Raw genomic sequence first — 1,092,304 nt, forward strand, 5'->3', positions numbered from 1 at the left:
TTATGGAACATGTCCAGACACTGTGGAAGAACGTACCCCGTTCCAGCTGGCATTTCAGACACTGATCAGAGTCACACAATTTCGCTGCATAGACGCAAACCCTAGGCACATACATACAATGAAGCATTTTGTACCCCACTTCCTTCAATAACACATTTTCTGAGACCAGAACACTTCGCTTGAGAATACCTACTATCTCCCCGTCAGTTAGGAAGAGGTTAGCCTGTTTCCTCCACTTGTTTTGGATAGTATTTATTACCCGCAGATTAGGTAAACTGTGTAACTCTGCTGAGAATCGTGAACAGGAAGTCGGCTTAGCTCCCCGAGGTTGGAAAAACTCCCGCAGTTTGTCAAGAATTGGTCTGTCTGATTCAGTAAACCTAAGGGATTGTACATAGTGCCTGGCCTGTAAATAAGCATAGAAATCTGTGGACGGTAGCTCATATTGACTTTGCAAGTCAGAAAAACTTTGCACCACCAAGGACTCATCAGTATAAAGATGCTGCACCCTCCGTAACCCTTGTTGCGCCCATCTACGGAACACCGCTGAGTCTAAACCCCCCAAAAATTGGGGATTCCCCTCCCAAGTAAGGAAAGGAGTGGCCCGTCCTCTCATGCTCAATCGTCCCTTGCAGAGGAAAGTCCAAGCCCTACTGCCTGAGTTTAAAAGGAGAGAGTGTTTAAACCTGTGGGGAACCACGTGTCTTGGGGTTTGTATTACATTTTCCGGGCGATATGGGTGCATCCATTCCAAAGTAAAGTCACGTGGAGTATAACTCTGGGTCTCATTTACCCAATCTGCAATATGGCGAAGGAGACAGGCCAGATTATACTCTCGCCAATTGGGACACGATAAGCCCCCCCACCCTCGTGGTGTCATCAACGTAGCCAACGGCAATCTGGCTTTTCGTTTTCCCCAGAGAAATCTACGTATCGCTCTATTAATTCTGGTGATATCTGATGAGGATAGCCATATCGGAATTTGCTGCATCACATACAGCCATCTGGGGAGCTCCATCATTTTAAGTAAGAATATTCTGCCTGTTAATGATAGTGGAAGAGGTTCCCACTTCTGGAGTTTATGTTCCATATCTTTGAGTAAGCGTGCTATATTCGCTGTGTATAAGGTGGATATATCTTTGGGGATGCGGACTCCCAAATATCGCATGTCCTGTGCTACCCATCTTAATGGGAAAGGGCCCTTCCAATCTCTTTGTAACGACAGACCCAAGGCCAATGCCTCAGATTTCTCGGTATTTATCTTGAGGCCCGCAAAAGCCCCAAATTGGTTCTGTAGGGAAAGAACTCTAGGTAAGGAGGTCTGCGGGTCTAACAGGAAGACCAGGACATCGTCGGCAAAGGCTGATATTTTGAAACTTTGTTTTCCCCACGTGAAGCCTCGTATCAGAGTATCTGTCTCTAGTTTCCTGAGCAAAGGATCTATAGATAAGATGTACAGCAAGGGTGACAACGGGCACCCCTGCCTAGTCCCCCGGAACAGTTGGAAGTCCTCAGACAGCTGCCCATTAGCCATTATAGCTGATTGGGGACAATGATAGAGCATGGCAATATTCTGTATGATCTCCCCAGAGAAACCATATCTCTTTAGTACCGAAAATAAATACGGCCAGGCCACCCTATCAAATGCCTTCTCTGAATCGAAGGCCACAACCATAGCCTCTGTCCTGGACTGTTGACATTCCTCCATAGATATAATCAGTTTGGTCATGTTAGAACTTATGGCCCTCCCCTGAACAAAACCCACCTGAGTTTTGGTAATGATATGCGGGAAAACCCTCCCCAGCCTGTCCGCCAAAATCTTAGCGAAGAGCTTGGCCTCAAAGTTAAGCAGGGATATCGGTCTATAGGAGGCTGGGGACGAGAGATCTTTACCTGGCTTTTCTAGGACCGTAATATAAGCCCTCGTGACCCCCTCTGGGAATTTGCCATGTCTTTGCGCCGCTTGGAAAAAGAATAGCAGATCCTCCGAGGCCTGATTGATCAGTATTTTATAATACTCAGCACTCATGCCATCAGGCCCTGGGGCTTTATTCCGTTTACTGCCCTTAATTACAGAAATGATTTCATCTAAGGTGAACGGCGCATTAATTCTTTCTAACTGTTCGCTAGTGATAGAAGGAATATGAAGGCCCCTGAAAAACTCATCTTCTTGTGGAGTACCGCCCTGTCGATCTTCTGTATACAGCGCTTGGTAGAACCGTCTAAACTCCGCACATATTTCCTTGCTATTGGTAATAGGCTGACCCTTAGAATCTTGCAATTTATCTATATATGTCTTTCCCCTCTGCAGTTTAACCATGTTCGCTAGTAACCTGCCAGCCTTATTTCCAAAACGAAATAGCTGGTGGGCGCCTTTCTGCATCACCTTTTGCGCCCTGGTATGTAGTAGAGAGTTTAATTCCCAAAGCCGCTCCTTATAGATCATGTGATTCTGACTAGAATTTACTTGGGCAAGCTGTGCTTTCGCCTGTCCTACTTGAGTTTCCAACTCTCTAATGTGTTTATGCATGGCTTTGGATTGGGCGATTAAGTATGAGGTTATTTCCCCCCTCATAACCGTTTTACTGGCCTCCCAATATAATTGTGGATTCTCTTTGTGTTTATTGTTGTGGCTTTCGTATTCCCGCCATCTATCCCTCACAAATGCTACGAAGCGCTTGTCCTCCGACAGGTGGCTCGGGAACCTCCACATGGTGGGCGTGTCAACCTCTCCCTCCGTTTTTACGTCCACCCATATCGGGGCATGGTCTGAAATTTGTATAGGACCAATGGTCGCTTGTCGGATTCGTGGAAACAGCCTATCAGCCAGCAGTACATAATCTATCCTGGACATGGTGGCATGCGCCCTGGAGACGTGTGTATAGTCCCTTTCAGTGGGATGTAACCGCCTCCATATATCCACCAACTGTAATTCCTTGCATAGATAGGCAATTCCCCGTTCGTTTTGTGCTCCACCCGTCCCTTTTGTAGCCTGGGATTTGTCTAGGCTGGCCTCGTGGACACAGTTGAAGTCCCCCAATAAGATAAGAGGCCCCTTCAATTCTGGGAGAAGCATATTGACCAATTTCTGAAAGAAAGCATGTGTGTATGTATTGGGTGCGTATCCGGAGCATATTGTTACCGCCTTACCCTGTAAGCGCCCCACTAGAATTAGGATACGACCCTCCGAATCTTGGATTTGGTTGCTCAAATCAAATCGGACTCTTTTGTGAATAAGGATGGCCGTACCCGCCTTCCGACCTGCTGCTGGATTATAATAGCAGGCCCCTACCCAGTTACGTTTAAGTTTTAGACTTTCCTCCGCTGTGAGGTGCGTCTCTTGTATCGCTACTACGTCGACATTGTGTCTGTGCAGCGCACTCAGGATTTTTTGTCTTTTGATCGGGGATCCTATTCCCCCCACATTCCAAGAACAATACCTAACATGACCCATAAGATCCAGGGATGTTACTGCCTATGTAGATGCTGCTCCCAATTGTAAAGCTGAAAAGTCCCCCAGCCTGGACTCCCAGCTTTTGATATCCTCGACCTTCCGGTACTTCTCTAATCACCTCTGCCATCTCTCCTAACATGAGACCCTTACAAGAGAGAGATACCCCCTGCATTCCCCCCCAAACAATCCCCCAAACCTGTAAAGTCCCAACAATTGAACAGTTCCCCCCCCCTCCCCATAACGTACAAAATTAACCTTACGGTTCTTATTATATAAATTTCCCTTAAAAAGGGAAGGAGATCAGTATTCGATGCATCAGGAACTTCCCCATACTTTGTATAGGACAGCGTTCTTATCATAGTTTCATACCTGCGAACTAATCAGAAGGCGAAGATCCCCAGTACTGGGAACCTATATATATCATCATAGATAAAAATACCACTTCAGAAAAGAAAAACTATCATGCAATGTGAACTGCATTAAACCCCTTCTACTTATGCACTGAATGGTCCTCAAGTCCAAGCGCTGTTAGTGGACTAGCAATATTTCCTAAAGGAAAAATCATAGAGTTTCTCACGGCTCGTCAGCCTTGCGGTGCCAGTGTAGCCATCCATGCTTCCACTTTATCCGGGGTTTCAAAGATGAAGACCTTGCCGTCCCTCCATATTTTTAGAGTCGCTGGATATTGAAGTGCGAATCTTATATTTTTGCTGAAGAGAGCATTGCAAGTCGTAGTGAACTGCTTTCGCTTAGCCCCCACCGAAGCGTAAAAATCCTGAAAGACCACTATTTTGTGGTTCTGGTACTTGAAATCCTTATGCTTACGAAAGGCAGCCAGGATAAGCGCACGTTGTGCCCAATCCAGGAAACGGGCAATCACCAGGCGGGGTCTACGGTCAGTTTCCCTCCTCGGGCCTAACCTGTGGGCCCGCTCTATAATAAGCTTACTTTGTAACTCCGGGAGGTTTAACTCTCGCGACAGCCAGTCCTCCAGCACCATTTTCAGTTCAGCCTCAGAGATGGTTTCAGGCAAACCTAAGAATTTAAGGTTGTTTCGCCGCGCGCGGTTTTCTAAATCTTCCAGCTTTGTTTCCGCCGTTTGCAGCGACTTCTCCACCGCCTGCAGCCGCCCGCTGAGCGCCACGTGGTCCTCCTCAATGGCCGATATCCTGCCCTCCGCTATATCGATGCGCCGTCCAATATCACTGAGGGATTCCTTCAGGGCATTGAAATTTTCTGTAATCGCCGTGAATTTAGGCTCCAAGCCTGCTAAGACGGCGTCAGAGAAGCGAGCCACCGCCGACTCATCCAGCCCCCCACCTTCCGGGCCTCCTCTGCCGTCAGCCATCTTGTTCTCCACTTCTCCTGCTTTCGGCTTCTCCTTTCTCGCCGGTTTAGAAGTCATGCTCCGCTGCGGCTAGGTCGTCTGTACGAGCGGGAACCGTTCAGCTTTAATCCAAAAGCAAGATCTGCCAGAATCGCTAGTTTTTAGCGCAGTATGTTAGGTTTTCGTATGGGGCAGCTCCCGGAGCTCCGTGGGACGCGTCTCCCTCGAATCACAGCATCACGTGACCCCCGTGTTTTATATCTTAAAAAAGTCATGCCCCCCATTTTACTGTATTTGCTATTTTTTTTTAATTCATTTGAAGTTTTGCCTTTCCTACTATTTTCCCAGCTTCTCTTAGCTTTTCCAGATATTGTTGCCTGTCTTCCTCTTTCTGCAATCTCTTGTAGTTTATAAATGCTAACCATGTCTCCCTTACTTCTTTAGAAAACCAGTGTCCCCTTTTTCCTCTTACCTTTATTTATTTTCCTAACAAAAAATTAGCTGTCCTTATAATATCTCCTTTTAGTTTTGCCTACTGCTCTTGTACTTCCCCTAGATTTTCCCATCCAGGTAATGACTCCTTGAGGTACTCCCCCACTTTAACAAAGTTAGTTTTCCCAAAGTCGAATACCCTCATCTTTGAATAACCTTCATCTCCTGCACTTTAATACTGAACCACACCATCTGGTGATCACTAGTTCCCAGATGATCATCCACTACAACATTAGAGATACTGTCCCCATTGGTGAGCACCAGGTCCACTATTGCCTCCTCCCATGGGGGTTCTGATGCTAGTTGACAGAACAGTTTTCCCTGCAGGGAATTCAGGTTCTCCCTGCTTCTAGAAGACACTGCAGCTGGTATGTTTCAATCAACATTCGGCAGATTGAAATCTCCTAACAATAGCATCTCCCCTTTCATAGCAATTTTATGAACATCCTCCATTAAATCTCTATCCATTTCTTCTGACTGTGAGGGAGATATGTACATTACACCAATATAAATAGAAGTTCCATTCCCTCTTTCCAGATTAACCCACAGTGCCCCCTTTTCTTGTAGGTCTTGCAATTCTGTTGTTTAAATATTTTTTGTATATAGTGTCACGCCTCTTCCCTTCCTTTCTATCTGATCCTTCCTGAATAGATTGTAGCCTGGTATAACTATATCCCAGTCATGGTTTTCTATATGCCACATTTACATGACAGCCACTACATCCAAGTCAGGTTCTTCCATGACTACCTCTAGATCTGGGATTTTATTTCCCATACTATGTACATGGTTTTGTTCACCAATCCCTGATGATCCTAGTTTAAAGCTCTTCTCAATAGGATTGAGAGACTGTGTTGGAAGACACCACACCCCTTCTTTGACAGGTGAGCCCTATCTCTACTCAGCAGTCCTTGAAACATCATCCCATGGTCCAGGAAGCTGAAATACTTTCATCAATATCATCTATGCAGTCATTCATTCATCTCCAGAATGCAAGCTTCCCTTTCTAGGAAGCTTTATGCTTGACTGGGAGAATGGAAGAGAATACCACCTCGTGTCTTTTCTCTCTTATAAGTGCTTTTATTTCACAGTGCAGCAAAACATCAACATTCATCATTTACAAAACATCAACAAGGTCAGCTATTCATGGGGCTACCTTTCCCTTTTTTCTCACGTAGGTCCGCTAGAGTAAGAAGCTATCTCCTCCTGGAATCCTGGGTCTCCTTTTGCTCTCCTCTCAGCCTATGTAATATCCCTCAGACAGAGGAGATCCCTTGTACCCAGAATTCCCTGCCTTAAGGTGGACCAGGATCAGATAGCTGGGACCTGTTCTTAAGGTGTTCCTGGGCCCCTGGGCATATACTCTGTCACACATCTGTGCACTTATCTGCTTTACCCTCTCTTCCAGAACCATGAAGTCACTTTTGATATGATCTGTATGGTACCTAGTAGTGTCATTTGTGCCAACAAGGATGAGAGCATTGGATAGTAGTCAATAGGAATAAGGAGTTTTGGCAATCTCTCTGTAATGTCTTGAGTTATGGCACCCAGCACACCACACACATCCCAGACAACACGTCTGGTCAGCAGATGGATGTCTTTGAGTCCATCAGAAGTGAGTCACCAACTATCATTACCCTTCACTTCCTAGGTGCAGTGGTTGTTGAGCCCACAGCTTAGAGGTTTGCATTTTTTGGCTCCTTCTTATCCTGGTATGGTTTCTCTTTCTCCACTTCCAGCGCTGCATACCAGTCTTTCAGCTCAAGGGAAATATTTTATTTATTTCAAAAATGTATATTCCTCTTATATTTGAAATGGCAATTTACAAAATATTCATAATTAAAACATTATAAAAACATTAAAAGATAAGTAGCATCACATCATGGACATAAATAAAATTAAAAACACAAAAATGCATAAAAAATTAAACTCAAAAAAGTGACAAATGCACATAAAATATAAAACTCAACAATGATACAAGTACACATTAAAACATAAAATAGACTGCTCAAAACACAGACTTCTGCCACAACAGATAATTCCCTATAAACTAAAGTCTTAATTGCCTGAGTTGTGATGTCTTGAATCTGTAGTAATCTGGGTGCAGCTGTCATCCCGTGGTCCAGTTTCACCTTCCCCTCTGCTTGAGTTCTTCATCTTTAATGACTCAATAAGCATTTCATCAATATATTCCTCATTCTCCCAAATACTTCTAAGTTTTACCACTTTCTTTCTCAGTTCTGCCTCTTGTTTCTTAAGGGATTTGATCTGCAGACATCTTTCACACTGAACTAGTTCCTCACTGTGGATCAGGACAACTGTCTGGACAGCAATAGATGTGGTAGAAGCGGTGACAGCTTTAGTGATAAGATGTTTCCCAGCAGTCCTTCAGTTGTTTGGAGCTTCTGGTTCCTGTTGAAAGAAATGAGAAAGACCTACCAAAGTCCAAGCCTTTTCTTCAACTGTCCTGCAAATAAAATTAGCTAGCCTGTGGAATCTAACTTCTACTTATGCACTAAGAATCCCTGCTTGTAGTCTGTTTGCCTATTTACTTGATTCTTGGAAGTATGAAGTATTTTATCTTATTATTTCAGACTACAAAATATCATTGTAAATCTATGAGGTATGTAGTTTTGTGTTGCTTGCTTTGTAGACTCTTGTTGCTGAAGGTATAAAAGTAGACCAGAACAACTAGAAATGATTACCACAAAGATCAAAGAGGATGCACCAATCAAGTTCAGAAGAAATTTGCTTAATTTGTTCTATTTGCAGATGATAGAAAATGATCTAAATCATTTGCTATCCCTCCCCTTGGTACAAAGCTGTACTTTCTCCAACTGAGGACTAGTACCGTATTTTTCGCTCCATAAGACGCACTTTTTTCCCCCAAAAGTGGGGGGGAAATGTATGTGCGTCTTATGGAGCGAATATAAAAAAAAAACTAAAAATCTAACAACCCCCCCCACCCTCCAGACTCCCCCAAGACCTGCCGACTTAATTTGCTACAACCCCCCACCCTCCTGACCCCTCCCCAGACCTGCCAAACATCCCTGCTGGTCCAGCGGGGGTCTGGGAACGATCTCCTTAGCTTCGGCCGTCGGCTGCCAGTAAACAAAATGGCGCCGACGACCCTTTGCCCTCCCTATGTCACTGGGACCGACCGCTGCTATTGGTCGGTCTCAGTGACATAGAGAGGGCAAAGGGCCGTCGGCGCCATTTTGTTTACTGGCAGCCGAAGGCCGAAGTCGAGGAGATCGTTCCCGGACCGCTCCTGGACCACCAGGGACGTTTGGCAGGTCTTGGGGGGTTGTAGTAAATTAAGTCGGCAGGTCTTGGGGGGGGTCAGGAAGGTGGGGGGTTGAGGTAAATTAAGTCGGCAGGTCTTGGAGGTGGGTCAGGAGGGTGGGGGTTGTAGTAAATTAAGTCGGCGGGTCTTGGAGGTGGGTCAGGAGGGTGGGGGTTGTAGTAAATTAAGTCGGCAGGTCTTGGAGGTGGGTCAGGAGGGTGGGGGTTGTTAATTTAAAGGGTTGGGATGGGGGGGGTTTTTTTGGGGGGAGGGGTTCCCAGAGAAAGAAAAGTTTTCTGATCTGGGGAGTGGACTGAAATGGCCCTCCCCAGACCCGAAAACAAAATGGGGAGAAAAAAAAAAAGCTATGCACTCCCCTAATTTGCTCCATAAGACGCCCAGACGCAGAGCCGGTTTAGCACAAATTTATTTTTTTTTTAAATTTTCCCCCTCTGAATCCTAGGTGCGTCTTATGGAGCAAAAAATACGGTAATTTCTTAGGGATGTGCATTCGTTATATTTGTTTCGGCTGGTATGCACATGTGAAAAAATGGATATTATCCATGTATTTTTTATAATGAGTTATGCGTTTGATATCCGTTTTTATTTGCACGTACTAGAAAGTTGGCAAGGTACATGTGTACTCGCCGAAACAAAAGAAATGAATGCATATCCCTATAATTTATCTTAATCTACGATCTTACTCTGTTTACCTATGATTTCTAATTGAATGATTCTTATAATTTTGAAAGGCTTAATTTCATATGGTCACTAATAGATGCAGTTATACCAAATTTTCCAAAATCTTTTATTAATTTATAAAATGTGGTTTTGTGTCTATTACGTGTGTATTCTATAAATAATCTTGTTGTTTTAGCTACTATAGATCAGACCAACTAAAATACTTACTTGAAGGGTTTATTTGTTGCATTTGGCAGTCCACGGGCTTCCCCTATAAACCACTACACATATCCCTTGGGCCAGGACCCACTCAATATTCTCCAATGCCACCGGGCTTCCCCTCTCTTTTGAGCAGTGACACGCCACATCTCATCATGGCAGGACACCGTCAATGCTCTCTTGGGCCTCCTTTATGCGCGTGTGTGCACAATGTCATGCTATTTCAAGAGTCCATGGCGGGAAAGGCCCTGCAGTGCCCCTTGATGACCTCATACCAGTAGGCCTATATAAGGCCCTCCTGTTCATCTCATCCCTGCCTCAGCAACAGGTCTCCCTACTGTATAGTAGTGCGAGTTGCTTCAGTATTCTTAGTCTTCAGTTCTTGTGATCCCTGTCTTCAGTTCTTCAGTTTCACCATCTTTGTCTTCAGTTATCATTGTGTTCTCACTACCCACCTGTTCTTCTCCTTATCCTCCTGCCCTGTCTATCCATACCTCCTTTCCTTCTGTCTGATACCTGTTGTTGACCTGGCCTGATGTCTGGATTCTCTTGACTGCTGCCTGCCACTGACTACTGCCTGTCCCTGGATACTTCTGACTACCACCTGCCACCACCTACTGCCTGTCCCTGGATACTTCTGACCAATGCCCACCTCCAACCACTGCCCACCCTTGATCACTGCCTGCTACCAGACTCTCCTGACCTACATCCACTCTGACCCATTGACCTCAACGGATCTCTCCCCCATCAGCAAAGGCCTCTATCTAAGACTTTCCAGCCTTGCACCCAAAGGCTTAACCCGAAGGGAACATGGGCTGGTAAAGGCAAAGCTCCAGTTGGGCATCTGCCTCATCTGAGTCTGCCTGCCAACGATGGGACCTGCTGGGCTCTTCTCTGCAGGTTGCGTCAACTACCTTGGCCTAAAGGTCCACAAATCGAACAGATTCTCGAGGCCATGGATTCAGCAGACTTAACTTAACTTAACATTCCTGCAGCCCATTCCAGGTCTTGTCCATAAACTGCAAGATCAACTAAAAATACTGGAGATCCTGACAATTACCATGGACTTGCTGTCCACCTGACTGGACACACTTTCTATTAGAGTGGTCCCATCACATTAACTCAGCTACCAACTCCACTCTAGTACGCTGGGGACCCCAAGCAATGCAGGGGCTATCTGAATCAGTGCCACATGCACTTTGCCTTACAAGCACCATTATTTCCAGATGACTTGACCAAGACAACTTATATTCTCTCACTGTTGGATGGCTCTGGCATGGGCCTCCCTGCTCTGGGAGCACATGGATCCTTTGCTATATAACCTGCAACAATTCACAGACCAGTTCAAGATGGTCTTTGAGGAGTCAGACCATATGGCTATCATGGGCTACAAGATACTCCACCTCCACCAGAGGTCCAGAACCCTGGCAGAGTACGCTATCGAGCAGTGGCGTAGCCAGAATTGATTTTTTGGGTGGGCACAAGGTTAACATGGGTGGGCTGTAGGCATGCAGGTCTACTAGTTGTTTTTTTACTGATAAATAATGCCAAATTATGCAGCATAGCATTCACATCTACGCCTAAGTATGAGGTTTACTTAATGATACAAACATAATTCACGGTGATTTGTGGTACTTTAGCCTTCTTATTATTACGATTTTATACACGGCTCCTACCTGTCCATAAATTTTGAGAGAGCGGTTGTGTTGCTTATATTTAAATTGCTAACATCTCAAAATATAGATATATATTTTTACCTTTGTTGTCTGATCTTTGTATTTTTCTAATCAGTTGGTCCTGGTCTCTTTTTCCCATTTTTTCCCTTATAGCTCATTTCCTAATTCCTTTTCAGTGTCTTTCTTCTATTACTGTCTTCTTCCCTTCCACACACACACACACACACACACACACACATACATGCTTTCTCTCACAGACTCCCTCTCACACACTCAAGCTCTCACTCTCATATGCTCTCCCCCCCCCCCCCAAGCTCACATTCAAGTTCTCACTTTCTCACCCCTCCCCAGGCTTATATTCTTATGCACACACAGATGCACATCCAGGCACCCATTCTCACCCACACACATAAACCCAGACTCCCATTCTCACCCACAAACCCATGCTCCCAGTCTCACCCACACATATTCAAGCTCCCATTCTCATCCATACATATACACATTTAAGGTACTATTCTCACCCACACATACACACATTCAAGCACCCATTCTTATCCACATATTCAAGCTTCCATTCTCACCCACCCACACAAACCCAGGCTCTCATTCTCACCCATATATACACACATTCAAGCTCCCATTCTCACCCACCCACAAACCCAGGCTCCCATTCTCAACCACACATACACACATTCGGGCTCCCATTCACCCACATATTCAAGCTTCCATTCTCACCCACATACACACCCAGGCTCCAGTTTTCACCCACACACACTCCCATTCTCATCCACACATACACATTCAAGCACGTGCACAGCTTCCGCTTTCTCCCCCAGAGCAGGAAGATCAGCTGCCTCTCCTGCTGCCACCGGACTCCTGCTATCTTCGGGCGTCCGAACTTCCTGTCGGGGGGGGGGGAGCGGAAGCGCAGCGCACAACGTCCGCTTCCTCCCCCCCCCCAAGCAGGAAGATCGGCGGACCATACGGCCCGACGCCCGAAGAAGATAGCAGGAGGCCGGTGGCAGCAGGAGAGGCAGCTGATCTTCCTGCTTTGGGGGAGAAAGCGGAAGCTGCCCGCGGCGCTTCCGCTCCCCCAAACAGGAAGTTCGGCAGGCCGTTTGGTCCGAAGATAGCAGAACGGGTGGCAGCAGGAGAGGCAGCTGATCTTCCTGCATTGGGGGGAGGAAGCGGAAGCTGCGCACGGCGCTTCCGCTCCCCCCCGAACAGGAAGACCGGTTGGCCATACGGCCGCAGCAGCGCTTCCCCATGTGTGCCGTGATGGCGCGCGAGGCGAAGGTTCTCTTGTTCGCTGTCGCGGGGATGGGATCCCGCGACAGCCTTGCAGTTCCGGTGCCAGTTGGGTGGGCCTGGGTCTAAGTTGGGTGGGCACCTGCCCACCCAGGCCCACCCGTGGCTACGCCACTGCTATCGAGTTTAGGACCCTGGCAACCAAGTTCAGCTGGTGGGAAGATTGTCTCACCACCATCTTTCTGGAGGGTGTCTCCCCTAATATTAAGGACAAGCTCATTGCTTGGGATCTCCCAGCCTCTTTAGAAGGAATTATTGTGCTCACCAGGAAGATTGACTGCCAACTTTAGCAGCAGGCATGGGAGATTCGCCCTCAGCAAAGGAACATTACCTTGGCACCCGGTTCCAATGACCGCTTTCACCTCTGGCTCATGCTTCCCTGACCTCAACCTCTTCCAAAGAGGCAATGCAAATGGGTTGCAGCCATTGGGCCCCTGCCATAAACAGCAGTGCTTGTGTTTATATTGTACTAGTCAGGGACATCTCATGACCCAATGCCCACTGAAATAGGAAAACGTCAGCGCCTAGCATCTGGTGGTTCCAGCTCCCTAATTACTACTTTCCATAACTTTAGATTTCGACTCCACCAACTTCTCCACACAGGCATTTGTGTAACCCCAATATTTAAAAAGGGCTCCAGGGGTGATCTGGGAAACTACAGACCAGTTGGCCTGACTTCAGTGCCAGGAAAAATAGTGGAAAGTGTTCTAAATATCAAAATCACAGAACATATAGAAAGACATGGTTTAATGGAACAAAGTCAGCATGGCTTTATCCAAGGCAAGTCTTGCCTCACAATTCTGCTTCACTTTTTTGAAGGAGTTAATAAACATGTAGATAAAGGTGAACCGGTAGATGTAGTGTATTTGGATTTTCAGAAGGCATCTGACAAAGCTCCTCATGAGAGGCTTCTAGGAAAAGTAAAAAGTCATGGGATAAGTAGTGATGTCCTTTCATGGATTACAAACTGGCTAAAAGACAAGAAACAGAGAGTAGGATTAAATGGACAATTTTCTCAGTGGGAGTGGGCAGTGGAGTGCCTCAGGGATCTGTATTGGGACCCATACTTTTCAATATATTTATAAATAATATGGAAAGAAATACGAGTGAGGTAATCAAATTTGCGGATGATACAAAATTATTCAGAGTAGTTAAATCACAAGCAGATTGTGATAAATTGCAGGAAGACCTTGTGAGACTGGAAAATTGGGCATCCAAATGGCAGATTAAATTTAATGTGGATACGTGCAAGGTGATGCATATAGGGAAAAATAACCAGTGCTATAGTTACACAATGTTAGGTTCCATATTAGGTTCTACCACCCAAGAAAGAGACACATTGAAATCGTCGGTTCAGTGTGCTGTGGCAGTCAAAAAAGCAAACAGAACATTGGGAATTATTAGAAAGGAAATGGTGAAAAAAAAACGGAAAATGTCATAATGCCTCTGTTTTGCTCCATGGTGAGACCGCACCTTGAATACTGTGTACAATTCTGGTCGCCGCATCTCAAAAAAGATATAGTTGTGATGGAGAAGGTACAGAGAAGGGCGACCAAAATGATAAAGGGGATGGAACAGCTCCCCTATAAGGAAGGACTAAAGAGGTTAGGACTTTTCCGCTTTGAGAAGAGATGGCTGAGGGGGATATGATAGAGGTGTTTAAAATCATGAGAGGTCTAGAATGGGTAAATGTGAATCGGTTATTTACTCTTTCGGATAATAGAAGGACTAGGGGGCACTCCATGAAGTTAGCATATAGCACATTTAAAACTAATCGGAGAAAGTTCTTTTTCAGTCAATGCACAATTAAACTCTGGAATTTGTTGCCAGAGGATGTGGTTAGGGCAATTAGTGTAGCTGGGTTTAAAAAAGGATTGGATACGTTTTTGGAGGAGAAGTCCATTACCGGCTATTAATTAAGTTGACTTAGAAAATAGCCACTGCTATTACTAGCAACAGTAACATGGGATAGACGTAGTTTTTAGGAACTTGCCAGGTTCTTATGACCTGGATTGGCCACTGTTTGAGACAGGATGCTGGGCTTGATGGACCCTTGGTCTGACCCAGTATGGCATGTTCTTGGGATGTGAATCGTTTTTCTGACGGATGAAAATATCGTACGATATTTTCTCATCCGTCAGGTATCGGGAGGGGTCCCCAAAAGCAATAGGAAAACTCCATGAAATTTTTGTGCGATTTTCTTATTGTTTTGGGGGGAGCGGGAAGAAAGGGCACACAGAAAAATAACCCCCAAACCCATCCTGACCTTTTAAATTTAATTATTTAGAATCTTTCACCCTACTGACCCCCCAAAAACCTTTCTAAAATACCTGGTGGTCCAGCGGGGGTCCCAGGAGCGATCTCCCACTCTCAGGCCATCGGCTGCCACTAATCCAAATGGCGCCAATGGCCCTTTGCCCTTACCATGTGACAGGGGCTATTGGTGCCATTGGCCAGCCCCTATCACATGGTAGGAGCAATGGATGGTCCGCGCCAATTTTTAAGATGGCGCCGGGCCATCTTAAAAAATAAAACAATAACACATGTAAATGTAACTACTATTCTATCAATTTTCAAAAGCGATGTATGTGAGTAAAGTGCACTTAAGCGAGCAAATCCTATGGACAATTCAATGGCATATATTGCAGCAATTTTCAAAAGCCCACTTGAGTAAAGAGCATTTACTTGAGTAAAACCCAGTATTGTGCGTGTAAATGCTTTTAAAATCAGGGCCTAAGAGAAGACTAGGAGCTTAGAGAAACGGGGTGCAGATGGTGGGAAGAGGACTGTAGGTAGCTCTCATACAGAGCGGCATTTCTGGCCATGTTTGCAAAACACAAAGTGCATGCTTCCCGCACATTTACTGCACATATGTGACTCCTATCTATTTCCTTAGGGAACCAACTCCTCCCCCTCCTTCTGTCCTCACTTCCACCCCCCTCCCCCAGAGCCTGTAGCTGAGTTATTATTACTATGTCTTGAAAGTGAAAAAAGATAACGGGTCTGAGTTTGAATCAAAGTATTATTCCTAATTGTTTTCTTTATTCTTGGTTTCGGAGTGAGAGAGAGAGAGAAAAATGGAAAGACTTCCAAAGTTCCAATTTCCCCCCAAAAGACAAACAATTCACTCTCCGAACAATTTCCTCCTTTTGCTCTCTAGAGGGCTTTAGTTAGTCCAAAATCCTACAGGATGAGGTCGGTTGAAGGCCCTGGCTGTGAAAGCCATCGTTCCCCCCTCCCCACCATCCCCCCTCCCGCACACACACATCCTCCTCCCCTCCCCATATGCCATACCCACCAGCCAAGTGCCCCCCTGCCATGGTAAACCCAGCCTGACCATGCCCCCTGCTTTTAGAGGACTACAGATATATTCACGTATCCTCCTCCCCACCGCAAATAAAGCCCCCTGCACTAAGGAGGCGGGGAGTGCTCGCTGGAGGGGGGGGGGAGGGCAGCTGGAATGAGAGGCAACTTTTGTGCTCAGCCCCTGAATAGCTGCCGGCTCTTTGTGTCCCCTCCTTGGTGCTCATTGTGCTGCTTTTGTGGGACCAGGCAGTGCAATAATGCAAGGAGCTTGCTGGGCTGTGTCAGAGAACAGTGGGCGAAGGGGGTGGTCTCTCATCTGCCGCTGAATGAGCTGATCGGGGAGATCCCCCTGTAAACTGGAAAGGAACATATGCCCCTTTCTCTAAGTATCTCCCTTGGACCCTTGGAAGACATGGAAAATGGAGCAGCCACTGACCTGTGTCCCAGAGATCCCCTGTTACTGTTTCTGGTAAAGATAAACACGTTTCTTCTTTTTTGGGGGGATGTGCATCGAAGTGCCGGCTTGAAACCACGTGACGGGTCCTAAAGCCAGCTGGGATGCCCCATTGCTCTGTTGCTGCTACTTTGTCTTATCCTTGTCATAATATAGATCAGTTCTTTATGCATTTTGGGGAATATAAGCTGTAGATCTTTGAGTAAGACCTCACTCCCTGTGTGTTAGAAAATCTCATTTCCCAAACCTGCTCTTCAGTTGTCCATGCTGTATTGTATTCCTTGCATGTGTCAAAGTGATGCCCCCGGGGGGATCCTGATGATGGCCGGCACAGCAGTGCCTCAACTTCCTTAGATTCCAAATCATGGGAGTAATTTAGTGGGAAAGCTGTCAAAAAACCCTAAGAACTAATATCTCCCCAGGAATTAAATACAAATTAGATCAGAAAAGAGTCTCTGAAAATATCCCTCACCTCAGCGTGGACCTTCCCTTCCCTGCATTGCTTTCAAAGGAAAATGCCAAGAGGTACCCCCTGAAGAGCCCACAAAGAGCAATTTAACAAAAGCTGCTTTTTTTTTTTTTACTTTGGGTTTTCAAACCCTGCTGTGATTCCATCTATGCAGAGCACTGCAAGAGACCTGTCTGCCCTGCAGCACCATGGGCCACTGTCCCAGTGCAATCCTGAACCGTACTGGCATGCCTGCTGCTACAGAAATGTATGCTGGTAGGTCAGGCAGCAGCGGCCACCCCTCCAAGTCCAGCACGGCCCACAAAGGCAGAATAGATGCTCAAATCATGTAGAATCCAGAGCCTGGAAATGAGCTTTCCCAGGTGCGAAACTGCAGCCCTGCTGGATATTGGCTTCTTTTAACTTTCAGCTCTATCAGGATAAGGGCTGAGATCTGGCTCCATGAACCTTCATTCACAACTACCTGGGGATTTTTCTTCTATTGCATATCCCCCTGCCCTGATGGTAATGATCCTGGGCCAGGTGGCCATGCACCAGGGCTCCTTCCAGAACCTGCAATCATGGGTCCTGAATCTGGACACATTTTTAAGCAACGACCACCAGTCCTTCTCCCTGGAGGCTGTGAACGTCGCCTCCACAGAGACCCAAGGAGTGTAAGACATGAATCTCAGGGACTGAACTGGGGAGCGCCCTCATGGCAGTGCACGTGCCACTGGGCCAGCCCCCCCATCTGCATTTTAACAATATTCAACACATAGTTTGCCTTATTATGGACCTAGTGTATGAAGCAGTGCATTACAACTGTTTGCTAAAATTCACTGCAACTCCAAATACAATAAGCAAATAATATGCTAATACATCAGGAGTTTAAGAAAGCATGCAAACTGGAGTTAAAATGTGTGCTCTGGCTTTTGCATAGGCCGAGCACACATTTTATCTTGTGTGAAAAAAAAGATGTCTCTTGGACTCGTGATTTATGTGCAAAACATCAAGCACTTTTGTACACATAAGTCTTTTCTGCACACAAAGGGGCAGATTTTATGTGCGTGGGGGGGGGGGGGGGGTTTACGCGCGCTAGGCCTGTTTTCAAAAGGCCCGGCGGCGTGCATAAAGCCCCGGGATGCGTGTATATCCCGGGGCTTGAAAAGGGGGCGGGGTGTGGGCGGGGCAGGGGCGGGACCGAGGCCTCCGACACAGCAGCAAAGCTGGGGGATCTGGCTGGCACGCGTAACTTACAAAATAAAGGTACGAGGGGGATTTAGGTAAGGCTGGGGGGGCGGGTTAGATAGAGGAAGGGAGGGGAAGGTGGGGGGGGGGGCCGAAGGAAAGTTCCCTTCGAGGAGTGGCCTTGGAGGGAATGGGGAAAGCCATCGGGCCTCCCCTAGGGCTCGGCGCGTGCAAGGTGCACTACTGTGCACCCCCTTGTGCGTACTGACCCCAGATTTTATAACATGCACGCAGCTGTGCGTGCAAGTTATAAAATCGGGTGTACATTTGTGCACGCGCCGAACCCTAGGGGAGCCCCGATGGCTTTCCCCGTTCCCTCCGAGGCCGCTCTGAAATTGGAGCGGCCTTGGAGGGAACTTTCCTTCTGCTCCCCCCCACCTTCCCCTCCCTTCCCCTATCTAACCCGCTCCCCCCAGCCCTACCTAAATCCCCCCCACCTTTATTTTGTAAATGATGCCTGCCTCTGAGGATTTACGCGCGTAACCCTTTTAAAATCCGCCCCTGATGGGTAATAGCTAATGCCATCATTATCATGAAATTTGTATGAGAAGGTGCTAACCTGAAGGCACATTTTTTATGTGCAAAACTCCTTGATGCATCAGGAATAAAGCTTGTGCACACAACTGGGGTGAAACTGTGTGCTCTGCCCAGCACACCTCGGTACATCAGCCCCTATTTCAGGTAAGCAGCTTCTGCTCTTTCTTTGCTTTTCTGAACTCCTCAATACAACAAGTGGTATTAGGGCACTGCTGTGCAAATAACCATCGGAAGCTTGCCTAGGTATTATTACACTGCTGCAGGCACAGTAAATGGGGAAGGCAATATTCAAAGCCATTTCCAAGAGACCGAAAATTGACTTACCCACATAAAACAGATGTTTGAAAATTGCCCCTCCCCCACACACAGCTAAAAGTCTGCACTTTATACAACAACGTGCACCCTTCTAGCCTCATGGAGGGGAGATGCTCCCAGGGCCGCCTTCACACCGGGGGAGGAAATGTGCACGCATCAGTGGCATTTTCAACTCTGCACGTGCAAATATCCACACATGCTTTGGATCCATGGCAAGCTTCAAAGCAAAAGTAGGCACATGCTTTCACTTTGAAACTTGGGGCAGAGGCTGCAGATAAAAAAGTACCTTTGTCCCAAGATGAACAGGTTGAAAGTAGCCCCTCCCACTGTGATCAAAGAGCGCACACAGGGACAATCCGTGCATCTTTTATTCCAGGAAAGTGCAAAATACAGGAAATGGCATTCGTTTGGACAGAAAAGAGACCTAGGAATAAGACCCAAAGAGGAACTGATGCCATACAGGAAACAGGTCAGGAAGCGACACAGAAAAAAGGTTGAATTAGAAGTTAGAATGTTTGAGACTTGTGAGCAGCAGCACCAGTCATCAAGGCCTGACTACTGCCCATTTGTGCATCTTTCCTAAGATGCACAACTTTCCGAAGAGAAAGTTGAAAAAATAGCAAAAGCAAAAGTACATTGTTCATTCACTCACCTCATGCTTGAATTCATTAAAAGCCAATACTGCTGCACATACATGCTCAGTTTTTAAGAGCCTACATTAGTAAACCAAACCATGAATAGGGCAAAGAGATCTGCAGAGGAATGTGATTGACTGGGAGAAGGAAGGACCAGGGACTAGAGCGACATTACTTATTTACGCCCCTCAATGTACACGTTAGGACCAGCAAATAAAGGACTATTAGAAGTCCCTGCCATACTCCGTGCTCAGCTAGGACAAGTTAGGGATTGTGCTTTTTCTGTTGCCGGACCTTTGATGTGGAATGCTATGCCTGATTATCTGAAGACATTACTGATGTTAAAATATTTTAAAGATCTGTAAAAATTTGGCTTTATAAGCAAGCTTTTGGAGAAGACAATTTGTAAATTTCTGGCTTTTGTTCCAGGCAGCAGATCAAAAATTCATAAGAAGAAAATTTTCTGTATACAGCCTATAACCATAGCAGCATCTGGTTAGAAGATCATGAAGCGGTTATGAATTATACACCGAAAAGCAGATTTAATCAGTGGTCAGCGAAATGATATGTGATTTTTACTTTATGTAATGTCTATTGACTGTCTTTGAATTTATTTTTGTTAAATATTATGTATGTTGTTAACCTTGTAAACTGCTATGAACCTTTGGAGTGTGCGGTATAAAATTAGTTTTAAACTAAAAAAAAATAAAAGAAGCACATTTCACGTGACCCTGAAGGTCAGGTGTCTTGCAGCCTCCCTGGCTTTGCTTGGTTCCCATCCTCTTACAACAGTGCACGTGCTTCTCATGGGCTGCTGCACGCCCTGTGTCCCTTGTCTGCACCATCGTCCTGGGCACTGCCAGCCTGATTACAAAGAATTTCCATGTGCACTTTTTTTTTTTTTTTTTTTATTTTTGTACACGTGACAATAGGGACAACAACCACCACACGACTCCAACAGTCACATTTTCAAATTTTCAAATATTCCATGTGCACTTTGATGCGTTGCCTGTATATATTACACTCTACAAACTCCAGAAGGAAGCTCCCATTGGCCCAGTGCAAGTACTAAGAAGAGCACTAGAAGTACATCTGAGAGTCTGAGATTGTATCTGATATACTCTGGTTTATGGTATGTGCAAAACAAACTATTATCAAAAACTTTTCTCGTGCTAAGAGTGTGTTCTGTGGGACACCTTTAGATGTACTGAGGAATGTAACCCATATTGCCATTTTAAAGAGATCACATCGGAACAGACACACAAAGGGGTGTCCTGCTGACTCACCCGCCCTCTATCCCTACAGACAAAAAAAAAGTTTCCTTTTTGTAAAATATTGGCTCTTCAAAAACACATTTGACTTCCACAAGGCCAAAGTGAAATGCATGTGAATGCTTTTTTTTTTTTTATTTTGTAAAATAATATTGTAGCCTTCAGATCTGTGGCCATATTTTACAAAGTAGTTCTGTAGAGTAGTGAAACTTATCTAGACCCTAAGCCCTTTCAGTTCGTCATCTGTCTCCTTTGGTACCCATTTGTTGGTTGTCCAGAGCTGTGTGCTTTGATAATGCTATGGAAATGCTAAATAATAATACAGATGGTACTAATGAAGATATGCAGGTCTGTCTTAAACAGGGTGATACAGGTCTTGTGGCTGGGCAGGAAATATCAATGTGTTAGTAATTTTTGGAAGAGAGCATATCTGGAGAAAAGAGGGGGAAAGCTCATCTGATTAGAGGATTTTTAAAACCAATTAGAGCAAACACTGCTGGCTCAGAAGTGGTTGCAAATATATGGATAGAGGCCAGAGCCCCATACAGATGGTGGGAGAAATCTTGGTTGAAGAATCAGCTACTAAAAAAAAAGATTACTGAGAGAAGTCAGGGTAAGGTATCATGAATCAAATGCTCTATGGGAAAGATGCAGAAAGTAAATGGGAGAAAGTCAAGAGAAAAAGTCTTAACTGGTCCTTGTAAGCTTACTCCTTTCAAATCAAAGCGTGAGCAACATAGAATTAGCCCAGGGATAAGTACCAAGAGGAAAAGGTAACAAGAAAAATGGTAATTTTTAAAGACAAATAAAAAGTCAAACAGGGTTTCAAATATGGAGAAATATAAGATACTACAAGAAATGTAGAAACTGACTGTAATCAGGGATGTTAAAAGAAATTTGGAACAGAATCTAGCAGCATATAGCAAAGATACCCTAAAAAGAGGTGGTGAAGCCAAAAACAGTGAAGGAATTCAGAGGGGCACGGGATAAACACTGTGGATCCCTAAAGGCTGGAGGATGGAGTTAAAGAAAAGAGCGCATGGGAGTACCTGGGGGTAACTTGCTGGTGTGGCAGTTGCTGCCCTTAACAAATAAGCCTTGATACTGTTATTCCAGCTCCATCATTGCTCTCTGCTTCAACGGCAGTGAGAAAAGGGGAAATTGGATTCAGACAGCAACCAACAAGGGTCCCAGCGTTTATGGTTTGGGGAACAAATAAACATGGAGGTAACTTGCTGATGCGGCTTTTACTATCCTTAATCGCTAAGCCTGATACTTTTGATGCGGCTTCAACATTGCTCTCTCTGCTTTCACGGCAACGGTTAAGGGAAACCGAATTCAAACAGCATCGGAGGGCCCTGACGTTTACAGTCTGGGAAAGTGATAAGCATGGGGGCGGCCTGCACAGTGCAGCAGATACTGGCATAAGCTTGCTGGGCAGACTGGGTGGATCATTTCTATAAAATCCTTCTCCAGATGCATCACCAACAGGCTGGGGAAGTACTGGAAGAAAGAGTGAGGAAGGTACTGGCCCATGCCGGGCTAGAGAGGGGGGCTGGAAGAGAAGGAGCGCTGAAGAGGGACCCCTCTCATCACTGCTGACTCAGGTTCTGGTGACAACACCAGCAACAATTTTGCCCAGAACAGTTCCATTTTTGCTTTGTACAGAAATATCCAATAAGTATCTCTCTTGCGGATTAGCTTTCAGAGGTCTCTTGGAGCTCGGTCGCTGGTGGTGCAGAACATGAACACCTGAGACTTCCAGTCCAGGGCTACTTGTTAACAAAAAAGATTTTCATGCTGCCAACCTGAGGCAGGTTGTACTCATTCAACATACGTAAGAAAAGAATTGCAGAGTAATTTGTCTGAGCGCTTTTTTTTTTTTTCTCAGATCAGTAGGAAAATATACATTTTTTTTATAATGTTGGTCTAGATGTATAAGTACACTATCCTGAAGTTGTGGTTGCTGTAGGTTGAATGGTTCAGGAGATAATGACAGACGAAGCGAATGCATAAGCAATCTTTTTAAACACAAAAAAAGTGAGTTTCTGCACACAGCTACTTCACTGTTAATTGCATTAGGGCATTGGGTGATCCTTTCAGGAGCTGTGACATCATTATTCAGTGACTATCTCATCTGATGATGTCACAGCTCCTGAAAGGATCAGCACAAGCTGTGCATTTTTATTAGCAGCTACAAGTTTCCAAAAATCAAGGCAGCTTGCTTTTATTAGTGAAAACAAGCAGTAAAAGGCATATTGATTTAGAGACCAAGAGTTCCATTGTTCACTTTTAATATATTGTTCCAGATCTCTTGATTTCTACATGCATGGCTCACATACCGTGTCCTTCGGCAGTCTGTGGGTGATCAAGCATTGAAAGACTTGATCTTTACCTGTATACGCTGAAACAGAACAGGCAAAAATCAGGCAGAAGTAATTTTCAAGTACGGACGGAATACATTATATCTATTTGGCCCTGCGTTGTCCTCCTGTTGCTTTGGGCTTTCAGCTCAGAACCAGCCTATGACACTAGGAGTCTTCACTTGGGTTCTCCCCTATTTGTCTATTCCCCACCCAAGTCAGCTCAGCTACCACGGCAAAAGTCCTCATCCAGGGGCCACAAACAACAGCTCTCCCCAGAGCCTACCAGCCGCGGTCCCTAACTCTGGCCACTGTTGTGCGACGACACTCCCTCTCCCCAAAGGCCTTTGCAGCATTCCCTGCCCTGGTCAACCTGGGGGAGGGGGGCAGAGGCTTGATCTGGGAGCTGAACCCAGCAAATGCACATTGCACAATGCACTTGCCATTAAGCTGACGCCTTATTTTTGCTGTTATTAAACAATACGAATCTCCCTGCAACTTGGGGGGAAAATTGTTTTTCCTTTAAATATAAAGATTTATTTGTATTTATTTATTTACTTTGTAATGTTGGTGAAAACCAGTGAATGGAGATTGTGTTGTACATGTCTAGGGGCCAGGGCTCCTCAAGCAACAGCAGGGCACTCTGTCCAGCCTTCAGACGCCAGACAAACGGGGAAATAACTAAGCCGGGGCTTTCCCAGACCCGTCCTGGTGCCCCCACAGCCAGTCAGTTTTTCAGGCTACCTGCAATGAATATGCAGGAGATACACATGCAGGCACTGGAGAGACAGTACATGCAAATATATCTTGTAAATATTCATTGTGGGTAGCCCGAACCCCCCCCAGCTGGCAGATTTGGGATGCCTTGGCCTAGTTATTTCCCTCCTTGTCTGAAGGCAGTGTGCTGCTGTTATTACAGGATTACACAGAAACAGTAGGGACATTTGTCACCAGCCCATAGTGGTGATTGTAACGTGCCAGGGGATCCTGACAGCAATATCATGGTTCTCTGTGACACTAAAGAGAGAGTGTCCACGTAGGTGGGAAACGGCTGTCTCCCAGGAAATCTCAGATTCAGTCACGCTACAAATGCTACACTTTGTTGTATAATGCCAGATATGGATGAATGGTATTTATCATTCAGGAATAAGGACAGCTTCCACTTTAAGAAAAGAGAGATAATTAACACACCCCTGATGTCTTTTAGCTTAATTAAAACCAAAATCTGCCTTGCTAGCTGAACATCGTAAAGAAATAATGAACTGCGAAACTGTGCACCCCAGCAGACCAAAATCTCAGAATAGATTATGGGAAAAAATCAGCTTGATCAAATGTATTTAAAAAAATGTGATATATACCTAGATTGATGTCTTACAATAAGGAGGCAAACATTATTATTAATAATAATAATAATAATAATAATAATAAAAATGATCTAATTCACAGGAGAATGTCAGTGACTTCAAATAACATCTAAAGAACGGACATGTGGTGTGCTCTCAAAACTTCATGTACTACAACATCTTTGTTGTTGGTCCTTTACAAAATAACACAACCTACTAAAATGCCTCTACTCTCCAGGGCCAATATAGCAACTGGAACTGCACTGTGAATTAGGGCAGAGGAAGGCAGCCAGCTCGGGGAAAGGGGGAAGCTTGTCCCAGAAGCTCCGTGATTGCGGGAAGGTGAGGGGTGTAAGGTGGGGGGAGGGGAGGGGAGAGATCCAAAGTATGGTCTGTGGCTACAAAACATGGCAGTCCAGCATCAATCCTCCCATTACAGAATAAAGACCTGGGATTATAAACAAAAAACATGGGGGGGGGGGGGGGGGGGGGGGGAAGAGCAGGAAAATAAATATCCAAGGGGGTTCAGCTATGATCTCAAATCACTCAAGCTTCCTTCTCATGACTTATTTACAAAAACGCCTGAACCTCTGCTGCAATTACCACCTTGTAATTCCCAAATCATTCTGCAAATTTTTCTATATAATAATCCGAATCCTAAAGGTTTTGAATATTCCTTTCCCCACCAGATTATCTTCATTGGGTTTTAATTTGAGAAAAGTGAAGGAAGATTGTGTTAACTCTTAAGTTTTACTACAGGGACCCAGGAGAAAATGAAGGTTAAGTCAGTGCATCCTCTGTGTATAGGTCTAGATTTAGGTAGGGGGTATCACTCGGGCTGAAGAAGATCCTGATCTTGCTTGCTGAAGTGGCATCTGTGATGCCCGCCTCCCTCCCCCGCTCTCCGAGCCTGCCCACGGATGCCAGGATCTTAAATCCATCCTGGTGCCGGCTCGACATGGATGCTTCCAGCAAACCTCTTATTCTGGAGACTCGGGAGTGGGAATGAGCTGATCCTTAGACTCAGCATTGGAGTTTTGGTTCAGGGAGGGGCCATAAATTCAAAGCTTGTCCTTTACCACTGACCAAGAGGCTCTGGTTTACTCTCCTCCAATTGCTAAGACATTCTTTGTTCTCCTATAATACTTGAAGACGCCTCCCCTCCAGCACATCACTGTTACTGTGTGTGACCTCGGGCAAGTAGCTCTTACTATAGAAAATCCAAATTATAGTCCTATAAATTGGGATTAAGATATTTAAAAAATATACCATTTGATTGAAAATACTCTGGCAATTTGAAAAAAATTAAAGCCACCAATCCCAACCGAAATATCTCATTTCAAATTATCGTGAATAATTTCATTCAGGGGGGGGGGGGGGGTTTGCATCAGGATCCCTTGAGAGCAGAAAACTTTCAGCGCATTGGCTGGCCAAGTGCTGAGATTATGCCAGAAATGTTGGTTGTCACTTGTTGCAATGTTTTGAAAACCTGTTTTCCGATTTAACCCCCTCCCTGCCGTCGCGCACTTTGCAGATGGATCCCGGGGAGGGGCGGCACCAATAACCCAAAAGCTGGAACCACTGACACTGGAACAGCACAACAACGCCTCCATCATTAGCCCCCGAGGCCAGCACCGCGGCTCACAAAGCAGTCGGCTTCGCTGGCGGGCCCTTGTCCGTACTGCGGGCCCGGTTAATCCACATCCATCCACCCCTCCCTCCTCTCGCACAGACGGAAGACATAAATAAGCGGCTTCTTGGCGCCTTCTCACCCCTATCCCAGGGCATCTCTGCATTATGCGCGGCCCCTCGGGATAAGTTAGAGCTTCAAGAGGTGCCGAGCTATCCGGGACAGAAATGCGACCTTTCACCGTTACCTCCTTCCTCGCAAGGGCAGATGAACGGCTCCCTGCTTTCTCTCGCGTATGCAAGAGGACGGGGGAAAACTGAGACCCCCCCCCCCCCCCAATAAAAATGACAATTTCCCTCACTGATGTCCAAAAAGCCTTCTTCATTTGAGGGGGAGTTTTCCCTCCATCCTGCACGTCACTGGCGCCAGCGGCCCTGCCCCCGGGCTCCCGCCGCGCCTGCTGAGCGGCCCCGCTCCCCAGCCGGCGCTCCAGGCCGCGTTTTCCGCCGGAGCCCGGCCGCTTATAAGGCGAGAAAGCGTTGCGCCGGGGGTGGAGCTGAGATGTCCGGGCTGCAGGTTTTCATGACCCGCACTGAGAGGGAGGCGCTAGGAAGAAGAGGAGGTGGCTGCAGCCCAGGGGGGGGGGGGGCTCCGGGGATCGGGCAGCAACTTCTGCAGCCGAGCGCGGCTTTCCTTCTCCCGCTGAGGCTGGTAAGTCAGGGGCTCAGCCGCGCTTCCCTAGAACGGGGCGGATTCGTTCGTACGAAATATCTGTTTTCTTCTGCATTGCTGGGAGGGACCGTCCGCCTACAGCGCGTCTTCGGGGAGGGGGATTTTTGCTCGAAATTTAACAACCGGCGGAAAGTTTGCGCGCTCCAAGGTACTCTCTTGCCCCGAGTTCGTGCGTCTGTCATTGCGCGATACTTTGCCCTTATCTGTCGGGCTGCAGAGAGCCACCAACTCCGGGTGCTGCTTTGAAGGCAGTGAGGGTGGGAGGAGAGGGGGCCAAATGTGTACCTGTGGTAGTAAACCCAAGTTTGTCTGCTAAACTGGCGATGCTTGAAAGGATGACGGTACCGGTCATAGCAACAACTCTTCAGGCGCTTTAAAGAAAGAGAGGGGCATCTAATGGGAGCTTCCGCGGGCACCGGGGTCTCACTGGGGGGGGGGGGGGGGGGTCTGCTCTCCAAGCACAGAGCCGCTTGGTCCCTTTGACGATCCAGAAGTAAAGTCTGTAAGAAATCGACCTCTCCTTATTCTAAATCTAAAATAACTACCGGCTTAAAAAGGCCAAGCTGCTTAAACTTTAGGCTATTTTTGTTGTTTAGTGTTCCTAGGAGTGAACCTAATGCCCCCCCCCCCCGAGCATTAATAAAAAGAGCAGCCTGGAAGAGGTGACCCCCCCGGGTCCCTGACACCTCGGGCGCACAGGTCCGAAGGGGAGAGATCGGGGCTCCCAGTCTGGGGACAGCTCTCGCTAGATCTGCCTTACAGAGGCGCGGAAGCCTCGCATCGCTGCATGGGTGGAAGGGCGAAGCAGTGCGCGCACACTGACACAAACTTCATGCCTGGCATTTTATACATGGGGACCTTCCTTTTCAGGGTTTTTTTTTCTTTTACTTTATTTTTCTGGGACTTTCAATGTTACAACAACAAAAATCAATGGAAAAATGATTTTTCCCACGGTCTTTTTTCTCCTGTGTTTTATAACCACGTCCTTTCTTCTCCACTCTTCTTTTTTTGTTTTGTTATAACTATGAAATTCCCAACAATAAAAAAAAAAATAAAAACTGAAAACGAAAGCCCCCCCCCCCCCCCCTGCGTATACATTACACTTCGTCCTTGACCTTCGAAATGCGCACAATAATAGCAAGGAAATTAACAGAGCATCTACAGCTTAGAATTCTGGGTGGCCTGCCCTTCACAAAAATAAAAATAAATAAAAAAAAAAAATTCGCCCTCAGGGAGAGCTCCGGTCTTCTTTGATTTCCAGTTTAAAATTCGCGTGCAAGCCCTTTTTAGCCGCGGACTCTGACGGGAGCAGGCCCCAGGGTAGTGCGACAGTACGGGAAGAGGACGGGGAGGGTTTCTAACTTCGCACAGATCCCAAGCGCAGTCCCTGGGACTGAAAGCTGCCGAGCCCGCAGCTAAACTCCCTTTCCCTCTGCTGTTTGACTCGGATCAGTGGGAAAAGCTCTCGCGCGTGGGCGGGGATCCGGACCCAGGACGCGAAGCTTTCTCAGCAAAGCTCCGGCATCAACCCGGCCAGATCTACCAGAGCGCTTTTATTGCCTAGGTTGGAAAAGGGCTTTGGCGTATCCGGCCAGCTGAGTGCAGTTCTCTCGGGTCTGTCCGAAAGGTGTTCATGCCAGCTTTTTCCAGTCCCGATTTGTACTAACACCTGACCGGGCAGGTGGCGTTACAAGCGAGGGGGAGCGGAGACTGTCGGAAGCTTACGCGAAGGGTTTGCATTCATTTTATAGCCGCCCTCGGACTGCACCAGCACCGTCCATAGCATCGAGAGCCATGCCTGCCGATAAAACGGGGGACGTGCTACCCCTGGAAAAGTACAGAGCCGCGAATAACGGGGCTTGCATTTCAACTGCTCCGTGATGGAGAACAACGCCTGGAGCTGTCCGCCCCCTACTCCTCCTCTGTAGAGGGTCCTGCAGTGCCGTCCCGAGGAAATGCACTCATGGGAAGGGAGGTGCAGGGGTCTCTGTTCACTTGTATTCTATGCAATCAATCTGATCGGCTTCAATCCTAAACTACTTCAAGAGTTTATTTGTTTATTTATTTATCTATCTATTTATTTTTTACCGAGTAGTAGAAAAAAAGGTTAACAAACCAGTAGTAGGCGATCGTCTTTCATTGGACTAACATGATATGTCTTTATGTCAAAATCTAGCCTTCCACAACCAGGCTCCTTTCTATCAGGTTGTTTGTATTGCCCCGATGAAGGGAGCATAGTCGTGGAAAGCTATCAAAAAATATTTATAGACCATATAAAAGGGAAAGCCTACAGCCCTCATTTCTATATACCTTAAGAGACGTAAAGCGGTAAGCACGCTACTTTACTCAATACGACATTCCCAGAATATATCATGGTAGGGAGGATCTGCCAGGAATGTCCCAGTATATTATTAACACTACAGTGTCCATTGCTGCAGTGCCCAGGGGCCAGTTCCTGTGGGAGGGCTTGGCTTTTAGCCATAGGGGCACATCATGATAAAACCAAGCCTGAAGACTTTCTCCTTCCAAGGCTTTGCTTTTTGTCTTTGGAAAGGGAACACAACGCCACTTCCACCACGGTCCGGTGTATTGGGAAGGGCGAGCAGGAAATGTTGCAGGAACTTCTTGTTCAATACATTGTGCTTTTGGAACCAAAAGTTGCAGAGCCCTAAAGAATTGATGAGGTTTCTCTGCCATCCATCAAGGCAGCTCTGCGATGCCTGTGCAAAGACAAATATTTTGAATGGCCAGGAGATGGCTGTTTTGTAAGTCCTGGGGCATTTTTATAAGCGTAGTAACGCACTCCCGCCTGTGTATTAACACTTCTGGCACTCCCTGAATGTTGAAGATACTCTGCTTTTGACCTCATGTCTCACAATACAGCTGGGCTGTGTGCATTAAAACCTTGTAATACACACCTTTTTTTGTATCTGTTATTCCCCATTTATAATCTGCTCGGGCTTCTCAGAGCAGGCTTTACTTGGCCAATTACAATGGCTCCTTGTTATAAACGCCCTTGCTTGTGATGAACAGGTCTTGTTTCTTAAAATAAGTATTGTGCAGTACACTCTGCTATAATTAGTTTTTGGGGGTTTTTTTGACAAATTTTATTGGCTCCTGGCAAATCTCTTGAACCCATGTTAACAAGCCATACGAACTATTTCATATGCATTGAATTGGATTAGTCCAGTCTGACTACTCTCACATGATGCCATGCGCAGCATGTACCAATTGGAACCCAATGCATGCAAATGAACTTGTGATTGGGTATGGTAGGTCCTGGGATTTCAGGAAAACTGCAGAGAGGGGCTTACAATGTTGAAGGCTCTTGCCATGTGTCAGTGCGATTGGTGCAATTGCACCACCAAAAATAGATTTGAGACAAAAAAAGTAATGGAAAAGGCTAGTGACTGGGGATAATGGAGGGGAGGTAAGAAGGGGCAATAGAGAAGGAAGGGTGGTGAGGTGGAAAAGGGCAAGGTGGTGGAATTGAGGGTAGGGAGGCAATGATGATGGTACTCGTCACCCCAGATACCTTTTGACCCACCAGCCACCTCTAAGCTTCAAGAATTTCAATGTGCATAACTTTGGCCTGAGAGGCTTGGTGTAAAATAGGACTTTTCAGAATTTGAATGTGTTTCTAATACTCCGTCCCAGAGTGGACTGGTATTTATATAGTCTTTCTGAAACCAACTGAGGTGGCCAACAATAAATGCAATCCAGTAAACTTCCAAATAATTCTGGCAAAAAAAAAACAAAACTAAGACATTTTAAACTAAGTTGAAAACATTTTGAGTCTGAGGGGTGTTTTTTTTTTTGTTCTAAATAATAATCACATCTCCTTTTAACCATTTCCCTTCTTTGAGTGCACACTTTTAACTGACTCTCAGAACCAAGCTGTTGGCGTACTCTGGGTATATAAATCATATTCTCTTATTTTAAATGTGTTCAGATAGGAATATCTTATAACTGGATGACCTATCCAGTATCCACAGCATTTGGTTTGAATGTAAATAGCTGCTGAAGTAAAACACCCAATATTTAGCAATCAAACTACAATGCTTGCAGACTGCCTGTAATATAATGCTTCCAAACCTATAACATAATACACTAATTTGTCTAATCACCACTATGTAATCTGTTTTTAATGTGGCTGACCAGTTTGAAAAGTCAGAATACATACCAAAGTAAAGATTTGTTCAGAGTTTCCTATTCTCCTTCAGTTTGCTTTTTCAATTGACTGAACTGTTAATCTCTTATCAGCTACTATGATAGTTGCTCTCCTAAACCAAAAGGGAGCATAAAAGAGCAGCATGAAATCATTTTGCACTGCATGCCAGGATCCCTGTTACGGCACTATTTTTTGCCTGTGGAAGTACAACTTTTTTTTTTTTTATGCCATATGTGCTGGGACCACACTGTCTTTCTTTTGTCAGAATTTCATGCTACTTGCTCAAACATATTTGGGTTTAAGCACCAGGGAACATTGGATTTATAGATCTGCACTTATTACAGTGTTTATATCTTGTGAATGTAAAACATTCTGAAGTGCTTTGTTTTAAATATATAAATCAGATGCATAGTTTAATTTTGAATTTGAAATTTATGTAAAACTCCACTTAGCATAACACCAGAGCCACTAACACTATAGCAACTGTATTCTACAACACTGCAGGGAATTATTGGATCTTTTTCTTGCAGAATTGTTCTGGACTCCATTTGCTTCAGGATTGGAAATGCACAGTCTGCTGGGTCACTGGATAGTTTAGGGGTGTGCTACCACTGTCTGGTCTGAAGTATCGTCCTGCTAGTTTTTCCTGTGCACAGGGGTCAAAAGAGTTCAAGTGCCACTACAGGCAGGACAGGTGGATTGGAGTGTGATCATACATACTATGAAACTGCTAAAGAGAAATTACAGCATAAAAGCCAAGAAACTGTCAACTTTTACATTAGGGATGGGGAGTATAGGATAGGTGATTAAAAGATTTAACTGATAATCTGATACAAATTTAAAGTTTTTAAGGAAACAGTTGCTTACAATCAATTTAATTGTAGCGGCATAAGTATATAATATTTAATATGGTAAATTGTAGTTTTGTTTTTAAGTTTCTAAAGTTTACAAAGCAAAGCACTGTTATGAAAAATGAGAATGACTAATGTGTTATCACCAAGTCAGCTTGCACTTGATGAATACACAATTGTCAAACTAATTAACCCACCTGAAAGATACTTAAGCCAGTTTTATCTCACCCTTAGCTGTTGGTGGGTCACACTCCTGCTGAGAAGTGTAGCTCAGAAATCCAGCAACCTGGCCAGCAAATGACAGGAAAATAGAACCCAGAGGTTTCCCAGACATCTCTGAGGTATGGCCAGCAGGAACAGAGTGGCTTGCTGAAGTTTTTTCAGGGAATAAGTTGGCAAGGCACCTACTCTAAGATTAGAGGAGCAGGCTATGCTGAGCATGGAACTCAGTCTTAAGTTTGGTTGACGGATATAGTGAACTGAAGCAATTTAAAGTTCTGGGAAAAATCCTTTAGGAAAATGTTAACTGTCTATATAGTTCAGGGTCCTTTTTTTTTTTTTTGTTTGCAACTTCATTACATATTCAGTTCCATAGGATCCAATACTGATCATGTTTGGATGTCACCACCATCTATAGACACAGGATTGGTGGGATGCAAATGATGTCATCTGAGCCAGATGCATATGAATATCCTCACTTCTAGTAATGAGGTTCATCAGCAGACATTTTCTGACCAATACTCACTTCATATCTGGTTTCATGGCTAGATACAAAGTTTTCACCAAGGACGTATTCACAATTCCTGTGTCCTGGGTGTCCTAGAGCATTATGAGGTGCAGACAGATGTCTAATAGGGAAGAACAAGTGCAGTTTCTTCTTCTATGTGTGATTCATAGCCATAAGAAGTTGGCAAGATCATCACATAGCTGAAGACTATATTTTTGTAATGCTTAGGCCTGCACCTTGGTTCAGTAAGCTGAAAGCTGTAAAAGCTGCAGTTATCCCATTCCAGCACTTTCCAAAGGGTCCCGCTGTTGCCTCTTCCACCACATGGCAAAATCTGGTGTCTGAGGCCTTGATGTGGTTATCTTTCAGCCCTGATCTTATTTACATATGTTTTCTGCAAGATTTCTTTGTTTTTTAAATTAACTTTAAGCTCTGCTTGTGGTACTTTTTTTTTCACATAACATTTTATAAACCAAGATCTAAACTTTGATACCTGGAAACTGTGGTTGGGTTATTCTGCATGATTCTTTGATTTTAAACAACTTTTGATCAGCTTGAGCCAGAGGATTACCACTTTGGTCTGTGTGTGTGTGGGGGGGAAATTGGTGGAAAGATCTATCTAGTGGCTTCACATCTTTGGTCTTATCCAGTCTTTATTTTAAACTCCTATCCTAGTGACTTCATCACTGCTATTTACACATGATGCAGTCCAGAAAATTCCTCAGTATTCTAATAAAGCACTAAAAACATTTCTAACCTTAATATTGAACACAGAACAAAGTTCAGCATCAGATCCTCCTGACAGAACCACCTCTCCATTAACTAGGAGATAGGGTATAACCTGTATACAGTTTACACATACCTTTTTATAAGACTCATGTAAATAAAAATTTCTTTCATATGACCTGAAAGAAGCATTTGCTCAACCATCCCACAGCCCAGCTTCTTGGGAGAGTTCTGGACTCGTTTTGCAGGTCTAAAGGAAATTAACAGGTAGAGAATTTCTCCTTCCTCTTTATTCTGCTAGACCGGTGCAGACAAGCATGAAGTACCAAAACTTACGTAGTCTGGGAGAAGGAAGAAAGGGCCGCTTTAAGCACACCATTCTTGAAGGCTGTGTCTTCCTTAGTCCGAACATGCAAAAAATAATGCTTGACAATATAATGCAAAGATTATCAAGTAATCGTTTTTACAAATGTCCTCTGGAGTTATAGCATAGGAAAGGCTGAGCTATGGTAGAATGGGCCCGAGAACTGACGGAACCTGATGCCCTTTAAGTATGTACGCTGAAGAGAGTGTCTCCTTAATCTATCTTGCTGAGGTAGCTTTGGAAGCTGCCATGACTTTGTGAGGACCTCTAAACATGAATAATCTATATGATTTACAAATATCATCTTAGGAGAACCTGATGGACATCCAAAAATCTTAAAGACCTGTTCGCACCCTGACACTTGTCTGTGGGGAAAAGGCCAGGAGACAAATGATCTGATTAAGATGAAAAAACAAAAAGTACCTTAGGTAAAACAGAAGATACTGGCAGAAAACACTAGAAAGAGATCTTGATAAGACAAGACCTGCAACACAGAAATACACCTAGTCTAATAGATTGCAACCAAAACCATCACCTTTAGAGAAATCCTTAACAAATACCTGCTTTAGAGATTCAAAGTGGGAAGAAGTTAGGGCCTTGAAAATCAACTTAAGGTTTCACTTCCTTTTTACCTCCATGAAGGAAATGAAAAACGTCAGGATGGGACAATACTGAAAGACCTCGAATTCTACCTCAGTAACAGGATATTGCCGCAACCTGGACCTCTGACAAATTTAGTGCTAAACCTTTATCCAGACCATTTTATTTATTTAACTCTTTTCTATACCGACCTTCATGACAAATGTCATATCACATCGGTTTACACAGAACAAGGGGTAAAACAACTTTAACTTTAAAAACAAACCATTTTACGAAAAGCAAAGTTATATTAAACAAGGGGGTAGAACTTGGAAAGCTGAGGTAGCCAGAAAACAAAGGATAGACAAGCTAACTAGCAACTAGACTGGCAGCGGGTGCCGGACTGTTTTGAGTATGACTGGGTATGGCTAGGTGGCATTTTGAGGTTTCTGAGGTTATGAGAATGCTTGAAGGAATAGCCTAGTCTTGAGTTTTTTCTGAAATGTTGGGAGGCAGGGTTCTAGTCTGAGGTCAGAGGGCATGGCATTCCATATGGCAGGTCCCGCTGTTGAGAATGCTGGTTCTTTAGTGGCTGCGTGAAGTGTGGCTTTTGTTGGGGGGACTTGCAGGGTTCCTTTGTATGCTTCTCTGATGGGTCTAGTGGAGGTGTGAAGCTTGAGAGGGGTCTGAAGGTCGAGCTGGAGCTGTTTATGGATGGATTTATGGATAATGGTGAGAGACTTGTGTAGAATTCTGAAGTTTATTGGAAGCCAGTGTAGGTTCCGGAGGATAGGAGTGATATGAGCTACTCGGCTAGAGTTGGTCAGTATTCTGGCTGCCGAGTTCTGGAGCATTTGTAATGGTCTGGTGGTGGAGGAGGTGGTAAGACCCAGGAGGAGAGCATTGCAATAGTTGGCATTTTAGCCTCTCCATGTTTGGAGAGGCTAAAATGGCAGAATTATCAGCTTGTCATGGAGAAACTGACTACTCCTTACAGCAAAATCAAATAGTTGCCAGACTCTGACATATGCCACAGAGGTAGACTTCTTATGGACTTTCAACAAAGTGGAAATTTTACAGAGGAATATTCTTTTTTTTGCAAATGTGACCTCTCAATAGCAGAGTCATAAGTAAACAGGGAGAAGGGTCCTCTGACTGGACTTCAAGAGGTCAGAAGACCTCTTGTACCTGAACTTCAGCAGATCTACCTGCAGTTCTAGAAGATCTGCATATCAGGGCCTCCTTGGCCAGTCTGGAGCCACCAAGACAGTCCAGACCAGTTAATTTTCAAAACCTTCTCAATGTTCTTCCTTTCAAGGGCCATGGTGGAAACACAGCGTGACCTTTCTTGGTCATGGCTGGATGAGAGCATTTTAATGCCTTTGGATCCACTTTGCTACATCAACTGAAAGACTGGACCTTGGCATTCTTGTGGGTTGCCAGCAGTCCATTATCTGAAATGTAGCTTGACACTGTTTCCATTCTCCTGGATCCAAGCGGTTCCTGCTAAGGAAATCCATCTGAATGTTCTCCTGTCCTACAATATGTGCTGCTGATAGCTGAATGAGGTTCTTTTCTCTCCATCAGCAGAGGAGAGTGATTTCCTCAGAGAGACCCCCCTTGTTTGTTCAAACACCACTGCTGTTGAATTGTCACTCTTACTGACTTTCCCCTTACCAAGGGAGGGAACTGTAACAGAGCTAGCCTTATTGCCCTCATTTCCGCCTTCTCCTGAGACCAGAGCCCTTGAGCTGCCTGATCCAGACAGTGTCTTCGCAACCTGACAGGCTGGCATCCATGGTGACATAAACCCATGAGAGAAATTCCAGATGCATGCTCTTTTTAACAAATTCTGAGACTAGGTCCACCATGTTATATTTTCCCTCACTGCAAGAGGAAGATAGTGCTCGCAATCTTGAGATTGGGGTAACCAACAAGAGTAACACTGCCTACAGGGGATGTGTATGAGCTGTGGCCCAGGCAACAAGATCCAAGGTGACAGCCATTGAATCCAGCAGCTGTAGATAATCCCAGACTCTGGGAGCCCTTAAGAGAATCTGTTTTGATCTAATATTTTGGCAACTGTTTCTGGAATCAAGAAAACATGTCCTTTCTTTATATTGAATTGAGCCCCCAAATATTCTAGAGCTTGAGAGGGAAGGAGGTTGCTTTCTGCAAAACTGATTACCCAACTCAAGCTTTCTAGCAGCTGGACAACTGTCAAAAGCCTTGATACTACTTAAGAGCTTGACCTTATCAGCCAATCATCCAGCTAAGGGTGGACCACAATTCCAGACAGACAAACTCCTTAACCTTATATTGTTATAGACCATTAGTTGCTAAACAATTAGAAGGGACAGAGTAAGGAAGTAAATCGGAAGTACTGAATAGATCCCTGTATCAAATCCAGCTCTTGCACAGCTGGTGAATGTTTTAAGATGCAAGTTTTCCGAACAATGGCTGTCTTTTCTCCATGCAGTGGCTGCAAGAGAAGCTGAAGCTCCTTAGAAGGGCCGATACAGTAAAAGTTGCGGGAGAGTGCGCGCACAGGCCACTCCCCTGTGCGCGTGATTTAGTATTCAAATGAGGGCCCGTGGTAAAAAGAGGCGTGAGGGACACTAGCGCTTTCCTAGCGCCTCTTTTTGACAGGAGCGGTGGCTGTCAGCGAGTTTGACAGCAGATGCTCAATTTTGCCGGCGTCAGTTCTCAAACCCGCTGACAGCCATGGGTTCGGAAACCGGCCGCCGGCAAAATTGAGCATCCGGTTTTCAACCTGCAAGCCGTGAGCTGACTTTAAATTTTTTAATTTTTTTTAATTTTAAATTATTTTTTACTTTTGGGACCTCTGACAATATCGCCATGATATTAAGTCGGAGGGTGTACAGAAAAGCAGTTTTTACTGCTTTTCTGTACACTTTCCCAGTGCCGGCAGAAATTAACACCTACCTTTGGGTAGGCGCTAACTTCTGAAAGTAAAATGTGCGGCTTGGCTGCACATTTTACTTACTGAATCGCGCGGGAATAACTAATAGGGCCATCAACATGCATTTGCATGTTGCAGGCGCTATTAGTTTTGGGGGGGGGGGGGGGGGTGTTTGGCCGCGCCTTTGACGCGCTATTACCCCTTACTGAATAAGGGGTAAAGCTAGCATGTCAAATGCGCATCCAAACGCGGGTACAGTGTGCTCCGCCGAACCGCACTGTACTGTATCGGCCCGATAGCGTGGAAGCTGCGAACACTGGAGAAAGGAGCATTGTTTTTTGAGTGCTAAAGAGACTAAGAAAAACCCCCAATAAGGTGGGTTATAAGCTTTCCAGTGATGTAGGTGCTAGTCCTCCAGAACTGAGTCTGGGGTAGAAATGTTTGTCCATTTTAGTAATTAAGAGCAGACTATATTCAGACTAGTTGATGGCTGGAAAACATGTCATGTTGGGCAGGATCACATAAAAATATCTTCTGTTTAGACTTGGGTCCAGCACACCAAACACTTCCATACATTTGAATTCCCATTGTTTTCTCCGTGTCCTGAGCTCGAGACGGTCTATCAATGTATCTGTAGGTTTGTTTCTGTGCTACAGTGGTACACGTTCATATGTTTTCTGGCGGGCTGTCCTGCAAACAGGAAACATCAGCGTCCATTCAGTAACAAAACAACTTTACTAACCCTGCACATGTTTACTGTCACTTACCCCCCTAAAACAAGCACAGCTTGTTTTTGTTGGGCCTGGCTTGTTTGTTTTCTGCTCCTTTTTTTGGGTTTCTAGCTGACTTTGTATGAGCCTTTCCTGGTGCACAAACTTAAATTTGCAATTACCCAGGGTTTCTTCACGTATTTCTCAATGCTCTCCCTCTATTTTAGCTCAGCCAGAAGCCATATACCGTGCTCCTGCTGGAATCTGTCTCGCCAGGTCCTGGGGCTCCCATTTCTCCCCCCCCACCCCAAAATGTTACCTCCCTGCTGTTCTTTCCTCAGCAGATCTGAGGAGTGAAGCTGGACTTAGGGAAAGCAACACATATGCAGCACTGCCTCTGAGCGAATAAGTATTGGAATCAGCTGCCAGCCGAGCCAGTCTCAACACTTTTCCATAAATACACTTATGGATAAGTTCCTTTGTGCTCAAACGTCAGGTGTTTACAGCAGATCCTTGGAGGTGATTCAAGGGCAGCAAACAATGAAAACCTTGCATTCATGACTTGGATGATGTCTCCCTGGATCAGCACCTAACCTCTAAGCAGATAATTGCACACACTGACCCTTTTGTTCTCCAGGAATTTATCCAACCACTGTCTGTACATGTAATAGTGACAACTGTTTCTAGAAATGTTGCGATGTCTTGTCTACTTTTTAGTGCAAAAAAAATAAATCCCTTTGCTGGAGGTGGTGAGAATTAGTGCTGTTGATTCAGGGATCTGCTCCAGTTGCCTTACTGGGGGTCAATAAATTTATTTTTTTTCTCTTTTTCTAGGCAGAAAATCAAAATCTAGATGAGATTCTGCAGTGTGTTTCCTATTTTCTAAATTAACCAAATGTGAAAGTTACACAAAGGTCTGCAGTCCATCAAGCCACAGATTCTAATGCTGTAAGATCCTGGCATCCTTATTTTAGGCACCTCATTAAGTAGAAAGCATGTGGCTCCCATACGCTTTGCAGCACACTACATCTAATACCATTTTGTTTTTGCTTTTTAGGATGCTTCAGTCACGAGATGAGTTCTATGGTTTATCCCAGTTTGAGCATGAAGGACCATGAAGCTGTGACCATTCTGCACTACCAAGGGACAGGTGTGAATGCCAACAAGACTAGCAGTGGGAGCTCTCATGCTACTGCTACAGGACTAATAGTATCTGCTGCAGCTTCCATGGCGCAACCATCCAAGCCCCCAGCATTTAGCCTACAGACATCGCCTCACTTGCTGGCCAGCATGCAACTGCAGAAACTCAACAGCCAGTACCACGGAGTGACTGTTTCTGCACACTCGGACTCTGCCTCCATTCAGACCTGGAACTTTGGCACACAGCCGTTGGGCCCAGGAGCACTAACTTCCCCTAACACTACCCACCATGGACCTGGAATTATTGACTCTGACCCCGTGGATGAAGAGGTTCTGATGTCATTGGTGGTGGAGCTGGGCCTAGACCAAGCCAATGAACTGCCAGAACTCTGGTTGGGGCAGAATGAGTTTGACTTCACAGCAGATTGCTCCCCAAATTGCTGATTCCCCCTTCAAAAAAAAAAAAAAAAAAGGAATTCAGAACAAGGGATGAAAAGAGAATCAAGGTGTGGCAGGTCATGCAGTACCTGTTCAGAGGAGGTCCTGGTGGATCTGGTACCTGTTTTCTGCCCCTTTCTCTCCTCCTATTAATGAGATTAGAAATAGTTATCCCAGATATGTCATCTGATAAACTCTAGAGACTTTCAAGCATTTGTTTTTTTTTTTCCCTTTTTATCTTTCAAAGACTGGCTGCGGTGAGGAGTGCTGTGGTCTTAGCTCCTGGCAGGTAAATGGAATCCCCAGCTCAGGATCTTGTGCCTCCCCTGCCACAAAAGGGGATGATCTACTAGCCCAGCTAAGAAATGATGGAATGAAGAAGCACGCTTCCTGCATAACTGTTCAGTGTCTCTCGTTGAAAAGACTAAAGGACAAGAGTCCTCTCTCAGATACCAAATGATGAGCAAAAGATTGGATATCCACCCTAAATGAAAGAGGAGCTTGGCGTTACTCTGGAATACTGGAATAACACCTTCTACAACCTTTGCATTAGCTACAAGAAGAACCTTGACTCTGGCTATGAACACACATACATCCAGCTGGATTTATCTTTTTCTTGTCCTTTAATGTTGTGTATTAACGGTTGCTGCCAGCTTCAGAGAGGTGGAGCATAGGGAATCATGTGGTGACAGTCCAGGAGCTTAGATTGTTCAAGGTTACAAAACACATGAACAATCTTGATCATCCTCGCTTGCATGCAAGACTTGTAATCCAGCTGTAGTCAGAACAAGTCCATACAGGCAGTGGGGATATTAAACAGGACTACATCACCTGTCCCTGATGATATCGTTATTTGACCTTTAATTCTGATAGATATGCTCAGGGAAATATTATTGCTCTGTTCTCTTAAAGATTCCAATTATATCCAGTCCCAACCACATTAAAAAGCAAGCCTCTTCTAAATATTGACTGCTGTTGAAGGGAGTGAACAGAGGATTATGGTATCCAATAGCATTTAACTTGGATTTTTATGTGACTGGGTTGTGGGTGCTTTGATGCCACCAAGTAGTTGCAAAGCAACTTACACGTCACTATTTGGCACAGATGGAGCTTCGTTAGTGATAGAATGGAAACTTATGTTTGAAACATCACACATTTAATTTTTTTTTTTTTTTTTTTTGCTTAGCCTAGCAATTGGAGTTGGCATTTACAATATTCTAAACTTCCTGCCTTCAGTGTAAATGCAAAGACCTGGGAAGTATGGTGTATAGCAGAGGTGAGCCTTTCACAGACCACAAACAAATCTGGTTTTCAAAATCTCCATCAGAAAGATGCCTGAGCTATATATTTGCATGCCATGCTCATGCACACTTATTGTGGCTATCTTCTTTGGTTAAGGATGGCATATAGGATCCAACCAATGGTTTCTCATGTTTCCCCAGTGTGTAATTTCTCCTTTTTGGAACCATGAAACTGCTTTCTGTTAAGGCGTTTTAATCCCATTTCACGCCCTTGACATTTCCTGACTTTACATATTGTATTCTGCTATTAAAGTCAGCCATTGGTAGCTCACACTACCGTAGGTGCTGTTCCCTCTTGGTATCACTTTACATCTGTTTCTATGAGGGCTATGCAGCTGGGGCTTCTCTTTGGATTTGCACTTTGCTGTGTACATAAACAAACCAGGAAGCTGTAGCTCCACTGGTGCTAACAGCAACTGATTCTGTCTAGGATGTCTCAGCTGAGTCCGGCTGAGAAGTGGGCAGGCTGGCTAATAGCAAAGGCACTAGTACTGATGAATGACGGCAGAAAAGGACCAAATGGTCCATCCAGGCTGCCTAGCAACCTTATGATACTAGCTGCTGCATTGTCCAGGTTACCCCCATGTTTCTCTTAAAGTTGGGTACTGCCGCTCTGTGCAGTTATCCCCAAGCCTTATGAGAAGGATAGTAATATTTAGAAAACCAAGCAACTGTCTCAAACCCATCAAAAATTACTGCCAGCTCCATTTTTACTGGGTGAGGAGCCTTCTTGAACATGGACAACGCTGCTTGATGTGTCTTTGTTCTTGGCTGTAGAAGCAGACCTGTACTTTTTCCCCTTATGTGTTCATAAGGTTACTCCTGCATTTATTTGTTTGAGAGAGGAGAGCTAATTTGCCTTGAGCAGTCCCTGAACGGGAATTAAACCCTGGCTTTGCTGGGTCAGGGCACGTTGCGCTGACCACTAGGCTGCTGCTACTCCACTCCAAAGCCAGAGGACATTTAAAAACTGAATTCTTTCTTCTGAAAAGAGCAGATCAGACTAGGTGACTCATTATTGGAACAGGCCAGGTGAGTAGATAGTTCTCAATCCAATTCTCGGGACACACTTAGCCAATCAGGTGTTTAGGATATCCACATTGCTTACAAATATTATGCATACTCATTAACTGTAATGTATCCAAATCTATCTCAAGCCTATTCAGTCGGATAGGCAAATTTCTCAGGCATATTCATTGTGGATATCCTGCAAATCTGAATGGCTGTGGGGTCCTTGGGGCCAGAAACCCTGCCATACAAGGAAGAATGTAACTCATGGAGGCACTGTTTCCCAATCCTCTACTAGAGCCACACCTAACCTGTTGGGTTTTCAGGGTATCCACACTGCAGATGCATGGGACTTGCATACACTGGGTCTCCAATATATGCACATCTTATACATATTCAGTGCAGCAATCCTGAAAAGCTGACTGCATAGGTGTGGCTCTACGAGAGGGCTGGGAAACCCTACAGGGCAAACAGTGGCACAGATGCATTCAGTGAAGGCTAAATCAGTAGAGCCAGTCTGTTACAGTATGAATGGGCTGTGAGACTCATTTATTACTTTTTCCTTTTCTGTTCCATGGCCAGATGAGGTCCTCTTTAGAGTAGCATTTCTAAATCTGTGTTTTTGGAAAGATAAGATTTGGTTTATAAAAAAATAATCTTGGTTTCCTCAATAAATCATTTTTGTTTGACACTTCAAGCTCTTGTTTGTTAAGGTTAGGGCCATGATGGTAAAACTATTTCTATTGTACCTGCTCTTAAGCTCAGTATGGTGTCTGGCAATTCCAGATACCAAACTGAGGGACAGAAAGTCTAAAGGCAGGGCTCCTGAAAATGTGCTAATCACAAAGCAGGCCAGACAAGCTTGGCCCGCAGCAGACTGCTGGATGTGATCCACTCCATATGGGCCAATGAACAATGGCAGATATCACTCCCATCCACCCTGCAACTTAAGAGGCTCCCCCTTTATACATTCTATTGCCCCTCTCTATCCTTGTCCCCATCTTATCCTTGTACTTTTCATTCATTCTTTCCATTCCCTTATGCATTTCACAAGCTGCCACTTGCCATCATCTCTCCTTTTTCTGCAGGATGGATTGTACATTACATACTGAAGACATCTTTCTCTTAACTGCATAGATTAGAACAAACAATCGGGCCGATACAGTAAAGTCCGCGGGAGAGCACCAGCCACTCGCTGGTGCATGCAATTCAATATTCAAATTAGGTGGTGCGGTAGAAACAGGCAAAAGGAGACGCTAGGGACACTAGCGCGTCCCTAGCATCTCCTTTTAGTCCGGAGCGGCGGCTGTCAGCAGGTTTGACAGCTGACGCTCAATTTTGCTGGCGTCGGTTCTTGAGCCCGCTGACAGCCATGGGCTCGGAAACCGGACGCCGGCAAAATTGAGCATCCGGTTTTCGACCCGACAGCTGCCGGCCGACTTCCAATTTTTTTATTTTTTTTTTTAAACTTTTTTTTTACTCTTCGGGACCTCAGACTTAATATCGCCATGATATTAAGTCTGAGGGTGCACAGAAAAGCAGTTTTTACTGCTTTTCTGTGCACTTTCCTGGTGCCGGAAGAAATTAGCACCTACCTTTGGGTAGGCGTTAATTTCTGAAAGTAAAATGTGCGGCTTGGCTGCATATTTTACTTACTGAATCGCGCGTGAATATCTAATAGGGCCATCAACATGCATTTGCATGTTGAGGGTGCTATTAGGTTCGGCGGGTTGGACGCGCGTTTTCCGCCCCTTACTGGGTAAGGGAAAACGCGCGTCCAACGTCAAGCTAACAGTGCGCTCCCCTGAATGAATGTAAGTCAGGCAGAAATTCCTTCTTACAGAGGGGCATAATAACCAGAGTTCATGAGCAGCTGGACAGCCGGCGGTCCGTCTGATCTAGGAAAGAGCTACACTGCTACTAAATGTCACCATTTTAAATCAGAGAAAAGCACAGGAATTGCACTATCAATCACACATTTTAAACCTTGGAAAAAGGGTAAGATAACACTAAAGTTAAAGTGGTTATACCATTCTACTTTTTTCATTTAAACCCATATGTGATGAAGACTTCCAACAGAAAATCCAAAACTGTTCTTGCTGATCGAGCTGCATTTCCATGCTGCCTTCTCATGGTGCAATGGGGATTTTCCTAGCGTGGACGCAGGACCAATGGGTAGAGTGTACTCCTGATAGCAGCTGGAGACGGATCAGATTTCAATCGTCAGTCCTAGTACATATACCCCTGCAGGAAGTGCAACTCTTCAGTATTTTCTGTCTCCATAGCAGTTAGGGACTCTATGCACGCTAGCACGGCATTAGAGTAATTTTACCAAAGAAAACCAAATTAAGAAGAAAATCTTACCTTTACAGATGAGCCCGAGGTCCTGAGTCCATTTGGCTACATGCTAGGAAATGGAGAAATTACTTACCTGATAAGTTTTCCTTAGTGTAGACAGATGGACTCTGCAACCCACCCACGGGTGCCCCGGAATCCGGGAACCTCGTGTGACAAGCCCTGAGAACAAGACAAGCACGGGTAAGCCAGGTAGTACCCCTCGTTCAAGACACCCATAGCTGCTGGGTGTCTGTGTTATCCGGTTGAGTGCACTAGTGGTCTCCACTTGGAAATCAGTTGAACCAGCCCTAGTTAATCAGGTTATTAAAGCACACACATGCACAATTGCTTTTCGAGGAGAATACTGAAGAGCAGAGCTTCCTGCACGGTTATATGAAGGCTGACATCAGCTTTGAAATCTGACTCTGTCTCCCATCAGCTATCAGGATATATTTAAGCACTGTCCAGTTGTCTAACCAAAACTTGATGGCCAGCTGAGATTTGTGAAACAAGTAGTGCATGTTCATCATAAGTACTGAGACAACTGTGCTGTTCAGTCTTTGGCTAACGGGATGTGTGGGCCAACGAAACCTAGATCGTTGGACAAGGGCATGCTAAGGAGCAAAGGAGTTGGCATATCTACACGTGGAATTTCCCTGCACGCTGGTCATCTATGGAGTACCAAAGGTTCACAAATCATTGGAGAAACCTCCCTGAAGCCCAATTATTTGTGCGAATGGATATCCTCTAGAAACACTGGTACACTGTGCAGCTCTTTTTCTACAATTTGCAACCTTCATACAAGACATGGCTCACATGTTAAGGAAATTATCCGTAGGTACAGCTTTACCAAACAGATTGTTTTTTGTTGGTTTAAACATAGCCTTCATATATGAATATATCTCAAGAAGCAGCACTACACACAGTAGCCAAGATACTTTCTCATAAAATGTCTGCAAAACATTGTCATCTTTTCTATTGGAATTGGCAGAGTTGGTGCAGTAAAATATTTTTCAGTTTCAGTCTGAATTTTTCCACCACATTCACAGGGTCACAATGGGCTCCCCCGAGGCACCAGATGTAGCTGATCTCGTTGTCACTTAAGTTAAGGAAAAACTTATTTATACAGCTCCTTATTACAAGTTTATCCACTTGTGGTCAAGCTACATGGACATTTTTCAAATTTGGACCCAGTCAGAAGAACAGCTATTGTGTTTTCATAGTTGGTTAAATCAAATAAACACCAATTTTAGGTTTTCCATTACCTATGATATGCAATAGTTAGCATTTTTAGATATTATGATCCAATGAGTTGAGTCAGCGATACCTACCAACCTTTGCGTAAGGACACTGACAGGAATAATTTACTATGGTCTGAGAGTCATCACCAGCCTATTCAACTGTGGATTACGCGTGGGACAATTTTTCTGTCTTCAAAGGATCTTCTCAGATGTGAATGATTGTGACTGTCAATCTAAAGTTCTCATTTACAGATTCCGTTCTAGAGGCAACCCTGTGCATGCTTTTCATATTGTGAGCAGTTCCTTCAATATAGAGCAAAATTGGAATCTGACCAAACATTGTGTGTGCGACATTACTCTAACCTGGCAGATAAAATAAAAAAAAAAAAAAATCAACTTGCCGGCACTGGCACATCCTGCAGTATCATCCTCTGTCTGACAAATCACCTCTCATTTCATACAGGTGGGAGAGCAGCTATTCAGGACATAGAACCCATTCAATCACACATAATTGGACATAATGCATGCAGAAATTGTGACATGAGTGAGACAACTATTCCTGGGCTAGAGGGGCAACAGCCCGACACAGGTTTTATTCCGCACCACCAATACACTATGGATTGTCATGCTCAAAATGTTTTAGGATGCCCTTGTTCAAAGATCAATGTGGGTCAGCCCACACATTATGTCAGGAAAAGACTGACTGAACAGCACAGTGATCTCACTACTTGTGATGAACATGCACCAGTTGTTTCAGCTTGCGTTTCAGCTGGCCATTAATGTTTGGTTATACACTGGACAGTACTTTAATATATCTCTGTTCCACCACAAGGAGGCAGTGTGAAAGTGCAGCTCAAGGGGTGAGAACAGCTTTGTTTTGTCTGTTTCCAATCTTCATCACCTTTGCATTTAAATGAAAAAGTAAAGTAGGTTTAGTTTTGATTATCTTGTCATTTTTCTGGAGGTTTAAGCTGTCGCTTGCTGGCACATTTTCTATTTTAAAAACAGCAGCGTTTAGGCTCAGTGCAGCTCTACCCTAGATCAGACACACCGCAGGCTGTCCGGCTGCTCATGAACTCTGGTTATTATGCATCGCTGTAAGGAGGAATTTCTGTGACTTACATTCATTATTTCTTCCAAGCTATGCCATTGCGTGAAAGATGGCTTCATTATGCAGTGTACAATCCAGCCTGCAGAAAGTGTGTATATTATAGAGGCACTGGTAGTAATTCCTCATGGCAGCTGCTCGAGTTTCTTCTCTCTGCCAGGAATCTTAGGACTTAGTAGACTTCCCCCCTGAAGAAGAAATGTTTCGAAACACTGCAGTGTTGGGCGTTCTGTAACACCATCCATGTATGCTCAAAGATAACCACCATCTAATCCCGGACAATTCTGCATCTAAGAGAAGAGGAAAGTACAATACGCTGCTTAAAGACCAATACTTTTATTTGCAAGAAAAATATTCTTTTAAAGTTTTTTTTTATAATGGACATTTGGGCTCAAGCACCTTCACGTCATATGACCGATGATTCTTACCTGGACACCCAGAGCAATTAGACACAAATAATTTGTGCTGATCTAGGGTCAATGGATGACGGTCATTCTTTAAAACAAGAGTGGGGGTTTGTTTACAGGTTCCTGTGCGCCGGATGTGGAAGATGTGAATCCAGCAGAAGTCTCTGCAGATCTGCATAGCCGAATCAGTTGAAATGCCTTGTCTGACAACGCCCACTCTCCTGGATCCAGACTCTCCGTACTGAGAAAGTCTGCTCTTACATTGTCCTTGGCTGAGATCATCTGGAGATGCACTTCTACCCAATTCCATAAGATGATCTATTTCCAGCAACACCTATTGGCTTTTGGTGCCTCCCTGCCATCTGATGTAAACCAAGGTTGTGGCATTGTCTGACATTATGCAGACCGATTGACCTTGCAGTCTGCAACTGAACTGTAAGCATGCCAACCGTCCGACCCTGGCTTCCAGTTGATTGATGTTCCAGAGAGATTCTTCTGCACTCCACTGCTCTTACGCCATCAGCTCCTGACAGCATCCCAACCAAAGAGACTCACATTCATTGTCCATACCAGCCAGTTCAGTGGGAATAGGGAGACACCCTTCTGTAGATGATTCACCTGCAGCCTCCACTTGTCGGGAGAAGACCACCATTGGCAGGTGGAGCCAAATTGATTGGTCCTGAGACTGCAGATTCCACCAAGACAGCAGGGAGTGCTGAAGAGGAGACATATACGCCCTTGCCCATGATACCACTTCCAGGGTCACCGCCATTAAGCCAAGGACCTGCAGACAAGCTGATACAGTCAGGCGCAGAGTTGACAACAGGTGGATTTGGGCTACCAACTTCTGAATCTGAGCCTCTGGCAGAAACACCTTGCCTTGCTGCCTGTCAAACCAAACTCCCAGGTACTCCAGCAACTGAGTAGGCTGAAGGCTGCTGTTGGCTAGGTTCATTACCCAGCTGAGCTCTCGTGACAGGGAAATCACCTTGCAAGTCATCAGGTGGCTCTTCTGGCGACTTGGCATGAATCAGCCAGTTGTACAAGTACGGGTTATTAGTACTGGAAAAATTACTTACCTGATAATTTCGTTTTTCTTAGTGTAGACAGGTGGACTCAGGCCAATGGGTTATGTGCTCTTTTGCTAGCAGATGGAGTCAGATTTCAAAGCTGACGTCACCCTAGATATACGCTTGCTGTGATCTCAGCTCCTCAGTATCTCTCCGTCTCCTAGCAGATGCAGACACTATCCCACACACTAGCACAGTGTTAGGAAAATTACAGCAAGAAGACAAAATTACCTTAAATAAGATGGCTGGATGCGTGCATCTAGCTATGTTATTTATTATTTTACATGCGCTCAACTAGGCACCCAAAAAGATATGCGTCCAATAGTTATGTGTGTCCGCCTAGGCGCTCACCCAGGCAGCCAACAGAAAAGCGCACAGAAGTAAATGCACAGTGCTAGATATGCACTGACGTAAGTAGGCGACCGTTAAGTGGCGCTTATATTGGGTGCTCAGAGGATAAAGCTTTACTGTGCGCCCAAAAACTGGATGCACAGCAAGACGCACACTTGAACCAACAAGCCTATAGAGGGCAGCCTAATAAAGCATACAAAAAGCCGTTGTGGTCTGTCACACAGCGCGCAGCAAAAGCTCCGTGGGAGGTCGAGGGATGTGGGCCCACATCCCTCGACCTCCCACGGAACGGGATGACCATCGGAACGGCATGCCGAGCATGGAGACTGGAGGAAGCCCTGCAAGTAAAACCTCCCACTAAGTTTCTGTACTTTTTTTTTTTTTTAAACTTACTGGAGCTAAGTCTTACCTGGCTGAGCACAGAGATGGTCTCCGGCTGTCGGGGGAGAGGGCATTTGCAGTCACCGCCACGCTCGGCTTCCAGCACCCGCTGCCTTTCAGCTGCTCAAGCAGCTAAGCTCACGTCAGAAAACCAGCTACCGGGCCAATGCATACTTCTGAAGGACAGTAGAAATCACCTCAGGAAATCTTAACTGGGGGAGGGACCACTTGGTATCACTGAAGGAGAGCAGGGCGATAATTTTCTGTTTTAATTCTCCTTCTTAAAATTGAAGCAATCCCCTGTAGGAAAATGCATGTCCACCATCTGCTAGAGACAGAGAATACTGGTGGGCTGAGGTCATTGTAGGGGTATATGTACTGTGACATCAGTTTGCTCCGTCTCCATCTGCTGGTAAAAGTGCATAACCCACTTGTTCTGGATTCATCTGACCGGACGCTAAGAAAATTAGAAACAGGAGGCGGTAAATGCAGTCATCAGTGTGTTCCTGATGGCAGATGCATTAAGCATGGCATGGATGCTCATTTTTTGACGACTCATATATACCTATTCTGCTGCCTGCGACAGCATGCTTTAGGAAGAATTTCAAGGCATAAAGAAATGGAATAAAACAGGATAAAGAATAGTAGCAGCTCAGGAACATCAAGGCCACTGCTAATTCCTCATAGCACACCCAATTTACAAATCCATCACATTTACACTGCAATAAGCTCAAACTGAAATGGGTAAAAACCTATCCCTTCTGCCAAGAAAAATGGCCCATGAGCACAAACAGACAACGCCACTACACTAGCAGAACTCTTTAAAACACAAAACAATCTCTTACTACTCAACCTCATAGCAAGAAATTCAGTCTCATCAGTATATCTGAAATCAAAGTTTGTTTTTAATCTCCTCCATATTTCTATGTAACTATGACAGGCTCATTTCCTACTGCAATCATCAAGATGCTCTGTAAGACACATTGTAGTTACAAACAGCCAGGGAGTAAAAACATTACACTAGTGTAGTAAACAGTCTCCATGTTACGCTTGCACAATTGCTCTAGAGATGTTTTAACATTAGAAACAAGCCTGGAAGTCTCTATTACCCAAACTGAAAAAGTGTGTTTTCCTCCAACCTCAGTATGGACGCTGTAAAGCTGAAGGCTCTCACATGTGACTACACAGATAACCATATCACATGATGAAACTGCGTTAGCAGCTCTTTCTTCTCACCATGCAGAATTTATATCTCCCCCATTTCAGCTCAGTTCTCACACTTTTCTGGTCTTACTATATGGCCACAGAGAAAGCCCATTCTGTCCATATTCAGGACAGCTTTGCACATCCTATCTAGAAGTGGCAATCAAATGGAAACAGGTAAACTGTCTTCTTCTTCCCCCAGTTCCAGCACCCCTGTTTCATTGTAACTTCTGCTTCTCTTCGCTATGTTAATACTTAAGGTTTATTGTTCCCCTGTTCCATGTAAACCGACATGATATGATTGCATCATGAATGCCGGTATAGAAAAGCACCAAATAAAATAAGGTAAACAGCCACAAATTCTAAATAATAAATCCTCAAACTATACAACACATTGTGTCAAATGAACAGGCTAATCCCTGGACCAGCTGCAAAAATCAAATTATCAAAATCTTAAGAAATGAATAATCAAAAATACTGAGAAAACAGAACTGTGGCCAGAATCCATCCCTAAGGCAGTGCTTCTTAAGACCCAGCACAACTACGTTTTGACTCAAAGTCTGTGCCAAGGGAGAAAACTCATCCAAAGCAAAAGTTATTTATGCAGAGGCTAAACACATCTTTCTGGGTAACCACTGCCTGAAAAACACACAAAATATTTGGTATGTGACAGATTTAAAAACTTTTGCGTGTGGTCACTTGATTGACGCAGCAAACCAATATTCATAAGCCATCAACAATAGGTGCAACATCTTTTATGTTATGAGATTACTTTATGCTTGTGGGGGACATTTTTTATTTTGCGCACCAAACTAAAATAGCATTTGTTCTTTCATTGGAGCGTTCACTCATAGCACCAATTAGCATAGGTTCAAAACTATCCTTTATTATCTCCATTTATAGTTACTGCACACATGTATTTTTTTAATCTGTTTTCCAAATCAGTGTGGAAATGTGCTCCATTTTTTTTTTATTATTTTGAATAAACAATGCGATTGCAGCAATATTTTGGTTAATCAAAATAATCTTCTATGTCAATATTTGGATCCAAAAGATCTTCTCCATATGCTGAAAGGTCCATTTGATTTAAAATTAAATTTTCAAATGTTTCATCTAGGTCTGTCTCGCCAATCAATACAGCTCCCATCATTCTTCCATTCTGCATCACCACTTTGACATATTCATGCCCTTTGGTACATCTCAACATTAAGTCATGATTTAAACCCAAGCCCTGAGCATTGAATTTTCCCAACAGAACCACCTTGTAATTAAAAAATTTAGTGACATGAGCAAAGAGTTCAAAGCAGAAGTCCAGCTCAATAGGTTCACCACATATATCTGCTGCCATGCACTTCGCTGCATACCATCCCATTTGTCTAGCTTGAGTCCACAGTCTCATTTGTTGCCAGTGTGGGCTATACTCCCAGGAAGCAGTACAGACATCACCTGCTGCATATATGTCAGGTATGGACGTGCACATATGGGTATCCACCTTCAGGCCCCCATCTTCAGCTATAGCAAAATTGTTGCCACTGAGAAAGAGATGAATATTTGGCACAACTCCAGTTGCACTTACTATAAAATCACAGCCATATATCTTCCCATTGGTCAACTCAATATAGACTGGCCATATCTCTGCATCTGATTTTGCATCTTTATCACCATCGGGAAACGCTAAGGATATTTCACCTAACTGCTTAAATTCTTCCTGAAGATATATTTTCTTTATTTCACACGTTGTCTCAATATGAACTCTATGCAAAAACTCTTTAGTTGCTTTGAGCTTTAAACCTGCATGCCAATCGGGACCCAAGGCACTGCCCAGTTCAGTGGCCTCCGCTTCTCTCTCCTCTTCCTGTTCGTTTCCTGACTTTCCTTCCGTGGTATATTTGGTCCTTTTACAAGCAATGGGAGCCTGAGAATTTTCTGCGGTTAGCTGGGGGACTAAGAATTCAGCTGCTCCAGCATCGAAAAACGTGTTCCCAATAGCTTTGTCTTTGATGGCCCAAATCACTTCACACCCCTCAATTTCGTACACCAACTCAAGGGCTATGCCCCCATTTCCAACAATTGCCACTCTTTTCGCTTTGCTCAGGTGTTTCTGGAATTCCTGGACACTGTCTGTGTCGCGGATGCCCAGGACATACGGGTTTCCAGCCAAGATTAACTTGGGCCTGGCTCCCGCACAGATGCAGAGCTTCTCGTAGGAGTAGAGCTCGCCATCTTCCGTGCAAAGCCGGTGCTCTCCGCTCTCCAGTTGCCTGACGGCTGACTGGATCACCTGGATGTTGGCATGGCGGCTCTCCAGCACGCTGCTCGCTTGCTCTTCCACGTCGAACTCCTCCATGGCTTTAGAGAGCTGCTTGAAGTTGGTCACGGCTTTTATCAGAGGGCAGGCGGTCAGCAGGAGCACCCGGCGGGATGGGAAGTGCAGCGCCAGCTGTTCGGCGCAGGTCACCCCGGCGATTCCTCCTCCCACTACCACTAGCGGCCTGAGATCCATCTTTCCCGAGGCAGCGACCCTCGGAATCAGACTGACCCATCACTCGCTTCCGCTTCCGGAGAGCACGCGCTGAGCGACGTCAGTCGCCAGAGCCTTCCCCCACGCCTTTGAACGGTCCTCCACAGGCAGGGGGCAGTGTAGGCCGAGGCCGGTGCACCGACGAAGTTTGTCCCTTCCGGCTTTCCAGTCCCCGGTGTTCCGTTATCACCAGAGGACCGGAAAAAGGAGTTCCTTTTCTCTGTAAACGCAGCCATGGTGAGGGAGGCTTTTCTGCTTGTCCGGCGTTATCCGCTTCCATCCTTCTCTTCGCTCCTTATTGCCGGGTTCCCACTGTGCCCTCCAAGCCGGCGAGGGCTCTAGGGTTCCGAGTCCGATCTGTAGCCTGATGGCCAGGTCAAGGGGTCCGGAGAGAGACCCGGGCGGGGAGGAGGGAGAAGCGGCCATTGCTGCCTGGGCCCTACGCCGGAGAGTGGCAGCGAGAGGGACTCTGCTCCCAGGGTGTGAAGCTTTGTCTGCGTTAGACTTCCGGAGCTCCTGAGAGGAACGTGCGGAGGATCGGGAGAGAGCGTGGAGTAGGGTGACTCTTTCAAGCCTTAGTTTGAATGATCGTTAGTTGGGGATTGGGGATTGTTACGTTTTGCTTTGTATATTTAGTATTAGTATTTGGTATCGTATCTTGTTTATAAGGGAAAACAAACGATAGTTAGATACCTAATTCTTTTTCAGAGACGTCGTCTTTAGGGGCGCGGACGAAGAGTTCTGAACTGCGCCAATTACTTATTCCTCTCCTCACAGCATGCGTTTGCCTTTTTGGTTGAGGAGATAGATTTTTTTTTTTTTTACACGGGTACAAATAGTGTAGAGATCAAATCCTATACATTGTGAGTTATGCATTTTCTGTTTTGGATGGCCCCAGTCCAATACGTTCATCATGTGGGATGCTGCTACACTGCAAGTAACATGTCAGCCAGAGCATCCCAATTGTGAGTCTGGTCCCCAGATGGGGGTCACAAAACCATTAGCTGGGGTCAGAAGCAGCTTTAGTAGTGGAAGTCAGCGTGGGGTCTGTGAGCCATCATGCAGTGGCACTACCATTGGATGAGTTTCTGTGGAAGCTTTGTACAAGGAGGTATCAGGACACGTTAGCTTGCACTAGTCCACAGGCCACATGCTGACTTTCATCAGTAATGTTGCTGCTGCTTGTAAGTTATTGTTGAACTTGGGACCAGCCATAATGGAAGGATGAGTGATGTCACATTACTTAAGTATATCTATATTCGTGTAATAAAGTCTCCCTTTATTTGTTTCTACTGAGCATTTGACTATTTACATTGGTTGTCATGTTATGACATTATTCCGTAATTGTAAAGGTACTCTTTAAAATGTGAAATGTCCAGAAATGTTTCCCATTGGCTATGGGAGAAAATAATCTTTCCTGAAAGTTGCCATTTTTGTAGACCTTCTCACATCCATCTACCTTGTTACTTAGTCTTATGTCTACTTGAGAGGATAGGATTTCAATGCATGATTGCATGGTGGCGTGAGACACACTGCTGCTTGTTTTTCTAATCATTTTATATCAAATTTAAAAATGCAAGTTCTGCTATTTTTTTGTTAGTTTGGACTTCTATTTAAATGCAGTGCAATTTATTAAGACTTCTAATCTGCTGGCTGTTCATCATTTTTATATTAGAGGAATAGGCAAACACCATACCTTGAGGACTAAGATGTTTTGGATCTGGCGGTTGGTAGAAATTTTAAAATGGAAGACTTACTATTCTTCTACCTGAGTTAGGACTAACTGCTGTGAGGATACTGTTTAGATGTGTTTAGAAACAGATTGTCTAAACTTATTTTCTCCATACAAGGCTCGTGGTCCCAAGAAGCACCTGAAGCGTGTAGCAGCTCCAAAACATTGGATGCTGGATAAACTGACAGGTGTTTTTGTAAGTATCCTATAGGTTTCTACATTGTAAAAGTGTACCACTGTAAATTTGAATAGGAATCTTACTTGTAGACAAGGGTATTTTTGAACTGCAATATTAACATTTTTCTACAAGTATTTGGAAGCTTTTGACATTACTGGCTAGTTACATGGAGACATTTGGATTTTAGAATTAATTACTTGCCTTTGAAACCCAAGCTCAAAGAAAGATCATTTACAGTAGGTTATTCCCTGTCCTCAGAAATTTTACAATCTAACGGGCCAATACATCACGCGCACAGAACACTCTCCTGTGCATGTGATACAGTAAAAAAATGTATTTAAATTGGGCCCGGCGGTAAAAAGAGGCGTTAGGGAGACTAGCGCGTCCCTATTGCCTCTTTTCAGACAGGAGCGGCGGCTGTCAGCGGGTTTGACAGCCGACGCTCACTTTTGCCGGCGTCTGTTCTCGAGCCTGCTGACAGCCACGGGTTCGGAAACCAGACTCTGGCAAAATTGAGCGTCCGGTTTTCAAGCTGCGGGCCTATTTCAAATCTTTTTTTTTTTACTTAAACTTTCGGGACCTCCGACTTAATATTGCCATGATATTAAGTCGGAGGGTGCACAGAAAAGCAGTTTTTACTGCTTTTCTGTGCACTTTCCCGGTGCCCAGAGAAATTGGTAGGCGCTAATTTCTGAAAGTAAAATTTGCGGCTTGGCTGCACATTTTACTTACTGAATCGCACGGGAATACCTAATAGGGCCATCAACCTGCATTTGCATGTTGTGGGCGTTATTAGGTTTGGGGGGGGGGGGGGGGGGGGTTTGGAAGCGCGTTTTGGACACGCTGTTACCCTTTACTGAATAAGGGGTAAAGCCAGTGCGTTGAAAACGCGCGTCCAAATGCCAGCTAACAGTGCGCTCCGTCGGAGTGCACTGTACTGTATCGTTGTGCCTGAGGCAATGGAGGGTGAAGTGACTTGCCCAAGGTGACAAGGAGCATCAGTGAGAGAAGCAGGATTTGAAATCTGGCTTGTCAGCCCCTGCTCTAACCACCAATCTGCTGTTTCACTCCATTGCCATTTATATGGATGTGAAATGCTGCTTTTGTGTTCAGCAAGCCCAGAAAAGTCCTAATTTAGAAAATAAACATCTTTATTTCACTGGTTAAGAATACCAGTTGTTAATTTACAGCTGTTCAAAACAAAAATTAAATCTGCAGGGAATGGAATGGAATTAAATGCAGTCCTGCTGAAAGACTTTAAAATAAAGTGAATATTTAGATCCCCAAGCAGATCTTTATATTACAGTTTCAAGAGAACAGTGTTGAGTTAAGAATATTAGGAAAATGTAATACAATTGATTTAAAAGAAACTGATGTCCAATTTTACATATTGGCATTGGGTAGAAATTACCATGTAAAAGTCTAGAATGAACCTTTGGCCATTCTGACTACTGTTTTATTACAAGCCAGAGCTTAAGCCTGGCTTTCTGCACTTTTGCAAATTAAATTGTTTTCCTAAAACAAGATCTCTTAGACTCTGATTTGCTAAAGCCTTTTCACCATTCTTTGTATGTGGGAGAAAAAAAAGTTTAGTAAATCATTACTCTGTTTAATGTTCTGTTCAAGAAGGATGTTGTCTTATGTGATTGTGAAGAATGGGGGTCACCAAAAGATACAATTTAGCAAATGTTATCATGTTTTTGAGTGAACTGGCACCTCATTAAGCAGACTTATAGTCTTAGTCTTTTTATTCGGCACCACTAAGCTCTGTTCTAATTCACCGCAGTAAAACAGTTTTCTGAGCTTCCAAGAGCCAGATAGCATATAATTTTATTTCAGAAGTCTTACTTTGGAGCAGATGCAATACCGTGCGTAGTGGCTAGCACACCGCTTAACATGCGATTGGACACGCTTCCATAACCCCCGATGCAAAACACTGCATAGCTAAAAGCGCTCATCACACACAAATTCCATGGAGATGAGGCTATTGGCTAATTCCCGCAATGCGAAAACATTTCCCACACGGCCAATGCCCCCATTGCAATGTTTCAATTTTTACACCAGCCTGGGGCTGGCATAAATTTATGCCACACTCAACGGCACATTGAAATAAAAAGAAAACTCTTGTATCATAGCGATACTATGTAGGAGGAACCAAATAAAGCAGATTGAGTTAAAAAAAAAAAAAAATTCTAGATGGCCAATATACACACAAGATACATGGTCCAGGCCGTGTAACTTGTGTGTGTCTATGCCGGTAGCTGGAGAAAATGGATGCTCGTAGATTGAGCATCCGTTTTCCCAACCCACTTGACAGCCACCTCTCCTGTGCACCCGATGCCGAGGAGGCGCTAAGAACACACAAATTTTCCCAAGCATCTCCTTTTTTTCCACGCAACGCCTAATTTAAATATTGCATCGCGTGCCCAGGAGAGGTGGCTGCGCTTTAGGAAAAGATGCGCTCAACACTGAGCGCCCGTTTTCTGTGCACAAATATTGCATCCTGCCCTTTTGATTGCTGTGAATATGACTGACTTTTTGATTCAAACAATAAAGCTTTTGCGTGTTCTTCTCTCTTTTAGGCTCCTCGTCCATCAACAGGTCCCCACAAATTGAGGGAATGCCTCCCTCTCATCATCTTCCTCAGAAACAGGTTGAAGTATGCCCTGACAGGAGATGAGGTCAAGAAGATCTGCATGCAGAGGTTTATCAAGATTGACGGCAAAGTCCGCACTGACATCACCTATCCCTCTGGCTTCATGGGTAAGGGTCAGTGCAGTGAAGGGCCTTCCCTAGCACTGCAGTGAATTTTTGTTGGGTTAGTTAGCTGGTCATCAGGATGTCTCTGCTGTTAATTTATATTCCACCTTGTAAGTAGGATTCAATCCGGAACAGTAGTAGAACAAAACTGATGTTCATGGGAGGAGGTCTATTGTTGTAATGACATTCTGCTATGAGTTTTGCTTACCAGTAGGACACTGTTGGGAAGAATTTAGGGGATCTTGGTTTCAGGTTAGTTTTCCTGCTGCTGAATGTGGCAGTCCTCAGTCTCACTTAAGGTTCTGTTTATAAAGGCACAACATTCGAAAGCTTGTATTTGAGCCTCAGGTCACAAAATGCAAGGGTCCGTGGGGACATTCTGCCACAGGGACCACAATTTGCCATATGTTCTGATCTGAGGCAAATGTGTAGATCTGAAATCAACATTTTGTGCCTGCATTTTTCACAAGATTTGAATGGACTGTTGCCCGTTTTCTGTGTTTTGTCAGACACGTCAAAACCCTTTTTTGATATTTTGTGGTGACACATTGGAGAAAGATATTATTTGAGTGTTTGCAAAGTGAACAAAAAGTGACTGAGGAGAGGATGTGTGGTGATGCAAGCTCAGGAATTTCTGTGCATGCTCAGAAAGTGAAGTTAAAACTTTCTGAGCTGTATGAGAAACAAAACCTGACTCTGTGTTGCTTGTCCACAGCGAACACACATTATTTACTGTGGCTCTCTTTCGAGCCGGAGCGCACTGTTAACCCTCTATTGGATGTGCGTTTTCGACGAGCTAGCGTTACCCCTTATTCAGTAAGTGGCCAAAAATGCACGTCCAACCCCTCGAACCTAATAGCGCCTGCAACATGCAAATGCATGTTGATGGCCCTATTAGGTATTCCCGCGCGATTCAGAAAACAAAATGTGCAGCCAAGCCGCACATTTTGCTTTCAGAAATTAGCGCCTATCCAAAGGTAGGCGCTAATTTCTTCGGGCACCTTCCGACTTAATATCATGGCGATATTAAGTCGGAGGTCCCGAAAGTTTCCAAAAGTAAAAATAAATAAATAAATAAATAAAAATTTGAAGCCAACCCACAGCTGTCGGGTTGAAAACCGGACGCTCAATTTTGCCAGTTTCTGAGCCCGTGGCTGTCAGCAGGCTCGAGAACTGACGCAGGCAAAATTGAGCATCGGCTATTAAACCCGCTGACAGCCACTGCTCCGGTCCAATGAATAATGAATTGCGCGCACAGGAGAGCGGGCCCGCTCTCCCGTGGACTTTACTGTATCGGCCCGATTATTTGCAGTATACCTATTTACTAATAATGTGCATTGTGCAATAATAAATAGACCGCTTAGTTGTGTTTTAAAGACATAGATTGAAGCAGTGACAGCTTCATCTAAAATAAATCATTCCCTTCTGGTGAAATTTAGGTCAGACTGGTTTAGCTGTCTTGGGATGTCTGTTCCATGAGATGCAGAAATGAAACTTAATGAACCTTTGTTTAGTTTTTAAAGTAAATTGGTTTTCATCTGGTGTCGCATAAATACTGTCAGAACATATTTCTTCACTGACAGAGAGTGAAGAAGATGGTCTGTGTTCTCAAAAGCTCATGTACAACAGTGTCTCTTATTAGTCCATTAAAAGGTGTTCTTGTCTACAAAGATTCCAGTTTTTTTCCAGGACTAGTGTAACCTGGGAAAAAAAAGTTGTGCACAAATTTTTACACTCAAAAGAATTGTCCCAGCGTGCGTGTCAAGTAATTGCACCTACTCCATAGCAATCAACTATTTTGAATTTGGTTAAGCAGTTGCTCTTAAATATCTATGGCTGCCGGCGAATGCCATGTTTGGAAGTTTGTCCCAGGTAAACATCTTGCACACTTATGGTTTCTTGCAGTTTCAGTAGTCACATTTTAAATTGATGTTGGGTGGAGGTCATTACTAAGGTATTGTATAATACAAAGTTCCCTGTATGCACCCGGATCAGTGCAGATTCCTGGGTTCATTGTCCCCAGCCAGCAGATGGAGACAGAGAAAAGCTTCGCTGACGCTGCATCATAAATCCCAGTGCCCCCTGCAGTTCCTCAGTATTTCTCTGACTCCAGCAGATAGCAGAAGATTTTTTTTCCCTTTTTTTCAGCAATTATTTTCCTTTTGAGCCTTCCTCCCGGGGGTTTCTTTTTGATTTTTGGAATCTTAATGGTTCTACCCTGTCTGGTTGAGGTGGCCGAGCTGGGGGTTGGTGCCCTTGTGTGTGCTCGGTCTGTGCACCCATGGGGTGTAAATCTGGTTGTCCAGATCCCTCTCCTTCACGAGGCAGCTGCAGGCTCCGCTTAACGTTTAGATCCCTAAGGTGTGTGCACTTCCAAAGCAGTGTTTCAGCACATCCACCAGAATGAATGTTGGCTGTTAACATGCACAGCCAGGTGTTTGTGGCGCAAAACTTATATTCAACGTAATGTATATTCCCTGTACGTACCAGGATCAGTCCAGGACACCTGGGTTGTGACTCCGCACCAGTAGATGGAGACAGACTAAAACTTGTGGGCGGAGCATATATGCCCCTGTGCCAGTCACAGCCCCTCAGTCTTACTCTGTCTCCAGTAGGTGGTGCAGGTCAGGTCACAGCTCCTTCCTGCCCTGGTTCTGGTACTCCGTCAGGGTCGGTTCTTTCTTTTTCTTGGTTTTAGGCCAGTTTAGTGTTGTTAATTGGGATTTTGATTTTGCTAAATTGTCCCTGAGGTCCCGTCCGCCCTGTCTCCCAGGGGGGTTGTGAGGTCCTGAGGGGACTACCCCCCCCTGGTTGAGGCCGCTGCTAGGGTCGAGGACCCGGCTTTCCCAGTAGCAGCGTCAGGGGTGACACCGGGGAGCCCGGTTCACTCACCCCTGCTGGACTAGGGCTCCAGGACCCTGGACAGCGACAAGCGTTGTTTTGTAAAAAAAAAAAAAAAATTGTTTTACTTTTGTTTTCGGTTCTCTCTGGCTTCAGCTCTCTGCTGCTTTGCGTCGCCGCTCCGTGGGGTCTCCGGGGGGGGCGCCGCTGGCAGGGGGGAGGCCGGGGGGGCAGCCGGGGGGGCCGGTTTCGCTAAATTTAATTTTTTCCTCCCGGTGCGCTCTTCGCCGCGGCTCGTCGGCATGCCTCGTGGCTCGGCCTGTCGGGCCTGCGGCTCGGCGCGCGCGCGGCTTTACCGCGGTGCTCTGTGTGCGGCCTGCTTCCCGGGTGGAGAGCGGTCATCCGGGGCGCCTCGGGGGGCTCGATCCCGCAGCGCACGATCGCCGCCGCGCAGGGGGGGGCTCGGCAGAGCGGCCCCAAGACTTTTTCCCGCTGAGCGCGGGAGTGGCGGCCATTTTGGCCTCGGACCGTGTAATGGCGCGGGAAACGGCAGGAGCCTCGGGCCTGCCTCCCGCGCTTTCTCCTCAGCAGGTTGATACAGGGGGGTCCCCTCGGGGGTCCCTTGGTCCCCGGGGGTTTTCAGAGGAGGATTCTTCAGCCTCGGGGTCCCTTTCGGAGGATTTTGCGCTGTCGTTGCGCAAAGTCCTAAAGTGTACGTGCAGTAAGCGCGGCCGGGGGGGACCCCGCAAGGCCCCCCCCAGGGAAGTCGTCATGCAATCCTAAGGGCGCTGCGGAGGGGTCCCGGGGCCCTTCCCGAAGTACGCGGCTTCCTCGTGGCGTCCCACAGGAAGCCGATTCCGATTCCCCCCTGCGGTGGACTCTGATTCCCCTGAGAAGCCCCTGAAAGGGGCCGACGGAGAGGGGACGGACGAATCCGCTCAGCCAAGCGCCGGAAAGGGATCCCAAGCAGTGGAAAATGATGATCCCAAGGTGTTCCGGCTCTTCCGCAGGGAGGACCTGCCACCCTTAATTCCGGCCATTCTCCAGGAGCGGGGCATAGAAGCGCCTCCGGTGGTAGTCCGTCAGGAGGCAAACATGGATCCGGTCCTGTTAGGTCTCTCGGCTCCGGCAGTGGCTTTCCCGTTTCTTCTCCTCGACGAATATTCTGTTCCGGAATGGGACACCCCGGAGTTAGTTTTGAAGGTCAGTAAGGCCATGGACAAGCTTTACCCGCTTCCGGAGGATGCGCTGGACCTTCTCATATTCCCCAAGGTGGACTCAGCGGTCTCCGCGGTAACAAAGAGATCTACCAATTCCGGTCACGGACGCGGCAGCTCTCAAGGACCTTCAGGACAGGAAGCTGGAAGTGCAGCTCAAGAAGATTTCGAGGTTTCCGCGCTGGGAGTGCAGGCCATCTGCACGAATTTCGCCATGCGGGCCAGTCTGCGCTGGGCCCAGGTTCTTCAAGCCAATGCGGATTTTCCGCAGACGAGGCAGCGCAGGCAGATCCTTTGGAAGCTGCAATAGCATATGGCGTGGATGCGCTGCACGATTTGCTGCTCACGTCGGTTAGGTCCATGGTAGCGGCTGTCTCGGCACGCCGACTTTTGTGGTTGCGCAACTGGGCGGCGGATGGTTCTTCCAAGGCTCATTTCGGGGCATTACCCTTCAAGGGACTTTGCTGTTTGGCAAGGAATTGGACGAGTTAACGAGTTCCCTGGGGGGGAAAAACAGGGCCTTCTAGCTTCCCGAGGATAGATCCTGGGCGAGGTCCTCGTTTTCGGCCAGTTCTCTTTCTCGGGGTCCCAGGAGGTCGCGTCCTCAAAGGTCGTCCGGGCGCTCGTATAGGTCTTCCTCCTCCCGTACTCCGCAGTGGCAGCAACAGTCCTTTCGAGGTAGGCGCTTCGGTAGACAAGGAGGTGCCTGGCAATCACGGCGCCCAAGTCTTCGCAATGAAAGGGGGTCGGCCCATCTCTCGCCGCAGCCTCGGCACGCCGTTTCCAACGGCGGGGTACGGTTGATGTCATTTCCGAGAGATGGCCCGGTGTAACGGCGGACCAGTGAGTCCTCATGGTCATAGGACGCGGCTACGCGTTGGATGTTGCTCACACCCCAGCGGACAAGTTCCTGGTCTCGCCTTGCAAGGCTCCCGAGAAGAAGGCGGCGGTGCTCGACACCATCCAACGCTTAGCAGGCTTGGGAGCTATTTCTCCAGTCCCGGTCAGCCAACACGACAAGGGCCGTTACTCCATCTACTTCATCGTCCCAAGGAAGGACGGCACGTCCAGACCCATTCTGGATCTCAAGGGGTGAACCGATGCCTTCGGATTCCTCACTTCACAATGGAGGCGATTCGTTTAGTCATCGCCGCGGTAAGGCCCGGCGAGTTTCTAGCCTCCCTGGAGGTCGGAGCTACATCTTCTCACGGAGGCATATCTTCACATAGGCATTCATCCATCGTTCCAACGCTTCCTCAGGTCTGCGTCCTAGGGCGGCATTACCAGTTCCGAGCGCTCCAGTTCGGGCTCGCGATGGCCCCACGTACATTCTCGAAGGTGATGGTCGTGGTGGCGGCGCAGCTGCGCCGAGAAGGTCTCTTCGCCGAGAAGGTCTCCTGGTCCACCCTTACCTGGACGATTGGTTAATTCGGGCAAAGTCCGAGGATCAGTGTCGGATGGCGGTAGCCAGGGCCCTCCACCTTCTGCAGTCCCTAGGATGGGTGGTCAACTATAGCAAGAGTCATCTGACACCCACGCGGACCTTGGAATATCTGGGAGCTCTTTTCGACACGAAGCAGGGCACGATGTTCCTGTCACACGAACGGAGGTGCAAACTGCAAGCTCAAGTACGTCGCTTATTGTCTCTCCGCTAACCGCGGGTCTGCGACTACCTTACGGTCCTAGGGTCTATGGCTTCAACGCTGGCACTGGTTCCCTGGGCATTCGCTCATCTGCGTCCATTACAGTCATCCTTACTATCCCGCTGGAAGCCGGTCTCTGAGGAATTCCATCTACCGCTTCCACTCAAGGGACACGCGAGGTCCAGCCTGCTCTGCCTGGGGAGCTCGGTCCAAGGCCTATGGCCCGTGTCGCAAGCCCAGTGGTCTATCAATCGCCTAGAGCCCAGAGCGCGCCTAGAGACCAGAGCGGTCCGTCTGGCCCTGCAAGCCTTTCTGCCGTTGCTGCGGGGGAAGGCAGTTCGAGTGCTGTCGGACAATGCGACCACAGGGGCATACATCAAACGCCAGGGCGGACCAAGGAGCCCCCAGGTGGTGGAGGAGACTCAGCGCTTGATGGCCTGGTCGGAGCTACATCTCAGCAACATAGCAGCGTCTCACATTGCGGCAGTCGACAACGTGCAGGCGGATTTTCTCAGCCGTCATCGTCTGGATCCCGGAGTGTGGGAGTTGGGGGACGAAGCTTTCTGCTCATTTGCAAAACGTGGGGGGTGCCCCACATGGATCTGATGGCCACGTGGCACAACGCGAAGGCCCCGCGATTTTACAATCGATGTCGAGAACGGGGGGCAGAAGGCGTCGATGAGTTGGTGCCTCCCTGGCCGACGGATGTGCTGCTCTACGTGTTTCCCCCGTGGCCGATGATCGGCATGATTCTACGGCGCATAGAATTGCACCCGGCCGAGGTAGTCTTAGTGGCACCGGAGTGGCCGCGCCGGCCGTGGTTTGCAGACCTCGCCCAGCTGGCGGTAACGGCGCCCCTTCGGTTTCACGGTATGGCGGGCCTGCTCCATCAGGGCCCCGTCTGGCATATGTCCGTGTCTGGGTGGTCTTTGAGGACTGGTGCGTGCAGCGTGGGGTGGTCTCCACTTCGGCTTCCGTCTCCGACATTCTGGCGTTCCTCCAGGCTGGTCGCCTGGCGTGCAGTTCCCTTCGGGTTCAAGTGGCAGTGCTCGGTTGTTTGCAGGGTTCAAGTGGCAGCGCTCGGTTGTTTTCGGGGTACGGTCCGTGGTACGTCCCTAGCGCTCCACCCGGACTTTGCTCGCTTCCTCCGGGGTGCCAAACGCCTTCGTCCTCCCTTGCGTCTTCCTTGTCCGGCTTGGGACCTCAACTGGGTTCTTGTCCGGCTTGGAACCTCATCTGGGTTCTCTCCTCCCTATGCACGGCGCATATTGAGCTTTGAAACGCGCGACTCTTAAGGACCTCACTCTTCACACGGCGTTCTTGGTAGCGATCGCCTCGGCGCGGCGTGTTTCCGAGTTGCAGGCCCGGTCCTGTAGTGAACCCCTTTTTTTGCGTATTTCCGATTCCGGAGTTTCTTTGCGCACAGTTCCTTCCTTCCTACCGAAAGTGGTGTCGTCTTGTCGTATGAATCAATCGGTGGAACTGCCCGCTTTGGCGGCCAGGGAGTTCTCTGTTCCAGAAGCGAGAGAATTGCGGACGCTTGACGTGCGGAGGTCCCTCCTCCGATATCTGGAGGTCAGTAATCCGTTTCGGGTCACAGATCATCTGTTTGTCCTGTTCTCTGGTCCTAAGTAAGGGGCCGCAGCGTCTCGCACAACGATCGCCCGGTGGCTTAAGGAGGCCATTGCTTCAGCGGTGGCTTAAGGAGGCCATTGCTTCGGCGTACTGGGTGCGGGGAAAACCGCTTCCCGTGGGCCGGAGGGCTCACTCGACTCGTGCGCAGGCGGCACCTTGAGCGGAGGCTTCTCCGGTATTGCCTCAAGAGATTTGCGGGGCGGCTACCTGGAAGTCGTTGTATACCTTTATCAGGCAGTTCGGGGGATGTCCGGGCTACCGATCCCGGAGGATCTGGAGAGAGGGTACTCCGAGCGGGACTCTCTGCTTCCCACCCTCGGTAATTTAGCTCTGGTACATCCCAGGTGTCCTGGACTGATCCTGGTACGTACAGGGAAAGGAAAATTAGTTTCTTACCTGATAATTTTCGTTCCTGTAGTACCAAGGATCAGTCCAGGATCCCGCCCGCAGTGCTACGCTGAAGTAATGGAGAGTCCGCTCTTTGTTCTGAATTCTTCTGTTCCGCTTGTTTAACTCTCTTGGTTGGAGAGTCTGTTTCCAGGAGGGGTGTTTTCCCCGTTCTATTAGCGGTTTCTAGCTAGTTTAGTTCTCTGGTTGTGTTCTACTTTGACATTACGTATGACTGAGGGGCTGTGACTGGCACAGGGGCATATATGCTCCGCCCACAAGTTTTAGTCTGTCTCCATCTACTGGTGCGGAGTCACAACCCAGGTGTCCTGGACTGATCCTTGGTACTACAGGAACGAAAATTATCAGGTAAGAAACTAATTTTCCTTTGTGCAGGATAAACAGTGTTTTTCCATCTGAAGCATATTAAAAGCTTCCATTCCTGCTGCTCTCTGACTGCTTACTTTGGATCTTTTGGAGTCCTGTGATTGGCCCCAGCATGAGGCCTCAGGTCTTCTGAGAGAGCAGGAATTAGGGGATCATTTGAAAAGTTCTGTTGACTTTTTATGTTTTGCAGTTGGTATATATTATATTCTAAAGGACTTTTTTTGGTTGCCTGTACATAAAATTCCTAACTCTGGAATGCCTTCTGCACTGGTTTTTCTGAACAAGGCAGGCTGTAGCCTTGGTTGGATCAGTAAAATTGGTACTATGCTTCAGGGTGTGGCTCATGAAAGCAGTGCCTCTTGGAAGCACCTCCCTGGGCCGTTATTCTGTGGTTGGAGTGGGAAATACTTGGTTGACTGGGTGTATTGGGTATAATGTAAACATTTTTGTTTTTGTACAGATGTCATCAGCATTGAGAAGACTGGCGAGCATTTCCGTCTGGTGTATGACACCAAGGGGCGCTTTGCAGTTCACCGCATCACTGCTGAAGAGGCTAAGGTGAGGATATCTAATTTTATAAAGATCATTCACATCTGAGATATACACAGCCACGAGGTTGTCATGTAATGCTGATAGAGGGACCTCACTGAGTTCACTTCTGAGCTTTTCTTCAAAACCAATTAAGCCATGAATCAGATGATAAGAGGCTGGTGGATGAGCTCTGCTGTCTTAAGTCATCCACTTGATAGGTATCTGGTCAAGTATTTATATTATTGCGAATGCCAGTTTCCCCTTCTCACAAAATATGTAAGTGTGTAAACCATTCTCCAGTGAAATGCAGCTGACAGGTTGCATTATAAATCCTAAAGTCTGGGAAGTTGAGCCCACCAACCTCTTTACAGCAGATCAATTTGCCATAACTATAACTAATTCATGTTCATTTACCATGCCGAAGAAAAGATTTGAGTGAAGACAGGTCATGTCGAAAGCCAACAGGGAAGCATTTCTGGTTTGTATAGAATCTTAGGGATAATCACCATTTTCCTAGCGTGTAGCCACATGGACTCAGGACCAATGGGTATTGTGCTCTTCTGCTAGCAGATGGGAGACGGAGTCAGATTTCAAAGCTGACGTCACTCTAGATATACCCCTGCAGTAACCTCAGCTCCTCAGTATCTCTCTGTCTCCTAGCAGATGCGGATACTATCCCACACATAGAATAGTGTTAAGAATTATAGCAAAGAAGAAACAAAATTTACCTTCAGGAAGATCGAGCCCTGCTCTCCTGTGGTGATACCTAAGGGTCCCTCCCCCAGTCGAGAATTCCTGAGGTGATTTCTGATATCCCTCAGAGGTGTGCCTTGGTCTGGTAGCCGGTTCCCGGCGTGGTCCTAGCCCCCAGTGTGGTTGAAAGGTGCCCGGAATACCCAGCATCTTCAGAGTCTGGGAAACAAGGGCTGGTAATTCATCCGTGTGGAAGAAGGTCCAAGTAGCCACACTGGCCTGCTTCAGAGCCGAAGTGGACACTATCCTGCTATCAACCCATCCGGATTTGTCCCGCTTCCTGAAAGGGGTTAAACAACTCTGACCATCCCTAAAGTGACCGGAGCCTGTGTAGAATCTCAATCTAGTATTAGACTTCCTAGCTGGGGCTTCCTTCAGACCAACACGTGGTTTGTCACTACGCCTCTTAACATTGACGATGGCATTCCTGATGGCAATATGTTCAGCTCGTCGCATCTCTGAACTACAGGCACTATCCTGTCGGGAACCGTTCCTTAGGCTCACGCCTGGAACCATACAACTGTGCTGCTACTGCAACCAGACCCAGAAGCAATAAAACAAAAAAAAAAAAGTTTTTTGATAGTGTAGGTCCTTGATCTCTGCTGGGTTTAGACCAGTATATCCCATGTCTAACAACATATTATGGTAGTGTAGAGCAGTCCTTGGCTTCAGGGAGGCATGCCAGAGGACAGAAAACCAGCTGGATTCTGGCTTTCAACAGAAAAACACATTTGTGCTTTACATAAACAGAAAGCTAGCAAATGCCTGCTTACCTCAGTAGTGCTACATCAAAAGTCAGACATTCAAATATACAGGATTCTGGCCTATACCTAGGCCTCCTTGTTCCTTCCTGAGCCTGGGTTCTTATTCATCTCTCCAGGGAAATGCCCTGTGGGCTTAATTTGCACGCTGACAGGCCGATACAGTATTGTTTGCTCGGCCAAGCGCACCCTTTAGCATGTGATGGTATGCATGTTTTCCATGCGCGTCTATTACCCCTTATACAGTAAAGGGTTTAGCATGTCGAAAACATGCGGCCAACACCCCCCCCCCCCCCCCGAAAACTAATAGCGCGCATCACACGCAAATGCATGTTGATGAGGCTATTAGTTAGTCCCCGGGATACTGAAAAGAAAATGTGCAGCCAAGCTGGCAGACGTTAATTTCTGAACAACCCGGAATCCTAGTGACATTAAGTCGGAGGAACCAAAAATTAAAAAAAAAATAAAAATCTGCCCGCCAGTCAGCGGTTAACAAAATGGATGCTCAATTTTACTGGCGACCGTTTTCCTAACCCGTGCCTGTCAGTGGGTTCAGAAACCGATGCCAGTAAAATTGAGTGTCGGTTGTCCGGACCCGCTGACAGCCACCCCTACCGCTAATAAGGAGGCGCTAGGGATGCGCTGTTCCTAGCGCCTCCTTATTAGCGCGACCCTCATTCAAATACTGAATCGTGCGCCCAGGAGAGGTGGCTGGGTGTGCGTCGGGGATAGCAGGTGCTCAACACAGAGCGCCTGCTTTTCCACGTTTCTTTCTGTGTCGGCCTGTAGGTATCTAAGGTAGACCAAACCATATAGCTAGTCCCGTTCTGGGGTCCTTGTCTATACATCCCTTCACACTTGACCACCTACTAATGAAAACCTGTGGCCAATTCCTCTTTAATGATTGCTACTGATGCTGAAGTTGGTCATGTGCCTGAAAAAAAAATTGATCAGCTTACGTTTCTGTGATCACCCGTGGCCTCTGAATTTCTTAACACATGCTTGGATATGTATAGTTTATATAAAGAATATTTGTTTTGACTGAGTATTCCCTCCCAATGGAGGGTCTAAGGGAAAGAAGTTTGATTATTTTATTCCATGGGCTGGAATTTGTGTTAATGCTATGTTTTATCTTATGGTTTTATTATGTGGTTTATATTTGAAACAATTGTAGTTTCTTGTTATGTTTATGATTTTATTGCATTTGACTAGTTTGTTACACTTTTGAATTTCCTTGTTCATTGGCTGGAGCAGGGAACAAGTGATAAAGATGTGAAATAAATAAACTAATAGAGCTGGGTATATGTCTACTTGTTGTGTCTGTTTTCTACAGTACAAGCTGTGTAAAGTGAGGAAAATTTTAATTGGCACCAAGGGAATTCCACACTTGGTGACTCATGATGCCCGCACTATCCGTTACCCAGATCCACTCATCAAGGTGAACGATACTGTCCAGATTGATCTGGAGACTGGAAAGATCACAGATTCCATCAAGTTTGACACAGGTATGTTCCCTAGAGTAAGAATTCTGGTGGTTCTTGTGTCTTAAATCAGCATTGACTGTGTTGAAACCTGAAAGACTGACCTCAAAAAGCAGTAGTGCTGCTCCTTTATTTACCTGAGAACTCTAGCCCTTATAGATACATGTATTTAGTAAATTTCCATCTACACACACTCTCGCACAAAGGCCTTGATCCGGGCGGAATATCTCTGTATACAACTCAGGCTTTTTGAGTGTCTATTTTCAGCACACCCTGTTAGTGGATTAGGTCTGTTGGCTCAGGTTTGAAAGTTCATCAGACAGCGTATTACGTTACACAGACAAATCTATTTGTAAAGTCACAGGATAAAAGACAAAAACATATTTCAAATTTTTGTTAATCACTTCTACTAAGACACACCCTCGGTTTGCTGCAAACACTGCGGCAGAATTTGCCTCTTGCTGTGGAACTGTGGGAAAAAGCACTGTTGGCCCCAGCCCCCCTGCCTCACAACTACTACTAGCGGAAGATGCACGATACTGTCCCACAGCCACTATCCCTGCTGCTCTCTTCTCCTTAGTACTGTTGTAGCCCAGTAACTTAACGCTCTTATGCGGTACTGAGACTGGGTCTGTTTTTACTACGAAGTATGCTCAGCGCTGTTCAGTTCTGACTTACTAAATAAAGCCACATAGTGACAAGGACAGGTCAGTACTGATGACTATTGCAGCACTACTATTATGAACTAATTTCTATAATGCTACTAGTATATGCAGTGCTGTACAGATGCTCATAATGAGAGAGTTTTTGGAGACAAGACTTCAGAAAGTGTGCATATTATAGAAAACATGGTTAAAATTGGCATGAATGTGATCAGGGAGAGCCAGGATTTAAGATTTAAAAGCAGCCTCAAAAAGGTGTTTTTTAAAATTAGGTATGAATATGGCCAGAGGCAGCATGATGCACCAGCTCAGGAAGGCTATTCCAGGCATTTACATGGGAGGGGTATATGGGATGGTAAGAGGAGACGTAATGAGGGTAAACAGTTTGCAGGATTGACAAAAGCTGTTTAAGGGTGGTGGTGAGACATGGAGGAAGAAAGGAAAGGTCATTGTTGGGAGAGAAAGGGAGGAGATAAATGTGGAGAAAGGAGCTATGAGAGACTTCAAGGGAGAAGGCAGGTGGGAGGGAGCTCAGCAGAAGAGGCAAGAAGAGAAATACCATTAAGAGTGGTAGGTTCAGGCAGGATTTAAGTGGATAGGTGTAAGAGAAAAGTTAAGAATAGCAAGGAAAATTAAAAAAAAAAAAAAAAGCTGGGGGGAGGGGGTGAAAAGTTACATTGAGGAAGGAAAGCGGTTATATGGACACATGCAAAAAAGGCTTGAAAACCTTAATTCCTAAATGAGTATCTGATAAAATTGGTATTTTCCTAGCATTTAGCCAGATGGACTCAGGACCAATGGGTTATGCTCCTCTGCCAGCAGATGGAATGTTTCTAAATAAATAAATAAATAAAATGGAGACGGAGTCAAGATTTCAAAGCTGACGTCACCCAGTATCTTTCTGTCTTCTAGCAGATGTGGACAGTTTCCCCCTATCGGGAACACAATACTCCTTAGAATCGAAGAAATGTTTCCTCTAAATTGGAGAATATCGAGCCCCACTCTCCTGCGTGATACCTAATGGTCCCTGCCCCAGTTGAGAATTCCTGAGGCGATTTCTGAGATCTCTCAGAGGAGCCTTGGTGGTCTGGTAGCCGGTTCTCGGCGTGGACTTGCTGCGGAAGCAGTGGAAAAGCAACGGGTGCAGAAAGCAGAGCGTGGCGGTGATGGTCTGTGCCCTCTCACCCTGCAGCCGGAGACGGTCTCTGGACTCAGCCAGTAAGCACTGCACTCAGGTAAGCAAGGAAAAACTCCGACGATCCAGAGACAAGGAAGGGCTTCGGTAAGTCTTTCCTCTGGTCTCCTTGCTTGGCGAGCCATACCGATGGTGTCCCTGCTCCCACCGTGACAAGGGAAGGGAGTTTCTGAGCGGGTTGAGCAGCCACCCGATGGGCTAGGCCCTGCTGCAGGTTCGGTGGGCACTCCACGTGGTAGGTGCCATCTTCCCCACCGTCTGTCAGTACGTGCAGTGCAGGCCCGCCCTGTTGTGCGCCTACTAAGTGCATAGGTGTGCGCTTGGTGGCCATCATGCACGGAGGTACTCGCGTTCAGGGACACCTAAAGCACCTGTGTGCCTTTCGCGCCAGGAGGGGTGCGCCTTCCTGCGTTCCTAGCTTTCCTAACGTGTAGCCAGATGGACTCAGGACCAGTGGGTTATGTGCTCTTCTGCTAGCAGATGGGAGACTGAGTCAGATTTCAAAGCTGATGTCACTCTAGATATACCCCTGCAGTGACATTAGCTCTTCTGTATCTCTCCGTCTCCTAGCAAATGCAGACACAATCCCACACACTTGCACAGTGTTAGGAAAATTACAGCAAAGAAGAAAAAATGTTTACCTTAAAGAAGATCGAGTCCCGCTCTCCTGCAGTGATACCTAAGGGTCCCTCCCCCAGTTGAGAATTACTGAGGTGATTTTCGATATCCCTCAGAGGTGTGCCTGTGTCCGGTTCCCGGCATGGGCTTAGCCTCCAGAGTGGCTGAAAGGCAGCGGGTGTACAACAGAGTGCGGTGGTGAAGGTAAAACCCTCTCTCCCCGCAGCTGGAGACTATCCCGGCACGCGATTGGTAAGCGCCGAGACCAGGTAAGCAGAAAACTTTAAATTAAGGGCTCCAGTCTGGGGCTTGGATTGCCGTACAGATTCCGTTTTTTCTTCCGGCGAGGTAAAAAGGGAACAACAATTGGGTTGCGCAGCCTTGCTTGGGCTAGGCCCCGATCCAGTGCAGGGGTCCAGACATGTGGAGACCTTCGGGGCCACCATCTTACATGTGGGGGGGCGTTGGCACCATCTTCTCTTTTCAACCGGCGATACACGCGAGGCAGGCCGGACGGCCGATGCACCCAAATTGCGCATCCAATATACACGCGCACAGCTGCGCGCAAAACCGCGCTCGTAACTACACGCGCGCACAGTGCTCGCGCATAACTGCCCGCATATTGAAGCGCATTACCTGTGCATCTATATACAGAGGCAATGGCACCAGCATCCAAGAAGCTCAGAAGGCATTCTCTTTGCACAGCCTGCCACATCAGAGCCGCGCAGCCTGAGCTAGTCCTGTCTGTGCCATCATTGCGAAGAGCCCAAGGGGTACCAAAGCCTGGTCCCTCACAGTCTGAGGATGGGTCCAGAACTATTACTTACAATAGCACCCCAGATCTATGTAACTCCGAAATGGCATCTCCACAAGAGGACATTTCAGGGGCTCCTGCTCCAACTCCCTCTGGGGCTAACATGGACCCAGGAGCCTTCTCCTGGTTAGAATTTTTCCGGGGACTGCAAGCCTTGGTTCAGGCGCAATCAGCCCCGGCTGCGACCCAGGTCCAACCCCAGCCAGGAGCACCTGACCCTCCTGTCCCTGCTCGGGTGCCATGAGACATGCCTTGCCTCACCAAGAATTTTACTGACAGGGACCCAGACACCTCTGACAATGATGGTGCCTCGCTGGAAGAAGGGGAAATTCTTCCAGGCTTGGAGCCATACAGAACAATGCTTCGCTTCTTCCACAGGGACGAATTACCGGCTCTTGTTTCACAGACCCTGAAGACTCTGGGGATCCCAGGCACGGACCCTATGGCGGAACCAAAGAAGAATCCCATCTTGGTATCCCTTCGTAAGGCCTCGTGCTATTTCCCAATGATGGAAGCCATCCAGGAACTGATTGACCTAGAGTGGGATGCCCCGGAGCAAGCTTTAAAGGAGGTCGGGCCTTGGAAGCCTTGTACCCTCTGGAACCAGCGACCAAGGAAAGCCTGCGTTTCCCGAAAATGGATGCCATGGTCTGCGCCACCTCTAAGCGAACAACCATTCCTGTGGAGGGAGGAGCGGCATTGAAGGATACTCAGGATAGACTATTAGAATCCATCCTTAAGCAAGCATTTAACGCAACAGCTATGACACTGCAGATAGCTTCCTGCTACGTGCTGGTGGCACGTTCCTGCGTGCTCCTATCGAGAGAGGCAGATAATTCCGGACCGTATGCCGGTAAAACGATCGAACCTGCCGCAGCCTTCCTGACAGACGCAAGCTCGGACCTAGTACTTACCTCAGCCAGAGGAGAAGCCTCGGTAGTGGCGGCCAGAAGGCAGTTATGGTTGCGGAATTGGTCGGCAGGCGCGACTTCTAAGGTGAATCTCACAAGAATGCCCTTTAAGGGATCTCTCCTATTCGGAAGCGAATTAGAGAATTTAGCCAGCAAGTGAGGTGAATCCCCAGTGCCTCGGCTACCGGAAGACGGGTAAAAGTTCCCAATGCCCCTCCCCCAAAAGAACTAGGGGCAGAGGCTCCCAATGTTTTCGATCTTACAGAAACTCATTCCATGTACCTCGCCCCTCCAGAAGGTCCCAGCCCTTTCAGAACCGACAAACCAAGAGAGGAACAGGTCCGGGGTTAGGCTTGAACCGTGCTTCCCAATGAGAATGGGCCCACCCATCCACAGGAAGAGGAAATAGGGGGTCTTCTTTCCCTCTCCTACCAACGATGGTTTGAAATCACCCCAGACAAATGGGTACTAAACATCATTCGAGAGGGTTACTCTCTGGAGTTTTGCAGCATCCCTTGGGACAAATTTATGATATCACCGTGCCACTCCCACACCAAGAGTCTGGCAGTGGAATCCACTCTGGCAGTCTGATGACTATAACTCTGGTACCTATGCCTCGGAGAAATACGGGGTATTATTCCTTCTATTTTATCGTTCCCAAGAAGGAAGGATCATTCTGACCCATCTTGGACCTCAAAGTCAACAGTCATCTGCAGGTTCTTCACTTCCACATTGAAACTCTCGCTTCGAAATAATGGCAGTACAACCGGGAGAGTCCCTAACCTCCCTGGACCTCTCCGAAGCCTACCTTCACATCCCAGTCCATCAAGATCGCCATTGTTTTCTACGCTTTGCGGTACTGGGACACCATTACCAGTTCCGAGCGCTACCCTTAGGTCTAGCAACCGCCTCCAGAACATTCTCCAAAATTATGGTGGTCATGGCGGCAACAGCAGGAGCCACTTACTTGGACGACTATTTGATCAGGGAGATGTCTTTGGAAGAGAGATGGCAGGTGACCAGCAGAGTCAGGAACCTACTGCAGGAACTCGGTTGGGTTGTGAACACAGTCAAGAGCAGTCTGCAGCCCTCTCAGTCTCTAGAGTATTTGGGGGCCTGTTTCGACACCAAACAAAACAAAGTCTTCCTCCCTCCCCGGAGGAGAAGGAAGCTGATAGAATAATTAAGACAATTGATGACCAATGCACGCCTCAAGGTATGTGACTATCTGTAAGTCCTCGGGCTCATGGCATCAACCCTGGAGGTCGTTCCGTGGGCAAAGGCTCACATGCGACCACTCCAGTGCTCCTTACTGTCACGCTGGAACCCCCTGTCCCAGGTCTACTCAATTCGCCTCCAACTACCAGGAGAGATACGTTCTCAGCTTCAGTGGTGGCTACAGGAGGACCACCTAAGAAGAGGAGTGAGCCTATCCCCACTGAGCTGGATCGTGCTCACCATGGATGCGAGCCTACGAGGGTGGGGAGCAAGGAAGAGGCGGGATGGAACACAAACCTCCTGGAAGCCCAAGTAGTCAGAATTGCGTGCCTGTGATTCAGCCACAGACTCCAAGTCAAAGCGATTCGAGTAACGTCAGACAACGCTACAACGGTTGCCTACATCATCCACCAGGGAGGAACCAGGAGCTAGCAGGTGTCTCTGGATATAGACACTCTCATGGCATGGGCGGCGGTAAACCTACAAAGGATCTTGGCCTCCACATAGCAGGAAAAGACAACGTCTCAGCAGACTTCCTCAGCAGAGAGAGCTTGGACCCGGGGGAATGGACGCTGTTGACCACAGCTTTCCAACTGATAGTAAATCACTGGGGCCTCCCATCCATGGATCTACTGACCACCTCTCTCAGTGCCCAAGTCCCCAGGTTCTTCAGCTGCAGACGAGAACCACACTCCCAAGGGATCGACGCTCTCATCCAGACCTGGCCAGAGGAAGACTTACTGTACCCCCCCCCCCCCCCCATGGCCACAACTGGGCAAGATAATTCTCAAGATTGAACCACCACAGGGGATTAGTTCTGTTAGTGGCCCTGGATTGACCAAGACGCCCGTGGTACGCAGACATGCGGACTCCTGGCAGGGAGCCCTCTGTGCCCACCTTCACAGGGGGACCTTCTCCAGCAGGGCCCGATTCTTCACGAAGATCCATCTCTATTCTCTCTTACGGTCTGGCCCTTGAGAGGACTCGCCTGAAGAAGCACGTTTACTCGAAGCCCGTGATTGACACCCTGCTCCACACACACAAATTCTCAACATCTCTGGCATACATATGGATCTGGAGAATATTCGAAGCCTTGTGCGAGGACCAGGGGATATTCCCGCGGACGGCCAAGATCCCCATGATTCTGGAGTTTCTACAGGACGATATGAAGAAGGGGTTGTCACTCAACTCCCTCAAGGTCCAAGTAGCAGCCCTCTCCTGTTTCAGAGCCGAAGTGAATGGAATCAATCTATCAGCTAATCCGGACTTGGCCCGTTTCCAGAAAGGGGTTAAGCAACTCCAACCACCACTAAAGTGGCCGGTGCCCCTATCGTACCTCAATCTGGTATTAGACTTCCTAGCAGGGGCTTCCTTCAGAACAATGCGCGGTCTGTCACTATGCCTCTTAACATTGAAGACAGTATTCCTGGTGGCAATATGTTCAGCTCGTCGCATCTCCGAACGACAGGCACTATCCTGTCGGGAACCATTCCGTTCACTCCTGGAACGATACAGCTGCGCACTATCCCCTCCTTCCTACTGAAAATGGTTTCAGAGTTTCATTTGAATCAAGCCACCTCCTTACCATCTCCGGATGAACATAAGGAAGACTCACGCCTTCTTCGCCATCTAAATATTGGCAGACTCCTGGTGCGATACTTGGAAAGATGCAAAACGGATCGCTTGTTCGTTCGTTCTCCACAGCCGGAAGAGTCGAGGAGAAGCGGCCTCGCGGGCGACCATAGCTCGCTGGATCAAGGAAGTAATCAAGGTAGCCTACATAGAGCCAGGAAAGCCCTTACCCCCCCTGCAGGTTAAGGCTCATTCTACTAGGGCCCAGGCAGTATATTGGGCAGAAACCAAGCTGTTGTCGCCCACCGAGGTCTGTCGGGCAGTGACGTGGTTCTCCTTACACACTTTCTTCAGGAAGGGGGTTTCTGAGCAGGTTGAGCGCCCCCCCCCCCCCCCCCCCCCCGATGGGCTTGGCCCTGCTCCAGGTTCGGTGGGCACTCCACGTGGTAGGTGCCATCTTCCCCATCATCCATCCGTATGTGCGGTGCAGGTCAGCCCTGCTGCGTGTGTAGGTGTGCGCTTAGTGACCATCAAGCACGGAGATACTCGTGTCCCGGGACACCTAAAGCGCCTGTGCTCCTTTCGTGCCAGGAGTGGTGCATCTTCCTGCATTCCTAGCACACTCAACTGAACACTTAACAGAGCATGTAACCGAGCGTTCCACGGGGCACTTAGCTGAGTATCTAACTGAGCGCGTAACCGCGGGTAGGCACCCACGCACAACCTGTTGCCCTACTTGCTCGGGTCAGAACAGAACTGTGCGCGCTTGAGCTCAGGCACTATCCAGTTGAATGCACAAGTCGTAAGAACTATGGCTCCGACAGCTAAGAAGCACAAGCGCTTTGTGCTGCCTGCCATATTAGGGCTGCACAGCCTGACTTTGAATCAGTCCTTTGTGTAAGCACTGTGAGGAGACCCGGGGGGGTTTGGACTTTCAAAGCTTCTCCAGGTCCAGCCCTTCCCCATCTGAGGACGGGTCAGCCACGGCCTCCGGTAGCACCCCGGGCCTGATTCACCCCCAGGAGAGGTTGGTTAAACAGTTCCTATCCCAGTTCTCCCTGTGCTAGGTATGGACCTTCAACCTTTTCTTGGCTGGAATTCTTTCAGGGCCTTCAAGCCTTTGTTCAGGCGCAGTCTGCTGCTACCCCTACCCAGTCTGAGCCCCAGATGGGAGGGCCTCATCCCCCCAGCCCTATCAACATACCTTGGGACATGTCTCTTCTCACCAAGGTCATCCCTGACAAAAGGACCCAGACACCACAGACAATGATGGGGATACAGACTCATTGGAAGACAGGGAAATCCCGCCAGGCCTGGAACCTTACCAGACCAGAGATGGCTTGCTGGCCCTTGTCTCCCAGACCCTCAAGACTCTGGGAGTATCTGGTGCGGACTCTGTTGGAACCAAAAAGGAATGCCATCTTGGTGTCTCTACGGAAATCCTCTTACTATTTCCTAATGCTGGAAGCCATCCTGGAGTTGATTGACCTGGAGTGGGATGCTCTGGAAGCCAGTTTTAAAGGAGATCAAGCCTTAAAGTCCCTGTGCCCATTGGACCTGGTGGTCGAGGAATGCCTGTGCTTCCCGAAAGTGAAACTATCCCAGTAGAGGGAGGAGCAGCCTTGAAGGATGCACACGACAGGAGGTTGGAGTCCATCCTTAAGCAAGCCTTTGACACGACAGTGATGACACTGCAGATCGCCTCCTGTTGTGCCCTGGTGGCCCGTTCATGTCTGCTTCTCTCGAGAGAGGCTGATAGCTCTGGGGTCCCTACCAGAAAGGCGATGGAACCCGCCACAGGCTTCCTAGTGGATGCAAGCTCTGACCTAGTGCGCACTTCGGCCAGAGGAGTTGCCTCAGTGGTGGCGACCAGAAGACCGCTTTGGCTGTGATACTGGTCAGCGAACACGAACTCTAAAGCAAACCTCACAAAGATGCCCTTTAAGGGATCCCTTCTATTCAGAAGTGAGTTGGAAAAGCTTGCCAGTAAGTGGGGAGAATCTCCGTTGCTTCAGCTACCGGAAGATAAGAAGAAGAGGTCACAAGGCCCCCCTCCCACCCAGGAGAAGTTGGACTAGGGGCTTCCAGTGCTTCCGGCCCTACATAAACCTGCCGTTCCACACTTCTCAAACTTCAGGAAGAAGCCAGCCCTTTTGGAACAGACAACCAAAAAGAGGACCTGGCTCCGGTTCGGCATGAACTGGACAATGAAGGTGTGCCGATCCATCTATGGGATGAGAAAATAGGGGGCCGGCTATCCCTCTTCTAACAGAGGTGGGTCGAGATCACTTTGGACAATTGGGTTCTGGACATCATATGAAAAGGATATGCCCTAGAATATCGCAGCATCCCTCAGGACGCATTCATGATGTCGCCTTGCCACTCCAGCACAAAATACTAGCAATGGAATCCACGCTAGTAAGGCTCCTCAGTTTGAGGGCTATAACCCGCCCACAACCCAGGAAAAAAGGGATGTTGTTCCATCTTCTTTCATCATACCCAAGGAGGAGGGGTCCTTTCACCCCATCCTGGACGTCGAGTGTCAACCGTCATCTGCGGATAACCCACTTCTCCATGGAAACTCTTCGCTCTGTCATAATGGTCTGTTCAACCGGGAGAGTTCGTAACATCCCTAGACATCTGAAGCCATCTTCAAGTTTTTTTTTAATCAAGTCATAATCAAGTTTCCCAAGGCTTGGTCCACAATGGCTTTTGAAGAGAGTCCTGAATGACTGAGGTCACTGCAGGGGTATATGTAGGGTGATGGCTTTGAAACCTGACTCCGTCTCCATCTGCTAGCAAGGGAGCACATAACCCATTGGTCCCAAGTCCATCTGTCTACACTAAGGAAAACGAAATTATCAGGAAAGTAATTTCTCCATTTTTTTTGCCAGATTTACCAAACTTTTCTGTGCAAGTTGTTGGAGAATTTGTTTTCTCTTGCTGCAGAAATGGGATGCTTTTGCTTTTCATTCATTCATTGCATGCCCAGCTAAGGAAAAAGACTGAATATCACCTAATATTATCTAAACTATAAGACAGTCCGCATCCAGTTGTATTTTTGGAAAGTTGATAAATGAGGGTTTGTTAGGGGCAGTTTTTGCGCCATGTAAAGGATATTTTTTTCCTTCGGACTTTGTAATTCCCTCAAACTATAGCACTGCTTTTAGTTGTTGCACTTCAAGTGAAATTGAGGTCCCCGCTTGAGCTTTGCTCCCTTGAAGACTCGTTTTGTCCTAAATGCACCCCTACATAGTTTGCATAGGTACACACACAGGAAGACTGCGTTGCTCCTCTTCAGCCAGCCAATCCAGTTGAGATGCATGCGTATGGAGACGGAGACTAGCTGGTTTGCTGACATCACTCCTTATATGCTCCCGCGCTAACCTCTGTCTCCAGCAGATGGCAGGCACGCACCCCATGCTGTGAGCTTAGGCCTGATAAGGAAGATAGAACTTTGGATGACACCTCCTGAGGTGAAAGTCTTGCACTCCCTTCATTGGATGAGCACAGCCACTGCATCAGGGGGCTTCCAGTTGTTGGAACAGGGTTTTTTTTTCCCAGCTACAGTTGCTGGAATTACCCTTCCCCCCCCTTCCTTCTCCATGCTTTTTCTCTCTGCTTCCACAGACTCTCTCCTCACCTTAAAAAAAAAAAAAAATTTCCTCCTTTCTAAGCCCTGGTTCTGCTTGTTAAAGCTGTTAAAAAAAAAAAAAAAAAAAAAAAAAAAAAAGAAAAGAGAAAGAAGACAGAAAAAGAGTTTGCTGTCTGAGGGACTGAATTTATGTAAATATATATATATATATTCTGCACTTTTATATCTGACTGCAGTCTGAGACAGGAGAAGTAAGGGCAGAAGTGTGGGAAGCGTTCAGTAGTTTGCAGTGCATATGAATCATGCTGTCAGGTACTGAGAGGATGAAGCCTCTGTAAATCTTGTGAGGAGGAGGACTTTTTTAAAATTATTGTTTCCCTTATTGCTATGGTTTGTTTAATGATTCTACTCTTCTGTGATGCATAATAGTTTAATTTGAAACACATAAAAAATAAGAGATGTTTTGTCTGATCACTCACGTGTCTTACACATTCTGCCGGGGGTATGTAAACTTGTGAGCACAACTGTATGCTTATGTAAATTCTGCTTTTCAGCGTGAAACTATAATGAAACAGATTTTTTACTGGTCCATCCTGACTGTTGTTCGAATGACTGCAGGGTTGGCATTCCCCACTATAGATCTGGCCCTTGGAATTGGGCACATGAATAACTTGAGAGTAGTGATGAACCACCAGGAAAGTCTATGATATGGGCTTCCATGCATAACTACATTTTTATTTTTCTGCTGCTCCAGGTAACTTGTGCATGGTGACTGGCGGTGCTAACTTGGGTCGTATTGGTGTGATCACAAACAGGGAGAGGCATCCTGGCTCATTTGATGTCGTCCATGTGAAGGACGCCAATGGCAACAGCTTTGCCACTAGGCTTTCAAACATCTTTGTGATTGGCAAAGTAAGTGTAAGATTAAAAAAAAAATTTTTTTCAGAGAAGCACTTGCCTCAGATTTTGAGCTTGTACCCTTGCTGGCACACTAGAGCAGTATTATATAACACTGTTTGAAAGGTGGCCTCAAAGTGAGACTTTAAACTCTGATCTTAGGCTTTGTGTGGCCAATGTAGGCCATTCTTTTTATGTTTTTAGTAACATCCTGCCAGGGATTTTGGCTCTGGCCTGTCAGTAACTTTGCTAAAGGGAAGTACCATCTTACTACTTTTAAGAAAAAGAAAATTTGTTACTAAAAACGTTCTTGAAAAAATATGTTCAGTGGACCGATGATTAAAAATGTCTGAGTGGTAGACATACAAGTGAAAATCCATAAACTTGGTACACTGCGAAGTGTTATGAATGGTCCAAAGCGTTTAGGAGAAGAAATCTTATTAAAAAATTCCAAAAATATACATACAATTTAATTTTTGGTTTTAAATTGATTTAATAAAATTAATGTTGATACATTGACTGATTAAAATTTCGATACAATGTATTTTCTCCAATATAAACAAGTCGTTGATCGCTGGACAATTTACAAGTTTGATGTTTGTATCTATTTGAATATAGCCAGGTAAGTTTTGTTATCCGGCCCTATGTGGCCAGATAATTTGCTACTTAACCGGAGATCTTTAAAAGATTTCCAGCTAAGTAGCGCTGTCAAGCACTTAAAACAAAAATGAAATAAAAGGGCCAGTGGCTCAATCCCCCCCAACACCAAAAATCACACATGGCCCTATTGGGCCGTGCTTCCTACACCTGCCCCCCAAACCTGTCATAAATCTATAAAAGAGCCTGTGTTTGTAGCTAGGCCCCTGCCCTGGTTTTTGACAATGCTAAAGTTTGGCCTGCCCCCCTCTTCACCCCCAGGCACCTGCAGTGATGAAATGTTGTGGCAGCGCCCCCCCTGCATTCCTTCTACCCCTCCCCATCTGGATATAGTGGCTAAATATGCCAAAATTGTCATTTAGACATAACTTTTGAGTTATCCATCTAAATGGCTTTTGAATATGGACCTCTATCTTTTTTAGGAAGTCCACAAGATTGACTGCCTGCAGCATGCATTGATTTTCTCTCTTTCCCTGCAGGGTAACAAGCCTTGGATCTCTCTGCCCCGAGGAAAGGGTATCCGTCTCACCATTGCTGAAGAGAGAGACAAGAGACTGGCAGCCAAGCAGAGCAGCGGCTGAGTTAGGACTGAACTATGGACAAAAATCCTGTTCTATTTGTGAATTTTAGGCTCTGCCAATAAAGCGGTTCTTTCTGGCATAGCTATGAATTTGAAGTAAATGTGTTGTGTATATTGTCTTCTATTCAGCTACTGAAGCCAGGGAGAGGGGCTGTGCTACTGGATTGAATGTGTAGAAGTGCCACTTGTCACTACGTCAGTTTAGTCATAATTCTGTAAATGCCTTAATCGGTTTCCCTTTATTTGATCTGCAACAACTGAGTCAAAGATGATTTCTAACTCATTCTATAAAAGGCTCCTATTCATACCCAGATCAGTCCAGACTCCTGGATTTTGCATCTCTGCCAGCAGATGGAGACAGAAATTTTCACTGACACTGTACATAGCCCAGTGTGCCACCTGCAGTCCCTCAGTATTTCTTTCTGCAGCAGATGATAGATGGTGTAAAACCTGCAGGAGGGGAGAAAAAATATCAAGGATAGAAGATTGCTGGATCCTCCCAGTGAGTGGTCAGGTCCTGGTGCATCTAACCTCCTACTTAAGAGGTGGACGAGCAGGGATTGGTGACCCCTTTTGTAGCTTGATCCTATAATCTCTGGGGTGGAAATCGGGTGGTCCAGATCACTCATCCGCCCCACAAGGCAGCCTTTGACCCCACCAATAATTCTGCATTTTCAGCTGGAGGAGGAGGGAAGTATATCTTTTATTTCCTATGGAGCTAGGTTGCTTCCAAATTTATAAAGTTGGTTTATAAAAGAAAAAAAAAGAGCCGCAGTTGCCGTGCAGTTTACGGCAGCCGGGCTTGCAGTTACTTGGGCAGCAACCTTCAAGAGCGTGGCAGGTTGTTGCACGGCTGGAGTGGGGCTTCCTGCGGGTGACTACAGTAGCGGCTCGCGGCCTCCAGCACGTGGTTATGGTGCACGGTAAAGTTGCTGCGTGTGGCAGGGATCATGCTCACGGCTCAGTTGAGTGGGCCTGTGCTTTAGATGTCTAATGGGAGGTGGAGGCACTTTGGGAGGGTGGGGGGTATCAGCTTTTTTGGCTATCGCTCTTTCTAAATCAGCACTGTTTCCAGGAGGTGAAGGCCTATCAGATTTATTTTTAGTAATAGAAGACATTTCTGTGTTTAGGTTCTGGTGAGAGTTGCTCAGAAACATCAATCTCATGGTTTATGACAAGGGTCTGAAATACCACAAACAGGTCCACAATGAATATGCAAGAGATGTATTTGAATACACTGAGGCCATTGCATGCAAATAGGCCTGATGTATATTCATTGTGGATCTCCTGAACAACAGACCTGTTTGTTTCACTCCAGGTGAAAAATTGCCTACCTGTGGTCTGTGATCTCACTAGAACCTTTGCTGGAAATAATTCCTCAAATTTCTATGCCTCTCCCTGTTATAGGAAAGATCTTGTGCAATTGTGAAACCGAGCATTTTTGCCATCAACATGAACTGCAGTGCAATTCATAGGAGCACTTTCCTTTTCATGTAGCCAGGCCAGTCAAGATGGAGAAGGAGATTAACTGACTTGCTGCTGTCACTCTAATAGATTCCTATGCTGCCCTCAGCCTGCCAGTATTCTCTGTCTCCAGGAGATGGTAGGCTAGCATATCCTGTGTCGTGGGCTGAGGCTGAATGAAAGGAATCTAAATTTCAGAGCTGGTCCTGCAGTGAAAGCCTTGTGCTCCCTCCCCCAGTTGAGTGAAGCCTTAGACCAGGGGCCCTCCAGTGTTGATTTTGGGTTCCAGATTTGATTTGAAGTTGCCCTCCTTTCTCTTCCTCCCCCTTTTTCTCCAGCAGGACTACCTGTGTTAAATATAAATTTCCATAAGCAGGCTGAATTAGCCTTCCCTGTACGTACCTGGATCAGTCCAGCTCAGCCCCCGGTGCCCGCGAAAGCCGGTGGAGCCAGCCTCTTCGCTCTTTACTCCCTCACCCGCGGCCATTTTACAGCTCCTCATGGGCTGCTGAGCCATTTAGGGAAAGATGTCTGGGGCGGGTCGTGTGGCCGGGAAGGCCCCCCCGCGGCACCCTCTATTTCGGACAGTGGGCAGTGCGGGCCGACCGGGCCCCCCCGCAGCGGCGCTTTTGTGCGCGTGGCCCCCCCCCCCGTGGCTTTTTCTTTTCTCCTACAGCGATCCCGATGCTGCGGCCGTCCCGCTGTGCGGCCTGCGGAGACCCGGGGTCCCGGATTTCCCGGGAGGGCATCTGTGCATGATGCCTTCCCGGGGGGGAAGGTACCTCACAGTCCCTGACTGATTTCTCTTTTTTGCCCGGGCGGCGCGGGCCGGCCACTCCGCCATTTTTGGCGGGAACGGCGGCCATTTTACATTCTGAGCGCCCTGAGGCGCAGGCCACGAGAGGGAACGGATCCCTGGAGGCCACGAGGGAGAACGGATCCCTGGAGGACTCTACCAGCGGGGGTGTTCCCCCGATTTTGGTGCAGGAACCAAGCACCCAGAGCCAGGGAACAGGAACCACGCCGCCCCCGAAGCGCATCCAAGCAGGCCGGGGTTCTCTCCGGAGTTTATCCTGCTCATGCATACCACTTATCTGCAGGGGCTGGAAGCACCTGTGGGACCCCCCCTCCTAAGATCCCTCGGATGTCGCCCTCGATGCCGGCCCCCCCCGACCCTCCGGGAGTGGGGGCCTCCTGCCTTCCTACCCGGGTCCGATCCACGCCCGCGGCAGTGGGGGCGGTGCCAGACCCAGCGGGACATGGACTTGACCTCCCGGACGGGGGACAAGGGGACGGCACGCAGGAGGGGGATGGTCCGCGTACCCTACGCCTCTTCCAGAGGGAAGAGCTGGACGACCTCATCCCGCAGATCATCCAAGCATTAGATTTGGACCCGCCTGCCCCAGTAGCTCCCGCTGTCGTCACTTCTTCAAGGAAGGGAGATCCTGTCCTGGCGGCACTCCGGCCGAGGGCTCGGGCTTTTCCTAATCATGACTCGTTTTTACAACTTCTCACCAGGGAATGGGACACCCCGGAGGCCTCCCTGAAGAGCAGCCGGGCTATGGAAAAGCTGTACCCGCTCCCCGAAGATTTTCTGGACCTCATCAAGGTCCCAAAGGTGGACTCCGCAGTGCGGCGGTCACGAAGAGGACGACTATCCCGGTGACGGGAGGTGCGGCGTTGCGGGACACACAGGATCGTAAGTTGGAAGTTTTCCTTAAGCGGGTTTTTCGAGGTCTCCGCTCTGGGTATGCGGGCGGTGATGTGCAGTTCGCTTGTCCAGCGGGCTAGTCTCCTTTGGGTGCAACAACTCCTCACGTCTCAGAACCTGCCGTCCGATGAGGCTGCCCAGGCAGATCGGCTAGAAGCCGCAGTGGCGTATGGGGCGGACGCCTCGTACGACCTTTTTCGGGTCCTCACAAGATCCATGGTTTCGGTAGTGGCAGCACGACGACTACTGTGGCTACGCAATTGGGTGGCTGATACGTCCTCTAAGTCGAGTCTGGGCTCTCTTCCCTTCAGGGGCAAGTTCCTCTACGGGGAGGATTTGGACCAGATCATCAAGTCCCTGGGGGAGAACGCTGTTCATCGGCTGCCGGAGGATAGTTTTCGACCATCCAGAGCATTTTTCTTCTTCTCGGACCAGAGCCAGAGCGCAACGGCGCTACAGGGGATACAGACAGGCGGGCTCCCGGTCATCCGCCCCCAGGTCTCAGCCCTGGTCGCGCTCCTTTCGCGGGCGTCGGCCCGCACGCACTACTCCCAGAACCGGGAACCCCTATACCAAGTCTTCACAATGATGCCAGTCTCGCCCACTCCCCTGTCCCCAGGATTGGGGACCGACTAACTTATTTCTATGTGGAGTGGGCACGGATCACCTCGGACCAGTGGGTCCTGGATATCATAAAACACGGCTACGCATTGGAATTTGTCCGCCCCCCGCAGGGAAGGTTCATCTTTTCCCCCTGTGGCTCGGACCTCAAGAGAGGAGCGGTGCAGCTGACTCTGGACAGACTCCGGGAGATAGGCGCTATTGCGCCCGTGCCCTTTGGAGAGGTGGGCTCGGGCCACTATTCCATCTATTTCGTCGTACCAAAGAAGGACGGTTCCTTCCGGCTATCCTAGATCTCAAGGAACTCAACAAATCCCTTCGAGTCGTTCGGTTCCGCATGGAAACGCTCCGATCAGTGATTGCGGCGGTGCATCAGGGGGAGTTCCTCGCCTCCCTGGACTTAACGGAGGCCTACCTGCACATTCCCATCCGCCCGGACCACCACCGTTTCCTTCGTTTCAAAATTCTGGACCAGCATTTTCAGGTCACGGCTCTCCCGTTCGGATTGGCGACGGCGCCGCGCACCTTCACCAAGATCATGGTAGTCGTGGCGGCAGCTCTCCGGAAGGAGGGCATCCTGGTTCATCCTTATCTGGACGATTGGCTCTCCGAGCGAGGTCATTCGATCATGGACGGTCAGCGGTGACTCGAGTAGTACGGTTTCTACATTGCCTGGGATGGGTAGTGAACTTCTCCAAGAGCTCCCTCATGCCCTCGCAACGCTTGGGTTTTTTTTGGGGGCGACCTTCGACACCCTATTGGGCAAAGTTTTTCTGCGCCAGGACAAAGCTCAATCCTTGCGGGATCACACACGACGGTTCTCTGCGTTACCAGAGCCCACCTCCTGGGACTACCTGCAACTCCTGGGAGTGATGGGGTCCACCATCGACCTTGTACCTTGGGCTTTCGCGCACCTCAGGACCTTACAGTGGGCGCTCCTCTCCCGTTGGAAACCAGTATCGCAGGACTACCAGATGATTCTCCCGCTCCCGCAGAATGCCAGGGACAGTCTGGGCTGGTGGTTGGATCCGCCAAACCTGGCCCGTGGCCTGTCCCTCGATCTGCCAAATTGGGTGGTGGTGACCACCGATGCCAGTCTAGCAGGCTGGGGTGCAGTCTGTGATCGAAGCGCCACGCAGGGGACGTGGTCCACGGTGGAGGCGAAGTGGTCAATCAACCGTCTGGAAACCAGAGTGGTCCGGCTAGCTCTGCGACATTTCCTCCCGCTTCTTCGGAACCGGGAAGTCAGAATCCTATCGGACAACGCTACCATCAACCGACAAGGAGGCACGCGCAGCCCGCAGGTCGCGCTCGAGGCGGCGCTGCTGATGCAATGGGCGGAGCGTCATCTCGTTCGGCTAGCGGCCTCGCACATCGCCAGTGTGGACAACGTCCAGGCGGACTTCCTCAGTCGTCAACTGCTGGACCCCGGAGAGTGGTCTCTCTCCGACAAAGCGATGCAACGTCCATCAGTGGGGGGCCCCCCACTTGGATCTGATGGCGTCCGCTCTCAACGCCAAGGCTCCACGCTTCTTCAGTCGCCGGAGAGAGCGCGGCGCGGAGGGAGTGGATGCCCTGGTCCTCCCGTGGCCGCCACATCTTCTGCTCTACGCTTTTCCACCATGGCCCCTGGTGGGCAGGATGCTCCGCAGAATAGAAAGCCATCAGGGGACCGTGGTTTTCGTCGCCCCAGAATGGCCCAGGCGACCCTGGTTTGCGGACCTGCTACAGTTGGTGATCGACGGGCCAATCAGGCTGGGGCACCTCCCCCAGCTCCTACATCAGGGCCCGGTATATTTCGAGCAGGCAGAACTCTTCTGTCTTGCGGCCTGGCTTTTGAGAGGCGCCGCCTCCGGCGTCGGGGCTACCCGGAGGCGGTAGTATCCACGCTATTGCAGGCACGAAAGACATCGACGTCGGCGGCCTATGTTCGAGTCTGGAAGGTGTTCGAGCTGTGGTGTACCAGCCAGGCCACGAGACACGCTAAGGCTTCTGTACCTCAGATCCTTCAGTTTCTACAGGCGGGGGTGGAAAAAGGGCTTGCCTATAATTCACTACGGGTTCAGGTGGCCGCCCTTGGTTCGCTGTTGAGCGATGGGGGCTCTCTTCTACAGCATCCTGACATTGCTCGTTTTCTCAAGGGTGTCAAGCATATGCGTCCTCCATTACGGGACCCTTGTCCCTCCTGGAGTCTTAACCTTGTGCTTCGCTCCCTGTCGGGACCACCGTTCGAGCCGCTGCGCAGCGCAACGATAAAGGATCTCACTCTCAAGACTGTATTTCTTGTGGCCATCTGTTCCGCTCGACGCATCTCGGAGCTGCAGGCTCTGTCGTGTAGAGAGCCCTATCTCCGTTTCTCCGACTCTGGAGTTTCGCTTCGCACCGTTCCCTCCTTCCTTCCGAAGGTGGTTTCTGCATTCCATGTGGACCAGACGGTGGAGCTGCCATCCTTCTCTTCCTCAGAGCCGAAGTCTCTCCGTCTCTTGAATGTCAAGCGCACTCTGCGCCTCTATCTGGAGGCTACAAATGAGTTCCGGACCTCTGACCATCTCTTCGTACTCTGGGCCGGTCCTAAGAAGGGGTCTCAGGCCTCGAAGACTACCATTGCCAGATGGCTGAAGGCCGGCATTGCTGCTTCCTACATTGGGGCGGGTCGGACTCCCCCACCCGGAATCGTAGCGCATTCTACACGTTCTCAGGCGGCTTCCTGGGCGGAGGTTCGCTCGGTATCCTCGCAGGAAATTTGTAGAGCAGCCACCTGGAAATCGTTACACACGTTCTCGAAGCACTATCGTCTGCACCTCGCCTCTTCGGTCTCTGGACACTTTGGCGAGCAGGTTCTCCGAGCAGGCCTCGCAGGACCCCACCCGATTTAGGGAAGCTTGGGTACATCCCACTGTCTGGACTGATCCAGGTACGTACAGGGAAAAGAAAATTATTACTTACCTGCTAATTTTCGTTCCTGTAGTACCATGGATCAGTCCAGACGCCCACCGCGTTTGGGTTCTTGATCCTGCTCAGCTCTGCACTACTTCTTGCTCGCAGTGTTCTGTGTCTTCACAGTCGTTTCTTTTCGCTGTTTTTCACAGCTTCCTACAAGTTGGTAGGATGTTTGCAGTTACTTGTTGCGGTTACAATTGTTTTCATTATCTGTTTCCACAAACTTGATCCTTCGGAGGTTTCTACTCTGGCTTTGATATACTCGATACTGAACTCCTGCAGAGGGGGTAGTAGTATATATGGATACGCACCCTCAAAGCTTGTGCTGACTCCATCTGCTGGATTGGGGACATAACCCACTGTCTGGACTGATCCATGGTACTACAGGAACGAAAATTAGCAGGTAAGTAATAATTTTCTTATACTATCTGGGTGCTGTCATCTGGCACAAGGCGGAGCCATGTCTCCAAGCTTTTACAGAGTTTTGCGCTCCTGTCCATGCACAGTTGTCCTGTGAATCTCCTCAGCTGTATTTTTTTCACAGCATGTCTAATTCATCCTGCTATCTACAGCAAACACTGTTTTCCTAGCGTGTAGCAGATGGACTCGGGACCAATGGGTATAGTGTACTCCTGACAGCAGTTGGAGACAGATCAGATTTCAATCTTTGAGCTGAAGGTATTTTCCCTCTTTTCCCCCCCCCCCCCATAGCAGCCAGAGACCGCCCGGAACAAGACCGGGAAACGCCGAGACAAGGTAAGGTAGAAAACTTCTTTAAAGTCTCCGGTCTTCAAAGTTTGAGGAGTCGCACAGGTCGCCAGCCGGCACCAGTGCCACCGGGTTGATCGGCCCTAGTAGGGCTAGGCCCCGGTCAGATTCGGGGGTCCTCCCACGTGGAGACCCTCCGAGGTGGTCGCCATACTGGCTGTGTGGTCGCCTTCGCCATCTTGACCTGTTCGCTGCCCTGTCCACCGCCCCGAGCCGTGCGCACATCCACGAGCATAATTGCTGTGCGCATAGCGATGCGCACAACCACACACCTACTGGGCCGGGCGCATAAGTTTGGCCTGTGCGCACAGTGGCGCATGCATCTTATTGAGCGCGTACCCAACTTGCGCGCATAACTAGGCCGCCCGGTCCCTGTATTTTTTACACGCACAAGCCTTGGCACCACCTCAGAAGAAGCTCAGGGCCTTTGCCCAGCATGCCATATCAGAGCTGCGCAGCATGAGGAGGCCACGGTCCTGGGTATACAGTGCGAGGAGGCCCTGGGGGATTCAGCCCATGGCCCTCCCCAGCTGGTGCCAGGATCCAGCTTCTTGAACAGTACGCCGGACCTCGGAAGCCTCCCTCAAACAGGGCTCCCCAGGGATATAGAGCGCCTCTTAATTTAGATCCAGCATCTAGAACCTGGGTGAAATTCTTCAAAGGCCTGCATACCTTCGTCCACATGTAGCTGGGGCCTTCGATAACACGGCCGTAGCCTCCGCCAGAGGATCTCAACATCCTGGGACCCTCTATGCCCAGAGAAGTGCCTCCACTGCCCAGAAGCCCCATCTTCGGGGACACAGACAACTCAGATGACGATTCAGAATCCCTGGAGAGGGACAGAACCCCACCAAACCATGAGGCGGTTCTGCACCAAGGACGAGCTTCCAGACCTAGTTACACACAGCTTGAAAGAGCTCACTATCCCGGGCACAAGTGCCTTGGGGGAACCTAAGACGAACCCCCCTTCTAGAGGTACTCCATCAGACCTCCTGTCATTTCCCACTGTTACAAGCCGTCCAGCAGCTAATTGACCTGGAATAGGAAGCCCCAGAGACCACTTTCAAAGGGGGGCATGCCCTGGCAGCCATGTACCCTCTGGACCCCGCTGCCAAAGATCTCCTGGCATGTACGGTCTCGAAGCGCACTACTATCCCAGTCAAGGGAGGAGCAGCACTCAAGGATGCCCAAGACAGACGTCTGGAATCCATCTGCAAACACTCTTTTGACGTCTCCACTATGTCTCTACAGATCGCGGCCTTCTGTGCCATGGTGACACGCGCCTGCTTGTCACAGACCAGGAACAACACTCCTGGGGAAACCCTGGAACCAGCAGTATCATTCCTCAAGGATGCTGCTTCTGATCTAGTGCGCACTGCGGCTAGAGGCGTGTCATCTGCCTTGGCGGCCAGAAGACAACTCTGGCTCCAAAAATGGTCGGCCGACGCATCGTCCAAAATGAGACTCACATGGATGCCTTTCAAGGGAACCCTCCTGTTCGGAAGCGAACTAGAGAAGCTAGTCAACAAATTGGGGTGAATCTCCACTGCTGCGGCTACTGGACAGGAATAAGAGAAACCAGTGGCCCTTCCCCCGAACTTCTAGGGGCAGAGGATCACAGCGCTTCAACCCATTCAGAAGCACATATTAAGCGGCTAGCTCCACAGGCAGGAGCCAGTCCTTTCGGAACAAGCACAACAAAAGGGGAGCTAGCTTGGGGCCAGGTCCCAGCTGCACCCCACAATGAAAATCAGCCGACCCGTCCAAGGGAAGAAGCCATAAGGGGCAGACTTGCCCTATTCTACCAAAGATGGGTCGAGATAACTTCGGACAAGTGGGTCCTAGCCATCATTTGAGAGGGATATTATCTGGATTTCCATCACATCCCTCCGGACAAGTTTGTGGAATCCCCCTGCCACGACCCCTCCAAGAGGACGGCAGTGGAAGTTACACCGACCAGATTACTCGCCTTAGAGGCTATAACACCGGTGCCCCCACAACAAATAAATACTGGACACTATTCCATCTATTTTATCGTTCCCAAGAAAGAAGGGACATTCCGGCCCATCTTGGACCTCAAGTCGGTCAACCGCCACCTTAAGATTCCTCGCTTCCGCATGGAAACACTTCACTCGGTCATAAGGGTGATACAACCAGGAAAATTCCTTACATCCCTCGATCTGTTGAAGGCCTATCTGCACATTCTGGTCTATCAAGAGCATCGGTGTTTTCTACGCGTCACAATCCTGGACCATCACTACCAGTTCCGGGCATTACCATTCAGGTTAGCTACAGCACCCCGGACGTTCACCAAAATCATAATGGTAGTGGCAGCAACACTGAGGGAGGAAGGAATCCTCATACACCCTTATCTGGACGATTGGCTGATCAGGGCGAAATCCCCAGAGGAAAGTCAACAGGCGACCAACAGAGTCAAAACTCTACTGGAGAGCCTCGGGTGGGTGGTCAACACAAACGAGCTGTTTGCAGCCCTCCCAATCCCTAGAATACCTGGGAGTTCGGTTTGACACCAAACAAGACAAGGTCATCCTGACACCGACAAGGAGATCAAAACTGATGACCCAGTTGCGAATCCTGTTGAGCGAGCTTCATCCCACAGCATGGGACTACTTCCAAGTCCTCGGCCTCATGGCATGCACACTGGAAGTAGTGGCATGGGCAAGAGCTCACATGAGACCCCTACAGGGCTCTCTACTGTCACACTGGAGCCCGCTGTCCCAGAACTACACCGTTTGTCTCCAGCTCCCGGACAAAGTTCGGACCCAACTACGATGGTGACTACAAGAAGGCCATCTGAGCCAGGAAGTGAGGCTGTCCTCACTGACCTGGATCCTGCTCACCACGGATGCCAGCCTACGGGGATGGGGGGAGCACACTGCCAGGAGCTAACCGCCCAGGGGCAATGGAGCAAAGAAGAGTCTGGATGGAACATCAATCGCCTAGAAGCACGGGCAGTCAGACTAGCCTGCCTATGGTTCGGTCACAGACTCTGAGACAAATCAGTCAGAGTCATGTCAGACAATGACAACAGTGGCCTACATCAACCGTCAGGGAGGAACCAGAAGCCAAGAGGTGTCTCTGGAAATAGACCCCGTAATGACGTGGGCGGAAGTGAACCTTTGAGAGATCTCAGCCGTCCACTTCATGGGCAAAGACAACGTCACTGCGGATTACCTAAGCAGAGAAAGTCTAGACCCAGGAGAATGGAGACTGTTGACTACAGCATTCCAGTTGATAGTAAGCCGTTGGGGAACACCAACCATGGACCTCTTGGCAAACCAGTCCAACGCCTAAGTGCCCAGCTTCTTCAGCCGCAGACGGGAACCTCAGTCCCAGGGAATCGATGCCCTGGTACAGACCTGGCCACAGGAAACACTATTATACGCCTTACCACCATGGCCCCTATTGGGCGAAAACATCCACAAGATAGAACACCACAAGGCACCAGTATTTCTAGTGGCCCCGGACTGGCCAAGAAGGCCTTGGTACGCAGACATGCGAAGGCTACTGACATGGAGCCCTCTCCCGCTACCACCACACAGGGATCTGCTCCAACAAGGGCCGATCCTCCATGAGGACCCAGCTCGATTCTCTCTTACGGCCTGGCCATTGAGAGTACTCACCTGAGGAAGAGCGGATACTCAAGGGCAGTAATTGACACCCTGCTCCGAGCACGCAAGTTCTCCACATCCCTGTATCGCTCCATGGTGAGACCGCACCTTGAATACTGTGTACAATTCTGGTCACCGCATCTCAAAAAAGATATAATTGCGATGGAGAAGGTACAGAGAAGGGCTACCAAAATGATAAGGGGAATGGAACAACTCCCCTATGAGGAAAGACTAAAGAGGTTAGGACTTTTCAGCTTGGAGAAGAGACGACTGAGGGGGGATATGATAGAGGTGTATAAAATCATGAGAGGTCTAGACTGGGTAGATGTGAATCGGTTATTTACTCTTTCGGATAGTAGAAAGACTAGGGGACACTCCATGAAGTTAGCATGGGGCACATTTAAAACTAATCGGAGAAAGTTCTTTTTTACTCAACGCACAATTAAACTCTGGAATTTGTTGCCAGAGAATGTGGTTAGTGCAGTTAGTATAGCTGTGTTTAAAAAAGGATTGGATAAGTTCTTGGAGGAGAAGTCCATTACCTGCTATTAAGTTCACTTAGAGAATAGCCACTGCCATTAGCAATGGTTACATGGAATAGACTTAGTTTTTGGGTACTTGCCAGGTTCTTATGGCCTGGATTGGCCACTGTTGGAAACAGGATGCTGGGCTTGATGGACCCTTGGTCTGACCCAGTATGGCATTTTCTTATGTTCTTATGTCCCTAACATACATAAAGATTTGGAAAGTATTCGAAGCCTAGTGTGAGGACCGCGACATCATCCCACGCTTAGTCAAAATTCCCGTGCTTTTGGAATCCCTATAGAAGGGACTGTCTCTCAACTCTATCAAGGTACAGGTGGCTGCATTGTCATGCTACGGAACCAAGAGTGAGGACGGTAGCCTAGCCTCTCACCCGGATGTCTCCCGCTTCCTGAAGGGAGTCAAGCAGACCCGACCACCCCTAAAGTGGCCGGTGCCTCTATGGAACCTCAACCTGGTCCTAGATTTCTTAGCAGGAGCCTCCTTCAGACCTCGCCACGGCCTGTCCCTCCGACTATTAACATTGAAAACAACCTTCCTGGTGGCAGTCTGTATGGCCCGGCATATCTCCAAGCTACAAGCACGGAACCCCCGCTGAACGACCTCCTGCAGTCGATCTCCTGCCGGCGCCATTTTCCGTACGAAAACGATTCGCGGCAAGAAATCGCTCCCGGAACCCCGCTGGACTCCCAGGAAAATTTTGGCCAGCTTGGGGGGGCCTCCTGACCCCCACAAGACTTGCCAAAAGTCCAGCGGGGGTCCGGAACAACCTCCTGTGTCGAATCGTTTTTGTCTATGGCCGCCGCCATATTGAGGTGGCCATTTTGAAAAATGGCGCCGGCTGAAGACAACACGATTCTATTGAGGGCGCCGTTCCGGACCGCCGCCGTTCTGGACCACCGCCGGATCCCCAGGTAATTTAAAGCATTGGGGGGGGAGGGGGGGGGATATAATTTAAAGGGTCGGGGGTGGGTTTTAGGGGGTTTTAGTGTGCCGGTTTTCCTGCCCTCCCCCTTCCCCCGATTTACGATTTTTTAACGATAAATCGGGGGAATTGGTATTGTATCGTGGCCCTAACGATTTTTTGACGATTTAAAATATATCGGACGATATTTTAAATCGTCAAAAAACGATTCACATCCCTACTGATTGATGAAGCCTCGGCAGAGGCGCGGATCCCCGTTGAAATGGGGTGGAGTTGGAAGGGCCAGTGATGCCCGTGGAGGCGGGGTTTGAGCTCAACCCCCAGAATTGGTCATAACAGAGTCCAGTAGCTGAGACCGTAGTTTCTCTACGGATGAAGCCAACGCTTCTAGTGTTCGCTGTTGTTCTCGGGCATGGGCGGCTAGGCCAGCAATGGCATGCAAGGCGGGATACTCCGCCGAGTCCATGCCTTGGCAACCTGTTGCGCTGGAGGTGGACCCTTGGCCTGGTGCAGGATTGGTACGGCCCTCCGGTTGGACCCAGAGAGCACCTGCCACCAGGAGGCGGAGCACAGGAGGCTAGCTGGAGCTTCACGAATAGCAACCCAGGGTTCTCTCAAGTTGAGCCATTGGTTACCCAGGCTGCCTGGTCTTAGGTGGGCCTCGCAGGATCTCCTAGAGAGGAAGTGCAGAGGAGTGCCCACCACGAATAAGGGTGTGCTGTCAATGTCCAAACAAGAATGTCCAGAGGTCACAGGAGGCCAGAACAGAGAGTCCGAGAGAATAGCGAGGATCAAGGCCAGAGTAACAGTTCAGAATGGTCAGCTGAAGCAGGGGTCAGTACCTGTAGTCAAGGTCGCGGAGCGAATGTGGCTGGGAAACACAACAGAAAGGACTTGAACAAGTTAATGTAAATTGGTTATTTACTCTCTCAGATAATAGAAGGACCAGGCGGCACTCCATGAAGTTAGCAAGTAGCTCATTTAAAACAAATTGAAGAAAATTCTTTTTCACTCAGCGCATAGTTAAGCTCTGGAATTCATTGTCAGAAGATATGGTTACAACAGTTATTGTAACTGGGTTTGAAAAAGGTTTGGATAAGTTCCTAGAGGAAAAATCCATAAACTGCTACTACGGTAATTAATAAGCAGTAGTAGCTTGCGATTAATCTAATGTTTACGTACTTGCCAGGTACTTGTGACTTGGATTGGCCACTGTTGGAAACAGGATACTGGGTTTGATGGACCCTTGGTCTGACCTAGTAAGGCATATCTTATATTCTTATGTATGTTATGTTCTTATGTTCTTATCTTAAAGGTCGAGAAGGCATGTACCATTCTATTGTGTCCTTTACAACACATGGATATTCAGCATTTAACAATTTTTGGGTTAATATTAAGAGTTTGAATCTTGATATCCATTTAATCAGAAACCAATGTAGATCATGGAAAGCTGGAGTAATATGTTCCCACCTGGACAGACCTGTCAACAAATGAGTGGCAGCATGTTGTACCAAGTGCATTACATGTAGCAGTTTATAGGGAAGACCCACACAAAGGGCATTACATTAATCAAGTCGCCACAAGACCATTGATTGCAACACTGATCTAAACAATTGCAGACGTAAAACAACCCTAAGTGACCTCAACATCTTGAGTTTGTAAAAAGCTGCTCTATCCAGTTGACAAATGTGAGGCTTGAGCTTCAATGTCAAGTCAGAGTTTAACACGAGACCTAAACTGTGTACCTCAGATGCAATAGGCAAGGAGAGATTCTCATAGCAGCCTGAGGCAAGGTTACCAATAGAAGAATGTTTAACCACTCAGAAGAGTTTAGTTTTAGAGATATTCAAAGATAACCCATTCTGAATTAGCCAAAGCTTTACTATCTCTAAGTAAATGTTGGGGGGAAACACCTGACAGTTATTGCAAGTGATAAAGAATTGAATGTTGTCTGGGTATATAAAGTATGACACACTTAGATCCTTAAGAACCAATCCCAGCAGGGCTAGATAAAGATTAAACAGGTCAGAAGACGATGCAGAACCTTGGGGTACTCCTGAAAGTAGCAACCCTCCCCCACCCCATTCCCACCTCAGCCAATCTCCTTACGAGAATCTGATGAGAGAGCGAGTGGAATGCTGAGGGCCCATGCAGGTGAGCAACAATGGCTGCCCTTTCTTTATCTCTTTATCTCTTTTAACTCTGTTAACATAAGAACATAAGAACATGTTCTTATGTTCTTAACAATGAGTCAACAACAGAGATCGATAGAGCCAGGGTAGTCATGGGTGATCCCAAGAAAGATCTTGGTTCCTTCTATTGTGGACTGGCTCAATGAACATTTCCAGAAAAATCCCCATTTTTTTAAAAAAGCTCCAGCTCCAAAAGCCTCTTCTCACATCAGAAAGATGAAGCGTGTGCTGGAGGTGTGTGGAGTGTGTACGTGCTTCAGTTCGTGGTTTGAACATGTGAAGGGTCCCATAGTTTTGCAGGATCGGCTAGCAGCATATGTTCAAATAGCGACCAAATGAAGATCGGTAAACACCAAGTGAACTTTATTAAAATAACATGCCCAACTCAGGTCGAGATTCGCTCAATTCTGAGCTGCTTCAGGGGCTGTTGGAGTCGGTAGTATCTGTTAGCTGCCGATTCAACTAGCATCAAATCCAGTAGTATGCCGATTCCACTGTGACTACTGTTCAATCATTGCTATCAAGCCAATGTGTACTGTAGGCATGCCTGCTTTTCAAAGCCTTTTAAAACATTGTGTTTGCGTGCCAAATGCTGCCTGTTAAAAATCACTATTCGAACGCGACTCTGTGGTTACTGCTGTCAAACCGGATATGTGACTGGATATGTGACAGCACATATCCGGTTTGACAGCAGTAACTACGGAGTCGCGTTCGAATAGTGGTTTTAACAGGCAGCATTTGGCACGCAAACACAATGTTTTAAAAGGCTTTGAAAAGCAGGCATGCCTACAGTACACATTGGCTTGATAGCAATGATTGAACAGTAGTCACAGTGGAATCGGCATACTACTGGATTTGATGCTAGTTGAATTGGCAGCTAACAGATACTACCGACTCCAACAGCCCCTGAAGCAGCAGTGGGAATTTTTTGCCACTTCAAAATTCTGCCGCCTGAAGCAACCGCCTCACCCTGCCTTATTATAGAGCCACCCGTGGGGTATAGATTTATGTAGGAAGGTGGGATTGAGAGAGGGAGGCTCAAGAAATTAATGTATAAATAAGAAAAAAGTAGGGGGAAGGGCAGAGAGAAGATAATGTTGGGGGTTATGGGGGTGGGAGTTGTAGAAAGTGAGAGTACTGCGGCAGGGAGAGGGGAAAAGCCCCTCCAAAATAATGTCTGGTGGGTGGAGAATGGGAAATAATCTATAACAATTTAGACCCTGATTATAGTTACATGCACTGTGTCATTAATTTCTACTAGGTTTCTTTCCAGCTAAGGATCCAGTTTCACTGGTCTCCTTGCACGGATTTCCAGCCAGTTATTTCTCCCCTTCGATCGAGCTCTGGAAGCAAGGTGAGATGAACCCTTCCCTCCCTTGGCTCTGTCCGACTTGGTCTCTAAGCTGTGTTTGGAAGTTCTGATCTACATTATGATATCATCAGCTTCCAGTAGAAGAAATCTGTCCCAGAATCTTCAGGGTTACTGTGGGAATGGGAATCAACAAACACATTTAAAACAAACCATTTCCCAGAGAACACAGTTTCAGAAGACTGTAGAAAACTCATTAAAATTCATATCTTCAGCTCTTCTTGTCAGCTTCCTTCTACCCTGCCTCCTGGCATGTATTGAATGTTTTATCTATTACGATATTTCTGACCTTTTTGGTATCTGCCTATAGATAATCAGGTATGTCATTAAAGAATCTTAACAGTAGCCTCTGTTATCCTTCCTCTGACTCTGACTGATCTACAGTGTACTCCTGAGTGAATATTCAGATTAGGCTGGGTTTTGCACTTGATGTTAAAAATGTGTCTTAAGGGAGTGTGTGTTTTGGGGTTTGTTCCCTGAGGGCGCGTCCTGAGGGACTCACTGATTTTCATGAGGGGTTTTCAGTTTGTTCTTCAAAGGTTTATGGGTTTGTTCTTTTATGGTTTCTGTATTTTTTCAAGTATTCCTGAATTATTGATGGGACTGGATCTCCTACTGTTAACTTTCTGTTTCATTTTCTTTCCGTGCAGATCAATTTTTCCATATATTTATGACACACACACCAAAACTGACTCATCAGCATTGAACACAACTTCCTCTGAAATCCTTCTTGGGATCAAGCTTTCAGGGTCATAGACCTAGTGTCTGTGTGTGCAGATCTGAAGAAATGGCCCTTTTGCATGGCACATCTGCAAACCTTGTGCAGCTACAACAAGACCCCTCTGCCTCTGCCTCTACCAGCTACCCAGATTTCGATGGATGGAGAGCTCAAACAGCCACCTCCATCAGTGCCACTAGTAAACAAATGGTGGTGTTCCAAGAGTTTACACCAAAAAGACTACTAGCTCAGGAAGAATCAATTCCTTGTTTATTAGCTAAACAGTATGAAATGCTTCAGTCTGGGAAAGCAGACACTACTATCTCGGTAGATAACATGCACAGACAATTCCACTCTTTTGGAAGCAAGTGCTCAGTTCAGATCCAGCTCCAGAGTGTAATGCCAATGGGGCCTCCATACATCCAAGCTCTGAGTCAACAGGACATCCGTAGTGATCTAATGTTGAGACAGAGGCCATCAACTGAGCTACGCCACTGCATACAGTTGGAGATGGCTCTCCCCAATGTGCCTAGCATGGGCAACACAAACTGGGAGCTTGACAACACTCAAATAGGAAGCATTCCTGTTTTGAAGGAGATCTACCCACACAGTGAGAATTCTGCTGTATCTCTTGTATCCTGTTATCCATTATCCATGGAACGAGAAGGAAATGGAAAATCCAAAGCGGAAGGAAGAAAGTCAAGGATCCCCGGTGAGCATAGTATAGAAGAGGGGAAGTTTCATGAGAGCAACTTGATTGGATTTAACAGTTTGGTTTCTAAGTGTGAGTCTGGTAAAAAGGGAAGGGAAAAGGATGAGCCTGGTTCAAGGCAGGGAAAACAGAAACCTGGAAAGGGATTCCCAATGGAAATGCAAGACTTCCTATAGCTGTGTTGATTTCCATTTCTAGGTAATCTTCGAAATGTTGCACATTTACAATAGAGTTCAACTTGACTTTTGTCAGGTTGCAGATATTTCTTGTTCTATACGTTTTCAGTTGTTGCACGCCCAGGTATTTTATAGGCCCAAAAGGTGCTACAGTTTGACCTATAGCATTTTAACATTGCATGAAGACCACTTAAAGAGGCATTAATCTCAATGCCTTCTTGGGGTACAGTGTGAATAGTGGGGAAAAAATCTTTTTTTTCAAGAAAGATGGAAACTAATCTGGCATGTGGCACTCTTTGATGTCTTTGCCTCACCAGGGATCTGATTAGTCAAGGACTGCTCCTAAAAGGACACAATAGGAGAAAAAGTTTGATTGTGTAGCTGCCCCCTGCAGTAAGGCTTTTGTATTTACAGAAGGACAGCCAAGACATCACAGATTCGGAGAATTAGACCCTCCCTGTGCAGAACATGGAAAAGGACATCATTAATAGTGATCTTCGTGGGGAAATAGTCAGGCCAGGTCTTCTTGGCAAGTAATCCAAGGGAGACACCCTGAATTAGGTTCCTAACTGGCTGAATTATCTGATGAAACACATGAAATCACAATTAAAAGTATAGCGGTATATTCAGACATGAAGGAGCCAATTAACCAAAGGTGTGCAAATCCTTGCAAAAACATTATTTTGTGTGGGATTCACACTTTGCATATGGAATCACACCACTGCATGTCATGCTTCCTGGCCCCAACCCATGGAAGGAACCCACAAAAGGTGGCTTTCCACATGCCCTTGTGGGTCAGTGCTGAGAGAAAGCAGGAGAGCAATAACTGGACTCAGGAGCTGATGTTTTGTAGAAAGAGTTAAGGGGGAAAATGAAGGTACTGTAGGTGGAGGTCTTCAGTGTCTTGACTTGGGTGTTTTGTCTGTGTCTTATGACCCTTTGTTTTACCCTTCTTGAAGTCTTCTCTTATATCTTCTGGGTGGTTGCCTGTGTACTGGGCGCCTCTGTGTTTGTCCCTATCTGAGCAGAATTTGTCGCAGAGTTTTAAAAGGCAGGAGAGTGTATGTGAGTGTGGCCTGAATGCATCTTGAAAGTGGCCCGGTGTACGTGAGGGAGCATGGGGAATATGAGTGGGGAGAGGATACGTAAGATATAGAGTGGGCCAGATGGAAAAATAAGTGGATACAGAAGTCAGGAGGGACGGGGGTCAAGGAGGAAGAAAAAGTGCTAGTACTGGGAGAATATGAGTAGGGAGGGAAAGGTCCAGAAGACTGGAAAGATGAATAGGAAAGAGCAGGAGGAGGAAGTGGAATAGCAGGTAGGAGGATGAGGAATGATCAGTGGAGAAGAGTGGCAAGAGGATGAGTGCAGTAAGGAGGAGGTGGAGGCAATGAGGACAGGGCATAAGAGAGACAGAGCAGTTTACATTAGAGTTGCCAACTGGCTCCAGATTTTCAGGACAGGTTGATCCAGTCCAGATTTTACCCCATTGCATGCTGGGACAATTCTGATTTCCCTATTGCCTTCCCTAAGAAAAGAAAGACTATAAGTACCTGCATGCAGGGGACTAAAACCAGGAATGGATCAACCTGGCCTGAAAATCTGGAGCCAGTTGGCAACCCTAGTGAACATACTTGGGAATTCTCTGGGTATCACTCAGAGATAAACGAAATAGATTAGGGGAATTGTAAATGTGTAGGTTGATCAAAATTTGTCTGGTGTAGTACCACAGACATTTTTAATAACATTTTAGCGAGTTCAGAACAATTTTATATATTTTTCTTTTGCACATAAAAGTAATAAAACAAATGTTTTATTATCGTTTACTATCCAACTTTTTAACATGCTGATTTATAAAAAATCAGTATTGCTTTCTATGTCTCTCTTTTTCTTTTTTAGTTTTTGTTAGTTTTTTACAGCTTGGAATAGTTGGCACTATAAATAACTTACTCGCTTGTCATTGAAGCATCCCCACTCGCTACTCCCTTGCCCGACACTGCCAGCGTTTCGACAGGACTCCATCTGCTTCAGGGGCTTGAGAGAGTTTTTATCTGTAATGAGTCCAGGTATATGCTTTCAACATGGCGGCATATACCTGGACATGGCTTTGAATTCCTTAAAGCATTATTAAAAATATAGTAGAACACGTTGAATGGTGGTTGTTTGCCCACCTCCATCTGTGGTACTACACCGGACAGATTTTGATCAACCAACACATTTACAATCCCCCTAATCTCTTTTGTATGACTTTGTTTAGTAAGTCGAGGATTGTTCCAGAGGCTTGTTTGTTCGTCTATTCAGTATCACTCAGAGATACCAATATTCTGAATAAATTGCTGAGCTTCCAGAGAAATAATGGAAAGTTCTGGGTTCTGTTGTTAGCTGAGCTGACCTACTTGGGCAGGAAGAAAATGGAGAAGGTGGCACGGTGCCCCTTGCAGGCTGGAAGGAGGAGGAAACCGATCTAGGTATGGGGAGGGGGGAGTTAGCCCTCTCCCCAATCTAAGTCTGAGGTTGGGATACAGAATTCACACATCCCCTCTCCCTGCTTGGGGAAGGGATTCATGTGCACACACACACAGTCTCCCTCTCTGCGAATCCAATCCAATCTTATGGTGACCTAACGCAAAAGTTTCCCAGGATGTCAGTGAAGGACAAGAAGAGGGTGAGGAAAGGGGAGAAAAAGGAAGAGAAGCATGCAGTGAGTGTTCCCAAAGGCCACAAATGTCACACCAGCCAACAGGTCACCCTGCTCCCCCTACCTGGCCGCATTCTAAATGTAGGTAGTGCTTTGCTGAAGAGGAAGATTACATGCTGCTAGAGGGGATGGTAAAAATAATTACATTCTCTATGGCAAAGAGTCGACAAGAATGTCCAGTACAGCAAAGCAAAATGTTTTGGGCATCCTACCACATTCAACAGATCACATAAAACATCCCTTCAGCTTGGAGAAAAGACGACTGAGGGGAAATATGACCGAGGTCTATAAAATAATAAGTGGAGTGGAATGAATAAACATTAATCGGTTGTTTACTCTTTCAAAGAGCACAAAGAGCAGGGGACACACAATGAAGTAACTAGGCGATACATTTAAAACTAATAAGAGAAAATATTATTTTACTCAATGCATAATAAGCTCTGGAATTCATTGCCAGAAGATGTGGTGAAAGATGTTAGTGTAGCTGCGTTTAAAAAAGGTTTGGACAAGTTCCTGGAGGAAAGGTCCATTAACCATTATTAAGGCAGAATTGCAGAAATCCACAGCTTAACTCTGGAATAAGCAGCTTGGTATCTATTTACCCCTTGGAATCCTGCAAGGTACTTCTGACATGGATTGGCCAGTGTTGGAAACAGGATACTGGGTTTGATGGACCTTTGGTCTGAACCAGTATGACAAGTCTTATGTTCTTATGCAAAAGGCAAACTTAACCTTAAACTGTCAAGAATAAGGCCACACCAGCAGAAGACTTTCACAGACCCTGTCCCATGCAACTTATGGAGACCCAAGCAGCACCTCACCTCCCTTATGGGACCCGAAGGCCTAGAAGGATTTACTGGAACCTTGACAGCAACTTTGATATAGCTAAGGAGACAGCAGGTAAGCCCTGATTGCATCTCTGGCAAGACTCCCACTCTTTCACAGAGAGGATTATTTTTGTACTGGCCCTGGTATGAGCAGGATGGAAGCAATTAAGGGTCTAGTTTGGGGGGAGGGAAATTGGGTGTCAGAGGCTGTTGGATGCAACTTCAACGCGTTGCTAGCAGAAAAATCAGTGTACAGCACTTGTATCGGGGGTGTAGGGCAGATGTTCCAACAATTTACTTCTTCCTTTTCTGCTTGTATAGGTCTTAGTGATGTTAGGGGAGGATGCTGGCATTCCAAGCATCTTCTGGCTCCAATTCCACACTTCTGATTCTCTCTGCAGAACAGCAAGAGACCCTGACTGTACACACAGACTACAGGAGGAACTGATGTTTAATAAATCTGAAGAGGTGAATGTCATTTCAACAGATTACCCATCAGTGATGAAGCATGAACAGTCTGAAGTAACAGCAAGCCAGCACCATCCCAGCGAGACCCTCTGATCCAGAGCCCCATCTGTTACCACTTTTCTGAACAAGGCAGCCAGGTAAATTCACCCCACTGGCAAAGCACCATCCTTGGCCAACAGACAGGCCGATACTATAAGAACTTCAGGAGGGCGGGTGCTCCGGGTTTGAGCGCCCGCTCTCCCAACATGCGCCCAGCCATCTCTCCTGGGCACATGATTCTGTATTTAAATGAGAGGTCGCAATAGTAAGGAGGCGCTAGGGACAATAGCGCGACCCTAGCGCCTCCTTAATAGCATAGAGGTAGCTGTTAGCGGGTCTGACAACCGACACTCAATTTTACCACCGTCGGTTTCCAAACCCTCTGATAGCCATGGGTTGGGAAAATGGACGCCGGTAAAATTGTGCATTTTTCTAACCTGCTGACTGGCGGGCAGATTTAAAAAAAAAAAAAATTATTTTAATTTTTGGTTCCTCCCACTTAATATCGCTAGGATATTAAGTTGCAGGGTGTACAGAAAAACACATTTTAATTTCATAAGAACATAAGAACATAAGAAAATGCCATACTGGGTCAGACCAAGGGTCCATCAAGCCCAGCATCCTGTTTCCAACAGTGGCCAATCCAGGCCATAAGAACCTGGCAAGTACCCAAACACTAAGTCTATTCCATGTTACCATTTGTTAATGGCAGTGACTATTCTCTAAGTGAACTTAATAGCAGGTAATGGACTTCTCCTCCAAGAACTTATCCAATCCTTTTTTAAACACAGCTATACTAACTGCACTAACCACATCCTCTGGCAACAAATTCCAGAGTTTAATTGTGCATTGAGTAAAAAAGAACTTTCTTCGATTAGTTTTAAATGTGCCACATGCTCACTTCATGGAGTGCCCCCTAGTCTTTCTATTATCCGAAAGAGTAAATAACCGATTCACATCTACCCGTTCTAGACCTCTCATGATTTTAAACATCTCTATCATATCCCCCCTCAGTCGTCTCTTCTCCAAGCTGAAAAGTCCTAACCTCTTTAGTCTTTCCTCATAGGGGAGTTGTTCCATTCCCCTTATCATTTTGGTAGCCCTTCTCTGTACCTTCTCCATCGCAATTATATCTTTTTTGAGATGCGGCGACCAGAATTGTACACAGTATTCAAGGTGCGGTCTCACCATGGAGCGATACAGAGGCATTATGACATTACCCATAGTGTTTGGGTAATTGCCAGGTTTTTGTGGCCTGGTTTTGGCCTCTGTTGGAAACAGGATGCTGGGCTTGATGGACCCTTGGTCTGACTCAGCATGGCAATTTTTTATGTTCTTCTTTCCGTTTTATTCACCATTCCCTTTCTAATAAGTCTCAACATTCTGTTTGCTTTTTTGACTGCCGCAGCACACTGAACCGATGATTTCAATGTGTTATCCACTATGACACCTAGGTCTCTTTCTTGGGTTGTAGCACCTAATATGGAACCCAACATTGTGTAATTATAGCATGGGTTATTTTTCCCTATATGCATCACCTTGCACTTATCCACATTAAATTTCATCTGCCATTTGGATGCCCAGTTTTCCAGTCTCACAAGGTCTTCCTGCAATTTATCACAATCTGCTTGTGATTTAACTACTCAGTATCCTGGGCGACTGACTAAATGCCTCATCAACATGCATTTGCATGTGTTGAGTGCTATTAGTTTTCGGGGAGGTTGGCCGCGCGTTTTCGAGGTGCTAAACCCCTTACAGTATAAGGGGTAATGGATGCGTGTTGAAAACGCGTGGCCAATTGAGTGCTAAATGGTGCGCTGTTTAAAACAACAAAACAAGAACAAAAGATAGGCTTTTTTTTTTTGGGTTAGTGCATGGCTTTTCTTCTTCTTGTTCCTATCGTTTGTGTTCCATGTGAGATTTGTGCCTTTCTCTGATGTTTCAAATAAAAGGCTTTTCTTTGTTAAGGTGTGTTTGGTATTCTTTTGTGTGTGTCTGGCTGAGACCCTGTCCAGGTCTTTAGGCCCACCAGGTGAGCCTTACCTCCTGGGAGTGCATGAGAAACTGTTGCTGCAGAGAAGAGCAAGCCAGCTACACTGGACAAAGCAAAGAGAACGGCATTTCATTTATGGTGTGAACCTTTTCCTTCCAGTGTTCAGTGATTTATGGAAGTAAATATTTTCTAATATCAGACAACTTCAGAGCTGTCTCCCACACTCTCTACTTGTGCCTCATCTAGCAGCAGAGCACAGAGGATTCTCTTCTAGGTTAAGGTTAATGTTGACTGGAATGTGATTTCTGACTGCAATGTTGTGAATCATGCAGTAGACAAGGACTTTTTCTGGGGCATATTATAAGACACCTTCCAATTTATTTAAACATCTGAACTGACGTTTTAATAGTTTATATAGGCACTGGGTGACTGAGTGGATGAATGTGTATGTCTCATTGTAACTCTTCACTGCTGGGGTCCTTGAGTGAGCTGTAGAAGAAAGGAACCGGGCTTAACATCCATAGCCGTCATCTAAGAAAAGCAGGTATTACAGAGATCTGCATAGGGAACCCTTGGCCCTACCATAAAGTAATTTGCCTTGGGAAAGTGTGAATTCATTCTCTGGTATAGAGAATATTCCAGTATAGTGAGCGCAATTAGTGGTTTCTGCCAGCAGGTGGTAGTGCGGAGACTCTATAAGGAAACGTTCATCCTTGATCTGATGCCGACAGGCGAGGCAAAGTCATGAGTTCTGATGAGTGAAATGCCCCTGTTAGAGCATGGAAGCCTTAGCAAATTGTGACCCTGTCCTGAAAGAAGACTATTCCTAAGGCCAGATCTTTTCTCATGGAACAGAGTAAAAGGGGTTCAACAAAGCAAGAAAATCTTCAAGCAATGTGGAGAGTCCCAGAAAACCAGGAATCTAGAGATCAAAGAGTAAGGAGAGTATGTACTTTGAGGGTTAAGAGAGGCTCCACTTCTGGATCCACCTCCCCGTTCTGGATCCTAACCTGTGCGGGTACACAAGGATCCGTTCTGTCACCTGTTTTCTTCAACATTTACCTCAAGCCGCTCGCCCAACTGATTTGCTCCTTGAACTGAAAATCCTACATCTATACTGACAACATGCAGTTCTTCATATCCATAGACCCAGGTCTACAAACTGCTATGACGACAATATCTGCATCCCTTCCATCATCCAAAACTAGGCCTCTAATAACAAGCTATGCTTAAATCCAAGTAAAACAGAAGTTCCACAAAAGGCAAATGGCCCAATCCATAAGAACATAAAAAATTGCCATGCTGGGTCATACCAAGGGTCCATCAAGCCCAGCATCCTGTTTCCAACAGAGGCCAAACCAGGCCACAAGAACCTGGCAATTACCCAAACACTAAGAAGATCCCATGCCACTGATGCAATTAATAGCAGTGGCTATTCCCTAAGTAAATTTGATTAATAGCCATTAATGAACTTATCCAAACCTTTTTTGAACCCAGCTACACTAATTGCACTAACCACATCCTCTGGCAACAAATTCCAGAGCTTTATTGTGCGTTGAGTGAAAAAGAATTTTCTCCGATTAGTCTTAAATGTGCTACTTGCTAACTTCATGAAATGCCCCCTAGTCCTTCTATGTAAATAACCGGTTCACATCTACTCATTCAAGACCTCTCATGATCTTAAAGACCTCCATGAACTCCCCTTGAACTCCCACATACAGAGCCTTGGGATCAGGGCCGTTGCTTCCTTTTTTGCTGCCCTGTACAATGATTGTGCCACACCCCCATGGATTCTAATGGAGCCATTCATGGACTTCACTTTTTTCTTAACATAATTTTGTGTGAACATCGCTTACGGGTGCAGCAAGGTTAGAATAAGGCCACCAGATTTCAGGTGGGCAAGTAGTTCATTTGGTGGAGGAGTGGTTGTCTGGAAAATTGTAGTAATCTACTCTCAAAATATACCTAAACATACCTAAAAGCCTGCTCTTTGAATTTTTAAACCACTAAATAGTTAAACCCTAATACAAAGCCCCAGGGCTGATGGGTTCGTCCTATACATGAGAATTAATTATATGCCAGAAAAATTCAAATCTGTCAACAAAATTCAGCTATGATCAACATCAAAATCAATAAAGAGTAAGTGACCATAAACACCCAAACTATGTAAATTCCATGTGGGAGACAATGTCTGGGTCAGAGACTTTGAACTGGGTCCCAGGATATTTTACATCAGGACCAGTGCAAGGGTATTAGGAGCCCCAGATAAACGTTACAGTTTGGCGTGTGCCGCTTTCTCCCCACCCCTGCCCCTGGTCCTCGCCACACACAATTAAAACTATGCATTTATAATAGATTCAAAGTGCAGTCTTCTGAGGTAAAAATATCATTTACAACAGTGTTTATTATATTTGCATGTATTGCTGTGATACCAACCAGCAGGGGGCGGCTCAAGACAATCTGCTGCCTGAGGCGAGGGATGAGATGGCGCCCCTCCCTTCCCCCCGCCAACTCTGCCCTCCCATAGGCTCCCTCTCTCTGGCACCCACACTCAAGTACTCTCACGCATGCTCTCTCTCCCCCCCCAAGCACTCTCGCACACGCTCTCTCACATCCCCCCATGCATCCTCATGCATGCTCTCTCATGCCCCCCCCCCTAGGCTCGCAATCTCTCATACACACATACACACACCCTGCTCCACACACTCACTCTCACTGAGGCCTTCATCTTCACTGCGAGCCAAAGATGGCCCTGGTGAGAGTGTGTATGTGTATGGAGATGGAGACATGTCTGGCCGTTCGGATCACGTAGGCACGCAGAGCTGTAGCCAGGCAATGTGGTGCCTATGGCCAAGTGAAAATCTGCGCCCTCCCCCTTTACACAACACACGGCACCACGAGTTGGGAGACTGTTAAATGTTTATGCAGCAATGCTCATGGCCAGTGCAAGGGTATTAGAAACCCTAGAAAAACCTTTATAGCCTTGCACCCCCCCACCCCATCACACCCTCCTCGCACACAATTTAAAAATTATGCATTTATAATAACAGATTTTACATGAAAAAGTACATTCAAAGCACAGTCTTCTGAGGTAAAAATATCCCATACAATATGTATATTATATTTACATGCACTGCTGAGGTGCCAACCAGAAAACCTTGCAAAAAAGCAAGAGACGCTTGGAATCTCTATGGTATTAGGCCTACTGTAATGCGTTTTGGGCATGGGCATCACCCTCAGAGAGCCACGAGAAAACATAATTTCTGTATATCTAAACAGCACTAACTGCCAGCACTCAAACAGCAACAACCCTACCTATGAAAGTTAACACTGTAAATATTATACCAGACCTAAAATATCAACTCTTATTAGGAAAACAGAACAAGCTATAGATCCCTACATAGAAAGTAACTACACACTAATAGAATACCTAATACCCCAATGGATCCTTAACAAACCTCAGCACGCTACAATGTATTTTCCTTGTCAGTTCTTAGCTCCAATCTGTTACTTTTCCTTCCCCAATCTCATGATACAATGTAAACTTTACAATGTTATGAAGCCTCAATGTATGCCCGTGTATCACACTTACATTCCAAACTGTTCCCTAAGGGCCGGATTTTATAAATTAGCGCGATCGCGTACTTTTGTTCGCGCACCAGGTGCGAACAAGAGTACGCGGGATTTTAATAGATACGCGCGTAGCCGCGCGTATCCATTAAAATCCGGGGTCGGCGCCTGCAAGGCTGCCCAAAATCGGCAGCCTGCGCGCGTCGAGCCGTGCAGCCTGCCTCCGTTCCATCCGAGGCCGCTCTGAAATCAGAGCGGCCTCGGAGGGAACTTTCCTTCCACACACCCCCCCCCCCCCCCCCCGCACCTTCCCTTCCCTTCCCCTACCTAACCCACCCCCCGGCCCTATCTAAACACCCCCCCTACCTTTGTCGGCAAAGTTACGCCTGCTGGAAGCTCCGACGCTGCTCATCTCCACTCCTGCTCTGAGGCCTATACTCCCATTCAAGAGGCAAACCAAGAGCTTTGTACCCCCATCAGGGGAACCTTTCTTCAACTGCGGGTTTCAAAGTATGAGTAGTAAGTCTACATGCGTAGATAAAAAAAAATAAATATATATATATATATATAAAAATATATATCTACCACCCACCAGAGGGTTATAAGAGGTTTTAGAGCAGGAGGCTGTGTTAGCAGCTCCTGCACGCCACACTGTGCTTGCTGCTCGGATTCGCTGCTACCACTGTGTTCCAGAATGGGACAATGCACTTTAAACTAGAGGAAAGTGAAGGGAGTGACTGAGCATTCAGGCAGGGGAATACAATAGAGTAAATCTCTGGAATTCAGTTAGGGATGCTGATCTTGAAGGTATGTTGGATGACTCAGTTTTTAGCGTTCATATTTCTATGATAATCTTCAAAACTCTTGGTGGAGTTGCTGGCTCTTCACACATGTCTGTACACCATTTATTCTATATTTTAACTGAAAAGGATTTTGTGAGGCGAGGAAATCTTTACGGCAGTTACTGGCAGTGCAAAGCAAATGTCCCTCGCACCAGGACGGAGTTTTTCTCTTTCTCTGGTTCAGCCCCCATGAGCAAAAAAAAAACGGACAAATGTCCATGGGCAGGCACACAATAGGTGTCGTCGGGCAGCCGACAACATAGCAGGGGAGGGGGTCGAAAGGTAAGACAAAAAAAAAGGTAAAGCGAGAGGGAGGGGACTGAGGCTCCCATTGGACGCCCGCTAGAGTTTAAAATCTCCCGACTGGCGGGATCACCCCCTTTTCAAAGCAGCGGGGGCGTCCTTGGCAGCAGTTCCCCCGCCCACTTACCACGTGTCTAGAATGTCGCAGCGCTGGCGGCAGGGTGAGCAGACGACAAAAAAAATGGGGGCTAAGCAGGAGAAGCCCGCAACGTATATTAAGTCAAAATGGGGCGCTGCTAACAAAAGTTCAACATTTTCACCGCTCGTTTCAACGGCGAGGGACATAATGATGAAGACGGCAAAGCATCGATGTCGGGGGTCCCGGGCTTCTACGGAACCGGCCCTCGACCAAGCCTCAGGCCCGCCTGGCTGCTCCGGATCGATGGCATCAACGGCCGGGAACCGGAATAAGACTGGGAACAAAGCTGTTTTCGGTGAGAAGGCAAAAGCCTGGTCACCCCCCCCCCTGTCAGAGTAGGCAGTTCGAATTATCTGCAAATGTTTTTGATGTCATATCTGAAAATGTTTAAATCCTAAGTTTATTCGGTAAAACTTGTGCTGCGGCCAAAAATACCCATTATAAAATATCTGTTGCTTGACAAAAGAAAGTGAGTGTGGTGCATTATTTTGAGTGGCTGATGGTAAATATGCATTGGAGGAGGAGGCTTGCCCGTACACATATTGGGCCCCCTATGCACTCCCCGTGAGTCTTAGTTTTCTCCTTCTCTCCAGTGACCTCACTTGCCTCTCAGTGCTGGTTCCGGTACTGCACTAAGAGTCACTGCAGTAGCAGTACTTTGCTCTCCTCTGATATGTAAGACCTGCTTCAGCAGAGCTCTCAGCCCTGTTCAGTCTGAGGAAAGACCTTGAGTTGGAAACGGAATACAGAGATTACCTGTTTGGAGCAGGAAGCACACACCATAGTGTGATCGGGTTGAGCACCTCAGAGACTGCCTTTCTGCCTTTCTGCGCTCTCAGATTTTTGTTTTTGATATTCTAAGATACTACTCAAAAGGGGGCGCCTTATCTTTCCCATCTTTCTCTTGCTCACTTGGATTTTCTCGCTTTTCTGAATTGCTTGTTTTTTTAATCCTTCATAATCTAATCTCCTGTATGACAATTTCCTCTTTTGGATTTGTTCTCTTATTTTGGACTGTCTCCCTCAGATTCTTTCTTTATTTTGTTTCTCTCTCTTGAAATATTATAATTTTGCATTTTCTGTCTCTGCATTCTCTCTCGATCTTCTCTTTCAATTTTCTTTTTTGTATTTTTTTAAGCATTTTATCTTTTGAATTTTTTGAAAAAGAAGAGAACTTGTGAGAATGCCAGATTATTCCCCCCCCCCTTTTTTTTTTAATTTTTTTCTTTTTGCATTTTCTCTCTTTGGCTCTCTCTCTTTTTCATGTTGACTTCTCTTATTTTTCATTGAAGTCAGGATAGAAAGGGAAAATGCCCATAAATAATTCAACCAAAAAAGCTTGATATCATTTTACCCTAAACGTCATATTCAGTTATAATAAATTCACACAGATTTACATAAAATGTTCTGATACTGTCTGTTTTATTTTCTCATTTGTGCATTTATTTATTTTTTTTTGAATTCCAACTTGAATTTTAAATCTGTGGTTTGATTATTTTTCATTTCTAGAAACTTTTTTTCTCTGAATTCTTTCTCCTTTCTGGATCCCTCTTTGAGTTCTCTGTAATTCTCTTCTTTTGGATTATCCTTCTCTCTCTAATTAACTTTCTTCTTTTCTTATGCAGTGCTGAAAACAAAACACGGAAGTCAGCGAGATCCCCAACCCAGGGCATGCCTTATTAAACGAGCTCAAATTGTGAGCGACATCAGAGCATGCGATGTTCCACTTAAGATATGGCCCTTTCAGACACAACCTGAGGAGGAGCCAAAGTGTCCCTCAAAGTCAGAGACATTATTGCCACTCACACGGTCGATGAAGACACTAAAATGTCCCACAAAGTTAGAAGAGAAATTGACATACTCCCGAAATCGAAAGAAGAAGCTTACCTTTTCCACAGAGCTTGTGAACAATGTGAAAGGTCTTACACAGACAAGGGAAAGACTGAAATGTACCAAACAGCTAGTGAAAAATCTAACATGTCCTACAAACGCAAGAAAAACATTGACATGGCGTAGTAAACCAGGAAAGAATTTGCTTTGCTCGAGGAAGACAAGTAAGGAGATTGTTTGTGCTATGCAGACAGGAAAGAAGATGGAATATTCAATGAAACCAAGTGGTGAGGTCTCCTGCTGCAGGGGTCTCCTCCACCCATCAGGTCACCCTGGTTCAAGAGAAATGGTCACGAATTTTTCTGGCAGAAAATATGAAGAAAACTCGCATGTTGCATCATCGTATGTTCCCTTAATGATTTCGAAACATAAAGGCCTACAAGAGAAGGAATCCAACTGCTTGCAAGTTGGGAAGGATCCAACAAGGTCTAGGGAAAGGACTGTTTCTGATAATCACAGCCCTAGGTATCTAACAAAAAAGATATTCCATGGCAATGAAGCTATGTGTACTATGAGAGATATCAAGAGTTCCAACATGACTGGAGCCCTTCAGAAAGAACTCAGATCGTGCATCTACCCAGAACAAACTTCCAGAGCCATCAAACGAAAACAGTCTGACAATAATGACCATTACACTAAGAAAGCAAGACGAGAAAAGGTAAAACCAGAGCAGACATTAATGAAGGAGAATGGGAGCAACGTTTTTGGAATAAACATATCTAGTAAGAGAACTTGTGGTGAAAATAAGGGTCCCAAACCATTCCATGGCCTGTCAAACATCCATCAGTTTCTTCCTCATTGTACCAGTTCAAGGCAGAATCCACCTGGGCTGCAGAATTCTGGTCTCGGCCACCGACCCCCGGAGTCCCAGTGCTCTGGTCAGAAATTCAGTACATCTACATCCTATCACTCCGTTCCCAACCGGACTCCATGTGTGTCCCATCATCCTGGTCCAGCCCACCATCTGCCTTTTCGCTACCACCAACCTGCGACTTTAGATCAAAAGTTTTCCAAATCATTTCCAGCTCCCAGCCCTGGGATCCAGAGATCCATAAAACAAGATCTAACTAGGGCTGCAGTCCCTCATTCTCATCCTAGGCGGCTGGAGGTGTCTCTGCCTATCACTGCGAAACAGAGGGAGGAGAAAGAGAACATGAAGAAGAAGGCCCAACTGGAGAGAGAAAATGCTTGCCAATATACCTCCCTGGGAAAGCTTCAATTCTTTGTGCAGAGAGAAAAGGACCATGAGATCGCAAGGGCCTATGGATACCCCGAGTACCTGCTAGATGTGGTCAGGAGCTATCTGGAATCCGAATGACTCACACCTCAGCTCAGTTTTTTCAGTCTGCATTTGTAAATAGGGCCAAAGAACCTTCGCCCCATTTTTTAAATTTATAACTCCAACTCGGCTTCATATTTTGTACATCTCTTTACACCTATGTTTATATTCAATAAATAGCCAGAAGACCAAAAGAGCTTAAAAAATTCCTTTAGATCTGAAATCAATGAAAAAAAGTGGATTCTAACCTTGATACAAAAAAAGAATCTATTTTCAAAGACGGGGAGTGCTATTTTCAGCCCCCCCCCTCCGCATCGCTTGCAGATCCACAGGTACTTAAGTGCCCATAGAGTTTACAGCTACAAATTCCCCACCAGAAAGTACAGACAGGGAATTAAAAATAAACTCTCTGCATAGACTTTACTAGACTGCCCTGGCACCACCCTCAGCTCTGCCCCTTTTCCCTGCAGGAGAAAAAGTATGTGAGCCGTGGACATAGTAACATAGTAAATGATAGCAGATAAATACCAAATGGCCCATCCAGTCACCCAGCAAGTTGCTGTTGGTAGTAACTGCCGCTCCATGCAGTTTACCCCTTGCCTTCTTTTGGTGGTAACTGCCACTCCATGCAGGTTATCCCCTTGCTTTCAGTTGGTGATAACTGCCGCTCCCATGCAGGTTATCCCCTTGCCTTTAGTTGGTGATAACTGCTGCTCCATTCAGTTTACCCCTTGCCTTCTTTTGGTGGTAACTGCCACTCCATGCAGTTTACCCCCTTGCCTTCAGTTGGTGGTCACTGCTGCTCCTTGCAGTTTACCCCTTGCCTTCAGTTGGTGGTAACTGCCGCTCCTTGCAGTTTACCCCCTTGCCTTCAGTTGGTAGTAACTGCCACTCCATGCAGTTTACCCCTTGCCTTCAGTTGGTGGTAACTGCTGCTCCAAGCAGGTTACCCCCTTGCCTTCAGTTGGTAGTAACTGCCACTCCATGCAGTTTACCCCCTTGCGTTCAGTTGGTGGTAACTGCTGCTCCTTGCAGTTTACCCCTTGCCTTCAGTTGGTGGTAACTGCTGCTCCATTTTAACAGTTACATAATCAGATAGTTAAATAAACATTTTCATCTTTTGCTTTCATCCCAAATGGTTTTTCTTTGCCTTTTACTTTTCTCTCTTCGACTCCAGTTATCCCTCCCCTCTTCCATGTCAGTTGTCCCCATCTCGCTTCTCTGCTTCTTTCATCCATGACCTCTTCATACCTCATTCTTTTGAATTTCATCTGTTTTTTCTTCTCACTCCTTCATCCCTCTTCTATTCATTCGCCCTGCCATCCCAGCCCTCCCTTTTTGTCTCTCACACCCACCCAGCCACCTTTCTCTTCTTTCCCCCAACCACATGCAGCTGTCTCCCCCTTTCCTATAACCCTTCCATCTGTCTTACTCCTGCCCTCTGACTCTCTCCCTTTCATCCCCTTTCTCACTCACATGCTTCTCAAATTATTCTCTCCTTCATTCCCTCCCTGTTCTCCCATCTGTCCCTCTTCCTCCTCTGCCTACCCCTCCTTTCCCCTCCCTCCTCCTCCCTTCCCCCTCTGTCTTCCCTCCTTTGGGCTGCATCTCCTTCCCATGTCATGTTCCTCCACCTCTCTCACCTCCAGACTCCTTGCTGTCCCTGTTGTTGTTTCCTTGTGCTCCTTCTCCCTTTCTCCCATGGGTCCCTTTTCCCTCCTTATCCCATAGTTATTCTCAGCCCTTATCCTCATGGATATCCTCTCCCTCTGCCTCTCCCCAGGCCTGGATTTATCACTAAGCATACTAGGCCTGTGCCTAGGATGGCAGTTATCCAGGGGGCAGCAGGCAGAGAAAAAAAAAATCCTGCCTCCAGTAGCAAAACACCCCCCCCCCCCGCCTCCCCTCAGCTCGTTCCCGGCAGAACCTTCTCCCAGTCCTTCAGCAGCAGCCGCTCCTCAATCTGTACTATACCATTAGCCGTGCCTCTCGCCATGGTAACGGAGCTTTCGCACGGCCTCCATTTCAGCACCAGCACGTCTTACATAGCAGGAGTGGCTTGGACTATCAGGAGATCGGGATCCCCCCCCCCCCCCATGAGATGGTCTAGCTGGTCACATGATCTCCCCCTGCTCCTGCTTGCATTGCGGGCGTGGCTGTGTTCCCACAGTGTAGTAGTAGTGGTGACTGGTGACTGGTGAGCACAGCAACAATCGACGACGGGCTGATGACTCTCTCACCTCACTTGCACGGGTGGGTGGCTGGCCTGGCACCATGTAAGCCAGCTCAACATGTTAAACTCAATAAAAAAATGTGTTGTTGCTATCCAGCCCCCGCAGTGGTGTGGCTACTAGCGCAGGACAGGCCCACCGTGCTCCCACATTCTTTGGTCATCAACTTGCCATCTTTGTTGAAAATTGAAGGTGTGGGCCACAACCAAAAAAGCAGGGAAGATGGTGGGCCTGTCCTGCACTAGAGCCGCACCGCTGCGGGGTCTGTCTCCACTCCAACTCTTCAATCATACCTCATTCGTTCGCTAGAGGGAAGGCCACCATGGGGGTGTTTGCAGGCTGCCAGTGCCACCTTACACTTTTTTCACCATACCCAGCCCTTGCCTAATTGTAGAATCACACGGTTCTACAATTAGGCAGGAGCCAGACATGATGCAAAAGTTTAAGGCGATGCCAGCAGAAAGTTTCCCCGGCTCCTGCAGCCCACAAACACCCCATGGTGGCCTTTCCTTCTTGCTCAAAATGCGGCCCAGGCAAGGTCCAGCGCAGCAACAAATGTTGCATGAAAAGCTGGTGCACCACCACGGGATTCCCACCCAGGCAGCAGAGAGTAACTATGAGTGATGATGACTGTACTGGCAGAGTTTCTATACCCCACCAGCAAGAAGAGAAAACAATGCATGCAGCAGGGCCCAAATCTAGTGGTAAGAGAATGAGTAACCTGTGGGATGGAAGACAATGACTGGAAGGTTAAGTAGTCAAATGGGAGATGAGGTGAGGGAAAGGAAAGAACGGTGACAGAGGGAGGGAGCTAGGGTGAGTCAAATGTGAGGGGAAGAGAATGGGGTGAGTGGGAAGAAGGGTATGAGAGGGAAGGGAGTGGAGGTGAGAGAAGGGGCGAGTAACAGAGGGATGGATATGTAAGGGAATGAAAGGAAAGGCAGTGTGAATGAGGGAAAGGAAGGGGAGTGCAAGTGGAAAGGAAGGAGTGGAGGTGAGATGGTAGTTCAAAAGAGAATGTGAAAGATGGATGAGAAAGTGGTGAATGTTTAGGAATTCAAAAGGGGATGTGAAAGGGACTCTCACATGTTTGTAAGAGTGAGCTCGTGTGCGAGTCACCATGTGTTTGTGTGACACTGAGCATGTGTGCGAGTCAGAGTGTGTGTGTGTGTGTGTGTATGTGAGAGTGTTGGCGTTTGTGAGTGAGTGAACATCCTCTTCTTGTGGGAACTCACACGCACACCAGTTGCAGGCAAGGGGGTGAAGGGAGGTGACCTATGCAGACTGTAGGAAATGGTGAGGTTTGAGTGTCCCTCCATGTAGGCAGGCACCCTGAGCATTTGCCTGACATGCCCCGAGTGAGTGTATGTAAGAGAGAATCAGTGAGCAAATGAGTGAGAAAGAACATGCGTGTTAGAGAGTGTATGAGTATATGAGAAAGACAAAGTCTGTGCACAACCTCTAGCCCTTTAGATTCCAGCATGACTGGAATCTAAAGTCCCAGGTATGGAGAGTAGGCGATTTTTTTTTAATCCTTATTAATTTTAATTATTGGGCACTATTTGATATGTTTACTGTTTTGAAATATGTTTTTAGTGTTTGTGAAATCTTTAAACATATTTATGAGTTTTTAATTATTGGTTCAATTTGACAGCTGTTTTGAAATATTTTATTAGTATATTTTTACTATTATATTTGATGTTTTGTATTTTTGTATTTTATTGTTGTATGAGGAATTATTTTATTTATTTTTTATTTATTAGCATTTTTTAATCGCTTTACAGATTAAAAACTATCACCCAAAGCAATATACAAAAGATAAAAATTAACAGCAGATTTACTACAATAGCACCATAAAATAATAAATCAATTAAAACTCAATGACAGTACATAGACAGAACAAACAAATACTATGGAACTCATCAATGGATTTTATCTCCACCCACCTTTTACCTTAAAAACACATTCTGCCACAAAAATCATATTTTATCTCAGAACCATAGGAGCAATACCACTAACTATTGGTGGACATGAACCAAGTTTTTAATTTCTTCCGAAATTTCGTTAAATTCACCTCTTTCCTCACTTCCAGAGATAAACTGTTCCACAAACTTGGAATGACAGTGGAAAACGATCTGCTACCCAAACGGGAATGTTTGAATTTTTTCACTGGTGGAAGACGCAAATACCATCTTCCTACAGAATGTAGATTTCTTTTGGCCACATGCCATTCCAGAGAATCCTTCAATGAAGGAGAACCAGAACCGTTCAAAATTTTAAATGCCAAAAACCAAGTTCTTAAACCTACATCGGTCTACAATAGGTAGCCAATGCAACTCCATCAACAAAGATTTGGCTGGAGTTCTCCGAGATTTTCCTCAAACCATTTGGGCACCAGTGTTTTCAACAAGTAATTTTTGGATCAATTTTCCCTGTAATCCCAAATATATTGCATTACAATAATCCAGCTGTGAAAGGATCAAGGCATAAGCTACAACTTTAAGCGCTGTCAGCTCCAAATATGGTCTCAATTGCCCTAATAATTTCAATTTAAAATAAGTATTACATGCCACCTGTGAAATTTGTTTTTCCAGGGAAAATTTAGAATCCAGGATCACCCTCAGAGACTTTACCTGATGTTTCGGAGTTCCCTTCAAACGTGGGACAGCCGGGATACTAACTGTCCCAGTTTTCAACAGCTCAGTCTTTTCCGAATTGAGAACCAACTTGTTCTCAGAAAATCATTGAGTGACTGCTTATAAACACAAATTCAAATCTAAAAGCAACCTCTGGGATTTTTTTACTAAATGAGCCAGAATCAATATGTCATCAGCATAAATAAAAGGAATAAAATCAAAAGATCAAATCAAATTACCCAGTGGGATTAAAAACAGAGCCTTGTGGAACCCCTAATTTTACCTCACAAGCAGAAGAGAGAGAACCCTGAAAAATCACAAGATTGTTCCCGACACTGAAGAAAAGTGGAAAGCCACTTTAAAATCTGAGCCCCAATCCCTAAAAGCTCACAACGATGTAACAAGATGGAATGATCCACAAGATCAAAAGCACTAGAGAGGTCAATGAAAACCAATCAAGACACGTCCCCTTTACCCAAATACGGAAGACGTTTCTCACCCAGTCTCTGTACTACAGTATTTCCTAAAGCCTTCTTGACTTCATCCAACACATCATTATCAGATTAAATAGGCGGATAATTGAGTAAAAACCAATTTTTCTAATATTTTAGCTACAAAAGGTAGATTTGATACTGGCCTATAGTTCATACATTCTCTCAGGTCCATATTCTCCTTTTGTAGGAGAAGAACAACTTCCCTTTTCAAAAGCAAAGGTACTTCACTCAAATCCGAAGAGGCATTAATGAAAATCAGCAACCCTTCAAGAATTTTAACTGGAGAACCCACAAAAAAATCTAGCAGGACAAGGATCCAGCAGACAATTCGTGGTTTTTATCTCACTCAACAACAATTTTAAATCAAATAGAGAAATGGCCTTATAAGAAGCTAGGTCTTCTCCTCCAATGATCTTCTCAAAAGAGTTAAATAAAAGCATCATTCGATGAAATCACATCTAAATTCTCTCCCTTCTCTGCTTCATGGGAAGACACCTCATTCAGTCCTTCCCGAAGCAGAACAACTGTAAGCCAGATTTTTTTCCACAACCTCTCTAAACGTCGACAAACTCTCTTTAAATCAGCCTTGTCTGAAAACCATGGAGATCTACTTCTCTTATCAGTTAACTCCTTTACACTCACCACAGAAGCTTCCTGCATTCCCACTTTTAAATAACTCATACCACATATCAATCATAGATTCAACATTATCAAATCCAGCACCCTCAAAATCTAAATCCCCCGCAGTCTCTAAAAATTCTCTAAATGTTTCTGTTTTCCATGGGATGTGCACTGCACACAGTCAGGCTTCTCGAAGTTTCCAATTTTAGTCTGCACGTTTCTATTTATACTTTATGGTGTCTTTATTCTGCATTTGAGGAGAGTCTGTCTGTGTTCTGCAGGTGCGACCATGGTGAGGGATTCTGCTAGCCAGTAGTTTCTGTATAGGGGTCTATAGCGGCTTGGCTTATTTTGTTTTCCTAATAGGAAGTGCCAAATTTGATTTGGTGTACTACAAGGTTTGAGCAAACTTGAGTGTGCCATGAAATAAAAAAGGTAGAGACGCACTATTACTTTATTTCTGTTTTGAGTTGGTCAGAGTTAATTTCATTGGAAATGTCTTACCTGGGGGGGGGGGGGGGGGGGGGGGGGGGGGGGGGGGGGGAGGGGCAACACCTTAGGGAGGTGCCCTAAGGATGGCAAAAACCTAAATCCATCCCTACCTCTCCCCATCATCTGCGAGACTAAGGGGTTGCAGGGGGAGGGACTTATCCATTTTCTTGATTGTTTTCCCCCACAGTTTTGTGTTTGGGACAGGGTGCACCCATTACAAACTGGTGACACTGGGGTGGATCTGTTTCCCCTCCCCCCTCCCTTTTTTGAGTACTCAGGGATTTTTGGAAGCTGCCTACCTCACCTTTCTCTATTAAAGTTCCCTACTTCCATCCACATGAGTCTGTTGGTTGCCTTGGCTAACAGGCCATAGCCAGTGTTATCTTTGCATTACTTGATATAAAATAAGAAAACTGCAAGTTTATATTACTCTTCACTACTGTACTTTTCCCATTTAATGTTCTAGTTGGATTTACTGTCTACTTACACAATACTAGTAAAAGGGCTATTTACTGTGTTATTCTGGTGTGATGATTTTATCAGGTCTGTGATGCCACAAGTGAAAGGTTGTTGGGGAAGGGCACAGAATTGGGGTATCCGGGTGACCGGGACCCTGTCATATCCCCCTCTCTGGCTATGAACCCGAAGATAAATCATATTAGCAAATATAAATTCTCATGTGGTACTTCCCACCCTAAGCATAAGGGTAATGCATAGTCAGGACTAAGGGGGGGGGAAGAGCACAATTGTGACTAAACAATCAATCCAGACTCCCAAAAGCAACAAAATAAATGAAGGAAGAATGGAAAAAAAATCTTCCTCCAAAACAAAGTCCAAAAAGAGGGAAAAAAGTTTATCAAATGAGAAGATGCGCTATTCTTTCTTCTTTCCAACCCCCCAGACCTCACTGTTAAAGGTCCAAGCACATCCCCTCCAAATAAAATAAACAAAATCAGGAGCAGACAAACTTTATCCTGCCTCCTCTCAAAAGTCAACTCAAAAATCCACATCCTTGCTAGATGTTTCTCCTTTTTATGGCAGTAGGGAGCAGCCCAATACAGTGGGCCCCATGGGGGAGCTGTACACCAACTAAAGATACTTCTCTTCTACCTTTGCAGCTGGTATGTTCTTACTAGTAGAAACCCAGTAGAGTTCTCTATATAATCATCTAAACATATAGGGGCAGATTTTTAAAGGAGCGCGCGCGGGGTACATTTGTGCGCGCTACCCGGCGCACACAAATGTACACTCGATTTTATAACATGCACGTACTGCCGCACGCATATTATAAAATCCAGGGTCAGCGCACACAAGGGGGTGCACACTTGTGCACCTTGCGCGCGCCGAGCCCTAGGGGAGGCCCGATGGCTTTCCCCGTTCCCTCCGAGGCCGCTCCAAAATCGGAGCGGCCTCAGAGGGAACTTTCCTTTCGCTCCCCCCCTCCCTTCCCCTATCTAACCCACCCCCCAGCCCTACCTAAATACCCCCCTCTTCCCTTTGTTATCTAAGTTACGCTTGCCGTCCGGCTGCCTGCGTGCCGTCCCCCGGCACGGCTGCTGTGCCGGAGGACTCGGGACCGCCCCCGGACCGCCGCCCTGCCCTACCCCCCATCCCGCCCCTTTTTTTAAAGCCCCGGGATATACACGCGTCCCTGGGCTTGCGCGCTCCGCCGAGCCTATGTAGAATAGGCTCGGCGCGCGCAGGTTGTTTTTTTTTTAAAAGGTTACACGCATGATATATGCGCATAACCCTTTGAAAATCTACCCCACATTCCCTAGAAGAAAGGTGGGATAGGGGAGCTATGATAGAGACATTGAAATACTTCCAAGGTTTCCATGCAGAGGAAGTAGGTCTCTTGCAAAGGAAAGTTGGTTCTAGAATTAGGAATCATTGGATGAGAATGAAAAGGGATAAATTCAGGAGTCATTTAAGGAAATATTTCTTTGCAGACAGGGTAGTAGATGAATGGAAAAGCCTCCCCATATGGAGGTGGTGGAGATAAGGACAATATCTGAATTCAAGAAAGCATGGGGGATTACCCCACTGAGAGAGTGGTAGGAATTGTAGAAATGATAGTTGGTGTGGATGGGTAGAGTGGATGGGCCATATGGTCTTATTCTGTTGTCATGTGTAACCAGGGGTTAAAATATAAAAATAAGAGAATAATTAATTTTGTATTTACTGACCTAAGTCCTGGGACTGTAAGAAAACATTGCTTGAATATGGCATGTTTTCCCTGCCTCACTGGGCATGTGTCTGCCTGAGGGGAAGGTGCTGTTGTGGCTCAGAGGAGGACTCTGGAGCTGTGTGACAAGTTTTTTTAACTGCAAGCAGTGACAGGCTGCAGAGAAAAAACCACAATAGCATTGTGTTATCATTGTTGGCAGGAACAGAGAAACTCTGGGGAACTTAGAAGCCTCAGGGGAGGTGAGGAATCGGCTCTGAGAGGGATTTTTTTTTCTGTCTTCCTCTCCCCATCCAGATATATATAACGCGTGGGCGGGATTGAAGTAGAGTGAACAGAGGAGGAGGAGCAGGGCTGCCGATTTTGGATTGTCAGTTTCCTAGGTCAGTCCTGCTAAAGCTAGGTCTAATGGGAATTCCAAGATGAAGCGTATGCAGATTACCATCCCCCATTATCTGGTGAGAGCTTTAGCATGTGGAGAGAGACTGGACACAGAGGAGAGCAGATTAATGCTGTCTTTCCTCCTTTCATAGGACCTGTTTTGTGTCCAATATTGTGAAATATGGAAGGAAATGAGGCAAACTTGTTAATGATTGCATGTTTAAGAGTGACTGAAGTTATTTTGAGAGTATTTAATCCTAGGAACTTCAGGTAAGGTGCAGGACAGACAGATACTGGTAAATATAAGTGAGCCATGTATTTGTTCCCAGTTTAATTTATTTATTTTTATTTAAGGGTTTCTTATATACCGAGGCACGTTTGCAAAACATCACCTCGGTTCACAATGTAACATAACTTAGCAACAAGCTTTACAATAATAATAATAATAATATTAATAACTTAGCAACAAGCTTTACAATAATAACATTAACAGGTAGCGGTTAATAGGGCAGGGGATGATAATACGAGATATATATACAAATGTACATGTTAGTTTAAACAATAAAGTTATATAAAGCAATCAGGATAATCAGCAGGGTGAAGTGATAGATGGAAGGGGAAGATGAGGAGAAGACCTAAAGAGGTTGGGAGGAGGGGAGAGAAGATAGAAAGGGCGAGGGTCAATTGGGTAGGGAGAGAAAAAAGAAAGGGCGAGGGTCAGGTGGGCGGTCGGTTGGGCGGTCATGTCATATCTTAGGGGAAAGTCAATTCGTTAGTCAGGGTATGCTAGTTTGAACAGCCATGTTTTAAGATTGTGCTTGAATTTTTTGTGGCAAGGTTCCTGGCGTAATTGGGAAGGCATTTTATTCCAGTGGGCGGTTCCTGTGATGATGAAAGATCGCTCTCTAAAGGTGGTATGCTTCATGAACTTTGGAGAAGGTATCTGGAGTTTGGCCAGGTGATGCGTTCTTGTGGGTCTTGTCGGAGTGTGAAGCAGGAGATGTTCAGGGAACCATTGCATGTCATGGTTATGAATGGCTTTGTGTATGAGCGTGAGTACTTTATATACTAGCCTGGAGGTTACGGGGAGCCAATGTAGTGATTGAAGGACGGGAGTAATGTGGTCATGACGGTGAGTGTTGGTAAGGATGCGTGCTGCAGCATTTTGTAATAACTGTAGAGGTTGTAGGGTACTTTTTGGTAAGCCTAGGAGGATAGCGTTGCAATAATCAAGTTTGGACAGGATCATAGCTTGCAGAACTGTGCGGAAGTCAGAGGTATGAAGAAGAGGTTTGATTCTCTTCAAGGTGTGGAGTTTGAAGAATCCGCTTTTTATGGTGGCTGAAATGAATTTTTTGAGATTAAATTGATCGTCTATCATAATGCCAAGGTTGCGGACTAGTAGGGTAGGAGGGCAACTGGGTAGTGAGGGTGTGGGGGAGAGACTGCGTGAAGGGTTGTTAGGAGGGGAGAGAATGAGTAGCTCTGTTTTGTTAGTATTGAGTGCAAGGAAATTATCGGAGAGCAGTTTATTTATCTCAGATAGCGCAGAGTTCCAGATCTTCATTGCGTTTGCAATGGAATCATTTATAGGCATGAGTATCTGCACGTCGTCAGCATATATAAAGTGCTGGATACCCAGTTTCGAGAGGAGTTGGCAGAGGGGGAGGAGGTATATATTAAAGAGTGTAGAAGAGAGGGATGAACCCTGTGGTACTCCTTGAGATAGTTTGACAGGGTTAGATTTGTTACAACCAATTTTTACACTGTAGCTTCTGTCACTGAGGTATGATTGGAATCATAGTAGGGCTGTGCCGGCAATGCCAATTTCCATGAGGCGTTTGATGAGTGTGAGGTGGTTGACGGTATCAAATGCCGCAGAGATATCTAATAGTGCAAGTATGTGGGATTGTCCGTTGTCCATGGCTTTAAGTATAGATTCTGAGAGGGTGATGAGTAGTGTTTCTGTACTATGGTGTTTGCGAAAACCATATTGAGATGTGGAGAGTATGTTGTGTTCATCAATGTATTCAGTGAGTTGTTTGTTGATAATCTTTTCCAGTATTTTGGAGAGGAAAGGGAGGTTTGATACTGGGCAATAATTGGCTAGTTCGTTAGGATCCAAATTAGGTTTTTTGAGAGTGGGTTTGATAATGGCGTGCTTGAGTTGCTTTGGGACTTGGCCTAGGGTAATGGATTTGTTCAGTATGTTTGCGATGTGTTTGGCTGTAGTAGCTGGGCTTGTGAGTAATATTTTGGTAGGCAGGTTGTCTGAGGGGTGATAGGCAGGTTTGATTTTTTTGAGAGTGGTTTCAATTTCTAGTGCAGATGTGTTTTCAAAGTTCAATAGTGAGGCGTTTGGGTTTTTCATGTGTGGGTGCGATTGTGTGTTTTGATTGGTGCAGTTTATTGGGGTGTTTTTAGGTGTAGGTGAGTTTGAGGAGCCAGAATGAGCTGTGAAGCGTGCCATAATGGTTTCCACTTTAGAGAGGAAGTAAGATGCTAGATTCTCACATTTTGTTTCATCGTCATTGTCAGGATTACATCTGTCTTGAGATGTAATGAGGCTGTTAACATATTGGAAGAGGGCTTGTGGGTTGAACTGGACTTGATGGATTCTTGTGGCATAGAAATCTTTCTTTGCTTTTTCTGTGGCTTTTCGGTATGCGTGTAATTGGGTGCGAAACTGTGATAGTGTAGTAGGGAGGCGGTTCCTTCGCCAGGTTTTTTCTAATTTACGAAGATTCAGTTTCATAGTTTTAAGTTCATTTACATACCATGGTTTTTTGTTATTCTTTTCTAAGTTGATTTTTTTGGTTTGAGAGGGGCAGAGTTTATCTGCTATGTTGGTGGTGATTTGGAACCATGAAGAGGTGGCGGAGTTAGCATCTGTAAGGTCTAGGTTAGGTAGTTCCTCTGAGATGGCGTCTATTATATCTTCGGTTTTAGCCTGTTTTCGGAAACTGATTGTTTTTGTAGGTTGTGAGGTTTGGGGGGAATCTTGTATAGTGCACCATGTATCGATACGGTAGTGATCTGACCAGGGAATGGGCGTACAGATGGGGTGGTCAGCTTGGATTAAGGTGTTGGTAAATATAAGGTCAAGGGTATGACCCGCTTTGTGTGTGGGGTTAGTCACCATCTGTTTGAAACAAAGGGCATTCATAGCTGTCAATAATGGTTTCGCATGATGGGGAGAGGGGGTCACAGTCAACATGGAGATTGAAGTCTCCGAGAATGATGGCTGGGTTAGCAATGTTTATGTGTTTGGAGATGTATTCTATGAGGGGGGAGGGGTTCTTTTCTAGGATGCCAGGGGGGGCGTAGATTAAACAGAGTTGGAGAGAGCTGGATCTAAAGATGCTGATCTCTAGTTTAGGTGGGGGGGGAGTAGATTGAAGAGAGAAGTTGAATCTCTTTTTGGCTGCAAGGAGTAGACCACCCCCTTTCTTTTTGGGTCTGGGAATGGAGAAGATGCTATATAGGTCTGTGGGGAATTGGTTAATTAAGGCAGTATCAGTATCCTTTAACCAGGATTCTGTGATGGCACATATGTCAGGAGATTCGTCAGTAAGTATGTCATATAGTAGGGTGGTTTTCTTTACAATGGATTGAGCATTTAGAAGTAGAATAGAGAAGGTCATTAAGCCTATCAGTTGTGTAAGTGGAGAGGCCATTACGGGTATAAGTGATCTGTGTTGTATGGTTTGGTAGGTGTCTCGGATCACTTTATATGAAGTGTAGAAGTGTGTAATGGTGGGAATGTGTTGGATGTGTTGATAACCCATATTGCTGATTAGTGAATGGGTTGCAGTATGGTAGGTGGTTGATGGGTGTGAGTAGCAAGATTGTTCACTGCAGGGAGTAGGGATGTTGGGACAACATTAACATAGACTATTCACTTTTACAATAGAGACATCAGCAGGTGACATTAGCATAAGAGAGAATGGTTAATTGAGATAGAACTGTTGAAAGAAGACATTGTGTGAAAGAAAAATAATTTTAAAATTCACACTTTGATTTAATTGTGTACCCTTTATGAGTTATTTGCCATAAACTTTCTGAGCTCATTCAGGTGGTTATTATAGGCACTTGCTTAACCCTGAGTTCAGACAGAGGGACAAGGAAACTGAGAGAGAGAGAGAGAGAGAGAGAGAGAAATTGCAGCCAGGTGGCTGGTGTTAATATTCATGTTATTAGAGTGGTTATTTTAAATGAAAGAAAAACTCTGCATGGAAGGAAAGTGCTAGAGGGGATCCTGTGATTAACTTCAAGGTAAATCTACCTAGATTGTGAAAATACCTGAGGAAAAGTCAGTGAAGTACATAGGACAGTTTGCAACACTGACATCAGGAGAGAGACATTTACTGCTATCTCCTTATTCCTAACTACTATTAAGAATAATTAAAACTGCATCAGCCCTGACAGTTTGAATAACAGAGACAACAACAGAAAGGTGTGTGTGAGAAAAGAAAGGGAAGGACAGAGGGATATTTTCATCCTCTATCTGAATAAAAGATATCTGTCCTGGAACTCTCTTCCCTTCTGAAGTACAGAAATACAGTGCAGAAAGGGTGGGAAAGGAGTAGAGTGTAATAGTGAATGCAAGAAAACACAAGAGTGACTAAGGCACTGCTCATTCCCTCTGTTAGCCAGAGCAGGGTTCCTTGCTTATCTTTTTATTTCTTCACTAAGCTGGAACAAGTTCAATTAGACAGCAAAGACACCACATGTAGCAACACCAGTAGTACATCTTCAGAAGAGGGAACACATATAAGAAAATTATTACTTACCTGCTAATTTTCGTTCCTGTAGTACCATGGATCAGTCCAGACAGTGGGTTATGTCCCCAATCCAGCAGATGGAGTCAGCACAAGCTTTGAGGGGGCGTATCCATATATACTACTACCCCCTCTGCAGGAGTTCAGTATCGAGTATATCAAAGCCCGAGTAGAAACCCCCGAAGGATCAAGTTTGTGGAAACAGATAATGAAAACAATTGTAACTGCAACAAGTAAACCGCAAACATCCTACCAACTTGTAGGGAGCTGTGAAAAACAGTGAAAAGAAACGACTGTGAAGACATAGAACACTGCAAGCAAGAAGTAGCGCAGAGCTGAGCAGGATCAAGAACCCAAACGCGGTGGGCGTCTGGACTGATCCATGGTACTACAGGAACGAAAATTAGCAGGTAAGTAATAATTTTCTTTTCCCTGTATGTACCTGGATCAGTCCAGACAGTGGGATGTACCCAAGCTTCCCTAAATCGGGTGGGGTCCTGCGAGGCCTGCTCGGAGAACCTGCTCGCCAAAGTGTCCAGAGACCGAAGAGGCGAGGTGCAGACGATAGTGCCTCGAGAACGTGTGTAATGATTTCCAGGTGGCTGCCCTACAAATTTCCTGCGAGGATACCGAGCGAACCTCCGCCCAGGAAGCCGCCTGAGAACGTGTAGAATGCGCTACGATTCCGGGTGGGGGAGTCCGTCCCGCCCCAATGTAGGAAGCAGCAATGCCGGCCTTCAGCCATCTGGCAATGGTAGTCTTCGAGGCCTGAGACCCCTTCTTAGGACCGGCCCAGAGTACGAAGAGATGGTCTGAGGTCCGGAACTCATTTGTAGCCTCCAGATAGAGGCGCAGAGTGCACTTGACATTCAAGAGACGGAGAGACTTCGGCTCTGAGGAAGAGAAGGACGACAACTCCACCGTCTGGTTCACATGGAATGCAGAAACCACCTTCGGAAGGAAGGAGGGAACGGTGCGAAGCGAAACTCCAGAGTCGGAGAAATGGAGATAGGGCTCTCTACACGACAGAGTCTGCAGCTCCGAGATGCGTCGAGCGGAACAGATGGCCACAAGAAATAGAGTCTTGAGAGTGAGATCCTTTATCATTGCGCTGCGCAGCGGCTCGAACGGTGGTCCCGACAGGGAGCGAAGCACAAGGTTAAGACTCCAGGAGGGACAAGGGTCCCGTAACGGAGGACGCATATGCTTGACACCCTTGAGAAAACGAGCAATGTCAGGATACTGTAGAAGAGAGCCTCCATCGCTCAACAGCGAACCAAGGGCGGCCACCTGAACCCGTAGTGAATTATAGGCGAGCCCTTTTTCCACCCCCGCCTGTAGAAACTGAAGGATCTGAGGTACAGAAGCCTTAGCGGGTCTCGTGGCCTGGCTGGTACACCACAGCTCGAACACCTTCCAGACTCGAACATAGGCCGCCGACGTCGATGTCTTTCGTGCCCGCAATAGCGTGGATACTACCGCCTCCGGGTAGCCCCGACGCCGGAGGCGGCGCCTCTCAAAAGCCAGGCCGCAAGACAGAAGAGTTCTGCCTGCTCGAAAAATACCGGGCCCTGATGTAGGAGCTGGGGGAGGTGCCCCAGCCTGATTGGCCCGTCGATCACCAACTGTAGCAGTTCCGCAAACCAGGGTCGCCTGGGCCATTCTGGGGCGACGAAAACCACGGTCCCCTGATGGCTTTCTATTCTGCGGAGCATCCTTCCCACCAGGGGCCATGGTGGAAAAGCGTAGAGCAGAAGATGTGGCGGCCACGGGAGGACCAGGGCATCCACTCCCTCCGCGCTGCGCTCTCTCTGGCGACTGAAGAAGCGTGGAGCCTTGGCGTTGAGAGCGGACGCCATCAGATCCAAGTGGGGGCCCCCCCACCGATGGACGAGAAGTTGCATCGCTTTGTCGGAGAGAGACCACTCTCCGGGGTCCAGCAGTTGACGACTGAGGAAGTCCTCCTGGACCTTGTCCACACCGGCGATGTGCGAGGCCGCTAGCCGGACAAGATGACGCTCCGCCCATTGCATCAGCAGCGCAGCCTCGAGCGCGACCTGCGGGCTGCGCGTGCCTCCTTGTCGGTTGATGTAGGCCACGGTGGTAGCGTTGTCCGATAGGATTCTGACTTCCCGGTTCCGAAGAAGCGGGAGGAAATGTCGCAGAGCTAGCCGGACCGCTCTGGTTTCCAGACGGTTGATTGACCACTTCGCCTCCGCCGTGGACCACGTCCCCTGCATGGCGCTTTGATCGCAGACTGCACCCCAGCCTGCTAGACTGGCATCGGTGGTCACCACCACCCAATTTGGCAGATCGAGGGACACGCCACGGGCCAGGTTCGGCGGATCCAACCACCAGCCCAGACTGTCCCTGGCATTCTGCGGGAGCGGGAGAATCATCTGGTAGTCCTGCGATACTGGTTTCCAACGGGAGAGGAGCGCCCACTGTAAGGTCCTGAGGTGCGCGAAAGCCCAAGGTACAAGGTCGACGGTGGACCCCATCACTCCCAGAAGTTGCAGGTAGTCCCAGGAGGTGGGCTCTGGTAACGCAGAGAACCGTCGTGTGTGATCCCGCAAGGATTGAGCTTTGTCCTGGCGCAGAAAAACTTTGCCCAGTAGGGTGTCGAAGGTCGCCCCCAAAAAAAAACCCAAGCGTTGCGAGGGCATGAGGGAGCTCTTGGAGAAGTTCACTACCCATCCCAGGGAATGTAGAAAGCGTACTACTCGAGTCACCGCTGAGTGTCCATGATCGAATGACTTCGCCCGGAGGAGCCAATCGTCAAGATAAGGATGAACCAGGATGCCCTCCTTCCGGAGAGCTGCCGCCACGACTACCATGATCTTGGTGAAGGTGCGCGGCGCCGTCGCCAATCCGAACGGGAGAGCCGTGAACTGAAAATGCTGGTCCAGAATTTTGAAACGAAGGAAACAGTGGTGGTCCGGGCGGATGGGAATGTGCAGGTAGGCCTCCGTTAAGTCCAGGGAGGCGAGGAACTCCCCCTGATGCACCGCCGCAATCACTGACCGGAGCGTTTCCATGCGGAACCGAACGACTCGAAGGGATTTGTTGACTTCCTTGAGGTCTAGGATAGGCCGGAAGGAACCGTCCTTCTTTGGTACGACGAAATAGATGGAATAGTGGCCCGAGCCCACCTCTCCGAAGGGCACGGGCGCAATAGCGCCTATCTCCCGGAGTCTGTCCAGAGTCAGCTGCACCGCTCCTCTCTTGAGGTCCGAGCCACAGGGGGAAAAGATGAACCTTCCCTGCGGGGGGCGGACAAATTCCAATGCGTAGCCGTGTTTTATGGTATCCAGGACCCACTGGTCCGAGGTGATCCGTGCCCACTCCGCGTAGAAATACGTTAGTCGGTCCCCAATCCTGGGGACAGCGGAGTGGGCGAGACTGGCATCATTGTGAAGACTTGGTATAGGGGTTCCCGGTTCCGGGAGTAGTGGTGCGGGCTGACGCCCGGGAAAGGAGCACGACCAGGGCTGAGACCTGGGGGCGGATGACCGGGAGCCCGCCAGTCTGTATCCCCTGTAGCGCCGTTGCGCTCTGGCTCTGGTCCGAGAAGAAGAAAATGCTCTGGATGGTTGAAACCTATCCTCCGGCAGCCGATGAACAGCGTTCTCCCCCAGGGACTTGATGATCTGGTCCAAATCCTCCCCGAAGAGGAACTTGCCCCTGAAGGGAAGAGAGCCCAGACTCGACTTAGAGGACGTATCAGCCGCCCAATTGCGTAGCCACAGTAGTCGTCGTGCTGCCACTACCGAAACCATGGATCTTGCGAGGACCCGAAAAAGGTCGTACGAGGCGTCCGCCCCATACGCCACTGCAGCTTCTAGCCGATCTGCCTGGGCAGCCTCATCGGACGGCAGGTTCTGAGACGTGAGGAGTTGTTGCACCCAAAGGAGACTAGCCCGCTGGGCAAGCGAACTGCACATCACCGCCCGCATACCCAGAGCGGAGCCCTCGAAAACCCGCTTAAGGAAAACTTCCAACTTACGATCCTGTGTGTCCGCAACGCCGCACCTCCCGTCACTGGGATAGTCGTCCTCTTCGTGACCGCCGACACTGCGGAGTCCACCTTTGGGACCTTGATGAGGTCCAGAAAATCTTCGGGGAGCGGGTACAGCTTTTCCATAGCCCGGCTGCTCTTCAGGGAGGCCTCCGGGGTGTCCCATTCCCTGGTGAGAAGTTGTAAAAACGAGTCATGAATGGGAAAAGCCCGAGCCCTCGGCCGTAGTGCCGCCAGGACAGGATCTCCCTTCCTTAAAGAAGTGACGACAGCGGGAGCTACTGGGGCAGGCGGGTCTGGTGGCGGGTCCAAATCTAATTCTTGGATGATCTGCGGGATGAGGTCGTCCAGCTCTTCCCTCTGGAAGAGGCGTAGGGTACGCGGATCATCCCCCTCCTGCGTGCCGTCCCCTTGTCCCCCGTCCGGGAGGTCAAGTCCATGTCCCGCTGGGTCTGGCACCGCCCCCACTGCCGCGGGCGTGGATCGGACCCGGGTAGGAAGGCGGGAGGCCCCCACTCCCGGAGGGTCGGGGGGGGGCCGGCGTCGAGGGCGACATCCGAGGGATCTTAGGAGGGGGGGCCCCACAGGTGCTTCCAGTCCCTGCAGATAAGCGGTATGCAGGAGCAGGATAAACTCCGGAGAGAACCCCGGCCTGCTCGGGTGCGCTTCGGGGGCGGCGTGGTTCCTGCTCCCTGGCCCTGGGTGCTTGGTTCCTGCACCAAAATCGGGGGAACACCCCCGCTGGTAGAGTCCTCCAGGGATCCGTTCTCCCTCGTGGCCTCCAGGGATCCGTTCCCCCTCGTGGCCTGCGCCTCAAGGCGCTCAGAATGTAAAATGGCCGCCGTTCCCGCCAAAAATGGCGGAGTGGCCGGCCCGCACCGCCCGGGCAAAAAAGAGAAATCAGTCAGGGACTGAGGTACCTTCCCCCCCGGGAAGGCATCGTGCACAGATGCCCTCCCGGGAAATCCGGGACCCCGGGTCTCCGCAGGCCGCACAACGGGACGGCCGCGGCATCGGGATCGCTGTAGGAGAAAAGAAAAAGCCACGGGGGGGGGGGGGGCCACGTGCACAAAAGCGCCGCTGCGGGGGGGGGGGGCCCGGTCGGCCCGCACTGCCCGCTGTCCGAAAATAGAGGAGGGTGCCGCGGGGGGGCCTTCCCGGCCACACGACCCGCCCCAGACATCTTTCCCTAAATGGCTCAGCAGCCCATGAGGAGCTGTAAAATGGCCGCGGGTGAGGGAGTAAAGAGCGAAGAGGCCGGCTCCACCGGCTTTCGCGGGCACCGGGGGCTGAGCTGTGAAGGAAAAAACTACAAAGGAAAAACAAACTTACCCCTGGCTGCAACGAGAAATAAACAGCAAGGCCGCAGAGAAGAGACAAGGAAGATAAGCCACTCCCCAGAAGTTGAAAGAACTCTGCCTTACTTTTTTTTTTTTTTTTTTAAACTTAATATAAACTTGATACAAACTTGATCCACAGAAAAAGACAACAACAAGCCAAAATCAAGCAAGAAAGTGAAGAAAAAGGAAAAGGAGGGGAAGCCTGATTCCCCTACTCGCATCTGCTGGAGTCAGAAGATACTGAACTCCTGCAGAGGGGGTAGTAGTATATATGGATACACCCCCTCAAAGCTTGTGCTGACTCCATCTGCTGGATTGGGGACATAACCCACTGTCTGGACTGATCCAGGTACGTACAGGGAATTTACGTTATATAAAGATAGTCAGCAAACCTGCACGGACAAGGAGATGGCTGAGTGAACCGAACTACAGACAGCGCACTCAAAGATCCAGAATTCCAGAGGCAAAGATTCATCAAGGCTGTACCTCATGAGGAGGCAGAGCAACACTGGACTTCATTTGGAAGAGCTAAGTGTATACACTCAACACAAATACTAAGGGGTAAATTTTAAAACATGCGCGTGCGCGTTCATGTGCAAGCGGTTCCCAGTGTGCGCACTTGGATGCGGCGATTTCATAACATGCGTGCGTCAGAGCACGCATGTTATAAAATATGATACTTGCATGCACATGTGCACCTGATTTTTATATCGGCATGCGCGCGGAAGGGGGGGGGAGAATTTAAAAAAAATATGCACGGCGACGTGATCGGGCCTACACCAGTTCCCTCCTATCTGCCTCCCTTTTCCCCTCTCCTCTCCTCCTCGACCCCTAAAACCCCTTTTCCTACCTTTGTTTTAAATTTTGGAACTTACTTCATCAGATGAAGTAAGTTCTGCACACTGGCCAGCTGCTGGCATGCGCCTCCCCGGGATAGGGCCTAATGGCTGCTCAGAGATAAAGACATATATATATATATATATATATATATATACTTATCTGACGAGAGTTCCATATTAGCAGGTATCAGACAGGGAATAAGAATCCTAGGAGGAAAAGAGAGAGAGAAAAAGTTTCTTTAATGCTATTCACTATTGTAAAACAGCACTTTCTGCTTTGAATGTTGTTTTCAAAAGTTTAACAAGAAATTGAATTGCTGATTTGCACTACTTTCTTGGTAAACAAAACTGTTAAATAAACTGTTTAATTTAATGTTGAATTTATCTGAGTATTATACTTTTAAATACCCTGCCTTTTTAAAGACCTCTCTACCCTGGGAGACTGGTTGGGTGGGTGTCAGTCCCCTCGGTTCCTGTTATTGGAAGACTCAAAATGAAGGAGAGCAATTTTTTTCTCTTGTAGCCCCTCTTTTGTGGATCTAGTGGCTCCCAGACTAACAACAGAAACCCCATATTCCAATAGCCACCGTAGCGGGACAGTCGCTGCCCAAAAGTAGCAGGGGGTTTCTATGTTTCCAACATCCTGGGACCTTACTTTCTCCCTGCCTCTCTGTTGCCCAGTCAGCAGGAGTGGAGGAATACTCCCTTAATGGAGAAGAGCCAGCATGGATTGGCCGATTCAGTAAAAGTCGCGGGAGAGCGGCGAGCGCACAGGCCACTCTCCTGTGCGCGTGATTCAGTATTTAAATGAGGGCCCGCGGTAAAAAGAGGCGCTAGGGACACTAGTGCGTCCCTAGCGCCTCTTTTTTGACAGGAGCGACGGCTGTCAGCAAGTTTGACAGCCGACGCTCAATTTTGCCGGCGTCGGTTCTCAAACCCGCTGACAGTTACGGGTTTGGAAACCGGATGCTGGCAAAATTGAGCATCTGGTTTTCGAGCTGCGGGCCAATTTAAAAATTTTTTTTAAAGTTATTTTTTACTTTGGGACCTCCGACTTAATATCGCCATGATATTAAGTTGGAGGGTGTACAGAAAAGCAGTTTTTACTGCTTTTCTGTGCACTTTCCTGGTGCCGGCAGAAATTAATTATATAGAAAGTAAAATGTGTGGCTTGTTCCTTTCCTTTTGCAAATGCATGTTGATGGCGCTATTAGTTTCGGGGGGGATAGGACGCGCATTTTTGACGTGCTATTACCCCTTACTGAATAAGGGGTAAAGCTGGTGCGTCAAAAATGCGCATCCAAACGTAGGTTAACAGTGCGCTCCACCGGAGTGCCTGTACTCTTATCGGCCTGTTAGAGAATTCTTTGAAGATATAAATAAGAATATAGGTAAGGATGAGCCAGTTAACATGGTGTATCAGACTATGAGGAATTGCAGAAGGATCTTGCAAAACTGGGAAACACTAAATCTAAATAGTCAAAATGTTATGTGGATAAGTGAAATGCACATAGGGAAAAACAATCCTAACTATAGCTATCACTAAGGGGAAGGACCTTGGACCAGGAAATATCCTTGGCTCAGTGTGCAGCAGTGGTCTAAAAGGGCAAATAGAATGATATAAATGATTTGGAAAGGAACTGAGAATATCATAATGTTTCTATATAATTCTATGGCATGACTACAGCTTGAATACTGTGTGAAGGTCTGGTTGGCCCATTAAAAAATATATATAGCAGAACTAGAAAAGGTACAGAGAAGGGCAGCAAAAATGATAAAAAGGATTATCTACACTTTGAAAATCCTCCCCTTCCTCCCACCATCCACCATCCCCAACTACCACAGAGGAAACCCAAGAAAAAATAGTTTACAGTGGGATCTGGTAGAATAAGACCTGTGCCCTGAGACATCCTGTCTCCTCAACTGAGCAACGTCCAGGATATCAACCTCCACTCCCACAGAGGAGTCTAAAATCCAGCAATAAATGGATTATGGTAGATTCAGGTAGAATAAGGCCTGTGGCGAAGAGGCATCCACGTTCCCCAATGCTACTCTTACATGATGCCTTTTTTATATTGGAAAATGAAGCTGCTCTTGAAACAGAAAATGAGGTGGTGTATAAAAAGGAAGACATCCTATGCACCTGAAAATTCTTTAATATAAAGACATTTCATAAGCGAAAGCTCCTTCTGCTAGGAGATTCAGTTATTAGAGGAACTAATCTGGGAATTCATTTCAAGGGGGACACAATAGTTAATTTGGAAACATCAGAGGCTGGGGCTGTTTATAGAACAGTAAAAAATTATACTGTAAAGAAGACTTACATTTGTCAGTGGCAGGAAAGAAGATTCTAAGCAAGAAATTGCAGTCATACAGCATCAGACGTTCAAACTAGAGGATAAGGGTGGTAGAAGTTGGTCAACAAAATTGGAATGTCATCCCCAAGCAATGCAAGAAGAGGAGAAAATAGAATCAATGAACTCAATATTCCATGATGAAGCAAAGCAGCAGAATGATGACTAGGAAGAGCAGCAAATCAGGGGAGAAAAGTTGGAAAACTATGATTCCAAATGCTCGTAGTCTGGGCAATCAAATTCCAAACCTGTAGGCCCTAAAGGTAGAGGTGGACTTGGGACATTTGTTGCTATTACAGAGACATGGCTCATTGAGTCTCATGAATGGGATACGGCCATCCCAGTTATAACTTGTCAAGGAAGGACAAAGAGGGCACAAAAAAAAAAAAAAAAAAGGGGAGAAGTAGCTCTTTATGTCAAGAACAATATCCAAGCAACTTAATTGCAAGGGACATGGGGTAAGGAAGAAGCATTATGGGCTGACATAAAAAAAGACCCGTGTTTTTGAGACGTAATGTAATGAAGTTAATGTGATCTAACTGATTTAGAAATTTTTTCTTAATAGTATACTTGAGATGTACTGTAATGAAGCTAATGCCATCTGACTTCATATACAAATGTGACAATGATTTGTTTGTTGACCTTATTTTCGATGATTTTATTGTTTATAATATTTGTTGGTTTAAATTTCTGTTGAGTTTTTAATTTAATTTTGTGTGTGTAATTATGTACATCGCTTAGGCCAATTGTGTTAAGCGATCAATAAATCTTTTAAAAACAAAACAAAAACAAAAACAAAACAAGAAGATGATGCTTCCATTTACACTGGTGTGTGGTCTACATCCTCCAGCTCAAACAGAAGAACTGGTCAAAGACATCCAAAAGATGGTAAAGAAAGGAGAAGTGTTGCTCATTGGAGATTTTAAGCTACCAGGTGTGGTTTGGAGAATCTGCAGGAAATAGAGAGATAATGGATGCCCTTCAAGGGGTTCTGCTCCAACAAATGGTACTGGAATCCATAAGGGAGGGAGTGACATTCGCTCTAGTACTTACAAATGGGGATAGTGTCTCAAGAACACCGTGGCAGCGACAGCGGGTGCGCGGCCTGCATGGCTTTCTCTGCCGGCCCCCACCAAAGGACACTGGTGGCAGCGAGGAGGAGAACGAGGTGAGGAACTCCCCTCCCCCTTCCTGGAATGAGGAGGGAAGTGCTGGCGCCACCAGCAAGAACACTGCAGCGGTGACGAAGGGACTGGCGGGGTTCGCGGCCTGCACGGCTTTCTCTGCCAGCCCCCAATGAAGGACATTGGCGGCAGTGAGGAGGAGGACGAGGTGAGGAGCTCCTCTCCCCCTTCCCAGACCAAGGAGGGAAGCGCCGGCGCCACCTGGACTGCCTGCCCACAGCGTGCCCACTGCCCTCCCACCAGCAAGAACACCGCAGTGGTGATGCCGTAGACACCCACACCAAGGGGGGTGTGCATGAAGAAGTACGACAAAGGAGCCTGCCTCTTTGTGCGCCCCTCCATGCACGCTCGAGTTACAAGCCTGAAGTGCATAGACCGCAATAAACCAGAACAACCTACCTGGTTGCAGCAGGAACAACTGACATGTGCACTGACACCGTGGGCAACAGGGAACCATGCTGTAGGTGCTCCAGTCCCCCATGGAAAGAAGAGGAAGCTGGGAAGCTTCCGGTGACAGGTAGGCAAATACACCTACCGCCTGCCCACCATCCCAGGAGATTTAAACCCAATGGCGACGAGCTTGCCTTTTTCTGTGCCCCTTCGTGCACATGTGAAGTGCAAACCTAAATTGATAACAACATTAATTTCTGTCCCCTGGTTAACCCTACTACCATAATGGATCAAATATACAATACTGAACTCACACTAGGACAAGGTATATATGGAGAGCTAAGATGGAAAGCCCGAAAAAAGAAAGACAGAAGGAACACAAAGACGATCCTCTCCACGATAAGTAACCACTTTCTTCCTGCTTCATGTTTACTATGCTCCTATTGAATGCTCAATCTCTTTCTAAAAAAAATCCCACTAATTAACGATCTTCTAGAGGACTTCAACCCCTTGATCTGCTGCTTTACTGAAACCTGGCTGAATGACAAAGACAATGTGCTATTAAACCAAATATCCAATACTAACTATGACATATTTCACTTTCCAAGACCCAAACAAAAAGGTAGGAGGTTATTAATAATCAGTAAAAAAGAGAACTCAAGCTAATACCTCACAAGGCAGAGATCCACCCACCACTTGAGGATGCAATTCTAAAATCTCCACAATTAAACACAGGACTGGTCTACTGTCCCCCAGGAACACTCCAAAAAGATTGCTTGCCAGTGCAGTTAGTGTAGCTGGGTTTAAAAAAAGTTTGGATAAGTTCATAGAGGAGATGTCCATTACCTGCTATTAATCAAGTTGACATAGGGAATGGCCACTGCTACTGCCATTAGTAGTATGGGATCTACTTAGTGTTTGGTTACTTGCCAGGTACTTGTGACTTGGATTGGCCACTGTTGGAAACAGGATGCTGGGCTTGAAGGACCCTCATTGCTGAATCCGCTCCATTCTTGGACTTCTAGTTCCTGACTTCTCTCTTGGCATGTGGATGCTCTGGGTACCTGCTCCTTGGGGGCCCTTCCATGTTCCTGGCTATCCGCTCCTCAGAGGGCCTCCCTGCCTTGGACTTCTACCTGACCCGCTTCTCGGGACACTCTCCTGGAACTACCTCTTTTGAGTACCTTACTACATACTTCAACGATACTAACTTCACTGAAGGTCTCTGCGGTGTACCCCATGCCTCGGGCCACTACCATTCCTCTTCAGCAGAAGTTGTTCCAGTATACCCTATGCTGCAGGGTAGTGCCATTCCAGTTACGAGATCCACTTCCGGGTTCCTGCACCTCAGATCATCTCTTCATCATCTACAGTACAGTCATCCTCGGTATACCCCGCTCTGCAGGCCACTACCGGATCTGCACTTCTGAGGTAATCTATACTCATCTGAAGGGACTTCCTGGTGTACCCCACTCCGCGGGCCACTACCAGATCTTCACATCAGTGGTATCACCCTGGGTATACCCCACTGCTCAGAACTGTACTTATTTGTATCTCCCGCTATGCGGGCTCTACTTTTCCTTCCTTCATAATAAAGTCTCTATCATTCAGCTGCGTCCTACACTGCTGAGACCATGCCTACCGACGGTGAGGCCCACAGGGCTCCTCCCTGTGGGCGGCGGCATCTCTCATTTTGGCCCAGGGTTCACATCCTTACAAAAACATAACAATCTGAGTTAGTGCACTCTGATTTAGTGTGTGCTATGTCAGATTGGTGCGTAGTATATTGATTTGGTGTGCATTAAAAACGAAATAAAAAACTAAATTTGTATATTTTACTGTTGTTTCTTTTTAAAAACATGTCATTTCAAATGAGAACTGCAGGTTAATTTGGTGGATAATTTTCAGACAGACTTATGTGCATGTCTTCTTTGAAAATTGGTGCAACATACTCATTTTTGAAAATTACTCCCTTAGGTGGCCATTGGCAAACAGCCAACAAAGTTGCAAACTACGCAGACATTTTTAATGCGCATACTTTATTGGAATTTTCAAAGGTAAACCATACAAGGATAAAGTACATATGCTAAATCCACCCACGTAGTTTGTGCCTACTGTTTTGTATGGTTGACTGAGTATGAGAAAATAGTGCATGTTCTTTTGAAAACGTCATGTACACGCATTATTTTCTTCCCCCTTACAAAACACACCCAAAGGAACACCCCTTTTTTAAAATTCAGCTAAAAGTACATGCATTTTGAGCCCCCGCGTGTACTTTCTTGCCACTCTGAGGAAGGCAATTTGTAAACAGACCCATTTATCCAGCAAAGGAATGGAGGAGAAGACTAGTGGTTGAGGCAGTGGGCTGAGAACCAGGGAGGCTGGGGTTCGGATCCCACCGCTGCTCTTTGTGACCTTGGCAAGTCACCTCACTCTCCATTACCTCAGCTCCAAACTTAGGGGGCCTATTTACTAAGGTTTTTTGCTGATTGTGTGTCTACGGGAAATATGCTTAGTAAATAGGGCCCTTGGGGTATAAGCCCTCTGGTGATGGGAAACTACACATGGTACCTGCATGTAGTTCACCCTGAGCTACCACTGAAAAGAAGTGAGCTAAATCCAAAGAAACAATAAATAGATAGTAAAATTGCCCTCTTAATGATAGAGTTTACTTCCTTATTTCATCCTATCAGTAAGCGGCAGAAAGGGTCAGTATTCCCAGGCAAAATGAGTCAATGCCTTTGTTTGCTGTGTACATTCTGGTTTCTAAGGTCTAGCTCAGTTTGACATTGTGACATCTTCAGGTTTCATCAGAGGGAAGAAAACTGTGGTGGTTCATTGTGATTTCATGGAATCTTCATGATTACCATGGGAATGGAAATCAACAAATATATTTAAAACAAACCTGGAGCTTATAGGCATTTCTTAAACAGAGAGCATATAGTTACAGGTGACTACAGTAACTGGTAGAAAACATATCAAGATCCAGTATTACCTCTTTCAGTTGATGCCCCTCCCCTCTGCAGTATGGCAGGTACTGAACAAGTAACCTTTTGTGCTCTGCTGTCCCTTTGCTATCCTTCTAGTAACAGCCTCATATCTAATCATATAGAATCTCCCTAAGAGGAATCTGTGAGAGCGTCCATCCAAGAATCAGGTGTGACCCTGTACCCACTACTCTTATGACTGTGATATTTTCGGATTCCAGTTTGTGGGTGGGGCCTCAAGCTTCATTTTGAGGGATACTTGAATTATCTTCAATGATTTCTGGTTGCCTAGTGGAGCCCAGAAGCTATCACTATGTTCTATTTGTTTCTGTCTCATGCAGATCAATTTCTACATTTATTTACAACAGAAGCTCCAAAAACCAGCAGCTCAAGTGCAGTGACCACAACTTCCCCTATGCTTCTGCAGTCTCCATGGGAGCTGACCCTTTTGAACAGAAGAACTGGAGCATATACTTACAGATCAGAGGAGATGTCTCTTCTGCATGGGACATCGGGAAATCATGCACAATTACAGCAATCTCCTAGTGCCTATATAAGCTACCCTACTTTCTGTGGAGGGGAATCCAAAAACACCATCACCAGTAATGCCGGTAGGAAATATAAGAAGTTCCAAGCTGTTCCAATTCCCTGTCTGTATGTAGCACAATGTGATACATCTCAGTCTGATAGAGCTGCGACTGCCAGTCCAATAGGTAATTTCTGCAGACCATCCCAATCCTCCAACAGCCTGCACATGCTACAAGTGCAGCCACAGAATGTGATACCGATATGGGGTCCATACACCCAAGGACTAGAACAACAGGTTCCTCTCAGTGATGGAACATCTATCTATATCTATGACTATCCAATCCTAGCACAGTTACCATCTACCAAAATAGGCCACCTCATCCAGCTGGACAGCACCTATTCCAATGTGGACAGCAGGGGGAACACCAACACTGGGTATGTTGCTTCTCAGACAAGACCAGTTCTGGTTCTGAAAGAGATCTACCCAACAAGCAGTCAGAAATCTACAGTACCTCTTCTGGCAAGTTATTCTGTGTCCACACAAAGAGGAGGAGGATGGTGTGCCCATGAACAAGGGAGTGGAACAAGGGTTCCTGGTGAGTTCAGGGTAGGGAGAGGATAAGCATGGCTGGCAAGCCCTTCTTTCTGTATGTATAGTAGGAAAGAATGACAGAAGCAAGATGAGCACAGAGCACACAGAAGAGACATTTGTAAAGGGAATTGTTGTAGGATTGCAAAATCTCCAATACTTATATATCTACTTTCAGGATGCATAGAAGTTTTCAGTGCTGTTATTCGCTTCTGAATCAATTGGGTTTTGTGTTATTGCATACTCAGGAGCAGTAGTTTGGTAGTTTTTCATACAGCAATTTCTCCCCAAGAATGATCAATATGAGTCCTCCCTTCATATGTTGCTGTTATATTTACTCTGCAAATAGAACCACCAGAAGCAGAGAAATGTAAAACTAATGATATTTTCCTTTTCTCTTTTCAGATTCACTCAGACCCTGCATAATTTCTGGATCATCAAATAAATTCTCTTTTTTCATTGCCTATCATGCAGTTCCTTTCATTCCTTTTTGGATGATCTAATTTACATTGTGCAATCTTATCTTTGTTTTTTTATTTTGAATTCTCTATATTTTTGTTCTTACTTCTGGGTTCATTCTCTGAGATTCTTTCTAATGTTCTTCCTTTTTCTTATTCTTTTTCAGTGCTGCAGACCTCATATGCAAGCCAACATGATCCTCACGCACATTTCATTCACCAAGCCTTGAGTGTGACTGATACCAGAAGTGACGCCTCTATTTTGCATGCCTCTCTTCATGAAGACCTCCCCGTTCAGTCTTTGATTCCCCCACTACATCAGGTAACAGAGAGACAAGACTACTCGTCTCCTACCCAGCTTGCAGCTCTTCACTCCGGGGACAAGATGGAACTTTCTGCTCCTGAGAGCAAGGAGCAAAGTGAAGACGCGATAAATACAACAGAAGGAAGGAAATCTGTTCAGGACATAAGCTCATCTCAAGACTCTCATCCATCAAAGGAGCCGTCATTGTTAACCTTAGATATTTCTGAGATTCATCAGCTGTTAACCTGCACTACCCCTTTTTGCTCCAGTAACTGTTATATACCACTAAGAGACCTAAGTGAATCCCAGCAGGTAGAAGGGTGCAACTCTGCCAAAGAGGGACTCGAAAAAGGCACCGAAATTTTACATGACATTGCAGGGGTCTTGATAAATGTTAACGGGAGGGAGAAAACCAGGCCAGCATCTAAGAATCCATCTCCATCGCCATCATCTCGTCCTCTACCGCCACCATTACTGTCACTTCCACCACCAATGAAAATGATTAATCCTGCAATATGGAAAGTCAAATATTCAAGGGACACTACTCCACCATGGGAAAAGCTGGTATATACCACACAGTCAGGAGAGAAAATGACATATCCTATTCATCCAGGACAGAAAGTGGCATATCCTATTCAGCTAGGAGAGAATATAGCATTTCCAGTTCAGCTAAGGGAGAACAGGGTATATCCCATTCAGCTAGATAATAAGATAGTATATCCCATCCATTTAGAGGAAGAAATGGCAAATCTCACACAGATAAGTAAGAAAATAGCTTGTCCTACACAGTCATTGGAGAAGATAAAATGTCCCATAGAGACAACCACAAAGGAAATGGACCAGCTGAAATGTCTTACACCGCTAGAAGAGAAGTTGGTGAACTCTGCTCAAGCAGAACAAAAGTTGAAATATCCTAGAAACACCTCTTCTCGAGAGGCTCTTCATTCATCAAGTACATCGGACATGATAGATTCTGGGGAAAAGGAAGAAAAAAACATACTTGAGACACTGGTATCATCTCATGCAATCTCTAAATCTAAGATTCTTGACATAGAGGAATCCAGTGGCCTTAAAATAGGGAAAAGTCCAAAGAAAGCTAAGCAGATTGCTACTTCACTTGACCACAACCCTAAACATCTTGCAAAAAAAATTGTGTGTGATGCTAAAGCTGTAGGAAGAGTGATGGATATCAAGAATACCAGTGTGTCTGCAACTCTTAAGAATGAATCTGGGGTAGATGTTATCCTGGAGCAAGCCTGCAATAGCAACAAATGGAAAAAGAGTGGCATCAATGATCAACACGCTATAAAAATAAAGGAAGAGAACAGTTGTTCTGGAATAAAAGAACCAGCAGAAATAACAGATTCTGATAACAAAGAACCTGAGAAAAGCGCTGCCTGTATTCAACCAAAGATGGAAGAGAAACCATCCACAATCTTGGGTAAACAGAAAAAAGTGGTTCAAGATCAAGAGCCTGAAGTATTTAAAATGCCTCAGAGTCACCTAAGCCTACATATGTTTGAATCTGTCCAGGTTTTTCATAGGCTAGGAAAGAAAAGTGATTCCAGAGGAGATGCATCTCTCTCTGGAGCTCCTACAGCTAGGAATCCCACCAAAGATCCCCCAGGAACTACTTTATCTCAAAAGACAAAGGCTGCAGATAGGCCACTAATGGGCATACAGAAAGATTTGCTGTTCTTTGAAGAACCTAAGTCTGCTTCTCAACAAATGTCATCTAGTGCCAAGAAAATGAAAGTGGAGATCTCCAGGAAAGAGGGCAGTTGTGTGGAGAGCATGAGGTTAAGCGCATGGGTAAAGCTTGGGCAGGAGCTAAGGAAGGAGAATGTGAACAGAGTGTCTGGCATCAATCTATCTAACGAAAGACCAGGAGGAGAACGTCAAGGCCCTAAAGCCTTCTCTCTCTCATCAAATCTCAGAACACCTGTCACTCATAGCTTTGAAACAAACCAGAATCCAAACATATCTCAGCACCCTGCTCTGAACCTCCATCTACCCGCATCTCATCGTTCAGGTCACAACTACAATCTGCCCATTCCATACCACCATGTTCCGAATCACCAGCTTGCCTCATATAGTCAAGAGCCAATCAGATCTCCCCAAGGTTTTATCTCTAGGATCCAACGTTCAGGAAACAGAACCCTACTAAATTCTTCCTTCCATCACTGTCCCCTTGAGGAACTGGAGGTATCTGTACCCATTCCTGCAGAGCACAGAAAGGAGAGAGAAACAATGAAGAGGAAAGCTCAGTTGCAGAGAGAGATTTCTTGCCAGTACACCTCTATGGGGAAGTTACAATTCTTTGTGCAGAGGGAAAAAGATCATGAGATCTCTAGATGTTATGGCTATCCTGAGTACCTGTTATATATTACCAAAAACTATCTGGAAACAGACTAACTTCTATCTCCTCTCCAGTACCATTTTCTGTACAGTTTTTTTTTTATATCTGTAAAAACATTAAATATATCTCTATTTGATTTTATTTTTTTACCTAGATTATATTTATTAGAAGGGGTTGATAGGGATGGTTTGCTTATTACCACATCCCACCTCTTAGAAGCCCATAACAAAAACCTTAAACAAAAATATCATCAGTCTGGAGGTGAGGGAAGTGATCTGCTGTGACTCGGCGTATACTGTATGGGTGTATGAGGGAGTGGCTAGATGGCTAGGAGTGTTCGTGAGAAGGAGAGGCAGCGGGGACAGGCATGTCAAGTGGTTGGAATAGAGCCTGGCGCATTCTCCACATTGTATTTTTATTCTGTGTTACTATTTATGTAGCGCTATCAGTGTGCACATTATTGTAATCATGATTACACAGTCTCTTGTTTCCAAGAACAAGGGTTGAGCACCGGTGTATTCAGTAACTTGCACAGAGTCACAGAGTGATTAAAGCCTTGGAGGTCAATATGGAGTATGCCGGGGAGTGGGAGAGTTTCCTGGGTCACTTTTGGACAGTGTTTTCCTCGGACCAAACTTACCCGGTTAGATTCATCTGACCAGTGCTGAATATCGGCACTAGCCAGATAAACTGTAGCCATGCCCCTGGACTGCCACCACCCTGCCTCTTTTTTACACCTGGTTAAATCTTATCTGGATAATAACTAACTCAGCGAAAAATGATTCCGCTTGACGGAATGGGAGATTCAAAACCTGGGGATTGTCCGGACGACACAAAAGGTTACCCGAACAAACCCTTTGAATATCAACCTTTTGGTCTCTAGGCTGGCCTTGTGATTCCATAGCTAGTGCTGGGCCTTTTGGGGCTGGGGATGCTATGGAGACAGTGTTGAAAGCACCTAGGAGGAGGGCATCTTGGGCATTGCCTAACAGCGACATTTAGTGGCCAGACCTAGGGTCCATAGCTGGGCTCTGGAGGGGAGCAGTGGTTCGTGGTCCCTCGCCAAGCTCTGTCGCTTTGATGACTGTGCTAAAAAATAGAGCGGAAGCCTCAGTTAAATGCGAATAAAGGTTTATGGCCCAATGGAGGTCACTTCTGAATGAGCTGGAAGCCCATAGGTGCAGAAGGAAACTGCCTGAGCAAAATAAAATAACCCTGAGTCCCTATAGATTTCACAACTCTTTGCTCTAGGGCTACATGATTTTATGTTAGGAAAGTAGAAGTAAGAAGAAACGGACTTCAGTATAAGGAAGGACACAGAAATGATCATTCAGTAAGTACAAGCGATCTCAGAAAGGGAAGGACAACTTCTGGAAAAGTCGAAACCGGAAAGATAGTCAGGATGGCAAAGGAGAAGCAAGCAGGAGAAAAGACAGACCAGGTGGTAAAGCCCAGGGCACAATGCTTTCTTTCAGGTACGTCAGTGAAAAGAGGAAGGGCCAGAGGTGAGATTGCACGACGGAGAGAAAAGAAGGATGATGACTGGGAATGCCAAACAAATCATTTTTGTTCAGCGTTGACAGAGGAAGGACTCAGGAAGGGCTACAGATAGTGAGAAGGGGTTCGTCTGGTAGTGGGGTAGAGGTCATGCCAGTTGCAAAATAGAGAGTTTGCATGGACCTAGGGTGATCCTGCCACCTCAGGACGACACAGGAGCCCCCTGCCAATCCCAATCCCAAGATTGTCGGGTGATCCCCTGTGCACAATGGGGGAACTGCAGGGTAACCTGAGTAATAGTTAATCCCAGGCTGCCAAAGCAGCTCTTGCAGGTAGAGAGGAAGGGCGAGGATTAATAACGAATGCATGCAGGAGAAGGGTGGGGCGTGCGTATCTATCTCAAGGACCAGACACTGAAATAAAGACAACACAATATTCTCTCACTCTGCCTAATGCTGGAGGAATGAAATGGGTTAAGAGAAAGAAGGAAGAACTCAAATACTGGGTCCATGATGGGGGTTTGTTTTTTATTTTTTTTTGCTTCTTGCTCACCTCCCAGTTTTCAGCAATACTATTAACAGTATTTTTCTTTCTACAGGTAACAATGTAGACTCTGACCTAGATAGCAGGTAAGTAAACACTTTTCAGGCCACTCTAATCCCCACATATATGTACCCTTTACGCATGCATTACCTTTATTCCTCCTGTTTTCCAGGGACCTCCAAAAACGGTGCACCGAATCAGATAAATATTGCACCCAAAACCTTTTCAAACCTTAACTGAATTTACCGTCCATGAGTCCTGATTCTTTTCCCTGAATCTGCAGCTGATTCTCGCAGGCTTTCACAGTGGTTTTGCGGGTAAAATAAACACGCACACACATCTGTAGCATGTCTGCACATATGTAGCATTTTCAAAAGCCGACGAGAACATGCATGCAAATCTATCGTGCGAAACAGCACACACCAAACAGGCATGGTTAGCAAGTGCATGTATATTTCCATACTTTGAATGACGTTTTCAAACTATCTCATTTCCCTTCGGTTTTGAGGGCATTAGATTACACGCATATATGGCAATCCAGCTGGGAGTGAAGACAGTTTCCACAGTCACAAAGGCTTCCCCTCCCTTAACAGGTGGTCTGCAATGCCACCATACTTATAAAAAAGAGGTGCCTAGGTTTCTAGGCCCCTGCCATGACACCTACATCCTGTCCCAGGCATTGGCGACTGCTTTCAGGATAGCCGCATCACTGGGGGGATGGCTTCCAGGTATGTACCCTGTTCACACTGCTGCTTTTCGAAAAACTAACCCTTGCCCTTTTCTCTCCCTCTCTTTCCAGAGGCTCTTGCAGCTCAGCCATAGCTAGGTTCTGCCACACAGCAGAATGCATGATGCTCCAACCCCCATACACTCACTTCCACTGCCTCCCCTCCCGCCTCCCCCCCCCCCACCCCTCAGCTGGCTCATGGTCTCCCTAGCACTGTCTGAGAGAGGGTCTCACACAAATGCTGCCACTAGGTCCAGATGCAAGAGTATTTGGGACCCTAGGCAAAGCTCCGGTCATGCACCTCCCACACCCAGCTTACCTATCGGTGGCAGTTTCAGTACAGAGCTGCCTTTTCTGGCAATATTGGCTTTCCCCCTCTGGGCCTTGTGCTGGTGGGATTTTGCTGGCCCCCCAAATTTTGGCGCGCTAGGTAACCGCCTAGTTTGCCTAATGGAAACACCGGCCCGAGCTACAACTAGGCCCACAGGGCAGTGGAAATGAAGTATAAAAAGGGAGGATGCTGGGAACCAGAAGCTAGTTAGTGGTGAGCAATTTAATGAAATTGCTGCTAAAATGGAGGATCCAATGGATTGCAAGATCCAAGGCAGCATGGTTTTTACCAGATATAGGCCTTTTCAAGTGAATCTGATCAGTTTCTTTGATTGGATGACCAGTCAGTTGGATCACAAGAGAACACTAGATGTAGAGTTTTAGTAAGGCCATTGACACAGATCCACATAGGCGATATAAATGAACTGAGCTCCCTTGCTGTGGGCCCTAAAGTGACTGGCTGGGTAAGAAACCAGTTGAGTGGGAGGCAACAAAGGGTTAAGTGGTAAATGGAGTTCACTCCGAGGAGAGAGGCATTGCTAGCAGTTTGCCACAGGAATCATTCTTTGGACTGGCTCTTTTCAACATTTTCATAAGCGACATTGCAGAAGATTTGTCTATTTGCGGATGATGCCAAAATCTATGACAGGGTAAACAGCCAGGAAAGTGTGGAAAACATGAGGAGAGGTCTATCGAAGCTTGAGGAATGGTCTAGATTCTGGTAGCTAAGAATTAATGCTAAAAAAAAATGCAGAGCCATGCATTTGGGCTGCTTAAACCCAAGGGAGTGGTAAGATATAGAGGGTAAAATTCTTCTAAGCACAAAAGAAGCGTGGGATCTGGAAATGATCCCATCAGATGATCTTAAGATGGCCAAGTAGGTGGACAAAAGCCAGAAGGATGGTCAGAAGTAAAAAAGGAGGTGATGCTGCCCTGTGTAAGTCCCTGGTAAGATCTCCTTTGGAATACTGTGTACAGCTCTGGAGACGTCACCTTCAAAAGGAGATAAACAGGATGGAGTCAGTCAGTGATCTAAAGCATATGGGGACAGACTTAAAGATCTAAACATGTATTCCTCTTGAGGAAAGGTGGGCTAGGGGAGATGTGAAAGACATTTAACCTCCATGTAGAAGAGGCAGGCCTCTTTGAAAGGAAAGAGGCTCTAGAACAAGTGTCATGGGATGGAGGGTGAAGGGGAGTAGACGAAGGAAATATTTCTTTACATTGAGGGTAGTAGATGCATGTAAGAGCCTCCCCTTAGAGGTGGTGGAGACAAGGACAGTATCTGAATTCCAGGAAGTATTGCCCAAGTACAGAAGATCTCTGAGGGAGTGGTAGGGATAGTAAAACTGAATAGTTGGTGTGCATGGGCAGATTAGGTAAACCATATGGTCTTTTTCTGCCATTAGGTTTCTATATTTAGGCTTTCACTAGTGCCTGGTGAGATGCGGAGGATGTCTCCTCTACAGCCTTCATAAGGCCTGTGGCATCTTTCTTGCCTGCTATATGCTCCATAACCTAGCCAAAACCTGTGGCCTGAGGGAGGACAGGGAGGTGGAGGTGAAGCCGAAATGGCAGATACAACATCATGTCCACGCTGAGGCTGTCATCCAAAGGAATATGTTGGTACACAGACACTTTTAAGGTGAGTGAGTTGAAGCCCCCCCCTACCCAAAACAAAACAAAAAACAAATACAGAGCCCTGGGGCCTGATTTCCTCTCCACCCCCCCTATCAACAAATAGTAAAGAGACCAGCGCGGCCTTACAGCCCCCACTCCACAGCACCTCCTATACAGGTAAAATTCTCCTTTCCCCCTTCTGTTGTCCCCCCCCCCTCTTCCCAGATTTAAAGGGATTGTGGCAGGCCCTCTCACCCCCACCCCACCATCACAATAAGAGGCTTTGCAGTCCCCCCTCTCCGTACCCTTCCTCCATGTCCCCAAACCTGTAAAAGCCCTTCCGGGAGCAGGTCCGAACTTACCCGCTTCCGTCAATGTCCAGCATGGCCTCTGTGCGTAACCTGCACCCTGTTCATGCTTCCATTAGATGGATAAGCTTGTGAGTTATCCATCCGTGAAAGACTGCTGAATACTGAACGCCTTATGTGTAAGCTCTTCTCTTTGGAACTCCTGGCACAGATCCCCCCGCCGGTGCATTTGACCTCCGGTGATTGTGAGATATCAGACGTTCGCCTTTAATCTTGTTTCTTGCTCCTGCTGTTGGAGCTTCCGCAGCTCAGCATTGGACCCAGCATCCCACGTAGCATCAAGTTTCTTTACCCGGTTGGCCTGGTCCCCTCCCTTTCCGTGTACTAAAGCCTATATGGAGGGGAGAAATCTTTACATTTTCCAGTTTCAACCCCTTTCCGTCCTTAGTTTATTTTAATTATCATCCAGTCAGAGCAGTGCAAATTAAATACTATAAGCTTAAAAACATAACTCCATATGTGATGGGACACCCAGAAAGGCCCTTTGCCACGAGCGTGTGGCCTGGGGAAAGTCTGGTGGTTGGGAGATTTCTTACTTATTCCTGGGGAGTGCAAATGGATGTTGAAGTTCTGATGTTTTTGTAAAACGTTTGAGGACTTGCAATTATTGTGGAAGCCATTAGATGGCAGCAGAAGTAGCAGACAGACATATACGGTATATGTTAATGTCCAAAAGCTTTATGGAGAGAAGATTCCAGATGTAGTTCATTCATGGCTTTTAGAGAGAATGTTACTTTAAGATCCTCCTGACAGGAAGGGAGAGCACTCGCCATGGTCTGGGGTAGGCCGGAGCAGTTGGCTTGGCTGGTGAGCCTGGGGATCCTTCCTTTATAAGGAGAGGGCCCTGCAGGGGGCTTCCCCCTCTCTCTAGGGGAAAGGCCCGTGGTAAAGGGGGAAATGGTTTCTTCCAAGGAACTACCAGGGGACCCGGCCTGGGCTTACCCACAGCCAGGAAAAGGGACTGAGGGGAATCAGCCCTGCTGAAGGGAGAGGGTAAAGGAGCAGATTAGCATGGAGAGAAGCATGCCAGGGAAGTCCAGGGACACATCTGTGGCCCCCTCTTATGATTATGTGATGCTTGGTAAGTTGGAATTTATAGGAGGAGGTAAACAAACTGGTTGAGGATCTTTATTGGTCAACTCTAAAGCTGTGAACACCTGTAGATCATAACCATCTTATCCATTTTGCCAATCCTTTATTATATTATACATAGTTTGTTGGGTACCCCAGACAATAAACTGTTAATTGTTTGGATAATATTGTTTGGGGTGTGTCTTATTTGGGGAGGAATAGAGATCACCAGCATTCGAACAAGTGATAGCGAGGACCCAGGAAAGTATCTACTCTCTTTCTGCCTCTGGATGGGTCCACTACTTGACCACTTTCTTGTTGAGCCCTCTCGGAGAGACTGACCCCTAGCCACAATGATTGCTAGACCCTTTCACATTTAATCTGCCCTGTCCAGAGGGCGGGGGGATTACACATAAAACCAGTAAAAATTGTAGACATTCTAAAATGATATCATTTCTCTTACTGGCCATAACATACTTCTACATCTACTCCACTCTAGCCACTTTTCCCATTACAGTGAGCTGCCTTGGTGATTGTACTTCCAGAGGTGCCTCCATGGTGTGCAGATTCCTGTGGACTGAGTCTCCTGATGTCCCCCTGTGAAACTGGGTTTGAAAGCTGGGGCTGCTATTTTGCCAGTGTGCCCGCCAAAACAGAACTGGAAACAGTATCTGCATGAAAGTGTATACACACACACATAAAAGCAAGAAGTACATGCAGACTTTTCCATGTAAGAACATAAGAACATGCCATACTGGGTAGACCAAGGGTCCATCAAGCCCAGCATCCTGTTTCCAACAGAGGCCAAACCAGGCCACAAGAACCTGGCAATTACCAAAAAAACTAAGTCTATTCCATGTTACTGTTGCTAGTAATAGCAGTGGCTATTTTCTAAGTCAACTTAATTAATAGCAGGTAATGGACTTCTCCTCCAAGAACTTATCCAATCCTTTTTTAAACCCAGCTATACTAACTGCACTAACCACATCCTCTGGCAACAAATTCCAGAGTTTAATTGTGCGTTGAGTGAAAAAGAACTTTCTCCGATTAGTTTTAAATATGCCACATGCTAACTTCATGGAGTGCCCCCTAGTCTTTCTATTATCCGAAAGAGTAAATAACCGGTTCACATCTACCCGTTCTAGACCTCTCATGATTTTAAACACCTCTATCATATCCCCCCTCAGCCGTCTCTTCTCCAAGCTGAAAAGTCCTAACCTCTTTAGTCTTTCCTCATAGGGGAGCTGTTCCATTCCCCTTATCATTTTGGTAGCCCTTCTCTGTACCTTCTCCATCGTAACTATATCTTTTTTTAGATGCGGCAACCAGAATTGTACACAGTATTCAAGGTGCGGTCTCACCATGGAGCGATACAGAGGCATTATGACATTTTCTGTTTTATTCACCATTCCCTTTCTAATAATTCACAACATTCTGTTTGCTTTTTTGACTGCCGCAGCACACTGAACCGACACCTAGATCTCTTTCTTGGGTTGTAGCACCTAATATGGAACCTAACATTGTGTAACTATAGCATGGGTTATTTTTCCTTATATGCATTAACTTGCACTTATCGACATTAAATTTAATCTGCCATTTTGATGCCCAATTTTCCAGTTTCACAAGGTCTTCCTGCAATTTATCATAATCTGCTTGTGATTTAACTACTCTGAACAATTTTGTATCATCTGCAAATTTGATTATCTCACTTGTCGTATTTCTTTCCAGATCATTTATAAATATTATTGAAAAGTAAGGGTCCCAAAACAGATCCCTGAGGCACTCCACTGCCCACTCCCTTCCACTGAGAAAATTGTCCATTTAATCCTACTCTCTGTTTCCTGTCTTTTAGCCAGTTTGCAATCCACAAAAGGACATCGCCACCTATCCCATGACTTTTATGTTTCCTAGAAGCCTCTCATGAGGAACTTTGTCAATCGCCTTCTGAAAATCCAAGTATACTACAACTACCGGTTCACCTTTATCCACATGCTTATTAACTCCTTCAAAAAAGTGAAGCAGATTTGTGAGGCAAGACTTGCCTTGGGTAAAGCCATGCTGACTTTGTTCCATTAAACCATGTCTTTCTATATGTTCTGTGATTTTGATGTTTAGAACACTTTCCACTATTTTTCCTGGCACTGAAGTCAGGCTAACCGGTCTGTAGTTTCCTGGATGGCCCTGGAGCCCTTTTTAAATATTGGGGTTACATTTGCTATCCTCCAGTCTTCAGGTACAATGGATGATTTTAATGATAGGTTACAAAGTTTTACTAATAGGTCTGAAATTTCATTTTTTAGTTCCTTCAGAACTCTGGGAGGTATGCCATCCGGTCCAGGTGATTTACTACTCTTCAGTTTGTCAATCAGGTCTACCACATCTTCTAGGTTAACCGTGATTTGATTCAGTCCATCTGAATCATTACCCATGAAAACCTTCCCCAGTATGGGCACCTCCCCAACATCCTCTTCAGTAAACACCGAAGCAAAGAAATAATTTAATCTTTCCGTGATGGCCTTATCTTCTCTAAGTGCCCCTTTAACCCCTCGATCATCTAACGGTCCAACTGACTCCCTCACAGGCTTTCTGCTTCGGATATATTTTAAAAGGTTTTTACTGTGAGTTTTTGCCTCTACGGTCAATTTCTTTTCAAATTCTCTCTTAGCCTTTATGCCGTTTATGCATTATCCTATTTTCTTCTGTTGGATCCTTCTTCCAATTTTTGAATGAAGATCTTTTGGATAAAATAGCTTCTTTCACCTCCCCTTTTATCCATGCCAGTAATCGTTTTGCCTTCTTTCCACCTTTCTTAATGTGTGGAATACATCTGGACTGTGCTTCTAGAATGGAATTTTTTAACAATGACCACGCCTCTTGCACATTTTTTACTTTTGTAGCTGCTCCTTTCAGTTTTTTTCTAACAATTTTTCTCAGTTTATCAAAGTTTCCCTTTTGAAAGTTTAGCACGAGAGCCTTGGATTTGCACACTGTTCCTCTTCCAGTCATTAATTCAAATTTGATCATATTATGATCACTATTGCCAAGCGGCCCCACCACCGTTACCTCTCTCACCAAGTCCTGTGCTCCACTGAGAATTAGATCTAAAATTGCTCCCTCTCTCGTCGGTTCCTGAACCAATTGCTCCATAAAGCTATCATTTATTCCATCCAGGAACGTTATCTCTCTAGCGTGTCCCGATGATACATTTACCCAGTCAATATTGGGGTAATTGAAGTCTCCCATTATTACCGCACTACCAATTTGGTTAGCTTCCCTAATTTCTCTTAGCATTTCACTGTCCGTCTCACCATCTTGACCAGGTGGACTGTAGTATACTCCCTCCATATGCTCTCATCTTTCTCTCCCTCTTTGTGCCCTCTTGTTTTTCTCCTTCCCAGTACCTTCCTCCTTCTCTATCCTCTCTCCCTCCAGTATCCCCCTTTCACTCTTCTCTCTTTTGTGCCTCCTCTCTCTCCTGTCTTTCCCCTCCTCTATCTTTCTCCTTCCCTCATGGCTCCTCTGTCTTTCCCCTTCTCTGTGATCCCTCCTTCCCTCCATGCTGCATCTCCCTTCCCATGCTCTGCCATGTATAATCTTTCCTTCCCTCTCATGTGACATATTCCTTCCTTCCATACCTCCCTCTGTGACTCTCTCCTCCCCTGTTCTCCCTTATCCCATTCCCTTGCTCCCCATGTGTGCATCTCCCCTTTTGTCTGTGTCTCTCCCCATCCTGTACCTCTGTAATGTCCGTTTCTCCATCTTCCCCTCCCCTGTGCCTGTGTCTCTCTGTGCTGGCTCACTGCAGCCCATCTCTCTAGAGTTGGTCCAACCGTTATTGAGGAAGTGAGTGGGAGCCAGGGGGCTATTGCCGCAGAGATCAGTGCAGCCACTGGGAACTTAGAGCTGTGCCCTGCCTCCCATGGGCAGTTCTATTTTAAGGCAGGGTGAGGGCGGCAAACTTTTGGAAGCAGCAGAGAGTGTCCCCCACTCCAAACAACAAACCTCCTGCAGCAGCCGCTGCTTCACTTTGCCTTTAAATTCTAAAACCACTGGGGTTCCCTCACCCTGTCAGCAGGCGAGTTTGCAGCGCCACAGGATGACATGTTCAGGGGGTTCCGACTCCCCACCAGCTGCAATAGGAAGGTCCTGCAGTGGTGCAGAACAATGATGTGCTGGTGATGCTCCCACTCCCTGCCGACAATAGGAAGACCCCCGGGGCCGAAGAAGAGGCCTTGTGGGGCTGCTGGCATTTCCCCTGTAGCCAGTGGCTGAAAAAAAAAAAGACCCTGCCAGCCACCAGCATTTCCCCTGCAACCGACAGCCAAAGAAGAGGGAGAGGTCCAGAGTGTGTGTGTGTGTGTGTGTGTGTGAGAGAGATAGTGAGAGAGCATGCCAGCTTGTGTGTGCATATGTGTGACAGACCTCCTGTGTAAGAATGAGTGCCTGTATGTCTGAGAGACTGTGTGTGTGAGAGAGAGAGTGCCTAGGTGAGTGTGTGTGTGTGTGTGTGAGAGAGAGAGATAGAGAGCATGCCAGCTTGTGTGTGCGTATGTGTGACAGACTGCCTGTGTAAGAATGAGTGCCTGTATGTCTGAGAGACTGTGTGTGTGAGAGAGAGATTGCCTGGGTGAGTGTGTGTGTGTGCGAGTGCAGGTCCAAAATTCCTCTCTTGATCAGAATGTAGGCAAGAAGGGCAGCCATAATGGTTTACTCAACTTTTGCTGTTGTTTTTGCTGTCTGATTTTGAGTTGGTATGGCTAATGTATGTCTGCTAAACATGGCTGTCAGCACAAGGACATTCTCCATTCTGGTGGAATCAGGCTCTAGCACAGTATAATCGATGGCTAGTATATGAGACATTGATACACTGGAGTGTAACAGACATTCAGTTCTGTTATCAGTAAGCCCTGGGGATCAGTGTCAGTCAGTGAGTGCAGGATGAAGTATGGGGAGGATCCTCCTCCTGTGGGGTCTGGGATGGCCATCCCCCTGGGTAGGATATATGACAGCTCCCCAGCTACAGCTGAGTTTGCTTAAGAGTTCAGACAGAGAGGGGCTTATCTTTTGTTATTTTGCCAAGCCCTGTTCGGTGGTCCTGACCAGGGTTGGGAGGGGGCTTTCCCTTCCAGTTTACTCGCTGGCTGGTCTAGATTATTCCACGCTGGGTTATTTTTTTGGAATTTAAACTTTTAAAGTGGTAGGGGCCTTGGTGAATCTTGTTCAGCTCCTGGGCTCAGGGAACGGGGAACCCTGGGTCTGGGCCTGGGCAGGTTAGGGAAGACCTGGACCCCAATGCCTCGGAGAGGAAGGGGGTGTCAGTGACCTGCTGTAAGGAGTCACCCCGGTGTTGTTCTCAGTTTTGTAAAGATTAAGTTCAAGATCCAGGAGGAAGTTCTGACCGCCCTTCCTTCCTCTCGGGAGCACTGAGAATCCTGCTCCAAGAGATCCCTCTCATCAGGGATTCAAAGAAAAGAACGAGGACTGCACCAGTAACAAGGACAAATCGATACCAACAAAACTGCATGTAAAGGCAAACATTCGAAAGGACACCCAATCGGTGCTTCCAAAGCCCCGGAGGAAGAGAGAGTTTTTCTCTCTGTGCAGACAGCGAAACATTGTATCTTTGCCAGTTGATGGGAAAGTGACTCCCTGCCCACACAGGGAATCTAGTTTTCCAGTCCCTGGAGAGTAGAAGTTTCCCCTGGCTCTGCAGCCGATATTCCTGCACAGATAGAGGAAGGAATTGTACAGAGAGAACACTGCGCTGCCGTGCATCAAGAGCAGTAAAGAAATCAGTTTGGACACTAATACAGTGACGCCAGTCGTTTATTTGGCAATCTCAGCTTACATTGGGACAAACACACATCGGTTACCCCAGGGATCAGATGAAGGGCACACGGGAGCAAACCTTAGCACTTGGGTCCTTGAGAGTCATCTCTCTCCCCACTCGACAAAGGATCCAGGCCCTGGAAGGAAGGGTCAGCGCTCAAGTTAGCCTGGGAAGGTTCTTATCCCCACGAGTACAACAAATGCTTTTATGGCCTCATCTGGTAGCAATTCGCCCCTGGGGTTGGGGTTACAGGAGGAATGCGCATTATTTGGTGAATATGTCCTTTGCAAGAACACATAAGAACATATGAGCATAAGGCTTGTCATACTGGGTCAGACCGAGGGTCCATCAAGCCCAGTATCCTGTTTCCAACAGTGGCCAATCCAAGTCACAAGTACCTGGCAGGATCCTAAGGGGTAAATAGATTCCAAGCTGCTTATCCCAGGGATAAACAGTGGATTTCTACAACTCCACCTTTATAATGGCTTATGGACTTTTCCTCCAGGAATTTGTCCAAACCTTTTTTAAACACAGCTTTCGCCACATCCTTTGGCAGCAAATTACAGATTTTAATTATGCATTGAGTGAAAAATTATTTTCTCTTTTTAGTTTTAAATGTATCACCTACTAACTTTATTGTGTGTCCCCTGGTCTTTGTAGTTTTTGAAAAAGTAAACAACCAATTAACTCGTTTCACTCCACTTATTATTTTATAGACCTCTATCTTATCTCCCTTCAGCCCTTTCTTCTCCAAGCTGAAGAGTCCTAATCTCTTTAGTCTTTCTTCATAGAGGAATTGTTCCGTCCCCTTTATCATTTTGGTTGCTCTTCTCTGTACCTTTTCTAATTCTGCTATATCGTTTTTGAGATGTGGTGACCAGAACAGCGCATTATAATTAAGATGAGGTCGCACCATGAAGTGATACAGAAGCATTATGATATTCTCTGTTTTATTCTCCATTTTTCTTACCTGAGAGACTTGTGAACAGCCTATGGGGCGAAAGCTTCTCTGTGCCAGCGTTACTAGTTTCTGGACCTTGCCAAAACGCTGAAGATCCAGAGTGGTCTGGCAGCTAGAAAACTTGGTGGGAGCCAGGTCCCGGGTACGCCACACCATTCTGAGGCCTATGCTCTCCTCTCCACCCAGGTTAAGCCCAGAAGCACTGCACTCCCTACCCCAATACCACAAACCATGGCCAAAACAGTCACCTGAGGCACAGAAAAACAATCTCCCTTTACCTGTGTTGAACTCAGGTGCATGAGCAGTAACCCCACTGGCAGGAGTCTGCTGCCCAGTGGTGTAGACAGAACTGAATTTTGTGTGTGGTTTAAAACTGATTTTCCAACAAAAAGAGGGCAGAATAGAAATGTCAAGGTCAATATTCAAAGCTGGTCATTTAAGTAACTTAGCCTGATATAACTTGTCCAACTAAGTTATGATGTATATTCAGCGGCATGGTGAAGGTGCTGAATATATGCATATATGTGCACACTTAGCTGGATAAATCCACCTAGCTAAACTTAGACCTGTTCTATGGGGCATCTAAACTTAGACGTACCCTTATAGTCTAACTCCGAATATCAATAGTTAAGCATATAAGTTTTATGTCTAACTCTTTCCGCCTCCGATCTGCCCAATGCATGCTCACTTTTTTTTGGGTGTACATTTTAGCTGTATAAGGGACATGTACGGCTAAGCGGTGGCTGCTAAACATATATATAGAAACATAGAAACATAGAAATGACGGTAGAAAAAGACCAAACGGTCCATCCAGTCTGCCCAGCAAGCTTTCACACTTTTTTTTTTCATACTTTTCTGTTACTCTTGTCCCTTTAAATATTTTTTTTGGTTCTATTTCCCTTCCACCCCTGCCATCGTAAATGGCAGTGCTGGAGCTGCATCTAAGTAAAGTATCCAGCTAATTGGTTTGGGGTAATAACCTCCGTAATAAGCAAGCTACTCCCATGCTTGTTTACCCAGCCTGTGCAATTCAATCCTTTGTTTGAATATAAATCCTCTTTTCTTCATCCCCCCTGCTGAATATGATATATTCAGCTGCAACTACTTAGCATAAGTCCCACTTATCCAGTATTGACCTTGCTATTTATATTCATCTTTATTTCATTATCAAGTCATTATTTATTGGTGTTCAATGGACATTTGTTCTGAAAACAGATTGCAGCAATTTCTTATCAACTTCTCAGCATCCAGAAAAATACGTTTAGATTCTCTTTATTTGTGTTTAGCAGTTATTTTTAAAGATGAATCATGAAATATTTCCAGCGCTGAAATCTTTTTGGCTTCTGCTTCTGCTCATTATGCATTCTGAATACTGCTTTAATTTGCATGGCATAGTTTTATAGCTGAGAGATTTTAAGAAAACCAAACAGAAAGATGTCTGAATTAGTTTAAATGTGCAGTATGCAAGTAGTAACCCCATTGTTAGGGCTTCATCCAGACATTCACCTCTCATTACCCTTGGGTGCACACATCCATCTCACAAAAGCAGGAGTTAAGAGAAAGGGGAGTTGCTAGGCCTAATGGAGATTGTTTTAAGGGGGAGAATTAAAAATTCTTTGGGGTGCTGTTATTGTATTTTTATTCCAGGTGGCAGAGAGGAGTAGCTGAAAATTGAACGAGGGTATGTGAGAAAGACTTGAGGGCAGGGATGACCTTAATTGGTGTGGGGCCCAGGGTAAATCAACCTGTGTAGGACCCCCTCCCCCACACACCTGGGCAGTTCTACTTCCCCTTCCCCCAACTTCCTGGCACAATCCTCCCCTCTATCCCTCATGTATGATTTTGTCCTCCAAGCAGGATCCTGTTTCTCATCCCCATCCTGTGGCATCCTTTGTTCACCAGATAGCCCCTCCCTCCCACTCATGGTTTCTTTTCTCTTTCCTCCTTCCTCCACTCCCTTTCCTCTCCCCTATTCATGCCTTTCTCTCCTCTCCAGTGGCATGGTCCTCTCCCCATCAGAAGGAGAGCTCGTGCTCCTTACCTGCGTCTGCCTACTCTTCAGCCGGCTATAAGTCCGAGGCCTGAGCTGCACAGGACCCCCCGCGATTGCACGGAACTAACCTGCACCATGCGTTCCGGCTTCAGGTTGAAGGCGACAGAGGTAAAAAGCCTTGTTAATGCTCTCCTCCCGTCAGCAGGAGGGGAGGTAGTGAGGAGCAGGATTGCACCCTCCCGTGTGCAGAGGGCAAGGCTGTTGCTGCGCTACCTCAGCACGGCCCGGCAAGGACTTTGCCGCAGAAGAGGCAGGCAGCACGCTGGGAGAAGCACTTGCTTGTTGATGTGCGAGGTCACCCAAAACGTGGGCCTGGGCAGTTGCCTGGATTCTCCCTACCCTTAGGGACTGCCCCGCTTGAGGGGGGGAATAGCTGAAGAAGGAGCTAAAAAAACTGGAGCAAAAACTAAGGGTTAGAAGGCAATGTACAAGAAGAATAACAAATTGCACAAATTCTTTTCTAAACCCATCTGTTCACCATACAATTTTCCAAAGCTGTTTAAGCTTTCAGACTGTCCAACTTTAGTTAAAAATACATTCAAAGGACTCCCACAGCAGAATGCCAGTGTGCATGAAAAGGGACCACAATCCTTTAGTGACTACTGAGAATTCTTCAGAAACAGGCAAATATGCTTAGGGCTGGGTTTACGCACAGGCACAGGCCTAGGGCCTCAAACTCTGAAGGCTCCCAAATTCCAGAAGAACCACCCCACTCTTCCTCCCCAGTGCTCTTTGATTTTTAAGGAGCCCTCTTCTCTGCTTTCTAGACGTGACCCCCATCCTCCCCGGTCCTCTGCCAATGGGTGCTGAAATCTCAGATCTGGACCTAAATGTGCCTTAATTGAAATTAAGCAGAGAAGTACATTCTAGCAAATGAGCAGAGGGCGGAGGTTCATAGGCATCACAAGTCTACCAGTGGCTTTTATTTCACAGATATCTAGGGCTCAAATCAACCCTTTTCAGGGCTTAGAAAAATTACCAGCAAAACAAACAGAGTAAGTAACAATATTTGTATCCTACATTTAAAAACACTGTCTGAAAGGCCTTGTGCATCTCGGAGAAACTGAACAAATCTCTTTTTACACAGATTTTTCTAGGCTGGAAGCTCCAGCAGGGAAAACCACACTGGAGATGGTGTCTTAGTGCTGGTTTCATTAAAGGGTAAGGTGATAAAATAAATAATCCACAAACACAAAGAGCAGTGCTGCGAACCTGTATTAGATCAAGTCTCTGAATCACAAAAGGTATCGCCACCAAAATATTTCCAATTCAAGGTTTTTCACCATCCATCATTCTTGTAAAATATATGTATGTTGAAAACGGGATCGCATCAGCAAGCCTTTGACGACGTGCTCGGTGCAACCAAGCCGTCCGGTCTTATCTATCATTTGCGACCCGTTTTTTGAAAGTTTGAATTATTTATATCGTGTTCACCTTCCGGCGATCTCAACAAGAAAATTCTTTATATATAATTTTAATATGCGCTCTTATAGCCCTTATGCACATTATTTGTATGTAGAATCAGTAGCTGTATAATTGTGACCAGACAGCGGCCGTGTTTTGCAGCGGTGTAGCTGCTTCATCAGGAGTCATCCATGTAAATAATAGACTATAAGAAACCAAAACAAAATTATCAATAAATCATTTTTAAAGGATTATCGGAATGGTACTTAACTTTGGATGGTGCAACCACCTACTTCTATGGGAACCAAGTCTCCTTCAGTCTTGTCTTTCACAACGCTGGGCTAGAGACCGCGGTAAACTCATATCTGAAGTTAAATAGCCAGCTCTTTTCTGCGGGAGTCATGATGTCATCAGACGTCTACCATTTCCATAGTGATTCAGAACGCCAGGGCGGCCATCTTGGCTGTGAATCTATCTATTTAAATGAAAATGTTCAGTTCCAACATATTATTCAGACCTAATGGTTGTACGGTATTCAGGTAATGTATCCAACATTGTTCTGCTTTCAGTAGAAGCTTATCGAAGTCGCCTCCTCGCCAGGATGGAATCAGTTGTTCTAATACACAGACCTTCATTTCATCAAATAAATGGTGCATTTGTAAACAGTGTGGGAGGGACAGTTTTTTCAGCAGATCTGTGGTACTGCAATGGGGGCCATGATGGCCCCCGATATTGCTAATCTTTTTATGGGCTGGTTTGAAGATGAGTGGATTTATTCCAATAACCCTTACATTCAACAGATTTTAGTCTGGAAGCGCTATATAGACGACATTCTTGTATTTTGGGGCGGCACTCTTGATGAGTTTCAAATGTTTATTGGATGGTTGAATAACTGCAACACACATTTAAAATTCACAGCGAACATTCAATCTACAGAAATTGACTTTTTAGACATTCATATCACTAAAACTTTATCTGGTTTCAATACCACGTTATACAGAAAACCAACAGCGAGCAATGCTTTGCTCCATTTTACCAGTGCTCACCCAAGAGCATTAAAAGAAAATTTGCCGGTAAGTCAGTTCTTCAGGATAAGGCGACTTTGCACAACAACAACAGAATTCCATCGTCAAGCAATACAGCTCTGGGGACGTTTCCAAGAAAGAGAATACCCGGTACGATGTATTAAGCGAGCTTATAAGAGAGCTAGATACACTAATCGAGAATGGTTGCTTTTACCACGGGATGAAGAAAATGAAGACATTTTGACTTGTGTTTTACCTTACTCATCGATGGTGACAAAAGCAAAAAAGATTATTTATGATAATTGGCACATTTTACAATTGCATACTGAGCTTCAAAATGGTCCAAGATTTGCCTTTACCCGTGGCACTAATTTAAAAGATCAGCTAGTACATTCTGACTCATCTCTTCGTCCTTTTACTGGTCACACTGGATCACATACAAGTTGTGGGTCTTGTACAGTATGCCACGTTATGATTAGTACTTCAGCATTGTATTTTGAGAGATTGCATAAAAACATTTTTTTAAGAAGTAACACGGATTGTCAATCAGCTGGTGTAATTTATATCATTAAGTGCCCTTGTAACTTGTGGCACGTAGGTAAAACCAAAAGATCTTTAAAGACTCGATTGATCGAACATAAATCTTGTTTGAACATGAGACGAATGACAGCTCCATTAGTACCACACTGTTTACAAATGCACCATTTATTTGATGAAATGAAGGTCTGTGTATTAGAAACCTAAAACCACTACTTCACTTCCAGGACTTCAGATTGGTGCTGCAATCCATCATCATGTCGAAATTGGACTATTGCAACTCTCTTCTTCTCGGTCTCCCGGCCAACTCCATAAAACCCCTTCAAATGTTTCAGAACTCCGCAGCCAGGATTCTCACCAATACCAAAAAGAGGGAACATATCACCCCTACCCTTCAGAGCCTCCATTGGCTACCCATTAAATACAGGATCCTCTTCAAAGTCCTCATGATCATTCATAAAGCTAAAAACAACCTCACATCTCTCCACACATCTGCTCAACTAAGACCTCATACCTCCTCTAGACCAATCAGGAGTGCCTACAAAGACACCTTGTATGCCCCCCAAGCGAAAACATCCCTAAGAAAACGGGCCATATCGACAGCAGGACCCATCAATGGAATGCATTACCCCCGGACCTCAGACAAGAGCCTTGCCCATCTGCATTCAAAAAAAAACTTAAAACATGGCTATTCAGCCAAGCCTTCCTGGACACTTAATCTTCCCTAACTTGCAACCTCTTCAGCGCAAGTAAACTTTCCAGTCAGACACCATAGTCCAGCTCATTATCTCCGTTGTTTTTATCCAGTTACCATCTCATTTGTTTTGAGATGATTTGCTTTAAGTTATCATGTTATGATATGATATGTTATAACCCGTTTTACTGTTAATTGCCATGATATGCCATTATAATTTACTGTTAATTGATATGATATGTTATGACCCGTTTTACTGTTATTTGCCACTACTGTTCTTTGTATCGTCCTGAGTGAACGTTGAAGTTGTATTGTAAACCGATGTGATATGTATTTTTTACAGTAACGTCGGTATAGAAAAGCTAAAAATAAATAAATAAAGAGTTAAGCTCTGGAATTCATTGCCAGAGGATGTGGTTACAGCAGTTAGTGTAACTGGGTTTAAAAAAGGTTTGGATAAGTTCCTAGAGGTTAAATCCATAAACTACTATTAGGTAATTAATAAGCAATAGTAGCTTGTGATCTATCTAATGTTTGGGTACTTGCCAGGTACTTGTGACTTGGATTGGCCACTCTAGGAAATAGGATACTGGGCTTGATGGATCTTTGGTCTGACCCAGAATGGCATATCTTATGAGCTTATGTTAATTTCAGTGTCTGTGGATGGGGTACTGCTCTGCTATAAAAAAAACAAGTTAAGTATAAGAAAAGAAATCTAAACTTTGACTGTAAAATTAAAAGCCAAAGTTTCTTTGAAAATGCCTTCCTGCACTGGATCCTCTTAAGTAGATGATGTGGGTCACCTCTGGCAGCATTTAGACTACTTTTGAGTTTTGCTTGAAATTACCGTAACATTTCCCCAGAGAGGATAGACAGTTGGGGGAAGGAAATCCTGAGAAGAACGCTGTGCTTACCATATGGGGACATATGGTAGCTACCTGTATTCCCAATATACATTGGATTAAATGGATTCTTTGCCAAAGGGACTATACCCATCATAATAGTAGCATTGTATGGACAATTGGTTAATTCTGGAGATCTGGGGCCCTGCAGAATTTCATTAAATTTTTTTTTTGTATATACTAGGATGTGCATTTGTTGGTTTTTTTAGGCCAGTTGAAAATTTCGAGTCTCTTTATTCTTCAATCTTTTGGAACAATTTTTGTCCATTCTTGAGGTAATCTTCAATTTCATAGTTTATGTGAGGCACTCAGCTCTATTGCAGAGCGTTTAGGATATCAGGAGCATCTTACAAGTAGCCCGATACAGCCGAAGAGATTGGTCTTTCCAATTTTTAAGAATTAATCGTTTGGGATGCTTTACTTGCTGTTGATTGTTTCTTTTGAAAGTTCCCCTGAAGAAGCCGAGAAGGCGAAACAAGGGCCTTGTTGGGAAAGGATTTAACATAATCAGGAACACCACAGATGGGAATTGAACCACTTGTTACATCTTGTACATTTACATGATAATTTATGATTCATAAAGTGGGGGATGCAATGTTACATTCTGTTTTCAAATGGATGTTGGTAAAAAGATTATCATGTGAATATGATGATCAATGAAGAGGTTCATTTAATTCATAATGTTTATCAACAGTGATTAAAATTGCATGGTTTAGAAGGAGACATATTTATTGAGGGTCAGTTTGAGCTTAGCAGCAGCATAGAGGTGAGGGCTGTGAACAGTGATGTATTTAGTTTTTTACACATTATTAAATATGTGTTAAGCGTTGTTTTATATAAAGTAACAATTGGATTATATAAAAAAATTGTGATAAATATTGGAGATGAGAATGTTTTTACAAAATTTGTAATTGAAGTAATAAACATTTTTGCATATAACAAATGAAAAATTCCTGATTTATGGTGTTTATAACAATGTAGATTGATGTGCTTTTTTCCATTCTCCATTGGGAGTGATTTTTGTGTGATATTGCAAGCACTAGTTAGGTGTACACATTGCCTTATTTGTGAAATGTATGGTTGTTGCAAAAATCCACTGGTATCATGAATCATATATGTGAAAAAATGAGAATCATTAGAGACAATTCCACATTTATAATATTTTTATAATTATTTTAATACATTAAAAAAGGGGAAAAAAGCCATTTCATGACTTACTGGTCAACCAGCAAGCAAACTTTCAGGTTTGTCACATCATGTGCTAGCAGGCCTTAAAGGATTTTAATCAGTAATGGCAAAAACAAAAAAAAATTATTAATTGTCTCACCAAAGTTTGCTGAAAATAGTTTTTATCCTGAAAATTCTGTTAATAAAAATTATTCATATCGCTTATATGGTAAATTGTGTAGAGCATTATTATCTTGTGTAGACAGCTTAATCTGTAATGTTCATAAAGAAGCACAGTGATTATGGACCCATTAATACCCCTAATCTGTAGTATACATGTAACAGACACTCAGTTCTGTTACCATTAAGTCCTGGGCTTTCAGTGTCAGCTAGTTAGGATAGGATGGTTTAGTGGGGAGGATCCATTTAAATACAGCTCCTCCTTCTGCGGGATGTGGAATGGCCGTCCCCTCGCTACAGCTCGGGAGGCCGTCCCTTTTGGTGAGCACACAGTACAGAGGTAGAAAGGAGTTTAGCTTTTGTTGTTTGCAGACCCGGTCAGAGGAGCCAAGCAAGGCCTGTTTGGTGGTCCTTACCAGGTTCAGGAGGGTTTTTTCCTTTCCAGTCCACTCCCTGGCTGATCTGGAGTTGTCCCTCTGGGTACATTTTTTGGGGTACATTTTTTGGAATTTAACCTTTTCAGTGGTAGGAGCCTTACTGGAGCCTGTTCAGCTCTTGGGCCCAGCGAATGGGGAGCCCTGGGTCTGGGGGGGCTGTGCAGGTTAGGGAAGACCTACCCTCCAAGCCCTCCACAAGGTAGTGGGGTGCTAGTGACCTGCTGTAAGGATACACTCTGGTGGTATCTTCAGTTTTTTTAAAAGATTGAGTTCAAGATCCAGGAAGAAGTTTTGACTGCCCTGTCTTCCTGCCTGAAGTACAAAAGGTCCTGTTTCAGGGATCCCTCCCATCAGGGATCACAGCTGGCAAAAGGAAAGAGTTGCCTCAGAAGCAAAATAATCTAGAAACCAACTGTGAGTAAAGACAAAGCCTCTAACATCCTTGGAGTCAGCCATCCGGTATTTCTATGATCCCTCTCTGTGTAGCGACCGTAACGTTATCCTTTCCAATCGGAAGGGGTGGTTCTACCCATCTAAAGGATACCCTGCACCACCTGAGGACATTCATTTTTCCGATGCCCTGGAAGGTAGCATTTCCCTTGGCGCTGGCAATGGACATTCCTGAGCACAGAATTGTGTAAAGAACTAATTCACTGCCGCTGTGGATCCATATTGTGCCATGACACAACCATTTGCAATAGTAAAGATTTATTTGGACACTAACCTAGAGGCTCCATTGACTTATTTGGTGCTGTCAAGACCCACAAGTATCGTTAATTATCACCTCACCCTGGGAGTCAGGAGAGGAGAGTTAGTCATCCCACACTGGGCCCTGAGAGGACTCTTTTCTTCCCCCAGTCGAAAGAACCTACACCCTGGGAAGGAAGGGAGGCTGGAGAGCTAGCCAGGGTCCCTGCCCCAAAGAGTTGCAAATTAGTTTATGGCCTCCCCCATGCTAAGGTTGCACATCAGGGTGGGGTTACGTACATAAAGTAGCACAGTGTTTGCTGGCACATAAATAAATAGGGAGGAGGAATAGCTTAGTGGTTAGAGCAGTGGGCTACAAACCAGGAGACCAGAGTTTGAGTCCCACTGTCACACCTTGTGACCTTGGGAAAGTCACTTTACCCTCCATTGCCTCAGGCACAAAAACTTAGATTGTAAGCCCTCTGGGGATAGGGAAATGCCTACAGTACCTGAATGTAAACTGATGTGATATCTCAGATTGAATGTCGGTATATAAAAATAAATAAACATAAATAACCTAACTTAAGGCCTCTGAAGATGATGGCTTCTTCAGGGGGTTACAAACATAACACTGGCTATCTACAATAGAAATACAAAGCTACTGGCGTTACAACAACAGTAAAGGAACAAGGTCTCCAAATAGAATGTAATATGCTGCAGTTATACTAAGAATCACAGTACACAGATCATGGCTAAATCAATTGCATCTTTTCAAAGAATTAACACCATTCAGGACTAAATAGGATTCAGATTAATTGATACCCCTCTCCTTTACCTACTGCAAAATGGAAGTGCCAGGGCATTAAGTCATGACACAAACAAGAGACAGAGCAGCTGGAAGGAACCTCGGCTTCTGAAGAATATCTCATTGCTTACAGTCATCAGAACTTTGGCTAACCCTCAGGATTTTGGGCCAGAAAGATACAGAGCCTTCAAAGGCTATTGGCAAGTGGCTGACCAAAAACAGGAATCTCCACAAAGCCAACATTATTTCAAGCAAACTGGAGATCTCTATACATGAAGCTGGCTCACTTGGGGAACACAGCAGAGATAACTGACAAAGCTACAAAGCAGCAAATCTTAAGATAACTTATGACTGCTGTAAATAGCGCAGGCACCCACGGAGGTGGAAGAATTCAAACATGCAGAGAGAGAGATAGGGTCAACTGGATCAGGTACCATGCCTAAGGTAGAGGAGAGGGGGTCACTCATACAGGAACAGCTCATGCTCTTGGAGGACATGGTTACTCAGTCAGTACATCATCACTGAGATCCTATCTCATTCAGGTAAGAGATAAATCTTACCATGCACTGCAAAACAGTACTTTAGCTATTAGAATTGATTATTACCGAGCCATTTGAAGTCTGCACAGGACATGTAAACCTGGTTTAGGAGGTACATAATAGTTAAGGACAAAATGATGTAGCCTGATCTCATTCTAGGTCTGAGTAGGGGGGCACATGGGGAGGGGTATGGACCATGCAAGTCCCTATGACTGTCCTGGGGTTCCCGCACAGGGGGAAATAACACACAGCTCGATCCAGTATCGTCCGCTCGAGGATTGCCCGTCTGTAACGTGCTCGTAGCGCACAATTCGGGCGCGCAAGGCAGTTCGGCGATACAGTGTCCAGTTTCACGCGTCCGTATCGCTTCTGAAAACAGACGCATAACCCTTTCCGCACCCGGCATGTAAATGAACGAAAAAGCTGTATAATGAAGGAATTAGCTATTCCCCTGCGATACTGTAACGGGCGCTGATATTATCTCCTCCGTAACCCGCTGTTCTGCCGCGGCCTTAACCTGCTAGTTTACCGCCTCCCCCTAGTAGGAGTTAGTGTAGTGTAGTGTAGGGTAAAAACATTGCTTACCCGCCCTGGTCCCGTCCGGTCTCCTGCAGCCCCGTCCGGACCGGACGGGGCTGCAGGAGACCGGACGGGACCAGGGCAAAAAAAAACAAACGAAAAAGTAGCAAGGCTCGGGCCTGCTATGGTAAGTGTAAAAAGTGTAAAAAACAAAAAACTTGTGTGTTATATAAAAAAATAAAACAATTTTAAATACCTGTCGGAGGGCCGTGGGTCCAGGCGGCCGGTGGGCGGCGGGCAGCCATCAGCGGCATCCGGTAGTCCCTTCTCCCTTCCTCCCTCCCTCCCCTGCCTGGATGAGCGCCAAAATCGCACGGGCGGGTCGGCAGCGGGGGGGGGGGGGGGGGGGGGGGGCGGCAGCAGGATCCGGGAGCGGCGGGTAGGCAGCAGCGGGGTCCGGGGGGTCCGGGGCAGCGGCAGCGGGGGGGCGGCAGCAGGATCCGGGAGTGGCGGGTAGGCAGCAGCGGGGGCCGGGGGTGGCAGCGAGATCCGGGGAGCCAGCAGCGGCAGCATGTTCGATCGCGCAGGCAGGTAGGTGGCAAAGTAAAGATGGCCGCCTGCACGGGAAAATCGTGCAATTGGCCGCTGAAGACGTGACGTCACGACGTTTGGCGTAACGGGGTGTGATGTCACGTCTTCAGCGGCCAATTGCACGATTTTCCCGTGCTGGCGGCCATCTTTACTTTGCCACCTACCTGCCTGCGCGATCGAACATGCTGCCGCTGCTGGCTCCCCGGATCTCGCTGCCACCCCCGGACCCCGCTGCTGCCTACCCGCCGCTCCCGGATCCTGCTGCCGCCCCCCTGCTGCTGCCCCCCCCCCGCTGCCGCTGCCCCTGCCCCCCCAGACCCCGCTGCTGCCTACCCGCCGCTCCCGGATCCTGCTGCCGCCCCCCCCCCCGCTGCCGACCCGCCCGTGCGATTTTGGCGCTCATCCAGGCAGGGGAGGGAGGGAGGAAGGGAGAAGGGACTACCGGATGCCGCTGATGGCTGCCCGCCGCCCACCGGCCGCCTGGACCCACGGCCCTCCGACAGGTATTTAAAATTGTTTTATTTTTTTATATAACACACAGGTTTTTTGTTTTTTACACTTTTTAAACTTTTTTACACTTCCTGGTGCCTGTCATTTCAAATGTCATTTGAAATGACAAATGTCATTTGAAATGACAGGTACCAGCGCACCCAGGTTACTGTATAGGCGCTGTTACAGCGCCTATACAGTAAAATGGGTTGCGCGGGCATAACCCTTCCCTAACGCTTCACAGCCGCGGCATGCATTTGCATGCGATTAGAGGAGAGTATCGGGGAGTTAGTGAAGAGAACTGTGCGTGCGGGGAGGAAGGGTGCGCCTGACACTACCTCACTGTTTTTACCGCGGCCTTACTGGATCGAGCCGACAGTTTTCAAACCCTTAAGATTTTACTTTCTCAGGGGCTCCTCTGCACACCATAAGAACATAAGAATATAAGAAATTGCCATGCTGGGTCAGACCAAGGGTCCATCAAGCCCAGCATCCTGTTTCCAACAGTGGCCAATCTAGGTCACAAGAACCTGGCAAGTACCCAAGCACTAAGAAGATCCCATGCTACTGATGCAATTAATAGCAGTGGCTATTTGATCAATAGCAGTTACTGGACTTCTCCTGCAAGAACTTATCCAAACCTTTTTTGAACCCAGCTACACTAACTGCACTAACCACATCCTCTGGCAACAAATTCCAGAGCTTTATTGTGCGTTGAGTGAAAAATAATTTTCTCTGATTAGTCTTAAATGTGCTACATGCTAACTTCATGGAATGCCCCCTAGTCCTTCTATTATTCGAAAGTGTAAATAACCGAGTCACATCACACTTTGAAATGTCTGTATCCCAATGCCAGAAGTCTAAGAAGTAAGATGGGAGAGTTAGAGTGTATAGCAGTAAATGATGAGATTGACTTGGTGGAAGGAGGATAACCAATGGGACAGTGCTATATCAGGGTACAAATTATATTGCAACAATAGAAAGGATCAACTTTGTGGGGGTGTGGCACTTTATGTCCGGGAGGGTATAGAGTCCAACAGGATAAAGATAATACCAGAGACTAAATGCTCAGGAGAATCTATATGGGTAGAAATCCCATGTGTGTTGGGTAAGAGTATAGTGATAGAAATAGCCTGGATTGGCCACTGTTAGAAACAGGATGCTGGGCTTAATGGACCCTTGGTCTGACCAAGCATGGCAATTTCTTATGTTCTTTAATGAGGTAGGAGTCGGGGTTGGGAGCGGGTGGGGGGCGGAGGGGGAAGCGGGTGCAACCGGTGGGCATGACTGTGGGGGGGGGGGGGGGGGGGCGACCAAAGGATAAGCTTTGCTTAGGGAACCTAATACCCTTGCACCAGCCCTGCTTCTACTCCAGTTCAATTGGAACCAGAGCTGGGGTCCAATTGAGCCTTTGTTCGGGGATTTTTTTGCCTCTTCTATAACTCCTCCAATACAGCTACTTTGGTTATTGAAGTGATGGTGCTGGGCCAGGGCTCATGGACCAGGGCTTAGAAAAGGCAAAGTAATCTTCGGTGTAGGAGAAATGAGCACGGGAGTAATGCCACCATCCTCACCGATCACCTCGGGTCCTCTCATTCTCAGGATCCTCGTGGATCTTAACAAGACTCCCAAAATCCTAGAGGCTTGGTTACGTTCTAACGATAGCAATTGAAAGAGAAAAGAGGGAAAGTAAGGCCAGAGAGCTAAAGGGGCTCTTTAATTTTACAGACACGGCTCTCCCTGCAAGACATCTGCCGCTGGGGAGGGTCTGATAACCACTGCACCCTCTTCCCTACCTCACCACTCTGTGTCTGTGAAGACAGCGATGCAATTAGTAGAGGACAACTTGGGGACATCCTTACACAGCCAATTAGAAAACCAAACATTACCGCAACTTATTGTGGATTTCCACTTGTCTGTATGCTGGTAGTGAACTTATGTATTTTGCGTGGCTATTTCCCAGTGTTAGGGTTTTTGCCTGTGCGGTAGACAAACGGTTCTTGTGCTTATTTAAAGTACAGGATACATCAATTTAGAATTTGTACTTTTCAAAAAAAAGAAAAAAAAAGTAATAAAATCATGCCACTGAACAAATAAAGCCGAAAGGCCTGTGCACCGGCTGTTAGAGTGTTGACTGTGGAAAAGGATGTATGAGCAGAGCATTAGCACTGGCAGTCGGATCACTTTGTGACATCTGACCTGCAAGGGAACCTGGTTCTGCTGGTACAAAGGGTGAGTGCAGGTAGCTGGAGAGGGCAGTAACTCCAGGACAGAAGGAGAAGGTGCAAGCTGTCTTCAGCCAGGTGAGTGCCAGCAGCTAGGCCCATTCATAGATGGCAGACTGCTGCGGGGGTGGGGGGGGGGGGTGGGGTCTGAGAAGGCACTGTAATTTTCTGTAGTGTTTGCACTGCCAAATCGCAGGTGGGGAGGGGTAAGAAAGAAGGGGATGGAGCAATAGGAAAGGAGGTAAGAGAAGGGGAGATAGAGGGCTTGGGAAGAAGGGGGAGCAAGAGCGATAAAAGTGTGGCATGGGGATGAGAGGAGGGAGATACCGTGATGGAGGATTGGGAAGGGATCTGATTGACCACAAGGGGGAGATGGAGAGCTGGTATGTAGTAGATGAGACCTGGAGAGAAAAGGTTTCTGCAAAGTTTTGTGGATGTTCACTAGTATATATAATATAATATAATATAATATAATATAATATAATATAATGTGTAGCTCTGTGTAGCTCTGTGCATCTAGGGAACAAAGTACATTTTATTTAAATAAATTGCATGTAATCTCCGTTTAATTTGGGGGCTGGCATGTACCAGGAATTCTGCTTCTTCCCAGGTTGTAGGGTAACCGGCTATTGGAAGCTATTAGAAGCCTGCAATTCTTTAGAAGCGTGCCGATATGCTCCAGCTGCAATGCACAGACCAGCCACAGGAAACCTGGAATTTAGAGAGGCAGCTTGTTTAGGTTATGTGCGCCTTCTATAGGTACATAGTGAACTCCCGAGGACACCGCTGCAAGCAACTCTGCTGAAAACTCTACGGGAATTCACAAAAAGAAAAAGAAAAACCCCCCCCACCCTGACTGGTGAATATGATTTATCCTGTTATCAGCTAGTCCTGGAGACCATAGTCCAGCCAATGACACGTTTATGGAGAAAGGGAACATGAATAGACACTTGGTCACAGTGCAGTAACATGTATTCATTCATTCATTCATTCATTCATTCATTTATTTTGGCCAAATGCATCTTGAATGTATCCATTATTTCATGACAGTATTCTGTTTTCTTGTGATGTTTTATGTATTTATTTCTAAACATGTGACATTCCGCCTTTTACCATGAATAGCTTCAAGGCAGATTAAAATCAGTCTAAATCAAACAGTACAGAATATTGTAATGGTTACAATATCAATACAAGATTTTTCTTCTTCCTGGAACAAAGAGAGGAAAGGAAGGAACAGGAAAACAAAGGGGGCTGTGAGGTTTAGGAAGACTGAGCCCTGTTCTAGGAGCAGGTAGCACTGAGTGGAATTTAATGCCATTGGACTGACACACATACAAACATCATCCTTTTAAAAACAAGTTTCCCAGCCTTACACGTAACTTTTCATGCTTGACAAACTGCAAGCAGGCTGTTCTCTTCATAATCTTATGTTTCAATAAGCCCAGTCCCTAAAGCTTTTACATCAAGAGATGACATCTTCAGGAGGGGGTCCAACTAGAGTTCACAACTTTAATAGTGCTATAATAGTGCTACATCAAAGTAGCATCAAAGTGCTATAGCAGTGTCTTTTGATTTAGTCTGGTTTTTTGTCTGCTGTTGATTTACCAATTTAGAACAATTTACATGGACACAATTCACCAGGAAAACAATAAACTACTGACTTGCCGATATGTAATTCCTCTATGGTGGCTTTCACGTCAGGATCCTTACAGCTTGCTGGTTGCAGCTCCTTTGCAGTCGGTTATTGTTTGAGGAAGCAGAAGCATAGGAAGATCAAAGATTACTTGCCTATCTTATGTGGACAACTTTGTGGCGAAACAAAGGTAAGATTATGCCTACAAAGATGGTGAAACAAGAGAAGGTATCATCTTACATATATATCTACTATAGATATATATATATATATATATATAAGATGATACCTTCTCTTTTTTATATATATATTTTTATTTGTTAGCCTTTATTTCTGTGTGAAAAAAAGAGAAAGACAAAGAAAAGTTGAAGGCCTCTGGTCCTAAAATGGTGGAAAGTCAAGGATGTGCTTCTGAGATTCAGATCAGCGAATCTATGGTATCAGATGTTGCAGAGGCTGTAGCAAACGTGTTAGTGGAGAAATTTCAAGAAATCCATGGGAAACTTGATGAAGTCAATTGAAATTTTGAGGATTTTGGGTAGAAGGTTGAAGAAACAAATATGAGAATTTCAGGCCTCAGTGAAACCCTATGGTGAAAAACTGGAGGATCTGGAAATCCATTCGAGGCAAAATAACTTAAAATTCGTGGGCCTGCCTGAGTTACTGACAGAAAGTGAACTTTCAGGATTTTTTGTATGGTGACTTACTTCAAAACTGACTCTGCTGGAGCATCTAGGGCGTCTTAGGATGGAGAGAACGCGTGGCAATGGGAACTTGGCAGGAGAATTCCAGACACTCACGAATAGTGGTTGCAAACATTTTGAAATTTACACATAAAAGTACAATTTTCCAGGCATGTCGGAAAAATCAAGAACTGTTGTATGCAGAATGGAAGGTGCTCATCCTTCAGAACTATTCAGTGGGCATCCCTCCAGAACATAAGGAATTCTCTGTAGTATTTACTATGCTGTTTTTAAGAAGATTCGCCTCACCCTGCAAAATCTGGCTAAGGTGAAACTCATGTTTTTGACTCTGCAGCTGCTGCAAAAGAATTTCTTATACAAACAGACAATAATTTTTTAGCCTCCTTAGTGGTAGACCATGAGTCTAATTCAGCTTTTTTTTTCTACTTGGCTGACTTTGGTCTGAGAGATTGATTGATGGAAATTTGTGAGCTTAATTTTGAACTGATAATATAGGATCTGATATCTTTACAGAAATTTCAATATAGTTTTGGTCTCTGTTTATAATCCGAAAAGGTAATCTGCAAATCTGTATAAAGTTTGATATCGTGATTTCTCAAGATTTCCGGCACAGTTTATCTCAGGCGAGAAGCTGGAGGTGGCATCAGTCTGAACTGTGTGATAACAATTAGTACAACTTTCTATTATAATTAGTTCAGTAGACTGATAATCTTCAACAGATTTTTGTCTGGTGTCGGACTTTTATTTATTTATTTAAATTTATTTTTTTAAGTGCTATGATAAGAACATCTGCAGCAAGGTAACAGAGGTGATGGCCTCTCGAACTATGAGGTGATGAATAACATAATATTATTTTATATGGTTTTGTTGATTGTCAAGCTATTTTTGTTGTCTGCTCGGAGAGCCTCTATCTGGTCTTTTACTTGGGGGTGGATGAGAGGTACTGGCTCACACGGTGATGCGATCTCTAATAAAGATGCTAGAAGAGAGACTGTTATGAGGGGACAGAGTAGGTAAAATTATTAATTAAGGGAGGGGGTATTGAGGGAATGGGAAGGGCCTTCTGGGGAATGGTAGAAGGAAGGAAGGGAAGGTTAGCAGAGCATTGCTTTTGGGAAGGGATGGTATAAAACAACTGAAAATGTTTCATGCTGCCCTGATGCAAACAGTTCTGTCAGAGGATGTGAGGGGCCTAGGTTGGAAGGCCTCAAACATCATGCTTATGTATGTGATACTTCTTACTGTTAAATTGATGTTAAGCATGGTCCATGAGTAACAGCACTGTGAGATATGTGTCTTCAAATATAGCAGGGATTGATTTTTCTGTAAAACATTGGAAAATTTTGCAAGCATTTTAGACTGAGCCGGTTGTATAATGAGGCTGAGTGATGCGGTTGCTTCAGGCAACAAAATGGTGGGGCAGCGGAAGGTGCCCCTCCCCCCCCCGCCCAAATACTCCTGCAACGGTCACCTTATTTTGCCTTTCCAACTCTGCATCTAATCGGTGATTGATGAAAAGCTGGCAGGAAGACCTGTGCGGCAGAGCCTGAAAATGATGTGCTGGCGGTGTTCCAAATCCTCGCCAATAAGATCGCCCTTGCAGCACCGGAACTTAAAAATGACATCCTGGCAGGGTTCCCACTCCCCGCCAGCAAGAAGACTACTCGCACGGTGGTGACACCTAAAAATGACTTGCTGGCTGGGTTCCTTTTCCCTGCCAGCAAGAAGAAGACCCGTGGGCTGCTCCTGATGTTATCCTGCTGATAGTGGCAGAGAGGGAGTCTAAAGGGAGGTATGGGAAAGGGGCTGTGAATGAGTGAGGAGGTAAGGCAAGGGAGGAAAGTGAGTGGAAGGGAAGGAAAGGAGATGGGAGGAAAGGGGAGTATGTGAAAGAGTGCCTGTAAGTGAGCATGTGTGTGTGTGAGAGAGAGAGTGTGTGTGTGTGTGAGCATGTTTGAGAGAGGGAAGAAAATTTGTGCACCCTCTTCCCCTCACCACCACTAACCCATGACAATCTCAGGGTGATTGGAAATTAAAAGTTCACAGATATGGAGTTTTAAAAATTCTTTTTAGTATTGATTATTGGATGTTATTTGATATGTCTACTGTTTTGAAATATTTTATTGCTTTCTGTGAAATTTTTAAACATTTGTTGGATTTAATTATCTGATGTTATTAGGGATGTGAATCGTTTATCTGACGATTGAAAATATCGGACGATATTTTCATTCGCGTCAGATATCGGGGGGTCCCCGATAGCGATAGGAAACCCCACAATTAATTTCGTGGGTTCTCTTATTGTTATGGGGTGGGGGGGGCAGGAAGAAAGGGCACTTAAAAGTAACACAAAAACACAGTCCGACCCTTTAAAATTAGTTCTTTAGTATCCCCCCACCCTCCGGACCGCTCCCGGGACCCCCAGTGGGGGTCCCGGGAGCATTCTCCCGCTCTCAGGCCGTCGGCTGCCAGTAAACAAAATGGCACCGATGGCCCTTTGCCCTTAGCATGTGACAGGGTATCTGTGCCATTGGCTGGCTCCTGTCACATGGTAGGAGCACTGGATGGTCCGCGCCATTTTTAAAGATTGTACCGGCCGTCCATTGCTCCTACCATGTGACAGGGGCCGGCCAATGGCACGGATACCCTGTCACAAGTAGTACATATTTTTGGCTTTCATGGCTACTTTTTACAAGCATTGCAAGCTTTGTATAAGAACCCTAAAACATTAATCTTGTTTAACAGTGAATTCTCAGCTGAAATAACAATTGCCAGGAGTCCTAGACAGGGATGTCCTTTATCTTCCTCCCTATTTTTGCTCTTTTTAGAATGTATGCTCAGAACTATTTGAGTACTTGCCAGGTACTTGTGACTTGGATTGGCTACTGCTGAAGACAAAATACTGGGCTTGATGGACCTTTGATCTGACCCAGCGTGGCAGATCTTATGTTCTTATTAGATAAGGATAATGGCATTCAGGATATTTTGGCAGCAATGCATACTTTAAAGTTGGCAGCCTTTGCAGATGAAATTTTACTATTTTTTACATTACCTTAGAATTCTTTGGGAAGAAGCCTCCAGGTTATTTCAGCCCCTATAATAGGGGCCGATGAGTAAAGATGGCCTATAATAGGGGCTGATGAGTAAAGATGGCCGGCGTCATCTTTAAAGATGGCGCCGGCCATCCAGTGCTCCTACCATGTGACAGGGGCCGGCCAATGGCATGGATACCCTGTCACATGGTAAGGGCAAAGGGACATCGGCGCCATTTCATTTTAGCGCAGCTGATGCCTGGGAACGGGAAATCGTCCCCCGAGGCCCCCCTGGACCACCAGGTAATGTTAAAAGATTTTGGGGGGGTCGGGAGGGTGGGGGGTCGTTTTAAAGGGTCGGGTGGGTTTTTTTTTTATCGAGCCATTGGCGCCATTTTAATTAGTGGCAGCCAAAATGGCGCCGATGGCCTGAGAGCGGGAGATCGCGCCGGGACCCCCCCCCCCCCATTGGACCACCAGGTAATTTAACATTTTAGGGGGGTTCAGGAGGGTGGGGGAGGGTAAGGAATTGGTTTTAAAAAATCGGGGTGGGTTTAGGGGTTGTTTAGGTGTGCCGGTTTTCCCGCCCTCCCCCAAATAATTCCCGTGCCCTATTTAACGATTTTAGGACGATTTATGACAATAAATCGGGGGCATTTGTATTGTATCGTGCACTCTGACGATTTAGGACAATTTTAAAATTATCTGACGATAATTTTAATCGTTCAAAAACGATTCACATCCCTAGAAATAGGTATAGTTCCTACCAGTCAGATTTCTGGCTCTCTACACATCTATAAGACTAGGCAGCTGCAGTAAGTTCTGGAAGCCATCGGCAGATTCAACCTGCTGTTCAGATTTTCCTGATCTGTTCAATTTAGGGTCCAGACTAAGACTCCAATCCACAACTTAAACTTGGAGCTAGAAAAAAACAAACAGCTTCAAGACAAAACAAAAATCATACATAAGCAAAAAAAAAACAAAACCCAACCCATAAAAGTAATAATAAAAAAGTAATAATGGAAATGTCCAATGCCAGACCACACAGTCCAGAACAGTTGAGCCAAATATGATATTCCTTCAATTTTGACAAGATCATAACATTCATATATATCTTCACTTCAGGAAAAAACTGTTCTGGCCTTGAATTTAGCCACCTTTTCAGAGAGGTATTTTGTGTTTGTGGATCCTTGGGCCGAGGCAGGTTTGACACAACCAGCAGGAAGGAGCCCTGCAGGTTCCCACCGTTGGCAGGCGGATCTGGACAAAGCAGAGGGCCAGCTGAAGCTTCGCCTTTACTAGCCCACATTCCACTCGGGTTGAGCCTTTGAGTGCCAGGGATGGCAGGTCTTAGGTGGAGGCCTCTGCTGTTGGCAGAAAACTCCATTGAGATAGCTGAATCGGAGAAGATGAGGATCAGGTATATCCAGTGGCAGGCAGGAGTCAGTGGCAGGTGGCGGTCTAGAGTATCCAGGGACATGCAGTGGTCGGTGGCAGGCAGTGGTCAAGCATATCCAGAGGTCAATGCTAGGTAGCCATCTGAAGGGAAAGAGTAGGTCAGTAATGAGGGAGACACTGAAGAACAGAAGATAAGGATGCTGGACTGAAGAACTAAAGAGAAGGAACGCAGGATTGAAGAACTGAAGACAAGAAATGGAACAGGAGACGAGATGCTGGAGCAATACGCACTACTACTCAAGTAGGGGGACCTGATGCTGAGGCATCAGTGGAGTGTCAGCGGGGGCCTTTTATAGTCCTGAGTGGTGATGTCATCCAGAGGTGCCTTCAGCTCTTTCCCGCCGTGGGATCTTAAAACAGCCAATGTTGTGCAGGCCCTAGAAGGAGCGGGGCCAGGAGATGTCGGAGGCATCCTGTCAGGTGGGCTATCAGCGGTGTCCTGCTACGCTGGTGTGTGGCGACATGCTGTGAAGACGCCGGGAAACAGCGCTGCACCGGGAGCCGGTGAAAGATGCCCTGCTGGGGAGGTGAGCAACCCGTGGACTGCTGAGAGCAACAAGGGCCAATCCCATCACATTGTAATTATGAGGCCCGACTCCCCATCAGGTGTAAAGCAAGCTATCTATTTCCAGGACCACTGGGCAAAACTGTACTCCCACAGTACTGATTTCTAAACTGCAGAGCTGAGCATTTAGCAAAATAAGGCCAGATGCATTTAAAGACCCACAAAAAAATAACATAAAAATAGAAAAAATAGCTAAATTCTTCAACTCCCCCCCATAGATCTGGGAGTCATTCTCCACTATAGCATGCTTCCGTTTCTTGTTCTTCATCGCCTTGGCCCAGCTCAATACCACCCACCTCAATCAAACATACAGTCCATCTGCAAACATTGCAATCATCAAGCAGAACTCTCTGGTGTGCCTTTATTGAGAAATTCCTTCACTGCCTCTACCATCTTGAAAATGTCTTTTTCGCCGCAGTTATTCTAAGATGAGCAGGATACAACATGACATAGGGAAGCTCTCTTTCTTTTAATGCACACTTCACCTCATGGAAAGCCGCACACCACCTCTGAACATTCTGAGAGAAATCTTGGAAAATATAAATTGTCTTCTCATTATATAGAATTTCTCTCTGCATCCTTGCCTTGGCCATTATTCTCACTTTCTCTACATACCTATGCTGCTGAGTTGTAACTGCCCATGGCTGTCCCCCCAGTGTCAGTGGAGCTGCCAAGGCCCAATAGGCCCATTCCATTTTTATGAAGCTGTTTTTCTGCTCCATTCCCAGTACTCCCAGCAGCCATTTTGAAAAGAATTATACCGGATCTTTGCCCTCTGCTGCTTCATGTAGGCCAACCACACTGATGCTTTTTCGCCAACCTCCGATTCTCGCGTTTGTCCAATTTTTCAGCCAAAGTAGCATATTTTCTTTCTAGGGCATCACGCCTGGGTAAGAGCCAATCTGACCACTACCCACTCAGCCATCTCTGTTATGCAGACGGTGTTCTCCTGCAAGGAGGATACCAGAGTCGCCAATTTTTCTAACATTACTGCTAATTTAGCTGTTAAATCTTCAGAACGTTTCTTAGAAAAGTGATCAAACATTTTCTGGTGATCGATCGTTGTCTAGAAGGCTCGGCGATTCAGGACACTCTTCTTCTGATTCTGTCTTCTCCAGCTGGCTGTCTTTATCTGGCACTGTTTTTTGCACCATTCGCTGCAGTTTACCAGTTTTTTTTCCCTCCCAAAGTGCTGGTATGGACTTCATGGACATTTTCCTTCTATGTTCAAGATAATTATCAAGATGGAGGGGTGGCAAAATTATTGTAAATGATACTTGAGCCGAAGGAGCTAAGCTGCACCACGTCTTCCTACTAACGGTGCATCACGTGATCCCCTTGAATGTACCTATATATCTGCAATCTTTGGTGTATCCTTTGTAACTACCGCAGCCTAGTTGTGCAAGCCAAGCCTAGGTACCCTGATCTAATCAGTGACTCTCTATAACTCTGTTTCACCCTTTTACTCCTGGTAAATACCAGAAAAGAAAAGTTTGGTTTGGTTGGAATATATCTTGGCGTGAGCCCTAATTTGTCTGGTAATTTTTGATGTGAGGTAAGAATGTAGCAATCAGAAGGGGTCATAGTGAGGTTTCTCAGTGAGCGAGAGCCCTAACCCGCTCAGGACACCTGCACACCCTCCCAGCCTCCAGACCCAGAGATTAGTGCTTGGCTCACTCAGGTGCCAGACCCTCTCCTATTTTGTGTGTACTGTTTGGGTGAGGGTCACACTAGTGCTACTGTCGGGGAACTGTTAGGCAAGCTATTGTGCATCATACATGGATGTAGTAAACCCGTTAACGCTTATTAGTACATAAGCCTCTTTATCTACTCTCATAGTCTATGTTTTCATTTTGAGTCCACTTGCATTTAATACTCTCCTAGGCTGTCCCTGACCTGCTCCTGTTTGTGTGCAAACCCCTCAAAACACTTCAACTTTGTAAAGATGAAAGTTAAGTCACATTCGTTTTTGCAAGACTCTCCTTACCCTGCATGCTGTTATATCCAAAGACATAAGCACTAGAGATGTGAATCGTGTGATCGATCGTCTTAACGATCGATTTCGGCTGGGGGGGGGGAGGGAATCGGATCGTCGCGGTTTTTTTAAATATCGTGTAAATCGTAAATCGGGGGAGGGCGGGAAAACCGGCACACTAAAACATCCCTAAAACCCACCCCGACCCTTTAAAATAAATCCCCCACCCTCCCGAACCCCCCCCCAAATGCCTTAAATTACCTGGGGTCCAGGGGGGGTCCCAGTGTGATCTTTTACTCTCGGGCCTCCGGTGCGTTGTAGAAAGGTAGCGCCGGCGCCATTTTGTTTTTTGTCCCCCGACATCAGGAGCGTAGGAGATCGCTCCCGGACCCCCGCTGGACCCCCAGGGACTTTTGGCCAGCTTGGGGGGGCTCCTGACCCCCACAAGACTTGCCAAAAGTCCAGCGGGGGTCCGGGAGCGACCTCCTGCACTCGAATCGTTTTGCTGTACAAAATGGCGCCGGCCATACAGCGTATGGCCGGCGCCATTTTGTACGGCAAAACAACGTCAGGAGCGTAGGAGATCGCTCCCGGACCCCCGCTGGACCCCCGGGGATTTTGCCCAGCTTGGGGGGGGTCCCCCCCAAGCTGGCCAAAAGTCCCTGGCGCCGGCGCTACCTTTGCCCTGTCATATGACAGGGCAAAGGTAGCGCCGGCGCCATTTTGTTTTTTGTCCCCCGACATCAGGAGTGTAGGAGATCGCTCCCGGACCCCCGCTGGACCCCCAGGGACTTTTGGCCAGCTTGGGGGTCTCCTGACCCCCACAAGCCAAAAGTCCAGCGGGGGTCCGGGAGCGACCTCCTGCACTCGAATCGTTTTGCCGTACAAAATGGCGCCGGCCATATGGCCGGCGTCATTTTGTACGGCAAAATGACATCAGGAGCGTAGGAGATCGCTCCCGGACCCCCGCTGGACCCCCAGGGACTTTTGGCCAAAAGTCCCTGGGGGTCCAGCGGGGGTCCGGGAGCGCCATTTCTACAACGCACCGGAGGCCCGAGAGTAAAAGATCACACCGGGACCCCCCCACTGGACCCCAGGTAATTTAAGGCATTTTGGGGGGGGGGGGGGTTCGGGAGGGTGGGGGATTTATTTTAAAGGGTCGGGGTGGGTTTTAGGGTTGTTTTAGTGTGCCGGTTTTCCCGCCCTCCCCCTTCCCCCAATTTACGATTTTTGACGATAAATCGGGGGAATTCCTATTAAATATCACCTCTAACGATTTTTGACGATTTAAAATATATCGGACGATATTTTAAATCGTCAAAAAACGATTCACATCCCTAATAAGCACATAAGACATGCTTCCTGTGCAAACCCGAGCCTGCAGATGTTATGTGGCAGGGGTGAGGCACTCCCCCAAAGAGTGCTTCAACCTCTCCGTTTTGGAGGCCTGAGCAGAGTTTAGATGTGAGAGCTTGCTCTGCCTAAGGACCCATGCAAACTGAGTTCTGTGGTCATGCCACAAAACTGCAACATAATTTGGGGAAACAGAAAGAGGCCGCTGCAAGTTTGGACTACAACATTGGCAGAGGTGGGTCTCACTATTAGAAGAGCAGGTCAGGTCAGATTGTAGGTCCATTGGCAGAGGTGAGTGTACGTGTATGTGTGGGTGCGTCAGAGTCCTGGAATAGCAGGGCGTGATTCAGGTCAGACCCAAAGTGCAGTTGTGTTGCACTTGTTGCGTTCATCTCTCAATTATCTGAGCGGTGAAAATAACTCACGAGCTTCCAGCTGTGGCTCCCACCCGCCCCCCTTTTTAAGATATCACACATTCCTCTGATAGTGATCAGAACAATACTGTGTCATGGGCAGGGAAATGAATTGCAAAAAAAAAAAAAAGAAAGAAAGAAAGAAGAAAAACCTTTGCCATTTCTGCACTTAAACAAAGTGATGCACCCCAGTTTTGCCAAGCATCCGCCAGGATTTGCCAGCAGTTGCAAGGTACAGAACAGCACTGTGCAGTGAAGTGTATCCCCACTCTGCTGAGCTGCCCATTTATTTTTTTTTTGACCTGGCAAATTCCTCCTGCTACCAAGCCTGGATTTGGCATAGGCAAGAAGGGCAACTGCCTAGGGCACCAAATTCCGACGGTCCAAATAGCCAAGCCAAAGAAGAGGCTGCTTCTGCTTGCTTTAGTGCCATCTATCAGAACAACTTCAAAGGAGCACTGCCATAGACCTCTGCCTGTGGGTGCCAAAATCTTAAATCTGAGCCGTGCCTGCTTCTTTCAACTTCAAGCTCAATTAGAACAAAGGATGGGATCTGGCATTAAGTTTCCCCCCCATATTTTATATCTCCCCAATATCTCTAAATCTAGCCCTTGTGGTGACAAGAGGCTATGCCCCAGGGCTCCTTCTGGTAAACTGTAATCAAGAACCTTGAATCCAGCCACTAGGTGTCAGCCTTGAGCAATGACCACGATTCCCTCCCCATTGTAGGCTGACATCCAGAACCTCCAGGGTCTGAAATGCTCCCTGTTCCACGTGCAGGTCCCCAGAACCAGGCAGAGCTCCGGAGTCTCAATGCGTGGATGAGACGATGGTGCAAGGAAGAGGGATTCAGTTTTGTAAGGAATTGGGGAACCTTTTGGGGAAGGGGGAGTCTTTCTAAGGGGGAGGCTGGCACCAGGCTGCTGGTGCTAACCTTTAAAAAGGAGATAGAGCAGCTTTTAAACTAGAATAAAGGAGAAAGCCGACAGTCGCTCAGCAGTGCATGGTTCGGAGGGAGGTATCTTCAAAGGATACTAATGAAGCAGGAGAGTTAGGAAATCTCAACAGAGAGGTTCCAATAAAAGCAAAAATAGTCCATGTGCCTATAAGTAAAGAATCATCTGAGCTAAAAGATTCCAAATTATCCCTAGCAACTGAAAAGCAGGCTGTTAATACAAACAAAAAACACAGTTTGAAATGTCTATATGCCAATGCTAGAAGTCTAAGAAGTAAGATAGGAAAGTTAGAGTGTATAGCAGTGAATTATGAAATAGACTTAATTGTTATCTCAGAGGCATGGTGGAAGGATAAAAACCTATTGGATAGTGCCATACCAGGGTACAAATTATATCGCAATGATAGGGAGGAGCAACTTGGTCAGGGAGGGGGGGGGGGGCGTTTTATGTCTGAGATTGCATAGAGTCAAACAGGATAAGCATCCTTCAAGAGGCTAAATGCACATTCACATTTTTATGGATACAAATCCTATTTGTGTTGGGGAAGAGTTGTTGTGTCCATCGCTGTCCAACATCTCTGCTCCGCCCACCTTACCTCGTTGGCGACTCCCTCCAGGGTTAATGGAAGGCTAGCTGCTGCGGCGTCTCTAGGCTGTCCTCCTCCGGCATTCCCAGACCGGCTTGACGCTGCAAGCCGCCATGTTGACCAGATGCCTAAGGGCACGTGCACAGCCCGACTGATGTACCGGCGTTGGAGCGAACCTCAGGGGCGTCCTCCTGAGATGACGTCATCAGCTCCAGATATTTAAAGGTCCAGTTATTTAAGGTCTCAGTTTTCACTAACAAAACGAGTTAGCAAGGGCATTCGCTACCTCCGGGTATCGTTGCGGATGGGATTCGCTCTCCGCAAACCTAGCTACTCTGCCTCCTCGGACTCCACTAGAGGTACCCGCTCCTCGGGGGCCTCACTCTCTCTTTTTCTTTTCAGGTCACAGTCCGGAACCGAGGGCCCACGTCCCGGATCAGCTCCTGAATACCACTTCTGATAAGACGTCATTGCTCCTTTCAACATTAGTGAGTTTCCATCTACCTCTCAGAGGTTTCCCTGGGACCAGGTACTCGCTCCTCGAGGGCCTACTGTATTCCAACTCCTGTGCTGCCTCAAGAGACTATGGTGTGAGTGTTATCACCAAGGACTTGTTCCAGAACTCTGCATATCCTATCTACTCACTTTCTTAGTTTCTCTTCAGCTCAGCCACCTTGGGATCGCTGTTCCAATACCTGAGGGACTACAGCCCAGCCGGGCACTTCCATCTCACTACTGCCACCTTTGGTGGTTTAATATATTGCTTACTAAGAAGTCTTTGTTGCTTATAACATCAGTGAGTTCTATCTATCTCTCAGAGCTTTCCCTGGAACCAGGTACTCGCTCCTCGAGGGCCTAATGCATACCAACTCCTGGGCTGCCTCAAGAGACTATTGTGTATTACCATCAAGGACTTGTTCCTGAACTCTGCAAGTCTTGCCTACTCACCTTCTTAGTTTCTCTAAAGCTCAGCCACCTTGGGATCGCTGTTCCAGTACCTGAGGGACTACAGCCCAGCAGGGCGCTTCCAGCTCACTACTGCTACCTCTGGTGGTTTAATATATTGTCTAATAAAAGAACTAGTGTGTGCCTGTCTCCTACACTAAGCCTGACGAGTGGTCCCTCTCGGGAGCTCCACTGAGGGCATGGTCATCTGCCACTGGTCCAAGAATCCACCCACAACTATTCCAAATAATAACAGATTGCTATCTCCAGCAACTCCGTTAATAACAGATTGCTATCTCTCAGCTTTAACAACTGAGCTCTAATAACAGTTTGCTAATTCCCCACTTTAACAACCGAGCTTTAACAACAAGAATATAGCAATAGGAGTATACTACCATTTAAATGGCTAAAACAGTGAGATGGATGATGAAATGCTAAGAGAAATTAGGGCAGCTAACCAAAGTAGTAGTGCAGTAATATTGGGAGATTTCAATTACCCCAATATTGAATGGGTAAATGTAACATTAAGACATGCTACAGAGATAAAGTTCCTGGATGGAAAAAATGATAGTTTTATGGAGCAATTGGTTCACAAACCGATGAAAGAGGGAGCTATTTTAGATCCAATTCTTAGTGTAGCTGTTGTGTTCCGTGGCCGTGGACGTCCACGACCGCGGCCCTCTACCTTGCCTGCGGTGGCGACCTGCCGCGGCAGCTTCAGGGGAAATCTCTGACCCTGTGCCCGTCGCTCTGGCACGGGCCCCCGAGATGGCCGCCGGGTGGGGAGCCGTCCCTGCTGCTCCCTCGCGGCGTCCGGCAGTCTTTTCCTCCGCGGAGGAAATCCAAGATGGCCACCACCATCTTTAGGCGCGAGGCCGTGCCTCCTTCCTAGATTTAAAGAGGCCAGGCCCCTTAACTATTCTCAGCTTTTTCAATGGGCCAGAGTAGAGGAAGTTTATAGGGAGGCTTCCTCTGCCCATTCCTCGACTTGTCAATGTCCTCTAGCGCTGTCTAAGTCTGCTTGCTTCGGTGTTTTGGATCCTTGTGTTTTGGATCCTTGTTCCTGGTTCCTGTCTCGTCTTGCTGTTCCTGGTTCCTGACTTCAGATTGGCAAGCAGTGATTCCTGGCGTGTGACTTCGGACTGGCAAGCGGTGATTCCTGGCGTGTGACTTCGGACTGACAAGTGGTGATTCCTGGCGTTTGACTTCGGACTGGCAAGCGGCGATCCCTTGGTGTGTGATATCGGACTGGTAAGCAACGACCCTCTGGCACTTGACCTTGGACTTCTTCTGGACCATCATTTCCAAGGGCCCACCTAAGTCCCTGTGGCCCAGGCTCCTACGGGCTCCTCCCGGTGGGACTGCGGGCTTCCAGGGGTGAAGCTCCAGTTAGCCCTTGCACCGAACTCTCGACTCCTTGACCTCTCAAAGGTCCACCTAAGTCCCAGTGGTCCGGGTCCCTACGGGCTCCTCCTGGGGGGACCGCGGGCTTCCAGTGGCGAAGACACAGTTCCTCTCCTTGTCGTCACGACTCTTCGTCTGCCTCCACGGTCACTTCAGTCTTCAGTGCCGAGGGTCAGCTGGTCACATCTTCTGTTCAGCCTCGCCACCCGACGGGAGACCCTACGGATCTTCCTCCTAAGGTACACCATCCTCCCGTCGGCCCAAAGGTTCACAAGCCTGAGCATAACAGGAGCACAGGATTTGGTGAGAGAGGTAAGTTAAATGTAAAACATTGATAAGACAAGCTAAAAGAGAATTTGTAAAGAAGTTGGCCATAGAAGCAAAAACTCATAATAAAAACGTATTAAAGTATATCCGAAGAAGGAATCCTGCGAAGGAGTCGGTTGGTCGGATGATTGAGGGGTTAAAGGGGAACTTAGGGAAGATAAGGCCATTGTGGAAAGATTAAATAAATTCTTTGCTTCAGGGTTTACTGAGGATGATTTTGGAGAGATACCCGTTCTGGAGATGTTTCAAAGGTGACAATTCAGATGCTGACCCACACCATGGTGAACTTTGAAGATGTAGTAGGCCAGAATGTAGTAGGACAAAATGAAGAGTAGCAAATCAACTGGACCAGATGATATACATCCCAGGGTTCTGAAAGAACTAAAAAATGAAATTTCAGACAATTAATTTGCAACTTATCATTAAAATCATCCAATGAACCTGAAAACTGGAAGGTAGCCAATGTAACCCTGATATATAAAAAGAGCTCCAGAGGTGATCCAGGAAACTATAGACCGGTGAGTCTAACTTCAATGCCGGGAAAAATTATGGAAACTATTATAAAGAATAAAATCACAGAACATATAGATAGACATGATTTAATGGGACACAGCCAGCATGGATTCACCCAAGGGAAGTCTTGCCTCACAAATCTGCATTTAATAAGTGAAATGCATTTTTTTGTGCATGTTAGGGCATTTAATAAGTGCTAGAATATATTTTAATTTTTCCCTGTAAATTTGAAACCCTGGTAAAGGTGCCCTGCTGGATGTGTTATTTTATTATTTTGTTTACTCTACTTGTCAGAGGTGAATCCATTGGTGTCCTTTGGAGGAGGGTCACCACCTATGCTCCACTAGCAGCAGCAGCATGTCCCATCTGAGTCAGTCCTTTATAGGGGCAGGAGATAAGAGGGTCTGGAGGCACTGAAGTTACTGGCAGTCCATGATCCCCTGTGCCTTTAAGGAGGATAACTTGAATGGAAACACCACTGCCCTTGGACTAGACCTGTTTGAGGCCATTCATATCTTCACTTACCTTGGGCAGGTAATTATTTATTTCCACCCCCTTCTCAGTTCAGGAATGCCCGGGCTGGGTGGAAGCCTATTTACATAATTACACTTCAGCATAGTTCCTTCCTAGTTATATAAAATAAGTTGCCTGTTAACCACAAAGGGGGAGTGAGAAATAGCAGAGTCAGAGCAGGAAGACAGTGACGCGAGGAGACCGAGTGCTGCCAGAAATGGAAAGGTTTCGGAGCCACTGCTGTGAAGATCCCCATAGGATGGGGGGCAGGGCTGGCCACAATGCCCACCAACCATGTGCCCTCCCAAAAACTTTCGTTCTGGCTTCTTCAATGTTTTGTGTGCACACATAGGAAAACAATACAGCTTAATAACATACAGATTTCTCTCTCTCTGCGCAGTTAGGAAAACAGGCACTAAAGAGACTGAGTCAGCAGCAGGGCAAGCGCTGCGACCCAGAGGGAAGGTCCAAGTGGCTTCCTCGCCAAATCTTGCTCTAACCGCGCCTCCTTCCACATGTGTGCGCGCGAAACGAATCCAGATCAAGCGCCCTGGGGATCCTTCTTCCCGTCCCTCCTCCCCCCCCCCGTATTACAGAACAGCTCAGCATCATAAAGTCCTAGCCCGGGAAAAAAATAAATTAATTAATAGCTAATTCTCTTCATTGACTTCCTTGACACTAAATTTCCATCAAGAAAATATCGCGCCTGGCGCTCCCTGCCTCCTCCTCCTTCCTGCCAGCCTTTTAAACGGAACGCGCCTTGACATCAAAACAAGGGACAGAAAGTATTTGGGGTTTTTAGCTCAGGGAATCAGCGGAACTCTTCCAGCTGGAGGAGGCTGACAGGGCTCCCCCCACCCCCACCGTGGACGGAGAACTGACGAACAGCGAAACCAAAAGAAACTTAGTCAAGTGCCTGAGTCCTCCCGATCCCGCCGAGACAGACGCCGGGCGTGGATGCCGGAGCCCCTGCGGAGGGAGGGAGGCTTTTGGTAGCCGCGGCGGGGCGCGATGCCCTTCTACAAGCGGACGGTGGTGCCCGGGCGGCTGTGGCTGCGGCCGGCCGCGCCCGTGCGGGAGCTGGGCGACGTGTGCGGCCTGGCGGCGGTCAGCCTGCTGCGGCAGCTCGCCGAGCTGTGCGGCCACTCGCTGGCCATGCTGGGCGAGCTGGAGGAGCACCTGCTCGCCCTGCGCTGCCGCGCGCGCCGCCTGGAGCAGCGGATGAGCCGCCTGTGCGCGCTGCTGGCCGGGCGCCGGGGCCCCCAGCAGCCTGGACGCACCGAGCAAGGTAAGGGGGGAGGGGGGGTCACTCGCCCGGGCTCTCGGCGCACTGCCGCACTCCCTCCTCCTTCCTGTCCCACACCTGTACCGTCCTGTTCTGTGCCAGCGCTTTCCTATCCCTGGTCTATTTCTCTGCTGCTCTTTTTTTTTTTTTTTAGCTCTGCTCATTCCACTTTATTCAGCTCTGGTCTAGTCGAGCCAGTTCTGTTTTATCTTCTTTCTCTGTACTTTCACTTTTTTCTGTCTTCATTTTTTTTCTCTGTTTTCTTTCTACTCTTGTTTTTACTTGTTCTACTTTTTCGTGCTCTATTTTTTTCAATCATTTTTTTCATTCTGTTTCTTTTCCAATTTTTCTTTTCTGTTTTCGATTCTCTTTTTTCCTTTTCCGTTCTTTATTTGTTTTTCTTCATTTTCCTCTTGTGATCTTTCTTTAAATGATTTTTTTCTACATCTACTTTCATTGTTATGATGATACTATTTCTATCATCTCTTGTGTTCAACTTTCTCTTTCTTTGTTTTTCCGCAGCACGTTTCATTCCTTTTATATGTTAGTTTCTTTCTCTGGGTCATATATTTGATTTTCAAAGTTTATTTTTAATGTGCTGCTTTGACTGTTTGAAGGTGCCTCAGCCCCCGTGAGGATTATATTAGGTTTTTACGTGCTACAGGTGTGAAACGTTTTCTTTGCAGAGCTGTTAAATTATTCAGAAATTGCTAGCATATAGCAACTTTTTTTTTTTAACATTTCTTTCTGTGGTTACATTGTTGCAACAGGTGCTTTAATAAAGCACTTTGTTATCCTGCTAAAGCAATTGAGATTATCTGTTTAAAAAACGCAGACTAGTAATGCTCCAGAAGAAGTACTGGCAGGGGTAGAAAATAGTTTAGAACTTTAGAGCACCAGTATTTGTTTTCTCTTATCACAGCATCTACAGTGTGTATTGTGGGTCCTAGAAGAGATGCAAAGCTGATAATGAGAAGAAAAGGAGCTTGATTATGTAACACCTATTTTGCATGAAATGCACTGGGTCAATATATAGGACAAGCGAGTCCAATTTAAAATAGTCTTGCGTGTCTTCAAGAATCTGTACTAAGATGATTTTCCAGACCTGTTATGTTGTTGTCAATCCCCAAGAATTTTTTAGATCATCCCAGCAAGCATCTTGGGGCGTTGCTTCCTATGGATCATTCTTTTATTGTAGCAAAAGTGTGATTCAAATCTTTTTATTTACTGATACTATGATAGGATGACCAGATGGTGCTGTGTCCATAAGGGTCAGGCAGAGTCAGTCCTGGTTTATGTATAGCCCGGCTTTACTTAAATAAATTGGAACGCCAAGTCCATAGATGGCAATGATGTAAAACCAGGACTGGCTCGGCCTCTCCCTGCTAGGGTAACTTTTCAAAAGCTATTTATGTGGGTAAATTGCCTGTATGGAAACTGCTCACCTTCCCCCTTGGTACATGTAGGGATCAACAGTGCAAATATCTTTACCGGGGGTGGGGGTGGGGGGGTTGGTTGGAAAGTTAACAGTTCCAAGGGCATTTTTAGGTTGGGGGAAGAAATGAATGTGCAGGTGGAAGTCTCTGCGGGCAGTTCTTAAGGGGGAGGCATGCTTGTACGCTGAAACCTGCTGCAAAGTCCACGGGTAAAAGTGTCTGCAGACTTTGCACTGATGTGGGGAGGGTTTGGAAAGTTGTACTCATCGCGCAAGGTCGCCAGATAGCTTACATGATGCTGTTTCCACATCAGGGAGCAAAATATAAAACACCATCAGGAAATTCAAAACTGGAAGGTTGAGCATCCAGACTGCTGTTTTTGGAAATCTTCAGGCCATCCTGCCTGTTTGGCTGTAAGACTAGGGCATTTTGCCATGTTTGCAATATTTACAACATTAAGATGTGCAAGAGACTGAGTAATGCTGCTCTTATGTAGAGCAGGCGTGTTTTGTGGCGGGTCCTGTGATCTTGGCAGAGTTGCTTAGTGGGTTTCAAACACAGACATGGGAGAGAGGTTAATTTCCTCATTATGTAGCAGTTTTGAGCCATTCCAATTTTTTCCTAGCAGATTAACTGGGCACACTGGACTTCCTTACTTACGCAAGTAGTGCCAAAGGTTTTTGCCCCGAAAAGTTATGGTTAAGTACACAGTACAAATCAGAAAAAGGGAAAACACTATGCAGTGGATGTCCTAACCCTTTATTTGCGTATCCTTTTTCATCTCCTTATTCTTTGAAGAAACAGGTGGGCATCATGGCTGTCAGTTATTTTTTTTTTGATATTTAAATTTTTATTGGCAATATCATACATCCTAGACACAATTTACTAACAGAAAGCAATGCGAACAAGTACATAAAAATTGTGAAGGAACCAGCGAACAGTAAACGCCAGTATATATGAATGTGATTCCCAAATCCCCCCCCCTCCCCCTTTAGAGGTGTACAGCCAGATACAAAATAAAGAGGACAATGCACAGATGACCACAATAAAATGCATGTATAGGACAGGTGAAAGGCTGAACTCAACACTAGACATGACTGCAGACTCCACGCTCCTGCAGAGTACAATAGACCATTCAGAGGAAGCAATGTTGCCAGCGTTCATATAGGCCCCAGGTCCTGTGACAGGTATGGAGTGAGTTATTTTTGTAAGCCGTGATACGTCCCAAGCTATGGATATGTTGAACAGAAGCTTGGATCATCTGCAGCGTTGGGACTCGTGGATCCTTCCAAAGCTGAGCTATCGAACATCTCGTGGCGGTAACCACATATTTAATAAAATAGTCATGATACTTATAGCCGTCTGTCCTGTCGTTATTAAGCAAAGCTTGCGCCGGAGTCAACTGGAACTGTAGTCTGAGTACACGAGCAATCCATTCAGATACCTTGGTCCACAGTTTCTGTATCTCAGGACACGTCCACCAAAGGTGGAAAAAGGTTCCCCTTTCACCACAACGCTTCCAGCAAAGACCGTCAGAGTGCGGGGTAATGTGTTGCAGGCGGGACGGAGTAATATACCACCTGAAAAACAGTTTATAACCATTCTCGATATGCAGGGTGGAAATAAGACCTTTCCGCAGCCCCTGGAACACCCGCAACCAATCCTCCTCTACCCAGTCACATTGCAGATCCAGTTGCCATGCCTGGATATGAGATGCTGATAGATTAAATCGACCAGATAGTAGACTATAGAGATTAGAAATATGTTTGTCAACGCGATCCGCGTGGCGGCACATACTTTCAAAGGTAGGTATGCCCTTTGACAAGTCGCCTGCCACCTGGTGCTTTAGACAATAATGCCTAACTTGCAAATATTTGAACTGATCCCCCCTGGGCAAATGAAACCGATCCCTAAGTAATGCAAATGGGATCAGCCCCCCTGGCTCCCAGATATGGGCAAATTGAGTTACTCCCTGCGTAATCCAATGAGAGAAAACCCGAGGGTGTCCCGCCGGCCGGAAAGCGGAGTGGTGAAATAAGTATGTACTATGAAAAACAGATTGTGTGCCCACCAACGCCTTCCTCCATTGAGACCAGGAGGCAAGGGTTGCCTCCACAGAGCCTGGCAGCTGCACCGCAGGAAGCCAGGAAGACCTCTGTTGCCACAACAGGGCCCCCAGGGGAAGAGACCCAAGTATCGCCTGTTCTAGTTGCGCCCACGGCTTGCTACGCTGAACACAATGCCAATCAACCGCCGCTTTGAGCTGGGCAGCCCCAAGGTACTTAGCAAGATCAGGCATACCCATACCCTCCTGCAGTCGCGGGAGATACAAAGTTTCCCGAGCTAACCTGGGTCTCTTCCCCTTCCAGAGATATTTATTCAGCCGCTTTTGCCACTTAGCTAGAAGTGTGCCAGGTATTACCAGTGGCAAAGTTTGGAACAAATACAATAAGCGAGGTAAAATGTTCATTTTTAGGACCGCCAGTCTCCCCAACCAGGAGATATGATAGCGGTCCCATTCCTCCAGCTCCTGGTAGATTTTAGCGAGCAACGGCGGGTAATTTAGTTGAAACAAATCCGAGCCCAGACCCAGGTAGATACCCAAATATTTTAACTTAGTCTTAGCCCATCGAAAAGGGAATTGGTGTGTGATCTGGGTTTCCATCTCTGGGGCCAGGGTGACATTAAAAAGTTCAGACTTATCCCAATTAATGGTGAAACCAGAAACTGCACTGAAAGCTTGAAGTTCCCTCATAATTGTCTGTAAGGATAACAAGGGGTCGGTAATGGTAAACAATAAATCGTCTGCAAAAAGGGACAGTGTGGATGAGAACTCCCCGGCCTGGACCCCTGCTATGTTATTATTATGCCGGACGCGATAGGTAAAGGGTTCCAGGAAAAGTGCAAAAAGGAGGGGGGATAAGGGACAACCTTGCCGGGTTCCCCGTTGGACAGCAAAAGAGGGAGAATAACCCCCATTAATTTTTAAGCAGGCTGTCGGCCCCTCATATAATTTATGAATCCACCTCAAAAATTTGTCCCCAAGATTATACTTTTGTAGGGTTTGGAATAAAAAAGGCCAGTGCACGTAGTCAAAAGCCTTTTCAGCATCCACTGCCAGCAAAGCCATGGGAATCTTCTGAGTGCTAGCCCACCACATATCATCCACAGCCTTACGAACATTATCGGATGCCATCCGGCCTGGTATAAAACCAGCCTGTTCGGAATGAACCAAAGCAGGCAAAAAGGTGTTTAGCCTTTGGGCAAGGATTTTCGCTAAAAGTTTCAAGTCCAGGTTTAGCAGGGAAATGGGGCGGTAAGAGCCGCAAACCGTAGGGTCACGCCCGGGCTTACCTATCAAAGTCACTCCAGCCAAATTAGCCTCCCTAGAAAGAGAATGCTGGGTTTGAAGCGAATTAAATAATTTTACCAGGGGGGCTACCAAAACATGAGCAAATTTTTTGTAGAAAACGGCAGTGAACCCATCCAAGCCCGGAGACTTGCCTGCTTTTAAGGATTTGATTGCCCACAATACTTCTGCTGCCGTAATGTCGCGGGATAAGAACTTTTGGTCCTCAGGGGACACCTGTGGTAGCGGGATAGTCTGTAAATATTCCACTATGGCTTCCTGGCTAATGTTAGCGTTGGAGGCGTATAAGTCAGAGTAGAATCGCATAAAGCGCTGCCTAATAGCAGAAGTAGAGGTAATAATATCCCCTCTCTCGTCCTTTACCTTTACTATATGGCATTGAAGTTGCCTAGCCTTCAGTTTACGGGCCAGGTGTTTTCCCGCCTTGTTCCCCCCTTCATAAAAGAGTTGTTTTACCCGGGTTAGCTGATAGGCTATCTGCGCCGCCTCGATGGACACCAGGTGCATACGCAGTTGGTCCATCCGGAGAAAAACGCGGGCATCCCCCGTTTGAGCATGAATAAGGCCCAAGTGCTGAAGCTGTTGTATAGTCTCCAGCTTATCCTTCTGCTTTTGCTTCTTAAGAGAGGCTCCTTTAGCTATAAGTTTGCCCCGTATCACAGCTTTGAGACAGTCCCATAACGTAGTCGGGGCAATATCTGGGCTATCATTAATTAGCAAGTATTCCTGAAGATCGGAGTACAGAAGAGCACAGAAGCCCTCGTCCTCCAACAAGCTATCATTTAGCTTCCAGTAGCGTTGTCCAGGGTCGGTCGCCATGACAGCCAAGTGTAAAGACACCGGACCGTGGTCAGACCAGGTGGCAGCCCCGATAGCAGGATGAGCCACCTGATTAGCGCACCCCTTATCAACCAGTAGGTAATCAATTCTGGAATGCGTTTTATGGGCCCTGGAATAAAAGGTATACTGTCTCTGCTTGGGATGCCAAACCCGCCACGTATCAATCAGGCTATAACGCCTTAAGAAGCTATGGAAGCCCTGGCGCTCCCTCCTCCTGCTAGAAGTGCGGCTATTAGAATTATCTAGTCTTGGGTTCGTGGTTAAATTAAAATCCCCTCCGATAAGAAGGTGGCCCTCTGCGCTCTGATCAATAAACTGCGACAAACGAGCCAGGAAAATGTCCTGAGCTTCATTAGGAGCATAGACACTAAGTAATGAGTACTTGACTCCCGCAATGGCTACATTGACTAAAACATAGCGTCCCTCTGGGTCTGAGTAACAACCAAGAAGTTCATAATGCAAATCTTTATGAATAAGGATTCCCACCCCCAAATATTTATGGGCTAGTGGCCGCGCAGCCCAATATTGTCCCGGATAAGCGCTATTACGTAGTAAGCGTTCATAGCGCTTTTTCAGATGTGTTTCTTGTAAAAACGCTATCATAGTGTGGTTCTGAGTCAAATCTGAAAAAAGGGATTGGCGTTTTAAGGGGGTATTGAGTCCCTTAACGTTTAAGGTTTGAATATGTATGGTCGTCATGATAAAGACAGGTTAGCTATCTGAATGGAGGCTGTCGAAAGCTAAACAACAGCAGACACCCTGCCTGTCCCCCAAACAAACATCTGGCATGCCCCCAACCCTAAAGCAAACAAAGTGCAATTCCACCTCTAATCCCCCTCCCCGCGCCCCCACCCCCCAAGCGGTATGGTCCTCCACAGAGGCCCACACCCTGTAAATCAGGGAGGATACAATCATTCCAGCAACAGCCTTCCCCCTCCAACAGCATTAAACCTTTTAGTTAGATAACAGTAAACATTCCAGCACTCCCGCTGAAAATATCAAAGTAGCGATTAAATTTTTAAGGACCAACATTATAAAAATATAGAGCAGGACATGCCAAAGTGAAACAGAGGATAAACGTTCCAAAGGTCCTGCAGCCAAACAGGGCTAGTGAATTCCAGCAGAGTCTGCGCCTTCTCGACGCAGCACAAGAGAATAGTAGCCGCCCTGTCCAAACTCAGAGCAACCAGCAACTAGGGTGCAGACAAGCTCATCCCTGCGGGCCGTGGTCCGGATGTCTCCGGAGCCTCTTATCCCCTCGGTTAACCCTTTGCCACCTGGGCGGGTCCTCCTTGCGCATAGGTGGCTTAGGAGCCGCAGGCAACTCCGCAATCGCTCCAAAGCCCGCTGCCTGTAACACCTGCGAAGCCTCCACCGGGGTTTTCACTCGGTGCGCTTCTCCTTTCACTGAGAAAGACAGCCCAAACGGAAATAGCCATCGGTAGCGGATTTCTTCCCTTCTCAAAAGCTCGGTAACAGGCTTAAAGTCCCGCCGTTTTTTAATGGTCACCGGGGAAAGGTCTATAAAGATCATGACCTCGTGACCCTGCCATTGCCACTTGTTTTGTCGCCGGGCGATGCCTGCTATCTTCTCCTTTAAGACATAGTCCTGAAAGCAGGCAATAATATCCTTGGGTAAGTTGTTAATCCTCGGGCCCAGCACCCGGTGCACCCGAACAAGCCGGACCTCCGCTGCCTCAGGTGGGGGCTGGTCCGGCTCTCCAGCAGTCAGGAGCATGGCACAGATCTGTTTGACTACAGCCCCACAATCAGCATAGTCCGCGAGTTCAGGCACGCCCCGAAAACGGAGGTTGTTCTGGCGGGACCTATTCTCTAGGTCCTCAACCTTTTCTTGTAAACGGTCCACTTCGGTTTGGATTAGGGTAAGGTTCTCGCGGTTTACCTTTACTTCCTCACTGTTTGCCTCCGCTCTGGTCTCCACCTCAAACAGGCGCCTCCCGTTCTCAGCCAGGTCCCCTTTAATATCTTCGATCGATGCTCGCAGGTCAGCAGTGTTAGTTGCTAATTCGTGCTTAAGATCCGCGAACCACCGCTTCATGTCCGCCCGGGTAGGCAATTCTGAGGAATCCAGCTGGTCCTCTGCGATCTCCCCTGGCGATTCCGCCGCGTCCATGCTGCCGGCCGCCATATTGTCTTCCAGCGAGTCCTCAGGCAGCGCAAGTTTATAGTAGGAATACTTTTTAAAATCGAGCGGTTTTTTCCGACTCGACATCAGAGAGGTGCTGGGGTGCTCTGTACGCGATTTGGTCCCGATTCGGCGCCGTGGGAGTGCCCGATGTTATGAGATGCTGTGTCGGAGCAGAGGAGCCATAGATTCAGGCTGCTGTCTGCATGGATGACGTCACTTCCTCCATGGCTGTCAGTTATAATTCAGCAATTGAGAGGTTAATAAGGGCAATGCCACCGAGCTCTTTGAAGATCCACGATGGTGGCTGCTATCTCACGAAGGTCTAACCCTTGAAGCGAGGTTGAGCTGAGAGGTCTGCAAACAGGCAGCACTGGGGCAGCTAAAGACGGTTTAGGTGCCTCCTGGTATAGTGTGCCGACAAGGAAGCACTTGCCTGAATACTGGAGACGAGTTCTAATGGTTTACCATCACAGTTCCAGATATGCCCAGATTTATTGAGGAAGATAAAATATTTTTGACATCTTAATACTGGGACATTTGGTGACAGGTGAATGTTCTTTTAACCTTTGCCCCTTTCTTTTTTCTTTTTCTTTTTTTTTTTAATAGATTAAGCAGACCACCATGTTATTGCCAGTAGGTATTTGCTGAGGTTATCTGTAGCACTGGTTTAAATTAGCCAACGGAGTTGAACCTATGCCACTTACTGTTCTCACAGGGGGCTATTTTCGAAGCCATTTGCATGAGGAAATAGTGATTGGCCCGGGTAAAATTGGCCTGTTTGAGAAGTGCCCTTCCTCAGTCCAACTGAAACCAATCTGTGTATGTTTTAGCTGCGTTTGGGGTAGGTGTTCCCAGGGGCATGTTTTGAGCGGGATCTGAAAATTAGGCCCCATAGATTGCATTCTCTCATCTACACGTTTCATTTTCCATAAAAAGTCTACCTGCCTAAAAAGTACGCACTCACTTTCCCATTTAAATATGATGCCAAGGCTGTTGGTAAAACGTTCTTGAAGGATTTTTCACCATGGCAGAGTTTGAAAATTGGCTTTGTCTGCCTGGTGTGATTTATATATCTTATTGATATTAGTATTCAGGGTCAGATTTCCTATTAAGCATAGTAGGAGTGTTAGTGCCATGGGTTAAAAGTGGGTAGGTATAAGGTTACTTAAAACAAGATTGGAAATGTGTCCTTTGTGGAGGGCACACAATTTCCAACGACATTCTTTACATTCTTCTCCATTTTGGCTGGCGAGGCTTGGGGGAACCTCATCAGTCCTGCTGCTTCAGTCGCCAGCTCCTCCTCCTGTTTCCAGCTTGCAGGGCTGGGGACGCTGGCTGTTCCGGCCAGCAGTTCATCCTATTGTTCTCCATCCATGTTTTTCAGCTTATGCACATGACTATCCACTAGAAGGAAAAGTACGCATGTAAGTTGAAAAATGACATGGATGGACATAGGTACATCAAGCATTACACTGTATGTGTGTGTGTGTGTAATAAATATATTGGAAAGGGCACCTAATTACAAAACAATTGACTTATGCAAGTAAGCCTGTTACTTTTCCTTTAAAAAAAAAAAGAATAAAAAAACTTGGCTATTCAGCCAAGCCACCTCCTCAGCTCTGCATGCCCACCCTTCTTACTGCTAGGTATCCTCCCTTAACTATGAAAACAGTATTTTGCTTTTATGTGCAATGTTTATATGATTGCTTGGTATCCTCCCTATATTATGAATTCCCTGTGTTGCTACCTATACAATATTCAGTAGGCCATTTAGTGGACAAGTTATCCGGCTGAGGTTAGCCGGATAACTTGTCTTGGATATTCAGTGGGATAAACGTTCCGGATACTCTTTTTTGAATGTTGCCAGTTGCATATAAAGTTATTAGGCTATGGTTAGCTGGATTTTACACATAACCAGCTATATTTTAAAAGAATATAGCCAGTTAAGTAGCGTTTCTGAAAAAAAAACAAAAAACTGCAAATTGCGGGCATGAAGGTCCAAACCTGTCCCTCCCGCCGTCTTCCCATTCAAACTTCAAAGGCCCTGTTGTGCCAAACTTGCTGCCCCTCCCCAAAGTGCTCCGTTTTTATGTTCTAAAAAATGTCTAAGCTGTGAGTCCTTACCATTTATTCCCATGCCACTGCTCCTGCTTCCTGTTTTTCTAACGTTAATATCTCGTGACAAGACCCCCCCCCCCACACACACACACACACACACACCCACCCACCCACACCACTGGGCCCCTCAACCCTTTCCCCACTAACCCCCTGTGTACCTTGAATTTTGTATCTTTTTCACCCGGATCGCGGTGATGGCCTACCATGCTTCAGGTCTGGCGCATCTGCCGTTGCTAGGCTACTAGGACAGAAGCTTGTAACAGTCCTTATTGAACTTTCCCAATGACAGAAATTCATTACATACACAGTCGCGTGATCTTAGCACATTTTACTAATCCCTTAGAATGTCACTACCTTACGTCTTGGTCCTGCCTGCGACCGGAAGGATTATTGTACGGTGGTTTGTTTGCGTTCTTGGCCGTTCTTCCTTCACTCACTAAGCGTTACCCTCTTTGTGTTCACTTTTCAATTCTGGAAGCTGATTTCTGCACAGCAAGGTCATAAACTCCAAAAGCATGAGGAAGCCATTTAAATTCAGACAAATGCAGTACAGAAGACAAATGAAAAGAGGTAAAAAAAAAAAAAAAGAACTAGACATTGAGTCTTTGGAAGGAGCCTTTTTTACTCCCTTGATTGGCCTCCCTCATGTGTTATCCCTGTGATAGTAGCTGATAATTCCACAGTGAGTACCAGAAGCCCATAAAATGGCTCTTTTCATAATCATAATCCACAGTGAAGGTCGTGGTAGGCCCTAAACCTGATAGAAAAAGTCAAAACAAAAGAATATGCTCAAGGTCTAGGGAGAACTATGCTCAAGGTCTAGGGAGAACTACATGTGCAGAAGGTACCCACCACTAATCCAAGCTGGATTCATTCCCCTCTGTCCTCAGCGCTTTGCTCTCCTCGGGCATTAGTCGTGTGCTCATTCGCTAAGAAACCCTCTCTTGATCCAAACTCTCTTTCTAAGGATAGGTCTAGTTATTTGCTGCCTTAAGATTTTGGCACATACTGAGTGCCAGCAGGTCCTCGATTGCCTTCTTTCTATTAAGTCTATTTATCCGTTTCAAATGTGGCTTCTGACCACAGAAACCTTTCTTCTTCAGCTGTTCAACCAGCTTCATATGGCTTCTCTCTCCAGCTCTTCTGCAATTCCTGTTCTTCCAGACCTCCCTGCAGTGATCACCCCCCACCCCCCACACACCTCCTGTCTGCTAATTATTTTTTTTGCAATGGCGGCTTGGCAGGGTAGGTAATGCCTATCTTGTCGCATACTACTCAGCTCCCAGGACTTAAGTTTTATTCATTTCTGCAGCCAAGAAACTTCTTTTGCTATGGATTTTTAAACAACCAAGCAGTCAGTGTGAAAACTACTTTTTAATCTGGAGCCAATTTTCAGTTCCCTAATGCTTGCTCCCCTAGCCAGGGCCTTATGTTGCAGCAGGTCAGTTGGCTATTTAACAGCTAGGTTAGGCTGGCCTGCCTCCACATGACATGGGCACGACCTTCCTGCTCCTCTGTGGCACTTCCACCAGGGGACAAGACTACTGCTCTCGCTGCCTGCACAGGAAGAGCCTGAGACCCAAACCTTGCCAATGCAACCTGGGTCCTGATCTGCATGACATCATCTACCTGACTGCTGCCCGCTAAAGGGACGATGCAATAGAGTGCGCCCAGCCTAGCGCATAGCTTAGCGAGGGGCTGGACGCGTATCCATCACCCCCAATGCAATAAGGACACCAGTGAGTTCAAACTCGTGCATAGCTCTAATAGCGCACATCACATGTAAATTCCACGTCGATGAGGCTATTGGCTACTACCCCACAATGCAATAAGTTACCGCTCGCCCAATGCGCCCTTGAGACTGAGGGATGGGGTAGGAATGTGAACCTCTTCTGGGGAAAGAGACGTATGGAGGACACACATTCCCTGGTCCTCTTATGTAGCATCTCGCCTCCCTGCTCCTTTCACTGACAACTCGTTACCGCCTCTGGAATAAACGCAGGCTTCTGCTATGTGGGACAGAATAAACTATAAGGCCCAGGGGATCACACTAAGGAAAAAAAACCCAAAATCAGTCCACACCAGGAGCTGTGTTCCAAACAAAAATGAAATTTACTGCAAGGTTAACACAGCTCAAAAGCAGAGTACAGTCCAGGATTTAAAAAAACAAGCAAACAGAAATCAGTTTCTTAAAACAGATTAAACAAGGGGGCACGCCATGAAATTAGCAAGTAGCACATTTAGAAGGAATTGGAGAAAATTATTTTTCACTCAACGCACAATTAAACTCTGTTACCAGAGGATGTGGTTAGAACAGTTAGTGTGGCTGGGTTTAAAAAAGATTTGGATAAGTTCTTGGAGGAGAAGTCCATTAACTGCTATTAATCAAGCTGACTTAGGGAATAGCCACTGCTATTACTGGTATTAGTAGCAAGGGATCTACTTAATGTTTGGGTAATTGCCTGTAGGCTGTTGGAAACAGGATGATGGGCTTGATGGATCCTCAGTCTGACCCAGTCTGACCCAGTATGTTTTTAAGGCTTGGAAGAGGCTGCAGCTTCCAAAGATCACCAGGAAATCCCACTTCTCCCCTGAATGAATGGGAGAACTCTCTCTGGTGGCTGTCCCATATTTTCCAAATGACTTCCTCTGTCCGTAAGATCTTGAAATAGGAATCCCTCCTGGTTCTGGCCTTGAGAACTCCTTCCAGTTTTTGGATGGAAAAGAGGAAAACAACTCTCTAGCTTCCAAGAACCCATTGAGAGCCACAGCCCATCAGCTCCTCTGACCATGGACTCGAACTCCCCCTAGAAACTCACTTAGCTGCCTTTTCCTCTTCGTCCTGCCAAACCAGTAACCTGTGGGATTCTCCCTCCCACCAGCAGATGGGGGCAGAGTGCGATAGCTTCCTCTCTGACGTCACGACCATAAAGGCTGGCCCAGCAGAGGGGAAGTCAGTAGTCACTGCCTCCAGCAGAGGGGACTAAGCACAGATGTCACTGGTCCAGCAGCAACCTTCCCTAAGGTCGTGTTCCCTAGCAGCCTGGGCCGGGGTGGGAATCCCATGGGATGACTGCCTCCATAAGGTCTGATCTTCCCTCCCCAGAGTAACCAGTTGTTTTGGTCTCCTGTGAGTAGAAAAACAAAAAAGTCGGGACAGTCTGGCCTGAAGCTTTGCTGCCTGCCCCCAGGTATAGACAAGGGGAGGAAATGCACCAGGTGTGGGGCCCGGTGGGTCCCTAGCATCGCTGGCTCTTTCTGCCGCAGTTGTGACGGTGAAATGCAGAGGCCTAGTGTTTAGAGCGCTGGGCTACAAACCAGAGAAATTTCACTGCCACTTCTTGTGACTTTGAGCAGGTTGCTTTGCTCTCCATTTGGCCCTCTGGGGTTAGGGAGATGCCTGCACTCCACTTTGAGGTGCCAAAAAAGTGGAATATAAATCTAATAAATAAATTAGCAGAAACTGTAAGAAGGATTCTGAGTTTTCCTTGGACTTCATCTTGGCTAGGCACCAAGCCCATCTCCAGAATAAGGCTCCTTCAGGGGAAAAGCCCAAGCCACTTTCAGGCTGGGAAGATTGCAGTCCTGAGGTGGAATCTCAGGGGGTTTGAGGAGGAGGAGGAGGGCTCTTCCCAGGAAGAAACCTTACGTGAGGAGGAACCGGAGGCTAGGAACTCAGCTGTGCATTTGTTTAGGACAGGTCTGCTGGGGGCCCTAATTAGAAAGGTCTTGCAGTCTGAAAGAGGAAATGCCCAAAGCTAGAATGAATGGAAATCCCATTCTGACAGGGATTAGGAAACCTTGCAAAGTCTTCCCCACCTATTCAGCAATCCAGGAGATGCTGACAGTGGAGTGGGAGATCCTGGGGTCTAGGCTTAGAAGCCGTAGAACTATGCAGAGGAAGGAAGGTGTCAAAGTGCACCCTCACCTGGATGACTGGCTAATAAGAGCAGACTCCCTGCAGGAAGGCCGACAGGCCACAGAGAGAGAAGTTCATGTCCTGGAGAAATTGGACTGGATGGCAAACAAGACAATGAGCCAGTTTCAGCCGTCGGACGCTAGTGTACTTAGGGGTACTTTTCAATACCAAATTAGGGAGAGTATCTAATAGACAGAAGGATAGGGAAATTGCAGGAGCAAGTGTAGGCCCTGTAACAAGCCCCACTCCCATATAAGTGGAGATATCTATAGGTCCTGGGCTCCATGGCAGCAGTAATCAGGGTAGTGCCATGGGCAAGAGCGCACATGTGCCCTCTTCATGTGCATCTATTGAACAACTGGTCACCACAAAGTTAGCAGTACGACAAAAGCCTGCCACTGATGTATCGAACCAGGAGGTCTGTGGTGATGGCTAGATTCGAATGACCTTTGCGGAGGAACCCCTCTGGATTTCTCACAGTGGACATTAGCAAACACTGATGCGAGTCGCCATGGAGGGGAGCAGAGCATGCACTCAGGGCCAAACTGCTCAGGGGTTCTGGCCACACCAAACAGTTCTACGTTCCACAAATGTATTAGAGTTAAGAACAATTACGTTGGCCCTAGGCCACATTCAATCTCAGTTAGGGAACAAAGCGGTCCAGGTCTGCTCATACAATGCCACAGCAGAAGCCTATGTGAACAAGCAAGGGGGCACAAAGAGTGAGAGAGGCACTCATCATGGAGATAGAGAGATGAGAGGTCTAGAACAGGTAGATGTGAATCGATTATTTACTCTTTCGGATAATAGAAAGACTAGGGGGCAATCCATGAAGTTAGCATGTGGCACATTTAAAACTAATCGGAGAAAGTTCTTTTTTACTCAACGCACAATTAAACTCTGGAATTTGTTGTCAGAGGATGTGGTTAGTGCAGTTAGTATAGCTGTGTTTAAAAAAGGATTGGATAAGTTCTTGGAGGAGAAGTCCATTACCTGCTATTAATTAAGTTGACTTTAGATAATAACCACCGCTATTACTAGCAACAGTAACATGGAATAGACTTAGTTTTTGGGTACTTGCCAGGTTCTTATGGTCTGGATTGGCCACTGTAGGAAACAGGATGCTGGGCTTGATGGACCATTGGTCTGACCCAGTATGGCATGTTCTTATAGCAGAGAGAAATTTCTTGGATCTCTCTACAGTACACATAGCAGAAGTGGACAATTTGTAGGCAGATTTCCTCAGCTGATGGAAGCTAGACCCAGGAGAATGGGAGCTGTTGGGAGAAGGCATTCATGCTCATAGCTGGTACATGGCCCCCCCCCCCCCCAGTGGGATTTAATGGCAACAAAAAAGAATACAGGGATGCAGGGGAGTAGACGCACTGTCCCAACCCTGGCCATCAAATCAGATGTCATACATTTTCCTCACCGTTCGATGATAGGCAAAGTGGTCAGGAAGAGTTCTCAATACCCAGGCTGGGTGGTCCTGGTAATGCCAGACCTGCGAAGATGTCCCTGGTACGCAGATCTGATAAGACTGAAGAAGGCAAAACCAATCTCATTCAAAGGGCTAGCAGCCCTCAAGCAGGGGCCAATAGTAATGGCAAATTTGGCCTGGCTATAGAAAGGAGAAGGTTTAACAGAAGAGGGTATTCAGCCCAAGTAATCGCAATCCTATTAAAGGTGAGAAAGAAGTCCACCTTCTCCACAAATAGTTGCATTGGTCAGTTTTCGAAGCCTGGTGTAAAAGTAGAGGGTTGGCACCAATGACAGCAGAGATTGCTTGAATCCTGCAGTTTCTACAGGAAGGCTAGTGGCTAACACATTGAGGGGGCAAGTGGCAGAGATTGTGTGTTTCAGAGGGCCAAGCAGATGAATATTGGTGGCTGCTAACACAAATGTGATATGCTTTCTCAGGGGAGCAAAGCAGGGGAGACCTCCTCGAAGGTCCTAATACTGCCATGGGACCTGAACTTGGTACTGAAGATGCTAGAGTGCCTTCTGAGCCCATCAGGGAGGTTTCCTTGAAAAACCTAACACTAAACACGGGGATGTTAGTGGCCTTGTGTTCGGCCAGAAGGATCTCGGAGTTGTAAGGACTATCCTGCAGGGATCTGTACTTATCCTTTTCAAAGGAAAAACTGAAAATTGGACCAGTACCCACCTTTTCTAACCAAGGTAGTATCAGAATTTCATCTCAATCAGCCCATCTCTCTTCCTGGATTTAGGAAGGTGGAATGCATAGGGAAATGCATACATTTGAGGTTCCCAGATGTTCTCAGGTCCCTGTTAAAGTACCTGGAAGTGACCAATGGCTTTAGGAAGTCAGACTATTTATCTTGTTCATGGGACCCAGAAAAGGGCAGGTAGCGTCCAAAGCCTCAATCATGAGATGGATTAAGGAGATAACCTGCGATGCTCTACCTAGTTGTTCTATTTTATATTGGTTACTTTTAGATATTTTACATAGTTTGTTTATTTCAGATGTTCTATTCATTATCTTAATTTCATTTATTTTAGATGTTTTACTTATTATCTTAATTTGTAATATGAATTGAAATTAGTTTTATCTTTTTTCACTTTAAATTGTATTTTACTATTATGCTTATACATGTACTTCCATACCTTTTATAATGTGCATAATTGTAAACCGATGTGAAGGTCCTGATCCAAACATCGGTATAGAAAAACTTTACAAATAAATAAAAATAAGTCTATATAATGAAGAATAAACCAGTGCTGGAAGGACTAAGGGTGCATTCCATGAGAGCACAAGCAGTGTCTTGGGCAGAATATAGAGCAGATATGCTTAGGGACATTTGCAGGGCAGCCACATGGTCATCTGTCCACACTTTTACAAAACAGTATAGATTACACCTTCAAGAAAGGGAGGAGACGAGTGTTGGTATTCGGGTCTTGGATGCAGCACTAGTGATCTCACCTGGGGCAAGTACAGCTTAGGTACATCCCACAGGTTACTGGTCTGGCAGGATGAAGAGGAAGGTTCAGTTAGTTCTTACCTGCTAATTGGTTTGTCAAGACTGGAGAAAAGTCAATCTAGATCCTGCCTATAAGAAAAGAATAAACAGGCATATGAATAAAGGAGCAGAGTTTGATTATGTAAGTTAAAACATAATGAACATGGGAGCACAGCTGAATGTAAAGGCAGGCTGTTCTCCACTTACCATTTTCTTTTGTTGTATAATATGTCCTGGATCCCTTACTGCAAAAAGCAGGGAACCAGCGTCCTATAATACCAGGGAAAATGTCACCCTGGGAAGGACAAGACAGACAAAGGAGGAGGGCAGATAACAAGCTGATAAGTTTCCTTAAATAAGTTTAAAAAAAAAAAAAGGGGGGGGGGGGCTATAAGAATACAAGCAACAAGCTACACTTTGGCAAAAGACTACTGACTTCCCCTCTTCTGGGCCAGCCTTTATAGTACTGATGTCAGAGATGAAGCTTCTGCACTCTATCCCCATCTGCTGGTGGGAGGGAGAATCCCACAGATTACTGGTCTGTCAGGGCTTGAGGAAGGCCAATTAGCAGGTAAGACTTAATTGAACCTATATTGGTAACACACTGACAATCTCTTTGGAGATTAGATCCTCCTATCAATCCTAAACTCCATTAATATCCCTGAACCTCCCACCTCTACAAAGCTCCTCTGTTAAAACTATTATAGGGCCTAACTAGCTCTATATCTATAATAATTTACATTGCCTACACAGTTTATTATCTCACAAGCTACAGTGTCTTTTTGGGTTTCTCTAGCTCAGACTGAGACTGATTATTATTTTACAGTATCTGTCTGTTTCTGTAGGATTTCTTTTTCTCTTCCTTCCTCGCTTTTATATAATTTATTCCTCAAGGTTCTGTTCTTGGCCTTTTGTTGTTCTCTATACTCACAGATTGGGAGCACTCATCTACTCTTTAGACCACTTTTGCAGATGACTGTCAGGGCATACTACCTCAAGGACAGGAGCAAGGCTGGATTAGGAGTCTTCTGCCTATACTGGCCACCTTCCCCTTGGGTTGAGCTCTCAGGTGCTGGTGGCCCTTAGTCCTTAGACAGGAGCCCATAGGAGAGGGATAATCCTCTTCTGGAATAGAAGGATGTGCACTAAATAGGCTTACAAATGAGGTTCAAGCCTGTCAAGGTATGTGCAAACCAAACTTATTTGGAGAAACTGCCCCCATCCAGAAATAGGACAATGCAAGACAAGGCAGAATACGTGGACCAAGAGTAAGGCTAACATAAGGCCTCAAAGTAAGGCCACAAGAACGAGAGTCTGGAAGTACAGGGAACAAGACAAGTCCATGACTAGGACTCAAAACTCTGACAGGAACAAACTAGACCGATAAGAAACAAGAATACAAAAGCAAGACAAAATGTGAGGCCAAACCTAGGACTGAGAGTAAACCAGATCCATAACCAAGCTGTGGCCACATGCATAGTGTTGAGACTGGATTATATATGGAACAGAGCAGGACAAAAATGGCTGCCAGCAGGATGAACATGCCATAGAGACAGGAGGACCTACTAGAGCATCCAAGCAGCAGGCTATTATGCTTAGAAGGAATAGACACACAGTCCCCAAGGCCCTCAGAAGACACCTGCTGGTGGGAGGCAAGAACTGCTCACAGATCCTCACAATGACATTCGGATCTCTTTTGTTCTATTACTTGACTCCCTTGGTGTTGGTGCAACCACTCTCATGCCTTTCAGCATTGTCCTTCTGAATGAGCTTCCCATTTTCTGAAGCTGAAATACTTTTCCCCTGCCTTTGCCCATATTCTTCACTCATTACTTGGATTACTTTCTGTAGACTCTGTCCCCTTTCCTGTCTCTGACTCCGTAAAGAAATTTGGAATTACCCTTGATCATCCCCCTTTCCTTTTGTTTTCATGTTTCCTTTATCTGTTCCTTGCTCAGTTATAAACTTCATATGCATCAAATTCATCCCTTCTTGTCTCCTCCTCCTATGTGGTTTTTGTGTTCTATCTTGACTATTGTAATAACCATTTAGCTGGTCTTCCAGATTCTTCACTTTCTCCCCTCCAACTACTACAGATTTCTGCTGCCCGATTGTCAGCGTTTTCTCTCCTCTCATGGCTTCTCTTCAGTGGCTTCCGGTAAAATTCCACTTTGTTTTAACTCCTGGTAGTCTCTTTCAAATGTTTTGGTGCCACCCTCTCTTTGATCTCTAATCACTATTCACCTTGTCATGCACCCTCAGTGTCCCCCCAAACCATACAGGCTACCTCAGCGCCTCCATGCTCTCTCCCTTCTGGCAGTCTTCTTTGACCATAACTTGTTTCCAAGATGGCCCTTCACAATTTCTCTTCTGTTTATAGTTTAAAAACTTTTTTTTTAAACTCGCATATTCCAATGTCTGTTTCTAAGTTTGCTTTCATTACAGGAAAATTCACTAGCCACCAAATGAAGAAGCCTCATTACAGAATCATTGATTGAATAAACCTTATTTGTTAGGAGAATTCCCGTCCCATGTCTGACTGATTGATTACACTGCATTACCATAAACAGTGACCTTCTTAAGTAAATGAATGTTACATCAAAATGCAAGAAGTGAAATCAAATTGTATAGCAAATTGTTTTTGATCATTATATTATCAACAAATGGGACACTGCAGAGAACTGTTGTTCTCAATCTTATAGTGAATGCCTCATGATTCTGGGATGACTACATCTGGAGGAGATGGAGAGGAATTCATTGCAATTGGGTGGTGATATTTATTGTTTTTATATACTGACATTCAATCTCAATTGAGATATCACATCAGTTTACATTCAGGTACTGTAGGTATTTCTCTATCCCCAGAGGGCTTACAATCTAAGTTTGTACCTGAGGCAATGGAGGGTAAAGTGACTTGCTCAAGATCACAAGGAGCAACAGCAGGACTTGAACCTTGGTCTCCTGGTTCATAGTCCACTGCTCTAACCACTAGGCTATTCCTCCTCCCTGGATATAGTTTCTTTTCTGCATGGGCCAGTGTGCACAGGGGCCCATGTTTCCCAGTATATGGGACTTTACTGGCACCACAAACTGCAGTATGTGGACCTGGGCTGGGACCATGTGCGAGTGCATATGGAACTGCATTGGGGATGACTAGCTTGCTCACAGCATGGATAGGAAGAGCTGCTTCCAATTAGTTTCGTCACTTCTGATGCAGACATGGAACAGAAATTAATCATAAGCAGTAGAAAGAAAAGCACTTGTTTTTAATCAATTTTAATTATTTATGATTCCCCTACTGTCTGAAGGGTGGAGCATGGCAGCTAAGAGTTTGTAGGCGCAGACTGTTTACAGTCTAAGGATATGAAAGATCCAAATTGTTGACTCTGTATGCAACATCTACTGCTATTACTGATGGCCAAGAGTGATGCAAAGTGATAGAGATAGCAGTGCTGGTCTTAGAAATACTGGGAAACTTATAAAATGCAGGTGATTCAGTTCTTACTAGTGTTTTGCCAAAGACCCAATAGGAGAAAACTTTTTAGCTGATAAGCAATTACTAATAAAATGAGGCAGGAAACCACACTTCCTGAAACAAGTTTGTGCTTTTGCATGCACATAGGAAATGCGATACTGATGAAATGCAGATATGCAAACACTTCCATTATGGCCCGGAAATCCAAAATGGCCACTGATTTGGATATGGCTGCCATTCTGTTCTCTCAGTCATACAGCTATCTGAGATAAAGACAGATTGACTTGAAATTAAGTTTCTTTTACAGATAAGTCCCATAACATCCTCATACGCCAATCCGTTCTGAAGTTAGGGCTTCCTGAGCCTTACGTCACACTTCTGATGGTGTAATATGCAATTCTATCTCATTCCCCATTGTAGAAAGCACCGATCGGTGTTTGCAAGGTCCTACGTGCTTTGGTCTCTGCACACTGATCATTTCTCATTTAAAATAAAAATGCTAAATGGCACATCTGGTATATATTATGGCTTGTACAAGAGAACATGCACTGAAAGAAAACTTGAGATTCATCAGCAATGTTATGTTTTCTTTTTGATATCAACCTTTACTAGAGGTTTGTACCTTTTTTCAGTTTCTCCCCCCCCCTAAGTGCCCCCAGCCTCTAGATTTTTTTTACCAGAATGAGGATAAGACTGCAGGCCGATCAAAACAAGAGAACTTTATTACATTGTCTGGAGCTTCAGCTGAACATGTTTGAATAAAAACAGAATAAAACACAGCTTCCTTCTGAGGAAGAAGTCTCAAGAGTAACCACAGTCCTCCAGAGGCCTGAGTGTCTGCTCTTAAAGTGATAGCGTACTACACTCTCTCCCCTCCTCCCCCCCCCCCCCCCCCCCACTAACATTTTTCTTGTTCCCAGCACTCCTATTCCAGATTGTCCTTTGGAAAGCATCAGTGTCTATATCAGGCTTTTTTTGTTCTTTCATTTGAGATGCAGAATCTGGAAGGGTTTTAGGGTCAGAGATTACAAGTACATAACCCTCTTGCTGTTTGACCTTCAGCGTCAACACAATGCAAAGTTCTTAAATCTCTTAGGAGTGTTCAGTTTGTGCCCTGATCAAGCCACTTTGCTCAGGGCTTGTTGGGTTTGTTTAATAGGATATTGTGGTCTATAAATTTTTTAAATCAATAAATATTCATTTTGTGCATTATTCTCTTGTTTGGGCACAGCTGTTTCAGTAGAGAATTCTACTGTGGCTTCAGAGGGCCGAGATTCCATATTTCTGATTGTCCCTCTCCCCCGTTTTGGGTGACTCACTTTTGCTTTGGAACGTGGTCTGCCTCAGAGGTTTCCTGTTACGGCTGTAAGTACTACCATCTTCTGTTATGACATAGTATAATCTTGGTTTTGGTCTTACTTGAGTGATCTAAGCTGGTTCCCATCCGGAGTTGGTTTTCATCCTCATGTTTCCCCTTGGGATAGGAGCGACAGGCATCTGGCTGACCTGTCATGATACATCCAGAAGAAATGGAAATCCTGTTTCAGATTTTTCCTCACTTTCCTTGGTGTTATAGGCTGCAAAGCTACAATTGTCACGGTTAATTTGGTCCTCAAAACTCTCTTCCCAGTCGAACCTAGAATATAAACATAGGAACAAAGAAATGATGGCAGAAAAGGACCAATAGTCCATCTAGTCTGCCCAGCAAGCTTTCCATGGTAATATTTGCCATGCAGGTTACCCCCATGTATCAATCCAGTGCTGCTTGACATGCTTTGCTTATGGATTTGGCTTAGAAGCAGTCATATGAACATAAGAAACTGCTTTACTGGGTCAGACCAAGGGTCCATCAAGCCCAGCATCCTTCTAACAGAGGCCAAACCAGGTCACAAGAACCTGGCAAGTACCCAAACACCAAGAAGATCCCATGCTACTGATGCAATTAATAGCAGTGGCTATTCCCCAAGTAAACTTGATTAATAGCAGTTAATGGACTTCTCCAAGAACTTATCCAAATCTTTTTAAAACTCAGCTACACTAATTGCACTAACCACATCCTCTGGCAGCAAATTCCAGAGCTTAATAGCACGTTGAGTAAAAAAGAATTTTCTTTGATTAGTTTTAAATGTGCTATTTGCTAACTTCATGGAGTGCCCCCTTGTTCTATTATCTGAAAGGGTAAATAACTGATTCACATTTACCCGTTCTAGTCTTTTCATGATTTTGAAGACCTCCATCATATCTCCCCTCAGTTGTCTCTTCTCTAAGCTGAAAAGCCCTAACCTCTTTAGCCTTTCCTCATAGAGGAGCTGTTCCATTCCCCTTATCATTTTGGTTGCCCTTCTCTTACCTTCTCCATCGCAATTATATCTTTTTTGAGATGTGGCGACCAGAATTGTACACCGTATTCAAGGTGCGGTCTCACCATTGAGCGATACAGAGACATTATGTCATTTTCCGTTTTATTCACCATTCCCTTCCTAATAATTCCTAACATTTTGTTTGCTGTGTTTTTTCCTTAATGTCTGTGCATCAGTACTCCAGACTGAAAAACGTCATGGCTCGTGTTAGTTGTCCCTGAATCCAAATTTCTCTTTCCCTCCACCCCCCCACCCCCTCTTCATTCAAGGCAGAGCGAGATGTTGCAGTTGCATCAAAGGCATTGAGACGCATCTGCTAAAGGTAGTGATCCCTGCCTTCTGGTAAGGGCAGTAACTACTGCCCTGTGTAGGTTACCCCCATGAATATCAGTGCCCCAGGCCATAAAAGTCAGGGCACCTCGTTGGTTGCTGTCTAAATCCAATTCCCCTTTTTTCCTGCCGTTGGTTCCTCTGTGGGGAGAGGGTAGGAGGTTGGGGCTCTTCGACTCATCCAGGAAACAGCTGAGGAGAGAGATGATGATGATGATGATGTCTGTAGAGTTTTGAGTGGAATAGAATGGATAAATGCAAATCAGTTGTTTTGTTCTTTAAAACAATAAAAAGACTAGGGGACATGTCAATGAAGTTAAGTAGGCAGATTTAAAATAAATCTAAGAAAATACTTTTTCACTCAACACACAAGTTTTGGAATTCATTGCTGCAGGATATAGTAAAGGCAGTTAACTTAGTTGGGTTTAAAAAAGGTTTGGACAAGTTACTGGAGGAAAAGTCCATAAACAATTATTAACCAGGTGGACTTGAGGAAAGCCACTTCTTATCCCTGTGTGAGCACAGAGGTGCGGTCGCTTGCTCTTGGGGGATGTGAACCCTAGGACCATGGCACAGCTCAGGGAGGAGCCCCAAGACACACACCGTGGGAGGTGAGAGTGTCCAAGCACGGGTAGGAACTGGAACAAGGCTGGACCAGGATTGAGATGTGGAACATTGAGGACTGGAACTAAGCAGGCTCAGACCTCCGCCGGACCTGCACACACAGGTGAGATCCAGCAACGCAATGCTGGTCTCAAGGGTAGCCCTCCGGCCACTCGGTAGCCCTTCCGGACCTGCCGCTTGGGAACAATGAGTGCATGAGGCCAGACGGAGACTGAGGGCAGGAACAAGACGAGACATGGAACTTAGGAGCTTGGAAGACTCAGACAAGGATTCAGGATACTTGGAAGACTCAGATAAGTATTCAGGCACTAGTACAGGGTGAGTACTGCACAGCAGTGTGCCCTACACAGCCACCCATGGCTGGTCGCGGACCACACTAGAAGCAAAGCAGACTCCAGGCGAGAAGATGAGGACTGGAAACATAACGAAGATTCAGGAGAGGTCTTCACCAAGGCGCATCCTACATAGCCGCCTGTGGCTGGTCACAGACCATGCTGGAGCAGATTCTGGCTTGAATCTAGGGCATGGATGGAAACAGAAACAAGAAGCTCCAAAGACTGGGAACAGGATTCAAGACTCTGGATTCAAGGATTCAGACCTCGGATTCAGGAACAGACCTCGGCATTAAAAGCAAGGGCCTTCCAGAGACTTGCACTGCAGATGTGAAGACAGGCCTTGTGCCATGAAGCACCCTACACAGCCCCCCGTGGGCTAGTCATGGGCCAGGAAAGGTGGACGAGCAGGAAACATGAAAGCAGGACGAAGAGCCAGAGACTGGAACATCAGGAAAATGGAACATCAAGAATATCAGGAACAAGGAACATCAGGACACCAAAGAGAAGACAAAGGAGCTCCAACGAAGAACAGGACCAGGAACATTCGCAAGAGACCAGGAACATCGAACATGAAGACCATCAAGACGGGCGGACACCACGGAGAACCTTGCTTGGGGAAGGAAGCACTGATCACTGTGAGGATCCATGTGAAGGCCCTGAGGAATGGAAGCTGAGCCCTCTATAGGGCTATTGGAGCAATGAGGCGATGACATCATCATTTGGGGCCACGGGACTTTTTCCGCCGCTGGCCCTTTAAATGTTAAAGAGAGGGGCATTCGCCTGCGCAGGAGTCCGAGGATAGGTGGAGGCAGCAGCACACTGGCGGTGTCCTTGCTGTGAGGAGAAGAGAATCAGCGGCAGCTCCCCTGCCGTGCGGGGAGGCTGGGTCAGCGGCGGCTTCCCCTGCTGCTGGAAGAGCAGGGCCGGCATCCAGCCGGAAAGCAGCAGCAACGGCAACTCTTCTGCCGCATAGGAGACCAGAGCCAGCACACCACTGGAAGACAGCATTGGCAGTGGGCCGCGGGATGGTCAGCGGAGTCAGCAGCATCCGGCTGCACAGCAGCGGCCGATAGCAGCGGCCCACAGTCGTGGAAGGCAGCAGGGCCGGCGTCAGCCCAGTGAGGTGAGAGGTTGCTCACGGGAAGGGCCCTACAAGCAGTGAGCACAACATTCCTAGGAGTAAGGAATATGGAATCTACTTACTATCTGGGATCCTGCCAGGTACTTGTGGCCTGATTTGGCCACTGTTGGAAACAGGATACTGGGCTTCATGGACCTTCGGTCTGACCCAGTATGGAGGTTCATATGTTCTTAAGTGTCAAAGAAAATGGAGAAATCAAGGTATAGGAGAAATGGAAAAATGTGAAAATTATCAGCCAGTCAACTGGCACCAGGTCTTAAATTTCCTGTCCTTTATCATCTTAGGGGAGAAAGCATTGCATACAATGCTCCGTTGTGATGTCCTTAGACTGCAGTTATAGATGTTTTCTTTAACAGAAATATACTCACAACATGAACAGCGATCCTCTGACTCGTAGCAGAATCTCGCAAAATAGTGTTAAACTCCAGAAATAAGGCTTTTTCCTGTTTCAGTGTAATGTATTTTTAAAAATTGCCCAGCAGTGTCCTCTTTGGGGCTTCCAGCATAGTTGGAATTGGCTTCTGGTGGACTATAGTGCCATGAGCAACTCCCTGGGTTTATCCCGCTTCCAAATGAGCCCCCATCATTGAAGTGAAAGTGCACGGCCAGGGGGCCGCAAACTGCAGCTCCTTTTGGAACCTGGCTGAGGTCGAACCTAAGTCTGGCTACCGGGTGTTAGATAGCATTCAGCAGTGGCTGAGGCTCCTCCTCCTCCTCGAGGGCTGGCGGGTGCTACCTCTGCAGCATCCCCCAGCCCTGGCAGGCCTGGCGAGCAGAGGCCACGCCCAGGAATGGAGCCCAGATGCTCCACATGGCAATACACAGTACTTGCTGCTTGGGTTTTTAAACGAATGGGACTAGTTTTGAAATGTTGCACACAGTTTTGTTTTACCGTACTTAATAAGAACTTGTGTGGTCGAGCAGAAACCTGTAAGAAGTGTCTCTTGAGATCCCGAATCATAGAGTGTCTCTGCTTCCCTGGCATTCCTTATTCTTCATAAGGCTTTGGTTTTGGCAGGAAGGGAGATGCTTTCTCCTGAACGTGTGCGTATGTAAAATATTGGACCAAGTAAGAACATAAGAACATAAGAACATAAGAAATTGCCATGCTGGGTCAGACCAAGGGTCCATCAAGCCCAGCATCCTGTTTCCAACAGAGGCCAAACCAGGCCACAAGAACCTGGCAATTACCCAAACACCTAGAAGATCCCATGCTACTGATGCAATTAATAGCAGTGACTATTCCCTAAGTAAACTTGATTAATAGCAGTTAATGGACTTCTCTTCCAAGAACTTATCCAAACCTTTTTTGAACCCAGCTACACTAACTGCACTAACCACATCCTCTGGCAACAAATTCCAGAGATTTATTGTGCGTTGAGTGAAAAAGAATTTTCTCCGATTAGTCTTAAATGTGCTACTTGCTAACTTCATGGAATGCCCCCTAGTCCTTCTATTATTCGAAAGTGTAAATAACCGAGTCACATCTACTCGTTCAAGACCTCTCATGATCTTAAAGACCTCTATGATATCCCCCCTCAGCCGTCTCTTCTCCAAGCTGAACAGCCCTAACCTCTTCAGCCTTTCCTCATAGGGGAGCTGTTCCATCCCCTTTATCATTTTGGTTGCCCTTCTCTGTACCTTCTCCATTGCAACTATATCTTTTTTGAGATACGGCGACCAGAATTGTACACAGTATTCAAGGTGTGGTCTCACCATGGAGCGATATAGAGGCATTATGACATTTTCCGTTTTATTAACCATTCCCTTCCTAATAATTCCTAACATTTTATTTGCTTTTTTGACTGCTGCAGCACACTGAGCTGACGATTTCAATGTATTATCTACTATGACGCCTAGATCTCTTTCTTGGGTGGTAGCTCCTAATATGGAACCTAACATCGTGTAACTACAGCTAGGGTTATTTTTCCCTATATGCAACACCTTGCACTTGTCCACATTAAATTTCATCTGCCATTTGGATGCCCAATCTTCCAGTCTTGCAAGGTCCTCCTGTAATGTATCACAGTCTGCTTGTGATTTAACTACTCTGAATAATTTTGTATCATCTGCAAATTTGATAACATCACTCATCGTATTCCTTTCCAGATCATTGATATATATATTGAAAAGCACCGGTCCAAGTACAGATCCCTGAGGCACTCCACTGTTTACCCTTTTCCACTGAGAAAATTGACCATTTAGTCCTACTCTCTGTTTCCTGTCTTTTAACCAGTTTGTAATCCACGAAAGGACATCGCCTCCTATCCCATGACTTTTTAGTTTTCGTAGAAGCCTCTCATGAGGGACTTTGTCAAACGCCTTCTGAAAATCCAAATACACTACATCTACCGGTTCACCTTTATCCACATGTTTATTAACCCCTTCAAAAAAATGAGCAGGTTTGTTAGGCAAGACTTCCCTTGGGTAAATCCATGTTGACTGTGTCCCATTAAATCATGTCTTTCTATATGCTCTACAATTTTGATCTTGAGGATAGTTTCCACTATTTTTCCCGGCACTGAAGTTAGGCTCACTGGTCTATAGTTACCCGGATCACCCCTGGAGCCTTTTTTAAATATTGGGGTTACATTGGCCACCCTCCAGTCTTCAGGTACAATGGATGATTTTAATGATAGGTTACAAATTTTAACTAATAGGTCAGAAATTTCATTTTTGAGTTCCTTTAGTACCCTGGGATGCATACCATCCGGTCCAGGTGACTTGCTACTCTTTAGTTTGTCAATCTGGCCTACTACATCTTCCAGGTTGACAGTGATTTCGTTCAGTTCGTCTGACTCATCACCCCTGAAAACCAACTCCGGAACTGGTATCTCCCCAACATCCTCACTAGTAAACACGGAAGCAAAGAATTCATTTAGTCTTTCTGCAATGGCCTTATCTTCCCTAAGAGCCCCTTTAACCCCTCGGTCATCTAATGGTCCAACCGACTCCCTCACAGGTTTCTTGCTTTGGATATATTTAAAAAAGTTTTTATTATGAGTTTTTGCCTCTATGGCCAACTTCATTTCAAATTCTCTCTTCGCTTGTTTTATCAATGTTTTACACTTAACTTGACAATGCTTATGTTTTATCCTATTTTCTTCAGATGGATCTTTCTTCCAATTTTTTCACGGGAACGAGAACAGGAGGAAGATCAAGTGTTTGCTTTGGGGTCTTGCAGCGCTCCCTCATGCTTTGTCATCTGCAGTAACTTTCTGGACTCTCTCTAGATTTGCCTCTGCAACATTAGAAGCATTCCTCAATTTTTGATTCCCTCTGTGAGCACTGGCAGACTCTGATACCATGGTGCATTTCCATAGCAACATGAGGAAATTCTCCTATATCCAGTGTCACTCAGAGCCAATCTTTTTTTTTTTTTTTTTTATTACATTTTCTGCATCTGGTTCTTATTTAGAAAGGTCACAGGATGAGCGGCAGGTGTTCCTACTGTTGCTAGTGCCAATGGAATCCATTCATCTTTTCAAAGGAATGGGATGTGGACCAGTCGTTGGAATCCGGGCCTCACAGTAAGGAACTTTTTTTATTCTGGGTTCAGAACCCAAATCTGATGCTTTTGAGACCTTGGGCTAGTGATTTTACAGTACAGTCCTTGGGTAATTATTCCCAATTGGAGATGCATTCAGTTTGCATGCCCAGACACATGTACTCTGTTGCAGTTTTAATATTGCCTATTCCCTTCGCCACTTCTCTCCTGAATTGAATTGCATGGCTGTGCACCTTGGAAATAGATGCATGTGTGATCCACAAGTACTCTGAATGTAAAGTGTGCTGGGATTCTGTGCTACTTGCACTAATATGAATATGACACAGCCTTCCTAAGTTAAGGGGAGATTCAAATGAGAGAAATTTTAGTTTTTGTTTTTTGTTTTTTTTTTGCTGATTTAAATGGATCAGAAAAAAAAGAACATGGAGGGATGTTCATATTCAGTACTGAGGTGCCACAGCTTGATTCTTTATCATAGTGAATAGTAAGGTCTAAGTACAGGGCAAATGAACAGTGTGATAAAGCTTCTGATTATGAGCTCCTTGATTATAGCATTATAGTGACTGCTGGTAATGGTAAAAATGAACACCGATGTAAAGTAATAAGCGAGAATAAACAACCTGAAGTTAAGTTGCATTATAGACCGCCTACAGTGGCTGTATAGTGAAGAGAGTTCTCTCCCCGCTCTTGCCTTCTTAACTTGAAGTCACATTGTTTTGTGCGTGACCTTCCAGCTGCTTGCTGTGAGAGTGTTAGTGTAGTCGGAGGAAGAGAGGCCTGCCAGAAGAGCTCCAGTGCTATAAAGATTACAGGAGGGAGATGGTGCGAGGAACTGCCTGAGAAATAAGCAGAGAGATGTGCTTTCCCGAAAGGCTCCGCATCTTTCTCAAACCCAAGAAACTCTCTCGCATAAAAAGCGAAGAGTGCCTGGAGACTGAACCCGAGCGCCATTGGGAAATAATTTCTTGGAAGCAGGACACAGTCGCTGTTGGCAAGCAGTTCACTGTTTACTGTTTTCTCAGGAAAAATGTGATGCTGTTTGACCTTTAACCTCATAATGCTGGTCCCGAGTTATCTCTGCTACAGTATTTTTTTTTTAAGACCACATCCTGACACAGTTTTCAGAAACAATTTTTAAGTAATGATGTGGCTAAAGCCCTTTACCTCACAAATGTGAAACTTGGCACAGTTGGAAATTTTCATTTTTCTCTGGGGGAGGCTGGGAAGGATGTGTGAGGCTGGAAAGGGAGCGCTGGAGGAGGGAGGATGGGGGTGGCTGGAGGAGGGAGCACTGGAGGGGGGAGGCTAGGAAGGGAGCACTGGAGGAGGGAGCACTGGAGGGGGGAGACGGGGAAGGGAGCACTGGAGGAGGGAACACTGGAGGAGGGAGCACTGGAGGTGGGAGAGGCTGGGAAGGGAGCACTGGAGGGGGAGGCTGGGAAGGGAACGCTGGAGGAGGGAGGCTGGGAAGGGAGCACTGGAGGGGGAGGCTGGGAAGGGAAACATTGGAGGAGGGAGCATGTTGGAGGCTGGGAAGGGAACGCTGGAGGAGGGAGGCTGGGAAGGGAGCACTGGAGGGGGAGGCTGGGAAGGGAACATTGGAGGAGGGAGCATGTTGGAGGCTGGGAAGGGAACGCTGGAGGAGGGAGGCTGGGAAGGGAGCACTGGAGGGGAGGCTGGGAAGGGAACATTGGAGGAGGGAGCATGTTGGAGGCTGGGAAGGGAACGCTGGAGGAGGGAGGCTGGGAAGGGAGCACTGGAGGGGGAGGCTGGGAAGGGAACATTGGAGGAGGGAGCATGTTGGAGGCTGGGAAGGGAACGCTGGAGGAGAAAGGCTGGGAAGGGAGCACTGGAGGGGGAGGCTGGGAAGGGAACATTGGAGGAGGGAGCATGTTGGAGGCTGGGAAGGGAACGCTGGAGGAGGGAGCACTGGAGGAGGGAACACTGGAGGAGGGAGCACTGGAGGTGGGAGAGGCTGGGAAGGGAGCACTGGAGGGGGAGGCTGGGAAGGGAACATTGGAGGAGGGAGCATGTTGGAGGCTGGGAAGGGAACGCTGGAGGAGAAAGGCTGGGAAGGGAGCACTGGAGGGGGAGGCTGGGAAGGGAACATTGGAGGAGGGAGCATGTTGGAGGCTGGGAAGGGAACGCTGGAGGAGGGAGCACTGGAGGAGGGAACACTGGAGGAGGGAGAGGCTGGGAAGGGAGCACTGGAGGGGGAGGCTGGGAAGGGAACATTGGAGGAGGGAGCATGTTGGAGGCTGGGAAGGGAGCGCTGGAGGAGGGAGCACTGGAGGAGGGAACACTGGAGGAGGGAGCACTGGAGGTGGGAGAGGCTGGGAAGGGAGCACTGGAGGGGGAGGCTGGGAAGGGAACATTGGAGGAGGGAGCATGTTGGAGGCTGGGAAGGGAACGCTGGAGGAGGGAGCACTGGAGGAGGGAACACTGGAGGAGGGAGCACTGGAGGTGGGAGAGGCTGGGAAGGGAGCACTGGAGGGGGAGGCTGGGAAGGGAACGTTGGAGGCTGGGAAGGGAACGCTGGAGGGGGGAGGCTGGGAAGGGAACATTGGAGGAGGGAGCATGTTGGAGGCTGGGAAGGGAACGCTGGAGGAGGGAGGCTGGGAAGGGAGCACTGGAGGAGGGAGGGTGGGGGAGGCTGGGAAGGGAGCACTGGAGGGGGAGGCTGGGAAGGGAACATTGGAGGAGGGAGCATGTTGGAGGCTGGGAAGGGAACGCTGGAGGAGGGAGGCTGGGAAGGGAGCACTGGAGGAGGGAGGGTGGGGGAGGCTGGGAAGGGAGCACTGGAGGGGGAGGCTGGGAAGGGAACATTGGAGGAGGGAGCATGTTGGAGGCTGGGAAGGGAACGCTGGAGGAGGGAGGCTGGGAAGGGAGCACTGGAGGGGGAGGCTGGGAAGGGAACATTGGAGGAGGGAGCATGTTGGAGGCTGGGAAGGGAACGCTGGAGGAGGCTGGGAAGGGAACATTGGAGGAGGGAGGATTGAGGCTGGGAAGGGACTGCTGGAGGAGGGAGGATGCGGGAGTCTGGGAAGAGAGTGCTGGGGGAGGCTGGGAAAGGAGCGCTGGAGGAGGGAGGGTGGGGGAGGCTGGGAAGGGAGCAGTAGGGGAAGATGGGTTAAGTGGGGAAGGAGGATGACTGAGGCTGTGGAGGGAGCACTGGGGAAGGAAGAGTGGAAGTAATAATGAAAGGAGGAGACGCAACAAATAAAATGGAAAAAAAAAAGGAAAAGATTCATTTTTATTTTTATAGTTGTTGGACTATGTAATACTTTTCAATATTAAACTATTGCATTTCCTGTACAATTTTAATTATTTAAACCTATATGTGTAATCTATGTATAAATATTTGATATTCTGCCTTTTTCCAGGAATGGCCTCAAGGCTGGTTTTACATTAAACCTGCAGGTACAATAACCTCAATTGCAGAATTACGTCCAATCATAATTATGTAATGGTAACTTCGCAGCATTCCCAAGCAGTTTCTCTTTTCATCTTCCTAAGAGAAGTTTTAGGGTTGGGTTTTTTTTTTTGGGGGGGATCCTCTCTAGCTGTTGGGATTGGTCAGTGCTCCCCTTTGAATTCTGGGGCTGAGCATGTTTAGTTCCTGAGCCCTTCTGGAGGTTTTTCTTCCTGAGTTGCTGGTACCTGCCTTTTTGGGGGTTTGGATGTCCCAGGTTGGACCTCAGCCTACTGCAAAAGGGATAGCAGGAAAAAATCCCATTTTTTTTGGGCCCTCCCGGTTCGGAAGGGGTTTCCCCTGGGTTTATCCAGCCTTGAAGGGAAGGCCCTCCTTCAGCGTAGGCGAAAACTTGGAGTCTTACTGCCTCCCTAACGGTCAAGTGGGCTTGCAGGTGTTTGGAAGAGAGTTTGAGAATTTCTTTCTGGTCCATTTTAAGGAGCTGTTTCCCGTTTCCAATATTGGGACGAGGAGACAGCTATTTTGGGAGTGATCATTTTGGTTTTCATGATGATGATTTTTTACAATCTTCGTATGGATATTTTTTTCTTTAAAGTACAGTAAACCTTTTCTTTTTGAACACCACTTCTCTGACTATGCCCAAGGTTTTTTTTTTAAATTTCATCCATGGACAGACTGACTGAAGAGAGAACTACACCAATGAGTACAGTGTGGGATACTGCAAGTGAGAGACTAAGTGAGCGAGAGTGCCACTAGCACTGAGGGCCCTGGAGGCTTTCTCTTCCTCCCAGTAGCTTACTACTGTGCCTAGTTTGTGAAGAGAGAGAGAGATGTGTTATGGTTTTGAGGTGTTGGAGTGGATTCTTGGGTACTGTGGTGGTGACCACTCCCACGGGGAGGAACCACAGTACTAGGCTAGACTCTAGACACGCAAACACAGAGATTTGTCTTTTATTATACAGCTGGATGATACCACCAGAGGTGGCAGTAGTGAGGTGATCCAGAGGTAGCAGTCCAGGGGCCCTCAGCAGAGGAGACCCGTCTTGCAATGATAGTATAGGGAGTGCAGGATGCAAGTTTCCAGTGCTGATCTGTAGATCACTCACTAAGTTGGTAGCTGTATAGATGGAGATCCCAGCAGGCAGAAGTAGTTGAATACAGGCACCGAGGCAGGGAGAGCAGGCCCTCGAGGAGCAAGTACCTGATCCCTGATAGGCACCTGAAAGAAAGCAAAGGGCCCCGAGGAGCGGGTACCTAGGTTAGAGAAATACCCCGAAGGGTGGAGAGAGCTACCAGCGGCAGAGTAGCTTAGATCAAACAAGTCCAAACCTTGCTAACTTGAATTGTTAGCAAACGAAGGGCAGGCCAAATACCCAGATGGCGTGACGTCACTCGAGGGGGCCACTCCCGAGGTTCCCGCCATGACGTGGATAAAGACGTGGGTGGCGTGCGCGTGTGCACCCTAGGAGGCCCTCAGGAGAAACATGGCGGATAGCCTTGCCATTGCTGTTCTGGTGACACTGGAGAGAGCGGCATGCAGACGCGGCGGTAGCCATCTTCCCAAGGCTAGCGGGGAGAGCAGAGAGAAAGGTGAGGCACAGAGGTCGAAGCCGTCTGAGACCGGACGCAACAAGATAGCCCTGGGAATTGCTATGATCCCTGAATTAGGGACTATAAAACCAAAAAGGGGTTACAAGTGAATCAGGTGTACAGTCATGGTAGCACTGCAAGTTTCTTCTCTATCGAGCAACCTATGGAAAGGCCTGGTTGAACAGCCAAGCCTTAGCTTTTTTCCAGAAAGTGAAGTTATATAGCTTGAGGCAAAGGTGTAGTGCTACCCTGTTCCAGATTTTTTGGTGCATAGCAAAATCTTGTGCTAGTCAATGTGGCAGAAGCCAGAGGAAGAGAGGAAAGAAGGCTATTTGGAATGATCAGAGTTCTCTTCTGGGAATGTAGAAGAAAATATATACTTGGGAGGTCTTTTTATTCACGTATATAAAGATTAAGCAAAGGGTTTTTAATTTTATCCTGCTTTTGGACTGGGAGTCAGCGCAGCTGATTTAGGATAGGCCTTGTGTGGTCAGTTACTTTGACCCCTACCAAAATTCTGGCAGCAGTATTCTACAAGAGATAGAGGTGTGTTAGGCTGTATTTAGAGATGCCATTGAATCTGGTCTGACACAGCATGGCAATTTCTTTTGTTCTTAATCGAGAGTTACAATATTCATTCTGGTTGTTGATTCATGTGTGAATTATGGTAGCTAAGTTGTATTTATCAAGGTAGTTGCGCAGTTGGCGAATCTGATATACCGATAGGTGCATAAAGGAGGATCTTATCACTTTTGAGATGTGGGATTCCACTGTGAGGTTTTAATAAAATTTATTTAAAAGATTTATAACCTTCCTTTTCCTTTGCTCAAAGCAGAAGTTGAATGTTAAAGCTTCATACTGATTTCTTAGGATGAAGGGAAAGGTAGAGATCAAAAGAGATGATCTTGGCAACTTAGCCAGAGGAGCTCCAATTTGGAGAGATTTAATTTGATTTCTGGTTACTAAGCCATTGAGCTACTGCTGTAAGCCAGTCATTGAGATTAGTAATGGAAGAGGTTTGGTAAGATCCTATTTTGATGCAGATTTGTATGTCATCCATGAATAATAGAAGGCATTCAATATTGAAGGACTGAATAAGGTCACAAATTGGGAGAATGTAAGCTTTGAACAGGATCTGGGAGAGATCTGAGCCCTTTGGTACTCTATAGGTAAGATCCCTATGAGTGAATGGTTTGATGGCCTTCAAGATAGAAAAGATTCAAACCATTTAAGGGCAGTGCCTTCAGTGCCAATATTACCTAAGCACGGAATCAGGAACTGGTGATTCAGTAGTGTTGAAGGTGTCAGAAAAATCTAGTAGGGCTAGATTCAGGTGAATACTGTTGGAGATGGCCAACAAGACAGATTCTTCTCTGTGGCCTTTCCTGAAGCCAGATTGGTAAGGGTGAAAAATGTTGCTCCCCTCAAAGAAGTCAAGGATTTGGAAGTAAACCATTTTTCCACTAATGTGGATAAAAAGGGAAGGCTGGAGACTGGATGATAGTGATCAATTATTTTTGGATTAGAGCCTGGGTATCTTTAAGATAGGTTTCACAACTGCCTTTTTAAGAGAGCTTGGTAGGGAGTCATGAATTAGAAAGGCATTTATTTTGATGGATAGCCATGGGTTTAGATCCTGTTCTAGGTTGCAGATAAATCTATGGGGGGATTGGGTCTAAAGGGTTTGCAGATCAACTGATTCTCTGGAGGATTTTCTCAACCTCTTGCTGTGTGATGGTCCTGAAGACTAATAGTGGGATACTATCAGAAGGGAGTTGATTTGATACAGCCAAGGATTTGAGGGATAACTATGTTGAGTGAGTTAGAGTGGGAAGTACCAAAGGAGGTGCATATAACTTAGTTTTTATCGATTGAAGAGTTTAGCAAGTCTTCTGCTGTGCGATCCTCTGTAACAGTAGTAGGTGCCCAGGTGGTTCATATATTATTGTTGGTGTTTAGAGATGTGGTCCCTTTTTTTTTTTGGCTTGTTGAATGCCTGCTTTATATATTTTGCATGCTCCTTGCAGATGTGAAGGTGGGCATAACTACAAGTGAACTGCTGTACAAGTTAAATGAGACATTTTTTATATCCTATTTTTGCTGGCAACTCCTCTGCTTGCTAATCAATACTAATCTCAGAATTAGAAAAACTCAAAAGTGTCCAGATCTGAAAGTTAGATTTAGATGTTTAAAAGTAATTTGCTGATTGACCACATGATCTGATGAGCGAGTGAGACTTATTGCAGGTTTGCTCCGGATATCCCCTCCACAAAAAGACTAAAGATTGACATCCTCCTCATTTCTGACAGCGAAAGGTTTCTCTCCCACTATAACAAGGGTTTTTGGACAATTTTGTGATCTGGGGAGGCACTGAAATGTAGGCAAAACCACAGAGGAAGGACAAAGTTCCGGGTAAGCTGACAGAAGCAAAGATAGCAGATAACCTGCCAAACCCACACCTGGCCTCAGTCAATGGAGCATTAGTGGAAGAGTTACAAATGCTGTGGTGAGGGCTCTAGACTCAAGATTTGATGCGATTTCTCAGCAGATTGCGCCAGGGAATGAAACTTTAAACAAAATTAAACTCCAAGTAGAGGATACACAGTAGAGATTGATAGGGGTGGAAATGGACACTCAGTCATTAAATGCAGACTCAGAAGGCCCTAGAAAAGCAAATTCTGCTCTCAGAATTGAAGGTGGATGACCTAGAAAATAAGTCACAGAGGAACAACCTAAGATTTGTAGGGATACCAGAATCCATAAAGGAATGTGAGGTGTGTACACAATGTTGGAGGAATGGTTGCTGCAGGAAATCTGTCTACAAAATCTGGAGGGCAAACGTCACCTGGAGAGAGCGCACAGATTGGGGCCTAGATCCCAGGGTTCTGCTAGGCCCAGAGTGGTAATAGCAATGATCTTAAACTTTGTGCAAAAACTAGAAATCCTGTAAGCATACCGGAAGACGGGTGCTCTAACTTATGAAGGTCACAAGATTCTTATTTTTCAAGACTATTCCAATGCGTTATCTCAGAGAGAGGAATTTTCTCCTATATGTGCAGAAGCTTTTAAATGGCAATTAAAATTTACTCTGCAGTATCTGGCAAGCATCTGGGTCAAGAATAATGGATCATGGTGCTTGATGGAAAAGGTGGAAGAAGCTAAGCAGTATCTTACTACAATCGCTAAGAAGTGATTCTTACCATGGATATTTGCTCGTAATAGTAAAAGAATCTAATGAAGTTGTCCAGTTACAACTGCTAAAAATGGTTGCCATCTGGTGGGGAGAGGTTTTTCAGTGTTTAAAGTAACAGATTTGAGTGCGAGGGACAGATGCGGCTGTTTAATTGTTGCAGAGAGTAACGTGAGTCACTAATATTCAAGCCGAATATTAGTGACTCACGCGCGCCCAATAGCAGGCGCGCGTGAGTCACTAATATTCGGTAAGGGTAAGGCTAACAGTGCGCTCCAACGGAGCGCACTGTTAGCCTGCTATTGGGCGCGCGTTTTCCCTTACCCCTTATTCAGTAAGGGGAGGAAAACGCGCGTCCAACCCGTGGCACCTAATAGCACCCTCAACATGCAAATGTACGTTGATGGCCCTATTAGGTATGCGCGCGGGATACAGAAAGTAAAATGTGTAGCCAAGCCGCACATTTTACTTTCAGAAATTAGCGCCGACCTTTGGGTCGGCGCTAATTTCTTCCGGCACCGGGAAAGTGCACTTTTCCCCAAGGATCTACCCTCTCTGTGGCTCTATTTAATGTCTACCTAACACTGTTATGTTGTACTCTTTCTAGCCTTGGAGTTCATTATAAGCTTTATGCTGATGATATCCAGTTCTTTCCCCCTAACTGAATCATTTCTCTCCCACTGCCTGAAAACCATTCAAAATATGGCTCCATTGCAACAAATTGACACTGAATATCTCTAAGAAATCATGATCTTATCATGATACCAAGTCCAAAGCACTCCTGACTACTTCCCATTTGATTCTTACTGCATTACAATCTCTCACATTGCTTATTTATTTATTTATTTAAAAATTTTTCTATACCGTTGCTAAGTTAAATACATCGCAACAGTTTACATGTAGGCACATATTTAATGTAGGTAAAAGTGTACTATAGTACATTCTAACAGGTGCCGTCAAAGGTTCGGTTACAATATATCATTAGACATAGTCATTTGGCGAAGTAGTTCATGACCAATTGTACCAAGGTACTTACACCGGTAGTTTTATCACATATAGTATTATAGTTATGCTTTATTGTGGTGTAGAATTCGTTGACTAATCTACTGTACAGTCCTAAGGACTGTGTGTCGGTGCCTTTCTGTCTTTTCCTGAATAATTTCTCTCTATTCTCCTGTCTCTTTGTAAAATGCTTGTTTAAAAAGCCATGTTTTTAAACTTTTCTTAAATGTCTTGAGATCACTTTGTAGTCTGATCTCTGGAGGCATTGTGTTCCAGATTATGGGTCCTGCTAGTGATAGGGCTCTTTCTCTCACTTGGGTCAGTCTTAACTGATGGAATGGTTAGGAGTGCTTTATTTGCTGATCGGAGGTTCCTGTGTGGAATGTGTACCCGTAATGCTGTGTTCAACCAGTCTGATTTCTCATCATAAATTAGTTTGTGAATGATACATAGGGTTTTGTATTTAATTCTGTGTTCAATTGGTAGCCAATGTAACTCTGCTAAGGTTTCAGTTATATGGTCCCTCCTTCTTTTTCCGGTTAGTATTCTAGCTGCTGTTGCTATTGACCCCTCTCTTTATGTTGCTATTGACCCCTCTCTTTCTTTACATGATCACATAGACTGTTACAATTCATCTTTTTACAAACTGCGTCTACTCTGCCACCTGAAACCTCTTCTGGAGCACTCTGAATTTCAATCTGTACTACAGTCTCTACTTTTCTCTGGTATAGATTACTGCAACTCTCTCCTATTAGGTCTCCCAGGATATGCTACCCGTCCCTTACAGATTATACAAAACTTGGCAGCAAGACTTCTAACTAGCACTCCCATATATGAACATATTACTCCACTCCTCGAAAGAGTACACTGGCTCCTGATCTCACACCGCATACAATACAAGCTTGCTATGATTATTCACTCATCTATTTACAAGATACACTCCCCCTGGATTTCTTAAAATCCACACCCCTTCACGGTCCCTCAGGTCAGCAAACGTAATGCTATTCCAGTGTTCCATCTCAGAAGTTTGCCCATCTTGATGAAACCAGAAGAACAGGTCTTCTCCTCTGCAGGTCCGCTCCTGTGGAATAGTCTACCAAAGGAAGTGAGATGCCTCTGAAAGAAGAGCTTTCTTTAAAAAATGCATTAAAGACCCACCTCTTCAAAAACACTTTCTCAACATGAAGTGACAATCTATTCTCCCCTATGCTACTCCCTTCTGAAGTTCCTCTAGCCCCCCTGAATTACCTGTAAATCATCCCTGCAATCCCTTATGCTTATGCTATCCTATGATTGATATTATTCATAATGGGGTAGATTTTCAAATACCGCGAATAGGCGTACTTTTGTTGGCGCTCCAGGCGCAAACAAAAGTACGCTGGATTTTAGTAGATACGCGCGTAGCCGCTAAAATCCGGGATCGGCGCGCGCAAGGCTATCGATTCCGTATAGCCGGCGCGCGCCGAGCCACGCAGCCTACCTCCGTTCCCTCCGAGGCCGCTCCGAAATTGGAGCAGCCTCGAAGGGAACTTTCCTTTGCCCTCCCCTCACCTTCCCCTCACCTTCCCCTCCCATCCCCTACCTAACCCACCCACCTGGCCCTGTCTAAACCCCTCACTTACCTTTGTCGGGGGATTTACGCCTCCCGGAGGGAGAAGTAAATCCCCGCGCGCCAGCGGGCCGCTAGCGCGCCAGGACGCGACCTGGGGGCGGGTCCGGAGGGCGCGGCCACGCCCCGAAAACGCTGCTGCGCTCGGTCCCCGCCCCCGACATGCCCCCGACACGCCCCCTCCAAAAACCCCGGGACTTACGCGAGTCCCGGGGCTCTGTGCGCGCCGGTAGGCCTATGTAAAATAGGCTCACCGGCGCGCAGGGCCCTGCTCGCCTAAATCCGCCCGGATTTGGGCGGATTTAGGCGAGCAGGGCTCTTAAAATCCGCCCCAATGCCTTAACTTCTTAATAGTGACTATTTACTAACTGTTACTGTATGCCTGATATTTCCCATATCTATCCATGCTATATGATGTTTGGCTTTACCCATTTTGCTGATTCACCTAACAGTTTCTTTCATTAGCTAGTTGATATATTATGTGTGTTCCTAATGTACCCCATTCCGAATGTAAGAAAGGCGGGTAATAAGTGCTTTTAAATAAATATAAATAGAGGGAAGTATTGTTATTTCATTTGTTCCTCTGTAAAGACAGCAAAACTGACAAAAGTAAGAGAGAGAGCACTATCCCTAGCTGGTCCAATATTATGGAACACACTACCACTCGAAATAAGACTAATGAAAGATCTAAAACTCTTCAAAAAAAAGTTTAAAAACATGGCTCTTCAAAAAAGCTTTTCACAATGAGAGTGGGGAGTAAGGAATACTAGCGGACAAGAAAGAGAACTCCGGCACACTGTTAAAAGTCAACAAATAGCAGTTATCCCTCCTTTATTATTTTTTCTCATACCTAAAGATTAATTTAAGAGTACAGTATTCTCATATATGGATATCCTATTATTCATATAAATGGAATTTCCATTCCACAATCCAAATAGCATATATTATTTGAATCATGTAACCGAAACTTTATTGGCACCTACTAGCTAATTTATAATCCTAACCAGACTTATTTATGTGCCTATCTGTAAACCGTTGTGATGGTATACTACTAAACGACGGTATAGAAAAGTTTTTAAATAAATATATGTATGGGGTGCTTTCTATACTTCCTTGTAGGGGTGGCATGTGTTTGGTTTCTGGGGAGTGTGGAAAAAGGGCATAGGGAAGAGGGATCTGGGGATTTATGGACCTGACAGAGTTCTATGGTGATTGCACATGCAGCGACGCTGTGAGGCTGATAAAGACAAGGAAGGGAGATATGTAATAGTGGTGGGGAAACTAATTGTACATGAGACTACATTGTGCAATGTATATCCCCAAATATATACACTCAAAAAATTTTTAAGACCTGGTCAAGGCCTTAATAATCCATGTGAGAGGACCGTCTATCATGGCTGGATATTTCAATTGCATGGTGGATCCAACTATTGATAGATCTTCTCAGGTCTTCATACCCAAATTAGGGGAAAAATAAAGGTAGACAGTATATATGTAAAACTTTGCAGCCGTTGGATCCCAGGTGGATTCTTCATTCTATAGAAAAGGATTTCACGCACACATTCAGGACCCATACGACTATGTCTCGTATAGACTATGGGGCGGATTTTCAGAGCCCTGCTCGCCTAAATCCGCCCAAAACTGGGCGGATTTAGGCGAGCAGGGCCCTGCGCGCCGGTGAGCCTATTTTACATAGGCCTACCGGCGCGCGCAGAGCCCCGGGACTCGCGTAAGTCCCGGGGTTCTCCGAGGGGGGCGTGTCGGGGGCGGGCCCGGTCGTCGCGGCGTTTCGGGGGCGTGTCGGCAGTGTTTTGGGGGCGGGGGCGTGGCTACGGCCCGGGGCGGTCCGGGGGCGTGGCCGCGCCCTCTGTACCCGCCCCCAGGTCGCGGCCCGGCGCACAGGAGGCCCACTGGCGCGCGGGGATTTACTTCTCCCTCCGGGAGGCGTAAATCCCCGGAGAAAGGTAAGGGGGGGGGTGTAGACAGGGCCGGGCGGGTGGGTTAGATAGAGGAAGGGAGGGGAAGATGAGGGGAGGGCGTTAGAGGATTCCCTCCAAGGCTGCTCCGATTTCGGAGCGGCCTTGGAGGGAACGGGGGTAGGCAGCGCGGCTCGGCGCGCGCCGGCTATACAGAATTCATAGCCTTGCGCGCGCCGATCCAGGATTTTAGTGGATACGCGCGGCTCCGCGCGTATCTACTAAAATCCAGCGTACTTTTGCTTGCGCCTGATGCGCCAGCAAAAGTACGGCTATTCGCGTTTTTTTGAAAATCTACCCCTATATGTTTCCACAGCTAGCTTTGCGCAAGTTGTGAAGGCAGAAATAGGGCAGAGTTTTCTGATCATTCTATAATATGACTCGAAATGAAAATAGGGGGACAACAAGCGAGTGTGGCAATGGCGACTTCCCACTTATCTGGCAGAGGATAGGGAATTTACAGAATATTTTCAGCAAAAATGGAGAGAGTTTGAAGTCCATAATGAACAGCATAAAGTGGATCCCATTTTATATTGGGAATATACCAAAGCAGTGATGAGGGGAGAAATCACAGCACATCTGATCGGGAAATCTAAATTATTAAATAAACTAATTTTGGATCTGGAGGCTCAGCTCCCAAATAGCCAAGGCCAAATTCATCTAGTCTCCAACTGTGGTGAATAAAAGCATTTTATAGAGAGACTTTATGCTCATTGAATTATCTTCACCAGAAAACAAAACAAAAGTTTACTACATGCATCTCATAAGCTGTATAAATTTGGGAACAAATCAGGACAGCTGATGGCCAACATGGTCAAAATAGGAATGGGAAAGTCTTATAAAGGACAAGGGGTCAGGAGAACCTCAGCTGAGGAGATCTGCAAAATATTTAGGAATTTCAATGAAAAATTATATCATAATGATACTTAGATGAGGAGGATAAAGAGGAAGAAAGCTTTTTCAGAAGCCTGGAATTACCGAAGATAATGGATAAGCAGCTGGCGTATTTAAATAGACCCTTCAATCTTCAAGAAATTAGAGGGTATAAAGTCTAGTTTGCTTCATAAAGAACCATGTCCTGATGGTCTAATTAGAAATTATTACAAAATATTGGTAGTGGACATGGGGGAAACTTTGAGAGAGTTTTTTGCGGTAGTAGTGAATAGAGGTAATTTTCCTGGGAGGGAAAAAGAGCATATATTACAGTTCTTCCTAAGGGAGGGAAAGATCCAACCAATCTGGCATCCTATAGACCTATCTCCCTTCTGAATTTTGATTTGAAGCTGTTTGCCAAAGTCATAGCCAATAGACTTAATTGCATTCTGCCATCTTTAATATCTCATAATCAAGTGGGACTTATCAAGAGATGAAAGGCTGGTAGAAAATAGGGATAGATTTTTAAACCTACGCGCGTGCGTTCATGTGGCGCCACGTTTTATAATCCGCATGCGGCTGTTGCTGCAGTGACCAAACTAGGAACAGCGCGAAGGTCTATTAAAATATGGGGGGAAATCCCCAGATTTTTGCAAACGAAGGCTTAACAGAGCCAGAATCCCAGCACTGTTTCCAACTGAGCTGGAAGTAAAAGGAAAAAAAAAACCTAACTACCTGTCCAGTCCTTGCTTTTTTACCTCAATCAGTATCCCAAGGAATTTTGGTTCATGTCCGCCTGCATTTCAGTCAAAAAAAAAAAATCTGTTCTACAGTGAACTGGAATGCATTGGCCGTCACAATAAAGCTCAATCATCCTTTGGTATGAAGTGTTCATTATATGTATTTGTAAATTTTCATTACTCACTCAGGAGGGAAGACGTTTCCATAGCTAACGGGTTAGCTTTCATCCCTTATGATTTGGATGTTGACCTGTTACCCACTGAGAATTGGAGATTGTGCGGGGTAGCAATAGTTTTAAATAAATGAGTTATAGGAGCAAGTCTCACTCATGATTGGTGAGAAAATATTTATTATTAATAATCATGAGTAAGAATGTATATCCGGTATATGCAAGATGTGCTACCCAGAACTTAAGGAGCCTACTTCCCGAGGCATGAGTCCGTTGATATGCGAGGCTCTGCAAATAAAAGTTCTTTGTCAGAATCCTCATGACCTGAAAATTATTAGGGAGGGGAAAGAAAACCACACACTCACATACACACAGAAACACAACAATCTCATAAGCCTTCTTTGTCTTTGGAAAGTAGGCTAATAAACATTATGGGGACAATATTTTTTATTAAGATGGCTCGAAATAAGATATGTGAGTACTTTTCTACCCTCATAACGAATTTTCAAGGAGTAATTTGCCATTGAAAAGTCATTATATACTAAGTGGATACAAAAGTACCTGCATGCGTTGCCTCTGTTTTATCTGGAGAAGGGTCTGTGTAGGAAAAACTAAGCTTGTGCATTTGAAAATTCAGTATACATGCATAGTTTTACTGCTCCAATCCAACTTGCCTCCCAAAACACTTATTTTGGTTTTGTTTTGGATAGGCTGTATTTAGCCACATAGCAGGGAACAGTATTCACCTACTCTAATCTAGCTGGCTAGATACTTCTGAAAATTTCTCTACAGGCACCAGGTGAGTACCACCTGCAGCTTTCCTGTTTTATTTTCAACACAGGCTGTCCATAGATTTCACACAGGAATCTGCAGCCGTTTAGAGACATTTTCTGGACACAAAGCCACTATAAGGCTGCAAAACTCTTAGGAAATCTGTGGATAGTGAGTGCTTGTGTGTTGGAAAGCACACTGTCCCTATGCTGTCTGTCTGTATGCACAAAGATTTGTTGCAGAAGCAATTTTGAAAGGCATAAAAGTATAACTCATGGCTACAAGCTCCAGGAAGTTTATGTGAAACTGTGCCTGGAGCGGAATAGACGCATATTGGGTTGAGAAGATTTTAGGTCAAACTTACAACCCTGAGGAAATGCGAGCATGAGCGGGATCAGACTAGGTTTTGGTTCCAGATCTGCAGTATAGATGAGGGACGAAAGTGGTTGAACAGCTTGGACCCACTGATAATGGAATTTCACTGAATCCAACCCATAGCAGTTTTGGATTTATGAGGAAAGTACATAGTGAAAAAACCCCATAGCCCGATAATGAAGAATTGAGGGGCTGAGATTATGGAAAAATGCACACAGGAACATGCAAGAATTTATTAGAATGTCTGCGCATATGCTGGACAGGTAGGTCATTGTTACTGTGGTGTCCAGAACTGTTGTATAAGGGATTTATGGCAGTGACAGTAATCCCAGTTAGGAAATGTATAGTGAGTCATGAAGACGTTAGAGCTCACCCACACACACTACACACAGGAACACATCAATCTCATAAGCCTTCTTTGTCTTTGGAAAGTAGGTTAATAAACATTATGAGGACAATTTTTTTTATTAAGATGGCTCGTAACAAGATATGTGAGTACTTTTCTACCCTCATAACGAATTTTCAAGGAGTAATTTCCCCGATGAAAAGTCATTATATACTACATAAGAACTTGCCATACTGGGTCAGACCAAGGGTCCATCAAGCCTAGCATCCTGTTTCCAACAGTGGCCAATCCAGGCCATAAGAATCTGGCAAGTACCCAAAAACTAAGGGGCGGATTTTAAAAGCCCTGCTTGCGTAAATCCGCCCGGATTTACGCGAGCAGGGCCTTGCGCGCCGGTGCGCCTATGTTCCATAGGCCTACCGGCGCGCGCAGAGCCCCAGGACTCGTGTAAGTCCCGGGGTTTTTCGAGGGAGGCGTGTCGGATCGGCGCGGCGTTTTGGGGGCGGGATGCGGCGTTTCGGGGGCGGGCCTGGGGGCATGGTTTCGGCCCGGGGCAGTCCAGGGGCATGGCCGCGCCCTCCGGAACCACCCCCAGGTCGCGTCTTGGCGCGCTAGTGGCCCGCTGGCGCGCGGGGATTTACTTCTCCCTCCGGGAGGCGTAAATCCCCCGACAAAGGTAGGGGGGGGTCTAGATAGGGCCGGGGGGGTGGGTTAGATAGAGGAAGGGAGGGGAAGGTGAGGGGAGGGCGAAAGTGAGTTCCCTCCGAGGCCGCTCCGATTTCGGAGCGGCCTCGGAGGGAACGGCGGCAGGCTGCGCAGCTCGGCGCGCGCCGGCTACACGACATCGGCAGCCTTGCGCGCGCCAATCCTGGATTTTAGCTGATACGCGCGGCTACTCGCGTATCTACTAAAATCAAGCATACTTTTGTTTGCGCCTGGTGCGCCAACAAAAGTATGCGAAGGCGCACTTTCTTAAAATCTACCCCTAAGTCTATTCCATGTTTCCGTTGCTAGTAATAGCAGTGGCTATTTTCTAAGTCAACTTAATTAATAGCAGGTAATGGATTTCTCCTCCAAGAACTTATCCAATCCTTTTTTAAACACAGCTATACTAACTGCACTAACCACATCCTCTGGCAACAAATTCCAGAGTTTAATTGTGCGTTGAGTAAAAAAGAACTTTCTCCGATTAGTTTTAAATGTGCCACATGTTAACTTCATGGAGTGCCCCCTAGTCTTTCTATTATCCGAAAGAGTAAATAACCGATTCACATCTACCCGTTCTAGACCTCTCATGATTTTAAACACCTCTATCATATCCCCCTTCAGCCGTCTCTTCTCCAAGCTGAAAATTCCTAACTTCTTTAGTCTTTCCTCATAAGGGAGCTGTTCCATTCCCCTTATCATTTTGGTAGCCCTTCTCTGTACCTTCTCCATTGCAATTATATCTTTTTTGAGATGCGGCGACCAGAATTGTACACAGTATTCAAGGTGCGGTCTCACCATGGAGCGATACAGAGGCATTATGACATTTTCCGTTTTATTCACCATTCCCTTTCTAATAATTCCCAACATTCTGTTTGCTTTTTTGACTGCCGCAGCACACTAAACCGATGATTTCAATGTGTTATCCACTATGACGCCTAGATCTCTTTCTTGGGTTGTAGCACCTAATATGGAACCTAACATTGTGTTACTATAGCATGGGTTATTTTTCCCTATATGCATCACCTTGCACTTATCCACATTAAATTTCATCTGCCATGTTGATGCCCAATTTTCCAGTCTCACAAGGTCTTCCTGCAATTTATCACAATCTGCTTGTGATTTAACTACTCTGAACAATTTTGTATTATCAGCAAATTTGATTATCTCACTCATCTTATTTCTTTCCAGATCATTTATAAATATATTGAAAAGTAAGGTTCCCAATACAGATCCCTGAGGCACTCCACTGCCCACTCCCTTCCACTGAGAAAATTGTCCATTTAATCCTACTCTCTGTTTCCTGTCTTTTAGCCAGTTTGTAATCCACGAAAGGACATCACCACCTATCCCATGACTTTTTACTTTTCCTAGAAGCCTCTCATGGGGAACTTTGTCAAACGCCTTCTGAAAATCCAAGTATACTACATCTACCAGTTCACCTTTATCCACATGTTTATTAACTCTTTCAAATAAGTGAAGCAGATTTGTGAGGAAAGACTTGCCTTGGGTAAAGCCATGCTGACTTTGTTCCATTAAACCATGTCTTTCTATATGTTCTGTGATTTTGATGTTTAGAACACTTTCCACTATTTTTCCTGGCACTGAAGTCAGGCTAACCGGTCTGTAGTTTCCCGGATAGCCCCTGGAGCCATAGCCCCTGGAGCCCTTTTTAAATATTGGGGCTACATTAGCTACCTGCATAGGTACTTTTGTATCCACGTAGTATATAATGACTTTTCAACGGGAAATTACTCCTTGAAAATTCATTATGAGGGTAGAAAAGTACTCTCATATCTTGTTTCGAGCCATCTTAATAAAAAAAATTGTCCCCATAATGTTTATTAGCCTACTTTCCAAAGACAAAGAAGGCTTATGAGATTGTTGTTTCTGTGTGTGTGTGTGTGTGTGGTCTCCAAATCTAATAATGCAGTTTTCTGGAAGATTGCATGAACCTGCAACTTCTAACTGTCTGCAAAATATGCAGGTACATATTTTAGTGTTATTTTTAATATCTATGCTTAGTTCTGAAAAATATTGATTTGGTACAGCACTGGTTGCTGCATGCAATATTTTCTTTACAATCTCCTGGCCTGGGTCACTCACCAAGGGATTTTTTCCCCTCCCATTCTTTGCCTTAATTACCGTATTTCCACGCATATAACCCGCGGGTAATGTGCGTTTTTACCTACCCCGCATGCCCCCCGCGGGGTATAAACGTGGGCGGGTTATCCAGAAAAAATTTTACAGCAGCGGTTAACATCTCTCTCCCCCCGCCCCGGCGCTTCACGCCTGTCTCGCCCTCACAACCATGGCGGAGCTGTAGCTTCCGGTCGGTGACTGAGAGCCCGGCCGTGCGCTCCGAGAGCGGGCAGCGTCCGCCCTGCCGGGAAAAGCCGCTTAGCACGGAAGGAGCAATGGGGGTAAGGCTGGAGGGAAGCGCGGGTTCTGGCCCAGACCTGAGCGGCGCTTTACGGCCTTCCCCTCCCCAGGCTTTAAGCTTGCAAGTCCTGCAAACCGCGCAAAGGTCCCCGGGGTTTAAGCGGCTCTTCCCGCCAGCCTGCTCTCACTGCTCCGTGTTCACGGTCTGATTGTGACAGAGGGGTTCGCATGGAACCAGAAATCGGTTAAATGAACGAATGAATGACCGAGGGATGCGATGCCCCTCGGACAAGCGCCCTGTCTGCCCGCGGGTTATATGAGGAGGCGGGGTATATTAAAACTTTTTTTCATAAATCTGGAAAACCTGCGGGTTATGTGTGTGGGCGGGTTATATACGTGGGCGGGTTATTGTCGTGGAAATACGGTAACCAGGTCAATAAACTTCAGAGTAAATATAGCACACAGCAACTAACACTATACTAGATCAATATTGTGTAAAAGAAGAGATCAGAGATCAGAGTAAGTATTTTGGAAAGAAATGCAGTACTGCATTCTTATTGTTAGTGTACAGCCAAAATCGCTGCCTCCTTATTCACTGATTTACAGTAGGCTGCTTCAGACTGAATGAATGTTGCCCAAATAATTTGAAATCCAAATTGTTGTGTGCTTCAAGGTCACTGTGACCGCCTCCATGCACAGCCACGAGATAATTAAAGCACTACTCTTGGTACAAGTTTGGTGGATTATTTGATGAATCCATGGGTTGTGTTTTTTTTTCCTGATCTTTATCATTCTACTAATTATGAACGATTATAAGGAAGATAAATGGGGAAATACTACTATTCTCAGCAGGTCAGATCGCTCATCTTTATTGCTTTTCTTATAGTGCTGCTATACTGCACAAACAAATGGGAATTAGGTTTTGCAGTTAGTACATTTCTCCAGCCTGACTAAATCAGTAGAAATGTTTCTCCAGCATCTACTAATGCCGTTCATAGGTGCTTCATATTGAGCTATGTTTTTGTTGAGGTTCTCCCTATATTGTGGTACGACATTTGTGCATAAGCTTGGGCAGACATAACTATTCTTGTGCCACTCCCTCCATAAGCAGCTGTAGTGAACCGAGAGTTTCAGATGGCATCAGGTCATTGGAATAGAGAGAAGGTTTATAATTATCAGCAAGAAACCTTTTTTAATCAATTTAAATGTTTTTTCTACAAAATTGCAAAATCAAATTTACCAGTTACATAGCATAAAAATCTGAACTACAGACATCGCTAGATTCATCTCCCAGCCCATAAAAGATGTAATAAAAGCAATCACTAACACTCACTCAGACTAATCACATTCACAGCTTTCCATACCATACCAAGCTACTTACAATAAAAAACTAAGCTCACAATGATATATATAGTATCAACCTCAGTCTGTAGTTCAGATTTGTATGTTATTTAATTTATAAATTTTGTTTTTGCAATTTTATAGAAAACATTTAAATTGATTAAAACTGGTTTCTTGTTCTTAATTATAAACATTCTCTCTCTTTTGTAATTTACTGTTTGTACGCGTGACAGAAGATCATTTTTACCCTTCATTGTTTCCATACCTATCAGGTCATTGGAGACAGGTTAAGCCAGTTATGATTTTGCACATTGCATCAATGGACTTATATTCCAATTTCTCTAACTAGGTCTACAAGCTCATTAAATGTAATGGCTCAGCCTGACATCGAGCCCTACCCTAATTCAGTGTTTCCCAACCACAGTGCGCCACAGAAAAGCCACCTCTGCCTGATGCTCAGATCCAGACCCAGCCCCTGGGCTTTGCTCTCATCACCTCACAGCAACAAGAGACACACGTGGCAGCTTTTAAATGCTTAGGAACTCCTTTCTGAGAATATGGTGTGATCCTGCATTTCTCCTCTTCCTGCCTTCAGCGTGAGCCCTGGAGTGTGGTAGATAATGGCCAGCATGCAGCGCAGGGAGAGCTGGGCCCGGCTTTGTGTAGCACACGCACACACACTGCACGGAGCACCTCCACATCTTCCTCTCCTGAACTTCCTCCTTTGAGTCCTTTCAGCTTCTGCCTTAGCCCCAAACTGAGTAAGACACAGAGAGAGCATGCACTGAGCACTAGATGTGACTCACTCTCATTGCTGGGAGTAGCAGCAGTGGAGGAACTCTGACAGCCCCACGCAGCAGCCAAAGTAACCAGCTGAGGCCTGGATTCATTTAAGTCGCAATGGTTTATCGTGGGGGGCGGGACAGTCCTGCAAAAGGTTTCCCCCTCCCCGACAAAATATTGTGGCAATATCGCCATGGAAAAAGCCTGCGAGACAAAAGGATGTGGCTGAGGCCTAGTGAAAGCACGATGGCAGCCCCCTACGCACAGGGCCACCATTGCCTTAAAGGGCCCAGTGGCCCAAAATGACATTCCCTGCAGAAATAAAAGAAAAAGTCCCCGGGTGTCTTATTAGATGGCCCTCACCCTGGGGCTGCCATTTGAGGCAGCTTTGCAAACTAAAAGTAAAAAGTTAGATGAAATGTGGCATGCTATGATGACACTCCCCCCCCAGCCCAACTCCTTATTGAGTGAGCACCCCACCTCCTGGCCCCCCCCCACCATAGAAATAATGGTGGCCTAATGCCCCCCCCCCCCCCATCATGGATACCCCTGGAGCTCAGGGTTTGGGTCCAGGACACCCCCTAGCCCTGGTTGGTGCCATTTTACAAAATGGCTCTGACCAGGCCTTGCCACGTGACCAGGCAAGGTCTGGGGACTGGACCAAGGCCACAAGGGGGGGGGGAGAGAGTCTGGGTGGGGGGCCACTAGGCCACCGATGGTCTTTTTAATGAGTTGGGGGGTTTAATGGAGGGAACACTTCCAGCAATTATTTTTATGGAAAGAGGGGGATCCAAAGGGTGGGGGGCTTCTCTTTTTTTGGGGGGGTGTTAATAAGGAAATGGTTGGTCCGGGGGGGGGGGGGGTTCATCTAATTTTTAACTTATTTTGTGGGGCCGCCTCAAATGGCAGCACCGGAATGAGTGAAAGGGGGGGGGGTGCAGCGGTTAGATCCCTGGTGACTTTTTTTTTTTCCACTTCTGTAGGGGATGTTTAAAGCTGCTGGGCTCTTTAATTCTACCACATTAGCATCAGGAGCCGCATTAGGGTCTTGGTGCTCCCGCAGTCGAATAACATTTCTGCAAAAGGTATAGATAAAATGGCATGGCTGAAAAATGTCCAACCCAAAACAAGAAAAACGAGGAACAATTTTAAATATCCCAGGAAGAAAAAAGCAAAAAGCTTTTACATTAATTGTTCTTCTTTATTATTTTCATGAAAAATTGGCGTTCCAATATAGTTAAAGCTTAAAGCTCACAAACCATTCCAGGTTCTGAACGTTGCAAGTAAAGACAGGTAAACTTTCACTCCCAGCTTAGAGCAATATAAATTGTCCCCCGACACGGCCGTGTTTCGCTGGACAGCTTCTTCGGGAGGGACCAAGCTGGGGAGCGTAAAACTGACACTCGCGCAGGAACATCACAGTCCCTCGCTCTTCAGTATCTGAGGGAGGGGTGGACCATTAAAACAACGCAGTGTTTGTTCTGTGCTAAAATGGGAATGTAGACGGATCCGTTAATCCCCTGAAGCAGTTTTTTACAAAACAGGGCACCGTGTCGGGATTTACGAAACAGAGGAAATAAGTCTGGGAATCTTTCATCAATGGAGATACAATCTTGAGATTAAGTTTCACGCTATTTGACTGCTTGAGGATGTATATTATTTTGGCTGGTTAAAAGAAAGGATATATATTTATATTTATATTTCTGAATTGAGTTATATTAGTACCGGGGTAACTGTGAATACTGCAAAAAGTCACACCTCAAAATGAAATTATATTATAGGTCTGTTATAACTGACCAGCTTCTGTCATTCCAGTTGCTTGTGCCTCTGCCAAGTCTCTCCTCATTCCTTCTCAAACTACGTTTTTAGTATTTTGCATCTAATTTGGCAGTGCTTGTGTACCTTCTTACTTTTCTTATTAGGCCCTGATTTTCCTTTTTTTTTTTTTTTTCAGAGATGACTTTTTGGCTTTGATAGTCTCTGTTCCAATTTAAAATTTGTAAGGAAAGGATTTTTTTTTAATGTTCCAACCTGGTTCCTAAGCAAGGAGGCAGCTTATTGGGAGCAAGAAGAGGTCCCAGTTTCTTACCAATTTACTTAAGCAGCATTAGGATCTGCAATTTTGTTTGGTTGCTTGTTGAAATCTAAAGAATTGCTTTTCTGATTTTTGTAACATGTTGCCTATATTTTTGTTAGCAAAAAGCTATTTTTTTTGCTTTTGGAGTAACACACTTTGGTGTCAGGACCTTTTGTTGATAGACTGAGAATAGATACTCTGGGGCCTAGGAGCAGGGCTCCCCATTACCCTCCACTTGAGAATCCCCTCTCCATGGTTGCAGCAAGTTGGGATGCTCTGATACAAAGGTACATATTATACCGAAATGACAGAGCAGATAGAAGCGGTGATGGTGTGAAACAATATGCAAATAAATTAAATACATGCCAAAGACTCCACTGAATCAAGTAAGAAACACATTGTGCAAGATGCAAACTTCAGTCTGGAGTCTTTATGGATAGAAATTCCATGCATGAGAGGCAGGAGAATATAGCGTTGGGAGTTGACTACTGATCAGGATACTGAAACAGATTATGAAATGCTAAAACAGATTAGACAGGCTACTAAACATGGAAAGAATAATAATGGGAATTTTTAATTATCCCAAAATTGATTGGGTGAATATCTTATTGGGATATGACAAGAAGGTTAAGTTTTTAGACACCATAAATGGCTGCTTCATGAAGCAACTGGTCCTGGAATCAACAGGAGGTGGGGGAGGGTGGTTACATTAGATCTAGTTTTCACTAGAATGAGGATCTGGTACAAGAGGTATCCGTGGTGGAGCTGTTTGGCAATGGTGATCATAATGCAATCAAATTTGAGATTGTCACTGGAGGAAAAATATATAAAACTATTGCAATAACATAACTTTAAAAGATTATGACAAGATTAGGAAACTAGTTAGAAGAAAACTAAAAGGAGCAGTTACAAGAGTTAAGTCTGCATAACGCATGGATTTTGTTTAAAAACACCATTTTGGAAGCTCAGGTAAAATGTATGCCACAAATTTAAAAAAGATCAGAAGAACAAGCATCTGCCAGCATGGCTACTTTGTGTTGGAAAAGAGACTATCAAAGCCAAAAAGTCATCTTTGAAAAAAATGAAAATCAGGACCTAAGGAGAAAAGTAAGAGGGTACACAAGCACTGCCAAATTAGGTGCAAAATATTTAAAAAGTAGGCTGAGAGAGAATGAGGAGAGACTTGCCAGAGGCAAAAGCAAATAATAAACATTTTCAAGTATATTAGAAACAAAACACTTGCAAGGGAGTCAATTGGGCCACTAGATGACCAGGGAGTAAAAAGGGTGCTCCGGGGGCATAAGGCCATAGCAGAAAAACTAAATTTAAATTTTTGCTTAGTCTTTCCAAAGGAGTATGATGGGGAGATCCCCACATTGAAATCATTTTTTCTAAGTGATGATTCAGAGGAACTGAATTAAATTAGTGTGATTTTGGAAGAAGTGGTCAGGCAATTTGACAAACTAAATAATAGAAAGTCACTGGGACCTGATGGTATTCACTCTAGAATTCTAAAAGAACCCAAACATTACATTTCAGACCTAATACTGGCACTCTGTAACCTACCATTCAAAATCTGTCCACTTGCTTGAGGAATAGAGAGTAGCAAATATAATGCCAATTTTCAAAAAGGGCTCTGGGGGGACCTGAGTAACTATAGACTGTTGAGCTTGACATCTGTGCCAGGCAAAATGCTGGAAGGCATAATTAATCCATATGAGAAAATTACTGTAAGATTTGTGAACCCTTGTTGCTGTGGGGAGGTTGGCTCAGCCTACAGAGAAAGTCCCGTAGGCCCTCACCAACAACTGGTGGAGCTATGCCAGGAAGTGACTGGCAGAAGCTTCACCTATACAAATTCTTTTCCCTTTGAGTTGAACCCTTGGTTTCTGGGGGCCGGCAGGTCTTAGGTGAAAGTCTCTATGGAGATAGCTTAGATTCAGGGCCAGACTAGGGTCAGAGGCAGACAGCAATCTAGAAGGATCAGATAGAGGTCAGTGACAGCTAGCAAACAAAAATGGTCAGTATCCAGGCAAAAGTTAAATGCAGGCAGCGAACAAGAATGGTCAAAGTCAGGGCTAGAGTCAGATCCAGAAGTCGGTCTGAGGGCAGGTATGCGAGAAGAACTGACACAGCTTGGGCAGGCAGGGAGGCAGGGCTAGATAAGATGAGGCTGGACAAGCTGGAGAGAGATGAGGCAGACACAGGATCAGGAACACAGGAGTCAGGAAGCAGCAACTCTACTATATACAGAATGCAGGCGAACTGTTGCTGAGGCAAAGGGGAGGCTGCGGGAAAGCCCTTAAATAGGGCTCTAGAAGTGACATCACGGGGTCGCCACAGCCTGTTCACTCTGTGGGCACTTTAAATCTAACAATGCCAGCCACGCAAACATCTAAGGATGCACACAGATGGCAGTGACTGAGGCAGTGTCCTGCTGCATGGGTAGAGGTTGGCACTGTGTTGGGGTGAATGCAGAGGCTTGCAGGAGTGTACTGGTCATATGGATAAACATGGCTTAATGGGGAAGAGCCAGCATAGATTTAGCAAAGGGAAGTCGTGCCTTGAAGTAAATAAGAATGTGGATAAAGGAGAGACAACCAAATATAGTGTATTTGTATTTTTAAAAGACATTTGATGAAGTCCCTCATGAAAGACTCCCCAGAAAGGTAAAAAGCCATGGGTTAAGAGGTGATGTCTTACTCTGGATTGGTAAATGGTTAAAAACAGGAAACAGAGTGGGATTAAATGGTCAGTTTCTCCCAGCAGAGAAAGGTGAATAATGGAGTGCCCTAAGGATTTGTCCTTAGGGCACTCCATTATTTGTCCTTAGGGCACTCCTAAGGATTTGTCCTTGTGTTCAACTTATTCATTAGTAATCTGGAAAAGGGAACAACAACTGAAGTAAAAAAATATTCAAAGTAGTTAAAACACAGGCACACTGTGAGGGACGGCAGAAAGACCTTGCAAGACTGGAGAACTGGGCATCTATGCAGCAGGTAAAATATAACGTAGACAAATGCAAAGTGATGCATATAGGGAAAGACCCCAATTTTAGATATAAGATGCTGGATTTCACATTGTGTAATTACCCAGGAAAAGAATCTTGGAATCTTTGTTGACAGTATTTGAAATCCTGAGCTCAGTGTAAGGCAGCATTTTAAAATGCTTGGAATTATTCAGAGAGGAATGGTGAACAAAATGGAGAACATTGTAATGCCTTTATATAGGTCTATGATGCAACCACACATTGGGGGTCATTTTCAAAGGAGTTACGCATGTAAATGTGACATACTATCGTAGCAATTTTCAAAAGCTATTTACTCGAGTAAAGTGCACTTACTTGAGTAAATCCTATGGACAATTCAATGGCATATATTGTAGCAATTTTGAAAAGCCCACTTACTTGAGTAAAGTGTATTTACTCGAGCAAAAACCAGTTTTGCTCGAGTAAATGCTTTTTAAAATCTACCCCATTGAGTATTGTGCGCCAGGGGCTTTATTAGCCCTGGGCGCATGGGGCCTATTCCCAGAGTCTCCTTCTTGGTGCCCCAAGTCATCTTCAGTAGCTGTTGGGCCACAAAGAAAAGGAGATGCCCAGCAAGGCTGCCATGGATTCCATCCCATGCTGGCTGAAGAAGCAGCCCAGAGTGTGAGCCTATGTGAGTGTATGTATGTGAGTGTATCTGCATGTGTGAGGGAGCCTGTGAGAGTGAGAGCATGTATGCATGAGTGAGAGAGCCTGTGGAAATGTGGGTGTGTGAGAGGGAGCCTGTGAGGTTGAGTGTATGTGAGAGAAAATGTGTACATAAGAGTGGGAACCTGGGGGAGTGAGAGCTGATATGTGTGAGAGGGTGCCTGTAGATTTGAAAGCCTGTGGATATGTGTAATGTGTGTGTGTGTGTGTTTGTATGAAAGAGAGAGGGGAAATATTATGAGTATGTGTGTGAGTTACAGAATGTGTGTATTAATCCATGACATCTCAGGGTGATTGGAAATCAAAAAGTTCCCAGGTATGAACAGCGGGGAATTTTATCCTTATGAGTTTTTTTTAAATATTGGCTGTTATTTGATGTCTGTTTTAAATTAATTTATTGGTGTTTGGTAACTTTTTTAGTTTTTAATTATTGGATGTGCTTCTCTTTGTCATTTTTTTTTATATATTTATGCTTTTTATTAATTATGGTTTTACTATTATGATATTTTATGTCTTCATTTTATTATTTAATGTTTTATGGGGAATAGTGATATTTCTGTTTTTTCATTGTTGCATAGCATACAGAATCTGGCTTCTTGCGGTTTCTAATCATTGCTTTGTCTGCACGTATGTATTTCTACTTTATGGTCTCTTTATTCTGTATGTAGAGAGTCTGTCTGTGTTCCACATGTGTGATTGAGGTGAGTATTCTGCCAGCTTGTAGTTTCTATATAGGGATCTATAGCTGCTTAACTTTTTTTTTGTGTTCAAATCTTTTAACAAAAATGAAAAAAATTGTACAGTAACAAAATACTAGACATACATAATATAAAAATAAAATAAAAAAAAAACAGCTTGCCCCAGCAATGAAAATAGTTTAGCAAAATGGTATCACTCCAATAAAACTAAATGTTGTGTATCAGCTGGCTAATTCCAAAGAATCAAGATAATTGTCCAAAGGTTTCCACACCCAATTCCAAGAAGCAAGATGGTGATTCTTAATAGCTACAGCTTTTTCATATTTACAATATAAACAGTTCCACCAAAATTACTCATTAAGCAAATCACTGTGCTTCCAAAAAGATAAAATAAAATGAAGGGCGAATGTAAGAAAAAAAATCCAAGAATTTGCATTAGGGAGGGGAGAGAGAGAAAAGGGCAGAGCCGCCCCACTAAGGATAACTATATGGTAAGTGATAGTGGCACCCAAATGCAAAACCTGGGAAATCACTTCCCATACCCTATTCCACAACGTATACACTGTGGGGCAAAAAAAATAGCATATGGGACAAATTGGCTTTAGGAAGAGAGCAGGTCCAACAGTTGAGTAGACGCTATGCCAGCTCTAAAGAGCTTCTAGGATGTGACGTGTACACTATCTTCTGGGAAACAAAAAAGGAAGCTTGAGTTAAGCTAGAAGACAGTGAAATATGAAGTGAGGAACACCAGTAATATCTCCAGTCTATCTCATCAGAGGGACAAGAGCTTTCCGAACACCAAAAGGATTGCAGCCCAAGAGGAGCAAGAAATTGGGATTCCGTAAGGGATTTGTAGATCCGAGAGGCTAAATGTCCCCGAAGATCGAAATCCTTATAAAGGATATATAAGCCAGGAAAAGCATCCAGGTGGAATTGAGAGAGCAAGTGAGAGGTTAAGCTGTCTCGAAGCTGCAACCAGGCATAAAAATGAGTGCGAGGCAAAGAATAAGACTCACGGAGCTCAGGAAAAGAAAGTAATGAGCTGTTTTGCCAAATCTGAGAAAAAAACCAAAGACCTGGTTTGCCATACTTTCCAATTTAGTGGGATACCACCAACCTGCATACGCGAATGAAACCAAAGGGGTGCTAACTTGGAAAGACTCCATAGTGGGGACAAGGAGGAGACTAAACGTTCATATTCCATGAAAGCCCTATGAGCAGAGTAGAGTGAAGGATTGGGTGGGCCTTAAGGTACGCCACAGACGCCATTCCTATAACTGCCTCCAGGGGAAAAGGGTGAGTCAGGTCACGCTCAATTTGTACCCAACGCAGGGGATCAGATAGGGACAGCAGTTCAGAAAGCCAACGATGCCCCTGCTGCAAGATAAAGGCTTGGTGGTAGCTATAAAAATCTGGGAAATTAAACCCCCCAACTCGCCCTTTATCAATTTTCAATTTGGCCAGAGCAATACGGGGAGACTTGCGATGCCAAAGAAACCGAGAAAGCATCCGATCTATTGTCCTATTAGAACCGCACTTTCAGGAACCCTCTACACCCCTTCCCGTAAATGTGCTCACCACCCTTCCACCAGAGAAAGAGCCCTATCCATTGCAGGCCCCTCCCTCTGGAACACTATACCACTTTAGCTCTGACTAGAACCATGCATTCGGAAATTCAAAACAGGGGTTAAAACATGGCTCTTTAAAATGGCCTACCCTGATCCGGATCCTACATCGTCCCCCTGCTCCCTCCACTCCTTCAGAGAAAGAGCTCTTGTCATTAATGTACTCATAGCCTTTTCCTTTATTCTTTTAATTATACTCTGTTTTGTCTCCCATTTCTCTGCACCTCCTTATATACCCCCATTTATACCCCTTTCCCCCTTCCCCTGTCCTTAAACCCTACCTTTTCCCCTATAGTAACCCTTTTATACCCCTTTTATTTACCCCCACCCTGCTATCCTTTAAACCTTACTTTTCCCTATAGCAATCCTGCTAGTCTATACATAGTCGCCTTTCTGAATGCATAATTTGTAATGTCATATATAGTGTCTCCTGTATGTACTAGTTAAAAATAATGTATATTACTGTATATAATACTTTTATTATTATTGTATATAATACTGTTTGGAGTGTATAATTTATATAAGGTTATCCACAGTGGATAAGGTTACACACTGTCCCTAATTGAGTGTATAATTTGCAATGCTACTTATTATGTTCTTCTCTTGTTTTCCATCAGGTACTGTTCCTTTTCTCCTCTTCCTGTTTTCCCCTCTCTTCTCTCACCCCTTCTCTCTTCCTATGTGCTCCCTCTCCCCCCACCCTGGTTTTTTGTAATTTCTTCCTTCAGTTTTATTGTAAACCGGCATGATGTATCCACAAATGTCGATATATAAAAGCTAATACATTAATTATTAAATAAATATGCTGATAAAACTCACAGGAAAAAAAGACAGGAACCATAGAAAAAAAACATAATTTTAACAGGGGGGATACTATAGCACCATTTTGACAGTGTCCAGGCGTTCTCACCAGGTTAAGTGAAGGGGAGACCATTGTAAGATTCGCGCAACATATGTAAAAGAGATATCTCACGATGGAATATGATATCAGAGACATTGGAAAAAAAATTGATGCCCAAATATTTAAGGCCTTTAGTAGATAAACAAAACGGATACTCTAAGTCCACGCTAGAGCCAAGAACATTTAAAGGGAGCAGCTCAAATTTATGCCAATTCACATGATAGCCTGAGAAGGAAGAGTAGGAGGAAATTTAGTGAAAACAGGTGAGTAAGCGAAGTATCCAGATTGGCAAGGTAGAGTAGCACATCATCTGCATAAGCTTAGAGTTTGTAACTCGAGTCACAAAATGTAATACCTTCAATAGCAGAGGTATGGCAAATACCTATAAGCAGTGGTTCCAAAGCCAGATTGAAGAGAAACTGTGACTTGGGACTCCCATGTCTGGTACCCCTGTATAATTGAAAATGGGGAGAGATCAGATTATTAAGGTATAAGAAGGCAGTCCATGTTACAAAAGAGGCACCAAATCCAAACCATTGCACAACCGCTAATAAATAGGGCCATTCAATATGGTCAAATACTTTTTCACCATGTAGAGAAAGGGCAATGACCAGCGCAGAGGAGAGTTTTGCCATTGCTTGGATGTGAAATAACTTTCGAGCATTGTTAGAAATAAGTCGATTTTTAATAAGACTGGTCTGGGTAGATAAGAGTTCCCTTTACCGTTACCAGCCTAATAGCCAAAAGTTTTTGCAAAAATCTTTATAGTCCATATTTAAGAGGGAAATAGGGCGGTAATTGAAGGTCTCTGCCTGGCTTAGGAAGCACCACTACACAAGCTTCTGAGAACGAAGAGACAGTATCTGGGTGAGAGAAAAGGGCAACATAAAAAGAAAGAAACTTAGGAGTTAACAACTCCCAAAAAGCTCAGTAAAAGTCCACTGTGTAGCATCTGGTCCAGGGGCTTTCCCTCCTTTGAAAGCATCCAGTGCAGTTGATATGTCAGCTTTCTACAACTGCTTACTGGTCAGCCATGAGAGCAGGGTGAGGCAGCTGTGAAAGGAAAGCATTAATGGCAGACACAGACTAAGTAGAATCAGACATGTACAAATCAGCATAGAAATCTCAGAATGCTTGCAATATATCAGCTTCAGATCTCAAAGTACCCCCATACTGGGATTTAATCAGATGAATTCTTTTCTTTTCCCATTTCTTTTTTGAGTAATTAGCCAATAAATGACCACACTTATTATTTTCAACATAGTAATGAACTTTTTGAATGAAAAGAGTGCCCAGTATGTAGGCTCAGAAGCTTATTGTACACACATTGTGCTTTCAACAATAGAAGGAAGGTAGTGGGAAAGGGATGAGAAATATGATCCTTCTCTAAAGTAGCCACTGAATCCTGCAACCTCCTAATCTCAGCCCATTGGGCCTTCCGGACCCAAATGCTGTAATTAATAACCTTCCCTCGAATAGTAACTATGAAATCCGCCCACACCGTGGGCACTGCCACATCAGGAGTATCGTTGTGAAAATATTCTATAATTTTGCCTCTAAGATACTTCTGAAAGGAGGTGTCATCCAACAAGGCCAAGTTGAATCGCCACATACGGTCCTCCACACCGGAGGAAGGCATGGCTAAAGATAAAGAAATCACCGCGTGGTCAGAGATCAGTATGGGCTGTTTGGATGCAGAGGTTACATTAGGAATTGGGGAACTCGAGACCAAAAAATAATCAATGCGAGAATATTTGGATGAAGACAGAGGAAACAAGTGAAATCCTTTATGCAATGTTGTGTGTGCCCTGGTGTAGGAAAGGTTGGTCGATGATTGCTTATCCAATATAAGATCTAAAAGTATATTAAAGTCACCACCCACGATCAGATGTGAGGAATTGACCTCCATCAGTTGAGAGGTGACTGCCTGAAAAAATCCAGATCATCAATGTTAGGGGTATATAAATTAAAAAAAAATAAAATTGCTCTGACCCAAGGGAAACTTCCACTGAGACTGATCGGCCTTCAGGATCGGCAGCATGACGAGAGAATTGAGCCTCCAGTCATTTATGAAACAAAATAGCTGCCCTCCCATTTTGTATGTTGTGCCAACTTAAAAAACATCCCCAATCTAGGTTTGCTTCAACTTGAGGGATTCCATCAGAGAGGTGGGTTTCCTACAGCAGGACTACATCTGGATGAAGGGAGTTCAAGAATGACAAAATGTTCTTGCATTTAATGGGAAGTGAAAGCCCATTAACATTAAGAGAAATGATTTGCAGAGCAGATAGGGAGACCATCAGAAAAAACATGTGAAAAATAAAATAGCATGCCAGATCCAATAAAAAGACAATAAACGGTGAATGATTAAGGGAAGGAAAGCAGGCAGCCTCACAATAGAAAAAACAGAAACAAACCCCCCCAAAAAAGACAAAAATTCAGAAAACATTAATCAGAGAACTTAGCCAGATAATTAGCAACTGGAAGTGAAATGGGCCTTGAGACTGTACCAGAAGCTAGCAAGATCAAACCATAACTGAATAAAGAAAAACTACTCCCACTAAGTAGAGAGTAAACATCAACAAACATTATGCAGTTTAAGTGTGCCATGTATAACAGTTCCCCTCATCCAAGTGAAGGTCTAGATAGAGCAGACCATCAGAACACAGTCAAGGGAGTCCCTGGTCCGGAACCCCAAGACAAGAAGAAGAGATAGAAGAATCACAGGATTTCAAGACAAACAGTCTCTTGCACAGACTCCAGTGACCCAAGGAAGGCATTAAGATCCTCAGGCTTTTCAAAGGACCTGGTTTGGTTGTGGCAAGTAACGTGCATCCGTGAAGGGTAGAGAAGACCAAACTGGGCCCCTAGCACCTGCAGCCGACGACGAAAGGCCAGAAAAACTTTGTGCCTGGCAGCTGTGGTTTTTGCTAGATCCGGCACAAAAAGCAAGGTATTTCCTTGATATGTGACCGGGGCTTTAGTACAAGCCGAAGTGAACACCTCCAATATCTGCGGATACTGCAGGAGTTTGAAAATGATAGGCCTTGCATAGCATGAATTCTAGAGAGGCCGAGATGGGATCCTATGCGCTCGCTCAATTTCAAATGGTAAGTCAAAGTGAAGCTGCAAACAGGCAGGGATCATTGCTGTAAGAAATTGTTGAATATCTGATCCTTCCAGACCTTCTGGTACACCAAGTATCCTCACATTGTTGCAACGGTTGCAGTTCGCTAAATCTTCTAGGTCATGTTGTAAACGCTCCATCATTGAGGTAAATTGAGGTATTGGTGCACTGCAAGCAAAAGGGAAGCAGTCTGCGACTCAACATCCTCCAGCCATGCAGTGAAGGAAGCCACTTGTTTAGACATTTCTGAGAGGTCGGAACGGATGGCTGCCATCAAATCCATATTGCTTTGGAGCATTTCTTTTAATAGTCTGAGTTCCAATAGAACAAGATCATCTGATGCCATGGGTCTAGCAGAGGCCGCTTTGTCTGGGGATAGAGGATCTTGTTTTAAGCACTTCCCTCCAGCTCTGGCTGCGAAAGCAGCTTCGATTTTCCCCAGTTTTGAGCCGGACATGTCAAGTAATGGAGATCACTCAAAAAAGAAAGGCACACTGCGATTAATCCAGGAGGGAGAGTGGATGAGCTCCAGGATCTTGAGGAGCTGTTGGATCAAGCAGCCATCTTGGTCACTGCTCGAGAGCATCCCCCTATAGCAGCTTAACTTGTTCTGTTTTCCTAATAGGAGGTGTAGTGCTGTTTTAGGGCCTGTTGTAATATTTTCAATGTTGCCTTTTCATAGGTAGTGTTTTCACTGTTTGAATCTGGCAGTTAGGGTGTTATGGTATAGCAGGTTTCTTAAAGGCTCTGACTATATTATTTGCAGGATTTTGAATTATTATGCAATATTACTGGTAGTGGAGGGAGTTTGTATTGCTGTTACTGAGGTGACACCAGAATTTGAATATTTTTTTGTGGTGAGAGGAAATGTCCTAGTTCTACTCTGTATCCTTTGTTGGGGGAGTTTCTGTGAACATAGGGTACTGTAGAACTTGAGGTGCTGGTTTTATATTGGAATTCTATCCTATCCTGTGTAGACCTGTGTTTGATTGGTCTCAAATTATTATAGTGGTTGAATCTGTTTCCTTGATACTTAGAATGTTCTTCTGTCTAAAGGCGGCTATATGTGAATGTAGAACAGAGATCATTTGTGCGATGTCCAATTATATTTTTATAGAATTGTTCTTGGGGATAAGGGATTGAGTTAATTATTAAAAGGAGGGCTTATTGGTTCATGCCCTGGATCTTTTAGACAGCTAGCTAGCAATGGTTTTGTTGTGTACAAAAAAGATATAGTGGCATTAGAAAGGTTCAAGAGAGAGTAACAAGAATGGAATGGCTTCCTTATGAAGAAAGGCTAAACAGGTTAGGGCTCTTTAGCTTGGAGAAAACACGATTGAGAGGAGAAATAATAGAATTTTATAAAGCCATGAGTGGGGATGAAAAGCAATAGAGAATAGTTATTCATCCTTTCAATTAATTCTAGGACTAGTGGACACTCCTTGAAACTAAAATATAGTAGATTTAAAACAAATTGGAGAGTATTTTTCACTCAATACACAATTAGGGGTAGATTTTAAAAGGTGCGTGCGGGAGTAGATTTGTTCGCGCAATCTGGCGCGAACAAACCTACTCTCTATTTTATAACATGCGCATGCTGCCGTGGCCCCGCCCCCGGAACCCCCCCCCCCCCCGATGACGCACCGGCCGCAATATGCCCCCCGACACGCCCCCCAGAAAAGCCCCGGGACTTACGCACATTCCGGGGCTTGCGCGCACCGCCAAGCCTATGCAAGATAGGCTCGGCGCGCGCAGGGGTTGGAAGGGGCAGCTTTTCGGGGGTTACGCGCGTATCTTACACGTGTAACCCTTTGAAAATCTGCCCCTTAATCATCATCATCATCATCGTATATTTATTATGCTTTTCCATCATAAGAGTTCAAAGCGTATTACAGGAAATTAAAAGGCTAGATATTGATTTAACACAGCGAGCTTTGCGATAGCTGGCGTGAATGTTTTAGCAGGGATAGAAATTTGGGGAGTAGAGGATAGTGTTATTATATGTAGAAGGGTCATATAGTACAGATAAGGCATGACAGGCAAAGTTGTTCGTGAGCGGGGTGGGGTAGACAGCTCATAGTTGCAGAGAAGGTCTGACACAAGTCGGCGGACAGTTTTTTATGTGGTTTCAGGGAGCAAGGGTAGAGCATCCGGGATCTCTTCCGGAGTTTGGGGAACTGGCTGTGAGTCATAAGCTGCTACAAATAAGAGAAGGTCTGGGGCATGTCTAATCTCAAGAGCTAACGAATTCCAGAGAGGCCTGAGGTAATGAGTGCAGTAGGCGGGTAGGAGTCCATGGAGAATGGACCTGGATGGCTTTGTATCTTGGGTAATGGTTTTGTAGAAATAAGTTCTTTTTGCTGTTGCAGTAGAGTGTCTGATGTCTTTTATAATGGTCTCTGACTAGTTGTGATCTGGATTTCCACCGTTTGAGCTGTAGTCTTCTTCCAATTTGTTTTAGCTCTTTAATTTCTGGCAAGAACCAGGGGTTTAGTTTGGTGTTTCTAATCTGGACAATTTTCTTAGGAGCAAGTGCGTCTCTGGTTTTTTTATATTTTAGTATTCCAGTACTCAAGTATAGCGGTGGAGTATGCTTCTGAGAGGTAGTAGGGATTCATTCAGAATTTGTAAGGTTTCAGGGGTCAGGTTAGCTGAGGGCCTGGTAAATTTTGTAGCAGTCGTTTTACACATTTTTATGGTAGGAGGCGATTGCATTTCTAGGCAAATTAGGTAGTGGTCTGCTCAGGAGAGAGGGGAAATTTGGATGTTGATTTGTAGCTTTGGGATTAGGTTGCATGGTGCAATTTACAAGGTCATGAATATGGCCTGCCTCATGTGTTTAACTATTGATTTAGTTGGGTAAGGTCAAGGGTTTCTAAAGCAGCTAGGAATTCTCTTGTATGAGATGAGTTTAGATTATCAGTCTGAATGTTGAAGTCACTGAGGAAGAGAGTTATTGTGTGTTCTAGGACAATTTCTGCCATGGCCATAAGGAGGTGTGGAGGGCATCTTTCTGATTTAGTAACAGATTGTATAGCAGGAAGAAGCCCCATTTAGGGTGGATATTTATCTATAGAAATAAGGATTCAACTCCATCCAGATTCCAGGAGGGGGGATGGAAAAGGTCAAGTGTTCTTAAACAGTATTGCTACCCCACCCCTTACCATGTTTGTTTTGGTGAGGAATGTGAGCATAGGTGTGGACTTGGGGTCATATTTGCAGGAACTGAGGAGAATACATGTCCAGTGTCCAGATCTTTGTCAGGCACATGATGTCCATAGCATGGTTTGTGATCAGGTCATGTGGTAAGGTACACTTTTTTGTGGATGGACTTAGTGTTGAGGAGTAGTAATTTGAAAAAAGCTGGGGGAATTGGGGGTTGCTAATCTCAGAACATGTTGAGGGAGATGGCTGAGGGTTATTTGAGAGCAAGTGAGTATATAGGGGTGCTGTGTGCGTGATTACTGTTATGGGGGTAGGGGCTCTGGGTAGGCAGGTGATGAGGCACATATTTGGGTTGGGGGTAAGAGAGTGGTAGGTTATGGTAGTACTGGCTCTTGTCCTGGTAAACAGGAATATTCTTAGGAATATTCACAAGAGTAGGAGAGATGTGGTTGCAATAGGCAGCAGCTATTGGGTGTTCTGGCAGGGGGGATTGAATATTGGGCGCTCTCAGGGACTGCACAAAGGATCATGGCCCTTCTGTGTCTGGTCCACCTCCTGCATGGGTTCTTGGGCAGGCTGGTCCAGCCCCCTGTGATAACAACAGCAGGGGAGGTCAGGATCAGGGGAGTGGTCCCCTTGCAATGGCAGTGGCTGTAGCGGCAGGGAGAGGCACTGTGGGGTAGGGGGGAGGGAGCACGAGGTGACTGGCTGGCTCAACACTCACCCTTGCTCCTTGGCTGTTGATTTTGTTGCCGGAGGATGGCTCATAGTACCTAGAATTGTGGGGTTTAAAATAGGGTTGGACAAGTTCCTAGAATAAAGGTCCATAAACAAATTATTAACTAGGTGACTCCAGGAAATCCAGTACTTGTCGATGGGAGTGGGCAATAAGAAATTGGATCTCGTTTTTAGGATGGGCCATTCTGTGAGACAGGAAGCTGGGTTTGATGGACCTTGGTCGGACCTGGCATGGCACTGCACTTCTTTTATGTTCTTATAAGCGTTTTGCCTACTCTGAAACCTTTGAAATTGGTTCCTTGCCCGTTACAGGGAATGCCTTGTGAAAAGGAGGTTACACACAAGTTTTATGGAAAATGATTTGCTTTCTAGATTTCATACACACAGACTTATATGTTCACATGGTAGCAGTCACAAAAAGGAGTTGATCTGGCACAAGCTTTTTATATAGTTATACCTATCCTGAAAATTTGGTTCAGGCGTGGACAGAGAAAGCAAATGCACATAAAAGTCCATGGAGTTATGACAGTGATCATGTCCTCTCAGCAGTGCGTGCTGGGGCATGCATAATTTTAAAATTACTGACTCTCTTTACGCCTCTTTGTGAGGTCCATAATATTGCTCTAAGAATATTTTTTCCCAATGAATGTAGCATCCTATTATTATGAGCATTATTATTTATGCATTATAACCTGCAAGATTACTAGACCTCAGTCTGTAATAAATAAAAAAAAATTCTGTATGCAACAAATTTTTCTCCCATAGGAAAAAGCTATACTACTTTACACTTCAGGTATTTTATGGTTTTTAATTTTTTAGGCTCCATAGTTTCTCCTTTCTCCTCCTCCCTCCCTCCCCCCCATAAGAACATAAGAAATTGCCATTCTGGGTCAGATCAAGGGTCCATCAAGCCCAGCATCCTGTTTCCAACAGAGGCCAATTCAGGCTACAAGTACCCAGAATCTAAGTATATCCCACGCTACTGATGCCACAGTAGCAGAGGCTATTCCCTAAGTCAACTTGATAGCTCATTTGGAACCACGGCTGAGATCCTGGTGCCATAAACCTTCATTCATAACCACTCACGGATCTTTCCACTATTTTAATGACCTTCCCCTTCCCTCCCCGCCCCACACCATTCCTAGTTTGGACTTTGCAGCCAAGGCAGTGACTGGACAAAATGGCATCCTGGGTAACAGCTGCTTTTGGTGCTCCTCCCCTTTCCCTTTCAGGGCCGCATGGTCACTGATACAGACTGCCTCAGAAGGGCAGGGTGGTGATCCCCAAATTTTGCATCCAGGACTGACACCTTTCTTTTCCATCCCTTGTGACAGCCCTGATTGTAACAATGGTCCTGAGGCTGGGAGACATGCACAGTGCTTCTTCCAAATCCTGTATCATGGGCAGAGGCAGGGCTAGGTTTATCAATAAGCAGAGTAGACAAGTGCCCATGGGACAGCTGCCCTGCTGTCAGTCACTTGTTTTACATTGTCAGCTGTGATACTGCACTGTCTTGGATAGGGGCAGCCAACTGTCCTCATGCCACTGACCGTGGGCTCCAAATCCAGCCACTTGGGGGCCATTTTAACAATGACCACAATTCCTTCCTCCCCTCCCCCTGGGCTGTGAAAGCTGCTTCTGTAACATCCCCCGCACTGGCCAACCCAAGATTCAGAAGTAGCACTCCAGGAATTGAGCCAGGGACCCTCTGCATGGCAACGCACACCAGTGCCACTGAGCCACCAGCCAGGCCCTGCACTTCAGTTCTTGACTTGTCCATTGAAATGGAGACTAAAAATTACTCTAAAGAAAAGTATTGCCATAAAAATGCGTTAATTGTGTGTTACTCTGCCAAAGGATAAACGATGGGATCTCATTATGTCTGCTTGGATCAGCTAGCCCTTGCATGGCTAGAGATGAAACTTTTGAAGATTGGGAACAAATCGAGGCCTGCTATGTTGGAGGATGGCCATTGGAAAGCTAACAAATGCTCTTTACTGGGAAAAAATTAGGCATTAAAATATGCTGGAAAGTGCTTATTTGACAGAAAAACTAACTTGGGTTTTCTACAGAGACCTCTGCTCTGAAGGGAGTGACCACCTGGAAATTTTTGTGAAGGGTTAAGTGCAAATAACTTGTTGGCAAAAGCACAGCGAGTTCTACAAACGTGCAATTTATGTAGAAGTGGGGGACAGTGTGTGATACTGCTGCGCCGTTTTCATACTGTTCTATTGATTCCGTTCTATTGAATACAGGGAGTAGTTTTAGAACAGCCTGCGTTTAAAAAAAAAAAAAAAAGCTGACACATGCATTCATAAGTTAACCCAGTTTTCAACTGTTAATTTGCAAGCAGGAAGTTTTTGAGAGAATTTCTGTGCATGATTTTGAAAATCCAAAAGCATGCCACTTTCACACAAAAAACAAATAAACAAAACTGCCTTTTAACTTCACTTCACAAATTCCCCACACCTTATTGAGAGTTTGATCATTCCCCTGCAGGCCACTACTAGACATATAATGAATTCACTAATGCATTTAAAGGACGCTAATTAGACACATTCTTACTTCCATAGCAACCTAAAATTTAACTAGGAACTGAACAAATTTGAGACGAAGGCAGCAGTCCAGCAGCAAGAGGGGGCTTCCCAGTCTTTTGCATCGAGCGTCACATGTATGATTTTTTACCCGCCGGTGAAAGGTTGTACATGTGCATGAGATGCAAAGATCTCTGGTCTCTCAGAGAACGAGTCTGATTTCTGGAGGCTAGAGTGGCAGACCTGGAGGAGCTGAGGCAGACAGATAGGTATATAGATGAGACCTTTAGGGACATAGTAGCCAAGTCCCAACTTCAGACTGGTAGCCCTGGTGCTGCTTTGGAGGAAGAATGTCTCATGATTGGAGAGCATCAACCTGGTGCAGCAGGAAAAGATCCTGTAGCAAGGACCTGCTCTCTAGGTGGTACATTGTCCTTTCGCACCGAGGATGTGTCTCCAAAGCCTACTGCCCAGGAGGGAAGGGTTAGGTCAACCCTCATAGTTGGTGATTCGATTATAAGGAATGTAGACAGCTGGGTGGCTGGTAGACGTGAGGATCGCCTGGTAACATGCCTACCTGGTGCAAAGGTGGCGGACCTCACGTGTCAATTAGATAGGATTTTAGACAGTGCTGGGGAGGAGCCGGAAGTTGTGGTACATGTGAGCAACAACGAAATAGGAAAATGTGGGAGGGAGGTTCTGGAAGCCAAATTTAGTAGGGATGTGTAGAGGGACGCCATATGTTGCATTCGTGATTCAGATTCGTCAGGGAGCAGATACGTTGCATTCGGCCGTATGGCGCCCCGATGCGTTAATACGGCTATTTCTATTCGTGTCCCAGCTAAAATTAAAATTAACTACAACCCCCCCACCCTCCTGACCCCCCCAAGACTTACCAAAACTCCCTGGTGGTCCAGCGGGGGGTCTGGGAGCCATTCCCTGCACTCACACCCTCGGTGCCAGCTTCATCATGGCGCTGATAACCTTTGTCACAGGGTCTACCGGTGCCATTGGTTAGCCCCTGTCACATGGCCATCGGCGCCATCTTGTGCTCCTACCATGTGACAGGGGCTGACCAATGGCACCGGTAGCCCCTGTGACATAGTATGGGCAAAGGCTATCGGCACCATTTTGAGTACTGGCATCGGACGGCCGGAGTGCAGGAGGTCACTCCGGGACCCCTGTTGGACCCCCAGGGACTTTTGGCCAGCTTGGGGGGGCCTCCTGACCCCCACAAGACTTGCCAAAAGTCCAGCGGGGGTCCGGGAGTGACCTCCTGCATGCCGACCATCCGATGCCAGTACTCAAAATGGCGCCGATCGCCTTTGCCCTCACTATGTCACAGGTACCGACGATCGGCCTCTGTGACAGTGAGGGCAAAGGCGATCTGCTGCCAGTATTCAAAATGGCGCCGATCGCCTTTGCCCTCACTTTGTCACAGGGGCCAACCGTCGGTACCTGTGACATAGTGAGTGCATTGAGAGATTGCTTATTAACTCTTCTTCACATTGCCAACAGAGTTGAATGTCTACTAAAGACTGTTTTTGAAAGTCTTTTTGACTGATTTTTTAATTCTATAGTAAAAAACAAAAATTTAAAAAATAATTTTTCAATTAATAAATTTAATTTTTACAATGATGGTGAATGATTAGAAGACCGGTTGGGTTTTGGGTTAAAATCACAACATTTGGCTTGAAGACACCGTCATTTAGGTTATAATTTAAATCTTATTCAGTTACCCTTGCTTTCTACAGTTTTACCGATTGGGTTACTGTACTGACTCTTTTTTCATAGATTTCAATTACCCCAATATTGACTGGGTAAATGTATCATCGGGAAATGCTAGAGAGATTAAAGTTCCTGTATAGAATAAATGACAGTTTTATGGAGCAATTGGTTCAGGAACTGATGAGAGAGGGAGCAATTTTAGATCTAATTCTCAGTGGAGCACAGGATTTGGTGAGAGAGGTAACTGTGGTAGGGCCGCTTCGCAATAGTGATCTTAATATGATCAAATTTGAATTAATGACTGGAAGGGGCCAGTAAGCAAATCCATGGCTCTTGTGCTAAACTTTCAAAAGGGAAACTGATAAAATGAGAAAAATTGCAAGAAAAAAACTGAAAGGAGCAGCTGCAAAGGTAAAAAGTGTGCAAGAAGCTTGGTCATTGTTTAAAAAATACCATCCTAGAAGCACAGTCCAGATGTATTCCACACATTAAGAAAGGTGGAAGGAAGGCAAAATGATTACCGGCATGGTTAAAAGGGGAGGTGAAAGAAGCTATTTTAGCCAAAAGATCTTCATTCAAAAATTGGAAGAAGGATCCAAGAGAAGAGAATAGGATAATGCATAAGCATTGGCAAGTTAAATGTAAGACATTGATAAGACAGGCTAAGAGAGAATTTGAAAAGAAGTTGGCCGTAGAGGCAAAAACTCACAGTAAAAACTTTTTAAAATATATCCAAAGCAGAAAGCCTGTGAGGGAGTTAGTTGGACCGTTAAGTGATCGAGGGGTTAAAGGGCCACTTAGAGAAGATAAGGTCATCGCAGAAAGATTAAATGATTTCTTTGCTTCGGTGTTTAGTGAAGAGGATGTTGGGGAGGTACCCGCTCCGTAGAAGGTTTTCATGGGTAACGATTCAGATGGACTTAACCAAATCACGGTGAACCTAGAAGATATGGTAGGCCTGATTGACGAACTGAAGAGTAGTAAATCACTTGGACTGGATGGTTCTGAAATAACTAAAAATGAAATTTCAGACCTATTAGTAAAAATATGTAAGCTATCATTAAAATTATCCATTGTACCTGAAGACTGGAGGATAGCTAATGTAACCCCAATATTTAAAAAGGGCTCCAGGGGTGATCTGGGAAACTACAGACCAGTTAGCCTGACTTCAGTGCCAAGAAAAAAAGTGGAAAGTGTACTAAAGATCAAAATCACAGAACATATAGAAAGACATGGTTTAATGGAACAAAGTCAGCATGGCTTTACCCACATCAAGTCTTGCCTCACAAATCTGCTTCACTTTTTTTGAAGGAGTTAATAAACATGTAGGTAAAGGTGAACCGGTAGATGTAGTGTATTTGGATTTTCAGAAGGCTTTTGACAAAATTCCTCATGAAAGGCTTCTAGGAAAAGTAAAACGTCATGGGATAGGTGGCGATGTCCTTTCATGGATTACTGGCTAAAAGACAGGAAACAGAGTAGGATTAAATGGACATTTTTCTCTATAGAAGGGAGTGGGCAGTGGAGTGTCTCAGGGATCTTTATTGCGACCCGTACTTTTCAATATATTTATAAATCATCTGGAAAGGAATATAACGAGTGAGGTAATCAAATTTGCAGATGATACAAAATTATTCAAAGTAGTTAAATCACAAGCGGATTGTGATAAATTGCAGGAAGACCTTGTGAGACTGGAAAATTGGGCATCCAAATGGCAGATGAAATGTAATGTGGCTGTGCAAGGTAATGCATATAGGGAAAAATAACCCATGCTACAGTTACACAATATTAGGTTCCATATTAGAAGCTACTACCCAAGAAAGAGATCTAGGCATCATAGTGGATAACACATTGAAATCGTTGGTTCAGTGTGTTGTGGCAGTCAGAAAAGCAAACAGAATGTTGGGAATTATTAGAAAGGGAATGGTGAATAAAACGGAAAATGTCATAATGCCATTGTATCGCTCCATGGTGAGACCGCACTTTGAATACTGTGTACAAATCTGATCGCCGCATCTCAAAAAATATATAGTTGCAATGGAGAAGGTAGAGAAAAGAGCGGCCAAAATGATAAAGGGGATGGAACAGCTCCCCTATGAGGAAAGACTAAAGAGGTTAGGACTTTTCAGCTTGGAGAAGAGATGGCTGAGGGGGGATATGATAGAGGTGTTTAAAATCATGAGAGGTCTAGAACGGGTAAATGTGAATCGGTTATTTACTCTTTCGGATAATAGAAGGACTGGGGGCACTCCATGAAGTTAGTATGTGGCACATTTAAAACTAATTGGAGAGAGTTCTTTGTCACTCAAGGCACAATAAAACTCTGGAATTTGTTGCCAGGGGATGTGGTTAGTGCAGTTAGTATAGCTGTGTTTAAAAAAGGATTGGATAAGTTCTTGGAGGAGAAGTTCATTACCTGCTATTAATTAAGTTGACTTAGAAAATAGCCACTGCTATTACTAGCAACAGTAACATGGGTTAGACTTAGTTTTTGGGAATTATGGCCTGGATTGGCCACTATTGGAGTCAGGATGCTGGGCTTGATGGACCCATGGTCTGACCCAGTATGGCACATTCTTATATAAGTGCAAACTCCTTCTCTCTTCTGTCCTCAGGTAATTTACCTGAGAAATGGCCCCTTTATTACATTGCCCACCCAATATGCAGGTAAACTCCTGCAGGCATGTCCTGAATGTGCAGAGGCCTTCCCAGGGACAGAGTTGGGGGAGGGGGTCTGCACTTGTGCGAGTGCTTTTCGGATTTTCAAAAGTATGTACATAGAATTTCTCCAAACATTGCTGCTCCCATTTTACCAGGTGTAATTGTGTGCAAATAGATTTTGATGGGATAATTTTCAAGGCAAATGTGCATGTGAGTTCACTTTGAAAATCGGTGTAACTTAGTGCACATTTGTGCAGACTTTCTTAGGCGAGTTCTTAAATTACTCCCGTAATGTATAATAAACTAAATGATATACTATGTGATGCTAGCACTCTGTTAAACACCGGGACGCTAATGTATTGTGTGACTATATTATAAATTGTCACACTAAATATCGTGTGCAGCACTAATGCATGGACACTAGTGCACTGTATTGTATACTGGGTGACAACTGCAAACTATTTATTACATAAAGTATGATACTAACGCCCTGTATGTACTGGTGATACTAAGCTACCATATTTATTAATTATTCTGACACTAGTTTACTACTGGGAGAAAATATCAAGCTGTATTATGCACTGATTTTCTAATGATGTCTTTCCCACATGTGGAGAAAGAGTTTGTGGAGAGGCACAAATGTGTGCATGAGGAGGGTGGATGAGGGCACAGATATGTGGGTGGAGAAAAGGTGGGGAAGCAGTGCAGCTATGTCTTTTGGCGATGGGAGCAGATGTGGATGGTGGGGAGGGGCAGGTATTCCTGAGAAGAATGGTGGGGAATGGAAGCAGATGGGGGTGGCTGTGAGGAAAATTGGTGGGGCATAGGTGCTGATGCGTGTTTTGGATTGGTCTGAGAAGGTGTGGCTGGGATAATAGCAGTAATCTGAGATTTATTTGCACGGCTGCATGTAAGCCATATTTTGCTAAAGGTGAATGGTTAAGAAGAGTGCAGTTGTGTGTTTGAGCAGGAATGGTGAAAGAGGATAGAGGTGTGTGTGAGGGGAGGTGTAATGAGGGCGGGGGAGAGAGAGTGAGGGAGGGAGGAGCAGTGGTGGAGGAAGCCTGCAGGTGTGTCTAAGGAACATGGGAGTGAAATGTTTGGGCGTGTGTGTGTAGATGAGGGGTGCAGGTGTGCGTGTGCATGGGTGAGGAAGTTGCAAGATTGGCAGGGCAGAGGTGCATTTGGGAGCAAGGGAAGGGAACAGAGGCATTCTGCACCTGATAAAGTCTCGCAGAGGATCCAGCTCTCTTTATGAAGACCATATGAGTTGTCTGAGAGAGTCCTCTAAAAATACATCTGTGTTTGGGGCTGCAGAAGCTACGCTTGCCAGTGAAAGCTGTGGGTTTGGCGCGGATTCCTTGTTGTGAGCACGTCTCCTGCTTTGCACAGCTGTTCTGCAGAAAAGGAACCTCTGCCTTATTTGGAGGACCAAAAGGCTTCTTCTGGAAAGGGCCCTTTTGAATACATCAATCACTCTTGCTTTAGAACGATCATCTTTAATCACTACAGAATGTAACCGCGGACTATTCACTGGCATTGTTTCTTTTGCTAAGTTTTGGTGAGTTGTTTTTAGAGATCAAGAAATTGAACTGCTGTCAGAGGGGGTAAATGCGTTAGGGCCCTATTGCCCCGCGATAATGCCATAGTGCATGCGTAATTTTTTGCATTGTGAGATGCATGTGCAAATTTTAAAATTTTAGTCAAAAGGGAGGAGTTTATGAAAATGAGGGGGGTGTAACGTTGTGTGTGATAGTGTAACGCACGTTCTTGCACATCTTAACACCGGAAGTAATTGCACCTTTTTTTCTGGCGTTATGCTGTGTGATATGCCGAACGGGGGATTTGCGATATTTATCGCAAATCCCATTTCGGGCAGGGGAGAGAGGAGGAGGAGTGGGGCGAGAGAGAAAGAATCTCTGGGGTGAAACACACATTTGTCATCTATTTATACCACTATAGGAGGGTCAACTAGTAAATGGAGGTGAGGTTTTGGTGCTGGTGAAGAGTTTGGGGGGCCAGTTTTACATGCACGGTCAGAGGTATGAACAGCACAGTACACATCTTTGTGTACCTTTCCTCACTCCAAATCACATCAAATCTTCACTGATGTTACTGTGCTGCTCGTACCTCTGACTGTACATGTAAATCTGGCTCCCAAAACCTCACCTCGAGTTACTAGTTGATCCTCCTACATTGGTATAAATAGATTATAAATATGTGTGCCATCTTGCTCCCTTGCTCTCAGCAGCCCAAAACATGGAAAATTACCCTAACCATGCCCATTCATGCAAAATGAATCTATTTGAACCCTCCAAGTTTTTCAGGGTTGGTGAATTGGCTTGGCAAAAGTTTTGTGAAAATTCAATGCGACTTGTTGTGAATCTGATTTACGATCTACAGAAATCTCAGCAGGCAGACCTGATGTTGATTTCCATGCTTAGCAAATCTGAATCAAATCTCGCCAAATCTGATTAGATTAATAACAAAACTCTTCCCCAGCAAGCCTGGGGCTTGGGGGGGGGATAAAAAATTCTTTCAAATCTGAGGCAAGCTGAAATGTACCTGCTCTGAGTTCCATCTCAAATCTTCACATCTGACTGGTAGGCCTCACTGGTATATGAGACCTCTACTATACACTGCAGCTGTGCCGTTGCAACCCCGGCGACATCCTCTGTTGTTCTAATCCTCTCCCTCCCCCTCCCCACAGTGCTGCCAATACACCTCAAACGTGATCTGCAGCACCCCCTGCTATCTGTCCTGACAAACAGGTGTGCCAGCGCGCCTCTAGTGCTACCATGTGCTACACTCCTACTGCAGCAGGCTTCCTGTGCTCTGATTAATTTGTGTGTGGTGAAAAACTGTGTGGTAGTTTGGAGAGTTAATTTCACACTGCACACATTTCCATCTGGGTCTTAAGTTAGTATGGGAACTTCTACAGAAGGTAAAAGTCCAGTGCACTAATCCATTGTCATTTTTTTCAGCTTCCTAAAGAACACAAGTTAGCTATCGAAATTTTGATTTAAGTTAACCATCAGAAAATTTGACTGAAGAGGAACTTGTGAACTATACCTAGATTGAAACATAGTAGAGAGAGAGAAGAGAGACTTCCATTACTGTAATTGGCATAAATTCCTGGTGGAAAGAACATTGTAATTATATACTGGTCTTGTCCCAAATCAATTCATAGATCTCGGGACATTTCCCTTTGAAAATCCGACCAGCACTTTGTACTCGCTCTTTGGGTGGGTCAGGTTCACAGGGAAAAGCTTGCGAGGGGATTTGCTGATCTGTTTTTTTGCACCTCTTCTCGAAAGACGTTGATGCCAGGATTTTGACCTACAAACTCCAGGTTTTCGAAGAGATTATAGTTGAGGGCCTTGCCCAGTAACATTACCACGCCAACTTCTACACTAATGTCGTCCTGAAAGAGACGCAGCCCCCATCCAAACTGCGGATTCTTCTGTGGAAGTCCTGTAATACGTTCGCCTCCCCCCCCCCCAGCATCATGGCTAACATATTGCCCCTACCTTCTTTTGAGCGGTTGGGGATTTAAACTGTAAAGAGGAAAGCTGAGGAACTCCTCGTGGGAGGAGTAAACTATCTGATAGACTCCCTTGCATGCCTTGAGATGCTCTTTGGGTCGTATAGTAGTTTGAAAGGAAGATCCGAGTTGTTGCTGAAGTAGTTTTGTTGCTGATGAGAAAAGGAACAATTCTCTCCCCCCCCCCCCCCCCCCATTTTCAATACTGATTAAGATGATTATTTTAATTCATCACAGACAATACTTTTGGCTTTAGTGTTAGCTATTTTTCTAAGTCTATCTAAAGTCCTAATTGCTGAGTAATTAAATGATTCTGTTTCCAAGCGCTGCTATGTGCCTGACGCCCCTAGATTCATTCCTCCCTGACTTTCTTATGCTGTCTGGTTCCACCCCACTTTATCCCACTCGTCATCTGCTTCTGAATCTGCTGGTCCCATTCGGTCTCCCCTGATTCTACTGCTTCTCCCGTGAGTTCCCGCTGGACTCCTGTGTTTTTTCTCTCTCCAGTCTTCCTAGTCTGCATCGTCCCTTGTTCTCCTGGTGCTTCATCTGTGCTCCTCACTCTTTTACTCTGCCTCTCCCAGTTGCTTCCTGTATGCTGTTCTTTACCTCCTCATATGCTCCCTTGGCTTATTAGGATAAACACTAGCAGTCCGTGATCAGTGATGACGCATTAGATGTTTCCCTGTAACTTCCTCATCTCTAGAACTTTGAAGGTATGACATTAAGAGTCTGTTCTTAACGTGAGCAGTGTTGGCAGTGAAACTTGATGACATCACATTACAAGAAGCAGCGGCGGGCCAGCCAGCGCCAGTTCTACGCACTGCCATGCCTAAGGTCCCCAGGCTGATCCCTGGTCAGGTATTCTGGTGGGCTAAGAGCTGGCGGTGCTGCGAAGGCAGCATTCACAGCCCCCTGGGGGAGGGAGTCATGGTCAATGCTTAAGACTGACACCTAGTAACCGAACTCTGGGCCCATGATTGTAGGGTTCTGGAAGGAGCCCTGGTGCATGGTGTATGGCACAGGGCCTTTCTTGCAATGGGCTGGGGTGGGGGGAAATGTACAATAGCAGGAAAATCCACTGGTTGTTGCAAATGAAGGCTCGTGGTGCACCAGGTCCCAGCACCAGTTCCAGCTGAGCTGGAAGTACAAAGGAACAGGAAGAAATTTAGTCAAAATAAGGAAAAAAAGAATCCAAGAATCGGTAGCAATAGAGGGATGGAGGGGATGCCTGGCTGAGTTCTTTTCTTTTCCAACCCTATCTGCCTCTGAATCTCTGATTTTTGTCAGTAGAGAGGAAATGCCTAGCCAACATGTGAACGGTGCACCGGATCTTGTGCTGCCTTGACAAATCTATCCTCAATTCATGTGTGCAGTTCCAATTCCCTGGCAGCTTGGGTCTCTAAGCAGCATTTTTATGAATTGCTGTTGATTTGATGGAGGGCATGTTTCGGAGGCTTGGGTAAATCATGGTGGCTGCCCTGTTAGTCCACTTGAATGCATGAAAATAAAAGCCAACCAAAAAAGAAATATTAGCCGATAACCTTTCTATTGGGCTTAATACATTTTGATAAAATAGTGCGGTCTCAATGTTAATGCATTTGAATGCGTGAACATGTATTTAGTCCAGTGAAAAGGTTTCGCCTAATAATTTTGCTGACCTTCAAAAGCATGGTTACATCTTATTTTGAGTCCAGTAAAGAGATACCTGCTTTTTTTTTTTTTTCTTATTCAGATCAAGATAGACACAGAATTTCCACTTCATTCTGGTCCTAGGACCGTCCTGTGTTTTTGAATGTACTGTTTACTCCTGGAAAAGATTAGCTGCTGGCCCTCCCGCACAAGTGGTGCTGTCAAGTTCAGATAAGGGTCAGAGAGAACACTCTGAAACGGGGATGGAGTGAATGGCCTTGCTTTTCCACTCCTGCTATTGCTCCCCTGAGTTTTAAGCCTTCCAAACCCATCCTGTTCCTAGCAGCTTTGGCTCAGAGTCTATGATCCCAGCAGCGTCTTATGACTGCTTGAGGAGTTTTAATTTCAGGTTTCACCACTCTCTGCTCTATAACTACTGCACTGCATCATCAACCTGATTCAAAATGACAGGAAACTGAAATGAGGACCCCCAGCTGGAAAACTAGGATTCGGTAATCACCATAGGGCCTTGCTTTCTATTGGCCAGGGCCATTCTATAAACGCTGCTTATTTTGCAAGGGATGCTATTACAGATAATCAAGGTGGGCAATCAGATCGCTCTAGCTCTGTCCAGTGGTCCAAGGTCATAATTCACAGGATGTTCAAATAACAGATATCATGGCAGTGCCCCGATTTATTGGGATGCATGATGGCAGGACTGGCAGACAGGCAGGCAGCAGGACCACAACCAACCCAAGCCAGGAGGGTTGAAAGGAGTATGCTGATGTTTACATTTGTGCTGGCAACCAGATAATTTTAAATCCTGTTATCTGCAGTTGATATTTTAGCTTGGGAAGTAAACCATATTTTTTTTTTCCACCAAAACGTTTGTGTAAATATTTTGTCCTTTTGAAGTTTAATGACTGGCTGCATTGAAAACAGATACCTTCATGGACCTACCTTGTAGCTTCCAAGCCTTGATGTGTCTGTAAGTCCCACTCTCATGAAAGGCGAGCGATCTCAAAGGAATGGGACCCAGATTTGGAGAATGCCTGATCTGTCTCAAGCAGAGAAAATCCATCCCTAATATCAAAGTCTACAGTGTGAGCTTCCTCAATGTATCAATGCAGTAATATCCTGCACCTTACCAAAGAGGGGGGCTCCAGATTTGCTCACTCCTGCAGGATGTCTCTTGCACAGAAGCAGGGAAGCAAATTGAAGGACGTCCCATCGGTGAAAATTTGACTGTTTTGAGATATATACCTGGTCTGCTTCTGTGTGTAACCCTCTCTTCGGTGAGTGTCCTGCATACAAGGGTACATGGTGTCCAAGGCCACAGACTCCCTTTCTCTTTCTCCATTAGTCCACAGGCCCTGGGTGCTGGGGGAGAAACCTTCAAGTCAAATGGAGGGGGGGGGGGGAGGGGGGAGAGCAGAAACGGTCTCTCCTCCTCTTGTCTCTCACAGATGTACTCATAATTGAGATGCACTTGCTTTAGGGTCACCTCCAATTCTTGATGAGGCACTGGACATGCTTGTAAGGTGTACCAACAAACATTTACTGCAACCAAGAATATCTTCAAACTGATCAGCAACGAACCTCCAATGGATCTTCTCAAAATTCAAAATGTGGTTCTTGTCTCAGTCCTGTTCCCCTGAGTGGGTGGCCTTCAGGCGCCAGGCACTAGGAGTAAGACCCGACACTCCCAGTGATAGAAAGTGGGATTCCTTGTGGGGAGACTAGGATCTTCTGTTTGTTTTATTTTTTTTGTGTGAAACTGGACTTCTGCATGATTAAAAGTCCCATCAGAACAGCAAAACTAAAGTCCTTACTCCTTCTCATGGGCAGGAATGGTGGCGAAAAATTCCTCCCAATAAAACAGAAAAAAAAAAAAAATCTCAAAAACACAGCTCACTTTTTTGATGGTAAGACATAGCTGTCCCTCCCTTATGGAAGGGAAAAAAGTATGAAAAACGGAATATAAATCTAAATAAAATAAATAAATAAAATGGTGCGGGCAGGGAACCACAGCTGTTTTACCTGACTTCCTCCAGGCAGCGAGGAAATCCTCCAGAGGCAGGACCAGGAGCCAATTAAAATCAAAGTCTCTTCCATATAATCGGACTCTCCCAAAACTCTTTTCCCTCTCCCAGAGACACTCCCTGCCAGACCAATTAGGTAGTGGGCCAGGAATCTGCCTCTTCCCCCTGGTATAAGGCTGTAGGCCTAAAAATGGGGAAATACTCCATCCCTCTCCTACTTCTCCAAAACTCAAACAGAAATGCCAAACCTCTTCTGTGTTCTGCCTGTATTTATGGCGACCAGCTGACCAATCCAGGCAGCCTCACAGGCAGAATCTGTAGGGGATTGGTCTGTCAACCCCCCGCCTCCTACCTAAATTCTAACCCATGGCCTGAGCTATAGACCAAATAGACAATGGGATCTAGAGGGACCCCACATCTGTCTGAGCCCATGTACTAATGTATTTCTGATTTAACAAAAAAATAAAATATTGCTGTTAATTTAATGTGACTGGTGCTTTTATGTTTTAAATGTGAATGTGTCTCATTTTGAGCACAATGTGAGGAGGCCAGTAACAAATACTTAGATTATTATTATTTAGCCACTTTATATATACCGTCATTCCAAGTGAAGATCACCAGTGGTTTACATCATGACATAAATATTATTATTGGTAAATACAAATAAGCCTCGAATGGCTTTGCAAATACATGTACATGCATTAAACTGACAAATAGCACGCTTAAATATGTTTGTGAAATTTTACATGCAATTTTTCCTTTGCAAAGCCTTCAGTAAAAATGTATGCTAAATAAATAATAAACTGAAAAATCATGCAAATTGGCTAATTAGCGATTCAGAACTAGAAAAATCGGGCAAAGCCACAATTTTCCATGAAATTTAAATTACACTTCAGGGAGATTAAATTACTTTTTTTTTTTTTTTTTTGCAGAAATGGTGATTTCTCACAAACCTTTTTTGCTTGAATATCGCTGCAGGAATATGGTCACCTCAGGAAATGGCCTGGCACAATGAGAAAAACATCTCATGCTAGCAGGCCATTCCCGCAAGAGATTTTCTCCGCTTAGTACATCTGCCCCCTTGGATTCAAATGTGCTCTTGGTTAAAATAAGGTTCGATTTAAATGGGGCTCAGTTGATTCTAAGAGCGCACAGGTCTTTGCCCAAGATTCTACTTGGCCCTAACCCAGCTCTTGCTGAAACCTGACGTTTTGTGCCCAGTTCTAATTCCTCTCAGCTCACCTTCTCTTTAAGTTTGTGTCCTTGATGGGAGGAGAACGGAGGAAGGTCAGTGGGTAGTCGAGCTTACATCTGCTTATTTAAGGAGCGTAATAATGGCCTGTTCATCACTTATCTAGTATTTTTGTTGGACACTTGCATGAAGATTCCAGAACAGTTTGTGTTTTACCATGAAGAATAATTGAGCAAGTTCCTTCCTGAGGATATCTTGGCAAAGGGACAGTCCTTTGCACTTTTCCTCTTCAGGGTTTATCGTGTGAATAAGCGGACAGCGGGCCTCTTCCAGCACAGTACCGGGGCAGTGCCAACCACACATGTGCGTTCTAAGTACTTTGCAAACTTTAAAGTTTCTGGAAAAAGTTATGCTGACTCGCATGGCAGGTTACCATCGGCCCGGATCTGTCTCCTACAATTGAATAGTATTCTTTTTCGCAAAATTGTACTTATTAAATCCCATATGGATGTGAATTCAATTTTAAGAGCTAGGAATTGTTTTGTGAGTGTGACTCAAAGACCCTGCTATAAATACAGTTATGGAGCTGGGTCTCCAGGGTGAAACTTTACCCCCACTAACTAAGCAGCTAAATTTAATCACCTGCTTATATTAATTGTAGGTGGTCCCAGGGTCAGGGAATGAACTTGGCTGGCTAGTGCTTATTTTCAGGGCTAAACTGGCTACATTTAGCCAGGTTTAAATCTAGCCAGCTCGATTTTGGCCAGCTAGCGTTAAGCTCAATTTCAGCCGCTGTCTAGCCAATTGGGTTGTGGCTGAAACTGAGCCAAGATCGGCCAGCTTTTAATTTAGCCAGATATCTTGGGCTGCTCAGCCACGAGGCGAACGTCGGCTCCACGGCGAATGAGCACAAAGCTGTGACACTTGGAAATAAGTCCTCGAGCATCACGAGACTCTCTCTCAGGCTGGCAGATCTCAAAGCTGGCTTCCGAGTCTGTCCTTAGCACGTTTTAAAGCCAGCTTTGATTTTCGTTGCTACTACCTCTGTCACTAAAGCTTTTTTTTTTTGGGCACAAGCCCAGATTTAGGCACTGGCAACCCAGCCACCCGCAAACAGCCGGGCTGTAGAGGAGTCTGCTCCCACTTACTTTAGGGACATGAAAGGGGTGCAACCCTAAAGTTAGCCCCTGATCAGCCATCTACCACCCTCTTAGTAACAAAAATCATGACTCCCTGTCCTTAAAATGTTTCACAGAAAAGTAAATTCATCCTCTCCAAACTTACTGAAACCTGTCGGATATTTAGATGTTTCTTTCATATTCCCAGTTCTTTCTTTCCTCCAGTGAGTACATGCTGAGTGTATTACGCCTCTGAGGGTTTGTATTGCAGGTCTTGTATCATTTTAAGAGCCTTATTTTATTTTATTTTTTTTAATTTAACAGCTTCCATACTTTCAATGTCCTTATGAAAGTACAGCCTACAGAGCTGAACACAATACTCATGGTGGGGCCTCGCTAGCATCGAAGCTCATTTTCCAAACCCTAGACCATTCTTCCAGTGTTTCAAGTCCTCTTAAACATGCCAGAAGGGGTAAAAAAAAAAAAGTGAATTCTATTACACATTTTTCTATCATCTGAAAACAAACTTTTTTTTTTTTTAAGGGATACAAATGAAAAATAACTCTTGTGGGTTTTTAAAAAATTCATTTTTCTTTTCCTTTAATGTTTGTTTCATTTTTAATAAATGAAACAAACTGAAACACCAAAGCAAAAGGAAAGGAAGGAGCCTTTCCCCACCAAAACTACCCAGGACTGCGGACATTCATGTAACCCCCCACTCCTCCCTTAGCGAGAGGGTCTCCTTCGGAGACTGTAGGGCACGAACCTCCGCCTTGGAAAATCGTGCATGGACACGTGCTACGGGGAGCAGGGTTACCCGCGACCCAGGGCCCAAGGGATCATAGAGATAATATAGTTCACACACAAATTGGTATTACAGACAACAAAGAACATAATTAAAGAATCCAGTTTTTGTCCGGGAGGAAGGCAAGAAAATAAATTGGCAAAACAATCTACAAATTCTGGAAAAATAAAGCCCAGCTTTTCAGCCGGTCCAGCAGATGATAGAGTGTAACCTTCTCATGTCACTGGAGTAAAGTTGCACAGCAGATTTTTCCCCCTCAGGTCCCAACCAAGGCCTTTTTTTTTTCTTCCCTTAGGCCCCCACTGAAGAAAGGGAAACTACTTCTCTAGCGCACACTACTGCAGGGGTGCCCGGCTGCGGTCCCCACAAGCCACAAACGGGTCGGGTTTTCAGGCTATCCACGACGAATATGCACGAGAGGGGTTTGTGGGCTTTGCCTCCGTTTGGCCACTCCTGCACTGCTGGCTTCAGACTTCCCTGGAATGGGTGATCTCCTGGATTTAGGGGTTCCCACTCATCCCAGTTTAGCCCTTGCCAAAGAGAGTCACCTTTTTCCCAGCAGATCAGAATATCTCCAGACATACCAACCTCGAACGCTGCAGGACGAGATCCAGGCTCGTATCACTCAAGAACTCAGACTCTGACGCCTCCCTATGTCTCTTTGAGCAGACATTACATTCCCCCTCCAAAACCTGTCCCCTTCATTCACTTTCTTAAGTCGCACATCCTCGAACTCGGGGCAGGATTTAAGATTATGGCACCCCTAGGCGGAGGGGATGGGGGGTTATGATGACCCTGGAAATCAGAGAATAGCAAGGGGAGTCCAGTTTTTGGGTGCCATGAAAATCTGGCACTTTAGACACATGCCTCTCCGCAGTCCTCTCGCTTCGTCCGTGGGGGTCTCCAGATTTGAAATGGGGCAGGAGTGATTCCCAGTCATTCTTGCTCTTCTGGCCCCATTTTCGAAATGATTCGGGCCTCAGGACATGCTGGTGCCATTTTGGAATTGGGACCCAGAGGGCATTTGCTACTGCCCTGTTTAGAGTTCCGAGATGCCACGGATAGAGTAAGAGGAGAGAATGGTGGGAGGCATATTCATTTTTAAAGACCTATGATGCAAGGGTTTGTCTTTTTTTTTTTTTCCAACAAAAGGAAACTAAAACAAAGCCTCAGATTTCTGCAGAGATTTTTCATTTTATCTAATGAAACAAAATGACGTTTTTCATTGCATTTTTGAAACACACAACCCTAATTTTGTCCAGCAAGTTCCTCAGCAATGTTGTTTAATATAGGCATGAAAAGCATTGTCCTCCCCTTTGAGCCGTGGGGGTGAGGAGTGTCAGCAGCACCCTGTAGTATGTTTTGCTGCTCCTTCAAGCTTGCACCCTAGGTTGCCTGTGCTGCCTAACAGGTCACGTTTGCCCTGAGTGTACGGCAGATGTGACGCGCTAACCAAGGGGGCAAGGTCTTAACCTCCAGTCATCTGGATTCCTATCCTAATGCACCCAGGGAAAGGGAAGGAAGAAAAGCTTATGGGCGGAAGGTCTGTTATCTCCTGTAGGAGCACATTAAGGGAGTCCAATAACCCTTATGCAAAAACTCCTTCCAAAAGAAGAGTCTGAATGACACCGTGACTCAGTCCAGCAAAAGAAAACATTGTTCCTGGAAAGGGATGAGGCAGAGTTTCCTTCTGTGTGCTTTTTGGCAGTGCATGACAGGAAGAGATCACTTCTTCTAGAGATTTCATTCTAAGAGCACCCTTCCTCTGGGCTTTCTTCCATTGAATGCCTACAGGATCCTTGTTCATGCTTTCCTCATTGCTCTTCCTGATATTTTGTTTTATTTTATTTCTCATTTCTTGTCTACCACTCACTCAGGTACCAGACCTGGCCGGTGTGGTGGGCAACTTATAAAAAAAAAAAAAAAAAAAAAGCAGCAATACACAGTTACATCAATTACATTAAAATACCATCAGAATAACTATACATTAAAACGAATGGCCCGCATTTGCAATGCGGAAAAATCCCACCATAGCTGATTTCAACCCCCAGATGAATACCTCAAGTTAAAAATAACCAGGATTTCGCCCTCTTCCTGAAACATAAATAATTTAACTCCATCCTTCTACTGGTGCAGAATTCCAGTGCTCAGGTCCTACAACACAGAAAATCCTTCACCAATAGGAAATTTTAGACATCTCAATGACTGATGGGACACAAAAAAAGCCCATTGGTGCAAAGTAGGTTCTGTTTTGGTGTAATACTTTGCCCCCTGTCCCTGAGCTATCTTAAACATCAAACATCAATTTAAAATGTACCTCTGCTAGACAGGTAGCCAATGAAACTGCCATAATAGAGGGGCGGCACTCACTCTTTGTGGATAACCTAACATTAAACTAGCCACCATATTTTACATTACTTGTAAATGGTGAATGCTCCTGATGGGCAAACCCACCAATAAAGCATTACAGTCGTCCAGCAGAGGTAAAACAAAGGCTTGACCCACCACTCGAAAGACAGCAATACATAATCAAACACCCACAAAGCTTCTTCATCAACCTGAGCCTGAAAAAGATCTTTTGTACCACTGTTGAAATATTTATTTATTTATTTATTTATTTTTTATTTTTATATACCGAAGTTCTAGTAGGGACTACAAATCACTCCGGTTTACATAAAACGAAGAACTGCTCAACAGATAGCGGAGCTTTACATGGAACCGTATAACATATGGAACAGTATAACTGGTTGACAATTTAACATAGTGCTAAATAAAGTGATAATATTTTAACTGGTAATAAATAAAGAAATATAATATTTTATATAAGAAGTATAACTATTTAACGTAGCAATAAATATAAATATAAGCAATGCCTAATATATATAAGAAATAAAGTGAATTTTTGTGCTCAAAGATAATTGTCCAGTTGCAGATATGAAAATCAATATTCAGCATCTCATCAGAAATCACCCCCAAATTCCTCACTCTTTGTCCACTATAGAGTAACCACATCATGTCTTCATTTTTTTTATATAAATATCTTTATTTGAATTTTAAGACATATACATAACAGAAACAGCATCCATATGCAACAACAACAAACAGGAACAGCAATGACCCATTCCACATCCCCCCTTTCCCCCTACCTTCAACACTCCCCAGCAAGGATCAGAGAAGCAAGAGAAACAGCATACAATGGATCAACCAAGAACCTCAACCAGTAGCAGCTGCAGAAGTAGCCAAAGAAACATTGCAGTCATACTTTCCCTGTAGGGAGATAGGCAATTTCTTAATATATGGACCCCGTATCTTATGGAAGGCTATTGTTTCCTCAGTGGGTCATAGTCCAAGTTTTATAGTCCAAATTCAAGAGTTCTAGCATTTCCGAAAACCAAAAGTCAAAAGTTGGTGCATCGCTTTGGGTAATATGCATTTCCTAGCTATACAGGAACCCTGCTTTCAAAATTATTACATATAACAGCATCAGAGAATACCCCCAATACACACAGTTGTGTCTTTTGGAATCGGAATCCCCAATATTTCAGACATATGTGTCACAACATTTTCCAAAATCCATGAATTGGGGTGCATTCCCATAACCCATGACATAATGATGCCACAACTGCAGAGCATTTTACACATGTTGGGGTAGTTATAAATTTCATCTGATATGCTCCGAGGGGAATAATTTATGAATCACCCTAAGATATTGTTCCCTTAACATTATCGAGGGAATAGTATTGCACAGTCTATACTAAAAATAAGATGATCATCCTCCATTTTGGATCCCAAACCCACATTATATAACCCTGCTAACACAGCAAACAGTTTGAAAGCGGTTATTGAATGAAGAAATTTATATATACTCGCCAATGATTGCCTCCTCCCCTGAAACAGTAATAATCTTTGAAATGGACGCAAAGAATGGGACACCATTTTTATCTCTATTTTTGTTATAAGCAAGTTGTAGATATTGCAACACATTTGTTGCCCCAAAGCCAAGTTGTGCCTGACCGTGTTGGAATGAGAATATTCATTTATTTTGATAATCAAAAAATGCATTAAATGTAGTATGTCCTGCTTGTTATTTGTGTAAAGAATTTACTTGATTCCCCTGGCTTGAACCAAGGATTGCCACAAATAAGCACCCAAGGAGATAGCTTCCAAGAGAGTGACACTAACCCCCTCACAATTTTCCATCCAAATTGCATATTTTGTGCCAGTATATTATGGGATAGGTAATCTGGAAGAGTAAAAACAGTGAATCATAAAAGCGAGCAAAATTCTGTTCCACTGCCACATCTACAAAACAGTTACTATCCCAAAGCTAACCCCCAAAGACCTGCAAAGCACATGCTAGATTATAATATTTCAAATGGGGAAAACCCCATCTTCCCTCTAAGGAGGTAAACGAGACCATTGCTCTACATTCATTCCACATGAATCTAGAGCAGAGATGTTGAAGGACTTTAAGGTCACGTTTGGTTAAAATCGAAGGTAGTATTTGCAAGATATAAATTAATTTTAGTAGAAGAGACATTTTAAACAATGCTATCCTACCCATAAAGTGATGATGGAAATTTCATCCAACTTTAAGTATGTTGCTGAAATTCTTGGATAATTGTGGAATATTCACTTGATACCGCATACTCATGTCTTTATGAATGAGGATTTCAAGATATTTAATCAGGTCCCCTACTCATCTCAGATCAAAACCTGCCATAGCTGACAGAAACCTCCGGGCTAAAGTACAAGACAAGGCCTCTACGTGTAACCTAAAATCCCCTAATAATGCTACTTCCCCTAGAAATTGAATTAACTCTTCAGCTCTACTTCCCACAAACCCTGGTGGGGAATAAACCAATAAAATCCCCAATGTTTCCTTTCAACTCACCCTTGCTAACAAATCCTCCCGATTTTCAATACGATGTCAAAACAGCCGTTCTCAGGACCGTTCTGCCTTAAAAACAAATAATAATCACTATCCCTATCCCAAGCCTTCCCACTTCCCTGTTTTGTAACAAAATCTGATACCCAGCAAGACCAAACTGGGGCAGCATCACCATAGAATTCTCTCATCAACCAGGATTCAGAAATAAGTGCAAAATCAACCCCTTCCTCTAAAATAAAACGCTGCACGTGTAACCCTTTCTCACTAACTAAACCCGTTTCACAACTTCCCCCCTTAACCTAACTTTTCCCCTTCTTAAGCAAAGCTTCTCTCTCCCCTTCATCTTTCTTGTGCTCCATGTCCTATATTGCCATTTCAGGGCACGTTTTCTTGCCTTTGGGATAGCGCATTGGTATAAATTCAGCATGCAGGAGGTCAGCTGGGTGGCGAGCAGGGAGTTAGCTGGTTAAAGTTAACTGGCTAAGGTTAGGTGGGATCTTCAGTAGCACATAACTTGGCAAATCTCCTGAATATACGTGGCTAAATCTATCCAGGTCAGATAAAGTTAGCCAGGTAACTGTTGTCACTCACTGGGCTTTTGAATATTGGGGGGAAAAAAACAAACCCTAGCATGCTGACCACGCACTATCTATTATTATTATTATTTCCTCTTTCCCCCCATCTCCTACCTTTAAAAAAAAAAAAAAAAAAAAGCATTGGGAAAGATCCCCACCTCTTGATCCCCCTGTGCCCCCCTTACCCCTTTACCAAAAGTGGCTAATTGGGCTGAATGCTAATTGTGAGGGAGGTGATAGCTCCTGGTAGGTTATTCACTCCACTCTGGGTGAAAAGGCAGCCGTCAGTAAAGGGACCATCCCCTTTAAGAACAGAATAACTTTAACTGGCTAAACATAGCCAGTTAGTTACGCTATTCTGAGCAAACATCAAGAATATCGCTTTTGAGATTTTTTTTTTTTTAACCCTAAACAATTTAGGGGATTTCTTAATGGGCAGAACTGAACTGGTACCTTCCCCCACTACTACTACTACTAATCATCCTACATGATCTTGAATCTGCTCCTCCCATATACTGTAAATTGGGGGAAGGATGTTGGTGTAAGTCGTCTTAGGAGCAGCTATTTTAATAATATGTAAAGTATGAGCAATGCCTGGACTGATGCCCTACCACAGGATTCCAAGAGTCACCTTTAAAGTTAAGAGCTTCTGCGTTTCAAAATTCCTTTCCTGACTTTAAGCCCCTCTGATTCTAGGAAGGGAGACAGATCTCCAAGGACCCCAGTGTTTTTAAATCACTATTTATCAGAATAGTATTTTTTATTGGTAACGTCAAGCAGAAAGCAACCAAATCGCTCACAAAACAGCCAGAACAATATTGACAGTGAACAGGTAAACTCAATGAACATTTGAACAAGAAGACCCTCTGGTTTGCCACCACCTGACCCACCTTTTTTCCATATTTACCCTACAGACAGCCCTAATCCCATCCTCCCTACCACCCCCAACCCCCAACCAACATCCACTCCTCAGTCATCCACACACACACACACACACACTTTATGTACCCCCCTCCCCCCCTTGAACTGCCCATTCAGACGTGTATCCATTCTCCCGCAGGTCATCCTGCAGATTTTTAGGCATTGTCAACACAAAGGCTGCCCAACAAGCACAGTAAACCTTGTCCGGGCTTCGGCGGCCCAACAAAAAGTCCATTCGTTCCAGTTGTACCATTTCAGCCATACGGCGAACCCAAGCTGTAAACGTGGGTGTGATGTCCGGAATCAGCCAATCACTCAGGATAGTGCGGTACGCCTGCATGACCACCACCCTCTCAAACTTAACTTTGGAGTGCCTATCCAGTAAAGAGGGTGGTAGGGAACTTGCCACAAGCACCATCCCCGTAAAACCAACAGTCACTCCGAGGCAAGTGCCCAATACATTCTCTATGGCTGCCCAGAAGACCCGTAGCGTTGAGCAAGCAAATAATCTATGGGCCAAGGTCCCGGGTTGCACGCCACATTTTATACACATAGCTGTGGGAGCCGTGCATCTGAAATCTTCGAATGTCATCACAGTAGAGCCAATGCAGAATTTTAAATTGTATTTCCCGAAGGCGAATATCTGGGAGGGTCTTCTGCAAGCGTGCAAATGCAGTAAGGATTTGGGCAGCAGTAACCGAAGAATGAAGAGCCTCAGTCCAACGTCCTGCCAAATGAGCCGCCCTATCCAGGCTGCGAAGTTTCTGTCCCATGTTCTTCCATGCGGTAATGGTATTAGTAAGATAAGCAGTATCAAAGGTTCCATTAGCAAATTTAAGTTCCGCCACTATGTCCTCGGCAGTCCACGCACAGGAACGAATATAGTGGCGGACCTGAAGAAAAGCATAAAATTGCTTGGCTGGAACATGGTACGTACGTTGTAGAGTTGCAAAATCCAATAGTTGACCTGTCGCCTCATCGAACATATGATACAGGAATAACAACCCTTGGGATGCCCAAAACTTAAATATTGCCCCACCTTCCCGCCCCGGCAAAAATTCCAAGTTGTGAACCAGGGGAAGCAGGAGAGACCGGATCCCCGATCGTGCATTCAACCGTCTCCACCATTTCCATGCCTGGATACAAGGAGAGAGCAAAACTGCAGGATACGGGGTAGCGCTGCGTACTGTGGCCCGGGATTGAATGATGCTCACGGGGGAACCAGGCGCAGACATACACATAAGCATCCCGGCCGCACACAATTTATAGGTACCCGTGAGCCATTCCCCCACAAATCGTAACTGACAGGCCACATTGTACAGTCGAAAGTCGGGCATATTAAGCCCTCCACGGTCATTGGGCAATTCCAAAGCTGAGTAAGGAAGTCTCGCCCGCTTCCCCTGCCATAAAAACCGCTGTATACCGGAGCGCAGGCGCCCGATGTCCACCCCCCTCAACCAACAAGGTAACATGTGTAATAGGTAGAGAAATTTGGGCACCAGGACCATCTTTACCAGAGCACAGCGGCCAAAAAAAGACAGCGGAAGAGAGGTCCATGCCACCAAATGTGTTAGCAATTTGTCAATGCAGGTAGTAATATTTAAAGCATATAATTTTTTGAGATCCCTGGGGACCCAAACTCCCAAGTATTTAAGCCGAGAAGGGGCCCAGTGGAAAGGAAAAGGCGCGCCCCACCTATCAGGCAAATGGTCATTCAGAGCGAGCGCCTCTGATTTGGCATAATTAATGCGTAAGCCCGCCACTAAGGTGAATTGGTTGAACAGCTGCACAATGACCGGGACACTAGTGCGCGGCCGACCTACAAATAACAGAATATCATCGGCAAATAATGCGGTTTTCAGAGGGTGGCCGCCCACACTGAGGCCATAAAAAACCCTGTCCCCGCGCAGGCGACTAGCCAGGGGTTCTAGCGCCAAGACAAACAATAAGGGGGATAGGGGACAACCCTGCCTGACCCCACATCGTATAGGAAAACTGGATGTGGGCCTGCCGTTCAGTAAAATGGTAGCGCTAGGATTACTATATAAGGCAGACAGCCATCCCACATACGGACCCGAAAGGCCGTACTGTTCCAAAACCCAGAACAAATATTCCCACGATATAGAGTCGAAAGCTTTCTCAGCATCCAGACTCAGTATAAGGGCCTCTTCCTGTGATTGGTAACTAAGTGCTGCTAGGAGACGCCGGATGTTTCGCACTCCCTGACGACCCCGCACGAACCCCGTTTGGTCCTCATGTATCAAAGTGGGGAGTAAATTCTGCATTCTAGCAGCCAGAACAGAGGCTAAAATCTTAATATCCACATTGATCAATGAGATGGGCCGATAGGAGCCCACCTCCAAGGGGTCCTTCCCTGGTTTGGGGAGGACCACAATTACCGACCCATTTGCAGCAGCCGAGAGCGAGGGACCCTCCAATAAGCTAGTGTAATAGCCCTGTAAGGGGGCCAATATGGGAAATCCCAAAAGTTTGTAATACTCTGACCCAAACCCATCTTGTCCCGCTGCCTTACCAAGTTTCAGGCCTTGAATTACAGAGTAAATTTCCGAAGTAGAAATGGGTCGGTTTAACGCTAGTAGGTCCTCCGGATGCACACGAGGCCAAGGCTGCCCCTGAAAGAGAGCCTCCGCCCCTTCCCGGGACATAGTTTTAGCGCCATAGAGCTGTGTGAAATACTCTAAAAATCTAGCCTCAATTTCAGAAGGGCTCGTGCGATGGATCCCCCGTCCGTCTCGGATTCCCGGGATGGACAATTTATCCCCTTTCGGCCGAAGCAAGTGAGACATGAGTCTACTAGGGCGGTTACCATATTTATATAATTGATAACGATAATACCGCATAGATTTCGAGGCGCGGATATGTAACAAATTATTCAGGGCAATGCGGGCCAAATCCAAAGAGATCTTATCCTCTGGCCGCCCAGTACTCTTATGTAATACCTGCGCATCCTGAAGCCGAGCGGTAAGCCGAAGAATCTCAGCGTTTCTTTGTTTGTTTTGTTTGGCCACATAAGCAATGATTACCCCCCGCATCACCGCTTTCCCTGCCTCCCACAAGGTCCCGGGGCCAACATCTGGTATGTGGTTATGTGAGAGATAGTCCGTCCAACTATCCTGTAAGTACTTTTTAAAAGTGTCATCCAAATAAAGATCGGGTCGCATGCGCCATGAAAACGGCACATGAGAGCGATGTCCCCAACGCAAAATAAGGCTGATGGGAGCATGATCCGTCAATACCATCGGATCAATAGTAGCATCCACTAACTGGGGAAAACATCTCTCAGAAAGCAGCAAATAGTCCAATCGGGAATATGTATTGTGGGGATGAGAATAGAATGTGAAATCCCTTTCTTGGGGATGAAGCACCCTCCACGCATCTAAAAGCTGCAGTTCCTGACATAACAGATTAATACCCTTACCCATATCAGCTGGAGAGGACAGTTTGGGAGGTTTGATATCCACATTTTTATTCGCCACCACGTTAAAATCCCCCCCCACAATCAGACTATAATCAGAATATTCCATAAGCAATCGCAGCAGGGTGGTAAAATACCCAGGCGCATACACATTTGGGGCATAGATGTTACAAAAAACTACTTTCTGGTGATATAACGTTCCCGCCACCAAAACGTATCGCCCTTCAGCGTCTTGGCTTAAACGGGTAAGTTGAAAAGGCAGGTTCTTATGCACTAGAATGGCCACTCCCCTCCTGCGTCTGGTAAAGGACGAGTAATAGCATTGGCCCACCCAATCACGCTTCAACTTAGCATGCTCCACATCCCCCAAATGAGTTTCCTGCAAGAACGCTACGTGGGCCTTCATACGTTTAAACATCGCATTTAACTTAGTACGTTTGATTGGGGAGTGGATTCCATCCACATTGAGGGAAACTATTTTAACCTGTGCCATAGTGGGGCAGAAAGAACTGTACAAAAACCTGGGGCCCCGTAGGGCTCCAAAATACCTTTCCCAAAAGTGTCTCGTGGCCTCCCAGCCTAGACCACTGAGACACAGACCATCGTAATGTGACCTCGTAGTACCATATCAGGTAAACTGCACACATCACCCAGGACAGTTCAACACCCCCCCAAAACCCCCCTTCCCTAGCTACACAGGCACACACATTCATACTTCTCAACGCACCCTCCCCATACAAAAACCCTCCACACTCCCAGGAACAGGGGTCTCGACCGTCCTTCACCTGCGTCCGGGGCCCCTGCCCCCGGCCCCGCCCCCCCCCCCCCCCCCCCCCCCCCCGACAGCCAGCAACGCCACACCTTCCCAAACAGGCTTGGCTAAGGAATAGAACTAAAGAAACAGAAGGTCTCTGTAAGTCCCTGATGTTAAGACCACAATAGACAGCATGCTGGGTAGTAAGTCAGTTGTGCCGCACAAGAGCAAGCGTTCCAGCAAACCAAGATTAGGGAAGGAACACAGTTAACAAACATGTCGGGGTATGGGGTGATGAGTGACGTCGCTCACAAGCAGCAACCAAGGCACCGGTAATAACCAATGGAGCTCGAGCCGCAACAGGCATACTCAGCACATGGGAAGCAGGCTTCTCAGTCCGCTGGTGGTAAAGAAGCGATGAAGCCATCTGCGTCAGCCTTAGTAGTGAAAAGATGTGTTTGATTGTTGTAGGTCACTCTCAGTTTCGCCGGATACAGCAGGGCAAACCGTGTGCCCCGTTGGAATAGTATCGTGCATGCAGGGGCCATGAGCTTCCTTTGGGCCGCTGTGCTGGCAGAGAAATCATTAAATAGGAGCAGTCTGTTGCCGGAATGCTCCAATTTCTCCTTCTCCCGATAAGCCCGCAACAGTTGGGTTTTATGGCTCCAGTTTAGGATCCGGGCCATAACAGGTCGTGGCCGGCCTTGCCCCTCACGCATCGGGCCTACACGGTGCACCCGTTCACATTGCAACCTGCCTTCCGTCAGCTCCAACCCCACCTGCCTGGGGAGCCAGTTTTCCACCAGCGAGCGTAGCTCATCGTCCCGCACAGCCTCGGGTAGGCCAATAATTTTTAAGTTATTGTGCCGGCCTCGATCTTCCTGTTCCTCCATCTTGGCTAGGAGTTCTCTCTGTCTGGTTTGCAGTTCCGCCACGTGGTGTTCCGATGCAGCCAGCCTATCCCCCACATCCGAGAGGGTGTTTTCCGCCACGTCCAGCCTCCTCGAGTACCCCTCCACAGCCGTTTTTATATCTTCAATGGAGGTTTGGAGCTTGATCAGCCGGCTATCCAACGCCTCCGTAACACTTTTAGATATTTTTTTTAGGGCGTCTTCCGAGATCGCAGTCAAAACTGGTTCAGTAGGGCCTACTGCCTCCGCCATCTTAACTCCACGCGGTCTGTGAGGGCAGCGCTCCGTTTTGCCTCTGGTGCCCGTTCTCCGCATGCCACGCCCGTCGGGCTGAGCCTAATCGACAGCGACCCCACTCACGGCTGCCGGGGGGGATTTGGGGCGATAAACCGAGCGGCGAAATTACAATAAGGTTCGTGTAATGAGGAGCGGGGCCGCGGAGCTCTATCCCCCTGCTTCCGTCTCGGCTTACGTCATCGCCGGAAGTCCTTAAATCACTATTTAAATGGCACGTGAATAATCATGCTGGAAACCAATAGTGGTACCAACTTAACTTTACTGATAATGGATTGAGAGTTAATGAAATGTTCATTTACATATCCTTATCTTATTTAATGAATTTATTCCACTGCCTCCGAAATACGATGAATGTGGAGCACAAAGTTACAGTGGGATTTCAATCCATGGCCTTGGGAGTTCAGAGCCAGAGGTTTTGACAATAGATCCACAGGAACTCTGAAACTGCAAAGCTCTCCTGGTAAAAGGCAACGAGAACCGCCCACAACAGTTCCCTGTTGGACCAGAAATAGGTGTGGCTCCAATAGACTGCAGTATATGAGGAAGTCCTGTCTACAACATCTTTGCTGGTCCAAGTGCTCAGCTGGCATCTGCCCCCCAGAAGTGCTTTCAGTTTAGCTGTTGATTTCTGGCCATCGTCATGCTCCACTGCCAAACCCATGCCTCAGTTCCTGCCCTCCTGGAAGTCTCTTGGCTTCAGATCCTGCTTGACTTTTTCTATCTTCAGCTACCTACCTGTTGTGGTTTCCAGTCCTGCACTCAGACCAGCCTGGTCCCTGTTACCACTGGAAGTCCTGGTGGCCGCCTGATCCCACGGGCTCAACCCGTGGGGAACGCAGCTGTCGTAAGGTGAAGACCATCCAGCCCATCCAGGCCTTCAAAGCAGTGCAGATCATGACAAAAACATCATTAATAACACAATACATTTGCAAAACATACTGGATAAATAAAATGAATTAAAATATCAGACTTTAAAAGCATCATTAAAATAATAAGCCCTTACTTGCTTCCTAAATAACTTAACATCCTGAATAAAAAACAGTTTTCATGATAGTGCATTCCATGTTAATGGAGCTGCCTATGAAAAGGCTCTGTCTTGTGTAGTTTGTACTTCCACAATGAAGGTACAGATAATAAATTTGCATCTTGTGATTTAAGAGCTTGTTGTGGTACCAATGTTTTTCTGACTCTTAGCTAACTCACAGGGATTCTCTCCTTGTATTAACTGGAAAACTATCCTCACTATTTTACATTGAATCCTCCAATTTGTTGGCAGCCAGTGTAAATTTTCTAGGACATGTGATATATACTCTTCCGACTTGTTCCTCTTAGAAGACGTGCTGCTGCATGCTGCGATAGCTACATGTTTGGGCTCCGCAAAAAACAAACATTTACAAAGTACAAACCATTCAGGGAATCAAGTGGGCTGAATAGTAATGATTGCAACACTGATCGAAATAACCCAAAAATTAAAAATGGCTTTAAGGGAATTAGTATCTTTAATTAATAAAAAGCCCTTTTCACTGTCTGATCTGAGGAGCAAAGATTAATTTGGAATTGATTATTATCCCCAAATCCTTGTTAAATACAGTCCAATTACACTGGTAGGTTTGCCAATAAATTTGCGACTTTATAATTTAATTTGTTCTTTCATTCCTGATTCTTTCCAATTGTGGAGGTAATTTTAAAGCTCACGTCCAAAAGTTTATAAATTTATTTTGTTTAGTAAAAATATTTATAGCCTGCCTATCAATAATACTACTAAAGAACCCACATTGTTCAATTGAAAATGAAAAAAGATTTTTTTAAACACGTTTCCAAAAACTACGTCAAAAACATGAAAACCATCTTAAATGTTGTAAAAGTTTTTGAGTGAAGAAGGTGGTAGTTTCATATAATATAATAGTATACAGGTACCGTCCAGGTTACCCACATTGTAGTTATAATCATAAACGTACCACCCCCTCCCCTTTTTTTTTGTGAATCCAATGTAAATCAAGTGTTTAACACACAAAATTGGAACCATGAAAAATGTACTAAAACTGTCCCAAAATCGTATAATATCTCATACAAAATGGGACAGATTTTTAAAAAGTACGCGCGCGTGTACTTTTGTTCACGCAACAGGCGCAAATAAAAGTACACCAGATTTTAAAAGATACACGTGTAGCCGCGTGTATCTTTTAAAATCCGGGGTCGGTACATGCAAGGCTGTGCAAAATTGGCAGCCTGCGGGTGCCGAGCCACCCAGCCTGCCTCCGTTCCCTCTGAGGCCGCGCAGGGAGGGAACTTTCCTCAGAGGGAACTATTTTTTTTGTCCACCCACCCCCCAGCCCTAACTAAATCCCCCTCCCCTACCTTATTTCATTGAGTTATGCCTGCCTCTGGCAGGCATAACTTGCGTGCATCACTGGCTCATTTATACTGGATTCACAAAAAAAGGGAGATGGTGGTAAGTTTATGATTATAACTACAATGTGGGTAACCTGGACGGTACCTGTATACTATTATATTATATGAAACTACCACCTTCTTCACTCAAAAATTTTTAAAACATTTAAGATGTTTTCTGGTTTTGACATAGTTTTTGGAAACGTGTTTAAAAAAATCTTTTTTTCATTTTCAATTGAACAATGTGAGTTCTTTAGGAGTATTTGGTGATTACTCATATTTGTGGTATTTTTGGTTGTTTTGGTTTATCAATAATACTAGGCAAGTTAAAATAAAACATCCATAATTTAAAAAAAAAAAAAAATCCAGGATCAACAACAAAATTTAAAAACAGCATTATAGAACCGGCAAAAACAATAAGTAAAGCAGCATAAAAACTATGTTTATAAAACACAAAAACCTTGCACATCATCATCTCGTAATTCAATGTTAAAATCTGACCAAAAATTAGAACAAATTAAAGCTTAAAAACCTGTGGTGACAGTGCATAATCTATATAATCAAGCACACCTACCCTCACTATTAAAACACATGATACCAGCTAATCTGCAGAAAAACAGGCAAATAGCATAAAATCTGGCTACTCATAAACCTGTTGAAATAAATTCTTAATCATTTTATTAAACCAAATTATAGAGGTTTCAGTCTTAATCTCTTCAGGTAGTTCATTCCAGTAACAAGGTCTGACCACATAAGATAAAGATCTCTCAACTTGGGCTACACCTTCTGATCACCAGGTGCGTTTAGCTAGCAATTTATGTGATGATAAGCTCAAATTTTGAACAGTTTGATATATCTTGAGGAAAGAATTAAAACAGGCAAGCGCAAACCTGTGTGTGTGTGAAAGACACACACAAGTTTCCTCAGTCTTTCTCTCTCTCTCTCACACACACACACACACACACACACATGCTTCCTCTTTCTCACCACCACCCCCACACACAGGCACCCTCTCATATATACACAGGCACACACACAATCACTCTTCTATACACTCACTGTCTCAAACATACATGTACCTTCATACACACACGCATCCTCATACATACACGCACCCTCATGCACACACACACACACACACCCCTCTCATACACTGGCACTTACACAGGGCCGGTCTCTTGTTTCTTTGGCTGCGGGGTGCACAGCAGGGCCTCTTCTTCTGTCACCGGCGGCAACGCTGGGCCTCTTCGGCTGCGGGGAGTGGATACCTCGTCAGTACATCACTGCTCCACGCCACCGCAGGACCTTCCTGCTGGCAGCAATGGCACCCCTCCCCTGTTGTCACCCAGGGTGGACTGCCCCCTCACCCCCCTCCTTAGTACACCTCTGGCTATTGGCTAAAACCAGATGGGTGCCCCATTTATATAAAAGAGATAGCAAAACTAGAAAAAGTAGCCAAGTGTAAAAAAAAATGAAGGAAATAGAATGATTTCCTTATGAGAAAAAGCTAAACAGGTTAGCACTCTTCAGCTTGGAGAAGAGACAACTGAAAGGGAATATTAGAGGTTTATAAAATTGAGTGGGGTGGAGCAAGTTGTAACCCCTTCTTCCTGGGTTTATCTCCCAAAGGGCGCACACACAAAAATGTTGTTTCTGGCACTGTCTCTGCTACTTCTTTCCCTTTCAGTTACTTTGCAAAATGTGAGTTCTTTCAGTGGGGGAAAGCTGATCCTTATGGCCCAGGTGGTGGTGTGAATCGCCCAGGTGTGTGTGTGTGTGTGTCTGGGTTGTTGCTGAACTAGGACACACAATCTGGACACAATGCTGGGTGTTCAAATAAACTTTACTGATTGTAGAAAAATATAATAAATTGGACAATCAACAATAAACTGAAGCTAGAACTGAATGTCCTCTTCTCTCTGTGTACATGTTTCTGAATTCAGGTTGCTTCTTACAACTCTTATCACTCCTGCTCTTAGGGCCAGATTTTAATACCTATGCGCAGGCGTAGATTTGTGAGCGCAACCCGGTGTGCACAAATCTACGCCTGATTTTATAACATGCGTGCGCGATCCCCCGGCATGGCCCCACCCCTTTCACAAAGCCCTGGGACATACGTGCGTCGCCGGGCCTATGCAAAATAGGCTCAGTGCGCGTAACCCCCCCTGCGCGCGTAACTCCAGCTGGATTTACACGCGTAGGGCTTTTAAAATCTGCCCCTAAGTGAATAAGAAGTCCAGGATTTGGGGAATTCCTGCTCTGCCTGGGGTCCCCGGTAGAACACAGAAAATTCCTACCTGAGACTCTGTACCCAGCATTTGTGCTGCTCCCCTGGATAAAGATCCCGTTGAGGGTCTTCAGATTTCTTCATCTTCTTCCTTATGGATGTGTGACCTCTCAGAAGGAAAGCTCTGATAGAAAAGTTCAGAACTCTGCTTTTTGTAGCCCCCATCTCCAGGCAAGGAGGGGGGGGGGGGTGGACAAAAAGCTCCTGCTAGAGAAAATATTACAAATCTCGGAGAGACAAAAATCTCCTGTGGGAGGGAATCGCTGCGACTGAAGATCCGTCTGTCTCCTAGATAAGAGTTCTACCAGGTCTTCAGTTTTCCAGCCTCCCGATCCAGAGCACTGCCATCACCAAAAGGACCAGGGGAAATGGTAAAACACAGGCAGATTGTGAAAGCCCCGCATGCACCAGAAGCGGGGGCTATGTGCACAGGTTGGGCTGGGGGGGGGCGCGCACCGAGCGGATTTTATAAGCCGCCCGTGCATGGCCCTGCCCCCAGACTGCGCGCACCAGTGAAAATTTTCTAAAAAGGGGGTGCAGCGTAGGCGTGGTCTGGGCATGTCGAGGTCTGACCAAAAAAAATGTGCGCAATAAATACTTACGCGGGCAGGCGTGCTCCGGGGGTCCCCTGCCATTTAAATGTACTTCTGCTATGGAGGACGCGCAAGCAGTAAAATAAAAAAAAATTAGGCCGGGGGGGGGGGGGGTTAAAGTCAGGGCTAACAGGGGGATGGGTGGCTATAAAATTAGGGGGCAGTTGATCTTTTTTTTTTCTTTTCAGAGCACGATCTAAGTTTAATTATGAAGGCTTAATTCTAAAAATCTACTGCCTTGTTCATGGGACAAAAGGTTAGTTAGAATATTCCCAGATTTGGCAGAATCTACCCAAGAAAGGAGGAAGGGTTTTCCAAGAAACCCGTGCTTTGGGTGCTACCTTTTTATTTTAGATATCCCTGTAAGTGTATAATTAAATATAATATAGTTTGTTTTCTTTTCACCAGAACAGCTGAAAGCATTTTTGGATGCTAAGACGTCGTTAGTCCCTATTGGTTTGCTCACGTCATCTTCATAAAATAATGGCAACACTGTTATCTAAGCTAAGTCATTTCTTTAATTAGATTACCTTGTACTTCTCCTATATATTTCTGGATCTCACCCCCCGCTCTACTTGCGGGCTATTGGATGCATTGATGCTGATATTAATATAGATATTTTCTTTTCTTTATGTATATTTCCTTTGCTGTTGGTTTTTTGTTTTTTTTTTGGCATCATGTTTCTGTTACAAAGAGAATGCTTTGTTATATTTGAAATAATCAATAAAGTATAAATTAAAAAAATTAGGGGGAATTTGTAAGTCCTATCCCTAAAGTGAACGCCTATGGTGTCGACGCGTCCCTTGTAAAATTTCCCCGATTTACGCATTAGCTCAGGGATTTGCACACACATTTATAATTGTGCACACATGTACGCACATCCAGGAGGCTATTATATTATACTATGCATGCATATGTTATAAAATGGCCGTGTTCTTGAGCGCCCACTTGGCTTTTTAAAAGTTACCGTCCCTAAGTCTCTCTTAACCAGAAGCAGATCCAGACTGGCAGGGAGCGTCTAGAAAGGACTAGCCCAGTGAGGAGAATAGGCCTCGCTCTGAGAGCTCATCACTCTCCAAATGCTGAACTAAAATGCCATACACTATCTTCCCCTAGCTCCCACTTTTAAGATAAAGGGTCCACCCATTTCAGAGAGCCTCTGGGGGAGGTGCTGATAAGTGGTATCTCCTTCTAACAATCCTATGGTGGCTGAGCAGGGGCTCACCTCAAAGTAAATAGGGAACAATTATTTAACCTTTCAAATAGTACTAGGACTAAGGGACACTCTTTGAAACTAAGTGGTCTTAGACTTAAGATGCATGTAAGGAAGTATTTTGTCAGTAAATGTACAATTAAGCTGTAGAATTTGTTGCTGGAGGATGTGATCAAGGCCAGTAGTATAGCTGGGTTTAAAAAAGATTTGGACAAGTTCCTAAAGAATAGGTCCATTAGCAATTATTATTAACCAGGCAGATCTGGGTTCATTACTTCTTACTTCTGGGAACGAGCAATATGGAATGGATGTTGTCACTGGATTTGCTGGATCCTTCCAGGTGATTCAGATTGGGTTGATCGACCATTGGCCTGACCTAGCAAGGAACTTTTATATGTTCTTCTGAGTTCCAGCCAACTGCAGGAGGCAGGAGATAGCCCACATACTCTGAAGGATGGAGAGAAGGGGAGGACAGGGATGGCAGCAGAGCAGCAGAGCAGAGCTCCAGAGTCAGGATCAAAGCTGTGCACAATGCCAGCAGGAGGAGAGAAGAGGCCCGGAGGGTCTGCAGCAGGATGAACCTGCCAGAAGAGAGAACAGCAGGACTTCAAGGAGCTGTGCTGCCAGATGGGAGGAGACCCGAAGAAGTCACAGGAGCTATGCTATTGAACTCCCCAAGAAGAAAAGTTTACCAAGGCTCAGTGGCACAGGAACTGTGCAACATTTCTGGATTGGAGCAAGTCTTTGTGTATTCTGTTGGGGGATGGCTGAGGGAGTGTGTGGTCTATAGACCAACGGGGATGAAGAACTGGATGGAGGGGAATAGCAATTGATTTCTATATATCAAATCTCTATATTTTGTAAAGGTTTGTCTCTTGATTTATGAGATCTGGTTGGGAGCTTTGAAGGTTAGAATTGAGATTCACTGCCGCAGCTGCTGGGTCTTTAGGACATCGAACACAATAAGTTCCATTAAAAAAGTAATTTAGCAGGCTAGAAGGAGTAAACGTCAAAGGTGGAGCAGTATTTGGAAGTGAAATCTCGTGTTGTGACGGAGGAGCAGGAGGTAAGCGCATCATGCACGTTGCGTCCGCAAGCTGTGAATTTTAACACTAACCAAACACCCAGCACTGCTGATGCATTCCTGCTCAGAAATACTTTCTCAACAGTTGGGACAAAAGCAAAGACCGCAGTTAAGATAAGTCCTCTGCTTGCGGATTGTTGTGTGCAGGAATGGCGTGGCCTGCACTTGCAGCTGGATTGCAGGGTCCCGTTCCAGGGCAGTGGGCTCTGACAAGCTTCTAATCACTTCCAGATTGCAGAGGCTTGGCAGGGAATGCCTGCCTTCGACCCTCAGTGGGAACGGAGCTGGTTATGGTGCTGTGTGTGTTCCTTGGCACCACGACAAGGAATTGTGGAATGTTCAGCGTAGATTTAAGCAGGGGTCAGCCTCCGATGCAGTGGCGATAGCATTGTACTGTCAGGTCCCTGCTTCCCAGGCTAACTGAGGCTGTGGTTGCTGTGGCAGTTAATGTTCAAAATCCTTTGGATGGATGGGAGGTTGACTAGACACTGGTCACGGAGTGGTCCCCCTCCTCCCCCCCCCCCCCCAAACCTTAAAAAGCTACTGCTGCACCCGATCCGAATCAGGAAAGAGGTTTAAAACAGTATAAGATAAAAAATGCCTTTGTGATCTAGGACCAGAGTGATCATCTTGTAATACAGGCTACACAGACCGAAGTACACTATTTGCTGCACTATCATTTTGACAGTCTACACGTTTTTTTAATTGCGTTCCTAGAACAAGGGTGTAAAAACAAACAGCCCAGGGACCATGTGTAGCCCATGATCATTTCTTTAGTGGCCCATGCTACCTGCTACTTTCTAAAACAGTTTGTTCTTTACTATTTTTTTTTCATTCTTCTTAAAAAAAAATTGTTTTTAAAATGCATCATGTTCCTTCATTGTGCTTGTTCTAGTCAACATTTCATGAGTATTAATGTAAATTAGAGCTCGCTGTCTAGTATGTTATTTACTGTTATTATGTATTATTATTAATCTCCCTTCTTTTTCTTTTCCTTTTCCTCTTTTTTTTTTCTTTTTAAACAGTGCAGCTCAGCAAGTGAAGGGTTTTGGCTTAAATGACTCTTCTAGCCATTTAATTCACATTTTTATCAGGAGCTCATTCACTATGCTGCATTAGGCCATTTATTGAGTGAAAAGCACAGTTTTTGCAGGGTAAGTGGCCTAATAGGAGAATATCATGAGCTATTTGAAATACTTTGCATTATTCCAGCCTGCACTGTGTGTATTTAAATGAGCTCATTAGCATGCAGATACATGTTAATGTGCTTATTAATTCCCTAAATTATGTAAAACAAACAATGTGACTTGCCAAAAAATTTGCAAAAGACCAGGTGCTGCCATTTTGAAAAATGGCTGCCACTGGGCCCAGAGCCTAGAGGTTGCTCTGGGCTTCCACTCGACCACCAAGAACACTTTGGTGACCTTGTGGAGATACAGGGCGTGGGATTGAGGGTCCAGATTTTAGGTTTGAAGGGGAAGGATGGGGATTGGGCCCAGAGCATAGGAGGCGCTCCGGTATCCCCATGGACAACCAATGAGTCTTGTGAATAACGGGAGGTCAAGAGGTAGATTAGGATGGAAGTAAGGGGAGGAGTGGGGCCTGAAGCTGACTTTAAAACTTCCCTCCTCCCTCACAATTTTCAACTGAAGCTGCCTCCAGGGGTGTCGGAGAGGGGGAGTGGTTAGGACAGGGGTCTCTGCAGACTCTCTGGGGTGGGGGGTGGTGGTGTCATACTCAGGTCCATTGGGCCCTTTAAGTGATGGCAACTTCACAGTCCAGGGGCCAGCACTGCAGATTGTTTGGGGGATTTTCGTTGACACAGTATTTTTCCCCATGGGAAAATATTGTGAGCTATGAAATTCTCCAACAGGAAAGAATACCGCAGGAGTCGCAAAGCAGCAGGGCCATTTACTGCCATATTTTTTCCCTTGGGGGAAAAATACCGTGGTTTAGAGAATGACCTCCTTAGATTGCTGGATGATTAGTTCACTTGGTACTATATTCAGTGACTTGCCATAAAGCTTTAAAAAAAAAAAAAAAAGTGCCTCTACTTACTTCCATAAAAATATCTTTTTTCACCATGAAGATCCAATGCTATCCTTACAAAAGCTCTAGTACTGCTTTTAATTGTAAGCAATATGATGTCATTTTCTTCCCCCACCAATTCTTTTCCATATTTTCCTGATTGCTTAAGACACCAAACAGAGACCTAGGTTAAACAAATTAAAATCGATGAGTGTGGAAAAAGGATAGGCCACAGGAGAGATGCACAGCAATACAAGAACCAAATGCTGAATGGAAACGTCATTTGCTATCTAATTTAGGGCCTTTGCTGAGAGAGCTCATTAGCAGTAAAAGGAGCAGGGCCAGCAGCACCATTACCATTGCTGGAATACACACCCCCCCCCCCCCCCCACACACACACACCTAATCCAATCTTGGGATAGATGCTGCCGAAAAAGCAGGACTCTTTCTCTCGAAAGGCTCCTGAAATTGTCCCCTCTTAGATTTGTGTCCTGGCACTGTTTTTTAAATGCAATATATTTGCAATATTTCTTTGTGTTTATGAATTGCATCTCTCCAAAACACACTGAAACGATTTACAATAAACAATGTAAAATCTAATACCGTATCTCTATTGATTCGTACCACATAATATCACACTAAAAACAATACCACATCTTATCGATTCCATAGAACCCCCCCAAAATACAAGAGGTGTCCTATTATCTCAAAATGCCATATCTTAACAGTCGAATGCAAAAAAAAAAAAATCCACCTTAAAAAATGTCCTACTGCATATTCTCTAGGGCCAGAAAATAGTTATTAATATGACCATCATATAAGGACAGTTACTACTGTATCAAAGCTTGAATTCAGTTGTAACAGTCCTTTGGTCTAATCATTTGGTCTGAATAGCCTACACAATTATTTATTTATAATCCAATTAAAAAAATTACTTATCTCAATCTTCATGAAAAAGATGTATGCTAAAGTCAAACTCAGACGGTCTCCGAAAACTAAACCTGACACAGCACCTCTCTGCCTCAGGGAAGCATTGCTTCTCTTTCATCCTGCATTACCTACACAGCCAGCAAAGGGCCATTATATAAATTATAATCTAAAAGAACCAATCAGGTTGCAGAAATCAATGAAAACTGTTTGATAGACGGTTGCAGCTCTGAAAAAAAAAAATTCATAATAGCTAGTGCATATGGAAAATGAATCACTTTTGGTTATCCAGAAAAACGAAATCACTCAATATAGGCTGTGCCATTCTGTTTTCTCATTGTGACCCAAAGACTTGTTTGCTCCAAAGAGTAAAAATCCAAAATTGCTCACACTGATTCAGCAGTGCCTCACGATCACCCTCAGGCCTAGAAAGTTGAATAGGTTTTAATGACAGTCCATTTCCATTGATCAAATATACGTTGGGGAGTAAGACGGTGTTCGACAATAGAGAGGACTTGCAGTGTCTTAGTACTGAGAAGCTTTTACGATGTGTACACTAGGACATGCACCCTGTGATGCATACACTACAGAGTCTGACCTAACACACAGCACAATGTTTGCGAGTGACTCTACACCCTGTTGCTTGATGTACCTGCTCGACATCCTCTACTGTTTGTTGACATGCCCCACGTACGAAATGTCTACCTCCTTGAAGACATATGGAATTTGGGTCTCGCCACATGCTCTTTATGTGGATCCCTGAAGGCTAGAGGGGGGGAATAAATGAAAAAGCTTGGGGGTAACCTGCACGGAGCGGCAGTCACTGCCTTGGGAGGCTTGCTGGGCAGACTGGATGGACCATTTGGGTCTTTTTCTGCCGTCATTACTATGTTACTATGTAATATTGCAACCTTTGGGAAAGGATATAAGAGACTGGACTGCAAACACTTGCACATTGATAGCATATGCCAGTAATGTTTAATAGATGCGGCAATTGCTAGAGATTTATTGGAAAACGGTAGTACACATATATGTCTACTAGTATCCATAGATGCTTTTATACTGTAGAAGACTTTCCTGATCTGTATAGCTCTACGATATGCCACATGTAGCTGAAACAGGATATCCACAGGCAACAAACCTCTCTACCATATTTTTTGTGGTTGCCTTTTAAAAATCCCGATGTTCTGAACAGACCCACCGCAGCCTAAAATATTGGTTAACAGGCAAGCCCAGTTTATAAATGACCTAGGGTGAAAACCCTCCATAGAAACCCCACAGTTACAATAAGTGTCATTATTACAAACGACCTTACTCATAGGTCTACATGTGGCAGGAAACAAAAATATGTCATGGAATCTAAGCCATGCTGATGCTTGAAGAGAAAAAGATTTAGTACTCTGCGTGAGGTATTGTCTTGTGGTACTTAATATTACTGTGGTAAAGACGGGAGTTGCAGGGACAAAGTGTACGGCAAAAATTAAGGCCTCGATCAGACAAGCTGGGCTGAAAACTACCAGAGAAATTGTAAGGCTGGCTTAAAGCATTCCAAGCATGCTTATAATAGCTGCTGTGTAGTCGTAAACTGCTTGAGTGTAATTACCACCAGATCTGTTACAGACGTTACAACCTTTGTACATGAGAAAATAGAAACCTCAGCTCCTTTTTATGCTTTCCAACATATGGAATTTTGGAAAAAAAATACATAAAAGAGAACAGTGTCTGTCTGTCTGTCTCCCTCTGTCCATAGGCACAATACCTCTCCAGAAAAAGGACAGAAATTTGGCATGCAGAAAGAAAGTGTGAATATCTCAGATGTGTTTGAAAATGAGAAATATTGGGTCAGTATTTTCAGAAAATCAAGCCCCAGAGAAACAAAATCCCCATTGCTTTCTGCGAGAAAGTGTTAGAAGTTGCAGAACGTTGCCCAGAGCTGCATTTCAAAAGCCTCTCTCCTCACTGAGAAAGAGGGCCCGGAGTAGGGAGAACATTCCTGAAGCAGCCAGTGAAGGGCCTCACCCCCAAGGCACCTTGCAAGCTACCATTCCCCAAATTGTAAAGGGCAAATGCACACATCTCCCTCTCCCCCAACACCGACACAGAGCTGCCTCCCAGCACACCCACCCACCTACCACAACCCTATATCCACACTCCCCCCACCCCCGCCTCCACCTACACACATTCAGCTATACTCCCCAAAAAACACATTCCACAGTCCCCTCCACACACAACCGCTGTACAAACACACAGCCCCCGCTCACTCAAAAATACACATCAGTCTCGCAGAACCCCCCACAACCCATACCTGCGCACCCAGCTATACCCTCCTACCCACCTATACACACACATTCATCCCCCTATATACACATGCACACCTGTATCGCACTCCCACAGACACTCTCACCCCCAGCACCTACACACATGCCTTACAAAAATCTGTGCTGGAAAGCATATGTTGCTATGTTACGCTCCTGAAGCCATGCCGCTGTATGTTTTTCCTACTTGTTTTATTTAGTCTTTTGTTAGAGATCAAGAAAATGGTATTTATTTATGCTTTACTATCCAGACCTTTGGGGATTTATTTTAAAAAAAAAAAAGCACTGGCTGACGTTGTGGCTCAGGCAGTAGTACTGTGTGCTGCAGTGCACCAAACCCAGGTTTGAGTCTGCTGTCCAATGTCCATTGGGGCTGGCAAGGGCTCAGTACACTGCAAAGCTGGCTTACCAAAGCCTGGAGAAAGAGAGTGAAGAAAGCCGCTGCTGCTACTACGGTACCAACCTAGCTGGCCCCAGAGTTCAACTAAGGGATAATCTTAAAAGAAAACCATCCCCTCTCCCCCTCCCTCAGGGCTGGCAAGAGCATTTGAATTACCTGGGCAAGCATCTGGGGAGCGGGGGTTTAAAATGGAGGCAAAAATAGGAGGAGAGGGAAGAAAATGGATAAAGGTGGACACTAGATACTTTGCACATAATTCTCAAGGTGTGGTTGCACTATGGATCAATGCAGAGGCATTATCATATTCTCCATTCCTTTTGGAATTCCTGCCGTTCCATCTGCATTTTTGACTGTCGCCACACACTGAGCTAAAGATTTCAACGTATTGTCACCTGCATAGTGATTGATTTCTAATATGGAATCCAGCACTGGAGACCTGTAGTTGGGATTATTTTTCCCTATGTGGATCACTTTGCACTTGTCCACATTAAATTTCTTCCGCCATGTGGATACCCAATCTTTTAGTTTCTCAAGATCCTTCCGCAATGGCCCATAATTCACGGCAATTTTTACAACTTTGAAAAATGTGTGTCATCTACAAATTTGATCACACCGTTCATTGCTCCCTTTGCCAGATCATATATGAATGATAAACAGCACAGGCCCCAGCACAGATCTCTAGGACATTTATTTTATTTTTTTATTTAAAAACTGTTCTATACCGTCGCTAAGTTATATACCATCGCAACGGTTTACAAATAGGCACATAGACTAAGGTAAGTAAATGTAGGATATCTTATATTCTAACAGGTGCCAATAAAGTTCGGTTACAATTTCATAAATAAAATCATTATTTGAGTAATGTTGGTCAAGTCCAGGTATATTATTGAGTTACTATCGCTTTGAAATATTACTTCTTAAAAGTAGGATTGATTAAATTCATTCTCATCTGCATTACCTGGTACTTTCATTCTCTACCCTCCACACTCTTTAGTGAAGGCTTTTTTAAAGAGCCATGTTTTTAGATTTTTCTTAAAAGTTTTGAGATTATTCTGTAATCTGAGTTCGGGTGGCATCGTGTTCCATAGTATGGGCCCAGCCAATGATAAAGCCCTTTCTCTCACTTGAGTTAATTTTGCTGACTTTACATGTTGCTATTGACTTTGCTCCATTTGGAAAACTGAGCATTTAATCCCACTACTACTAGACATACCTAGTCATGTACTGCATGGTACAGATACATATAAAATACTGTCCCTGCTCCATGAAGCTTACAACCTAGCCAAGAACTACTCTTTCCTCTTCTAAGCAGTTACCAGTCCATAATAGATCATTGCCTCCTATCAAACAATTTTTTAACTTCCTAAGGCACTGGTCTTCACTATTTATGTGGAGGCCATTTTAGATCCAGTAGGGTTGATATAGGGGGGGTGTCCTCCTCCAGTGTTGCAGCCGATCAGGTGGGGAGGGAAGGATGCCCTCCAATTATGTTAACTGGCCTCTCTTGCCTTCTCAACCTGCACCCTATCCCACCATCTTTTCGTGAACCTGTTCTGTGGTGGGCCTGTGTGTATAAAAAATGGTATGAGGGAGGAAAGTTAAAGTGAAAGATTGATTAAAATATTTCTTATTTTAAGAAGCACAGGAAATGTGTATTCACAAAACCATTTTTCTCTTGAATGTGATGCTTTTCTAGTAATTTAATTTTATTTCTTAAATGGAAACATTTGGACATCCACATCTAGCCATATTTCACTGTTCCTTTAGGAAGAGATTAGGAAGCTGAGCTCTTGGTGCTATACCCCTACAAGAGAGCAGGCAGGAAGAGACTGCTTCCACCCTTTAGCCTATTGATAGGTGATTCTAATCTGCCAGATGTTGATTGAGACATCCAGGCTGTGTTGACATCTAGAAGCAGTCTTGGATTGTCTATAGGAAGAACTGGAAATTTTACCAACGTGTAGAGGACTGATACTAGACCTGATGCTTACAATTGAGGAGAGTAATGTGTTTCTGATGTTGTAGTGGAGGATCACCTGAGATCCAGTGATCACCAGAAGGTGTGATTCAGTACTGGAGAACAGGCATTGGTGGTTAATTCAAAAGTGAGGGTCCTGGATTTCAGGAAAAACTGACTGTTACGATGGGGGAGTAGCACAAGGAGTCATTAACTGGATGGTATAAGCTAGGAGAAGCAGAAGAGCAGCAGGCAACACTGATAGGAGATATTGTAAGGGCAGCATATCTTTGTTAGGGAATTAAATAAAGGTAAGAGGAAAAAGAAGCCACTGTAAATTTCATTTTACTTAATTTTTTATTAATTTTAAATGCCAAAAATAATCCACATGTTTGCATACAACATATCAGGAAAGAAACAGTTTAGTGAAGAGACAAGGTTTTTGTATGAGAGCAATTGGAAGCCCTTTGAGAAATCGAATGACAGTAATTCCATAGTTGCACTGTGGGATGGGAATGGAGAGCAGGGCAAGAAAGTCTGCGTTATATTTATTGACAGCTATGGAAGTGGCTGAAAAGGTAAAGAACAAAGACGTAGCATTCCTAAACTAAAAGAGATTGCAGAAAGCTAAGCAATAGTATCTGGAAAAGCAAAGAGAATTGGGGAAAGTAATCAAGAGAGCGAAGGTGCAAATAGAAGAAAAAAGAGATAATAGAGTTAAAAAAACAAAAAAGGGGAACCAAGACGCTCTTTTGAGGTACTGATGACAGCAAGAAGGGTAAAAATGGGACTGTAGACTTCAAAGGTGAAGGGGTGAATAAATAGAGGCTGACATGACGGCAGAATTGCTTAAATATTTCTGTTCAGTGTTCACTGAGGAAGGGTTTGGAGTAGGAACACAGAAAACTGCCAGAAGGGTCATGCATTTGAGTTGCAAAAAACCCAGGGGATTGGTACAGTATAGGGGCTGAAGTCCTGTGCACAAAACAAGAGCAGGATCTATCTGATGGAGATATCTGATGATCTTAAGGTGGCCAAACAGGTAGATAAGGTGACAGCAAAAGCCAGAAAGATGCTTGGGTGCATCAAATTACATTTAGGTACTGTAGGTATTTCCCTATCCCCAAAGGTCTTACAATCTAACTTACAGCATAGCCTGATAGCAGGCACAGTATCATCACATTATTAAAGGATCTTGTCCTGAAGAGCTTGCAGTCTCTGTTTGCACACAGGAAGGTTAAGTTTCTGCTAGAGGTCGAGAGAAAAATCAAGCCTGTATCTATTTAGTGATAGCCAGATTGCCCAGAATAGCAACTGGATACATGTAAATTGATATTTTATTCTTCTTGTGTTTCTTTTCCATTTTATCTGGATGTACTGAATTGCTTATATGTAGCCCCCTCTTTGGGAGACTCCTGGAGTGTGGGGGTACACAACAGTCCCTAAGGCAACTGTCTCTCTGAGATCTCCTTTCTCTGACACAGGTCAAAACTTCACAGACCACTGGGATGCCAGAGTTCTTCTGGTGGGGAGGACAAGCCTCCGAGACCCTGTGCTCATGGGGGTGGGAACCCTGCAACCGTCACTATTTCACATGTACTCGCTCCTCGTTGTCTCAGCTACTTGAAAGTAGCAGAACATTTGAAATGGTGTTCAAACAAAACTTAGGAAAACTCGATCAGTCAAAAATCATAAAAATTAAGCTTGAAATCTTTTGATACAATAAAAAAAAATGCCTTAGTTTTCTCATTGTCCAAACACCGAGTCAGTGTCGCATCCTGGTGACTGGAAAATCAGAAAAATTCTTCTCTTTCCTTTGGTGGGTAAAATTTGCTGGTAAAAGGTTCTTCCTAACAAAAATGGAAAATAAAATTACTTCCGAATAGATTCATTCTTCTGGCAACTGCAGTCTGCACTTAGACAGTTGGCAGGACAAAGCAGCACCCTATCCCATTCCTCTCGGACAGGGGTAACTTCCCTCCTGAGCCGGGAGCAGGTCAAGACAGAAAAACTCAACTCTCTCAAAAGGTCAAAAAAATCTCCTCCTTTCTCAAGGACCGGGTCCCTCTAGCTCCATGAGGGCGCGCGTAAGGACCCAGTCCTGATCACCCCATTGGTGCAGGCTGTAGGGCCTATGAGAGTCCACTGAGAAAACACTCCTCCTCTCCAAAAACCCCCAAAAATACAATCACCCTCTGCACGTGCTCTACTCAGGATTTCAGGAGCTGACCGGATCGGGCTCCTGGGTGAAGGAAAAACCGTAGGGTTGATCTGAAAAGGGACAAAGTTCTCCCTAGAGGTTACGGAAGGGAAAACTAAGTGGTAAGGGAGCCAGGTATTCCTAACACACACTTTTAAAAATAAAAGTAATGCCCACGTGCCTCTTATTTCCATATCTATATTTAAATATAAATCCACTCGTCAGCTGCTTCTACTGTGTTCATGCTTTCCCCTATATTACCCTGCTGAGGAGAGCTAGCACTGCACTGACATTCATATAGTGCTGAGTAGGTGGAGCTTTCGGGAGTGTGCATATTTCCGGAGGAACATAAAAAAATCAGGACAAAAAAACAGAAAGAGAAAAGAATTTTCATTTTGTTTACTATAATTGGCATTGGCCACTCATTTTGTCTTTTTTTTATGCTAGAACTGTTTTACAATCTTCCTGCTGGAGCAAAAATATCTGGAAAGTTGCTTGCCTGAAGGGCATTTATAAAAGTTTGGGGGAGGGGATTTCGCTCGTACTGCAAGAAACTTTATCTGCCCAATACGCAGGCGCAGTGTTGATGTCCTTGGGTCGTCACTTACAATTGCCTTTCAGCAGGTGCACGAAGGGCCTTCCTGTCAATACAGAGCATTCACTTAGAAACTGGATATTGTGAGGAAAGCATTCAAAATTCCTCTGTCTTCCATGTGACTAAAGCCTTTCTTATCCCAGCAGTCTGTATCCTGTAACTATGGTAATGAAATGACCCAAAGTCATAAAAATAGGTGAGCTATTTCTGAAGTCGTAAACATGATTTGGATTTATGTACTGTCTGCCATCCATACAGTTCACCTCAAAACTTCCAAAAATGTATATGCATGATGTAGCCACCTCTGGGATGCATTGTATGCCTATGATGAAACTTGCCAGCATATCGGAGACTAAAATGCAGCTAACCTAGACAGAGCCGAACAAGTGCACTGAAGTGGAAATAATCCGTCTCCCCCCCCCCCCCCCCCCAAGGTACACAGTGCAAAGAAAAATATGCATGCCGTATCAATTAGACGTTTGTCTTAGTTCTTAGTTTTTTAATTCTTTAAGCCACTCCCCTCCAGTTCACCTGTGCTCCGGAGCTGCCATGTTAGCAAACATCTTGCCCATACTGGATCCAGTTGGTCCCTCTTAGGCTGTGTGGTCACAAATGACATTGCAAGCACTGCACAATGAACCAAGTGGACCCCGACTTCTATGGTCTGGGCTATTGATACTCGGGCATAAGGGAAGAAGCACTGGACTGCTTCTACGGCAAAGTCCCCTAAGCAACGCACGTCAGGCAGCACTGGCTGAATTTTCAAGAAAGCTGAAGTAAAAAATGTTGTTAGCTGAAATTCTTATGGGTTATCATAAAGCTTGGGATAACCGCACAGAGCGGCAATTGAAGAGAAACATGGGGGTAGTAGCCTGCACGAAGTGGCAATTGCCATCTAGGGAAGCTTGCTGGGCAGACTGGATGGACCATTTGGTCTTTTTCTGCAGTCATTACTATGTTACAATCAGGGCCTCGTGCATATGATGACACGAGTTTAACTCTCTTCCACTGGCTGCTCCTAGACCCCCCAACTACGCTCTACTATTCATAGGGGTACCAAGTACATATTGCTTTATGTTGTGTGTACTTTTATGTTTCTACACAGGGCATGTAGAAATGTAGTAGGTAATCTTCAAAAAGATTTATGCATGAAAATAGTCCGTTTTGTGCCTGATCCACCAAATTGCTTTTTGTGCTGCAGTGCTATTTTATTATGGCTTACTGAGTAGTGCTAAAATAGTATAAGCAGAATTAAGAGATAAATGCTCCTACTTCGCAGAGAGCTGGCGGATGCATGGAACGGCTTCCTAGTGGAGGTTGTGGAGGCAAAAATAATAACATAATTCAAGAGAACATGTTTAATAAGCAGGAACTGAAGGGAAAGCTGCAGATCAAGTGGATCCTAAAGCACAGTAACAGGATTTGAGCAAACTAGATGAGCCTTACAATCCTTATCTGCTGTCATATTCTATGTCATGGCTCCCTCCACCTGTCTTGAGGACCCCACAGCCAATCGGATTCTCAGGATTTCCACAATGAATAAGCATGAGATAAATTTGTATAGCACGAGTCTCTGTGTATGCAAATTTATCTCATGCATATTCATTGAGAGCAGAACTGGGACCCTCTGTTGCTTCTACATATCTTCCCTTCAGTACCTACACAACTGCAGTTCCTTGAACTGGATACCTTCCTCTGAATGTAGTTGCAGATGTATCAACAAACCCCTCGATACAAATCTCCTGTGCCACAGAACAAGACTACTCTTGTCCTATTCTCCACCTGGAGAGGAATGGCAGTCTCCCCTTCCTCCTTGGGAAGGAGCCAGCAAACATGCTGCTTCTCCATTCTACCTCCAAAACACATGAAATATCAGGAAATACATGTACCAATTGGCCATAAAAGGATGAGGCTATATCCCTAAAGTATCTACGCATAACATTGCTAACATCTTGCGATGATACAAATGTAACCAACAAAGTAGCACGTTCCAAAATTTCAGGTGACGAACTCTCTAAGAAATTTGTCAAATTGGGAAAACCAGACTGAAATTGAACATTAGCATTACCAATGGCAGAAAGGAAAGATAATTTAATAGAAGACAAATGCTCAGAGTCAAATTTTAAAACTTCAAGGAAATATTTGTTTTAAAGTAATATCAGGAATTACCCAAAAATCTTGGGGAAATTTAGTAAACAAAGATTCAAATGCCTTGAGTAACTTTCCCATTGTTCAATCCTTCTTGACAGGGAGTTTCGGTCTTTCACTGAAGCAAATTGGAGAGCTTGCATATTTTTTTAAATCTGCTTCCAATTTGTTGTAAGGGATACCACATTACCATTATGTTTGTCCCCCATGTGTTTCATTTTTGAGGAAAGAGAATTAATCTTTGAAGAATAAGCCCTAAAGCAGGGGTCCCCAAACCTGTCCTGGAGAGCCACCAGCCAGTCGGGTTTTTGGGATATCCTCAATGAATATGCATGAGAGAAAATTTGATGCACTGCCTCCATAACATGCAAATTTTCTCTCATGCATATTCATTGAGGATATCCCAAAAACCCGACTGGCTGGTGGCCCTCCAGGACAGGTTTGGGGACCACTCCCCTAAAGTTACCCAGGCCAGCCATCAACTCCTACAATGAATCCAGCATCACCACCTCGGGACGAGCAAGGGCTGCGAAGAGCCACTACTAGATGGTAAATCATCCCCCTGAGCCAAAACCAGGTGGGGGACTCTGCCACAGTCATACCCCTCTCAACAAATGGGGGGGCTAAGTGGATGTAAAAAAACTCATCCCATTACCAACCAAAGGCGGTTCCTCTCACTTCAATACCACCTTCAACGTCCTGCAAGCCCCCTCTAGTGCAGTCACTCCAGCATTGACATAGCTGGGCACCATGGTATTGAGAGATGAGGGAATCACTGTGCCAGACGAAGCCGTTGATTAAGTGGGCTGAGGTTCACCTCCGCCCAGCAACTAACAATGCTCTTTCCATGCAGATGCCATTGGGCTCCTTGGCTCCCTGAAAGCAGGCTCGGGAGCAGGGCCGGAGAAAGCAGGAATTAGGCCCGGGCCAGCTAAGAAAAGTAGGCCCCTATGTAAGGTTCTGATGTGATACTTAATAAGAGAAATCATTTTCTAAATTTCCCAAATAATTTTTATTTATTTAAGAAGGTTTTACGTGCTTTTTGTTAGCAAATTCTTCAATAACAATTGAAATTTTTATTTATATATGTTTGTTTAGCTTTTTTTAAAATTTTGCCCAACAAAAGTAGGCCCCTTGAACATTGTAGGCCTTAGCCAAATGGCCATGCTGGCACTTCCCTCTCTCCTGGAGTGCTCGTGAGGTGATAAAATTCATGAGCCGCTGCTGGCACGAAGGGAAGAGGGCTTCAGGGGAAAACCCCTCACCCTGCCCTTCCTTCTAGAAGGCATTAGACAAAGAAAAAGTAAGGTAAGATTGAGGGAATAGCGAGCTGCTGAACGCTGCCTCTAGCGTGCCGCCATCTTGGATCATCCGTGGTCTAGACTCTTTCAAAGGGACCGTTTTCAAAATGTCTGCATTGGGACAAAGTCAGAGGACTATTTATTTTTTACTTGTGGGCTCTGCTCTAAGTTTCAGAGCAAAAGTAGTTACATATTGAAAACTGTTGCAGGCACAAAGTGCTCCTAGATTGTTTGCACTTTTTGAGCAGGTACGTTTTGAATTGACAATAATGAGGTACATTTGATCATGTGATATATGGATGGGTTTTTTTCCCTCCCCCCCCCCCCCCCCGACCAAAGCACTCACCCAAGAAAATCTCCTCTTCACGAGGGTAAAGGTACACAACACTGCATTGAGGGAGGGTTATTTACAGATCGTCGATTTTTAGGCAAGTGAAATGTATGTTTACCTGCATTAATGGCTTTGAAAATTGCTCTGTGCATGTTTTGGCTTGGGGGGGGGGGTCAGCATGCTATAATGTCTGGCATTGCAATCATACACACTGCATAGCCCAGTTAGATCCCAATGTGGACCTCGTACAGTAAATCTGTGGGGCACTGGAGGAGCCTGCAGGAGACTGCCTAGCGGCTGCTTCATTTTAGAGGTGAGAACTGAAAAAGGAAATGTGGAATTGCTTACCAGGTGTACTTCTGAAGTGCTGTCGAGTGAATGGTAAATGTGGCTTTTAATAATGCGGGTTACTGTTAGATGTGAAAACAGTGCAACATGTGTGCTCTCGCTTCAGTGTCTGGGCTATAGAAAGTCAGCCTCGCTCTGTGTGAAGTCTCACTGTACTATTGGACTAGTTCAACTCATGGATGCTCGGGGAGGGGGGGGGGGGGTGTAGGAAGGGAATGAAAGGGAGGCCTCCTAGCGTTTTGCACCCCTGAAATTGCATACACTTAAGAACCTCTCTGCTTGGGAACAGGCGGTGGCTCAAATGTTGAGTTCTGTATACTGCCAAACAGAAGAGCTGGGTTCAGTTCCCAAGTCAGGCTTCCACGCCCCTGGCTGGCCGACGATGAAGATGCTGTGTAGATGGTGTTGGAAAGGAGTTTTAGCCATTGCACAGTGATAATGCCCAGTTGCCAGACTTGGGGTTCACTGTAGCTGAGTTCCAGAGAGAGATGTACTGGTAATTATAATGTTCATTTTAATATATCGATTTTCATAAAAAAATGTCAGTGTACAATAAAAATGAATCAATAAAATTCAATAAATTCAGCATTAATCAAATACAATAAATACATCATAAGAGCAAATACAACATATGGTAAAATATCAATTTCAATAAAATTAAACAGCAGTCCTTAAATACTCTTAATTGAAAACCCACAAATACAATTAAGATTTTACCAGCTTCCAAAACTTCATAAAATTAGCTTCTGTATGGAAGTCCAAAGGTAGAAAATTCCACACAAGGGGAGCCTGGCTGAGAACTACCACTGCAATGGCTGGGCTAAGCTGAGAGCATTTATAAAAACTGGATGTGTAAAAAAAAAACAAACAAAAAAAAAACCCAACACCCTGGCAGTAATGAGTGGTGACACAGCCCAAAAGGTTGGTTCCGATTTAAGCTGCAGGTCCAATGGAGCAGGAAGAAACTGCCAGGCCAAACTCCCTTCTCCCTCTTAAAATAGAAATAAGTCCATTTCTATTCTTCCTCAGTAGATAACATCATGCTCCCTCATGTTGATGAGTGAATATTATAAGACTTTGAAAGAATGCATGGAGAATCTGACATGGATCAGTTTATAGAACAGTAAACAGCTAACCACATGTGTAGCAAGATTCACAAAGAGCAAAAAAAATTAAAACTTTGGAGCAACAAAAGGAAACCCACGACCACTAATGTTTCTGTTAATTATAAATAGCAATTGTTTTTCCATTTTCTCATCCATGAGCTTGACAGCTGCAGTGTGAGGATCTTGCACTGGAGCTGCAGACATCGATGGCTGAATGCTACAAGTTACTGAGAGCTGCAGCACTATCTGTGTCCTTCAGAGCATCAGCTTTCCCCAGAGCTGGTGCAAGATCTGGTGCCCTAGGCAAACATTTGGTCATGCACACTCCCCTGCCCCCTCCATCAACTTACTTATTGGAGGCAGCTCCAGCACAGTGGCAGTGGCTCCGGTACAGCACCATTCTGTGCCTTGCGCTGGTGGGATTTTGGCCCTCTAGGCAACCATCTAGTTTGCCTAATGGAAACCCTGAGCTTTCCTGTGTATTGACTTTTTTTTCTTCTCCATTTGATGATATTCCTCGTCAGTCTTTTTTCCGGTCTGTCCAAATATAAATTGAAAATGCATGACCACTTTCCGGCAATTACATGTACAATGACACTGGAGATAGTTAATGTTAAGATTTATGCATATATTTATTAAAAATGTTACTGCTTTTTAAAGTTTTCAATATGTATTATAAGACAATCTTGAAACAAATGGCAGAGGTATGAATATATAGAGACAGACAGACATTGAGTCAATGTCAGATATCCCTGAGGGTGTGTCTGCACAGTGCAGTTATTCTGCTTAGACATCCCCATGGTAGGTACTATAGTGGCACTCTTCTCATACAGTGACCCCTAGAGGTTTTCAGAACTAGAGAGTAGAAGAAAGTGATGAGAGTTGGAGGTGCAGTTTTTTCCCCTGTTCCTTGCCAGCAGTTGCAGTAAGAAAACTAACCAGGTTGGATCTGTTCTAATTTAGAGAAAAGTTTCTCGCCCGCAGGAAAGGGTTAGTTAAGTTTATTTTTCCTTTTGCTTTTATCTTTCATGGGGGGGGGAGGTATGGAAATCTTCCTTTCCCCGATTTGGAGTTACAGCACAACGTCTTGGACTCCTTAAGAATAAAAGGTCTTTCAAGCACTGGATGAAAGCCTTTATCCTTAGTTGTTTTTTTGTTTTGAATATCAGAAGAATTCTGATATTCAAAACAATGTACAATGCTGGGGTTTGCAGGTAAGGGAGGCTGGGAACCATAGCCCGGGCTGCTCTGTGTGACCCAGTGCTTCTTAGGTAGTTGTAAGGAGGGAGTATGTGTGCTCTTCCTTTACAGACTAGCGGAAGGTGGCAGAGGCTTGTGCACCCATCCAGTGCAGCCACGGAGGAGAGAAGAGAGAGTTGGCCCATTCGGTACAGCAAGGAGGAGACTAGAGATAAGGCCAGAGCACTAAAGTTGAAGAACAAGGGATGTCCCCAGGACCGGTGCTTCCATTAGGTGGACTAGGCAGTCGCCTAGAGTGCCAACCCTTAGGGGACAGCAAGATTGCCAGCACGAGTCCCCAGCCATTGGCCGAAGACACAGACAGGAGCAGCTGAATGGGGCTGGGTCAGATCCCACACCGCCCACAGTCAAAGATGAGGAGAATGGCCTGGTGGGGCCACAAGTGGAGCCCATTCTACTTGTGGTCAAAGACACAGAGGAAAGAGGTCAAGGAGAGCCATAGGTACAGCCCCTTCTCGTCCTTCACGATAGACAGAGAGGCCCAGAATGATAGAGCAAGAGAACCTATGTAAGAGAGAGAGAGAAGGCACCTGTATGAGGGACGGAAGGGTTTTTATGCTGAGAGAGGCAGCCTAGTGTGTGTGTACGCGAGAGAGGGAGACTATGTATAGCTGTTTGTGTATAAGAGTGAGGGAGAGAAGGTGTGTATGTGTTTGTGTGTGAGAGAGAACAAGCCCACGTTTGTCTGTTTTTGAGAAAGAGGGAACCTATGAGTGTTTGAGAGAGGGGAGCGTGTGTGTGTGTGTGTGAGAGAGAGAGAGGAAGTGTACGTAAGGGTGTGTGTGTGTGTGTGTGAGAGAGAGATAGAGTGGGAGCCTGTGTGTGTGAGAGAGAGAGAGAGAGGAAATGTACGTAAGGGTGTGTGTGTGTGTGTGTGTGTGTGTGTGTGTGTGTGTGAGAGAGAGAGAGAGAATGAGAGAGGGAGCCCCTGTGTGTATGTATGTGAGAGAGAGGGAGTATGTGAGGGTGTGTCCATGCATGAAAGAGAGGGAGCATGTGTGTGTGTGTGTAAGAGAGAGGGAGCCTGTATGAGTGGGTGAGACAGAGGAAGTCTGTGTGAGAGAGAGAGGGAACCTATGTGAGTTTGTGAGAGAGAGAGAGTGGGAGCCTGTGTGTGTGTGAGAGAGAGGGAACCTGTGTGAGGGGTGTGTGTGAGAGAGGGAGTCTGTGTGTGTGTGTGAGAGAGAGAAGAGGGAGCCTCTGTGTGTGTTAGAGAGGACGTCTTCGTGAGGATGTGTCCATGTGTGAGAAAGGAAGAGCCTGTGTGAGGGGGTATGTGTGTAAGAGAGAAAGGGAGCCTATGTGTGTGTGTGTGAGAGAGAAGAGGAGCCTGTGTGAGGGAGGGAGTTTGTGTGAGAGGGAGCCCATTTGAGGGGATGTGGGAGAGAAGGGAGCCTGTGTGAGGGTGTGTGTGAGAGAGGGAGCCTATTTGTGTAAGAGGGAAAATGTGTATGTGTAAGAGAGGGATTGTGAGGGTAAATGGGTTTGTGTGTGTGAGAGAGAGTGAATCTCCATGAGGGAGTATGTATGTGAGAGGGGGAACATGTATGAAGGTATATGTGAATGAGTGAGGGATTATGAGTGAGGGTGCATGTCTGAGGGAGAGAGAGCCTGTGTGAAGATGTATGTATGTGAGACTATGTATGTGTGCTGTGTGAGAGTATTTAATTATTCTGTTTGTCAGCTATTTTGAAATATTCTTTTTAATTCTAAGTTTTGACTATTATTGTTTAATATTTCTTGATTTTATTGTTTCATATTTTATTAAGAAAAGCAAATGTTTCTGTTTTTCTGTTGCTGTGCTGTATACAGAGTCTAGTGTGTTGGTGTTCGGTTCAGCAGCTAGGCTGCTTCTGTTTTCCTAATAGGAGGTGTTTTACAGCCTGGTATAATATTTTCAGTGTTGCCTTTTCATAGGTAGGGTTGTTACTGATTGAGTGCTGAGTGTTTTAGTACGGGAGGTTTACTATATTGTAATTGTAATTCAGTTTATTCATGGCTTTGAGTGCCAAGCCCACACCAAACATGCCTTACAATAGGCCTAATACCATATGGGTTCCAGGTGTCTTTTTAGCATTTTAATAGGGTTTTCTGGTTGACGAATAATGAGGGTAGCTTTAAAACAAGTGCGCGGGTGCCCGTACACGCACATATGGGCACGCAAGCGGACATAACGCTGGAATTTTAAATCATGCATGCAGTTGTGCCCGTGTGATCTAAAATACGCCTACCGCATGTAAGTATGCTCCTAATTTTAAGCCGTTACTCAAACGTACTTTGCGTATCTTCCTTAGGACTTTGCCGGCTTTCATTGTGCGCAGGAAAACAGATTTTAAAACTTGCTTGCGTGAAGGACATTGCCAGTTTTACCATTAGTCCACCAGCTTGTCCAGTCTATCTCAAGATCATCCAGACCTCTCTGGTTCTTCATCCTGCACTCCCCCCGGTTGAGCCAGACCCCTCACCCTGTCCTGTGTAGCATAAAAAGCAATTTCTGCAGACTTGCTCCTCATCAGGAGCAGCAGTAAATTCAGGGCTGGTGAAAGGAGGTCAAGGTGAAGTCATCACCATGTACTTTCTCTCTCTACCCTTGCCCCAAATCACACACACACAACCTACTTTTACCTACGTTCACATACAAGATCTCCTCCGCCTCTCCTCTCCAGCTGCGTTCAGTTTCAACACCTTGCCCACTTCCCAAGCCTTAGGTGGCTGCCGAGTAGGCCTAATGGGCCCACCTGCCCTGAGTAAATATATGTAGCTAACAAGCTGCATGCTGCGACTGCCGGATTTAAAATCCAGATGGACACGGGGTAACTGTTGGCCCAATCCCGGAATGCCCGTGTTCCACCCCCTTTTTTGGCTCATGCACGTGCATATATGCGCATAATTAGTAGCTTTTAAAATCTGCGTTGCTCACCCCCGTCCTACATGCTTACATGGACCTTTTAGCACGAGCAATGCTTTTAAAATTTGGCCAGATATGTCTATTATATTTGCATGCAGTGCTGTAAGTGATGTTTTTACCACAGAAAACTGTGCTTTGAATGTTCTATTTCATGTAAAATCTGTTACAAATGCATAATATTTGTGTGTGGAGGATGGGGTGGGAGGAGGTGGTTGAGGTTGGAGTTGGGGATGGGGATGGAGGGGAAGGTACAAGGCTGAAGGCTTGCCTAGGGTGCCGAATACTCTTGCACCGGCCCTGGGTGTCCCAGAAAATACAGTCAAGCACTAGGTGAACATGAAGCAGAGAAAACTAAAGGGGATGCTAAGAGTGTACTTGTGAAGTTAGTTAGTGACAACATGGATTCATCTTCAAAGAAATGTGATTTATATTCTCTGGAATTCATTACAAACTGAATTGCAAAATGAGATTGACTATAAGGAAGTTTAGAAAAACAGTTAGAGCTAAATTTTTCCAGCAGGCATGTGGATAGTGGTAGTCAATGGCTTTTATAATAACCAATATTTTATTTTTGTGCGTTAGCGTTAATGACCTTGTTTTGCGGAAATATGTCTTATTAGACCATGAATGTGAATACGTAATCCATGCTGAACAGATGTATTTGGAGGTTGTGAGATATAAGACTTCTAAAATAAATTAAATATTGAAAACTTTTTTCAATTTATTTTTTATTAGCATTTAAATCATATATACATGAGTTAAAGCCAGGAAAATAATAAAAACCACCTCAAGAAATAAATCTAAGAAAAATAAAATTATAAAACATTCCAAGAAGGTTGTATTTCCAATCTGTTCCATTCCAAAAAGGTTGTATTCCAATCTGTCTTCCATCTTGCTGTTAATTGGGTGCGAAATGGGAGTGGGGTGCGTGGATGGGAGTGGGGTAGCCCACTCCCATCCACGCTCTTGCCAACCAGCAATGACTGTGCTCCAGAGTCTTTTATAGTGAACACGGAACTGAAGTATTTAATATTTCCGCCATTTCGTCATCTCTCTCTCTCCACACGTTGCGCCTCATCTCCTTTCAGTTTTTACTGTGATCTTCCTTCTATCACTATCACTGATATATCTGAAAAAATGTCTTCTCACCTCGCTTTACCTCTCTGGTAAGACCTTTTGCCTTTCTGATTTTCCTTTCTCACCTCTCTCAGCTTCACCAGGCAATCTTCCCTGTGCTCCTCTTTTTTGGGAACCTTTGTGCTTCTTTGACACTGCTCTTTTTGCCTACTCTTTTCTTTCATTTCTTCCTCTTGTTTACTTTTTTTTTTTTACTTCAGGTAGGCAATTAATTGCTAATAAAAGATATCCTCTCACCCTCCCATAGGGAAGCTTTAGCGAAATATTAGGGTATCCACAGCTCGTTTAAGGCTTTTCTTATAAATTTACCATTGATGCCGCATACAAAACGAAAGGCAAAGTTAAAGCCTTCCGTTAGTACTCCTAATTTTGAGAAAGGCCAAAAGACTGTAGCTGATTGGCTGACTAACCCACCGACTACTCCTGTTGAGGGGGCCGCTTTAGGGGCAGAGATGGAGCAGGACCTGTCCCTACTGGCTGATGACATATCTTTAAGTCCAGGAGCGCCAAACGTTCCACTACCTCCTGGTAAAGAAAAGGAAATATCCTCTAGATTACCAGAAATTCCCCAGGATTTGGTAGGGAATCTGGATTTATCTAATGGAGCTATACAGGATGACGAGGCATCTGCAAGAAATCCCCCAACAAATATTGAACGAGGAAATGTAGAAGAAAATTATGTGACATCTGCATGTACATCTAAAGAACCTTTAAAACAACTAAAAGGAAAACATACTCAAGAAATTATAGTTAGGCCAACGACTATAACAATGGACACTTTATGGAATGTCTTGACAAAATTGGACTCTTCTATAAAAAATTTAACTAAAGCGGTTAATGAAACAAATTTAACTGTTAAAAATAACTCAGAAGTTTTGGTATCGCAGCAAAAATAGATTCAGGCTGTAGAACAGCATATAGAACAGATAGAAAAAATACAGGTCTAACAAATTAAGGCAGAAGATGAAATACAAAGAAAATTAGAAAACACGGGCTTTAAATTTGAGAATAATAAATTTTCCTGTTATTAGTAAAGTGTCACCCACTGAGTTGTTCAGAATGTATGTTATTAAAATCTTAAATATCACAGAACAAAATATGCCTACTATAGTCAGAGCATTCTATATAAATAATTCGATTAAGATGAAAGAAAAGGCCCAAACAGCTAAAGAAAAAGATAATGGGGAAGAAGGTGAAAAAAATGGAGACTCTACATTAGATCTATCAGACTTTCTAGAAAAATCACAAGAGAAGATAGTTATGGGTAAGACAGGCACGATGCTGGTGACCTTCGCTTTTATTACTGATCGAGATCTGGTTATGAAATATTTTTTCCGTAATAGGTCAAAAACCTTCTATGGAAATAAAATATGGATATATCCAGACCTAGTTAAAAATACTCAGACTAGGAGGAAAGAATTCTTGGAATTAAGGTCTAAAGTGATTGAAAAGGGAGGTCAATTTATTTTACGATATCCCTGTAAATGCTCACTTAAATTAGATGGACATAATTATCAGTTCACAGATCCAGAACACCTAAAAACACTTCTGGGAGAATGAAGGAACGTTAGAATAGAAATAGAATTAGGGGGTTAAACCTAATTTACTTATATATTATGTTGTTTAAAAATGCTCATAATTTAATAAAGCATCCCTAATTTTACTTTTAAAAATACAGAGGTAATGTAAAAGAGATAGTAGGTTTGAATGAATATATTTCATGTTTGTTTATTTTTTTCTGATATTACATTTCTATCTGTAATTTTCATATGGACAAGTTATTCTTGTATATATGTTGAAATTATAAATAAAGAATTAAAAAAAACAAAACAAAAACCAAAAACAGAATGGGGGGAGGGGCAGCACAGCAATTTTTCACACAGGGCAGCAAAAAATGCTCGCACCCACCCTGAAGATGGTGGTGATGATGATGATGCAAGGGGTGGTGTTGGGAGAGGGAAGGGAATAGAAGGTGGTGATGGCCAGGACAGAGGGAAGAGAAGGTGGTGATGCTGAGGGGGGGGGGGAGAGAGGGAAGGGAAGGTGATAGTGTGCCACGATGAAGTGAGCTGGATGTGCCATGACACAAAAAAGGTTGGGAAGAACTTTCTTTAATGGACACGGTAGAGAACTGGCATTGTAGAGGCTGTGGTAGGGGATCTCTCCTCAAGAATACCCCTGGGACAGGCAGCAGGGTCCCCTTACCATCTGTAACCCCACCGTGCCTCCATGATCCAGGCAAACAGGAGGGATCCACAGCAGCATACCCAGCAGCCGGTTTACGCTTCCTGATCTAGCTGTGGTGGTTACCCCGGCTCCTGCTGATGTCTGTGATCTGACCCGTTCAGCAGTATCTGCACATTGGAGTCTTCCCTACTTGTTCTTCTACAGAGACTCTGCCACTGCCCCCTTTCATCAGGTTGGGGCTCGAGTCCTTTATCTTGTTGTCAGTTGTTGCTTAAATCCGTTGCCTGGGAGGGAGGGGGCCAGCAGAAGGAGGTGGCTGTTGATGGTGGTGGTAGCCACCCAACCTCATTGGGGAGGGACATGATGACGCAATAAACATTGCCAAAGCAGGAAGATTAAACTTCCTGCTTAAAAAAAAAAAAATTGTTAAAAAGCAACGTAAAAGAATATAGCAGGATCCGAATGCCTCAGATTTCACTAGCATACTACTGAGCACCTACTGGCAGAGAAACCACAATGTCTTATTCAAGTTCTGATTGCAACATCACAATAAAATGAAAAACGAAATGCAAATTGTCCAGAAATCCCAGGAGATGCAGCCGGGTACCTGAAGAGTCATTGGGGTTGGTTTGGGCAGGGGAGAGGCATTGCCATCTTCTTGATAGGAGTGGGCTAAGCAAGGCAATTCTTTGTCTGAGACTCAGTTACGTATTAGGATCTTACAGCTCATTTCTTATTTGAACCTAGGACTGCCAGCCAACTCTATAGTTTCCTGCCAGGCTGTTCCAGTCCTGATTTTATCCTCTAACGTTTTTTTGAGGAAATCAGAACTATGGGGCTAGGCATGCGTTGGGAGTTAGACCAGGATTGGATGAGTTGGCAACTCTACATGACCCTCCTGTGCCTTGCTCCCTGGTTGCTGCTTGCAATTGCTTCACCAGCAAAGTCCAGAGCTGCCAACAGATCCAGTTTCTGGAGAGAAATTCTGGGCTAGGAATTTGGGGGATTTATTTATTTTAGAGTTGCTTTCAAAGGACAGAAAGGGTATTGTAAATAGCACATTGCATGTTCAAGATGCCAGGAATGGCCGAATCTTCATGAACTGTAGTCCCACACCTTCCATGCGAAATCAGCAGCATGAGTACCACAGGGCATCTGGAGGCTGACGATCCCCCCCCCCCCCCCCCCCCCCCCAGAAACTGGGGCATTCGGCAGCTTTGTAGTATTTTTTCTTTTTGACCCAGCAATTTCCTTTTGTTGCAATCGGAGCTAGGCAGTGCTAGGCACTTGCATCATGAATCTTCATTTGCAGTTTACCAGGGATTTTTCTCCTATATTAGTCTAGTCCAGTGGTTCCCAAACCTGTCCTGGAAGACCCCTGCCATAATCATTTGTGGATATATCCTGAAATCGTAACTGAATGAGGGTCCCACCGGGCTAGTGCAGTGACAGTCCTCGGCTAGGGGTCCTGCAATCATGGGTCCTAAATCTGGCCCTTAAGTGTCACCGTTGTGCATTGACCATGACTCCCTCCTTTCCCCAGAGGCTGTGAATGCTGCCTGTGTAGCATCCTTAAGCCCCATCGGAATCCAGACAGCGAAAGAACTTAAATCAAAACAAGGTATCTCTCTCTCTCTCTGCATGGCAGTGGCTCCGCTTTGCAGATTTTCTGACACTGTTCCTGGGGGCAAGACTCCATCAGATGCTCTGCCAGGATGCTTCTCTGCTGAGCTAGGGACGCATGCCGGGACACGAACGGGTGCGAGCCCGCCCAGTCTTGTGCAGCTGCGCTGCTCCCCCCCCCCCCCCCCCCCCCCCCCGACGTTCCACAGCTGGATCGGGAGATTCTAAGCGCGGACTGTGGCTGCGTGGGCAGCCAGAAAGGTGCACATCCTGCCGCCTGCCCAGTGGCTGATTGACCCCCCCCTTGCGCCACACTGCTTCCAGGCCTGAGGACGGAATACAGCATGATGAGAGGTAAGGTACAGTGTGGTACAGAGCAGCGTAATGCCTTTACACGCTGTCTTTAAGCAGCAGCAGAGTGCATGGAAAACTCTGCTTTGAGCCCAGACTTGTGTCAATTCATTAATGACTCATTTCTCTTCAGAAATAGAATTTTCAAGGCTTGATATCACTTTTCCACCCCTTCCCGCTGTACTTTTAGGCATTTTGTAGCTTCTGTTTTTAAACTTTGGAAACATATGGTTTTGCCTTCCCTGGGGACACGGGGAAAACTTTCCCACGGTGACCGACAGACTGACCAAGCCCCTCTTGAGTCCTTGGACTGGGTTTTTAGGAGAAGCAATTTCCTGTCTGCGCCACCTATGGACAGGGCATTTTCCAGGCTATGATTTTTAGGCTTGTAGTACCCTCTGCTGCGTTAACCCCATAATGCCTGCAGGTGGCATTCTTGGGAAGAGGAACGGCGAACCTGCACTGGGGTTCAGTAAAAGCAATCAAATGACAGAATGCTGATGAGGTCTTAACCTTTAAGCCTTATGCTTCACCTTTGATGCAACTCCAGCATTACTCTCTGCATCCACGGCAGGGGGTGGCAGGGAACTCGAATCAAACAATTACCAACAAGGGCCCTGAACTTGGTGGTGGGTGAAACAGCTAAGTGTGGGAAAATAAGTGTGGGAGCTTGCCGGGCAGACTGGATGGGTGGATTGGTCTTTTTCTGCCGTCATTTCTGTACGTTTCTATATAATCATTGTATGACAGCCCTTTAGGACCACGTCCTTGAGATCAGAGCACTTTTGACTGTAATTACTATTCCCATGGACAGCACGGGAGAAGCCCTTTTCTTAGCCTTATCTCTCCAGGGAATTATAAAGCCGTTTAGTTATTACTAGGAGCAGGGGAAGTGGCAGAAAACTTCCCACTGAGATAAAGCAGCATATTGGAGTTCCTCCCCTAATGGCATGAGACCCGGGTCGCTTTAACTGCATGTTTCATAAATTTGTTTCCAATCCCGTAGTCTATATTTGGAGGAAGAACATTTTTTGTTGTTGTTGTTGTTGTTTTGAGCCCTATAGGCCTAGAACTGGCCTTTGAGTTTCTCCTGGTTGCCCCTTAATTGTTTTTTCCCAGTGTCCTTTGTTGTCTCAATTGTCCGCTAAGCTTCAGCAAGGACAGCCCCATAGCCTGATGCAAGGTCTGTCTCTAGGCTATGAACTTTCCAAGAAAGAACACTGAGGGAAATAATAAAAAAAAAAAAGGATAAAAGAAAAGCGCTGACAAAAATATCCAGAAAGGAAGAACATGTTGAAAAAATAAGTTGGAGGGAAGGCTGTAACTTGTGGACTTGTTAAATTTCTGGCAGATCGTTTTCCCAGGCCCAATAATCAGAGATTGGAAACGTTACTGTGATCCCAATCGGCTTCTAACATAGCAGTTAGGATGTTGTGGGGCAGAGCTTTCTGAATCCCAAGCCGGTCGGATTTTCAGGGCACCCACAATGAAATATCCGTGGTCGAAAGTGTATTTATTTATTTATTGCAAGGATGATTCATTTGCTCTCCTATCGAGCAGTTTTACATGCGTATGATTCATTTTCATACTCCTGCTGGAGATTTTGTTGATGCATCTTGATCCTCCTGCATATTCACTGTGTGCGTCCTGAAACCCGACTGGCTGTGGGGGTCACCGAGACGCATTTGGAAAGCTCGGGCATAGGGGCGCATGGTCCCCCAACAATCCTGACTGCTGTGTTGGACTTGGATCTGACTCCTGGATTGCAGAAGTAACCAGGAAAATCCAACACAGAAAGCAAAGCAGCCACTGTAAACTCATGTAGTCTTGTCTTGTCGCACCTTCCAGCTTCAAATGTATAATTGTGAGGCATTTCTATTAATATATGTGCACTGCTTACTTTCTATTGTACATGGGCAGGCCACCGCAGAAAAGATGACGTTGCTTTAGCCGGCTTTCTACCCCGAGTTTGATTTTGCACCGATTTTTGTGCTCTGGGTCCTGACATTTTATTGTGGTTCCTGCACGGGTGCCAGACTGAAGAAGGGGAGCGGCTGGTTTATGACACCTGCATGTCACCTTTAAGGAGGCTTTTGCTTTCCTAAGAAAGGGTGATGGGGCAAAAAAAAAAAGTGTCTTGGGATAGATGCTGTAAGAGCGCAGGCTGTCACCCTTATTTTAACCTTTTTCTTCCTCCCTCAAGTCAAACCTTCCTTCCAAGGAATTCACTACAGTCCTTTGAGGACTGCCACTAGGTCTGGTTTCCAGGTGACTTTCCAAGATAGCCTGACTCTTTCATGCCAAATATATGCAAATGTCTTTGATGAATATTCTCTGGGAACAGCCTGATGGTCAGCTGGTCTTGCGGTCCTCAAGCACTGGATGGGAACGCCCCTGCTCTGTGTGGGCATAAGTTAGAGGTACGCAACTGTTGGTGGAATGCCCACTGGCACTGGGTGGGGAGTTACCTGCCTGCCAAGTGTCAATGTTGGTTCGGAAATGAAACAGTTCTTCTGAGTTCTGCTTTGAGCCCTTCCGGACCTCTCATGGGCTTTGTGTTCCCGATACCCAAGTAGCAAACAGAAGCAGAAAAGGGATGAATGTGCTGTGACGACAATATTTCACGGTAGAGATTTGGCACCAGGAGCCTGATCTTAAAAAAAACAAACAAACAAAACAGATCTTTCCCCTTGGTGTGTGAGAATGGGAAGGGTTTCCCTGAAGATCCAGCCTGACATCAGATTAATTCTGTCTTAATCGATCCCTGGGCCTACAGACAGCCTGCATTGGGGGGCCGGACTTGAGCTAACCATGGTGCCCCCAAACCTGTTGGCTTAGGGGCAGCCCTAGCCCGCAATGCGGATCCTGTCATGTCTCTCTCCAAATGGAAACCTTCAGCTCATGGAATGACTGCCAAGAACAGTGCACATCTCCTCAAGGGGGTTGGCACTAGGCCACCGGATTCATACATACATAGCACCCCTCCAGACAGAAACGCAGAGGAAAATGAGCAGTATGGAAAAAATAATACACCACCCAGCAACATGATGCTGAGTGACTGATAAATATTTGTCCTGTATTCTTCCCACGCCACAGTAAATAGTGTTTCCCAAAGGCAGATGTTCCCATCCCTCTATCAGATCCAGCACTGGAGCCTCTGATTCCAGCTGTTTTGTTGATCTCAGACTTTTTATCTTTACACAGCAATGTCCCTTGGATCGCCCTGTTGAAACCAGATGTTCACCTTAGCTGGACAATTCTGGAGCTGCAGCAGTGGAGAATTGCCCTCTTCTGGATTGGCAAGGTTGGGGCACTGTCTTGGAGGCTTTTGCTGCATGAACAAGACTCCGCTGTGTATTTGTGTACAGAGTTGCATGCTTCGAATGGTGCTATAGAAGTGATAAGTAGTAGCGGAGGCGTAGCCTAGAGGTTAGAGCAGCAGGCCGGGAAGCCAGGATTCAAATCCTGCTAATGCTCCTTGTGACCTTGGGCAAGTCACTTCACCGTCCATTGCCTGGGGTGCAAACTTAGATTGTGAGCCCCCTGGGGATATAGAACTACCTACAGTACCTGAATGTAAACCACTTTGAAGTGCCTGAAAAGACAAAATATAAAATAGTAGTAATAAATAATAATCATTCCTGAAACAGAAGTGATGAAACAAAATTGGGTCTGCTGTTTACTGACATGGCTTAGGGTTGCTGTTGATGACCTGTTTAGTAATCATCAGAATGTTTAATTCTGAATAATGACTTTGTGTCCCTGTCTTTGAGAGTCTTAGCTGGGCTGCATGCAGCTGCTCTGTGACTTCCATATGTTTACTGGGTTAAAAAAAACAAAACACTCTTTCGATCCCTCAGTTGCAGACTGTAGGCAATTACCTGGTATCATACAACTGCTATCCTCTTAACGACTGAGAGAGCTTTAGAAAAAGCAGGTTCTAAGCTTCAGATTCCACGGCCTGATGCAATGACCCAGGCCTGCAAACTCCTTAGTGATGTGAGGCACTTGTGCATTCTTATCTCGCCCATCTGTGAAGGAACAGTGGCCCTGACCCATTTTACCATTTTGCTCGGCTCTTTCTTGGCCTTCCACACTACCAGCTGCTACCACACTGCCTGGCAGGGAGAGCAGAGCAGAATGTGGGAGTAAGGTGAGCTTCAGACTGTATCTAACTGCAAAACATTTGGGGGGGCTTTATAACTCTGCTTTCGCATCTGTGGAAATCTGATTTACATCCCCTAAGATACTGTGGGGGAGAGAGGGTTGAGATAAAAACTCTTGATGCACCCAGTTCCTGGTAGCATGAACCCAGGTGATCTCCCTTGAGGTCTATGCCACCTTCACACTATCTTTTCTGGTTCTTCACCAGTGGTCTTATTTATTAGTCCTGCTGAAGACGTTCCAAATCCACTAAAGAAGCAATGTGCTCCTGAGCTCTGGAGCATGCTGCGTTGAGCCATCAGACCTGGATGCCTGCCAACTTAACCCTAAGCCATGTCTGTGATTCTAGAGCTCATAATCCTACTTTCAAGACTACAAATCCCAGCATACCTTGAGACGGTTGTTAGAAAACCTCAGCTGGCCCTAAAATACTCAAGGTAACCTTGAGGGTCAGTTGGCAATGAGTAGCAGTCAGAGGACTATGGTAACCCAGATGGCCGCCTGTGCTATGTTATCTGAGTCATTTGGCACCCAGGAGTTCCTGTTTGTATACACTATGTATAGAATTCTTAAGTGATGCGTTTTTGCAGTGCATCATATAGTTTCCTTGATTGTGACATTTATATGCCAGATTGTGCTCTTCCACACACACACTTATGTTAATACCAAACTTGTTTTAGAAAAGCTCTGGGTGGGGGAGGTTTTTTCCTCCATTGCTTCCTGACTGCTGACACGTTTCATGGGTCAAACAGTTCAAGAAGGAAACCTAATGAATGCTTCACTGGGTCAGACCAAGGTCCATCGAGCCCAGCATTCTGTCTCCAACAGTGGCCAGCCTGGGTCACAGGTACCCAGGAGATCCCCAATAGTTGCTCTGTTTTTTTTTTGTATCTGATTGTATCTCAGGGAGAAGCATTGGCTTTCTCAAGTTTTCCTGGCTAATAACTATTTATGTGTATAGCTGTGTTTTAAAAAAGGATTGGATAAGTTCTTGGAGGAGAAGTCCATTACCTGCTATTAATTAAGTTGACTTAGATAATAATCACCGCTATTACTAGCAACGGTAGCATGGAAGAGACTTAGTTTTTGGGTACTTGCCAGGTTCTTGTGGCCTGGTTTGGCCTCTGTTGGAAACAGGATGCTGGGCTTGATGGACCCTTGGTCTGACCCAGTATGGCATGTTCTTATGTTCTTATGTCCTTCAGGAACTTGTCCAATTTTCTTTTGAACCCCACTTGGTTAGCTGCATTGACCTCGTCCTCTGGCAACAGATTCCATAGCTTGATTATGCTTTGAGTGAAAAACTACTTCCTGTGATTGGTTTTAAATCTGCTGGTTGCTAGTTTCATGGACTGTGCCCTAGTCCTAGTATTTGAAAGGGTAAATAACCATTCCCTGTTTACTTATTCTACCCCACTCATTATTTTATACAGCTTTAATATATCCCCTCTGTCATCTCCAAGCTAAAGAGCCCTGATCTGTTTAGCCTTTCTTCATAAGGGAGCTTTTCCATCCCCTTTATCAATTTTGTTGCTCTGCTCTGTCCTTTTCCTGGGTGGTGACTCCTAACATGAAACGCATCATTGTACAGTTGGGATTATTTTTCCCTATGTGCATTATTTTGCACTTGCCCATAGTAAATTGCATCTGCCATATGAAAACCCAGTCTTCTAGTCTCAAAAGGTCCTTCTGCAGGTCCCCACAATGTGCTGCTGTTGTAATGACTCAAAACCAATATTGTGCTGTATGCAAATTTGGTCTGCTCATTCGTCATTCCTTTCTCCAAATGTATTATACTAAGGTCAGCTGGAGCATGTAGGAAAGCCTAGAGAGTGATAGCAGTGTACTGAAGGAAAACATGTGGCACCAGCAGCACTCTTCCACCATCCCCTCCAAATACCTGGTGGCTGTTGTGAGCACAGACTACAACAGAAATGGACGGAGAAGTTGGAAAGATCCTTTTTATGAATGTAAAATGGGAGGGATCAGGAAAGAGCGCTGCTTTTATTTATTTTAGAAACAACTTTGTGTTATCTGTTAACGTTGTCACCTCACGCATTCCCTTTTCTAGATCATTTATGAATATGCTAAATAGCACAGGTCTCAGTGTAGAACCCCTGGGGCACTCCACAACTACCTTTCTCCATTTGGAAAATTTGACCAATCAGTCCTCCTGTCTTGTATCCTGTTGCCAATCCTCAATAAGACACTGCCTCTGATCCCATGACTTCTGAATTTCCTGAAGCATCTCTTATGGGGAACTTTGTCAAATGCCTTCTGATATCAACTGGCTCAGCACTAAGCCTGTGATATTTTACAGGGCAAATTAAAACAGAAAGGAGAATCTGTCAATTATGTTACTACATCTGTACCCATACATAGTGCTTTAGAAAACAGGAATGCTACAATTTTCTGGATGTACAGCTTACACCTTCTAGATAACTTCCAGTTGATATCTGCTTAGTTGACTGAACCAATCTGAGGGTGCTCTGCACTTTTGTGACTATTTTCAGATTGTGGTTTGCTACTTCTCATTTAAAGGCTTAGGAGCAGCTGGAGTAAGCATTTTCCTACAGACACTTAATGGGAAAACCCCTTATCCAGCTCTTCTCAGTATGCAGCCCATTGGGCACAGAAATCATACTGTGCTAGTGCCGAAATCACTCTGTCAGCACTGGAATAGCACCAGTTTAGTCGAATTGAGCATTCACTCTTCTTAGAGTTTTGGTAGGATGTGAGACCTTAAAGGAGCAACAAAATGGAGGTTGTAGGACAGGAACTTTCAAGAGCACGCAGGACCCTTCCTCACCTATCAGCGCTCTCTCTGCAAATCAATGGAGTACTGCAGGCATGGACACTGCACTGAGAACATCTAAAGGGTCCCTGAAAAAGCATTCAGAATTGCTGGTTCAGTGTGTATTTCTATAAGCTTTTGCTGTTTAAGGGTTTTGTTCTTATTTATAGGTGTGCATGGAAAACACTTTTGTTTCATTTTTTTTCATTCTGTTTCTCGTTTTAGCATGCACCAAAACAGAAGCAAAATGACACTTTCTTTCTTGTGTGTGTTTTGAATGGGAAATGAGACATTAAAGAGCGAATGCTATTTTCCCATCATTTTAAAACCACAGTACATCCCCAATATCGATGTATGGATGTGAATAGTAGCAAGCACTACAGGCTAAGCATGTGCATTCATTGCTCCATTTGTTTGATTCATTTTGGCTGTACATGCGGCAGTGCACGCATAGAAATGAATGGTGTAAGTTTTATGTACTCGGCGCATAGATAAGCATATACCATTTGTTTCTGCACACACGCTATCAATTCATTAGATATGCACATACCACCAAAACGAATCAAACGAATGAAGCAATGAATGCACATACCTACTTACATGTTGCTACTACTACTTATCACTTCTATAGCGCAACTTGATGTACGCAGCACTGCACAAAAACATATGAGACAGTCCCTACTCGATAGAGCTTACAGTAATCAAGATAAACATACAGGGCAAAAAGAGACTTTGAGAATTTCATTTATTAAGAAAATGGTTAAAATCAATACATTTTTGTAAGCGGAATAATCAGGGGTTAAGATTTGGAAGCAGTCTCAAAAAGACCGGATTTAAATAAGGCTTGAGAGGGAGCATGGCACAGCAACTCAGGAAGTCTCTTCCCAGAATCCAGTGCAGCCAGGTGAAAGAATGGAGTCGGGAGTTGGTGGTAGAGGAGAAGGGTATAGATAGGAGGGAGTCGTCTGATGGGTGGAGTGCACGAGGAGAGGCATACAGAGAGACAAGAGAAGAGAGGTACTGAGGTGAGTAAATGGAAATGGAAGCCAAAGTTTGTGACTTGAGAGAGAGGGATTGTACAGATTTGGTGACTGGTTAGTGAGCTATACCGGGATAATTATGCTCCCATTTAAAAAAATAAATAAAATAAAAATAGAGGCGGATTTGCGTTGCTGGTCTACGCTCTTGATTTCTTTATAGGGGAGGGTTAATTTGATTAAGATGTCGATTCTTCCCAGGTTGATTTATCCTTTTATGCATCTCCCATGCGATGTTCCCATGCGGGTGCTGCAGAATTTAAGAGGGGAGGTCTCTAGCTTCCTATGGCAGGGGAAACCGGTAGTATACGGTTTTGGTTAAGCCCAGGGTCTTGAGAGGACTGGGGCTTCCTAACTTTTTGTGGTACTACTGGGCGTGCAGACTTTCTTGTCTTAGGGTATGGCTGGGGACCGATGCAGTACGGACCTGGCTTTCATTGGAAGAAGGGGGGGGGGGGCGAGGGGGTGTGGCCTGGCATCCTTGTTGCATATGCCGAACACGTCCAGCTCTTATAGACGGGCAGTTTGGGGGAATCCCATAATTGCATACACACTCAGACTATGGAAAGCGGTCACTCGTGCGCTCTGTCCACAGAGGTTAGAATGGTCCTTCCTCACCTCTTTGATCAGTCACCCGCATTTACCCCTACATATATTTTCCCCAGATATTGATGTGTGGGTGTCTGGGGGGGGGGGGCTACGTTTTCTAGGACAACTGGCTGGGGAGGGTAGTATTAAATCATTTACTGACTTGGAGGAGGAAACTGGCATACCATTCACTACTAAGTGATTATTTTTTTGTTTGTGCAAAGTGGTAGCCAACATTATTAGGAGATCCCTGGAAGTTGAGGAAGAAAAGGGAGTGGAAGGGCCTCTGAGTTGTAGTAAAAAACGGGAACATCTTATAGCTGTAATGCATAAATCCATTAGGGTTACATTGTGCGTAAAAGGTACCACACCAGGACTTATTCAGCTATGGAATAATGATCTGGGGGTAGAGTGGGATGATAGGGACTGGAAGTCTAATTGGAAGAGTTCTAGACAAATTACTATTTGTTATAAAGGGCAGGAGTTGCAATATAAATTGTCTTTTATGTGAAATTCAGCAACCTTAGTTCGGAGGATTGGCGGGGCTGTGGCTTTCCAGGCACCTTTTATCATCTGTGGTGGGAATGCCCGGAGGTCCAGCTTTTTTGGAGATGGGTGGCCAGGAGGTGGGGGGTGGTCCTGGCTCTGTTCTTACTGGGGAAATGGACTAACCAATGAGACAGCAAGGTTGCAGAAAGTTGGTGGGTCATTTCTGCATGCTGCCCGTCTGACAGTGGCATATCAATGGAAAAACTCACCATCTGTTTCTCATTGGGAATCCAAGCTGCTAGATGTTGCCTTAATGGAGAAACGTACTCTTTCTTTAAGAAATCAGTTGGAAAGATATCAAGACATATGGGGACCCTACTGGGACTGGAGGGGGAGGCGGTAGACCGTTTCAGTCTTGTATTTTTTCACGTATAAGTTCTATCTATGGGAATGTTTTTTATAAAGCCTGATGTGTTATTAACTGATCTCTTTTTCTAATGTAATTTCCAGTGTTTAAGTTTTGAAAAGATATAGTTAAAAAAAAAAAGTCATACAGCTGAACTTTGGATAGATTGTAATGGAGAAAGACGGCTCACTGGGAAACCTGTGAGGAGCAGGATGCAGTAGTCTAAGCAGGAGGTGATGAGAGAGTGGATAAGGATTCTGGTAGTATGTGAAGAAAGGTGATGTATTTTATAATTTTGTAAACCACTTTGATTTGTGATATGGAAAGGTAGTATATCAAATATAATAAACTAAATTAAGGGGAGGATTTTGGTGGTGATATAGAGAAATGACATATTTTAGCAATGTTTTGAAAATTTGTAGAGAAGGCGAGAGATGATTCCAAGGTTACAGGCTGCGGGGTCTGAGAGGATTACAGAATTATCAAACCGAGCTAGAGAAAGGAGGAAGAGGGTAAGTGGGCTTGGGAGGAAAGATCAGGAGCTGTGTATTGGCCATGCTTGTGGTGGAACATCCAGAGAGTAATGTCAGTCAAGAAGGCTGAGATTTTGAACTGGATTCCTGATGAAATTTCTGGTGCAGAGTGGTAAATCTGGGAATCAACATATAAATGGTATAGAAAGTTATGAAAGAAGATGAGAAGAGAAGAGGGCCCAGGACAAAGCCCTAAGACACACCAATTGATAGTGGGATGACAATAATGGTGAAGGATCTGCCATAGAAATAATGAGCATGACTGCAGATAGACTATACAGCCCAGCTAGTCTGCCCATCTGCATCTCTTGCTCAGCCTTATGGTCCCTTTTCTGTCCCTCAGATTCTCTGTGCTTGTCCCAGGCTCTCTTGAATTCCAATGCCATGCTTGTCTTCACCAACGCCACTGGCCCATTTATCCACCACCGTTTCTGTAAAGAAATATTTCATTAAATGACTCCTGACTCTACCTCCTTTCATCCTCATCCCATGATCCCTCATTCCAAAGCCTCCATTCCATTGAAAGAGGCCTGCCCCCCTGTGCATTTATTCCTTGGAGGTATTCAAAGGTCTCCATCATATACCCCCTTCCCCCTCCTTTCCATCAGGGAATGCATCTTTAGATTCTTTTGTCCCCATATGCTTTATGATGAAAACTACTGGCCATTTTAGTAGCTGCCCTGTGGACCGACTCCATCTGGTTTGTCCTTTTGTGATGGTGTGGTCTCCAAAACTGAACACACTGCTCCAAATGAGATCTCCCAGAGACTTTTATACATAGACAATATCACTTCCTTTCTCCTGCTGCCTGTTCCTCTCTCTGTGCACCCAAACATCCTTCTGGCTTTTGCCAATGCCTTATCTGCCTGTTTGCCCACCTTATGATCATCAGACGTGATCTCCCCCCAGATCTTGCTCTTGTTTTATACACAGAAGAACCTCACCCTACCCTCTGTTGACACTGACTGATACCCAATACCCTAGCACGGCGTTCACAAGGTAGCCAAAGCACAAAATGAAAGCATCCCAGAGCCCGTTATTCCAGTGTCGCTATCTGAACAGCAATAGATCGCAGGAGGAAAGGCTGGCAGCACAGGCACATTTCTGGTGTCACAGCCGGGCGAGGAGAGGGCCGCCGTCATGTTCCCTGCACTCCATTATGATTCAGATCAGCTGAGGACAGGAAAAAAGAAGCCAGAGCCCGGGACAAGCAGAGCCGGACTGCATCGGCAGGGGACTGGGGGGTGACCTCGTAGAGCAGCAGGGGAGGGGGGGGGGGGGGGGGAAGGCCCAGTTTGCGGGCGCCTTCAGCATTCGCTGCCCTAGGCGCGTGGGGGGTGCGTGTTGTCTGCATCTAAATCCAGGGCCTGGAAAGAATGGAGACCACGGAGAAAAGGAAAGAAGACGGAAAGAGCTGGGAAGAAACAGAAAGAGTTTGCTGGGGATGCGGACACACGCTGTGATGCTTTGGCAGTTTCAAGAAGTGCTGGGACAGAATAGTTTCTTTACAGATGGGACTGGAGTGAAGCAAAGTCGGATTGTGCTATAAGTTGGTAAATTTTAATTAGGCTCTCGGTATCTGCCGACACAAAAGCCAATATTCCCGAAATGCCTGCTAGTGACTGGTCAGCTTGGGTGGCCCTGCTGCTCCCTCCCTCCCTCTCTCACTCTCTCTGCCTGTTTCTCTCTTCCTCTTCCCCCCTTGGCTTTGGATTCTTTGTTTAAGAATGTAAGCAAGTGGTTACTTGTTTTGGGTGTTAAGCCTGTGGGGTTAATCTCAGCTCCTAGCCTCGAGTATAAAGGGGGCTGTGGGTTTTGCAAGGACCAAGGAATTTTGGATTAGCCTTCAAAGCATCCCTGCTCCCAATGTTGCCTTTATAAGGAATTGCGACAGCAGCAACTTGACAGCGATCTTTCCTTTTCACTGTCCCAGCTTCCGGAAGCACTGAGCGCTTCTGAACATATCTCCGACCTAGGCACTCCCAACTAAATTAGCGGTTGGGTAGTGTTGCAGGCGCTCCTGGTGAGCAGGATGCTGTCAGCGTTGGTGGAATAGGATGCACGCTTACAGTCATGAAGCAACAACAGCAGCAGCACAGCTGTGCAAGGGCTGAGCTGGAAGGCACCGTCATGATACGCAGGTGGGCTGGTGGGAGGCTTTAGGCAGGAGGGCTGGAGCGAGGGGCCTGCAGCCGGGCTGAAACTCCCAGCACATGAAATCTGCAAATAAGAACATAAGAAATTGCCATACTGGGTCAGACCAAGGGTCCATCAAGCCCAGCATCCTGTTTCCAACAGTGGCCAATCCAGGCCATAAGAACCTGGCAAGTACCCAAAAACTAAGTCTATTCCATGTTACCATTGCTAGTAATAGCAGTGGCTATTCTCTAAGTCATTTTAATTAATAGCAGGTAATGGACTCCAAGAACGTATCCAATCCTTTTTTAAACACATGGGAATGGGGAGCAAAGTCTGCTGCCTTGCTGCACTCCCTGGGCACAACATCAGGGCTGTGCTAGAGCCGTTTTTGAGACTTTGTTGGAGATGTAAGATAAATTGGATTCAGGCGAGGAGAGAGATGGTTTTCAGAACTGGAGCGCCAGTAACTGCTATGGAGACAAAAAACCTCCCTGCTGATACCTTTCCTTGGAGCCAAGCTGAATTAATGAAATCACTCTTCACTCCAAAACTGTTGCTCAAAATAAAATCTTTACTGCAAAACTGGTTGCAGGAAAAACAAAGTCCAACAATATATAAGAAACATTGCAAAACTCCAGTACAGCCTCTTTCTTTTTTTTTTTTTCCTCCTTGCACAGTCCAAACAAGTAAGCTCTTAGGGCAAGGTACCCTTCCACCCTGGGTCCTCCCAGTACTTTAAGGGTCTGTAGATCTTCTCTTAAGTGAGCATCTGACTGATTTGCTTGATCAGACATGCAATGCTCGGTGGATTTTCGCATGGCAGGCAGTTTCCTCCTGAAACCTCCCCGGTACAATCATTCACCGGGTCCTCCTCAGAATCTCCCCAGGAAGGCTTCTCTCAGCACACCTGGGAACCCCATGTTCATATGCCAGGAGGAGTCGTGTTCCAAAGTGTTTACCATCTCAGCCTGAGCAGGGGAGACTTAGGTGGGTTGATGGGGTGCGGTGGAGGAGAGGCTCTAGATCCATCCAGGGTCTCCCCATCTGGAGCTCCGTGCGCCCTATGCACGGTATAACCGGGCCCTGGCCCCACGCCCTGGCACACCAGCTCGCCCATTGTAGCATCCAGCTGCTGCGTCTGGCTTTACCTTTCGTTTCAAGAAGGATTCAGTCACTCGAGCCCATATGCTCTGTGTTCAGTCTGAGTGGGCAGCACCGCTTTCAGCAAAGTGGCAAGCAGAGCAGGCCTCCTCCTCCTCACTCGTCATTGGCAGTCCCGCCTCATTCCCACTCCCCTCACTTCGCCGCCGCTGGCACCCAGCCTGGCAGCATCAGGCCTGGACTGGTGGCACAAAGCGTGGGCTTTATTACTTTGAGGAGAAGGCATGTTTCCCAGCGGATAGTAACGCATCTGAGCGGAGAGATTGCTTTAGAAAAACTTTTTTTTTTCTTCTTCTGTTTTTCTTTCTCCTCCTAGTGCAGTCGGTTTCTGCAAGGTGGAGCTGCGCCAGTGTTCCTCAGATGAAGGGGCTCCAAATAACATTTTTTCCCAGTGTTGTGGTGTATCCTCCAAGCACGCGAGGGATAATGAAGACTCCCATCCTGGAACCAGTCGGCACCGGCCCCAAGGTGCAGAGCCAACTCGAGGAGGAGGGAGCTGGAGGGAACAGCCAGAGTTTGCAGCCGGGTTTCAGCCCAGGTGCAGTGGGGGATTCCTTCTCCTATTGTTTTGTTGAGCGAGGTGTGAGTGAAGGTCAGTTATAGATTCACACAAATATACTGCGGGTGAGCTTATGAGAGCGCACACAATCCCCTCCACAGCCATGCATCCATTCTCATGTAAAACGCGTGTAAAACTGATGCATTCATCCCTTCATAGACACACGTCCGTTTGCTCAGACATGCATGCGCACACAGCCAACTATATACACTTTTTTTTTCCATGTTCATGCATACACCTAGCCATGCTCACAGACACCTCCATCCACACCACACCCATCCTTTCACCCTGGGGTGGCCAGGTGCCCTGCTTTATATAGGACAGTCCCATGTTTAAGAAATTGTCGTAAGTCCGTCTTTAAACAGGAACAGGATGCATAATTGTCCTGTTTTCAGCCTGGTCATACACGGAAAAAAGAAATTAAACTGAATTTCATACAATGGCACCTGTGGGCAGATCTAGAACGTTAAAAAGAGAGAGTGCGGGTGGTACAGCACATCATCATCATCATCCTCCCCCAACTCCTTCCCATCCTCTTGCTTTTATCTTTCTTTCTGATGTCTCTCCTCCTCTATCTCCTCCTTCATTCTTCTTCTAGGTTCTTCTCCATCTACTCCCTGCCTCCCTGTTCTCTCCATCTCCCCCCAGATTCTTCTCCATCATCTCCTCCTCCTTCCTCAGGTACCTCCCCATCTCCCTTTCCCCTTTAATTCATCTCCTTCAAGTTCCTTTCCATCGCCTCCCTTTCCAGGGTCCATCTGCCCCTAGAGTTCTCTTTCTCCTGCCCCTCCTCTGCCTTCCTCTATTTCCCCATGTTCTTCTCCATCTCCCCCTCTTCTGCTTCAGGTTTCTTTCAATTTCTTGGGATACAGTACTATGGGTAGAATAGTGACGGTACTTATATCACACAATCCACAAAAAGTGGAAAACATGAAATAAATCACATATCTTGAAATTCCTCCAATACATTTAATAATGACCCATATGCATACTCAAAATGATCTCTAAAAACATTTGGTAATGCAGTAGTGTCACTGCTCAACTATCCTCTAATCCAATCATATTGTGTCTGATTTTGTTTCAGTTCTCATGCATATTTAATAGCTAGTCTTGTCAAATCCCTACTATGCAAAACCACCATGCAAAACTTGTATTCACAGATTCTTGATATATCCTCAACCTTTGACACGATGAACCACAATCTGTTACTTGGCCTTCTGAAAAGTTTAGGGAACTCCTCTATGGTTTTCTTCTTTCCTCTCTTACCACTATTACCGGGTCAGGATGGGTGACTGTTCCTCTAATCTATTCCCTCTACCAACAAATGTTCTGCAGGGTTCTGCGCTCTCCCCTATTCTGTTTAATTTTTACTTGATCCCTCTCTGCTCTGTTCTTTCTGGGTTAGGGGTCACTTTTAAACTTTAGGCAGATGATCTTCAGTTTTTCTTCTCTATTACTTCATCTATTGATCAAGCTTTCAGGAAGTTGTCTATATGCCTGTTCAAAATTAATGAATGGATGAGGGAAAACAGCTATCTCTTAATGTTAAAAACTACTGAGGTCCTGGTCTTATCCCGCACACCCCTGAAAGCATCCCCTATCAATTTTCTGTTTGAGGGGAATTCTATTCCTATCCAATTAAGCTCTTGTAATGAGGGGGTAGTAGTTGATTCCTCATTATCTATGCAGGCTCACATTTCATCAGTAGTACAATCTGCTTACTACAAACTCCGTCTTTTGCGCTCATTAAAGCCAATTCTTTTGTCATGATTTCCGGACAGTGATGCAATCTCTGGTTTTGTCATCTTTGGATTATTATGTCTTGATGCTAGATTTGCCAAAATCCTATCTTCAAGCTTTGCAATTATTCCAAAATTTGGCAGCTAGATTGATTGCTGGATTATCACTACGTGAACACGTTTCCCCCATTCTAGCTTATCGACATTGGCTACCTATTATATGGAGGCTGAAGTTTAAGGCTTTATCTTTGGTTTGAAAGGTCATTCATGGAACTGCTCCAGCATGTATTACGCCGTTAATTCACTCATATCATCCTATCCATTGTTTGCGATCATCCACTCAGCATCTGCCAGAAATTCCTTCATTAACACAAGTAGCTGGATCTTTAGTGTCACTGGGCCCATTCTATGGAACCAACTACCTGTTCATTAGATCAGAGAATGATTAGCTCAGTTTCTGTAAATTGCTAAAAATTAATTTCTTTAAGCAGGCATTCCTAGATAGAACGACCCAGTGGATTTATTCCACGATTTTCAAGTTTGTGTTGTCTACTTTTCCTGATGTGTTAAGTTTTATGTACTGATTGGTGTTATATTCTTGTAACTACATTATTTTATTTTGTTTTTAAATTATTGTTGCACTCTGATATGCATGTGAGTTTATCCTCTGAGATCTGTGGATCAGCAGAATACAAATTTTCAAAATATTACTTCTATTCTGACGGTCACCAAACTTTGAATCTTGACATGGCACCATGTTTTGAGCAAGCTCTGTATTGGAGAATAACATGTAGGATGGGTTCACAAACTTCTGTACGGATAGAGAAAATTCAGTTAATATAGTGTCTCTATTTAAACAAAGCAATAAGCTTTGTACACGTACACATATGTCATTGAGGTTGCTTAACATAACATTTCCCATTCAAAGGGGCAAATGTTCATTATGTTAAAGAGGGCATACTCGTACATACAGCATTAATATACTCCATGACAGTGTGAACATTGTTCTTCAAATTACTTGTTAGTCATTGATGAAATAACAGTGCTGTATTAAATAGGGCATATTTATAAATTGAACCATTGATAAATTAGGTATCAATACAATGAATGCCATTGAATTTCATCATTGAAAGCAAAAGGTTTCACAGAGTCAATAGTGCAAATCCAATATTGTTCTCAAAAGTTCACCTTCTCCCAATCTACCCCCCCCCCCCCCCCAGGATGACACTGGAATGCGTTCTAACACTGACCATTTAAATGCACCAAAGTATGTCCACATATTAAATAATGGGCTCCAGTAAGTGTGTTAATCTTCTTGGTGTGAAAATAACTCTTATGTTCAGTTAGTCAAATTTTCACTGATCTTTGTCCAACCGGTGCACAATAGAGAGCAAGGATACTGCAATACATTCTAATACACATGCAGATTGACAAGAAGTATGATGTTTATGAATTATCTGGTGTCCAGATATAGGGTGACTCCTCAAGGACCCTTCCATAGTTTGAGCAGAATAATTGTATGTGCCACATACAAAATGACTGGTGTCGTTGCTCCTCAATTATTGTTGTATAAGCAGAGAAAGTGTTTCAGAAAAAATCTTGTGAATTGCTAAAACATGCCAGTGCTTCCTTATACTAGTCATAAATATACGCGACTTATTAGAAAATTGATGAACATATATTAAGATGTATATTTATATGACAAAAGACTTGCCCGATCATAATACCTAGCCCTCAGATAAGCTGTACATATTGCCCTAGCTGGAGATCCTCCATTTTTTAAATCTCTGCACCATGATGCAGCTTTGAAAGCGTCAATTCAGAACAAAGACATCGTAGTCTAAACAATTGACTAACAGGTAAACCCCGTTTAAATGATCTTAGATTATGCAGTCTGAAAAGTCAACAAATTGTTACATTCAATGGGTTTCCTGTTTAATGATTTAATGAAGGAAGAGCCATTCTTGGATATTAAAATATCTAAAACCAGAAGATTCTTTGAATGAAGTATCATTGTAACTGGAGGTGGAGGAGCGAGAGAGAGAGAGAGCGATTCTGTTGCCTGAACTTATTGCTGTGCAGCGGTTATTACTGAGACTTTCCCCGGGTAGGGAGGACTCCTTCTCTGCCCCGATGGCATTCCACAGCTGATTTGCTTGACTGATGTCATCCAGGTGCGGCCGGAAGGAGGACATGCAGCCACCATCGGTGCGTTGCCAAAGCTGCGCACGCCAATTGGTCGCACGGCTTTGCAAGAGATTTTTACTTTTTGGAATTGGATAAGAACATCTATTATCTCTGTGAATAGAATATCTTCTTTTTCTATTTTTTACAAGAATCCGCGGACTGATCTATTTGGAGAAAGGTTTCTTTTATTTATTTATCTTTATTACTATTTAGTATACCGCATACAAAAAGGAAAGCCCGGCTGAGGGAAATTTCAAGTTCTTCTCCCATGCTCGAGCGATCTCAACCGCAGATAGAAACTTTCTTCAACACACCCCCTACCTTCGACACTGTACAGGTCGATGAAGAGCGCTCATTGACTGTACTGGCTGAAGTTATATCCTTAAGCCCCGGTGAGCCGAATATGCCACCGCTTCCAGCAACTCTTCTTTCAGATGAGACTGTCCTGGGGAATGGACTTACAACTTTAGACCCAAGGAAGGGAACCACTGAGGGTCATCCTTCAGAGACTTTCTCTATAACAACCTCCAGAGGCCCAGGTCAAGAAACGATACCTGCAATTGCTATTGGAGGTAGTTCCAAGGGTCAAGGAGATGAGATACACCAGGTATGTCCCCTATCTTTCTTGATGTCAGAAAAACCTAATAAGATCACGTTGGAAAATGTATGGACTGTGTTAATAGATGTGGGCAAAGCTGTATCATCTTTAACTACAGTAAAAATGGAATATAATCAACGAGTACAATTAATGGAAAATAAGGTTGAAAAGTTAGATGTTAAAATTATGGAATTAGAAACAAAGTTTAATAAATTAGAGGTGATCCAACAAAAGCTGGTTCAATCAGACCTTGCAGTAGCAAAAATTTTTTTTAGAAAATCTGGAAAATTCCATGCGAAGTTGCAATTTAAGAGTATTAAATTTCCCCTATATTAAATTAATTCCATCGAAGGAGGTATTTAAGAACTACCTTATACAAATTCTTAAATATCCAATGGAAGCGGTTCCTATGATATCTAAAGCAATCTTCTTCAAACTGGAAGAAGTACCTAAAAAAATGGAAGCTTCATCACCTGCAAATGTATCTGAGTTGTTGGAAATGTCATTAGATACGCCTATACAAAATAGAGCAACTCTTTTAGTTACATTTGCATTTGTGACAGAGAGAAATTCAGTGTTAAGACTTTTTTTATTAAATCGTTTGACACTGTTTCATGGTCAAAAGTTTTGGGTGTTTCCGGACATTACTAGAGCTACACAGGATCGAAGGAAAAGATTTCTATCAATGAAGATGGAATCCATGAATAAAGGAGCGAATTGATTTAATTTTTCAGTGTAAATGTCTGTTTAGGTATCAAAATGTTAAATGTATATTTTTTTGAGCCTAGTCACTTATGGGAATTCCTGGAGTCTCATCCTTGAAAGTATCTCTGGAATATTTTGGCAAAAAAATAAAACTATTGGGGGGGGGGGGGGGGGTGGAAGATCAGTTAAGTTGTTGATATTTCTTGAAGAGCACTTGTTATAGCCTCTATCTCCTAGATTACCTGTTACGTGAAGTAGACAGAAATTATGAAAAGATCACCTGATTTAATTATGTTATGGGAATATTTATAAATTGTATATTTTGTCTTATTGCTGGAGCAAGTTCTGCTTGTGAGTTAAATGAAAATGCAATAAATTTAAAAATTAAAAAACAAAATCATTGTAATTTTAAATTGGATTCCAAAGTGTTAATCCAAGCAGCAAATAACTGTAACTGTGTAACTGTAGGAAGTCCAAATAACAAATAAACTTGGAATAGTGACATGGCAAAAATTAGAGTGAAAAACTATGAAGCACCCCTATACAAAAATCACTCTGATTAGTTTAAACATGTGACATAATAAATGGACATATATAGTTCAAAATATTTGTATTAAATCGAAACAAGATAACGTCAGAAAGATCGGATGCTGGTGCGCTCTGACCAGCTCCGAAACACAAAATCAAAACTTTCTTTTTTCCTTTTCAAACCCACAGAAAACCCCAGTCCCCCACCACTCTCCCCAGAGAGTTTCCCATTCCCTCCCAAATTGTCCTTCATATTAAACCCTAGGGTGATGCCCAGCAATCAAACAGTATCCTTCGGGTAACTGCTGACTCCTCCTAGTACCCAAATAGTTTAACACCAGGCTTCATGCTCTATGTGGTAGAGACTGTGTATGAGACTGTGGTAGAGACTGTGTAGACTGTGGTAGAGACTGTGTATGTATATTGATCCCAAACTTTCAAAAATGCTGGGTGCCGCCTTGTAATGTCAGTATTTTCCCTCATACGTTTCAAAAAGTCACATTTGATGAATAGAATTCCTCCACATTATAAAGGAGGGTGGATCTTCATTAAGCCAACACTGTAGTATTGACTTTTTTGTCACAGACACAAGCACTTTTTTGACCCACAATCTAGTACGTGTCCCAAAATGGAATGCACAATAATCCATCAAAAAAAGAAGAATTTAGGATCATTTAGCCCTCCATACCCAATACTCACCTAAATATCCAATCACTTTTTTCCAAAATGTAGTAAGTTTTGGACAAGCCTAAAATTGATGCCCCAAGGTGCCCAACAAAACTCTGTTGGAGTTAATTTTGTTAAGTGAGCAAGTTTTTTGAGAAAAATAGGCTCGCAGGAGAAATTTATATTGTGTTTCCCATAAAGTGACATTATCCATTACCAACCATATCTTAGTGAATCAACTGGCATATTGAGACATGGTTAAGTCCATACCTAGTTCCAATTTCTAAGCTTGCAAAATTTTGTTGTAAATGGGGGGCCTTTTCCATTTTTAGTAATTCAGCATATAGCACAGAAAATTTCCAAAAGTGATCTATTATCCTTTTGCAATTAAGAACATAAGAACATGCCACACTGGGTCAGACCAAGGGTCCATCAAGCCCAGCATCCTGTTTCCAACAGTGGCCAATCCAGGCCATAAGAACCTGGCAAGTACCCAAAAACTAAGTCTATTCCTTGTTACTGTTGCTAGTAATAGCAGTGGCTATTTTCTAAGTCAACTTAATTAATAGCAGGTAATGGACTTCTCCTCCAAGAACTTATACAATCTTTTTTTAAACACAGCTATACTAATTGCACTAACCACATCCTTTGGCAACAAATTCCAGAGTTTAATTGTGTGCGTTGAGTGAAAAAGAACTTTCTCCGATTAGTTTTAAATGTGCCACATGCTAACTTCATGGAGTTCTCCCTAGTCTTTCTATTGTCTGAAAGAGTATATAACTGATTCACATCTACCCATTCTAGATCTCATGATTTTAAACACCTCTATCATATCCCCCCTCAGCCATCTCTTCTCCAAGCTGAAAAGTTCTAACCTCTTTAGTCTTTCCTCATAGGGGAGCTGTTCCATTCCTCTTATCATTCTAGTCGCCCTTCTCTGTACCTTCTCCATCGCAACTATATCTAGTTAACAAATTAACATAGTGCTGGGCCTGCAAATAAGCAAAAAATTACATGCCTCCTAGGTCAAAATCTTGTTGCACTTCCACAAATGATTTCACTTGACCGTGTTCATTCAGTAATTGTCCAACTAACTTAAGACCCTTCCCTTCCTATAGCACAAAGGCCGCTGACTGGAAGCCCAGAATGGAATTCTTATGCTCCTTAAATGGAAAATATTAATAATGAGAGATCTCGTTTCTCAACTGCATCTTCTTCATGAGCCATTTCCAGTACTTCCATATTAGTAACACCAGTGAGTGGCCCTGAAGGGGTGGCGGCAGTTTAATTTAAGAGGTATGCAAAATAAAACCCAAATCGAATGAAGAAAATAACACTCCATAACGATAGGTGTATAAAACTATGTACCCAACAGCAAGTCCCCTATGAGCTGAAGGTAAAAAGCTATATTGTACAAATGCAATTTTGCCAAACCTAAGCCTTCTATATCTTTTCTACTCTATAACCTGGACATGGCTATTCTAGGCTTGGCCTTTTTCCATATGAATTTACGAATTTGACTCTCCATTACCAACAAATCATGCTTAAGAATTAAAAAAAAAAAAAAGGCATGGTTTGAAACATATAGAGCAATTTAGGAAAAATCATTATTTGAAACATGTTTATTTGCCCAGAGAGAGACAAGAGAAAGTCCATCCAAGACTGTAAAGCAGTTTTTGTAGAGTCAAATGGCAAAAAGGAATTGAACTTGTATATTTTTGAGGGATCTTTTATGCAATTCTCAGCCCATCTCATAGGAAACTATGTACCCTATAGATTCCATATTGCATCACTCATAGGGAACGCCTCCAACTTATCTAAATTTAGCCGGAAACCTGCTAGCCTTTCAAAAATTTCTAACTCCGATATCAAAGCTGCCACCGAAGACACCGGATTAGATAAGCATAAACAGGTCATCAACAAAAGCCAATAACTTAAATGGAGGCAGCCCCAATTGACTCATAGGAATTCCCTCTGCCATCATTAGCTCCGAGAGTTCTAAGAAGAAGTTCGAGCAACAAAATAAATAGCAAGAGCAAAAGGGTGCAATGTCAGAAAATAATTCTTCACGGAGAGGGTGGTGGATGCCTGGAATGACCTTCCGGAGGAAGTGGTGAAGACTAAAACTGTGAAGGATTTCAAAGGGGCATGGGATAAACACTGTGGATCATTAAATGCAAGAGGATGGGAAAGAATGAAAAAAAAAGTATGGGGGTAGTGGGCCCTGGGGGTAACCTGCATGGAGTGGCAGTTATTACCCTTAACAGAAACATGGAGTAACTTGCATGGAGCAGTACTTACTGCCGTGGGAAGCTTGCTGGGCAGACTGGATGGACCATTTGGTCTTTTTCTGCCATCATTACTATGTATGTTACTATGTATGTATGTTACCCTCTCCAACTTACTCTTCAAATTGAAACCCATCAACCATTACTGAGGCTAGTGGGTTACTATACAATTCTCAAATTGCCTGGGTAAAATAAATCTTCTATACCAAAGGCCTTCAGAGTGTCAAACAAAAAGCTCTAGTCCACCCTGTCAAATGCCTGTCTTGCATCTAAACTGAGTAGGACCGAGGAAATGTTATATTTACTGAAGGCCATAGATACTAAAATGTTTTGTGCATTCCAGACTGAGCTCACCTCCCCTTCACAATCCCAACTTGATTTTCACCCACTTAAAGTAGAGCAAAATATGCCAGTCTCACCGCCAATATTTTTGCCAGGAACTTCACATTGAAGTTCAACAGAGATATCTGTCTGTAAGAGGCTGGAGACACTAGATCTTTGCTTTGGTATTACAGTAATAAGTGCTGTTTTTTAGGAGATAATAAAAAAAACAAACCATCGAATCCACTGCATAAACATGTCCCCCAATGGAGCACATATTTTAAGTGCCATGAGCTTATAAAATTCAGCTATATACTAATCTGGGCCTGGTGCTTTATGTAACTGAGCATTGTGAATTTCCTTTTGTATTTCCAGCAGTTGGATAGATGCTTTAAGCTTGGCCAATTGCTCGGGAGTCAGCTTAGGCAAATTCGCCTTCTGAAGATATGTCGTCTGAACTTTGTCCCTACCACCAGGTTCCACTGTGTAGAGCAGCTGATAAAATTCCTTAAAGATTTCACATATCTGTTTCCTGAAATAACAATTGAACCAGAGCTCGAACACATTATGAATATAAATGTAGGGCCCGTCCAATTTTTTGTAACATTACCCAGAAGCCTACCTGCCATATTGATATAATTATATTTATAATACAGTAAGCTCTTTTTTGCAGTCTGATGTAATAATGTATTTAAAATGACCTGAGATGCCGAGAGTTTTACCTTATTTACCCTGGTAGGATATTTTTCATACAACTCTGGCTTTCTGCAGTTGTTACTCTAATAGCAATATCTCTATTGCACTATGTTTCCTTTCATATAAGAAATGATCTCACCTCTCAAAACAGCCTTGGCTGTCTCCCAATATAAGACTGGCATACTTTGTTGGGCTGCATTATTACTTGAAAATAGCTCCCACGTTTTACACAAAAAATCTCTGATCATTATATAAATAAGTGGGAAATTTCCAGGTTTTAAACCCCTCCTCCCTTTCAGGGTGGAAACCTTCCAGGTCACACCACACCAGAGCATGATCTGATAATGCCAACAGGCCAATCGCCACCAGAGTCAATTTGGAGAAGATTTCTGTCTAAACTTAAAGATGATGCGAGACTGAGAGTTATGTGCTTGGGAAATATGGGTATAACCCTTTACCATGGGATGCAACACCTACCAACCATCCACTTAATCCAACAGTTGGCAAAGATAAGATTTTCTCTAAGGCCTAGGATTACAAGAACCAGGCACTCCTTTTGATCTGTCTAAAGTATGGTTGTCGTGAACACAATTAAAGGCCCCTCTCTGTTATTAGAGCCTCATTCTATATTCCATCAAAAGATTGGCCAATTTCTTAAAGAAATTATGGTTATAAACATTCAGTGCATAAACCAAACAAAACACTTCGTTTTGACCATAAAGAAGGGCTCAACTAAGAGAAATCGCCTCTCTGGATCCTCTCTTACCTTAGTCTCTTGAAATGACACTTTCTTTCCAATTAATATTGCCACCCCAGTTTTATTGTTCAAGATTGAGATGAGAAAACGATCCCCACCCACTGTCTTAATAACTGTTGATGGCTCTACCTTGTCTAAGTGCATTTCTTGAAGAAGGGCAACGTGCACTTTAAACCTTTGCATTGCTTGCAGGATTTTGAATCTCTTTACGACTGATCCAAGCTCTGTAACATTCCATGTGACAATTCTAACCTCTGGATTAACCGTAATTAATCAAACAGTAATGTTAACGAGAAAAACCAGTAAGCTTCTAAAGTGGCCCGGACCCCGCAACCTAGGTCCTAGGCAAGAGGATTCACCCAAGGAAGCCAAAGTCGCCCCCATCGTATAGGCAATGACCAACCAAGCACACAGAAATCAAGTTTATACCCATGGAAAACCTTTCTCCCAGTCCTTCCCCTCAGTGCACCCTCTCCCCCGGTCCACTTTCTTCCCCAACCCATCATCCCTTCCTTCCCCCTGCTTACATTTCCCCCATTTCCACTATCAAAAACCCCACTTTGGTTTTAAGGTCACTAATGCTGAGTGGGACCTCATTCCCCCTTTGAGAAAGAGGAAAGAAAGAAAACAAGACAGAAAGAAAGAGAAGAGAAAAAAAAATCTTAGAGTAATTGCCAGTCCACGAAGTATAGCCGACAACCCTTAAGATCAGGTCATCAAGGTCAATGAAAAAAAATAACAAAAGAGCACTTTGTTGTTGCAAGAGAGAAAAAAGCTCCCAAGTTAAAGAAATAATCAGAAGACAAATTCAAATGGTTCCTGCTTTTATGAAGCTCAAAAGCCAAAATGCCTTTCCATTTGTCTTGCTTACTGAGTCGTTCCATTAGAGAATCAAGACTTCCGGACTCTTCTCTTGCAACCACCTAGCGCTGCAGAAACTCTTGTGCTGGAACCAGGGATTCAAATAACTTTACCACGTTATTATGGACTACTCTCAGCAAAGCGTATCTGGCACTCTGCCGTTTGTGCGCACACACAGCAGAGAATAGCTTATGCTTCTGGGCCCCTGCTGCTGAGAAGTCTGCAAACAGCAAAATTGGCTGACGCTCATATTTAAGATCTCTACATGCCCAATATTTATGCAGGAGCTCTTCCTTATTCCTGAAATTCAATACTTTTATGATTACTGGAAGGGACCTACTCTAGGGAGGCTCCTTAGGCTCTATGTGATGTGCGCCCTCTATATAAAAGGGGCCATGCATTTCTGAAACACTCAGCGTCTGCTTTCATCAGGCCTCCAAAGTCCCCACCACATCTTGATACACGACAGCCTCTGGGAGGCCTATCAGCTTCATATTGCTCCTACGGGAGTGATTTTTCAAGACCTCTATTTGTCTTCCATTTTCTTGTTAACTGACTGCAGCACCCACACCTCAGATTCTAGCATTTGCACTCCAGTATCCTCCTGATAAATGAACCTCTATCTCATTCAGTTGTGTCATTGTCAGGTCGATGCAATATAGTGCGCTCAGCCTTATATGCAACAAGGGGATTAGCGCGTCCAAAACGCATTTCCAAACCAGCGCATAGCTAAAAGCGCTCATCACATGAAAATTCATGTTGATGAGGCTATTAGCTATTAGCCACTTATGCAAAAAAAAAAAAAAAAAAAGTGCTCCAGATGCACACGTTTTTACTGTAATAGATTAACACCTGCCCCGGACAGGCGTTAATTCTTGAGGAGCCCCTCAAGTTAACAAAAAAGCAGAAAATACTGCTTTTCTGTAATTCCTCCAACTTAATATCGTGGCAATATTAAGTTGGAGGAACCAAAAAAAGGAGTAAGGGAATAAAAACTAGAAAAAAAAAAAGTTGCTGGAGGTCAGGTTAGGAAAATGGATGCTCGTAAAATTGAGCATTCTTTTTTCCTAAGCCACTTCTCCTGGGTGCCTGATGCCAAGGAGGCATTAGGGACGCACAGTTTCCCCTAGTGCCTCCTATTTACTGCAGCAGCTCATTTGAATATTAAATCAGACACCTCGGAAAGGTCGGTTGGCGCGTGTTAGGGTAGTGGGCACTCAATCACGAGCACACGTTTTACGCGTGCCGATATTGCACAGACCTGTGCGTCCATAAGCAGGGAGTGTATTTCCTCAAATTTGGCATAAGCTTTTTCAAATTTAGCATCCAAATTGGTGGACACAGGGCTGTGATTACTGCTGCTGCAATTTCACTGATGCCACCGTCTGCTGAGCCCGTCTGTTCCGCCATGCACGGCGCCTCGGCCATCTTGCCGTCTCCATCGCGCTGCTTATCTTTTTCATTTCTCGCTGTTTTCGTCGTCATTCCTTCAGTGAAACAGGTGAAGAAGCCGCTTAGCAGGCAGAGGTTGCTCTCACGAACTTACAGGCCGATGCAATATTGGCACACATAAAACGGGCACTCATGATTGAGTGCCCGCTCGCCTAACATGTGCCAATCCACCTCTCCAGGGTGTCTGATTTAATATTTAAATGGGCTGTCATGGTAAAAAGGAGGCGCTAGGGGAAATTGTGTGTTCCTAATGCCTCCTTGGCATTGGGCACCCAGAAGAGGTGGCGGTCAGCGCTCAAATTTACGAGCATCCATTTTCCTAACCTGTGCCCAGACACGTGTTAGGAAAATGGACGCTCGTTAATTGAGCAAAGAGGCAGCTTTAGCGCCATACGTACAAGCGCAGTTAAGTTACAGCAACCTCTCTGACAGTGAGAAAATGGAGAATATATATAAACAGTTTTTCATGAGCAAGTTCATACCATCGTATGAAGTGCAGCGTTTAGGATCAGTGATTCAGCTTTAAGTTATTCATACACGCCTGATGCAGAAATACTAAGTTTAAAACACTGTGCAACCCAGAGTGGGGGACAACCCAGAGTGGGGGACATGTTACAACGTTACATTCCTGGGGATTTATTATAGTGGCGCATTGCTGCACATTCGCAGGCCGATGCTATATCGTGCCCAGAGCCTAGCACACAGGCTAATGAGCTCTTGGACAGGCTAGGCTAATACCTGATGCAATAAGGGGATTAGCACATCCAAAATGTGCATCCAAAGCAGCGCATAGCTAATAGCACTCATCACATGTAAATGCTTTTAGATGAGGCTATTAGCTTTTACTCCCAGTACAAAAAAATCACCAGCCCCCGTTCCACATGTTTTAACATGGAACACTTAACGCCAGCCCCTGGACATTAAGTGTCCGATGCCATGGACACACTAGAAACACACAAAATTATCTCTAGTACAACCCCCTCATTTAAATATTACATGGCTTGCCCAGGAGAGGTGGCTGAGCACCCATTATGAGCAGGCGCTCATGATTGGGCTCCTGTTGTGTGCGAGCCAATATTACATCTGCCTGTTGGACATTTAATGTACGCAACACTAGCGCTTGACTTGCCGGCCTTTAAGGACACCAAGTTTCCGCAAATAAGTCTTTTTCTTTTTTATTTGCATGCATAAGAAAAATGTATATATAAAAAGGAGCAATTTGAGTGACCCATGAATATACTTACACACTGTTTGACTGAAACATGTCAGAAGTATATCTGACTTGCAATTAGTGGTTCTCGAATGTGGTCACTATTAGAATTTAAAAAGATATTTTATGTTGTTGATTATGTCACCTGTTTAAACTATTCAGAGTGATCTATAAACTTGGACGACAATTTAATGTTAGAGAACCAATGTGAAACACATACATGATCTTCTTCAAATAGGGATATGAATAAGTTGGCAATACTTACTCGGGGCTAACAGTGACTCCATAGCCACACCATGCATATCTTGGTAGAATACATCATTAAAACAATAATTCCTCACTAAAACAAAATGAGCCAGGGACATAATGAATTGAGATGGAATCCTCTGCAGTGTTGGACGATCAGATATAACTGTGGATATAATCTGAAGAGCTGCTACTGAGAAATATTAGTGATAACTAATGATGACATAGAATCGTAGATAACTGTGTAACCTCATGTAATTTCTTTAACATGTGTGATGTGTCCTGAATAAATGAACAGGCAGTCCTCACTGAAGGTCTAAAAAAAGTCAATAAATTCAGCTAACGGTTCTAAGACTGATCCTTTTGCTGAAACTATCGGTTGGCATGGGGAGAGGTGGTAAATTTATTTTTTGGGGTGCCATAACTTACTGTAAACTGAGGATTTTTAACTACTAGATATTTAACTTTTCTGCCACATCTATAACTTCAGTAACTTCACGCAATAACGAGTGAGATAGATCTGCTTGCAAAACCTTATAATATTCTGGCTGCATGAGATAATTGGCCTCGCATGTCAGATACATAACACAATTCATTCATCCAGTCAAAAACCGTTTTCCACGTGGCTCATCACTCCCACCAGGAGGAGAGGAGAGGGATTGCAAGCTGCTCACACCAGGGCTGCCGTGCTGCCCACCTTTCGGTGGCAGAACTGAAATGAATTGAGGGCTGTGAGCTGTTTCCTGCTAGAAGAGATATTGGAGATACTGAACAGGGGGAAAAGAAAGAAGGCTGTGGAAACTGGAGAGAAAACACAGAACTGCAGTAGTTCTGTTAATTAAAAACATGGACACTTGGAATCATCCCAAAGATTAATGAGCCGAAGAATCCTGCGCTCAGATGGATGGGAAATGGTTTCAGAGGGCGCAGAATTCCCAGGCTTTCTGTGGAACTGTGCTTCGGCTCTAATTTTGGGGGGGGTGATCCCACAATGTGCGAACACATCCAGAGAGACCTGGCACACGCCCCCCTCCCCGGGCATCCCAGACGTTGATGAGACTCTCTTAAAGAAAAGAAACATCAGTGATTAGGGTCACAAAAATCACAGAAAGACCACAAGTAATTTACTTCCTCCTGAAAGCTCCAGGTTAGGATCCATCCTACCAGACAGATGCTTGTGTAACCTTTTCTTAAACCTCCAGAATCGATTACAGGCACGTGAAGGCTGATATCCAAAAGATCTAAGTGCCTAAGTTAAGGAATTAGGGGCCTAGATCTTCCTAAATAAAAATGGCCTCTCACAGAGTCCCTAAATTTAGGTTCCTATTTTCACTTGCTACCTACATTTAGGAGCCCAAAACGTGAGTAGGGTCAGGACAGTAGGTTAAGTGCTCAGCGCCGATTTCTGGTGCCAGACGACTGAAGGGCAGGCCTAAGTTGTGGGGGCCTCAGCTGCAGTCACCTAAAGTTAGGAATCTCTTTTCATCCCAAAACTTGCACCTAAGTTTGATGAAAATTGTTTTACATCAGCTGCCTAAAACTGAGACGTCACGATTTATGTCAGGTGCTCAGCTTTTTTTTTTTTAATATTTTCCTCTCAGCCAGTCAGAGCTCGAAATCCAGAAATGCTGATCTGTAGGCGTATATCTTTGTACATATGTCCATGTAACGTAGATGTAACTACAGATTGTTCTCTCTTGTATGGAATGCATTTAGTTTTGGGGGCATATGTGCCGGCATGGGAAAATTCTTGAAAAGGGGGAATGGCTCGGTCTCATCCAGAAATGCATCAGAGGAAGGGAACTTTGGGAAGGTAAAAAAATGGAAAAATGTTACCATTTTTGGCCCAACACAGAGGGAGCCTAGGTCCTAATTGGGAGTGCCAGCAGGGTCGCCTTTTTATGCAGATATACTTTTAGCTCTTTGCACAGATGTGCACTTAATTGTGTTTTCTAGCACCTAATTAGCACTGCTTACCTGCTGTTAACAGTCTCCTGCTTATCGTCATGCAGCATTAATTGATAGACAAATTGCTCTCAGTTTACTACTCGCCTTCGGTTTATTATATCAGCTCTGCCACTGAGGAATTGACTTGTAAGTCTGCAACTGAGGCGACTCACAAAACAAGAGAACTAGGGCAGCACAGAATGCTTTCAGCTAATGGGACTGTTTTGACCCGATGAAGGGAGTGTAGTTCCCACAAACTAGTAAAAAAAAAATGGACTGTTAGGATTGTCATTGTATTTGTATAAATCAATATTTGTGTATTTTGTGCCTGATTAAAATAAAAAGTTATGAAAAATGGATTTAGCCTATTAAGAAAGTATTGCCTAATTTTTTGTTGACCTTTTATTCCCAAGTTAACAGAGACTGTAAGCTCTAACGTGTGTGATGTAGTAAATCAGTGTTTCCCAAACCAGGTGCCACACCAAGCTGGCCTTTTACTCTATTTTTTTTTTTTTTTTTTTTTAACTACCGCTCCGTAAATATTTTGTTTCAATAAGAAAATGTAAAAGCTGGTGTTGAAAAAACACCTTGTCCTCTAGCACCTTATAACATCCCTTTTCCAGGCCAGGTTTTCCAGTTTTTCTCCCAATGCAGGCTAGTGCTTTTTTGACCTGAAGAATGCATTGGGATTGATCTTTAGAAAAACAGGACTGGATCCTGCACAAGGTTTTCTTGGCACAACTTCACAAGTACTGTGACATCATCAAAGTGAATGCCCTGGTGCACAGCAAGAGGCCTTCATGCACTAGAGCCGAAACCGGAGTAAGACACAGCAACAAAGCAGGAGAAATACCAGTGCAAGCATAGCAATCCTTTTCAAATGACATTCACAGTATTTCAAATCCTCCAAGAAACCTACGCTCTAATAACTCAGGCTACCTAAACATTCCCCCTATCAAAGATACACATCTGGCAACCACAAGAGAGAGAGCCTTTTCAATTGCTTCACCTAAACTTTGGAACACCCTACCTAAATTCCTGGGAACCCAACACGACCTAACAATATTCAAAAAGGACCTAAAAACACTAATGTTCTGCAAATTCTACACTGACCCTCAGACGTTTGATCATTCCAACTCTCAACTGAACTCTCAGTTATAAACCTCTTAATACATTCTCTTCACCCTGAACTGCATACCCTCCTCTTCCAACCTAATAATGCTCTCTGGACTTGATATGCTTATTTCTGATATTGTTCAAATTGTTTTTTATTGCACAACTGCTAAGAAAATGTATAACATTCACATTGTTTTTTTCTGTTACACAACTAAGAAAAATGTATATTTTTGTAAACCGTTATGATGGCTCTCCCGAATGATGGTATAAAAACTCAACAAATAAATCAATAAATAAATACATAAAATTGAGACTTAATTTATGTGGAGATCTCCTGGTCTCCCACCAGGTGGCTATAGATCCCTGCCCTAGTAGGACAGACTTGTCTGTCTGCAGCGCCTCCCACCGCGGATGCCTGAAATGGTTCAGTCCTTGCCCAGAAAGGGGGAGCTCAGAGTGTATGCTCGGTTTAGTTTGGGTTTTGATGAGTAAGGAACGGTGTTGCTCCTATGCTGTGTTTGAATTTCGAGGTTGCTCAGTCCCTTGCCTGATAGAGGTTATTCCTTCCTGTGAGAAGTTTTTCCCCGAGATTTGGTTGTGCCTCGTCTTCCTGTTGGTGAGAGAACTCCCCCCCTAACCAAAGGACAGGAGGGAGAAGACCTGTAGATACGTTTCCAGCCAGTGAGAGGACTGCGGTGACTCCTCACCCAGGATTTGGAAAGGGTTGTGTTTGGTGAGGAGGTTTTCTTCTACCACCTCTCCTCTCTGGGAGGCTGGGCGGCGAAAGCCCTGACGGTATCCAGAAAAGAACCTTTTCCCCTAAGCGGTCAACGGCAGAGAGGGTTCAGAAGGGAAGGGTTCAAGATCACTTAGAGACCCCCAGCCGGATCTCCACCCTGGGGAAGCGCAGGACACAAGCTGAGAGCAGGTGGGGGCTCTGTCTGACTGCAGGTGCAATACACTTTGGGGAGTAAGGGGATCCCCTCACTAGGTTTCCCTTCCCAGCCGGGACACTGCCCACTCAGATTAGTAGGAGGGGGAGCTGATTCCGGAAGGACACCAGCACGGAGTAAAGAAGAAAGTAGTCCAGCTTGTAAGCGCTCCCCCGAGCACAGATGTGAAGTGAACAACAAACCCGTCGATTGGGCATTATTTACATAATTTTGCTACAGCAAAGTACAAATGTGTTTTTGCACACTCGCATCGTGTCCTGCCTGATCCTGCAGCACTGAACATTATTAGAGGGGGCAGTGACCCGTCTTTCTGCACCAGCAGTAATCGCAGTGTTGAATATCTTTTTCTGCTGTATTTGTCTTCTGTTATTCTTTGTTCTTTATTGATCTGATTACCTTATTATGAATGCTTCTATAGCTTTTTGTAAACTGCCTGGAAATGTTATGATTTGGCAGTATAACATTTCTTAAATAAACCTAAACCTCTGAAATCGACACCGCCTGTGTTTAAAAAGGTTAAGCCTTTTCCCCATAGAAGGAATCCACTCCTTTGGACTTGGTAGAAATGAGGAAATGGCAGAAGAACATAGACCCAGTAGAAATGCTTTTGTGTGTCCTCTGGACTTAGTGAAATCCGAAGAAAAGGGTTACATTTACATTGCCATTTTACCAGGGCAGCATTCTCAACTAATTTATTAAAACTACTCCATAAAACACATCGTGACATTTGAGATTCTCCTTAAATTGGGATGACATATATAGAGAATTTATTGTTCTACCAGTTTTCTTCTGTTTATTTTTATTTTAATCAATCAAAATTAAGTCTAAAGATCCCCAGGAATTCTGGTGGAAAAGGATGAAGAGATTTTTTATTTTTTTTTTGTTGATCCTAGACAGCTGGAGGTGACTGCAAGGGCACGTGGAAGATGAATCTGAGCCCATGGCACTTGAAAAGCTTTCAGAAATGATAAGAAACACATGGAGGGAGCCCAGGTCTCAGTAGGAAGAACAGTCCAGACTCGCCTGAGCAATGAGGAATCATCTGAGGGCCACTCCTGGCTTTTTCAAAGCAGCATGTCCACATCACCAGCTCGAAAACTCAGTATAATTAATATAAAGTAGTTTGGCTGCCATGGCTCAGTACAGTAATGTTTAAGCTTTCAGCATGGGTCAAAGTAAGGAAAATTTCAGAGGTGCAGATGAATATATATATATATATATATATATATATTTTTTTTTTTTTTTTAATTGGTTTTTTTTCCCTGCTCCATCCCACAAAGGGTGATTCTAAAGCCTATATAGGTGTCTCCATGAGGTGCTAGAGAGGGAGTCGCTGGCCACGCGGAGCACGTCAGAGGCAGCGATTTCCTCCCTCTCCTTTTGCGGGGACTCGTATGGATTCTCCTTGCCTGGGGAGTCTCATGGTCGGAGTGGCTGCCAGGTGGGACCTAGCATGCAGCAAATTCTGGAGGCTGATCTTTCGTAACCCAGCGGGAAGAGAGACTCGTCCACCAGGCTGACCGCAACAGCCAGGTGCAGAAATACCACTGGGGAAGAAAGGAAGCTTGAAGAAGGATCAGAACTCCAGTTCTCAGCTGTTGCACTGAAGCAGCCTGAGAACATGACTTCTGTATATACTGCTTGGGGGGACGCTCTGTCTTTTGGTTTTCGTGAAGAACGGTTTCTTGTATTTTTTTTCGGACTTCTTGTATTGCCTTACTTAATTTTTGAACTTCGTTGTAAATGTCAGCGGATAAAGTCAAAAAGGATCCATCCCGTCTGCCATTTAGGATTTTGGCTGCCTCTCCATGCGGGTTACCCTAAGAGTAAGGAGGCCCATATGAACTGTAAAAGCGGGTGATGGCCAGACCTCTCTCTCCCAACTTTCTTTATTCATGCCTCCTTACAGTGCCCAGTAAATCAGAGTTTTATATCTGGAACACAGTCAACCCACTGGCTGACGTCTTTATTTTTTTTTTTTTATTGAGAGACCGAATGCATGAGCTCCTTGGACTTTGCTGCTTCTCTCGTTGCCCCACTGGAGAATCCCTATCCAGAGTGGCAGCCACTTATTCCCCCCTCTGCAGCATCTGATGGTGGCCTCTTAGCACTCCCTGATGGTACAAAACACTAAAATAGAGTGGGTAATTTTCAAAGCCACTTCTGCGGCTAGAAGTGTCCCTTACCTGCAGAAATTTGCTTTTTGAAAATTACCCACCCTATGGGCCTGATTTTCAAAAGCATTTCCAAATTTAAAACTGTGTTTTCCACGCGTAAATGCACTTTACCCGTGTAAGTGGGCTTTTGAAAATTGCTACAATATATGCCATTGAATTGCCAATAGGTTTTGCCTGCGTTAAGTGCAGTTGGAGGTAGATTTTAAAACATGCGCCCATGGGTGCACGGTTCCCGGCACGCTCACACGGACACTCTGATTTTATAACATGAGCGCATGTTATAAAATGCAATACTCGCACGCACATACCCGCCGACTTTTATATCAGTGCGGGCGGGTGGCATCTTCGCACGCGCAAAGGGGTCATCCTGCTGGGGAAGAGGCAGTAGGCTGGGTTCCCTAGAGTGTGGCAGGGTTGCCAGCTTCCTAGAAATATTATCACTGACACAGAGGCATACTAAGGGGGGGGGCAAGGGGGGGGGGAGGGCTGCCCCGGGTGGCAACAGGGGGAGGGGTACCATTGCCACTGGCAGGAAGGTCCTGCGGCAGTGCAGAACAGTGACGGGGCGGGGGAAATCCCACCAGCAAAAGCAAGGATCTTCAGCAGCGGCAGAGGCTAGCGGCGCCACCGGCGTTTAAGAACATGCCATACTGGGTCAGACCAAGGGTCCGTCAAGACCAGCCGGTGGCAAAGAACAGTCCCAGCATTGCCGGTGGTCGAAGAAGAGGCCCTGCGGTGCCGCTGGTGGCTGAAGAAAGGAGAGACTGGCCCTTTGAGCAGGCCCGGCGCCACCAAATGTGCAAACCGTGCAATTGCACAGGGCGGCGCACCCAATGGGGTGGCGGGAGCAGGGAGAGGCCCGCGAGGCCACCGGAGGACCCCATCTCACTGGCGGCCTAGAATCTGCTCGTGAGGCCGCCAGTGGACCCCCATCTCGCCGGCAGCCGAAGAAAGAAGAAGGAGCCCGTTCTCCTACTCTTTCTTGATGTCAGCGTTCGCTTTCCAAGACACGTACAGCTAGCACGTCTTCTATGCAGATCTCGCGATGCACAAGATCAGTGTAAAGGAAGTGCTGGGCTCGCGTGGTTTGATTATCGCACAGGATGAGCAGCAGAATGGCTCCCGGTGGTGTGTGTGTGTGTGTGTGAATGAATGAGAGTCTTACTGGGATGTGGTGTGGGTGTGAGTGAGAGCCTGACTGCAGGCGGGCGTGGGAGTGGGGTTACTATGTGAATGAGAGCCTGACTGGAGGAGGAGAACCCTGACCCCTGCCTCCCCACCCATCCCCACCTCCTTCCCCAGTATTTCAAATCATCAAAAGGGCCAGACTCCAAGAGACCTCTATTCATCAAAACTCCAAGAAGTGCTCTCCCCTTGTCTCTTTCGATGATTTGAAATAAATAGTGCCTTGATTGGGGGGGGAGGGGGGGGAGTGGTGGGGAGGGCGCCATCTCATCACCTTGCCTCAGGCACTTGATTTGCCTTGAGCCGCCCTTGTTTCTAACGCTTGCCGATGCGCACCTCTCCGGGACTCCCGATGTTATATTTAAATGGGCGGCCATGGTAAAAAGGAGGCACTAGGGGAACCTGCACCTCTCTAGTGCCTCCTCGGCAGCGGGCGCCCAGGAGAGGTGGCTGTGTGCGGGTTAGGAGAACGGACGCTCAATTTTACGAGCCTCCCTTTTCCTATACCCGTGCACAGCCAGGGGCTAGGAAAATGGGAGCTCTTTTTAATTGATCGTCCCCTTTCCTAACCTGACTCCCTGTTCACTTTTTTTTTTTTAAGGTTCTCCTTTTTTGGTTCCTCCGACTTAATATCGCCACGATATTAAGTCGGAGGAACCACAGAAAAGCAATATTTTTTGCTTTTCTGTCAATTTTAGGGGCTTCTCAGAACTTAACACCTGCTCTGGGGCAGCCGTTAATTTTGGAGAGTGAAAACGTGCATCGGGTGCACTTTTTTTTTTTTTTTTTGCATCGGGGGAAATAGCTAATAGCCTCATCAAAATGAATTTACATGTGATGAGCGCTATTTGCTTCGTGTTGGGTTGGACGCACGTTTTGGATGCGCTAAGCCCCGTTTCACATCGGGGGGTTATGGACACGCGTTCATAATGCGCATCCAATCACGTTGAGCCGTGTGCTGCGGCCAGCGCGCGGTGTTGCATCAGCCTGTCAGATTTGTATTTCTTTTTTTTTTTAAGACAGCAGAATGTGAAAAATGTACAAAGGATGAAGATGTTTACAAGGCACTGTAGTCATGTTGTTCTTTATTTTCCGCAGTAATTACCCGGAAAGACAAGTCATAAATCAGATCAAAGAAAGAAAAATCAATAAATTCTGAAACCTGATTGGTTGTACCCTTGAACAGAGTTAATCCCATCCTAGTCTTGGGGCCTCCATCAACAAACCCAGTTTGGTTTTCAGCAGACAGTCCACTAGATGGCGCCCTAACTGCAGAAACAGGCCTTTAACTTGAGTTCCTGCTCGGAGCTGCTGCTGCTGTTACTGTTAAGTTTGTCCTGTGAGACTGTCTCCATCACTGTGGCCTGGGCTCCCTGAGGCCCTGATGTAATAAGATAGTAGTAGAATATGTATACTCTATTTCAGCTCGCATTTTCTTAACGTACTTGCTAAAAAAAAAGAAAAAAGAAAAAGTTAACTTCTCCTGCGGAGAGCTAATAGTATACAAATGCATCGACAGATTTAAAAATGCACGTAAACCTAAAAATGTGCACAAAAAAAATAGCCTGAATAAATAATATTTAATATGCATAAAGTATGGTTTATGTATATAAAACATGATTTATGCACATAATCTGTGGTTTATAGGCATAAATCATGTTTAGTGTGTGTAAATAATGGGTAATGCATGCAAAACATGTTGTAGAAGCATAATCATGGTTTGTGTGCATTGTGTTGCTGAAAATATGATTTGCTCACACAAACGTTGTGCCCTTAAGTTATGCCGCCATGAACTCCAGATTCAGCTCCATGGACTTCATCTCTGTCAAGGCATTAAATTTCTAACATCGAGAAAATCTGAGTTAAGCCTATGCACCTCTCTGTATTGGAGAGGAATAGCTAATGCCATGATTAATATGGGATTTGCTTGGAGGAGCGTACATTTTTATTCAGATTTGTGTGCACATTCTTTGTGTGCAGATCTCCTTGCTACATTGGGAGTAAAGCTATATGCACAAAAATGTGCACATAGCGTGGGACCAGAGTTGGCTGATTTTGGAGCAAGTTCTGTCACCACTGAAAGATCGATGACCCTTCTGTTAGTGAGTAATGATGATTGTGCTAGTCCAGCGGTCTTTTTGGCTAAGATCCAAGTTTGAGCTGTGAGCTGAGGACCGTGACTTTTCTTTTTTTTTAACCTTTTGGCAGAGACTGAGAGCATGTTCAATATGGAGAGGGAGGAGGGGAGTTTAACGTCCTGCCACCTGACCTGATAGGGGACACAATGATGTTATGACCATTGTTAAAGTAGGAAGATTAAACCTGCAAAAAAAAAAAATTACAAGGCTGGCTGAATGGAGAGGTGTGGAGTGTGTCCTGGCCAAATTACATGATTACACAAGAGAAATATCACCTGGTTGGGGATTAGGAAGGTATGAAACTTTCCTCTCCAGCTAAAAAAAATCATGATTACACAAGAGAAATATCTGGCCAAATTACTGGCATTAAAGTATTACAGGTAGCAGGAGCATTTTTCAATTTCCATTTGTATGTCGCCCTCTTCCAAATGAGGACCCAGGGTGGCTTACAATACAGCAATCAAATACAACAGCAAATACATCAGATCTAGTAACATATACATAAAATAAAAGTATCACAACAATAGCATAATATATATTAAGGGGTAGATTTTCAGAGGGTTACGCGCGTAACCCCCAAACCCCTCCTGCGCGCGCCGAGCCTATCTTGCATAGGCTTCTGGCGCGCGCAAAGCCCCGGGACGCGCGTAAGTCCCGGGGCTTTCCTGGGGGGCATGTCGGGGGGCGTGACGTGGTCAGCGCGTCATCCAGGGGCGTTCCGGGGGCGTGGCCGCGACCTCCGGACCAGCCCCCGGTCCGGAACATGGCACACGGCAGCCGGCCTGGCGCGCGCAAAGTTATGCCTGCCTCGAGCAGGCGTAACTTGTTCAACAAAGGTGGAGGGTTAGATAGGGCTGGGGGGATGGGTTAGGGAGGGGAAAGTGCGGGGGGGGGGGGGTGGAAGGAGGGAACGGAGGCAGGCTGAGCAGCTCGGCGCACGCAGGCTGCCGACCCCGGATTTTAATGGATATGCGTGGCTACGCGCGTATCTATTGAAATCCCGCGTACTCTTGTTCACGCCTGGTGCGCAAACAAAAGTACGTGTGTGCGCAAATTTATAAAATCTACCCCTAAATATGTAATAAAATAAGACAACAAAACATTAACATACATTCCAATTACAATGATAAATAGCCCCCTTAATGGTATAATATGATATCATTTTAATATCCATTATTATCTTCAAAAATATCAATGAAGCACATTAATATCAACTAAAGTCATGATATCAACTAAAGTAACAAGTCCATTTAACTTAAAACCACTTAACTGTCATGGTGTGAAGGAAAATGTCTTTTTTTTTTTTTTTTTGCAAAATACCGTACATAATGTGGCTACTTAACTGACATGATTTAATATTCAGTATTCATGAAACAAATATCAATGAGGCACATCCTGGAAGACATCTTGAGAGTGATCATGGGGCAAAAAAAGACTTTATTGTGTGGCTGCTAGGACACGCTCCCCTCCCCTCGCCGCCTCAGCAGTGCTCACATTGGTCCTTGCCTTTCTAGTTGTAATAAGACGAATGCTGCCACATATTAACTCGAGAGAATGGCAGACTGTTGAGAGCTCTGTGGAAGGAATTTGAAAGGAGTGGAATCTGGGAGGAATAGCTTTCTGCAATTGATTTGGTCGGCCATCTCAAACCAGAGATGTCTCCGTAATTGATTGTTTCCATGATAGTAGGAAGCAGTCATGACAAAAGCTGAAAAAGTATTTGTTTCCTCAAGCATTTGAGAAATCTGTGTTACTTCGGTGTTCTCAGGTTCTGGTGAGGTCATGCAGTAGTTATGCAGGAGACATTCCGCTAGATAGAAACACAGAGAGTTATAGCAATATGTTTGCTATTATTTTAGATGTTTGTGTTTTTTTAATGCATGTTTGTTTTATTGTACAGTACCTTGAGCAGGGGATTAAGCGCTGGTTACAAATATTAAAAAAATAAAAAAATAAAAGTAGCGCCATAGACTTACTTCCTCCCATTTTACATTCATAACTTCTAAAAAAGATATTTCCAACTTATGCATCCATTTCTGGGGGCTGCTGGGGCGACATTGTTTCTTTCAATAAACTGCTGTCATTACTCTCTTGGCTTTACTATATGCTCTGGCTGACCTTAGCACAACATTACATTTGGGGAAAGGAACAACGAGTGAGGTGACCAGATTCGCAGCTGACCCAAACCTCTTTCAAGTCGTTAAAATAGCAGCATATTGTGAAGAACTGCAGAAGGACCTTGTGAGACTAGGAGACTGGGCTTCTAAATGGCAGATGCAATTTAATGTGGACAAGTGCAAAGTAATGCAGGTGGGAAAAAAAATAATCCCAGCTACAGGTACACAGTGCTGGGTTCCATGTTAGGAGTCACCACCCAGGAGAAGGACCTCAGGGTCCTTGTGCAGAGTACCTTGAAATCTTCTGCTCCAAATGTGGCAGCAGTCATTTTGCAATCAGAATGTTGGGATTTATTTGGAAAGGAATTGAGAACAAAGCTGAAAATATCATAACGCCTTGGTGTAGATCCATGGCGCGACCGCACCTTAAGAACTGTGTGTAGTTCTGGTCACCTCATCTCAAAAAAGACATAGCAGACATAGAAAAGATACAGAGAAGGGCAACAAAAATGATTAAGGGGATGGAGAAAGACTAATCAGATTAGGACTCTTTAGCTTGGAAAAGACGACTGAGAGGGGATATGATTGAAATTTATACAATCATGAGTGGGGGGGGGGGGAACGGTTATTTCTTTCAAATAATTCTAGGACTAGGGGACACGCCATTAAACTAGCAATCATCAGATTTAAAACAAATAGTAGGAAGTATTTTTATCACTCTGTACACTATAAAACTATGGAATCTGTTCTTAGAGTACATGGTCAGAGCCATGGATTGGACAAGATCCTGAAAGAAAAATCCATAAACAGTTAGTAGCCAGGCAGACCTGGGGAAAGCCAACGCTTCTCCCTGGGAGCGAGATAGAAGAAACAGATCAACTATTGGGGATCTGACGGGTGCTTGTGACCCAGACTGGCCACGATCAGAGATAGCATGCTGGGCTCGAGGGACCTTGATCTGACACTTCTTATGTTCTTAAACCGCCTTCCTACATGTAGAGATCGTACTAGGACTGCTCCAATCAGGTGGGGAGGGAACAGAATATTTAAAGAGGCTTTGTAGCTCCCCTGTGGGGAGCGTAGAATTGTGTGCTCCTTGCCTATATAAGTATGAACCCTAGCTACTATTTTCTGGTGTGGAAGCTTAAGCTGACTCTTGCAGGGACAGTATGTCCATGGCTGTTCCCTGGTCTTGTTTATTTTTCAGGCCTCCAGGGTTTCTGGATTTAAGACCTGGTTTCAGAACAGATACAGAGAGCTTTCAGCCTTATTAAGAACTGAAAATGTAACATCGAGAACTGTAAATAAAAAAAAAACCCAACAAAAAACTTGCATTAATTTCACCATTCATCAGTAAAATAGATGTTGGAAAGCATCCAGCGTTTCTAGCATGAAGATTGCTGCTCTGATCATCAGTGCTGTTTACAACAGCTCTTCAATTAATTGCAAGGCATAGGGCCTAGAAGATTATTCTTCCATCCCCCCCCCCCCCCCCCCCCCCCCACACACACACACACTCCGGCTCAGGGAATCTTAGACGCCCACATGAAACAATAAGAAAGGAAGAGAAGAGATCTTAAGAGACTGTGCTTGAGGTGTGATTCCTGGAGCCTTTGTCTGGGACTATCAGCCCAGGGGTTCCATACTTAAAATGTCAGGAAAAGAAAATATACATTAATCAATATTAAACACTCCCTAATGAGCAGTCTAATCCCGTCCCTCCTCACTGGGGAATAGGGCAACCTATATTGTAATGACGGTTCTTAATAAAATAACATCATAAAATAATACATAACAATTCCTACATTTCCCAAATTACAAAACATCTAAAAAAAACCCCTTTCTACCCTACCCAAGAAACCCTGCTATAACTTGCAGACTGCTTAGGCACAAAAGGAAGATGATGTCTAAAAGCCTCAAGCTGTCAGTAGCACTTCAAAGGGGTGACCCCCGGGTGGGTTATCCCGATGGTAGTGACCCTGGCCGCCGGAGGCAGGCAGGGAGATATCATAGGGCCACACTCATTCATAGGAGAGGAGGCAGAGCCAAGCGCCCAACCTCAGTATAAAACCCAGAGAGAGAGTGCCGATGATCACCCGCTGCACCGGTGGGGAAAATCCCGTAATCTGCAGCAGGAGGCCATGTGGCAGTGCCCAGTATTAGGTTTGCTACTGGGATTTACAACAAGACTCCAAACATGGGCTGAAGAATAATTATCCCCTTCAATAACTGAGGCACAGAGAAAACTGGGCTCAGCTATACAGGTGGAAAGGGGCAGGCTGAGGCCCTGACAGGAGAGGACAGACTCGGGGCCTGATAAGGGAAGAAAGGCTTTTTAGCCCAGGGCTTTCAAAACTCACCCTGGTGATCTTCCAGCCAGTCAGGTTTTCAGGATATCTGCAATAAAATATGGATAAAATACATGCTGGGTCTCCAGCGCATGCGGATTTATCTCATGCATATTCATTGTGGATATCCTGAAAACTCCAATAGCTGTGGGTCTCCAAAACAGGGTTGGGAAGCTCTGGTTTAACCCCAATGAGGGAGGAACGGGGGGGGGGGGGGGGTAAGCTAAAACCCCTGTGATGGAAGGAGGGGGAATATCAGAGGAGGTAGGGGTCCAGCCAAAGCCTCATTATTGATGAGAAAGACGAGTCCTGATGAGAAAGACGAGTCCTGCCCTAGAGCAAAGAAGTCGAAAAGCCCTCAAAGCAGTTTGCCGGGGTCTGCCCATCCACCCAACTAATTTAGCTTTACAATTCCTATCACTCCCTCGGAGAGTTTTGAAACAGCACATCTTTATCTCAAGGATTTAATTTCCTGCAGCTTTCGGAAGGGGAAATGATCCACAGAACAAAGAATTTGCAGGCAGAGTCTTCCGCGTTGGACCGTTTCTCGCTTCTTCAGTTTTGCATTTATGGGCAAAGGTTCTAGGCTGCTGTTTGCACAGGTTAGTGCATGCGCTATTCTGTGCGTCTACAGCTGTTCTTCCAGCTCATTGGGGGTGTGCGCATATCCATACAGAACACAATTCCAGTAATTTATCCAAGGTGTATATATATATATTACTCATAACTCCTGATAACAATCTCACAACCTCTCTGCCAAACAACCTACAACCCACTCATGTAAGAGATCTAGGTGTGCTAATCGACAATAAACTAAACTTCAAAGCCCACATCAATAAAACCACCAAAGACTGTTTCTATAAACTGCAAGTTTTAAAAAGGATAAGACCACTCTTCCATGCCAAAGACTTCAGAACCATCCTCCAAGCCCTCATTTTCTCAAAATTGGACTACTGCTGCTCCACTTTACTTGGCCTCCCCTCCTCATACACAAAACCGCTCCAAATGGTCCAAAACGCAGCAGCCCGTCTACTGACAAACACTAAGAAAAGAGACCATATCTCCCCAGTGCTACAAGACCTCCACTGGTTACCAATTCATTTCAGAGTCATTTATAAATCCATCACCTTGATATACAAAATCATTCACCAACATACCACAATCGATCTACAAATTCCTCCCCGCTTCCACAAATCCACAAGACCGACCAGGGAAGCCTACAGAGGATGCCTCATTGTTCCACCCACGAAAACCACTAATCACAGCACCTTAAGAGACCGAGCCCTTTCCACCGCAGGCCCACAGTTATGGAACTCCATCCCTCCAGAACTCAGAAACGAACCATGTCTCCTAACCTTTAGGAAAAGACTCAAGACATGGCTTTTCAGGCAAGCCTTCTCGAACTCTACCTAATATGCACCATAAACAAACTCTCTACTCAGAGACTGTACATATGAGACACCATATTTATATTGAACTTTTGTACATAATTATTCTCCTCTATCTCTTTCTATTTCTTACATTCCCAGTTCATTAGCCCTTGTTAATTGTAACTGCTTCTCTTCATCACGTTATTTATGTTTTTTGGTTGTATTATCCGCACCCCTGTTTTCTGTAAACCGACATGATGTGAACGAGTTCATGAATGCCGGTATAAAAAAACCTTAAATAAATAAATAAATAAATATATCTATCTTGTAAGTTGCTATTAAAGCCCATTAACTTTACTATAGCAGTTGCCATAACAACGTCCTCCATCTCTTTTCTGTAACTGAAGCCTTTCTGCCGTCGCCTAGGAGCTGTTGTCGGTTTTTCTTCCTCTTCCTCTCCTTCTGTACCTTCACATGCTTCTTATCCCGATTTGAAAACTCTCCTTAGGCGCTTGACGTCTTGCTGCCAGTGGGGAGCCGTCCCTACGTGGCAAATCGTTTTAATAGATTTGATTCTCCTTAGTAGCCAAGAGCTGCGGTGACCACCCAAGGCCGGGGAAGCTGCTAACTAATAGCGCCGGAGCCCTCGACGGCTCTGGGGGGGCGACTCGAGCGCATCACTGGTGCACCCCCCCACAGCAAGTCATCTCCCTTTCCCCAGGCCATAAGCGCCATCTAGTCGCCACTTACTGTATCCTTTCCCATTCCTTATCTTGATATAACTTGGCCGTTCCCAATCGTTTCCCAGCGAGGAACAGTACAGAAGTTTCATCTGTACGTGCATAAAATATCCCTTAATACAGTCCTTTTCCTTAGACTGTAGAAATGAGTCAAGCACGTACCTTCCCCTGCCTACACCACTCTTGCCGTGTCCGCCGTGATCCTATCGCTGTTCATGCTACTGTGATAAGCACACGCTGCCGCTGGGCGCTGTGATTACACCCATTCTCATTCTGTACTGCCGTCGCACGGTTTCCCTCTGCGTGCTACACTCTGTGCACTCGTTCTCCTCGTGCATACACACAGCGAGGTCACTATTCAGCAGGCCAGTGAGTGGTAAAGTTACCCTGGGTTTACCTGGATATTCAGCCGCACTTTTAAGCCGGATAGAAGACCAAAACAGTGAAAGCATTCAAAGGGGCATGGGATAAACTCTGTGGATCCCTAAAGGCTGGAGGGTGGAAATGAAGAAAAGAGTGCATGGGGGTAACTTGCTGGTGTGGCGGTTACTCTCCCTAACCAATAAACCTCGATACTGTTGGTGCAACTCCATCATTGCTCTCTGCTTCTATAGCAGGGGGGGAAAGGGGAATTGGATTCAGAGAGCAACCAACGAGGGCCCCCGACTTTTGCGATCTGGGAACCTGATGTGCAAAAATGGGGGGGGGGAAAAAACACTGGACTGCTTCTACGGCCAAGTCCATAAGCAAAGCACACGACACAGCACTGTCTAAAATTTCAGGAAGGCCCGTCACCCAGTAAAAGTGCTGCTAGCAGTAAAGTTGTATGAGTTATTATAAGGCTGAGAGAGAACTGTGCAGAGCAACAGTTGCTCCCCTCACCAGCGGATACTACCATGGGAGGCTTGCTGGGCAGACTCGATGGACTATTTTGGTCCTTTTCTGCCGTAGCTTCTATGTTAAGTCTGCTGCTAAAATATACCCGGCTAAAGTTACCCAGCTGATTTTCAGATAGCATTTTCTTCAACCCGCTGTGCCCAGCTAGGTTTAGGTGGTTAGTGCTGAATATCTGCACTAGCTGGATCCATTTCAGTCACGTCCCTGGAATTCCCCCCACCTCTTCTTATCAGACTAAATTTAGCCAGGTAATTTATCTAAATATTTTATATTTAGCTCACATTCTTTCAGCAGTGGCTTAAGATGAATTACATTCAGCTACTGCAGGTATTTCCCTATCCCCAGAGGGTTCACAATCTCAGGGGCCAATTTACTGAGGCTTTTATCCCATTTTGCATCTTTGGGGGAAAAAAAGCTTCGTAACTGAGGCCCTGAGGGTGAAATGACTTGGCCAAGGTCACAAGGAGCAGCAGCAGGATTTGAACCCTGGCTTCCCTGGTTCCTAACCACTCTACTACTCCTCCACTTACCTGTTCAACTTTTGCTGGCAAGAGGGCTGGGGATTTCGAACCTTGGGAGCAACCCTTTTGACTACCGACCTCCATGTGCCCATGCATGCTGCGTTTATGCACATCCTCAGCGCATGCGACGGTGCTGCAGACTTTCCTTGGGACTGCTGTTCGTCGTCTTTCGTATGTGACGACCAACTCGGTTTGATTCGTGCTGATATTTTGCTTACGTGCTTATGTCTGTGGGAAGGTTGACTGCGGGCTCCAGCCCTCTTCTGAGGCTCTTTCTCCTCTGTACAATCTTCCAATCTGTTTCTGATTATGTTGCGGAGAAATAAAAGGACTTTTATGCATCTGGATTGGGAAAATATTTGAGATGATATAAAAAGAGCGCAGAGAGGGAAAATGGAGCAGGGAGCGGTATGTGTTTGTTTTGGGCAGGGGTACGGAGCGGGGTGAGAATAAAACTGCACGAGTTGAGTCAGTCTTCGGGGAAACACTGATCCTTGACCAGGCATTATTTGGCAGTGTAGCACAACGGTGGTTCACCTCCGCACTATGACCACACAGCTCTGGTCTCCAGGCTGCTTTTTCTGGTCACCCTATTTTATATAGTCCCCTGCCCCTCCTTGCTTTAGTCTGTCACTGTAGCAATAGTCCTCAGCTGGGGGCCCTGCACCACAGCTCCTTCTGGAACCCTGCAGTCGTGTGCCCCAAATCTGGCTACGAGGTGGCGCCATTGCATGATAACATGGACTCCTGCCTCCCCACCCCTGAGGCTGTGAATGCTGCCTCTGCAACATCCCCAACCCCAGCCAGCCCGGCGAAGCGGAAGATCTGAGGCTGGAATCAAACTCCAGTCCCCCTGCGTGGTAGTCCGGGCTGCTTTTTAAACTTTCATTCTGTTGAACACTTATTTGTTAAAAAAATAAATAAATAAAGTATTGGCCTAATTGTAGTGGAATATGGAAATAAACCAGCCCCACCTTGCTGACCTGAATTCCAGCTGTGTAGTTACAGATGTGTACATGTGAATGAAGAAAATATCAAGGCACTGTTCCCTAATTCCAGTGAGAATGCTGAGTGAAAGTGTGAACTTTCTTTCGTTTGGCTGTGGTGTACGCACATTTTTGTATTGCTCAGTTCTGCACCTCTATCCTGACCTGTAGCACTTCTCTTCCAGTACTGAGACCTACATGCAGCTCTGCCAGGGCACTCCAATCCTAACGCTCAGCAAGCCCTGCTTTTCCACTACTGAGATCCTCTGCCGGTGCCCCTCGCTCACATTTGCAGTGCCCCTTGCAATTCCAGCATTGAGACCCGCACCCAGAGCTCTGCCAGCGTACCTCAGTCCTGACCTAGAGCCACCTGGGACCTGTGCGAAACTGCACTCTTAATCCCGGGTCTGCAGAAGGAGAAAAGCAGCACCTACTAGTTCCAATCTTGCACAAAGAATGCAGTTTCCAGCACCTTGGGTTAAGTAATGGATGCCCAAGCATGGTTCCCATGTCTGGTCCAGCTCTAGACTCCAGGCTGGCTTTGAACAGGAACCTTGGTTTTCCTCTGTCCTTCCTTCACTGCGGGGTTCCCTTTCTCCCTGGCCATTAAGTCAGTGCCAGGATCCCGACTTAGGTTTGGCAGATTCTGGCTGATCTGTCAACTGATAAATCATTCCCTGTTCCTCAGGGTCTTGGAAAGCCACAAATGGTTTTGACTCGCAGCCTAACATCCTTCAAACAGAAGACACATGGAGAGCCCGCTGAGAGCCTCTGTAATTAACTGGAAGGGCTGAGTATTTTTTATGGAGCCTTCCTCTGATGTGGGCATGTCTGATTGGAATTAAACTTTATTGTTCTTTTAACTTTCATTGGGTCTTACATCAAGTTCTTGTGAAATGGATTTTATGTTTAGAAATCGGTGCACACCAGGTGTGTGTAGAAATGCATAAAGATTCCAGATTCAGAGAGAAGTCAGGGGCCAGTTTAAAGTACGTGCACGGACAGCACGTTAGTGCAAGAACTTGTAAGTAGTGGAAAGAGATTGTGAGTTGAACCTACAGGTGGCTATGGACAGTGCATCACTCAAGTATTCTGTCCTGTACCTAAAGAAATACTGAGGGGGAATCCCATTCAGATATAATCTAATTTACAGGGGATTGCCTCTCCTTTGCCAGCTGCTCTCTGAATGCCTGCTGGGTCCAATCCCAGAGCAGACTCACTGATTGGGTGTAGTGGAGGAAGGCTCCTTGGGCTTGAATTATAATGTAGCAGCCTTAACAGCTGCAGCAGCTGGGCTGACATGGGTACCTGCAGCTGGGATAGCATTAGTGCATGCCGGAACTGTTTATTTTCACTGTAGATATAATTTTGAGTACTTAGAGGAAATGCATCCATAGAAATAAGCAAATAATTGAGATGGTGTTTAATTACAACAGAGATGAGACCAGCGAGAAAAATTGACTTTAATGGTTCAATTTACTAAAACATGCGTAACTGAAATGGTTTGGTCCCACAGTAAATACATTCCTGCAAGTGCTGCACGCCCTCTTACACTACAGAAGTGTCCCAGGCAGATGCTGTTGCTGGCTGCAGTGCTCTGCATTGCTACACGGAAGATTGCAGGGCCTGCTCGCCTGCGCGCCAGGAGGATGCACGCGTGCCGATCTCTCACATGCACTAATACTGGAGTCGCCCCCACTCCTCACACATCCACGCTCTCAGCATTCACCCACCTCACCCGACATTCAGGGAATGCTGGGATCATTTCAAACACTCTGGGACTCTGACCTAATAAACCTCGCTCCTGTGACTTTGGTAAATACCAGCCTTCTGATTATAATTATATATATTACATGCCACAATGGCCACCAGCCCGGAGCTAATGAGGTGGAAGAGGGGCAGTTTAGAGTAATGAGCAGCATTCAGGGGGGGGGGCTTTGTGTGGTCTCCACAGACTCGGAAGCTGAGGGGAAGCATGGGACTGGCTCGCTCAGACACTGCCCACACAAACAACCCATTAAAATACACATGACTGGAGTGTTCTTAGTACATTAATTGTTTGTCTCAGAGAAATGAAACTATAGGTCCCTGATTAACAGGAGACCCTGTAATTATCTGGGTCTCTTTGTGCATAGTTGTTATATGAGTCTGGGACTCTTACAGCTGTTATTAGGAGGCTTGAAGGTGTATCTCTTGGTAGGGAAGGCGGTGATGAACACCTCCTTGAAATCGCTGGAATTTCACTGCTCTCTGGGTGGGATGAAAGAATGGGTGAAAGAGAGCTTTCCGTCACACTTTTACCTGTATCTGCCACCTCTTCTCATGTCTAGGACTTCACCTTCCCATCCCATTGTCATCTCTGCCCCCTTTCCCTATCTAGGCCTTCGATTTGTACACCCCACGTCACTCTCTCTGCTTCCCCTTTCCCTGCAGGGCTGGCACAACCCACCAGTTCCAGTTGCCTAGGGCAGCGCAGTTGAAGAGATAGCAGAAATCAACCTTGCCTCCGCTCCTCCCTTCCCTCAGTGCCTACGCCAGCTGTCAGCCTCCACTCACTCCCCGCTCCACCCTGCTGCCTCAAATATGGTTGCCAACCAGCCAGTATTTTTTAAGAGAGCCCGGCGACTGGCAGTTTTATCTCTAGTAATCTGCCATATACTGAGCTTCTCTGCTGTTCTGGCTTCCTGCAGAAGCACTAGCTCACAAACGGGCCAATACAGTAAAAACGCGGGAGAGCGGGCAAGTGACCGCTCTCCTGTGCATGCGATTCAGTATTTTAATTTATTAAAATTAGGCCCGGCGGTAGCAGCGGCTGTCAGCGGGTTTGACAGCCGGCGCTCCATTTTGCCGGCGTCGGTTCTCGAGCCCACTGACAGCCACAGGTTTGGAAACCGGACGCCGGCAAAATTAAGCGTCCGGTTTTTGATCCGCCAGCCGCGGGCCCATTTAACTTTTAACTTTTTTTTTTTTTTAATTTTTTACTTTTTTAAACTTTCGGGACCTCCGACTTAATATCGCCATGATATTAAGTCGAAGGATGCACAGAAAAGCAGTTTTTACTGCTTTTCTGTGCACTTTCCCGGTGCCTGGAAAAATTAGCGCCTACCTTTGGGTAGGCGCTAATTTCTGAAAGCAAAATGTGTGGCTTGGCTGCACATTTTGCTTTCTGAATTGCACGGGAATACCTAATAGGGCCATCACCATGCATTTACATGTTTCGGGCGCTATTAGGTTCGGGGGGGTTGGACGCGCATTTTGGACGTGCTATTACACCTTACTGAATAAGGGGTAAAGCTAGCGCATCCAAAACGTGCGTCCAAATGCCGGCTAACAGTGCGCTCCGTCAGAGCGCACTGTATTGTATTGGCCTGTTAGCATGGGGAGGAACTGTGAGCTGGCATGCACTCACAGCTAGCACAGTGCCCCACCTTCCATCTCCTCTTCAGGGTGGCCAGCTCACCCCAGGTTGACTGAACAGGCTGATTGTGTCCTGGTTTTGACCTTATGCATGCATGGATTTGCAGTTCTTATTGTCCCATTGATGACCCTAAGAAAATCAATGAGAGACTCAGAACTACATGTATGCAACGGAGTGAAACCAGGACTGGATCAGTCTGTTCAATCAACTCTGGGTGAGTTGGCTACCCTACTACTCCTGAGAACTTCCTGTTCACAAAGAGAACTCTTGACAGGTCAGAAAGGAGGTGAGGTGAGACGCACAGTCCCTATGCCGTTAACATATAATAAGATGGGAAGGAGTCGTGCTTGCTGTCTGTACCACACAGAACCTTTATATGCCTGCCTCCTTGCTCTTGGAAATGAGTGAGCTGCGGGGAGCTATATATTTTTTTTCCACCCCTAGGACAGGTGTTTTCAAATCCATCCCTTAGGTCTCACCAGCAGGTTTGGTTTTCTATCTTGATGAATGGTCATGAGGTTTATCTGCATGGCATCAAAGCCGGGCTAATATATGTATTTTGGTTAACTTGAAAGTATGGCCCACAGTCAAACATCACTGCACCATGCAATAAGGGGATTAGCACCTCTACAACGCGTGTCCAAAACGGAGTGAATCTAATAGCGCTCATCACATGCAAATGCATGTGAATGAGGCTATAAAGCATTCACTTCCGATGCAAAAAAAAAATGTGCGTCTAGGATGCACATTTAGCGATCAGAAATTAATGCCTGCCTGGAGCAGGCGTTAATAGCTGAGCACGTTTAAAACAAGTACAGAAAAGCAGAAAAAACTGCTTTTCTGTACTACCTCCTACTTAATATCGTTGCAATATTAAGTAGGAGGAAAACCAAAATTAAATAAAGTTAAAAAATAGAAAAAAAAACCAAAACACCGGCAGTCCGGTGCAGGAAACGGACACTCAACTGAAAAGTGTCCGCTTCCTGAACCCCCTACCTGTGCGGCATCTAGGAAAAGCAACGCCGATAAACTACGCGTCTGTTTTCCTAACCGGCACAGCTGACACCTATCGGGTTCTCGTTAGCAAGACCCCCTATTTTAAATATTGCATGACTGCCTGGGGGCACGTTAAAAAAGCAGACGCCAACTGTTCAGCTCCCACTCTGCACATATTTATTGCATCGTCCCCTTTGCCTTTAAAGATCAAGTAAAATAGGGGGTGCGGGAACACCCATAGAAAGCCTGTACCCAGAAAAACTGTCGGGCCGATACAGTAAAATTCGCGGGACAGCCGGCGCTCCAAGGCGAGCGACGGCTCTCCCAACGCGCGCCCAGGCCACTCTCCTGGGCGTGCGATCGAGTATGCAAACCTGAGGGCCTGCGGTAAAAGGAGCAGCGCCTGTCAGTGGGTTTGACAGCCGACACTCAATTTTACCGGCGTCGGTTCTCAAACCCGCTGACAGCCACGGGTTCGTAAAACGGATGCCGGCAAAATTGAGCGTCTGTCTTCCGACCCGCGGGCCAATTTAAAAATATATATATTTTTTTTTTTTTTTTTAATTTTGGGGCATCCAACTTAATATTGCTAAGATATTAAGTCGGAGGGTGTACAGAAAAGCAGTTTTTTCTGCTTTTCTGTACACTTTCCCAGTGCCGGCAGGCGTTACTTTCTGTATCGCGTGGGAATGACTACGCCATCAGCATGCATTTGCACGTTGCGGGCGCTATTAGTTTCGGGGCGGTTGGCCGCGCGTTTGACGCGCCATTACCCCTTACTGTATAAGGGGTAAAAATAGTGCGTCGAAAACACGCGGCCAATTGCGGGCTAACAGTGCGCTCCACCGGAGCGCACTGTACTGTATCGGCCTGTGTGTAAGCAAAATCTTACACAAAAGCACTCTGGAACGTTTGTCAAATTGTTGAATTTAAGTCCTAAAAGAAAAAGCCCCTCAGGTTTTTAAGCCCTTGCCTGTACTATTCCCCACCCCCACCCCCCCACGCAGAATATTTTTTCCCTTCCTTATGTAGTCCCTTGTTATGTTTGCCAGCTTGCAGGCTGCCCCCCGCGAGTCGGCTCACTCACCTTTCGTTGCCGGGCCGGCGAACCCTGTCACTAAAGGCCACGTGGCAGGATGCTGCCTATGGAATTCTTCGCGGCCAGACACCGCTGCTCCAACTTCCTCCTAGGTGCAGGCATGCAGAACACAGTCCTCCTCAATGGGTCCAGGGCAGGAAAGCCCCACCGCTGCCTACCGATGACATCGGGCCTTTGCCCTATGAAGGGCCTCCATCGGCACTCACACAATGTGGGAGGAGGGAGGACGTGCCGGAGGAGCTGCAGGGCTGCTGTCAGCCTCCTGCTTCGAAATGATAGGCGTGGGTTGGGAAGGGAGCAGGGTGGTCTGCGCCGTCCACCACCACCAACGTTTTTCTTCCAGGGTGGGCAGGAAGGAGAGGGGAGATGCACTATCCACGGCCACCAATGCTTTCATTTTGAAAGGGCACCCAGTCTCCCTCGGCGATTTAGGCAGGATTAGCCAATTCCACGGCAAGGGCCAAATGTTGCTGCCCTTACTGCAGCCACACAATCTCAGGAGAGCGGGGCACCCTGGTTAAAGGGTATGAATAGCTCCCTTATGAAGAAAGGCTACACAGATTAGGGCTCTTCAGCTTGGAGAAGAGATGATTGAGGGGGGGAGATGACTAAGGTCTGCAAACTGATGAGTGGAATGGAACAGATAAATAGGGAATGGCTATTTACACTTTTAAATAATACTAGGACTAAAGGACATGCCTTAAAGCTAGCAAGTATCAGATTTAAAACAAGTTATTTTTTCACTTAACATACAATCAATCTGTGGAATTCATTGCCAGAGGATGTGGTCAAGGCAGCAAACATAGCTGGGTTTAAAAGATTTTTGGAGAAGTTCCTGAAAGAAAAGTCCATAAATAGTTATTAAGCAGATGACTCAGGGAGCTCCACCTCTTGTCATAGGGAGCGAGCAGCAAAAAATTGGATTTGCTGATGGGGGATTGGCTACAGTTGGAGACAGGATGATGGGCTCGATGGACCTTTGAACTGACCCAGCATGGCACTTATGTTCCTAAGATGCATGGGTTCACACTTGTGGGAGCAAAACTAACTCACTGGTTTCCTGTGCACTTTTTTTTTGGTGTGACTCCCCATCCTTTCATGGGCCCTTAGTGTTGTTGTCGTGTGTGTGTGTGTGTGTCTGTGTGTTGCTGGGAAAGTGCTGTCTCTAGATCTATAACATGTTTCATTAGTTTTATTGTTTTGTAATTTTTATCTGTCGGTACTAAATCGGTCACACAAAGCCTGTGCCACTTCTCCATGGCAACTCAGCTTCTAGCAATGTTCTATGCTTGCGAAAACACTAAACCCCTATATTTACTTTCTTTTGTAAATGAATGGCTTTTAGCAGCCTTGTGATTAGAGCCCTGAGCGATGTGTCCCGGGATGCGAGTTCAAATCCGCTCTGTCACTGCTCAGTGGATGATCTTGGGTGAGTCACCCGATCTGCTTATGGATCGGTTTAGTCATCTGTAATTGACGATAATAATAGCGTTGTTCCTTCTGGGAGGCTTTCATGCAGTAGAGCTGCCAGAAAAGTGCTATCGGGCAAATCACCCCAGAGGCGGCTGCACATTGCATGCTGACACATTACATTCTGAGATGCATCGGGACCCTGTTTGAATGAAAGACGCTATAAACAAACGCAATTATAATCATCATCATATTAACTTCTGTGGATGGCACCTGAGGCATTTGTGACAAGCAGATTGTGATAAATTGCAGGAAGACCTTGTGAGACTGGAAAATTGGGCATCCAAATGGCAGATGAAATTTAATGTGGATAAGTGCAAGGTGATGCATATAGGGAAAAATAACCCATGCTATAATTACACAATGTTGGGTTCCATATTAGGTGCTACAACCCAAGAAAGAGATCTAGGTGTCATAGTGGATAACACATTGAAATCGGTGCAGTGTGCTGCGGCAGTCAAAAAAGCAAACAGAATGTTGGGAATTATTAGAAAAGGAATGGTGAATAAAACGGAAAATGTCATAATGCCTCTGTATCGCTCCATGGTGAGACCCGCACCTTGAATACTGTGTACAATTCTGGTTGCCGCATCTCAAAAAAGATATAATTGCTATGGAGAAGGTACAGAGAAGGGCTACCAAAATGATAAAGGGAATGGAACAACTCCCCTATGAGGAAAGACTAAAGAGGTTAGGACTTTTCAGCTTGGAGAAGAGACGACTGAGGGGGGATATGATAGAGATGTTTAAATCATGAGAGGTCTAGAACGGGTAGATGTGAATCGGTTATTACTCTTTCGGATAGTAGAAAGACTAGGGGGCACTCCATGAAGTTAGCATGGGGCACATTTAAAAACTAATCGGAGAAAGTTCTTTTTTACTCAACGCACAATTAAACTCTGGAATTTGTTGCCAGAGAATGTGTTCGTGCAGTTAGTATAGCTGTGTTTAAAAAGGATTGGATAAGTTCTTGGAGGAGAAGTCCATTACCTGCTATTAAGTTCACTTAGAGAATAGCCACTGCCATTAGCAATGGTTACATGGAATTGACTTAGTTTTTTGGGTACTTGCCAGGTTCTTGTGGCCTGGATTGGCCACTGTTGGAAACAGGATGCTGGGCTTGATGGACCCTTGGTCTGACCCAGTATGGCATTTTCTTATGTTCTTATGTTCTTATGTGACTTCATTTCATGTCATTTGATTTCCAGTTTAATAAAAAAAAAGAAAAAAAAAAAAAGCTTAGGCAACAGCTCTTGTTGTCTGCCTTAAATGTTTTAATTGGGGAAAGGCCATGTGAGGAAGTGTCTATAACACATCCAAGCAGCTTCTGGCACTTAACAATAAGAAATCTAATTCTAGCATTAGGAATGAAAATATAGGTGGGAGTTCCCCTCTTTCACCACACCTTTCTCTTCAGTGCTGACCAATCAGAAAATAGCTGTTATGCTGGCGGCTTTATGATTGGCTGATCTCTATTCTAAAGTTTAGCTGGAAATCTACGGTGCGATGGGAGTTTCACAATGAAGAGCAGCGAGGTAATGGGGCAAGGGGGCGGGTGTTAACACTCCCTCTGAGCCATTCCAGCCACATTAAGCTTAATTAGGGCTGGATTTTGGAGTGGGTGAATTGGGCGTTCGCCAGGGCACCCTGGGCACCACCAGCATTACCCATCCCGTGGTGACATGGCTGCAGCGGATCCTGAAGAGAGGCCCATGGGGTAGGGGGTGCTTTTCGCCCAGGGCGCAATTTACCCAAAATCCTACCCTGACCTGGAAAAGCACCCTTGAGGCTTGCTTCCCTGTTCGGGTGAGGCTGATTAAATTTGCAATGGAAGCCATAAGGGCTCGTACTGATCTGCAGTGAGCGTTTACATATCCCTCCACTCTACCCCTCTGGGCTTCATTACAAACCATACTGAGTCCTAAAACATTGCCTGCACCCAGCTACTCAGTAACATTTTTATAGGCGGTTAGGGGCAGGGCTTGGCTTAGCTGAGAACCAGAGGCGTCACTAGGCATGTAAAAGATCAGACGCATGGGCCCTATAAGCTTCCCCAGCACCTCCAGATGTTTATAATTAAACAACTCAATCAGATCAGAAGCTTCCCCTCTCCACTCCAAGCACAATCCTGTAAAAAACAAAATTTAAAACCCCTCATAATTGGACCTAGAGAGAATGAGAACATAACATAAGAAATTGCCAAACTGGGTCAGACCAAGGGTCCATCAAGCCCAGTATCCTGTTTCCAACTGTGGCCAATCCAGGCCACAAGAACCTGGCAAGTACCCAAAAACTAAGTAGATCCCATACTACTGATGCAATTAATAGCAGTGGCTATTTCCTAAGTCAGCTTGATTAATAGCAGTTAATGGACTTCTCCAAGAACTTATACAAACCTTTTTTGAACCCAGTTTCAAATGTGCTACTTGCTAAATTCATGGAGTGCCCCCTAGTCGTCCTAGTAACTGAAAGAGTAAATAACATTCACATTTACCCGTCCTAGACCTCTCATGATTTTAAACACCGCTATCATATCCCCCCTCAGCCGTCTCTTCTCCAAGCTGAACAGCCCTAACCTCTTTAGTCTTTCCTCATAGGGAAGCTGTTCCATCCCCTTTATCATTTTGGTTGCCCTTCTCTGTACCTTCTCCATCGCAACTATATCTTTTTTTGAGATGCTGCGGCCAGAATTGTACATAGTACTCAAGGTGCGGTCTCACCATGGAGTGATACAGAGGCATTATGACATTTTCTGTTTATTCACCATTCCCTTCCTAATAATTCCTAACATTCTGTTTGCTTTTTTGACTGCCACAGCACACTGAGCCGACAATTTCAATGTGTTATCCACTATGACGTCTAGATCTTTTTCCTGGGTGGTAGCACCTAATATGGAACCTAACATCGTGTAACTACAGCATAAGTTATTTTTCCCTATATGCATCACCTTGCACTTGTCCACATTAAATTTCATCTGCCATTTGGATGCCCAATCTTCCAGTCTCACAGGGTCCTCCTGCAATTTATCACAATCCGCTTGTGACTTTGATAATCTGGGAAACTAAGTATGGGGGTGACTTATATGGCGTGGCAGAAACTACCATAAGCTTGCTGGGCAGACTGGATGGATTGCTGGTCCTTTTCTGCCGTCATTTCTATGTTTCTATGACCTCACACTTTTTAACTATTAAATTATTTTTGTTCTACGTTCCCAAGGGAAATAACTTCTTAGTTTGAACCCAGCAGAGGGGGACAGGGACGGTCCCATGGCTTTATCCACCCTTGACTCTTATCAAATTCCACCCATACAGAGACAGGACACCCCCTGTGCTTAAAGCAGGAGGCACCACCAAAAACATTTTGCATCATTGTCACAAGGGGCTGGGCATGCATGTCAATGGCATCTCGAGACAGAGGGAACTTCTACGCAACAAAGAAACCCCAGGGCAGTTTCAGCCATCACACAAAACTACCACTTAAATATATTCAAGAGCATCAGTTGATGAAATTCTTCTATATGGGAGTGAGGTCTGAGATCTGTACAGGATGGGACAGAATCCCAATATAAACCCTGCAACTTATGTTTTACAGTACCTTCCATACATAGAAACTTCCCTGATAAAGACCGCAGAGCAGAACTAAGGTATTTCCCCTTACTATTCACCATAGAAATACAATATTTAAATTCTGGTGTCACCTCAGTAAAAGCAACACAAACTCCCTCCACTACTAGAACATTATGTAATAATTTATTTTGTTATGTATATTAACGTTGTTCGACGATTCATTTACGACTATTTAATATTTACGTTCTATTGTTCTGACACCTTGTTTAATGTAATGCCTTAACCGCGACTGTTTTGTTATAATGGAAACCGATCTGATTTGATATTTGTATCGAGAATGTCGGTATATAAAAATTCTAAATAAATAAATAAATAATTCAAAACCCCGCAAAAAAATGTATTTGGAATCTATTGCAAACCTGCGAAGCCATAAGGCACTCACTGCCAGACTCAAACAGTAATGACCCTACTTATGAAAAGACACCACTGCAAATATTACACCAGGCCCTAAAATACCAATACACATCATGTTAGTAAAACATAACAAGCCAGGGTGCTGTAGAAGATTCCTGCACTGAAACTACATGCTAACAGAATGAGACTGCACCTTGAATACTGTGTACAATTCTGGTCGTCGCATCTCAAAAAAGATATAGTTGCGATGGAGAAGGTACAGAGAAGGACAACCAAAATGATAAAGGGGATGGAACAGCTCCTCTATGAGGAAAGGCTGAAGAAGTTAGGGCTGTTCAGCTTGGAGAAGAGAGGGCTGAGGGGGAATATGATAGAGGTCTTTAAAATCATGAGAGGTCTTGAATGAATAGATGTGAATCGGTTATTTACACTTTCATATAATAGAAGGACTAGGGTGCATTCCATGAAGTTAGCAAGTATCACATTTAAGACTAATCAGAGAAAATTCTTTTTCACTCAAGGCACAATTATGCTTTGGAATTTGTTGCCAGAGGATGTGGTTAGTGCAGTTAGTGTAGCTGGGTTCAAAAAAGGTTTGGTTAAGTTCTTGGAGGAGAAGTCCATTAACGGCTATTAATCAAGTTTACTTAGGGAATAGCCACTGCTATTAATTGCATCAGTTGCATGGGATCTTCTTGGGTACTTGCTAGATTCTTGTGGCCTGGTTTGGCCTCTGTTGGAAACAGGATGCTGGGCTTGATGGATCCTTGGTCTGACCCAGCATGGCAATTTCTTATGTTCTTATGTTCTTACCTCACCTTAGTCACAGACAAACCGTTACCAAATACAGAATAAAGAGACTATAAAGTTTAAATGGAAGATGCATACAAAAACTGAACTGGAAACTACAAGAAGGCAGACTCTGTATGCAGTACAATAATGTGGAAAAACAAAAATATCAGTTCCTTATAAAACATCAAACAATCAAACGATACAATCAAGAAATATAAACATCAATTGTAGTAATAAAAAGAATAAATATTTCAAAATAGTTGATGAATGACATCCAATAATTGAAAACTCATATTAACATTTTTAAAAATTTAGCAAACACCAATAAAATATGTTTAAAACAGCAGACACATCAAATAACACCCTATAACTACAATTAATAAGGATAAAAACTTCCCTGCTCTCCATACCTGGGAATTTTTGATTTCCAGTCACCCTGAGATTGTTGTGGATTAGGAGAGGAAGGGAGACTGCACACAAACATTCTTCTCTGTCTTTCATATATTTATTCCCTGCCCCTCGGGAACACACAAGCTGTAGCAGCCTCCAAATTCAGCCCACATAGCTGACAGAACGACTGCCTTTTCCTCTCGGGGCAGGGCTGACACTGCTCCTGCTCTTTTCTTCTCTTCGGGTCACGCTGACCAACGCTGCAGAGCTTATGCCTCCTCCTTCCGGCCCACGTGGGCAGGAAGAACAAGGGGTCTTAATCATCGCAGTCCTGCCACTTCTGTGCTGCCCACAAAACTGTGGCTCTCTAGGCAGCCACCTAGTCTGCCTAATTCTTCTACTGGCCCTGGGCTGACTCCCACTCACACCCCTCTAGTATATTCTTGAGTCCTTCTACTTCTTTCCTTTTCCCTCTCTCTTCTTCTTCTCACCTGTTTCCTTTCCTTTCCTTCCCTCCCCTCCCCCTCACTCCCTTTCCTTCCCTCCCCTCTCACTCCCTTTTCCTCTTACTAATTCACCCCTTCCTTTTCCTCCCCCTTCACCCCTTCCCTTTGTTTCCCTCCACTCACCCCATTCCCTCACACCCTTCACTCCCTTCTTACTCCATTCCCTCTCGCTGTCCTGCTTCCCTTTACTTCCCTTCCTTCTCATTCCTCTCACGCTCACTTTTCTTCCGTCTCTTCTCAACCCAGTCCTCTCACTCACCCTTTTCCCCTTTCCATTCATCCTTCTCACTCACCACCTTCCCTTCCCTTCCCTGTTCTCTCCTTTTCCTTTTCCTTCCCTCCCTTCACCCACTTCCCTCCTCTCTCTCTCCTCTTTTCTGCTCACTCATCTCCTTTCCCTACTTTCCCTTTCACTCATTCAGCTCCCCTAAGTGAATGGAATGAAAGGGAAAGGGAGTTGAGCTGAGCAAGTGGGATCCTCACCCTCCTCAGTGCAGTTTTTCCTGCCCGCAAGTGGGTGGGAACCCCGTGAGCATGTCATTAACACTTTGCCACCATGGCGCTTGCTTTCCTGCCCATGGGGGGTTGAGAACCCTCTGGGCACGTCATAAAAAATGTGCAGAAGCATCTTGGGTCTGGTGAGGTGATCGCGGCAGGATTGTTTCTAGCTGCCCAAAACCTTTACTACCTGAGGTGACCGCCTCACCTTGCCTAATCATAGTCTTGCCCCTCTCTTTCACACAGAAAAGCATAGGATCTCTCTCTCTCTCACTCACTCACTCACTCACACACACATGCATGCTCTGTCTTACTCTAGGTCTCTTCTTCAGCCTTTGGCAGGAGAGGATGTATCGGTGGCCCTGCTGGTTCTCTTCTCCAGGTCTCCTGATTGGCTGCCGACCCAACAGGTCCTCTTCTTCAGCCATAGGTGGGAGAGGATCCACCAGAGGGCAAGGAAGCAGAGACTGGGGCCCATAGCAGTTACTATGAAGCTGGACGACGAAGCTCTGCTGCAGTGGTATAAAGGCTGAATGCCTGTTCAGGTGGGCTTTTCTTCAGGGGTGTTTTTTTTGCACTCTTCAAAGCTCTGTCAGCACATGACCCTAAAGCAGATAGGAGCAGGCTTCTCGTTTTGCCTGGATATTTCGTGCCTTCCAAATCTGGCACCCTAGGCAGTTGCCTGTGCCTGAATCCAGGCCTGATATTAACACGAACCACTGGATCCCAAAAAGCCAGTTCTTGAAAATTCCCAGCAGATCTGGTTTGCAGGACATCTCCATAAATATTTGTGAGATGTATTTGCATGTTTGCATTGCATCAGTACCAGAGATGATTAGGTTTCTAGGGACAGGATTTGGGAATCACACTGGCATAAACAGTCCCTTTGACAGCGTGCACTATATTAATGGGCATATCCCATGAAACTGAAGTTTTCGCCTTCTGTTCTGTTTCCTCCCTAAAAAGGCATAAATACAAAGCAGTTCCAAATCATGTTGGACAAGTAAAGTGTCATTTAAATGCATGCGTCCCGTGTGCTTTGTTCCATTCGGCTGCTGCGCTACATTTAAGATGCAGATTGGAGCGTGTTATGCCGTCTCTGATGCAATGACTCCCACCCCCACTGCTCTGTAGCGTGAATTCTGTGAGATACTGACTTGCCTTATGCATTAAATCCTCTGATGTAGCCGCTGCCCTTGGAAGAATTCATGGATATAATCGTTCCTTGCTGTCACAGAATGAATTCTCAGTTCGGATAACTGCTGTCTTGCAGAGAACTTTCTGTGGCATTGCTCCTGAGCTACATCTGCTGATGCTCCTGTCATGTACGCGGTGGTAGAGATCAGTGAAAGCTGTGGACTAACTGCATACTTTTGTGCATCTGTGGGTGACTGAGCATTGCCAGAGCTGCTACCTGCTCTTCAAATAAAGGTGGGGAAAGGGGGACAGACCCTTGTTTTGGATAAACACTGAACTTTTTGTGTCTTCTTCTTCAAAACGTTGCTCAACTCCAGTTCACTGTAATGAAAAATAAGTTGTGTCCGTCTCCAAACGGTTAAGTTGTCACATCTGCTTTTACTGGCAAGGGGAAAGATTTGTGTTTAATTCTGCACATGTTATGTAAAGTGACAGGGTAGCGTGACAACTGAAGGCAAATGGGCAGACAGCTAAGGCAGAGGGTGTTCTGTTAATTCAGCTGGGTTACTGCTCCTTCAGCTCACTGCTAGAGTCCTTGAGTGGAGCTCGGTGAATTCAAGTCCGTGGCAGCTGGTGAGACCCAAACAAAATGTGGTGTGACGGAGTAGGTCTCACTCTCCTCCATATCCACCCATCCTCTATTCTTTTTCTGTTCTTTTGCCCTCTCTTTTGTTATAATTCTTGGCTTGCCTTTCCAAATGATGCTCAAGGCAGCTTACAGTATTTTTAGAATTCAGGTACTATAAGTCCCTTCCCCAGAGAGCTTGCAGTCTAAGTGGGTACCCGAGGCAATGGAAGATAAAGTGACTTGTCCAGGTTCCAAAGAAGGTCTGTAGGGAAGTGGGATTTGAACCCTAGTTCTCAGCCTATTCTTCTGACCACGAGGCCACTCCTTATCGCAGTGACCGCCTCTCTGGTTCAGCCGGCAGCAGAGACGTCCTTCTGCCTCCTTGCTGCTGGAGCCCCAAGCTAGTATAGGCTCAGGGCCGACTAACTCTTTTGGTGTCCTGCTTCACTGTCTGGGCTTCCTCTGTCCTTCTCTGCAGCTTCACAAAGAATGCTAGAGCACAGAGCGACTGCGCTAGTGGCATTCGTGGCTCTGGTCACAGAGAGGCCTTTTTTTTTTCTTTTCCTGCATCTCTAACATCTGCTGTGTGCATCGTGACTTGGGGATCACTCATCATCATCATTCTGACAATGGATAGAAAGACGAAGGCCTTGTGCTGCTCTGCAGGTATATTAATGGTATGATCTCAGTCTTGCAGCATCTGGACCCAGAGGAACCAGTTTATCGTTCATATCATGATCAAGAAAAGCTCGGTCCAATCTGGGTATGTTGGGTCGTAATTATTTTTTTTTCACCTTAAAATCCTAGATTGTTTTTCAAATCCCCCTCTTCTAAAATATGAATAAAAGTACATTTTGATCCTGATCCAAAATCCAGAAAAATAACCAAAAATACTAGGAGTAGGCCATCCCTCTTCCACCCCCTTCCCTTGGATTGTAGCGTAAATGATCGGAAAATCAGGACAACTCTAGTTGCCAGTGAGAATGCTGAGATCCCTGGTGCACGGCAAGAAACCGCAGTGCTGCAGCCAGCAGGAAACCCCTGGCACTGCCACAGCTCAAACTCTCTTGCCTCATCTAAACTTCATTCCACGTCCTTCTCCTAACATTCCAGCAACACGCAGGGCACGCAGCAAATTCACTCCTCATCATTTCTGCAGTCACATTTAGAAGAGAGTCATAAGCCACTGGACATGCAGTGAGAGTCCAGTTGGGCCAAATTGGTTACAGTGATAGATGGAAGAAGAAGCATCCCTAATGATTAAAGCAATGGATGGAGAGCCCAGGAGATCAGGATTCACATCCCACTGACTCTCGTCGTGATTTTTGAGCAAGTTGCTTTATCTTCCCATGCCTTAGATCGCAACGTATTTATTTTATTTGCAAGTAGTTATATAATACAGTAACAGTGCTAAGTGGTGTACAAAATACAATCATCAAACAGCACACAAAAACAATATATAATTTAATGACATATGATGGCCAAAAAATACATAATAAAAACAAACATCATAAAAATAGGTGGGTTAATTGGGGCAGGGAATTATACCTGATTCCAGATAATGTTGTAAGTGGCCGTGAATATAATTTGTACAGGCAGGTTAAAAATGACTTATGATGTCACATTCGTGCCATGGCATGACGCAGTCACATCCTAGGATGTGTGATGTCTTTCTGGTCTGCCTTTCCAGAGCTGTTCCTAAGGGAGGAGGATACATTCAGAACTGCAAAAATTCTAACCCGATGCAATTTCAAATTGATGCAGCAATTATAACCATTTGTACCATGTATAACGTGAAATGTGGCAGTGCTCCCAGAGAATACAGTTTTTATATCGGGTTAAATTCCCTTCTGCTGCAAAGACTGATGCACCGTTCTCTGCTGTACATTTGTTATATCCTTAAAGCAGTGGAAAGGCAAATGGTTCAAATAATTTTCATGTTGTAGGACTTTTTTTTTTTTTTTTTTTGTTCTCTTAATGTAGTTTTGTATTTTCACATACAAAAAAAATTAAGTGATCAAGAAAAGAAATTACATCATTTCAATTAGAAGTGTTCTTTTTTGTTTTTGTGTGTAGTGTTGTATGTTGGTTGGGGTTGTGGTGCTCGGGGTGCAAGAAGAAAAGACTGGGCTGAACCGACAAACTCCCAGCTGGTTTAAAGAAAGAAAGCGGCAGCCAAGTGGAAACATGTGATAGCCAGGCCCATTCAGGCAGAATGTACGGCTGGGCCTGTCATTCAGCTCATGCATCGGAAGCTGTAGGGAGAATACTTTAATGGCGACCCGTGAAATCAGAAATCCTCAAACTTTGTGACGGCAGGCCACCCACCCCCCCCCCCAAGACCAAGACTCTGCACTTCACTCCAGCCTCCGCCCAATTTCCCACACCTCCTACACCCTCCTCCTTCTCTGCCTGTCTTTACATTCCCTCCTTACACTTCCCCTGCTAGTTTCACCCTCTCCCAACCCCCTTTACCTCCTCCTCCTCTGCTTTGTGTCTGCCACATGCCGCACAACGAGATTGCGGTGCATTGTTGAACCCACGCCCTATGGACTCCACTTTGTTTTAATGTAGTTGCTAGGTATGGTTCCTGTATAATGGGGCGTTCTGTGTTAAGAATTACGTATTTTATGTTCTAACCTTGTATGCTGCCTTGAGTTTACTTATTTGGTTTATATTCCACCTTTCACACATTTCAAAGCAGATTACATTCTGGTATTGTAGATATTTCCTTGTCTCCAAGAGGGCCCACAATCTAAGGGTCTGATTTACTAAGGGGCCGATGTGATAAGGTGCACCGAAGCTGCCGCAGGTTTGCGTGTGCGCTATACGTGCGTTTGTACACGCATTTTCCCACGCAAAGCCCTATACGGATATATAATAACGCTTTTGTGCAGGGGAAATACGTGTGTCCAAATGCGCTTACTGAACCGCATTTTTTTTCTGCGTGCGTGCATGCTAATGGTATGCAAAGGAGGCGATTATTTATTCGTAGGCAATGCAGGGAGCTGCACTAGCAGGGAGAAATGCTAAGGCGGGTTTTTTAATGTGGGATTTTTAGCACCATGGTCAGGGCACGAGTTAAGTGACAGCGCAACCCGGGTGCCATTTTATCCCATTGCTTGCATTGGTGTGGTGTGGTTTTGTGTCCTTGTAGCTCTGGTGTTATTATGGAGATTTCGGATAGTGTCCAGTTGTTCCTGATGCTGAGGTATATCCTGCAGCTTCGCCAAACAGGAGCAGAAGGTTTGGCAGGTGACAGAGGTCATGGCATGCGGTGTGAATTATCACCCGTTAATATATGTGCCATGTTTTCTGCAGCCCACAGTTATTAGAAATATATACATTCCTATCCCAGGGTCATAATTTCGCTAAAAAGGGAGATCCAGTTGCTCGCCACATTTGCTTTTATGCGCAGATTATAGGCGCAGATGTAACCGCTTATTACGTAACACCTTACCGAGCATGAGTATACGCATTTCTTCATGACTGCGCGGATTTGTGCGCGCAAATCATTTGTATCACTTTTTTTTTTTTTTTTACATCCCGCAGAGGCGCCGGCTTCAGCTGCGCACGGTGATCAAAACCCGCACTCACACAACTGCCGCCTGTTTCGCGGCGGGTCTTATTACATCAGCCCCCTTTTTTTCCAGTTCTGTGTCTGTTGGAAAAATGCTTAAGTAAATGAGGCTCTAAGTTTGTACCTGAGACAAAGAAGGGTGAAGTGACTTGCCCAAGGTCACAAGGAGCGGCAGTGAGATTTGAACTCTGGCTTCCCTGGTTTGCTGCTCTACCACTAGGCGATGCCTCCCTTGGGTGACGTACAAAGTGAAATAAGCAAATCACTCTCCTCAGCTCAGCAGAATCCATCTCCCCTCTCTCCATCTGTTGCAACAACACTCCTGCACCTTGGGTAGAAGAAGCTTTCCTGCGTGTCACCCGGTCTGCCTGGTGGTGACACAGTGGTCCTTCTCTGCTGGGGCTGGACAGCCTCCAGGAGCACGATACGTCGGGCTGCGGGACATCGCGATGCCCTTATAGGCATTAGGTCTGCTAGAGCCCCATGCGTCCCGTCCTCAGCTGGCACCTTCAAAATGTGGCACTGTACGCAGTTTCCTTTGCAGAAATCCCGGCCATTCCTTTCTTTGTCACAAGACGGTTCATTTCTGCTATACACTCTCTCTCCATCCCCTCCCCCCCCCCCCCCCCCCCCATAGGCACAGAATAGAAAAACATCCTTTTGGAATAAGACCCATAACCTTTTCTCACTGTAAGCACTGCAGAAAATTTCAGGAAACGTGAAAACTTGTACATCGTTCTGTATCCCAGGTGCTTTAATTACAGCTTTTTTTTTTATTGTATCATTAGATAAAACATGTTCTACACTATGGTATTAGGATTCTCCCAGATGAGTTAATGATACGTTCACTAAATAGAAAGTGTATGAAACAATTCTTGTGAATTCAATAATGTAAAGGAGATCTAAGCATTAGAAAAGGAACAGAGTAGAGCCACTAGATTAATAAAGGGACAATGCAGAGGATTCTGCAATCCGGAGCCATCTGCATTAGAAAAAGGATCTTTAAGAGGAGAATTATACTCCACACACACAAAGCAAAGGACCGTGCAAGTTATTTTGCAGGAATTCTTTCTACAAAAAGTAAATTTAAGGGGTCAGAGATTTCTCCATTTTCAAAGGAAGTGGCGTTTTAATCTGTAAAGTTGTGGCACACTTTGTTGTCTCAGGTGGTGATGGCTACAGCACTAAATCAATTCAAAAGTGGATTAGTTATTAGAGGAAAAATATAGAACTATATTATATACTAGGGAAAAGCCTAAGCCTAGCAATTATCAGTTTTAATGCCTTATCTGGGATTGGGAAAGAGGTGCTTAAACTGCCTCCTCTGCTAGTGTTACTGACTAGGACAACTTGAACTCTGCCTTCCAGCTTTGGTGTCCATTTCCAGTTCTTGTTTGTTCCCAGTTCACTTGGTCCTGTCTGCTCTTGCTTCTCACTTGGCTTTTGTTCTAACTCTGTTCTACGAGCCTACCAGGCCTGTGCCTAGAATGGCAAATTTTGGAAGGGAGACAAGGTTCCTACCTCCTCCTCCAAATGGATTATCAATCCAACTACAGGCCACAAACCCTCCCTGCTGCTGCTGCTGCTGCCCTCACCCCTTCAGAGCTCTGGCCCTCTGCTCCAGTGATGAGGATGATTACCTGTTCCAGGGACAAATGGAACTACAAGTCCATAGATGCAATGGGTCAAAAGAAAACAAACCAGCCTGTCCTTGTTGACCTAGAGCCACCTGGTAACCTTGGTTACTATTGCTTTATCTAAATGAGCATTTCAGGCAGACATTAGGTGCACTCAAATAATTTAGCTCCTCGGTTTGTACTGAGTTTAGAAATAAATTGAAAACATCATTTGTTTCAAATCCTCCATATGTTTCTTTTCTCTTTTTTTAATTTAAAAGAATGGTGTTAAGCCTGTAAGACAATTTCTTGTATTATTTGTATTCTTTGGAAGGTGCTTAGAAGAGGGTGCTTCTCAGCTGCACCCTTGAAAGGTAATAGGTAAACTATGTTCACTTTTAAAAGAATCACCTTTATTTTGGGAACTAATTTTGGAGGTTGTGGTACCATAACGATAAGAAACCAGCACTGGTTTCCATTTTTTTTTTCTGGAATTTTATAGTGCATGTGACAGGTCATTGCCTATCAATTTCTCCAGACCTCTGCCCAATAGCCAGAAACACCTGCATGGCCAAACAATTTGCAGGAAACACAGCCTCTTTATTTTCTTCTTTCGGTGATCCATACATCCATTGTCCACCTCCTCCGTGGAATCAAGCGGCTGTGCCTGCAAGGCTGAGATCTATTTCTCTCCAAGTGTTTTCTAGCCCCTCCTCCACCACCACCTCTTCTTGTAGCTCCTAGAGGCTGTTCTTCCCTTTCAACTAAAGGACTCTCTTGCTCCTGTTTTAGCTTCTGGTGGGACTTCAGTGCTGAGAAGAGCTCAGTTGCCTCCCTCGCTGCTTGTGTCGGTACCTCCACAAATTTGCCTTGGAGCTTTTGCAGCCTAGCTTCTAGTACCTAGTTCTAGTTCCATTTTGAATCTTCATTATTCTGCCAAAGAGTTTTCAGCTAATTTATCTAGTTCATTGTTTGTACCCACCTGCCCAATACTAGTTTATACCCACCCTTATCTTGATCCGGCTGCTCACACAGTCTTCCTACCATTGTCTGTCTCATTTCTATTCTTCAGGCAATTCTACCTCCTTCTCTATCTCCATCATCATCTTCAGTTAGACCACTTCTTGCTTCTGCTTTATCCTTCGTTCCTAGAATGGGTGGCAGCAGAACATAAGATGTCCTCTCATTTTACTTCCTCATTACCTCAACACATAATTGCTTCTATTTCTCTTGCCTTAGTACACTCAGAATCTAGGTCCTCCTAGGATTCCAACTCATAAATGTTCTTCTACCCCTCAGACTAAGGCAATCACTCACTTTTCCTCCTCCTTAGCTAGCTGCATTTGTTGCTGGGCAAACTACTTGTGGAGATCTATGATATCTGCTTATACCTTTTTGACAAGTCTTTCCCAGTTCTTGTGGTCTTCCTAACTCTTGCCGTAGATGCTCTTCTAGCTAACTGATTCCTGACTTCCCATTTACTCTTCTGTTGGACAGGCACCAAAAGTTCTCTCATTCTTCTTAGCAAGGTAGATGGCGAGCTCTGTCCCCAAACAGATCCTTCTCCATTTCCAGTTGGCTGTTTTGGTCTTTCAGTGTTATCACGTCTTCATTCTTCTTCTTCAGTTGGCTTCTTCTTCAGTTGGCTTCTTCTTCAGTTGGCTTCTTCACCTCCTGATTGTCAACAGTGACAGCACATTCCTAATCATAAACAATGCCACACTCCAGTTTACCAATGATGGCATTTCCTGTTCATTATTAGCAATGTCAGTCCATCCATATAGTTCCCTACATAGCTATCTTTTTACAAATAAGGTTTGCCTCTTTCTCTTTTTGCCGAGGTGCTCCTAGAATTCCTTCATTTCATTTTGTTTATTCCATTTATGAAATGCCTTACAGACAAAAATCGCCCAAAGCGATGTACAACAATAAAACCTAAACAATAAGGAAAACAAAACAAAATAATAAAACGAACGTTAACCAGATGAGACTATATAACCTACCAAACAGCTTTCCACTTAGAGTTAGCCCCATGAAGCCATCAACCCTGTCTTTTAGCTTTTCCATTTTGTGCCTTTGAGAGAACACTAGGCAGTGCGAGGCAGTGCGGCTTACCTTGGCTACCTTGTAACAGGGCATGCAGGAGTCTCATAGCTGGAAAGTTCTGACTGTACTGAACTATGCATGCTGTCCATTTTATTTTATTTTATTTTTACTTTGTATTTATTAAAACAGAGATAGGCTAAGTGTTCAGACAGCTCCATGTTATAAAGGATAGGCTGAGGCAGTCCCAGGTTTATCCTACTGTTCTTAGAAAGAAACTGGACCTGCAAGTTCATAGATACAATGAGAGACGGCTGAGGGGGGATATGATAGAGGTGTTTAAAATTATGAGAGGTCTAGAACGGGTAGATGTGAATCGGTTATTTACTCTTTCAGATAATAGAAAGACTAGGGGGCACTCCATGAAGTTAGCATGGGGCACATTTAAAACTAATCAGAGAAAGTTCTTTTTTACCCAACGCACAATTAAACTCTGGAATTTGTTGCCAGAGGATGTGGTTAGTGCAGTTAGTATAGCTGTGTTTAAAAAAGGATTGGATAAGTTCTTGGAGGAGAAGTCCATTACCTGCTATTAAGTTCACTTAGAGAATAGCCACTGCCATTAGCAATGGTTACATGGAATAGACTTAGTTTTTGGGTACTTGCCAGGTTCTTATGGCCTGGATTGGCCACTGTTGGAAACAGGATGCTGGGCTTGATGGACCCTTGGTCTGACCCAGTATGGCATTTTCTTATGTTCTTAACTATTTGAGCCTCTCCCTTACCACACAGAGTTTCCTTGTCATTTTAGATCAGGGCTTCCCAAACCTGTCCTGGAGACCTCACAGCCAGTCAGGTTTTCGGAGTATCCTTAATGGATATGCATGAGATTAGTTAGTTTATTGCAATATATTTGCAGACTTTTGTTATGATTCTATATGAGTGTACTGTTGTAAACTGCATTTAACCATTTTTTGGGGGAAATTTAGCAGATAAAAATAAATGAACCCAGTATTTGCTAATTTATCTCATGCATATTGATTGTGGATATCCTGAAAACCTAATTGGCTATGGGGTCAGGGCCATTGGAAGGGGCGAGTGGGATGGGTTCCCATCTGGGGCACTGGGGATGGGGTGGAGGTGTCACCACATACCGCATACTTCTGCTCCTGACGGCCAGGAGCAGAAGTATTCTTCTGTATGCTATGTGTAACTGCTCTTATGTGTCCAAGTTTAAGAGAACCAGCTGGCCGTGTCATCAGAGGGAGATCCTCTCCTGGGCTAACCACATTATTGTGCTAAAAAATGTTTGGTAGACATCTTGTACTTCTCAAAGAACATCAAGCAGTATTAAAAAAAACCAACCTTCAAGCAACTCTTAATAGTCCCATCCATAGTGATGATAAATATGTTTTCTGCCAATATTGTGTCACATTAATGCTACAGGCTACACAAGCTGCAAATGCAATAAAGAAGACTGGATCTGTTCAGTAAAAAGAATCCTAGCCTTCAATGTGAATTGAGTTTATTCACCAGCCCAGCCCTATTCCAAACTCTGCAGGAGTGTGAGAATGTGCGATGCCTGGCTATCTCTGGCAACGGGTCCAGCATGCAGCAGCTGCTGCTTGCTCCATCTGTGCAGATGTAGAAGTGAACACAGCAGAAATGAATTGTTCATTTCCTATGTGTGGTTTCCTTGGAAATCGGAGCAAGACAATGCCCCATACGCAGGAGATGTTTCTGTTGAGCTTGGGGCAAAGTCAATCTACAATAATATTTCAGAAAGGTAAAGCTTTTCCACTTTTATAATGTGCCCATGGCTCAGATTATATCCTGCATTTGCTCTCAGTATGGGACCCAGAATTCCAGTAATCAGTCTAGAGCTCTGCCTGCCAGAAGGGGGCTCCTTCAAGAACATAAAAAGTGTCATGGTGGATCAGGGCAATGAGCCATGGAGCCCAGCATCTTGTCTCCATCAGTGGCCCATGTGGAAGTACCTGGCAGATCCTAATGGGAAATTCCATTCCTTGCTGCTCATTCCCAGAAATAAGAGGTGGCAAGCCCAAAGTCTGTCTTGCTAATAACTGCTAATGGATTTATCCTCCAGAAATTTGTCCAAACCTATTTTTAAAGTACAGCTAGACTACTAGCCTCTAGTAACAAATTCCATGGTTTATGTACATCGACTGGAAAAAAATGCTTTCTTAAATATAAGCGGACAATTTTCAAACAGTTTTAAACACCCCCCCCCTCCCCTGCTAAAATTATCAACAAACTTGCCCTCCCCCTCTATGGGGAGAGCGCGAGTCTAGCAAGCAACGCGCTGGGATTTCATTTTGAAATTCCCATTCATGTTTTATGGTGCTGACTGGTGCAAAGTCTGGGGTTATGCAAGTACCTGCCGTGCTGGCTGGCCCCCCAAGTAGTCAAATGCTGGGATTTAAAACATTGCACCCATAAATCGCCTAGCAATTACTTTTACGGCGTGTCCCACTAGTCATAACACTAAGAATAATGTCAGAGGGCCACGAGCGCTGATTGGCTGATGATGTGGTGATAATTTCATGTACGTCACCCTTGCAGGACAGCATCCTTCAGGAATGACGTGGCAGTGTTGTAAAAGTCGATTGACTGATTGCTTGCCCGCGGTACATTTTGAAAGCCCCCGCCTTCCAGATTTTCCCCAAAGTGTGATGTTAACCGTACTGTGGCTGGGGTACAGCATGCCAGAAGCCCCGCCTCCTCAGGAATGATGTCAGAGTGTCACTGATAGGTCCGTCCTGTTTCACTTCCCCTACTTCTCAAATCCTTACTTCATGATTAATATCAGTACAGGGAACAGCACATTAATCAATGCCTAGATTACGCATGCTATGGAATACTACCGACGAATTGCTGCTGCGTGATCAATGATCATGCTGGTTTGGCCTTCTTTTTCTTTTTTTTATTATTATTATTTTTGGCTGAGCACTTGATGGAGCTCTGCCGATTCTAAGTGGGCTTTCCTTTCCTTTCTTATTTTTCATATAGTGAGGAGGTCGGGAAGCAGTTACTGCTGGTGCTCAGCGTTTCTGTACGTCAGCCTTTTGGCAGGGGGACAGGGGATGCTTAATGGAGCGCTCTGTTGCAGATGTGCAGTGCTGAGGAGATGGTTGGTCACGCCACGTTAGATCTGCTGGCTAGAAGATGGCTCTTTTTTTTTTTTTAAGACCAGGCTGTCATGTTCAAGCGTAACCAGTGCCCTTCCTTGGAAAAGTGGAGAAGGCGAGTGAGTGAGTGAGTTAGTTAGTTGATTCAGCCTTTAGTTTTCACTCATCTGAGGAGCACTCTTATATTGTAACGAGTCCCTGCTTGTACTTGCAATGGAAACCTACTTCTGCTCCCAAAAAAGAAGACAACTGAACTCAAGGAGGGTCTCGGAATTGCTATCCCACATCACTCTACCTCATTGTCGGAGAGTTACCAGGCAGCAGATTATTATACCTGGGGGGGTGGATTTTAGTGAAGTGACACAGATTCACTACAGGTACAGGCCAAACTCTGTAGAAAGAGATTTGGGAGAGAAAAGAGGAGCAGACCATAACCTCTTGTTGAAGGCGCTGGAGGATGGGAACTTAGGTGAGCCAAGGTAATTTGTCTTTCAGAAAGAATCACGGCAGCAAAGAGACCGGGGATGCGATCTGGCTGTAAAGTTTGCAGTTGTGTTTGTTTTGATTTCTTTCGCAGCCTTCAATAGAAAATAGTCAGAAATTCCTGCCGCTTTAAGAGGGGTCCCCGTGGAGGGACGTGATTCTATGCAGCTTTCATGAAAGAGGTCTGGATCTAGTTTAGCGAGAAAACAGAGGCGTGGAGGGGATTCTGCTAAGCTATCTCTCTCCTCCCCCCCCCTCCCCTCTCAGAATGAAAGAGAAAGCCTTGGCAGCCCGCCCTCGCCTTCCACAGGCTCCGAAACTCTGCGCGCTGGATGCTGGAAGCTGGTGGGTGGCAGATGGCGCTTCCTGGCTAAGCTTTCCCCTCCTGGTGCCACCGGATCCGGGGCGGTGTCATGCTGTTTCTGCCGGGCCAAGGGGTATGTACCTTGCCGATGCATGCCAGAACCGAGCCGGGCTGTAAAGGAATCGTGCAGAAGAGCCGGGAGGGAATTGCAGGGACAGAGCAGGAGGACGAACCCTGGCAAAACCTGTGAAGGAAAAGGGGGGGGGGGAAAAAAGGAGTCTGGCAGGGGCAGAGGGGGCACCTGAGGGGAGCCTGCAGCTTCTGAGAGCGGCTTGGAATGCCTTCCGTCGGTTCCTGACTCGAGGCGCTAAGGCATATACTGTGTGTGTGTGTGTGTATATATATATATATATATATATATATGTATATATATATATGTGTGTGTGTGTGTGTGTGAGAAACAACTTTGTTGTGTTTTAAATCGCCGCCTTGTTCTACTTCTCTTAGGCATTTTTTTTTTTTTTTGCTAGGCTGTTAACCCTCTCCCCTAGCAGTTTTGTGCTCCCCTTTCCTTGATTTCCGCCGCTGCCCCAGTTGGACTTCTTCTCCCATTAGTTACAGAGAAGACGGAGTATACAGCAAGTAAACAGAGCCCCAGCTGCAGGCAGCGTGGATTGTGACCCATAGCCTCGGGCTTCTCAGACCTATCCTGCTGACTTCTCCGCCAGCCTTTTTTTTTTTTTCCAAGGCTCTTCACAGTGAATATGCATGAGATAACTTTGCATCTACTGGATTTCTAATGCGTGCAAATCTATTTCAAGTATATTCATTGTGCATATTCTGAAAACCCGACTGACAGTCGGGTCACCAGGTCATGTTTGGGAACCAGCGTAGCATGCAACGGGAGAGCAGGAAATGCCAAGCAGTGAAGCGGGCAGGTAAATAGCTGGGCTAATAAACAGATTCAGCAAGAAAAGTTGGAGCCCCTTAGCAGCTAGGACACCTCCTGGGGGAGAAAAGGAAACAGAAGGAAGTTTGAAAAAATAGAACATTCAGAGGGCCAAAGGTTTAGTGCTTTGTATGCAAAGTGGAGGTCCTCCTGGGCTCCACTCCCGGCTCTGCCTTGGGAGCTCCCCAAAATTATTCAGTGGTGTAGGAGGGAAAACAAACTCTGATCTTATGGTGACACCTAGAGATCAAGCTAAGAGCAACAGCGGGATTATCTCTGTGATTTCTTGGCACAGGAGGCAGCATCAGGATTTGACATCTGTATGGGAGAGATGAGATTCTGGAAGCTGTAATAAATATTTCTCTGGTGAGAGGAAGGGGCAAGCAGAGAGTTTGATTAAGAGATAAACAGCAGGACAAAATACGCAAGTTAGGAAGTGACCCAGTCCTGGCTTTCTAACCCCCTCTACTGGTGTATTGTGGTACCTGCAGTGCTCTGTGCACATTGGGAAAACAACTACAACTACTTACCACAGTGGGTTTGGATGTAAGTTAAAAAAAAAAAAGAAAACAGGAATTAGCAAAGGCCTTTCTCCAAAAAAATGTGTTATTCGGCAGCTTTGAAATACTCAGGATTGTTTCTTATTAATTTTTAAGAATTATAAAGAGAATAGAGCCAGCAATTAGTAATTTGCTCATAGCCTGCCTTTTCAAATGATGCTCAAGGCAGCTCATAGCATTATTAGAATTCACGTACAAGTCCCTGCCCATAGAGCTTATAATCTACGTGGGAACTTGAGGCAACAGGAAATAGTAACTTGCCCAAGGTCACAAGGAACGTCAATGGGGGAAAATGGGATTTGAGCCCTGGTTTCCTTGGGCTTTAACCACAAGGTCACTCCTTTTCACAGTTTAAAATTAAATTCAAATTTTCATTGGTCTCTGAGCTCACTTTTTCAATCTGCAAAATGCACCCAGAGGCTTCTTGTGGACACCATGGACAGGCTTGGAATTGCATGGGTGGAATACTAGAAACGTGACATTAGCATGGAATAGTCACATGACCACGCTCCCTGCCATTCTAAATAGGTGCAATTAAAAAAAAGTGTGAAATCTATCATGTGCAGTAATGACAGGGAGATACAGCCTGCTGTCCAAGATGCTGCAAGCAGTGCACTGTCCTTCACTGAACCTCCTTTCTCAGAATTTGTATTAAAAAAAAATAAAAACAACCCCCCCCCTTGAAACAGTTAAAGATGGAAGGAAGTGTACTCTAGACAATGTTATGCTATTCTATGTTTGTATACCAGCTCCCTCAAAGTGTGACCTGAAGCAGTTTACAACAATACAATAAGTACATTAAATACTACAATATAGCAATAAAATTCAGAAATAAATATCTCAAAAATGCATTACTAGCATGTAAATATAATCAATAATTACAATTTGTATAGAATAATTTAAAATTGTAGCCTAGACCTCCCTACTCTCATTAGAGTGGAAGAAGTCACTGGTCCACCTACTGAACCGAGCTGCTGTCCTATTATTAGAGCATTAGGTTTTCCTTTTATCAAAACTACCATCACATCGCACTTCAGCTCTCAAAGTATTAAGAAGACATGCTAACCTGGAAACCTGCAATTTTCTGCTTTACAAAACCTAGAAATGAGCTGAGGTCTGGCAGTGTAGGCCCCAGCCCCCCCCCAGAAGAAGCGTTCGTGAAACAGAGTGCAGGGACAAGGTGGGGGATCTGCAGGTGCAGACCCTGCGATTTGAAAAGAATTAAGGCTTGTATTTTTCTACTTATTGCCACTGGCAGTCCGTGTTTGAAACCCCCTGGAGCACATGAGTACATTTGAATTCTGATCATCTGCAGCAACTTGTGCTGTGCCTCATTTTTCCCCACTTCTGGGGGAGTCAGGCTCACCACCCTAGCTGCCCCACCCATATAAGTGCCCAAATGCCATTTTCTATTTTCTGTCTTCCCCAGATGACCTCCATATAGGTTCGCGCAGCTGTACTGGAGTTTAAGACAGTCAGAAAAAGGAAGCTCGAGACAGCAGAGATTTATAAGTCCTAGGAAAATCTGGGTCACAGCAGATCCCCTGGCACACAGGCAGTGCCAGTTTCAGGTTCTGGACCCGCTGCAGTAATGTGCATTGGCAAGACGGAAGATGTTTGTTTAAATAGCTCAGCACTAGGACCAGCTCAGGAGAGGAGGAGAGGACAGACTGGGGCTGACCATGACAATAACGTTAAGTTTCCTTCCCATGTGGTGTTTTGGAGCACCAAAGATTTCTGGAGGGGAAAAAGTGGGGCTATCTCTTACTGAGGAGACTAAGATATCATGCCCATCGTTATCAAAGGATTTGGCACACTACAGCATGGTATTACTGTAGCATTCCTTGGCTAATGCTCTGGAACACTGTAGTCGGGTATCAGTGGCTTATGCCCTTGCTAACATTCTGGAAAATCATTACAAAGCTTTTTGTTTTTCTTCATAAATTGTACTTGGGGATATTCTTTCAGGGCTACAGCCAAAGGACTGAATCTGGACCAGCAGAAAATGCATTTTTGCCAAATAAATGGATGTCCAGGCCCCATGCATGCTTCATGGTGGGTAGAGTCAACCCTGAAAGGCGGATCCAGTTCTGATTTTGTCCCATTGCACATATGGGGGCTATAGTAGTCCACAGGGGCAATGGGGAGAAAACAGAAGTGGATCATTCTCTCAAAGCTGACCTGGGTCAGGTGGCAACCCTATTCATGGGAGGATCAGTGCGAGTGAAACCATAAACTCTCCCCCCCCCTTTTCCTGGAGACATAGGCTCTGATGTACTATAGCAGGGGTGGTCAACTAATCCTCAATAGTCATAAACGGGTCTGGTTTCTTAGGTTATCCACAATGAATATGCATGAGCTAGGTTTGCATGCACTGCCTCCACTGTATGCAAATATATCTCATGCATATTCATGGTGAATATCCTGAAAATTAGGCCTGAATGTGTTTCTTGAGGCCTGGAGATGGCCAAACCTGTACTAAAAGTTTTTGGGGTTTTTTTTTTTCCATTCTGTTTCTGTAAGAAGAACATAGAGCTTAGAAGGGAGATTTCCTCGTTATCTGAGGCATGGTATTTGCTGCCGGTGGAGTGCACTGTACTGTATCAGCCTGTTAATGAGTGGAGTGCACTGTTAGCCTGGGTTTGGACGCGCGTTTTCGATGTGCTAGCTTTACCCCTTATTCAGTAAGGGGTAGTAGCTCGTCGGAAACGCGCGTCCAACCCCCCCAAAACTAACAGCGCCCGCAACATGCAAATGCATGTTGATGGCCCTATTAGGTATTCCCACGCGATACAGAAAGTAAAATGTGCAGCCAAGCCGCACATTTTACTTTCAGAAATTAATGCCTGCCCAAAGGTTGGCGTTAATTTTGGCCGGCACTGGGGAAGTGTACAGAAAAGCAGAAAAATCTGCTTTTCTGTACACCCTCCGACTTAATATCATAGCGATATTAAGTTGGAGGCCCCAAAAGTTAAAAAAAAAAGTAAAAATTAAAAAAAACACATTAAAAATTGGCCTGCGGGGTCAGAAGACGGACGCTCAATCATGCCGGCGTCCGTTTTCTGAACCCGTGGCTGTCAGCGGGTTTGAGAACCGACGCCGGCAAAATTGAGCGTCGGCTGTCAAATCCGCTGACAGCTGCCGCTCCTTTTACAGCGGGCCCTAATTTGCATAGGCCACCCTCCTGAATCGCGTGCCCAGGAGAGTGGCCTGTGTGCACGCCGGGAGAGCGGGCGCTTGCCAGCTCTCCTGCGCATTTTTCTGTATCGGCCTGTAAGGGAGTACCTACATCTACACTGTTCATTAAGAAGCTTTTTTTTTTTTTAATGGTCCTCAGAGAAATGCTTTGTGTGCACAGCATTTCCGTAGCCCTATAGCCTCTTCATCTGGGCTCTGAATAAAATTGTTTGACAGCACTGTAGAGGTGCACTACTGGGCAGGGCATGTGAGCAATAGGATAAAGAAGCAATGTGTGAATAGAAGGCGTGGAACAGAGAGAGTTAGGGGTATGGTTTTGGCTCCCAGCTTTCACTTAACTTTCATAAAATTTAAGAATGAAATGTATTCCACTCACACTTGAAATGCTTTTGAGTAGTTATTTGACACACAAACAGAATGCACTTCAAATCCATGTACAGATAAGCTAAATGAGCATTATATTGCACATCAGGATCATTCTATTACAACTATTTCAGTTGTGTAACCTGCACCTCATATGGGCTGTTGTAGGAAAGGTTCTAGCTTAAATGGTCAGAGAATGCAACTGTAATAACTACATAAAGACCCAGATCTTACTCATTACCCAATCAACAGGCTGAGAGGGGAAGCTCTGTGCACTGTGCGTTGTGATTCTCATTTTTGGCAGGGCCTAATATAGGCATAGGCATGTGCCAAGGGTGCCAGATTCTGATGGCACCTACTGATTGCCTGGGGAACATCCCCCACTGATTTCCTGGGCAACATCTCCCTATTCCGAGTTCTTTGCCTATGGATGCCGTAATTTTAAATATGGCCCTGATATTTGGGCACTCTTTCTTAGCAGAAGAGAGAGAGGTCCAGTGTATGCTAATTTATCTCATGCGTATTCATTGTGGATATACTGAAAACCTGACTGCCTTGACAGGTTTGGGAACACCTGGAGTTTGTGGTTGGTTTGTTTTGTGTGCCTTCCTCGGGCATGACTGCGCCCCAGGTTCATTTACTGGCGGGGAACACTCTCCCTGTTGAGGGTAACCCTACAGCTCCATGTCAAAGGCGTACAGGATGAGTCAGTTCTGGCTTCACCCTCATTTGCATATATGCAGAAATAGTTCAGATTTTCCAATTGATTTCTCTAAGAGAATTAGCACTACATTTCCATGCATGCAATGGGGTAAAACCAGGACTGGCCCGTTTGCCCTTTTGACATGGAGATATACAATCCCCTATTCTTATTGCTCTTTATGGTTTAGATACCTTTATTCTGTGTGCAGATTTGTACTTCCGCAAGTCCTTTTGTTAGAATGCCCCTCCCCCATCAGATCAGCTTATGAGCACTAAGGCTTCATCGTTGAATGCGTGCGCAACCTTTGCCCTGTCTCCTCCTCTAACAGCCAGAGGTCTTACTGCAGGATGCATTTTCCAAAGTGTTGTTTTTTTTTTCCTCTTTGCTGGAGCCGATCTAATATATGCCTGTTTCCATAGCAACATCACTCTACTTTATGGTAATTTCCAGAACGTCCACAGATGCTATAAAACTAGCAACAAAATGATACAACAAACTCTTAACATTTAAAAATAGCAAAACTGCCGTGTGCACGGGTACAGCATGACATCAGCTTTCGTAGGCAGGAAGTGCCATTAAACTGGTGGAAAAGTCTGAAAGTCTCATACTGAGAAGGGGGGCGTTGCAATTAAGCGAGAAGACAAACCAAGCCATGCCCTTTTTAGAGGACTGTTAATTAACCAATCAGATGCTTCGGCCACCATGTTTCTCCTGTCAGAGGATCTGACTTCCATATGCAGAATCACAGACCTCCTCATCTACTGCACAGTGCGGAAAAACAATGTCATGCCTTATCTTTGGCATGCAAATTCACCAAGAATAAAGGGGTTTTTTTGGGGGGGGGGGGGAGGCGAACATGCACCACCAGAACGAGAGGGTCCATTCAAGCCTCTCCCTTTACTCAGTGTCTGGTGCAGCAGCCTCAGGAGGAGGTTTTGTAGGAAGAGTTTGACCTGGGTCACTGTGCAAATTGGGATGGGAAATTAGAAACCTGTGACTCACTAAAGGTTAACTCTTTCTCCGATTGACTCTGTTTCCTCAAGACTGTGTTTCTTATGCTTGTAGAGTGGATAATAATGCATTTATGTGCACATAAACAGGGAGGCGCAAGGGGGGGTTAGGCGCCCTAGGCAGGGCCAGTGCTTCTATTAGGCAAACCAGGCGGCCGCCTAGAGTGCCGAAATTTTGAGGGCAGCAAAATCCACCAGCACGAGCCTCAGAGAGAGCAAAGCCACAACATAGGGACTGAATACTGCGCTCGACTTGTGGTCCGGATCCCCCCCAGTAAGCACGCAACACTTTTTTCTGGGATTTAAATAGGCTGCAATTTATTGCAACAAACGAACCCGAGCCCTTACAATTCAAACAAGTTCAACAACCCCAACTGCCCCCCCCCCCCACTTCCCTTCCTCCCTCCCTTTCTCCACCACCTTGCCCCCAGTGGTAAAGGAAAAAAAAAACCTTCCCCTTACCCCGCCTACTCCTCCTCCAACCAGCGAGAGTAAGCTCCAACCAGGAACTTTAGCCCCGCAGTTCTCCGGTCCTCCCATGTAGCAGCCCCCCCCCCCCCCCCCCCCCCCCAACTACACGAGGATCACACCCCAGCCCCCACCACCATCTCCCTGCCCCCTTCCAAAGACCCCTTGAGCTAGGGTTTACCTTCACAAGCAAGTCAATTAGGTCGGCTTGATCCCCCCAAACTGCGGCCTCTTTACTACCTCCTAATTGCCCTCTCTAGCCCTTCCTGTACTGAGTTATTGAACAGGTCCATGCCCGCCTCCGATAAGTGGACTCCGTCCCTGCTTCCACCTCCCAAGACCAAGGATGCCTAACCCAAAAACCCCCTTCCCATCCCATCCACTTTCCCAACTGCCTGTTTAATTTTTTGACTCCTGACCGCCAAATCATCTCGTCTTTATTCCTCAGTCTCACTATTACGTCAGACCATCCCCCAAAGATCCGTGGCCATCTGGTCATTACTTGCGATAGATCTTTTTTCATGCAAGTAAGGAGCTCCCTACAGGATTTTGAGCCAATGTCATTACCACCACCTAAGTGAATGAGTATAATATTCGGTTCACCCCACATTTCAATCCTCTCAGACAGGAAAGGCAAGAGCTCATCCCAACCCATGCTCCTCCTGCTGAATCATGATAAATGCCATCCCGCCCGATCTACTTCCAAATGTTCCCCATACGGACGCTTCAGCGCTCTTCTCTGCGCCCAATGAATATAAGAATGACCCGCGATCCAGGCACATCCTTCAAAACGCTGTACCCCCAGATGCTCTGCAATACAAATGTAGATTGTTAGCAACATCCTCTCCCCCCCCCCTTGCTGAGCTTACTCTCAATTATGGCTTCTGCCTTACTACCCTTGATAGTACCGAATGTACCCCTAGCAACTTATTATCGCCGTACGTACGATCGGAAGGCATTTGACTTCCATCGCCCTATACCTTTTATTCCTGCCTCCGATATTCCGGCTTCGGCTGCCAATGTGGCAGCCCCTATCCGAAAATAATGTGAATTATAAAACCATGCGTCAGCTCCATCCTTTTTGATCGCCAAACCCAAAACTCTGACAAACTGATAACGAGTCAATGGTGTACAATCTTCATGCACCAAAAAGGAGCCACCCATATCCGGGCGTAATTCGAGGTAATACTGGGCCTGCTGCACAGGACACACCTTAAAATGTGTTGCCCGTAATAAGGTAATGAAAGCACCTTTTCCCTTCTGGTCCGTTTTGGGCCTGGGGATAAACAATTGGACCATGTGATCATACACCTGTACCCTTTTAACTGATAGCCCTATGTCTCTAACACTATGTCGCGATTTGGTCACCAGTTCACTAACCCTCATGGCTCTGAAGAAGGCCCACTCCTGACCTCCCCAAGACTTGCCAAAGTCCCTGGAGGTCCAGCGGAGGTCTGGAGTGATCTCCTGCACTCAGGCCGTCGGCTGCCAGTATTCAAAATGGCGCCGATAGCCTTGCCCTTACGATGTCACAGGGGCTACCGATGCCATTGGCCATTTTGAATACTGGCAGCCGACGGCCTGGAGCGATACAGAGGCATTATGACATTTTCTGTTTTATTCACCAATCCATTTCTAATAATTCCTAACATTCTGTTTGCTTTTTTGACTGCCGCAGCACAGTGAACCGACGATTTCAAGTGTTATCCACTATGATGCCTAGATCCCTTTCCTGGGTGGTAGCTCATAATATGGAAACTAACATCGTGTAACTACAGCAGGGGTTATTTTTCCCTATATGCAACACCTTGCACTTGTCCACATTAAATTTCATCTGCCTTTTGGATGCCCGATCTTCCAGTCTTGCAAGGTCCTCCTGGAATTTATCACAATCCACTTGTGATTTAACTACTTTGAATAATTTTGTATCATCTGCAAATCTGATTACCTCATTCATCACATTCCTTTTCAGATCATTTATAAATATAGTGAAAAGCACCGGTCCAAGTTCAGATCCCTGAGACGCTCCACTGTTTACCCTTTTCCACTAAGAAAATTGACCATTTAATCCTACTCTCTGTTTCCTGACTTTTAACCAGTTTTATAATCCACGAAAGGACACCACCTCCTGTCCCATGACTTTTTAGTTTTCTTAGAAGGAACTTTGTCAAACGCCTTCTGAAAATCCAAATACACTACATCTACCGGTTCACCTTTATCCACATGTTTATTCACCCCTTCAAAAAAATGAATCAGATTTGTGAGGCAAGAGTTCCCTTGGGTGAATCCATGCTGTGTCCCATTAAACCATGTCTTACTTTATGCTCCGTGATTTTGATCTTGATTCTCTCAATCTCAGGATCTTACTTGACCCCTAAGAAACTGTCCCTTCTCTTGGAAGGCCTGCGGGCTCCTACTTTGAGATCCAGACACTTTCCTTGGATAGAAGACTGGATGAAAGAACATGAGCCAAAATGGGCTCATGAGATTTGTGAAAGCACACGTCCTGCAAGATACCTCCTACTCAAGAGTGTCAGGGAATACTTCACTCTCTTTGATCTCACACATACAGGCAGTGGTGTGCCTAAAGTATTTGACACTCGGGCGGGATACTTTCTTTGGCACCCCCCCCCCCCCAATATATAATTTTAAAATGTCCTAAACATAGATAAAATATTTCAAAACAGCAGTCACATCAAATAACACCCAATATTGAAAACTAAGAACATAAGAAACTAATAAGGATTTTAAAAATCCCCCACTCTCCATATCTGTCATCCTAAGATTGTCGTATTCTGGGGGCATACATGCACACACACACACAATATGCTCCCTCTTTCACACACACAGACACACTTCCTCTATCTTTCTCTCTCTCTCACACACACACACACGCAGCCAAAAACTGAACTGGAAACCACAAGCTAGATTCTGTATGCAGTGAAACAATGGGAGAAGCAGAAAATCACTATTCCTCAAAACAATACAATCAAGAAATATAAATCAATCAGAATAGTAAAACTATACTAAAAAATATACATTTCAAAACAGCTAATAAATAGAATAATATTCAATAATTAGCAGCTCCTGAACACATTTTTTTAAATTTCCTAAACTTCCATAAAATATTTCAAAAAAATTACACCCAGTAATTAAAACTAATAAGGATTTTAAACCCCCCCTCTCCACATCTGTCACCCTGAGATTGTCGTGGATTAGGGATACACACACACACACACACAGAAACAAAATATGCTCTCTCTGTCTCATACACACACATACACACTTGGTAAGAGACAGAGAGAGCTTGAGTGTGTGTGTAAACCATGTGTGTGTGACAGACACACACACGGTTCCTCCATCTCTCTCTCTCTCTCACACACACACACACTTGCTTCCTCTGTCTCTCACCCCCATGCACACATGCATTTTCTCACACACACACCCTCTCATATACATATACAGGCATCTTTTCATATATATACACAGGCACACACACAGTCAATCTTAGATACACTCACCCTTTCTCTCTCACATACACACACACACACACTCTCTCTCTCTCTCACTCTCATACACTGGCACTCACAGGGCCAGTCTCTCATCTTTCACACACATTTTGAACCTCTTCTTCAACTGCTTGCTGCACAGCAGGGCCTCTTCTTCCACAGGTTTTCTCTTTTGCTGGCGGAGAGTGGGAACCCCGCCAGAATGTCACTTTATGCTGTCGCAAGACCTTTCTACATGCTGGCAGCAATGTCACCCCTCCCCCTGTGGTCACCTGGGGCAGACTGCCCCTCTCGCCCCCCCCGCCCCCCCTTAGTATGCCACTACATACAGGCTCTGTGAAGACTCTAATGTCTCCAGAAAGGGGCACATTAGTGACATTCTTACACATATAATAGCTTGGGCCTGTTTTCTTACTCTCCCCTTCAGAGCTTTCTTTCCTTACACCTTCAAGCTCTGGCCTCTCCCCTTTCTTTGCCTACATGGCTGTCAGCGGGGAGCCATCGTTCTATGACCAACTTCCCAGTATTTTTCTGGAATCTCCCACATGTTTACCTTGTGCATTCTGCCTTTTTGCTGGACCCACCAGCACTCTGCTCCTGCGCGAGCCATCCAATCAGTCTAGCAAAGCTCAGACTGTTAGGCTGAGAAGATGGGCTCTATGCCATGCCCAGCCTCTGGTATTTCAGGCAGTTTTGGTTTTATTGTAATTAGCAAAGTGCCTTTGTGATGTCATGGCCCATTCTGAAAACAGAAAGCTCTGTGATTGACTGATGGGTCTGTTGCATTCCAATTCCAGAGCAATGTGTAAGGCTTAAAAGAACATGCTTAATACTTTTGAAATATTTAATGCTTGCTCAGATACAGGCCGATGCAATATCAGAGTGTGTTAAACGGGTGCTCATGATAGAGTACCCACTCCCTTAATGCATGCCGATTCACCTCTCCGGGGCGCCCAATGCAAAATGCAGATGGGCTGCAATGGTAAAAAGGAGGTGCTAGGTGAAATTGTGCGCCCCTAGCGCCTCCTCAACTTAGGGTGCCCAGGAGTCAGTGCGGGTTAGGAAAACAGACACTCAATTTATGAGTGTCTGTAGTGTTTTCCTAACACTACAGACACTCATTAATTGAGTGTCCCTTTTTCCTAATCTGACCACTGGCACCCTTTTTTTTTTTTTTTTTGGTGGGACATTTTGAATTTTTTAGTTCCTCCAACTAAAAAACGCTTGGGGCAGACATTAATTTTAGCGAGTAAAAATGTGCGTGTCGGGCGCACATTTTTTTTTTTTTTTGGCATCAGGGGGAATAGATAATAGCCTCCTCAACATGCATTTACATGTGATGAGCGCTATTACCTATGCACGTGATTGGATCCATGTTTTGGACGTGCTAACCCCTTCGTTTTGCATTGGGGGGTTATGGATGCGCGTGAGCTGTGCACTGAGGACAGGGCATGCTACTGCATCATCCTGTCAAAGGCCACTATGTGATGGTTATCAAAACCACATACCCATTATAAATATGTCTTTAGAGAGGATAGCTTTAGAGAGAACTAGCTTGATCACTCCATTCTTATACTTCACTTTCAATGCATATCCAGCATAGTTCTCTGCTTCAACAGCAGGGGAAAAGAAAAACTGTTACTTCACACATCCAGCAGAGCTCTCTGCTTAAACGGCAGGGGAGAAGAAAAAAGGGTTCGCACTCACAAAGCGGGGAGTAGCTGGCTTGTTACGACGGTTACTACCCCAAACCAAATGTACCTGATACTTCACTCTCGACGCATATCCAGCATGGCTCTCTACTTCAACGGCATCGGAGAAAGACTGATACATCACGAATTTCCAGCATAGCTCTCTGCTTCAACGGCAGGGGAAAAGAAAAACTGATACTTCACGCATATCCAGCATAACTTCAACGGCAGGGGAGAAGAAAAAAGGATTCACACTCACAAAGCGGGGAGTAGCTGGCTTGTCACGGCGGTTACTACCCCAAACCAAATGTGCCTGATACTTCACTTTCGATGCATATCCAGCATAGCTCTCTGCTTCAACGGCAGGGGAGAAGAAAAAAACTGATACCTCACGCATATCCAGCATAGCTCCCTGCTTCAACGGCAGGGGAGAAGATAAACAACCAATAAGGGCTGTATAACATAATCTGGGTAAAAACAAATAAGCATGGGTGTAGCTTGCTTATTGCGGCGGTTACTACTCTTACTACCTCTAACTAATCAAGCTAGATATTTCACTTGGATGCAGCTCCTCCACCGCTCTCTACATTAATGGCGGGGGTGGAAGGGAATTAGAACCAAGAGCTAAGAGAAACAGATAAGTATGGGAGAAGAAATGAGGGAAGCTTGCTGGGCAGACTGGATGGGCCATTTGGTGGTCTTCTGCCGTCATTTCTATGTTTCTATGTTTCTATATGTTTCTATGTAAAGGATGATAATATGATCCTAGAAGTTACTATATCTCTTGCAAATCATTTAGAAACACAGTGAGAAATTGTCTCATGCAATCATTATGGAAATTCTTGCCACCTTGTTGCCTGATTTTTCAAGAGCTTACCCCATGGATGCAAAGGAGAGGGAAACATTGTCCTAAATAAGACCCTTAGAGGGCAATCCTTCTTTTCATTAGTCATGTGTTCCTTTCTAATGCAATGATAAAGTGCTATTACAAATTTTGACAGTGAAACTGTAACTTTCAAACCAGCGCACGGGTACACTTTGGCACCTGTATGTAGGGTCATGCCCATATACTGGGCCATTTTATAACTTGTGCCCATGTTATAAAATTGCCTGGATGTGCGCATCATTTTAAGAGGGTGCGTGCTTAGGTGCCCAAATCCTGATTTTGCTGCATAAATCCAGGTATTTTATAACAGGTGTGCGTCCACCTCATTCCCAGTTTCATCAGTTCCTCCACCAGTTCACCTAGTTAAGAACTAGATCCTCCAACCCCCCTGGTTTGATAGTCTGCACTCCCCCCCCCCCCCCCCCAGACCCTTTAAACCCCTCCGAAATGCCTGTTTTTGTTGTTGTTATTGTTTTTCACTATTATACCTCCTCCATAGAAGAAGTAGAATTATGCAACAATGGCCAGGGGCCCAAATGTTTTTATATGCACATCTGTTGGCCATGCCCCGACACACCCACGCCCTGCCCAGACCATCTCCTTTTTTGACATCAAGTGAGACGCAAACACACCAGGAGATACCGGCATCTGGGTGGCTTCTAAAATTTGGTGTGCTCGAGCCCAACTTGTGCGCGCATCATCCGATTTTGGCATGTGCCGGCCTTTTAAAATTCACCTTATACTGTGTACGCTTATTCATTATATCAAGTATCTGAAAAGGGGGAATACCAAATGCTTATAAATAAATATATACTCCTTATCCGAACATCGTGATTTGGAAGAAGAAAACCTGCAGCCCTACAGCTAAGAGGGGCAGAGACTAAGAGTTGCAGTTTTTCTTTCTGTCACATACACACACCCCCTCCATTCATTTATAGTATTCCCAGGGGCTGCTGGGCTGCTCTAAGGACAGAATCAGACGGGGGCTGTAGAGCTGGCTTACAGAAACCAGACCCCACTGCTTTAAGAAGACATTTATCAGGAATGCTGCCTGGATAGCTGTTAACATCCGCTCGTCTACCTGCAAAGCGGAAACGGAGCCCACACCAAGACAGTGTAACCCAGGGCGCTCTCCATAAAATAGATCAACTTGGCCTAGCGCAGATGAGTAAATGAGAAAGAATACAGCAACACCATAAACGCTCCGTGATCATTTTTAAAGACCGTATTGGGGCATTTCAGTTTGCCCGCAGGGATGCATTTGGAAACGGGGGTGGGGGTTACCCTGCTAAGGGGCACGGGTAACTTTCTCAGCCGCCTGGATGTCCCCTCCGCTCCTCCCTCTCCCATCATTGGACAGGCTCCAGCTGTACGGTGCCTATGCCGGGCTGGGGGGGCCGTGCATGTACTGCACACTGCGGTTCTGCCACGGAGCTGTCAGCCGAATCCCTCAAGCACCTTCCGTGAAAGCCACTGGCAGGTATCAATTAAATTATCAATGTGGCAGCCTTTTGAGCAGCAGCAGCAGCAAGCAGAGTCTCGCTGTCACACGGCGCGCGCTCGCCGCCTCCCCCTCCTCCTCCTCCGCCGCCGCCGTCGATTTGCTCTCGCGCACTCCCTGACTGGCAATTTTGCTTTATTTATTTATTTGTTTCCGCTATTGGCCCTCGCCCGAGTGTGCGGAGGAGCAGAGAGCGAGGGCAGAGGGTGCAGCACACAGGGCGGCGGCGGCGAAGCGCCAGGACAAGGCGAAAGGCCGGAGCTGCAAGCCCCAGCACCTTGGAGCCCGCCGAAACCTGTGCTGGCAGAGAGGGAGGGAGGAGGGGGGCTGGGGGGGGGAGGAGGAGCGGGGAGGGAAAGGCAAAGAAAGGAAAGAAGAGGGAGCCCGGTTGCTGGCTGCAGTCCAGTGCTGGACAGCGGGCAAGAGATGCGGGGAAAGAGAGAGAGAGAAAGGTGGGAGCCCAGCACAGGGGGCGAGGGGATGTAAATACCTTAGGGGAAGGAAACTAGAAAGCGAGAGCGAGCGAGGAGGCGCCGGCACAGGATGATGGGCAACTCTCAGCACAAGCAGAGAAGTAAGAGGCAGCTGGGAATGAATTCGGCAACAGGTACTTCCTCCCCCCCACCCCCTTCCCTGCATTGTTGTTGCTGGGCTGCTGTATGCTGTCTTTGCCAATGGTGTTTTCTTGTAGCTGAGTGCATTTTTATTTTTAGGATTTTGGTGTGAGGAGAGGTTTTACATTGATTTTTGGAGATAGCTGTGTGGTTAAACCTGTGAATTTCTTTCCTGGCCGGCCTAAATATGCCATGCCCAGCCTCTGGTATTTCAGGCAGAAATATTAGCAATGGCTTCTGGAAGCACAGCAACCAGCCAGGCAAAGCCAGCCTTAAGGAGCCTGATGAGGACAGCTCTTCCTCTTTCACTTCCAATGGAACTCGTGACGTTAGGTAAAATGCAGGGATGGATGACTGACTGGCAGCATAGGCCAAAGTTTAGGGGACTCCTCAGTGCATTGTGATGGTCTCTGCTTGATCTGAAAAGCAGTCCTGCTGATTGTTCCTCCCACTTTGGGTCGAGAATCTCTCATGTATACACAGGAGAGACAGAAAGAGACAATCACACAATGGGATACAGGTATATAAAAACCACAAAATCAGATGTAGGCAAACATCATGTACACATACATACATACTCTCATAAGTGCACAGACTTAGATACAGGTGCACACATATAGGTTTAAAAACACACTCACAGATATAGGCACATATAAACACACTCTTATACAACTACATACATATATAAGTACAAACACTGATATAGGCACACACATTCACACATACAAATGCAGTTATACAGACATTCATATATATAGGCATATACACATAGATATAAAAGTGCTCATTGCTGTACAAGCACACACTCTTAGAGATAAGCATGTGCAGTCAAAAACAGAAAGAAACAGGGCTTTCTTCAATAAAAGTTTTTCCTGTAGGTACAGAGTGGGGGAAAAGCCCTTTATAAAATAAGGCCTTTGTGGTGGAAGCACACAGATTGCCAGGTGCAAGAATACCCACACCCACAGACACACTCAGAAACAGGCATGTGCACACATACACAGGTACAAGAATCCCACACCCACATGTGCAAACATGCATGTGCATGCTGATAGATATAGTTACACACATTTTCATACATACACTCGTAAATGGAGGCATGCGAAGGCATATTTTTACAGATGCAAGCATGCATATACACCCGAAGACTCAGGGTGTGTATGCATGGATTTAGGAAAACACAAATATAGAAACTCTTTCCAGTACAGACTCTCACACACGTATACTCCTAGGGCAAGTCTATGTAAACACATATACAGAAACACATACATAGATACGTATTTGCAGAAAGAAAGCCAATTATAGAAATGCCAAGTGACCAGGGCCGGTGCAACCAGCAGGACTGGCAGTCGCCTGTGTCGGTGGGCAGGACGCCATCACAGCACGTGAGGGGCCCCTTGCATACCGTGGTGGTACCATTTTTAAAATGCTAAAGAAGGGATGACAGCAATTGCAGGCACTCTCCAGCAACATGAGAGAAAGAGAAAGAACTGTAAGATGGAGACCATAACATATAGTTATATATAATCTGCCACTGTCAGAGGGGCACATTCAACTCGGGGCGGATTTGGGGGATGGGGTGTTACATTGGTCTGCCTAGGGCACTACAGACCCTTGCACCGGCCCTGCAAGTGACCCAATTCAAGAAGGAGGACTTTTGGTCAGCTTTAATCCTAATGCATTGTGGTATTTCTAGTCCCTGCTTTTTACCATTTGAACGCGGCATTGGTGGCATCATAATGCATCAAGCCTGCATGTATATCCTCTAGACGAGGAATGGAGGAAGGGGACCTGGGGCCCAGTGCGTGTTGTGGCCATTCTGGTCCTCTTGAGATGTCTGTACCTGAATGGTTGGAAACAAAATCGTGGCTAGCTTAGAAATGTTGATCCACATGAGCAGTGATTTTTCTTATCAAAAAGAGTGCTTAATGCTGTACTTGTGGCTGGTGGAATCTCTGTTCTTATTATATGTGCACCTGCTAGGCACAAAATCCAGCATACAGTGTCCGTCGCCTACCTTCTTGTTCAGCATGGGTAAGGAATTTACAAAGTGATTCTGTGTAGGCCTTCCCTGTTGCTGTAACAGGTGGTGAAGCCCAGCTGATGCATAAGATGTCCTTTGTATGTCTGATGCATTTCACCTGCAGTCACAGCCCCCCTGGGTCTTTACGACTCCTATTGTGGACCTGTGGGGGTGGGGGATGGAGAAACCTTTTTATAAATCAGGTCCAGTATTTCGGCTTTAGTGATCCTGTGGAAACAGGCCAGTGCAGATCAGTCACAGTGCTGAGGAACTCTGTTAGGGTGAATTTCCTGATAAAAAAGAACTCTCCCTGAAATTCACTTTATTTCTTGGGTATTTCATGGGAAAGGACAGCCCTGCTACAGCGTACCATGATCCGGGCAGCGCAGAGGGGTTTTCAAGCGTACTAGACGGGTTGGTAGGGTTAAGGTTGGGATGCCATGTGGAGATGGAAAGGGGCAAAGAGAAGTGGGCCAGAGGTAAATCCGTTTTACCAAACTGAGGAAGGGGAGAGTAGTGACAATCCACCAATATCTATAAGTACTTTTAAAATATATATATATATTTTACTGAACATTTTACAAAGACAGAGAAACATATAACCAACAAACAGCATCTTTTTTAAATCTTTGGGTAGCCTTGTGAGGGAAGGGAGGATCGGGTCAGCAGGCTCTATATTTAGCTCACTCGGGTGGGGGATGGGGATAAGGCCGCAAGGCCTGCTTGATTATAAAAAAAAAAAATTTAACCTGCTTGGCACTTAACTAGCTTCATTCTTTTGAATCTAGCTGGTTAAACTTTAAATTATCTGAGAACACATACCCAGATAACTTTGAAACCTAAGTAATAATATTCAAACCTAGGTTTCAGAGTTATCCAGGTAGGTTTGCCCAGAAGGATATCCTTATTATAGGATATTATAAGGATATCCTTATTAAAGAATATTCAGCGAGATGATAACTTATCTGGTTAATTTTAGTCAACTAATTTTAGCCAGAGAAGTTATGTTATATGTTTTTATTTATAATATTGTCCTTCCACTTCCTCACAGAACAACTCAGCAGTTTGTTACCATCATTTCTAACATGTACCATTTTTATGAAATTGTTCCTATCTTTCATCGCACTTCAGTTTGTAATGATCGGAAGCGTAAGCCAGATTGGTATGAGCAGCGGAAGTCTGGTGTAATTTGAGTTTGTGAAAATGAACAGATGTAAGAAGGGATATGTTGTTGTTTTTTTAGGATGATCGACTGTGCTATTTTGTGTTTCGGAATATATTTCAGAACTGGTTTCATGTTGAATGCCTCAGATACATCTTGAGAGATATATTGATATTTACATCCATTGGTAATATTACATGGAAATGGAATCAATGCTGTCTAGAATGTGACATTTTCTGCTGGTTTTAGGTTGGTGTGTACATGCTATTGAGGCTAAGATGTAGTGCATGTGCTATTTTAATATGCACAATAAAACCTTTTGCTCAAAGATTGTCATTGAAGTTAACAAAAGAGAAAAAAAAAGTCTGACTTGCCCAAGAGTTTTCTTTCTCTTTCCCCAGATAAGGCTAATCTGATTTATGGAATTTGTTTTTCTTTAGACAGCGATTTAGTCTTCAGATATGTCTTTAAGCGGAAAGATAAGGCATTTCTTTCTTAAAAATTAATATTAACTTTCTTCAGGGATTCAAGTAATTTATCCATTCTTTTTAAGAACTTTTCAGTCCCAGCAACCCTGGTTGCAAGATCTTCAAAATGTACTTCTAGTTTTCTTTTAAGACCCAAAGTATCAGATTGTATAGCTTTCATATTTTCAAGTAGTAAGACTGACTTTTGTAATTGCAACCCACAAAGTCTGCAAGGTGATCTCCTGGGTGAAGAGCTACACCCTGAAACATTAACATTAGCTCCCAAAGATAAAGAAGGCAAAATGCCTTTGAAACCCAAGACATTACTTGCATGTAGTGGAATTGACGACCAGCTAGACATTTTCCCCTCCGTTATGACGGGCACCCATGTGTGTCTCCAAGTATTTACTTCTCCACTTCCTGTGTAAACTTTACTCATCCCTAATCAGTGAAATTAGAAGCCTTCAGTGCCATAGCAGTCTTCAACAAAATTTTAACATCAGAGGGGCCTTCACCTTCCCCTCACAGGGGAGCTAGGTACTTTGACATACCGCCTTTAGGTAAACTGAAAACACAATAAAAACAATGTCAATTCTAGCACATACTATAACAACAAATACAACAAGATACTCTTAAAAATATATAATACTAAAAACGCTGCTCCCCAATCAATTAGAAAAGGTTGGTGAAATAACCAAGTCTTTAAGCACTATTTAAATCTTGCCAAATTGAGTTCAGCACTTAAATCAAGAGGTAAAGAATTCCACAAGATTGGGGCCTAATAATTAAAGGTGGAACAAAGTTAATGATTCATAGAGGAGGGACAGAAGCGCTATTGCTATACTTGATGGCGTCTCATTCCCTTCCTGGCTCAAGCCAAAACCCAGCTTGGGGTTTGCCGTCATCTGCTTTGCCAGACCTTGCAGAATAAAGCTATCTATGAGGCATAAAGAATAGGGCAGCACAAGCTGAGTCCCTTTCTTCTTGCCTTTCTTACCCATCAGCTCACAACAAAGAACAAGAAACTTCCCAGCAAGATCAAAAGCAAGTTTGCCTACTATAAACAGTGTTTTCTGTAGATAGCAAGATGAATTAGCCATGTTCAGTGGGTGATGTCATCAGGTGGTACAAGGTGGAGCTGTTTCTCAAAGCTTGTAGAGTTTTTAGTTCTACTGGGCATGTGTGGCAATTCCCACGCAATTGATTGTTGTAGAATCTCTTCAGCCTGGTTCAGGTAGAAAGCCAATACTACTTCTGGCAAGAATTTTGGGTGTGTGTAGAGGACCACTTTGTTGTGGAAAAATTGGCGATAGAGAAATGAACTAATGCTTGCAGCTCAATAACTCTTCTTGCCGACATGACACCACGTAAACTACTTTCGAGATGAGGAACTTGAGGTCCACCGTTTCCAGAGGTTCAAAAGGGGCTTCCATGAGCGCTGTAAGTACCATATTTATGTCCCAGAGTAGTGGTGAGTGGATGCAGATGAAGGAGACCTCTCATAAATCAGGAGATCAGTAGATGCATGGAGATCGGGGATCCATTCTCTTGCTGGTGATAGGCTGCTATAGCACTAAGTGCATATGTACGGAAAAGGTTGCCAGGCCTGATTGCGAAAGGTGGTGGAGATACGAAAGCAATTGGCAAGGTTCAGGGGTGAAGGGGTCAATAGTTTTTGCCATGCTCCATTGGGCATAATGTTTCCACTTGAATGCATAATTACGATGAGTGGAAGACTTCCTTAATGAAAACTACAATGTCCTCAATATTCTCTGGCAAGTTTAGATGATCAAGGATTGTACATTCAACATCCATGCGGTGAGATTCAGGGAAAGTTTCAGTGGGAGCAGAAGGTCAGGAGGTCTGAGTTGCACCCCAGGGCTTGTAGATAATGTGTTGAAAATTGTATAAGAAACACATATCATAATTGTAGTGGCCATGCAGGTGCAATCAAGATCTTTTTGGTAGATTTTGGATACATTTCTGGATGGCCTTGGCTATCATCAGTATCAGAGGGAATGTGTAGATATGGTCTTTTGCCCACAAAATCAGGAAAGCATCTGGGTCTTCTCTGGATGGGCTGGGATGGATGGAGCAGAAAAGGTTCACCTTTTTGTTTTGCACTGTGGCAAATAGATTGATCCATGGGTGGCCCCAGTGCCAAAGAGATTGTCAGCTACTTGTTGAGACAGGGACAATTCATGCAGATGAACAATTCTGCTGAGTGTCTGCCTCTGTGTTTGCAATACCTGGGAGATACACAGCCTGTAGAATTGCTGCAATTCAGTCCACCCACTTCCAAATCTGAAGGGCTTCTCAACAGAGGTTCCAAGATCTGGTCCCTTCTTGTTTGTTCACATAAAACATTGCAACCTGATCTACCTTGTTTGTAAAAGCGGTATACAAATATTTTTAAATAAAATAAATTATATCCTTCCTCTGCAGAATGCCATTAGCGCATAGCGCATCACTCTTAACTTCCAGAGGTTTATATGTAACATTCTTTCCTGGTAAGATCAGAAGCTCTGCATCTTGAAGCGTTGTAGGTCATGCCCCACCCCCGAATGGAGGCGTCGCTTGTTAGAATAATCTGATGTGCAGCTGGTTGAAGTGGGGGCACCCATCTCTAGCACTCCTGGTTGGAGCCACCAATGGATATCTGCTTTCATGTGGTTGGTGATTCAAACCCTGGTTGTGAGGGGTTGGAGGAACTGATTCCAGGTATATTCAGGCAGGTGAGGGGGACGTCATGTATTGCTGCTGCTGTGTGTCCCAGGAGAATCAGTTTGCTGTGTACTAATGTTGCATTCTGGTGTCGCAGAGGTGTTGCCAGAGAGCAGAGAGTGTAAGCTGTATGATGGAGAAGAAAGGATCTGGTCTGAACTGAGTCTGTTTAAGCCCCTATGAATTGCAGGGATTGGACTTCTGATTTCTTGTAGTTAATAAGGAATCCTAGGACCTCCAGGCAAGGAATGATCATCCTTGTATCGGACAGGAAGGCAACTTTGCTGCCTGCTACAATCAACCAGTCATGCTGTATGAGAAGATTCATATCCCCAATCAATATAAGTGTGCCACAGCCACTGCCAGACATTTTGTGAAGATTCTGGGGTAGACGAGAGTCCAAATAGGAGAACCTTATATTGATAGTGACTCTCTCCCACTATGAAGCAGAGGTAGTGCCACAAGAAGGGTGTATAGGGATATGTGAGGTTGAGAGAGCACATCTAGTCATGTGGTTGAATAAATGGCAATATCATGCCGAGAGATGTTATTTTGAATTTTTCTCGGCATAGATGCTTGTTCACGCTCTGAGATCCCCTGATTTCTTGGGGATGAGGAAGTATTAAGAATAATACCCTGGTTGTATTGGAGGAGAGTCACCTCTGGGATGGCACTCTGCTTCAGAAACTTGCCAGCTTCCTGAGTCAGGAGGGGGATGTGTGATGGATCAAGCAGGGGAAGAGCCAAGTGAGGCATCTGAAATTGGTTGATGGTAACCTTATTGCATGATCTTCAATACTGATTTGTCATTATTTGGATCCAGGCCTTGAAGAAGTTTGGATTCTGCCTATGACTTGTATCTGTGGCTCATCAAAAACCTTGTTGCGATTTCGCTGCTGACTGATGCTGCAATTTCTATGGATGTCTGTCCTTTTGCCACCCATGGTTTTGCAAGGCCTGGAGTTGATGGCAGGGTTGCTGGTACAGTAGGTGGTAAGGTTGGTATGGTCTGTATGACTTGCGTGGGAAGAAGGAATGCTTGTATTGAGGGTAGAAGTGCTTGGATGTGCTCTGTTGCTCACTGGCGGTGGACAACAGTTGAATGGTGACATTTTGCTCCTTGATCTTTGAAACACTCTCTTAACTTTTTGCCAAAGAGATTGTCGCCCAGACAAGGGAAGTTTACAAGTTTTTTATGGACTTCTTTTCTGATGCCTCTTTTGTTATTAGCCAAGCCATGCGTCTTGCTCCTATAGAGGCAGCTGATATTCTTGCTGCTGTGTTAAAGGCCTCATAGACCAATTGAAGTAGGTCGTAGAGGCCCTTTGCCAAGTTGTGAAGCAGTTGCGGTGTGGTCTGTTGACTTGCTTCCAACTGGATGTAGGGTTTTAAATCCTGCATGCACTCATACAAGTACTGGACCATGTAGAATTGGTATTGCTGAATTCTTGCTGTAAGCATTGCACTGAAACACCTTCTTATCAAAATAATTCAGTATCTTGTGTTCTTTTCCAGGTGCCATTTTAGAGTGGAGCCTGGATTTCTTAGCCTTTTTCATGGTGGACTCCACTACCACTGAATTGCGCATCAATTGAACTATGCTGTAACCCGGCAACATTTTTAGACAACATTTTAAGTCTTCCCCACGGCCATTCCCGAAAAGGGTGACTCCCATATCTTCATTAATACCTTATCGAGGGCTGTATGAGATGGGAGTGTGGATGGTTCTGCTGGAATGTCCATTATCTTCAGGATCCCTATCACTTCCTTTTTAATTTCCACTTGAGGGTGGGCCCATTATCTGAACTTGGGAGTAGGTAAAATCCTCTGGTGGTGAGGTATGACCTGGCAGTTCTTCCGTGGATCAGACGGTATCCCAGTGGAACTGCTCAGCAACTCCCCTGGCAAAGGAAACATAGGCCTCTCAGACCATGGTGACTGTGTTGGATCGTATGAATAATGGTGGAAACTTCTTTCTGGTATCCTCAGAGGAAGAGAAGAGAGGTAGTGGTGACGCTCCAGGTACCACTGATTCTGTTGTTGGTAAGATAGGTTACACTGGAGGAAAGGATGGCTGTTCTGCCTGCGGGAAGGGAGACGAGAAAAAGGTTTCTCACTATATCTGTGATTATGTCTATGGCCTGTTGGGACCTGCCTCCCAGGGATTTTGGTAGAGCATCCTCTTGTGGAACTAAAATCTGTTCTTGTTCCACTGCAGATGTCTGAGCCACTGGAAGCAAGAAACCAATGGGATCAATCGTTTGGAGGTGGAGGCCTTGTTGCCATAGGTTAGAAGACAGAGAGATCTGGGCCTCCTGCAGGAAGCTGTATAGCTGTTTCGTATGTGGAGTAGATGTCCTGAAGAAGTCTAGGCGGTGGTATTGCCGCTCCCAGTATGTCATAGACCGGTGAGCGATCTTGAGGTAAAGGTTCCGGTAATGGCCACTTTTCTATTTGTAGAGGAATGGGACCCATGGGTGACTGGAATGGAAAGGAAGGTTGGTCATCCCCTCTGGGTACATTTGCGGTGAGATCTGTGAACACCTGTCACCTGCTAGCTTGGGAGGACTCCGAAAGATTTCTAGAATGAGGATGTGCCAACAGAGGTGCTGGTGCATCATGCCTGTTTCCGAGGCTCTTGAGCAGGATGCAGTGCCATGCTTCCTGCGCTTGGCGGACTGAGGGACTTTGGGGTCCATGAATTTGGTCTTATCCTGTCCTTTTTGTTTCTTAGTCGAACGTCCAGCAGAGTCTGGTGCTGGCTGCTTAGAGGTTAGTGATTTTTTTAATTCTCCTTGGAGCTGTATGGCTTACTGGAGTGATGTGACGCTGTTTCCTGTGCAGTGTGCGTTGAGCGAGGTGTGCAGTTTGCTGTTCAGGATGTGCCCTACTCCATGCATAGAGGTGTGTCGTGTGCCATGTACATCGATGGTTCTTTCACCGGGCACTGTTTCTTTGGTGCTGTGGCACCCTACTTCTTATAAAGTGCTGAGAGGAATTTCAATGGTGCCCTCGGTGCATTAGCTGCATCATAAGAAGCTGGCCAGTGCTCCTGTTGCTGTTTAGATTTCCCGGGGGGAGGTGTGTGAGGACTTCCTACCTTCCCTTTTGACTTCAGGAGGGGATCTGCTGGTTGAACTGCCTGATACTGAGGTGGAAGTCTCTGCGGGTGACAGCATATCACTCTCTACTCGGAGCATGTTATTTTCTCTGCCTGTTGTCTTTGGGCTTGGGTGACATTGTGCCACAATCCTGGCAGTTGGTTTAGAACATAAGAACATGCCATACTCGGTCAGACCAAGGGTCCATCAAGCCCAGCATCCTGTTTCCAACAGAGGCCAATCCAGGCCATAAGAACCTGGCAAGTACCCAAAAACTAAGTCTATTCCATGTTACCATTGCTAATGTCAGTGGCTATTCTGTAAGTGAACTTAATAGCAGGTAATGGACTTCTCCTCCAAGAACTTATCCAATCCTTTTTTAAACACAACTATACTAACTGCACTAACCACATCCTCTGGCAACAAATTCCAGATCAGGCCCTAGGCATAGATAGAAGTAGTTAATGTCAGTTGGTGATGGACATAATAGGCCTGCAGGAACGGTACTTATTTATTTTTGTATTTATTTATTTGTTGCGTTTTATATACCGTTATTCGGTTGAGCCATCATAACGGTTTACAAAAGTATACATTTATCTTGTAACAGAAAAGCAATATGAACGTTAAACATATTCTTCGCAGTTGAGCAACAGTAAAAACCATTTTATTTGAATCCTGATGTCTTTCGAGCAGACATGGTAGCACTGAAAAGTGCTGCTGGGGGGTTCGCTAATGCGATGAAAATCGAAGAGAAGAAATTCTGTGAGAGACAGAATTTTCACTGTCTGTGCGGACAAAATTAGACTAGGAAGATTGTAGAGCAGTCAATTGCGCATGCTTAGTAGATCTAAATGGTCTACAAGTTTTGAAAGACAGCTTTGCCTTGTGTCACCTGATGACATCACCCACTGAAAATGGCTAATTGAGACTGCTTATCGATGGAAAAATAGAGCATGGTTCAGAGAACCCACATCTTGGAGCCAGCTACTGTTTAGGGGAATTTAATGATTCTTTATCATATCGGCTGCACCCATGCTTCCCCTTTATTTCCATGAAAAGTTGCTGATGTAGTTTTTCAAGTTTGATATGAAGGAGTTTTCCATGAAGGCAGTGGCGTAGCCAGAATTGATTTTTTGGGTGGGCACAAGGTTAACATGGGTGGGCTGTAGGCATGCAGGTCTACTAGTTGTTTTTTTACTGATAAATAATGCCAAATTATGCAGCATAGCATTCATATCTACGCCTAAGTATGAGGTTTACTTAATGATACAAACATAATTCACGGTGATTTGTGGTACTTTAGCCTTCTTATTATTACGATTTTATACACGGCTCCTACCTGTCCATAAATTTTGAGAGAGCGGTTGTGTTGCTTCTATTTAAATTGCTAACATCTCAAAATATAGATATATATTTTTACCTTTGTTGTCTGATCTTTGTATTTTTCTAATCAGTTGGTCCTGGTCTCTTTTTCCCATTTTTTCCCTTATAGCTCATTTCCTAATTCCTTTTCAGTGTCTTTCTTCTATTACTGTCTTCTTCCCTTACACACACACACACACACACACACATATACACATACACGCTTTCTCTCATAGACTCCCTCTCACACACTCAAGCTCTCACTCTCATATGCTCTCTCCCCCCGCCCCCCCCAAGCTCACATTCAAGTTCTCACTTTCTCACCCCTCCCCAGGCTTATATTCTTATGCACACACAGACACACATCCAGGCACCCATTCTCACCCACCCACAAACCCATGCTCCCAGTCTCACCCACACATATTCAAGCTCCCATTCTCATCCATACATATACACATTTAAGGTACTATTCTCACCCACACATACACACATTCAAGCACCCATTCTTATCCACATATTCAAGCTTCCATTCTCACCCACCCACACAAACCCAGGCTCTCATTCTCACCCATATATACACACATTTGAGCTCCCATTCACCCACCCACAAACCCAGGCTCCCATTCTCAACCACACATTCACACATTCGAGCTCCCATTCACCCACATATTCAAGCTTCCATTCTCACCCACATACACACCCAGGCTCCAGTTTTCACCCACACACACTCCCATTCTCATCCACACACACTCCCATTCTCATCCACACATACACATTCAAGCACGTGCACAGCTTCCGCTTTCTCCCCCAGAGCAGGAAGATCAGCTGCCTCTCCTGCTGCCACCGGCCTCCTGCTATCTTCGGGCGTCGGGCCGTACTGCCCGCCGAACTTCCTGTCGGGGGGGGGGGGGGTAGCGGAAGCGCAGCGCACAACGTCCGCTTCCTCCCTCCCCCCCCCCCCAAGCAGGAAGTTCGGCGGGCAGTACGGCCCGACGCCCGAAGATAGCAGGAGGCCGGTGGCAGCAGGAGAGGCAGCTGATCTTCCTGCTTTGGGGGAGAAAGCGGAAGCTGTGGGCGGCGCTTCCGCTCCCCCAAACAGGAAGTTCGGCGGGCCGTTTGGTCCGAAGATAGCAGGAGAACGGGTGGCAGCAGGAGAGGCAGCTGATCTTCCTGCATTGGGGGAGGAAGCGGAAGCTGTGCGCGGCACTTCCGCTCCCCCCCCCCCCCCCCGAACAGGAAGACCGGTTGGCCATACGGCCGCAGCACTGCTTCCCCACGTGTGCCGTGATGGCGCGCGAGGCATGGGTTCTCTTGTTCGCTGTCGCGGGGATGGGATCCCGCGACAGCCTTGCAGTTCCGGTGCCGGTTGGGTGGGCCTGGGTCTAAGTTGGGTGGGCACCTGCCCACCCAGGCCCACCCGTGGCTACGCCACTGCATGAAGGTGGTAGTGAACTCATTTCCCTGCATCTGCATCTTTTTGACCTAGGAGGTCGTAGCTATCCATGCATCATGTTGTGGACTTATAAACCGGATGCTTTGCAAGTCACAATACCATCTTCTGAGGTCATGTCTGAAAATGAGCTCTATATTATATGATCTTGACAGCTCATGTATAACATCTTTGGATAATTCTGATGTTGATTTAATGAAAATAAGTATCAGACCCAAACAAAGAATCCAGGATCAACTGAGCAGATTCATAACGTTGGCTTTTATTATTTTTTTAGAGGTGTAAGAAAATTCCAATGGATGAAGTTACCAGCAAGGCTGGATTTAAAAATTTGGTGCCCATAGACAGTGTGGCTTGTGGGAGCCAGGAGATTGGGAGGGGGTGTCCTCCCTCCATCTCCTGATGTGTCCCTGCCTGGATCCTCACGTCCACCCATGCCCCTACCTGTGGTCTTTTCCCTGGTACCTGCCTCATTCCAAGGATGGAGAATGCTTTTACTGGCTGCTGGTAGCATTTAGGACTTTTAATAATATTTTATCATTGGTTTTTAAAACTTTGCTGCTGCTTAATGTGCCACTTCACTTTAAGAATCGCTTGAAGGCCTATATCTCAAAGAGGACACTGTGAACGTCCCAGGATGTTTGCCTATGAACTCCATTTTTAAAAGATGTTAGGTTAATTGATACAAAAAGGAAGCCATTTTCATACCTAGGCTCGAAGCTTTGGAATGCCATCACTAAGAAATTAAGGGAATTAATTTATGGGAATTATTTGTATTTTAAGTAGGACTGCAAAGCCTATTTTTTTAACATGGCTTTTATCTGAGGGCATCTGTTTGGCTTTATACTGTATGGCTCTTATGTTAATATATGATTGCAGATGATATTACCTGTTTTTATTTGTAGGTGTTGTGTACTTTGCAAGAGATTTGAGGCTCAATCTGACTTAGTTGAAAGAAAAAAGTGCAAAAAGCTGAATATAAATCTAAAAATTAGAAAAAGTTATTTTTTTAATGTTATTTTATCCTATTTATGACTCTTTTTGTTGTAATGTGGTTTATGCTGGTGTTGTGGTTTTATTGCAGTGTTATGATTGTAATTATTGTGATTTTTATTTTTTGTATAATGCTTATTGTACCCGTACTCCACATTGAGAATATGTGGACAGGTGAATGACATATTGAACAAACAAATAAAATAAATACAGGATATTTTCAGCTGACTCCCACAGCAGCAACAATAGAAAGAAAAGTCAGCCTGGGGTCTGTGAGCTGTTGTCTGCTCACAGGCCCTGGGGTGGCCCTGTCTCTTCCTGTAGAGGCTTTCTGTTATCAAGGAAGCCCATGCAAAGACGGGGCTGCTGCAGAGCCTGTGAGTATGCCCCGGCTCACAGACACCACACTGACTTTTACTGCAGCTACAGGCACTGACTTAAGATTACAGTCAATTGCACTGGATAGTGGCATGGCACCTTCAGTATCTGGCCAGTTGCCTACATTGCCTATGCCAAAATCAGGGCCTGGTGACCGTTTTATAGAATCAGAAACCCATCTTCTCCAAAAAAAAACAAAACATAGATGCAGGAGGTTTAATATTTCATAAAATGTTGGTAAAAAAAAACAATAAGCAAATACCAACAAGCCTTTTCAGAAGCCACATGGATTTTAACTCAGTGCACTCAGAAATGATGGGAAATTCATTGACTAAGCAGCTTTGCAGAAGAGCATATCCCTGCTTCCAAAGCTTGTTACCATAGACACAGCACATGATTTTCCCTCTGGTTGTTTTGTCATTTTTTTATACATTTTACTGCAGTTTAACAACAAACCGAAGAGCGAATTAACAACCTAAACCCAAAGAATCTGATCAGTTAAGGGATTTTTCCATAGACCCACAGTGGGCAACAGTTCTGGAAATCAGGACTACATATTATATATAAGAGAGATGAAAATGGGGTGCAAAAAAAGAAAAAACACTCACGCGCCCACACACACATGCCTAGAAACAGAAATACGCAAAGATAATAAAAGCAAAGGATAAGCTCTTTCAAAAGGTGCCATACCGTACAATATTTCCATTGTTATGTTATATTATATTTGTATACCACCTTCTTTAGATATAGTCCAACCCAAAGTGGTTCACAAAACATAAAAATAAATACAATAAATTTCAAGACATCATACAAAGAACACATCAAAAATACAATATCTAACAATGTACATCATAAAATAACATATTAGCAGTGTAGCACAGCACAAGTGGGATGTGGCTGGCTGGAGGACAGGTTACAGTCTGGACTCAGCTTTTTTCTTGCAAACTTTTATTATCAGCATTCAAAGTGCATGCAGAAGTTGTTTACCTCAGCAATACTTCACACCAACACAGAAATAAAGCAGTATTTAAATAGAGTTGCTATCTCATCATCTTCCCCAGGGCCTCCCTTGCTCTTCTCTGAGCCTACGCAATAGGAGACATCCTGCACCCAGATTGCCTTGTGTTAAGGTGACCAGGCAGCGGGGACTGATCTTTTAAGGTGTTCTGAGAGTTTCTATAGTGCACTCTGCCACAAGCAGTATAAATGCTTCAGAAATACAATAAACAGTAATTGCTAGGCCCATAGATCAAACCTAACCCACTCTCACAGTGTAGGTTATTAGTGAGACCTCACCTGGAATATGGGATCCAGGTTTGGAAGCTGTGCTTTTGGAAGAGTATAGAGGGAGTGGAGGAAGTCCAGAGAAAGGTTACCAAAATGGTACTGTTTTCATCAGAAGTCCCATTAAATGAGAGTTAGGGATCTATATTTATTTATTTATTTATTTATTTATTGTTTTTGTTATACCGAGTTTCATGATAGGCATCACATCAACCCGGTTTACAAATAACAAGGAGTGTAAAGCATAACGTAACGTAAAAAACAATATTTTCAATAAGAACCTTGAACTTTAAATACAGTGAATCAGAAAAAGGGAGAGGGAAAGTTACAAAAAACAAGGAAAATAAACTTGGGATGGAAGGGGAGAAATTGAACAGCACAATATTTACATTTCAGCCTATTGATACATTAGAATAGCAAGTGAAAAAATAAGACTATGAAATGGTACATAGGTAATCAAATGAATAAATATGACACAGTTGTGAATGGTAATAGTATGATAAATATTCAGCAGGAATTAGTGAGAGAGGGTTTGAGGTTGGTTGATTCGTGTTTACATTCCATTATTGCATACGAGTTAGTGCTAGTGAGAGGAGGTTTTATTCAAGGCTTGGAAATGCTTTTTTGAAAAGCCAAGTTTTTAGTCTTTTCCTAAATGTTAAAGAGCATGGCTCTTGTCTCAAATCAGGTGGGATCGAGTTCCAGAGAGCTGGACCTGCTGATGAGAAGGCTCTGAGACTCAAGGATTTATGTTGGTAGGTTTTGGCCTTTGGAATTTGGAGTGACTCTTTGTAGTGTTCCCTGATAGGCCTGGCGGAGGTGAATTTTTTAAGTGGTATTTGTAGGTCAAGTTGCGTGTGTTGGTTGATAGTTTTGTATATGATGTTAATGGTTTTGTACATGATTCTATAGTGGATCGGAAGCCAATGGAGGGTTTTGAGAATAGGTGAAATGTGGTCAATTTTCCTGGAATTTGTAAGGACTCTGGCTGCAGAGTTCTGAACCATTTGTAAAGGTTTGGTGTAAGAAGCTGGGAGGCCTAATAGTAATGAGTTGCAATAATCTAGTTTGGAAAAGATTATTGCTTGCAAGATTGTTCTGAAGTCCTGAGTGTGAAACAGCGGTTTTATTCTTTTCAGGATATGTAATTTGTAGAAGCAATCTTTGGTGGTTTGGTTAATGAATGTTTTGAGGTTGAGACGATTGTCTAGGATGGCTCCTAAGTCTCTTACGTGGGTTGTTTGAAGGAGTGTGGGTGGTTTAGGAAGTGTGTTATTGTTTTCCGGTGATATGAGCAGGAATTCTGTTTTCGAAGCATTGAGTACAAGGTTTAGACTGTTGAGGAGAAGTTTAATTTCTAATAGGCAACTGTCCCAGTATTCCATTGTTTTTGAGATTGATTCTTTTATAGGGATTACGATCTGTACGTCGTCTGCAAAAAGGAAATGTTTCAGGCTTAATTTTGTTAGTAGTTGGCAGAGTGGTAGCAGGTAGACATTGAAAAGGGTGGGTGAAAGTGATGATCCTTGCGGCACTCCTCTATTAGAAGGGTGGTATTGGGATTCTTTATTATGAATTTTGACTCTGTATCCTCTGTTTTCTAGAAATGTTTTGAACCAGTTTAGTGTGGCACCTGTTAAACCAATGTTTGCCAGCTGTTTTAGAAGAAGGGCGTGGTTGACGGTGTCAAAGGCCGCCGAGAAGTCAAGGAGGATTAGAAAATATGCTTGGCCTTTATCAATACCAGAGAGTAGGTAGTCCATGAGTGAAATTAGTAGCGTTTCGGTGCTTGCGGCTTTGCGAAAACCATATTGGTTTGGGGACAGAATACTGTGGTCCTCTAGGTAGTTGGATAGTTGGGTGTTTACCAGTTTTTCCATGATTTTAGCTATAAATGGTAGGTTGGAAATAGGGCGGAAGTTGTTGGGATCACATGCATTTAGATTTGGTTTTTTTAGCAGTGGCTTGATTGAGGCAGTTTTTAGGTCATCTGGGTAGATGCCATGTGATAAGGAGCAGTTTATAATATCTGCTAGGGTTTTTGCTATTGTGTCCGGGATAAGAAGAAGCATTTTGGTAGGGATTTGATCAAATGGGTGTGATGACGGTTTCATTCTTTTTAATACATTTTGTATCTCTGTGATTGTGATGGGTTCAAAGGCATTAAGCTGGATGTCTTTATTTTGGGGAAGATATGTGTTATCTGGAGACATAGTGTTTGGAATCAGCTGATTAAGGAGATCCGATATTTTTTTGTTAAAATGAAGAGCCAATTCGTCTGCTTTAGTCTGGGCTTGTTCGGGTGGTATATCTGGAGTGATAGGTTTAGTGAGGCTGGAAACGAAGGCGAATAGAGCTTTTGAGTCAAAGCTGAGATGATGAACCTTTCGGGCATAGTAGTCTCTTTTGATTTTCAACGTGGTACTTTTGTAAAGATGGAGTGATCGTTTGTAATCAGAGAGTGAGGCTGGTGAAGGGGCTTTGCGCCATTTTCTTTCTTTTTGCCGAAGTAATTGTTTGAGTTTTCGTAGTTCATCATTATACCAGGGTTGACGTTTGGATGTATTAGCAGACCTTGTTTTGGTTGTCAGTGGGCAGAGAGTGTTTGCTATAGATTTTGTTATTTTGGACCAGGATTGGAGGGCAGCGTTAGGGGTAGATACTTCAATGAGTGGTAGATCCGAGGTTAGAGCTTTACTTATATCTTTACTTATATCTATCTATCTATCTATCTATCTATCTATATCTTTACTTATATCTTTATCTTTACTTATATCTTTACTTATATCTATCTATCTATCTATCTATCTAGATAGACAGATTTATATACAGTGGGACAAGGGGATTGGATTAGCATGTCCCCAGTGACTTGCCTGGAGCTTCCCAATATTGCTAATTTTATTCTTATGGTCAATAGAAATGTCTCTTATCACATATACTAGAGGAGAGGTAATACGGGGAATATGTATCCAGTCTTCTTGTCCCACTGTACAGATGCATTGCTAGCTTTGTGCTTTATGGACAATACCCCTTTCTCTTGAGGACCAGTGTTTGTCCTTTATCACACTGTGCTACAGACAGGACTGAACGCGATTTGAGGGGTTCAGGAACCTGTCTGCTAGTGTGCCCCTCGTGCTCCCCCCTTCTCCCGCACTTATGGGGCTGGCTGGGTTACAGTTCTATTACCTCCTATACCACAATCCAAATCATTCAGAAATGACAATGTGTTTTATCCACAGAATTATTCTTTATTTTTGTCAGACTTTGCAGGCTTAGCATTTAGAAAAAGATAAACAGTACATATCTCTAACATCCTTGCTACTGAGCACAGTTATGCTACAGAAAGAGCTTCCCTAATAGTGGCTTTATGCCAGAAACTTTAGCCTGCATAATTTATTTATTTGTTTATTTGAGTTTTTATATACCGTCATTCCATGTGAGAATCACTAGATCACAATGGTATACAGGTTTATCACTCACAGACAAAGGTAGGCATACATACAGGTAAACATTCAAGGTAAACATTCCAAATCTAATGGTGTACTTCAAAGACAGACATGTAAGATGCATTTGTAGTCATTATAGGGGGAGATGAGAGTATGGGGGTAATGTGTAGGACATAGTTGGTTATCAGAGCGAGGGAGAATTGGTTATATCAGTCAGAGAGTAGGCATTATTGAATAGTCAAGTTTTCAGTTCTTTCTTAAATTTCTTAATGTCGGTTATTATTCAAAGATTCTCTGGCATTGAGTTCCATAGCATTGGGCCTGCAATTGATATCTCTCTCTCTCTCGTTTCTATAGGATAAGGATTTTTTATGGTCAGGATTTCTAGCAGGCCTTTGTTCTGGGATCTAAGCGCTCATGTGGGAATATGTGGTTTGAATGTTATTCCCATCAAATCATTGTTTGGATTCATGTTGTATAATATATATTAAGATCGATAGTTAACATACTGTCCCCAATAACTTCAGGAGATTCCCTCTATTTCTCTCTAGAGCCATCTCTGGCAGATAGGGATCATCTCGAGCGAGGGGCTTGCTTCCTGGATTCGAGTAATGGATAGCTGGAGGCATCTCTGCTTTGAACTGTCATGGGATAGGAGGCGATGTTCTTTCGTGGATTACAAACTGGTTAAAAGACAGGAAAAAGAGAGTAGGATTAAATGGTCAATTTTCTCAGTGGAAAAGGGTAAACAGTGGATTGCCTCAGGGATCTGTACTTGGACCGGTACTTTTCAATATATTTATAAATGATCTGGAAAGGAATATGATGAGTGAAGTAATCAAATTTGCAGATGATACAAAATTATTCAGAGTAGTGAAATCACAATTGGATTGTGATACATTGCAGGGAGGACCTTGTGAGACTGGAAGACCTGGGCATCTAAAAGGCAGTTGGAATTTAATATGGACAAGTGCTAGATAATGTATAGAGGGAAAAATAACCTATGCTGTAGTTAAACAATGTTAGGTTCCATATTAGGAGCTACCACCCAGGAAAAAGATCTAGGCATCATAGTGGATAATACATAAGGACATAAGAAATTGCCATGCTGGGTCAGACCAAGGGTCCATCAAGCCCAGCATCCTGTTTCCAACAGTGGCCAAACCAGGCCACAAGAATCTGGCAATTACCCAAACACTAAGAAGATCCCATGCTACTGATGCAATTAATAGCAGTGGCTATTCCCTAAGTAAACTTGATTAATAGTTTTCTTATTAATAGTTTCTCCTCCAAGAACTTATCCAAACCTTTTTTGAAATCAGCTACACTAACTGCACTAACCATATCCTCTGGCAACCGATAATAAAACACTGGCGATTGATTCTTTACTCACCCATCATATTAGGTCTATAATATGGCGAACATTATCAGACACAGCTCTACCAGGTATAAATCCCGCTTGATCGTGATGGACCAATGCAGGTAATAGATTATTAAGGCGCTCTGCTAGAATTCTAGCCATAATTTTGAGATCTAAATGAATGAGTGAGATTGGATGGTAGGAGCCGCACAGCGTCGGATCCTTCCCAGGCTTGGCGATAACGGTGATCCCTGCTGTATTTGAATGAGGCCCTAGACTCCCACCCTCTCGCAGAGAGTTAAAAACTGCCATCAGGGGAGCAACCAAAAGGTGGGAACATTTTTTGTAATATTTATTGGATAAACCATCCAGGCCTGGAGCCTTATCTCCCTTTAGTTGTTTTATAGCCTGAAGTACTTCCCCGGATGAAATAGGGCTATCTAACAGTTGTTGTTGATCCTCTGTAAGCTCAGGTAATGACACCGTATCCAAATATTGGTCCATTTCTGATAAGAGAATAGATTTATTAGCACTATATAATGTAGTATAAAACTTGGTGAAACCATGTCGAATATCTGTGGATTGGGTTATCTTATTCCCTTTTGAGTCCTTTAATTTAGCAATTGCATTTTGTAATTGCATAGATTTCAGGCGACGAGCTAAATAGCGGCCCACTTTATTACCCACTTCAAAGTAGCTTTGCTTAGTCAGATTAAGTTGATGGGCAATTTGCTCATTATTTAGTTCTTGTAATTCTCTATTAATACTACTCAGTTGACTGTATATCCCCTTGGATTGATTGAGCATATGTTGGTATGTTAGAGTTTGCAGCTCAGAGGTAAGTTGCAGCTTCTTCTTATACTTTAATTTCTTACAGTGAGCTGCACGGGAGATAAAGTGTCCTCTAATACATGCTTTAGAGCATTACCATATAATGGCAGGATTGGATACGGAATTAGTTTAGAATTGGAAAAATTCCAGTAACAGTTGTTCAATATTCTTTACAAAGGCGGAGTCATCTAGTAAACTCTTATTTAGACGCCAATATCGAGTTCCCCCATCAGATTCCGCCAAGGAAACTTCCATCCAAATGGGGGCATGATCTGACCAGGAAATGGACTCTAACTCCGTTTTTTCCACCTTATTTTGTATTTGTTTATCCACCAAAAAAAAATCTATCCGGGAATATGAGTTATGAGCATGTGAATAAAAAGTGTACAGGCGAGATAGGGGATGTCGCCAGACATCAACAAGGCCCCAGGTTTCCATCAAGGCCAATAATTGTCAGGGTTACCATCAGCGATGGTAACCCCGAGTTGTCTAAGTTAGGCTTCAGTGTAAGATTAAAGTCAGCTCCCAAAATTAAGATTCCCGTAACATGTTGGGACATTGTGTTCTCTAGTTCCTGAAGAAACAAAGTTTGGTGAGTGTTAGGAAAATAAACGTTGACCAGAGTCAATACCTCCATCCCTACTCGGATAGTGAGCATCAGTAAGTGACCGGTTGCATCAGCATACCGGTGTATCACTTCATGCACACAACTAGTGGATATCAGTATGGCCACTCCCAAATAGCGTGAACCCGCTGTGCTAGCAGCAAAATACTGTGCAGGGTAACCTGTATGTTTAAGCAGTCCCTCATATCGTACTCGCAAATGTGTCTCCTGTAAAAAAGCTATTGTGGCTTTGCGATTGTGCAGTTCCTGAAACATAAGTTGGCGTTTCCTATAAGAGTTAAGACCCTTTACATTCAAAGACAAAAAACAAATAATTTATACCAAATATCTTGATCCAAAGCTGTGTTCAGGTATCTCATGCTCATCCTATATATAATCCCATATATGTTAAGCAAGATAGTAGTGTCAGACTGAAGGCTTGCCTGGTAAATTCCCCCCTCATTTCTCTGAGTTCCCCAGATATCTGATTCACCTATGTAGCAGATCATCCCCGCTCTGTGGGTTGCCATCCGCGAGAAGGCCATCCGCGGAGCTAACGTCTATTCCCACGGAGCGTCCCCCCCTGCCCACCTTTTATAATCGATCTTAACCAGCATAACATTTAAAACAGTGAATATTTTTTGTATATAATAACCCAAACCAGAAACATGCCCTAGAGAAATCATAGCATAATAACAAAGTAATGTCAGAGCTCAGAAGATTTATAGCACTGAGCCTGTATTCAATCAGTAGTATAATTATACTTAATCACTGAATGAATGTGAGAAAAGTCCCACACAGGTGATTTGGTAACTGTTCACCCCTGATCAGAGAGATTAGAGTTTAAATCTTCCGACTGGCGTTGCAGCCTGCGTCTCCCGTTGGCCACTCGTTGCCATCTTGGATTGAGATCCCTCTTAGGTAAAGGGGCCTGCTGTGCTGGTACAGTAAAGTCAATGGGTAGCCCCGCACTTTTAAAGGCTTCAGCAGCTTCAGGCAGAGTTTTTCACTCGGTTTGCTATCCCCTGATGTGAGAAGTAAAGGCCAAACGGAAATGTCCATCTAATTTGCGCCCCACGGAGAGCTCTGGTGGCGTCTCATAATTCAAATCATTTGCTCAAGGTGGAGGACGCCAAATTGAAATATGAAAATTTTATGGCCTTCCCAAAGCCATTCAGGTTGTCGTCGTGCTGCATCATATATTAATGATTTTTGGTGAAAGCTGCGCAGACATAAAACTATATATCTGGCCTTATTATCAGTTCTGGGTCCCAGGGCACGATGAGCCCATTCAATTTCCGCTGTAGTGGGTCATTCCTCAGTAATGTGGGATGCTACTGGAGCAGCTTGTCCCAAAAAGTAATTGCAAATTCTGGATGCCACCTCTGAAGCATCTTTGAAGGTATCTGTCTCTGGGACACCTTGAATCTGCAAATTGCTATGCCAGGACCAGTTCTCGAGGTCCCTGAGCCTCTCTGCGAACGCTTGATTTTCCTGCTGCAATTACTGGTATTGCGTAGTTAGCATTGCCATATTAGCGGCTTGCCCGTCCACCCGACCATTGAGTTCATCCACCCGGGTGCCCATAGCCGCTAAGTCTTATTTGATGTCTGCTATCGAAGCCAGCAAATCCGATTTATGTTGTTTGAGGTCAGCTCGCAGTTCTAAGAACCAGCACCTCAATTCATCTCTGCTCGGTAGATCTTGCATGTGAGGCTCTGATGAAATGGGAAAGGCCTCCTCCCCGCTGTTTGCATTGTCATCAGGCTCCGGGGCCTGCACGCTGTCTGCTTGCAGCCATACTGCTTCAAATCCGCAGTTTTGCGCTTCGTTGTCATCTCGGAGCTCTTAAAGGTCGGCAGAATTAAGTTTCTGGTCGTATCGCTGGTTTTTTAGCATTAGGGGCTAAGGGGAACGTCCCCAGGATCCGGAGCTCAGCTCTTACATGTCCGATCCCGTCGCGCGCAGCATAGCACCCCCCCGTGAGTTATTATTATGCAATAATTCTTATATTAAGTGCTAAATGGTGCATATTCAGGTAATGTCTTATGGGTTAATTTGGATGCACTAACCAAAATGCTCAGAGTAGTAATGAAAAACTTGACAGTTCCTAATTTTAGCTATATGTCTTTTAAATTCTTACATACCCTAGAGACCTGGTGTTGCACATCTTTTTTCTTAATATAAACTTGTGTAATTCTCACTAGCGATTCGTCTTCTAATTCTAGTAAAGTTGATTGAGGATCTGATGTCATTTCTGCGGATGGGTGTGGCCTAGCCTATCTCAGTATGCGATATGAGAGGTTCAGGAACCTGGCTGCTAGTGTGCCCCTCATGCCCCCCCCCCCCCCCCACACCTATGGGACTGGCCGGGCTACAGACAGTTCTCCCTATTACCTTCTATACCACACAATAAATAAATTAATTAATTAATTAATTATTTTTTATATATCGACATTCAATCTGAGATATCACATCGGTTTACATGTCATTCAGGAATGACAACATGTTTTATCCACAGAATTAGACATTATTTGTCAGACTTTGCAGGCTTAGCATTTAGAAAAAGATAAAACAGGACATATCTCTAACATCCTTGCTGCTGAGCACCAGTTTATGCTACAGAAAGATCTGCACCATTAGTGGTTTTATGCCAGAAACCTTAGCCTGCATAATATATATATATATATATATATTAAGACTGATAGTTAACTTCCTATCCCCAGTAACTTCAGGAGATTCCCTTTTTACCTCTAGAGCCGTCTCTGGAAGATCGTGGGGATCGTCTCAAATGACGGGCTTGCTTCCTGGGTTCAGGTACTGGATGGCTGAAGAGGCGTCTCTGTGCTCTGGCCTGTCCCAGACTTTGGGGCAGGGTTATCCAGCACCAAGGTAGGGCTTCCCTCTCGTCGATCTTCTCAAACGTTTTACCGGCTGTCAGAAACCAGGCAGGGCTTTCCTCTCTCCTCAGCCTCTTGGCCACAGCCGGTCCTCTGCTTCCTCCACCGGGGAGCTGCAAGGGATCTTTCTGGCAGTCAGCTCTCCCCTCCTCCTCCTCCTTCTTTGCCCTTTCTTATACTAGCGAGGAAATTGTAGTCTGGTTTGGCCTCTGTTGGAAACAGGATGCTGGGCTTGATGGACCCTTGGTATGACCCAGCATGGCATGTTCTTATGTTTCTTATGTTCTTAAGATTTGGAGATGTTTCTGGAGGATAGGTCCGCAACAGTTATTAACCAGGTAGAATGGGGTGTATCCACCTTTTTACTTTTGGGAGTTTGCAACATAAAATGGATTTTCTATTAGGATCTGTTGATTTCTTCCAAAGACCCAGACTGGCTACTGTTGGAGATAGCTTGCTGGGCTCGATGGACAATTGGACTGATCCAGCATTACACGTCCTATGTTCAATAATTCTCTTTTTATTAAATATTTAACAATGCATCAAATAAATCTTAGGAATAAATGAGTTTATAAAGAGAAAAAAAAAAAAAAGAAAAATGTCCACTTATCAATTAATGCAAATCATTATCAAGTCCACATAAATTAGAGAGAGAACCAAGAAAAGAAAAGAAAACAAGAAAGAAACAAGAGAAAGGAGCATACAGTACCATATATTACCAATTATCCCCACAATTAGCTGTTACTCAGCATCTCAAACTGTTCCAGATTTATCAGTAATAAAGGTTTCCAGATGTGAGGGATCTTGAAATACAAACTTACTATTTTGAAAAGTAATCAAGCATTTGCAGGGGAATTTAAGAAAAAAAATTAGCACCAATAGCCAAAACATTTGATTTTAACATAAAAAATTGTTTCCTGCAGGCTTGAGTCACTCTAGAAACATCAGGGAAAGATTGTATTTTCTGACTGCAAAATGAAAACGCTTTATTCTTATAATGTTTTTGGAAAATAAGATCCTTATCTTCTTCAGAGCAAAATGAGACAAATAAGGTAAGTCTTGTTGGTATAATATTGATGGAAGCTTCTAAAAAAGAAGAAATCCCCAAACTCTGATCCATTAAGAGGTCAAGCTGACTCCCTTCACGTTGCAATATTTTCTTCTAGGCAGATAGTAAATCCTTGACAAAGAAGATATTTTTTTCTTCAGAAACAGCTAATACCTTAGCTAAGTGCTTTTTAAATATTTCAAATGGTGACAACAATCTAGTGTATGGAAAATTCAAGAATCTTAAATTCTTAGATCTCATCTGGTTATCCAGCATCTCTCTCTGATTATGGATATGTAAACTATCCTTAACATATGGCACACATGCACTCTGTAAAGATTGTAGTTAATTAATCCTGTTGAATTTTCCAGTTTCTTTAAGTGATTCCCATGCTCAGTCAGTTTAGATCTGGTTTCAGAAGCAAAATTACCCAACTGGAAAGCTTAGCCACCAACTTCCAGACATCTGCAAAAGTCATATTAGCAGGTTCTTGAATATCCCCATTATCAGTGACATCAAGAGAAACTGATGGAATATGTCTGTACAGGAGGAGGTTGTAATCCAGTGGGCCCATAACCTAAATTGTATAAGTCTTCACCATTATCTTTATTCCTGGAACTCAGAAGAGGAGGCCACAACCGAGATTTTAACCTCATGAAATACCTCCCCATCCAGGGAAGGGCCCATTGGCTGGGGGTGGGGGAGGGGGGGTTGGCTATCGCCCAGATTTAATCAGGCTTCCATAGAAGAAGTCACTAATTGGGCGCTCACCACATCGCTGAAGGTGATCATCCATAGGACCAAAAAATATGACGGGAGTGATGGGTGGAAGTCAAGATCTTGCTTTTCCTCTTCTTTTCTATTTTGCCCCAAGGGGTGAGCCATTGCTGGCAAGATTTTATAGTTCTCGGGGGGGGAGTCGCAGGGAAATGACCTCACAGGTCATTTCCCTGCGAGAGGAGAGAAAAAAAAAAGAAGCACTCACACTTACTGCCGGTAATCTGTAAACTCCGGGGTTGGGGCTCTCAGCACTGCTCCCGCTCCCGATGATTTCTCTGCCCCACTTCCTATGTTCTTATGGAGATTTCAATGTTATGTGTTTCATTCCCCCCCCCCACCTAACCCCATCCACTGATACAAAAAGAGTACATTTTCAAAGAGAAACTACCCAGATAGTTTCTTTTTGAGACTTCACTAGAGAATCGCAGGTACAAAAGTAGTCTCGTACCACTTTTTGTACCTGAAAATTGCCGCCACGTGGATCTAATTTAGTAGAATTAAATTACGAGAACTCAAGTGATCTCTCAGGACCTGTTGGAAGCCGTAAATATCCCATGTTTTGCTTCCAGCCAAGAACCATTTCCACACCATTGGCAGCTCACACAGAAGACAGAGCAGGATTGCGGTTGCCATAGTACAAGGGGGAATTGGAAAAGAGTAGAAAATGAGGTGAAGTGAAAAAGTGAGAGAAACAGAGGAAGCTTGGAAAGAGAAAGAAGGAAGTGGTAGGGAGTGGGAAGGATAATGATTATGGCTGCTCATTAAATCTGCTTACTGAGAAATCAAAAACCTGTGATTTATCATATTTGTCTGTCTAAATTCAGGCCATCAAGCAATTGGTTATCTCAGTAAGACACAGCCAGCAGAGGTTTTCAGTATTACAGACATCTGTGCCAGGCATGTGTAAGTACTGTGTGTCGATTAGGCCATTCTTTCCCATCCTTTTCAAGCCGAAGGCAAACCTATATTAACTAAGATTTTGTGTGGTATTCTAACCTCCATGGATCAGGCAATGCAGGCATGGAGAGGATGCATATAGCCAGAAGAAGAGCTGCACTGAAAGACCTGCCAGTCTCTCTTTGAAATCTTAAAATAAAGATGGGTGGAGGGGGGCCAAGACACACCTGATCTCCCATCACCAAGGACCAGTTCTCTCTCTGCGTACAAATGCAAGAGAAACGAGAAGTCCGTGTTGGCACGGGCAGCCAGCTCAGTTAAGTTACCTCGGCTGCCGCCTTTTGGCCGCCAGAGCTCCTCCACTGCTGCCGCTCCCAACACTCAGAATGAGTCGCAGCCAGCGCTCAGTGCATGTTCCGCCTGTCTGATAAAGCCTAGGGGATAAGACAGAGGCTGGAAGGACTCAAAGGAGGCAGCTCAGAAGGGGGAAGATATGTGTGGCGAATAAAGCGGGGCTCTGCTACCCATTCAGGACTCTGCGTGGTGCTCATTAATTTCCATAATCCAGGGCTTACACTGTAGCTAGGAAGGGGAGACTATGCATTTTCTAGGAAAGGAGCTTCTACATGTTTAGGAACCATTGCTGGTGTCTCTTGCTGCTGTGAAGTGCTGAGATCAGAGCCCAGGTGCTGGTCTGGATCTGAGAATCAGGCAGTGGTGACTTTTCTGTGGCGCACTCAAACGTGCCGTGGCACACTGGTTGGGAAACACTGGATTAGAGCACAGAGCTATTAGTCCTGGAGAACAGTTCTCTGTCCTCTTACTGCAGCTTACTCACTGTGAGCAATCACTCAGATGAGAGCATGCATTATTTTGCTAATTCTCTGTGACATCCAGCCCTTTCCTGAATTCCTTGCTTTTCCAATTTGTCACCACAGTTTTGTGTTTGTTTTTTGTTTTTAATCGTTTTTGCTTTTTTTTTTTTTTTTTTATAAATGTAGACCTTCAACCTGTGTAAACCTTGGTCAGGGCCGGTGCACCTAGAGTCAGTGGTGTACTAAGGGGGGGGCAAGGGGGTGGTCCGCCCTCAGTGTCAACAGGGGAGGGGTGCCATTGCCACCAGTATATAGAAAGGACCCACGATGGCGCAGGGAAGTGACATGCTGGTGGGGGTTCCCACTCCCCATCTGCAAAAGCGAGGTCCTGCAGAAGAAGTGCAGGCAGCACTTGAAGAAGAGGCTCTGTGGTGCTGCTGGTGTTTCCTAGACTGGCAGCAGAAGAAGAGGCCCTGCAGTGCTGCTGGCGTTTCCCGGAGCCGGTGGCAGAAGAAAGAGGCTCTGTGGTGCCGTCAGCATTTCTCGGAGCCAGCGGGCGAAGAAGAGATTCTGGCACTGTGAGAGTGAGAGCCGGTGTATGAGAGGATGTTCCTGTGTGTGTGCATGTGTGTGTATGAAAGAGTGTGTATGTTTGTGTGTGTATGAGAGGGTGAGTGTATATAAGAGTGTAAGTGTGCCTGTATATTGTATATATATGAGAGGGTGCCTGTGGGTGCGCATGTGTGAGAAGGCGCCTATGTGCTCGGGGGTTGGGGGTGAGAGACAGAAGAAGCACGTGTGTGTGTGCATGTGTGTGTATGAGAGGGTGTGTGTGCGTTTGTGTGCATGATAAGGAGTGTGTGTGTGTGAGGGTGCCTGTGTGTATGAGAGGTGTGTATGAGAGAGTGTGCCAGTGTGTGTGTGTGTGTGTGTATGAGAGGGTGTGTGTATGAGAGGAAGTGTGTTTGTGTGTGCATGAGACGGTGCTTGTGTGTGCATGAGAGGTTGAGTGTATATGAGTGGGTGCATGTGTGCCTGTGTATATATATGAGAGAGTGCCTGTGGGTGCGTATGTGTGAGAGGGTGTGTGTGTGTGTGTGTGTGTGTGTGTGTACGGGGGTAGGAGTGAGAGACAGAGGAAGTGTGTGTGTGTGCGCGTGTGTGAGACAGAGGAATCGTGTGAGAAATACAGAGGAAGCGGGTGAGTGTGTGTGTGAGACAGAGGAAATGTGTGTGTCTGTCGCTCACACTTAAGCTCCCTCTGTCTCTCACCAAGCGTGTGTGTGTGTGTGTGTGAGAGACATAGGTAGCATATTTTGTTTGTGTCTCTGTGTGGGTGTGTACCACCAGTCCATGACAATCTCAGGGTGACAGGTATGGAGAGTGGGGGATTTTTAAAATCCTTATTAGTTTTAATTACTGGGTGTTATTTGATATCCGCTATTTTGAAATATTTTATCAGTGTTTAGGAAATTGTAAAAAAGGTGTACAGGAGCTTCTAATTATTGAATATTCTATTCATCAGCTGTTTTGAAATGTATATTTTTTAGTATGGTTTTACTGTTCTGATTGATTTACATTACTTGATTTTATTGTTTTGAGGAATAGTGATTTTCTGCTTTTTCTTTGTTCACTGGATACAGAATCTGGCTTGTTGTGGTTTCCAGTTCAGTTTTTGTCTGCATTTGTGTGTGTGTGTGTGTTAGTGTGTGAGAGAGACTGAGCAAGCATGTGTGTGTGAGAGAGAAACACAGGAAGTGTGTGTGTGTTTCTCTCATACATATGTACACGCTCCCTCTGTCTCTTATGATCATGTGTGTGTGTGTGTGTGTGAGAGAGAGTGGGAACATATTGGGGCGGATTTTAAAAGGAGCGCGAATAGCCTACTTTTGTTTGCGCTCCAGGCGCAAACAAAAGTACGCTGGATTTTAGTAGATACGCGTGGAGCCGCGCGTATCTGCTAAAAACCTGGATCGGCGCGCGCAAGGCTATGGATTTTGTATAGCCGGCGCGCGCCGAGCCGCGCAGCCTACCCCCGTTCCCTCCAAGGCCGCTCCGAAATCGGAGCGGCCTCGGAGGGAACTTTCCTTTGCCCTCCCCTCACCTTCCCCTCCCTTCCCCTACCTAACCCACCCGCCCGGCCCTGTCTAAACCCCCCCTTACCTTTGTCGGGGGATTTACGCCTCCCTCTGGGAGGCGTAAATCCCCGCGCGTCAGCGGGCCTCCTGCGCGCCGGGACGCGACCTGGGGGCGGGTCCGGAGGGCGCGGCCACGCCCCCGGGCCGCCCCGGGCCGTAGCCATGCCCCCGGGCCCGCCCCGGAACGCTCCCGACACGCCCCGAAAACGCCGCGCGGTTCGGGCCCGCCCCCGACACGCCCCCGACACGCCCCCTCCGAAAACCCCGGGACTTACGCGAGTCCCGGGGCTCTGCGCGCGCCGGTAGGCCTATGTAAAATAGGCTTACCGGCGCGCAGGGCCCTGCTCGCCTAAATCCGCCCGGTTTTGGGCGGATTTAGGCGAGCAGGGCTCTGAAAATCCGCCCCATTGTGTGTGTGTGTGCATGCATGCCCCCAGTCTACGACAATCTTAGGATGACAGATATGGAGAGGGGGAGATTTTTAAAATCCTTATTAGTTTTAAATATTGGGTGCTATTTGATATATTTGCTGTTCTGAAATATTTTATCGATGTTTAGGAAATTTTAAAATTATGTATTGGTAGGGTGCCAAAGGAAGTATCTGTCCCAGGTACCAAATACTTTAGGTATGCCACTGCCTAGAGTGCCAAGATTTTGGGGATGGCAACATCCTGCCAGTATGAGATCTAGAGGGGTGCAGTACCAGAGCCAATACTGTCAAAGAAGGGAGCACTGTACTGGAGCCAGTGCCATCAGTAGTTAACCTTGGGGGAGAGGTGAATGACAAAAGTTCACCTAAGGCTTGCACTGGCTCTAGCCGTGGCTTCAGACCTCAGCAGCATCGCTGCCATTCTTTGCAACAGAGAAAATAAAAACCTCATTATAACTGGCTGGTAGTAATGATATGCTAAAGGACCCGGGGCCTTTAGGGCATATGACGCACTATAAATACAATATTATCATTATTATGTCAGTACTCTAGCTCTCAAATTAAATGGCTAGGAATTCTAATCTTGCGTCTTTATGCCAGCAAGCCCTAAGCCGCTGGTCGCAATGATGGCAACCTCCCGACCTTGGGGCTCCTTTAGGCTTTGAGGGCAGGGAATCAGAGCAGGAAGGACAATGGAAAGGCCACCAGTGACCAGGAAAGGGAGAACCGTCACAAAGCATATCTTGTGCAGTCAGACTTGCTACTGTTACTCGTATGCAAACCATGATACTTCTGTATGAATCCATGCCCCCTTATTAGAGAGTATCTATGTAGCCGATTTATGCACACGTTTCCAAACGCGCAAGTTATAAAACTGAATAATAAAATCAAAGAAAAGAAATGCAGCAAAATAACATAAGCAGCATTGTCTGAATTATCAAGAAAGCTGCCCACCCAGTAAAAATGTTGCTAGCAGTAATTTTGTTATTGGTTTGATAGTTGCTTGGTTTTGATTGTAAATATCACTACCCTTAACATAAGGCTTAGGGGGTTAACCTGTATGGAGTGACAGTTTAACCACCACCTGGCAGACTGGATGGACCATTTGGTCTTTTTCTGCCGTCATTGCTATGTTACTATGCAACAGTATAAAAAGAGGAAGAATTCTAGCATAATAAAAACACTTCAGTTAATGGTGACGTTTTGAATACAAATAGTTAAATAAAAGAAAATCCAGATCGTATTCAGTAGCAACCAAGCTTACCAATAGTATATGTAAAACATACTAAAGCTTTGGTTCATAAGGCAGCCATGATGAAACATAATGAAGAATAAAACAAGTCCCTGGTATCATTCAAATAACCAAACAGCTTAAAAAAATAAATATCTCTTGTAGCATGGAAGTATTCCCTCAAGTGTGGGCAAGAGGACTGAGATGAGAGCAATAAGGTGAGCCGACAGGAGGTGCTGTTCTCTCCTCACCACCTGTCACGCTGCATGATTATATGGATGCAAAAGCTAAACTTCCAATCAACTTCACACATTAGGACAGACAGATTTTAAAATTCCATAAAGTTTTTATTGAAAATACAAACTAGAAACACAGAACTTACTAGAGGATGAAACGGAGACAAGAATAACTGGAACAAAGCCTCTGAACTGTGTCACTGCTAGATTAAACCCTTCTTTGAATGTATTTTATTCATTTTTCCTTGTATTCTGCAAAGCTCTGATCTATGTGGATTTCAACTAACATGCATAATTATATATAATTATATAACAGCAAACACATAAGAACATAAGAAATTGCCATGCTGGGTCAGACCAAGGGTCCATCAAGCCCAGCATCCTGTTTCCAACAGAGGCCAAACCTGGCCACAAGAACCTGGCAATTACCCAAACACCAAGAAGATCCCATGCTACTGATGCCAGTAATAGCAGAGGCCATTCCCTATGTCAACTTATTAATAGCAGTTAATGAGCTTCTCCTCCAATAACTCATCCAAACCTTTTTTGAACCCAGCTACACTAACTGCACTAACCACATCCTCTGGCAACAAATTCCAGAGCTTAATTGTGCGTTGAGTGAAAAAGGATTTTTCTCAGATTAGTCTTAAATGTGCTACTTGCTAACTTCATGGAGTGCCCCCTAGTCCTTCTATTATCCGAAAGTGTAAATAACCGATTCACATCTACTCGTTCAAGACCTCTATCATATTCCCCCTCAGCCGTCTCTTCTCCAAGCTGAACAGCCCTAACCACTTCAGCCTTTCCTCACATACAGATACATACAGCTCAATCAATAAAAACTTGGATTAAAAAAGAATGTCTTAAGTTCACCTCGTACTTCTAATGGGGGATACTATTTCAGAGCTGAGGGCCTTTCACAGAAAATGCTCTGTTTCTAAATCTTTGTTATTGACATTCTGAAACTGTCAGAATATCCAGTAACAGCAACAAGGAAGACCATAAAGTACATGATGGCTGATACCATGTCAATGTTACAGAAAAACAATGATATGTAATGCTTTAAAAATGTAATACTAGCAACTTGAATTCTAACCTTTTTTCTACTGGTAGCCAATGTAATTACTTCAACTAGGGCATTACACTAACACCCCGAGGCAATTTAAAGATCAACCTTACTGAGGCATTTTGTACTAGTTGCATAACTTGAAGACAAGCTGCGCTGTGTATGCAGTGCAGCGATTATAACTTGGGGGGAAGCGCACGAGAAGGACGGCAAGAAATTAAAAGGGGGAGGGGAAGGCTAGAGCGAGAAAAGGCGGGAAGAACAGGCTAGGAAGGGGAAGGGAGGGGGGGAGGGAGACTGGCAGTTGGAGTGAGGGTTCTAATAGGAGGCACCGATTGGGTTGCAGCGGATGACGTCAGAAGGCAGGCATCAGAATCGGGCGGCAAGCAAGGAGAGAGGAGCACCGGAATCTTGTCCCGCCCGTCCGCCCTTGTATTGGAGAATGTTTATTAAATGCTTTGAAGTGATGTTTGTCGCAGTGGTGGCGGAAAACCCGAGCCCAGGTTATGTTGTAATGTGCGGGGGGGGGGGGGGGGGGGGGGGGGTGGTTGGTGGAGGGGGGGGGGTGCCTCGTGTAGTTGGGGGGGGCTGCTACACGGGAGGACCGGAGAACCGTGGGGCTAAGGTTCCCGGTATAGCTTGCTCTCGCTGGTAGGAGGCGGAGCAAGTGGAAAGGGGGGAAGGGAGCTCCACCATTGGGGTTTAAGGTGGTGGAGGACACGAAAAGGGTGGGGGAGGAGGGGGTGTGGCAGAGGGGGATTTTGTTAAAGTTAAAGTCAATGTAAGGGCTTGGGTTAGATTCTTAATAAACTGCGGCCTATTTTAAAAGCCAACAGATAGTCATGTATTTATTTATTTATTTGTTATATAATGTTATAACAAATACTTAGACAAATCTATATGTGACTCCACCTTCGAGGGGCCATAAAAGTATTTGCTGCTTTTGGGGCTGGAACGTCAGGCTAGCTCTCTCATAGTCTCTTTCTCCCAGGGCCTGGATCCTTTTTCCATAGGAGGAAGATTATATCTTCCAGGGCCTGAAGTGCCAGGGGTGACTTGGATGCACTTTTCTCATTACCACTGGGGAGTAATGTATACCTTTCAGAATGTATGTGCAGTATTGAGCCCAATAAAACCACGCTAGAGTCACTGGGTCCAAAATAAAAGTCTTTACTACTAGGCAATTAAGTTGTGAAGTGACAATGTTTACAGCATCCTCTGCACCACAAATATCTCTTTTTCCTTACAGTCTTTTTGCTCGATCAGTGCATGACTCTCAGGACCAGGCCAAGGAAGACACCCACCCAGCAAGGCATGGAGAAGTGGAGCTCCCAAGTGGGCAGGATATTTGGCTGGGTGGAAAACCCCTTCCGAGCTTGTAACAATGATAACCGAGTCTTTAGCACAAAGAGTAAGATTCCTCTCTCTCTCTCCAGGGGGTGAAGACGCCGGATGGGCGTCCTCAGAGATCTGTACTTTGTTCATATTCATGGTTAAGTGATCTTCTGTTATTTCTCTGAGTTCTCTTTTCTCTTTCTCTTGGATCCCAGATAGGAGGGATCCCCCTGGAAACAGGCAGCTCTCCCTGCTCCAATGTAGGAAGAAAGGGGCAGCCAAAAATCTTCCTCCTGAATCTCAAACTCAAGTCCTTTTCCCTTTCAACTAAGTTTAATACCGGATTTCTTTCTTGTAGCAGGTGACCACCTCCTCCGTCCTTGTTGCGCGTGTGGCAGGGAATGTCTTCCCTAACATGAGCAGCCCCAGACACAAGGTTCCCTGTGCCCTGAGCCAAGGCAGTACCCAGGGTCCCACAAGGCTCCTATCGAGAAAATGTATCAAAACTCCAAAAAACAACCCAGAGGGAAAATTTCAGCTAGCCAGTGAGTGGACTGGATCTCCAGGCAGGATGTGCCCGACTCCTCTGATTGGGCCTGAAAAGTCCAGTGTAGCAAAAGCTCCTCACTACTTCCTGCCTCCAAGCAAACCATAAGGGAGTGGACTGCCCACAGATACGCTGGAAAGAGCTGCTTAAAAATCCCTCTAGGAGGATGGCCATTCCAGCACCCTCAAAGGGAGGAGCTGCATTTGAATGGTAACATCCCCCTTGCACTAACCTATATTGCTCTGACCAGGCCTTACTGGTAATAGAACCAGGTGCCTTTTACATATATATATATATATATATATATATGAGGAATTGCAGTAATCCAGATGGCAATGAACTAATGCCTATACCACTATATGAAATTCATACATAGAAAGTAAATCTCTTAAAGGTCTTATTACATGTAACTTAAAGAATGCAGTTCTAGCCATCTTTTTAACTTGTGCGTGAAAAGAGAGATCTGAATCTAAAAAAGTTCCGAAATCCCTTTCTTCAACTTTCTTCAAATCATCTAATTTTACCTTAAAAAGTTCATCCAACTTCTGGTCTAACCATAACACAGTTGTCTTCCTGTTGTTTAATAACAAACCATTTTTTCCCTAACCAATCTTTAATAACATCAGAAACCACAGAGAACCTTTCAGCCGGGAATACCCCTTCTTGTTCACATGGTATATAAAACTGTATGTCATTGACATACATTTTGGCAGCAGAAGAGGACCGGAAGGCTCATTTGCATAACCTACCCAGAAGCCCCTGGGAGAGGACTCCAGAGGTCACTGTGATTGAATCCAGGCTTCAGGCTCCATAGACTTAGCTTCCCAAGGCCCTGTACCCGTTGCAGCAGAAGAGGACTGGAAGCATGCGCCTTACTAGAAACTTACTACAGTTTTTATACAAAATAAATGTAATTCAAAATGAAAGTTAATAAAATGGGTAATTAATATCTTGATTAACTGAGTATTTTGAGGGTCACTGTCAAACAAATCTTAAATAAATCAATAGACTAAAAGTACTTTAGATTAGCTGTACATCCCTACTCCCTTAGAAATTTTAACTCGATAACAAATCAACTAAATTAGAAGCAGATAGTAGTCCCGCAGTGAGAGGGAGAGTTTCCAGTCTTTTGCATTGAGTGCCACATGTATGATTATCTCTCAACTGGCAAAAGGTTGTATGTGAGCATTAGGTGCAAATAACTACTAACCCTCAGAGAACGAGTCCAATCTCTGGCGGCAGGGGCGGCAAACTGGAAGAGCTAAGGGAGATAGAAAAGTATATAGAGGAGATCTTCAGGGACAAAGTAGAGAAGTCCCATTTCCAATCTGGCAACCCCTGTGCTGCCTTGGATGAGTAAGGTCATCCAGAAGGAGTGCATCCCTTGGAGAGGCAGGAAGCAATCCCTTACCTAGGACCTGCCTTCAAGGTGATGTAGTATCCTCTTACACCGAGGATAGGTCTCCAAGGGCACATGCTCATAGGAAAGGGTTAGGATGGCTGTTGTAATTGGTAATTCAATTATTAGGAAGATTGATAGCTGGGTGGCTGGTAGACATGAGGATCACTTGGTAACTTGCCTGCCTGGTGTGAAGGTGACGGAACTCATGCTTCACATAGATATGATTTTAGATTGTGCTGGGGAGGAGCCAGCTGTCTTGGTACATGTGGGTACCAATGACATAGAACAATGTAGGAAAGAGGTTCTGGAAGCCAAATTTAGGATTTTAAGTAGAAAGTTGAAATCCAGAACCTCCAGGCTAGCATTCTCAGAAGTGATCCCCATTCCACATGCAGGACCCCATTGGCAGGCAGAGCTCCAGAGCTTCAATGCATAGATGAGACTGTGCAGGGAACAGGGTTTTAGGTTTGTTAGGAAATGGGCATCATTTTAGGGAAGGGGGCCTTTTTCAAAATGATGGGTTCCACCTTAACCAGAGTGAAACCAGGCTGCTGGCATTAACCTTTAAAAAGGAGATAGAGCAGCTTTTAAACTAGATGATGGGGGAAAGCCGACAGTCACGCAGAAGTGCATGGTGTGGAATGATGTATCTTTGAAGGATACTAAGAGAACAGGGAAAATAGGACATCCTAATAGGTTGCAATAAATGCCAAAGTGGACCAGATATCTTTATGTAAAGACTGATGAGCAGGTTGTTAATACAAGCAAACAACATATTTTGAAATGTCTGTATACAAATGCTAGAAGTCTAAAAAATAAGATGAGAGAGTTAGAGTGTATAGCACTGGATGAAGAGGTAGATATAATTTGCATCTCAGAGACCTTGTGGAAGGAAGATAAGCAATGGGACACTGTGATACGGTACAAGTTATATCAAAATGTTAGGATGGATCAAATGGGTGGATGGGTGGCACTATGTGTGAAAGAGGGCATTGAGTCAAGCAGGATAAAAATTCTGCAGGAAACAACATGGAATGATGAATCTTTTTGGCTAGAAATTCCAGGTAAAATAAAATGGTAGTGAGGGTGAAAGGGGATATAAAATAGGGAGGGTGTATTAGCATCTAACTGGCCAGAATGGACAAACAGTCAATGAAATGCTAAAAAAAGAATTAGAGAAGCTAACAAAATCAGCAGCACAGTAATAATGGTCAATTTCAATTACCCCGGTATTGACTGGGTGAATGTTACATCAGGACATTCTAGAGAGGTAAAGTTTCTAGATGAAATAAATTACTGCTTTATGGAGCAGCTGGTACATGAACCAACAAGAGAGGACACCATTTTAGACCCTGTCCTTAGTGGAAAACAGGATTTGCTGCAAGAAGTAACAGTGTTGGAGCCACTTGGCAATAGTGATCACAACATGATCAAATTTGAGTTAGTAACTGGAGGGAGGGTACTAAAAGTAATCCACTGTGACACCATTTTCAAAAAGGTGACTATGATAAAATGAAGAAAAAGGTTTATGAAAAACTGAAATGAGCAACTGCAAAGTTTCTCAGCTGAGATCAGGCATGAACTTGTTTAAAGATACCATCTTGGAAGCCTAGACTAGATGTACACCATGCAATAGGAAAGGTAGAAGGAAGTCTAAATATCTATTCACGTGGTTAAAAGGTGAGGTGAGAGAGGCTATAATAGCTAAAAGTACATCTTGCAAGAAATGGAAAAAGGATCCAACTGAAGAAAACAGGAAATAGAATAAGCACTGGTAAGTTAGATACAATGCATTGATAAGGAAGGCAGAGATCATTAAAAAAAAAGGTTACTGTGGAAACAAAAGCTCATAATAAAAGCTTTTTCAGATACATTTGAGGTAAAAAGCCTGTGAGGGAGTGTTGCGGCTGGACTGCTGTGAGAGTAGAAGTGGACCCTTGGGCCGGCCTACTGATGGAGATAGGGCAGGCAGGGAGGCGGAGACACCAGCTGGCAGGGGTTCACCCGGAGCCGGGGACCCCCCCGGGAGGAGCCTGTAGGGGCCCGGGCCCTTGGGACTTAGGCGCTGCAGTGAATGTCCAGAAAGGCCGTCTGTGGTGGGAAGGCAGGAGGCCTAGCAGTAGCCGAGGCGGGTCGAGTGTTGCCAGAGAGACACAGTAAAGACCAGGACAAGGAGCTGGCCCTGAAGGAACACTGGAACCAGCGCAAGCGAGCTGAGGTAAAAGTTCGTGGCAATCCGGGTAGGGTTGCTGGCAGGCTGAAGCAAACGTGGAAGGGCACCTGGAGGCACGGGTGATCGCGGGCTGCGGCGTAGTCAGAAGCAAACTGTAGTCTGGGCTGGCAGCGAGCTGAAGCGAAGTCAGAAGCAAACCGGGGTCAAGGCAGGCAGCAAGCTGAAGCGGAGTCAGAAGCAAACCGGAGTCAAGGCAGGCAGCGGGCTGAAGCGGAGTCAGAAGCAAACCGGGGTCAAGGCTGAAACCAGGAAGACAACAGGAAACGCAACTGGAAGCAACTTAGATAGCTGGGAACCTCGTTGCAAGGCGTTTAGGGACTGACTGAACGCCGGTTATATCGGGAGCGGAGCGTGACGTCAGCCGAGGAGGCGGAGCCGGGCTTCCGGGAGCTGGTCGCACAAGAAGAGCGTCCTCGCGCGCATGCGCGAGACCAGAGAGGAACGGGCCCGTAATGGCGTCGGCCACGTGGGAAGTGCGCGTACCGGGAGCCCACCGGGGACTGGAGCAGGAGGAATCCCGTGGCCGTCAGAGCGGAGGTAGGCTGGCCTGAGCCCTATCAGGAGAGGGGCGGTCGGGACCGCAACAGGGAGTCAGTTGAACCAGTAGATGATCAACTGGTAAAAGGGGCACTTAAGGATGACAAAGCCATAGCAGACAGACTAACTGAATTGTTTGCTGTGAAATTCACTGAGGAAGATGTAAGAGAGATACCCATGCCAGAAATGATAATCAAAGGTGATGATTCAGAGGAAATGAAACAAATCTCAATGAACCTGGAAGATGTACTAGGGCAAACTGACAAACTAAAAAGTAGCAAATCACCTTGACCAGATGGTGGACATCCCAGAGTGCTGAAAGAACTGAGAAATGAAATTGCAGACCTGCTATTGGAAATTTGTAAACCATCATTAATATCATCTATGGTACCTGAAGAATGGAGGGTTGCCAATGTAACACCAGTTTTTAAAAAGGGATCAAGGGGTGATCAAGGAAACTAAGACCTGTGAATCTGCTGTCCATGCCAGGCAAAATGGTAGAAACTATTGTAAAGAACAAAATTGTTGAAAATATAGATAGGCATAGCTTAATGGGACAAAGCCGACATGGATATAGCCAAGGGAAGTCTTGCTTCACCAATTTGCTACATTTGTTTGAGGGCATTAATAAACATGAGGATAAAGGTGACCTAGTTGATAAAATGTATCTGGATTTCCAGAAAGCATTTGACAAAGTCCTCCTTCTTAGGAAATTAAAATATCATGGAATAGGGGGCAGAGTCTTATTGTGGATTGCCAACTGGTAAAAGAGAGAAAATAGAGAATAGGGCTAACTGGTAAATTTCTTAGCGTCCAGGTAGATGAATCCAGAAAAAATGGGTTATACATTCCTACCAGCAGATGGAGACGGAGTAAACTGACTTCACAGTATATACGCCCCTGCAGTTACATCAGCCTGCACAGTGTATACACCCCTGCAATTACTTCAGCCTGCCATTATTCCCTTTAAAAGCATCTGTTGGCAGACTAGCAAAAAACTTGATGAAAAACAGATAACCATTACAATATTATTATTATTATTATTTATTTCTTTTATATACCGACATTCAATCGAGATATCACATCGGTTTCCAGATAACCAAGGGAATAGGGCGTAGTCCGCCCTATTTTACAAAAAACAATTATAACATATTATAACAGTGGTACATGGAACAAAAGGTTATAGGAACAAAAGCCAACAGGTTATAGGAACAAAAGCCAACAGGTAACATTGAGCTCAGATAAGAATGTAATAACATCAGTCTAGGGAATGGAGTAACACCAGTAAGACCTGTAACACATAGGATCATTATGTAATCAAACAGCAGCCAAAGGAGGGAAGCTGGATTAATCTGTCCTAAAGAAAAGGAAATTATCAGATAAGTAGTAATTTCTCATTTCTTAGCGTCCAGTCAGATGAATCCAGAACAAGTGGGATATTCCCAAGCTACTCCCGAATAGGGCAGGAGGCTGCCTGCGGTCCAGTCAAAACTGCGCGTGCAAAGACTGCTTCCTCCCAGGCTTGCACATCCAGATGATAATACCTGGAAAGGTGTGTAAAGAGGACCACATCGCAGCTCAGCAAATGTAGATGGGAGACAGCAATCTGCCCATGACACTGCCTGAGCTTGAATGGAATGGGCCTGAACCTGACTAGGTAACAGCTTTCCAGCATCCATTTATGCGGGTGTGACTAAATCCTAAATCCAGCGAGCTACTGTAGCCTATGAGACTGGCTCTCCCTGTCTAGTACCGCCAAGGAGGACAAACAGGCGATCCGACCTACGCAAAGGACCAGTGACCTCTAGATGCTTGACCATATGCTGCTTGACATCCAAGGGCCGCAACAGATGAGACTCTTACATCTCTCTCCCTGACCAGAGATGGCAGGGAGATGGACTGGTTCAATAACCCAAGAAAGAGATCTAGGTGTCATAGTGGATAACACACTGAAATCGTCGGTGCAGTGTGCTGCGGCAGTCCAAAAAGCAAACAGAATGTTGGGAATTATTAGAAAAGGAATGATGAATAAAATGGAAAATGTCATAATGCCTCTGTATCGCTCCATGGTGAGACCGCACCTTGAATACTGTGTACAATTCTGGTTGCCGCATCTCAAAAAAGATATAATTGCGGTGGAGAAGGTACAGAGAAGGGCTACCAAAATGATAAGGGGAATGGAACAACTCCCCTATGAAGAAAGACTAAAGAGGTTAGGACTTTTCAGCTTGGAGAAGAGACGACTGAGGGGGAATATGATAGAGGTGCTTAAAATCATGAGAGGTCTAGAACGGGTAGATGTGAATCGGTTATTTACTCTTTCGGATAGTAGAAAGACTAGGGGGCACTCCATGAAGTTAGCATAGGGCACATTTAAAACTAATCGGAGAAAGTTCTTTTTTACTCAATGCACAATTAAACTCTGGAATTTGTTGCCAGAGAATGTGGTTAGTGCAGTTAGTATAGCTGTGTTTAAAAAAGGATTGGATAAGTTCTTGGAGGAGAAGTCCATTACCTGCTATTAAGTTCACTTAGAGAATAGCCACTGCCATTAGCAATGGTTACATGGAATAGACTTAGGGGCGGATTTTAAGAGCCCTGCTCGCCTAAATCCGCCCAAATCCGGGTGGATTTAGGCGAGCAGGGCCCTGCGCGCCGGTGAGCCTATTTTACATAGGCCTACCGGCGCGCGCAGAGCCCCGGGACTCGCGTAAGTCCCGGGGTTTTCGGAGGGGGGGCGTGTCGGGGGCGTGTCGGGGCGGGACTGAGTGCAGCGCCGTTTTGGGGGCGTGTCGGGAGCGTTTCGGGGGCGGGGGCGTGGTTACGGCCCGGGGCAGTCCGGGGGCGTGGCCGCGCCCTCCGGACCCGCCCCCAGGTCGCGTCCCGGCGCGCTAGCGGCCCGCTGGCGCGCGGGGATTTGCGCCTCCCTCTGGGAGGCGTAAATCCCCCAACAAAGGTAAGGATGGGGTTTAGACAGGGCCGGGCGGGTGGGTTAGGGAGGGGAAGGTGAGGGGAGGGCAAAAGAAAGTTCCCTCCGAGGCCGCTCTGATTTCGGAGCGGCCTCGGAGGGAACGGAGGTAGGTTGCGCGGCTTGGCGTGCGCCGGCTATACAGAATCCATAGCCTTGCGCGCGCCGATCCCGGATTTTAGCGGATACGCGCGGCTCCGCGCGTATCTACTAAAATCCCGCGTACTTTTGCTTGCGCCTGATGCGCCAGCAAAAGTACGCCTATTCGCGCGGTCTGAAAATCTACCCCTTAGTTTTTGGGTACTTGCCAGGTTCTTATGGCTTGGATTGGCCACTGTTGGAAACAGGATGCTGGGCTTGATGGACCCTTGGTCTGACCCAGTATGGCATTTTCTTATGTTCTTAACTGAAACTTATAGATCACTTTCGGTAAAAAGAGAAACAGCTCCTGGCAAGACAAGGCCTGCAGCTGGGAAACCCTATGCACAGAACAATTTGCCACAAGTAACACTGTTGTCAAGGTCAAAAACCACAAGGACAGAGTACATAGTGGTCAAAACGTAGAACCTACCAAAATATCCAAAACCAAATTGAGACTCCATAGGGGCACCGGAAACGCAAAGGAGGATGAAGATGTTCCACTCCTTTTAGAAAACAGACCACATCAGAATGAGCCAACAAGGATCCATCATTGACCAGACCCCTGAAACAGGCGAGACCAGTTACTTGTACCCTTAATGAATAAAGGGCCAAGCCTTTATTCAAGCCATCCTGCAAAATGAACGGTATCTTGACCGAACAAGGAAGAGTACCGCGATCCTCACACCAGGCCTCAAACACTTTCCAAATCCGCACATAGGCTAAGGAAGTGGAGAACTTTCTAGCTCTTAGCAAGGCGGAGATCACTGCCACAGAGTATCCACATTTCAGCAAGCGAGCCTGTCAAGGGCCATACCATAAGACAAAATCGAGTCAGATCTTTGTGAAGGACAGGGCCCTGCTGCAATAGGTTCCTGTGTGCCTGAAGTCGAAAAGATGAATTCACAAGGAGCCTCTGCAGATCTGCATGCCACAGTCTCCTGTGCCAATCTGGAGCAACCAAGAACACCATCCCTCTGGGGTGTTCGATCCTTCGAATCAATCTGCCCAACATGGGCCATGGAGGAAAGGCATACAGCAACTTATCTTCCGCCCACTCCTGCACTAGCGTATCTATCCCTAGTGACCTCAGATCTCTTCTGTGGCTAAAGAATCGTGAAACTTACAGAAGAAAAGAAAATTATCAGGTAAGAAGTAATTTCTCATTTTCCTAATGGAGAAAGGTGAATAGTGGAGTGACCCAGGGATCTGATCTGGGACCACTGCTTTTTAATGTATTTATAAATTATCTGGATATGGGAACAACAAGTGAAGTGATCAAATTTGCCAATGACACAAAATTATTCAAAATTGTTAAATCACAAGAGGATTGTGAGAATTTGCAAGAGGACCTTTCAAAACTGGGAGACTGGGCATGCAGATGGCAAATGGAATTTAATGTGGACAAGTGCAAAGTGATGCACTTAGGGAAGAGTAACCCAAATTATAGCTACACAATTCAAATTTCCATATTAGGTCAGTCACCATTCAGGTAAAGAATCTAGGTATCATTGTAAATGCATTGAAATCTTCTGCTCAGTGTGCAGCAGCAGCAGCAGCCAAGAAAGCAAATAGAATGCTAGGGATTATTAGGAAAGGAATGGAGAATAAAACAGAGAATATCATAATGCCTTAGTATCGCTCTTGTATATTGTATGCAGCTCAGGTAACCACATCTCAAAAACGAAATAGCAGAATTAGAAAAGGTAGAAACATAAGAAATTGCCATACTGGGTCAGAACACGGGTCCATCAAGGCCAGCATCCTGTTTCCAACTGTGGCCAATTCAGGCTACAAGTACCTGGCAAGTACCCAAAAACTAAGTATATCCCATGCTGATGCTAATAATAGCAGTAGCTATTTTCTAAGTCAACTTGATTAATAGCAGGTAATGGACTTCTCCTCCAAGAACATATCCAAACCTTTTTTAAACCTAGCTACACTAACTGCACTAACCACATCCCCTGCAACAAATTCCAGAGTTTAACTGTGTGTTGAGTGAAAAAGAATTGTCTCTGATTAGTTTTAAATGTGCTATATGCTAACTTCATGGAGTGCCCCCTAGTCCTTCTATTATCCAAAAGAATAAATAACTGATTCATATTTACCCATTCTAGACCTCTCATGATTTAAAAACACCTCTATCATATCCCCCCTCAGCTGTCTCTTCTCCAAGCTGAACAGCCCTTTGGTCTTTCCTCAGGGGATCTGTTCTATTCCTTTTATCATTTTGGTCGCCCTTCTCTATACCTTCTCCATCGCAATTATATCTTTTTTGAGATGCGGTGACCAGAATTGTACACAGTATTCAAGGTGCAGACTCACTATAAAGAGGCATTATAACATTTTCCGTTTTAATTAACATTCCCTTCCTAATAATTCCTAACATTCTGTTTGCTTTTTTGACTGCCGCAGCACACTGAGCCGAGAATTTCAATGTATAATCTATCCACTATGACGCCTAGATCTCTTTCCTGGGTGGTAGCTCCTAATATGGAACCTAACATCATGTAACTACAGCATGGGTTATTTTTCCCTATATGTATCACCTTGCACTTTTCCACATTAAATTTCATCTGCCATTTGGATGCCCAATTTTCCAGTCTCACAAGGTCCTCCTGCAGTTTATCACAATCTCCTTGTGATTTAACTACTCTGAATAATTTTATATCATCTGCAAATTTGATTATCTCACTCATCATATTCCTTTCCAGATCATTTATAAATATATTGAAAAGCATGGGTCCTAGCACAGATCCTTGAGGCACTCCACTGTTTACCCTTTTCCACTGAGAAAATTGTCCATTTAATCCTACTTTGTTTCTTGTCTTTTAACCAGTTTGTAATCCACGAAAGGACATCGTCACCTATCCCATGACTTTTTACTTTTTTTAGAAGCCTCTCATAAGGAACTTTGTCAAATGCCTTCTGAAAATCCAAATACCCTACATCTACTGGTTCACCTTTATCTATGCTTATTAAACCCTTCAAAAAAATGAAGCAGATTTGTGAGGCAAAACTTCCCTTAGGTAAATCCATGCTGACTGTGTTCCATTAAACCATGTCTTTCTATATGTTCTGTGATTTTGATCTTTAGAACACTTTCTGCTATTTTTCCTGGCACTGAAGTCAAGCTAACTGTCTTTAGTTTAAATATTGGGGTTATATTAGTCACCCTCCAGTCTTCAGGTACAATGGATGATTTTAATGATAGGTTACAAAATGATAAAAATGATCTAGGTGTGCTAATCGACAATAAACTGAACTTCAAAGCCCACATCAATAAAACCACCAAAGACTGCTTCTTTAAACTGCAAGTCTTAAAAAGGATAAGACCACTATTCCATGCCAAAGACTTCAGAACCATCCTCCAAGCCCTCATTTTCTCTAAACTGGACTACTGCAGCTCTACTTTACTTGGCCTCCCCTCCTCATACACAAAACCACTCCAAATGGTTCAAAACGCAGCAGCCCGTCTACTGACTAACACTAGGAGAAGAGACCACATCTCCCCAGTTCTACAAGACCTCCACTGGTTACCAATCCATTTCAGAGTCATTTATAAATCCATCACCTTGATATACAAAATCATTCACCAACATACCATAATCGACCTACAAATTCCGCCCCGTTTACACAAATCCACAAGACCGACCAGGGAAGCCTACAGAGGATGCCTCATTGTTCCACCCACGAAAACCACTAAGCACAGCACCTTAAGAGACCGAGCCCTTTCCACAGCAGGACCACCGTTATGGAACTCCATCCCTCCAGATCTCAGAAACGAACCATGCCTCCTAACCTTTAGGAAAAGGCTAAAGACATGGCTTTTCAGGCAAGCCTTCCCGAACTCCACCTAACATGCACATCAATAATTTCTCTGCTCAGAAGCTGTATATATTGGACTCCATATTTATATTGTACATTTGTATATAATTAACCCCCTCTATCTCTCTTTATTTCTTACAATCCCAGTTCATTAGCCCTTGTTAATTGTAACTGCTTCTTTTCATCACGTTTTATTATGTTTTTTGGTTGTATTCTTCGCACCCCTGTTTTCTGTAAACCGACATGATGTGAACGAGTTCATGAATGCCGGTATAAAAAAACCTTAAATACATAAATAAATAAATAAATAAATAAATAAAAGGGATGGAAAGATTCCCCTTTGAGGAAAGGCTAAAGGGGCTAGCACTCTTCAGCTTGGAGAAGAGCCAGCTGAGGGGAGATATGATAGAGGTTTATAAAATAATGAGTAGAATGAAACAACACACAATGAAGTTACTAGGTAATACATTTAAAACTAATAGAAAATATTATTTTACTCAATGCCTAATTAAGCTCTGGAATTCATTGCCAGAGGATGTGGTGAAAGCTAATAGTGTAGTTGCATTTAAAAATGGTTTGGACAAGTACCTGGAGGAAAAGTCCATAAACCATTATTAAGGTGGAGCTGCAGATAGCCACTACTTATTCTTGGAATAAGCAGCTTGGAATCCTGCCAAATACTTGTGACCTGGATTGGCCACTATTGGAAACAGGATACTCAGCTTGATGTATCCTTGGTCTGACCCAGTATGGCAAGTCTTATGTTCTTATTTTAAAAATCCATCCTAATGAATGCATAAGATCACCTGACAAACTGACATATCTGCTTTTGATACCATTGGACATTTGAGTTAATAGAAAGATTGGAGCAAATAGGAATTACAGTAACAATTTGGTTTTGTTCCAGTTTTTCTTGGAACAACATATGCAGCAAGTATGTATTCAGAGTGACTCTTCAAGTTGGTATTGCAATAGATTAGGCATCCTTCAGGAATCGTCACTAAAACTGGAACAAAACCAAATTGTTACTGTAATTCCTATTTGCTCCAATCTTTCTATTAACTCAAATGTCCAATGGTATCAAAAGCAGATATGTCAGTTTGTACAATAATCCCTGTTTTCTTCTGTCTAAACTTGTCTGAAACAGGTGAAAAGGCAATACTTTCTGTGAATCACAGAGGTAACAAGGGTCTAAAGGCTTTAGCTGAAAAGCGCTGTAAAACAGAGAGTTTCATTTTCATTTCATTTCATTTATTAAAATGTATTTATTGCTAACACTAACGACCTAGGCAATATACAAAATAAAACACTCATATCATTTCAATACAAAAAAACAAAATAATATACAATCAAAAATACGAACAAACAACAAGTTGCCTTAAAAATATCAATTTTGACAATCGTTCCAGACTTCTATAAATGTTCTGAGCTGTCTGATATCAAAAGATGGACCCATATAATCAGAAAAAAATAAACAATCCTGGCTAAATATTTCGATTTGCTTCTTATAAAGAAAACTCTTTAGGGAGGATCTAAACTTCTTAATACAATAACTTAATCTCAGGTCTCTCATAGTGAAGCAAAATCTCCCAGAATGCACAGCTTCCTGCCCTAGAATTGATCAAACAGAATAAAGGTTACGTTCCATGTTAAAACATAAATGATATATACTTGCAAATGCAGCTTCTGAATACAACCACTAAGTGGCAACATAACACATAAATAGAAGAACTGTATACAATAAGGCACACTAACTCATAAAGCACTTACAAATTTCACATTTGTGTTTTGTAATATTGTGAAAAAATATATTGGCAATGAGGAGGAAGGGGAAAGATCTGCAGAGGTGCTGTAAAAAAATATACAAAAACCAAAGAAACCTTCCCTCCCCTCTCCCCAGTGTAGGCAGCATGTTAGTCTATCCAATGTTTTAATTGGTCAGTTATCTTTGTTGCTTTGTAACAGGGTTTGTCATGCTTGGGATCCTCAATCAGGACTGGTTTTCACTATATCTCTACAATGAATATTCATGAACTATATTTGGATGCATGGTGTCTAAGAAGTAGGCTACTTTATATGATGGTAACCCTGAACCCTACCTGGTTAAGAGTCTTATGGACTGAGTTTGGAAACCCTGCCTTAAAATCCAGAAATATTATGCTTTAAGTGCAGTTCCAAGAAAACATATAGTGACATATATGATGATACAATCTTTATTAATTTCAAAAAATGAAATTTCCAAAAGACTTTGCTTTCAAAAATTCACAATATTACCCCAAGGAATACCCATCTAAAAATCCCAACCCACAATCACACACCATTCATACCTCCTTACACACACACACATTCTTCATATTACCTCCCAACCATAAAATTTCTCAAATTGTGCTCTTATTCTCAAAACAAATTTTTGTATATGCAGAAAAAGATTCTCATTACAGTACAGATCTTCAAAAATGAATTTGTTCACAAGCAGAAAGAAATTCTGCCAGGGTAATTGTATCTTTTAAGTGCAGTTCAGCATATCTTTGGATGGCATGTTAAGCATGAATTCCATGTTCCCTTAATTACTCAGAGATGTAGTAGCTAATATGTATTTCCATTGTGCAGTAGTGGATTTCTATCCTGTGCTACCTTTCTGACTGCTGTAACATAGCAATTGTCCAGCAGATAGGGACGTCATGATCTATCGAATCTTTCTAGTGTCCCCTGCCTACTGCGTCACCACAGGCTCTGTTCAGTCTCCATTCATCTACCTTTCTTGCCTTTAATATTGCACTCTGTATCTGTCCTTGCACCTTTGAATTTGGTCATGGTTTTCAATGTTATCATCTCTGCTGCTTTGCTATGCTAGGCATCCACTAGATGTTAGGTAGTATTTCCTCATATTTCTTCCGAGTCTCCCTTTCTACTGCTTTATATCTTGATCCATTATCTCCTTGAATTTTCTGTTTCTTTTTTTTTTTTTTTTACTATAGAAAATGTTATTTGCTTTTATTCAGTGAAGACTGCAGAGTATACATATTGTTCCCTTGTTCTTCTAAAGAAATAAATGTTAAAAATAATATAGATCGGGGGTGCCTAAGCCAGCCCTCTGCCACTGCCCAGCCAGTCGGGCTTTCAGGATATCCCTAATGATTTGGGGGTAGATTTTAAAAGAAGCGCACGCGGCCTATATGTGCACGCGCTACCCGGCGCGCGCACATATACACCCGATTTTATAACATGCGTGCACAGGCGTGTGCATGTTATACAATCCGGGGTTGGCGCACGCAAGGGGGATGCACAATTCTGCACCTTACGCGCGCCGAGCCGCGCTGGCTTCCTCCATTCCCTCCCAGGCTGCACCGAAATTGGAGCAGACTGAGAGGGAACTGCCCTTCCCCCTAGCCTGACCTCCCCCCCCCCAGCCCTACTCTAACCCCCCCGATCTTTATTTTACCTTTTGCGCCGGCCGATTGTTGGCACACGATCTCGGACACAGCGGCAAACGGCTGCTGTGCCAGGAGCCTCTGACCCCGCCCCCGCCCTGCCCCTTTTTTCAAGCCCTGGGACTTACCCGCGTCCCGGGGCTTTATGCGCACCGCGGGGCCTTTTGAAAATAGGCCCAGCACGCGTAACCCCCCTAAGCGTGTAAATCCTCGAAAATCTGCCCGTTTGTGTGAGATTTATTTGCATGCACTACTTCCTATATATGCAAATATTTCCCATGCATATTAGGGATATCCTGAAGACCCAAACGTGAGGGGCACCAAGGGACTAGTCTGAGCATTTTTGATATAGATGTTGCTTAACAGTGGCTGCTACCAGCATTACTGAATACAGAGATGCCTGAAGAATAGAAAGCAGCTTGTGAGAGGTACACTCAGACACAGGCTGGAGAGTATAGACACACAAATTTAGTCTGATAGTTACATTATATGGTAAGAGAAAGTGGCTGGCTTCGGGGTTCTACAAGAGAGGCCGCGAAAAAAGTAAGTCAACCAGAGGCATTTGAAATAAGTTTTTCTCTCTTCTTTTTTTACATGATCCAGTGATAACAGTTAACTGTATGTAATCCTAGTGAATGGGAGAGAAATTATTAAACAAAGCGACACTGAGATATATTTCTATCTTTATAATTCAGCAGTACTGATTATAGAGTATAATAGAACATAAAAACGTAAGATATGCCATGCTGGGTCAGACTAAGGTCTATTGAGCCCAGCATCCTGACTCCAAAATGGCCAGTTTGGCACTCAAGTACCTGGCAGATTCCAAAAACAGATCTATTTCTTGTTCCTCATGTCCAGGGATAAAGCAATGGCTTTCTCAAGTCTACCTGACTGATAATTCTTTAGGGACTTTTCCTTCAGGATCTTATCCAAACCTCTTTTAAACACTGCTACGCTAGTACTTTCCACGGTTTGTTTTAAATCTGCAGGTAATGAGTTTCATGTCCCCTTGATTTAACATTATTTGAAAGAGTGAATAGCCATCCTATCCCCTTGATTTAACATTATTTGAAAGAGTAAATAGCCATCCTGTATTTACCTGTTCCACCCATAATTTTATAAACCTTAATCCTATCCCCTCTCAGTTGTCTTTTCTCCCAAGCTGAAGAGCCCTAACCTGTTTAACCTTTCTTCATAAGGGAGCAGTTCCATCCCTCCTATCATTTGTTGCCCATCTGTATATCTTTTCTAGTTCTGCTCAGAAAAATGTCACTCTGATTGAAAGGAGGCATCCGTTCCAGCCCGGTGCCCCAAGACATGTGCCTACATGGCCTAGTGGGAAATCTGGGCCTGAGCTGCCACCATGGTGGCTAATTCCTAACCTTGCTGCAAGGTAAAGAGCTCTCCTACATGATGATGTTTTAACTTGTTGAACTTGGAAAAGGACTAGATCTGTTGTGATGAAGCAATTGACTTTATTCCAAGATTCCCTGCTATGAAGGAATACACTAGGTCATGAAGACCAGGGCACATTTGCATTTCCATTGGACTTTGTTGATCTGAAGTTGGGGATGAAAGGCTGCTGTTTTTGCCTTGTTCAAGGAGACAAGAGACTTAACTAAAAGTATTGGAAGCCCAGACCTCTTTTCTTAAAACTTAAAAAGTCAGCACGATGCTCATTTCTGCCATCGTGCCCCTCGGTCACCCTGTTAAAATTATCCTGTCTAAAGAAGCAGAGATAAAAATGCTGATCAAGGTCTGCCCATTCTCCCTCCCTTGTGTATTCTACAATAAATAATTTCCTGTGAGATTTATTAGCTTGGTAGGAGTGTATTCTGGAGTAATAAGTAGAGTCTGTGTCTTATGGACTGTTTGACTTCCATTTGTGTTTTCTGTGTCTTGTAGTGCTTAGGCTAAGAACCAGGGAAACTGGGGTTCAAATCCCGCTTCTTTCACTGATTCTCCTTGTGATCATGGGCAAATCATGTTATCTCTCATTTCCTCGGGATTCCACTTAGATTATAAACTCTTTGGAAAATGGACTTTTTGAATACCTGAATATTTATCACCGTTGTACAACACTGTGTACATCCAATAGCACTGTAAAATAAGTAACATTATAATTCACAATATCTCTATCTGCCTGACTTTCTATCTTAAGTATTGTTCAACTGGCACAAGAACTCAGAATGTCCAAATATCACAGTCAGAAAGACGGTTCTCCTGGGACAAGCAGGGTGATAGTACTCACATGTGGGTGACATCATCCAATGGAGCCCAGCATGGAAAACTTTTGTCAAAGTTTCTAGAAACTTTGGCCAGCAGACTGAGCATGCTCAGCCTGCTGCTATCCGCGCATCCATGCAAGGTCCCCTTTCGGTCTCTTCTTTTCCATGGTGCAGTTGCCTCGCGGTCTGTGGAGCTCCAACTCTCAATTTTTTTCAACGATTCTTTTCACTGTTTTCCCTGATCTTCGTCAGGTCCCCCTTCGTGGTCAGTGCCTCCTTGGTACGGTAAGCCTTTCAGTGAATTTTTGTCCAATGCGGTCAATGCCTGACTCCCCACCCCATGGTGTCCGTCGGTCATCGACCGCATGCTGGGTATTTTTCATGATGTTGACCGGATTTCGTCGGTGCCCCCAGTGCCCGCGGACTATGTCCATCATGGATCTGCACGAGATGTGCATCCTCTGCCTGGGGGTCTCACACAATGTCCGAGGGTGCCATCTGTGCGACCAGATGACACCCAAAGGGCGTCGGGCGCGCCTTGACAAAATGGAGAAGCTTTTCAGGACTCCAAAGTCCTCCATACCTGCGTCGGTCTCTTCGACACCTAAGGATCACGGGGAGCCATCTGAACCGCTCCCTCTCGCAACCCCCCTGGCTAGCACCTCCAAGAACTGGGGAGAAGGAGATTGACCCTCGATGGCCTCTCCACTCTCCTGGACCTCGGGGTCATCGACTTCCTCGGCACTGGGGAAAGACCGGGCTGATCATCAGAAGCGGTCCCATAAGCACCAACATTGGTCACCAGACACGGTTCTGGATCTGGAGTGGCATCGGTGACTGCCAAGCCGCCATCAAAGTGGCACCGGCCATGGGAGACCTCATCCTCCGGTGCCTCCAGTAACCTGAGGCATTCCCCACCTACACTGGTGCAGGGCACTGTGCCTTTTCAGGGGATTGAGGATGAGCCGGTGACACCTCGTCCCCCTCCATCAGTCCTGGCCACCCAGGACTTCCAGGAGGAATTGGACCGCAGGGTGCAATCGGCGGTGCTCAAAAGTGCTGCAAAGTGTTGAGCGGCCGGCACAACCGGCCCCCATACTGGTGCCCAAGTCTCCACCCTCGATGTTAGCACCTCTGCTGGAGCACCTGGACGTCCTTAGTGGTGCCCTATTGATGCAGTCGGTGTCTGAAGGGGCCCTCGCCCCACCGGCCACCGATGCCCTCCACCAGAGCGATCCCGGTTCTCAGGTCCCCCGAGGAGGAAGATATGGCTGGTACCGTGCTCCCTCATCCACGGTTTCCCGAGCCATTGCCGGACCCCTTCGGCTTGCCACTGCCATGAGGGCACCATTGGTGCTGTCAGTGCCCTCACGGCCGCAGAGGCCCTCAGAGCCCAGGACTGATGCCCCTCATGGCCCTCGCCGTCCTGGCCCAAGTGAGGAGAAAGGTCCCTATGACCCTTGGGGTGATGACTCCACTGACTCGTCCTCAGATTACTCCAATGACCCTCTCTCAGAACCCTCCAGAAGAACGGCATCGTTCTCCTGAGGACCTGTCCTTTGTGGATTTTATCAGGGCCATGGCTGAGGGGAATGGATGCCGTCAACAATCATTGCGTGATGGGGAAGAAAGGGGAGGGTTCTTGTGGAGTGGCTGGGGAGTGGCTGGGGCACACACCAAAGTAAGGTTGAAATACAATTGATGTGTGGTCCCTTGGGGAGCATGGAGGGTGTTTTCTTTGTGGAATGCAAGGCTATGGATGTGTGGTGGATGTGGAGTGAATGCGTGCGAATGATGAAGGGAATAAGGGAGGCCATGCTGAGATATAACATGAATGCATGGAGGCATTCAGAAACAGGCTGCCTCCAGAAGGGGATTTCTTGCTATAGGTCTTGGGTGTTTTAGGGATGAGAGCACCCTGGAAACAACGAAAATATATTGTGGCTTGCTTTGGTGGGCTATAAATTGCTTATATATGATGTTTTGAAAACATAATGGTGGGAGTTAATATTGTTACAATGAATGTTGACGGCATCCGTTCCCCTATAAAGCAGGAAAAAACTGATCACATTATTTAAGAAATTTAATTCACATACAGATATGATACAGGAGACTCATCTGATAGATGGGGAACATGCTAAGCTTAAGAGGGAATGGGTTAGATAATGTTTTTATTTCATCTGTTGAAGATGCGAGAGAAGTGTGGCTGTGTTAATCCACAAACTACTTCCCTTTCAGATGGAATGTCAGATTAAAGGGCAGGTTTATTATAGTGCTTGGTTCTCTTTTCAGCTGTAAGATAGCGTTAAGGAATGTGTATGGCACAAATGTCTACGCTCGTGCCTACTTTACAACTTTAATCGCTAAACTCCTACAATTTCCAGACTATCAGTTGATGGTAGGAGGGGATTTCAACATAGTAGTGAACAGGAATAGAAATCACAATCCATTGCTGGGAGTCGGAAACAATACCAAGGATATACATTTTGTAATGTAATAGCTGGGACTGATAGATACCTGTTGTAGTTTACATCCTGGAGAAGCGGGATACACATTTTTTTCAAATCCTCACAATAGCTATTCGAGACTCGACTACTTACTAGTAACGAAAGGCCTATTCACTAGGCTAGTCAGTGCAACTATAGGCGCTATACCTATCTCAGACCATGGACCGGCGGTAGTCAAGCTAGAAGTGGGTCCAGCAAAACTGAAAGCTTTTACCTGGAAGATGAGTTCCAACTTATATAATGATGCAGGGTTTTGGGTTACTTGCAGGAGAAATGGAAGGAATGTATGTCCCTGAACCAATCCCCTTATACTTCTGTAGCTTTATTATGGGAGGCAGGCAAAGCAGTGATGAGAGGGCATATCATTGCTTACATGGCTAAGAAAAACAAATGCAGGGATGCTGAAATTTTGTGACTAATGTTGACCCTACAAAAAGCCCAAAATATACATGAGGCCATGCTATCCAACACCCATAAGCAATCAGTAGATCAGATAAGGGCCACATTAAATCAGCTTTTCTTTCAGAGGACACAACAATCCCTGACATACTTCAAATACCAACTATATAAATATGGAAACAAAGCCAGCAAACTTAGAGTAAAAAGTCAACGATCAGTTATCACTGGCATTTGGGATGAAGCTGGGGTCTTCCAACATACTGTCAGAGCATAGAGGTGCAGTTTCTGGGGTTCTTTCAATCCCTGAAAGATGAACACCCAGAGGATTGTGCCAATCAAGCAGAATTCTTTAAGGGTTTTTAATGGCCTATCATAAAGGATGATCAAGTAGCCATGCTTAATTCCCCAATAACAGATACAGAGGTGTATACAGTAATACAAATGCTGAAACTGGGAAAGGCAGAAGCTATAAGAACATAAGATATGCCATACTGGGTCAGACCAATGGTCCATCAAGCCCAATATCCTGTTTTCAACAGTGGCCAAACTAGGTCACAAATACCTGGCAGGATCACAAGGGGTAGATAGTTCCCAAGCTGCTTATCCCAAGAATAATCAGTAGATTTCTGCAACTCTACCTTAATAATTGTTAATGGACTTTTCCTCCAGGAACTTGTCCAAACCTTTTTTAAATGCAGCTATGCTAATAACTTTCACCACATCCTCTGGCAATGAATTCCAGAGTTTAATTAGGTATTGAGTAAAAAAAAAATATTTCCCCTTATTAGTTTTAAATGTATTACCCAGTAATTTCATTGTGTGTCCCCTGGTCTTTGTACTTTTCAAAAGAGTAAACAACTGATTAACGTTTACTTGTTCCAGTCCACTCATTATTTTATAAACCTCCTTCATATCTCACCTCAGCCATCTCTTCTCCAAGCTGAAGAGTCCTAACCTCTTTAGCCTTTCTTTATAGGGGAATTGTTCATCCCCTTTATCATCTTGGTCACCTTTCTCTGTACCTTTTCTAATTCTGCTATATCTTTCTTGAGATGTTGTGACCAGAACTAAACACAATACTCAAGATGAGGTTGCACCATGGAGCGATAGAGGCCTTATGATATTCTCTGTTTTATTCTCCATTCCTTTCCTAATAACTCCTAGCATTCTATTTGCTTTCTTGGCTGCTGCTGCTGCACACTGAGCAGAAGATTTCAACATATTTTCAACGATGATACCTAGATCTTTTTCCTGAGTGGTGACTCCTAATGTGGAACCTTGCATTTTGTAGCTATAATTTGGGTTACTCTTCCCTAAGTGCATCACTTTGCACTTGTCTACATTAAATTTAATTTTACATTTGTATGCCCAGTCTCCCAGTTTTCCAATGTCCTCTTGCAATTTCTCATAATCCTCTTGTGATTTGACAACTTTGAATAATTTTGTGCCATCAGCAAATTTTATCACCTCACTTGTTCTCATTTCCAGGTCATTTATAAATATGTTAAAAAGCATCGGTCCCAGAACAGATCCCTAGGGCACTCCACTATTCACCTTTTTTCATTGGGAAAAATGACCATTTAGCCCTATCCTCTATTTTTTTTTGTATCTTTTAACCAGTTGACAATCCACAATAGGACACTATTATCTATCCCATGACTTTTTAATTTCCTAAGAAGTTTCTCATGAGGGACTTTTTCAAATGCTTTCTGGAAATACAGATAGACTATTTCAACTGGTTCACCTTTATTCACATGTTTATTTACACCCTAAAAAAATGTAGCAAATTTATGAAGCAAGACTTCCCTTGGCTAAATCCATGTTGGTTTTGTCCCATTAAACTATGCTTATCTATATGTTCAGCAATTTTGTTCTGTATGATAGTTTCTACCATTTTGCCTGGCACAGATGTCAGACTCACTGGTCCGTAGTTTCCTGGATCACCCATTGATCCCTTTTTAAAAACTGGTGTTAAATTGGCAACCCTCCAGTCTTCAGGTATCATAGATGATGTTAATAATAGTTTACAAATTTCCAGTAGCAGGTCTGCAAATTCATTTCTCATTTCTTTCAGCACTCTGGAATATATACCGTCTGGTCTGGGTGATTTACTACTCTTTAGTTTGTCAATTTGCCCTAGTACATTTTCCAGGTTCACTGAAATTTGATTCAGTTCCTCTGAATCATCACCTTTAAATATAATTTCTGACATGGGTATATCTCTTACATCTTCCTCAGTGAATATTGAAGCAAATAATTCAATTAATCTCTTGCTATGGCTTTGTCATCCCTAAGGGGCTCATTTTCCAAAAGTACCACACGCGAAAAGTCCCTTTTCGCATGCAATATCTAAATCGGCGTGGTCAGGGCGGAGTTCGCACCAAAAGGGGAGGAGTCGGGGCAGACTCCGCAACGACTTCGCTGACTGTGAAAAGGTAGGACACCTTATCGCTGCCGGCTTTTGCAACCAATAGTGCCACCGTGAAAGGTGGTGCTATTGGGCACGCTGCTGGCAGCGATTGCACCGCGGAGATGCAATCTAATGGTCCAACTGACTCCCTCACAGGCTTTTTACCTCAAATGCACCTGAAAAAGTTTTTATTATGAGTTTTTGCTTCCACGGCAAGCTTCTTTTCAAATTCTCTTTGCCTTCCTTATCAATGCTTTGTATCTAACTTACCATTTCTTGAAAGATGTTCTTTTAGATATTATAGCCTCTCTCATCTCACTTTTCAACCATGCTGGTAGTTGTTTAGCCTTCCATCTTTTCTAATGTGTGGAATACATCTGTTCTGGGCTTCCAAGATGGTATTTTTAAATAAATCCATGCTTGAACTAAACTCTCATCCTTTGTAGTTCCTCCATTCAGGTTTTTCCTAATAATTTTCTTTTTTTTTTGTGCTTCATCCAGTTATTAAGCCAAATTTGATAATGTTGTGATCACTATTGCCATGTGGCTCCAACACTGTTACGTCTGGCATCAAATCCTTTGTTCCACTAAGGACTAGATCTTAAATATTTTCCCCTCTTGTTGGTTCTTATACCAGTTGCTCCATGAAACAGTCATTTATTTCATCTAGGAGCTTTACTTCTCTAGAATATCCTGATGTAATATTCACCTAGTCAATTCTGGGGTAATTGAAATCGCCCATTATTACTATGTTGCTGATTTTATTAGCTTCCCTAATTTCTTTTAGCATTTCATTGTCTGTTAGTTCCTTCTGGCCAGGTGGATGGTAATATACCACCATTACTATTTTATTCCCTTTTTCACCTGAAATTTCAATCCATAAAAATTCAACATTGCATTTTGTTTCTTGCAGAACATTTAGTCTGTTTGACTCAATGCTCTCTTTAACATATAATGCTACCCACTCACCAATTTGATCCATCCTATCATTTTGAAATAATTTGTACCCTGGTATAACAGTGTCCTATTGGTTATCCTTCTTCCATCAGGTCTCTGAGATGCCATTTCTATTTACTTATTCATCCAGTGCTATTGTAAAAGGTGGCTGACTGGTAGATTATATGTCACAGAATTCACAACACATTTATTTACAAGTATAGAAGTTTACTTGTAAGTCTGAGAATAAGCAATAAAGCATACTAGGTTAGAGTTTACATTAAAGAATATATACAAAAATACTTCCTCTCACAGTTTCCAACGTGAGTCTGACATATCTTTGTAAAGATAGAAACACAGTACCAGGAAACCAGGAACAGTTCATCAGGCTTTTCATTAACCACTGTAATGTCCAAAATATTTTCCTCTGATCTGTTCTTTCTCTGATTTCAAACAGTTTGTCTCATGTTGCTCTTTTTAAGTTAATTCTTCTGACCTTTGCTCTTGTTTATTCTCTGGGCTACTCCCATGTGTTCTTGATCTCTGTCCTTATTATATGAGCAAACGGTTACATGTGGCCAAGTTACTATTGTCTTATTTTCCTCTAGCTGCATTGTTAGCCTCCTGAGTAACTGCTCTTTAATATATCTGTTCTCATGACTTGTTTTGAGTTCCAGGCAGGCTAAGAAAAATGGCATATTTATTCTCAGAACTTATAGGCCTTATATCAAATAATTACACTAGTAATATCAGTGATTCTTTGCTCCACTAATTCCTATTGTGGTATGAAGTTCTTCATATAAACTAAATATCTCCTTAAAATAATTTCCCACAGCTATACACTTTAACTCTCCTATATTACTTTTTAGACTTCTAGCATTTGTATATTGACATTTCAAAGAATGTATGTTTGTTTTAACAACTTGCTCATCAGTTGACAGGGGTAATTTGGAATCTTTCTGCACTTTTCTTAAAGGCACTTGGTTCCATTTGGCATTTATTACAACCTCTACTGGGATGCCCTATTTTCTCAGTTTCCTACAGAGATACATCATTCCGAACCATATGCTTCTGAGTGACTATAGGCTTTCCCTCATCATCTATGGATGGGCTAGGCTCGGAATTTATAAGATTCTAAAATTTCCTGTGCTCCCAGTCCTGATTAATATATATCTTGATATACTGATATAAACCAGTTACTATTGTTCTTCCAAAAAAGCATAACGATCTGAGCGAGGTAGGGTCAAATTGTCCTATCCCTCTGATTAATGTAGACTTGAAATGTAGACTTGAAACCGAGTTTGTTAAAGGTAGGCATGGGGTACAAAATGTGAGGAATCTGATAGCTGCCTTATACCAAAAGCAGAATAGACATGCCATGGTGCTGATTTTGGATGCTAAAAAAACATTTGACTTGGTGGCATGGCACTATATGTTCTGGGCCCTTTAACAGTACGGTCTCAGTAGAAATATTTTGACATGGTATAGATGTTTTACTGTAACCTGACAGCCAGACTGCTAATTAATGGTAATACAACTGACAGTTTTAAGCTGCAAAGGGGGAGTCAGACATGGCTGCCCTCTGTCACCTCTATTGTTCTTCATGGTGGTGGAGCTCTTGGCTATCAAACTTCTAATGGACTCTCAGTTTAAGGATCTTTTTGCTTTTTTGGAAGAACAATAATTAGTAACTGGTTCATTTCATGGGATATAAATCCCTGAGTCAGTATATCATTGTATACATTAGTCAGGACCGGGACCAAAGGAAATTTTAGAATCTTATAAAATTTCAAGCCCAGCCCATCCATAGATGATGGGGGAAAGCTGATAGTCACTCAGAAGCATATGGTTCGGAATGATGTATCTTTGAAGGATACTAAGAGAACAAGGAAAATAGGGCATCCCAGTAGAGAGGTTGAAATAAATGCCAAAGGGGACCAGGTGCCTTTAAGTAAAGTGCAGAAAGATTCCAAATTACCCCGTCAACTGATGAGCAGGTTGTTAATAAAACAAGAAACATACTTTGAAATGTCTCTATACAAATGCTAGAAGTCTAAAAAAATAAGATGGGAGAGTTAGAGTGTATAGCACTGGATTGGGGCCACCACATTTAAAATAGCTTTGTTTGCAGATGACATCCTTTTTTTTTTTTTAATGGGAGACCCAGTTTGGGCTTACCGATAGTTAAAAATCTTTTTGAAGATTTTCAAGAATTTGTGGGACTAAAAATCAACTTTAGCAAGTTAGAAGCACTACCATTAGATGAGGAGGCACAGAGGAATTGGCAGAGAGCATTACCTTTTACATTGGCGCAAAAGCAAATTAAAATATCTGGGTTTATGGGTGCTCTGCGTCCTCACGTTTCTATACAAATTGAATATTGGCAGGGTAGCACAGGGGATTAAACCGAGCTGCAAGTGTGGAAAGAGCTTTCTCTCAGATTTATGGGAAGATGTGCTCTGCTAAGGATGAAGGTGCTCACGAAAACTTTGTATAGGCTCCAAATGCTGCCGTGCTGGCTGAGCAGAGCGGATCTTGCCTTGCTATGATCTTGTTTTATTCAGTTTATCTGGAAGGGAAGACGAGCCAGAATAGGTTATGATTGGCCGGTTAACCCAAAAGATAAAGAGGGGCTGGAAGTGCCAAATTTGAGAATGATATAATATCACTTGCCAGCTACACTTTATGGGAAAATGGAGCCAAGGAAAATATAAATTTTGTGTGGAGGATCTGGTAGAAGGCACTAGAGCGCCCTGGTCCCCACTTTGTCTGCTACACGTTAATGAGGCTTCAGTGAACAAGATGGTGCAAGATAATATCCCACTGTGGCTGGTAGTGCATACGTGGCGATGGATTAGATGAAAGCAGAAGCTATCAAAGAAAGTGTTGCTCTTCCTGCTACAATAAGAATTTTTCCCCAAGACAAGAATACGGGCATATATTTCAGAGTTGGCAGGCCGTGGACATTCAGTATGTTCGCCACCTGATTGATAGCGATTCTGCCAAATGCCAAGCTTTTGAGACTCTTCACATTCACTTTGATTTGCCAAATTCACAATTCTTTGCTCTCTTGCAAGCCAGACACTACGTGCATTCCTTGCAATGGACACGGTCTGAGTTTGATAAGGAATTTGCTTTCACCAATGAAGTGCAGGATCTGTGGGAGGAAAGGAACTCTATTTCATCATGGTTCAATTTTTGCAAACAGCAGTTTACCTCCTCCGCTAATGAGTTCATAAGTAATGACTGGAGTAATTTATTAGAACAGGATGAATCAATTACTTGTGATACAATTATTACACAGCTATAAGACTGATGGGAGTATGAAGGAAATAAAATATAAAATTTTATAATATGCCTATACTGATGACATTCTTCGCTATCATATGAAGTTGACTGCTGTACCCATATGTTCTCGTTGCAATTTAGATCATGGCACGTTAATGCATACATTTTTTACCTGCTCTAAAATAACCCTTTTTGGGATGCTATTTTACTGTTTGTAGGTAAATGCATGGGGTGTAAGATTCCCAAGAATGGGACCATACTTGTGCTGGGGGACATGGCAGAGATTCTGGATCTTAAGAAAGGTATCGATCTGTTCACATATTTGGCATTACAATTGGCCTACAAATGTATTTTACATATGTAGATTGATAATTCACCACCCAACACGTTTTTATGGCAGACCAAAATGATAGGCCTTATGCAGAAGGAAAGAATTGATATTGTATTTTATAAGTGTAAAGCATCAGAAGAGTATGTGGAGGCCTGAATAAAGTTTTATGGGTTACCACCCACAGAAGAGGTACATAAATTAACCACTGTGGGCTTTACTATCAGTTGGGAAGACCCAGATGCCACTTCTCCCTTGGGTTAAAACATTACTTAAAACTAAACCCATGATCTGCTAAAGCAGCCATGCTACCATAAGGATGCTGATGTGTAAAGGCATAAAAGTACACCAACTCCTTATGAATGACTGATGAGCGAGAAGATGTGAATGGAAGAGATGGGGTGGGCATAGGGTGAGAATGTAGGGGGTCTGATTGGTTGCAGCAGTGTGTGATCTTGAATGGGATGTGTGAAGGGGGATCAGAGTGATTGAAGAGCAGGGGACAGTTGTGGGGATGGGGAAAATCTCAATAAAACAAAAAAGGAAGCTGAGTACAGAAGAAGGCTCGGGTAGATTAACTCAATGGCTGTATTTTGCTGTGTGTTACTGTTCAAATAGGACAAATGTGTTGATGTGGTGCACGTCTCATGTATACTGTTTAAACTGTTACAGTCTGCTGTGCTCTCTGCTGAATAAAAAAAGTAATTAAAAAATATAAAATCATGAGTGGGTTGAAATGGGTAAATATAAAGTAATCCCCCCTTACAGAGGATGATTGCAGAGGGCAAGAGTTTGGGTAAACCCTGGATAGCAGGAACCATCCAGAAAGCTTTAGAACCTAGTGAAGAACATTGGAGACCCTTGGTAGGGTTGCATAGTGAATGGCTATTTATCCATTCAAATAACACTAGGACTAGGGGACACTCCATGAAATGCGCAATACAGTACAGTGCGCTCTGGTGGAGCGCATTGTTAACCCGCATTTGGATGCGCGTTTTCGACGCGCTAGCTTTACCCCTTATTCAGTAAGGGGTAATAGCGCATGAAAACGCACGTCCAACTCCCCGTAACTAATAGCGCCCACAACATGCAAATGCATGTTGATGGCCCTACTAGTTATGCCTGCGCGATTCAGAAAGTAAAATGTGCAGCCAAGAGAAATTAGCGCCAACCCAAAGGCGTTAATTTCTCTCGGTACCAGGAAAGTGCACAGGAAAGTGGCAATATTAAGTCAGAGGTCCCAAAAGTTACAAATAGTTCAAAATTTTTTTAAAAATTTTTTTTTAAATGGGCCCACGGCTCGCGGGTTGAAAACCGGACACTCAGTTTTGCCGGCGTCTGGTTTCCAAACCCATGGCTATCAGTGGGTTTGAGAACCGATGCCGGCAAAATTGAGCATCGGCTGTCAAACTCGCTGACAGCCACCGCTCCTGTCCAAAAAGAGGCGCTAGGGACGCGCTAGTGTCACTAGCACCTCTTTTTACCGCGGGCCCTCATTTAAATAAATTAATTTACTGAATCGCGTGCACAGGAGAGCAGGCGCTTGCCCGCTCTCCTGCAATTTTTACTGTATCGGCTTGATAGAGGGGTTCTAAAGAGGGCTGGCTTTCCCGAAGTCTGCTAGCTTAATAGCTGTTTATGGACAATGAACATGTATTAGCCAGCAGTCGTGGGAAAGTCAGCACTTCTCTCTGGGAATGAGATACAAGAAACAGGTCAACTATTGGGGATCTGCCAGGTACTTGTGATCCAGACTGGCCACTGTTAGAGACAGGATGCTGGACTCGATGGACCTTGGTCTGACCCAGCTTGGCGTTTCTCATGTTCTTATGACTTGGGAGGCCTAAGGAATTCCAGGTCTGGGATCACACTGGTACAGCATTATAGACTAACACTAGCCACAAACAGCGTGAAAATTAACTTTACCTTTGATCCAGAAGTTACATTTCCAGCATTAAGGAAACATGAGAAGCCTTCAGAGCCTTAACGCTCCTCCCTGCAATGGGGAACATAAAAAGATAAGAAATTGCCATGCTGGGTCAGACCAAGGGTCCATCAAGCCCAGCATCCTGTTTCCAACAGAGGCCAAATCAGGCTACAAGAACCTGGCAATTACCCAAACACTAAGAAGATCCCATGCTACTGATGCAATTAATAGCAGTGGCTATTCCCTAAGGAAACTTGATTACCGTAATAGCAGTAATGGACTTCTCCTCCAAGAACTTATCCAAATCTTTTTTGAACCCAGCTACACTAACTGCTAATGCCCTCAATAATGTGGGATTCATATTGAGAAGTGCTCATTTGTATGCATATTTTTTTTGTGTGTTAAATTCCTTATTACATTAAGAATACATTTATATACACAAACGGGAGTAAGCATGTGTGCTCAGCCTAACACACTTTTTTTTACATTGGCCCATCAGAGACCAAACAGCATGAAAGAAAGACCCCTCTGCTGATTGAAATCAGTAAGATTTTAAAACAAAGCACCACCCTTTTTTTTTTTTTCTGTTATTTCTGTGACCAAATCTGGAAAAGATTCTGGCTGCCTGTACGGTCTCAGTGACACACAGGCTTGTATTAGCATTTTTCAAACTCTAATCTATTTTTTTGTACTATTACGTATCAAACTTTAATCTGCCTTCCGTATAAACCTTAATCTGTCTTTTGTAACACTGTTTATCAGATCTTTATCTTCTGCGGTGCGGCTGCTGCTGCTGGTGCTTTCACAGGTGCTTACACAGGTTTCTATGCCTTGATGAAGGAAGTTCTTCCTTTGAAACATTGGTTTCTGTGGAAGCTGTGGCTAGTAAATATTACTTGGGAGCAGTTAGTTACTGAGCATTCGGTAACACAGGAGTTTTATTTATGATGAGAGCTTCAGTTTTTTGGGGGTTTTTTTTCCCATCTGTGGTGTCGTTCGATGACGCATGGAATTCATGTTGCAAATGTGCCCCCGTTGCAATGCACTTTATGGGTCATGGTGCCTTGACACGACAGTGGTGTTGTGAGGAGCCCACAGGCATCGGCTGTGCAGTGACAGGGAAATCTCTTCGAGGGCCGTCACCCTACCTGAGAACGGGGGAGGGGGGAAGCTCCTTGAAGCGTCCTCGTTTGATGCTCTCCGACACTGATCTTGCTTGAGGACGGCACCTGCACGATGCAGGACGTTACTGAGGATTGAAATGTGAAAAGAAAACCAGCGGAAAGAAATGCACCTTTGGCAGACGGTTACGAGAAAAAGAGGTTTGTGAGGTAATTTTAGTGACATATTGGAGAAGGCTTTTTAATATTTATTTGATAAAACTAATATGGCTCCTGTCAGATTTCACTGAAGGCTGCTTTGTTACTGAGAACTTTCCAGCAGTGGGAAGTTCAGTAGGGTGTGAATGAATGTGTGATTAAAAGGAGGGTCCTTCTCCCCTAAGGAAGGTGGTATATAATATGGCTCAGAGAGGCATAGGGAGGAGTCTGAGTTCTGGACTGAGGAGTTCAGGGCTGGTGTAATATAGAAACATAGAAACATAGAAATGAGGGCAGAAGAAGACCGAATGGCCCATCCAGTCTGCCCAGCAAGCTTCACACATTTTTTCTCTCATACTTATCTGTTTCTCTTAGCTCTTTGTTCTATTCCCCTTCCACCCCCACCATTAATGTAGAGAGCAGTGATGGAGCTGCATCCAAGTGAAATATCTAGCTTGATTAGTTAGGGGTAGTAGGGGTAGTAACCGCCGCAATAAGCAAGCTACACCCATGCTTATTTGTTTTACCTAGACTATGTTGTACAGCCCTTGTTGGTTGTTTTTTCTTCTCCCCTGCCGTTGGAGCAGGGAGCTATGCTGGATATGCGTGAAGTATCAGTTGTTTTGTTTTTTTTTCTCCCCTGCCGTTGAAGCAGAGAGCCATGCTGGATATGCATTGAAAGTGAAGTATCAGGCACATTTGGTTTGGGGTAGTAACCGCCGTAACAAGCCAGCTACTCCTCGCTTTGTGATTGCGAATCCTTTTTTTCTTCACCCCTGTCGTTGAAGCTATGCAGGATATGCGTGAAGCATCAGGTTTTTTTTTTGTTTTTTTTTTCCCCCTGCTGTTGAAGCAGAGAGCTATGCTGGAAATGCGTGATGTATCAGTCTTTCTCCCATGCCGTTGAAGCAGAGAGCCATGCTGGATATGCATGGAAAGTGAAGTATCAGGCACATTTGGTTTGGGGTAGTAACCGCCGTAACAAGCCAGCTACTCCCTGCTTTGTGAGTGCGAACCCTTTTTTTCTTCTCCCTTGCCGTTGAAGCAGAGAGCTCTGCTGGATGTGTGAAGTATCAGTTATTCTTCTCCCCTGTCGTTGAAGCAGAGAACTATGCTGTATATGCATTGAAAGTGAAGTATCAGGCATATTTGGTTTGGGGTAGTAACTGCCGTAACAAGCCAGCTACTCCCCTCTTTGTGAGTGCAAATCCTTTTTTCCATTTCCTCTTGCTGTTGAAGCTTAGAGCGATGTTGGAGTCACAGTAAGCATGTGTATGTTTATTGAATAAGGGTATTGTGTCCAGGCAGTAGCCATCATTCTGGCGAGTCACCCACTCTTCATTGGCGGCCTCTTGACTTTATGGATCCACAGTGTTTATCCCACGCCCCTTTGAAGTCTTTCACAGTTCTGGTCTTCACCACTTCCTCCGGAAGGGCATTCCAGGCATCCACCACCCTCTCCGTGAAGAAATACTTCCTGACATTGGTTCTGAATCTTCCTCCCTGGAGCCTCAAATCGTGACCCCTGGTTCTGCTGATTTTTTTCCTATGGAAAAAGTTTGTCGTTGTTTTTGGATCATTAAAACCTTTCAAGTATCTGAAAGTCTGTATCATATCACCTCTGCTCCTCCTTTCCTCTAGGGTGTACATATTTAGATTCTTCAATCTCTCCTCGTACGTCATCCGATGAAGATCCTCCACCTTCCTGGTCGCCCTTCTCTGTACCGCTTCCATCTTGTCTTTGTCTTTTTGTAGATACGGTCTCCAGAACTGAACACAGTACTCCAGGTGAGGCCTCACCAAGGACCTGTACAAGGGAATAATCACTTCCCTTTTCTTACTCGATATTCCTCTCTCTATGCAGCCCAGCATTCTTCTGGCTTTTGCTATCGCCTTGTCGCATTGTTTCGCTGTCTTCACATCATTAGACACTATCACCCCAAGGTCCCTCTCCTGCTCCGTGCATATCAGCCTTTCCCCCCCCATCGAATACAGTTCATTCGGATTTCCACTCCCCATATGCATGACTTTGCACTTCTTGGCATTGAATCTCAGCTGCCATATCTTCGACCACTCTTCCAGTTTCCTTAGATCCCGTCTCATTCTCTCCACTCCTTCCGGCGTGTCCACTCTGTTGCAGACAAACCTTACCTTCTATCCCGTCCGCTATGTCGCTCACAAAGATATTGGACAGGACCAGTCCCAACACCGATCCTTTCGGTACACCACTTAAAACCGCTCTCTCTTCAGAGAAGGTTCCATTTACCATCACACATTGTCTTCTGTCCTTCAACCAATTTGCAATCCAGGTCACCACCTCGGCACTCACTCCCAAGCTTCTCGTTTTATTCACCAGTCTCCTGTGCGGAACCGTATCAAAAGCTTTGCTGAAATCCAAGTATATGATATCGAGCGCTCTTCCTCAATCCAATTCCTTGGTTACCCAGTCAAAAAAGTCAATCAGATTTGTCTGACAGGATCTTCCCCTGGTGAATCCATGCTGCCTCTGGTCCATCAATTCTCCAGACTGTAGATAGTTCACTATTCTCTCTTTCAGCAGTGACTCCATTATTTTTCCCACCACCGAAGTGAGGCTAACCGGTCTGTAGTTGCCAGCCTCCTCCCTGTTCCCACTCTTGTGAAGCGGGACCACCACCGCTCTTCTCCAATCACTCGGCACCACTCCCGTTTCTAGGGATCTATTGAACAGGTCACACAGCGGACCTGCCAGACCATCTCTGAGCTCCCTTAATATCCTTGGATGAATCCCATCAGGCCCCATGGCTTTGTCCACTTTCAGGTTCTTTAGTTCTTCCCACACATTTTCTACTGTAAAAGGATTTTCATCTATTCCACTTCCCTCCAGTTTCTTGTTGTGTAGAGATGGTCCTTCTCCAGGGTCTTCTTTAGTGAAGACAGAGCTGAAGTATTCGTTTAATATTTCTGCCATTTCTTCGTCTCTCTCCACACATTGATCATTACCACCTTTCAATTTCACTATACCACTTTGGACCTTTCTCTTTTCGCTGATGTATCTGAAAAATGTTTTGTCACCATTTTTTATCTCCTTGGCAATCCTCTCTTCTGCTTGACTCTTTGCCAACTTGATTAATTTCTTTGTCTCCCTCAGTTGATACAAATATTCTTCTTTGTGCTCCTCCCTTTGGGATCCTTTATATTTCTTGAATGCTGTTCTTTTAGCTTTAATTTTGTCAGCCACCTCCTTTGAGAACCAGATAGGTTTCAGTTTTCTTTTGCTTTTCTTTACATTTCTAACATATAGAGCAGTTGCCTTGGTGATTGCTCCTTTTAGATTGGTCCACTGCTGATCCACATCTCTCTCGTTCTCCCATCCTTTAAGTTCTTCCTCCAGGTAGTACCCCATTTCCTCAAAGTCTGTGTTTTTGAACTGTAAAACTCGGGTCTTTGTATCTGGAGATATTCTGCTCTGCTGGGGAGAGTGGAAGTGTCTGTCCCTGGCAAGGCCAAATTATCAACTGGGAGGAGTGGAACCCCTGAATCCAGGAGACCCCTATCCCTTCCAGGGAAGTCTGAAGCTAATAGTGTGTGTTAGAGGAGGAAAGGTTTCCATTCTTTAGAGGGGTCTAAAGGAGGGGAAAGGACTTTATTGGGAGACCTGAGAAGGAAAAAAATCTTCATTTGGACTCTATGTAAGTGACACGAGTAACTATTTCTGAACTGCTGGATTGTCTTAAAATTTGCAAATTGTATCTGTATGACTAGCCTAGTGTGCATAAGGAACCAATGCATGCTGGGATTTTGTTTGTATTTATTTTTTCCCGGAATGAGGGGCACACTGTTGCCCCAGGGCCGGTACTAGCATTTTTGCTGCCCTATGCGAACAATTACTCTGCTGCTGCCCCCCCCCCCCCCCCCACAGCTATTCATTCATTCTCTGTCCTGTGCCCACCCAAAAAAACACCCAGCTCCCTTCAGTGATACAAACTTTAAAAACTGACATCATCCCCTCCCCCCCCCCCCCCCCCCCCCCCCCCGAACCCATGGCTAGTACAAGGGTATTAGGCAAACCTTATAGCCTTGCACAACGCCCCCCTCCCCCCGCCCCATTCCACATACACAGTTAAGGGCTATGCATTTATATTTTACAAGAAAAATATCAGAGTACAGTGTTCTGTGGTAAAAATATCACTTACATTATATTTATATGCACTGCTGAGATGCCAACCAGAAATCCCTGCAAAAAAAACACTTGGAACTCATATTCTATTAGGCCTATTGTGATGTGTGTTGGGTGTATACTTGACTTTCCAAAAGCCTTAAAACACTAACATACTTCCTAATAGGAGAATGCCTTACCTCAGTCACACATGCAGACCATAAACAGACCCTCACCAAATATAGAACAGAGCTACCATAAAGTAGAAATACAAATGCACAGACAAAAACTGAATTGGAAATTGCAAGAAGCCAGACTCTCTATGCAGTGCAACAATGAAAAAACAGAACCATCACCATTCCTCAAACATCAAACAATAAAATCAAGAAATAAAATAAATATCAATCATAATACTAAAAACATACTAATAATATTTCAGAAAAAGCTGATTAATAAAAGTTCAAATAATTAAAAACTCATATACAAGTTTTTTTTTTAAATGTCCCAAACACTAATAAAATATTTCAGAACAGCAGACACAGCAAATAACACCTGAAAAATAAAACTAAAAAGGATTTTAAAAATTCACACTCTCCATACCGGGAACTTTGATTTCCAATCATCCCAAGATTGTCATGGATTAGTGGAAGAGGGATGCACAAACATTTCTCCTTTCTTTCTTAAATACACACACACACATACAAGCTCATACACATCCACAGGCATCTCCAGCTTTTCTTTGGTTGGGATCTACCAGCAGCATCAGACCCTCATCTTTATTTCAGCTGCTGGCAGGTTGGAATCCATCTGCAGCTGCCATTCTCACACACACACACCTGCCATTCATACTCATGCACACACTGAAGGCAGAGACCCTTCTCTTTCTTTTGCCAGCAACCTTGGAACCTCTCTCATTCCTCTGCTGCCACTGTCACTGATGCCACATGGCTATTAGGGAGGCACCGATCGCTGTTACTGGCACTGAAGCCCATTCTGCTGCCTCCTCTGTGCAGGCCCTGTGGTATTAAAAATTTGCAGGGCTTCCACTTCCTCCATGCTGATCTCGTACATAATGAGCTCGGCATAGAGAAAGTGCTACTCTTGCACATTCCCAAAGATAACATATGCCAAGCACTAAAAATTATAAAATGATTTTTTTTTTACCTTTGCTGTCTGATCTTAGTTTTCTGATTGGTTGGTCACAGGCTTTTTTTAATCCACCTTCCTTTTCTTGGTCTTTTGCCAATTCCTTTCTCAGGGTCTCTTTTTTTTCTGTTTCTTCTCTATCCACCTGTCTTCTTCTTTTCTTCCCTTAAACACAAGTCAGGTTCTCATTCTCAAATGCTGTCTCTCTCTCTCACACATACACACAGGCACAGGCTCTCACACACACAGCTCTCACTCTCAAATGCTCTCTCTCATACATAAATACACAGTCTCTCTCACACAAACACAGGCTCTCACTCTCATGCTGTCTCTCACACACACACACACACACACACACACAGGCTCTCACAAGCTGTCTCTCCAATCATATAGGCTCCCACTCCCACGCACAGTCTCTCAACCCACTCTCACACATACACATACTCTACAAGACTTCATCCTCTTGGCCTCCTCTTTGGGGGTTGCCATGGGATTTGCTCTGTGGTAGCCCTGATCTTCTCAGGCTGCTGCGAGGTGGGATCCGCAACGGCCCTGCTACAATCTCTACTGTGCTTCTGCACATGGCCAATGCTCCTCCTCTTTCCTGCCCGTGCGGCTCAGGCGACATTTTTCTTCCGGGGTTGCTCAGGCAGGAAGGAGGAGGGGCACCTGGATGTGAATTTTTCTTCGGACTGTGGTGGGATGAACTCCACTACGGCCCCGCCGAACAAAGTGAACGCTGCCCCCTGCTCCCCCTCCCTCGGTACAAACCTGCACCTTTTGCACACCTGGTGGCACCGGGCCTGTGTTGTCCCCAGAGCTGCTTTTCTGTCAACTCTCTGTTTTTCTCCTTTCTTGCACCACTCAGTCCACTGAAGGTGTCAGGGTTCTATCTGGAAGGAGGATAGGCTCACATGGGTGGGTGCCAACACACAACCTCTCAATTCCTTTAGGTCACATTTAGGATGTCCTTGCGTTAGGACACCTCTAAATCTTAAGACGCTGGTTGGGTGGTGTTCAAGTAATTTTAGTTGCAGTAAATGTTTGTGAAGTCTCACTCACAACAAAATTCCCCAATTTATCTTCTCACAAAAATAAACAGTTCAAAGATACCTCTTTCCTTAGTTCTAACAGATGAGTCAGTGTCCTTTAGGTGGCAAGCACCAACGCAAAACCCAAACCTCCTGATGTTAGAAAGTGGGCTCCCAGTGGAGACTTGGATCTCACTAGCTCTCTCTCTGTCTTTCTCTCTGAAGGTATACTTGGACTTTCAGGTGGTGGAAAGTCACAAATAGTGGTCAAAATCCAAACTCTTTCCCCCTGAGTGGGCAGGAATTGGTGGCAAAAGAATTCCTCCCAAAACACAGGAACAAAACTCTCTGCAATAAAGATACTTCTCTCAAGTTACTGCTGTCCCTCCTTAAGTGAAGGGCAGTGAATCACAGCCCCTTATCCTGACCTCCCAAGGCAGGGGTGGAGATCCTTCTTAGGCAGGACCAGGCTTTAAAAAAAAAAAAAAAGCAAAGCTCTTAGAAAAAAAATAAAACAGCTCTTCCCAACAACTTCTCTTCTATTCTCCCACCAAGGCAATACCTTCCAGACCTGGGGGGTGCTGACCAGGACAGTCTCATCCCTTGGACCAGGCTGGGTGAACTCAAAATGAGGCGCAAACCACTGCTCTTCCTCTCTAATTCAAAATCCAAATGAAACCCCACTTCTCCCCATGCACAGTCTGTTTTTAAGGAGCTGGCCCACCAGTCCAGACCTGCCTCTTTGAGGGGTCTGCAAGGGATGGTCTGCAAAGTACTGCATCCTAACCTAGTGCTTAAGCTAGGGACAGTTCAGTTAGTGAGGGCCCTGGGAAGTTCTTACATTTATATTTCCCGACATTGTGGACTGTTTTGCTCATTTTTCTTGCCTTTAAAATTGGATTCTGCTTCTTGTTTGGAACTGTATATTTTCTCTAATCCCTTGGGCCCTACAGGTAATCCTGCTCCCCACAGCACAAATTTGTACCTGGGTCAGTGCTCTGTAGACGCTGAAGTGTGGCCCCCCCCCCTTACTGAGGGGTGGGGGAGGGAAGGTTTTTTAAACTAAGGGGTCAATTTTCAAAGGGTTTAGGAGCATTTGGGAGTTAGAGTCCTAAACTGGCCCTTTTGAAAAAATTTCCGGGGCTGAGTTTCATCAGGCTTCTAAATTTATGAAGATGAATTGCTTTAATCTCATTTTTAAAGCCTGAAGCCCCGGAAAGTTTTACATTGGTCCTAAAGAATGTAAATCCCAACTTTTTGCTACCAAAAGATGTATGTTTAATTCTACTAATTCTTCCCAAACCTATAGCCAGTGTGACCCCATTTTAGCACTTCAAAATATCTTTGAACCCCCGAAGATGATCAAATTCAATGAGCAGAGATGCATATCGCCTCCAGCAATCACTCCTCACTCTCCCCGCACTCCAGATGATCCCTTGCTTAACATCCATCAATCTATCCTCCTCTTTCAACCTCCATCCACTCCAGAGGACCTCCTCCAGTGTACCCCAATCTCCACTCCTCTTACCATCTCCAGCCCTTTTTGTATCCCCTAGCTGATCTTCTCATCCCCAAGCAAATCTTTATCCATCTTATCCAACCCCCAAACCCCCTCCTCCCTCACATCAAACCCTTAAAATAGCCTCCTACAAACATTCCCATGGCCAGGGTCAGTGGCAACATTTTTCATTGGGTCCTGGGCCAAGGTGGATAGCAACTGGTGGGAAGAGGGTGCAGACTGATGATAGGGGCAACATTTTTCTCTTGAATAGGTTCAGTGGGGGGGGGGGGGGTGAGGGGAGAAGAGCTATGACCATCTCCACTGGTCCATACTCATTCAGCCCTCCCCTTGCTTTGTGGCCGGTCCCAAGCCCAAAGGTGATCAGCATGTGGCAGCAGCATTACTCATACTCATGAAAGTCAGTATGGGGCCTGTGGGCTAGTGCAAGCTCACAAGCCCTGCAGTAGCTTTGATCCCTTCTCATGCAGGGCTTCCTGTTACCACCGAAATTCGTGCAAGGGCAGTGCTACGCCAAGGCTTATGAGTGTGTGCTGACTTACAGGCCCCAAAGCTGACTTCCACTACTAATGCTGCTGCTGCTGCTCTCACCTGAAGAGTGCTGAGAATATATATCTCTCTCTCTAAGGTTAATAGAGGGATTTTAGCCACGTATTAAATAGTCAAAAAGAATAGCCAAACGTCCCAATTCAACGTAGTATTGAAAGACACCGTGTGCGGATTTTTATCTCATTATAAATGGGCCTCATATGTAGGCATAGAGCAAAAGTTATTTAAGGCCACGTTTTAATCATAGGTCCAATAATGATTTTTCTTCACTTACGCTTTCACCAGTAGTGTCCCGTCTATGATATCATTCATTAGTATTTCAATTTAAACATTACTTAGCTTCTTTGCCATTCAAAGGAGATTCAAGGAGAAACGCTGTTTGAGTACATGAATTCATGAGGCTGAGGCTGAAGAGTGTTGCCACGTGAGGCTTTTGTGACCCCATTTGAGGTCCTGACCCACAGTTTGGGAAGCCCTATACTAAGGACTGGAAGAGAGAGCTGGAGACATACCCACCCAAAGAAGAAGAAGAAAAGGAGAGGGACACACAAGAAACAGAGAGAAAGACAAAGGTGAAAAACTGAGTCAGACAAAAATAGGGAAAATGATACATGCAGATAGACCAAAAGACACACTTGAGGCCAGCCTGGTGGCTCAGTGGCAGCGCTGTGAAGAACATGGGTCCGATTCCCAGGCCAGGCCTGCCACTCCTGGTCCATCCAGGAATGGAGATGCCGCAGAGGTTGTGTTCACAGCTCGTTGGGGAATAGAATCCCACTCATTGCATAATGGCGACATCTAGTGGTGGGTTTGGAGGCCCACGAGTTCAGGGTGCCTGAAGAAACAGTGGTGCATGGCCCGGGACCGAGGACTGTCACTGCAGTGACTGCGTTAAAGAAAACTGGGAGTGGATAGAGAAAATGGGAAAAATCCTGGGGTAGCTGCGAATGGTGCCAAATGTGAGCCCTGGTTCTGATTGAGCTGGAAGCCCAAAGGAACAGATTGGACCACCCCCCCCCCTGCCTCCTGCCCTCCAAGAAAAGAAAAGGTAGACACACTTATAGGGACCTGTGAACTTTTTCCATCAACACAAAGTGGTAACATCCTTTAGTATATTTGGCCCAGAGGGCCTTACTGGAAAAGGAATTTTTCCATTGTCTGCTTATGAAACAAATCATTTGTAGTATGAGGGTCAGTGAGTCTTACTTCCACAGCCATAGCTAACCAAGGCTGATGTAGACTTGGCCATAGGCGCCGTCCACTAGGGGCTCTGTCGTGCAAAAACTATCGGCCTTCAGCCTCCTTCTCCCTCCCCCCACCCTGGCCGTAAATAGCAGCGAGGCCCATTGAGCCTCAAAAACAATTGATCTCCTCCTCTCTCCTCCCCGCCGGGGCAATGAAGAACAGTGCGGTCCACACGCCTGACCCCTCCACCCCCTGCCCCAGCAATGGAAGAGTAGCACTGCACACAAGGCATCAAAAAACATTGGTCTCCTTTTCCACCCCTTTGCCCCGGTAATGCAGAGCGCTGTAGCCCCAGGGCCGCAAAAATCATTGGTCTTTTCCTCCTCCCTTTCCCTGCCCGGCGGTGAAGAGTAGCATGGCCGGCAGGGCCTTAAGGAGCAGCCATGAGCAGCAGCAGTGCGGGCCTCCACAGTGCCAAGAAGCATTGGGCCGAGCTTCGGCATTCCTGGAGGCTGGATGAGAGCGAGGGAGCCTATAAGAGTGTACGTATATGACTGAGGATGTGAGAGAGAAGTATGGGCGTGTCCTGTGTCTGACTGAGCACGTGAGAGGTGTAAGCCTATCTAATTGAGCATGTGAGTGAGAGAGAGCGTAAGACAGTAATTTTTAAACAAGGGCGCGGGGGAGGATGTGCACGCATTTGCTGGCTCGCACCCATGGATGCGTCTGTTTTTATAACGTATGTGCGCATATCCGCACATGATATAAAAACAGGCTGAGCGTGCGCACGTGTGCACAAGTTTAAGTAGGCAAGCGTCCATGCCTGCAAATACCACTTCTGCCGCATACATTTGGAGATTTTAAAAGCCACACGCACTGAAGCAATTGGTCATTTTCCCAGTTCGTTTCCAGTTTGCCCAGGTAAGGGATAGGACCTCCTAAGCCCCCTTTTCCAATGTTAGCCCTGACCCTTAAAACCCTGCTGATCTTTGTTGGTTTTTTTTGTTTTGTTTTATGACTTACCATCCATAGCAGAAGTAAAGTTACGCTGCAGGGGACCCTGGCGCGCACTTGTGCGCGCAAGTATATACACACTGGTTTCAATGTGAAATCCAGGAATGCCCATGCCCTGACCATGCCCTCGCCTCACCCCTTCTTTGAGCATGTGAGAGAGAAAGTATGGAGAAGTTTGTATGCAACAACCCCCTCCCCTCTCCCTGCTAATCCATGACAATCTCAGGTCATCTGGAATTCAAAATTTCCCAGGTATGGACTGCAGGGAATTTAAAAAAAATCCTTATTAGTTTTAATTATTAGGTGATATTTGATTTATCAGCAGTTTTGAAATATTTTATTGACTTTTAAAAATGGATAGAGAAATACGTTTTTAATTATTGGATGTTCTATACATCAGCTGTTTTGAAATATTTATAATTTTTATTAGCATGGTTTTACTTTTATGATTTATGTTTCTTGATTTTATTGTTTGATGTTTTATGAGGAATGATGGTATTTCCATAGGTGTGCTGCATACAGTCTGGCTTGTTGTGGTTTCCAGTTCAGCTTTTGTCAGCACTTTTCTATTTACACTTTATGGTCCCTCTCTTAGGAATTTGGTGAGGGTCTGTCTGTGTCTGGCAGGTGTGAAGAATTTGAGGTGCTCTGTTAGCTTGTAGTTTCTGTGTGGGGATCTATAACAGCCTGTTTTCCTAATAGGAGGTATATTGGTGTTTAGGGCCTGGTGTAATATTTGTAATGTTCCCTTTTTATAGGTAGGATTGAATGCTGGCAGTTAGTGCTGTTTTAGTATGGGAGGTTTAGTATATTGTAATTGCACTTCAGTTTACCCTTGGCTTTCTAAGGGCCAAGCCTACACGTAACATGCATAACCATATGCCTAATACCATATTGTTTCCAAGTGCCTTTTTTCTTTTACTTGCTCTGCAGGGTTTTCTAGTTGGTGCCACAGCAATGCATGTGATATTTTATTTTTTTACCTCAGAATGACCTTTTTCATGTAAAATCTGAATAATCTTTAATTGTGTATGGGGAAGGCATGGCTGGGAGGGGGGGGGTGTGACACCTAGTGGTTGGACTGGGGGCCCATGACTGCTGAGTTCTGAAGGGACCCTTGATGCATGGCCCCCAGCCCAGGACTGACATTGCAATGGCTGGGGGGGGGGGGGAAGATCCCCGGGAGTTGTGAATGAAGGCTCCTGGCACCACTATCTCTGTACTGGTTCCAATTGAGCTGGAAGTCCAGTGGAGCCCCCTCCATTTAATGTCTCCCAGCTCATGGTGTCGCATGCTGTGCTCAGGATGAGGGCGCACTTTTTCACTTGGGCCATAGGTAACCGTATGGCCTGGCTACGGCTCTGCTTACTCCATCCTTAACTAAGGTTGAAGTCTTGATGATTGTTGCTGCTGCTGCTGCTTGCAGATTTCAAACTTGTGCTAATTCTTCAAACCCCTTTGCCTGTCTGCTCCAATGTATCTGATATATGCCCCGGTATTTTTCCATCTTTACCAATAAACAGGGTCATGTGGTGAACCCCAGTACAAAGCTTCCATGCTTTAGATACTAGGAAGGGGCTCTTTATTTAATGAACTGCAACGTGATCATTAAAATGATTTTTTTTTGGGGAGGCCAGGCATATAAACTTGCTGTTAAAAACCCAAACTTCTAATCTTCTAGCTCCCATCATCCCCCCTCCCACCCCCGCTGCGCACAACGGGGGAAAAAACAGCCTGCAGGAGGGAAGTGAGGGAGGGGGGGCCCAGGGCAAGTGACAATGGACAGAGGGAGGCTGAGTACAACAGCCGGTTCCTGCTCACTTCCTCTCTTTCTGCTGGGGAGGGGGCTGTTAGGAAGTTCTCCCTCCCCATCTGGCCCTCGGTGTGTTTACCACAGGAGTCTCACCAGGCAGGCAGAGTTAAACAAAATTCACATCCCTTCTCTTAGGGCTCTTGGATTACTTGTGAGAGGATCTGGAAAGAGAGAGAGAGAGAGCACAGAACAACTGGAGATATTTTTCCGGAGTATCTAACTGAGAAGGGCTGTCTTGGTAGTGTGTAACTGGAGAGGCTGTAGTGCAGCATGTTTCAGGTTTGGCTGACTCTTTAGCATGCAACTAAGAGAGATTGTTTCTGTAGAGTGTTTCAAGAGGTATTGTCACTAGTTGAGGATGATGGCCACTGATCCCTGGCATGTTCCTGGAAAGAGGGCCTCTTTAGAATATAATTCAGAAAGGCTGCCTCTTGTATTCAGAGGGTTTCCAGATAGGCTGGCTTGTAGAATCTGATTGAGAAAAGGCTGTCTCTGGAATATGTTTCTAGGAAGGCTGTCTCTCTCTCTCTCTCTCTAATGCAGGATGCTCAGTGCGGTAACAGCTGCCTAGTTTAAACTCTGGCCGTGTTTAGCTCGGGGAGCTGAGTTTACAGAAATACTTTGGGAAGGAAGGACATTTCATGGCGATATAGCAGAATCGCGCTGGGGCGTGGGAACTCTTCACAGGCTGTCTGCGTCCTGCCCAGGGCTTGAACCTTTCCATTAAGCTGTCAGGCCTTGAAGGGGCAGCGCTGGGCTTTTACTCGGAGTCGCCGACCTCGGCAGCTGCTGTTGGGAGATGGAGAGAGCCCAGCCGATGCCGCTTCCCTGGAGCAGCAGAGGAGGTAAGGCGGGGACCCTCTAACAGCTCTACTGCGTTTTTGGTGGCTGACGGTGTAATAATCTGGGGCATACTTGAGTACTTCCAATCACCTAGGGGGGGTGCTAACTACAGGATGACCCATGAGTCCTGGCCTGCCATATTGCTGTTACAAAACTGAAACTGTATCCGTCAGAAACATAAAGAGAGGTCTTATACACTAACAAGACATGGAAAGGCTCCTAAGTAAATCTGGTGCAGTCATTGTTGCTTCTTGAATACAGTTAACTGGTGCCATGAGATTTGCTTCTCGGATAAATCTTTTCACCTGCTGTTTATAACCCATTTTCCTATGTTATCCAGCTGTATTGCTTCTAATTTGCTAGGGTCTAAGAGCCGTCCAATTGTATTTTTTGTGTGACTTTTACTAAAGGACTGTGCTGATGCAAACATTAGACTTGTTGGCCCAATCCAGAGGCTGCAGAGGAGTTTCTGGCAAGGAGCTCCTGGGGCAGTGACTTTACTCCTTGTGATCTTGTTTCTCGTTCTGCTCGGTTCTGATGATTGTATGGGAAGCCTTTGCCACTAATGCATCACCTTGGCCAGAACATCACGCACTAAGGGGGGGAGGGCCCTGTTTACAAAACTGATGTGAAACTGAGCCTTAACGCTGATTTCAGTGCCCGGTTTACTAAAGTTGTAGTTAAGTTTTTACATCAGCTGGTGGTTTTATCACAGATTTTCCTGCCAATGCAGGAGCTTGATGTGTGTTGTTAAGGCATTGCCACATTAGAATAAATGGAGCCTTGAATTTCCCGTAAACAGCATCAGAGTGCCCCCTCAAACTCTCAGGCTCTGATGATCCATCAGGTATCAACAGACCGCCATGGAAATAGTCACCCATTCCCTGGCTGTGGGTGGCAGATGGGGGGGGGGGGTCTATATGTGCTGACATGACAATCCCACCTTTATCCAAACATGTGCAACATTACTATGGCATGCAGACACACGTGAATATCTCTGTGCTATGGCAGTACAGTGTGCATGGTCCATTTACATCCATCACCTTTGTGTTAAAAGTGATTTGCCCATTTCATGACATGTTAGAAGCAGGGCTCACTTCCCACAGGCATATTTGATTAGGGGTGTAGCCAGAATTTAATTTTTTTTTTTGTAAGGGGGGAGGGGGCCAGGCTTAACATGAGCGGGCACTGCTACCCTCTCGCCATGCCCAGCTCCACCCTTGTCCATTACCCCATCCTATGTGGGTCTTCACAACGGTGGCTACAAAACCCCTTAATTTCTGGCAACGCTTTCAGGTAGATGCTGTAAAGTACGCGTAAAAAACGTGCGTCCAAACTGGGTGCCTGTATTTTTATCGTGTGCACATTCACCTCTCTTGGGCGCCTGATGCAATAGGCAAGTGAGCTGCTGTGCTAAAACGGACACGCAGTGGGTAATTTATGTGTCCCCAGCGCTCTATTTCGGGTGCCCAGGAGAGGTGGCTGTGCGCCCACAACAGCCTGGCCAGACCTCCCTTCCCACCCCTGGCAGGCTGTTCCCAGTTGGTCCTTTTCACTGAGAGGGGATTGGGCCTTTCACTGACATGTGACAGTGAATGGACCAATCGGCAGTAAGTGAAAGAGTGAATAAATTAATATTAAGTGTCAGACACCATGGCATAATTTTACTGTACGGAGCAGCAGTACATTAGAGCAATAACAGAGAAAGTGCATGTGAAAAGACTCTCGCTGTCAGATGCGTTGATGTACGCATGGAGCTCTGTCAGTCAGGGCACAAGACAGCACGCCTTTAGAAAAGTGCTTCTCTGTCAGTGGTAAGGAGTAGCGTGCCAGGCACTTAATATTTATTCACTTCTTCACTTACCGCCGGCAGGGTTTCCAGTTGGGCCAGACCTTGGGGATACTGCTTTCTGTGGTTCCCTCTGTGAGGCATTAAATTTGCAGCGTTAAAATGGGCGCCTTGGCCGCACGGCAATTTTTGGAATCGCGGGGTAATACCCAATAGCCTCATCTACAGGGAATTTGCATGTGATGAGCGCTATTAGCTATGCGCTCGATTGGATGCACGTTTTGGATGCACTAATCCCCGTATTGCGTTGGGGGTTATTTTAGTGCATCCAAAACGCGCGTCCAATAGAGAGTTACCCGGTGCACTAGCCTGAGCGCACTGTGTTGCATCAGCTTGTCTGTATCTTCTGTCTTTCACTCCCTTGCCCTGGCTGTATCTGTTCTTTCTCCCTCTACCTTTGTGGTTCTAGCAGCTACTTTATACAAGTTGCTGAAGGACAATTATGTAAATAAGCTTCCTGTCCAGGCCAGGCATTCCTGAACTTTTAAGGTGCTAAGAGGAGGGGTGGGGGGATAATTATCTGCCAAAAGTTAACAAATTCTTTGACCTCAAACTTTTCCATATGAAGCCCAAGGGCAGTGGTGTTCCCCATTCAGGTTTGCCTCCTTAATCGTCCTCTAATTGCTACATCTTTGGCTTGATGTGACCTGACTTTGCTGGTATGGGTGGGGCCTGAGCCAGATGTGAGGGAGCACAGGCCCCCTAGGCCCTCCCGTAGCTTCTCTCCTGATACTAGTCATGCAGAATGAACTCAGTTCCAGTTTTTATTCAGTCATACCACTGTATTCAATTTAAAAGCACAGGAAAAACATATTTTTGTTTTGTTTCTTATTTATTTATTTATTTATTTTTTACATAAGAAGACCTCAGGGATTTATGTCTCCATGGTCTTCCTGCTTCCTGCAAGAATGAACTCCAAACATTCTTCTAGACGCATCCCGTTTTCACTTGCGCTTGTAGCCTGCTGCAGTGTTAGAAGTGCAGCGTGAACATCATCTGCCTTCACCGTGGTCTCTTTCTGGTTTTCACCTGAGTCCTCTTCTCCCTGGTCATCAGCGCTCATTATGCTGCTCGCCTTTCCCGTGTCCAGGGTTTGGGGGTTGGGGGGGGGGGGGGCGGGGATCTTCCTGCTCACAGAGATGACAGAAGACGAGCTCTTCCTTTGACAAGCCATCTGGCTTGTCAAAGGAAGCTCTTCCTTTGACAAGCCATCAGGCCCCACCCATACCCCCATCCTAAATGACCTCCTCACTGACACCAAGCCAGACATCTGTGCCATCACGGAAACCTGGCTCAAAGAAACAGACATTGTCCTCCTGAACCAGCTACCTACACAATCCTACGAATTCCTATCCATTCCAAGACCCAAGAAAAGAGGAGGTGGCATCCTCCTAGCCTTCAAGAAACACCTTAATCTCAAACTCTCCCACACCACATCACCCTCCAAGCTAGAAATTGGCCTCTTCAAAGCCCCCTCACTGCAAATCTGTCTCATTTATGCCCCTCCTGGATCCATCGAACGGGACCCCTCCCCCTTAATTGAATTCTTATCTGCCAACATAAACATTGAAATCCCTTCCATCATACTAGGAGACTTCAACCTCCATGTCGATGCCACCCCCCTTACCCCTTCTTGTGAGGCATTCCTTACTGCACTCCAAGCTCTAGGCCTTAGACAAATTGTTGCCTCCCCCACGCACCAAGCTGGTCACTCCCTTGACCTTATATTCATCAACCACTGCTTCCTACCATCCCACCCCCCCACCTGCTCCCCTGTACCTTGGTCCGACCACTTCCTCATAAAAGCCCTCCTCCCCCTTAACTTCCCTACTACCCCCACTCCCTCAAACAACACCACCTTCACCTTCAGGAAACCCTGCTCTGGAGATGAACTGGCTCTTGCCATTTCCAACACATCCACTAGCCTTGACTGCTCCAGTCCAGAGACTGCCATCAAATCCTGGCTCAGCATGACTCTTGAAATTGCTGACAAACTATGCCCCATCTCCAGACGTAACATTACCCAACCCACAAAAAATCATCAACCCTGGTACACGACTGAACTAAGATCCCTAAAAAATACCCTCAGGCAGCGTGAGAGAAACTGGCGTAAAGCCCCCTCACCCCAACTCGCCTCAAGTTTCAAAACTACCCTTCACCAATATAGAATAACCACCCTCAAAACAAAAAGAGACTACTTTTCAGCTAAGATCCACCAATACATGTACAACCCGAAAGCCCTTTTCAATTATGTTGCCAACCTCACCAAATCCTCTCAGCCCACTATCCCTGAGAATGATGCCTCCACTAAGAGCGAAGAAATCGCCCAGTATTTCCTCACAAAAATCACCAACATCCTCCGCAGATTTCAACACCCTTCTCCATCCACCTCCCCTTCCCCCTCCCTCCAACCTTCCCCCACTTCACCCACCCTCCAAACCCTTGACCTGACTTCCGCTAAAGAAGTGGAATCTATTCTCAGAAAACTCAAACCAGCTTCCCACCCTTCAGACACCATTCCCACAAAATCCCTCCTCTCCATCCCGAACACTATATCCAAACCCATCGCAGACATCATAAACTCCTCCCTCTCTTCAGGCTCTGTCCCAGATGCTCTTAAACAAGCTATTGTCAAGCCCCTCCTAAAAAAACCAACACTAGACCCTAAAGACCCCGCTAACTTCCGCCCTATCTCTAACCTGCCCTTCCTATCCAAAATTATGGAAAAGATTGTAAACATCCAACTTACAGAATATTTAGAAAGCAACAACATTCTGCATCCAGCCCAATACGGCTTCCGTAAATACCTCAATACAGAAACCCTCCTGCTCTCCCTCACGGACCACTTACTCATAGGCATGGACCGAGGCAACTGTTACCTCCTCGCCCTACTCGACATCTCAGCTGCCTTTGATACCATCAACCATAACCTCCTCATCAACCGGCTATCCGAAATAGGCATCTCAGGCCTAGCCCTACTATGGTTTAAATCCTACTTATCTAACAGAAAGTTCTCCGTCAAGATAGGAAACGCCAACTCCACACTCTATCCCTTGTCTCAAGGTGTCCCACAAGGCTCCTCCCTCTCCTCCACCCTTTTCAACATTTATCTCACACCTCTATGTCAGCTCCTCACAGACCTCGGCCTCAAATTCTACCTCTATGCAGATGACGTTCAAATCGTCATTCCCATTCACAACTCTCTCTCAGATGCCCTTGCCTTCTGGAACACATGTCTTGCCAACATCAATGACTTCCTCACCAACATCCACCTCGCTCTAAACTCCTCCAAAACAGAGCTGCTCCTTATCTCTCCTCACCTCCCTCCCAAACCACCGATCTCCAACGATCCAGCTTTCAACGTCATAACACCCCAACCCACAGTAAGAGACCTTGGGGTTATCATAGATCAACAACTCAATCTCAAAAAACAGATCAACTCCATCCTCAAAGAAGGTTTCTTCAAGCTTCACATCCTGAAGAAACTCAGACCCCTCCTCCACTATCATGACTTCCGCACCGTCATCCAAGCCACCCTTTCCTCAAAGCTGGACTACTGTAATGCCCTCTTCCTTGGCCTACCCTCCTCCACCACCAAGCCCTTACAAATGCTCCAGAATGCCATCGCCAGGGTCATCACCAACTCAAGGAAAGCTGATCACATTACCCCAATACTCAAAGAACTCCACTGGCTCCCCATCGCATCCCGAATTCTCTTCAAAATTCTAACCATAGTGCACAAGTCCATCCACTCGCACAATTCCAATTGGTTGGATGAACCCTTTCGTCCTATACGCACTGAACGACCCACTCGCACTGTCAACAAAGGCACCCTCTCCATTCCCCCTTTGAAAAAAGCCCACCTCTCCTCTACTAGGGACCGTGCACTATCCATTGCAGGCCCTAAACAATGGAACGCCCTCCCTACCACTCTCAGGCTAGAGCCATGTTACGCCAAGTTCAGAAAAAAACTTAAAACATGGCTCTTCCGACAAGCCTACCCTGATTAAGTACACCGACTTCTGCAAGTATCTTGCCTACGCCTTGTATATTCCTGTAAATAGTCCGTTGCAGTTTTTATTTATTGCTTTAATTCCTCCACCTCCTGCTCTTTGTATACTCCTCCTTGTTCGCCCTCCCTGTTCATTGTAATTTCTACCTTTAAAGTTACATTGTAAACCGGTATGATGTATGCATACTAATACCGGTATATAAAAGTTTTTAAATAAATAAATAAATAAATAAATCTGGTGCTGGCACGCTACTCCTTACCACTGACAGAAAAGCACTTTTCTAGAGGCGTGCTGTCTTGTGCTCTGACTGACAGAGCTCCGTGCGTAAATCAACACATCTGACAGTGAGAGTCTTTTCACATGCTTTAATGCATTAAAGTCCAGTTCCTCATGCACTTTCTCTGTTGTTGCTCTAATGTACTGCTGCTCCGAACAGTAAACTTATGCCTTGGTTGAAAGGCCCTGGATTATAAGATCATAAGAAGTGCCATGCTGGTTCAGACCAAGATCCGTCGAGTCCAGCATCCTGTCTCCGACAGTGGCCAATCCAGGTCAGAAGCACCTGGCAGCTCCCATGAAGATCTGTTGCGATCGCGGGTGGCTGATCCCCTAGACCAGCCGCAATTACCGGCAAACCGTCCCCTTCATTGCGGCTGCTTCAAGGCTCCTCAGGCTGCCGCCGGCAGCGGCAGATGCAGGGCTCCTCGGCACTCCCCGCACCACCATCATCGACGGCAGAAACAGCAGGAGGCTGGCAGCACTGCTCCTGCAGGGACGGCCTCTGTCGGACGCAGGCGCTTGGCTCCTCCCCCAAGTTATAGGAGCCACGGCAGGAAGTCATTCTAAGCTCCCAGGAACCACTTCCTGTCCAGGACTATTTAAGGAGGCCTTTGAGGGTTCCACAGTGCCTTGCAATAGGTCCAGTTTGGTATATCTTCCACCTCACTTGCCTACCTTTGACCCTGCTTCGGATATTGGACTTTGCCTTGCCTGCCACCTGCCTTTGACCCTGCTTCAGATATTGGACTTTGCCTTGTCTGCCACCTGCCTTTGACCCTGCTTCGGATATTGGACTTTGCCTTGCCTGCCGCCTGCCTTCAACCCTGGACTGTCTTGAACTCTTCCATACTATCTGCCTATCTTGGATAAGTAGAGTCCCCAAGTGGGTAGGATATCCTTTGGATGGGCAGGAAAACCCTTTCAATACTGGCAAAATGTCACTCATTATCTCTGTACAGGGAGTCCATACCTCCCTCTCCCCAAGGTGAAGGTTCCTGATGGTGGTCTTCAATTATCTTAATGTTCTCTTTACTCACAGTTAGTAGATACTTTCTCTCTCTTTTCTCAGTCTCTTTCAGACCCCTAATGGGATGGATCCAAATTGGAACAGCAGCCCCAAAATGGGGCAGCCAAACGTTCCTCCCAGAACTTCCAAAACAATTTCTTATCCCAAAATGTTGCAAAACACCGAAAGGTCCTGGCCTCGGGTCACCACCTTCTTCCGTCCTTGTTGAGGATAAAGAGCGTCAGGTTTTCCCTAACCTTCGCAGCCCCAAAAACAGGTCGCCCATTCCCTGAATCCAGGCGTTGCGCAGGATGTCCCCCAGGCTTCCTAGCACTTAAAATCTGTAAAAAGCCCAAAACATTCCCGGCACGCTGGCCCTACCCACCAGGGAGCGGAACAAGCAGGGCAGAATCCTGACTCACGTCACGGGCTCCCAGCAGGGTTGGCTGATGCCCCAAAGAAGACCCACAAATCAAAAGGTAGAAAAAGACTCCAAACATTTCCATTGACCCAAAAAATTAATCCACACTGACCCCAAAGCTCTTAGCGGAGAGCTGCTATAAAACCTCTCAAAGGAGACGGCCCATTCCAGCATCCTCAAAGGGAGGGGCCATGTATGAATGGCGCCTCCCCCTAATTATAACCTCTAATGCACTATCTAATCTATGAATTACCCAGGGCTTAGTGGTTACTGGTTAGTATTATTTGAACAGGTAAATAACTATCCTTTATTTACCTGTTCCACCCTACTCATGATTGTATAAACCTCTATCATGTCCTCTCTCAGCAGTCTCTTTTCCAAGGCTGAAGAGCCCTAGTCTATGTAGCGTCTCATCATAGGAGAGAGGTTCCTTTCCCTCTATCATTTTTTGTCTCCCTCCTCTGCACCTTTATACAAATGTTGTTAGCAGGGAGGAAGTTTAGGCAGATATTTCTTAGTTCAGACATATGTGGATGTCTTGGAAATTTTTCAAGACTCAAAGAAGGTTTATGACCCCCATCAGTTGCAGTCCCACTAGTACAACCATTCTCTACAAACATCTGCCGTCATGCAGGCCATTTTTGTTTGTATTACATGCCATGGGCAGAAACGGTGGTCAGGGGTTTCCACTGGTTGGTTACAGCTCACAAGACTGAAATCTTGTTCAGGTGTCTTATCAATGCCACCGCACTTTCCCAGCCATATTTCTGCACATCTGAAAACTGCTCTGATCTGGGAACTAAATAAAATTTTATCACTGTTTTTTTGTCCTTTGCTTTAAAATGTAACTGTTCTAATAGTAATGACTCCCTTAGCAGCTGCAGTTAAACTAAAGATAACAGCTGCTTCAGAGGCACTGATCAAAAGTGCCTGAGACATTTATTACCGCGCACACTGGAGCTTACAGGTGTGATCTCTTAAATAACTCACTGTACTCCATCAGATTCTTGGCAAACACTCATTAGAACTCAAGATAATTTTTTTTTTGGGATGGGCATGAGAAAAACCAGGACTGAACTCTAATACAGACAGGGTAACCAGACAACTGAATTAGTTGATGTGGATGGGCAGACTTGATAGGCCATATGGTCTTTTTCAGCCATCATGTCTCTCTGTTTCTGTGTTTCAGAGCACCAGAAACACAGAGGGGATCCTGTCCTGCTTCTTCCTCCATTGCACTAACTCTGTTATCCACGGGGTCAAACCAAGACTGTCCCCGATGACCTGGAACTGTGATGCTGTGAAAGTTGACAGGAGTGAAGCAGGCTCCTGATGTCCATTCCTGTGCATTCTGGTTCTCTTATAAGGGTACAGGACAATGCAAGTGTCAAACACTGGCCTGCAGGAGCATCACAAGCATCTCCCTTCAGCTCCTCAAACACAAAATGATGTGTACCTGCTTTCCTCTTCTTCTTCAACCCCAGTCCCAAGTGTCTCACTATCAAGAAGTCCTGCTTTGCACCTGACTGAGCCTTACCTGAGCTTCTAATAGCCCTAAGTGGGAGAAGCAAAAGTGTCTCTCATACTTTATTTAAAACATTTCTTACTGGCTTATAAGAAAATAGCTAAAAAATGAGGTCCAAACTCCTACAGGAAAGCACACAAAAATACAAACAATAATGAAACTAAAATGCATACAACAATAGCCTATCCTTTTGACCTTGACCCTGAATACAGCACAACAAAATAATATAAAAAAATCAAAGCTGATTTATGCTAAAAAAAAATGTCATATCACCATCCCTACAAAACTTGCACCACCATCCCTAAACTAACAGGATATGCAATCTGAGTCACCCTCTTCTCAAAGGCCTGTCAAAGGCACCACGTTTTTAGGTGCTTTCTCCCCTTAAATGAGGGAATATTTAAAAGATCCGCTTCCTGAGAACTCAGTACCTGTCTTGGAGTGCAGGGGATCTCTTTTGTCTGGAAGGTAGGCTGGTCCCCCTCTCATTCAGGCGGTTGGGGCAAGAAACATTAAGCGAAGCAGAGCAGCTATGGAAGGAAGTCAGCTTTTGCTGATGCCATTTTGCCAGAAATAGAAGATTTTTGCGGGTGTGTCAGCCTCAGCCTTCAGCTACGGTCAGTAACTCAGGCTGCATTTTTATCTGAGCAGGAAATGTGGCCGCTTTTCAAATCTTTCCCTCCCAAATGTTCCTAGTCTGAAGCAGGAGCTAGGCTTCTCCCTCTTATGGTCTGGCCTTTTCCTCACCCTTGAGGGAACAGAAAGGCAGGGCGCTGATGTTTGAGCAGATGGTTTTGGCCGATTCTGAGGCACATTAAACTTTCAGGACATGGGATGGGGGGGGGGGGGTGGGCAGAAAAGGAGTATTTGGAGGGAGGAATCAGAGCAGGCGATTATGTCACCTAATAACGTTTTGGTTTTGCTTCTAATCCAAACTGAATTTTTAGGAAATGGGGGAACAAGAGCAGTCGGACCTGGGTACATTTTTTTTTTACGGGCTCCCATTAGTGCTCTGTGAAACGTTTAGGTTTATCTTTACCCATCATTTCAAAGCCTCTCCCATTCTATGTAATATATCCAATCTTCAGCGGAGGGTCCACTCTGCTGCCAAGGGACATAGAAGTTCCAGGCTTTACCATCAAAGATTCTTAGCTCGGGTCCTCCACACCCCTTTTCGGTGGAGGCTAGGGATACTGCATTCACAGCCCCCTGGGGGAGGGAGGAGAAGGAGGGAATCCTAGGCATTCTGCAGTGGCGAATTTATTGCTCAGATCTGGGGCAGGTGATTGCTGGCCAAGGACTGTCCTTGCAGTGACTGAACTAATGTAAGGTGGGAAGGGGATGCAAAATGGGTGGGGGAATCCTACGTAGCTGTGAATGAAGGTGCATGGCCCCAGATCCTAGCCCTGATTTGGGCTGAGCTAGAAGCCCAAAGGAGCATGTGGAAACTGCGGGATAAAAAAAAGCAAGCCATATAAAAGCTCCCCTTCCCTCTGTGTCTCGTACTGTAACTATGGCTTTATTTTATTTTATTTTATTTTTGTGGCCAAGCTCCTGCTTGTTTGAATTCACGGCTCAATCAAAACCAGCCTCTGTTGAGCTATAGCACCAAGACCCTTCATTTGCAGCTACCCAGGGCTCCCCCTGTCCATTTTAAGGCCCCCACAACTCATCCCTGCCATGACTGTGACAGTCCTCAGCCAAGTGCCCCCCATACTGTAGCGCCTTCTGGAACCCGGCTAACATGGGCCCCCAGTCCGGCCATTAGGGGGTCACCACTGTCAAATGACTGAGACTCTCTCCACTCCAGGGGCTGCGAACGCCTGCCTCCAAGGCATCCCCATCCCTGGCTGCACTGGGGAGCAGGAGGCTTCACCTGGGAATTAAACCCAGGTCCGCCGCATGCTGAGGTACTGGCATGGATGTCTAGTGAGGATCAGCACAGTAACACCCACGAAGACTCACAATGGTGCGTGGCTAAATAATGGCTTTCAAAAACTTGAAATGCTAATATCGCCTCAACAATAGAATATAAATTGGTATGATAATGAAAATGAGGGGTTTTTTTTTTATATCAACGACATACATTTTTGCTACTGGTTGGCTTCTCTAGCTATAGTTCTCATAGCCTCGTAGCTGGGGTAGTTTCACATTGGTTATGGCTTGTTCTTCTGTAATCGATGAACATAATGGGAGTTGTAACTTCCAATCTTCTTTTGTCCTGCTGCTTTGGTCTTCCTGCTCATTCATAACCAGGGACTGGGACTGGGCACCATGAACCTTCAATCACAACTAGTCGGGGATTTTCCCCCCTATTTTATCTTTCTCCAAACTTACTGTAGTCCATTTGTTGCATCAACGGTCCTCAGCTGGGGGCTCCTTCCGGAGCTCTGCAGTCTCGTGCGCCGAATGTGGTCAGTAGGTGTCGCCGCTGTGCAATGACTATGACTCCTTCCCTCCCCCCACCACCAGGGCCATGAACGCAGCATCCCGAACCCTGGTTGATCCAGGGAGTGGAAGACTTGAGCTGCGAATCGATCCCAGGTCCCTCTGAGCCACCGTGCAGGCCCTAAGTTGTGACTTTTTTTTTTTAAGTATGATAGTTCTTTCCTGCTCTTTTGGCCTTCCAGTTCAGTCTGGAATGTATTCAGAAGTATGCAAGATTCCTCCCCCCCCCCCCCCCCCCCCACACTGTTTGTATAGCCCATTGCTAACTCAGCCCAGCCTAACCATGGGCCACAAACTGCGGCTCCCTCTGTAACCCAGCTAATCTGAGCCCTAACGCTAGCCCCTAGAATTCCCTGACGAGCCATGGTTGATGTGCCTTCTCCTCAGGGACCGTGAACACCACCTTCGCGGCATCCCCAGCTCCAGCTGGACAAGGAAGGAGCGGAAGACTGGCCCAGGAATGAAACCCAGGTCCTCCGAATGGCAGTGCACAGCAATTGCTACAAGTCCACCAGGCAGGCCCAAGTGTGCCCCTGCTTTTAAAAGCTCTTTTGCCCTCATAGAAGATCCCATGGGCACAGGGTTCCCGATGGCAATCAGCTCAGCAGCGCCTCATTTTTCTTGAGATGTGTAATGCTGGGATCAGCCAATTAGGAATAAAAGTAAAATCAGAAAGTGGGGGAATCTTAATCACTGCCTGAATTATTCCAAAGCTGCACTGCTGCTCTGAGTTACTTTTGTACACATTATCTCTGACACTGACATTCAGAAAGACACCATTAAGGCTTCAGAGAGAATTTTTGGCTCATGCTGTGTGGGAGGTGTTTTTGGCTGTTCTTCAGCCTGCTTATGTTTTCACTTTCCTCATCCTGCTGGTGCCAATGTGTGCACCTTAAAAGCTGTCTCTAATGCTATTCAAGGAGCTTATCAATGTTTTCCAAGCAGTTTCCTGTTTTCTTTCTTCTAGAGCAGCGGTTCTCAGCCCACTCCTGGAGGCACAACTAACCCATCAGGTTTTTAGGATAGTCACAATGAATAGGCATGAGACAGATTTGCATACATTGGGTCTGCAATGCATGCAGATTTCTCTCAGGCGTATTCATTACCGATATTCTGAAAACCAGTCCAGTTAGCTGTGCCTCCAGGGCAGGTTGAGAACCACTGCTCTAGAGCAGCTGATATCATTGTGGCAGCACCATTGGGATAGCTCCACATGTATCCTGTCTTCCAGTGCTGGCTCTCAAGCATAGTACACTACAGGTACCAGAATGCATTAGGGTGGTATTGTGAAAACAAGACAGGCCAAAACTGATTCACTGAAGAAGATGTTTTACTAATGTGCTAAACTGTTTTGAAATCTACTTTTTTTTTTTGCTTTCAATGTTATTCTGGCTTCACATCAGTTGCCAGTTACACTGACTGGTCAATCCTCTCTCTCTCTTTCTCAACCGCACACATGTATACGTATTACACGTATCAATATGACAATTCATACAGAAGCGTTATATGCACAGACTGTATGTGCACATACACACACGTGCGCGCGCATATCTTTAAGCTGCTTAATGCATCTCTAACTGCTCACTGTTACTCAGTGTGTAAAAGCAGAAGTGCTCAGTTCTGATTGAGAAATCTTACTGACTACATTCTGCCCAGCTCTGCCTGGTGAAGGGCTAGTTGACCTGGGAGAATTTGTGCCAGGTGTACAAAGAAAGACAGTACGCGCAGCAGAGTGCTTCCTTCAGACAGCCAAGCAGCACCAGAATTTCAGCCGAGGTGTATCTGTCACACGGCAGGTTACGGCAAACATTCGGTGAAAGCACCAGCAGCCCGGAAGCTTTCACCATGACGGAGTCGCAGAACTGCTAGATCAGGGTAAGGGGAAATGAGCCCTTTTGGAATTGGCCGGAGGCCCCAGAAACAGGGGTGGCCAACTCCAGTCCTCAAGAACCACAAACAGGTAAGGGTTTTTCAGGATATCCACAATGAATATGCATGAGATAGATTTGTATACAATGGAGGCAGTGCATGCAAATCTACCTCATGCACATCCATTGTGGATATCTCTGAAACCTGGCTCTTGAGGACCGCAGTTGGCCGCCCCAGTTTAAAGCATCTCGATGCAATATCCTTTTCTGTGGGGAAAAACTGTCCCACTTGGGTTTTTGGTGTTGATGGCAAGTTACCATTCAGCTTTACTTTGTGGATCTCACAGCATCCAGGGTGCTCACAAGCCCAGCAAAGAATGCCAGGCTGAGCCATACAGAAGCACATAAAGTCCTCTTTAGTATCACCACACCTTGATGATGGTTTTAATATATTGCTCCACCTGTACTTTTTGGATTGTAATGAGCCGTGTAAGCTGGCATACTGGGGGCAATTCAGATATTTCCAGTTGGTGCTTATCATCCACGTAGTGTCAGAGACAGATGATGAAAAAAGCTAAACCGACCAATCAGATTGGCTGTTCCAATTACTCCGGCCTGTATTTTCCCTGTAGGGGAGGAGATACCTGGACATGATTTTCTGAATTGGGACCTACTTGTTTAAAATGTTCTCTGATATATATATTTTGTGTCCATAGGAAAGATATGATAGCAAGCAATAGGAGTCCAATGTGCTTATATACTAAAGAACCTTGTGCATATACAGCTTCACAGGGAGACTGAATAGGCAGGAAGTTATGGTCAGAGAGGTAAAACGTGCTGACATGAAAGTTACACAATATTCTGGGCCACTTCATGTTCTTTAGGACATCAGTGTGCAACTGAAAACCACTGACTCAGCCAGTCAGATTGGCCTTTCGGGGCTGAAAGACCTGAGATTGGCAAGCTTATGTGGGCCACATATACATCGTATGATGAACAGGCTCTCCCAAGGTTATTCTCTTTCTTGATTTAGTTGAAGTTCTGGAATATGGCTTATGTAATCTTATGTAAATTAAATAATTATAAAAAGTAATGTGCTGTTATTCAGCAGCATGTTTTTAATTCGACCCAACTTGGCTCTTATCAGGGAGTCACTATTCATGGCTTTTCCCCCACATTGCATCACCTCCCATATACTGGACAAGTATCTCAGTGACCATCTCTGACAGACCCAGCATATTAATCCTTTGCCCAAATGTCATGAGAGATGTACTTTGTTCTCCTTACTGATGGGGTCTGTGGGTGCCACTTTAGTCAGTGTCTGAATGTGGAAATGGTAGGCCTGGATACAAGATAATTTTCTGGGTCTCTGTCAGCAACACACAATACTCCCTCCTTCACCTCTTCCCTTTTGCATCTCCCACATTCCTTCTCATCTTCATTTCCACATTTCATTTCATATTTTGCTATGTCTTTCATTTGTTCTGGGGTTTTGGGTTTTTTTTTCCTTTTTTTTATGTGCTCATCTCTAAAATCTCTGTGCATCTTACTTCTTCCTCTCTCTTTCCCCTTCCCTCATTTCTGTTCCTCTGTTTCTCCTTAAGAACATGAGAATTTGCCATTTTCGTTCAGAGCGAGGGTCCATCAAGCCCAGTACCATGCTTCAACGGTGGCCAATCCAGGTCACAAGTACCTGGCAAGATTCCAGACAGTAAATAGATCCCAGGCGGCTATCGTGCAGTGATAAGTAGTAGCAATTCCCTAAGTCTACTTAGTAACAGTTTATGGACTTCTCCTCCAGGACCTTGTCCAAATCTTTTTAAATCCAGCTGTGCCTGCTGCCTTAACCACATCTTCTGGCAGTGGATTCCAGAACTTAATTATGTGTTGAGTAAAAAAGAATCTTCTTCAATTTGTTTTGAATGTGTTACTAACTTCATGGAGTGTCCCTTAGTCTTTGTATTTTTTGAAAGAGTAAATAACTGATTTATATTTACCCGTTCTATTCCAGTAATGATTTTATAGATCTCTGCCATATCGTCCCTCAGCCATGTCTTCTGCAAGCTGAACATCCCTAAACTCTTCAGCCTTTCCTCATAGGGGAGCTGTTCCATCCCCTTTATCATTTTGGCTGCCCTTCTCTGTACCTTCTTCAGTGCAACTATATCTTTTTTAAGATGCAGTGACCAGAACTGCACACAGTACTCAAGGTGCGGACTCACCATGGAGCGATACAGAGGTATTATGACATTCTTCGTTTTATTCTCCATTCCTTTCCTAATATTTCCTTCCTTGTGCCCTTTCTTGTCCTCAGCAGTGGTGGCACCTGAAGCAGAAATGGCTGTGTAATGAGAGAGAATATGGGACCCTTGTTTCTGCAGCTGTTCCTTCTCTTCGTCTCTCTGCACTCTTCCAGTTTAAGGAGAAAGTGTGCTGGGAGAGGTGGAGGAGGGGGTAGTCATAGGGATAGAGATTGTACCTTCATGCATATGCTCTAGAAACAGGGTCAAAGAAATAACCAAGAAGACAGAAGGCCCTCAAAAATGGACCCTTTAAAGACTGTAGGGCCCCAGTTTAGACGGAGTGCCTACCCCGGCTGTTGCTCTGCCTTTGACTTCCGCTATTCCAGAATGCAAGGTAAAAACCCAGCTCCCACATGAGTTTTTGTTTTATTATGGTTTTTGATATGTATGTTATCTGCTGTAATCTACCTTATTTATCCATTGTGTTATAAAAGTGAAATATAAATATGCAAAATTAAATTTGGGCCAGATCAGAATATTATTTTGAAATCAGTCTGATCTTAGGAAGCCAGAGCTTGAAGAGCCCACAATAAATCATGTAGTGCACCCCACCGCTCCCTTTGCTATCTCCAAGCAGCCCCCCCGCTGATCCCCAGTTTACTTGTCAAACGTCCAGTGACAGATGGATTGTGACAATCAATGGCGATAGCGCTAGTGATGTAGGAAACAAGAGATTGTCTTCCAAGTAGTCTTCTGGGAGTGGCTTAGAAGTTAAGAGCTGCAAGTCAGGGTTCAAATCCCACTACCACTCCTTGCGATCTTGGGTAAGACATTTCATCCTCCATGGCCTCTGCTACTCCCTTGGACTGTGAGCCCTCTGGGGACAGGGAAATACCTACAGTACCTGAATATCAAATAAATAAGGGGTGAATTCTCCTACAAGGCAGCAGAACATCGAGCTGTCCTGAAAAAAATCCTGAATATCTTGACCTCTTGTAGTCTATTCCATCATGGGCATCCGTAGAGAGAGAGAGAGAGTCTGCTCAAGAACTGCTGAAACTTTCGTGATTTAAAATGTGTATTATTGTTTGTATAAATTAGTCTCTTGAATCGGGGACCCTTTCCTATTTGTGTCCGACCTTTCTTGAAACATGGGATCCTGATGGCTTTTGGGATCTTCTCTTCAGTTTGTCTGGTTGTGCCTTGTCCCCACATGCACATGGTGCTTGCCTCTTCCATTCTCCTATTGGCCCTGCTACTGTTCCCTTTGCTATATTTAGGATGCTTTCTCGCCCTCAAATTAGCTGTTCCTACCCCTGATTCAGCCAGGCTTATGCTTTCCATGTTAATATGTGTCTTTTACTAGAAGAGAGACACAAAGAGAAAGTTGGCTATGAATTCGAGGACAGATGGCTGCAGTCTGTTTTAAGGAGTTTACAGTAAGTGTAGGCGGACGTGAATCGAGAGTGACTCGGAAACCCTGGAAACCACTAAACTGTACAGGTTAATGAAATAGGCGAGCTGGACTGAAATCAGATAAGAGTATGCGAGTGTGTGTGTGGCTAAGGAACCTGGATGACTTGCTGTATTAATTTCGTGGTTCAGATGCAGAGAATGAGGTTAAAACAGCAAAGGCCCCAGAACAAGTGTCTGTGTTAGTGGAAACTGAGAAAAGCATGAGAGGAACCTCGTGGAGGTCCAGGCAAAAACACCAGTGACTGCTCTTCCCAGTTCTGGAGAAGTAAGCAGGACGCAGCTCTCACATGGGACTGAGGAGTGATGCTAGAGCAGTGTGTGGAGAATTTGTACAGTGGCTAATCTAGTCACTGAGTCCACTCCTCTTCCCAGTTGAAAAATCCAAAGGGGCAAGGAATAAACAGTGTGAATCCCTAAAGGCTGGAAGATGGAAATAAAGAAAAGGGGGTGCATGGGGAGGGGGTAACCTGCTCGGTGGCGGTTACTTCCCTTAACAGTATGCGTGGGGATACCTGCCCTTAACCAATAAGCCTTGATGCTTTTCACGCAACTGCAACATCGCTCTCTGCCTTGACGGCGGTCGGGGGGGGGAGAGGAATTGGATTCAGACGACAACCAACTTGGACCCCGACTTTTACAGTATGGGGTACTGCTAAACAGACATAAGGGAAAAAGCTCAGGACTGCTTCTATGGCCAAGTCCAAAAGCAAAGCACATCAAATTCAGCGTGGTCTGAATTTTCAAGAAGGCCTCCTCGCCCAGTAAAAGTGTTGCTGTGTTAATATATAAGGCTTGGGGGTAACCTGCATGGAGCGGCAGTTACGATCCTTAACAGAAACACGGGGTTAACCTGCATGGAGCAGCGGTTACTACCAAAAGAAACTGACTGGGCAGTCTGGGATGGAACACTTGGTCATTTTTTGCCGCCAATACTGTGTTACAATGTTAGGTGAGCTAGTCTGGTAGCGTGTAGTTTCTGTGTAGGGATGAATAGCAGTTTGGCTTATTCTGTTTTCCTAATAGGAGATGTAGTGGTGTTTTAGTGCCTGGCTAAGATTTGCAGTATTGCCTTTTCTTTCGTAAGTAAGGTTGTTGCTGTTTAACTTCTTGCACTTAGTGTTGTTTTGGTATGGGAGGTGTAATTTATTTTAATGCTATTTCAGTTTACTCATGGCTTTCTGAGCACCAAGCCCACACTCAACAATAGGTCTAATACCATATGGGTTCCAAATATCCTTTTTTGCTTTTTTGCAGGGTTTTCTGGTTGGCGCACAGCAGTACCTGTAAACTATAATATACATGGTGTAAGTTATGTTTTTAACAAAAACTGAACTTTGAATGTTGTTTTGCGTAAAATCTGCTATTATAAAATGCATAATTTTTAATTGGTGTGTGGGGTTGCCTGGAGATGTGTACAGGGTGGATGTTGGAGGGGGGAGGGGGGCGCGCAAGGCTGTAAAGTTTGGCTAGGATGCCCTTGACCCGGCCCTGACTTTAAACCTATACTCCCATGTGGATAAAGAACCTGGATGTAACTGGACACTTTTTTATTATTTGGTTGTATAAGAATTAATAGGAGCAATCACAGTAAATTTTATTTTGAACACCCATCTAGTGAGTCCCGCCTCGGTTTGTCAGTGTACCTGTCCCAAAGAGCCCATTGTAATACACATAGAAGGGATTCCCACCCCAGCCCTGGGCCTTGAAGGTCATTCTTCGCCCCCATCACAAGAGACAAGAACCCACACTCCGAGGGTGATAAGGGCTGTGAGAGTGGTCAGTTTGGAGTTAGCCCGGGGTTGTACTGTTTTTTGTTTTTTTTTTATGGACTCCTTAGCATTCAGTCCATCCATGAAAAAGAGGTTACATAAGAATCCTCATACTTGGATCATACTTGGGGGGAAAAAAGGGGAATAGGATTCAGATGTCAGCCAACACTGGGCCTGCCTCTACGGCCAGGTCCAAAAGCAAAGCACGTTCAAGCAGCATTGTCTGAACTATCAAGAAGGCCTGCTCACCCCCATAAAAAAATATTGCTAGCAGTAATTTTCTTATGGTTTTGACAGCGCTTGGTTTTGATTGTTAATACTGCTGCCCTTAACATAAGGCTTGGGGGTAACCTGCTCGCAGCGGCAGTTAAGAAACTTGCTGGGCAGCTTAGATGGACCATTTGGTCTTTTTCTGCCATCGTTGCTATGGGTCATTTATTTTATACCGTACAGTTCCCAGTGAAGCGTTTCAGGCTACGAAGCCTGTCATTCCAGCAGCGAGGGAAGCATCTGGGCCAGTTGTCCTGGTTTTTCACCTGGCGGCGTGAGCAAAACAGCAACCAATCTTAGAGAAAAAGAGGGACAGAAAAGAGGAGAAAGGGAGTAGTTTATTGTTCAGCTTTTTGAGTGATTTAGAGCTGAAAGAGTCTAAGTTTTAACTCATAGATTGCTATTGCTCAGATTATGACTGTTCAGCACCACAAAGAATGCAATGGTATGTGCCTGCAAAAGCCTCGCGCTCCTGTAAAAAGAAATTGCTTAATATTCAAGCTACGCAGGCCCATAAGCGTGATGTGACAAGGTCTCGTGCATTTTCATATGCGGCACCTACACTGTGCAATTCTTTGCCCATCGAGTTGAGAGGAGAGAGAGAGAGATAAAAAAAGTTTTAGGAAAGGTCTGAAAACCTTATTTTTTACTGAACCTTTTGACATATGAGAGTTGATATTTGTATGTGATGAATAGCATGTTTATTGTTTGTTTAATTTATATGTGATTAATGTAAAAGTTGTGTTAAAATTTCATCATCAAAATTCCATCAGGCCGATGCAATAAAACCTGCGGGAGAGACGGTGCTCTGAGTTGAGCGCCCACTCTCCCGACATGCGCCCAGACACCTCTCCTGGGCGCACGATTTTGTATTTAAATGAGGCCGGGCGCTAATAAGGAGGTGCTAGGGACAATAGCGCGTCCATAGTGCCTCCTTATTAGCAAAGAGGCAGCTCTCAGATGCTGAATTTTATGGGCGTCTGTTTTCGAACCCCCCGACCAACGGGCAGATTTTTGTTTAATTTTTTGTTTTGGTTCCTCCGACTTAATATCGTTAGGATATTAAATCAGAGGGTGTACAGAAATTTTCTGCTTTTCTGTACACTTTTCAGGGTCCCTTAGAACTTAATGCCTGCCCTTGGGCAGGCGTTAATATGTGAGAGTAAAATGTGCAGCTTGGCCGCACATTTTACTTTCTGTATTGAGCGTGACTAACTAATAGGCTCATCAACATGCATTTGCATGTGATGAGCGCTATTAGTTTTGGGGGGGGGGGGGGGTTGGCCGAGCATTTTCCATACTCTATTACCCCTTACAGTACAAGGGGTAATAATAGCGTGTCTAAAACGCGTAACGGCCTGTGCGAGTGTAAATATGTAATCCACATTGAACTATTTTAGGAAATATAGCAGAATCTAAGATTTCAAAATAAATAAATAAACGCTTCCAAGAACTGAGCATGAAAAATTCTCAGTCTGTCTGTATCTTTCCCATGACCTCAGATTCAAATGCAAGAAACTTTGTGGGTGTATGTGTTGTATGTAACTCCGACTAGGGATACATAAAATAAGTGTCCTGGCACCTGCTCTGTGGGTTAAAAAAAAAGTGGTGGAATGGCTGGTGAAATGGAATGGACTGAGAGGGGAGAAAATAATGACGGTCTCATACTGGACCAGAAAAACCTGAAAAAAAACTTGCCAGATTTCTCCTCCGTGACCCTTAACTGCCCCCTAAGGAAGTAAATCTGGACATTTATATCCAAATCCTCCTTGTCAGACTCTGAATTTCAAGCTCAAACATTGGAATGAAATAACTCAAATCCAGACATATGTTTGCTGGCTCCATCTTAAAATCAATTTATTTAGTCTTCTGAGGGAATCAACAATGAAATACAAACTCTATGAGTCACAAACTCCAGTAGCAGAGATAACAGCACACTCGGCCAGGCCAAGAAAAATTAACTCTGCCCCTTAGCGCAGGACAAACAAAAAAGGATTCCCATAATCCAGAAGCATATTGGACATCTATTCTGTTTAACATGTTAACCAGATCTGGGTACATCAGGTTGAATATTATCTCAGAAAGAAAACCGGATCCTGCAAATGGCTGTGTCTGTACTTCGTCCTAGGTTTCCTTGAGGAGAAACTAGGCATCAGCGCCTAAGAGTGGTACCTTGGCACTCCATCATCTGTGGCAAGAAAACTGAGACCACGTCTGTACTAGTAAAGTCAGCATGGCTTTACCCAGGGCAAGTCTTGCCTCACAAATCTGCTTCACTTTTTTGAAGGAGTTAATAAACATGTGGATAAAGGTGAACCGGTAGATATAGTATACTTGGATTTTCAGAAGGCGTTTGACAAAGTTCCTCATGAGAGGCTTCTAGGAAAAGTAAAAAGTCATGGGATAGGTGGCGATGTCCTTTCGTGGATTGCAAACTGGCTAAAAGACAGGAAACAGAGAGTAGGATTAAATGGGCAATTTTCTCAGTGGAAGGGAGTGGACAGTGGAGTGCCTCAGGGATCTGTATTGGGACCCTTACTTTTCAATATATTTATAAATGATCTGGAAAGAAATACGACGAGTGAGATAATCAGATTTGCAGATAACACAAAATTGTTTAGAGTAGTTGGTTTTTTTTTTTTTTTTTTTTTTATTTATGCATTTTAACAAAATTACAAGTATCCACTTGTTGAAGAAATCTCTTATATACAGAAAGAAAAAGTTTTAAAGAAATTCTAATAATGCATTACTTATTCTGTATCATAAACAAATAGAAGAAATACAGAGGGAGAGCAGATTAAAGGAGCGAATATCATTAAGCAAAGAAAAATAAATCTCAAGTCTTTCTGACGGACTGAGCAGGGCCCCCACTACTTAAATCAATCACTCCAAACAGCAGAATCATATGGGATTTGGGTGAGTGTCCAGGAAGGACCTAAGCTGCATTGGTACAAAGAAAACATACCTCTGACCCTGAAAAAATATACAACATTTACAGGGAAATTGCAACTTAAAGGTAGCCCCCTTTTGTACAACCTCCACTTTCCTTTTAAGAAACTCTTTTCTTCTTACTTGAGTTTGTTTAACTAAATCCTGATAGCAGCGTATTTTTTGCCCAAAGAAGGAAACCTGACTATTTCTAAAGTATTGCTTAAAGATATTGTTCTTGTCCATCAAAAATGCAAAAGTTACCAATAAAGGTCTCCGATGTGGAACTATCATCTCCTGTGATGATTCCAGTATTGTTGTCATATCTAATAAAGGTTGATCTTCCATATCCGTCCGAATATTCTCGTTTGGATATAGATAGTATGCTTTAGTTATTACTGGTTTAACTTCATCCGGAACTTTAAGAACTTGCGACACATACAATTTAAATAAATCAAATGGTGAAACATTTTTTAACACAGGAAAATTAAGAAATCTTAAATTGTGTGCCCTTAAATTGTTCTCAATTTTTTCCAATCGTCTGTTCACCACTTCTTCATTCTGGATCAAAGATGTTTGAATATTTCCAATTTCAACAACAGAGGTTTCTAACATCTATTTTATTATTTTGAGTCAATATTTCTATTGCATTATGTTGGACTTGTTTTTTTATTTCCAATACTTCCTTTGTTAGTCCCAAAATAGCCTTTTCCAAGGACTGAAGGGCATTCCATATTGAACCAAGTGTTATTTCAGGGTCTCTTGTTAAAAGAAATCCTTCCTTAGTTACCTCCTGGTCTGCCCCTCTTTCCATTCCTGCTGCTAGACCGACGCCCTCACCCAGGCTCGAGGAATCAAGCCTCACAGCCATTTTCAAACCCTCTCCCCTTTCTCCTTGGGGGTAAGAACATAAGAACATAAGAACATAAGAAAATGCCATACTGGGTCAGACCAAGGGTCCATCAAGCCCAGCATCCTGTTTCCAACAGTGGCCAATCCAGGCCATAAGAACCTGGCAAGTACCCAAAAACTAAGTCTATTCCATGTTACCATTGCTAATGGCAGTGGCTATTCTCTAAGTGAACTTAATAGCAGGTAATGGACTTCTCCTCCAAGAACTTATCCAATCCTTTTTTAAACACAGCTATACTAACTGCACTAACCACATCCTCTGGCAACAAATTCCAGAGTTTAATTGTGCGTTGAGTAAAAAAGAACTTTCTCCGATTAGTTTTAAATGTGCCCCATGCAAACTTCATGGAATGCCCCCTAGTCTTTCTACTATTCGAAAGAGTAAATAACCGATTCACATCTACCCGTTCTAGACCTCTCGTGATTTTAAACACCTCTATCATATCCCCCCTCAGTCGTCTCTTCTCCAAGCTGAAAAGTCCTAACCTCTTTAGTCTTTCCTCATAGGGGGGTTGTTTCATTCCCCTTATCATTTTGGTAGCCCTTCTCTGTACCTTCTCCATCGCAATTTTATCTTTTTTGAGATGCGGCGACCAGAATTGTACACAGTATTCAAGGTGCGGTCTCACCATGGAGCGATACAGAGGCATTATGACATTTTCCATTTTATTCACCATTCCTTTTCTAATAATTCCTAACATTCTGTTTGCTTTTTTGACTGCCGGAGCACACTGCACCGACGATTTCAATGTATTATCCACTATGACACCTAGATCTCTTTCTTGGGTTGTAGCACCTAATATGGAACCCAACATTGTGTAATTATAGCATGGGTTATTTTTCCCTATATGCATCACCTTGCACTTATCCACATTAAATTTCATCTGCCATTTGGATGCCCAATTTTCCAGTCTCACCACGTCCTTTGGCAATAGATTCCACAGCTTGATCATGTGCGAATGAAAACAATATTGTATACAATTTTGTTTTAAATCTGTTGGTTGCTAGTTTCATGGAGTGCTCCCTTGTTTTTAGTTTTATTTGAGAAAGCAAGTAACCGTCCTCTCTTACCCTACTCATGATTTTATAAACTTCTGAAACCCCTGGGCTGATTGTCCCGGTTAAAGACCCAGGAACCACACCTCAAACACAGTCTCTAAAGGTAGCGTTAACCTTTAATTACCTTGGCTATTGTATTACCTTGGCTATTTCTTTTTTAGCTCATTGTTAATTTCTCTTTCACATTCTCTACAATCCAAGTTGCATTATGTCCCTGTTTTATTGTAACTGCTATCTTCATATTCTATCACATGTTAATGTTAAGTGTTTTTTAAGTATTTATCCTTTTGTCACACCCTGTTTATTGTAAACCGGCATGATGCGACTCCCATCGCGAATGCCGGTATATAAGAAATATAAATAAATAAATAAATAAATAATGATCTTAAACCTCATGATGTTCGCTTTACATTGCTGTCCAGGATTCCCTGAGTTGGGGGGGGGGGGGGGGGGGGGAGAGATAGCACTTTTAGACTCCATGAGTTGCTTTTACTCAAATCCCACTGTAAAATTCTTTGTACACAGCACTGATGATTGTTCCTTTGTAAAATACAGCAATAAGCACAATGGAAGCAGTGGTGGCTGTACCTGGGAGGTGCCCACTGATCTTCCTCTTCGTTCTTCTCTGGGAATAACTGTGAAGTCATTTCTCCCTGTGGACACTGATGGGCCTTCAGTTCTCTCTCAGTGAGAGACAAAGCTTTCTCCAATGTTAAAGAAAAACGGAGTCGCTGGGCCCTGTGGTACTCAGGAAAACTCAATCAGTTCTAAAAAAAAAGGAAAACCCAAAATGGAGGCAGGAAAGGTGTTTAAAAGTTTCCTCTCGCAAGCAGAAAACCTCATGGTTCAAAATTAGAGGAAGACACTTTCTTAATCTAGGTCTCAGCCCTCAGTTCTAGGCTCCCAAATGGGAGAGCTGCAAACCCTCACTGTAGACCGGTGAGTCTGACTTCAGTGCCGGGAAAAATTGTGGAAACTGTTATAACGAATAAAATCACAGAGCATATAGAAAGACATGGTTTGATGGGACACAGCCAGCATGGCTTTACCCAAGGAATGTCTTGCCTAAAAAATCTGCTTCATTTTTTTGAAGGGGTTAATAAACACGTGGATAAAGGTGAACCGGTAGATGTAGTGTATTTGGATTTTCAGAAGGCGTTCAACAAAGTCCCTCATGAGAGGCTTCTAAGAAAACTAAAAAGTCATGGGATAGGAGGTGATGTCCTTTAGTGTATTGCAAGTTGATTAAAAGACAGGAAACAGAAGAAAGTAGGATTAAATGGTCTGCTTTTACAGTGGAAAAAGGTGTAGTGCCTCAGGGATCGGTGCTTTTTAATATATTTATAAATGATCTGGAAAGGGGCACGATGAGTGAGGGACTTAAATTTGTGGATGGCACAAAATTATGCAAAGTACTTAAATCTCAAACAGAGTGTGTAAAATTGCAGGAGGACCTTGTGAGACTGGAAGATTGGGCATCGAAATGGCAGAAGAAATTTAATATGGACAAGTGCAAGGTGTTGCATATAGGGAAAAATAACCCATGCTATAGTTACACAATGTTAGGTTCCATATTAGGAGTTACAACCCAGGAAAAAGATCTAGGTGTCATAGTAGATAATATGTTGAATTCATATGCTGTGGGTCAAAAAAGCAAACAGAATTTTAGGAATTATTAGGATGGGAATGGTTAACAAAACGGAAAATGTCATAATGCCTCTGTATCGCTCCATGATGAGACCGCACCTTGAATACTGTTTACAATTCTGGTCGCTGCATTGCAAAAAAGATATAGTTGCACTGGAGAAGGTACAGAGAAGGGCAACCAAAATGATAAAGGGCATGGAACAGCTCTTCTATGAGGAAAGGCTAACGAGGTTAGGGCACTTCAGCTTGGAGAAGAGACTGCTGAGGGGGGATATGATAGAGGTCTACAACTTCATGAAAGGACATGAATGGATAAATGTGAATCAGTTATTTACTCTGTTGGATAATACAAGGACTAGGGGGCACTCCATGAAATTAGCAAGTAGCACATTTAAAACAAATTGGAGAAAATTCTTTTTCACTCAACGCATAATTAAGCTCTGGAATTCATTGCCCAGAGGATGTGGTTACGGCAGTTAGTGTAACTGGGTTTAGAAAAGGTTTGGATAAGTTCCTAAAGCAGAAGTCCATAAACTGCTATAAATCAATAATGATTAGTAGCTTGGGATCTATTCATTTTCGGCCCGATTTTAAAAGGGCCATGCACGTAAAAAATGGGTTATGCACGTGGCCGGGCCTTGCACACACTGCGTGCGTTTTAGAACAGGCTTGGTCACATATGTAACCCCAATTACGTCCTGAAGTGCCAGGCCCTGCTAAAGGGGCAGGGTGGCGGGTGAGCTGGGACAGTGCCATTAGCCGCTGTCCTGGAGAAGTGTGTGCTGGCAGCGGGTCAGCGCTCGGAGATTACTTCTGCTCCCGGGGAGTAGAAAGTATTAAAATAAAAAAAATTTGGGATAGGTAGGGTTAGGTTAGGGGTCGGGGAGGAGAGGGCAAGAGATAGGAAGGGTAGGTGTAGGGATAGGAAAGTTCCCTCCCAGTCCGCTCCTTAATTGGAACAGACTGGGAGGGACCTGGGTGAGGCCCAATTGTGTAACCGTGCATATTTTGCTAAAATCGCCCCTCTGTGTGTGCGAGTCATGGGCCACCTGCTGGCGTTCGCAACTTACTTCTGCTCAAAGGAGTAGGTAAGTTTTCAAACAAACAAAAAAAAAGTTGGGTAGGTAGGGTGCGTTTAGGGGTTGTGGTGGAGAGTAGAAAAGGGAGGGAGGTGAGTTAGGGGGATAGGGAAGTTCCATCCTTAATTGGAGTGGACTGGGAGGGAACTGGGCAAAGGCCCGAGCGTGTCGCCACGTGTGAGTTAAAAAAAAATTCCCAACCCTTGCGCGTGTGAGTGGGCACCCGTGCGCTGATACAAAATTGGGCGGGCATGAACGCACGGATATTCGATTTTATAACGTGCATGCGGTGATGCGTCCATGTGTGCGTGGCGGGAACCATGCGCACATGGTCGACCATGCCAGCTTTTAAAAATTTACCCCAAAGTGTTTTCCCCTCTTGCAAACTCCTTCTCAAATTTTCTCTGTCTGTCTTACTACCGTACTGTTTTGCGTCTAATTTGTCAGTACTTATGCTCTTTCCTATTTTCATCATTTAATTTTCCGCTTTCTATTTTTTAAAAGATGCCCTTTTGGATTTAACTGCCTCTTTCACTTCACCATTTTACCATGCTGGCAGTTGTTTGGTCTCCCATCAACTTGTTTTAATGCATGAAATACATTTTATAGGAGTTTCCAAGATGGTATTTTTAAATGTCTAAGCTTTATACAAACTTTTAATGTTGGCAACTGCTCCTTTTAGTGTTTCCTAACTAATTTTCTCATTCTATATTAGTCTTCTTTTTTTAAAGTTCTATGCTACTGCAGTAGTTTTACTTAATGTCTCCCCTCCAGTGATTATGTCAAATTTGATTGCATAATGATTGTTATTGCATAGCGGTCCCACTACATTAACTCCTTCCATCATGTCCTGTGTTTCATGGTGAACTAGATCTAAAGTACCTGCCTCTCCTCCTGCCCCCCCCCCCCCCCTATCTGTTATGCAATCATTTATGGCACCTAGAAACTTAGGGGCCGATTTTCAAAGCCCTACACACGCCGGGCCTATTTTCAAAAGGCCCGGCGGTGCGCATAAAGCCCTGGGATGTGTGTAAGTCCAGGAGCTTTAAAAAAGGGGTGTGGGTGGGGCAGGGAGGTCCAGGGGTAGGGCCAGAGCCTCCAGGCACAGCAGCCATTTGCCACTGTGCCCGGGATCGCGGGCCGGTCATCGGTCGGCGCACGCAACCTATGCCTGCCCGGAGGCAGGCGCAACCTATAAAATACAGGTTGGGGGGGTTTAGACAGGGCTGGGGGGCGGGTTAGGTAGGGGAAGGGAGGGAAAGGTTGGCGAAAAGAAAGTTCCCTCCAAGGCCGCTCCGATTTCGGAGCGGCCTCGGAGGTAACAGGGAAAGCCAGCAAGGCTTCCCAAGGGCTCGGCGCGTGCCAGGTGCACTATTGTGCACCCCCTTGCACGCGACCCCGGATTTTATAACATGCGCGCGATTGCATGCACATGTAATAAAATTGGGCATACATTTGTGCGCGCCAGGTTGCGCGCACAAATTAAAATCCGGCCCTTAATCTCTATAGCATATCCTGATTAGACATTGACACAATCAATAGTGGGGTAATTGGAATCCTCAGTTATTATTTTATTGCCAAATTTATTTCCATTTTTAATTTCTGCTAGCATTTCACAGTCTGTTTCTTCATCTTAGCCAGGTAGGTGGTAATATGCACCTACTGCTATACTCTTACCCAGTGCACATGGAATTTCTATTCATAAGGATTCCGCAGTGTAATTTGTTTTCAGCAGAATTTTTATTTTGCTTGATTCTGTGCCATTCTTTACATAAAGTGTCACCCTAACACAAATTTGATCTGCCCTGTCATATTGATATAATTTCTACCCTGGTATCACAGTGTCACATTGGTTAACCTCCTTCCATCACATCTCTCCTAGATGCTTATAATGTCTATATCCTCATATAATACCATGCATTCTAACTCTCCAGTCTTAGTTTTCAGACTTCTGGCAGTCACATACAAGCATTTTAAAGTATGTTATGTATTTGTATTTTTAATTGCATTTGTATTGACAACCTGCTTATTTGCAGATGATGTAGGTAATTTAAAGCCATTCATGTTTGTGTACTCTTTATTTAAATTCAGATGGGCTTCTTCAGCCTTAACTGCAGCCTTTCTATTAGGACATTCTAACTTCCCTGTTTTGTCACTATCCTTGAAAGATACCTCTCTCCAAACCATGTGCGACTATTGGCTTTCTCCCATGGTCTGATCTCCTTTTTAAATATGATCATCAGGAGCAGGGTGTTGTCCATCCCGTCAGAATATGTTCCACCTTTTCCAGAAAGTCCTCCCATTCATAACAAATCCAAAGCTGCCTTCCCTACACCATTTTTCTCATCCAGACATTGAAGCTCAGCCTCCTTCTACTGTCCTGCGCATGGAATAATAACATCCTGCCCCAGAGAACTTGTAAACAAGTGGGTACCTGAGGCAACTAAAAAGCAAGCAACTTCCTAAAGGTCACAGCTAGTGTCAGTGGGCAAAGTCTTTTCCATGGTTCTCAGCCCATTGCTCTAACCACTAGGCCACTATTTTTCCCTAATGGGAAGAATACTTTTTTCATCGGTAGGGTTGTTGCTGTTTGAGTTCTGGGAGTTAATGCTGTTTTGCTATGGCAGGTTTTCTATATAAGTTCTGAGTGAGTTTTATTTGCAGAGTTTTATTTTACTTCACAACATGCCTGATAATGGAGGAAGTCTGTGTCACTGTTACAGAGGTGAGAAATGAATTTGAAATGTGCTTTGTGCATAGTAAGGGGAAATATTTTAGATCAGCCCAGCCAGAGGGACAAGTCAGACTACTTTCAGCCAATGTGGTATGCATTTGTTTTAATTTATACATTTTCTGTATTTCTTGATTTTTATTTTTTATTTTTTTTGCTGTCTACCCTCAAAAATTACAAATGATACATTCATTAGACACTGTGACATATCAGAAACATATCTGTATTATGTACATTGTTTAATTAATTTTTTTATGTGCCATTAGCTGTTTCAATAATACACAGAGGTCCAACTTTAATCCAAACCAATTTCAGTTTATTTAATATTAAAAGCCAATTGTATTAGACCCCTGGGAGACATGCAGGGAAAGCCCACGTTGGTGGCTCTGTGGTAGAATTCTCGCCTGCCACGTGGGAGGCCTGGGTTCGATTCCTGGACTTTTCCAATGGCGCTCGCCTATCTCTTAGAACCGACTGACCCATGTTCAACTGCTGTTCACATGGAACCCTTCTCCACTACATATATATGAAAAAGTTTATTACTAAAATTTTGGGAGTCATTTTCAAAACTGTACATTTTGGTGCAAAATCTGCAGTACTTTTATCTGTGGGCTTTGCACCAGTTCTCAAAGGGAGAGTATAAACATGCTTTCCCTTTCAACCATGCATAATTTTAGGTGCTTTTAGGTGGGCATGTTTCAAAAAGCCTTTTTTTACCCATGTAAATCAAACTGGCAACAGATTATCGAGGTTTAGAAAGATGTCAAAAGGTAGCTATTTTCAACAGATTACATAATAGAACATCATTTGGAGGGAAGTAAGGACTAAGATAAGGAAAAGCATTATTTTGGCAGTTATAATTTTTATTAATTTTTACTTAGAGTTCAGAATATTTCGTTATTGTTAATTTGATATATGTGAGATGTATTTATAATTTAAACTGTTTTTGTAGATGTAATCCTTTTAGGAAAATGTATAGATGTACACCACTTAGAACAGATTATTAATTTGTATTAGTGGTATAAAATCGTCAGCTCAGTGTGCTGCAGCCATCAAAAAAGCAAATAGAATGTTAGGAATTATTAGGAAGGGAATGTTTAATAGAACGGAAAATGTCATAATGCCTCTATATCGCTCAATGGTGAGACCACACCTTGAATACTATGTACAATTCTGGTCGCCACATCTCAAAAAAGATATAGTTGCAATGGAGAAGGTGCAGAGAAGGGCATCCAAAATGATAAAGGGGATGGAACAGCTCCCCTTTGAGGAAAGGCTGAAGAGGTTAGGGCTGTTCAGTTTGCAGAAGAGACGGCTGAGGGGGGATATGATAGAGGTCTTTAAGATCATGAGAGGTCTTGAACGAGTAGATGTGACTCGGTTATTTACACTTTCAAATAATAGAAGGACTAAGGGGCATTCCATGAAGTTAGCAAGTAGCACATTTAAGACTAATCAGAGAAAATTCTTTTTCACTCAACGCACAATAAAGCTCTGGAATTTGTTTCCAGAGGATGTGGTTAGTGCAGTTAGTGTAGCTGGGTTCAAAAAAAGGTTTGGATAAGTTCTTGGAGGAGAAGTCCATTAATGGCTATTAATCAAGTTTAGTTAGGGAATAGCCACTGCTATTAATTGCATCAGTAGCATGAGATCTTCTTAGTGTTTGGGTAATTGCCAGATTCTTGTGACCTGGTTTGGCCTCTTTTGGAAACAGGATGCTGGGCTTGATGGACCCTTGGTCTGACCGAGCATGGCAATTTCTTATGTTCTTATGTTCTTAAGAATAGCATATACGTGCATAAGTACCCTGTATTTGCACACATGCTATTTTATAAACATTGAAAGTGTGTGTGTATTTTTGGTTTTGCATGCACATTTTACCGGTGCAGAAAAGGGGCATTCTGGGGTGAGGTGAAGAAGTATGTTTAGAAGCCTCTGTTTTACAAGATATTTACATGGATACATTAGCCAGCTTGTTCATACAGTTTTATGCTTGGTAATTGACTCACACATGTGAAATCTGACTTGTCTGTCATCTGCAATTTTTGGATGGGGGATTCTGGGTGAACGGAGAAGTTCAGGATGAAGTCTAGAGGGTCTAGGTGAACTGAAGGAGGACTGGGTGAACTGGTGCAATATTGGCAAACTGGTGATTTCAAGTATGCAGAAAAGTTTTTATTTATATTTTTTTGATTTTTTTATATTCAAAGCAGATTATATTCAAATACTAATAGGTATTCTCCTATTCCCAGAGCGCTTACAATCTTCAAAGTGGGATACACACATAAAGGTAGATTTTTAAACCCTTGCATGCGCAAAAACAGTATGACATCGGTAAAGAATTTCAGAGACTGCAGCGTACAAATCAACTCCTCTTTTTAGAACTGTTTTCACTTAGAGTCAAAACTTCTTTATTGATATCAAGTTTTACAATGGATACCTCTGAATGTGTCTGTGACACCATCCCCTAACCCCAACCCACCTCCTGAAAACTCACCCCAAATCTAAGTGCCTCCTTACAATGGTGCATATATAGAGTATCGGAGTGAGCCCTATAAAGAGTCTGTCTCTCTCTCTCATCTCTCTCTCTATCCTCTCTCTCAACAAGGAGCTATAGCAAAGTGGCACGCATAAGATGTGTGCAGACATGCACGCATGAAGAATATTTTACAACCTATGCATGTAAGTTATAAAAGTGTGCGTATTTTTGTGCTTGGCGAGATACACACATTTATGGGCACACGTGCGGCCCTTTTAAAATCTACCCTCTACTTTATAAAATACCTGCCTCTGCATTTAAATCAGGGTTTTTAAGTGTTATTTTTTATATGCATAAAATATGCACACATATGTTTAGGTTGAGAAAGTAAGTGCTTTCATTGCACTACAAATATTCACACATGCTGAAGCATATATACATAATTTCAGAGCAGAACTTTGCTGTATTTTATAAATTGTCCAGCAACGCCCTGTGCAGTTTATAAAATACTAAGATAAATCTCTGCGCGTCCACTTACGTACACAAATAGGTTTGAAAGTTAGGCTCCTTGTCTGACTGTACGTTTATACAGGATTGTTCTGGTAGGGGGTGGTGGTGGTGGTCACCCTGACTGTTGAGTTTATCAAAATCTCGGGAGGGGTAGGGGGCGCTATGGGCCCGAAAGCTAAGGGGTAGATTTTTAAAGAAGCGCGCGCATCCATGTGCGCGCTTCCCGAGCTGAAGTAAGTTGCGCACGCCGGCAGAGCGAACAATGGCGCTGTTCTGGCCCATGTGCGCGCTTCCCGAGCTGAAGTAAGTTGCGCACGCCGGCAGAGCGAACAATGGCGCTGTTCCGGATCCATGTGCACGCTTCCTGAGCTGAAGTAAGTTGCGCACGCCGGCAGAGCGAACAATGGCGCTGTTCCGGATCCATGTGCGCGCTTCCCGAGCTGAAGTAAGTTGCGCACGCTGGCAGAGCGAACAATGATGCTGTTCCGGATCCATGTGCGCGCTTCCCGAGCTGAAGTAAGTTGCGCACGCTGGCAGAGCGAACAATGGCGCTGTTCCAACCCGCCCCTCCGCCCCTTCCAAGAGGCCCCGGCACTTGAGCGCCTATCGGCCTTTATGCACATGGCCGGGCCTCTTGGAAAATTGGCCCAGCGCGCGTAAGGCCCAGCCACGCGCGTGAAATCTGCCTGCGAGAGAGTAGTGGTGGGAGAGTGCAAGGCTGAAGGTTCACCAGGTATGCCTAGTACCCTTTCACCTGCCCTGAGCTGGCCCAAATGAATGGCAAGAGCCTGGGAGGGGAGGAGGTGATTAATGTTGGGGCAGGAGAGGGAGCAACACTAGGTGATTTTAGCTCATCATTTTTGACAGACTCTTTACATTAGCTATGGGAATAAAATACAATTATAATGTCTTGGAAATACCGTGTGTGAGAATGGTATAAAAAAAACTACCTCCTTTACTTGTGGATTGTTCTGGCCAAGATTTGCCATGAAGGTATTTGTTATCAAGAGGGATTATCATTACTACTTGATGCATGCTAATCTGTTTCGATGTAAGTTTTTCAAACACTGTTCTCAGCGTTTCTGTGTCTGGTTCAGCCTGCCCCATCCTGTCTCCATTGCTGTGTCCCCCTGGGTCACTCCGGAAGGCTGGGCTTGGATGAAGTCATGCAGTTTTTCACAAACAGACCCTCCTGTCTGGCGAGCCAGAGGAAATGCTGCTGTTGCTTATTCATGATCATATGCAGCCTGTAAAGTGTTAGAGATTCCCACCCTCTAGCGCAAACAAGCCACTGGCATGTATTCACATTCAGACGCTACCTGTAGCCAGGGAGTCCCATTCTTATACTGTCATGGTTTCTACAGCCCAAGTTCCAAATTACTGATCTTCCAAAATATGGTACAAAAAGCCACATCATCTCATCAGGTACAGGCAGGGGTGGATTGCAGGAAAATATTGGCCTGGGGGATTTCTTTCAAAACTGGCCCATGGGGTATCTTACGCCTTCATGCACTTTCCCTGCAGCATGTGTATCAACAGCTTCCAAAACCACACCCTCAACCCTGAAACCCAGCAGAATTCAGCCAAAATATCTCCAAAAATAAACTTCGTCTTTCCTAAATAATTAAGAAGTTGCATTCTAGAGACCATGGGTGAGCAGAGTTGCAGCCCCCATTCCATCCATGCAAATTGGTTGGGTCCCCTACATATCTGCTTATAGAGATATATCTTGGATTCCTGGTCTGGCTCTTGAACCAGTTGCAAGTAATGATACTGCCAGCCAGTGTCGGGGACACACACTCAGTCACAAACATATTGTTTTTAGATTGCAGAAACTTTATTGGCACATACACACCGACACCCACAAAGACACATTCTCTCTCTCAGACACACCCACACACTGACAGTGTGTGTGTGTCTGTGTCAGCGACAGCGACACACACAGACACTCTCTCTCACAGACAAAGTGCGTATGGGTGTGGATCTCTCTCTCTCTCAATCTCTCTGACACAGACCCACAAACACTCTCTCTGACATGCTACTGTTGTACTGCTCCTTATATGCTCACACACGCCCCGAATTTAAAAAGGCCGCATGCGTAAATTTCGGAGATTACGTACATGGCTGGGCCTTGTGCCGTGCCACACGCATTTTATAATGGGACCGGTCACACGTGTATCTCCTGATACGCGCCGAAGTGCCGGCTTGTCTGAAAGGGATGGGCCGGGGGGTGTGGTCTGGGCAGGAAGGGGTAGGGGCGGGCTGGGACAGGTCCAAAAGAGCAGCAAGGTAAACATTATAATAGCTAGGAAGGGGTTGGGATTGGGGAGGGGAAAGGGTAGGAAGTTTACGTAGGGGTATAGAGAACTGGGGAAGCCCTACTCGCGTCACCGTGTATAACTTTTTTAATTGCCCCCCCCCAATTCGCGCGTGAGTCCTGACCCGCCCGCCCATGCGAGTGTGGGAACAGTATTTTATAAAATGCACCCGCATCCATATGCGCACACTGGGAACCGCGTGCACATTTTAAAATCTACCCCACAATGAATGCCCCCAGTCCAGCACTGCTGCATCATGGAATAAGAACATAAGAACTTGCCATGCTGGGTCAGACCAAGGGTCCATCAAACCCAGCATCCTGTTTCCAACAGTGGCCAGTCCAGGCCACAAGAACCTGGCAATTACCCAAAGCCTGATGTTCTTGCTTGCTGCCAGCCCTTCCCCATTCTGCAGCAGCCTCCTCCCTTTCTCAGTCCCATTCTCTAGGAGACTCAGCTGCTTCTCTCAGAGCTCAGTACAGTCACCTCAGACAGAAGCCTCCCCAACACTGCATAGGCCCTTCCTCCGGGCTTAACCCCTTCCTTCCTGTGCCTGTAGTTTGCCTCTACTTCTCCGCAACCCTCCCGCCACTCTAGTGCATTCCCATTGACTGCAGGCTACACAGTCTTATGCTTCCCAGGCTGTGCTCTACCTACCGACTCCAGGGCAGAGGGGACAAAAAGTGACTCCTACTGTTCCCTGGGCTTATGAAAACAGAAAATTAAGGCCTGGCCAAGACTGGGGAGAGCCACTAACCCAAAGTAGCAGAGGTGCAGATGGAATCCTGCTTTCTCTTGTGGATCCAGTGCAGCCAGGGCTGGTGCAAGGGTATTAGGTATCAAAGACGAATCTTACAGCCTTGCCCAAACTCCTAGCCCCACCCTTCCCACTCAAACATTAAATTGCAAATCTGTTACTAATAATTTGTAACCTTTTAAAACAGCCATAGTATCTGAAAACTGGATGGTGACCAACATAACACCAATTTTTTTTAAGCTCCGGTGTGATCTGGGAAATCACAGGCCAGTGAGCCTGATGTTGGTGCCAGGCAAAATGATAGAAACTATTCTTTAAAAAAAATTTTTTGAAGGTGTAAATAAACATTTGGATAAAGATGATCCATTTGGTATAGTGTATTTGGATTTTCAGAAGGCATTTGACAAAGTCCCTCACAAGAGGTACCTCAGGAAATTAAAAAGTCATGGGATAGGAGGCGGTGTCCTATTGTACACTGTAAATGGTCAGTTTTCAAATGGAGACAGGTCAATAGTGGAATGCTCCAGGGATCTGTAGGGGGACCTTTAAGTAATTTTAAAAAGGAATTACATGTGTAAATGTAATATACTGCCGTAGCAATTTTAAAAAGCCATTTATGTATATGAATTGCACTTGCACATGAATATCCTATGGACAAATTCAATGGCATATATTGTAGCATTTTTCAAAAGTCCACTTCAAACCCAATTTTAGGTGTTTAAATGCTTTTTAAAATCAGGCTCGTACTGTTTAACACATTCGTTAATGATCTGGAAAAGGGAGGAATGAGTTAGGTGACCACGTTTGCAGCTGACACAAAAGTATTCAAAATTGTAAAAACAGTAGGGGATTGTGAGGACTGCAGAAGGACCTCGTGAGACTTGGAGACTGGGCATCTGAATTGCAGATGAAATTAAATATGGCAAGTGCAAAGTTATGTACACAGGGAAAAATAATTTCAACTACATCCAACCCCCATTCAGATCAGCTCTTGAGCAAAGAGGCACACGCAAGGCCCCATGACCTCCTGGGGTTCCTGCAGAGGGGGAAAAAGTTCAGTCTTTTATTTATTTATTTCTCACAGGACAAGCAGGATGGTTGTCCTCACAAATGGGTGACATCGAGGATGGAGCCCACCACGGAAAACTTCTGTCAAAGTTTAACAGAACTTTGACTGGCCCCTACTGGGCATGCCCAGCAAGGCACTGACCCTGCAGCCAGCAGGGGTCTCCCTTCAGTCTTCTTTTTTCCGCGCAGCAGTTGCCACGCGGTGAAAGGAGCTCTTCTTACCACGTTCCTGACAGGAATTCGGTTTTTTCTTTCCGAAGAAAATTTGCCCCTCAGGGGTCTCCCTTCGAAAAATTTTTGTCACCTTCGCGGAATCCGGTAAGTTTTTTGCCGTTTTTTATCGACTGCCGTCGATTTTTGGCCCTCGAGGCCTGTTGGCACTTACCGATCCCGCGGCTAAATTTGGCCCTAGGCTGTGGCGACGGGGTTCCGTCGTTGTCCGGATTGCACCCGGACTATGTCAATCACAGACCCCCATAGGGTTTGTGTTTTGTGTTTGGGTAGTGAGCATGATGTCCTGACTTGCACCAAATGTGCCTTAATGACACCTAAAGGTCGCAAAGCCAGGATGGAGAAGATGGGGGCTCCTCTTCCATGCACCCACCCCAACGCCATCGATAGCATCGACGTCATCGGAACCGGCACCGTCGAAGTTGTACCACCACCGTCAACCCTCCGGTGACCGTCCACCATCGATGACTTCCCGGCCGTCGACTCCTGTCCCCTCCCCGGATGGGCGAGGAGATCGGAAGGACAAGCATCGCCATCGACGGCACAAGTCTCGGCCCGTCGAGGATCCACAACCATCGACCTCTGAACAGGCCGAGCCACCGACTAAAAAGCCTCGGTCAGACCTGGCACCGTCCACGTCTCGTTCGCAGGCACCGAGGAAACCCTCACCCTCTCGGGGTGTGGGAGCCGTGATCCCACCGGTTACGGTGGTCCCTCCGGCTCTGCCTCAGACTCCCTCTCCCGTCGAGCCGGGTATCGTTACCCCTGGTCTCCGGGCAGAACTGGACCGGCTGGTCCAGGAGGCCATCGAGAAAGCGATGCAAAGGTTCCAACCTCCACCGGCACCGTCTCCAGCATCGATTCCGGCACCGTCTCCGGCACCGACCCCGGCACCGACTCTGCCACCGAGGAGGGAACCGACCACCGAGCCTTTGGTGGACGTTCTAGCACCGCTACTGCGCCGCATGGAGGCACTTATGACGGCCCTTCCATTGGTGATTCCAGTAGCACCGACAACACCATCGTCTCCGACAGGATTCTCATCGGCAGGAGAAACACCGTTACTGATTCCCCCGTCCGGGGTGGTCCCATCGGTGCCTTCGCATATCTCTCCACCGATCTATCCTTCGGCTCCATCGATTCCAAGACCGGCACCGATTCCATCGGCAGCCCCGAAGCCCTCAATGCCATTCCCAATTCCGCCTGCAGCACCGATTCCGTCAAGGTTTCATTCGATGCCTTCGGATCCTCAACCAGGTCCTTCAGGGCTTCAAGCCCCACATGATCCTTACGATACCTGGGGTGATGATACATCTTCTGACACAGATTTACCTTCACCACCATCTCCTACAGAGAGTAGAAAACGATCTCCTCCTGAGGATCTCTCCTTTATTAATTTTGTAAAGGAGATGTCAGAAATTGTACCTTTTCAGCTGCAATCTGAGACCGATGACAGACACCAGATGATGGAACTGCTCCAATTTCTGGATGCTCCAAAAATCATCGCTTCCATCCCCATTCACCAGGTCTTTCTTGACCTTTTAAAGAAAAACTGGGAATCTCCTTCATCTGTGTCTCCAGTTAACAAGAAGGCTGACTCCACATACCTCGTCCAGTCAGCACCAGGGTTTCAGAAGCCTCAACTGGATCATCGCTCTGTTGTGGTTGAGTCCGCGCAAAAGAAGGCCAAGCGTCTAAAGCCACACTCTTCCACTCCACCTGTCAGGGATAATAAATTCCTGGATAGTGTGGGATGGAAAGTGTATCATGGGGCTATGTTGATTTCACGCATAGCTTCATACCAACTTTACATGACTCAATATAACAGAGCCATCCTTAAACAGATGAAAGACTACGCTGACACATTGCCGGACCAATACCAGCCACAGCTTCAAGCCCTTCTTAACAAAGGGTTTGAGGCAGGGAAGCACGAGATCAGAACGGCCTATGACATCTTCGACGCTTCCACAAAAGTTTCAGCTACTGCCATCTCAGCCAGACGTTGGGCTTGGTTAAAGTCATCCAACCTTCGCCCAGAGGTCCAGGATCGTCTAGCTGATTTACCCTGCTTAGGGGACAATTTGTTTGGAGAACAAATTCAGCAGATTGTGGCAGAATTAAAAGATCACCACGAGACGTTGAAACAACTTTCATCTGTTCCATCTGAGGTGTCCTCCAAACAACCACCTAAGAAGGACTCTAAAAAGTTGCTCTTTCGGCCACGTCGTTACTATCCTCCATCGGCCAGGCCTCGTCCTGCTCGATCCTCCAACAGACCTCAGCCACGTCAGCCTAGGAAACAAAGACCTGCTGTAGCCCCACCTCCTGGGCCTGCGGCGGGCCTTTGACTTCCCTGTACGGAGCACATGCCACATCCCACTCCCAGACAACCCTGTGGGGGGTCGACTGTACCACTTTTTACAACGCTGTATACAGGTCACCTCAGACCAGTGGGTGCTAGCAATTATCGCACAGGGTTACCACCTCAACTTCATAACTCTTCCGGCAGACTCCCCGCCTCTTCAAGCATGGAGCCTAACCAGCCATTTGACTCAATTACAACAGGAAGTATCCCTTCTTCTGCAATCAAATGCTATAGAACCCGTCCCTCCTTCTCAACGAGGGAAGGGATTCTATTCCAGGTACTTCCTCATACCAAAGAAATCAGGGGGGCTACGTCCCATTTTGGACCTTCGGGCCCTCAACAAATACCTTCAAAAAGAAAAGTTCAAGATGGTAACCCTGGGCGCGCTGCTCCCTCTGCTGCAAAAGGGGGATTGGCTGTGCTCTCTCGACCTCAAGGACGCTTATACCCACATTGCGATTACACAATCCCATTGCAAGTATCTGCGGTTTCTGGTAGGCCGCGACCATTATCAATACCGGGTACTACCTTTCGGTCTGGCATCTGCTCCACGAGTCTTTACCAAATGTCTCGTAGTGGTAGCAGCATTCCTCAGGAAGGAAGGTGTCCACGTCTACCCCTACCTGGACGATTGGCTAATCAGGGCCTCCACCCCTCAGATTGCTCAATCCTCCCTAAAATTGACAATTCACTCACTCCTTTCCTTAGGGTTTCTTGTCAATTACGAGAAATCTTGCTTAGTCCCATCTCAAACCTTATCCTTCATTGGAGCAGACTTGGACACCTTACAGGCAAAGGCCTACCTTCCGCTTCAACGGGTCCAAACTCTCATGTCCCTAACCCGCCAGCTCCAGTCTCAAAACACTGCCACGGCTCGCCAATTCCTCATTCTCCTAGGACATATGGCATCCTCGGTTCAAGTCACTCCCATGACCCGACTAGCCATGAGAGTAACACAATGGACTCTGCGACACCAATGGATTCAAGCTTTTCAGCCTCTGTCCTCCATAGTCACAGTTACACAAGCGCTACGTCTGTCTTTAACCTGGTGGACGACTCAGGTCAACCTCCTTCAGGGCTTACCTTTTCTCCTACCAGATCCACAAGTAATCCTAACCACCGACGCTTCCCACATCGGTTGGAGAGCCCATGTGGACGATTTCCAAACCCAAGGGTTATGGTCACCAGACGAAGCCGAACACCAGATACATTTCTTGGAACTTCGAGCAATCCGCTACGCGCTCAGAACTTTCAAAGATCATCTCTTGAATCAGATAATCTTAATCCAGACAGACAACCAAGTGGCCATGTGGTACATAAACAAGCAGGGAGGCACAGGCTCCTTCCTTCTGTGTCAGGAAGCTGCGCAGATTTGGGCAGAAGCCCTCTCCCACTCCATGTACCTCAGGGCCACTTACCTGCCGGGAGTAGACAATGTGTTGGCAGACCGGCTAAGCCGTGTCTTCCAACCACACGAGTGGTCGCTAGACCCTCTGGTAGCGACCTCTCTGTTTCGCAAGTGGGGTTCTCTTTGCGTCCCCTCAGAACCACAAGGTGGACGATTTCTGCTCTCTCATTCGAAGCCAGTACTCTCGGCCGAGGGATGCCTTCTCCCTCAAGTGGACGACAGGTCTGCTCTATGCATTCCCTCCACTTCCTCTTCTGTCAAGGACTCTCGTGAAGCTTCGCCAGGACGGAGGAACCATGATCCTGATAGCACCCCACTGGCCACGCCAGGTGTGGTTTCCCATACTCCAGGATCTCTCCATCCGCAGGCACATCCCTCTGGGAATGGATCCGCATCTGCTCACTCAAAACGACGGATGCCTCCTCCATCCCAACCTCAAGGCCTTGTCCCTGACGGCATGGATGTTGAAAGGCTAGTTCTCCAGCCTTTTAACCTTTCGGATTCGGTTTCTCGTGTCTTGATAGCTTCACGAAAGCCCTCCACCAGAAGATCCTATTCATATAAATGGAAAAGGTACACATCATGGTGCACTTCTCAGTCCCTTGATCCCCTTTCCTGTCCAATCTCTAAGTTCTTGGACTATTTATGGCATCTATCAGAATCCGGTCTTAAAACCTCTTCCATTAGGATGCATGTCAGTGCGGTAGCCGCTTTCCATAAAGGTATAGAGGGTGTTCCTATTTCAGTACAACCCCTGGTAACACGCTTTCTTAAAGGCTTGCTCCATCTGAAGCCACCTTTACGTCCTCCGGCCCCATCTTGGGACCTTAATCTGGTTCTTGGTCACCTTATGAAACCACCTTTCGAACCTCTGCAATCCTGTGACCTAAAATATCTCACATGGAAAGTGTTATTCCTTTTGGCTATCACTTCAGCTCACAGGGTTAGTGAATTACAGGCCCTAGTTACCTATCCGCCTTACACTAAACTCCTGCAGGACCGGGCAGTACTCCGCACTCACCCTAAATTCTTACCTAAGGTAGTTTCGGAGTTTCATATGAATCAATCCATTATACTACCTATCTTTTTTCCCAGGCCCCACTCCAACTCCGGGGAACAGACTCTGCATACCCTAGACTGCAAACGAGCTCTAGCTTTTTATCTAGACTGTACACTTGCACACAGGAAGAGCACTCAATTATTTGTCTCTTTCCATCCTAACAAGTTAGGACAACCTGTGGGTAAGCAGGCTCTTTCCTCCTGGTTGGCGGACTGCATTTCTTTTTGCTATCAGCAAGCTGGCATTCCTTTTCAAGACCGTGTAAAAGCACACTTTGTGAGGGCCATGGCGACTTCGGTAGCACACCTTCGATCGGTGCCGCTTCCTGACATCTGTAAAGCTGCAACCTGGAGTTCTCTCCATACCTTTGCAGCCCACTATTGTTTGGACAAAGCTGGAAGACAGGACTCCATCTTCGGCCAATCTGTCTTGCGTAACCTTTTTCCAACCTGATGTACCAACACCCTTCCACCTTCCCGGTAGGGTGCGGATGCCCTTTACCAAATTCCACCCCAGTTGTTGTGCCTGTTGCACGTCGTTGGGGGCATTTGGTGCAAGTCAGGACATCCTCAGCTCGGTACTCACCCATTTGTGAGGACAACCATCCTGCTTGTCCTGTGAGAAAGCAAATGTTGCTTACCTGATGTAACAGGTGTTCTCACAGGACAGCAGGATGTTAGTCCTCACGAAACCCGCCCGCCACCCCGCGGTGTTGGGTTCGTTTTAGTTTTTACTTTTTTAGGCACTGCCTGTAGCTTTGAAAATCAGACTGAAGGGAGACCCCTGCTGGCTGCAGGGTCAGTGCCTTGCTGGGCATGCCCAGTAGGGGCCAGTCAAAGTTCTGTTAAACTTTGACAGAAGTTTTCCGTGGTGGGCTCCATCCTCGATGTCACCCATTTGTGAGGACTAACATCCTGCTGTCCTGTGAGAACACCTGTTACATCAGGTAAGCAACATTTGCTTTATTTATTTATTTATTTATTTATTTATTTAAAGGCTTTTATATACCGGAGTTCATCTACTCGTACATACCGCTTTGGTTTACATAGAACCAAAATTGGAAAATTGGAAAATTACATCAAACAAGTGGGTATAAAATAACAAGGTTAACTTCGTAGGAACTTAGAGCTTAAGGTAAAGGAGAGAACAAGAACAAGACAAAGTAGTTACAGATCAATGTAAATAGCTAAACAATAAATATAAATGCTTATAAATTACAGTCTATAAAATCTAAGGTTTGCATCTTCAAAAGGTTAACATCTACAAAAACTAAGGTTTACATCTTCAGGGTTTGTAGTCTTCAAGACTAAGGTTACAACAGACTTAAAAAGGTATGGGTGTAGCATGCTGCTGTACATTTAATGGTTGGGAATATGAGACAAAGAGATATGATTGGGGATCTAAGACAAAGAAATATGGTTAATAGTTGCGGCATCAGACATCTGGTTAATGTGATTATGGATTGCATAAATGAGACTAGTCCTGGGACATGGCTCTGAGTGCAGAACTTTAAGTGAAGGCTTTTGTGAAGAGCCAGGTTTTGAGTTTCTTTTTGAATGTTCGAGTACAGGTTTCAAGACGAATGACCGTGGGAAGGGCATTCCAGTGGATGGGGCTGGCAGACGAGAATGCACATTTCTTGAGTGAGGACTTGGCTGAAGGTACGTGTAAGGTGCCTAAGTAACTGGTTCTGATAGGTCTTGCTGATGCATGTGGACGAAGTGGGCAGCTTAGATCTAGCGACGTTTGGGAATGGATGGTCTTGTGGGTTATGGATAGTATTTTGAAAATGATTCTGGATCTGATAGGGAGCCAGTGTAAGTTTTTTAGTATAGGTGTTATGTGTTCACCTCTGCTAGTGTTAGTAAGAATCCTGGCGGCGGAGTTCTGCAACATTTGTAGAGGTTTAGTGGTGGTGGCTGGGAGGTCAATAAGAAGAGAGTTGCAGTAATCGATTTTAGAAAATAGAATTGTTTGGAGGACTGTTCTAAAGTCCTGAAAATGTAGGAGAGGTTTCAACTTTTTCAGAATGTGTAGTTTGTGTAGGTTAAGGCTAGAGAGGAGTGAGTTTATGGACTGTAGACAATTGTTCCAGAGGTTGATGGTGCTGGAGATGGAGTCAGTGATTGGCAGCAGAATCTGGACATCATCTGCGTATATGAAGTGAATGACCTTAAGACTTGAGAGCAGATGACACAAGGGGAGAAGATAGATGTTAAAAAGGGTAGGGGAGAGGGAGGATCCTTGAGGAACTCCGAAAGTGGACTTGACTGGGTGGGAATCCTTGTTGCTGATTCTGACCTTGAAAGTCCTATTATGAAGGAAAGATCTGAACCATTCAAGGGCTGATCCTGAGATGCCTATGTCTGAGAGCCGGTCGATTAAGATAGAGTGTTTTACGGTGTCAAACGCTGCCGATAGGTCAAGAAGAATCAGGAGGCCTTAGGGTTTTAAAGGCCCTTAGGGTTTTGTTCACACAGGTAGGTGCTCTTCTGCACATCAGTCCAGTCACATAAAGACCACTCTCTGCTCCCAGGCTATTGTTCAAAAATAAAGTTCAATGCTGCAAAACTGGTGGCAGGGAAAACAAAATTAAAATCAGTACACCTGTTGATAGTGCACAGGCAGCAAACCAAGATCAAAAGTGCCAAAAAATCCAAATATAGTCTCTCTCCGCACTACTTTCCACAAAGGCAGGCTCTTGTGGGATGGTCCCTTCTACCCTGAGCCCTCCCAATACTTTTTGGCTGATGGAATCTTCTTCTCAAGGGATCCTCTGTTTCTGTTTTTCTGTCTCTGGAGTGTCGGGTTGAATCAGCCTTTGACTCTGTGGATTTTCCCAGTCAGGATGCCTCTCCTCTGACATCTTTCTGATACTCTCATCTACACCTCTGACGGATTCCCCTTGGGTCTCCTCAGATTCTGATTCTCTTCAGGAATACTTCTTCCTTTCATGTTGGGGACTCCCAGGATCTTCCTCTCCAGTAGTCCTTCCTTCAGATAAGGCCTGGCCATCCTAGGTTCCACCCCCCCTGCTTTTGAACAGCAACCAGTTCTCCTCTCCAGAACTTTTTCCTGTGGAGGGCCGGGGCCTACTGGCGCCACTCTGTGAAGAGACAGCACCCGCACAGAACTCCAGTTGTTGGAAGCCTTCTTCTTCTTCCCACTGTATCACATGAGTGCAGGGGGTTTTATACACTCACAGTACCCCTTCGCATGTGAAGTGGAATTCCATACCTCACTGGCACTACACTGACATCACACTGAAGGCACTTGGACCTACTGAAGCCATAGATTCCATGCAAGTGAAGGGCAAACTACTTACTGGGAGCAGAACTTGAAATCCTGTTGCATCCAGGTACACAGTGCTGGGTTCAACATTAAAAATCACCACCCAGGTAAAGGATCTCGGATTCCTTGCGGACAGTACTTTGAAATCCTCAGCTTAGTGTGTAATGGTGGTCAAAAAAGCAAACAGAATGTTTGTAATTGTTTGGAGAGGAGTGGAGAACAAAGTAGAAGTGTGATAGCTCCTTCACTGTTGTGTGCCATAACTGGTCATCCTATCTGGAAAAAAAAAAAAACCAACATAGTGGACTTACACAACGGCAACAAAATTGATAAAGACGAAAGGCTAAAACAGGTTAGGTCTGTTCAGCTTGGAAAAGAGACGACTGAATGAGGCTATAAGAGAAGTTTATAAAATCATGATCGCGCCACCTCCACAGCTGGCCCTCTTCTGTGGAATTCCATACCTACAAACCTCAGACAGGAGCCCTGCCTCCTAACTTTTAGGAAAAAACTTAAGACTTGGTTATTCAAGCAAGCTTTTCCGGACACAACCCAATGACACATTCCAATGACTCCTAAAAACACCATTCCTCTTGTTTATAACATTTATTTTGTATACTATATTTAAATTATATATTGTTTAACCTCTTCTCTTCTGTCCTCTCTTCTTCCTTCTCCAAGTTCGGCTACCCTTGTTAAATGTAACTGTACCTTCGATCACCTCAGTTCTAGTTTTTTGTATATAATGCACTCCTGTTCGATGTAAACCAGCAAGATATGTTCTCATGATTGCTGGTATATAAAAACTCTAAATAAAATAAATAAATAAATAAATAAATGAGTGGAATGGAACAGGTAAATAAAGAAAATTATTTACTCTTTCAAGTAATATTAAAACAAGGGGACACTCCATGAAGCTAACAGCCCCGTTGATTTAAAACAAACCGTAGAAAGTATTTTTTCTCTCAGCGCGCGATCAAGCTGTGGAGTCTGCTGCCAGATGACACGATCGAGGTAACGAGCGTAGCAGGGTTTAAATGAGCTTTGGACAAGTTCCTGAAAGAAAAGTCCACAAACAAATTATTAGTAAGGAAGACTTGGGAAAGCCATCGCTTATTCCTGGAAGTGAGCGATGTTGGGATCTACCAGGCGCTTGTGGACCCAAGCAGGCCACTCTCAGAGGGAGGATGCTGGGTTCGATAGACTTTTGTCAGACGCAGCATGGCATATCTTAGGTTCTCTGTATGGTAGTGTACAGCACTTGGCTTCGAGCCGCCGCCTCCTGTTGGCCCAGGCAGCAGGGGGTTGAGGAGGTGATATTGGTGAACAAAAATGGCACTGGGAGATTATATGTGTGTGAAACTGGTGTTGAGGGGATGGGGGAGATGTGTGAAGAGGGGCCGATAGATGAGATGGCATTGTGTGAAATAGGGGATGGGGGAGATAAGGGGTGTGAAAAAGGGGCAGGGTGAGAATAAGTATGTGTGCCTCTATATAGCGCCATATAGGTTGGGAGAATGAGAGAGAGAGCAACTGGGATGGTGAAAGCAAGGGAGAGAAAGAGGACCAAGGTGGGCGGGGTATGAGGCGAGGATGGTAGGGAACGCGGAGGGGAACAGGGCTAGAACCAGGGAAGGAGCATCTCCCTCTTTTCCCTTACTGATCTCTCCCCAAGATCTCAGAACCTCTCTCTCCCTACCCCAATCTTCTCCTCTTCTCCTCCTCCTCCCTCATTCACAATCACTGATTCCCCCTCCTCTTGCCATTGCCTTAGGAGAGGCTGAAGTACCTGAATATGTATACTCTGAAAGAGAGGAGGTGCAGGGGAGATGTGATACAGACCTTCAGATACCTGGAAGGTATTAATGATGCATGAAGTTCAAACTATTTCCATTGGAAAAAAACTGGGGGTTACGACATGAAACTCCAGGGTGAACAACTCAGAACCGACACAAGGAACTATTTCTGCACAGAGAGGGTGGTAGATGCCTGGAATGTCTTCTAGGAAGAGATGGTGAGGATAAAAACAGTGAACTGAAAAGGGCATGGGATAAAAACTGCAGATCCCTAGAAGCTAGAGGCTGGAAATGAAGAAAGAGATCTATGGGAATAGCCTGCACAGAGTGGCAATTACTACCATAAGCAAGTTGCTGGGCAGACTGGATGGACCATTTTGTCTTTCTCTTCTGTCATTACTATGTATAAGTTATCCTCAATCTTCCCTTCTCCTTCCCATCCTATCCCTGATCCTCCCTCTTCAAGTTCCTCTCCCCATCCTCATCCCCCCCTCTTCCTCTTCTTTTTCCATTCCTGAGATCTCTTCCTCTCCTCTCCCACCCGTAAAACTCCCAGAAGAGCAAAATACATTATGCAGACACAAAGTAAGGTTGGAAAATCACTTTACTCTTATTGCATAAAATTAATTTACATTATTTAATATGCAACATGATTCAAATGCATGCAGATATCCCATACAGTCTACCTCAGGCTGCTGCCAGAAATGAGGAGGCCATGACTATAATGACTCTAAGATCCTTATCGTAAGCAGAGCCGAAGAGCAGGCCTGGGGAAGGCGATGTGGACCTAATGGGGATAGTTTGCTGCATACATTTTGTTCCAAACAAAATGTGAAAATAATAAGAAAAGCAAATATATTATGGCAAAGAAACAGAGATGTAGAACAGACAGGTTGACATTTGAAACAATCTGTGGTGCTTGATGGGCTTTATGTAAACAAATGAGAACACTTATTTTTTTTTCAGTGTATATTTAGTGTTTACCTAATCCAAGAACTCAGAAGCTGTGTCTGCAGATAGCGAGCAGGCTCCTCCCCGCTTCACACTGCACACTTGGTTGGCTGCACTCAAGTCCCCTGATCAGGCTGGGTGCTCTTGCTTCCAGCCTGCACATATTAGAGAAGGAGGAAGCAAGTTTGATATGGCACTTTCAGACTTGAGAGTCTGGATTATTGAACTGACCTGTCACAGATAAGCCTGACAGCCCTTCAGAGGAAAGAAATTAGAAGGAGATAGGGAGAGAAAGGGACTGAGAGGGAAAATGAATGAAGGTTACAGCAAGAGAATGAGAAACGGAGACAGAGCAAGGGTTAAAGAAAGAGAGAATAAGAGCTGGGGGGGGGGGGGGGGGGTTGAGGAGAGCAGGAGTTTAGGAGGGCGACCTGCCTTCTGGCCTAGTGCTGCACTGTATTGATTTTTTTTTCTATGTACCCTGCACTGGTGATTTTGTGGTTAATCAAGTGATACAGTAAAGTAAAGGCTTCCCAGGTAAGGGTTTGCTTTCGGCACCCTCGTTCCCCTTTTGGGCTCGTGCGCTTGCAGACTGACTGAAAAAGGGCAGAGTGGCACTCCCTCTAGGTTGGCACCCAAGGCACCATTGCACCAGAACAGCCAGTACCCCCTGTCCAAACACTGCTCCACCAGACAAGCAAGCACAGCAGGAGCAGCAGCACTGCAAGCTCCCCTACCAGACAGAACCAGACTTTGGGGTATGTCTGAATGTGGAATATTATATCGATGTATTTTAACGATGTTTGTTGTCTGCTTGTATGAGGAAAGTTTGTGCAAATGATGTTTTAACAATGTCTTTCGACTGCCTTGAGCTAAGTATATTCTTGTAACTAATGTACTTGTCGATGGCTGTGATCCATCTTGAACATGGAAAATCCTTATAAAAGCAGAATGGATATGTCTGTTGAAATTAAATTATATCAGTTCTTCTGTTATTTCTGCACTATTTTTTTTTCAATTATGGATATTCTCTGCTTATTCTATACCTTCTTGGAATTTGTCATCATTTTAGCCTCCAGCTCCTGCTCCAAGAGGACATTCTATTCATCCACCATCTCTTCTGTGAAAAAAAATATTTCCTGACATTGAGCCTGAATGTATCTCCTCAGAGACTCAATTCAGCACCTTTCTTCTAGAATTTCCTTTCCACTAAAAAGGTTTGTTTCTTGTGTCCTGTTAATACCTTTCAGTTACTTGAATATCTCAATCACTTCTCCCCTATATATATATATTTACAACCCTAAGTCTCTGTACAAAGTATTCCAAATGAGTTCTCACCAAGGACTTATACAGGGACAACATCACCTCCTTTTTCCCTGCTGACCATTCCTCTCCCTATGTACCCAAGCATCTTTTAGGGTGGGTATTTTTCCAAAAGCCCTTTGACCCTGAAGTGACCGATTGGCTAAGAAACTGGTTGAGTGGGAGGTGACAAAGGGTAGTGGTAAATGTAGCTCTCTCCAAGGAGAAGGCTGTTGTTAGTGGTGTGCAGCAGGGATCAGTCCTTGGGCCAACTCTCTTCAACATTTTCGTGAGCGATATTGCAGGACTATCAGGAAAAATTTGTGATTTTTTTTTGGATCTGCAAACTGATAGAAACCCTGAAAGGCACGGAAAACATGAGGAGGGATCTAGCAAACTTGAGGATTGGTGTAGCATCTGGCAACTAAGAGTTAATTCCAAAAAAAAAAATGCAGGGTTATGCATTTAGGCTGCAAAACCCCAATGCAGAGATGCAGTTTTCTATGCTCAAATCAAGAGCGGGAGCTGGGGGTGATCCTATCTGATGATCCAAAGGTGGCAAAACAGGAGGATATATGGCGTAGAAAAAGCCAGAAAGATGGGAGAGGAATGGCCAGCAGAAAAAAAGGAGGTGATAGTGTCCCTGGTGAGACCTCATTTGGGATACTGGGAACAACAGCGAGTATCTTGGCTCAGCAATAGGGTTGCCCTGGAGAAGCAGGGGAGAAGCATGAGGCAGGAGCACTGGCACTGGACACAAACGTGACATGTAAAACTGGACTCTAAGACAGGAAAATGTATCAAGCAGTATATGATTACCAGGCAAAAATGCAAGAACACAGTTATAGGAAATGATGAGTCGTATGGGATAGCACTTCCAAGGGGCGGACAGCGAGAGGGTTGATGCTCATTATATACAGCTCTCAGTTTGGGACATACCTAATGCTGGTCCAATAGAATCCCGCCCCCTTTTGCTGCAGGGGTTCACCCCTCTCTCAATTTATTTTTACTTCTTCACCCCTACTTTTTTTCCTCCCTTCACTGTAGCTACATGAACCACCCTAAAGAAAGAAGAGCATAAAAGTGAGACACAGCCAGAGCATTGTTTATTATTTTAATTTATTTTATTTCTGGTTTTGAACCCTGTGTGCTAGGCACATAGCCTCAGTTGAAGCCAGGTGTTAGCATCCTCATTTGGGACACAGGTTTTATTTTGTTAGTCTTTGGTGCCTCTACCAGGGGCCACCAGAGAAGAGTCTGCAACATCCAAAGTGGGACGGGACCACCTTTGGCAGCCCCACCTCTAGAATCATAGCTTAAAATAGAGCAGGGGCATGTCTGATTCGCCAGGAAAACAGAACAAAAATACTAGAACATACTGGCAAGGCAGCAGCCTCTGCAGCTCTGTGGCAAGTCTGTGGTCTGTAATCCTCAAGGCTGTGGGTTCAAGCCCAATTGGCCCTGACAAAAATTCTGGAGACTACACCATCGGAAGAATATGCTGTATGGAGTCAGTGTTGCACTGGAGGTGGACTCATGGGCCGAGGTGGGGTTGACGCAACCCGTAGGTAGGGACTTACAGGTCCCCACCGTCGGCAGGCAGAGTAGGCTGATGGACAGAGGCCAGCTGTAGCTTCCCCAATACCAGTCCTCATTCCCCACAGGTTGAGCCTTTGGGTGCCAGGGCCAGCTGGACTTAGGTGGGCCTCTGTATGTAGTCGATGTAGAGATCAAGTTCAGCCCAGTAAGAGATGGCACAGTCTTACACTGGACAAGGTAGGGTCCTGGAGACTCGGGCGCCAAAGGAACAGAGGCAGACAGGGGGCACCCGAGCAAGAGCAGGCTGAAGCCTGAATAGACCAAGTCCAGGAAGTAAGTTGGAGAGGTGTTGAGGAACAGGCTTGAGTCAGGGCTGGCAGCAATCCGGAGGCAGTGGCAAGCAAGCCTGAGGTCTGATCAAAGTCAAGCATAGTCAAATAATGATGATGAGGTCTGGGCTTGGAGAGAAGCGATGCAGAGGTCTGAGTCTGGAGAGAGGCAACAGCATAGTCAGGTGAAGCAGAGGACCGGGCTTGGAGACAATCAATGGCGTGGTCAGATGAAGCAGATTCAAAGTCCATGTAGGTAATCCGAGGTATGGAGCAAGACAGGAACGCAAGAGTGAGACGAATCTCTAGGAGGCAACGAGTACTCAACCAGCGAGGAGATCTGTTGCAAAGGCAAAGCTAGGGAGCGGAGCCTGCGCTTAAATACTGAAGTTCCACTGACTTCATCATCCAGGGCTGCAGCTAGGTTCCCGCTGCAGTCCCTACTTAAATCTTGGTGATGGGCTTGCCTAGGGAGGGGCGTGGCGCCGAGTAGCATCGTGTCTCCATGGGCCACACGGAGAGGTCTGACGAGAAGCGATGGACGTGGTGGCTGGACCGGGAACACCAGAAGCTCAAGGACGGAGCTGACGGCCCACCGCCATCAGTGAGGAGGAACCAGGAGCTGGAGTCACTAGAAAGGTGAATGGGCAGTGCCGCAGGTCTGCCACAGATGGCACGCGTAACAGTCAGTCCAGAGAATGGCTACTAAAATGGTTTGTGAATTTTGTTACAAAGCATATAGGGACAGATTTAAAGATCTAAAAAGGTATACCCTAGACTAGGGGAAAGATGGCATAGGGGAGATATGAAAAAGGCATTTAAGTACTTCCAAAATATCAAATAGAAAAGAGGAAGGGAATGGTTAATAAAATGGAAATTGTCATAATGCCTCTGTATCGCTCCATGATGAGACCACACATTGAATACTGTGTATAATTCTGGTTGCCGCATCTCAAAAAAGATATAGTTGCAATGGAGAAGGTACAGAGAAGGGCAACCAAAATGATAAAAGGGATGGAACAGCTCTCCTATGAGGAAAGGCTGAAGAGGTTAAGGCTGTTCAGCTTGGAGAAGAGACAGCTGAGGGGGGATAAGAAAGAGGTCTTTAAAATCATGAGAGGTCTTGAATGAGTAGATGTGAATTGGTTATTTACACTTTCGGATAATAGAAGGACTAGGGGGCACTCCATGAAGTTAGCAAGTAGCACATTTAAGACTAATCGGTGAAAATTATTTTTCAGCCAACGCACAATTAAGCTCTGGAATTTGTTGCCAGAGGATGTGGTTAGTGCAGTTAGTGTAGCTGGGTTTAAAAATGGTTTGGATAAGTTCTTGGAGGAGAAGTCCATTAACTGCTATTAATCAAGTTTACTTAGGGAATGGCCTAACCGACTGCCCAACTGACCCTCGCCCTTTCTTTTTTCTCTCCCTACCCAATTGACCCTCACCCTCGCTATCTTCTCTCCCCCCCCTCCCAACCTCTTGAGGTCTTCTCCTCATCTTCCCCTTCCATCGTTCACTTCACCCTGCTGATTTTCCTGATTGCTTTATATAACTTTATTGTTGAAACTAACATGTACATTTGTATATATATCTCGTATTATCATCCCCTGCCCTATTAACCGCTACCTGTTAATGTTATTATTGTAAAGCTTGTTCCTAAGTTATTATTATTATTATTATTATTATTATTGTAAAGCTTGTTGCTAAGTTATGTTACATTGTGAACCGAGGTGATGTTTTGCAAACGTGCCTCGGTATATAAGAAACCATTAAATAAATAAATAAATAAATAAATAAATAAATAAATTACTGGCATCAGTAGCGCGAGATCTTCTTGGTGTTTGGGTACTTGCCAGGTTCTTGTGGCCTGGTTTTGGCCTCTGTTGGAAACAGGATGCTGGGCTTGATGGACCCTTGGTCTGACCCAGCATGGCAATTTCTTATGTTCTTAGGATCTGGAATGAAGAGTCATAGGGTGAAAGAAAGACAACTGTTAGTGAACAGGTGCCATGTTGTATTGAATTACTCAGCAAGCAACACACAAGGTTAAAGTAACAACAGAACCGGAAGTAAAGAAAACAATGAAATATAACAACTAGCCACATGGTGGCATCAATCTATAAATTAACATTGGTACCATTTCCCTTTTCTTTATTCAGTATATTTCTTTCTATTTAAAATGTCTTTCAGATTAACTCTCATAGCGAGCTTGAGTGTCAACTTTGCGAGTGTAAGCGGGACTTTTCTGTGTATGTAGCTGCTGATCACTGTCTGGCATTAGTAGGTTGTTATCCCTCCTGGCTGGGATGATTAGCCGCAAACTTTCCAACATGTGTGCCTGCTTGCTCTGGCTTTCCATCAGCACTGTTCCCCACAGGTCCTCTATTCTCCATGCTTGGGCATATACTTGAATAGGAGGTATTGCTTGGCCATTCAGTTGAGCCATGTAACTGTATCTACTCTCCACAGCAGCTTTGTGAAACAGACTGCTCAGCTACTTGCAGATTCACACAAATATGGCGATAGAGAGTTCTGTCAACAACAGGGTAGACTCAAGGGTAATCTAAGAGTGGTGGATGCATGGAAGTGGTGGAGACAAGGACAGTATCTGAATTCAAAAAAGCATGAGGCAAGAATCGGGAGATCTCTGAGGGAATGGTAGAGATAGTAGCAATAGGCAGACTAGATAGGCCATATCAGTATGGTCATTTCCAGCCATTTATGTTTGTACATGTTTTTGGCTTCTTGCCCTCAGTCTGAGCTGACTTCACAGTCAAAGGATGGTTAGTTTAGTTCCTCTGTCCAATTCCAGATGTTGGTAACTCGTTGCATACCTGAAAGGGATAAGGAGAGTCATACATATTATAATGAAGCTAATGATGTGTTGCATAATTTGGAGCAAGGATTGGCTTGAAAACCTGCGTAAAGCGAGGCTAATCAGTTTTCACAAGATACGCAGGGTCTCTGAGCCATGTGTTTTGGAACATAGAATGTGATTATTTTTATCATCAAGATTGGTGAACAACATTTAGTCCTAAAGTTACCCAAGTTCCAATTTTAGGTGAATCAGACCCTAGGCATATCATTAACCCATCATACACCATGCACAGCACAATCAGCTATGTAACATGTATTATGTACATCACTGACAATCACGCACACACGTGCAGCAGGGTGCGGGCACTGTGCATATGCAGCAGACAGCAGTCTGCTCCCGTAAGGCCCAAGCTCTGGGGACGCACATGTTCTCACCTCTTCTGGAAGGGATACTGGCTTGTTTATCTCGCCGATCAAGACCAAAGTCATTGGCAGCATTACGCAGAGCAATTCAGACTGCAGCTGCCCCCCCCAACCCCCCAAACACTTGTCTCCTGATAGAGAATTTCAGCGTCCAGAGATAACATTGATTCATGCTTTGTACCAGTGCAGCATGCCCTGGAAAAGGACGCCGACAATGATAGATTTGCTATCACTTGGATTCTGAAATGTGAGGTTACCTGAGTAGGTGATAAATTGAAAGAATTGTAGTAGAGCGCACCATTAATTTTCATGATTGATCTAAGAGTGAGGCTATCTTTTTTTTTTTTTTTTCACATTTTGCAGCATGCGGTGTAGAAAATCTGTAAGAAGAAACCAGGAATGGCTGCTGGGCAGGGCACTGATGTGTCAGTTTCTGCTGCACTGACTACCTGAAACACCAAACGTCGAATTTGTAGGTGTTCTGAGGAGAAACAGTGGATGCCTGTCCTCAGGAGACATTTTTATATAGAGCTGTTCTGGAATATAAATTAAAGTAGGAGTTCTACCCAGTACATTAAAATTTGCCATGAGAGGGAGGGTGAGTTTTAGACACCGAGAAAAAGAATTGCAAGGGGGAATTATTTCTGATTCATTCTGTTTTGTACCAGAAAAAGCAAAACAGTTCATATGTAATTATTTATGGGTAGTAAGTTGCAGCTTTCTTTTTTTGGTTTGCAATCTTTTAAGTTAGTTAGACGTTTTTTCACTATTGCAATGACCTATGGATGGGCCTCACAGATTGGCTCACCCATAGGTTACAGATGGTCCGGAACATGGCAGCTCTAGTGGTTCTTTGGAAGTCATGTCGAGTCAGGGTGTCTCCTTTGTTGAAAAATTGACACCGATTGGAGCGAGCTAAATTTAAGATCTTGGCTTTGGCACATTGGGTGTTGAAAATTACAACAATATATGCAGTTGAATTGTGTCAGTAAGTTGTATCTGCATTAAGTGCACTTAATGGGGTGAATGGGCTTTTCTGAAAATTGCTACGATATGATACATTTATATTTTCCTTTGAAAATTACCCTGTTAATTGTTTACTTTCTATTTAACTGTTTAATAAAATCTAGCCCTGACTGCTATGGAGACAGGCGAGTGGGGCCTGGGCTTGAGCTGACTCAGAAGCTTCCTGTTTGCATGTTCCAGGCACTCCCGTCTGGGTCCATCTGATATCACACCGCCTTCCTGCCAACAAAAAAGTCCCACTGCCACTCTCCTTCCCATATCATTTAAATGGCTAACCATTTAAATTTTAGGTGTTTAAACGGTTAACCTTTTAGACAGTATTTACATCCTTAATTGCTATGTGTATATACGCATGTCCCTAATAACTTTTGTGTTTAGTGTTCTACCCACACCAAATTTTCAGGACGTGTCAGGGCACACAAGGATTCTGAAAAGAATGTTGTTTTTTTTTAATCCACACATATATGTGGACCATTGACGCATGTGCGCGTCTGGGATGTGTGGGTCCCTTTTAGTTCCGCAAGATTTTAAAAGAACTTTCCTTTGCTTAAACAAATGAATTTTATTTTTTTAAATGTCTATGTTCTCTTAACTGGTGCCACCTCCTGCATGTGCCACTACTGGGGTGGGGAGTGGGAAACGTGAGATGTAACACAAACACAGTACTGGTGCAAGGATTACATTACTTCAGTCAGACCCCAAAGCTCTCTTCACACCATCTCTCCAAGTTAGGATTAGTTTTCTGTGTCTGTTTTTGTAAAAGCATCTCCGTGAGCATGATCCCCTTCTTGAAGCAGTTTCCTCTGCCCTAGTATTTTCTCTGACCTCTTCCACTATCAAGGTTTAGAGAGGGAATCTGTGCAACAGAAGCCAATGTGGCTTGGCCTCCAGCACTCCAAGTATTAGAATCCAGCTGCCCTCCTTGTTTGGAATATGATTATCTTTCAACCACATATCTTTTATTTTCACTGTCAGCTCCATAATATTATTTTTATTGGCATTACATATTTATATTAGAGACAGAATTAAACTTGTACAGAACACTAGGGGTACATTTTTTTTTCCTGAAGCACCCACCCTCATAAACACTGTAAGCATGGCACTTTGCCAGATTTTGGATTTTATTTTAACATCCCATTCATTGTTCTCAAAGTTTCACCCCAATCATTTATTCATTCTGGGTTATAGCAAGAGTTCTCCTTGATTTTTTTTTTTTTTTTACTACCCTTATCTTTTTTCTGTTACTGTTATCCATTTGTTTGTCCAGTGTTCTTACTCCGTTTGTAGTTTCCTAAATGGTTTTAGTAATTAGTAAAGTACACCTATATGCTAATGAAAGATCATTAGTGGTACCCACAGTGTTACATCTGGTGGGTTTTTCTCAATCCAAAGAATAAATATTGCTTTCCTAGCAGCTAAACGACTCAAGGGTCAACCATCTGTTCACATTTTTTTGCCTTTATATCTTTTTCTTTGTCTCCCATAAGCAACCATGTTTTTTGTTGCAAGGTAGCCTATATTTTTCTATTGTTTATAAAATAGGAATAATTAAAAAAAACTGTTTTATTTTATCACATTCTAGAAAATTGTATGTTATCAAAGGAAAACTCCATGGTGCTTTACCTGCGGAAATGGCGGTTTACAATAGTGCCTGCGCAATATCCAGATAAATTTTCTTGTGCATGTCCTGTGTGGGCATAAGTTTACCAGGACTGAGCAGAGGCAATTTTGGGAGTAGGATTGGGGAGCAGTTTGTATGTAATGTGCATACTTTTCCATTTTCAAAAGTACGTGTGTAAAATTTCCCGAAAAATGGCTACATGCATTTTTATCAGGTGTAATTGTATGTGGGTAGTTTTTGGTGAGATAGTTTTCAAAGCATACAAGTCACTTAAGCACATTTTTTCTAGGCTGTCTTATCCATGCTCTCAAAATTACCCCCTGAAAGATCTGTGCATGCAGATTTCATACTGAAATCACCATGTGGTGCTCACCAGCCCTGCTGTAATCCTGCCCTTGGTGTCGCCCTTTTTCCCCACATAGGGGTGGAGATTTGGGGCAACTTTCTGTGGGTGAATCCCTGTTTACCTGTAGAAATTGCTTTAAAATTTGCCCATAGCAAAGACACATCTGTCCCATTTTATACTCTCTATACTTTGGGCATTATTTGCTCCATTTAGTATTTTATATTGCATTTCTTGCATTGAAAAATTAGCTATCAATGCGTGTTTATTTCAGTGTGCCGTTTATATCTGTTTCTGGCCGTAGCGTCCCGCGACCGGCGCCCGCCACTTACCGGCGCAGACCCGTTGATCCGGGCTTGCTGGCTGTGGTGGGCAGCCGCCCCCGTTGTGGCTCCCCATGGCCGTCCCGGCCACTGCACGGCTAGGCCGCGTCTCTGGGCCTGCCGACGCACCTGCTCTCCCCGTGCTGGCTCCTCCCCCGCTGGGCCTCTTTAGAGCCGCGCGCATGCGTCTCCTCTCTACATTTAAAGGGACCATGACAGGAAATTGCCGCGGTCCCTCCCACTGACCTCACCTGGCCCTTCTCCATTTAAGGCAAGGTCAGCTCCTGGTTTCTTCGTACTGCTTGACTCTCCTGGATCCTGGCCTTTTGCCTGGAAACTGACTCAGAAGATTGCCGCCTGTCCTGACTTCTCACCTGGAACTTGACGCCGAAGATTGCCGCCTGTCCCGACCTTTTGCCTGGAACTCAACTCTGAATACTGCCGCCTGGTCCGACCCAGCACCTGGGAGTCCGTCTTCTAGTCCTGACCCACGCCGCGTCTTCTGTTGTTGGGTCCAGGTCCTCTTCGGCCCTTGCTCTCTGCTTCAGACTGCCGTCCATTTCTTGTCCCAGATCGGGAAATCCTTTCCAGCTTATCACCCACACTCAGAGACCCCACATAAGTCCAGCCGGCCCCGGCACCCAAGGGCTCAACCCAAGGGGAACGTGGGCTGGTAGTGGTGAAGCCCCTGCGGGTTCTCTGCTTCATCCCAGCCTCGCCTTCCAACGGTGGGGACCTGTGGGGGTTCCTCCACAGGTGACGTCAACTCCACCTCGGGTAACGGATCCACCTTTCAGAACCGTAACAACGCGATTGCAATTTTATATTCAGGGCTTTTTAAAATAGTCAATGTATTATTCTTAGGGGTGGATTTTCAAAGAGATACAGGTGTAAAAATTAGCATCTGTGTACATATGTAGTCTGTACTCACGCAGTTGCTATTATATAAACATCGAAAGCATGCGTGTTCTTTAGGTTTCGTCTGCACATATACACGCGAAAAAAGGGGTGCTCTAGAGGCAATTTGGGGCAGGGCCAGCAGTTAGATGCATAAGTTATTTTATAAGAGACTTGCGTGCATATATTTGACAGCTTACTCATGTAATTTTACATCTGCTAAATATCTTGCATAACTGATATCAAACTTGTTTATTGTGTTCTGTTGGCTGGGTGGGAGGTCTGGGTAAACTAGGGGGGAGTTCACGCTGAAGAACCAGGAGGTTTCTGGGCGAACTGGTGAAAGAATCAGAAAGGTGGTAATTTCAATTATACACACATGTTTTAAAATATACCAACGCATGAATTGGGTTTTATGCAAGTACCAATGCATGAATTGGGTTTTATGCAAGTAATTGCCACTTTTATTCCATGCATAAAATATATGCGCATATATTTTTAAAATCAAGTAGGAAAAGAACACGTGTTCAATGCATTAAAATACTAGCTTTCAATGCATTGTATTTGTTCGCATGTAAACATACATATGTGCATATGTTTGGGATAGACATATGCATATTTTATATTACGCGCATATCTGATATAAACAGGTTGTAAAATACTATTGTAGATCTCTACACAACCATATACATGCGGATATGCGGTTATGCAGAATTGTTTGAACGTTATCCTCTTAGTTCTTCTTATCCATTCACAGTATATCAGATAGCTAATTTGTTATTCTTTAAATAATTGCGACATCTGGTGAATCTCAATATCAGGGATGGGAAGGAATTTTTGGATAGGACTGGTGTGCAAAATGTTTTATAATCCTAATTTGTTACAACAAATGGGAAACTACAGATCGGTTAGCCTGACTTCAGTGCCACAAAAAATAGTGGAAAGTGTTCTAAATATCAAAATCACAGAGCATATAGAAAGACATGGTTTAATGGAACAAAGTCAGCATGGCTTTACCCAGGGCAAGTCTTGCCTCACATGCTTCACTTTTTTGAAGGAGTTAATAAACATGTGGATAAAGGTGAACAGGTAGATGTGGTATATTTGGATTTTCAGAAGGCGTTTGACAAAGTTCCTCATGAGAGGCTTCTAGGAAAAGTAAAAAGTCATGGGATAGGTGGCGATGACCTTTCGTGGATTGCAAACTGGCTTAAAGACAGGAAACAGAGAGTAGGATTAAATGGGCAATTTTCTCAGTGGAAGGGAGTGGGCAGTGGAGTGCCTCAGGGATCTGTATTGGGACCCATACTTTTCAATATATTTATAAATGATCTGGAAATAAATACGATGAGTGAGGTAATCAAATTTGCAGATGATACAAAATTGTTCAGAGTAGTTAAATCACAAGCAGATTGTGATAAATTGGAGGAAGATCTTGTGAGACTGGAAAATTGGGCATCCAAATGGCAGATGAAATTTAATGTGGATAAGTGCAAGGTGATGCACATAGGGAAAAATAACCCATGCTATAATTACACAATGTTAGGAGCTACCACCAAAGAAAGAGATCTAGGTGTCATAGTGGATAACACATTGAAATCGTCGGTGCAGTGTGCTGCGGCAGTCAAAAAAGCAAACAGAATGTTGGGAATTATTAGAAAGGGAATGGTGAATAAAATGGAAAATGTCATAATGCCTCTGTTTCGCTCCATGGAGAGACTGCACCTTGAATACTGTGTACAATTCTGGTTGCCGCATCTCAAAAAAGATATAATTGCGATGGAGAAGGTACAGAGAAGGGCTACCAAAATGATAAAGGGAATGGAACAGCTCCCCTATGAGGAAAGACTAAAGAGGTTAGGACTTTTCAGCTTGGAGAAGAGACGGCTGAGGGGGGCTATGATAGAGGTGTTTAAAATCATGAGAGGTCTAGAACGGGTAGATGTGAATCGATTATTTACTTTTTCAGATAATAGAAGGACTAGGGGGCACTCCATGAAGTTAGCATGTGGCACATTTAAAACTAATCGGAGAAAGTTCTTTATCACTCAACGCTCAATTAAACTCTGGAATTTGTTGCCAGAGGATGTGGTTAGTGCAGTTAGTGTAGCTGGGTTCAAGAAAGGTTTGGATAAGTTCTTGGAGGAGAAGTCCATTACCTGCTATTAATTAAGTTGACTTAGAAAATAGCCACTGCTATTACTGGCATCAGTAGAATGGAATAGACTTAGGCCTGTGTTTTCTAAAATCACAGGCCTTAGTGAATCGCACGGTACTGGGGGGGCGGGGGGGGGGGGGGGAACAAAGCAGGGGTCGGGCCGGCATTCTCAAACCAATAGCGCCACCGTGAAAGGTGGTGCTATTGGGCACATTACTGGTGGTGAGAAGGGGCCTTATCTTTTCGCCATCAGTGGTGTCTTCGCTGCGCCCGCCCCAGTGCCGCCCAGATTCCTCCCCTTCCAGTGCCAACTCCTCCCCGATCTAGCTATTGCATGCGAAAAGGGACTTTTTGCGTGCGAAAGCCATAGAAAATTACCCCCTTATGGCCTGGATTGGCCTCTGTTGGAAACAGGATGCTGGGCTTGATGGACCCTTGGTCTGACCCAGTATGGCATTTTCTTATGTTCTTATGTTCTTAAGTAATGTTGGGTATGTCAAATTTATTTCTTGTGTTTATTTAAACTATGTTTAAGAAGTGTCAACAGACTCATTGTGTTTGAGGAGGGAGGTTTGAGAGCCAGTTGTTATAGTTGGGTGGGTTGATAATGAGGGAAAGTTGTGTATTGGCCTGATGTATAGTTAATGTTAAATATTGTCCTGGGGCACACAAGGAAACAGTGTACATCAGAGTTTGCATGTAGTACTGCATTGTTCAGTCCTATAATAAAAATAATAATAAAAATTTAAAGATAAATAACCGCGGAGGAGCAGCTAATACATTTTAAATAAAATATTTTAAAATGTTTTCCAAAATGATTCTAATAATAAACTATTTCCCCGCTGTGATAGTGATGTAATATAATGTCTTATTTGTTAATATATAAAACATTGTCTTTGTAGTATATTTATGCATTGCCTACTAGTTTTCGCCATAAGCTAAAAGAAGCCCATTTCCAGAAATGGGCGGTTCCAGGGGTTATGGTATATTTTGTGAGTGATTGTCATGGGTCATCCCTAAAAAGGATGGATCTCTTTGCAAGATCTTTAAAGGCGAATCCACGAGTCATAAGAGGAGATGTTGTCCAGAGGACCCAGAGAGAGAGGCAGCAAAGGCTGTGGCTCTGTGGTCTCCTGGAATAGGAAGCCTTTTCTTCTGTGAGTGAGTGGCTTACTCTGTCACTTGGAATAGATTCTAATAAGAGTGACCCAGTTGTCAACAGTACTAAAATGGCACTTGTCCCAAATACTTGGGGGGAAAAGGAACTCTCTGGAGGCTAAAGTCACTAAGCTGGTATTTTTATTGTTCCATATTAGGTGCTACAACCCAAGAAAGAGATCTAGGCGTCATAGTGGATAACACATTGAAATCATCGGTTCAGTGTGCTGCAGCAGTCAAAAAAGCAAACAGAATGTTGGGAATTATTAGAAAGGGAATGATGAATAAAACGGAAAATGTCATAATGCCTTTGTATCGCTCCATGGTGAGACCGCACCTTGAATACTGTGTACAATTCTGGTCGCCACGATGGAGAAGGCACAGAGAAGGGCTACCAAAATGATAAGGGGAATGGAACAACTCCCCTATGAGGAAAGACTAAAGAGGTTAGGACTTTTCAGCTTGGAGATGACTGAGGGGGGATATCATAGAGGTGTTTAAAATCATGAGAGGTCTAGAACTGGAAGATGTGAATCGGTTATTTACTCTTTCGAATAGTAGAAAGACTAGGGGGCACTCCATGAAGTTAGCATGGGGCACATTTAAAACTAATCGGAGAAAGTTCTTTTTTACTCAACGCACAATTAAACTCTGGAATTTGTTACCAGAGGATGTGGTTAGTGCAGTTAGTATAGCTGTGTTTAAAAAAGGATTGGATAAGTTCTTGGAGGAGAAGTCCATTACCTGCTATTAAGTTCACTTAGGGGTAGATTTTAAAAATTTGCACGATCGCGTACTTTTGTTCGCGCACCAGGCGCAAACAAAAGTACACTGGATTTTATAAGATACGCGCGTAGCCGCGCGTATCTTATAAAATCCGGGGTTGGCGCGCACAAGGGGGTGCACATTTGTGCAACCTGCGCACACCGAGCCCAGCGCGCGCTGCCTGTTCCCTCCGAGGCCGCTCCGAAATCGGAGCGGCCTTGGAGGGAACTTTCCTTCGCCCTCCCCCGCACCTTCCCTTCCCTTCCCTTCCCCTACCTAACCCACCCCCCGGCCCTATCTAACTCCCCCCCTACCTTTGTCGGCAAAGTTACGCCTGCCGGCCGGCAGCCCCACTCCATGTTCCGGTCCCGGGGGCTGGTCCGGAGGCCGCGGCCACGCCCCCGGAACACCCTGGGCTGAAACCACACCCGCGTCGCCGCCCCCGAAACGCTGCTTCATGTGCGACACGCCCCCAAAATGCCGCATCCTCCAGGCATGCCCCCGACACGCCCCTTTTACAAAGCCCCGGGACTTACGCGCGTCCCGGCGGCCTATGCAAAATAGGCGCGCGAGGGCCCTGCGCGCGTAAATCCAGCTGGATTTACGCGCGCAGGGCATTTAAAATCCGCCCCTTAGAGAATAGCCACTGACATTAGCAATGGTAACATGGAATAGACTTAGTTTTTGGGTACTTGCCAGGTTCTTATGGCCTGAACTGGCCACTGTTGGAAACAGGATGCTGGGCTTGATGGACCCTTGGTCTGACCCAGTATGGCATTTTCTTATGTTCTTATGTTCTTAAGAGAGAGAAAGAGGGCTGAATAGGTTGTCAGCCAGTTTTCTCAGAGATACAGAGGCCCATTGGGAACAGAAAGAAAAGTCCTGGCAAGAGAGATTGTATTTTGGTTTCTTTTGTTTTCCTATATTTTCCTGCATCTGTTCTATTGCTTTACTTGATTTGTCTTCAGTAAAGTATATTTATGTTTTGGAACAACAGCTATTGGAGGACTGTGCAGTTGATCCCCTTGGGTCTTTACCTTTTGCTGCCCCCATTAGAGAATCCTGATCCGGAGTTGCAGCCAGGTTTTTGCAGCATCTGAAGATAGCCTCTTGCCTAATTTAGGAAGTGCCCTCTGAAAGGAGGTTAAACCTTTTTTTTTTGTCCTGTAGTTATGGAATGATATCCTCTGGATATCATAGCCACACAGCCCAGAGCAGGAAGGAGTTAGATAAACAGCTGCTAAGACAGGAAAAGCAGGTAGGTATTTAGAGAGCAGAAGGTGCGAAACACAAAACCAATGGCCTTGGCTAGGTCTAATTATATTGCATTCCAAGCAGTTTTAATTGCCTGCTTCATCAAAGAGTGAAGACATCCATGATCTATTACAAATACAAATTTGTAAATTTTTTGGCTTCTGTACATAAAAAAAAAATGGTTAGAATGTAACCCTTTTTTGGATTTTATAGTAGTCGAAGGGCACACAAAACAATTTCTCTTGGGGTTATCTCCTTTTGCTACTTCCCCAAATTTTTACAAGTCCCAGGAGTGGATTCTTTCTATGGGGGAAAGGCTTAACCTTTTAGGCCCAGGCGGTGAACAGGAATCCTCTCTGAGGTGTGCTGCTATATCCTTTGGTGATGTTAGTGCTGTATAAACAGGCAGGACAAGATGTGGGTGTTCAAAAGAAACTTTGCTTTGATTTGCAAAAATTAAATAGGTTATCTGTCTTACTTCACATCTGTATTCAATTTGGGTCATAAATAGGGGACTCTCTCTCCTTGACGCTGTGCAGGTGTCCTTAGTACTACTCTCTGGGAGCAGAGCACCCCCTTTTCTTGTCTGCAGGGCAATGGTCCCAGCCGGGAAGAGAACCTATTGAGGGGAGTCCTATAAATCCCCCAAAAAAGTCTCATACCCTACCATCCAACAGAGTCCCAGATGTTCCCACTGGGGTGGAGAAATGGTTGGAGTTTCCGATTTGATCATTAAACTCTTCTTCTCTGGACTCTTTCTGTAGTTTGACTTCTTCGGGGAAATTGTCTTTTTCTGAATATCAGCAGGGCTTTTACAGTCCAGCCACACAGTTGAGGAGGGGTGCTACATACAACCTTCTCACTAAAGTCCTTTTCACTCTCAGGAAGGGATAGCCCCTACCAAGCAAGGGGTGCACTGGAATTGGGCAGCTAAAAACCAGCTCCTTTCTCAACAAAACCCAAACTAAACAGACCACACTCACTAAGGCATTAACCCCCCCCCCTCCTTCTGGACAAGGACTGAACAATCGCAGGCATCCTCAGGGGAAGGCGCTGCAAGGACGCTCTGACCCTCCTAGCTGTTACCTACCAGGCAGGGATCTAGGGCCAGCTAGTGGGGGACCAAATGTTTCCCACAAGAACAAAGATTTATCCCAGCAGTGAAGGACAGTACTGGGCACTAATGGACTCTGGAGAACAAATTTACAAATTACTTTATTCTGAGGGAAGCGACAACTATGATTTAAGAAAGATATATTTAAAGGAAGCATTTCTCCCAGGAATTACTGAGACTCAGGTAGAGAAACTTAATGCTCCCATTACATTACAGCAATTTTGGAATTAAGTAAGCACACCTCTCTGTAAAGCACCGGGACCTGATGCTTGGGGGGGGGGGGGGGGGAATTTTACAAAATACTACATGATCAGGTAGCATGGGACATTGTATGAAAATCTCATTGGTCATGGGCCATTCCCCTTTGATTTGAAAATGGCTTTAATCACTATAATTGCAAAACTGAGAAAGGATACTTTAAGACTAGAACCATACAGACCAATTTCTTTAATTAATTTTGATTTGAAATTGTTGGCAAAAACTATGACAAATAAGCTTGCACATAAAATGCCTCATTTGATATCAGAATTTCAAATAAGGTTTGAAAGAAGACATTCTGTCCTTAATGTCTGAATAATTTTAGCCACTATAGAATATTTTAAATATTACACTTTACAGTTTTAGTTAGTTTCGATGCTGAAAAAGCATTCAGTAGAGTGGATTGGAGGTATTTGTTCTTGATTCTGGAAATATTTGGGATATCAGGGAATTTTGTATGGTGAAATTGTGATAGTTGGGCCCTAAAGCAATTGTACTGATTAATGGTATTAGATTTGAAGAGTTTTGTTTACAATGGGGTACTAAACAAGGTTGCCCACTCTCATCTTTGTTGTTTCTTTCGTCTCATGAACTGTTGCAGAGTATATGTGGTAATGAAGAAATACAAAGAATAAAGCTGGGGAATCAGCAGTTCAAGGTTGCTGCCTTTGCAGGTGATCTTTTGGTTCATCTGATTAATTCATTCTCATCTCTTGAACATTTGATGCAGGAATTTTTTAGCTCATTCTCAGGATTTAAACATAGGCCTAGATTCATCGATAATGCATGCGTTATCAAAAAAGGGGCATGTTTATGGAAATTGGTAAGTTACCATACCACACATGTTTATGGAAATTGGTAAGTTACCACACGTAACTTACCACTTCACTTTGGTATTATCGCACAGTGCGGAAAACTTACAGCACCATGCAATAACCCCTCTTTTCACATCCTGAGAAAGTCTCTCTCTCTCTCTACAAGGCCCTCATAATAGTTAAGTATTTATATCTCTATAGGAGGGCCACCTGATAGGTCGAATTGAGGTGTTAGTGGTGGTTGATATAGGGGCCAGTTTGACATGTACATATGAACAGCACAGTACTTCTACTTTCCTCACTCCAAATGATGCCAAATCTTCACCAAGGTGTACTGTACTGTTTGGACATCTAACTCTACTTGTCAAACTGGTCCCTAAATCCTAAACCACCACTAACACCTCATCTCAACCTATCAGGTGGCCCTCCTATAGAGATGTAAATAGGTGCACACATTGAAGCCCTCCCTAGTAGAGATGTGATTTGGCCGAACCTTTTGGTTCAGCCTTCGTTATCGGCTTCATTATCGGCTGTCCCAAACCGAAAAAAAATAACCCACCCCAACCCTTCACATTTAATTAATTACAAGCTCCCACCCTCCTGACACCCCCAAAACTTGCCTAAAATCCCTGGTGGTCCAGCAGGGGTCCAGGGAGCGATCTCCCGCTCTCGGGATGTCAGCTGCCAGTAAACAAAATGGTGCCGGTGGCCCTTTGCCCTTACCATGTGACAGGGGCTATCGGTGCCATTGGCTAGCCTCTGTCACATAGTAGTAGCAATGGTCGGTCGGTGCCATCTTAAAAAATGGCACGGGCCATCCATTGCTCATACCATGTGACAAGGACCGGCCGATGGCACCGATAGACCCTGTCACATGGTAAGGGCAAAGGGCCATCAGCACCATTTTGATTAGTGGCAGCCGCATGGCTCGATTTGGCCCCTAATTTAACTAATTGCTGCCCAAAACTCCTCCCCAATTCCACCTCCCCAAAAAATGTGCATTTGTGCCATGCACTATTCCCATGCCATTCTCCTAGTTCCATTGTAAACCGGTACGATAAGACTTCGTCTTGAGCATTAAAAGAATTTAAATAAAATAAATAAATAACATGCACTACAGCATTTTTCACATGCGATAATGCATTTATCGCATGCGTGAACACCATAACGCCCTTTGATGCAAGACCCCATTAATTTGGAAAACTCTGAAATACTGGCAACTCACTCTATTTATTTATTTACAGCAATTTCTATTCTGCCAATTGCCATAACTATGTGGAGACAGGATTTTTCATTGCTTTGAGTTCTTTTCAGTATTTGGATATGATCATACTTGAGGATTTGAAGCTGTTACATAGGGCTAATATATCTCCTTTGATGTCACAAATGAACTTCAAGTTCAACAGTGGCATTCATTACCCCTGTCTTTGTTAGAGCATGCCAGTTTGTTCAATATGACACTATTTCCTAAATGGCTTTATGTGTTACAAACCTTGGCTATACGAATTTTAATAAAGGATTTGAGAATAGTATATAAGTTGCTTTCTAGATTTCTTGGAAAGGAGGCAAACCAAAGATATCTCTACAACCCTTGGTGGGGAAATGGATAGCTGGAGGATAAGGTTTGTTAGATCTTGGCTATATGGCTATATGGCGCAGAAGAATTTACTTTGTCTAAATATGAATTAGAATCTGTTCAATCTGTTCAATCTTTACAGAAACACTTTGTCATTCATTCTAAATCTCTGGTCATATCTAAGCAGAATAAGACAAGCACTTTAATTGTTTCCCATAGACAGGAAAGTTTAATCACTCCTGTGAGGTTTCCCTGTTGTTTGCCTATACAAGGAAATCTTGATTTTACACCAGGTTCTCAAAGATTTTTGCTGGATGGGCCAGTAAGGGTTTGCATAAGGTGCTGCAATTAGTTAATAATGATGGTTTCATACTGCAATTCCTAGAGTCAAAACTACGAGATGATCTTTCTTATAGAGACCTTTTTTGCATATCTTCAGCCTAGGCATTACGTGAATACTTTTGGGGAAAGAAAATATTCTTCCTTGCTTTGGGAAACCTTTAGAGCAGCTCTTCAAAATTGAGAACTTCCTTGCTACATAGAACCATCAGTGAACTGAACTCAGTTCTCATATTACGAGATCTGATAACTAGGTGAAATAAACTTGATTTCCATTTAACAGAAAGTCAGCTATAGAGTAGCCTTGTGAAAATTCCAAATTAGTTAGATGTTCTTCACTTGGGGATATGCAATTTAGTTTCTTAAAGAGTGTGTGTGTGTATATATATATATATATATATATATATATATACATAGTACACAATTTCATCTTTTTGAGACTTTCCTCACTTCAGATGACGTTAAAACTTCACCAAGGTGTACTGTGCAGTTCGTATGTCTAACTCTACATGTCAAACTGGCCCTTAAATCCTAAGTTCCTGAGGAGTCATGCAGTTGCGGGAGGAAAGCGTCAGGGTACACATTCAAACCATTACTGAGGATTGACCAATTAAGCGTGGGATTGAAACAGCTCAAGAAGCTACAGTGCTATTTCTCTTGCTTTTGAAATAACATACCACAGTTGTTCGCCCAAGTTCTTCCTTATAAAGCCATTAGTAGTTTGAGGAATTCCCCACCCCCCTGTAAGGACGGTGCAGCTATCTTTGCAAGCGTGACCTGTAAACCTATTAAACGCCACATTTAACTCTAAATGGTTTATTAAGCCGATGTGGCTTTTTTAGACCTAGTTCTAACTGCAGCTCCCCCAGCTGTGGCATGGGTGGAGCTTGGTAAGCATTTTTGGGTGTCCAATTCATCAGGGTTCTCCCCTGAGGAAGCCAGCTTGGCGAAACAAGGATCTTGCCGGGACCTTATAACATCATACCCTCATACCCTACAGGAACACTTCCCTTAAAAGTATTCTTTGTTAGTATACCATTAATAAATAGTATTGAGTACAGCAACAATTTGTTTGTTAACTCTATCATTCATCAAAAGGCATCTAGTTTCATGTATTTTCATGTAGACAGAGGGTTTTTGCAATATTATTTTCAATAGAAAAATTATTTTTAAGTCTTTCTTTTTATATACCACTGTAATATGTAACATTGCATCACAAATCTCTGGTTGTTATCTTTGTATTGTATCAAAGGTGTACGATTTCATGTGGTTAAATTAGTTACTGCATTGTCACAATGTAATACTACACATGATGCTAAAACTGTAAGACATGGTTTCCATTTGCTATGGAGGAATAGCAATTTTGTATAAACTAGTTGATATTGCAACCTTGCTTTGAGAGACACAATATCTTTCAACTATCATTCTTATTCATATTTAGTTTTTGTTTGTATATGTAGCCTTGGGGTCATTAGTGCAGATTTGTATTTGTTTTATATTATTCTTTACTGTGAGAGAGTACTAATAGTTTAAGTGTGTACATGTACATGAATAAAGATTTAATGTAACAGATTCACCTCTAATTTGTACTGAAGATACTTTATCCCATAAGTGCTTTTGTCCCACTCTTTTTAGAGTGTATTTTTGCTGTGCATAATAGTGGCACATAATGCTTGATCTTTTGTTCTCTCTCTCTATATATATATATATATATATCTCAATCTCAGGCGTTTCAAGCTAAAACTGCACAAATCAGATCATTGTTTGAACATTCAGGGCTATAATGGGCCATCTTATTTGATCATGACTAAAGGTATAATTCTGTTGGAGAAGAATTATAATGTTTTTGGAATTTGTGTTAAGAGGGCATAGTTCCATTCGAGGCAGAGGGTCATCTTTTTAAGATTCAATGGCATTGGGAGTGAGAGAAAGTAATGTTAGGTTATTTATAAGAAAGGCATTTTGGTAGCAAAAAAAAGGTGATCCTTTTGGTTTGGAGTGAAAATAATTCTTCTTATTGGCAGTGGAGAAATGGATTGCACAGTTTAATTGCAGATGGAAAAATTGGCAGCTAAAGAATCTGTGGCTCATAAAACGAAATTCCTGGTGGTTTGGGAAGACGATATTCAGATACTTTCTCATAGAGCGAGACGTGAGATACTTAACTGTTTGTAAAACAGTGGGTTCTTATATTTGAGGATAGCGTACGGTAAATGATAGGTTATATTTGGTCAAGGTAAATGTTTGTCACTGGCAGGGAAGGGAAGTCTTTGCAAGTCAATCCTGGTTGGGGAGAGGAGGGAGGTGGGTGGTGGGATGAAGAAATGTCTATCTATTTTATTTTATTTCAAAGCTTTTGTTTACTGAAGGTAGGAGGGCATGATTGCAGGGAGGGTAGGACGGAGAAATCAAAGAAATTATATTGGCATTTGTGGCTTGGTGTATATATAAGAAATAAATATGTCCCAAACCTCTGTACATTTTTTTGTTTTAATAAAAAGTTTAAAATTTAAAAAATAGTGAAGCCAGGCCTCCTTTTCCAAATTCTTAAAATTTTTCTCTATGTTGCTATTATTGTTCTCAATAATTATTTCTTTAAAAATTGTTTTTGGAAGTTCTTTATTTTTAGCATGCAAGATCTAGTTTAAAGCCTAGAGATTGACTCCCTTTTCATTTGCCAGATTGCATATTTATCTTTTGTCATTCTCCAGAAGGGATGTTCAGAGGGAAAAATATCATTTCATTTTGTTGTTTTCAGGATACCTCAATTCATTTCATTAATTTTAACCCCCCCCCCCCCTCCAATTATTGAATTACTTTCATTTGGTTTTTGTTTTATAGTGAAGTCAATAGAGGAAGGCCCCATTGAGTTCACTGTAAAAGAAAGATGGGCTAGGGCCTAAGGCTTAGGCCTAGGCTTGGGCCTTGGTGACTGGGACCCAGCCTGTGCCAGGCCCCGGCATTGGGCCTAGATCTAGGTGACCAGGACCTGGCATCAGACTAGGCCAAGGCCTGGGCTTTGGTGACTGAGACCTGACCTTGAGCTGGGCCCAGGCCCAGGCCCTGGCCCTGGCCCTGGCCCATACCTGTGCCTCAGTGATGTGACCCAGCCTCAGCTAGGCCCCGTTGTCAGTTCCAGGCCTGGGCCTCATGACCGGGACCCGACATTGGTCCTGGACCTAGGTCTATGCCTTTGGCAACCAGGACATGGCCATGGTTGAGCCCAGGTATCGGGCTCGGGCTTAAGCCCAGGCCTCAGCGATGGGACCTGGCCTTTGCCAGGCACGGCATTGGATCTGTGCCTAGGTTTCAGGCCTCAGTAACTGGACCAATTCTCGGGCCGGGCCCAGGGATGGGACTTGGCTGAGGCCTGGTCTTACAAGAGGCCTGTTTTGTTTTTCTTTTTTAGCACAAATAGAAAATAACCAAAAACTTGGGTAATTTCATCTGAGTCCAGTTTTAAGTTTGTACCATTCATACAAACCAAAAATAGCTTCATGCATTGCATTTTTGTCATTCGTTTAAAATGAATGCATATCCTTATTATTCAGTCATATATGTGTCTCATTTGGCAGACTAGATTATAGTTAGCTATGTCTAGAAATGCATTTTCTTCCTTTGATGTTGGAAGTACTAACTTTTCCATATTTATTTTAGGTGTTTTCCCTCTCCATTTAAAAGGAAATATGTATTTTTAAAAAGATTTTCAGTCTTCAGGTGTAATTAGAATCAGAAATATTCTGAATCCAGAGACAGCAGCTATACTAATTAGTCAACAGGAGCTCCTTCTAGTGGCCATGCAGCAGAAAACTCAGTTGCCTTTTCTTAGCTGAAATTCTAGCCTGTTACCAGTAAGATGAGTTTATTATAATATTATTGGTCCCAGAGTACAGGTTGCTCACTCTGTCTACGGTATGTATTCCTGGAACTTTAAATACAGCAGCAGGTAGGGTTCATTCCTGTATAATCCCATTGTCAAGTTCAAGAAAGCTAAATGTAATCATGCCCAGAAGCTCACCTGGAAGTGCTGGAGCCAAGGTGTGACCTATGCTCTTGTGTTCTGTCCTGATAGGGGAGAAGGGTGAAGTCTTTCAAGGCCCTTAGGCTTAGGAGATCATTTGGCAAGATCCCAAGACAGGGAAATAAAACTCCTTATACAACAAACCAGTTTGATGTTGTTCAAAAATAAATCTTTTTTACTGGGAAACTTGAAGCAAATAGTACACTTGAGGCAAGGTAGTCAAGAAGAAATACTTCCGCTGTGGCACTTTCTATGTAATAGTACCAGTGGCACAGATCTCCTCCTTCAGTAGGACACACTGAAAGTTCCTCCTGATAACAGATTAGTATCTAGTTGACAGTCCTTCCAACAACAACTCTGCAGCAGTGTCACTTCCTTGGCAGCCCATCTTCCTGACTTCAAATAGTAAACTCTACTTCTCAAGTTACTATAGGCTCTCGTGAATTAAAATAAAGAAGTATAGGACTAACTCTTTGTGACAACGTGAGCCAGTTTTGGATCCCGGAAGACAGAAGGTCTAGTTGGATTTTGACTTTCAATAGAAAAGAAATTGTATTCTATACCTATTTATTTATTTATCTGATTTATATTCTGCCTTTCAAGGATTTCAAAGCAGATTACGCTCAAGTACTGTAGGTATTTTCCTATCCCCAAAGGGCTTACAATCTAAGGGGCCAATTTACTGAGCTGCATTAGGCATTTATCACTTATTAATGTTACATTTAGCAGCCCATGGGACAGCCCCGTGAGCCACTGCACTCACTCCAGATGCTGCCGGCCTCCTCACGCAGTGGGGAATGCCACGATAGAAAAACGCTGCCAAAGAGCAGCACACGACGCCTGGACATCGTCATAACCTGGATCCTCCCTGGGGCCTCCTTGCCCGCGCACACCAATTCTTAAAGGGCCTGCAGTGAGAAAGCCCCCGCTGTGTCCTTTGATGACATCAGCAGACTCTCCCTATATAAGGCTGGCCCGGATGCTCTTATCAACGCCTCAGCAGCAGGTTTCCTGCCTAGCGCATTGCATTCCGTTGTTCCTGTGCTGCCTTGTCTGCAGTTTCCATGATCCGGTGTGCCTGCCTTATCCAGCCTTGCCTTGCTAGCTTGTCTCATCTAGCCTTGCTTTGCCCAGCCTGCCTCGTCCAGTCTCGCCTCCTCCTCCCCGCAGTCTCATCCAGGGTCTCTTTGTGTGTCTTTGGCCATCCTTGCCTGATCTCCTGGTACTGACCTCTCGCTTTGGATCTGACCATGCTTGCCTGCTGCATGGACCTGATCTCTTGCATTGGACCTGACTATCCTGGAAGCCGCCTGTCCCGACGCTTGGCTTGTTCTTGGTATCTCCGATCTGCTGCCTGTCCTGACCCCAGCGTGCCCTTGAACTCTTGCTTTCACTACCGCACTAGGATCCCACCTAAGCTCTGCTGGCCGCCAGAACCCAAAAGCTCAACCTGTGGGGGAGGCGGCTGGTATAAGTGAAGTTATAGGGTGCATTCACCAGCTGTCGGTGTAGGCCTCAGGTTTGTCTATGAGGCTGTGTCAACTACGCCACAGCACTAAGGGCTCACTCCACCACTCATCCCAATTAAACAACATTTAATGCGCGTTAATATCTAATGTGGCAATAACATGCAAACTTTTATCCAAAATAACGCAGGTATGATAATGAGCTGTTTTACATGCATACACTTTACAAATACAGGCAAAGCAGCTCATTATTAGGTAATTTTATGTTAATAAAATAACATGGCTCACCTCAAAAATTGCAAGTCGTATTATTTCCTGAAAGCTATTTTCTTAAATTACCATAATGGCACTAAAGGCCCTCTCCAACATATAAAAGAACACCAGAGGACTTGCGAGATCCCCAGGCCATCATGAGAGACACCTACCATTCCCCACCACTGCTTCTAGAGGCAGCTCTCATGTGTTTAAACTATGAAAAATAAACTTAAAGTTGCGCAGCAATGACCTTCCGAAACCTCCTTTCATAAAATGCCCCCTATCCAAATACTACTCCCCAAGTAGCAGCTGCCCACTCCTCCGAACCCCCAACCCACCTTACCCTACCCCCTAGGCATACCTGGTGATCTAGTGGGGCCTGGAGTGCCCCCAGACTCTAGGTCATCTGTTCGCTCAGGCCAAAATGGTGCTGGCCAGCTGAAATCCTAGGTATGCCCCAACGTGAAGGCCCTATCACATGATAGAGCATGCCTAGTATGACAGCCAACCAGCACCATTTTGACCTGAGCGAACAGATGACCCAGATTGTAGGGGGCATTCCAGGCCCCACTAGATCACCAGGTATGTCCGGAAGGGTGGGTAGGGGTGGCTGGCTACTGCTATGGGAAGCCCAGTATTTTGATCTGGGAGGGGGTCCTTCTTTTGAAAGGGACTAGATTTAGGTAGGAGGGAGGGGACAACTAAGTTTATTTTTCATACTTAATCATTTGAGAGCTGCCTCTAGAGAAAGTGGTGGAGGTAGGTGGCTGAGGGTTTCTCAAAACTCCTTTTACACATTGGTGGGGGGTCTTTAGGTCATCCTGGTTATTTAAGAAGATGGTGGCCCAGATCGAAGGGGGTCACCTGCCACGGATGTGAGCCCTTGGGCTGTGGCGTGGTTGACGCAGCTTAGCAGGCGAACCTGCTAGGCCCACACCTAGTGGACTCGCTCATACTGTGACTGGAGCCAGGGCTTCACCTGTACCAGCCTCGTTCCCCGCGGGTTGAGCCTTTGGGTTTCAGAGACCAGCAGGGCTTAGGAGAGAATCCAGCAAGGAGTGGTCAGATGTAGTTGAGTACCGGGCAGAGGTCAGGGCAGGCAGCGAACAAATGGTATCCAGTCCCAGGCAGGGGTCAGGGCAGTAGGCAAACAGTAACTGGATGCAGGGTCAGGGCAGGCAGCAGTCCAGGCGAGAAGTCAGTCCATAGCGGAAAGCAGAACCAGGAGTCAAGCAGTGAAGGACAAACAAGACAAGACACGGGGAACCAAGACATGAGCAGGGCAAGGCAGATATAAGGCATGGGAATAGGCAAGGCAACGACGAGGCAAATGGCCAAGGGGCAAGGCGACAACAAGGCAAGGAGACAATGACCAACACGCACTGCGGGAGCAGGTGGACCTATTGCTGAGACCGAGACTGCCTGTTTAAATCCCCAGCCCATGCTGACATCATCACTCAGCACCGCTGTAGGTTTCCCATTGCAGGGCCTATGAAGGTTGGTCTGTCATGCGCGCGTGTGCCCTAGGGCGCAGTATGGCGTGGCTGAGAGAGGACGAGATGGCATTCCTGCCATGAAGAGGTCCAGGCAGTATCGGCGGCATCCAGGGTAAGTGCAGCAGGTCGTGGGGCCATCCTGCAGCCAGCCAAATGGTACACCATCGTCATGCAAATTTTGTTTCTTTTAGATACGCAAGCTTGTTGTTGAGTAGATTTAAGAGCATTTTTATAGTATGTGCACATTCGCACACGCGGTCTATTATACATGAGCGCATGTGGCCTTATACATGTGTATACAGGTACGCGTTGTTACGTTCAGCCCGTGAGTTACCTCATCGGACCGCCGCACTCACCCCTGGTCCTGCAAGTCGGGTGCCGGTGTGCGGCTCCTCACGTTGGGGCGTCCCTTGTGAGGGCCGCCCTCAGTTCTCTCTGCCCTCCCCCCGCCCCCCCCCCCCCCATTCGGCGCATGCACAGAACAGCCTGGCCTCTTAAAGGGCCAACAGCAGGGGGATGGGCCCTGAAGTCCATGGCTCTTACTGATGACCTCATCAAACCTGAGACTATTTAAAGCCAGGCCCTGCCTTCAATCAGGGCTTTGGCAACAGGTCCTAGTCTCTTGAGTGTGTGTTGCTGTATTCCTGCTTATTCCCGGGTTCCTGCGTTCCTGCGTTCCTGTGTTCCTGCCTGCTCCTCGCCCGTGGTTCCGCTGTTCCTGGCTCCCTGTTCCTTGGATGGTCTTCTTGGTTTTGACTTCGGCTTGGCTTCCTGGTTTCTCCATGTCTGCTGCCCTTCCTGACCTTTGGCTTGTTTCCGGTTTCTCTGAGTCCGCTGCCTGCCCTGATCTCTGGCCTGGTTCCGCGTCCAGCCTGCTCTCCACTTGCCCTGACTTCTTGGCTGCCCACGGTGCTTCTGTCCTCAGCCTGCCTTGACCTGGACTTCCTGACACCGTCTCCTCCTCTGGACTGCCCTGCACCTGGAGACCCCTGCCTAAGTCCTGCCGGCCCCGGCACCCAAGGGCTCAACCTGAGGGGAACGGGGTTGGTATAGGTGAAGTTCCTGCTGGGTCTCCTGGGTACCTGTACCGCCTCCCGGCTACCTCTGGGGGCCGTCCCTCCGGGGCGTTAACCAGTGCTCGTGCCGGCTCAAGGGTCCACAGAGCTAACACGCGCATGTTTTAAAGTTATGCTTTAAGTGTGATTTCGGGTTCTTATCCAGTTTTATTTGAACCAGACAGGGGTTAAGAGGTAACATTGAGGTCCATATTTGGCCACTGTGCAGCTCAGCAAGTTAGCTGGATAATCTTATCCAGCTAGCTATCTATATATTCAGTGGCGTGGCTGCACCGCTGAATATATTTGGCTATCCTAAAGTTATCTGGCTAACTTTAGGACAGGTATGGGACGACCAGACTTAACTGGATTGGATAACTTATCTGGCTAACTCAGCTCCTCCTGGTTATGCCCCCGGAACACCCCTAACTTATCTGACCAAATGTTAGCCAGATAAAAAGATACCCTGCTAGAATTTAGTCAGATAAATGCCCAGATATTCATTAGACAATGTACACAAGAAGAGGACATATCCAACAAATGAATTTGTTTATTAATATATCCCAATTACCTATCTAACATTAAAATCTCTCTAGCACACTCATCCATCACACATACACACACATCTAAAACCAATATTCATCAATGAACATGAAGTGTTTTTTATAATATATATATCTTATGACATGACTTTTAAATATTTTTTAAACGTTTATAAAGCACTGATGTTTGTCCTAACAGGACAAATTTGTTGGATATGTCCTCTTCTTGTGTACATTGTGTATTTCAGTAAGGAAGAGGAAGTTTGTCTTTTGACCCTTCTGTGACTATACCAGATATTCATTAGGCCAGATAACTGCTGAGTTATCTACCTATAATGGTCTAGGGTTCTGATACACAGACGTAAGTGAAAAGGCACAGGACTGCTTCTATTTCACAATACTAAAGGAAATGAAGAAAGCGTGAATTGGGGTAACTTGCTGGAGCAGCGATTACTACCCTTAGCAGAAGCATGGAGATTACTACCCTTAACCAATAAGCCTTGATGCATTTAATGCAACTGCAACATTGCTCCCCATTTTCGATGGCAGGGGGTAAAGGGGAATTGGATTCAGACAATAAGAGGGACCCCGACTTCTACGCTCTGGGTACTGATGCGCAGACATAAGGTAAAAAGCACAGGCCTGCTTCCGCGGCCAAGTCCATCAGCAATACATGACAAGCAGCACTGTCTGAATTTTCAAGAAAGCTCATCCCGTAGGAACAAAAATGTTGCTAGCCAAAATTGTTATGGGTTATCATGAGGCTTGTGATAACTGCACAGAGCGGCAGTTACTACCCCTTAAAAGAAACATGGGGGTAACCCACACAGAGTGTCAGTTGCTACCTAGGAAAGCTTGTTGGGCAGACTGGATGGACCATTTGGTCTTTTTCTGCCGTCATCACTATGTTACCATGTAAATGCTTCTGAATATGGGCATCATGGTCATTATCAAGATAGGAAACTTTGAATCTCTCAAAGACATGAGATACAGCAGCGACTGTACAGCAGGGAAGAAGAGTGGTGGCCATGTGCCACAGATCCACTCTACCATGTACTTCTAGGACCAGTAGACTGCAGGAAAGAGCACTCAGCTAATTGGCTGCAGAGAGGAACTGAAAATGGCAGAGGAAAAAAAATCACCTGTGCCTCCATTTCTCCTGCATTCTCCCAAAGCTCTCACAGCAAGACTCCAAGAGGTAGGTTGGAGGGACTTACTCAGGCTCTGCTAATTGGCTGCAGGCAACAAGGAAGTGGAACTGGAATGTGCCCAGCCACAGCAGACTAATTTGAGGCTAACGATCAAGTACTTCTGGGCTGGCCCAGTTGCTCAGTGGCAATGTGGTTCATTACCATGGAGAAGGCCCCTCATTCGGTCCCTGAGTTGGGTCTGGATGTTACAGAGGCAGTGTTCAAAAATCCTCTGAGTGAGGGATGGGGAAAGAGTCCTATGGTCCTTGAGGATGACATTTAGCAACGGGATTTATGGCCCATAACTGCAGAGTTCCAGAAGGAGCCCTGGTGCATGGCCCCTAGCTGGAGGGCTTTCACTACAATGGTCAGGCTCAGTACATTTGGGGCTGCTTATGAACAGAGATAATATCCCCAGGTACTTGGGAATAAAGACTCAGATTACCCAGATCCCAGCCTTGGTTACAATTGAGCTGAAGGACCAAAGAAGCAGGAGGAAAACCCAAGAACAACTGTGCACTTCTGCCTCTGCTCACAAATTTTTGTCGCTGGTGTCAGTGCCATTGGTTTTTGGGTTTTGGTTTTTTTTTATTTTCATTGTTGATCCCTGAGGCACTCCACTGATCACCCTTCTTTCCTCCACGCAGCAGAGAGAAGGGTGATCAGTGGAGTGCCTGAGGGAGATGTCCAGAGGTCCATTTCTTTTCCATTTCTTTTCCATTTCTTTGTGAGTGATGTTTGCATATCTTTGCTGCTAAGAGGCGAGGAGCTACACCACAACTTTAGCACAGTCACATTTTCATTACAAATGCAAAAACCTAAAAACAGTGAAAAGAAATGCAGGGCTTCATTAAATAGGTGGGGGACAAGCATCACTGGAATAGCAAGTTTATCTTTTAGAGATCTTTTAAATTTCCATTTTACCCTTTAAATGAAATAAAAATAAAGCTGAAACATATATAATGCTGCATGGCATAAAGGCCTGAGAATAAAGGGCGGTGAGCTAACCTAGAAACATTTCTGGACTGCTGGCTTCTCCCTCCCCCCCCGCCCCCTTTGAATGTCTGCTGCTCTTACACTCAGATTTATTTGACGTGCTGACCCTTCTAGATTCATCAGTATCTGTAAGCACAATGTCTCCTTTCAGCTCTACTCATCCCAAACTGAAAAGTTTTGCATGCTACTAGGATAAAAATTAAAAAAAAAAACACCACCCAATCCCTCAAAACAAGTGACTATACTGTTTGTAAATTTTCTTTTTTATTTTCCTTCCATCTCCTCCCTCCCTCAAGTGTATAGCAAAAGAACCCTCTAAGCCCCTTCTGCTCTGGCCGGTGAGAGTGGAAGACGCAAGCCCTGCTCCCCCCTCCCCGAGGAGCTTCCTCCAGGCCCAGCACTGAGGGACTCGCAGGTATCTAAGGAATTCCCAGCCTCGGTGTAAAACCGTTTGCTAAGGCAGGGTCACACCCAAGCTGTGCTTCTGCAAGGAGAGAGAGAGAGAGACCCCAGCCAGAGCCCCGACACACCCCGAGGGAACGCCATCAGGGATGCCAGGGTCTGCGGCAGCGTCTTCTCCCTGTGAAACCATGGCCAAAGGTGAGCAGCTGCTAGCTTATTCCAGATGTGGGGTTTGGTTCATTTTATTTTCTTTTTGCTATTGATGGAATATGCAAACGATGGAGGCTTCTATTAGGGCTAACAGGATTTAACACAGATCTTTGTAGAGAACGTTGTGGTTAAGTCATAGCCAAAAAATGTACCAGCCAATGCGAGGCTGTGGGTTTGGGGAGTACTAGGGCTGTACATTCCAGAAAGTGTCTGTTGATTTCTATCTTTATGGTGCAGAGCAGAATTAGGATGCTTCCCCTTACTACTCACCATGCAAAAAAAAGAGTATTCAAATTCCGGTGTCAAGAACAGGGACACAGACTCCCTCCACTACCAGGCACTGTGAAGTAACATAAAACCCTGAAAAAACATACTTGGCACCTATGTTGCAAACCTGCCATATTAGCCCAGCACTACCCCCAGAATTCAAACTTCAAGCTGGTTATGAGAAGGCAGCAATGTAAATATTGCAATGTGCCCTAGAACACCAATACATAAGAACATAAGAAAATAAGAAATGCTATACTGGGTCAGATCAAGGGTCCATCAAGCCCAGCATCCTGTTTCCAAAAGTGGCCAATCCAAGTCACATGTACCCAAACATTAGATAGATCACAAGCTACTAGTGCTTATTAATTACCATAATAGCAGTTTATGGATTTAACCTTTAGGAACTTATCCAAACCTTTTTAAAATCCAGTAATTCTAACTGCTGAAACTACACCCTCCTGGCAATGAATTCCAGAATGTAACTATGCACTGAATGAAAAAGAATTTTCTTCGATTTGTTTTAAATGAGCTACTTGTTCACTTCATGGAATGCCCCCTAGTCCTTCTATTATCTGAGAGAGTAAATAACCAATTTACATTAACTTGTTCGTCCTTTCATGATTTTGTATTCTATCATATCCCCCCTCAGTCATCTCCTCTCCAAACTGAACAGACCTAACTTCTTTAGCCTTTCCTCATAGAGCAGTCGTTCCATGCCCCATATCATTTTGGTTGCCCTTATCTGCACTTTCTCCAGTGCAGCTATATCGTTTTTGAGATGCGATGACCAGAATTGCACACAGAATTCAAGGTGCGGTCTCACCATGGAGCGATACAGAGGCATTATGACATCCTCCGTTTTATTTTCCATTCCCTTCCTAATAATTCCTAACATTCTATTTGTTTTTTTTATCACCACAGCACACTGGGTTAACTATTTCAATTTGTTATCCACTATGACATCTAGATCTCTTTCCTGGGTGGTGACTCCTAAGATAGAACCTAACATTATGTAATTACAGCAAGGGTTATTTTTTCCTATATGCATCTCTTTGCACTTGTCCACATTAAACATCATCTACCATTTGGAAGCCCAATCTTCCAGTCTCACAAGGTCCTCCTGCAATTCATCACTCTGCATAATTTTGTGTCGTCCCCAAATATCATCACCTTACTCGTCGTACCCCTTTCGAGATCATTTATAAATATATTAAAAAGCACCGGTCCGAGTTCAGATCCCTGAGGCACTCCACTGTTTACCTTTTTCCACTGTGAAAACTGACCATTTAATCCTACTCTCTGCTTCTTGTCTTTTAACCAACTTGCAATCCACAAAAGGACATCGCCTCCTATCCCAATTCTTTTTATTTATTTATTTATTTATTTATTTATTTATTTTTGTATACCGACATTCGATCGAAATATCACATCGGCTTACATATAACTGAGCATAAATAAGGCAGGGGCTGCTTATTTTACATTGTAACATGGTAACTTAGATAATAATTTAGAGAGATAGATTTACATTGTAACATTGTAACTTGATAAATTATAGATAACGCTTTACATAGTAATTCATAGAAACATAGAAACATAGAAACATAGAAATGACGGCAGAAGAAGACCAACCGGTCCATCCAGTCTGCCCAGCAAGCTTCACACATTTGTTCTCATACTTAACTGTTTCTCTTGGCTCTTAGTAACCTTTTGTTCTAATTCCCTTTTCACCCCCACCATTAATGTAGAGAGCAGTGCTGGAGCTGCTTCCAAGTGAAATATTAAGTTTGATTAGTTGGGTAAGCGGCAGCATAGCTCTCTGCCATGAAGCAGAGGGCAATGCTGGAAATGTGTGAAGTATCAGTTTTTCTTTTCCCCTGTCATTGAAGCAAGGAGTCATGCCGGACATGCACCGAAAGTGAAGAATGCCTTGAAAGTCACATTAACTATCATCAAATATTGAAAAGCCTAATAATTGGTAATACCTATAAGCCCATGAACCCATCCCTGTTTTTTTTCTTTTTTCTTTTCTTTTTTTAATTGGGAGATGGATGCCCTTCATCCTTCTACTCTGTGAAGGTGGACACCTACCACCGGCCACTGGCATCCCGCTCCGTTAATGCCTCTGTGGCTACTGCCGCTCCATGCAGTGTTTTACTACCTGCTCTTTATATGCGTCCTCTAGAACTGATGGATCCCATCCCTGGGTTTTTTTATTATTTATTTAATTGGGAGATGACAGCCCTCCATCCTTCCGCTCCGTGAAGGTGGACACCTACCACTGGCCACTGGCATCCCGCTCCGTGAATGCCTCTGTGGCTACTGCCGCTCTGTGCAGTATTTTACTACCTGCTCTTTATATGGACACCTACCACTGGCCACTGGCATCCCGCTCCGTGAATGCCTCTGTGGCTACTGCCGCTCCGTGCAGTATTTTACTACCTGCTCTTTATATGTGTCCTCTAGACCTGATGGATCCCATCCCTGTTTTGTTTTTTGTTTTTGTTTTTTATTTAATTGGGAGATGACAGCCCTACATCCTTCCGCTCCATGAAGGTGGACACCTACCACTGGCCACTGGCATCCCGCTCCGTGAATGCCTCTGTGGCTACTGCCGCTCCGTGCAGTATTTTACTACCTGCTCTTTATATGCGTCCTCTGGACCTGATGGATCCACAATATTTATCCCATGCCCCTTTGAAGTGCTTCACAGTTTTGGACTTCACCACTTCCTCCGGAAGGGCATTCCAGGCATCCACCACTCTCTCCGTGAAGAAATTCTTCCTGACATTGGTTCTTAGTCTTCCTCCTTGGAGCCTCAGCTCGTGACCTCTGGTTCTGCTGATTTTTTTCTGTTGGAAAAGGTTTGTCATTGTCTTTGGATCGTTAAAGTTTTTCAAGTATCTGAAAGTTTGAATCATATCACCCCTGCTCCTCCTTTCCTCCAGGGTGTACATATTTAGATTCTTCAATCTCTCCTCGTATGTCAACCGATGAAGACCCTCCACCTTCCTGGTCGCCCTTCTCTGTACCGCCTCCAACTTGTCCTTGTCTCTTTGTAGATATGGTCTCCAGAACTGAACACAGTACTCCAGGTGAGGCCTCACCAAGGACCTGTACAAGGGGATTATCAGAAAGGTTAACTGGAAATAGTAACTTTGAGAAATAACATTTAACATGCGGCTTGGATGTGATAGAGGGAGAAGTGTAGAGGGGGGAGCATAGAAGATTAGATAAGGTAAAATTATTTTACGGAGGGAACCACAGGGCAGGTGACAGCGGACAGTGGGAGTTTCAGTTCAGAGGCGGGGAGGGGCCAGGGCAGGAGGGCTATGTTTCTGGCGGGAAGGCTTTTATGAAGAGCCAGGTTTTGAAGTGTTTTTTTAAGTCTTGAGTGGAAGGTTCATTTCCAAGGCAGGATGGGAGGGAGTTCCATAGCGTGGGGCCGGCTACAGATATGGCTCGTTTTCGGGTAGAGGTGAGGTGCGCTGTTTTGGAGGTTTTTTTAGTTTTTTTAGTTTTTTAGGTTTTTTTTTTGTTTTCTTAGAAGCCGTTCATGTATGACTTTGTCAAATGCCTTCCGGAAATCCAAATATACCACATCTATTGGTTCACCTTTGTCCACATGTTTATTCACTCCTTCAAAAAAATGTAGATTTGTGAGGCAAGACTTCCCTTCAGTAAATCCATGCTGGCTGTGTCCCATCAAAACATGTCTATCTAAATGTTTTGTGATTTAATTCTTTATAACAATTTCCACTGAAGTCAGGCTAACCGGTCTATAGTTTCCTGGATCACCCCTGGATCCCTTTTTAAATATTGGGGTTACATTGGCCATCTTCCAATCTTCAGGTACATTAAATGATTTTAATGATAGGTTACAAATTTTTACTAATAGTTCTGAAATTTCATTTTTTAGTTCTTTCAGAACTCTGGGGTGTATACCATCTGGTCCAGGTGATTTACTACTCTTCAGTTTGTCAATCAGGCCTACCACATCTTCCAGGTTCACCGTGTTTTGGTTCATTTGATCAGAATCATCACCCATGAAAACTTTCTCTGGAACGGGTATCTCTCCAACATCTTCAGTAAACACTGAAGCAAAGAAATTGTTTAATCTTTCCGTGATGGCCTTATCTTCTCTAAGTTCCCCTTTAACCCCTTGATCATCCAATGATCCAACTGACTCCCTCACAGGTTTTCTACTTTGGATATATTTTTTTAAAATGTTATTGCGAGTTTGCCTCTATGGCCAACTTCTCAAATTCTCTCTTAGCCTGTCTTATCAATGCCTTACATTTAACTTGCCAATGCTTATGCTTTATCCTATTTTCTTCTGAAGATCCTTCTCCCAATTTTTGAATGAATATCTTTTGGCTAAAATAGCTTCTTTCACGTCACCTTTTAACCATGCTGGTAATCATTTTGCCTTCCTTCCACCTTTCTTAATGCATGGAATACATCTGGTCTGTGCCTCTAGGATGTTGTTTTTTGTTTTTTTTTAACAATGTCCACGCTTCTTGCACACTTTTTACATTTGTAACTGCACCTTTCAGTTTTTTTTCTATTTTTTTCATTTTATCAAAGTTTCCCTTTTGAAAGTTTACCACTAGCACCGTGGATTTACTTACTGTCCCTATTAGGAGGTGCAAACTGGAAAAAAGAACAAGGTAGATTGCTACCCAAGAAATACATGCTAGCAGGATTCTTCACCTCAGTCATAAATGCAAAAAAACCCCAGAAAGACCCTCACCAAATACAGGATAAATAATCACAGACTAGAAATAAAAAGATGCTGACAAAAACTGAACTGGAAACCCCAAGAAGCCTGGCTCTGTATACAGTGCAACACTGGAGAAATGAAAAGAAAACTGCACTTCCTCCTGAGCTGTGCAAAAATCAAAGATACCAGAAATGTGCATTTCCCAAAACTGACAGAAAAAAAATCCAAGGCTTCACACTAAAGAGTGCGGAGGAAAAACCCTGTAATCTTGGGGGCCAAGAGAAGAAACAGCAGCAAAATATGTGCTTTTCTTGCCACCACGCCAGAAATGAAACCTGGTCCAGTACCAAAATGTGAGTTTTATCCATGTACAGTACATTTTGTAACCTGTAATTTTACTTCACTGTTATTATTTTCTAATGTTTTCCTTTCTTTCTTTTTATTTTAATCATTACAGTACTACTATGGCAACACATGTAAAATTATCGTGCCAATAAAGCTGGTCTGATTCTGAACATGGTAATCGGTCAAACGTATGTACAGAATTAGCCATTTATGGCCGTGAAGGAATCAGAGGGTAATTTAGAAAGTCATTTGCATGTATAAATTGGCTGTCTGAAAATTGCTCTCCCTTCGATGCGGTTAAAATTTCGGGATTGGTAGGTTCCACATTAGCTGCATTGAGAGGAGACGTTTGCTGTGGAAAACGAAGGAGGGTTGAGGTGTAGCCCTTGGGCCTTGGCGTAGGCAAGATATCAAATAAATAAATAGTGTTTTGTTTTGTTTTTTTTATTTGTTATTGCTTTGTTTTGTGTGTTTTTGTGTGTTCTGCTTAGGGCCTTGGCATAGGCGGGATGTAAATAAAATAAATAGATTGGGTTTGAAGCACTGTTTTCCATTGAAAAATGTACCTGCACAAGCTGCAGCTGCAAAAGTCCATGGCTACTTTGCACACATGGGCCAGTTCCAAAATGAAAGTATGCCCGGATCATTGCTTTGAATATTGATGCAAAGTCTGGCGGTATAAAGTACCCATGGATTTTGTACCAGAGTGACTCATTCCATCCTGACTTTTTTTTTTACCTGCACAAGGAGTTAAGGGCATCCTACCTGGCCAGGTATGACCAATTCAAATTTATGCTAACTGGAAGGGCTTAAACTGCTGTGAAGTGGATGTCCTAGAATTTCTCCAGGCTTGCACTAAAGATTATAGGTAGGATATTAATAAATATTAGCGCTGCAGTACATGCCCCCAAAAAAGCAGCAGCTCTCTGCCCTTCCTCTGATGAGCACTTGTCAGGCCCATGGCACAACGTCGCACTAGCCCCCTCTCAGGACAGCACATCGCAGGCCTATCTGATTATACAGGCTCTCTCGTGACCAGTAACCTTCATCGCTGTACATTTTAATGTCAGTGGTACAGTTTCCAAGCTGGAAAAGAAGGTGCTGTTAGAGCATACATTGATGTTGGGAGGTACGGAAACTGAGTGCGGTGAGTTGCCATGGTAACAGTGGGATATGTTGTCCTCTTCTTTTTTTTTTTTTTTTTGTGGAATAGTTTGCAAAACAAATGCTTTGCATCCATGCAGCTGGTTTTCCCATTCAGCAGAGGAATAACCTGATTACATACCTTGGTTCCGTTGTTTCCTTCCTGAAGAATGTCGGCGAATTTGTAAGTCACGAGTTAATTTTCGTGTGTGTGAAGTCCTCAACTGTGTGGCAGGGAAGAGAGGAACCTTTTGGTGTGGAAGTAGAGCTGCTGGGGACAGCACTCCTTCATCCTCGTTGCAGTGCTGTGGGAAAGGAGCCCAAATTCATCTCACTGAGTCAGAGCAGAGATATCTCTCTGAAACCTGGTGGCCATTTGGTAGCCAAATTGAATATAGTGGCTACCATCCGCTTCAAATTTCCTGCTGCTTTGCCAAAGGCTCAGTGATCTTGTGGCCACCCTAATGATGGAAAGTGATGGCTAAATGTTTTTTTTTTCTGGCCAACACTACCCATCTGGCCAATGGATGCAATCCTCCACTGCTTGGAAAAAACCCTGTGTATGGTTTATTTTCATTTTACAGATTTGGAGAACTGGTAATTGTGGGGGCATTTCCCCTTCTGTTCTTCACAACTTTGAAAATAAATCCTCTTGGAGCCAACCGGCCCTGTAAGCAGTAGGATTCCACTTAGGGAAATGCTCTACAGAATTAAAAATTAAGTTTATAGAATCTGCTCAGAAAAATAGGATGTTCCTACTGAGTTCTCAGAGATCTCTAAGCGCCTTCCAAATATATATTACAGTTTTTATACAACTCTTTACAGAGTTTTTGTACAGATGGTGGTTGATCCTCAGGAGTGAATGCTTCCCCATGAATTGTTTAATTAATTAATTAATTGATTTATATTCTGCTTTTCGATGCTTCAAAGAGGATTACATTTAGGTACTGTTAGCGCCCAACTGTAGAGCAAGAGGCACTGGATAAGGCTCATGCTATGACCGAGAACCAGAACAAAGTACAAATTTCTCACAGATCCTGGAGACAAACAGTGGAACCCTGAGGGGAACCTGTTTGTTGTGGCGTTGCCAGTCCTACATCCCAAGATGGATGCCAAGCACCTTATTTCTAAAAGAGTTTGCTTCATTTTCTGCCCTCAGGGAAAAGGCTCTTGTAAATCGAAGGGTATAAGAAAAAAATCCATACCTCCCATATTTGAGAGCTCTGCTAAGGGTCTTTTTCAGTGACATTTCTAGCCATACCTTAATTCACCATGGAAATAATTTTGATTAGATTCTTTTTTCCATGTATTGCTGGACAAAGTTGAAAAAGTTAATAGTTATTGCTGAGATGCTAGTCAGACTCTCTTTAATATGGGAGTCTTTTTGAGCTCAGAGATTGTATGGCGGTTTGCGCAAGAAAAGGGGGTATTAACCCTAGTCTCAGATACATTCCAAATTCCCTCTCTGTCTCCATGCAGAACTGAAGATGCAACATTTTATATTCAGGAATATCTTGTATCCAGCGTTGGTGTAAGAAGTGTAATTTTTTTCTTTTTATTTTGTTTTTTTTGGGGGGGGGGAGGGGGGAAGAAGATTAGTTTGCCCAGGCCAGGACTTTATTTATTTATTTATTTATTATTTTTATATACCGACATTCGATCTCAATCGAGATATCACACCGGTTTACATTCAGGTACTGTAGGTATTTAGTGAGCACATGGGAATTAACATCCCTCATACGGTTAGGTATATGGCAGCAGGCAGCTTCCCGAGTGGCTGTGCTCCTCCTCGTCTGTGAGCTGCTGTATTTTGTATGAGATGCCAGTTTAAAAAGTGCTGGTGAATGGGTTTTTTTTCTGCATGGATCCCCAGCTGAAAAAAATGACTTTTTCCCAGTTTTATTGTAACTTTTTCTTCCATGCACTTGTTTTACTTTTTAATGTATACTCTTATGTTGTTAGTTATTTACGTTATAATGTATTTCTCACCCCTTGTTTTATGTAAACCGACATGATACGAACTCCGTGAATGCCGGTATAGAAAAATACTAAATAAATAAATAAATAAATAAATAAAGATGTGGTATATCCTTGTTTTACAAATTAAAATAATTTCGGGTTGTGGGGGGTTCAGTTTCCTCCTCCTCCTCCTCCTCCATTGATTGTCCAGCATAATCAGAACTAGGCTACGTTGGGCTTTCATCCCAAGCTTAGCTGACATTTGAGGCCCCCCCAGTAGGCAGGACCAGAGCTTCGCTGGTTGCCAGGACGGTAGGAGGTTGGGGAGGGTGACAGGGGATTCAGGATGGGGGCTATTTTTTCCTCCATTCGATGGGTGGAAGGAGATCCGGATGCAGGGATCAACTGTTTTGGATCAGGTGGTTGGAAGGATAATTTATTTTCCATAGGTCAAGTGGAGGAGTTCGGAGAGATTGCCATTTGTTTTGCATTGAGCAAGTTGGGGCTTTACTTTCTTTTCTTTTCTGGCTCGGGATCCTGTGTCCTAATTTTAATGTCATGCTTGGTGCACTTCTGATAGTGCTGATGTGCTGTGTATGTCAGCAGTTTATAGAAAGTCTGTTCACCTTTTGTTGCCTAAAAGCCTGGAAATAATGCATTAAAACATGGTTTGTTCCATTTATCCGCACATCTTACCCCCACAACTGCCAAGTGGAAAATGTATTACAGAATTCCTTAGAAAACGAAATAGAAATAAAAACAGAATAGTTTAGTTGGACAACTGTCTTCCCCCTTGTATTTCTGTAGCACTCCTAAATATTTAAAACTCTGGTGTAATTGATCACCGTCAAAAACACACACTAAGTGAATTTGCCTCACCTGTGTTAAATTGTACTGATTCACATAATGACAGGACAAATTCAGCAGTTCCTGTTGGATCTCTTAGGTGATGCAGTTCAAAGCAAAGACCCAACCATGAGCACCAAAAAGCTGTCTAAAGAACTTTGGGACAAAGTTATAGAAAGGCACTAATCTGGGGATGGGCATAAAAGACTTGCAAAGTACTTGAATGTCCCTTGGCATTTGGTCAAGACAATTCTTAAGAAGCGGAGGGTGTATGGCACCTCCAAAACCCTGCTTAGATCAGGCCATCTCTCCAAACTGATGACCAAGCAAGAAGATTGAGCAGTGAGGGAACCAATGACAACTTTAAAAGGGCTACAGGCTTCCATGGGTACGACTGGACAAAGTTTGCATGTGACAACAAAATCCCAAGCACTCCACAAATCTGGCCATTATGATAGGGTGGCAAGAAGGAAGCCACTACTCAAAAAAGCCCACCCTGAATCCCATTTGAATTATGCAAAGGAACACTCAGGGGACACTGTATCTATGTGGCAAAAAGTGTTGTGGTCTGTTGAAACTAACGTAGAATAGTTTGGTCTGAATATAAAGTGTTACGTTTGTTGTAGATGCAACACAACACATCACCCAGAGAACATCATTCCTCCTGTGAGGTACCTTGGTGGCAGCTTCATATTATACGTTGTTTCTCATGGTCAGGGAGTGGGGCACTTGTCAGGATAGAAGGGACAATGAATGGAAAAAAGTACAAAATATCCTTGCGGAAAATCCACTGCTCTCTATAAGAAAGCTGAAACTGGGATAATGATCTGGCGCACACAGCTAAAGCTACACTGGAGTGGATAAGAAAGAACAAGGTAAATGTCCTGGAGTGGCCCTGTCAGACTTCATTCTAATCGAAAATCTGTGACATGACTTCATTGTTTTTCATCAGCATTCCCCAAGGAATTTGACGAGCATAAACAGTTTTATAAAGGTCTACTATTGACAAATCTAGATGTGCAAACTTGGTGGAGACCTATCCCAACAGAATCATAGCTGTGATTGTTACCAAACCTGCTTCCTCCAAGCACAGGCTCAGGGTGGGGATGTAGATTTATCCAGTTGTTGGATTTTAATTTTATTTTTTGGATACATTATGCTTTGTCCTCCAGCTAAACGTTTTTGGCTCTGAAAAGTGTGGAGTATAGTGTGTTGATGAATTTTTAGTTTAGTTATCTTAATATACCACCTTTCAGAGATAAACCAAAGTGGTTTACAAAAAAGTGACATAATTAAATACAATAATAACAAATTACATACACATACAATAGTATTCAATATGCAATACATAATAATAAATCAGAAAAAATAAAATTATAACATCATGCAAAATATGTCCAAAAAAACCTGTAAACAATCAACTAGTACTAACAGCCTGGCTAAATAATCAGGTTTTAATGCTCTCCCTGCAATTAATCTAGTGGGAAGAAACCTCCTCATTTAAATGTATGCCAGTTTGATGCACTGCTACAACAAAATGCGAAAAATGTTCAACAGGGTGTAGACTTTTGATACCACTGTATATTGATAGTAAACCTAATAATCCCTAAGCTAAAAGATGTGCACTAACATTTAGCACATTTTATAACAAGCTTTTAGTATATATCGGTCCTGTTGTCTCAGACCTGCTCTAGAAGGGGCCACCTCTATGACGGAAGGAGGGTTGTTCAGATTCTATGCCTCTGCAATCTTTGGCACCTCCCTGCTGAGACTGCAGACAATGGTACCAATTAGTGCTGAAGTGTGATTGTGGGATTGAGTCATGTGAACACCTGTCCACAGGGAACTGGACTGAGACCAGCAACTCATTTCACACAGGCCCCTGAATAGCTTCCATATGGTAATGATTTTCAGTCACTGCTGTTCTGCCTCATATTAGAAGTGGTGTACTAGACGTGAAGGGCTCTGTAACCCTGTGCTAGTCCCTTAAGTAATCTACTCCCCCTTTTTCCAATTATTTGAAAGAATCTGGATTTAGCACTCTAGGATCTCTCCCTTCCCCTCTTGAATTTTACCTTAACCTTGGCATGTGCTGAAATTCTTATGTGCATCAGGCTGTGTTAGGTACTCAGTACACTGTATGTGCAAAATGTAATAATAATAGCTTTACAGAACATGACCCTGTATGACAGCTAATATATATTGCCTTATTATATTACTGCAGGCTGCACAGGCAGCTGTGCTTAGTGTTTCTTATGTTTCTATTTTGCATTTGCCAGTAACATTTCCCTTTGCATAAAACAGCAGTGCACAAAGCAGTGCAAACTTCCCTGTTTATAGATCCAAACTGGGGACTCTCTGAGTTGAAAGTGTTAGGCACGAGCGCTCAGGAAAAGTTTAAGCATGGAACTTTTAAAATTTCCAAGCATGTGTGAAAAATAAATTAGCCCCCTTCCAAATACATTTAAGAGACTTTGCTACTTTTGCAAACGCTTTCTTCCAAGGGATTTATAGTAAACAGGTAATTTTGTACCTGCAGACCTGGTATGCAGTTTGCAAAAGAAACTACATGCACAGTTTTACTTTTAAAAATTCACTTATGCAATCTTTTCATCTCCTTTTTCGGCGGGAGGAGGAAAGGGTGGGGGGGGGGGAAGTATGCTCACAGATTTGAAAAGTAGAATATGGATACTGCAGTCCCCTGACCTAAACATGCCCCTTGGAATGCCCCTTTTGAACATGTTGCGAACCCCACAAATACTTGTTAGCTCTTCCAAGAAGGGCAGTTTTAGGACAGGCCAGTTTACCTGGGTAAATCACATTTGGAAATCATCCTCCTAGTGGCAAAAGATTCCTCCACAAGGTGAAACATGATGCAAAAGGAATTGAAAAGCAACAAGGCAGTTAATAGATGCTTCTATGGATGTGCAAAAAAAAAGCACATTTTTTTTCATTTGTGAATAATTTATAAAAGCAAAAATTCAGGCCTGGATTTAGGAGTTAGGTAAAGTACACAGTTGCCTCTGGCACCAAATTTTCATAGGTGTCGCAGCACCGATGCCCTTGTCTTGCCTCCATCTGGGCCCTGCCACCGCTGTGCTTCTTGTCTTGTAGAGCAGTATCAGCCCAAAGCAGTTAACTCCAGCAAGAAAATTCAGCACAGGACCTGCAGTCCCTTATGCACTGATGGACTCTGCAGCTGCCCCTTCCTTCACATGGTTTTTTATGGTAAAAGGAAGCCCAAGCAAGAGGAGGAGGTGGGGCCACCCCAGGGCCTATCGGCATACAAGAAACATAGAAACATAGAAATGACGGCAGAAGAAGACCAAACGGCCCATCCAGTCTGCCCAGCAAGCTTCGCACTTTGTTTTTTTTCTCATATTTATCTGTTACTCTTAGTTCTTAGTAACCTTTGGTTCAATTTCCCTTCCACCCCCACCATTAATGTAGAGAGCAGTGTTGGAGCTGCATCTAAGTGAAATATCTAGCTTAATTAGCTAGGGGTAGTAACCGCCTCAATAAGCAAGCTTCACCCAAGCTTATTTATTTATCCAGCCTATGTAATTCAGTCCTTGTTGGTTGTTGTCTGTATATAGATCCACTTTTCTTCATTCCCCCTGCCATTGAAGCAGAGAGCTATGCTGGATATGCACAAAGTATCAGACTTTCTCCCCTGCCGTTGAAGCAGAGAGCTATGCTGGATATGCGTTGAAAGTGAAGTATCAGGCTTATTTGGTTTGGGGTAGTAACCGCCTTAACAAGCAAGCTACTCCCCGCTTTTTGTGAATGCAAATCCTTTTTTCCACATTTCCTCTTGCCGTAGAAGCTTAGAGCAACGTTGGAGTCGCATTAACCGTGTGTATGTTTATTGAATAAGGGTATTATCTCCAGGTAGTAGCCGTCATTCCCATGAGCTACCCACTCTTCGTTCACGTCCTCTAGACTTTATGGATCCACAGTGTTTATCCCACGCCCCTTTGAAGTCCTTCACAGTTCTGGTCTTCACCACTTCCTCTGGAAAGGCATTCCAGGCATCCACCACCCTCTCCGTGAAGAAATACTTCCTGACATTAGTTCTGAGTCTTCCTCCCTGGAGCTTCAAATCATAACCCCTGGTTCTGCTGATTTTTTTTCCGACGGAAAAGGTTTGTTGTTGTCTTTGGATCATTAAAAGCTTTCAAGTATCTGAAAGTCTGTATCATATCACCTCTGCTCCTCCTTTCCTCCAGGGTGTATTTAGATTCTTCAATCTCTCCTCATAAGTCATTCGATGAAGACCTTACACCTTTTTGGTCGCCCTTCTCTGGACCGCCTCCATCTTGTCTCTGTCTCTTTGGAGATACGGTCTCCAGAACTGAACACAGTACTCCAGGTGAGGCCTCACCAAGGACCTGTACAAGGGGATAATAACTTTCCTTTTCTTACTCGATATTCCTCTCTCTATGCAGCCCAGCATTCTTCTGGCTTTAGCTATCGCCTTGTCACATTGTTTCGCCGACTTCAGATCATTAGACACTATCACCCCAAGGTCTCTCTCCTGCCCGTGCACATCAGCCCTTCTCCCCCCATCAAATACAGTTCATTCGGATTTCCATACCCCATATGCATAACTCTGCACTTCTTGGCATTGAATCTCAGCTGCCATATCTTTGACCACTCTTCCAGCTTCCTTAAATTCCGTCTCATTCTCTCCACTCCTTCCGACGTGTCCACTCTGTTGCAGATCTTAGTGTCATCCGCAAAAAGACACACCTTACCTTCTATCCCATCTGCAATGTCGCTCACAAAGATATTGAACAGGACCGGTCCCAACACTGACCCCTGCGGCACTCCGCTCAACACCGCTCTCTCTTCAGAGTAAGTTCCATTTACCATCACACATTGTCTTCTGTCCATCAACCAGTTTGCAATCCAGGCCACCACCTTGGCACTCACTCCTAAGCTTCTTATTTTATTCACCAGTCTCCTGTGCAGGACCGTATCAAAAGCTTTGCTGAAGTCCAAGTAGATGACATCGAGTGATCTTCCCTGGTCCAGTTCCTTGGTTACCCAGTCAAAAAAGTCTATCAGATTTGTCTGACAGGATCTTCCCCTGGTGAATCCATGCTGCCTCTGGTCCAGCAATTCTTCCAACTGTAGATAGTTCACTATTCCTTCTTTTAACAGCGACTCCATTACTTTTCCCACCACTGAGGTAAGGCTAACCGGTCTGTAGTTTTCAGCCTCCTCTCTGTTTCCACTCTTGTGAAGTGGGATCACCACCGCTCTTCTCCAATCACTCGGCACCACTCCCGTTTCTAGGGATCTATTGAACAGGTCACACAGCGGACCCGCCAGCACATCTCTGAGCTCCCTCAGTATCCTGGGATGAACCTCATCAGGCCCCATGGCTTTGTCCACTTTCAGTTTCCCCAGCTCTTCCCATACATTCTCTACTGTAAATGGAGTTACATCTACTCCATTCCCCTCTATTTTCTTGTTAACTAGCGACGGTCCTTCTCCAGGGTCTTCTTTAGTGAACACAGAACTGAAGTATTTGTTTAATAATTCTGCCATTTCTTCATCTGTCTCCAACCATTGATCCTTTTCACCTTTCAATTTCAGTATTCCATTTTGGACTTTTCTCCTTTCACTGATATATCTGAAAAATGTTTTGTCACCTTGCTTTACCTCTTTGGCAATCCTTTCTTCCGCTTGAATTTTTGCTTTCTTGATTGCTTTCTTTGTCTCCCTCAGTTCCACTAGATATTCTTCCTTGTGTTCTTCTCTTTGGGATTCTTTATATTTCTTGAACGCTGTTCTTTTAGCTTTTATTTTGTCAGCTACCTCCTTTGAGAACCAGATAGGTCTCATTTTTCTCTTGCATGGGCTTGTAGGCCCCATGCTGAATTTTCTTGCTGGACTTGCTGCTGCTGGCGCATGCTGGCACTGCTCTACAGGCCAAGCAGCAGAGGGTGAGGGAGGTTTCCGGGAGAGTGGAAAAGGTCCTCTACCATACCTTTGATGACTTTTGTGGGTGGGAACCCTCCCTCCCCCGAGGGACGGATTGCAGGAAATTATCAGCCCATGGGATTTTTTTCAAAACCAACCCACGAGGAATATGTCTGACTTCCTTGTGTTTCAACAGTTCCCAAAAGCATGACAAACTGACCCTTCAGAGGTACATCATGTGACTTGGAGCCTGAGAGAAAATATCTCCAACATATATTTCACATTTTTTTCCTAAATATCTAAGACATGGAGCATATCCAAGACCAAGGGTAAGCAAGCACAGTTGCAGGCCCCCCCTTCAATCCATGCAATCATTGCAACCCCCCCCTCAAAAAAAATTTTGATTACATCTCATGTATATAACTATATATCCTGGATTCCTAATCCAATCGGCTCTTGAACCAGTTGCCAAGTAATAAGACAACCATACTGCCAGCCAGTGTCAGACACAAACACTCACGGTCCCTCAGACAAAAAAACACCCACTTTGTGTTTGAGAAAGTGTGTGGGAGTCTTTCTCTCTGACACAAAGACACCCAATACACAGTATGTGTGTGTGTGTAGGTGTGTGTGTCTTTCTGTGTCAGAGAGAAAAAAAGATACCCCTACACACATACTCAGGGCTGGATATTCAAAGCGTGTAGGAGCTATCCAGCTATATAGCAGTCACTGAATATCTGGTTATCTATCCGGCTAACTTAGAAAAACAGTTAGCTTTCAAATATCTACCCCCAAAGTGTGTGTGTGTGGATGTCTTTCTATGTGACACAGAAAGATGCCTCTACACATACTTCACACACATTCTGTTATTGTGCTGCTGCTCATATGCTCTCACAGTGAGTGCCCCTGCCTCAGTACTGCTGCATCATTACAGAAAGTTTTTTTTTTTGCTTTCTGCTAGCCCTTGCCCAGCCTGCCCCTTCCCATTCCCACCCCTTCTTGGCACCCCCACTCTCCAGAAGACTCACTGGTTCCACAGCCAGCTGCCCCTTTCAGAGGTGAGCCTAGCAGACAGTAGCCTCCCCAGCACTGTACAGGCACTTCCTCTTGGTGCTCTGCATCCTTTTCTGTAACTGTAGCTTGCCTGCGTTTCTCCTTGCTCCCACCACCACTTCATTGCGTTCCCAATGACTGTGTGCTACAAAGTCTGCTGCAGTGCTTTTATGGTTCCTCAGGCCCCTCACTGCCTACCTACTCTAGGGGAGGGGGGACAAGAAGTGATCCATGTTGTTCATCCAGGTCTTTTAAAAATTAAGCCGTGGCTGAGACTGGGGGAGTTACAGGACCCAAAGCAGCACAGCTGCACAATCCTGCTTTCCCACATGGCACCAGTGCAGCCAGGGCTGGTGCAAGGGTATTAGGTGTCATAGGTGAACCTTATATCCTTGTACTTCCCAGTCCCCGTACCCCCCCCCCCCACACACACACATAATTTAAAATTATGCATTTATGATCATCAATTTTACATCAAAAAAGACATACTGTAAGTACAGTCTTTTGAGGTAAAAATATCACAAGAAGTACATTACAATTTCATGCACTGCTGTGGTGCCAACCAGAAAACCACACAAAAAAGGGATTGGTTGATGAAGCTGATGATGAACACATACTGGGCACTGAGGGTTCACCTTACTCTGGATCATCACATTGAAATAATTGCACGGAAAACATATTCATACCTGGGAACTTTTGAGACAGCTGTCGCTTAGTGTGTGTGTGTGTGTGTGTGTGGTGGCATCAGGTTTGGAAGGAGTAATATGTATCAACTTTCTCTATGCCATCCCCTCCCTGGTAATCTCGCTCTCTGCCACTGCTACTAGCCCGCCACCCCCTCCAGGGATGACTCCCAGAACTCTCTCAGCTGACTCCCCAGTCCTGGCATCCCAGATGCAGGCTGAGCTATGTTGTGTTGCAGCCCCTCTTCCTGTTTCTCTCCACATGCCGCCTGCACTGTGCTCAAGACCTTACCCCCTTTCTTACTGGTTTACAGAAGGGGAGTGGCTGGAGCAGTAAACAGAGGCCCGAGAAATATTTATTTATTGTATCCCCCAGACCTGGCAATTGAGGGACATTCCCTGAGCCTGTAGGGGGGAGAAATCTGGAGAGTTCCCAGTTGTTGACATGTTTGGATGCAGTGGGTCGCTGGTCTTCTTTGAGCCCGAGTGAATATGTAATTATATATGAGGTCGGCAGGGCGGCGCTCGTAGATGTCCAGCGGTTGCTTGCTCTGCGGGCGTTGCATGCTCCTCTCTTTCTCTCTGTCACCCCTTAATCACTCTGCACGTGTCTTCTGCCCCTCTGAAGGAAGAGGAAGATCCCAGCTTCCCCTTTCTGCAGAGAGCTGTGGTTTTCGTGTTTGCAAAAGATGCAAGCCAGCCCACTGACCCCAGGGGAGAGAGCAGCACTCCATGCCAGCTCGTCTCCTAATGCCGAAGAGGACAGAGTGAGTGAAACCATGCTGCAGACCGGACTCTTGAAGTAAGCCTGGTGCCTTTGCAGGGTTATTTACCTTATTGCCTTTTCCTACATGTTTCATTTTCTAGTATTTGTGTCAGGAGGATGAAAGCAATATTGAGATGAGGTTTTACAAGCTAGGGAAGAAATGAGCTGCGTGCTCACCAGAAGGGCGCTCAAGTCAAGCCTAGACATATGTTCCAGTCAACGATGCTTCTGTTACAGAGAGGAATTAGTGGGCAGCACAGGGTATGTGAATGGAAATAGTCTTAGTAGCAACGCTTTCTCAGAGCAAAAAAAAAAAAAATGAAAACCTCCCATGATTCATATTTGCATTTTATCAAGCAAAACAGAAAGGATACAAGTGACTGTGTATGTTTTGTACCCTGGCAACGATTTTGACACAGGTTAGTACTAGAAGATGCATTAGTCACTGAGCAAAATATATTGAACATATTTAAAACTAAGGCGTGTAAAGAATAATATATGATGTGATGTAGTGTCATACAAAGCAGACCGTGACTGTCTTCCTCCTCTGATGCTGTATTCAACTTGTCCGTCCCAGAGGTGAGACAATTTGGAGTTTAAAGGGGCACAGATCACTGGATATTGAAAATGAAGTAAAAACAAATGCTTTCTCAAGGGAGAGTTATGATAGTTAACGGTGCGCCCTCTTTTCTTATTCCGGCCACCCCCAGGTCAGTGTGAGGAAGCATATTCTGTGCTCTCTTGGAGCAGTCAAGGCTGTCTCTTTCTCTATCGCTCTCCTCAAGTGCAGCTTTCCTGAAATGAACGGCCGGTTTCCTCTGTCCTGGTATTTATGGTGGCCGGCTTTCAGTTGTACATCTTTCATCATTTATCTTCTGGGGAGCACTTTTTATAATTCTCAGGTTGATATGTTTTTAATTTTATCTTCTGTTTCCTGCTATGACCTCATAAGTTATTTTTAAGGTGGATTAGTTTTTCCAGTCATTTTTTTTTTGAAGAGTCCTTATTGTATACTTAGGTGTATGTTATGATGAGCATATTTATTTATTTAAAAATTTATAATCCACCTATCTATAATTCTAGCAGGATAAAATGTATATTTTAGCAAAATGATATCCTACTTTTCTTCTGTTTTCCATCTCATCATTGCTGATTTTTGTATATGTCCCTTTGTGGTCCCTTGCTAATTGTTGGTATTGAGCTGGGTGCATTTTCTCTTGTGCTCATCCTTTAATGAGCTGCGGCATATTTGCAAACTTTGTTGCACCGTTTTCTGTTGTGTAATCATTTTTTGAAGGGTTATTGCACCTGGCAGAGTACTTGTGGACCAGTAGGGGGGCAGAGGGTCTTGTTATTTTCTTGTTTGTTTTTTTCTCTACCCATTTTTTGAATATGGCCCAGAAACACTCCCCTATCATTGCCTTCTCTTCCTGCCAAGGCAAGTGTCCATACAAAGAAAGTCTGAGAGCTGGACAACTGTTCAGACGTGCTGGTACGAAGTAAGGCCCAAAGAAAGCGCAAACAACTTTCAAGCCCGTTTGATTGTGCCATTTTGAGACAGCATCACTTTTACCAAAGATTTCATTTGCTGCAACTTGTGGATAGGACAACACAAAGCTTGCGCAAAGAGCCCTGTGGAAACTTTTGCCCTGAATATTGAATTTAGCTCTTTTGGACAAAAATCCACAGTACTTTTTGCACAAATTTAGGCTTGCGCAATTTTTCTGTGTGAATTTTATTCCTTTCCAAACATGCAACACCTCACCAAGGACAATCATGTTAGGATAGAGCAGGATATGAGAACAGCTTTTGGAGTACCAGATGGCTTTTACCTCTTGGATTTGTAGTTCTGCTTTTGTGGTTGTGGTGTTAGTCCACTTGGTTGCATAGAAATACAAGTCAACAAACAGATTGGTCAATGCATGGACCTGTTGAAGGAAATATAGCTCTCTAAAGCTGGTCAGACTGTATTAAGTTCAGCCAATAAAAAAATATATCATCTGCAATTTATTTTTTGATCTTTCTTTCTGCTTTTATTAAGAACAATGAGAGGGAGCCTTATATTAATCTGCAGCTGCACCCAAAATGTATCCTTGTGACCCTTGAGCAGGTCTGTTATGCCTGTCGGTCGCAGACGGCTGTGACCGCGAGTACTTGCTTCTTGCACCACTTTCCTGCCCTCCTCTGGTCTGCTCGCGGCATGGGCCAGTCTACACTGCCACGTTCCCCGGGACTCCTCATGGCGGCATGGACGCCGCTACCACCCTCTCTGACTTTTGGCCTTCCTAGGTGCACGTGTGCGTCTCCGGCCCCGCCTTTGAAGCTTCTTCGGCGGGAACCTCGGGGGCTTCCCTGTTTGATGATGTCATTGGACTGCTGTATTTAAGTTCCACCTTCGTCCCCAGCTAGCTGACTTGGCAACAAGTTCCGTACGTGTCTGCATCTCCTGCCTTTGTGTTCCTGAGACTACACTGCCTGGCCTTTGCTCCTGGACCCTGTCTGGCACCTGCTCCTCGGGGGTCAGTGTGTGCTCCTACGGGGACTCGCTCCCCTGGCCTACCCCGCTCCTCGGGCTGGCTCTGCGCCTCCTGGGGCCTATCCTGCAAGGATTTCTACTGCACGGAATTCTCCCTGGAACACCGCGGCAACCTGTGAGTTCCACAACAGGGCTTCCCCGTTCCTCGGGGCTGCGCCTGAGCTCTACTTAAGACCGTCTGCGCCTCCCCGTTCCTCGGGGCCGCACCAACAAGTATCAAGAGACTCTCAGAGCTTCCCCCGCTCCTCTGGGTTGTTCTCTCTGTCCCTGCTCCTCAGGGTTGTGTCTACTTTAGACTGCCGGCATTTCCCCGCTCTCCGGGACACTGCCTACGTCTGCAGCAGAGATCTGGCTTGGGCTTTCCTGCTCTGCGAGTTGGCCTGCGTATATGCATCAATGCTGTCTATGCTGCACAAGCTCTGCCCCTCAGGGCTGCCTTCCCAGGGAACCTCCTGCACAGCTAGTCTTGCGCCTTCCGCTCAGTGGTCTGTCTGGCGCCTCCTCCTCCCTTCAGGGTCTCAGCCCAGGTACTACCTCCAGCCAGCCATCCTACTGGGGCAACCTCCTGATCCCTGGGGACCTCTCCATCACTGTGCCCAGAGCTCCCTGCTGTGCCTACACCTCGCCTCACGACAATGTGGACCTGTGGGGAGGAGCCCCACAGGTAGCAACAACTCGCATCTCGGGCCAAGGGTCTACAAACCCACAAATCATAACAGATCTGGTTTTCAGTATAATCAAAATATGGAGATTTAACTGGTTCATAGATCTAATTCATTCAACTATAGCTCATGAGAATTCATGGTGAATGACGTTAAAACCAGACTTGTTTGATGGGCCACAAGGACCAGGTTGGGAACTGCTGCTCTAGAACACAGATACTTCAAATAGCAAGTTAGATACCAACTGGAAAAAATTAAAAAGTCTGACAGCACTGGATCCTAATTTGACGTATATAGTTCACAAAATGTTATTGGGCACTCCAGTAGAATGGTGGCAGACCCATAGAGTCAGCTCATTGAATCAGGTGTCTCCTAACCTGATAGGGCATTGGTTCAGTGCTGGCTCAGATGGAAGAGTGCCGCCGCCCCTCCCCATACTGAGCATTCACATACCACGTCCTGCATGGCCCAGTGTTTCTTGGAAGTCTTCCAAGTACTAAAGATGTGTAACGTTTTTATATATCGTATTGGTTCGTACTTCGTTTTTTTCCACATTTCGGGGGGGGGGGGGGGGTTCATATTTCACTAATTTTGTGTTAGTACTAACATTTTCAGTTAGTGCACACTAACGGGACTTAGTGCGCACTAATACGAAATTCAAATTTTTACCAAATTTCGGCAAATTATTGTTCATTTTGGGGCACTCCCGAAACAGGACGAATTAGACAATTTCGTTGAAATTGTCTAATTTGTCTAAAACAAACACACATCTCTACTAAATAGGCCCAACCTTGCTTAATGTTTGAACTTGCTGAAGATCAAAGCCCAGTGTAGGCTCCACAAAACGCATAGGACTACGCGCCTATAAATAAGCACTTTAATAGAGTTCGTTCCTGACTTGGATGAGAAGGATGAAACTATAAATCTCAATATAATCAAGACTCAGCAGTCAGGTAACACCAAGCAATAAGACAAGACAGAGTGCTTTATCAGGCTAGTACAGTATGCCTCGGGCAAACTAAGGAACAGACAGAGGCGGCCTGTCCAGAGCACTGCAGTGTAATAGATAGAACTACAATATGGAGAATATTCCAGCCCACTCACTTGGAAGAATGTTCAGGGGTATATAGGTTTTATTTAAAAAGTGAAATGAGAAACAACACATTGCCCTCGGGCTCCTTTGCACTGCGCTCAAGATCTGATTATGCATTATTTCACTACCCACGGATTTCAATAAATCCTGCCCATCACGGCGTAACTGTTTCTCCTTATAATCCGCAGAATATGTTTTTGCATTGTAGATTTTCTGGGTGCACTGAGGCACATAGTGAACAACTTTGTGACCCTATCATCAGAGACCTGCTGACACAGGCAGGTAAACCATAACCCACAGTGCCTTCGTATGAATGTAACGGGGGGTAACAGTCCCTCTGCTTTGGTATATAAGGAAAAGTTTGTAACCCCTCTTCTAGGTGTAGCTATGAAGGCAGGGGGCACCCTCAGTACCAGTCCATATGCAGTCTCACTAAACTCTGGCATGGATTCTCCAAAGCAGGGAGAGGATAGACCTTCAAGACCCAAGGCATAGTATATAAGTCTGTCTGTGTGTGTGTATTAGGTCAAACTCTGTGTCTTGGTACTGGCCAGTGGCAATTAACAGGCTAGACACACAAGCAGGGTGTCCCCCAAATAAAAGTGTACTGTTTAGCTTGTTCAGTGGGAATTACTTAGCACCAAATACATTTGCTCCTTCTCGCATCTGACATCACAGCAATAAATCAAGTCCAAAAAGGCCTGTGTCTATGGTCTTTTCCCCCAGAGGTCTTCTTTCTTCCCGGTGAGGGGAATGTAGGTTGTCTGGGGTTGTACTGAAAAGATTCTCCCACACCTTAAGGATCTTCCTGGGTTCCACTGCTTGATCCTTCCTTCCTGCTCCAAAAACTCTTCTGTCCTGTTCAAAACCTCGGCGGGGGAGTGGGGTGGTGGTGTTTTCTCCCGTCTCCTCCCAGCTCTGGATTCCAATTCCACTCCTTTCCTTCACAGTTCTCCTACAAGACACAGCGACCTTTTGGTCTGAAAGATCCAAAAATACTGCAAAAAAAGGGGGGGGGGATTCTCCTCCTTCCCTACTCCTTTCGCTGGGACAGGATGGACAGACAAAAAAAACATCCTCCCAAGAAAAAAAAAATCAGGTATTTATTTATTTAAAATCATTTATTTATCACCTAACAGAAAATATCTTCCTAAGCGATTTACACCATAATTCAAAACATAAAAACACTCCAAAATCACCGATCTCTGTGCTTCCTAAACTACTCAGGAAAGGTGTTAAGCTAAAACCGAATAAGAGTAGGAAAATTGCAAAAAATCAATTCCTTACACTTCTCAAAAGCAAAATGCCCCACTGACTTTGGGGGTCACCTGCTAGTTATGCAGGCAGGACACTACCATTTCAGCAACCTCCAGTGGGGGCGCTGTATCCTGATGGTACATTCCTCTAATCCAGGGGTGAGCAAACTGGGTGGCAGGCCCCCAGGGGTTCAAACAATCCTGAAGGGGGCAGGCCCAATCAAGGGAAAATAAAATGGCTGCACTGTTGATTGAGTCTTAGTGCCCTGGGGGCACTGCAAGCTCAGCAGGTAGGGAGGGGGCTGCCAGAATGTGGTGACGACATTGTAAGCATGCCGTGGCTTAGCCATGTGTCCCTTTCAGTGAGCCAGAGAGAGGCAGCGAGCCCAGGGCAGGAGCCACTTATTCTACGGCAGAAGTGGACACGGGAGGGAGCCACTGCGGCGTTCCACAACTTAGCAAGACCTGCCATCCTCGGGCCTCAGCCTGGAAGGAGTTCCTGCTGCTGCCAGGTTCCTACCTAGGGGGGGGGGAAGAAATGGTGAGATAAGGGAGGGGAACGGGTAAAGTGGCCAGAGTGTACAAGGAATTGAAAGGGAGGAAGTGGGAAGGAAGGATAAAGGCAAGAAGTGTAAAGAAGTTAAATAAGCAAATTAAAACACGAGAACATTAAAAAAACAGCAAACTATGAAAAATAAAAAAATTAGTGAAAACAATAAAAAAAAGCACATTTTAAAAGTTGGTCAGGGTGGGATGTCGTTTTATTCAGTTCCTAAAACATTTTGGCTGGCACCTAAGTATTTTTGAAAAATGTTCTATCCCTTACCATTGAGGTGTGTGGCCTGTGTGCCTCTGGTATGTTCTGTGTGTGTGTGTGTGTGTGTGTGTGTGTGATCTATGTCTCTGTGTGTGATGTGGTCTGTCTGCTTGTGTCTCTCTCTCTGTCTGGATGTGTTGTGTCTATGCCTCTCTCTGTGTCTGGGGGTGATTTGTCTCTCTGTGTTTTTCTGTCTAGGTGTGGTTATTTCTAAGTCTCTGTGCCTGTCTGGGTGTTGGGCTTCTGTCTGTGGGATTTCTGTGTCTGGTTTTGCGGTGACTTTTGTCTCAGGACCTGTCTGGATACAGGCTAACTATGTCTATGTATGTGTGGGGTCTCTGTTTGTCTGTGTTTGACTGGGTGTCTGGGTGCAGGGTGTATGCCTCTGTGCTCATGTGTGTATGCGTGAACTTACTCCTTTCAGCAACTTAAGAAACAAAATGAGGGTTTTGAGCCACTGGTTGGCAGTGTGGCTGCCTGATAATTATCCTTCACATTATGTATGTATATGTGTGTGTGTTTGTTGTGCGCGCATATATGTACACACACACACACACACCATCTCTCTCTCTCACTCTTATATTTTATTTATTTATTTATTTATTCATTCATTCATTCATTCATTCATTCATTCATTCATTTATTTGTGTGTCGAGTTTTATATACCGTCGTTCGGTTTCGCCATCACAACGGTTTACAAAGTTTCGATGTTTAACAGAGAGCTCAAAAAGGTTCATTCCAATGGTTGTCAACATAGAAATACAATCTACAAAGATACTTTTGATCTTGGTTTGCTGCCTGTGCACTATCAACAGGTGTACTGATTTTAATTTTGTTTTCCCTGCCACCAGTTTTGCAGCATTGAACTTTATTTTTCAACAATAGCCTGGGAGCACAGAGTGGTCTTTATGTGACTGGACTGATGTGCAGAAGAGCACCTACCTGCGTGAACAAAACCCTAAGGGCCTTTAAAAGACTGAACCTTTTCCCCCTCTGCAGGAACCCCGGGAGGTCATGGGGCCTTGCGTGTGCCTCTTTGTTCAAGAGCTGATCTGAACGGGGGTTGGATGTAGTTGAAATTATTTTTCCCTATGTACATAACTTTGCACTTGCCATATTAAATTTCATCTGCAGTTCAGATGCCCAGTCTCCAAGTCTCACGAGGTCCTTCTGCAGTCCTCACAATCCCCTGCTGTTTTTATAATTTAATATATAGACACATATAATATCCCATCTTACGGGGGCCCCAATTTTATGAGTGGAAGGGGGGCCACAGCTCACAAAATTTTCTCATCCCTGCTCTAATCTACATTGCCTGGCCCTAACCACTAGGCCAGATTCCCTCATAGAGATCCCAGTTGGGGCCTATGCGAGTTATTCATGGCTGAAACATATTGGAGCATTTACACAACGTGGAAAGAAGTCTTGAGATTTCCTTATACTACGAGAAGGTTGTTTATCCAGGTACTGAAAGCATGGTTAACATAGACAAAGGAGAAGTGCTGAGAGTGGGTTTTAAGAGAGAGAGGGGGATAGGAAAGCAGAGAGGCATTAACTGGTATAGGAACTTGGTTTTTTCAATCTTTGGTTCTATCTAAAGAGAGGCATATCCAACAGATGCTTTAGCAGATGGCTGTATCCCTTATATCTTGGAAAGGGATACAGCCATCAATGCTTGAATTAAAAGTGTAGCTTTTACCTTTTTCCTAAAACTCAAATAATAAGGTTCATTTTGCAAGTTATTTGACAAAGAATTCCACTTATAATGCTGTGAGGTTAACTTTGCTCTCTTCGGCAATTTAATATAAACCAGGACAGTCTTGTGACAGATCACAGGAGGTCAAAATTTAGAAGTTCAGAGGGTCACAAATGGCACTGCCAGGAGGTCAAAATTTAGAGGTTCAGAGGGTCTTACGTAGGAATAGTACTTTTATAGTTTAGAAGGATCAGAAATAATTACAGGGGGGAACTTCTTGGCAAAGAAATGCATGCATAGGACATTGAATTGAAAAATATTTGGGAATGGAGGATAGAAGAAAACTCAGCATTTAGATCATCAAAGTGCCTATAATTTGGCAAGATAAAGTGTAGAAACAATGAATCCAAGCCAAGTGTCCCATTTCTAGCAAGAGGTGCATTGAAACAGAACACACTGGCTGCAAGCAGAACTGCCAAGTTACCCACTTCCAGGCGGGGGAAATATTTGGCTGCTCCTGGTTTTGAACTTGTATCTCAAAGCAGTGCGGTGTCTGTAGACCCTGATTCTACCCATTGAATTAAGTGACTGTGGGTCACACAATGCGTCTGGATGAGGTTGTCAGAAAGCCAGTCCCAGTCCAAAATCTCCCCCTTGGAACTGGGTAACTTGGTAGCTGTGCTGCAGACTGGTATGAACCTGGGAACAAAAGCTGTTTTCTCTGCCTGGAAGCAGAGGATATAAAGTAGAAGCTGCCTCTGAGCATCCACAGTTCAACTATCCATACTGGAAATCTTTTGTTTTTATTTTTTGAATTACAGTTTTAGGCAGAGTTTTGGTGCTGGTGATATGTGCTAGATGGACAATGAAATCTTCCATCTGAGCACAGAGCAGTTATATTGCAGTTGCAGTGACCTGTCCTGCTTAGGGATGTACATTAATTTCAAATTAATGCCAAAAATGCAATGAATGAGGCCGTTTTTGGTACCCTAAAATTTTCAGGCATTTTTGTATTCGTGGTATTTTTTTTTTTTTTTTTTTTTAAACAGAAATGGGCCTCCCTAGGCCTCTGCAACCCTTGCTCCTGAACCCAAAAAATGGAGCCATTCCAGCACCAGGGCTGGGTCCACATCCCTCCCCTCCCCCATATTTAAAAGTACTAGGGCTAGTGAGCTTCCACCTACCCCCTACTCAGATCCTCTTCAAAAATGGAAGGAATGATGCCCACTGACTCCTGCCTAGGTCCTGCCGGTGGCTTAAACATGGCCCTGCCTGCCTGGTGGATATCACTTCAGCACCTTCCTCCGGTGCAGCCGGCACCATTTTGATGTAGAGCTGTGCGCACCTCGGAGCCTTCCTCCAGGCAGGCAGTGCCATTTGTAGAACATTGGGAGGATCGGGGTGAGAGTGAGTGAGCCTCTCTCCTGCCTTTTGAAGAGGATCCGGGAAGGGGTAAATGGGGGGGCTGGAGTGGGAGCTCCCCAGCACCATAACTTTTAAATGGACGTGGAAGTCTCTGGGCCCCAGTGCAAAGCAAATGATGGGCAGGCACCAGGCCAGCTCCGTTTTTTTGGCATGGGAATCGGAGGGGAGTCGCAGTGGCCTGGGGAGGCCCATAAACAGCTGCTGGAGGCCCCTGTTTTTCTTTTCACTCGCTAAAAAGCATTAAATGAATAAAAAAAAAATGAACCCCTGCCCCCCCAAAAATGAAAAAAACGGAAATGAAAAAAAAATTGGGAATGCACATCTTTCTGCTCGTATAATCTCAATTCTGATCTGGAGAAATCTATACGTGCGTGCGTGCTAGCTGGTGGGAAATTTCTGTGAGATGATACCTAGCACTACTGGCAGAACAATAGAGAGGGCTATAGCTCTGGAAAACTAATCACAAATCTGTTACCTTAGTCCAGTAAAAAGGTATCACCTGCAGCTTGTTTGTTTGTTGTCCCTTATTTCTATTGGATCTCTGGAGATACCACATTCGGGTCTGTCTGTGAAGCAGAGATCTCAGCGCTTGGTCCTGGGCCTAGCTCCAAGAGGCAGCAGGATTAGTAGAATAACAACAAAAGGCACGTGTCTGTGCAATGGAGTTCATTAGATGAATTAGCTGGCATCTAAGGGGCTTCAATAGGACAATCAGAACGACAACTCTATTCAAGCAAGAGGGCAAAACTAGGACTAGATCAAATTGTTTGGTCAATCTGACGTGAGTTGGCAACCCTAGTCACAATATATAGTTGTAACCATGGAGTCTTGGGGAAAATTACCTTATTTTATTTATCGTTCATTCTTATATTCCGCAATATCTAGTAAATTATTCTATGTGGGTTACAATAAACATCTATAATCATAATCAACAAGACATAATACATAAAAAAAATAACACGGTAAGAGTAACAGAGTAAAAATATAAAATATTGGCAATTAAAAATGATAAACTTGAATAATTATTTAAATGCTTGAATTAAAAGTGTAGCTTTTACCTTTTTCCTAAAACTCAAATAATAAGGTTCATTTTGCAAGTTATTTGACAAAGAATTCCACTTATAATGCTGTGAGGTTAACTTTGCTCTCTTCGGCAATTTAATATAAACCAGGACAGTCTTGTGACAGATCACACCTTATGACCTAGTCCCAACTGCTGACTGGTAAGCCAGAAAAAATGTAACCCAGCAACTTGTTAAAAACAAAACAACAACAAAAAAAGCCAATGTCTTTATTCCTCCTTGTCATCTGTTGACTTATAGACAGGAGCACAGTTTAACTCTCCTTTGGTACCAGGAGAAGTTCAAAAAGGGTTCGGCAGGCAGCTGAACAGCACGTGCCTGTAAAAGCTCCGCACGGCAATCACAAAACAGTCCGTCAGAATCTGTAACAATTACACTGGGCAACAAATTTTCACAAAAGTCATGTTACGGAAATGAAATTAGTCAATTCTTATACATTTCCATGTGCTAAACACGAATGTGACTGTGAAAATGCAAAATTGGCTCTAGTTTTTTTATAATATGCAATAATATAATTACATCTTGAACTGTATGCTAATAGCTCACTGGGCAACAAATTTTCACAAAAGTATTGTTACTGAAATGAAATTAGTCAATTCTTATAAATTTCCATGTGCTAAACATGAATGTGACTGTGAAAATGCAAAATTGGCTCTAGTTTTTTTGTAATATGCAATAATATAATTACATCTTGAACTATGCCAATAGTAGGAGATCTACAGTTAATACCGTTTGAAAAATGAAGTCATAGACTACGTCTTAGATTTCTTTGCTTGTCTCTTGTACACCTGTTCGGGAGCATCTCTGCGGAGTGTCCAGCAGTAGTCAGCCAGCATGAATATTTCAAATGCTCACCCTTTCTGACTGGGCATCATATAGTACACTGCTGACGTCAGCTTACTCAGCAGCAGCATGGCAGAAGAACTGCATAGCATCAGAAAATGATGTAATAAACTCTGGATGATGTGTGCATGATGGTATTACGCAATATTACATGGTTCTAGGCTTATTTACAGTCCTACTGGATAAATTTACATGACTAAACATAGAAAGTGAACTATATTAAATATCTTCAAAACGAGAGCCAATAAAAACTTTTACATAAGAACATAAGAAATTGCCATGCTGGGTCAGACCAAGAGTCCATCAAGCCCAGCATCCTGTTTCCAACAGAGGCCAAACCAGGCCACAAGAACCTGGCAATTACCCAAACACTAAGAAGATCACATGCTACTGATGCAATTAATAGCAGTGGCTATTCCCTAAGTAAATTTGATTAATAGCAGTTAATGGACTTCTCTTCCAAGAACTTATCCAAACCTTCTTTGAACCCAGCTACACTAACTGCACTAACCACATCCTCTGGCAACAAATTCCAGAGCTTTATTGTGCGTTGAGTGAAAAAGAATTTTCTCCGATTAGTCTTAAATGTGCTACTTGCTAACTTCATGGAATGCTCCCTAGTCCTCCTATTATTTGAAAGTCATATTCGTGTTCAGCACATCAAGATACTACAGAGTAGGACCTTTTTAGGTCGGTAACACTTTCATTGTTGCCCAGTGTTACTAATCAGCTTTGCACCACACAACATACTTTCACTTGGGCATCCTAACTGGGAGCATTGTCTCTCTAGCTCTTTCCCTGGAAAACCTGCCGAAGAAACAACTTTTGCTCTGCAAGCTGGCCCACCATTCAATACTACGAGCCTTTCCTGGCAGCCAAGCTTCTTTTGTAAGAGGCAAAGTTTTTAATCCCGGCCTGCCGTTCCATGGGTGGGCTCTATGCACCCCGTCACAATCCTGCTTAAGCAAGAAAAGAAGACACGATTGTCATGTTTTTCAATGTGGCCCATGCATGACGCACCTCGCCTGGAGCTCCGCTCAGCAGACCGCACTATCAGTGGAGGTGGAGGAAAAGCATATCAAGCGGTTTCCCCCCCCCCCCCCCCCCCCCCCCCCGTGTGAGCTGCTGTAATGGTTGCTTCTTGATCATATAAGAAAGGGGAAGGCATCTAGGGGAAGGGCGTGGGGTTTTCACTTTAATTTTCCCAAGGAGAAGGAGTTTAGTTGTGGTGGTTCTGTTTTTTCACTTTCTTAAAGTAAATCCTTTTTTGGGAGTAGGATAGAGGGAATTACTTTTTTTTTTTTTTTATGCAAAGACGTTTCTGTCTACTCTTCCTTTTAATATTTTTGTTGGAGGAGAATTGTTGAGGTTTTCCTGTGGATTCTCTTACCCAGAGATGTTCGTCAACCAATCAGAGGCTAGCGAGGGGAATGGATCTTCTTCATCCATTCCTGGGAGGAGGAGGAAGAAAGGAGAAGAGGGGCATCCCACTGGGGATTATCCAGTATACATATATAGATATATTATATATTCAAGGAGAAGGAGGAGAGAAGTACCCCGAAAGGTACCCTGGAAGTGACAGGAGAGGAGCGTGAAGCCAGAGTTTCAAAACATCAGAGTTAAGATATGGACAAATGGAAAAATAATTTTGGAGCAACCTTTCCCCAGTATTGCCACCAGGTAGAGGAAGCTTCAAAACTGCCACAGATTGTGAGGGACCAGTCTGGATGGGACCTCTAAATAAAGGAGCAAGCTACAGAGTCTAGGGGTTGTCAACGGCGCTGATTTTCTTTTCTGCACTTTTGACATACTGCACTGAAAAAAAAAGAGGTAGTGTTAAAATGTTTAGAGATGTCCTGATTTTATCCCTCCAGCTGCAATTAGCATCCAAGCCTCCCCTGCGATTATACAAGGCTTTGGTAGCTACGTTATATTCGGTATGCGTTGGACACGCTTATTTTGTGTCACTTCCTTAGACTTCAGTCCAAGTTTAGGCCTAAAAAAATGTACAAAGCAATAGTTTAGCTCCTGGACCTTTAAAAGTAAACCTTTTTCGGAGTTAAGTTTGAGAACTAGTGGTGAAAATATGAGGCTTTAAAGGGGTAGGCTGAGGGGAGCCACTGCCTTAAAGACTGATAAAATCTTACTCAAGAGTCTTGGAGAGAAATCTCCTTCCCCCCTCTTTCCTGACAGAGAATCCTGAAAAGGGCTTGTGGAAGGTGTGGGCGATGAGAATATCCTAAGCCCTTGAAATTGATGAGTGTCCTTTGACTCCTCAGTGAGTGTCTCAGCCCAGGGCAGCCAGAGTGATCCATCCCGTGTTTTGAGGAAGACCTGAAGGCTAGAGAGCAAGCAAGAAGTTAGCAGACTTGGATGATTTTCTGCAACTGGACAAACAAGGGGGCAGATGTAATAAGCCAATCTGAGCCTACCGCGGGTTTTTACTCAGGTTTCAGCATGGGTTTTTTGGCACTAACCTTACTCAGCAGGGGTGGATTGGCCTATCGGGGGATCGGGCATCCCCCGGTGGGCCGGTCGCGCTAGTCAAGTGGTCTGCCGAGCACGGCCGTGACGGAGCCGCGCTCGGCAGACCACATGGTATCACCTGGGCCGGCCTGGGTGGCGAATCCCCGGGCCGGTCTTCATCGGGAATCCGCCGCTGTAACTCAGGTATGCAGTATGGGTTTTAGTGCTAAAAAAAAAACCTGCGCTAAGAAACCCACAGTATGATGAGCTCAGGTGCATGCAAATTCCATGTAAAAGAAGGCATTAGTTATCCTCCAGCATTGCAGGGAGGTGCATTAAAGGGCAAACAGCTTAAAGCACATTTTCTTAATGCAGGAAATTAACTCCTGGTTCAGAGCAGGAATAACATTTAACTCACATTTCTAGTGGCCATGTTGTACTATTGCTGTGCTCAGTGTGGTAGTGTCTTGCTGCTTCTAGCAGCCTGGACACCGCAATAGAATGACTTCGGTCACCAGAAATATGAGTTTACTCCATCTTGGACCCAAGAGTTCAAGTTCTGGTAAGTTCTCGGGTACGGCACCTACAGCTGAACCATCAGCACAGTAAATCCCAACTTTGGAATAATGTTTAACTATAGATGCCCACTCAAGGGAGCATTCATTTTGTTTAGCTACCTGTTAGTGCTCACTCCGGAGAGCAAATTCTTGCATCCAAGGCCATTTTGGCAAGAAATGGCAAGTAAAATCAAAGCATAAGCTCTCTGGGGAAAACACCAACAGTTAGCTTAAAGCATAAAATTCTCTGGAGGAGGGGGCACCTGCAGCTGAACTGGATACCAAAGTCTGATGCACAGCTGAAGGTGCCCTCCCCAGAGAGCTTATGCTTTGATTTTACCTGCCATTTCTTGCCAAAATAGCATTTCTTGTGCATGCAAGGCCATTTGGGCAAGGCACGCCAAGTGAAATCAAAGGATGTAAGCTCTCTTGAATGGGCAACTGCAGTCATTAGAAGAGTGCCAAAATGTGTACTCTTCTGTTATAGGTGCCCGCCCTAAAGAGCCTACCCTTTTATTTCACTTGGCAGGACTTGCCCAAAGGGTCTTGCAGGTGAGTTTGTGCCCAGATCAGGATACCCAGTGCCATTCTTGCGTGCACAGTCATTTTGGTCAGACTCTTTCCAACTTCAAGCACCTATCTCCTTACTCCTGTCTTAAAGCACATTTTAAAGCAATTTCTGCATTAGTGCAGATTTTTCAGCTTAACTCACATTTTACGGTTTTTTCATTTTTGTGCTGCTGCTTCTTTTTTTTTTTTTTTTTTTTATTGTGCTCGATTTGCATCCCATCAGCTTACTGCATCCCACGGGGACCCTTGTTTTTAACACGTGCGTCAAGTAAAAACCCGCACTAAAATTTACCTCCAGTTTTAGCACAGGTTTTATTACATCAGCCCCAAAGAGATTAAAGTGCTGTACTTGGAGTCGAATGAGTCTGCTTCTGTGTGCAATGTGTGTAACACTCAAAATAGAGACACAGCACTGGTAACAAGGGAATCCAAGAATCCCAGCAGTGAAACATTAATAAATGCATAAAAGAAGTCAAAAATATTATAATAGTAAACTGGACATGCTGGAGAAAAAGGGTAAAGAAGAGAAGAGCAGGACAATTCAAAACAGATATTTTTTTGTCTCCTTTCTCTCCTCTTGTGGCAAATAAAGATTTGTGCTTTTAATTACTTTCACCTGGCTTTGCAGTAGTTTTAAAGCCTCATAGCTGCTCTGCTGTCTGCCTTCTGGCTGCCAGCTTTCTTTATTCTATGCTGGATCCTGAACATGATGTTTTGCTGTAGGCTTTCTCTCTCTCTCTCTCTCCCAGAGTTTTCCAAGTCTGCATCCTTATGGTCTGCGTGTGCAGCAGCCATCCTAAGTATGATATATCTGGAGGTTTGCGACAACCACTCGAGGCAGCCATCTTGAGTATGGCACATCTTTCTGCTTAAAGGAACTTCAATCTAAAACAACGCAGCCCCGAAGTTTTAAGCATGATTTTTTTTTTTTTTAAAATATAGTTTATAGCATGATCTCACACAAATGTCAGGTTCAGGAAATAGAGCCACAGCGGTGTGTCAACAGGGTATAGAGACTACCAAGGCACTACATGAGAAATACCTTACCTGGAACTAATCATCACGTCTCCCAGATGACAGTCCACGTCAGAAAGCTCAGCATCCCATCAGCAAGATGAAAAATGTGGCGTGTAATAATTGTAGGGACTCCTGTCTGCACAAAGGGGGGGCAATGTTCAAACTGTCTGCATTGGGACAATGTGCGTGTGTTACTTTTTACCCTCGGGCTTCTCACCGGTTTTTAAAGAGAGAGTACGCCATACGCTCAAACTTGGCACAGCCGCTTGCATCGCCTTTTTGCTAAATATGCGTGCAGATTTTAAAATGCAGTTTAATCTCGCACTTTCCCTCCCCGACCTAATCACGCCCCCAGCAACGAACTGACCTTTAGCCACCTTAAAGGTGAGCAGTTTCCAGACAGTCGCTTTAACGCAGATAAAAACGCTTTTTACCTTCATAAGACACTTTTATTTACCCACGTAAATAGCTTTGAAAATCATCCTGAAAGGGGATTGCCCTTACCGGAGGCGTCACTTGTCGCAGCCATGCAAAAAAAAGGGAAACCACCATTGCAAACCTCTGAAAATCTGTCAGTGCATGACGGCATACGGCGATGGTGATCGATATTGATCTACATCAGACTGACACCTCCACAAATGACAGCTCTTGTATTTTTACAGTGTCTTCCCAGCAAACCAGCTCTACTGAGCGATCCGCTGAACCATGGTGGCATATTCTCATGCGAGGGCACGAGACAGAAATTTTAATTGGCACATGGGCGCATCAGTCAGTGTGATGGATCAACATATATAAGATCTGTACCAGGGAAAACCATAAGGGTATATGCTTATGGAAATATGGAACAACTACCAGTGTGGTATATTCTCCACTCACTTTGCTTTCAGAGAAATTTCTGTTAATGGTATTTAGAAGCATTTTTGTTCTTGATATGTAGTAGTGTCTGGAACAGCCCAGTGCATTAGGGTCGATTCAGATGATCCACACTGTGCAGCCTAATGGACTAGAAGAACTCCTTAATGCCCATCAAAGCATTGAACACGGAACGGAGGAGCTGAAAGGAAAGCAAGTGAAAGTATTCATCCATATTTTATCAGCTGGTGGCCCTGCCATACCCATGCATACTATTTGATCTTAGGCAACCGGATAAGAACATGAAATATGCCATTTTGGGTCAGACCAGGGTCAGTTGAGCCCAGCATCCTGTCTCTGACAGTGAAGATTCTGGGTCACAAGTACCTACAGTACCTGAATGTAATCCACTTTGCTGAAAAAAAAAGTGTGAAAAGTGGAATATAAATCTAAATAAATTAAAAAAAAAAGTACACCTAGCAGACGCCAAAGATCTATTCATCGTTGCTATACGCCCGGGGATAAGCAATGGCTTTCCCAAGTCTACCGGGCTAATAATGGTTTGTGATGTTTTCCTCCTGGAACTTGTTAAAAAATTTTAAACCCCCCCCTATTCTAGACATCTTGGCCATGTCCTCTGGCAACGGATTCCACAGCTTGATTGTGCACTGAGTGAAAAAGGACTTTCTACGATTTGTTTTTAATCTGCTGGTGGCTAGTTTCATAGTGTGTCCCTTTGTCTTAGTATTATTTGAATGAGTAAATAACCATCCCCTATTTATTCATTCCACCCCACTCAAGATTTTATAAACTTCTATCATATCCCCCTCTCAGTTTTTCTTTTCCATCCTGAACAGACCTAATTTATTTAGTCTTTCTTCGTAAAGGAGCTGGCCCATCCTTTTTATCCATTTTGTTGACTACATCCTTTTTGAGATGGGGTGATCAGAACTGCACACAATACTCAGAAGTGGTGGTGAAGACGGTGGTGCCAAATCTTCGACCACTCTTCAACTTTTCTTAAATCACTTTTCATTCTCTCTACTCATTCAGGCGTGTCCATTCTGTTGCAGATCTTAGTATCATCTGTAAAAAGGGAAATTTTTCCTTCTAACCTCTCTGCAATGTCACTCACAAAGATACTGAACAGAACCAGTCCCAAAGTCGATCCTTGAGGAACTCCACTTAGCACCATTCTCTCATCAGAGCGGGTTCCAGTTACCATCACACATTGTTTCCTGTCGGTCAACCAGTTAGTAATCCATTCCACCACCTTGGCGCCCACTCCCAAGCTTCTCATTTTATTCACGAGCCTCCTATGCAGGACCCTATCAAAAGCTTTGCTGAAATCCAAGTAATTCACATCGCGTGCTCTTCCTTGATCCGGTTCTCTCATCACCCAATCAAAAAAGATTTGTCTGGCAGGACTTTCCCCTGGTGAATCTTTGCTGACTCTTGTCCAGCAACCCACCGGATTGGTAAATAGTTCACTATTCTTCCCTTCATCAGAGTCTCCATTAATTTTCCCACCACTGAGGTGAGGCTAATCGGTCTGTAGTTTCCAGCCTCTTCCATGCTACCACTCTTGTGATGCAGGACCACCATCACTCTTCTCCAATCATTCGGCACCACTCCCGTTTCCAGAGATCTATTGAGCAGGTGTTTCAGTGGACCCACCAGCTCATCTCTGAGCTCCCTCAGTATCTTGGGATGTACCTCATCCGACCCCAAGGCCTTGTCTGCTTTCAGGTTTCCTAGCTCTTCCCATACATTCTCTTCTGTAAACAAGGTTGCATCTACTCAGCGCCCATCCATGGTCGAGTTAATCAACAATGGTCCTTCTCCAGGGTCTTCTTTAGTGAACACCGAACTCAGGTAGTTGTTTAATATTTCTACTATTTCTTTGTCTTTCTCCATACATTGCTCCCTGTCACCTTTCAATTTCACTATACCACTTCTTGCCTCCCTTCTTTTTCTGATGTATCTGAACAATGTTTTGTCACCTCGCTTTACCTCTTTAGCAATTCTTTCTTCCACTTAACCTTTTGCTTTCCTGATTCTTTTCTTCGTCTTCTTCACTTTCAGCAAATATTTTTCCCTGTGTTCCTCTTTTTGGGATCCTTTATACTTCCTGAATGCTATTGTTTTTTCCTTTATTTTTTTCAGCTACCTCCTTTGAGAACCAAATCGGTTTCCTTTTCCTCTTACTTTTGTTTACTAACATATAGATTTGTTTCCTTTGTAATAGCTTCTTTTAATTTGGCCCACTGTTGTTCCACTTCACCCATTTTCTCCCAGGCTTCTAGTTCTTCCTCCAGGAATATCCCCATTTTGACAAAGTTCATATTTCTGAAATTCAAAACTTTGGCCTTTGTGCAACTTCTACATATCTTATTTGCAATATCAAACAATACCGTCTGATGATTACTGGTGCTAACATGGGCACCTGCTTGGACATTAGAGACATTATTCCCATTTGTGAGCACTAGGTCAAGTATCACACCCACTCTCAGAGGTTCCATTACCATTTTTTTGAGCAGAGTCCCTTGAAGGGCATCAACTATTTCTCTATTTCTTGTACATTCTGTTTTACTTAGTATCAACCCTCCAGTTATTGTCACATTTAATTGCATTATGATCACTATTGCCAAAAATATCCATCACCATTACCTTGCATCTCATCTTGTGAGTAGCTCCCCCTCTAGGTGGTTCCATGATCGCTGCTCCATGAAGCAGTCATTTATGGCATCTAGAAACTTTACTTCCCTAGTTATGTCCTGTTGTGACATTTACCCAATCAATATTGGGGTAATTAAAATCTCAGGGAAAACGTTGTATCACAATATTTGTATTTAAATGTTGTCAATGTTTAAATTATAATATTCATGCATCGATATTTATAGATTAGGGACCTTCATAACATCCACAGTGCTGCAAGCTGATACTTGTGTTTTTGCACCTGTGTGGATCATTTTTCATCATTGGTCCAATAGTTCACTGCTCATTCAAAAGTATTTTAAACTTTTTTAAACGCTTTTATATTTTTCTATTTTTTGTAAAACACAGAGGATTACTTCCCTGTTTTTTGCTTAGCCGGAGTTTAAACATTGACAACATTTAAATACAAATATTGTGATATAACATTTTTCCCGAAGTTATACAATTCGTTGTACAGTGGATAAAGAACAATGTCTGTTTTGGTAATTAAAATCTCCCATTATTATTGTGTTGCCAGTTTTATCTGCCTAACTAATCTCTGTTAGTATTTTAAGCAGTTTCACCATCTTGGCCAGGTGGATGGTAATATATCCCCACTGCTGCACTCTTCCCCATCACACATAGAATTTCAGTCCATAAGGATTCTAGAGCGAAGTTTCTTTCCTTCAGAACTTTTATCCTGCTTGACTCTATGCCATCCTTAACATATAGTGCCACTGCCAATCCTCCACCAATTTGAACTGCCTTGTCATTTGTACCCTGGTATACCCACAGTATCCCATTGGCTATCCTCCTTTCACCAGGTCTCTGAGATGCCTATAATGCTTATATCTTAATTTAGTTTCATACATTCTGTGTTACATTTTTCAGACTTTTGGCATTTGCATAAAGACATTTTAAACCATGTTTTGTATTTTATATTCATTTGTATTCACTACCTGCTGATTAGGAGATGATTCAAGTCAGTTTGGAATCATTCATATTAGTGTACTCTTTATTTAAATCCACCTGGGCTTATTCAACCTTTACCACAGCCTCTCTAGTGGGATGTTCTAACTTTCCTGTATTGCCAGTATTCTTTGAAGGTATTTCCCTGCAAACCATGTGCTTCTGAGCAAACATCAGCTTTCCCCCATGATCTAGATTAACAGCTGCTCTATCTCCTTTTCAAATGTTAGTGCTAGTAGCTGGGTTCCACCCTGGTTAAGTTGGAGCCCATCCCATCAGAATAGGCTCCGTTTTCCTCAGAAAGTTCTCATCCACGCGCTGAGACTCTGGAGCTCAGCCTGCCTCTGGGGTCCTGCACCTGGAATGGAAAGCATTTCTGAGAATGCAACCCTGGAGATTCTGGATTTCAGTTCCCTAACTAAATACCTAAATTTAGCTTTCAGAACTTTCCTCCTGTACCTTCCTACGTCATTGGTACCCACATGTACAAGGACATCTGGCTCCTCCCCAGTACTCTAAAATCTTATCTAGGTGATGTGTGAAAGGCTACTACCTTGGCACCAGGCAGGGGAGAAACCAAGCAATCCTCACATCCCACCAGCCACTAAATTCCTATTGACTGAATCACCAATTATATCAGCAGTCCTAACCCTTTCCTCCTAGATGCATATCTCTGGAGACACTACAAGAGGATGAGGCATCAACCGGAGGGCAGGTCCTAGCTACTGAATCACTTCCTCATGCACCAAGACGATAATCTTCTTCTAGGTGGTCTTTCTACTTGAAAGCAGCACAGGGGTTGCCAGATTGGAGTTTGAATTGCTCTACTATATCCCCTGAAGGTCTCCTCTATATACCTCTCTGTTTGCCTCATCGAGAAGAGGCATTTTGGGGATGCATTTTTAGTTTAGGGAGGGAAATAATACTCATATTTTCAAATGTATATGTGTAATTTTCCATCACAAAGTAACCGCAGAAAAAACAGGTGTAAATGTCTATACATACTTTCATTCTGAAAACAGGCGCAAAGTCCATGGGTTAAAATATCCGCTAACTTTTTCCCAATGCAGTTTCAAACTTCTCCCTTAATTGCACCCTATTCCCACTATGGATGATATTGTTGATCTGAATGGAGCATAGTATTTTTTTTTAATTGACCTCACAGCAGGATACCATCAATTTGAGCTTCACCCATAGCTAAAGCACCTAAATACTTTTACAATTTATGTGGGCCTTCGTCTTTACAAATGTTCTGGCATTTTTTTCAGCTGTAGAAATCTTTTCAGTTTGTAATGTGAGTGATGACATATTAGTGTCTGGAACCACATCAGAAGAATAAAGCATTCAACTCACTGCAGTCTCACAATGACTTCATGAGCAGATTCTCACTCCTCCAGTGCTGCAAGTCGAGTTTTAGGATATCCACAATGAATATGCATAGGATGCATTTGCATGCAGTGGTTTCTTCGCTATCTTTCCCCTTGCTATCTCCCCCCTTCCTGCTCAGATTCTTCTCTGTCACTCTCTCCCAGGTTCCTCTCCATCTCCCCCTCCTCTTCTTCGCAGGCCTCTCAGTTTCTTGAAGCACAATGCTGTGGGCGCAGATTGGAGTGACAGGCCAAGCAGGGCAGGGGCGCAGGGAGCATGTGCTCCCTGTCACTATGGTGTGTGTTCCTTTGTAATCAGGAAGCATGGGAGGGGAGTCAGCTGTAGAGACCGAGAGAGCCTGTGCTTACTTTCTCCCCAAGCTGCTGGCCTGCTGTCGCTGCCCCTGATCTGACTGCTAAGGAGGAGGAGAGGTAGGTAGAGGAAGGTTGGGCTTTTAACTTGGTAATGCTTGGTATAGCTTTTACCCAAGGGGGTGTCCTCCTGTATTCTGGGGTTGTGTCAGTGAGCAGTCGATGCATAAACCAGCAGAGGACGCACCCCAAAAACTGAAGTACACACAAAACTGATATTTACACTTAAAACGGTGCTCTGCAGAACCTCCGTTTTTTTGTCTACTTTCTGAAGGGAAAGGCTTATATGAGATCGCGATGTCTGTGTGAGTGTGGGTGGCCCCCTAATAACTTATTTTGTTTATGCAGTTTTCAGGACACGTGAGAGGAAGCTGGAGGATTCTAACAGTCACGTTTTTTTTTAAATTTTTTTGGATCCACATATACGTGACCGTGGTCCTAGGCATGGATTGTGGACGTGCCATGCACGTGTTCCGGAAAGTAGGCTCCTTTAACTTTTGGGTGGAACTTCTTGTCTTTTCAGTAAAAAAAAAAAAGGCTTATTGTTAAGGAGATTTGGCATACAGGGTGGAGCGCACAAAGCCGTGACTACTTGTCTTTAGTATAACTGGGCAGGGGACTGATTTCTGTAGCTTCCTGTTTCACTGATCTGTGTGATTGTCTTGGGCTGCTCTTCCCCCTCACTTACGGTATCTCTCCATGCACAGATGGCAGTTGGGTGAAATAGGGTGGAGTTCATATTGATTGAAGACTGCTCATTTCCTCTGTGGGGAGGGAGGGGAAATTATCCCGCTTTCCAACGATCTGCATAAAACATTTTTATAGCCATAGGCGGCTTTTTAGTAATTAGCAGGACCCACTTCTCTGTGTAGTAGACAGTGCTTTCAAAGCTGCAAAGCGGGGGGTGTACGCCTTCAGTCCTGGAGAGTCACAAATGAGACGGGTTTTCAGGGTACCCACGCTATGCAGATTTGCTTGTTTTTTTTTTTTAACCAAATGCATGCAGCTATATCTCATGAATATTTATTGTAGTTATCCTGAAATCCTGAAAAACAGGACTGACCCCCAAGGACTAAAGTTACGCACCATTTTTGTAAAGGGAGTGCCAAGTGTTTGTGTATAGCCGAGAGCCAGAAGTATTACAGACAGGCTATATATGTAATCCCTGCTACAGCTTTGCCATTGCATGCAGAACCCCTTGCTACTCCAGTACTGACACCCCCTCACCCCTAAAAACACAGGCACAGCTCTACCAATGCATTCTACTTGTCATTTATATAGCACTACTATTTTATTTATTTTTTTTATTTAGGTTTTTGTATTCCACTTTTCACAGCTCTTCAAAGTGGATTACATTCAGGTCCACAGATGCACACAACCTAGTAGATAAAGACCAAAATGGTCCATCCAGTCTGCCCGGTTGAGATTCGTTCAGTTTGGTTAGATGCGCATATAAAACTCCCTTATGCAACCCATCATCATCATCAACTCCCTGCTTCCTCGTGGCTTTTACCTGCCCTCTCAATCATTTTTCTCCTCCTTTACTCCACATCCATCCCAAGCATGTTCAAAGTCTGCCTTAGTGATGTCCTCCACCACCCCCTGTGAGCAGTCATCTCGGGCCTTGCCATCTTCAGCTTTCCTTCCCAGAAATCCTACACGCAGGCCTCCTTCTCTATCCCACCATCAGGTTTTGCAATAATCTTCAGTCACTAAGGTTAGTTTTGCTGTAGTAAAGATCCATCCTTCCCATTGATCCACCCCAGCTTTCCTGGAAGCGCCAATGCTGCTGCACCACTGCTGCTTATGATGGTAGCCACTGCTCCTTGCATATATTTATTACCCCAATCTTGGAAGCTGAACGTGATCATACCACTGCTGTTTAGGCTTGTAATAAACCACTCTGTGCAGGTTACCCCGGGCTTCCTTTCCATCCTCTTGTCTCGTAAGAGAGAGTCCCTGCTTCATGGAGCTTACTGTTTTAGCCAAGACACACAGATGAGATGAATAGGCGATGCTACTATTCGCCACCTCCGATATCTCGCTTTTCTCCAGAGCCTAACCTGTAGCAGACCCTGCCGTTTCAGTACAGAGTCCCTGACTGTAGGTCTGCCAGTGCACCTCAGTCCTGACCTGGAGCATCCCTTTCTGCTGCAGAACGGAGCTTGCACGAGCCATGCTGTCTCTGCCTCTCAGCTTGATAATCCCGTCGGTGTCGTGCAGTTAGAATAAGTGGAAGATTCGCGCGCAAGAAATCTCAGTGCAGCTGCCCACAAGAACCCCTCGGCTCTCATTTTACAGAATGGCTTTTGTATTTATTTTTTATATATGTAGCTCTTGCCTTTTCATTGGTAGCTCACGGCGAGTTACAGTAGGTATTTCCTTGTCCCCAGAGGGCTTACAATCTTAAGAGTCTTGTTTACTAAAGGTTTTCTCCCGTTATATGACTCTGGGGGAAAAATGCTTAGTAAAGTTGCATCTGAGGCAGCGGAGGGTGAGGTACGCTAGTGGGATTTGAACTCTGGTTGGTTCCCCCCCCCCCCGGCTCTCAGCTCATTGCTGTGACCACTAGGCCGCTCCTCTCTCTGTAACCAAAAGTGCTCTCCCCCACCCAAATCCCTTCCCTGAAACTGCCCTCCCCACAATAAAGCACAGCATTACTGAAAGGCTTTCCAGCCATTCATGGTGGCAACTACCTCCCCCCTCCCCAACGTATTATTAGTTGTGTGTGCTGCGGTGGGTCCCATTGGCTCTGGGGCCCTTGGGGGAAGGAAGCATGGTGGTGGTGGTGCTGCTGCTATTGGGCAGTGGAAGGAGTCGCAGACAGAGAATGTTATGGAGAGGAGGTTTTTGTTAGCAAGGGGGTGGTCTTGTTTTTTTAAAGGCTGTTAGAAAACATTAACCGCTGTGCCAGACAGTTTCCACATGGGCTACAAGCCTTGCTTTACTTGCCGGCTCCTCCCTCTTCCCACCAGTCAGTCCGCCTCCCTCCCTCTCCATTGCTGTTCTCTTCCACCAGTGGCTGTCAAGCTATGGTGAAATCCATCCACCCCCCCCCCAAAAAAAACCCAAACATTACCGAAGTAAATGCTCTGAAAGAGGACCATTTCCTTCTGCTTCTGAAGCATAATCCATCCTGTTGATATGGAAACTGTATGTATAGGAGTCAAATGATTTCAGGGGGAAAAAAAAATTGTATTTCATTAAGTCAAGTTGTTATGGCAACTAGATTTATGAAATGTAACCAAGCTACGGAGGGGGGGGGGGGTTTCCTGCCCAGAATCGTCCATTAAAAACCTTTTCCAAAAGAGCTGCTATACTGAATTCACTGCGTAACTTGGTGAGGGCAGCTGAAAGAGCAGGAGATGGTAGTACAGGTACTGAGAAGCAGAGACTAAACCTTGTGTCCTGACCGTGGGGTTTTTTTTTTAGTGCCATTTAGGATACCAGTTTCCTCACTCTTTTCCCACCGCATATCACACAGTCTAGTTTTGGAAAACTTGGGCCACAGTAACGCTAGCTTGCTGGTGCCACAGCTCTTGGCCGTGGATCACCCAGAGACTGTTCGGGCTCCCTTTCATTCCCCTGCAGCCTCTTGCACAACACGATAACTTTTCGTGGTCATGTTCCAGTCTCTTTCTCTCCTGATAGTCCCACTCGCTGCCACGGATGCCAGTGCCACTCCCTGCTGTGCTGTCACTGTACTTTCTCCCATGTCTTACAACCGCAGGACTCCCTCTGTGCGGTTACTAAAAGTCTCCCAGCACCTCACAGATGCCCTAATGGGGCTCCCTGTGCCGTTGATTGTGTTCTTCTGACTCTTTGCTCACAGGACTCGCTGTACTGTCGCTGCACTTTTCTGGTGCCTCACAAGTTGCCACAGGACTTCTTGTGCTATTTTTTGCGCTCTCCTATCACCTCACCTTGACTCCGTACTGTTTCTCCTCTCTTCTTTCTCCCTCCCAGCAGGTCAGGATAACCTTGTTATTCACTGCAGGCTGACAGCATCTGTAATGTTCCCAGCCTCAACAGGCCACAGAAATCGGAGCTCTTTCTGATTCAATTGCTGATAAAATTCTAAAAAAACAGAATAAAATAAAATAATGGACTACTGCATCTTTAGTCACAGCAAGACAATGGGATCTTCCTCCAAAGCATCATCAATTGTTTGGTTTCGCATTTGTTAGTTTCACGCTGGTTTTCCTGCAGGGTTAACACACCAAGCATTTAAGAAGAGAATGAATTGCAGGAAGGTTGCAGGGGTTATTGTCAGGAGAGCCTCTTTCTTCCTGGCAGCATGAGCCGCGGGCACAGATTAAACAGCATAATTACCCATCCCCATGCATAAGGAGGCGAAGGCTGGCATTCAGGAAATTCCCAATGATGGGTGACGCTTGTGTGGTATCCCATGTACAATTAAGAGAAAGAGGCGGGGCAACTGCATGGCTTTCAGAAAGTATATTGAAACTCCTCCCCCACCCCGGTCTGTTTGGGGAAAGGTTGAGGGAGGCGGCGAGGAAGAGCAATGTAACCGCTGGACATCCACTGGCCACCCTTCAAATCCACAGGCTTAGGATGCTCCAACTTCCCATACAGTTCTGAATTCCCCCTCCCTGACTCTCCAAGATTCCCTATTTGGGAGAGGGGGAGAGACTACTTTCCGAGGCACTGAGGGTTGTTAAAACACCCTTTGCATATGGCAGTAATAATCACGTTGGAAGCTGACTGTTGTTTCCAACTTAACTTGATAGACAATTGATGATGGAATAGTGAAAATGACTATTTACAACTGCTTGTGCAATCCAAGCCATTTACATTTTGAGCTCTTAGATAAATCTGTGAGTTTTGAAACTCTTATTGCGTCTTTCAGTCCATTCCTACTTTGTACTGCTGTCCTGATCCTTGCCAGTTGTAAAGTATTTTAGAAGCTCCCTTCCGAATTTTAAGAATTCAGGCTTCTCGTATCCAATTCAGTTGATACACTTTAAAGTCCCATAAGGCACATCTTTGTCCAGATAAATAGAATGTACTCCTTACTTCCCAGTCCAAACTCCTCTCTTCACTATCCAAGTGACAGCATAGTGGTTAATACCGGACGGGTGCCACTGGTCTGCTCTGAAGTCCTACCTTCTCCTCCTCCCAGGAATGAATGAGGTCGATGAGTATCTCAGGGTGAGAGGTTCCCAATCTCCTTTTAGAAGGCAGCCCTGAGTCCCTGGGACCTTGGGAGCTCAGGCTTAGAATAACAATAAATGAGTTTCTGAAAGGCAACCCAACATGAGGAAAGAAGGGTGTTATAGAACGTCTTCCACAAAACAAAAAGCTAGAATCAATAAAATGGGCAAAAGGCACCTTTTCTTCTAGTGCATGCTCCAAGTTTCTTTCCAAGAAACGCAAAGGTCCTTTTCCCCCAAAACAAACAAACGTAAGGAGCAAGCGTGAAAGCATGCTGCATCTGGAATAGAGCAACTCAAAATCCACTCCTACAAAATGGTGCCTTGGGTTTTTTTTTATAGGCAAGGACTCCACCATTAAATTCTCCCACATGGGGGAACTAGAACCCAGCTAAACCTGTTTTGGTTCTGTACCCACATAGTTAATTGGTATGCCCCTTTTAGGTAGTGACTTGGTAGAGCTCTCTACAGGAAGATTAACCATGCTGCTATAGAGCTCAGTATGGGTGCTGCACAGACTGGGTCCATCCAAGGAAATGGTGCTTTATCATCCTTAACTTTCTTCAGGATTGGTTGACAATATGCATGTCAATGCATATTGATGACAAACATAGTCTAGTTAATCTAAAGCAGTCTTTGTATAATTAAGGGCCTGATTTGAGTGTTCTGGTGGTATATTTTTCATGTATTATTGCCTTATGAGGGCTCCATTCTTACTGTGTTGCTCTTTGCAGTAGATTGATTCCCTCTCCTTGTTATGTTACCCTATCTCATATGGTGGCAGTGGGATTTGAAATACACATTTCTGGTGTTTAATCAAAAAACCTTACTACTGAGCTAAAGGAGAAACATCCCTTAGCTGCGCTAATAGGTGATCCTGAAACCACTTTAATCTGCTCATGCCTCCAACTATTTATTTTAATCATATGGTAATGTATTTATGCTTACGTTATGTTAAATTACATATGCATCCACATTATTTGTATGCCCAATTACCAGTGTACCCTATGCCCAATGTAAAGCCAAATTCTCCTATAACATGCTTTGAACTCTTCCGCTGGAAAAGTGTGCTATAAATAAATGGTGATGATGAAGATTTTATACTTTAAAGAGACATTTCAACTAGATGTAGGATTCCTGTGGTTTCCTACAAAAAAAAGATGATATACTGTATTCTATAGTTGTGGGCATCCCTGCGTATGTGTGCATTTTGGTATGTACTGGCCAGGGGGTATGAGGAAATCTAGGGGAATATTGAGTTGCCTCTGGTTCAGTGAGATGCACATGGGTGGGAGACAAAGAATAGCTTAACCAGTTTGTTTCAGGAGGGGGTTCAAGGATTACTCTTCTTAGAACGTTCTGTTTCTTCTATCACAACCGTTATGACAGAATAAACCCTTTTGTGGGATGGGATCCTCGGGATTCTTCCCCTGACTCCAATAATCTACTATTGTTCTAAACTGGCATCTTGACTCTGAGCTAAGAGCATCTCATGGACAATTTCCAGATATACTGAGCTTTTTTTGAATCGTTGCTGATAATGAAGCAGCTTGTAACAGGGATCTTATTGTGGGTTATCTACCCAGTGATAAGGAGTGGATGGCACAACCAGGGATGGCCTTGAACAAAGCAGTGCCCTGGACAAGGCTTGCTTTCGGCATCCCCTTGTGGGCTTATGTGTTTGGCAGATGTGCAGACTGACTCGACAGGCTGGCATGGTACCCCCTTCCACCCTGGTGCTCAGGCAGTCGCCCTTTATGCCCACCCTTGCATTTGCCTTCAGCACATCCTCTGCACTGCAAGATAATTATTGATTTAATTCTGAAGTAAAGAAGTCCTTGGAAACATAGAGCCTTGTGATGTCTTGATTTGCACACGTATCTTGAAGTGCCATGTGTCCACCAGTAGGGTCCTGAAAAGACACCTTGCAAAGCCCATCTCAGGAACCCTGCAAGGTACCAGGCTACAGAGGAATTTGGGGTTTGTGAAACTTTGTTTTATTAGCTCCAGAGGTTTCACGAAACATTTGAGTTTTAATTCTTCCCCAAAATATTATTTTTTTTGAAGAGGCCTGGGCGTAGAAAGCAAAGGAGCTGTTATATCAGTGCTTGCCGAACTTTTCCTGAAAACCCCACAAGTCAGTTTTTAGAAGAATATGAATAGATAAGGTTGCATACGTCGGATACCCAATATATGAACATTCCTTTCATGCATTCCACATTCATTCCGGAAATCCTGAAATCCTGGCTGGCTGTGCATTTGGATTTAATTGCCAAGCTCAAGTTCAAAGTTAAGTTACATTCAGGAACTGTAGGTATTTCCCATCTCCAGAGGGCTTACAGTTTGTTTGTTCCTGGAGGATGAAATGGCTCAGGGGCCAATGCAAGAATAGCGTCCGATGCAGTAAGGAGATTGGCCCATCCAAAACGCGCACCTTAACACATACCCGATAGCGCCCAACACATGTAAATTCCACGTGGAAGAAGAAATTAACCATCGCCCTCTGCTGCAGGAAGGCGCGCCCAAAGGCCGGGCATCCGACACACATTTTGTAACGCGGGGAATTTAAATCCAGCTCCGGAGGGTGGAGCAAAGTTAACTCGCAGTCAAGGGCTCATGAGAAACATTAAAAAAAATATGTGCTCTGTGTTGCGATAGTATCCTTAGTTATCATCCTGACTCTTAAATTTACTGCTTGCCATGGAGAAAACGACATGTATGTTGATTTCATCAAAAGGAAGCGCGTCTTTCTTATGACTGCACAATTTAGACGCCCCTAGCAATGGGTGGGCGCCTGATATAATAAACTTCAGCACTGAAATCAGCGCCTCAGCAATATAATCAAAAAGAAGCACGATCAAAACAGGTGCTCGATGCAGTAGACCTTTGAGCACTGGAGTTACACGATTCTGCCTTAAGTGTGCTCTTTTTTAATGCTACCCTGATTTTTCTCTCATTTACTGCATCGGGCGCCCAGGGGATGTGGCTGCAAGTGCATTAGGACAACGGGCATGCGTCTTGTTGCATTGACCCCCCTCAGTGGGAGAAGCAGGATTTGAACGCTGGCTTCCCTGGTTTTTAGATTTTAGATTTTTTTTGATCAGAGCAGGGACTTTCCAAACCTGTCAGGGATCATATTTTCAGTCAGGAGATCCACGATGAATATGTTTGAGGGAAATTTGCATATATGGACTCTGCGGCGTATACAGATTTATCTCATGCATATTCATGGTGGATATCCCGAAAACCTGAATGGGAAGCCCTGGATTAGAGCTTCAGCCATCATAGCACTGCAGCTGGATGAACAGTGGTGGGCATGTTCTCTAGATTAGTAATTCTCAGTATAGTCTTCAGACACATCCAGCCATTCGGGTTTTCAGGATATACACAATGAATATGCATGAGGAAGATCCTCAGGCACTGCCTCTATTGTATGCATATCTATCTTTGGTGTTTCCCAAGGACTGGGATGAGAACCACTAGATCTCTACGCCAGTGTTTCTCAATCTAGTCCTTTGGGACTGCCTGGGCAGCTGGATTTTTGAAATATCTACAATTAATATGTTTGCGATATATTTGCATGTAATGGAGGCAGTGCATGCAGATTTATCCAGAAAACCCAACTGTTGTACCATGACATCATGGACTTGCAGATTTCTCTAGAGTTCCTGTAACAACCTCTAGAGTCCCCACAGATGTTTACAAATCTCTAGGAAATTGAAGTGGACTCATTAATAAAACAGAAGGGGGGAAAAACATCTTTGTGCTGTAAGGCTTGCTTAATCTTATTTGTGGTTTATCCATGTCTGGGAATCTGAAAAATGTCAGTGATCACCATCATTATGGTATTCGCTTCACCAGTGGAAACTCACCAACTGGTTCCGTATCCAGATCTGATGGGATTCATTTATATCAAAAACAACAAAAGTATTTCATTCTATTTTATTTCCAGTCGTATGAAATGCTTTTGTGTGCCTTTTCTGTGTGAAAAAGTGATGGGTGTGTGTGGTTTTTTTTAGACTCTTAAAAGCTAATTTGAGGAGTGCCTGAAATCAATTAGCCAGTGGTGCCATTAAAATGACAGTGCACTAAGTTTGTCGCAGAGCAGACACCCTGGCAGCCAGTGACTGATTTATCAGCCCTTTAACTGAGGGGATCTGCAGTGAGTTAATTGAGCCTATTAACAGGTCAATCCAGTAACGAGTGGTAGGAAGAGCTGCGTTAGTGCCCGGTGCACCCGCAGTTGCCGCACGCACAGTCCAGCTCACCTACCGCTCGATCCTGTATGTAAATAGCTTGCAAATGCAAGCTGCGTCTAAGAAGCGTCTGTGAAGCGTTAGGCCCGCGCAACCCATTTTACTGTATAGAGCGCTATACAGCGCCTATACAGTAACCTGGGTGCGCGGGCCTAACGCTTCACGGACACGTTGGTATCTGTCATTTCAAATGTCATTTCAAATGACATTTGAAATGACAGGTACCAGGAAGTGGACAGTTCTCCGACGCTCGGGCTTGTCAGCCCTCTCTCCCCTCCTCCCAAAGCAAGGCGCGAAAAGCAGCCTTGCTCCGGGAGGAGGGGAGAGAGGACTGGCAGTGTAAAGCAACGAAGCGACTTACTTTTTTTGCAGCCCCCCTCTGGAGACGGACATCGAGGGACCGCGGCTCCCCTGCCTCCAGCTGCCCGCGAAGACGGACGCATTGCACGGACGAAAGCGTCCCCTGTGCGTGCAATTGGGCCGCTCAAGACATGACGTCACATGCCGTGACGCCAAACATCATGACGTCACGCCTTGAGTGGCCCAATTGCACGTACAGGGGCCGCTTTCGCCCGTGCGATGCGTCCGTCTTTGCAGGCAGCTGGAGGCAGGGGAGCCGCGTCCGTCGTCTCCGATGTCCATCTCCGGAGGGGGGCTGCAAAAAAAGTAAGTCGCTTCGTTGCTTTACACTGCCAGTCCTCTCTCCCCTCCTCCCGGAGCAAGGCTGCTTTTCGCGCCCTGCCTCGGGAGGAGGGGAGAGAGGACTGGCAATCCCGAGCGTAGGATTGCCCGTCCTCTCTCCCCTCTCTCTTGCAACTTTTTTTTCGCTTTTTTGATTTTTTTCGCTTTTGTTGCTTCAGGAGGAGGGGAGAGGACTGGGGCTGCCCCGGAGACCAGCACCCATGGACGCGGCCAGGGCAGGTGAGCGGGGGCTGGGGGAAAGTTTGCCGCCTACCCTTACCCCTGCCTCTAACGCAGGGGTAAGGGTAGGCGGTAAGTTAGCAGGTTAAACGTGCGGCAAAACAGCAGGGTAAAAAAGCGATAGTCGGGGCGCACGTTACTGGATGGTAGGGAATAGCTAATTCGATCGTTTACATGTAATATACATGCCACGTGTTGGGGATTTAAGGACGCGGTAAGAGTAGGTTAAAGGGGATTGTGGATCGCAGGAAGGGCTAACGCGGCCGGAAAGTGAGTAGAAAGCGGGTTAGGAGCGGGGTAAACGCGGCCGCACTTTACTGGATTGACCTGTAAGTATGTTGATAGGGAAGCAGGAGTTTTCTGAGACTGGCATCCATGCCATGTAGTGTTTGCAGAGAGCGCTTTCAAGGGCAAAGTGTGCTTAAAAGGGAATGTTGCCCTGCCCCAGAGATAGCAAGGGAACGTTACCCTGCACTTTCTGTAGAGAGGGTAATCTCCATTCACAAGGCCAGGTCACATCTGGAAGCAACTCCTGCCAGCGTTTGTAGGGGACTCGCAGGAGTTAGCCCAGGATCACAGAGCCTTTCACCTCTACTCTTACTGGTTCAAATCAGGTTCAGGTTGTTAGTGATGAAAACTTATTATCTGAAAGCTAATTGGAAGTCTCTATCAAGTAGATAACACTTCAAGTCACAAAAACCACAGCTACATTTTGGCAGCACTAATCAACACCAACATTGTTGGCAGCCACAGCCCAAAGTATGAAGATTGCACAGACACTCAGCCTGAATTACCCTCTCACCCCTAGAGATGGTCTCTCCAGAGCAGGGTACAGGAAGGTTTAGCAAGGCAGCGTGGGGAAGCTTGCATTGCCACTGCCCGTGTTGTACCTGCTCCAGGTAGGGCCGTGCATGCGAGAAGCTGACACTGCCACTGCACGTGCCTTGTGGTGGGGCCTTGTGTGTAAGAGGCTTACACTGCTCCTGCTCCTGTTATCCCTTTGGTTTCCAGAGATCTCAGTCTGGAATTTTTCATGACAACTAAATTTACTTAAGTAAGAACCAAAAAAAAAAGAACTTGCGATTGTGTGTGCTGGTATTAGAAAAGTGGTCTTACAGTAAAGGGTAAATCTTTACGTGCCTGGGACAATTTTCAAACGGGCCCGGCCACGGGCGAAAACCCCGGAATGCGATTGCCGGGGCCTGAAAAGGGGGCAGTCCAGGAGGCGGAGAGGAACGGTCTGGGGGGGCGGGGCTGGAGGTGCCGCTGTGCCGGTGTGCGCAAATTGCTTCTGCTCCGGAGGAGGAGCAACAACTTAAAAAAAAACAAACAAAAAAAAATAGGTAAAGCAGATTAGGGGGCGGGGAGGAGAGGGGAAGGGGAATGGAGGAAAGGTAGGGGGTAGGGAAGTTCCCTCCCAGTCCGCTCCTTAATTGGGAGGGAACTGGGGAAGGCTGCGATGCGTCGCCGTGCAAAACTAGCTCAAATCGAACCCCCCACCCTTGCGCACCGTGCGCACATGCACGCGCAGATTACAAAATCCAGCGCGCATGTGCGTGCGGCCCGCCGATTTTATAACATATGAGCGCCAGCATGCATATGTTATAAAATCACGCATCCATGTGTGCGCCCCGGGTATTGCATGCACATGGAGACGCGTGCATATTTTTTTTAAAAATCTACCCTTGTGTGTAATTACATGACCCGGAGGATATAAATAGCACTCAAGGGTTGAACGCAGTAGTTTGTCCCAGAAGACTTGTAGGGGTAGGTGTGAGAGAGAAAGCCTCAATGTGCTTTCTCAACCAGCTCAGGAAACGTTCAGAGCAGGAAAGTGAGGCAACAGTGTATAAATTATGTTAAACAGACAAAACCACACCAAATTAAAGCAAGAAAAAATCCCCGCATTTTTATTCAGATTTTGAATTCCTTTTATTTCGTGGCGGTTTCTAAAAGGAGCTTAAAATTGGGTTTTGAATAGAAAACTCGGAGACCTTCTGCTTTACATGAGACCTGCAAATATAGGGCCTGATATCCAGCACAACTTAAGTTCAGACCTAGCTGGCCAAGGCGCACTGGGCACAGTCAGTAGCTGCTTCTTTGCCAGCCAACTTTTAATCTAGCTAAAAAAAGTGAGAGGTTGGATGGGGACGTTCTGGGACAGAGATACGGGTCTGGCTAACTTTCTGCCTGGTTCACTAAGGCTTTTCTCCCATTTTATGGGAAAAGACCTTGATGAGTCAGGCCCTTAGCCACATAAGTGTTGATGTTCAGTGTGATCCAGCTTAATAAACTGGGTAAGTCTAGGATTGATATTTGGCTGGCCTAAATTTATCCGGCTAATATTAAGATAGTGAAGTATGTTTAGTGGTGTGGCTGTGCTGCTGGGTACGTTTATCTGCCTAACTTCTACATCTGGACAGTGGCTAAATATCGGCCCTATAGTTTTTGTTTTTCCAATCAGTTTTAGGGCTAACTTTGCTAAAGCTTTTCTCCCATGCTGTGTCTATGTGGGTGGGTGGGGGAAGGTCAGTATAAGTGAGCTGTGTTTCTCCTGTACTATTTCATTAAAACGGAAACTGCGCTAAATGCATTATATATGGTTCAAGCCAGCTTTATTTTCTCGCCGCTCATGAGCACCTGGGAAAAGCAAGTGAGTGAGAAGGCCTGGTTCAAAGCCCTTTTAGCCTTGTTTCCTACAGGAAAACTGGCCTTACATGATCTTTGGGTTTGTGTGTGTCTCCTCTCTTCCCCTGCCAAATAACTTTTGAATTCTTTATCCCATGCCATAGACACTCCAGTAGAGCACCCAGTGATCCCTGGCTCATAAGAACATAGCATTAGAAAATAAAATACGTCATGCTGGGCCAAGCCCAACATCCTGTGTCCCAACAGTGGCCAGTCCAGGCCACAAGTACCTGGCAAGTATCCAAGCATTAAATAGATCTCAAGCTAACACTTTTAAGGTGCCCTCTTCACTACTGACACTCAGAATCCCTTTTTTCTTTTTATTTCCTAGAGGGAAACAGGCCAGGTCAGTAAACTTCATTTTACATTTTGGGGAAGTCAACACACATTCGGGCCGATTCAGTAAAGTCCGCGGGAGAGCAGGCGAACGCCCGCTTTCCCGGCGCGCGCACAGGCCACTCTCCAGTGCGCGCGATTCAGTATGCTAATTAGGCCCGGCGGTAAAACCAGGTAAAAGGAGGCGTTAGGGACACTAGCGCGTCCCTAGCGCCTCTTTTTGGACCGGAGCGGTGGCTGTCAGCGGGTTTGACAGCCGACGCTCAATTTTGCCGACGTCGGTTCTTGAGCCCGCTGACAGCCACGGGCTCGGAAACCGGACGCCGGCAAAATTGAGCATCCGGTTTTCGACCCGACAGCCGTGGGCCGACTTCAAATTTTTTTTTTTTTTTAACTTTTGGAAAGTTTCGGGACCTCCGACTTAATATCGCCATGATATTAAGTCGGAAGGTGCACAGAAAAGCAGTTTTTACAGCTTTTCTGTGCACTTTCCTGGTGCCCGAAGAAATTAGCGCCTACCTTTGGGTAAGCGCTAATTTCTGAAAGCAAAATGTGCGGCTTGGCTGCACATTTTGTTTTCTGAATCGCGCGGGAATACCTAATAGGGCCATCAACATGCATTTGCATGTTGCGGGCGCTATTAGGTTCGGGGGATTGGACGTGCGTTTTTGGACCCTTACTGAATAAGGGGTAAGGGAAAACGCGCGTCCAATGGCAGGTTAACAGTGCGCTCCGTCGGAGTGCACTGTACTGTATCGGCCCGATTGTGATGTCATCAATTATTTTGAAAGCTGCCTTGCTATTGGTTAATGCCTATGGTCTGACTCTGACTTCATTTCTTGCCTGGCTTTCTGTTGGGGAAAAAATGTCTAATATTTAATGATGTACTTATTACGTAGTAAATTACATAATGAATGTTGTCATAACTGTGTGCAAATTTTTATTGGGCTAAATACATTTCTTGTCTAGCTTTTAGAAGTTGACACTCCCTTCCTCAAGTCTGAAAACAGAATGAGCAAAAAATGACATTGCCGGAAAATACAAGTGAATCATGAAAGACATTCCAGTGATAGTGTGAAGAGGGAAGTGGGAGGAGGGTGGGAGTTGATGTGTTGGAGTGATCAGGTGACAGGCAGCCAGATTTTATGGCTGCTGCTGATTTAAAAGCCCCCAGGTCTTTGTTAAGACCTTTCTTGTACAGTGCTTAGTAAGGAAACCACATGCAGGGGGTGAGCCACAGGAGCCCCCTGCAGAATCACTGCAGGAGATCCGTGGTGGGGTGGGGTTGGGCAGGCGGAGGAGAGCAGTGATGCATCCACTGCATCCTCCACCTCTGCAGCTCTGGGCTAGACCGCTGTGGTCAACCACATAGGACTCTGTACACAGCCACATGGTTCAAAGCAGCAGTCGGGCCCAGGCCGAGGAGGAGGAGGAGGAGGATGCAGCCTGAGGCACCACCGCTTTCCTCCTCCTGCCTCAGGTGGGGAAGGGGATCTCGGTGGGGGGTGGGGGGGGGGGAGAGAAAGCAAGAGGGAGGCAAAGCAGGGGAAGAGAGAGAGGTTGGGGTGGAGAAGTGAGAGGAAGAGGAGTGGGGGAGAGAACACAAGGTAGGGGCAGGGGAAGAGAAACGAGGGGATGGAGTGAAAAAGAGGGATGTGCAGACAGGGGAGATAAAGAGAAACTGGTGGGTGGGGGGGAAGGAGAACAGAGGGAGGGAGTGGGGCGAGGGCAGAGCTTGGTTGGCTTAGCTCCCACAAACCTAAAAGACATTTTGCTGCCCCTGTGTTCACACATCTCCTTGTTTTATTAGGAAATTATTTCTGATAGACTTTGTGTACATTCTGTGGTCCTGGATGATGCAGTGACTTGGTTGCCTATTAGGGAGGAAGTGATGTGGTGCACGCTGAAAGTAATGTGTTTTGAGCCTATGAGGAATGGAGAGTGCTTGCCCACTGCTGGAGAGTGCTGAAGGGTTTGCTTTCAGAGGTGGCTTTCTTTTGCAAAAAGGAGCAGCAGTAATCATGTTCAACATGGGGTGGACGGAGGGGAAGAAAAATTGTTGTAATGACATTTTATGCCGTTGTAGGTCAGTGCTCGACCGCACCCCCTCCCTCCCAGCACACGCATGCACACGTCTGCTAAGTTGACTTGAACCTCTTAAGTACAAATAGATAACTAGGTTTCTGCTTTGACCAGCCCAAAGTTCTCATGTGCAGTGTATTGTAGCACTGAGTTAAGGCACGACCTCATCCCAAGTTAGTCCGTATCCATAACCCTACACGGCAAGATCAGATGAGGGTCAGTGTCTGTGGGGATAAAAAGGACAATAGGAATGCAGAGATGACGGCAATGTGCCAAACCCATAAGACTGCCCGAATCACAGATTCTTTTTACCATCTTCATATGCTCTAGGGCAATTTTCAAACTTCTTGCAGGCACGTTTTGCCTATAGTCTTTGCACTTATTTTCAAGTGCTTTCACTGAGATAACTGTCACAGGGATAGGTCCTGCCTACATTTGCTCCTGCTTTTTCCTCTGGTACGTTTTCCATGGAAAATTACTCTCACAGATTTGAAAATACAGTCTACAGGCATTGTTTTCCTCCTGCATAGATTTGCATGCACAAGTGCTTCAGTTGTATGCCAGTCTAATACTGGTGGACAGGATATTTAGGGATATCCTGTCCACTGGGATTAGATGTTGTCTACCGCTGCGGATAAATCAGTATGTACCTGGGTAAATGGCTTTTGAAAATTGCAGTCATACCTAGAATAGCAGTATTGTAATATAGTGCACCGATGCTGTAGCATTATAAGAATAACTCCACATTATTCCAGTGCATGAATTTGGCTATTGTTTCAAACCACAATGCAGGAGTTTTTAAACTCTGGTCCTCAACGGCTGCTAATGTGTTTGGATTTCAGAGTGACCACGCTATACAAATTAGCCTAATTCTTATGTATGCATCTGATGAATATTCATAATGAAAACCAACCCCATGTGTGGTCATCACTGAGTAACCTTGCCACAGTGAATCCCTGTTGCCTTCGACATAGTCTCGGAGCCATGGAAATCCCTCTGAAGCTTTGTAACCATTTGGCTGTCTACTTACAAGCATACCAAATTCTCCCACCCTGACCACCTTTTCACTGCCTCCCCGCTAGAAATTCTTTCATTTTGGTGTCCGTGATCAGTTGGGCATTAAAACCCTTACCAAATCTGGCATTATGGAAAATAATGGCCAAATAAGTTTTGCCCCATTGATTATTGTGTAAAATGATAGCATTACCATCGTGCTCCATCTCATTGCCATGGATCTGCCAGAGTTTTATCAGAGTTCAGACTTTTGGGCCCATACAGTAAAGTGCGCTCCGGTGGAGCGCACTGTTAGCCTGCGTTTGGCCGCGCGTTTTCGACGTGCTATTTTTACCCCTTATACAGTAAGGGGTAATAAGCGTGTTGAAAACGCGTGGCCAAGCCCCCGAAACTAATAGCGCCCGCAACATGCAAATGCATGTTGATGGGCCTATTAGTCATTCCCATGCGATCCAGAAAGTAAAATGTGCAGCCAAGGCAGGCGTTAATTTCGGCCGATACCGTGAAAGTGTACAGAAAAGCAGAAAAAACTGCTTTTCTATACACAATATCATAGCGATATTAAGTCGGAGGCCCCAAAAGAAAAAAAAAAAAAAAAAAATTTAAATCTGCCTGCGGCCCGCGGGTTGGAAGACGGATGCTCAATTTAGCCAGCGTCTGTTTTCCGAACCCATGGCTGTCAGCGGGTTCGAGAACAGACGCCAGTAAAATTGAGCGTCGGCTGTCAAACCCGCTGACAGCCGCCACTTCTGTCAAAAAGGAGGCACTAGGAACTCACTAGTGTCTCTAGCGCCTCTTTTTACTGCGGACCCTAATTAGCATATCTGGGCTTCCTGAATCGCGCGCCCAGAAGCGTGGCCTGTGCGCGCGTCGGGAGAGCGGGCGCTTGCCGGCTCTCCCGCGCGGTTTTCTGTATCTGCCCGTTTGTGAGGGAGGCTGGCATGGACTGACTGATACTCAGGCCTCTCTCTCTCCCACGTACAGTATAGTCGCCATCCACAAGAAAAGAAAGAAGAGGCAACTCAGTATTCCAAGACCAGGAAGAGAAGGGCTTCTGTGGCAGGAGGGTCAGCAGTGAGGAGAGAGGGTTTGATAACTTGGCCTTATATGAACTTCTTTGTTTCTCTGACTTCTCCTCAGTTATGCTGTAAACAAGTTTCTTGGCTCAGCTTCCTAGGCCTTTGTCTTATAATTTTATTATGTAATGTGAAATGTGGCTGAAAGAATAAAAGTAGCAGTAGTGGCATTGTTTTCTGTATAAGATACAGTAAACTAAAGAAGTCCTCTGGATTTTGTAGATTGGATGACTCGATGATTGGCATGTGGTTACAAGAAAGCTAGTATAAGAATAGTGGACCCGTGTGGTTGACGCAGCCTAGTAGGCGAACCTACTTGGCTCACCCGACAGCTGACAAATGCACCATGAACCGGGACTAGACTGGACCTTCACCTGATACCAACCCCATTCTCCGCAGCTTCAGGCTTTGGGTTCCAGGAGCCAGTAGGATTTAGGAAAGAGGGCATACAAAGGAAGAGAGTCCGGGGCTGGGTTAAGGTCAGGACAGGCAGTGGTCAGACTATTACCAGGAGAAGGCCAGAGGTCTGGGCTGGCAGCAAGCAAGGTGTAGACGAGGTCAGTAGGAAAGGTCAGTGGCAGGCAAGAGAGTAGTCTGAGTCTGTAGCCGAGGTCAATACCAGGCAGACAGGAGGGGGATCAGGATGAAGGAAGGCTAGAGACAGGACTGGGCAAGATGGACTGAATAGAGCAAGGTAGGCTGCATAAGGCAAGGCAGGAAGAACGAGGCAAGGCAGGCACGATGAGGCTAGGCAGGCTGGACACTGGAACAAGGCTGGGTCAGGAACACAGGAGTAACACGCTCTGCGGAAATCAGGAGTTTCTGTTGCTGAGGCAGCATTAGGGAACGTGGCTGGAGTTTATGTACCCAGCTGCGTGACATCAGAGCGCGCTGACAATCTGGTTTCCTGCCCCGGGTCCTTTAAATAGTGGCGTGCTACGCTTGCACACACCTGGGGGGGGGGGCCTTACCGGAGGAGCAGGGTTGTGGTGTCATGGTGGCATTCCCACCATCGAGGAGCTTCATGGCGTCCTGGGGGGAGTTGGCCGGTTGAGGTGCCTGTCATGACCAACCCATCGTTACAACTAGAGGGCTCAGAGATTGACATAGGGTCACAGAGCCTCTAAGAGTGGATGGCTTAGGACCCTCAGTAATAAATGCCTGTCTCCTTTAAGACTGTATGGATCAGGGCAGTGGCACCTCTAGGACAAAATGCCACAAGTACACAGCCTGTTCCTCTAGGACTGGGTTTGATTCTTGGATCATATCTTCTATTCAGGTTAGCCGAAACTAGGGATGCTACGGAAGCAGCATGCATAGCCCCTTCAGGATAGAGGAGGGAGACCTAGTCATGTGATAGTGATATCTAGTGACTGCATTTGCAAGCCCTAATTTTGCCATTTCTGAAGAAGTCCTGGTTTGTGGCCTCCAGCCTACGATAGTTGCTGTAATGACTGGGCAAAATGAGTTGGAAGGGGATATAAAATAGGGGGGGGGGGGTGAGGGGTAATCCCCAGATTATTGCGAAGGCTCATGGTGCCATAGCCCAACAGAGTCTGGATGTGAAGGGGCAGGAGGAAACTGCCAGGCCAAAATAAAAAAAAAAAAAAGTTTTGTTTTTTTTCCTGAAATACAAATATGCCAGAGGAAGCTGCTCCCTCTACTCTCCTGAAGTGGGAATCTTCAGGAGGTTGCTGTCTCCAGCAGAATGCTCTGGGGATGTGTGACAGTCCAGCTGAATGCGCCTCTGGTGCCGCAGAACAATGAAATGTAGACTCTGGGTGCCACAGGTCATCAGCAGGGCTGACTTCAGCCCTGCTGATGACCTTCAGCTCCGCATTGTTTGACGGTGCTTGAAAATGCACAACATGGAACTAAAATGCACAGTTGTTTGATGAAAAATTTAGCCAATGGCGGCTCATCCAAACGTTGACGTCCCCATTGCCCCTCTGGCAGAGAAGCCTCACATCGGTTTCTGCACTCCAGGAAATCTCTTTCCTAATCTAGCGAGCAAAAGTTGGTTTTAACAGGAAATCCTCCTCCTTCCTCTCTAACAGTTTCTGGTTCTGAGCAACAGTGCAGAAAGAAAAGTAGAGTGGTGTTGCAAGCCAGTGCTACAGCCCATCATCATATTATCTCATTATAATTTAGCACTGCCTCCCAGCGTCTTGGCCTAGTGTCACAACCCCAGTGGCACTTTGTAGAGTCGCACCTTAGCCATTCAGACAGGAGTTATGACGTGGTTTTGCAAACTAGGGCTAAGACCCAGAGCTATAAGGCTGTGCTATCTCCTACTGCTATAATTCAGAATTATAGGCCCCGGATTTCAGGGTGGCTGCATGGCCCTGTGGTAGTGCTGTGCGCCACCCTGTGGGAGACCTGGATGGACCTCTGAACCTGGCTTTTGCTGCTCATGCCAGCTGGGGCAGGGATCCTGAAGACGCGGCATTGGAGGGAAGGCGTTCCATTGCTCAACGGTGACACCTACTGGCCAGTCTTGAGTTCCAGATAGAGCCACAGACTGTGGCCCCCCCTAACCAGATTTTGTTGCTGCTATGGCTGAGCTTACTACTAGGTGTTACCACCTCACTCAAGTCAGCCTGAACATGCCGATCCAGTTCGGTTTTGTTCCACTGCACATTTTTCTTTGGGAAACCGGAATTCTATCTCCAAACTTGCAAGGGGGCAAAATCAGGACTGGACCAGCCGTTTCAGATTCACCAGGGTGCGGTGGGAACCCTAACTGCAGCAGAAGGGTTAAAAATGATGGTGGTGGGGGAAAGGAGATAGGGAACTCTGCCTAGCTGCAAATGCCAGCTAATGATGCCATAGCCTCTATAAGGGCCGGTCTGATTGAAGAAGCACAAAGGAGCAGGGGGAAACTGCCAAGCCATAAAATAAATGAATAATAATAGACACTGGGTTTTAAAGTTAATCCTCTGTAGTACAAAAAGTCTGGACTAGCAGAAGATTTTTGTGATGGGGCGGCTATGCTACTAATCAGGAGAGGTGAGGAGTGGTGGCAGAGGAGGAGCAGGGTCACTGTCTCTGAACTCTGAGAGCTGCAGCCCTATATATGGAGCTCCTGGTACTGGAACGCAGTGAAAGGACCTTTTACGTCCTCTTCAGTTACTTGAGCTGCTGGATCAAGCCCCCCTCCCTGTACTTACATATCACAAAATGAAGAAGCAGAGAGAGGGGTGGGACGGGGGAAGCCTGATAAGCTTGTACTCTGACCTTGTGACACTCAGCTACCTATGAGCAGAAATTCATCTTGAAACCTCCCAGTAAATAGCAGAACCCTTCTGATGGAGGGGCTCCTGGAATGCCCCGTTTCCGGTTTCGTGATTTTTAGGCATCTGTTAATTATGAGGTGATTACAGGCGGGTTTATACACTAACAGAAAGAACAATAGGCTTCTAGGACGCACAAGAACCATTCTTCCGAAATCCATGTTCGGTTTCCAAAATTTCCGTTTCTTATAGCTGTGGAAGGGAAGGAAAGCACGCAAGGCCGACCAGGGTCTGAGAGAGAGAAAGCCTGCTGGGGATGGGATCATCCAGAGCTGTAGCCAGGCAATTTGGCATTTTTGGCCAAGTGAAAATGTGCCCCCTCACCCTGTGCACAACATATATATATATATAACACGATAAATAAATCACACTGAGAAACGAGGGGCCCAGGTGTGGAAGGAAGTGGAAGCAGGGGTCAGTCCACATAGGCGTGCTCTACACACATAATCTCCACATTTACTTACAAATAGGCGAGGGCAACTGTTCCCTACCCTAAAAAACGTATTTATTCACTTGCGCATATAATATATCTCAATGACCTCCTTAATAATGTTATAATCACTGTTAACTATTGTAGTTTGAATGTAAACATATTGTATTTTAACTTGTTGTATTGTTATGAAATTGTGTTTGTTTTTATTATGTGCACCGCCTAGACAGATAGACTACTACCCCTTGGCGCGGTATATAAAAACTTTTAAATAAATAAATAAATAAATAAAATTAAATAGTAAAGGATACCCTCTGTCCCGTCTACAACTTGTATTATTTCACAAACTTTATAAAACAGAAATGCATGAATTTATATTAATCTGAAGGAAGGCGATCTATAATAGCCGTCAGGATGAAAGAAAAGAAATAGATGCCTGTAGTCTTAAAACAATCCTTTATTGCAGTGGAGACACAAGGGTAGCCCAACTCTGGCCGAGTTTCGCCGTTTCAAAACGGCTGCCTCAGGGGCTTACAATAATCTTCTTGAATTCATTAGTTACCGTATTTTTCGCACTATAGGACGCACCTGACCATAGGACGCACCTAGGATTTGGAGGAGGAAAATTAAGAAAAATAATTCTGTCCCCTTAATGGGCTCAGTACGGAGCTCCCCGCTGGTGGCAGTCCATGGGATATTTTTTTGGTTTTGTTTTTAGTAAGGCAGAGAACATCCACACAGGTACTTGCTGCTTTTCTCTCCCTCACAATCATACAAGGCTCTTTCACACTCACTAGCACTCTCCCCCACTCAACTCATTGGCTCTCCCTCACATATACACATACCCACAGACAATCACACACTCAGACTCTCTCCCTCATTCACACAGCTCTCTCACACCAGTTATTTTAAACTTTCATGACTGCTCCAAAGTTCAATAATAAATAGTCAGGGCTATATTACATTGATTAGGAGAGCAATTGCTCCTAATATTTCAACAGGTAGCCACTTAATCAGCACAGGCAGTAATTCTATTTGCTGGTCTGTGTCATGTGTCCTCCATCCCAGGCAGTATACCACCCCCATGACCCTCCAATACATCCAAACCACAAGGAGTGAAGTTCTTACTCTGGACTGCAAGAGAGGTCCTCCGGCAGAGCCCGAGCTCCCCGCCGGTCCCGGGGATGCAGCTCACTGCAAGATCGGCATGGAGCAGGTCAGTCATCATCTGTTTGAACCGCGTGGGCTACAGAGGCCCTTCCAGTTCAAACAGCTCCCTGCCGGTCTGCTGTTCCCAGGGTGCATCCCACTGCGAAGGCTGGCGCGGCACAGGTCAAATGCCAGCCATCCGAACTGGAGGGGCCTCTATAGCCCACGCAGTTCAAACAGCTGATGCCTGACCTGCGCGGCGCCGGCCTTCGCAGCGAGATGCACCCCGGGAACAGCAGACCGGCAGGGAGCTCAAGTTCCGCCGGCAGAATGTGACACACCCGCATCACCATGCTGATTGGGAGGGGGTGGGGAACGGCGCGCGAGAGGGAGAGACACTATCTTCGCTCCATAAGACGCACCCACATTTCCCCCCCATTTTTTGGGGAAAAAAAGTGCGTCTTATGGAGCGAAAAATACGGTATATATCGACTAAGAATATAATGTGATCATATAAAGAGCTGTATGATCTCTTATGTTGCGTCTTGAAGCATTCGCGATAGCAGAACTCCACTGCCTTTGCTAGTGGAGTTCTGCTATCGCGAATGCTTCAAGACGCAACATAAGAGATCATACAGCTCTTTATATGATCACATTATATTCTTAGTCGATATATAACTAATGAATTCAAGAAGATTATTGTAAGCCCCTGAGGCAGCCGTTTTGAAACGGCGAAACTCGGCCAGAGTCGGGCTACCCTTGTGTCTCCACTGCAATAAAGGATTGTTTTAAGACTACAGGCATCTATTTCTTTTCTTTCATCCTGATTTATATTAATCTGGACTTCAGATACATCACCCAACCATTAATTTCTTAAACACACATCCTCAGCCATAATCCCAGTTACCAGTCTCACGCTCTCCAGACTCGTACCCAAGTTTCACCAACCCCTGTTCATCCCAGTCCCCATTCACCCAATTCCCCATCTACCGGTGATTTCACATTTGCTGTTTTCCCTACACACCCATCCCCAATCTTCGTGCTTCAAAAATCCCCTCCCACCCAATCTCTCAGCCCCCACTTTCATCCTCAGTGCTCCAAGTACTGTTCTCTCCACACTGAATCTCTCTGCTCCCACCCACCCATGCCTCAGTTGCCACTCTTTCCACTCCTTGCTCACCCAGTCCACCAGTCTCCCTTCATCCTGACCCTCAGTGGCTGCTTTCCCCCCGAAAAAAGCAACCCATCTCCAATCTATGCTCCCCACATCCACCCCCAGTCTCCCATTTCCTCCTGCTGCTAATCTCCCAGTCCTCGTGTTCCCCCAATCCAAATCCCCAGGTGCTTCACTTCTTCTTCCTAACTCCTGGTCTCTGCTCTGCTGCCCAGCGCCCTAAGGTGCTACCCTTCCCCTCACCCCCCCCCCCCCCCCCCAGTTCCCACTCTGCTCCCTGCTGCCCCAGGTGCTGTTCTTCCTTCTCCACTTCCCAGCCTTTGCTTTCCCCCAAATGTCCTAGGCACTGTTCTCCTTCCCTCCTTCCCTCCCTCCCTGCTTCCCCATGATCCAGCCCAAGCGGGAAAGAAAAGCAGAGCTGGCCCTTTTCCTTTGCGCTCACAAACATGTTAGATGCTCTAGGGAACGCCACCTATTTCAAATGGTATCTTAGACTCTGAACCTCATGGGAGGGAGGGAAAGGAGTCAAGATGGCGCCACACATTTGGCTATTTCAGCCATATTAGCTGTTCAAAAAGAGGGAGATGGGAGTTGACTGACAGAGCTGGTTTGGCAAGGATTAGGTAACAGGGCTGTTAGTTGACAGAGTGACACTGTCATAACTATGGCCAAAAGGGGAGTTAACCTTCACTGTGGGGGTGAGAGGGACTGTAGTGGGGAAGCCCTACATCAGCAGCATTGGTGGACACTCAGAGTCAGCTGTGCCTGGCCACCTAGGCAATCAGCGAGAGGTCAGGGCTCTGTGGTCCTTTTATGGCGAGGTCTGTGACAAATGGAGACCAACTTATAGGACAGAGTATTGCTGGGACCAAATGCTCCATAGTAATCAGAACCCATCTTCCAATCACAAGGTGGATTCAAAAACACCAAAAGCAAATTGTGGGCCACAAGTTTCTGTTTGTGTGTTATCTGAATGGCCAAAATGCCATTTGGAATAATTATTATTATCCATATCTGTTGCACACTTATTTACATGTGCACAGTTTTAATAGGCACAGCTCCACTGCCCCAATCCTTCCCCAAATAGGTGCAAGTAGGACACACATGCACGCAGGCACACTGGGTATCGTTCATTACTATTTGTATTTTTCTCATCCACGGTGCTCTACAAACAGATGCAAGTTTATTAAGGTTACCTGGTGCGTACATTGTCAGAATGTGGCAAGCTCGCGTTCTGTTGCGCTGCCAGACTGGCTGTTATGTACGCCACTGATTAATGTCAGATGCTGTAGGGGCATGTCCTTTCCTTTTCTGCAAACTAGGCTCTGTATGGATCCTGAACAATTAGCCACCCTTATCCCCTTCCCTGGTGTCAGAGGGACAAGCATGGGCTATTGTGGAGAAAAACACAACCACAGAAAAACAGCCACTACCACAATTTATGGGCTTCCTTGCAGTTTATCGATCCGATCCGTAGCCTTGCACTTCTCTTTGCAGTTTGATTCTTTCTCCATTTTGGGCTTTCTTTGATTGACTAACAGGCTGCAGGTCGGATCAGGCTGCAGGTGCCTGTTCTCAGGGGGAAGTTGAGAAGACAGCTGGGGCGTCTGAGACACTCAGCTGTGAGGAGACAGGGCGGAGCAGCGCTGGCTCTTAAACAGAGGAGCTGCAGAAAAATCCCACAAGAAATGAACCTTTACAGATTCCCATAATATACAGGAAAACGTTCTGCAGGTTCCCAGTGATTATATAAAAAAAGGGGGAATGAATGGAACGAACAGCTGTTGAAGGTCTTGGAATGAGATTCTCTGAGCGAGGATGCGTGAGAAGACCAACATAAAACTGGAAGTGCTGTCATGTTATACAGGTAATGTGCTGCAATGCCATTCAAAAAAAATAAAGCAGTGCACTGAAACTTTGTAGGGCAGATATACACAGGCAGTGCTCTATTATCAAACAAATGCAGCGTGCTGCAGTGTCACCCATGCAGTGAGCTACACTGCGGCACACTGCCAGCGGATATTTGACACTCCAGTGCTCTGCCTGTGTATTTCTGTGTTACACGTACCGCCTACATCTGTTTATGTGACACTGCGCATGTCTTTCTGATGCTACAGCAGCACCGTGTATTTCTCTGTGACAGCGCGGCATACTGCCTGCATATGTCTGTGATTGTATGCGGCGCTGCCGCCCGTTGCCCACGTATGTCTGAAACCACTTGCCTGTATCTGTGTGACACTGCAATGCCTGGAAGCCTGATTAAGTACATAGCGGGAAAAATGAATAAATAAATAAACAGCAGCTGTTGGTCTCAGAACAGTCCTGCTTAAGTTCCTGCTTGCTTTCTGCAATTACAGGCTCTGGGAGTACCAACTATGGTGTAATTCTTTCTTCACACTCCTCCTCATTTCCTTCCCCAATCATCCTCACCCTTTATCCCCCTCTTCCCTCCCTATACTCATGCTCTGTCCTCTTCCTCCTGCAAACATCCCTAGTTCTGCTATCTCTGAGCTGTACAGAAATGCAAGTAAGGGGAGATCTGATAAGGTGCATGTCATCTGCTAGTAAATCACTCCCTTAAATTGCAAATAGAAACCTGACTTTCAAAAGGCCTGGGGCTGGGGTCTTGGAGAAGGCTGCACGGTGCACACTGAATGTTGCTTGTGTGCAGTGCCACTGAAGAACTGATGCCATACTGTACTGCAGTGCTAATGCAGCACATGCCCTAAATCGGTGACCGAGCAGTGGAATACCAGTGCTCGCCGATGACATTGGCAGCAGATTGCACCCTGGGAACCTCTTCCGGATAACGCAGACCTCGATGTTGAAGGAGACCCACCATCTGCCGCACACCCTGCTTGCTCAGTATATTAGTATACAGTATACCAGATGTGAAGCAGCTGATCTAAGCTGAGGAAAATCAAGCTGTGTTTTTCTCCTTCACAAATCTGGAACAGTTCATGTGGGGCCACACAGCCCACAGTTTGACTGTGGTTAGTGCACTGGGGGTTGCTAGCACACGGCATTAATGAAGTTTGTGTTTCTAATCAACACCGCCTCCATGTGAATTTCTCTCCATTCCACTGAGGAAGAAATGAATGCACCGCACTTCTTCCTTGCAAAAGATCAGCTGCCGCTAGTGATGGCCGTGTGCACAGGATCATTTTATCCGACGGGCAAAAGGGGCAGCTGCCAGGATCCCGCGGCATGCTTGAGACAGCCCGTCTCTCTTTTGCTATCTTTCTCACTCTGTCCACGTCTCTCTGCCACTCTCCAAAAAAAAAAAAAAAATCTTTCCGTTTTTAGTTTATCAGATTTATGGTATTTTCTTAAAAGCAAGAGGGAGGCGGGAATTAATACTTCACTCAGGGGCTTAATGCAGCCTTGCGAGAACAAGAACGCTGCACATGGGCTTGGGTGGGCAGAACATGACCTGGCTGGCATGGACTTTTATGTCCAGACACCTTCCTCCCCCACCCCCACCCCCTCATTATCTCTGCAACCATGAGGGGGGTTCACTGCAGAACTCCTGGGATCCGATGCACCGCAGTGCAGCCTCCAGGTTCCTTCCAAACAGGGGGACAGAGCTTTCTCCAAGGCCCTTAGGCTTGTGGATTGGTGCCTGTCTTGAACAATTACTCTCACTCTGCGATTTGGCGTACCAATAATAGAATCAGCCTACTTGAAGAAAGGTATAGAGTAGTGGAAGAGCAGTCCTTATGGAAGATGAATCCTATGTTCAGTTAGAATACAGTAATCACCTTAAACTTCCCTCCATCCGCACAGCACAGCTCACAAAAAATAACAAGAAAGAGCATTCTCCCTCGCCAGCCCCAAAATTTGGAACACACTTCCGACCGAACTAAGGATGCAACCCAACCTAAAAACATTCAAGAAAGATCTAAAAACCTGGCTGTTCCCCAAAGCATACAAAGACATCCAGGAGCAACACAACAGCCCCATCACAACAGACCTCCTAACCGGACACAAACATGACCACATCCCTCAGTCAACATAACTACCTGAACACTCATTTTTGCTAACAGTAAACATAACCACTCCACTTAATTGTTATCTGCTACCTTAATGTTACCTCAATCTGTACCGTTACCTGACTTTCTGTTACCTGACTGTAACTGTACCTGTTCCCATCCATATGTTTTACCTAACTATAATCATGATCTTTGTATTTCCCATTTGAATTTTCTTTCTCCGATCGAAACTTGTAAACAGTTATGATGGCAAAACCGAAGGACGGTATATAAAACTCGATAAATATAAATAAACAACTGCAAAGTCCTTTCCAGAAATTAATGGAAATTGCTTTGCTGAGTAAATAATGGTGCTTGGGTACGCCTTTCTCCTCAGGGATAGTCCCTGGTATCTGTACTTCAAAGGAAAAGCTCCACTCTTTCCTTGTCCTTCCTTCCTTCTCGCACCTCTTGCTTCCTCTCCATGTAAGCACCGGTTTGGTACTTTCTCCCCCCCCCCTCCCCTATTCACCAAGGTAATTGTGGCACCTGGAACAAGACCCGGACTTAAACGCCTTTGACTCTCCAGCTGTCTTCAGCAAGACCCCTGTGTGGTTTCCAGAGCCTATTCCGTCGAACCTCCACCAGCCCCCCCAAAAATATACCAAAAACGTGAAGAGGAAACCAGGTACTGGAAACCTCAACCTATTTCTGAACTATTTTATCTTCCAAAAATGGGACCAGAGCCTTTGGGACTGCAGCTCCTGCCCCAACACATAGCATCGCCTTGCTGGCCACATGCATCCAGGATTGTAACTCCTTCAACTCTTCTGTGGAACCCTCTGGGGGCTGCTGTCTAAACATCCCGATGGGGAATGCTCAGGAAATGCTATCGCCCCCTACCATGTACTCTTGCCAATTGCAATATGTCCTCCTTATTAGGCACATGCTTCCCAGTAGGGAACCAGTGGGTCCGTAAAAATGTCTTGTATTTCTCTGGGCCACACTTGGTTTAGCGTGATGTCTCCTGCAGTTCCCAGTGCTCTGGGGACAGATTTCTCAGCAAACTTGCAAACCACAGTATACTGTAAAGTTCAGATGTGTTATGCGATAAACAGACGAGTAAAACTGATAAGGTAAACTAAACATTCTCAAGCCGATGCAACAACCTGGTTGTTAAAACACTGCATGGTTTTAACGCATGGATTTAAAATTTTTGTAACTCCAGATGCAGCAAGTTAAGATTATGCTAATGCATCGGGAGTTAAAACAAGCAGGTTTCCATTAAAATGTGTTTGGCACAGGCTGAATGCACATTTTAGCTTGAGAAGGGGGGAGGGGGCAACCTTGACGGGCAGATCGGCTTTGAGTAAGTGTCGGCAGTTGCCATCAGTTAGCCAGATAAATATTGATTTATCCAGCTATTTGGCAACAAGTAGCATCTGAGTACTTATCCAACTGTCTTGTGCGGTTCACTGTTACTTAGTTGGATAAGTATTTATTTGGCTAAGTAGCAGCGAACTGTGCCAGATAGCAGGATAATTATTGACTTATCCGGTTATCTGGCAGCTATTACACTGTGCCAGATAGCAGGATGTTATGCCTGTCTGTCGCAGACGGCTGCGACCTCTCATGCTCACCTCTTTTCTCCCTATACCGTCAAGTCTCGGAAGAATGGCGGTCTCTGCTAATCCCCGCCAACCTCTCCGGCGTCCCCAGGACAGCGTCCCCAGTGCCATCTTGGCGTCCCCAGTGCCATCTTGAATCCGGAATTACTAGACCCTTTGTACACATCATGGCGGGAACCTCGGGGGCGTACCCTCCCGATTACGTCAACCCACTATTGTATTTAACCTGACCGGCCCTTGCCTTCTATGAGTTAGCAAGGAGTTCCGTCCTGCTGAGTCCGCCTCATTCAAGGACTTCCTGGTCCTGACTTTGCTCTTGGCATCCAACACTCTGAGTACCCACTCCTCGGGAGCTCTCCTGCATTCCCGGCTATCTGCTCCTCAGAGGGCCTACCTGCCTTACTACTACCAGACCTGCTTCTCAGGTCTCTCTTTCTCCTGGATCCATCTTTAGTGAGTACCTCTACTGACTTCTATAAGAACTGTATTGAGGATTCCCGCGGTGTACCTCGAACCTCGGGCCACTGCCACCATTCCTTCAGTAGAAGCTATTCAGCATTTCCTGAACTGCAGAGCATTGACACACCATCTACGGGAGTCACTTCCGGCATCTTTACCAGTTCTTCAACATCTACTATACAGACATCCTCGGCTTACCCCGCTCCGTGGGCCACTACCGGATCTGTATTCTTGAGGTGCCTACACCGTCAGAGGGGATCCCCGGCATACCCCGCTCCGCAGGTCATTACCGGATCTTCTCACCTGTGGCCGCGCTCTGTGTATTCCCCATTGCTCAGGACTGTGCTATTACATCTCCAGCTCTGTGGACATTACTTTTTCTTTCCTTCATAATAAAGTCTCTACTACTAGCTGTGTCCCATGCCACTGAGACTACACCTACTGACAGTGAGGCTCACAGGGCAGAGACACCTCTCATCTCAGCTCAGGGTTCACATTCTTATAAAAACATAACACAGGATAAGTCAGTACTTATCGGGGTAAGTAGCAGCAGCCGCTACGTAGCCAGATAAGTATTGATTTATTTGGGTAAGTCAGCAGTTTTCCATGGCTATTTTAAAAAAATTTTAAACTTTTTTTTCCCCCTTTTTCAGGAGGTGTGCTGGCCAAATGCAGTGTCTCTGCATTGGCAACTACTGCTTAATGCCCTCATTTGCATGGGATTTCCATGCAAAGGTGCTAAGCTGTACTCCTGTTTAGGGATGCGCATTTTCTGTACGCAAAACTCTTTGTTGCATCGGCAGTAAGTTTTGCGCACATAAAATGTGCATTCAAGTGCAGGAAAAAGGTGCGTGCGACTGAATGTACCTTTCTGCATCGGCCTGTCTGTCTGTGGGGGAAAACCGCTTTGATGAACCAGTCCCCAAAGTGCCAAGTACAGCACAGCTAGAGCCACTGAGTAGGAGATTTGTAAAAGGAGACTCAAACAAGATACTTGGACAAAATCTGGAAATGGATTTTAACCTGTCTCATGACCGCCACAATATTAAACCATTCTGATAAAACGGACTTTTAAAAAAAAGTCTGATCAAGACAATTAAGCAAGCCAGCCGGTGTCATGACTGAAGTGTCACTCTACCTGTTACCTCCTCATCTAGTATCCACAAACAATCCTCTTGGCCCGTGCAATGGAGAGGGCAAGCTGGAATTTGAACCCAGATACCTTATCGGAGAGCCATGGAACCAGTCCTTCACCCCCCCACCCCCCCCAGAAAGATCCCTGCTGTGATATGCTATGCAGAGGGAGAGTCCACTTCAGTAATGACCTGACAAAGGCGCAGATCAGTCAGAAGTGTGTGTTTGCTTCACCAGCCCAATCATATACCGAAGTGCAAGTAATCCCTTTGTAAATGACATCTAAATGTAATAAACACTAGGCGTAAACATTTCCACCCTGGTAAGTGGAGAACTTTGAGCATGGAAGAAGATGCTAATATATATATATATATACCTTACCCAAGGGCACGGACATTGTTTGATGAAAGTTACGATTTGATGTTTGGTAATGGATTCCAGCATGCATTACGATCTGACTGCTACTGAAACATATGTGGAACCACCCCTGGTGTAGATGGAATTAAATGGACTTATCCAGCTTCATACTGAGAATGTGCTGCAGAGCCAGGGTTAGAACCAGGGAGTCTCAACTCACAATCCTGTGTGCTTAACTACCAGCCCATATTGCCTCCTCATAAATTCTGACAGAATCTAAATGCTAAATCATATCTTATTTTAGTCAGAACTGCAGATGGGAGTGCTTTAAAGGCCTGAGGGAATATTTGTGAAGTAGGAAACAGGCCTGTCAAAAGAATCCAAGTTTACTGTACACAAGAATATTGGAAATTGTTTTCGTGCATTGAAGTACTGAGATCTTGTCGCCATCTAATGGTCATGTGACAAAACTGCAGGAGTCTTTTTTTTGGGGATGGGGGTGTGAGGGAGGAAACATTTATTAGGGGAAATTAGAATGTAGATACAGAGCCCTTCATCAAGGTCAAGGTCACTGGTTCCAGTATGGTTTAACTGGGTAGTGACCAAAATTGTTACTATCTGAAAGCCTTGATGACCTATGGGAAATGAGTTGTTGGGGTCAGTGCAGTTCTTAGAGAATTGGTGCCCACATCGCTAAAAACCAATATCACAGTTTAGACTAATTGGCACCATTGTTGGCCAAAGATTGCACAAGGATAGGAAATGAAAGATCCTCACATCCTTAGAGACAGTTTCTCCAGAGCAGGATTGAGGTACATTGGGCCTGATGAACTAAAAGGTTTTCCCCATATTGGGGTGAATTTACAAAGTCATTTATGCACACAAAATATGGATACATGCACATAAATGACTATTTGTAAAATTGTCAATGGTTTGTATGCATAAACATGCAAACCAATTTTGCACATACTTTTATACACAGAAAAGAAGCATTTCAGGAGATAGGGTGCTTTGATTTTATGCACATACTTCTGATTTTTAAAAGTGTGTGTGTAAATTCACACATTGCAAAGAGCAGGTGTATCATTTTACAGTGAATTTGTGTGTGTGTAAATTTGCATTAATTTCAAAGCAAACAGGCACGTAGCTGTCACATAAGCTACCCGCGGTGTTATAAAATTCCCCTCCTTGTGTTTGTAGGACCCAATGTGGCAGGATAGCGTGTGGGGAAAAGCTTGCACTGCTGCTGCCTGTGCCTCGGCTGCTCTGTAGTTCCAGTACAGGGTCGCTGAAAGAGTATTTGGTGTCCTTTGTGAACCTTTGGTCATGCATCCTCTCCCCCAACTTATCCCCAACATAGCGCTCCCTCCTACTGGTGGAAGTGGCTCCAGAACAGTGCTCCCTTCTTTGGTGATATTAGCGCTGACACAGCAATCCCTCTGGGCCCTGTGCTGGCAGGAATGGTTTCCCCGAAATCCCAAATTACTGTGCACTTTCCCGGTGCCGGAAGAAATTAGCGCCTACCTTTGGGTAGGCGCTAATTTCTGAAAGTAAAATGTGCGGCTTGGCTGCACATTTTACTTTCTGAATCGCGTGCGAATACCTAATAGGGCCGTCAACATGCATTTGCATGTTGAGGGCGCTATTAGGTTCGGCGGGTTGGACGCGCGTTTTCCGCCCCTTACTGAATAAGGGGTAAGGGAAAACGCACGTCCAACGACAGGCTAACAGTGTGCTCCGTCACTGTACTGTATCGGCCTGAATATGAGCTCACTAAAAATTGTGAAAGGTGTATTTTTCAACTTGCAACGAACCAGTATCTATTGTATGGGGAGTAGCTTCACTGCCGAAGGTATGAAGGCGTGAACCAGAAAATTATAACTCATGGGAGTAACCATTTATATTGAGTGAACAAAAGAAATTGTTACATACTAATTTATATTAAAATGAAGTTTATCAAATGTTATCATATTAGGATGGTTCAGAAAAATAATTTTTGTAGTCGGGGGGAGTGTGATGGGGCTATGCCAGTCAGTAATATTATCCCTAACGAGCCGATACAGAAAACTTTGCGGGAGAGCCGGCGAGCGCCCGCTCTCCCAACGCACACCAAGGCCACTCTCCTGGGCGTGTGATTCAGGAAGCCCAGGTATACAGATTAGAGCCCGGGAGTAAAAGGGAGGCGTTAGGGACACTAGTGCATCCCTAGTGCCTCCTTTTGGACAGAAGCAGCGGCTGTCAGCGTGTTTGACAGCCAACGCTTAATTTTACTGGCGTCTGTTGTCGAACCCGCTGACAGCCACGGGTTTGGAAAATGGACGCCGGCAAAACTGAGCATCCGTTTTCCAACCCGCAGGCTGCGGGCAGATTTTTTTTTTTTTTAATCTTTGGGGCCTCCAACAATATCAGTATGATATTAAGTCGGAGGGTGTACAGAAAAGCAGTTTTTTCTGCTTTTCTGTATACTTTCTCGATGCAGGCTGAAATTAAAATGTGCGGCTTGGCTGCGCATTTTACTTTCTGTAACGTGCGGGACTACTAATAGGCTCATCAACATGCATTTGCATGTCGGGGGGGTTGGACGCACGTTTTCCACGCGCTATTACCCCTTACTGTATAAGGGGTAAAAATAGCGTGTGGAAAACGCGTCCAAATGGGGGCTAACGGTGCGCTCAACCTGATTTTTACTATTTAGGGGCAGAAGGAGAGTTTTTTTGATATTTTTAATTCGTCCCATTGCTTTAACCCAACTTTTTTGGGGGATAGGCTTTTGGGGTATAAAGTCCTTGGAAGCATGTCTAGTGCCTAAGAGTAAAGGGTTGGTGAGTTGGAGAATGGAACGGAGATAGAAGGAAGAGTGAGGAGCTGAAACCCTCCCTGGGTTTCAATAGAGATGGATTGGAGGGCTGGAGATTCCCCAAGGATCTCACAGAAGGCAATTCAAGCATTTGGTGAAGAGGAATTGAGGAAGAGATTTATGAGATGACTTTTTTCGATTTTGTCTGACCACTGCCTGAGGGAAGAGTATGCCTTTGGTATCCCAGAGGACTGGAATCAGAGATCTTTTTGCCCATTCGACCAATTAACAGATGGGATGAAGAGAAGAATGTAGACTTTTGAGTCAATAACTCAAGAGATGTATTTTTGAGTTTGGATTACATTTGAAGAGTGATTGTTTTGAACCCAGTTTTGATATTGTGCTTGGGGTACTTTATTCCCAGCCCAGTTCATTCCAGAACTGGAACTACAGTCTAGTTATCCCACTCTTACTGGTGAGGATATTTTCAGTCAAGATGAAGGTGCAAGAGCAGGAAGGGAAGTGAACTGAAGAAGGATGGACAGAGAATCCATTTGCTTTTTATTGATTATTGGATGTATGTTGATTCTTATTTTTGTAATTCTGACCTGGATCCTCTTCTTTAAGTTACAGTAAAGACTATATTTTCTTTGAATGTCAACAGTGGACTCCAGTGTTTTTTTTGCGTGAACACTGGAGTGGACTTATTAGGGGGATGGAAGGACCCTTTTATGATTCTTGGTTTCTTCCCATTGTGTTGATTTTGGCTTTTCTACTCTTATAAGAACATAAGATATGCCACACTGGGTCAGGGCAAGGGTCCATCAAGCTCAGAATCCTGTTTCTAACAGTGGCAAATCCAAGTCAGAAGTACCTGGCAAGAACCCAAACATTAAATAGATCTCAAGCTACCGTCATATGGATTTTTCCTCTAGGAACTTATCCAAACCTTTTGTAAACCCAGTAACACTAACTGCTGTAACCACATCCTCTGGCAATGAATTCCAGAGCTTAACTAATTAACTTAACTTATTCTTCACTATCTGGAATCTTCTGGGAATACTTGATCTAGAGTATGAAGTGGTCACAGAGATTGTGATCGACAGCACCATGGGGCCTCAGAAAAGAAATCTTCCTCGCCCGCCCCACCTGCCCCGTCCGTACTTGAACCTGGATCTATAGAACCCCTACTCAAGGATAAAGCACCAAAACGGGGGATCCGCTACACTAGTTTTTCGATGAGCAGTGGATTCCATAGTCCTGATTAGTCTCAAAAGAAAGATGTGTACTCTTAAGATCGGGAGGGGGGGGGGGGTGTCACTTTTTGTTGCTCAGAATTTTATCCTCTTGCCCTTCTACCCCAGTACAAACATATTAGGTCCCAAGTAATAATTATTTTTACCATTGATACAAAAAGGGGAGAAAACCTTTAGCACACAGGCCCCATTGTCTAAGTTGGTGGTTCTAATTCTAGTCCTTAGGTCTCCCCTAAAACTCTGCTTTTTAGGAGAATCAAAGCATGCAAGTTAACCCCAGTCTGTAGATCAAATTATAGAAATATGTTTAATGAATATTCAGTGTGACGATCCTGGAAAGCCAGACCATTTTGGGGGTTTGAGGGGGGAGGGTTGGAATTGAGAGCCACTGGACTAATCCACATAATGAGTTTTGAAGTATCCATGGACCCTGATCATACCATGCCTGCATCTTCTCATCAAACTGTCCTGTTTCTGCCATATGTAATGCGCTGTGAGTCAGTGTTTCTCAAGTCAGTTCCTTCAGTACCCACTAGCCAGCCTGGCTGCACAAATATCCACTATGACTATGCCTCTGTTGCATGCAAGTCCAACTCTTGCATATTCATTGTGGATCTCCTGAAAACCAGATTGGCTAAGCGGGGAGTACTCCAGAACTGGTCTGAGGAACATTGTCCTAAGTAACATAGTTCTTCTGCTCCCTTACTTCTCTGTCAGACTTCCCCATATATTCATCAGTCCCATGGTTTGCCTGCCTAGATGCTCTTATTCCCCTCTCTTACTGAGAAACCTTTGGACTTATCTTCTGATGGAAGTAGTAAATAAAGGCAGGCAGGGTGTGGGGCCTGGTGCACAAGCACTTTGCTAAGTCTTCCCATCATGAGTCTCCAGACTTGACGTGGGACCAGGGGTAACCAGAGAGCTATGCCTTGTTGTGAATGCCATTAACAGGGTGCAAGGGTGCCCTTGTCACAGCGCTACTGGCGCTTCCGCTGACACCAGTGGCAACCCAAGAACCTTTTGGAAGCTGTTGCCGAATCCTCTCCTTTTCAGTTTCTTCTTTTCTCTTTTTGTTGTAGCTGGCTCTAACTTGGACCCGGAGAGTAAGAAAACTGCCCACTCCAAATTGTCATGGCAACAGCCTGTGAACGTGTTCCTTGCCTCAGGCAGGCCGCCCTGCGTAGAGGAGCTGCATCAGGAGGCTCAGCTTAATCTCCAGAGCTTGCTGCAAGGTACCACAATGGGTGTGAGGGAGCGATGGGAAGGAACCAGTGGGGTGGGCACAGGGGGCAGGACAGAGAACTGTCCAGGGTGTGTGTGTTTTGCTGAGCTCAGAACATGGTTCTCTATCAGTGTATGTAAAAGATATGTATTGCATACATTATACTGTATATGAAAGGTGTGCATGTGTATCTTTATCTACATACATACCATACAGAGTACGTTAGGGGCTTTTTGCTTGTTTGAGAGAGAGACTATAGGTAAGCATATACTGTGGACATGTCATTTTAAAGCTGCATATTATTTCTGCTCTGTATTTCCTCTTGTGGGCAGAAACTAGAGGGGAGGGATAGGAAGGACAGGCAAAAGTGCACGTGAAAACAATTGTCCATTCATGGGCCATTAAAATAAAAACCTAGACACATTGTCACATTATGTGGGGGTGTCTATTTGAGACCTTGTTACTGCTCCCATATATTTACATCTTTTTTATTCTAATGCTGTGCACTGTTTACTTCTGTATGACTTGTGTGTGATGATTAAGGTGAGCAGATGGCTATAGGTCATTAGTACAGATTGAGTTAGTCCTGGTTGTTCCCCCATTGCATTTATGGATTTTTAGTGTTACTTATAGAGAAAATACAACTCCGTAGATGCAGTGGGATAAAATCGGGATTCATGGATTCATCCATTAATCCTACTTATGTTGTAAAGCAAGCTAGGCATGGAAGTAACTAACCTAACCGGGGGAGGGGGGGGGGAGTTCATCTGTTGAGGGTACAGGGGGACTGCTACCCCAGGGTTTAAGCAGGGCAGGCCCAAATCCTGGCCTGCAGCAGTTCTAACAAAGGCAGGGGTCCATGTGGATGCATGCAAGGAGATGGGCTTGAGGAAATCAGGAATGTAAATGAATGCATGCTAGAGTGAAAGCAGGGGAGGAAAGTGCAGGCATGCATTCACAAGGGCAAGGATGAAGAAAGCAGGACTGTGAGTGGATGCACGTCATCAGAGAGGATGAGATTTCTGGGTCATCATGCTGAGGAGTCCCACCAACTAGAAAAAGATCACTTAGGGCTAGATGATTCAGAAAGGAACTTAGGGTAAGTGAGTGTGCAGTAGCAGAAGATGTAATGCTGTGCACTTTCAGAAGGCGAATACAATTTGTAAATTAGTTATTTTCTCTCAGTTTTGGATGTTTCAGACTTCTGGTCTTATTTCATTCTGTTCAGCTATGGGGCCTAGTTTTCAGACTGTGATAATACGTTAGTGTGTGTTTTTAGTAAGTGGGCTCCCATCAATCTCAATAATGTCTATTTACTAACAACGCCCAATATTACTTTTTGATATATAGGCCCTTTGTTAGAAAATGTGACCAAGGCAGAGCTGACAAGTTGCCCAGTTCCAAGAAGGAGATTTTAGGCCGGCCCTGGATTTTCTGACGGTCCCATTCTGGTGCAATATGGGACCTGTTGCACTGATTTCAGTGGGTAGAATTGGGGACTACAAATACACCACACCGCTTTGGGATATAAGTTTAAAACCAGAACTGGTCAAAAAGTCTCCTTCCTGGAACTATATAATTTGGCAGCTCTGCCAAAGTGTGTAAAAGAGTAGGGCACTGCTGCTTTAAATGCATCTCCAGGTAGCTGAAGACTACTCGCTCACAAGCCTGGAAGCTCCTTTCCTGTTTGACATTACAGAGATGAGGGGAGTATGGGTGCGCCATTGAGCTCCAGTGCTTTAGTCAGTGGGGTTTTCAGGCTCTTAAGCCAGTATTCAAGGCTGATACCTAACTACTTCTTTCAGGCCTGCCTCTTAACTCTAGTTTTCATTTGCTATGCAACTGAAAATATATATATATATATTTTTTTTTTATCCAGGCTGCAATATTTCAGACAAGAAATAAACAGTAAAGAGACATGCCAGAGTGCTGTGAAGCCAGTTTTGTGCTTTTTATTTGAGTGGAAGGTCTGCATTGTTTCCCACATCCCAGCTGTCACCAGGAGAACCATCAGTGAACGGTTTAGAATCCATATTTCAATAAAAAATGGGAGGGGGAGTGCCTAGCAAGGAGGGGGCAGGAGGAAAAGAGGAAAAAATGGAATCTTCATTCGTGGAAAAAGTGCATCTCACACACTCTCGTGCTCTCCTGGCCTTCAGCAGGACCATTCTACAAGAAGTGATGTCGCAGATCTGTTCATCTGCTATGGGACTGGGTTTCTGAATATCACTAGTACTTATCATCTTTGCGGAGGTTAGGGAGCATATGTTAGGTCGGAAGCCCCTATGAAGCTGCAGGTCTGTTACTGACTGATTTAAGGAAGCTAGAGTTAAAGTCTTGGGTTAGGCTGCAAAGTGCATTCGGTATGTAAAACACAGAGGTTGTCAAACATAATTTAGTCTGCTTATCCACATCTAGATTACCATCATCAGTGGAAATCTTTTCTTGCAAAAACTAATGAGCACAGCTATTCAGGGAACTGTTGCAAACCCACCAGAGGCCTATAGTGCATGCATTCTGTTATAGCAGGAAGGATTTGCCCCATGGATTCCTGAACAACTGGGCAGATTAGAATTAAGCTGCATGATTTTACATCTTGATAGTCTTGGTGCAGACTAAGTGTTTTTGAAGTCCAAGTAGAAATAAGGGTTAACAAGTAAGTTGCAGGAAATATCATTTTACTGGACTAACTTAATACCTTTTTGATTAGCCTTGGAGAGATATGCTCCCTTCATAAGGTCAGATAGACTAACATGACAAACTTGCCACTTTATTCCTGTGTCCAAAGAAGAGAAGAGAATTTTATCTTGAAATTCCTATTAAGTGCCCCAGGATATGCCTTTTCAGTGAAGGATATTGATTTTACTTAGATACAGTTCCAGTAGGTCATTATTATACATCTTTGGTCAATTGTTTATTTTAGCATTATCATTTTGTTTTATTGTAACTACTTTTTCTTTTGATTTAATTCATGGAACTTTTTTAGTCTCTTCATTGGCTTTTAATGTGTTATTTATCTTTTCTGCCTTGAACCTGGATTATCCAGGTAAAAGTGGATTATAAATGCTAATTTAAGTTAAATTAAATATCAGATTTATATGGTATGAGCTGAGGTGAGATATTAAATCTATGGAGTTGGAAGTATTACAAGAGAGGACATTTCACAGACATAAGAACATAAAAAATTGCCATGCTGGGTCAGACCAAGGGTCCTTCAAGCCCGGCATCCTGTTTCCAACAGAGACCAAACCAGGCCACAAGAACCTGGCAAGTACCCAAACTCCAAGCAGATCCCATGCTACTGATGCCAGTAATAGCAGAGGCATTCCCCAAGTCAGTTTGATTAATAGCAGTTAAAAGACTTCTCCAAGAACTTATCCAAACCTTTTTTGAAGCTAGCTATACTAACTGCAGATTGACAAACTAAAGAGTCGCAAATAACCTAGACTGGATGGTATGCATCCTAGAGTACTGAAGGAACTAAAAAATGAAATTTCTGATCTATTAGTTAAAATTTGTAACCTATCATTAAAATCATCCATTGTACCTGAAGACTAGAGGGTGGCCAATGTAACCCCAATATTTAAAAAGTGCTCCAGGGTTGATCCGGGAAAGTATAGACCAGTAAGCCTAACTTCAGTGCCGGGAAAAATAGTGGAAACTATTCTAAAAATGAAAATCATAGAGCATATAGAAAGACATGGTTTAATGCAGAGCTTTCCAAACTTTTCATGTTGGTGACACACTTTTTAGACAAACATAATTTCACGACACGGTAATTCAGTCTACTAGTAAACCAGAGGTTAAAGGTTAAACGAACGAAACATATTTCGACAATTTATGTATGTTTCCTTAAATATATACATAAATAAAATGTTTCACGACACAACCTATCTCATGAAAACCTTAAATTTATATTAAAAATATATATTCCAAGATTCATGTTATTGTTATAATTTATGAGAAACAATAATAAAACAAATTGTCTGTCCCCCACACACTCATCTCTCTCCTCCCCCCAGCACATGTCTGGCCCCCACACACTCATATCTCTCCCCCTCAAGCACATGTCTGTCCCCCCAGCACGTTTGCCCCCCACTCACTCATCTCTCTCCCCCCAGCACATGTCTGGCCCCCACACTCATGTACCTCGTCTTTTTGATTGTTGCCAGTTAAGTGCTTCACTCCCTTCCATGATCACCAGACACTGCTGCTTGCAGTCAGCACTCCTCATGGCCAGGCCTCATCGGCAGCAGCAGCCAATGCAAGGATGGCTGGGCTCGTTCCACCCACCAAGCCCCCCAAAAAAACGCGATTGACAGCAAAAATCACCCAATAATAAGCAACCCATAAACTGAAAAAAAAAAGTGAATCTCTAGAAAAAAAAAAGCCCAAACTCGCATCAGATTTGACCGGGCTTGCGCGACACACCTGCACACTGCAGGCGACACACTAACGTGTCCCGACACACAGTTTGGAAAGCTCTGGTTTAATGGATAGTCAACATGGATTTACTCAAGGGAAGTCTTGCCTAACAAATCTGCTTTATTTTTTTGAAGGGATTAATAAATAAAATAAAGGTGAACAGGTAGATGTAGTATATTTAGATTTTCAGAAGGTGTTTGATAAAGTCCCTCATGAGAAGCTTCTAAGAAAACTAAAAAGTCATGGGATAGGAGGTGATGTCCTTTTGTGGATTACAAACTGGTTAAAAGACAGGAAACAGAGATTAGGATTAAATGGTCAATTTTCTCAGTGGAAAAGGGTAAACAGTGGAGTGCCTCAGGGATCTGTACTTGGACCAGTGCTTTTCAATATATTTATAAATGATCTGGAAAGGAATACGACGAGTGAGGTTATCAAATTTGCGGATGATACAAAATTATTCAAAATAGTTAAATCACAAGCGGATTGTGATACATTACAGGAGGACCTTGCGATACTGGAAAATTGGGCATCCAAATGGCAGATGAAATTTAATGTGGACAAGTGCAAGATGTTGAATATAGGTAAAAATAACCCTTGCTGTAGTTACACGATGTTAGGTTTCATATTAGGAGCTACCACCCAGGTAAAAGATCTAGGTATCATAGTGGATAATACTTTGAAATCGTTGGCTCAGTGTGCTGCAGCAGTCAAAAAAGCAAACAATGTTAGGAATTATTAGGAAGGGAATGGTTAATAAAACGTAAAATGTCATAATGCCACTGTATCGCTCCATGGTGAGACTGCACCTTGAATACTGTGTACAATTCTGGTCACCGCATCTCAAAAAAGATATAGTTGCAATGGAGAAGGTACGGAGAAGAGCAACCAAACTGATAAAGGGGATGGAACTGCTCCCTTATGAGGAAAGGCTGAAGAGTTTAGGGCTGCTCAGCTTGGAGAAGAGATGGCTGAGGGGGGATATGATAAAGGTCTTTAAAACCATGAGAGGTCTTGAACGAGTAGATGTGAATCGGTTATTTACACTTTTCAATAATAGAAGGACTAGGGGGCACTCCATAAAGTTAGTAAGTAGCACATTTAAGACTAATTGGAGAAAATTATTTTTCACTCAATGCAATTAAGCTCTGGAATTTGTTGTCAGAGGATGTGGTTAGTGCAGTGGCAATTTCTTATGTTCTTATGCAAATGTAAACTGCACACAGTTTATGCTTCCATCCAGCACTGAGTCTGGGAAGGGGAATAGGGGGGTAGGTGGTAAGGTGCACCATATCTTAAGACTATGAGGCGTGGGAGGAAGGAGTGGGAGGGGCCGATGGTAGCAGTATTTTACAATTGTGAAAGATCCAGAGAAGGGTCTGGGAGCAGGATACGACCTGCAGACCATGGTATGTTAGTAAGTGGCAAAGGGGATTGGGGGTAGGAATTGCATGGCCTGACATGGGCATTATGGAAAGTTTGTGGAGAAAGCTGAAAATCATGCTGTAGGCACTTTACTAATTTTTTTTTTTTTTAAATTCACAATTGCTACTTAACTGGATATCTTTTGAAGATATCCGCTTAAGTAGGAAGTTATCCAGCCACTTATCTGGCTACATGTAGCTAGATAACCATAGACAAGTATATTCCGTGGGACATTTATCCTGCTGAGTATATGGGACAGGTTATCCCCTGTGATGAGGTTGGGGGCTGATGTTTGCAGGGGAGTGTGGAGGCAGAAGGGAGACACAGTGAAGAGCTGGAAGAACGAAAATGGGGTTAAAGGGATTGGGTAAAATCGTAGAGCCCTGGTTTGTGAATAAACTGGGGAGAATGGAGAACAAAATAATAGCGGAGGATAAGAGGCAGCAGGGAATGCTGGAACCCTGGGGGGTTCTTGGTGAGGGTTATAGGGGTAGCGGTGCATGGAAGAAAATGAATGATGCAAGAGGGGAGTATTTGTGGGTATAGGATTTGTGGGAGGGCAGTGTTGGTGTAACTTTAAAAGAAGAGGGATGTCTGAGAGCTTAAAAGTGTTGAACTGGACTTGAGGCAGAAATATGAAGTGAATAAGTTGGGGAAAATAGTTCTAGCTGTGGCCACTCTCAATAAACAACAGGACAAAATCTCCACAGTCCACAAATCTCCCATGACAATCTAATGATCTATTCATTAGATTGTGAAAAAAACCACGGGCTATACATTAGAAGATATGCAGCAATTTAAGCAGCTGAGAAATTTGTTACAATAGAGCACATTATGTATAACCTCTGGCATTCTCTCCCCGGAAATAATTCAGCTCTGAATGTAACAGGAATAATAACTTTAATACAGCACTAGAAGCCTTTTTCTCTTTTTGTTTCATAGCTGATTGTTTTTCAGAAGAGTATGAGGAGCGGTATGTGGATATCAAGGTCACTGGTGAGACATTTCGTTATTGCTCCCATTCCCCGACACAGGGATTCACACCTGAGATCGGCCACAAGCAGCCAGTCAAGCGCCTGGAGTTTGTGTATCTGGTAAGTTCTTTCCAAAACAGAAAGTTCAGCCTAGAAGAGACAAAATTCTTTGCTGGTTATGATATCTTATGCTGGACTAATAAAAGCTTTCCAAAGATTTAATATAATTATTTTGCAATTTTTTTTTCTTATTTGCTAACATATCAAGATACTCTTAGCAAGGAACAACATAAAATTTCTATATAATAAAATAAGACACAAAAAAAAACACAACACAAAATCTAAAAATTAAAAAAAAACCCAGAGGATTCAGACCCCTTCTAGAACGAAGTGCCTTGATCAAATTCCTGAAAAGAGAAAAGTTCAAGTTTATTTACCTGGCCACAGTTTTTCCATTCTTAAATGAGGCAACTGGCTATGTTCATTAGTTGTCAAAGAGGACTCCACTCACTAGATACCAAGGAGGACTACTCTCCTTTCACTTGGGTGAATCTTAGATTTGTGAAAGAAACATTTCATCTGCAGTACCATGTAGTCCTTTGGCATTGCATCAGCTCTGTGGGTTTTCACCAATAGCCAAACTATTATCATGACATAGTTACACAAACTGGGGTTTATGTGTTTCCTTAGTTGGATAGCTGACTGATCAAGAACACATCTTGTCAGGAACAAATGAATCCTTGCAAGTCACTATCAGGTGCTGAAGTCACTAGAGTTTACCATCAATAACCCAAATCTCATCTGAACTCATTACCTTAATTGGATTTAATTGGTCTGTTAGATGCAATCTCTTCAGAAGCAGAGCCAATTATATTGTGGCTTCAGTGTGAGAGAGGGTGCAGAGTCAGTAGAATTCATCTTGCTCCATGTTCTGGATGCTGGGCCTGTTGGCCTCCACAGTGCATGTGATTCCTATGGTATGCCTCCTTATGAAGCAAGCCCAATGAACTTTGAAGTTTCAGTCAGGCCGATACAGTAAGGGGTAATAGCGCATCGAAAACGTGCGGCCAACCCCCCCCCCCCCCCCCCGAAACTAATAGCGCCCGCAACATGCAAATGCATGTTGATGGGCCTATTAGTTATTCCCACGCAATTCAGAAAGTAAAATGTGCAGCCAAGCCGTACATTTTACTTTCAGAAATTAACACCTACCCAAAGGCAGGCGTTAATTTGGGCTGGCAAGAGTACAGAAGAGCAGAAAAAACTGCTTTTCTGTACACCCTCCTACTTAATATCATAGCGATATTAAGTCGGAGGCCCCAAAAGTAAAAAAAAATAAAATAAAAATCGGCCCATGGCCCGCGGATCGGAAGACGGATGCTCAATTATGCCGGCGTCCATTTTCCGAACCTGTGGCTGTCAGCAGGTTCGAGAACTGATGCCGATAAAATTGAGCATCGGCTGTCAAACCCACTGATGGCTGCCGCTCCTGTCGAAAAGGAGGTGCCAGGGACGTGCTAGTGTCCCTAGCGCCTCTTTTTACCATGGGCCCTCATTTGCATGCGGGCCGATACTAAATCGCACGCACAGGAGAGTGGCCTGTGCGCGCGTCGGGAGAGCTGGCGCTCGCCGGCTCTCCCGCACTTTTTTCTGTATCAGCTCGAGTGGAATCAAGCTTTGTAGACTTTTCAGGATTGCATCTATGTTATTGAAAAGCTCAAAAACTTCCTGTCTTGGTGGCTTTCCCATTCCAGCTGGACAAAAGGATTACCCTTTCAAATTTTCTTCACCAAATTGTTCTCACCACAAATGCATCCAAACTGGACGGAGAGCCCACTTACATATACCAGCTCTGCCGACGCGCGCACAGGCCACTCTCCTGTGCGTGCGATTTAGTATCGGCCCGCATGCAAATGAGGGCCCATGGTAAAAAGAGGCGCTAGGGACACTAGCACGTCCCTGGCACCTCCTTTTCGACAGGAGCGGCGGCCATCAGCGGGTTTGACAGCCGATGCTCAATTTTGTCTTCCGATTAATTAAAGATGAACTGTATAAGTAATGATGTATATATTGACGCTTAGCTCAAAATGAACATCATCAATGTAACTGTGTTGTTAGGATGTGACACCTCATATTTTGTGTGGAGCCTCTCAATACTTTTCAGAGGGTGCTCTCGTCAAGTCGTTTTTCAAGCGTTAACCATGATATGTGGACTCGGTTATACGCTGTATGGACTCGTTGATTTTATAATCACTGGTGTCAGCAATCCCTGATCTTAAAGCAATGGATTTGCAAACATGAAACAGAAAAATTTTTTTAAAGAATTTTTTAAGGTTAATTATGCGATGGAAAGCGTTCACTTATCGTATTCTGCTGAGCGTGCATGGGTGACAGCTTTTTTTCACAAAACACCGGTTTAAACCCGACACGTCCGTGTTTCGTGGACTTCTTCAGGGGTTTTTTACTTTCTCAACGGTGTATAGTTGAAAGCTTGTCCCATCTTATAGACGCTTCGTGCGCGATCACAGCTTGAAAAAGCCCACCAATTTTGTCTTCCAACATTTAGAAAAAGGCTGAAAACTTGGCTTTTTAAAAAAGCCTTTCTAATCCCTGACTGAGACCTACACCAGACATCTTAACCACACTATCCAAGCTCCGACTGAGACCTACACCCGACATCTCAACCACACTATTAAAAATGGTTTTAAATAACAATCTTTGTCATTCGCTGCCATCACCTTCACATTATTAACACTATCATTTACTATACAAATCACATTTAATCTTGTAACCTTGTAAATAAGTTGCTGTAAGTTAAATCCCCCTCTTCTCACCTCTAAGTCCCAGTTATTTATTTCCCTGTTTTATTGTAACTGTCACTCTCCTTACAATGCTCTTGTTACAGTTGTTTGAGTTGTCTCTTATCTTGCACACTTTGTTAAATGTAAACCGGTTTGATGTGATCCATGTCATGAAAGCCGGTATAGTAAAAAATAATAAATAAATAAATAAATATCAGAGTCCAGCCTCGAAACCAACTCTGTTAGGATATACCTAAGTGCATTTGGCACTTATAATGAACATGAATAAAAAAAACCCTATTCATTTTCAACTTTTAGTTGTCAAATGTATGTAGAGTTTGTTTCAATTGAAGCCTCCCTTCCAGACTCTGGCTGAGTCATGGGACATCAACATGGTGCTAACCTAGCTGATGAAAGTTCCTTTTAAGCCTCTTACGAGCTCCGTTATCTGAGCTGGAAGGTCTTTTTTCAGTGGCATTCACTTCAGCCCACCAAGATAGAGCTCCGGGCCCTATTGTCTTATTCATCTTGAACTAGATTTCATCATAATAGGGTGGTGCGCCACACACATCCCAAGTTTTTGACTAAGGTAATATTGGGTTTCCACCTTAATCACTGAATTGTCCTACCACCATTTTTTCCCAGGCCACATGCCCCCTAAGGGTGAAACAACTCTTTATTTTTCAGATTGCAGGAGATCTGCCACCTTTTACCTGTAATAGACTGAAATCCATAGAAGTACACCCAGCTTTTTGTACTTTTGATTCTAATAGAATCAGTGTAATGACAAAATGCACAATTTTCAATCCGATAGCAGACTGCATTTTCTTTTGTTATGTCCGAACAAGAATGAACTTAGAGGGATATGTCAAGGGCCCCCATGTTGGGGCCATGGTGACATTAATTGCCATTCTAAGGTCTACCTCCCTTGAAAAAATTTGCAATGCTGTGACATAGAGTTCAGACCACACATTCACATCATATTATTAACTGGACAGGGCCTCCTATCAGGATAGTAGATCTGAGGGATGGAACCCAATTCTCTTCCTCCCTCCTATGGCTTATTTTATGGTTTGCATTGACCTTCCATTGCTATAGAAAAATTAAAATGTCATAAGATGAAAGGATTTTTTCCCAACAAAAATATTTATGCTTTATGGTTGTAGTGGTGGTTGTTTTTCTTTTAATTGTTGAAGGCAACCCTTAGCTAGTTTGAAATGATGAACCTTCTTATCTTCACAGAAAGCAAAATTGCTTACCTGTAACAGGTGTTTTCTTAAGAACATGCCATTCTGGGTCAGACCAAGGGTCCATCAAGCCCAGCATCCTGTTTCCAACAGTGGCCAATCCATTCCATAAGAACCTGGCAAGTACCCAAAAACTAAGTCTATTCCATGTTACCGTTGCTAGTAATAGCAGTGGCTATTTTCTAAGTCAACTTAATTAATAGCAGGTAATGGACTTCTCCTCCAAGAACTTATCCAATCCTTTTTTAAATACAGCTATACTAACTGCACAAACCACATCCTCTGGCAACAAATTCCAGAGTTTAATTGTGAGTTGAGTGAAAAAGAACTTTCTCCGATTAGTTTTAAATGTGCCCCATGCTAACTTCATGGAATGCCCCCTAGTCTTTCTATTCAACAGTCACACAAACCCTCCTTCCTCCTCACTCATATATCTTGGTTAAACAGGCAGCGAGAGAAGCTGTGGCGCCACCCCAGCATGGGAAATCCTGTACATGCACAGAACAGATTTCTAGTCTTTTCCAGAAAGTATTACAATTTTGTTCCGCTTGGCACCACTCACAACCATGTGACAACCTACTTATCTGAGTGATGAGCCCCTGTTTTGAGAGCACCTGTTACAGGTAAGCAGCTTTGGAGGGAATTTTTAAAATTTTAGGAGTTAACAAGTTGAACCTTAACAATCAAAAATGTCTACTCTTTGACTAGCTAAATTTACCTATCTAATAAATGCACAAGGCGCATACATTTAGTTGGTTAAATAAGGGACTGTTTGGGGGTGCAGTTAGGTCAGGAAAAAGAAGTTAACTGATTAACATGGATTTTCAGTGCTTACCAGCTAACTATAATGCTTAAAACTAGGCAAATGAATTGCAGGCTTAAATCTAACTGGTCAAATGTTGATCAGTCAGATTTAGGAGAAGTTTCAGTCAAAAATCCATTTGGCTAGTTTTGGTTGAAAATGGGCCTAAGGATAACCAGTTAATTATCTTAGCTGATTATAATGGTCCCTTTGAAAATGTATCCCTTTGCTTTCTTCAGGAATAATGTGCAGCTATAAGCACTGTGCATCTTAAAAACATATTTAGTGCTATTCTTCTTCTTTGATTCTTCAAGGTATTGTCAATTGCTAAGAACTACTGTCCAAGCACATTGATGAGTAAGGGGTGGATTTTCAAATGGTTTAACTGGTTTACTTTGAGAGATAGCCAGTTAAACCTCACCAGTTAAAAGTACCCCCCCAGTAGGTAATTTTCAAACAGCTCACTTAAATTAGTTGACAAAAATGCATCTAAATTACACCAGTTTTGAAAGTGCACTTATGTGTACAAGTCTATTTTGGAAGTGAACCCACCAAATTTACCTGCATACAATTACACATCCTATCATGTGCACAGAAGGGTTTGGGGAAAATTTACATGCAAAAGTATGCAAGTAAGCCCAAACTCCTCTCCAGGTCTACCCTGGGGAACACCCCCCACCCCCACCCCGTCTGGGTAAGCTTACGCACAAACCAGACATACTAGTGTAAATTAATCTGCATATTAGGCAGGTAGTTTTCATAAAAGACTATTTCTGCGGGTAAAGGAGCGGAACTGGAGAAAGGGCCTATGGCATTACCGTGCACATCTTGTAAAATTTCTCCCCCTTACGCACGCGCTGATACAAAACTGGGCTCCCATGTGCGCACAGGTTGCGAATTTTATAACATGCACGCGTCAACGCATGCATGTTATAAAACCGGCATGTCCATGTGTGCATGCTGGGAACTGCGCACACATGGATACCCACGCATGGGTTTTAAAATGTGCCTTTATGTGGCTAGGTTTAATTGAAAATGTGTTTAAAGATGACCTTGCCCACAGTAATCTTGCCTACTCAGTGGGTTTTTGAAAATTGCTCCCCTGAATATTGTGTACACTACATCTTGCTTTTTCATTTTTATTTATGGCCGAAAGATATAGAAATATTCATATAAACATTATGTCTTGACTGACAGATGAGTCTGAATGCAGTGAATGAGAAAGTCACTGCCCATATTTTTGGGCAAGGCACCTATCTTGAAGTTCTGCCAGTATAAACTTACGTGTGACACTATTCTAATAAAATACAACTGTTGCGCCAGAGGTGGACCCTTGGGCCGAGGTGGGGTTGATGCAACCTTGTAGGTAGGGACCTACGGGTCCCCACCATCGGGAGGAGGAGTGGGTTGATGGACAGAGGCCGCTGGAGCTTCACCAATACCAGCCCTCGTTCCCCATGGGTTGAGCCTTTGGGTGCCGGGGCCAGCTGGACTTAGGTGGGCCTCTGTATGTAGTCGATGTAGAGATTGAGTTTAGCCCAGAGACAGCAAGTAAGAGATGGCACAGTCTTATACTGGACAAGGTAGTGTCCTGGAGACTCGGGCGCCAAAGGAACGGAGGCAGACAGGGGGCGCCTGAGCACGAGCATGCTGAAGCCTGAATAGACCAAGTCCAGGAAGTAATTTGGAGAGGCGTCAAGGAACAGGCTTGAGTCAGGGCTGGTGGCAATCCGGAGGCAGTGGCAAGCAAGGCTGAGGTCTGATTACGGAGATAGTCACACGTAGCCAAATGATGCTGAGGTCTGGGCCTGGAGAGAAGCGACAATGTAGTCGGCGATGCAGAGGTCTGGGTCTGGAGAGAGGCAACAGCGTAGTCAGGTAATGCGGAGGTCTGAGTCTGGAGATAGGCAATGGCGTGGTCAGACGAAGCAGAGGTCCAGGCTTGGAGAGAATAAATAACATGGTCAGGCGAAGCAGGGTCAAAATCCGTGTAGGCAATCCAAGGTATGGAGCAAGACAGGAACAAGGAGACAGGAACCAGGAACAAATGCGGAACAGGAACACAGGAGTGAAACAAATCTCTAGGAGGCAACCTCGACCAGCGAGGAGACCTGTTGCAAAGGCAACGCTAGGGAGCAGAGCCTGCGCTTAAATACTGAAGCTCCGTTGACATCATCATCTGGGGCCGTGGCTAGGTTCCCACCGCCTAGGTAGGGGCGCGGTGCCGAGTAGCAGCATCTCTCCGCGGGCCATGCGGAGAGGCCCAACGAGAAGCAATGGAAGTGGTGGCTGGACCGGGAATGCCAGGGACTGCAGCTGGGCCAGAGGCACCGTGGGAGGCCCGAGGACGGAGTTGACGGCCCACCACTGCCAGCGAGGAGGAACCAGGAGCTGGAGTCACTGTGGAAAGGTGAGGGGGCCGTGCCGCGGGTCTGTTGCAGACAGCCCGCATAACACAACATAGAGAAAAACAAGCTTTTTGAAACTTGTGAGCAGTAAAGCCATTCCTCAAAGCTTCAGTCTGTTACCAATCATTTCACATTTGTCCTATAAATGTTCATTATTGTCTGAACGACAGCATCATTGGAAAAGGCATCTACTGGGCTATGGTGGCTGTGAGCCTTCATTCACAACTACCCAGGGTTTTCCCTGATCTTGTAACCCCCTCATTTGCATCAAGCCAAACCACCAGGGGCCACATATTGCAGCTTCTTTTGGAACCCAATTTGTGTGCTGCCTGAGTCTGTTCACTGGGTAATTCTGTTGTGCAGTGGCAGAGACTCCCTCCTTGTAAGGTCTGTGAATGCTGCCTCTGTAGCATCTCTGGCCAGTCAAAGGACAAGACATTTATATTTATATATTTATTTAGATTTATATTCCACTTTTCTTACTTTTTTCAGCACTTCAAAGTGGATTACATTCAGGTACTGGAGGTATTTCCCTATCCCCAGAGGGCTTACAATCAAGTTTGTACCTGAGGCAATGGAGGGTAAAGTGACTTGCCCAAGGTCACAAGGAGCGACAGCGGGACTTGAAGCCTGTTCTCCTGGTTCGTAGCCCAGTGCTCTAACCACTAGGCTGCTAGTGAATTGGGCCTGGGAATTGAACTTAGCCCTTCTACATGGCGATCCACAGCACTGTCACTGAGCTACCTGATCGGCCCATATATTTATAGCAAATCCCCTTGGTTTGGCCACCAGATGTCACTGTCTCTGTGCGGAACATACTAATAAGGAACCATCCATCCCTTTCAATCCCTCCCACCTGGAGGGCTGTGGTTGGATGGCTCGCACTATTTAGCCCAGCCATTTTAGGACATTTGGGGATCAGTTTGAGAAAGCATTGGAAGTGTAAGGATGTCTAAGTTGTACACTCAGATGAGGCCTGACAGTTTCACCTGGATGGAGTTTCAGTTGGAAGTGATACCTCATCATGCGCTCCCTGCCAGAGGGTTCTTTGCCTACTAATTTACAGAAGAGAGAGATTTTTATGCCTGATTCCCTTTTGGGGTGAAAGGGCTCTCACCAGGGGACCACAGACCTGTGAGCCCACTCTAAACCCTAGGTGGGCAAGCACCAGTGATGGGTCCTGCTGCGAGAGACAGTGAGGGCAGAAGATGAATCCAGTTTAAACTTTAGAAGTATTTTTTGGACCTGAACTGCATGGGGAGGCTTTTGGAGCTCCCTCCCCCACTGGGATTGCAGTGCTGGGGTAGCCTGATCCCACGCTGACTTTTCCCCAAGAGAAGTTCCCAGTAACAACCAGTAAGAAGGAAGGAACAACATCGGGAGACCCCCAACCGGATCTCCAAACTGTGGGACTAGGGTGGGCTGGGTGTCCAAGGAGAAGATGGCTTAAGGTAGGACTTTTGCTGTGAAGTTGGGGACCCCTCCACTAGGATTCCTGGTTAGCCGCTGGGTGAGCTGTGCGCATTAAATATCACCATTGGGCTCTACCCAGATACCTGAATATAAGGACACCTACCTACAGAGCTGTACCAGATGTAACTTCACCATTATTGCCATATGGACTTTAATTTATGATTACCAACTAGTAAACTTTTATTTTAACACCCAGACCTGGTACTGTCTGATTTATCATGGCTTCTCACCTCATGGGAAGCATATACATTATTTAAAGACATTAAATAAAATTTAAGACCCGTGCGCGCGTTTGCCTGCACACGCACGTGGATGCACTGATTTTATAACATACGCGTGTATATGCCCGTGTGTTATAAAATCGGCTATCCACATGTACATGCATGCACGATTTTATATTGATGTGCGCGCGATTGCCGTCTTGAGCGCATAAGTAGGGGGAATTTAAGTAGGTACGCGCGACAGTGCAATTAGTCTTTTACCCAGTTCTCTCCAGTTCACCCCAGTAAAGGAGAGGACTTCCTAAACCCCCTAGCTAACGCCTCCCTTTCACCCTATGACCCCCCAATCCTTTAAACCCTGCTAACTAGCGTATTTTTTTTGTTGCATGACTTACACGCCGTCTGTAGCAGAAGTAAAGTTTTGTGGTAGGGGACCCTAGCAGACGCTTGTACGTGTAAATACTTACACACTGGATTCATGCTACAGACCCAGCCCGCCCATGCTCCACCCAGACCATGCCCATTCCTCGCCCCACTTTTTTTTATCCGCGAATCCGGAGATACGCTCGTGCCCGCGGGCCTTTTAAAATCCGCACAGCCTGCACGTGTCCGAGTCACAGCGTATCTCCCAGCTTTGGTGCGTATGGGGCTTTTAAAATTTACCCAATTGTGTAGCCAGACAGCATGGTCCGGGCCACAAGTGAGAGCTTTCCCCCATAAAAAGAATCCCCCCAGTATTAAAAGTCAAGCGTGGGAGTAAATTTGCTAACTGGAGCAGCCCCTGAAGAGAAATAAATATGCTTGTGTGCCCTTGCGCTAAAAACCCCGCTAAGGTTTACATGTAAACATTTATAATTTCATCACATTCTTAAAAAGCCCTTGTATTCATTCATCTGCTGTTTAGAACAGAGAATCAGGATAAAGACCTTTTTTTCCCAAACAGAGGATCAAGAAACAAGAACCTAAGGTGTGCCGTGTTGGATCAGACCAGAGGTCCATCACACCTGGCACCCTTTCTTCAGTGGCCAATCCAGATCCCAAAGATTAAGTCCATTTCTAGTTGCTCATTCCCAGGGATACATGGATACTTTCCCAAGTCTACCTGGCTAGTAATGGTTTATGACTTATCCAGAAGCACCAAATTAATAAACCCAATTAATATATTTTACAAATAAAATCGAGTCATGTATTCTGGGAATGTTCACTTTAGCAGGCATTTACCATAGCAAACTTAAATGCAAATGTAAAACTTCTCAAACATCCTTTTATCATTGAAACTGTAACCAACTTGATATGAATATAGCACTTCCCCTTGTTGCTGACTTGTATTTTAGAATTATAGACCAATTCAATCACCTCTTCCCCTAATCCATCCACCCAAGAATGCTTCTTCTGCTGCATATCCTCCTTCCTTATTTATATTCAAATTCCCCAGTAGAGCCTCTAAAGAACAAAGACAATTAATAGACTAGAAACTATTCTGGTTTCAGAATGGCAAAGAACATACATACATTTGACCTCTCTTTATAAATTGACCTTGTTCCCCTGAAGCAGACACTATTAATTGGGATTTGTATGACAAACATTTTTGGTCTTCATGATAAGTACTTTTTTAGTCTATAGTTTCAAGATGATTCATCTGTCATTCTGAAAATTTGAATATACAAGTTAGACACAACGGGAAGTGCTATATTCAAGTCAAGTTGGTTATAGCTTTAGTGATAAAAAGAAGTGTGTGCATTTTTCATTTCTTTTATGGTAAATGTCTGCTATAGTGAACTTTCTCAGAATATAAGATGATGATATTTGCAAAATATACTGAAAAAGGATTTTAAAAAAAACTATTTATAGAGGAGTCATGATTACACCGTCACTCATCACTATATGATTTGAGTTTTATATGAACACTTCTTCTAAGCAAAGACTCTTTCTTTTGGGTGATCCACATCTTTTGAAGTTAATTATGGACTTTTCCTTTTAAACCCAGCTGTGTCAGATATCTTGACACACATCCTCTAGCAACAAATTCCACAGCTTGATTGTGTGTTGAGTGAAAATATACTTTCTCCAATTTATTTTAAATCTTCTACCTGTTTCATGGAATGTCCCCTCATCTTAGTAAATAATCCTGCATTATTTACCTGTTCCACCCCACCTTCATAGTCCAAGCTGAAGAGCCCTAACCTGTTTTGCCTTTCTTCATGAGGGAGTCACTCCATCCCCTTTATCACTTGTGTTGCTCTTCCCTGCATTTTTCTAGTTCCGCTTTAGCTTTTTCTTGAGATGAGGGTGACCAGAACTGCACACAGTACTCAAGATATGGTTGCACCATGGATCGATACAGAGGCATTATGGTGTTCTCTATTTTATTCTCCATTCCATTCTGAATAATTTCTAACATTCTGTTTGTTGTCTCTCTTCTTTCCAGGCTTTTCTGGGGATTTTGAATGTCAGTAGAGGGGGTTTACAGGGGAAGTGATATTCTTGGGTGGATGACAGAGGGCAAGGGATGATTAAATTATGAATGTTTATGAAAGATGATTGACACTTGATGATTGATGCTTTCAAATTTATGCTATTTCTGTATATGTTGCCATGTGTCCAATATACAGTACGTATGCACATGAAATATTGCCTCCCGTAATCTTTGCAGTATTATTGTGATGAATGTCAAACTCAAGTAATTGCAAGCTAGTGGAGTTTGAAAGTGGAGTCAGTCAGTATGTTTGCTCTGGGCTCACTATAGGTCAATGGCTGTATAGTTCAGGAGGCCATCTGCATCATTAGAAAAGTAGTCTTGTGAACATATTTTCCATGATCTTTATTGTGATGACTGACAGAGTTCCTCAACTCCCTGTGGACTAAAGAGAGGAAACACTGAACTGGGACCAGCCTCACTCCCCTGGACAGACAGAGGAGTAGGGAAATGGCCCAATGCACATGGCTAACCCTGGACTGATTTGACATGGCACAGTGCATACTGCTGCCTCCTTCATGCTTTTGGGTAGTAAACATCAACTTTAGTGCACCATAATAGCGTTCTGTCTTTAACATCATTAGATGTCATCAAATGTGCTGACAGCAGTCCAGGTCAGCACTGAGAGGTATACATCCTAAAGATTAATATTTCAGTGTTCACGATCTTCCAACAGAAAGTTGGGTTCTTTGTGTATATATATATATACAAGCTCTATGTTTAAAACAACCTTTAATTTCACAAATACAATAAGAGTTTCATGCAGTCCTTTATTATGTCTTTTGCAACAGCCAACAACCAGAAGGGTGAGCGAGGACGAGACCACCACTGTGGGCGTGAGGCCTCGGGAATCCTGCCTCAGCCTGCCCACAACGCCTGACAAGCAGAAAAACTGGAGCAAAGTCTTTCCTCTGTCTATCCCAGAAGAGAGCAGGTGGCATCAGTCCTCCTCCATTCAGGCCAACATTATCCCCATCAACGTCTCTGGTATGCTCTGAGCTCTCCGGTCAGTCAGTGCGCCCTCTGTCCCATGGACACATGCTATAGAGAACTTTTCACGGTGCCTACTAGGTGGTGTAATTATTACTGCGTTTATTAGGCATATTCTCATTATAGTATTATCTTTACTAATGTACTTCAGTGTGTACTCTAATGCACTAACCATACTGAAGTGATCTCACTGCATGATATGATGTATACTCAGTACTGTGTACACACCACAGCATACTCAGTATAGTGTAATGACTACAAGCTATAGTCTGTACTGTGCTCACTACTATATACACACTAGATTACTTGACTGCATATGTGCTTACTATATGCACTCACAGGTAAATTTTCAAAGACGTTACATATGTAAATGTAAAAAACTTTTGTAGCAATTTTCAAAAGCCATTTATCCGTGTTAAGTGTACTTAATGTGGGTAAAATCTATTGGCAATTCAATGACATATATTGAGGCAATTTTCAAAAGCCCATTTACATTGGTAAAGCACATTTACATGTGTAGAGCCCAGGTTTAAGCATGTAAATGCTTTCGAAAATCAGGCCCATAATGTAATCTAGTGTACTGACTAGAAAACTTAATATACTATCTCCCACTTCCAGGCAGCCATTGTAATCACTACTATATAGATTCCCTTCTGAGTACCCATTAAAATACAGAGTGTACTTACTTATGCTTGTTACAGTGTAAATAGGGCGGCATTGGGAGGTGAGCCAGTTTATTAAAGGACTTTGTAAGAGAACGTAACCAACTGGCAATGGAGCGTTTTCTCTAAGTTGATTCCAGGGTAGAAAGACGAGAGATAGGAAGAGGGTTCATATAACCTGAATAAGAGACACGATTCATCACCTAACTCAGATGCAAGAACTAGTCCTTTTCTGATATATGCTAGAGCTTCTCTGAAAGCTGTCGTGATGAGGCTTGCACACACTAAGAGGTCCATATTCGGCCGCTGTATGGCTCAGCAAGTTAGCGGCCGTGCTGCTGAATATATCCAGCTATTCTAAAGTTAGCAGATACGATTATCCGGCTAGCTTTAGGACAGGTCTGTGGGACAACCAGACTGAGCTGGATAACTTATCCAGCTAACTCAGCTCATCCCTGTTACGCCTCCAGAACAGCCCTGACTTATTCAGCCAAATTTTAGCCATATAAAAATGTATCCTACTAGAATTTAGCCCGATAAGTGCCCAAATATTCATTTAGCTGGATAACTTCTGAGTTATCCAGCTAAATGCTGCTGAATATGGACCTCTTGTGTATTTTATACATGGTTTCAAAAACATTATTAACTTCACTTTCACTAATCATCATACTGTTACATTCATCTGGTCCTGTCCTGTCTGTATCATCTAATGAACATGTATGCACTCATTATTCAAAATTAATCGAGCTGATTCTGGTCTCACCTTGGTCCTTGTGGCTAGTTTTATTTTTATTTTTTTTCCTGCCTTGTTTCTTATAAGAGGTCCTGTCTTCACCTTGGTCATTGGGTCATCATAGTTGTGTTTGCTTGTCAAAGATCACAAGCTGGACAGGTCATAAGAGATTGGCTGAGCTAAATCTGATCAATTAATTTCCATCTTAGGTCCACCAGGCATAGGGGTGGAAGTTTTAAATACTAAAACCAGCTCAACCCCTTGCTTATGACCTCAGGGCCAGCCCAGTTGGCAAACCCTGTATCCTGTCAGTTCCTGTTGCCACCTGCCTCTCCTGGCAAAGGCCACGTGCATCTGCCTTTACTCAGAAGCACTTTTCTTGTCTTGCAGGGGTTCCTCTTTAACAAAAAGGACCACTGAATTACTTAAGGTTGTTTATTCAGTGCAAACAGCAGTGAAGCATGTTTAGAAGTCTAGGCCAGGCTGCTTGGTGTTCACCATTACTCTCCAAGACAATTTAAAAAAAGAATATTGACCAATGGAGTCAAAGGGGGCAATATTGGGTAGCCAACAAGATTGCAATTTATGCATGTGCTTTTAATGGACGTACTTTCTATCTAGTATTCAAAGGAAAGGTACCATTAGTTTCTTTCTGAAACTTAGCTTGCATTAAGTATTGTTCATTAAATGCGTCCACATACTTTGCACCTCCTATTTGTTCATGCAGCTGAGGTGGGAGGGGGAGATCATGCAGTTTTCTCCCCCCCCCCCCTGCCTAAACAAGCCCATGAGAATGCATCTTCACAATGTGGCTGAAAGTAGCTGCACTATGGAAGCCTCCCTGCATACTTTTAGCCTGGCAGGAGAGCAATTTTCAGATGGGCTATTTCATCCAGGTCAAGGGCTTTGAAAATTGCCCTCCAAATATCCAATCTTTGAGGGCAATTTTCAAACTGCCTACCTAGGTGCAAAGTCTGCAGGTTCTTGTGAACCTTGTACTTAATTTTTAAAGGAAAAGTACTGAAAACTGTCACATGTACACATTATCTGTGGGCTTTGCATCTGCTGTTTGTGCAGATAAAATTTCTATGAAAACATAAAGCCTCTAATGCCATGCAAGTGAAGGGCAAATTACTTACAGGGAGCAGAATTTGACATCCTGTTGCATAACATATTGTTATTCAACAATATTTACATTTACATTTATTTGACGTCTAACTCAAGATACCCTAGATGACTTGCAATCATAATTACAACACTAAAGCAAAAGATATAATAACCAAATCAACAAAATAATAAACACAAAAAGACAAACAATAACAATATCCTACAGGCTGGTTTTCTATCCAGCAGATCCAGAGGTGTGCTTTTCTTATTAAAAAAAAAAAAGGAAACCCACAAATAAAAATTTTCAGAATCTTAGTAATAAAACTAAATTAAACTACCTATTTTGGAAAATTTTCTAAAAGCCAGATAATCTCTGCCCAGTCTTACATTACTGATCATAGTTGTAAGCAGATGCAGGATAGACCAAAGATGGCAAACTATGGTCCCTGGGTTCCAGGATATCCCCAATGAATATGCACAAGATGCATTTGAATTTGTACTTTTGGGTTACTCTAAAAATGAAAAATATGGGGTCCGTTTTCAGCATATGAGGGCAGAAGCTTTCCATCCCCAGGCTAGACTGTTATTTAAGGCTCCAATTAACTCAGTTTGAAGGGTTTTAAAACTGTGTAAAAAATTATGATAAGGGAAGTAATTGATTTCCAAATATTGTTCATTTTTATAAATACTTGGGATTTCATATGATTTTATTGTTTTAATTTCCAGATCATGAAATGTAAGGTTGTGCAGAGGCAAACATTTCTTTGTTTTGTCCATTAGTTTCATAGGTTACTTCCCTTTGTTTGTTTTGTAATAAAAAATACATATATATATATAATTTATTCATTCCATTTGTTTTTCATTTTCCATTGAAGTCAATAAGGGAAGCAATCCCTAGGCCCCATTGACTAAAAATGAAAAGCAAAACATGGGATGAGCTGGGGTCTAGCCCAGAGATTGAGTCCCAGAACTGAGGCCTGGTCCCAACTCTGAGGCCTAAGTCTGGTGTCAAGGCTCATCTTAGGGTCTGGTCCCAGTGCCACAGCCTAGCCTGAGGCTTGGTTCCAATGCCTAGGCCAGGGCCTGGTCCAAGATCTGGTCCTAGTGCAGGGGCCTGGTCCAGGCATCAAGATGTAAGCGCAGCACTGGGTCTGGCCCTGAGGCCAGATTCCATCACCTAACCCTAGGCCCATCTCCAGGGCCCAGCCCCAAGGCCTGGTCCCATCACCTAGGCCAGGGCCATGTCCGAAGCCTGATCCCATCATCAAGACCTATGCTGGCTCAGAGGCCTAGGACCGGGCCTCCCAACTTCTTCTCTCTTATTCTCTTGCTGAAAAATGATGTCTAATTGAAGGACACATCACAGTGATATCATTGTGGTGTCTTCATGCCGAGCAGATGGAGCTATTTTAATATATGGCTTGATCCTCTTGGCCCGTTTTTATACGCATGAATACAAAAATGCCCTCAAATTTTAGAATATTTTCATAGGAGGCTATTTTCAGTTCATATCATTCAGAATAAAAACAAAATTGGCCTCATCTGTTGTATTTTATGCATTTGTTTTAAACAAATGCACATCTCTAATGACATATATTTCCAAAAACAAGATCCATAGAACTTTCTAACTGAAGACCTTTACTCACTCATTGATATCACACTCTGCCTTTTTTGGGCAGTGTTTGACACAATAAACAATGGGTTTGAAGGTAGCTAGGTTCCTTAAAAATGTCCTTATCCAGCGCCTGATACCCCCTAAAGATAAGTTGTGAAAAATCTAAGCTGTCATTTCTCAGAAATGTTACCTTTAGAGGTTCTACTACTGGTGATCAAAATAGTAGGACTTGCAAGCTTCAGTGTAAATCTGTCCCTGCCAAAACTGCTGCTTCCAGAAGCAAAACTTCATTGAGTGCTAAAGGAAGTACCTCAAGATGTGTTCTGCTGTGGTAAAACGGAAATCTTATTCAAACTTCTAGACTTTAGGGCCTGTTGGTTGGTACCAGACAGAGAATCATGGAAAGCTTGCATGAAGTGAGCCACAGGAGGAGATCATGATGGGCTAATCATAAGGGAGTTGGACAGATGAGCAGGCAGCAGGAAAAAAATGAGCCTTCTTTTCATCTTGGTTTGGGGTAACTTTTGGAGGTTCTGAGAGATGCGGGGAAGGGTTGAAGGAAAGGAGGGAGGACAAGAGCTGCCAGGAAGACTCTTTCTTCCCTTCTTCCGGTTCAGTGTCCAGACTCTGACAGTGATGCTAGTAGTGGTGGGAGGGGGGGGGGGGACGGGACTGCAGCTTTGGGAAGGTGATTGGTGGCTAAGCAGGTTTAGGACTGCTATTGCAATACGCAGATTTCCCTGGCCAAATTTAACCGGTTAATGAAGAATATTGTGCTAAGTGGCTAAATTAGAAAGGCCTGCCGCAGGAATGAATCTGGCCAGCCCCATATTTGGCCGACGAAATGTGTAAAGTTTGTGACTTTGATTGGACAAATTTAGATGTATAGAGGGGATAAAGTTTAAATGGGGCAGATTTACGCAGCTAAACCCCTATTTTATTGCCTGATTTACCTAGGCTTGGGAAAATACCTTGATTAATCAGGCTCTTATGTTGTGTCGGAGGTGGATCCTTGGGCCGAGGTGGGGTTAATGCAATCCGTAGGTAAGGACCTACAGGACCCCACTGTCAGCAGGCGGAGTGGGCTGATAGACAGAGGCCGCTGGAGCTTCACCTATACCAGCCCTCGTTCCCCAGGGGTTGAGCCTTTGTGTGCCGGGGTTGGCAGGATTTAGGTGGGCCTCTGTATGGAGTTGCGGTAGGAGTTGGTTCAGCCCAAAGACAGCAGGTGAGAGATGATAGTCTTACTCCGGAATGGGTAATGTCCTGGAAACTCGGGCGCCAATAGAACAAAGGTAGACAGGGGGCACTCGAGCAAAAGCAGGCCGAAGCCTGAAGAAACCACATCCAGGGAGTAAGCTGAAGAGGCGTCCAATGTTAGGCTTGAGTCAGGGCTGGCGGCAATCCGAAGGCAGTGGCAAGCAAGGCAGAGGTCTGATCACGGAGATGGTCAAAAGCGTAGTCAGACAAAGCAAAGCAGAGGTCTGGGTCTGGAGATAGGCGATGCGTAGTCGGACGAAGCAGAGGTCTGGGTCTGGAGATAGGCGATGCGTAGTCGGACGAAGCAGAGGTCTGGGTCTGGAGATAATCAATGGCAGCGTCAGGCAAAGCAAAGTCAAAGTCCGTGTAGTCAATCCGAAGCATGAAGCAGGGTAGGAACAAAGAGACAGGAACCATAGTCAGATAGTGTACACAATAAAAATAAGCATGACAGTGGTGAATTAGAAATGGTATGAATCTGTGATTCTGTCCTAGAATAGGCTTTCAGGGTTTTCCAAAAGGGAGGAAGGCCAGGCACCCCTTATTGCATATCACCAATAGAACAATACTAGATAAAACAAAACTTAATTACAGCAAATCAGTGGATCACTCAGATTATAGTGGAAGCATTTACCTTTATCTGATGCTGCCATTTATGTGGTGTTTACAACTTTTGTTTCCTCACTTTCATCCAGCCATTGCCTTCCATTCCCACCTTTTCCATCCATTACGGTCATGCCATAATTGCTGTCTTGTGCTGTGTATCTGTATAATCAACATTGTAGGGCTACCAGTGTTCTTAGTGTTGCACAAGATAATGCATAGCTTTACAGTGCCCCTTTTGCAAAGAACTTGTAGCACAATATTTGAACATTCCAAAATTACATGACACGCTCAAGGTTGCGCAGTGTGTGCGGGACAGTGAAGCTGAACTGGAATTTTCATATTCACCTCTCCCTCTTCTAACATCCAGTCCCCACCTCCTTGCATGGCCTACACTGTGGAAGAGTACGGAGATCCTGCAGCAGAGATATTTGGGCCTGCATTCGGTGTTCGTTTAATTCACACGTCCCTCCATGCGAGGTCTTTCTGAGCTTGGACCTCACTTTACCTAAATTTCCAGCTCCAGGTTTCTGATTTGATGATTTGTGGCTGATCCTAGTTTCTTCTCTATGTAGTTATCTTATTTCTGAGGCTTCTAACATGTGCTCCAGAGCAGTTATCAGCATTTTATTTCTATGATAGCTGGGGACCCGTAACTGCAAGATAATTTCTTATAAATATATTTTTCTTGACTTATCAGCTTCTTCTATAGTATGAAATAGGGAGTAAAGTAATGATGATTTGAATACAATATTTACCTATTCCCTGAGTTTTAATCCTTCTCTTCCCCAACACCCTATCTCTTTAAAGAGGGTCAGATTTAAGGTCTGGGCAGAAGTCCTGACAGGTTTTCTGCACAAATTTTAACTTGGGCAATTTTATTTTGTGCACGTTTTGCCATTAACCAAATTTATGCCAGAGGTAAAAATTTATGCTGTTCAAAACTGTGCATGTGCCGCATTTAGGTGAAATATCTGCACAATTTCCCAGTGCACAACTGTATTAAGAATGAGCTATGTTAAGAAATGTGCCAAGTGTTCCTTCTGATGCAGTTTTGGAGAAGCAAGAGTTTGAATGAGAGATTTAAGGCTTGGGCAATCACACTGCCTGGATTTTATCTCGCTCTTTGCAAGTTTTAAAACGATGGTCCATATGCAAATCAAATAATTTTATACCTTTTAAATCTTTTCACTATTAAAATGTCTCCAAAGAAGGGGAAATGATCCGGACACAGATAGAGGTCAGTTCTTAAAGGAATTTGCCTGGGCACTGTTACCTGGGTTGCAAATTGCCTTGCCCTCAGCAGGAAATAGGAATGGGATGAGGGCGGGAGAAATAAAGTACACGCCGGGGTTGAATTTTAAAATCCCGGTGCAGATTTTGCACCTGCCTCAAAGCAGGTGCAGAGTCGGCAGGTGTCTCTGTCAGCTCCAAATTTCCAAAGGGGCAGTTTTCGAAAGCCCGGGCCTCGCTAAAACTTCCCTCCTATATCCGGTGCAGGCTTTCGTTGTGCACATACGTTTAACTAAGGTTAGAAAGAGGCATTTCCTCCTGGTGTGGGGAGGGGGGGGGATAGTGTTTAAATTGGGGGGAGGAAAACGGTGCATGCTCATTCAGTTTTCAAAATCTATGCAGGCCATTTCACCCAGATTGTCTTGCCCAAATAGCAGATGCAAAGTACGTGGCTGCTTTTAGTGCACGGACTTTACTCCAGCTCATTTTCAAACTAGCTACAGTGTATGCACAGTAAAAGTGCAGATTGTCCTCTGCTCCTTTTGAATCTCCGTTGGAACCAGCCTACAGGAGGGTAGAGAATCAAGGAGGAACAGTCAGAACTAGCTGGATAAAATCATACAAGGAGTCAGGCTTCCACAGCTGGCGTACACCCTTACGTGGGCTGAAATAACTGGGCGGGGCCAGTTTAGTCTTTTTCAGCCATAATTATGATATGTTATCATAAGAACATAAGAAAATGCCTTACTGGGTCAGACCAAGGGTCCATCAAGCCCAGCATCCTGTTTCCAACAGTGGCCAATCCAGGCCATAAGAACCTGGCAAGTACCCAAAAACTAAGTCTATTCCATGTAACCATTGCTAATGGCAGTGGCTATTCTCTAAGTGAACTTAATAGCAGGTAATGGACTTCTCCTCCAAGAACTTATCCAATCCTTTTTTAAACACAGCTATACTAACTGCACGAACCACATTTTCTGGCAACAAATTCCAGAGTTTAATTGTGCGTTGAGTAAAAAAGAACTTTCTCTGATTAGTTTTAAATGTGCCCCATGCTAACTTCATGGAGTGCCCCCTAGTCTTTCTACTATCCGAAAGAGTAAATAACCGATTCACATCTACCCGTTCTAGACCTCTCATGATTTTAAACACCTCTATCATATCCCCCCTCAGCCGTCTCTTCTCCAAGCTGAAAAGTCCTAACCTCTTTAGTCTTTCCTCATAGGGGAGCTGTTCCATTCCCTTTAGGCTACGGCAGGCAGCATCAACCTTCATTCATACTATAACTACGTGGAGGATTTTTTTTCCGTGTTTTATATCCCCTCCCAACTCACATAGCGCAGGCATTGCAGTGGCAGTCCTTGGCCATGGGCCATGTACCAGGGTTCCCTCTGTTACCCCCGCAATTACAGAACCCAAGTCCAGCCACAAAGGCGACACCATTGCAAGATAGTCGTTATCGCCCATCATATTTTATTCTTCTTTGTTTAACAGAAGAAAAACGTACGGCCTACTTTGTTGTCTTTATTGAAAAATGATTTATTGATTTTTGTTCTCTGTTTGCTGAAAATGTCTGGCGAATTCCAAATTTGCCAATGAGGAAGGCAGTATTGAAGCTCTTGCTGTGGGGCTTGCAGTCTCGTGGGACTAAAAGCACGTGTTCAAAGAGAAACTCCTTCCAGAGATTGCTTGAAAATTCGAGCTGTGTGCTTAGCCGTGGCTACTTCTTACTAACATAATCTGGCACCTTCTTTGAAGCAGGTGCGCAAGTAAATGCGGAAAGTAAGTGTGGAGATTTCAAAATGTCCCCAGCGCTATTTATTCTCTACGGCATCTAAAAGGATGCATGCTGACACCGGGATTTTATGTAAACCTTTCTTGGAGAGGTTTAGGTCCCAAGGACACACAAACTTATTTTTAGTCTTCAGGGCATGCATCCGGCTAGCACTCCTCCCATGCATGACTCTCTATCCCAAAGGCAGATCCTTTCTGTGGGGGGGAAGCGCTCGCTTGTGGCCCAGGCAATGGTTTGTTTCTCCCTGTGTGGTGTTAGATGCTACATCTCAAGGGGTGAGATGCTGAACATACCAGGCAGGACAAGGCACCTGGTGTTAAATTAAATATTTACTGCTTCTTTTAACAATTAAATTAAAGTCTGTGTATCCATAAAACTAAAACTATAGCTGATTGATGTACAGCGGTATTTTCTTCTTCTGGGTAGATGCCCTTTCTCCTAGGACAAGCAGGATGGTAGTCCTCGCAGATGGGTGACATCATCAGATGGAGCCCGGAACCCCGGCCATCGACTGCTCGCCGGTTATTTTTCATGGCGTTGTCCGGTTTTCAGCGGTGCCCCCAGTACCCGCGGACCATGTCGATTACTGATCCGCACGAGGTCTGCATTCTCTGCCTGGGGGCATTGCACAACATCAGAGGGTGTCAGCTATGCGATTAGATGACCCCCCCCCCCAAAGGCTGTAGTGCTCGGCTAGATAAAATGGAGAAGCTTTTTGGTTCTAAAATGTCTACTGCATCCACGCCAGCATCAGGGACGTCAGAACCCAGGGGCTGAGAGGAGCCTGTAGATACCTTGTCCCTCTCTACACCCCCGGCAGGATCATCCCAAGAAAGAGGAGCCGGTGATAGGCCCTCTCTGACATTGATGCTCTCAAAGGCATTTGCGTCCTTGGCACCGAGGAACGACTGGGCCGAGCATCGTGGAAAATCCTAAAAGCACAGTCATCGGTCGCCGTCAGCGCATGGCTCCAGATCCGAAGCAACCCCATGGTGAGGAGGCCCATCCTCCGATAAACCCGGGAGTCCCAGGCGTTCCCCACTGATATCAGTGCTTGGCACAGAGCCTCCTCGTCCCCCTCCATCAATCCTGGCTTCCCCGGACTTCCAGGAGGAGTTGGACCATAGGTTACAGAGTGCGGTGCCCCGAGCCTTACGGGGCATCGAACCGCCCCCAGCACTGGCCCCCATACCGGTGCCGGAGCCTGCGCCTTCTCTGTTGGCGCCCCTGCTAGAGCATCTGGATGTCCTCCTCGGTGTCTTTCCGATGCAGCCAGTGCCCAGGGGACCCTGGGTTCCCCAGAGGCCACCGATGTCCTCCTCCGGAGTGATTTCCATTATCGGGTCCTCCGAGGAGGAAGATTTACTATGGCCACCAGCACCCTTGGGTCCTTTGGTCCGCGGTCACGGTCCCCGAGCCCGTGCCTGGGACATTGGGAACCTCCTGACCATTGGTGCCTTTGCTCCCTCAAGGCCACCGGTGCCCTCAGTGCCCAAGCCAAGTGGCTTTGATGGGGCCCACCCGAGCAGGCCCCCTAGGGACCTTAGCGAAGAGGAGGACCCCTAGGACCCCTGGGGAGATACTTCGGACTCTTCTTCTGAGGACTCTGGTGACCTCCTCTCAGAGCCTTTACCACTAGATGAGAGACGCAGGTCTCCGCCAGAGGACCTCTGCTTTGCGGGATTCATCCAAGCCATGGCCAAAGCCATTCCCTTCCAGCTCCTCACAGAGGAGGACGATCGACACAAGATGCTGGAAGTTCTCCAGTTTGTCAATGCGCCAAAGGAGGTGGTGGCTGTCCCAGTCCATGAGATCAAGGAACGTCTCCTGAGGATTTGGGAACATCCGATATCAATTCCTCCAGCCAGTAGGAAGGCGGATGCCATCTATTTGGTCCAACAGGCTTTGGGATTTGAGAGGCGCCTCCTCCCTCACTAATCGGTAGGGTGGAGTCCCCTCTCAAGACCTGTTGTTCAGAGATCCTATCAGTCTGGGGATTGCGCCCAATCTGATAAAGCAGAATCGGGGCAGGCTGCACCATCTGAACCTCCGGGTGTAAGCCTTAATGGCCTGGAGGTTGAGTGCATAGTCCTTCAGTCCCTGGACCTATCTGACGACGTGTCTCAGGTGCTGGTTGCTTCCAGGAAGCCCTTCCTCGAGGAAGTCTTACCGATTGAAGTGGAGAAGGTTTTCCATCTGGTGCGAGGGACATGGCTTAGATCCATTTACCTGCCCCATTCCGAGGTTCTTGGACTATTTGTTGCACCTCTCCGAGGCTGAGCTTAAAACCACCTTGGTCAGGGGGCCATCAAGCGCAGTCAGTGCTTACCATCAAGGTGTCGTTGGCACGCCCATCTCTGTTCAGCCCATAGTAGGTTGCTTTATGCGGGGCCTGCTTCAATTGAAGCCACCCCTCCAGCCTCCTGTTGTGTCCTGGGACCTCAACGTTGTGTTAGCGTGGTTCATGTGCCCTTTTTTTGAGCCTATGTGCTCCTGCGATCTGAAGTCTTTCACTTGGAAAGTTCTATTCCTGGTGGCGATCACCTCAGCTCGCAGGGTTAGTGAGCTTCAGGCCTTGGTTACATACCTGCCCTACATGAAATTCTTTCATGATCAGGTGGTCCTCCATATGTTCCTGCCTAAGGTGGTGACCAATTTCCACCGTAATCAGTCCATTGTTCTGCCCACCTTCTTCCCAAGGCACCATTGACACCCGGGCAAATGGGCTCTACACACATTGGATTGCAAGAGGGCCTTAGCCTTCTATTTAGAATGCACAGTAGGCCACAGGCAATCTACTCAGCTCTTCATCTTTTTTGATAAGAATAGATTGGGAGTTGCGGTGGGCAAACAGACTCTGTCCAATTGGCTAGCAGATTCTATATCCTTCTGATATGCCCAAGCAGGCCTTCAGCTGGGAGGCCGGGTCATAGCTCACTCTGAGAGGGCTATGGTGGTGTCAGTGGCCACTTACAGGCAGTTCCTGTCGTTGAAATCTGCAGGGCTGCAACATGGAGTTCTCTGCACACGTTCACGGCACACCACTGCTTGGACAAGGATGGTCGGCAAGAAAGTAGTTTTAGCCAATCTGTCCTTCGCAACCTCTTCCAGGTTTAAACCCAACTTTTCCTACCTAAGGCCCTTTGTTTGGGACCAGGCTGTCCCCTGGTCTTCCCAACCGCACCGCAGTTGTTTTGGTGCCCATTGGCGCCTGTTTTTTGGTGCAGGTTGGTCATATATGTTTCCAGGAACAGCCTGTAGCTTGGCATTCACCCATCTGTGAGGACTGCCATCCTGCTTGTCCTAGGAGAAAGCAAAGTTGTTTACCTGTAACAGGTTTTTTCCTAGGACAGCAGGATGTTAGTCCTCAGGAAACCCAACCACCTCCCCTCAGAGTTGGGTTCTCCTACGTTTTATTTTATTTTTTGCTTATGAATTCTATGTTATGAGACTTAAGGGGGAACCCCGTGTGGGCGCGCACATAGTGGCTTGCTGGGCAGGCTCAGTGTGCTAGTCAAAGTTTCCCGTGCCAGGCTTCATCTAATGATATCACCCATCTGTGAGGACTAACATCCTGCTGTCCTAGGAGAATACACCTGTTACAGGTAAGCGACTCTGTTTTATCTCAGATATCCGGGTAAAGCTTCCCATGGTGATTTTAAAGTGCATAAACATTTCCCAGTGGGCCAAACGTGAATCCTGTTGGAGGAGTCCCCTCAAATATGAAAAGTCCTACCTGAGACCAGATTATTCATGGTCACCCAGCCTGTCCTAATCCCATAAGGTGGAGATCCAGTTGGAATCTCCAGAAATCTTGGTCCTTACTTCTCAGTCTTGGTGCCTGTGACTTCTCTTGCAGAAAAAATCTTTAGGAATCAGGAACTACGCTATTCCAGCCCTAGAACCCTTATGGGAAGAGGTGGGACAAAAAAACCTCCTGACAAAATAATATCCGAATACTTGCATGGCACAAAAATCTCTCAGTGGCTGTTGCTATACTGTCATTGGTGCTTGCCCTATTTAGGGAGTAGATTAGGGCTCACATATCTTCAGCCCTTTTCCTTTGTGTCCGGGGGAAGCCTTCTTCAAAGGCTGCAAAGTTTAAGCAGCCATCCCTTCTGGAAAAACAGGATATATCTTGGCCATCAGAAATGTCATGCAGTAGGTACTGTCACTGAGTAAGGCTCACAGGTCTTCAGCTCCCTTACGGGACTTCCCAAAGGGAATCGGGCAAAAATCTATCTCACAGGCAAAAAATATGAGGGAGATCCTCAGGAAAGAGTGCATGGAGAGAAGCATCCTCCAAACCAAATTTCCTGTTTAGGTAGGGAGACCTCACCAGGGAGTATAAAAACTACATCCTCACTGCTCTGAAGTTAACCGAAACTGACCCCACTGAATATTAAACTAGCTGCAGTAAATAGGCTGAGGCAACCAATCCCTGACCTCCGGCTGAAAAGGATGGAAGGCTCACAGGGATGTAAACTGTCTAAGCAGGGACCTAGAGCCATCGCTTTCGATGCATATCCAGCATGGCTCTCTGCTTCATGGCATGGGAGAAAGGCTGATACATCAAGCATTTCCAGCATAGCTCTCTGCTTCAACAGCAGGGGAATAAGAAAAGCTGAGGCTTCACGCATATCCAGAATAGCTTCAACTGCAGGGGAGAAGAAAAAAAAAAAAGATTCGCACTCACAAAGCAGGGAGTAGCTGGCTTGTTACGGCGGTTACTACCCTAAACCAAAAGGGCCTGATACTTCACTTTCAATGCATAACCAGCATGGCTCTCCGCTTCAACGGCAGGAGAGAAGAAAAACAACCAATAGGGGCTGTATGACATAGTCTGGGTAAAGGGAATAAACATGGGTGTAGCTTGCTTATTGCAGCGGTTACTACCCCTACTACCCCTAACTAATCAAGCTAGGTATTTCACTTGGATGCAGCTCCATCACTGCTCTCTATATTAATGGTGGGGGTGGAAGGGAAATAGAACCAAGAGTTAAGAGAAAAAGATAAGTATGAGAGAAAAAAATGTGTGAAGCTTGCTGGGCAGACTAGATGGGCCATTTGGTCTTCTTCTGCCGTCATTTCTATGTTTCTATGTTTCTATGTTTCTATGACCCAAGGGGGGACCACATTTATTTTTATTAAAGTTTAAGCTTTTACATCAAACACATAAAAGAAAATCATGGGTATACAGTAGAATATTGCAAAGAAAATAAAGAGGAAATTAACTGCATCTCACAAATAAGTCCACATAATTATAGAAGTAGAATTTAAAGAAAAAGCAATACAATTGGAGATAATATACATTTAACCAGCCAACCTACACATTCAGTTACTGGCAGCACTTACTTAATCTCTGTCCCAACATAGTTAAACACCACTAAGTGTGATGGATCAAAAAAAAAACTTGTTTTAATGAAAAAGTAATCAAACATTTACATGGAAATTTTAAGTAGAAAGTGGCATCTAATGCCAAAACCCTTGGTCTCAGCTAAAGGAATTGCTTCCTCCAAGCCTGTGTTACTTTAGAAACTTCAGGAAACACAGATTTTTTTTGCCCATAAAACAAAACATTTTTATTTCTAAAATATTTCTGAAAAATTAAATCTTTATCCTGTTCTGCCACAAAAGATACCAACAAGGTTGCCCTTATTGGAATATCATTGAGGATTTTAGAAAATCTGTCAAATTGGGGCTATCAGGTATTAAAATATCTATATCCCCTTCATTACCTTTCTCCGACAACAAGCAGGATGGCAGTCCTCACACATGGGTGACATCATCGGATGGAGCCTGGCATGGAAAACTTACGTCAAAGTTTCTAGAACTTTGACTGAGAATCTCTGAAGATACCATGCATCCACGTGGGGTCCCCTCAAATCTGGTTTTTTTCCACAGAGCCTAGTAGGCTGCGGCATTGAGTCTCTCTCTCTCTTAAACTTCTTTGAAGTTTTTCTTTTTTCATATGTTTGTGTATTATTAAAAATGTTCTCAGTATTGACACAGGATCCTCCCGGTTCTCCCCTTAGTGTCTTTAGCCAGGGTATTTGGCATTTAAGTAGATTTTCTTTCACTGTCATTACCCCAGGTGGTAGTTCCTTCGGTGTCCACTACCCATTGTAGGCCGCTGCCATTGAGTTCGATTTTGTGTCCCTTTTGTTTCAAGTTGGCATGATCACATCCGGGTTTAAGCCATACCCTCTATGCTCAAAGACTGTCGTTCATGGACCACCATGATGGATGTATCCTCTACCTGGGGGCATCACACAATGTCCAGGGTTGCAGCAATTGCACCCAAATGACCCCAGAAGGAAGTAAGATCCAGCTCGATAAGATGGAACAAATATTTAGGTTGGAGAAGGCTGGTCCAACACCAATGGCATTGGAGGCATTATCACTGAGGAATCATGGAGCCACATTGGTGAACACTAGGGCATCAACATCAGTGGGTTCGACAATTCTATCAGTGTAGGTGACTGCCAGAGATAGGCTATCAGCTGCCTCATCCAGGTCAAAAACATCAGGTTTGTTGGCACCAGGAATGCATCGAAGCCAAGGAAGCATTGGCATCAGTCTCTGTCAATGAACGGTGCTGTGCATGGGAATGCACCAGCTTCAGCTGTGATGCCCCCAAAGCACCCCCGTGATGAGAGTCAAGCCTCCATCGATACCCAGGTATGAAATGGCCTTCACCGACTCTGATAACCACCACTGATCTTGTTGGTTCCAAAGAGGATGTGGCTACACCATCTGGATCCCAGTCAGTCTTGGCATTGGCACTCTTCAAGAAGGAGTTGGAGAGGCGCATGCAGGGGCACTGATGGCACCAGAACCAGCACCATCCATCCTTGAGCTGCTGTTGGAATCCCTGCATGTGCTCATTGGAGTGTTACCACTGCAGCCTGTGTCAGTTCCCGGGGCAGCATCAATGATGGGTGGGACTTTGGTGGCGCTACCAGCCAATCTGGTGCTAGTCCACAGTTCCTTGGAGGAGGAAACTCCTCAGGGGACTGGAGCAACACTGGGGCCTGAGCCCCCATGGCCAATTGACTCAGTTCCCATTCCACTGGCTGAGCACCTAGGGCCCCATCCTTATCTTCAGGTAGTGAAGACAAGGACCCATATGACCCCTGTGGGGATGATGACTCATGAGTCTCTGATGACTCATCAATGGTCTCCCCTTTGACCCATCTCCTCCCACTGACAGAAGGAAGTCTCCTCTGGAAGACCTCTCCCTCGAAGGATTTGTTAGTGTGATGGCAGAGACCATCCTATTTCAGTTACAGATTGAGGAAGATCCCCGATACAAGATGTTGGATATCCTCCAGTACGTGGTGCTTCCTAAGGAGATCGTGCCAGTCCCAGTGCATGTGATCCTTGTGGAGCTACTGATGAGGATGTGGGAATACCCCTTCTCAGTTCCTTCCATTAATAAGAAGGTGGACGCATTTTATCTCATCCAGAAGGCTCTCTGATTCAACAAGCGTCAGCTACTGCAGCAATCTGTTATGGTCAAATCCACTCTCAAAAAGGCCAAGCACACTCAGAACCATTCCTCATTGTCCCTGGGAAGGATCAGAGGGCCACAGATGCTCTTGGGAGGAATGTTTTTCAGGGCACCATGCTTATTGCCTGCATAGTGGCCTATCAGCTCTATATGAGGCAGTATATGCAGGACATCTATATGCAGGTGCAGGACGTGGCTGAGCAGTTGCCTCAACAACAGCAAGATGCTCTCCAGTCACTGGAGCATAAGGGCCTGGAGTGCAGAAAACACAGGGTCCAGTGACCTATGATGTTTTTGAGACAGCATCGAGGGTCTCTGCAGCTGGAATCAGCAACCATTTAACCATCTGGCTGATGGTATCGATCTACATCAGGAAGTGCAGGACTAACTTGCTGATATGTCATGCACTGGAGAGAATCTCTTTGGATATAAAGCGAAGGACGTGATGGCTCAGATGCAGGAACACCTTGCAATTCTTCAACAATTCTCTGCTGGCACCCAGGACCCATCCTCCTCTGCTAGGAGGTCTTCAAGGATTGACCAGAGGAAGTCTTTCTTCTTCCTGAAGAGATACTATCCTCTACCTCCTCGACCCTCTTAATAGCAGCAGAACCCTCATGGCCATCCCAGACAGCAGAGGGCCCCAAAGCCCCACCGGCATCCCAGTCAATGCCCTGGACAGGGTTTTGACTGGATTGGATGGAGCATAGCTAAGTCCACTGTACCAGGGGTGATGGGACCCCCAGTCGGGGAAAGCTGAGGTTCTACACGAACCGGTGGCCCAGCATAACCTTTGACCAGAAGGTCCTGCCCATCATCTGTGGAGGGTACAAATTAAATCTTTTGAGTACCCTGCCAAATTGTCCCCCAAGCCCCTATTGGAGGCTGTAGAGCATCAGGAAGTACTCCTTGTGGAATTCTCCTCCCTCTTAATGGCCAGAGCGGTCGAGCCCACTCCAACAGGGCAAAAAGGGTGGGGATTCTCAGTACTTCTGGATTCCAAAGAAAACAGGAGGAGCCATCCTAGACCTAAGGGCCCTGAACAAGTTCCTCAAATGGGAAAAGTTCAGTTTCCCTGGGCACTGTGATTCCCTTATTAGAAAAAGGGGCCTGGCTATGCTCTCTTGATTTGAAGGATGCATATACCCACATCAAGATCTTCCAGAGAAACAGGAAGTATCTCAGATTTGTAGTAAGGAAACAGCACTTCCAGTGCTACATTTTGTTGTTTGAGCTAGCATCAGCTCCACATGTTTTTACAAAATGCCTAGCCATGGTGGCAACACACCTGCACAGACTGGGAATCCATATTTTCCCTTACCTGGACGATTGGCTGGTCAAGAGCACCTGTCAGGCAGGGGCCAAAGAATCCATGCATTTGACCATCTGGGTGTTGGGGTCACTAGGGTTTGTCACCAACTTTCCGAAGACCCATCTCAGCCCATCACGACAATTGGACTTTATGATGTGGCAAAGGGCCATCAACTTGATGACCATCACAGCAGAGATTCAAGAGAGCCAGCAGATCTTAGTGTGGCACGTGGCCACTCCGTACACATCACTCCCTGGGAAAGATACATATGCAGAGAGCCCATTGGACACTATGATCCCAGTGGCACCAGGCCACTCGAGGGCTTTGGGACTGCATCAGGATCACCCCATCTCTCCGGAACATAGTAATGAGGGCAGAAAAAGACCAATGGTCCTTCCAGTCTGCTCAGCAACTGACACTCTGTGCAGGCTACCCCCATGTTTCTCTTAAGGGTAGTAACTGCCGCTCTGTGCAGTTATTCTAAGATTTGTAACCCATAAAAATTTCAGCTAACAACATTTTTTATTGGGAGATGAGCTTTCTTGAAAATTCAGACAGTGCTGCTTGGTGTGCTTTGCTTATGGACTTTGCCGTAGAAGGAGTCCTGTGCTTTTTCCCTTATGTCTGTGTATCAGTACCCCAGACCGTAGAAGTCGGGGCCCTCTTGATTGTTTTCTGAATCCAATTCTCCTTTTCCCCCTGCCGTCGAAGCAGGGAGCAATATTGCTTTTGCATTAACAGCATCAAGGCTTATTGATTAAGGATAGCAATCTCCAAGCGTTCTGTTATAGGTAGTAACTGCCCACCAGTATATTACCTCTTTACACGCTTTCTTCATTTCCTTTCGGATGAGGCCAAAGAAGCAGTCCTATGCTGCCCTCATGTTTGCATATCAGTATTTACATGCACATCTTATAGCCAAGCCCCGAAACAGCCAGACCCAACTCAGACCATACCCACACTGCGCTACTTTGTGAAATCGAGTGAGATGTGTTCGCAACGGCTTTTAGAATTCAGTTGGCTCATGTAAGCCCGACTTGTGCGTACTTCCTCTAATTTATGCGCATGCTGGGCTTTTAAAATTCATCTCTAAGACTTCATTTGCCTCATAGGCAGGCGTGGGGGAGTGAGGAGTCCTCTATTTTGTATCCTCCCCTTCTCAACTCAACCCTACTATTGTAGTGACAGTCTTCGACTGAGAGCCACTAACCCTGAACCCAGCTAACTTGGAGCCTAAGTCCAGACACTAGGTGTTGTCATATTTTGCAAATTTTGTACAACCGGGGTTTTTAAAAAAATGGCACAATGAAAAAAAAAAACCTTGGACCCAGGTAACTTGGACCCTAAGTCCAGACACTAGGTGTTTTCATATTTTGCAAATTTTGTACAACTGGGGTTCTAAAAAAATTGGCAGAATGAAAAAAAAATACCTTTGTGTAAACAAGCTTTTACAATTCTGTGGGTTTTATTTTCCCCATTTTTGCCCAGTTCTTAAATATGGCCCAACATCTGATGCAAACTTATATGCTTTAGATCTTAGTTGTTTAGTACGTTAGATAGGATGTCTACAGTATGTTTATTTTGACTGCAGGTGAGCTGTTTGATAAACATGCAAGCTCGCATCACTCCTTGTTTAACACAGAGACAGCTGTGAACCCCAAATCGACCCTGAGGCGGAGACGGACCATTATTGGATTTCCTAATCTTTCCCTACAGGACCAAGGTGACAACAGTTGAGCAACTTAAGCCACTTACACTGTGCAGAGGGTGAAACAATTATGAATTGAAATATACAGAAGGCTATTTTCTGTGTCCCCCACCTCCCCCATCCCCTCCCCATACACACCCACGGAGCTTGCAGACCTGCAAGGTGATTTTCAAAGGGGAACTACCTGGACTGTTTTCCTTTGAACATTTCCTTTTGCCAGAACTGGGGTTACATAAGTACCCACAGAGTTTGCAGGTGCAAATTCTCCTGCAGGAAGTATGGGTGGGCAGTTAAAAGTAAACTTCCCATGTGTATTTTGCCGGGGCGTCCTCACCCCCACTCCTAGCACTGTCTATTTTCCCCTGCACAGATTGGGGGCATGGGGAGGGGGTAGGAATTTGAAAAGGACTTGCTTTATGTGGGTAAACATCCATTTAGCCATGGGAAATTCCTATTAAAATTGCAATGTATTACCTTATCTATTGGTAGGTTTGGGAGTGTACAGTGATTAGCCTTTATCCAAGAGCAAAATGTTTTGCAGAAGGAAAAGACACACAATGTTATAGTAAGCAAGTCTAGTCCTTAACCTAAACTGGGGACTGTTCAGTTGACATTGTGGTTTAAAAGGGCCTCAAAAGCTTTTAGGCTTGATCTAGAAGAGCTCTTAAGGTATGCATGGGGAATTCTCAATCAGTCTGGGCTTATTCATGTAAGGAACAACCAACATGAGAGTGTCATTTTTTTATTTTTTTATGTAAAGTGCCCTAATATTTTATGCTAAATAGCAACATTGCAAATAAAATATAGATACCATAATTAGGAATATTACTTAAGAGTAAAATTAAAACACAAGTACAGATTCACTAGCAGTATTTGGTAAAGAATATCTGGATTATAATGTTAGGATGTTAACTTAATTTACTATAAAGACTATAATCATTATTGTGATAAGTCTGATAATTGATAAGCTGCTTAAACATTTTAATGTATTTATACACTTTCACATATAACTAACTAGAAGAGAAAAACTGCACATTAGGTAACTGGGTGAAATTTTTCTGTGCTCAGAATGCCCCATTCATTCATTTATTGTATGCAAAAGGCATTCACAGTGGATATTATGCAATGGCATATGTTTTTGAGCAGCAATACATATTGATTGTCACTTTGAAAGTAATATGCTATATTAAATCAAGTTTTTTGAAGGCCAGTTTTCTCAATGGACCTTTGGGTGTATTAAATTGTGTTACATAGCAATAACCCTGTCACAAAATATTATGACAAGTTTGCAGTCGAGTCATGTTGCTTCTGTGCTTTATAAAAAATTAAAGATATATTGACAGGTGTAAAGGGAAACAATGCCAAAAGCTAGGTCTCTGGTTCCTGCAGCAGAGCAGTAATGAAAGAAAAAAAACAACAACTATGGCATAACAGTAAAACAGGAGATTTGATAGAATAGGAGCACACTTTATTGGCACAATAATGTAACTTAATGCACTCAATAGCAGAGGTGGGAAGACTCAGTGGCATAGTATTCATGTTAAAATACTAGCAGTATAAATTTATTGTTCTGTCTGGAAACTTGTGGTGGAATGCTCTATTTCTGTAAAATCCTGAAAATGAAATAGCAATAAATGTGATTTTGTTGTGCTTAGTTCATGATTTTCTGGCATTTAATAGGTTTCCAGCAGAGCTTGCCCTCAAAGCTTTGATTTAATGTGACTGTTGTTGCACTTCCATTGATATGTAGCATAATATACAGTAGCTAAACTGTTTGTTTTTACCACAGGTAATAGTAATGGGCCAACATCCAGCCAGCACTCTACAGCCGTAGTGGAGGCGCCATCAAGCTGTTTCATCTCTGAAGTCGCTCATGGAAGAAATTCATTAGGTCAGGGGACTGCACACCATCCTTTCCCTCCACCATTAAGAAAGACATATAGTGACCTAGGTCAAAGTGTGCAAGCACGGTTTCACCGGTCACCTACCAAGATGGATAGCGCAGGAATGGTCTATGCCAGTCCTTCCTGCAACGGTGAAAAGGATTCAGCATTTTCCCCAAGTTGGCAGGGGAACTCCTTTAGTTATATGACACCATCAAGCCCGGTTCTGGATTCAAATAATCAAGCTAATGAAAGCAGGAAATGTTCTTCACAGTGTAAATCTAGGGTACCTTTAAGCATGGCTTCACCTGTTGATTATGAAGATGGAAGTTCCTTTTTTGAGGCAAAGGATGACCAGCTAAAAAGCAACAGAGCTGATTTGACACCCACAGCAGAAAACCCAAGACTGGACCCGGTGTCTTATCTCCCCAGTCACTTAGAAGAACAGGAGCCACCAAATTTGCAGGCTAATACAGATGACTGTATATTCCGCGAGAGATCACTTTCTATGCCCACAGACTCGGGTTCTCTTTCCTCAGTAGACATCATGTACACTGAGAACCGGCGGGGCAGTGGAAATTATGCACTGAATTATCCTAGTGGGAGCTCAGATGGCAGCGCAAGCACAGAAAACGTTTCCATAGGCAATGAACAGGAAAACCGCCAAAGACAAAGGACTCGCAGCATCTCCCTCAAGAAGGCCAAGAAAAAGCCATCACCACCAATGCGCAGTGTCTCTTTGATCAAAGATGGAAATGTCCAGAAATTGGAGACCAGTACCTCACTGTCAAAAGATCAGAGACCTAAAAGCCTTTGCATCCCTTTAGACCACCAAAGGGAAAATCATATCCACATGTATGCCCAGGGTAACACAACAATACCTATTCCAAAAGACACTGAAAATATGCATTTTTCACATCACTGGTATCTCACTGAATGGAAGTCCAATGATCCATACAGGTCATTATCCAGTTCTAGTACTGCAACAGGTACAACTGTGATTGAATGTACCAAAACATGTGAAAGTTCTGAGTCACTTGATTCTCCATCTGTGTCCAGGGCCACAACACCTTCCCAGTTTTCTACTGAGCCTGATTCAAAGATATCTTCTCCAGGAAGACCTCCTGGACTGATGTCACCGTCTAGTGGTTATTCCAGCCAGTCAGAGACTCCAACACCAACAATTCCAGTATCCTTCATTTTAGGACATTCTCCACACCAAACCAAGGTGAGACCATTGGTACCCGAAAGGAAGTCATCACTGCCTGCAACCTCACCAATGGAGAGGAGTCCTAAATCCAGATTGCCATTTGAGTTGCCAGTGACTCCTCCAACACATTTGGATCTATCAGGACTAAGAAAGTCATCAAAGGGTAAAATTAAAGCAAGTAGACATCATTCTGACTCCACTTTTGGATTCAAGCTTAGTCAGAAAACTAGTCCAATTCAACCCCTAATGCCTATGGTCACGCAGTCAGATCTGAGATCAGTTCGTCTACGATCTGTCAGCAAATCAGAACCTGAAGATAATGCTGATGGCTTAGATCCCCCTGATGAACAGATTGATGAAGCCTTCCCCCTTATGGAAAAAAAAGTGAAGCCACCAGTTGCAGAGAAACCACCATTGTCCAAAAGGCGTCCAAACCTCATCAGGTCACCTAATGTATCACAAGATTCTGTTATGACTTTGCCCATCACACCACTGACTCCTGGCCCGAACGCAAAAGAGAAGGTGCCACCCCAAGACATATACATGGTGATCAGGAAAACAAAACATAAGAAAAACTTTGATTCAGGAAACCCAGCTGAGTCAGTGTCTCTCGTGGGGCCATCATCACCTCCACAGAGTTCCCTCAGGAGAGTTCCCTCAGGGCTGAGACAAGTTTCTCAGGGCAAGGAAGAGGGTGAAGAGAACTTCAAACTGAAACCGCTGCCAGAAAGAATTACCATCCAAGGTCTGGGAGACATGGAGAAAAAAAAAGGAAAGATCCCACCTCCAATTCCTAAAAAACCCAGTTTGTTGTACCTTCCGCTTGCAATACCACCACCCAATCCAGTTCCCAGCACACCAGATCAGAGGTTAACTCCCAGCCCTGTAATCACAGTAGGCACAGACTCCACCTGCTTTCCAGCAATCAATGACTTCCACTCATCTGATGTAAGAGAAAATAATTCCCATGTGCAAGCAGAAAGTCACAGCATGTCTCTTGGTAATATTTCAGGTCAGTATTATTTTCCTGAATGGTATTATTTTCTAATGGTACCTAGTTATTTAATTATAATAAAGAGGAAAATTGCCCCACACTTGCATTGCTGGTATGTAAATTGAGCTCTGCCCCTGTTCCTCCTTGTATTCTCCAGCTCCACTCTTCTCTCTTTATGGAAATTGAGCTCCACCCTCTCTCTGGTTGTACTCTCCAGCTCTGCCTCTTTCTGTCTGAATAGCCAATCCACTCTACCGCACATCTCGGTTACACACTTCTTACACTGGACAGTATTTCCCCAACCTTGGATGGGCTTTTACTGCTAGTATATTTATATTTACATGCTGCATAATTTGTTTAATTATAGTAGTCTTTACTGAGAGGGTGACAGATGCTTGAAATAATGTACTAGCAAAGGTGGTGAAAACAATCACTGTCACGGGATTCAAGCATGCTTGAGACAGATAAAGAGAATAGGGACAGATAGGAATAGGGTTGGAGGATTGCAGTATTGATTGCAGTATTGAAAACAACCAAGAGCAGAGACAGGGGGAAAGATAATGAGAAAACAAAGAAGCATGACCTAGTAACACCACAGAACATGGGAAAGCCAGGTTGGAACCAGCAGGCTACAACTATCCGACAACCAACTGGGACTGTGTCAGCAAGTAGGTGAGTTTTGTCCAGTAAGGCCATGGGGATCTAAGCAGCTTATACCTGGTGAATAGATCAACAGGCTTACTAGCAGGCCCATACAGTAAACTCCGCGGGAGAGCCTGCGCGCCGAGGCGAGTGCCCGCTCTCCCAATGTGCGCGCAGGCCACTCTCCTGGGTGAGAGATTCAGTATTTAAATTAGGGCCCGCGCTAATAAGGAGGTGCTAGGCACACTAGCGCTTTCCTAGCGCCTCCTTATTGGTGGAAGCGGCGGCTGTCAGTGGGTCTGACAGCCGACGCTTAATTTTACCAGCGTCTGTTGTCGAACACGCTGACAGCCACAGGTTTGGAACACGGACGCCAGCAAAATTGAGCGTCTGTTTTCCAACCCGCGGGCTGCGGGCAGATTTTTTTTTTTGGGAGGGTGTACAGAAAAGCAGTTTTTTCTGCTTTTCTGTACACTTGCCCGGTGCTGTCTGAAATTAACTCCTGCCTTTCTGAGGCCAAACGGGGGTTAATGTTGTGCTCGGCCGAGCATGTCGATCTGTACTGGCCTGTAGTAAGGTTATTGAGAAACTTGATGATCAGACATGGGGAAAGGAGCGGGGTGTTCGATTAAATATAGGAATTTGTAAGTACATCTACTCAAGACAGTAGAGAATCAATGAGAAATAAAATCTGACTTGGATGAGGAGTCATATCCTACACGTGGTCAAGCTTCTATAGGTACCAGCTGATACATATTCTTAGTAGTATAGACTGGAATAACTGGATAGACTGGATGAATCAGTTAGTTTTTATCTGCCCTTATCTACTATCTGCCTGTGCTAAGACTTTACATTTATTATTATTATCTCAGTTTTAAAGATGAGTAAGAGATTTTTCTTGCAGTTCGTTGCCTCAGGTACAAACTTAGGGCCTGATTTACTAAGGCTTTTCTCCCATTCTGTCTCTATGGAAAAAATGCTCAGTAAATGAGGCCCTTAGATGCTGAGCCCTCTGGGGATAGGGACATTCCTACAGTACCTAATGTAATCCAATTTGAAGTGCCTGAAAGGAAGAATATGAACACAAATAAGCCAGATTTATAGTATTCTCCTAGGACAAGCAGGATGGTAGTCCTCACACATGGGTGACATCATCAGATGGAGCCCGGCATGGAAAACTTATGTCAAAGTTTCTAGAAAATTTGAGTGGCACACTGAGCATGCCCAGGATGCAACTATTCCCATGTCCACATGGGGGTCCATCTTCAGTCTCTTCTTTTCCATGGAGCTATTATCTCATGATTGTGGAGCTTGTACTCTTTCTTTTGGGAAAACGTTTTTTCCTGCACTGGGTCCCCCCTCTATTCTTTCCGGCTTTAGTTAGCTGGCAGCACGGTAAATTTTTGCCTTCTGTGCGATCGGTTCCATGCAGTGGTGTCCTTCAGGTCCGCCGGTCATCGACCGCTCACCGGCTGTTTTTTCGCCATAGTGTCGTCAGGTTTTTGTCGGTGCCCCCAGTGCCCTCAGACTATGACCGTCACGGATCCGCACGGTTTGTATCCTTTGCCTGGGGGCATTGCACGATGTTCGAGGATATCATTTTTGCAACCAGATGATTCCCCAAGGGCTGGTGCACTCGTCTGGTCAAGATGGAGAAGCTGTTTGGATCCAAGAACTCCGAATCATTGACACCGGCCTAGGGGGTTTTGACTCCAAAAGGCCGGGGAGAACCGATGACCACTGATCCCTCGGTGTCCACCCCTCCACCGGGGCCACCAGTGGAGAGGGGTGCCAGAGATTGGCCTTCATCGGTCTCCTCTCGCTCAAGGACTTCTGGATCATCTCCTTCCTCTTTGGCACCGGGAAAAGACCAGGCCAAGCACCGTGGGAAACCTTGCATGGTGCCGGGCTCAGGCTGGCACCAGCAACTGTTGTGATTTCCCCGAAGTGACCGCGCAGCAAGGAGGTATCGCTCTCCATCGTGGCTGGGGGTCCGAGGCATTCCCCACCTATTCCAGTGCCAGACACATCTCCCTCAGGGCTCTTCTGATGGCTCCAGTGACCTCCCTTCAATCTCCGGAGGAGCGGCGCCAGAGGACTTAACCTTTGCTGGTTTCGTGCGGGCCATGGCTGAAGCCATTCCATTCCAACTTCATACAGAGGAGGATGCCAGACACAAGATGCTGGAGGTTCTCCAGTTTGTGGATGCCCCGAAGGAGGTAGTGGCTGTTCCTGACCATGAGATTTTCAAGGAGTTGCTCCTTAGAATCTGTGAACACCCCATCTCTGTGCCTCCGGTGAATAGGAAGACCGATGCAGTGTACTTAGTCCAGCATGCTACGGGGTTTGAGAAGCATCAACTCCCACACCAGTCAGCTGTGATGGAGTCTGCCCTTAAGAAGGCCAAGCGTTCTTGCATCCATGCCTCTGCCCCTCTGGGATGGGAACAGTGCACTGGATACGCTGAGTAGGAAGGTGTTTCAGAGTGCCATGGTGATTGCCCGCATCATTTCCTACCACTTTATATAAGAACATAAGAAATTGCCATGCTGGGACAGACCAAGGGTCTATCAAGCCCAGCAACCTGTTTCCAACAGAGGCCAAACCAGGGCACAACAACCTGGCAATTACCCAAACACTAAGAACATCCCATGCTACTGATGCAATTAATAGCAGTGGCTATTCCCTAAGTAAACTTGATTAATAGCAGTTAATGGGTTTCTCCAAGAACATCCAAACCTTTTTTGAACCCAGCTACACTAACTGCATTAACCACATCCTCTGGCAACAAATTCCAGAGCTTAATTGTGCGTTGAGTGAAAAAGAATTTTCTCCGATTAGTCTTAAATGTGCTACTTGCTAACTTCATGGAATGCCACCTAGTCCTTCTATTATCTGAAAGTGTAAATAACCGATTCATATCTACTCATTCAAGACCTCTCATGATCTTAAAGACCTCTATCATATTCCCCCTCAGCCATCTCTTCTCCAAGCTGAACAGCCCTAACCTCTTCAGCCTTTCCTCAAAGGGGAGCTGTTCCATCCCCTTTATCATTGTGGTTGCCCTTCTCTGTACCTTCTCCATCACAACTATATCTTTTTTGAAATGCGGCGACATGAATTGTACACAGTATTCAAGGTGTGGTCTCACCATGGAGCGATACAGAGGCATTATGACATTTTCCGTTTTATTAACCATTCCCTTCCTAATAATTCCTAACATTCTGTTTGCTTTTTTGACTGCTGCAGCACACTGAGCCGATGATTTTAAAGTATTATCCACTATGATGCCTAGATCTTTTTCCTGGGTGGTAGTTCCTAATATGGAACCTAACATCGTGTAACTACAGCAAGGGTTATTTTTCCCTATGTGCAACACCTTGCACTTGTCCACATTAAATTTCATCTGCCATTTGGATGCCCAATCTTCCAGTCTTGCAAGGTCCTCCTGTAATGTATCACAATCCGCTTGTGATTTAACTACTCTGAATAATTTTGTATTGTCTGCAAATTTGATAACCTGATGCAGTATTTTCAGAAATTCTGGAAGCAGATCCAGGACCTGAGTGAGTGCTTGCCCCAGCAGCTTTCTCAGCGGTTGTTCAGCAGGGTTTTGAATGCGGCAAGCATGAGGTACGTGCCACCTATGATGCTTTTGAGATGGCAGCAAGGGTGGTGGCTGTGGGAATTGGTGCCCGTCAGATGGACTGGCTTCGGGTCTCGGATCTTCACCCAGAGGTGCAGGAGAGGCCATGTACTGGCAAAAACCTCTTTGGTGACAAGGTGAAGGATGCTGTGGCTCAGTTAAAGGAACATCATGAGACTCTATAGCATCTCTCAGCCAGTACGTCAGACCCACCATCCTCGGCCAGGAAGTCCTCACATCAGGGCCCAAGGAGGTCCTTCTACCGCCTCCTGCTTCTTGCACCTGATCCCAGCGGGTGAGCTCTAGATCCGCCCTAGACAGCAGCGGGCCCCCAGGCCTCAGCCGGCGCCCCAGGCAAGACCCGATATGGGGTTTTGACTGGCTGTAAGGGAGTGTAAGCCAACCGCCCGTACCCTTGACTTATGGCCCTCCAGTTACCGTTCTTTCTGGACCGTTGGACCAGAGTTACCTCAGACCATTCATCTAGGATACCGACTGAACTTCCTGGGTGACCTTCCGGACTCTCCCCCGTAACCCTCTTGGGGTCAGTTCTTGCATCAGGAAATACTTTTGGAGGAACTTGCTGCCCTCATAATGGCCAGGGCTGTCAAGCCCATTTCGCTAAAATAGTGGGGCAGGGGTTCTACTCCCAATATTTCCTGATTCCAAAGAGATCAAGGGGACTCCATCCTATTCTAGACTTGAGAGCCTTGAACAAGTTTCTAAAAGGGAAAAGTTCAAGATGGTCTCTCTGGGCACCCTGATTCCCCTCCTTCAAAAAGGACATTGGCTTTACTTCCTCGACCTAAAAGATGCCTTCACCCACATCAAGATCTTCTTAGGTCACAGGAAGTATCTCTGGTTTGTGGTGGGTGAGTGACACTTTCAGTACAGGGTGTTGCCATTTGGCTTGGCCTTGGCCCCTTGCGTCTTCACCAAGTGCCTGGCTGTAGTTGGTGTGTACTTCCGCAGGTTGGAGGTGCAGGTGTGCCCCTACCTGAACGTTTGGCTTGTCAAGAGCCAGTTCCAGGAGGGAGCGAAAGAGTCCCTGCAGTTGACCATTCAGGTGTTAGAGTCCCTGGGGTTTATTATCAACTACCCAAAGTCCCATCTTGACCTGTCGCCTCAGTTGAGCTTCATTGAAGCCCGGTTGGACACGGCTCAGGCCTGAGCGTTTCTTCCCTGTAATCAGGCGCTCACGTTGTTGTCCATTGTGGGAATGGTCCACCAGAGCCAGCAGATTTCGGCATGCCGCATGTTGTGACTCAGGACACATGGCCGTGACCGTCCATGTTACTCCCTTTGAGCTCTACGCATATTTACATATGCGTAGAGCTCAATGGTCCTTGCGGACTCAGTAGTGGCAGGCCACTCCATACCTCCATATCCACATCCTCATTACTCTGCCTCTCCGGGACTTCTTGTCTTGTTGGGAGAGTCTTTCCAACTTGGAGCAGGGGCTGCCCTTTCAAAATCCCCCTAACCAAATTGTGCTCACTACAGATGCATCCAACCTGGAGTGGAGTGCCCATGTGGAGGGGCTCCGTACCCATGGCCTGTGATCCTTCCAGGAAGCACAGTGTCAGATCAACTTCCTGGAGCTCTGCGTGATTCGCTGATCACCAAAGTGGTCCTGATCCAGACCAACAACCAGGTGGCGATGTGGTATATCAACAAACAGGGAGGTACAAAGTCATTCCTCCTGTGTCAAGAAGCAGTTCAAATCTGGTCTTGGGTTCTGTCCAAGGTATGGTGCCCCGGGCCATGTACCTGGCTGGGGCAGAGAATGTGGTGGCCAATAGACTGAGTCGAGCCTTCCGACCCCACGAGTGGTCCTAAAACAGGAAGTGATGGATAGAATCTTCTACCTCTGGGGGACCCCGCACATGGATCTGTTCATATACCCCTGCAACAGGAAGATGGATCAGTTCTGCTTCCTGTACAGGGTGGACGGATGCCTTTGTCCGCCATTGAGGCAAGAGCCTTCTGTACGTGTATCCTTCATGTCCTCTGGTGACGAAGACTCTCTTGAAGTTTCAACAGGACAGGGGGAATATGAGCCTCATAGCCCCTCATTGGCCAAGGCAGATCTGGTTCCTGCTTCTGTGGGATCTCTCCCTCTGAGAACCGATCAGTCTGGGAACTTCCCCAGTTCTCATCACGCAGGATCGTGGCAGGCTGTGCCATCCCAACCACCAGGTCTTGTCCCTGATGGCCTTGCATATTGAGAGGTTAATTCTGCAGCCCCTTGACCTCTCTGATGATGTGTCTCGAGTCTTGGTGGCTTCCAGGAAGCCTTCCACTAGTAAGACTTATGGCCTGAAGTGGAAGAGGTTTTCCATGTGGTGTGAGCTCTGCAGCCTGGATATGTCCTCCTGCTCCACACCAAAACTGCTTGATTATGTCCTGCACCTCTTGGATGCTGGCTTAAAGACCAATTACATTAGGTTACACCTGAGTGCTGTCAGAGCCTGCCACTGGGGTGTGGATGGTTTGCCCATTTCTAAGCAACCCATTGTGGGATGCTTCATGCGGGGTCTTCTTCAATTGGAGCCTCCCCTGCGGCCTCCTGCTGTGTCCTGGGACTTCAGTGCAGTGTTGGCTCAGCTCATGAAAGCTTCTTTTGAGCCGCTGCATTCTTGTGACCTTAAGTACCTGACCGGGAAGGTCATATTTTTGGTCACGGTTACGTCCGTGCGCAGTCAGTGAGCTTCAGGCCTTAGTGATGTATCCACCCTACACAAATTTCTTTCATGATAGGGTGGTTCTCCACACGCACCCTAAGTTCCTGCCTAAGGTGGTGACGGATTTCCGTCTTAACCAGTCAGTCATCCTGCCCACCTTTTTTCCCAAGCCTCTTTTGCAGTAGTGCAAACGGGCTCTGCACAGCTTGGACTGCAAGAGAGCTTTAGCATTCTACTTGGAGCGAATGGCAGGCCATAGGCAGTCCACACAACTCTTCATCTCTTTTGACAGGAATAGATTAGGAGTTGCGGTAGCTAAGCAGACCCTGTCCAACTGGCTGGCAGATTGCATCTCCTTCTACTATACTCAGGCAGGACTGCAGCTTGGGGGCCATATCAAGGCTCATTCTGTCTGAGCCATGGCAACTTCAGTGGCCCACTTGAGAGTGGTCCCCGTGGACGAGATCTGCAAGGTTGCGACATGGAGTTTTCCCCACACTTTGGCTTCTCACTACTGTCTGGACAGGGATGGCCGACACAATAGCTTCAGCCAGTCTGTCCTATGGAATCTCTTTCAGCTGTAAAACCCACCTCTTCCTACCTATGTCCCATTGTTCAGGTTCAGGCTGTCTCCCTGTTACTAATGGAACCTGTGTTGTTGTACCCGTTGGCACCAGGTTGGGTGCCTGTTGGTCTTGCTTGTTGTTAGGGAACAGCCTGTAGCTAGGGATTCACCCATGTGTGAGGACTACCATCCTGCTTGTTCTAGAACAGTGGTTCTCAACCTGTGGGTCGCGACCCCGGCAGGGGTCGAACGACCAAAACACAGGTCGTTCGACCAAAACTGGTCTGCGGACCGACCCCAACGGCCCGGTCCGCAGACCAGTACCGGGCCGTTGGGGTTTTTTGCCGGTCCGCGGTGCCGCGGCTGCAGCGGGGAGGCGGGGCGAAGCTGGAGACCTGCCTCCTCCAACCCCAAAAGAGAGCGCGTCACGGTGCTCCTCCTACTTCCTTCCTGCCCGCCCTGCCCCGGAAGACAAATGTTGCCGGAGCCGCACGGGCAGGAAGGAGGAGGCGCGTCAGCCGCATGCAGAAGAGGAACAGCGGGGCCGGGAAGACTAGGACCGCTGCAGAGCCCATCCTGTGGCAACCCGTAAAGAAGAGGCCCAGAGGTGAGAGAGAGGTGTGTGCGAGTATGAGATGAGTTGAGAGATTGTGTGTGAGAGTGAATTGAGAGACTGTGTGTGTTTGCAGAGACAGCATGTGAGAGCCTCTGTGTGTGTGAAAGAGACAGCATGTGACAGTGAGAGCCTGTGCTTGAGCAAGGCAGCATGTGGGGGTGTGAGAAAGCCTGTGTGTGAGACTCAGACAGCCTGTGCCAGTGAGAGACTGTGTGTATGAATGATTGCATGACAGAAAGAGCATGTGACAGTGAGATCCTGTGTGTGTATGTGTGTGTGACAGAGAAATGCATGTGAGAATGAGAACCTGACTGTGTGTTTGAGGGAAGAAGACAGGTGGAGAGAAAAGAAACAGAAAAAAAGGCAATATAAAAGGAAATGGCAAAAAAATAAAGGGAAGCAGATGTAAAAAAAAAAAAAATTACTTTTTACTGATTGGTACATGTAATCTTTGGGAATGTGCAAGAGTAGCACTTTCTCTATGGCGGATCTCACAATGTACGAGATCAACATGGAGGAAGTGGAAACCCAGGGGGCCTGCACAGAGGAGGCAGCAGAATGGGCTTCAGTGCCAATAGCAGCAATCAGCGCCTCCCCAATAGCCACGTGGCAGCAGTGGCAATAATTAGATTAATTGTTTGACTCAGCTGGAGGTGACAAAGTATGAAGTGGGATGTGAAATCAGCTTGATCTGGTGGAGAATTAGGATTGCTGTTACACATGAACTGTATTTGGCAAACATTAAATTAAAGGGAGCCAGGATAATCAATTGAAGCCGGCAGCTGAGGACTGATTCATTATGACTCATGTAGAAATTAGTGCATTTTCCAGATTAGTCTGCATAACACAATTCTCAACATTCAGCATTATTTCTGCTGCATAGAGTTTTATCTGAGAGGCTCTGAGGTTGTGAGGGAGCCAGTAAGAGTGAGAGCATGAGTGTGTGTGAGAAAATCCAGGGGAGTAAGAGTGTGTGTGAGTGGGGGGAGAGAGTGTCTTACACCCTGAGAGTGTATCAGTGTCTGTGAGAGCGAGAGGTTATGGTGGGTATAAGAGCATGAATGTGTATGTATGTGACAGTGTATGTGTGAGAGAGAATGGACATGTGAGAGTATGTGTGAGAGAGAGAGGATAACCTCCTAATCCTCGACAATATCAGGGTGACTGGAAATCAAGAGCTCCCACAGAAGGGGACAGCAGGGGCTTTTTAAAATCCTTATTAGTTTTAATTATTGTGTGTTATTTGATATATGTGCTGTTTTGAAATATTTTATTGGTGTTTGGGAAATTATAAAAATGTATATGATTTTAATTAATAGAAATTCTATTTATCAGTAATTTTAAAATATTCTTTTATTAGTATGGTTTTACTATTATAACTGATGCTTTATGTTTCTTAATTTTATTGTTTTATGAGGAATGGTGGTTCTGTTTATAAATGTCATAATAAATAAGTATGCACTAAAATCCAACCCCATCCATAACCCCGCCCCCATATGACCAAAGCCCCGCCCTCGCAGGGCGAGGGCGGGGCGAGGGGTCACCGCAACATGAGGAACTGTATTACGGGGTCACGGCATTAGAAAGGTTGAGAACCACTGTTCTAGAAGAAAGCAGAGTTGCTTACTTGTAACAGGTGTTCTCTTAGGAGAGCAGGATGTTAGTCCTCACGAAACCCACCCACCACTCTGTGGATTTGTTTTTTCTCCTATGTTTATTTTATTTTTTCATAACTCTCTGTTACGAGGCTGAAGAGGGACCACGGGCGGATTGGCTTATCGGGGGATCGGGCATCCCTCGGTGGGCCGGTACCTCTGGTCACATGGTCTGCTGAGCACGGCCGTAACAGAGCCTCGCTCGGTAGACCACGGAGTATCTTCTGGGCCGGTTTTGGGGAAAATCCCCGGGCTGATCTTTACCTAGAATCCGCCCCGAGAGGGACCCAGGGTTGGATTTCCCATAAGGCCAATCTAGGCCATGGCCTAGGGCGCAGCAGTCAGGGGGGCGTATATACAGCAGAAATAGCAATCAAACATTTACAAATTTTTCAGTATTATTTTGAAAAGGCCATATAAAATGCTGTTTTTTAAATATACATCCATATACTTTAAATAAAGTGAGCGGTACATTTACATTGCCCATCTCTACAGTTTGCGCTGTCTTGCTCACTCACATGCAAAAACATTTGCTATTTCTCTCTCACACACTCAGGGGTAGATTTTTAAAAACAGCGCGATCGCGTACTTTTGTTTGCGCAGCAGGCGCAAACAAAAGTACGCTGGATTTTATAAGATACACGCATAGCCGCGCGTATCCTCTAAAATCCTGGATCGGCGCACGCAAGGCTGCCGATTTTGGGCAGCCGGCGTGCGCCGAGCCGCGCAGCCTGCCTCCGTTCCCTCCGAAGCCGCTCCGAAATCGGAGCGGCTTCGGAGGGAACTCTCTTTCGCCCTCCCCTCACCTTCCACTCCCTTCCTCTACCTAAGCCACCCCCCCGGCCCTATCTATACCCCCCCCCCTTACCTTTGTCCGTAGATTTACGCCTGTGAGAAGCAGACGTAAATCTACACGCGCCAGCAGACTGCTGGCGCGCCGTTCTCTGACCCGGGGGCTGGTCCGGAGGCCTTGACCACGCCCCCGGGCCGGCACCATGCCCCCGAAACGCCGCGCCCCACCCCCAAAATGCAGCGTCATCGGGTCCCGCCCCTGACACGCCCCCTTCCAAAAACCCCGGGACCTACGCGCGTCCCGGGGCTCTGCACGCGCCGGCGGCCTATGGAAAATAGGCAAGCCGGTGCGCAAGGCCCTGCTCGCGTAAATCCGGGCGGATTTACGCGAGCAAGGCTTTTAAAATCGGCTCGTCAGCGTAAACCACTTGTTAAAGGAAAATTCCAGATTTGGCGTTACAATAGTGATTCCAAGAGATTCATTATGCTCATATCGCTTGTCTTCTACATATCTACTGATAATAGGTACATAAAATATATGTTACTACTTTTATATACTGTTTTGTTAACTCAGGGCTGAAAGCCGTAAGCAGAAAAAGTTGACAGGGGTGTTCACCAAATTATAAGGGGGCTGCGATTTTTATTAGAAAACATGAAACATACACAACTTATTAGGGGTGTGCATTCGGATTGACCGCATTAGTAAAACGCAACTCATATTTTTTTTTTACTTAAAAAATTGATTCGACATAAACGATCGGATTTCCCACATATCGAACATAGATATGTTCGATATGTGGGAAATCGCGATTGTTGAGCCAAAATAAAAATATAAACCCCCTCACCCTCCTTAATCCCCCCCCCCCCGCGACTTACCACAACTCCCTGGTGATGGAGCGAGGAGTGAGGACGCCATTTCTGCAATCCTTGGCGAGAAGCATGTGACGTCGGCGGCACGTCGAGTGACGCCGGCGTCACGTGATTCCCGGCTCGTTCGCGCCGGACGGCTCGTTCGGCCCAAAAAGAACTTTTGGCCAGCTTGGGGGGGCCTCCTGACCCCCTCAAGCTGGCCAAAAGTTCTTTTTGGGCCGAACGAGCCGTCCGGCGCGAACGAGCCGGGAATCACGTGGCGCCGCGTCACTCAGACGCGACGTCACGTGATTCCCGGCAAGTTCGCGCCGGACGGCTCGTTCGGCGCGAACAAGCCGGGAATCACGTGACGCCGACGTCACGTGATTCCCGGCAAGTTCGCGCCGGACGGCTCGTTCGGCCCAAAAAGAACTTTTGGCCAGCTTGAGGGGGTCAGGAGGCCCCCCCAAGCTGGCCAAAAGTTCTTTTTGGGCCGAACGAGCCGTCCGGCGCGAACGAGCCGGGAATCACGTGACGCCGCGTCACTCGACGTGCCACCGACGTCACATGCTTCTCGCCAAGGATTGCAGAAATGACGTCCTCACTCCTCGCTCGATCACCAGGGAGTTGTGGTAAGTCTGGGGGGGGGATTAAGGAGGGTGAGGGGGTTTAATTTTTTTTTTTGCACATATGTACATATACCCAACTCATTGGATTTTTTTTATGTCCATATTGGCCACAAGTGGGACCCCCTTTCGGACATAAAAAATATGAACATAAAATTTTGCTCTGCACATCCCTACAACTTATGGCTTGTTTATGCAGCATCATTTAATGTGGTGTAATGTAAGTTTGACACAAAATGCAAAACATTTCAATAAAATTCTATAATGTCAGATGAGAATCGTTGTAAATCTTCTGCATTTTATGTCAATTTTATTCGCTGTTTTTTGTATTGAATACACCTTCTGGGTGAATAAGTTGAACTAACCAAAGAAATAATCATTGTACCTCATATGGGCTATATAGGCAGACGTCTACATTTTGCGGGCTGGCCCAACCTGAACCTGCGGGCCAGGTCGGGTTCAAAATATTTCAGGTCGGGTCGGACAGAAGGACTTCCGAGGGGCGATGCAGGTCCCCCGGGCTGAAGATTTTTTTTACTGGTTTTGGTCTGTTTTATTTTGCTTCTGGCAAGAAATTCTAGTAGATATTTAAGACGACTTGAAGAAATTCGATGGAAAGTTGGTTTTTTTTTGTATGTGTTAATGTTTTGCAATTTCATAAGTAGTGCAGTAGTGTAGTTTTGAATTAAAAATATATGGTTCAAAGATGTTAAAGATTATATTAAGTGCTTACATGTTTAGCTGGAACTTCACCAATAGCAACCCAGGGTTTCCTCAGGTTGAACCCTTGGTTACCTGGGCTGCCTGGTCTTAGATGGGCCTCACAGGATCTCTGAGAGATAAAGTTCAGGGGTGTGCCCACCACGAACAAGGGTGCGCGGTCGATGTTCAGGTCAGGGAATCCAGGAGCCAAAGAAGGCCAGAACAGAGTCTCTGATTGAAGAGTGAGGATCAAGGCCAGAGGCAAGGATAGCGTGGTCAGCCAAAGCAGGGGTCAATACCAGTGGTCAGTCTGAGCATGGTCAGTCAGGCAGAGGTCAGTTCCAGGCAGTGTGCAGACGTGGTCAATGGACAAGCAGAGGTCAGTTTCGGGCAGCGTTCATGCGTGGTCGACCCGATTGCCAAGGCAGGGATCAAGGGTCTGAGCCCTGCCTTAAATAATGAGGGCTGGAAACGTCATCGGGGAGCGTCAGGTCCTGGTTTCTCGCGCTTAGCCCTTTAAATGTCATGATGCTGGATGCGGAGCCCCGGCGGGAGCTCCGCTGTAAGGCCTGAGATGCTGCCAGAGCTGCCGCGGGTAGAGGAGAGCGACGGGGACGGCCGGGACCGACAGCAGGAGGGAGGCCTGCGCGCATGGGCTGGCCTAGAGAGGTGAGCAGGCCCGGCCGCAGAGCATATGCGACCAGGAATTGCAACAAGTATTGCCACCTGTCACTCGAATTTACTATCTTCCACCTCCTAGGAGTGAAATTAATCAATCTCAAGGACTTTCCCCTATATTTGTTAATTCTTTGGATCTTACTGCCATGTTAGAGATGTCTGGTACAACCTTGGCTAAATCTTCCACACTATTGGTCACCTTGGTGTTAGACTCAGACAGAGATTGGCTTCTTAAGATGTATTGTAGTTGGAGTGTATCTTTTTTGCAGTCGTGGCCTTTCCTGATGATGCTAGATCAACTCAGGAGAAATGGAAGCAGTTTCTTTTGCTGAGACCTAGGGTGTTACAATTAGAGGGCACAATTTTTCCTCGTTTCCCTGCAAATGTTGTGTTAAATATTATGCTAACTTGTATGTCTTTTTTGAGCCCAGCCAACTTTTCTGTTTTCTTGTTGATAAGTTTGTATGTTCAGATCCTCCTGTTACTGTTCCAGATGTGTGGCTGTAATGCGACATCTCTTCTTTAGTAGTCCTCAGACCTACTCGTTATTTGCCCTATGTTATTTCTTAATGGATCTCTTGGATTTCTCTCAATATTGTGAACTTTATCTTAAGGATGGATTTATAATTACTTTGTATATATTAATTTTTCAATGTTTCTTTCTATTTAACACCAGCCCAAAGAGAATTTCTTGTTCTATTTTATCTTGAGATTTGTATTTTGAAATGCTATAAACAAAAAGTTTAAAAATATATATATATATATAGTAATAGTAAATGATGGCAGATAAAGACCAAAAGGCCCATCTAGTCTCCTGTTACATTTGGATGACTGTGGGATGTCCCCGCTACCAGCTGCACTTGCCCCAATGCCACCAGGACCACAGGATGCCGTCTGGATTCCCGTGCAGCATGGACGCCTTGACAAGTGCTCAGCAGTTGCGCCATGCCTCCCTCTAGGCATGCACACATCTGCCCTGACTATAAAGGCTCCATGGCGGAAAGGAACCCTGCGCCACTCCCTTATGATCTCAGCACAGCAGGGTATTTAAACTCTAACCATGCTCCAAGCAAATACCTCAGCAATGGGTTTCCTGTCTAGCAGTGCGCGTTGCAGCATTACTGATTCCTTGCTTCCAGTTCAGCCTCATCCAGTCTTGCTTTTCAGGCCAGCCTCATCCAGCCTTAACTTCCAGTCCAGCCTTGCCTTTTAGTCCAGACTCATTCCAGCCTTGCCTTTCAGTCAAGCCTTGTCTTCCTTTATCATGTCTTTGTCCTCCCTTGGCCTCTCTAGATCTTGACCTCTTGCTGGGACCTGAACACGATTGCCTATCACCTGGACCTGACTATTCATGCCCGCTGCAAACCCTGACCTTGGCCTATCTCTTGACTCTGTTAAACCTGCTGTGCACTTTGACTCTGATGTCTCTGACTCTAGTTAACACCTCCATCCTAGGGACCCGTCTAAGTCCTGCCAGCCACCGGAATCCAAGGGCTCAACCTCTGGAGGGAGGTGGCTGATAAAGGTGAAGCTCCAGACTGTCCAGTTACAGGTCGCATTTGCCAGCTGCCAGTGTAGGTAGGCCTTGTGGATTCACCATCAAGACTGGGTCAACTATGCCGTATCACTAAGGGCTCACACACTCGCTACCCCTTATGTCTGCCCGGCATCGATTTTATACACATTTACCCAAAGTAGATCACATTCCCACATGGAACCCAATTCCATCTTGTCCCCTTTATAGCTGCAACTGCCACCCCGTGCAGGTTTCCCCTTGCCCTCCAAGAAGCGCAGTGCATCCATATCACTGCTGCCTGGGCTGCAGCTGTTGCTCAGTGAAGGCTGAGCAGTTCCCTCATTGCCATTCTCTTGCCACCATAGATCCTGTGTCTATCCCATGCTTTCTTGAAGTCTATCACTGTCATTATCATCATTACCTCCTCCGGGAGGGCATTCCAGGCATCCACCACCCTCTCTATTTAAAAAAAAACAAAACAAAAAAAAACACCTCCTGATATTGTTTCTGAATCTACTCCCTTGGAGTTTCATGTTTTGACCCCTGGTTCTACAGCTTCCTTTCCATTGAAAAAGCTTGGTTTCCTGTTCATTAATACATTTCAGGTATTTAGATGTCTGCATCATATTCCCCCTCTCTCGCCTCTCTTCTAGGGTATATACATATTAAGTTTCTTCAGTCTCATATGGCTTCCTGTACAAACGCTGGTTAGACTGACTCCATCCTGTCTCTATCCTTTTTGAGAGATGGCCTCCAGAACTGAACATAGTCCTCCAGGTGATGCTTCACCAATGATCTGTGAAGAGGCATTACTACTACGTCTCTTCTTCTGCTGGTTATGCCTCTCCCTGGGCATAACCAGCATCCTCCTGGTTCTGGCTACTATACGATATTTATTATACAGAGTATCCTTCAAAGCTCATTTATGTAATAAAGCATGTACAATGTTTCTTGCCCTCCCCTAACTGTCTATTATGATGTCAAATTAGTAATATATGCTGTTTTAAGCATCTTGAGTAGCTCTCATTAAATCATAATTCAGTTTTACATTTTTTATTTTTGTTTGCTGCAAAAGGAATTGTATCTCCTCTCAGTACCACTTTAGTTGTTTCCCACCTTAAACATGCTTCCAAATGTTCTGCATTATTATTAACAAACTCTTGCCATTTGTTGCTCAAATAATCATGGAATTGAGAAGCATAATGTATATATAAGGTTGCTGAATTCAGTTAAAACTCAGTGGGATATTTTGCAGTACCCGAATCCTGGTCCATATAGATTTGTGATCAGTTAGGCAGTCTGACGCTAATTTTTGCCTGATTAATGTACTCAAAAACACTATAAGAGGTTAATATATAATCTGTTCTGCAGTAAGATTTATGTAATAGAGAATAGAAGGTATAATCTTTATCAGATCTTTTATGCTATTTAGAAAGAATAAAATATTTCAGGAAATCTTTACAACTATTCAACACCTTCAGACCAGTCAGGCAGATAACATCTGATTGCATCTCTTACTGTTATAGTCAATCAGGGAAACATTTTCGTAGTTAAGTGAAAGCTCATAAAGTCAGAGCTATGGCAACTTCATTAGCGCATCTTCGCTCTGCCTTAATAGAGGACATAGCCAGAGCAACCATCTGATCTTCCATGCATACCTTTACTGCTCATTTCTGCCTAGAAAAATGCTTCTTGTCAAAATAGCAATTTTGGCCAAGCAGTTTTCAAAAGCCTATTCAACTAGTTCCTTCAACTTTCCCCTTCAGCCTCTAGTTTAAATTATGGGCTGCATGCTCCTTACAGTAGATATATATCTTATATAACCAATATTTCCACTCAGCCCTGAGCTTGGGAGTTCCTACTTGTGTAGCTAATCCTTCTCCTGCTTGTCCACGGAGCAAGCCAAATTGCTTACCTGAAACAGATGTTCTCCGAGGGCAGCAGGTCAAATCAGCCACAGAATCCCAGCCTCCTCTCCTTTGGAGTTGAAGTTCAGCTTGCTAGAAAGACCAAGGAGACTTGTGCGGCAGCTCCTGCACGGGGAGGTCTTTCCGAGCTCTGAGAATGCTTTCTGCCTCGGTACTCTTGAATGACAAGTGAACAATTTTGCTTTATTTGCTGAAGGTGATGAATTACTTTTGCTTGCTGGTTTTTCTGTTTCTTGAGTTTAGGTGACTCGAGCTTCCACCTATTAAAAATAGAAAAACTCCTAACCATTATTCATTAAAATAATTTTTGATAAATCGGCTAAAATCTTCTCCTCTGCTTTACAGTCTTTGGTAATCATCTGTAAGCTCTGAAAATGCTGTAGATCCGACATATTTTTATGTATTCTCTCTGCTCTTTCAGGAAGCTCCATGGAAGCCATTGCTGAAGAGAAAAACTTTGTCAGTGATAAAACTGCAGAGTCCATAGCAGAAGATGATGATGATGTATTTATGACATCTCGAACAACAGAGGATTTATTTACTGTAATACACAGGTACTGGATGACCAGACTTTCTCCTGAACTTTCTGTCTCTGACTTGTTTTAACCCTAGTGCTTACAGTTATGAGCAATTGTTTTGTAATATTTTTCTAAGGGAAAAAAAAACCCTCCAGGTTTTAGTAAACATCACTTTTCTCTAGTGGAAAAGTTGAAAAACACAGAAAAATGGCCCTCAAGATTTCAGTACCAATGAAAATATGCGTTAAAACTGGAAATCAGTGCAATCTCTTGAAGGGACAGTCTAACAATCTATAAATATAAGAATTAAAGCCCTTGGCGATCGATATTCAAAGCCTTTCTGCATGTAACTTTTTGAGTTACGTGCATAAAAAACAAGCTTTGAATATTTTCCCCCACCGGACACAGAAATTGTATTTATACAAAGTTTATTCATGTAAAAAGACACATTAATGGAGGTGTGCTGGAGGCAGAACTATACCCACTGAGCACACATATTCACCGCTGTTCGAATACAGTTATGCAGTCAAGTCTGATGAGGAAAATAGCATTTCTGACTTTACCTGGATAAAGTTACGCACATAACTGAGTATATTCAGTGACAGACTTGTATCACATAAGTCTTGTTGAATATCCAGGAAATGTTATGCACATAATTTTCCCTGGATTTTTTTTGCCACAACAGTTTACTGAACACTGAACTCTTTCTTTCTGTTTGAGAAAAAGGTGTTCTGAGAGCTGTGACACCTACAGGCCCATTCAGTAAAAACGCGGGAGAGCGGACGAACGCCAGCTCTCCCGGCGCGCGCACAGGCCACTCGCCAGTGCACGCGATTCAGTATGTAAATTAGGTGGTGCAGTAGAAACGGGCAAAAGGAGGCGCTAGGGACACTAGCACGTCCCTAGCGCCTCCTTTTGACCCGGAGCGGTGGCTGTCAGCGGGTTTGACAGCCGACGCTCAATTTTGCCAGCGTCGGTTCTCAAGCCCGCTGACAGCCACGGGCTCGGAAACCAGACGCCGGCAAAATTGAGCGTCCAGTTTTCGGCCCGACAGCCGCCGGTCCAATTTAAATTTTTTTTCTTTTTACTTTTTACACCCTTCAGGACCTCCAACTTAATATCGCTATGATATTAAGTCGGAAGGTGCACAGAAAAGCAGTTTTTACTGCTTTTCTGTGCACTTTCCCGGTGACGGCAGAAACTAGCGCCTACCTTTGGGTAGGCACTAATTTCTGAAAGTAAAATGTGTGGCTTGGCTGCACATTTTACTTACTGTATTCCGCGGGCATACCTAATAGGGCCGTCAACATGCATTTGCATGTTGAGGGCGCTATTAGGTGCCGCGGGTTGGACGTGCGTTTTCCGCCCCTTACTGAATAAGGGGTAAGGGAAAACACGCATCCAAGGGCAGGTTAACAGTGCGCTCCGATGGAGCGCACTGTACTGTATCGGCCTGCTAATTTTTAGGTCACTTTGTGATGTCTTTTATTGGTCCAATCAAAAGAAATTACACATGGATGTTATTTTATACAAGCTATCAGAGCTTCATATGTCTCTTCCTCAGATGCATGTATTGTACAGTATGTATGTTCTTTTTTTAAAGATATATTTTTAAGTTTTAAGATGCAAACATATAATTATTAAATAACAAATAATGGAAATACATGCATATAAAGAAAGCTTAATCATACAGAGAAACTAAGGCACATTTGAAATCAACCTCATCCTTGATTCTCAGTTGAGTCCCTTAATGAATGCCATTAAGCTTCAGTTCTATTGCATACTTATGTTCAATCTTACAATACTCAAACCTTCATTTTATAAAAAAATCTATGTCCTGCTATTTGCTAAGGAATCCCAACATGCCTTATAACACTAATATTCTTGAGAGATAGCCTGGACCTGCTCTGTTGAATTGTCCTTAAACTGTTGGTGGAATATTAATATTGTTCTATATGTGGAGAACAACAGACTGCAATAATTTTTTAACAACTTTAGATATAGGAAGGTCGATATTCAAAGGCATTAATCTGGCTAACTTTTGAATAACCAAATATATCAAAAAAGTTACCACAAATATCAGCGATCCTCAATAATTGGACATAAATCAAGAGAAACTCTATCGCTGACAAAATATCGTAGTTTGAAATGACGTTTCTACGTATCTTTGTCAATGTTATTAAAGGCTTTCATGCACCTACACTCCGTGGTATTTATAATTTCCTGTCAAATACGTCACTAAATTCAAAAAATATATTTATGGAGTAGGAGGGAGGTTTCATATACAGTGTAGGTGTCCCCGCACCAATACGTGATTGGTTATAATCATCAACCAGCCTCCTCCTCCGTGGTATTTTTTATAAACTAGAAATTTTTTTCTGAAAGTCCCACTAGAACATCAGACTCTTCCGTGGCACTATGATCATTGAATATATGTACGGAATAAGCACTGTTCAAGCTGTCAGGCTTTGAAATAAATTTTCCCCTGAGGAAAGACAGACGTCTGAAATTTTCCCCTAAGGAAAGACAAACATCTGAAACATGGACGGTTCGTGTCGGGATCATCATTAAAGGTTTGACATTATTGACCAACATATTCGGGAAGTCGAATGTGGACCCTCTTTAAAATTTATTTCAAAGCCTGACAGCTTGAACAGTGCTTATTCCGTACATATATTCAATGATCATAGTGCCACGGAAGAGTCTGATATTCTAGTGGGACTTTCACAAAAACATTTCTAGTTTATAAAAAATACCACGGAGGAGGAGGCTGGTTGATGATTATAACCAATCACGTATTGGTGCGGGGACACCTACACTGTATATGAAACATCCCTCCTACTCCATAAATATATTTTTTGAATTTAGTGACGTATTTGACAGGAAATTATAAATTCCACGGAGTGTAGGTGCATGAAGGCCTTTAATAACATTGACAAAGATACGTAGAAACATCATTTCAAACTACGATATTTTGTCAGCAATAGTTTCTCTTCATTTTTGTCTAACTTTTGAATAAGACAGATAAATGCTGACCTATGAATATCACCAACTAAAAGGTTAATTTTCAAAATGGTATGTGCATAAAAGTGAGCGTATACATGTGTAAGCAGCCTCTACACATGTTCTCCGTGTATTTTTGCTTTCACCTGCACATATATGCATGTAAAAAGGGGCTGTTTCAGGGCAGGGTCAACACTTCCGCGCGTAAGTTGTTATTTTAAAAGATACAGGCAGGGGTCACGTGATGTGATGGGCTGAGGAAGACGTGCTTTCATGAGCTCTGAGCACCAGCCGCCTTTTATCCGCTGATATCTTAGCCATCCCCAGCAAAATCGGCCAGATTCCTTTCAAAACCTGCGAATCTTATGTCAATAGACAAGTATATGCATAAATCCCCGGGAATCATGGCCCTTAAAGGAAGAAAAAAGGAAAAAAGAAAAAAAATGAGGCCTGCTCCAGAAAAACACGCTGCAGACGGAGGGGACAGTACAGACCTGGCCCCATCGCAGGCCACCCTGTATGCTCTTTCAGAGAAAGTTACCCTAGCAGTAGTGGCGGCATTGGATGCTAGGTTTGACAACCCCTCCTCTCAGATATCCACAGTCCGGAATTCGCTGGAACAATTACATCCATGCCTGGAAGTATTAGAGGGCCGCATATCAACCTTAGAGGATGACTAACACCTCTGCCAGGCAGCTAGCGTCCCTGGAGACCCAAATTAAATCGTACAAGGAAAAGCTGGACGACCTGGAGAACATATCCCGACGAAATAACCTGCGCTTCACAGGTCTTCCAGAATCTGTCACAGAGGCTAATTTAGCAAGCGTTTTGGAGAAATGGCTACCTGAGGTACTAGAGATTCCGTCGCTTGCCACCTCCTTACAGATAGAGAGAGCCCACAGACTGGGAATCAGAAAACCTGAGGATTCCAGACCCAGAACCATCATTGCCAGATTTCTTAACAGAGCTCACAAGCAGGAAATATTGAGAATTTACAGACAACTTTGGGAGCTCAAGTACCAGGCTTTCCAAGATTACTCAGTGACTGTCTCACAAAGCCACAAATGTTTTACTTCAGTCTGCTCTGCGCTCGTGGCCAAACAGATCAAATTTTCACTCCAATTTCCAGCCAGACTGAAAGTCTGGCATGCCAGTACTACGCACCTTTTTGAGGAAGCCAGCCAGGCACAGACATTCCTCGAGGGCTTAGCTGGGGCACCGGCGAAGGAGAGGCTCAGCAAGGACAAGTTCCTCCTCTCAATTCGGAACTGAATAATCATAAGCGCAAAGTTTTTGTGTTTTTTTTTCTCTTTTTTTTTATCGCTGAGTTGCGTTGACTTTAGCCTTGGTAAGCAGTTGTTAATTTATATGTTAATTGGCTTTTCAATAAAGCTTGTTTAAAGGCCACGAGCTACCTCTTCTGCTCAAGTCTCGAGAGACCTTTGTATAACCTTTCCAGGCCCTTCTCCGGGGGGGGCACAGCCACATCCTCCCCCCAACCGTATCAGTACTGTGCGAGCCGGGCCCGAGCCTGCCACCCCATCCAGAACCTCCATTAAAGAGATCTAACATAGTCGCCCGACGCCAGCTGACTGAACTATCTTACCGCATTACTGCTTTCTGGCGTGCAGGGCAGTCCTCCCCGATGTCCACGTTCACCCGGAAGAGACAGAGCTTTTAGTTTGGTGAGCTGCGGTGCAAACTGGTCACACTCTCCAGGGGGGCTTGCCTGATCGAAAGGATTCCAGGTTCCAAGGGACGTGGTCTGGCGGCCCCGGGGTCGTTTTGCAGCCTCAGTGGTACCCTCCAAACTATAGCAGGGAAGCCAGGACATTTTCATTCTCATTTTTTCAAAGACTGTGGTATCGGACTTGGGGGGGAGGGGGGCGCGGGTGACTCGGCCCTTTTTGGACTCTCTGTCCCTGTCCAGCATGGTAGTGTTATGACTTCCTCCCTGCTGGGGGATTGGATAGTGATGGGGGGGGGGATGGGGACACATTAAGAGGTGGTTGGACTTTATTAAAAGAAAAAAATATATATATACACATATAAGAAGCATTCGCAACTCCGGTTCCTGATTTAGGCTTTCTTGGTTACATATGCTCACAAATCAGTTAACGTACCTCCACTTCCTATGTGCTTTATACAGCACAAAAGGATGTTACATGTGGGGGAGGGGAGGGTGGGAAGGGATTATGTTACTCTATTTCATTATGGTTTTTCAAGCAAGGGGTCAATCTTAAACTTTTTAGGTTATTTTCTGCTGTCTATCCGCAGCAAGGGGCGACACTTAATTGGTCCAAACTTCACCATACCCCTGGGCTCAGGCTGGGAGGCTCAGAGTTCTACTATCTCCTGTCAGCTGTCTAGTCCTCTAGTCTTGGCTGGCATGCATTGCTGACTCTATTAGACTGGCATCCCTAAATGTTAACGGCCCAGGCTCCCCAATTAAGAGAGCCAAAATACTACAGTTTCTAAAAAGGCACAAAGTTAAAATAGCTTGCCTACAGGAAACCCATCTTTCCAAAACAGAACATAAAAAACTGCAAAGGGATTGGGCAGGCTCCTGGTTTTTTTCCAACGCCCACTGCAAAAAAGCGGGTGTAGCTATCCTTATCCATAAATCCATTTCCTTCTCCATAACCTGAGAGATTAAAGACCCAGCAGGACGTTTTATAATTCTAATGGGTTCCATTAAAGGTAGAAAGATAACCATTTGCAATCTCTGTGGACCTAATAACTACCAGAACACATTTTTTGAAAAATTGGGTCAAACTTTGTTACTTAACCAGCAAGGCTGGCTCTTTGTAGCTGGCGACTTTAACTGCGTAGCTGATCCACTCCTAGATAGACTCCCTCCCCAAAAATCTCCACAACTTTCAAACTCTTCAAAGGGCATATACTTTATGTGTCAAAAACTTCAAGTTCTTGATTATTGGCGAACTCTGCACCCAACAGCCAAAGACTATACCCACACTTCTCGTGCACACACCGCTTTATCATTCTTGGATCTCGTCACTTTTTCCCCCACGTCACCAGAGCTGACATAGGTCCCACAGCCATATCGGACCACTCTCTTATCTGGATTGATCTATATCTCTCAAACGCGAAAAAATCATTAAGATTATGGAGATTCCCTGCTTCTCTTTGTGATGACAAAACCCTGCAGAAATTCTTAATTGAGAAATGGGAAACCTATTCTTTTCATAATAAAGAGCATGCCCACAGTCCCTCTCTCTTTTGGCACACTGGCAAAGCTGTGCTCAGAGGAGAAATTATTGCATTTGTCAAAACTAGGCATGCCAAGTTAAATAAAACTATTCTCGATTTAGAATCTAAAATGCAGGCTGCTAAACTCAAAATGATCCAATCCTTAACAGAAGAGTCCAGAGCAACATATCTTTCCATTCTCACCTCTCTAAATACTTACCTGCATCAAAGAGCACAATATGCCCTAAGAACACAAGTTCTTTAGATACGGAAATAAAGCAGGCAAGCTGCTCACAAACACAGTCTGGATCGCCAAAGGGAAATCTTTCATAGGGAAACTGAAAACTCATTAGGGTAATTGGATGACTTTACCAGTCAACATTTGCAATTCTTTTAAAGATTTCCATACTAAGCTTTACAGTGATGACTGGCCCGGCAACAAAGAGGAAGAGGATATTTTTTTTTCATAACATGTCCCTTCCCTGTATCTCCAAGCCACAATCAGATTTTCTAAACAGTCCTATTCAATCTCATGAAATACTAAGTGTTATTTCTAAAAGCAAAGCAGGCAGAGCACCCAGCCCAGATGGCTTCCCTTTTGATTACTACAAACTATTAAAAGAGCATGTTTCAGTTCCCCTACAAGCCTTGTATCAAGATGCCCTTCAAACAGGGAAATTCTCAAAAGATTTTAACGATGCCCATATTACAGTTTTGCCAAAACCGGAAAAGACCCAACTCTTCCAGCATTATATAGGCCAATATCTCTACTCAACTGTGATCTTAAAATATTTGCTAAGGTACTAGCAAATAGGCTGAACCTTATTCTCCCATCCATTATTTCTCCCCACCAAGTAGGATTCCTCAAGGGCAGATCAGCTGGTTCCCACATTATCAAACTTATCACTGCCATGCAATATTGTGTAAAAACAGGCCTCCGGCAATGGCCGTGAGTTTCGATTCAGAAAAAGCATTTGACCGAGTTTCCTGGCCTTATTTATTCTCAGTCCTTGGTCGATTTGGGTTCTCAGGCGATTTTCTAAATAACAACAGCCCGACCTCTTACATTTTAGCCAATGGTGGGAAATCTGATCCCTTCCCCATAGGTCGTGGGGTGCGTCAGGGCTGCCCCCTTTCTCCTTTACTATATCTTTTCTCAATCAACCCGCTTCTTCGGAAAATCGCGGAGGATACTTCTATTACAGGGCTCGAACTGGGTAGCACCTCCTTTAAGGTAGCCGCCTTTGCGGATGACGTGCTCATTTTCTTAACATCCCCATCCCTTTCCCTTCCTAAAGTTCTCGCACTTCAACTCCAATTTGGCAGGTTTGCTGGTTTAAAAATAAACCAGGACAAATCAGAAGCTCTTGACATCACAGATCAACTCAAACAGTCCTGGCCGAGCTCATTCCCATTGAGATGGGTAGTTTCGGACATGAAATACCTTGGAATTCATATCTCAACACATTTATCACAATTCTACAAGGTTAATGTCCACCCACTTATACGATCCCTTCGAAAGAATATCCAAAAATTGATAAACCTCCCGCTTTCACTATTCGGCAAAATCCATCTTCTAAAAATGATTGAACTCTCTAAGTGGATCTACCTGTTACAAATGGCTCCCATATGGCTCATGAAGAAAGACATTCGAGAAGTCGAAAAAGAATTCTCCCGCTTCCTGAGGCAAGGGAAAAAAGCAAGACTCCTTTTAACCATTCTTCAATCCCTGGGAGCCAATGGGGACTCAAATGTCCAGACTTTCATCATTACAATTTGGCTTGTATGCTCCGTATCATCAATGATTGGCTACATGCCTCTTCTTTATTTCCCCCCACAATCTATTAAGAACGTGGCTAGGTGGGTGTGCTCTCTCCGCCCTATTCCAATGCCCAGTTAAATCTGTACCTCCTTTTCTGGCTTCGTTCTTAATACTTTCTGCCTGTCGCAAGGCATGGTCCGCCTTTTGTCCGAAAATGGGACTCAGAAGCATCACTATGGCCCTCACAGAAATTAGTGCAAACCCGGATTTTCCTCCTGGTACCACACTAGGAGTTTTCCAGCAATGGCACAGGCAAGGTCTTCAGTATATTTCACAGTTGTTTTTGCCCTCTTCGAATACTCTAATTAGTTTCCTGGATCTACAAAAGTCATTACACCTTCTCCGTACTGATTCTTTTGCATATTTACAAATTCGCCATTATATCAATTCTCTCCTAATGGAAAACCCCAACCTAGGTCATTATGATAAATTAGTAACGCTCTTTTATTTCGTTAAAAATCAAAAACCCTCTTGTGCCTCCTTTGCAAAGCGCTTGTTTAAGATACCCTCCCCTTCATTTCTTACAACAGTGATTACTCGCTGGTCTCGGTGGCCCAAAATATCTCTTACATTACCTGATATACAAACATATTTCTCCCAAATCCCCAAAACTTCAGAAAACACAATGAGAACTGCAATACAGATTTATTTGGCAATTACACATTTCACAAGCGTCAGCCTTTAAGTTTAAATGTTGCCCTTCTCCAATTTCTGAAAAGTGTAAAGAGACTACAAACGATTATTTCCACAGTTTTTGGGCTTGCTCAAAGGTCCAGAGTTTATGGGACTCCATCCGCCAGAAGTCCTTCAATATACCATTCTAGAAGCACAGTCCAGATGTATTCCACACATTAAGAAAGGTGGAAAGAAGGCAAAACAATTACCGGCATGGTTAAAAGGGGAGGTGAAAGAAGCTATTTTAGCCAAAAGATCTTCATTCAAAAATTGGAAGAAGGATCCAACAGAAGAAAATAGGATAAAGCATAAACATTGGCAAGTTAAATGTAAGACATTGATAAGACAGGCTAAGAGAGAATTTGAAAAGAAGTTGGCTGTAGAGGCAAAAACTCACAGTAAAAACTTTTTTAAATATATCCGAAGCAGAAAGCCTGTGAGGGAGTCAGTTGGACCGTTAGATGATCGAGGGGTTAAAGGGGCACTTAGAGAAGATAAGGCCATCGCGGAAAGATTAAATGATTTCTTTGCTTCGGTGTTTACTGAAGAGGATGTTGGGGAGGTACCCGTAATGGAGAAGGTTTTCATGGGTAATGATTCAGATGGACTGAATCAAATCACGGTGAACCTAGAAGATGTGGTAGGCCTGATTGACAAACTGGAGAGTAGTAAATCACCTGGACCGGATGGCATACACCCCAGAGTTCTGAAGGAACTAAAAAATGAAATTTCAGACCTATTAGTAAAAATTTGCAACTTATCATTAAAATCATCCATTGTACCTGAAGACTGGAGGATAGCAAATGTAACCCCAATATTTAAAAAGGGCTCAAGGGGTGATCCAGGAAACTACAGACCGGTTAGCCTGACTTCAGTGCCAGGAAAAATAATGGAAAGTGTTCTAAACATCAAAATCACAGAACATATATAGAAAGACATGGTTTAATGGAACAAAGTCAGCATGGCTTTACCCAGGGCAAGTCTTGCCTCACAAATCTGCTTCACTTTTTTGAAGGAGTTAATAAACATGTGGATAAGGGTGAACCGGTAGATATAGTATACTTGGATTTTCAGAAGGCGTTTGACAAAGTTCCTCATGAGAGGCTTCTAGGAAAAGTAAAAAGTCATGGGATAGGTGGCGATGTCCTTTCGTGGATTGCAAACTGGCTAAAAGACAGGAAACAGAGAGTAGGATTAAATGGGCAATTTTCTCAGTGGAAGGGAGTGGACAGTGGAGTGCCTCAGGGATCTGTATTGGGACCCTTACTGTTCAATATATTTATAAATGATTTGGAAAGAAATACGACGAGTGAGATAATCAAATTTGCAGATGACACAAAATTGTTCAGAGTAGTTAAATCACAAGCAGATTGTGATAAATTGCAGGAAGACCTTGTGAGACTGGAAAATTGGGCATCCAAATGGCAGATGAAATTTAATGTGGATAAGTGCAAGGTGATGCATATAGGGAAAAATAACCCGTGCTATAATTACACAATGTTGGGTTCCATATTAGGTGCTACAACCCAAGAAAGAGATTTAGGTGTCATAGTGGATAACACACTGAAATCGTCGGTGCAGTGTGCTGCGGCAGTCAAAAAAGCAAACAGAATGTTGGGAATTATTAGAAAAGGAATGGTGAATAAAACGGAAAATGTCATAATGCCTCTGTATCGCTCCATGGTGAGACCGCACCTTGAATACTGTGTACAATTCTGGTCGCCGCATCTCAAAAATGATATAATTGCGATGGAGAAGGTACAGAGAAGGGCTACCAAAATGATAAGGGGAATGGAACAACTCCCCTATGAAGAAAGACTAAAGAGGTTAGGACTTTTCAGCTTGGAGAAGAGATGGCTGAGGGGGGATATGATAGAGGTGTTTAAAATCATGAGAGGTCTAGAACGGGTAGATGTGAATCGGTTATTTACTCTTTCGGATAGTAGAAAGACTAGGGGGCACTCCATGAAGTTAGCATGGGGCACATTTAAAACTAATCGGAGAAAGTTCTTTTTTACTCAACGCACAATTAAACTCTGGAAGTTGTTGCCAGCGAATGTGGTTAGTGCAGTTAGTATAGCTGTGTTTAAAAAAGGATTGGATAAGTTCTTGGAGGAGAAGTCCATTACCTGCTATTAAGTTCACTTAGAGAATAGCCACTGCCATTAGCAATGGTTACATGGAATGGACTTAGTTTTTGGGTACTTGCCAGGTTCTTATGGCCTGGATTGGCCACTGTTGGAAACAGGATGCTGGGCTTGATGGACCCTTGGTCTGACCCAGTATGGCATTTTCTTATGTTCTTATGTTCTTATAGCCCCAAGTTCCTTTCCCACTGGATTTACATTTCTGGTTATTTGGGCGCACCACATCTCTTCCCCATCCCTTAACTAAAAGCACTAAACTGTTTATAGATAGAGCCAGCCTTGCTGCCAAACTATATTAACTTGCTGGATTGGTCCAAACCCCCCCCCCTCTAATTCAATTCGGGAAAGGAAAATGGTCAAAATGTATACTATGGCAGCCATCTCGGCATCATTGTATTCTGCTAAGAAGAAGGAGTTGAACCACACTCACTGGCTGCCTTTTCTCCTATGCCTTCCTACTGAGATCTCAGCAAGCCTTCCCCAGGTCTAATCACCCCACTTCATCTTATCCGTCTCATCAGTGTTGGGAGTCTGGCCATACATCGAGCTACAGGCCCCACTCTCACTCTCTCCTATATGAATTTTAAGAGTCTGTTCCAGAGTGGCTCCCACAGTGACTTACTTTATTATAGGAACAGAGGTGTCCATCTTCTGGCGCAACTCAAAAACTATTACTGTCTCTTTGTTGTCAGTTAACTACTGTTTATCCCCTTGCTTCGGGCAACAACAGAAAAGAACTTTAAGCATATTTTAACTTGAGTACAGTCAGAGTAAAATAAGGGGGTGTCAAATAGGGTGGGGGGTGGGAGGGAGGGAAGGGGATGGGAGTTTGCCTACCTAATGAGCCACGGGTGTCGCGAAGCTCGGATTCTTTGTTGTTATACGTAGGGTTTGTTTAAACACTACACTGTTATGTTTTTTTATATTCTTCAGCTGATGTATGTGTGAAAATATCTTAATAAAAATGATATAAAAAAAAAGATACAGGCATAGATATTCCAATTTACTCGTGTATTTCCCACCTGATGATTATCTGCCAGAAGTGATGATAAACGTGTTTATTGTGGAGTTCAGGCTGAAGAACCAGGAGGATCTAGCTGATCTGCAGAAGGACTGGGGAAAATGGTGGACTAATTGGTAACACTGGTCATTTTATTCACGCGCGTATGTCTTAAAACACACTGACTACACCATGTAAATCTTGACGTTCTTGAGTGCTACTTACGGTAATTTTCACCCGTAAAATGTATGCGAATATATTTTTAAAATAGGTGGGTAAACTACGCGTGCTCAGTGCATTGATATATGTGATTTCAGTGCATTGTATAGATTCGCACGTAGACTTACATACGCATGCGTGTTGCAGGGTAAACATACGTGTATTTTATAAAATGCACATATATCATATGTGCATGTTATAAGGTACAACAATAAAGCTACGTGCAGCTATATACGCACGTACATGTGGCCGCACATAGTTGTTTGAAAGTTATCCTCCCTGCCAGATGAATCGTTTTTATGTCTATTGTTTATTTATTTAAAAAAATTTCTAGACCACCTAGACCCAGTTCAGGGCGGTTTACAATATTGAATTCAGTTTGTCCATATTCAGGTATTGTAAGCCTCAATGCACCAGTCAAACTATAAGGAAATAGTTCAGCTGAGTACAATTCAGGCAATGTAATTCACATTATTTGGAGCCAGTCATGCATTAATCTGTGTTTGTTTCTAGACACATTTACATTGTACTTCATCCAGAACCAGCTGAGCTGATTCTGTTCTTATCTTCACAATTGTGCCCAAGTTAGATTAAATACTGAAACTTCTATGTAGCTTTCTATGCCCAGTGGTGTGCTTCAAGGTTCGGTAATCAGTCGCATTATTCAGATTACTTCAACTTGTTTTGTTTCACATAAATTGCATGTTGATGATATTCTGTTTTCCATTATAGTCCACCTGGTCTTTAATCTCTCAGTTTGCCTCAATTTGTTCATCATCTGTGAGAAGCTGGTTACATCATAATAAATTATCTCTAAATGTAAAAAAACCCCCCCAAAATCCTACTATTGAGAAAATTGCCCTCTTCTTAGAAACATAGAACATAGAAACATAGAAATGACCGCAGAAGAAGACCAAATGGCCCATCTAGTCTGCCCAGCAAGCTTCACACATATTTTCTCTCATACTTATCTGTTTCTCTTAGCTCTTGGTTCTATTTCCCTTCCACCCCCACCTTTAATGTAGAGAGCAGTGATGGAGCTGCATCCAAGTGAAATATCTAGCTTGATTCGTTAGGGGTAATAGCCGCCGCAATAAGCAAGCTGCACCCATGCTTATTTGTTTTACCCAGACTATGTTATTAGCCCTTATTGGTTGTTTTTCTTCTCCCCTGCCGTTGAAGCAGGGAGCTATGCTGGATATGCGTGACGTATAAGTCTTCTCCCATGCCGTTGAAGCAGAGAGCCATGCTGGATGTGCATCGAAAGTGAAGTATCAGGCACATTTGGTTTGGGGTAGTAACCGCCGTAACAAGCCAGCTACTCCCCGCTTTGTGAGTGCGAACCCTCTTTTCTTCTCCCCTGCCGTTGAAGCAGAGAACTTTGCTGTATATGCATTGAAAGTGAAGTATCAGGCTTATTTGATTTGGGGTAGTAACCGCTGTAACAAGCCAGCTACTCCCCTCTTTGTGAGTGTGAATCCTTTTTTCCACATTTCCTCTTGCTGTTGAAGCTTAGAGCGATGTTGGAGTCACCGTAAGCCTGTGTATGTTTATTTAATAAGGGTATTGACTCCAGGCAGTAGCCATCATTCTGGCGAGTCACCCACTCTTCATTGGCAGCCTCTTGACTTTATGGATCCACAGTGTTTATCCCACGCCCCTTTGAAGTCCTTCACAGTTCTGGTCTTCACCACATCCTCCGGAAGGGCATTCCAGGCATCCACCACCCTCTCCGTGAAGAAATACTTCCTGACATTGGTTCTGAATCTTCCTCCCTGGAGCTTCAAATCGTGACCCCTGGTTCTGCTGATTTTTTTCCTTCGGAAAAGGTTTGTCGTTGTCTTTTGATCATTAACACCTTTCAAGTATCTGAAAGTCTGTATCATATCACCTCTGCTCCTCCTTTCCTCCAGGGTGTACATATTTAGATTCTTCAATCTCTCCTCGTAAGTCATCCGATGAAGATCCTCCACCTTCCTGGTCGCCCTTCTCTGTACCGCCTCCATCTTGTCTTTGTCTTTTTGAAGGTACGGTCTCCAGAACTGAACACAGTACTCCAGGTGAGGCCTCACCAAGGACCTGTACAAGGGAATAATCACTTCCCTTTTCTTACTCGATATTCCTCTATCTATGCAGCCCAGCATTCTTCTGGCTTTAGCTATTGCCTTGTCGCATTGTTTCGCCGACTTCAGATCATTAGACACCATCACCCCAAGGTCCCTCTCCTGCTCCGTGCACATCAGCCTTTCCCCCCCCATCGAATACAGTTCATTCGGATTTCCACTCCCCATATGCATGACTTTGCACTTCTTGGCATTGAATCTCAGCTGCCATATCTTCGACCACTCTTCCAGTTTCCTTAGATCCCGTCTCATTCTCTCCACTCCTTCCGGCGTGTCCACTCTGTTGCAGATCTTAGTGTCATCCGCAAAAAGACAAACCTTACCTTCTATCCCGTCCGCAATGTCGCTCACAAAGATATTGAACAGGACCGGTCCCAACACCGATCCTTGCGGTACACCACTTAAAACCGCTCTCTCTTCAGAGAAGGTTCCATTTACCATCACACATTGTCTTCTGTCCGTCAACCAATTTGCAATCCAGGTCACCACCTCGGCACTCACTCCCAAGCTTCTCGTTTTATTCACCAGTCTCCTGTGCGGAACCGTATCAAAAGCTTTGCTGAAATCCAAGTATATGATATCGAGTGCTCTTCCTCTATCCAATTCCTTGGTTACCCAGTCAAAAAAGTCAATCAGATTTGTCTGACAGGATCTTCCTCTGGTGAATCCATGCTGCCTCTGGTCCATCAATTCTCCGGACTGTAGATAGTTCACTATTCTCTCTTTCAACAGTGACTCCATTACTTTTCCCACCACTGAAGTGAGGCTAACTGGTCTGTAGTTACCAGCCTCCTCTCTGTTCCCACTCTTGTGAAGAGGGACCACCACCGCTCTTCTCCAATCACTCGGCACCACTCCTGTTTCTAGGAATCTATTGAACAGGTCGCACAGCGGTCCCGCCAGCACATCTCTGAGCTCCCTCAGTATCCTTGGATGAATCCCATCAGGCCCCATGGCTTTGTCCACTTTCAGATTCTTTAGCTCTTCCCATACATTATCTACTGTAAATGGATTTTCCTCTGTTCCGCTTCCCTCCAGTTTCTTGTTGTGTAGAGATGGTCCTTCTCCAGGGTCTTCTTTAGTGAACACAGAGCTGAAGTATTCGTTTAATATTTCTGCCATTTCTTCGTCTCCCTCCACACATTGATCATTTCCACCTTTCAATTTCACTATACCACTTTGGACTTTTCTCTTTTCGCTGATGTATCTTAAAAATGTTTTGTCACCATATTTTATCTCCTTGGCAATCCTCTCTTCTGCTTGACTTTTTGCCAACTTGATTAATTTCTTAGTCTCCCTCAGTTGAATCAGATATTCTTCTTTGTGCTCCTCCCTTTGGGATCTTTTGTATTTCTAGTTGTATTTCTAGTTGGCATCTTGTGTTTTCCTTTGATGGCCAAGTATACCTATCACTTCCTCTGCTACACACTTCCCTCCTTCTTTTCTTAGTACAAATATCTCCTCTGCTCTTCTCTCTTTCCCCTACCCACAGAAATTTCTCCCCCCTTCCTGCCCATCCCCATCCCTCTCTTATTCTCATTGCTCCTTCTCCTCCTCCCTGCAGGCTGATCCTTCACCTACCACCACAGGCAGAAACCTCCTTCTGCACAGTGTTGCTGAGACTCCTGGTGCAGACATCATATAGAAGGGAGCAGGAAGGCAGGGTAGAGGCACTCCCTTGAGTATGGTGCCCAAAGTGGCTACACAGGTTGCACACTCCAAAAGGCAGCCCTGATTTCATCACTGTTGGAGAACGCAGCAATCGTCTACCCTGCTTGCACTGTATCTCAATGAGGCCAGCCTCAGTGCATGCTCCTTAGGTTGGCATTTCACTCTCTCCAGGGCCGCTTAACAGGACTACCTCCAGTGAGCCTCCTCTGCACTTATAGTAGCTTTCTCCAAACCTCAACTTTCTGCCTCACTTCTCCTACCGGCACTTCTGCTCAGTGCCGGTAGGAGAAGTGAGGCAGAAAGTGGAGGTTTCAGTAAGGGGTAATAGCGCGTCGAAAACGCGTGTCCAACCCCCCGAACCTAATAGCGCCCGCAACATGTAAATGCATGTTGATGGCCTTATTAGGTATTCCCGCGCGATTCAGTAAGTAAAATGTGCAGCCAAGCCGCGCTTTTTACTTTAAGAAATTAGCACCTAACCAAAGGTAGGTGTTAATTTCTGCTGGCGCCGGGGAAGTGCACAGAAAAGCAGTAAAAACTGCTTTTCTGTGCACCCTCCGACTTAATATCATGGCGATATTAAGTCGGAGGGTCCCGAAAGTTAAAAAAAAGTAAAAAAAAAAAAGAAAAAAAAATTTGAAATAGGCCTGCGGGTTGAAAACCGGACGTTCAATTTTGCCGGCATCCGAACCCGTGGCTGTCAGTGGGCTCGAGAACCAACACCGGCAAAATTGAGCGTCAGCTGTCAAACCCGCTGACAGCCGCCGCTCCTGTCCGAAAAGAGGTGCTAGGGACGCGCTAGTGTCCCTAGCGCCTCTTTTTACCGCCGGCCCTCATTTAAATAAATTAAATTACTGTATTGTGCGCACAGGAGAGCAGGCGCTTGCCCGCTCTCCCGCGATTTTTACTGTATCGGCCCTGTCATTTAAGCTATTGAACGTAAAGCTTGTGTTAACTAGAGAACTGTAAGAATAACTCACATACAGCGATGTGAAACTGTGTTTTGTTGACATATTATGTAGTAGATTTTCAAAAGCCATTTCAGCCATTTAACTGGGTGGTTTTAGCTATATAACTTTAGTTTGTGACATAAAATTCATAAGTTTTGTGTCTAAAACTATCCAAGTATAATTACACCAGCTTTTGGTTCACCCACGATATCTCTGTATATAACGTACACAAGTACGTCTGAAAAGTAAAAAGCACTTGTTTATGTTACTCCCCCAGCCTAGCTATACTCCCCCCCCCCCCCCCAGACAGAATGCCCACTTTGTATGCAAATAATAGTGCACACGTAGTGAAATGCATGCCTACGTTTTACCTGCTAATTGGGAATACATTTTCTAGCTGGATGTACCCACATAACTCCCGAACTTACACAGGCATGTCCTGACTAAGCCTTTGAAAATCTAACCATGCTAATCTTTCTCTAGGATGAGCACAGTGCAATATGTGCCAAATGATGCAAGAAACTAAAATAAGTAATTTATACTTTCAGTTTTTAACTCACTTCAGAGTTACTAAAACAGAACACTTGGTTATGCACATTACAATCTTTAGCTGGATCCTCTGCTGGCCTTGATCCCTGTTATGGATCAACAGGGAAAGTAAACAAAGATGTCATTGTAGATACATTTCAAGATCACACAGAACCCTTCCTGAGGGGTAGACATATTAATCTATAATATTAGAAATTCCACAAAGGCTGGTAGCATAAGCTTTATTGAGGCAGAAGCTTTTGAGGACAAGAGTCTACTTTGTCAGGTGAAGCTTGCATTTGATGAAACACAGAACATGATGGCAGATAAAGACCATACAGTTCAATCAGTCTGCCCGTATACACCTTCCACTTAACTTTACAGTCTCTTCCTTTCCCACAGCGATGCCCTGTGCTTCTCCTTTGTTTTCTTGAACTCTGACACAGGCCCAGTTTGCACCACCGCCACTGGGAAGCCGTTCCATGCATCCACCACTCTCTCCATAAAGAAATATTTTCTTAGATTACTCCTGAGTTTTCTCCCTGTCATCTTTATCCCATGACCCCTCATTCCAGAGTCTTTCTTATGAAGGAGGCCCATCTCCTGTATAGTTAGTCCTTGGAGGTATTTAAAAGTCTCTGTCATATCTCCCCTTTCCCTCCTGTAGCCCCTCTTCTGGTGGTGGGCCTTGAAGGCAGGGGTCACACGGGGTCAAGGGACTAAATCCTCTCTCTGTCCCACAGTCCTGGGTGTGGATTTTTCTGACAGGAGGGGGAATACTCCTTCAAAGCCCAAGGTGTGTGGCTGACTCTCTCTCTTTCCTTGACTGTTCAGATAACGGTGATGAATGGCACAATAACTCAAACTGCAGCACCACAGAATTCTCTTGTTTTCTTTTCTTACAGTCTCCTTCCCTGTATCCGTGCAGGACTCGCATATTAGGGCGAGTTTAAGTAAAGTGGAGCTCCCAGGTGGACAGGGTCTCTTTAGACTGGTCAAAAACCCCTTCCAATCTAATTATAATGGTAAAAGTCTATGGCACAGAGAGTAAATCTTCTCTTTCTCTCCCCAGAGTAGTGAAAACACTGGATGGGTGTCCCCAGTGATTTGTGATTTCCTTTACTCATGGTTAGCAGATCTTCAGGATCTCTTTAGTTCTTACGCAGTCTTTTTTTTAATTCTTTCTGGATCCCTGATGGGAGGGATCCCCTTGAAGCAAGCAGCTCTCTTTGCTTCAAACAGGAAAGAAGGGCATCTAAAACTTCCTCCTGGATCTTGAAATCAAAGTCTGTTTTCCCCAATAGAACTTAACACCGAAGTTCCTCATCATAATAGGTCACCACCACTTCAGGAGCAGTTCTTCTGAATCCCTGGGCATCCCATACCCAGGATTCCTCATGCCCTAAGGCCAAGAAAGGCTCAGGTGACCAGTGAGGCTCTTACCACTTAAAACCTGAAAATAGACCCAGGGGGGAAAATCCCAACCAGCCAGTTAGTGGACTGGAAGAGAAAACCCTCCCAACCCTGGTCAGTTCCACCAAGCAGGGCTTGCCTGGCTCCTCCGAGTGGGCCTGAAAAAACAACACAAAAAAACCTCTTCTCTACCTCCTAACTCTCAGCAGACCTAAAAGGACTGCCCCCCCGAACTCTCTGTAGGGAGCTGCAATATAGACTCTCCAGGGGAGTGGCCATTCCAGAACCCTCAAAGGGAGGGGCTGCATTTGAATGGTCACCTCCCCCTCACAACTAACCTGCACTCTCTGTAGCTGAACCAAAGGCTCACCCAGGTCTTAATGGTAACGTGACCATAGGATCTGCTACATAGAGATCCCCTGTATTTATCCAATGCTTTCTTGAATTCAAATGCTGTTTTTGTCTCTACAATCTCCACTGGGAGGCTGTTCCATGCATTCACCACCCTCTCTGTAATGAAATATTTCCTAAGATTAGTCCTGAGTCTACCCCTTTTAACCTCATCTCATGACCCCCCTCGTTCTAGAACCTCCTTTCCATTGAAAAAGGCTCACCTCCTGTGCATGGAAACCTTTGAGATATTTGAATGTCTCTGTCATATTTCCCCTCTCTCGCCTTTCCTCTAGGTAAATTGCTATCACAGTTCTCCAACTTTCCTCTATCTGTGCAAGTATTCCTCAGCCCATAGACCAGGAAAATCTCACCTTACAGGGCATGGAAAAGTAAGCCTTATGAAACGGACAGGGGTATCCTAGGTGTGGGCATTAATCCCCTTCCAAAATACTGGCAGACAAAACAGGACTTCCACAATGCACAGCTACCATGGATGGGAGTCTCCCAATGAGTCAAAATGGTCACAGTTCTCTTTTCCAGATGACAAACAGAATCTTTTGGATGATAGGTCTAGGCAGCAGGAAACAATTATCTCCTCCAGCTTTCCCCACTCCAGGGCAGGAAGAGTAGCAGTAAGAATCTTCCTCCCGGATCCATAAGAGCAAAGTCTCTACCCGAAAGTCCAAACACTGGAACTCTTTTGCAGCAGGTCACCACCTGCCACCAACCACAGATTGTCGATTGGAGCGGGCAGAGTCTTACCCATCCTGGCCACCCCATAAAAGGAACCTCCGCATAATCCTTTCCCAGGCAAAGAACCAAAGGTTTCACAAAAAACTCAGTAAAATTCTGGGAACTCAGCACTGGAGGCACCCCATCCAGGCAGGTGAGTCAAGTCTCTTGCCTCTCCTGGCTTACAGACCGTGAGTAAGCCAAACTGCAAATAATAAAAAGCTCCTTCTGCATCTAAACTCCTCAGTGGAGATGCTGGTCTGAAAATGGTGCACTCCTTTCTCTACTACCTAAAACCTACTCTTATCTCAAAGGCTGAGAACTAAGGACATTTAATGGTGATCCCAAAGAGTTACCACACTCCTTTCCACCAGGATATACATGTTTAGGTATTTTAAGTCTGTCCTCACATGTTTTATGATGGATTGAAGATCACTGACCATTTTAGTAGCCGCCCTCTGGACTGCCTCCATCCAGTTTATATTCTTTTGAAGGTGAGGTTTCCAGAACTGTACACAGTACTACAAAAGAGACTTAGACGGAGGCAATATCACCTCCTTTTTCCTGCTGGCTATTCCCATGCCTGTGCACCCAAGCATCCTTTTGGCTTTTGCCAGTACATTAGCCACCTTAAGATCATTTGATATAATCACGCCCAGATCCTGCTATTCTTCTGTGCATGCAATACCCTCTACACTCTAACGCTTCTTTGGGTTTTCCACACCTTCCTGTATATGTCTACCCGATTGCAGATTTTGGTATCCTCAACAAAGCAAATCTTACCTGATAGCCCTTCCGCACTATCACTTACAAAAATGGTGAACAAAAGCAGACTGAGGACCGATCCCTGTGGCATATTACAGGTAGCTCCCTTTCTTCAAGGTGAATGTGCGACCTCCCACTCAACCAGTTTCTAATGCAGTCAGTTACTTTAGGGCCCATACCAAGGGCGCTCAATTTATTTCTAAATGGATTCCTTGGCTTGAAGGCTTACGACTCAATAAATCTGTCCGTTCTCAGAAACTGTTCACTGCTTCATTGCGAAAGCTACATTGTAAGAGCCTAAATTTAGGCACATTTTCAGCTGCACTTAGACACCTAAATGTTTGGCTTAAAACTTTCCTTAATTTAGGTCCCTAAGATTTAAGGACATAAATGTAGGCCTGCAGTTAAATGCCTAGTGCTGAAAATCCATGCTAATTGCTAAGCACCTAATTTTTCCCCGTGCCCTAATACTGTCCCCACAGTCTCACGCTTATTTATTTATTTGAAATAATTTGTTCCCACCCTATCCAGTGTTCAGAGCTGAATACATAAAACAATCATAATTTAAAAATATGAAAGATAGGTGCCTAGTGAAAAATAAGCTAGAGTACCAGTACCAGTACCGGTCCCAGTCAGTTTTCAAAGAGGCTTTTATTGGCCTAACTCCCAATGTTAGGCTCCTAAACCTTTTGAAAATTGGCCCAACTAGTCCAAACTTTAAGAGAATGGCCTCCTGGAGCATTTCAGATCACTCAAGGGAAGGGGGAGCCCATCAGAGTTTATTGAAGGGGGGGGGGCCTCTCGCTTATTTGAAATGCAGGGAAAGGGGCAGTCAAGAGGCAGGGTTTCTAGGGATATGGCAGATAGTAAAGAGTGTCAATAAAAATATTTCTTGGACATTGGTACCCTTGCCACACTCCTGAGAACCCTGCTTCCTGCCTTCCTCCTTCATCTTTGTCACGATTCTGCCTGCTACGCAGTCTCCCCACCAGCAGAGGTCATCGGGGAACTCCGCTCTAGCCGCCTTCTTGCTGATCACATGATGCAGCAGTTCCAGACATATTTAGCTCAGCCTCTCCATGCACTTCTTGCCTCTTCATTGAGTCACTCTGACTCTTTACATTGGCCCTCCTTGTCTTGCTATGCCTTCCTCTGTGGCCTTTCAGGCTTTCCTGCCTTACTCTGTGGCCTTCTTACCTTGTTCTGTGGTCTTCTCAGCCTCACTACCTTGCTCAGTGACCTTCTTTGCCTTCCTGTCCTGCCTTATGGCCTTTGGGCCTTCTAGGTTCACCTAGCCCAGCCTTGTGGCCTGTTTTGACCTTCTTGTTTTTTGTTTGCTTGTTCTAGTCATGTCTTTTTTTTTGTTATTATTTATTGCATTTTCACAAATTAACAAGCATTACAGCTTATAGAAAAAATACAAGAGAGGATTTACAAAAGAAAACATATACTTAGTGATTATCTTATTTCAAGAACATAGCATATCTCTCTGGTAATATTAAAAAAAAAAGGGAGTTCCAAAATGTAGAATAACAGGAGCAGAATTATACAATAGTAATAATATATGAAACAGAAAGGCTGCCACTAAACCATTTACCAATAATTCCCGCAGTCGAGCTTATACATTTTAGACAATGCCAATCGGAGTACAAGAATCTAAATATGTACGTAGATGTCAGGATCAAAATATATTCGTTTAACATTTTGATGAATTAAGATACATTGACAAGGGAATCTAAGATTAAATTTAGCCCCCACCGCCAAAACCTCTGCTCGCTTTTGAAGAAACATTTTCCTATGTTCCTGAGTGGAACGGGTAATATCTGAAAAAACCCAAACAGGATACCCAAGAAATAAAGATTGCCTATGGTGAAAGAAAGACCTTATTATCAAATCTCTGTCCTAAGAAAAAACGCATGAAAGAAAAAGAGTCCCACGTCTAGTTATCAAAATGTCAGGTGAAGTTTCCAAAAGCTGTGTTAAATCAGGTTCTGCATCCAAAACTTGTTCCCGCGTATCTGATCTTATGGATTTTGTCATATAGCCTTTAGCAAATGTAGGCATGATTTCTTGAGGAATTTCTAATATCCCAATAAGATATTTCTTAATCAAGTCCGTAGGAGACATTAGATTAGGAAAAATTCAAGACACATAGACTTAGATAACGGGTAGAGTTTTCAATATTTTCCAATTTTCGCAGATGTGAAAAATCAGGCTTGATTAACTGCTCTTGGATTTGCTGTAAAGAGGAAACTTTAAGTTCCAAAGCCGAAATTTTTTTTTCTGAGAGTCTGTTTCCAGTTCCAAAACTTGAAATCTTCCAGCAAAAGCAGAAGTTACTTCAACTAAGGAGAAATAGACCTTTCTAATACCATTAAGGCAGACCACAAAGTATCCATAGTAATAACGGATGGCTTCGGTAAGGCTGGGCGTATTAATTTAAATTCCATACCTCGATCTTCTTGTCCAAGCTTCGACTCTGCAGAGTCTTTACTTTTACCTTTTGGTGTTGAAATTTTCACCGGCAAGAGGGCTGGCACGTCAGTCCCCGGTATCGAGCTCTTCAAAATCACTGAGGCCTCAAAGCCAGAAGAAGGGGCTGCCATTAACCCAGTCACTCTCTTGGAGTTAGCATTTTCCTCCGAAACCACCAATCTAGGACCTAAAGGTCCACATGGTGGTGAGGAGAAATCCAAATTAAGTGGTACTGTAGGTAAAGGAGGGGTCAGCTGGGCTCTGGGGCTAAGCATGGTCTGAATGTCCGGCGACCGGTCCATCCGCTCCTTGTGGGCTGCCACCAAGGACGCCTCCAGAGTAATCACGCTAGCGGCTGGGCAGAGAAACACCTGTATAGACATTTGCCATGGATCTGGGGTAGTAGCCCCTATTTCACTGATCTTTGCCTTCCTCTTGGTATACAGCATAGTGGAAATTATTTTTAAAGGAATGAGGAGCTCCTCTGACCCATGCCTTTCATCTGGCGGCCATCTTGGAACTCCTGTAGTCCTGTCTTTGTCTTGTCCTGTCTCCAGTGTAGGCCTTGCCCTCAGTTCAAGCCCTTGTTTGCATTCCCTTCAGTACCAGCCCTGTCTCTAGTCTAGGCCTTGCCTACTGTTCAAGTCCTTGTCTCTAGTCTTGTCTGTATCCAGCTCTTGCCTGCCTTCAGTACCAGTCTTGTCTCCAGCCTAAGCCTTGACCTTGCTTCCAGTCATGTCTCTAGTCCTCTCTGTATCCAGTTTCATTTTTTGAAGGGGTTAATAAACATATGAATAAAGGTGAACCGGTAGATGTAGTGTATTTGGATTTTCAGAAGATGTTTGAGATGCTTCTAAGAAAACTAAAAAGTCATGAGATAGGTGGCAGTGTCCTTTCATGCATTACAAACTGGATAAAAGACGGGAAACAGAGAGTAGGATTAAATGGTCAATTTTCTCAGTGGAAAAAGGTATACAGTGAAGTGCCTTAGGGATCTGTACTTGGATCGGTGCTTTTCAATATATTTATAAAGGATCTGGAAAGGAATATGACCAGTGAGATTATCAAAGTTGCAGATGATACAAAATTATTCAGAGTAGTTAAATCACAAGCGAATTGTGATACATTGCAGGAGGACCTTGTGAGACTGGAAGATTGGGCATCCAAATGGCAGATGAAATATAATGTGGACAAATGCAAGGTGTTACATTAGAGAAAAAGAACCCATGCTTTAGTTACATAATGTTAAGTTCCATATTAGGAGCTACCACCCAGGAAAAAAAATCTAGGCATCATAGTGGATAGTACATTGAAATTGTTGGCTCAGTGTGGTGCCTCTGATTACCCTCTCTACTCAATACCTCATTCCTTCCCTTCATTCTCATCACTCCACCTCGCATGTCTGCTTGAATTTCCACTGGCAGGGCCTGGTGTCCCCATCAGTAGATCTCTGCAGTAGCACAGGTTTGGCGGGCTCCTTTTGTGTCAGCAGAGCCCAGGAAAGCCTGCCAACCTGTATCGTTGCTGTCAATACATCACATAGGAATAAAAAAAAAAAAATCTTCCTTCATAGAGTGGATTCAGTTGTGGGAAGGAAAATGTATTGCAGACAAAAAAAACCTCAAAAGTCAAATCCAGCCCCTGGGCCATAGTTTGGAGACCCCCTGGTCTATTTGCTGCCACCAGCTTCTGTCGTTTTTCCTTATTCAGATTTTAGGACCTATATGATATTGAAAGTTTTTGTAGTAAATATTTGAATAATTCTTATGTTGATCTATTAAATAGAATCTATTTTTCTAAAACTCTGATTTCTATATTTCTTTTACTGTTTTCTGTAGTTCTGTATTGTCCATGTTTAACAATGCACTTTACAGATATTTTGGAGAAAACACATTTTTGATGTTTTTATTACCAATTCCTCTTCTCCTCATTCTTGTTGCGCGCCCCGTCCGTGTCCGGCCCGCGCACAGGCCTGCTCACCTCTCTGGCTCTTCTGCAGGTCCCGGGTCAGCCTCCCCAGCGGCAGCTGCAAGCTCATCCAGGCCCTGGCGTCCCGCGGTGACGGTCGCCGGGCCTTCCACTGCGCACCAGGCCTCACGCTGGAGTTTGGCATCTCCCGTAGCGTTGGCCATGCCCCTACGTGTGTGCGGACCACCCGGCCTCTTGTAGGGCCAAGGGCGGGTCTTAGCTCCACGGCGCGCCCTGATTGAAGGAACTACTTAAGGAAGTCCCTGCTTGCACTTCCTTGCCTTGGCAATCGGGTCGGCATTGTGTGCTAGATTGTACTGCGCTATTAAGTCTCGTTCCAGGATCCTGTTCCAGCCTTGTTCCTGCATCCTACTGTTCCAGCATCCTTCTGTTCCAGTGTTCGTCTGGCCATCTCCCCAGGTAGTACCCTTGGACTGTCTCTCTGGTACTGACCTCAGCCTGTTGTTCCTTGACCTCTCTGCCTGCTGCCTGCCTTCTGACCGCCTTGTGACTTCGTCTGACCTCCGGAACCTGATCTCTGCATTGTTGACCACTCCTCGGACTGATCCTCGGCTTCTGACCTCTGCCTGATTGACTACGTCTCCTGATTCTGGCTCTGTCCCTTGCCTTGTCATTGCCTACGTTATTTTGGTCTTCCTTGTTCCATCAGACCTACGATCTCAAGCCTGACCTCGCTCCTTTCCTGTCCGTGGGCATGCCTGTCTACTACCTCTCCAGGAGACCCTGCGAGGCCCACCTAAGTCCAAGCGGCCCGGGTCCCTTACAGGCTTCTCCCGGGGGGACCTCGGGCTTCCAGTGGTGAAGCTCATCCTAGCCTCTGTCTCCTCCAGTGCTCTGCCCCCTGGGGGCAGGTGCTTCCTGGTCCCTACCAGGGAGCCATTCTCCACTGCTCCAGGACAAGGGTCCACCCCCGAGCGCAACAATTCTCACTGTTTTATAACTTTCTCTTTATTAAATTCAAATATGCAAGTTCACACACACACACGCACACACGTTACGAGGCTTAAGGAAAAACATATTAAAGACAGAAAAATAAATTCTAATTAAAAGAAAAGCAAAGCATGTAAACCTTAAAGCAGAGCTCCACAATGAAGAAAAGAGGCAGCAGAAAAGATGAAGCCTGACTATAAATGATACACCCTTGCTCTTGTGTTAAAGATGTCACTTTTCTCATTCCATATTTCTGCTTTGAATGTGTCAGGGAGCTGCTAAAACAGGCTTTATGATGTATATGTTGATTCACTCCTGTCTATGGAAGGGACGAAGGAGGAAGAACCTTTGAAACAGCACTTTAGAAGTAAAAATCCAGAAATAGAAAAAGAAATTCTGAATGACCCCTGTTTATTTTGGTGTCTAAGCACAAGGCAAGTTTCATTTGCACTCCTGATGTCCAAAGCTGTAATAGGGTGGCCATGATAAGCGGAGTTGTCTGTGCTCAGTTCTCTAAAATTGAGCCACCCAGAGGAGAGAAAAAAAGATTTTTATCTAAAATATTTGGAATATATGGATGCCTTTTCAGTATGCTTATATAATGTATTTGCCTTTGACATCAACAATCAAAATTAATTAGCTAGGACAAGTAAAGATGGTTATAATTGGGCCATGTGAATACAATAATCTCCATTAGGGATGTGCATCGTGTGCCCGCTCGTTTGTGCTTTTGGGTTCGTGTGGCCGCGGGAAAATCTCGTTTTTCCGCGGATCGGCATTTTTTTTTTTAGTAAAAAATCGTTTTTCAAAAAGTACAAAAAGTAACAAAAAATAAAAATAAACTGTGTTTTGTTAGTGTTCGCTAACTCCCATTAGTTTGCACTAACCTGAAAAAAATTTTCACGAAAATTCGGGGGAAAAAGTGTTCATTTCTCGTTTTAACTGATATGGTATGATATTTCTTAATTCGTTATATATTTCAATTTTTTATAAAAACGATTCACATCCCTGATCTCCATGGCAGTTGCTTACTACCTCATGTACAGCAAACTTTGGCCTAGATTTACTAAGCCATGATAAGCCAATATCGCGAGTTAGTGTGTAATGCACATTAAATACTGTTTATCACACAATATCGCACAATATTCCTGAAGATTTCCTCTCCCTATGGAAATAAGTTGCTTTGCATGCATAAACTTGCCTAATGCATGTAAAGCCGCTTATGCATAGGCAATTCTATATTGATAAAATAACAGTTCACTTGGAAAAAATTCAGCCCCATTATTTTATTGCATTTCAGGAAGGTGTGGTTATTTTCTTGGGGGAGCATCGGGATACTAATGTGGGTCCCAGATGGTCCTATGGGAAAATTTAAAGTGTCAAAGTGCCTGAAACACAAATCACCCCGAGTGTCTTTGTCCCCCCCCACCTCCACCTCGATCCCCATCCCAGACCCTCCCTACCTTTAGGAAGCATCTTTGGTCTACATTCGGGGCCAGGAGCACCCCTTAACTCCAGGCCCAGTTGATGCCATTTTTCTAAATCTGGGGACTGGACTAAGGCTACACATAGCATAGGTGCAGTCCCCAGACTTTGCCGCTGTCATGGGATGGGGCGAGGTCAGGCTAATGTCATTTTGAAAAATGTCAACCGGGCAATCTGGGCCCCACTATAGACCAACAATGCTTCCTAAAGTTGGGGGGTTTAGGGATGAGGGGGACAGGGGGTCCACTAGACCACCAGGACCTTTTTTTCAGACATGAGGTTGGGGAAGGGCAGGGGACCACTAGACCCCAGGGAAGGGGGGCTGCTGGTAAGGGTTTAGAAGGGGGTTTTGTTGGCATGGGGGATATATTTTTGGCTAAAAGAGGAGGGGTCTGCAAGCAATTGAGCCGTCCCCATGCATTTGCACTTATACCTTTTTTGATTTTAGGGGGCCATGGAAGGCAGCAGAGAGGGGGGTTTCTCCAGAGACCCCAGGGGCAATTGTGAGATTCCAAAGGTGGTGGGAGATTTGGGCTACTTGGCCCTTTAATGTGATTCTAGCCCCAGCCAATGTGGGCCCTTATCAGGTGTGTAGGACCCATACCATGGTGCAATTTTGTTGTCACACATTTATGCTACAATAAAAATCGCAACACGATAAAGCCACAATATTTTGTCAGGGAGGGGCACAATATTGCAGGTATGCCCTCCACATGATATTTGGTCTCTCCCACAATAAAAAAATTGCAACTTCATAAATCTTCCTATTTATTATATATGCACCATGAAGTGAATTTTCAAAGGGGTTTTCCACATAAAAATAGCATACACGTATACATTACCGAGCTTATTCATATACATGTACATCTGCTTGTTGACTAACAGAAGTGAAATTGCACTTGTCTGTTGTCTGCAGTTTTTGGGTGGGGAGTGGGGATGAGCTGGTAGAGGTTCACGGTGAAGTGCTAGAGGGTCTAGGTGAATTGAAGGACGAAGAAATGATACATGTATTGGCAAACCAGTGATTCCAAGTACACAAGCAGGTAAGTATTTTCAAAGTGGTATATGCATATATTTATAAAATATTTGCCTCTACATATACATCCGGATATATTATGCATACTGTTATATTTTTTCACACCTAAAATTATATATATGTATGTTTGTAAAATAAGTAAAGAACGTTTGTGTTTTCTCACATTGGAAATATTCTCGTGTACTGAAACTTATGTGCGTATTTTTGGAGCAGAAATAATCGGTATTTTATAAACGCTGCAGCTCCCGCTACACAGTTTATAAAATAGTAATAATAGTCTCCGAGTGTCTATTGACACACCAGGGGTGTAGCCAGAACTGAATCTTTGGAGGGGACCAAGGTTTACCTAGGGAGGCATTGTGCTAGCCCCCTCCTCACTGCTACTACTAAACGCTTGTGAAGCAATACTCAATATATGTATCCTGCCCCCATTATTCCCCCATCCTTCATGAATTTTCATGACAGTGGCTACAAAATCCTTTAATTTCTGGCAACACTCTGTATCACCTTTTCACTCTGTCCTTGCCCTGGCTGTCTCTCATTCTACCTCTGTGGTTTTGACAGCTACTTTATGCAAGTGTTAATTCTCAGGCTGCTAAAGAGCAATTATGTAAACAGATTTCCAAGGCATTCCTGAACTTTTAAGGTTCTGAGAGGAAAAAGGATAATTACCTGCTAAAATTAAACAGAAAGACTTTGATGGCCTGAAATCCGTACAGGACTAGCCCAAGGGCGGTATTTTTTTTCCCTATTTAAGTTAGCCTTTTTAAAGGCGCAGGGGATCATGGACTGGCAATGATTTCAATTCCTCCAGGCCTTCTCACTGCAGCACTTTTAAGGGCTGATTCAGATATGGCATGATCCTGCTGCTAGGCAAGGAGGGTCTGAGACAAATGTGAGAGGGCACAGGCCCCATAGCCCCCCCTGGTAGCTACACCCATTAAGCATATAAATGCTCTACCGTGGACATGTTTAAAACTTAGGCTGTATGGTTGGATGCAAATTGTGCGTACCCTCCAGATTTCTTATTCTGTATTCTTTGTAAACATGTTCTGTGTGTGTTTTTCTGTAGGTCCAAGAGAAAGTTGCTTGGATGGAAAGATCCAGGAGATGCCTTCAGCAGCAGACAGAGTTCCCTTTCTCCTGTAAAAAATACACCTGAATCTCCTACCAATGAGTCTCCTACTGGAGGTGGAGGCAGCTTAAAATCCTGCAGCAAAAATGAAGATTTTAAGGCCCTTCTGCAGAGAAAAGGCAGCAAGACCAGCCTGGGCAGTCGCACCTCTGCCGCGGAACTTCTCAAGACCACCAATCCCCTGGCTCGACGAGTCCTGACTGAGTTTGCCCCAGAACTAGAAAACACAGCCTGTTCCAAACCTCAGCCATGATTCACCATGCCTAGGGTCTCGTGAAGTGTTTAAGAAAGCAAAGAAAAGTTGGAAGAGGAGAAAAAAAAATATCAGCTCAACCTGATTCTATGGTTATAGTACAAGTGGAGAGAAATTGTCACATTCAAAGTCATTGAAGTTTGAAACAGCTTTTTTTAATGGACTGGAATACATTATTTAATGATAATGCACACTTTGTTTTTGGCCCCTTAAGGGTTGTCTTTTTCTCTCCAGTGGACATGGATTGAAGTATTTTTTTTTAAAACTTCAAGAGCACATGAACACCTGCAAAATCTTCTTCTACGTCATGTTTTTTCAGATGGGATTCGGACCTCTCCTAGAGATGGTCACTAGATTGTCTTCGTGGAAAGCGTAAGACGGAAGGCCTTGCACCTCTCTGAGCAGCCCACCCCCTACCTTTCTACATTGAGCTGCCTTGTTCTGGGGTCTGGAGCCCCTTCCTTTAATTCTTTGTGGACGTGTAAATGAAGTGCAGCATAAACTCCATCCAAGTTGTTTGACCCTCACCTTTCCAGCTAGCTTGAAATATTCAGTGACTTTGGCATGTGGTACTTTAAATGGCTTTATAATGCGTTTACTAATGGCTGTTATTTTTTTTTTCTTTCCTTAATTATGGTAAATGTTTTGAAAACAGAGTGCTGAGTTATCATAAGCATGTCCAGATTTAAAGCTCCAAGGATGTTGACGCAATTGTGATTACTTTTAAGAGCTGAGAGTATCAAAGGTAATATTCACCAAGGCACATCCAAAACAGCTGAAAGCAAGTAGGTAAAGTAGACCCTTTGCGCTTTAAAAATACATTGGGATGTTCTAATTTTTCTTTCGAGTAAAATTCCAGATTTGGATACGGGAAATCTTTAGCGAAGTTTAACCAAATGACCATGACGGAAATGCCAACAAGAGTAAGAGCTGACACCTTCTGTTGTATGCAGTGGAAGTGCCGGTGTGTCTTTGTCTTGTCCTGTATTCACTACAGCAATCCATTGCTTTGGTGGGTAGTGTAATTAATTCAGGGATAATGTTACATTTTATTTTACTATGCATTAGTAACTCTAAATTCTTATTTGATGACAACATATGAGTGCCACATAAATGTGCATTGGAGCTTAACAGGAGTTAAAAAAAAATAGGACAGTCCAAAAATCACATTACTCCAGAGGCTGATGGCATTCATGCCTTCAACTCTGCAGCTAGGACCAGGCCACAGCTGATTTCTTAAGTGAAAAGGATGTTTGGTAACCTCAGTGGTCGGAAGAACTATGTTGCAGAGCTATAAGTAATTTACACACACAAATAATTCCATGGGATTTTGTAGCGTCAGAATTGGAGAAGTGCCAGGGTGGAGTTGGACTTGTTAAAGAGAACTGTTCCTGAGAATTATTCTTAGTCTTTCAAAAGCAGAAATGTCCACAGCAGAAGCTTTTTCTGAAAGACTCTTTTAACAGCTCTCTTCCTTAGCCTGTTGTCTACTGTTAAGTTATAGTTTAATTTGCTGGCATCTTGCATCCTAAAAATTGTTAGTGGAAGAGAGAGAGGTTTTCAGTGGGGAAACCTCCAGTTTTTGGGGGGCTTTATTTCCTTTTTTTTCTCTGAAGTTGGAGGAAAATTACTTTGAATTCCTGGGTGCAGTTTGGGCACCCAATAAAAGATTCTTAAACAAAAGATGAACTGCCAAAACAAAACCCAAAAGTGTGTGTGAATGTGTATATACATGTTTGAAAAATACCAATAGTAAGAGGAGGCATTCTGAGTTGCAAAGGTGTTCTATGCTCTATCACCAACAATGTTCTTCAGATTTTGGATAACTGCACTTTGGGTTGCGCAAGGGACTGTTTAAAAGTGGTCAGATTTTGTGCAGAATCAGCTTCACCTGTCAATTACCAGGAACAGATGAGGGCACATTTGTCCGTGTTGACAAACAGGGAGCTCTGCGCCTGACTTGGAAGGTTCTAACTCTGGGTCTTGAGCACGTTTGACTGCGCTCAGCTGGAGCTCTTATTTAGGTGAACACATTTGTAAGGATGCATTTTTGTTAATTTATTGCACAAGCTACTCTGCAAATCTCTCTGTTGTTAGAACAAGTTGGTGCCTCCACTTCAGTGTTTTGTATGTATGCATTTTATGAAATGACACTGTATTTATACCTTTTGGAAGTTTTGTCACCTTGGAGATGTAAAGTGTTGAATTTCAGGATAGTTTAATTTTCTTAATTTGCAAAACAAACAAGATATATTTTTAAAAGCAAAGCAGGCCTTGAAGATTGGACCTTCTGCCTCAGATGTCATATTGTAAACAGAGAGGACTGCATCACCTCGTGATGGATTTATTGTCACTTTTTTGTTTGCCTCAGGAAATCAATTCCAAAACCGTAGAGAAGAAATGAGGCTGGGCTAACGTTGTTGTACGAATCTTTACTCAGGGGAAGGAGTAAGGATCTCACAGGGATAATGCCAGAAGTCATCAAAATGAGGGGGGAGGAAGCAACAAGCAATGCCAGATTTCACTGGCAGTGTATGTCTGGCAATTCAGCCTGAATTTTTATTTCCATTATAATGCACTTCTTTCCTTCTGTCCTTAAGAGAACGCAGATAGTATGCATCAGAGTGAGTATTGAAAAAAGGCTTTGTCCAGAAACAGACAGGTCCCTAAGAAAGCACAATCTGTCTCTCAAAGTTGAAAAGTACTGGCTGATCATGTGTCAGTGTTTAAAAGCTCTTAAGAAGTAGATGTCTTTATGGCTCTACTTATTCAGGATGTGCATTACTGAAAATGAAAAGGAAATTTCAACAAAATTTAGTATTTTATTTCCTTTCATTTAAAAAAAAACAAAACCCCAAAACAAAACTGAAAAAAAAGAACAAAATTTGGTCCATTCCTTTTTTTTTTTTTTTTTTTTTTAAAGGACCACTCCCAACCCTGTTGAGAGAAAAATAAAAAGCTGATCAAAGTCCCCTGCACTCTCTAAATCTTGTGTCCCTCACCCCAAATCTTACCCCTTCCATGTTCAAAAAGGAGTCAGGAGCAATCCCCGGTCAGTCCTGCCACGCTGGTGCCATTTTGGAGTACAACCAAAATGGCACCAGTCATAGATCAGCCAGCGCCATTTTGGATGATGGCACCAGCAGGACAGAAGCAACTGGGGATCACTCCTGCTCTCCCTTTGACCACAGGTAGGATAAGATATGTGGAGGGGGGGGTGAATTTGGTTAGCTTTTTTTCTGTTTTTAGTACCCTCTCTATTATAAAAAAAAAAAAAAAAAGACAAACAATAAAATGACCCCTCCCCCACCAATAAAACAACAAAAATAATTCTGCACACTCCTATTACTTGTATGCATTGAAAACTAGGAACTTTTAAGGAGTCGGTAAGTATGACTCCTTAAAAGAAGAATGTAAACATTTTTTGCCAACTCTCAGAGAGGAACCCTAAAGAATACAGGGGATACCCTGCCTGGAAATCCACTTGGCAGATAAGATAGCTCCCCCGAACTGAATCTGTTTGTACAGTAACTGAAGCAGAATTTCTCTCTGCACTTTATAGCTGCCAGTTAGAGCTCTGTCCTAAAAAGAGAACAGGAGAAATGCTTCCTGAGTAAGGTTTTCAAGGAGAGTGTCCTCCTTTCCTTTAAAGGACAGTGGAAACAAGAACACGTCTTAAATGGATTTCCAGGTAGAATCCGGAGTCATAAAGCTCTTGTACACCACATTACTGTCCAGTAGTTACCGTATATCAATTTAGGAGATCTGTGTGAAGAGACTGCTTCCGAAATGTCGTACCTCTGGTGCCCTGTTGAAAGCAAGACAGTGCAATTGTAATTGTTTACCTCTAAAAGCAGATAAACTTAGTAATAAGAACAAAATGCCTATTATAAATATAGCAAAAGAGCAAGCAAGGGAAAGCGATCCCTTTTAAATTAGCACTAGGAGACGACATATTTACAGGTTGCTAGAGTTACACAATCTTCATACTCACCTCACCATGCACTTTTGTGGTATTGTAATGTTCAATTAATGCAGCATCTGATCTTCTTTAATACATAAATTCTAAAAAAAAAAACCCATGGAAAATGAAGAGAGAGTATCAAGTTAGGCTGAAAAAACTAAAATTTGTTAAAAAGAATGCCAAACAAAGTAATTGACTAGCAGGCTACCATATTTAAAGGCACAAGTTTTCAGGGCTGCTGAGGTCCCCTACAGAATTCTAGAAGAGGTATTGTTACACTGATAGTGCTTACTAGTATAATCGGAAAGCTTAAGGGATCATTTACTAAGCTGTGTTAGGTGTTTACCATGCGGTAAATGCCTTGTGGTAGTTATAACTCATGGTATTTTAAATTCTGCATGTTATTTTACTCCAAAAAATGTTAGTATGGTAATGAGCTGCTTTGCAATTGCATGAAAAGCAACTCATAACTAGGCAATTTCATTATTGTAATGAAAGTCAGCTGCAACTCGAGTAGCTATCTTTCCCTGGAAGCATTAGGACACTAGTGCTAATCCTGATGCTCACGGGACAGTGTATTATTAAAGAGCCAGAGTAGCCCAAAGCACCCACCCCCAAAGTGTAATAAAAACCTGGGTGGGGTCTTGTGAGACCCCCATCTCATTCCTCTGCTGCCTTTAGAGGTAGCTTCAAAACAAGAAAATGTAAAAAAAATATGTTTTTACAAGCTTGGTGCAGTCTCCTCCACTCCCTTTGTCTAAATTTCCCCCTGGCCTCTGGACTCCTTGCCCTTGCTCATTTTCCCAGCCCTCCTCCTGGCCATATCTTTAAAACTCTGGTGGCCTAAGAGCATAAGATGTTAACTGGCCAACCAGTGCCATTTTTTTCAGAGATGGTGCTCTGGGCCCCACTAGGCCACCAGGGTTTTACAGGTATGACTGGGGGAGTCAGGAAGGTGAGCTACAGTAGGAGGGGTCCGAAGGCCAGGGAGGGGGTGGGATTTGGACAAAGGGGAGGAGCTGAAAGGAGGAAGGGGCCTGCATGTAAAAACATTTTTTACATTTTCTTGCTTTGGACTTCCTCTAGGGCGGCAGTAGTGAGTGGGAAGGAGGGTCTTACAAGACCTATGGTTTTTTATTTTACACCTTGGTGAGGGGCTTCAGGTAGCTCTGGCCCTTTATCAAGATGGCATCCTGAGGCTGAGGGGTCAGCATTGCACATCATTTGTGGGGCAACTAAATTGCAATATTTTTCCCCATAGTATTGTACTGCTGGGGAAAATACTGCACAGTTTCCTAAGCTGCAGTATCGAGAACTGAATCTTAGTAAACCCTGTGGTATTTTCCTAGTCTGGGGGCAAGCACCTCAACTTAGTAAATAGATCCTTTAGTGTGTTTTAAACCAGTGTTGGTAGAACAGAATATTTTAGAGATCCGATGACAGAAGTTCAAGTATAGCACTCTGGCATAAAATTAATATGGTTTGGCATTATTGTTTTTAATTAACAAGGATAACTGATAAACCTGGTCTGGACAACTCCTATGATGGACAGACCGATATATTGAAATTACTTGCGCTTTTCAAATATTCTAAATGCACTAAAAATTTTAGATGGAAAGCTTAATGTAGTTCAGAAAAGCACTGTATTGGTCCTTTCATAGTCCAATAAGGATTCATAGGGATAACCTAAATGCTTGAAATCCTATTCACCTCCCTAAATGACAGCGCCATTAATCCCAGCAGTTTCATTTGAAGCTTCTCAATGTACTGTATTGTGGCCCTGAAACATAACCTAGAATCATAATAGATGACAGTAGGTAAAGACTAATTGACCCATTCAGTCTGTTTGTGCTTAAAAAATCTGCACTGCCAAGGATATATCCCACCTGCCAGCCAAAACGTTTTTGTATCAAGAGTTTAAGTCAGTTTTTGTTGTCTTTCCCTTTGGTTCTCTACCATCCTGTTCTCATACTTAAGACAATATCTCCCACCCCATCTCTTACAACCAAGCTTAGTAATTAATCTAAACTACCAAAACTAGTGAGACTGTTGCCCAAACATCTGGCTGCCTAGGTCCCTGTGGCCTTGCTGGATGATACTTGGCTATCGAATGCCTCGGTGATATTGCTAAAGTAGAGTTGCATCAACTTCAGCAAGCAGTCTTCAGCATACCAAGTAACCTGGGGATGGGAACACGTCATCGGCGTGCAGGAATCTTGGGGAGAGGGGCTCACCATCAAGAATGCAAATAACTTGAGTGTAGTATTCAGATCATGAGACTATAGGTTTCCATTTTAATTACAGGAGTAATTTTCCGAAGGATTTCCATGCATAAATCCTGGTTTATACATGTAAATCAGCTTTGGATAATTATCCCGGGGGATGTGCAGGGGAACGTATGCTCATAAATTGTTTACGCGTGTACCTTTTCCAAAACTTATGGTAGCTGTTCCAGGGAGTGGAGTATGGAAAGCATTTACGTGCATACTTTTCTTTTTGAAGATGTGCACATAAATGTACATGCAATAAGCATACAGTATAGCAAACTTTAGCCATACACGGGCTGCTGAATATTGCCCTTTAAAAGGTTTGTGGTGTGCCTGTGCTCAACGAGAACGCTACCAACTTTCAGATTTTAGGGCTATAATCAATAATATTAAATATTACAAATGTTAGCAAGGATGCTTGAAATCTGAATTAGCCACTCAATTTTTACAATCTAAGGGTTTAAGCATCCAGACAGATAATTTTTGCTAAATGTGATCCTTAATTCTGAGCTGCGGAACATATAAAACATATTATCCTTCTGCACTCCACGGACAAGTTCAGGCACAGGAATGCTCTGTTAGTTATCAAGCATTATTTCTAGTTTTTTTCTTTAATGTTTTAAATTTCCTTTCATTTTTTTTTCCAAACAGTAGAGGGTTGTCTGACTAAAAAGTATTGTAGCATGGGCGAACTGCTGTTTAATTTTCCAGAAATTCAAGCTGTAGCCTGTCATAACCAGGCTCAAAAATCTCAGGAAGAAAGTATTATTTTTATACAGACTGTTGCCAGAGCATGAGCATTCTGCTTCTTAAGTGCTCATGATGTATTATAAAACATTTCACTAGCAGTAGCGGTCCCAAACCCATAATGAGATATGAAGCCACTGGTGAACTTACAGGTATTTGTGATAAGTCAGTCTTAACCGTGCAAGCTGTAGATTTATCCACGTTTATGTTTTGGAAAAAAATATATATTCTTAATATACTTTAAACAGAAGCAGACAGTGAATTACAGTATACAAAAAATATTGCACTATCTGTATTCAGTTGTCGAGCGATTACAAGCACATCCAGTCAAATAATTTGCTTGGCTTACGGATTGGCCTCATTTACACTGAGTAAATATTCAAGATAGTGGCTGCAAAAAGAGATGTACAACTTGTGTGGCAGCTTAGTTCTATGGTCAGTGCTGTCTCCTCTCATTCACTTATCCAGTGAGCGCGCCATTTTAACGTACAAGTCGTGTACTTGATGATCTGTTCTGTTTTCTCATTGGGTTCTGCTGCTATAATGCTTAAAAGAGAATCGGACTGTACCGTAGCAGGACTTCTTTTCCATGTCATTTAACAAGCCTGCTTGTCCTCTTTTTTTTTTTTTTCCATTCCCCAAGTGCAATTCTCTTGACAATCACTGTTGCATAAGTTACCAAGATTGAAAATTAAGACACGGGATATTTTGATGGGAGGACAGGACAGAGTTATAAGAAAGGGAAAAGAGGAAGAAGCACCCAGTTAGGTTATATCAGAGGGTTGCAGGTATTAGCACAGCTCAGCCTCCTGCTGGCCAGTAGGGGGAGATACTTAACAGCTTCATCTACTCTCACAGCTCCTGTTGTCAGCACCCAGTATCTCTACTCCCTTCCTACACACCACTGCTGTTAAGTACTAGTCCCCAAACCTCCAGCACTTCCCCCTCGCTCTCCAAAGACAGGCCAAAAAATAGCATTATGGCGCTCTACAGGGTACAAATAATTGTAATTATTTATATATGCATACTTTGACTTCTGTTTGGTATAAGAGGGGCCTGTAAATAACTCGTATTACCTGCATAGCTCTTGTTATGCCATAACAATGAATTCTTTGGAGGCAGAACATTTTTTTAACCTAATGAGTGTATTAGCCTGGTAAAGCTGACAGCTTTGCTGAATCTCTGACCTGTTAGGGCTTGAAATTCAGAGTCGTTAGATAGAGGGTTTTCATGTTTTGACAAGGTGTGAGAGCAGAGCTAAATGATCGCAGGGAGCCATGCTTTCAGGCTCCGCCAAAATCTGGTTCAATCCAGGCCCCCAGGACTGCGGTGAAAATGAGAGTTGGAAGACGCTGTTTGTAGTCATCTCAAGAGTTTGCCATGGACGTTCACAAAATTGCTTTGGAAACCCAAAGACGATTATGACAAATCTTTAACAATTTGGCTGTACTTTCTCCAAGCTACGTCATCCAAATAGGGGAAAGATGACACATGTGTGAAAGTCAGTTGGGAGCCATCAGTGCTTTTCAACAGTAATGTTAAGGGACAATGGCCCAGTACAGCAGGCGTGCACAACCCTGGTCCTCGAAGGCTGCAAACAGTCCTACTTTTCAGGAAGTCCAAAAAGGCTGAGAATCAGCCTGCCACATCCAGGTTAACTTTATGTGGACATTCAGCCCAAAGCCGCACCAGCTGAATATCCAATCTGAAGTTACTGGGAAAATTTTGTCTGGGCAGTGCTGACAAAGTGAAAACATGTCCTGGAAACCTCCCCAGCACTGTCTCTATTTTTTTTGTGTGTGTGGGTAAGTTGTCTCCAGGTAATAATTTGCTGGGACAAAATGTAGCCAAGAAGAGAGGGAAAAAATTTAAACCTCAGGGTTCGGCTGACTCCAAAGGTTACCTTTGAATACTAAAGCTCAAAATGAATATTCTTCAGGCATATTTGGATACACCTGCTCTGAGAACCAGGTTAACTTGCTTAGCTGGGCTGTGAATTTTAGATTTCATTAGTTGCCTCTCCAAACCTGAGCTCAAGGTGAGTTGCAGTGCAGGTGCAAGTAGGTATGTCCCTGCCCAGAGGCCTTACAGTCAGGGATGGTAACTTTTAAACCAGCACGCGTTTGCCATCCCCCGCCCAGGGACGCGGCTATTTTATAACGTACCCATGTATATGTGCGCATGTTATAAAATGGCCTGGCTGCGCGCACGCGCGCTGAATTTTAAGTGGATGCATCCCGGTGTGCATAAATCCTGCTTCTACTGCGTAAGGGGGGGGGGGATTTTAAAAGAGACGCGTGCCTATGTATTTGCCAGTTTTACCAGTTCGTTCCCAGTTCACCCCGTTAACAGATAGCTCCTCCAACCCCCTTGTTTGATAGACTACATCCTCCCAGTTACCTCAGACCCTTTAAACTTCTCCGAAATTGCTTTTTATTTTGGATTTACATGTCATCCATAGCAGAAGTAAAGTAACATGGCAGGGGGGCCTCGGCGCATGCCGGATCGCATATTTACGTGCAAATTTTAGGTTAAAGTCCCAAAACACCCATGCTCCTTTGAGAAGTTACGATACGTACGTGCAGCGGCATTTATGCGTGGATCGGGGCAGCTTTTAAAATCCACTCGGTTGTGCACAGGCCCAACATATTTGCACATCCCCTAATTTCAGCTTTAAGTCTGTACCTGAGGCAATGAAGGGTGAAGTGGCTTTTCGAAGGTCACCAGGAATGTCAGTGAAAGATGCCAGATTCGAACCTTGGCTTCTCTGGTTCTCCTACCTGCTGCTCAAATCGCTGTGCAGCTCAACCACTCCTGTTTCTGGCCCGAGAAGAAGGATTGTGCATCTCTGTGATATATGAGCTCTGACTGAAGCAGCACTAGCGCAGATGATACAGTAAAGAAAGCTGAAAAGCAGCAGGACCACCACTTGCAGATATTTTTAACCACAGCCACTGACTGGCAGGAGAAGCAGTGTTATCTGAAAAGCTGAGCACCTGCAATATGAAATAAATATCCTAATATGGTACAATGGTAGTGTTGGTGATGCACAGGATTTTTCTTTAATTCCAAAGTGAGTCCCAAACCAAAAACATTTTTTAAGACTACTGAGCTAGATCAAGCTCTAACAGAGCAGGTATTGTAAATTCTACCATAGGGCCTGATTTATTAAGGCTTTATTTCCCATTCTGTGTCTATGGGGGAAAAACACTAAATTATGCCTTTGAAAATTGCTAGAATATATGCTATTGAATTGTCAAAGGATTTTACCCATGTTACATGCACTTAGGGGGAGATTTTCAAAGGGTTACGCGCGTAAGATACGCACGTAACCCCTGAAAAGCTGCCCCTTCCACCCCCTGCGCGCGCCGAACCTATCTTGCATAGGCTCGGTGGCACACGCAAGCCCCGGGACGCATGTAAGTCCAGGGCTTTCCTGGGGGGGGCGTGTGTCACGGCCCGCGCATCAGCAGGAGGCGTTCCGGGGGCGGGGCCACTGCCTCCGGACCAGAACATGGCGCGCCAGCAACCGGCCGGCATGCGCAAGTTACGCCAGCCTCGGGCAGGCGTAATTTGTAAACTAAAGGTAGGGGGAGGAATTAGGGCTGGGGGATGGGTTAGATAGGGGAAGGTGGTGGTGGGGGGGCCAGAAGGAAAGCTCCCTCTGAGGTCGCTTCGATTTCGGAGCGGCCTCGGAAGGAACAGAGGATGGCTGCGTGGCTCGGCGCGTGCAGACTGCCGATTTTGCGCAGCCTTGCACGTGCCGACCCTGTATTTTATAACGTGTGCGCGGCAGCGCGCACACGTTATAAAATCAGGAGTAGATTTGTTCGCACCGGGTTGCGCAAACAAATCTACTCCCGCGCACACCTTTTAAAATCTACCACTTAATGCGGGTAAATGGGCTTTTGAAAATTGCTTTGACAGTATGTTACATTTACATTTTCCTTTGAAAATTATCCTTAATATGTATTACAAATTACTGTATGGATTGTTCACACAAGATCTGATTCAAATTCAGTAGTATAGGATAAACTTTCAATGTGTAGGTGCCTTTTACAGGGGAACAAATAGAGATAACCTTCTTAAGTCTGCCATATATAAGTGTATTTTTAGCCATCTGAAATTCGCACATACGTTTGGCCTTAGAGAAAAGAGATGTGGGGGGTTTTTTTGGGAGGGAGGGGGAAGGGGCAGGGGGTTGTTTCAGAAGCGTTTAAAATCTATACTCATACATTTGAGTTTTAAAACTACATACATGTAATAGAAATGCCACTAATTTACACGCTTCATTCCATGACATAAAATTGTTTAAGTGTGCACACAAACTTTTAGCTATGTAACAGGCTGTTATTCAAATATCATGCACAGGTGTATTTTTCCAGTTAGGTGACCTACTGGAAATGTTACTCTTAAATGACCAGAAATCCAAATGAGACAATCAGATTGAGAGATTCAGAGTTTCTGGATGTAAAATATACCCTAGATATTTAATATGTTTCTCAATATTTATGTTTGAATTAGGCCCTAAAGTTTAACCCACTGTGCAAGGTAAATTTTAAGAGCCGCGCACGTGTGTGCATGTTTGCCGGTGCGCCCACATGGACGCGCTGATTTTATAACACGTGCGTGTATATGCATGCATGCTATAAAAGCCACTGCCTGTGCACACAGGTGTGCACGATTCTGTATCAATGCGTGCATGTGTGCGGAATACCATCTTGCGTGCATAAGTGAAGGGATTTCAGTAGATGCGTGCAGCGACACGTCAGGGCCTATTTCCCTGTTCCCTCCCAGTTCGCCCCAGTAAAGGAGCTGACTTCCTAAACACCCCCTACCTAAACTGCCTCCCTTTTACCCTACTAGCCCCAACCCCTAAAATCCCACAGACTACCCTAATTTTATTTATTTTATTTTTTTTACTACTTACCCGTAGTCCATAGCAGCAGCAAGTTACGTGGGTGTGGGATCCCGGTGCGCGCTTCTGCGTGATACTGACTTAATGGCAACGTCCCGGCCTGCCCACTCCCGTCCCAGACAGACTCCATTTTTTTCAAAAACCTTTGCAACACACGTACTGGAAGATACACGCGTGGCTGCGGGCCCCTTAAAAATCTGTGCGGCCAGCGCATGTTCCAGTCATTCGCATATTTTTATTTTTTTTATTTAACAGCTTTTAATATACCGGTGTTCGTGCAAGCACATCACGCCGGTTTACAATAAACTTGAGAAAGGAGGAAATTACAAAAAACAGGGAGTGGGGGAGTGGAGCAGGAGCGAAGAGAGGGGGGGGGGAAGAGGGGGGAGAGAGGTAAAGGAGGAAAGACAGCAGCTGAGAAAGGTACAAGGAACATATCAGTATTTACAGGATAGGTTGCTTAATGAGGTTAGAACAAGGTTGATTTTTTACAGCGGTTAATGAGGAATAAATAGATTATATAATGATATATATTAAAGCTTAATTACAGCAGTTATGGTGGATTATATAGATAACTTATTAAACAATTAACATATCTCCCGGATTTGCCGCGCGTAGACTTGAGCAAGAAACCTCTCTGAACTGGGCCCTGTGCTATTAAATCCAAATGTTATATTTTTTCGCACATTTGTTATTTTTATCATTCAAATGTTTGTCGTCATTTTAGGACTGATCAGGTCTCAAAATGAAACGAGCAACATAAAGTGATGGAATTAGATGACAATCATTTCAAATGTTAGTAAGAACAAAAAGGTATCCAAAAATAATATTCTTTGCCCGATAAGCTGCTTTGAAATCTGCTGCTGATTCTTCCGGTCCTGTGAACAGTTATTATGTAGTACTGTGCTTCTGTGCTCAGGTGAATAAATTCAAAGATCTGCTGCTTGGTGGATATAGAACTTCACCCCTCAGACTACAAATGCCTTGATGCGTTCACTTTGCATACTAACTTCACAAATATATGTGGTTTTTAAAATTATTACAGGAAAACAGTCTGAAAATGTTTTCTTTGGAAAATATTTTCTCTTTTTTTTTTTTTTTTTTAACACCAAAAAAAGCACTTTGGTATAAAAGCTACATTCCCAAAGTGTAATTCACACAAAACAACGTGGCTGATTTATGTTTCATTATCATTTCTCTGCAGCAACTAATGGTCAGGGGTTGGAATGGAACCTTCAGGGAATTCTGATTACAGTTTCTCTAATGAACTCTTTTTGACTTTTTTTTTTTTTTTTTGCACAGTAACTAGGAATTTTAAGTCCTCTACTTGAACTTGTTAGTTCTGAATGGGTCGGGGTCACTATGCAGGCAGGCAAATTAATCTGGACTTTTTGATCCTGCAAATAGCCCATGGGTTACTTCTATTGAAGAGATGGCCGGCATTCATAGACAAGGGACCAAATGGGTTTGTATGGCAAAGGATATGCCATGGTGAGCAGGGAGTTAAACTTCCATCTCAACCCTAGTATATATAACTAGTGGGCTTGCTTGTAGCAGAATGACTGGAGCAGAAGTAAATTAGCCAGTTCCATAGGGTAACCCTAATCCACATACTTGTACATTGATGGATATCTTTTATATATATAAATATATATATATATACAGTATATACATATATATTTCTGAATGTTGCACTTTTTAACTATTGCAAGCTTGGTAAACCTCTGATAATTGTAAAACAAAATGTGTGCAAGTGTTAATTTGTTGTGATCACTCGGAGCTCTTTGCTATGATGATGAAAATATCAACTTTGATTTTGTTGGGTAGGAGGCACAGATTTGAAGATATTTCTCAAAGTAGAAATATTAAAAACAAAGTGGGCCAAGAGCAATTACTCTGCATTTTAAGTATCCAATGAATTTGTGTGAATTTTAAATATATGGATTTTTTTTTTTTTTTTTGCATTCAGCTAATAAAATATATTGGTTTGTTATAAGTATTGTTTATAGTGAGGTGTCTGGCTACTTAAAAAGTCCAGCCTTCTCCCACAGGGTAAAAAAAAGAACCAGTGACTGGACTTCCTAAACTATTAAATGATTTCCTATCAGATTTATTTTTCTTGCAGATGAACAGATTTATCAAGAACATTATGACCTATTCAGGAACAGATTCGTTCACATTTTTTGCAGCACACACAATACATGGATTTGGGTCTTGCACAGAAAAATCTGAACTGGTTGATCTGATTTGCTAAATTGGTATTTCTAGCACTTAGAATGTCTTCATGCAGAAAATATTTAGATAGGTAAAAGGTTCAGCTCAGACTTTTTCATCTGGAGGTAGATTTTAAAAAGGTGCGCTTAGGCGTACGTGTGCACGCACTACCCTGCGCGTGCACATGTACACCCAATTTTCTAACTCTCCTCTGGATTTACGCACGTAACCTTTTAAAAATCCGGCCCCTGATGTTTATGTCCCAGTATAGGAGGAATATATGTTCAAGAAGAGACTGAACCAATCCACTTGGTCTAAAGTTCTGAATTAGGCTTCACTGATAAGCAGAATAGCATCAGAAATTGAATTCAAGAGGACAATTAGGCCATATTGATTTGACATTCTAATATATGCCCATTTCTAAGCCTTCTGGCAGTAATTTTGGCAATGAAAGTTTTTAAAAATTCTATTTCTTCCATTTTCTGCTACAAATTACCAATACAGAGATTGATTATTATTCTGCTGGGCATTCACCTTGTTCTCTAATGGCTCAGCTTTATCTCCAAAAAAATTGTATTTTACTTTATCATGCATTTATAATTTATAAAAAAGAACTAAAAACCTGGATGTCTACCAGAGCCTACCAAAACACCCAATGACTCTCAGATATTACTTCACTCCTTCCAGCCCTATGCAAACTTATGGAACCAATGCAAGCACGTTATACAAACTTAACTGAAACAACATAAGTTGAAATACAATCTACGTTTATAAAGACTACACTATTTATGTTGACAATCACATGAATCTTCGGAAACTCTGTTAAACATCGAAACTTTGTAAACCATTGTGATGGCGAAACCGAACGATGGTATATAAAACTCGATAAATAAATAAAATAATTTCATTTTAAGAAGACTTGAAATCAGGTAGTAAAGCATTTAACACCACAGAGGGCCTTATTTTCCAGACGGATCGCACACGATAAGGGACGTTTCGCATGCGAAAAGTCCCTTATCGCATGCGAAGACGCCGCGGACGACGAAAAGACGCCGCGGACGTCTGCGTGCGAAGACGCCGCAGATGATGAAAAGGTAAGGCCCTTTTCGTGTCCTAGTTCGCGCCCAATAGCTACACCTTCTATGGTGGCGCTATTGGGTGCGAAACCGGCAGCGATCGCACCACAGCGGTGCAATCACTGCCGGCTAGCGCAGGACCGCCCCCCATTTCGGTCCCCCGCCCCTCATTACCTAAAGTATCGCAGGCCTGCGATAATTTAGAAAATGAGGCCCAAAGATAAACAAATGAAAATCAGGTAGAACTCAAGGAAAACGCATACTTCTTTAGATCCTACAATTTAGGGGACCCAATACAGAAATAATGGGATCTAAAAAATAAAAGGAAATATACAAAAGAGAACCAATATAACCAAAGTGCTAGCAATTGCAATAATGCTCCATGGAATCCAATAAATGTTGTCGCTACCTGCAGACAAACAGTACATGTATATTAAACTCTCAAAGCTACAATTTTCTCTGTCACCATAACAGAAGAAACTATTGAGCACCGGAAAACTCTCAACTGCTTGGAGTCATATATATTTATATATTTAAAATATGTATATGCCTCTTATCTAATGTCTAAGTGGTTCACAATAAAACAATCATAATGAAAATACATTATTAAAACAAAAGGTTAATAGAAAGCACATGGGCCAGTCAAATAAAAACAACATATATTATTAGCTGCATCAATCCCTAATATATTCATTTCCTCACATCCTAAAACATCTACCTGTACAAAAGTAATCATTTTGTAAATATCACTCAGGGCTTGCTTGCAAAAAAAAAAAGGAAATATTTTTTATAAATAGCACACTTCACTACTGCTAATATTAAAAAAGCAGTTACCTCTTATTTTTAAAAGAAAAAAAATAAACATAAGCAATACCTGACCTGTTGCAATCTAAAAACATCTAAAAAATTAAATATTATCATATGCCTGATTAAACAAATTAGTTTTAAGTAATTTTCTAAAGCTGAGAAGTGAAGTCTCTTTCTTAAGCTCCAAATGTCAGGCCCTTGGACCATGAACAGACTTTCATGAAATTTGTCTATCTTAATCAAATCTAACTGATGCAACCTCTAATAGTAATTGGGATGCCAATCAAAGGGGTCTTGTGGGTTGGTATAACTTTAGATTAGCATTAATACAAGAAGACAGAAGCCCACTGAATCCTTTAAAAATCTAAAATTGATTTGCCAAGTTGTTTCATGGTTGGAGAAATATGTTGGGATGTAGTAATTCCAGATATAATTCTTTCTGTCGAATTTTGAACATATTTTAAAGCTTTTAGTGTTACTAGTGTAAGCCCAAAAGTAAGATATTACAGTAGTGAAGTGGAGTCATAATCAGAGAATGCACAACTGTTTTTAGATCATTTTCTTCAATATACGGGCGAATCCTATGAATCAAACGTAATTTATAATTTGCATTGCAAACAAATTGGACTACATGTAGACATAAAGATAAGGAGGTGTCCATAATAACACCCAAATTTCATACTTTTGTTTAATATGGGAACAGCAATTCCATTAATGGACACATTTGGAAGGGAGATTTACCTCTGGATTCCTTGAAAGGTACAAGATTTCTGTCTTTTTCATGTTCAGAGTCACATTATTCATCATCTGCCACTGATTGAGAGTAATAAAGGACGATCTTTTCTAATGTATCATTCACTGATTTATCAATTTGTAGATAAAATTGAATATCATCAGCGAATGTATGGAATTCAACATTAAGGCTTGAAAATGCTTTGCAAGTTGGTGATAAGTACACACTGAACAGGGAAGCGGACAAAGCCGAACCCTGAGGGACCCCGGTTTTAAGATCAAATAATGAAGATTTAATATTTTTAAAGACCACTTTCTGATAACGCCCCTTTAGGAAGGATGAAAACCATTTATGAACAGTACTAGCAATAAGAACATAAGAAAATGCCTTAGTGGGTCAGACCAAGGGTCCATCAAGCCCAGCATCCTGTTTCCAACAGTGGCCAATCCAGGCCATAAGAACCTGGCAAGTACCCAAAAACTAAGTCTATTCCATGTTACCATTGCTAATGGCAGTGGCTATTAAGTGAACTTAATAGCAGGTAATGGACTTCTCCTCCAAGAACTTATCCAATCCTTTTTTAAACACAGCTATACTAACTGCACTAACCACATCCTCTGGCAACAAATTCCAGAGTTTAATTGTGCATTGAGTAAAAAAGAACTTTCTCCGATTAGTTTTAAATGTGCCCCATGCTAACTTCATGGAGTGCCCCCTAGTCTTTCTACTATCTGAAAGAGTAAATAACCGATTCACATCTACCCGTTCTAGACCTCTCATGATTTTAAACACCTCTATCATATCCCCCCTCAGTCGTCTCTTCTCCAAGCTGAAAAGTCCTAACCTCTTTAGTCTTTCCTCATAGGGGAGTTGTTCCATTCCCCTTATCATTTTGGTAGCCCTTCTCTGTACCTTCTCCATCGCAATTATATCCTTTTCAGTGAGTTTAGATAAGAGGAGATCGTGAGTGATTGTATCAAATGCCGCAGTGAGCTCAAGCAGGACCAAGAAGAATTTTTTTCCCCACTATGAAAACCCCCTTCGAAAAATATCAAAAAGAGAAAATAAAGTTTCTATACTGTGACCTGCATGAAACCCATATTGATGAAGGCCTAAAATAGAATGATCATCTAAGAAAAGTTGAAATTGTTTTAAAACCACCTTTTCCAAGATTGGAATATTTAATTAGACCCTTGCAAAGAAAATAGTTAGCCTCTAGAGATAAAACCTCTTAGAGCATATGTAGAAATGTTTTTATTTTACTCTGCGCTGATTTGCATAAGTCAGAAAAAAATCTGTACTTTCTTAACAAGAAAAATTACATCCTTGCAATGACTAAAGTTTCAAGATCCAGTTCTTGTTTGACTTAAAAGCAAACAATACCAGCAGGGAGGGCCTATTTCCTCTTCCATTGATCTTTACAGGATTTCAGTTAGGGTTCAGGCCATCCAAGAAGAGTTGTCCCACCATTACATCTTTCCCTTGCTCTCCACTATGCTGCCCATTGGGTAAACTTTAGTGGTCTGGGGTGAAGAAAAGAACATCTGCATTGTTATCTCTGGGAATGAATAATAGGAATTAGATCTACTTATGGGATCTTCCAGTTATCTGTGACCTGGATTAGCCTCTGTCAGCGACAGGATGCTGAGCTGACCCAGCACGACAATTCTTGTGTTTGTATGCTGTTATTTTGAAAACCACCACAGTACATGGGGTGACTTAGGAAAATTCAAACACTTGGCTTGACTTTCAAGGGCCTTCATTTTGGGGAATGTATCATCAAATTATCCTGGACCAGTGTTACATTGGTAGCTGGTAAAGAAGCCACTTACTGATCGACAATCTCCAATTTCCCATTATGGTCTAGAGAATAGGGTTTCCCCACCCTCTCCTGGAGGCACACCTAATCAGTCAGGTTTTCAGAATGGTCGCAATAAATATGCAAGAGAAATAAAAATGCATGAGAAAGATTTGCATGCGTTGGAAACACAGGGTATGTAAATTTATCTCGTGCATATTCATTGTGGCAATCCCGAAAACCCGACTCATTAGGTGTGCCTCCAGGAGAGGGAGGGGGAAACACTGGTCTAGGAGAGCAGCAACATGGTTTGAAACTTTGTTGCAAGTCCGACAGAGCACCCAGCAAACCATTCACACACTTAGCAACAGAAAATTTCCAAAATGGTGACAGGAGTCCATATTGAGTCAATAGTAACAATTTTAGGCTTTACCAATCAGCTACTACATTCACAAGCTGCACGGGTGGTGCCAGAGTGAGAGAGAGCAGGGAATCCAAGGAGGGAGCCTTAACGCTCCTTTTGAATCTTCACGCCCCCAAACTTGGACCCAGGCTCACTGTACTCGCTGACTGTCCAACATCCCTTGCTGAAACAGCACTCACTGACAATCTTGTCTGGAATGCTGCAGGAGCAGGTGAGACATCCACCCACCCCCCAGTGCATGCAGCATCTGTCATTACACCTACAGAAGCCATTGTGCCAAATGACAATCCTCGTGCAACTCCTGGGGTCTGGGGGTAGCATTCTCATGTCAGAGTTCAAAGAGATTTCAGAATCCAGTCAGGAGGAGAGGGGGGGGGGGGGGGGGGGGGGGGAAACAAAGGAAAGAAAGACAGCTATTTGAGAGTCAGTCAGCACGGATCTCCAAACAGTGGCTGCTAAGCAGGATGGTGCCATCTTGGGTCTCACACCCTTCCTCATCTCTAAAAGTTTCCATATGTGGAAGCAAGGCTTTTCTTAAATCACAGATAGCTTGCCACAGTGTTGCCAAATTTATATTCTCATACAACACACAAATTTCACATTCAGCAGCTCCTAAGCTGGGCCCCCTCCAGCAGCACTGATCATGCATGGGACTCTACCTCGGGCAAAGGGCTCTGAGATAGCCTGTCATGATGATAATCTCGCTTGATCCAGGCCCCTGGCACAGAGAACGCTGTTGTAAGATTAAGGGCTTCTGGTCAGATATTCTGAAGAAAAAAAAAAAATCTGGAAACGATTAAGAAAGTTCCCGACATAAATCGATCAGGTTTAGTAAGTTTGAAGAAAGATTCAATGATGGCTTCTGCAAATGTTGAGAGATTTATAATGTTACCATTTACATACTAGGATTAAAGCTATTTTAATTAAATGGGTCAATGGGGATTTACAAGACCAATCAATATGGCAATCTTTACTGATGGAGGAATTGCAAATGAACAAATTCGTGGCTGTAATGGAAAGTAAAAATGCCCTAGAGAAATTTATAGATATTTGGAGGGATTTCTTCAACTCTTTGCCAGCTGAAGAGAGAGAAAGAGAGAGAACATAAATGCTCTGCTTCAGACCAGATGGGAAGATTAATTATTGAATATCCTGATTAAAATGAGAACTGGTATGTAATTGAGACTCAAGGTAAGATGAATGAATGTGGTGATGTATGGGTATGAGAGGACCACCCCTCGCCTCATTTTTCTTCAAGGGGGTGACACTTCCAAGTCCTGCTGAACACTTACCCATTCGTTGCAAGGTTGAGGACATGGGTTCTGTGACGGGGACAGGATAAACCCGTAGGTCTATAAAAGGGATCACTCTTAAAAATAAAGTACAGTCCACACCCCAAGTGTCGTGTTCCAAACAAAAATAAAGTTTACATGATAATAAAGAATAAGGCAGTTCATATGCAGAATAAAACAGTCCAAAGTTAACAAGGCCGCAGCATAGCAAGTAGTGCCACATGGTTCTTGCAACTGAAGCAAATACAAAAATAGAACAGACACAGTGCCTAAAAGAACAAGGAAAAGTCCTCATATCACTTAAGTAAGTACTAATCCAGGACTATAAGGATCCTTCCTAGCTCTTCCAAAAGGTATTTTCTTACTTTGAAATGTTTGGTATATAGGAAACTCCTCTTTTCACACACAAAGAACTGGTGGGACTCTACCTGATGACTGTCTCAGCTGGCAAAGTCTTCCCTCCTTCCTTCACTCTTGGGATACAGGAACCCTCCTTGGATTTGGACACCACCAGGATCCCCATGGAATCATGTTCAGAAATGGAAAAGAGAAGACAACATACCTGTCCCTTTCGGGAACCAAGCAAGACCCACAGGCCATGGCTGCCTCTCATCAGCTCCCTTCACATCGGTGACTTGATCTCAAAACTCCCTCTAGTGACCCAAGCACTATTTATGCTCCTCTTAATACTGACCCACACTCAGGGAAGTGGTTCCGAATTCTGTCCTGGAGAACCCCTAGCCAGCGTCAGGTTATCAACAATGAATATGCATGAGATAAATTTGCATGCACTCCCTCCATAGCCTGCAAATTTTATCTCATGCATATTCACTGTGCATATCCTAAACATCTGACTGGATGGGGGTCCTCCAGGACAGGTTTGGGAACCTCTGCTCCAGGGGATGCAGAAACTCCCTTTACCAGAGAATTCCTAATATTAAAGTTTAGTGAAACATAGCCCTACATTAGTACAAATGTTTGGGATTTAAAGATAAAATTCCAAATATTTGAGTTATTGTCATGTGAAGTCTCTATTTTTAAGCATTTTTTTTATTGTTTTTTAGAACTGTAAAATTGCCTTGATATACTGATTAAATTGTAAATAAGCTTATGAATATACAGGTAGTTGCCTCCTGGCTAGTTGTGAAAGAAGGCTCATGCTGCCATAGCTCAATAGAAGCTAACTAGCTAGCTGTGACTGAGCTGGAAAGCCAGAGTATCAAGAAGAAACTGCCAGGCCACCAAAAAAAGAGAATAGTATAAGGAAACATTGTGAAGAAGTGAAGGGAAAGTCAGAGATCAACGGGGGTTTATGGCATCCCAACAGGAACAAATCGGGAAGACTACATGGGCCTTAAGTTGCTTATCTGCCATCACAGTCATGGTCAAAGGATGATTTTCATATTTTTCTTGGCAAAGCTACATTGTTTATGTTGATGACAGCCAATCAGTCCACTTAATATGCATGGTTGTCCCAACCTACACTGCTCTAGGAAATGATAGCTTCCAGCTGTGAGCTAAACAAGTTTGATCTGATCAAAGACATACAAACAGTACAAATGAAGGGGGAGGCGGTGTTAGCAAGAGATTTAACCTGCTGAATGTGGACTGGAGTAATCCATCTGTGGAAGCAGTCAGAAGAAGCCCCCTTTCATTGTGCTTTCTTCAGACAAATGGAAATGAAATCCACAAGAAAAGGGGTGATAGCTAAACTTGATATTTATGAATGGAGAAAGCTTTTCTAATATCTTACAGGCCAATTCAGTAAAGTCCGCGGGAGAGCGGACGAATGCCTGCTCTCCCGGCACGTGCACCAGCCCCTCGCTGGTGCGCACAATTCAGTATGCGGTAGAAACTGGGAAAAGGAGCGGCGGCTGCAGTGGGTTTGACAGCCGACGCTCAATTTTGCCGGCGTCGGTTCTCAAACCCGCTGACAGCCACAGGCTCGGAAACCGGACGCCGGCAAAATTGAGCGTCCGGTTTTCGGCCTGACAGCTGCGGGGCGAATTCTAATTTTTTTTTTTTTTTTACTCTTCGGGACCTCCGACTTAATATCGCCATGATATTAAGTCAGAGGGTGCACAGAAAAGCAGTTTTTACTGCTTTTCTGTGCACTTTCCCGGTGCCGGAAGAAATTAGCGCCAACCTTTGGGTTGGCGCTAATTTCTGAAAGTAAAATGTGCGGCTTGGCTGTACATTTTGCTTTCTGTATCCCGCGCGCATACCTAATAGGGCCCTCAACGCGCTATTAGGTGCCGCAGGTTGGACGCGCGTTTTCCTCCCCTTACTGAATAAGGGGTAAGGGAAAATGCGCGTCCAAGAGCAGGCTAACAGTGCGCTCCATCAGAGCGCACTGTACTGTATTGGCCTGTTAGTAGGTGCACACTTGAGTAACTGTGATCATCGGATGGTAGGATTTGATATAGCAGCCACTTCAGGGAGGAGTCCCGTAGAAATCAAAGTCCTGTATTTAAAAAATACAACTCTGGTAAAATGGATAAATACCCTAGAGATGTTGGTAGCCTGGCAGGGAGGGTGCTTGTGAAATGGAGAAAACAGTGAGCTAAACTAAAAAGGAGCTATTAAAAGAGCAGTGTGAGGGAGTAAACTGGAAACTCCCACAAACAGCCGTCCCTAGCGCCTCTTTTTTGACGGAAGCGGCGGCTGTCAGCAAGTTTGACAGCCGACGCTCAATTTTGCCGGTGTTTGTTCTCAAACCCGCTGACAGCCACGGGTTTGGAAACCAAACGCCTGCAAAATTGAGCGTCCGGTTTTTGACCCACGAGCCCATTTAAAATTTAAAAATTTTTTATTTTCTTTATTTTTAACTTTAACTTTTGGGGCCTCCGACTTAATATCGCCATGATATTAAGTCGGAGGGTGCACAGAAAAGCAGTTTTTACTGCTTTTCTGTGCACTTCCCTGGCGCTGGCAGAAATTAATGCCTACCTTTGGGTAGGCTCTAATTTCTTAAAGTAAAATGTGCGGCTTGGCTGCACATTTTACTTACTGTATCGCGTGGGAATGACTAATAGGGTCATCAACATGCATTTGTATGTTGCGGGCGCTATTAGTCTCGGGGGGGGGGGGGGGGGGTTGGACGCGCATTTTCGACACGCTATTACCTCTTACTGAATAAGGGGTAAAGCTAGCGTGTCGAAAATGTGTGTCCAAATGCCAGTTAACAGTGCGCTTCACCGGAGCGCACTGTACTGTATCGGCCTATAAGTCCTTCCTAAAGAAATCTTATGTTCGTTGTGAACAGACTACTAACTCTCCATAGACAATGTTACAGCGAAGTGTGTGCAATATTGGTAGAAACCAAAAATAGAAATGAAAGTAGATTATTCATAACTAACACCGGTGATAAGTCACCATAAAACAACACACCTATACTTCAAATCATGAATGTTTTAACTCAGCTGTCAACTAATTGATGGATATCAGTGTTCTAATATTTGTCAATCACAACAAAGTTCCAACTGGCTAGTAAGTAATCTGGGATGATTCAGAACTCAATATGCTGTGCGGAGGATTGGTCCACCTAAATGTTCAACCTTCTATTTGACTAGAACAGCTGTAGCACAAGTGCGAACGCCTGTAGCAGCAATAGCACTTTTAGTAGCTTTTGAGCATGCTTAGAAAAGGTATGGAAGGAAATAGTAGCTAAAGGGTTACGAAATCAGGTAAAAGACAAGATTAGAGGGGACTTCGTGTTGAGTTGCATATGATACTGTATATGCTTATCTACCCAATATGAAAGAATCTCACCTGGGCCACTGGTGTTTCCTGAAGCTGGCAGCCGAGGAAGAGGCCTTGAGGGGCCTTTGACATTTCTTGTAGTCGGTGGTGAAGGAAGATGTCCTCTAGGGCCACCAGCATTTCCTGGAGCCAGCAGCCATTGAAAGAGGGAGAAGTCCAGAAAGTGCATGCAAATTTGAGAAAAAGTACTCTGTGTGTGAGAGATTGATTGTGTGTTTGTGCTCTGTGCCATGTGTGAGTGTGCCTCTGTGTCTGTGCAAGAACGTGAGAGAGCCTGTGTACGTGTGAGGAAGAGATAGTGCCTCTGTGTCTGTATGTGAGAAAGACTGCGTATGTTTGTTTGAGACGACGTATCTTTATGTGAGCATGAGAGAGAGTGCTTGTGTGTAAGAGAGTACCTGTGTGTGTGTGTGAGAGTGCTTCTGTATCTGTGGTAAGAATGCCTGTTTGTGTGTGAGAGTGAAGAAAGAGTGCTTGAAGCTGCTATCTGTGAGGTCTTGTTTGGCTTGGTCATATTGGGGTCCAATCCCTTGAAGCTGAATGTTCCCATCCTTTGAGGAAAAACAGGTTGGTTTTTTTTGCTGGGACAGAGTTGGAGTGGGGGGTTGGGAAAGACAGTGCCGTTGCCTGTGATACTACATTTTTAAGTTCAACCATGCCTGCTTATTGCCATTGTTCAAAAAATATATTTAAGAGTAGAAATATCTTGCCATGTTTTTGGGGAGGGGATAAGCAGGGGGGATTGCTCTGAAACTATATATGTTAGTCCTAATTTAATATAACTTTTTATTTCATGACTTTTAGGAGGCTACATTCAGGAAACTGGATTTATATGGCAAGACTGCAAGAATTTATTATTTTTTTTATTTAAAAAATTTGTATTCCGCCAATCCACAAATCTTAGCAATTGTGGCTCCTTGTTCTTCCCTCCAGTATGGGCCCAGAAGAGGAAGTCATCACTTCCCGAAAGCCTGTAAAGACGGGAAGGAGGTGCAATTGCCGCAGCTGGCAGGAGCAGGGTTGACCCGTGCCCCGGGATGAAAGAGGAGTCCAATCAGCTCTGTGGGCTGAAGAAAGAGGCTGCTGCCGCTTGTCTGTTCCACAGGGGTTGAAAAGTGATATATTTTGTGTGTGTGTGTGAGACAGAGTGGGCAAAGCCTGTGTGTATCCCCTTCTCCCACTAATCCAGGGCAATCTCAAGGTGACTGGAAATCAAAAACCATAGGGAGAATAGGGAATTATTTTAAATCATCATTAGTTTCAATGTAAGGCCCCTGTTGGAGTCCACGCAGACCACGCTTCGGAGATGGTCATCTCTACCTCTCTCTCTTAATGGCCGGGTACAGCTCTTTAAAATGGTCCTGTTACCTAAGTGGCTCTACCTCCTTCAACTGGCCCCTATGTGGCTTACCAGGACAGACCACCATAGGATACACAAGGCTTTGAAGAACTTTCTGCGGCAGGGGAAGAGAGCCCGTATTCCTCTGCCTGTTTTAATGAGCTCTAGAGAAACGGGAGGTTTGGGGTGCCCAAATTTAGAGCTATATAATTTAGCATGTGGGGTTCGTTATATAAAAGACTGGCTATCTGCCACATCCTCCTTTACCCCATATTTCTTACTTCTTGAGTGGTATGGGGTGAAATCTTAAACCCTTTAATTCAGCTTCCATATTCTATGGTACCCCAACACCTAAAAACACAGGAACTGCTGCGTTTATGCCGCCAAGCCTGGAAACTACTTTGTAAATTGGGAAAGATGCCTGGTACCCTCACTACCCTTATAAATATCACCAGTAATGACTTGTTTTCCTCCGGAAAGGACAGTGGGGGTTTTCAGCGTTGGCAACAATTAGGTCTCACCCATATTTCTGATTTATACGATAGAACAACTAGGAGTATACTCCCTTTTCACAATTTACAACAACGGTTTGCCTTACCAGCAGCAGACGCATTTGCTTACATACAAGTGGTTCATTTTATTCACTCTCGGAAGCCTTCTTTAGTGGAAACCTCAGACATGCAAAAGCTTAGAGATACCATACAGGTGGGGACACGATCCAAAGCTATGATTTCCCATTATTATAAAGCATTTCTGAAATTAGACGAGCCACAGTTTCTTCAGCATTTATTCACTAGATGGCAGACATGGGCTTTGTTTTCCTTAACATCAGCAGAATATGTACAATGTTTTAGGGAATTACCAGAATTGTCTGAAAATGTCTCTTTACAAGAAACAAATTACAAATTCCTTTGGCAGTATTTTATTACACTGCAACGAGCTCACCGAATGAAAATAACGCACAACCGTCGTTGTCCTAAGGGCAAACACAGTATAGGCACTTATTTTCATTGTTTTTGGGACTGTGAACAAGTCTCAAGGTTCTGGAAGAGAGTGGGCCTCTTTTGCTCTACGATATTGAAATTTTCACTCCCACTAGACCCCAACCTTTGGCTCTTTGGGGTTGATAGCTCTATACCAGGGCCAACCCCTGCTTCTACACGATCGTTTATATCTAAGGCGGGAGTTGTGGGGAAACAGATTATTCTGACACAATGGTTAAGCCCAGAAACCCCCAGCGTTGACCATTGGTTTCGCAAAATGGTCAGATTGTGCTCCATGGAGCACGCTATTCTTACACCGATTATGCCAAGGAGGGCTGTACTTGTATCCCGAACATGGAAGTCTTTTACAGATTACCTTACTCCCTGTGTTGGACTGCCTCTGGACCCATGGAATGATGCTGAATTCCTACCGGATCTAGAGGACACGCCAGTGAACTACTTTGACAAGGAGCAAGCCATTTAATGGACTTTTGTAAAATACCACAGAGAGTCTGGTTGCAGAGACAGGGTGGGGGGGGGGGAAAGGGATGTTTCCTTGATTTCTTTGTTCTTACGTTGTTCATTCATACTGTAATCCTCTTGAAAAAAATAATAAAAATATTATAAAAAAAAAAAAGGGCTCAGGGGCAATCCAGGAAACTATAGCCCAGTGAGCCTGACTTCAGTGCTGGGAAAAATAGTGGAAACTATTCTAAAAATCAAAATCACAGAGCATATAGAAAGACATGGTTTAATGGGACACAGTCAACATGGATTTACCTAAGGGAAGTCTTGCCTAACAAATCTGCTTCATTTTTTTGAAGGGGTTAATAAACATGTGGATAAAGGTGAACCGGTAGCTGTAGTGTATTTGGATTTTCAGAAGGCATTTGACAAAGTCCCTCCTGAGAGGCTTCAAAGAAAACTAAAAAGTCATGAGATCGCACCTTGAATACTGTGTACAATTCTAGTCGCTGCATCTCAAAAAAGATATAGCTGCGATGGAGAAGGTACAGAGAAGGGCAACCAAAATGATAAAGGGGATGAAACAGCTCCCCTATGAGGAAAAGCTGAAGAGGTTACGCTGTTCAGCTTGGAGAAGAGATGGCTGAGGGGGAATATGATAAAGGTCTTTAAGATCATGAGGTCATGAACGAGTAGATGTGAATCGGTTATTTACACTTTCGGATAATAGGACTTCATTTCATGAAGTTAGTAAGTAGCACATTTAAGACTAATCAGAGAAAATTCATTTGCACTCAACGTACAATTAAGCTCTGGAGTTTGTTGCCAGAGGATGTGGTTAGTGTAGTTAGTGTAGCTGGGTTCAAAAAAGGTTTGGATAAGTTCTTGGAGGAGAAGTCCATTAACGGCTATTAATCAAGTTTACTTAGGGAATAGCCACCGCTATTAATTGCATCAGTAGCATGGGATCTTCTTGCTGTTTGGGTACTTGTCAGGTTCTTGTGGCCTGGTTTGGCCTCTGTTGGAAACAGGATGCTGGGCTTGATGGACCCTTGGCCTGACCCAGCATGGCAATTTCTTATGTTCTTATGTTAACATTAAACAGGCTAACACCCTCCTCTCACCCAATCCCATCCCACTACACAGTGATGCAATAAGGTGAAATTTATACTTACCTGTTAATTTCCTTTCCTTTAGTCCTAGCAGACTAGTCCATACAGGTGGGTGTTGTGTTTGAGGCATTGTGGACCCCTGGTCACAATGGAGATGATTTCGCCCATGGGGAAGAGCCCCATGGGGAACCACTGCAACTGGCTGACACAGATAGACACAGAATGGATAGAGTCTTTATTGTACTGCTGTAAGTAGATGGTGAAGCAGGAAAGTAAGGCACAAGTCCACGAGGTGCCAATACATGCAACAGGCTCAGAAGTATAGTCTCACCCAGATGTTCACAATAGGCAGGAGTCCACAGTGTGGGTAATGCCATGGCTGGTGGGCGGAATTGGAGCACCGGATCGTAGAGGTACTCACAGAGTGAAGGCGTCTTCCTGGTGATAGATGGTAGGACCAAAGGTCCATGGTGCAGGATATGAAGTGGATAGGCCCTCGAGGAGCGAGTACCCAATGGTCCAATATCCTGAAATAAAATAGAGAGAAAAGACCCCCGAGGAGCGGTTGTCTTAGAGGAAACTCGAAAGGAAGTTGGAAGCGAGAGACCCCCACGGGGCGGGTGTCTAGAGCTTCTGCTGGAGCGAGGCCCTTAGCGAAGGTAGTGTCTAAACGTGCAGCTTAGAGCAGTCAGAGTAGCAAAGCGAAGTCTTTGCTAACTGTTTGTAATAACAACTCTGACCAAGTCTTAAATCACACAATAATATATTTATTATACTGAGTATAAGCAAAGGTATACTTAGGAAGCAAAGGTATACTTACAACATGTACATAGCACATCGAGGTCTGGAACGTTTGCTTGTTTTTTTCTTTTTGCAAGCTCTTTTTATATACATTTTCTGTAAGCTAATTGATAACTACTATTTGTTCCAAACCACAAGATTTCAGTTAACCTTGCTGCTAAATGCAGCTACTCTTTGTTCCCGTTTGATCTTATCTTACTTCATATGCACAAACTTTCTTCACAGATACCCTTTCTCAGATCTGTTATCTTCACAGATACCCTTTCTCAGATCCTTCATCTTGTTATCTCATGCTCATCCTGTGACTTACTTGTTGACGTTTCACCTGGATTCTGCTAATGTGTGTGTTGCTTTGCAAAACTAGGCCATAGTTCATATGTTGCTTTGCAAAACTAGGCCATAGTTCACCATAGCTGCTTCTTCTTTCTTCAGAGCCTTAATTCATTTTGAGGCCTCTGGTATTTTTTCCATCAGTATGTTCTACATAACTCAATTAGGTAGCGGAAGCGGAGGCTAGATATACCCGGAGGTACTGACGTCATGTGGTGGGGCCGCCCCGAGGTTCCCGCCATGACGTGTATTTGAGCGTCTGAGATGTGCGTGCTCACGCCCTAGGAGGCCACGGGAGTGAGCATGGCGGATGGGGATGCCCATGCTGGTCTGAGAACGCTGAGGCCCTCTGCACCGGAGACAGCCATCTTGCCCAAGCAAGCCTGTGTTCTATAGGAGGTATTTTCTTGTATTGTTCAATCATCCCACACATCACTAATGTTTTCAGAAAGAAATGTAGTTGAAATTCTTGAATGAAATTCATCAAAGCTCACGTGCCCAATATGAGGCCTGAACCTATGTTGACTTTGCCTGAACTGTCTTCCTCCCAGTATTCCTTAGTGGAAGGACTGATTGAGTGCCTGGACTATTCTCCCAGAATATTATACCTCTCATACTGCTGACCTCTCAGAGGCCACCCAAACTCTAAGGCATGCTCCATGGACCGCTTCCGCCACATCTAAGTCCCAGGACTTTACTAAAGGGGTGGTCCGGGGGCATGGCGTGGTGTTGGAGGATCGCGTGCTGGCAGGCTGCCGGCGCTTGCAACCTGTTGTTACTGGAGTGACACCAGAATTTGAATATTTTATACACACACCCACCCACACCGGCTTCCTGCAGCTACCTCTTTAAGGGTGTGTCAGGCAGTGGAGAGGAAGTGGGCTAGTTAGTTATTGGGAGTTTAGGAGCTTTTTCAATTAATTACCTGAGCGAGTTGTCCTGTTTAGTGTTCTCTGTTTTCCTTTACCTTTGACTCTTGTCTTTATATGTGTGTGGAAGTTTTTGTGCATTTCTCTAGTTTGTCTGTCCCTTTGTGTGGAGGAGTGGTGCAGTGACTAGTGGTGAGAAGAGGATGGATCGTGGTAGGCATGGGAAGAATGCCTTTATCCTCAGTTATATTATACTTTAATACAATCAATACATGGCTTTCGCACAACCGTCTGAAACTGAATACATCTAAAACTGAACTAGTTCATCTTACATCTATCTCCAGTTGTAGGATCGCCCCCACCCCCTCATCTTTCCTTAAATGGTGTTTCCGTACCTATTAAAAATCAAGCCACTAACTTAGGAGCAATAATTAACTCAGGCTTATCTATGACTCAACACATTTCATTTATCACAAAAAAGTCATTCTACAAAATTCATTTACTTAAAAGACTTCCAATAAGACTTTCACACTGTTCTCCAATCCTTAGTATTTTCCGGCTTAGATTACTGTAATGCTCTTTTTATTGGTTTACCAGATTCTACATTGCATCCACTACAACTGATTCAGAATACTGCAGCACGCATCCTATCAGGTACATCTATACAAAATCATATATCTCCTATACTTCAATCTTTTCATTGGCTCCCTATAAAATCAAGAATCCAATATAAAATCTTAACAATAATCCATTCACTCATATATAATTCCTCCTCTACATGGTTATGCTCTACGCTTTGTATCTATCAACCAGCTAGACACTTAAGATCAGTATCACAAAATTTACTGGAAATTCCCTCTCCAAAACTTGCCATATTACACTTCACAAGAAAATGTGCTTTCTCCATTGCAGGTCCTTTTCATTGGAACTCTATACCGAACTCACTCCGTCAAATTTCTAACAGACAGCAATTTAAAAAATCCTTGAAAACATATCTATTTCAGATGGCGTATAAAATTCCAATAACTAAATAATACCAAAAAATATTCAAATGTTTCCAAACTATCAACATAGTTATCAGGCACGAGCATTTTCCTTTGCTTTTGTAAAAAAAAAAAAGAATAATCTTATTCTTTTTATATTAACCAAGTTTTTAAAATTGTTCTTCATATTTGTTTTTTATTCTTTTACTTTTATACTTTATTTGATTTTACTTTTATTGTAGACCGTTTTGATCAATTTACTTGTAAAGGCGGTACATAAACATTTTTAAATAAATAAATACACAAACTACAAACTAGCAGAATATTTCACCTCAGTCACACATGCAGAACACAGAAAGACTCTTGCCAAATACAGAATAAAGAGACCATAAAGTAGAAATACAAATGTGCTGACAAAAACTGAACTGGAAGAAGCCACTCTGTATGCAGTGCAACAAAAGAAAAAACAGAAACATTACCATTCCTCATAAAACAACAAACAATAAAATGAAGAAATGTAAAACATAGATCATAATAGGAAAACCATACTAATAAAAAGATTAATAATTCTAAACAGTTAATAAATAGAATAACATCCAATAATTAAAAACTCATTTAAAAATTTACCAAACACCAATAAAATATTTCAAAATAGCAGACATATCAAACATACAATAATTAAAACTCATAAGGATAAAAAAATTCCTATTCTCCAATCACCCTGAGATTATCATGGATTATTAGGGTGGGAACAGAGAGAGGGGCCCACACACACATTATCCTCTGTCATATACATAGTTTCTATAACATACATATCTTCATTCTCTCTCTCACACACACACACACTCCCACATATTCACACACACACACCCTCACACAGGCTCTCGAGTAAGCCTCTTCTTCAGTCACCTTGAGATAGGATCTGTAGTAGCTTGCTGGGGCTCTTTTTCCACTGCTGCGGGATGAGATTTTCAGTGGCCTGCTGAGCCTCTTCTTCGGCTGTCGTAGGATGGGATCTGCAGCAGTCTGCCATGCCTCTTCTTCAGCAAGATGGGATCCACGGCTTGACAGCTGCTGAAGGAAACTGAGCATGGGCCATGCCCAAGGCTAACTACGCCCCTGCTCCTTCCCTCATCATCCTCTCTCCTTCCACTTAAACCCCATCTCAAGCATTTGCATCTTGCCTTACCCTTCCTCCCTCTCCCCACATCTCCTTGCCTCTGAGTAGGATTGAAAAGTTAGTTACTCGGAGTCAGCAGCTGTTTCTTTAGGAGGGACTAGAATTATTCAGTGCAGGCAGCCTGAAGGTTTTTGTTTTTTTAATTTTTCTTTCTCTGCAATCAGTTGTTCCAAGGGTCAGCAGAGGCAAAAGAAAGTGAAAGGCAGTAATAACTAGCAGCAGTGGGATCTCTGTAAATGGCTTCTGCTGCTGATTAGCTGTTTTAGGGGTGGGCTGTTGGACAGTGAGGGCCTCAGACACAGACGTGGTACCCATGTGATGGCACCACTGTTGGATGCTTTGGGACAGTGATTCTCAATCGGCGTGTCGCGACACACTAGTGGGTCGCCAAGCACCAGCAGGTGTATCGCGCACTCCCGCTGACCTGGCTGTTCTTCTCTTTCCCTCCAGTGAGAGACTGAGTGCAGACATCCTTGCACTGCTACCGTTGGCATCTGCGCTATCAGCATGCTCAAGCCTGGATAGGAACAGCACCAGTATTAGTGGGATTTGGCAACTGCAGCATGGCCTTTTCTTCTTCTCACACCTCCTATGGCCCAGAAGAGGAAGTGATGCTCAGCGGGGCATGCGGGAAGAAGAAAGGTCCATGCTGCATTCAAAAGGAATGGCAGCATCGGGCTGAAGAGCAACAAAGACGCGGAGAAAAACAGCTACATTCCGCAGCATTAGTCCCAGCGGCCGATGTGATTATTTCTTTGGCCGCGGGGCTGGAGGAGGAGGAGGCTGCTGCTACTCCCAGATGTGCTGGGAGGGATGAGAAGTGAATGAAATTGAGAGCAAGCTAGCATGTGTGTAAGTGAGAGAGAATGTGTGTGATTGAGAGAGAAACTGATTAGGGAGGTGACTGGTGTGCATGTGAGAGAGAGAGGCTGGTCAGAGAGTTGAATGTGTGTGTGTGTGTGTGAGATTGGTCACGGAGGTGACTGATGTGCAAGTGTGAGAGAGACTGGTCAGGGAGAAAGCACAGTTGCCTACCTGTAACAGGTGTTCTCCTAGGACAACAGGATGTTAGTCCTCACACGTGGGTGACATCATCCGATGGAGCCCGGCACGGGAAACTTTGGCCAGCAGACTGAGCATGCCCATGCGAGGTCCCCCTTCAGTCTCGAAACATAGCAAAAAATACGAGTGAAAAACGAAAAACAAACCAAAGGTGAACCCAACATCGTGGGGAGGCAGATGGGATTCCTGAGGACTAACATCCTGCTGTCCTAGGAGAACACCTGTTACAGGTAAGCAACTGCGCTTTCTCCTAGGACAAGCAGGATGGTAGTCCTCACAAGTGGGTGAGTACAGAGCTGTAGACTGCCCCATTCAACCAGAGAGAGATCAAAGGCGGCCGAACAAGGTGCCAATGGGCACAACACAACTGCGGCACTGTGGGGGAAAACAGGGGTAGTCTGGTCCCACAAGGAGCACGAGTAGAGAGAATTGGGTTCAGGTCTGGAACAGGTTGCGCAGGACCGACTGACCAAAGGCACTGTCCTGACGCTATCCCTGGCAAGGCAGTAGTGAGCTGCAAATGTGTGGAGAGAGGTCCAGGTTGCAGCCTGGCAGATTTCCAAAACGATAGGAAACCCCCCACGAAATTTTTGTGGGGTTTTTTTTTGGGGGGGGGGGGGAGGTCACACAGAAAAAAACCCCCAAATCCACCCCGACCCTTTAGATCTAACTATTTACAATCCCCCACCCTCCCGACCCCCCCAAAACTTTCCTAAAGTACCTGGTGGTCCAGCGGGGGTCCCGGGAGCGATCTCCCGCTCTCGGGCCGTTGGCTGCCAGTAAACAAAATGGCGCCGGTGGCCCTTTCCCTTACCATGTGACAGGGGCTATCGGTGCCATTGGCCGGCCCCTGTCACATGGTAGGAGCAATGGACGGCCCTACCATGTGACAGGGGCCAACAATTGCACCGATAGCCCCTGTCACATAGTAAGGGCAAAGGGCCACCGGCGCCATTTTGTTTACTGGCAGCCGACGGCCCAAGAGCGGGAGATCGCTCCCGGGACCCCCGCTGGACCACCAGGTACTTTAGGAAAGTTTTGGGAGGGTGGGGGATTGTAAATAGATCTAAAGGGTCAGGGTGGTTGGGTTTTTTTTCGGCTCAGGACAGCCGAAAACAAAAACGATCCGGACCGCGGGAAACAGAATTTCCTGCGGGTCCACGATCCTGAAAGCGGAACAGATTCCGGCACCCGATTCACATCTCTAGTATACATACCCTCCAGAGCTCTTTTCTAAATAATTTTTCCTCCTTGCAGTTATTTTTATTTTTCCCAATACGAGACATTTTCAGGTGCACGTGCTAAGTGCGGCATCCAAAATCTAAGTTAAGGGAGAGAAGCGCCAAGGAACAGATGGAACCACAGGATGTGTGTGAATTTTTAATTTTTTTTTCCCCTACAGAATTTAACTGTTGGCGGCATGAGGACAGTCAACTGAGCACCAGAATTACACAGTTGGGAGACGGCTGAACACATCAACATTAGATGATTCCCAATCCCGCAGGAGGGACACAGTTTGCATATTTGCAAATTTGGGGGGGGGAATATAAGTTCTTAGTTCTGTGTTTGATTCTTTGTAGGTTGTATGGGGTGGGGGGTGGGGGAGGGAGGGCAAGTGGGTAACATGATGTTGGACAAGGTCCTGCGATACTGTTATAAAACCCTCCTATTGTGTGTTATTTCCACTATGTATGCTACAAGTCGTGACCCCGGAGGAAGGTTCTTAATACTTGTGGGTAAATTAATGGGACAATCTAAGTGAATGCACCAAATAAATACGAGCATTCTTTGTGGAATTGGTGGCACAAGTAACACAATTAGAAGATAACCCAATTATTTTAGGAGGGGATCTAAACTGCATTGTAGACCCTACATTGGACAGGAAGCCATGTAAGGGAGGACACCCATGAGTGACAATAAGAGCCCACCATTTTTGTGCAAACAATTGAAACTGTTAGATCTGTGGAGGACACTTCAACCAGAGGTATGGGAATACACCCATATGGCACGTGCATACTTCTCATGGTCTAGGATTGACTACCTATTGATCTCGGAAATTTTGCTTCCCAGGTTCTTGAAAATTTCTATAGAGGACTTAATAATTTCTGATCATTGCCCCGTACTAGCACATATGGAAATAGCGGAATCTTCCAGGGGTACCCAGTGTTGGTAGCCGTTGAGTCTCAATTCAGAACCTGATTTTCCGGCCTTTTTACAGAGGAAATGGGAAGAATATGTAGAATTTAAAAGTCAACATGCTACCCAACCTATTTTGTTCTGGGAAGCCACAAAAGCGGTGCTGCGGAGAAACATTATTAGTTACGTCAGTTAGAAACAGAAAAAAGTGAATCGGGAAATCATACGCCTTCAAACACTATTACGGGACCTGAAGAGTAAATTAACTGGAGCCCCGAACATTACAAAGCCACTCAGGTGGCAATTAACAGTATGCTACATGAGAAGGCGGTACAATCTCTACAGCAGCACTTCTCAACCGTTGTGTCGCGACACACCAGTGTGTTGCCAAGCACTGGCAGGTGTGTCGCGTGTCCCGGTCTCTCCCGCTGCCATTGCCACCAGGCTAACAGCACGTTCAAGCCCAATGGGAATGGCAGCGTTGTTAGAGGAAGCTGTGGCACCCGCAGCTGGCCTTTTATTCTTCCTGCGCCTGCCCCGGAACAGGAAGTGATACATAGTGCAGTGTGCGGGAAGGAGAAAGCCGTGCCGCGTGGAAAAGCAGCAGCGGCAGCAGTATCGGCCCCCGAGCAATAGCGTGGCCCCGAGCAATCGACAAAGGAGTCATCAGTATAAGCCTCCCGTGACCGATGGGATTCTTCTTTCTTGGCCTACAGGGGCTGGAGGAGGCTGCTGCAGTTACCATTTGTGTTCGGGGGGAGGAAGTGAGTGAGAGACAGCCAGCCTGTAAGTGAGAGAATGTGGTGTGATTGAGAGCATGTGTGTGATTGAGAGAAACTGGTCAGAGAGGTAATGTGTGTATATGTGAGAGACAATAAAAGTGACTGGTCAGGGAGGTGACTGATGTATGAGTGTGTGTGTGTGAGAGAGAAAAAGCATGGAAGTGAGAAATCTGGGTATGTGAGAAAGCATGGGAGTAAGAAGCCTAGTGTTGTGGGGATGTGTGTGAAAGAAAGCATGGGACTAATAAGCCTGTATATGTGAGAAACAGCATGGGAGTGGGAAGCCTGTGTGTTTGTGCATGCATGAGAGAGAGACTGGTTGGTAAGATGATGGTGTGTGAGAGAGAGAGAGAGAGACTGGGGTGTGGGTATGTGAAGTAAAGTGATTAAGGTTGAGAACCACTGCTCTACAGCAAATCAAATATCGCATGTTTCACCAGGCAAATAAATCAGGCCGTATGTTAGCATGCCTCCTCAAAAGTCAGGAACCTCAAATTTATATCAGACATAAAAAATCGAAAAGGGGAATTGATGACTGCCTCTGCAGACATAGCGCAAATTTTTTCCCCACTATTAGAGAGTTTTACTCCTCCGAGGAGGCAAATCCAAACTGTAAAGGGAAATTTTTAGATCAGGTTACAAGCCCCTCCATAACTGAAGAGATGAGGATGAAATTGAATCAAGATATAGAATTGGAGGAGGTGATAGAGGCCATCAGATCTTTACCTGTGTTAAAGGCACCAGGACCCGATGGCTTAGACTCCCTTAATATTTTTAATAAAGTGTTAATTAAGGATGTCCCGGTAGCCTTGAAAGGGGTATATGAGGCAATGTGTGAAGAGAGGTGTATGCTGGGTTCTATAAAAGCTGCGACAATTGTGGTTCTGCCAAAACCTGGGAGACACACTTCTCACCTCGTCTTTGAGACCCATAGCTTTATTGAATTTGGATATTACAATTTATGCCAAGATCAGAGCCAATCGGCTGAAGGGCATTATGCCTCACATAATAGCCGGGGCTTAGGTGGGGTTTGTGCAAGGGAGGCGATCTACTGTCAATACTGTCAAACAAAGTTCTTTGTGCTTTAGAACAATGTCAACTTTAAAAAGTTCGGGATCCCCTTTTAGTTGCATGTGATGCAGAAAAGGCATTCGACAGGGTAGCATGGCCTTTTTTTGCGGCAGACCTTGCTCAAATTTGGGTTCCAAGGGAAAAAGTTTTGATTATATATTACTTTATTATATACCAATCCCACAGCCAGAATTTTGGTGAATTCCCTCTGTGTCCGGGGAAGAGGCAAGGGTGCCCTCTGCCTCCTCTCCTTTTCATACGGTCAGTGGAACCCTTAGCTATTGCACTGCGGTCTAACCCCGTGATAGAGGGCATCCCCGTAGGGACACATCAATACAAAACTCTGCTATCTGCGGATGATCTACTCTTAACTCCTGTCCAAAGCCAGATCATCGCTTCCTATAGCATTACATATATTCACAAAATATCAAGAGGCATCTGGCTTTAAGCTAAATCTGGATAAGACTGAAGCTTTGGATATTGCTGGTCTTCTGGAAACTAAATGGTCCTCCTTGCCAGTTAAATGGGCAGGAGATAAGAAAATATTTGGGCGTCCTAATTCATAAATGCCCTAAAAAATGGTACCGCATAAATGTTTACCCCCTAATAGACAAGATCAAATCCAAGCTGGAAGCATGGAAGCAATTTCCTTTATCTTTACAAGGTCGAGTAACAGTCATAAAAATGATTATTGCCCCCAAAATATTATACCTTCTTAGTAAGATCCCCATAATCCTATCAAGCAAAGATTTGAAAACTATACAACATTGTATCACTGCTTTTCCATGGAAAGGGAAGAGCTCAGTTGGCATATGCCACCTTGCTTGCTCCAAAGGCAAAAGGAGGTTTGAAACTACCAGATTTTAAAATGTACTCTTGGACGGCTAATCTCCGATTCTTAGGGGATTGGTTGAATGGAACATCTGAATACACTGAATATACATTGATCTCTGATATCTGTATTCCTGTAAATCCCCATAGAGAGCCTATCAGATGGGAATAACCACCTCAAATATCTGCTCAAAATGTATCTTACAACCTGCCTCCTTGAGCCACTCATTGTGGGAATGTAAAACTGTGCAAGCCTTCTGGAAACGGTATGCAAAAAGTTCTCAGACATTTTTTCCACTGAGATTAATTGGTCATGTTCATATTGCTTGCTTAATAATGATATTGGTGAGATCTCTCTAAATAGTGATAAAACATGCTGGTTTTTTTTTTCAAAAACATGCCTAATTGCAAAGAAATATATCTTATTACACTGGTTGAAACCTACCCCACCGGATGGAACGCTATGGACGTCACTAATGACCGAACTGTACCAATTGGAATATGGATCCTTAATATCCTCTCTTTGAAGAAGAAGAAAATACTGTTCAGAGACATTTGGTTTAAGTTTTATTGTTCTCTCCCAATCTCTTCTCAAAGACTGATTCCTTTATCAGGAGAAATCTGAAGGTCTTTATGGAAGTAGTAGCATCTACAACTAGCTGGTCACCTTCGGGACTATATTTGGATGAAGGACTTGTCTGACATCATAGGGGGTGGGGGGGGAGGAGGGGGGAGTACTAAGATTAAAATGGGGCTGGGATGTTGGTGCACCCTGTTACATTATATATGGTTGAAGCTTGTTTGTAATTGACACTGACAACCTCTCAATAAAAATTGTTTTGGAAGAAAAACAAATGGGAGTCAATCAAGAAAAATCAACTTAAAAAACCACCTTAACTTACACTCTCTAGCAACTCTTCTACTCCTTTCCCTTGCAGACCAGTAGCACAGACCAGAAGCAACAGGGGCTGCTTAAGCTCTGTCCTCATGGGCCTCTTCCATAGGGCCAAGCCCAGTCTCTTTGTCCCTTTTACACACATACACACCCCAACTCCCAGACGTCTCTCTCTCTCACATGAACAGACACCAACTCTCTGACATCTTTGTCTCTCTCAAATACACACCTGCTGTGCAGCAGGCCAGCAGCATGTCATAAAATGCCCTTTGGGCAGTGACATCTATGGATGAGGCGATATTCACTATAGGGTCACTATAGTTCTGGTCATAGTGATGGTCCTGAAAAGTGTTCCCTTATGTAGATTTTGCCTTTTGTTTTTTCTTTTGTTTCATTTACAAAACAAAATGAAACACAATAAGAAATGTTAATGACATTTCTATTTTCTTTTAAACAAAAGCACATCCCTAGTAATAACATACTACGTATCTAAGCAATCTATATAAGCTTACAGAAAAGAATGTATGGGAAGAGCTGGGAAAAATAAAAGTGAACAAATCCATGGGACCTGATGAGGTCCATCCCAGGATACTGAGGGAGCTCAGAGATGTACTGGCGGGTCCACTGAGTGACCTGTTCAACAGATCCCTAGAAACGGGAGTGGTGCCGAGTGATTGGAGAAAAGCGTTGGTGATCCCGCTTCACAAGAGTGGGAGCAGAGAGGAGGCTGGAAACTACAGGCCGATTAGCCTCACCTCGATGGTGGGAAAGGTAATGGAGTCTCTGCTGAAAGAAAGAATAGTGAACTATCTACAGTCAGAAGAATTGCTGGATCAGAGGCAGCATGGATTCACCAGGGGAAGGTCCTGTCAGACAAACCTGATTGACTTTTTTGATTGGGTGACTAGGGAATTAGATAGAGGAAGAGCGCTTGATGTCATCTACTTGGATTTCAGCAAAGCTTTTGATACAATCTCACACAGGAGGCTTGTGAATAAAATGAGAAGCTTAGGAATGAGTGCCAAGATGGTGGCCTGGATTGCAAACTGGTTGACAGACAGAAGACAATGTGTGATGGTAAATGGAACTTACTCTGAAGAGAGAGCGGTGTTAAGTGGAGTGCCACAAGGATCGGTGTTCGGACCGGTCCTATTCAATATCTTTGTGAGCGACATTGAAGACAGGATAGAAGGTAAGGTTTGTCTTTTTGCGGATGATACTAAGATCTGCAACAGAGTGGACACGCCGGAAGGAGTGGAGAGATTGAGACGTGATTTAAGGAAGCTGGAAGAGTGATTGAAGATATGGCAGCTGAGATTCAATGCCAAGAAGTGCAGAGTCAAGCATATGGGGAGTGGAAATCCGAAAGAATTGTATTTGATGGGAGGTGAAGGACTGATGTGCACAGAGCAGGAGAGAGACCTTGGGGGTGATAGTGTCTAACGATCTGAAGTCGGCGAAACAATGTGACAAGGCAATAGCTAAAGCCAGAAGAATGCTGGGCTGCATAGAGAGAGTGAATATCTAGTAAGAGAAAGGAAGTGATGATCCCCTTGTACAGGGCCTTAGTGAGCCCCCACCTGGAGTACTGTGTTCAGTTCTGGAGACCGTATTTCCAAAGGGACAGAGACAGGATGGAGGCGGTCCAAAGAAGGGTGACCAAAAAGGTGGATGGTCTTCATAAAATGACTTATGAGGAGAGATTAAAGAACCTAAAAATATACACCCTGGAGGAGAGGAGGAGCAGAGGTGATATTATACAGACTTTCAGATACTTGAAAGGTTTTAATGATTCATGGTCAACAACAAACCTTTTTACAATGGAAAAAAATCAGTAGAACTAGGGGTCACGATTTGAAGCTCTACGGAGGAAGACTCAGAACCAATGTCAGGAAGTATTTCTTCACGAAGAGGGTGGTGGATGCCTGGAATGCCCTTCCGGAGGAAGTGGTGAAGACTAAAACTGAAAGATTTAAAAGCGGCATGGGATAAACACTCTGGATCAATAAAGGCTAGAGGATAGGAATGAAGAGTTGAGCCATGGGAGTGGCTTGCTGGAATGTTAACTACTACCTGGTGATTACTACCCTTACTCAAAAAATCCCTTGCACGGTTAATGCAACCCCAAACATTGCTCTCTGCTTCAACGGCAAAGGGAAATGTGGAAAAGAGGATTTGCATTCAGACAACAACCAACAAGGACTGAACTTCATAATCTGGATAAACAAATAATCGTAGGGGTAGCTGCTTATTACGGCGGTTAATACTCTAAACCAATTAAGCCTGATACATCACTTTGAATACATATACAGTGCTGCTCTCTGCTTCTACGGCGGGGGGAAGTGAGGAAAACAGGATTTACATTCAGACATCATCCAACAAGGCATCGATCTGTGCAATCTGGGTAAACAAGCATCGGGGTAACTTGCTTGATGCGGTGGTTACAATCCTTAGCCATAAGCCTTACGCTCACCTTTGATGCAACTCCAACATTACTCTCTGCACCAATGACAGGGGATGGCAGGAAATCTGAATCAAACAGTTACCAACTTGAGCCCTGAAGTTGGTGGTTGGTGAAACAGATAAATATGGGAAAATAAGTGTAGAAGCTTGCTGGGCAGACTAGATGGGCCGATTGGTCTTTTTCTGCCGCATTTTTATATGTTTCTATATAGAATCCCCATAATATACACCTACATGGGAGCTCTGCTTGAGCCAGGGGTATCTATTGAGAGTCTCTATAGTGCAAGAGATGCCTTTGAGTGGCAGTTCCATTGCTGTGGAATAGTTTGCTGTATGATTGTAGACAGCAATTGAATTATCAGATTTTTCAGAAAAAGATAAAATCATGGATTTTTCTGGTATAATCAGATAGATGACTTGGCAGATGTGGTGAGAGTCTCTATAGTGCAAGAGATGCCTTTGAGTGGCAGTTCCATTGCTGTGGAATAGTTTGCTGTATGATTGTAGACAGCAATTGAATTATCAGATTTTTCAGAAAAAGATAAAATCATGGATTTTTCTGGTATAATCAGATAGATGACTTGGCAGATGTGGTGCAAACTGGTTAGTGGTGGCAGTAAACTATGAAAGGGAAGGTACTGACTGACATGGGTGAGCTTCTGCACTATCAGCTGCAGTTTTTAATGTTTTGTTATTATTTGTGTTAATTTGTACTGTGTAATTTTAATTTTGATATAGATTTTGCTCTTCATTATTTACTTGTACACCGCTTTAGGTAGGCCAAATGGACCAGAGAAACAGTATATACATTTTAGTAATAAGTAAATGTAGTCTACGCAAGGATTTCACATCCAGGAAAATTTGTCATATCTATCATTTGCAAATCAGTTAGATTCTCCATTAAATATACATTCCATACTCTATACATGCAGGAAAGATCACATCACACCTATCCTAAGAGACCTCCACTGGCTCCCTATCTCCTTCAGAATTATCTACAAGAGCCTCTCCCTTATACACAAGACCCTACACAACCAGAACATCCAATAGCTAGACGACTCCCTCCACTTTCATACATCTAACAGACCCACCAGATCTGCCTATAAAGGAACCTTTCACATACCCTCTCCTAAACTCACACACCTCCCTTCCACAAGGGATCGAGTATTATCGAAAACAGGTCCCTCAAACTGGAATGTAATACCTCATGACCTCCACATGGAACCTTGTACACAGAATTTCAAGAAAAAATGAAAAACATGGCTCTTCAAACAGGCCTTCACCTAATGTCCCTTATCATCTCATGCTTCCTCCCTTTCACCCCACTCCTCACACCCCTACTCGCTTGATCCTTCTCCCTTCCCACCCCCCTCTTACACATTGATGTTTCCTCACCATGCTTTCTCTCGCCCCCAAACTTTAATCCTCTTTCACTGTAATCCTCTCTGAGTTCTCCACATGTTAATTGTTATTTTCTCCTATTGAAACCCTGGTATCATTCACGTTTATTTATTAATATATTTACAGTTTGTACCATATCTTAATTTTCATTATGTTACCAAATATTCCATGTAAATGTTATCCTATAAATTATTTAATCACCCTGTTCCATGTAAACCGATACGATGTGCAAACGGTTATTGGTATATAAAAGCCAATAAATAAATAAATATTACACTACTGTTTTACCTGCTACTAAGCAGTGGGTTATTAAATCATCATTACACTATTGAGGACTTTCTTCCAATGGCAACCTAAACAGAAATATTTTTGGGTGCCATAGAACAGATTTCAAGGCGACACCTCCTTCTGTATTGATTCTAGTTATTCGTGTAGGGTTTTTGCTAGATCCCATCTCTCTCCCACAGCCTACTGAGGTTGTGCATACGGACCAGTTTCAGACAAAATGCCCCACAGCAGTTGTGCAAACTACTACTGATGAATTAAGGGAGGCTGGAGTAGTGAAACCTGTAAAATCTCCTTTTAACAATCCTGTGTGGCCAGTGTTAAAACCATATGGTTCATGGTGTTTGTAGATTATCGCTGCTGTTCCCTCCTTGGGTGATTTGGTATGTGCAACACAGGAACATAATGGTACCTGGTATGCTGTGAAGGATAGTAGCGATGCATTTTTTAGCTTTCCTCTTCAACCAGCTAATCTGGATATGCTGTTCTCATGGCTTAAGCAACAATATACTTTCACCCGCTTGCCACCGGGGTATATACAATACATAGCCCAACCATTTGTCATGAAAAGCTGTCATCCCAATTACCCTATAATTCTGCACAGTTTACCAATAACTTTTCTGTTAAATATACCACCAATTGGACCACAGTAATGATCTGTATGATTTGTAATGTTACTAACAGTCCCCGCAGGAATGGTGTTTGGGATATTCCTCTTATACTACCCTTTAGTTTTATGGGCATGAGACATGTCAGACCCTAATAGAACTGAAACATACTGCTCTAATTACACACACATACCCAGCAAGGCTTATCAGATTGTGGTCCTTCTCCTTGGGTTTCAGTAACACCTTTGTTAATGAGTCATCTGTTCACCCCTAAACACCTACAACATAGTAAGTGTGCTACGTCTGGAAGAAGCTGACACATGGGATCCCTTAACTCTAAATGAAAGAGAGAGAGACTTAGTGCAGCTTCAGCACTCATATTTGGAGCTGGCCATACCGGTAGTACAGATTAGCTACATGAATTCTGTCTCCAAGCTATTGTAGATCTAAAAACATTACAGTGGAATCACAGGAGTATACTGCCATTTAACTAAGAGAAATAACAGCTACCTTATAGGATCATAGATTGGCCCTGGATGTGCTGTTATTGGCACAAGGAGGTTTATCCCAAAAACCAGGAAACTCCTAAAAAGGAAGAAAACCTTCACAAAAAAAACCCCCAAAACCCCTTTATGAAATGTTTATATAAAAAATATTGTGAGTTTATTGAAATATATTTAGATAAAACGCATCAGCAAGCCTTGACGGCATACCCTTTTAAATTCTGGATTGCCCGGACCTCTATACCATGGGGCGGATTTTAAAAGCCCTGCTCGTGTAAATCCGCCCGGATGGGAGAAGTAAATCCCCGCGGGCCGCTGGCGCGCCGAGACGCAACCCGGGGGCGGTTCCGGAGGGCGCGGCCATGCCCCCGGACCGCCCCGGGCCGAAACCACGCCCCCGGGCCCGGGCCCCAAAACGCCGCGATCGGCCCCACCCCCGACACGCCCCCGACAAAAACCCCCGGGACTTACGCGAGTCCCGGGGCTCTGCGCGCGCCGGCAGGCCTATGGAAAACATGAGCACGTAGCTTGTGCGTGCAGGGCCGGTGCAAGGGTATCAGGCACCCTAGGCAAACCTTATAGTCTGGTGCCCCCTCCCCATACACAATTTTAAATTATGCATGTATAACATTTTACATGAAAAATGACATTCTGAGGTAAAATTAATATACAAGTTGTGATAATTTCATGCACTGTTGTGATGCCAACAAGAAAACTTTGCATCTCGGAATTCATATGGCATCATACCTATTGTGATATATTTCGGCATGGTCCTCCCGTATCAACACAGTACTATTTGCCAAAACTCAAAAAATAACAACCCCACCTATGAAAAAGAATACCACAAATATTACACCAGAATCTAAAATATCAATACACCTTCTATCAGGAAAGCAGAACAGGCCAAGCTACTACAGATCCCTACAGAGAAACCACATGCTAAAAGAATGCTTCATCTCAGTCTTTGCATGCAGAACACAAACCCTCGCCAAATACAGAATAAAACCACATAAAGTATAAATAGAAATGTGCAGACAAAAGCTGAACTGTAAAACGCATCACGCCAGACTCTATACAGTGTAACAATCGAAAAACAAAAATTTCACCATTCCTCGAGAAACAAATCAATAAAATCAAGATATATAAATCATTAATCAAAATTATAAAATCATACAAATAAAATAATTTCAAAACAGCTGATGAATAGAATATCCAATAATTATATACTTGTGCAAATTTTGAAAGCTTTACCAAACACCAATAAAATATTTCAAACAGCTTTCATCATTATATGTTTAAAGACATATAATAATGGTTTGTTGTTCGTCTCATGCCCATTATCATACTTGAAGAATCACTTAAATCAAGAACTTTGAACTCATCCAAAGGAGAGCATATATCTACTACTGCAGTACATCATATGTGATAATTTTTAAGGAAAGTAGTAGAAATAAAACTCATTGAACTTGCTTGCTAATCTAATATAAATATCTCACTAAATTCACATCACATACTACCCAATAATTAAAATGGTAGTCAATCAAGAAAAATGAACTTAAAAAGCCACCTTTACTTACCCTCTCCAGCAGTTCTCCTACTCCTTTCCCTTGCAGGTCACACCAGAAGTAGCAGTAGCTGCTGAAGCTGTCCTCACAGTCCTCTTCCTTAGGGACCACAACCAGTCTCTTCTCTCACTCACACCAGTCACACTCTCAGGGCCAGTTTCTGTCTCTCACACACCAATCATCTCCCCAACCAGTCTCTCTCTCTCTCTCACACACACACGAGCACACACATACCAGTCATCTCCCTGATCAGTCTCTCTCACACATACACACATCACCTCTCTGTCCAGTCTCTCTCAGTCACACAATGCTCTCGCTTTCTCTTACACACAAGCTCTCAATCACGCACATGTTCTATCTCACTTACAAACAGGCTCAATCACACACATGCCCTCTCTCACAGCTACAAGCCAGCCAAAAACATGCTCCATCTCTCTCGCACACACACAGACACACACAAGCACCCTCCCTGACTCACATATACACCACACACATACAGAAGCACCCTCCCTGTCTCACATATACACCACACACATACAGATGCACCCTCCCTGTCTCACATATACACACACACACACACATACAGACGCACCCTCCCTGTCTCTGTCTCACATACACATTACACTCTCACAGAAGCACCTTGCTTTCAGACTTGCAGCATTTTTCACTTTTACTAAAAGTGAAAGTGATGCTCCCAACTGTTAAATAAGAAAACTACATTCCTATCAGAAGGCAAAATGACACCCTTCCTTCAGATTCTGTCCTCCCAAGGGACAGCCACCCACACCGTACAGCTTCTCTTGTTTTACGCTTTCAGGCAATAAAGCAAGTATCTTTCTTCAAACTATCAGTCATATGATTATTCATGTAGGAAATATGGAACAGAAAGACATCCTTAGTCAGTTTCCCTTTTAAATGGGAAGATTCCAGTCTTAGTCATTTAAAAATATACATTTTCTAAAGGCTTAAAAAAAACAAAACAAACAAACAAAAAAAAAACAGTTTCGGATTGGAACTATTCTAGTCTTCATGCTTAAATTATGCTTCAAAAAACAAAAACAAAAACAAAAAAAACCCCACCTGGCATCAGTATCTTAAATTTGTGATTTTGCTAAGATGAACATTTTATATAATTTAATATTTTATTGAATTATAACATTTTTTCACAAATACAATTGCCAAGAAAAGTAAAGAAATAAAATATCACAATAAGTATTTCACACAAATCATAATTCATAACAATCCTAGTCCACTTCAAGGGTAGGAAGGAGGGTTTCCTAACTACTTGCTTTTGTCTTTATTTCTTATACAACCCTAACTCCTAACAAAAAAAAAAAATCTACCTACTGCTGAGATTTATCCTTTAAGAATCTCTCCAAGTGGATGGGGTCGGTAAAGAAACTTATTATCCTGGAAAGTTATTAGGCATTTACAAGGAAATTTTAGAAAATAACTGGCCCCTAAATCAAGAGCCTGTTTCCTCAAATTAAGAAATTGTTTCCTACGTGCTTGGGTAGCACGGGAAACATCTGGAAAGATTTGGACTTTATGCCCACAAAAATTAATATCCTTGACCTGAAAATATTTAGAAAAAATCTATCTTTATCTTTCTTTAAAGAAAAAGAAACTAACAATGTAGCTCTAGTGTTAATGATATCCATGGAATCCTCCAAAAAGGTGGAGATTCCAGGACTATTCAGCATATCCATCCCCTCCTCTTGTACCTGAGTAATCTTCCTTGTAGGTAAATAATATAACCTTGATAGTATTGGTATTTTATCACTCTCAAAGGATAAAATCTCCATTGCATATTTATTGAATAATTCTCCTGCTGACAATAATCTTGTTTTAGGAAAATTTAACATTCTTAAATTGAATGACCTACATTCATTCTCCAATAATTCTATCTGATTATGTAGCATTAAATTATCTTTTATGAATGAGGTATTGGTGACAGCAATTGTATTAACTTGTGGGCCCAACGTCTCAACCGCTTGTTCTACTCTCATAATTCTATTATCAAGATCTTCAAATTTTGCCTTTACCTGAAGGGAAAATTCATGTGTTTGCATTACAGATCTAGTTAATTTTTTATCTATTTTTGCTGACAATTTCCAAACATCAGAAAGAGTAACATTTTCTGGTTCTATATTACACTCATCTACCTCTTCAGTCAACTCTGGCAATACCATTGGACAAGGCACTATATTTTTACTAGCAGTTTCAGTTCTCCCTTCTATATTAGTACCAAACAGCCTATTCCCTCCAGTGATACACCCTTCTAGATTTCCTAGGGGCTTCACTCGTGAGTTTTCAGCTGTTACAGTCTCACCAGTACCTTCCGTTAAAGGTTGTAGGGGGGGTTGACTAGACCTGGGGCTCAAGGTAACCCCGAGAGGGGAGCTACCTTCTAAATCGCCCCGTGCTATGGACTCACCCATATGAATTATATGGTTGTCCATAGGTCCTTTCCTTGTGACGGGAGTAGTTGGTGAGGAGGTCCAGTTCTTTGACTTGAGTTTCTTTCCCATGGTAAACTTCTATAAAAACAAAATTTACCAGGGGCGCGCCCCTTTGGCGCGCGGCTTCGGCTGCGCGCCGCAGGTGCCTGCTTTTATGCTGTTCTGGGTGCTCAAGAGTGACGTCACCTGGGGGCGTGTCCACAGCCGCGTCCTCCTCTCCCTCGACGAGGAGATAGAGTGTTTCTCTCTCTGTTACAGCGTCAGCACTCGCCTCGGGACTCCTGCAATAGCCGGTACACCTCTCCTTCCTCCCGCTAAGATGAACATTTTAAATACTTTAATTTTTATTTTTGCTTTAGTATTTGTCTCTACCCACTTTGTTAAATTTTATTTTCCTGAAGAGGGATGCTTAAAATTCAGTAATTTCTTCTTTCATCCAACTTTTCAAAAGTTGCACTACCAGCACAAAAGTTGAGGTATATGTATTATCACATTTCATTTTTTTAAACTGGCAGATTCCTCTCTCACATACATACCACATACACATACACAGAAGCTCCATTCCTCTCTCACATATACACCACATACACACACACAGAAAGAAGATAGGCGCAGCCGGTCTAGCTGATCACGTGGCTGAAGAAAGGAAGATTGGCGTAGCTGGAGACCAGGTGCTGAGACTTAGGGGGCGCCGCAGCAGGCAGGCAGCCAGCCCCCAACTTGCCCTGCCTCCCCCCCCCCCCGTGCCACCCTCCGAGCACCTCCCTAGTGGTCCAGCGGAGGGCCCAGGAGCAATCTGCCGCTCCTGGGGCCTCGGCTTCCACTAAGCAAAATGGCGCCAGTGACCTTTAGCCCCTACCATGTGACAGGGGCCAACCAATGGCATTTTGGTTAGTGGCAGCCGAGGCCCCGGAAGCGGCAGATCGCTCCCAGGCCCACCGCTGGACCACCAGGGGGGGGGGGGGGGGGCAGGGCGAGTCGGGGGGCTGGCAGAATTTTGAAAAGGCACTTTTTGCCCTTTCAAAATTCTGCTGCCTGCCGCAGCGCCCCCTAAGTCTCGGCACCCTAGGCACAGGCCCAGCTCACCTAGTGGTTCCTCCGGCCCTGGTGTGTGTGTATCTCCAGGCTCGCAGTCTTCTGTGTTACGGAGTACATTGTCTCATAGGAAAACAGTTGAGGGAAGTATTCTTTGTAAAAAAAAAATATTTATATATTAATAATAATAATAATAATAATAATAATCTTTTCTTAGATGTAATATGTAATATTGCTGTTTGCTTTTACAAGATTGTATTAGTATGTTCTATGACATAATATACCTCTATTCCTGGTCACATCATTCAACTAGTGTATGATCTTTATGCACTGAGGAAATAGGAGTGTGTCTTCACCTTTTTCAAAGCCTACGCCACAAAAATCAACTGGTGTGGAAGTTAGACTGCTCCAAAACTGGGAGAATGATGGACTCTAAATTTAAAGGTCAAGTTTTCTAGACATCAGAGAACATTAGATGGACATTGCCCATAAGTTCATGAGCAGCACCTTTAGAATGTCATGAACTGGTAAGGGTGCCAGTTCAGCTGATGTATCCAGAATCATGCATAGACCAAGTAGCTCTGTTCACCGCTCTTTCTTCTTACAGACCAGACTACCCTAGGCAATATCACACTTTTCCACAAATTTGGAGGTGGTGAGGTAATCTGGAGAAGCGTGTTCCAGAGGGTCAAGGAGATGGTATTGACGTCGATTTGTCTGCCGCTGGTAGGGGCTTGGGCTCACTGATCCACACCACTGGTGAGAAAGATGGGAACAATGGGTGTTCCTCCATTTGGAGTTCAATAGGAGTGGCCTGCCCTGTCCTCCAATTGAGTGGACTCAACTGCAACTGAAGTGTTGAGGAGGCTCTGAGATAGGGTCCCAATGATGAAAACGTCCCTTGAAAGAAGAATTTGGAACTCTACTCTCAAGAACCAATCGATGATATGAGAGAAAAGAGGCTGGAGAGTTCCACCCATCTTTCTTGCCAAGGCAAGTAAAGAAATTCCTCTCTATACCTGTAACTTAATGGTAGGACTGCTCTCTGTCCCAGATTAGTGGAGGGACATATTCTTCCAAAACCAGAATTGGTTCCGGATATGCAAGGAGAAGTTACTACGTTCCTGATAATTTCCTTTTCTTTAATACAGATAGGTGAATCCAAAATCACCTCTACCAGCAGCTGGAGATAGAGCAAAGCTTACATCACGGTATATATACCCTACAGTAATATCAGCCTGCCAGTATTCTCTGCAAAAGCCAACTGTGGACAAACTAACAAAACTTGATTAACAGATAACATTCCAGCACTCAGCCAACAGGAAAACAGTGAGCTCAGACACTTGTCAGTACTCCCTGGAATATGCTGCCACGCAGGAAGGACTATAGCACAACCATTCGGCAGCCAAGGGTGGAAAGATGGATTCACTTGTCTGTACTAAAGAAAAGGAAATTATCAGGGAAGTAGTAATTTCTCAATTCTTAGCATTCAGACAGGTGAATCCAAAACCACTGGGATGTACCAAAGCTACTCATTAACAGGGCAGGAGGTTGCCCGCAGTCCAGTCAAAACCACACATGCGAAGGCTGAGTTCTCCTGGGCTTGCACATCCAGGCAGGAATGCCTGGAAAAGGTTTGTAAAGAGGACTATTGTAGCCAGCGATGCCAGCTCACCCTGTTTACTCCCACTGGGGTAGATTTTTAAAAACTGCGCGTTCGCGTACTTTTGTTCGCGCTCCAGGCGCAAACAAAAGTACGCTGGATTTTAGTAGATACGCGCGTAGCCGCGCATATCTGCTAAAATCCAGGATCGGCGCGCGCAAGGCTGCCGATTTTGGGCAGCCGGTGCGCGCCGAGCCGCGCAGCCTGCCTCCGTTCCCTCAGAGGCCGCTCCGAAATCGGAGCGGCCTCAGAGGGAACTCTCTTTCGCCCTCCTCTCACCTTCCCCTCCCTTCCTCTATCTAAACCCCCCCCCCTACCTTTGTCCGGGGATTTACGCCTCCCGGAGGGAGAAGTAAATCCCCGCGCGCCAGCGGGCCGCTAGCGCGCCGAGACGCAACCCGGGGGCAGTTCCGGAGGGCGCGGCCATGCCCCCGGACCGAAACCACGCCCCCGGGCCCGCCCCCGACACAAAACCCTGGGACTTACGCGAGTCCCGGGGCTCTGCGCGCGCCGGCAGGCCTATGGAAAATAGGCGCGCAAGGCCCTGCTCGCGTAAATCCGCCTGGATTTACGCGAGCAGGGCTTTTAAAATCCGCCCCACTATGTAGACAAGCCTACCCTGATTAAGTACACCGACTTCTGCAAGTATCTTGCCTACGCCTTGTATATTCCTGTAAATAGTCCGTTGCAGTTTTTATTTATTGCTTTAATTCCTCCACCTCCTGCTCTTTGTATACTCCTCCTTGTTCGCCTTCCCTGTTCATTGTAATTTCTACCTTTAAAGTTACATTGTAAACCGGTATGATGTATGCATACTAATACCGGTATATAAAAGTTTTTAAATAAATAAATAAATAAATAAATAGTATAAACAGCGGGTCCATCTTCCTGAGAGGTTCAGAAACCTGCAAATATCTCAACATCCAAAGGCTGTAACAGGCAATATTACTCCACATCTCTTGCCTTATCCAGAGACGGCAGGGAAAATGACCGATTCAAGTGAAAATCCGAGACCACTTTTGGCAAAAGGAAGGAACAAGCTGCAGCTGTATCACCTCTGGAGGCATGTGTAGAAACGGCACCCGGCCAGACAAGGCTTGTAGTTTGGATACTAGATGTGCAAAATAAATAGCCACAAAAAACACCATATTTATGGTCAGTAACCTCAAGGAAAGGTTATGCATTGGTTGAAAAGTAGGGCCCACTAAAAAATCCAAAACTAGGGCAGTAACCTCAAGGAAGGATGAAGTTGCTTCACTCCTTTCAAGTAATGGGCCACATCCAGATGAGCCAACAAGGGCCCACTATGCACCTGATCTCAAACAGGCAAGAGCCAGCACCTGTATCTTTAATAAATTCAGGGACAACCATCCTGCAAAAATTCCAAAATGAGCGGGATCTTAACTGAAAGAGGAAGAACTCAATCTTCACACCAAGCCTCAAAATACTTACCAAACTCGCACAGAAGCTAAGGAAGTGGAAAACGTCTTTGCTTGTAGTAAGGTGGCAATCACTGCAGTAGAATATCCACACTTCAGCAACCGAGCCCTCTCAAGGGCCATACCAAAAGACAAAATTGATTAAGATCTTTGTGAAGAAGTCCCTGCCATAGCAGATCCCTGTGTGCTAAAAACCAGAGGATAGAGGCCACCAGGAGCCTTCACGTATCTGCATACCACGGTCTTCTGGGCCAATCTGGTACCACAAGAAGCATCACCCCCTGTTACTTTTGATCTTCTGAATTATTTTGCCTAACATGGGCCATGTAGGAAAGGCATACAGCAGCTTGTCCAGCCATTGCAGCACAAGGGCATCAATGCCCAGACTTTGTATCTCTCCTGCGACTGAAGAAAGGACTTTCGCATTGTGAGCAGTCACCAGTAGGTCCATGAAGGGAAGGCCACAGCAATCCACTATTAACTGAAATGCTTCATTTGACAATTCTCATTCTCCTGGATACAGACTGTCTGCTGAGAAAGTCGGCTTTTACATTGTCTTTTCCTGTAATGTGCAAGGCTGAGATCTCCAGAAAATGCATTTCCACCCATTCTATAAGTTAGTCTATTTCCTGCAACACTTGCTGGCTCTTGCTTCCTCCCTGCCAATTGAAGTAAGCCACTGTTCGTTGCATTGTCCGACATTATTTGGACTGCTCGATGCTGCAATCTGTTACCGAACTGCAAGCATGCCAACTGGACCACATGGGCTTCCAGCCGATTGATGTTCCAGACACTCTTCTGCACTCCAGCACCCTTGCGCTGTCAGCTCCTGACAGTGAGCTCCCCAACCCTGGAGGCTCGCCTCTGTCCTGAGTACAAGCCAGTCCAGTGATCTCAGGAAAATTCCCTCTCTTAGATGATCCATTTTTAACCACCACTGCAGGGTAGTGCAGACCTCCATCAGCAGATGGAGCCAAATTGAATAGTCTTGAGACTGTAGGCTCCAATGAGACAGAAGAGTGCACTGAAGAGGATGCATATGCACCCTCACCCCCGGCACCACTTCCAGGGTCCCCGCCTTCAATCCTAGCACCTGTAAATAGGACCACACTATCGGGCGTATTGTGTTCGTCAATAGATGCAAATGTGCCATCGGCTTCTACATATGGCCCTCTGGCAGGAACACCCTGCCCTTTTTGTGTCAAACTGAACACCAAGATACTCTAGTGACTGTGAAGGCTGAAATTTGCTCTAGGCTAGGTTAACAATCCAACCTAGCTCCTGCAATAAGGAGACTACCTTGCATGAGACTCGGAGGCTCTCTTCCAGAGTCGGCCCGAATCAGCCAGTTGTCCAAGTACAGGTGTACCAGGATCCTCAACTCCGCCGCCACCAGCAGCATAATTTTGGAAAAAATTCTGGGCACAGTAGTCAAACCAAAAGGTAGCACTCAAAACTGATAATGACGCCCCAAAACGCAGAAATCATTGATGCTCTAAATGGATGGGAATGGATGCTCTAAATGGATGCCAATACATCTTGGACAGATCCAGAGATGTCAGGAACTCCCATGACTGTACTGCTATTATCACTCAATGCAAAGTTTCCATGCAAAAACGAGTCACACACAAATGACGGTTGACCCCTTTGAGATCCAGGATGAGACAAAGAGAGCCCTCCTTCTTGGGCACAACGGAATAAATGGTATCCCGTATTTTCTTGTGTCTTGGGCACTGGAATCAAAGCCACAGCCTGAGGAGCTTTGACAACATACATTCCACTGCGTGTCTCTTCTGCGGAGAGTTGTAAGGAGTCACCATGAACACATTCCGAGGAACACTGTGAAACTCCAGCATATAGCCATCTCTTATCACCACCAGAACCCACTGATCTGATGTGACCTTGACCCACCACCGATTAAAAAAAAAAAAAGAGGTGACCCATCTCCTGTTCCCGGAGGTGGGGCAGCACACCTTAATTGGGAGGTTTGGGGTGCTCCACTACCTGAACCCCATCTGGGCTGCCTGGGACGAAAGGATTGAGATCTACCCACAGGTCGAGGCCTCTGAAAAGCTGCTCCTCTGTAGGGTTGAAAGCATCTGGACCCCTAATACGACATCTCATGCTGAAGGATTGCAGCATCTCGTTCTTATTCTCTGTAATCAAGGAGACAGGGATTCACCCACTTATTGGCCATTTTCTCCAGCTCACTCCCAAACAGCAGCGAGCCTTTAAAAAAGGCAACTTTGTACACACAAGCATATCCATCTTCGGAAAAACACAATTGCTCCTTCGCAACTAGATAGGGGATTCAGTCCTTCCAGGACTCATCCCCCATTAAAATTAGCTCCTAGGGCACCCTATTCATGATCAATTAATTCTTGAATGGCCTCCATAATAGGGAAGAAACATGAGGCTTTACGCAAAGAAATCAAAATGGGATCTTTCTCAGATATGGATTCAGCCCCAGGTACTCCCAGCATCTTCAATGTCTGAGAAATCAGCACCAGTAACTCATTTCTATGAAGGAACAGCAACATAGTTCTATAGGGTTCCGATCATGGAGGAATTTTCCATCCTCCAGGGAGTAAGGATCAGCTTCATTATTCTTGCCATCTGGGTCCCCATCAGGAACACCGGCTCCAGGCATACCCCGCTGCTTACCCGCAGCACCAGGGATTTGACCGCCCCTGCCTGACCTGTTAAAATTGGCCAGGGCCGAGGACTATGCCTGAAGAAAAGACTACAGTGCTTGAAAATAATTCTACCCAAGAAAAGGCAGAGGGATCCATGCCAAAACCAGGGGGCACCTGTCCTGTGCCCATGGAACTACTTTACCCCACTGACAAACCAATTAGGGGAGCACCAAAGTCAGGCGACCCTTCTGGCAACTCTTTTTCCGTTCCCGTACTAGGCTGGGAAGAACTGGTCTTAGTAAATCAGATAGATGCACTACTCCCTGAACCTCCAAACAATGCTGATACAACTTAGAGGGAACACCTCTTATGTGTCCAAATATGACAAGCAACACATAAGGCAAGGTGCTTAGGAGTCTTTGCTAAGGGCGCCATCAGTCTGTCAATACGCCCTAACAGGCATCTGACAATAGTGCGCTCAAATTTATGTATTCAAAAATTAGGCACTCAGCACTGTGCCTTGATAAGTGCACAATTGAGCTCAGATAGTCGCACACAATCAGGGGCCCATAGGTGCTCCTATGCGCCCAGCCAGATGCCCAATGGGCCGCTTAGCCAGATGCACAAGCACAAACTAATGGAAACTGAAGAGGGAAGTCTAACAAACAGCTCGCGAAAACGCTGCCATGGCAAACAAGATGAGCCTGAGAGCGGGGCCTACGCCAAAGGCTGTTTACCCACCAGGCTGCCCACTTCCCCCCGAGCTCTCCCTGCAGTGGGAATGACAGTCACATTGCAAGCCAAGCATGGAGCCATGGGGTGGGGGGGGGGGGGGGGGGAGGAAACCCTATTTAACTCCCCTTCGTCTCACTTTATTATTTTTTAAAAGTTACTGAGCTTAGTCCATCCCGGCTGAGTACAAGGTCGGTCTCCTGCTGCAGGGGGAGAGGATATATATCTTCACTGCCGTGCTCAGCTTCCTGCACTCGTTTGCCTTTCAGTTTTTTTTTTACAGCCAAGTCCACGCCCATTGAAAAATAAGCTACCAGACCAAGGCACTCATCTGGGGGACCACAGAAATCACCTCAGGAATTCTCAACTGAGGGAAGACAGCAAAAGTTGGCCAGCATGCTATCCTAGGCACAGGGGCCAAGTGATAAATCCACGACTGGGGGCCAAATCTAGAGTGCTTTCCAGGCAGTTGAACATGATCCTGCAGTCTCAGCCTGTGCAGCTAGGGAAGTTTGGGCTGTTTCGACTCATGGCCTCATGATGCTGCTGCACTGTGGGAAGAATGACTACTATTCTTGAGGTTTCAGAGTTCTTCCATTTTTAAGACCCTGGAATATTATGAGCATAGGGTCATCCAGCCATAGGTTGCACAATTCTGCTGGTTAGGGTCTGGTCCCACCAGGTAGCAAAGTTCATGGCTGTCTGTGAGGGACAATTTTTTCACATTGGCAACTTTTAAAAACAATTCTGTTTTTTTGTTGAGGCCTGCCCTTATGAGGTAATTTGAATACACTCATGACTGCTCATTTTCTTGGGTAGCATTTAAAAATGTTTTTTTAGGTAGCTACCAAAACAGCTAGGAGAGGTAGGAAGTTTCTGAAGAAAAAAAGGCAGGTTGAAGGGAAAATTAGAGGAGAGACAAAGCACATGGCTATGCTTTAGCTTGGACAAAAAGATGAGGCTCATGAGGCAACAGCTGTGTAAGAATTCCCACACATACTCACTAGAGAGCAGACCTCTACAGCTTGAGAAGACAAATGCTTTGAGTAGCACCAGATGTCACCCCCATGGCAGAGTTCCTTACCTGTAACAGGTGTTTTCCGAGGACAGCAGGATCTTAGTCCTCACACATGAGTGATATCAGATGGAGCCCGGCCCAGAACTTTGACCTCAAAGAATCTAGAACTTTCACACATGCCCTATTGAGCATGTGCAGCTGTAGTTATCACCCTGCCCCCTAGGCAGAGTCCCTCAGTCCATGATATAGCTAGTACATGGAGAAACCAACGCTCAGGGGAGGCAGGTGGGGTTTGTGAGAACTAACATCCTGTTGTTCTCTGAGAATACCTGTTAAAGGTAAGCAACTCTTTCTCAGAGGACAAGCAGGATGGAAATCCTTACTCATGGGTGAATCCCAACACAACAAGGGGACCAACAGACATAACCAGGTGCCAATGAGCACAACACCGGGGAAGACAGCCTGAAACCAAACAGGCTCTAGGATAGGAAAGGTGGGTTTCTATACCTCAGAACAGGTTCTAAAGGACAGGCTGGCTGAACCTGCTGTCACGTCAGCCATCCCCATCCAGACAGTAATGTGATATAAATGTGTGGAAGGAACTCCACAGCACAGTCTTGTAGATTTCCAAGGGAACTGCTCTCAAGTAGGCCACTGATGCTGCTATGGCTCTGACAGAATGAGCCTTGACATGGCTGAGCATAACAAAAGGAGATGCAATCTGTTAGCCAATTGGATATCACCTGTTTGGCAATGGCAACACCCAATGTATTATTAAAAAAAAATAAAAAGTTGGATAGACTGTCTATGGGCTTCTGTCCGCTCCAGATAGAAGACTAAGGTTTACTTGCAGTCCAAACTGCAGTGCTCACTCGTCTTGGCGTGAATGGGGCCTGGGAAAGAACATGGGCAGGCTGATTGACCGATTACCCGCTAAGGAAATCATAGGATAATCATACAGAAGATCCTTGCCCTAATAACATGCAAGGGCAGAGGATGGTTTGCCATATGTCCTGTGCAGAGAACAGAGCCGAGACACCTGTCTGTTGCAGGGAGACACAAACAGATCTACGTCTGGGCTCCCCCAGAGATGGAATATCCGATTCACTACCCCCTAGTCTAAGGACCATTCACGGTGTCTCAAGGACCGACTCAGCTTGTCTGCTACCATGTTCTCTATCCCAGCCAGGTACATGGCCCCGAGCATCATCCCATGGGGCAGGAACCACGACCCTATCTGGACCGCTTCCTGACACAGGAAGTACAATATTGTGCCTCCCTGTTTGTTGACATACCACATAGCAACTTAGTTGTTGGTCTGTATCAGAATAACTGTTGGACAGCTAATCGCTGAAAGCCCATAGTGCATACCTGATTGCCCAAAGCTCCAGGAAGTTGATTTGGCAAGAACGTGCTTTAGTGGACCGACGAGCCTGGGTACCAAGCCCATCTACATGAGCTCCCCACCCCAGGATAGGTGCCATCTATGGTTAGGACAATTTGAGCGTGGAGATCCCAAAATGACAGCCTCTGTTCCAGATTGGAGTGCCCACCACCAGGACAATGAGTCCCAGAGAGACAGGGTAACTTTGATGCAATTCTGGAGGCTCTGACTGGCTTGGCGCCACTGTGACCTCAGGGTCCATTGGGCTCTGCACATGTATAAAGTGCAGAGGGAATAACATGGATGATTGTGACCATATGGCCCAACAGTCTCAACTTGTGTCAGGCTGACACTTGCTGCCTCTGTTGAATCTCTGCTGCAACGGATGCTACAGCGATAGCCCTCTGCCGAGGAAGAAAGACCTTGGCCTGAGCCATCTCTAGCAGGGCTCCTATGAAGTCCAATTGATTAGATGGACTGAGATGGGACTTTGGGTAGTTGAGAACAAACCTTAGTGACTCCAGCACCAGAATGGAGAATCACATGGACCTGACAGCCCCTGCGTGAGACGTGCTCTTGACCAGCCAGTCAATCAGATAAGGAAAGAAATGCACTCCCAGTCTGCGGAGGTGCGCCGCCACCACAGACAGTTTGTGAAGACCCATGGGGTGGACATGACCCCGAACAGCAACATTCTGCACTAGAAGAGCTGTGACCAGGAAGATCTCAATATGAGCGTATGCAGCCTTTAGGTTGAGGAAGCATAGCCAGTCCCCTTTTTGCAAGAGGGTTCAAGGTGCCCAGGGAAACCATCTTGAATTTTGCTCTTTTTAGAAACTTTTTCAAGGCCTTTAGGTCTAGGATGGGATTGAGTCCTCCTCCTGTTTGTTGGAATCAGGAAGGACCTGGACTAGAATACCTGCCCTCTTTGCCCTGGTGGTATGGGCTTGTCCACTCCGCTTGTATCAGCTGCTGATGTGCTACTGGCCCCCAAAATGGACAATGAGGGCAATTAGGCAGGACACCCAATGGATTTAATTGGTTCCCTTGGCAGACAATTGCTAGAACCCACTGGTCCAAGATTACACTGGGCCAGTGGTTCTCAAAGAACTGCAGCCTGCCCCTGGCCGGAGGGTCCATCGTCCAAGGTATAGGAAACACACTCCCCCTAGAAACCCAGTCAAAAACCCATGCCGAGTTGACTGAGGAGCTGGCTGGAGTTTGGAGGCTCTCTGATGCCTGGGACAACCGCAGGAGCCCTGATGATGTTGACAGGAGTGAGAAGGCAGATGACAGTTCTGGTAAAAAAGACTTCCTTGGCCCCAGCCTTGATGGGCTCCTGGATGAGGAGGATAGGTCCAGAGTACTGGCAGAGAGTCTCATGGTGGTCCCACAGTATCCCTCATCCTATCTCCAAAGCAATTCTCTCCAGTACATGGCATGTCAGTGAGTCATGCCTGTACCTCCAGTCGGAGATCGAGGTCTGCACCCATGCCATTCTGCAGGTGCAGATTGCCTCTGTACAGACTCAATGCCATTTTAAAAACATTGTAGACCACATGGAACTCATGTTTTCCGCACTCCAGCCATTCTTGAGCCCCAGCGAAATGAGGGGATCTTGCTGCTGTTGAGGTAGCTGCTCAGACATCTCTGGTACCTGCTTCCAGGTGTCCTGTGGGTACTGGCTCACGTAGAGCTGCTAGGCAGCGATACAGGTAATAGAGCAGAGCACCTTGGAACACCTTCCTCCCAAGAGCATCCATTGCTCTGTAGGGCTTTCCCAGGGGCACCAAGGAATGGGCTTGAGAGCACTTAGCCCTCTTTAGAACAGATTCGACCATGACTGGTGAAGCAGCTGATGCTTACTGCATCCAGCAGCCTTCTAGACGAGGTAGATCCTGTCCACCTTGTTAATGAGAGGAACTGTGAGGGGGTATTCCCATATCCTCACCAACTCCTTAAAGATCTTGTTTACTGGAAACTCCACGATCGCCTTAGGAAGCTCCATGAACTGGAGGACCTCGAGCATTTTGTGCCTGGCATCCTCCTCTGTCAAAAGTTGATATGGGATGGACTTCGCCATCACCCTCACAGTCCTTAGGAAGGGACAACCTTCGATCATCTGGAGAAGGGTCTGATGAGAGAGTCAGATCATCATCTCAGGGGGTCCTAGAGACTCTCATGCTCATTGTACACTACAGGGGCTAGGGCCCTAGGTGCTCAGCCTTCTTCCAGAGGTGCAGGCACTGGTAGAACAGGACCGGGGGGGGGGGGGGGGGGGGGGGGGGGGGCTACAGGCCTAAGCGTCTCTGCTGGCCTCTGTGGAGCTTGGAGCTTCCTCCTCAGAGGAACTGGCAACAACCACTGTATCAGTAGGGGGGGGCTTTGTTGCCCTGCCTGGCACTGATGCTGTCCCAGGAACTGGCACCAGCTGGGTCGGTAACACTGATGAGCATTTTGAGTTTCTCCAGAAGCAATACAAGGAGGGGCAGCACCAGGTCTGGTGCCAGAGGACCGAAGCCCTGGGGCACCTGCTCCTACACCAGCTGGACTCTATACTCCAGCTCCTCCTCAAACATTGTCAATGCCAACATCGACTGGTAGTAAGGAGGGTTGGCCAGAGCTTCTTTGGACCTGGAAGGGGAGGATTGGTGACTGGCACAAGGTCTGGTGGAGACAGTTGCAGACACCCAGCACTGATAGAGGATGGGCTCTCCTCAGCGTGGGGTTACTTCTGGGGCACCACGGCAAAAGCTATTGCATCCCTGTGCAACAACAGGTACCGGTGCCAATCCTTCTTAGGCTTTCCTCGATGCTTGGTCTGGATTTTCCCCTGTGCCCAGGTCAAAGATGACAAAGACAAACCTGGCATCCTCAGTCTGGAGGAGATAAAGCTTGGACTTCCTCAAATCCAAAAAGAGTTGATCCATTTTGCGTCGAAGCCTACATCCGTTTGGGGTCATCTGGGTGCATAAACGGTAGCACAGGACATCATGCAATGGCTTCAGGCAGAGGATACATAACTCATGAGGATTAGAGATAGACATGGTCTTCAGGCACTGGCCGCATCAGCAAAAACTGGTTGTGGCCATGACATGGTGAAACAGGGCTGCAAAGTCAAAAGCGATGGTGGCGGATGTCAATGGCTGGCAGGCACCGAGGCACTACCACCACAGGGAAAATAAACTGCAAAAGGAAACTTACCTAACCCCTGCCTAGACACACTATGGGCAGGCACAGAGAGGGACCCTACGACAGAATAGAAAGAAAAAGCCATGAAAATGTGAAGAGCAAAAAAGTTTTCCATAAGGCTAAAAACAGCCAAAAAATGAGCTCAATCACACCACGCGGCTTACAGCTCCGGAAAAGAAGAGACTGAAGAGGGACTCCACTTGGACACATAGTATAGGACTTGTTCAGTGTGCCTAGTCAAAGTTCTAGAAACTTTGACATAAGTTTGACATCAGGGCTCCATCTGTCATCACCCATGTGAAGACTAACATCCTGCTTGTCCTCGAAGAATGGCAGCTGCTTGGAGAGCACCATGGTGGTGGAGCAGGAAGTGATCCTGCAGCAAAGACCTGCTTCCAGGTGATACATTATCCTCACACCTAGGATTAATCTCCCACAGCTAGTGCCCACGAGTGAAGGGTTAGGGCAGCTGTCAGTTGGCAATTTAATTAAGAATGTAGATAGCTTGGTAGCTGCAAGGATTGCTTAACTTGCCTCCCACGTGTGAAGATGGCAGACCTCATGCATCACCTAGATACGATTTTGCTAGGGAGGAGCTTGCTGTCATGGTACATGTGGGCACTGAGCTTGGACAGTGGGGGAGGGAGGTTCTGGAAGTCAAAATTTAGGCTTTTAGATAGAAAGTTGAAATTCAGAACCTCCAGGGTAATGTTTCTGAAATGCAGGTCCCTGAGGCAGGCAGAACTCTGGTGCTCTTAACTAGGGTAGAACCAAGATGCTGGCAATAACTTTTATAAAGGAAATGTTCTAGTTTAAAAACTACTCTAAGGGATTAAGACAGTCACTAAATAGCACATGGGTAGGAAGGACGTATCTGCAAAAGATACTAATGAAAGAGAGGGCATCCCCACACAGAAGTTCCAATAAAAGTAGGCCATGTGTCTAAAGAACCATCTGTATTAAGATTCCAATTTATCCCTCAACTAATAAGCAGGTAATACAAACAAAAGACATTTTGAAATGTCTGTATGCCAATGCCAGAAGTCTAAGAGGGGATAGTTAGAGAGCATAGCACTGAATTAAGAGGTAGACATAAAAGGAGGATAACCAATGGGACAGTGCTATATCAGGGAATAAATTATAGTACAGTTATAGGGTGGATCAACTTGGTGGGGGGTGGCACTTTAGTTTCAGGATGGCAGAGAGTGCAACAGCATAAAGTTCTTGAAGACTAAATATGCAGCAGAATCTTTATGGGTAGAAATCCCATGTGTATTGGGGAAGAGTATGGTGATAGATACCCCTATCATCCACCTGGCCAAAATGATTAGATGGATGATGAAATGCTAAGAGAAATTAGGGAAGCTAAAAAAAAATGTAGTAGTACACTACTGGGAGATTTCAATTAGCCTAATATTGCTTGAGTAAATGTTACATGAGGACTTGCTAGAGAAAGTTTCTAGATGGAATAAATGACTGCTCATGGAGCAATTTGTTCAGGAACAGAAGAGAAGCAGCCATTTTGGATCCAATTCTTAATGGAACACAGGATTTGATGTGAGAGGTAACTGTGATGGGGCTACTTGGCAATAATTATAATAATCAAATTTGACTTAAAGACTTGATAGAGGACAATAAATAAATCTACAGCTCTAGCACCAAAAACTTAAAAAAAAAAACCTGATAAAATGAGGAAAATAGAAAAGGTGCAGCTACAGGCATGGACACTTTAAAAATATCTTAGAAGCACAGTCCAGATGTATTCCACACATTTAGAAAGTTGGAAGACCCAATGACTGCTGGCATGGTTAAGAGGCAACGTGAGAGAGTGTTTTAGCAAAAAAAAAAAAAAAACTTCCTTAAAATTGGAATAAGATTTTTTTTTTTTATTATGAACTTAATCAGATGGCTACGAAGGCCAGTAATTGCTCGAGACACTTAACACTGTCCCCTTTATAGCTACTTAACTCAATATACCTTAAGCCTCAATCACACTTGCAAAAATCACTACACCATGAATAATTAAATTTATTAATGTAATCATTTTCACACTTTTTTTTTTCTAAACATTGTTGAACTAAATGCATAAGTACAGACCAGATATTTATCATAAATTAGAGTTCTTATCTAAAGAGCAGTGAAAATTTCTTCAGACCTCCCTTCTCAAGTTCTAACAAAAAGAAACCAAAAAAAAATCTTTAATTTTGAGAGAGCTGCCTATATAAGTTTAGAGTCAGAAGCATAATTTCAGGATCATCACTTTTTATATCAAGAGCTTGCAGCAAACAATTTAGAGCTTCTTTCAGTTTTCCAGTGTCAATCAGTTCCTTTCCTTGTTTTACTAGAATGTCATAACAGTTTGAAGGATTCAGCTTATTGCTTTGAATAACTTTTTCCTTGCATAGGTCTCTTTCTTCTGTAAAGCAGTCCATTTTTTCTCCAGACTCTAGTTCATGGTCATCAGTTGATTCATCTAGAAAGTTTTCCTGATCATCGCTGGAGCTCTTGACTCCAGATTCCTCCTCATCCAAATAACTGGGTTCAGTATCTTCTAATGGGTGAGACTCTCCAGACGATCCCTCTTCAGACTGGTCTGACTCGTCATGTGCCTCAGCTTCCTCCGCATTACAATCTTCCAGATCTTCTATCTCTTCAAAACTTGTAGTACTTTTTCTTTCCAAGATTTCTTCCACATCATCCAGGTCCTCTACAATCATATTAACTAGAGATCTTCTTGAGGCTGTAGATTTATTTGCACCTATGCTTCTTCTAGGTGAGAAGAGGCCACTTGTTATAGAGCTATTATGTTTTGGAGTAGAAGCACTGATGCCTTTCAACGATTTACATATAGGACTGTTAAAGGGAGAGAACCCCTTTTCGTGCATATTTTCCTCCCAACCAACCAAAGACTCACTTTCATTATCTGAAACAATTCTTCTAACAGTCTTCTTTTTAGTTATTAAGATTTGATCATCTTCCGATTCTTCACTAACTTTAGATTCCTCTAGATTTTTACCAATATCACTTTTTCTAGGATGAGCATTCCCATCATTTATTTTTACACAAGAATTTTCTTCCAATTCATACAAACTATTTTCTGTCTCGCAATGAAAATCAGGGTTATTGGTGTATTCTGTTGAATCATCCAAAACAAGATTGAAGTCAGGTTGAAATTGAGATCCAGATCTTAGAAAGCTGCCCTCCAAACTTTTGTCTTCCACATTGGCCTCATTCAGATCAGACTTAAACTCTCCAGTGACTTTAAAGCTTTGTGATAATTTTGTGTTTGAAGCAAATTGTAAAGTTTCATACTCACCAGTTCTACTTGTATTTGTGGACTTCAAATCGTTTAGCAATACAGGAACATCATGCAACATACAATTGTTCAAAGGCTGATCCTTTATAATAGGTTCAAATTCAGTGTCACCAGTTTGAGGTTCATGGCTAGACATTTGGTCATTACTGTGGACATAGTGTGCTGAATTTTCCTGCAACTGGGATGACAACTTTTCTAAAACTGGACTTGGCCCATTACAATTAACTTTAGTTCCATTTTTATTATGAACCAATGAAGGATAGCTAGAGGAAGGCACAAATCTAGAATCCTGTTCACTTGAGTGCCTGATTTCATTGCTCTCTGACTTTTGAGAAGTACTTTTATCTAAATTAGAAAGGTTTTGAGTTACCATCTCTTCAACTGAATCTTCTATGACCAGACTCGCCATTTGGCAGCTGACATTCGAGTCATTCTCTGTAAGATTGACTATGATAGGTTGTGAAATATATTGTGTACTAAATTCATTGCTGGGCAGTTTCTTTTCTTTTGGTTTGGAAGCAAATACTGGCTGGGAAGAAATGACTGCTTGTCTCAACCATGCACCTTCAGTTCCACTTTTTATTTGTTCCATTAACTGTTCATTCATTTGAGATTCTAACCGAACTAGCTCTTGGGCTTTTTGTACTCTCTGCTGAATATAATTATGATCTTCTCCATTCATTTCATCATCATCATGGGCAGCTGCCTCACATGTGTACATGAGGTCATGATCAGATAAGCCAAAGATCTCCAGAGTGTGAAGATAAGCAATATGTTCATCCAGACGTGTATCTGTTCTTCTTTGGGCTTCATGCAAACCCTGAAGCTGAATCTGAGTGGAAGAAGTTCGAGTATTATCCAAAGAAAAAAGTTCCCTTAACTCTTGCTTACTGAAGTATCTGAACGGGTTCTTTTTGTCACCAGTTGTCTGCCTTATTAATGAGTCTTTGAAAACCTGTCGCCTGTATATCTTCTCTTCTACAGTTCCACATGTTATCAACCTATATATCACTACATTCTCTTTTTGCCCAATCCTGTAAGCTCGATCTACAGCTTGGGCATCAGTAGCAGGATTCCAGCTTGGATCAAAGACTACCACTCTGTCAGCTGCAGTTAAAGTTAGGCCTACTCCTCCTACTTGTGTAGTAAGCAAAAAAACAGAATAATCTTTATTACTCTGAAACTTCTTAATTCTTCTCTCTCGTTCTGCAATATGAGTTATTGTTCCATCAATACGCATGATCTTGAAACCCTTATTACTTAAGACTTTATTAATAATATCCAACATTTTTCTTGACTGAGAGAATACAAGGGTTTGATGACCCTCATCTCTGAGTTTTTCCAGAAGTCCCATTAGAAATACCAACTTTCCAGATTCTTGAATCAGACTTTCATCAGAAATGTGCTCAATCTTGAAAGCTCCTGCATACTCACTCTCTTTGCTTTCATTGTCTGATGTGGAGTAGTCATGTCCTTCAAGACCAAGTTGGATACAAGCTCGTGCTGTCAGTAATCTAGGATGATCACATAGTTTTTTCAAGACATTCAGTTCAGCCAGGGGTGATCGAGTTGTCATTAACAATTCTTTTATTTGCTCCAAAGAAATAAACTTTCTGTATATGTCCTCCTGCACCGGTCCCAGATACACCCACACAATGAAATCATTTTTCCTTGAAAGCGAAGGTATCAAAGGAGCAACATTACACTTTTGGTTGCTGTCGACTTGAATATCTGTTTCCTTTTCAGCAGATTTGCATTTCAAAACTTCATCCTTTGTCCTTCTGAGAAAGTATGGTTTAATAAGTTTCATAAGATTTTCTGACATCTTTAGACCAAGTGCTTTCTCACCTGGGGTAGCATCCCTTTCCCTTGCCTTTGTGATTGGGTTTTCATATTCCATTTTGAATGTTTTTGATGTTCCAAGCAACGTTCCCCGACAGGCAAAGTCAAACAATGACCACAACTCCCGCAGGTTATTTTGGACTGGTGTCCCTGTAAGAAGGATGCGATTCTTTGCAGGAATGGAGTGTGCACATTTAGTGGTCTTAGCAGAAGAGGTTTTAATTTTGTGAGCCTCATCAAGAATTATATAATCCCAAATAAACTCTCTTCCATTAAAGCTAGAAAGCTGCTGCCAGTTATTGATCAACATCTGATAGGTCGTAATAATAATACCTCCTTTTCTTTGAATTTTTTCCAGGTTCTTAGTACGTTCAGTCTTGCTAGTACCATGAAATTGGTAAACCCTCATCCCTGGAGTCCATTTGGCAAACTCTTTTGTCCAGTTGCTGATGAGGGTTGTTGGCATGATCAGCAGTACAAATTTTATAAGTTCAGCATCAAACATGCCAGAAAGGAATGCAATGATTTGTATAGTTTTTCCCAAACCCATATCATCTGCTAAAATGCCTCCTCTCTTTTCATCTCTATAGAGACCATATAGAAAGGTCAACCCTTCTCTCTGATACTGATAAAGTTTAGTGTATAGGTCTTTATAAATCATTAAACCACTGTTCAATACATCAACAAATTCATCATCCTCTTCGTCTTGAAGAGCTAATTCTGCCAGTGCTGCTTCTAGTTTCTGAATCCTGCTTTTCACCTTTTCACTAGAATAAATTTCTTGTGCCAGTCTGAATAATTCAAGCGACTGTGTCAGATTTCCAATCTTGGCTTCTTCTTTTGCTTTCTTGACATAACTGCAAAAAAAGAAAAAAAACATTTTAAAAAGTAAAAAACCAAGCTGCCATATTAGGCCAAATAACATTTTGGACTAATATGGCAATAAAAAATAAATATTAAGTTCATAAACAAGAAAGCTATCACCTTCAATTTATTTGCTAACCTTATTTTCAAATTGAAGCTGCAATACTTGCTTGCCATTGCTACTGAGTAGCCCCAGGTTTTAATCTATTTATAAAAAGCAATAGAAATAACCTGTTTGGCCATTCAGATATGCTAGTTTTTAAACCTAACCCTACCTGCCCCTATTCTTTGTAACCACTACTTCTCAAACTGCCTGGACTCTACCTACTTGTGAACACTGTTTCCTTACCCCTTCTAGCCCCTTCTCAAGTTTATCCAAAATATAGACACTGAACATTTACAGTTAATAAATGGGTTTGTATCTATGCAAGAATTATGAAAGTATAAAACCGTTTGGGAATTTTATGAGGTAGATTTTACAATACACAAAAGTTTAATATATGGCTAAAGGATAATTTTTAGCTGTGTGCAATGGAAAAATAAATAAAAGTAACAAGTGTGGAAGGGGAAAAAAAAACCCATACACCAAGTAAACATATGGAAAAAGGTCTGCAGGCAGACTTCTAGTACGTCTCGGTTTTAATATCTGAAAACACAACAGAATGGATAAAAATAGCCATATTGAAGCTTCAACTCTCCCAGCAATGCAGAGCGTGTGAATTCTGCCAGTTTCCAGAGGTTACAGACGTATATGATGATTTCTACAGAGTCCCAGTCATCTCAGCCCTTTCCATGCTGCCTTTTTTTTCTATTCCATCTAGTTACATGATCAGGACTCCCAGGTCTCAAAATATTAGTCAAATAAAGAAATGCCACACATTCTGTGATTAAATCCCTCCCACTTCACTTGAGAAAGAGACCAGAAAGGTTAATCCAGTGGATTGGTCCTGAGCGCTAAAAATATAGGAGAAACTACTTTGGGTCTCCTGTCCATTAATGTGCAGCCACATGTGAGGCGATGCGCTTGAGATTTAGAAAAGAACATAAATATCTGCTGGGGATGAGTTTCAGGCTCCGAGCTCAGCCTACATCTGGCACAAATCTAATTTTCTCTGGCCACCAGCAGTTTTACAATCTGGACACTAGAACATTTACTTTTGTGTATCCTGCTCAGTACATAAAAGGGGGCTTGGGCCCTAGGTGTTTTAAGGGAAGCTGTGATCCTCTGCTAATTTCTGAGCCTATCACCTGGACAACAGGATCAGAACAGTAAAGCTTTTTCTCTAAAATTTGATAAAGGCGAGGTGGATCATGTTCCTTGCTTGCTAACCATAATTTATTTGAAAAGCAACTATTTCATCATCACACCTATGATTTAATCTCATTTGTTACATGCTATTCTTGTGCTAACTCATAGCAAGCTACAACCAATAAACCCTCATAACCAGATACAAAAATAGCATAAAACTAGATTATGTATAGCCAAACCTTGTAGTAGGAAAACCTATAAACAGAGCCCCTAGTTTCCTATGACTGATTGCAGGACAGCATAGTGAAATCTTTGACTCCAGCCTTTCTGCATGCAACTTTAACTCTATTCATGTAAAACAGCAAAACAGAATAAAACAGAAGACTGCCTATCTTTGCAGTGTACTCACAATACATCTTCCCAGAGAGGGGACTGAGCTCCTGCGGGTCCCTCCCAGCAAGGTCCCACACACAGAGCTCTCTCTCTCTCTGTAGGATGTAAGGTGGCCCAAGCTAGATGCCTGGTCCCGCACAAGTCAAGGAGAGTAAATTGGGCCATGCCACACCGATTTTTCAAAATTTGGTGGCAAATTTGCATGAAGCGTCATACCTCTGACCGACTATGCAAAAAAAAAAAAATCAATTTTTTAAAATTGAAACTATTTATACTTGTTTTTAGATATACAATTAAATATACTAAGTACAAAAATCAAATCAAGTTCAGACTAAGTTAGGATCTTTTAGCTGTGAAATGTGACTTGTTTTAAAATTGAAATCGTGCAACCATCCTTATATTTTCTTGGGAAAGTCCTTGTCTTTCAGATGAGAGTTTATGTTGAAAACGTCTTCAGTATCAGTCTGTCATGCTATTAATTACATAGAAAGATATGCATCATATTGGACATTTGGCAAAGGGTACAAAAAAGGTGTTGAATTCGCACAAGCTGAAACTTGTCAGCAAAAAGTGCCCAGTCATCAAGGCTTCTAGGAATTGAAACTAATGCCATCTCTGCCAGCTGTGGACACCAGCAGTTGCGGCCTTCCAAAAAACACATCCAGGCCTTTGTAACTGGCCACATATGCAGTTGCAAGAACCTTTGAATAAAGTGACATTCGTGTATAGGGAAGACCTCTACTTCTGAATTCTATGGGGGACATCACTCCATCCAGGAATTATATCTAAATAATCTTAGGTTTGAGGATTTAAGTGATCTTTGAGGGATCAAAGATGGACTGCTTTCTGTCCTCTCCAACTTCCCTTCAGGACAGGAGGAAAGGGGGCCTTAGGTGAACAGAAGGCTCCTTGCAGGCTGCTTGTAAGGGGAGGACTGAACAAGAGCAGAGAGCAAGCTCAACGGAAAGAAGGCACGCTCCCTGAAGTTCTGTTCAGTTTTGAATTAAGAGGTGTTAAAGACTTCAAGAATGTTAATTATGAGGCAGATTGTAAAATATTCAACACCTTCAGTATGCTATTTTTCCCACAATCGCAGGAGGCCAAGTACATTTCCTATAACCAGTCCCAAAAGTCATCCCTCAAGAATTCTACCCAAAAAACCTATTAGCAACTGCTCTACTGTATTCTTGAGGAGGCAGCGCGTCCAACCGCAGGTTAACCTGTGCGCTAGCCTGAGCCCACAATATTGTAACAGCCCCTCTGAGTACTATTTCATTCCCTCTGAGCCCTGCAGTGCTACAGAAAGCACACGCTGCTCCAGAACAGGAACAGAGCACAGTTGGAAGGAATGCACGGGGTGGAAACATTTTAGAAACTTGGATACTACCCAGTAATGATTTAGTAGCCAGGTTAAAAAAAAAAAAATGTGTTTGTATGAGCGGCGGCGCAGGCTTGTAGTGAAAAGGCATGCGGCAGCGAAGTCTGCGGGAGGAACGTCGCATTCACACTCACACTCCCATTCTCACATGCATACACTGGGCCTCACCGCCAAACCTCTTCTTCCTTCGCTGCAGGGATGGGCTCCAGTTCCACCGCGGCTTTACTCCAGCGGGACTTCTTTTTTGTCGCCACAAGGATGGGCTCCCGTGGCAGCCTTGCTTCGTTGGGGTCCGGTTTCCTCTTCGCTGCCACGGGGATGAGCTCCTGTGGCGGCCTTACTTCATCGGGGGTCGGGTTTCCTCGGCCTCGCTTCTACACTGCCACTCCTCCCAACCCCCGGCCTATGCTATGTCCCTTCTTCCTGCCTCAGTGGCCAATCAGAAGCTTCCTCCCTTCTTTCTACTCCCACTGGCAGGTAAAAAGGAGGCGGCTTCCAATTGGCCTGCATGGGAGCAGGAAGAATGGAGGCGGCTTGCCATTGGCCTCCGGCGGCAGGGAACGGGGAAGCACAAGCGGGGCAGTGGGACACCGGGATCTGCGGTGCTTGGCGACACACTGGTTGAGAATCGTTGGTCTAGACCAGCGGTTCTCAACCGGTGTGTCGCCAAGCACCGGTTGGTGTGTCGCATGCTCCCGGTCTCTCCCGCTGCTCTTTCTTCCCTGCTGCCGTTGCCGCCGGGCTATCAACACGTTCAAGCCCAGTGGGAATGACAGCAGTGCTAAAAGAAGCTGTGGCACCCGTGGCTGGCCTTTTCTTCTTCTCGCGCCTGCCCCCCCCCCCCCCCCCCGTGACCCGGAACAGGAAGTGATACGCAGTGCGGTGCGCGGGAAGGAGAAAGAGCCGTGCCACGTGATAAAGTAGCAGCGACCGCTGCAGCATCGGCCCCCGAGCAATTGAAGCAGCCGGTAATCGAGAAAGGAGACAGCAGCATGAGCCTCCCGTGGTCGATGGAATTCTTCCTTCTTGGCCTGCGGGGGCTGGAGGAGGAGGCTGCTGCAGCTACCATTTGTGCTCGGGGGGAGAGGAAGTGAGTGAGAGAAAGAGAGAGAAGCAGCCAGCCAGTCAGTGTGTGAGAGAATGTGTGTGTGATTGAGAGGCTGGTTGTAAGTGAGAGAATGTATTTGATCGAGAGCATGTGTGTGATTGAGAGAAACTGGTTAGAGAGATGATGTATGTGTATATGTGAGAGACAATGAAAGTGACTGCTCAAGGAGATGACTGATGTGTATGTGAGAGTGTGAGACAGTCAGGGATGTGACTGATGTGTGTGTGTGTGTGAGAAAGAGAGAAAAAGCATGGAAGTGAGAAATCTGGGTATGTGAGAGAGCATGGGAGTGGGAAGCCTGTGTGTGTGTGTGCGAGCATGTATGAGAGAGAGACTGGTTAGTAAGGTGACGGTGTGACTGTGAGAGAGAGAATGTGATTCAGGGAATGAGAAGCCTGTGCACATGGAGAGCAAGCATGTGTGTGTGTGTAAGAGAGAGAGAGAGTGAGCATGGGAGTGAGAACCTGGGTGTGTGTGAGACACAGCATGGGAGGGAGAAGCCTGTATATGTAAGACAGAACATGGAAGTGGGAAGCCTGTGTGTGTATGCATGAGAGAGATCAGGTGACTGGTGTGTGTGTTTGTGTGTGAGAGAAAGAAAGTGTTTATGGGAATGAGAAGCCTGTGCATGTGGAGAGAACAAGCATGGGAGTGAGAGACTGGTGTGTGTTTGAGAAAGAGAAAGTGATTATGAGAGTGAGAAGCCCATATATGTAAGTGGAACACGGGAGTGGGAAGCCTGTGTGAGTGTATGGCATGAGAGAAACTGTTCAGGAAGGTGACTGGTGTGTTTGTCAAAGACTGTTTGGGAGATGATTGGTGTGTGAGAGACAGAAACTGGTCATGGGGGCATGACTGATATGGTGTGTATGTGAGAGACATGGGTCCTAAGGAAGAGGACCATGAGTATAGAGCTTAGCCACTACTGCTGCTTCTGGTGTGTGCTACAGCTTGCATGGAAGAGGAGTAGGAGAGCTGCTGGAGGGGGTAAGTAAAGGTGGCTTTTTAAGTTTATTTTTCTTGATTGACTGCCATTTTAATTATTTAATATTATGTGATGTGTCTGCTTTTTTTGAAATATTTTATTGGTGTTTGGAGAATTAATAGTTTTTATGTTTTTAATTGTTGGATGTTATTCTGTTCATAGTTGTTGTGAAACATTTATTCTGCTTATTAGTATAGTTTTACAATTATTTCTGTGAGGGGATCTATAGTTGCTTGCTAGTTTTGTTTTCCTAATAAGAGGTGTATTGGTTTTTAGGACCTGATTTAATATTTGTAGTGTTGCCTTTTCATAGATAGGGTTGCTCCTGTTTGAGTGTATTCCATAATACAGGTGTAACTGTGTGCGGATTAGTTTATGTGCATTACTACAGATCCTGGGAGTATGTTAGGTCGGTTCTGTGTCTGTTACCGAGATATTTTACTAGCATGTAAGCGTTTGTATCAGTCTTATTTGTTGTGTTTTCTCAAGAGGACATGCATTGGTGGTAAACTGCTGTCTTTTCATAAGTAGGGCTATTGAGCCTGGAAGTAGAAGGAGTTTGAGTTGCTGTTACTGAGATGACACCAGAACCAGAACATCTTTTTTGTAGGGCGAGTTGTATGGGGAATGTCATAATTCTGCTTTACATCCATTATTGTGGGTCCTGGGGTTCCCGTGGATGCAAACTGTACTTTTACATCTAGCCCTGTGACGATCATGGGTCAGTGTGTCACGCATGTGAGAACCATCTGTCAGGTGTGTCCCGACAGAAAAAAGGTTGAGAACCACTGGTCTAGACAATAGAAGAGTTGGGAGGGAAGAAGGGCCAATAGCGCGGTGCCAGTGATTTGAATCGCTTCCGAGAATACCTGCAGGGAAAGCGAAGAGGATCCAGAGGATATAGATGTTATCGGTGGGGGACTTTCGCCCCCGGATGGTGAAGAGGAACCTGAGAAGCCCTGTTCACTAGTGGACGCCCCGTGTGATTTGGTTGTCGTATGCGACCTGTAGGCAACTTTCAGCCCCGATGTCGATATCTGCGTCGAAGGCACCGTGATGAGACATACCGGGGATGGTCTGTGTGGCCTCTCCCGTGATTGCGTCGATGGCCGATTCCCATCCGACTTTGTTCGTGTCTGACTGGTCTCCGGCTCCCTCATAGGCACGGTCTTGGAGCTGTGCTTCCGCGCCGGCATCGATGAAGAGGGTGCGCCTGCGTCGAGGGTGTGCGACTGATGCGCTGCGCGTCAACTGATGATGCTGTGCCCTGACTGAAGCCTCGGTCCCCAGTGCCGGCTTCCGAATTTTTCGTCCTTCCCAACACAGCGTCTCGACCATGACGGTCGACGCGTTTCGGGTCTCTGCCTCGAGGTACGTTGTGCTTGGGCTTCATCCTTCGGTCTTCACCCCATTTGGAGGTCGCCGGTTCCAGCGACGATGCTTGACGCATCTGCGGGGGCGTCAGGGTGGGGCATAGGATCCCTGTCTCTGCCCAGTTAGTGCCATCATTTTTTCGTGCCGTCAGCGCACTCTGGGGGATCTCTCGCCACAATGTTGGCAGGCCTGCATCGGGTGGTCTGGGCCCAGACACTGATAGCAGCGGTCATGTCCATCCATGTTGGACATGACCTTGCCGCGCCCCCTTCCTTCTTACCGTGCTCTTTCATCTTTTTCTCTCTATTTTTTGACTTTTTTTTTTTTTAAGTTTTTTCCCCTCAGAGAGAAGGTGATGCTGAGGAGGTCTGAAGCTCCGCGTGCGATCCCACGCGCGGAAAAATAGACTGAGGAGAGTCAATTCCAGCACGGGAACTCATGCGCAGCCTTAAAGCAAAGCTCTGACATAACTTTGAAACTCCACCTCCCGGGCCTGATTGACAGTTCCCATGATAGCATGGCTAATTCAGCCCTGCTATAGACGGGAAACAACTGAGGTACCTGTAAAGGTAGGGGGCTCTCTTTTTAAATCCAATTCCTCTTTTCCCCTGCCGCTGAAGTAGAGAGCAATGTTAGAGTTGCATGAAAAGCATCAAGGCTTATTGGTTAAGGGTAGTAACTGCCACACCAGAGAGTTACCCCCATGCACACTTTCTTCATTTCCTTTAGGACTTGACCATAGAAGCAGTATGCTTTTTCCCCTTATGTCCACATAACAGTATCCCAGACCATGGAAATCAGGGCCCTTGGTTGTCTGAATCCAATTATAATTATTCTTATCCCCCCCCTGCTATCTAAGCAGAAAGCAATGTTGCAGTTGCATTTAAAGCATCAAAGCATATTGGTTAAGAGTAGTAGTAATCGCCGCACCAGGAAGTTATCCCCTTGCACACTTTTCTCATTTCCATCCTCTAGCCTTAAGAGATCCAGTGTTTATCCCATGCACCTTTGAATTCTTTAACTGTTCTCTTCATCACCTCCTCTAGAAGAGCATTCTAGGCCTCCACCTTCTCCGTGAAGAAATATTTCCCATTTATTCCGAGTCGTTCCCTCCTGCAGTTTCATTTTGTGACTCCCAGTTCTATTGTTTTCTTTCCACTGGAAAAGGTTCGAAGTCCATATACCATTGAAACCTTTTAGGTATATGACGGTCTGGATCAGTTCTCTCCTGCACCTCCTCTCTTCCAGGGTGTACATATTCAGATCGTTCAGCCTCTCCACATAAGTCTTTGGATATAGACCTCACTCCATTTTGGTCACTCTTTGGACCACCGCCATCCGACTCTATCCTTTTTGAGATGCGGGCTCTAGAACTGAATACTTCAGGTGAAGCCTCACCAAGGACATCACCATCATAACCTGACTGCTATGAAGACTTTCATGTTGCTGCTTTCTGTGGTTCCTCCTACTTAATATCACGATAAGTCTGAGGAACCACAGAAAAGCATTATTTTCTGCTTTTCTGTTCAGGGCTTGGAGCGCCTCAGAACTTAATGTCAGCTCCAGGGCCGGCATTAATTTTTTGAAGGTTAAAATGTGCGCGCCAGGCACATGGCAATTTTTTTTTTTTTTTTTTACACACACTTCAGGGGTACTAGCTAATATCAACATGTAATGAGCACTATTAGCTATGTGCTGGTTTGGACACGCTGATCCTCTTATTGCATCAGTAGTTATGGATGCACATCCAAAACACATGTCCAACCGTGGATTAACCTGTGCAGTAGCCTGAGGGTACAATATTGTATCGGCCTTTTAGTCCCTTCCCCTGCACTGGCTAACCAAGAGCATTACAGTGTCATCATGTAAAGTTCTGCACATGCTGCTAGCTCTTACCCACCCAGCAACACTCATTCTGTCCATCAGCTACTGCACTGCCTTTCTGATATTAGGAGGCCTTACTAGAAGGGCAGAGAACTTCCAACAGCACAGCATTTAAAAAAATAAAAAAAAATATTTACTGAAGATAAAACTGTCAGTCTTCTGTTGCTGCCAACCTGCCAAAGGTGATAAAGCTGCTGCAGTTCCTTCTTGCTTTTTTTTTTTTTTTTTAAATTAAAGTGGCTGTGATTTGTTCTCTCTCCTTCTAGCAAAGACAGCTTGGTGATGTCATCAGATTCTCTGGGGAGGGGGAAGAGACTGAACCAGCAAAGCCTGTTCTGAGTGAAGGATTGTGGCGAGGGAAGCAAGGACAGGACCAGCCACCATGGTACTCGCACTTTTCTGCTTCCAAATATGCTCCGTCCAATGAAAATTTAGAGCTGTGAGAGAGTTGCCAGATTTATAGCTAAATTAGCTCCATCTCATTCACAGTTCAATTGACTACACCTTTCTGCATCAGCCTCTAAATAGATACCTGAGACAATGGGAGGTAAGGGATCTTGCCTAAGGTCACAAGGAGAATAAATTGGGGGGGGGGGGGGGGGGGGGAGTTGCATTTGAGTCTATTGCTCTAAATACTAGGCCACTTTTTTTTTTCAGTTACTCTGGGGCTGATGTAATAAGGTACAGTTGATAGATCACACAGGTTTTCCTGTTGTGCTTACATTTTTTGTAAGCAAATTTTACAGCCAGTGTAAGAAGGAGTTTTGTATACAAAAACTATGTATAAGATCAGTGCCCCAGATATAAATTCAGCGATAATGAAGATGTTAGCCATTACATCCCCCACATGCAGAAAGGTGTGCTATTTAACTGATGCTTGGTTTATGCTGGAACTTTTACTCCTGGTCACCCCAGAATCCTAGTATTAGTGTGGGGGTGATTAGGGGTTCCTGATACTAGGGACCTGTACTCCTGGATGTACACAAAAGTGATGGTCCCTCACTTCAAGATTTTATGCACATAAGACTGTGTGCATAGATTCCCCCCCCTTCTCAGATTTAAATGTTCATTCAACCCATGCAAAAGGCTGAGTGCACATTTTAACTTGGGTTGGAGCATTTACCACCCTATTCATTAGCATACTATTTTATTTATTCAAACAAGTGTACCCCCAAATAACCTCTGCCCTGCTTCCCTTTTCATTCCTAACATGCCAGCTCTTTGAGTACCTGTACATTTATCTGTCACAACCTCTGTTATAACTGGTTTGTTATTGTAGTTGCAATCTCAGTCATAACTTCTTCTATTGTGATGGTGGCTGCAATTTTAATTTCAACCACAATTACTATTGAACATCTAGTGTTGATTTTATTGCTTGGTTCACTTTCTTCCTGTACTAAGTTTTTTGTTCCTATTTATCCTATGTATCCCCCTCCCCTCCCTGTTCAATGTATTTTCCTCCTTGCGGTTATCATGTAAACCAATATGATGTTGCCACGAATATCGGTATAGAAAAGTTTATAAATAAATAAATATTACAGCATTGGGAGTATTTTTTTTTTTTTTACGGCAAGGGTTAAAAGCTGTGCACTGAATTTCAGTACAGTTTATCTCACACCTATGTGCCAAAAAAAGTGGTACTGCTAATACAACTCACTTATATCCACCGCACAAAAAACAAAACCCCACTGATTTCTTTTGCAAATTGTGTCCTAAATCAAAACAAATGCCGAGTTTCAAGATGATCTAGTATGTGCTAGCCAATTATTAATAAGCTGTTTCAGAGAAACTATTGATGTCCCTTACACTACCAGGCCACTTACCAACAGCCTAATGTGCATACTTTCCTGTGTGCTAAATAGAACTATGTCAAAAACTAATTTTGAAACTAAATAAAATGAAGTCTTTGGAATAGACAAGGTTGGTCACCCACAATGCCCCTCAGATTAGAAGATCGTTACTGAAGTTTTTATGCATTTGCTCCAGTTTTTCTTTTGGGGGGGGGGGGGGGATAAATAAACCAAGCTCTCACCCGGTACCCTCGCCTGCCAAAAGCTCTCCTTAACATACTTACGCCCCCCTTTAACTATTCCTCAATGGTTATTCCCATGCATTAGCCTCATTCCATCACTCCGTCCCCAATCTGTTTTCTCCCCACAATCAATATAGGTCGCGCTCGTTTGCCCATTTTCGCCTACGACAAACCCTTTTGATAGGTCGGGCATCTTAAGTAAACACGCTCCATGGGCAGGCTGAGCACCATCCATCCGCAGAACAGGCCCAGTTGCTTTTATTCCTTTGCTACCATACCTTTCGTATTTCGCCGCCTGCTCTGCATCAACTCCAGAATCGGCAAGGCTACTGGACCTTATGTGTTCGTGGCTGCTGGTATCCATGATTGGCAAAAAAAAGCCAAGCCTGCCACAGTCGCCTTCCCAAAACAAGGGGTGCAGGCACACCCTGAACCGCTGTGCCGTTCCACTAGCGGGCAACAGAGCAGCACAAAAACACCAGTAAAAAGCTTGGGCGGCCCTTTTCAAATCCGGCTTCCCAATATGCCTTGCGAAAGGCGGAGCCCCGCCTACCCTCCGTGCTACCGTGTGGTGCATGGCGGCCATGTTTGAAGCGGGTAAGGTGTTAGGTCACGCAGTGCTGGGCAGAAAAAGTAAGGGAACGGACACATTTGCTAGCGGACGTCTAAGGCAGAGTTACTACGGTACTACCTGCCCTCCCCGTTTATGACCAAAAAAGCTTACAATTTCCCACTTTCTACCTCTTAAAATCACCTTGACATTTGTTTAAGTTTTTTGAACAGGAAAAAGCATGTTACCAGTTAACAATTGCAATAATTATATTATGTTAAAATAGTTTTATTATATGTTTTAAAGAAGACATATCTTCTTGATGTGCCTGTCAGTTACTGGAAAAAAAATTTCAAAATTGTAAAAGTTTCTTCTCCGTAGAAGTTTAATGGGCTTCTAATCCGAATCAAAAATGGCTATAAGGGCTTCACATCTAATCACATGCTCAGTCTATTTTTATACCTGTCTGGGCAGCCCACACACCTGTCAGAAGATTGTAAAATATTACATTACACATTATGTGATGGAAGAGGGAAGCGAAACTGAAATTCGAGCTGTGCAGGGTCTTTTGCTCGCTAGTGCGTATGAATGAGTGGGGAGTAGGTGCAAGGACGATATGCGTGAGTTATGTGTAAGCGGTGTTAGTTCTATGCACCAGAAGCTAGGATTTGGGCGGGTGCTGGGCAGTGTTTCCAACACGTCGAACCCGAATTAAAGCACTATAATCTAGATTCACGGTGAAAAGTCTCCAGAATCGGTAAAACGTAGCTATGTAGAAGCGCCTGCATAGCAGGGAAATCTTGAGGTCTGCTGACCCTAAGATTGATATAGATCGTTAGAGAGTCGGAGGTAACACACAGTCGCTTGCTTTCACGCACCCACAGTCATGCTCTCTGACAGGCCGATACAGTACACTGTTAACGCGGCATTTGGACGCGCGGTTTCGAGGCGCTAGCTTTACCCCCTTATTCATTAAGGGGTAATAGCGTGTCCAAAACGCGCGTCCCCCCCCCCCCCCCCCCTCCAATACTAATAGCGCCTGCAACATGCAAATGCATGTTGATGGCCCTATTAGTCATTCCCGCGCGATACAGAAAGTAAAATGTACAGCGAAGCTGCACATTTTACTTTAAGAAATTAGCGCCTACCCAAAGGTAGGCGTTAATTTCGGCCGGCGCCGGGCTTTTACTGCTTTTCTGTGCACCCTCCGACTTAATATCATGGCGATATTAAGTTGGAGGCCCCCAAAGTTACAAAAAGTTAAAAATTAAAAAAAAAAAAATTTGAAATGGGCCTGTGGCTCGCAGGTTGAATACCAGACGCTCAATTTTGCCGGCGTCCGGTTTCCGAACCCGTGGCTGTCAGTGGGTTTGAGAACCGACGCCGGCAAAATTGAGCGTCGGCTGTCAAATTCACTGACAGATGCCGCTTCCATCAAAAAAGGTGCTAGGGATGTGCTAGTGTCCCTAGCGCCTCTTTTTACCGCGGGCTCTAATTTAAATAAATTAACTTTCTGAATCGCACGCACAGGAGAGTGGCCCACTCTCCCGCATGGTTTACTGTATCGGCCCGAGAGTTAGGAAACGTTTGGCCCGTGTAATACGATGCACTGAAGCTGTCATTGATTTGTGCACACATATATGCCCAATCCCCACTCCTCTGACATACCTTGGTGACTCTCCCGCAGTGTGGAATTAGATGACTGGTGACTAAGGGGTTTCAGTTATTTAAAGAGTCACTAAGGATAAACATAAAACATAGGGAAGAATAGAAGTAAAAGGCAATCTCCTCCTTACTGGCGGGCTGATACAGTAAAAATCGTGGGAGAGCGGGCGAGCTCCCGCTCTCCTGTGCGCGTGATACAGTAAATTAATTTATTTAAATTAGGGTCTGCGGTAAAAAGAGGTGCTAGGGACACTAGCATGTCCCTAGCGCCTCTTTTTGGACAGGAGCGGCGGCTGTCAGCAGGTTTGACAGCCGACACTCAATTTTGCCGGCATCGGTTCTCGAGCCCGCTGACAGCCACGAGTTCAGAAACTGGATGCCGGCAAAATTGAGCATCCGGTTTTCAATCCACGAGCCGTGGGCCCATTTTAAATTTTTTTTTTTTAATTTTTTACTTTTTTTAACTTTTGGGGCCTCCGACTTAATATCGCTATGATATTAAGTCGGAGGGTGCACAGAAAAGCACATCTCTGGCGCCGGCAGAAATTAACGCCTACCTTTGGGTAGGCGCTAATTTCTTAAAGTAAAATGTGCGGCTTGGCTGCACATTTTACTTACTGTATCGCGCGGGAATGACTAATAGGACCATCAACATGCATTTGCATGTTGCGGGCGCTTTTAGTCTGGGGGTTGTGGGGGTTGGACGCGCGTTTTCGACGCGCTATTACCCCTTACTGAATAAGGGGTAAAGTTAGCGTATCGAAAACGCGCGTCCAAATGCCGGTTAACAGTGTGCTCCGTCGGAGCACTCTGTACTGTATCGGCCTGTGGGTCCCCTGTATAATGGAAAAAGGGGTCTGGAATCCACCCAGTAAGTCTCCCAGGGGAAGGGAGGAGAGGCAGTAATAAAATACAATTTGTTGTATATTTTATAATTAACAGATGAAATCACTTTAAGCAATGTAATCACTGCTGAAAGTATTTAATTTTATTAACAGACAAAAAATGTCATTGTTATATTTTCATTAAGTAATGATATTGCACAACTTAATAAATGTTACCAGCTATAAGCTAATAAGAGCTCTTTTCTATTTATTCTAGCTCAAAAGACTAATAGAAGCGGTTCTGACCAAATATATATATATTGAGTAAACTATCAGATAATTATTTCTAGTAGTCCTTTCCTGGTGTTGACGTGATACTAGTTGTAGTAATTTAGATCAGTAGATATATCAAGAATGAGATTCTTTGTATACCTACTGTTATAGGTAAGCTGATCCAAACATCAGATGAAGATTGTTCTGAATCAAACCTTAAGAGTACTAGTCTGGTAAGTATGCGTTGTGATGGTACTGAATCTTATTGTTTATTTTGGGTTTTTTTAGTTTCTCTTTTCTCTGTCTCCTGGTTTTTCACTCTTCTAATGTCTAGACCAGTGATTCTCAACTTGTGTGTCGCGACACACCAGTGTGTCACCAAGCACCAGCAGGTGTGTCGCAGATCCCGGTGTCCCACTGCCCTGCTTGTGCTTCCCCGTTCCCTGCCCCCGGAGGCCAATGGCAAGCCTCCTCCATTCTTCCTGCCCCCATGCAGGCCAATTGGAAGTCTCCTCCTTTTTACCCTCCAGTGGGAGTAGAAAGAAGGGAGGCAGCTTCTGATTGGCCACTGAGGCAGGAAGAAGGGACATAGCATAGGCCGGGGGTTGGGAGGAGTGGCAGTGTAGAAGCGAGGCCGAGGAAACCCGACCCCCCGATGAAGCAAGGCCGCCACAGGAGCTCATCCCCGTGGCAGCGAAGAGGAAACCGGACCCCAACGAAGCAAGGCTGCCACGGGAGCCCATCCCTGTGGCGACAAAAAAAAGTCCCGTTGGAGTAAAGCCGAGGTGGAACTGGATCCCATCCCTGCAGCGAAGGAAGAAGAAGTTTGGCGGTGAGGCCCAGTGCATGCATGTGAGAGTGTGAGTGTGAATGGGAGCCTGGGTGTGATGTGAATGGGTGTAAATGGGAGCCTGGGAGTGGTGTGAATGGGTGCGGGTGTGAATGGGAGCCTGGGTGTGCTGTGAATGGGTGTGGGTGTGAATGGGTGCTTGGGTGAGGGCTGGTGTGTGTGGGTATGAATGGTTGCCTGGGTGAGGGCTGGTGTGGGTGTGAATGGGTGCCTGGGTGAGGGCTGGTGTGTGTGTGTGGGAGTGAACGGGTGTGAGCTGGTGTGTTGGGTGTGAATGGGTGCGAGAGCATTTGTGTGTGATTTTGAGCTTGTATATAAGGGAGAGCATGTGTGTGTGATTGAGAGAGAGACTGGTCAGGAAGATGACTGGTGTGTGCGTGAGAGACCAAGACTGGTCATGGGGTCTAATTTGGGGGGGTGTGTGTGTGAGTGACTGGTTGTGGGCCCCTAAGAAGAGGATCGTGAGGATAGAGTTTCAGCAGCTGCTGCTGCTTCTGCTGAGTGCTTTTGGCCTGCAAGAGAAAGGAGTAGGAGAGTTGCTGGAGATTCTAAGTAAAGGTGTCTTTTTAAGTTTATTTTTCTTGATTGACTGCTATTTTAATTATTGGGTATTATGTAATCTGTTTTGAAATATTTAATTGGTATTTGGATAATTTTTTAAATAATTTTTATGAGTTTTTAATTGTTGGATGTTATTCTGTTCATCAGCTGTTCCCTGTACGTAACAGGATCAGTCCAGACGGTGGGTTATGCCTCTGTCCAGCAGATGGAGTCAGACAAGGCTTCGGAGGGTGCTGGCATATAAACCAGTGCACCCTCTGTGAGTCCTCAGTATCTTTCTGAAACCAGCAGATAGGAGTAGGGGAACCTTGGCTTCCCCTGTCTGGAGGATAGTTCCTCCTCTTTGGTTTTTCTCTTATTTTGACTCTCTCTGAAGTTGGATCAAGTTATTTAAAAAACAAACAAACAAAAAAAACAAACAAAAGTTGGAGGTTAGGGAGGTTCTATTGGCTTGCAGGCAGTGCTGTCCTGTCTCCTTTCCCTCTCCCATCTCTTTCTCCGAGGGGTAAGTTTTCTGATTTGAATTTCTTGTCAAGCCTTCTTTGCTTTATTTTGAGTTTTCTCTCAGGTACCTGGAGTAGGGAGGTGGATGCTGTAGTGTTACCTTTTAGTATATAGAGTTGCTACTGTTGGAGTGCATGCCATGAAGCAGGTGTAACTTTGTGCAGATTAATTTTTGTGCATTATTGCAGATCCTGGGACTATGTTAGGTGCTATATTTGTTTCCATTTCTCCAGGTTTGCACTGCATGCAGAATGGATTTTTTGGTTTTCCATTCCAGTTTCTGTCTCCATATTTATAATTTGTGGTCTTTCTGTCCTTGGTGAAGGTCAGCTTTCTGTGTGACAGAGGTGAGGTATTTTACTAGCATGTAGGCATTTGTATCAATCTTATTTGTTGTGTTTTCTCAATAGTATATGCATTAGTGGTAAATTACTGTCTTTTCATAAAGAAGGCTATTGTACCTAGTAGTAAAGGGAGTTTGTTTTACTTTTACTAAGATGTCACCAGAACCAGAATATCTTTTTTGTATGGTGAGTTGTATGGATAAGGACCTAGTTCTGTTCTGACCCATTGTTGGGTGTCGAGGGGGTTCCCTTGGGTGCAGAGTGTATGTTTACATATAGCCCCATGACGTCACATGTTCAGTGTGTCACGCATGTGAGAACCATCTGTCAGATATGTCCGAGCCGAAAAAAAGGTTGAGAAGCACTGATTTATTGAATATCTTTTTAATAAAATATATATTAAAATCCAGTTATTAAAATGAATAAGGCAGTCACAGTGGCAAACACTGTAAAACAGAACAGAAGTATAAAAATAATTTTAAACCACATTATTTAGCACATACTATCACTGTATAATTAATGCTTTCAGCTCTATAAGATCTGTTGTCTGCCACCTTCTGACACAAGATGCATTATTTACAGATATAACTTTATGCCATCTATCTCATTTTTATCAAAATGTTAATAAGTCCTTTCAATGTCCATCACAGTCTGTTTAATCCACCTCCTCAATGGTGGGACCGGTGCTAGAGGTGCCCCGGCAGGCCTGGGCCCCACAGCTGGTTCCTGGCATCCCGCCCTGGGAGAGTTTGCTGATGATGGGCTTACACACCTTCTCCAGCTCTTTCTGCTGGTGCTCATACTCCTCCTTCTCAGCCAGCTGGTTGCTCTCCAGCCAGGAGACGGTCTGATTGCATTTCTCCAGGACGCTCTTCTTGTCCTCCTCACTGCTCTTGCCTTTCAGGTTTTCATCCTCCACAGTGCTCTTCAGATTGGAGGCATAGGATTCCAAGGAGTTCTTGGCAGAGATCTTCTCCTGCTGGGCATTGTCCTCAGCTTTGTACTTTTCTGCATCCTGCACCATCTTCTCAATCTCCTCTTTGCTCAGCCGGCCCTTGTCATTGGTGATGGTGATCTTGTTATTCCTGCCTGAGCTCTTGTCAATGGCAGCGGCTTTCAGGATGCCATTGGCATCAGTGTCAAAGGTGACTTCGATCTGCGGCACGCCACAAGGAGCAGGTGGAATTCCAGACAACTCAAACTTGACCAATAGGTTTTTGTCCTTAGTCATGGCTTTTTCACCTTCATACACCTGGATCAGGACACCAGGATGGTTATCCGAGTAGGTGGTGAAGGTCTGAGTTTGCTTGGTTGGAATGGTAGAGTTGCGTTTGATGAGGTGGTCATCACTCCTCCTGCTGTCTCCAGACCCATGGACAATGGAGCCACATCCAGGAGCAGCAGATCCTGTACATTTTCAGACTGGTCCACCATCAGGATGGCTCCTTGCACGGCTGCACCATAGGCCACGGCCTCATCCGGGTTGATGCGCTTGTTAAGCTCACGGCTATTGAAGAAATCTTGGATCAGCTTCTGGATTTTAGGAATGCGGGTGGATCCCCCAACCAGAACAATGTCGTGGATCTGAGCCTTGTTCATCTTAGCATCTCTCAAGGGTTTCTCCACCAGTTCAAGCGTTCCTCTGAAGAGGTCAGCACACAGCTCCTCAAAGCAAGCACTGGTGATGGAGGTGTAGAAGTCAATGCCCTCGTACAGGGAGTCAATTTCAATACTGGCCTGGGTACTGGATGACAGAGTTCTCTTGGCTCTCTCGCAGGCAGTCCTCAGTCTCCTGACTGTCCTCTTATTTTGGCTAATGTCCTTCTTTTGCTTCCTCTTGAACTCCTCCATGAAGTGGCTCACCATTCGGTTATTGAAGTTTTCTCCTCCCAGGTGAGTGTCCCTTGCTGTGGCTTTCGCCTCGAAGATCCTATCATCTATGGTCAAGATGGAGACATTGAAGGTACCCCCGCCCAGGTCAAAGATGAGGACGTTGCGCTCTCCCTGGCCGCTCTTGTCCAGGCCGTAGGTGATGGCAGCCGCCGTGGGCTCGTTGATGATCCTCAGCACGTTCAGGCCGGCGATCACCCCAGTGTCCTTGGTTGCCTGGCGCTGGGAGTCGTTGAAGTAAGCCTGCACCGTGATGACCACGTTGCTGACCGGGTGGCCCAGCTAAGCCTCCGCGGTCTCCTTCATTTTGGTCAGCACCATGGAGGAAACTTCTTCCGGGTAGAAGGTCTTCCCCTCCCCCTTGTGCTCCACCTGCATCTTGGGCTTGCCCCCATCGCTCAGCACGCAGAAGGGCCAATGCTTTATGTCCGACTGCACCACGGGGTCATCAAACGTCCTGCCGAGAAGCCTCTTGGCGTTGAAGACGGTGTTCTGGGGGTTCATGGCCACCCAGTTCTTGGCGGCATCCCCGGTCAGCCTCTCGGTGTCCATGAAGGCCACGTAGCTGGGGGTGGTCCTGTTGCCCTGGTTGTTGGCGATGATCTCCACCTTGCTGTGCTGGAACACCTCCATGCAGGAGTAGGTGGTGCCCAGGTTGATGCCGATAGCCACTCCTTTGGACGCAGACATCTCGGGTCTCCGCTCTGTGTCAGGATAAGCAACTGGAGACGATTTGATCGCAACAGCTAAAACCTTTCCTCCAGCTTCTCTTGCTGACTGCTACCCCCCCCCCCCCCCCGAACTCGTGCTCTGCTATTCATGGAGCCGGCTCATGCAAGTGGGCGGAGCATGGCTGACAGAGTTCCTCCTCCGCTCTCACCATGGCCTAACCATCAAGTCAGCAGGGATGGCCAATCAGAGCACAGCATTTCCAGAAACCCCGGCAACCATCGGGAACATTCGCGGAAAGGTGAGCCCGCACAGGCCAATCAGAGCTTGGTGGTGGCAGCCACTTCCCACCCCCTTCCCGAATATTTAGGAAGCGTCTCTACCTTTAGCTAATCAGAGCTGGGTGGAGGCGGCCACCTCCCACCCCTTCCCGAATATGCAGGAAGCAACAACACTTTTTAGCCATTCAGATCTGGGAAGCTTCTGGAGTTTTCTGGGCGTGTGTGAAACGGGCGGCAGCCCTGAGGCGCAGTCAGACCCACAGCAGTAGGGTCCTCTGACCCTGCTTCCCGGCCGTGAGGAAGTTACACATTTATCCCACTGCAGAAACCTGCAGGCAGAGGCTGCCGGCGTGTAAATGACAAATCAGTGGCACTGAATTCTCTCTGCTGCCTGCAAGGGATGGGGGTGGACAGGGAGTCAGTGCTTTAACACTCCTCCCCCTCCATACTGTGCATTCTGGCCCCCATAGATTCTCAGGGGGGTGGCAAAGGAGGAAACCCGCCCCCCTTCCCCCCAAGCCTCTTATCTGTGCATTCTGCCTCTGAAGAGATTCCCAGGGGGTGGGAAGGGAGAAACCTGAATGGAAGGCCAGCTACTAACCTTAATAGAAACATGGAGGTAACCTTCATGTAATGAAAACTACTACCCATAACAAACATGGGGGTAACGTGCACGGAATGGCAGCTACTACCCTTAACATAAACAAGGGGATAACCTGCACAGAGCAGCAGCTACTGTCCTTAACAGAAACATTGGGGGTAACCTGCACGGAGCGGCAGCTACTACCCTCAACAGAAACATGGGGGTAACCTGCACGGAACGGCAGCTACTACCCTTAACAGAAACATGGGGGTAACCTACACGGAACGGCAGCTACTTTCCTTAGCAGAAACATGGGGGTAACCTGCATGGAACAGCAGCTACTACTCTTAATAGAAGCATGGGGTTAACCTGCACGGAACAGCAGCTACTACCCTTAACAGAAGCATGGGGATAGGAGGTGGAGGAGAGAGGAAGCGCCTGAATTGGAGGACCGCTGTTTGATTTCCTGATTCAATTTTCCTGTGAGGGAAGTTCCCTGCCCGTATAAGGATTTCCGGGTGTGGCTGACGTCATCAGGCTGAGACTTAAGCGAGGTATAAGATCTGACCCCCCTCCAGGCGCTTCAGTGAGGTGGAGGAGAGAGGAAGCGCCTGAATCGGAGGACCGCTGTTTGATTTCCTGATTCAATTTTCCTGTGAGGGGAGTTCCCTGCCCGTATAAGGATTTCCGGGTGTGGCTGACGTCATCAGGCTGAGACTTAAGCGAGGTATAAGATCTGACCCCTCCAGGCGCTTCGACGTGCCGGCGCGTCGCCGAAGCCGCTCGCGCCAAAGGGGTGCGCGGCTTTGGTGTAACATCGATGGATGTGAAGTCACTGGGTAAATAAATAAGAAGGACTTTAATTTCTGAAAGTAAGTACCTCAATTTAATACTTTTGACTCTCTCCTGAAGCCTCCACTTACTCAAGAAAGCAGTTTCAGTAAATTTATTGAGAAACGGGGTTGAGAAGCGATCTGTGGGTGTATTTACGATTTCTTCTGGATTAACATGCCTCACACAAAGCGGAAGGCGAAAGTCAGGGAGATGGTTGTATCAACCCCTTTACTGGAACCTTCTCAGCCCCAGATAGGCCTTTTTTACCCCTACAACAGGTTCAGAACTGGAGGACTTGGCCGCTGTAAGTTCTGGTGGTGAGCAAACTCCAGCCTTAATGGCCGAAATATCTTTGAGCCCCGGCGCACCGAGTACTCCTCCTCCACCTCTAAATATTGCTTCTGATTTTTTGAAATTATCATGTTTGACACAAGAGAGAAGAGGAGAAGCTCCAGCTACATTAGGGGAAAAAGAGTCGGAATCACCAGTGTGTTCTTATCCTGTCCTGATCAAACCTCCAGAAATAACATTGGACACTCGTTGGGGTGCTATAAAATCTTTAGAGACAGCAGTGATAAATCTAACTAAAATTACTACAGACTCTAATCTGCGTTTTAAGAATATTGAATCATCTATTTTAAATTCTGATGTAAAAGTGGAACAAATAGAGAGAAGAGTTGAAAAGATGGGAGAAATGTCAGCAGAAATATGCGAAAGCTGAGATAGTCTATGAAAAAAAGTTAGAAACATTAGAAAATACCCAGAAATATTTAAACCTTAGGGTTTTAAATTTTCCAAAGCAGGATTTGGTTGCCCCTTATGATATGTTTAAAGAGTACATAGTGGAGGTTTTGAAATTTCCCCATCAAGCTATTCCTACTGTCTCAAAGATCTATTTTGTACCACCAAGAGGTAACTCTTTAGGAAAAAAATTGTCGCAAGAAACATCTTTAAATTTAAATCTAACAGGAATAATTGAATCTGACAAAGATACTATAATAACAAATAGATCAGTTTTGCATATTTCCTTCTCTTTTGCTGTAGATAGAGATGCAGTTTTAAGAGCATATATGCGTAATCGAATGGCTATTTTCCATGGAGAGAGAATTTGGATTTACCCAGATTTCTCTAAAATGACGCAAGATAGAAGGAGAAAATTTTTGGGTTTGAGATCAGAGACAGAAGCAAAGGGAGGAAAGATGCTGTTGAGATTTCCTTGCAAATGTGAGGTTGTCTTTCAACAACAGAAATATATATTCTTTGAAATGTCACAGCTTCGTGTATTCCTCGATTTAATAACCCTAGAGAATGTAGTTGTAGAATCAGTGTAAAGAAGTGAGATAACCAGTTGTTCTCAATAATTTCAATTGTTATATCAAGGGGGTAGTTGTTAACCTCAGATTTACCTTTTCAATTGCTCTTTTTTTTTCATCTGCTTTCATGAGTTATTACGTAAATATTATATTTCTTTTTTTGAATATATGATGTACTTTTATGATGGTAATTGGTTGGAACTATATGAGTTTACTTTGGACATCTTTATTCAATGAATGTCTTTGTTTATACTGGAAAAGCAAAATTAAAAATTAAAAAAAAAAAAAAGAAGCATGGGGGTAACCTGCACGGAGCAGCAGCTACTATCCTTAACAGAAACATGGTAACCTGCATGGAACAGCAGCTACTATCCTTTACAGAAAAATGGGGGTAACCTGCACGGAACAGCAGCTACTATCCTTAACAGAAACATGGTAACCTGCATGGAACAGCAGCTACTATCCTTTACAGAAAAATGGGGGTAACCTGCACGGAACAGCAGCTACTATCCTTAACAGAAACATGGTAACCTGCATGGAACAGCAGCTACTATCCTTTACAGAAAAATGGGGGTAACCTGCACGGAACAGCAGCTACTATCCTTAACAGAAACATGGTAACCTGCACGGAACAGCAGCTACTATCCTTAACAGAAACATAGGGTTAACCTGCATGGAGCAGCAGCTACTATCCTTTACAGAAAAATGGGGGTAACCTGCACGGAACAGCAGCTACTATCCTTAACAGAAACATGGGGTTAACCTGCATGGAGCAGCAGCTACTATCCTTTACAGAAACATGGTAACCTGCACGGAACAGCAGCTACTATCCTTAACAGAAACATGGGGTTAACCTGCATGGAGCAGCAGCTACTATCCTTAACAGAAACATAGGGTTAACCTGCATGGAGCAGCAGCTACTATCCTTAACAGAAACATGGGGATAACCTGCATGGAGCAGCAGCTACTACCCTTAACAGAAACATGGGGATAACCTGCATGGAGCAGCAGCTACTACCCTTAACAGAAACATGGGGATAACCTGCATGGAGCAGCAGCTACTACCCTTAACAGAAACATGGGGATAACCTGCATGGAGCAGCAGCTACTACCCTTAACAGAAACATGGGGATAACCTGCATGGAGCAGCAGCTACTACCCTTAACAGAAACATGGGGATAACCTGCATGGAGCAGCAGCTACTACCCTTAACAGAAACATGGGGATAACCTGCATGGAGCAGCAGCTACTACCCTTAACAGAAACATGGGGATAACCTGCACGGAACAGCAGCTACTACCCTTAACAGAAACATGGGGATAACCTGCACGGAACAGCAGCTACTATCCTTAACAGAAACATGGGGATAACCTGCACGGAACAGCAGTTACTACCCTCAACAGAAACATGGGGATAACCTGCATGGAGCGGCAGTTACTACCCTCAACAGAAACATGGGGATAACCTGCATGGAGCGGCAGTTACTACCCTCAACAGAAACATGGGGGTTTCTCAACCTGCATGGAGTGGCAGCTGCTACCCTTAACAGAAACATGTAATCATTGGATCCTCTCCAGTGAATGTAGCATCATCAGTGATGACAATCACTGACTGGATGTGCTTACCTGCCAGTGGGCTGGACTACAGCCAGCCTCGGGGCTGTGCAGGTTGCGTCACAGCACAGGGGTTCACGCTTATCCGTGGTCCGAAAGGGCCTTCGTAGTGGCCAGAGGCCTACCCTCAGAGACCAGCCCTGGCTGCTGGTTCTCCGACATTATCAAAATGCAAGTCTTCAAATGATCTAAATAAAATATTAATATTTAAATATAACACCTCTGTGGATTCTTTTTGCCTAGTGGAAACCGCAGTTTGGTTGCAAGCTTCCAAAGCTTTTCTGAGAGTGAACATATCTGATGGTCTTAAGGGGGCCTCCCAGGTGGATAAGGTGATGGCAAAAGCCAGAAAGATGAACAGGGAGAGGAATGGTCAGCAGATCGAAGGAGGCAATATTGCCTTTGCACAGGTCCCTGGTGAGACCTCCTTTGGAGTCCTGTGTACAATCCTGGAGACTGCACCTTCAAAAGGGACATAAACTGAATGCAGTCTGCACAGCGGTGGCTACTTAAACGGCCAGAGATGTTCGTAGCAAAGCTTATGGGGACAGACTTACAGATATTGCCTAGAGGAAATGTGACAGATATTTAAATTCTTCAGAGGTATCAGTGCACAAGAGGGATCCTCTTTGAACAGAAAGGAGGCTCTGGAACTCGGGTCGTAGGATGAGGGTGACAGAGGGTAGTCTCAGGAGAAATGCGAGGAAATATTTCTTTACAGAGAGGGTGGTGGAAGCCTAGAAAAGCCTCCCTGGGAGGTGCTGGAGACAAAGACAGCATAAAAGTAATCTTGCAGAGGGGCTGGTGGAGAAGGATTTTTATTAGAATAGGAAGAAAATTGTCGTGAACCTTTACAGGTAGATTTTGTAAGGAAAGCAATATGCGTACAATCAGTGCATGTTATATTCCTGCCCCGACTGAAACACGCCCCTGAGGATGCCTCCCCCCTGTACAACCCAAGATCCACACGTCATGAAGGCGCACGTGGCTAAAGCTGGAGTGAGGGAGTCCCCTTCTCATATAATCAATCTTTATCCATGTCTGTGGCTTTGAACATTGTCCTCCCCGTGTACTTCAGGGCTTTCGGTAACCTTGTATCCTGTTTCTTCCAGAAATGTAACATCTTGGGGACCTTCAGCGGGTTTTAAGGAGTTTTTTATTGGTTTTTTTCTGTCCCTTGGAACTTTGCAGCCAAGCAGAGCAAGCGATGAGGTCACAAGGGGACTCTGTGACAGCGGCGGAACCTCAGGATAGAAAATAGCTCGCGGCAGGACAAAGGCTTTTGTGGGTTGAGAGAGGCGGATTAAGGAGGAAGTGGTGTTGAGTTGCTATGAATTATGTTTCAGAAGTTTTGCCCTTTTATTGTTTGTTTTTTTATTTCCTGTTTTCCTAGCGTGTAGCAGATGGACTCAGGACCAATGGGTATAGTGTACTCCTGATAGCAGTTGGGAGACGGAGACAGATTTCAATCTGACGTCAGCCTATATATACCCGTGCAGGAAGCTTAGCTCTTCAGTATTTCTCTATCTCCGAAGCAGTTAGGGACACTACACACACTTGCACAGCGTTAGAAAATCCAAACCAAAGAAGAAAGAAAATCTTACCTCTACAAGACGAGCCCCGCTTCTCCTGCCTTGATACCTAAGGGTCCCTCCAGTTGAGAATTCCTCAGGTGATTTCCGAGATCCCTCAGAGGCAAGCCTCTGAGGGATCTCGGGGCTAAGTCCACACTGGGAACCGGTAGCCGGTTCCCAGTGTGGACTTAGCCCACAGAGTGGCTGAGAGACAGCGGGTGCAATACCGCAGCGGTGAAGGTATTTTCCCTCTCCCCTCACAGCCAGAGACTGCCTGGCACGAGACCGGGAAGCGCCGAGACAAGGTAAGGTGGAAAACGTTCTTAAAGTCTCCGAGGCTTGGATAGCCTCACTGGAAAAAACAAAAGAGATCACATAACAGGTACACTCGCCACCCTACATTGGCTTCCCATAGAACAAAGAATACAGTTCAAAGCACTGTGCTTAATACACAAACTCATCCACGACGATAAAGCAGAATGGCTGAACACAGCACTTAGAGTACATGTCCCACACAGAAATCTAAGGTCAGCAAACAGAGCACTCCTTCCCATTCCTTCTGTGAAAACCGCAAGACTTACCCAAGTGAGGGAGCGAGCTGTGTCCCTAGCCGGTCCCATATTATGGAACTCCATGCCCCTTGACCTTAGACTCCAGAGCAATCATAAACTTTTCAAAACACAACTCAAAACCTGGCTTTTCATACAAGCCTTCGAGAAAGAAAATTGACGCAGGCTATTTGAAGTAAAAGAGATGCGGCATAAAGCACCGAATGCCTAATTTAATGCTCCTTACTGAATTAGTTCAACCTTTTTAACTGTAGGCAACCTTCAGGACACATTGCCATGAAACACTTAATCCCCACAAATAAATGCCTTTTTGTTACCGAATACTAATGGCACCACCTATGTAATGTACGACCCATTTTTATATAGGTGCCCTATTGTAAACCGTTATGATGGTGAATAACTTAATGACGGTATATAAAAACTCTTAAATAAATAAATAAATAAATAGCTGCACAGATCGTCCTTCCGGCATCTGTTTAATCGGGTTGAGTAGCCCCGTCCGCGCTAGACCCCAATCCTGTGCGAGGGTCCACACATGTGGAGACCCTCCGGGGGGGGCGCCATCTTGCCTGCGTGGTCGTTGGCGCCATTTCCCCCCCCTTGATTACCGTATTGTCGGCACAACTAAGCTGTGCGCACAACGGCGAGCCGGGTGCACAAAGGACTTGTGCGCACAGCGGCGTGCGCATATGTGCCGTGCGCACAGCGATGAGCACAACTGTGCCGAGCGCACAGCGGTGCGCACAATGGTGCCAGGCGCCCAGATAGACCTGTGCGCACAATGGCACGCGCATCCTGCACGCACATCATCGGCACACCTGGTGCGCACAACTAAGTCTCCCGGCGCACGCATTGACGTGTTTTGAGCCACTCCACGCGTACAAATCATGGCACCGCCGGCCAAGAAAGCCAAGGGACAAGCCCTCTGACCAGCCTGCCACCTGAGAGCTGTGCAACCCGAAGTGGCCTCTGCCCTATGCCTGCAGTGCGAAGAGACAGGGGGAACCAAAGCAAGGCCACCCTCAGCCAGTAGAGGAATCCGGCTTTACCAATGATAGTACTCCAGACCTCTGTATCTCCGGCTCGGACCCTCCTCAGATGGGCACCTCAGGGAACTCCACTGGATTCAATATGAATCCAGGGACCTTTTCCTGGGTGGAATTCTTCAAAGGGCTACAAACCTTTGTCCAGGCACAATCGGTGCCGCCTGCGTCACAGCCACAGTCTCCACCAGAAGCGCAAGACCTTCCAAGCCCCTCTCAGATCCCCTGAGACGTGCTCCAGCTGGGCAAAAGCCTCCCCCTGGAGGACACAGACACCTCGGGGGAAGAGCCTGACTCCTTGGAGGAAGGGGAAATGCCCCCAGGGATGGAACCATACTGAACCATGATGCGGTTCTTCTCCAAAGACATGCTGCCAGATCTCATGTCTCTGAGCCTGAAGACGCTGGCCATTCCTGGCGCAGGTTCCACAGCGGAGCCAAAGACGAACTCAGTTCTGGTCAGTCTCTGTCAGGCCTCATACTGTTTTCCAATGCTGCAGGCCGTACAACAACTGATTGACCTGGAATGGAATGCCCCGGAGGCCAGCTTCAAAGGAGGACTGGCCCTAGAAGCCCTATACCCCCTGGAACCCATGGCCAAAAACTCCTAGGGTTCACTAAAGTCGACGCCATGGTCTGCACTATCTCAAAGCGCACTAACATCCCAGTCGAAGGAGGAGCTGCACTCAAGGATGCTCAGGACAGACGGCAGGAATCCATCCTTAAACAGTCATTTGATGTCGCAGCAATGACCCTGCAAATCGCCTCCTGCGCGCCATGGTGACACGTGCCTGCTTGCTCCTCTCCAGGGATGCAACCACTTCCGCTGAAACATTAGAACCGGCAATATCTTTCCTCACAGATGCGACCTCAGACCTGGTGCACACCTCTGCCAGGGGCGTCTCATCCATAGTGGCAGCCAGAAGACAACTATGGCTCCGAAATTGGTCAGCCTACACAACCTCCAAGACGAAACTTACGAGAATGCCTTTTAAAGGATCCCTCCTGTTCGGAAGCGAACTGGAGAAGTTAGCCAACAAATGGGGCGAATCCCCAGTCCCTCAGTTACTGAAGGACAGGAACAAAAGAACCCAGCGCTCCTCTCCCCGAAGAACCAAGGGCAGAGGAGTCCAGCGTTTTAGACCATATAAAAACACATACCAAGCACCGCACCCTGCAGGCAGGGCACAGTCCTTTCGGAACAGGCACAACAAGAGGGGAGCCGGCTCAGGTACAGGCCTGGCCACACCCCACAATGAGAATCAACAGACCTATCCACAGGAAGAAGCCATAGGGGGCAGACTTACCCTCTTCTACCAAAGATGGGTCGAGATAACGTCGGACAAGTGGATCCTAACCATCATTCCAGAGGGATACTATCTGGACTTCCACAGCATTCCTCCAGACAAATTTGTGAGATCACCGTGCCACTTCCTCTCCAAGAGGACGGCAGTAGAAACCACACTGACAAAATTACTCAGCCTAAAGGCGATATTCTCGGTGCCCATGCACCAACAAAATACTGCTCACTATTCCATCTATTTTATCATCCCCAAGAAGGAGAGAACGTTCTGGCCCAACCTGGACCTCAAGACCGTCAATCGCTACCTGAGGGTACCGCACTTCTGCATGGAAACCCTACGCTCAGTCACAAGGGCAGTACAACTGGGAGAATTCCTGACTTCACTGGATCTATCCGAAGCCTATCTCCACATCCCGGTCCACCAGGACCATCAGTGCTTCCTACGCTTGGCGATTCTGAACCATCATTACCAGTTCCGGGCGCTACCCTTCGGACTAGCTACTCTTCTTTGGATGTTCACCAAAATCATGCTGGTAGTGGTGGCAATGCTGAGGAAAGAAGGAATCCTCGTACATCTGTTTCTGGGCGATTGGCTGATCATGGCAAAATCTCCAGAGGAAAGTTACCAGGCGACCACCAGAGTCAAGAATCTATTGCAGAATATCAGGTGGGTCGTCAATATAGCCAAGAGCTGCCTGCAGCCCTCCCAATCGCTAGAGTACCTGGGAGTCCGGTTCGATACCAAACAAGACAGGGTTGTTCTTCCTCCTACAAGGAGAAGGAAACTGGTGGCCCAATTGCGAAAACTGTTGAACTATGCTTGCCCCAAGGGATGGGACTACCTCCAAGTTTTCGGTCTCATGACATCAACCCTAGAAGTCGTCCCATGGGCAAGGCCCCACATGCGCCCACTACAATGTCCCCTACTGTCACGATGGAACCCTATGTCCCAGAACCACTCCATTTGCCTCCAGCTACCGGCAGAGGTTTGAACCCAGCTCCAATGGTGGCTACAGGAAGACCACCTGAACAAGGGAGTAAGACTATCCCCACCAACCTGGATCTTGCTCACCACGAATACGAGCCTGCGAGGGTGGGGAGCCCACTGCCAGGAACTAACGGCCCAGGGACAATGGGACAAGGAAGAGTCGGGATGGAACATAAACCGACTGGAAGCCCAAGCAGTCAGACTAGCCTGCCTACAATTCAGTCACAGACTTTGGGGCGAATCTGCCAGAGTTATGTCGGACAACGCCACACCAGTGGCCTACATCAACCGCCAGGGAGGAACCAGAAGACACCAGGTGTCCCTGGAAATAGACCCCCTAATGGCGTGGGCGGAAGCAAACCTGCAAGGAATCTCAGCCGCCCACATCGCGAGAAAAGACAACGTCACTGCGGACTACCTCAGCAGAGAGAGTCTAGACCCAGGGGAATGGATGCTGTCAACCACAGTATTCCAGTTGATAGTAAACCGCTGGGGAACCCCAGCCATGGATCTCCTGGCAACCCGGTCCAATGCCCAAGTTCCCAAGTTCTTCAGCTGCAGATGAGAACTGCAATCCCAGGGAATCGACGTCCTCGTCCAGACCTGGCCACAGGAAGACCTGCTGTACGCCTTTCCCCCATGGCCACTAGGCGGGATCATCCGCAAGTTAGAACACCACAGGGGGCTAGTACTGTTAGTGGCCCCGGACTGGACAAGAAGGCCATGGTATGCAGACATGCGACGACTTCTTGCGGAGAACCCTCTGTGCCTACCTCCTCACAGGGACCTTCTCCGGCAAGGACCGATCCTCCACGAAGACCCGACTCGATTCTCTCTTACGGTCTGGCCATTGAGAGGACTCGCCTGAAGAAGAGCGGATATTCTAAGGCAGTGATTGACACCTTGCTCCGAGCACGCAAGTTTTCCACGTCTCTAACTTATATACGAATATGGAGAATATTCGAAGCCTGGTGCGAGGACCGCAACATCCTTCCGCGAACAGTCAAAAACCCCATGATCCTGGAATTTCTGCAGGACGGCTTGAAGAAGGGGTTGTCTCTCAACTCCCTCAAGGTTCAGGTGGCCGCGCTGGCCTGCTTCAGAGCCAAAGTGGACGGCATCGGTCTATCATCACATCCTGACTTTTCCCGCTTCCTGAGAGGGGTCAAGCAAATCCGACCACCACTAAAGTGGCCGGAGCCCCTATGGAATCTCAATCTAGTAATAGACTTCCTAGCGGGGACTTCCTTCAGACCTACACACGGTCTGTCACTATGGCTCCTGACCTTGAAGACTGCATTCCTAGTGGCAATATGTTCAGCCCGTTGCATCTCCGAGCTGCAAGCACTATCCTGTCGGGAACCGTTCCTCAGATGCACACCGGGATCCATACAGCTTCGCACTGTCCCTCCTTCCTCCCGAAGGTGGTTTCGCATTTCCATCTAAGCAAAACCATCTCGCTGCCATCTCCAGACAAACATAAGGACTCAGAAGACTCACGCCTTCTTCGCCATCTTAACGTCGGCAGACTCCTAGTCCGATACCTGCAAAGATCGGACCATCTATTCGTCCTTCACAGCAGGAAGAAACAAGGGGAAGCGGCCTCGCGGGCAACCATAGCCCGCTGGATTAAAGAAGTAATGAAGGCGGCCTAAGTAGAGGCAGGGAAGTCTCCACCCCTACAAGTCAAGGCCCATTCCACAAGGGCCTAGGCAATGTAGTGGATAGAAGCTAAGATGCTGTTACCTGCTGAGATCTGTCGGGCGGCGATGTGGTCCTCCATTCACCCACCTTCTAGAGGTTCTATCGCCTGGAAGTCCAGGCCCGGGAGGACACATCATTTGCAAGGGCAGTAATAAGTGGGCCACAGGCAGCTTCCCACCCGGTTCGGGAGTAGCTTTTGTACATCCCATTGGTCCTGAGTCCATCTGGCTACATGTTAGGAAATGGAGAAATTACTTACCTGATAATTTCGTTTTCCTTAGTGTAGACAGATGGACTCAGCATCCCACCCATGGCAGCTCCAAAATCCGGAAACCTCAGGTGACAATCCCCGAGAGCAAGACAAGCACGGGTAAGCCAGGTCTTACCCCTAGTTTCAAGACACCCATAGTTGCCGGGTGTTGGCGTTTTTCGGTTGAGTGCACTGGCAGTTGTTATGGTTTTGAGGTGTTGGAGTGGATTCCTGGGTACTGCGGTAATGGCCACTCCCACGGGGAGGAGCCCCATAAGGAACCGCAGTACTAGGCTAGACTCTATACACACAGACACAGAGAATTCCTATTTATTATACAGTTTGGTGGTACTGCCCAGGGATGGCAGCAGTGAGGTAACCCAATAGAAGTAGTCCAGGGGTCCTCAGCAGAGGAGACCAGTCCCACGCTCAGGTAGTTGGTAGGCTGCCAAGTTAGTAGAGAAGTCCCGGATGCAGACTCGCAGCGCTGAAGGTGAGACAGACTGACAAGGTTAGTTACTCACTGAAGTAGATAGCTGTATTGATGAAGATCCTGGCAGGCAGAAGTAGTTGAACTGTAGGCACCAAGGTAGGGAGAGCAGGCCCTTGAGGAGCGAGTACCCGGTATCCCAGATAGGTACCTGAAAGAAGCATAAGGGCCCCCGAGGAGCGGCCCAGGTTAGAGATGAATGACCCCGAAGGGCAGAGAGAGAGCTTCCCGCGGCAGCTAGGAAGCGGCAAAGCAGCTTAGACCGGAGGCATTCCAAACCTTGCTAACTCAGTTTCAGGTCAATCCAGTAAAGTGCGGCCGCGTTTACCCCGCTCCTAACTCGTGTTCTACTCACTTTCCGGCCGCGTTGGCCCTTCCTGTGATACACTATCCCCTTTAACCTACTCCTACCGCGTCCTAAAATCACCGGGCAACCCCTTCCGCACGCAGCATGTATATTGCATGTAAACGATCGAATTAGCTATTCCCTACCATCCAGTAACGCGCGCCCCGACTATCGCTATTTTACCCTGCCGTTTTGCCGCATGTTTAACCTGCTAACTTACCGCCTACCCTTACCCCTGTGTTAGAGGCAGGGGTAAGGGTAGGCGGCAAACTTTCCCCCAGCCCCCGCTCTCCTGCCCTGGCCGCGTCCATGGGTGCTGGTCTCCGGGGCAGCCCCAGTCCTCTCCCCTCCTCCCGAAGCAAAAAAGCAAAAAAAAAAGTAGCAAGAGAGCGAGGGGAGAGAGGACGGGCAATCTTACGCTCGGGACTGCCAGTCCCCCCTCCCCTCTTCCCGAAGCAGGGTGCGAAAAGCAGCCTTGCTCTGGGAGGAGGGGAGGGGGGACTGGCAGTGTAAAGCGACGAAGCGACTTACTTTTTGCAGCCTCCCTCCGGACATCGGCGAGGACGACCGCGGCTCCCCTCTCCTGCCTCCAGCTGCCCGGGAAGATGGACGCCTGCACGGGCGAAAGCGGCCCCTGTTCGTGCAATTGGGCCGCTCAAGGCGTGACGTCACATGCCGTGATGCAAAACGTCGTGACGTCACGCCTTGAGCGGCCCAATTGCACGAACAGGGGCCGCTTTCGCCCGTGCAGGCGTCCATCTTCCCGGGCAGCTGGAGGCAGGAGAGGGGAGCCGCGGTCGTCCTCGCCGATGTCCGGAGGGAGGCTGCAAAAAGTAAGTCGCTTCGTCGCTTTACACTGCCAGTCCCCCCTCCCCTCCTCCCAGAGCAAGGCTGCTTTTCGCACCCTGCTTCTGGAAGAGGGGAGGGGGGACTGGCAGTCCCGAGCGTAGGATTGCCCGTCCTCTCTCCCCTCACTCTTGCTACTTTTTTTTTCGCTTTACACTGCCTGTCCTGTCTCCCCTCCTCCCGGAGCAAGGCTGCTTTCGCGCCCTGCTTCGGGAGGAGGGGAGAGGGCTGACAATCCCGAGCGTCGGAGAACTGTCCACTTCCTGGTACCTGTCATTTCAAATGTCATTTGAAATGACATTTGAAATGACAGATACCAGCGTGGCCGTGAAGCGTTAGGCCAGCGCACCCAGGATACTGTATAGCGCTCTATACAGTAAAATGGGTTGCGCGGGCCTAACGCATCACGGACGCTTCTTAGACGCAGCTTGCATTTGCAAGCTATTTACATACAGGATCGAGTGGTAGGTGAGCTGCACTGTGCGTGCGGCAACCGCGGGTGTGCCGGACACTAACGCAGCTCTTCCTACCGCTCGGTACTGGATTGACCTGTTTGTTAGTAAACGAAGGGCAGACTAAATACCCAGATGTTGTGACATCACTCGGGGGAGATGCCCCCGAGGTTCCCGCCATGCCATGGATAAAGACGTGGGTGGCATGCGTGCGCGCACCCTAGGAGGCCCTCAGGAAATCCATGGGGAACATTGTCGCCATTGCCGTTCCGGGGACACCGGAGAGAGTGGCATGAAGACGCGGCAGCAGCCATCTTCCCAAGGCTTGAGGAGAGAGAAGGAAGAAAGGTGAGGCACAGAGGTTGAAGCCGTCTGAGACCAACAACGGTCTCCAATTGGAAATCAGTTTAGCCAGTCCAAGTTAATAAATCACACATATATCCACAATTGCTTTTCGAGGAGAATACTGAAGAGCTAAGCTTCCTGCACAGGTACATGTAGGCTGATGTCAGATTGAAATCTGACTCTGTCTTCCAACTGCTATCAGGAGTACACTATATACATTGGTCCTGAGTCCATCTGTCTACACTAAGGAAAACAAAATTATTAGGTAAGTAATTTCTCCAGTTAGTTATGTTTTGTTATCTTGCTGTTTATTATTTTCTTCTTTTTCTTCTTATTGTTTATTTTTTTGCTTATTTTGTTCTTTTTTTGTCGTTATTTAGTTTTCTTGTTTTGATTGCTTATTCAGTAAATAAAAATATTGACAGAAGCCGGCAAAATTGAGCATCCGTTTTCCGGGCCGCGGGCCGGTTTTTTAATATTTGGGGCCTCCGACATAATATCGCTATGATATTAAGTCGGAGGGTGTACAGAAAAGCAGTTGTTTCTGCTTTTCTGTACACTTTCCCGGTGCCGGCTGCAAATTTTACTTTCTGTATCGCGCGGGAATAACTAATAGGCCCATCAACATGCATTTGCATGTTGCGTGCGCTATTAGTTTCGGGGGAGTTGGCCGCGCGTTTTCCACACGCTACTACCCCTTACTGTATAAGGGGTAAAAATAGCGCGTGGAAAACGCGCGGCTAAACGGGGGTTAACAGTGCGCATTACTGTATCGGCCCAAAAGTGTTTTGCACTTTTCCTCTAGGAACGTGTCCAAACCTCTTTTTATAAAATAACTTTTAATGTATTCAATAACCAGATGATAGAAAATATGCAACATTATAAATTCAAATTATCAGTCTTATGTCAATTGCACTTAGAAATTCTTTCAATCTACAGCCAAAGAGAAGAATTGGTGTGCAACGTTATTACTCCACATAATGCTATTAACTACCCCATATCTTGGCATACATTTCATCATTATTATGCAACATAGGTTGACTTTTCCATCCTAGCAATCTCATGCATTTGTTCTGCAGTTGTGAAAGTTGTGGGGTAGATTTTGTAAAGGTGGCTACAGTGAATCTTGCAGCACCTAATTTGTGTTGACATGCATTCAGGGTGGGCTCATCCCATATATCCAATAGGCATAACGCAGACAGGAAAGTAATACCAGTCCACAACATGACATGACTTTGTAATTTCCTGAGCAGTCTCTCCGAGGAACTTTGTCAAACGATTTTACTCTAAAAAATGGCTTGCAATATTGGCCTCCCTGTGTATATTTGTGATTTGCTTTCTATTTTACACATTTTAATGTCTGAACCTTGCTTTAACAGGTCAGACCAGAGACAGAGAGCCAGCAAGGGAGCCGAGAAACTCCTTCACCCCACTCCTTTCCCTCCCTCCTCTGCAGCCCCCTTCTATGCCCCATCCCCCTCCTATATCCCATCCCCCTTCCCACCCAACACCTTCCCAAAATAACCCACACCCCTTCTAAAAACCTACCCCATTATCCCTCACCCCTTTCCAAATCCAAAGTTTCCCGTCACCCACATCCCCCTATAGCTGCCCCTCCCCATTCATCTTTCCTGCCCAATCAGCCATCCCCCATCCACCACCCAAAGCCCTTCTTCCCTTACTCAAACCATCCTTCCCTCTCCATTAACCTCTTCCCCAGGCCCTCAAAATACCCCCTCCCCCTAATAAATCCCAATCTTCCGCTTACCCCTACCAATAGAATGTTTTATAAATACCCACCCTTTCAGCCACATCTCCTCCCCCCTCAGCCCACCTCTTCTCTCTCCCCTCTTCTTCCCAATCTCCTCCTCCTCCTTCAGCCCACATCTTCTCTTCTCCCCTCCTCCTCCGCCCTCCACCTTCTCCATCTCCTCTCCTCCATCTCCTCCCCTCCTCAACCCTCCCTCTCCATCTCCTCCCATATTTTTCACCCCTTACCACCAACCTCCTCTGGCCCCCATTATTTTTTTCTCCTCTTTCTATACTCTCCCCCATAAGCCTTCCCTCCCCATCTCCATCTTCCTCCCTGTCATCCATCAACCCAGTTCCTTCAACCAATCCAACCTCCTCTTCAGTTGATCTGTTCCAATCTTCCTCCTCCCTTTCTTTCTCCCCAACACCTTCTCCCTCTCTTTTCCCCCTTCCCCCTCCAGCATCCCCTCCCCCCTCCTTCCAGGTGGTAGAGGAAGGCAAGGTGAATTGAAAGAGAAATTATCTGTAAATATATCTATCTGTAATGTGCTAATGCAGGTTATTTACTTAGCACCTATAGCAGAGAGAGAATAATCAGTGTTATTCCATTTATTTTTAGGTTCCAGAACATCCTGAGCCCCTTGCTGACTTGTTGGCGATGCAGGAAAAATTAAAGTTTTTTACACTTTATAAGCGAGACTCATCACTCGCTGCCAGGGAGGCCTGATTGACGGTGGTGGTGGGGGATGCAGAGTCCCTATGGGCTGGCAGGCAGACGTGCAGACAGGAGTGGTGAGATTGCTGCAAAGGTTGGAATTGGGAGGAAGAAGGGAGTGATCTATCTCCAGCCACGGGCCTTTGCTCACGGATGGGCACCCAGTGGGTCACGTTTCCGGCTCAGCACTGACTTCTGATACTTGTGATGGTTCTGGCATAGCCTCTGGCACCGGCTCCTTGTTTGCACCCTGCAATGCTCACTTCCTGGTTTCATAGGCCCAGCATCCTGGACTTCCTGTGGTGTTCCCTGATGATGTCATCGCTCTCCAGTATATAAGTTTTCTCATTCAGCTGAAGGTCTGTATCGTATCTCCCCTGCATGTCCTCTCTTCCAGTTGTACAGATGCAGATCCTTCAGTCTCTCCTAATACAGACCCACACCATTTGGTCTCCCAACTCAGGACCACCTCCAAACTGTCTCTAGCCTTTCGGAGAAATGGACTCCAGAACTTAACACAATACGCCAGGTAAGGCCTCAACAAGGACCTGTACAACGGCATCACCATCTCCTTTTTCTTATTGGTATTCCTCTCTTATGCAACCAGAATTCTCTGGCTTTATCTTTTAACTTGTCACATTGCTCCTTGCCTTAGGTCACAGATACTATCACCCAAGGTCCCTCTCCCAGTCCGAGCATTGTATGGATGTATGCCCTACTGATAGTCTCTTATATGTTTATGGCCGCAGACAGGTTTGATATACTTTTGGAAGTTGCCATCCACTGTTGCTTCTCAGCAATGCTTGTTGTGTATCATGCCCCAGCATGCTGCCAGAGAACACTGGATGCCAAGCTACGAGGGGCCCTAACTCTGTACCTAGCCAGATATCTTTAAATATTGACCTCTATGTCTATTTGTGCTCATTGTTTTTAAACAGTTGTGGCATTTATCTTATTATATTTCAACATCAGATTCTTTGTATTTAAATGCTTACACCAAGTATCAGGTACGCATCCAGTAGATTTAATTTTAAACCAGAAACGTTACCATACAACTTATTCTATTCATCGAGTGTTTGGCATTAACTAAGGTCATCAACATGTCATCTGCAAATCATAGTAATTTGGATTCTATGTCCTTTAGATTTGTCCCTATCCCCAGAGAGATCACAATCTGCGTTTATACTTGAGGCAATGGAGGATAAAGTGACATTTCCCAAGGTCACAAGGAGCAGCTCCTTCAATCTGCTGTCACAAACCTTCCTCTTCATCATCCTCCTTCTGAGGACATGGAATGAAAATCTGGGATTTCTGAGAAACAAGCTGATAATCTGAGCCAGTGCTCTCACTCCTAGCCTGGCACAGGGAGGAACATCAGAGCTCTGTAAGTGCAGAAGAAAGGCCGGAGAGTGCCGGTAAAGGTATGGGGAAGGTGTATAGTGAGATGTATCTGCATTGTAAAATAAAACTTCCCTTGCCTCGTAGCCAAGGAGAATCCCCACTGTTTGTGGACTCTCACTCCAAGCCTGGCACTGGGAGGATCCTCAGAGCTCCCTAAGTGCAGAAGAAAGGACAGAGAGTGCCGGTGAAGGTGTACAGGTGAGAGTTATCACCTGCGTTATAAAATGAAGTTTCCCCTGCCTCGTAGCCAGGAGAATCCCCACTGACCGGGGTCTCTCACTCCCAGCCTGGCACTGGAAGGATCCCCGGAGCTTTGCAAGTGCAGAAGAAAGGCCGGAGAGTGCCGGTGAAGGAGTGGGTTAAGATGTACAGGTGAGAAATATCTGCATTGTAAAATGAAACTTCCCCAGCCTCATAGCCTAGGAGAATCCCCACTGCCCAGGAGCTCTCGTTCAGGAGGAGCCGGGTCTCGGAGGAGGTGAGGCCCAGTGCTCCCCTCCAGTCCACTGAGGCCTCAGCTACATTGCCCAGAATCCCTCCCCAGGTGATGGCGAGGCCCCCTCTTCCTCCTCACAGATTCTCTGCACACCCTCAGCTCCCAGAAAACGGTGTCCCCTACCTCCCCCTCCCTGTAATGTCTCCCCGTGCCTCAGGACGCAGAAATAAATATCAAATCTCCTGGGCAGTGGGGCAGGCTCTGTCTTGTGTTTCGTTGTCTGACACTTTTCCCATCCTGAGACGGGATGAGCCGGGGAGACATTAATAAACATGAGCGCACACTTCCCATTGGTTCCTCACACACCCAGCTTTCACTCTCATTGGTGCCTCACACACCTCTAACCCTCATTGATTCCCTATATACCCCATCTCTAACCCCCATTGGTGCCTCACACTCCTGCCTCTAAACCTCATTGGTTGGCTTCTGAGTCACTTAGTGTATGAGAGGAGCTCTGCTATTGGCTGCCACTAAACTGACAAGAGTTCAGCCACACAAACGATCCTATTGGCCAGCTGGCTTCCAGTGTTTCCCAGTGGAATGACTCCATTCACCCCATTACGGTATAAGCTAGTGAAAGGCAGTTTCTGATCGGCTAATTCACTCCAGGGGCTTCCCGTAACACACAACCCTATTGGCTTCCCTGTGTCCTCACTAATGTTCTGGCTTTAGCTCTGCAGGGACTTTTTCTTCTCAGCAGATGGTGGAAGGAGAACCCTGAATGAGAAGAATCTAATATCTGTTCACATTTATATTTCCTTTCCACTGAATCCTTTTCATTACACAATACCAATACAGGCGGTTACAGTCCTCACTTTAAGAGGCCGGGTCTGTGCGTAAGTCATTGCATGCACCCCATGCAGAAATTGAACCATGCAGAGGATTAGGGAAGACTGTAGGGGCAGCAAATTCACAGTTGGAAGGGAATAGGACTAGGCCTAGAGGGGAGGGAGAAGGATTAAGGGTAGGGAATGTATTGCGTTTGTGGCTGCTCTTCGCCCTCGCTCCACCCTCTCTACCTCTGTGACGTCTCCCTCCGGGCCTGATGGACGGCTTGCTGCCGCGGCGTCTCCATGCCGCTTCTCCCCGGCGTCCCCGGACTGGCTCGACGCTGCGGATCCACCATGTTCCTGATGACGTAGGGCACGCGCGCTTCGAAGTATGTACCAGCAAAGGTGTGTACCTCAGGGGCGTCCCCCTGTATTGATGTCATCCGCTTCCAACATAAAAGGTGTTCACTTATGCTTACGATTTGAGTTTTGGACGTACATCAGCTTGGCCACTTCTGTTGAAGTTTCATTGACGTCCATAGCAGCTAAGATATTGCTGCTGAATTTCACTACTCATTCAGCATTGAAGAAATTCTTTGTGAAGTGGGTTGGACATACCCCAATATTGCCACTTTTGCTGAAGGTTCAGTGACGTCATAGCTGTGGAGTTATTGCGGCGGAATTCAATACTTCAGCCAGTTACATGACTGAAGAAATTACCCTTAGTAGTGGGGTTGGGCGTTCACCAACATTGCCACTTTCGCTGATGGTACATTGATGACATGGCAGCTGAGCTATTGCTGCTGTATGCAACAGCTCATTCTATTATTACTGACGAGATACCTTTAGACGTGGGGTTGGACGTACCCTATCACCGCCACTTCCATTGAAGTTTCAGTGGCATCTATAATAGGTAGCCATTGCTGCTATATACTACCATCTCTCATCCAGCTACATCTACTGGAGAGTCATCTTTAGAAGTGGATTTTGGACATTCTTCTACATCACCACTTTCACTGAATCCCTCAGTGACGTCCACAGCAGCTCCACCCATTGCTGCTGATATCATCAATAACACTCTGCATGATTCTTCCAAATCTCAAGATACATCTGTCATCTATGTAGAAGACGAAGTTGAACTCTAGATCAAAGAGATTCTGGATGTTCATAACAGAGGCAAGAATTTTGAATACCTTCTGATTTGGGAAGGCTTCAGCCCCGATCTGATCACTTGGGAGCCTCAGACCAATATCTTGGATTAAGAGATGCTTCATCAGTTCCACCTTGTGCATTCTTTGAAACCTAAGCCTGGTACCTGAAGAGGAGATTGCCCTTTGAAGGGGGGTACTGTTGCGTTCGTGGCTGCTCTTTGCCCTCGCTCCACCCTCTCTACCTCTGTGGCGACTCCCTCCGGGCCTGATGGACAGCTTGCTGCCGTGGCGTCTCCATGCTGCTTCTTCCCAGCGTCCCCGGACCGGCTCGATGCTGCGGATCCGCCATGTTCCTGATGATGTAGGGCGCGCTCGCGTGCTCCGAAGTATGTACCAGCAAGGGCGCGTACCTCTGGGGCATCCCCCTGTATTGACGTTATCTGCTTCCAACATAAAAGGTCTTCACTTACTGTTATGGCCGCTGGCCATGGCAGACCGGGACTGGCCACTCATCCACTGCGTCGGGCCCTTCCTGGGACGGCTGCAGGAGCCGGCAGCCGTCGCTGAGATTCTCTTCGCAACATGCTGAATCCAAGATGGCCGCTGTTCAGCTGACTCCGCCCCCGCCGGGCCTCCTAGAGCCACGCGCGCAGCTGCTGATGTGATTTAAAGGGGCCATGACAGGAAATGGTTATGGTTCCCCTTCGGGACTTCTTCCTGGTGCCCTGTATTTAAGGCAAGGTCTGCTCCTCAGACCTTGCCTTGGTATCTTGGCTGTTGGTCTTGTGTCTTGAGTTCTTGGTCCGCAGCCTGCTCATCTGGTTCCTGTTCGTCTTGTTCCTTGTTCCTGGTTTTCCCCTCATTGGACAGATTTCTTCTGGCTTCAACTCCTGGACCAGCTTCCGACCATCCTCTGGCTTCGACCCCTGGACCGGCTTCCGACCAATCTCTGGCTTCGACCCCTGGACCGGCTTTCGACCAGTCTTCTGGCTTAGTCCCTCGGACCGACTTCGGACTTTTCTCCGAAGAGCTTCACTTGAATCAACTTCGACTTGGTGGAGGCGCCAGCCATCTGGACTACATGACCTGCAGGAGGCGCCTGCATCCAGATCTTCGGTCTCCAGGGAGTCTCCCTAAGTCCAGCAGCTGGGTTCCTACGGGCTCCTCCTGGGGGAATCACGAGCTTCCAGGATGAAGTCTTCATTCCCACGTCTACATCACCAGGCCTCACCTTCCGACAGTAGGGACCTAGAAAGTTTACTCTCCTAGGCAGTGCTGACTCTACCTCGGACCAAGGGTTCACTGCCAGATCTGTAACAGAATACCAAGGCCATGGACCTGGTAAAGGCCTCTGATCTGCAAGTCCGTCCAGGTCGCACCCAAAGGATATTGGAGCAACAGTGGATGTCGGAGTCCTTGGCATTTTCCATCGGTCAACTCCACGGTCGCCTGGATGCAGTGCTCGTGGCTCAAACCAGTCTTCCACCAATACCGACAGCATCTGTAATACCGACATACCCCCGTCCGGTAATTCCTCTACCGGCACTGCCACGTTACTCCGGCGAACCTAGTTTATGTCTGGGGTTTCTCGACCAATGCAACATGCACTTCCGTCTTCAAGCTAATCTCTTTCCAGATGATTTGATGAAAACGACTTACATCTTGTCCCTGTTAGAAGGCAAGGCATTGGCTTGGGCCTCTCCGCTATGGCATCGTTCAGATCCAGTTCTACAGGATTTCCTCATTTTTTGGAGTTATTCAAAACTGTGTTTGAGGAACCCGGTAAAGAGGCAGCCGCGGGGGTCGATCTGCTTCATATCTGTCAAGGAGGACGTACGCTCACTGACTATATGATTGAATTCAGAACTTTAGCCTCTGAACTTCATTGGGAGGAACGCGTTCGTCGGACCATCTTTCTTGAAGGACTATCCCCTAAAATTAAGGACGAGCTGGCAGCTCGGGAACTCCCTTCTTCATTGAACGCACTCATTGAACTGGCAACTAAAATTAACCGCCGTCTGCAAGAAAGGGTTCGTGAGACTCTGGATTTGAGCGGGCATAGTACAGCCCCTTGTTCTCTACATGCTTCTTCTTCTCCAGTTCCCCATACTTCATCCTTCTCTGAAGGAACTACGGAAGAACCTAGGCAGAGAGGACGTGGTCCTCTCTCCCCAGAAGAGCGACAAAGACGTCGCAAGGCCGGCCTTTGCCTATATTGTGGAAGTTCGAGTCATTTCATTGCTGGCTGTCCTTTACGTCCCGGGAAATTACAAAGTTTAGGGACCTCCGGGGGAATAACCCTAGGCATCTCTTCACCAGCCCCTCCACTTTCATTGCCGGTTACCTTTTGCCTCGGAGGTCAGAAATTCACCACACTGGCTCTAGTAGATTTTGGAGCCGGAGGAAATTTCATCTTGCAAGATATTGTAAAACAATTGCTTATTCCTATCCGTCCATGCCCAAGACCGCTGACTATCTCTTCTATCCATGGAGACCCCTTACCAGGAAGAATTACACACCAAACGGTTCCCCTGGATTGCTTCATTGCACCTAACCACACGGAACAAATTTCTCTATATGTCATCCAGAAAGCTATCCACCTAGTTGTTTTTGGTATTCCCTGGCTGCAACGCCATAACCCACAATTCGACTGGACATCTTTGAAATTAACTCATTGGGGTGCCACATGCCATGAAACCTGCCTTAAAGTAACAACCTCTTCCTGTAGCTATTTGTGCACTTCTATCCTGGAGGGATTGCCAGCTCACTACAATCAGTTTACGGATGTATTTTCCAAGAAAGCCGCAGACAGTTTGCCTCCACATCGAGAATTTGACTGTGCCATTAATTTAGTCCCTGGAACCACTCCGCCTAGTGGAAGAGTTTATCCCTTATCCGTCCCAGAGACACAGGCTATGGCTGAATATATTCAGGACAATCTCAAGAAAGGATTTATCGGACAATCAAAATCCCCAGCCGGGGCTGTTTTTTTCTTTGTTGGGAAAAAGGACGGGACTTTGCGACCCTGTATCGATTTCCAGGGGCTTAATGCTATTACTATCAAGGACCGCTATCCATTGCCATTAATAGCCGAACTCTTTGACCGCTTACAGGGAGCCAGGGTGTTCTCAAAATTGGACCTATGAGGTGCATACAATTTGATCAGGATACGAGAGGGTGATGAGTGGAAAACGGCTTTTAACACCAGGGACAGCCATTATGAATACCTCGTCATGCCATTCGGTCTAACTAATGCTCCTGCAGTCTTCCAGCACTTTATTAATGAAATATTTCAAGACTTGCTCTATGTATACGTGGTAGTCTACTTGGATGACATATTAATTTTCTCTCGGGATTTACAGATGCATCGACAACATGTCTTACACGTTTTGCAGCGTTAAGAGAGAATAGACTCTTTGCCAAGGTTGAAAAATGCATCTTCGAAAAAGAATCTCTGACCTTCTTGGAGTACATTATTTCCAATCTGGGCTTTCAAATGGATCCTTCCAAGCTAAAATGCATCCAAGAATGGCCTCAGCCTACTGGGTTACGTGCGCTCCAACGCTTCCTGGGGTTTGCCAACTACTATCGTAGTTTCATCCGGAACTTTTCAAACTGGCTGCTCCCCTCACTGCTTTAACTCATAAGGGGGCGGACATCAAGGCATGGCCTGTGGAAGCTGAAGAAGCTTTCTGGGACCTCAAGAAGTCCTTCCTGCAGAAACCTTGCCTTCGGCATCTGGATCCTAGACGTCCGTTTACGGTAGAAGTAGATGCCTCTGCTGTTGGAGTAGGAGCTGTGCTCAGCCAAAATGACGCATCTGGAACATCTCACCCATGCTCCTACTTTTCTAGGAAATTCTCTCCAGCTGAACATAACTACTCAATTGGGGACAAAGAGCTCCTAGTCATTAAGCTCGCTCTAGAAGAATGGCATCAATTGCTCGAGGGAGCACAACATCGTATAACCATTTTTACGGACCATAAGAACTTAATATATCTTCAAGAAGCCCAACGTCTTAACCCATGCCAAGCTTGATGGGCACTCTTCTTCTCACGTTTTAATTTCGAGCTCCGCTATCGACCCGCTAGTAAGATCATTAAAGCAGATTTATTTATTTATTTATTTTTAATTTTTCTATACCGAAGTTCCTGTACGAATACAGATCACACCGGTTTACATGATAACAAAATTCACTTAGGAGCGTTACATATAACAAATAACAAATAATAAATAACAAAGAGCAACATAACAAAGAAGGCATCAAAATATGAAAAGAATTATAACTTAATATATGGTATATGCTCGGGGCAAGATGGTGGCGTGGCAGACACTAATACGCTGAGCTCCATTGTTTGAATTTTTTTTCTTGCTAAGATGCCCGTGAAGAGGAAAGGTAAGCTCCGTATCTATCCCTCAGATACAGAGCTTATGGCAGCTCAGCGCTTGATTACAACTTACGCATCTGTGAAGGTCCTTGAAGCTGGGGGAGTGAACTCCGTTGAGGGATCCATCGAGGAAGCGCTGGTCTCTCCAGGAGATGTGACTCTCAGCACCCCTGTTCCTCGCAAACCCGAGATTGCCTTTTCCCCCTCACGCCCGGAGGCCGCTGAGTCGCAGACACATGACGTGTCATTGTCGGGTTCGGCGCAGGGAAGTCAGAGTGCGGTTGATGCTGAAACGCCGAAGCAAGAACCAGAGGTCCCCGGAACTTCAGGGGCAGAAAATATGGCTATGCCCCCGGTATCTACCCCGATTCGGAGTGAGGACAATGGAATCTTGAGAGGTGCTGCTTCAACACTGGAGAGGGAAACCTGCCTGGCCGGAATATCACCGGTGTTAAAAACGGGTGAGTTTGTAGTGAAACCCCATTTTCAAATGCCCTCTAAGCCAGAGAAAATCACCTTAGAAGCAATATGGGATATTATGGTGGCGTTAGTGAATGTGATTGGAAACTTTCAGGACAATTTGGAAACCGTCCTGATGGAGGTTGAAGTAAAGAAAAATCAGGAATGCAATGTAAAGATTATAAAAGATATTACTATGATTTCGCGGAGGATGGAATATATGGAAAACTACTCTAGACATTTAAATTTAAGATTCCTCAACTTTCCCAAAATTGTTGGTGAACTTCCGTATATAACGCTAAAAAAATATTTCGTCGAAAATCTGAAATTTCAAGAGGGAGAAATCCCTCTAGTGAATAAGTTGTATTATATACCTACATCGAATAAAAACAGGAATTTCTTGCAGACTAATGATAATGAAGGGAATCTAACTAGATTCCTAGAGGATTCAACAATGGAATATTATGAAACCGCTACTTTAATGGTATCTTTTATTGTAGAAAAAGATCTTAATGACATAATGAAACGGTATTTAAAAAATATTCAGAATCAGTTCCGGGGGGCAAATATACGAGTGTTTCCTGATTATGCACCTATTACCCAAACTAGGAGACGTGAGTTCCTCGTAAGGAGACCCCAAGTATTAGCCTTGGGCTTTTCTTATGTTTTGAAATACCCATGTAAGTGTGTTGTTAGGTCTGCGAAAGATATATACGCTTTCCAATACCCTGAACAGTTAAAATCCTTTCTTAATGCTAGGAGGGTAATAGTTCCCTCCGTAGTTAAGCCTTAATATGGAAGCAAAAAATAGTAGTACCTTTAACTACGCAAAGCTTATTACTTGCATGTTAGATTTTTGTGTTTGAACTTCCTTAAATTTCTGTACCCACTGGTATATGTTTCTTATGGTGAAATGCAATAATGTATCTAATAGATGAGATGCAGTACAATGTTTCAGCGTTTGTAATGGTTGAAGTGTAGATTTATTGCATTTTCTTTTCTGTAAGTAAGTTTACACTTGCTGTGATTTTTGAAAATTTGAAGAAAAAAAAAAAAAAAAAGGTATATATTTAATATATACTTAATTGCGTTGCGGGCGCATCCACCACGCCGCCGACGGGCCGAGGGTTTGGAGGCCCTCGGGTACTGTTGTAGGCGCGTGGAGCGCGGCCGCCTCTAGAGCAGATGGTGAGCCCTTGGGCCACGGCAAGACTTAGGGGGAGCCCAAGCCACACCGTGGGAGGTGAGCCGGTGCAGGCATGGTGAGCCAGGCGGATACTGAAGCAGGGGTTAAGGAGCGGAGTCTGACCCTCAGCCGGACCTGCACGCCCATGGCAACCAGCAACGCAGTGTTGGTTGATGAATGGTCCTCAGACTGTTCCAAGCCCTTTCGGACCTGCCGCTGGGTAACGGCATTGGGCGGCAGGCCGGACAGGGGACGAGGGCAGACAGAGTCCATAGTACACTGAAGACATCATAGACGAGGGCTGAAGCAGAGACTTCATAGACGAGGACTGCAGCAGAGACATCATAGACGAGGGCCGCAGCAGAGACATCATAGATGAGGGCTGAAGCAAAGACATCATAGACGAGGGCTGAAGCAGAGACTTCTTAGACGAGGGCTGAAGCAGAGACATCATAAACGAGGGCTGAAGCAGAGACATCATAGACAAGGGCTGAAGCAAGACATTGGCACTGTTCCTCAGGGCGCCCTACTCAGCCCACCGACATGGGCGGACCCCATGGGCTGGTCGCGGACCACCCTGTCCCATACGCGCCCTACCCAGCCCAGGGAGGCTGGTCGCGGACCACGCTGAGAATGGGAGAGTGCAGGGAAGGAGCAGGGTACTGCACTCCTGGCAGTCTGAGACGGGGAACTGCTCTCCTGGCAGTCTGAAGCGGGATACTGCTCTCCAGGCAGTCTGAGGTGGGATATTGCTCTCCTGGCAGTCTGAGGCGGGATACTGCTCTCCAGGCAGTCTGAGGTGGGATACTGCTCTCCAGGCAGCTCTAGGCAGGTTTGCTGCACTCCTGGCAGCTCTAGGCAGGTCTGCTGCACTCCTGGCAGCTCTTGGCAGGTCTGCTGCACTCCTGGTAGCTCTAGGCAGGTTTGTTGCACTCCTGGCAGCTCTAGGCAGGTTTGCTGCACTCCTGGCAGCTCAAGGCGGGTTCGCTGCACTCCTGGCAGCTCTAGGCAGGTCTGCTGCACTCCTGGCAGCTCTAGGCAGGTTTGCTGCACTCCTGGCAGCTCTAGCAGGCAGGAACATCTGGGACTGGATCAGGAACTGGAACAGACATCAGGAACATCCGGAACAGACATCAGGACTGGAAACAAGGAACAAGAAGACACAGAACACGAAGCCATCAAGACACAGGAGACCATGGTGGACCTGGATCGGGAGAGGTCACAGGCAACTGTGGAACCCAATCCGAAAGCAAGTAGGAAGTGAAATGAAAGTCCTTTTATACTGCAGGATGCAGGCAACTCCCTGGGAGGAGTTTGCCTGGACCGCCCCTTGCTGGCCCTATAACTAAGGTGGAGAGCCGCGGGCCGGCCCCTAGGGAGAAAGGCGTGGCCGGAACCAGGAAGTCCAAGCCAGCACAAGCAAGCCACAGGCAGGCCTCAGAACAGCTAGGCCTCCCAGGCCCTGGAGCAGATCCGGGATGGTACACAGGCGAGGCTCTGGCTTCGGAGCGGCCTCCGGAGGAGAAGGTGAGATACCTCCTGTAGCGCAGCAACAGGGGGTATCGTAACACATATATACTTAATATATGGACAGATACCCTGTCCCGCTCTTTCTCCGCAGAAGACTCGGAAGAGCCCATTCAGCATATCATTGACCCGGCTCGTATCATCCTCTCTGCTACCTTTACAGTACCACCAGGGAAAACGGTGGTGCCAAAGAGGCTCCGTAGCAAGGTGCTAGCCTGGGCACACAACTCCCAGTTGCCTGGACATCCAGGACATTACCGGACTCTGAATCTGCTTCGGCAATGTTATTGGTGGCCTGAGATGCGCAAGGATGTTCGAGCGTATGTTGACTCTTGCACAAGTTGCACTCAACATAAAATTCCTACAGGGAAAACTTGGGGTCTCTTACAACCGCTTCCTATGCCCACAAAGCCATGGACTCACATTTCCACAGATTTTATCGTGGATCTTCCACCCTCTGAAGGCAATACTGTAATATGGCTCGTTGTGGACCGATTCTCCAAAATAGCACATTTCACCCCACTACCCTCCCTCCCGTCTGCTCCCCGCCTGGCACAACTATTCATGTCTCATATTTTCCACCTCCATGGCGTGCCACAGCACATTGCATCTCATCACGGTCTGCAATTCACAGCCTGATATTGGTCCAGTCTCTGCAAGAAGTTTCATATTTCTCTGGACTTTACCACAGCGTTCCATCCACAAGCCAACAGTCAAGCGGAATGGACTAATCGTACCTTGAAACAATTTCTATGTTTATATGTTAACACCCGTCAGGACGATTGGGCAGCGCTTCTTCCTTGGGCTGAGTTTTCCCACAACTCTCATGCCTGCACTTCGACTGGGGCTTCTCCGTTTCAGATTGTTTTCGGTCGCCAACCCCGGCCACCTTTACCCCTGCCATTGCCTGTTCCCTCACCTGCAGCACAGCTAACAGCAGCACAATTGAAAAGACTTTGGGTGCATACTCGGCAAATGCTACTACGGGCGGCTCGAACCGCGAAAAAATTTGCAGACAAGCCCCGAAGACCAGCTCCTCGTTTCCACCCAGGAGAAAAGGTGTGGCTTAGCATCAGGCATATTCATCTACGGGTTCCATCCATGCGACTTGCTCCTTGCTACATTGGTCCCTTCCCGGTACTGCGGCAGCTGGGTCCAGTGATCTATCAACTTCGTCTGCCTGCCACATTAAGAATCCACAATTTTTGCCACGTATCTCTTCTGAAGCCCTTGGTTCTTGCTTGGCCTACTCGGAAGGTGCCTGCTGCTCCGCCGCCCACAGTGGAGGAAGGCCCTATATACCAGGTTCGTGAAGTTCTCGATGTCCGGAGATGTGGCAGAAAGTGGGACTATCTCCTAGCTTGGGAGGGATTTGGGCCTGAGGAAAATTCCTGGGAACCTGCTAAGAATATTCTGGATAAGAACTTTCTACACAATTTCCATCTGGATCACCCAGAAAAGCCCAAGCCTTCTAGGGGGAGGCCTAAAGGAGGGGCAGGCCAGGCAGCTAAGAGTTATGCTGACCGGCACAGAAGACCGTACCCGCCTCTCAAGCCGGGCCAGAAGGTTTGGTTGAGCACGCAGTTCATCCGCTTGAAGCTGCCATCATTGCGACTGGCCCCGCGATTTATTGGACCGTTTCCCATCATCAGGCAGGAGGGAGCAGTCTCGTATCAACTTCGTCTCCCCCCTTCGCTCAAGATTCACAATACATTCCACGTCTCCCTACTGAAGTCTCTGGTATTATCATGGCCTTCCAGCATGCCTCCGACTCCGCAACCTGTTGCCTCTGAAGATGACCTCACTTATCAAGTCCGAGAGGTCCTAGATATAAGGAAACACAGGAAGAAATGGGAATACCTGATAGCGTGGGAAGGCTTCGGCCCCGAGGAGAACTCCTGGGAGCCTCTGGCTAACATCCTGGATCGGAGTCTATTGGACCAGTTCCACAGAGATCACCCGTCCAAACCCAGGCCTCCAGGGAGACGCCCTAAAGAGGGGGGTACTGTTGTGCTTCGCGGCCGTGGCGCCCCACGACCGCGTCCCCCTACCTGACTCACAGCGCCATGAGAGCTCCGGGGGAGGGCTCCGACTCGGGCCCGTGCTGCCCGTTGCAGGGGAAGCCGTCCTGCTTCCCCAGCGGCGTCTCTCCTGCACCGGGGAGATTCAAGATGGCCGCCACCATGGGATCCAAGATGGCCGCCATCAACTCATTTGCATTTAAAGGGACCTGGTCCCTTTAACTAGACTCACCTGCGTCCAGTGATCCAGAGCAGAGGAAGTATATAGGGAGGCTTCCTCTGCTCATTCCTTGACTTGGCAACGTCTCTTGCGAGTGTTGTTTGAGTCTGCTTGCCTCGGTGAGTTCCTGCTGCTTGCTCCTGTTACGTCTTGGTGATTCTCTGGTTCCTGACTTCGGATTGGCAAGCGGTGATTCTCTGGTGCACGACTTCGGACTGGTGAGCGACGACCCTCTGGCACTCGACCTAGGATTCCTTCAAGGCTCCGTCTCCAAGGGCCCACCTAAGTCCCAGCGGCCCGGGTCCCTACGGGCTCCTCCTGGGGGGACCGCGGGCTTCCAGGGCGAAGCTCCTGTTGGCCTTTGCACCATTGCTCTGACCTCCCTAGGTCCACCTAAGTCCCAGCGGTCGGGTCCCTACGGGCTCCTCCCGGGGGGACCGCAGACCACCAGTGGTGAAGACTCAGTGCCTCATCTCTTCTCTTCACCGCCTCCGTATTCGTCTCAGCCTCCAGTGCCAAGGGTCAGCTGCTCCCGCCTCCTGTTCTGCCTCGCCACCCGACAAGAGACCCTACGGACCCTCCGAAAGGTATACCATCCTCTTGTCGGCCAAGGGTCCACAAGCCTGAGCATAACAGTACTCGCTCCTCGAGGGCCCATGTTCCTGAACACACTGAAGATTCTCTACTGCCTGGAAGCTATTACAGATACAGACAATTGTGAATTACCATCGCTCTCTTAGAGCTTTCCCTGGAACCAGGTACTTGCTCCTCGAGGGCCTAACCCTTTCCAGCTACTGAACTTTCTCATAGAAACATAGAAACATAGAAATGACGGCAGAAGAAGACCAAACGGCCCATCCAGTTTGCCCAACAAGCTATGCACTTTTTTTTTTCCCTCTTACTTGTTACGCTTGGCTCTTAGTACCTTTTAGTTCTATTTCCCTTCCATCCCACCATTAATGTAGAGAGCAGTGTTGGAACTGCATCTAATTGAATATGTAGCTTAGTTAGGGGTAGTAACCGCCTCAATAAGCAAGCTGCACCCATGCTTTTGTTTACTCGACTATGTAATTCAGTCCTTGTTGGTTGTTGTCTATATATAGATCCTCTTTTCTACATTGCCCCTGCCGTTGAAGCAGAGAGCGATGTTGGATATGCATTGAAAGTGAAGGATCAGACTTTCTCCCCTGCCGTTGAAGCAGAGAGCTTTGCTGGATATGCGTTGAAAGTGAAGTATCAGACTTTCTCCCCTGCCGTTGAAGCAGAGAGCTATGCTGGATATGCGTTGAAAGTGAAGTAACAGACTTTCTCCCCTGCCGTTGAAGCAGAGAGCTATGCTGGATATGCGTTGAAAGTGAAGTAACAGACTTTCTCCCCTGCCGTTGAAGCAGAGAGCTATGCTGGATATGCATTGAAAGTAAAGTATCAGGCTTATTTGGTTTGGGGGTAGTAACCATCGTAACAAGCAAGCTACACCCCGCTTTTTTGTGAATGCAAATCTTTTTTTTTTCCCACATTTCCTCTTACCATTGAAGCTTAGAGCAATGTTGAAGTCGCATTAACCGTGTATATGTATATTGAATAAGGGTATTATCTCCAGGTATTAGCCTTTATTCCCACGAGCCACCCCCTCGTCATTCACGTCCTCTAGACTTGATGGATCCACAGTGTTTATCCCATGCCCCTTTGAAGTCCTTCACAGTTCTGGTCTTCACCACTTCCTCCAGAAGGGCATTCCAGGCATCCACCATCCTCTCCGTGAAGAAATACTTCCTGACATTGGTTCTGAGTCTTCCTCCCTGGAGCTTCAGCTCGTGACCCTTGGTTCTGCTGATTTTTTTCTGACGGAAAAGGTTTGTCGTTGTCTTTGGATTGTTAAAACCTTTCAAGTATTTGAACGTTTGAATCATATCACCCCTGCTCCTCCTTTCTTCCAGGGTGTACATATTTAGATTCTTCAATCTCTCCTTATAAGTCATTCGATGAAGACCCTCCACCTTTCTGGTCGCCCTTCTCTTTACCGCTTCCATCTTGTCTCTGTCTCTTTGTAGATACGGTCTCCAGAACTGAACACAGTACTCCAGGTGAGGCCTCACCAAGGACCTGTAGAAGGGGATAATCACTTCCCTTTTCTTACTCGATATTCCTCTATGCAGCCCAGCATTCTTCTGGCTTTTGCTATCGCCTTGTCACATTGTTTCGCCGACTTCAGATCATTAGACACTATCACCCCAAGGTTTCTCTCCTGCTCCGTGCACATCAGCCTTTCCGCCCCCATCAAATACAGTTCATTCGGATTTCCACTCCCCATATGCATGACTTTGCACTTCTTGGCATTGAATCTCAGCTGCCATATCTTCGACCACTCTTCCAGCTTTCTTAAATCCCGTCTCATTCTCTCCACTCCTTCCGGCTTGTCCACTCTGTTGCAGATCTTAGTGTAGTCCACAAATAGACAAACCTTACCTTCTATCCCGTCTGCAATGTCGCTCACAAAGATATTGAACAGGACCGGTCCCAACACCGATCCTTGCGGTATACCGCTTAAAACCGCTCTCTCTTCAGAGAGAGTTCCATTTACCATCACACATTGTCTTCTGTCCGTCAACCAGTTTGCAATCCAGGCCACCACCTCGGCACTCACTCCTAAGCTTCTCATTTTATTCACCAGTCTCCTGTGCGGAACCATATCAAAAGCTTTGCTGAAATCCAAGTAGATGACATGGAGCGCTCTTCGTTGATCCAATTCCATGGTTACCCAGTCGAAAAAGTCAATCAGATTTGTCTGACAGGATCTTCCCCTGGTGAATCCATGCTGCCTCTGGTCCAGCAATTCTCCGGACTGTAGATAGTTCACTATTCTCTCTTTCAACAGTGACTCCATTACTTTTCCCACCACCGAAGTGAGGCTAACCGGTCTGTAGTTACCAGCCTCTTCTCTGTTCCCACTCTTGTGAAGCGGGACCACCACCGCTCTTCTTCAATCACCCGGCACCACTCCCGTTTCTAGGGATCTATTGAACAGGTCACACAGTGGACCCACCAGCACATCTCTGAGCTCCCTCAGTATCCTGGGATGAACCTCAGGCCCCATGGCTTTGTCCACTTTCAGATTCATGAAGTTCTCGATGTCCGGAGATGTGGCAGAAAGTGGGAATATCTCTATGTGAGTTATCATCTAAGTACTGGCTATGTATACAGCATACCCTGTCTATTCACTATCTACAGTTTCTCTGCAGCTCAGCTACCCTGGGATCGTGGTTCCAGTACCTGAGGGTCTTCAGCTCTGCCGGGCATATCAGCTCACTACTGCCACCTCTGGCAGTTCTACTAACCTGTCTAATAAAAGAACTATCTGTGTCTGTCTCCATACCCAAGCCTAGCCAGTGGTCCCTCTCATGATATCCTCCTGGGGGCACTGTCATCTGCCATAGGCCCAAGGATTCACCTATTTACATTCCTTTCCAGCTGAGTACCCTCTCTAGCACTCCGCTGGTACAGATTGCCAACTCAGCAGTCTATATCATAACAAGATTGCTAGTTCCGCCTACGGAGCATATCAGATTTGCTGAACTCCTCCTTCCATGGGAGCCAGTCCCTAACTGATTGCTAACGCCGCCCGGTGACTCATAACAGATTGCTGCCTCCTTCCCCAACAGGAGTTTCCAGCAGCAGATTTACAACAGAGTGCTCCAGGGTAGCATTCTCTGAAATGCTCCCTGTTCCACGCGCAGGTCACCAGAGGCAGGCAGAGCTCCGGAGACTCAATGCGTGGATGAGATGATGGTGCAAGGAAGAGGGATTCAGTTTTGTTAGGAACTGGGGAACCTTTTGGGGAAGGGGGAGTCTCTTCTGAAGGGATGGGCTCCACCTTAACCAGGGTGCAACCAGACTGCTGGCGCTAACCTTTAAAAAGGAGATAGAGCAGCTTTTAAACTAGAACAAAAGGGAAAGCCGACAGTCGCTCAGCAGCGCATGGTTCGGAGAGAGGTATCTTTAAAGGATACTAATGATGCATTAGAATTAGGGCATCCCAACAGTGAGGTTCCAATAATTAGAAAAGTAGTCCAAGTGCCTGTAACTAAAAACTCACCTGAGCTAAAAAAATTCTAACTTATCCCTATCAATTAAAAAGCAGAATGAAAATACAAATAAAAACAAACTTTGAAATGTTTGTATGCTAATGACAGAAGTCTAAGAAGTAAGATGGGAGAATTAGAATGTATAGCAGTGAATGATGACATAGACTTAATTGGCATCTCAGAGACATGGTGGAAAGAGGATAACCAATGGGACAGTGCTATACCGGGGTACAAATTATATCGCAATGACAGAGAGGAGCACTCGGGAGGAGGTGTGGCGCTTTATGTCTGGGATGGCATAGAGTCCAACAGGATAAATATCCTGCATGAGACTAAATACAAAATTGAATCTTTATGGGTAGAAATCCCTTATGTGTTGGGGAAGACTATAGTGATAGGGGTATACTACTGTCCACCTGGTCAAGATGGTGAGACGGACAGTGAAATGATAAGAGAAATTAGGGAAGCTAACCAAATTGGTAGTGCGGTAATAATGGGAGACTTCAATTACCCCAATATTGACTGGGTAAATGTATCATCGGGTCACACTAGAGAGATAACGTTCCTGGATGGAATAAATGATAGCTTTATGGAGCAATTGGTTCAGGAACCAACGAGAGAGGGAGCATTTTTAGATCTAATTCTCAGTGGAGCACAGGACTTGGTGAGAGAGGTAACGGTGGTGGGGCTGCTTGGCAATAGTGATATAATATGATCAAATTTGATTTAATGACTGGAAAAGGAACAGTGTGCAAATCCAAGGCTCTTGTGCTAAATTTTCAAAAGGGAAATTTTGAGAAAATGAGAAAAATTGTTAGAAAAAAACTGAAAGGAGCAGCTACAAAAGTAAAAAATGTCCAAGAGGCGTGGTCATTGTTAAAAAATACCATTCTAGAAGCACAGTCCAGATGTATTCCACACATTAAGAAAGGTGGAAAGAAGGCAAAATGATTACCGGCATGGTTAAAAGGGGAGGTGAAAGAAGCTATTTTAGCCAAAAGATCTTCATTCAAAAATTGGAAGAAGGATCCAACAGAAGAAAATAGGATAAAGCATAAACATTGGCAAGTTAAATGTAAGACATTGATAAGACAGGCTAAGAGAGAATTTGAAAAGAAGTTGGCTGTAGAGGCAAAAACTCTCAGTAAAAACTTTTTAAAATATATCCGAAGCAGAAAGCCTGTGAGGGAGTCAGTTGGACCGTTAGATGATCGAGGGGTTAAAGGGGCACTTAGAGAAGATAAGGCCATCGCGGAAAGATTAAATGATTTCTTTGCTTCGGTGTTTACTGAAGAGGATGTTGGGGAGGTACCCGTAATGGAGAAGGTTTTCATGGGAATGATTCAGATGGACTGAATCAAACCACGGTGAACCTAGAAGATGTGGTAGGCCTGATTGACAAACTGAAGAGTAGTAAATCACCTGGACCAGATGGTATACACCCCAGAGTTCTGAAGGAACTAAAAAATGAAATTTCAGACCTATTAGTAAAAATTTGTAACTTATCATTAAAATCATCCATTGTACCTGAAGACTGGAGGATAGCAAATGTAACCCCAATATTTAAAAAGGGCTCCAGGGGCGATCCGGGAAACTTCAGACCGGTTAGCCTGACTTCAGTGCCAGGAAAAATAGTGGAAAATGTTCTAAACATCAAAATCACAGAACATATAGAAAGACATGGTTTAATGGAACAAAGTCAGCATGGCTTTACCCAGGGCAAGTCTTGCCTCACAAATCTGCTTCACTTTTTTGAAGGAGTTAATAAACATGTGGATAAAGGTGAACCGGTAGATATAGTATACTTGGATTTTCAGAAGGCGTTTGACAAAGTTCCTCATGAGAGGGTTCTAGGAAAAGTAAAAAGTCATGGGATAGGTGGCGATGTCCTTTTGTGGATTGCAAACTGGCTAAAAGACAGGAAACAGAGAGTAGGATTAAATGGGCAGTTTTCTCAGTGGAAGGGAGTGGACAGTGGAGTGCCTCAGGGATCTGTATTGGGACCCTTACTTTTCAATATATTTATAAATGATCTGGAAAGAAATACGACGAGTGAGATAATCAAATTTGCAGATGACACAAAATTGTTCAGAGTAGTTAAATCACAAGCAGATTGTGATAAATTGCAGGAAGACCTTGTGAGACTGGAAAATTGGGCATCCAAATGGCAGATGAAATGTAATGTGGATAAGTGCAAGGTGATACATATAGGGAAAAATAACCCATGCTATAATTACACAATGTTGGGTTCCATATTAGGTGCTACAACCCAAGAAGGAGATCTAGGTGTCATAGTGGATAACACATTGAAATCGTCGGTACAGTGTGCTGTGGCAGTCAAAAAAGCAAACAGAATGTTGGGAATTATTAAAAAGGGAATGGTGAATAAAACGGAAAATGTCATAATGCCTCTGTATCGCTCCATGGTGAGACTGGACCTTGAATACTGTGTACAATTCTGGTCGCCGCATCTCAAAAAAGATATAATTGCGATGGAGAAGGTACAGAGAAGGGCTACCAAAATGATAAGGGGAATGGAACAGCTCCCCTATGAGGAAAGACTAAAGAGGTTAGGACTTTTCAGCTTGGAGAAGAGACGACTGAGGGGGGATATGATAGAGGTGTTTAAAATCATGAGAGGTCTAGAACGGGTAGATGTGAATCGGTTATTTACTCTTTCGGATAGTAGAAGGACTAGGGGGCACTCCATGAAGTTAGCATGGGGCACATTTAAAACTAATCGGAGAAAGTTCTTTTTTACTCATCGCACAATTAAATGCTGGAATTTGTTGCCAGAGGATGTGGTTAGTGCAGTTAGTATAGCTGTGTTTAAAAAAGGATTGGATAAGTTCTTGGAGGAGAAGTCCATTACCTGCTATTAAGTTCACTTAGAGAATAGCCACTGCCATTGGCAATAGTAACATGGAATAGACTTAGTTTTTGGGTAATTGCCAGGTTCTTATGGCCTGGATTGGCCACTGTTGGAAACAGGATGCTGGGCTTGATGGACCCTTGGTCTGACCCAGTATGGCATTTTCTTATGTTCTTATGCCCTACTCCTCCTACCACCTCTGCTCTCATCAGTAGGAAAAAGAATACAATATTGCTCCCTCCTAAGTCTCGTGAGACCTTATTTGGATATAAACTAGGTAAAATGAGTCAAGAGCAGCTACTAAAATGGTCTTCATCAGAAAGCATATGGGAATGGATTTAAAGAATTAAATATGTGTACCCAAGAGTTCAGAAAGGAAAGGGAGATAAAATAGGGCCATTTGAATAGCTAAAAAGGAGTAAATGCACAAGAGGCAGGTCTCTCCCAACAGAAAGGAGGCTTCAGAACAAAGAGTCACAGTATGAGGATGAGAGGGGGCAGGCTCAAGAGAGATCTAAGGAAATATTTCTTTACAGAAAAGGTTATGGATTCATGGATCGTTCTGCCTGTGGAGGTGGTGGAGACAAGTGCAGTACCAGAATTCAAGAAAACATGCAACAAGTACAGAGCATCTTTGAGGGAGAGGAAGGGACTGTAAAGTTGAATAGGAGATGTTGATGGGCAGACTGGATGAGCTATATCTGTCTTTATCTGCCTTGTAATCACAGAGAAATTCAGATTATGAATGCCACCATGCATTGCAGTGTTTATGCAGTAGAAGGCAGCATGTCACAACACATTATATACAGTACTATTATTATTATTAATTGCTCTATAAGAATTCAGTTATGAACTGGCAGAACAGGTCAGACTCAACCCTATTGGGGAGTGCAGGACAGAGCAAGTCAGGGGAAGAGAAGACAATGCTGCACTGGGTTTCTGGGAGGTGGGGGGAAAGCCTAAGAATAGGAGGGAAAGAGATCAAACCTTAGATGGGGGACAAGGAGAAAGATGAAAAATAACCAGAATGGAGAGAGAGAGAGAGGAGTCGGGGGGGGGGGGGGATAGGAGAGAGGACAAAGGACAGAGAGAGTAAAGATATGATGAGGGGGAGGGATAGAGACCCTGGATGAAAGGATGATGAAGATGAAAAGGTGAGAGAGATAAAAAAAAGAACTGGAGATGGAGGAAAAGGAGTCGAGGACTAGGAATGGGTGGTGGCAGGGAGAAGGACAGTGAGACAGAGGGACAGAAGGATCTATCAAGACAGGCTGGATGATAAAAGCACCAAGTACTGGATGGCAGGAAAGGAGAAAGGAAAGCTAGCGGGCTGGGGACAACACGGAGTGGGGAGGAGGATCCTGGATTAGGGGTGGGAAGAAGGAATCGAGGGAGATAATGGAGGAGGAAGGGGATGGAGAGTGATGGAGAAAGGAGAGTACAAGAGAAAGGGGTGCATGCAGGAATAATAGGAAGAGAAGATATTAAATATTATTATTGTTGTCCGAATAACTGCATTATTTTATAACTTGCTTAATTCATACACACTATGTAAATTTGTACATAATTCTTATACTGTAAGCACCCTCTCCTGCTTTTGCCCTTCTCTCCAGTTAGAATTTGTTTAAACTATCTTTTCTCTAACAGCCTAGTTCCACATTCCCTGTTATAATGTAACTTTTGTTTTTGTTTGCTCTGTTAATTGGTTCCCCCTAGTTTTATGTAAACCGGTACGATAGGACCTGGTCTTGAGCATCGGTATATTAAAAGAATTTAAATAAATAAAATAAATAATTCTCACAACATAGTCACAGGAGAGTACCTCGGCAAGAATAGGCAGATTAAAATTATCAGCTAGTGGTTTTATGTATTTTTGTTGGGTTTTTTTCTTCTTATAAAAAGCAGAAACCAGATCCAACCATACTGCAGATATTATGAAAATTGCACCAACAGAGCTCTACGAACAAACCTGAATACTTAACCTATAGCACCTCCTATCGTTTTAATGCTGCTATTCGCAGCTCTGCAATGCATGTCAATCTTGTTTTTCACTCTGCTTATGCAGATGTAACAATCACATAACACAGAAGGACCAATCACATTTTCTATTACATTAGCCAGTTCTCATGGCGATGCATTTTTACTAATATCCAGATTTCTAATTAGTGCAGATCTAAACCAGCAAGGATGAAAATAAACTAATGTAGTCAACAAAAATACTTCTCTTGGCATAACTGAAAGCTTGATCACCAATCACATATAATTTCAAACCTTTAAGTTTATAGCTGGCTCAGCAGGACTGACCTTAGGGTAATATGTGGCCCGGGATGAATCAGTTAGAACAGGGTCCTGAAATGCTGACGTACATGGATTTGCCTGTGCGCTGACTGGAACTTATATTGCTGTAGACAGGACCTACTGCAGCAGTGCAGGGCCATGGGCAGTCACCCGAATTCACCTGAGCAGTCTTGTGGCTTTGCAGTACATTTTTTTTTCTATCTGTAAGGGGGTGCCCTTTTGACTGCCCCTTAGAATTAATACTACTGCCTTACAAATATGCATTTTGTGGCTTCATCTGGTCTGAATGCCTTCAGAGTGACAGGTCTCATTAGACTTTTGCCCTTGTGTGACATCAGTGTAGAGTCAGTGTGTTAGGGAGGTATACCACTCCCCATTGGGAGGGGTACCAAGGGAATATAAGACAGCTGCACCCGTGTAATGTAAAAAGGCAGAAGGAGAGAGGATTCCAAGATCTGGAGTTGCGCTTAGGTACCATCTCTCTACTGAGAGGTACCAGTTGATGCAATGTCCTAGCACAAAGGACGAATCTCCCAGGGCTACTGGCCAAGAGAGAAAGGTTAGATCAGCCATCATGATTAATAGTGATTCAGTTATTAGGAATGTAGAGAGCTCGGTGGCTGCTAGACATGAGGATCGCCTGGTAACTTGCCTGGCTGGTGCAAAGATGGCGGAATTTAACTTCACCTGGATATGATTTTAGACAGTGCTGAGTAGGAGCTGGCTACTGTAGTACATGTGGAAAGGGTGGGAGGGAGGTTCTGGAAGCCAAATTTAGGATTTTAGGTAGAAAGGCTGAAATCCAGAACCTCCAGGGTAGCATTCTTGAAAATGCTTCCTGTTCCACACGCAGGACAACAGAAGCAGGCAGAGCTCCGGAGTCTCAATGCGTGGATGAGACGATGGTGCAAGGAAGAGAGACTCAGTTTTGGAAGGAACTGGCTAACCTTTTTAGGAAGTAAGAGTCTTTTCCGAAAGGATGGACTCCACCTTAACCAGGGTGGAGCCAGGCTGCTGACATTAACCTTTAAAAAGTAGAGATGTGAATCGGAACCGGAATCGGTTCCAATTCCGGTTCTGATTCACATCGTTAATTTTTTTTGTGCGGCCCGATCGCGGTTTTGTTTATCGGCTGCGCCCGAGCCGATAAACAAAAAAACCCACCTGACCCTTTAAAACTGTTCCCTTAGCTTTCCCCATCCTCCCGAACCCCCCCCAAAACGTTTTACAAGTACCTGGTGGTCCAGTGGAAGTCCCGGGAGCGATCTCCCGCTCTTGGGGCCGTTGGCTGCCACTAATAAAAATGGTGCCGATGGCCCTTTGCCCTTACCATGTGACAGGGTATCCGTGCCATTGGCCAGGCCCTGTCACATGGTATGCAAAATAGGCTCGGCGCGCGCAGGGGGGGTTTTAAATGGGTTATGCGCGTAACCCTTTTAAAATCTACCCCAATATCGGTAGTTAGCTGCATAACTCACTCTGTCCCAATTGCCTACCTCATGCTTATAAGTTATATGGCTAACCTTTTAGCAATTTAAGGGACTTAGTAGCTAAGTGGCAGTCGCTGAACATAGTCAATTATTTACTGGTGCTACATAACTACATAAGTCCCACTTATGTGGCTAAATCACGCTGAATGCATTTCGAATATTGACCTCCTAGGGTTCTAATACCCTTCCGATCCAATTTATCACAGCATGGATAAAGGGAAGCTGCTAGAAAGAAAGAATTACCAAGAATCGGCAAATAAGGAGAAACCGACACCGAGGTACCAGTGGGCAGCCTCAAAAATTCCAGGCAGCTTGAGCAGCTACCACCAAAATATGTGTGGTGACAATCCATGGCAATTGACCTCTGTCAGCATGCAACACAAACTTCAAGTCTTACATCGGGTACTGCCCTTTCTCCACTTCTATATCCACAAAGCGGTTAGTTCCGAACAATCAGACAGATCTAACAATACCGCCATATTGTAATATTTAAAATTAGGGGAATTTAATCCTCCAACCAAGATTGGTAGTCTATGCAACCCAGTCCTAGATTTTTAAATCCTGTACAAAAACCAAAAGCACATCACATTCAAACCAAGATTTTTTTAGTCTGTAAGACTATAGGCAACATCGTCAAAGTATAAAATAGTTTGGGAAATAGAACCATCTTAAAATACTACCTTGCAAAGACAGAGGGAACTTTAGACTAGAATAAGGGGATATATTCAAGGAATATAAATGGTGACATTTCCGAGGGATCCAAACATCCAGCTATTTCAGCCTGTTTGCCGCCCACTTCAGCAGGAAAGTCGACCATGTGTCTCTCAATCCTTCAGATACGTCCAGGCCTAAAACCAGAAATAGAGCTCTGAAAAATAGCCAAAGTATACAGAATTTAATCCATCGGGCCCTGGAGTTTTCAAAACAGAAGAGAACTAATAATAGATTGTATTTCATGTGTGGAGAAGGAGGCATTTAATTTAGGGATGAATTTTAAAAGTGTTGCTTGTACTAAAAGGCCAATATATGCGAGCATCTGGGCAACATACCAGCAATGCGTATTTTAAAAGCTGCAAATTACACTCTGAAGCAGGCTATAATTTAGATGGTTAAGTGGCTGAATATGCCACATTTCCCATTTAGATGGCTAACTTTTGAACTATCCATCTAAATTACGTTTGAATATGGATCTCCATGTGTGTAACCATGAAGGCATATGTCAAAATCTGCCTCCTTCTAGCATTACACCAGATTCCAAAAAACAGCACACTGGGGCATGGTCAGAAATAATAAGAGCTTCTATGCATGCCTCCCCCACTAAGTGAAAAAGTTCCATGGAAATAAGAATATATTCTGTCTGGGATCTAGTCCCAGGTGCGTGAAATCAGTATCAATAGGATTTATAAGCTAGCATCCTGTCAACCAGATCTAACTGCCTACATATAAAGGGAATACCCTTATCGAACCCCATATTCATCTTAGTTGGATTCCCAGGGGCATTTAGACTAGGGTTAACCACATAGTTAAAGTCATCTCCCAGAACATATGAATACCCCTGGAAAGAAGAAAGATCTACAATTAAATTGGTCAAATAAGAGTGAGAATAATTATTTGGAGCATATATAGAGGCAAGCACCATTGGTTTAGTATAAATTTTCCTAACCACAACCACATATCTGCCATTAGAGTCAGTAACCACAGACTCTATCTGGAATGGTATCTTTTTATCAATCAAAATCACAACTCTTAGTACTGCTAGAGGAATAAAACACTGGAGATGCACACTGTCTTTTCAACTTATGCTGTTCTTCATCAGTAAAATGTATCTCTTGAATGAAGGCTACATTTACCTTTAATTTATCTAAATTGCTTAACAACTTCTGCCTCTTGATAGGCATATTCAACCCAGCCACTTTCCAAGTAACATAATTAATGCGACTAAGGTGGCTCATATAATTGGAACCAGACATGTAAATAATGTGACAAGAATGTAATAAGAAATGATGACCACTCTCCAGCCCCCAACAGTGGCCATCTGCACAAATCAGACTGGTCTAAAGGAAAACAGAGGAAACCATCCACTCAGACATTACCACTTTCTCTCATACAACACATATCAGACTAACCCTACAATCCCTCCCACCGTCCAGCCCATAATCTACCCTACCCACCTCAAAAAACTGAATCATCCTGAAAACAGTGAACAGCAACACAACACAGGCATTCATTCCCAACCACTTCAGGAACAGAGGTCCACTATCAGACAATCAGGTGCCACCTCCAAGTGTCTATCAAGTTACTAATCCCCCCAAAAAAATCAGTGAACCACAAATTGTACTATAAGCCATAATAATACTGTATACATGAAGGAAATATAAACTTTGTGTTATGCATGCCATCTGAGGCAGACCCGCGGCACAGCCCCCTCACCTTCCCACAGGGACTCCAGGCTCTGGTTCCTTCTCACTGGCGGCGGTCGGCCGCCACTTCCATCCTTGGGCCTCCCCCGGTGCCTCAGGCTCTGCCACAGTCCTTGGCGTTCCCGGTCCTGCTGCCACTGCTCGTTGGGCTTCTCCGCATGGTCTGCGGAGAGACGCCACTACCTACGCCATGCCCCTCCCTAGGCTTGCGCATTGCTGATCCTTAAGTAGGGACCGCGGCAGGAACCTAGCCGCAGCCACGGATGATGACATCAACCTATTCATGGTATTTAAGCTCAGGCTCCGCTCCATAGCGTTGCCTTTGCAACAGGTCTCCTCGCTGGTCGAGTTCTCATTGCTACTAAGAGATTTCTCTCTTCCCTGCGTTCCTGTTCCTTGTTGTTCCTGGTTCCTGTTTCCTTGTTCCTGCCCTGCATATGCTTCGGATTGACTACACGGACATTGACTCTGCTTTGCTGACCACGCTACAGCCTATTTCCAGATCCAGACTTCTGCTTCGCCTGACCACCACGCTACAGCTTATGTCCAGACCCAGACCTCTGCTTCACCTGACCACGCTACAGCCTATCTCCAGCCCCAGACCTCTGCTTGTCCGACTATATACTGCCTATTTCCAGACCCTGACCTTTGCTTCATCTGACTACGCTCTTGACTATCTCCGTGATCAGACCTTAGCTTTGCTTGACTACGCTATTGACTATCTCCGTGATCAGACCTCAGCCTTGCTTGCCACTGCCTCTGGATCGCCACCAGCCCCAACTCAAGCCTACCATTGGATGCCTCTTCTGCCTACTCCCTGGACGTGGATTCATCAGGCTTCGGCCTACCTTTGCTCGAGCGCCCTCTGTCTGCCTTCATTCCATTGGCGCCTGAGTTTCCAGGACATTATCCAGTCCGGAGTAGGACTGTACCATCTCTTGCCTGCTGTCTCTGGGCTGAACCAACTTCTCCTGCAACTATATACAGAGGCCCACCTAAGTCCTGCTGGCCCCGGCACCCAAAGGCTTAACCCGTGGGGAATGACGGTTGGTATAGATGAAGCTCCAGCAGCCTCTGTCTATCAGCCCACTCCACCTGTCGACGGTGGGGATCCGTAGGTCCTGACCTATGGGTTGCATCAACCCCACCTCGGCCCAAGGGTCCACCTCCGATGCAACAGGTTGTAAAGGCCATGGACTCAGTTGAGCTGCGTGCCCTCCAGGCCATCCCAGGCCTGGCATCCAAGGTACACAAACAGCAGCAGTTTCTTGAGGCATTGGCCTCCTCCATGGATCGTCTTCACGCCTGGCTTGATGCCCTCACCAATAATCCATTTTCTATCCTGGCTCCTCCTCAACCACAGCCATCACCATCAATGCCTCGAGCCTTGTTGGCCCTACCAGCGACTCCACGCTTCAACGGTGACTCCAAACTCTGCAGAGTGTTCATTAACCAATGCTATATGCAATTCGCTCTGCAGCCCTCCGTCTTCCAGGACAAATTGACCAAAGTCACCTTCATCTTATCTCGTCTTGAAGGGAAGGCACTGGCTTGGGCTCCCCCTCTGTGGGAACGCTCAGACTCCCTTCTAAGGGAACTGTCTCAGTTTGTGGCTGTGTTTAGATGGACCTTCGATGATCCCGGGTGGCATGCCATGGCAAGCACCAGCTTATTACATCTTCATCAAGGTCAAAGAAGTCTCTGATTATACCATCGAGTTTTGGACTTTGGCTTCCAAGCTCGCCTGGCAGGAAGACTGCCTGCGAGCTATCTACCTGGATGGACTTTCCTCACAGCTGAAGGATGAGCTGGCTGCAAGGGAGCTCCCTTCCTCTCTCGAGGATCTTATAGACTTGACAGGCTGAATTGACCACCGCGTCCAAGAGCATCACCGGGAGAGTCGGATGCCCAGTCGGATGCTTGAGACCTCCTTGTGTATAGCATCTATTTAAGGAGAGCCATTACCCGGCCGAATCTTCCTTACCACGGAAGAACTGTGCATTCTCCCCAATTTAATTGGGGAGAATGCACAGTTCTACAGGGAATGATATTCGCAAGCACAGACTATTGTAACTCCCTGCTATTAGGACTACCTCAATCTACGATTAGACCACTGCAAATATTGCAGAATTCCGCTGCTAGAATTTTGACTGGCAAAAAAAAAGTGACCACATTACAGGAACATTGCTGAACTACACTGGTTTCCAATTGAACAAAGAATACAATATAAGGCACTATGTATAATTCATAAACTAATCCATGACGAAAAAGCCGACTGGCTTAACACAGCACTGCGCGTACATGTCCCGCACAGAAACCTGAGATCTGCTAATAAGGCTCTACTAACTGTCCCCTCGGTTAAATCAGCATGCCTCACTCAAGTAAGGGAAAGAGCATTGTCACTGGCTAGTCCTGTGCTATAGAACACCATGCCACTCGAAATAAGGCTGCAGAGAAATTTGAAAATATTCAAAACTAACCTGAAAACCTGGCTCTTTAAACAAGCTTTTTATAAAGACAAAGAGAAGGAGAAAAACAGTTGATAGATAAGGACGCACCAAGCAAGCAGTTGTTGTTTTTAACCTACAAATGCATATTAATGTTAGATTTGAACCGCTTAACAGTTTACTAACCAACATATAGGCTTAACTTAAATACATAGTTTATCGTACTAAAATATATTACCATACTATGATGGCACATGTTTAATTTGTAATCTATACCACTTATAATTTTCTTTATCGTGCCTTTCTGTAAACCATTGTGATGGTTATCTAACTTAACGACAGTATAGAAGAGTTTTTAAATAAATTAAATAAATAAATAAATAAATAAATAAATAAATAAATTGAGGCTCGTTGCAACTGGTGGAGTGTGGTCCTGCCTGCCACCAGTCCTGTCTTCATAAAGTAGTACCGCCATCCGTAGTTCCTTTGGCTGTCACTTCTTCTGGGATACCCGCTCGTTCTGCAGATTTTGAGGATGTGTTTTCCAAGCAAAAAGCAGACCTTCTTCCACCTCCTCAGAAGGTTTGATTGTCCTATTGATCTTCTTCCAGGGATCACGCCTCCTCAAGGATGTAACTACCCCTCTGTCTCTACCCAAGATGAGGGCCATGACGGAGTACATCCAAGAAAACCTTGCAAAGGGATTCATCCGCCCCTCAACCTCTCCTGCTGGGGTGAGATTTTTTTTTGTGACCAAGAAAGATGGGTCACTTAGGACATGTATTGATTACCGCGGCCTAAATGCCATACTGTAAAGACAAGTATTCTCTGCCACTAATCTCAGAATTATTCGATCGTCTTCAGGGAGCATCTATATTCACAAAATTGGACCTACGCGGGGCGTATAACCTGGTACGAATCCGTCCCGACAACATTTGGAAGACTGCCTTTAACACCCGGGATGGGCACTACAAATACCTGGTGATGCCTTTCGGCCTGTGTAATGCACCCGCAGTTTTCCAATGAATGATGAACAACATTTTCAGAGATTTGCTGTATACCAAGGTTCTGGCCTACCTGGATGATATTCTTGTCTTTTCTAAAGACCTGGCCACACACCGCACTCATGTCCGTACCGTCCTCCAATGCCTTCTCGAGAACCACTTGTTTGCAAAATTGGACAAATGCTTGTTCGAGAAATCCAGCCTGCCTTTCCTTGGATACATTATCTCCCAACAAGGATTTTCCATGGACCCGGCTAAGTTAAAAGGAATCCAGGATTGGCCACAGCCCGGGGGTCTTAAAGCTCTCCAGCGCTTCCTGGTGTTTCTAAACTACTATCGCCATTTCATCCCACGTTACTCTACTCTGGCTGCTCCTTTGACAGCCCTAACTTGTAAGGGTCAAGATATTCGAAATTGGACTCCAGAGGCAGTCGCAGCCTTCCACCGCCTCAAAGAAGCCTTCCAGCCGGGGTCTTGTCTACATCATCCCGACCTGAACTGACCATTTCAAGGGGAAGTGGACGTCTCCACTATTGGAGCTGGGGCGGTCCTGAGCCAATGCACTGCTTCCGGTATTACAGTCCCGTGCTCATTCTACTCCCGTAAATTCTCATCTGTGGAGCAGAGCTACAGGATAGGAGATCGTGAGTTACTTGCCATAAAATTGGCCCTCGAAGAATGGCGCCCGTGACTAAAAGGGTGTGCAACACAAGTTCACTGTGTTCACCGATCATAAGAATCTGGAACATCTGAGCCAGGCCCAACGTCAACGCCAGTCAAGCTCGATGTGCTCTGTTCTTTTCCAGGTTCAATTTTGAGCTTCGTTACCGTCCAGCCGATAATAACCTCCAGGCAGATGCCCTATCACACTCTTTCGAGCCTAAAGACACTCCGGAAGAACCCTGCCATATAATAGACCCAGACTGTATCTGTTTGTCTGCTACTCAACCAGTCCCTGCTGGGAAGACTGTCGTGCCCCGATGACTCCGAGAAAGAGTTCTCCGCTGGACGCATGATTCTAAGTTCGCCGGTCATCCAGGACAAGCACGAACCTTGGCACTGCTCCAGCGGTTCTTCTGGTGGCCTACTATGGTCTCTGATGCTAAAGCATACGTCGAATCCTGTAGCACTTGTGCACAGCAAAAGCCCCCGGTCGGTCGACCTTGGGATCTCCTACAAACACTTCCAGCTCCCGAGGAACCGTGGACCCACCTGTCTATGTATTTCATCATGGATTTACCTCCATCGAAGGGTCATACCGTAATATGGGTAACCATAGACCGATTTTCAAAAATGGCCAATTTTGTCCCTCTCCCGGGCCTACCATCCGCTCCAAAGTTGGCACTTTTTTTCACCATATCTTTAGATTGCATGGCCTACCCAAGGACATTGTCTCAGATAGAGGTCCACAGTTCGTTGCTAGATATTGGCGTGCTCTTTGCTGAAAATTCGGTATTAATATCAGTTTAACAACTGCCCATCATCCCCAAGCTAATGGACAAGCTGAGTGAATGAATCGCTCCTTGAAGGCCTTCCTGCGTGCTTACACCAATGACCGCCAAGACAATTGGTCCGAACTTTTATCCTGGGTGGAGTTCCGGGAAACTACAGACCGGTTAGCCTGACTTCAGTGCCAGGAAAAATAGTGGAAAGTGTTCTAAACATCAAAATCACAGAACATATAGAAAGACATGGTTTAATGGAACAAAGTCAGCATGGCTTTACCCAGGGCAAGTCTTGCCTCACAAATCTGCTTCACTTTTTTGAAGGAGTTAATAAACATGTGGATAAAGGTGAACCAGTAGATATAGTATACTTGGATTTTCAGAAGGCGTTTGACAAAGTTCCTCATGAGAGGCTTCTAGGAAAAGTAAAAAGTCATGGGATAGGTGGCGATGTCCTTTCGTGGATTGCAAACTGGCTAAAAGACAGGAAACAGAGAGTAGGATTAAATGGGCAATTTTCTCAGTGGAAGGGAGTGGACAGTGGAGTACCTCAGGGTTCTGTGTTGGGACCCTTACTGTTCAATATATTTATAAATGATCTGGAAAGAAATACGACGAGTGAGATAATCAAATTTGCAGATGACACAAAATTGTGCAGAGTAGTTAAATCACAAGCAGATTGTGATAAATTGCAGGAAGACCTTGTGAGACTGGAAAATTGGGCATCCAAATGGCAGATGAAATTTAATGTGGATAAGTGCAAGGTGATGCATATAGGGAAAAATAATCCATGCTATAATTACACGATGTTGGGTTCCATATTAGGCGCTACAACCCAAGAAAGAGATCTAGGTGTCATAGTGGATAACACATTGAAATCGTCGGTTCAGTGTGCTGCGGCAGTCAAAAAAGCAAACAGAATGTTGGGAATTATTAGAAAAGGAATGATGAATAAAACGGAAAATGTCATAATGCCTCTGTATCACTCCATGGTGAGACCGCACCTTGAATACTGTGTACAATTCTGGTCGCCGCATCTCAAAAAAGATATAATTGCGATGGAGAAGGTACAGAGAAGGGCTACCAAAATGATAAGGGGAATGGAACAACTCCCCTATGAGGAAAGACTAAAGAGGTTAGGACTTTTCAGCTTGGAGAAGAGACGACTGAGGGGGGATATGATAGAGGTGTTTAAAATCATGAGAGGTCTAGAACGGGTAGATGTGAATCGGTTATTTACTCTTTCGGATAGTAGAAGGACTAGGGGACACTCCATGAAGTTAGCATGGGGCACATTTAAAACTAATCGGAGAAAGTTCTTTTTTACTCAACGCACAATTAAACTCTGGAATTTGTTGCCAGAGAATGTGGTTCGTGCAGTTAGTATAGCTGTGTTTAAAAAAGGATTGGATAAGTTCTTGGAGGAGAAGTCCATTACCTGCTATTAAGTTCACTTAGAGAATAGCCACTGCCATTAGCAATGGTTACATGGAATAGACTTAGTTTTTGGGTACTTGCCAGGTTCTTATGGCCTGGATTGGCCACTGTTGGAAACAGGATGCTGGGCTTGATGGACCCTTGGTCTGACCCAGTATGGCATTTTCTTATGTTCTTATGTTCTTAACTCCCACATCGCCACTGCTACAGGCACGTCACCGTTCTCTATCGGCTATGGAAAACAACCACGACCACCGCTGCCCATACATTTGTCAGTAGCGTCCCCTGCAGCATAGGCTACTGCAGATGCTCTCAAGATTTTATGGGAGCAGACGAATCTTCGCTTAGGTCAAGCCGCTTTCCGGGCCAAGAGAACTGCTGGCAGTCACCGACGCTCGGCTTCTGAATTCCTCCCTGGCCAGAAAGTCTGGTTAAGTACTCAGTATATCTGACTCAGAATACTTTCCCAAAGGTTCGCTACAAGGTATATTGGACCTTTTATAGTTACCCGACACATTGGACCCGTTACATACCAGCTTTGGCTGCCTCCTACACTGGGAATACATAATACGTTCCACGTATTTCTCTTAAAACCTGTGGTCCTATCCTGGCTTGCCCGAAAGGCTCTTGAACCACCTCCACTCGTGGCTGAAACGGATACGATGTACAAGGTATATGAAATCCTAGACGTCCGCCGTAGGGGCCACCATTGGGAAAACCTCCTTTCTTGGGAGGGTTATGAACCTGAAGAAAATTCTTGGGAACCAGCTCAGAACATCCTGGACAAAACCCTCCTCCTGAACTATCATCGTGCCCATCCGGGCAAACCCCGACCTCCAAGAGGGGGGCATAAAGAGGTGGTACTGTTATGCGTGCCATCTGCAGAAGACCTGCGGCACGGCCCCCTCACCTTTCCACAGGGACTCCAGCCTCTGGTTCCTCCTCACTGGTGGTGGTCAGCCGCCAGCTCTGTCCTCAGGTCTCTCCCAGTGCCTCCAGCTCTGCCACAGTCCCCAGCGTTCCCGGTCCTGCTGACACTGCTCATTGGGCCTCTCCATGTGGCCCGCGGAGAGATGCACTACCTGCGCTGTGGCCCTCCCTAGGCACGTGCGCATCACTGATCCTTAAGTAGGAACCGCGGCGGGAACCTAGCCGCAGCCCCAGATTTAAGCTCAGGCTCCGCTCATAGCGTTGCCTTTGCAACAGGTCTCCTCGCTGGTCAAGTACTCATTGCTACTAAGAGATTCTTCTCTTCTCTGCGTTCCTGTTTCCTTGTTCCTGCCCTGCTTATGCTTCGGATTGATTACATGGAATTTGACTCTGCTTCGTCTGACCATGCTACAGCCTATCTCCAGCCCCCCCATATTTAAGCTCAGGCTCCGCTCCATAGCGTTACCTTTGCAACAGGTCTCCTCGCTGGTTGAGTACTCATTGCTACTAAGAGATTTGTCTCTTCCTTGCATTCCTGTTTCCTTGTTCCTGCCCTGCTTATGCTTCAGATTGACTACATGGAATGTGACTCTGCTTCGCCTGACCACGCTACAGCCTATCTCCAGCCCCAGACCCTCTGCTTCGCCTGACCATGCTACAGCCTATCTCCAGCCCCAGACCTCTGCTTGTCCGACTATGTATTGCCTATCTCCAGACCCTGACCTCTGCTTCATCCGACTACGTATTGCCTATCTCCAGACCCTGATATCTGCTTCATCCAACTACGCTATTGACTATCTCCGTGATCAGACCTCAATTTTGCTTGACTCTTGACTGTCTCCGTGATCAGACCTCAGCCTTGTTTGCCACTGCCTCTGGATTGCCGCCAGCCCTGACTCAAGCCTACCATTGGACGCCTCTTCTGCCTACTCCCTGGACATGGATTCATCAGGCTTTGGCCTACCTTTGCTCAAGCGCCCTCTGTCTGTCTTCATTCCATTGGCGCCCAAATTTCCAGGACATTATCCAGTCCAGAGTAGGACTGTACCATCTCTTGCCTGCTGTCTCTGGGCTGAAGCAATTTCTCCTGCAACTATATACAGAGGCCCACCTAAGTCCTGCTGGCCCCGGCACCCAAAGGCTCAACCCGCGAGAAACGAGAGCTGGTATAGATGAAGCTCCAGCGGCCTCTGTCTATCATCCCACTCCATCTGCCGATGGTGGGGACCCTTAGATCCTTACTTACGGGTTGCGTGAACCCCACCTCGGCCCAAGGGTCCACCTCTGACGCAACACTTTCGTCCAGAACAGAAAACCTCAACTAATTAGTTGTGTCAGGACAGGAAGTCCAAAATTGCTCAAAACTTAAGGAAATACATAATCTTCCAGCCTTATATAGGCACCTTCAGTGATCAATAAAAAAAGAAGCCAAGTAGGCTTTTGCTGCCATAGCAAATATTGAAACTTGCCCATTATGCCACACTTTTAGTTTTGCAGGAAACTGTAAACTGAATTTAATTTTTTCCCATCAATAAGCAGGCAGAATTAGCCATGCTGACTGGGATGTCCCTTCGAGGTGGCTCAAGGCAGAAACTTCTCTACAGATTTACAGAGCTTTGCTCTATGTGCCTGTGTGGTGGTTCCCACATGATTGCCTGACTGCCTCAGTTCTAGTTTTTCCCGCGCAACTCACAGACACGGATCTCCTTCTCTCTCACTTTTTTCTCTTTATTTCTCTCCATTCTCACTTCATTGAATCCCCAAAAGCTTCCAAGACCCCAGAGTTTAAGTACTACCAGTGTGGCAAAGTTATGTCTGTCACCAACGGACATAACTATTGTTACCTGTGCTTGGGACCGGACCATGACCAAACATCCTGCTGCGACTGCAGCAGGATGTCACCAAGAGCCCAGTGTCAATGGGTAGAAAAGATGGCCAGACAATGAGGGAGCTTCCTCGAGCTCACATGCCCCAATGCATTGTACCACCAAGTCTTCACCCGGGCCAAAGTTGCAGAGGCCATCTGCGCCGAAACGGTCTTCTTCGCTAGGGCTGACTTCAAAAAATCAGGGCCAGGTGGGGAAAACCCCCAGAGAGCTTGGAGTTAAGAATTCAGGTGAAAACCCCCACAAAAACCTTAAAGCGCCACCAAAACTGGTGCTGAAGAGCGTCGGGAGTCAGGTGGAGTTGCACCCTCCGATGCACATAGCCACAGCTCCCAAAAAATTGGCACAGGCAGAGCACGACACAGTACAATGTATGTCGCAGGGTGAAGCACAGAATTGACACATCGTCCATCGGCGCATGCGTCAAAAGATAAATCCCCTATGGCATGGAAACTGAAGATGACTCAATCAATGCGGGAGCATCATGTGTTGCACTCGACTCATGAAAAACATGCGTCGCAGCACACAGTGAGGAATCACCAGGAGGGGCCTCCCAAGAGCAATGGCGTCCAAACCCTCAAGTGGTCTTCATACCAAGAGAGCTTATGGATTCCAACACTTCTGATATCGAAATTTGCAGTTCTCTGAGGGCTTTTTTTCTTTGTCTTCCAAAGGAAGTGTCTACACAAGCCTATTAGCAGTTTCCAAACAGAAACGGAAGCAACCTCAGCTTCAGGATCCACTGGTCAAGAGGCGAAAGTCTCACCATGAAGAACAAGGTCAGACACAGTACAACAGAGGCCCAGATTACTCAATTCTACTAACGATATTACCTTCCTCCACAACACAAAGACGATCATCAGGTTGGTCAGGAAGGGATGGAGATGCATTTCCACCTGTACAAAAAAAGAAATATTGTCCTTCCTTCCCAGAGTTAGGGGGCCTGCCTCACAGACTATGTCCCAGATATTGGATATTCTGCAAACCTTTTTTGCTTCTCTGCCTACTGGCTACCAGCCTTGCCCTTCTTCTAGTCCCTCTAAGGAGCCTTATCACCACCTTCGCTCCCTTCTCTTTGATAGAAGCATAAAGGAGAGGGAGATGTCAACCTCCAGAATGAGACAGGGAGCCTCCAGACTCCTTTCCAACTTTACCAGGCACATTGACTGGAATACCATCGGACCCTCCAGAAGAGCCACCAGAGCTATCCTTGTCTCTGGAGGACATATCTTATTCAAATTTTATTGAGAAAGTGGGCTCCCTCTTAAAGATAGAGACCAAAATGTTACCGGATCCAAGATCGGAGGTCCATGGTATATTTAAGATCTTCAACGTCCCATTGGAACCAACTGTACTTCCATCTCATGTGGTTCTTGATGCGGTAATGGACAAATCATGGGAGTCTCCATTCTCAGTCCCCACCACTTCTTGGAAGACTGACTTGAAGTATAGCATGTGTAGATCCTTGCAGTATGGGTTGGTACTGCTCCCTCCCGCATCAGTTGTGGTCGAGTCGGCCATGAACAAGGCAAAAAAGACATGCCTACAATCTAACACACCACCAGGTAAAGATAACAAGTACCTATATGTCTACAGTAAAAAATTTTCCAGGGGACGATGTTGAATGCCAAGATTCAACAGCATCAGTTGTATAACACCCAGTATTTGTATGAATGCCTGAAGACTTTAAAGCCAAAGGAAGGTTCAACAACTATTGTCCAGTCACTGAACCAGGCAGTAGCTGACATGGAAGAAGTATTATACCATCTGCTATGCACAATTTATGAAGCCTTTGAAACATCCGCTAGAATGTCCGCATCATTGATAGCTGCCCACAGAATTGCCTGGCTTCGAGCAAATGTAATCCAGGATGACATTCATAAGAAACTGACCGATCTCACTTGTAAAGGGGATAATTTGTTTGGAGACAGACTACAGGAGACTATATTCCACCTAAAAGAGCAGAACGTGGCAGTTTCCTTGCTTACATCATCAGCAGAACATTCTTCTCAAGAAGATTCTATCCAACATATAAAAAACCTTTCTTCCATAGGCAGCAATACAGGCCGTTTGCCCCCTATCAACCATAGAGGCAACAGCCTCAACAGACTCAACCAAGGGGATGCACAAGATTGCAACGTCCACAAAACCAACAGCAGGGCCCCAATCAAAACCCACAACAGAATTTTTGAATATAACTTGGCCACAGCTATTGTCGGCAGTAGGCAGCATAATATCTTGCCAGGTACTTGTGACTTGGATTGGCCACTGTTGGAAACAGGATACTGGGCTTGATGGACCCTTGGTCTGACCCAGTATGGCATATCTTATGTTCTTATGTACCACACCTGGATCTCCATAACATCAGATCGTTGGGTTCTCAGTGTGGTGAGGAATGGCTACAGACCGAGCTTCAAAATAATTCCTCCAGTGCCCCACCTTGCACCATCTTTCTGGGATCAAACGGGCAATATGCTTCTCCAGCAAAAAGTTCAGTCGCTACTCCAACAACAGGTGATCCAAGTTCTATCTCAATTTCAGTGCAATAGAGGATTCTATTCCCAATACTTCCTCATCCCAAAAAAGAGCAGAGGACTCTGGCCCATCTTGGACCTGCGGGCCCTCAACAAATTCATTCTGAGAGAGAAATTCAAGATGACATCTCTCAAAATCTTTCTTCCATTTCTCCAACCCAATGATTGGATGTGTTCTTTAGATCTCAAGGATGCATACTCCCACATCCCGATGCATCCATCTTCCTGGTGTTACCTTTGCTTTCAAGTGAATGCTCAACAATAACAATACAAGGTGCTTCCGTTTGACCTGTCGTTAGCACCCAGAATGTTCATAAAATGCCTAGCTGTGGCTGTGGTCCAATTATACAGGAAAGGGATAAATGTGTTTCCCTATCTAGACGATTGGCTTCTAGTGTCCTCTAAATCCAAAAGGCTCCACTCACACCTAACACAGACCATAACCTGCTTAGAGAATCTAAGATTCACAATCTACGAGAAGTCCAGTCTACTTCCCACTCAAGCCCTTCAGTGTTAGCGGCGTCGGCCGCGGCAGACCGCAACCGGGACCGGGTGTCATGGCCACCGGCCGCGGTCGGCCGCGAATGAGGCAAGGCCGACGGCGCAGCTAAACGAACTCACCCGGATCGCCGGGTATGGTTGAGGGTGCCTGCGGGGGCAGGCAGCCCTTCTTCTTTTCCCTCTCTTGGCCGCTGCCATTGCCCTGTCGGCAGCGTGCGCCGACGATCCGGCTCCTCCTCCTCTGCCCCTTAGGGCCGCGTGCGCGGCTGAAGAGAATTCTTAAAGGTGCCATGACAGGAAGTGTCATGGCTCCCCCTGAAGCTCCTCCCCCGGTTTCCTGTACTTAAGGCAAGGGCTGAGCATTCAGTCCTTGCCTTGGTATTGAGGTTCCTGCCTGAGTGTGTTCCTGGCTCCTGGTTCTTGGTTCTTCGTCCCGCTCTTCTCCCCTGCTCTGTGGATTGATTCTTGGCTGCTGACTTCTGGACTGGTGGACGTGTCTTCTCCTGGCTTGATCCTGGTACGGCGTTGGACCCTTCTCTGGCTTGACCCCGGTACGGCTTCAGACCCTTCTCCTGGCTCGACCCCGGTACGGCTTTGGACCCTTCTCCTGCTTTGACCCTGGACTGGACTCGGACCCCGCTGGTATATTGATTCCCGGACTGGCTTTGGACTTTTCCTCGATTCCATCCTCAGACTGTCTCGTCCGGCTGGAGGCGCCAGCCGTCTGGAACCCACGACCTGCAGGAGGCGCCTGCATCCAGACCTCTTACAGTCTTCAGAGGAGTCGCCTAAGTCCCAGCGGCCGGACCCCTACAGGCTCCTCCTGGGGGGGTCGCATGCTTCCAGGGTGAAGTCTTCTAGCAAGTCTCTACAGTCCAAGAGGCCTCGCCCTTCGACGGTAGCCAACTACCTCGACACAAGGGTCCACTTTCATAACAGAATACCAAGGCCATGGACCTGGCAGAGGCCTCGGCTCGCCAAGCCATTCCAGGACTGGCTCAGAAGGTCATGGAACAACGTATTTTGGAATCCATGGCTTCATCTCTAGAACGACTTAATGCACGTCTGGACACCATGGCAGCTGCCCAGGCTGCTTCTGTCGCCGTGCCTGCGTTGGCGTCAAGCTCCGCCCGAACTACGATTCCGCTACCCATACCTCCACGCTATGCAGGGGATCCTCAGTTGTGTCAAGGATTCATCGAGCAGTGCAATATGCATTTTCAACTCCAAGCCTCTTCATTTCCAGACGACCTCACTAAGACAACTTACATTTTGTCACTCTTGGAGGGGAAGGCCCTGGCATGGGCTTCTCCCTACTGGCGACGATCGGACCCTATCCTGCAAGATCTTCAAAGGTTCCTGGAACTTTTCCTCTCGGTTTTCGATGATCCTGGGAAGCAGGTAGTAGCCAGCTCTAAACTGTTGCAACTGCGACAAGGAAACCGAGCCCTCGCAGACTACACCATCGAGTTCAGAACACTGGCTTCGGAACTTCACTGGGAGGAGAACTGCTTGCGTTCTATATACCTGGAGGGTCTGTCGTCGAAGATCAAGGACGAGATGGCGGCTCGTGAACTACCGAGGTCCTTAGATGCTCTCATAGACTTAGTAAACCGAATAGACCATCGTCTGCAAGAAAGAGCTCGTGAAGGAGCTAACGCCAGAAGAACCAGTTCTTGGAACTCTCCTCGTCCAGTACCGGCTGCCTCACAACCTACATCTGCTTCTGGAGGAAGTATAGAAGAACCTATGCAACTGCGGCGTGGTCCTCTGTCTTCCGAGGAACGACAGAGATGCCGTCGTGCAGGCCTCTGCATGTACTGTGGAGGAATGGGTCACCTCATAGCCCGTTGCCCAATCCGTCCGGGAAACTTTAAAGCCTAGGCTCCGGCGGGGGAGTAACCCTAGGCAGTACCTCTCCAGCTCCCCCACTCACTCTTCGGATCTCTTTGGCACTGAAGGACCTCCAATTCTCCACCATGGCCTTAGTAGACTCCAGTGCAGGCGGGAGTTTCATCCTTCAAGATATCGTGGAGAAACTCCATATTCCCTTCAACTTTGCCCCACGCCATTGATCATATCCTCTATTCATGGAGACCCCCTACCAGGGAGGATAACTCATCAGACTGTTCTGCTGGAATGTCACATCGGCCCCAAACATTGCGAACAAATTTCGTTTTATGTCATCCAGAGAGCCATACACCCTGTGGTATTGGGTATTCCCTGGTTACAACATTATAATCCCCAGTTTGATTGGACAACCCTGAAACTTCTGCAATGGGGATCTGCTTGTCAGGAGACCTGTCTACGGGGATCCATACCTACCGACAGCTACATCTGCATTGCACGACTTGAGAGTCTACCCGCACCGTATAGCCAATTTGCAGATGTCTTTTCTAAAAAGGCTGCTGATATCTTGCCTCCACATTGAGAGTTCGACTGTGCCATTAACTTAGTTCCAGGAGCCTCGCCTCCCTGAGGGAAGGTCTACGCATTATCCGCTTCAGAGACTCAGGCGATGACCAGCTATATTCAGGAAAATCTACAAAAGGGGTTCATTCGACGCTCTACTTTGCCAGCTGGAGCTGGTTTCTTCTTTGTAGGAAAAAAGGATGGAACTCTGAGACCATGTATTGATTTCCGCGGACTCAATGCTATCACCATCAAAGATCGCTACCCATTGCCTCTGATCACTGAACTGTTTGATCGTTTACAGGGGGCCCATATATTTTCCAAATTAGATCTCCGAGGGGCCTACAATCTAATCAGAATTTGTGAATGTGATGAATGGAAAACTGCTTTTAACACTAGAACTAACTAATGCCCCTGCAGTATTCCAACACTTTGTTAATGAAATATTCCGAGACTTGCTTTACATCTGCGTTGTGGTCTATTTGGATGACATTCTTATTTTTTCGGCCAATTTGCAAGCACACAGACAACACGTCATTCAGGTATTACAGCAGCTTAGGGAGAACAGACTGTATGTTAAGCTTGAAAAATGTATTTTTGAAAAAGAATCTTTACCCTTCCTGGGTTACATTATATCTAAACAAGGATTTCAAATGGATCCCGCTAAGCTGAAATGCATTAAGGAATGGTCTCAGCCTAATGGACTGCATGCGCTTCAGCATTTTCTGGGTTTCGCGAATTATTATCGCAGTTTTATCCAGAATTTTTCTAAACTAGCCGCACCTCTGACTGCTCTGACTCGAAAAGGAGCTAACATCAAGGCATGGTCTGTGGAGGCCGAGGAAGCATTTCAAGCCCTGAAAGACTCCTTTCTTTGACAACCCTGTCTTCGGCATCCCAACCCCAAGCGTCCATTCGTTATTGAAGTTGATGCATCGGCTGAGGGAGTTGGAGCTGTTCTGAGTCAGACGACCACATCGGGAGCAGCGCATCCTTGTTCATATTTTTCCAAGAAATTCTCAGCGGCAGAACATAACTACTTCATTGGAGATAAGGAGCTTCTTGCTATCAAGATGGCACTAGAAGAATGGCGACAATGGTTGGAGGGAGCCCAATATCGCATAACCATCTTTACTGACCACAAAAATGTAACATATTTAGAACAAGCTCAATGGTTAAACCCACGTCAAGCCCGTTGGGCCCTCTTTTTCACGCGTTTCGACTTTGAATTACGATATCGCCCTGCCGACAAGAATATTAAGGCTGACGCCTTATCTCGTTCATTCTCCACAGAAGATATTGAGGATCAGGAACAACACATCATTGATCCGGCCCGTATCATCCTGTCTGCTACCTTCACGGTGCCACCTGGGAAGACAGTGGTGCCTAAGCGGCTTCGCAATAAAGTTTTGGCTTGGGGTCATGATTCCAGATTGGCAGGACACCCCGGACGACTGCGAACACAGGCGCTCTTACAGCAGTATTATTGGTGGCCAGAGATGCATAAAGATATACGAGCTTATGTAGATTCCTGTTCAGTCTGCGCACAACATAAAGTCCTCACCGGGAAACCTTGGGGCCTGTTACAACCTTTACCCATTCCCACTAGTCCATGGACACACATCTCCACAGATTTTATAGTGGAACTTCCTCCATCCAATGGCAATACAGTGATATGGGTAGTGGTAGATCGCTACTTGGCAAAGCTAAGATTTCTTTACATTAAGCCTTTTTACAAAGCTTTAATTTTGCTATTCTGTCTGCTTCCCTCCCACCCTACCCCTCTACCCACCCACCCCTAGGTTGGTTGTTCTAATATAGTCTACCTAAATACAATTGGCAACAGGATAAATTGGTAATTTAGTTGTTCCTTAGGTGTTATCCATCAGATAAATTTATCAAAATGAGGACTATCCAATGTAACCATTGTGGAGCATTTATTGTCAGGGAAGTCATCTGGAAACTTAGGGCTTGCCCAATTTGTGCACAACTCTCTTCCTTGAAAAAGGAGCTGACTGAGATTAAAGATCAATTACCTTCAATTAAAAGTAATACACCCACATTGCATTACTCAGAAAATAATTCCCCAATATCACAGAAAAGCCAGGAGTCAAGAAAAGGAGATTCAGTAGGCTCAGGTAGGCCCCTCAGTCACCCATTCTTGACAGATGGGCAGCCAACAGGTATACCCCCCCACTCAAACAGGTCATTAAGAAATTCTTTACAATCCAGGATTACAGTGGGCTCTGGTAGAATTAGACCTGTGATGAGGAGACACACAATGTACCAAATGCAAAAAGAACAAGACTTCTCTATATTAAAAACTGAAGAAGTTCTTGAGAAAATCATTGAAGTGTTACCAGCAAAGAGAGAGAAAATACAATGCATGCAGTATTTCAAGATCCATAACCAAAAGAAAAATCTAATTGAGATGAATAACTCTGTCAACAGTGGCACAACTACAAAAAGAAAGAGTGAAGTGAATAACAAATCTCAACTAATATCTTATAAGGAGTCCAGGAAAAGCAATAATCTTAAAGAGAGTACCTGGAAGGCTATGACCACAAATGCTCATAGTTTGGGAAATAAAATCCCAGATCTGCAGGCCCTAATGGCTGAGGCAGAATTGGACATTGTTGCTATCACAGAAACATGGTTCACAGAATCTCATGAATGGGATACAACAATACCAGGCTACAACTTGTTAAGGAAGGACAGAGAGGATAGAAAAGGGGGAGGTGTGGCTCTTTATGTTAGAAACAACATCCAAGCATCTGAGCTACAAGGAAGTTGGGGTAAGGAAGAAGCTCTATGGCTCGACCTAAAAAAAGATGACGGAGCGTCCATTTATATTGGAGTTGTTTACAGGCCTCCAAACCAAAAGGAAGAGCTGGACAGAGATCTGGTTGAAGACATCCATAAGATAGGTAAGAAGGGAGAAGTGGTGATCGTGGGTGACTTTAATATGCCAGATGTAGACTGGAAAATCCCTTCTGCAGAAACTAAAAATAGTAGAGCGATAGTGGATGCCATGCAAGTATCTTTGTTCAAACAAATGGTGTTGGAACCCACGAGAGAAGGAGCTATACTCGACTTAGTGCTCACTAATGCAGATAATGTCTCAGATGTCCAGGTGGGCGCCCACCTCAGCAGTAATGATCATCAAACGGTATGGTTTAATATCACTAAAAGAATAGGGAAAAGAACCACAAAGACCCGAGTTTTACAGTTAAAAAACACAGACTTTGAGGAAATGGGGAAGTACCTGGAGGAAGAACTTAAAGGATGGGAGAACGAGAGAGATGTGGATCAACAGTGGACCAATCTAAAAGGAACAATCACCAAGGCAACTGCTCTATATGTTAGAAATGTAAAGAAAAGCAAAAGAAAATTGAAACCTATCTGGTTCTCAAAGGAGGTGGCTGACAAAATTAAAGCTAAAAGAATAGCATTCAAGAAATATAAAAGATCCCAAAGGAAGGAGCACAAAGAAGAATATTTGTATCAACTGAGGGAGACAAAGAAATTAATCAAGTTGGCAAAAAGTCAAGCAGAAGAGAGGATTGCCAAGGAGATAAAAAATGGTGACAAAACATTTTTCAGATACATCAGCGAAAAGAGAAAGGTCCAAAGTGGTATAGTGAAATTGAAAGGTGGTAATGATCAATGTGTGGAGAGAGACGAAGAAATGGCAGAAATATTAAACGAATACTTCAGCTCTGTGTTCACTAAAGAAGACCCTGGAGAAGGACCATCTCTACACAACAAGAAACTGGAGGGAAGTGGAATGGATGAAAATCCTTTTACAGTAGAAAATGTGTGGGAAGAGCTAAAGAACCTGAAAGTGGACAAAGCCATGGGGCCTGATGGGATTCATCCAAGGATATTGAGGGAGCTCAGAGATGTTCTGGCAGCTCCGCTGTGTGACCTGTTCAATAGATCCCTAGAAACGGGAGTGGTGCCGAGTGATTGGAGAAGAGCGGTGGTGGTCCCGCTTCACAAGAGTGGGAACAGGGAGGAGGCTGGCAACTACAGACCGGTTAGCCTCACTTCAGTGGTGGGAAAAGTAATGGAGTCACTGCTGAAAGAGAGAATAGTGAACTATCTACAGTCCGGAGAATTGATGGACCAGAGGCAACATGGATTCACCAGGGGAAGATCCTGTCAGACAAATCTGATTAACTTTTTTGACTGGGTAACCAAGGAATTGGATCGAGGAAGAGCGCTTGATATCATATACTTGGATTTCAGCAAAGCTTTTGATACGGTTCCGCACAGGAGACTGGTGAATAAAACGAGAAGCTTAGGAGTGAGGGCCGAGGTGGTGACCTGGATTGCAAATTGGCTGACAGACAGAAGACAATGTGTGATGGTAAATGGAACCTTCTCTGAAGAGAGAGCGGTTTTAAGTGGTGTGCCGCAGGGATCGGTGTTGGGACCGGTCCTGTTCAATATCTTTGTGAGCGACATTGCGGACGGGATAGAAGGAAAGGTTTGTCTTTTTTGCGGATGACACGAAAATCAGCAACAGAGTGGACACGCCGGAAGGAGTGGAGAGAATGAGACGGGATCTAAGGAAACTGGAAGAGTGGTCGAAGATATGGCAGCTCAGATTCAATGCCAAGAAGTGCAAAGTCATGCATATGGGGCGTGGAAATCCGAATGAACTGTATTCGATGGGGGGGGAAAAGCTGATGTGCACGGAGCAGGAGAGGGACCTTGGGGTGATAGTGTCTAATGATATGAAGTCTGCGAAACAATGCGACAAGGCGATAGCAAAAGCCAGAAGAATGCTGGGCTGCATAGAGAGAGGAATATCGAGTAAGAAAAGGGAAGTGATTATTCCCTTGTACAGGTCCTTGGTGAGGCCTCACCTGGAGTACTGTGTTCAGTTCTGGAGACCGTATCTACAAAAAGACAAAGACAAGATGGAAGCGGTACAGAGAAGGGCGACCAGGAAGGTGGAGGATCTTCATCGCATGACGTACGAGGAGAGATTGAAGAATCTAAATATGTACACCCTGGAGGAAAGGAGGAGCAGAGGTGATATGATACAGACTTTCAGATACTTGAAAGGTTTTAATGATCCAAAGACAACGACAAACCTGTTCCGTAGGAAAAAAATCAGCAGAACCAGGGGTCACGATTTGAAGCTCCAGGGAGGAAGATTCAGAACCAATGTCAGGAAGTATTTCTTCACGGAGAGGGTGGTGGATGCCTGGAATGCCCTTCCGGAGGATGTGGTGAAGACCAGAACTGTGAAGGACTTCAAAGGGGCGTGGGATAAACACTGTGGATCCATAAAGTCAAGAGGCCGCCAATGAAGAGTGGGTGACTCGCCAGAATGACGGCTACTGCCTGGAGACAATACCCTTATTCAATAAACATACAAATGCTTACTGTGACTCCAACATCGCTCTAAGCTTCAACAGCAAGAGGAAATGTGGAAAAATGGATTTACACTCACAAAGAGGGGAGTAGCTGGCTTGTTACGGCGGTTACTACCCCAAACCAAATAAGCCTGATGCTTCACCTTCAATGCATATACAGCATAGTTCTCTGCTTCAACGGCAGGGGAGAAGAAAAAAGGGTTCGCACTCACAAAGCGGGGAGTAGCTGGCTTGTTACGGCGGTTACTACCCCAAACCAAATGTGTCTGATACTTCACTTTCGATGCATATCCAGCATGGCTCTCTGCTTCAACTTTCGATGCATATCCAGCATGGCTCTCTGCTTCAACGGCATGGGAGAAGACTGATACATCACGCATTTCCAGCATAGCTCCCTGCTTCAACAGCAGGGGAGAAGAAAAACAACCAATAAGGACTGAATAACATAGTCTGGGTAAAACAAATAAGCATGGGTGTAGCTTGCTTATTGCGGCGGTTACTACCCCTACTACCCCTAACTAATCAAGCTAGATATTTCAATGGTGGGGGTGGAAGGGAAATAGAACCAAGAGCTAAGAGAAACAGATAAGTATGAGAGAAAAAAATGTGTGAAGCTTGCTGGGCAGACTGGATGGGCCGTTTGGTCTTCTTCTGCCGTCATTTCTATGTTTCTATGTTTCTATGCTTTTCTAAAATGGCTCACTTTATTCCACTCCCCTCCCTCCCGTCTGCTCCACGACTGGCTCAATTATTCATGCTGCACATCTTCCGTCTACATGGACTGCCTCAACACATCACCTCGGACCGGGGCCCGCAGTTCACGGCTCGATATTGGCTCAACCTCTGCAAGAAATTCCAGATTTCATTGGATTTCACTAGGCCTTCCACCCTCAGGCTAATGGTCAGGCAGAGCGCACTAATCGAACACTAAAACAGTTCCTACGTTTTTATGTCAACTCTCGACAAAATGACTGGGCATCACTTCTCTCCTGGGCAGAGTTTTCGCATAATTCGCATGCTGGGACCTCTACGGGAGCATCCCCCTTTCAGATTGTCTTCGGTCGTCAACCCCGCCCGCCCTTGCCGGTACCCTTACCTGTGCCTTCGCCAGCAGCTCAGTTGACAGCTACACAACTGAAACAACTTTGGGTCTATACTCAAAAGATGCTACAGAAGGCAGCCCGCTCCGCTAAGAAATTCACTGATCCGCATCGTCGCCAGGCTCCTCAATTTCATCCCGGGGAGAAGGTGTGGCTCAGCACCCGGCATATCCGTATGAGGGTCCCTTCCATGAGACTGGCTCCTCGGTATATTGGTCCGTTTTCGGTATTGAGACAATTAGGTCCAGTAACCTACCAACTTCGATTACCTTCTTCATTGCGCATTCAAAATTCTTTCCATGTGTCTCTTCTTAAACATTGATCCTCAGGTGGCCCAGTCGGAAACCGCCTGAGCACCATCAGGCTGTGGATGAGACTATTTATCAAGTGCGTGAGGTGTTGGATGTCCGGAAACGAGGCACCATTTGGGAGTATCTCCTGGCTTGGGAGGGATTTGGCCCTGAGGAGAACTCTTGGGAACCGGCAAAGAATATACTGGATAAATCGTTGTTCATTCAAAACACCCTGGTAAACCCAAACCTTCTAGGGGGAGGCCTAAAGGAGGGGGTACTGTTAGCGGCATCGGCCGCGGCAGACCGCGACCGGGAACGGGTGTCATGGCCGCTGGCCGCGCTCGGCCGCGACTGAGGCAAGGCCGACAGCGCAGCTAAACGAACTCATCCGGATCGCCGGGTATGGTTGAGGGTGCCTGCAGGGGCAGGCAACCCTTCTTCTTTTCCCTCTCTTGGCCGCTGCCATCGCCCTGTCGGCAGCGTGCTCCAACGATCCGGCCTCTCCTCCTCTGCCCCTTAGAGCCGCACGCCTGAAGAGAATTCTTAAAGGAGCCATGACAGAAAGTGTCATGGCTCCCCCTGAAGCTCCTCCCCCGGTTTCCTGTACTTAAGGCAAGGGCTGAGCATTCAGTCCTTGCCTTGGTATTGAGGTTCCTGCCTGAGTGTGTTCCTGGCTCCTGGTTCTTGGTTCTTCGTCCCGCTCTTCTCCCCTGCTCTGTGGATTGATTCTTGGCTGCTGACTTCTGGACTGGTGGACGTGTCTTCTCCTGGCTTGATCCTGGTACGGCGTTGGACCCTTCTCTGGCTTGACCCCGGTACGGCTTCAGACCCTTCTCCTGGCTCAACCCCGTTACGGCTTTGGACCCTTCTCCTGCTTTGACCCTGGACTGGACTCAGACCCCGCTGGTATATTGATTCCCAGACTGGCTTTGGACTTTTCCTCGATTCCATCCTCAGACTGTCTCGACCGGCTGGAGGCGCCAGCCGTCTGGAACCCACGACCTGCAGGAGGCGCCTGCATCCAGACCTCTTACAGTCTTCAGAGGAGTCGCCTAAGTCCCAGTGGCCGGACCCCTACGGGCTCCTCCTGGGGGGGTCGCGTGCTTCCAGGGTGAAGTCTTCTAGCAAGTCTCTACAGTCCAAGAGGCCTCGCCCTTTGACGGTAGCCAACAACCTTGACACAAGGGTCCACTTTCATAACATTAAGTTTATAGGAGTGGTGATAAACACAAAATTCTGCAAGGCTTTCCTTTCATCAGAAAAAATCCAAACTTTTCACATATTGGCTTACGCCACACAGAAATAATGTGTGGCAAATAATATGCTGGTCAATTACAGTTGACAGCAGAAATTTTTTATTTTGCATCTGCACACGTCAATTGTGCATTATACTCATCTCATAAATAAATCGTAATATGTAATCAGAAGACCCCGACACGGCCGTGTTTCGCATCAGGGCTGCGTCAGGGGGACCATGTCGGGGTCCTCCGATTACATATTACAATTTATTTATGAGTTGAGTATTATGCACAATTGACGTGTGCGTATGCAAAATAAAAAAGTTTCTGCTGTCAACTGTTATTGACCAGCATATTATTTGCCACACATTATTTCTGTTGCTATTTCTCTATGTGTCTGCTGTTAACTCCGCCCTTTCTCTGTGTTGTTACGTTTTATGGAACCAGTCTCATCCCCCAGCTCATCAAATACTCACCATTCTAGATCACATGCAGCAGCCATATATGTCATTCCACACACCTGCCTTCACATGCGACAGCTGCAATGGGCACTCAAGGCACAGTGGTCTCAGTACGACCACCCGATGTTGCTACAGGTGGTCATGACTTAGTCAATGATCTCTGACGTAGACTAATGACTATCTCCCCAGGTTCTAAAATCAGGAGCACCATTTTGTATCCCGGCACATCAGATTGTCATGATGACAGACGCATCTACAACTGGATGGGGAGTACATGTGCTACAACTGAAAACACAGGGAGTTTGGTTTCCACAGGAGAGAACTCTCAAATCAACCTATTGGAGTTATGAGCTGTAAGAAACGCCATCTACACCTTCTCTCATCTGCTAATGGGCAAAAGAGTAATGATTTATATGGACAACCAGGTGGCCATGTTTTACTTAAACAATGAAGGTCCTGTTTCAGAATAATTTGCAAGGACACAGTGCTAATCCTGGAATGGGCGCTAGATCATTCCATTCAGTTGCAGGTGACCTACCTTCCAGGTATCAAGAACACATAAGCCAACAGGCTCAACAGAATTTCTCATCCCCATGAGTGGGCATTGCATCAAGAAGTGGCGAACATACTGCTCAGGAGGTGGGGAATACCCTACATGGACCTCTTTGCAACAGAGTCCAACACAAAATTGCCAAGTTTTTGCTCTCTTTAGTAGAGCAGACGTAGGATTGCTCAGGATGCGTTTCTAATTCCCTGGAAGTGAGACCTGTTTTATATATATCCACCGATATCATCCAAAAATGCCTCATGGAAGAATCAGATCTCATCCTCATTGCACCAGCATGGTATGCTTATCTCGTACAATTCTCAACTCAACCACCAATCTTCTTGGGAAACAGAGCGGACCTGCTGTTAGAGGAAGAGGCCACACTCCTTCATTCACTACAGTCCTCTTTATACCTGATGGCTTGGAGGTTGAAAGGGAGGTGTTGAGTCATCTCCCTCTCCCTGCTGAGATTCAGGATATTATATCTGCCAGAAAACCATCCACAAGAAAAAATTATGCTGGCAAGTGGCATAGGTATCTTCACTGGTGTGCAACAGTGGCAGTAGACCCATTTGGATGTTCCCCAAAACAATTGCTGCAATATCTGCATCTGTTATACACTTCTGGCCTAGCAGTGTCATCCATCAGAGTGCACCTAAGTGTCATAGCAGCATATCATCCTTTCACAAAGGGAAACTCAATCTTGATGCACCTGCTGGTGTCTCATTTCATGAAGGCGGCTCTAAGACTCCTTCTGGTATCAAAACCAGCAGTTCCTTAAGATAGCAACCTGGTATTGGAAAAACTTATGCTTCTGTCCTTTGAGCCGATGCAAACTACCTCCGTGAAATTTCTGAGATGGAAGGTATTGTTCCTAGTGGCGATAACTTCAGCAAGACGGGTTAGTGAACTTTAGGTATTAGTCCACTACCTCCTTACTTGCAATTGTACCATGACAAAGTCTCAGCTTTTCACCTGAATCAGACAATCATGTTACTGATTTTCTTTCCAAAACCACATGTGACGATAGGGAAAGGATACTACACATTCTGGATTGTAAAATAGCTATGGCTTTCTACAAACAGAGAACTCAATCTCCTAAGTGACAATCCCAACTCTTTATCTCCTTCAACCTGATCGCACCTGTTGTGGAGCGCTAGGAGAGCGATCCCACTCCTGGGTGATGTGTGTCCTTGGGCCACGGCTCGACCCCAGAGGGCTCTGAAGAGGTGCCGCGGGAGGCGTGGCATGCCCGAGCATGGGCTGGACGGGAGCAGGACTGGAGTGATGACCCGGAGACAGGCCCTCCTCCGGACCCGCACGCTTCGGAAGACCCAACAACGCAATGTTGGTCTTGTGAACAGTCCTCCGACCGTTCCCAGCCCTTTCGGACCTGCCGCGGGGTACGGCACGAAGCGGCAGGCCGGATGGAGGCCAGGACAGCGATGACTGGAACATAGATTCAGACGAGACTCCGGAACGTGATACTGGACGTGCGGACGTAGACTCAGAGACAAGGTACTGGACGTGCTGACGTAGACTCAGGCATAGACGTGGACTTCAGGAATGAGGTGCAGGATGCACAGACATGGACTCAGGCTAAGACGTGGACTCTGGAACGTGATACTGGACGTGCGAACGTAGACTCAGAGACAAGGTACTGGACGTGCTGACGTAGACTCAGGCATAGACGTGGACTCTGGAACGAGGTGCAGGATGCATAGACGTAGACTTAGGCACAGACGTGGACTCAGGACGAGGTTCTGGATGCACAGAGGTGAAGTAAGGAATGAGGGCTGAAGGAAAACATGGGCACTGTCGCTCAGGGCGCCCTACTCAGACCACCCGCGGGACTGAGTCGCGGACCACCCTGTGAGCGGGAGAGCGCAGGGAAGAGCAGGTTGCTGCACTCCTGGCAGCTTCGAGGCAAGGATACGCTGCACTCCTGGCAGCTTCGAGGCAAGGATACGCTGCACTCCTGGCAGCTTCGAGGCAAGGATACGCTGCACTCCTGGCAGCTTCGAGGCATGGATAAGGCATCAGGATCGGGAACAAGGATTAAGACAGAGCTCAGTGCTGGAACAAGAACATCTGGAACGGCAGGAACAACAGGACTGGAACACGGATACTGGAACAGCAGGAACAACAGGACTGGAACACTGAAGACATCAGGACTGGAACACTGAAGACATCAGGACTGGAACACTGGACAAGAAGCTTCAATGGAAAACATGGAACACTGAACCTTGCAGAAGGCTGGAACACAAGGCAGCTCCTGGAACGAGGATCTCAGGAGTGACCAACTCCTTGCGAAGGCAAAGACAGACTGAACGTTGAATCTCTTTGTAGAGCTGAGGTGGACAACGCCCAGGGAGGAGCCAGCAGGGGGCCAAACCTGGCTGGCCCTTGAAGAACAGACGGGAGGCGCGCGCCCGCGCCCTAGGAAGCTGGAGATGAGTGCTGGAAGCTGGTGGCATCCTCAGCCACGTGGGGGACCCATGGAAGCAGGCAAGCAGCGAAGCAGCCCTGCCCTGGAGCTGGAGAAGGTAAGGCTGGCTGCAGGGGACGTAGGGAGCTGTAGCAGGCTCCAGGCACCGCTCCACGCTGCAAGGCTGAAGCAGGAAGGCAGAAGCAAGATAAGCTGGCTGCAGAGAGAACAGAGAGTCTGCAGGCAGAGTAGAGAGCAGTAGCAGGCTGCAGGCACCAGCAGGGACGGCTTCCCTGCTGGGCAAGGACCCGGGCTGAAGCAGGCACCGGCAAGGACGGCCTCCCTGCTGGCTGATAGGTCCCGGGATCGCAGCAGTACGTTGGGGGAAGGCAGAAGCAGGAGCCAGCCGCATGGCAGCAGCTGCGGGGATAGCCCCAGCTGATTCAGGGAGAAAGAAGCAGCAGCGTCAGCAACCCGACTGGCTGTGAGAAGGTAAGAGCCTGCCCACGCTCCTCGCGGGCAGGATCACAACAGTACCCCCCTCCTCAAAAGCCCCCCCTCAAGCCTCTTGCCAATAGCTTGAGAAGAAGGCGGTAGTCCATACCGTCAAGGGCAAGCGAGGATCCAAGGACGAGCTGGTACTTCTTGGCGAGTAACTGTAGCGAGACGAATACTGAAGCAGAAGACAAGGCAGAAGTGGTCAAGGTCCAGACAAGACAAACACAGAACATGGAATGTGGAAGGCGCTGGTAAGGCAGGGTACTGAACCGCAAGATGGCATCTTGGGTCAAGGATCAAGTAGCAGAGGCAGGACTCCTTCCAAGACTCTACTTGAATGGAGGCCCTCAGACTTAAGACTGAAGCTGTGGTGCAGGCTGGAATACTAGGTGAAGGTTAGCCATTTGAGTAGATGATTCCAGGAACTTGGCAGTTCAGTGACTCACGATGGATGCAAGGAGTCAGGTAGCTGTGAGAGCTGCGGCGAGTAGAGGTGTAGAAGTCTCAACATGACGGCAGACGTCCCCAAGTTGGTCAAGAGTATATGCGTAGGGACTTGATGACTGGACGACTTGACAGACCTGCTAACCGCTTGAATGCATCGAGGAGTAGACTTTGGTAGCACTGGAGACTGGAAGGTGACTCACAGTAGGTTTAAGTTGACTTCGAAGTATGGTGGGACACCAATAGTTTAAGATGACAGGTTGAAGACATGCACTACTGGTGGTCATGGACAGAATTATACTTGACAAAGAACCTTGGATAACGTCCTTTGGTTGGTGACCAAATAATGTTCCAGTCTCTGGAAGATGGGCAGTAAGTGCAAGTGTGAGCTCCTGCTAGATGTTGGTACAAGAAGGCAGGTGGACTGCTAGTCAATGCTGGCTGTCACAGCTGAATTCAAGCTTGGCAAAGCATGTAGGCCGAAGTTCTTCGATTGATAACTGGACTCCTTAGTGAAGACATTGCTGATGCTCAGGTGGGTAGAACTGGCAGCTCAAGTAACTGGTGGTGAGAATCAGGTTTAGGACAGTGCAGAGGATCATAGGTACAAAAGTTCAGTAACTCCCGTCTAGGAGTGAGCCCTAAGACTGGGCAGAATCTTGGTGTTGCTGACACTCACACTCGAGTAGTCCTAGGCTGGTGGTGATATGGACATCTTCAGGATGGCTTGAGAGCAAGCTGATAGTAGGTTACTTGGAAAGGCACACTTGGACCAGTACCTTTGCTTGGATGGTGAAGCTTGCAGCGGATCCCTGAAGAGGCTGTAACATGGAACTGGACTGGTGCTCGGGGTGGTGAGTGAGACAAGCATGTGGTAACAGAAGTACTGTAGAGGCTGAGCAGGAAGAGCGAAGGCATCTGCTGGTTCAGCTGGAAGAGATGACTGACACTCCAGACCCCATTGGAGAGATGACCACAGATGGGGTGCAGGCGCCTCCTGCAGGTCGTCTGGAGAGGTCTACCACAAGCTGGCATGTAGTAGGCATCACTTGTAACATGGTGAACTCAGTGAGCGAGATGCGCGGGAAATTCAGCAGAGTAAGCTCTTCTGGGCAGGTACCTCTTGCTGGTAAACAAGCATTCTCGAAGGGAAAAAATAAAAATTCTGGACAAGATAGTTGTGCAACACAGGAACCAGATGCTGCAGCGTGGAAGATGGTGGTGAACCTGGGTGCAGGCGCCTCCTGCAGGTCGTACAGCAAGTGTACCCAGGCTAAGCAAAAAGTCTCAAGAAGGCACTTGGTGAAAAACAAGTGCTAGGCCTCTAGCGGTGTGGGAAAACAAAAGTTCAAATAAGCTGGTGCCTCCAGCAGGTCGGTAAACACAGCGAAAAAACTGGGACTAAGTTTTTCCCTTTTAAAAAAAAAAATTCCTTTGGCAAAGTAACTCCGGAACTTGGCACAGGCCCATCCCAAGGACATGAACGCCGGACACATGGCCTTCGCAATCTGTTGTGGAGCGCTAGGAGAGCGATCCCACTCCTGGGTGATGTGTGTCCTTGGGCCACGGCTCGACCCCAGAGGGCTCTGAAGAGGTGCCGCGGGAGGCGTGGCATGCCCAAGCATGGGCTGGACGGGAGCAGGACTGGAATGATGACCTGGAGACAGGCCCTCCTCCGGACCCGCACGCTTCGGAAGACCCAACAACGCAATGTTGGTCTTGTGAACAGTCCTCCGACCGTTCCCAGCCCTTTCGGACCTGCCGCGGGGTACGGCACGAAGCGGCAGGCCGGATGGAGGCCAGGACAGCGATGACTGGAACATAGATTCAGACGAGACTCCGGAACGTGATACTGGACGTGCGGACGTAGACTCAGAGACAAGGTACTGGACGTGCTGACGTAGATTCAGGCATAGACGTGGACTTCAGGAATGAGGTGCAGGATGCACAGACATGGACTCAGGCTAAGACGTGGACTCAGGACAAGGTTCTGGATGCACAGAGGTGAAGTCAGGAATGAGGGCTGAAGGAAAACATGGGCACTGTCCCTCAGGGCGCCCTACTCAGACCACCCGCGGGACTGAGTCGCGGACCACCCTGTGAGCGGGAGAGCGCAGGGAAGAGCAGGTTGCTGCACTCCTGGCAGCTTCGAGGCAAGGATACGCTGCACTCCTGGCAGCTTCGAGGCAAGGATACGCTGCACTCCTGGCAGCTTCGAGGCAAGGATAAGGCATCAGGATCGGGAACAAGGATTAAGACAGACCTCAGTGCTGGAACAAGGACATCTGGAACGGCAGGAACAACAGGACTGGAACACGGATACTGGAACAGCAGGAACAACAGGACTGGAACACTGAAGAAATCAGGACTGGAACACTGAAGACATCAGGACTGGAACACTGGACAAGAAGCTTCAACGGAAAACATGGAACACTGAACCTTGCAGAAGGCTGGAACACAAGGCAGCTCCTGGAACGAGGATCTCAGGAGTGACCAACTCCTTGCGAAGGCAAAGACAGACTGAACGTTGAATCTCTTTGTAGAGCTGAGGTGGACAACGCCCAGGGAGGAGCTGGAAGCTGGTGGCATCCTCAGCCACGTGGGGGACCCATGGAAGCAGGCAAGCAGCGAAGCAGCCCTGCCCTGGAGCTGGAGAAGGTAAGGCTGGCTGCAGGGGACGTAGGGAGCTGTAGCAGGCTCCAGGCACCGCTCCATGCTGCAAGGCTGAAGCAGAAAGGCAGAAGCAAGATAAGCTGGCTGCAGAGAGAACAGAGAGACTGCAGGCAGAGTAGAGAGCAATAGCAGGCTGCAGGCACCGGCAGGGACGGCTTCCCTGCTGGGCAAGGACCCGGGCTGAAGCAGGCACCGGCAAGGACGGCCTCCCTGCTGGCTGAAAGGTCCCGGGATCGCAGTACGTTGGGGGAAGGCAGAAGCAGGAGCCAGCCGCATGGCAGCAGCTGCGGGGACAGCCCCAGCTGATTCAGGGAGAAAGAAGCAGCAGCGTCAGCAACCCGACTGGCTGTGAGAAGGTAAGAGCCTGCCCACGCTCCTCGCGGGCAGGATCACAGCAGCACCAGGATTGATGGTCACCAAAAGAAAATTAGCTAACTGGTTGTCCCAATGTATTAATTTCTGCTACTTGACCCAGCCATCGAGGCTTGCAGCTAAAGTTAAGGCACATCAGTTCAGAGCCACAGCAGCTTCTGTAGCTCACCTTCATAACATACCAGTTCTGGACATTTGTAGAGTGGCTACTTGGTCCTTTCTTCATACCTTCACATCCCATTATTGTCTCCAATAACAAACAAAATCAGATGCAGCAATTGCAGACTGTCCACCAATGGGACACTGGACCTCTTATAGTATGACAACAAGGAAGAATGTCACCTTTATTTATTTATTTAAGGCTTTTTTATACCAATAACCGTTTGCACATCGTATCGGTTTACATGGAACAGAAGAACAGAAAAAGTTACATGGAACGGTGTGTAGTATAAATTAATAAGGATACATATGGATAGAGAAGGTAGCTAACTATGGAGAGAAGTAATTAAATATTAATGCTAGGTGTAAGGAGTAAGGAGTATAATTTGCATGGGAAAATAAAACAAATTTACAAAAAATATTTACAGATAGTCATGGGGAAAGACTATAAAGAGGAAGGGAGAGGAAGAGAAAAGAGGGAGGGAGAAAAGGGGGGAAGGGGGAATGGAGGGGACAAGATAAAGGGCTTTAAGGGAAGGCCTGTTTGAAGAGCCATGTTTTTAATTTTTTTTTTAATTTCTGAGTACATTGTTCCGTGCGGAGGTCAGGCGGCATTGTGTTCCAGTTTATAGGACCTGCAATCGATATGGCTCTATCTTTTGTGGAGGAAAGGTGAAAGAGTCTGGGGGATGGTGTGCGGATGGTTCCTTTATAGATGGATCTGATAAGTCTATTGGATAAGTGGAGGTGTATAGAGTCGTTCAGCATTGGAAGTTTTGGTTGGGTAAGGTTTTGTGTATGAGGGCGAGAGACTTGTAAAGGATTCTGTAGGATATAAGGAGCCAATGGAGATCTCTCAGAATGGGTGTAATGTGTTCATTCCTACGTGTGTTGGTGAGGATTCTGGCTGCGGCATTCTGTAACATTTGGAGGGGTTTAATGGTAGAGGCAGGTAGGCCTAGGAGGAGGGCGTTGCAATAGTCAATTTTAGAGAAGATTAATGCTTGAAGGACTGTGCGAAAATCATTGGGGTGTAGTAGGGGTCTTAGTTTCTTCAGGACGTGCAGCTTGAAGTAACATTCTTTCAAGGTGGATTTAATGAAGGTTTTGAAGTTAGTTGGTTGTCGAAAGTAATGCCTAGATTGCGTACATGTTGAGTGCTGGGTGAGGAGGGGGTAATTTGTTGGGGGGAGTGTGTGTAATGGTGAGGGGATTGTGGGATATGATGAATAGTTCTGTTTTGCTCGTATTGAGTGAGAGATTGAGTTTCATGAATAGTTGATTGATTGCACTGATGCAATTGTTCCAGATTTTTAGAGAGGTGTGTAGGGTATCAGTGATTGGGATGAGGATTTGGATATCATCCGCATAGATGAAATGGGGGTGGCCTAGGTCAGATAGGAGGTGGCAGAGGGGTAACATGTAGATGTTAAAGAGGGTAGAGGATAGGACGGAGCCTTGAGGTACACCTCGGGTTAAGTCGATGGAGTCAGATTCAAAGTTATCTAATTTGACTTTGTAGTGTCTATTTTTGAGGTAGGATTCAAACCATTGGAAGGCGGTTCCTATTATGCCGATGTTTGGAGTTGGTTTAATAGAATTGAATGGCTGATTGTGTCAAATGCAGATGATATATCGAGCATTGCTAGGATATAGGAATGCCCATTGTCCATACCTTTGAGAATGGTATCCGTGAGTGATAATAGGAATGTTTCTGTGTTGTAGAATTTACGGAAACCAAATTGAGAAGGGGCTAGTATTTTGTGTTTGTCAAGGTATTCCGAGAGATGGGTGTTGACTACTTTTTCTGTGATTTTGGCTAAGAAAGGAAGGTATGAGATTGGCTGGAAATTGGCTGAAAATTAGTTCTGTTGGGTCGAAATTGGGTTTCTTTAGGATGGGTTTGATAATTGCTTGTTTTAGTATGGTGGGGACATTACCGAGTGTGAGGGAACAATTAATGATCTCTGATATGGGCTTGGCTATTATGTTTGGAATGGATAGTAGTAGTTTGGTGGGTAAGGTGTCAGTCGGGTGTGTGGAGGGTTTCATTTTCTTTAGTAGAGATTCTATTTCAGAGGATGATGTTGTTTCAAGGCAGTCAAGGCTGGCCATGGGGTTTGTGGTGCGGACATTGGAGTTGAGCGTGTCGGCGGGAAAACTCGCTGTGAGTTTGGATATTTTGTTTTTGAAGAAAAGGGCAAGGTTGTTACATTTTAGGGATGTGAATCGTGTTCCATATCGTCTTAACGATAGAAATCGTGTGGCAGGGCAAGAAAATCGTGTTAGGCACGATTTTTTAGTTAAAAAATCGTTAAAAATCGTTTTTTCCGATTAGTGCGCACTAACTCAAGTTAGTGCGCACTAACGGGAGTTACAATTTGACACTTTTCAGGTCAGTTAAGGTCAGTTTAGGAATGAATATGTATTCCTATTGGCTGCCCTCTTATTTATTCATGTTAACAAGGTTCCCACTGACAGTATATGGGGGATGGGAAATGGAAACAGTTGGTAGCTTGACAAAACAAGTAATGTGATCAGTCAATGTGACTAGAACTTGTGCCCTAACCCTGATACCAGGGGTATTGTGATCTTCCTGCACACAGTGCCCTATCCCTCTTAATACCAGGAGTGTTGTGATCTTCCTGCACACAGTGCCCTAACCCTGGCACCAGGGGTGTTGTGATCTTCCTGCACACAGTGCCCTAACCCTGACACCAGGGGTGTTGTGATCTTCCTGCACACAGTGCCCTATCCCTATTAATACCAGGAGTGTTGTGATCTTCCTGCACACAGTGCCCTAACCCTGGCACCAGGGGTGTTGTGATCTTCCTGCACACAGTGCCCTAACCCTGGCACCAGGGGTGTTGTGATCTTCCTGCACACAGTGCCCTAACCCTGACACCAGGGGTGTTGTGATCTTCCTGCACACAGTGCCCTATCCCTATTAATACCAGGAGTGTTGTGATCTTCCTGCACACAGTGCCCTAACCCTGGCACCAGGGGTGTTGTGATCTTCCTGCACACAGTGCCCTATCCCTATTAATACCAGGAGTGTTGTGATCTTCCTGCACACAGTGCCCTAACCCTGACACCAGGGGTGTTGTGATCTTCCTGCACACAGTGCCCTATCCCTATTAATACCAGGAGTGTTGTGATCTTCTTGCACACAGTGCCCTAACCCTGGCACCAGGGGTGTTGTGATCTTCATGTACACAGTGCCCTATCCCTATTAATACCAGGAGTGTTGTGATCTTCCTGCACACAGTGCCCTATCCCTAATACCAGGGGTGTTGTGATCTTCCTGCACACAGTGCCCTATTCCTGATACCGGGGGTGTTGTGATCTTCCTGCACACAGTGCCCTATTCCTGATACCGGGGGTGTTGTGATCTTCTTGCACACATCCCGGTATCAGGGATAGGGCACTGCATGCAGGAAGATCACAACACCCCTGGTATTAGGGATAGGGCACTGCGTGCAGGAAGATCACAACACTCCTGGTATTAATAGGGATAGGGCACTGCATGCAGGAAGATCACAACACCCCTGGTATCAGGGATAGGGCACTGTGTGCAGGAAGATCACAATACCCCGGAGGAGTGAGGGTCAGGCAGCTCCCCCCTGTCTGTGAAGCCAGCCTCTCACTAGTAATGCAGGGAGGGAGCTGTCTCAGACTTCACCATCCTCCCCCCCACCCCTCCCCCCCCCCCCCCACCCACACACCATTCACTGGCTGGGACATGGGGGAAGTCAGGAGTGAGGGTCAGGCAGCTCCCCCCTGTCTGTGAAGCCAGCCTCTCACTAGTAATGCAGGGAGGGAGCTGTCTCAGACTGGTATCAGGGATAGGGCACTGAGTGCAGGAAGATCACAACACCCCTGGTATCAGGAATAGGGCACAGGTTCTAGTCATATTGACTGATCACATTACTTTTTTTGTCAAGTACCAACAGTTTCCATTTCCCATCCCCCCAACCATCACCTCAGTTGGAACCTTGGTAACATCAATAGATAAGAGGGCAGCCAGCCAATAGGAATACATATTCATTCCTAACTGACCTTTACTGACCTGGAAAGTGTCAATAATTTGTATCATTTTCTGTTAGTGTTCCTGAGTTTCCATTTCCATTTCCCATCCCCCCAACCATCACCTCAGTGGGAACCTGGATAACATCAATAGATAAGAGGGCAGCCAGCCAATAGGAACACATATTCATTCCTAACTGACCTTTACTGACCTGGAAAGTGTCAATTTGTATCATTTTCAGTTAGTGCGCACTAACTCGAGTTAGTGCGCACTAACACGATTTAACGATTTTTAACGATAAATCGTTAGAATTTCTATTGTATTGTGTTCTATAACGATTTAAGACGATATTAACATTATCGGACGATAATTTTAATCGTTAAAAAACAATTCACATCCCTATTACATTTACTTTTGGAATCTTTGTCTGGTCTGGAATAGGGAAAGGTATTGGTGAGGTCAGATACAAGGGAAAAGAGGGCCTTAGCGTTGAATTGGAAGTCGTGAATTTTGAGTGCGTAGAAGTTACGCTTTATTTTGAGAATGGTGGTTCTATATATATGCATGGAGGATCTGTAAGAGGCAAGCAGTGTGGGTGAGGGGTGTTTGCGCCATTTTCTTTCTTTGATTCTTAATTCGCATTTAAGTTTTTTTAGTTAAGGTGAGTACCATGCTTTCTTATTGTTGTGTGATGGGTTGATAGTTTTTGTAGTAAGTGGGCATATTTTGTCAGCTAACTCTTTTGTGATTTTGTTCCAGGAGGCGAGTGCTGAGGAGGGGTTGGTTAGGTCTATTTTGTCGGTGATGTCGGAGCAGGAGGAGATTAAGTCATCTCTAGGGCATGGTTTGTGGATTTGGAAGGTGTGGTTATGGGGAGGTAGGGTGGGGGATGTTTTATTTATAGAGAGAGGGGTGTTTATGAGTGTGTGATCAGACCAGGGGACAGGAGAACAAGATGGGGTTTCGGCTGAGAGGATATTAGAATTCGTGAAGATTAGGTCAAGTGTGTGACCTGCTTTGTGTGTTGGTTGGTTTATGAGTTGCGTAAAACCCATGGTATCAAGAGAGGAGAGGAAAGCTTCGCAGGAGGGGGATTGGGGTAATGTGTCTACGTGTAGGTTGAAATCTCCGAGCATGATTGTTGGTAAGTCAAGGATATGGTTCTCTATGAAAAATTCAGTTAGAGGGGAGGAGTTACTTTCAAGGAGACCAGGAGGGGTGTAAAAAAGGTATAATTGATAGGGATATGAATCGTTTTTGAACGATTAAAATTATCGTCAGATAATTTTAAAATCGTCCTAAATCATTAGAGTGCATGATACAATACAAATGCCCCCGATTTATCGTCAGGGGCATTTGTATTGTATCGTTAAATAGGGCACGGGAATTATGTTGGGGAGGGCGGGAAAACCGGCACACCAAAACAACCCCTAAACCCACCCCGACCCTTTAAAACCAATTCCTTACCCTCCCCCACCCTCCCGAACCTCCCCAAAATGTTAAATTATCTGGTGGTCCAGTGGGGGGGGGGGGGGGTCCCGGCGCGATCTCCCGCTCTCGGGCCATCGGCGCCATTTTGGCTGCCACTAATTAAAATGGCGCCGATGGCCCGATAAAAAAAAAACCCCACCCGACCCTTTAAATTGACCCCCCTTAGCCTCCCCTACCCTCCCGACCCTTTTTTTTTAGGGAGGCCCGCGCCGCTAAAAAAAACAAACCACCCGACCCTTTAAATCGACCCTACCCTCCCGACCCCCCCAAAACCTTTTAAAATTACCTGGTGGTCTTTTATATTGTTCCCAACTATGCTAAAAAGAAATTTTGATTCTTATGCTCTATAGTAATTCGGGCCAATTAAACCTTCACTGCTGTACTACCCTTGCTTATTTTACAATTCAATTTATACACCCATGTGGCCAGACATTCCCTTTATTTCCCCCATGTTTGACCAGCACTCAGCTGCTCTTCCTTCACCTGTGCTGGGGATCAATGTTGCCGTTTGCACTACCAGGCTACCATAAGGCAGCCCATTAGCCAGGTCTCAATTTATTCCATGCACCGAGAGAATTAACAGTTCCTGTGCTTTCTTGTCTGCTCAGTTTCACCAGTCATGTGGTTAGACCTCTGTCTGTCTGCTATGCACCAGTCTTTTGCCTCTACCCGACCCTGGTGAAACAGAGATCCCAGTAATGCTCACTGTACTTTCCACGCTGGTTTTTTGTTTGGAGCTTGTCAAGTGCAGTACTATCCTGCCTGCATAATTCCCCCGAAAATAACTTGAACCATTTCTGTCTTGCTGACTCTTCTCCACAATATGCATATTGGAGGTGATATCAGCCAGCATTGTCTCCTATGTGGTTGACACCTTTCATAGGCTTCAGACAATTCTATCTGCAAGTCCTTTGGGAGGGACCGAACTTGAAATGTATTTCAAATAGAACTTTGAGGTCATTAAATCTTATGAAAAACCGTGGAGAAGGAAGAAAAATTAAGCCACCATCATTTTCTGCTGCTCGCTAGTGCCCCTGCGCAAGGGTGAATTCTAACATACATTTTAGCACATTGGCCACATAGATAGGGCAGCTTGAGAATGCTGGCACAATTGCTACATGTGCTTTATATTTATTTACTTACATACAGAATTTATTTCCCACACTCTTCCAATGATCGAGGCAGGTGACAAAACAACATGCATAAATTAATAACAAGCATTATAAAAAATAATAAAATATTCAAAAAGCAACTGCATAAATTAAATAGATGTATGGTAAGGTACTTGAAGTAAATCACAGAAAAATGCGTATGCCTGAAACTCTAAAGATATTACGGTCCCGGGCCGTGCCCCGGTCCCTCCACCTACCTCGGGGGCGGCCCGGGCCGTTTCGGGGGCTCCTCGGGCCTGCAGGCCCTCCAGCGTGTCTCTCCCTCCTCGGGAGAGACGCCAACGATTCGGCGCAGCTGGCCCCGCCCCCTGACGCGCGCGTGCAGGGAGGAGCTCCATTTAAAGAGGCCAGCGCGGGGAAACCTCAGTCCTGCAATAGGTGACGTCAGACGCCCTCAGGGTATAAGTACCCTGCACCTAGATCACTCCAGTGCCTTGCAACGAGGTTCCTCTGCCCCCAGAGTGTCTAGTTGCTGCTTGTTCTGAGTATTCGACTCCATCTTCTGTTTCCTGGCTTCTGACCCCGGCTCCGTCCACGACTCCGCTTCAGCTTGATCCATTGGCTTCTGACTCCGTCTTCTGATTCCTGGCTTCTGACCCTGGCTTCGTCCACGACTCCGTCTTCTGTCTCATCCCTGGCTTGGTTTCACCTCCGACTCCCGGCTTCCGACTCGGCTTCGTTCCTGGACCTCATCCTTGGGCTTCGTCGCTCCTTGGGTACCTGGTGCTCACTGGCCCCGAAGATTCGCCTAATCCCAGCGGCCGGGCCCCCACGGGCTCCTCCTGGAGGGGTTCCGGCTTCCAGGGTGAATCTCCAAAAGTCCCAGCGGCTGGACTCCTACGGGCTCCTCCCGGGGGAGTACCGGTCTCCAGGGTGAAGACTCGTCAGTCACCAGGGCCCAACCTCGTCCGTCCTCTCTGCCGCCACCTAGTCCTTGGTCGCATAGGACTCCACCTTGTCCCAGGCCCGAGGCCTTCCTCCGAGCCGCCTCCCGGTTGGGGCGCTTGCTGTGGTCCTCCACAGCGCACCATCCACTGTCCCAACCGGCCCAAGGGTCCACAACCGTAACAAAAGACCTAATGAAAGAGGCTTATAATATTAAATGCTGTTTTATTTTTGTTTTTATGTTTGCTGTATTTTATGCTGTTATAATGTTTTTACTGTATATTGTAAATCGTTTTGGAAAATTTGATCAGGAAAGCGATTAATAAATAATCTAAAATAAAATACTCTTTTTTGAATTGCTTGACATCTGTAAGAAGATGAAGGTATTCAGGTCAGGAGTTCCATAAGATCGGACCTGCCACAGAGAAAGCTCAATCTCTTGTTTCCATTAAGTGAGGAGGCAGGAGCCGTATCTTCAAGATACGGCTCCTGCCTCCTCTTCCCTATCCCTCCCCCCCTCCCCTCTCCAGTCCCTGCCCTGACACCACCCCCCCCCCCCCTGCTCACCTCCCCATGTCTCCTCCTTCCCACAGGATATATTATATTAATAATCGCCTAGGATAAATCTCTGTTTATGTCTCGCTACTCTATTGTTTTCGTTAATTAATTTTTTATCACTCTCCAGTTGTTATCGTTTAAAATCTTTCCTGCCTTCCATCTCCCATGTTTTCGCTCCCTGTTTAATGTAACTTTACCTTTCTACTTAGTTGTAGCTAGTTGTTAAATTGGTTTCCCCCTGTTCTATTGTAAACCGGTACGATAAGACCTCGTCTTGAGTATCGGTATAGTAAAAGAAGTTAAATAAATAAATAAAATGTACAAATTCAGGGAAAGGAGGCCTTTAGTGGCAGAGTGAAGAGAACAGTAGGACCTGTAAATTGTTAGGACTGAGTTGATCCATGGAATACTTGGGTTATTGACTAAAGGGCAAATTTTCCTATGTGTGGCAAATTTGGGAGATATGCACGTGAATTTTAAGAGGCCCGCAGCCACATGCGTATCTCCTGGTACGTGCTGTTGCACTGGAGGTGGTCCCTTGGCCTGGTACAGGATTGGTACGGCCCTCTGGTCGGACCCAGAGAGCGCCTGCCACCAGGAGGCAGAGCACACAAGGAGACAGAGGCTAACTGGAGCTTCACCAATAACAGTCTGGGGTTTCCACAGGTTGAGCCCTTGGGTACCCAGACCGCCTGGATTTAGGTGGGCCTCTGGTGGTCTCCTGGAGAGGTAGCGGAGGGGTGTGCCCCCCACGAGCAAGGGTGCGCAGCTTATGCAGGGTGAATGGGCTAGACCCGAACTAGAAGCTCCAGAGACCTCAGGAGGCAACATTTCAGGAAGGTTCTCTGAGCGAGACAGCGCCTGCAGGTCTAGCCAAGTGGAAGCCGTGGTTGGTTTCCAAGCAGGTTGGTCAAATGGTCACAGTAGGCCAGAAGAGAGTGTCTGAGTGAAGCACAAGGGTCAGAGCCAGAGTATTAGTCCAGGAGAAGTCAGCCAAAGCAGGGGTCAATACCAAATCAGTCCGGGCGTAGTCAAGGCAAGCAAGGGTTGGTTCCAGGCGGCAGGCAAGAGAATGGTCAGGCAGGCAGTGGTCAGTTCTGGGCAGCAGGCAAGGGAATGGTCAGGCAGGCAGAGGTCAGTACCAAAGGTCAGTCTGAAGAGGTACTAACTGAGAAGGATACAGGAACACACAGAACCACTGGGAACGGAAGACACAGGACCACAGAGACGCTGGAACAGGAGAACACTGGAACAGGAGAACACTTGGAAAACGAAGGCAAACTAGTTCACCAACGGTGTCAACCCGATTGCCAAGGCAGGGATCAGGGGTTTGAGCCCTGCCTTATATACAGGGCTCTGGTGATGTCATCCAAACGCGCCCCCCTCGGTTTTCCCGCGCTTGCCTCTTTAAAAGACTGGACATCGGCCGCGTACTTGACTAGGGGCGGGGCTGAGTCGGCCGAAGACACGGAGCCCCATCGGGAGCTCCGCTGCAAGGCCTGCAGGGATGAGGATGCTGAGGAAAGGCCGTGGTGAGTGACGGGGACGTCGGGGATTGGCAGCAGCAACCAGGCCAGCACTTGTGGAAGGCAGTGCGAGGTGAGCAGACTGGTCGTGGCACCCACGCGGCCGGGACACACAACACGTGCATTGGAAAGGATTTTGCAAAAAGGGTCGGGCTGGGGGTATGCCGGGACAGCGCGATTAAGTCCAAGTTGTACACAAGTGCACGCCAGGATCTGTCGACAGCGTAAGTTGCTGCTGCTATGGACTGCGGATAAGTTGTAAAATAAAAAAGGTTTGGGTAGTCAGCGGGGTTTTAGGAGTTGGGGCTAGTAGGGTAAAAGGGAGACAGGTAATGTAGGGGGTTTAGGAAGTCCGCTCCTTTACAGGGGCGAATTGGGAGGGAACAGGGAAATAGGCCCTAATGCATCGCCACGCGCATCTACTAAAATCCCCCCCACTTATGTGCACGAGATGACATTTGTGTGCACATATCGATATAAAATCACATACGCAGGTAGTGGATTTTATAACATGTGCGCATATACATGCTTATGTTATAAAATCTCAAAAAATGGTCCAGAAAATGCCAGACACTTGTAATATCAACAATAAACCATGAGAAAGTCTAGCTCAAATACAAAGAGATTGTATGTAATCAAACTGGGGAAACCTCATAAAGTGCCAATACTAGGCTAAATGGAAATGCCTATATGGCTACTTGTTCTGAAACTCTAACTCCAACAATGTGGTTGTTAGAATAAGTTTGTAATCATTGGTAACCCCAGCAAGACAAGATGCTTAATCCATTACTCCATTAGGCTATCTTGACAGTCCAGTGCAAGTCCACTGTTGTGGGAGTGAATAATGGTATACAAAAAAGAGTGTTATACCAATCAAAACTCACTGTTATGACGCCAAGGACACTGCAATGTTTCGAATAGGATTTCTTCATCAGGGAATAACTTTTAAGCATGGAATATACTAATATATCTCGGCTGTAATAACACACTCAGTAATGATGGCAAATGTGCTCCTTCATTAGAATGCTGTACGTGCGCTGAAAATGGAACGATGGCTTTTCGTGGTCAAAGTGCTTCTTCCTCTCTGGGATTGCGCGATTGCGATCTGCTTGCTTGCGATCTGCTCGTTTCGCTGCTGTAGCACTGCTATAGCAGCGAAATGAGCAGATCGCAGAATTCAACACCTTACTTTTCTGTACAAGACTATTCTTAGGAAGTTTCAAAAATTTGAAAATAAAGAATTAAAAAAAAATAAATTTAATTCTCCAAACTATCGGAAGCCAGTGTAAAGCAGCTAATGTTGGTGTGATATGCTCAGACATTGATTTTCAAGTAAGAATGCATGCTGCTGTATTTTGTATTAGGTGGAGAGACCACAGCAAACCCAAAAAAAGAGTTGCAATAATCAATAGATGGAAATATTAATGCTTGCAACACAGAACAAAAATCATCAGGTCTTAAAGGTTTTAATCTACAGAACATTCTTAATGTAATGAAAGCTACTGATGCCCTTTGATATGCTCGCTCATAGAAAAGGAAACATCTACAATCACGTCCAAATTTCTTGCCTGTGGTTTTATAGGAAAGGTAGTACCAGCGAATAAAAACGCAGATGGAACATTAGATTTGGAGAATCTACATAGATGAACTGACTCTGTTTTCTCAACATTCAAAATTAGTCTGTTATGAGCAAGCCATTGTTTTATTGTAAACAGATAGATTGATAAGAATTGACCAGGATGACATAATGGGGAAGAAAATCTGAATATTGACTGCATATAGCTTATATGAGATGCCCAGAGTGGTCAACAGTTTACCCAATGGAGTTAGATAGATGTTGAAAAAAGTTGCGGAAAGCACATATCCTTGTGGGATACCAGTAATAATCTGCTCCCATGAAGAGAAACCATCTCCTATACAAACGTGCTGCAGGTGATTATTGAGAAAAGAGGAAAACCAGGATAATACAGATCCTCTTATCCCAACCTCTGCTAACCTTGAGATCAAGATGTTATGGTTCACCATATCAAAACGTAGTGGAGTTGTCCAACATCACTAGCAGGTAGATTTTCTCCTAAATCGAAACCATGCTGAATTTTATCCAGACTGGACAGCAGCAATGCTTCTGTACTAAATATTTTTCTGAAGTCGTATTGCTGATTGTCCAGGATGGAAGAATTATCCAGTCTCAGTTAGTTGCTTTAGAACAGCAGATTCCCGGATTTTTATAAGGAACGGAAGGGAAGAGATAGGACAGTAATGGGCTAGAATGGTTGGTTCTAATCCAGGCTTCTTGATTAGGGGCCAGACCAAGACATTTTTAAGTTGACTCGGGAGAGAACCTTGGGATAATGATGCATTTATGATCATGGTGATAAATGGGGCAAGGTCCTCTTTCAAGGCACAAATGAACCTGTTGGACATGGATTCAAACAACAGTTTGGTTCAATTTGGAGATAATATGAGCAATGCCCTGTGTAGATATGGGAGAGAAAGATTCCCAAAGACCATTCTCACCAGTGGGTGGGGAATGTATATATGAGTCAGATGAAAACTCTTACATGTTCTTGTTCCAAAGATAAATTGAGAACTTCAGTTTCCAGCACAATAAATCTGACTCCTATCAGAGCACTAAAATTCACTAAGGAAGCAAAAACCTTAGAAAAAAAATAACAATAAAAATGAAATTTGACAGGTGACTCCTGCAGGTAGATGCAAATTACCTTTCACAAAAAGCTAATGTCAATTACATTCCAAAAAGGTATTGCAGAGAGAGCCATGTAGAGCCAGGCAGTGTTAAATTTAGGCACAAACTATCCAAGCTACAGTTTAGGGCCTCAGATTAGGAGGGGCCTCTAAATACAAAAATTTACTAAATTTAAAGTTTTATATTTTATAGGATCTCTTAAACTTGACATAGCTTACAGCATCAGCATGTCATAATATGTATTCATTTATTTATTTAAAAATACTCATAGATCACACTATCTAAAATCCTAGGCAGTGTACAATAATAAACACATAGTATAAAATAACATGCAATAGACAAAAATACATAAATACTACTACCACAACTAAACTTATAATAATAAGTTGAAGCACACTGTGTCTACTATGGCCTTGCAGCCAGGCAAAGGCACCGCTTTCAAAACCAATTTGGATTTCAAGTATGGGAATTTATTATATGCTCCACCTAAAGTGGTAGAGAACCATATCTCTAATGTCATCCAGCAGTTCTTAGATACAGAGCACCAGCTGCTTATTTCCTTATTAGTCTTAGCAAGTAACAGCCAGATCATACAAACAGGTGTGGCAGGCTATGGTGCAGTAAATGGGCCTGTAGCATTGGTAACTTACTCAAGGAAGAGAGTATCTAAAACAAACACTTTTGGCCTTGCTAGCTCAAAGTTTCGCCAGCCTCTATCGGTAGGCACAAAAGCCACATCAGAGCAGAAAATACAGTAAACAAATTCCTCCAAGCCGCAGCCTGTCCATTAGTTACTAGATGGCTGCAGATCATTACTGACGGATTGAGCCTATGCTGGTTTTCCATATCTTTTGTCCTGATATATTATGGGATTTGTATTCCTAATTTACTTAAAAGTGGAAAACTGTTATTCTATGGGAATAATTCAAAGGAAGGATATCACAGATATTCCTGGGAAACTGTGGTTTTGAAAACGGCGTCTGCTTTTAAACATCGGCCCTTTTTGTGTTTTTTAAATGTGCAACAGAGATGGTGGGATATTTTTTGATTTGCACCAACATGTCATCAGCATGTACATTCAATATGAGCAGAATATAAAAGATTTTGAATAAATAACTATGAAAGTTCTAATACGGGTCATTTTTGTGAGTTTTTTGTTGCCGCATATGGAATTGTACAACATGCAGGAGTTTCTAATTCCCACTGCCACAGTTCCAAATTCTAACTCCTAGACCTAGGCTTGCCAGCAAGGGCTGCAAACAGATCTATATGTAGCTGTGGTTCTCTTAGACCAGCTCAAAGTCTGACATGCTGACATAGATTTTTGTACCCTAACCAGAATCTATAACAAATGGGTCTGGTAGATGAGAGAGGAGAAACAGTGAAGCCTTAACTAAAGACAATGAGGAGATGATTTTCAAAATGAGTTACACATGTAAAACTGAGTTTTACACGTGTAAATGGGCTTTTGAAAACTGCTACTTTTACGTGTGTAATTCCTTTGAAATTTTACTCCATGGGGCTAAATTGTCAAAATATTTTATGCGCATAAATACACTTTTGAAAATTGCCATGATATACGCTAGTTTTACGTGCGCAACTCCTTTGAAAATGACCTAAGGGGAATTGCCATATAATGACTGGCTGTCTCCTAGGCGCTTGCTTTACAAGGAGGTAGATATAGCAAAGCAAAAGAGCACAACCCAGTTCAGTTTCTGCAGTTTACTAGTCCCCGTGGGTCATAGTTTCCTTGCAAATTCAACATAGCAACAAAGAGAGTTCAGAAGATTTGGGTCCAGTTAAATTCAAATGCAAAAAGAATGTGAAAGCTTTAAAGTTCAAAAAATGGCATTTGTCTCTGCTTCCGCATGAAAAGCATTTTTGACTTATGGCTGAATGGAAACTATTCTATGGTTTCCAAACGACTCATTTACCTCCGGTAACCTGAAACAGTTGATCTGATGCCTACATGTAGGGACCTTCATTTTCATTTTTTATTGTTCTTTATTTTTCCAGGGAATTTATCAGGGTTTATTATGATAAGAACAAAAACAGGAGAAAATCAGTTGAAAAAAAAAAAAGGGCTTATTTTCTAGGTAAAGTTTATTTTGGGGGACAGAAGCCAGGATGATAAAACAACATTATTAGATTCTCCCACCCACTCACTCAGCAGCATCCCCACCTTTACCCTCATCTCCTGCCTAACATGCCTGCTTTCTCTCCTCCCCCCACACACACTGCAATAGCGTTCATCCTTACCGGTGGTGGCTCCTGGCTTCTTCTCTCGCCCTCAGCAGCATTGCTTACTGAGGCTCCCTCGCTCTGCAGCACTGCACTTCTGCTTTTACGCAGGGCCAGGGAGCCTGATGGGATGGGATTCTGCTGAATAGGGCCTGCTTGAAATGCATTCACGGCACCAGACAGTAAGCACTTTGGCTGCTTGGGGGGGTGGGGGGGGGGTGAGGAGCCAGGGCTTGAAATATGGCATGGGTGGCACTGGAGGGCAAGCGCTTTCACTGGTGAAGGGTGGGACTTGCAATACAGTACACGCTGCGGCCCACACTGGCTTTCAGCAGTGGCTGGAGGCCTTGAAATGCCGCATCCACAGCTCTGGAGCAGCTTTTAAAATCAGCCTAGAATTTGTGGGTGAAAATCGGTTTAAACTGAAAATGAAGGACCCTACCCACAGGGTTAGGATCGTCCTCCTCATCCTAGTCAAGCATAGTCATAAAAGGTCAGTCCCATCCCCTGACTGGATTTTATTTACTGAGCTCTTCAGATCATTGTTGCTCAGGTTGGCAGCAATATATATTTTTTACTTCCAGAATCTTTAAGCTTGACTCTTCCAGGAAGGTTGTTAAAAAAATTCTTAGCTTTGCCAAAGTACAGAGATGCTCTCTCCTTGCCAGCTAACTATTCCAATTCAAATCTAGATTTTACACAAAAGTGGGTTCAAACATCAGCTCTATACTCAGATCAAACTGTTCTCGTGCCTCACAAAATGAGAAACAGACCAATCTACGAGTCTTTTGAAAGTTTGAGTTCAAACAGCAGATCTGTACATTGATTGAGCTGCTCTTTCATCCACCTTCAGACAGAAGGATTCCCCACAGGTCAGGGGGTTCTAGGTCAAACACCTTTCCAGCTTTTGGGAACGTAGGTCTCAACTTAGGAACCCCCTACATTGGATTTTCAGGGTATCCACAGTGAATATTCATCAGGTATATTTGCATTACATAAGGCTTAGGAGCAAGGCTAATTCATATAACTTGATTACCCCGAAAACCATACCTGTGTGTAGTTCCTCAGGGCCAGAGTCTAGAACCCCTGCCCTCAGACACCCTGTCTCCTGGGTAGACTAAAGTTAAATAAGTCTTGGTCGGACTCAGGGAAATGGTCGGAGCATTACAGAGCCTTTCAGCTCTATACTACACTACACTACACGAACCGCCAGCAAAATTAATCTAGTGATTCCCTCACTACCACAGGCTAAATTATCCTCCACCAGAAACAGAGCCTTTTCCATCATCGGCCCTAAGCTCTGGAACTCACCAATCAAGATAACTTAAAATCCTTCAAAAAAGACTTAAAACCCTGGCTTCTCAGCCAATCTTTTAAAGATAGCACTCAATGACTTTAAAATTCTTTTATATATTCTGCCATTTTTCAATCTTCAATCTCCCTGTTACAATGATACAGATGCCCTTCAATGCTTCATGAGATATATGTACATCTATTCAGGGTTCTATCCTGTGTTATCTTGTTATACATTCTCCTGTTGTATTTACTATCATTAATTTTAAATTGTAATCTTCATACATCGTTCTATGTAACATGTTGTTTCTGTATGTAAACCGGAGTGAAGGCAACTCTGCTATACCTCGGTATATAAAAAAATGCTAAATAAATAAATAAATAGACCAGCTAAGGTGGCTTATATGAAATGAACTGGCTAAAAGACAGGAAACAGAGAGTAGGATTAAATGGACAATTTTGTCAGTGGAAGGGAGTGGACAGTGGAGTGCCTCAGGGATCTGTATTGGGACCCTTACTTTTCAATATATTTATAAATGATCTGGAAAGAAATACGATGAGTGAGATAATCAAATTTGCAGATGACACAAAATTGTTCAGAGTAGTTAAATCACAGGCAGATTGTGATAAATTGCAGGAAGACCTTGTGAGACTGGAAAATTGGGCATGCAAATGGCAGATGAAATTTAATGTGGATAAGTGCAAGGTGATGCATATAGGAAAAAATAACCCATGCTATAGTTACATAATGTTAGGTTCCATATTAAGTGCTACAACCCAAGAAAGAGATCTAGGTGTCATAGTGGATAACACATTGAAATCGTCGGTTCAGTGTGCTGAGGCAGTCAAAAAAGCAAACAGAATGTTGGGAATTATTAGAAAGGGAATGGTGAATAAAACGGAAAATGTCATAATGCCTCTGTATCGCTCCATGGTGAGACCGCACCTTGAATACTGTGTACAATTCTGGTCGCTGCATCTCAAAAAAGATATAATTGCGATGGAGAAGGGCGACCAAAATGATAAAGGGGATGGAACAGCTCCCCTATGAGGAAAGACTAAAGAGGTTAAGACTTTTCAGCTTGGAGAAGAGACGACTGAGGGGGGATATGATAGAGATGTTTAAAATCATGAGAGGTCTAGAACGGGTAGATGTGAATCGGTTATTTACTCTTTCGGATGATAGAAAGACTAGGGGGCACTCCATGAAGTTAGCGTGTGGCACATTTAAAACTAATCGGAGAAAGTTCTTTTTTACTCAACGCACAATTAAACTCTGGAATTTGTTGCCAGAGGATGTGGTTAGTGCAGTTAGTGTAGCTGTGTTTAAAAAAGGATTGGATAAGTTCTTGGAGGAGAAGTCCATTACCTGCTATTAAGTTCACTTAGAGAATAGCCACTGCCATTAGCAATGGTAACATGGAATAGACTTAGTTTTTGGGTACTTGCCAGGTTCTTATGGCCTGGATTGGCCACTGCTGGAAACAGGATGCTGGGCTTGATGGACCCTTGGTCTGACCTAGTATGGCATTTTCTTATGTTCTTATGTTCTTATGGTGGTTTCAATCCAGTTCTGGGGCAGTAGCAGAAGCTCCCGTCAGATTCCTATGGATCTGTGAACTCTGCTGCACCTCATCACTGACTTGAGACAAGGACCCGATGAGGGAGAGACATGGGGACAGTGACATGTACTTTCTCTAAAGTCTCAGCAGGTTTGCAACCCACCTGGGCAGGCCTTCCTCTGCCTAACATGGCATTCTCACTCTTACTGCAGGGGTCCCCAAACTACGGCCCACAGGCTGGACCCCGCCCGCCAATCTCCCCGGGCCTCCGTGCTTTGCATTTGCATAGCTGGATCCGGATTGCAGAGGAATTTATTTTTAAGATGTAGTGGCAGAAAGGCTGGCAGGGTACCCTAGGCCCAGCCGGCAAGGAAAGACCTGGCCAGGCCCACTTGCAAAGACTGCCGCTGACGGGGAGGCCACAGGCCATGCCCTACCAGCAGGAGAAGACCCAACAGGACCTGCTGGGGAGGGGGGGGGGGGCAGTGAATGAGGATAGAGGAAAGGGAATGGATGAGAGAGGGAGGGAGAGGGGAGAGTGAGAAGGAAGGAAGGGAAAAGGAGCGCATGAAAAAGGTGGGGGAAGGGTGTGAATGGCAGGGGTGGAAGAGGGAAGGGAAAGGAAGAGAAAGAATAAGAAAGAGAGACGGAAGGGAGTGAAGGAGAGTAATGAGTGAAGTAAGGGAAGAGAAAGGGTGCACCACACCTACACTTACTTACGTCAGGCGGGGCCAGATGAAGGGGAAGACAGAGAGCGGGGCTCCTGGGGTTGTGGTAGGGTGGCTAACTTCCAAGAAATCTAGAAATAATGCTGGCGCTCTGTCTGCCACATCCCCGGGTATCCTGCCCCTCCCTCCCCCCCCGGCATTTCAAATCATCCAGAGGGCCAGACATCCCCCCTTCCTCATCTGAGGGAAGACCCCGCGCAAACAAACACATACACATCAGCCCTCTTGGTGATTTGAAATGTCCTATGTGGCCCTTCCCTTGCAAAGTGCTCCTGTGACTGGGGAAACTGCTCTCCATCACTGGCAGAGAGCCAGAACATCACTGCAGTTCCTGAAAGAAATTTTTGTGCAGCAAAGCATTCCAGAATCAAGTGGCACGCAACCCTGAAGGTTTCCAGCCTCAACTCGACTGTGGTTTATTGGGTTTGGCTTTGTGTTTGCATTTTAAGGCAGGTTGTTGTTTTTATAACATCAGTGAACTATATCAGACTTTCCCCTCTCTGCATTCGGAATCTAGTTACTAATCTTAAAGCAACAGTACTACCTAGATTGCTCAAAGTATCAAGTGACTTTGCTTCCTCTTTTGCTCCGAGATCAAGGTCTTACTTTTTTTGCACTAATAAATGTTATTTCTTCAATTTTTTGTCATCACAGCCCCTTAACTATATATACATATAAATCTAATTCTGTAAGTCCACCGTTTAGTTTTCATGTTTTATTTAGGATTAACATATATCACATACATCAGGGCCCAGATTTAATTTATGAAGCTTGTTAGGCTGGTTCAGTGGCTCAATGTAAGTGTTGTGTAGTGTCATGTAGGAGAACTAGGTTCAGTTCCCAGGCTTAGCTTTTGCTCCCCAGGATGGCCAGGACTGGGGATCCTGTGTTGGCGGCATTCACCGCCCCTGATTTCTTGACAGCAGCACCCAATGGTGGCAGACGTAGGCTCCACAGTGGCTGAGTTCTAAAGGGAGCTGAATTGGGAAAGGGAATATTTATTTATTTATTTATTTTAAAATTTTTATATACCAGTAGCCGTTTACATATCGTACCGGTTTACATGTAACAAAAGGACAAGCCAAAAAAGAGGCGTATCTTTTATATGGAACAGAGAACAGTTAATAAAATAACATGTGAACAATAACGGAAAAACTTTGGTTACGGATTTAAAGACAAAGGAGGTCATAGATTAACGATGAACAGTTAACATAAGTTCTAAGAGCAAGGGCAGTTAAGCGAGGAGGATGGTAATAAATATTTAACGTTCACATAGGCTAGACGAGGGTATTTACAAAGCGGGGATTTATTAGCAAACCTGTGCATAAGGAGGGGTGCACAGGAACAGGAGTTGGCTTGACAGGCCTTTGAAAGCTGGGGAAGAGAATGCTGGGATAGGATAGAATAGTAATGAGTGCATCACCGAGACCAGAACAGGGGGGAGCACTTCATTGGGAGCTGGGGGGCAGCAGTTGAAAGACTACAGAGTGCTTTGTGGCATTGAGGTATTTAGTTGAAGGCCTGTAGAAATAGCCATGTTTTTAATTTTTTTTTTGAACTTTGGTGTGAAGGTTTCAGTGCGTAAATCGTGTGGCATAGAGTTCCAGAGGGAAGGGCCAGCTAGGGAAAGGGCTCTTTTAGTAGAGGAAAGTCTGAGGAGTTTCAGGGAGGGTGTGTGTAATGTTCGGGAACGACCTCCTTCCCTCCGTGGTGGTTGGGAATGAAAGTCCATATTGCCCTGGCTCCAAAGAGGCCGGTTCTGATTGAAAAGGAAACTCAAAGGAGCAGGTAACTTTCAGATTAACAAAAAAAAAAAAAAAAAAGTGTATAACCCTAGGAGTAGCTAAACAGTGGGCGTTTTCAATAAATTTTAAGACAGCATTTCTGTTCAGAATCAAAACACCAGGAATGGTGTTTTTTTTAGTAATTTAATTGCTCGTTGAATTATTAAAATCTTTTCTGTATATTACTGCTTTTATTCCCAAATCTGACATTTTGAATAAGATACAAAATGGGGTCAAATTACCATAAGTTTGAAACTTGTGAGCAGTAGGGTTGCCAGCTGCTTCCAGATTTTCAGGACAGGTTGCTCCAGTCCAGGTTTTACCCCATTGCATTCTGATTCGCTATTGCCTTCCCTAAGAAAAGCAAGACTATAAGTACCTGCATGCAGGGGAGTAAAACCAGGACTGGATCATAAGAACATGCCATACTGGGTCAGACCAAGGGTCCATCAAGCCCAGCATCCTGTTTCCAACAGTGGCCAATCCAGGCCATAAGAACCTGGCAAGTACCCAAAAACTAAGTTTATTCCATGATACTGTTGCTAGTAATAGCAGTGGCTATTTTCTAAGTCAGCTTAATTAATAGCAGGTAATGGACTTCTCCTCCAAGAACTTATCCAATTCTTTTTTAAACACAGCTATACTAACTGCACTAACCACATCTTCTGGCAACAAATTCCAGAGTTTAATTGTACGTTGAGTGAAAAAGAACTTTCTCCGATTAGTTTTAAATGTGCCCCATGCTAACTTCATGGAGTGCCCCCTAGTCTTTCTATTATCTGAAAGAGTAAATAACCGATTCACATCTACCCGTTCTAGACCTCTCATGATTTTAACACCTCTATCATATCCCCCCTCAGCCGTCTCTTCTCCAAGCTGAAAAGTCCTAACCTCTTTAGTCTTTCCTCATAGGGGAGCTGTTCCATTCCCCTTACCAACCTGTCCTGAAAATCTGGAGCCAGTTGGCAACCCTAAGGGTCAATTTAAAAACCCTGATGTGCACAAATACCGGGAGATACGCACGTGGTGCATTTTCAAAGTGGCCTGGCCACGCATGTATCTCCTGGTATGTGCGGCAGAGCTGAGTTTCGGAAAACGGGTGGGCCGAGGGCCAGCCGGGACAGCACTATTAGGTGCTGTCCCAGGGAAGTGCATGCTGGCAGCTGGCCGGCGCACAGAACTTACCACTGCTCATGAGAGCAGGTAAGTTCTAAAATAAAAAAAATAGGTTAGTTAGGGGGGTTTAGGGGTCAGGGCAGAGAGGGTAAAAGGGAGGAAGGTTAGCTAGTGGGTTATGGAAATTCCCTCCCAGTCTGTTCCTTTATTGGAGCGGACTGGAACTGGGGAAAGGCCTAATCGCATTGGTGTGAATTGTTAAAAAATTCCCCTTCTTGCATGTGCGAGTCACCACCCGCCCGCACATACGCGCAGCGATATAAAATGAGGCGCTCAAGTGTGCACAGGTATCGGATTTTATAATGTGCAAGGCGATGCGCGCATGTTATAAAAATCGGCACGTCCATATGCACGCACCAGGGAACCGTGTGCACATGGACGCCCGCATGCATCTTTTAAAATTAACCCTCTAGTGAGCAGTAGCATCAATTATCAAGGCTTCAACCCCATGAATGAAGAAAATTACTAGGCCAGCACTAGAATGTCTGAAGTTCTGATGCCACAGTGTGATATCATGAGGCCTTAACCAGCATTTCATTCCACTGAATACGGTTACAGCTGGCTCCAGGTCATCAGGGACCGACAGATCCAGTCCTGTGTTTATCTGCATGCAATGGGGGAGGAGGGATAAAACCAGGATTGGGTCAGCCTGTCCCTGATGACCTGGAGCCATCTGGTAATCCTAGCACTGAAATCAGAGACTTGGGCTCTGTTACTGGCTTTGAGCGTGCTGCATGTTTATGTGTAATACTGGCACTTGTTATTATGCTGTTTGCATTTAAAGCTCTCAGATGTTACGACAGGTACACATTAACTTCAAGCCACAGCTAAATACTGCCCTGAAAATACCAACTTGCTGTCTTCAGCTAAAGTAAAGTAAACCAATGGTATGAGCACTTTTTTTTTTAAAGGGGGAACAAAGCAAATGCCTGAGCCTTTGGATTGAGTAATATACTTTTCTTGTCCATTGTTGGAGTTACTGTCTGCTATGTGCGGTTTTCCCAGCCTGAATTTATTAGTTCATTTGAGCTTTGCAAATGAACAGAAAGGACGCTGCAGCTCTGACAGTTTTTTTAATTGCATTATGAAAAAGTGATTTAAAAAAAAGGAGACAGTGTAATGCTTTAGACACCACAGATAAGGAGGTATTGATAATTATATTGAGCACACACGTGGAGGTCATGTATGAATATTTCCTCCTTATCAAAAACTTTTTTTTTTCTGTTGCAAAGCAGGCATTAATGCAAGTTGAAGTGATTGACTTTTTGTGTAGGTAGAACATTCACTTTAACCAGTGGTGTAGTTAGGAACAGAATTTATTAGTTAACCACAAAGAATGTGTGTGCAATTGATCGAGATAAATGTTCACTGGGCCCAGTTGCTCAGCGTTTGTTTTGTGGACTTTTGAAATCGGTCAAAATATGTTTTGCCTATATTAACTTCATGAGATCCAATCCAAACATTTTGAGTTGTTCAATTTTATTCCTTTCATCTGTTTGCTAGTTAAACATGACTGGAGTTGGACAGACTCCCCAGATTTACCTCACATTGGGGATGCACATTGGTTTACTGCCTCACCTGAATCCTTCTTTTCTTTCTACATTAGGTTAGCATCTCCTAGGTGCTCTTTATAACACCATCAGCAATTGGAAACATGAGCTTGTGGTTCTCCTGTGATCAGACACAGGTATGAGAAAGGGCCAGAGAGAGACTAACCAAGAATCCCAAGTAAGTAGAATGGATTTTAATGGGATTATTGTGAATAACCTCAGAATGCATCCATCACACAGTACTGACAGATGTTAACTGCAAGCCTTTCGCTATATTTGGTGATGACAGTGCACCTTGGCCACATTTTGTCTACGATCAAACATAAGGCTTGAAGCTGAAGATGGTTTCTTCTTGGCCTGTGCAATTAGCCAGCTGGCTAAGGTGAGGATAAAAAATGCTAAATTTAAATAAATACAATTAAAATAATGGAAATACAGGAACCTAACCAGGTCCCATAGGCTTGTTTAATAGACCAAGTCTTGATATTTTGTGTAAACTCAGCAGGGTTAAATGCCCTGTCACCTTACCCCACTGGGGACACAAAACCATTTGGACCCTGACCAAACAGGGAGGATTCAACCTTACATTAAAAAAATGTTTTTAAAAAAATCAGAGATTAAAGAATTCCTCCAGGGTTTACTCACCAGGGGTAAAATGTACTTGCCATGTAATCCCACGCTCCTCTTTCTCGCTTCACCCACCACAATAAATCACTTGCTTTTTTTGGGGGGGGGGGGGGGGGGAGGGGTGTATGGGGTTGGCATGAGTGCATCAATGCATTTCTTCCCTGCTGCCTGCTTCCCCTTCCCACCCCTTCCCCAGATGCAGTCCTCTTCCTGTGCAGCCTTCACGCCCGTCTCCTCTGCAGCCCTTTCACTCGCCTTTCTGCTGCCGCCTCCCAAGCTCCAGCTGGGGCTGAAGACGCCTCTGCTTGGGCCCCCGAGCAGGGCAAAGACACTGATGCCACCACCTCCTCCTGGGATTATTTCGCCCTCCCAGATAATGTGCTTGCCCCAGATGAGTGGGTTTTCAAAACTCTGAAAATAATAAAAGTCGTCTTTCTATACCAGCGAGTCCTATTTTGTTTTTTGAAACAATAACTAGTGTGCAATTCAATGTGATCCCATGAATTCCCAGAATATAATCAGAACATAGCAGTAAACTGAGTAAAGTCTCAAATTACACCTGTCCCCAAACCTTAACATGGAAATTATGTTGTGGGGGGTTTTTTTTTTTAAACTTAAATTTAAAAAAAAACCCGCCATTATTAGAGTCGGTAAATTGTAAGCCTTGCATGCAATCACCTCTGGCATGGGTAGCTGTGAAGCTGATTTATGTGCCTGCACACTTGCATGACAGCTTCAACAGAATACTGAATTGATAAAAAAAATAAATAAAGCAGCCATTAGGCAAAGTATCAGAAGAATCAAGGCTACTAGATGGGGGAGGTAAGTGAGTGGAGGTACCCAGCAAGAACCTTTAACAGTAGAAAAACTTCCTAAGCTGTTACTATGTCAGCTTAACTATGTAACGGATCGATACTGTAAAACCGCGGGAGAGCGGACGAACGCCCGCTCTCCCGGCGCACGCACCGGCCCTTCGCCGGTGCGAGCGATCCAGTATTCAAATGAGGTGACGCGGTGCAAACGGGGAAAAGGAGGCGCTAGGGACACTAGCGCGTCCCTAGCGCCTCCTTTTGGCCTGGAGCGGCGGCTGTCAGCGGGTTTGACAGCCGACGCTCAATTTTGCCGGCGTCGGTTCTCGAGCCCGCTGACAGCCACGGGCTCGGAAACCGGACGCCGGCAAAATTGAGCGTCCGGTTTTCGGCCCGACAGCCGCGGGCCGAATTCAAAATTTTTTATTTTTTTTTTTTACTTTTGGGGACCTCCGACTTAATATCGCCATGATATTAAGTCGGAGGGTGCACAGAAAAGCAGTTTTTACTGCTTTTCTGTGCACTTTCCTGGCGCCGGAAGAAATTAGCGCCGACCTTTGGGTCGGCGCTAATTTCTTAGAGTAAAATGTGCGGCTTTGCTGCACATTTTACTTACTGGATCCCGCGCTCATACCTAATAGGGCCATCATCAACATGCATTTGCATGTTGAGGGCGTTATTAGGTGCCACGGGTGGGCCGCGTGTTTTCCTCCCCTTACTGAATAAGGGGTAAGGGAAAACACGCGTCCAGAGCAGGCTGACAGTGCGCTCCGACGGAGCACACTTTACTGTATCGACCTGTAAGCCAGGTATGCTGAACAATAGATGTCATCCACCTCAGACTTACAGCAGAGAAAACACCGTCACTCTCCGGATCCCATAACCCGCAATTATTTACTGCTTTCTTTATCTCTACAGAGGACAAGCCCAGTGTGATCAGTAAGTTTGCTCTTTGCTGCACGAGAGGATTAATTGCTCATTGGAAGCTGATCTGTTTTTCTTAGCACGACTCTGTTACTGGAAAGCTCAGCATTGTACTCGGTTTGGCACCCGCAGGGACCGCACCTTGGAACTGTAACAATGAGACTCCTACACACTTTCTGCTGTTTTCATTCTCTGGCTTTGTGTGCGCACCATAGCTTATGAAACAGGGAAAACATTCCTGTGGTGGGGGGTGGGGGGATAATGGTTTTGGAAGGAGCGCTTAATGAGCAAGTTCTTTTTTTAATATAAAGATCTGCTTTTGCTTTTTATGAAGGGGGTCCCCATTTCTTTTTCCAGCTGTGGCTTAGTCAGCTCTGACTGGAATTCAGGGCTGTAGACACACGTCCATGGGTTTTTATTACCTATACTACCACTGACTTCCTGAGTATGCCCTGGTATGCCTGCCATTCTCTCTAGGCTGTCTGGCCTGGGTAAGCTACATTCCTTTTCATGCAAAACACCATCATACCATGGTGTTTACACAACTAAATATCTTTAAGGCTGAAATCCTCCTCCAGGGCAAGAAGTCCATCATCAGTCACAGTTCTGTATCCTCTGCCTCCTCTTTTGACTCTGAACATGTACATGTCTCATTTTCTTCTGTCATTATTTTTTGGTGCCGTCCTTGATCCAGACCTATTTTTTTGTGTCTCGCTTCTCTAATCTAGTTTATCATCTGTACAATTTTGCCTGCATCTACTTCCTTCTTTATTTCGCTTCTCTAAGATTACTTATGCTCTTATTTCTTCCTGTCTTTCGGGCCGATGCAGTATGGTGCGCTCGACCGAGCACACCGTTAGCCCCCGTTTGGCTGCGCGTTTCGACATGCTATTTTTACCCCTTATACAATAAGGGGTAATGGCGCGTAGAAAACATGCAGCCAACCCCCCCCCCCTCGAAACTAATTGCGCCGCAACATGCAAATGCATGTTGATGAGCCTATTGGTTAGTCCCGCACGATCCAGAAAGTAAAATGTGCAGCCAAGCTGCACATTTTACTCTCAGAAATTAACGCCTGCCCAAAGGCAGGCGTTAATTTCGGCCGGCACTGGGAAAGTGTACATAAAAGCAGAAAAAACTGCTTTTCTGTAAACCCTCCGACTTAATATCATAGCGATATTAAGTCGGAGGCCCCAAAAATAAAAAAAAATCAGCCCACGGCTCGCGGGTTGGAAGATGGATGCTCAGTTTTGCTGGTGTCCGTTTTCTGAACCCATGGCTGTCAGCGGGTTCGACAACCGACGCCAGTAAAATTAAGTGTCGGCTGTCAAACCCGCTGACAGTCGCCACTTCTGCCAATAAGGAGGCACTAGGGATGTGCTAGTGTCCCTAGCGCCTCCTTATTACCACAGGCCCTCATTAGCATAGAGAATCGCGCGCCCAGGAGTCGGGAGAGCAGGCGCTTGCCTCGGAGTGCCGGCTCTCCCGCGCATTTTACTGTATCGGCCCGTTTATTATTACAACTTACTTTTCTGTGGCCTCCTGAAATCCTAACTTTAGTAAAGTGTGTCTAGATTGCTGCTGCTCATCTCCTCACCTATTCAAAAAAACAGAACCAAAATACTCTGATTCTGAGGGCTACATTGCCTCCTGATTGTTTTTCAGCTTCCAGATCAGCTTGAATCCATTTCTCCCTTCGTCACCTATTTTCTCTCTTATGCTATATGGAAATTGGTGAGCCGGTGGATATAGTATATCTGGATTTTCAGAAGGCATTTGACAAAGTCCCTCATGAGAGACTCCTCAGGAAATTGGGAGGTCATGGGATAAGAGGCAGTGTCCTATTGTGGATTGGTAATTGGATAAAAGACAGGAAACAAAGGGTAGGACTACATGATCAGTTTTCAAAATGGAGAGAAGTTGTTAATGGAGTACCCTGGATTGAGACCTGTGCTATTTAGCATATTCATAAAAGATCTGGAGAAAGGAACAAGTGAAATGACATTTTCAGATGATACAAAATTGTTCTGAGTCATGAAAAGATTGTGAGGAACTGAGATGGACCTTGTGAGATTAGGAGACTGGGCATCTAAGCTGCAGATGCAAATGAATGTGAAAAAGTGCAAAGTAATGCACGTAGGAAAAAATCCCAGCTACAGATACATGAGATTGGGTTCCATGTTAGGAGTCTCCACCCTGGAAAAAGACCTTGAAGTGCTTATTTATTTAAAAGATTTTTATATTCCGCATATTCCATACTTCTTAACAGAGTACAAATTGACATACAAATCAGAAGACTTATATAAAACATTTAAGACATTTAGACAAAGGAAATAAAAACAACAATAAAACAATAAAAAGCAATAAAATTAAATAAGATTTTAAAAGTTAAAAAGATATAAAAATATAAGAAAAAAAGATATAGAAATAAGATCATTACACATTTTTACCTATCTTCAAACAAAATTTTAAATAGGTAAGTTTTAAGTGCCTTTTTGAACATCTTGCTGCATGCTATTAAATGTACTTTTTAAGGAATCGCATTCCAAATAATGGGTCCTGCAAACCCTTTCGTGGGTAATGCCAAGCCTTGCTACTTTAATAGAGGGAATTTCTAACAGTTTTTTGCCTTCAGAACTAAGCACACTAGTTGGTTAGCGTCAGCCCATGGTGAAGCGTTCTGCAGAGTTTTATGTATTGTGGATATTATTTTGTAATAAATTCTTTGTTATACTGGAAGCCAATGCAAGGCTTCTAAAACTGGTAAAATATGTTCACGCATCTTGGTTCCTGTAAGTAAGCGTTCAGCTGCGTTCTGTACTATTCGTGGGGGATCTGAGAGTAGTGTATGGTAAACCAATCAAAACAGCCTGTGGGCAATACCTTGAAATCTTTGACTCAGTGCGTGGCAGTGGTCAACAAGGCAAATAGAATTTTAGGAATTATTTGGAAAGAAATTGAGAACAAAATTGAGTATATTGTAATGTCTTTGTATAGATCCATGGTGCAGCTGCACCTTGAGTATTGGGTGCAGTTCTGGCCACCTCATCTCAAAAAAGATAAAGCAGACATAGAAAAGGTATGGAGAAGGGTAACAAAACTGATAATGGGGTCGGTAAATCTCCCTTACAAAGAAAGGCTAAACAAATTAGGGCTCTTTAGAAAAGAGACAACTGAGAGGGAATATGATTGAGATTTATAAACTTATGAGTGGGGTGAAATAGGGAATGGTTATATATCCTTTCAATAAACACTAGGACAAGGAAACTAGCAACCGGCAAATTTAAAACAAATCTCAGAAAGTGTTTCATTCAGTGCACTATAAAGCTATGGAATCTGTTGCCGGAATACTTGGTAAAGGCAAACAACACACTGGGATTCAAAAGAGGACTGGATAAGTTCCTGAAGGAAAAGACCATAAACAGTTATTAGCCAGGTAGACTTGGGAAAGCCAGCGCTTATCCCTGGGAGTGAGACAAGAAATAGATCAACTATTGGGGATCTGCCGGGTACTTGTGACCCAGTCTGGCTACTGTTAGAGGCAGAATGCTGAGCTCCATGGACCTTGGTCCGACTCAGCATGGCTTCTCTTATATTTTTAGGAAGCTAAATAATGGAGTGCCTCAGGGATTGTACAGGGACCTGGGCTTTTCAACATATTTATAAAAGATCTGGAAAAGGAAACAATGAGGGAGGTGATCAGATCTGAAGATGACACAAAATTATTCCAAGATGTTAAATCACAAGCAGATTGTAAGAAATTGCAGGAGGATCTTGTGAGACTGGGCATCTAAATGGCAGAAGAAATTTTATGTGGGCAGAAGTGATGCACATAAGGAAAACTCATCCGCACTGTAGGTACAGAGTGTTAAGTTCAGTATTAGAAGTCACCATCCAGGAAAGGGATCTGGGCATCACTGTGGGCAATACATTGAAATCCTTGCCCTAGGGTACAGCAGCAGTAAAAAAAAAAAAAAAAATCAAGCAGAAAGTTAGGAATTATTAGAAAAGGCATGGAGAATAAAACAGAGAATTTGATAATATCTCTGTATCGCTCCATGGTGCAACTGCACCTAGTGCACTGTATGCAGTTTTCTGGCACTGCTTTTTAAAAAAAGATATAGCGGAACTAGAAAAGGGGATGGAATGGCTCTCCTATGAGGCTTCCCTGAAAAGGTTAGCCTTGCCTCAACTCTCTTCTTCAGCCTGGAGAAGAGGCAGCTGAGGGAGAGATGATAGAGGTCTATAAAATCATGAGTTCATATTTTCTCGAATGTTTAAAGTTTGATGATTGCCAAATGCCGTTAGTTAATAAAGCTTTTTTTCTGACAAGATGCTTAGGAAAAACTGGAGAAAATCGCATGGAAGCCCTGGAAATCTTAACCCAATTCATTGAAAGTTCTGCTGTTGAAATATTAGTCTCCTTCATTTCTGATAATAATAATGCGAAATTATTTCCTAAATTTGGGAATAGAATTTCACGGCCAGGCAGTAAAGATCTTTCCAGGTTAGTCGTTGTTTAGTAGGCCGAAAAGATGAGAGATTTATGTTTTCAGCTGTAGAACAACTCAAGTCCTTTTTGTATGCCAGAAATGTGACTAATTCCATCGAAGTAGGCTAATAAGTCAATCTAAAGAAAATAACTGACATCGCACGCCAGGCCAGTTTTTCTTGATTAGTTAAATTTAGAACTCCTTTACATTCCTGGCTAGGAGTCATATGTTATTATCTTCGAATACAAGAATATATATGTTTGTATTGGTTGCTAAATATTATTAGTACTTCCTTGATTTTATTTGTATAATATATGTCTTATTTTTCCTGGCGAAGTATGTTAATAATACTTTGTGAAAAAGCAATAAAATATGAATTAAAAAAAAAAATCATGAGTTCAGTGGAATAGGTAAATGTGAATCAGTTGTTTACTTTAAAAAAAAATGAACAGACTAGCAGACACTCCTAAGTACATATTTCAAACAAATTAGAGAAAATATTTTTTTCATTCAATGCAAAATTAAGCTCTGAAATTCATTGCTGGAGGATATGGTAAAGGCAATTAGCATAGCTGGGTTTAAGAAAGGTTTGGGTAAATTCCTGGAGGAAAAGTACAAATTTGGAGGTACATGTACTAAGCTACAATAAGCGATTAATGCACAAAAAACTTTTATTGCACGTAAAATGCTGTTTATTGATGGATAATCACATATCGCAGCAATATCATGTGATATTGCTTGAAAATTCTGACCCTATTGAAATTAGCAGCTTTGCATGCATTTGTATGCATAAAATTATCCAATTATCCAGCTAATGCATAGGTAATCCTATGGTCCAAGAAAACAAACCGGTAACCGATCCAAGATGGCAGATAGCAACAGACACAAAAAGTAGAATCGGTGTGAAATGGACTTTATTGAATCTTGCCCAACTCTGGCCGAGTTTCGCTCAACGAGCTGCCTCAGGGGCTTAAGAGCCACTTGAATTGGCTCAAATTAGCATGGACCTCTCATATATCTTAATCAGAGATATATTTATCAGCATAAACTATTGGAACTATATTTAAAATGGCCACTTTTAACAGTGGATCGCTGTAAAGGCAATGATATTCCAACTCTACTTGCTGCTCAACACAAAATGGTGTCTGTTGCTAGGTAATCCTATGCACATAAAACTGGCTTACCAAAAAATGGGGAAGCCACTTTTTTAGTACTTTTTCATAAGGTGTAGCTAACTGATCCCAGGGGCATTAGAATGCTAACGCACATCCTGATGTGCTGGGATGTTTCTAAAAGGCCAACATCAGTCCTAACACGGCCCTCACCCATGTACAAACCATCTCAGGGATCTTGGAAAACTGCCACTCACCCCTCCACCACCTCTAAAGGTGGCCCAGAAGAAAAAAAATGAAAAAAAATATAAGTTTAAAATTGCACAGTAATGCCCCATCCCGCCCCCCTCCCCAAACCACTTACCTTTCTAAATAAATCCTCATGGTTTCAAAACCCTTCCCCTCCTGGTTCCAACCCCTCAAAAGGAATCCTGTCCCCTACCCCCTTCTATAAAAGAAGTTCCTGGTCATCTAGTGGCCTCACCTTCCCCCCATTCTTTGAAACAAGTCATTGGTAGTCTAGTGGCCCACTCCCCACGTAGACCTCCCAAAGCTTTAGAAATAATCCCTGGTGTCCAGGGGGGCCAGGATCACCCCGGGCCAGTTGACTCCATCTTTTAAAATGGCACCAGCCATCCTTTGGTCCTGTCATATGATAAGGATGGATTATGTTTAAAGTAAAGATCGAGCAATACCCATACATTGTTTGTAGGACCCACAATCTATGAGTTTGTATTTCAATCAAACTCAATCTGGTTATGGTCCATTTACTTTATTTAATTGTTGACCCCTTTTTATGTTTCAACATTTTTCTTAAAAATAAACCAGACTGCGAAGAGAAGGAACTGTTGCGTTAACCACAGATGTTTTGGAGAATGAACAGCGTTTGACTGGAGCCGTCACGGGATATGGAGTGCAGCCTTGTCATGAGCGTTTTCCCCTGAGGCAGGACTGGGTGGTCCGAAACACGATCGTGTCGGGACTGGGACTGTTTGCTGCATCAGATGAGTATTACTTTGAAGTGGGACTGTTTGCTATACTAGATGAATATTACTCTGCAGTGTGTTTCATACTTAGAGATATGGGATTGTTTCCTAAGGATTATAAAGGACTACCTATTCATTCGCACCATTGATCCGAGGAGTTACTGACACATGGGGTTAGTGAGTCAGCTCCAGCTGGTTTATTTTTAAGAAAAATTTTGAAACATAAAAATATAAAAAGGGGTCAACAATTAAATAAAGTAAATGGACCATAACCAGACTGAGTTTGATTGAAATACAAACTCATAGAGTGTGGGTCCTACAAACAATGTATGGGTATTGCTAGATATGTGGTTACAATTGAAAAGAAAAACATTTTGACCAGTGAAACCTACTGTTTTTGTGAGTGTGTTACACTTTTGAGGGTTTCTGGAATATAGGAGTATTTGGGCGGTTTTTTGTGATAAAGTAAAGATCAACCATTGACTACATATGAAGAGGTACCAGGAGAAATCCCCTTCCAAGTGAGAATGGCGTACACTGCTCAATGACAAAAAAATGTAAGTCAGATTCAGAATGGTTAATGAAAAGAGATGGATACGGACATGGAAAATACCACGGAGGTGATCAAATATTCATGTTTTAAGTGACTATGAAGTTTTCCCAACATAAAGCAAAGGACATAGGCAAATAATAACGTAAATCACACCAGTGGACACACAGATCGCAAAATATATGAGATTTTGGATGTTCAAAGGAAGTGATAGGCAGGGCTACAGGACATACTCTGTAGCGTTCACATGCAACCTAGTATAATTTAAAGGGCCTGCTGCAGGAATAGCCCCTTGGCGCCCCTGAATGATGCCACAGCCTCTGACCTATAAAAGGCCCTTGCCTCCTTTCAGTCCTCACCTTGGCAACAAGTCAGCCTTTTGTTCTTCAGTTCCAGTTTGTCTTTGACTCCAGGGTCCATGGTACTTCTTCAGTTCTTCATTTCTGCTACATCTTCCTCATCTGCCTGTTTACTCCTTGCCATCCTGCCCTGCCTATCCGTCCTTCTTCTCTATGGATGGATAACCTGTGCTTGACCTTAGCCTGATTCCTGGACGTCCTTGCTTGCCGCGTGCCTCTGGCCACTGCCTGCCTCAGTATATGCCTAATATCCATCCGCTCCGACCTCCTACACCAAAGGATCTCCGTATATCCTTTCACTATTGGATGGGAAGGCTCTAGCATGGGCCGCTCCCCTCTGAGAGCATGCAGACTCCCTGTTGCACAATCTACAGCAATTTACAAACTTATTCAAGACAATTTTTGAAGAGCATGGGGGTACAATTACCATGGGCTCTGACTTACTCCACCACTGACAAGGCTCCAGAACTTTGGCAAACTATGCTATAGAATTTAGGACCCTGGCAGCAGAACTGAATTGGCAGGGAAATAACTTGCTTGCTATATTCCTGGAAGGCTTGGCACCAAAAATCAAAGAAGAGCTTGCTGCCCAGGAGTTGCCCACTTCACAGGAAGTGCTAACTGACTTCACAGGGAAAATAGACAGGTGTCTCCAGGAAAGAGCCCGAGACAGTTGCTCAACATGTAAGATCACATGGGCACCGGCTGCACAAACTTTACTCCTGATATAGCTACGTCATTGACACTACCACAAGAAGAGCCCATGCAAGTGGGTCAAAGCTGCCTGAACCCTGAGGAAAAGATCCAAAGCAGGCAACTAGGCCTCTGTTTAGATTGCGCAGCTCAAGGACACATTCTAGCTCAATGCCCAGTCAGAATGGGAACCTCACCACACCCAGAGTCACCTGGGCAGATGACTCTAGGCCTGAGTACCTCAGTTTCTCTTGCCAGTCTCGTTGAAACAGTCTTTTGGATGCTTCTCCATCCAGGCTTTGGTGGACTCCGGATCTGGGGAGAACTTCATACTGCAAGAGCTCGTTGAATGACTTCAAATCCCTATGGCCCTCCACAGAGACCCCCTTCAAATTGGGCCCTGACACACTGAAGTCATCAGCCTCCACATTCTATCCAGTTATTCTAGGCCTGCCGTAGCTGCAGAAACATTAGCCACAGTTTAACTGGTCTACATTGGAACTCACCCACTGGGGACCCAAATGCTCCGAATCTTGTACAGCAGCCAAAGGCCCGGCTCACCCATCCTTACGACATTTCTAACTCCTGATAAGCAGTCCACAAGAACTCAAACCTCTCTACAGTGTCTCCTGGAAAATATTCTTAAGATAGTCTAGTGGCAATTAAAGGAACAGTTGGGACTTGAGATGGCTGAATGAGAGAGTTTGGAAAAGCAACACAAACGTACCAGGAAAAGGCTCAAGTCCCTAATCACTAGAAAAAAACAGACGAGATACGAATCCTGCACACCTGACTTCAGCAGGAAAAGAAAAGGAACCCCATATTGCTGACTGGTCCGGATTCTGAAAAGAAGGTATCCGCCCCCACTCCTGTAGTGGGGCAGGTCCTCTGCCAAAGCAGCCCAGAACAGACCAACCCTTCACCTGCGGCACAGCTTCAGTCCCAGGAATTGCATGAGCTGAGGGAGAAAACCAATCATTTGGTTGTAGAAGCTGCCAGCCGAGCCAAGAAACCCATAGGGATCCGAAGGAATCTTCGTGACCAGTACCCTCGCAAACCCAAGCCATCGGGAGGGGGCTTAAGGTGAAGGTACCGTTATGATTGATGGTCCATGGGTTGCCCCACGAACCACAACTCCTACCTCTGGACCTGGTCCCAGCAAACGCGGCAGATGCCACTGCTCCTGCTCTTCCCCAGGCTGACTGCTCTCTTCGCATCAGGACACTGCCAGTGTGCAGCAGATGCTGCTGCTCCTGCACTCCTCCTCAACCTAGTTTAATTTAAAGGGCCTGCAGCGGGAATAGCACGGCTGCACCTCAGATGAAGCCGCAGCCTCTGGCCTGTGAAAGATCTTTGCCTCCTTTCAGTCCCATTCAGTATAAACTCCAGACTTTTCTCCCATATAAATAGAAGCTTATTTTTTTATTTAATATTTAACAGAATCTTCTAGCTCGTGGAGTCCTGCGTTGTGTACATGTTGTGGGTACACTTTCTTATTCGGCCATAGGTGCCAAAATTGCCTGGTTACATCTCTGCAGGCCACATCTGTGACCCTGCCTCAAATAAGTATAAATATGCCTAAGTGATCGCCAGTGGTGGATATCTCTTCTGTTGGTATTTAGGGGAGCACTGTGATCTTAGTCCAGAGCTTTCTCCCTGCACTCAGGGGTAGGTGCAATGGATTGGCCCCTACTGTCTCCATGCATGTCTCAGAGGCCAGGGAAGGACAGGGTACTACATGCCTTCTCACGGTGTACTGCATCTACTGGTCTTTTTTTCAAGGCTGGTACAGGCCTGGGGTAATACTGAGCCACCTCTCAACCTCCTATCCCCAGCTCTCACCCCTACTAACCTCCTGCTCTCTTTTAAACACCTCCCTTCAATACCACTTTCCCCTTTTCTTCCCTCCTTTGCTCTCCTCTCTTCCTCTTCCCCTCTGTTCTCCTTTCCTTTTAGATGGTGTAGGGAACCACCGAGTTGTATGGGATCTATTCTTGTAAGTCAAAATGGTTTTTATTAAGTTTAACAAACAAAGAGAGACAAATGGTTTACAGCAAATAGAATATATCTGTGTCCACATTTACAATGTGTGAAATCATCAGTCAACGAGAGGTTGGACCAGACAGATATTCAACCAGTAACCTCTGAGGCATCAACCATCCAATCCCATACTCTCCCCCCCCCCCCCCCTTTTGTGTGAAATCCCTCCCACAGCTCCTTGGCCCATCATCTGCCCAATAGGCCCATGGTATATCACGAGGAACCAAGACCCTGTGGTCACTCCATTCAATACCTGACTACAAACCCGATGAGAGAGAGATTGAATATATAAGTCCCAAATACTTAGAAAGCGATGTTCACACTGAAAGGAAGTGCTTGCCCATTGTTTATCCATCAATAGTAGACGATGAAAATGATTTCGCCATTGCCAATATGATGGTGGTGTGGAGGATTGCCAGCACAGTAATATCATCTTCTTCCCCACTGCGAAGGCTTTCCGCAGTAGCAGTCGTGGGCCTCGTCCTCAAACCCTGCTCTGTGAAAGCTGTCCAAACAATATCAGGTCTATAGTAAAGGGAAGCGCTACATCCAACAGCCCCTCCAGATATCGCACCATCCATGCCCAATATTTCCGCACTCGTGTGCAGTCCCAAAACATATGTTGTAATGAGCCTTCAGCCGTATTACATTTCCCACACTGTCTAGAGTCCACTAATTTAAAATGGACCGCTCTTATTGGCGGAATGAAGGCTCTCCATAGAAACTTAAATTGCATCTCATGATAATAAGTATTAGAGGAGATACTAGAGATGTGACTGAAGCAACTGTGAAGGTCAGAAGCCTTAACCACCATCCCTCCTACCCCATTCCATCACGCAGCCAAGGTTGCAGTGATTTCCTCTATATTATTCCCCATAAGCTTTTTATAATACTTAGCTAACGTGGGGATCTTCTGTGTTGATAAAGCAAAGAATGTTTCCAACTTGTGAAAAAACTGGGAATGTCTAGTCTCCAACGGGAGCAAATTTATGTAATGTTGCACTTGTAAATATGGAAAACTGTGCTTAGAAGACAGCCCATATTGTTCAATTAAATTTTTATGGGACATTAGATTACCCTCACTATCTAAGACATGACCTAAGTATAAGATACCTCGGGATGTCCAATCTTGAAAGTTAGCAGCTTGAGATCCTGGTAAAAAATCAGGATTGCCTCATAGAGGCAGAAAGTAAGCACTTTGTCTGGGTATACCTAATTTTTGGGTCAGCACCCGCCAAGTGTGTCGAAGGGGGGCCAGTAAGACCGCAATCATTGGGGGGTAAGAAATCCTGGAGGTCTCCGCCTGTAAAATGTAACTCAGACCTATCGGAGCCACCAAAGTTTTCTCCGCCAATATATCAATGTAGGCCGGTTCTCCTGGGATCTATTCTTGTAATAGGTTTATGTGGGATAGAGGTTAAATGTTCACAAGCAGGGTTGTTTCGGATTTCCAGAGGGTTGAAGTAGCCCATGCCTTCTGGGAGGAGCCTCTGGGGAAGGTCAGAAGTTTATTGCATTTTTAACAAGGGAAATCTTCTGGAGTAGGTGATAGGTCAGCCCTTATGGGAGTGTAACTGTTTGATGAGTGGCAAGTGTGTATGGTAGCCAATGGATGAATGAGATGAGTGAGGTGTAAAAGCTGAATGTGCACATGGACAAGCAACTGGTTGTCTGATGAACGGAGAAGAGGAGGAAACAAGCCGGGAAGTGATTTGACATCTTGTGTTCCCTTCAAGAGTGCAGAAGGAGACAATTGTATGAGGAATGAATAGGGAAATGCTTGGGAAACTGAGCAGGCATACTGTATGGATCACAAGTGTTGTGAGAGAGAATAGTGCGTCAGCACAAGTGTGGTGGTGAGGAAGGACCGGAACAGCATCAGAAAACTTCCATCTGCTTTCAAGAGAAAGAAGAAGAAGAAGTCGGTGGCAGTTGGATACCGTGGGGACATTTGGATTGTCCAGGAACTGTGTTGGGGGGGGGCGGGGGGGACGCTGACTAGGTCTAAGGGAGAGGCATTGGCCAGTTATTTCACCACAGGGCTCAAGACTGGCACTGGCTCTAATGGACTGGCGGGGAGAGGGGGCGGTACTGCCTCTGGAGCTGCTCTGGCGTGGAAAGACCAGACGTGTGAGTACTGCCGAGTTTCTTTGGAGTCTAAAAAAAAAATACAGCAGGGAGCTCGTCTTGGTTCCCAGAGAGAATGTGAGAGCAAGAAGAGCTGTGGGGAGGATTCCCAGGCAAGAGCTTTCTCAGGGAAGAGTTTAGACAAAGCTCATGAGAAGTCTCCCCTGTGGAGAACTGCGACTTAAGTTTATGAAGGGAGGTGATTCTGGGAATAGTCGGGAAGAAGGAGACTGCAAGGAAGGTGAACCATAGCTCGTTAGGCTTGGGGAGTAACCTAAGCGAACTGTAATTGCAGACTTTGAGAAATGGAAATTTTGAGACTTATGCTCTGGTTAAAATGACCAAGTTGGCAAGGACATGGACTTTAAAAATGAACTGTGAATCAAACCCTGTTCTTTTCGCTACTGCTGTTTTTAAATTTAACAATAAATGTTTTATTGGGTTTGGAGCACAATAATGAAGTGAGCAGCGGACAGCCAGTTTCACTCTGCAGGGAAACCTGTCCCCAGCCCATGCCCAGAGACTGAGTATACCCCACCCTGGGTGAGTCAACTCATTGCTCCCCAGGGCTGAGAAGGTGGCCCCTTGGCACAGGAGTTACACTGTTCTGCCTCCTCCTTTCTTTTGTTCCTTTTCCTCTTGCGCATTGCAGCTCTTCTCTCCTGCATGATCTCAGGACTAATTTACACACTGCTGACTCTTCTTTATACTGTGACCATGGGCCTGCACCTACTGCCACCAGCTTCTCTCTTTCGTGTACATCCACCACTAGCTGCTTTCTTCTCCGTGGCCTCCGGCCTGCCTCACATACCAGTAGCTTCTCCATGTCCTGTGGACTGCCTCATGCACCGCCAACTGCTCTGTTCTCTGCAATCTTTGAGCACCTGGCACTACTAACTTATCATTTTGTATGGTCTTTGATCTATCTCCAACATCACCAGCTTCTCTTCTCCATTGCCTCTGGGTCACCTTACTGTCAGGATATTGGTGTCCCTGCCAATGCAAGCTACAGACTCCTTCAGAGTCCAGTTTTATTCAGACATCAATTTAACAGAAACAGGATTTGTTAGGATTTCGCCTGCTACACAGCCTTATCCTACTTTCATGATAACTCCCCACCGGCAGAGGCCTTCAGTGAGTCTCCTCACAGCCCTTGCCACACCCATACCCCAGCTCTATGTAACCCAGCCTTGCCAGAAACACCTTGTCTTTTCATGGTGTCACTTCTGCCTTTGTGATCGCTGGCTTATTTTCTCTTGTATCCTGCTTTGGGACCTATTCTGTCTGTTCCAAGCTGTGCTGCCTTCGGGCTTCTGTGTTTCCCTTGTGTACTCCTGCCCGAGTCCACCTTGTTGGTCATGTCCTGCCCGTACCATTCTATCCTTGCCTTAAACGTGTCTTGTCTAGTTCCAGGTCCTGCTTAGTGTCCAGCTTTGTCCTGCCTGCAAAGTCTGCTTTGACCAAGCTTTTCCTGTCCGGCCTTGTTGTGCCTACTTGTGTTCCTGCTTGTGTGGACTCATCATTATGATGTACTGCTGCCGCAAAGATCTACTGACCCCCAGAAGAGTTCAATTTGTGGGGGAGGCGGCTGGTTAGGTAGAAGACTGACCCTTGTCTTGCTCAGAGTCCTGCCTTGCATTCCCATGCTGCTCCCTATGTGGGTTTTCCAGACTCCGGGACCTGTAACTGAATGAGAAGACCAACAGCGAGCTGTTAGAGTGGGTTCGAGACCCTTAGTCCTGCCAGTGGGTCCAAACTAGTTTTTCCTACTATCATTAAGTATAGTAATGTTTCTGCCCTAGTAACTCAATATGTATCCACATTGTATTTTATATGCCCTGTTTGTCAAGCTCAAAGTCCACCTTTTCTGAGTGCACCTGTTGTGGGTTTTTTTTTCTTTTAACCCTGCTAGCTGGAAATTCCAAAAATGTTAGTTTGCTACTCATTATTATTAACAGACATGCTCTGCTTGTAAGCTTATGGGGCCAAAAACACTGCAGGCTACTGAAAAAAACTCCCAGTACAGTTTTGGTTTTTTTCCCCAAAACACAGTTTGTCAAGCTAATTCTAAATACACAGCTAATTTTAACTGGAAAAGTTAAATCTTGTGATTCCTCTTTAACACTCCTGCCACAAGTAAAAGCTCTGTTTAATTCAATTCTGTCCCCATCAGTAAAAGCCATGAGCCAAACACAGCTAATTAATCCTTCCTCTAGTACCCAGAAAATCACATCTGGTGGCAGCCACTTGTTAACAAGCTCTACACTAACAGCTAAGAAGAAATTAGCTTGCAATTTTTTCCTGCCTGTCATTTCAGAATCCAGCTCAAAGGCTAAAACTCTTCCTGTTCCACAGAGTCCATGCCAGCTTTCTATTCTGTCTCCAGGTACCTCCAGCACTTCTTGTCAGCCAGTGAGCGAAGTGAGAACATTGTTCAAGCCTCTGCTTCAACAGCAATGGCTTTACCTCAGCCTCTGGAGAAACCCAGTCTACATAATCCACTCCAGGAAGAACCTGCAGCCACAGTCTTATTCTTGTGGGAGCCTGCCTTGTCTAACCCTCTGCCAACCTTGAGGGACTCCAATCCAGTTGGGCTGCTCCAGGAGGAGCTCAGTCTGGCTATGCCACTCCAGGAGGAGCCCCAGTTTGCCATACCAGCGGTTTAACTTTCTGCTCACCCTGTGCTGATGGTCCAGTCAAGGGATCCTGAGGTCTCATGTTAATTGCACCCCATGCTAGTGGTTCTACTCACACTGTGCCAGTGGTCCAGTTTTCCAAGGATACTGAGTCAGTGGCTCTACACTCCAGTCACTGTATGCTAATGGTTCTGTCTTTCACTCTGAATCAGCAGTGTTCCTGCCCAAGCACGGACTGCCCTGAAGGGGGCAATCTTCCATAACTTGCCTGTCCAGCAGAGGGTGCTCTTCCAAAGCCTGCTTGTCCAGCAGAGGGTGCTCTTTCACAACCTGATGCTAAGCACCCAGAAGAGGGGACTTTCCAGTTGCCAGTTTGGATATCCAGCCTTCCAGCCAAGCTTTTCCTTGTCACTCCAACCAAGTCATACCTTATTTATTTTGCCTTGTCACTCCAACGGAGCCATCCCTTATTTATTTGTCCATAGCCCTCAGAAAATTGGGACCCAGGAGTAAGGGGTCTTAAAAGGGAGGTACTGTTAGGATTTTGCCTGCTACACAACCTTATGCTACCTTTATGACGCTTCCCTACCAGCAGAGGCCCTCAGTGTGTTTCATCACTAGTCTTGCCAAGTTCCTCCTCACTGCTCTTGCCATGCCTAAGTCCCAGTCCTATGTAAACCCATCTTGCTATAGTAGCCTTGTCCTCTCATGGTATCACTTCTGGCTCCATGATCTGACCCCTATTCTTATTTTACCTTGTGGCCTATGGGCCTTCTGCCAGGCCTTACCTTGAGGCTCTCAGGCCTATCCTGCCTTATTTCCTGTCTTGAGGCCATTTGGCCTATTCTTTCTTGTATCCTGCCTTAAGGCCTTCAGGCCTGTTCTGCCTGTTCTAAGCCTTGCTGCCTTTGGGTTTCTGTGTTTTTGTTCAGTGTTTCCCTTGTCTACTCCTGCCCTAGTTTGCCTTGTTGATCTTGTCCTGACTGTTCAAGTTTCCAGTCCTGCCTATACCAGAGTCCTGTCCTTGCCGTGTCTCACCCTTGACTAGTTCCAGGTCCTGCTTAGTATCCTGCCTAGCCTTGTCTGCCTCATCTGGCCTGTCAAGCTTGCCCAGACTTGCCTGTCTTGTCCAAGCCTTGTTTCCAGCCTGTCTTGTCCAAGCCTTGCCTGTGTGAACTCACCACTATGAAGTACTGCTGCTGCAGAGAACTCAAGGACTCAACATGTAGGGGAAGGGGCTGGCTAGGCAGAAGACCAGCACTTGTCTTCCTCCAAATCCTGCCTTGTAGTCCTGTGCACCTCCCCAGATGAGTTTCTTGGATTCCTGAGCCCATAACATGAGGCAGATTCATTCAGGAGAAAAGAGTAACCCCTAGCATGTTAATGGGTGTCATACTCAACTAGTCAGACCAAGACAGAGTTTTTTGAAGGAGGCCACACCGTGTAGCAGAAATTTGGTGAGCATGTGGCCATTTGCAATCATAGGAATTCGTTTGGCTATATTTTTTATCATTAGGCAGTCACATGATTACCAAGTGTCAGAAGGATTTCTACTATTCTGAAATGGGTTTTATCTAAGTGGCGTCAACAATCTGATATTTTGATTTTATTTCCTGATTTTTCCTTAGTTTTTTCAATAGCAAAAATGAGAAGGCCTTCAGACATTATAGTACTTGGTGAGATTCACAGAAAGGGATTCAGTAGATGCACCAAATATTAGTGGACTTTCTCCATCATTTCCTATTATCCCTCTTAGGCATCTTTATGCACAAAAGCAAGGAGAGGTGCATCCTCCACTGAGAATGCAAGAGTTGGGGGTTCCCCCTGTGATGAAAAGGAGTATGCACAGACAAAAAATGTTGTTTTGGTTTATTTTTTGGGGGAAGAGATTTATTTTTCAGTTAGTTTTAATGTTTATTAAAAAACATTAAAAAACTCCAAAACACACACACATGGGGCCTCCCTGGTACTCCACTACTACTTCTGGGGTCACCTAGGGCCTATCCCATGACTGGGATACAGATATACTGTGCTATAATCTGGTCAGGAAGGACCGACCGGGTAGGTAGGATGGGAGGAGGCATGACACTATATATTAAAAATATTAAAGCAACAGAATTGCAGACCTTACGCGGTAAGGAGGAGAAACTGGAAAGAAAGAATGGAACATCTATTTATATCGGTACAGTTTAGTTTATTATATCTGATCACCTTTGTAAGCAAAAAATCAAGGTGAGGTGCAATAAAAATTTGTAACAATACATAATTGATTATCACAATGATAAATACAATAATAACATATCAGACCAGGAGACAGGAGCTGGAACAAAGCAGGGACAGAGTACAAGGCAGGGCAAACTGGACCAGAAAGGCAAAGGTAGAAGCACCAGAGGGGCAAAGGTAGAAGCAGGGCAGGGGCAGGACAGGCAAGAAGCCAGGGCAGGACAGGGGCAGGGCTTGGCAAGCACAAGGCAAGGCAAAACAGAAACAGCATACAAGTCAAGACAGGGATCAGGCAAACAAGGACAGAAAACAGGCAAGTGGGCCACTGGGAGGCTACAAAGGAAACAGGAAAAACAGACATGAAGATCTCTGGAAGCCCTATAGGAATTAGGGAAGCAAACAAACAGAAAAAAGACAGGGCAAGTAAACCTCTAACAGGACACCGTAAAATCAGGAAGAAGAACAAGGGAAAGTACAGTGCAGGGGTGGCCACAGCAAGGAGCAAGGAAGACTTGATGATAGGGCAGTGGGCTGTTTAAGACATGGCTGGGTTGCCTCTTGTGCCTTCAAGGCAAGCCTGCGCAGCTCGGACTGCGGGCCACTGATGGCCCCCTACAGGCAGGAGGGCTGCACAGCAGCCAGGATTGTTACAAGATGATGATTCATTCAAAGGCTTCAGGACAACTAATTTTCTTAAAATAGAGGAGTGCCTCAAGGAGTCATTAATTAGATGGGAAAATCTAGGAGCAGTAGAAGAGCAGTGGGCAAAACTAAAAGGAGATATTATAAGGGCAACTAACCTTTTCATTAGGAAAGATGAAAGAAAGGCCACTTTATTTTCTAGAGAAGTAGCTGAAAGGGTAAGGAAGCAAAGGTTAACATTCATAAAATACAAGAGATTATAGAAAGAGGAAAACAGGTCACAATATCTGGAAAAGCTAAGAGAAGGTGGGAAAGTAGTCAGGAGTGAAAAAATTCAAATGAAATTAAAAATAACAAATATGGTATAATAGGGAACAATACTTTTTTTTTTTAATATGTTAGTGATAGAAGGAAGTGTGAAAATGGCATTTTGAGACTCAGAGGTGAAGGGGAGAAATATGTAGGGGCTGATGAGGAAAAAGTGAAATTACTTAACAAATATTTCTGTTCGGTATTCTCTGTGGAAGGCCCAAGAGCAGGTCCACATAAACAAACACAAATAAGATTGGAAGTGAGATAAACCTCAATCGATTTTCAGAAAATTGTTTGTGAGGAGCTAACTAGGGATGTGAATCGTTTTTCTAACGAATGGAAATATCGTACGATATTTCTAAATTTGTTAATATATCGGGTAAAAAAAGAAACAATCACTTTTCCTCCCCGAATTTTCATAAAAATCGTTTTTCAGGTTAGCGCGCTAACAGGAGTTAGCGCTAACTCATGTTAGTGCGCACTAACAAAAAACCATGTATTTTTGTTATTTTTTTGTTACTTTTTGCTATTTTTGAAAGTGCGCGCTAACATGAGTTAGCGCGCACTAACCCGAAAAATGATTTTTCACTAAAAGAAAAAACGGGGATCCATGGGAAAACAAGATTTTCCCACAGCCAGACAATCCCGAAAGCGGGAACGATCAGGCACCTGATTCACATCCCTAGAGCTAACTAATCTTAAAGTAGATACGATGATGGATCTAGATGGGATACATCCGAGGGTTCTAAGGGAATTTAGAATAGTTCTGGAGGACTGAAGATGAGGGATTTGGTTCCTATTCATAAAAGTGGAAGTAAGGAAGAGGCTCTGAACTAGAAGCTGGTTAGTCTTACCTCTAAGGCAGAGCTTTCCAAACTTCATGTTGGTGACACACTTTTTAGACAAACATAATTTCGGGACACAGTAATTCAGTCTACTAGCAAACCAGAGGTTAAAGGTTAAACAAACGAAATGTATTTCGACAATTTATGTATGTTTCCTTAAATATATACATAATAAAATGTTTCACGACACAACCTATCTTGTGAAAACCTTTCATTTATATTAAATATATATAATATTCCAAGATTAATGTTATTGTTATAATTTATGAGTAACAATAATAAAACAAAGTTATTATGTTATTCAATTTACCTCTTTAATGAGATATATGAGCTTGATGGGATGACCACAGTTCTTGAATATTTGGTGTTAATAAAAAAGTCCAAAGGATCTTCTGCGTAATTTTAAAAAGCTGGCCAGTTTCACACTATAAAATTATTTGATAGCCTCATTCAACTAATTCCATGTGGCTATGAGAGTGAAGTCTGGAATTTATAGGAAGGGACAGAATGTCAATATAAATCCTGCACCTCCAGTTCTGTAACTCTGCATCCACTGAAATTCCCCCAAACAATGGAGCTTAGATGTTTCCCTTACAGCTCATCATACTAAAAGATAGTTTCAAATTCTGGTGTCACCTAACAGTAACAGCAGCACAAACACCTTCCACTGCCAGACACATTGGGGTAGATTTTTAAACAGCGCGAATAGGCCTACTTTTGTTTGCGCTCCAGGCGCAAACAAAAGTACGCTGGATTTTAGTAGATACGCGCGGAGCCGCGCGTATCTGCTAAAAACCTGGATCGGCGCGCGCAAGGCTATCGATTTTGTATAGCTGGCGTGCGCCGAGCCGCGCAGCCTACCCCTGTTCCCTCCAAGGCCGCTCCGAAATCGGAGCGGCCTTGGAGGGAATCCTCTAACGCCCTCCCCTCACCTTCCCCTCCCTTCCTCTACCTAACCCACCCGCCCGGCCCTGTCTACACCTCCCCCTTACCTTTCTCCGGGGATTTACGCCTCCCGGAGGGAGAAGTAAATCCCCGCGCGTGAGCGGGCCTCCTGTGCGCCGGGCCGCGACCTGGGGGCGGGTACGGAGGGCGCAGCCACGCCCCCGGACCGCCCCGCCCCGTAGCCATGCCCCCGTACCCGCCCCCAAAACGCTGCCGACACGCCCCCGAAACGCCGCGACGACCTGGCCCGCCCCCCGACATGCCCCTGACACGCCCCCCTCCGAAAACCCCGGGACTTACGCGAGTCCCGGGGTCTGCGCGTGCCGGTAGGCCTCTTTGAATGTAGGCATACCGGCGCGCAGGGCCCTGCTCGCCTAAATCCGCCCGGTTTTGGGCGGATTTAGGTGAGCAGGGCTCTGAAAATCCGCCCCATTGTGAACTAACACAAAACCCCGCAAAAAAAGACACTCAAAATCTATACTGCAATCCCATCGTAACATAACAGTAATAACACCAAGGACTCAAACAACAATAATCCTACCTGTGAAAAAGCAAGGGTAAATATTACACTGGGTCCTAGAATTCCAATACACCACCTACTGAGGAAACAAAACAAACCAGATTGCTATAGATCCCTATGCAAGCGAATTTCTCATCATGGTCACACACACAGAGCAGAGACAGACCCTCACCAAATACAGAATACAAAATAAAGGAGCACAAATTAGAAAAAACTGAAATGGAAAACCCAAGAAGCCAGACTCTGTGTATTAACAATGGAAAAACAGAACCACCATTCCTCATAAAACTAATAAAATCAAGAAAATAAAGCATCAGTTATAATAGTAAAACCATACTAATAAAAGAATATTTTAAAACTACTGATATATAGAATTTCTATTAATTAAAATCATATACATTTTTTACAAAAACACCAATAAAATATTTCAAAACAGCACATATCAAATAACACCCAATAATTAAAACTAATAAGGATTTTTAAAAGCCCCTGCTGTCCATAAGTGGGGGCTCTTGATTTCCAGTCACCCTGATATTGTCAAGGATTAGGAGGTTATCCTCTCTCTCTCTCACACATACTCACATGTCCATTCTCTCTCACACATACACTGTCACATACATACACATTCATGCTCTTAAACCCACATAACTTCTCGCTCTCACAGACAGACTACACTCTCAGGCTCTAAGACACTCTCTCCTCCTCCACACACCCCCCCCCCCCCCCACACACACACACACAAACTCTTTCTCCCCTGGATTTTCTCATACACACTCATGCTCTCACTCTCTCTGGCTCCCTCACATACACACAAACACACACACCCAGGCAAGCTCCCATTCATTTTCACACCACTCCCTCACCATCCCCCAGACATACACACATTCATTCTCACACACACAGACCCCAGGCAGGCACCAATTCATTCTCACACACACATACACCACACACAGGCAGGCACCTATTCTCACACATACAAACCCCAGGAAGATACCCATTCATTCTCATACACTGACACACCCTCAGGCAGGCACCCATGCATTCACACACTTACACCCCCAGGCAGTCTCCCATTCATACACATGCACACTAAAGGCAGACCCCCTCTCTTTCTTTTGCAAGCAACCTCGGAGCCTCTCTCATTCCTCTGCTGCCACTGATGCCGCATGGCTATTGGGGAGGCGCTGATTGCTGCTACTGGCACTGAAGCCCATTCTGCTGCCTCCCTCTGTGCATGCCGCGTGGGTTTCCACTTCCTCCATGTTGATCTCGTACATTGTGAAATCCGCATAGAGAAAGTGCTACTCTTGCACATTATCTTTGTAAGACATTTACTTGTCAATGTTATTGTTCTGTTAAAATGTAAACCGAATTGATCAGTAATTCTGTTATTGGAAAGTCGGTATATAAAAATGCTAAATAAATAAATAAAATTATCAAAGATTACATGTGCCAATCAGTAAAAAGTAATTTATTTTTTTTTTTACCTTTGCTGTCTGATCTTAGTTTTCTAATTGGTTGGTCACAGGTTTTTTTGTCCCACCTTCCCTTTCTTATTTTTTTGCCAATTCCTTTCATATTGTCTTTTTTTCTATTTCTTTTCTCGCCATCTATCTTCTTCCCTCAAACACAGTCAGGTTCTCATTCTCACATGCTTTCTCTCTCACACACACACACAGGCTCTCACTCTCAAATGCTCTCTCTCATATACAATCATTCATACACAGTCTCTCTCTTGCACATGCTGTCTGACTCACACACCCAGGCTCTCTCTCACTCCCACATGCTGTCTTGCTCAAGCACAGGCTCTCACTGTCACATGCTGTCTCTCTCTCACACACACAGGCTCTCACATGCTGTCTCTGCAAACATTCAGGTCCTCACTCCCACACACAGTCTCTCAACTCACTCTCACACACAGACACACAATCTCTCAACATCTCATACACGCACACAATCGCTCAACTCATCTCATTCACACACTCTATGGGCCCTCAGCCCCTCTGTTACCTCTGGGCCTCCTCTTCACGGGTCACTGCAGGATATGCTCTGCAGCGGCCCTGATCTTCTCGGGCCGATCCGCAGCGGCGGCGGCCCTGCTACCGGGCCTCCTCCTGTTCTCAGCTCAATGTAAGAACGCTGCTCCTCTTCTGCATGTGGCTGATGCTCCTCCTCCTTCCTGCCCACGCAGCTCCGGCAACATTTTTCTTCCGAGGCCGTGTGGGCAGGAAGGAGGAAGAGCACCTGCACGTTTATAGGTAAGAACATAAGAACATAAGAAAATGCCATACTGGGTCAGACCAAGGGTCCAGCAAGCCCAGCATCATGTTTCCAACAGTGGCCAATCCAGGTCATAAGAACCTGGCAAGTACCCAAAAACTAAGTCTATTCCATGTAACCATTGCTAATGGCAGTGGCTATTCTCTAAGTGAACTTAATAGCAGGTAATGGACTTCTCCTCCAAGAACTTATCCAATCCTTTTTTAAACACAGCTATACTAACTGCACTGACCACATCCCCTGGTAACAAATTCCAGAGTTTAATTGTGCGTTGAGTGAAAAAGAACTTTCTCCGATTAGTTTTAAATGTGCCTCATGCTAACTTCACTAACACTAACTGCACTAACCACATCCTCTGGCAACAAATTCCAGAATTTAATTGTGCGTTGAGTGAAAAAGAACTTTCTCCGATTAGTTTTAAATGTGCCACATGCTAACTTCGGGCCGTGGTGACGTGAGCTCCACCACGGCCCTGTCGATCTTCCTGCTGTGTGTCTCCAGCATGGCACAGCGATACTTCACTACTCAACCACCAGTGGGATGAGGTCCACCGGCGGCCGCATTGGCTCCCCCTGACCTCTCCTCGGTATTCCACTTGCTCCGCCCCATCACGTGCACCAGGCTTGAGCGACACATCGGCACACTGCAGGCGACACACTAAAGTGTCGCAACACACACTTTGGAAAGCTCTGCTCTAAGGTGTGCAAATTAATGAAATTGCTGCTAAAACTGAGGACAGGGCAGTTTCTGGAATCCAATATATTGCAAGATTCAAGTCAGCATAATTTTATCAGAGGTAGATCTTGTTAGACAAATCTGATCAACTTCTTTGAACAGATGTCCAAAGAGTGCTATATGTAGTGTACTTGGGCTTCAATAAGGCCTTTGACCTGGTTCTGCATAGGTGACATAAATTGAGAACTCTTGGTATGAACCCTAGAATGACTGAGGGTTAGATTAATCAAACTATCACAAGTGATAGTTAGAGGGGCATGTTTTATGGTAATAGCACACGTGATAAATAGGCTATCTTAGCACTTTGCATAGATATTACCACAGAGTGTGATAACTTTTTCACACTAATACCACAATTGTTGAGAGAGAGAGAGTGAGAAAACTCACACAGAGATTTGTACAATGTTCTCTTAACCTAGCTCGATGGACTCTCAAGCTGGGTAACATCAAGCTGAGAACATTGTACAAATTTCATCTTTGTGTGCGTTTCCTCACTCTGAAGGTCATCAAATCTTCACAAGAGTGTACTGTTCAGTTTGTACGTCTCACTCTGAATGTCAGTGGCCCCTCAGCCCTACACTACTACCTAAACCTCACCTTGAGTTACTAGGTGGCCTCCTATAGAGGTATAAATATCTAACTACTAGAAGGGCCTTATAGCTAGTCTCTCTCTCTCCTTAAAATGCTATTTATGCCAATGAAAAAGGTGCAGTTAAAACTGTACGATATGGCTTTGCAAACTGTGAAGCCAGCCCACTTTGACAGAAATCCTGCCCCGAACTCTTCCCCCTTTTCCAAATTAGCATCACACCATGCGTTAAGGTGTTTTTTGCATTTAAAAAGGCCATAATGCGAGTTGGAAAATAACCCCCTGAGTTAGAAGCTGGTTAAGTGGGAGGTGACCAATCCTGGTGCTACTGGGTGTGCAATTGCACAGAGTGGCACACCCGATGGAGTGGTGTCAGGAGCATGGCGAGGCCTGTGCTGCTGCCAGTGGACCTGATCCCACCAGCGGCAGAATAAGGAGGCCCGTGTTGCCGCAGGTACACCTGATACCACCAGGAGCATAAGAAGTGGAGGTCCGTGTTGCTGCTGGTGGACCCAATTCCATTGGCGGCAGAAGAAGGAGGCCACAGCAGAGGAAGCCTATCCTTAAGCTCCTCCTCCAGTGCTAACCCCGAGGTATGTGAGAGTGCTGGGATCTGTGTGTGTGGGAGGCTGCCTGGGATGTGTGTGTGTCTGTGTATGGGAGGCTGCCTGGGATGGGTGTGTGTGTTTGTATATGGGAGGCTGCCTGGGATGTGTCTGTGTGTGTGTGTGTGTGTGTGTATGGGAGGCTGCCTGGGATGGGTGGGTGTGTGTGGATGGGAGGCTGCCTGGGATTGGTGGGTGTATGTGTGTGTGTATGTGCACATGCATGCTTGGGAGCCTTCCTGGGATGAGCAGGGTGTGTGTGTGTGAGAATGGGAGCCTGCCTGGATTTGGGTAGATGTGAATGGATGCCTGCCTAGGGTGTGTGCATATAAATGGGAGCTTTCCGGGGGGGGGGGGGGGGGAGGTGTGAGAGAAAGAGAGAGAAAATGGGGAGTGCAGGTGGATTCCAATCTGCCAACACCTGAAATGAAGATGAAGGCCTGGGACCGCTGGTAGATCAGCTATCTTTTGGTTGGGGAGATGTCTGCGGGTTTGTCTGAGAGGGAGCGAATGTGTGAATGAGTTTGTGTGTGAGTGTGTTTATATATAAGAAAGAGAGGAGAAAGTTTGTGCATCCCACTCCCACTACTCCACGACAATCCCAAGGTAACTACAAATCAAAAGTTCCCAGGTATGGAGAGCATGAATTTTTAAAATTCTTTTTAGTTTTATTTTTCACATGTTATTTCCTGTATCTGCTATTTTGAAATATTTTATTGGTGATTGGGACATTTAAAAAAAACAAAAAACTTGTATATGTGTTTTTAATTATTTGATCCTTTATCCATCAGCTTTTTTTTTTTTTTTTAAATAATATTAGTATGTTTTTAGTATTATGATTATGTATTTATTTTATTTCTTGATTTTATTGTTTGATGTTTGAGAAATGGTAATGGTTCTGTTTTTTCATTGTTGCACTGCATAGAGAGTCTGGCTTTTTGCGGTTTCCAGTTCAGTTTTTGTCTGCACATTTGTATTTCTACTTTATGGTTGCTCTATTCTGTATTTGGTGAGGGTCTGTTTATGTTCTGCATGTGTGACTGAGGTGAGGCATTTTCCTAATAAGAAGTGTATTTGGGCTTTCAGAGGGTCAAGCCCACACCCAACACACATCACAATAGGCCCAATACCATATGGGTTCCAAGTGTCCTATTTGCTGGGATTTCTGGTTGGCATCTCAGCAGTGCATGTAAATATAATGTGATATTTTTACCTCAGAATATTGTACTTTGATATTTTTCATGTAAAATATAAATGCATAACTCATTACTGTGTGTAGGGAATGGGGGGGGGGGGGGGCGTTGTGCAAGGCGATAAGGTTTGCCTAGAGCACCTAATACCCTTGCACCAGCCGTGGGTTCCGGGGGAGGGGGAATGGTGTCAGTTTTTAAAGTTTGTATCACTGAAGGGAGCTGGGCCTGGGACAGAGAATGAACGAACAGGGGTGGGGGAAAGCACAGTTATTGCTCGCACTGGGCAGCAATAAACCTACCACCGGCCCTGGAGGTGAGAAAGGGTAGTGGTAAATGGAGTTCATTCTGAGGAGGAGGGTATTACTAGCGGTGCTGTCTCAGCGATCAGTCCTTGGACTGGTTCTTTTCAACATTTTCATCAGCAATATCGCGAAAGGATTGTTGGGAAAGGTTTGTCTTTTTGCCGATGATATCAAAATCTGTAACAATGTAGGCACCATGAAGGTGTGGAAAATAAGAGGAGGGAGTGAAGCTCAGTTAATGATCTAGGGTCTGGCAGCTAAGATTTAATGCAAAAACTGTAGAGTTATGCATTTAGGATGCAAAAACCTAGGGAGAGGTACAGCATTTGAGATGAAATTCTTTTAAACACAAAGAGGCCAATGCAATACAGTGCGCTCACACAAGCGCACTGTTTAACCCACTGTCGGACGCGGGTTAAATAGGCGCTAATCCACCCCTAATGCAATAGAAGGATTAGCGCCTATTTAACCCTAGTCCAACGCAGAGTGAATGAGATAGCGCTCATCACGTGCAAATGCATGTGAATGAGGCTATTACTCATTCATTCCGTATTCAAAAAAATAAATGTGTGTCTCAGACGCACATTTATTGTCAGATATTAACGCCTGCCTGGAGCAGGCGTTAATAGCTGAGCGCATGTAAAAGAAGTACAGAAAAGCAGAAAAAATTGCTTTTCTGTACTTCTTCAGTAAAAAAACAAACAAACAAACAAAAATACCTCGGCAGACCACCAAGTTATTGAAGACCGACACCGGTAAACTCGGCGTCAGTTTTCATAATCAGCCGTCTGCCGGAAAATGGCCGCCAATAAACTCGGCATCCATTTTTATTACTGGCAGATGGCCGGTTATGAAAAGTGATGCCGAGTTTACCGGCATCAGTCTTCACACAAGCGCATTAAGGCATTAAGAAAGCGGGCGCTGAAAAGTCAGCACCCGCTTTCCGTGAAAATTATTGCATCGGCCCCAAAGATGGAGTTGGGGGTAATTGAATCTGATGATCTTAAAAGCAATGGCAAAAGCCAGAAAGATGCTTGGCTGCAGATGACGAGGAATAATAGAGGAGCTGATATTGCCCCTGTATACGCAGGTCCCTGGTGAGACCTCATTTGTAGTATTGTGTACAATTTTGGAGACCATACCTTCAAAAGGATGTAAATCAATTGGAGTAGGTCCAGAGGGTGCCTACTGAAATAGTCAGTGGACTTCATTCCAAAGCATCTGGGGACAGCCTTAAAGATCTAAACCTGTGTACCCTAGAGGAAAGGTAAGATAGAGGAGAGATGATAGAGGCATTTACATATCTCAAAGGTTTCCATGCACAAGAGATGAGCCTCTCTCAATGGAACGGAAGTTCTAGAATGAGGGGTTATGGGATGAGGGTGAAAGGGAGTAGACTCAGGAGTAATCTTAGGGAATATTTCTTTACAGAGAGGGTAATGAATGCATGAAACAGCCTTCCAGTGTATGTGGAGGAGACAAAAACAGTACCTGAATTCAAGACAACATGGGATAAACACATAAGAACATAAGAACATAAGAAATTGCCATGCTGGGACAGACCAAGGGTCCATCAAGCCCAGCATCCTGTTTCCAACAGAGGCCAAAAACCAGGCCACAAGAACCTGGCAATTACCCAAACACTAAGAAGAACCCATGCTACTGATGCAATTAATAGCAGTGGCTATTCCCTAAGTATAATTGATTAATAGCCATTAATGGACTTCTCCTCCAAGAACTTATCCAAAGGGGATCTTTGAGTGAGTTATGGGAATTGCAAAGCTAAAATAGTTGGGTCGATGGGCAGAGTAGATGGGTCAAATGGTCTCTTGTGGCTATCGCATTTCTATGTTTCTATCCTGTTCCCTCCAACAACCCCTCCACCTCTTGCCAATACTTTGAGGCTGGAGCCTATGCAGCTGGGCTGAGCCGAGCACAGCTAGGGCCTCCCCAAGCACCTCTAGCCCTGGGAATGAGCTAGGGCTTGAGGACCTCCTTGGCTCCTTCTTACCCTTTCTATGGTGGTCTTCCACTAAGAAAAGGTAAGAAGTGATCCTTATTCACTCTTGCCCTGCTGGCATCTCTTTAGAAATGTCATTAGCACTGAAACTGGTGAAATGTATGATATCAAACTGGTGCCATTGTCAGGGCTGCCTGTTGCCATTTTGTTGTGCGACCATATGCCTTGCAATAAAATGGCACCAGTCAGCTCTGAGACCTCTGAGCTGGTCGGCACCATTTTTCAAAAAGATGCCATCAGGGCAGGAATGACTGGGGTTAGCTCTTGCCCCTTTCTTGGTGGAAAGTACCCACAGATGGTGTAAATGTGGGCCGGGAAGATCTCTGGCCTTGGTTCATTTGTGAGGGGTGGGGCAGTCAGAGGAGCCCAGAGAGGCCTTGGCTGGGCTTATCTCAGCCCAGCTGGATAGGCCTCAGCTCCAGGAGCTGATGGGATAGTTAGAGAGGCCCGGAGATACCCCACTAAACCTGGGGAAGCGGCAGTGGGGGTCCGAGGAAGCTACTTTTTTTTATATTTTTGGTTTTTGGAAATGAACCAAAAAGATCCTAAATGAGGTTGAAATTGAAATGCTACTTAGCCCGATAATTAGAATTTATCGGGCTAAGTGGCAGGCAATGTATATTCGTCTACCTTCAATGGTCACCGCTTAGCCAGATAAGTCACTTATCTGGGCTAAGTAGTTAGCCGGATAACTCAGGAGCAGGGAATGGGCAGATTGGGACAGCACTCCTTAGTTGGATAATTGCTGATTTACTATGGGGAGCATTCTGCTCTGCACTCTTTCAAGGGGGAATTTCTATGAATGCAAAGTATTGTAGAACTTTTGGTGCAGAGTTTATTTTGGGATTCTGTCCTATCCTGCACAGATCCCGAATTTTATTCTCATATAGAATTTTTAGTGATTGATGCTCTCGAATAATGTTATCGATAGTTTTACTAGATGTTTGAAACTGTCCAGGGGTTATTTTTTTGTTACTTAGAATGTTCTTCTGTCTAGCGACGCCACTGACATGCACGCCCGGCGCCATGCAACAATGGTGCAAAATGTTTGTAGCAGTGCTTCCTGCTTTAGGAGCAGGAGTGTCCTGTCTCTGCATGTATGGAATTTGGTAAGAGACGGGTGTGGAGAGTGCCCTTGGACCCCTGCCAGGATCGAAATAACAAGGTGGTTACCCTGTTGATTCCCTGATGACAGATGTTTAGGAATGTAAAATAGAGATAATTTTATGTGATGTTAAATTATGTGTTTTTATAGATTATACTTGCAGGGAGGGGAAGCTGCTGGTTGTGACTGAGTTAATTATTAAAATCTCAGGGGGAGGGAAGAGGAAGGTTTATAGGCCTGTGACTGGATCTTTTAGCTACCTAGTAATGCCTCTGGTGGTGATATCACTGACTGTATCATGTTACAGACCTTTTACTATTTGTAACATCCCCAACCAGGTACATGAAATGATAGAATGAGACTTCCCTGTTGTATAGGTCAACACCCTTCCCAAATATGAAGTTGTATAGGTCAACACTCCTCCCAAATAAGAAGTTGGCTTCTTTAAAAAACACACTTTGAAATGTCTGTAGGCCAATGCCAGAAGTCTAAGAAGTAAGATGGGAGAGTTAGAGTGTATAGCAGCAAATGATGAGATTGACATAATTGGCATCACAGAGACTTGATGGAAGGAGGATAACCAATGGGACAGTGCTATATCAGGGTACAAATTATATCGCAATGATAGGGAGGATCAACTTGGTGGAGGTGTGGCACTTTATGTCCGGGAGGGTATAGAGTCCAACAAGATAAAGATCATACAAGAGACTAAATGCTCAGTAGAATTTATATGGTTAGAAATCCCATGTGTGTTGGGTAAGAGTATAGTGATAGGAGTATATTACCGTCCACCTGGACAAAATGATCAGACAGATGATGAAATGCTAAGAGAAATCAGGGAAGCAAACCAATTTGGCAGTGCAATAATAATGGGAGATTTCAATTACCCCAGTATTGACTGGGTAAATGTAACATCAGGACTTGCTAGAGACATAAAGTTCCTGGATGTAATAAATGATTGCTTCATGGAGCAATTGATTCAGGAACCAACAAGAGAGGGAGCTATTTTAGATTTAATTCTTAGTGGAACGCAGGATTTGGTGAGAGAGGTAACGTGGTGGGGCCACTTGGCAACAGTGATCATAACATGTTCAAATTTAAACTAATAATTGGAAGGGGGACAATAAGTAAATCTGCAGCTCTAACACTAAACTTTCAAAAGGGAAACTTTGATAAAATGAGGAAAATAATTAGAAAAAAACTGAAAGGTGCAGCTGCAAAGGTTAAAAGTGTTCAACAGGCTTGGACATTGTTTAAAAATACAATCCTAGAGGCGCAGTCCATATGTATTCCACACATTAAGAAAGGTGAGGTAAAAGAGGCTATTTTAGCCAAAAAAAATCCTTCAAAAATTGGAAGAAGGATCCATCTGAAGAAAATAGGATAAAACATAAGCATTGTCAAGTTAAGTGTAAAACATTGATAAGACAGGCGAAGAGAGAATTTGAAATGAAGTTGGCCATAGAGGCAAAAACTCATAATAAAAACTTTTTAAAATATATTCGAAGCAAGAAACCAGTGAGGGAGTCGGTTGGACCATTAGATGACCAAGGGGTTAAAGGGGCTCTTAGGGAAGATAAGGCCATTGCAGAAAGACTAAATGAATTCTTTGCTTCCGTGTTTACTAATGAGGATGTTGGGGAGATATACCAGTTCCAGAGATGGTTTTCAGGGGCGATGAGTCAGACAAACTGAATGAAATCACTGTGAATCTGGAAGATGTAGAAGGCCAGATTGACAAACTAAAAAGTAGCAAATCACCTGGACCAGATGGTATGCATCCTAGGGTACTGAAGGAACTAAAAAATGAAATTTCTGATCTATTAGTTAAAATTTGTAACCTATCATTAAAATCATCCATTGTATCTGAAGACTGGAGGGTGGCCAATATAACCCCAATATTTAAAAAAGGCTCCAGGGGTGATCCAGGTAACTATAGACCAGTGAGCCTGACTTCAGTGCCGGGAAAAATAGTGGAAACTATTCTCAAGATCAAAATTGTAGAGCATATAGAAAGACATGTTTTAATGGAACACAGTCAACATGGATTTACCCAAGGGAAGTCTTGCCTAACAAATCTGCTTCATTTTTTTGAAGGGGTTAATAAACATGTGGATAAAGGTGAACCGGTAGATGTAGTGTTTTTGGATTTTCAGAAGGCGTTTGACAAACTTCCTCATGAGAGGCTTCTAGGAAAAGTAAAAAGTAATGGGATAGGTGGCGATGTCCTTTCGTGGATTACAAACTGGCTAAAAGACAGGAAACAGAGTAGGATTAAATGGTCAATTTTCTCAGTGGAAAAGGGTAAACAGTGGAGTGCCTCAGGGATCTGTACTTGGACCGGTGCTTTACAATATATATATATAAATGATCTGGAAAAGAATACAACAAATGAGGTTATCAAATTTGCAGATGACAAAAAATTATTCAGAGTAGTTAAATCACAAGCGGACTGTGATACATTACAGGAGGACCTTGCAAGACTGGAAGATTGGGCATCCAAATGGCAGATGAAATTTAATGTGGACAAGTGCAAGGTGTTGCATATAGGGAAAAATAACCCTTTGTTTTGACCGCTGGCCGCGACGGTCCGCGTCCGGGGCTGGGTGTCATGGCCGCCGGCAGCGGCGGGCCACGACCAGGATCGGGCCGGCGGCCGCGGCACTAACCTTACCCGAGGGGTCGGGTGGTCCCGAGACGCCTGCTGTGGCAGACAGCCCCTCCTGTGTTTGTCTTCACGGCCATGATCGCTGCTAGCCCGGCCGCATGGTTCCCTCGGCTGGGCTGACTCCTCCCCCTCTGCCTCTGCCTATACTAAGAGCCGCACGCTCGGCTGAAGAGGAAATTTAAAGGAGCCATGACAGGAAATTGTCATGGCTCCTCCTGAGACTCCTCCCTCGACTTCCTGCATTTAAGGCAAGGTCTGATCCTCAGACCTTGCCTTGGTATCAAGGTTCCTGGCTGAGTTTGGCTCAGAGCTTCTTGTTCCTGGTTCTTCGTCCCGCTCTGCTTCCCTGCTCCGTGGATTGACTCTTGGCTTCTGACCTCTGGACTGGCATTCATGTTTTCCCTGGCTTGATCCTGGTACGGCTTGCGACCCTTATCCTGACTTCTCCTGGACTGGCTTCGGACCCTTCTCCTGCTTTGATCTTGGCCTGGACTTCGACCCTTCTTGTGTACCGAACCCTCGGACCGGCTTTGGACTACTCTGTGACTCCGTCCTCAAGACTACTATGACCTGCTGGAGGCACCAGCCATCTGGAACCCTCGACCAGAAGGAGGCGCCTGCATCCAGACCTTTCTTCAGTCTTCAAGGGAGTCTCCTAAGTCCCAGTGGCTGGGTCCCTAGGGGACCCAGCCACTGGGACTTAGGAGACTCCTAAGTCCCAGTGGCTGCCCGGGAAGCTCGAGATCCTGGGGGGATCTCGAGCTTCCCGGGCGAAGTCTTCGTTCTACAGCTACAGCATTTGGCCTTGCCCTTCGATGGTAGAGATGTAAGGGGATTATTTCCTTTTAGGTAGCGCTGACTCTACCTCGGAACAGGGTCCACCTTCTGGTTCATAATAGAATACCAAGAACTGTTATACAGTTCTTGTAAATATATTATGTACTATAGTTGTTATCTCAACATAGTTTTATGTTTGCTGTATCCTTCCTGCTAGTACTTTCATTTGGTCCCTTGACCGTTCCGCATTCTCACCCCGTTCCTTACGATTTCCCTGTTAATTGTAACTTTATCCTTCCTTTCTCCCTACTAGTTGTTTGGTCTCCCCAGTTGTATGTGAACCGATGTGATATTCATTTGAATGTCGGTATATAAAAGTTATAAATAAATAAATGGATCCGGCAGAGACCTCAGCTCGACAAGCCATTCCAGGACTAGCCCAGAAGGTCATGGAGCAGCAACGTATACTGGAGTCCATGGCATCTTCTTTGGAACGACTCAATGCACGTCTTGATGCGATGGCAGCTGCTTAGGCAGTTCCCCCACCAGTACCATTGGTAATGCCAAGTAATACCCGGACTATGATTCCATTACCTGTTCCTCCACGCTACACAGGTGATCCTTGCCTATGCCAAGGATTCCTCGACCAGTGCAGCATGCACTTTCATCTTCAAGCCTCTTTGTTCCCGGATGACCTTACGAAGACTACATATATCCTGTCTCTGTTGGAGGGTAAATCCCTGGCTTGGGCTTCTCCTTTTTGGCGACGGTCGGATCCAGTCCTACAGGATCTTCTGAAGTTTTTGGAACTGTTTCAAGCAGTATTTGATGACCCAGGGAAACAGGTGGTCGCTGGCTCTAAGCTTCTACAACTTCGGCGAGGAAGTCGACCATTGGCGGACTATACCATTGAATTTAGAACACTGGCATCTAAACTCCACTGGGAGGAGAATTGTCTATAATCGATATATTTGGAGGGCCTGTCACCCCGAATAAAAGACGAGATGGCAGCCTGAGAGTTACCTCGATCATTAGATTCTATAATGGACTTGGTAACACGGATCGATCACCGACTTCAAGAAAGAGCCCGCGAGGGATCTAACACAAGAAGGTCCATGACGGTTACTTCCTCCTCTCGCCCGGTTGCTTCCGTTCCACGAACTACGTCCACTACTGAAGGGACTGTTGCAGAACCTATGCAATTAGGACATGGCCCATTCTCTCCGGAGGAACGGCAAAGACGCCGCCGAGAGGGACTCTGTCTGTATTGTGGAGGAGCGGGTCATCTCAGACCTCATTGCCCAACACTCCGGAAAACTTCCAAGCCTAGGTTCATGCGGGGGATTAACCCTAGGCATCACTTCTCCGGCTCCCCCACTCACGCTACAGGTCTCCTTGATTCTTGGAGGTCTCCAATTTTCTACATTGGCATTAGTAGATTCGAGGGCAGGAGGGATCTTCATCCTCCAAGATGTGGTGGAACAACTACACATTCCTCTTCGCCTTTGCCCTAGGCCATTAATTCTATCTTCCATCCACGAAGATCCTCTACCAGGGAGAATAACTCACCAAACTGTTCCACTGGGTTGTCACATTGCACCCAATCATTCGGAACAGATCTTCTTTTACGTTATTCAGAGAGCCATACATCCCGTGGTTTTGGGCATCCCCTGGTTACAACGTCATAACCCTCAGTTCGACTGGATGTCATTAAGGCTTCTTCACTGGGGTTCAGCATGCCAAGAAACCTGCCTTAAAGGAACTACTTCCGCAGACAGTTATATCTGTACTACCCTTCTTGAGGGTTTGCCGTCCCAGTTTGACCAGTTTGTGGATGTGTTCTCCAAAACAGCTGCTGATACCTTGCCTCCACATCAAGAGTTTGACTGTGCCATTAATCTGGTTCCAGGGGCGACTCCACCTCGGGGTAGGGTTTACCCATTATCCACCGCGGAGACCCACGCCATGTCCCAATACATTCAAGAGAATCTACAGAAGGGGTTCATTCGACGATCTATCTCTCCTGCTGGAGCCGGTTTCTTCTTCGTGGGAAAAAAAGATGGGACTCTGCGTCCATGTATAGATTTCCGTGGACTTAATGCCATTACCATAAAGGACCGCTACACATTACCTCTAATTGCTGAACTCTTTGATCGTTTACAAGGAGCCCGGGTATTTTCTAAATTAGATCTCAGAGGAGCATATAACCTAATCAGGATTTGTGAAGGAGATGAATGGAAGACAGCTTTTAATACTAGAGATGGCCATTATAAATATCTCGTTATGCCATTCGGATTGACCAATGCTCCTGCAGTTTTTCAGCACGTCATTAATGAAATATTTCGAGATCTACTTTATGTCTGCGTAGTGATCTACTTAGACGACATTCTAATATTTTCTCCCAATCTTCAGTCACACCGGCAACATGGCGTTCAGGTTTTACAACGACTAAGAGAAAACAGACTATATGCCAAGCTTGAAAAATGCACTTTTGAAAAAGAATCACTACCCTTCCTGGGGTACATTATCTCCAAACAGGGTTTTCAAATGGACCCCTCCAAGTTGAAATGCATCAAAGAGTGGTCACAGCCTAAAGGACTACGCGCACTTCAATGCTTTCTTGGGTTTGCGAACTACTATCGTAGTTTTATTCAGAACTTTTCTAAACTAGCTGAACCTCTCACTGCCCTGACTCATAAGGGGGCCAACATCAAGGCTTGGCCCATGGAGGCTGAAGAAGCCTTCCAGGCGCTCATGAACTCTTTCCTGCAACAACCGTGTCTTCAACATCCCGATCCCAGACTTCCATTTATTGTAGAAGTGGATGCATCAGCAGAAGGAGTTGGAGCCGTTTTAAGTCAAACCAACGCATCGGGAACATCTCATCCTTGCTCGTATTTCTCCAAGAAATTTTCTCCAGCAGAAAGCAATTACTCCATCGGGGATTAAGCTGGCATTTGAGGAGTGGCGGCAGTGGTTGGAGGGAGCACAACATCGCATAACAGTCTTCACAGATCATAAAAACTTGACATACCTTCAGCAAGCTCAACGTTTGAACCCCCGCCAGGCTCGTTGGGCCCTCTTTTTCACATGTTTTAATTTTGAATTATGCTACCGACCAGCCAATAAGAACATTAAGGCTGACGCCTTATCCAGATCCTTCTCCATCAACGATACTGAAGAGCCCATACAGCATATCCTTGACCCAGCTCGCATTATTCTTTCTGCTACATTCACGGTTACACCGGGTAAAACAGTGGTGCCTAAAAGACTCCGTAATAAAGTATTGGCTTGGGGTCACGATTCCCAGTTAGCAGGTCATCCTGGATGAGTACGAACTCAAAAACTCCTCCAACAATACAATTGGTGGCCTGAGATACGTAAGGTTATACGAGCTTATGTTGACTCTTGCCCAGTTTGCGCTCAACATAAAATTCCTACAGGGAAAACTTGGGGCCTTTTACATCCATTACCAGTTCCCACGAAACCATTGACATATATCTCCACAGATTTTATTGTGGAACTCCCACCATCTGAAGGTAACACTGTGATTTGGGTAGTGGTAGATCGCTTTTCAAAAATGGCCCACTTTATCCCACTGCCCTCCCTCCCGTCTGCTCCACGTCTGGCTCAATTATTCATGCTTCACATTTTCCGCCTTCACGGACTGCCTCAGCACATCACCTCAGACCGTGGTCCTCAGTTCATGGCTTGATACTGGCTCAACCTCTGCAAAAAGTTCCGTATTTCTCTGGATTTATACAGCATTCCATCCTCAGGCTAATGGTCAGGCAGAATGTACAAATCGTATGTTGAAATAGTTTCTATGGCTTTATGTCAATTCTCAACAGGATGATTGGGCATCCCTTCTTTCCTGGGCTGAATTCTCGCACAATTTGCATGCCGGCACCTCAACGGGGAATCTCCTTTTCAGATTGTCTTTGGTCGTCAGCCCAGGCCACCCTTGCCCATACCACTGCGTGTTCCTTCGTCTGCGGCTCAGCTGACGGCTGATCCTCAGACCTTGCCTTGGTATCAAGGTTCCTGGCTGAGTTTGACTCAGAGCTTCTTGTTCCTGGTTCTTCGTCCCACTCTGCTTCCCCGCTCTGTGGATTGACTCTTGGCTTCTGACCTCTGGACTGGCATTTGTGTTTTCCCTGGCTTGATCCTGGTACGGCTTGCGACCCTTCTCCTGACTTCTCCTGGACTGGCTTCGGACCCTTCTCCTGTTTTGATCTTGGCCTGGACTTTGACTCTTCTTGTGTACCGAACCCTCGGACCGGCTTTGGACTACTCTGTGACTCCGTCCTCAAGACTACTATGACCTGCTGGAGGCGCCAGCCATCTGGAACCCACGACCCGAAGGAGGCACCTGCATCCAGACCTTTCTTCAGTCTTCAAGGGAGTCTCCTAAGTCCCAGCGGCCGGGTCCCTACGGGCTTCTCCTGGGGGGATCTCGAGCTTCCAGGGCGGTCTTCATTTTACAGCTACAGCATTTGGCCTCGCCCTTCAATGGTAGAGACCTAAGGGGATTATTTCCTTTTAGGTAGTGCTGACTCTACCTCGGAACAGGGGTCCACCTTCTGATTCATAACACCCTTGCTGTAGTTACACAATGTTAGGTTCCATATTAGGAGCTACCACCCAGGAAAAAGATCTAGGCATCATAGTGGATAATACTTTAAAATCGTCGGCTCAGTGTGCTACAGCAGTCAAAAAAGCAAACAGAATGTTAGGAATTATTAAGAAGGGAATGGTAAATAAAACGGAAAATGTCATAATGCCTCTATATCGCTCCATGGTGAGACCGCACCTTGAATACTGTGTACAATTCTGGTCGCCGCATCTCAAAAAAGATATAGTTGTAATGGAGAAGGTATAGAGAAGGGCAACCAAAATGATAAAGGGGATGGAACAGCTCCCCTATGAGGAAAGGCTGAAGAGGTTACGGTTGTTCAGCCTGGAGAAGAGACGGCTGAGGGGGGATATGATAGAGGTCTTTAAGATCATGAGAGGTCTTGAACGAGTAGATGTGATTTGGTTATTTACACTTACGAATAATAGAAGGTATAGGGGGCATTCCATGAAGTTAGCAAGTAGCACATTTAAGACTAATCGGAGAAAATTCTTTTTCACTCAATGCACAATAAAGTTCTGGAATTTGTTGCCAGAGGATGTTGTTAGTGCAGTTAGTGTAGCTGGGTTCAAAAAAGGTTTGGATAAGTTCTTGGAGGAGAAGTCCATTAACGGCTATTAATCAAGTTTACTTAGGGAATAGCCACTGCTATTAATTGCATCAGTAGCATAGGATCTTCTTAGTGTTTGGGTAATTGTCAGGTTGTTGTGGCCTGGTTTGGCCTCTTTTGGAAACAGGATGCTGGGTTTGATGGACCCTTGGTCTGACCCAGCATGGCAATTTCTTATGTTCTTATGTTCCCTCCAACTCTGCCTTATATACACTCCCCCAGGTCTCCTAGAAGTGACTCCTCTCCTCTAATTGAATTTTTTGCTGATTCTCTAGCCCCTGACCTCCCCACTATTCTCCTCGGGGATTTCAATCTCCATGTGGACTCACACCCACAATCCCCAGCCTGTGAAGTCTTCATTTAATCTCACGAAGCTATGGGCTTTACACAAATCATACACTCTCCCACCCACAAAGCAGGCCACACTCTAGATCTCATTTTCACTAACTCCGACTTCCATCACATTGAATCCCCTACATGCTCCCCACTCCATCATAAAAACCACCCTTTCCCTAAAACAAACTACCCCCCCCCCCCACCACCACCACCACAAACACACACTTTCAAATACCGGAAAACCTGCTCGAGAGATGACCTCATACTAGCTTGCTCCAATATCCCCAATGAAATTGATCTCACAACTGCTGAAAAGGTCATCTCCTCATGGTTCAATGTCACCCTCAACATTGCCGACCAGCTCCGCCCCACCGCCTCAAAAACCATTAACCCTGCCCACACCAACAAAAAACCCTGGTACTCCCCGGAACTCAAGTCACAGAAAAATCTCCTTAGAAATACAGAAAGACAATGGCGAAAGCACCCCACACCAGTTATGAGAGCGTCTTACTACCTCTCTATGCACAACTACAGGAACACCATACAAAAAATGAAATGAGACTATTATGCCCAAAAAATACATAATCTCCAATAAAATGCTAAAGCTCTCTTCGCCATTGTCACATACCTCACCAAATCCCCTTCCACACACACACCGAACTCCGGATCCAAAATCCAATGCTATGACCTAGCTCTCTTCTTCCAAAATAAAATCTCCGCTCTTACCGCACACTTTCCCCATAACACCAACAACACCAATTTTCATCTCTCGAAACCCACCACATCTCTTTCATGCCTCGAATCCACATCATCCTTAGAAATAGAAAATATCCTAAAGAAGATGAAACCCTCTTCGCACCCAGCAGAAACCATTCCACTTAAACTCCTCCTCTCCATTCCCAACATAATCACCAAACCCTTATCAGACATAATCAACTGCTCCTTGTTGTGTTCCGCGCTCGTGGAAAGCCATAAGCGCGGCCCCCTACCTTGCCCGCAACCCGCCACGGGAACTCCGGGAGAGACCCCTGAACCGATGCCCGTCGCTTCGGCGCGGGCCCCTGCTCTGGCCACTGAGTGTTGAGCCATCTCTGCTCCTCCCTCGCGGTGTCCTGCAGCATTTCCTCCTCCTCGGAAATCCAAGATGGCCACCACCATCTTTAGGTGCGAGGCCATGCCTCCTCATTAGATTTAAAGGGACCTGATCCCTTTAACCAGGTTCAGCTGTTCCCTATGAGCCAGAGCAGAGAAAGTATAAAAGGAGGCTTCCTCTGCTCATTCCTGGACTTGGCAACTTTTGGGTTAGTCAGGTCTGCTTGCTTCAGTGAGTGCTTCTACTTCGGATCATTGTTCCTGTCTTGTCTTGGTGTTCCTGGTTCCTGACTTCGGATCGGCTAGCGGTGATTCCTGGTGTTTGACTTCGGATTGGCTATGGCTAGCGGTGATTCCTGGTGTTTGACTTTGGATTGGCAAGCGGTGATTCTCTGGTGTGTGACTTCGGACTGGCAAGTGGTGATCCCTCGGTGTGTGACCTCGGACTGGTAAGCGACGACCCTCTGGCACTTGACCTTGGACTTCTTCTTGACCATCGACTCCAAGGGCCCACCTAAGTCCCAGCGGCCCAGGTTCCTACGGGCTCCTCCCTGGGTGACTGTGGGCTTCCAGGGGTGAAGCTCCAGTCAGCCCTTGCACCGAGGCTCGACCTCTCAAAGGTCCACCTAAGTCCCAGTGGTCAGGGTCCCTACGGGCTCCTCCTGGGGGAACCGCGAGCTTCCAGTGGCGAAGACACAGTTCGTTTCCTCGACGTCACAACTCTTCGTCTGCCTCCATAGTCGCCTCCATCTCCAGTGCTGAGGGTCAGCTGGTCACGTCTTCTGTTCCTGCCTTGCCACCCGACGGGTGAACCTACGGATCTTCCTCCTAAGGTACTCCATCATCCTGTCAGCCCAAGGGTTCACAAGCCTGAGCATAACACTCCCTAGAACAAGGCACCATACCTACCATTCTAAAACAGGCAATAGTCAAACCAATCCTCAAAAAACCTAACCTTGATCCCTCAATTCTTTCCAACTTTAGACTCATCTCTAATCTACTGTTCCTTTCTAAGGTCAACACCCGCCTAACTGAATACCTCGACCAGCACAAAATCCTCTCCCCATCCCAATTTTGTTTTCGCAAACACCTTAGCACAGAAACTCTTCTCCTATCCCTCACAGACAATGTACTCAAAGGGCTCAACAGCGGCAATTCCTATCTTCTAGCCATGCTAGACATATCAGCCACATTCGATACAGTTAACCATGACATCCTTATCAATCTCCTCATAAACATCGGCATCACTGGAACTGCACTACTTTGGCTACAATCCTACTTACAAAACAGACACTACACAGTCACCCTAGGTAATCATGTATCTGACCCCATCAACCTCAACCGTGGTGTCCCCCAAGGCTCTTCGTTATCTTCCACTCTGTTCAACATCTATATGCTTCCCCTAGCCAAACTCCTCACAAATCTTGGAATCACCCACTACATCTACGCTGATGATGTTCAAATACTCATCTCCTTCACAGACTCTCTACCTAAAACTCTCCAATCTTGGGACTCCTGCCTTACCTCTATCAACCATCTCCTCATTAATATGAACCTCGCCCTTAACCCTCACAAAACTGAACTACTTATTATCTCCACCAACCCCACCCTCCTTGCTAAACCCCCCCCCCCCTCACTCCCCAATCCATTCTCCCTACACACTCGAAACCTCGGAATCACCATAGACAACCAACTCTCTCTAAAACCATTCATTAAAGCCACCCTAAAAGAATGCTATTACAAACTACACACTTTGAAGAAACTAAGACCTCTACTACACTTCTCTGATTTTCGCACAGTGCTCCAATCCATTATATTCTCCAAAATCGATTACTGTAATTCACTACTCCTCGGCCTCCCCACCGCCACCACCAAGCCCTTACAACTCCGCTTACAATTCTGCATAGCTTCAACGGCAGCGGAGAAGAAAAAAGGATTCGCAATCACAAAGTGGGGAGTAGCTGGCTTGTTACGGCGGTTACTACCCCAAACCAAATGTGCCTGATACTTCACTTTCAATGCATATCCAGCATGGCTCTCTGCTTCAACAGCATGGGAGAAAGACTGATACTTCACGCATATCCAGAATAACTCTCTGCTTCAACGGCAGGAGAGAAGAAAAGCTGATACTTCACGCATATCCAGCATAGCTCCCTGCTTCAACGGCAGGGGAGAAGAAAAAACAACCAATAAGGGCTGTATAACATAGTCTGGGTACAACAAATAATCATGGGTGTAGCTTGCTTATTGCGGCGGTTACTACCCCCTAATGCCCCTAACTAATCAAGCTAGATATTTCACTTGGATGCAGCTCCATCACTGCTCTCTACATTAATGGTGGGGGTGGAAGGGAAATAGAACCAAGAGCTAAGAGAAACAGATAAGTATGAGAGAAAAAATGTGTGAAGCTTGCTAGGCAGACTGGATGGGCCGTTTGGTCTTCTTCTGCCGTCATTTCTATGTTTCTATGTTTCTAACTCCTTCAGAATGCTGAAGTCCTAACCAATACCGCAAAAGAGACCATATTACACCCATACTGAAAGATCTACACTGGCTTCCCATCAACTCTAGAATACAGTACAAATCTTTATCCCTCATTCATAAATCTATAATTAATGAAAACACTCAATGGCTTAAACAGCCTCTCCTATTCCACATCTCCAACAGACCGACACGCACCGTCCACCAAGGAACCTTATACCTTCCTTCCCATAAGCTCACAAAATTTGCCTCCACAATGAAAAGAGCTTTCTCTTTAGCTGGTCCAATCTTGTGGAACTCCATGCCCCACGACCTCCATACAGAAACCTTCACACCTAAATTAAAAAAAAAAAAACTAAAAACATGGCTGTTTCAAAAGGCCTTTACCTAAAGAGGCATGCTTCGAAGAGGTACTGATTATATATACTTGCATATATACTGATTATATATACTTGCAAGTATATACTGATTATATATACTTGCAAGTATATATACTTGCGTCTCTTCGAAGCATACCTCTTAATCATTTCCTTGAGTTTGGACTAAGCCTAGCAGTCCATCCCGGCCTGTACATAAGCTAACTTCCCCCCTCCCTTCCCCCTTCTATATATAATATCTTCAATAAATAGCTAACTTATTTCCCTCCTCAATTGCCCTCCCCCTCCCCTTAAATCACTAAGATTTGTACAGTCTCTACCTTCTCATAATTGTAAAACATAACTCTTATACCTTTGTATTATATGACTAAGTTAATCACTTTCATATGTTTTCAAATGTTTTCCTATGTTCCTTAAATGCGTTCAAATGTTCTCTTATGCGTTCCATGTAACGGTTGTGCCTTTTCTCCTGGCCTTCCGCTTGTTCTTTGTAAACCAGTACGATGTGCAAATGGCTATCGGTATATAAAAAATGTTAAATAAAACAAATAAATAAGTAAATAAATAGCGGTCATCCCCTCCCAATTTATTTTGTGGGCTTGTACTAATGGTTATACAGATGGTGAAGTGGACCTTTATGGTGACAGTAAAGTAGAGAGGACACCCTTCAATCTCCTCCATGAACTCAGAGCACAACCTCGCCCCAAGACTGGCTGGAAGAGTAAATGTGACAGACACCTTGTTCCAAAATGCAAAACTATTTTAACGTTATTCTCTGGTGTAACCCAGCCAACAAAACTATATGCAGGAATGAAACAAGCATGATCACAAGCAATGCACTGAATTAATCAGAATCCATGGTATCACACAGTCAGCATATACAACTCCTTCGTCCCCGGGTAACAAAAGGGAACCTTTTTCCTGCCTCATACTTTTCCCTCTAGGCCAACCTGGGAGGCTTGTCTACTCTGCACATTATTTCACATTACCCGAAATCACAGCGAGGAACCGTTCAGGACATGTTCCTCTCCACTCACATAGCCATACCAAAACTCTCATTTATTTATTTATTTAAAAATGTTTTTATACCGCTTTTACAAACAATGTTTAATCTAGTTGGGAGCAGAAACAATATCAGATTTCAAAAAGGGTTACTCACACCTCCTATGGTTTTGGGCTTATTCCTGCAGGCTCCTCATCACCATCCTCATAGTGCAGGGTTCACTGGACGCGGCACATCAAAAACACCTTTATAACTCCTGCTGTTCACCTCCTTGGGTAGTTCCTTGGAAGGAGGGGAAAAAAACACCAATTCCACATTCTGACTCCATCTTGGACTCCAGTCCCAGCCTTTTGGGGTGGGTGGAGGGAACTCTGCCTCACCGTTCAAGCCTCGGGCCTCTCCCCTTGAGATGGAGAAGTCCCTGCAGGGTCCCACTACCCTTGGAGGGTTCCTGGGCCTTCCAGCTCACAGCTGGGTACACCAGATGATCACATTTACTAGAGGTCCCTATACCCATACCTGGGAACTTTTGAATCCTGCTCACCCTGAGATTTCTCAAGATTAGCAGGGGGAGGGGAGTGGCTATTTATCACCATCATTAATTATCATTCATATATTCATAATCATTGTTTTAATCACCAATTCCTCACTATTATTCAATTCACTATTATTCAATCACTATAATCAGTATCAATATTTAATATTAATCATCAATTCATCAGGCAGACCAATGAAACCTTGCCCAGCCCACCCACCCTGAGTTGAAAGTGTGCTCTTACTGTGGTGTATATATAGTCATCGTGTTTGCCTTCTCATAGCATGCTCTCTCTCTCTCCTTGACTGAAGCCGTTGAGTGCCTTTTAGCTTGTCAGCACACACATGCGATCAGCAATGCACATTCACAGAAATACAATGGCTACAGCACAAGAGATGTGGAAATAGCAGCAGAAGCTCTTGTCCTACCCAGAAATTTGTCTAAATTTCCATAGTCTCCAGGCTAAATCCAGAGAGTTCCCAGGTATGCCTATACCCCACCCCACCCTGGAAGGGACAAGGGCAAAATCTCACACTTTTATACCTCCCGCATCAACCTTTGGCACCCAATTAAAGAGAACAGACAGACATTTCCCCATAAGCACATTATGCTCACACTGTGGCCAGTCATTATTACTGCATACACAAATGTATAAACATTTAAATAAAACAAAAACCCCAGATGCATGCCGGCTTAATGCATTTTTTTCATAGCACTACTCCTGATCTGAGGGAGAGTAAAGTTTCAAGTGCTTGTTGTATTTGTGGCATTGTAGACCCTTGGTCACAATGGAGGTACTCACAGGAATGATGGCGTCTTCCTGATGGGGGAAAGTTGGGACAGAAGGTCCATGGTGCAGGATATAATAGCTGGTAGGCCCTCGAGGAGCGAGTACCTGATGGTACCTGATGGTCCGATATTCTGAAATGTAGGAGAGAAAGACCCCCGAGGAGCGGTTGTATAGTTAGAGAGGACCCCGAAGTGTAGATGGAAGCGAGAGACCCCCGAGGAGTGGGTATCTTGAGCTTCTACTGGAGCGAGGCCCTTGAAGAAAGGCAGAGTCTAAGCGTGCAACGTAGAGCGGTCAGAGTAGCTTAAACCGAAGTGGTAGTGAAAGCGGAGGTACTGACGTCATGCGGTGGGGCTGCCCCCGAGGTTCCCGCCATGACGTGTATTTGAGCATAGGAGGTGTGCACACTCGTGCCCTAGGAGGCCACGGGAGTGAGCATGGTGGATGGGGACGCCCATGCTGGTTTGTAAATGCTGAGACCCTCGGCAGTCAGCACCGGAGGCAGCCATCTTGCCCAAAGAGAGAGAAAGGGGAGAAGAAGAGGTAAGGCAGAGCGGTCGCAGCCGTCTGCAACCGACGGACGCAAGAGCGCTATTTAAGCTGCAAGTATTTTCAAAATGTTAAATGTTTTCCCACAAATGAAATGTACAATAATAATTATTATTGATCAGATAAGCAGCTGACTTCCCTCTGTACCATGTGCCCTTTTATTCCGTTCTGTGCCCCTCTCACAACACTGTACAGGAGATCTCCAGACTTTCATGTGCAGCTCTGTATTTTAATCTCAGGGGAAGTTTATTTAATGGCTATAGAAATTCATTGCAGTTCCTCTTTGGATAACCCCCCCCCCCCCCCAAAGTCTCCTATATTTTGTGGGGCTGTTAAACCATTCTGGTAAAAATGTGCCACAAACATTTGACATTAAAGAATTTCTGGATATCATCAAGAGGAACAAGAAGGTCATTTTACCCTGATGTAGATTACTGATAAGATCCAACTGAATTACTGTGCTTATTGCTGTAGGTCACACCTTTATAAAGAATTTGAGAGGATGGAAACAGTTCAGAGAAGGGTTACCAAAACGGTACTTGGCCTGCAATACAATCCTTTGGGAAATTTATCTTCACTAGGAAAAAAAATAGATGGAAAAAGGGGATATGATATAAATATTTAAATATTGTTAGGCTTCCATAAAATACAAGAAAGTAGCATTTTGAATAAAAGAAGCTCAAAGATAAGAATGTTCTCAAGAACAAGAGAGAAAACGAAAAGAAATATTTATTGAGTGGTAGGTGGAAAGTGGCTACCAGCAGATGGGTAAGCAAACAGAAACAGAATTTAAGCACAGTTGGAATAGATTCAGTAGAAAATAAGGAGAAGACCAGAGATACAGTTAGGTCTGTGATGAAATACAACAAATAGAGACAACTGAGTAGACTTGATGGATCAAAAGGTCTTTATCTGTCGACAAGTAATCTGTAACTCTGTTGTGTAACAATGGGAGCAGAAAGAGGTGAGAGCAGAAAATCACCCCCTTTGGAAGAAGAGACAGGCTATAGTGAGAAGAAAGAAATGAAAAACAAAAGAAAATAGAAGAGGGAGGGAAAAGTTTAATAAGTTTGGCAAAGTATACTCCCTTTGGGACCATCGAGGTGGGCATTCTTTGTGGGCTCCGACGATCCTCCTCTCCAACCTGGACGCTGGATTGTGGCTTTCTCTTAGTGCAAGCATGAGTCGGCTTGTCCATATCTTAGGCGGGTGGCACAAAGGACTTGCATGTGGAGAGGCTGATTTGTGCATGCATCGGGACAGATGTATGAATGGAGACAGGGTTGTACGCTGTGTCCCCTTAATACATTCTTTCTCACAACGCATAATAATGAAAAAAAATAAATGATGAAAAGTACAATAAAAAAAATTGGAAAAGTATTTTATTTTTTAAACATGTAAAAAATTGATTTTTAAAAAAAGACTGACCTTGTGTGAATATGAAATAGACAACATATGCTGATGGAGTCATGGTGTGTGGCCCCTGGCTGAGGACTATTGCTACATTGACTGTACTAAATGAGGTGGGAAAGGGGATCTAAAATAGAGGGAGAAAACCCAGGGTACTTGCAAATGAAGGGTCATGGCGCATACCCTTATAGATGGCAGTTCCAATTGAGCTGGTGTTCAAAGGAGAAGAAACCTGCCAGACAAAATAAAGTTTCTTAATGTCCAGTCAGATGCATCCAGAACAAGTGGGTTTATGCTCCCCTACCAGCAGATGGAGATGGAGCAAACAGACATTACAATATATAACCCCCTCTGCCAGTATTCTCTGTCTCCAGCAGATGGTGGATGTGTATCTCCCCATTTCGGATTGCTCGATTTGAGAAGAAATAGGAAAATTAAGGAGGAAAGAGAGGATTTGCCCCGCTCTCCTGAGGTGATACTATAAAGTCCCTCCCCCGGCTGTGAATTCCTGAGGTGATTTCCATGGTCCCTCAGAGGTGTGCCATGGTTCAGTAGCTGGTTTTTCAGCCGGCGTGGACTTAGCTGCTTGTGCAACTGAAAGGCAGCAGGTGCAGAAAGCTGAGCATGGCGGTGATGGGAAATGCCCTCTCCCCCCGCAGCTGGAGACCGTCTCTGTATTCAGTCAGGTAAGGCTAAGCTCTGGTAAGTGTTTAAAAAAAACAAAAACTGAGACACTGAAGGAGAGTTCTTCCCGGTCTCTGTTCTTGGGGTGTGTTCCAACATTTGTTCCGCTCTGGGGGAGGTTGAGGGACATGGGCGGGTTGAGCAGCCTCAGTTGGCTAGGCCCTGTTCTAAGGCTTCTTGGTTGTGCACTGTAAGGTAGGCCTCAATGGCTGTTTGCGCACTTCTTAGGCAGCCCTCTACAGGATTGTGGGTTTGACGTGGGCATCTAGCTGTGCATCCAGTTGTGTGACCAGTTTTACTGGACACCTAGTCAGGCTTGTGTGTCCAGGCTAGCATTTACTTGAGCGTTTGTTGTGCATCTGTCCCTTAAGCGACATTTATTCTATGGATGCCTATTAGGGATGTGAATCGTTTTTGAACGATTAAAATTATCGTCAGATAATTTTAGAATTGTCCAAAATCGTTAGAGTGCACGATACAATACAAATGCCCCCGATTTATCGTCAGGGGCATTTGTATTGTATCGTTAAATAGGGCGCGGGAAAACCGGCACACCAAAACAACCCTAAAACCCACCCCGAACATTTAAAACAAATCCCCCACCCTCCCGAACCCCCCCAAAATGTTTTAAATTACCTGGGGTCTAGTGGGGGGGGGGGGTCCCGGCGCGATCTCCAGCTCTCTGGCCACGGCTGCATTGAGAAATGGCGCCGGTGGCCCTTTGCTCTTATCATGTGACAGGGCAAAGGTAGCGCCGGTGCCATTTTGGTTCCTGGCTCCCGACGTCACGCATGCAGGAGATCGCTCCCGGACCCCCGCTGGACCCCCAGGGACTTTTGGCCAGCTTGGGGGGGCCTTCTGACCCCCACAAGACTTGCCAAAAGTCCAGCGGGGGTCCGGGAGCGAACTCCTGCACGCGGGCCGTATTGCCAATCTTCAAAATGGCGCCGGCGCTACCTTTGCCCTCACTATGTCATACGGGTGCCTGTAAACATGACCCCACCTGGAAGGCTTCTTTGAGGTGGTGGAAGACTGTGACAGCCTCCGGAGTCCAACTTCGAGTATCTTGACCCTTGCAGGTTAGGGCTGTCAAAGGAGCAGCCAGGGTAGAGTATCATAGAATGAAATGGCAATAGTAGTTTAGAAACCCCAAGAAGCGATGGAGAGCTTTAAGACCTACGGGCTGTGGCCAATCCCGGACTCCTTTTAACTTAGCTGGGTCCATGTAAAAACCTTGTTGGGAGATAATGTATTCAAGGAAAGGCAGGCTGGATTTCTCAAACAAGCATTTGTCCAATTTTGCAAACAAGTGGTTCTCATGAAGGCATTGGAGGACGGTATGGACATCAGTGCAGTGTGTGGCCAGGTCTTTGGAAAAGACAAGAATATCGTCCAGGTAGGCCACAACCTTGGTATACAGCAAATCTCTGAAAATTTCGTTCATCATTCTTTGGAAAACTGAACTGCGGGCAGGTTACAGAGGACGAAAGACATCACTTTTATTCATAGTGCCCATCCCGGGTGTAAAGGGCGGTCTTCCAAATATCATCGGGACAGATTCGTACCAGGTTATACGCTCCGCGTAGGTCCAATTTTGTGAATATAGATGCTCCCTGAAGATGATCGAATAATTCTGAGATTAGTGGCAGAGAATATTTGTCTTTATGGGTGATGGCGTTTAGGCCGCAGTAGACAATACACGATCTAAGTGGTTCCGATCTAAGAGGTTCCGTGGTAAGGAAGATTCGGCTGGGTAGTGGCTCTCCATAAATAGATGCTATACACAAGGAGATCTCAAGTGAACGGGTCTTTATACCCAGGAGCTGGACAAGATCCTTGAGAATGAAATTACCTCCTGCTCCGGAATCCACCAGAGCAAGAACTGGAAAGGACCAGGTATCCCAAATCAGGGTGACCATTACAGAAAATTGGGGGCCGGAGAAGTTGCGCCCAAGTTCAGGACCCCTACTGAACTTAGGCTGGGAAGTTTCCCGGATGGATAGGACAGGTCTGTAAATGGTGGCCAGGTGCTCCGCAATACAGACACAGACCGGTTTATCTCCGCTGGAGGTGCTCTTCCGGTGCCAGCTGTTCACGACCCAACTGCATGGGCTCATCCGTCTTAGCTACAGTAGTGGCCCTGTTCAGGGTAGGGTTGGTGGTTAGTGGCGAACGGGACTGAACCTGAAAGGGTTTCTTGGGCATCCGACTCTCCCGGTGACGCTCTTGGAGACGGTGGTCAATATAGCCCGCCAAGTCTATAAGGCCTTCGAGATAAGAACGGAGCTCCCTTGCAGTCAACTTATCCTTCAGCTGCGAGGAAAGTCCATCTAGGTAGATAGCTCACAGGCAGTCTTCCTGCCAGGCGAGCTTGGTAGCCAAAGTCCGAAACTCGATGGTATAGTCGAAAAGACATCTTTGACCTTGACAAAGATGTAATAAGCTGGTGTTTGCCATGGCATGCCACCTGGGATCATCAAAGGTCCATTGAAACACAGCCACAAACTGAGACAATTCCCTTAGAAGGGAATCCGAGCGTTCCCACAGGAGGGAAGCCCAAGCCAGCGCCTTCCCTTCAAGACGGGACAAGATGAATGTGACTTTGGTCAACTTGTCCTGGAAGACGGAGGGTTGCAGAGCGAATTGCATATAGCATTGATTAATGAACCCTCTGCAGAGTCTGGAGTCACCATTGAAGCATGGGGCACTGGTAGGACCAGCAAGGCTCGAGGCATCAATGGAGATGGCTGTGGATGAGGTGGAGCTGGATTATTGGTGAGGGCATCAAGCCAGGCATGAAGATGATCCTCAAGAAATTGCTGTTGTTCTTGCACCTTGGATGCCAGGCCTGGGATGGCCTGGAGGGCACGCGGCTCCACTGAGTCCATGGCCTTTGCAACCTGTTGCGCCGAAGTGTGGTTGATGCAACCTGTAGGTAAGGACCTACGGGTCCCCACTGTCGGCAGGTGGAGTGGGCTGATAGAGGCCGCTGGAGCTTCACCTATACCAGCCCTTGTTCCCCACGGATTGAGTCTTTGGGTGCCGGGGCCGGAAGGACTTAGGTAGGCCTCTGTGTTGAGTTGTAGAAGTTGGTTCACCCCAAAGACAGCAGACGAGAGATGGTGCAGTCTTGCTCCGGACTGGATAATGTCCTGGAAACTCGAGCGCCAATGGAATGAAGGCAGACAGAGGGCGCTTGAGCAAAGATAGGCCAAAGCCTGATGAATCCATGTCCAGGGAGTAGGCAGAAGAGGCATCCAAAGGCAGGCTTGAGTCAGGGCTGGCGGTGAACAAGAGGTAGTGGCAAGCAAGGCTGAGGTCTGATCACAGAGATAGTCAAAAGTGTAGTCAAACGAAGCTGAGGTCTGATCACGGAGATGATCAATGGCGTAGTCGGACGAAGCGACGGTCAGGGTCTGGAGATAGGCTGTAGTGTAGTCGGGCGAAGCAGAGGTCTGGGTCTGGAGATAGGCTGTAGCATAGTCAGGCGAAGCGAAGTCAAAGTCCTTGTAGTCAATCCGGTGCATAAGCAGGGCAGGAATGAGGAAACAGGAGCCGGAAACAACAAGGATCAGGAATGCAGAGAAGAGATGAATCTCTTAGTAGCAATGAGTACTCAACCAGCGAGGAGACCTGTTGCAAAGGCAATGCTAAGGAGTGGGGCCTGAGCTTATATACTGTGAGTAGGTTGACGTCATCATCCGGGGCCACGTCCAGGTGGATCGAGCGCCACAGAGGGATGATGCTTTTGGTCACTCCAGATAGGCCCAGGAGACTGTGGTATATAGATCTGCAGAGGCTCCTGGTGGATTTGCCTCTTTGACTTCCAATGCACAGGGAATTGTTCTTCACAAAGATTCAAATCAGTTTTGTCTTATGGTTTGGCCCTTGAAAGGGCTCACTTGCTGAAACCTGGCTAGTCCACTGCAGTGATTTCCACCTTACTAAGAGCAAGAGAGTTCTCCACTTCCTTGGCCTATGTTCAGGTCTGGAAGTGTTTGAGGCCTGGTGCGAGGATCGAGGTACTCTTCCTTGGTCAAGATTCCACTCATCTTGGAATTTTTGCAGGATGGCTTGCATAAAGGCTTGGCTCTCAATTCCTTGAAGGTCCAGGTAGAGGCACTCTCCTGTTTTAGGGGTCAGGTAAATGATGGATCCTTGTTGGCTCATCTTGATGTGACCCATTTTCTGAGAGGCATGAAACATCTTCAGCCTCCCTTGTGGATTCTGGTGCCCTTGTGGAGTCTTAATTTGGTATTGGACTTCTTGGCAGGCCCTACGTTAGATCGCTGCGTACTCTCTCCTTGCGGTTGTTGACCTTGAAGATGGTATTTCTGGTGGCCATTTGTTCTGCGTGTAGGGTTTCTGAACTGCAGGCCCTATCTTGCTGGGAACAGTTTTACAGGTGACTCCAGGGCCAGTACAGCTGCGTACTGTTCACTCCTTTTTATCAAAGGTGGTCACTGAGTTTCACTTGAATCATTCCATCTCCCTGCCGTCCACAGACAGAGAGTGAGATGTAGAAGAGATTCGTTTATTGCAACCCTTGGATGTCAGGAGGCATATTGTCAGGTATCTCAAGGTTACTGAACCCTTGGGGAAGTCGGACCGTCTGTTTGTCCTTCTCGGCAGTACTAGACAGGGAGAGCCAGCCTTGCAGGCTACAATAGCTCGTTGGATTAAGAAGTAGTCACGGCTGCATACATGGATGCCAGGAAGCCGTTACCTAGTCAGGTTAGAGCTCATTCCATTAGTGCTCTGGCAGTGTCATGAGCAGAAGTTAGATTGTTGTGTCCTGTCGACATTTGCCGAGCTGTGATGTGGTGGTCCTTACACACCTTTTCCAAGTATTATCGTCTGGATGCGCAGGCCCGGGAAGATGTAGCCTTTGCATGTGTGGTTTTGACTGGGCTGCAGGCAGCCTCCTGCCCTAAGAGGGAGTAACTTGGGTACATTCCACTTGACTGGATTCATCTGACTGGATACTAAGAGATGAGAAATTACTATTTACCTGATAATTTCCTTTCCTTTAGGATAGTCAGACAAATACAGCTTCCCTCCCTTGGCTGCCAAATAATTGTATTATGGTCCTCCTGTGTGGTTACAGGGATTACTGGTAAGTGTTATTCCAGTCCCTAGACCGGTGTTATAACATTCTTGTCTGGGCTCATTGTTGCCTATTGGCTGATTATTGAAATGGTTATCTGTTTTTAAATCGTTTTTTGCTAGTTTGGCCACAGTTGCTTTTGAAGAAAATACTGGCAGGCTGATGTCACTATAGGGGGTTATATACTGTGACGTCAGTTTGCTCCATCTCCATCGGCTGGTAAGGGAGCATAAACCCATTTAGTCTATATTCATCTGACTGACCTAAGAAAAGGAAATTATCAGGTAAGTAGTAATTTCTCATTTACTTTTAACTTTAAAATTAAAGTTTGATCTCCTCCAGATTGTGGGTTAATTTTATTTTTTTCAAATTCTAGACTGGGAAAGAACCACTTTAAAGGTTCTAAAGATCAAGCAACATGTGACTCCTCAACATACATTTCATTTTATATCAACACCCAACCTTCAAAAACTCCAGCCTAAACACTTTTGAGCCCGTCTCTTCCACTGAGATACAAGCCATCTTGAGAAGAATGAAACCTTCGGCTCATCCCGCAGACCACATCCCCACCAAACTACTTCTATCTATTCCAGACACAATAGCCACATCATTGACAAACATCATTAACTGCTCTCTAGCCCAAGGATCCTTCCCAGATGATCTCAAAATGGCTTCAATCTCACCACTCCTAAAGAAACCCAACCTTGATCCGAAGGACCCTAACAACTTCCGCCCCATAGCTAACCTTCCATTCATCGCCAAGATCATGGAAAAACTAGTCAACTCTCAACTTTCAAACTACATCGAAGACAACAATCTCCTCTTCGCCCCACAACACGGATTCCGAAAAAATCGAGGCACAGAATCCCTCCTTATCTCTTTGACAGACCATATCCTACTGGGCCTTGACAAAGGAAATTCATACCTATTGATCCTGCTAGACCTATCCGCAGCGTTCGACACGGTCAACCACGCTATCCTCCTTAACCAGTTGTCATCCATAGGAATCAGCGGCACCGTCCTTTCCTGGTTTAAAACCTTTCTCAACAATAGAGTTTACAAAGTTAAACTCCAAAACAAGGAATCCTCAAGATTCAACTCTGCCATAGGAGTCCCACAAGGTTCGTCTTTATCTCCGACTCTATTCAATATTTACCTTCTTCCTCTCTGCCAACTTCTCACCGACCTCAATCTAAAGTTTTTCCTATACGCAGATGATATTCAAATCATCATCCCTATCAAAGACACATACTCTAATACTCTTGACTACTGGGAATCATGCCACAAAAAAAATCAAACAACTACTCAACAGCCTACACCTCATCTTAAATTCCTCTAAGACTGAAATCCTACTCATCTCTCCTGAGAACAACACCTCCAACAGTACTCTTCCTACCAATCTGCCTACCACACAAGCTAGAGACCTAGGAGTAATAATAGACAACCGGCTAAACTTCAAGGCACACATCAACAAAACAACCAAAGACTGCTTCTATAAACTCCAGGTCCTGAAAAGGATAAGACCTCTTTTCCACGCTCAAGACTTCAGAACGATCATCCAAGCAGTCATTTTTTCGAAACTAGACTATTGCAATTCCCTATTGCTAGGTCTACCATCATCATACTCCAACCCCTACAGATGGTTCAAAATTCAGCAGCCCGAATCTTGACAGGCGCAAGGAAAAGAGACCACATATCCCCCGTCCTGAAAGAGCTTCACTGGTTACCCGTCTACTTCCGCATCATGTACAAAGCCATAACCATCACCTACAAAACTATACATCAACTCACCACTCTCGATCTTCAATTCCCTCTCCAAACACATAATTCTACCAGACCTACTAGAGATGCTTATAGAGGCTCCCTCCAAGTTCCCCCAGCGAAAACGACCAGACACATCACCATAAGAGATCGCGCCACCTCCACAGCTGGCCCTCTTTTGTGGAATTCCATTCCTACAGACCTCAGACAGGAGCCCTGCCTCCCAACTTTTAGGAAAAAACTTAAGACTTGGTTATTCAAACAAGCATTTCCGGACACAACCCAATGACACATTCCAATGACTCCTAAAACACCATTCCTCTTGTATATAACATTTATTTTGTATACTATATTTAAATTGTATATTGTTTAACCATCTCTTTTCTCTCCTCTCTTCTTCCTTCTCCTAGTTCGGCTACCCTTGTTAAATGTAACTGTACCTTCGGACACCACAGTTCTAGTTTTTGTATATAATGCACTCCTGTTCGATGTAAACCAGCAAGATATGTTTTTCATGATTGCCGGTATATAAAAGCTCTAAATAAATAAATAAATAAATAAATGTGCTCTGAAGGTCTAACTATTTTTACAAAATATTTGAAAGAATTAGAATATACAAGGCCAAAGATGTTCTGGAGCTATATTTATACAGAGATCTGGTCTGCCAGTTTCAATATATGAACTTACATATCCCCGTGGTGCAAGGGGCAAATGTTTTTCACCTCTAGCTCAATCATGGCACTAGATCTGCTCCACCTACAGAAATAAGGAGCATATCTTGGTTGTATCTAGGGCAAAAGGGAGTTGGTGGGTGGAAGGTGTCAGTGCAATTTCTGTAAGTAAGAAGGCAGACACCCTTCACTGAACACTGAATGCCATACTCATGCTGACTTCTTTGATATCTCAAACACTCTATCCATCACGACCTTGCTGCGCAGAGCTGGAGTTTCCTAGAAATTCAGGCGTTCCATTGTTGCAGGAAATATCTCAAGTGCCGCTCTTCAGCATTTATTTGTGGGGGTCTAAAATTGTCATGGTTGCCATGGTAACACCAAGGCTTTTCCCCTAAATATCCCTTGAGAAATGGCTGTTATTTTTATTCTTTTTTTCTCTACATATACAGAGCTACCGGTATTTCTTGAGCAGAAAATTCAAAAGCTTCACTACATTTGGATGTAGGAGATGTTTATCACAGCAGTTTTTTTTATCCTAGGTGAAACTATGAACGTTTCCTTTCATGTGCAAGGCCTCCTCTTGCATACTTTAGACAAAATATACCTTTAAGACGGATTCGGTGTGATTTGATCTCTAATGCAATCACTGTCCACATTAACATTTTTTCATGTGTACCTGTCGTGATCTCTTTTCACATAAAATACAGAGGAATACCGCAAACAACAAAGCACTGCTGGAAGACAGAGGGAGTAAGGTGGAAAACAGCTCTTAGGTTGCATCTGATGGCACCAAATCTCAGCTTCCTCCCTCTCTCCTTGCTTTTTCTACAGAACTGGCTATAGCAGGAATGGCGATTATCATAGTAACAAGGACATAATAACTGACAGATAAATGCTGATTGACATATCCAGTTTGCTCAGTTACTCTGTTCTACATTGCTAAGGATTACATCCCAGTTGCTAGCCAGAAAAGTTTAATCACTTGTGGGATATAATTTATTTTCCAGGTTAGCTTTTGTTGTCTTCCCATCTTGGGTACATGGGCATCCAAATTCTCATACTTAATTCAACAGCCAGGCCTTCCTTTTCCACCAATCTACCAAAACTAATGAGGCTGTTGCCCAAATATCTGACCACCTATGTTCCCCGTGGCCTTGCTGGATAGTGCCTAACATCAACCTGGTTGATTTCTGGGGAATTTGAGCCTGCTATATCCCACTTGGCCTGCAGTGTTGCTGGCTGGTGCTCCCATTTTATGCACATTGTTGTCTACTTATGTCAGGTTGGAAGATCCTACGTTAATTAGCCCTTTAATGGGTATAATAACGCAAAGCTGATTTATTCATATGTACAGCCTGAACATAGGCCAAACCTTGCTTCCAACTACTGCAGGCATAACAGAAGCTACCATATACATTAGAATGCAAACCCTTACGGGGTAATTTTCAAAAGCAGTTACATGCGTAAATGTAGCTACTATTGTAGCAATTTTCAAAAGCCATTTACTCAAGTAAAGTGCACTTATGTGAGTAAATCCTATAGACAAGTCAATGGCATATATTGTAGCAATTTTCAAAAACCCACTTACTCAAGTAAAGTGAATTTACTCCAATAAACCTGGTTTTTACTCGAGTAAATGCTTTTTAAAATCAGGCCCTTAATATTTAGGGCTATGCACATCCATTCCATTGATTATTGCTACTCTTCACCATTAGAAAAACACAGAAACATAGGGGTAGATTTTTAAAAAATGCGCGTTCGCGTACATTTGTTGGCGCACCAGTCGCCAACAAAAGTACGCTGAATTTTAGTAGATACGTGCGTAGCCGCGCATATCTTCTAAAATACAGGATCGGCGCGCGCAAGGCTGCCGATTTTGGGCAGCCGGCACGCGCCGAGCCGTGCAGCCTGCCTCCGTTCCCTCCGAGGCCGCTCCGAAATCGGAGCGGCCTCGGAGGGAACTCTCTTTCGCCCTCCCCTCACCTTCCCCTCCCTTCCTCTACCTAACCTACCCCCCCGGCCCTATCTAAACCCCCCCCCCTACCTTTGTCCACGGATTTACGCCTCCCGGAGGGAGAAGTAAATCCACGCCGAGACGCAACCCGGGGGCGGTTCCGGAGGGCGTGGCCATGCCCCCAGACCGCCCCGGGCCGAAACCACGCCCCCGTGCCCGCTCCCAAACGCCGCGTCCCACCCCCAAAACGCTGCGTCGATCAGCCCCGCCCCCGACACGCCCCCGACAAAAAACCCCGGGACTTACGCGAGTCCCGGGGCTCTGCGCGCGCCGGCAGTCCTATGGAAAATAGGCGCGCCGGCGCGCAAGGCCCTGCTCGCATAAATCCGGGTGGATTTACGCGAGCAGGGCTTTTAAAATCCGCCCCATAGAATATAATACCAGATAAGGACCTGTCTTGTCTGCACAGTTTGCTTGTTGCCACAGTTCCATAGAGTTGATCTCTTACTTTCCCCTCACCTACTTACAATTAATGACCCTCTGTACTTTCCTGTTATTTTGTTTTTGCCTCTATAACCTCTACTGGGAGGTTGTTCCATGCATCCACCATCCTTTCTGTGAAAAATATTATCTGATGTTACTCCTGAGTCTACCCCTTCGGGGCCTCATATCATGACCACTAGTTCTCAAATGTCTTTATGCTGAAAAGGTTTGCTTTTTACAAGTCCAGGGGCCAAACTACTGCTTTGTAACACTTTCTGGGCCTCTGATTAAATCATGGCCTGAACTCTATTTAAGTGATGCAAAATAAATGTATCCAACACATAGGGCCAGATTTTATAAAATTACGTGCGCACGTACTTTTGTTCGTGCACCAGGCGCAAACAAAAGTACGCCAGATTTCAATAGATGCGCGCGTAGCCGCACGTATCTGTTAAAATCCGGGGTCGGCGTGCGCAAGGCTTCCCAAAATCATCAGCCTGCGCGCCGAGCCGCGCAGCTTGCCTCCGTTCCCTCCAAGGTTGCTCCACCCCCCCCCCTTCCCCTCCCTTCCCCTACCTAACCGACCCCCCCCCCAGCCCTATCTAACCCCCCCCCCACACCTTTGTTGCACAAGTTACGCCTGCCCAAGGCAGACGTAACTTGCGCGCGCCGGGCCAGCCGCCGGCGTACCATGGTCCATTCCGGGATCTGGTCCGGAGGCCGCAGCCATGCCCCTGATGACACGCCAGCCACGACATGCCCCCTGGCATGCCCCCGACACGCCCCCAGGAAAACCCCAGGACTTACGCGCATCCAAGGCTTTGCGCGCGCCGGCAGCCTATGCAAGATAGGCTCGGTGCACGCAGGGAGGGGTTGGGGTAGGTTTTCGGGGGTTAAGCGTGCAACCCTTTGAAAATCTACCCCATACTGAATATTCAGTAGCAACCAAAGCGCATACTATATTGTATAATCGAATGGAGTGCTAAAACTCAGGACATTTCTGAACATTTTATCCCTTATTCTTTTTTTTTAGTACAGTATCCCAAAAATCTGTACAGTCCAGAAACAATCAGGACAGTTGGGAATGGCAACCCTACTCAGGTACTGGAGTAACGGATCTCAGTTTCCCAATCAGCAGCAGTACACAAGTTTCCTCATCTTCCTGCATACCTGGAAGTTGCAAGAAATTCAATGAATAAAAAAAGCCATGTACTACTTGAAATTATACAAGCAAATTGACTTTATGTATTTGATTCAATTATGTTTTGCCATTCAAAAAAGTCCCATAGTGAATTAGAAAGCAATGCTGTATATCAGCAAACAATAAAATCTGTAAATACGATGTGAAACAAAATACAATCTTTATTTATCTTACGCGCGTACCCCTTTGAAAAATCTGGCCCTATGTGTGCACACACCAAGCTTGTAAGTACAAAAGAGGCCAACTGGGGATTTGACTTCAGAGCACTGCTATCCCAATAATATATATGTGTATTGGGGTGTAACCCCAATATTTAAAAAGGCCTCCAGGGGCGATCCAGGAAACTACAGACCGGTTAGCCTGACTTCAGTGTCAGGAAAAATAGTGGAAAGTGTTCTAAACATCAAAATCACAGAACATATAGAAAGTCATGGTTTAATGGAACAAAGCATGGCTTTACCCAGAGCAAGTCTTGCCTCACAAATCTGCTTTACTTTTTTGAAGGAGTTAATAAACATGTAGATACAGTTGAACCGGTACATGTAGTGTATTTGGATTTTCAGAAGACATTTGACAAAGTTCCTCATGAGAGGCTTCTAGGAAAAGTAAAAAGTCATGGGATAGGTGGCGATGTCCTTTCGTACATTACAAACTGGCTAAAAGACAGGAAACAGAGAGTAGTATTAAATGGACAATTTTCTCAGTGGAAGGGAGTGGGCAGTGGAGTGCCTCAGGGATCTGTATTGGGACCCGTAATTTTCAATATATTTATAAATGATCTGGAAAGAAATACGACGAGTGAGGTAATCAAATTTGCAGATGATACAAAATTGTTCAGAGTAGTTAAATCACAAGCAGATTGTGATAAATTGGAGGAAGACCTTGTGAGACTGGAAAATTGGGCATCCAAAAGGCAAATTAAATTGAATGTGGAAAAGTGCAAGGTGATTGTTATCATCTGTGATATTTGTGGGTGGATCCTTGGGCCGGTGGCAGATGACCATGCCCACGGGGGAAGATCCCGAGAGGGGCCACTGGTCAGGCTCAGAGTTGGGAGACAGACACACACTAGATCTTTTATTAAACTGTATAGTGAACCACCAGAGATGGCAGTAGTGAGCTGGAAGAGCCCGGCTGGGCTGTAGTCCCTCAGGCACTGGAACAGCGATCCCAGGATAGCAGAGCTGTAGAGAAACTGAATATAGTGAGTAGGCAGAGTATGCAGAGTTCAGGAACAGAACCTTGATGGTAACACTCACACAATAGTCTCTTGAAGCAGCCCAGAGGCTGGAATGAAGTAGGACCTCGAGGAGCGAGTACCTGGTTCCAGGGAAAGCTCTAAGAGAGAGATGGTAACTCACTGGTGTTGTAGGCAGTGGTGACTTCCTGGCAGAAGTAGTATTCGGTAGCAGGTTCGGGAACGTGGGCCCTCGAGAAGCGAGTACCGGTTCCAGACTGCGATCTGAAAAGTAAGAGAGAGAGTGAGGCCCCCGAGGAGCGGGTACCCCTGGTAAAGTCCGAGGAGGCAGAGTAGCAAGGTATGCAGAGAACGAATCCCATCCGCAGCAACCTGGAGGAAGCTAGGACAAACTTTGCTAACTCGAATAGCTAGCAAAAACGAAGACCTTAAGTATCTGGTGAGGATGACATCATCTCAGGGGGACACCCTGGAGGTTCGCGCCACAGCTGGTACTTGAGTCGGGGCTGCATCACGCATGCGCCCTTAGGCCTCAGGAGAACATGGCGGAAGGCAGCGTCTACTCTAGCCGGGACGCAGGAGGAGGTCGGCAAGATGATGCCGCGGCAGCCAAACATCCATCAACCAAAGAGGGAGTCGCCAAAGAGGTAAGGAAGGTGGAGTGGAGACGTCGGGCAGTGACAGTCGCAACAGTGATGCATATAGGGAAAAATAACCCATGCTATAGTTACACAATGATAGGTTCCATATTAGGAGCTACCACCCAAGAAAGAGATCTAGGCGTCATAGTGGATAACACATTGAAATCATCTTTTCAGTGTGCTGCGGCAGTCAAAAAAGCAAACAGAATATTGTGAATTATTAGAAAGGGAATCGTAAATAAAACAGAAAATGTCATATTGCCTCTATATCACTCCATGGTGAGACCGCACCTTGAATACTGTGTACAATTCTGGTCGCCACATCTCAAAAAAGATATAGTTGCTATTGAGAAGCTACAGAGAAGGGCGACCAAAATGAGAAAGGGAATGGAACAGCTCCCCTATGAGGAAAGACTAAAGAGGTTAGGATTTTTCAGCTTGGAGAAGAGAGGGGGTATATCACAGAGATGTTTAAAATCATGAGAGGTCTAGAACGGGTAAATGTGAATTGGTTATTTACTCTTTTGGATAATAGAAAGACTAGGGGGCACTCCATGAAGTTAGCATGTGGCACATTTAAAACTAATTGGAGAAAGTTCTTTTTCACTCAACGCACAATTAAACTCTGGAATTTGTTGCCAGAGGATGTGGTTAGTGCAGTTAGTGTAGCTGCATTTAAAAAAGGATTGGATAAGTTCTTGGAGAAGTCCATTACCTGCTATTAATTAATCTGACTTAGAAAATAGCCACTGCTATTACTAGCAACAGTAGCATGGAATAGACTTAGTTTTTGGGTACTTGCCACGTTCTTATGGCCTGGATTGGGCACTATTGGAAGCAGGATGCTGGGCTTGATGGACCTTTGGTCTGACCCAGTATAGCATGTTCTTATGTTCTTATGGTGTGGGATCTGTACAGAAAGCCATATGAGATGAGTCTGAAGGATCTTGATATGTATACCCTGGAAAAGAGAAGAGCTAGGGGAGAAATGATATAGATCTTCTACTACCAAAAATGATGCACAAAAATCAAATCTTTTCCGATGGAAAGGACGCTGTAAATCTAAGGGTACAGGATATGAACTCCAAGAGGGAAGACAGAAACAATTTCAGGAAAGGTGGTGGATCATGAAATGCCCTCCCAGAAGAGGTGGTAAATATAAGTGTAATCACACCCTGGGGTGGGACCATAAAAGAATTTGTTTCTCTTTGGGGCTGGAACCACTCATTGGCTAGCTCTCTCTCACATTCCCTCTTACTCCCAGGGCCAGATCCTTTGTAGGTGGGGGGGGGGGGGATCTGCTTCCAGGGTCCAATGTGACAGGGGAGACCTTTTACATATTCCTTTTTGTCCATTGTGTTCCCTTGGGGAGGATACTTGTCCTTAAGGTGGGGTACAGTTAATATTAAAGGAAATACTCTGGAGTACTTTGCAAAATGGCGCCGGCCGTATGGCCATATTGCCGTACTGCAAAATGGCGCCAGCCGTATGGCCGGCGCCATTTTGCATTACGGCAACACGATTTGAGTGCAGGAGGTCGTTCCCGGACCCCCGCTGGACTTTTGGCAAGTCTTGTGGGGGTCAGGAGGCCCCCCCCAAGCTGGCCAAAAGTCCCTGGGGGTCCAGCGGGGGTCCGGGAGCGATCTCCTACGCTCGTGACGTCGGGGGACAGGAACCAAAATGGCGCCGGCGCTACCTTTGCCCTGTCATATGACAGGGCAAAGGTAGCGCCGGCGCCATTTCTATCAACGCACCCGTGGCCCGAGAGTGGAACATCACACCGGGACCCCCCCACTGGACCCCAGGTAATTTAAGACATTTTGGGGGGGTTCGGGAGGGTGGGGGATTTATTTCAAAGGGTCGGGGTGGGTTTTAGGGTTATTTTAGTGTGCCAGTTTTCCCGCCCTCCCCCTTCCCCTTCCCCCGATTTACGATTTTTGACGATAAATCGGGGGAATTCCTATTATATATCGCCTTTAACGATTTTTGACGATTTAAAATATATCGGACGATATTTTAAATCGTCAAAAAATGATTCACATCCCTAAGGAACAAGCAGGACAAGGAAGCAGGTACAAGCTGGAACAGAACTGGAACAGAAGGATCCTGGAACAAGCAAGCAGGAACACGAGCAAGAGCAATCTCAGGAACAAACCGACCCGATTGCCAAGGCAAGGAAGTGAGGCCAGGAACTTCCTTATAACATGAGTTCAATCAGGGTGCGCCGCGGAACTAGGTCCCGCCCTTCAACCTACATCAGGGCGGCTGGTCCGCGCGCACGCGAGCATAGGGGTGTGGCTAGCTGCTGAGATGCCGAGGCCTGGCGTGAGGCTCGGCGCGTGACTGAAGGCCCGGCGACCGCCGCCACGGGGCGCCAGGGCCTAGCCGGACTTTCAAGGGCCACGAGGGAGACAGGACCGGGATCCGCTGTGTGACCCCGAAGGTGAGCGTTCCCGTGCACGGAACTACTGCGGATGGGGCGCGTAACATATAGTACAGTCTAGCCATCAAATTTCACAAGCACTAAATTAACTAGAAATATATATATATATATATGTGTGAGTGTATATATAATATAGAAATCACAACACAGAAGCCAACTCCTCTCCCAATATACAAACACAAAACAAGGAGAGGGAAAAATATATTCCCAATCAAAATGTTAATAAAATATTTTTTGAAAATTTATGTATATAAGGAGGAATGGTATCATAGAATCAGAGTGCCTGTCAGTTTCAATCCACTGTCTCCCACCCACATAGGACCCCAGACAGTATCAGCTTTTATGGCACCATAAATTGTAATCTGCTATCTCCAAAAAAAAAAAAAATAAAACAAACAAAAAAATAAAAACAGGGGTGGGTAAGAGTACGGGGCAAGGGGGTGGCCTGCTTGTTACAGTGGTTGCTACCCCTAATTGAGCTGGATGTCACTTGGATGCAGATACGGAGCTGCTCTCTAAATTGGTGGTAGGGTGGAGGGGAATTAGGGCTGGAGGGTACTGGAAGCCAATAGTAACAGGTGGGAGAGAGAAAAAGGGGAAAAAAAATGGATAAAGTGCGTAGCTTGCTGGGCAGACTTGATGGGCCGTTTGGTCTTCTTCTGCCGTCATTTCTATGTTTCTATGTTTCTAAATTTTCTTTATTTAAAAAAAATTGTATATTACGCATAACCAGTAGCAACAATAAAAGCAATATACAGATTCACTCATAATAAAAACAAGTAAATAAATGTCATACTGCCTACCACTCCCTCAAGATTTCTCTTGCCAACTATGCCCAAATCCCAGCCCTTATCACTAACCCCCAAACACATTAGCCTGACTGAGCATATTTTACAATCCCCTTCAGTTATCCTTAAAGGGGAATAGATAGGCCTTAACCAACTTTGAAATTCTGCATAATTCAATTCACTCCTTACTTTAGCTGGGAGACAGTTCCAAGCCTGCGGGGCCATAAGTGTGAATGCACGGCAGCTAGCGTTAAACCTACGCCCCCGTGAAAACTCTTAGGGGGGGCCCATGCAATAAAGGCGCGTAGAAAGCGGGCGCCGAACCCTCAGCGCATCCTTGCTAACACGAACCCAAAGCCGGCGTCGGTTTTCGTGACCGCCGTACGGCAGTCAGGGAAACCAACGCCGATAAACGCGGCGGGGAAGGGAAGAGCGAGCGAGCGAGGTAAAAGAAAGGCGGGGGAGGAAGCAGAGACGGTGCCAGGGAGACCCGCGGTGGCGGGAGTGGAGTTCCCGGGCTGTGGTGGGCGGTCCCCGGGAGAAAAGGCGGCAAGACACCCCCTTAGCAGGGACCCGGGAGGGGGGGGGGGGCAAGGCAGGAAGCCCCGGGCGGCAGGAAATCGCCGAAACTGTGAAGAGAAGACGGGGGAGGGCAGGCGCTGCTGCTCTGGGAGGAGTGAGGTAGGAGGAAGTGACAAGAGAGAGAAAAAGAAAGGCGGGGGAGGAAGCAGAGACGGGTGACCGTATGGCGGTCACGAAAACCGACCCCGGGTTTATCGGTGTCGGTTTTCGTGGCTGTCCGCCGCTAAGGACATTTTTTTTTCTTTTCTTTTTTTTCTTTTTCTTCTTTTTTCGATGCACACATTTTTTTGCATCGGGCGTGAATGCCTAACAGCCTCATTCGCATGCATGTGCATGTGAAGAGAGCGCTATCGCATTCGCTCCGCGTTAGACGCGAGTTGAATAGGCGCTAATCCCCTTATTGCGTTAGGGGATTGATTAGCGCCTATTTTACCCGCGTCCGACTGCACGTTAAGAGCGCGCTCGGCTCAGCGCACCGTATTGCATCGGCCCCTTAAAGACTAGCCTGGGAAGGTCTGAGCACTCGCCCAGCCTTATACCAGGCCAGTTTGTCAGATACTTCGGACCATTGACCAGCGTACATCAGAATGTCAAAACCAACGATTTAAACTTAGTTAACTCAGCTATCAGTAATTAATAAGCAGCAGGCAGGACCCGCACAGCCAAGACCTGCTCTGTGTGGTGCACACAGCACCACCTCATCTTCCCTCATCACCCTCCCCCCCTCCCCTAACAAACCTCTTCCCCCCTCCCCCCCCATTAGCAAATCTCCCTCCCCATGGGCTTGATTCGCTCTAATAGTTTGTACTGTTTTTGTTCCTAGTTATGTTATCCAAGTTGCTCACTTCCTTGTTCATTGTAAGACACATGTTGTCATTGTTTACTACCTGTTGCAAGGTAAACCGGAGTGATAAGTAACTCTGTTACCTGAACTTCGGTATAGAAAAAGTTATAAATAAATAAATAAATAAATAAATAAATAAATCTTTCTCATTTGAGTCATTTCAGCCTCTCATCCCCAGGTAGAATGAGAGTGGGAGAGCAGACACTGAGCAAATATGCGACTCTGAGTGCTGAACGCAGCAGCAGCAGCAGCAGCAGCAGCGGAGGAGCTCTGGAAGCCATACCATATGTGGCAGCCAAGGTAACTGAGCCAGCTGCTTGCACTCCCTTCTCCCTTCTCCTTCACTGGTACACAGAGGGAACGGGTTCATTGTGACCAGTTAATGTGTCTGTCTCCACCCTCTCTCTCTTTACAATTTGGAAGAGACTGGTCGGTTTCCAGTGCTTCCCCCAGCTCTTCATGTCTGCACGGCCTGCACCACGGAGGCTGGTACGCCACACATTATTCTTGGTAATGCAGGTGTGCCTTAGGCTTGAAAGGGTCGGGGGAAACACTGCTCTAATCCAAAGTAGAATGCCTTTGTCCCATTCTTCCTCCCACCAAAAAAATTGGACTAGAATGCTTTATTTCAATCATGTAGCCTTAAATTAAGTGGGATTTTAAATTTAGCTGAGTGCGATCACTCCTCCCTCCATTTAATTTCACTCTTGATAATAACCGGTTGCCCAGAACCTTCCCCAGAGGAAGTGAACAGGCTGCCTATAAAAAGACCAAGTGAGAGAACTGGGCTGCATACCCTTTGCTGTGAAATGCCATTTGCACTGCATCTAATTCTCATGTGTTGCACAAAAGAGAATAAAGACAATACCATGGAGAGAAAATTAGCAAACTGTTCACGAGAATGCCAGTGTGCATTTTAATGTTCTGTTAATTGATATACACACAACTGCATTCCCACAAAGTTTCTCTTCCTGTTTTAAATATGGGGAGCACCAATAGAGGAGGCAAAAGTAAACACACTTATGTCCACAATGAAATTCAGTGTATTTTTAGCTTTGTTTCATAACAGAGTGAACTTGCCAGTTAGCTTTGTCATGTCTGTGTGTGTCCGTATGTCCCATCCATACTCATGAATCAGGTACACAGCCATATGACCCTGCCTAATTTCTGCTTATAATGTCTTTTGCCCTTTGCCTCTTACTCATCACCCCTTGATTGCCTTTGCTTTTCTTCTACTGTACCAGGCCATTTGTAAGGAACTGACCAGGATGCAGACAGTCCAGGGGCGGCTCAAGGCAATCTGCTGCCTGAGGTGAAGGATGAAACGGTGCTCCCCCCCCCCCCCCCCTCCGAGCCTGGTACAGGTGAAATCACTGAGGGCCAGGGCAGGGGGAAGGCGATGGCAGGTGATGTGTCTTGCCCGAGGTCCCAAGGAATGGCAAAAGGATTTGAACCTTGGCTTCCCTTGTTTGCAGCTCACTGCTCTTACCAAGGCCGCCCCACCTCCTGGGTCTAGAAATAGGACTCCCCCCATTCCCTATTGCCTGCCTCCCTCCCTTCTCCAGGATCTGCCCCCTGTGGGTGCGAGAGGTTGGTGAATGGAGGGAATCTATGTGTGTGACACACTCTCTGAGGGCTGATACAAGGGTATCAGATGCCCTAGACAAGCTGTTACAGCCTTTCATTCCCCCTTCCTTCCCAACATAATTAAAACATATGCATTCTTTTCCATTTTTAAATGTATTAACTTCTCCAACCTAAAAAGGCAGATTGCATATGGAAAAAAAGAAATTCAAAGTACAATCTTCTGAAGTAAGAATATCACTTACAACAAAATATATATTATATAGGCATACACTGCAAAAAAACCATATTTTCAATAATAATAGTCTAATAGTAATCAAGGCAGTTTACTGGATCCCATATGGTATTAGGCCTATGGTAAAGTGCACTGGGTGTGGACTTGGCTCACAGAAAACCAGGAATAAACTGAACTACAATTCAAATATAGTAAGCCTTCCATATCATAATTGCCAGCACTCAACCTATGAAAAAGCCGTACTGCAAATATTACATCAGGCCCTAAATACCAATACACCTCCTATTAGGAAAACAGATTAAAGCCAGGTTGTTGTAAATCCCTACACAGAAACTACATGCTAGCAGAATAACTAACGCCTCAATCACACAAGCAGAACACAGCAAACTCTCACCAAATACAGAATAAAGAGATCATAAAATATAAATTGAAACGTGCAGACAAAACCTGAACTGGAAATCACAAGAAGCCAAACTCTGTAAACAATGCAAACACAATCAAGAAATATAAAACATTAAACATAACAATAAAAAGAATGTCAAATCTGCTGATAAATTCAGCCAATTAAAAAGTCATGTGTTGCTACTGAGTGGATCGGGCAGGGGTTTGATTTATCCCTTCCCAATCCGATGTTTGACTCTGGAGGCAGGGTGAGGCAGCAGCTGTGGTAGAGATGTTTTGGAGAGGCACTTTTTGCCGCTTCAAAATTCTGCCGTCTGAGGCCGCCGCCTCACCCTGCCTCATGATAGAACCGTCCTTGAGCACAGTGTACCTTACCTAAGGGAGATGATTCTCCAGTTCTCTTGACTGGAATATGAGTGCACGGTAGAGATGTTAATCGGAACCGGTTCTGATTCCGGTTCCGATTCACATCGTGAATTTTTTTTCGTGCGGCCCGATCGGGGTTTTTTTTATCGGCTGATAAACAAAAAACCCACCCGACCCTTTATAATAGCTCCCATAGCTTCCCCCACCCTCCCAACCCCCACCAAAACGTTTTAAAATTACCTGGTGGTCCGGGGGGGTCCCGGGAGCGATCTCCCGCTCTCGGGCCGTCGGCTGCCACTAATAAAAATGCACAGATGGCCCTTTGCCCTTACCATGTGACAGGGTATCCGTGCCATTGGCCGGCCTCTGTCACATGGTAGGAGAACTGGATGGCCCGCGCCATTACTCCTACCATGTGACAGGGGCTAGCCAATGGCACGGATACCCTGTCACATGGTAAGGGCAAAGGGCCATCGGCGCCTTTTTTATTAGTGGCAGCCGACGGCCTGAGAGCGGGAGATCGCTCCCGGGACCCCCAGTGGATCACCAGGTAATTTTAAAACATTTTGGGGGGGTCGGGAGGGTGGGGGAAGCTAAGGCCTTCTCCAGGTCACTGAGACCCTCCTAGTTCTTCAACCTCATCTCTCCCAGTTTACTGAGACCACCCACCCAACCCATCTGATATCAAGTGAGCAAAATAATTAGCAGGTGTAATATTGCACCAATAAGTTACCAAATGTATTCGGGTAAGTCTTTTGTAAAATAGCAACTTATGTGCGTAACTCTTGGTCCCACCCCGGAACATCCCCAGACTGCTCCTTTTATAGATGTGCGTGCAAAAGCGAAAATGCATGCATGTGTTTGATGTTTATATAAAAAAAAAAAAGTAAGTACAGGCTACTTACGCACATATAAGCTAATTTTTAAGTGTACAACTCTTTGAAAATTCACCCCAAAATTTACAAAATAAAATAGTTTAAGAACAAAGTCATGTTAAACAACAACTAGGCATAACTCTAGTTACATTATAATGACAAATATACTTATTAAAATACATAGACTAGGGGTCATGATACAAAACTCCAAGGGAACAATGTCAGGAAACATTTCTTCACAGAAAGGATGGTGGATACATGTAATGCCCAACCGGAAGAGGTAGACAAGACAAGAACGGTAATGGAATTCAGAAGGGTGTAGGATAAATACAAAGGATCCCTAGTGACTAAAAGATGGACATGAAGACAAGGGGTAAACTTTGTTATCGTGAGGTGTAAGGTGGGATTAGCTGCATGGAGCAGCAGGCACTGCACTAAAAAACTTGCTGAGAAAATTGGATGGACCACTTGGGTCTTTTTCTGCCATCTGTTACAGTGTTACCATAATAGAGCCGGTTCTGCGAAACTAAGAGCATGAATAGCAGCAAAAATATACCGGGACTAAAAGATAGGCCAGGATTTTAAAGGTTCTCTATAGGTTACCATCTTGTCCTTGAATTCTATGGAAAATTCCACCTTCCTATACTGTATTAAAGCACGTGGAATATGTGAATGCTTTTATCATTTCCTCTATTCTTCTCTCCAGCGAGCATATATTGGGTTTCTTAAATTTCTCTTCATGGAGTTTATGTTGTAGACCTTGGTTCATTTCAGCAGGCCTATTCTCAACTGCTTCCATTCCCTCAGTGTGCCTACAGAGGTTCATCCTCCAGAACTGAACCCAGTACTCAAGGTGGGGCATCAGCAGAGGCAACATTACCTCAGTTTTCCTGCTCAGGATGCCCTCTACCTATGCAACTGAGAACACAGATTTACTTTCCTAGTGGCTTTTTTACATTGATTGGCTACTTTGAGGGCATCTGAGTGATTACTCCTAGATCTCTTCCTGCTATGATAGTTTCCAGTTCTTGTCCCTCTAATTGATATATGGAGTGTATTTTGTGTCTCAAATGTATGATTTTACACTCTTTAGCACTGAAGCTCATGTTGTAGACCCTTGACCATTCTTCTGGTTTTTTTTTCAAGTTCTCTTCCAGTTTTTTCACCCCATTTGGCATGTCAACTTTGTTACAAGTTTCTGTATTATATGTGAATAAGCATATTTTTCCCTCAATTCTCTGTAATGTCTCTAAATAAACATGTTGGAAAGAACTGGTTCTAATACCAAGTCCTGGGATAACTTTGCCTTCACCAGAGTGGATTCCATTTTGTACCATTCTCTGCATCCTACTGCTCAGTCAGTTCCTCATCCAATTCATAACTTTCTGGTCTATTCCCATTGCTTACCAATCTTCTATGTGGAACAGTGTCAAAAGTCTTACTAGAGTCACATCTACCGCACTTCCTTGATTTACCAAGTTTTGCCACCTTTCTAAAGAACTCAATCAAGTAGGGCTGACAAGATCTTCCGTGTATGAGATCATACTGACTAATGTTCTCTACTGTGTGTGTTTCAAGGTGCTGCACTGTCTTTTTCTTTAATAGTGTTTCTATAATTTTGCCCACTACTGTACTTCAACTAATAGGTCTCTTGTGGGCCTCTTCCCTGTTCCTCCTTTTGTATAACAGAATCACATGTGCTGTCCTCCAGTCCTTCGGAACCTACTTCATCTTCAAGGACAAGTTTAACAAAGCCATGAAGAACATGGTCAACACAAGGGATATCACTATTGGCAGGGATGGATTGAGGGAAAATATCAGTCCAGCGGATTTTTATCCATACCAGCCTATGTGTATCCAATTGCATTAAAAAAATAATAATTATGTGCAGTATATATAATTTTAAGAAATTCCTTGACCACTTAAATATAACAAGATAATAGAATAAAAATAGACATATAAAAATAAAGTACATTGTAATAATAATGGATAGTGCAGATTTTAAATACGTAACATAGCGTTTATAAAATGTTTCATAAGCATGTTGATTCAACAAGAAATCTACTAGTTTCAGCTCATTTTTCTATATCCAGTGGACGAGCATGTGGCAGCATAACACAGTCACCAGCAGCTTGAACTGATGGGCTTCATCCCAGAGTCGGAAAAAGTTGCTGACCTCATAAATAATAGATTCTACATGAAAAGGGACATTCAAAGTTCCGTCTTTCTGAGCTAAAAATATTAATTCTCCACCCTCTCCCCATGCCCTGTTTCCCACCCTAACCACATGCCCTCCTCAATCACCTTCTTCACCTTACATGCCCCCCCTTCCCTTATGATATTAATTAGCTTTAAATAACAGAAATATCCTCGGTACAATATAGTAGTTGTATCCATTCTCAGAACCTGTTTTGTATTAGATACTATTTAGTTTTTTTTTTTAAGGTTTAATAATTACATCAATATTTTAATTGCATGTTATACATTATTGGATGGTCCACAGTCTGTCCAGCCTGTTTTCTGTCAAAACTGTTATATCGATTTTAGTATATGTAATACCTATTAATAATGTCAATGTAAAGCCTGTTGCTAAGTTATTGTTAAATGTAAACCGCGGTGATGTATCTCTTTACGTACTGCGGTATATAAAAACCCTTAAATAAATAAAATAAATAAAATTATATAAATGTTATTTTAAGTGCTTCAGTAACACTAATGTGTTACTGAAGCACTCCCTTGAGCCAATCGGTGTAATGATGACTGCCTCGACTAAGGTGGTTAAAATGTTCTGAGTAGTTTTTGGGGTAGACAGGTGGTACTGGAGTCAAAATTGCAACTCAGAGGGGTTCTACAATTTGCCCTCTTCCTGACTGGGTACTTCTGTGTCTCTGGAAAACCCCCACCCAGCCAGTGATGCTCCCAGAGGTTGAGTGGGGCAGCAGAGATTATAAAATAGTTGGATAGATTCCGCCGGTGAATAACAAGATTTATTGTTTGGACTAGAAGAAAATGAGGTTAAGCAGTTAGAAACAACAACAACAACAAAATTTACCAGTAACAATTTTGTCAATACTAGTCATAAGTATTCTAGGAATTGTGCAGGTTATATATGAAATCTCAGGATCTTCACTTCTTATCAAACAAGAACAGTATAATAAGCTTTCTCAGATAGGTATTTAATAATTATATTATTCACTCAATAACAACTTTTTTCACTCAACGCACAATTAAACTCTGGAATTTGTTGCCAGAGGATGTGGTTAGCGCAGTTAGTGAAGCTGGGTTCAAAAAAGGTTTGGATAAGTTCTTGGAGGAGAAGTCCATTACCTGCAATTAATTAAGTTGACTTAGAAAATAGCCACTGCTATTACTAGCAACGGTAACATGGAATAGACTTAGTTTTTGGGTACTTGCCACATTCTTATGGCCTGGATTGGCCACTGTTGGAAACAGGATGCTGGGCTTGATGGACCCTTGGTCTGACCCAGTATGGCATGATTTTATATTCTTACAGTTCCTTATAGTTCACAACAATATTTTCAAGAGTACATTAACTATCAGGTACTTTTATATTTTCCTTCTCAGTTGCCTCCAGGCAAAATCAGGGTTATCAAGGTCCACCCAATGGAAAGAAAGTAGTCACCACAATGAGCAAGAAACAGTCAGTAATCTATACTGTGTCCTTTCTTTCTGTGGTTTATGTTTGCTTTTTCTCTTGATGTCTGTCCTTTGTCTCTCTTTCTCTATGCTAGTGCTTTGTGTTTTTGTGTCTCACTGAGTGAACCTATTTATCTGCTACAGAAGCACGGTCCTCTCCTTCTGGTGACTTGCGGACGCCGTTGGCTGGCAGTTGAAGCTGGTGCTGCTACAACTCCATTGATGACCTTTTTCTCCACCGCCTCTTGCTTCCTCCAGCGTTCAGTAGCCTTGGCGCACACTGTCCTCAGATGAAAATCTTCTCCTGAAGAAAGAAAATTCTCCCCTATGCTTTAAATAAGAGTGTAACTGGCTACACTAGCACCGTAATCTTCTGCAAGTGCTAATATCTTACTGTGTGTCTAATTGAACGTGCTTATCTTAGGAAGAAAATAAAAAAATAATTGCAGCATACTCTATCTACTTGGTGCAGAGGGATCAGCAAACTGGATCAGTGAGGGATCTTGAAAAAAAACAAATCACAGTCTCTTATTCCTTCAAATCGAGCTCCAATATAATGGACACAACCACAGGTTTCTTACAGCCAGAGTTGCCGGCAGGCAGAGATTCCTCTCTCTTTTTTATTTCATTTGTGTTTGCAACACTGCTTACACACTGAATAAAGTCTTAAATTCAGAGCACTGGGTAGCAATGTCTCATTTTATGCAGTGACTCTGAGATGAAATGTTACTGGATCTGAGTGCCAGCAGCAACTGATTAACCTCTTTTAGGCAGGGAAATGTCAGGCTGACTCTCACTTCAAACTTTATGGCTTTAAATATCAGTTACATTTATATATAGTTTTCTTCTTTTCTTGGTTACTCTGGGTCTAAAACATCCATGTTCTAAGCAGTTCTTTTACTTTTAAAACTCTCAGTCTTGTTGTGAACCTGCCCGCTTCACTCACCTCTGCTGTTCCCGACGCGGCATGGACGCCGCCATCGGGCCTGCCTGCGCGGCTGGAGCCGCGGACTGAAGCCCCTCCCGCAGCCCGGAGGCTGCCCCTGTGTTCGGACCTTACCGCAGCCAGAGCCGCAGACTTCTCTCCCCTGCTGTTGTGGCTGGAGCCGCCGCCGACGTCGTTGACATCTTTGCGGCCAGGAGGCCACATCCCCGGGCTGGAGTAGTGGCAGGAGCCGCCCCCCGGGGTTGCCTATAGCGGCTGGAGCCACTGCCGTCGTCAGGGCCTGCTCCTCAGGCTCTGCCCTGCTTCTGCGACGTCGACGCTGTGCAGGCCGCTCTCCACGGTCCTGCATAGTCCTGCTTCCTGCTCCCTAGACGCGCGGCCGCACCTCTCTTCTGTATTTAAAGGGCCAGCCACAGGAAGTGTGGCTGACCCCACCTAAGATTGGACTTCCTGTTCCAGCCCTATAAAAGGGCTGTCTTCACAGTACGTCTTCGCCTTGCATCGGAGTGACATCCTTCTGGAGGCTCCTGCCTGCCAGAACCTTGTAAGTTCTCCTGTTCTTTGTGGAGCTCCATGTCTCGTCTGCCTTCGTTCCATGTCTCCTGTCTTGATGTCTTGCCTGAGGTCCCTGTCCAGATATCCTGTCCAGATATCCTGATGTTCCTGTCTTGATCCTCCAAGCCTAGATGTCTCGTCATGATCTTCCTCGTCCTGATGTTCTGCCATGATCTTCCACGTCCTGATGTTCCTGCCTTCCCGGATGTTCTTCCCTGCGTCTTCGTCTGTGCTCCTAGCCTTCTGACCTGCTGTGCCATGGAGTGGCCAACAGGAGGGATCCATCCCTGTGCTCTGGAGCTTCTGTTCCTGCCAGCCGTCGGAGCTTCGGATGTCATTGGTCCTGACATCGGAGTTCCTCCTCGCCTGGATCTTCCCTGCGCATGTTCCGCTCTCCTCGTGGTCCGTGACCAGCCTGCGGGCTGTGTAGGGCGTGCAGTGGGACAGGGTGGTCCGTGACTCTGTCCCGCGGGTGGGCTGAGTAGGGCGCCCTGAGAGACTGTGCAATTGTCCATCAGCCCAAGTGTCTTCGTCTGTGATGCCGTTGCATCAGCCCATGTGTCTTTGTCTGTGATGCCGTTGCATCAGCCCGTGTTTTCCTCTGTGATGCCGTTGCATCAACCCAAGTGTCTCGTCTGTGATGCCGTTGCATCAACCCAAGTGTCTTCGTCGGTGATGCCGTTGCATCTGCCCAAGTGTCTTCGTCTGTGATGCCGTTGCACCCACTATTGTCCTGTCTTTGTGTCAAGGCCTCCGACTGCCCTCAACCTCAGGCCAGGCCTGCTGCTCCATGCTGTTCCTCGCAGCAGGTCCGAAAGGGCTCGGAATGGTCGGAGGACCATTCACATTCCAACATCTCCTTGTTGTTGGCCATGGGAGCCTGCAGGCCTGGTGGAGGGTAGCCCGCCAGCCATGCTGGAATATGCCGTCAACCCTTGGGTCGGCCCTGGTTGTGTCTGGGGTTGGGCTGAGGCCCAAGGGCACACTAAACCCTTAAAACCATAACAAGTCTTCCATGCTTTAATCTTAGAATCTTTAAACATTCTCTTCAGGCTCTCATCCAACACATATCAGTGCCCCATAATCATTCCTCTGTGAGTGCAAACTCCACCTGGCAAATGGTAGCCTCTCCAGTCAGCAGCAAGCCCCATATCTGCTGAACTGTGTCCACGAGGTTTTCTTTTTCTTCCCAGAGGGATCAACACACCTCTGACATCATAGCAAAGAATCCCAGATTTAAAACTGTTCTTCCTCTTCAATTTTATCACTGTGTGTCAGGCTTCCCCTTAGCATGGCACAGGTGTCAGCTACCTCTAGTATGTTCACATTGCTGTTCCAAATAACAGTGCTGTCCAGAAATCCCAGGGCCTGGTCATTTTACCTCCTTATGGTAACCCTCCACTGGCTTTCTCGCTGTTATGGTTTTGAGGTGTTGGAGTGGATTGTTGGGTACTGTGATGATGGCCACTCCCATGGGGAAGAGCCCCGTGAGGAACTGCAGTACTAGACTAGACTCTATACACGCACACACAGAGATTTGTCTTTTATTATACAGCTGGATGATACCACCAGAGGTGGCAGTGGTGAGGTGATCCAGTCGTAGCAGTCCAGGGGCCCTCAGCAGAGGAGACCCGTCTCGCAATGGCAGATGTTGGCAGCACACGGTAGTACAGGGAATTCCAGATGCAGGTTCCCAGTGCTGAGCTGTAGATGAGACAGACTGATAAAGGTTAGATTACTCAGTAAGTTGGTAACTGTATAGATGTAGATCCCAGCAGGCAGAAGTAGTTGGATTACAGGCACCAAAGCAGGGAGAGCAGGCCCCCGAGGAGCGGGTACCCAGGTTAGATGAAATACCCCGAAGGGCAGAGAGAGCTTCCAGCGGCAGCATGGAAGCGGCAGAGTAGCTCAGTCCAGAGGCATATCCAATCCTTGCTAACTCGAATTGTTAGCAAACGAAGGGCAGGCTAAATACCCAAATGGCATGACGTCACTCGAGGGAGACGCCCCCGAGGTTCCCGCCATGATGTGGATAAAGACGTGGGGGGCGTGCGCGTGTGCATCCTAGGAGGCCCTCTGGAGAAACATGGTGGATAGCCTTGCTATTGCCATTCCAGGGACGCTGGAGAGAGCGGCATGTAGACGCGGCGGTAGCCATCTTCCCAAGGCTAGAGGGGAGAGCAGAGAGAAAGGTGAGGCACAGAGGTCGAAGCCGTCTGAGACCGACGGACGCAACACTCGCCTCCAAAAACTATGAGGGGTGCTGTTTGGAAAGGCTGTGATAGATCACAGTGCTTTATATGGCAAAACCAAGACCGGGTGCCTGTCAAATCTGGAGTGCTGTCTCAAGGAGTTTTCTGGATAGCAAAAGCATATATGATGACCCTAACACATGTAAGAGCATATGTGCAGGGCATCCCATTACCACTCCTGCCTGAAACAAGTAGTTTAAAATACTTTTCCAGGAGCTATTCCGTTGTGGGTTTTGCATGCCTCCCCCAACAGTATTTCAGCATGTCTCCTAAGCACTGCCGGGCTATCCCAGAATCCCATGTGTGCCCCAATGCATCCCTGGGAGTTATGATCAGAGGAGCTTTCAATCCAGCAAACACTATTCTTAAATGCTAGTTGAATGTTATCTCCCTTCCTGCTGGCTGCTGATTACTGAACAGAAACACTGGATGTCTATCTTGCACTGACACCCCTCACAAGGCAGGTAACCACTGTTCTCTTTTTTTTTCTCTATTTCTTTTTGTGCACCTTTCCACATTACCAACCAGCAAAAAAGCAAGACAGACAGTTGGAATCCATATGGCATTAGGCCTACTGTAATGCATGTTGGATGTGGGCTTGGCTCTTGAAAACCATGAATAAACTTTTTCAACTACAATATAGTAAACCTCCCATATCAAACAGCACTAACTGCCAGCTCTCAAACAGTAACAACCCTACTTATGAAAAGGCAACACTGCAAATATTACACCAGGCCCTAAAATATCCATAAACCTCCTATTAGGAAAACAGAACAAGGCAGGTTGCTCTGAATCCCTACATAGAAACTAGTAGAATAACTCACCTTAGTCACATATACATAACATAAATAGACCTTCATCAAATGCAGAATAAAGTGACTATAAACAGAACTCTGTAGACAAAAGGTAAACTGGAAATTACAAGCCAGACTCTATATGCAGTGCAACAACAGAGAAAACAAACAGCACCATTCCTTATACATCAAACAATAAAATCAAGAAATATAAAACATCAAACATTTCAAAACAAGGTAAGTCTTGCCTCACAAATCTGCTTCACTTTTTGGAAGGAGTTAATAAACATGTGGATAAAGGTGAACCGGTAGAAGTAGTATATTTGGATTTTCAGAAGGCGTTTGACAAAGTTCCTCATGAGAGGCTTCTAGGAAAAGTAAAAAGTCATGGGATAGGTGGTGATGTCCTTTCATGGATTACAAACTGGCTAAAAGACAGGAAACAGAGAGTAGTATTAAATGTACAATTTTCTCAGTGGAAGGGAGTGGGCAGTGGAGTGCCTCAGGGATCTGTATTGGGACCCGTACTTTTCAATATATTTATAAATGATCTGGAAAGAAATACAACGAATGAGATAATCAAATTCGCAGATGATACAAAATTGTTCAGAGTAGTTAAATCACAAGCAGATTGTAATAAATTGCAGGAAGACCTTCTGAGACTGGAAAACTGGGCATCCAAATGGCAGATGAAATTTAATGTGGATAAGTGCAAGGTGATGAATATAGGGAAAAATAACCCATGCTATGTCAGGTTCCATATTAGGAGCTACCACCCAAGAAAGAGATCTAGGCGTCATAGTGGATAACACATTGAAATCGTCAGTTCAGTGTGCTGGAGTAGTCAAAAAAGCAAACATAATGTTGGGAATTATTAGAAAGGGAATGGTGAATAAAACGGAAAATGTCATAATGCCTCTGTATCGCTCCATGGTGAGACCGCACCTTGAATACTGTCTACAATTCTGGTCGCCGCATCTCAAAAAAGATATAGTTGCACTGGAGAAGGTACAGAGAAGGGCTACCAAAATGATAAGGGGAATGGAACAGCTCCCCTATGAGGAAAGACTAAAGAGGTTAGGACTTTTCAGCTTGGAGAAGAGACAGCTGAGGGAGGATATGATAGAGGTGCTTAAAATCATGAGAGGTCTAGAACGGGTAGATGTGAATTGGTTATTTACGCTTTCGGATAATAGAAAGACTAGGGGGCACTCCATGAAGTTAGCATGTGGCACATTTAAAACTAATCAGAGAAAGTTCTTTTTCACTCAACGCACAATTAAACTCTGGAATTTGTTGCCAGAGGATGTGGTTAGTTCAGTTAGTATAGCTGTATTTAAAAAAGGATTGGATAAGTTCTTGGAGGAGAAGTCCATTACCTGCTATTAATTGACTTAGAAAATAGCCACTGCTATTACTAGCAACGGTAACATGGAATAGACTTAGTTTTTGGGTACTTGCCAGGTTCTTATGGCCTGGATTGGCCACTGTTGGAAACAGTATGCTGGGCTTGATGGACCCTTGGTCTGACCCATTATGGCATGTTCTTAGAACAGATGATTAATGGAATAATATCCAATAGTTAAAAACTTATAGCAATTGTTAAAAAATAAAGCCTCAATAAAATATTTCAAACCAGCAGACACATCTAATAACAGAACAGAATTAAAACCGATAAGGACAAAAAAAAAATCATCTGCTCTCCATATCTGTGGACTTTTGATTTCCAGTCACCTTGTGATTTTTGTGGATTAGTGGGGAGGATGGGAGAGGTGGGGGAAAGGGCATACAAACTTTCTTCTCTGTCATATATGCACATCCATGTGCTCACAGACTCAAATACACGTACACAAACAGCCACCCATGCTGTCATAGACACATGCACATAAACACCCATGTGCTCACAGACATACACACAAACACCCACCCATGCTCTTTCAAACACATGCACATTCACCCATGCTTTTACATACACACACATACCCACACTCTCGCATTCACATCTACCCAACCATGTTCTTACACATCCACACCCACACACATCCACAAGCTCTCACTTTCTCTCATACACACACCCATGCTCTTACACACACACTCTCTCTTTCTCATATACACAGGCACTCTCTCCCTTTCACACACATAGCATGCACACCTTTCCCGCTCTTCCGGCCACAGCAGGATGGGCTCTGCGACGGCCCCACAGGTCTTTCTCTGGGCCACGGTCCTTCTGAGCCTTTCTTCAGGCCGCAGCTGAATGAGCTCTGCTATGGTCCCACCAACCCTTTCTTCAGGCGATGGCAGATTGAACTCTGCCAAAATCCCACCAAGTGGATTGCAGCAGGATGGGCTCTCCTACAACCCCACAGGCCTCTCAGTGGATCGTGGCCCCACAAAGCCTTTCTTCGGGCCACGGCCCTTCTTTTCTTTGGCTCCTGACAGGCAGTGGCGGACAAGATGAGCAGGAACTGAGGAGAGAAAACCACATGACCACAGCGATAGGCCCACTGGGCAATGCCCAATCCCCCCATAGGCCAATCTGTCCCGACTATTGGGTCACATGGCCTTATCCACTCTCGTTTATGTAAATACGTCAAGTAGCTTCTCTGTAATTTGGTTTGTAATCATTTCACACTTATCAATGCCATTTCCCATCTTGGATCCATTACCTTCACCTTCTTTAAATACCAAACAAAATAACTTATTTAAGATTTCTGCCATTTGCTAATCCTCCTATTCACAAATCCATTTTTCTTCCTTTATGTTATCTAGTCTTCCTTTTGTTTTGCCTCATCTTTTTATATCTAAAGAATTTATCACCTTCACTCCTCTTTTTATCGATTGGAAGTTTTCTCCTTTGTTTGGGCCTTTGGCCTTCTAACCACTTTCTTGCCTCCCTTGGTTTTCTGATATCTGTCTACCTGTCCTCCTCTGCATGTTTGTTTTGTTTTTTTTTTTGTACTTTTGAAAGATAACCATTTGTTACATTCCACTGAAAACCATATGAGTCATTTTCTATTTTTACCTTTTGTTAAGCTGCCTTACACAAAGATATGTTGCCTTCTCAGTGTTCATTTTATTGCTGTAACCTTCAACTTTTGGAATCCTAATACGGCAGGTGTGGCCAACTCCAGTCCTCAAGAGCCACAAACAGGATTAGTTTTCAAGATGTCGATAATCAATATACATGAGATAGATTTGCATACACTGCCTCCATTGTATGCAAATCTATCTCAGCTCGGAGTTTGGGATGCAGGATCAGTGGGGTAAGGAGGAAAAGGCAGAGAGAGAGAGAATCGGATTCATTCTTTCTCTAACCCTCTCTAATCCTCTCCTCCTCTCCACCCTGGTGATCCTGATCCTCAATCCCCAACTTCCCCATAAATTCCTCAGTAGTCCTAAAGCTCCTAACCCCCTATCTCTAGTGATCCTTATCCTCTTTCCTCTTTCTGGAAAATTATTCTCTCCAGCAACTCTCCTCCCTTCTCTCCATGGCCAGAAAGAACAGGCCTCCTCTGCAGGGGGGAAGCAGATTGGTATAGACTGTTCACTGTCCTCAGTCTCTTTAGACAGGGGTGTGGGACTGGAATTCAAAAGCATGGCCTGCTCTTTGTCTCCTTGGGGGTGGAGGGAAAGGAACAAGTGTTATGGTTTCAAGGTGTTTGAGTGGATTCTCGAGTACTGTGGGAGATGACCACGCCCACGGGGAGGAGCCATGTGGGAAGCCACAGTACTGGGCTAGACTCAGGATGCACAAACACAGAGTTTTGTCTTTTATTGTATAGCTGATGTGTACCACCAGAGGTGGCAGTAGTTAGGGTGATCCAGAGGTAGCAGTCCAGGGACCCTCGGCAGAGGGAACCCGTCTCACCAAGATGGTATAGAGATATCCAGGAGTAGGTTTCCCAGCACGGCAGAGCTGTAGATGAGACAGACTGAGAATTAGATTCCTCACTAGATGGTAGCTGTAAGGTTGACGATTCCATCAGGTAGAAGTAGATGGTTACAGTCACCGAGGCAGGGAGAGCAGGCCTCGAGCGAGTACCTGATCCCAGTAAGGCACCTGAAAGAAAGCAGAGGGCCCCCGAGGAGCGGGTACCCAGGTTAGAGAATACCCCGAAGGGCAGAGAGAGCTTCCAGCAGCAGCACAGAAGCGGCAGAGTAGCTTAGACTGGACGAGTCCAATCCCAATGATCCGAATCCTTGCTAACTCAATGAGCTAGCAAACAAGGGCAGGCTAAATACCCAGATGATGTGACGTCACTCGAGGGGGACGCCCCCGAGGTTCCTGCCATGATGTGGATAAAGACGTGGGTAGCAAGCGTGCGCGCACCCTAGGAGGCCCTTAGGAGAAACATGGCGTGAGGCTTTGCCATAGCCGTTCCGGGGACGCCGGAGAACGCGGCTTGCAGACATGGCGGTAGCCATCTTCCCAAGGCTAGCGGGGAGAGCAGAGAAAAAGGTGAGGCACATGGGTCAAAGCCATCTGAGACCGACGGACGCAACAATAAGGCCACATGCTCTCCTCACTCACTCTCTTCTCTTTCCCTCTCCCCACCACACCCAATCCTTTCTCCTTTCAGTTTTTCTCTACCCACTCCAATCACTTCACTCATAGACTGCCCCTCCCCATTCTGATCATTTTACTCACATCTCATAGTCCCTCCGATCCCTTCACTAACACCCCTCATCACCTTTGATCCCCTGACTCGGTCTTTTCCGTTCTCCCCCACACAACCCATAGCCTCTCTGATCCTTCACTCACTTTTTTGCCCTCCCCAAGCCGGTGCAAGGGGATTACGTGCCCTAGGCACCTTCTGCCTTGCGTCCACCCCCCCCCCTCATTGCGCTGCCCTCCCGGTCACGCCGCCACCCTCCCCCGGTCACGCCGCCACCCCCATTAGGGAGCGCAAGCCATGTGGGGCCATGAGCGGCAGTGCCGCAGCGGCAAATAGGAGTGCCACCTGCCCGGTCACGCCACCAACTCCATTAGGGGGTGCGAGCCATGTGAGGCCGCAAGCGGCGGTGGCAAAGAGGAGTGGAAATTGCCACATGGCTCGCACCCCCTAATGGTCATTGCCCTAGGTCCAGGCCTAGTTTGCCTAGGGGTTCCACTGGCCCTGGCCCTCCCACATCCCGTCATTCGCTCTCCTTCCCCTCCCTGTCTCCCTCTCTCACTCTCCCAAATCCCCTCATTCAATCTCTTGGCCCTTTCACCCTCATCATGTGGTCACCAGCAGCAAGGATGGCTGGGCCTGGGATGACGGTATGGTAAGCAGGAAGCCAACACACCCAGGAGTGGCAGAAGCACTGGGGCTGATGGGCATTCACCCACCTCCTTTTTTTTTTTTTACCTTGGCAGTTATCCCTTATGGCCTCCTTAATTGTGCTAGGAAATTGCACAAAAATCAAAGCCATGTGGCTGTCCTTGTCTCACTCTGTTTTCTGTTTCCTGCAAGGGCTGGGGGAGAGGGGGCATACATAATCCATGTAATTACTGGTTCTGTCCTGTTTCCTCAGGGGAGCTAGAATTGATCTACACTGCCAGCTCTGTTCTTGGGTCCCGGAAAAAAGGCGGCAGAATGCCGTTCTGGATTGTGCTACCAGAAATTAAGCCCTTGGACACAAAAAGGGGTTGAATAAGTGCAAGTCTGAAAGTTGTGAGCAGCAGTGCCATTCATCTAGGCCAGAGCTGAAGCCTTGACAATTGGCACTGCTGCTCATACGTTTCAGGCTTGTGCTAATTCAAACCCTGTTTGTGTCTGTTCCTTGCTCTGCAGTATCTGCTTCAGTATCACCCCTTCCCCTTCTGTTCCCTGCAATGCAGTAAGAGATGTGGAGGGAGGGGTATCGAGAGGAGGGAACCGGATTAGTGAGCAGAGTGGCTGCTCTCTTCTCTGTGTGCTCCAGGCTCCCTCCCTCGCTTTCTCTTCCCTGCAGGCTGCCGGGAGGGGAGGGGTTGGAGCAGAACACCTCTGCTGCTCTGCCTCTTAAGCCTGGAAAGAAGTAGGAACTGCGTTCCTGGCCATTCCCCAGCAAATTAAGCCCTGGATGAAAGTACTACCAATATAAAAAGAAGGTGATAATGCCTTTGTACAGGTCATTGGTGAAACTTCATCTGGTGTAGTTTGTGCCAAAGGATATAGAGAGAGTAGAAAAAGGCTATCAAAGTGGTGCAGCATTGTGGAGGAGTAGCCTAATAGTTAAAGCAGCAGGCTGTAAAGCAATGAAGCAAGAAGTCAAATCCTGCTGATACTCTGCGTGACCTTGGGCATGTCACTTCACTCTCCATTGTGGTACAAACCTAGAGTGTCGGAGAGGATAATTTTCCAGAGAGAGGAAGTGGGTTGAGCATCACGAGAGATTTATTTATTTATTTATTTATTTATTTATTTATTTATTTATACGCTTTTATATACTGAAGTTTAGCTAGAGGCCTTCACTCCATTTAATAGGGGGTTATAGGGGCTTTAGGATCACTGAGGATAGGGGGTTAGGGGCTTTAGGATCACTGAGGAATTTATGGAGAGGCCAGGGATGGAGGATCTCTGGGGAAAGGAAAACACCTACAATATTTGAATGATATCCACTTTGAAGTGGTTGACCAGCCATAAAAGGTGGAATATTAAATAAATACAATAAAGTCCTCTGAAATGAGAATGAATGACCTAAATTTGTATACCTGCAAAAAGTGGGGAGGATAGTGTGATAAGATATAGATTTGAAGGATATCAATAATATTTACATATTTTCCAGTGGAAAGGATTATCAATAACAAGTTGATATGATTAAAACTAAAAATGAGTAGACTCAGAAGTAAAACAAGGCATTTTTTTTTATTTCAGAAGTTTTTATTGAGAATTCTATTCAAAAGTAGTATAAACAGAACAAATTTGCAAGAAATATTTCTTCATATAAAGATTGGTAGACATAGCATAGTCTCCCGGTAGAGGCCAAAATAGTCAAAGAATTCAAGAAAGCATGGGATGTGCACAGAGGAACTTTGGATACAAGGAAGTGAGAGCAAAATCTGAGCTGGGGTAGTGTTCAGAGCGCTACATCAGAAATGGACAAAGTTGATGGGCCTTATCTGTTGTCATTTTCTATATGTCTGGTAATGATCTGGATTTTCCACACTGGAGAGAGAGAGTCTAGCGAGTGGCCTGGAGTCAAAACCAACCTGATGGCCCATAACATCAACAGCAAGATGGTATTCCCTTACTCAGACAGGTCTAGAATAATAAATAATAAGAAAATGCTACTGAAGTTAAACTCTTCTGTGTATGTTACTTTAAACTCAAACAAATACACTGTTGCTGCCAGTCAAAAGAAGCACAAGCCAACGCCTCTTACGATTTCTAACCACAAATGAGCAGCAGAGTGACAAATGCTTGAAGCAGTCAGTGAGCAAAGAGTATAATTATGCTCCCTTTGAAAGTAAAACACTGTTTAATAGTACTATATACATACCTATTTGGCATGAGAGAGAGTTGGCAGATGGATAGCTTCCTATATTTTCAGTCATTCAGCCTGAGAACCAGCAATGAGTTTTCTCACCTGAATTCAATGACAATTGGCTTCACTTATTTAACATTTGCTTTTTGCCCAAGAGTTTCCTCCCTCTCTTTGGGCCTCCAGAGCTGTCATCTGGGTCAACCCTAAGTTTAGTTATAGAGAGAAGGTTAGAGTAGTGGGAGGTACCATTCAAATACACCTCCTTTTGTGGAGTTTGTAATGGCCGTCCTCCTGAGAGTCTATTTAGGAGCTCTCCAACTGAGCTTGAGATGTAGTCCCTTTAGGTTTTCAGAGAGTGTAGAGGTGCTGAGAAGTTTAACCTTCTTTGTGTTTGCAGGCCCAGACAGCAAAAGCAGGCTAACCCAGCCTGTGGATCCTGAGCAGGGTCGGGAGGGCATTCTCCTTCCAGTACACAACTTGCCTGGTGGAGTTTTCCCTCTGGGTCTACTTTAAGGGATTTTTTTTGAGATTTTTATTAGGAGCCTCACTGGACTCATGGGCCTGTCTTGTACACAGGGATTGGGGAACCCTGTGTGTAGGCAAGCCAGAGAAGATACATGCCTGAAGTGCTGGTGATCTGCTGTGAGGAGGGGACTGCACTATTTTCATTCTGTTCCTTTTGGAAGAAAAAACATTTTTTTTTGTTAGAAGATCCAGGAGGAAGTTTGGCTGCCCCCTTCCTTCCTGTTTGAAGCAAGAGAACATCTTGTTTCCAAGAGGATTCCTTACCAGCAAGGATCCTGCAGAGAGTACTAAAAGATCTACTAACAGTGAGTACAAGAACATTTCACCAACTGGAAACACCCATCCTGTGTTTATCACTCTGAGGAGAGAAAGACTGTTTTTGCAAGTTATCGGTTTTGGAAGGGGTTTTGACCAGCTTAAAAGACCTTGTCCATCTGGGAGCTCCACTTAATTAATCCAAGAGAGTGAGAGTTTTCCCTGGTTCCTGATACAAGTGAGTCCTGCACAGCTAGACAGAGAAACTAATTCTGTGGTGTTACGGTTTGAGTTTTTTGTGCCATTCACCACCAGTATTTACAGTAAAGACTTTTATTTTAGACACTACCGAAGTGACTTCAGAGTATTTATTTTGCACTCTCTGCACTCACACAAGGGTCAGGCATCCTCTCCAGGGGAAACCAAAAGTAAATGTGTAAAGAACCCACCCCTGTCACATCGGGACCTGAAAGGACTCCTGTCTTCCCCGAGTCCAATGAATCTACACATGGGGAAGTGAGGGAGATAAAACAGCTATCCAGGGAAAGGTTCCAGCCCCAAAGAGTAACAAAGAAGGTTGTATACCCACCCATGCAGGACAGGCATACCTGGGTAGGATTACACAGACGAGATTGTACATAAGCTGTCCAGTGGAAAGGTCGGAATCCCATATTGACGCAGCAAGGACTCATGGATGAAACTGCCTCCTGTGCCAGTATCAAAATAGGCCTGGGTGTCCACATGGGTGGCCTCAATTGAGAGACATCAGATACTAGAATTTGGTACATGATCAACCTAGGGTGGCCTCTTCCACCAGATCAAGGTCCTGTAGTTTCCCGGCTTGGCCAGGCAATGATTTGCAAAGTTCCTGGGTACTGAGCAATATAAACATAAGTTGAGGTGTCGGTGAATCAGCTTTTCTTCTGGAGATAACTTGAGGCAGTCTACTTGCATGGACTCTTCTGATACACGTGCTGACTCAGGCAGTGACCTGGGTACCACCGGGCACTGGAAGTTAGGAGCAAAGCAGATGGGGCACTGGGTGAGACCCTTCTCTCAAGCCCATTCTTGGGATCTGAGGTCCAAGCGTATGGCCAGACTGAAGACTCTCCAATGTATCAGGCAGATCCTGGCCAGCCGGCTCATCTTTAATATGCTCCAACAACCCTTGCCTGAAGATTCCTATTAAGCTGCCACTGCCCTATTGCAGTTCAGATGCAGCATACAAAACTAAACCAAGTACTTTTCACCAGACCAGGGGCCTTGTCAAATGTGAAGAATTTTTATGGCCATAGACAACTTGCAACCGGGCTGAACAAAAATTAAACAAAGCTCCCTCAGGAAGTTATTCAGACCCACCAATAGTGGATTGTCTCTCTCCCAGAAGGATGAAGCCCAGGCTAGGGTGGAGACATCCAGCAAGGATAAAGGTAATCATGATGTGATGAGATGTAAAGAGAGGTGCTGGTAATTTGAATTGCATTCAAATTTGGTTCAGAAAGCCTTTAAATTTGATATAGTCCCCTTTGTATCTCAGAAGTGAAGGCACATGAATCATGGAGGTAGTAGGCCATACTGGAGATGTCAGAGCTGGTGTGGGAGTAGCTGGATGGGCAGCCCTGTCCTGAAGATAACTGGTCATAGTATTCAAGTAGTCTTGCTGCAGTTTTAGCTGGTTAGCTAGCTTGAGCTCATAGCCGCAGCAAACTGTAATGAGTGGCATGGAAGTGAGCCCTTCGTGCTGAGGCATAGTTCATGCAGCCTCATAGGCGAACCTACAAGGCCTACACGCCCTGTAGCAGGACAGTCTGGAGCTTCAACTTTACCAGCTGCCTCTCCCATAAGCTGAGCCCTTGGGTTCTGGAGGCCAGCATGATTTAGGTTGGTTTCTGGGGAGGTGAAGAGAGCAAGATTCTAAGGGCATGCCGGGGTCAGGACAGGCAGTAAGTTAGAGATGCAATGACAGGCCAAAGGTCAAGACAGGCAGCAGGCAAACGTGGTTAGGTTCATGGCAAGAGATCAAGTCCAAGCAGCAGGCAAACTTTGTCAGGTCCAAGGCGAGAGATCGATACTAAGAGATCAGGCTGGAATGAACAAAATCACAAAGAGGCACTAGACAAGACACGGAGAAGGGAACAAGGCTGGACGAGACAATCTGGACAAGACAAGGCTGGACAAAGCAAGGTTGAACGAGGCAAGGCGGGATGAGGCAAGGCAGGAAGAACAGGAACCAGGAATACAGGATAAACAGGAACTTGGAACTCGAGAGCAACATGCACTGCTAATGCAGGAGACCGTTGCTGAGGCATCGTGGCAGTGTTCTGCGACCCTTTATATGCTAGAAGTCATTGATGACATCAAAGGGCACCGAGGGAACTTTTCCCGCCGTGGCCTCTTTAAGATGCAGAGAGCCTAGTGCGCATGCACCCATAGGAAGGCCCCACGCTGAGGCAGGAGGATGGTGGCATCTGTCGTCTGGTGGCGTCCCCACCGTGGGAGAGCCCAGACAGCATTGGGGGAGAGTTAAACAGCTCATGGAGGCTTTCTGTGAACCTCTAATCATAACATTTTGTATCCCCTCCCAACTCACCCAGCCCAATCACTGCAGCAACAGTGTTTGACTGGGAGCCATGCATCAGAAGTCTGCAATTATGGGCTTTGGCCATCAGATGTTACCATTGTGCAATGACAGGGACTCCCTCCGCTGCTTCCAAGGGCTGTAAAAGATGCTTTCGCTGCATCGCCAGCCCTGCCTGACTCAGGGAGTGGAGGACCTGACCAAGAGTCAAAGCCAGGTCCTCTGCATTGCCACTGAGCTACTGGGCTGACTCTATTTAGCATTATAATTCTTACTAGCATACGTTGCCCTATGTTTCATCCCAAATCATCTGAATTTTGACAGATATGAAAGGTGAACCATATTCAAAATCAACATTCTATCATAATCTTAATCTGAACAACTCTGAGGGAAAACAGAAACTGTTTGTGCTGGTGAATGAACAGGATCTGTGAGTATTGCTTTGCAGGGGAATTTTTTTGTGACTTAAAGCTTTGGAAAGAAGAGAGATTGTAGGGTAAATTGGTTATTCCTGTGTGTTTTTCCCTTTGGAAGTTAAAAATTAGGTTATTTCTGTGTCTTTTTCCTGTTATCTCACCCTGACTTCCACCCACCCTATGCACATTCTCTGATTTATATACTGTTATCCCAATTTAAAGGACAAGGGAATTTTTTTCACAGCAAGAATCAATTAAGGTTTTAGATAAAACAAAGGCATAACCCTGCCCTTATAAAAGTTGTGAGCGGGCATGGGCCCAAATGTCAGGAAAGTGTGAGCCCTTGGACCACGGCACAACCCCAGGGCGAGATTCCAAGGTGCAAGCCACAGGAGGTGAGCGTATCTGGGCATGGGCTGGACAGAGACTAGGAACACTCAGAGACTTGGAACACTCAGAGCCTCCGCTGTACCTGCACACACAGGAGTGAGACCCAGCAATGAAATGCTGGTCTCTGGGATAGCCCTCCAGCCACTCGAAAGCCCTTTCAGACCTGCTGCTTGGGAATGGCTTGTGTGTCAGGACAGATGGAGGTCGAAGATGGAAGATGTCTCTGGAGACAAGGACTTGGAACTTAGACGAAGACTTGGAACTTAGACAAAGGCACTGAAGACTTGCAACTTAGGTGAAGGCCCTGAGGGCAAGGGACTTAGACGAAGGTTCAGGATTCAGACTCAGGTTCAAATTCAGGTTCAGGTTTAGGATTCAGACTCAGATTCTGGATTCAGGCTGGTACAGGTAGAGCCTGCGCTGCAGTGCACCCTACAAAACCCATGGGCTGGTCGTGGACCATGCCAAATGCAGAGTAGTCTCTAGGCTTGGAACATGACAAAGACTTGGAGCTGGAAATATGACAAAGACTCCAGGAGAGTCCTGTGCTGTTGCACACCCTACACAAACCATGGGCTGGTCGCAGACCACGCTGAAGGCTAAGCAAGCTCTAGACTTGAGATCTAGACATGGATGGAAGCTGGACAACGAGCTCTGAAGACCAGGAACAGGATTCAGGGACTCAGGACTCAGGAACTCAGAACTGGAGTTGGGACCCTAGCATTTAAAAACAAGGGAAATCCAGAGACTTGACCAGTGAAGCAGGCAGGCCTTGTGCCATGAGGCATCCTACACAACCCGCCATGGGCTGGTCATGGCCCATGACACTGACATGCCTAGACTTGTGGATGAGAGAGAAAACTAGGAAGTCAAACTTAGAGATGAGGAATGGAACATCAGGATCTTAACATCAGGAATAGAAGACGCAGGGAATGTCAAGAGACCAGGAATATGGAATGAAGAACAAATCGGAGCTCCAATGAAGAATATAAAGGCCTTGAAGAAGCGAAGACTGGAACACCAGAGGCCCCTGGAGTGAGATCTGGAACAGGACTCCAGGAGCAGAACTCCTTGCGAAGGCTGGGAACGCAAACTGAAGAGCCCTTTTATAGGGCAAGCAGACTAAAGTCATCAAGAAGGGCCGTGGAGCTTTTCCCTCTGCGGGCCCTTTATATTTGCAGTAGAGATGCATGCATGTGCCTAGGAGGAAGACACAGGCAGGAGAGGCGCAAATCAGTATTATTTATTTATTTTATTTTATTTCATGATTTTTTTATATACCGCGGCACGTTAATAACATCACCTCGGTTTACAATAGACAATAAATCAGCAACAAGCTTTACAGTCAATAGGAATTCAGGTGTACATAAAAAATATCAATTAAGAATAAATTAAGAACAATTAACAAATAAACTAATGATAAACATATTCCATAGTTAATGGCGAGTCTAATAACTGGGAGGAAAGAGCCCGATCAAGTAAAATTTAGCAGCGGGGAATAAATAAATAAATTGGAGTGTGGCATTGGATCAGAGAAACATAAGCAATAACTGGCATTTCAGGAAAAGAGATGGTCATTGAGTGTAAGCTTGTTCGAACAGCCAGGTTTTGAGGTTCTGCTTGAATTTCTTATGGCAGGGTTCTAGATGCAGGTCTGTGGGCATTTTGTTCCAGAGGTTTGTTCCCGCAATCGTGAAGGAGCGGTCTCTTGTAGTAATGTGTCTGATGTGTTTAAGGGAAGAAGAAACGAGTTTGGCTTGGTGCATTTTTCTTATTGGTCTCTTTGATGTGCGGAAGATAAAATGATCGGAGAACCACTGCATATCTTGGTTATAAATTGACATGAATGAGGGAGAGAACTTTGAATAAAATCCTAGATGCTTCAGGCAGCCAGTGAAGGAACATGAGCACTGGTGTGATGTGTATTCTCATGTGACACATCTTCCATGTGAGTATTCCATGGATTCCATGTGATTCCATGTGAGTATTCCATGGAGACACATCTTCCATGTGAGTATTCTCTCACATGGAAGATGTGTCTCCAGGGCCATGTGCCCAGGTGGGAAGGATTAGGATTGCTGTAGTAGCTGGCAAGCCAATCATTAGGAATGTAGGTAACTGGATGGCTGTTGGACATGAGGATAGCTTGGTAACTTTTCTCCCTGGTGCGAAGGTGGTAGACCTAACTTCACCTAGATAGAATTTTAGACAGTGCTTGGGAGGATCTGGCTATCGTGGTACATGTGAACATCATGATAGCCAAATTTAGGCTTTTAGGGTGAAATTTGAAATCTAGAACCTCCAGGGTAACATTATCAGAGCTGATCTCTGTCGCACTCTCAGGATCTCAGACTCAAGCAGAACTCCAGTCTCAAAACATGGGTGAGGTGATGGTGCAGAGAAGAGGACTTCAGATTTGTTTGGAAATGAATAACATTCTAGGGAAAGGGGGGGGGGGCGTATTCTGAAAGTATAAGCTCCCCTTAACCAGGCTGGAACCTGGCTGTTGGTGTTAACATTTAAAAAGAAGATAGAGCATCTTTTAAATTAAGTCATGGGGGAAAGCCAACCGTCATCAGGAGCACATGGCTCACAGTGAGGTAACTTTAAAGGATAGTAGCATGATGGAGAAGTTAGAATATCCCAATGGAGGGATTGTGATAGAGGCAGAAGTAGTCCTGGTACATTCAACTAAAAAGCATACAAAGATGATTCCAAATTACTCATTTAAATTATATGTAGGTTGTGAATATAATTTAAAACATGCTTTGAACTGTCTGTATGTAAATGCCAGAAGTATAAAAAAATAAGACTGGAGAGTTGGAAGTTATAGACATAATAGGCATCTCAGAGACCTGGTGAAAGATAACCAATGAGATACTAAAATACCAGGGTACAAGTTATATCTGATAGGCCAGATCTAATTGGTGGTGGGGTGGTGCTATATATTTAGCATTGCATAAAGTCAAACAGGATAAAAGACCTGCAGAAGATGAAATTCAATATGAAATTTCTATGGATAGAAATTTCATGTATGATGGAAAAGAATATTTTATTATTTTTATTTGTTTTATTTGTTTTATATACCGTCAATATGGGACAATCTTGACGATTTACACTTAGTTATATAAAATGCATAATAATACTATCAAAGAACTTGACTATATATAAAACATTAAAAATATTAGCACATGAGATTTTTACACCATAATAAAACCATATTTGTATATTAAATAAAATAGAATAAAATTAAAATAAAACACGATAAAATAACATCAAAATCAAAAAACCAAGAAAGAAAAAAACATGTGAAGCCAGATGTTATAACTAAGCACAAAAACAGTCGTTGATGATCGCACAAACAATATTGATTATTACTCTGCTGCTAGATCATATGCATTTCTAAATAATAATGTTTTCAGTTGTTTTTTAAAAATTTTTAAGTCTTTTTGTAATCTGAGTTCTTCGGATAATGAGTTCCATAGTTTGGGGCCTGCAACCGAGATTGCCCGTTCTCTAACCTCAGATAGATGCGCTGTTTTGATTGATGGTATTGATAACAAAAATTTATTTGCAGAACGAAGGTTCCTTTGTGGAGTATGTAGGTGTAAAAGAGGAAAGGCTGAAGAGGTTAGGGCTGTTCAGCTTGGAGAAGAGACGGCTGAGGGGGGATATGATAGAGTCTTTAAGATCATGAGAGGTCTTGAACGAGTAGATGTGACTCGGTTATTTACACTTTTCGAATAATAGAAGGACTAGGGGGCATTCCATGAAGTTAGCAAGTAGCACATTTAAGACTAATCGGAGAAAATTATTTTTCACTCAACACACAATAAAGCTCTGGAATTTGTTGCCAGAGGATGTGGTTAGTGCAGTTAGTATAGCTTTGTGTGCAGTTCTGATCACTCAATCTCAAAAAAGATATAGTGGAAATTGAAAGACTATAGAGAAGAGTGACCAAAATGATAAAATAGATGGTATAGCTCCCCTATTAGAAAAAGCTAAAACAGGTTAGTGCTCTTCAGCCTGAAGAAGAGATGGCTGAGAGGAAATATGACAGAGGTCTATAAAATCTTGAGGGGAGTGGAATGGTTAAATAAGGAACAGTTATTTACCATTTCAAATAGTACTAGAACTAGGGGACACTCCATGAAGCTAATAGGTAGCACATTTCAAACAAATCTGTTTTTTTCCACAGCACACACAATTAAACTGTGGAATTTGTTGCCAGAGAATGTGGTGAAAGCTGTTAGTGCAGGTGGGTTTAAAAAGGGTTTAGACAAGTTCCTAGTGGAAAAGTGAACAAACCATTATTAGCTAAGTAGACTTGGGAAAGCTACTACTTGTCCCTGGTTATGAGCAAAAAAGATTGATTGTGTTCTTTGGGATCCTGCCAGGTACTTATAACCTGGACTGGCCACTGTCAGAGACAAGAAGTTGGGCTTGTTGGATCTTTGTTCTGATCGACTATGGCATTTCTTATGTTCTCTGTGTGTCCACCTAGTTAAAGTTGGAAGGCTGGAACAATTCAGAAGAAAGGAAAGACTTTGTGCTAGAGAAGAACTCATCCCAGTTCCCCACCTTCATACATACTTCCAGAATTTGGTGTTGCTCGCCCCGTCCGCATCCGGCCCGCGCATGGGCCTGCTCACCTCTCTGGCTCCTCTGCAGGTCCCAGGTCGGCCTCCCCAGCGGCAACCACAAGCTCCTCCAGGCCTCGGCATCCGTCAGCGGTGGTCGCCGGGCCTTCCACTGTGCACCAGGCCTCACGCCAGGGTTCGGCGTCTTCCGTGGCATTGGCCACGCCCTACGTGCGTGCGGACCGCCCGGCCTCTTGTAGGGCCAGGGGCAGGTTCTAGCTTCGCAGTGCACCCTGATTGAAGGAACTACTTAAGGAAGTCGCTGCCTGCACTTCCTTGCCTTGGCAATCGGGTCGGCATTGTATTGTGTGCTAAATTGTCACTGCGTTCTAAGCCTTGTTCCAGTCTTGTTCCAGGATCCTACTGTTCAAGCCTTGTTCCTGCATCCTACTGTTCCAGTGTCCCTTTGCTCACACAAAGCACTGTTTTCGTTATACTTATACATATTAGCTGAAGTCAAGCTCCGACGTTCCCTGTTAATCCTTACATCAGGTGAGTCACTGCACCACCCCAACTTGAGAAAACTTCAGGTTGGGTAACAGATTTTAGGCAAAGTGAAGCCTGCAGGTACATGTTTGTCTATTCAAAATGCTGGGATATGACCCCAGGAGCCTACAGGGTGTAAGGATTACAATGTTTTTGTTCCTTTTCATGATTCGAGTCATGTTTGTTATTTATACGAGCACTCGCTTTTGACGCAGTATCTTCTATCTGAACAGGCCCTTATGCAATTCGCTGCCCTGATTTGCTGGAAACCTACATGCAGCCATCTCTGAGATAGGTGATGGTGCAACTTTTTCAGTATTTACATATTGCTCTAGATTTGCTGATATGGGGAGAAAGGTGGAAGGACAAGATTATTATTGTTGTCCCTTCACAGCTAAGTAAACTCACAGAGGATCTGTATTCGGGTCACGGCTTGAATTGGGTAGTCCTGACACCAAGAAAATCTTGTTGGCTTGGTACAATTGCCGAGTCTTATTGGCACAGGGGCCCCCGGTTCTGAGTTTTCTTTTCATCGAAGCTGTAGGCGTTTATGTGCAGAATGGAGGTGATAATCAGGTTTGGGTGTGGAAAATCAGCCATGCAGGGACAAACCCACAAGCAGCACTGAAGAGCTGTGCTTTGCAGGAGGCATCCCTTCCAGCCTGCAAAAGCACCTGATTCATTTGGATGAATTGTTATGTGGAGATTGGGAAATGGATAAAACGAGTAAAACCTAAAGCGCAAAAAGAAAAAAAAAAATCTTCCAAGATAATTCATGACTCCCATTCCCGGGCTTGAAGCACTAGAACAAGCCTCTCTCACTCATATTCCCTTTACTCTTTCATACAGCGCTTCCCCTGAATTCCATCTGAGCCTAGGCCTGAAGACTTCCCAGGCCTTTTCTCATTGGTAACCAGCTGTTTTTACCTTGACCTGTAACAGCCACATTGTTCTGCCTCAGCATGATGTCCATCGCTGTCCCCAGGCCATTATAAGGACATGTTCGAGTCTTGTCTATTCACATCTCTCCCCTCCCACAGCTCTGATGTTTAAAGCCTGCACAAATTCAGAGTGCAAGAGACCAAAGATTTCAGATTAAATATTCAAGTTAAAAGTATTAATAATTTTAATGGCATAGATTGGAGCAGTTTTTTTCTTGAAAGACTGCACCCCCCCTCATTTAGTTTCATCATATGAAACCAATACAAGAAACAAACATATGAAAACCAGTCCTGTACATGGTCCTTAAGGACTGATGCTGTGCATATCTGACTTAAAGATTCTAGAAATCCCCTCCCTTGACAAAGGGTCCCTAGAATAGGAGTAGTAGAGACAGATGAACTTGGGCTTCCCTGAAAGAAGATTACTTGTGTGTTAGGTGCTGGCAGGCTCCACATAGCTTTGAATTGGCAACCTTGGAAGTCAGAGGCCAGGAAACTGCAGAGCAGCAATGTCTTATTGTGGATTGGTAACTAGCTGAAGGATAGGAAATGGAGTAGGACTTAACGGTGATTTTTCTCAATGGACAAAGGTAAGTAATAGAGTGCCACAGGGCTTTGTATTGAGACTGGTGCTTTTTAATAATAAATGACTGGAAAAGGGAGTTATGAGTGAGGTCATCAAATTTACAAACAACTCAAAATTATTCCAGGTTGTTATATCATGAGGCAGTTGTGAGGAATTGCAAGAGGACCTTTTGAAATGAGGGGACTGGGCATCTAAATGGCAGACAAACTTTGATGTGGATAAGTGCAAAGTGATGCATGTAGGTACATGATGTTAGGATCCTTATTAGACATCACCACCCAGGAAAAGGATCTTGGCATCATGATGGACAATAATTTGGAATCCTCGGCCCACTGCACAGTGGGGGTAAACAAAGCAAACAGAATATTAAGTATTATTAGGAAAAGAATGTAAAATAAAATAGAGGATATCATAATGCCTCTGTATTGATCCATGGTGCGACTGCCCCTTGAGTATTGTGTGCAGTTCTGGTTACCTCATTTCAAAAAGCCGACAAGGTATAAAGAAGGGTGATTAAAATTATAAAGGGATAGAACAGCTCCCCACTGAAAAAAGGCTAAATAGCTTAAGATATATTCCACCTTTAATGCATTCTCGGTACAGGGTGGCTCCCCGGGACCCAGGGCCGGAGGAACCACTAGACGAGCTAGGCCTGTGCCTAGGGTGCCGAGACTTAGGGGGCGCCACGGCAGGCGGCAGAATTTTGAAAGGGAAAAAAGTGCCCTTTCAAAATTCTGCCAGCCCCCGACTCGCCCTGCCTCCCCCCCCCCCCCCCCACCGGTGCCACCCTCCCGATGCCCCCCTGGTGGTCCAGCGGAGGGCCCGGGAGCAATCTGCTGCTCCCGGGGCCTCGGCTGCCACTAACCAAAATGGCGCCAGTGACTTTCAGCCCCTACCATGTGACAAGGGCCAACCAATGGCACCGGTAGCCCCTGTCACATGGTAGGGGCTGAAGGCCATCGGCGCCAGGAGCAGATTGGCCTATTGGGGGATCGGGCTTCCCCCGGTGGGCCGGTCTAGCTGATCACATGGCTGAAGCCTCCGGCTGCGCCGATCTTCTTTCTGTGTATGTGTGGGGGTGTTTCTGTGTGTGGTGTGTATGTGATGTGAGAAAGGAATGGAGCTTCTGTGTGGGTGTATGTGATGTGTATGAGAGAAAGGAATGGAGCTTCTGTGTGGGTGTATGTGATGTGTATGTGAGAAAGGAATCTGCCAGTTTTAAAAAAATGAAATGTGATAATACATATACCTCAACTTTTGTGCTGCTAGCGCAATTTTTGAAAAGTTGGATGAAAGATGCAATTACTGAATTTTAAGCATCCCTCTTCTGGAAAATAAAAGCAAAAAAAAATTAAAGTATTTAAAATGTTCATCTCAGCAAAATCACAAATTTAAGATACTGATGCCAGGTGGGGTTTGGTTTTTTTTTTTTGAAGCATAATTTAAGCATGAAGACTAGAATAGTTCCAATCTGAAATGGTTTTGCTTCTTTTTTTTTTTTTTTTAAGCCTTTAGAAAATATATATTTTTAATGACTAAGACTGGAATCTTCGCATTTAAAAGGGAAGCTGACTAGGGATGTCTTTTTGTTCCATATCTCCCACATGAATAATCATACGTCTGATAGTTTGAAGAAAGACACTTGCTTTATTGCCTGAAAGCGTAAAACAAAAGAAGCTGTACGGTGTGGGTGGCTGTCCCTTGGGAGGACAGAACTTGAAGGAAGGGTGTCATTTCGCCTTCTAATAGGAATGTGGTTTTCTTATTTAAGGGTTGGGAGCATCAGTTTCACTTTTAGTAAAAGTAAAAAATGCTGCAAGTCTGAAAGCAAGGTGCTTCTGTGAAAGTGTAATGTGTATGTGAGACAGGGAGGGTGCTTCGTGTATGTGAGACAGGGAGAGTGCTTCTGTATGTGTGTGATGTATATGTGAGACAGGGAGGGTGCTTCTGTATATGTGTAGCGTATATGTGAGTATATGCTACACACATACAGAGGGAGGGTGCTTGTGTGTGTCAATGTGTGTGCGCGAGAAAGATGGAGCATGTTTTTGGCTGGCTTGTGGCTGTGAGAGAGGGCATGTGTGTGATTGAGCCTGTTTGTAAGTGAGATAGAACATGTGTGTGATTGAAAGCTTGTGTGTAAGTGAAATAGAGAGAGCATGTGTGTGATTGAAAGCCTGTGTGTAAGTAAGAGAGAGCGAGAGCATTGTGTGATTGAGAGAGAGACTGGCCAGAGAGGTGACGTGTGTATGTGTGAGAAAGTGATCAGGGAGATGACTGGTATGTGTGTGCTTGTGTGTTTGAGAGAGAGAGAGAGAGAGAGAGAGAGAGAGAGAGAGAGAGACTGGTTGGGGAGATGATTGGTGTGTGAGAGACAGAAACTGGTCCTGAGGGTGTGATTGGTGTGTGTGTGTGTGTGAGAAAGAGAAGAGACTGGTTTTGGTCCCTAACGAAGAGGTCTGTGAGGACAGCTTCAGCAGCTACTGCTGCTTCTGGTATGGCCTGCAAGGGAAAGGAGTAGGAGAGGACAGCTGGAGAGGGTAAGTAAAGGTGGCTTTTTAAGTTCATTTTTCTTGATTGACTACCATTTTAATTATTGGGTAGTATGTGATGTATCTGCTGTTTGAAATATTTTATTGGTGTTTGGTAAAGCTTTCAAAATTTGCATGAGTCTTTAATTATTGGATATTCTATTCATCAGCTGTTTTGAAATTATTTTATTTGTAGGATTTTATAATTATGATTAATGATTTATATATTTTGATTTTATTGATTTGTTTCACGAGGAATGGTGAAATGTTTGTTTTTCCATTGTTACACTGTATAGAGTCTGGCGTGATGCGTTTTTCAGTTCAGTTTTTGTCTGCACATTTCTATTTATACTTTATGTGGCTTTATTCTGTATTTGGTGAGGGTTTGTGTTCTGCATGCAAAGACTGAGATGAAGCATTCCTTTAGCATGTGGTTTCTCTGTAGGGATCTGTAGTAGCTTGGCCTGTTCTGTTTTCCTGATAGGAGGTGTATTGATGTTTTAGATTCTGGTGTAATATTTGTGGTATTCTTTTTCATAGGTGGGGTTGTTATTCTTTGAGTGTTGGCAAATAGTACTGTGTTGATACGGGAGGACCATGCTGAAATATCACAATAGGTATGATGCCATATGAATTCCAAGATGCAAAGTTTTCTTGTTGGCATCACAACAGTGCATGACATTATCACAATAACTTGTATATTAATTTTACCTCAGAATGTCATTTTTCATATAAAATATGTTATAAATGCATAATATAAAATTGTGTATGGGGAGGGGGCGCCAGACTGTAAGATTTGCCTAGGGTGCCTAATACCCTTGCACCGGCCCTGCCGGGATCAGTTCTTTAAGGCATTCTGAGGGTTTCTCTGGTACACTCTGACATATCCTCCCCCTCACTCAATCTTGCCTGAGCGTCTGTCCCTACCATGCCTAAGTCCTGCATTAGGGACTTGCTTTTGGGTCCTGTCTTTCCCATTCTGACTCCCACCTGTCTTAGGGTATGAGTTCCTTGCTCTTTAATCCTTGGGCGATCTCCTTTGCCTAGGGTACTTTTACCTTCTATCAAGGCACGCTTCCCTCAACCTTGTGGGTTTTTAGCTAAGATTTCCCTGAACAACCACAACTTCTTTTGTTTTTCTGGGCAACCCACCTGGTTAATCCCAGAGTCTCATTCCATGAAATGTCCAGTTCACAAGTCTCGACTTGCAGCTTGCCCTCTCTGGGCTGGACATCTGGTCTCCATTTCTTTTTACTAAAAGATCCAAAAAAGAAACCTGTTGGACATCATATTGAAAAGTAAATTTTAAATGTTCATTCTGAGTGTTTAACCATTCCATAAATTGATGTAATGAAGATTAACACCTTTCCAGATGAAAAAAGCATCTGGATGCAGATTGAGTACTACTATTTATAACAAAACTACAGATAGAAATACTCTTTTGCATTATCAAAGTTACCATCCTGTCAGTCACAGAAATAATATACCAACTGGTCAATTTTTACGATTGAGACGTATTTGTAGTAGTTAGTACTACTCAAGATTATATTGCTAAATCTAAAAATATGACTGAAAGATTTTTCGCAGGGGGGTATTCACGTAAAATCATCCGTCGTGCATATAAAAGAGGGCTATTTGCGAATTGTGATCTTTTGTTAATGAATCAGCAAAGGCATGAATCTTCATGTGTGGTTTGCACTCTTCCTTTTTCTAAATTTTCAGATTCAATAAAGCAAATTATTAAAGGTTATTGGCGTGTTTTGCAAATGCATATAGTTTTCAGCTCTTCTTCGATATTCGCACGTACAAGAAATAGTAATTTGTGAGATAAACTTGTCTCAACGATGCCATGGCATAGAAGGAAAGCAAGGGACATTTGTGGCCAGTCTCAATGTGGTCACTGCGCAGTTTGTCAGAATGTTTTGCAAATTCAAACTTTTTATCATTCTGATCCCTACATTAAATAGTCTCTATGGGCTTATTTTGACTTTGACACCATTCAGGTTATATATGCGATCATTGCCCTTGCGCAAAACTATATATTGGACATACTAAACTGGCAATTAAGACAAGAATTATTCAACATAAGAGCTGTATTAGAAATTGGTTAAGCACTGGTTGTTAAAAAATCATACAATGGATGATGTACGTTTTTTTGTAATTCAACAGATAAAGCTTCCTCGTGGGGATGATATCTCTTTAGCGCTAAGACATAGGGAACAGGAATTCATATATAATTGGAAAACTTGTCAGCCGTATGGTTTAAACATGGCTATTGAATGGGAGGCTTTTTTTTTTTTTTTTTTTTAAATCTCCTCCCCTTTAAGGAGACTAATCCTGGGCTTTTTGAATCTGGTAAAACACCCAGATGGTGTGGGGTATTTAAATCTAATTGCTTAATGTTGGCAGTTAGCCTCCATTTTGAGAGAGAAGGACTTTCCTACAAACAGTGAAGGAAGGCTTTGGGTAAGCTCTGTGCGGATAAATGTTGGTTATATATATTTTTTGTGATGTCTATGAAAAGAGTATGATGAATTATATTTTAAGGGGTATATTTTAATGAATTTCTGCATGAACATTTTGTTTTCCAGAAATGTATGCTAATCTAAATGTTTGATGAATACACGGGTAGGCTGTGAGTATGTAATGTTCTGTCCTCAATATGAGTGGGTGTAAAATGGTCTTGGGGTAAATGTGAGATATATTTTTTCATGTTTTTTGCTAGATGCTGATTAAGTGATTGCGTTCCCCCTGATGAAGCTGCTTGTGCGGTGAAACATCTAGGCCTACATGTTGGGGTGAAGAAACCTATCTAAATACCATCATTGTGGTAGAAGATCTACCTAATGACAACAGTGAGGTAGAAGACAGCCTTAGAAGACCATGTTTTTTGAAAACTTTGAAAAATGTTGTTGTCATGAGACTCTGGGACACTAATTACTTGAAGTTGTGATACTATTAGCTTCTGTGATTGAATTTATTTGGAGAATTTATACCTTAGTAAAAGAGTTATTTGTTTCAAAAATATTGTAAGCAGAAGAGTGGGTTATTTCTTGGATATTAATCCATGGAAAATGAGTATTTTTTAAAATGTATTTTTTATGGAAAGACGTATTCTTATTACGCTTGAATATTGTGTTATATATAATAAAAAGAAAAGATAATTTAATAAGTTTTTCTGGGTTCCTACAATAGTGACATGATATGTGTGTGTGTGTGTGTGTGTGTGTGTGTGTGTGTGTCTTCTGTCTGCTTGTCCCTATGTGTAGAAGTATGATAGGGCTTTGCAGACACAGCATATTAATGAAAAGTACCTGCTCCGTTTGCTTGGTTCACAACTGATGAAAATGTTCAAAACCATACAAAGTGGAAAAGACAGCTGTTTTTAAATGTATTAATTTAAGAGAAGAGCTGTGTTTGTGTATGTATGAGAGAGAGCCCCTGTGTGTCTGTGTGTAGTGGGGGAACCTGACAGATAGTGCTTTGCAGACAGAGCATTGTGCCTTTACACAGTGTACCTTCCACTGTTCTGGGTGCCACCTGGTGGCCACAGACAGACATGACAGTATGACTGATTGACCAACATAAACCTTTTAGATCTATCTATCTATAGATATAGATGAATAAAATCTTGAAACCATCCCTTTGCCTGGGTCTCAACCAGGGCCAGATTTAAGATGTCAGCACCCATAGATAGAGGACTGAAAACAAAAAGTTCCCTTCTTCCCTTCTCCCTGGAAAGCAGAAAGCAGCAGAGGGAATCCCAATTTTTCAGCATCTTCAGAATTTGGCACCAAAAGTACTTGCCTATGTTGCCCAAGCCTAAATCTGGCCCTGGTCTCGGCAACTCCATTTTATAAGACCAAGAAAATGTTGTACATGTTAAAAAAGAGAGACAAAAAAGGATATCCATGTCCTTAAACATATATTCCTAACTGAATTTCTTGATAGTGAAGCACCCTCTTCTATAAAATCAATCACTTTCAATAAACTTGTTTCTTTCAGTGGACTGAACCTAGATGGCTGAATTAGATCACATGGCCCTCAAAGTCTACCTGAGATACTGTTTTCCTTGGAGACCTTCACAAGATGTCCGAGCCATCATCCCTGAGTACCACTGTAGAAAAATGGGGAGTCTGAACACCTAAAATTCCACAAATTAGCTCCCAGAATTACAGTGTCACGAAAGGGCGTGCATCTCTTCTCATAAGCTGTGCATAGTGCAGGCACGCAGCAAGCCTTCGTTGTCATAGCAACCACATTTAGATGAGGGGAAGACATCAGTACCTAAGAATTTCTATTTCTTTTTCGCTTTAGAACCTGCTTTGAGCTTTACCTCTCTGTCTGCGAAGTGCTTTTTACAACTCTACCAGTTTCCTTCTTTTAGGAAAGGAATATCTAGATTGCATTGAATACTTTCTGTCACATGCTGACCCCCTCAGTACTCCATTTGAAAACCAAATCATCACATTTTAAAATTGGATAACAAAAAACAAATTAACTAGGTCAGATGTAGCACCTGTAATCCAAAGAGCTCGGCACCCTCTGCAGTGATCACACTTTGGAAAACATGTGCTTACAGCCACCTCCAGTCGGCAGATGTTAATGACAAAGGAGTTTGTTTCGGTTCTGGGGGGGAATAGCTTTTAAAATGCGAGGGAAGAAGATCGGGCAGTGTTGCGGTTACCACAAGTCACCTGGCCACCGTGAAATAGCAATGACAAAGCTGAGACAGGAACTGAGAATGTCCTAACTTCCAGTTCCATCCTCTCTATGACTGGGTTATGCTCCTGGCTACAACTGTAAAGGATATTGAAGAAAAGCTGAGTAAGATTATAGAAAGTAGTTTACATTAATACATTTTCCATAGAAGTTCCAGTTTTTTATTTACCTCTTCCATTTCTTTTCTGTATCCTTCACTAGTCCATGTTTTTTAAGACTTATGATTACAATGCAGGACATCTATATAAGCAGTGTTAGCTGCTAGAATATGTAATCCTATATATGATGTGGCTGTAGTTTGTGTTATGATTGATAAATGATCACACTATCCAAACCTGCTTTGATACTTGCCCTGGATGATGACAGTGCTAATGAATCCCCGCAGCCTGCATGGAATCCACATTCTCTTTAGTTACTTTCCTATCTCAGAGCCATAGCACACCTATGGCCAATATGGCCTCAAGCATAGGCACTGCTACCTGAAGGGTGCCCTAGTGCCGCAGGTGATATCACCTATTGCTGCCATCAGGAGCAGGCGCAACCTGAGTAGAAGGAGGAATGATGCGGCCCCGCTGGAATCATCAGCAGGACCTTAGGAGGATCAGGAGGAGTGTGATGCCCCTCCAGAAGCGCCAGTGAACTGCCCTGAGGAGAAGTGCCACAGCCCACCAGAATCGCTGGTGCGGCCTGAGTAGCAGAAGGACTACTGCGGCCCTGTTGGAATCACCGGTGGAGCCTTAGGAGGAGGAGAGGAGCAGCCTGCTCTGCAGGAAGACTCACTAGGCCACAGCTGGGTCGGACCCTGCAGCACCAAGAAGAAATCATCCTATTGGCCACAGGGGCTGAAGAAGGAGACTGCTACTGTTGTTTCATGAGGGAGAAAAGTGTGAGAGAGAATGTATGTGTGTGTGAGAGAGAGTGTGTCTGTGATAGAATGAGAGACAGCATATGTATCTGTGTATGTATGACTGAAAGAGAGCTTGTGTGTGTGACTGAAAGTATGCCCTAGGGGTAGCATCAACCCACCTCAGGTCAAGGGTCCACCACCAGCGCAACACAGCCACATAAAATGAGTGACAAAAAACCATATCCTGAATCAAAACTGCCAATGGAGAAACAAAAAGATTAAACAATAATCTTAGGGGGACACCAAATGGAAGTTTAATCTGAGAGGAAAGAAGAGAACCAATTCAGAGCCTTGTCTGCAATGCCAAACTCACATAATCTAAAAATGAGTAACTGATGATTGATGGGATCAAATGCCGCACTCATATCCAAAACACTGTCAATGCAACTTTTGATGTCTCAAAATTAATTCTATCATTAACCAAAGAAAGAAGAGCTGTTTCAATACTATATGCTTGTCGAAAGCCTGACTGACAAGGACAAACATTGGTCTTGCAGACAAAGTCATTTAAGTGGTTAAAAACCACCTTCTCTATAAATTTCGACAAAATGGGTAGATTTGAGAATGCCCTGTAATTTGAAATCTCCAAAGGATCCAATGTTTCTTTTTTTTAACAATAAACGAATCATTGCCTTCTTTAACTGATGAGGAAAAATACCATCAGACAAAGAAAATTTAATAACTCCTCCTAATGGAGCTGCCAAACCCAAAATAGGATTTGATATCAATCTAGAAGGAAAAGAATCTATTTTGGAGGTAGGTAAATTGACAGATTCACATCAACTGTATATATGTGATTAAATGCTAATAATTGAGAAGCACCAGAAATATGTTGAACTGAAGAAATCTGATCTAACCCACATGGTAACCCCCAAAAATATTATCAATTGTTATGCCCTGTAGGTGTTTGGACCCTGGGCCGAGGTGAGAGATGGTACATCCACAGGAAGGAGCCCTGTGAGCCTCACCATTGGGAGGCGCGGTCTCAGCGGATGTCAGACACAGCTGTGGAATAGAGTCTTTATTAGAGAGGTAGAAAGGCACAGCCCACGGAATGGGGGGGTGCAGGAAAGTAACAGTCTGAGTAGAGGGGCATACCCAGAGGGAATACCTCAGAGGTGGAGATTCGGTAATGGTCTGCAGAGCGGGGTACACCGAAGAAGTCTCGCCTTAGTGGTGATGCGATAGTGGCCTGCAGCGCAGGGTATACTGAGGAATTCCTCACCAAGAGATGGTATGGCAGTGGCCCGAGGTACAGGAATACTGGTGAGGGTCCTGTAGTGATGATGCGGTAGTGGCCTGCAGCGCAGGGTACACTGGAGTGGTTCCTCACTCAAAGATGACACGGTAGTGGCCCGAGGCATGGGTACACCAGAGAGGATCCCACAATAAGGCTGGTATAGTAGAGGTCCATGGAGTCAAGGTACTCGCAGAGTGGTAGTTCCAGGAGAGGTCCCGGGGAATGGGAACAGTCAGCAGTCCAAGGCAGAAGGCCCTCTGAGGAGTGGATAGCCAGAGACGAGGAAGGGCTCCTGAGGAGTGTTACCCAGAGCATCTCACGCCGAAGTGCAGTAACTGGAACAGTGAACAGTAAGAGTGAAGAGGATTCAGCAAGAGGGAACTCCTTGCTAACTCGTCAATAGGCAGGACCAGCCAGCTTAAGTATAGCAGAGTGAATATGTCATCTGGAGGGACGCCCTCGAGGTTCCTGCCATGACGTGCTTAAGACTGGCTTGTGCGCTTGCACGCGCCTAAGTGATCCTGAAGGCAAGATGGCGGTCGGCAGCACCCACGCTGTCCCGGGAACGCCAGGAAGGTCGGCGGTAGCTGGCGGAGGCCGCCACTTTCCCCAACAATGTCAAGGCAGCAAAGAAAGAGGTGAGCATTAGTGGTTGCAGCTGTCTGCGACCGACGGGCGTAACAATTTTAATTTAATTAGATCGAACTATCCTCCAAAGCTGTTCAAATCGATGAACTTGTCTTATCAACAATCTAAGACCAGAATGATACCAAGGCTGAGTAATATGAGAAAATTGCTTGATAATCAAAAGGGCAGTTTTATCAATTGCTTCAGATAATGTCCTATTCCATAAATTTGCTTTATCAGAAAGACAAATAGAATCTAAATTTTCCTGTAAAGGATCTAATTCTCTTAGTAAACACTCCATATCCAGATTTTTTTAAATTTCTACAATGAACAACCTTACCAGGTAATAAATAATTAGAGAACCCCATATTCAGTTGGAATAGAATAAGCAAATGATCAGACCATGGAACTAGAAATGCACTTAAGAGTTTGACTTTAAAGCCTCCAATTTTGATGAAAAAATAAGATCCAAAGTATATCCTGCCTCATGTGTTGGAAAATCCACCCATTGAAATAAGCTCAATTCATGTGAAAAGCAAAAAAGTTCCTATCAACCGTTCTATCCAATGAGACATAATGAATATTGAAATCCTCTAGAATTAACAAATTATCAAATTGAATTGACATTTCAGAAATAAATTCCATAGTTCAGAGACTGTTAGAAAAGAGGAGTCAGGTGGACTATAAATAAGAAGAAATGGTAATTTGGGAGATAAATGAAATTATACTAGAATAGCATCAATGTAATGAGATGATCTTAATGATAATTCTCTCAATTTTAAATCAATACGAAAAATTACTGCTATATCCCCACTGGAACATCCCCCCTCTATCCTTAAAATAGAAAGAATAACCTGGAGGACAGGCTTGAGTAAGACAGTATGACTCTCCTTTTTATAACCAAGCCTCTGTGAGAAAGCGCATGTACAGATTATGACCCAATTTTATTTCCCTTACCATAGAATATTTTGAACCCAAGAATCTCATATTAATTAACCCACAAGATGTAAAAGATAAGGGAACATTTGAAATAGCTGAAGTCTATACAACCCGTAGAGAAGAATAAACAGGATTAGACCTACCAATAACTTTATGAGCTAAATCCCCATAACACCCACCCCTTACCCTCACCAGGGATGGTAACATCATTTAAAAATACCAACAATTTTAAAATTAAGACCAAAAAACAAAACAAACCACTAGAGAATATTTTAGCAAACGACTTCATCAATGACACGCTCATGCACGCGAAGGGGTGCGCAAAGGGACAAACCCGTTTGACTTATGCCCCTTCGACGCACGATCCACCACCGGTAATGAAGCTGTTTTAAAGACCCGAGGAAGGAATGAAATCAGGGGTCCCACAGAAGAGAGACTCACCCACCAGAATGCCACTCACAAATGGCAGCCAGCTGACACGGCTCCCTAAAGATGACTCCTCAAACTTGGTCCTGTTGCAGCAGAAGGAAAGCTCATCCTCAGTCCAGATTGAAGCTCAGATGGTAACAAGAGCTTGCCGCTGAACCCTACCACTGTTCAGAGGAGATGCAAATAGATCCACATCGGTGCTCCTCATTCACAGAATATTTGGTTTGCTACCCTCCCTCACCCATCTGAGGATCACTCGTGTGCTTCCAGGTACCTACTCTGTTTGTTTACTAGGACATTCTCCTTGCCTGGCAGATATGTGACTCTGAGGGTCATCCCCTGTGAGAATGGCCCAGTTTCATTTCTTTATGGCTTACTGACATAAGAGGTACAATCCTGTTTCTCCCTGCTTGTTTAGGTAGGGCATAGCTACCTGATTGTGTTTGGACTAGGTTGACTTTGTTGGCCAGCTGATCTTTGAAAGACTTTAGAGCATTCAGAATTGCCCTTAGCTCTAAGAAATTTATCTGTTCACATTTTTCCTGAGCAGACCAAAGGCCTGTTAGGATTCGTGGGTTTCATGGACCCTTGGCCTGAGGTGAAGTTTGATGCAACCTGCGGGGGGGGGGGAGCCCCACAGGTCCTCACCCTCGGGAGGCGAGGTCAGCTGCAGCAGGGGACACGGTAGTAGTAGTGGAGAGAGATAGAACGTCCTGCGTCACTGCCACGTGATTGCAGGAATTTGCAGAGAGAGTACTGTGAGGTGTCCCGAGGAGTGGGGCAAGGGACACACAGGCCGATTCAGTAAAGTCTGCGGGTGCGCGCGATTCAGTATTTAAATTAGGTCCGGCAGTAAAAACGGGCAAAAGGAGGCGCGTCCCTAGCGCCTCCTTTTTGACAGGAGCTGCGGCTGTCAGCGGGTTTGACAGCCGACGCTCAATTTTGCCGGCGTCGGTTCTCGAGCCCGCTGACAGCCACGGGCTCAGAAACCGGACGCCGGCAAAATTGAGCATCCGGTTTTCGACCCGACAGCCGCCGGCCAACTTCCAATTTTTTTTTTTAAACTTTTTTTACTCTTCGGGACCTCCGACTTAATATCGCCATGATATTAAGTTGTAGGGTGCACAGAAAAGCAGTTTTTACTGCTTTTCTGTGCACTTTCCCGGTGCCGGAAGAAATTAGCACCTACCTTTGGGTAGGTGCTAATTTCTGAAAGTAAAATGTGCGGCTTGGCTGCACATTATACTTTCTGAATCGCGCGTGAATACCTAATAGGGCCATCAACATGCATTTGAATGTGCAGGGTGCTATTAGGTTCGGCGGGTTGGACGCGCGTTTTCCACCCCTTACTGAATAAGGGATAAGGGAAAACGTGCGTCCAAGGACAGGTTAACAGTGCGCTCCGTCAGAGCGCACTGTACTGTATCGGCCTGACAGTTTGGAGGAGACATACAGTACTCAGGCAGGACTGGAGATATAAGTACCAAAGCAGGGACCTCCTACAGAGAAGCGCTAGGCAGGCCCCAAGGAGCGGGGAGCATGAGACAGGAACTTCTGGAGGAATGCTGCAGAGGCTGTCCCGAGGAGCGGGACAGCATAGACAGAGGCTCTGGTGATGATGTAGGGCTGTCCCGAGGAGCAGGAAGCGCCGAGTCAAATCTCCAAAGTAGTGACATAAGCTGCCCCGAGGAGCGGGGCTGCGTACAGTAGAATCACTGGTAGAGAAATGTAGGCACTGCCCTGAAGAGTGGGGAAGCGCAGAGTACAATCACTGGAGTAGAACGTAGGCACTGCCCCGAGGAGCGGAGAAGCCCAGAGTACAGCCACTGGTGTAGATACTGCCCCAAGGAGCGAGGAAGCGCAGAGTTGAGTCTCCAATGCAGTAAGGTGGTTCACGGGGCAACCCCAAGGAGCAAGGAAGCTGGCAGGCAGGACCTCTGTTAGGTGCAGGGCTACCCCGAGAAGCGGGGAAGCCTGGAGACCAGGTCTCCTACTGGAAGTGCGAGCAGGCCCCTGAGGAGCGGGTACCCAAGCCAGAGTCAAGAGCCGCAGGTAGATCCAAGGCAGGAACCATAGGCCCGAGGAGACAGGAGCAAGCACCAGTAGGTGAAGTAACTCATTGTCAAGTCGGTTAGCATAGGCCAAGGGAAGGTGCTTATAAATCCCAACCTGGTGATGTCATCAGTCGGGGACGCCCCTGAGGTTCCTGCCATTGGGTCTTTAAAAGGAGGCCTGGTGGCACGCGCGTGCGCCTAGGAAGACCCAGAGTCGGTGGGGGAGTCAGCGGCATCCTGACCGCCATGAGGAGTCTTGGGAACCCAGAGGTATGAGGTGGTAGTGGCTTGCCCCAGCTGGGAGTTCAACTGGAGAGGAAAGCAGGGCTGTACATGACGTGAGTTGAGTCGGCTGCGGCCACCGGTGGCCAACGGTCATAACAAGGTCCTTGTACATGAGCTCTTTATCCCAGATTGGATGTGCCCACTGTTAAAATAATTTGTATGGGAAAAACTTGGAAATAAATTATTTTTGTGAGATTTGATTGGACAAGTCACCAGGACAGTGGGTCCATGAGTTCTTGGACACTATCCCAAAGATGGTGAGTGGCCTAAAGCCCTTGTGATCTTAGCAACCTTGTCTCATTTGGAAATGTGCCAAGGATATTATGTATACTGTTGATGGCATTAGGCCCAATATTCTCAACATGTCCCATGCTGATGTCTGCTGCCTTTTATTTTTCCGCAGTGACATTAGAATAAAAGAAAGACTTTTAGCTTAAAGATCTATACAGATATACTATTGAAGAAAGATGCGATAGGGGAGATGTGATAGAAACATGTCAATACCTGAAAGTTATTAATGCACAAGTGGCAGGCTTCTTCCAAAGGAAAGAAGGCTCTGGAAAGAAGGATCAAGGGATGAGGATGAAAGGGGGTAGACTCAGGAGTAATCTAAGGAGATATTTTTTATAGAGAGGGGAGTATACATGGAACAGCTTCCCAGTAGAAGTGGTGGAGATAAGGAGAGTATCGAATTTAAGAATGCTTGGGATAAGCACATCAGATCTCTGAATGAGTGCTAGGGATTGTAGAGATAAAGGGTTGTTGTGCATGGGCAGACAAGATAGGCTGTATGGTCTTTTTCTGCCATCACATTTCTATAATTTTGTGTGTCAGGTGAGGTGATGGGCTCAGATGGGATTTGGGATAATTTATGATGAACACTAGTAACTCCAAAACCCAAATTGTTTTGCCATTAATTTGTTTGCACCTTCCTATGAAGTGATCTTGACTAGCCAGTCATCCAGATAGGAAAACATAAGCATCCCCTGTAGGCATAGATGCACCACAACTACTGCCAGAATTTTGTGATTTCTTGTGGTGTGGATACCAGACCGAAGGACAGAACAGGTTATTGAAAGTGAATCTTATAAATCTGAAAGTGAATCTTATGAATCTGGGATACGTCTTATAACTTGGATGTATTCAGGGAGCCTAGACAGTGAAGCATGTAGGGAAGAGTGAGCCAAATTATAGGTACACAATGCAAGGTTGCACATTGGGAGTCACCACCCAGGAAAAGAATCTAGATGTCATCATGGATGATAGGTTGAAATTCTCTGCTCAGTGTGCAACAGTGGCCAAGAAAACAAATAGAATGTTAGGAATTATTAGGAAAGGAATGGAGAATAAAATAGAGAATATCATAATGCTTCTGTATCGCTCCATAGTGCAACCACATTTTGAGTATTGTATGCAGTTCTGGTTAAAAAAGAAATAGCATAATTAGAAAAGCTATAGAGAAGAGTGACCAAAATGATAAAGGGGATGGAGTGATTTCTGTATGAGGAAAGGCACAAGAGGTTAGGGCTCTTCAGTTTGGAGAAGAGATGGCTGAAGAGAGATATGATAGAGATTTATAAAATAATTAGTGTAGTGGAATGGGTAAATGCAAATCGGTTTACTCTTTCAAAAAATACAAAGACTGGGAGACAGTTATTGAAGTTACTAGCTGATACATTTAAGCTCTGGAACTTGTTGCCAGAGGATGTGGTGAAAGCTAATAGTGTGACTGGGTTTAAAAATGATTTAGACAAGTTCCTGGAAAAAAGTCCAGAAATCATTATTAAGGGAAATCCACTGCTTATCCCAGAGTGCCAACCAGAAAACCCTGAAAAAAGCAAACAGGTAACTTGGAATGCACATACTTTTAGGCATCATGGGCATGGGCTTGATCCTAAACTTTCTATATCAAAACAGCACTAAATGCCAGCATTCAAATAGCAACAATCCTACCTATGAAAAGGCAGCAATGCAAATGTTACACCACGTCCTAAAACACCAATACAACTCCTATTAAGAAAACAGAACAAGCCAAGATGCTATACATCCCTACATAGAAACTATATGCTAATGCTAATGAAATACCTCACATCAGTCACACATGCAGAATCAGACTCTCAAAAACAGAATAAAGAGCCAATAAAATAGAAATAGAAATGTGCAGACAAAAACTGAACTTGAAATTGCAACAAGTCAAATTCTGTATGCAGTATAACAATGGAAAAACGAAACATTACCATTCCTCATAAAACAATAAAATCAAGAAATATAAATTTAATCAATAGTAGTTAAACCACACCAATAAAAAGTATAATTCAAAACAGCTAACGAACAGAATAACAACCAATAATTAAAAAATTATAAGCATTTTCTGAAAACCAATATATTTTAAAACAAACATATTAAATTAAAATTAATAAGGATTTTTAAAAAATCCTCTGCTTTCCAAGGCTGAGAACATTTGATTTCCAGAGGCCCTAAGATTATTATGGATTAGCAGGCAGAGAGAAAGCGGTGGGGGGGGGTGCTGTTGTGCACAAACTTTGTCACACAGTCATATACATGTACATTCTCTCACTGTCTCCCACACAAAAACACAGATGCTTTCACTTTCACACACAACACACATACTTTCAATCTCACACACTCACACATGTTCTCTTTCATTCTCCCTCTCATGCGCATACTTTCAGTCACACACACAAGCTCTCTTTCAGTCAGGAGGTGGAGCAGGCCAGGAGACGGAGGCCGACGAGCTTTGCCAATACCAGCCCTCGTTCCCCACAGGTTGAGCTCTTGGGTACCGGGGCCAGCTGGTCTTAGGTGGGCCTCCGTCAGATGAATCCTGGTGGATGTTCGGAGTAGGTGACCGGGGACCAGCAGAGGTATCGGAGGGATGTAGACAGGTCCAGATGAGGCAGGAGTCCAGAGGCCTGGGTGGCAATGACGGACCAGAGTGCAGGGATAGGTGACGCCCAGGCAGTAGAATGCCGAAGCCTAACAAGGCCAAGTCCGAAGAGATACTAGAAGCGAGGTCAGAAACAGGCTGAAGTCAGGGCAGGTGGCAGTGCTAGGCAAGGTACAGGGGAGCAAGGGTCGAAGCCAGTAGTTAGTCTGAGCGTGGTCCAACAAAGCAAGGGTCAAAGTCAGTAATCAGTCCTGAGCATAGTCCAACGAAGCAAGAGTCATAGCCAGTAGTCAGTCCTGAGCGTGGTCCAATGAAGCAAGGGTCAAAGCCAGTAATCAGTCCTGAGCATAGTCCAATGAAGCAAGGGTCAAAGCCAGTAATCAGTCCTGAGCGTAGTCCAACAAAGCAATGGTCAAAGACAGTAATAAGTCCAAGACAGAAGCTATGTAGGAACCAGGAACGAAGTCAGGAACAGGAACGAACTCAGGAACAGGAACGAGCAACGAAGCACACGACTAGCGTGGAGACCTGTTGCCAAGGCAAGGAGTGAAAAGCGGGCCCTGCCTTAAATAGCAGGGCCCGATGATGTCATCATCCGGGGTCGCAGGTTAGTTTCCCGCCACGGCCCCTTTAAAGGCCAAAGCGACGCGCGCATGCATAGGAGAAGGCAGGACGCTGGACGGCGGCGTCTCCCCATGGCACACGTGGGGAGACCTGCCGGGAGCCGGAGGGGTCTGTGGAGCACCTGAGGAGGCAGCGGGGGTGCGGGATCGCAGGCGGCTGCCCACCGCCGCCAGTGAGGACTGGCTAGGTCTGGGAGCTGGGCGCCGGAGGTGAGTAGGCCCGGTCGCGGGCATGCCACGGCCAGGGTACGCAACAGTATCCCCACTTTACGATCCCCCTCTTGGAGGCTTGAGTTTGACCGGATGGGCTCGATGGAACTGAAGGAGGAGTCCTTTGTCTAGGATGTTGCTTGCTGGCTCCCAGGAGTTCTTCTCAGGACCATAGCCTTGCCATGAGAGGAGATACTCCCAATGGCGGCCTCTTCTCCGGACGTCGAGAACCTCACGAACTTGGTAGACGGTATCGGCCTCTGAAGTAACCTGGGAAGGTTCAGGAATTTTACGTGAAGGCCAAGAAGGTACCAGTGGTTTGAGTAGTGAAAAATGGAATGAGTTATGTATCCCCAAGGTCGGTTGTAGACAAAGCTGGTACGTCACTGGTCCAATGCATCGGGTGACCGGAAAGGGCACAATGTATCTGGGAGCGAACCTTTGTGAAGGGAGTTTGAGCCGGATATAGAGAGTGCTTAGCCAAACCTTCTGGCATGGCTGGAACTCAGGATCTAGTCAGCGAAGAACATCAGTGGACCTTTTAGCTCATGCAGCGGCTTCGCGCAGACGATGGTTAGTGCGAATCCAAAGGGCCTGGAGGGCGTCTGCCGATGCCTGGGCCACGGGTGAGGGTACAGAGAGGGATTGGCAAAGGGAGCTGACATTGTCTGCCATACACAAATGAGAAGGGAGAGACTCTGGTGGCTGCTGCAATGTGGGAATTATGGGAGAATTCGGCCCAGGGAAGAAATTCCGCCCAGTTGTCTTGTTGGTCATTAGAATAGGTGCGAAGAATGGCTCAGCTTGGCCATTGGCTTGAGCGTGGTACACGGTAGTCAGGCTGATGGAGATCCAAAACCTTTTACATAAGGAGCGCCAGTAGCGGGAGACGAACTGAGGGCCTCTGTTGGAGACAACGTCCGTGGGCAGGCCATGGAGGCGAAACACATGCAGGAAAAAGAGGCGTGCTAACTAAGGGGCTGATGGTAAGGCAGGCAAAGGGACAAAAAGAGCCATTTTGGAGAATCGGTCCATGATGAACCAGATGACCATATTCCACTTTGATGCTGGAAGGTCCACCACAAAATCTGTGGACAAGTGGGTACAGGGCTCTTCTGGTGCTGGCAGGGGTTGGAATAATCTCCAAGGTCAACCTACTGGTGGCTTCTGTTGGGCGCATGATGGACAGGAGTCCACACAGGCACGGGTATAGGAGGACATGGTGGGCCACCATTAGTAGCGTAGGAGGAGTGACAGTCAGGGCACATCCCAGATGACCAGCTAACTTGGAGTCATGCACCCAGTGCAACACCTTCTCCCAGAGCCGGCAAGGTACCACCACCGCTGGAATGGTCATGGTAGCAGAATGACAGATGCGAGCAGGATCTATGACATGGCATGGTTCGTCTTGGGTGTCTTCAGACTTGAAGGAGTGGGATAAGGCGTCCGCTCGGAGGTTTTTCTCCACATGATGATAGCGGAGATCGAAATTGAATCAGGAAAAGAACAATGCCCAGTGGGCCTGGCAAGCATTGAGATGCTGGGCATGTCAGAGATGCTCAACGTTTTTGTGATCTGTGTAGATTGTAAACTTGAACTGGGCACCCTCCAACCAGGGACTCCACTCTTCGAGGACGAGCTTGATAGCAAGTAGTTCCCGATCCCCTATGCTATAATTTTGCTCGGCAGGGGAGAACTTACAAGAGTAAAAGAAGCATGGATGGAGGACTCCTTTGGTCGAGTGTTGACTCAGGACCGCCCCAGCCCCTATGGCAGAGGCATCCACTTCCAAGATGAAGGGGCGGTTCGGATTCGGGTAACGCAGACAAGGGCCCGAGATGAAGGCGTCCTTCAGGCTCTGGAAGGCAGCGAGGGCCTTGGGAGACCAGTTCTTGGTATCGCTGCCTTTGCAGGTCAAGGCCATGAGAGATGCAACCAACAGGGAGTAATTCGCTAAGAAATGGCAATAGTAGTTGGTGAACCCTAGGAACCTTTGGAGTGCTCGAAGGCCCACAGGCATAGGCCATTCCTGGATGGCTTTTAACTTATTGGGATCCATTGTGAAGCCACATTGGGAGTTGATGTAGCCTAGGAAAGGCAAGCTTGACCTTTCAAATAGGTATTTGTTGAGCTTGGCAAACAAGTGGTTCTCCTGCAGGTGCTGAAGTACCATGCAGACATCAGCGTGGTGAGTGGTCAGATCTTTTGAAAAGATGAGGATGTCGTCTAAGTGAGCAATGACCTTGGTTTACTGAAGGTCATGGAAGATTTCATTTATCCTGTGTTGGAATACTGCAGGGGCATTACAAAGTCCAAATGGCATTACAAGATATTTGTAATGTCCATCCCTGGTATTGAACGCTGTTTTCCAGACATCTTCAGGATGTATGCAGACCAAGTTGTAAGTGCCTCACAGGTCTAGCTGAGTGAAAATGGTGGCGCCTTGGAGGCGGTCAAACAGCTCCGTGATTAAAGGTAGAGGGTACTTGTCCTTGCAGGTAATGGCATTTAAGCTGCGGTAGTAGAGACCCATCCTTCTTAGAGACGAAGAAAAATCCTGCGCTCGCGGGTGAAGTGGAAGGACGAATGAAACTTTTAGCCAGGTTCTCTTGAATATACTCCGACAACCAAAGGGCAACCAAAATGATAAAGAGGATGGAACAGCTCCCCTATGAGGAAAGGCTGAAGAGGTTAGGGCTGTTCAGCTTGGAGAAGAGACGGCTGAGGGGGGATATGATAGAGGTCTTTAAGATCATGAGAGGTCTTGAATGAGTAGATGTGAATCAGTTATTTACACTTTCGAATAATAGAAGGACTAGGGGGCATTCCATGAAGTTAGCAAGTAGCACATTTAAGACTAGTCGGAGAAAATTCTTTTTCACTCAGCGCACAAAAAAGCTCTGGAATTTGTTGCCAGAGGTTGTGGTTAGTGCAATTAGTGTAGCTGGGTTCAAAAAAGGTTTGGATAAGTTCTTGGAGGAGAAGTCCATTAACTGCTATTAATCAAGTTTACTTAGGAAATAGCCATTGCTATTAATTGCATCAGTAGCATGGGATCTTCTTAGTGTTTGGGTAATTGCCAGGATCTTGTGGTCTGGTTTGGCCTCTGTTGGAAACAGGATGCTGGGCTTGATGGACCCTTGGTCTGACCCAACTTGGCAAGTTCTTATGTTCTTATGTTCTTATGACATTGCTCGGGTTTCTGGTACAGACAGAGGATAAGTTCTGCCCCTAGGGGGTGTAGTGCCGGGCAGCAACTCGATGGGGCAATTAAATTTGCGAAGGAGCAGAAGTGTATCCACCTTTTGCTTGGAGAACACATCCTTGAATTCGGCATATGGAGGAGGGAGACTGGAAGCAGCCACAGCAATGGGAATCACAGGGGGGTGGTCCCACCCTCCTGAGACATGTCTGATGACAGGCTGGGCTCCACTTGGCGAGATGTAAGGTCTCCCAGTCAAACTGGGGGGAGTGGCGCTGGAGCCACGGTAACCCTGACCACTGGATGGATGGATTTCTCTAGGATGAAGAACTCGACCTCCTCTTCGTGCAAGGCTCCGGTAAGGAGATAGATAGGTTCCATCACCTGGGAGATCCAGGTTCCATCACCTGGGAGATCCTTCCGGGTAGTGGGTTGCCATGGATGGAGGCGATGAGTAGTGGTTTCGCGATAGCACAAGTGGAGATGCCTAGGAAGTGAACCAGGACCTTGATGATGAATTTCCCACCTGCTCCCGAGCCAATCAAAATCAAGGTTGGAAAGGAATGAGAGTCCCAAATCAGGGCAACAGGTAGTATCAACTGAGGGGCCGGAGCAGTAGTGCCCAAGTTCAGGACCCCAACTGAACTTAGGCCGGGGAGTTCCCCCCCCCCCCTCCCCGCAGTACAGGCACAGACCTGAATGCCTCCATCTGCAGCATTCCTCTGGGGTCAGACGTCCTCGGCCCAGCTGCATGGGTTCTTCCGCTTTAGAGGATGGCAGTATTCCACTGGGGTGGACCCCACTGCAGGTGGAGAGCGGGAATGTTCTGCAGTGGGATGTCGGAGCGTCCAAACTTGTCGCTGAGGCTCCTGAAGGTGGTAGTTGATGCGGCCTGCAAGGTTGATAAGATCCTCAAGAGAGGAAGGTAGCTCGTGGGCTGCAAGCTCGTCCTTGAGTTGAGACGACAGACCATCCAGGTAAATGGCTTGGAGGCAATCCTGCTGCCAAGCCAATTTGGTGGCAAGAGTTTGGAACTCAATTGTATACTCGTTGAGTGCTCGTTGGCCTTGCCGCAAATGTAGGAGTCTGAAACTAGCTACAGCCTGTGTCTCCAGGTCATAGAAGGTCTGACAAAAGACAGCCATGAAACATGGGAGCTCTTGGAGGAGAGAGAGTCTGAATGCTCTCACAAGGGAGTTGTCCATGCCAGCGCCTTTCCCTCTAAATGCGAAAGAATGAAGGTAACCTTCATAAGCTCATCCTGAAAAATGGAGGGCTGCAGAGCAAACTGCATATAACACTGGTTGATAAACCCTCTGCAGAACCTGGGGCCCCCATTGAAATGGGGTGGAGTGGGTAGGGCCAGCAGAGCCCTGGAGGACAAAGGTGAAGGCTGAGGGTTGGGTGGTGCAGACGTCGGTGCTGCAGACCCAGCATGAGTATTTAGGCGAGCATGGAGGCGCTTGATGGAGGAGGCCAGCGCCTCTGAGAACCGCTGCTGTTCCTGGATCTTCAGAGCCAGGCCCGAAATGGCCTGGAGGACGGATGGCTCTGCCGAATCCATGATCTTGGGAACCTGTTGCACTGGTGGTGGACCCTTGGCCCGAGGGGGGGTTGATGCTACCCATAGGGCAAGCCCCACAGGTCCCCACCGTCGGGAGGTGGAGCAGGCCGGGAGATGGAGGCATACTGGAGCTTCGCCAATACCAGCCCTCGTTCCCCGCAGGTTGAGCCCTTGGGTACCGGGGCCAGCTGGTCTTAGGTGGGTCTCCATCAGATGAATCCTGGTGGATGTTCAGAGTAGGCGACCAGGGACCAGCAGATGTATCGGAGGGAACTAGACAGGTTCGGACGAGGCAGGAGTCCAGAGGCCTGGGCAGAAATGATGGACCAGAGTGCAGGGATAGGTGACACCCGGGCAGTAGAAGGCCGAAGCCTAACAAAGCCAAGTCTGAAAAGATACCAGAGGCGAGGTCAGGAACAGGCTGAAGTTGGGGCAGACGGCAGTGCTAGGCAAGGTACAGCGGAGCAAGGGTCGAAGCCAGAAATCAGTCCTGAGAGTAGTCCAACGAAGCAAAGGTCAAAGCCAGTAATCAGTCCTGAGCGTGGTCCAACAAAGCAAGGGTAAAAGCCAGTAATCAGTCAAGGCAGAAGCTAGGTAGGAACCAGGAACAAAGTCAGGAACAGAAACAAGCAACGAAGCACACGACTAGCATGGAGACATGTTGCCAAGGCAAGGAGTGAAAAGTGGGCCCTGCTTTAAATAGCTGTGCCTGATGATGTCATCATTCGGGCCGCAGGTTAGTTTCCCGCCGCGGCCCCTTTAAAGGCCAATGGGACACACGCTCGTGCGCCTAGGAGGAGGCAAGACGTTGGATGGCAGCATCTTCCCGCGGCACACGTGGGGAGACCCGCCGGTAGCCGGAGGGGTTCGCGGAGCAACTGAGATCATCCGAGGAGGCAGCGGGGGTGTGGGAGTGCAGGCGGATGCCCACCGCCGCCAGTGAGGACGGGCCAGGTGTGGGAGCCGGGCGCCGGAGGTGAGTAGGCCCGGGGCACGCAACAGGATGACCTACAGATCACAGCTTTTTTTAGTATGAAGAGTGTTATTGATTTATCATTTTTCAATCCATGTCTAAGTAAGGTGGCTAACTGGTTTATAGATCATAGATTACAAGTAAATCCTTCAAAATCTGAAGCAGTTTGGTTTAGTTCTAACTTTTTTTTCTTCAGATGCAGTGCCTAGGATATTAGAAATATCTATTCCTTTAAAGTCATCAGTGATTTCCTTTGGGGTTCATTTGGACTCTGGTCTTTCTATGATTAATTTTATTTCTTTCAAGGTTCAAAAATCTTTTTTGTCATTAAGATATATTAGGAAGCTTTGTCCGTTGTTGGAAGCAAAGGACTTAGAAGCTATTGGTTCATGCTTTTGTAATATCAAAGATTGATTATTGTAATTCCCTATTGATGGGTGTTTTGAAATTTCAGTTAAAGTGTCATCAATTAGTCCAGAATACAACTGCTAGGCTAGTTTTAGGCCTTCATAAATATGATCATATTTCTCCAGCTTTAAAACAATTACATTGGTTGCTGGTTTCCTATAGAATTCGATTTAAATTGCTCTGAATTGTTTTTCGGGTACTTTCATCTGGTCTTCCACTTTGTTTTTCAAAATCGCTGATTCCTTACTCTCCATCACGGGTCTTGCCTTCATCTCAAGTTGGATTACTTTATGTTTATTCTCCATCTGTTATACGATTAGAGTTCACCAGAGTCGTCATTTAGTTTTCAAGCCCCTTCATTATGGAATGCTTTACCATCTTATATTCACTTATTTCAGGATTGTTTGATGTTTAGAAAGCTGTGAAGTCTTTTTATTAAGGCTTTTGAGGATATCTAAACCTATTTGCAGTGACCCTGATAAGATGACTTATAAAGTAAAGTGAAAAATATCTTTGCTGCTGGATGGAATTTGATTAGGAATTGTTTGTTTTATATTGTGTTAAATATCTGCATTGTTTGTGTTTATGCTTTACAAGTTTGATTGTATTGTTATTGTTATTTTTAATTTTTGTTAAGTTTTGAAAATTATGATTGTGTTTCATATTTTATATTACCGCTTGGATAACATGTTTTATCAAGCGGGATATTAAGTTCTAATAAATGAAATGAAATTTTAAAAAGGCCCTCAGTATTGTTCAAGAAGAAAGTCAAAGGACAAACTAGCCCCTGATTCCTTCTCCCTGGATTAGGGAGAGGATCTTCTGTACACATATTGTATGATTCCTCTAGTGCTGAAGACTTTCCTGACTCAGAAGGGTCAGGGGAATTAGGATTCTCATAGCTCCATATTGGCTGAGATAAGTTTAGTTGCCACTGCTTCAGGACTTGTCCATCAGGGATTCAATTCAGTTGGGAAATTTTCCCATGCTTAAACAGAATCAGGGAATGTTGCTCCATCCCAACATCAGACACCTAGCCCTCACATCCTGGATGTTAAGAGGGTTGTACTTGGTCTTCTGAATCGCCCACCTGTGGGGACTTACATTCCACTGTCCTCTGAGATCACCTGCTACAGGTAAGTAACTGCTTTATTTAGATCCACAATCAGGGCCGGCGCGTCCATTAGGCAAACTTCAGCAGTCGCCGAGGGTGCCGAGCCGTAGGGGGTGCCGAAGAGCAGTCACGTGGTGCCACATGCGTAGCCTATCCCGCTCACGGCAAAGAGAAATAGAGACTGTGTGCGAGAAGGTGGTGTGACCGGGGGGGCAGCTCAAGGGTCACCTAGGGCGCCCAATACCCTAGAAGGAGCTTTTAAAAATTAATACCTTGTCAGAATTGAAATACTGTATAAATTATTGTAACTCCTGCTAGGGTACATAAAATGTAACTATTTGCTTGGAGTCTGAACCTTTCACTGATCATTGAGGGTTCTTTGAAAATGATTAAGCAGATGGTATAGTGGATTGGACTCAGAGGTGTAGATTGTAAGCTCTATTGAGCAAGACTGTCTCTTAGGACAACCAAAATGATAGAGGATGGAACAGCTTCCCTATGAGGAAAGGCTGAAGAGGTTAGGGCTGTTCAGCTTGGAGAAGAGACGGCTGAGGGGGGATATGATAGAGGACTTTAAGATCATGAGAGGTCTTGAACGAGTAGATGTGACTCGGTTATTTACACTTTCGAATAATAGAAGGACTAGGGGGCATTCCATGAAGTTAGCAAGTAGCACATTTAAGACTAATCGGAGAAAATTCTTTTTCACTCAACGCACAATAAAGCTCTGGAATTTGTTGCCAGAGGATGTGGTTAGTGCAGTTAGTGTAGCTGGGTTCAAAAAAGGTTTGGATAAGTTCTTGGAGGAGAAGTCCATTAATGGCTATTAATCAATTTTACTTAGGGAATAGCCACTGCTATTAATTGCATCAGTAGCATGGGATCTTCTTAGTGTTTGGGTAATTGCCAGGTTCTTGTGGCCTGGTTTTGGCCTCTGTTGGAAACAGGATGCTGGGCTTGATGGACCCTTGGTCTGAACCAGCATGGCAATTTCTTATGTTCTTATACTTTTGTACAGTGCTGCATAAGTCAAGTAGCACTATAGAAATGATAAGTAATAGTAGAGTTGTTGTCTTTGCTGAAGAAGGAAACTTCCCTCTGTGGATAAACAGATAAATCCCCAAGTGAATGACTTTTTCTAGCTAGTAATGGTTCATTGGCAGCTTCCGCCTTAGGTGAACCTACACCCTGGAAAAACAGTCCACAGTTTGGATTGTGGTTTCAATAATACCAAAGTTTATTAAACACAACAAATGAGTGTCTTCCACAAGTTTTTCTGTTTTCACAGGCTTCCATAGTATACACAGTTAAGTAGCAAAACCAACATATCCTTAGTAGCACAAAAAATTCCCCAGCACAGGAAATTAATTATTGGCAAATCCTGAATAGTCCATCAATAACAGATCAGTCACTTAACTGAATTCAGAGGCTGAGGTAAATGAAGAAGTATCCATAAGGCAGGTTGTTCTCTTTGGAAATTCGTCCACATGGTTATTCCAAAAGAAGCTAGGCCTTAAGTCTAGGAGCTGAGTTTTAAATTTACTCTCTCCATGGAAAATGTTGCCTTGGACTCCACTGGTTTCTGCACCATGGAGTAAAATCAGCCAGCCAGCAGGCATCCTAAAACCTTGAAGGAGAAGGCATAGCAAAAGAAGAGGAGAGCATGCACTTGCTGAAATTCTCATCATTTGTACCAGGGGTGCTCAAACCGTTCCTTGGGGCCTCCCAGCTAGACGAGTTTTCAGGATATCTCTAATGAATATGCATGAATGTATTTGCATGCACTACCTATGTATATAAATATTTCCCATGCATATTCATTATGGGTTGGCTGCGGGAGGGGTAGGGGGAGGTTGAGAACTGGTTTGAACATTCCTACTTTATACCTGTAGTTGTCACTGCTGACATCATCAAGGCTTAAAGGTACAAACTCATTACACACATTCTACCATTGAAACATATATGTGTTCCATAGATAGAGGTTTAAGTAGAAGTTAAGTGGTTCAAATACAATTAGAAGATGGACTATTTGGGACCAGTATTACACTATGATGAAAAAGGGAGACTGGATTACTTTAACTGCCCTGTAAACTATCTGAAAGTGTCTGCTAGCACTTCAGGATTCTAAGCTGAGTCTCATTGTGATGTACCAATAGAAAATACTAAGGCTTTATTCATATTCTGTGTCTATCAGAAAAATCCTAGTAAATCAGGCCTACTGTTTGTCAGTGAAAAAAATATGGGTTTGTAGATTTTGAGTAAAAAAAGGTTAGCTAGCCTTTACTATCCTTCTCTGAAGTTCATGGTAGCACATTTCAGAGGTCTCAGCAGGACATATGCCTGTTGTCAGGAAACTTTTCTCAGTTTGATTTCTTATTGCAATTTTAGAAGAAAGATATTAACAGGGCTGCAGCCAGTACTGCCGAATTTAATGGTCTGTGGAGTGACTCACAATCAGCAGAACCCCCCAGAGCTTAGCTGGTTAACAGCTTGCATCCTTAGCAAGCCTGTGAATGTTTTCTTCATTATCCCACACAAGTCTACAGAATGACTCACTACAAAGCTGCCTGCCGTTTCCACAGGCGGCTGCCACGGCTCAGGCTGTTTTGAGGCTGTCGGGGGATATACAGCTATGGGCAATTTTTCTGTCAGTCATCATGGCAAGTTGCAGAAACTTACATAGAACATAACAGCAGATGAAGACTGCAAGGCTCACCTATTCTGCCTGATTTTCTTTGTACTGAAATAAAAGACTCTACTTCAGCTCCAGCTTTACGTTCACTTTATTACCACTAAGGGTGACCTGAGGTCCATATTCATTAAGCTGGGGAGTGGACAAGTTATCTGGCTAAAGTCAGCAGCACTGAATGTATCTGGCTAAAGTTATTTGAATAAGTTTACTTGGATAACTTAGAATTTAACCGGCTATATACTACCATTCATTAATTATACTAATTCATTAAAATCTAAAGACTGCAGAGGTGTGGACCTTCCCGAAACCTGTCTATCTTACACGGCTGCAAGGTTAACATGCCTAGAGGCAGGCTGGCCCAGTGGTTCAGGTGGTAAAGTGTTGTGCAGGGCCATGTGGTTGGATCCCTGAGTTGGGTCTTCTGCTCTCTGCTGGGGCTGGGGATGCTGCATCAGCAGTGTTCATAGCCTTGGGGGCAGGGGTTGGGGAGGACGTCATGGTCATTATTTAAGAGTATGGCACTCGGTGGTCAGATTCAGGGCCCGTGACTGCAGTCTTGGAAGGATGAGTGGCCCATGGACCAGGACCATCATTGCAATGACTGGACTAAACTTAAGTTGGGAGAGGATATAAAATAGAGGTGTTTAAAATCATGAGAGGTCTAGAACGGGTAGACGTGAATTGGTTATTTACTCTTTCGGATAATAGAAAGACTAGGGGCACTCCATGAAGTTAGCATGGGGCACATTTAAAACTAATCGGAGAAAGTTCTTTTTTACTCAACGCACAATTAAACTCTGGAATTTGTTGCCAGAGGATGTGGTTAGTGCAGTTAGTATAGCGGTGTTTAAAAAAGGATTGGATAGGTTCTTGGAGGAGAAGTCCATTACCTGCTATTAAGTTGACTTAGAGAATAGCCACTGCCATTAGCAACGGTAACATGGAATAGACTTAGTTTTTGGGTACTTGCCAGGTTCTTATGGCCTGGATTGGCCACTGTTGGAAACAGGATGCTGGGCTTGATGGACCCTTGGTCTGACCCAGTATGGCATGTTATTATGTTCTTATGTTCTTAGGGGAAAAAAAAATATCTGGGTGGTTATGAATGAAAGCTCATGGTATCGGGATTTCAGTCCTGGCAGGGCCGGTGCTTCCATTAGGAAAATGAGGCGGTCAGGGGCAGCTGAAGGCAATCTGCTGCCTGAGGAGAAGGATGAAATGGTGCCCCCCCCCCCCCTCTCAATGGCCCAGTACAGGTGAAATCACCGAAGGCCAGGGCAGGGGGAAGGCAATGGAGGGTGAAGTGACTTGCCCAAGGTCACAAGGAATGGCAACAGGATTTGAACCCTGGCTTCCCTTCTTTGCAGCCCACTGCTCTAACCAAGGCTGCCCCACCTCCTGGGTCTAGAAATAGGACTCCCCCCATTCCCTATTGCCTGCCTCCCTCCCTTCTCCAGGATCTGCCCCCTGGAGGCATGAGAGGTTGGTGAACGGAGGGAATCTATGTGTGTGACACACTCTCTCTTAGGGCTGATACAAGGGTATCAGATGCCCTAGACAAACCTTACAGCCTTCCCTCCCCTCCCCACATAATTAAAAGTTATGCATTCTTTTCCATTTTAAAATGTATTAACTTCCCCAACCTAAAAGGGCAGATTGCATATGGAAAGTACAATCTTCTGAAGTAAAAAAATATCTGGGTAGGACTAGGAACTTGGAACATAGGAAAGTTCAAGGAAAGCTTAGAGCACAAAGAGTCTGAGAAGAGCTTGTAACTTGGGACTCTCAAGGAATACAACGTGGAGCTTGGAACATAGACTTGGAGACATGGAGACCTAGATGTGGACTTGGAGACATAGACTTGGGACGAGGAAGGCGAGTCCCTCAGGCGCCCTACACAGCACATGGGGTTGGTCGCGGACCACACTGAAGACTCAGAAGAAGAATATAGAACAAGGACACAGGCAGGGATGAGCAAAACCCTCAGGTGCCCTACACAGCACGTGTGGCTGGTCGCGGACCACACTGTCCCCTACACAGCCAAGGGCTGGTCGCAGACCATGAGGGGAGTGGGGCGAGCTCAGGAAGTCTCATAGCGCAGGTTAGTGGAAACCCCTCGGATTCTCTGGAGTCGGAACTTGGGAACAGATAAAACCTTGGAGCTAGGAAACTCAGAGTAAAAGCAGGGAATCTCCGGAGGCATGGGTCCCACTGAACCTGGAGCATTAGGACCGGGACAACATCAAGAAGGGAACAAGGGACATCACTGGACAAGGACTCACAGACATCTTGGAACTAGGAACATCTTGGAACTAGAAACATCTTGGAACTAGGAACATCATGGAACATGGGACATCTTGGAACATGGGACATCTTGAAGCTGATTGCAGCACTTGGAATGGCTGTAGAACTTGGAACAGACTGCAGGACTTGGAACGGACTGCAGGACTTGGAACATGGAACATCTTGGAATGGACTGCAGGACTTGGAACAGACTGCAGGACTTGGAACGGACTGCAGGACTTGGAACATGGAACATCTTGGAATGGACTGCAGGACTTGGAATGGACTGCAGGACTTGGAACATGGAACATCTTGGAACGGACTACAGGTCTTGGAATGGACTGCAGCACTTGGAACAGACTGCAGGACTTGGAATGGACTGCAGGACATGGAACAACTTGGAATGGACTGCAGGACTTGGAACGGACTGCAGGACTTGGAACAGACATCCGGTTCTGGACTCATGGATATCGAGACTTGGAATGGACACCAGGATCTGGACTCATGGACATCCGGACTTGGAACGGACATCGGGATCAGGACTCACAGATATCCGGACTTGGAACAGCATCAGGATCTAAAATCAGAACAGACATCAGGATCCGGACTCAAGAACAGACATCAGGATCTGGACTCAGGAACAGACATCAGGCTGAAGAGACGTCTTCAGGAGCATCTGGATAGATGCGAAGACAAAGGTAGAATGAAGCAAGGCCCTCTTACAGGGCTGAGAGGGCAACTCCCTGGGAGGAGCTGCCTGGAGGACCACACCTCTCTGTCTCTTTAAGAAGGGAAGAGAGCCGCAGGCCTGCCCCCTAGGAGGAGCAGGAAACAGGAAGTCCAGAACCCTGGACAGCGGCATCCCTTCCGCTGTACAGGGAGGAGACAGAGCAGAGGAAGCTGGGCCTCCGGGCAGGCCCCGATGACGTCGACGGTGTCCTGCCGCATCGGGGAAGAGAAGGCTGGGCCGCAGGCAGGCCCCGACGAGAGATTCGGCTTCCAGGCGAGGTAAAGACCCGGGAGCACCCGGCATCGGCCGCCTCAGGCGAGGCCCTGGCTTCAGCTGTGGCCTCTGGACCACGAAGAGCAGCGTCGGCGGCAGCACAAGGCCACGGAGGTAAGGCCCTGTCCGTGTGAATCACGGGCAGGGTTGCAACAGTACCCCCCTCAAAGGCCCCCTCCTCAGCTTCTTCTTGCTGACTCAGGGAGGAAGGCAAGTAGTGTGCTGGGAAACTCAAGGGTTCAACACACTTCCCAGGCTGGAGAGCTGAAATGAGAAAAAATAGCTTGTCATTGACATATCATATGTACAGTTCAAAGAGGAGACAAGACCCCTCAGGAAGAAGGGGCACCAAGGTATCAGTGGAAGTCCTTAGGAAGTAAAGTAAAAAATGGAACAGGTCAAGGTCGCAACCCTTAGTTGGACCCGATGATTTCTGTACTTGAAGATCCTCAGGAATGATACTAGAGGATGGAACCAGGTCTGGGGTGCAGGTGCCTCCTGCTGGTCTTTAGACCCTGACCATGGAAGCTGGAAGATATTCAAGGTCCAGTTCTGGAAACTGAAGGACATTAGATCAATGGTGGTGAGAGAAGAACCTGGGCGCAGGCGCCTCTTGCAGGTCATTGGAACCCAGGGATGATATCACTTCTCTATAGAAGAGTAGGGAAGGTCTCGGATTCATGTAGACACCTTCTTTTGACTGGACGAACTCTAGGACTTGTACTGGCTGATAGGAACAGCTTACAGGTACCTCCTGATGACCGAAGGAAACTGTGGAACTGACTAAGGAAGAATCAGATTGCAGGTGCCTCCTGCAGATCGTAGGAGGCTCTAAAGCATGAGCCAGCTGGTAGAGGATCAGATTGCAGGTGCCTCCTGCAGGTCGTTGAGACATCCGAACCTCTACAGCCGATCCAGAAGAACACAGGAACTGGAGTAACTCGAAGACTTGGATATCAGACTCTTGCAGGTTGGAATCAGATACGTGGAAGAAGGCAAGCGAGCAAAAATTTTTTTTGTGGAAAATGGAGTTTTGATAACAAGACAGTTCATAGAAAGTCCAGGAACTAGGGACAAGAAACAGGAACCTGGAAACATCCAGGGAATTTGAAAAATTTTCTAGGCCAGACTTCACATAATCAAGACAGCACACCACACCGAGCTCTGATCTTCGTATCCTGTTGCGAGCGCAGCCTTCAGGGGCCGATGGAGTGGGCTAGGCGCGCGTCACTTTGCTCATAGGAGAGCGGAGCCCTTGGGCAATAGGACTGCTCAGGTAGAGACATGATTCGCACCCATGGTGAGGTGTGTGTGCAGGATGGGCGGCAAAGAAGCAGAGCTGGATGGAGCTTCGAACACAGGGCTACAACGTAGGTCTCTGGCTAGGACTAGGAACTTGGAACATAGGAAAGTTCAAGGAAAGCTTACAGCACAAAGAGTCTGAGAAGAGCTTGTAACTTGGGACTCTCAAGGAGTACAACATGGAGCTAGGGACTCTCGAGGAGAACGACGTGGAACGTAGACTTGAAACTGGAACGTAGACTTGGAACGTAGACTTGGAGACATGGAGACTTAGACATGGACTTGGAGACGTAGACTTGGGACGTAAACTTGGGCAAGGACGGCGAATCCCTCAGGCGCCCTACACAGCACATGGGGCTGGTCGCGGACCACACTGAAGACTCGGAAGAAGGACACAGGTAGGGATGAGCAAGACCCTCAGGCACCCTACACAGCCGAGGGCTGGTCACAGACCACGAGGGAAGCGGGGCGAGCTCAGGAAGTCTCATATCGCAGGTTAGTGGAAACCCCTCGGATTCTCTGGAGTCGGAACTTGGGAACAGATAAATCCTTGGAGCTAGGAAACTCGGAGTAAAAGCAGGGAATCTCCGGAGGCATGGGTCCCACCGGACCTGGAGCATTAGGACCGGGACAACATCAAGAAGGGAACAAGGGACATCACTGGACGAGGACTCACAGACATCTTAGAACTAGGAACATCTTGAAACTAGAAACATTTGGAACTAGGAACATTTTGGAACATCTTGGAACATGGGACATCTTTAAGCTGATTGCAGAACTTGGAACGGACTGCAGGACTTGGAATGGACTGCAGGACTTGGAACATGGAACATCTTGGAATGGACTGCATGACTTGGAACAGACAGGACTTGGAACATGGAACATCTTGGAACGGACTGCAGGACTTGGAACAGACTGCAGGACTTGGAACATGGAACATCTTGGAACGGACTGCAGGACTTGGAACGGACTGCAGGACTTGGAGCAGACTGCAGGACTTGGAACAGATATCTGGATCTGGACTCACCGACATCCGGATTTGGAACAGAGAACAGGATCTGGACTCACGGACATTCGGACTTGGAACAGACACCGGGATCTGGACTCACAGACATCCGGACTTGGAACGGACATCCGGACTTGGAACGGGATCAAGACTCATGGACATTTGGACTTAGAACAGCATCAGGATCTAGACTCAGGAACAGACAGAATCCGAACTCAAGAACATACATCAGGATAGATACGAAGATAAAGGTGGAATGAAGCAAGGCCCTCTTATAGGGCTGAGAGGGCAACTCCCTGAGAGGAGCTGCCTGGAGGACCACACCTCTCTGTCCCTTTAAGAAGGGAAGAGAGCCGCGGGCCTGCCCCCTAAGAAGAGCAGGAAACAGGAAGTCCAGAACCCTGGACAGCGGCATCCCTGCCACTGGGCAGGGAGGAGACGAAGCGGAGGAAGCTGGCCCTCCGGGCAGGCCCCAATGACATCGAAAGCATCCTGCCGCATGGGGGAGGAGAAGGCTGGGCCGCAGGCAGGCCCCGACGAGGGAGGCGGCTTCCAGGCGAGGCAAAGACCCGGCACGGCTCCTGCCATGCTAGCAAGATGGCGAGTGGGCCGCAGGCGCACCCGGCGTCGGCCGCCTCAGGCGAGACCCCAGCTTCAGCTGCGGCCTCCGGGCCCTGAAGAGCAGTGGCAGCGGCAGCACAATCACTTCAGAGACACATGTAAAACACAGTTAGATCCTCAAATACAGAATAAAGAGACCATACATTACAAACATCATAAAGGCAGAAGCAAATGGTAAGTCAAGAATTTGGGGGAGGGGTTTAGGATAGGGCTAGGGGGCGGGAAGGTTAGGGGAAGGGGTAGGAAGGTTAGTATAGGAAGTAGGGAACTGCGGAAGGCTGCGGGCGTCGGCGCACGCAGGTTGCACAAATGTGCACCCCTTGCGCGCACCGACCCCCAATTTTTTAACATGCGTGCACTAGCATGTGCATGTTATAAAATCGTATGTCTATGTGTGTGCGCTGGGTAGCGCGCGCGTGCAATTTTTTAAAATCTACCCCTTAGTGAATAGAATAACTTTCAATAATTAAAAACTCATATAAAAATTTTCCAAACATCAATAAAATATTTCTAAAAAGACACATCAAATAACAAAAAAATTCACCATTATCCATTCCTTGGAACTTTTGATTTCCAGATGCCCTAAAATTATCATGGTTTAGCAGACAGAGAGTAATTGGGGTAGTTGTGCACACTCATGCTCCCTCTCATACACACACATACTCTCTGTCACTCCCCTACATACATACCCACATGCTCTCTCACGCTCTCCCAAATACATGCACACATTCTCTTTCTCACTTTCCCACACACAAGCACACATGTTCTCTCTTTCTTCCACACACAATCACACATGCTCTCACTCTCCCACACATCCAAACATGCTCTCTCCCACATATATGCTCTCCCTATCCCACACACATGCATGCATGCTCTCACTGTCCCACACACAAGCACATATGCTCTCTCACTCTCCCACATGCTCTCTCACTTTCCCACACACAAATACACATGCTCTCTTACACACACAAGCACACACGATCTCACTCTCCCACACATCCAAACATGCTCTCTCTCTCTCCCACAAATATGCTCTCACTATCCCACACACATGCATGCATGCTCTCACTCTCCCACACACAAGCACATATGCTCTCTCACTCTCCCACATGCTCTCTCACTTTCCCACACGCAAGCACACATGCTCTCTTCCACACACAAGCACACACGATCTCTCAGTCTTTCACACACAAATGTATTTATTTATTTATAAGCATTTATATACCGATGCTCATGAAAAATCATATCGTGTCGGTTTACATATAACTACAGATTGGAAGTACAATAAACAGGGAGAATTTAACCAGGAAAGACAACTCCAGGGTGAGTCAAAAACAAGGAAGAGAATGAATAGCAACAAATTAAGGTAACACATGTTGTCTCTCACTCACTTCCTCCTTGATCTAGCAGGCAGCAGCAATCTCCTTCTTCAGCCCTCATGGACAAGGGAACGGCTTCCAGCCACAGGGCTGCGCCAGCATTAGACTACTTCCAGCCGGGGCGCTCCTCCTTCTCTGAAGCAGCGCGGCCCCACCAAAATTGTCGGCATGGTGAGCATGGCCTTAATAAATGGAAAAGCAGCGCGGCCCCGCCAGAATCAGCAACTTTGACAGTGGGGCCGCGCTGCTTTTCCACTCACTAAGGCTGCGCTTACAACGCCGTCACTTTCGACGGGACAGCGCTGCTTTTCTCTTCCATTTCTTCAGCCACGGCTCGTGGCACCTTTTTCATTCTTCAGCCGCTGCCGGCCAGGATGGGCTCTGCCGCAGCCTCGCAGGTTTCTCTTCAGGCTGCAGAGCCAGCAGCCCCTCTTCTTCTCTTCTGCCAGGAAGTAAAAAAAACAAAAAACTAATAAAGTCAGGGTGAGGCAGCTGTGGCAGGAAGGAACAGCTCCCCTATCAGGAAAGACTAAAGAGGTTAGGACTTTTCAGCTTGGAGAAGAGATGGCTGAGGGGGGATATGATAGAGGTGTTTAAAATTATGAGAGGTCTAGAACGGGTAGATGTGAATCGGTTATTTACTCTTTCGGATAATAGAAAGACTAGGGGGCACTCCATGAAGTTAGCATGTGGCACATTTAAGACTAATCGGAGAAAGTTCTTTTTCACTCAATGCACAATTAAACTCTGGAATTTGTTGCCAGAGGATGTGGTTAGTGCAGTTAGTATAGCTGTGTTTAAAAAAGGATTGGATAAGTTCTTGGAGGAGAAGTCCATTACCTGCTATTAATTAGGTTGACTTAGAAAATAGCCACTACTATTACTTGCAATGGTAACATGGAATAGACTTAGTTTTTGGGTACTTGCCAGGTTCTTATGGCCTGGATTGGCCACTGTTGGAAACAGGATGCTGGGCTTGATGGACCCTTGGTCTGACCCAGTATGGCATGTTCTTAAGGTATCAGGGGCAATTTTTCCACCTCAAAATCTTGCCACCTGAAGCAGCCGCCTCACCCTGCCTCATTATAGAACCACCTGGTCGCCTAGTGTGCCAAGATTTTTGGGTTAGTAAAATCCTGCCAGTGTGATGTCTAGAGGACTGCTGTACCACAGGCAACAATGACAAAGAAGGGCGTGGTGTGCTGGACCCACTGTTCTGGTAGTTATGTTGGGGAAGGAGAGGTGAATGACCAAAGGTTTGCCTAGAGCACCAAATATGCTTGCACCTGCACTGAGCCCTGGTTCCAATTGAGCTGGAAGTACAAAGGAGCAGGATGCAACTGCCAGGTCACACCCCCTCCCCCACAACAAATACAAATTTGCTTTAGCACATAGATGGGTTCAGGGCTTAATCAATCATCGTATGAACTGGAAAAATTAAAAATATAGGCATAATTAAACAGTCTTACTATAATATCTACCAGGGGATTACACACACACACACACACACACACATATATATATATATATAATATATGTAGAATAATGACATAATGCCTTCAAGATAATTAGTTAACTACAGAAGCCCTTATCCTTCCTATAGGCTAATATACAGATATCACTGGGAACCTCTCCAGATTTCTGGTTTTACCAGACAGGGTTGCTATTTCTGAGATAAATGTGTAATGGAACTATATATGTTTCAAGATTTAAGAAATTAATTCAAGTTTAACTGTGCACACATTGTATATATATTTTCAGACATGGAAAGACTTAGTAAAATATACCAGTACAGGTTGCTCTCCATATCATGATCTAATATAGTTGCGAGAATAGCAGCTGTTATCTATAGGAGCTTATATACAAAACTAAAAAGGAAAAAAACAGCACTGACTCAATAAAAGGAACCCAGAGTTGCAGTTAAATTTAGATAAAAATTAATGGTGAATATTTTTGCAGTAAAAAGAATGTGAATTGATGTTTATTATATTATACCAAACTTAAATATATGCCCTATAATTTGTGAAATTTAGTTATTCTAATTAATTGTGTTTGACAGGGTAGTGAATTACAAGGTTCACATTTATGTAAACACCCTTGGGCACCAAACTATTTCAGGCACTGTCACGTGGACAGCCAGATGGTAAGGCTATTGGGGTTTCCGCTTTAAGAGATGTTATGGGAATAGTTTTAACACCCAGAGTATCTTCACCAGAAAATAAATCAAAAAAGAAAAATGATCTCAGAGGCACTTCTATAATCAAATTAAAGAATTTTATTTTGCTGGTAAATGGATAATTTACCAGGTTCTTTGCTTCTAGAAACAAGTATAATTGAACAGAATAAACATTTCAATAGTGTCACTATTTTCAATGAGAAATGATTTACTTCTAAAGCACAAAACAATTTTGTATATGTGACTCTAACTCTAATTCTTAATCACAGTGTTTGAATAGAAATCAGTTCCTGAACAAGGATTACTTCTAACCAAGATACCATCGGATATTTTTCTCAGTTAGTTACTTCTTAATGAGAACAAATGTTGAATTCTTAACTTTAATTCAAGAAATCTGATCCTTTGTATTAACTTTTCATCATTACAGACTCTTCAAGATATTCTGGAATCCTCCAGGTTTCCCTTCAGGTAAATATGAACAGTTTTTGTCTTTAATCTGGTTTAACTCAATGGTTTACTATCTCGTCTGTCCTTGTGTGTTTGCACTAGTGTAATTTACCAAAATTGTGTTATAGTTCATTGGTGTGCACTTATCTTTAATTGATTTCTGGGTAATAAATTTTGGGAGTGCAGCTTGTGAACGCTGGGTGGAGATTGCTGACCCAGGAATGATGTGAAGCTTTGGTGGCTTCTGATTGAGGAATACCTTACCCTGCTTGATGGTGCAGATTTGGACCTGGACTACCACTCTCAATTACAAAGTCTCATGATATAGTGGTTTACCTAATCAATAATCAATTAATCAATAATAAAAAATCAATAATAAAGACTGACTGCCTCACACCACCAATTTTCCGCAGTCTACAATGCTGCTAGTGTGTGTTGTCTAATTGAGACTGGGATTCTTTCAGGCTTTGTGAGAAAACAGAGTAAGAAAAATATTAAATGACTCTCTCTCTCTCACACATTCCACACTAATTTACTAGTAAAGACAGGAACAAATTATAGGATTTCTATATTTCTATATTTTTTCTCTAAGGAAACAACACAGAAGTACCTTAATCTACAGGTCCTATGATCAACACTGCAACACACATATATCTTCAGGTGGCATGTACACAATTTGAAGTCTGTGGGACTATCTAAAATAATATTCTCTGAGGTAGAATGTATTTTAGTTAAATCAACTCAGAATCAGATCATCAATCATCCACTTTTCTCCCATTCACTTATCTATCAATGTTGACAAAATACCGTGGGTCAGCTATAGAAGATTATCCTTAATTTTAACTAATTTCTTACCTCAAATGGGATTAGAATGAGAATAAATACAACTAGTGTTTCCTAAGACTTTGGGGGCTCTTCCACTCAATCTAGGCCTCTGTGACAGGAACCTGCAACCCTGGTCTCTCTCCTCTAGTCTCCAGCTCAGCTTTGCTCTCAGATTTACATCATATACAGTGAAATTCTTCAGCAGAGATCCTTACTCTTCTGATGTCATTTTTAGGAAATAGTACTTATCTGCTTCAGGAAACCTATGTATCCTTTAGAAACCACTTAAAAACCTCTTAGCTAAGGAAAACAGCTTAAAACAATCTTTTTATGTAATTTACTTCTTAAATCTTTCTGTGTTTAGCCTTAATTTAGTATTGTTATGCACACCTGATCACTCAACTGCTTTGCATAGACACGGAGGTGGTCTGGTGTTGCTGTGGCATTGCCACAGCATTGTCTGTGGGCTGGCTTAAGGAGTTTTGTTTTTTCTTTTTCCTTCTGAGAGCTTGACGGGTCTCATTTTTGACCACTTTTAACAATGCCCATTAAAATAAATAGGGAAAATTAGTTAAGGGAAACCAAACAAAAACTCCACTCAGACAGTTTCAAACCACACAAATTTTCAGGTTAGTTTCTCATAGAAACATAGAAATGACGGCAAAAGAAGACCAAACGGCCCATCCAGTCTGCCCAGCAAGCTTTCACACTTTTTTTTTCTTCTCATACTTATTTGTTACTCTTGGCCCTTATTAGTAACTTTTTGGCTCTAGTTACCTTCCACCCCTGCCACTGATGTAGAGAGCAGTGCTGGAGCTGCATCTAAGTGAAGTATCAGGCTTAATTGGTTAGGGGTAGTAACTGCTGCAATAAGCAAGCTACTCCTATGCTTATTTGTTTACCCAGCCTGTGCCATTCAGTCCTTGTTGGTTGTTGTCTGAATATAATTCCTCTTTTCTTTATTCCCCCCTGCCGTTGAAGCAGTGAGTTGCGCTGGATATGTATTCCAAGTGAAGTATTAAGCTTAATTGATTCGGGATAGTAACCGCCATAACAAGCAAGCTACACCCATAATTATCTGTTTACCCAGACTATGTAATTCACTCCTTGTTGCTTGTTGCAGGACTATAAATCCTCTTTTCCTCTTTCCCCCTGCCGTTGAAGCAGAGAGCTATGCTGGATATGCATTGAAAGTGAAGTATCAGACTTATTTGGTTTGGGGTAGTAATCGCCGCAACAAGCAAGCTACTCCCCGGTTTTTTGTGAATGCAAATCCTTTTTACCACATTTCCTCTTGACGTTGAAGCATTGACAGTGAGAATGTTTATTGAATAAGGGTATTAATCTCCAGGTAGTAGCTGTCATTCCCGCAAGCTACCCCCATGCCTCTTTTCTTCATTCACATCCTCTAGACTTTATGGATCCACAGTATTTATCCCATGCCCCTTTGAAGTCCTTCATGCTTTTGGTCTTCACTACTTCCTCCGGAAGAGCATTCCAGGCAATAAATTTAATAAAGGTCCCGTGAGGTTTCATGACCATAATAGATATTTTAAGCATTTTTAAAGCTAATTATATGTTAACTTGCATATTAAACATTTTTCTTCAAACCAAGGGTCATAACAGTGTTTTTATAATACCATCTGGTAACCACCACCACCAAATCCCAGTTTCTGATGTGTTTTAATCACTTTTTAATCACAGAATTCCCCTGAGGATAACTTGATTAATATCCACTTTTGACCCCAAAATCCTAAATGTGGTCAGGTAACAAGAATCCCTAAACCAAACCAACACTGTCAAATAAATGAATTTTATTAATTTTTAAATTTAAGTTCCCTTCAGGCACTTTTGGGGGCAGCTTCTCACTGACGTCATTTGCTGACATCAGTGAGGACCCCTGGGCTGTCAGTATGATCGTGCCTACAACGCACCGGGGCTTTGCCTACAGCAGTGTTGCCAACCTTGTTTATTTCCTGCGAGACTGGACTTTTTTTTCTAGTCATTCACGGTTTTTTTTCAATTCACGGGATGCTTGTAATTGGGCATTTTTTCCTGCCAATCCCATTTTTTTTAGGCTTGGTGGGCGGGGCTTGTGCTCTGATGTTGCAGTGATTGGCTGCTGCTGCTGAGGCCTGTCCATAGCAGGCGCACCCACTAGTGCAGCAGTAAGCTAACCGGAGCTGCAAACATTCACAGGAGTGTGTGGGCAGATCCAGCATGGCATTGCAGCAAGCAACAAGTGTCGTGGGTGACCAAGAAGCTTCTGTGCAGCTGCAGACCTTAATCATGAAAGATGTGTAGCACTCAGCTGGCTACAACCACGTATCAGGAGGGGGGGAATGAGTATGTTGGGAGGGGGGAATGAGTGTGGAGGGATTGAAGATGTGTTTGTAGGGAGTGGGGAGGGGGAAATGAGTGTTTAGAGGCCAGAGATGTGCTCGGAGGGGGTAAGGAGAGGGGAATCAGTGGGGGGGGGGGGGGGGTCAGGGATGTGCTCGGAGGGGGTAGGGAGGGGGAATTAGTGTGGTGGGGGGGCCAGAGATGTTATCGGAGAGAGTAGGGAGGGGGGAATCAGTGTGTGGGGGCCAGGGATGTGCTCGGGGAGGGGGGAATCAGTGTGGGGGGGGGGGGGGGGCCAGGGATGTGCTCGGAGGGGGTAGGGAGGGGGAATTAGTGTGTGGGGGGCCAGGGATGTGCTCGGAGAGGGTGGGGAGGGGGGAATCAGTGTGTGGGGGGCCAGAGATGTTATCGGAGAGAGTAGGGAGGGGGAATCAGTGTGTGGGGGCCAGGGATGTGCTCGGGGAGGGGGGAATCAGTGTGGGGGGGGGGTGGGCCAGGGTTGTGCTCGGAGGGGGAAATCAATGTGTGGGGCTGGTGTTTTTTAAATCTCTTCTACACCACTTTTAATTTCATCTAATTTTTTTCTCGTTTCTTCTCCCTGCAAATCACCTTTGTAAGAAAGCCTGTCCATACCTACTGTTTCCGTCATTGGCTGCTACGCTACTAAATGGATTTGATCTACTATAGCTAAAGTAAGGAACTAAAAGATACTGTTAAGCGTGGGAAGAGGAATGTGAACTAAAAGTATGAATTCAGTCTGTTGTCAGCAATGAGAGTAAGGCTATGTGCAAATTTTGTAAGTGTGACATTCGTGCACATCATGCAGACCTTCTGCAACATGCTAAAACAGAGAAACATGCAAAAGGTTAAGCTCCTTTGTCATCTATGCGACTCACAGACATTGATGTTTCAATTTCACTTTTGGGGCTTGTTTTTTTGGGAAAAAGTGCTTGTTCTTTCATGAAAACCTGGCAACCCTGGCCTACAGCCTTGATGCTCTTTCCTTAATTTCACAGTGGCAGTGTCCCCAGGGCTCCTGCTGCATTCTGGCCACAGAAGCATTGTAGCAGCACTGCTTTTTTATTTAATAAAAAATACTCGCGGCACTGTTTCAGACCGCCGGGAGCTACCCAGGCTGCCACGGCCCCAGGACGTCACCAGTGTGGCTGCCACTTTAACTTTACTCCTCAGGCCGCTCCCCAGGCTTCCATGGCCCCTTCTGGCTCCTTTCGCCAGCTGACCGTCGCTTTTATATTAATCGTGGCTCTCTGCCACATTGTGGGGGAGGAATCCTGAAGCGGCCGGCCTCTCTTCATTTGCGGCTCACGGCCGCACAGGGGGAAGGGAATCCCCGCTGCTTTCACTTTCATTCGCGGCAGATCACCTTTCAGGGCGTCGCCCCAGATCACCTTCTCAGCATTGCTGTTACTGTGCTAAGGCGAGTGGTTGGTAGCCGGGTTACAGCCAGATAAAAACACCAATAGTCTCTGCCTGTGCTTCAGTGTACTTTATTTACAGCAGGAAAATAGTGACAATAACAAAAAGGCAGCACAGCTTAGCTTTTGGTCAAATTATATATACAGTGCTGTTCAGCTTGACTTCAAGTCAAAAGCTTTAGGCATAGTTCACAGTCACTTAAGCTTCTAGTTCAGCTCAGCATAGTTCAAACACAAGCAGTTTAACTAAACTTACAGATAAGTGATCTGTGTATACACTGGCACTCCATCAATTTCCAGGGCCCTCTCTAACCCTTTCAGGCCCTCAGATTTTAAGGTCTGGTGAAGGGCTCCTCCCTTCACCCAAGGTTTGCTGCGGGCTTCATTCGCAAGGAGGATCAGGCAGGATAGCTCTGCCCAGTCTCTTAAAGTAGACTGAGAGAGTTTTGTGTGTGTGTATAGCAAAGGGACAGATTGAATAAAATCTGAGCAAAATAGGTCACTCCATTAAGATTATATGGCTGTAAGGTCTTCAAATGATGTATTAATACTGTAGTAACATCTGCCAAGCCCAATTCACTCGATCATTAACTGTAAACTTAAATTCATCTGAAGCACCTTCTGCAAGATTTAGATTCACTTCCCAACTGGCTTGGTAACTGACAATTTTCACTGCATGCTGATTATCATCAGGTTCCCTTTCTTGAGATCTCTATTGCAAGTCAAAATGATAGATTTTGTTTTTACATCTCTTGAAATGAGACTGATAGGAGCACTTTATTGCAATTTGACAAATGTCATCCTCCTAGATTAAAATGTAACCTAACTACTAGCTAATTCTTACATTTGTGAAGTCTATTTTGCACAAGTGAAGAATTTTGGCTCAGTGCTTTTCGGAACTAGAGCATTTGTTTCCCTTATTAAGAAGGCTTTCAAAAGTACTTTATACCCTAGAGTACAGCTTCTCAACCTTTTTTATATCAGGGCACACTTTCAAGTTTTCTTGATCCTCGTGGCACATCCAACCAAACTTTACAATGTCACATATATTTATGTTTCAGTCATTGGTCGTGTGACTATGAAAATGCCAGGAAATGTACTTTTAACTAAATTGAACAGCACTGCCTTCCCTTCCCAACAGCACTCTTTTTCTCTCTAAACCAACCCCCCTCAAGATCCAGTCCCAATCTCCTTCTCCCCAACGCCAAGTATCCCCTTTAAGTATTGGTTTGCTGTGTCCAAACGTTTTGCACGTGAGCAAAAATATTTTGTTACCTTACCCTGTGAGCACTACGTTCTTTGATGCAAAAGCTTTAATGATTGGGTTGCTCACAGCAACCCAATCATTAAAGGGAACATTGGCTAAGTTCATCCCTTGCTTAAAATAATCGCCTAATATCTACTAATACAACTGAAAATAAAACGTGTATAAAAAATTTTTCAGCAATAACATTCAAAACTGCTTTCTACATGCAGGTGAAATTAATAAAGAGCAAACTTTTATTAAAATAGAAATGATGAAGGGATGACCTGTTGCCTGAGGTGGAGTTGAAGCTACCCGTGGGGAAACTCCCACGGGTCCCCACCATCGGGAAACGGAGTAGACTGGGAAGCAGAGGCTGACTGGAGCTTCGCCAGTACCAGCCCTCATTCCCTGCAGGTTGAGGCCTTGGGTACTGGGGCCAGCTGGTCTTAGGCAGGCCTCCGCGTGGTTGATCCCGAGGAAGATATTCAGAACAGGGAGCCAGGAAGCAGCAGAGACACAGGAGTTGAGTTCAAGACAGGGCCTGGATCCAGAAGCCCAGACAGGCTGAGGCAGGCTACAGCAGGCTAGAGTCCAGGCTTATAAGTAGGCAGGAGCCTAAAAGAGGCCAAGTCCACATAATCAGCTGGAGGCAGAGTCAGGTTCAAGCTGGGTCAGAACAGGTGGCTGGAGACGAAGTCAAGCTCAGGCTGAAGTCAGGGCAGGTGACTGGAGACAAGGTTGAGTACAGGCTGAAGTCAGGGCAGGCGACTGGAGACAAGGTCGAGTACAAGCTGAAGTCAGGGCAGGCGGCTGGAGATGAGGTCAAGGTACAAGCACAGGTGAGAGCTGGGAATCCGTCCAAAGCATGGTGAAGAGCGAGCAAGGGTCAAAGCCAGGAATCCGTCCAAAAGCGTAGTCAGGAGAAGCATGGGTCAAAGCCAGGAATCCATCCAAGATAATCAGGAACAGGTAACAGGTACTGGAACTCAGGAACTGGAAACAGGAATGCAGGACTGGAACAAACGAGAACAGGAACAGAAACGAAGGAGTAGCAACTAAGCACATGACAAATGTGAAGAACTGTTGCCAAGGCAAAGACCAAGTGGCAGGGCCTGCCTAAAATAGCAGGGTCCGGCGACGTCATCATACGGGGCAGCGGAAAGTTTTCCCACCGCAGCCCCTTTAAGGTTGGGAAAGGCAGGCGTGCACATGCCTAAGGCAAATGGCTGAGATTACATGATGGCGGCGTCTCCCCTACGCGCACGTGAGGAGGCCACGGAGCAGCCGGAGGAACCTGTGGAAGTAGTAGGAGTGCGGGCACGTAGGCGGCTGCCTACCGCTGCTAGAGAAGAAGAACTAGGTCCGGGACCCGGGCGCCAGGGTTCAGTAGGGCCAGTCGCGGGCCCGCTGCAGCCGTGACACGTAACATGACCAAGATGCTGTAAAAGCCAGTGATGAGAAGTCCCATCATTTTCACAGCAAGAATTAAAGTTACACAAGTCATATCCTCACCAAAACAAAATAGAAATTCCATAAAGTAGAAATAGAAACATGCTAGCAAAAACTGAATGGAAACCACAAACCTGACTGTATTATGCAGTGCAACAATGGAAAAACAGAAACATCATCATTCTTCACAAAATATCAAGCAATAAAATCAAGACATAAAACATTCATAATATTAAAATCATTCTAATAAAAGAATAAATATTAAAACAGCCAACAAACATCCAATAATTAACAAAAAGCTGTTATGTTTTCGACATTGAGGCGTGGGCCCTTGGTCACTGCAAGAGATGGCACCTCCCACAGGGCGGAGCCCTGCGTGGACTTGCAGCAATAGGCTAGCTCCGAGCAGAGATGGACACAGAGAAAGTTAGTCTTTATTATACTGCAACGTAGATGGTAACCCGAGGAACGGGCAATGATCCCAGCCAGAAGAGGAGATGTCTGATGGCAACGTTCCGTCTGAAGGCTGAAGAGTGGAAAAGGCAGTTACACAGTCTGACCAGCTCCCGAGAGGGAGATGGGTCTGGTAGTGGTCCGCAAAGCAGGGTAGGCCCAGAACCCAGGCCTAGATGGAAAGGCCAGTGAGAATAGATCCGGTAGTGGTCCGCGGTGTGGGGTAGGCCGAGGATCTATGTAAAGAGAGATGAGACAATGCAGAGACAGAACTGGAGCAGTAGTACTCACTCTGATGCTGGCAGTTGTAGTAGGAGAGAAACCCCGAGGAACAGAAGTCTGGTATGAAATAAGGCCCCCGAGGAGCGGGTACCTTAGGCGTCCTTGTAGGTGGTAGGTAACCCCAGGGGGTAGACAGGAACGAGGCAAGGCCCCCGAGGAGCGGGTACCTTAGGCGTCCTTGTTGGTAGCAGATAATCCCGGAGGATGTAGGGGAGCGAGGCAAGGCCCCCGAAGAGTGGGTACCTAAGTCATCCTGGAGCGAGAGTATACAGAGCAAAAGCGTCTGGTAACGTAGAGAGATCAGCATGGAGGATTCCTTGCTAACTCGTATTAGGAATCGTGAATGGAGTTTAAATGATTAAATGGAGTTTATGATTATTGTACTGAAGTAAAAATGTTCATTTTTATTCAGATGTGATATTATTGTATTTTTATTATTTTATATAATTTATAATGTTTGTTTGTTTTGGTTTTGTTAATTTTCTTGTTTTTATTATGTATGTTCATTTTGTATATCGCTTAGGCCTTTTGTGTTAAGCGATTAATAAATTTTTTAAAATGAAAAATGAAAATGAAAATAAATATCAGAGCTTGTGACGTCATGCAGTGGGGACGCCCCCGAGGTTCCCGCCATGATGCACATAAAGGACGGGGCTGCGCGCGTGCCCTAGGTGACTCCGGGAGAAAGATGGCAAACGCAATCGCCCATGCCGGACCGGGGATGCTGGAGGGGTCGGCGTGGAGAAGCGGAGGCAGCCATCTTCCCAAAAGGAACCGAGTCAGGCAGGAAAAAGGTGAGCAATAGAGGGCGCAGTCGTCTGCGATCGTCGGGCGCAACAAAAACTTGTTATAAATTTCCCAAAATATCAATAAAATATTTCAAAACAGCAGAAACATCAATAACCACTCAAAAATTAAAATAAGGATTTTAAAAGCTTCTCTCCATACCTGGGATACATTCATTTCCAGTCACCATGAGATTGTCATGGATTGGGGGAGGGATGGCCACACAAACTTTATCTTCTCTCAGTCACAGGCACACATATAAAAGGGCTCCCAATGTTTCTCTCTCACACAGGCACACACACAAGCAGACTTTCAGTCTCTCTCTCTCTCACACACACACACAGGCACACTGTCACGTTTGGTGGCTCCCGCCCTTGCACACACCGCCGCACTTACCACCAGCCCCGGACCCTGGGGATCCACTGCCGGGGAAGACCTTCTGTCCACCTTCCCTGCCATGTCTCCCCAGGCCGCACATCAGGCCCCTGCCCAGGCCTTGCCGCAAACACAGCTTCCACTTCTGGTCCTCTTAGGTGTGCGCGCGCACATGACGATGCCGTCCCTCTTAAAGGGCCAGTAGCATGAAACACCTGGAGGTGCTCCCCGGTGATATCATCTGGCCAGGACTATATAACGCTGAGTTTGTCTCCCAGCAGGTGCCTCAGCAATAGGTCCACTACCATCTGGTAGAGCTAGTTGCCACAGCGTTGTTCTTGCATTCCTGCTCCTGGTTCCCGGCTTCCTCTCTGTGTTCCTGGGTTCTTTTCTTCGTCTCATTCATGGTCAGTCTTTAGCTCCTCATCTCCAAGCCTTCTATGTCCTCTGTCCCTGCCTGTGTTGCTCCTTGCCTCCCTGCCTCCTCAACGTTCCTTGTTTCCCTCAGATGGATCTCTGACTTGTCTTCGGCTTGGTCTCTGTTTCTTCTCCATCTGCCACTAACCACTGCCTGGACACTGACTCTGATAGGACTCCGCTTGCCTCTGACTTCAGCCTGAGCCTGACCCTGTTTCTGCAGCCGGTCCTCTTGCCGCTTCTTCCTATGTCCTGGCCTTCAACGACTTCATCTCCATGGTTCTTCATCACCACAGAGGCCCGCGCCTAAGACCAACCGGCCCTGGCACGCGAAGGCTCAGCCTAAAGGGAACATGGACTGGTATTTGTGAAGCTTCAGTTGGGCCTCTGCTCCCGCCAGCTCTGCCTGCCGACGATGGGGCTCGCGGGGCTCCTCCTCGCAGGTAGCACCAACTCCCCCTCGGTCCTTATGCACAATACACATATACAAGCAGGCTCCCAATCTCGCTCTTTCTCAACAGGCACAAACACAAGCTGGCTCCCAATCTCGCTCTTTCTCAACAGGCACAAACACAAGCAGGCTCCCAATCTCGCTCTATCTCAACAGGCACAAACACAAGCAGGCTCCAAATCTCTCTCTCTCTCTCTCACAGAGGCACACATAAAAGCAGACTCCCAATCTCTCTCTCTCACACACAAGGACACACACAAGCAGGCTCTCAATCTCTCTTTCTCTCTCTCACACAGGCACACTCACAAACAGACTCCCAATCTCTCTCTCACACACATATAGGTGCACACACAAGCAGGCTCCCATTCTCTCTCCTTATGAAGTGATACTTGCTCCTGTAAGTCCTTTTGTTTTTGGGTGGGTCATGATTTTGTTGCTGTTATTTAAAAATATATGTATCTGGGATCTTTTTGATGATCTGATCTTAATATTTTAACTTGTAGTTCCATGTCCCTCCCAATGCAGCGCAATTGTAAAACACGGTTGTGTGGAGGCCCGACTGTCTATATCAAGATTGCTCTCCTTTGGACTGCTTGACTATTAATAAAAGGAACTCTGTGACTTCCCAACTCCCAGACTGTGGATATTTTGTTGAACTTTTCAGACCTCACCTTGTCCTGATTATATCCTTACTTGTGAGGTTGGCTTTTCTCCACTTTACTTTTGAAAGCATTCAGCTGCAGAACATGACCAGAAAACATGTCTCAAAATTCCTGATGAGATTAAACATTTCAAACAGGAATCAGAAATAGCTCTCTTAGAGCAGAGTCTAATCTTGCCAGTGTGGCCTAATGGATAAGGCATCTGACTTCAGATCAGAAGATTAAGGGTTCAAGTCCCTTCATGGTAGATTATGCAGCTTTTTCTCCTAGAGGAAAGAGCTTACTAAAAAAAAAAAACCCCTCAGCACATCTGCTGAAGTTGCATAATTGATTGATGGTCACAACATCTTAGCAGTGATTATATCTTGGCTGTATGGCCTAATGGATAAGGTGTCTGACTTTTGATCAGAAGATTAAGGTTCGAGTCCCTTCATGGTTGATCCTTGCTGTAGTTACACAATGTTAGGTTCCATATTAGGAGCTACCACCCAGGAAAGAGATCTAGGTGTCATCTGCTCAGTGTGCTGAGGCAGTCAAAAAAGCAAACAGAATGTTAGGAATTATTAGAAAGGGAATGGTGAATAAAATGGAGGATGTCATAATGCCTCTGTATCACTCCATGGTGAGACCGCACCTTGAATACTGTGTACAATTCTGGTCGCTGCATCTCAAAAAGGAAGTAGCTGCATTGGAGAAGGGTAACCAAAATGATAAGGGGCATGGAAAGGCTAAAGAAGTTAGGGCTGTTCAGTTTGGAGAAGAGACAATTGAGGGGGGATATGACAGAAGTCTCCAAAATCATGAAAGGTCTTGAGCAAGTTAACGTAAATCAGATATTTACTCTCTCAGATAATAGAAGGACCAGGGGGCACTCCATGAAGTTAGCAAGTTGCTCATTTAAAACAAATCAAAGAAAATTCTTTTTCACTTAGCGCATAGTTAAGCTCTGAAATTCATTGCCAGAGGATGTGGTTATAGCAATTAGTGTAACTGGGTTTAAAAAAGGTTTGAATAAGTTCCTAGAGGAAAAATTCATAAACTGCTATTATGGTAATTAAAAAACAATAGTAGCTTGTGATTTATCTAATGTTTGTGTACTTGCCAGGTACTTGTGACTTGGATTGGCCACTGTTGGAAACAGGATACTAGGCTTGATGGACCCTTGGTCTGACCCAGTATGGCAATTTCTTATGTTCTTATGTAAGTATTTTTACCATAGGTACAGAATGGGAGAAAGGTCTTAGAAAATCAGGCCCTTAGAAAGAAAACCTTTGAGTTGAGACATGTGAAAACAAATTAAAAATTTGTACTGAAGTTCATATAATTGCATGATTTTAGATATTGTAGTAACATTCGCAAATATGTTCAATAAATAGTGAAAGTCAAACTGGTTATCTAATTGTGTCAGAAATTTGCATAGAGCCGAGAGAGAGAGAGAGAGAGAGAGGGTTGCACAGGATCTTCTGTGTCAAATACCTCCAAAACAAGGGACCAATTGTTAATTATTTAATTGGGCAGAATCTAAACCATGAATATAATGAAGCAACTGTAAACAGCCAAAAAAAAATCAACACTAGCTAAGTCATATTGATCCTGTATATGCTGAAAGGAAAAAACAGAGCCCTGAAAATTCATGTGACTCTGATTTTAAAAACGGTAGTAAGTTCAAATTAAACTATCATTTTAATGCTGATTTTAACTTTACTAGTATTTTAGTGCTTGTTTTTCACACACACTTTTTACTACATCAATAGTAAAGCTAATTTTTACCATGATATTTTAAAAAAATAAATAAAAGTGTTACATTTTAGCGTGGATTTGTAACTACTATTTTATTACATCAGCCCCATAGACAGTTCAGTAGCAGTTAAAGGAAAATATTAATTGGAGTATAAACAGAAAACAAAACATTAACCTTGTATAAATAATATGACATCTTCACACACACTTTGCCATGTGTATTTTGCACCTGCTATAAATTCTGTAAGGAGATTTCCTTTTGGAAATTAGCTTGCATATTTTCCCACAGAAAACTCATTGGTTTCTCCTTTTGGAATACAAAAAAGGTTTTTTTTTAAAAAAAACATTTGTAAGGAAAAAACAGTTAGTTTTCTCTTTGTTCCTTTAATTTGGTGACTTCCTGTACGGGGTGCTCAGACTCCAGGGGAATGTAGAGGGGAAAGCAGAAAGAGGTTTTTCCATGCTGGAGTTCTGAGCGTTCATTCACAACTCTCTGGGGATTTGTCCCCTCTTTTAGAATATCCACCCTCCCACTGTTCCTGGTCTGATTATTACAGCCACGGTCCTGAGACTGGCCTCTAAATCTGACCACCAAGTGTCATCCTTAACAATGACCACAACTCCTTCCTCCCTGGGAATGCCTTCCTAGCCCTGCCCAACATGATGAGATGCAAAAGGCCCTGGGATCTTTCCTTTGCATGTCGGTGCACAGCACTGGCACCGAGCCACTGGTGAAGGCTCTTGACAGTTTACCACTACCTGGTGCGCGAACAAAAGTACATATTTTGTTAAATTTCAGTTGTCTGTATTACAAGCGCTAGGTTTATCACTGCCTCCTCTCTACTAATTTTGTGTTGCAGATGGATCCCATGGTATCACAATAAAGTTGTGATCTTCTCAGCTTGCAAGTCCTGTCTTCTTTCAGCCCAGTGGATAAAAAGGCAGCAGCAGCAGCAGGTTGCTTTCACTGGGCATTGGACACATGTGAATGTTATTGTCATGTTATTTTTGGAAAGCAGAACTGCACAGGAGATTTTTCTGTTCGGGCACACAAAGGAGAACCTTTTTACTTCTTGTTCTGGGGCTCTTTCATTGCAGATGGGATCATGTGAAGTCCTTGGCCATTGATCAGCAAATACAAATGTGCAGAAACAGATTATGTAACAGCCCTGACACAAAACCTGTGCTGCCAGGAGTCCCCAGTGGGCACCAGTTTTAATATGATGTCTTGAATAAAGTAGCGTGGTTGCTGTGTTTCTTGGAAACATTGAAATAAATGTCAACAAATAAGTTGTAGGTGATACCTTTTTAACTGGACAAACTTAATACATTTGGGGCTAGCTTTCAACAGCCGCGTTCCTATTGTTAGGTCAATGCAACATGAACTAAGCATGAAGTTGCCTATATATACAAGCAAATTACAGGTTGCATTACAAACACCAGCACACTGCCATTCCAAAGCAACCTGTAATTTCCTTGTACTTTCAGGTAACATTATACTTAAGTTTATTTTATACTGATGCAACAAAGGAACAGGCAGAGCCAGTAGTAGCCAATCTGCCTGTGTAAATCCACCCATGCAGCGTGATACGGCAGAAGGCTCGAGTTCTCACGCCTGTGCGGCCATGTCCTCACTGGGGCTGACTGAAGGGTACCCGCATCCTCACCCCCAAGCCAGCTGTTACTTTGTGTGTGTGTGTGGGGGGTGGGGGGGGGTGGGGGGGGGTCTGGTAGTTGGTTTTCCATGTCTAAGGGATCTGTCCTCAGCTCCGGTGGCAGCTCACAAGTAAGCACCCCTGATCATGGAAATGGCTTGATGCAGCTCCCTGATCGGGGGGTGGATTGGCCTGTCAGGGCTTCGGGCATGCCCCAGTGGGCTGCTATCCCAACCACATGATTGGTGTCGATTGCAGCGGCCCCCCCATGCCTGCGGAGCCGCTCTGCCCAGCAGCACTAACCCGCAGCAGCAATTCTCTCCGTTCAGTCCTGCCTTTGAATGTTCGGTGTGGCAGCCATTTGGGTTGTGCGGCCTGCTCTTCCTCTCTTCTCAAGCGATGCGGTGATAGCATGGGCCTCACCTCTGCTCCCCACTCTCCTATGCAGCACCGCGATGGCGGGAAACACTCGGGTCGCTTCCCCTCGCATCCTGTCTCACTCCTGCTGGCAGGGCCGAAGAAAGCAGCTGGGGGCCTCCGGCAGAGCTAACAAAAGAGCCACTTAGCCGTCGGAGCCCAGGCTGGTGGGGCCATGGAAAATACCTGCAGGCCGCCGGCAGCGCTAACACTCAGCTGGAGGCTGGCGCCAGAGTTCAAGCTGGTGGGGCCAAGGAAAACAGCTGCAGGCCTCCGGTGCAGCCAAGAAAAGGAGCTACTTAGCTGTGAGTGAGAACAGAAGCTGCAGACTTCTGCAGGAGCCCAGGCCGTAGGGCTGAAGAAAAGAGAGCGAGGAAGACTGCATGGTGAAGAAAAGGCAGAGGCACAATTGGAAGAAGGATGTGTTTCTGTCTTTGTTTATGTGTGTGAGAGAGAAGTGTGTTTCTGTGTGCGAGAGAGAGAGAGAAGGAGGTGCTTCTGTGTGTGTGTGTGTGTGTGTGTGTGTGTGTAAGAAAGAGAGAGAGGAAGTGTGCTTCTGCTGCTGTTGAGTTTTTAAAAATTGTATATTCAATTAGTCAACTGTTTTGAAATATTTGTTCATTTTTTAATATGGTTTTATTATATTTTATATTTCTTGGTTTTATTATTTGATGTTTTGTGAGGAATGATAATGTTTCTGTTTCACATATACAGGTCTAGTTTGTTGCAGTTTCAGTTCAGTTTTTTCTGCACATTTCTATTTATTTTTTATGGTGACTAGAATCAGAGGTTCCCAGGTAGTGGATATTTTTATCCTTATTAGTTATTCGATGTGTCTTCTGTTTTAAAATATTATATTGGTGTTTGAGAAATATTTTAAAAATTCTCCAATTAGTTTTTATTAATTGGATGTTCTATTCATCAGCTGTCATGAGATATTTGTTCATTTTTTTTAGTATGGTTTTACTATTATAGTTTATATTTCTTGTTTGATGTTTTATGAGGAAAAGTGATGTTTCTGTTTATCCATTGTTGCACTGCATACAGAGTCTGGCTTGTTGCAGTTTTCAGTTCTATTTATATTTTATGCCTCTTTATTCTGTATAAGATGATGGTCTGTCTTTGTTCTACCTGTGTCAGATGGAGATGAGGCATTCTGTTAGGGTGTAGTTTCTGTGTTGGGATCTATAGCAGCATAGCTTGTTCTGTTTTTCCTAATAGGAAGTGTTTTGATGTTTTAGGGTCCGGTGTAATAGATGCAATGTTGCCTTTTCATGGGTAGGGTTGTTACTATTTGAGTGGACTTTGTGAAGCACACTGTCAGTGAAAATGTGCTGGAGTGTAGGAGGCCCTGAGAAGTGGAGGCAAGCTACTGTCATAGACAGGGAGGAGGTGCCTGGGCAGCGTTAGTGAGGCGTCTGTCTGAGATGGCTGGGCTGAGCTCTGAGATGGGCAGCTGGCTGTGGAGCCAGTGAGTCTCCTGGAACATGAGGGGTCCTGGAAGGGGTGAGAATGGGAAAGGGTGGGGGCTGCTGCAGGTTGAAGCATCACATTTTACATAATGATGCGGCAGTGCTGTGGCAGGAAGTACTCGCTGAATGAGCACATGAGCAGCAGCAGCACAAAAGCAAATGTCTTTGTGTGTGTGTGTGTCCTTGTCTATGTCTGACTGTGTGCATCTGAGCCACTTGCGGGCAGTATGGTTGTCTCATTACTTGAACTGATTGGTTGGCAGAAGACTAACGCGAGACCAGGAATCCAGGATATTGATAACCAAACTTGTGGGGAGGGGGACTGATTGATTGTATGGATAGAAGTGGGACTGCATTAGTCACCCTGGGTCTGGGATGTGCTCTACTTAATTGTTTAGGAAATTTATGTTGGGAGATTTTTCTTCTCTCAGTTCTGCCAGGCTCCAGGGGATGTGATAATACCTCTCAGCGACTGGCCTGATGTGCTTTTGGAGCTGTTAAAGCAGGTGCTGCACAGCATGTGAGTGAGTCAGATACCCAGTTGGCTGGTTTAGAAAAAACCCCCACGGGGCTGAGATTTTCCTGCAATCCATCCTTTTCCCTGAGAGTTAGAAAATTACAGAAGAAAAAGACCTACGTGGTCCGTCCACTCAATTTATATCAGTACGTATTATTTTTATATTATGAATTATTCAGGTGTGTTTATTATACTACTCACTTTTTCCATCTATGGCATAAAACTGCAGGTAAAAATGAAAGAGAAAGAGGAGGTCGACCAAAATTTTGGAGGATGAAAAGGGGCCCATGCTCCCCAAAAGGTTGGGAAGCTTTGAGTTAAGTCTTTGATTTTTTTCAAGTAGAGATGTTAAATTTGCCTCAGTTGCTTTTTTTGTATGTTTTCCTTTAATATTGCCACTTTCCTCTGTGTGTGTGAGTGCTGGTATTTTCCTGATATCATTCCTATGGAATCAGGACAATTAAGTGTTTCATTGATTGGGTGAATGAAAGTGGGTGAGAACTGAAGGGTGGGCAGTTGTTGTTAGCTTCTTGCCTTTAGGTTGTGCTGACTTCACAGGTCACACTTGCTACAGCATTTTCCCTGGTACATGTCAGATGTTGTTGACATCATGCAATTGACTTGAAATGTCAGATAATGGGTAATGAGGCTCATGCATAGGCAAATGAGAAAGCTAAGGCATTCCTTGGCTTGGAGCAGGGCAGGCCTGAAATGTTTCATTATACAGTCATGTCCAATTTGCCTGTATTCTGCTTCCCAAACAGCCTTGCTTCAGTTTTGAATATGTTTATTATGAGACAATTTCAGTGTCTCCCTGTGAAAGTGCGGCATATATGTTTTTAATAAATTCAAATTCAAATCGATTTGCTGGTCAGCCCAACTATGCCTCGGTCTCCTTTTCCACTGTGCGAACATTTCATCTGGCAGGATTCATGCAGTGTAATAAATCTACCCTGTCAGAGCTCATATATCTCCCTTGGCAGAATCTGTACAGTGCATTAAATCCCTTGGGCCAGGCGCATACACCTGGCAGTGTGATATATCTCACTGGTCAGGGTTTTTACAGCCTGACAAGACACTGGCCCAGGTTTGTATAATGTGATAAAGCTTCCTGTCACCAGTCGCAAGTATGATAAATCTCACCCTGCAGGAACTGCAGCGCTATAAATCTGACCTGGAAGGATTGCTGCAATAAATCTGCCATGGCAGGGTTTGTAAAGTGTGATTAATCTCGCCTGGCAGTAGTCGTACAGTGCAATAAATCTCCCCTGGTGGCAGGGTTCAGACAGGCACACAATTCTGAGATGAATGGGTGTTTGCTTTCCAGAGAATCCAGTTGAATTCATTTGCAAAATGCATTTAGTTGCCGCCCAGTTTCTTTGCTCGGATCAGCCAGAAATGGCAACTGTGAAAAAATGCTCGTCTCCAAATCCCGCCCATTGGTTGCAGCAGAAAACTGAAAGGGAGGCGGGGAAAGGGAGAATGAGAGAGAGTGAGAGAGAGAGACTCATCCATCCTACTCTTGTTTTGTAGTTTTCCTTACCATGTCAAGAGTTTCATCAGCTGCTTCCAGTTCTAGATTCCTCCACCCTATGCTGTGTCATCACTCCTCGGCTTTATTATTTATTGGGGAGGACTAGGAAGGAGCCGGGCTGGGAGTTAAAGGAATGTCTTGAAGCGAGCAATGAAAGAAAGGTGAGAGAAAGGAAATGTCCAATATGGCAGAGAGAGGGCCAGAACAAGTGAAAGAGAAAGGAAAAATGATGAAGTACGAAGGAAGACGGGATGGAATGTGAGAGGGATGGGTTCAGTGGCCTATGAAACTGGAATGGGCATTCATTTCATACCGGGGCTGAGAACGCTAGAATCTTCAGTAGCCCCTAAGTCACACAGGCGTGAGGTGTATTGGGGAGGGGGAACCCTGACCCCTCACTTAAAGGGACCTGCTGCAGCCAGTGGTAACAGAGTATGAGGCAACACTTCTGCGAGCAATTTTCTCTGGATCAGCTCAATTTAGGTGGTGTGTGTGTGTGTGTGTGTATGTGTGTGTGCGTGTGAGAAAGAGAGAAGGAAATCCTGAATCAACAAAAACAGCAGCTCCAATCCAAATCTACCCTTGATCCCCTTCACACACACACACACACACACACACACACACACACACACACACACACATACTCACACTCCCCTCAAGGTTTAGCAGCTAGTTACAGCAAAGCCATCTGTGCTTAAGTCATTGATTCCTTTCTTCTCTATGTGGTGTGTAGATATATATATATATATGTGTGTGTGTGCATAGTATATGTTGCGTCCGTTGGTCCCAGACGGCTTCGCCCCGTTTGCCTCACCTTATTCACAGCTCCTCCCGCTTACCTGGGAAAGATGGCTACTGCTGCGTCTACAAGCCGACCTCTCTGGCGTCCCCGGAACGGCTATGGTGCAGCCTCTCGCCATTGCTCCTCCCATTGCAACCCACGTCTTCTTGACGCGAACCTCGAGGGCGTTCCCTCATGCTGACGTCACGCCATCCAGGTAGATTACCTTCACTAATTTGCTAGCTCGTTGAGTTAGCAAGGACTCAAATCCGTTCCTGTCTATGCTACTCTGCCGCTTCCTTGCTGCTGCAGGAAGCTCTCTCTCTCTGCCCTTCGGGGTAACTGCTAACCTGGGTACCCGCTCCTCGGGGGCCCTCTGCTTTATTTCAGGTGCCTTACAGGGAACAGGTACTCACTACTTGAGGGCCTGCTCTCCCTGCCTTGGTGCCTGTACGTTCTACAACATACCTGATGGAATCGCATATCAACAGCAAACACCTAATGAGTACTCTAACTCTCAGTCTATCTCATCCACAGTATCTCCTCGCTGGGGGACCTGCTGCGGATCCTCCTGATGTCATCAAGGAGAGAAGGGCTCCCTCTGCCGAGGTCCCTGAGACTGCCTCACTACTGCCACCTCTGGTGGCTCTCTTCAAGCTGTCTAATAAAGAACTATCTTGTGTTTTGTGTAGTACGAGTCTAGCCCAGTGCTGTGGCTCCTCACGGGGCTCCTCCCCGTGAGCATGGTCATCTCCACAGCACCCAAGAATCCACCAAAACACACATAACCACAACAGTATATATATACTGTATATGTATATATGCATATATATATATAAATATATACAGATAGAGACTATAAAGACACTACAAGAAAAAGCTTGGTATCCCTATATGCATTAAAGAAACTCCAGCCAATTAAAATTGCTGTTCCCTTGCCACCCCAGTAAATGTACTATTACAATTATTTCCAGTTCAGTTTTTGTCTTCATTTATTTATTTATACTTTATGATCTCTTTATTCTGCATTTGGTGAGGGTCCGACTGTGTTCTGCATGTGTGACTAAGGTGAGGTATCCTGCCCGCATAGGGCTGGCTTGTTCTATTATCTTAAAAGGAAGTGTTTTTGGTGTTTTAGGGCCTGGTGTAATAGTTGCAGGAGAGCGCCTTCATCAGCAGGGTTATTACTGTTTGAGTGCTGGCAGTTAATGGTGTTTTGGAACGGGAGGTTTACTATATTGTAATTTTAATTCTGTTTGCTTATGGCTTTCAGTGAGCCAAGCCCCCACCCAAGACCCATTACAGTAATATGGAGGTACAACAAAATGGTGCTGACCACAGCGTCAGCTGGCACCATTTTTGTGGGAGCAGGAGAACTTGGGGTTCGCTCCTGCTCCATTTTGGCAATTTGGCCCTGTAGATGGGGTAAAATGGGTTTGGGGGGAGGGAATCTTTTTTTTTTTAAGTTTGTATCACCAGAGGGAGCTAGACAATTTTTTTTATTGGGGAAAGGGTACCAGGAGAGAGGATGAGACTAGGGGAAAGTGGGACAGAGAGAGTGTGAGACAGACAGACAGACACAGAGACTATTTCTACTGTGTGCTGGTTATTGGAAAAAACAATAAAATTTAAATGTTAAGAAAAAACAAAACAGAACAAGGAGGGGGCAGCACAATAATTATTCACACACGGCAGTAAAAAAGCTATCATCAGTCCTGAGTGCCATGGTGGGTCAGGCAATGGTCTCTGACAACCTCCAATGCAGATCACTTGGAAGTACCAGCAGATCCAAATGTATTTATTTATATTTAAGGTGTTGTTTTATATACTATCATTTGGTTTCGCCATCAAATAAGGGAATCCATTCCTCTTGCTCACTTTTAGAAGTAATTTTATTTTTTTAAATTTTATTTTTATTGCATTTCAAACAAACACAATTACACTTGTGAAAGAAATTAGAGGTACATGAAATTCAGTATAATCCTTCCTTAATTAAAATCAAAAAGGAAATAGGTAATATCCCTCAATATATAGGAAATCAAGGGGAGAGGTAGCCCAGGAATTACCAAGAGCGAATTATATAAGAAATAAAGAAAAAAGAAATCAGAGGTCTTTTCGCCAATATAATATTGCCATACTGCACTGATTTCAATTATCACTTACGGTGAGAGTCCAAAAAGAATCGCAATTGCGACGGTTCAAAGAAAATATAATTGGAACTCTGAAATTTTACCACATGTTTACAAGGATAACGTAATGTAAACTTGGAGCAACTTATCAAAGCTTCAGATCTCATAGCAAGAATCTTTCTTCTCCTCTCCTGGCTGGAACGGGTGATATCCGGATACATCCATAATTTCTGTCCATGAAATAGTGAGCTCCTGTTTCAGAAGAAAAACCTAAGAACTGTGTTTTTAATCATTTAGAAATGCAAAGCTCACTAACAACTTTCCTCTTTGAGTAACTTCAACACCCTATGAAAGTTCCAAAACATCCGTAAGGTTCAATAACTGTTGATCATTCACATTATTTTGCGGACTCTCCGTAGATCTCTGAGGCAAATAGTAAGCCTTAGTGACTAGAGGCATAGCTTCAGCCGAGATCTTAAGGTTATTAACCAAATACTTCTTGAATATATCCACAGTAGGTAGCAATCTGATAACAGGAAAACTGAGAACTCTGATAGTAAGGCTTCTTAAGGAATTGTCTATATTTTCCATCGTTTTAATCTGAACATTTTCAGATTGTACCAAATTCTGTTGAAGTTTTTCAACTTAAACTAATCTTTTTTCAAAGGCATTTAATTTCTTTTCTTGTTCTGAAACCCTTTTTTCAGTATTTATACTACACCTATTAGTGTCCAGGTAGGTTTGAGTTAATGTAACAATCACAGACTCTATTGAGGCTAGGGCCTCCCAGACCGACTCTAACATTATGACAGGAGGTTTTATAAGGAAAGGGCCTGGTAGAACCACATGCTCACCACTTCCAGTGAATTCAGTGTCAGTGTCCCGATTTCGATCCAACGTTGATACAGCGGCTCCAGTCTGTTCCAATAGAGAAGGAAGCAGATAGGCCATGGCTTGACCCTCCAAAGCCTCTCCTGCAGCAATGTTCTCCTTAAGACCTTCTCCCATAGCTCCTGAATCACTCTCCTATAAAGCATGTCACTCAATAGAGCCAACCGGAAGAGCTGCAATTGCCGCAGTTCTCACTGCATCCAATCGATGGGGTGGAGACGGTGTCTCTGGCACGCCAGGGCTAAGCGAGATCTCGTCGGCCATGTGGGGAGGTATTCATTCCGCGTCTCCTCCCTCAGCAGCCCTCGCTCCCGGCATGATTGGCGTAGAGGAAAAGAAGCTCTCTATGCGAGGCTGGTTAGAATCCAAGGTATCTGAAACCACCAAACTCTCTCGGAGCTTGGCTTTACGTTTCATATGCGGCATAGGAAATCTAAAAAAGATAGCAAAAAGTAAAGTTTGATACCAAGGGAAAAGAGAGCGTTCTAATCCAACTCCTCAGTCGTCCGCCATCTTGGCTCCTCCCCAGAAGTAAATTTGTTTTATATCTTCTACTAGTTGGTTCCATGGAATGCCCCTTAGTATTCAAAAGAGTAAATAATGATTGTGTAACTTTTTATTTTAAAGCTAAATAGACATATAAATGAAACCAGACAAAATGCATCCACATAAATGGTACAGAACATAAAATAAACTAAATTGTTGGAACATCAAATACAGGAACAGCAAATGGCTGTACATTAGAGACATCGAGAGCTACAGTACTAGGTAGCCACAAGCCTGGTAAAGCACTATGTATGCAAACAGATCATACAGGCATCCACAATACCCTTAAAACATATACAGTCAAAAACGCATGAGGGCAAGTTCAGAACGAATAAACCAATAAGGACCAAAACCTCTCCTAAACTGAGTCATATAGCTTGAGAGAGCCTTTAAGAGGGTGTGACAATGTTTCAATATGGGATTTTTCAAATCCATAAGATTACCATCTGTCCAAGTTAGGTATACCTCTCCAAGACTGGGCAACTGTAAATCTAACAGCCAACAATAACTGACCAATCAACATGTTCAGCTTTCCTGAAACCGTACAGGACTCCCAGCATCCCAGTAATGCCAACACAGGAGAAAGGAGAAGTTTTGTCCCCAAAATCTGGGAGATCACCTAAAAGAACTCATGCACTCTAGGGCAGGTCCACCACATGTGAAGAAAGGAGCTCTGATTCCACAACACCTCCTACAGAACACAGAATACAAGGCATTAAGTTTATGGGTAAGCATAAAGGAGTAATAAGTATGATGCAGGAGTCTGAGACCTTTAAAACGAGCACGTGTGCACCCACGTGCACTGGAATTTTAAATTGTTCACGCAAGTGCACGCATGAAATATAAAATATACCTGGTGCACATATATGTGCCCCTAATTTTAAGCGGTTAAGTGAGGAAACATTATTTGCGTATCGTTCCTTAGGACTTGTCAGTTTTTACACGTGCAAGCGAGCACATTTTAAAACACACGTGTGAAGGAAATAACCAGTTTGACCACTTAGTCCATCAGTTTGCCCAGTCTGTCTCTAAGTCATCAAGATCTCTCTGGTTCTTCAGCCTGCACTCCTCTCAGTTTACCCAGACCCCTCACCCAAACAAGTTGTTTTCAGACTTATACCTGATAAAGAACAGAAGTAAATACATGTGGGTAACAGCCCGACGCGCACTGCGTTTGCTGGATTTAAAATTGGGATTTATGCACATAAATGTTGGCCCTGCCCTGGAACACTCCTGACCCACCCCAAATCTGACCCTTTTTTTGACGCGTTCTGTCGTGTATGCACACACATAATCATGTGATATTTTCTGGTTTTAAAATAAGAGTTGCATGCGCTTGGCCCATATGCTTGCCTGTATGGGCCTTTTAATGCAAGCAGCTATTAACATTCACCCCTAAATCTGCCCTTTGTCTACATATAGAAATACTATGTGCCCCTTCCCACAAAACTGCCCAAGCCTCTTCATCCAGTTGTAAGAGTAACTCATTGCTCCATTTCTGAATTAAAGAGCACATTCTAGTGTCCGGAATCATGAGTTCAATCAAGCCCTGATAGAGCCCTAAAATAATCTTAAACTTTCCCACAAGTTTACAAAGAACTGTTCCACCTGGCTCATGGACCTGGAATTCCATTCCCCTCTTTCAACCTGGCCAGGGACTGTTATAATCTCTCGTAAATAGATAAAATGTCTGCAGGAATCTTATAGCATCGCATCAGATCATCAAAAGACACCATCTGGCCCAGAACCCAACTCTGACCACACATTTTAAATCTCTAGGATCCCAGGCTCCCACATTATCAAAAATAAACAAACATAGCAGGATTGTCAAATAAGCAATACAGGGGACACTCTTTCCTTCCCAAACCCCAATTTCTTTTGTAACTGTCTGGTGAGGACTGGGCCATAGTTCACAGAATACAAGTCTTTATGGTCTCTAGTAATGACTATCTTCAAGTACTTTAATTTTTTTTAGTTTAAATTGGGTAAGGCAGGCAATGCTGACGTAGTTTCCACAGGATAGACCCCCTAACTTGCTAAGATTCAATTTCTAATTGAATGCTAACCCAAACTTATTCAGGATAAACAATATAGCAAGAGCCGAATGACCTGGATTAGTAACAAGCAATAATGCGATCTTATGATAAAATTCCCCAATATTATAGCCCATAGTTAAGGGACACTGCCTAATCATTTGAGCCATCGGTTCAATCACCATGTCGAATAAGAGAGGCGACATAGCGCAACTTTGTCTAGTACTCTGAAGAAACAAAAAAGATGACAAAGAAAATCCCTTAACTACTACTCTAGTTAGTGCATTAACCCAATCGATAAATTCTGATGGAAATTGATACTTCTCCAGTACACGGAACATGAAAGACTATAAAACATGGTCAAAGGCCTTTTCTATGTGAAGAGATAATTAATCCCGGGACCTTCCAGACCCAGCTGATGATATTAAACAGTATTTGCAGTAGACAAACCCAGTTTGGTTGGAATGAATAAAAAGAGGGATAAGCGACACCATTCTCAACTGCAAGATTGTTGCCGGTATCTTGATGTATGAGTTAATATGATTTTATAAACGTCTTTCATATCTCCTCAGCTGTCTCTTCTCTAAGGTGATAATCTCTAACCTGTTTAATCTTTCTTCATAAGAGAGCCATTTCATCCTTTTTATCATTTTTGTTGCCCTTCTCTGTACCTTTTCTGTTTCTGTAATATCTTTAAGATGGGGCAACCAGAACTGCATACATACTCAAGGTGTAGTCACACCATAAATTCATACAGAAACATAATATTCTAAGTTTTATTCTCAATTCCTTTCTAAATTCATAACATTCTGTTTGCATATTTGACCACTGCTGCATACTGAGCTGAGGAGTTTAACAGGTCCAAGAACCTTTCCCAACATGGTAACTTCTATGGTGAAATCAAGAACTGTGAACATATAATTAGAATTGTTTTTCAACTATGTGCATTACTTTGCACATGTCCAAACTAAATTTAGGTTTCCAGTTTGCCAGTCTTGAAAGATCCTTTTGTAATTCCTCACAGTCTGCTTGTGTTTTACCTACTTTGTATAATTTTGTGCCATCTATAAATCTGATCATCTCAATTGCTCCCTCTTCTAGGTCATTAATGAATTTGTTCCAGTACAGCTCCCTGGAGCATACTGTTTTCTACCTCTGTCTTTTGGGAAAACGGATCTTATAATCTTACTCCATTTCCTATCCTTGAACCAGTTGCCAATCACAGCAGGAGATTGCCTCCTAACTCATGACTTTTTAATTTCCTGAGGAATCTTTCATGAGGGACTTTGTAAAATGCCTGCTGAAAACCCAGATACCCCATGTTGATTGGCTCACTCTTACACACATGCTTATTTATATCTTCAAAAAATTCTAATAGATTTGTAAGGAAGATTTCCTTTTTATAAATTCATAGTAACATATCATAACATAATAAATGATGGCACATAAAGATCAAATGGTCCGTCCAGTCTGCCCAGCAAGTTTCTCATGGTAGTAACTGCCATGCCATGCAGGTTACCCCCAAGCCTTCTGTCAAGAGTAGTAACTGCAGCTCTGTGCAGGTCACCCCCATTGGTTCTGTTAAGGGCAGTAACTGCCACTCCATGCAGGTTATCCCCATTCTTTCTGTTAAGGGTAGTAACTGCCGCTCCTTGCAGGTCACCCCCATTGGTTCTGTTAAGGGCAGTATCTGCCGCTCTGTGCAAGTTATCCCCATGCTTTCTGTTAAGGGTAGAAACTGCCGCTCCTTGCAGGTCACCCCCATTGGTTCTGTTAAGGGCAGTATCTGCCGCTCCATGCAGGTTATCCCCATGCTTTCTGTTAAGGGTAGAAACTGCTGCTCCGTGCAGGTTATCCCATGTTTTCTGTTAAGGGTAGTAACTGCCGCTCCATGCAGGTTATCCCCATGTTTTCTGTTAAGGGTAGTAACTGCCGCTCCATGTAGGTTATCCCCATGTTTTCTGTTAAGGGTAGTAACTGCCGCTCCGTGCAGGTCACCCCCATTGGTTCTGTTAAGGGTAGTAACTGCCATTCCGTGCAGGTTATCCCCATGTTTTCTGTTAAGGGTAGTAACTGCCGTTCCATGCAGGTCACCCCCATTGGTTCTGTTAAGGGTAGTAACTGCCGCTCCTTGCAGGTTATCCCTATGCTTTCTGTTAAGGGTAGAAACTGTCGTTCCGTGCAGGTCACCCCCATTGGTTCTGTTAAGGGTAGTAACTGCCATTCCGTGCAGGTTATCCCCATGTTTTCTGTTAAGGGTAGTAACTGCCGTTCCATGCAGGTCACCCCCATTGGTTCTGTTAAGGGTAGTAACTGCCGCTCCGTGCAGGTTATCCCTATGCTTTCTCTTAAGGGTGGAAACTGCCGCTCCATGCAGGTTATCCCCATGCTTTCCGTTAAGGGTAGTAACTGCCACTCTGTGCAGGTCACCCCCATTGGTTCGGTTAAGGGCAGTATCTGCCGCTCTGTGCAGGTTATCCCCATGCTTTCTGTTAAGGGTAGTAACTGCCACTCTGTGCAGGTTACCCCATGCTTTCTGTTAAGGGTAATCATTACCACTCTATGCAGGTCACTACATACATCCATTTCTTCATTTCCAGCATCTAGCCTCTACAGATACACAGTGTTTATCCCATGCCCATTTGAAATTATTTACTATTTTCGTCCTCATTACCTCTTCTGGGAGGGCATTCAAGGCATCCATCAGCCTCTCTGTGAAGAAATATTTCCTGATGTTGGTTCTGAGTCATCGCCCCTGGAGTTTCATTTCATTTCTACAGTTTCCTTTTTAATTTAAAAGGTTCTAAGTTGTGCATCAGGTATCTGAAGATCTGTACCTCTTCTCCTCCAGTGTATACATATTAGATCCTTCAGCCTCTTCTCATAAGTCTTCCTATGCATATTTATGGTCACCTTTCTCTGGGCCACTTCCATCTTGTCTCTTTCCTTTTTGAGATATGGTTTCCAGAACCAAACACAATGCTCCGGGTGAGGCCTCACCAAGGACCTGGGCAATGACATTATCATCTCCTTTTTCTTACCGGTTATTCCTCTCTGCATGCTGTCCAGCATCCTTCTAGCTTTAGCTGTCACTTTGTCACATTGCTTCACCACCTTCAGATCGCCAGACACTTTTACCTCAAGGTCCCTCTCCTGGTTCGGGTACATCAGCCTATCATCCTTCATCGCATACAGCTCTTTTGGATTACTGCACCCCAGATGCATGACTCTGCACTTCCTGGTATTGAATCCCAGCTGCCAAATCTTTGACCACTCTTCAAGCATTTTTAAATCACTTTCCATTCTCCCTACTCCTTCAGGTATATCCACTCTGTTGCAGATCTTAGTATCATCCGCAAAAAAACAAACTTTACCTTCTATAATGCTGCCCAAAAAGATATTGAAGAGAGCCAGTCCCAAAAACAATCCTGGTGGCACTCCACTTAACATGGATCTCTCTTCAGAGTAGGTTCCGTTTACCATCACATGCTGTCTCCTGTCAGTCAACCAGTTTGTAATCCACTCCACCATCTTGGTGCCTACTCCCAAGCTTCTCATTTTATTCACAAGCCTGCTATGCGTGACCATATCAAAAGCTTTGCTGAAATCCAAGTTAATCACATCAAGCGCTCTTCCTTGACCCTACTGTATTGTAGAAAGTTCACTGTCCTTTCCTTCAGCAGAATCTCTGTTAATTTTCCTACCACCGAGATGAGGCTAACCGGCCTATAGTTACCAGCCTCCTCTCTGCTACTGGTCTTGTGATGCAGGACCACAAATACTCTTCTTCAAACTTGTGGCACCAGTCCGGTTTCCAGAGATCTATTGAACATCTCTGAGCTCTCTTAGTATCCTGGGATGTACCTCATCCAGCCCCATGGCCTTGTCCATTTTCAATTTTCCTAGCTCTTCCTATACATACTCTTCTCCCCCATTGAGCTATGTCATATGAAGAAGTGACAAAAGGGAAGATGCTGAGTATGAGGATGAGGAGAAGGAGGCAGGAGGGTGGATGCTAGGGACAGGAGAAATGGAAGTTTGGTGGCAAGGGGTCAGAATGGAAATGGATGCCATTATATGGTTGGTGCGTAGGAGGATTGAGGAAAGAATTGGAAGGGCTAGGAGACTAAAGGAATGGGCTAGGAAAATAGAGAGGTAGGTGAGAGCTGAAAGATGTAAGAAGAGATGATAATGAATAAAGAGATGGAAAATGAGTAGAGAAATAGAGAATGAAAGACAAAGAACATGGGTCCTGCAAATAAATAAATAAATAAATAAATACATAACTAGAAATAGTCTCTTGGGCCTGGTTGCATCCCTCTCTCCTCACTGTACATGTTCACGTGATGTGCTAAGGAGTGCAAGGGTGCAGTGCTGAGGCTCCCACATTTCTGGCACAAAATCCTCTGACATTCTGAGCATTTCAACAAAATAAGCAGCCTAAAAAATGTCACATGATATCCCCTCCAAATCCATACCAGCTATGTGAGCTGATCGACCGGCTAAGGTGCAGAAAACCAGCTTAAAAACTGCTCCTGTTGGCAGGGACCAAGCCGAAGAACAGGCCTCTAATAAAGACTGGCCCTCTCTGGAGACCCCTGTGGAGCAAACGCAGCAACTCACCGCCTTATTTGAAACTTTTTCCTCTAAATTGTCTGCAATGATTAATAAACAATTGGTGGTGGTTGTCGAAAAGGTGGTGGAATTAGTTGCATTGGTACAAGAAAACACTGCACGCATTGAAGCCATGGAAACCCGCATGGATGAAGTTGAAATGGCTGCGACAGAAAACAACTGCAAGATGGACAACATGGAGGGATGTATTAAAGCGCTGACCAATAAGGTTGACCATCTCAAGAATATGGACCACAGACACAATATTCGAAAGGTGGGCCTTCTTGAAGGTATTGAAGGAGCTGACCCAGTCTCCTTTTTCGAGCACTAGCTATCAGAAATTCTAGGCCTTATAGTGAAAGGAGGCAGAATCAAAATAGAAAGAGCACACCGAGCATTGGCGCCAAGGATAAGTGCGAATGGCAGGCTGTGCACAGTGATAATGCAGCTGCACGCCTACCCTGACAAAATGAGGATTCTAAATGTGGCTCAGGAAAAAGCTGAGATCCGGTATCAAAATCGCAAGCTAATGTTTTTTTCAAGACTTTTCAGCAAACGTCCTGAACAAGAGGGCTGGATATGCCTCAGTCAAAAAAGTGCTGCAACAGTGCCATGCTTTATCTGGCTTGGCTAAAAGTGGTCATTAACAGCAAGCCGAAAATTTTCAATTCTCCGGCGGAGGTACAAGGTTACCTGGATCATGTGGGTGAAGCGCTTCCGAGGCGACAACAGAAGAAGCTCAGTGGAATTCCGGAGACTTAGCCACAGAAGCGGCATGCAATAAAAGCACAGAATGGTCAGAGTGGGAAATGCCAGAACCTTTCAGCTGCATTGGTGAAGATGCGTGGAGTTGCTGGTGACCTCCCAGAACTGAACTTTCTTCCTTCCTTTTTCGCTCATTTTTCTTTTACATTTTTTGTTTTATTTGTTCTGGAGCAGGACTCATGAATGGGGGAGGGTACTGTATCTCAGGTGGAGAGGGGTAGTTTGTTCTTGGGGAGGGAGGTAGTGGGTGGGGGGAGACCTTATGGATAATGGCAACAACTTTACACAGATGGTTATGCCTCATCGTTGCATGTGGGATTGGTAGGTGAGAGGTGGGGGATTGGTTTGATGTATTACGAAATTTTTGGTTTAGATTGGTTACGAATTGGGTCGGCACTGTATTCGACATTTGGTCTGATAAACGCTCTCAGAGCCTCTTGCACAATGAGCACCTGCAGGTCCCTATGAGACCGAACAGTTAATGCGCTGGCATTGGTTGTATCCTCAACTGCGCTGGTTGGTTGTATCCTCAACTGTCTGGGTCATGGTCCCAATGGGGAGTTGATTTGTTGCTATGCAGGTCATTTGTACGGATTCTGGGATTCTTGCTCATGGACTGCATGGATGCCACGGGCGCTGCATGAATTAATGTTCCCTCTCTTTTCTTGTGTCAGGGGGGAGGGGCAGCGGGTGCACCATTCTTGGGGCTTTCTTTAGGATTGGAGGTAGGCTGTTGAGGGGGGATGGGGCTATTTGGGATGGCATGATTGGATTGCATTGTTTTTTTGGGGGGCTGGTGGTTTATCGGTGGAAGTGAGCAGGGTGAATGGGGGTTGTTGGGGGGTGACATTGTGGGGTTGGTGTATAATTGGACAAAAGTGACTCAGCTTTGGCCCTGAGGGAATCTCCCACTGAAGGACGCGGTTGCTTTTTGGGTGCTGGTTTGGGGGGATGGGGGGAGGATGTTGGTAGTTCTCTGGTTTTCAGTGAAAGGGGGTGTTTCTTCTCCTGTTTTTTTCTTGGGAGGAATTTGCGATTTATAAGGGGGGTTAAGTTGGGGTTTGTTTAAAGGTTGTTGGGGTGGTAGTTCAAAATTAAAAATAGCAGCAGCAGCAGCAGCAGCAGCAGCACTGTTTCTTATTTCACCTATTGCTACAGTGGATATTTGGTTACCAGATGTACACGTTTGGGACGATGGAGCTATTTATTTTTCTTTTATGAGAATGACTGATTTTCTTGTTAATCTAGTCTCATGGAATGTTAGGGGTATCATTTCTCCTGTCAAATGCAAATGCATTTTTCAGTTTCTTAGGAAATGGGTGGTGCAGGTTGCTCTGCAACAGGAGACCCATCTAACTGACAAGGAACATGAAAAGTTGAAATGAGAATGGGTGGGTCAGGTATACTACACCTCAAACAATTGTAAGAGTAGGGGGGGGGGTCTGTATTTTGGTGCACAAAGATCTGCCCCTGATAGTTACCAAGACTCAGAGTGATTGAGGGGGTATTATATGAACAGCCTATAGTGATGCTCAACGTTTATGGCCCCAACAGAAACCAGAATTCATACTTCTCTCAGTTACGGGTGAAAATTAGGGACTTGTTATCACACCCAGTCATTACTGCAGGGAACTGGAACACTTGTTTGAATCCAGAAGTTGATAGGTCACGACAGGGTTGGGTGGAGCAGAATAAAGAGCTGTATCTCTTCTTACAGGGTTTAGATTTGACAGACATCTGGAGGATATCTTATTTGAGTGGACGCGATTATACTCACTAGTCTTCATACATGCCTCGTATAGTCACCTGGATTTCTTCCTGTGCACTGGGGCTCTTTCCCATAATTGTACAGGAGGGGATATCCTACAGTGCTATGTATCAGACCATCATCCCGTGATGCTTGACTTGTGTATCCCCAGGGGCTCCCTAGGACTCGCTCCTGGTGGCCTAATCTTCCTGTGTTAGAGAGAAAGGATTTCTTGGACATGATTTCTAAGGAAATTAAAAACTTTCAGGAATTCCACTCCCATGCAGATTATAGTCCAGTCCTGCTCTGGGAAACACTGAAAACTGTCCTACAGGGAAAGATTATAGGTTATACTAATTATCAAAAGAAAGCTCAGGAGGCCAAAGAACAAGGGCTAGAAGGTGAAATTTTGCAATTGGAGAGATTACACAAGCAGAGGGGTTCCAAAAATGTGTGGAGATAATTAGTAATGCAGGGGCGTGAATTAGAACTTTTGCAAACTGATCTTATTGAGAAATCGATGTGCTTTACGAGTCAAAAATTTTATGAACATGTCAACAAAGTAGGCAACTTGCTTGCTGGACTGCTTAAAAAGGAAATGCGTAGTACATTGATCTCTGCTATATGAACTGCAGATAGTCGGGTGTCAGGTAGCCTCAAAACTATAAATGATACCTTCCGGTCTTATTATGAGGGGTTGTATAAGACAGTAGACTCTGGTTCCCAGGTTAATCTTCTGAACTACTTGCATAATGTGTGATTGCTGAAAGTTACCCCTGAGCAAAATATGCGGCTCCGGGCTCCCATAACATTGGAGGAACTCGAGAAAGCGGTGAAGTCGCTCCCTACGGGTAAATGTCTGAGACCTGATGGTTTCCACCTTGATATTTACCAAAAATTCTTCCCTGTCGTGACTGTCTTGATGGCCGGTGCATTTGAGCACCTTCGAGACAATCCGCAAAGTTTACACAGCCTCACAGATGCCACCAAAGTTTTGATCCACAAGAAAGGGCAGGAAGAAATCGATCCCAGTTCCTATCATCCCATCTCTCTCGTAAATGCTGACCTCGAGGTCATGACTAAGATACTGCAGTTGAGATTGGAGCATGTCATGCCTCAATTGATACACCTAGATCAAACTGGATTCATCAAGGGTCGCATGCTATGGCTAATACCAGAAGGGCCTTTCACATTATCTCAATAGCACAGCGCCAAGAGATTCAGGGTGTTATGCTGTCATTAGACAACAAAAAAGCCTTTGACAGGTTTCAGTGGTCTTTCTTGTTTGAGACATTACCTTGTTATGAACTGGATCCACTGTTTATAGAGTGGATAAGGGCCTTGTTTGCGCATCCCGCGGCTTGGGCCCTGACTAATGGTCTCCTGTATGAACCTTTTAAGATTGGTTGTGGTACAAGGCAGGGTTGTCCGCCGTGACCTCTCCTTTTTGATTTGGCGATTGAGGTACTGGCCCGGCTAATTCTTGCCAATGACGAGATTAAGGGATTTCGTCTATTTGGCCGGAACCACAAAATATCTTTATATACAGTCGATGTCCTCCTTTATTTAACAGATATCGATGTTTCTATGCCCAAAATCATGCAGGTGCTAGAGGATTATGGGATTATGTCTGGATACAGAGTTAATTTTCAGAAATCAGAAATGTTTCTGTTGGGAGGGTTCCTTGCGCAGTCATTGCCAGATTGTGTTAGGCATTTCCGGATAGTTCAGGAGGGATTTAGATACCTGGGCATTTTCCCCCCTCGGAGGTGGGAGAATATTTACAAAACTAATTATGCACCACTCTATACTAAGATACTTGAGGATCTAAACAGGTGGACTGGTCTTCTAGTCACCTGGGCAGGATGCATAGGGATAATGAAGATGAATATACTGCCCAGGTTAATATATTAGTTCCAAAACCTCCCTATCGATCTGCCGAAAAATTCTTTGATAATCTTAATGGGCACTTATCGAGGTTCATTTGGCAAAACACGACACCCCCCCCGGGTGAGCACTTTATGGCGCTCCAAGAAAGAGGGTGGGGTGTCCCTACCTAATCTGTTAGGATATCACTGGGCCTCTCGGTTGGTGTGTCTGAAGGTTTGACTTAGAAGGGATTATTCTCAGTCCTGGGCATCCCTTGAGGCGGGTAGGATTGGGGCATTAGATTTGGCTATTCTACTTCTCCTCCTTCCTACGTCCCCACAAGCTCACAAGGTCACCCGTGAATATCCCATTATTGCTCATACTATGAAAGTGTGGAGGGGGATGTGCAAAGCCCTATGATTAAATCTAGGGGATCATGCCCCATTGGCAGTGTTAAAGGACAATCTGTCCTTATCCATAGCCACCTTTCATCTGGATTTGGTTGGCTGGAAGAGGGAAGGATTACATCATCTGGGGCAATTATGGGAAGAAAGGGGGTGGATTTCCTTTGAGGACTTACAGGATGAGTTTGATCTGGATGAAGATTCTAGAGAATGTTATGACAGAATACTGGCTCAGCTAACTAAATCTGTGGGAATCACCTGGGTCAGACAGATCCCTTCCCGGGTGGAACAGGTGTTTATGGTGTCCATTACCAATAAAAGGGGTTTTCTCATTTATACTGAAGAATAATACTTACTCTTGAAGGGTTGGAGACTAATGCAACTCTAATAGATCAATGGACTAGGAAGCTGGGGCTTCATTTGACAGAAAGGGATTGGGTAGGTATTTTATGTAGAATACAGAAAAGTTCGATCTGAATTTGTAGATCAGAACTGATGTATAAACTGCTGAGAAGCTCTTACAGATATCCCCTGTATTATGTGCGTTTTTCTGCTGGGGCCCCCTGGCTTTGTTGGAGAGGGGTTTCATCTACACATGTGGTGATCCTGCCCCTTAGCTTTGTCTTTCTGGAAACGGGTCGGGGCGGCCTTGCAGATATATTGGGCTGCCCTGTTGGCTTGTCTCCTGTGCTGTTCCTGCTCGGTTATTGGCCTGATTTCTTCTTGTCGAGTGCTCAGTGTAAACTTGGCAACCATCTCATTCATGCTGCAAGATTTACTATTGCAACACACTAGAAGTCTCAGCTTCTTTTCTCACACTGGTTTAAGCAAATTCATGGCATTGCAGTTATTGAAAAGATGACATATGTTTTGCGTAAAAAGTCATTTATATATGATCAGGTGTGGGCGCCATATAGGAAATATCTGGAAAGGAATAATGGGGATACAGCTTAATGATATAAGAACATAAGAACACAAGAAATTGCCATACTGGGTCAGACCAAGGGTCCATCAAGCCCAGCATCCTGTTTCCAACAGTGACCAATCCAGGCTATAAGTACCTGGCAAGTACCCAAAAACTAAGTCTATTCCATGTTACTGATGCCAGTAATAGCAGTGGCTATTTTCTAAGTCAACTTGATTAATAGCAGGTAATGGACTTCTCCAAGAACTTATCCAAACCTTTTTTAAACACAGCTATACTAACTGCACTAACCACATCATCTTCATTATCCCTATACATCCTGCCCAGGTGATTAGAAGACCAGTCCACCTGTTTAGATCCTCAAGTATCTTAGTATAGAGTGGTGCATAATTAGTTTTGTAAATATCCTCCTACCTCCGAGGGAGGAAAATGCCCAGGCATCTAAATCCCTCCTGAACTTCAGAAATGTTTATCCTATGTTTTGAGACATTCTTTTATGTATTATTTTTATTGACAAACGATCTTGCTGTCCTAAAAATTTATCTCCTGTATGATGCTGCTTACGGTTAAAATATACAGCTTCTTCTCAGAAGCGCATAGTTTGGAATGATGTATTTTGTTGAAAGATAACTAGCAAAACTGGAATGTTAGGGCATTCTGATAGAGAGGTTGAAATAAATGCTAAAATAGCTCATTTGCCTTTAAGTAAAGAGCAGACAGAGCAGAAAGATTCCAAATTACCTGTGAACTCATGAGCAGGTTGTTAATTCAAACAAAATACCTACTTTGAAATGTATGTATACAAATGCTAGAGCTCTAAAAAATAAGATGGGAGAGTTAGAATGCATAGCACTGACTGAAGAGGTAGACTTGGCTGTTCATACACGCCTACGCATGAGCCCACCCCCACCCACTGTCCTGCCTCCCACCCACGCCCCCCCCTCACCTCGCCCCTCGCCCCCCCCTGTCCTCCTCTTCACCCTCTCCCTACTTTCCCAGCCCCTTCCCTCACCCTCCAGATCCACCACCCTTAGGGGCGGATTTTAAGAGCCCTGCTCGCCTAAATCCGCCTAAATCCGGGCGGATTTAGGCGAGCAGGACCCTGCGCGCCGGTGCGCCTATTTTACATAGGCCTACCGGCGCGCGCAGAGCTCCGAGACTCGCGTAAGTCCCGGGGTTTTCAGAGGGGGGCGTGTCGGGGCGGGCCCTATCCGCGCGGCGTTTTCGAGGCGTGTCGGGAGCGTTTCGGGGGCGGGCCCGGGGGCGTGGTTACAGCCCGGGGCGGTCCGGGGGCATCGCCACGCCCTCTGGACCTGCCCCCAGGTCGCGTCCCGGCGCGCTAGCGGCCCGCTGGCGCGTGGGGATTTACATCTCCCTCCGGGAGGCGTAAATCCCCCGACAAAGGTAAGGGGGGGGGTTTAGACAGGGCCGGGCGGGTGGGTTAGGTAGAGGAAGGGAGGGGAAGGTGAGGGGAGGGCGTTAGAGAATTCCCTCCGAGGCCGCTCCGATTTCGGAGCGGCCTCGGAGGGAATGGAGGTAGGCTGTGCGGCTCGGCGCACGCCGGCTATACAGAATCGGTAGCCTTGCGCGCGCCGATCCAGGATTTTAGCGGATACGCGCGGCTACGCGCGTATCTACTAAAATCCAGCGTACTTTTGTTTGCGCCTGATGCGCCAACAAAAGTACGCCAAATCGCGCTTTCTGAAAATCTACCCCAGAGTTCCTGTAATTAATGCCCCCCATCACTCCTTGTATTCTTATTGTATATAATTTGTACATATATACTTAAATGTATTTCACGTTACTGTATGTATAGCAAAAGACCCTGACTACCCTCCCCCCGCCCCCCTTCTCCCCTCCCCCCAGTTCTATTATTAGTTAAACTGTAAAGCCCTGTTGGCTATGTTCACGTTGTATGGAAACCGATGTAATGTTTTTCTTAACGAATGTCGGTATACAAAAACTTTTAAATAAATAAATAAATAAATAAATAAATAAATAAATAAATATAACTGATATCTCAGACTCCTGGTAGAAGGAGGTTCTGTGAGACCAGGGTACAAATTATATTGCAATAATAGGATGGATCAAATTAGTGGTGGGTTGGCACTATATGTTAAAGAGACCATTAAGTCAAACAGGACAAAAGTTCTACAGGAAACAGAATGTACTGTACAATCTGTAGATTTCAATTCCCCCAGTATTGACTGAGTAAACGTCACATCAGGACATATTAAGGAGATAAAGTTTCTAGATAAAAAAATATGATTTGGTGAAGGAGGTAATGGTGTTAAGACCACTTGGCAATAGTGATTATAACATAAACAAATTTGACTTGATAACTGGAAGGAGAACAATAACAGGTTAATTTTAAAATTAGTATGCATGTACTCATACACGTGCATATCGGCGCACGAGGGGAGATACGCTGCAATTAAATCGTGCATGCATTTGCACGCGTAGGTTTTAAAATACACCTCCTGCATGTAAGTATGTGCCTATTCCTAAGGGATTGCTCAAGAAAACATACTTTGCATATCTTTTCTAGGACTTTACTGGCTTTTACGCGTGTATGTAGGTGAATTTTAAAGCATCCTCATGTGAGGGACAACCCAGTCTTGCCAGTTAGTCCACCAGTTTGCCCTGTTAATATCGAGTAGAGATGTGAATCGTGTCCTCGATCATCTTAACGATCGATTTCGGCTGGGAGGGGGAGGGAATCGTATTGTTGCCGTTTGGGTTTTAAAAATATCGTGAAAAATCGTTAAAATCGTGAGCCAACCCCCTAAAACCCACCCCCGACCCTTTAAATTAAATCCCCCACCCTCCCGAACCCCCCCCCCAAATGCTTTAAATTACCTGGGGATCCAGCGGTGGTCCAGAACGGCGGCGGTCCGGAACGGCCCCCTCAATTGAATCCTTTTGTCTTCAGCCGGTGCCATTTTGCAAAATGGCCGCCGCAAAATGGCGGCGGCCATAGACAAAAACGATTCGACGCAGGAGGTCGTTCCGGACCCCCCTGGACTTTTGGCAAGTCTTGTGGGGGTCAGGAGGCCCCCCCAAGCTGGCCAAAAGTTTCTGGGAGTCCAGCGGGGTTCAGGAAGCGATTTCTTGCCGCGAATCGTTTTCCGTACGGAAAATGGCGCCGGCAGGAGATCGACTGCAGGAGGTCGTTCAGCGGCGGTCCGGAACCCCCGCTGAACGACCTCCTGCAGTCGATCTCCTGCCGGCGCCATTTTCCGTACGGAAAACGATTCGCGGCAAGAAATCGCTTCCTGAACCCCGCTGGACTCCCAGAAACTTTTGGCCAGCTTGGGGGGGCCTCCTGACCCCCACAAGACTTGCCAAAAGTCCAGGGGGGTCCGGAACGACCTCCTGCGTCGAATCGTTTTTGTCTATGGCCGCCGCCATTTTGCGGCGGCCATTTTGCAAAATGGCACCGGCTGAAGACAAAAGGATTCAATTGAGGGGGCCGTTCCGGACCGCCGCCGTTCTGGACCACAGCTGGATCCCCAGATAATTTAAAGCATTTGGGGGGGGGGGGTTCGGGAGGGTGGGGGATTTAATTTAAAGGGTCGGGGGTGGGTTTTAGGGGGTTTTAGTGTGCCGGTTTTCCTGCCCTCCCCCTTCCCCCGATTTACGATTTTTTAATGATAAATCGGGGGAATTGGTATTGTATCGTGGCCCTAACGATTTTTGACGATTTAAAATATATCGGACGATATTTTAAATCGTCAAAAAACGATTCACATCCCTAATATCGAGGTCTTCAAGACCTCCATTAGGCAAACTAGGTGGTCCCCCAGAGAGCCAAGATTTTGAAAGCGGCAAAATCCTGCCATTGTGAGGTGTAGAGGGATTACCAGAGCCAATACTGCCAAAGAAGGAAGCGCAGTCCTAGAGCCACTGCTGTGAGTGGGAGGGAACACTGTGCTGGAACTGCTGCCAATAGTTATGCTTGAACCACTTAGTTAACCATCCATGCTAATCAATGGTGTATTATCTCATTTTACTCTTAGGAGAGCTTTGTTTAAACTAATTCTTCCTCTTTCAATTGTCCTGTTTTGTAATCCCTGTTCACTGTAACTTTCTCTCTTCTGGTTATTGGTTTCCCCTGGTTATACTGCAAACCGGTACGATAAGACTTTGTCTTGAGCATCGGTATAGTAAAAGAATCTAAATAAATAAATAAAATAAATAAATAAATAGATAAGTTGGGGGAGAGGAGCGTGAATAACCGGTTTGCCTAGAGCACCAAATAGGCTTGCCCCAGCCCTGCTTCAATACCCTCCTGGTTCTTCATCCTGCACATCCCCAGTTGACCTAGACCCCTCACCCTGTCCTGTAAGCCCTAAGACTTGAGATCTACAGTCTTTCTTCTCGTCTGGAACAGCAGTAAAGTTATGCAGATAACAGGCCAACGCACGCTGCGGTCTCCAGTTTTAAAATAGGGAGTTACGTGCGTAATTGCTGGCCCCGCCCCAGAACATCCAGGCCCCGCCCCTTTTCCACCCTCTTATTTTTGACATGCATGGGTATATATGCGCGTACTTGGCAGCTTTTTTTAAATCAACTTTGCTCACATGCGGTTCATATACATGCTTATTTGGGCATTTTTGCGCAAGCAACGCTTTTAAAATCAACCTCTAAGGAAACCTACTGTGACAGCATTTAACTTTCAAAAGGGAGATTATGATAAAATGGGAAAACTGGTTAGAAAAAAAAACTGAAAGGAGCAGCTGCAAAGGTCAAGAGTTTACATCAGGCATGGACGTTGTTCAAAAATACCATCTTAGAAGCCCAGACCAAATATATTCCTTGCAATAAAAAATATGGAAGGAAGGCCAAACGACTGCCAGCATGGTTCAAGGTGAGGTGAGAGAAGGCTATTCTAGCCAAAAGAGCATCTGTCAAAAAGGAGAAGACCCCAGGCCAGAGTACCCGAGCATGTGAAGTTAACAAGGCACAGTTGCCCACCTGATATGGGGAAGTGGAAGGGCCTCCCCCTACTCTGTTCGTCTGCAAGGGTTATTTCCTCCAGATGCAAGGTGACGGGGAAAGGCTAGGGGATATAAAACGGGGCTCTCTTTTTCTTTTCTTGCTGGCCATGGATCAAGGTAAGCGACATGCTTTTCACTTGGGCTCTCCCCACATAGCATCCCGGCCGGTTCAGTCCTCTCCCTTGGCTGCCCCTGCCTCTCCTTCCCCTCTCCTATTTAAGGATTCCCCCATTTGCCGTCCCACAGGGACTCCCTTACTGTTCCTCTGCCCGTTATCTCCCTCTCTGGCCAGCATATTGTCTGCCCATGCTGAGCTAAGTGCTGGGAGAGCAGTGGCACTGCATCTGCTCTTCATCCAAACGCCGAGCCCTCCTTGTGGCTGCGCGACTCTCCGAGACCCCTCCTTTCTTGACTCCACCGCCTCCTGTGGGCCGGGTCCGGAACAGTTCAGACGGAGGCACCCATCACCACCATCATGAGTCCAGCCCTGAGCCAGATGACCATGCGGTCCAGCCTCCCCTGCAATCAGGCCACTGCAGCGTCTCTCACTCCTGCTTTCTCAGGCTCAACTTCAGCCCCCAGCTCTGCAGCCGGAGCTATAAGTTTACTCTCTGCCCCTTCCCCTACCAGGGCCTGCAAACACTGGGCTGCCTCTGGTGTCCCAGCACTATGGAGCTCAGGCAACAGGGAGAGCTCATCTCACATTGTAACAGAAGCTACGTCCAGCTCTACGACTGAGACCCGGCATCACCTGGGACTTAGTGCTACCTAACCTGCCATGGGCAGCTGGGATGGGAGCACAAGCTCCTTATCAGCAGTCTTTAAGGGCCACAAACATGCCACTGAACTGGGGAGGCACGGAGGGGGAGGGGGCAGGATTTAGTGATGCCCGTACATGGTCCTACAGAGCAGAATTCCACAATCTCCCGATACCTCATTCTCCCCTTGTGGCTTGATGGGGCAATGCGGGGGGGGGGGGGGGGGCGGAGGGGCAAGCAGGGTCAAGGCTGTAGCATCCTCACAGAGCAGCGTATGACAAATACTGGAAATGCAAGGCTTGCAATTCCTGTTTTTTCATCCACAGAGGCCCTAACATCACTGAGCATGCCACCTTGGCAGGCTGATCAAGAGTGGGCAGCCATCCTGTCCCACGATCAAGACGCGGCCACCAGGAAAGAGTCTCTGGGCCAAATCCAGAGAGTTCCCAGGTATGGCAATCTAAGTAAGAGAAGCCTTTTCCCTCATCGCCCCCACACCAGTGAGGCTGTGCTACATGACCCCGTGGCTGGCATCTTATAAAAGAACCGCGAATGCGGAGGTTTTGTTCAAGGGTTTCAAATCTGGATTTGAAACTCCCTGCGGGGGCCCCACAATGCATTATCTGCAGCTCGCTTTGAAGGGGTGGTGCAGGGCAAGATAAGTGTGGAGCTGCGATGGGGCCGGATTGCCAGTCCAATCTCTGACACCCCCCCCCCCCACCCCCCCCCCCATGTGCAAACCTGATTATTTCCCCACTGGCCACAGTAGCCAAAAAGGAGCCAGGCAAGTTTAGGCTCATTCATAACCCGTCATATTCAGGACAGGAATCAGTTAATGATCGAGTTATGCTCAGTCACGTATGCTTCCTTTGACAGTGCAGGGAACCTGAGTCAGCCTTCCTGGTACTACCTGTTCACCCTGACAGTTTCCATCTCCTGGGCTTCCAATTTCAGGGACAGTATTATGTGGATAAGTGCATCCCCATGGGCTGTTCAATCTCATGTGCATTCTTCAAGACTTTCAGTACCTCTGTTCCTTGGGTGACAGCACAGGTTGCAGTAAATGTCAATATTGTACATTACCTCAATGACTTCGTTTTTGAAGGCCTGGCCTTATCAAAAGCTGTTGTGCTCTTTCTAGGCAGTCACAGAAGTATTCCTTTGGCAAAAGGAGAAATTGGAGGGCCCTTCCACGGCTCTGACATTTTTTGGGTTAGAACTAGCTGCTGTACAGATGGTATCTTGCCTACCCAGCAGCAAGCTTGTGGAGCCGCAGAGCTTGGTTCATACAGTGGGGGCAGCAAAACAAAAAAGGGTGACCTTAGGGCAGATGCAATCCCATCTAAGTTTTGCATGCAGAGTGGTTCCCATGGGCAGGGTATTCCTGTGCAGAATGGAAGACTCCATGGCGGGAGTTTGGCAGCGTCATCACCACATCAGGACATCACAATGTATTTGGGAGGATCTGTAGATTTGGGGGTCCTTTTTAAAGGAGTACAATGGGGTCTCCTAATGTCACTAATATCCAGCAAGGATCTGGATATTAGTGACATTAGGTCACTAATATCCAGGTGCCACTAATATCCAGCAAGGATCTGAAGCTGGTTTTGGATGCCTCAGGGGTTTTGTGTCTACTGCCAGGGGGCATGGGGTGCGGCATCCTGGCCCACAAGCTGGTTTGAAGCAGGTGTGACTAAGAACATCACCTGACTGTAGTAGCCCTGGCCATATGAGGCCCGAAATTGGCCAACCAGAAGGTGGTTTTATGGTGTGACAACCTGGGCGTGGAGCAGGTGATCAAAAAGCAGGCACCTAATCACATTATTTATTTGTTTAGATTTTTATATTCCACTTTTTTCATCACTTCAAAGCAGATTACATTCAGGTACTTCCCTATCCCCAGAGGGCTTATAATCTAAGTTTGTACCTGAGGCAATGGAGGGTAAAATGACTTGTGCAAGGTCACAAGAAGCAACAGTGGGACTCAAACCCTGTTCTCTTGGCTCATAGCCCACTGCTCTAACCACTAGGCTACTCCTCCCTCAGGGAATCTGTGCTTCACTGTTTACATCTGAACATGACTGGGCTCGGCATGTGCCGGGTGAAAGAAGCAGAATGGCTGATGCTCTCTCTCAATTCCCAGAGCAAACACGCGGAACACACCGGTACCAAGGGACCTTTGGCGCTTCGGGATGATGCAACGTGGGACCTACTGAGCAGAGCGGTATCCCTGGTGACAACGAAGGCCTACAAGTGAAGATTTAAAGTCTTATATGGTTTCCTAAGGGAGCAGGGATGGGAACAGGGACAGGGACCAGAAAAAGCACTGGTAGATGACATCATGCAGGCTAGGAGACGGTTCGGTGAAAGGAACAGTTGCCACACAGCTGGCTGGTTTTGCCTTTTCACAAAAACCTTGGGCTGCAGTGACCCATACAGGAATTTTGTCATCGAGAAACTATTTAAGGGCTGAGCAAAGAACCCTGCTGGGATGGCAGGTGCCCAGTCGTGCATGAAACGCTGTGCCAGCTTTGGGAGGAGGCACCAGTAAGATGCCAGTCTGCATCTGATGTGACACTCTTCCATCTGGCCTTCTCCCTAGCATTCTTCAGGGCTCTGCGCATTGGTGAACTGGTGACATTGGCAAAGAATGACAGCAGTGGCTCTGGTTTACTGGCAGACAATCTGGTATTAATGGATGGAAAGACAAAGCTAGGGGTGCACAAGTCCAAGACCAACCAAAAGATTAAAGGGGCAAAGTTGGTGCTGAGGGCAACCTCTGCCATCACATGCCCGGTGAACAACCTGAGGGCATACCAAGCTTGCAGACCTAGGGGCAGAAGCCATGTCCTGATTCATGAGGATGGTTCCCCCCTGACTAGGTACCAGTTCACAGTTCTCAGATGTTGGTAGCACTGTCCCTTGACCCATGCACCTTTGGGACACACTCCTTCCGAATAGGAGCAGCACTGGAGGCTGCTCACTGGGGTCTGCCAAAGGCAGCCATACAGAGAACTGGCAGGTGGAAGTCTTTGGCATACACAGCTTATGTGCGCAATGAGCAAGACATTCTGATACTTGGCTCATATTAACCTTTATGTAACATTTGTGCTCCAACTAAGGCGGTTGTGAGAATGGTTGGATACGCCTTTATGGTCAGAGCAGAAAACAGTGCTTGGAGCTGGGTATACAGGGAGCACCTCGGGCTGGCATCGAGAGATATCTGAGTGGTGTGGAATGGGTATAGGTGCCACAGCTTTTGCTACTGGAGCGGCGAGCTTAGCCAGCAGTAGTGATCATTCACTTGAGTGGCAATAATTTTGGCAGGATGCCAACCCTGGCATTGATAAGGAACATCAAAAGACCACCATTTGGCATAAGCTAATGACTTTGGACATGGCTGGACTCTTCCATTCAGGTGGGGTGCATTTATCTGACATTGGGAATGACAGTTTTAATTTGACACAGCAGGATACAAAGAAAGGGTTTTGAGATACTGATAACTAGGGATGTGAATCGGGTGCCCGATCGTTCCCGCTTTCAGGCCGCGGGAAAAAATCATTTTCCAGCGTTTCGCCGTTGTTTTTTTTTTTAGTGAAAAATTGTTTTTTGGGTTAGTGCGCACTAACAAAAATAGCAAAAACTAACAAAAAGTAACAAAAATAAATGGTTTTTTGTTAGTGCGCGCTAACATGAGTTAGCGCGCACTAACCCGAAAAAAGATTTTTACGAAAAATCGGGGGTAAAATTGATCGTTTCTTTCTTTTAACCGATTTCTAATGAATTTAGAAATATCGTAGGATATTTCAATTCATTAGAAAAACGATTCACATCCCTACTGATAACAGTGCCGCAGCCTTGGTTGGGGGTCTGGGGCAAGGGAGGGTCAAGCCCTCAATGCCCTCAGACTGTGGTGGGTATCTGAGCCAGTAAGCACATGGAGGAGTAGTATGGCAAGGTTGATATTAGACGCTGAGCGGCCGGCAGGCTTGGAGGCGTGACTGTCGCCCAACCTGGTGTGTTGGAGGGTGGCCACATAGGGATGCGGGCTGGTCCTGGATGGCCACACTAACTGCTATCATAGTCTAGCTAGTCTCAGATGTCAGACTATGGGGTAGTGAAAGGAGAGGGCTCCACAGATAATCAGAACTGGCCCGGTGTAGAACTCACAGAGGAGAACGTGGACCCTTTGCCCGAGGAGGAGTTGGCGCTACCTGGGAGGGTAAACACTCGCAGGTCCCTACTGTTGGGAGGCGAGGCCGGACTGATGCAGGGGCTGACTGGAGCTTCACCAATACCAGCCCTAAAAAGAGCAGGCCCCTTTGGGGCCAATGCAATATTTTGGCGGAGAAAGCGGTGCTGAACAGTCAGTCGCTTGTGCGCCCCTAGCGCCTCCTTGCTAAGGAGAGCCCCGAGTATGTCGGCCCTCCGCTGGTTAGGAAAACCGACTCCGAGTTCACTTCGCGTTGGACGTGCGTTATAAAGGCGCTAATCTTACCCTTATTGCTGAGCGCACTGTATTGCATCGGCCCCTTTGTGCGCCCCTTCGTGTCACTCCAAAGACCAGGCATTTTGAATGGCTCTCAGGTCTGTACAATCTTGAAACTATTTATCATGGAGGGGGATATCTTTCAGCTAATAAAACCTGTAATTAATCATGGGAAATATGGACAACTATCCCATCTCTTCAAAATTAAAACAAAATAACAGAAAACATTGTGTGAAATTCCTCTGAGCTCTAAACTTTTTCTTTCTACCTGCTTAACTTTATCTTTAATCTTATTAAATGTTCAATCCATCGCTAAAAAAATACCAATTCTTAGCGATCTGTTAAGTGACTTTTCTCCGTCACTGTGTGGTGTCACTGAACCCTGGCTTAAAGCCACTGATACTGTGTTGGTGAATCAAATTAGAATGATGATTATGATGTATTCTCAATACCACGCCCAAATCGTAAGGGAGGGGGGCATTATGCTGATAGCAAAAAAACCCCACTTCATTTACAACAAATTCAGGTCACTATTTCCCCTCTTGAAGTCGGCCTGTTTAAATCAAAATGTTTTCAAACATGTTTAATTTATTGTCTCCTAAGTCGCTTGAACATAATTGTTCACCTTTAACTGAGCTACTTGCTAACTATCTCCGGATTTTCCAACTATTATTATGGGGGCCTTTAACATACACATAGATGTTCTACCTTTATGCTCTACTTGTGAAATATTTTTTGACTCACTGAAAGCCATGGGTTGGGACCAAATCATTACAGGTCCAACACACAAAGCTGGACGTACTCTGGATTTAAGTTTTACTAATGACTATGCTGCTACAAACACCTACTCTGATATTAAAACTATCCCCTGGTCAGATCATAAGCTTATATCTACGTACCCTTAAATTTGAACGCAAATTTCATAACCATCTCTCTAATGATTCTTCATTTTCATTTAGGAAACCAATTAACTGTTGCGACCGTCGCTGCTCGACGTCCTCACTCCGCCCTCTTTACCTCTGTGGTGACTCCCTCCGGGTCTGATGGACGGCTGGCTGCCGCGGCGTCTCCATGCCGTCTCCCTCCGGCGTTCCCAGACTGGCTCAATGTTGCAGATCCACCATGTTGCCTGAAGACCTAGGGCGCATGCGTTCTGATTGAAGTACCAGCAAGAGAGCGAA

At 45.1% G+C, this 1,092,304-nt stretch overlaps 7 protein-coding genes, 2 long non-coding RNA genes, 1 other non-coding gene and 1 pseudogene across 19 annotated transcripts; 7 read left to right on the top strand and 4 right to left on the bottom strand.

Annotated features, from left to right (window-relative positions):
• Nucleotides 1-26,568: 26,568 nt before the first annotated feature.
• Nucleotides 26,569-40,923, top strand: CITED1 (Cbp/p300 interacting transactivator with Glu/Asp rich carboxy-terminal domain 1). 2 transcript variants are annotated; one of them, XM_029607528.1, is made up of 3 exons: nucleotides 26,626-26,701; nucleotides 38,608-38,721; nucleotides 38,831-40,923. In XM_029607528.1, the coding sequence occupies exon 3, from the start codon at nucleotides 38,848-38,850 to the stop codon at nucleotides 39,355-39,357; it is 510 nt and encodes a 169-aa protein (XP_029463388.1). In that variant the 5' UTR covers nucleotides 26,626-26,701; nucleotides 38,608-38,721; nucleotides 38,831-38,847; the 3' UTR covers nucleotides 39,358-40,923. The 2 variants fall into 2 exon arrangements, with proteins under 2 accessions (XP_029463389.1, XP_029463388.1); XM_029607529.1 differs by lacking the exon at nucleotides 38,608-38,721 and having other exon boundaries at nucleotides 26,569-26,701.
• Nucleotides 40,924-50,624: 9,701 nt separating this feature from the next.
• On the bottom strand, nucleotides 50,625-52,328 carry PYROXD1 (pyridine nucleotide-disulphide oxidoreductase domain 1). Its single transcript, XM_029607530.1, has one exon. It carries the CDS (start codon nucleotides 52,259-52,261, stop codon nucleotides 50,771-50,773), a length of 1,491 nt encoding a protein of 496 aa, XP_029463390.1. The 5' UTR covers nucleotides 52,262-52,328; the 3' UTR covers nucleotides 50,625-50,770.
• Nucleotides 52,329-52,412: 84 nt separating this feature from the next.
• On the top strand, nucleotides 52,413-81,405 carry RPS4X (ribosomal protein S4 X-linked). The gene is made up of 7 exons (XM_029607532.1): nucleotides 52,413-52,516; nucleotides 54,130-54,207; nucleotides 56,772-56,952; nucleotides 65,520-65,617; nucleotides 68,438-68,609; nucleotides 79,925-80,082; nucleotides 81,204-81,405. The coding sequence occupies exons 1-7, from the start codon at nucleotides 52,514-52,516 to the stop codon at nucleotides 81,303-81,305; spliced, it is 792 nt and encodes a 263-aa protein (XP_029463392.1). The 5' UTR covers nucleotides 52,413-52,513; the 3' UTR covers nucleotides 81,306-81,405.
• A 15,830-nt stretch (nucleotides 81,406-97,235) lies between these two features.
• Nucleotides 97,236-113,306, top strand: LOC115094454. Of its 4 annotated transcripts, none has more exons than XM_029607533.1 (3): nucleotides 97,236-97,454; nucleotides 98,120-98,899; nucleotides 111,580-113,306. In XM_029607533.1, the coding sequence occupies exons 2-3, from the start codon at nucleotides 98,257-98,259 to the stop codon at nucleotides 113,160-113,162; spliced, it is 2,226 nt and encodes a 741-aa protein (XP_029463393.1). In that variant the 5' UTR covers nucleotides 97,236-97,454; nucleotides 98,120-98,256; the 3' UTR covers nucleotides 113,163-113,306. The 4 variants fall into 4 exon arrangements, with proteins under 4 accessions (XP_029463393.1, XP_029463396.1, XP_029463394.1 ...); XM_029607536.1 differs by lacking the exon at nucleotides 111,580-113,306 and adding an exon at nucleotides 103,002-103,396; XM_029607534.1 differs by lacking the exon at nucleotides 97,236-97,454 and adding an exon at nucleotides 97,463-97,787.
• A 26,706-nt stretch (nucleotides 113,307-140,012) lies between these two features.
• Nucleotides 140,013-144,373, top strand: LOC115094455. 2 transcript variants are annotated; one of them, XM_029607538.1, is made up of 3 exons: nucleotides 140,013-140,103; nucleotides 140,398-141,180; nucleotides 141,799-144,373. In XM_029607538.1, the coding sequence occupies exons 1-3, from the start codon at nucleotides 140,097-140,099 to the stop codon at nucleotides 144,348-144,350; spliced, it is 3,342 nt and encodes a 1,113-aa protein (XP_029463398.1). In that variant the 5' UTR covers nucleotides 140,013-140,096; the 3' UTR covers nucleotides 144,351-144,373. The 2 variants fall into 2 exon arrangements, with proteins under 2 accessions (XP_029463398.1, XP_029463397.1); XM_029607537.1 differs by having other exon boundaries at nucleotides 140,050-141,180.
• Nucleotides 144,374-188,465: 44,092 nt separating this feature from the next.
• On the top strand, nucleotides 188,466-729,430 carry NHSL2 (NHS like 2). 5 transcript variants are annotated; one of them, XM_029607539.1, is made up of 8 exons: nucleotides 188,466-189,157; nucleotides 638,391-638,543; nucleotides 645,326-645,477; nucleotides 657,577-657,772; nucleotides 677,200-677,331; nucleotides 679,106-681,421; nucleotides 698,724-698,856; nucleotides 728,459-729,430. In XM_029607539.1, the coding sequence occupies exons 1-8, from the start codon at nucleotides 188,881-188,883 to the stop codon at nucleotides 728,772-728,774; spliced, it is 3,675 nt and encodes a 1,224-aa protein (XP_029463399.1). In that variant the 5' UTR covers nucleotides 188,466-188,880; the 3' UTR covers nucleotides 728,775-729,430. The 5 variants fall into 5 exon arrangements, with proteins under 5 accessions (XP_029463399.1, XP_029463400.1, XP_029463401.1 ...); XM_029607540.1 differs by having other exon boundaries at nucleotides 645,341-645,477; XM_029607543.1 differs by lacking the exon at nucleotides 188,466-189,157 and adding an exon at nucleotides 482,549-482,675.
• LOC115094458 lies at nucleotides 353,401-362,717 on the bottom strand. The gene is made up of 3 exons (XR_003857554.1): nucleotides 362,428-362,717; nucleotides 355,920-356,235; nucleotides 353,401-353,735 (listed from the first exon to the last, which is right to left on the bottom strand). It is a non-coding gene; the product is annotated as an uncharacterized LOC115094458 (long non-coding RNA).
• A 62,579-nt stretch (nucleotides 729,431-792,009) lies between the features above and the next one.
• ERCC6L (ERCC excision repair 6 like, spindle assembly checkpoint helicase) lies at nucleotides 792,010-806,934 on the bottom strand. The gene is made up of 2 exons (XM_029607545.1): nucleotides 806,705-806,934; nucleotides 792,010-796,016 (listed from the first exon to the last, which is right to left on the bottom strand). The coding sequence occupies exons 1-2, from the start codon at nucleotides 806,788-806,790 to the stop codon at nucleotides 792,200-792,202; spliced, it is 3,903 nt and encodes a 1,300-aa protein (XP_029463405.1). The 5' UTR covers nucleotides 806,791-806,934; the 3' UTR covers nucleotides 792,010-792,199.
• A 5,697-nt stretch (nucleotides 806,935-812,631) lies between these two features.
• Nucleotides 812,632-814,577, bottom strand: LOC115093305 (annotated as a pseudogene).
• Nucleotides 814,578-1,013,430: 198,853 nt separating this feature from the next.
• Nucleotides 1,013,431-1,014,038, top strand: LOC115093306. Its single transcript, XR_003857276.1, has 3 exons — nucleotides 1,013,431-1,013,464; nucleotides 1,013,590-1,013,626; nucleotides 1,013,724-1,014,038. It is a non-coding gene; the product is annotated as an uncharacterized LOC115093306 (long non-coding RNA).
• Nucleotides 1,014,039-1,057,011: 42,973 nt separating this feature from the next.
• Nucleotides 1,057,012-1,057,085, top strand: TRNASTOP-UCA. Its single transcript has one exon. It is a non-coding gene; the product is annotated as a tRNA-Sec (tRNA).
• Nucleotides 1,057,086-1,092,304: the final 35,219 nt, after the last annotated feature.

The sequence above is a fragment of the Rhinatrema bivittatum genome, chromosome 6 (assembly GCF_901001135.1).
Source record: "Rhinatrema bivittatum chromosome 6, aRhiBiv1.1, whole genome shotgun sequence".
Lineage (NCBI taxonomy): Eukaryota > Metazoa > Chordata > Amphibia > Gymnophiona > Rhinatrematidae > Rhinatrema > Rhinatrema bivittatum.

Coding starts and splice junctions, on each gene's coding strand:
- RPS4X (XM_029607532.1), top strand. Junction 54,208..56,771: donor ATAAACTGACAGGTGTTTTT/GTAAGTATCCTA, acceptor TCTCTCTTTTAG/GCTCCTCGTCCATCAACAGG. Junction 56,953..65,519: donor CTATCCCTCTGGCTTCATGG/GTAAGGGTCAGT, acceptor GTTTTTGTACAG/ATGTCATCAGCATTGAGAAG.
- CITED1 (XM_029607529.1), top strand. CDS start 38,848: ATGAGTTCTATGGTTTATCCCAGTTTGAGCATGAAGGACCATGAAGCT.
- ERCC6L (XM_029607545.1), bottom strand. CDS start 806,790: ATGGATACCAGCAGCCACGAACACATAAGGTCCAGTAGCCTTGCCGAT. Junction 796,017..806,704: donor CAGGCGGCGAAATACGAAAG/GTATGGTAGCAA, acceptor CTTTTTTTGCAG/TTATGTCAAGAAAGCAAAAG.
- LOC115094454 (XM_029607533.1), top strand. CDS start 98,257: ATGGCCCTTTTGCATGGCACATCTGCAAACCTTGTGCAGCTACAACAA. Junction 98,900..111,579: donor AAGAAAGTCAAGGATCCCCG/GTGAGCATAGTA, acceptor TTTCTTATGCAG/TGCTGAAAACAAAACACGGA.
- PYROXD1 (XM_029607530.1), bottom strand. CDS start 52,261: ATGGATCTCAGGCCGCTAGTGGTAGTGGGAGGAGGAATCGCCGGGGTG.
- NHSL2 (XM_029607539.1), top strand. CDS start 188,881: ATGCCCTTCTACAAGCGGACGGTGGTGCCCGGGCGGCTGTGGCTGCGG. Junction 645,478..657,576: donor GCCTGGAGTTTGTGTATCTG/GTAAGTTCTTTC, acceptor CTTTTGCAACAG/CCAACAACCAGAAGGGTGAG. Junction 698,857..728,458: donor TTATTTACTGTAATACACAG/GTACTGGATGAC, acceptor GTTTTTCTGTAG/GTCCAAGAGAAAGTTGCTTG.
- LOC115094455 (XM_029607537.1), top strand. CDS start 140,370: ATGTTCTATTTGTTTCTGTCTCATGCAGATCAATTTCTACATTTATTT. Junction 141,181..141,798: donor GAGTGGAACAAGGGTTCCTG/GTGAGTTCAGGG, acceptor ATTCTTTTTCAG/TGCTGCAGACCTCATATGCA.